The sequence below is a fragment of the Hemicordylus capensis genome, chromosome 1 (assembly GCF_027244095.1).
Source record: "Hemicordylus capensis ecotype Gifberg chromosome 1, rHemCap1.1.pri, whole genome shotgun sequence".
Taxonomy (NCBI): Eukaryota; Metazoa; Chordata; class Lepidosauria; order Squamata; family Cordylidae; genus Hemicordylus; species Hemicordylus capensis.
This window is the reverse complement of record NC_069657.1, coordinates 415,424,092-416,577,524: the sequence shown is the minus strand read 5'-3', so window position 1 is coordinate 416,577,524 and position 1,153,433 is coordinate 415,424,092. Positions and strand designations below refer to the sequence as shown.

At 42.3% G+C, this 1,153,433-nt stretch overlaps 2 protein-coding genes, 2 long non-coding RNA genes and 1 pseudogene across 15 annotated transcripts in view; 2 read left to right on the top strand and 3 right to left on the bottom strand.

Moving 5' to 3' along the window:
- USH2A (usherin) overlaps positions 1-198,313 on the bottom strand; it is a 784,926-nt gene extending 586,613 nt beyond the window's left edge. Inside the window, exons 1-19 of the mRNA XM_053283338.1 lie at positions 197,898-198,313; positions 190,201-190,366; positions 141,406-141,541; positions 136,774-136,837; positions 134,331-134,625; positions 129,572-129,756; positions 122,585-122,806; positions 119,698-119,791; positions 95,661-95,856; positions 84,941-85,071; positions 78,265-78,460; positions 73,406-74,050; positions 69,653-69,836; positions 51,079-51,242; positions 47,884-48,042; positions 32,600-33,094; positions 29,893-30,165; positions 27,024-27,181; positions 23,549-23,693 (exon numbers count right to left, since the gene is read on the bottom strand). Coding sequence (XP_053139313.1) covers positions 23,549-23,693; positions 27,024-27,181; positions 29,893-30,165; positions 32,600-33,094; positions 47,884-48,042; positions 51,079-51,242; positions 69,653-69,836; positions 73,406-74,050; positions 78,265-78,460; positions 84,941-85,071; positions 95,661-95,856; positions 119,698-119,791; positions 122,585-122,806; positions 129,572-129,756; positions 134,331-134,625; positions 136,774-136,837; positions 141,406-141,541; positions 190,201-190,366; positions 197,898-198,313 — 4,324 coding nt within the window. The remainder of the gene's footprint in view (positions 1-23,548; positions 23,694-27,023; positions 27,182-29,892; positions 30,166-32,599; positions 33,095-47,883; positions 48,043-51,078; positions 51,243-69,652; positions 69,837-73,405; positions 74,051-78,264; positions 78,461-84,940; positions 85,072-95,660; positions 95,857-119,697; positions 119,792-122,584; positions 122,807-129,571; positions 129,757-134,330; positions 134,626-136,773; positions 136,838-141,405; positions 141,542-190,200; positions 190,367-197,897) is intronic.
- Positions 198,314-249,854: 51,541 nt separating this feature from the next.
- On the bottom strand, positions 249,855-1,016,993 carry ESRRG (estrogen related receptor gamma). Of its 11 annotated transcripts, none has more exons than XM_053309067.1 (9): positions 1,016,756-1,016,993; positions 925,249-925,399; positions 913,261-913,420; positions 481,687-482,102; positions 447,446-447,562; positions 346,276-346,386; positions 336,831-336,992; positions 269,399-269,668; positions 249,855-253,671 (listed from the first exon to the last, which is right to left on the bottom strand). In XM_053309067.1, coding segments are annotated over exons 3-9 (1,323 nt in total). In that variant the 5' UTR covers positions 913,263-913,420; positions 925,249-925,399; positions 1,016,756-1,016,993; the 3' UTR covers positions 249,855-253,426. The 11 variants fall into 11 exon arrangements, with proteins under 11 accessions (XP_053165042.1, XP_053165050.1, XP_053165079.1 ...); XM_053309075.1 differs by lacking the exon at positions 1,016,756-1,016,993 and adding an exon at positions 929,732-929,815; XM_053309104.1 differs by lacking the exons at positions 913,261-913,420; positions 925,249-925,399; positions 1,016,756-1,016,993 and adding exons at positions 580,200-580,291; positions 858,196-858,277; positions 858,835-858,967.
- LOC128350675 (uncharacterized) lies at positions 536,568-539,651 on the top strand. The gene is made up of 2 exons (XR_008319383.1): positions 536,568-536,973; positions 539,417-539,651. It is a non-coding gene; the product is annotated as an uncharacterized LOC128350675 (long non-coding RNA).
- LOC128350678 (uncharacterized) lies at positions 877,596-903,609 on the top strand. 2 transcript variants are annotated; one of them, XR_008319385.1, is made up of 3 exons: positions 877,596-877,757; positions 893,376-893,465; positions 903,061-903,609. It is a non-coding gene; the product is annotated as an uncharacterized LOC128350678 (long non-coding RNA). The 2 variants fall into 2 exon arrangements; XR_008319384.1 differs by lacking the exon at positions 877,596-877,757 and adding an exon at positions 877,910-878,211.
- Positions 997,502-999,263, bottom strand: LOC128339423 (SCAN domain-containing protein 3-like; annotated as a pseudogene).
- Positions 1,016,994-1,153,433: the final 136,440 nt, after the last annotated feature.

Sequence of the window (1,153,433 nt, the reverse complement as noted above, 5' to 3'; positions counted from 1 at the left end):
CCGCCGATCTTTGCCATTATAGCTGCCATGAGTGTGGTGGGGGGGGGGGCGCGCCAAGCAGACCTCCCCCATGGTGGTGGCAGGCACAGCGGCAGGTGGCCTTGCCCTTGAGAAGTGTGAGATGCTCCAGTGCTGCACTTCTCATGTCTTGCAAGAAGACACACTTCTCATGTCTCACACTGGAGCATCACACACTTCTCAAGGGCAGGCCCTCCAGCGACTGCAGCACCACCTGCTCGGCTGACCCCCAACCCCATCTGTGCACATGGCGGTTACAATGGCAAAGATTGGCACAGCAGGGCAGTGGTGGGGCAGGCGTGGGGCAGGCGTGGGGCAGCAACAGGAAGTCCCCCAGGACATATAGAAGCCCCCCACCCGAGACCGGAGGCCACAGACCGGTACCCAAAGGTCTGGGAGTAAGAGTGCCTCTGCCTGTGCCACCTGAAAATGTGTCCCTGATGGTTGCAGAGTCTCAGGGACACAATTTTGAGTGGTGCAAGGCACTTTGGGGGGAAGCAGAGATTGGCAAAAATCACACACATACCAGCTCTGCATACTCCATGCCGGAGCAAGGAAGAGAGCTGGTCTTGTGGTAGCAAGCATGACTTGTCCCCTTAGTTAAGCAGGGTCCACCCTGGTTGCATATGAATGCAAGACGATGTGCGAGAACTGTAAGATATTCCCCTTAGGGGATGGAGCCGCTCTGGGACGCGCATCTAGGTTTCAAGTTCCCTCCCTGGCTTCTCCAAGATAGGGCTGAGAGAGATTCCTGCCTGCAGCCTTGGAGAAGCAGCTGCCAGTCTGTGTAGACAATACTGAGTTAGATGGACCTATGGTCTGACTCAGTATATGGCAGCTTGCTATGTTCCTATGTTCCAGTACTCTGGATGTTTTCCACAGAATTGATATGTCTTCCTGACACACTGCTGCTGGCTTAGTCAGGAACAATTGTATCCCATGTGGTACGCAACAAGCTTGCAAGGGTATGTAATCATGGCATTTACTCTGAGAAGTCATAACATATGTGGAAATAATGTACCAGTAGAGTATACATTATTAGCCCTCTTGGTTGATGTGATAAAGGTTTGTTTTAATGCAGATGGAAATAAGAGGTATTTACTGTAGTATCATTTATTTTGGTGTGCCTTACTGAGCTGAACAAGTTGGTCACTGCCAGCCTGTGTTAGTAACTCTAATACAGAAATATCTTCAAGCTTTCTTGAAGCTTGATTCCCTGATATAACTTTCTCAACTGTGCATTCAAAGCAAACATTACTTTGCAAATGTACTGTGACTATGTTTCTTCAGATCAACGGAGAGGCTGCTTCTGTGGTTTGGAATCTTTACCATCAGTCAGCCCTGAATCTATCTACAACTACTTCTGCTCTCTCTCTTTGGAAGCAATAGCCTGCAACCTGGGCTATATCAGAAACTGATCATGAAGAAAGCTGTGTACAGTGAGGGGATTAGAGTGAGGTAATGCCTATGAAGTAGTTCTTCAGTATTAATGGAATGTAGATATTGCATAGTATTAATGAACATTTCTCTACATTATACATATGGATTCCATCAGGCCTGCCTCAGCAGTTAGCACAGATGACCAACCCACAAGGGCTGCAGACACTGCCAACTCAAAACATCAGAGAAAGGGATGAGCATGCTGTCACTCCCAACAAAAACACAGGTTTTTGCTGGAACCCTCCTAACCTATGAATCCCAGGTGGGTGCCCCTCACACTGAGAAATGAGACATCCCGAGAGGTCCCTGGAACGAGTGAGAAATCACTGGAGTGGACTTTAATTTTCTGGTGGGAGTAGCACCCAGAGAGAGCAAAGAACAATTTTCATGCATGCTTTATGATCCTGCCAGCAGCAGTCTTCTTGTTTCACAGCACTCAACAGCACTTTAAAGCATGGGTGTACCTTTAATAAGACAAAGGGAGAAGAATGTCTCCTGGCTCACAGCCTTGGAGGGCCTCCCAAGGCCAGTCCTTGCCCTCTCTCCAGTCCCGTAGCCAGGACTGTGAGCTGCAGTCCACCCAAGCAGGTTCTCTCTGACTTCCAATTTCCCTTTTGTCAGTTGGTGCACAGGAGAGCAGCAGCTGCAGCAGAAGCAGAGAGGTTTCTTGGCCCCTCCCCCGCTCAGCAACTGAATGCAGTTAGGACAGAGCTGGGACTGGGAGCCAGCAATCTGTTCAAGTGGAAAGGAAAGTCAAACAACTCTTTTCTGTGTGTTTCTTGTGTGTGCTTTGTGTTTTTTCCTGCTTCCCACATTTATGGAGTGTGTGTGTGTGGGGGGGGGGATTGTTTGTGCCAGAACTATTTTTTTTTACTTTTAAAAAATGATTTTAACTGATAGGGTTCTTCCAAGTCCGGATGACCCATGTGAAGTGATCTTCTTCCAATTTGCAATGAGTCATTTTCCTCTCTGTGGAAAGGAAAGAAGGGGTGGTGGCAGGGGTGTGTGTTATTGATTGGTTCTTTGATGGTGCCGTGGTTGTTGAAAATATATTCAATTGTTTTTCAACCAAACAAGTTCTAAAAAAAAATGTTCCTTGCTCCCAGAATGGCCCACAATACTTGAGGGTTGGGGGAAAGTGGAGCTAGCCTAGCATCCTTCCTGATCATTTGCTAATTTTAAACTGGTTTGCCTGGATATCCCGTCACCTGTCTTTCCCAAATGAAAAATATTGTTGTTGTTGTTGTTGTTGTTTTAAAAATCCCACCATGCTACAGCCCTGACAAAAACTGTTAAGCTTGGAACAGAAGCTTCCTTTGGAACCACAGAAGGGGAGGAGAGCTAGTCTTGTGGTAGCAAGCATGAATTGCCCTCTTGTATTTCACAAAACTGATGCTGTTGTATTATTTGGTTCTGCTGTTGTTTTCACCTTGTAACTGTAGTCTCTTGTCCTCTGTTAATCTGCTACACTATATTACACGTGTCCTTAATTTTCTTCTGCAGCAGAGACATGGGGTCAGGAAAAGAAGATGATGGCAGCGAAGGTGCACTAAAGAAGGGTTCTCCCTTGGTATGCCCCTGCTTTAAAGCAAGCTCAGCACTGGTAGCGCCAAGGAGGGGGCTATGCTCTGCATCCTCTATAGTTGCCTGGTGTTTCTCCCACTGGGAGATCACTCCAGTGAAAAACCAAGGAGAGGGACACCCTTAGGCTGAGTGAGAAGTAGGGCCTCTCACATTAAGGACATCCTGCCCAAGGGCCCCCAAAACCTGAAGCCAGAATTTGTTCCATTTAAAAAATGGAAGGCTACAATCCTATGCACTTTTCAGAGACACTCAAATCATGGAAATAAGTTCCAGATTTAAAAGTTGAATTTCACTGCATGAAGAGAGATCTGAATTATATCAAAGACAGGTTTTTCTGTTGCTATATGGCACAAAATTCATTTGGCGAATAATATGGGATAAAATATGCATCTTGCAAATTACTTCAGAGTGTTGTACTAAGAGTTCATTGCAAAGACCTTCATTTATAATAAATTAATAAGATATCTTTAAAGATTCTTGCATACAAGACCATTAGCATCGCTTTCACTTTCTCACATTAACCTATGGTATGTTGCTATTACTTTTCTTACAACACAATAAAATATTACTTTTGGCAGAGGGAATGATGGGAGACAAAAACCCACCAACCGTGCTATGCATTGTAAATTCTTGCTTGGACATCATTTATGACTTCACAATCTAATTAGTATCATACTGTTATGTTCGAAATTTACTGTGTCGAAATTGAAGTAGTGCAGTATGAGGTCACAAGCCTTCCCTGCATAAGTAGCACAGAGTGCTAATGAAATGCGGTATTAATGCACAGGTTTCAAAAGAAAACATGGCTTTACAATTGGATCTTCACCTTTGGAGCAAATCAGTCTACGTCAGCATTTTAAATGCAACTGCTGAAGAGGTTGAGTCCTCCAATTCAGCTTACAGATGCTAAAGCAGAAATACTAAAATGTACTATTTCTACTATGAACACACATAGCAAACACTTTTTGACAACAGCAATAACATACCCCCTTAAACATTCTCCCTTAATAAATGGGAGTTGCCTGCACTGTAATTATAGCATCTTTGCTACCCAAATTTGAAGCTTTTATGGGGCTTGTGCAATTAACTACTTAAATGCATTGTAACACTTGCTTCTCTGACAGAAAAGTATTGATTTTTTAATCATTTTCAAGTCTACTGTAGCACAAATAAATGTACTACAGTTACAGTTAATGCACTGTGTACACGCATTAAACACTAGTATGACATAATTTATTATTTTGTGATATATGGAATAGAAACTCAACCTTTGAGAAAAACCATCTTTGGTATAACATTAGTATTGTAACTACCATGTCCTTGATGATTCAGAATTCTTGTGCATTGGCAAACATAGTGAAGTGTCTCTACTGAACCTGGTACTTCAAGAATTGAGATTGAAAAACTTTAGATAATAAATCTACAGTGCTGGCCTCCACACCACTGTATTATACAATGAAGATACCGAAGGCTAGAAGTCACAGCATACATTTCCTAAAGGTGTCACTGTGGTACCTGTAGCAGCTTTGTCAAAGGAAGAGACTATAATTTTACCTATTTAAATTTTCTTCTAGTCTCTAAAACACATCTGTCAGAGCATACTGTGTTTTAGCAGACTGAGTTATGTTTTGCATATTTTAACTATGTAGGGTTTTTAAATTATGCTAAATAATATACAGTTGATGGGCCAACTGAAGTAGACAAAACAATATGTCAAACACCTAGGACTCCTGTATGCCATTCTGTCACAGAGGGCATGAAAAGAATCAGGGAAACAGATGGTCCATACACCTTTATGTTAAGTATATATCATGCATAGATATTACTACATAGGTCACTATAAACAGTGTGTGTGTGTGTGTGTGTGTGTGTGTGTGTGTGTGTGTGTGTGTGTGTGTGTGTGTGAGGGGGGGGGAACCACTGTAAGTAAAGAGCAGTTAACTTTGTTTTGTTTGAAACGATATTATTTTAGCTTTAGAAGTGAAGACAGATGCCAGCATTTCACTGCGAACAGATGGTAATTCCATCTAATAGTGCATCTCTGTATTAGTAAGGTCTGTTGTGTATACAAACAGTAATAAACACTAGGTGAGGATCAAAATAAATTTTAATTGTTGACATTAAATTCTGGCAGCCATGCTTCTAAGGATAGTGTATTCTTTTCGCAAATCTGTCAGGTTTACTAATGCAGCTGCTAAAGTGTTCGTTTTGCCTGTCAGGTTTTAAGGGTAATAAAAATGCATTTGCATTTACAAAACCTTTGTAAATGGTACAGCTACAAAACCTTTACTAGTCTAATTCTTTTTCATGCTCTTGTATTAAGAAATACAGTTTTATTCTTGATAAAATACAGGTGGCACTTCTATATTTGCTTCCTCTTGGCTTTACTTTGCAATTCACTCTTCATTGTGTTCATGTTAGCCAAAAAACAACTAACCCTAAATAGATGCTCTTTCTAGCAGTATTTGGGAAAGGTAGTACGCATATTTGTGCTTTGGCTTTTGCTCATTAGAACCTTAATTTTTTGAATAGCTTACAAGGCTGTACATTTAAAAAAGCATTCCCATCTGCATATTGGAAGCTTGCCCATTGATGAACTGGATGCTCACTCATTTATGTGCCTTGAGTTTTGTTACAATCTGTTAATGATCCTAGGAATGTTTTCTCTTATATTATTTATCTTTTAGCAGTACTAAATACTTTGCTCTCCTTTTGGTCATAATAGTCTGAGGCAGATCATTCGCTTCTGCCTTCCCCATTGTATAGAATGAAAACTGAGGTTAAGAGTCAAAGAAATGGCTGAGTGGTGACGAACACCTAGGATTATTTAGGCTTAAGTCTAGGATGCTACCTGAGGGATTACACTAATCAAGTGCCACGGTACAAGTTCTCTTAGTATAAGCCCAGTTACTAAAGTCATTAAGTCCTATAGAGAAACAGTAGCTGACATCCGGACTAATGTTGTGCTTGCTGAACAACATTTTGCACATGCAACAGAGGAAGGACATTTTTCACTGATCCCCCTCCGTTTTACAACTCTATTTACACCTAAAATGATGTCCTGGGAGCTTGTAGGACCCTCTAGGACATTTTGTTTTTGAGAAGCAGAGAAGGCTACAGAAGGAGTGGGGACTGGTGATCAGTGCCCCCCACCGTGGACCCAAAACAGTATTTTGTGCCTGCAATGTTGTTCTGGATTTCAGCAGTGCCTATACCTTTAAATTTCAGGTGCTAATTAATTATGTCCCCATTCCTGCATTGGTGCCCTCTCTCCTTGGCCACATTTCTATTTATTACATTTTTATCCCACCCTTCCTCCAAGGAACCAGAGCAGTATGCATCAATGATTCTAATTTTGCTCCCTGCTAACTGAACAAAGAGGTACCTTTTAAAAGTGATGATTCTCTTTATTTAGCAGGGGGAGAGCAACTGGCTTTATCCATCTCCAGTAGGGATGTGTACAAATTGAATTTTGCAAAAAGAATTCGAATCGAATCTGCCCGATTCAAATTGAATTGGCATGAAACGGTCAATTCTGTTAGAATTCAACCTTGTTTTGGCACCTTTTTAACCAATCAGGGTGCCTGAATGGTTTATAAAAGGCGCCAAAAGAGTTGTCAAATCTATTTGAATTGATTCAAATTTGAATCACCCTTTTTAGAGCTGATTCGATTTGAATTCAAATCACTCTAATCACCTAGATTCAAATCAAATAAATATGAATCAATTCGCACAACCTGAATCCACCAAGACATCATCCCTCCAGTGGCTGTTGCTGGTGTCTATTTTATGTTTCTTTTTAAGACTGTGAGCCCTTTGGGGACAGGGAAGCATTTTATTTATTTATATCTATGTAAACTGATTTGGGAACTTTTGATGAAAAGCGGTATATAAATATTCATCATATCCATCGTCATAATATTCATGATTCTAATTTGGTCTTGCAAATGGCGAGTGGGGTGAGTTTGAGAGAAGGGCTGAGGAGGAACTGGGTACATGGGTGAATGGTGCGATGGCAGCAGACAGGCTCACTACCCTGAGGTTTTTATAGCTATCTCTGGTCATGGATCTGGCAACTATACCAGTTCTCCTGCCTGCATACCTACACATGGTAGAATTATGGCTCCTTGAAATGTAAAACAGTAGTTGACTGCTTTCAGGAAACTCTGTGTTCAGAAACTGCATGTAAAATACACCTCAATAAACACAAGTTTCAAGAGTTCATTTTTATTATGAGCATATAGAATCATATTTCTTTAAAAATCAATGTAATGATAACTTTAAAAAAAAATCCTGAAAAATATATTGCTTCCACCATATGGGACAACCAACGACTCACCAACCGATTTAAGATGCAGCATATTGAGCTGACCATATGTTACTGTGCTGTTGAATGGCTGAGTGATTCATGCCCGTCACATTCTAGTATATCAATTAAAGCTCCTTGAAGTCTGCATGATTTGTGTCTCTGTTATTAAACCCTGCTAATTCATCCCACTTACACATCTGTTATAAATCTCTAGGAGTGCTGCATGATTCATGGCAATCTGTGAGCATGGTACAGCAAATTCTTCTCCTTGTAATTAACAGTAAATTGTTTTACTGCCATGCAATGAATTTTTCAGTTATATTGCAAATGAACTCCTAAATGCATGGCTCTTTCCTAAGAACTGACTTATATCATTAGGCAATTAAAAAGTATTGCTTTGAACCAAAAGCTTTTAATCAAGAGAAATACAACTTAAATTTCAGTCTAAAGACCATGCAAATTTGACATACTGGCAAAAGAATAATTTGTGCAATTTCCCAAGGAGTGAAATATGTCCTTTGGGGAGAACAAACAAATAAGTTTTGGCTCTTGCGGTGGTGCACAAAGTGTACCCAATCTGTAGGTGGAGAATACTTGGCAAGAGAAGATACCAAGCAGATACAGTTGGAGTCATCTGTCAGCTCCACATTTTTCAGATTATGTTTCATGTCTCTAATTGCAACACACTGACTATATTATTGAAATAAATAATTGGATAATTAACTAAGCAAAATCATCACAGGATTCCAGTGGTATTCAAGAGTTTCCGTCAAAGGTGAAGGCAACTCATTTTAGCTTCCTGAAGAGGCTTTGCTTTCTCTCCCCTCCCCCAAGGCTAATTCTTGGCAGCAGCCTCAAATTCATGAGTTCATATACTGAGTTAGTAGTTTAACAACAAATAAAATTAAATTCAAGGAAGGAAGACTAATTAAAGGACAGTAACCTTCAGTATTTGGTACCGTGCTATATATATTATGCACATGCACACACAAAATATACCATATTTACATGATAATTTCCCCCTTTTAGCATGGAGCAGAAAGTGATGGGCTTAATGAGGGATTATTCAAGACAGGAATGAACAAAATGCATTCATAACTAAGAACAAAGATTGTATTATGAAACAAAAAAACAGGCAACTGCTGAGAAAGGAGGGGATGATTGGTTTATGCATTATGAATAAAAAAGGTAGAAAAATATTTATATTAGTATTCACTAATGACTATATATACAAGATTGCTGTAATTAAAATTATAAATTAACATATTAAGAGTGCTTGTTTAATCACTTTGGGTCCCATTCACAATGACAGACTTTTATGTACTTGCATGCAAAGCAATGTGTATTTTCAGACCAGAGGCAAACAGCCTGCGTATTTTACTTTTAATAGAGAAAGGAAAGTCTAATGCACCACTAATTACCAGTTAATTGGGTAAGGGTGGTTTTTAAGACTGTGATAGAGTATTGTACTTAAAAACCATTATATGACAGGCAAACATATGGCTGTTATCAGTAATATGTACCTTTCCAAATCACTGGAAATTTAGACTTCATAGGATTTCTTTAAAAAATACTTTAAAGCAACAACAACATTAGAGACTAAATGATTTTAACAGACTCCAGAAACTATACTCAATATATTTTACTATTTACTAATGGGAGGTGTGAAGTTTGAGGTTTGTCTTTGTTTTTTTCCATTCATAGATGGATTTTAAAAAATCACCATAAATAGACAAGATTACCAAAAGGAAGAGCAATATCAAAGACAGTAATCTGAATGCCATGCTCTAAAGGGGTGCAGAATGGCTGCCTCCACGAATTGGAGACACACACAAAAGTCCCATGGATAGTAAGAGCTAGTCATCTGGCTGTGCATCCACTAAAGACTGGTCAGAGGAGGAAGTGGAAAATGCCGCTTGGGACCTGGTGCCTGAGACTGCCTATTCCCTTATGAACCTGCTTAAGATCATCTTCAGAGACCCTTTTCTGGGTGCAATGAATGATGAGCTGTCCTCAGGGGAAACTTGAGCTCATAAGCCACCTCTGCCATGAACTCATGTAGCCTTGAGCTGGTAACTCTATCACAGTCTCAGTTCCACACAACACTGTTGTGAGGACAAATACAAGGAGGATTTTGTAAAAAAAGTTACCAATTAATTAAGTTATATAAATTAGGAACAAAAGCAATTAAGTTAAGATCAAATTTCCCCAAGCTGATTTTGTTTGGTTTTTTGGTTTGTGGAAATATTATCAAAAACTAGTTGAGAAGGGTTTGCATATCTCATATGGACTTTCAGTTCCTGACTCCTTTAAGCTTTACAAATATTGGCCCCAATCCAGCTAACATTAATCATGACAGAGGGCACTTCTAGTCTGGATGCTTCGCCTTGGATTTTCACACTTTGTGCACTCATTCTCCACAGGGCGGTTCACACAACAACATTGCTATGCATCCACCATCCACCTGCATTTTCCTGCACTTAACTAGTGACATTTATTACATCTGATTTTTTCTTCTTTTCAGAATAGCGATTCAGCGGCTCAATGACCACATGTGTGAGTTCTTATTAGCGCAATTGTTCTGCTGGAAGATTTGGATGATCAATGCCATCTTTATAGTTCAGATTCCTATAGCTCACACGTCTGTTACATACAGGCAATCATTTAAGCTGTTATAGATCTGTTTTTGAAACCCAACATTTTAAAATAACTGGTATTACCACATGGAAAGCATACTGCATGTAGAATGAGCTCGGTTGGGCTAGTGCAAGAGGTCTTAGCTGTGCTAAAAACTGGGTTTGTGCAAGAGCACTATTGTGCTATAGTGTGCTTCCACAAAAGTTAACATTGTTGGAAGTTAAAGGACTTTGTGCTGTCTCTTGTCTCAGACAGTGGAGGACAGACTAATGAGTCAGAGGGCTAGAGGGTCAAGACATTGGTCACCCCTTCTCCACTGCTCTGACACTATCCCTTTGAAATGTAGATTAGTACTCTTAAGGATTAACTTCCTTCCCCTCTCTCTTCCCTACCTGCCCTTCTACCTTGCAACATGGCAAGCCCCCCTCCCTGCACCATGTGTGCAGTGAAGATGCAGAATCCATCTGCATCCAGCTAGATAGATAGATTAGAGAGCCTAACTCCTCACTTTCCTGTCTAGAATGGAGTTCCTTAATAAATGCCTTATATATTGATTTGAAGTTATGAATTGGCTCCAAGTTACTTTACTCACAGCATACACGCATGCAGAGGCGTATCTAGGGAAAATAGCGCCTAGGGCAAACACTGAAATTGCGCCCCCTGTCCAAGCATCTGACACCCATCTTTCAGATAACTTTACCATAATATCAGCTGAAAAATACAACTCAGGCTCGTTAATCTTTTAATATTTCAAAAACAATTTAGCAGTGGATTTAGCCAGACCAAAAAATGCTGGAAAACTACAAATTCCAGTATGTGGGGGCTCATGAAATACCCAAATACTATGTGGAGATGTACTTGGAAAACTAAACAGAAGTGCCTGTCTAATTCTCTACTATGCATTGTAGCATCACCATTACATAAGTTTTAAAAATCAATGGAGAATTTGACTTTTCCCACATACTCTGTAAATAATTAAAGGATATGCAGAATAAACTGTGTCACTGCTTGGAATATAGTCTAGTCTTTCAGAAAGACAGTTAAAATGAGAGAAAGAGAGCAAGAAACTCCCACTGGGCCTTAATATTAAAGGTTTCACACTGATTCAAAGACAAACTCACCATTAATAGCCATATTAGCAAGACATCACATTTAACTCACTTATCACAAGAAGCAAAGTAAGAGCAAATGAATACAATCCTAGCTCATAAGCATCAGCTCAGTATTCACAATCCCTGATTCTCTGTACATAGTGGCAATCTGAATATGTGTACAGTGACTTATATTATATTTTTATTATTATTATTTTTACCCGTAGCCCCTTTGGGGGGCTTCCTAAAGGCTGGGGGGGTTGCAAAGATTCTCCCTCACCCCACTGGCCTCTAGGGCCTCGCAGGGACCATTTGAGCATGTGCAGTGGCCGTTTTTAAAAATAATCTTTTTTTTTAAAGGCCACTGAAAACAAAATGGCCACCGCGCATGCTCAAATGGCCTCTGCAAAGCCTGGCATGACCTGGAGCCTCACAGAGGCCATTTGAGCATGCACAGTGGCCATTTTGTTTTTGGCAGCCATTTTTTTAAAAAAAAAATTTACAGAATGGCACCCCCTTCAAGTGTTGCCCGGGGCACGTGCCCTGCCTGCCCGACGCCTAGATATGCCCCTGCACGCATGCCTAACTAAATTCCACTGTGTTGTGCCTCTGTGCACTCTGCTATAATGAGAAAGGGATTCTCTCACCACAGAGAACTTCCAACAAACATTAACACAAATAAGGTGTGCTGCAGTTGCACAACTATTGTGCAACCACAAGCAGGCTGGAAGTCTGAAAAGCAAGCTCCAAATGTATCACACAATAGCTTTGTACTATGTCCTCCCACATGTGATACACTGTTCAGGATATTGTTCAATATATTTAAAATGTTTTAAAATCATAACTATATGACTGCTAACAGCATACTTTAACCATTATCCATGAAGCCAGTGCAAACCATTTTTTACAAACTGAAGTTTCAGATATGACAAAAAGTGGTAAATAGCCATGCTATTCAACATCAGTGGGAATTGGGGCATTTGCTTGTAAATCTGGAACCTGGATTTGTATTTGCCTATTCTGGATCCCAAATTGCCTAGACCATGTATAAATATCTAGCCTTCTTGTCATTTATACTTTAAATGGGACTCACAGAAAAAATGGCAGACTCTGATTCTACGAAATTAATTCGTTTGTCGAAGCAAAGCAGGGAAGGACGAGGAATGCTCACACATTGCACAAGCACCTTTCTTGTGCCAGCACAGTCCTGACAATCCTTCTGTTTGTGCAGGTTTTGCACAGCAACACCTACACAGATGGGCCTGTTATGCTCCCTGAATGTCTAAATATTCACTTTTGATTTGACACATGAGCAAGAGACAATAACCAAATGGTTATCTTCTTTCAGCCACCAGCTGTTCACCATTGGCAGCAAAGACGATACGAGCATTTGGGTGTGCATCAGTCCCAGATATTAACAATGATATCTGATGATTCCCCCTAGAAAATAATTATCCAGCCTTTCATGGCTCTTATCCATTCCCTTTTATGTAGTTACTTTAAACTCCATAGATCTCCACATCAAGAAATATTCTCCTCTAATATTTCTGAAGTAACAGTTAAGGAACACACAGGGATAGTCCTTCAGTGAGGCAGTGGTCTCAGGCAAGGGAGTTGGGAGGAGCACAGCAGGGGACTGGCAGGCCCCCACCACCACAGGGGCCACCCCACCCTCCACTGTTGTTGCCCTTCCTCACCCAGCTGAAGCATGCTGTTGATTTCCCCCCTCATTTCCCCAATGAGGTGCACTTCTTCGTTCACCCACCCCGCAACGTGAGCAAGGAATGTCCCTGTTACCACTGCCTGACTTAGTGGCAGACTCAGAGAGCTCACACATTACTACTGCTGCCATGGCAGCCTGCTCCAAGAATGCTGAGCACACTGTCCTGCAGATGGGGCGGGCATCATACTGTTCTTCACCTCGGTCAGCAAAATGTCTTGACTGCCCCTGGGAATACACATAGAGGTCATGCAAATGAGGGCGGGTGGGCTGCAGGGAAGGCAGGAGCTCACCTGTCTTCCCTGGCAGAGGAGCAGCTGTCATCCTCCCTTCTGCAGCACCAGGCACCCAAACAAGCAGTGGTGTAGCAAAGGGGGATTCTGGGAGTGAGAGGACTCCTAGCCACTACATCCCAGGGTGCACTGGGGCAAGAATGTGGCGGCTGCTAGTTAGAGCAGCAGCCACGCTCAGCACAGCAGTTCCCCCCCCTTGCTGGCTCACTGCCAGGGGAAGCTGTTTAACATGGCGGCGATCACCCAGATGGTTGCCGGCCAGGGTTAAGCAAACTACTTAACCTCAGCTAAAAGCTGGGTTTGAAAGTGCGGCTTGGTGTGGGTGTGGTGTCAGGAGTGACCTTGCTCCTGGCGCTTCACACGCGCGGCCTAACCCAGACTGGGCTGCCCGTGTCAATACCCTTATAGACTATTTTATGTTCAGGTAGATTTTCAAGGAAGATACAGTCACATGGTCTGAGATTGCTACACCTGCATTTAGAATCTGAAGGGAGTGTGCTGTAGACAGGTGGAGATTCTTTAACTCTTTGCAAGGGATGCTGTCTACTCAGATCAAATTATTCTGCTGAAACTCTTGAGTAAAGCAAAAACTCAAGTCCTGTCTTTCTGCAGTATTTCGAGGGTATAAAATTCCTTATGAGACTGTCATTTTTTCCTGCTTCTAGAAGAAGAGGGTAGTGTTTTATGATTCCCCATTCCGGAAGAAAAGGCAGCAAATTTCCCAATGGCATTTCTGAAAATGCCTTAATAAATATTAGGGACCTCATTGCTAATGCCTTTGCTTATGTTTGCATTAGGCTTCCAGATTACCAGAGACAATAGCTTGTGAAGTAGGAGCATGATGTGTTTCCCTGCCCACTCTTTTGTGTCTAGAAAAGCTGGGTCTGTAACATCCAATCCCTTTTCCATTCTCCTATGTCCATTGAAATATATTGCCAGGGACTAGTAAGCAAAATAATTTTTTATGACTAAGAGATAATTATTTAATTGTTTTTTGTTTTCCGTCAAAGCAAAAATGGACATGCAAACACCACATTTGCTTGGTTTTCATGAAAATTAAATTGCATGTACAGGTGAAACTCAAAAAATTAGAATAGCGTGCAAAAGTCCATTAATTTCAGTAATGCAAATTAAAAGGTGAAACTGATATATGAGATAGACGCATTACATGCAAAGTGAGATGTCAAGCCTTAATTTGTTATAATTGTGATGATCATGGCGTACAGCTCATTAGAACCCCAAATCCACAATCCCAGAAAATTAGAATATTACATGAAACCAATAAAACAAGGATTGTAAATAGAACAATATCAGACCTCTGAAAAGTATAAGCATGCATATGTATTCAGTACTTGGTTTGGGCCCCTTTTGCAGCAATTACTGCCTCAATGCGGCGTGGCATGGATGCTATCAGCCTGTGGCACTGATGAGGTGTTATGGAAGACCAGGATGCTTCAATAGCGGCCTTCAGCTCTTCTGCATTGTTTGGTCTCATGTCTCTCATCCTTCTCTTGGCAATGCCCCATAGATTCTCTATGGGGTTCGGGTCAGGCGAGTTTGCTGGCCAATCAAGCACAGTAATCCCCTGGTCATTGAACCAGGTTTTGGTACTTCTGGCAGTGTGGGCAGGTGCCAAGTCCTGCTGGAAAATGAAGTCAGCATCCCCATACAGCTCTTCTGCGGAAGGAAGCATGAAGTGCTCCAAAATCTCCTGATACACGGCCGCGTTGACCCTGGACTTAACGAAGCACAGTGGACCAACACCAGCAGATGACATGGCTCCCCAAATCAACACAGACTGTGGAAACTTCACACTGGACTTCAAGCATCTTGCATTGTGTGCCTCTCCATTCTTCCTCCAGACTCTGGGTCCTTGGTTTCCAAATGAGATGCAAAAGTTGCTCTCATCAGAAAAGAGGACTTTGGACCACTGAGCAACAGACCAGTTCTTTTTTTCTTGAGCCCAGGTAAGACACTTCTGACGTTGTTTGTTGTTCTGGAACGGCTTGACAAGAGGAATACGACATTTGAAGCCCGTGTCCAGGATCCGTCTGTGTGTGGTGGCTCTTGATGCACTAACTCCAGCCTCAGTCCACTCCTTGTGAAAGTCCCCAACACTTTTGAATGGCCTTTTCCTGACAATCCTCTCCAGGCTGTGGTCATCCCTGCTGCTTGTGCACCTTTTTCTTCCACTCTTTTCCCTTCCACATAACTTTCTATTGATGTGCTTTGATACAGCACTTTGGGAACATCCAACTTCTTTTGCAATTACCTTTTGAGGCTTTCCCTCCTTATGGAGGGTGTCAATGATGATTTTCTGCACAACTGTCAAGTCAGCAGTCTTTCCCATGATTGTGATTCCTAATGAACCAGACTGAGAGACCATTTAAAGGCTCAGGAACCCTTTGCAGGTGTTATGGATTGATTAGCTGATTGGAGTGGGACACCTGGAGCCTAGTCTGTTGAACCTTTTCACAATATTCTAATTTTCTGGGATTGTGGATTTGGGGTTCTCATGAGCTGTACGCCATGATCATCACAATTATAACAAATTAAGGCTTGACTTATCTCGATTTGCATGTAATGCGTCTATCTCATATATCAGTTTCACCTTTTAATTTGCATTACTGAAATTAATGAACTTTTGCACGATATTCTAATTTTTCGAGTTTCACCTGTAAGTGTACTGTTTTCGAGTTTCACCTGTAAGTGAACTCCAACTTAAAATAGCCAGTTTCCAAATATGAAAGTGATAAATAGGAAAATTCTGAACATTTAATACATATCAAAATCTGTTGGTCACTCAATTTCATAGTCTCTTTGTCTTGTTTAATGCGATTAATATCAAAGTATTAAAGCTACTGGGGAACAAGACAATCATAAACAAGCTGTTAAGCTTCAATGAGCTATTTATTTTCAATAAATTGACAAACAAACAGGTAAGGCTGCTCCATCATTAATAATAACAAAGGATCCTATTTAAATTCCATTAGTTACTATTGAAACTGTTCATTAGAATAGCTTGCAGGATGCTGAGCTACAGAGATATAAAGGATTGGCACTGAAAGATTCTCCAGCTCATATGTGACAACTGGGTGCTTGAGAATAATAATTAAGAATAAATTGATGAATAGTGTGGTTCAGTGAGGAGAGCATCCCTGTCCATGATGAGAAGAGGGCAGTCTCCCCCGATTGCAAACCATACATCTATTGGGCTCTGCACAGAGCCTACACATATATCATTTTTGCAGGGTACATATCGTGAGTACAGCCTGGACATATGTAGGCTCTGTTGGCATAGCTCACCATGCGCCAGTGGGCAAAATCCTGTTCCCTTCTTCACACATATGCTGTCTGAACAGGGCTAATGTTTGATTTGGACACTCACACTAAAGACCCAGATTGAAATTCCTGCTGACCGATAAATTTCACAGATAGACCTTGAGTATTATTCATTTTCAGTCAAGTCTATCTTCCATGCTGTAAGAAAACTTAACAATCTGTAAATGTAACAATGCAAAAACACCTGAAGCTATTTACATGGAAGTAGGTACTGTGGATAACGGAATTTACTTTCAAGGAAATGTGCTTAGGATTGTAACCTGAATAGGGTGCAGTCCTAAAGAACGTATCTGGAAGTAAGTCAGAGTCAGCCTAACCATTAGGCTTGTGCAGCACTGTATCTTCAAAGCCAAATAATAATCACATCACCCTGTGACTCACATGGAGGCAGTCACACCCACTGCTCATCTCCATACAGAGTGGTGCTGCATCCTTCTCAGTGCTTTACCTATGGGGAAAGACTACACTTCTCAGTGCTCCATGTGTACCTTCCCAGCTGCCACTGGGACTTCTCATGACTCTATGTCATGACTCTATGTCATGTTCAGAGAGCCCCTGGTGGCGCAGTGGTAAAACTGCTGCCCTGTAACCAAAAGGTTACAAGTTCGATCCTGACCAGGGGCTCAAGGTTGACTCAGCCTTCCATCCTTCCGAGGTCGGTAAAATGAGTACCCAGAATGTTGGGGGCAATATGCTAAATCATTGTAAACCGCTTAGAGAGCTTCAGCTATAGAGCGGTATATAAATGTAAGTGCTATTGCTATTGCTATGTTCCCTGTAAGGGACCTCCCCAGCATTGCTCTGTGTGGAAATGGCCAGTGGAAATGGCCACCTCCACACAGAGCCAGGGGCAATGTGCATATTATTTGGCTTCAAATATTCAGAGCTGAATAATTACGCAGACTTACTGGACAAGGCAAACCAGGCAACCATCTGTGGTTCCTCAGCTACGCAAATGTTTTGAAACTGGAAAGACAACCTGCAGTTTTGGAGGAGGTGCTCTAAAATTGCTTAGGAGTTTGTTACTGGGGTGATATCCCCTACATTCTAGGAGACATCATGGGCCTAGTTCTCACTGAGTTGGTAAACCTGTGTCTGGACTTCAGACCAACACATAAATCAAATGCTTCTCCCACCTTCAAAAATTCCACACATCTAGAAAACTTAAATGTCAAGAATTCTAACCTAACCTTCTCTCTGACATTCTACCTCCAAGCTTCAAACATTCCACACCTAGAAAACTAAAATGTCAAGATTTCTAACCTAACCGTCTCTCTGACATTCTACCTTTGCCCCACACCCACACATGGCGCCAATAGAAATGTGTCAAAACACGATTCAGGCATCCGAATCAAGGACACATCCCTTTAAAAATGAGGGCTTACAGAGCCCCTTTAAAGCAGAGGAGAGCAGGTCCATACCTGCTTCTCCTCCAATTGCCGCTATTGCCGTAATCCTGGCACTCCATGCAGCTATGCTCGCACTCTTGTGGGGCAATTCTCAGCTGCCCCTAAGCAACATTAGCACGTACATGGCCTCCACCCATGTGTGGAGGCCATGTGCATGCCAGCACCACGTGATGTAGGGGCCACTGGAAGATGCCCCGTCGACATGTGTGCATAGCTGGGGGGGGGGGGAATGCCAGGATTACAGCAATAGGGGTGATCAGAGGAGGAACAGGTATAGACCTGCTCTCTTCTGCTTTAAAGGGGCTGTGTAAGCTCTCATTTTTAAAGGGATGTGCCCACAATTCAACATCCAAATCACATTTCAGAACATCCCTACAACAAACGCACAGAAATATAATCTTGGGAGAAAGGGCCACAACTTTATTAGCAATTTAAAGAACTGGATTCTTGATGCTAAAAATCCACCCCCAGCAGTGCGGGCCTAGCCTAAGCTGGGGTTGGACAACTAGTCCTTCCTGTCCTTCCCTGATCTTCTAGGGCAATACACCCTTGCTCAGAGTTTGTCATCAGAGTGATGCTGATACCTTCTCCTCATTGCCAACCCAACGGGTCAGGGCCCTTTCACGAATGTCACGCCCCCAAGCCGCACAGCCTTTGAAGTTGTGAAGTCCTCGAAGCAGGAATGCAATGTAGACCCTGAGCCATGAAGCTTCTAAGGACAGATAAGGACAGACTCCCCAATTTAACTGGCCTAAGGATTTTTACCACCTGAACATCCTACTGCTGAACGCCGCCTGTTTTGACCTAACTAAGCTAACTGAAAAGGAGTTACAGAACAGAGTAGGCAAAAAGACACCCTGCACAAGGACAATCAGGTGATGTGCAAAACATTCCTATCCTGCCTCCACAAGGACAGCCAGCAAAAGCCTTTTCTCTACCCCAGGGTGGGAGGGAGGGAGAGCTCACCTGACAAGACTGAGTCCGGGAGGAAGCAGACTAGCCTCAACAGACCAGGGAGAGCCAACATAAATGTCCTCCCAGGCAGAGCTAATAAATGTGAGGCCAATCTGGGGTGCCTGCCAATCTGGGGTGTGGGGCAAAGAGCCACACCCAGCATGAGGCCATTGAATGGACTCATTCTACCTACCTGGAACTTTTGTTTTTAGAAGAATTTTGTCATGTGAACCCTAGTTCCCACCAATCAGAAATGGTACAATCCAGACACCATTTTGTCACTTAGTTTGAAAACTATACTATAATTGAGAGTCTTCCATTGACCCCCTAAACTGCACAGGATATATTTATTTGTTGGATCTATATCCTGCTTCATCCCACAGACTCAGAGCAACTTATAGCATTTTACGTTGATGTAGTCACACTTGAAAAGGACAGGAAATAAAGTGGCATATATTGAAAATGCAAATGAGAAACTTTAAACTGTATTCAGTTCACTACAAATCATTTAGTGTGCTATTGTTATGCTGCCTCAGCATGCGATAAGATGGGACGAGGAGATTAAACGTACTTATATGGGTTATCAAAGGTCACCTATTGAGTTCTAGACAAGATTTGAATTGGTGAGTTCTTGGTTCATAGCCCAGGAATGCTCTTAAAGAAGCATGACATGTTGCAATGGCATTGGGGTTACACTGTTATTTTCCACAGCAAATGCATCAAGTAATATATGTTACTCATAGTTAAATGCCCATGTACACATGTCTAGGAAATGTCGCCCAATACCACATTTATATTTGCTGTAGAAAACACCACTGAAACACTGATGTTTCCTGATCTTAGCCACTACCAGCAATAGTTGTTGCATTTGAGTGGCCCAACCCAAGCCTAGAAAACCTGCAAATAAGCTTGTATACTAAAATTCTATTGATGCAATAGGTAAGCACACATTTTTATTATTAACTTCATTAAATAGTTGTGCTTTATTTATAGAACAAAATATTTTAGAAGCAAACAAAAATAGGTTAAATGACTTCTGACTCAGAAAGGTACCCATTTGGGTTTTCTAATATACTATATTAGAAGTCAATTTACATTCAAGTCAATATGTGCTTTATTTATTTATTTAGCACATTTTTATACCGCCCTAACCCAAGGTCTCAGGGCGGTTCACAACAAACAAATGCTAAAAACAATTTAAAACAAATAATAAACAATCAAAAGTTTAAAAAGTTAAAAAGCTAAAAGTTAAAAAGCTAAAAAGCTTGGGTTAAAAGGTAAGTCTTTAGACCCCTTTTAAAAGCCACTAGAGATGGGGAGACTCTTATACCCACGGGAAGTGCATTCCAAAGTCTTATCGGCAGCCAGTGCAACTCCTGTAATATAGGAGTAATATGGTCTCTTCGAGATGACCTGGAGACCAACCTGGCTGCCATATTTTGTACTAATTGTAGCTTCCGGACTACGTACAAAGGCAGCCCCACATAGAGCGCATTGCAGTAATCAAGTCTGGAGGTTACCAGCAAGTGTATTACTGTTTTGAGATCATGAACTTCAAGAAACGGACGCAGCTGGTGTATCAATCGAAGCTGATAGAAAGCGCTTCTGGCCACTGCCTCAACCTGGGAAACCAGGGAGAGGTGTGGATCCAGAAGCACTCCCAGACTGCGTACCTGTTCCTTCTGAGGAAGTGTGACTCCATCTAGAATAGGTAGATCAATATCGCTTCCCGAGTGACAACCGCGCACAATAAATACCTCCGTCTTGTCTGGATTCATTCTCAGTTTGTTATCCCTCATCCATCCCATTACTGCTTCCAAGTAGGCATTCAGGGAGGATATGCCTTCTCCTGATGGTGTTGACATGAAGAAATAGATTTGGGTGTCATCAGCATACCAATAACACCCAGCACCAAATCTCCGGATGATCTCGAGGTTAGAGTGCTGAACTAGGACCGGGGAGACCCGAGTTTAAATCCCCATTCAGCCATAATACTAGCTGGGTGACTCTGGGCCTGGTGACTTCTCTCTCAGCCTAGCCTACTTCACAGGGTTGTTGTGAGGAGAAACCAAAGTATGTAGCACACCGCTCTGGGCTCCTTGGAGGAAGAGCGGGATATAAATGTAATAATAATAATATTAATATTAAAAAGCATTGGAGACAGTATGGAGCCCTGAGGGACCCCATATAAAAGCTCAGATTTTGAAGAGCAGCAGTCTCCAAGAGACACCATCTGGAATCTGCCAGAAAGGTAGGAGTGGAACCACTGCAAAGCAGTGCCTCCCACCCCCAACACTCTCAGACATTCCAGAAGGATACTATGGTTGATAGTATCGAAAGACACCGAGAGATCCAAAAGGACCAACAGAGTCATACTTCCTCTGTCCATTCCCAGTTGGAGATCATCCATCAGGCCGACCAAGGCAGTCTCCACCCCATAGCCTACCCGAAAACTAGTTTGAAATGGGTCTAGGTAATCAGTTTCCTCCAAGACCGCCTGGAGCTGGGAGACCACCACCCTCTCAATCACCTTGCCCAACCATGGGAAGTTGGAGATAGGCCTGTAGCCATTAAACTCTGAGGGGTCCAAGGCAGGATTCTTAAGAATAGGTCTAATAATTGCCTCCTTTAAACAAGGAGGCATCCTGCCCTCCCTCAGAGAGGTATTTATAATTGCCACCAGGCTCTCCACAACAACCCCCTTGCCAGATAGTATAAGCCACATCGGGCAAGGATCAAGCAGACAGGTGGTAGGATGCACTGTTCAGAGCAGCTTGTCCACATCCTCAGGAGTCACAAACTGAAACTGATCCAGTCTAACCACACAAGAGGAGTTGCTGGATACCTCTGCATCTGACACTGCGATAACTGTGGAGTCTAAATCAACCCGAATACGAGAGACTTTGTCCACAAAAAACTCATTAAAAGCATCATAGCGGGCAACTGATGGTTCCAAATTTGGATTCAGGGGTGTAGGGGGCCCTATTAGCCCCCTCACAACCCTGAATAGCTCCACTGGACGAGAGCCTGCGGAAGCAATACGGGCAGAAAAGAAACACTTCTTTGCTGAACGTATAGCAGAGCATAGATCTTTAAATGTGCTCTATGTTGTAATCTGTTGGATTCGAGTCGAGTCTTCCTCTACTTGCGCTCCAGTCATCTACCTTGCCGCTTCAGCTCCCGTAGATCTTCCGTATACCAAGGAGCCATTTTTGAAGCGGGTCGGAGAGGACGCTTAGGAGCAATCATGTCTACTGCCCTGGTGAGCTGATTATTCCAATTCTCCACCAGGGCATCAACCGGATCGCCGGCAGGGTCAACATTAAATTCTTCCAAGGCTTCTTGGAATCCTATTGGATCCAATAACCTTTTTGGATGGACCATTCTAATAGGTCCCTCACCCCTGCAGAGGTGGGACGCAACTGTGAGTCCAACCTTAACCAGATGGTGGTCCGTCCATGACATCTTTATTGACTACAGAAAAGCCTTCTATTGTATTGACCATGTCATGTTGTGAATATCCTTAGGAAAATGAGTGTCCCAGAACATTTCATTGTTCTCATGAAAAACCTATACACAGGACAGGAAGCCACAGTACAGACAGAACATGGTGAAACAGACTGGTTCCAGATCGGTAACGGAGTAAGACATGGCTGTATACTTTCTCCTTCTTTATTCAATTTATATGCTGAACATATACTGAAAGAAGCTGGATTGGAAGAAGATCAGTGTGCTTTTAAAGTTGTAGGAAGAAACATCAATAACCTGCACTATGCTGATGATACCACTCTGATAGCTAAGAATGCGGATGATTTGCAAGCTCTAGTAATGAAAGTCAAGGAGCACAATGGAAAAAATGGGACTATAACTAAATGTAAACAATACTGAACTAATGACAATGGGTACAGCAACCAGCCTCAGAATTGACAATGAAGACATTGAAGTGGTGGATAGCTTTTACTTTTTAGGATCGACTGTCAACAGCAAAGGATCCAGCAGTCAAGAAATACGTCACAGACTAGCACTTGGTAGGGTAGCAGTGAAGGCCTTGGAAAGGATATTTAGATGCCGTAATGTGTCTATACATACAAAGATTAGAACTGTTCAGACAATGGTTTTTCCCGTGACACTCTATGGATGCAAAAGCTCGACTCTGAAGAAGCAAGATAGAAAAAGCTTTGACGCTTTTGAACTTTGGTGCTGGAGAAGACTCTTGAGGATACCATGGACAGCCAGGAAAACAAACAAATGGATCATAGAGCAAATCAATCCAGAATTTTCACTTGAAGCACAAATGACCAGGCTCAAACTATCATACTTCGAACACATTATGCGAAGATCCAGCTTCTTTGATAAGTCCATTATGCTGGGAAAAGTTGAAGGAAAGAGAAGAAGAGGACAACCAGCAGCAAGGTGTATGTACTCGATTACAACAGCAATGAATGCACCACTGAGAAACCTTAAAGGCCAAGTTGAAGACAGATCATCCTGGAGAGAATCTATCTATGTGGTCACTAAGAGTCAATACCAACTTGATAACACTTAATTAATCAATCAAATATACTACAAAGCTATATGGAAACACAGTGTTTTGTTTTTAATCTGTCATGGTAAATAAATACCAATAAAGCTAGTCACTGTGCATCAACCTAACCCCTATCTCAGTCACTGTGCATCAATCAATGATTATCTGTACTTTAGAACAATACATGTTAACTTTGCACTGAGATGCAATATTTCTTTCTTCTTACCAGCTGCTAAAGTTTGTCCCATTCCTGGCTCACTGCTGACACAACCAACACGATTGCAGAGAGTAATGGTAAAATAGTAAATTCTGTAGGGTTCCAGTCCTATCACTGTGTGGGATTGCTCATGAGCTTCAGCGATATACAGAACCTGCAAAGTAAACAGAGACAAGATGGATGTACTCCTAGAGTTTCTGTTATTTTCCACTAATATGACGCTATGTTTGACAATAAGGAATTAGCAAATAAGGATTTGCCGATTTATTCTTTTTTTTGCCAAGAGCCATTAGTGGAAACAGGATTATTTGAGGAACCTCAACAAGCTAGAATTTAAATTATAATACTTCCATCACACTATTTTATGAGGTAATAATCCAGTTCCTGAGTGGATAAATGAGGAAACAAAGTTATTGCCTCGTAAAGCTGTGTGATGGAGGAGTTATTTCTACAAACAGGGTAGATTATGCATGACAGTGGAGTCACCATTCTGTGATGAAATCCAGCCATCTGATTACTTTAGAAAAAGAGAGAGATGACTAACATATATTGCAAAGAAATGCAGTCTTTTAAACAGATGATGATGATCATCATCAGGCATAGCCCTAGGAAAATATCTTTTTTAAAAAAAATAATGTAACAGTAATGATAGATAAAGCTAACTAAATTGTGGCATTCACGTAAAATATTATACTAGAGAGGGATATTGTTCAAACCTAGAAACTGAGCTACACATATTAAAGCTTGACTAAATACTTAGGATGTGCACGGAACCAGCAGGGGCCTGTTCGATGGGGTGGGGTCAGCTTTAAGGGCAGTGGAGGATGCAGTTACACCCCGCCCCGAGCACATTTCCCCTGCCAGCGCTCAGTTTCTTAAACATCCATTGGGGTGGCAGCATACCTCCCGACCCCCCCCTTCGCTACACTTTTCAGAAGTACCTGGAAGTAGCGGACACGCCTGTGCACAGGCGCATCCACTACTTCCGGGTACTTCTGGAAAATGTAGCGAAGCGGGCAGCAGGGAGGTACACTTGGGGGGGGGGAGTGAATCCTCCCCCACCCTTAAAGTTGCACACACACACACCCGCCACAGAACTGGCAGAACCACCCGCTGTTCGAACCGGTACGGAGGCCCATAAAGGGCCTCTGAACCGGTTCCATGCACATCTCTGCTAAATACTTCATGAACTGAACTGCCAGTGGCATTGCAAGTTGTAAGAGCCTGGTCTTCATTTCAGAAAAAGTTAGGGGGGCTCTTCTTCACATTTTTATCCCATCTTACTTCCAAGGAGCTCTAAGCAGCTCTTCAGTCTCATAGCTACCTAGTAAGTTAAGTTAAGCTAAGAGACAGAGATTTGTTCCTCTAGTGACCTTCCAAACCAAGTAGGAATTGGAACCTGAGCTTCCCATCCAAACCCAACACTCTATCCACTATACCATTTGAAACTCAGAGCCTCCATAACAGGGCACTGAAGTTCTAAAGGTGATCCTAGACCTCTAGGTGGTACAGCAGTCATTGGCATTATTTCTCCAGCAAGAACCTCAGATCACAGGTGTCAGCTATAGCTTCTTTCAATAGCATTCTATTTATTTATTTACATACATTTATAAATGTAAATTTCTTTATAGTAAATAAATACATAAATGGCCCTATGCCACATGATCGCAGAGCAGATTACAACACATTAAAACACATTAATAAGCCTTCTCTGTTGCTGCCCCCAGACTCTGGAATGCTCTCCCGGTGGCTATTCGCTCCTCGGTCTCCATCACAGCTTTTAGAAAGCATGTTAAATCATGACTTTTTACCCAGGCTTTTATTTGATTGTCTCTGCTGCTGCTCTTTGTATTCTGTATTGCTTTTATGCTTTTGTTTTAAATTTTTAATCAGATTTGTTTTATATTTTTAGCTTAATATTTTAATTGTGTCTTTTTTACAACCTTGTTTTTAAATTTTGCTGTAAACCGCCTTGGGATTGTTTTAATGAAAGGCGGTATATAAATTTAACAATAAACAAATAAAGAAATTAACCACATTTAAAAATTCTACCACATTAACCTATGAAAACCAACCCTACTTTGAGCCAAAGGCCAGTGTAAAGAAGTGCATCTTCACCAATTGTTGAAAAGCGTATAATGAAGGAGCCTAGCGCACCTCAGCAGGCAGGTCATTCCATAACCTGAGGGAGACAGCGCTCCCAGGAGGGCCTCTCCAGCTGATCTTAATATCCAGGCAGGTCTATTTGGGAGAGATATAAAGGATATCGAAATATCCTTTTGATATTTTTGGTCCAAGTCGTTCTAGTAAGCTTAGAGTCAGCAGCATAGCCCTGTACATTACTTGACAACTCAATTCAAATATTTATTAATTATCCTCCCAATAGGTTCTTTCTGTGCAACTCCAGTAATTCTGTGATAGGGTGAATGAATACTGTGGCTCCTTATCACATGACCTTCATCATCCTAATAACCATGTGAAATTCTCTCCCATGAAAAGTCCCCCTCTCTTTCCTTATCAGCATAAACCATGATGTAGCACCATATTTGCACTAGAGATTAACACTAACTACAGTTACCTTTAACCAGGGTTTGCAAAACAGCTTTGGAAATCACTCCTCAGGGATGTCCATCAAGCCCCACCCTATCGGTTTTTAAGCAAGCTTTAAACACTCATCTGCTTTGCAGGGTATTTGATTGGTATTTTATTCTGGCTGCTGAAATGCTGCCAGTATAGTCTTGTTTATGTTTGCTTTTAGCTTATTGTAATTCTATATTTTTCTCTTTTATTGTTAGCCACCTTTTGGGGACATGGTCCTGAAAAAATAAGCAAGCCCTGGTTTAAAACCAGCTATGGTTAATATTAGCACCGGTATAAAGATACACTATATCACAGCAAACAGACCAAAAAAAGGAGGCAACTCACCAACCAGTAGCCCTCTCCTAACCATGGATAAGAGTAGTGTTGCCTCTAAGGCATGCATATATGCATGCGCACACACAAGCTTTTTGATGTCCACTCAGTTAATTTTAGATCCCACTCAGGTTGAATCAGGAAGGTCTCATTCTGTATGCATGTGTGCGCACGCTGCCTTGATACTGCCGTCCAGAATAAAACTCATTCCGCACACAGATGAAAAAAATTAGAGGGAACACTGGATAAGAGATCGTGGGAAATTCTATCGGCACTGGTGCTCTTGGATATCTTTGCATAAGTCTTCATGTACACAAGCAAGGAGATCTTTAGCTCCAGAACAGATAACCAGAAAAAGCCCATGTCCTTTCTTACAGTTGCTAACGGACAGACAACTCCACCCTGGGCACACTGCCATGATAAAGCTTTGATACCCCCCACTGTACTTTGATAACTGCAGGCACTTCTCCATTGGCAAATTAGAATTTGGCATCACCAGCAAGGCTGGGACCACTTTATAACATTCATATATCAATAAGCAGAGAAAACAGATTGCTAATAACAATAATACCTGAGAAAACACTGGCAAGACTTTTTGTTCAGTAATTACATTGATGCTGTACCCCATCACTTCTCCTCTTGCTTCATTATCTCGTGGTTTTTCCCAAGATACATTGAGAGAATATGGTGAAAGAGGGAATACTGATGGAGGTGGCATGAATACAGGAGCTAAAACACAAATAAATGTGCTAATTTATCATAAAACAAATGAACAACATGTGTCAGGCAAGTTTTCCCACTATATTTGTAAAATACCATCTGTTAAACTTGATAAAATGGCTGTTTGCATCCAATTCCTAAATAAGCAGCTTGTAGAAATTAATTTTCTGGTCTAAAAGGAATTTTCATATGGTTTTCAATAGTACAATTTTAAAGTAAATGCATCCCACCTATAGGCAAAGTATGGGATCTATTATTTTTATGGGGCACTAACCACCACTTAAAATCTGAAACACAATATAGGTTTCACATAATAGCAAAGTATATGGATTTTTAAAAGCACAGCTTTCCTGTGACCTGGGAAAAACCTGATTAGAGGAAAGCTTGTTGAACACTTAAACATCGTCAAAGTAAATTTAATTGCTGAGCAGGTTTGAAATTAACATCTCTCTCTTGTATTAGCATAACGGATATAACACAGAGATGTTTAATTATGTGGCATGTGACTTCCACTGGATGGGTTAGTCTACATTGTTAAAATGGCTGCATTTTGGAATGATAAAATGGCTGCATTGTGGGATACACCATTTCCAAATCTGTCCCCAGCAAATCCTGCTGGATGCTTGAAGTTAACAGTCCAATCCACAAACCAATTAAGGCAAGGTCCCTGCCTTGTCTTTAAGGTACTTAGTTGGATGTAAGTTCCATCTGGGGAAAATCAGTGGAGCTCACATCCACATGAAATGTATTTTGGCTTGAGGTACCCACCTGGCTGACCTTAATGAGACTGCTGCTGTGATCCTAACTAAATTTTCTAGAAAGTAAATTTAACTGAAACTAGTGGGACTTGTTTCTAAGAAAGAATATTTGGGACTGAAGTGCTCATTGACCTAAACCTAGTTAGGTTTTAGAATCAGCTATAAGACTCTTATACTGTTTACCATACAAAAAAAATAGTGACAGAGACATCATTGGCAAGGAACTGCCAAAGGCATATGGAAGTTTCAGTAATGACAAAACAAGAAATGCTGGGGGGAAAACTATGCTTATATATTTAATATTTTATTTAATATTGTATGTTTTTTGTCTTTTGGTTATAAACCAGGCTGAGGGCATTGGCCAGGTGGGCAGTATACAATTTTAACTATTAAATAAATAACATATATTTAACATGTGGCTTTTTCCCAAATAAACTGGGATTTGCATGTGTTCATATTGATCACTCACAATGCATGGAACCATTTTCAGCAAATCTCCACAGCTTGTACTCTTTCTCCCACTTACAAAACGCATGACACTATACTCTTGCTTTGAGATTTCCCCCCACCCACCCACTCCACTCAACTTGTGGGAAAAGGTAGGAGGAGAGAGCCCCGGCTTTTAGCATCAGCAACAAGTGTTCCACCATGAGGTCGTTCACACAAGCTTTGAGAGCACTGGGGAAGGCTGGAGGGAAGAAGGCAAGGTAGCACCCACCTCTCCACCACCGATAACCTGCCGTGGTTCTGGGGCCATGCAGCTCGATCACCCACATGAGTAGCGCTTTCGTGAGCCATGCAGCATTCTGGAGGCCAGGGGAATGCTGCCCAGCTTCCAGAAATCCCGCAAAGCACTGCATGATTGGGGGATTCCCCCATGAGCTGGGTGCTCTAGGTGCCTGACTCTGTGACTGCTCAGGCTGCCTGCAGGCACACGACCGGAGACTGGGATAAGACACACATGCAGACATACGACTGAGGAATGGAATAAGAGGGTGTAGGTGTTCACGCATCCTCTTAACATCAGTAAACACCCAGTAAAAACTCCGGGCTACCTGGAAAGGCAGCACCAGGATTGGCCTTGATCCTGGCGCTTCACACAAGCAGCCCTACACAGGTAGGATTGCACAAGACTGGGTAGGGCTGCTCGTGTGAACGGTCATAATGACTACCTCTGGGGTGCATTTTGTTGACTTTTCAGGCCCATCACAAGGCTAAGCTATTCTCCTTGACACGAAGCTAATATAAAAGATGGTATATACGATTTGGTAGAAAATAAGAATACAAAATAGATATACCATTAATGTATTGTCTTAAGGTTCTCTGAAAGTAAGACTACTACTTTCCCCCCTAACTACAGTCCAGATAAAGTGAAGTTGTAAATTCCCTACAAGGAAATAATGAAGAATTAAAATGATCCCCACAATAGAAGGAAAATAACCCTTCCTAGGACCAAAATAGAAGATGCATCTGTTGCATGATTGGTGCCTTTTTTTTTTAAATGTAAATAGCAGCCATGTGGGCCTAGATCTGGACTGCAGTTGGCATAGGAGGCCTGGGGCACTTTAACCATTTGCCCCCAGATCAGGACTCCCCATGGCTGATTTCATCCTTGGAGGGAAACTTCTAGGGCTTCCCTCTCAGGGCAAATAGCACCTGTGGAGTACCCTGATCCAGATCAAGACTGTGGTGGGGATAAAAATTTAAAGTGCACCTCTCCTGTTTTGGTCTTTATTTTGATCAGGCCCCGATATGGTTATTCGTATTTAAAACAAACACACATGGAAGCCCCTATCATGAAATAGGTGTATTGCCTTGTTTGGACCATAGTCACACATGAAATTTAAAGCAGAATTAAATAAACAGGAAGAAGCAACAACAAGGAGCCAATTTTGAAATATTTTTTTCCCTAATGAAAAAATTAAGTTTTGAAACAAAAAGTTTACAATGGCTAACAATTACCTGCTTCTGCAGTTCTCTTGGATGTCCAATTTGAAAATGTGCTCCCAGCCATATTGATTGCTAAAACACGAAATTCATACACAGTGAATGGCTCCAAATCAGTAACTTTGCTGCTAGTTAGAGGTGGTGTCAAAGCATTCTCATTGGCAGAGTCTATCACTGGGTGTGGACTGAACCATCCACTGGATTGGAAAACACGATTCTCAGGGAGAATATGGCTTCCATTTGATTGGAGTGTTCCTTTCATATATAGTTCATACCTAATGATTATACCTAGAAATAACAATTATTGATTAATCAAAGGCTCATCAGGTAGGCAGTATCTAAATTTCGACCACTCCTCTTCCAAAAACCGATGCCTATTAATGGCATGACATGTATTTTTTAAATGGCACCATCTGTCTCCCCAACAGGCACTGCAAATGCATAACCACAGATCAGTATAAGGCTCAGCAAAGTCCCCTTTCCTTCTCCCTCAGCTGGCCCTCAACAACGTACACACCAGGACCTCAATGTACCTCAGTGCATCAGTCATTAGTTTAAATTAGTGTCTGCACAACTCCCTGTCAGAGCACAGCAAGACAAGGCAAAAGAGTGGTCAGAAAGGCCTGAGACACTCATAAACTGCCCTGAGCCATTTTTTGAAGGATGGTATATAAATGAAATGAATGAATGAATGAATGAATGAATGAATGAATGAATGAATATTCCATGTTAGGACAAAACTGAAGTGGAAGAACAGTGAGAAAAGATCTGGGGCCAGAGAAAGACAGAATCTGGTCAGGCAGAGGTCAAGGTCTGTAGCAACAAGCAGAGATCCGAGAGGCCAGAGGCAGACAGATAGATAGATTTATATATTTATATATTCGATTTCTATACCGCCCTTCCAAAAATGGCTCAGGGTGGTTTACACAGAGAAATAACAAATAAATAAGATGGATCCCTGTCCCCAAAGGGTTCACAATTAAAAAAAGAAACATTAGACACCAGCAACAGTCAATGGAGGTACTGTGCTGGGGGTGGACAGAGCCAGTTACTCTGCCTCTGCTAAATAAAGAGAATAATCGCCACGATAAAAGGTGCCTCTTTGCCAAGTTAGCAGGGCTTATAGTCACAGTCAGGCAGATAATCAAGTTCTAAAGGCAGATCAGAATCCAAGGGACACAGGCAGGTACATGGTCAGTGCCGGGCTGATGGTCAAATCCACATAAGATGGCAGTTGGGCCAGAGCAAGGCAAGGTACTGGAAGTCTGCACAGCTACTTGCATTGATGAATTGAAACTGAGGAGCCAAGTCTGAAACATCATTATAAAAGGCTAGTCAGCTCAGATCACTTGGCTTTGTTGTAAAGAGCTCTTTGTTGTAAAGAGCCTGCTGGGGTCTACATGGATGATGATGCAGAATAGAAAAGGTCACCAGTTACACCCTCTTTCCAGAAGTTGCCCTGGTAGTTTAGAGGTTAAGACACACTTCAGTCCTTGCTCCAGCCTGCAAATTACTTGTATTCCAGAGCAGAAGTAACCTGTACTGTTCATAGGGCCCTAGGGAGGAGAGGGATAACTAGATGCATATATGGCACAGCCCCCTGCTGAAAATAATGGTCAGCGTGTTGTGGTCACATGAGGCCAAAGCCCAGCCAGCAAAGAAGAGGGAAGAAGGAAAGACTATTTAATTGAGCTCATTGCTGATCCATTCCACCCATGCAGCTGTGCTCATGAGGAATGGATTTTATTTTATTTTATTTAGCAAATTTATTTACCACCTGACTTCCTTAGACTCAAGGCAGTTTACATAAATTAAAACAACAACAAAGACAAGAGGAGAAGGGGAGAAGGGGGGAGAAAAGGGGGGAAAGAAACCCCCCCCACCCACACACACAATAAAAACTAAAAGCCTGGCAAAATAGATAGGTTTTCAGGAGCTTCTTAAAGGACAGAAGAGAGGGGCCATTATGAACCTCAGGAGGCAGAGTGTTCCATAAGGAGGGGGCTGCTACAGAGAAAGCCCTCCCACGAACCCAGGCCCCATGTACCTCCCTTGGGCCTGGAACTCTGAGGAGGCCCACCTGAGATGATCTCACAGGGCGGGTCAAAGTTGGGTGGGAGAGGCAGTCCTGAAGGTATACAAGTGCCAAACCCTGAAGGGTTTTACAGGTGATAACCAGCACCTTGAATTGGACCTGGAAGCGAACTGGCAGCCAATGCAGTGATCTCAGCAAAGGTGAAACATGATCATATTTTCCGCTGCCTATAAGTAGCTGGGCCACAGCATTTGGGGCCAGCTGAAGCTTCCGAATTATCTTCAAAGGCAACCCCAGGTAGAGCATATTGCAGTAGTCCAACCGAGAGGTTTGTTGCCCAGTACTAAAGGGAAGAATCAAAGATCCCAATTATAAACACCAAAAAAAATTCAAATTTCTGGGGAAACTACCACCTAGTGCAGCAGGGAAATGACTTGGCAAGCCAATTCAAATCCCCGCTGGTATGTTTCCCAGACCTATATGGGGCAGCAGTAATATAGGAAGATGCTGAAAGGCATATAATCTCATATTGTGCAGGAGATGGCAATGGTAAACCCCTCCTGTATTCTACCAAAGACACTCACAGGGCTCTGTGGTCACCAGAAGTCAACACCGACTCAACAGCACACTTTACCTTTTACTTTACACTTGTTTAACTTCTATTAAACCCAAGATATCAGATCCTACCATTTGGTTTCTTGGGTGGATCCCATTCTACGGCAAATTCTGTAGAGCTGATGCTTTGTATGACTGGAGGCTGCTGCTCCTCAGGAGGGGCCTGTGCAGTAATTACTGCCACCTGCTGACTCACCAAACAACCCCCACTTGTGCATGCTTGAACATAAAAACTGTAGTTGGTAAATGGAACCAAATTCCAAAGAACTGCTGAAGTTTCTAAACCTTCATACTGGCCACAAGGCTGAAAATCAACTGCAGAAGTGCATGTCAAGATATATTTTTCAATAGGACCAGAGTTGTTTGACAGGGCTGTCCAGTTGAATGAAACAGAGCGTGATCCAACAGGAAGGACTGGGTTTAAATGCAAGTCTCCTACGGGTATTCCAGGCTGTGTCCTGTATGTCAAGGCCGAGCTTCTTGTAGAACCATGGATATTGCTGGTCTCAAGGTGATATGAGTAGAAAGCATAGGGATACAAAGAGCTATCGGTGAAGACCTGGGGGCCTGCAATAGATATGGAAAAAAGATTCCCATTTGTCAGACTCAGGAACTTAGAACTGAACTTATTTCTTCTAAACTCATTTTAAATATATATCTATATTAAGAAAATGAATTACATATTTCTCACTAGCCTGGAAACTTGGTTATTTTAGGTGCTTTTAAAAAGTCCTTATTTTTAAAATGGTAAAATATTTTTCAGCAATGTCCTTTCATCTATTAGCATATAAACATAGTAGAAGTATTTAATATAAAAGGTTGAACTCCAGGCCTTTCAGTTCCATGAGCATCATGTAAGTTTCCTGTTACATAAGAAAAAAATTACTTTACGGGGCATTATTTATTATTATTATTATTATTATTATTATTATTATTATTATTATTATTAATAAATTTTTTATACCGCCCTTCCAAAAGGCTCAGGGTGGTTTACATTAAAACACCATTAAAATCAATTAATCATTAAAACAAAAATTATAAAACATAAAACAATAATTAACAATTAAATACATCATAAAACAACAATTAAATATTCAGAACTATTTAAAAACAAGTTTTAAAAAGCTGAAAAAGCCTGGTTGAAGAGGTGTGTTTTCAGGTGTTTTCTGAAAATTGCGAGAGATGGGAAGGATCGTATCTCAGCAGGGAGCGCATTCCACAATCTCGGGGCAGCAGCCGAGAAGGCCTGTCTCTGTGTAGCCACCAAACGAGTTGGTGGCAACTGGAGACGGACCTCCTCAAGTGACCTCAACGGCCGGTGGGCCTCATAGCGAAGAAGACGCTCTCTTAAATACCCAGGGCCTAAGCCGTTTAGGGCTTTATAAGTTATAACTAGCACTTTGTATTTTGCCCAGAAACCTATTGGCAGCCAGTGTAACTCCATCAACAAAGGAGTAATGTGGTCTCTCCGAGATGACCCAGAGACCAACCTGGCTGCCGCATTCTGAACCAACTGAAGTTTCTGGACTACGTACAAAGGCAGCCCCATGTAGAGCGCATTACAGAAGTCCAGTCTGGAGGTTACCAACAAATGTACCACTGTTTTGAGGTCATTGATCTATGACCTCAAAACTATGGCACGAATCTACAAGAATGGTTTCTAAAGCCCCCTGTTAGGAACATAGACCATTTGTCTATCTAGCTCAGTATTGTCTATACAGACCAGTAGTGGCTTCTCCAAGGTTACAGGAGCCCTATCTGGAGATGCCAGGGAAGAAACACAGAACCTTCTGCATGCAAGACTGCAGATGTTCTTTCCAGAGCTGTCACATACCCTAAGGAGAATATCTTACAGTGCTCGCACATGTAGTCTCCCATCCAAATGCAAACCAGGGCAGGCCCTGCTTAGCAAAGGGGACAAGTCATGTTTGCTACCACAAGACCAGCTGTCGTCCTCTGTTAGGAGACTTAAAAAACATGTTAAAAGCAGAAGAGAGAAAGAATATGGTAATTGATGTTTCAAATACAACTGTGAACTGTGCTAGTATCCAGTGTTCACTGGACAAGTACCACACTGGACAAGTACCACTTGGTACACAAGTACCAAGACGTTCTATTACACAAACTCTGCTGAATTGAATGGAATTATACAAAAGCTTATCAAGCTCCTGCAAGCCCCATACAAAAGGGCTTGCACAAGAAACCAAGATATTTGTTGGAGGTTCCTGACCTTCATTATTACAGAGAAATTCCTGAAAATGTTACTGCCTCAGTACAGGTATGGTAGCAGCACATAGCCACAAATGAGGCTACCATGGTCTGAGATGTGTGTGTTTTAAGGCAGTGGGGTGATACATGAGAGAACAAACACTTCTGAGTTTGTTATTTTAAGCTGTTATTTTATGGAGAGGAGAGCTGGTCTTGTGGTAGCAAGCATGACTTGTCCCCTTAGCTCAGCAGGGTCTGCCCTGGTTGCATATGAATGGGAGATTTGATGTGTGAGCACTGCAAGATATTCCCCACAGGGGATGGAGCTGCTCTGGGAAGAGAAGAAGGTTTCAAGTTCCCTCTCTGGCATTTCTTTCTCCCTTCCTTCTGAACCATCCAGTAGTTTATTGCTGAACTCCTCACTCTTCCTCAGTCATCATGGGACGGCCCATTCCCCAACATTGACAATGTAAACATGCTGGAGACCTGGGAAATGGACACAGTGGAGAGGGCTGAGAACCTTTTTGCAATGTAGAGAAGCTATAGTTCCTTAATGAGGCCCCACGGTGCTTCTGAAAACACAGGATATTGCTCAACTAAAGTACAAGAACAATAAGTCCAAACAAAACCAGAAAGCAGTCATGAGAATCATTTCACATACAGACAAAAGAAGTCCTATTTATTGTTAGCAATTTAGAGGCTTCTGAAATGATATGGGCAGAACTGCAGATGTTACCATTCTCCTGATGTCTTCCTTGCCTTGACCCCTTCCCATTCTCACATACAACACTCAGTGTTTGTTCTCATTCTCACCACCGCACTTGCCATTTGAACCTCTTCATCCTTTTAAGGCAGCAGCATGCCTTAAAAGGATGGAGAGTATCAACCCCTTCCTTTTATTGCAGTAATGTTCTCATAATGGATAGGAGGACAAGAATAATGAGGGTCCCTCTCTTGTCATGCTGTTCTCTTATCTGTTACTGTGACCATTAGCATGAGCAGAGTAAAGGTGAAGCTAGGCCTGCTTTGGTAGATACCATTTATACCATTTTGGCCTAAATTCAGTAAAGTGATGGTGAGAAATCCCAGCTCTCCCCAACAGGCCAGAGACAGAAGGGAGGAGGTTACTGGCACCCTCATTCTCCCCCTCCGTGGTGATGGTCACTCCCCTTTCTCTCCTCCTCAGATCCTGACTCCTAGTACAAGGAAGAGTTTGCATCCCTGTGAAGGGCAAGCCTACTTTAATGGTGCCTCCCTCTGGGTCTTAAAGGTCCTCCCCCCATTTCTTTCTCCCTTCCTTCTGAACCATCCAGTAGTTTATTGCTGAACTCCTCACTCTTCCTCAGTCATCATGGGACAGGCCATTCCCCAACACTGACAATGAAAACATGCTGGAGACCTGGGAAATGGACACACTGGAGCTACGATAGATCCAGGTAAAGGAAACAACACACAGGAGCTGCTGTTTTTCATAGTCTGTTAATAGGAAGGGGAAAGGTGAAGCAAGACAAGCAGCTGGTAATGCTACAGGTGCACTGGGTTTGTAATTCAAGTCCACCCATGGCCTGTGAGTCTGACCATGACAAAGGAACATAGGAAGCTGCCATATACTGAGTCAGACCATAGGTTCATCTAGCTTAGTATTGCCTACACAGGCTGGCAGCGGCTTCTCTAAGGTTATAGGCAGGAGTCTCTCTCAGCCCTATCATGGAGAAGCCAGGGAGGGAACTTGGAACCTTCTGCTCTTCCCAGAGCGGCTCCATCCCCCAAGGGGAATATCTCACACATCAAGTCTCCCATTCATATGCAACCAGGGCAGACCCTGCTTAGCTAAGGGGACAAGTCATGCTTGCCACCACAAGATCAGCTCTCCTCCCTTTGACACCTGTTCACTTTTTTCTGTCTTAAAGTTACCACCATAGCATTTGCTGTTTCTCCATATTACTGAGTGTTAAACTCAACATAATTGCTACTGGAAGATCCAGCAAAGGTAAAAACAAAGTATTCTTCATAACCAGAAATAGTAAGAAAATAAGGCAAATAGATGCAATTAAACCAGGATCAAGAACACAATAGTTACTCCAAGGGGCGGGGTGAGGGGAACAACTTAGAATACATCTTGGATAATAATAATAATAATAATAATAATAATAATAATAATAATAATAATAATAATAATTAATAATAATAAATCCCCCAGTGAGGCACTACCTTGGCGTGGTTGTGGGGCTTGCGTGCTCTGAGGAAGGTGAGAGCTATGCCAGAGGTCCAACCATACTGGACAGGTCTCACCAGAGGAGCCAGACAAAGAGTGCCTCTCCCATCAACAATATGGTGAGACGTAACTTTAATAAATCTATACCGGATCGGTTGTCGCCCGGGTCAACAAGGACCACGCCAGGTGCTAGAGTCCCTGGACATCTGATCTGCTATTACAAGTCTAGTCCAACTAGAAGAGGTTATTTAAAAAGAATGTACCAAATTTGGAAAGAGAAGCATCCTGATACAGAAATAACAGAACAAAGGCTAGCAGACCAGAGAAGATTCATAATAAGAAATAAAGTATTCACAGGAGTTGAGCTGGAAGAACTGCAAAGAGCAACACAGGCTCAAGATATGGAAGAAGAATTACCCCCAACTGAAGAAGTTGCTCAGGTGCAGATGGAGGTGGTGTGTTGGAAATAGAGGATGCCACTGTTGCTGAACTGTTTCAAAATCAAAACCAGGCAACCTCCCCTTTGCCTTCACCTCAAAAACCCAAATGCCGTTTAACAGAAAAGCAACAAGAACTAAAGCAAAAAATAACTGAGCACATGAACCAAACAACCACCAGGGTTCGACTCCCAGCTCTAAAAACAGTTGCCAAAAAACAATTTGCTCGGGCATTAAAAGATGTCAGTGCTGCACTTGCAGAAATAACAACCAATAACTTGTAAGAAACAAACCAACTAATGTACAGTGCAGCAACAATTACAACACAATAGCTCGGATATAAGATCAGTGGACCTGTCAAAAAAGAAAGCAGTACATCACCTAAATGGAAGATTAAATTAGAAAATAAAATCTCCAAGCTTAGATCAGATGCTAGTAAATTGAAAGATATGAAAGACAAGAAGCTTAAGAATGAAAACACCAAACAGTATCTGATCCAAAAATACCACCTAGTTAACAATCAATGGCGAGACACTTGGACAGGTTAGCATTAGAAGAGGCATTTTCCAAGGAGACTCACTATCCCCTCTGTTGTTTGTAATCGCCATGACCCCACTTTCACAAATACTAAACAAAACAGGCCTCGGATACCAAACATCTAAAACATAAAGTAAAATCAGCCATCTGCTGTACATGGACGATCTGAAGTTGTATGGAAAGTCCCAGTCAGAAATTGAATCACTGCTAAACACTGTCCATATATTCAGTAGCAATATAGCAATGGAGTTTGGACTAGACAAGTGTGCTGCATTAATAATGAACAGAGGAAAAATAAAAAAAACAGAAGGAATAGAACTGCCCAATGGAAGCAAGATCAAGAACCTGGAAGAGAAAGAACATTACAAATACTTGGGCATTCTCCAGACTGATAACATTGCACACACTGAAGTGAAAAGAAAAATTGGAAGTGAATACATCAGGAGAGTTAGAAAAATCCTCAAGTCCAAACTCAATGGTGGGAACACCATACAAGCCATAAACACCTAGGCTATATCTGTTATCAGATACAGTGCAGCAATAATAGACTGGACCCAGGCAGAGCTAGAGATGCTAGATCGTAAGACCAGGAAAATCATGACCATCAATCATGCTCTGCACCCCCACAGTGATGTAGATAGGCTATACCTCCCTCGCAGCTCAGGTGGAAGAGGAATGCTGCAAGTCCATCAAACAGTAGAGGAGGAGAAAAGAGGCCTTGAAGAATATATCAAGGACAGTGAAGAAGATGCACTTCAGATGGTCAATAACGACAAACTATTCAACACCAATGAAACAAAGCAGGCCTACAAGAAAGAACAAGTCAAGAACCGAGCAGAAAAATGGAGAAATAAGCCACTGCATGGTCAATATTTGCACAATGTAAGTGGAAAATCAGACAACACCAAGACCTGGCAATGGCTTAAGAATGGCAACTTGAAGAAAGAAACAGAGGGTTTAATACTGGCTGCACAAGAACAGGCACTAAGAACAAATGCAATAAGAGCAAAAGTCTAAAAATCCACAACAAACAGCAAGTGCCGCCTTTGTAAAGAAGCAGATGAAACAGTGGGCCACCTAATCAGCTGTTGTCAAAAGATCGCACAGACTGACTACAAACAAAGGCATGACAAATTAGCAGGGATGATACTCTGGAACACCTGCAAAAAATACAAGCTACCTGTAGCCAAAAATTGGTGGGACCATAAAACTGAAAAAGTTGAAAAAATGAAGATGCAAAAATATTATGGGACTTCCGACTACAAACAGACAAGCATCTGCCACACAATACACCAGATATAACTGTAGTCGAGAAGAAAGAAAAACAAGTCAAAATAATCGACATATGAACACCAGGGGGTAGCTGAATAGAAGAAAAAGAAACAGAAAAAATAGCAAAATACAAAGATCTACAAATTGAAATTGAAAGGCTGTGGCAGAAAAAGACCAAAATAATCCCAGTGGTAATTGGCGCCCTGGGTCTGCACCAAAAGACCTTGAAGAGCACCTCAACACCATAGGGGCCACAGAAATCACCATCAGCCAATTACAAAAAGCAGCTTTACTGGGAACAGCCTATATTCTGCGACGATATCTATAACAGCAACAACATTGACAATAAAATTCTGGCATCCCAGGTCCTTGGGAAGGACTCGATGTCTGGATAAAACAAACCAGTCAATAACACCTGTTTGTGTAAACAAGAAATAATATATAATATATAATATAATATATACTGCACTTCAACCAAAGATCTCATAGCATTTTACATTAAAAAATTAATAATACATAAATAAGATGGTACCCTGTGCCAAAGGGCTCACGATCTAAAAAGAAACATGTCAGATAACAGCAACAACCACTGGAAGGATGTTTTGCTGGGGTTGTAAAGGGTCAGTTGCTCTCCCCCTGCTAAATATAAGAGAATCACCACTTTTAAAGGTGTCTGCTGATTTACCAGGGGTAAACCAGTAAAGAAATGTCATTCAGCGTTTCGTATGTTGACAAACTGAGTATGTACTAGTAAAAAAAGATCCATTTCCTTAGTAATGTCTCAGTACATCATTAGTCAGTATAGGTAAACTGTTGATGCTAAGATTGTATAATTAGGTATATAAAATAGCCGAGTCTTAACAAAGCATTCTCTCCCTCCTTTAACTCAGAGTTTATTTATTGCATGTTCCTTTTTTCTAACTGAAGTACTCTAAAAATCATTTCACTATAATGTTGCAATGCCATCCATCAAATTATCAGGCCAGGTTTTGGAGACTATTGGTAATTTTCTTTGAAAAGTTCAATGCTTCTACATTTGTAATTTCAGACTCTCATTTAGTACCAAGACCTGTATGCATGCAGTTGTACTTAGGTGGTGTCCCCTGTGTGCATTACAGCTGCTACGCACATGCTAAGAATAAAGTCATAAACATAAGAATCTGACAGCATTAACAAATTTCTTTTTGTATTCAAATGCCAGATAGTAGATTATTTTCACATCATTAATTATTGTGATTATCAGGAAATGTCAGAGTGGTAATATTTTTTCTAAGAACAGTTTTGGCTTTAGAAAATAATGATTTGTTGAACAGGCCTACATTAGTCTCTGATTAGGCAACTACTAGACAGTTAATGTTTTAAGAGCAGCTGCTCATCTATGTTAATGCCATCTTGAAATGGCACCAGCACAAAGACTGATCCATACAATTCAATGTACACCATTTTCTTACCTTCTCAACATAAATTTGAATCGCTAAGTGTACTTAGTAAGATATGAAAGCTAAAAGAAAAAACAGAAATCATCCTTAGTACGATATGAAAACTAAAAGAAAAAAACCAGAAATCATCCTGGAATAGCCCTATAGGTCTAATTCAGTAAGGTGGTGTACACCCACATATGCATGCAAAAGTATCAGTATTTGACCTAAAGCAGGTAGCAAACTTGAGACTTTATCTTGTGCTTGCATGCACGCTCTTCTGGTCAATGAAAGGAATACATTTATTTATATTTATATAGTCATTATATTTAGATCCTACTTTTCCTCCAGGGAGCTCAGGATGTTGTACATGGTTCATTTTATTCTCACAATAACCCTGTGAGGAAGGCTAAGCTAAGGGATAAGTGTGTGGTATAGAGCTACAGTGCTATATGCAGAATCAAGAAAATCAGCGCTCATCTCTACTCAGCCATGAAGGTTACTGAGTGACCACACACCAGTCACTCTCTCTCAGCCTAAACTACCTTACAAGGTAGTTGTGAGAATAAAGGAGAAAACAGAGAATAAAGGCGATACACTGCTCTGACCTATTGAAGGAAAGATATAACAGAAATGAAATAGATGCAATGAGAGATCTGAGGGCCAGAGCTATCCCACAGATTATTTTCATCTTTCAAGGACAGATTGGATCTGTCAGGGATTCCCACAAGCAGGATTCAGCAGCCAGGACAGGCCCCAATCGAGAGCCAGAACTCCCTCCCTTATTCATGTTAGAGGTTGTTGATTTTTACCCACAATAGGTAAAACAGCAGAGCATTAAGGAATGAGCACACACTCCAGTTACAGAGTAGGTAGCAGAGGATGGTTTGGATATTGCAGCTATTTAGAGAAAACACATGGAGATCCTTGTATGACTAAACATTAAATATTTATTGGTTAAATACACTTAGATAGGAAAGACCTATCTCTAATCTAAAGGACTACATAATGGATAGGTAAGGAGAGAGAGAGAGAGAGAGATGTTTCCATCTGCTTTCTAGGAAGAAAGGAAGGATTGTGACTCAGCACAGGAAGTGCTGCAGAGTCAGTTCAGGGGTCATAGAGTAGGGACAGATAGGGAGACCCTGACTCACTGTCTCTACTCCCAATGCCCCTAGTGGTCATTAGGACAGTTGGTGCAAAAGGTTGATGCACTGGAAGTTCATCTCCAACAATTCAACCCAAACCCTCACAGGGAACACCTGGACAAGGCTATATTGGGGGAAGATCACATCCTGGAGCTCCCAGCTCCCACCCCCCATTGGGAAGCCCCAGCCTTCTCCACCGGGCCCCCAGGAACACTGCTGCTGTTACATCTGGGCTAGGCAGAGGCAGCGGCAGTGGAGTCCCCAGTTGGCAGCCCACAGATTGAGCCAGCGGCTTCCTCCTGAGACAGAGGAATCTCCTTAGGAGAACGAGACAGGGCAATACCCAGCTGTGAGGGATGAGCCTAAGTAGCATCAAGAGATCAGAGGCCTTATTTGAGCACCTCAGGTCCAGTCAGCAGCAACTCATACTGTATACAACAGACTTTCCTAACTGTGCACTCTCCCAGTCCTATTATCCAGTTTAATGTTCTAAGTGTTGTATTAGCTAATCAGGGAGTGAAAGGCAAAGAGGCAGTGAGCACAAAGGCCAGCCCTGTCCTGTACTCCTGAGTAGGGCCAGGACAACCTCTCAGCATGGCCCAATGTCAAGGAAACTCTCCTGCAACTCACACCCCTGCTATTATACACCTCTGCCACTTTCTATCAAATGGAGGCACAGCAAAGTGTTTTTTAAACTCTCCCTTTCACCATATGAACAGTGCAAGAGGCTTTGACAAAGGCTTCCTTTATTATGCATCTCAGCTGCTATACAACGTGTATAAGCCAAGACACAGAGAAATGGGAATGATGTTGAGGTGCATCGTGGAGGGAAACATGGGGTGGAGAAAGAGGATGGAGGAGCTTTCTGCCTGGGCCTCCACTAGTTTGAGAGCAAATAGAACCAGTGTTGGGCCCTCAGGTCTCACTCAGTTAAAAATATGGACTTTTAGTAAAAGTTAATTACTGAGCCAAGAATTGGAAAATGACCTGACACACCTGCAACAAACCTCTGAACATCAAAAGAGCCTGGCACATATTCAGGCACAATGAATAACTGTACACTGCTCCCTCATGTTCAACCCAGCTCAAGACATTTTTTAACATATAAAGTGGGGAGAATTCTCCCTGCCAGCCCTCTTGAGTTTCCTACTTCATGAATTCAAAATTCCCTCCCAGTGCAGTATGTTCCTGGGCCACTGATGAGGGGGACCCACTGGCTGGGTGACAGCTTGCTCCTTTATCTCCTCTTTTGTGAGAAAGAATCTGCTTAACATGCAGGTGGTCTTAGGTTCAACCCTGGCATCTCCAGGTAGGACTGGGAAGGACTCCTACCTGAAACTCTGAAGAGCCACAGCCAGCCAGTGTTGACAATAATGGGCTAATTCAGTAAAAGGCAGCTTTCTATGTTCCTAAGAAGATGGCAGGAGTAGGGGCCCATCTTCACTTTTCGTCCCACTCCAACCTTGCTATGTCACTGCCCATTTCATTCTGCTTGGCCTCTCCAGATGTGGTGTTTATACTCCCATATTCTGAGCTGTGCTGTGTCTTGCGGGGGGCGGGTGGAGAGATAAAGCTGATTTCCTGTTGTGTTGGAACAGAGCACTTCTACAGGAAACTCTAGGACTTATTGTTTGTCAGACAGAAAGTAGTGTGCCTTCCTATGAAATATGATCTCTCAAGAACTACATATCCACCAAAGATATTCATATTCCATGGTATGAATTTATACAAATAACTCATATGATGACTTCTGTACTCAAGGGTCTTACTTGATCTAATGCACTCTTTGGAAAAATAATTATAGATAACACCATTTGCTGTAAAAGACTATGATCCAGATTTACAATATATTATTGGCTGGAAAATGGAAGAGTCCACTGTTTTACAAACACAGATGGGCATGAGATTTGGAACAAGAAATTGGTGATAACCAGTGGAAAAATAACTGGAAGTCATATTCAGTGCTGTCTTCATCCCTGAACATTAAAGAAGACACTTATAAAATATTAACTAGATGGCACCTCGCTCCAACAAATCCAGAGGTGACGAACCTAGAAACATCTCCTTTATACTGGAAAGGCTGCAGGGGGGGAAAGGCACTTTCTTTCATCAGTGCTGGACATGCCTGTTTGTATATAAATGTTGGTTGTGTGTGCATAAATACTGCAGCAATATTAAATATTAATATTTAACACTGCAGCAATATTAAATACTAACTTTGACTTAAACCAATTGAATTATCTATTAGACTCAGCATTAGAAACACAGCTAATTACTCTGGCAGAAAACCTTTTAGCCTCTTAACAGTGTCAGCAAAGTTTGTCTTTGGCTCACTATGGAAAAAGGAAGGACATATTTCAGTTAGAACATGGTTTGATAAAGTATGGCCTATAATGGTAATGGACAAAATCTGCATATTACTAAAAAACAACATTCATCAAGATCAGAGTACATTATTTTACACCAGATGGAAACCTTTCTGGAAATACATAAAGGAGGGCAAAAACCGGGTACATAGCCCTAGCTTACTGGATTATATGTAATCATGGTGAGAGTGAAAGTATTGATGTAAAATTAGCTGAACTTTCATTTTTAATTCTTCTTTGTTACCATATAGGCAGACTATGTAATAAGTTTATATGTTGTCATGTATGCCACAGGTGCTTGTTAACTTTTGTATTTTTGATTTTAAAAACCTAATAAAACAGTTTTTTAAAAAACAAACTACATGTTCCATAATTCCTTAATTCAGAAGTCCTCAGGGTGTGGCATCTATTGTGCTTATTCCTCTCTTCCACAGCCAGTCAGAGCCAATAATCCCAATTAAAGTGGGAGCCAGTGCTGCTGCTAAATATGCAGGCCACAGAAGAACACATGTGAGTAAATGAGTTAGCCTTGGTATACAAGATTGCCCAGGCTCTTCTTTTAAAAAAAACTGAATCTCAAGCCACATTTCCTATACTAAGAGGATTCTCAAATACACTGAGCTTAACATGGGGACAGGGGAGTACAAAACTCCCACAGCTTTGGGGATCATTTTGATTGCATAAGAGCTGGATGCTGTCTTATCCTATCAGAAGAATGAGCTGATTCTGTGTTTGCATTTCTGAAAGGGACTGTTTTTTGTGAGAACATTTTCTTGTGATTTCAGGAAAGGGAAAGGGAAGAAATAGAACTGCTGTTGTAAGTCATGAGTCTGCAAGAAGTTGCATACGTGCTATATCCTTAAATCATAACAACTTCATATTAAAATGCATGTATTGTGTTATTTCTTCACTGAAATAAAAGCATGTATTAAAATGTATGTTAAAAGCATATATTTGCCTGAAACAGAAGACATCACCCCCTGCCCAGTCAAAATTCGTTTAACAATGCCCAGGGGCGTAGCAAGGTTGGCGTGGGCCCAGAGACAAGATTTTAAAATGGGCCCTCCTCACTGAAGCTCAGCTCATGAAGCAAAGAAATCTTAAATGAGGCTGAATAGAACATCATCCTAAATTATTTTTTAAAAGCTTTTGTAAATTGTAGACAGTGCAAGTCATTTAATAGTACTAGAGAGAGCCCTGCTGTTCTGGTAGCTCCAGGTCTTAACACTCACATCAATTTCGGAAGAGGAATACAACTGAAGGAAGCCCAGGCGGGTGCGTGGCTGGGGGAGCCAGTCATGTGACTTGCCTCTGGGTGGCCCTCCAAGGCAGTGGGCCCCCAGACAACTGACTCCCCTTGCCCTATTATAGTTACGCCCCTGACAATGCCCTGACTCAGCCTTCCTTCTTCCTCTCATCCCTTCAACTAGGAGCAACTCTGCTGCAGGGACCTACCAACAAGCTGTACAATACTGTTATGTTACCAATACCTCTGTGGAGATTTAATGAGTAGTTAAGGTTCAACAAACATACGTGATGAGGTCTATGAGATTACGTGATGAGGTCTAAGGACCCCCATAAAAGAACTTCTCATGCCTGCTCTTTGTAAGCCTCTTAGCCAGGGGTGTAGCTATAATTGAGTGGATGGGTTCAAAGAACCTGGCCCCCCAGCTCCAGGCCTCCCTATTTTTTTCCCCATAAGAACAGCCCTGCTGGATCAGGCCCATGGCCCATCTAGTCCAGCATCCTGTTTCGCACAGTGGCCCACCAGATGCCGCTGGAAGCCACAGACAAGATTTGAGGGCATGCCCTCTCTCCTGCCATTACTCCCCTGCAACTGGTACTCAGAGGCATCCTGCCTTTGAGGCTGGAGGTGGCCTACAGCCCTCTGACTAGTAGCCATTGATAGACCTCTCCTCCATGAAGTCATCCAAACCCCTCTTAAAGCCATCCAGGTTGTTGGCTGTCACCACATCCTGTGGCAGAGAGTTCCACAAGTGGATCACGCATTGTGTGAAAAAGTACTTCCGTTTGTTGGTCCTAGACCTCCTGGCAATCAATTTCATGGAGTGACCCCTGGTTCTAGTGTTGTGTGAGAGGGAAAAGAATCTCTCTCTCTCCACTTTCTCCATGCCATGCATGACTTTATAGACCTCTATCATGTCTCCCCGCAGACGTCTTTTTTCTAAACTAAAAAGCCCCAGGTATTGTAGTCTTGCCTCATAAGAAAGGTGCTCTAGGCCCCTGATCATCTTGGTTGCCCTCTTCTGTACCTTCTCCAGTTCAACAATGTCCTTTTTAAGATGTGGTGACCAGAATTGTACGCAGTACTCCAAGTGTGGTCGCACCATAGTTTTGTATAGGGGCATTATAATGTTAGCCGTTTTATTTTCAATCCCCTTTCTAATGATCCCTAGCATGGAATTGGCCTTTTTCACAACTGCCGCACATTGAGTAGACACTTTCAACGAGCTGTCAACCACAACCCCAAGATCCCTCTCCTGGTCAGTCACCGACAGCTCGGATCCCATCAGCGTATACTTGAAGTTGGGGTTTTTTGTCCCAATGTGCATCACTTTACACTTGCTAACATTGAACCGCATTTGCCATTTTGTCGCCCACTCCCCCAGTTTGGAGAGATCCTTTTGGAGCTGCTCACAATCCGTTTCGGATTTCACTACCCGGAAGAGTTTGGTATAATCTGCAAATTTGGCCACATCACTGCTTACCCCTGCTGCTAGATCATTTATGAATAAATTAAAAAGCACCGGTCCCAGTACAGATCCCTGGGGGACCCCACTTCTTACTTCCCTCCATTGTGAAAACTCTCCATTTATACCTACCCTCTGTTTCCTGTCTTTCAACCAGTTAGCAATCCACATATGTACTTGTCCCTTTATTCCATGACAGCTAAGTTTCCTCAGGAGTCTTTGATGAGGAACTTTGTCAAAAGCTTTTTGGAAGTCCAGGTAGACTATGTCAACTGGATCACCTTGATCCACACACTCGTTGACACTCTCAAAGAAGTCCAAAAGGTTGGTGAGGCAAGATTTACCTTTGCGGAAGCCATGCTGGCTCACTCCCAGCAGGGCCTGTTCTTCTAGGTGCTTTTTCATTATCTTTCTTTCTCTAAGGGGCCACTGGACAGAGAAGTAAACACTGGCCCCCTCTCCTCTAGCGACACCCCTGCTCTTAGCAACATAGGGATGTGATTTTCTGCTACTCCTTGCCAAAGATTCACTTCTGCCTTGATTCTTGAACCAAACCTCACCTTGTCAAGAATGTGTTTCCACACTGTTTATGGAGCTTTTCCTCCGAAAACTATTTTTGGAAGAAGATCAACCTTGGACCAAGTAGGGGAAAACCCCTCTCTAGTTAACTAGTCTGTCTGTCATCTTCTCTCCCTGAGAATCAAGTAATGCTGTTAGAGCACATACTGAAATAAACACTAAAATGTCTTCATACCTGCCACAATATGTTATGATGTTGCTTGCTTTAAAAAACAACAACCCTGCAAATAGCTTAGGGTGGAAAGAGGAAACCTGAAGCAGAAATCTACTGAGAAAATCCTAAAACACAATTGTGTGGGGTGTGTGAAAATTGGGAACCAAGATATTATGTTTAGTGTGTACATGGGAAAACATCTAAACAACATACACACAATATCCCAGTGAGAACAGCATCTGATAAATGGATGAAAAACAGAAAATGTTCTCAGTGTAAAATATACATACATAGTATTCATGAGCACTCACTGTAAGGGTGGTAGTCCTCCATTGTATAGATTCTACTCTCATTTCTGTAGAGCTTGTAAATAAGCCTGTTGGAATTTGGAGAATCGGGTGGATTCCAAGCAAGGTTGATAGCAGAAGAATTTAGAACTTGTCCTCCTGGTGGAGGTTGCTGAGAAGGCACTGGAATACAATAATAAAGATATTGTTATGTGAACAACAGCAGCCACTAAAGTATATAGGTGAACTGAAGTACATTTTCTGAGAAGAGTCTTCTGATAGATAATTTGATCAAGCAGCAGATATGTGGCTTACCAGAACATCAAAGAAATGCTATTGCTTCAGAATTCTCCAAGGAAGTTTGAGTTACAAAACCAAAATTGAATACCAGAGCAGCTAAGATGTGAAACCATAAGAGCAAAATATCTAAAACAGCAGCATTTTTCTAAAGGTCACTTTATGTTTATTTTGGGTGCAATCGTATACAAGCAGGTGAGGCCTGCCTTGAAATGAATGGACTCAGGGGTGTAGCTATAATTGAGCAGATGTGTTAAAAAAACAAAACACCTGGGCCCCCCAGCTCCATCCTTCCTTATTTTCTTCATTATCTGCCTCACTCCAAGGGGCCACCAGGGAGAGGGGAGAACATGGGCCCCCCTCTGCCCTAAGCTACACCCCTGGATGGCCTGATCCAATGCAGTGTTGCATATCTGACAGCACAGAGAATGAAGGCATGGTCCTCATCCACTGTGCTAACTCCTACTGACTGTACACATGCAGGTGTACAAAACTGCACCCATACTATTTAAAAAGCCGTCTACAATGGATTCCATTTATCAGTGTGGCGAAGTCTAAGACTACATTGCTTTTTCAGAAGGGGTACTTCTGTCTGACTCATTTTGATGTCAGCATAATTCATCTAGCAGAGGAGCACAAGGATCTGGAATGTGATTTATACAGATTGAGAAATAAAAATTAGTATAGTGTATCTTTGCCAAAGAGATGGCCTACATTTTTTTCAAACGTCTAGTGCAGATAACAATTAATGATCTTGCTGCCATTACACCAGATTCTAATCTCACACAAATTTTACATCAGTACTATCACTTTCAGCTTTGAAAAAGCAGATACAAATTACATATTACTACAAAGAGGAAAAGCAGCAACAAAGAGCAAAATATATAAGGCCAGCTAAGATAAGATAGCAGCTGCAATGTAAATTTACACACACACACACACACACACACACACACACACACACATACACACACACACACACACACACGATCTTCATATAAACATCAGGATGATCTGTTGGAATGTTACAAAATTCAGTAATATGTGCTGCATACTAGGCTGCTTGTGTCAAGCGCAAGGATCTGAGCAGATCCTGGCACTCCTGCCCAGTGCCCAGCCCGACCCAACTCCAAACCTTGGCCTTTAGCTGAGGTTAAGAGCATGAGTGCACCCTTAAGTGCACGCTTAAGCTTGCAGCCTTAAGTGCACCCTTGCACCTTGCAGCCTTAAGCTTGCACCCTTAAGTGCACCCTTAAGCTTGCAGCCTGTGTGCACACAGAGACAGGTGCCTGGAGCACCCAACTCACGAAGGCATCCCCCAAAGCACCACTGTGTAGTGCATTGTGGGATACGTGGAGGCCCAGATGCAGCGTCACAGCCTCTGGAGAGCTGCGCTGTATGGAGCAGCTTGGATCGTGTGTGAGTGTGGTCCCCACCTCCCTTCAGCTCCAGACACCATCTGGGGGGAAGCTAGGGTTTGCACAGCTTCCCCCCATGTCTGCCCGCCCAACCTCTGGACATGAGTATAGCCTCATAGAGTAGCACATGTCTAAATGTTGTCCACTAGAAAAGACGTTCATCACGTTAACAAAAATGGCCCTAAGGAATAGACATTACAAAGTCAGGTCATAAGTGATAATTATTTCAGCAAATTCATCCAAGTTTCTAGAGAGAGTACCTTGAGGACAGAGAAGGTACTCCAGGAAGGAAGGAGTTGTGTTGTAAAGGAGTATCATTCTCTATGTAGACCGCTTTGGAAACTTGTTTGGAAAACGGTATAGAAATATTTGTTGTTTTGGTTTGTCACAGGTGGTCCGTAGCAGTTCCTATAGCTGGTCTTTCATCCAACCTCTAACCCTAACCCACCAGACCCCAACCTGCTTAGTTTCAGCAAGGTTGTGCATTTATCATTATTTTTTATTTATGTATTTATCATTATTTATCATATTTCTATACCAGCTGATATATTGAAGACTAAGACTTGTTGCAACCAAAGATCTTCAACAAAACATAGAATGCAAAGCACTAGGGAGTTTTAATTCGTAAGCCCTGTTGGGAGAGAAATGGGAGACATGCCCATTTCAACAGAGTTACTGCAGAAGAACTTCCTGGCATATTATGCACTTTGTAAATTGAAACAGCCCTTGGAAACAGAATGAAGAAAATGTGTCCAGCAAAACTTGTCTCCCTGCATACACCCAGGCAGTTGAATTCAGTGGGCAAATAAAATTGTTAATAGGGCACTTTTACTCAGACTTGGGGAAAGGAGATGGGGCACAAGGAAGGAGCAGCTCTGTAAGTTAAGCCATGTCCCCACACCATGAATTATGTCTGGAAAAATCTGGTATAATTTGCTTCCATACATTGGCTGACATGCCACGCTGGCTTAAGAGGGTGGTACAAGAGCTCCGGCCTCACATGCTGCTGAGAAACTAACTGCATATACAAGGCTGCACAGTCCTTAGGGACATATTCCTGGATGCAAAAAGGGCTTTTGCAGGGAAGGGAGAGAAGCAAAAAATCACTTTTTCCTTCACCTGTCCAACTCTAAGTGGAAAGCCTCACACACAGTTAGTTTCCTGCTTGCTTGGGAGGACAAAGCGCTTGCTCTGCCCTTGTAAGCCTGTATGACATGTTGGCCATTGACAGAAAAATTCACATCATCATTTTGAGTACATGATATATCTCCCAGAAATATATAGGAAGAATCAAGTTCAGAAGCTGGGTTATGAGCAATATTGATTTTGAGAATTAGAATGATTGTTATTTAACAATTCAAACCAGTAATATCAATCATAACTTTATTGCATTTAGCCATAGGCCATCACAAAATCAAAATGACAATAAAAACAAGTAAGACACACTAAACCAATAAAAGGCATTAGTTTGAAAGACATGCTCTTAAGATCAACAACCACTTACTTTTACTGCAGCCAAATAGGTTGTCGACATCCAAATTACTAGCATTGGGAACACAGTTGTCGCATTTTGAGCCAGTAACAAATTGTTTACATACACATTGTCCAGTAATGGGATGACAAGTCCCATTAATGGCTCCTGCAGGATGACAATTACAATGCTGACATCTATAAACAAAAACAAATCAAGAAAGTAATGAAAGCACATTAACATTTCAGTTAGATACAGTAGGGCTTAATTCCATGGCTTTTTTTTTGACTCACGTAATTAAGCATTGCAAATGAAGACCCTAAAAAAATGGATTGTAGTAGAAAATGTAAATACTGTTGTCTTTTAAAATAAATTCACAATTTACATGATAGTGTTTCTTCCACTCATGATTGAGGGTAATGGCAATGAGGCCATTGGCCCAAGCCAGGTCATTCAATAACCACATGCTAAGTTCACAGTACAAACCTCATCACTTATCAATAACACTTACCAATAAGGAAGTGGGGTCCTTTCCTCCAGGGATGTGCGAATCAGCTCGAGGACGAGCTGTTTAACCCTCGAGCTGGACTGGGACCAGTTTGGCTCAACCTCAAAGCGAACCCCCCCCCCCGAGCCATTTAAAGACTCCCCCCCACAGCCTTTTCCTGCTCTAAAAAGGGCCAGTTTGGCCAATTTGGGGGCCCTTCCGGCCCTTCCTCTGGTGCCAGTGGCCATTTTGGAGGCTGCACTCATGCCCAATGGGCCTCTACGTGGCCTGGGTTATGACCTGGTGAGAGACCTTGGGGTCGTGGTTGACAACTCGTTGAAAGTGTCGACTCAATGCATGGCAGCTGTGAAAAAGGCAAATACCATGCTAGGGATCATTAGGAATGGGACTGAAAATATGAATACTAGTATTATAATGCCCTTATACAAATCTATGGTGTGGCCACATTTGGAGTATTGTGTACATTTCTGGTCACCATATGTTAAGAAGGATATCACAGAACTGGGAAAGGTGCTGAAAAGGGCAACCAAGATGATCAGGGGTGTGGAGCACCTTCCTTATGAAGCAAGGCTACAGCATCTGGAGTTCTTTAGTTTGGAAAAGAGGCTATTATGGGAAGACATGATCGAGGTATATAAAATTATGCATGGAGTAGATACCATGATGTGTCTATACTTACAAAGATTAGAATCATTCAGACAATGGTTTTTCCTGTGACACTCTAAGTATGCAAAAGCTGGACTATGAAGAAGCAAGATAGAAAAAGTATTGACGCTTTTTAACTCTGGTGTCGGAGAAGACTTTTGAGAATACCATGGATAGCCAGGAAAGCAAAAAAATGGATCATAGAACAAATCAATCCAGAATTTTCACTTGAGGCACAAATGACCAGGCTCAAACTATCATACTTTGGACACATTATGTGAAAACCCAGCTCCCTTGAGAAGTCCATAATGCTGGGGAAAGTTGAAGGAAAGAGAAGAAGAGGACCACCTCAATTACAACCACAATGAATGTACCACTGAGACACTAAAGGCCAAGCTGAAGACAGATAATCCTAGAGAGAATCTATCTATGTGATCCCTAAGTGTCTACACCAACTTGACAGAACCTAATCAATCAATCAATCAATCAGAGAGAGTGGACAAAGAAAAAAAATTTCTCATACACACACACACAACACTAGAACCAGGGGCCATCCCATGAAATTTCCTACCCAGAGACGTAAGTTTGGGCGGAGCATAAATTTAATAAATAATAAATAATGAAATAATAAAAAATTGAAGGTCGAGAAATTTAGGACCGACAAAAGGAAGTACTTTTTCACATAGCACATAATTAATCTATGGAATTATCTGCCATGGGATGTGGTGATGGCCACTAGCTTGGATGGCTTTAAAAAGGGCTTAGAAAAATACATAGAGAACAGGTCTATCAATGGCTACTAGCCTGGTTGCTATAGGCCACCTCTAGTCTCAGAGGCAAGATGCCTCTGGATACCAGTTGCAGGGGTGCAAGAGCGGGAGAGAGGGCATGCCCTCACTAGGGATGTGCACGGAACCAGGGAGGCTCAAAGGTGGCAGGGTTGTCACTTTAAGAGTAGGAGAAGGTGCACTTACCCCTCCCGCCACTTTCCTTCCACCGGTGTCCATCTTTTAGAAAGCCCATCAGGGTGGCAGCGTACCTCCCTGCTGCCCCTGTTTTCCGGATATGACTCGAAGTCTCTGATGCTCCTGCCTGTGCGCTGCCACCCCAATGCGCTTTCCAAAAGATGGACGCCAGTGGGGGGAAAGTGGCGGGAGGGGTAAGTGCACCTTCTCCCGCTCTTAAAGCAGCACTCTCGCTGCCGTCGATCTGGCAGAACCACCAGTTCCATGAACATCCCAAGCCCTCACCTCTTGATTGTGGGCTTCCCAGAGTCATTTGGTGGGCCTCTGTATGGGACAGGATGCTGAACTAGATAGGCCTTGGGCCTGATCCAGCAGGGCTGTTCTTATGTTCTTAATTTCATACAAGTTTTATTGTATTGCTTTGTCTTGCAGATTCTTGAATGGTGGAAGATCACTGCTAATCTTTCTTTCAAAAGAAGCATAGTCTCTATAATTCATGCACTCCATTCATGTGAAGCTCTTACTGCTAAATGGTGCCATCTTTATAATACATTCTCATCTCTGGTTGAAGATGAGATTTAAGGTACTTCATTTGTGCTTCAAAAGACATGAGTAAGCTTTCAAGTTAAGGAGCCCACCTTAATTTCTTCCCCATATAAGCAGAAAATACTTTGTATAGTCTTGGACATTATAGTGGCTGACAAATCAGGCTCCATGGACACACAGTTTGCCTTGGTCTTTCAGCTTGACAGTGGGCTTGGGGAGGGGAAGGTGTCCATGTAGAAAAGTGCAGCTTTCCTAAAGACATGTTACATACAGACCTAAGGAATTTCTGTAAAATCAAGCATACAGTGCACCCCACTACAGCAACAAGAGTGATGAATATCCAGACAGAAATTCTACAAGTGCAGTTTCCTTAATCACTTGCTAAAGATGTATCTGATGAGTTTCTGTCTGATACATGTGTACAAGCCGCAGTTCTTCCCCAATATGCCACTTAATTCAGTAAATATCCTTTTGGAGATTCAACAGGTATAGTTGTTGCACACAGGTGCAGCTGATTAGGGAATTAGGGAGGAGAGCTGGTCTTGTGGTAGCAAGCACGAATTGTCCCCTTTGTTAAGCAGGGTCCACCCTGGTTGCATCTGAATGGGAGACCACATGTGAGCACTGTAAGATATTCCCCTCAGGGGATGGGACCGCTCTGGGAAGAGCACCTGCATGCTTGCATGCAGAAGGTTTCAATTCCTTCCCTGGCATCTACAGCTAAGGCTGAGAGGGACTCCTGCCTGCAGCCTTGGAGAAGCCACTGCCAGTCTGTGTAGACAACACTGAGCTAGATGAACCAATAGTCTGACTCAGTATTTGTCAGTTGCTCATGTTTCTATGATGAATTTCCGCCTGATATATCCATAAAAAAACATTATGCTCCCCCACCACAGCAACAAGAGAAGTGTATGCCTGAGGTACCCTTTCTGTTTGTTTTGGTACAAGAAGCCACTCAGTCAGATACGAGCCTGTCCGCTTTCTCTTTTCCCCCTGTCTGTCCTTCCAAGCATTCTGCAGCTTGAATTAGGAGTTTCATGGAACAGAGTGCTCACCTCACCCTACTCTGACCATCTTGTATCTTAAGCGCTTCTTTATCAATAAAGCTAGAGACAGACAACTTTTTCAGAATGTATCATTGCCCAGGGTGTTCACTTCTCTTACTGTCATATCTGGTAAAACAGATTTTGCAGCTTTTTATAGTACTTCAGAACCAGAGACAACAGCAATACAAAAGGAATTCATATTTACACTACAAATAATGATACCTCTCTCATACCGTCAACACTCTCAAAATTATTGTTTGTCTAAAGCCTAAGAGTTTTTTTTTAAAGGTAACTATTTTTAAAAAAATAAATTCTACAGGGAACTCATAAGTGAAACAGACATTAAATATGACAGATTTTTTAAATGAGTTTTATAAAAGCAGTTCACATATATTTTACAATCACAACTCTTTTTTAAAAAAAGGAGTTCCTTTAGTAACTCTTACTGTGTGATCTCCCAAGTTCAACACCCTTTAAAAGACTGATAAAAGCTAAGGCAGCAAAATAAGCTGCAAATTTGTTTTATGGAATAATATCCCTTTGGGAATAAATAAAAACATTCTCTCTTGGAAACCACAATACTGTCATTTTTCTCCCCTTTATAATCAAGAGCAAAGAGTATTTTCCCCCAAACTGCATTAAGTTCTTTCATCTATAGAGAGTGCATCCAAATCCCTCTTCAAATGGAAGTTCCGTTTAGACTATTTAAATGTCTAAAGAAGAGAATGTTTTCATTTCTGCAAAGTATATACAAATTAAGAGAGAGCTGACTGCCCAGCAGCACAATATTTAGTATTTCATAATTCCATTACCTGTTACTACCTAACTTTTGGAAGGGGTTTAATGTGTTTTTATACATTTCAGTAAAGCTTCTTTGAAAGTTATTTTATTTGGAGGCCAAACTACATATAACATTTGTTGGAAGTTAAGGACTTTGCACTGTCTCGTCTCAGACAGTGGAGGACAGACTAGTAAATCAGAGGGCTAGAGGGTCAAGACATTGGTCATCCCTTCTCTATTGCTCTGACACTATCCCTTTGGATATGTAGATTGCTAATCTCAGGGACTAACTTCCTTCCTCTCTCTCTTCCCTACCTGTCCTTCTACCTTGCAACATGGCAAGTCTCTCTCCCTGCACCATATGTGCAGAGAAGATGCAGAATCCATCTGCATCCAGCTAGATAGATAGATTAGAGATCCTAACTCCTCACTTTCCTATCTAGAATGGAGTTCCTTAATAAATGCTTCTATTGATTTGAAACTATGAATTGGCTCCAAGTTACTTTACTCTCAGCATACACGCATGCCTAACTAAATGCCACTGTCAGGCGCGTAACAATGATCGGGCAAGGGGAGACAGTTGTCTGGGGGCCCCACTGCCTGGAGGGACCCCCCAGAGGCACCTCACGTGACTCCCCATTGCCCCCTGCCCAGCCCCAAGGCCCCTCAGCCACTTGCCCTGTTCGCCGTCTCTCCAGCTTGTTCTCCTGGCCGGCAATCCAGGCAGCAGACGAGCTGCAAAGAGCTCCTTTTCTCCCGCCTCTCAGCTGATTGGTGGGTGGGTGGGGCTTCCACAGAGGCCTACGGAGGGCCCAAACCAGGCAGGAAGGAGGAGGCAGCCAGAGTGGCCACCACTGTTCTCTGCAGCAGAAGACCCCTTGCCGCCCTGCCGAACCCAGCATTTGCCAGGTAGAGTGTGAACTCCTTTTTGTGGTTACCTTCCCCCCCCCCGGATATATAGGCATCTGCTTGCCATAGGGCTTTGATATGGGGGGGGGGGACTGAGAAGTCTCTGAATATTTATTTTTAAACAGCTTGGAAAATTTGCTGGCTTAAAAAAAACTATCTAAAAAGTCCTATAAGTGGCTTGTTTCATGGCAAAAAATTACAAAAACTTCTGGAAGAAACAGTATTATATTTTTTTTATTCATTCATTTATAAATGCACTTATGTTCAAGTTGTTTTACAACCCAGAAGGTCTGAGTGAGAACTGTGAAGCATGTCTTGTGCTTTTATTTTATTTTTCTTGTGTGTGAACTGCTCCCCAATAACTTGCAGGGACTTCAGGGTAAATCTGGCCAACATGTGAATGCAGCACCTCTATTCCAGAGGAGATGTGTCTTAAAGGGCTTTAAAAGCCTCCTGTGAAAAATATCCTGGAATCGAACTTGACTGAATTTGTTCAGAATTCTGAGAAAACAAACATAGGCTCACCCTGCATGGTTGAAAGTCTCCTTTGCTAATTTGCAGCGAGGGGGCCATTTTAATAATTCATCTTTCTAGTGTGTTCTAGGCATTAAAAGTAATACAAATGTATAGCACTCAATGTATATCACTATATATTGTGACGTGTGCGTGTATGTATTCAGTGAAATGTATTTCCAGGCAGCATACTTATTTTGGAATATCAGACTGAAATCCTTGGGGGCCTGGGGTGTGCGGAGGCCCTGGACTTTGAGGGGGGGGGGCCCATTTTAAAATCTCGTCTCTGGGCCCATTCCAACCTTGCTACGCCCTTGGCCGCTGTGTTGTGCCTCTGTGCACTCTGCTATAATGAGAAAGGGATTCTCTCACCACAGAGAATTTCCAACAACATTAGTCACATGAGTAGGCCTAGCATGCTTGCTTCTTCTGGTGTAAACAGTGCAACAGGTAGTGAGATACAAATGGGGAACATGTTGGGTAGGGGGCTTTGATTCTTTTCTCCCATTAAAATCATGATTCACCCACATATGCTATTTACATGAGAAACAAATAGACAAATTCAATGAAAGCCAATTGAAGCTTTATTTCTGGTGTAAATGGCATAAGCGGGGGAACATGATCCACAACAGGATCACAGCAGGAGATAAAGTTAAAGCCTCCCACTACGGTCCAAATCCAGATTACACCCCTGCATGCTATTTAGATCAGAAAAAGTGAGTATGTGACAGCTAATGAGATACGAACAACATCATATATAGTTTGGCCCTTGTATTTGGCCTCTCATTAATGCAATTCCCCTGAGAATGTTCATTTCCATTATCATTCATTCATGATACGATTCATAAAATGAACACCACCACATACAGTAATCTATGTAATGTGTTATGAAGATACTATTTTCCCAAGAAAACATACACCCACACAAAAGAGACCAAAAATATCATCCTCTTATTTTAGATGGGGGGCTGAAAGGGAGAGATCAGGCTTGCTTAAGGCTACCCAGGAAGTATGTAAGGAAGGTATGTAAGCACCTTCCTAAAAGTGGCTTTACAGTGTAGAGGAAGCCATATTTTCTTGGAGTAATTCTCATAATGTAGTTAGTTCAGGTTCATACAGTAACCTCTAAATGAGGCCCCAGATATATCAAATCCTATGCATATCTATAAGAGCTGATGATTCCAACTTCTGGTATAGGCAGTTATGGCTGAAGCTCCCTACACCAGAACTCTCCTTGTCCCATAATCATGCTCCCCACAAGGAGAGAGCTGCTGCCATTGCCCTTTGTTCACTCTCCAAAGAGGGTTCAGTGCACCTGGGGGCCTTGTGTAGAGCCTAACATTAGGGATGTGCACAGAAATGGTTCCGTGCACTCCCAGGAGGGTGGGGTGTACTTTTAAGGGGCAGAGTGGGTGCCTCCTGCCTGCCCATCCCCATCCCACTGCTCTTCCCACAATGGTGCTCTCCCAAAAAGTGTTGTTGGCCATTTGCATGGTGACACTGAACGGGGCTGCAAGGAGGAATGCTGCAGCCCCACACCCACATTTTTTGGGAGAGCCCCTGAGGAGGGAAAGTGGCAGGGCAGGGGCTGACAGGTAGGCAGCACCTTCCCTGTCATTTAAAGCAACCCCCTGCCCTCTGAACCGGTTTGAACACTGGTCTATGGAACCGGTTCGGCTCTTCAGAAAAGGAGCGCCGAACCGGTTCCATGTACATTCCTAACTAACATAGGGGGATATTTGAGATACAGAGACTTGCATATGTTCTGATCAAAATACAACATGGAAATCTAATTGCTAGTCAAAATACAACATGGAGACCTAATCACTAATCAGAATAGAACTCTAATCAAAATACAACTGTGTTGTACGGGGTTGGCACACATATGGCTATTCATTACTTGAATGTATGATTAAGTGATAACATTCATGTGTAAATCAGCAATTAAAGGTTAACTTTACATTGGTTAGTGACACCGGCATGACTTATACTTCAGCGCTCAGTAATACAGGTCTCAGCAGCTCATAATGTTCATTTCAAATACAAAGTGAGAATTACAAACCCTTGAATTCTTCTCCATCTTAAATTTTAATTTCCCTCCCTGGCAGTATGCCTTGAAATCCCTTTCTTCTTGTGGCTTGCCAAGACTTACTGCTGTTGCTGGAGAATGCACCACCACTTGAGAGTGGAGTGGGAGAGAAAAGGGGGTTTAGAGGAATTGGAAATGGATCTGAACAGGAGGAAGGAGGTTTGAAAACTCAAAGGCTTTGAGTCTCTCAAAGAATCTGAGTTGGCTGAGAAATAAGTTAAACTTCTTATCCCACTTTTTTGGGAAGTAGCTTATATTGTTTATGACCTAACCAAATACAAGAGATGGTGGTGGTCTGGATGAGATTTAACAAACGGAAATTAAATTTGGATACGACAGTGGCTCTCCTGCTTATGGGTTATCGGCCTGTTCTAGATGGGGTACCACTCCCCTTGAAAAAGAAAGCAGGTTTTCAGCTTGAGAGTGATCCTGGACCTGTGTTTGCTCCTTGATGCCCAGGTACCAATTGTGATCAGGGGATCTTTTGTCCAACTTCAGGTGATGCACCAGCTCTGCCCACACACGAATCATACAGACCCTTCAGAAAAAAACAGTTTCTACAGAACATGCCAGTGAGTGTCCTAATGGAGCCCCTGGTGGCACAGTGGTAAAACTGCCGCCCTGTAACCAGAAGGTTGCAAGTTCGATCCTGACCAAGGGGCTCAAGGTTGACTCAGCCTTCCATCCTTCCGAGGTTGGTAAAATGAGTACCCAGAATGTTGGGGGGCAATATGCTAAATCATTGTAAACCGCTTAGAGAGCTTCCAGCTATAGAGCGGTATATAAATGTAAGTGCTATTGTAAGTGCTAATGAGCACTAGATTCTCAGACCACATCACCCAACTACTGTATCAATGGCCAGCATGATTCAAGGTGCTGATTACTCTTTAAATCCTAAATCACTTAGGACCGAACTGAAGGACCACCTACTCCTATATGAATTAGCCCAGCTTGTAAGATCTTTTAGAGAGGCTCTCCTGTGAGTCCCACTGCCACTAGCCAAGGTTCACCAGGCAGTGATGCATGGGTGAGCCTCTGCTCTCTGGAACTCTCTTCCCCTTGAAATGAAAATACGTTCTCCTAATTTACCTTTAAGCAGCAGTCAAACATGTTCTTTTCCAGTCGGCCTTTGTAGAGTTTTTATACATGGGAACACAGGAAGCTGCCTTATACTGAGTCAGACCTTTAGTGCATATAGCTCAGTCCGTCTACAATGACCAGCAGCAGCCCTCCAAGGTTTGTTTCACAGCACTATCTGGAGATGCCAGGGAGTGAATCTGGGACCTTCTGCACGGGAAGCAGATGCTCTTCTACTGAGCTATGGCCCCATATTACATCACTCACATGTGGTCTCCCATCTAAAACAAACCAAGGTGGACCCTGCTTAGCAAAGGAAACAAGCCATGCTTGCTGCCACAAGAGCTTCTTGATGTCTGGTACTTTTAGGAAACTGTGTAATTGCTGCTTTCATTGATTTACTGAATTGAATTAAATTGTTTATTTCGATCATAGATTTACTGTTTCATGGTATCTTATTGTATTGTTTTTACTTTTGTAAGCCACCGTGTTTACTGAAGGTAGGCAGGATATAGGTTTTTAAATAAATAAATAAATAAAATAAGTAAATATATATGGCTATGAATCAAAGTAATCAAGTAATCAGAGAAACAAATTGTGTTACTTGATTTGAGTAATCAAATAATGATAGATCAAGCAATGTATATGCAGGTCTGAACTAGCCATTACCAAACACTTGAAAGTGTATCAGTCAATCATCCTCAGTCCAATTTATGTCCATGATCCAATTTATGTCCAAGTTATGTCTGGGGCCAGAGCCAGCAACCTTTGTCCATGGCTAAGAATAACTCTTTCCTGTGGAAGATGGTCAGACTTTTCTTTGAGCCTAGCGCCCTTTCAGTCATCGAGATGATGTGTTTCATGGCTGTCTCTAGCATCACATCTTACTCATCCCTCCCTACTCTCCTATAGTGACTTCACACTTCAAACCTCTAAAGCTAAACTTGTCAGCGGTGTACCTGGACATGAGCCCAATTCAGACATCATGCTCTATGAGCATACAGATATCTGTACACTCACACATGCTTGTGTGAATGACTACCTGTGTTCATTTAAAAAGTGAACCTACCTGGATACAGGCCCTTCAAATACATGGTACAGATAGGACGTGTACTGCTGTACTGCGTTCAACATAACATGTGAATGACTGTACCAGTGTACAGATCTGTACAATGTACACTTCTTGTACGAGTGTTGAATGTAATGTGTGAATGGACTATAGTCTGTAGAAATTTTAAAAATACATTTCAAGGTCTCTCTTTTAAATCATATACATTCCATGTTCATAATACAAAAACCTGGAGTTTTTAAATCATGGAAAGAGAAATAACCAAGTCAAAATGAATTGTAATATTGATTATGAGAGGAGTAATATTCACATAGAAAAACCTTTATTTCACTGAGTCCCTAGGTATAGATAGAACCTTTCCAACAATGTGTTCAAAACCTTATTATTCATTCTTATGAGAAAACTTCACGTGCTAAGCCTGTCATAAACAGTACACTACAAGATGAACATAATGTAATGTTCAGTGACCAATACTTAGGCAGACTCCCTTATATGCTCTCTGTAAGCCCTCCCTACAGCCCATCATGTGATGTAATTAGAGCTGCAGATAGGAATAGTGCAAGGATGTTAGCAGTAAGGTTGTGAAACTTCCCTAGGACTAGCTAGACAAGCTTAGGAAGTACAGAGTCCTTGCTGCCAAGGCTTGGGAGTTTTCCTGAACTTTGCCCTAAGATGGCACTGTTATCTGCTGTCATGGAGAAGGAAAGAAACCAAAAAGCGAGAAAACCTAGGAGGACTGGAGCTCTCCAAAGAATCATGGGTGACAATATGAGGACTGAAAGGAAATGTGTTACTAGAGATGTGCTATGCCCTCTGGATCAAAACCCTGAGAGTGACCTGGAGTTGGAGAAGCAAATCTGTTTCCTCAGGCTTTTAACTGAAATTGATTTGAAACTGTTTCTTTTTATACCATGAAGTTCTTTACTTTTTATTCTGTGAAATTGTTTTAATTGTTTTTACCCTGTTTTATATTTGCTGTGTTTTAAATTGTGTATACTGCCTAGAGATACATATATCAGGTGGTAGATAGACAGATAGATAGATAGATGGGTGACTTCAATTACCCTCACACAGACTGGGCAAATTCACATGCGGGTATGGACAGAGAGGCCACATTTCTAGACATGCTAAATGACTGTGCCTTAGAACAGTCGGTTGTGGAGCCAACGAGAGAGAAGGTGACCTTGGACAATCCTGAGTGGTGCCCAGGATCTGGTGCAAGACGTCAGAGTTGTAGAACCACTGGGGAACAGTGACCATAATGTGAGCTAGTTCAGCTTATATGCAAGTAGAGCAATTCCAAAGAAGTCCAACACAGATGGACGGGACTTCAGAAGAGGAAACTTCTCAAAAATGAGTGGACTGGTAAAAAGGAAGCTGAAAGGGAATGCCGGGAGGGTCAAATCACTCCAGAAAGTATTGGACTTATTCAAAACCACAATAATAAATAGAAGCTCAGTTGGAATGTATACCAAGCAGGAGGAAAGGTACCACCAAGTTCAGTAGGACACCAGCGTGTCTAACAAATAGGGAAACTATAAAGGAAAGAAGACTTCCTTCAGGAAAAAGGAAGTCCTGTCCAAATTAATAGAACAGAAAGGAACATAAACTCTGGCATAAGAAATGCAAGGAGACAATAAGGAATGCAAAAGAGAGAGAGAGAGAGTTTGAGGAGCATCTAGCTAGAGGTGTCAAGGGCAATAACAAAAACTTCTTTAAATATATCCAAAGCAGAAAACCTGCCAGAGAGATGGTTGGACCCTTAGATGATGAGGGTGTGAAAGGGATTATTAAGGAGGATAAAGAGACAGCAGAGAAACAGAATTCTTTGCATCTGTTTTCATGATGAAGAATACTGACCATATGCTCATCTGGAACTGAAATTCTCGAGCTTAAAGGCTGAAGAACTGGGCCAATTTGAGGTGACAAGAAAGGATGTCCTAAACTGTCTTAAAAAACATTAACAAATTGCCAGGGACAGATGGCATCCAACCAAGAATTCTGAAGATCTCAAATGTGAAATTGTGCATCTCCTTGGGGAAAAAAATGCAACCTGTCCCTTTATTTATTTGTTATTTTGTGTAAACCACCCTGAGCCATTTTTGGAAGGGCGGTATAGGAATCGAATTATTGTTAATAATAATAAGCAGCAGCAGCCTCTGTACCCAAGAACTGGAAAGTAGCTAATGTAACTCCCATTTTCAAAAATGAATCCAGGGGATATCTAGGAAACTACAGGCCAGTTAGCTTAACTTCTGTGTGAGGTAAATTGATGGAAAGCATACTTAAGGACAAAATTGTTAAACATATAGAAGAACAGGCCTTGCTGAAGGAGAAACAGCATGGCTTCAGCAAGGGCAGGTCTTGCCTCACTAACCTTTTGGAGTTCTTTGAGAGTGTCAACAGGCATGTGCATGAAGGTGATCTGGTTGACATAGTATACATGGAGGCTATTCTCACGGTCATGCAAAACTGGGCTAAGGGAGCGTAGCCCGATTTTGCATGCATGTGAGAACCACCAGGCTCACAGCCGAGCCCGGTCTCACGAAAGCAGGTCACCCACTTAAACAACCCTCCCCTAAGCCCAGGTTAGCAGAGCGAGCACTCCGCTAACCCAGGCTTTCCGATTGTGAGTTGCTGTAGTGCGGCTCCGTGCCATGGCAACTCATGAGTAGACCCCCAACCGGGAGACTGAAAAGCAGCCTCCCAGCTCGGGGGTCTCTCCAGCATGCCCTGCGTGCTCGCGCAGGGCATACTGGAGCTTTTGGGGAGCACACGGCCCCCTAATCCCCCCAGCCCCCACTGGCTCAGTAACGGAGGTGGCAGTCATGTGGGCAGCCGCTTTGGCCCCCCCGAGCAGACTGCCTGCTTGTGTGCGGGGAGAGCGGGCTAAGCCCACTCTCCACGCAAACCCCATCGAGGCTCTTCTCACCAATTGTGAGAAGAGCTTTTGACAAAGTTTCTCATCAAAGGCTCTTGAGTAAACTTAGCAGTCATGGGATAAGTGGACAGGTTCATGTGTGGATTGGTAATTGGTTGAAGTCAGGAAACAGAGGGTAGGAATAAATGGACAAGTTTTCACAATGGAGAGAAGTAAGAAGTAGGGTCCCCCAAGGATCTATCTATTCTCTAAGATGTACCTGTTGTTAATCCCATGTGTGGCAGCTCTTGCAAAAGTTCGCGAGCAAGCTGCCGGGAGGGGGAGAAGAAAGCAGCGGCAGACAGAGGAAACGGCAGCGGGAGCAGGGGAGAAAATGGCAGTGGCTGTGGGAGGGAGTGGTGGCAGAGGGGATAAAATGGTGGCAGCGGGTGGGGGGGAGAAAACAGCAGCAGCTGGGGGCTGAGAAGGGGGGAGAGCTGAGGACTAGAGGTACATATGCTCTGTGCCCTGGCCAGCTAGTTATTTATTATTTACCATATTTTTATACTGCCTGATATGTACATAACATATAACAGAAAATAACAGATTAAAATACATAAAACACAATAAAAAAATATAAAACAAAGTATTAAAATTATTAAAGTTAATTCTAATTAAAAGATTGCGGGAACAGGAGAGTCTTTCTGAAAACTAACAGAAAAGGAGACACTCTAATTTCAGCAGGGAGCATATTCCAAAGCCCCAGGGCAGCCACAGAGAAAGCCTGGTCCTGAGTTGCCACCAGACGAGCTGGTGGCAACTGTAACCAAACCTCGCCAGAAGATCATAAAAGGCAGCAGGATTCATGACAAAGGAGGCACTCTCTAAAATAGCCTGGACCCAAGCCATTAAGGGCTTTATAGGTAATAACCAGCACTTTGTATTTCACCCGGAAACATATCAGCAGCCAGTGCAATTCTTTCAAAACCAGTGTTATATGGTTCCTTCGAGTTGTCCCAGAGAACAATCTGGCTGCCGCATTATGTACCAATTGTAGTTTCCGGACTATGTACAAAGGCAGTCCCTACGTTCAAAGGCAACCCCACTGTACTGGGACCAGTGCTCTTTAATTTGTTCATAAATGATCTAGAAGTTGGGGTGAGTCTTCACAGACTGGCTGCGGCTTCTCAAGGGTTGCAGGCAGGAAGCTCTATCAACCCTATCTTGGAGAAGCCAGGGAGGTAACTTGAAACCTTCTGCTCTTCCCAGAGTGGCTCCATCCTCTGAGGGGAATATCTTACAGTGCTCACACATCAAGTCTCCCTTTCATATGCAACCAGGGCTGACCCTGCTTAGCTAAGGGGACAAGTCATGGTTGCTACCATAAGACCAGCTCTCCTCTTCTTGGGGCAGCAACTCATTCCCTACGTGGCACCAGCCAAGCTGGTGGCAAGTGGAGACGGACCTCTCCAGATGACCTCAATGGACGGTGGGGGTCATAATGAAGAAGACATTCTCTTAGATATCCAGGGCTTAAGCCATTTAGGGCTTTATAGGTTATAACCAGCAACATGTATTTTGCCCTCAAACCTATTGGCAGCCAGTATAGTTCTATCAACAAAGGAGTAACGTGGTCTCTCGAGATGACCCAGAGACCAACCTGGCTGATGTATTCTGTACCAACTGGAGTTTCCAGACTACATACAAACCCCACATAGCCCCACATAGAACACATTGCAGAAGTCAAGTCTGGAGGTTATCAACAAATGTACCACTGTTTTGTGGTTGTTCATCTCAAGAAACGCGTGCAGCTGGCATATCAGCCGAAGCTGATACAAAGCATTTCTGGGATATCAGAGAGAGGTATGGACTCCTAGACTGCGTACTTGTTCCTTTTGGGGAAGTGTGACCCCATCTAGAACAGGCAGATCAAATCATCTCTGGAATTCTGACCCTGCACAATAAGTACTTCCATCTTATCTGGATTCAGTCTCAGTTTATTCTCCCTCATCCAGCCCATTACTGCTTCCAGGCAGGCATTTAAGGAGGTTATGCCATCTCCTGATGATGTTGACATAGATAAGTAGATCTGGGTGTCATCAGCATACCGATAACACCCCGAACCAAATCCCCGGATGATCTCTCCCAGCGGTTTCATGTAGATGTTAGAGAGCATTGGAGACAGTATGGAGCCCTGAAGGACACCACACATGAGCTCAGATTTTGAAGAGCAACAGTCTTCAATCAACACCATCTGGAATCTGTCTGAGAGGTAGGGCCAGAGCCACTGTAAGACAGTGCCTCCCACCCCCAATTCTTTCAGACTTTCCAGAAGGATACTATGGTCAAAAGTATCTAAAGCCGCCGAGAGATCCAAAAGGACCAACAGAGTCACAATTCCTCTGTCAATTCCCAATTGGAGATCATCCATCAGGCCAACCAAGGTAGTCTCCACCCCATAGCCCACCCAAAAGCCAGTTTGAAATGGGTTTAGATAATCAGTTTCCTCCTAAACCGTCCGGAGCTGAGAGGCCACCACCCTCTTAATTACCTTGCCCAGTCATGGGAGGTTGGAGACAGGCCTATAGTTGCTCAACTCTGAGGGATCTAATGCAGGCTTCTTTAGAAGAGGTCTAATAATTGCCTCCTTAAGACAAGGAGGCATCCTGCCCTTGCTCAAAGAAGCATTTATGATTTCTACCAAGCCTCCTACAATAGCCTCCCTGCTAGATAGAACAAGCCATGTCGGACAAGGGTCAGTATAACAAGTGGTAGGCCTCATTGCTCCAATCAGCTTGTCCACATCCTCAGAAGTCACGAACTAAAACTGATCCAGCCAAACCATATAAGAGGAGTTGCCGGACACCTCCAATTCAGACACCACAATAATTGTGGAGTCTCATCTAAGTTGGCTCAAATACGAGAGATTTTATCTGCGAAGAACTCATTAATAACATCACAGCGGGTAAATGATGGCTCCAAATTCTGATTCAAGGAAGCGGGGGCTGGACAACTCCACTGGACGTGAACTTGCAGCTGCAATATGGGCAGAAAAGAACTGCTTCTTTGCTGCCAGTATTGCCTGAGCATAGATCTTTAAATATGATCTATGTCGTAACTGGTCGGATTTGAGTCTTCTCCACTTGTGCTCGTCACCTACCTTGCCACTTCTGCCCCCGTAGATCTTCCGTATGCCAAGGGGCCAATTTCAAAGCGGGTCGGAGGGGACACTTAGGGGCAATCGTGTCTACTGCCCTGGTGAGCTTGTTGTTCTAGTTCTCCAACAGGGCCAAATTGCCAAGGGGCCAATTTCAAAGCGGGTCGGAGGGGACACTTAGGGGCAATCGTGTCTACTGCCCTGGTGAGCTTGTTGTTCCAGTTCTCCAACAGGATCACCGGCAGAGCCAAAACCCTCCAAGGCTTTTTGGAATCCTATTGGATCCAATAACATCTTTGGGCAGACCATTCTAACAGGCCCCTCACCCCTGCGGATGTGGGAAGTGGCTGTAAGCCTAACTTTAACCAGATGGTGGTCCGTCCATGACAATGGGGAAATTAGGAGTCCCCACCCACGGAACACCATCCTGATCAGAGTAAAAGACCAAATCAAGGGTGTGACCTGCAACATGCATCGGTCCAAAGACCACTTGGGATAGGCCCATAGTTGTCATGGCAGCTATGAACTCCTGAGCTGCCCCGGACAAGTTGATCCCGAAGTGAACACTGAAGTCCCCCAGCACCAAAGGTCTGGGAGACTCCAACACAAGTTCTACAACCAAATCTGTGAACTCAGTAAGGGATTATGTTGGGCAGAGGCATGCTCAGTACACCAACAGAAGTCCCAATCTATCCTTGGTCCCCAAACTTTATACACATTTAATATGGTCAGATGCCCCAACAGGGATCCTGGTGAGGGAGATGTTATCCTTATAGACTACAGCCACTCCACCTCCCCACCCACATCCCCTCACCTGCTCCTCTACAGAATACCCTGGAGGGAGAAGCTGGGACCAGACTGGGCCACTAGCCTCCCACAACCAAGTCTCCATGATGCACCTTCATCCAGAATCAGCCCCTTCATCCAGAATCAAATCATGGATGAGTTCGGGTTTATTCTGGACCGACCTGGCATTGCAAAGGAGCAAGGCAAGGCTATGTAGGTTGTTGGCAGCGCTTCTCGAGGTCAAAGAGCTGGCAAGACAACTGGAGGGGAAGAGTTATTACATTTCTGACTTCCCTTCCCCTGGAATGGCCTATTGACCAGCCTACGTTACTTCTTCTGTTCCCAACCACGAATGGAATAGCTGTCAGGAGTTCAACAGCCTGACTGGTGTAGCTCCCACCTACTACCAGTCAAGCCAGCCCTCCCAGGTGCAAGAAGTCACAGCACAATTAAAGTGAGCTAACACACCAGAGAGCTGATAGCAGCCTGCAAAAGGGAAAAGCACACAGGAGCTGTTGCCAAAAATCCCTCCTGCCCGTCCAAAACAGGGGGGAGGTGAGGGTGGGGGAGGAGGCCAGATGAAACAGACTGCTTACCCCACAACGTGCCTTCAGTCACCTTTTGGGCTGTGCCTTGGTACTGCTCACCCTTATAATGACCAGTATATGGCAGCTTCTCAAGATATGTTCCTATGTTCCAGATTTGGAGTCCTGTTTACAGTTGTGGTTCACCATATCTTAAGAAGGACATTTTAGAACTGGAAAAGGTACAGAAGAGGGCAACCAAGATGACAGGGGCCTGGGGCACCTTCCTTATGAGGCAAGGCTACATCATCTGGGGCATTTTAGTTTGGAAAGGGGAGACTATGAGAAGGCATGGTAGAAGTGTACAAAATTATGAATGGAGTAGAGAGAGTGGACAGAGAGCAATTTTTCTTCCTTTCTCAAAACACTAGAGCTAGTGTCATCTATGAAATTGAAGGTTGGGAAATTTAGAACCTACAAAAACAAGTACTTTTTCACACAATGCTTAAATAATCGATGGCATTATCTGCCATGGGATGGGGTGATGGCCACTAGCTTGGATGGCTTTAAAGGGGGCTTAGGCAGATTGATGGTGGATAGGCCTTGAGCCTGATCCAGCAGGGCTGTTCTAATGATCTGCAGATATATCAGTGTTCAAAAAACCTGAGGAAATAAACCCCTAATGGGTCTAAAAACCCCGCAAACGTCCCTCATATTATTTATTTATTTATTTATTTAGTACATTTCTATACCACCCAAAATGCAAGTTCTCTTGTTATATTAGTCAATGGGATGGAATGTTTCTGGGCTCAGTATAGTTCCATCCACAAGCAGGTGGATGGAGCTAATGGAACTCTGAGGTGAGGGGTCAAGAAGGCAGTCTTGGGGGGAAATAGTGGAAGATTTATCAGCTTGAAGAATACTACTTCAAGCCAATCACAATCTCTTCTGTTTCTATGGGCGAGGGGGAGGATTTGTCGGAAGTGTTCACCATGCTCAGGCATGGGCTCAGGTAACACATACACACCAGGGATATACTGCAACATTTTTTTGCAGGTCCATACTTGCACATATTTTGAAAAGAATATTGAAAATCACAAATGTTCATCTCAGCTCTACAAAAACACACTCACCTCCCAGTTTCAGGATGAAATCCATAATACAGAGCCCTGCAGTGGTCGCATCTTGTTCCAACTACAGAAAAATCTTGGCAAATACACTGGCCAGTAAGACCATTGCAGACCTCATCCACTGAACCAGTTGTGTGGCATGAACAGGGAAGGCAGCCATTAACACTCTGTGGAGAAACATAAAAACCTAACAAAGAAAAAGACAGTGTAAAAACAAACACACATTCAGTCATTAATACACCACAAGCCTGCAAGAGAAATATATCACAACGATAGAAAAAATGCCTAGTGGGATGGAATGAAAAGCAGGGGCAAACTTTATAGCTCCCAAGAAGCTAAGAAAAATGTTTTCCTGTACATTGCACTTAATAAAATAAATGTCCATCTGTTCTATCATATCTGTTTCACTTTATCTCATTTGGTGTTGGACAAGTTGGGAGCAGCAACTCACAGACAGAAACAAGGCTGGACGTGAGTGTAAGGAAATAACCTAATGCAGGGCTAGCTATTGTGTGAAACACTGAATTTTTGTGAGGTTCCATTTTTTGCTACCAAAATTTATTTATTAAAGTCATTTCCACCCTGCCTTTTGTTGTATTCTATCCAATATTGTTTTGTTGTTTAGAAGTTTGTCCCAGTGTGGGGATCCTCTGTAGAGAGTGTGGGGGATGGAGAGAGAAAGGAAAAGGGAGTGAAAGGAGGAGAAAATGGAGTTGTTTATGAACAAACTCTTAGTCAAATCTATATAAGATTACTTTGCATTTGTGAGGAAAGCAGCTATAAAACACCTTTCTTTTGAAGAGACCTGTCCCTCCAAGTTTGCACCAAGTTACCATTTCAGAAAGCATACAAAGTTCACAAATTCTCCTACTTTCCATCATTCCTTCATTTCCCCATATCTGTTGAGAGGCATTGTGTCCCTACTCTGTTTCTACTTGGGGAAAGGGAAATTTTCTCATTGCCAAGGTAATGGGATGGGTTTCCAGATGTACAACCCCAGTGCAAGTAATGCAATACAGAAAAACAACAGCTATAGACACATGCACATACATAGGGAGAAGGCACATCTAAAACTGGATACCATTCCTCTTCTGAAGTGCATTGCTTTCAATGTCCATGCCAATGGAAAGGAGCATCAGCCCTGTTACCTCTGCAACAGCAATACATTCAGAATTGAATAAAGTAGCAGCCAGGACACCCTGATCACCCTAAATCAACAAACCGTGCAAATATGTAAGTTGGATTAGGTTCTTTGGAATATCACAGATTTCTTGTATTGAAGTGCAGAAATGTGTATGTACATGTTTTTAATACAAAAAAGGGGTGGGAAGGAGGCTACACTGTCTTAAAGCGATTTTCTTTTCTTTTAAGAAAAAGTATCTGGAAGTTAGAATAAGCAATTCCCCCCCCCTTCCATTTAGACTGTAAAGTAAACATTTTTAAAGCACAATGGAACGTCATAAATCCTTGACATTCCTTTTCAAGGACAGAGGTGGCTCAGTGGCCCAGGAACTCCTGACATCATTTCTCTGTCTATCCCAGCCTGCTCCCTGATTAAATGCCTGCTACCGCGGGTCAGTAAGTCATGTAACACTAGGGAAGGAACTTGGGACAGGGGAAGACATGCCTTATTTATTAGCACGTGTACCAAAATAATTTGATTTAAAAAAAAAAAACTTAATGAAGGTTAAGCAGCATTTTTAACCTCACTTCAGATCCTTGCTGCACAGTGGAACTCCAACATACCTTTTAATGTCCAGAGCTGTTCTATTTCAAACTGAATGCATTATTTTAGAATGTTTTACATTAGGCTCAAAGGAGATGTGGTTTCACTGTATTAATGGTTTCAAACTCTTCAAGTGGAATTACTTTAGTCTATCCAATGAAATACATAGTTCAACTGATGGTATACTAAAAGTATTAATTTTTCTGACACACAGTCACACCACTACCACAGGAGACAATGCTTAAATTTGTCAGAACACATTAAACACAACCGGCTTGATTTTGCTTGAAAATGAAAAGATGGGAAGACACCAAATTCAAGAACATGGGGATCTTCCAGTCAGTAATATATTCCAACTTCAGTGCAAATAGTGACAAATAAAATGAGAAATCCATACTACATACAAGGAAATCATATAATATTCTTAGCACCATCTGCTGGTAGTCTGCAGCAATCTGATGACATTTATTTTCTTTGACATGATGTGAAAAATATTTTTGGTCATCTTTTGAAAGTGATAAGTCAATTGTTTGCTATGAAGAGTTACACCATGACACAACTGTTTCACACAGAGGAGGAGATCTGGTCCTGTAGTAGCAAGCATGAGCTGTCCCCTGTGCTAAGCAGGGTCTGCCCTAGATTGTATTTGAATAGAAGACTACATGTGAGCACTGTAAGATATTCCCCTTAGGGGCTGGGGTCGCCCTGCCCAGACCCTGCCCTGTAGCCATACATGGCAGGACTAAATGAGAAGACCTGCTACCGTCCAATGAGCTCTCGTTCCTCCTTCCTCTGGCCTTGGAAAGCAGCAGCAACAGCTCCTCCTCTTTCACTGCCACTGCAAACAAGAGCACAGGCTCCGAAAGTGTTACCACCACTGCCCAGTAAGCTTACCAGAATCCAATGGGGAAGTTTCTCAGACAGCAACAGCAGCTCCTTCAGTGCCACCACTCACTCTGGTATCACTTAAGCATTTCCAGATGTCCCTCATCTCACTTACATGAAGGGGCAGGGCATCTGGGAATTCTAAAATGGTGCTGACACCCATGGCAGTGCTGAAGAAGGAGCTATCACTACTCCTGCTACACCTGACCAGTAAGCATGCTGGGGCAGGAGGTGGTGTGGTGGGAGGTGTGGGCCGCAGAAGACTTGGCTTGATGACCTACCAGCACCTGACACCAGCTCTGCTTGAATTGTTTGGGACAAATCCATTCTTTGACTCAGGCCAGTATTTTAGACTGCCCTGGGTTAATCAAAGGCTAGTCCATCCCAGGACTGACTCTACTGTTTCCTCTGCTTTTCCTTTAACTTACAAATATGTACTTCTGTGTACTTAGTGAGTCCTCTGCATAAGTACAAACCACTACTTTGTCTGTGGGAGACTCCATTTTGCTTCTCATCTGATAGGCACTCAGGCACCTACATTCGCTGTTAGTACATATATAATGATAATCAATATGGTATTTTTGTTTTGACAGATATTATAATGATAATTATCCAACCCCCGCACAGCATCCCTCCAGGGCCTGTTGCTGGTATCTGCCTTGTGTTTCTTTTTAGATTGTAAGCCCTTTGGGGACAGGGGGCCATCTTATTTATGTATTATTTCTATGTAAACCACTCTGAGAATTTGTTTGAAGAATGGTATATAAATATTCGTAGTGTGCTGGTAGTAGCAGTAGTAATAGAAGATACCATTATGGTGGGCCTTAATCTTTCTGGAATTAATGTATACTTTCCACATATATTTTGCCATTATTTTAGTTCAGTGAATGAAAATGCTATTGTGTGTGAAATTTTATGCTCCTGTTGTAGTGGACACAACCATTCATGTTCCCGCCACATTTCACATCATCTATTGGGCAGACTATTAATGAATCAAACAATACAAGTGCTATATGGTTTCCTTCAAGAATTGTATGCAGAGAAGCAGCACATTTGAGAGCTACAAAATCTCCTGCAGGATTTGCCCAGACCCAAAGAGGGGTAAAGTGTCTTGCAATAAACAATTAAACAAGCTGGTCTCTTACCTGGTTTACACTTATCACACTTTCTTCCATGGCGATGAGGCAGGCAAACACATTGTCCATTGATTTGGTCACAAACTGATCCTGGTAGTGTCCCCAAGGGATCGCAGTCACAAATCTCACAGCCAAGAAGATTTCTAGCAGTGAGATTGTACATACGAGGCATGCACTGATTGCACTGAAGGCCTGTGACACCACTTTTGCAAGCACATTGTCCTGTTGATTTCTCACATAGCCGAGAGCCACTTACCGTGCCAGCCACATCACAGTTACATGGCAGACAAGCTAAGGAATCATTTTGCTGCACTGTGTAGTGCCCATCCAAGCAGTCGCCACACTGTCTTTGCCCAAAGTTCAGTTTGCAAACACATTGTCCTGTTTTAGAATTACACACAGTTCCAGACACAGATCCTGTTGTATTGCAGTCACAGGGCTTACAGCGGGAAGAAGCATCCAACCCATAAAAGCCATCAATGCAGGTGTCACAATGAAGCCCTCTGACATCTTCCCTACAGTTACACTGGCCAGTGGAAGGGTTACAGAACTCATTCATGGAGCCATGGATATGACACTGGCAAGGCTCACATCTGCTTTGGTTAATATTTTGGAGGAGCTTATATCCAAAGTTGCATTGATCACACCTGAGACCTGAAGAGAGAAATGGCATTACTACAAGTAAACAATGGGAAGAGGGGAAGCAAGGTCTCACTTTGCATGGCACTGTAATGCTGCATGCTGGAGCGGCTGCAGATTGCTAAGGCACAACTGATGCTGTTAAGAATGGATGGTAATGCAAGCACCACTGCTGCAGTTCTCCCCATTGTCACAGACGGAGAGAGAGGAGAGCAGGTCTATGAGAGGAGAGCTGGTCTTGTGGTAGTAAGCATAACTTGTCCCCTTAGCTAAACAGGGTCCGCCCTGGTTGCATATGAAAGGGAGACTAGAAGTGTGACCACTGGAAGATATTCCCATCAGGGGATGGAGCCGCTCTGGGAAGAGCAGAAGGTTCCAAGTTCCCTCCCTGGCTTCTCCAAGATAGGGCTGAGAGAGATAGGGCTTGGAGAAGCTGGTGCCAGTCTGTGAAGACAATACTAAGCAAGATAGACCAATGGTCTGACTCAGTATATGGCAGCTTCCTATGTTCCTAACGCTGCTTGGGCTACTGCCCGTTCTTAACCGCAACAGGGCTGCCTAAGAAGTCCACAGGAGCCCAGGGGTGCAGTGTGACGGTTCCAATGATTCCATTAGCCTTATTTTCAAAGTCACAACTTTATGCTGCCCCAGAACTGCATATACCGTATTTACCTGAATAGAAGGCTACTATGCATTTACTTTGACCCCCTTAAAATGGAGCCATAGTACATCTTGTATTTACTCAAAAGGAAGAGGATTCTGAATTTAAGATGACACCCCCCACATTTCTAACATCAAAAACTTGGGGAAAAACCTAGTCTTTGATTCGGGTAAATAAGGTAAACCCCCCATCCCAGCCGCCGCAACTTTTATTTTTTGTAAGGTATTGCATCTGCATTTTAATCCATTAAACCAAATGAACCAAGAAAGAAAACTGGATTGCTACTTAAGAAATTCCAACTTACATGTGTCCTCTTCCCCTTTTTCTTTATAATGAAAACAAGTTTCCTACCATCCTGTCATCTCTTAACTCTAGCATAAAATAAAATAAAAAGATGTCCCATGTTATAACAAAACAGATCATGCTATTTTTTAAAAAATTATATAAGCAAACAAAAATATATTTAGAATCTTTTATGAAGGAAAAATACACACATTTCCCAAAACGGTGGGAAATGCAGTATATATGGATAAAAACTGGAGAACTCCACAGAAGGCAAGTTCCTTTAGCAGTGATGAATGGCTCACCTAAGGCATATCATTTAATTTCAATAAGGAAAATAAAAAAGGACCACTATTGCCGCAAATTTTAAAAATAACTGTATTGTTAACAAGAATTATGACTCATTTTGAACTATTAAAATTGGTCTACATGGATTCATATCATATCAGTTTTAAAAATATGCGCAGTGCTTATTTGAATATGCCATACATATTCCTGACAGGTAATCTATTCCTAACGATACTGAGAAAGGCCTACAGGGCATCACATTCAATGTTAACAAGTACAGGGGAGTTAGCACGCTTGGCATTTAATTCACATTCTTCTCCCTTTTTTTTATTCTAGATGAATGACCTACTTTAATAAAATTATTGGTGCTAATGTATTTTACCGGTGATAGGATCATTAGTAAGATTTAACAGTTGTGCTAACTCTAACAGCTCGTGCTCCATAACATTGCAGTACTTAGTTACATTTTCTGTTATCAAGCTTGTTTAAACAGACACAATGACAATGGACTCTAAGGTTACTTGTAGTTCCAGTTACTATTTTTAAGACAGCACATATTTGAAAGAAGTTAAAGGCACATACTGAACAGCTGACATTTCGATACAGCAGTTTTGTTCAGTAGTAAAAACTGGCACCCCACAAAATGGGTTGTTGAGAAGGGGTTTCTGGATACACAATGAATGAATGAACAGAGCTTCCCCCACTATGGGAAAAGCCTCTTCCTAAAAAGGAAAGCATCCTTGTTCAAGAGTAAAAAGTGATTTGGAAATTGGGGAGAGATTGTAGCTCAGCAGCAGAGAATGTTTTTCGCATATATGAGGCCCCAGCTTCAGTTCCTGCATCTTCACTTCAAAAGAACCTCAGGTAGTGGGGCTGGAAAGACCACTGGCTGAATCCTTGGAGAGCTGTTGCCAATCAGTATAGGCAATAGTAAGATGGATGAACCAAATGTCCAACACTGGTTTTGACCTTTAAAGCCCTACATGGCTTGAAATCGGGTTACCTTTTGGACCACATTTACTGATATACATTTGCCAGGGCCCTCAGATAGTCCAATCAAGACCTTCTCTTGGCCCCACCAAATCAAGTTGGCAGGGACCAGGGATAGGCCTTCTCAACAGTGGTCCTCTGTTTTTGGAATGCCCTCCCAGAAGGGATTTGTCAGTCTCCCTCTTTGTTTAGTTTTTTAAAGAACTTAAAAACCTTCCTTTTCAATGAAGCGATTTAAGACTGCTGTTACATATTATCTGTTCTGTGTTTTATTGTATTTTAGGATAGGAACATAGGAACATTGGAAGCTGCAATATACTGAGTCAGACCATTGGTCTATCTAGCTCAGTATTGCCTATACAGACTGGCAGCGGCTTCTCCAAGGTTGCAGGCAGGAATCTCTCTCAGCCCTATCTTGGAGAAGCCAGGGAGGGAACTTGGAACCTTCTGCTCTTCCCAGAGCGGCTCCATCCCCTGAGGGGAATATCTTACAATGCTCACACTTCTAGTCTCCTTTTCATATGTAACCAGGGCAGACCCTGCTTAGCTAAGGGGACAAGTCATGCTTGCTACCACAAGACCAGTTCTCCTCCTTGTATTTTATTGTCTTTTATTCTTTTATCATGGATTTTATGTTTTTTGTGCTTTTATTGTAAGCTGCCCCAAGCAGCAGTGTGCTGGAGGGGCAGATTATAAATATTTAAATAAATAAAAATAATAAATAAATAAGGATTTGCTAATTTCTACAGTAACTATGACACTTGCCTTTTCATAAATGGATGACTCACGCTGAATTGACTCTATTCAAAAACATTGATTTTGGAATGGTAGGAGGCTGTATCAAAGTTCTACCATCCTTGTACACAAAGAGCATGTCAGGAAGAATACCAGATTGAACTCTTCTCCCTGACAAGCTAGTATGCAACATGAAGACAGTTTTCTTGTGGTAGCGGGGAAATACTTAACCATGTAGACCATATATGCAGCTTGAAGTGATACAGTCCAGGAAAGGTTTTAACAGTCCCACTAACTGTATAAACTTGGACCCAAATCCTTTTGGAATAAATTAAACTTAAGAGTGGTTACCTGTGTTTGCCCATAGAATTTCTGTCATATGAAATTCTTTCTAGACCATAACATAGGCTTTAATTTAAAAAAGTCTATTGAATGTTAAAAAACATTTAGCATCAATATGCCATAGTTACTTCTACAGAAAAATGGTGTATGATAGAAAAACACTAAAATGTAAAATGTGCTTTTAAAACCACATGTCTGAGGCATGTACAGTCATTCTCCTTGCATAATATTCCCATACATCAACATATCAAAGTGCATTATATGCACTGTATATTTTGGGTGCTTGATAAATTTTGTCCTTACATAGATGTGGCTCCCCTCAAATATGTTGGAAGTAATAAATTGCTATAATCAAATCTAATTTCTGGGAAATACCTGTGGGAATAGCAAACAAAAAAGCATGTCTTGTTAAAAAAAATGATAAATAACACCGAAGGTAGCAGTTTATTATAATCAACTTGGCATTGAATTACAAAATTAAAATTATGTAGCCCTTGATAACTAACCCTAGCAATGTATAAGATCTGTAGAATTATGTTGACATTTTGCATTTCATAGGAACAGTTCAAAGAATTATAATAGAGAGAAAAAAATGAAAAGATTTATCACAAAGGGCCCTGTAGCGCACAATATTTTAGAGGAGGAAAAATCCATTTATTTTGGCCTGTTAAGAAAACTGCCATAGAAACTGTTTGCTTAAAACTCATTAAATTTATAACATAGTGAAAAAGTAGTATTTCCCTGAAATAAACACTTCTGGCAGAAAGCAGCTTACACTATTTTATATGTTTTGTTAGGAGTGGCAGATGCTGATATATCTAAACATCTAAAAAACCCACATTTTAAAAAATTAGATCAGCATAAAATATTTCATTGCCTCTTTCTAGAGGAAAGAAAGAAATCTGGCTGTAGATTTTTGTATTGCACTTACCAATAACATTTTCTTTGCACTTGCACTGGCCTGAATTTCGGTGACAGGTAATATCTCCATCGACTGTCCCAGAGGTATTACAGTTACAGGGGCTACAGCCATCAGGGTCTGACTGTTGTAGATTGTAGAATCCTTCCTGGCACTGATTGCACTGTCTGCCAGACACATGTCTCTTACAATTACACTGGCCTCCAATCTAAAAAGATACAAAAAGAAAATAGTTGTAGAATGATGAACATATCTTTTTTCAGATGGATACTCATTAGCAACATGGGTGGGTTGACAGGCTAGAAAACCTTCAAGTGGAAACAGGAGCAAAACAGGTCTCGGTGGTTAATAGTTCAGTAGTTAACTCACAGTAAAAAGAAACTATAGAAACAACGGAAATACAAAATAACTAGAATCTCTTATGGTAGAAAATACAGCTGGGAGTAGGGGTGAGCCCATGAATTAACCTGAACAGAGCTAGTATCAAACACAGTTTGGATATTTTACCCAAACAAAACTATCAAAAAGGATAAAAAAGCACAAGATTTTATTGCATTTTTTTCAAACAATGCTTCTAGCTCATTTTTTGTACACTTATGGCCTCTTTGAAGGATTATTGGTCTTCTGAAAGCTCAAATACCTAAAAATGAAATGTTTTTCACAATATGTCCAAAATGAACCCTATTACACTATTTTTACTAGGGATGTGCAATTTGATTCAACCTTGAATCAATTTGGATCAAATTGGGAGGAATATGGTGATCCGACCTCTTCAAGCCCAAGTTGGCTCCTTTATTTTGATTCAATTCGAGGCTCTCGCCAAATCACCCCCGATTCAACCTGAATCAATTTGAGATCAATTTGAATTGCACATCTCTAGTATTTAGTCATTCTATGTGTAACAGTACAAGTTGATGCAAGATATGAAATATCTGTTACACTGTTTGTTGTATTTATTCTGCTCTACACATCAGTGCTCAAGAAACAAAATCAAGCTTTCATAATTAACCTTGAAAAGGACAAAAGAGGAATGGTAACATGACACAAACATTGATGCTTCAAACCTTTGTTCCATGAATGGTGTTCAATTTTGCATGAGTATCATGAGAAATAATATTACTAGAGAATTATGTACAGAATCTTTTTTCTTAGTATTCATCACTAATTATATTTGCTGAGATGTTCTGTACATTGTGTGGAAAATGAAAGGGGATGCAATTCGATTTAAGTTCTGCCTTATATCTGTCACCTGTCCATCAACTACATTTTATAGAACCTTAAAAAAAAAAAAAAAGATAGTTCAGAGGAGCTGCTCCAAATCTTTGCAGAATAATCTCTAAGGAGCAAACGAAACAGCAATGTTCTGAAGCCTGTTCAAATACTGCTCTACAAGGCCTAGAATAAATCCATCCTTTATCTTTTGAGAGCTCAAGTTAGCAAAAAAGTAAAGTCACAACCTACACAAATACTGTATATTGTTTCAAGTTTCACAAATATGAATAGTTTTTTAAGAAAAAACAATCCAAGCACTTCTCAAATAATTTAAAGGATTATTTGTTAGCATGATACATGATTTGTTAGCATGCCACAATTTTTTATTTATTATTATTATTATTATTATTATTTATTTTACTGGGGAAGATTTAAGTTTGTACTTCATTCTTCTATTGAAATCAATGGGAGTTGAATATTGGCTAGATTGCAGCCAAAGTAGTTTAGTCAAATTTTTCTCTGAGATTATGAGGCATGCTTGAAACATCATTCAGTATATTAGAGCAGTTTATGATGAAATAACAGATGGTAAAAAGAGGGAAATGGACATTGCTGGAGTCTTATGTGCACAGGACCTAGATTTTACCTCATCTACTTTTGCAGCATCAAATTATTAGCAGTTCATTTTCTCTTCTGAACCAACTGGAGATGCCAGTGCAGTAATCAATGAATGGAGCTTTTTATTTTAAGTTGTTACTCCTACTTGACGCTGCTCAATCATCTCAGGCTCAAACTAGCATTAACTTATGTGCAAAAATAGCAGACATGGGTCTAGTTGTTCTTTCTTCTCAATAATGGCTAGCCAGAGAAATGTATGGCATGAAATCTTCACATTGTGAATTCCACCCCCCCCCCACACACACACAGGCAACCAATAACATAAAGCAAATGCGGAGAAATGCATAACATGGTGAAATCAGGTCACATGTTTCAGAGATTGCAGTAATGATACAACTGACCATGGTATCCTGCTGGGTTGCTTATATGGAACGGCATATGCAGGCGTCATCAGTAAATGCTGATTTACATAATGTTGAGTTTGAGCCTCAGATGAGAAGTCTTGCTTTGAATCAAGGTTCAAATAAGATCCAGTCACAACCAATGCACAGTTTCTCTTTGCCTCTTTAGCTCGGCAATAACATGATTCCTAAAGTGGGCATGATATGATCAGAACTGACCATTTTTAAATCCCAGACTGAAGCGCCTTACACAAGTATAGCTGCTTCCATATCGTGCAATCCCAAACAGCAAGGGGACTGAAGTGTAACCGATGAGATCAATTGTATGGGTTTTTCCCAAAGGAAGAGTTCAAACTGAGTCGGAAAACCCATGTGATCAGCTCTACTAATTGCTAATGTAATTCACAGACCATCTGCAACATAAGATTCCACCATACAAAAGTGGCACCCCATCCTTTTGTCTACAGTTGTGAAGGAGCTATGGTTTGTGGTTAACATTCCCATTGAACCAAGGGACTGGAAAGTACTAATTTGATGATATCCAGACTGAAATGGATGTATGCTGTACTCATCCAACCAGTTGTTGTTGGGTTTAAAAAAAAAAAATACTGTACACATTAGGGACAATCCAATCCAGAATTAAGCATTGTAGGACCTATTGATTAATTGATTGCACCCAGAGTCCCAATAAAGACAGGACAAGCATGTCTGGATGTAAACTAGGGCACTTTTATTAACTATAACTGAGCAAGAATCTGCAACAAGCATAATAGTTCACACTATACCTAGAGTGTGGGCAACTCCATCCCTTTATGGTGAAGGTCAGCCTCCTAAAGAGGACAGGCCTCCCTTTATTGTTGGGCAAAACAGCCAGGCTTGGCAGATGCCAGCTGAAGCCTCAGCACAGCCCTGCCAAGCCACACAGTTAGCTGTGTCAAGGAGGTAGCCATCCAGGTACCACCCTGCAAGCCACAAGATACTGAACAGGTGAATTGAACTGCGCCTCAAAAGTGATCCATTCCCAGACACCACCCAGGCCACAAGACCCTGAGGGTCTGTTCCATGAAATCACTATTCACCTGAAAGTTGCCTACAACAGAACACCAATTGGAATCTTCTTGATCTTAACCTAAAAACCCACACTCATGTGCCACAGTGACCACATAACCTAAATACCCAACTCCGATGCCTAACAATGGGTTTCCCCAAACAACAGCATCAGTGAGGAGTAGGCAAAAAATAAATAAATCCCCATACAAGGCCAATCAGGTGAAGACAAAAAATCCTACTCAGCCCTAAAAGCGGCCAGCTGATCTCTCACTGAACTGGGGAGGGTGGGTGGAAGCCGCTTGCAAGCTAGAACTGAGCTGGATGTTGGTGTGCTGCTCCAAAGTGATGGCACGCCTACCAACTGGGCACCTGGGACCCACATGCTTCACAGAGGACAGCTACATGCCCATCCAGTCCCCGTGGCCCAGGTGCAGAGCAGTGTTCCCAGGTGTTGTTGACTACAACTCCCACAATCCCCAGCTGCAACGGCTTTTGTTTAAAGATTATGGGACTTGTGGTCAACAACATCTGGGACTCTCTGTTAGAGGAAACACTGGTGAGGTGTTGAGGTCACAGGTGAGGTCCCCATTGAAATCAATGGTACCTAAAAGTGCTTAAATTCATCCAGATTGTGCCCATTGTTTCCCACTTTTCATAAAGTGTACTTAAAAGGAAATAAAAAGAAATTGTTTGAAGAACCACTGTTCCTGACCTATATAATTTATAATTTTTGAATGTGAAAGTAAAAAACATACACAACTGTTTTCTGCTGGAATTCTGCACCTTCTTTTGGACGAAATGACAGATAACTGGTTTTGTACAGAAAAGCATTGATGAACTGCTGGGAATGGTAAATTATGCAGAGAAAGTTTATTCTGGCCAATTTTTAACACATTTCCTTGAGAATTATCCTTGTGACATGACAATTAATTTTCATGAGTCAGGACCCTTATTCCTTATGATTCCATCTTCCTTGGGTCAGACCTGGAAACATTTCCTTCAATAATGCCTTTCTATTTCATGTAATTCATTTCAGGCCATACTCTCCAGCCTTATTAATTTATTTTTTAATGCCTCTTAATCATTTTGCTCTACTTTGCTCCTATTGCAGCAGTCTATTGATGCTTTATTGAGCTGTACAGTCCAACCCATTTTTCCTTATTTTCTTTTTTATATAATCTTGGTTCTGAACTCATTTCTCAGTCTTATTCATTACTACATTTCTGACCATTCTAAAAAAGAAAGGAAGGAAAGAAGATAAACTACTTGATCACCTTGAACGAAACTACTTAGCATTAAGTTACTGTCAGTGTAGAATAAAGTACCACCAGAAATAAGCAATCTCAAACATGTCATTTAAAGTCTCCCTCCCTCTTTCTCTCTACCCTTCTCTCTTCTCTCGCTTATTCTCACAGTATCTTGTGATACTTGCTTCTGGAATTTTAAAGTATTTACATTTTTCTGCTCTTGGTCAATAAAGTATTGTTATTAAAGTCAGAAAATCAGAGTCTGTACTTCAGACTATTGTTGCTGTTATAACAAGCATAGCGCTGCGGGATTTTACATTGCTTTTACAAGTCTAAACCTCAAGCCAGCAATGAGCTCTTCACAGGTAGAAGCCATCAAATCTTGCTGTGCTCACATCGCCTCTTGAAGGATCAAAGCTACCCATAAATTACTGTCCCCAGTGAGCATAGAAACAAATATGAGATGACAGAAAAAGCCACAAAATTTTACTAAATAAAGGGATTTTTTTAAAAAATTACTTAACCTATGAAGAAAATTCAGTGGAAGGCAAGAATACAATGATAGAACCAGGTTTAGACTGACCCAGCTCCCAATCAAAGGCAGAACTTCCTACATGTTTACCTATTGTAGCCATTTAAAATTTATTGGTGCTTTGTTTGATTTTTTGTTTGTTTGTTTGTTTGCAAATGAAAGAGAGGGCCTTTAAAAACAACACCTGGTGTCTTATTGTCTCCTTAACAACTTTTCCTTTTTTTCAACTTGGGTAAATGAAATAAGGGAGAAACTATCTGAAGAAGGAAGCCACACTGGAGAAATTTTGGCTCCAACATGTAAGTTCGCCAACTCGGCTTCTGTTCTTTCTGAAGCCAGCTTCCACATTTTTCAAAAGTGACCCGTGACTTTTATCTCAACCTTTGACTCTTAAACTTGGATCACATTGCACAGATTACGTTCCAGTACATACAGCCATGAACTCTCATCTAATAACTTCTTAAGATGATTTCATCTGCAGCATAGGTTTGTGTAGGTGGCTTCAAATGATATTTTCTCCTATTTTAAGCCAACCTGCTGAGGAATGGAGTATTTGAAGAATTCCAAGGTGAGGTGAACTTCAGCACCATCCTACTTGCAGGAAGCCACATTTCTGTAATTCGTCAAATAATGTTGGCTTGCAAATTCATCACATCGAAGCTCTACCAAAAAAATAAAATCACTTCCACATGGCTTCTATGGTGCATTTGATTGCAAAAGCCAACGAACAATTAGAAGACACATTATAGCATCAACAGTAGATTACATTACTTGTCCAGCATTTGCACTGATTTTCTAAAAGCTTCCAGGCATTTCAACCTATAAAGCCCTACAGATTACTCCTTTCTGATTGCCCATTGCAGTATCTATTGTCAGTCAACAGTTGCAGTGTTTGCAAAGAAAGATCAGCAGCCATTTTAGAGGAACACAAACTGAAGAAGAAGCCTCCCAGGGAGGCAGTCCTTCCTTTATTTAACTCCACCTCTGGTTAGGTTAAACATTTTAAACCTTTAACCCTTTAAGTGCTAGAGCCTGACAGCTGGTTCATGCAATTTCTTTCTTTCCCCAAATCCCTGCTCAAGCATCCTTGAGTTACAAGATCACATGGTTCAGTATATGGAAATAGCCCACAACAGTTGGTAGGATTTTCTGCCTTTGCTAGAGCACTTTCTGGTTACTGTATTCACAGAATTGCTAATGGTTCTTTATACTACATAATCTCATGCCCATGGAAGGCAAGAAGAATCACTTGGCAAAAAATGAAAAAAGTTCGCATGTATGTGTGAACTGAACTGCATCTTCTGAAAGGTTTCAAGACAGTTTTATTCAGACAAGCATTTAGTAACTGAAGATAAGTTGCATGCAATTTGATTTTTTCTTTTAGTCTTTTTTCCTTTTTAAAGCATTTTACAAACTGTGTATACTTTATTATCCCTCTGGTGCCTTCATGGTGTATCACAGGTACATGGAATCATAACAGAAATTCCTCTCAATCTATCAACTTCCCACAGTTTTTAAACAGGAATAATTTTTCAGCCTCGATATTACCCACCTCATGAAATCTTGCAAGTTACATTAGTGCAGCTGATGATGGCAAATATGCTGACATTCTAGGTCAAACCACTTACCTTATTACAGAGGCGGCTACTGTTTTTGGTGCCTGCTATGTAGCATTCACAAGGTTTGCAAACATCCACAGCTGAGAGATCTGCATCTGCATGCCGATAAAAAAAATCCTTACACAGCTCACAGTTCTTTCCTGCATGAAGGAAAGGTTATGCATTATAGCTTCCAATTCATTAAAATTAGCTGTATAATTCAAAATTAAAGACTATTCCTTTGAGGGAATTCTATAATTTTCAGGACGTCCATTTTAATGCACCTTTCATCTCTACCTGCCAATTTAGTGATCCAGAGCATATGAAACAATGAACCTGTTACAAACTGTGTTTTACTCCATTAAACTTCCATCTGTTACATAACACAACATTCCTATAAAGCTATTCTGCATGAATATCTATTCTATACTTTTAAAAAAGAAATTACTGTTGAGCCTCAAACTTTCCCTACTGTTCCTAAGAAGTAAAACCACAACTGCTAAAGTACATAATGAATACAGAGTTATAAACATTCAGTAAGTAAGCCTTATGTTTCATAACTTTTAGAGAGAGGCTAACACAAATTTAACGACTCCATATGCATATAGAATGGAATGGAAGAGTTTAATGTAGAGTAAAGGCACCTTAAACTTATTTTTAAATTTTCTGCCCTGCCTCTCCCACAGCCTGAGGCACCACAATACATCTGGCGAATTAGCCATGTCTAGTGCCCAGTACATTCTCTTTGCTTGATATACCTGGTACTACCTTGCAGTATAGCTACAGGGGAGGAGCTGCCATTGGGCGACAGGGTTCAAAGAACCTGGGCCACTGTAGCTCAGGGGCCACGCCACGCAGCCCCAACACACACCCCGTGTCTGATGTCAGATGGGGTGTGTGGTTTAGCTCCCAGAAGGGGCATCGTTCATGAGCCAAACCACGCCCCTCACATCTGACGTCAGACACGGGGTGTGTGGCTAAATGCTCCTTGCATCTGACATCAGATGCAGGGGGTGGGGTGAGAGGGGCCACAGCAGTGGCCAAACACAGGCTGCCGCTGGCCTCCCTCCACCACTATATAGCTAGTTGCCTGGCTGTAACCTCAGTAACAATTATGAGGGAATCAAAGTTCTGACGAGGACCAATGGGCGGAACTGGGGGGGGCAGCCAGGGCACGTGCCTTAGGCGCCACTGGGGGGGGCACGCCAGTGCCTGCCACCCCCACCCCATTGCCCACCTGCCCAGCCCCAGGGCCCCTCAGCCACTTGCCATCCTGCTTGCCTTGCCCTCCGGATCCGGCCTAGGATCCAATGGGCCTGCAAACTGCAGAGCTCTTCTCTCCCCGCCTCTCAGCTGATCGGAGGGTGGGCGGGGCTTCCAGAGAGGCCTCCTCTGGGTGTAAGCCTCCCTGAAGCCTGAACTTAGCAGGCCCCAAGCAAGCCAGGAAGGAGGCAGGCAGAGTTCTCTGCAGCAGACCTCTGCCCAGACCATCCAGCACAGCTTTTGCAAGGTAGACTGTGAATTCCTTTCTGTGGTTGCCCCCCGCCTGCCTCGGTATATAGGGATCTGCTTGCCATAGGGCTTTGATGGGGGTGGGGAGACTGAGAAGTCTCTGAATATTTAATTTAAAACAGATTGAAAAATCTGCTGGCTTTAAAAACAAAAACTATCTAAAAAGGCCTATAAGTGGCTTGTTTCATGGCAGAAAATTACAAAAACTTCTGGAACAAACAATATTATATTTATTCATTCATTCATTTATAAATGCACTTATGTTCAAGTTGTTTTGCAACCCAGAAGGTCTGAGTGAGAACTGTGAAGCATGTGTTGTGTTTTTATTTTATTTATATTATTTTATTTTTCTTGTGTGTGAACTGCTCCCCAATAACTTGCAGGGACTTCAGGGTAAATCTGGCCAACATGTGAATGGAGCACCTCCATTTAATGGTGTGCACCGGACCGCGGAGCTGTGGTTCGGAGCTGGGGTGGGGGGTTCCATTAAGGGCGGGGGGGCTTTACTTACCCCTCCCGCCCTTTGCTGCTTTGGCGCCGTAAATATTGCAAGAAATCCGGGCGGCAGGATCCCTCGCCGCCCACTTCTATTACTAATTATGGCTCTGCTCCTCCTCATTTTAAAAATCGGGGGGCGGCAGGGTGCTTCCCTGCCGCCCCCTCGAAGCCCCCTGCTGCCGCTGAAGCCCACTTAAATCTCGCCCGGACCAGAGGAGAAACCGTGCTCGGGCGGGCGGCAGCGAGACGTCCACCCGCCCGCTCCCTGCCTTGCCGAGTGCGAAGTGCAGGGAGCCTTCTGCGCACGCACGAAGAAGGCTTCCTAGTTCCTTCTTCGTGTGTGCGCAGAAGGCTCCCTGCACTTCGCACTCGGCAAGGCAGGGAGCGGGCGGGCGGACGGACGTCTCGCTGCCGCCCGCCCGAGCGCGGTTTCTCCTCCGGTCCGGGCGAGATTTAAGTGGGCTTCAGCGGCAGCAGGGGGCTTCGAGGGGGCGGCAGGGAAACACCCTGCCGCCCCCCGATTTTTAAAATGAGGAGGAGCAGAGCCATAATTAGTAATAGAAGTGGGCGGCGAGGGATCCTGCCGCCCGGATTTCTTGCAATATTTACGGCGCCAAAGCAGCAAAGGGCGGGAGGGGTAAGTAAAGCCCCCCCCACCCTTAATGGAACCCCCCACCCTAACCCTCCCGAACCAAAACCACCCCTTCTCCAGACCGGTTCGGAGGCCAGTAGAATGGCCTCTGAACCGATCCGTGCACACCCCTACCTCCATTCCAGAGGAGATGTGTGTTAAGGGCTTTAAAAGCCTCGTGTGAAAAACCTCCTGGAATCAAACTTTACTGAATTTGTTCAGAATTCTGAGAAAACAAATATAGGCTCACACTGCATGGTTGAAAGTCTCCTTTGCTAATCTGAAGCAAGGGGGCCATTTTAATAATTAGTGTTTCTAGTGTGTTCTAGGCATTAAAAGTAGGACAAATATATAGTACTCAGTGTATATCACTATATATTGTGAAGTGTGTGTGTGTGTATTCAGTGAAATGTATTTCCAGGCAGCATACTTATTTTGAAATATCAGACTTAAATCCTTGGGGGCCTGGGGTGTATGGAGGCCCTGGACTTTGAGGGGCTGGGGGCCCATTTTAAAATCTCATCTTGGCCCATTCCAACCTTGCTATGCCCCTGGCAGAATAGATACATATGTATTGATCACTACACATGGGTTTCTGCACAACACCTGCACAGAAGAAACTTCCATGTATAAAATGTGTCTCTTGTAAACTGACCCTGAATTTTTCATCCATGACTGAGATATCTGAGAGTTAGAGTCAACAATAAAAGAACAGCACACTGCTTGTGACAGGAAGGGGCCAGTTACAATGATTTCTTAGTCGGGCAGGGGCTGGTTTTGGTCCTGGCAGAACTTGGCTGTCTGCTCCTGTTGCAGATTCCACTGTCTAGTGTGGCAAACTAATGTATCCTCCTCCCTCCTGGTGTCAAAGTAAGCATTAGTGTGGTGAATGCACATATACCCCATCATTAGCCAACCATCATCACAAGACAAAGGCTGGCAGGAATCATTCACTGGTTTATAGACCCACCCCCTCCGCCATCACCTCCTTCTTCCCCTATTTTGCTAGTGGCTATTTGAGCAGGTGATCCTCTAGGACAAAGTCATGTTTTTTAAAAAGCATGAGATGAGAAAGAGAAAATGACACTTGGAATCCTCACATAACTCCTGACTGCTGTTCTAAGTCTTTTACAGAGATGGCTCATGTTTTCAGGTTTTGATCAACAACCATGTCTAGATGGTACAGTGTTCCTTTTAACAGGGATTTCCAGATATTGTTGACTACAAGTGCCATCATTCCTGTTTGGACAGGAGCACAATTTCAGTGCTTGCCCTAGGTGCTATTTTCCCTAGATACGCCTCTGCGAGGACCCCACACACTCTCTCACATAAGCATGAGATTTTTAAAGTTGTGGTCCAACTTGTGGTCCAACAACAGCTTGAGAGCCTCAGATTGGCCACCCCTGTTATAAGTTAAAAATAATGGGGCTACTCACATGACCGTGTGGGCAGGAAGGGGGGAAGACAGGGTTCAACCTACTTTCCGCCACATGATTGCTGTTAGCCCCTGAAGCATGCAAGCTGCGTGTCTACACGACCAAAGCTTCTGGGAGCAGCATGGAGCAAGAGGCTGGGAATCGTTATCCCAGCCTCCCACAGTGTACTGCAGGCCGAGTACTATGAACTGGGGAATTCCCCCAGGGGACAGGTACTCTAGGTGCCCGTCTCTGTGTCCACACAAGCTGCAAGCAGGTTATACTGGCACACAATCCCGGCAGCTGGGTTAAGGGTGCATTTGCACCCTTAATCTCATCTAAGAGCCGGGATTCGGCGCTGGGATTGGTGCCACGGGGCCACCAGGATTTGCATGGGTCCCTGTGGTTCTCACGGGCAGCCAAGCCCAGGTTTGGCTGCCTAAGCCTGGGCTTGGCTGCTCGTGAGAACAACATCAATAAGAGAGGTATTTGGTCCATTCAGCAGTTTCAATATGCAAGTAATGGGGAAGAGGCATGTACCCATCTTTGCCTCCCCTGTGGCATCACTTACCCCTGCCTTATTTTGTCAAACTAGTTTCTTTGGGGAGTGGGGGGGAATTCAAGTTGAAATTATTCTTTATAGCTGATGCTGGATTTCGTACCCTCTATAATGGCCAAACTACCTCAAACAACAACTAGACTAACACATGTAGAACGGATGTCCTGACTTCTGATTACTGAGACTATTCCACTGCTAAGGTCAGATCATTGCCTTTGGGAGGGAACACTAATTGTCTCTACTGTTGCCAGTACTGCTGTTCTGAGGGCTCCCAGAAGCCTGTCTGCTTATGTCTGGGACTGCAGGCTTGTGGTTCCCACTCTTAACATACTCAGGAGTCTCATGGAATCGTGGGTTCCCCATTTGTTGGCATACTGGGGACAGGTCAGTCAGTCTTTATTAATACAGCCAATGGCCAGAATTACAAAAATAAAATCATTTAGAATTAACAACTTCATTCCGAATAACACCACAAATATAACAGAATTTAGCAACATTGAGTAATCATTGAGTAAGGTCACTTAGCAGGCCATGAGACAATCTCCCACAGATTCTGCCAAGCGAATTGAAAGAGGATTAGACTCGCACATTTCCCTGTACTAGGGAATATCTAAGTAGACTCAAGGTAACTTTTGAATTAGCTTCACGCTCAAGGTCTTTCTATCCAAAGATTGACCAAGCATTAGCTTGTTTGAGGCAATTGCAGAGGAGGGGAGGTCTTTACCTCCCCTCCTCTGCAATTGCCTCAAACAAGCTAACGCTAATCACCTCAGCAGGAGGGTCAGATAAGGCACTGTGAAAGCAACTCCCTTCCCATCACAAAAGAGCTAATAGGAACTTAGAGGTGTGCTCATTAAAAATTACTGATTGGTTTACCAGGTCTTTCTGACCTAACAGATACTGTGCTTGCTCCATTTACATACAGGTTTTTCTTGACCATTCCTGCAATTGTGTTTTACTCAAATACAGCAAAGACAATGGATCCTTTTGAGATCCACCAGAATTTCCCTCCTCAGGAAGAAGAAGCTGGTATTTTGCCTCAGGGCCCATTTTGGGCTATAACTGGCCCTGGTTTCTTGAACCAGTGTGCTTCATTTGGTCATTACATCATGGAACCACTGACTGGATAGGCGATTGATTTGGCACCCGCCTGCATACCTAGCCGTTTCTATCTCATCGTGCCGTTCACACTTCTAGCCTCCAGACTGGCCTTCCTTGCTGCCCCAATCTATCCAGCTAGCTGCTAGGAGAAGCTGGCTGCACAAAAACAGACACCTTTTGGATTTACCCCTGCTGCCTAATACTTGAGCTACTTTTGGTTCTCCACTGCTTGGTTCCATCCTTGAGGAAAGAGGTCCTTTGGCTGTACCTGAGCTATGAGGGCCTAATCGCCACTAAAGGAAGGATGAGGTTGTATGATAATCACTGTTCCCCTCTGGGCTCTCCCTATCCCTGCTCTTTTCTTAAATCCAAAAACCTGTTTCTCTAAAGCCTTCTTTTCTCTAGCCAGCCTGGAAGTCATTTAATTCAGACGCTAAGCTAAATTGCCTCTTTGCAGTTATCTGGTAATCTTTTTAACTTATTTTTAGTAGTAATATTGCTTTAATCAACTTACATATTCCGCTGTACCCCTGAACCCCAAATAAAGCCTTTCTTTGTTTTGAACTTCAGTTCAATTCCCCGGGACCAGAACTTTGCACAAACATTATTCCGACATTGGACTGCTCCACCCAAGCTCATGAATTCCCCACACAAAGCCCGAACACATTTAGAGGTGTTCTCCAATCATCCCGGAGCAGCTCCATTAACACTGCACATGCAATTGGTGAACCAGCTATAAGAGTTCTGCCACCAGAACTTCATGGAACCAAATAGCATATAGAATTTTCTGAATGATAAACCTGATTCTTGCTTAGAGACAGGGGTTCCCCAATGTTGGGGCCCCAAATGCCAGCATGGTGTAGTGGTTAGTTTGCTTGACTAGGACCGGGGAGACCTGAGTTCAAATCTCCATTCAGCCATGATACTTGCTGGGTGACTCTGGGCCAGTCACTTCTCTCTCAGCCTAGCCTGCTTCACAGGGTTGTTATGGGGAGAAGCTTAATTATGTGCACCGCTCTGGGCTCCTTGGAGGAAGAGCAGAATATAAATGTAAAAATAAATAAATAACGTTTCTAGATTATAACTGGCAGGGGAGTAGTCCTGGGGACCTAATGTTGGGAATCACTGACTTAGAAAATGATCGCCTTATTAAACAGTGGAAAAGCTGACTTGACTATCATCATGGTTATCTACAGGCATCCAACTACGAATGACAAAGAATGCATTATGGGTTCATGGCTGTTTGTGGCATAGGTCATTATAAAGAGTCAAACCATGCTGGCAGTGCCATCAGAAGAAAGATCCTTCTTTGCTGCAACAGCTTTTACAAAGTACTATACAGAAAAAGCATTCCTACTAGGAAAAAGGTCTGATCAACCCGAGCTGTCTCCAAATGTAAGCTGATAATTCATCTTTGCTAAGTTCAAATCTTCTGCTAGACTCAAACTACATGCTGGGATGGGATATAGTTTTCAAGGAAGATCCTGTTCACATATTTGGAAATGTAGAAATACAATCGATGTGGCAGCAAAGAGTGGACCAACAGACACACCCATCACTGCATGCATCATGTAACAGCAGAGAGACTATGAGGCTATTCACACATACGTGCAAACCCGGGCTAAGGGAGCCCAGCCCAGTTTTGCACGCACATGTGAACCACTGGGATTGGGCCCAATCCCGGTGGCAACACAGCAGCAAACCCACCTAAACAGCCACCCATTAAAATGAGGTTAAGGGAGTGAACACTCCCTTAACCTAATTTTTTTGATTGTGTGGCCGTCGCAGTGGCCTCACAGCAGAAGCCCAGAGAGGGGGGATCCCCATGATGCACCATGCACTTGCATGGTGCATCCTGGTAGTTTCGGGGGGCCGGGATGACACATCAGGGCCCTCCCCGCTGCCTGGTCATGCGTGTAATCGTCTGGTTGCAATCATCTGGTTGCCCAGCAACATAAGATGTGAAGCACCTAAATGTGGTCTGTGGGGAGAGGGGGCTTATCCCCCTCTCCCCACAGAAGAGCAACCACGCATAGTTGGGCAGCTGGATCAGCCGCCCACATGGCTGCCAGCTTGATCACAGAGCCAGCAGGGATCAGGGGCCACGCGGCCACTGGAAATTCCAGGGTGCCCCGTGCAAGTGCATGGGGTATCCTGGAGAGACCCCTGAGCCCGGGAGGCTGCTTGGTCTACTCGTGTGTCGCTGCATGCCACGGTGACACACGAGACAAAAAAATGATGTTAAAGGAGCACTCACTCCATTAACCTCATTTAAGGGGAGGGGAAATTAGGTAGGCTAGCCGCCTTGGGAGCACCGGGCTTGCCTGAGAGCCCAGTGGTTCCCACAATCCCTGGAAAGCAGGCTAAGCTCCCTTAGCCCGCTTTCCAGTGATTGTGGGAATAGCCTCATTATGTTCCTATAGCTAGAACTAATTATTTAAAAGGTCTCTATTGTTTAAAAAAGCCTCATTCACTCACTCCTCTGCTCCAGAACAAGCAGCAGAAGTCCATGCAACCAGGTAGGTAGGAGGTTCCTTCAGCTTCCCAGGAGCCAGGCCAAGCCCTTATCTTCCTTCCTGGCCAGGAACTGGGCTAGGGGAGAACATGTGCACAGAATCATCTGCCCTTCAGATATCAGCTGGCCTGGTATTGACCTCTCTCTCCACCCCAGACATTCCTGCCACATCATGGTCTTGGGCAGGAAGAGAAAACTGTCCTGGAAAGCATATTGGAAGGTTTAGCTTAATCTAGAAAGACAGTGAGGCTGTTCTCACAAACAGCCAAGCCCAGGTTTAAGCAGCCAAGCCTGGGCTTAGTTGCCCATGAGAATAGCTGGGATCCACACAGATCCCAGAAGTGCTGTGACACTAAACCCTGCGCCGCAGCCTGGTTCCTAGCCAAGGTTAAGGGCGCAAATGCACTTAACCTCGGTGACAAGATCGTTTGTCCGTGCGAGCTACTGCAGCTTGCACTGACACAGAGACTGATGCCTAGCATGCCTGTCCATGGGGGAGTCCCCCAGTGCACTGCGCTCAGCGCACAGTGCACTGTGGGATTCTCGCAGGCCAGGATGAATCCCGGCCTCAAAGTGATCCGCCCTGCTCCATGCTGCACGGAGCAGGGCTGATCGTGTGGGAGCACAAAGCAAACGCTCACCAGGAAAGCAAGTTGGCTCCACTATTTTCTAGGAAGAATCCAGCCCATTTTCTGAATAAGTTTGAAAAGGTAAAGCAAGCTTCATTGATAAGGTAAATCAATTAACAACATTAATTACCTTACCTCTACAAGTATTTAAAGTATAGCAAAATCCTCATTTCCCCAGTAATGTTCTTTGTCACACCTTTGTCCCCAAAATTAATTATTCTACAGCAACTAAACTGGCCCACAGGGACTTTTTTTGCAGGCCCCCAGGAAGGAATATCCTGCAGCAGGAGCCATGGAGAGCTCTAGGATTGCATGCCTAGGACTGCAGCCTGAAAGCAACTGTAATTGAGGGAGAGCAGAGGACATGAAGTCCAGGTGCTCCACTGATGGGGAGCAGAGACGGGGCCTATTTTATGGCCACAATCCTTAGTTAAAATTGTGGGTCCCTTGGCAGGGGGAAAGATCCATAAGTAACTAATAATTGCTTCAATATTTTTAATAATTAATTTTAATGTAATGCTGAAAATTGAACTCAGTCCCTGTGTGCCAAGTCGTGGTTGGTTCCAGCTCACCAAGGCATTTGTGTTGTTCACCGCCGTTCTAGAGTCTCCCCTTCAGGTGGGGAGGAGGTAATTTTTGAGTTTGGCTGTTTCTTTTTGCTGCTCCTCAATCCTGCTTTATACACCCCTGCTAACTGGGCAAAGAGGCACCTTTTTAACGTGGTGGTTCTCTTTATTTAGCAGGGGGAGATTAACTGGCCCTATCCACCCCCAGCACAGTACGTCCAGTGACTGTTGCTGTTGTCTATCTTATGTTTCTTTCTAGATTGTGCGTCCTTTGGGGACAGGGAGCCATCTTATTTATTTATTTATTTATTTATTTATTATTTCTCTCTGTAAAACCACTTTGGAAACTTTTGTTGAAAAGCAGTATATAAATATTTTGTTGTTGATGATGATGATATATACTGCTTAGGCTTTTCCGTATATGAATTGTTTAATCAACTGTCATTGTTTAATATTTAGCTATATATCTTGTTGAAATGTTTCATAGATGAAATGTGGTAGCATTTGATTTACATTTGTGTGGTGGCATTTGATTTACATTTGTGCTGATATTCTTTTGTCTGAACTCTTCTCATATTCTGATATTTTGGTTAATCATATATCATTGTGGATATATTTTGGTTAGTGATAACGATTGTTAATTACTCCTGCTACCTGGCACCTTTCGAAGTGATGACTCTTATTTAGCCGGAGTAGAGCAATTACCCCTTTCCAACACAGCATCCCTTCAGTGGCTGTTGCTGATGTCTATCTTCTGTTTCTTTTTAGACTGTGAGCTTTTGGGGGATGGGGAACCATATGATTATTATCCTTTTTCTATGTACACCATTTTGAGAACTCTTTGGTTACAATGCTGTATATAAATAATATGTGTCTTACTTTCACTTGGCATTCTCAGCTTTAAACAGCGTTGAGTGTATTATACAGAGAGGTAGAATGCAAAATGGCAGTGACAATGTAAATTGGCTAAGGGGCTTTAAGAATCACAGGGATAGAGTGAATCATGCACAAACATAAGCAAGATGCACACACTACACTGTACATGGGGTGGGTGGGAGGATGTAAGCCCACATTGTACCCTGAATACCATATCTTCATGTTTCCATATATGTGGACTAGCCTTAGATCTTCGTACAAAAGGAAATGTACTTGTTTCTGTAATGCAGGCATTTTACACAGTACAAATCAATTCTGTTTCCTGGGTTGTTATACAGCACGGAAATGCAAATTTTTGTACATTTCAACCTCAAATGTAATGACGCTTCAGGATGATTGCAAGAGCCAACCACAATGAATATATATTCTGTTCTGTCATGTTAATTACCTGTGGTGTTGTGTTGACAGTTATCACAGACTCCGCCACCACCCCTATAGTGTTCATTAGGAAAAGAATCCATTGTCCTGTTGTAGTGACAGCTTACTGCATGGCCATAACACTGACAAGGCTTGCAATTATAAGCATGAACTTGATCTCCTGGATGAAAAGGCTTATCATTGTACAGCGGCCAACAATGATCACACTGAAATAAAGGGAAAATAATAAAGAGATTTTTGTTTATAACATCTACATATATGCAAGTACATACCATATTGTGTATACCATGTATGTGGCCCTCATTATCCATGGTTTCAGCACTTTCGTGTATCTGTGGTGGGGTAATACATACTCGACCTCATTATCTATGGTACACGGCTTCACATATCTGCGGTTTTCGGCAGCACAGTTCTGCCCTTACATCGTGCTCTTGCTGCGCATGCTCATGGGTTGTGAGAAGAGTTTGGAGGAGGATAGTAGAGTGCTTTGCTCTGCATGTTTGGAGTTTTTTGTGCGTCTAAAAGCCATTTGGGGTAGCATTTAGCAGCCTTAGGGAGCCATTGGGAGCCTTCACGAGCCATCGCTCTGGAACTTTTGGAGGCTTTTTGGAGCCATTCCTGTGGAGCTTCTTGGAGCCATTTTCTGGAGCCTCTTGCAACATTGTACTGCCCTCGTAAGATGCTAATTGTCACTTTTAGAAGTTTAACTTTGATGAGATTTTATTTTTAATTAAAATTTTCAAGTTAAAAAGTTAATTTTGATAATTACAGTAGTGTACTGGAGGGGCTGGGTGTAAATATTTTAACTAAAATAAAGTAAATACAAAAATAAAAATGACAATACTTAGGGCATGATCCAACCAATGCTAAGTACCTGAAAGTCTTATTAGTTTAATGGGAGAGCTAAGCACATACTTTTCTTTCTTGCATTGAAATCAATGGGAATTACTCCTTAACTATGTTTAAACCATACCCTTTTCATCTATGTCTAGTATTCTTGAGTACCTGCATATATATTCTATCACTAATCCTCACAACAACTTTGTAAGGTAGATCTATTCATCCCACATTGCATATGAGGAGGATACCACATAGTGGCTTTGCTAAGCTTGCTTTGTGAGTTCATGGTAGTTGAAAAAGAGACAGAAGTTAACAGTCTGATTTTGGGTGTGTACACAATTCTGGCAATGAAAATGGACCTTCAAGTGAACAAAAACAACATTTACACTCCCTCTGTCACATCCAGCTACTAATGTGTTATATGTTAAGTCACCTGGGAGCCTTAATGGTTTAGAAGAAAGTGTGTCATGAGACAAGGCACTAAAGAGAAATGTTTTCTGAACTGTATATGTGAGTGCAGACTACAGTCTCAGCAACTCAGGATGGTTCCAGACGTCTAATTTTGAGCTTTCAGAAGTGCTGATTGTTTGACACTTCTAATCACTGTGTAGGTGGGCATGGGCAGGATCAGCATGGTGGAATAGCAAAATAATAAATATTGTTCTATTTATAGTTTGCAGTGCCTTCCCCACTACTTCTTGTTGAGTAAGCTGATATGAAACCAGCCACGGGGAGAGTCAGCTTTTGAGGTATGGCCCTAGCATAATCAGTAGATAAGATAATGGAACGTCCATGCCCAAATGTACACTAACTAATGTAAGAAAATTAGAGTATAATTTGTTCATTTGTTTCTTACCCCATACATAGCTCTCCTGCATACTTCTGAGAGAGCTGTACCAAATCACAAGAAGTGCTTTAGGATTGGGAAATTTTGACATATTTAAAAAGGTACATAGTTTACCCACCATACTCATTTCAGTTCAATCGAAGCTGTTCCAGCAACACTTGGCTCCAAAAACATGCTCCCAACACTTGAGTTACCATCTTGCTGATTAATGTCAAGATCCCAGGCACCTTATTGCAAAGAGTCTACAACTTTGGTTCTGGCACTCAGCACCAGTTCATTGCCTTTCACCCCTTGAGGCTAACACAATGAGCTGGGCCCAGTGATGGGGTTATAAAGTCAGGTGGGGGCAGCAGAGAGGTGGCAGATGTGGCAGCAACAGGCAGGTGGGGTGATACCTGTGGCAGGGTGGGATCTGTGTACTTGCCATCCTATGGCAAGGAGGAGAGCTGGTCTTGTGGTAGCAAGCATGACCTCTCCCCTTTGCTAAGCAGGGCCCACCCTGGTTGCATATGTATGGGAGACTACATGTTGGAGCACTGTAAGACATTCCCTTTAGGGGATGGGGCCTCTCTTAGAAGAGCACCAGCATGTTTGCAAGCAGAAGGTTCCAAGTTCCCTCCATGGCATCCCCAAGATAGGGTTGAGGTAGGTTTCTGCCTGCAACCTTGGAGAAGCTGCTGCCAGTCTGTGAAGACAATACTGATCTAGATAGACCAATGGTCTGACTCAATATATGACAGCTTCCTTTGTTCCTATGTTTCACACTCGCCACCTGAGGCCATCGCTTTACACAGCTTCATGGGAAAGCCACTCCTGCTGGCATCTAAGAATTTTGGAAACCTACCCCCTTGATGTAAGTTTAGTGGCTAAACAACAAATTGGGCTTTGATACTTAGGCATTTGAAATAATTGTTCAGCTAAAAGCATTGCTCTATTTTATCATCATAATGGTCAGCTTAACACTTATAAACATGAATACCTCAGCTCAGTCTTCTAGGGTCACTTGTGCAGAAAAACATAAAAGAATCCTTAATGGATCTACATCAAAACTCATTCTGTAGGCATTGAGCAACTGAAAATGCTCTACCAACTTTACTGTTTGGCCCTAATCCAGAGAGCTTCATATACAGCAGCAAACTATGTATATATTGCTGTCCAAAATGTGTTTCCCACAGCAAACAGATGGTGAGTGTTAACATTCCTGATTAGGAAATGGGTTTCTGCACTCTTATCTCCTTTCCCACCTGAACACAATTATCTACACCATCTAATCTGAACCACAGATCAACATTATTCAGTGGTGCAATGTGGGGTATGTGCAGCTCTAGGAGCTGGATTTTCTTCCCCTTGCACATTAGCTTTTTGTGCAGTCAGTCCACATCTAGAAAAGTGATCCATCCCCCAAAGCCTATTTGCTACATGTAGACCACCCTTGCTGGACTGAGCCCCCGTCAAAAAAAGTTTAGTCATTTGGCTTTCTCCCAGGGCCAGGCCAACCATATAGAACTAGGTAGTCACCTAGGACACTAAGCTTTAAGGGGTGCCAAATTAGACAGAAGTGTTTCCCCCCTCTTTTTGGTATTCTAGGTTAAAAGAAATGGCAGATGGAACATTTTGTAGATCTATGTACCTACTAGTGGGCCCGGGCACAGAGCATCTGTGCCTCTAGTGTGGCCGGGCCCACCTCCGCCTGCGCTGCGGCCGGGCCCGCCGCCTTACCTCCGCGGCCGCCGGGCCCGAGGGTGCCGCCGCCGCGGCCGCCGGGCCCGAGGGTGCCGCCGCCGCGGCCGCCGGGCCCATCGCCGTGGCCGGGCCCAAGAGTGCCGCCGCCGCCGCCGGGCCCAGCCAGGCCCGCCGCCTCGACTCCGCGGCCGGGCCTGCCTGGCTCCCCGGCCATGGCCGCCGCCATTCTCCTGGGTGCGCCAGGACCAATCAGGCGCCCCCGCAGCCCAGCCAATCAGCTGGGGTGCCGGGACGCATTTCTCCTGGGCACACCCAGGAGAAATATATATATAGATTATTTCTCTAATTTGAAACACTGCAAAAAGGCAGGGCCAGCTCAAATGTTCCTGGGTGAAGTATGACTTAGGCGTCCCCCCTGCCTTACATTCAGTACCCCTACCATTAATGATTTTCTGGGCCACCTCAGATGGTCATGTGGGTCCCATAGAAATCACTGGAACAAATTGGTAATGGCTATCTTAAATTTTAATTACTCTCAGTAGTATTTAGTCACAACTAGCACTTGCTAAATTTGTCTTTACATGTATGTTCTTCCGCTAAATATTTCCAACTGGTGATTTGCATTTCTCTGCCTGTTTCTAAAAGAGAAACGTGGTATTATTTTATTTATCATATTTATATACTGCCTGATATGTGTATCTCTAGGCAGTGTACACAATTCAAAACAACAAATATAAAACAGAGCAAACACAATTAAAACAATTTCACAGAATAAAAAAGTTAAAACAATTTCATGGGATAAAAACAAACAGTTTAAAAGTAATGTCAGTTAAAAGCCTTAGAGAACAGGTGTGTCTTGAGGGCCTTCCTAAAAGCAAACCTATTGAGATGCTCTTATTGTGATAGGGAACACCACCAAACGAACCAGTGGCAACTGTAACCAGACCTCTCCAGATGATCTTAATAGGTGACAGCGTTCATTACAAAGAAGGCACTCTCTTAGGTACCCCAGACCCAAGCTGTTAAGTACTCTATAGGTAATAACCTGAGAAACCAGAGAGAGTTTGGGATCCAGGAACACTCCCAAGCTCCATATTCCAAGGTGGTATACAAAATAACAAGCATTCCTTATATAAGCATTCCTTTATTTGTTCTTATATGGACAAATAAAGTTCAATTACTTTAAAATTTCTAATTATTAAGTATTAAACATTCTAACTAGCATTCCAACCACACAATAGTGTCCCAGAGTAGTTAAGGTTAACACTGGAGATAATTTTGTTTATTAGAAATCTCTGAGGTTAGAGCAAAGGTCACATTCACTAACTTTTGGTGCTTTGCTAGAAGAACCAGGAAAGAAAGAAGAATAAAATGCCTTCTAATGATCACTTCCATCATTCCGAAAGGTAGGCTAAATTATTCAAATAAATTGTACCCTACAAATTATTCATTGAGCTTTGCTATTCTTAAACCATTCCTTGCCTGCACTTTCCAGCTGCAACGTCAAGATATAACGCTGGATTGAACAAACCTTTGATTCTTGGAATGGGGAAAAGTGTAAGATTTTTTGTTAATAAAACTAATTCATTTTAGCTAAAGGAGAAAAGTAATTTGCTTCATCAAAAAGTTCAGTCTTATTGAATGTTAGAGTTGGAAGGGATCTTAGAGGTCTTCTAGTCTAACTACCTGCTCAGAGCAGTCTTCAGTGGCTTTTGGAAGGTCAGGGAAGAATCACCAAAGTTATCAACTCAGCCATCAAGTAGTCTGTAAATTGTAAAATGGCCAAGAAAAGGCCTAAGTCTTCTCATTTAGGTTTTAATTAGTGGTGGTTGGTTCCATTATGAACACTCTTTCACTATGAACACATTTCTATGAAAACATCTTCTTGAAGAAAGTCTTGCTTCAGATCCCTTACTTTCAGAAAGATAGACATTGTGGTACTCTCAGAGCAGTGCCTTCTCAAGGTAAAATTTATATTTATATCCTGTGGGATAACAACCAAGTTTTTTGATAATGTAATGACTCCTTCACAATTCTGTGTATTACCAGGTTGTCTAGGCAGCTGGTCTTTGGATATTCGAGACAGCACCTTGCTATTGTGAGACACCCTCAGCAGAGAAGTCACCAAACTGCCTCACACTGATTAGCTTCTCTCTTTGCACACCCACAACTGATTGCTGGATTCCTTGCTGTTGCCATTGTTATCTTTATGCTTTTCATTTCATTGTTATCTTTATGCTTTTCGGTTTTTATCTAAAACATAAAGTATAAGAAGAGCCTTGCTGGATAAGGCCCAAGGCCTATCTACTTCTATGACGACAATGACAAATATTTATATACCACTCTTCAATCAAAGTTCTCAAAGCAGTTTACATAGAAAAATAAACAATACATAAATAAGATGGTCTCCTATCCCCAAAGGGCTCACACAATCTAAAAAAACACATAAGGTTGATACCAGAAATTGCCACTGGACGAATGCTATGCTGGGGTTGGATAGGGCCAGTTGCTCTCCCCCTCCTAAATATAAGAGAATCACCAATTTCAAAGGTGCCTCTTTGCTCAGAGAGAAGAGCTGGTCTTGTGGTAGCAAGCATGACTTTTCCCCCTAGCTAAGCAGGGTCTGCCCTGGTTGCATTTGAATGGAAGACCACATGTGAGCACTGTAAGATATTCCCCTCAGGGGATGGAGCTGCTCTGGGAGGAGCATAAGGTTTCAAGTTCTCTCTCTGGCTTCTCCAAGATAGGGCTGAGAGAGATTCCTGCCTGCACCCTTGGAGAAGCAGCTGCCAGTCTGGGTAGACAATACTGAGCTAGATAGACCAATGGTCTGACTCAGTATACAGCAGCTTCCTATGTTCCTCAGTTAGCATCCTGTTTCCCACAGAGACCCATCAGATACCTCTAGGAAGCCCATAAGCAGGAGATGGTGTCCCCATTCTGCCTTTGCTCCCCTACAACTGGCATCCTGTCTCTGAACCTGAAGGTAGAAGATAGCCATCATGACTAGTAGACTTACTAACTCCTTTTTAAAGCCATCCAAGGCAGTGGCCCTCTCCACATTTGGGGGGCGGGGGAATCCATTAGACTAATTATGTGTTGTATGAAGTACTTCCTTTTGTCTATTATAAATTTTCTGCCGGTCAGTTTCATGTGATTGACTCCTTTACATGGGCTCAGTCAGTACCCACATACCGATAAGTCTCGTAGGACACAAGAAAGGCCTGTGATTTCCATCCCTTCTTCTTTGGCACATGTAAAGAATAAGAGCATAGACCTTTATGGGGAATGGAAAATCTGTGTGCTTCTTGACAAAGGGGGAAAGCTGGATGGGATGTGGAAAGAACTTGTAGAGCTGACTGCATGTACTCAAAGGCCGAAGATGGAACTCTCCTAGTGTTCAGACATGGCATTAGAAAAGAGTAGTCGAAAGGTGTTATATTGTGTATCTATATCGATATAGCTCTGATCCTAGAGAGCTGTGGATGCAGATACTGTTTCTTAAAAGCCAAATTCCACCATTCAATTGATTTGTACAGAAGGGGCAGAGTGAAGGGATTGAACTCAGCCCCCATTACTCTTCCTAGAAAGGAGAGTGGCAGGATTTGGATTTTTTTAAAAAGGGTTCCTCACATGTAGCTCCAGCTGTAACATGGGACAGGAGACTCACAAGAGCAGTACCTATTTGTGCATGCTGTTCTTCCCGTTGAACTAACGATATTTCATGTATGTCATTGTCCCTACCATTTCATGGTAATATATCTACCATGGTCTAAACAGAGAGGGAAATTAATATGCTATGTTAAAACTCTATTTTAAAAGTCAATCTCCATCCAGACTGTTTTGGTTAAAGCATACAGTGCACAAGGAGTTGAATGCAACCTTGAATGCCATGTATCCCGGTCCTATAAATCTAGGCACCTATTTTAAATAATGCTGGAGGTATTCATGTACTGAGTGCAGGAATGAAGCAAACTATCCTATCTACTTGGTCACTGTGCTTCTTACTAACCTAAATAGGAGCCTGTTTAATTTGCTGTCACTATTCCAGCTCGCACTTTTTGAGATAACTCTGACAACTTCAATTTTAATTGGCTATTTGAAACTAAAATCTCATATGGATTTTCATCAGCTCAGTAAAGTAAATTGTATTCCTGTGGGATAACAACCAAGTTTTTTGATAATGCAATGACTCCTTCACAATTCTGTGTATTACCAGGTTGTCTGGGCAGCTGGTCTTTGGATATTCGAGACAGCACCTTGCTATTTCAATAAATAGATTCCACAAATTATTTTAGAAATCTAAGATCTATGGGCTGTGAAATTAAATCTGTTTTCCAAGGATGAGTTCATGGACAAACTCATCACTACCACACACATCTCGAAAAAGTTATTCAGAATTTTCCAGCTTGTAAAATTTCCAGCTTGATCCTGATAGCTTTCTATCCTCCTTGCTGTTTGTCAAAACTAGTCCAAGTAATCAATTGGGGATATTTAATTTTCATTCATTTTGAATTTATGTGCTGCTTCCGATAAACAAAGGTGACATTTTAAGTGGGCATTTTTTCAAAAATACTCATTTTGTGCACCAAGCCCACAGGATTAGGCAGGCTATAAATTTACAGAAAGCAAAACAAAACAAAAAACAACTCAAGATTATTCTAATAGATTTCTGCACAAAAGTGAAGCTTTGATTAAGTTGGACTTTGAATAAGCTAGGATTTTGTTGCTTAAAGAATACAGCAATGTTTTAGCAGTTCTAAATAAAAGGTGTAAGTGAATTTGAATAAAACAAGCTTATAGAAGAGTTTAAACTAACCTCCTTTCTGCCAAGGGTTTATCTCCTCCCTCTAAAAGCCTACATAACCCATAATAAGACTAAAGAAGAAAGGGGAAGCAGACTGCGTCTGAAAGGTGCCATTGTGTTTGTCCACAAAATGAGACTCATGAAACAGAAAAGGAACAATTCCTGTTGGTGTGAGGAGAATGCAAGCTCCCTAGCTTCAGAAAGCCTTTCAACTGGCAGACAAGGTACATCAAGTACAGTGTGAAGCCAACTGACTATTTGGTATGATATCTTTTTGAGAAGATGATTTTAATAAGCTTATCAATTTAACTTATGAATCTGCAGATAGAATCAAAGATGGAGGGGTCTTGTAGGCCATCTAGTCAAACCCTCGGCTTGGTGCAGGAAATCCAATGCTAGAGGATCCTCAACTGATGGTTGTTGGGGATGGCTAGAGCATGGGAGAGCCCACTACCCTTAGGAAACTGGTTCCATTTTTGAACTGCTTTTTTGTTGGACTAGGACCGGGAAGACCCGAATCCCCATTCAACCATGAATCCCCATTCAATCATGAAACTCACTGGGTGACTCTGGGCCAGTCATGTATCTCTCAGCCTAACCTACCCACAGGGTTGTTGTGAGGATAAACAGCTTTCCTCAGAGCTGCTCAGAGGAAAAGTGGGATATAAATGTAATACTGATTCAGGGTCCTCACAGGTGCTGGTAACTCATCAGACAGGGCAGCCCTGTTTAGAGATCCCTGGCAAGGGCCTCCAACAGCATTCCCTCTAACAGGGAATTCCAGATGTTGACTACAGCTCCCAGCTGTGATGGCCTTTGGCTGGGAATTATGGGACTTGTAGGCAACAACATTTGGGATTCCCTGTTGGAGGGAACACTGGTCCCCAACCTGTGGTACTCCGGATGTTGCTGAACTACAATTCCCATCATCCCTAGCCACTATAAATGGTAGCTATGGATGAGGGATCTATAGTTCAGCAGCTTCCGGAGTAGCACAGGCAAGGATCCTCTGCTCTAGAGACACAGGCTGCAGCAGCATTTCTCCTGGTCTAAAGGAAGAGAAGGCTGGGTTGCATTTAAGGAGACAGTGAGCAGGTAATTTACATGCCTGAATAGAACATAGTAATGTTTCTTCAGAGCACCCTCTCTTATTTGCACCTCAGTTATATTCCTTTTCCCTCAAGCTCCCCCCTTCACTTCCCCTCCCTCAGATTCCTCTTTCTCAGTCCACTTCCCACTTGACTTTGAGGCTATTCCCTTGGCGAGCCTGGTGCTCCCAAGGCAGCTAGCCCACCTAAAACACCTTCCCCTTAAATGAAGTTAAGAGAGAGCGCTCCGTTAATCTCATTTTGTTGCTCGTGTGTTGCCGTGATGTGCGGCGACACATGAGTAGACCCCTGACTGGGAGGCTGCAAGCAGCCTCCCAGCCTTGAGGGTCTCTCTAGGATGCCCTGTGCACTCATGCAGGGCATCCTGGAACTTCTGGGGCCAGCTGGCCCCCAATCCCTGCCACCCCTGCCATGATGGAGCCAGCAATCATGTGGGTGGTCAGTCTGGCTGCCCAGGGCTCTAGGCAGGATTGTCTGTGGGGAAAGCAGGCTAAACTTGCTCTCCCCACAGACCCGACAGAAGCTCTTCTCGAGTTTCTTTGTCTCCATGGGCTTCTTTGCAATCCTCAATTTTTAGGGTGCCTCATGAAGCTGATCCTGCCACTGAAGCCTGTGTAAAGATTAAATCCCAGCCTGACAACTATCCTGAACTTCCATGCCATCATGCCAGTTTGTGTCAGAGGCTTCACTGCCGGAAACATAACGCAGTATTAGCAAGAGACTTGTAACTAGTGTTGGGCAACAGTATCCCATCAGGACTGGAAATTGAGTGTAATCGAAAAAACTCAGTTGAAATCCCTCCTGTACTATGTATGGGCTTTCCATTCATTCTAAACATTTAGTGCATGTGTGTTCCTGAAGTGCATTGTGGGAATGTGCATGTCGTAGCTGTTGCCAAGACAACTAAAAGTTACTTTTCCTCTGCCATGTGCCATGACATCATACGATACGACACATCAGCCTCTGATTGGCCGCGGTCACATGTTTTTGTTTACAATTCTGACTTCAATATGAGCTGCATGTGAAGGTGCTACAAGATAACAAGTGGCAAAAGCATCTCCCTGGGCGCAGGAATAGCCTGATCCTTGTGAGAGTGAAAGTTGTAAGGAGACAGAGTGTTGTATCAGTGCCACTTTACTTAATCAAATAAGCCTCTCTTGCCCAAATGTAGTCACCAGCACCATTCCACCATCCTCCCTAGTTACCCACAGTTAAGCAGCAACATTAACTGTGTTACTCTACTCATTCTAGCACAATCCTACATATGTTTTCTCAGGAGTAAGTGGCACTGAGCAACATCATGACAAAGGCTGAATGCAAAAGACACACGTGCATTGGCTGAGGTCCCCCTTCTGAAGCACAGGTACTTGAACAGAGAGGGGCCACAATTTTCTTCAATCTCCCCTTCCCTGGAAGTGCTCTCTGCCATCTGAAATTATGTCCCTGAGGGTAGTGTAGCCCTCATGAACATAATTTTGGGTGACACAGAACGCTTTTAGGAAAATCAGCAAAAACCGTCTGCCCTGCACACCAGCACCTGTGCTTCTTTTATTTGCATGTACACAGTCTTAGTCAGCATGTCAGCCACCATGTTCAGTGGAGCACACTAAGAGGGAAATAAAACAGGATTGCAGCTTTAGCCTATTGGTTATCCCTCAACCCCCAATGCAAGTATGCTGATTTATGCAATGCGAAATGGCTATGTTCTATTGGATATATACAATTAATTCTTCAACGTCCATATAAAATGAAACATCTTAACAGAAAATGAAATTTAAAACATCCAGCTTAACACTGAAGCGGTAGGGCTTGAGTGAAATATAGAAGGTTGCTCTAACAACTTTACGTCTCCATGTTTGCAAGTCCCCAAACTAGCACAAATATACCTAAGCAGACCCAAATGATTGCTGTGACTACTTTAAAAGACTGAACTAGTCAGGATGATACTTTGCCTACCTTACAATTATCATGTCACTACATTATAATCACAATGTAACGAACAGAACACAATTGCACCAAAGCAGACTTAAAACAGGCAGCTATATTTTAATTACCTTTGTCCCAGTCACAGATTTCTGATTCCACCCATTAGAGATCATTATGCTTTTCTCTTTGGCTTTAGAAGCCAATAACTAGCATGAATTTACACTACAACATCTGACTTATATCAGAAAAAATATACCAAACATCAAGCCATAATGAAGCTCCTCCCCTGTTCAGGTAGAACCCCCATCAAATCTTCCAAAGCTTACATCCATGATCTCCACCTCTATTGATCCAACTTTTATCAATCTATTAGGGTAATTAACAAAGTTAATTAATTACCACTTAACATTCTTTAACTTTCCTGAAGCATCCAAGCTATTTTAGGATGATACATAGGCCCCATTTGGGCATAGCATAAACTACAGGTAGATGAAGCTGTAGTTAATCTGTGAATGATCAGCTGCAGTTTGGCAACCTTACATAGGAACATAGGAAACTGCCACTTACTGAGTCAGACCATTGGTCTATCTAGCTGAGTATTGTCTTCACAGCAGCAGCGGCTTCTCCAAGGTTACAGGCAGGCATCTCTCTCAGCCCTAACTTGGGGATGCCAGGGAGGGAACTTGGAACCTTCTGCTCTTCCCAGAGCGGCTCCATCCCCTGAGAGGAACATCTTGCAGTGCTCACACATAATCTCCCTTTCATATGCAACCAGGACGGACCCTGCTTAGCTAAGGGGACAAGTCATGCTTGCTACCCCTTCCCTCTTCCTAGTCAACCCAGGCTGCATCCCAGCAAGCTCCATTCCACTCGTGTCGCCAGACAGTGGGCAAGGCGTCAGTACATCAGTAAAGCAGTAACTATTGGCTACGATGTTAGCGGGAGTATACTCAGGGCAATTGTGCCTTTTCAGCATTGATTGTGTGCCTTAGGCATGGCAAAGACATTTTAACTCTTTCCTCACACCACTTGCACCACTACCTTTGCAATAACTCCCAAGCAACACGGTCATGCACAAGCACAATTATTGATACCCCAGGATGGCAAGGGGCACTTCCAGATGGCCATGGGATCTTGCAGGAGAGACACAGAACAGCAACTGAGAAAATTGGGGACAAGGGGACAGTAGGTTGGTGGCTGGGTGGGTGGGAGAAGGGACAGTCCCTCCAGAAAAACTGATGCCATGTCATATCTGCACAGCTGCTCCCAGAACCTAGGGCAGATCTCATGCAAAGTAATTGTAGCTGGTGTAGCTGACCCCCAGCTTTGGTCAGGAGTCCTCCCTCAGCTGGGGAGGAAGAATTTGGGGCCTGCTCCTTCCCTCCCTCTCCCAAGAAAAGAGGATTGGGCCCCTTTCTTCCCACTTTTACTGGTTAAAGATAGACTGCACTAGTGATCCCTCTACTTTTCTCATATTTGCACAGAATGAGTTATGCTCTGAGTGTCAGTATCAAGGCAGTGTATGCGTACGTGCATTCAGAATTGGGCCTTCCTAAGTGAGATCTAAAATTAACTAAGTGGACATTTAAAAATCTATTGCATGCACACATGAGCACACCCTAACAGGAACACTGCACTGCACCTAGCGATACCACACCTGCCTGTTGGGGACAAGCACCCATTCTATTTTAGATAGACCATGGGCCAAAAGGAAGAGAATGAAGAGAATATTGCACAGACCACTCCAAATTAGGGTTTTCCAATTCATGGTTAATTTTCTTTTGCAGGGACGCATTCTACTGCACCAGTCTTGGCTACCTCCTAAAAAGGGGGCCAGGCTATACATTTAGAAGTACTAGCACTGGCTCCTAGTCCATTCCCGGGTCCAATTCAAAGTGCTGGTTTTAACCTTTAAAAACCTAGATGTCTTGGGACCAAGTTATTTGAGAGAGCACGTTGCTCCATATGTCCCTACCCGGACCTTAAGATCTTCAGAGGCCCTCCTCCAAGTGCCCCTCCCAAACGAGGTGAGATGGGTGTCTAATAGGGAGAGGGCCTTTTTGGTGGTTGCACCCCAGTGAGGTTCACCTGGCTTCATCACTTTGTTCTTTAAGAACAACTCACTCCAGCCTATTAAACTTCGATTTTCAAATTTGATTACAAATTATTTTTAAAGATTTCTGATTCCACCCATTAGATATCATTATGCTTTGTACTGTATTTTGTATCCCCCCCCACCCGTTTTAGTCTGTTACGATTTAATGGGCCTGTTCTTATGATCAGTGAAAAGGGCTACTGGGCATGCAGGGAGGAAGGCTGCTGAAACATATTTCCCCTGCAGACGATCGTTGGGTCTGTGCTGGGAGCGTGTATCATGCTCCCAGATGGACACTGACAGTCCCTGGCAGCACAGAAGGCCAGGGGCTGGAATTCCCACAATGCACCGTGCGAGTGCGCAGTGCATTTTGGGGATCCTTCCTGGCACTGGCCAGGAGGTTGCTCCTGTGTTGGTGCCGCATGGCACCAACACACGGGCATTCTGTTGGGAATTCTCTCTGGTAAGAGAATCCCTTTTTCATTATAGCAGAGTGCACAGAGGCACAACACAGCAGAATTTAGTTAAGGCATGCATGTATGCTGAGAGTAAAGTAACTTTGGAGCCAGTTCATAGTTTCAAGTCAATATATATGACATTTATTAGAGAACTCCATTCTAGACAGGGAAGTGAGGAGTTAGGATCTCTAATCTATCTAGCTAGTTGGATGCAGATGGATTCTGCATCTCTGCACACATGGTGCAGGGAGAGGAGGAGAGCTTGTCTGTTGCAAGGTAAAAGGAACAGGAAGAGAAAAGGGAGAGGAAGGAAGTGGTTGGAAGGTAGGAAGTGTCCCTAAGAGTAGCAATCTACATTCCAAAGGGATAGTGTCAGAGCAGTAGAGAAGGGATGACCAATGTCTTGACCCTCTAGCCCTCTGACTCACTAATCTGTCCTCCACTGTCATTGAGACAAGAGACAGCGTATAGTCCTTCACTTCCAACACATTCCACCCAGGTTAAAGGTGCACTCACATCCTTAACTTCGGCTAACCGGTGTGCCTCTTTGGCGGGATTGCCACTGAGGCACCACTGGCAGCCACAATCCAAGCCTCAATTCCTTTTTGCCCTAAGCACACCATAAACCAAACCACCCTCTTTTTCAGAGCAAGTCAAGCTTTGCCCATCAAGCCCCTTAGAAACCTTGCCTGTCAAATGTCAGCACAGGAGATGTACGACAGAACACCTGACTTCCTAGCCTCCCACCACATACCAGCACACAAGGCCCACTGTTAATGAATAGGTACAACTGACATAGACAGACATCACATTTGTACAGCAAAATGTTATCTCTGTAATTGACTGAACAAGAAGGTTACCACAGGCAGAGTTACTGTAGGTGTATTCCTGATGCAGCTTTGATGGAAGTCGCACTGTGCCTGGGTGCGGCATCCGAGTCTCTTGTGCTTTAAAAGTGGTGTGTTCTTTCATCACCACACACCTGTCTGCCTTGCTGTTGGGGCAGTGGAAGATGCTCCCAAGTAGAAAAATGCTGGGAGAAGGTGCTCCAGGGCAGTTTTCCCTTGAGAAAACTGCTCTTACTGCACAGGCTTCTCTGGTGCTGCTCTGACTCCTCTCTGCCGGAACAGGGATGGATGCCGCTCCCCTGTCTTTAGGGATGTGCAAACTGGCTCAAGGTCGAGCTGGTTCACCATTGAACTGGGCCAGCTCAAGGGCTTGCCCTCCAGCCAGATTGAGCCCAGTTTGGCTCAAGGTTGAGCCAAACCTGCCGAGCTGTCTTGGGGCCAGTTTGGGGTTCTAAAGTGTAAAATAAAATGAAAATTTAAACTTACTGCCAGGTTCAGTGCCAACTGGGGAGTACCGCCGCAGCCACAGGGGGTCTCCAGCGGTTCCTCTCCCCCACCTGCCTCCCCAGTCTTCCAGTTCGGCCCATTTGGGGGCTGTTTTGGCCCTCTCCATGATTGTGGCAGCCATTTTGGAGGCCGCCATGCATGTACTCTGGCAATCTGCATGGCCTATGTGGAGGACACATAGTTGCCATTGCTGCCATGGAACTACCTCGATGGTAGGATCAGAGGAAGCAGTGGTTGACATAGCTACCTGAACAAGGATCCTGTTGCTCCCTGGCATGCTGGTTGGCAGTGCCATCTGGCTTGCCCTTTGCCTCTTCTGTGGGATGGGGTGTCCACTCCCAGCTGTGCTCTCAGCTGTTATGTCCCTCCAATCCAGGAGGACTGATGCCAGCTGGTCATGGGATGACATGGTTCCACTCCTGACATTTTGTTGTGGATGGTCACCTCTTTGAATTCCTTCTTCAGAAACTGCAGACTCTTTGCACTGTGCCCCAGTGCGTTGGAAGCTCCCTGTGCCATCTACCTAGAGATCCATTTGAAGGTGTTCATATTCCTGAACTGCTGCTGCAATTGTGACTGGACATGGTCAGAAGTCTATGAACCTCTCCGCCTCTGTCCACAATTCTGCACAAACCTTCCTGCTTCCATCCCCAGTCTGGCTGCTTTACATGGAGGTGCAAGTGCCAATCACGGATGGCAAATCCATCATGGAATGCTGAGACTGCATGGTTGGTGGCAATTTCCCAAGTAGACGCTTAAACGAACAGGGCATGGGGCGCTACCTAGGTCTCTTCACATGAGGAGAAAGGATGAGGGATAGGGACATGCAAAGCCAGCAGTGTGCAGGAGGAGTGTGGTCAACAATCACCTGCATACAAAGAAAGAGAAGTGGAATATAGGTGGAATACAGGTGTGGACAGAAACCGCCGGCATGAAAATGAAGCTGCACACAAGCCCTCATTCTTATGATGGAAGGGTGGAGGGACTGAGGGTGAGATGTATGTAATCAGAAATGTGTCAATTTATTTGTGTTACTATGGCTTAATGTGTTTGTGCACAAAGCACTGCAGTGGTGACCTCTTCTGCTGCTTGTCCTTCTATCCTTTTTTTTTTTTTTTTTGGTGCTCAGGAACATGTGAGGTACAAAACATGTACGGGAAAGCAGGCTTGTTCCAATGTGGCTCTGTCCCTTTAAATGCATGAACTCTAGGGATGCAGAATCCCTGTTGCCAAGCAGTGGCAGGAGGAGCACCTTCCTTATGAGGCAATGCTACAACACCTGGGGGGTTTTAGTTTAGAAAAAATACGACTGCATGAGGTCTATATGACATAATAGAAGTCTATAAAATCATGTATGTGTGGAGAAAGTGGATAGAAAGGACTTTTTTTCTCCCTCTCCCATAACACTAGAACTTAGGACCAACAAACGGAAGTACTTTTTCATACAACGCATAATAAATTTGTGGAATTCTCTGCCCCAAGATGTGGCGACAGCCCACAACCTAGATGGCTTTAAGAGGGGTTTGGATAACTTCTTGGAGGAGAGGTCTATCAACAGCTACTAGTCTGAGGGCTATAGGCTACCTCCAACCTCAGAAGCAGGATGCCTCCAAATACCAGTTGCAAGGGAGTATCAGCAGGAGAGAGGTCATGCCCTCAACTCCTGCCTGTGGCTTCCAGTGGCATCTGGTGGGTCACCATGTGAAACGGGATGCTGGACTAGATGGGCCTTTGGCCTGATCCAGCAGGGCTGTTCTTATGTTGAGTAAGGAGATGGCAGAGGGCAGAGCATAAACTCCAAGAGGCATCCAGTGAAAAACGCAGCCACTCCAAACAGACCCATTTCAAGAGGCGTCCAGTGAAAAACGCAGCCACTCTAGAACTTATGCATTTCTCTGTGGTTGTGGGACAAGCTTGCACACAAAACCCAGGTTATAACGGCAACGTAATTCAGACAACACAATGGTGCCTTTGAACCCCAGGTTTCAGCAGCAAAACGTACTACAAACCAAGGGTGCAAATTCAGATTTGGAAGCAAAAATTGAACCATGGTTGGGTGATAAAACTGCAGCTTCAACATTTGGATCACAAACTCCCACCTTTGGCACATTTACCTTGGATTTGTTATGATGTCCAAATGGGGCCTTTGAGATCCATGAGGTCATAGTCCAACAAATGCACCCTTTTGTTGGATGAACAACACAGATCTCTATGTAAATTCATACAGTTTCACTCTGGATTCATTCTGGAAAGGTAGCCAGATTCTACAGAGTAGCATACTAAGATGTCAGCGACACCTTTTGGAATTGTTTTAACAATAAAAATACTATTGACATAAATATGCTTCACACAAGACAACTTTCCTATGTGAAAGTTACTACTGCACAAAAACTGGTGTTTATTTCACATAGTTTACATAGAAAGATACTTCTGGTATGAAGCAGCCCTGAGTGAAGGTTTTTTTTTTAAAGGAATCTAATCACACTGTGTATGTAATCAAGATGACTTGACTCAGATCTGTGTGTACACCTCTAAGATCCATGCCTAGTTCCATTCTTGAAAGGGAAAAACGTGAGAGAACCATAGGAACATAGGAAGTTGCCATATACTGAGTCTGACCATTAGGTATATCTAGCTCAGTTTTTTCTTCACAGACTGGCAGTGGCTTCTCCAAGGTTGCAGGCACTTGGTAGGGTTGCAATGAAGGCCTTGGAAAGGATATTTACATGCTGTGACATGTCTACACCTACAAAGATTAGAATCGTTCAGAAAATGGTTTTCCCCATGACACTCTATGGATGCGAAAGCTGGACTTTGAAGAAGCAAGATAGAAAAGCACTGATGCTTTTGAACTTTGGTGCTGGAGAAGACTTTTGAGGATACCATGGACAACCAGGAAAACAAACACATGGGTCATAGAACAAATCAATCCAGAATTTTTACTCAAGGCACAAATGACCAGGCTCAAACTATCATACATTGGACACATTATGCGAAGATCCAGTTTCCTTGATAAGTCCATAATGCTGGGGAAAGTTGAAGGAAAGAGAAGAGGATGACCAGCTGCAAGGTGGATGGACTCGATTACGACAGCAATGAATGCTCGACTGAGAGACCTTAAAGGCTAAGTTGAAGACAGATCATCCTGGAGAGAATCTATCTATGTAGTCACTAAGAGTGGACACCGACTTGACGGCACTTAATCAATCAACCAAGTATATTCACTATGTCAGTACAAAGGTTCAGCGGGCGGGGGGGGGGAGTTTATATTGAATAATATTTAGTGTGATTTTGGTTTGGATGCAACTTAGGTTTTCACTACTTTCTTTTCTTTCTGAGTTTTAAATAATTAATAATGTTCTCATATGCTTTTGATGGTATTGATAAACATTTAGCATACCATCACAACCAAAAGAATCAGACAGTTCTGCTGGCATACTAAAAACCAGTATGTATGGAACCTCAGCATACATTATCACTTAAAATGCACACTCTTTTCAATACAACCTGCCTGCTGGAGGCTCAGCATGGGTTGAAAAATTTCAAGTAACATCTATATATGGATGCGATTCAGTTGAGTAGTCCCTGAAATTGATGCAGTTCAATGTCCTTTGTATGCTATGCTATAAAAACTGAGAATGATCTATTATGATATATCCCCGCAGTACTGGGAAATATCCAAGAAAAACAAAGTTGCAGGTACTCTAAAAGGGATTATTCAAACAGTGTGCCCTAAGTATTTTCAGTGTTCCTTTGTCATCAGGGCAAACCAGTTTAATTCTTCAGGGCCAAACTTTATTATATAACACCCCCAGAATATCAGCTGCAGGGGTGGGGAGAATCCAGATAAAGACTAGTGGGAGAGGTTAACCCTTTGCCCTGTGCCATGACCCTGATTCATTTCAGACGCACACACACACACAAGCTGCTACCTGCCATGTCAGGGGAAACTTGTGGTCACCCAAGATTCCTGACTTGAAAAATATCCTCTACCAGACCTTTGAGTGTTCTTCACACAATAAAGGAGTGAGAGGGAAGTGGGGAAAAAATACAAAATCTTCAGCTAACACTAAAGATCACTAAATTTACTGTAAGTAAATTGAGTAAAATTAATATATGTAATTGAGTAAAATGATGTTAGATTTTGTTTTAATTCTTTGTTAGTAGGAACTGACAGTACTCCACAGAAAAGATCAAAAGATATAATTAAACATGCTTGTTTTACTCTGAAAGAAAGATCATTTAGATGTTCTTAGTACAGGCACAAAGCATGCAAACTGATTAAAAACTGTGACACCCAGTGAAACAAGGCATGAACGTTGACCAAAAGAAAAAAAAGTCTGATAAGGCAATGACACCATTAATTTAGTTTGTTTTCACAAGGTATCAAAGGTCTTGCTAGAGTGCTTGGTGAACTTAAGAGCATATTAAATATTTATAATTAATCTCCGCAAAGTACCATTTCACAATACTTGTTCTAATTAAAAGGACAGTGTCAAGTTGAATATTATAAAGACTTGTTCTAAAAACTTCATTTTTGTGATAGACCATCATTTCAACAGTAGATGTTCAACTTTTCTAAAAAGAAGTTGGCTATCTCTGACCTTTTGTTTATGTTTTTATCAGTCAGTATAAAACCTGCTCAAGTCAAAATCTCATACAATCTCCCTTCAACCCTTTCTGTCTATACACCTGCCAGCTTTTCACTCCTTTCCCTATCTTTGGTGTAATTATGCTGTTAAATGCTCTCTTACAAATCCACTGGAGTAGTGTGACCATCGTATTTTCCAGGTTGCTAAAAGCAAGCCACAATGTGTGACAAACTCTAAAAAATGGGAAATGGAAATTTAAAAGGAGACTATTTCGTTACCACAGAAATATCACCATAAAATAAGGACAAAAGTGAAGTGGGTGGCTTGATAAAAGATCGCACAGAAGGGAATGAGAGAGCGCAAAGGACAGAACAATTGAGCCTCAGATAGTCCAGCAAAGACTTTGTGAAAATTTTGGAGAGGTTTTCTCTTAAGACTGAACGAAGCATTACAAGAAATGTTACATGTGCTGTTACCCAAAACAGCAGTCCTATACAAAACTCAAACTCGCCTTCTGCAATGTTTAGTATGACTTATCCAGTGTTCTAACTTCATATGTGAGTAACAAGGTAGGAGCCGGAGAGTATGATTGTCTGCTAAGCCACAGCTGGTTTTTCCTCCTACCTTGTTCAGAAGCTGGGGATAGAATCTGGGTAGGGCATGCTCATTCTGCACAGCTGGGGGCTTAGCTCCCTGCCTCCTACCTTGCTTTTCATTCACACATGAATGAAAATTGTGAATATGTATGAGGTTACATAATTGTATCAAGACATGCAATAAGTTGTACTAGATGCTATGGAGGTGCAGGTGCTAGTAAGTCGAGGCAAGCAAATGGTTAAGTTGAGTCAAGCAGGATGAGACAGTCTATGAGTTTCATCTTCTGGATCAGTTGCTGCGCCTGCTCCAGCATCTGGGGAACCCAGTTGGGTTGTGGTGCATTTGCTCAGGTTGAATGGCAGGAAAGAAGAGGCATGCTCTGGTGCCAGCTGCTGCCCTTGCTGTTCCAGCACTTCATCTCCCACCTGTACCCGCGTGTGTTATTACTTCACCTTGGTGGCAATGACCTGGGATTGTTGAAGGGCAAAGCCCTCATTTTGCAAGCTGCCGCAGACCTTTGAGTCCTGCTGGCCCATTGGCCCCAGTTGATCCTCATTTGGTCCTGTTTGAGTCTTAGGCACTGTTGATGCGGTGCCAGCAACCCTCACACCATAGACCGGGCATGTAGGGGCGTTAACCGGGAGCTGGGTAGGTAAGTGCAGTCCCTCAGTGAGATAGTTATCTCACATGAGGCCATTAGGCATAGCGATGAGAACTTATACAGGGAGGACGGTGGGCACGTTTCACAAGAGGACACCAACATCTTTTTGAAGGATCTGCAGCAAGGAATTCATGAGGTTGTTGGTAGGAGGTGGGGGAAAGGAGGCTAAACTGAGGTTTTCCCCCTTTTTGTGGCAGGTGAGTGTGGGCTTGGGAGGTTGAGATATGGACTGGTGTTCAGCCGTAAGCACCTTTAAGGTGACTAGTGGTTTCATGGAACAGCCCCCCAGGGTCTTGCTGCCTGGGTGGTGTCTGGGAATGGACCACTATTGGGACACCATTCAACTCACCCACTCAGAGTCTTGTGGCTTGGGGTGGTTGTGACCTCGACAGCTACCTCCTGGACAGAGGTAACTGTGTGGTTTTGGCAGGGCCATGCTGAGGCTTCAGCTGGCATCTGCCAAACCTGGCTGCTTCGCCTAACAGTCAGGGGGAAGCCTGTCCTATATAGGAGGCTGAGCCTACCCATGAGGGGTGGAGTGCCCACACTCTAGGTTATGTGTGTTATGTTGATGCTCATTGGAGATCCTTGCCCAGTTATGTTATCAATAAAAAGGTGGCCCTAGTTTCATCCATTCATGCTCAAATGACCTCAGTGAGCAATGGGAGTTATACAGAAGAAGGTGCTTTCTTGAGCAACCTGAGCCTAACCTGTTTAGGGCTGTATACATAATAACCAGCACCTTGCTGGTAAAAACAGTACCTGGAAACATACTGGCATGACATGACTGAATCAATCATGACCTGCCCCATCACTTCCTCCTCTTTTCTCTCTTCCCACTGTCGGACTTTTCATCATAATATTATTGGGGCAGGGACTTGTCATTTTATGCTTTTGTTGCAAAGAACCATGTAGTATGATGTGCTGTGTTAATAATAATATGAATATTCAACATATATTATTTTCTAAAAGTTGGCCAAAACACATAATTTAGTCTCTCTTTGATTATTTACAATTATAAAATCCTATGAAGCAAAACACCACAAAAAAGAAGGAAAGAAAGCAAGAAGAAACAAAAAAACCCCAAGAAAACACAGAACAGAAGAAATCAAACTATGTTTCTGTGTTTGCCGTGGGCTTAGTTCAAGTGCTCTGACTGAAGGCAACTTCAAAGGTTCCTGTGGCAAAGGGAGTATGAACAAGGTTCTGCTGGGACACTACATCTGTGCCCTCAACCCTCTGCTTCTCTAATGTTTGGCAAAGTCAGTAGAAAAATTCTTTTTCATACCTTCCAATGTCAAGAACTGGAATATTATCAAGGTTTAACTTTGTCATCACTTGCCAAATTGACTGGAATGTAATTCAAAAACCCTGTTTATTGAGTATTATTTAATGGTTTGTATGGTACAGTGAAATCGAGGGCATTTTTTTCTTTCTGGAATAAACTCAGATCTTCATTTTTTTAAAAATCAGTGCTTTTCTTCTTGTTCTAGTATAAGATTTTGGGTTTGTATTAAATCTCCCTTATTTTATTTTATTTTTTAGAACAGAACAATTGGAACGTGCTGATAAGAAACATGCTTTCTTAATATGAAAATAATCTATTAGAGTTGTATGTAGAACATTTATTTAAAAGTAGACAATTCAACCAAGAGGAAAATAAAATACAAGTCTAGAATGAACTTATCTTCTGCCAGGTTTAAAAAAGATTTACTAAGGCTCCTTTTCAATCAATCAATCTTTATTACAATCACAGACCACAAAGATCACAGTACAGACGGCCAATAAGCTTTTCAGTATAATTGCTTATACTCAATACATCTGGGCAAGTCCATACCTTCCCACAAGGTATCCTCTCTTTCTTGCTCAGTCACCATCGCTTCTGATCCCATCAGTGTATATGTAAAGTTAGGACTTTGCGCCCCAGTGTGTAGTACTTAATAAACTTATACTGAACCTCATGTATACCGCTTTTGTAGGGCTGTGTATCAGAATGTCAGTTTCCGATACTTGTGTACCATCCTCCCTGGTGCTCCCAGCATGGCCAACTCCATGCAGTATCTGCCATTTCCGGTGCCCAGGGAGCATCTTCTATGGAACTGAAACCCATGGGAATGGCTGGTATTTATGTATTTATTTTTTGGTTGGTTTGTTCAGTTTTTACACCGCCCTTACAGAATAGATCAGGGCGGTAAGGTGTGCAAGGATGCTGGGAAGGCTTATGGGAACATCTGGAGACTGTAGTGCTTCCCAGCACTTTCCCCATAGGGAAAACAATGCCCCCACATGCCTTCTCAGCCATCCCTGTGAGATCTGGTTCCATAGAAGAGGCTCTTCCAGTGCTGGAAATGAGAGATACTGCACCAAGCTGGCCATGCTGGGAGCAGCCACTTCCGTGTAGTACTGGGGGGTAGTTATGTACTGATATCCAGACTGTAACGCGCTATGTACTGATATCCAGACGTACTGATATACAGGCCTGCCACTTTCTTGCCAATTCTCCCAATTTAGAGAGAGCCTTCTGGTGTTCTTTGCAGTTTCCTAGGATTTTCACCATCCTGAATAAATCAGCAAACTTGGCCTCTCCACTGCACATCCTTAATTCCAGATCATTTATTAATGTTAAAGAGTACTGTTCTCAATACAGATACTTGGGATACCCTGCTACTTACTTCCCACAAGCGCAATGCAGTAATTGTCAGTTTACCCCACCCTCTGCTTCCTGATGTTTAAGCATTTAAACAATGCCCCCAAAAGGCCCCATCTTCATGACTGCCAAGTTTACTGAAGAGCCTCCAGCAATGGATTGCACTGTGCTTTCTGTATTGTGCATTGCTTCCTTTAAAATGGCACCTGCCACTTTAGAAGAAGCAGAGTATTTTTTTCTGTATTCATGCACCTTGAATATACTGCTGAAAGTGGAGTCCATTTTCGCAGAAGCAAAAAGTTTCTTGAAATGGGTTTTTTTAAACATTTCAGTACTGCACTAATTCCAAATTTATGTATATATTTAATAGAACTTGGGATAACATAAGATAACATATGAGAATTGGAACATCCAACTTTAAAAGACTTACATTGTTGCCTTCTGTGTAGCTTTCCTCAGAGCAAAGGCATCGATATGGGTTAGTACTTGTCTCACAGTGATCAGCATGGCCATGACAATTACACCTGCATATAAACAAAGCTATTTAGAAAAGAGCATATGCATCATCAACAGGGGGTCTCTCCCTGTTATTTTTGTACTGTCATGAACATAATTGTCTGCTTCTGTTAAGGGCAGGCATCTCATAGAAGGGAAGATGTTTGAAGTATAGTAGTGTGTAGATGCCTTTCTACACACAGAAAGGAACTTTGTGCACCATCCCCTCCATGCATATAACCTGTTATACTTACCAAGGGAAGGCTGCACAAGATCCCTTTCTGTGCCCTGCAGCATGGATAGACTTTAAACCCAAGTCAGTCATATGTGAACTAGCTCCTAGACACAAGTAATATTTGTTGGCTTGTACTTTCTATATATATATAAAACATGGGTCCATGCCAGAGAACTTTAACAATGCTTAAATTAATGGCCGCATTCACACATAATGTGGAAACACAGCTCCAATTGACCTGCAGTTCCTCTCCCGCGCCCCCGCCCAACCTGCACAGCTACCTGTCCACATTCGGACTTAACTGGCAGGACCCCTATTGCAGTCAGGGAGACTGCAGAGAGGAGGGGGTTCTGGCTGTGTGGGCTTCCTTCTGGGATGAAGGAAAGCCCCAGCAGCCAATCACAGCCAGAGCAAGGGGGGAGCTTCCTCTCTCAACTCTGGTTAGAGCTCAGTGCACTGTTCAGACATAATGCTGGCAGCTTACAACCTCATGTAGGAGCAGCAAAACCCACAACAAACCAAAAGTTCAAGATGGAGTTTTGAGAGGGAAACCTCGGGTCACTTTTGGGTCCAAACCACAGTTGCACGCATTCGGATGTACTAAAATTTCAACATCAGGCCCCTTCAACTCTGGTTTTCCATTACTTGTGAACGGGGCCAGCATGTTTATTTATTTGTATTTCAAAATACATAAACTGCTTCGAAAACTCTTTTCATTAAAAAAAAAAAAACCTTTTAAAAAATGTGGAGCAAATTTCTCCAGTTTCCTCTTCTCCCAGAAATGCCTTGTGCCACCCAAAATAGGTCCCTAAGTGATATGTTTTCAGGTGGCACAGGGTACTTCCAGGGGTAGGGGAGATCAATGAAATTCACGCCCATTCCCCATGGAATGTAGTGCTCTGCTGCTCTGCTGCTGCACTAGTGCTCTGCTGCTCTGGAACTCTTCAGATGTGCCAGTGATTCTTCATACAGCATGAGTGCTGCAGTAGTCAAGATGTCATAGGAACATAGGAAGCTGCCATATACTGAGTCAGACCATTGGTCTATCTAGCTCAGTATTGTCTTCACAGACTGGCAGCAGCTTCTGCAAGGCTGCAGGCAGGAATCTCTCTCAGCCCTATCTTGAAGAAGCCAGAGAGGGAACTTGAAACCTTATGCTCTTCCCAGAGCGGCTCCATCCCCTGAGGGGAATATCTTACAGTGCTCACACATCAAGTCTCCCATTCGTATGCAACCAGGGCGGACTCTGCTTAGCTAAGGGGACAAGTCATGCCTGCGACCACAAGCCCAGCTCTCCTAATAATAAATATCCTATTTAATAGGATATTTCTCAAAATCTATGGAAATTAAAATACCTCAAACTAGTCTCAATAGCAATAGCAATAGCACTTACATTTATATACCGCTCTATAGCTGGAAGCACAATTATCCCTTTGATTTCAATGGGACTTACAAACAACTAATTTCTCCAGATTTGGGCCATGCAAGTATTTATCTCTCACTTATTATCACAGTATTGCCCTTATTGGTACATATTCCATGGATTTTATTTTTTAAAGGTTATTAGTTAATATGCACTGACTTAGATTTTATGTTATGCAAGTGCATTTCCACGTATGCAACAGGGCTTTTGTACACCCTCACCTCAGCCCCCTGCCCGCTAAAAGACACACTTCAGGGACCCATCAGAATGGTGACGGATGGGGCACAGGGGCTTGAGGGGGAGGCGGGAATTTACAAAAAATCGAGAGCCGCCTTCAATAAGCAGAAGTGCCTTCCACAGGCACAAGAGCACCTTTGGAGCCAAGCTAATATAATTAACCATTTCAGTCAGATGGGCCTGTTGGGAACAACTATATATAGTTTCTCTAATTTAAATGAGTTGTATCATGCCTTCTCTAAAATTCAAAAGCACTGACAAAATGATTATGATGCAAATATTTTATAAAAGCCATTGCCCCTCCATATTTCAGCCAATAAAATATATTTTCCTCACTGAGAAAAGCTGGGTTAATATATATTCCTTTAAAACATAAATTCCAAAGTAAAATAATAATAATAATAATAATAATAGCCCATCTTTCACCGGAGACTCAGTCATTACTTAATTTGCATTTTATTTACAGGGTGTAATTATGCCTTCAGCAAGACTTCTGACTTAACATATACAATAAAGTTGTCAGTCACAGATAATGCAACACTTTCACTGACAGAAGCCTCATTTTTAAAGGGAAAAACTAGCTAAGACAAAGAGTTTAGTTCATTATTAAGACCATTACAACTGCCATGTATGGAAGTCCATAATAAAACCTGGAAGCGCTACTTGAGCAAGGCTTCAATCAGGCTTTCAATCATACATACCTTTTGGTAAGAGTTAGCATGTCTACAGTACAAATGCACTATTGGAAGCTAAAATTGTGTTAAAGTTTTTTTTTAAGGTTATATATATTTGATATGGGATAAGAGCATTTGGGATCTGAAATCAATACTATGGAGAACTTCTTCTCATTTTTATGAGTGCAAAGTCACAGTAGATCATTTACTCCCACATATCTATTAATTTTAATAAGAACAATTACTAGCCTACCTCCCACTGACAGTAATTTCATCAACTCCATAGTATCTGTGCTTCAAGTTAATCCAAGGCATGGTAGTATGATACTGGCCAAGTAGATGAATCTTCACTTGTGAGGCTTTTACAAATTCTTGAAGTGCTGGAGTATTATAGAAGTCATTGTACCCAGGCCGACGATTTGGTTCTGGCGTGAGAATGCTGAAAGTAATGTTTCCACGGGAATATGGAGTGATGCTGTTTAAAACCACAAAATAAGCAAAATATCTGTTTCAGAATGTGTTTACAAGCAGCAAGTAGTTCTCACATTTTCAAAGCAAGTTGTCCAAGTACAACTTTTATCAGGAAGAAATTCTGATGTTGATTAAATTCAGGGGTAGTAGTATTTATTTATTTTTTACATAGAATTGTAGTCCTGTGTTCCTGGATCTCAGCTACCAATCACATATATATATAAAGGGTACAATCTGCAGTGAGTTACAAATCTGGAAGTGGAAATGTGACATATATTGGTTTGTAAATACGTTTTCATCAGAGATTTCTCTGCAGTTTGAGTGACTGGAGAGGAGAGCTGTTCTTGTGGTAGGAAGCATGACTTGTCCCCATAGCTAAGCAGGGTCTGCCCTGGTTGCATGTGAATGGGAGACTTGCTGTGTGAGCACTGCAAGATATTCCCCTCAGGGGATGAAGCCGCTCTGGGAAGAGCAGAAGGTTTCAAGTTCCCTCCCTGGCTTCTCCAAGATAGGGCTGAGAGAGACTCCTGCCTGCAACCTTGGAGAAGCCACTGCCAGTCTGTGAAGACAATACTGATCTAGATAGACCAATGGTCTGACTCAGTATATGGCAGTTTCCTATGTTCCTATGACTGCAAAAAACCAAACAAAAAACAGCATGGAGGTGGAAAATTATAGCAGAAGTCTACCTAGGTTGCTTGAAGTCAATATCTGCCTATGTTTTCAGATGATATGAAATAAAATCTGTGAAAAGTCTTGCTGGCCATCTAGCCCAACCCCATACAGAAACAGCACTCCAAACAGATGGCTGTCCAGCCTCTGCTTAGAGACCTCCAGCGAGGGAGAGTCTGAGCCCATCCCTCCACCCCAGGATTTGATTGCTTTGTCAAACTGCTGTTCCCATTAAAAAGTTATTTTCTGTTGTTCAACTAAAATCTACTTTCCTGTAACCTGTATCTTAAACCCATTAGTTCTAATCCTGCATTCTGGGACAACAGAGGCCAAACATGGTGTAGTGGTTATAGTGTTGGACTAGAACTGGGGAGACCTGGGTTCAAATCTCCATTCAGCCATGAAACTCACTGGGTGACAAGTCATTTCTCTCTCAGCCTAACCTACCTCACAGGGTTGTTGTAAGGATAAACATAACCATGCATACTACTCTGTGCTCTCTGGAGGAAAAGTGGGATGTAAATGTAAAAATAAATAAATAGAGAAGGCTTCGCATTTTATTTCAAAACCATTTAAAATTTCACTTGCCCAATTTCAGCCCTACACATTTCCCAGCCCCTCCCCCCACACTTATAAAATAACCCCTCCCAACCTTTCTTTTAACTCACAAAATGAAATCTTATTATGCCTGCTAAGTGCACCTTGACTATCCTCCAGGATTTCTCATGCAGAAGTTCTGAGAGTACATCAGCAACGTCTATTAGTACCCTAGGATGCAATGTGTGGGCTCTGAAGACTTGAACTAAAAGAGCTCAGTAGCTCTTTATCAGTCTTGAACTGCAATCCTGAACTGACCCCTCAGCATTTGCACTGTTTTTGTGAGGTCACACACAGTTCCCCTTTTGCAAGAAGACTGAGGTAAAACAGGATTTCCCCAACTGCTGAAAGGCAACAAGGTCATCTTGAATTCCCTATCCCCTACCAATTTTGGGCAGGAAAGTAGAAATGGCTTGACTGATCCTGCATACAAAAACACCACAAATCCTTTTCCTTTGGCTGCACAGAAGTGACCCACAGAAGTGACCCACAAGCCCCAAACGGTTTAGGCCCTGGGTATTTAAGAGAATGTCTTCTTCATTATGAGCCCCACCGCCCATTGAGATCATCAGGAGAGATCCGTCTCCAGTTGCTGCCAGCTTGGCTGGTGGCCACACGGGGACAGGCCTTCTCGGTTGCTGCCCCAAGACTGTGGAATGCGCTCCCTACTGAAATACGATCTTCCCCATCTCTGACAATTTTTAAAAAGCACTTGAAAACCCACCTCTTCACCCAAGCTTTCTCAGCTTTTAAAAATTTTGAAGTTTTAATCTCTAGTTTATTTTTAAAACATTAAATTGTTTTGAGTTTTTGTATGTGTTTTAAATTTGTTTTATGCTATTGTTAACCACCCAGAGATGAAAATTTGGGGCGGTGTACAAATTTGATAAATAATAAATAATTATAGCTGCTGCCTCCTGGCAATAGAGATTAGGGATAGGGCATAAAGGGACAAGGCTACAGAAAGGTGAAGGAAGACAGGAGCCTCCATACACACCATTAATAAGTCATTCAGAGAGCACAGTGCAATAGTAAGACCCACTCGAATAGCTAGTTAAGAAGCAAATTCCTTACATTAGACTTCCTCACAGGCCTGTTAAAAAGATCTAGAAACATGTTCTGATCTGAAGCTTTCCCAAATGGCAACTTTACTTTGCTTCACACCCGGGTGGGGTGGGGTGCTCACATATCAGCCAAATTTACTCCAAAGTCCGTGCAATATATCAGAGAGCACTCGATACTCGATTTTGGGGGTTTCCCTGCATATTGGAGCTTAGCCTGATTTATGTCCAGGGTAAAAAAAACAACCACTTTTTGCATCGGTTTTTTGTATATGTGCTGCAGGGGCATAGAAGGTTGGAGTGGGCCCAGAGACAAGATTTTAAAATGGGCCCCACCCCCTCACTGAAGCTCAGCTCATGAAGTAAAGAAATCTTAAATGAGGCTGAATCATGGTAACAAAAAGCATAGTAAAATATCACCTATGTGCCACAATAGAACATCATCCTAAATTACTTTTTACAAGTTTTTGTAAATTGTGAACGATGCAAGTCATTTAATGGTACTAGAGAAAAACATGCTGTTCTGGTAGCTCCAGGTCTTAACACTCACATCAGTTTCAGAGAATGAATACAACTGGAGAAAGCCCAGGTGGGTGTGTGGCTGGGGGAGTCAGTCATGTGACTTGCCTCCAGGGGCCCCACCAAGACAGTGGGCCCCCAGACAACTGTCTCCCCTTGCCCTATTATAGTTACACCCCTGATGTGTTGAGCAGGGATCTCATGCAATTCTTGCAGCTCCACCTGCTGGCCAGCTCTTGCATTCTCAGAAGGATTCACTCATTTCCCCCGTGACCACAAAAGTAGTAATGAAAAAGGGTTGGTTCTTCTTGGAATGCCAGAGCTGGCCAGCATTTAATATTGCAAAAGTCACACAAGATCCCTGCTTGGTGTGTGTACAGATCATACTCGGAAGTAATGTGAAAGCTTGCAGCAGTATGTGTATGGAGAGTGAGATTGCACTCAGACCTTGTGTGAAAGCTTTGGATATCCTGTAGTTTATTGCCGTCTGGAAAGACCCTAAAAGAGGAAAATTCCAAGAAAAGTAGTCCTGGCTTTAAAGGAAGCTAATAATGGATGGAAACCCTGACCCATCCTTATGGCATAATTATCTAGTTTTAGCTTGTTGTTCTGTTCTTGTTTGGACTTCTATGATAAACCACCATGTGGATGCATTTACAAATCACTATTGGTTGTAAACCCATGCAATGTAATTCAAGAGGCCTTAGAAATGTCACACTGTTGGTGCTCAAAAGCAATACATTTGATAATAATATTATTAGAAATTAACAGAATATATTACTTGCTCCACTAAAAACCTAAATCAACCTTGCTGATATACAAGTTTGATTTAGGGTTTTATTATTATTATTATTATTATTATTATTATTATTAATAATTCGATTTCTATACCGCCCTTCCAAAAATGGCTCAGGGAGGTTTACAAAGAGAAATAAAACAAATAAGATGGCTCCCTGTCCCCAAAGGGCTCACATTCTAAAAAGAAACATAGGACACACACCAGCAACAGTCACTGGAAGTACTGTGCTGGGGGTGGATAGGGCCAGTTACTCTCCCCCTGCTAAATAAAGAGAGTCACCATGGTAAAAGGTGCCTCTTTGCCCAGTTAGCAGGAGTGGGGCCAATAATATTCTGTTCATTTCTTCTTTGAAATTACAATAGAATAGCACCTTGTTCACCACTGCCTAATGCTTCCTATGGCATAATGAATATACATAAGTCTTTGGAGGGTATTTTTAAATTAGGTTTACCATACATCTTACCTACAAAACATCGTTCACTTGAATCACTTCCTATTATCATTTATGTCATGTAATTGAAGAGAAAACAATGTTCCATTATAAAACATTTATGGCCGCATTTCACACATTAGCTCTTTGATTCCTTTTAAAAGATGCACTAATTTTTACACTGAGGGCATTGTTGTTTTAAAAACATATTTTGATTATTCACCAAAACATTGCCCTTTGCTCAGCCAATGAATTTGGCAATACTTTCTTTCCCTCCTTCCCCCTTTGAATAGTAACCAGATAAAACATGTTTTGCTGAAAACTGATGTACCCTCAGTGACCTCATGTTCCTCCCTTAGAATGTTGAATTGTGCACGCCCAGAGAAAAATGCTGACACTTTAAAAGCCGAGCTGCCAAGACTGAAAGAGCAAACAACAACAACAAAACAAACACCCTCGGCACCTGGTGGAATGTTCCCTGATGGATCTTCAGACAAGTGCTACATAGCTCTGATGCTGACTAGGTTCTGAATTCTGCCAAGAATTGGTGCAACTTGACAGATACGGCTGAAGGCAGACTTTTGTTGTTGTTGTTTTAAAAAGAGAGAGGAAAACTTGCAATATGCAAATAGGGTTCCTGTAAAGATACCTCTATGAGGGTAAATACATACATGCATACATTTATTTATTCATTTCACTTGTATACTGCCCCATCCAAAGGCTCTGGGTGGTGCACAACAGGTTAAGTACTACAAGCAGCAATTAAAACAAACAAGTTAAAACAATATAAAAACAAATCTAAAACAATTCAGAACCATTTAAAACCAATTTAAAATACTTTAAAACAACTTAATAACCTTGGAAGGCCAGGGCAAACAAGTAAGTCTTTAGGGCTCTCTTGAAGGCCAACAATGAGCCCAGACTACAGATATCTGCCGGGAGTGCATTCCATAGGCCAGGAGAAGGCCCAGTTCCAAGTTGCCACCAGACCACTGGTGGTAACTGGAGATGGACCTCTCCGAATGACCTCAACATGTGATGGGGATCAAACAGAAGAAGGTGCTCTCTTAAGGTAACCCAGACCTAAGCCATTTAGGACTTTAAAGGTAATAACCAGCGCTTTGTATTTTGCCTGGAAACATATTGGCAGCCAATGCAACCGTTTGAGAACAGGCATAATGGTCTCTCCGGGTTACTCCAGAGAGAGTAAGGGGGTATACTTGTAAAGTGGGTGTTTGAGGACCCCCCACTGCCACAGATGTCTCCGCTGATGCCGTGTAAAATTTAAAGGTAAAAAGTACTTTTTCTCTCGCACCCCTTGCTTTACTCTAGAGAATGCCCTGTACTTGTAAAGGGGAATCCTCACCAGATTCCCCTTTACAAGTATACCTACTGAGCTGGCCTGTGAACATCAGGAGTTCATCCTGGTTTGATGGCCAAACTGGACCAGACCCATCAAGCCTGAAGCCAGACCAGGCCAGTTTGGTTCGAATCCTGTCCCGATTCAAACCAAACTGGCCAAGCCAGTTCCATGTACAACCCTAGTATGTAGTACTATTAGCAGACATGGTGCTTTACCAAATACAATGCAGCCTCACTCATCCTTCCAGCAATTCTGTGAGGTCAGTGCTATTAATATTCTGATATTGCAAATGGGAGCATGGGGGCTAATGGAGGTGACTATCTCAAAAGTCCATGCACAGTTAAGTGGGATTTGAATTCATTGTCCCAGTTTGAGGGCTGTGAGCTATGCCTTGATCAGAAGATGTGAATACTTCCCTCCACCACCACACACACACACAAAAAAACATGTTTTAAGCATACCCATTTGGTGGAAATTAGAGGTGTTCGAACTGGCTGAAATTGAGCCGGTTTGCACTTGAACTGGCTCGGTTCAAAGTCTCAACCTCAAACTGAACTGGGTCCAGTTCAGTTCTAGATCAAGCCGAAACAACCAGACTGGCTCGAGCCCAGTTCAAAGCCCCTGCTGATCAGTAAAAGTGGTTTAAAAGAGATACTCACAGCGGAGGAGGATGGTGTCAGTTCCCCCAACCCCCGCCTGACCTCAAGACTCATGAGGGCCCATCCGTGGCAAGTCCAGGGCTGGTCCAGGCCTTCTTCAGCCCATTTCAGCCTTCTTCGGCCCAGGCCACTGTGTGTATGTGGAGGCCATTTGTTTGATCTCCACGCATGTGCTTAGGCCATGGCCTCTGCGTGCGCGAGGAGTAACAGAACAGGCCAAAGAAGGCCTGGCCCTCGACTCATGAGGAGACCAGCAGGGATCGGGGGAGCTGCCACCCCCTGTGGCCACTGTTATGAGTAACTCTTTATAACCCTTTTCACCACACAGTAGGAGCTTTGAAAAGAGCTGGGGGTCTGGTTCTGGAGGTGTAGTGCCAAGCCTGTCCAGTCCAGTTCAAATCTGGTTCAGATTTGAACCGAGCCAAGAAAACCAGTTTTGTGCACACCGCTAATGGGAATAACTCATGCTGTTTTGCATGTAATTCCCATACAAATCTGACTCTGCGAAGACCCAGTCCAAATAGCCTGTCATACTATCCATGGGCGGTCCAAAATTATGTACATTCTAGATGTCACCTGTTTTGACCTGTTTTTATTCCATAATTATGAGCCAGCTTCACCCATGGCCAGGATTCTCAAAGTATTACACAATTGACAATTTGTTCATACCTAGGAAGCTGGAGGCAGTTGACAGAGTCTGGGTTCTCTAGCAATCCATTGTTCTCCATTCCGAACACACCACAGTCCCTTGCAAAGTATTGCCAATCTTCCCAGTCAAAGTCTTTTTGCTTTTTTCTTTGTATTCGTATTGCTTCAGGTTGTGGACTAAGGAACTGAAGTATAATGTAAAACACCTACAAATCAACAGAAACACATGAAACAATTGGAAGACCTTAATTGGTATGCCTGCTGGCCCTGATCCAGCTAACATTGGCCTCATGTAGTCATGACTGATTAGTTTCATTGGCTCGATGGGACTTTAGTGGGTCTGGGGACACTTTTAAAAAAAAATGTTAGTACTAGTCAACATTCTGACTAATGATGCACATGTTCTCCTACAAAAGCAGATACACACAACTAGCCACCATGCTTCTGAAGCATGTGTGTTCTTGTACAAGAGTGCAACCATTTTTGCCATACTCTCCTTGTGCCAGAAATGATCATTGATCTGCGGAAACAGGCCCTTGAGGGCTGCACGATCCTTAGGGACATACTTCCATTATCAAAAGCACTTGCAGAGCAAGGCAAGAGTAGTGAAATTTTGCATAAGAATGCCTGTACTTTGGAAGTGTAGAGGCTAGTGGTCCCTCATGCATTTGCTAAGTGCACCAGTAGTCAGAATGTTGGCCATTGTCTGTAGGTATGTTTTATAATGCTGAAATGATTTTATTGTACAGATTTTATAATACACTTTTACAATGAGGAATTTCAAATATTAACTCAAAAGCCAGAATTTTTTTTAATTAAAAAAAAAATCAGGAACATTAGAAATGTATTGCTTACTTATTGTTATAGTATTCTTTGCCCTATTTCCAATTAGAAACAAGCCTTTAATTTCTTTAATTCTACATTGTGATTTGAGGGTTAAGATAAAATTCCTTATTAATCTTGGAACAATTATATAATGATCATATAACTTTGTTTAGGCGCTGGGATAATTCTAGGGGGAAATTCATTACCTCCTGAAGGCATTTTGAAATGTTTATTCTCTTTCATAATAAATCTACAGTTTCAGATGAGATAACTATTTTATTAATAATTTAAAATGAATGTATTGCACCACCACCCACATTTGACTATCCTCCCAAAATTTCCACATCTTTCCATTCATGTAGCTTGCATTTGGTCATGCAGTTTGTGAAACCAGAGGGGAAGGGACTGGATCACTAATAATCTATAATTCTAAGAAACATGATTGCAAATGTGGAACTGCAGGATATGGGGATGAAAATAACATCACAAATTGAGTGCCACATGGTTGCCAATGCGTGTGTGAAAATTTATACCCTATGGTATAAATTCTTCATGTATGGGCACTGCACTTGAGGGAACGACCATGCCCATTATGTTTACAATGCACTGTTTGTAGGCCACCTTTGGTGTTGTAAGGCAGAAAAGCAACTTTTTATTTATTATTATTATTTCTTGTTTGCATAGTCAAACAGGTGTTATTGACTGGTTTGTTTATCCAGACATCAAGTCCTTCCCAAGGACCTGGGATGCCAGAATTTTGTTATCAATATTGTTGTTATAGGTATCACTGCAAAATGTAGGCTGTTCCCAGTAAAGTTGTTTTTTATAGTTGGCTGATGGTGATTTCTGTGGCCCCTGTGGTGTTGAAGTGCTCTTCAAGTTGTTTGGGTATTGCACCCAGGGCGCCAATTACTATTAGGATTATTTTGGTCTTCTTCTGCCACAGCCTTTCAATTTCAATTTGTAGATCTTTGTATTTTGATATTTTTTCTGTTTCTTTTTCTTCTGTTCTGCTCTAACCTGGTATTGCTATGTCGATTATTATTTCTTGTTTACACAGTCAGACAGGTGTTGTTGACTGGTTTGTTTTATCCAGACATCGAGTCCTTCTTAAGGACCCGGGATGGCTGAATTTTATTATCAATATTGTTCTTCTTGTTATTATAGATATCGTCACAGAATATAGGCTGTTCCCAGTAAAGTTGCTTTTTGTAATTGGCTGATGGTGATTTCTGTGGCCCCTATGGTGTTGAGGTGCTCTTCGAGGTCTTTTGGAATTGCACCTAGGGCGCCAATTACTACTGGGATTGTTTTGGCCTTTTTCTGCCACAGCCTTTCAATTTCAATTTGTAGATCTTTATATTTTGTGATTTTTTCTATTTATTTTTCTTCTATTCTAAAATCACCTGGTATTGCTATGTCGATTATTTTGACTTGTTTTTCTTTCTTCTCAACTACAGTTATATCTGGTGTATTGTGTGGCAGATGTTTGTCTGTTTGTAGTCGGAAGTCCCATAATATTTTTGCATCTTCATTTTCTACCACTTTTTCAATTTTATGGTCCCACCAATCAAGGCAAAGGGAAGGAATCAGTCTCTTTCACTTCGTGGCTGCTAATTCCCCAGTGAAAGGGGTTGCAAGGGCTGAACCTCACTTCCTCTCTAACCCGGCCTCCAGGGATAGGGAGGTCTAGGAGGGAGGTTAGCGGGTCCGACTTTTGAAGAGTGTGGGAGGCTGATGCTGGGAGTTGGGCATTTGAGGTGTGTGGGCAAGAAGGAAACTTCTCATCTGGCTGGACAATGACAGACACATGCTCACACACAGACACCACTCATGCTGGTCTGGCTTGTACATTTTTGGCAGCAGGTGATGGGGCTTGTAGTCCAGCAACATCTGGGGACCCACGTTGGAGAAGACCTGCTATAAGTGAATGACTCAAGAACTGCTTTGTACCCTAGAAGCTGCTTTCAATCAGCTTAAGTTCCATTTTTGGGAGAGTGGATAATTCCCAACACCCCACTTTTGCTGTATTGCTCCTAAACATGTAAATCTCTATTCTGTTGTCCTTTAGTTGTCTTTTAGTTTGAAAAATAGAAACTGATTTTTAGCCTTGAAATTTTTTTTTGAGGAGGCGCATTTTATAGGTTGCAGGGGGCACCAAGACCCTTAGCACCGGAACCATGTCTTCCTCCCACATCCAGTCAGCAAATGAAGTGCTTACTGGCTGGGAGTGTGAGGTGCAGCCCTTCCTCTGCTCCTTCCCAGGCAGTGAACAAAGTGCTGGTTGGGAAGGGTGGGATAATACCCCTCTTCCAGGTACTGGCCATGCCCCTTGTGTCAGCATGTGTATGACATGAATGCCCGTGCACAAGGTCACTGTGCATGGCCAGAGCGCATGTGAATATGGACAGGGGTGGGGAGAGGGGCTGCCGGTGGCAGCCTGTCCTTGGGCCTTCAGCAAGCTCCCTACACCCCTGAACTTGGCTTATGATTACCGGCTCTAAATCTGCTTTTAGATTTAAGGTTGATACCACATTTGTGATAAAGTCTCAGTCTGGCCTCTTGCATCAGAATGGGGTTATCTCTATTTGATGTGGGGGGGAAACACATCAATGAACCAATCTAAGACGTAACCAGTGACTTATTTATTATTTTGCATGAGATGCTTCTCCTATCTAATGCATTGGTCTTGACAATAGTTAGGATCAAAACAGAAACATTATATCTTATTCATGACTGCAGTAGGTTTTAGATTGTGTCTGGGGAATTATGTTTCTGGTCAATGACCGAAATAAAGTATGTTCTGTTCTGTTGTCTGGGGAATCCAAGGGTTCCTCAGGATCTTGTCAGAGGCTCCTGAATAAGAAAATCAGTAATGGTAGATAGCTTCTCTGAAAGACAGCTTGCTTACTGATCTTCCATGTAGCATGTAGACATGGAGCTGTGTTCTACGGTACGCTGCAAGTTCCATGTGAATTGTATACCCAAAACACTCCCTGTCCCCACCTCTGTAGTGAGCAAGTGATGTTGAAAAGTTCCCTAAAGTAGGAATTCTCAAACCTAGGCCCCCAGATGTTGTTGGACTACAACTCCCACCATCCTGAGTCACAATGGTCAAAGAGCATTGTCCTGGGGATGATAGGAGTTGTAGTCCAGCAGTATCTGGGTACCCAAGCCTAAGAACCCTGCCCTAAAGGTATACAGTATGGAAATCATTGAACTATTACTATGTTATATGGAAGGTGGGGGAGGAAGGAAGGAAGAATAAAAAGAAAGAGATATGAGTTTACCTAGTTCTCCTCTCAAGGTAACTAGCTGAAACCACAAATAATGAAGTTGCAATAGAACTGAAAATTAATTTCCATTCATTTGATGATGATACTAATAACTACTCCTGCTGCTGCTTCTGCTGCTACTACTACTGGGCAGCTCACAAAAGACGATTAAAACATACAATAAAAACACATAACACATTACATCACAACAGACAAAAATAGTGAAAAGAAAATTCAAAACACAATACAAAGCCGCTTAAAAACTCATTTTAAAATTAGTTAAAAATCAGATTAGATCTGAAAATCAGAATTTAAAAGGCCTGGGTGAACAAAATGTTCTTTACCTGGCGTCTGAAAGAATAAAGCGATGAAGCCAGGCAAACCTCACTGTGGAGGCTATTCTATAAACAGGGTGAAGCCACCGAAAAAGCCCTCTTCCTGGTAGCCACCTGCCTCACCTTATTTGACAGGGGAACCCAGAGGAGAACCTCTGAAAATCTTAAAGTTTGGGTTGGGACATATAGGGCAAGGTACTCTCTCAGGTAACCCAGTCACAAGCCATTTAGGGCTTCATTAGAAATTTCCTTGTACTTTTCATGAAACAAAAAACCAAGGCACACAACCAAATTCAGTTTTCATCATTCTAAAGCATATTAGGGGAAAATAACCTGCAAAATTACCTGGTACTGTCCATTTTCTAAGTCTATGGTGATGGTTACTCCATGGTTGAATTGTTCAGTGGTGCTGAATACAGATGAAATCCATGAAGTTCCAATATCATTATCATTGATATAGCTCAGAGGATGAGATTCAGGGTTTAATCTGAGCACCCTGTCATTAGTTGTGTCATCAGCACCATTAGGAATGCAGTATCGCTGCACCAAGGGGTGTACCCTGGGGTGACTGCCAGGACAGCGACATTCAGACTGAGTGTGCAGTTCAGGAAACTTCCCAGACTGTACTTCAAAAATGTCTCTAGTAAAATACAAAGGCTCACAATAAATCTATTAAATCAGGCACACAGCAATGGAAACAGCAATCATTTGAAAAACTCAGACATAACTACCCTTACCTAGAGGTGCACCCAGGTAATTTTGTAGCCTGGACTTAAAGGCTTTTGGAGCACCACACAGTATTTTTAACACACTTTTAACATGACCGCGCCACTTGGGACAGACTAAAAATGATTTGGGGGGCCCCCAGGGGGTGTGGAGGCCCTGGACCTCGGCCCAGAAGTCCAGGGGTAAGACCACATGGACATGACCCGAAAGCTGGTTGGTAAAGTCAGTTTTCACACTGTCGTATCTAGAAAACAGTTGTAAAATGGGAAATGTGATGTCTTTTATCGACAGCTTTTGTTGGCATCCCAATATGTGCCTTTTGAGTTCTGCAAAATTAATGAACTTGGTGATGCAAAATTGACTGTAACTTTGACAGTGTAACTTGAAAGTCTACATCAGCAATACGTTAGCCAAATTATCAAGTATACTAATTATCAATCTAATTTTCCAGCCCGGTATCTCACAGAAAGGATAAGACCAATGATGGTATAAAGTAAGGATGTGCATGAACCGAGATCTGTGTACTAGTTTGGCGCCGAACCGGTTCAGACGAGGACTGAACCAGTTTGGTACTGTGGTGAGCAGAGAGCAGGATCTTTAGATAAGAAGAAAGCAGGTCCTTTCCTGCTCTCCACCACCACATGCTGCTTCCTGCTGTGGCAGCACTTGTCCAAAGTACCCGTGCATGGCACGAGCATGCACATGTCACCCACGCATACACCAGCGCACAAACCTTGGTTCATGCACTCCCCTAGTATAAACAGGACATAATAGTGTGAAGTGCCAAGTCCATGATGTAGAAACTCAAGTACTTCAATATAAAAAGGAACCAGCCCTTTTGAGATTGTGATAAGTGAAATTAAGAAACAGGAACTTGTTACTGTGTATTTCTCACTCTTGTTGGGTCAAAGTGAGAATAAAGAGTCAATGTCTTAAACAGTAAATAGGAAAGGAAGTACATATAGTTGCCTAGAGTATAAATTATTCTTTATTTTAATAACAACAATACTAAGGTAACAATAGGTATTCAGTGCAGTGGTTTTCCTGCACTATGTATGGGCTTATACTGTATTTAGGCATTCTGTTGAAAGAATGGTTAAAAAAATAAATAAAAACATTTAAAAAATAAAAACGTTCAGTTGGAGGCTCAGTCCAGTTCACCACAGGTACTGTGGATACACATGGAAAAATTATCAAAGGGCATGACAGAGGCCTTCTTCTGCCCCATGGAGTACACATTCAAGCATATAGAGAATGGGAGGCTTGTATCTCCCATACAACAAGCCATCTGCCTTCTCCACTTGATTAAGAAAGGTGTTTTTGACCTTGCAGATGTGGATGGGCTAGACCAGGGTTCTTGCAGATGTGGCACCTTGCAGATGTGGATGGGCTAGACCTTGGGCCCCCAGGTGTTGTTGGACTACAGCTCCCATCATCGCCAGACATGGCCTTTGTGGCTGAGGATGATGGGAGTTGTAGTCCAACAACATCTGGGAGCCCAAGGTTAAGAAACCCTGGGCTAGACAGGGATATGTGAGGATAAGTGCAGGCCTCCCATTCCTCTTAATAGCCTGGTGAGGTGCCTGCAGCTGCACTGTAGGGAGAAACAGGGCTCTGTTATATCCTATGACAAGGCTGCACAATTGTTGCCCTCCAGCTATTGTCGGAAGGAATACAACTCTCATTGTCCCTTACTATTGGCCACTGTGTCTGGGGATGATGGGAGCTGTAGTCCAACAATGGCAGGAGGGCCAAAGTTGTGCAGCCCTGCCCTATAGATATCCTTTGGTGCTGGAACCGTGTGCTGTCAACAGACTAGATTGAGCCTTTTATTTTTTAGTGCAGTATCCTGGAATGATATTAGCCTGAATCAATGTGCCTAATGAAAAGCCCTATTTGAATTCAAATACACAGGTGCACAGAGTTATGGCTCCAAAATTAACTTGCTTCTAAAGAAATTCCCAGAAAGTTCTGAACATTCTGAAGCAAACTTATCATGGCTAGCGATCCTTCCTCTCGGTTGTTGTACTTCTTGATTTTCTAAAAACGAAAACTGACCTACCTGTTTGTAAGTGCCACTTGGTACAATCTGAAATCTTGCATCCTCCCAACAAATTGCTCTGAACCTGTGAAAATACATTATAAATAAATAATCCAATTCCATCAACCAGAAAACAGCTCTGCATTGCATGAGGGGATCTTAAATTTGGCACACAGAGATCTCTCTTGCACAATTACCTCTTCTGAATGAAACCATCTTGGTTCCGGACAAAACTATGGAGGGGCAGTGACTTAATTTTTTTGATTAAAATGATTTATAATAACTTTATAGGAACATTTTGTACCTATCCCTTATCTGATTACAGAGGTGGCACACAGACTGGCTCATTAGACAGAAGTAATGAGCCAGTCCATGTGCCACCTCTAATTAGAGAAGAGATACAGTAGGGACAACTGTAGCTGTCAGTTTATGAGATAAAGATGATAGGTATGTTTTAAAGATTTCTTTTCCTTTTACACAGTTATTGTGCATCTGGTACTCAGAATGACAATGTCAACAAGAAGCACTTTGAAATGAGAGTTTTCAAGTGTTGAGGTATAGGAGCTTGATAGTTTCATTGGAATAAATCAAACTTTCTTCAAGCCTGATGCAGATATATTTAGGACTTAGCTCTAAATTACAGTATGTTCTGGATCAGTGATACTCAGCCTTTATAAATCTGCAGAACCAATTCATCACCAAACAGAATTTCAGGGAGCTGCAAAACTACTGGAACCTTATATTGACGGGAATGTTCAGAACATGGTGAAAAATTATTTCATCTCCGCATCACCAAATATTCAGCCAAGACCATTACAACACATTGGTATTTCTAGGTTAACAACTCCTTTTTAAATTTCCTTTCCTAGTTCGCTAAATGCAACATTTTTCAAAGCTGTCTTTGTATTATTATTATTTTGATTCAAAAGGGAATTTGTAGATCACATTGCAGAAGTAAAACTAAGAACATTTCACTTCCAAGGTATTTCAGAAGAAATTAAGGTCTGGATCATGGGCGTTCAAACCAGATTCTGCCTGCAGGCTTCTGGTTTGAGGCAAGCAACCTATTACTGGTACTCCACCAAGTATGAAGTACAGCCCTGATGAAATATGAAAGAAGGATGACACTAAAATTGAAGTATTTGGCTTTCACTTGCAACCAGCTTCTGGGTGTTTGGAATTCTCTCTGGTAAGAGAAACCCTTTTTCATTATAGCAGAGTACACAGAGACACAACACAGTAGAATTTGGTTAGGCATGCGTGTATGCTGAGAGTAAAATAACTTGGAGCCAGTTCATAGTTTCAAATCAATAGAAGGAGTCTTTATTAGTGAACTCCATTCTAGATAGTAAAGTGGAGAGATAGGATCTCTAATCTAGCTAGCTAGCTGGATGCAGAAGGATGGATTCTGCATCTCTGCACACATGGTGCAGGGAGAGAGGAGCATGTGTGTTGCAAGGGGAAAGAAAGGGAAGAAGGAAGAGGAAGTAGCAAGGCAGGCTGGCAGGAAGGAAGTCCCTGTGAGTAGCAATCTACATATCAAAGGGATAGTGTCAGAGTGGTAGAGAAGGGATGACCAATGTCTTGACCCTCTAGCCCTCTGACTCACTAGTCTGTCCTCCTATGTCACTGAGACAAGAGACAGCGCATAGTCCTTCACTTCCAACACCGGGAAGGTAAACATTTTGGGCAGAAGTTTTTCAGCTTCCTCTTCTGCCCTCATGTCATTCTTTATAATGAATATAATGGTTTTTCTGAGTACTTAGGAGTAGAAACAAGGACAACAAAGAGGACAACAAAAACCCTTGATAAAGCTGATAGGAAGAGGAAGGCAACACTCCACACTCACATAATCTTCCCTGTGTTCCAAACCTGATGATGATGTCACAGCTGGAGATGGTCTGCTACATGTCCAGCCATGCCCAGGTAGGCATTGATGCTTGCAGGCATAGCAAGTTTGCTGCTGCCAGTCTGGAGCAAGCCTTACAGACAGAGGAACACTATGCTGTGAACTTGCACAAAGTTGCTTGTGCATAAACTCCTTGAAATAAATGGGGTCTATATATGCTTAACTATGCACAGAATCAGAGCCAAGGTACTTATATTCCTTTTATTGAACCACCATTTCCCGGTGAAGAGATGAGTCACTGAACTACATGTTCTCACTTCTGACAGGCAGAAATGAAAAGCAATAGATGCAGTCAATCATAGCGATATTAAAGTGATGGTTATGAAGAGACTAGTTATGCCATGAGTGGTGTGTGAGCACAGCAGACTATGGGATCATGCCAGAAAGCTGCAGTTCTAAGCATACTGACTTCAAAGCAAGCTTCTCTGGAATTAAAGGATTTAAAAGCACTGGAGGTTTCAAACTGGGGGCTTTAGCAGTGACACCCAAGTGCCTTATGCCTATATCACTGTGGGAGCTTGCCAGAAGTGTTGGCTCAGTCTCTGCTACATTTCAGTGCCACGACATAAAATGGCTAGACGGTGAGGCTATTCACACAAGTAGCCAAGCTCAGGTTTGGGCAGCACCAGGACTGAGCCCCATCCCAGCGCTGCCTCAGCCCCAAGCCTGGGAATTTACCCCAGACTTTAACCTGGATTTAAGGGCACAAGCATGCCCTTTACCCCAGGTTTGGGGTTGTGGCAGTCCATGAGCACACAGAGCCAGGTGGCAAGAGTGCACAGCTGAAGGAGGATCCTTCAATGGCACAGTGCATTGAGGAATGCTGGAGGACTTCCTCCTCTGGCTCCATGCTATGACACTCACTGCAGCACCAAACATGTGCCTCTGCAAGTGGCAGAGCCATCGGAGCACCTCTGCTCATGTGCGGGGAGGCAAGCAGGTGCCCCCACCTGCCCTTCCCACCGCCACTGGTTTTGGCCACTGGTTTTTGGTCAACCTGGTTATCTTGCAGATGGCAGCTCAGCAGAGATGAGATGATACAAGAAACCAATAGGGTTCTGCCTGGTTTTATAAATATGCTAACTGGTCTGGCCCTTTAGTCAGAGCAATTTGTTGTTCAGGCACAAATCAAGCAACCCTCAGACTGCCCCTGCCTGCCTGCCTGCCTGCCTACTTTGCAGCTGCACTGCCCGCTTGCCTCAAACCACCAGATCCGACAAGGGGCTTCCTTACAAGTAAATATGTTTATGGTTATTGGGCCAATATTAAAAAACCTGAAGTGGATCCAACAAAAGTGCCTGGAAAGTATGTACATATACACACGACAGCATGTAATAAAAAGTTTTTAATGGGAAATTGGCAAGTGCTTTCTATCAGCTTCGGGAGTGCTTTCTATCAGCTTCGGCTGATTCGACAGCTGCGCCCATTCCTTGAAGAGGATGACCTCAAAACAGTGGTGTATCAGCTGGTAACCTCCCGGCTTGACTATTGCAATGCGCTCTACGTGGGGCTGCCTTTGTACGAAGTCCAGAAACTTCATTTAGTTCAGAATGCGGCAGCCAGATTGGTCTCTGGGGCAACCCGGAGAGACCATATGATGCCTGTTTTGAAACAGTTACACTGGCTGCCGATATGTTTCTGGGCAAAATACAAAGCGCTGGTTATTACCTTTAAAGCCCTGAACGGCTTGGGCCTGAGATATCTTAGAGAGCGCCTTCTTCTACACGATCCCCACTGCACGTTAAGGTCATCTGAGGTCCGTCTCCAGTTACCACCGGTTCATTTGGGGGCGACTCAGAGGCGGGCCTTCTCTGTAGCTGCTCCCGGGCTGTGGAATGCACTCCCAGCAGAAATTCATAATCTTAATTCCTTACTGACCTTCAAGAGAGCCCTTAAAACCCATCTGTTTGGCCTGGCCTTTCAGGGTTTTAAATTTGTTTTAATTGTTTTAATGTTTGCCCTGCTTCTCCAGGGTTTTTAGCTGTTTGAATGTTTAATTGGTTTTATTCTGTTTTTATAGTTTTGATTTTAATTGTTAACTGGTTTTACTTGTTTTTATTCTGTTGTAAACTGCCCTGAGCCATTTTGGAAGGGCGGTATATAAATAAAATAAAATAAAATAAAATAAAATAAAATAAATAAATAAATAAATATTTGGTCAGTGGCACTTTGATGTCGTAGGAACATCAGAATATAGGAAGCTGCCATATACTGAGATGGATGATAGACCATTGGTCTATCTAGCTCAGTATTGTCTTCACAGACTGGTAGCTGCTTCTCCAAGATCACAGTGCTCACACTTCTAGGCTCCCATTCGTATGCAACTATGGCAGACCCTGCTTAGGTAAGGGGATAAGTCATGCTTGCTACCACAAGACCAGCTCTCCTCTCCAATCAAAACTTTCTTTATCTTTTTTTCCATCACACTCTGGGCATGTAGCAGCAGCAACTATTGATAGGAGAGCTGCCAGTTGCTACTGGGCATGTGCTCCCGCTGCCACCACTGTGTCCATGATATATGAAGATGGAAATGTCAGGCAGAGAATGCCAGTTACCTACCACAGCCCAACATCATCAAGCTGACTTCAAATGTTGGTTAAAATGTCAGGCTGAGGTGGGTAACTGATATTCTCCACTCAACATTTACCAGACATTTCTAGCTACACACCTCACACATGATGGCAAACAGCATCTCTCCTATATTTACTTGCCACCGTTACATGTGAGGTCACCCTCTGACTTACCATGCAAATTTTGTCCAACTTGCCATTCACCATCAACAGAAAGATCTGCAATTAATCCAACAAGACTTCTGGAATCAAAAGCTGTGTTGTCATCTTCCAAACCATTTATGAAGAAACTGATTCTGGTGTGGTGAACCTACAAAAATGCACATGGAAAATAAAGGGAAAGTCCTTTTATAAATAATTAATTTAATATTAATTTTAATGCCCATGTTATCTGCAATTAAGGTTTCGAATACCATACAGTGGGTCCATTATTTCTGTTAAATCTGCAGGAAAACTACCTTACAAATTTACTAACCAGTGTTCTCAGTGAAAGGACATCAGGTTCTGACAGGTTCTGAGAAAAGATTCCGGTTGCAAGAAAAGGAGGATCTTCAATAACTGAATTAAACAAGAATCAAGAGTCTGTAAAGGAATATTATTAAAGAATTTGTTTGGTCCCTCATAATTACCCAATAAGACTGATACAACTGAACACCATCAATGCTTAATCATGATGATGCTTAATCAGGACACATGCAGACCTCTCATTTACTATCCAGTTTGTGTGGGGGTGGGAAGTTTGATTTCCTATCTCTTTGCCCGGAGAGAGCCAATGGAACTCTTTAGCACAATACGTGTTAGATACTGAGCATGGAGCAGGGCAAGGAGTGGCGGAGTTTTCTTTTTACAGTTTATGCTGAGCCCTTGAAGGCAATGGAAGGAGAGCAGTGCTAGGGGCACGAAGTCTCTTCCAGCAACTGGCTATAGCTAGCTGCCTTTTCTTCCCTTGAAATGTCTCACAAATTATACCACATCATTATGCTGCATCATTCCAAATGGACTTCTGGGGGTAGGGGGGAATGGCAGACAGACAGAACTGGCTGCTAGGAAAGAGTCTAGGGCTCCCAGTGCTGCAAAGATACAGAATAAATCAGAATTGTGCATGAAAATGTCAAACACCCTCCATTTTCGCCACTTCAGGCCTTTTTGGATCAACGCTAGTCTTTATGGAAGGCTGGTTCAGACATGTAAGCTGCAGTTTAAACCATGCAACTAGGGTTCAGACATCTCAGTCCCATATGATTATGCAGGAAGGTACATAGGAACACAGGAAGCTGCCATACAGACCATAAGTTCATCTAGCTCAGTATTGTCTGTACAGACTGGCAGGGGCTTCTCCAAGCTTGCAGGCAGGAATCTCTCTCAGCCCTATCTTGGAGATGCAAGGGAGGGAACTTTGAACCTTCTGCTCTTCCCAGAGCGTCCCTATCCCCTAAGAGGAATATCTTACAGTGCTCACACTTTTATTCTCCCATTCATATGCAACCAAGGCAGACCCTGCTTAGCTAAGGGGACAAGTCATGCTTGCTACCACAAGACCAGCTCTCTTCTCTGTGGTTGAAAGGTGCTTTGGCCAATGTTCTTTTGCTTTTCCATATCTGATGGGCTGCCACGCAGACAGTACATCCAAACCAACCCACTGTGTCATTTTGAGGGGGCTTCCACGAAAAATAGTGGTTGCTAGTGGACTGTCTCAGGCTCCCTTCCATAAAATCGCAACAACAAAATCTGCCTTGCCCCATATCCTCTGCCTGAGAATTTGGTGAAGAAAATTGGGAGGGGCATTTCAGATCAACTCTAATTTGCATCTACATATGCCAGAGAAAATGTGGTGTCTGTGAGCTGCTTTACAATCCTTGCATGTCTCTGAATATTTAGGGATCTGTCTGTCACTCTGTTTAGAGTTTATAATGGGAAGCATCAGTGGGATACCACCATCACTAGGGTTGCCAACTAGGGGCTTTGATAGAGGACATGCAACTATAGAGATGAACGTTTGGGCGGTATAGAAGTTAAACAAACAAACAAACAAACAAATAATTTTGGGGACCAACAACTTTTCTTTTCTTTTTTTGCATGTATTGTGGTATCCAAACTTCTGGGAAGCAGCTGAAAATTTTTGTTCACTCAGAACACTGTTCTCATGAGCAACTTCTCTTCCTCTATATCCTCCCCTCACATTTCCTACTGACTATCCATCCAATGGGGAAGCCAGAGCGGAGGTTCTGTTTCAGTGGCAGGCTGCAGAGCCATGTGATGCTGGAGCACAGACAGGTGGACCTGGCAGATGCTCCTTGCATCCTTTATATGGTGGCAGCAGTGAGAAGTTAGCAGTTAGCTAACTCACTTTGCTCAGTTAGCAGCTACTCATGCTAACTGGAAAAAAAGGCACATTTAAAAGTGTTGAATCTCTTCTGTTTATCATGGGGAGAGCAACTGGCCCTATTCAACCCTAGCACAGCATTCCTTCAGTGACTGATGAACACACCCCTGCTAAATTGGCAGAGGGGCGCCTTTTAACGTGGTGATTCTCTTTATTTAGCAGGCGGAGAGTAACTGGCCCTATCCATCCCCAGCACAGTACTTCCAGTAACTGTTGCTGTTGTCTATCTTATGTTTCTTTTTAGATTGTGAGCCCTTTGGGGACAGGGATCCATTTTATTTATTTGTTATTTCTCTGTGTAAACTGCCCTGAGCTATTTTTGGAATGCTGGTATAGAAATCGGATAAATAAATAAATAAACAAACAAACATATGCAAATTTTATGCAGACTTCTTGTGTGTGTGTGTGTGTGTGTGTGTGTGTGTGTGTGTGAGAGAGAGAGAGAGAGAGAGAGAGAGAGAGAGAGAGAGAGAGAGAGAGAGAGAGAGAGAAAAGTGCCCTCTATTTCCACTTCTTTGGTAATGGATATCAACTTTTTTCACCATCTGGCCTAGCTACCACAGAGTATATGAAGGGGCCCTATGCTCTGACTCTTTTCACAATTTGACTTTTTATTGTCAGACATTGGTTCTGATCATGTTCATAACTCAAAATCATCTCTGCATTGCACTAAGGGTAATACAAAAACATTAAAACATTCCTAGCTGTAGTCAAGAATCTGAAAGTACTGTCAATCTATTTTCTACCTTTTAAACTGGGGCATGGTGAATTGAAATGAATTGCCAACAATCCCTCAACGGTGCATTCAGATGAAACATTTAAGTTGAAGTAATTGGCTTTTTAGCCATGTTTTACCCAAGAGGGTACATATGACGCTCTGGTACTTCTGGGGGAAGTCACAAGGTAAAAGGCATATTAGCCCCAAATAAACTGTTTAATCCAGCATAGCATAGCAATCTCTTCTAAAGCCACTTTGAGGTTATAAACAGGATATCTTCTGGCTGAATTTCTGAGCAATTAAAAAAAAATCACTATAAATATATGAAAAAGAAAATTACATTCCCAGCTCTCTCACCTTGTATCTGGATCCTTCTACTTTTATTCATTACACTGGGTAATTCTAAATTATTTCCAACAATTAAATGGACCAAACTGTAACTATGAACAAACTTTATTTATTCTTCTCCCAAACTTCTTCCAATGAAAACACGGGGTGGCTCTTTTCCATGAGTACATAGCATTAGGAAACATAGGAAACTGCCATATACTGAGTCAGATGATTGGTCTATCTAGCTCAATATTGTCTTCACAGACTGGCAGCAGCTTCTCCAAGGTTGCAGGCAGGAATCTCTCTCAGCCCTATCTTGGAGAAGCCAGGGAGGGAACTTGAAACCTTCTGCTCTTCCCAGAGCAGTTCCTAAGGGGAATATCTTGCAGTGCTCACACATCAAGTCTCCCATTCACATGCAACCAGGGCAGACCCTGCTTAGCTATGGGGACAAGTCATGCTTGCTACCACAAGACCAGCTCTCCTCTCCCATAGCAGTAATCATGTTTCTGCTTCCACACCATATTGCTTCTCTGTCAAGAGCTGCGGGATCAGAATGGGAGCCCTCCAACACTTTGAGAGGAACTTCAGGACAAACTATATGTTGGGCCAGTTCTTACAAGCGAAACGTGGATCAGAGAAGTGTCCTAACCAGCTTCGGGAGCTATGCATGCTCCCAATCTTCAGGTGTGTGTGTGTGTGCAAAAACCTAGGTAGAGGAGGGGGAACTGGTCAAGCGGGAGCCACGTGCTGGATCAAACAGTGCCATCCTACTCAGCACTTGTACCCATCATATGATCAAGGGTGCAGGAAAAGCTGTTCAACTCAGCACAGGAACATAGGAAGCTGCCTTATACCAAGTCAGACCATTGGTCCATCTCACTCAGTATTGTCTACACAGATTGTCAGCAGCTTGTCTAGCGGCTTCTTGTCATGTGTATATCATCCCTGAGGGGGAAGGAGTGTGCCAGCTGGGTATGCCTTATCCAAGTGGGCCTCTCACCCACAAAGTGAATGCCTCTGATCCTGTGCTAAGCCAGGCCAAGGATTGTCCAGAGAGGTAAATAAAAGAAGAAGGGGAAGGAATTTTTTCTCCCCTAATATATCTTTTATTGCAAGAACCAAAAAGAAGTAATAACCAAACATTGACCTAAGGTCAAGGCACACACTTACATAGAGGTATTCGGTTTCAAAGACAGTAGCAAGTACAAAATACAGAACCAAAAGAAAATACAAAAAGCAAGCTTTAGAATGAAAAACAGTTCGTCTCTCTTAAAGCACAGGAACAGCTTGCACAAAAATCACCTTCCAAGATAGAATCCCTCTGACAATCACTCCAGGTCTTTCCCCCCTGTCTTGAGAACACTATTCAAGCCTCTGACAAACAATTTCATGAACATTTCCCCCTCTCCCAGTTCAAAAAAAGCATTGTCATGCTCCAAGTTCTGCCTTGCTTTTTGACTGGGAGGACAAAGGAGAGCTGGTCTTGTGGTAACAAGCATGACTTGGCCCCTTAGCTAAGCAGGGTCTGCACTGGTTGCACTTGAATGGGAGACTTGATGTGTGAGCACTATAAGAGATTCCCCTTAGGGGATGGAGCCCCTCTGGGAAAAGCAGAAGGTTCAACATTCCCTCCCTGGCATCTCCAAGATAGGGCTGAGAGAGATTCCTGCCTGCAACCTTGGAGAAGCCATTGCCTGTCTGTGTAGGCAATACTGAGCTAGATGGACTTGTGGTCTGACTCAGTATGTGGCAGCTTCCTACGTTCCTATGAGAGAGGCCAAGGCCAGGCACGGAGTGCGCAACAGGTGCTGTTCTCAGCAAAAACAGGGCATAAACAGCAAGGAATGGTTCTTCTTGCGTGAAAAGGGCTCTGCCCAGGCCCTTTTGCCAGACACCCACCAAAGATTGAGTACTATCCATAACAATTTCAGGCAGGAGTCTCTCTCAGCCCTATCTTGGAGATGCCTGGGAGGGAACTTGGAACCTGCATGCAAAAATGCAGGTGCTCTTCCCAGATATATATTCCCAGTATACCCCTTAAGAAGAATATCTTACAGTGCTCACACATGTAGTCACCCATTCAAATGCAAACCAGGAAGGACCCTGCTTAACAAAGGGGACAATCCAGGCTTGCTACCACAAGACCATCTCTCCTTCCTTAATCAGCTCCCACATGATCACACACCCCCTTCCTCCTACCTACGTTTTTGCAAATATACACATGAAAATTGGGAGTGAGCACAGATCCTGAAGATGTGCAGGATGCTTCTTTGACCCACTTTTCACTTGTGAGAATTGGCCTATTATGTTACCATTGACCTATGTGTGCCTGGTTTTTGTTTTCTAGATAGCAGCCACAGAGTGGGGAGTATCAGGATTGGGACCACGGGGGTGATGGAATTTAACTCTTTGCCCCTGTTGCAATTTTAGGTAGGGCTTCCTGTAGCTCCTATCTGCCCTGGCAGTTGCTGTCCTGGAACAAATAGTAATGGGAAGCCAATTTAGATCCAGACCATGGTGGGAACAAAGGGTTAAATATCCTTGCCCACACATAAGACCATGGTCTTCAGAAATAAAGAGCAAGCATGCAAAGGTAGATCCCACCGCCCTGAATGCAGAGGACTTGCCCAGGTGGTCATTGGTCTCTACGGCTGAGACTCTCTTTCCCAAACCAGAGCAGTGAAGGCCCCTGGGGAAGAGCTTGTCCCTCCGGAGCTTATAAAAATAATATAGAGTGGTGGGCTCCAGTCTTGGCCTCACTCTTTACTTACATTGACTCTCATGGCCATATTCTCAAGGACCGGAGATTGGCGATGATCATCCTCATATTCAAAAAGGGAAGAAAGGACTATAGGCCTATCAGCTTGCTTAACACCATCAGCAAGCTCTATGCTAGACATCTGCATGGGAAACTTAAGGAATGGCTAGACCAAGAAAATCTGCTTGCAGAGGAGCAAGCTGGCTTTAGGGAGGGTAGATCCACAACCAATAAATGCTTGGTGCTTCAGCACCTCATTGAAAAATATTCTTCCAGCAACTCAGCCTCCCTTTACACTGCCTTCCTTGATCTTCTGGCCACTTTTGATTCCATCTCCTGAGTCAAGCTATGGGAGAAGCTGGAAGCCTTCTTGATCAACCAATGTCTGCTCTAACTGATCTGCAGTCTTCATGCAGACACAACCCTCCAGGTAAGGTGCAACTCACAAAGGCACCTCACAAACCCTGTCCCAACACAGAAGGGTGTCAAACAAGGTTGCAACCTGGCCCCACTTAAGTACCCATTCTGCTCAAAACCCGGCACCCTCCCCACATTCCACCGCCATCTCAGCGCCCCCAGTCCGGCCTAGTTACTTTCTCTCCTGTGCTGTTTTTTACTCCTCTTTGCCTCTTAATGCAATCTTTTCCATTTTGTTTACCTGCATTCTTCCCACTCGCCCCCCTCAAGCAAGTGAGCAAAACCAATGCTATTGCAATCTTTTTCTCAGTCTGATTCAGCAGACAGAAATTACCTTCAGATCAGGTTCTGGGAAAGCATAATCTATGGATGCAGACTAACCTCCTTTATAAGGACTTAGGTGACTTAGGTCTGGTTCACACATAATGATTATTACACGGAAGCTCCTTGAATTGCCTCTGTGTAATGACTTACTGCTATCACTGCCATAGTGTAGTGTTATCCCTATTTAAATAATTTATGTTTGCATTTATATTCTACTCTTTCTCCAAGGAGCCCAGAGCAGTTACATGGTTATGTTTATCCCCACAACAACCCTGTGAGGACTGGGAAATAAGTGACTGGCACAGAGTCACCCAGTGAGTTTCTCGGCTGAATGGGGATTTGGGTCTCCCTGGTCCTAGTGCAACACTCTAACCATATCTACTACTTTAACATAGTGCAGGCCTACTCAACTTCAGCCCTCCTACAGACGTTGGCCTACAACTCCCATTATCCCTGGCTATTGGCCATGGTGGCTGAGGATTATGGGAGTTGTAGTCCAGAAACAACTGGGGGAGGGGCAAAGTTGACCAGGCCTAACATAGTGGCTGTCATCCTGACTAAATTACTCAATAGTACTACTTGGGAATTACTACTAAATTTCAACAGGACTTCCTTTAGTAAATTGTCGGCATGTCAACCAGTGTGACAATGTTCCTTGCTGATACCTTCCAAAACCAATAGCATCTGGTAGGAGTAATGGCATGGTGCCTCTCCAGGGAATGTGAAATGTGAATGTGAATGTGAAATTAGAACATCTTGATTTGGCCCTCTGTATTGTTTCCTTCCTTCCTTCCTTCCTTCCTTCCTTCACAACAGTGCATAAACATGATTGAGGATAGTAATAATATATCTGAGTATAACTGAAAAAGAAAAGAAAAGGAGCAGAAAAATCCCTTAAACATAACCAACCAACACAGGAGGAAAAGCGGGGGGGGGCTCCTTCCATTGATATATATCTTATGCTTCAAGCATAAACAATTAGTTAAAACTAGCTGGGCCAGGCACAAAACATCTGTGCCTCTGGCCAGCCAGCCCACCGCCACTGTGTCGTCCCCCCCCCCCAGACACACACCGGCATGCCTGGCTTTCTGGCCGACTGGCTGCTCCCCCTTCTGTTTTTGTTCCTGCCAGCCGACTAGGCTGGCCTGCTGCCACCTCCTGTTCCTGTCTGTTGGGCCGTGTCAGCCTGCTTCCTCCTCCCGGCAGTGGGCCACCCGCCGCCGCCTCCTGTTCCTGCCAGCCAGGGCAGCCCGCCGCCATTGCCTCCAGCCAACCAGCTGCCACTGCCATTGTCTCCCGGGCCCCGTCGCTATCCCCCAGGCAGCTGCTCTCGCAAGAGCTGCCACACATAGGATTCATGATGGGTACGTTTAGGAGAATTATAAATATAGATTTGACCAAAAAGCTGAAATTTTCTCTTTTTTAACATTGCCGAAACACACACACACAGTTCAAATGCTTAAAGGGTACACATTTCAGTTATCCAAAGGTGCAGTCAGGAGTAAATTTGTCTTTCCAGTGTTGTATTATAATCCTTTTGGTGACCCCAGCCCCACCCACCAAGCGCGAAGAATCCACAATTCTTCATATAATGCTAGATTCCATATGCTGGAGATACACCCCAACAAAACATAAACATCCTTGACAGGTAATGATAGCTGCAGTGTCATGTTAATGACCTTATGAATTTCAAGTCAAAATGGTGCAATAATCAGACAGGACCAAACCATATGCATAAGTGTTCACCTCATACAGATTTCACTTCCAACATCTAGAGGTCCACAGCCATCCCTTGTAAAACATTCTCTGAGATGTCCAATAAACATGAAATAAATGTTTCTTCTGTATTAGCCACATTTTGAGATCTAAAGAGGCATGTTTCACTGCCTTCAAAGCAACCAGCCATTGATTTAATAAAATAAGGGATTAAAGATCATTTTCCCAAAGATCTTGGATATAATCAATATCGATCTTATCAATAAATTGAAGCTTCTGATAGAGCAAAGTTACAGGCTTAGGTGCATCCAATAGATGCTCCAGGTCTAATAAAAGAAATGCTCTGCTAACTGAACAAAGGAGGCACATTTTTAAAATGGTGATTCTCTTATTTAGCAGGAGGAGAGCAACTGGCCCTATGCATTCCCAGCACAACACAGTGGCTGTTGCTGGTGTCTATGTTATGTTTCTTTTTCAGATTGTGAGCCCTTTGGGGACAGGGAGCCAATTTATTAATTTCTTTATATCTATGTAAACCACTTTGGTATCTTTTGTTGAAAAGTGGTATATAAATATTCTCTGTATTCATATAGAGTTTCAGAAGCTGCAACTGCATCAGGACCAAAGAGCCATGATAGTAAATGCTTTAGCTGAATAAACTGCCAGTTAGCATTTAAAGGTAGATCAAATTCAGCTCTCAAAATGTCAAAAGATTTTAAAAACAGCTTCAGAAGAGATCAATTGATCTAGTGTAATGATGTTGTGGGAGGCCCAGTTAGCCCAATAAAAAAGATTTATGAGCAATCTTCAAACAAGGATTTTCCCACAAAATAAGCTTTTCATGTGGGAAAGGATCAAAATCATTGGAGACCCAAAGTTCTCCATATATGCCTTGCAGCGGGCTCTCTGTACTGTAGTAATTATTTCTTGTTTACATAATCAGACTGGTGTTATTGTCTGGTTTGTCAATCCAGACATCGAGTCCTTCCCAAAGACCTGGGATGGCTGAATTTGATCATCGATACTGTTGGTTATTATAGATATCATCGCAAAATATAGGCTGTTCCCAGTAAAGTTGCTTTTTGTAATTGGCTGATGGTGATTTCTGTGGCCCCTATGGTGTTGAGGTGCTCTTCAAGTTGTTTTGGAATTGCACCTAGGGTGCCAATTACCACTGGGATTATTTTGGTCTTTTTCTGCCACAGCCTTTCAATTTCAATTTGTAGATCTTTGTATTTGGTGATTTTTTCTATTTCTTTTTCTTCTATTCTGCTATCCCCTGGTATTGCTATGTTGATTATTTTAACTTGTTTTTCTTTCTTCTTGACTACAGTTATATCTGGTGTATTGTGTGGCAGATGTTTGTCTGTTTGTAGTTGGAAGTCCCATAATATTTTTGCATCTTCATTTTCTTCAACTTTCTCAATTTTATGGTCCCACCACTCTTTGGCTGCAGGTAGCTTGTATTTTTTGCAGATGTCCCAGTGTATCATCCCTGCTACCTTGTCATGCCTTTGTTTGTAGTCAGTCTGTGCAATTTTTTTACAACAGCTGATTAGGTAGTCCACTGTTTCATCTGCTTCTTTACAAAGGCGGGACTTGCTGTTTGTTGTTGACTTTTCTACTTTTGCTCTTATTGCATTTATTCTTAGTGCCTGTTCTTGTGCAGCCAGTATTAAACCCTCTGTTTCTTTCTTCAAGTTGCCATTCTTAAGCCATTGCCAGGTCTTGGTGATGTTTGATTTTCCACTTATATTGTGCAAATATTGACCATGCAGTGGTTGTTGTTGTTGTTGTTGTTATTATTATTATTATTATTATTATTAAAACTTTTATACCGCCCTTCCAAAAGACTCAGGGCGGTTTACATTAAAACACCATTAAAATCAGTTAATAATTAAACAAAAATTATAAAGCATAAAACAATGATTAACAATTAAAAACATCATAAAACAACAATTAAATAGTCAGAACATTTTAAAAACAAGTTTTAAAAAGCTGAGAAAGCCTGGTTGAAGAGATGTGTTTTCAGGTGTTTTCTGAAAATTGCCAGAGATGGGGAGGTTCATATCTCAGCAGGGAGCGCATTCCACAATCTTGGGGCAGCAGCCGAGAAGGCCCGTCTCTGTGTAGCCACCAAACGAGTTGGCGGCAATTGGAGACGGACCTCCTCAAGTGACCTCAGCGGCCGATGGGGCTCATAGCAAAGAAGACGCTCTCTTAAATACCCAGGGCCTAAGCCGTTTAGGGCTTTATAAGTTATGACTAGCACTTTGTATTTTGCCCAGAAACCTATTGGCAGCCAGTGTAACTCCATCAACAAAGGAGTAATGTGGTCTCTCCGAGATGACCCAGAGACCAACCTGGCTGCCGCATTCTGGACCAACTGAAGTTTCTGGACTACATACAAAGGCAGCCCCACGTAGAGCACATTACAGAAGTCCAGTGTGGAGGTTACCAACAAATGTCCCACTGTTTTGAGGTCATTGATCTCGAGAAACGGGCGCAGCTGGCGTATCAGCCGGAGCTGATAGAAATCACCCCTGGCCACCGCCTCAACCTGAGAAACCAAGGAGAGACGTTGATCCAGAAGTACTCCCAGACTGCGAACCTGTTCCTTTTGGGGAAGTGTGACCCCATCTAGAACAGGCAGATCAAAATCATCTCTAGAGTTCCAACCCCGCACAATAAGTACCTCCGTCTTATCTGGATTCAGCTTCAGTTTAGTCTCCCTCATCCAGCCCATTACTGCTTCCAGGCAGGCATTTAGGGAGTATATGCCAACTATTGAAGAAGTTGACATGGAGAAGTAGATCTGGGTGTCATCAGCATACTGGTAACACCCAGCTCCAAATCCCCTGATGATCTCTCCCAGCGGTTTCATGTAGATGTTAAAAAGCATTGGAGAGAGTATGGAGCCTTGAGGAACACCATACTTAAGCTCAGATTTTGAAGAGCAACAATCTCCAATCGACACCATCTGGAATCTGTCCGAGAGGTAGGAGCAGAACCACTGTAAAACAGTGCCTCCCACCCCCAACCCCCTCAGATGTTCGAGAAGGATACTATGGTTGATAGTAGCGAAAGCCGCTGAGAGATCCAAGAGGACCAACAGAGTCACACTTCCTCTGTCAATTGGCAATTGGAGATCATCCATCAGGCTGAGCAAGGCTGTCTCCACCCCATAGCCCACCTGAAAACCAGTTTGAAATGGGTCTAGATAATCAGTTTCCTCCAAGACCGCCTGGAGCTGAGAGGCCACCACCCTCTCAATTACCTTGCCCAGCCATGGGAGATTGGAAACTGGCCTATAATTGCTCAACTCTGAGGGATCTAACGCAGGCTTCTTTAGAAGAGGTCTAATAATTGCCTCCTTAAGACAAGGAGGCATACTGCCCTCCCTCAGAGAAGCATTTATGATTTCTACCAGGCCGCCTACAACAGCCTCCCTGCTAGATAGAACAAGCCATGTTGGACAAGGATCAAGAAGACAAGTGGTAGGCCTCACCGCTCCAAGCAACTTGAACACATCAGTTCTCAACCAGGGCATCAACAGGATCACCAGCAGAGCCAACATTAAATCCCTCCAAGGCTTCTTGGAATCCTACCGGATCCTTTAGCCTCTTCGGGTGGACCATTGTAATAGGCCCCTTGCCCCTGTGAAAGTGGAAAGTTGTTGTAAGTCCAACCTTAACCAGATGGTGGTCCGTCCATGACAATGGGGAGATCGTAGGAGTCCCCACCCATGGAACACCACCCTGTTCAGAATAAAGGAACAAATCAAGCGTGTGACCTGCAATATGCGTCGATCCAGAGACCGCTTGGGATAGGTCCATAGTCTTCATGGCCGCTATTAACTCCTGAGCTGCCCCGGACAAATTGGTCCCAAAATGAACATTGAAGTCCCCCAGCACCAAAAGTCTGGGAGACTCCAACACAGGTTCTGCGACCAAGTCCGTGAGCTCAGTAAGGGAATCCGTTGGGCAGCGAGGCGATCGGTACACCAACAGAAGTCCCAATCTATCCCTGGTCCCCAAACTCAAGTACACACATTCAATATGGTCCGATACCCTAACAGGGACCCTGGTAAGGGAGATGTTATCCTTATAGGCCACAGCCACTCCACCTCCCCGCCCACGTCCCTTCACCTGCTCCTCTACAGAATATCCTGGCGGGAGAAGCTGGGACCAGACTGGACCACTAGCCTCCCCCAACCAAGTCTCAGTAATACACATCAGGTCGGCCCCTTCATCCATTATCGAATCGTGGATGAGTTCTGATTTATTCTGGACCGACCTGGCATTGCAGAGGAGCAAGGTAAGGTTATGTAGGATGTTGGCAGTGCTCCCCGAGGTCAAAGAGCTGGCAGGACAGCCAGAAAGGGGGACAGCTATTAGATTTCTGACCACCTTTCCCCTGGAACAGCCTGATGACCTGCCAGCGTAATGGCAATGAGTTGCCACACAACGCATGTTTCAAGCATCCTCAGTAATGTATGAGGTGATAGTAAATATCCTTAGTCACATAAGCCCTATTCAGACATTACATTGTACATGCATACAGATATCTGTATACATGTACATGCTTTTGTGTAAATGTACATTTGTTCATTTTAAAAGTGAACCTAGATATACAGGCCCCTCAAAGAGAGGTAACAGATATGTCCTATTGAATGTGTGTTGAACAGAATGCATTAATAACTGTATGTCTGTACTGATCTGTACATGCCTTGAAGATAATGTGAATAGAGCTATATTTGTCTTCCGAAAGCAGTGGCTAAAGAGATAATTCACAATCTTTTGACCAGGTGAAATAGAGAAGAATGGGGAAAGGACACTTCAGAAGTGCTCTTTGCAAAGGGGAGAGAAGACACTTATGAGATCTCTTCAGCTGTGCCCCCAGATTGTGGCACTCCCTTCCCTGGGAGGCTAGCTTGGTCCTCTCACTGCTTGCCTTCTGACACCAGGATAAGACAGTTTTGTTTTGCCAGGTTTTCAGCTTAGAGTGAGTGGCTGTCATACCAATTAAGGAAGTGGATGCGCACCAAGAAGATGCATGAGCCCCTGGTGGCGCAGTGGTAAAACTGCCACCCTGTAACCAGAAGGTTGCAAGTTCGATCCTGACCAGGGACTCAAGGTTGACTCAGCCTTCCATCCTTCCGAGGTCGGTAAAATGAGTACCCAGAACGTTGGGGGCAATATGCTAAATCATTGTAAACCGCTTAGAGAGCTCCGGCTATAGAGCGGTATATAAATGTAAGTGTTAAGTGCTATGTGCTCTGAGGAAGGTTTCCAGAGTTCACAGAATGGAGCACAGGAGGGGGTATTTTTGGTGATCCCCCAAATGTCCCGTGCAACATAAAAAGATGTCCTTGAGGGCTGTGCAACATAAAAAGATGTCCTTGAGGGACATATTTTGGGGTAGTGCAGGACATTTCCAGGGAAAACAGAGAACAATGAAAATTGCCCCCCACCCTCTGAACTCCACTCTATGCAAGTAAGAAAGCTCTTCACATCACGGGCATTTCTTCCTGGTATGCATCTGCTTCCTTATTTAAGATGTCAACCATTATTTCCCCCTCTTGTCCATCTTTCTATCCTGCATTTCCCCTGATTTGCTGCTTTTAGTTGTTTTGGTTATTTATTTTTATTGTGTTTGTTTTATTTTTAATATATTGTTAATGTGATGATAAGCCACCTTGGAGGTCCTTGTAAAGGCTGAAAGGTGGGATATAAATCCTTAAAATAAATAAACACATACATAAAGCAATCCATGCAGCTGCCTACACTGCAAGATAAGTCAGGGTAATGAATAAGTAATACTAGGCTATCTGAGATTAGCCTCTCCAAACCTTATCAAAGAAGTAATTACTATTGGAGATGTGTAGATTGGTGCAGTGGTACAGATAATTCTGGTGCCAGCACCAACCACTCTTATACAGTTAATCTTATATGCCCCAAGCCAGCAAGGGCTATTCATATGCAGGAGCAGCTTTTCTTTGCATAGCCAATGCAGAAGTGCATCTAAATGTCCATCCCCATCCATATCACAAAGCTCATCCAGGCCGCTCTAAACTATCCAGATGCATCTTTTTTTTATGGGCATGAGGATCCCCATCGCTATCTAATAGGGTCCAATAATTGTCATATGGAACTAATTGCCTATGACTAGAACAGAGTTGGGGGGGCCACAGTGTGGATGCAGTCGTTCTTCATCCTCACTTTCAGGAATTATTTTTTCTCATTTTAGTAAACCTGAGAAATACTCATATAATAAAGCTATTGGCCTTTACAGGTGCACTGCATGTTTCAAAGAACAATTTCAGGAGCCAGAGGTTTTGAAGCATTTGTTGTTGTTGTTGTTGTTGCTGCTGCTGCTGTTGCTGTTCTTGCTGCCAGTTTGTGGAAGCCTATTTCCATTTTGCATAAACAGGTACTCACGAGTTTAAAGGGATGACTGCTGAATCGCCTCTCCAAATAGATGCTGAGAGAAGCTAGAGTGCTTTAGTCTGCCTCGATATCCACTCTAATCAAATCAAATGGAACTGGAATAATTGCATCCTAGAAACAATGGGTATGTGAGGACAAACAAACGGCTTGTGAAATGCTAGAATAATTTGGTGGAAGAGCAGAAGCTGGATCCTGAAAAAATTCATTTGGAAAATCAAAACATGAGCATTCAAAATGCCATTCCACTGTCAATAAAAGCCACACAAATTCTGACCAAGATAAACAGCCACAGTTACCTATAAATCTAAGCCTGACTGGTTATCATTAGCGCTTCAGGCACCATGGACTGTATTAGTATTTTAAGTAAGAAAATATGAAATGAATAGAAAATTGATTTTAATGGAGAAAATTCATTTTCCTTAAATAAATAAAAATAGAGATACTGGAGTTTATTGTTGTTATTTTGAGAAGCAATCAATATTGTCCAAATTTAAGATACAAGGAAGGAATCACTGCCCTTCCGCTGAAGAGAAATCTGAAGGATGTTATCATAATGGCTAGGCAGTACGATTTGGTTCAAAAAAGTTCTCACATTTAGAAATTTTCCTACTCAGAGAGCATTACCCTCATTCAGTGGTTGCTTTGTCTGTTGATGCAACAATATGCACCGAACACATGAATTTATTTCATTTTAATATAAAGCTTCCTTAACCACCTAAAGACAGACAGACAGACAGACACACACACAGAGTGTTTGTGGGGGTAGTGCTTGCAATGTTTTTCTTTTTCCATCACACATGTTTTTACAGCCTGTTACTGTCTTTTGGTGTTTGACTGTTATCATTATAAAAGATATAGGCTTTTCTACTTTGTTATTTGTAGCATTATCTCATGTTTTACAACATCTTTGCACACAACGAGCAGGCAACATGAAATATAACTAGTGAAAAGTTCTCAGTGGTATTAATGCATAAAAAAGAATGTGGTTCCATCTCCACTGTCTTTACCCAGCCAAAAGCTGATGAACAGCCAATTTTCCTTTATCACATTAGCACAGCCATGAGGGAAACGCATTTGTTCTAGTCAGCTACACTAAAGATACTATTACCAATCTAACATATACATGTTTTATATCAGCAGTATTCTCGGAGTATGAGAGAGCCAACAATATATTAACACTAGCATGACAGTTTATTTAAGAAAAGAAAATTGTCTCTGTAGAGGGACAGAAGTTAGAAATGTATGGCTAAAGCTCAGTGTCACTGGCCTAATAAAGGTAATAATTCTTCAGCTTTCTTTATAGCAGGTAACACTCCTGTGACAGTTCTGTCATATCATTCAAATAAAAATGTTGTCTTTTACAAGTTTAAGTGCACCTTTGTTTTTAAGTCAGGAATGAAACGCATCTTATGTTCTCTTTTCATATAGGAACACTTGGTGCTTGTGGTTCAGGATTAGCCTGCCTGCCTCTATTAAAAATGTGCTTATTACAATAATTCAGGGTAATATTTAGCTCTAGCTGCAACAGGGTCTTATTGTGTTCTTAGTGCAGAGCCAACACCTTTCCCTATTCAGACTAATGAAAGAAGAGGGGGTTATGTATTGGTGTGAGGAAAGAGCAAAGTAAAGTGTGCCATCGAATTGGTGTTGACTCCTGGCAACCACTGAGCCCTGTGGTTGTCTTTGGTAGAATACAGGAGGGGTTTACCATCGCCATCTCCCACGCAGTATGAGATGATGCCTTTCAGTATCTTCCTATATCGCCACTGCCCAATATAGGTGTTTCCCATAGTCTGGGAAACATACCAGCAGGGATTTGAACTGGCAACCTCTGGCTTGCTAGTGAAGTCATTTCCCTGCTGCACCATTAGGTGGCTTTGTGAGGGAAGGAAGAGTGGTAGAATTTGCCCTAAAATATAAAATATAAGTATAAAATATTTTTATACTCAAACATTGGTGATTAATGTTGTGTTTTCTTCTCTTATGTTAGGAGTAACCCCTCTTTTCAACCCAAAATATATGCTTATGGATCTTCTAGGCAGTAGCAGGAAGGACTACATAAGAACATAAGAAGAGCCCTGCTGGATCAGGCACAGGGCCTATCTAGTCCAGCATCATCTCACGCAGTGGTCCACCAGTTGCCTCTAGGAAGCTCACAAGCAAGAGGTTAGGGCATGCCCTCTCTCCTGCTGTTATTCCCCTGCAACTGGTATTCAGAAGCATCTTGCTTCTGAGGCTGGAGGTGGCCTATAGCCACCAGACTATTAGCCATTAATAGACCTGTCCTCCATGAATTTGTCAAAGCCCATTTTAAAGCCATTCAAGCTAGTGGCCATCACCACATCCCCGGCAGAGAATTCCATAGATTAATTATTTCAATTCTATTCAATTCTATTTATTTATTCGATTTCTATACCCTTCCAAAAATGGCTCAGGGCAGTTTACACAGAGAAGAAATAATAAATAAATAAGATGGATTCCTGTCCCCAAAGGGCTCACAATATAAAAAATTATGTGCTGTGTGAAAAAGTACTTCCTTTTGTTGGTCCAAAATTTCCCAACCTTCCATTTCATGGGATGACCCCTGGTTCTAGTGTTGTGAGAGAGGGAGAAATTTCTCTCTATGTCCACTCTCTCTACTCCATGCACAATTTTATATACCTTGAACATGTCTCCCCATAGTAAACTCTTTCCAGGTTCAGATTGGCATTACCAGAGAACAAAGAGAAAAAGACACTTTGGCAATGGAATGTGAGAGAAGGTTTGGCATCAGTGCCCTCTCCCATGCTTGATACCAATAACAAAAGGGCTGATCAGTTATTTGAGTAAATCAAATGACTTGGGAAGAACCTAGAAGGAAATTAACTACAACCGCAAATATGTTTGGTATGCGTATACTAAAATAGCTTCCCCCAGGAAATTGTAGATATGATAAATGCTTCTCTGAGGGAGGGCAGGATGCCTTCCTGTCTTACAGAGGCAATCATAAGACCTCTTCTGAAGAAGCCTGCATTGGATCCCTCAGAATTAAGCAACTATAGGCCTTCCTCCAACCTTCCATGATTGAGCAAGGTAACTGAGAGGGTGGTGACCTCCGAGCTCCAGACAATCTTCTAGGAAACTGATTATTTAGACCAGGCCTGCTCAACTTAGGCTCCCAAGCTGTTTTTAGACTACAATTCCCATAATCCCCAGCCACAGTGTCCAATAACCAGGGATGATGGGAGTTGTAGGCTAACATCGTCAGCCCTGATCTAGACCCATTTCAAACTGGTTTTGGGGGTGGAGACTGCCTTCGTTGGCCTGGTGGATAATCTCCAACAGGGAATTCAAAGAGAATGTGTGACTCTGTTGGTCCTTTTGGATATCTCGGCGGTACTAGCAACCATAGTATCCTTCTGGAGCATCTGAGGAGGTTGTGAGTCAGAGGCACTGCTATGTAGTGGTTCCACTCCTGCCTCTCAGGCAGATTCCAGATGGTGTCACTTGGAGACTGTTCTTCAAAACGTGAACTTTTATATGGCATTCCTTGAGGTCTCCATACTGTCTCCAATGCTTTTTAACATCTACATGAAACTGCTGGGAGAGATCATCAGGAGATTTGGTGCACAGTGATCAATATGCTGATGACACCCAAATCTATTTCTCCATGTCAGCATCATCAGGAAAAGGTGTAACCTCCCTAAATTAAAGGAGGCATAAACTCCCTAAATTAAAAATTAATGGTCTGGATGATGGATAGCAAACAGATTGAATCCAGAAAAGACAGACCTCAGAACAGTAGTACCTATGCTGGTAACCTCCAGACTTGACTACTGCAATGTGCTCTATCTGGGGCTGCCTTTGTACATCGTCTGGAAACTGCAGTTGGTTACAGAATGTGGCAGCCAGGTTGGTCTCTAGATCATTTTGAAGAGATCATATAACTCCTATAATAAAAGAACAACCCTGGCTACCAATACGTTTCTGGGCAAAACACAAGGTGCTGGTTATAGCCTATAAAGTCCTAAACAACTCAGGCCCTGGGAATTTAAGAGAACGTCATTTTCACTATGAGCCCCATTGCCCATTGAACATCCAGAGAGGTATGTCTGCAGTTGCCATCAGATTGTCTGGTGGCTACAGAGTTACAGGCCTTCTCTGTTACTGCCCTGATACTCTGAAATATATTCCCTGCTGAAACAAGCTTCCTCATCTCTGACACCTTTTAAAAATTCTTTAAAGACACATTTTTTTATCCAAGATTTTTAACTAGACTGTGGTTTTAATTGTTTTAAGGTTTTTATTTCTGTTTTAAATTTTGTTTTATGTTACATAAGAACATAAGAACAGCCCTGCTGGATCAGGCCCAAGGCCCATCTAGTCCAGCATTCTGTTTCACACAGTGGCCCACGAGACGCCGCTGGAAGCCTACAGGCAGGTATTGAGGGCATGCCCTCTCTCCTGCTGTTACTCCCCTGGAGGCTGGAGGTGGCCCTTAGCCCTCCAACTAGTAGCCGATGATAGACCTCTCCTCCATGAAGTTATCCGAACCCCTCTTAAAGCCACCCAGGTTGTTGGCTGCCACCACATCTTGTGGCAGAGAATTCCACAAGTGGATTATGTGTTGTGTGAAAAAGTACTTCCATTTGTTGGTCCTAAATTTCCCGGCAATCAATTTCATGGGATGACCCCTGGTTCTAGTGTTATGTGAAAGGGAGAATAATTTCTCTTTATCCACTTCCTCCACACCATACATGATTTTATAGACCTCTATCATGTCTCCCCACAGTCATCGTTTTTCTAAACTAAAAAGCCCCAGGTGTTGTAGCCTTGCCTCATAAGAAAGGTGCTCTAGGCCCCTGATCATCTTGGTTGCCCTCTTCTGCACCTTTCCAATTCTACAATGACCTTTTTTAGATGTGGTGACCAGAATTGTACACAGTATTCCAAGGGCCACACCATAGTTTTGTATAAGGGCATTATAATATTAGCCATTTTATTTTCAATCCCCTTCCTAATGATCCCTAGCATGGAATTGGCCTTTTTCACAGCTGCCGCACACTGAGTCAACACTTTCAACGAGCTGTCCACCATGACCCCAAGATCCCTCTCCTGGGCAGTCACCAACAGCTCAGACTGGAGAGGAGAACTGTTCTTGTGGTAGCGAATATGATTGCCCCTTAGCTAATTAGGGTCCTCCCTAGTTGCCTATGAAAAGGAAACTAGAAGTGTGAGTACTATAAGATGGAGCCGGTCTCGGAAGAGCAGAAGGTTCCAAGTTCCCTCCCTGGCTTCTCCAAAATAGGGCTGAGAGAGATTCCCGCCTGCAACCTTGGAGAAGCTGCTGCCAGTCTGTGAAGACAAATGCTGAGCTAGATAGACCAATGGTCTGACTCAGTATATGGCAGCTTCCTATGTCCCTATCTCATCAACGTATACTTGAAGTTGGGGTTTTTCATTCCAATGTGCATCACTTTACACTTGCCAACATTGAACCGCATTTGCCATTTTGTCACCTGCTCACCCAGTTTGGAGAGATCCTTTTGGATCCAATCTGTTTTGGATTTCCCTACCCAAAAGAGTTTGGTATCATCTGCAAATTTGGCCACCTCACTGCTTACCCCAACTTCTAGATCATTTATGAATAAAATAAAAAGCACCGGTCCCAGTACAGATCCCTGGGGGACTCCCACTTCTTACTTCCCTCCATTGTGAAAACTCTATGTTGTTGTAAACTGCTCAGACATGGAAATTTGCGGCAGTGTGCAAACATGATAGATAGATAGATAGATAGATAGATAGATAGATAGATAGATAGATAGATAGATAGATAGATAATCATTCCTCAGCAGAGCAATCACCCCCTCTCAGGCGAAGAAAACTATTTCCTACTACTGACTGAATGAGGACTAGAGCCTCAGGATTAGTTCAAACCTCGAAGGGTGAGCCTCACACCTATAGTTACCCCTAGTCAATCCCCTGAAACAACCAACTTCATCACTGTCCCTCAGGGATACTCAGATAGGAATTCTCACTTTAGAAAAATAATCTTACTCCCCCTTTCTGAATAAGAGTAAGGTTGAAGGTGTTCAACCCTTTTGTTAAACAGACAATGAGGTAATGCACACAACCACACGCCGCTGCTCATGGAGGTCTGCAGGAAAGGCAGGAGCTCACCAGCAGGCGAGCATCATCGTCTTTGCCTTCACCACTCTGCGCGCCCACACTAGCAGTGTTGTAAAAAAGGCAAAAGCCGGGAGCAAGGGGACTTCTTCCTCCCGCATCCCAAAGTATCCTGCACCACGAGTGCAGCAGCTGCTCTCATTCGAGCAGCTGCCATGCCCAGTGCAGCTGCTCCTTCCCCTAGACTCGCTGCCAGCAATTGCAGTGGGCCAGGGGAAGCCTTTTAACCTGGCGACAATTGTGCTCACAATCACCTGACGAGGTTAAATGAACCACAGGTTTGGTTAACCTCGGCTAAACACCAGACTAAAGAGTTGGGCTAATGGGGGCGGAAGCACCAGGATCGAGAGCGACTCCGGCACTCCCCAAGAGCAGCCCAACTCAGGCCTAGCCTGTGTTGGGCTGCTTGTGTGAATAGCCTTCCAGTCTTAAGAGTATAAAAACCCACCCCTCAGAACTAGTACTTTGAGCAATATCACAATCAGACAGCTTTACCCACAACTACGGATTCGCCCATTGTCCATGCAGCTGTTCCCAGGGATTGAAGCTGCCCTGATGGTACCTTGGCCGTCCACCCCATTGCAAAGCTCAGATAGAGTGTGAGTTCTGTGGATGAGTCCCAGATATTCACAGTCCTGATAATCTCTGGTGAGCTGAAATTACTATTTTGGGGTCTCTTGATCACCCCATCACAACTCCAACCTAGCTGCCCAGAGTCCTCTCATCACCAAGCGGATCTCCAGCCTCATCGTCCCAGCACAGGCAAACGGTAAATGAGGTACATATAATCCCTTCCTGCAATCACCCATTTCAAAACAGTGATTCCTTTTTCCTATTTCTATCTCTTTTCTATCACTAATACAAATGGAGTGCCTGGGGGCCCCTTTTATTAATGCTGTGCAGAGCTGAAGCACTTCTGTGATCAGGAGACTAGCCCTGATCAGAAGCATAGTAGAGATCCATATTTATGGTTTGTCCAATTATGCTAAAAGGATTACTGGAAACACCCCCAAAGTCATCTTCCTGCCCTCCTTGCATACCTCCTAAATTATAATGACCAACCCAGGAGAATTGCCCTCTTGTGTTGTTGTTCTTCTCCCTAACCCAACCTCCCCTTCAAACTAGCATGCAGCCATGCAGTTTTAAGTCACCTAGTCCACCTCAATCACAGTTGCACTGCATTAGCTTGTTTTGCCTATCCCCTCCTTTTTTATCCAGCCTATTCTGCTTTTTTGCTGTTCCCCTTGTAAATTAACTCCCCACCTGTCTCAGAAACCATTCCCACACAGTGTTGCTGAGCTAGCAGCTAGTTGTACAACAGGGAGACTCGCTAGGAGTTGCACCACCCAAAACTCCAGGGTTACCCCATTCATCTCAATGGTTGTTGTTGAATGTATTGTGGTTTTTTGTATTAATGTTCATGCAAACGAGTTTAGTCTCTCAAATTCCCCATGTTAATGATTTTGTTTACTAATATTACAATCATAGAGTTATTTTGTTGGTTCTCCAAATAAGATTGTGTATTTTGATTAAATGTTAACTATTTTCCATTAGAAGCTTGTTGTTTTCAATTGTACCATTCCCACATCTGTGCACAGATTAGCCCTTGCTGCAAAGGTCTGCTGCTTTGTGATTATGTGCCTGGAGTATCCCGGTCTCCTGAGCATGGGAAGGTGTGCAATCACATTTACAGTTGTCACCTCTTCAGATGGAGGCTGTAAGTGCGACTGATCCACCCAGCAGGGGAGAGTGACTGATGTACCAGGCAGGACTTCTGCCTCATTTTTGGAGGCTATACATGAGTATAGCCTCCATGATAACATCTAAATGAGGCTCAAATCTGATTTGGCATCAATGACATCATCATCTTCACTATATGTTCCTCCCTACATGGCTGAGATTGTCCATGTGACTAATCAGCGGAAGAGGATGGAGTAATATGAGGGGGAATGGCCTTGACACAGCAGCAGCAGACAGCAAAAACAATGGCAATTAACAGGATTATTTTTTTTTAAGGTGAGCATTTTCATTTGAGGGGAAATATGTCTGCCCCACACAACCCAAAAGCACTACTTTTGACCCACAAATTAAAACAGCAGAATCTTTGGCACAACTGCAATCAATGTCTCCTTCTTTCAATAGCCATTAAGAGATAATTAACATTGTGACATCTCTCCTCTGCTGACCTCCCACAATCAGGGGCAAACAAGCCCCAGAAAAGTGGGGAGGGGTTTCTAAGCACCCGGGTCCTCTTCCACCCACCAGGAAGGAATGCCCTGCTCCTCACTGGGAGCCTACTTAGGTGGCCACCCTCCATCTCCAGTGGCTTCCTCATCACAGGCCATGGGCCCATTAAATAGGTCTCTGCAGCATGGATAATCAGCTGCCTCCCTTCCTGGTCCCTCTCCTGATCTCTGTTCAACCTTCCTGTCCCTCCCACAGACAGCCTCTAAGTTGGCTGTTCCCTTGGGCCCTCCCCTTCTCCCAGCATCATCATGCAGGGACGCTGCAGGGGGCAGGGCCTGCCTTCCCCTCGCAGCCAGGTGATGGCCTGTCAGGCCATTCTGGCCCAGCCATGGATGGCCTGCCCGCAGGCTTCATCAGCCTCACCAGCCTCCAAAGACGGGCACCAGCACCTCCACGTGAGGTTAGGGATGTGCACAAACTGGTTCGGAGGCCATTTTAGAAGCCTCCGAACCTGTTTGAAAGTGGCGCCAGCTCGAAGTTCACTGCTGGTGGGGGTGGTTCTTTAAGGGCGGGGGAGGGTGCACTTATCCCTCCTGCTGTTTTTCCTCTGCCGGTACTCCATTTTTTCCAAAGTCCATGGGGCAGCAGCGTGCCACCCTGCCGCCCCTTCGCCCGTTCTTGGCCGGAAGTCACCAGAAGTATCAGCTGCATGTGCACACAGTGCATGCACACACACACACACACACACACACACACACACACACACACACACACACGTCTGATATGCGCGCACACACACATGACGCATGTGTGTCGTGCGCACATGCAGCCAATACTTCCAGTGACTGGGGAAGAACTGGGGAAGGGGTGGCAGGGAGGTATGCTGCTGAGGGGACTTTGGGAAAAACAGAGCGCCGGCATTGGGGAAGGTGGCAGAAGGGGTAAGTGCACCTTCCCCCGCCCTTAAAGAGCCACCCCTGCCGGCTCCAAACCACACCTCCACAGTTCCGTGCACATCCCTACGCAAGGTCGAGCTCATTCTGGTCATTGTCTCCTCCATTGCTTGGCCGGGTAAGTGCACCACCCTTTCGGGAGCCAGTGAGAGGGCCCAACACACATATAGCTGTCACATAGAAGCCATTAAGTCACTCTCATGGCAGCTATATGTTTGTGTGCAATAGGTCAGATGTTTGTATGCAATAGGTCACAACATGAGCTATTCTCGCCATGCTAGTACAAATATTCTAAAAGGAAAGGTTATCGTTGGCATTAAGAAATTTCTCCAAATACACGGTAAGGCACTCCCCACAAATTGTTTATGACAGCCAAACCATTTCAGTGGGTACTCTGAAGGAATCTAATGGCTATCTGACTTCCATAGCAGTGCCATGAGTTTACTTGGGGCTTTTAACTACATGTTGGACCCTAATATCCAGCCATTTGATTATGTGAGCCTCTTGAGGAAGAACATGTCTTCTCATTTTCTGTAGAGTACAGAGATATGTATATATACGGTAAGTACATAAGTTATTTTTGTTGTGCTAGAAGACTGCACATATAGATTGGCCTCCAGTTCACCAACCTCAAATTGAAAAAACCAAACCAAACCATGTCTTCAGTGCTCCACTATTCAATCCAATGAGGTTCTTCTCATTGAGTTCTCATAATAGTATTTTCTACATGTGGCTTGTTATGCAGCTCACATAACTCACATTGTAAATAGGTTTTAAAAAATTGCTTCTTCCATCCTCTCCACTACTCCCACCTTTCCTCCACCCCAGTACTGGTGCATATCAGGTTCCTTCTGAATAAACTCACTCTACAGGAATAGATACTATATTAATTCCAAGGTGAGAAAACAGATTAATGTTGTGACCAAAATGACAAGTCTATGGCTTCCTTGAATGGCTTAATAGAGACAACAAATCAACAGTAGTTACTGATGACAACAGATACAAGAAAGTACAATAGATGGTTGAGGGATGGTAGATGAAATTAGTGATGCCTCTCCATTATGTAATCAAGAAACCCAAGGATAAAATTCATTCTCACCTTCAACATCTCTAAATATGCTTGTTCTGACTGCAGTTTTATTACTTATAACCCACTCTACCCCTTAGGTTCAGGGAGGATGTGGCCATTGTAAAATATGAGCAATTTAAAAGCACACACTAACAATTCACATTACAAGGCACATACTAAAATGTTCTCATGTCTATGCCAAGCTACTAGAATCCCACTTAAGCAAAGGTTTTGCCAGAAACCATATAGGTGAGGACTTTTATAGACTTCAGAGACCAGAGTTCTGCAAATGGTGAGAGAATTATGAGACCTACCACTGAGAGCATCTCTCTTTGCCATTTTGCTGTTGTTCAGTGCATGGAAAACACTTGGTAACATCCAAACTAAGAGGTCATTCACACAACTGGGCAAGCAGAGCGGCGGGCAGAGCGGTGGGCAGTCAGGCGGTGTGTGTGTGGGGGGGACTTCTACTCAGCTTGCCCTCCAGAATGTTCCTGGCTCTTGACTCCAGGCTTGACTCCCTGGCCCTAGAATGGCTATTCAGAAGCTCATCTGGTGCTTCACCGATTCTCTCAGTCCTAGCACTGGCCTTGAATCCACTAGCAACGACCACCCCGGCTCAGATGCTCCTGACACCTACTAAGCATGAAGTACTAGGTACTCCATCCCTTAGGGGATGGAGCTGCTCTGGGAAGAGCATCTAGGCACCACGTTCCTCCCCTGATATCTCCAAGATAGGGCTGAGAGAGATTCCTGCCTGCAACCTTGGAGAAGCCGCTGCCAGTCTGTGTAGACAATACTGAGCGACATGGACCTATGGTCTGACTCAGTATATGGCAGCTTCCTGTGTTCCTACTATTTTTAAAAAAATGCTATTTCCCACCCATAGGATGAGAATTATTATTTTTTTTAAGTAGTTGGAGGGAAGGGAAACTTTGCATAAGCTGGGAGGGAATGAAAGAAAGACTAAACAAAATACAAAATTAACCTAGACATCAACTACTAAAACAAGAGAGGAAAGCAAAGAGGGAAATGTGAGTGTTTAATAATTTCTTAAAATGAGACAAAGAGGAGACCAGCTGAACAATTAAAAAGAAAGAGTCCCACACATAAAGTGCCACAAGAAAGAAATCATGGATACAGCACAAGGAACTGATGGTTTGAAAAGATGAATGGAGAGAGACTGAAGACAGAGAGAAAGCAATGAAAACGGATAACTAAGGCAAAGTACATAAAGAGACTTAAGAGTCTGAACTAAATATGAAACAATAAAGGAAGCCAGTGAAGAATAAAATATTTACATGTCTAGCATGTTTAGCATAAAGAAAGATGCCAGTGAACTTATCCGAGCCTAAGCTTAGTGTCTGTCTCCCATAAAGGAGCACCTACCACCCCGCCCAACACTGGAAGCATGCAGTACTACATGGAGATAACTGTGCTACAAACTGTCCTAACAACTCAGGATATTGCCCAGTATTTCTAACTAGGGTGCTATATGTTAAGGAAATATTGTTCTTGCTCTTTAATTAGTATAGCAGGGGTTTTTTTCCACATCTGCTGAGATTTTTATTTTTTTAACCAGCGTGGTGTAGTGGTTAGAGTGCTGGACTAGGACTGGGGAGACCCGAGTTCAAATCCCCATTCAGCCACGATACTAGCTGGGTGACTCTGGGCCACTCACTTCTCTCTCAGCCTAACCGACTTCACAGGGTTATTGTGAGGAGAAACTTAAGTATGTAGTACACCGCTCTGGGCTCCTTGGAGGAAGAGCGGAATATAAAATGTAAATAATAATAATAATAAACAAGCCAGTCAATAACACCTGTCTGACTGTATAAACAACAACAAACAACAACAACAATAATAATAATATGTTTTTACAAAAATGGTTTTGAATTAGGGAAAAGAAAAGGGTACCCCAATTAGGTATATATCTGGATGAGTGAGATAGGGTGGTCAGAGAAGGTAGCTTCTTGACTGATATAATGTCCTAGCTCATATTGCTTACGGAACACATCCAAGTTTTAGACTGATACCAAGATCTGTCTGTATTAAACTTCTATTGCAAATGTGCAATTTACTGAATATCATTATCCTCTTGTGAGGCATGCCCCACTTGTGGATGGATATTTTTTAATCATTTGCTGTTTGCATTTTAATATTTGATTTGGAATGAAAATTGAGACAACACAGAGGAGGCTTGGCAGATCTAAAGCTTGGCAAGAGATAATGAATTTATATAGCAAACACACAAGAACAAGAAACACGTCACTTTAACATGAAAGCGCCTTTCTGCACATGTCACGAGAAATTTGTCTGGGGCCTTGTTCTCAAGAAGACACAAAAAAGATGCAAATGCCATGTTAACAGAGCAGAAATCAAAGGATGACGTCCAGGAGGACAAGCTAGCTCGAATAATTTATCAGCATCATATTTGACAGACCAATAGCAACATCTAAGCTCTTAACAAAAACTTGTATACAAGGACCAAACTACATGCTTTATTAAAAGCGTAGCTTTGCTTCTGCATGTGTATGTGTGTGTTTTTTTAAGTTAAATAATATCCAGCCACAGAGCGACTGATTAGAGCTGGGACAATTGCAAGTGAGAAGGGGGAATTTAACCCCTTCCTCTCATGCTGCGGTCCTGATGGAAATGCTGCCTGAAACTGCAATTAGTCCTCGAAGGGATAAGAACTTAGGGGAATTACTGAGGAGACATATAGACACAACCTATCTGCCACCTAAACTAATGGAAATCATAAATAAAATGCTGCAGGCAAGATATGAGAAACAAATAATAGACTGGGATATTAGGGTTGGGAGTGGTATTTTTTTCAAATAAATAGCTCCAAAGCAAGCATTAGCAATACAGTTCACAAGCTCAATATGTTGGAAAATATGGGGAAATGTGGTGCAGGTGGGATGGTGGATCAAGGAAAAGCAGATTCCATAGTCAAGGAATCTGAAGCAGTCAAACTGAACTGCTTCAGATTATTATTTTTTCATTTTATATCCCGCTCTTCCTCCAAGGAGCCCAGAGCGGTGTACTACACACTCAAGTTCCTCCTCACAACAACCCTGTAAAGTAGGTTAGGCTGAGAGAGAAGTGACTGGCCCAGAGTCACCCAGCAAGTATCATGGCTGAATGGGGATTTGAACCCAGGTCTCCCCAGTCCTAGTCCAGCACTCTGACCACTACACCACACTGGCTCTCAAGATAAAGCTCTCAGATAAAGCTCTCAGATAAAGTCAAGGCAAGCCCATGCCCATTAAAAAGCCCCCAATGTGCTGGGGGGAAACAGGAGAATTTGGACTGGAGGTAGATACTTAAATGGAAACTCAGTTTTTCTCATAAACTTCTGCAGCTAAAATCAAGGCAAGCCACCTAAAATTCCCCTCCCCAAAACCAAAACCTCACGAACTCATAATTATATGTCCATTCAAGGAAGATCAGATGTGGTGGAATTAGATCATGAAAAAATAAAATGTTCTAACCCAAAACGGACTTAGTGAAACAATACTGGAGGGAGTAATGTCATTCTGAACAGACATGAAAATACTTGGTGTTGCACAAGGCAAAAATCTGAAAGTGCTAAAAAAAAAAAAGATTCAGAGAAAGAGTGCTGGAATTAAAAGGCAAAACAGAACTTATGTATGAGTGTTTTATTTACTTATTGCAAGACACACAAATCTCCAGCCCTATTCCCTCTCCTCCCTCATCACAGATGGTAGCACCTGTGTTTCTTATGTTTCTGAACATCTCATCTCAGCTACCCTACAACTGTGTGATTGGAGTGTCTGTGTTTGAAGAAGCCCTATCAGATTATACAGCACTTTTGTTAGAATGTGTCTAAATTCAAGACTGCAGAGTGTATACCATATGGTCAATTTCCCCCTACTCTCTTTTCCTTCCACTCCTTCCTACTCTCTTTTCCTTCCACTCCTTCCATCCTGGCTGCAGCTGGCTGCAGGAATCAAAATGGGTGAATTCATTCATTCATTCATTCATTGGATCTGAATGAAGCAGATCCAAATGCCAAAATGGATCTCTGTTTCCTTGGGACTAGTCCTATTGCACTGGACTCAGGAGAAATGCCAAACAGAACAAAGTGTGTCCTGCTCATCACTTTTTAGTATTCATCCCAAAATGAATGCGCACTACTGCCAGAATGTCTCAAACTATAAGAAGAACAATTTTCTTGAAGAACCATTATTTAAATATCATGATTTCTTTTTGGTACAGTTTGTACTTGTCATCAGAGAAGATCTCTTCAAACTGGGTGAATAGGCAACAAAATGGCATATGATGTTCATTGTAAGTCAATGCAAAGTGATGCACATTAGAGCAAAAAACATTCAGGTATATTATATATAACATATAATAAACTACTAATACACAAACCTTTGGTGTGATTACATTGTATTGTGCACAGTTCTGGCTTCTGCATCTTAAAATGGAAATTGTGAAACTGGAAATGGTGCAAAAGAGGACAACCAATATTATCAGGAAGCTGAAGCACCTTGCTTGTCAAAGAAGTTACAACACATGGGAATTCTGAGTTTAGAAAAAAGGCAAATAAGTGAGTGTTGTGATTCAGGCTAGTAAAATTATGGATGGTGGGGGGAAAGTGGATACAGAGAAGTTTACCCCTCTCTCCCTTATTATATTAAAATGTGAGGACATCCAATGAAACTGATTAGCTCTAGGTTCAGGACAGACAAAAGAAAACTACTTCTTCACACAATGAGCTGGGTCTTATGATCTGTGAGACCTGGTTTTTCAGGGTTAGCGAGGAGAGCGGGCTAAGCCCGCTCTCCCCACTAACAAGCGGAGAGGGAGCCCTGGGCAGCTGAATCAGCTGCCCACATGATTGCCAGCTCCGTGATGGAGCTGGCAGGGGCTGGGAGGAGTGGGGGCCAATTGGTCCCCGCAAGCTCCAGCATGCCCTGTGCAAGTGCACAGGGCATGCTGGCATGACCCCCAGAGCCGGGAGGCGGCTTTTTGCCTCCCCTCCGGGGGGGTCTCCTCATGAGTAGGTGCAGCGTGAAGCCACACTGCGGCTACTCACAATCTAGAAAACCAGGTTTGCGGAGCGCTTGCTCCACAAACCTGGTTTAGGGCAGGGGTTCTTGAGCGGGTTACCCGCTTGAGAACCACCAAGCTCGCAGCCGAGCCCGGTGGTTCTCACGATTGAGAAAAATCAGGCTAGGCTTTCCTAGCCCGATTTTCCCCGATCATGAGAATAGCCCCAATGTATAATTCATTTATGGAACTAAATGCCCAAAGATGTGATGATGGCCACTACCTTAGATAACCTTAAAAGGGAATTAGACAAATTCAGTGGAGAAGAGTTGTCTCAAGAACTATTAGCCACGATGGCTATGTAGAACTTCTGTATTGAGAGACCTTATGCCATTGAATACCAATTGTTGGGGAGTAACAGCAGAGGAAGGCTAATGCTTTCAAACCCTGCTTGTGGGCTTCCTAGAATCATTTGTTTAGACATTCTTAAAAACAGGACGCTGGATCAAATGAGCTTTTGGTCTAATCCAAAAGCAATTTTTTAAATTTTGGAACAGTGTGTGGGTTCAGATGTCATGCAGAACTTGTTTATGCCAAGCTCCATGCAATGTCCCATGGCCTCATGAGCTTCTTCTAACCTACTTTCTTCAGAGAACCCAAAATCTTAACCTGAGGGTTGAAGTAAGTTTCAGAGCATGTGTTTTCTGAAGCAAGTAGGTTAGAAGAAGCCAAGATTGGTGAGTTCAGGCTTCATGATCAATCTTGGCTTATCTTAACCTAGAAAGAAAGTAGTCGCTCACATGGGGATGGGGGGGGGAGAAGCACACACTCCAAAGGCTGAGGGGTGTCACATGGAGCTCAGCGTTAACAGAGGTTCCACATGACATCAGAACCTGTCCTATAAACAACACATACAAAACTGACATTCTAGACACACTTCATATGAGGTTGTTCTACACCAATATTCTTCAACAAGAAGCATTGCTGATTAGAAAATATATATTCTCAGCATGAATAAGCACACTGGTGGATACTGTTCACTGCATGGCTGAAGCTTTCTTCTGATATTATGTTTGTCTTCAGTCACAGCTAAACATGTGCACCAATGAAATCATCAGGACTCCCTATAGATAACTGGGGAGGATTGCACTTGCAGAAAATTAATCAAGAGATTTCATATTAAACACACAAAACTGCTTAATTAGTAGCCAGATCATAGGTCTGTCTTGCCCTTTTCGGTCAGGTCTTTCCTAGTCCTTAATACTTAATACCTTTTTAACTGCAGGTGTCCAAGGACTGCAGTGGGGAGAAGCTTTTGCATACGAAGCATGTGCTGTCCTACTTTGCAATGGTCCCTCTCCATATTTCTTTTAAATTTTGTTCCCTTTATGTATTTTCTTCTTCAAGTTCATTTGTTGTTCCCTGATTTATTATTGTTCATTGAAAAAAGGCTTAATGTTGTCGGTCAGATTACCTACTGAAATTAAAACTGCCTAATTGGTGGGGGGGAGGGAACAAGCTACTCTTTTAATATTGATATTGAATCAATATAGCCCCATACCTAAAGATAACAGCTGGACTGATGAAAACTTCTGTACAGAATGTATTTAAATGTGGGCATCCCCATGCAGTATTAGGTAGGTAAAAAAATAAGATATGAAATAAACATTAGGCATCAACTCTTAAGCTCTCTGTCAAGAGTACACCAAGGCTTCTAACCACAGAGTTCAACTGAAGGTAACTATCTGTCAAATGTAATCTGTGAAAGTGAATATGCTTAAGCTGGTGCTATGAATCAACCAAAATTGCTTTGGTCTTATTGACATTCAATTGCAAGAAGTTGCAGCTCATCCAGCCCAACAGACAGCCTGACAACAACAAGAGTGCTTCGGTGACAGAAAGCTTTAAATATAGATGCAACTATCATCACAATGCACATGGAACTAAACTTTATGATCCTTCATAGCATCATCAGAAATTGGTCGGTCAGTCATCAAGTGCCACAGAGGCCATAAGACCTTGCCGTCATGCTTGGCCTTCTGCAAATTCCTGCAGTTAACAAATCATCACAACTCGTTATGAAGGAATACAAATATGATTGACAGCCAAAGGCCACTTCAAGTGGCCACACTCTCACCTGTCTTCTCCCCCACCCCCTTCACTGTGGACCCAGCTGGCTTTTACTCACTCCCACGGTATAACAGATGCAGCATGTCTCTGCTCACTATGCTACTTTTCCTAAGAAGGAAACGTTATACACATTTGCATGTAATACATAGTTTGATTCTTTGCTTGATTTGAAAAATTTGACTTAGCACTTCTGGATGAAACAAAACACATACCAGGCAGGTTGCAGGAAGAGCTGGTTTCTCCAATGAATACTGCTTACACCCCTCTAGAAAGAACTACCTCACACACTGAGGAGCACTGCTGTTTTAATCTAAGTTTTGTCTTTTGAGGATCTTGTCCTTGGTGTATGAAACAGAGCTACACTTTAAAATTCCAACTTAATTGTCAGAGACAGCATTGAAAGAGAAAGGATCCTTCATAAGAGACCCATTGGGGAAATCTCTACCAACCCCTAAACTAATTCATCTTTTTTCCCCTTCTCAAAACAAATATATTCCAGGGCTAGCTGCTATTCTTCAGATCCTCTGTACTGAAGCAAATCCTGCTCTCATACCGCCAGCTGCTCCAGTGCTCCAAAGCCATATTCATCCCATTTTTACACTCTCTGGTTATCTAAAGGAGCCCAACGTTTGATCAGTCTATCCACTTCAGCTTTTGCATCTTCATTTATCACCTTAGCATGCAAAGAATTCTATGACATCTGTAAGACAGAGGCACAACCACTAGGTTATCTGGGAATACCAGAGTCCTGAAGCCATTAAGAGGGGCAAACAAAAAGAGAGAAAAGACCTGGAAAAGTAAGGCGCAAAAGGAGAAAATAGAGACATGCCTCCTAACCCTTCCCTCTAAGGATTTGCCCACTGCTCTGCAAAGCAATGGCAGAGTCAGAGAAAGAAACCTCATCAGGGGATCAGAGTGACAGAACTGTCATAAAACAGAGGATCCAGGGAGAATAAAGGGGGATTGGTAAAGAAGAGTGAGGGGGAAAGGCAGAAGAATAGGGTCGGGAGGAGCAAGTTATCTCTTTGCCTTTCTTTCTTTTGCCTCAGGCCCATATCGGTTTTTCCCTTTTTTGACTTAACTGGGATGAATTTTAATTGCAGCCTCTCTATGTGTTTCATAGGCTGTATATTTTCCACTTGTGTGGAGTGGATTTCCCATTCATCACAGGATTGCAGGCAAAAATCCCTAGAGCATTTTGCTTTTTCTTTCAAAGTTAGCTTTGCTTAACCAAAAAAAAAAGGGGGGAAATCAATAACTTTGGGACCGTTTTGACTGTCTGTTACATACTCCCACATGTGTTTCAAATCTAGTGATTATATGATTGCTTGATCCAACCAGTTCACCATCTCCATATTCAGACTGATATTAGAACCTTCACACAACAATATTCAGATCATACTTTTGTGAGTTTGTTTGAGAAATGATATAAAGACAGCAATTGCATACTAGTTTCTGGAAACTTGCACTTTTAAAAACTCTCAGTATGTCAACTATTCACAAGAAAATCCCTTCCCTCCTCAAATCCTCTCTTTATCCCATCACTGATCAAAGTCCTCGGCTATTTCTTTGGCTAAACAGCAACATTCAAATATCCCAACTACTTTGTATTGCCCTCAGCATCTACACAAACTGTCTCTGTTGAACCAGTCAAAATGTTTATAGGAGTGTTTCTCCCCCCACCCTTTTTTTTTTTTTTACCTCTGCTGCAAATTCAGTATCATCCTTCACCAATATTACTACCTTTCTTCCAGCTTTATATTAGTTCTTCCCTCACTAAAACTCTTTCTCTATCTTGGCATTTTAAATCCCCTTTCATTTTCTTGGTTGTCTCTCTTATTCCAATAATATCTTTCTTATCCTTGAAAACATGTCACTCCAATTCAGCAGTCTTATTACATATGCTCCTAGCATTTGTCTAAAAGATATTTTAGCTTTTCTCTTTGCCCTCCTTTACTTTTCTTTCTCACTATCTCCTACAATGTTAATCCCTTCTCAACGGGAAATGGTTTTCCTTCAATCCAAGACTTTCCTTTTGTATGTAGTGCCACTAGTTCAGCCTGAATCCCTCAAAGAACCATGTAAATTAAAAGGAAGGAAGGAACCAATGATGGGACTCTGGTGAGCACCTGAAGCAATTAACTTGATGTTGAAGAACTAGCTCTGTATTAATACAAATTTAACCTCACACAGTGAGATCAGAAAGAAACCAGAATGTGGTCTGACTCTGAAGGTGCCTCAGCTATTCTGGAAAATGTAAGAGGCTTCTTTTGATGAACCTGCAAAAGCTTTTAATGCTCACCTGTACTGTGCCGAAGGGTATTTCAAATATAACAATCAAATATATCATTAGTTGCCTGAACAAGGGAAATCTTAGTGCTCAGAAAGTTCTGAAAATCTAATCCAAATAATTCACTACTGTTCTGCTAGTGCCACTACTAAATATACTACCATAACAAGTAGCACCACCTAGGAGTAACTTGCTGTCCAAGGACTTCTACAAAACCTACCACAATATTATGAACACATGAATCTGCCTTATAAAGACCATTGGTCCCTCTAGGTTAGTGTTGTCTGCTTTGAGGAGCAGATGTTCTTCAAGGTCTCGGGCAAGGATCTTTCCCTGTCCCATTAACATGAGTTCCTTTTAACTGGAAATGGGGCAGACTGAAATAGGGACCTTCTGAATGGAAAGTATGAGGTGATTCTCACAATCAGTGAAAAGTGGGCTAAGGGAGCTTAGCCTGCTGTCCACGGATCATGGGAACCACCGGGCTCGCAGGCGAGCCCAGTTTCCCCAAAGTGGGTCACCCGCTTACCTATCCCGCCCCTTAGCCCAGGTTAGCGGAGTGAGTGCTCTGCTAACCCAGGTTTTGTAGTTGTGTATTGCCGTGCTGCAGCAACACATGAGGTGACCCCCGGCCAGGAGGCTGCAAGAAGCCTCCCAGGTTAGGGTCTTTCCAACATGCCCTGTGCGCTTGCGCGGGGCATCCATACGGCCCCCAATCCCTGCAGCTCCTGCTGGCTCCGTGACGGAGCCAGCAGTCATGTGGGTGGCTGATCCGGCCTCCCAGGGCTGCAGCAGTGCTCGTCTGTGGGGAAAGCGGGCTGAGCCTGCTCTCCCCACAAACCTCATTTTGGCGAGTCTCACCAATCATGAGACTCCCCTCTATGTGTGTTATCTCTAACCTTTGGATGTTTCCCCTCTAATACTCAACAGCAAAGACTGTAACAGAGGGGAAATGATACATTCCAAATGAGCAAGAATAACTGTTTGTTCAACAACAGAAATGCAAAATACAAATCTTGCTTGACCTGAAACTGTTGCTAGGAAGGAATAGAATACAGAATTGGGTACCTAGCCTCTTCCTACAGTTGTTGTGGATTGTACAGATTGGTTCAGACATGCATATACTGTACATTACTTGATTTTTCATCACTTGTCAAATATATGAACCAACTTCATAAAAGTGCTTTATTTAAGGTCGCATGAGAATCCCATCTGTGATGGCTTATTCACACATGCAAGTCACAATTTGTAGCACAGCTGTAGCACAGCCATGACATTTGTGGACTGCTCTTACTTCCATGTCACATCAGGAGTCAGGGCAGAGGGAGAGAGATAAATGCTGGGACAAATAAAATCAGGCTGTCCTGAACACATCTGAAGTATTTTCCTATGCCAGCATTCACACTGAGGCTATTGCCATGACCAAGGGAAACTGGGCTAAGGGAGCCTAGCCCGGTTTTTCCTGGTTGTGTGCTGCAACAGGAGTCACGCGGATCCCAACAGCAAACCTCCCTAAGTGCCCCTTCCCTAAAATGGGATTAGCGGAGTGCACACTCCGCTAACCCCCTTTTTCCAATCGTGAGTCACCACGGCCCGACTCCGTACTGTGGTGACTCAGAAGGAGACCCCCAACTGGGAGGCTGCAACCAGCCTCCCAGCACAAGGGTCTTCCCAAAATGCCCTGAGCACTTGCATGGGGCATCCTGGGACATCCGGGGGCCGGGTGGCTCCCAATCCCCGCCACCCCTACCGGCTCTGTGATGAAGCCGGTACTCGTGTGGGCAGCTGATCCAGCTGCCCAGGGTGGGCTAGCCGCTCATGTGCAGGGATAGCGGTCTTGACCCGCTCTTCTGGCCAAACCCCATCCAGCTCTCCACAATGCTCATGCGGAGTGCCTCATAGTCTCACATATCATGCTGGGTTCTGGCAAACCATGTTTTGCAAACGGGGAACTACCATAATGAACACACACTCACTCCAACCTTCTCCATCCCTCAGAGTGATTTTTCCATTCTTGTAAAAGTTCTATTATTAACCAGAGAGAAGGGGGACCCTGCACAAGCTGGGCCCCCTTGATTTTGATGGTCTAATTCATGAGAGTGCAGTCTTATGAAGGACTGAAGGTCTTGGAGCTTCTGGTCATTCCCAGTGGACTGGCCCTCTCATGAGATTGCTAATCCCCGGGAGGCAAGGTGACACGGGGGCAGGAGTGTGCTTTGTATCCCTGGACTGCTTTGCTGGGGTCAGCCATTGCAAGAGCATCTTTGGTCACAGTGGGCCAGACTCCAGGATCCTTTGCCCTCCTTCATATACATATTTCCTCCTAGAAAGTCCTCATGGTCCCTCCCTAGAGTAATAGAAAAACAATGTCCCCCTGCATTCTCCTGTTGCCAGCAACTGTGCTTGTGCGAGACTGTTTTGGTGTGGTGCTCTTAAGAAGGCAGCAGTGCAGTTGCTATCAAGAGAAGGGCTTAAATGCCATTTAAAGGGATTTAAATGCCCTCTCCCTGCTGAGGACAGGTAGTCCATTAATTCTGAAAAGGCACAATCACGCTGGGCATGTCCCCTTGAAGATCATGGCCAATGGCTGCTGCCCTGCAGACGTTCTGATGATGTGAGTGATGTGGAGCTTGCAGGGATGCAGACTCGGCAGACCAGGAAGAGGGAGAGGTTCCCCAACCGTCAAATAAGAGGTTGCTGGGCTGCAGAGGACGGATGTCTTCAATGTGATTCACGGTTACAAAAATTAACTGCGGGTTTGGCAACCTCTGGTTTCACATGATGTGCGAGTACGGCCGTGGTTTGCAAATGTAGAACATAATCATATATAACAATGGGAAGAAAATAAAAGAGGGAGATCATGCCAGAGGTGGAGGGAGTGTGCACTCACATGGCTGGCCCATCTTGATTTGCAAAACATGGATTCTTTGGAGCCTGGCCTATGTAAGCGCTGAACCATAGAGGCTGAGAAACACAAGGTTTATAGTCCACTCTGAAATTTGTCATAGTTCAGATATGAAAAATTGTTACATATGGCACAGATTATATTATCTACACCTTCCCCATTTCTGCGGACATGGAAAACACTCAGGCTCAGTCATATGGAGGCAGTTCATATGATCCAAGCTAACGGGGATTTATAAAGAGCAATCACATTGTGCTAGCCCAATTTTCACATCGTGCTAGCCCTCTGCTAGCCCAATTTTCTACAATCGTGAGAACCACCCGGCTTGGCTGTGAGCCCGGTGGTTCTTGACCAGGTAACCCATTCAAGTAGCCTGCCCCTTAAACTGGGTTTGCGGAGTGAGCGCTCCACAAACCCGATTTTTTTTTATCGTGAGTAGCCGTGGTGCAGCTCCGTGCCGTGGTTACTCATGAGTAGACCCTCAGCAGGAGGCTAAAAAGCAGCCTCCTGGCTCAGGGGTTTCCCCAGTATGCCCTGCGCGCCCATTGAGGGAATACTGGAGCTTCTGGGGGCCACACAGCCCCCGAACTCCCCAGCCCCCACCAGCTCTGTCACAGAGCCAGCAGTTGTGTGGGCGGCCTATCTGGCCACCCAGGGCTCCCGCCCTGCTCGTGTGTGGGGACAGTGGGATTAGCCCGCTCTCCCCGCTCACTCTTACAAACTGGGTCTCACTGATTGTGAGACCCAGCTCACTGTGTTTCAAAATACTGTCTAATAATTACATCACTACTCTAGCTACAGCTTAATAACCATTATAATCCATCCAACCCTGCATGGGTTCAAAGTACTAAGAACATCCGATCATTTTTACTTTATTCAGTAAAAATATTTATTTCATCCAGCTATTTGTAAGCTTTATTATTCTTACAATGTATACAAGTTTCCCCCGACAAAATATGGATTCTCTATGGTGTTTTTTTTTTGCGGGGGGGGGGGGAGCATACATTGTAAGAATGATAAAGTAACCCTAATAAGGCCACAACTCTGAAGTCTTTTGCTTACAAATAGCAAAAATAATGCAATGAAATAAATATGATTTTACCTAATAAAGTAAAAATGTTCTTATGTTCTTAGTACTTTGAACCTATGCAAGGTTGGATGACAAGCCTTTTGCATACAAATAGCTGTATGAAATAAATATGATTTTTACTGAATAAAGTAGAACTGTTACTTTGGAAGAGAGCCCTTGAAGGCTGCACAATCCCCAAGCTCCCATTTCCTGGACACAGAAAATACTGTGAGATTAGCAAAAATCATACTCCCTTTGCAAATTATCTTACTCCCCAAGGCAGCAGCCAGTGCCAGTGGTTCATCAGAAACACGGGTGCTTTGTTAGCCAGGATACCACTGTTCCCAATCCTATTCATTCACCTACTTACAGCAGTAGTTTTCAAACTGTATTCCAGGGAGCTCTGGGATTCCTTAGAAATGTATTGGGGATTCTTCACTGAAATCGTAGTGGTGAACAAGCCAAAGAGAAAGCCAGCTTGCTGATCACTTGCCATCCATCTTCTCATGCACGTGCTGGGTATTCCCCCAAGAGTCGGTACTGGGACCAGCTTTTTAATTTATTCATAAATGATCTAGAAGTAGGGGTAAGCAGTGAGGTGGCTAGATTTGCAGATGATACCAAACTCTTTTGGGTAGTGAAATCCAAAATGGATTGTGAGGAGGAGCTCCAAAAGGATCTCTTCAAATTGGGTGAGTGGGCAAAAAAAATGGCAAATGCAGTTCAGTGTTGGAGAGTGTAATGTGATGCACATGGGGATGGAAAACCCTATCTAAAAGTATACATTTATCGGATCTGAGCTGTCAGTGACTGACCAAGAGAGGGATCTTGGGGTCGTGGACAGCTCATTGAAAGTGTCGACTCAGTGAGGCTCTTCTCACTATCGGTGAGAAGAGCCTCTAAGGAGTTTGCGAGGAAAATGGGCTAAGCCCACTCTCCTCGCAGACAGTCTGCTGTGGGGGGCGGCGGCAGCCGCCCACGCAACTGCTGGCTCGGTGATGGAGCCGGCAAGGGCTGCAAGGATAAGGGGCCGTGCGATCCCCAGAAGCTCCAGCACAAGCGCACAGGGCATACTGGAGAGACCCCTGAGCCGGGAGGCTGCTTTTAAGCATCCCGGCTGGGGGTCTACTCGTGAGTAGCCGCTGCACGGAGCCGCACCGCAGCTATTCGCGATTTTGAAAACCAAGTTTGTGGAGTGCTCACAAACCCGTGGAGAGGTTAAGGGGAGGGGTAGTTAGGCAGGTTAACCGCCTGGAAGCCACCAGTAGGAAGGAGATTGAAAATAAAACTGCTAATGTGCCCTTATACAAAACCATGGTGCGACCACACTTGGTGTACTGCATACAGTTCTGGTCACCACATCTAAAAAAGGACATTGTAGAACTGGAAAAGGTGCAGAATAGGGCAACCAAGATGATCAGGGGCCTAGAGCACCTTTCTTATGAGGCAAGACTACAATACTTTAGAAAAAAGACGACTGTGGGTAAAAATAAAAGAGGTGTATATAATCATGCAAGGTGTGGAGACAGCTGATAGAGAGAAGCTCTTCTCCCTCTCACATAAAACTAGAACCAGGGGTCATCCCATGAAATTGATTGCCAGGAAATTTAGCTACTAGCTGGAGGGCTATAGGCTACCTCCAGCCTCAAAGGCAGGGTGCCTCTGAGTACCAGTTGCAGGGGAGTAACAGCAGGAGAGAGGGCATGCCCTCAACTCCTGCCTGTGGCTTCCAGCGGCATCTGGTGGGCCACTGTGTGAAACAGGATGCTGGACTAGATGGGCCTTGGGCCTGATCCAGCAGGGCTAGGCCACACTCATGCCTAGTAGCAGGGAGGCCTGCATGCCTGCCCACCCAGTGCCCTGCATGAACTGAACATGAACCCTGGAGTACAGAGCAGAATCCTCTAAAATGTACAGGGTTTCCATGGCACTTGCATGCAGAGATTCCTTGGCAAATGAACCAATGTGAAAAGTTTGAAAACCTCTCGCTTACAGGACTGGATTACAGTCAATTTGCCATCTTTTCATCGTCTTTTATTTTTCAGTTCATGGGTATTTGTTACTGGCTAAGATGGTTAAACCAGCAATCTCTAAACAGCTGCAAATTGAAAAATAACAGATGATGACATGTAAGAGACGAAAGTAATGAAAACTTAGTTGATGTCTTGGTTGTAGTTCTTGATCTAGGTGGAGTACACTGCTTGTTTTACTTGCACTTTGCACACTTATAATGAGAAAGCAAATGTGTCACTTTCTTGGCATTAATCTATAAAATATAGAGTACAGAAAAACATTTGAGGAAAATTTTAAAAAAAGATTTCACAAATTGGAAAGGACAAGTTTTCTCTTGATAGTCAAACAGTTATGATGTAAAGCGGTCTCATTAAATCATAAGTACTTTAACCTTTTCTTGAAAGAACTGGAAGATTTAAAGATTTATAAAGAAATTTTGCCTAAACTAGGAAATGACTCACATTTGACATGTATTGAAATGATAATGCTGATTTCAACAGGCACTCTAAGAGCATTTTGCTCCCAGGAGAGTAATTCAGTTATGGTTACCTCTTTGCATTTCGAATTGAAACTTTCGTTCTAAGGCTTTTAATGTGCTACTTTCTGCCAAAACATGACAGAGTTACACAGATATGATCAGGCAAAATAAAGCCTAGCAAAAGGATTAGTTAATAATTGCACACACCAAATTTGCAACAAACATTCTGAGTTGGCAGATTCTATAGAATGCACCCCACTCCCAGTTCTGGCAAGTATGGATATCATTTCTTGAAATGTGATATTTCCTTTCTTCATTTTGATTAAAAGAAAAATAGAAAAACTTAAGTGTGTTAAGTAAATTAAATTACAGTCTGGTCCTATGAAATAACCATAGCTGAGACTGCACAAGATTCACAAAATCGTTACGCTGGCAGCTGGTGTACACTCTCTCAGTGGCTGCCTTCTCACATAATGGCAAACTGCAGATCCAACAGACCCTCAGTTTGCCCCCCATTGACCCCACCACCCTCCCAGACAATCCAGATCTGCAGTCTGGGAGACTGCAAATGGGGGAGGAACTGGCTGCACAGGCTTCCTCCGCATAAATCAGCAAATCAAGAAGGACGAGAAGAATGGCAGTCAATCAAGAAGGAGAGAGGAAGGAGCTACCCCCAACTTTGGTTTTACACAGCAACAGAATCTGGATGACACAATGCCGCTTCTGGAATTGAGGTTTTGGTGGCAAAACTCAAGTGGATCCGAAGTTTTAAAAACCGACCAACAGTTTGGTGATGAAAGTGTGGGTTCACGAATTCGGACCACAAACCTGAACCTCTGGCATAGATGCCTCCAGTTTGGTGTCCTAAGGCGACCAATCTGTTCTACCTGCTTCCTTCTCACCTAAATTATTACTTTGAGGATAGTTAAACAAGCTATCTAGAGCCTTTAGGGCCAAAGATAACACACAGTGGATCTAGTCATCATATAGCATGCTCTACATTAGGAGTCTACACAGAACCGGTTGGGCTGGTTCAGTTTGAATCCGAACCTGGTTTGGTTCGGTTTGCATAAGCAGTAGTAAGTAGTAAGCTGCTTACTCCGGTCAGCCAGCACAGCTGCCAGCACTGCCGCTCGCCCTCCTGTCAGAGCAGGCATGCTCCCCGCTCCTTTACCAAGCCATTGGCTCAGTGGCAGCTTGGCAGCCTCTACACATGCACCATTTCGGGTTTGGCCATTTGCATCACCACATAATTTACCCATGCATCACTGGGCCGAACTGTTTCGGGGGATATTCTTGTAAAGGGTGCAACACAGGTGATGCAAATGGCCTCCACATATTTGTTTATTTATTTATTTACTTATTTATTTACTTATTTACTTATTTATTTTTACATTAATATCCCACTCTTCCTCCAAGGAGCCCAGAGCAGTGTACTACATACTTGAGTTTCTCTTTCACAACAACCCTGTGAAGTAGGTTAGGCTGAGAGAGAAGTGATCGGCCCGGAGTCACCCAGCTAGCATCATAGCTGAATGGGGATCTGAACTCGGGTCTCCCTGGTCCTAGTCCAGCACTCTAACCACTACACCACGCTGGCTCTCATATGCGTGGAAGTCACAAAAATGGCCTCCGCATGTGCATGGAGGTCAGAACTGAACCACCAGCAAGTTGGCAGCTCAGTAAAGGAAGGGGGAGCATGCTTGCCTTGCTGGGGGTGGGGGAGCGGCAGTGCCAGCCACTGAACGAGCCAGCCGGGATAAGCAGCTTCTTTCCCCTCTCACCGCCCACGCCTGGCAGCCCACTTATCCTGAAGCAGTTTGCCCAAACCAGGTCCACAATCAAACCTCCAAAGCAGCCCCAAATCTAGGCAAACCAGTTCAGAACAAACCACTTGGGCACACTCCTATTGCAGATGGCCTTTGCATGGCGTTTGAACAACACAGCAAGCTCCAGGGGACGACTGCAGCTTAGTGTGCCAGCACAGAGGAGGAAGCTTGATATTGTGAGTAATTGTACTAGTCTGGTGGCTTCTAGCAAAGCCATAAGGGAGATATCCACTCAGAATGTGAAATCCCACTGTGAGAAAGAAGCTTGCATGTGTCACTCAGACCGTTTACATGGTTAGTTACAGTCTCTAGCTTCAGTGGCACTTGTAATTAGCTTAACACCAGTTGCTAGCATTTTTACTTTGAAGATCCTGCTACCTGGTGAATTACTATCAGGCACTATGGTCTTTAGGAGCCTGATTAACCGCAAAAGTGAAAACTAAGGTCTATGTTGAGGTTTATGCAAAGGCTAAAGGGGCATCCTGCCCTTGACATTGATAGCAAGCCAATTCCGCAGTCGTATGCCAATAAAATGGCCTTAAGGTTTTAAGGTTGTGCCGTCGAGTCAGCGTCGAATCCTGGCAACCACAGAGCCATCTGGTTTTTCATGGTAGAATACAGGAGGGGTTTACCATTGTTTTATCCCACACAGTATGAGATGATACCTTTCAGCACCTTCCTATATAGCTGCTGCCCGATATAGGAGTTTCCCCTATTCTGGGAAACACACCAGCGGGGATTTGAACCAACAGCCTCCTGCTCTCTAGGCAGGTTGCTTCCCCGCTGCACCATTAGGTGCCCTTAAATATGGGTACAGGTGTGTGCCTGTTCAGTGTACTCAAGAGTGTTTCCTCAAAATGGTAGATAAGGAGTAGTTGCTATGGTTCAACTCCTCTCCTTGTCTCAATCTCAAAAAGATTTGTTTCATTTTCTGATTCAGCAATAAGGAAGTTCAAGATAGGAACAATAGGTGCTTCCGGTTACAAAAGAGAAGGTGGGCCTTCTCTGTAGCTGCTCCTGGGCTGTGGAATGCACTCCCAGCAGAAATCGGCAATCTTAACTCTTTGTTGACCTCCAGGAGAGCCCTTAAAACCCATCTGTTTGGCCTGGCCTTCCAGGGTTATTAATTAATTTTAATTGTTTTAATATTGTAACCTGATTTTCAGGGTTTTAATTGTTTTGATGTTTTAATTGTTTTTTTATGATGTTTTAATTGTTAATTGATGTTTATATTTATATTTCTGTTGTAATTGTTATTGGTTCTAACGGTTTCTGTTTTAATTGTAAACTGCCCTGAGCAATTTTGGAAGGGTGGTATAAAAATCAAATAAATAAATAAATAAATGGTAGAGAAGTACAGAAGATCATCCTAGGGTTCCTATTTGTGGGTGACAGTCTGAAAATCTTGTTTGTACCATTTAATTTGGGGACAATAATCACTCATAGCAAGCACAGGGATACTATTACAGTGCATTATGCCAGCACAGAGGAGAGCATGGCCTTTTTTTTCTTCACAAAATAAACTCCCATGTTCACAAATATATTTTGCCATGAGTGAACACTGCCATTCATTTCAAGTTTATTCAATGTGCATAGATATAGGCTATTGCAGGGTTTCTTAACCTTGGGCCCCCAAATGTTGATAGACTACAACTCCCATCATCCCCAGCCACAATGGACATGGCTGGGGGTGATGGGAGTTGTAGTCCATCAACATCTGGGGGCCCAAGGTTAAGAAACCCTGGGCTATTGTATTAAATATAAATAGCAGTATAGACTGCCATATATTAAGGTCATTCACATGACCTAATGTTGCAGGGTCGGGGAGGGTGCATGGAAGGCCAGATTGCACCTACCTTCTCCCCAGACTATCCTCATCATCTTCTTGGCAGTGTCGCTCATGCACCCACACAATAGCGCTGCTGGGATCAGTGCACAGGGTGGACTTCAGAAATTCCACAATACACCGTGCAAGGAGCGCAGTGCATTGGGGAACTTTCCTGCTGCCAGGAGCTTGAGCCTGGCTCTGTGGCTGCTCAGGCTACCTGGCAGGGCACAGCTAGGATTGGGCCCAATCCCAGGACTCCGCACGAGCAACCCTACCTAGGTAGACCTCTCATGAATGCCCTCAGTGAGTCAAGCTATTGTTCTATCAAACTGACAATGGCTCTCCAGGGTCAGTCAGAAACAAACAACAACAATGATAATGATAATGATAAACTATATTTGTTAGTTGACCCATAGCAAATTGTTATCTGCCTTAGTAATAGAAATCTACCCTAGTCCTACCTAAGATCCTTTCTAAAACTGGAGATGTTTGGGATTGAACCTGGAATCTCATACATGCAAAGTAGGGATGATCTGAACCTTGTTTCCTCCGCCCTCGTTCACCACCCCATCTATTGGTGGGCAGAAGTGGTTGCTTTTTCCTTAAAAAATAATTCAGTTCCACTCACAACTGCAGAAACAATGGTTTGCAGCTCTTTTAGGCATTCAGCTCCAACTGCCATTAATTTTAATTTCAGGAAGCCATGGTTTGCAGTTCTTCTCGATGTCCAGCTCCCACCAGCCTCCATGCCTCAGGATGCTCTATGAATGATGCTATATCCACCTCTTTAGCCAAGCTTTTCCAGCTTTTAAAATTTTTTAAGTTTTAACATGTTTTTAATTTTTAGATTGCCTTAATTGTTTTAAGATTTTTGTGTATGTTTTCACTTGTTTTATATTGTTGTTGACCACCCAGAGACAAAAGCTTGGGGCAGTGTACAAATTTGACAAATAAATAAATAAATAAATATCATAACATCTCATTCAAGAGTGCTTCTGGGGTGTGGGGTGGGGAGAGAATGGCAACCTCCAATAGGGAATACAATTATTTCCCCAGAAGCCTCTTCAGAAGAATACTAAAATGGGAAGAGGACCTTTGAGTGGTAGCACACAAATTGAGGAACACACTCCTGAGATACATAACCCTGACACCTTCAATATTATCTTTTTGGTACCACCAGGCAATATCTGTCCTGTTCTCATGGGTGTTTTATAATATTAGTTTGCTTTGCCATTTTTATTTGCTGTATTTGATATTTTTAATTGGCTGGGTTTGGGTTTTGGTTTTTTAGCACTTTTCAATGCTATTCTATTTATTTTTTATTTTTGTTTCTTTTGCATTTTAAATTACTGTTGTGTTTATACATACATCATTATGTAGCACCATTCCCAGGGCTTTCGGGGAGTGAAATTCACGGCACCTGTCAGGAGCCAGAAGCTGATCCACTGTTGAAGAGCTGTGATCCATAGTTGTTGCTACCACCAAAAAGGTGATAGAAAACTGTTAAAGAAAAATGTTAAAGAAAAGAATACTCTCGCCACCACTAGTGAGAGCAGGCCTACAGTCAAACATTTCTCATAAATTCTCAGGATGCCCTGTAGTGATCTGTCACTAACCAGCTCCTCATCTCCCCTAAAGAGTTAACCAGAAATCAACTCTGTCCTGACTGACAGGCTGGTGAATTCCAGGGATCAGTACACCAGGTGGGTGGGATCTAGACAGCCATTGGGAGGAAGAGAAGACTTTCTTTGTTAGAAATGAGGAGGCTGGTGGTGAGAGTAGGATATGTAGAACTGCAGATCCTTGAGAGACAGGATTACAGGAAGCTAGATTCTCATCTGGTGTTGGGTGAGTTTTCAAGGAAAAGGGGGTTTCAGCACAGGGGTTTGTTAGACAGATTTTGCATTAGAAACTTATATATATATATTTTGTACTTTGCATGTCACTGATATTGTTCTATAATGGTTTTTCTGTAAGTTTTTAAGGTTCTTTTGTATTTTCTTACATCCATGTTCTTTACAACTGGGTAACCATGATTTTTAAAGTGTGCTGCCCCATTATCATATGGGCTGTTTTTTGAAGTATTCGGGTAACCACTGAGTATTTTTACCAGTAACTAAATGCTGAGAGAGTCTCAGACAGAAGCAGTCTGTAGCATTTAAATAAAGCGCCCCCCCCACACACACACACTTTTTGTTCTTTACATTTTCCAAGCTTCTCAGAGTGGATTTTTAATTCAGCGAAATGTGGGTCCGAAAGGGGGCTTTTTCTCTGGTGCAAAACAGGCCTCAGGAGCTCAGCAGCTATTAGTTTTCTCACTACATGTAGGCTTGCACATGGAGGGTTTTTTTAAATATGTTTCCAGTAGAAAATAGAGTTTCTCTGGGATTCCACCCAAACCCAGGGAGGGTTTAAACTCTGTCGATAAGCAGGTGGTGGTGGCAGCAGCCTTGGGAAGTTTTGGGAGAAGCCTTTGCTTGGAAAGCATAGAGGAGATGATTCAGCATTTTTCTTCCCCTCATGTGGGCTTGCTCTGAGACAAAGTCTTGTAATCCGCTACATACCCTCACACCAGTTTCAACACCCAAAGTTTGTCAACAAGCCCAAATTCTAAGCTGAAAATTTGCAGATGAGAACTTTTGGATCAGCACTAATGAAAAGCATCTGCTCTATTGTTGCACCATGACCCCTACCCCCAAATTTTCAGATCCCTAATCCTTCTCGGCCAGGATAACCATGGGATTTGAACTCCTAGCCTCACAAAAAACTAGCGTCATGAAAAGGCCAGGTGCAAACTCTGGGCTCAGGATTGATCTGCACAATCTAGAAAATTCAGACATTTCTTAGTAGGCATCACTGCAGCCTCTTCTTTAAGACCAGAGTTGGCACAGAAGACATTGCTACATGTGATCAATTTTGTGTTGATGAAATAAGGAACAATATTGAATAAGAATGGGTTATCATTTAAGAAAATATGACCCCACCCCTCCCTTTTCATCGCACCATCCCAACCTTTAGCCATTTCTAGGTTCAGTACAAAGTTTGGTTTACAGCATAGGAATAAATCTAGCATCCTCTGAGTATAAAGTTCATTGGTTTGGCTTTGAGAGATCACTGTTTCAATCCAATAGCCCAACATTTTATTCACATCAATTTGCTATATATGGGGTGGTGGTGCCAGGGGGAGATAGTAAAGTAACAGAATTCTATGTACAAGTTGCTCTTCTGAACCCGGCACCACACATATAGTGAGGATGGGAAAACTCAGCAAACTTAACCCCTAAATGTGGATACCCAATGCTGAGAACAATGTTGAAGTAAGTAGAATAGGGTGTGATGCCAGCCCATTTCTTTTCAGTAGTATTCTGCTTCTTTTCAACAGATTGTAAAACTATCTTTCATTATTTGATCTAATCTGAAGCAAAACTATTCCAATTCCCAAAAGCCACCTATTTGACAGTGGATTATTCCTATTTCTTTTTATTTATTACCAGCCCAGAGATTTTGGGATTGAGAAAATAGAGAAACTCTAAATAAGCATAGATAACTAATCAAAAATACTGGAGAGGATACCTGCTTTTCAATACCTGCTTTTTATTAGTCTGATTTTGAATATACTGTAGTAGTGACTATTAAAAACCTGGGGGAATGAATTAATAATTTTACTTTCTTCTGTATTTGCTATATTTTGATTTCTTTCAAATGCCAAGCTTCTAACTTGCCTCAAACTTCATTATTTCAGTGTTACTTCATTAAAGCCCGAAATCTGAAATATTATGAGGTGCATTAGTGCCTCCCAAAGAATGCTCTGCTTTACCATAATATTTTAACTTGAACTCTGCCATTTTGGTATTTGTTCAGGTGCGCCCCCTCATACATTTCATGACTTTAACCATGCTAAAAAAAATTTTTTATTATTATTTCACTCACCTGCACGCTAAGATGATTCCATTTCTTCACAAGAATTCTCCCCAGTGTCATTACTTTTATTGGTGGCTGCAGCCCATTTAGAGTGCGATAATAAAACATGGTCTCTTTCTCAGAGATTGTAAGCTTGAACACAGTCTGCCCATCAACAGCTTTCTCCACTATGCACCTTTGGAAAATGTTTTAAAAAGAAAACAGCCAAAGGTCAGCTTCCAGAAGAGTAGCTGCAAACAGCCATAGAAAGAAAGGGGAGAAGTGATACTGCATTACATATTAAGAGAGGTATATAGTTTTAGTGGGGAATAAAGGAACAATTGTATACACAGTATAATCCTGATTCATTTCATGGTCACCAAGAAGGTGGTGTGCCTGATTCATTCCACATATGTTTCAATATCTTTGCATACACACATATCTACTATATTCCTTGTAAGAGTAAACTTTTACTAATCTGTTGCCCCAAAAAACCTTTGCTCACAAACAAAATTTTGTCATGCTTTCCAGGAAGCACAGTTATCCCCATACATGTGATGTACGTTGTGGAATGCACAATGATTACCACTGTAACAAACCTTAAGAAGTATAACCGAACCAATCACATATCCTTCCATTACTCCCTTACTCCATTTCAGTATCTTCCTCTAACATCCTTGTTGTTATCTATACTATAAACTCCACAAGTTAGGAAATTGTTGTCTCATGCTTTGTAAAGTACCATGTCATGGATGGTGCTAAATGAATAATGTAAAGCAAGTTCTCCATTCTCTTTGGTCATTGTACAGTGAACTCTTGACTTGACAAGATGCCAGTCTATACTCCTACACTGTTATGAGAGGGGCCATACCAGCGGTAGAGCACATGCTTGCTTTGCATGTAGAAGGCCCTAGGGCTAATCCCTGGCATCTCCAATTAGGGCTGGGGTTCAGTAGGACCCCTTTCTGAAACCCCAGAGAGCCACTGACTGTTGGTCAAGGCTGCTCAACTTCAGCCCTCCAGCAGATGTTGGCCTAAAATCCCCATAACCCCTGGCTATTGGCCGCTGCGGATTATGGGAGTTGTAGTTCAAAAACAGCTGGGGGGCCTAAGCTGAGCAGGCCTGGATAATACTGAGGCCAAGCAGAAGCTGAAATTCAAAGAGGAATTTCAGGGTTCCTCCCAAGAAGAAGCTAAAATTCAAAGCTGTTTCCAGAGGAAACATCAAGATTTTCTCAGACTGAGAAAATTTTCTCAGCCTCAAAATGAGGCTGTTCTCACTGGCAGCCAAGAGTGGGTTAAGGCAGCCAAGCCCACACTTGGCAGCTCGTGAGAAGCAGCAGGAGGGAAGCAGCAGCCACCACCAACTTGGCAGAAAACCTGCTGCAGAGCCCTCCATCAAAATGAGTTTAAGAGAACCTCTCCCCCCCACCCTTTGTGGTAGTCTGCCAGCCCCAGCTGCTTGCAGGGGTTCTTGGCCGGCATTGAAGGAATCCTCACAACGCACTGCATACTCACAGAGTGCATTATAGGGGTTTCAGGGGACAGAGTGATGCTTCCCATCCCCTGACCCTCTTCACTACCTGCAGCTACCAGCAATCGTGTAGGTGGGCAATCTGCCCGCCCAGGAAGAGAAGAGGGATCATCTGCATGGAGGTAAGTGCTAGCAGCCTTCCTCCCCACTCAATATATTCTAAGCTGCAGCTGTTGCATATTTCAACAGAATCAACCACAGTTTATCCTCTTGAAGAGGACTAAACAGTGTACAGTGTAGCTTCATAATTATAGTTGTACAATTGAAATGAGAATAGACCAGCATGACATGAAATCAAGAGATCAGCTACAACCAGACGCATTCAAATGAATCAACACATTTTTTTTTTAATGGATTTGTTGGCTCTTCAGTCTTTCTCTCTCCATGTGTATATTGAATTCATGGAGGGGAGGTGGTCCCAGCAAAAGTGTGAAAGAGACTTCTATGCTAAATCCCTCCACATGCTCAATAATTCTGACTGCAAAGAGGCAACAAGTGAACAGGTTTTACGTTTGCAACAAATGAACAAGGTATATGTTTGGTAGCATTTTAGAGGTTGTGTGTGTTGATATGGCACGCTATGGAATACCATGTGAATGTATTTTAATATCCTTTAATAATACTATAATGTTATATAATTTTGAAATCAATGGGATTTAGAAATGCTGAATTTTGGCTGGATTTTGCCCATTATGCATGTCAGCTTTATCACCATACAATACACAAAGCACTTTTAAAAATATGATACTTGGATTATTTCCCCTCTTCTTCTCTGCACAATATATTAATATTTGGCATGGCACTGGACCACAGAGAAATGGCTTCCAAAATTCCTCAGCCATCAACTTCCTTTATGGTTTTGCAAGTCTCAAGTTTTCATTTTCTGCACTAGAGATATTAATGACCTGCAACAAAGGATTGTTGTAATTGTGAAGAGGTGAAATAAAAGCAATTTTTCACACACACAAAAGAAATAACCCAGTCCTAATATGTTTTAAAGGTAAAATATGCCATCAAGTCGATTTTGACTCCTGGTGCCCACAGAGCTCTGTGGTTTTCTTTGGTAGAATACATGAGGGGTTTACCATTGCCTCCTCCCACACAGTATGAGATGATGCCTTTCAGCATCTTCCTCTATCGCTGCTGTCCGATAGAGTACCAGTGGGGATTCGAACTGGCAACCTTGTGCTTGTTAGTCAAGCATTTCCCCACTGCACCACTTACCCAGAGCCAAACAAGATGTGATACAGCAGATCCCTGATTGAACTCAGGTGGTTTTTATATTTACTTTATAGCATCCACATGGAAGAGCTAATTTGACTGGGGAAGTGGTGCTTTTCTGATCTAGATCATCCCCCCCCCCCCCGCAAAGTGACTAATAAATCAACAAGGGCAAATGGGGGGCAGTTAAGAGCATCTTCAGGAAGAGAATTAGATTGGGGAAAGGTTAAATGCCACGTTTAAATGCCCCGCCCCCAGCATCATATCTCCAGACAGCAGTGTTGAAAAAGGAGGGGAAGGAGAAGAAGGGAGATCTGTTCACAGATCTTTTGCATCACAGTGGCCCACAGAGGTCCCACTGAATTAAACAGATCTTGCATCTAAGTTAGCACATATAGGATTGCATATTTAGAGTGCTATAATAAAATGATGAATAATAATATTCCCCATTTTATGCATGATAATACACACAGTAATGGCAGTTTGACAATATTTTATTAACATTATTTGAAACCATGACTACAAAATGTTCATGTATATGTGGGCTGTATAATGTGGCCCTTGCCTTCTGAAAAATATTGTTGCATTAGTTCTAAGATGTAGGCCACAACATAGCACTTCTCATTCCATCACTTTGTTGGACTCAGTCATGACTGCCTTTGACTGGATTGTAGCTATTGACGGCTTTGTTAACTCATTTCAATCAAGTTAGATGAATTATTTTGACCATTACTCTCCTTCAGACCCCATCAGTATTTGTCAACAGAATGTTAAAGCCAATATACAGTCTGTAAGTTTACTAAAAATGCATTTCTTTACATATTGCTGATTTTATTAGCAAGTAAACATGTTAGTTTTTCGTTAACAAATATTTGAGAGAAGACACAGCCAAGTAGGAAAATATTTAGGAACTGGATTTGCCCAGTTCCTGGATAAACAATAATTGGATAATCCAGGGTTTATTAATTTTGCTTATCTAAAAACAAACACCCCCATATGTGGACCCCTCACAAACATGTGTCATGACTTTAACAAGAGAAGTGACCTTGATGAATCCAGAAAGTTTTTACAGACATGGTTTACAACTTATTACCAGGTAAAGTGAGTTTTCTTACACATACGTGGAATTTCCCATCAAAATAGAAAACAATTGCATAATTGTATCAGGTCTTGTTATTAACGGACTTTTTCTTTTTGGTCTAAAGTATAGTAGTTCTTTTGGAATTGTTTCTCTTTGAACATAGGAACATAGAAAGTTGCCTTATACTGAATCAGTCCATCTAGCTCACTATTGTCTACACTGATTGGCAGCAGCTTCTCCAAGGTTTCAGGCAGCAGTCTTTCCCAGCTTTCCTGAAGATGCCAGAGACTGAATCTACTGACATTTAATGGGATGGAAAGTGAAAAAAGCATATACTATTTATTTTATGTCAATAGAAGTGTGCACAATACAAGAACATACCTACTGGTACTACCAAATTGCCACAGCCAATCTAGAGACTGATATGGTAATACTGATGGTTGTATCAGGCAAACTGTTCCGTGGCTTCTGACCTTGTGAACTAAATCAATGGAAGAACACAAATGGCATCTGTGAAACAACTTTGAAATAGTTTTAGTCCTCCCTTTCCAGCCTTCAGAGGATGACACTGGAGGTTCTTTTTCAACCCTTTGGGAGCTTTCCTACTGAATTATGTATTAATGTGTTTATGTAAATAACTAAAAACAAAGATACTGGGAGAAACTGGTCATAGGGCTGTGATGGGGTGTTTTCAGTGGCTAACATGATGCACAGCTAACATGATGCTGTGCACTTCTACAGCAGCCCTGATGCTGTTCATAAGAACATCCCTATTGGATCAGGCCCAAGGCCTATTTAGCCCAACAATCTGTTCCCCAGATTGCCTCTGAGAAGCCCACAGGTAAGAGGTTAGGGCATGCCCTCTCTCTGGCTGCCCTGAATCTGTTATTTAAAAGCATCTTGCCTCCAAGGCTGGAGGAGGCCTATAGACATCAGACTAGTAGCCATTTAAAGCCATTCAAGTTAGTGGCCACCACCACATCCTGTGGCAAAGAATTCCATAGATTAATTATGCACCGTGTGTGGGGGGGGGGATACTTTTTGTTGGTCCTAAATTTCCTGACTTTCAATTTCATAGGATGACCTCTCTGGAGAGGAAAGTTGTTCTTGTGGTAGCAAGCATGACTTGCCCCCTTAGCTAAGGAGGGTCTGCCCTGGTTACATTTGAATGGGAGACTACATGTGAGCACTGTAAGCTATTTCCCTTAGGGGATGGAACTACTCTGGGAAGAGCATCTAGGTTCCAAGTTCCCTCTCTGACATCTCCAAAATAGGACTGAGAAAGATTCCTGCCTGCAGCCTTGGAGAAGCCGCTGCCAGTCTGGGTAGACAATACTGAGTTAGATAGACCAATGGTCTGACTTAGTATATGGCAGCTTCTTGTGTTCTAGTGTTGTGAAAGAGAAAAATTTATCTCTATCCACTCTCTCTACTCCATGCAGAATTTTATAAAACTCTATCATGCCTCCCCTTAGTCACCTCTTTTCCAAACTAAGAAGCCCCAGATGCTGTAGCCTTGCCTCATAAGGAAGGTGCTCCAGGCCCCAGATCATCTTGGTTGCCGTCTTCCAGTTCTACAATCTCCTACTTAAGGACATAGTTCAGAAGCACTGTTCAGAAGAATGGTTGTGGAAGTTGTGTTTCCACAGGATTCCCCACTGTTGCAAAGATGTTCCAACATCTCACTACCCCAAGACTGGCTCTCCATCCCAGTTATGTGAAATAACTGGAAACCATATCAGTCAATCTTTTAAAAAGAGATATGCTTGTAAGCACAACAAGGTGTTAACAGAATAGTATGTTTGGGGGCTCCCAGCAGCACCCCTACATGTGATTTGGAACTACAGGCTTGTAGTTTCCATTTTGATTAGCTGAACCCTCGGGATTGTGGGCACATAATTAACCTACATGGGCTAACTCCCAAGAATAAGTCACTTAGCAGGTAGCATGGGAAGGTAACTCCAGGTCAACCCTAAGCTGCAACTGAAAGAGGACTATTCCTCGTTCATGCACAGACAAGGTCGCTGAGTGGACTTGAGTTAAGGAGAAGTTATTTCTCTGAAAGGAGTTTCCGAAACTAGTCTCAGTGTTGGCACAAAGGATTAGCTTTCTAAGCTAATCTCCTTCACAGGAAGAGCAGATAAGATTGCAACAGGCTCATTCTTCTAACATATGTCTTAATGGTTGGCATGAAGCATGGGGAAAGTGCTCATTATGTTAAAGAAATAATTTATCTTCTACCCAGAAGGTCTTCCTGACACGGGATAAGATCTGAGTCCACCTATTCAATGTTTTTACATGTCTAAACCTTTTCACTTCCTTAGGCTCTAGGATCACAACCACCTAGGGCTGAACATGACAAAATTTATTCTTTTGTCCACCATGGATGCCACCCTTCTCAGGAAAGAGGTGTGGTCAGCATTTGGCCCCAAAGCAGACTTCTGAATCACAAACACCATTAAACAGTGTGTCTTTTCTCTGGATTCACCTGTTGCGTGTACATGCATCTGGGCACCAGCTATTCCATTTGGCTGTGCCTTACCCTCATGCCCGTCCCACTTTCAACCTCCAATTTGGCCCTGTCTCCAGGCCCAATCCATATACCATGCTTGGCTGCATCAGGAACCTGGTCTCCTGGGATCAGATCACCTTTAGACTATTGCTGGCTTCCTGACTCATGAGTCTCCACTTGTGCATCCCATTTTCCTGCTTGTTCCTAGAGAGAGGTCCCTCAGCACCAGCTGAGCAACAAGTGTCTGACACACTACCGGAAGGATACAACTATTACTAACAAACCTCTGCTACAAACTCTTTTACTCCCCTCTCTCCTTGCTCTCTTTTAAATCTAAAGCAACGGCCATTTTAAAAAGCCCATTTTTCTGGCCAGCCTTGAGTTGATTCTAATTTTGATCTCAAGCTAAAACACCTCTTTGTGAGCCTCAAGTTAGTACTGTGTTGCTTATTAATCAGTTTTCCTTCTATACCCCTATTATGCTAAATAAACCTGATTGTATTCTCACTCCAGCTCTCTGTTAGTAATTTCCAAGACCTCTGAAAAATTTAATCCTGTAATGAACTGCTCACTCTAGATTCACTGCTTCCCCACACAAGCCCAAAGGTTAGTAAGGAGAGCACAGCCAGAGCAGTTTCATTAACAAGGGAGAACAGTTGCAATGCCAACATTTTGCGGGAAGAGGTTTTTTGCTTTGAAGAAGCAATCAAGCATGTGCCTCTCAAATGCAATCTGAAATGGTAGTGCCCAGGGTAGAACCACATGATATTCCTAATTTCCAATGAAACCAGTGGCCAGTGTCCTGACTAATGAAGTACTGGTCCAGCTGTGTTGCATTCTAGACTAATTATTATCATTATTACATTTATATCCCGCTCTTCCTCCAAGGAGCCCAGAGCGGTGTACTACATACTTAAGTTTCTCTTTCACAACAACCCTGTGAAGTAGGCTAGGCTGAGAGAGAAGTGACTGGCCCAGAGTCACCCAGCTAGTATTATGGCTGAATGGGGATTTCAACTTGGGTCTCCCCAGTCCTAGTCCAGCACTCTAACCACTACACCACGCTGGCTCTCTAAGCTAAGCTGTAGCAGCGAATGCTGGGAGGAGGGGGAACTATCTCCCCTTCCTTCTGAAGGAGCCTGCTTCACTCTGAGCCTCAGGAACATATTTTCAGGTGGCAGTGCAGAAGGGGAGATGGTTCTGCCATGTGTGCCATCACAGACTTCATCTGGAGTGCAACACTGCCGCACAGGCACTTGGTTAGCCAGGATGTTGGCCTGTGCGTTTAGGAAGAGGATTTCACTCATGTCAATTACACCCAAACAATAACTTTATCCACTACTATGACTGATTTAAGTAAACACCTGTCGGCTACTTACATTACACCTTCTTTCTCAGGTTTCAGCCACACAGTTAAAGTAAATGACACTCCAAGCTTCCGAGCACGGGGAGTTGAAAAGCAACCCGTTAGGTTATGAAAAATAAAGCTTGATGAGCTGATAGAAGATCCAGGATGCAACTCGTTTTTGTCTTGAGTGATGCAGATGCCCAGGCCTTCTGAGAGAATGGCAATATAGGATGCAGCTGATGACCTATATGGGCATTTCTGAATACAAAACTGCTGGATACATGAGTGAATACTTTCAACAGCAACAGAACTTTGACAAAAAGCACTCCGGTCTGGCAGTCCACAGGTAGCTTGGGTTGGCACAATAGTAATGTTTTTGAAAGCACCCACGTTTTCAAGTCTTGGGAAATATCCCTGTGAACTGGCCAGGCGTGTGTAATAAGCCATGATGAATGTTTCAATGGCATGAAACAGGAAACCACAGTGCAAGGGGAGAGCCAGGCAAAGCATGCTTACAGGAAGGTCTCCTCTTGATAAGGCATTCCTAAATAAGTAATGATCACTGCATCAGAGGCAATGCCCTCGGGTAGCCTGCTTTAGAGATGAGGCAATGTTTCATCTTAATTTGACATCCTGGGGGTGTTGAGCTTCTCATGACCATTGGTGCACAGTCACACTTGAGGAGCTGGCAACATCTGTACACAAAAATACAAGAACAAGATATAATGGGGAATTGTGCTTTCTTCATAATCATGCATATATCTAAGGCCAGACAGACCCAAATCTGTTGTGGGGTGGGAATACCTGTTAAAATAGGAGCCCTATTTACAAACTTTGTATTGTCATTGTAGTGCCATTCCTACTTGTCAGAACTTCTTATCTGCCTGATTTAAATATGCTCAAGCAAATAAGGTTATAGACTATCTAAAAAACATATACAACTAGAGATAAGGAAGAATTAAATTAACAAAGTACGTCTGATGGGGGAAATGTGACTATGAAATCCGAAGCAAATGGTCTTTTTTAAAGGCTGTTTAAAAACATGATTTTGGCACAAATAGCTGAAACTTCAGATTCTGTCACACATGTAAACCCCTCTCTGTCTGCTATACAGCTCTATAGTTAAGCTATACAGAAATACAGCTTAACAGTTCTATACCTGAAGTAGACAGTCTGTTAAGTCACCCTGTGCCAATAAATGTTTTCAGGGGCACTTATATTATGACCACACACACACACACACAAACCCCAACACACATGAGGAATTTAAACATGACATTTAGAAATATATACAAGATACATTTGTAAAAGAAACTCATAGGTGAGGCATACATACAACTTGTAAGTTTGCAAAGCACTCGGCGTCTTACCCCGATTGTCCATTTCGCGCAGCTCCTTTTAGCTCTCAGCAAAGCTGATTAAAAACCTATCACCATCTGTCCTGCGTGACCCTTTTCCTAGCAAATGTCTGCGCGCCTTCCAACACCACAGATAAACAATATGGCTTATATAGGTAAGGCTAATACTGGGTAATTGCAATTGATAACTAAGTTGTATTGCCGTTATTTATTGCAATTCAAAGAGGCGATGCAAACCTTTAGTTTGACAACTGGATCAAGTGGCAGGAACACCAGTCTCGTTGCCTGGCAACAATGGAGTTACCCCCAGTAAGTCTTTGTAAACAGGCCTTGTGAGGCACAGTGAAAGGAACACTCAGGCTCCCAGGTAAAGTATCCCAGCCATTAAGCACTTTAAGTGGGATGCCAGTAAAGGTCTTCTCAGTCCACAGCAGAACTCCTCGACCATTCATATAGGACTTTTCACACAAGAGATTTTGAAGCACTCAGGGCACAACTTTGCATATCTAATTTTAAAGCAGCAGCACAGAATATGCCCTCCATATCACCAGTGTGTGTATGTGTGAGGTTTGTGGGGGGAGGGGGGAGCAAAGCATCAGCAAATGCTACCATTGTCATTCAAATTCAAAGCATAAAATATTGAATACAGCCAGTGGCAACAAATTGGTTCTTGCGCCATTCTTTCTTGGTTCAAGGATTTTTGTTCCCTGTGCTTCAAATGGTTTTTGTGCATGGTTCAGCCTGGAAACTTTAGATTACTAATAATGATAGAGAACAGGGGTGTAGCCACCATTAGATGACCGGGTTCAAAGAAGCCAGGCCACTGCCTTTCAGGGGCCGCGCCTTGCGGCCCTGACACACACCCTGCGTCTGATGTCAGATGCGCAGGGTCGGGGGGGGGGGAGCTGGTTTAGCTACTGAGCAGGGCCACACAGCCCCGTTTGGAAGTTAAATGGCCATCACTGCGTTCACAGCGCAGCCAGGAGCAGATCTTCCCTGCCTTAAATGCAGAGAGAGCTGCTTCTGGCCATGCTGTGAACACAGTGCTGGCCCCAATCTAGCTCCTGAATGGAGCTAGAATTTCTATCCTGCCTTTCTATATATAAAAGCACTGAAGGTGGATAACAACAAGGATATGAAGATACTCAAAAGTGAAAACAATATATCCAAAATTACCCAGTTAAAAATATTCTACAAAACACAAATAGGGCTTCAAAACACAGCTCTGCAGCAGGGTTTCTCATAGAACAAGAGGAAGTCTGGTGTATGGGCTGTATGTAACCAGACAGTGCATGGTTAATTCACTGTAACCAGTTCAGATGAACAGCAGCTGCTAGACGTGAGGGTGGGGGTCACACCAAGAGCATGCCTGCCCTTGTTGGAGTTCCAGTGCATCGACCTTTTGCACCAACTATCCTAATAATGAATAGGGGCATTGGGAGTAGAGATAGTGAGTAAGGGTCTCCCTATGTGTTCTACCTGTCTGTACTCTGTGACCCCTGATATGACTCTTCAGGTATTTCCTGTGCTGAGTCAGATTCCCTTCCTTTCCTCTTAGAGAGCAGATGGAAACATCTATCTCTCTCTCCCTCTCCCCCCCATCTATTCATTATGTAGCTCTATAGATTAAGATTAGGTCTTTCCTACCCAAAGTGTACTTCACCAATAAATACTTAGCATTTAGTTCTACAAGAATCTCCATGTGTCTTCTGTACACTAAACTCTGCATTCTACTCTGTGGAGTGGGCAGCTTCTTTAGTGCTCTAATTAACTGGGGGATAAAATTACAAGCTCCAACAGCCCTGACATCACTGAAGGACTCCGCAACACTGTCAGGAATCATGTGAGAAGGGTGTTTTTCTGAATCACGCCCCGCTCCATACGTTCCACACTCCAAACCCCTGTTTTAGCACAGTTACGTCAGGGCAGGTGCACTCTCAGCACAATCACATCCACCTCATGTGTAGCAGCCACCGTTCATCTGAACTGGCCCCGAACCAGGACACTTAAGATTCTGTGGTAAGTTTGGCAGAGAACATTTGGCAGAGAACTCACCTCGTCTTCAAACTTGTAGCACTTATAGTAGGTAATGTCATTGTAAATAGCAGGGGTTTGCAGCTTTGGGTCCCCAGATGGTCACTGTGTCTGGGGATGATGAGAGCTGTAGTATAACACCACCTGGGGACCCAAGGTTGTGAGCCCCTGCTATGCACAATAACATTACTGGGAGCAAGCAGGAATGGAGCTGTGCTGGCAGCCTATAAGGTGCTGGAGGTCTCCAACATACATACAGGAAACAGGCTGTGCCGTCAAGTCGGTGCCAACTCCTGGCGACCGCAGAGCCATGGGGTTTTCTTGGTAGAATACAGGAATGGTCTACCATTGCCTCCCACCTCGCAGTAAGAGATGATGCCTTTCAGCACCTTCCTATATCACTGCTGCCCAATACAGGAGTTTCCCATAGTCTGGGAAACACAACAGTGAGGATTCAAACCAACAGCATCCTGCTCTCTCTAGGTAGGTTGCTTCCCCGCTATGCCATTAGGTGGCACATACATACATACATACATACATACTTACAGTACTTCACCAATCCCTGTCTATGACCACATGTTCTGCATCTGGCTCTTCTATGCCTTGTCAACGTGATCTGTCAATTGATCTCATCTTGCCTGCCTTGACCATAGGCTCCTTCAGATGTTGGTCTGAAGGCTCACTATACCCATAAGCAGTGGGACAAAGTGGGAGGACACCCTGCCCCTGCCATGTCACTCATACCCGCACCCCATAGGGTGGGGTGATGATGGGGCTGATGGGGCTTGTCTGAAGAGGGAAAAGCCCTCTCCATGATGGCAAGCAGATTCATGATTGTGAGGGTCAATAGATCCTTGCAATCACGGGTCCAACCGCCACCATGGAGAGGGCTTTTTCTTCTTCAGACATGCTCCATCAGGCCCGTGAGCTAAGGGGCGCAGGGATGAATGATGCAGTGGGGGCATGACTTCCTCTTCCTTTGCCTCACCGCTCACTGGAGGCTTTACAGACAGAGCTGTTACCCCAAATCTCCTTCAGAAGAGAGTGTGTGCGTTCACACAGCAGCCAAACTTTCCCCAAAGTCCCTTTGGAGTCCTTGGACCCACTCCACACACAAATCGGACTTTGTCTTACAAATTCTAGCTTATCTCAAGGTATTTCTGGCTTTTAAAAATGCTGGTTTTGAGCTACTTTTTCTGAAAACACCGGAGCAAATAGGGAGAGGCACTGATGCAGAATCATTAGCATGATGAGGATACTCTTTTTAGAAATGCAGATATAGCTCTTTAGTATTCTCTCCCCACCGCATTGGTCAGAAGGAAAACATGGACACCTGCCATATGAACTTGCATCAAAAGCAAACCCAAGAGCAGAGTGTGATTCGAAGTGGCTTCACTCAACATTTACCTCAAAGCATGTGCAAATAGTTCCCAGGTATGGCAAGCCTTCAGACCAGGCCTGCTCAACTTAGGCCCCCCAGCTGCTTTTGGACTACCACTCCCATAATCCCCAGCCACAGTGGCCAATAGCCAGGGATTATGGGAGTTGTAGGCCAACATCTGCAGGAGGGCCGAAGTTGAGCAGCCCTGCTTTAGACTATCGTCTGCAGGAGTCTCTTGTCTGCTTCCTCTAGCTGCTCTGACCCTCATCTACCTGCTCCACTAGCTGCAGCATGGGTCAGAGCCAGGCCAAGGCCTAACATACCTCCACACATAGACAGATGTTGACATAGCTGGAATTCTTCAGAAAAGCTATTTTTGAGGAATATGTCTAAGTGTCTCCTAAATGCTTCTCACCAGCTGGATGAAGGAATTCATTAAGCCATGTCCTATGCTTCACACTACTTGCCAAAACTTGGCAGTAGCCTTTGCCACTCTTCACGCACATACACACCAACCAGTCTCTCTATGTCATAATAACTGGCCTGAGAATTCCTGGGAAAGTAAATAGGATACCTTCCTTGGTTTCTACAGAAATACTTGGAACATTGCTGCTAGCAGCCTGAATGTAATGGTCACCATTGTTTGATAGTAAGATGTATGATGACATGAGTTCAAGTCTTCAACAGCATTGGAAATTATGTGTTCATTAAAGTACTTGACAGAAGTCTCTTTGAAAGTAATAGGACAAGTTAGTCATGACTTTCTTGTGCTATTAATTCCAATGGGACAGCCATCGTGTAACTTAATCAGGATGTCAGCCATTGTCTCCGAAGTGGAGTTTGCCATACAAGAAGTCATACAACCATCTCAGGCAAGAAAATTGAGAAACTGAATGCAGCTCATCCTGGAATGACCTGATGTAGCTGATGAGATGATCTTGGCAGAGCAGGTGGTTCACAAAGGGAGGAAGGTGGAGAATGGGAAGAGAATGGAAGGATAATAGTTGCCTTTCCCTCTCTGCCTTCCTACCCTCACCATAAGATGATGGAGATCTATTGCAGCTCTCCATTGGTAATCCTAGAAAAATGGGGGGAAAGTTAATTTTCTCACCAAATGTGTAGTGTGCACTTGACCTCTGGTAGCAATCCCTTTTAAATATTAGAATAATTAAAGCTGAGCACCTTAATTCATAATTGATCCCTCCATCCATCAACTTTGCTTTGTATTCTGTTCACCAAATTTTACCTCTTTGCAAAATTCTAACAATGTATTTAGTATTCAGAGTTTATTGCAATATGTTTTACATATATGAATAGATTGCTGTAAATGCTGAAGTGCTGACCTTCAGCATTTCTGCTGTCCTTGCTACTTACATATCTCCTATGATATTGTTTCTTGGCATGAAAAGAATGGCGTGCAGCAAAAATACCCAGCAATGCATGTATTGGAGAAATTTCACTAGTGGTCCACTGCAAAATTCTGGAGAATATCTGGGGTGGGGGAGGGATCTTGATTTTGTCCTACTATACACCTCCAATCTATGCAGAAAATGAACATTTAAAAAGTTTAATATATGGTCATCCAATTTTCGTGTCCCATCTGATTGATTTGTGGGGGTTCTTTTTGAACAAGTTTCTGCATGCTAAATAATAAAACTACCAAGCATGTACATTTTTAATATCTGGAGGGGGAGCTAGATTCTGACATCTCAGAAATAATTAATAACTTGTGTTTTAAAGGGGAGGAAATTCGGTATAAACCAAGGAGATAAATACTAAAGTAAAAATTTCTGAAGGAGTAGGAGGAGGCGGCAAATATTTTATAGACCTGTTAAGAGCCTTTTAACAGCTTTTAAAAATGCCATACATCACACGGCATCTTTTAGCACCAGGGTTTCCTTTGTTACTAGAGAAGCAGGACTGAAACTTTCTTTGAAACAACAAGCTCTTGGAAAAAAAATGCTTTAACTAATAACAGACAGACATACTTTCCATTACAACAGAAAGGCCAAATTGTGAGAAGCGGGCAACTTAGTCCATGCTGAAGCAGAGCCAGTGGGTTTCACTCTCTTATCTTGCATATTGTATATCATAAATCCAAAGAGGGTTCTGAGATAGGATATCTGGCCCTTAATTCATTATTTCAGAGCAAAGGCAAAATGGTTCCTATTACAGATTTCTTTCCCCTTGGGGTGGGTTCAGATATCACACACAACCATGGTTTATTTTGACTAAATGTGGTTAGTATGTATGTCTGAACCTGCACCAGCCAACAAACCATGTTTTTTCCCCAGTCAGACCATGATCTGAATCCAAAGTTTGACGTTTGTTTGTTTGTCCTAACCATAGTCTTGAGTGATGTCTGAACTGTAATCATGGTTTAATCTTAGTTTGTTTCATTAGCTCAAGTCTTTCAGGGCTATTGCATAGAGGGACGCAAGCTTGATCATGGGAAATAATGAGGGGAGCTGGAACCCAAACCGTGGTCTTACAAAGTTAAATGAACAAGCAAGACAGCATTGCTCACTCTGGTAGATGACCTTCTTCGGGACCTTGATGAGGGTAGTGTCCCTCTCTTGGTCCTTTTAGATCTCTCGGCGGCTTTTGACACTATCGATCATGCTATCCTTCTTGACTGCCTGCGTGGGTTGGGTATCGGGGGCACTGTTTTACAGTGGTTCTGTTCTTACCTTAGCGGGCCTGTCCAGTTGGTATGCATTGAGGACAGATGCTGTGACCCATGGCCACTCTTTATGGAGTTGCCCAGGGTTCAGTTCTCGCCCCTGTCCTCTTTAACATCTATATGGAGCCACTGGGTCAGGTCATTTCCCAGTTTGGGGTGAGATTTCATCAATACGCTGATGAATCTCAGCTGTATATTGCCATCCCACACCATTCTGGAGATGCTGTTTCTGTGCTTACTCGATGCCTGGAAGCTGTTAAGGTCTGGATGAATCAAAATAAGCTCAGACTGAATCCCATTAAGACCGAGCTACTTTTACTCAGCCCTCATACCAGCCAACAGTTGGATGTGAACCTTGTTTTAGATGGGTTGGCATTGCCCCCGAAGGAGCTTGTACATGATTTGGGGTCCTTTTGGACTCGCACCTCCTGCTTGAACAGCAGGTGGAGGCTGCGCCCAGAAGTGCCTTTGCCCAGCTCCATCTGATTCGTCAATTACGCCCTTACCTTGATTGGCAAGCATTAATGACAGTGACCCATGCCCTTGTTATCTCCCACCTAGATTACTGTAATGCTGTCTATCTAGGGTTACCTTTGAAGATGATCGGAAAGCTACAACGGGTCCAGAATGCAGCGGCCCATTTACTTATGGGTGCCAGAAAATATGACAGGGTAACACCTCTCCTGCAGTCATTGCACTGGTTGCCTACTTGCTACCGAGTTCAATTTAAGGCCCTGGTTTTGACCTTCAAAGCCTTGCGGGGTTTGGCACCTGTCTACCTACAGACCCGCCTCTCCCATCCAGTTTTCAAGAGGTTCGGGGCGCAAGGACCCATGAAAGGGCCTTCTCGGTTGCTGCCCCACTTCTCTGGAACTCCCTTCCCCTGCAGATTCATTTAGCTCCTTCCTTGTTGATTTTTAAATCTCTATTGAAGACTTTTCTTTTTCACCAGGCTTTTACCCTGTAGTTTACCTATTTGCTTTTTTCTTTTCTGTTAGTTACTTTAGTTTTATTTAGAATGTAATTTTAATGCTGTCTTGTTTTGCATGTTTTTGTACACCACCCAGAGTCTTCAGAGTGGGCGGTATAGCAAATGTTTCTAATAAATAAATAAATAAATAAATAAATCTCCCATAGAATAGCCTGAGACCTTGATATTTTGTATATCCTCATGTGATTGCCTCTGTTGATTCGACAGTGTTCGATGATATTAATCCGATAGACACAAGGCCAGTTCAGATGAACCTCAGTCCACAGCCGCTTCACCTTGCAATAACTCTGGGTCTGCGGTGTAAACATGCTCACTCCAACATCATTCAAGGATGTGCCGATGCCATTGTGGCATGTCCTTTAATTATGTGGGGGGTGATAATAAAAAATCACCCCTCTACACATACTAGAAAACTCTGGGTTTTCTAGTGCATGTAGAGGAGTGATTCGGATGATTACCCCTCACACACAATTAAAAGACATGCCACGATTAAATTGCCATGTCCTTGAGTGACATTGAGGCAGACACATTCACACCATGGCTCCAGCGTTATATGTTGAGGCAGCTGTGGGCTGGGGTTCATCTGAACAGTCTCACAGAATGCCTCCAAGCAACCAATAAATACAGAACCACAGGTTTTTGCACACACTTAACTCCACACCCTCCAAATACCGAACCCAACCACTCACATCACTGGCTGACATGAGAATTACTCAAAGTAGTCCGACTGAAATTAGGAGGGCAAGTTAGGCAAAGCCAGCCACTGTCAATAGGATTGTCTGTAATTTTTATCTTTACAGCCAAACTAAAGAATCAAGTACCCAGTATGGAACATGACCCAGCAATTCTCTTGAGCAGAGGGTGCTAAACAGTGACAAGCTTTTTAAAGCAGTCAAGTGCTCAGGAGGGACAAAGCTTAAGTCTACTAACTTTTTACAAATGAGTGCTAAGTTAAACTCAGTTTTCCAGAAAAGAAAGGTATAACATGTAACTTGTGTGTTCTTGAGCCACATTTCTGGTTGTTTTTAAATGACTTTTGAAAACACCTGTTTTATCAGACTTTTAGTTTGTGGTGTTTAAAAGTTTTATTTATGGTAATTTTAATCTGTTTATACAATTTTTAGGTTTTGGTGGTTGTTTGATTAGATTGTAAACCGCCCTGAGATTTTATATAGGGCGATATATAAATGCAACAAACAAATAAATAAGGGATAGACAATTCATTGGTCCAGGGGCTCAATTTGACCTGTAGACAGACTGAGATGAAGATAACAGTCAGATAGCTCCATAACTCTTCTGCCCAATGCAAACAACACAGACGTTCTGGCAGATTCTCTCTTCTTATTTTGCTCACAGCAAGATAGAGGCAAGTAACTCCTACACCCACTTTCTCTTTAGGTAGCTCCTTAATAGGGATGTGCAGAATGTTCCGAGTTGGAACATTCTGATCTCAGAATGGGCCATTCCAAGTGTTCCGAGCTCAGAACAGAACGACCCTTGAAAAAACAGGCTGTTCTAAGTTCAGAACAGAACTCTGTTCCGATCAGAAGGTTCTGAGTATTCCAAGTACCATTTTGTCTCTGTTTTTCCTTTGCTTATTGGTTTTCTGGCACTGGCTTCTGATTGGCTTGTGATCTCCTTGCTTCTTGCTTGTTATCATAAACATCAAGTGCTGTCATGGGCAACTGTGCCCCCAGTGGCTGGGGGGAGGGGGGAGCCAAAGGAGGGATTTTCAAAGTCTATTTAAGAGACTGTTTGGAGGCAGCAAGGCAGAGAGCCATTTTGTTCCTCAGAAGAGGAGGATCAGAAAGTGATTGCAGAATCTCAGCACTGGTGGGTGCTATGGCATCTGTTTTTTCTTTCCTTGCCAGCCAACTCCTTTAAAAAAAATTGTACCAAAGTGGTAAAAAATTGTACCAAAGTGTGCCCAGTTAAAGTGGCTTTAACTGGGTGCTGCATTTGAATTTTATTTTCTTCTTTGGGTTTTTTCTTCTTCCTGCTTGTGCCAGCCCCCAGTGGCTTTAATAACTTGGGTTCTGTGCTGATTTATTTTTTCTTCTGCAGTCCCAAGTTGCATCATTGCTGCTGCTGTATGCCTGCCTGGTGCATTTCTTTTTGTAGGCTGGTGTGTTGACTTCTGTCTGGTGCCCAGCCTGCCAAACTCTCTCTCTTTTTCTTTTTTCAGGTGGGGGGGGCTTTAAAATTTATTTTTTGGTTGGGTGGGTGCCCACCTGCTGGCACCCACCTGCCCAACCCCCAGCTGTTGAGTCCCAATCTCTGCTCGGCCCAAGAGTGCCTCTGAGAGCAGTACCTGACTTCTGTACAGAAGATGCCAGAAACCCCCAGAAGAAGATGCCCCAAACCCCCAGAAGAAGATGGCAGAAGGTGAGATGCCCCTACCTCAGTCAGCTTATAGAACTTAGTTCTTTAAATAGGGTTTAGTTTGGGGAAGGGAGGGATTAGGTACTAGGACTGTAGGACAGGAGGGCTGGGTTTGGGTTAGAGAATATGCCACATTCATCCCCTGCCCTTTCCCTTTCCCTTCCCTTCCCTTGAACTTACCCCATTGTTGCTCTCATTCCCCTCCAAAAAGCCCCCCCCCCGCATAAAGCCTGCTTCTTTATGGGGGTTAGTTTCTGTGTGTGGACTACATTGCAGTACACAGCACTGTGCATGGCACACACCACATAAATAGACCACCCCCAACCAATATCCCCTTTAAAAATACCTGCCTAAAAGGTGCTCCCCCCATCAGAGTTAGGGCTTCGGCTTTAAAAAACCCAAGATGTCGAGGAGGGTGCAAGGCAGGGCCAGGAGCAGAGTGGTAGCCAAAGGGAGAGGCTGATGCTGCTGGTCATTGTGGGTGACAGCAAGAAGGGCTCACTCCCTGAATTGTCCCCACTGCTGTGGTGCCATGCAGCCTGACCTATCCAGAGGAGCCTGGTCCACAGCAAAAGTAGAATTGGAGCAGTGGGGGGGGGTCCTCCCCTGTCAAGGAAGATCTTCCTGTGGCAGCAGGGAGGAGGTGACTGTGTTGGCTGCTACTAGCCCAGCCAGATCAGTCTCACCATCATCCCCAATCCCCCTTGGCAGTGCGAGCCCACAGTCTGAGACTGAGGAGGAGCAGGAGGGTCATTCCAATTCCTGGACCTTCTCAGACTGACAAAGGCAGAACTTGGGTGCCTGCCTTCCTTGAGTTGTGGTTTGTTTTGTTTGTGAGATAATGTTGTGGTGAGAAACAGTGGCAGCTCTCTCTCTCTCTCTCTCTCTCTGTAATATTTCTTGGTGATTGCTGTGATGTTCTCCATGTCTGGACTTGAGACTAACTTGTGCTTCACTCACTCTCTGGTCTGCTCTGCAATCTGCATTGCAAGGTGTAAGTGTGTTGTCAAGTTGATTTCGCAAGAGCCCTGTGGTTGTCTTTGGTAGAATGCAGGAGGGTTTACCATTGCCTCCTCCCACACAGTATGAGATAATACCTTTCAGCATCTTCCTATATCACTGCTGCCCAATATAGTACCAGTGGGGATTCAAACCGGCAAGCTTTTGCTTGTTAGTCAAGCATTTCCCCACTGCGCCACGTAAGGTGTACTCTGTCAAAATGTGGCTGAAGTTGCTCTAGTTGAGCTTATGGCTGTGTTTGCTGTTAAAGGTGCTGCTGTGACACCTGTTGCAATGCTAGGAAGTAAGGAGTCATAATTGTGTGAGAGCAACTTGTGCCAATTATGTTACTATAGTGCAGACACAGTGGCTGGCATTGGATTATACACAAACCAAGGTTTGTGTCATGGTTCAGCTCCGAACTGCAGCAAGCTGCAGCAAGGGGAGCAGAGAGTGGGATATTTTAAAAAGAGGAGAGCAGGTTCTCTTCTTAACTCCATGCTGACCACACAAATGGCACCTGTGCATGGGTGGACACTGTGTGTGCTGGCACCGTGCGCAAGTTCTTGGGATGAGCGCTGCAGCAGCAGGAAGCTGCATGCAGTGGCAGAGAGCATGTAAGGACCTGCTCTCCTCTTTTTTAAAGATGCTGCTCTCCGCTCCCCTCTCCACGGTGGTGAACCATGGTTCATGCACATCCCTAGTGGATTCTGGGTCAGTTATTTCTTTTGGGCCATTTTTGGACTGTGTTGGGAGGGACAGATACCCTTTACTATGTACTTCTGCTATGTTATTCAAGGCAGGGTTGCAAAATTTGCATTGCAATTTGCAATGCAAAACCTGTTTGTGCACTCTATGAGTGCAGCTTGTTCCAGCCATAGGGAACAATGGGGAAACTCAAAACAATCCACTGTTCCCCATGGGTAGCTCCTAGGGACCCCAAAGTGAGTTGGGTGGTAGGGCATGATGGGTGACCCACCCCACAAAATTAATGGACGTGGGTGATTGTTAATACATGTTTAACTTTTCCCCCAAACCCTCATAAGATCCTATGGGGTTTGGGGGGAAAGATTAAAATAGACAACATTTATTTTTTAGTTTGCAAGTTCTCTGTTAGCCATTGGTTAAGCTTCTATGAAAACTGAAAGATGTGTGGGTTAAAAGTAGGAAAGGAAGTATGAATGCAGGCCCTAAGATGACCACACTGAAACATGTTTTCAGTATCCAGTCCTGTAAAATGTGAAGCATTAAGTAAAAATGTGCTTCCGAGCATCTCTGGAGCATCTTTCCCCATTAATAAATGAATATAGCTAGCTAGCTCCTACCCATCTGGGATCGGGGTGAATGGCTTCTAGTCTAAACAATGTGACTTCCAGGCAGATAAGGCTTTGCATCTCTCTTTCTAGGAATTATGTGTTTCCTGAATGTCATAAATGCGAGGACAAAAAGGAAAGGAATACAGGAAGAAGCAGCCCGCAGGACAGGCTGGGGAGTAGGGAAGGAGCAAGAGAAGGATGGTTGTGGGTGGGTTGAGGGGGAAGAACTCTGAGGAAAGTGTGGACTAGAGAAAACAGGCTGAAAGGGTCCCACAAGGAATAGCTCTACAATATATTGTCTGATGATCAGTGATGTCCCTTATGCTGAGATGTCACAGAAAGAGAGAAAGATCATGTGGTACCTAGGGACAAAAATATTCATGGTGGTGGTGATGGTAGTGGTGGTAGTATTTGTAGTGGGAGGATGCAGAGACCTAATGTGAGCTGAATTTCAGATGTGTTCAGGGGTGTAGCTATAATTGAGCAGATGGGTTCAAAGAATCCAAGCCCCCCAGCTCCTGAGGGCCCCCCAGCTACACCCCTCCTTATTTTCTTCATTATCTCCCTCACACCAAGGGGCTGCTGGGGAGAGGAGTGAATGCAGGCCCCCTCTCCCTTAATTATGCCCTTGGTTGTGTTATTTGATTTGTGAAGGCATATATCTCCAGATCATTTGTATAATTAAAAGAAAACCAACCAGAGTTCTGTTTGGGAGAAGGCCCACATGTATGGACATGCTTCTGGCAGAATGGGGTGTGGAGACATGAGGAAAAATGAACTCAGAATATACCAATTAGCAATAATTGTTTTGCAATTTCTGCACTTCCTCAATTAAATAAACCACCTCTTTTTTCTTTTTAGCTTTTCTTCTTTTACTGGACAGATTTTCACAGATGCCACCAAGGAGGTAACACTGACATAACAAAATAGGTTTGCTGGATTCCCCCCCCCCCGCCCCACTGGGATTTCACTGTACTTTTCCTCCAGATTCTAGCCAGTCTTCACTGAACAAAGATATCGCTTTTGATTTATATATAAGGGAAGAAACCCTAAGTTGGATGTCCGTGAGGCAAGGGAAGGGTAAAGTCTTTGTTCAGAAAGGAATTTAGCTCTTGAGTTTAAAAATGCAGTTTCTTTCTGTTATTTGAAATGTGAATCTCTGTTTACTTTAGAAAACAAGAAGATTGTTAACACGACCAGCCCTACGGGGACAGGACAGGGCTACCCAAGGTTGGGCTTCCCCCGCCTCCCACTCACCACACCTGTCATCTGGACGCATAGGCAGCGGAGCTCTGTTTGGGCTCAGATCATGTGAGGGAAGGCAGGTAGGTTCCTGCCTTCCCCCCAGCCCTCTCCAGACTCCAACCCCAGACACCTTGGCCGTGTGGACAACCTCATAGTCTGCCAGACTCTTTAACTGCTTCCCAGATAGTCTAATCTGAGTTCAGTGAGACTACCATATTAATTTGTCCAACATGCCAGCTCAGTCCTATGCATAGTGGGTTACATGCAGTGCAGTGAGCCATGCACCCAAGAAGGGTGCAATCTTGCTGGTTCAGCAGCACTCACCACTCACCTGCTAACCCTAGTGCAGGTGGAGAAGACTCTGTGCCTATGACACTGCATCAGAGCAGCTGCACCTGACACATAGCATTCCCAATGAGAATCAGGCACAGCTGCTCTGACGCACAGTGTCATTGGCATGGAGCCTCCCTGCCGGTGCTATGAAGAGTGTGATGAGTGCCGGAGAGCCAGCGAATCCACATACTTCTTGGGTGCATGGCTCGCTGTGCAGCATGTAAGCCAGTTTATTCAGGTCCCACTAATGTCAATGGGGCTTACTCCCAGGAAAGTGTACACAGCATTGCAAGCACAGCCCAAGTTTACTCAAAACTACATCCAACTGTGATCAATGGGCTTACTCAGGGGCGTATCTATGGTGGGGCAGGCAGGTCATGTGCCCCGGGTGCCACTTGAAAGGGGCCGCCATTTTAAAAAATTTTTTTTTTAAAAATGGCTGCCAAAAACAAAATGGCCACTTCACATGCTAAAATGGCCTCTGTGAGGCCCTAGGCCATGCCAGGCCTCGCAGAGTCCATTTGAGCATGTGTGGTGGCCATTTTGTTTTCAGCAGCCATTTTTATTTTTAAAAATTATTTTTAAAAATGGCCACCACACATGCTCAAATGGTCCTTGTGAGGCCCTAGAGGCCATCAGGGGGTGGGGGAACCTTTGCAGACCCCCCCATGGCCTTTAGGAAGCCCCCAAAGGGGCTACAGGTAATTTTTTTAAAAAAAAATACATATGTCACTGTACACATATTCATATATGTGTCTTGTATGTGACCTTCAGACTTATTTTCCAGCTGATATTATGGTAAAGTTATCTGAAAGATGGGTGTCAGATGTTTGGACAGGGGGCGCAATTTCAGTGCTTGCCCTAGGCACTATTTTCCCTAGATACGCCTCTGGGCTTACTTCCAGCCCAGGTAAGTAATCACTGGACTGCAATCTTAGTTGAGGTTCTACCATCACGTTTGGTCCATCAAATCAGCGGAGCACAAAGAGAGCGAATGCACTCACTTTTCAAGAATTAGTCCTTATCTCAGCCAAGCTGTAATATACACTATTATTCATCAGGGAACTAATAAAGGAGCAGATTATACAGTGTAATTACTGAATGACAAAAAGAATGAAATTGCTAGCTCTGCAGCAGACATCCTGTGCAATCTAGGGCAAGTCCTTTAAACTCAAGTGTGTCTCCTTCCAATCTGCAAGTTGATATGTCTTTGGGAATTCTGAAAGGCAGGATGGCATTGATTGCAGAATCTAGCATTTTGAGCAGAATTCTGAGAAAACTGAAACAGAGTGCTAACCATTTGCAACGTTTTGTAAGTCCAATTGATTTCACTTCCAAATAACTATACAGTCCTAACTATGTTTAAGATTAAGTTAAGTATCTTAGTCGGATTACATAGATCAGTGTTCTTCATTGCAAGGCCCAGGAGCCAATGGCAACTCCCTAATTATTTATTAAGCCTATGAGAAGCTTTAGCCTGAAGTCAAACACTCTGCACTGCCTCCATGGCACTGTGCATCATTCCCACCATGCAGTGCTGCACTTTGCCCAGCACCCGTGAGCTCCTTTAAGGGAAATCAAGCCTTCTCAAGCCCCAGCACCATCTTGGAAGGTACATGAGGAGCTTTTCCCCCAATGGGAAACAGCGATGGGAAGGATGCTACTTCCCAGCGCCGCATGCACACCTTCCATGATGGGCTTGAAAGGGTTCTCTTTCTCTTAAAGGACCCCTCCCAGCTCTGAGAAAAGAGCAGCACGGCTCAGAGGTCAGTACAGTAGTAAATGACTCATACATTGAAGTGTTTGTTTGTTTGTTTGTTGCCAAAGTGCCCCCACTTGAAAAACAGTGAAGATAATTGGTTTAGATAATCTGTCCCTTTTTGCCCAAAACAGAAAAAAGAGATGGTCTGGCAGGACAATTTCAGAGAACAGGCTGGTAGGGTTTATTTACTTGGGCAGAGATAAGTACTCACTTGGCCCCAAAGTTGGATCTCATTGTCCTTAAAAGTGGGTCAATAATTTCTTTTTATTATCCTCGTGATCACTTCCCTCCAGTACTCATGAAAATAAGTAAACATCACATTTCCAAATTGTGCAATCTATACAAATAATGCAGAGCAGGCATCATAATATTTCTACATGTTTTCTATTACAATTTGGATTATATAGTCACATAATTTATGAATTTTTAGCATAAAAACATTTTGTTATAGGAACATAGGAAGCTGCCATATACTGAATCAGACCACTGGTCTATCTAGCTCAGTATTGTCTATACAGACTGGCAGCGGCTTCTCCAAGGTGGCAGGCAGGAATCTCTCTCAGCCCTATCTTAGAGAAGCCAGGGAGGAACATGAAACCTTCTGCTCTTCCCAGAGCAGCTCCATCCCCTGAGGGGGATAGCTTACAGTGCTCACACTTCTAGTCTCCCATTTATATGTAGAGTTAAGGGGACAAGTCATACTTGCTACCACAAGATCAGCTCTCCTCAAGAAATTGCTCTACAAGGGCTGTTACTTTTCTGCTAAGCATCTTCTGGTTTTTGTGGGGGATGGGGTGGGTGGCCTTGCCTCATAATAAGGATACTGATTGGTATTATCTTTTGACCTCTCCAATTCCATTATTCTATCCTCTATAATAAAAGCCTTCAGCGTGATCCCGTGGCATTTCTCGGCCCGTGTCTTTCTCGGCCATTCTGGGCATGCGCAGAGCGCATGCCCAGAATGACCATGAAAGATACAGCCGCCCAGACACCGGCAGCCATGTTCAGAAACATCAGGGGGACTGGGAGGACACAGGCAGCAGCGGGGGAACCGGGAGGGCTGAGGCAGCAGCGGGGGAACCGGGAGGGCTAAGGCGGCAGCGGGGGAACCGGGAGAGCAGCGGGAAACAAAACAAAAAAACGGCAGGGAGAAAAATAAGGAGTTGAAAGACGGGCCCACGGGGGGACCTGGAAAGCAGAGACGGCAATGGTGGGAAGCGGTAAAACAGGAACCGGGGAGAACTCAGGGCAGCGGCGGCAGTGGAACTCACTGCCCGGTCACCCACTGCAACGGCGGCAATGCCGGCAGAACTCTCCGCCCGCCGCCCACAGCGATGAGCAAGTGGCAAAGTGGGAACCGGGGAGAACTCTGGGTGGCGGCGGCAGCGAAACTCTCCGCCCGGCTGCCCGACAAACCAAAAAAAAAAAAGGAAAGGAGGGCGAGAGAGAGGAAGAAGGAATAAAGAAAAAAAGAGGGGGGAAGGTACTAGCGCCCATTATTTTAACGGGCTGAAAAATACTAGTAGTTCTATAAATATGTGCAGTAGCTGATAGCCTGACTAATGAAGTGATCATGCTTCGCGCGACTGGGAGTGTGAGAAGAACCCCGCTTTCTCCCTGTGAGCACACTGTTGTGCAGGAGCCATTAGACTTCTGACCACTGCTTATTCTTCAGAAGGGCTCTGCACGATAGGAAATGTTTTGCCGACCTGCGCAAGTGTGTAGTGGGAAAGGGGAAGTTGAGCAAGGGCTCCCTTGTGCCCACACAATCCCTTGAAAAACAAGCACTTTGTTCATCAGTATTCCAACCAGTACCTTTTATCAAACCTCTGCAGGCCAGCAAATAAATAAAACTTACTTACATTTATCAAACCCATATACTATAGTTTGTGACTCATGGGGTACATTATGCGTAAAGCAAAAGAAGGTGGATTTCTGAATTTGGACTCAAGCAATTTCTCAGGATATAATAGTTTTCTGCTTTCATAGATCTCTGGCATCTGCTTGAAACTGGATCATACAAGGCGTCCAATTTTAGCTTATTTCCTTTTGGCTATATTCTGACTTAGTCCTGGCTGCAGGTTGGGCTAATTTATTGCTCCACTCCATACAATTCTCACCATGAAACAGAAATATTAGTTTTTTTAAAACCCCAAACCTAAACAGAATATTTATAAAATCAAAAATTCATACTGCAGTACTCTCCTCTAAGGCCTGTTGTATGTTAATGATTTGAAGTGGTAAAGTCCCCACAAGGCAACTTTCTTCCATTGTTTTCACAGAGTGAACCTTCCATCTCAATAAGGCCTCTCCTGGTGTGATTTGATATTTACTGCATCCGAGAAAATGTAATGGGTCTCCATGATGTGGTCTCTCGCCATAGAGAGACCTGCTCTCACTGTGTCAAAGTGCATGTGAGAATCAGTCTTTAGTTTCTGAGAGTCAGTAGTATTTGGAAGTCTCTGAGAACATCAGAGAGAACCTTGGAATGGAGCTAGGCACAATGTGAGGTCCTGTTTTTTGATCTGTATAGCCTCAAATGGCTAAACATAAGATTCATTACATGGGAATAACAGGGAAAAGCCACCTCAAAGTGCCCTCACTGTGTCAAAGTGCATGTGAGAATCAGTCTTTAGTTTCAGAGAGTCAGTTATATTTGGAAGATGGGTGTATATTTGGAAGTTAGACTCTGGACATTCTTCTGTAAATGATCAAAGGAACAGACTGTGCAGGACTTCCTTCTTGACAGTTGGAAGACAGAGGGGAGTGCGGGAGGGAATCTGTTGGTGAATGGAACATGAATAGCTGAGTTTATGTGGCTGTGGAACAGTGTTCCCTCTAATTTTTTTCATCTCTCTGCAGAATGAGTTTTGTTCTGGGCAGCAGTATCAAGGCAGTGTGTGTGCACGTGCATTCAGAATGGGGCCTTCCTGATTCAACCTGAGCGGGATCTAAATTGAACTGAGCAGACATCAAAAAACTTGTGAGTGCACACGGCTTAGAGGGAGCAGTGCTGTGGAGAACAGGAATACCTGATACAAGCTACTTCTTAGTGTGTCTTAAGGAATGTTGAATGGGGGAAGAGACTGGAAACATGCTTAAAACTAGATAGAGGATAAATAACAGATGCCAGATGGGAGGCTAGAGAAATGTTTGAGGTCAGCAGCTAAGAACATGAAAAAATCTGAAGGCCAATATGCACAGACATTATGGTAGATGAGGTAAAGGGCATAATCCTCACAATGAGATAATATAGCCTTTTCATATAATTGAAAAAAATCATAATAACTTCATTTGAAATATCAAAGATACAGTCAGCATAAGCTCTAATATTAATAGGGTGAGCAAATATTATTATCCTATTTAATCATGAGTGATTTAATGACCCTTATCTGATTATACAGGCATCCCAAGCAACACTATTAAAATAAATAAATAGAACATTAAAAGGTTTTTATCCGGTAAGCTGCTTGAAAATATCCACATTAAGTGGTAACCGGAGGTGGGGGTGGGAAGAAACCCATCAATTTTAATGGTATCTAAATATTTAAAATTAATATGGGTGTGTACACGACACTGTCCAGTGTTAATAATAAGTAGGTCTCAAGCTGCTTCCATTAAAAAACAAAGGCAACACTCCCACTGACTTGTATAGAATGAGAGGCATGAAACACAAGTGGCTAACCTGTGACATAAGTACCACAAGCAAGGAGCAGACACAGTTTAAAGTACTCCTAGTCAGGTCTACCCCATGCACAGTTGGTTTTTCCCATGCTGCACTGCTGCTTGCTTTCCAGCACACTAGACCAAATGTGATAGGTCTGTAGCCAAGTAGTAGATCATCTACTCTGCATGCAGAAGGTATCAGGTCCAATCTCCAGTACCTCCAGGTATAGCTGGGAAAGACTCCTACCTGAAACCTTGGAGAAGCTGCTGCCAGTCAGTGTAGACAATAATGAGCTAGATGGGCCCATGGTCTGACTCAGTATAAGGCAGCTTCAGGGGTGGAGGAAGGCCAGAGGCGGCTCTGCTGCTGTTGCCGCCCCCTAGCCCTGCCCCCTGCACCTGATGTCAGATGCAGGGAGTGTTTAGCCATGCCCCTGTATCTGACGTCAGACGCGGGGGCATGGTTTAGCTCCCAAACAGGGCTGCGCGGCCCCGTTTGGGAGTTAGATCAGCCAGCGCTCCGTTCGCAGTGTGGCCAGAGCAGCTCTCCCTGCCTTTAAGGCAAGAGAGCCAAGAACGTGGCCAGGAGCTAAGTCACATTCCCCGTGTCTGATGTCAGATGTGGGGTGGGTGTCTGGGGCGCCAGGTGCAGCCCCTGAGGGGCGGCGGCCTGAGTTCTTTGAACTCATCCGCTCAATGATGGTTCCACCCCTGGGCAGCTTCCTATGCTCCTATGAGAAAGTACATCAGAACAGGATGGAAGCTGCAATATGTATGTATCTATGTATGTCTGTATTTATGGGGGCATCCAGAATGATAGCAGCAAAGTTAAGGTGGCCTCCAGTACAATAGCATAAAGTGCCTGCCTAAGCAGATGAGGTTTTAAGCACTGGCAGAACACAGGTAGAGAGGGAGCTAATCTCACCTACTGCAGTAGGGAGTTGCACATAATGGGTGCCATCACAGAAAAGCCCCTTTCTAGTCCAGCTTCTTAAGGCAATGGAACATGAGATATAACTTTGGGATATTGTAATATGTACAATATGTGCATGCTAGAGTGATAGTCACTCGCTCGTATTTTGGACTTGACTTGTTGCACGTGTCTGGCCTGTATCATTTATAATGATGGGTTCTGCACAGCCTATTCACATTTTGAGAAGTGTCCTCACTCTGCCATGCATTCCAGATAGTTGAACAGAGCTTGTGCAGATTCTGGGCATGTCAAGACACCAGCTTCACTTGCTCCTGGATGGGTGAGATAACACATCTGGGGATGTCAGACGTGTCCTGAGAAAAGGCAAGTATCGCTTCCCTCAGGTATTCCCACACTCTCCATAGCTTGCCCCATCTCAAAAAAAGATACAGAAAAGAGCAACCAAATGATGGAGTTGAAACACGCTCAGTTAAACCACCAAGGGGGAGACATGACATTGCTTTATAGAATGGTGCCAGATGTGGAGAAAGTGGACAGAGAGAACATTGCCTGCCTCTGTCATGACACAAGAATTTGAAGTCACCCAATGAAACTGGTTGGCAATAAATTCAAAACAGACAAGTATCTTGTCACACCACACTTTATTAATGTATAGAATTCACCAGCTGGCATGCTGTGCAACGTTACATGGACAACTGTGCAACATACGGCTTGCACAGCTGTGCAAGTTTGCTCTTGCACATGTGCAAAAATGGCAAGCACAGTTGTGTGAGATTATGGCCATTATTTCCAATGGCCATATGTCACATAACTCATGCAAATTGTACTTGTCCAAGAGCACCCTTGCACAACTGTGCAAATCTTACATTGCAATGTGGCATAACATTGTACAGTATGTCAGCCAGTGACTTTAACAGACATATTCAGGTCTATTAGTGCCTGTTAGCCATGATAGCTAATTTGAACTGCCTGCCTAGCAGGTACAGAATGAGTTGATGATGGACCAGGTGGAGAGGACTATGGCCATCATGCTTGCACTTGGACTTCCCAGAAACGTTTGTCCAGACACTGTGGGAAACAGAATGCTAGATTAGATGGGCCTTCATTCTGATACAGCAGAACATTGCTTATATTCTTAGACGGGAAAGAACCATACATCTGGTTCTAGTCCTCGGGAAGAATTATAACTCAGTGGAAGAGCATTTGCTTTGCCTGCAGAAGTTCCGTGCTCCCAAGTGCTATCTCTGATATCTCCACGTAGAGCTGGGAAATAAATGTCTGAAACTCTGGAGAGCTGCTGATTATCAGACAGTACTGGGCTAGATGTATATGGTAGCCTCCCATGTAATCCTGCCCACACAATTCCCTTGTGAAGAAGAAACTGGTATGTGGCTTCCATGCCACTGCCAGGCAAGTGAACTAGGCTATGACCACCCTGGAATCAGCAGTCAATATATGATCAGTGTAGCAAAGCCTCTGGCAACAATAGCACACACTGAGGAAAGATGAAAGAATTGGCATACGCTGCTAATCTTAGATAATATTCTCTAGCTTTTATAGCACATCTAAAGTTCCTTGCGCATGAGGAAGCATCTGTCCAATGATGTCAGTGGAGATCTCTAAGCATGCAAGTGCACTTTAGTGAATGATATTATTTTATATGTAAGCCTTGCCAATGCATTGATGTTTTGGTTTTCCCCGTCATCACTGCTGTATTGAAGATGTATTTACAGATACTCCTTCCTGCAAATAATTAAATTGGATTCTACTCCCATTAAGATGGTTTTGGTTTTGTTTGGTTTCAGTTTCATTGTAATTATTCTTCACTCCTTTTGCACTCCCAGGACCCTGCCTGCACGTTTGTGTACTTGTGGTTTTATTTTACATCTTCTTGTTTGAGATTAATCCTGCGGTATTCTCAAGTAATGGGCCAGTTCAGGCATCATGGAGAACCACAGTTAAATCTTGATGTCTCTGAACCTCAGGAGTGCACACAAATCAGAAGAATTCTGACTGTGGTTAGAAACAAACCAAGATTGGTCATGATGTCTGAACTGACTGATTTTTGTTTATTCTAACCAAAAGGCTTGAAATAAAGCAAGTTAGAACCCAAGAAGGGTTCGTATCTCATGAAATAAGTGCTTATTTCAGGCACTTTGGCTAGAATGGTGATGGCTAGATGGTGATGGTTGCTTTCACCAACACAATTGATCCTGGATGGTTTCTAAGCATAGCTGGGGTAAATAAATCTTCTGACTCACATGCAGGCATGGCTCAGAGAAGTCGTGTGGAACCAAAATTTAACCATGATGCTGTGTAACTGAATGTACTGTATTAGACAAGTGGACAAACGTCTAATATGTCAACTGTGCACATTCTGCCAGGGTAAAGCTGTACTGTGTGGTACATAGATTATTATTTTGCAGGCAAATGGAGTATTATGTGCTAAGTTTACATTTAATAATAGAATTTTTCCATAAAATTACATTTGATTATAGCTTGAAGCCATGATATATACACAGCAATTTAAAATATTTGATATCATATCATATGTCATCTCATTTGTTCAGATAACCTAAATGCACATAAATGAGCACAAAAGAAACAGAAGGTGTAATGCTGAGTCCTGAGTTTGGAGGAAATCAAAAATTAAAGAACACAATTCACCCTCATTGATCCAACTGTGTGTATGATATAGAACAGAAGTAGAACAGAAGGACCTAGGAAGGAGCAGGCTATCTGGATCTACCGGTAGATACAGGATTATGGATTGTGCCCAGTAAGATTCCTGTTGTTGTTGCATCTTCATTATTGTTCCTTATACTGTAGACAATGTGACAACTAAATGACATCTTTTCTAGCTCTGATTTTACCTATCAAATGTTTGTATGCATGTGTGTGTGTGTTTTGGGAAAATATAAATGCCAAATAGAGCTCCAGAGTAATAGCTACCATATTGGTAACGTACAAATCACTTTTAACAGCCACTATTACTTTGGTAAAGAGAAGCTTGCTAACTGCTCTTTAATTAAGTACACTAAATGACCTTAAGGGGATTAGTAGTCTTGTCTGATAATCAATAAGCAGGGCAAGATTGCTGTCCCATAAACTGGGGCTGGAGAACAAAATTAATCTGTGCAGATTAGTTCTCCCAAGTCTGCTTTGTTTGCTGAAGACTGGTTCAGAATGGCTGCAATGCAATTCATTCATCAGAGCTGCAAAGGGAGTATTTTGCAAATGCAGATTCTCATTTTGTTCTCACCTGTGCTAATCAAAGAACAGGGCTCAGGGACAAAGATAAACAAGATGTTTGCAATGCCAGAATTCTGGTGCCTGGAAGAAAAGAAGTATGTGGCTTAGTCAAGGCATTGAAAGGGTAGCAAAAAGAAACTTTAGCTGAATGCTATATACCAGAGGTTCTTAAACATGGGTCCCGCCCCAGATGGTGTTGAACTACCATCATTCCCAGCTACAGTGGCCAAAGGGGAAGATGGGAGTCGTAGTCTCTTGGGGATCCAAGTTTGAAAATCCATGCAACATCGTTTCCACAGACTGTAGTCAAGTGAAATCACACCAGGTTAAAAGCTTTTGTTTCTATCATTCTTTCCTCCTTCCCATTAATTTCTCATCCCCTTCTCCAAATGTATTGCACTTGGCAACCCGCTCTTCCATATGTTTGTAATATTTGTTTGACCTTATTCAAATTACATTAAATTTAAAAATACCTCTTTTAAAATACTGCCACTGTGCTAAAATCCTTTCAGAGCCAGCACCTAGCAGATACCTGGGCCTAGTAGCAGAGACCTCAATGTTTGCTTCTTCTTACCAGGCAGGAATTTTTGTTGTTGTTTTTAAGTAACAATAATAATAAAGAATGGCTGCTGCTCAAGCCTAGCACATGTCAGTGAAATTGTGTCATTTCCAAGCAACCAATCATGGAAATCCTCTTTAGTGAGACAGAAAAAAATTCACTGCACAGAAACAACCCACCCAAACTAAGGGCAAAGAGACTGATTGAGAACAATGGAGTGGAGCCACTGAAGAAGGGAGTTGCTGTGCCACCAGTGAACTGTTTGCTACTGTGAATTGCCTAATAATGTTGATGTACGCCTGGTGAAATAAAATTGGGGAGGGCAAGAAGAAATTAATGGAAAGGAGGAAGAAATGCTGGAAATAAACTGGAACAGAAAATTGAGAGAGAGAAATGAAATTAATTTGGCTAGGGTTAACAGAAATGAAAGAGAAGGAGGAAATCAGAAGGGAGTGTGGAGAGGGAGATACAAATCTAAAATGAAGGAGATGTTAGTGCTGAGATGATTTGAGAGAGTGTAAAGTCTAGTATACATACCCCTGAGTGTGTCTGTGTGTGTATTCATTGATTCTAAATATCCCCTGTGATTATATCATCATTGTTTGAATAGTTTTGTATGTATGTAGTATAAAAATGTTCTTGCTGATTTATTTATTTTTACCTTGACTTTTATATCTACATGTTCACACTGTTTGCTGGTTAGGGAAAAATGTTCCTTTTCTGTTTGTGTTTAAAAACTTATTATAGCTATGGTTTTTGTGGTCCCTTTGTTCTGCTGTTCTTGTGAAAAGGTTTTGTGGTGTGAAGTACGGAAGATTGACCTTAATCTTTTCACACTGGGAGTTTGGAGTTTCGTTTCTTTTCCCCTGTATCTCCTGGTTTTAAGATGGAACCTATTTGTATGTTAGATACAAGAATAGCCTGTCTCAGCAATTCATTTAGAGCCACATTTGGTCAATATAAAGAAGTAGGGGGTTTCTTTGTTCTGTGAATTGTGCATTTTTGTCCTGGTCAACCTTGTGTGGGATGGAAGACTGAGAGTTCTCCAAAATAGTCTTTATCCTAATACAATAACACAAAACATCATTTGGTCCCCATAATATTCTCATGCCCTCTATAAAAGTCACTAGTTGGCAACCCTATCTATGACACAGATATGAAATAAAGACTATGAGCTTGTAAAGAATTCAGAAGCTGTAATAGGAACAGCTCATGTCTATCCTCTGTGGCATTCATATTCATTTGCATCCTTTCCTTCTTGTTCTTGCAGATTTTATAGATACAAACAATTACAATAGCTAGACTGTGTAGTATTCAAGCACAGTAAATTAACTATTCCCTGTCCCCTTAAGTACATCCCAATCTCCAGATTCGCCCTCTCTCTGTAGTAGAGACTTGATGCAGATCTGTGTTTAGAGTACTGCCAAGGAGCAGTATATACAGATGAAACTCGAAAAATTAGAATATCGTGCAAAAGTTCATTAATTTCAGTAATGTAAATTAAAAGGTGAAACTGATATATGAGATAGACGCATTACATGCAAAGCGAGATAAGTCAAGCCTTAATTTGTTATAATTGTGATGATCATGGCGTACAGCTCATGAGAACCCCAAATCCACAATCCCAGAAAATTAGAATATTGTGAAAAGGTTCAACAGTCTAGGCTCCAGGTGTCCCACTCCAATCAGCTAATCAATCCATAACACCTGCAAAGGGTTCCTGAGTCTTTAAATGGTCTCTCAGTCTGGTTCATTAGGAATCACAATCATGGGAAAGACTGCTGACTTGACAGTTGTGCAGAAAACCATCACTGACACCCTCCATAAGGAGGGAAAGCCTCAAAAGGTAATTGCAAAAGAAGTTGGATGTTCCCAAAGTGCTGTATCAAAGCACATTAATAGAAAGTTATGTAGAAGGGAAAAGTGTGGAAGAAAAAGGTGCACAAGCAGCAGGGATGACCGCAGCCTGGAGAGGATTGTCAGGAAAAGGCCATTCAAAAGTGTTGGGGACTTTCACAAGGAGTGGACTGAGGCTGGAGTTAGTGCATCAAGAGCCACCACACACAGACGGATCCTGGACATGGGCTTCAAATGTCGTATTCCTCTTGTCAAGCCGCTCCTGAACAACAAACAACATCAGAAGCGTCTTACCTGGGCTCAAGAAAAAAAGAACTGGTCTGTTGCTCAGTGGTCCAAAGTCCTCTTTTCTGATGAGAGCAACTTTTGCATCTCATTTGGAAACCAAGGACCCAGAGTCTGGAGGAAGAATGGAGAGGCACACAATGCAAGATGCTTGAAGTCCAGTGTGAAGTTTCCACAGTCTGTGTTGATTTGGGGAGCCATGTCATCTGCTGGTGTTGGTCCACTGTGCTTCATTAAGTCCAGGGTCAACGCAGCCATCTATCAGGAGATTTTGGAGCACTTCATGCTTCCTTCCACAGAAGAGCTGTATGGGATGCTGACTTCATTTTCCAGCAGGACTTGGCACCTGCCCACACTGCCAAAAGTACCAAAACCTGGTTCAATGACCATGGGATTACTGTGCTTGATTGGCCAGCAAACTCGCCTGACCTGAACCCCATAGAGAATCTATGGGGCATTGCCAAGAGAAGGATGAAAGACACGAGACCAAACAATGCAGAAGAGCTTAAGGCCGCTATTGAAGCATCCTGGTCTTCCATAACACCTCATCAGTGCCACAGGCTGATAGCATCCATGCCACGCCGCATTGAGGCAGTAATTGCTGCAAAAGGGGCCCAAACCAAGTACTGAATACATATGCATGCTTATACTTTTCAGAGGTCCGATATTGTTCTATTTACAATCCTTGTTTTATTGGTTTCATGTAATATTCTAATTTTTTGGGATTGTGGATTTGGGGTTCTCATGAGCTGTACGCCATGATCATCACAATTATAACAAATTAAGGCTTGACTTATCTCGCTTTGCATGTAATGCATCTATCTCATATATCAGTTTCACCTTTTAATTTGCATTACTGAAATTAATGAACTTTTGCACAATATTCTAATGTTTTGAGTTTCACCTGTAACCCTGTTTAATACATTTGTTGCATTATGAACTCTATGTGGAACCTAAATTTCATAGTGAAGGTACAACAGACATTAGCTAATCTTAATAACCATACTAGAATATGACCTGTTTTGTATTAACTGGCATTAAACATCAGAAGAAGAAATGGGATTAATTCATTATCACACCTTGCCTCTCTCTGCTGCCTCATCAATGCTTTTATCTTAAAGCACTTGCTTTCTTCCTCTTCCCTACACTCCTCTTCGATTGTACTCTGGAGAGCAGTTAATCATGGAACATGAAAATCATGTTCTTTAAGAACATAAGAACAGCCCTGCTGGATCAGGCCCAAGGCCCATCTAGTCCAGCATCCTGTTTCACACAGTGGCCCACCAGATGCCGCTGGAAGCCACAGGCAGGTGTTGAGGGCATGCCCTCTCTCCTGCTGTTACTCCCCTGCAACTGGTACTCAGAGGCATCCTGCCTTTGAGGCTTGAGGTGGCCCACAGCCCTCCGACTAGTAGCCATTGATAGACCTCTCCTCCATGAAGTTATCCAAACCCTTCTTAAAGCCATCCAGGTTGTTGGCTGTCACCACATCTTGTGGCAGAGAATTCCACAAGTGGATTATGCGTTGTGTGAAAAAGTACTTCCGTTTGTTGGTCCTAGATTTCCCAGCAATCCATTTCATGGGATGACCCCTGGTTGTAGTGTTATGTGAGAGGGAGAATAATTTCTTTTTATCCACTTTCTCCACACCATGCATGATTTTATAGACCTTTACCTTATCTCCCCGCAGTCGTCTTTTTTCTAAACTAAAAAGCCCCAGGTGTTGTAGTCTTGCCTCATAAGGAAGGTGCTCTAGGCCCCTGATCATTTTGGTTGCCCTCTTCAGAACCTTTTCCAGTTCAACAATGTCCTTTTTTGATTTGGTGACCAGAATTGTACGCAGTACTCCAAATGTGATTGCACCATAGTTTTGTATAAGGGCATTATAATATTAGCCGTTTTACTTTCAATCCCCTTCCTAATGATCCCTAGCATGGAATTGGCCTTTTTCCCAGCTGCCACACATTGAGTAAACACTTTCAATGAGCTGTCCACCACAACCCCAAAATCCCTCTCCTGGTCAGTCACCGACAGCTCAGATCCCATCAGCGTATACTTGAAGTTGGGGTTTTTCGTCCCAATGTGCATCACTTTACACTTGCCAGCATTGAACTGCATTTGCCACTTTGTCGTCCACTCCCCCAGTTTGGAGAGATCCTTTTGGAGCTGCTCACAATCAGTTTTGGATTTCACTACCTGAAAGAGTTTGGTATCATCTGCAAATTTGGCCACCTCGCTGCTTACTCCTGCTTCTAGATCATATATGAATAAATTTAAAAGCACCGGTCCCAGTACAGATCCATTCCCTCCATTGTGAAAATTCTCCATTTATTCCTACCCTCTGTTTCCTGTCTTTCAACCAGTTAGCAATCCACACATGTACTTGTCCCCTTATCCCATGACTGCTATGTTTACTCAGGAGTCTTTGATGAGGAACTTTGTCTAAAGCTTTTTGGAAGTCCAGGTATAGTATGTCAACTGGATCACTTTGATCCACACACCTGTTGACGCTCTCAAAGAATTCCAAAAGGTTGGTGAGGCAAGATTTACCTTTGCGGAAGCCATGCTGGCTCACTCCCAGCAGGGCCTGTTCTTCTATGTGCTTTACAATTTTATCCTTGAGGATGTTTTCCATCAATTTTCCTGGAACGGACGTTAAGCTAACCGGCCTGTAATTTCTCGGATCGCCCCTGGATCCCATTTTGAAAATCGGTGTTACATTTGCTACTCTCCAGTCCTCTGGTACAGAGCTCAATTTCACGGATAAGCTATACATTTTAGCAAGGAGGTCGGCAATTTTGTATTTGAGTTCTTTTAAGACTCTTGGATGGATGCCATCCGGCCCTGTTGATTTGTTAGTTTGCAGTTTTTCCAGACAGTTTAGAACAGGGATTCTCAAACTTGGGTCCTCAGGTGTTATTGGACTTCAACTCCCATAATCCCCAGCCTCAGTGGCCTTTGGTTGGGGATTATGGGAGTTGAAGTCCAATAACACCTGAGGACCCAAGTTTGAGAATCACTTGTTTAGAACATCCTCTCTTGTCACTTCTATCTGATTCCATTCTTTAGCCTCCATCCCTAAAAAGCCTGGTTGAGGAACAGGTATATGCTCAGTATCCTCTGCCATGAAGATGGATGCAAATAACTCATTTAGCTTCTCTGCAACCTCCATATCCTCCTTAATAATCCCTTTCACTCCCTCATTGTCTAATGGTCCAACCACCTCCCTGGCAGGTTTCCTGCTTCTGATGTATTTAAATACGTTTTTGTTATCCCCCTTGATACTTTTGGCTAAATGTTCCTCAAATTCTCTTTTTGCCTCCCTTATTGTCACCTTGTATTTCCAGAGTTTGTGTTCCTTCCTGTTCTCTTCATTTGGGCAGGCCTTCCAATTTCAGAAGGAAGTCTTCTTCCCTTTTATGGCTTCCTTGATGGTACCCATTAGCCATGCTGGCATCCTCCTGAACTTAGTGGTACCTTTCTTCCTTTTGGGTATACAATCTAATGGGCTTCTAGTATTGTGGTTTTAAGTAAACTCCATGCACTCTGGAGCAAAGTGACTCTCCTAATTTTTGCTTTAAGCTTTCTTTTCACCATACTCCTCATTTTGGAGAAGTTTCCTCTTCTGAAATTCAAAATGTCTGTGTTAGACTTCCTTGGTGATTCTCTCCCTGCATGTATGCTGAATTTGATGTCACTATGGTTACTGTTCCCTAAAGGGTCGATGACACTGACATCACGCACCAGGTCCTGGGTGCCACTCAAAATTAAGTCCAAGGTTGTCTTCTCTCTGGTTGTTTCAAAGACCAACTGTTCTAGGGCACAGTCATTTAGCGTATCTAGAAATCTGACCTCTTTGTCATAACCTGACTGTGAATTTACCCAGTCTATGTGAGGATAATTGAAGTCACCCATTATTACAGCCCTGCCTGTCCTTGACGCCTCCCTGATTTCCTCCTGCAACTCCCAGTCATTGTCATCGTTTTGATCTGGAGGGCAATAGCACGTCCCCAGTAGCACGTTCCCTTTCAGGCCTTGTATTGTCACCCACAGGGTTTCTGTGGGGGACTCCAGTCCACTTAGGTTTTCTAGCTTGTTAGATTCTATCCCTTCTTTAACATACAGTGCTACTCCACCTCCAAGGCGCCCCTCCCTGTCCTTTCTATTGAGTTTATATCCAGGGATAACAGTGTCCCACTGGTTCTCACAGTTCCACCATGTTTCTGTTATGCCCACTATATCTATTTCTGCATTAGCAACCAAGCACTCCAGCTCACCCATCTTGGCTCGGAGGCCTCTGGCATTAGCATATAAGCACCTATACGCTGACTCTCTCACCTGATGTGTTATCATCTTTCTTTTGACTCTTTGACCTGCTGACACAGGCTCCCGTCTGCTCTTTATGTGGTTCTGCTCTGCCTCCTTCTGTTTTATCTGAATCCTTTGCACCCTCACACTTTAAAGGATGGCTTTTGCCAAACAGGATACTGCCCAGCTCCCATCGGCTGTTCCCCAGGCGTCATTTTAAAAGCTGCTCTGCAACCTTTTTGATTTTAAGCGCCAGCAGTCTGGTTCCATCTTGGTTCAAGTGCAGCCCATCCCTTTTGTACAGGCCTTGCTTGCCCCAAAATGTATCCAGTGCCTAACAAATCTAAACCCCTTTGTGTGAGGTGTGCTGGCTGAGAGGCTTGCAAATAAGCCTGAGGTAAGATGGCTACCACCTAATAGTGCAGTGGGGAAATGACTTGATAAGCAAGCCAGATGTTGCCGGTTCGAATCCGCGCTTGTATGTTTTCCAGACTATGGGAAATACCTATATTGGGCAGCAGCAATATAGGAAGATGCTGAAAGGCATCATCTCATACTGCATGAGAGATGGCAATGGTGAACTCCTCCTGTATTCTACCAAAGACAACCACAGGGCTCTGAGGTCGCCAGGAGTCGACACCAACTCAACGGCACATTTACCTTTCAGATGGCTACTGACATCACAAATAAACAGTGATGGGTCCCTAGAGCAGGAATAAGCAGTGTTTTTGTCTGATGTGGGTCCTGTGGGGAACCACATAACAATGGACCAGAGTTTGAAAAATTGGCATTTGCATAGTCCAATACATCTCGATTACTAGGAAAATCTGAAAATCGGGTACACCATTCCCTCAAAATAGGGGACCGAATGTGCATTCAGAAATAGGGACGGGACGGTAGCTCACTGTTAGAGCATCTGCTTGCATGAAGAATGTCCCAGATTCAATCCCTGGCATCTTCAGGTAGGACCAGGAGAGACTCCTGCCTGAAACTTTGGAGAAGCTGCTGCCAGTCAGTACTGGCTCAATACTGAGCTAGATAGACCAATAGTCTGATTCAGTATATGGCAGCTTCCTATGTACCATTTCCTCAAAACAGGACTGAATGTGTACTTAGAAATGGTTATGGTGGAAGTACCATAACCATTTCTGAGAACACATTCGGTCCAGTTTTGGTACTTCCAAGCTACTCAGAAAGCTGAAACTGATATAGCTGAAGATGCTTCTGGTTACTAGAAATGTCTGTCTTCTTAGAAAAGGGGTGGGGGTAAGAGGTATACCCCAAAATGAGTGAGGTACATCCAGCCCATCCAGAATGCTGAAATTTGGTGTGCATATACCCCAAGATACACTGATTGTGCGGTACATATTAAAGCATTCTGAAAATGATCTGATAACTGCAGTCCACCACACAGCCACCCGAGAAACACACAGGGATGGAGGGCTGGGCTGTAGGAGTTCCATTGCCTCTTCACATGCTTTAGTCAAACTGTTGACCCTTACAGATGTTCAACAAATATGCATACTGGGGAAGTGGGATTGTGGCAACAGACTCTGTTCCCATAGTATGCATATTTGCACTTGTGTAGGCTCTCTTCAGACATTTAAATGAATGGATATAGACTGGGGTGAAGCCTACAACTGAAATCCCACTCTCCGCCCAAACATTTTCATTGTGCCCCAATTTAAATCCCTGATGTAAAAGGTTTATGATTTATTGGAAAAGGGCCTTCTGGTATAAGTTAAAAGCATGCATCTGTGGTTACAGATCAAAGGGATACAGATCCCCTACTAAGCATTTGAGCAGTCCCTCCTCATTTTATGGAATTCCCCCCGTGAGCCTAATAACCCATAACATATTTCTCCCCCCATCACAAGTGTCTTTTCTCTTTTCCCCAAAATGTGAAGATCTGCTTCTCAAGCTTTCCCTCTGTTTCCAACTCAGCAGAATGCAAGGGTGGGGCCATAGCTCAGTGGTAGAGCATCTCCTTTGCATGCTGGAGGTCTCAGGTTCAATCTCTGACCTCTCTAGGTATGTCTGGGAGAGACTGGCCTGAAACTTTGGAGAGCCAATGCCAGTTAGTGTGGACAATACTGAGCTAGATGGACCAAAGGTCTGACTTGATATAAGGCAGCTTCCTATATGCATTCTATAGTACAGAAGAGCCAAGGTGAGAAGGAGATCATGGTCTTTATGTTTGATATTGCAGTCTTGGGGAAGAAGAACTTGAATCAAGGAAAGGAGGGATAAGCCTGTCATATTGCTTCAGATAAAGTCAGCAACAGTGGATGGATGGAGCAGATCATCCCGGAATGACTTTCCATTTCCCTTGATACAAAACATACAAGAATTACTGTTGTTCCTAAACAGTGTGTTAAACTTTGAAGCAGACATTCCGTACATTTGAAAAAATTTGGAGGGGTCATAGTAGAGCTTTCTCTCTTCCCCATTGACTTCACTTTACCAACAGCCCCTCACATTGCAGATAGTCCCAGAGAAGCTATGAAAAGATTAGGCAGAGCACACGGTACACTGAACTTAAGAGTTTTCTTACTCTTAAAATAGTTCCCCGTTAACTCCTTTCATGCTCCACCATTAACACAATTTGGAAAACCAAGAGATTATTCCCACAGTGTGCACAAAAGAAATATTTAAAGTGCCTAGAGTGACTTGCTGGTATTATATTAGATATATAAAGGACTGGTCCTGCTGCTAGGCAAGCTTCACTTCCTAGGAAGGCATTTATGGGGGACAAGAGTTCAGCAGCAGCGGCAGCAGATGGAAAGAATTTCCTCTTTGCAACACTACCTTGATGCTGCAGAAACTGCTAATGCTGGGGAGCTCTTCCCAGAGCGGCCCTGTTCCCTAAGGGGAATATCTTCCAGTTCTCACACATGTAGTCTCCCATACAAATGCAAACCAAGGTGGGCCCTGCTTCACAAAGGGGACAATTCATGCTTGCTACCACAAGACCAGCTCTCCTCTCCTGGATAGCAACCAGAGCAGGATTCAGAACTGGGACAGATCACCATGGCGCTGTTGCAGGACATCCACCTCAAGCACAAGCACAATCCATCACAAGTACAATAGCAGGAGTTGAGCCAGGCTGGCGGCAGCCTGTGTGCGGCCACCACTGCAGCCCCCTGACATCAGATGTGCCTGACTAGCCATGCCCCCGCATCTGATGTCATGGTCTCCTTTAAGGCAGGGAGGGTCACTCCGGCCGCACTGCCAACGCAGCGCGGGCCGATTTCAGCTCCAAGTGGCCCTGTTTGGGACCGAAATAATGCCCCCGCATCTGACATCAGATGTGGGGGCATGTCTGGGGCTGCGCTCGCGGCCCCTGGTTGGGCATGGCCCGGGTTCTTTGAACCCATTCACCCAGTGGTGGCTCTGCTCATGCACAATAGGTCTATGCATCTTAGTGAGGCAGCTTACCTGCTGGTTGCTGGCTTTGGCTCCTTTCTGGCTGGATCCAGCAGGCTTAAAGGGCCAGTGACCTGTTTCCACAAAAATGGGCTCTGATTGCATTGGAGGCCTTTGCTGATGTGGACTGGTCCTCCAAAGATCCCTCTGAATTTGCAATGGGATCTTTCCAAGCCCTGCTCTCTGAGGTCACTTTAACTGGAGATGCTAGGTGGTAGAAACTGATAGAGTATGGCCCCTTCATGTGGAAGCTATTTAGACTGGAATTTATTCATTTTAAATCATTTCTCACATCCTGGTAGAAATAACAACAATCAGGATCAAGAGGATCAAAATTTGCGCGCACACACACACACACAGAGCAGCTGAATGCTAGATGCACAGAACCCTGTTAGAAAATCAGTCAGCATAGCTATTCTTGGGAAAGTGCAGGCATCTGGATCCAGATCTCAACTCTCCTTCCTAAATACCAGAACTCTGGCTGATTTGGAATAGTTCCTTGTGTACAGCTCAAGTAGATCATCTGGGAGGGGAAGCTGCATGAGCAGCAACTGTTGCACACGGGGCCCCTCATTTAGGAATAAGCTCAAGTGAAGAAGCTCGTGTGTATAACTGGATCAGTGCATAAGATGCCAGCCAAACATTTTTCCCATTGTATAATTTCACCATACAAGGTCAAGAGGCAACCTGGGTCATTTGGACCGAAGGTTATATTCTTTTATTACAGCATAATTCCCTTAGGAGGCACAGAAAAGCACTGCACGCCTTCGGTGCATCAAAGGCTCCCCATTTGAATGATACAATTATTAATTTGGGTATCATCTGCAAAATCGAAGGGAACCCTCATGCTTCCCTGACCCTCTCTCTCTGTCTTGCACAATGGCATCCTCATATCCCTGCAGTGTTTCTTTCACCTTTCGTAATTTCCCTGCTAATAAAAATATTTAAAAACCGGCCAGGAATCCTAAATTTGGAAGCTTGAAGTCTATTTCAAATATACTCCTGAGAAATAAGAATGCAGTTCTTCTCCAGATTTAATTTAAACAGGAACAGGCAAAACAAATCTCTGTGGAGGGCATTTGACAATAATAAAATATTTCTCCCAGCGGGTGAGCTAGTAGCAATTGTATTGTTGCCATCAAAGCTCACGTTGCAGCAGGTCATTACCATCATAACAAGCCCTTGGACCAACTGGCATGGACATGCAACATTGAGCATCTGATGGGCACATTATTTCAGACCTTTAACTTCACAGAAAACAAGACAAATGCTCCTGGGAAAGGAGGATTATATTTTAAAATTCCTTTCCTCCCCCCCACCCCCCACCCAGTGTAATAATAAGATGCCACATGTAATCAATCGACTGCGACTTGCTTTCTTTATATTAACAGATTCTAAGAAAACTAAGCATGGGTATTTGAACATTATGGAAAGAATGGCTCCGAAGCCAATAAAGATCAGCAACAGTCATGTTTGAGAGATATCAGCTCCAGGACACACAGAAATGAAATTTAAATAAAGTTAAGTGTATGGGCAGGAGGGAGAGACAAACAGCAACACAATTGCTCTGTTGTTGGGTTTTGTTTTTGAGCTTGTTCATTCACTTAAAAGGGGGTGTCTATTGTATAAGCTGTAGAAATTTAATTTTTCTCAATTTTTTTTAAATGTGAGAGAGGGCTATAAGTCTCTTCCCAGTGCCACCAAGGGTGGCTGCAGCTACTGTCGCCCTCTCCTAGCTTTTCAACCCTACTTGCCATCTTTATTATATATGCTGGACATTTGTGCTCCCCCAGGAGTTGTCTCCTGATAAAGTGCTTCTTAACCCCAGGAGACCAGAATTGCCATTTGGGGGCACAAGCAAAGGTGCACATATCCACATGGGTGGATGGACTGGCAGGGGGCATGCTTTGACAGCTACTCAAAATAGTACTTTTCAAAGCTTCTATTAGTAGTAGTTTTACAAGTATCACATCCATCCCGTGGTAGCTTCATTGGTTACTGGTCCGCTTCCAGGCTAGATTCAAGCTGCTGATATTGACCTTTGAGTCAGCGTGGTGTAGTTGTTGTGGTGGTGGTGGTGGTTATAATTATTATTATTACATTTTATATCCCGCTCTTCCTCCAAGGAGCCAAGAGCGGTGTATTACATACTTAGGTTTCTCTTCACAACAACCCTGTGAAGTAGGTTAAGCTGAGAGAGAAGTGACTGGCCCAGAGTCACCCAGCTAGTATCATGGCTGAATGGGGATAATAATAATCATAATCATAACAACAACAACAACAACAACAACCCCCAGTGAGGCACTACCTTGGCGTGGTTGTGGGGCTTGCGTGCTCTGAGGAAGGTGAGAGCTATGCCAGAGGTCCAACTATACTGGACAGGTCTCACCAGAGGAGCCAGACGAAGAGTGCCTCTCCCATCAACAATATGGTGAGACATAACTTTAATAAATCTATACTGGATCGGTCATTGCCTGGGTCAACAAGGACTGCACCAGGTGCTAGAGTCCCTGGGCATCTGGTGGCAAGTGGGCTACAGGACTCAGGATCTTCAGTTGAGCAACCAGGGCTGGAGACTGCAGGGTTACTGGAAGAAACATCACTTAACCGTAAAAAATATACAAAAAATGCTAATAAGGAAATAATGATCTGCTATTACAAATCTAGTCCAACTAGAAGAGGTTATTTAAAAAGAATGTACCAAATTTGGAAAGAGAAGCATCCAGATACAGAAATAACAGAACAAAGGCTAGCAGACCAGAGAAGATACATAATAAGAAATAAAGTATTCACAGTAGTTGAACTGGAAGAATTGCAAAGAGCAACACAGGCTCAAGATATGGAAGAAGAATTACCACCAACTGAAGAGGTTTCTCAGGCGCAGGTGGAGGAGGTGTTGGAAATAGAGGGTGCCACTGTTGCTGAACTGTTTCAAAATCAAAACCAGGCAACCTCCCCTTTGCCTTCACTTCAAAAACCCAAATGCCGTTTAACAGAAAAGCAACACGAACTGAAGCAAAAAATAACTGAGCACATGAACCAAACAACCACAGGGTTCGACTTCCAGTTCTAAAAACAGTTGCCAAAAAACAACTTGCTCAGGCATTAAAAGATGTCAATGCTGCACTTGCAGAAATAACAACCAATAATTTGCAAGAAACAAACCAACTAATGTACAGTGCAGCAACAATAACAATACAAGAGCTTGGATATAAGATCAGTGGACCTGTAAAAAAAGAAAGTAGTACATCACCTAAATGGAAGATTAGATTAGAAAATAAAATCTCCAGGCTTAGATCTGATGCTAGTAAATTGAAAGATATGAAAGACAAGAAGCTGAAGAATGAAAACACCAAACAGTAACTGATCCAAAAATACCGTCTAGATTCAAGGAAAATCAGAGAAGTCCTAGAAATAATAAAGCAGCAAATAGCAGTGTCAAAGAAGATTATCAGATACAAAGCTAGAATTACACAACACAGGCAGAATCTCCAATTCCAGTTGAATCAGAGACGTTTCTACCAAAGCATAGAAGGAGAAACTACAAGAAACTTCGAAACACCAAATAAAAAAGAAACAGTGCAATTCTGGGGGAAACTATGGGACAATCCAATAGATTATAATAAAAAAGCAGGCTGGGTGAAAGAGGTCGAAAAATGTAACCAACAAATGCAAGATCTAATAATAACACCAGAATTAATAAGTGAAAGAGCAAAGAAAATTAAAAATTGGACAGCTCCAGGCGACGATGAACTGCATGGCTTTTGGCTTAAACACCTAACAAGCCTTCATAAATAACGATTAAAACACTTCAATCACATTTTGCAAGGAGGTGATATTGAACAATGGCTAACAACTGGGAAAACTCATTTCATAATGAAAGACCCAGCAAAAGGTCCAGTTCCAAATAATTATAGACTGATAACCTGCCTGCCAACCATGTTCAAATTATTAACTGGAATAATAGCAGATGAAGTAATGCAACACTTATTAACTAACAAACAGCTTCCAGCTGAACAGAAAGGAAATTGCCCAAACACCAGAGGCACAAAAGACCAGCTGCTGATTGACAAAATGATTTTAGAAAATTGCCAGAGAAGAAAAACAAATCTAAGTGTTGCATGGATTGACTACAAGAAAGCCTTCGACTCCTTGCCTCACACATGGATACTAAAATGTTTAGAAACAGCTGGTGTCAGCAAAAACATTCAGATATTTATTTTAAAAAGCAATGAGCATGTGGAGTACACAGTTAACAATCAGTGGCAAGACACCTGGACAGGTTAGCCTTAGAAGAGGTATTTTCCAAGGGGACTCACTATCCCCTCTGTTGTTTGTAATCACCATGACCCCACTTTCACAAATACTAAACAAAACCATTTTAAGTGCATCTTCTTCACTGTCCTTTATATATTCTTCAAGGCCTCTTTTCTCCTCCTCTACTGTTTGATGGACTTGCAGCATTCCTCTTCCACCTTCTGTGAGGGATGTATAGCCTATCTACATCACTGTGGGGGTGCAGAGCATGATTGATGGTCATTATTTTCCTGGTCTTACGATCTAGCGTCTCTAGCTCTGCCTGGGTCCAATCTATTATCCCTGCAGTGTATCTGATAATAGGTATAGCCCAGGTGTTTATGGCTTGTATGCTGTTCCCGCTATTGAGTTTGGACTTGAGGATTTTTCTAACTCTCCTGATGTATTCACTTCCAATTTGTCTTTTCACTTCAGTGTGTGCGATGTTACCAGCCTGGAGAATGCCCAAGTATTTATAATGTTCTTTCTCTTCCATGTTCTTGATGTTACTTCCATTGGGCAGTTCTATTCCTTCGGTTTTTGTTATTTTCCCTCTGTTCATTATTAATGCAGCACACTTGTCTAGTCCAAACTCCATTGCTATATCGCTACTGAATATATGGACAGTGTTTAGCAGTGATTCAATTTCTGACTGGGACTTTCCATACAACTTCAGATTGTCCATGTACAACAGATGGTTGATATTACTTGATGTTTTAGATGTTTGGTATCCGAAGCCTGTTTTGTTTAGTATTTGTGAAAGTGGGGTCATGGTGATTACAAACAACAGAGGGGATAGTGAGTCCCCTTGGAAAATACCTCTTCTAAGGCTAACCTGTCCAGGTGTCTCACCACTGATTGTTAACTGTGTACTCCACATGCTCATTGCTTTTTAAAATAAATATCTGAATGTCTTTGCTGACACCAGCTGTTTCTAAACATTTTAGTATCCATGTGTGAGGCAATGAGTCGAAGGCTTTCTTGTAGTCAATCCATGCAACACTTAGATTTGTTTTTCTTCTCTGGCAATTTTCTAAAATCATTTTGTCAATCAGCAGCTGGTCTTTTGTGCCTCTGGTGTTTGGGCAATTTCCTTTCTGTTCAGCTGGAAGCTGTTTGTTAGTTAATAAGTGTTGCATTACTTCATCTGCTATTATTCCAGTTAATAATTTGAACATGGTTGGCAGGCAGGTTATCAGTCTATAATTATTTGGAACTGGACCTTTTGCTGGGTCTTTCATTATGAGATGAGTTTTCCCAGTTCCCAAAGCAGGCCTACAAGCAAGAACAAGTCAAGAACTGAGCAGAAAAATGGAAAAAGAAGCCACTGCATGGTCAATATTTGCATAATATAAGTGGAAAATCAGACATCACCAAGACCTGGCAGTAGCTTAGGAATGGCAAATTGAAGAAAGAAACAGAGGGTCTAATATTGGCTGCACAAAAACAGGCACTAAGAACAAATGCAATAAGAGCAAAAGTAGAAAAATCAACCACAAACAGCAAGTGCCGCCTTTGTAAAGAAGCAGATGAAACCGTGGACCACCTAATCAGCTGTTGTAAGAAGATCGCACAGACTGACTACAAACAAAGGCATGACAAAGTAACAGGGATGATACATTGGAACATCTGCAAAAAATACAAGCTACCTGTAGCCAAAAATTGGTGGGACCATAAAATTGAAAAAGTTGAAGAAAACGAAGATGCAAAAATATTATGGGACTTCCGACTACAAACAGACAAGCATCTGCCACACAATACACCAGATATAACTGTAGTTGAGAAGAAAGAGAAACAAGTTAAAATAATCATCATAGCAGTACCAGGGGATAACAGAATAGATGAAAAAGAAATAGAAAAAAATCACCAAATACAAAGATCTACAAATTGAAATTGAAAGGCTGTGGCAGAAGAAGACCAAAATTAATCACAGTGGTAATTGGCGCTCTAGGTGCAATTCCAAAACAACTTGAAGAGCACCTCAACACCACAGCGGTCACAGAAATCACCATCAGCCAATTACAAAAAGCAGCTTCACTGGGAACAGCCTATATTCTGCGATGCTATCTATAACAGCAGCAACAACATTGACAATAAAATTCAGTCATCCCAGGTCCTTAGGAAGGACTAGATGTCTGGATCAAACAAACCAGTCAATAACACCTGTCTGACTGTGTAAACAACAACAGTAATAATAATTAATAATATATAGCTTGGAGCCAGGGTATCTGTCAGATCGAATTTGCCAATACGAACCTCCCAGGGCCCTCCACTCATGATCTCAGGCCCTGCTCATGGCCCCACCACTGTCAGAGATCGGGTTGGTGGGAACTAGAGACAGGGCCTTTTCAGTTGTGGCCCCTCGGCTCTGGAATGCCCTCCCTGTAGAGGGCGTTCTCCCTGTCGCCATGTTCCGTGTTTTTAAAAAACAACTAAAAACACATCTTTTAAAGCTGCTTTTTAATGGTTCACCCACTGCTTATATCTGGTAGGTTCTTTGGTTTTTACAATTCTTAGTTTTTAGTTCTTTTAATAACTTTTAATTTGAAATTTTAAAATCTGTAATTGTGATTGTGGTTTTAGCTTGGATTTTAGACTTGTTTAGCTTGATTTGTTTAATTTTATTAGTCTGATTTTACATTGAAACTATGTTATAAATGTTGTTAGCCGCTCCAAGCAGTAGTGTATTGGAGGGGCAGCTATTAATATTTTAAATACATAAATAAATACTTGGTGGCAGTCGCCAAGACAGGACGAGCAGTGGCCCGGGTACCCATACCTGTGGCTTTTCTCCATAAAGCAACCTGGTCCTAATGGCCTGGCACTCTCGTGAGAGAGCGGTCCATGGGTGAAGGGATGGTTTTCTCAGAGTGCATTATTAGTGACTACTAATCCATGCTCTTACTTTGTTCCCCACAGGTGGTTCTTCTCGTGAGTTGTGAGGGGGTGTCCCCATGGCCTGGCACTCTCTTGAGCGAGCGCAGTCTGCCGTAGGTCAGCTTACTCCGTCTTCACAGTAGTGGGCCCTCTCCTTTGATTGGAGCACTACTGACTTTGGTGACCAGCCCTGCTCATGAGTAAGCCTAGGGAGTACAAACCCCACCAAGGGGGAGAGGCTGGACTCCCCTCCCCCAACCTTTCTATGGAGAAAAAAAAAAGAACTTGGCTGTTCGATAATACCTAGTTGAGGCTGCCTTTTTAACCCATTCCCAGACACACACACACACACACACACACCAGCCATTTGTTTCACTCCCAGCGCTGTGATGGGGTGTCCTGCTTATGTTGCCACCTGGCGTGTTTGTGCTTGTGAACCTACATCATTGTCACTTCCTGCTCAGGGAGAAAAACACTTAGTGCCAGTCCTGTCATCCTCTTGCTTGCCAGGTGCAGGGAGTAAGCGACAGAATGGGAAAAGGGACTGCCCCTGTGTATCTCTGCCACTTGACAGGGCTGACAAGCCAGGTCGCAGCACCTGTATTCTGTTGCTGGGGAATTCCATAGCCATGGAGGTGGCAGGAGGGGCGGGGCTGCTGCTTGGAGAGGCGGCCAGTGAGAAGGGCTTACAGGCATGGAGCAGGCACAATCCCAGGCACTTCTGTGCCACCGCCTCTATGATTGCAGTTTGAAAATCAGCATGAAGTCACGGTTATGGTGATGGCTGGATTCGGATGCAACGCTTCCGCGGCCAAACCGAAGGTCTTGGCAGCGAACCTTTGTGCAAACCAAAGGTTCAAATTGGAGTTTCGCAAGGCAAACCGCAGGTTTCAGCACAGAACCGTGGTTGCACAAATGCGGACATACTTATGTTCCAACCTCTGCCCTGTTTAACTCCGGTTTCATGTTGCATCTGAACCTGGCCAATGTGTCTCCCTTCTTTTACATGTGTCATCAACTTTAAATGCAGATGTTCAGGAGCCCAGTATTAGGAGCAGCTACAGTAGGTGGAAAGAAGGTCTGTGATGGATGAAAAACAATAGTTTCCTGCTGAAATTAACCTTTCTCTGAACTTTTCAGGCTTAATTCTTATCATCATCAGGCTTCTGCATGGGATATTGTTTGATGTAGTCAACATATCAAGTTTGCCCCTGCAAGCTGAAGGATTTGTCCTGATGGCAGTTTAGTGTTATACCAAGAGGTATAGAAAGGGAATTTCAAATAACAAGAACTTTTGCACTTGCATGTTCATCCAATGCTTATTTTAGGGTAGCCAAAATCAGCATGGGTTTTGTCACAGTCTCCAAATGGCTTGTTCATGTCAGGTACCCTGAATCAGTTGTACCTGGCACCTAAAAAACCCCACCTTTTGCTAGTGGCTTTAGAAATTATTGCTTAAGGTATAGGAGTTCTGTGATTCATATATGAAAGTATTGGCACACATTCCTATAAATTGGCAGACTCCTATAATTGCTTCAAATGTATGCTATCCATGGGATTACATGGCTGAGCCCAGAATCTCAGTAATAATACTGTGGGAATCAGTCTAGAGAGCCAAGAACTAGAAAACAGTAGAGAGCTACCGTGTGTGCTAAATCAGCCAGGTGTGACAATCAGTGTTTTTTAAAGCAACAATAATCAGCCAGGTAAAATCAAACCGTGCTGAAATGGCTTAGTGAAGCAGTGAAAGCAAGAGAAAAGTACAATTGTATCCAAGTCCTCTGCATATTCACTCAAAAGTAAGTTTCACCAGTCCCAACTCAACAGAGCATGTGTGTGGCAGCCAGTGATGAACAGGCATGGCGTCCCACTGATCAGGCAGGAGGGACAGAATCCCCTCTAAACAGCTGATCTGGGGGAATCCGTGCAGAATCCATGCAGATATAGTCCATACTGGACTAAATTCAATAGGACTCTTAAGTGTACAGAGGATTACAACTTGTTTTTTAAAAGTGTAAAGATTCTCAAAACTTTATAAAAGGGTAACCATACTCAAGTTAAAACTCCATTGTTCTTGATTATCTTTCCAAGCAGCCATAATGTATAATGTGCAAAAGACATAAATGGTTTAATATTCAGCAGTACAACTTTGAAAGCAGCAGCTTCTCACTCTTTCTCTCTCATTGAAATATGTGTTGTTATAAAATGATGTGTCTAGGGAACAATTAAGGGCGATAGGCATTGATACTCTTTTTTTGTGTCCTCCTTTGGGCAATATTTCATTGTGATTATTGGCTTCAGTAGTCCATTGCCTTTTGCACGGGTATTTAATCTGTACTGATCTCTTCTTTTAGTAACATTGGTAGCACACTCTCTGAAATCATACACTGCTGCACCTGGCAGAAGTTTGATTAGCAAATTTCGTGATTGTTCTAGCTCTTCCTGTGCCATTGTTAGGAAAGAACTATTTGACAAGGAGGGCAATGACACTTATCCTGAGAAGTTTATGTACCTTTCTCTCAGCGTGACAAAATAAATACAATTATTTATTTGTTCAATAAAAACTTTTGTTATGCAGCAGTTCTGTTTGTCAAATCTGTTACATGTCAAGTTTTGAAGATACAGAATTTGAGTTATTGTAAGCAAATTTAGCATTTACCGGCATACGATGTGCCTATGATTCTGGAAGAACATATCTGCACACTTATTTTTTTATGATGCTGAGCTGTAGCAGCACCCTAAATACCCAAAACTGAACCATAAAAAAATAAACTGTCTTAAAATGGATGGATTCTGAGTAACTTTTTTGTAAGCCCCGATCACTGAATAGAACATCCATAGCTAAGTCAGAGAATTTGCTAGAATGGGGTGTGTGTGTGTGTATATACTCCTATATCCCTGAAATTACATTGTGTTCTTATAATTAAATTCTGACTTTTCTTTAAGCATCTTTTTGTTCTTAGGGCAATTAAATGTTCTTCCCTTCCATAAGGATTATAACGGCCTGAAACAAACACTCTCACTGCAATCACCGGACAGAGTGAAATGATATTTTGCAAATCCATCTAAGTTAATTTTACCTTTTCAATATCTTGGGTACTGCATATCCATTAGGAAATGGTTTGGATATGTTTGCTGGCCCTGTCAAATGCATAGGAGAGAAGTGTGGGTGGGTGCACCTCCTTCCATCTGACTCACCATCTTGCCACTGCTTAACTGCATGGGAAGGTGGTTCATCTATCATACAGACCACAACTCAGTGCATGGATATAATATCACAGTGGTGTTTTATCTGCACACTTAAATGCAGTTCAAATGAACTACCCCCTTGCACAATTAAGTGGTGGTGAGATGACATGCTGAATGGGGAGGGGGAGTATGTTTACTCATGTTCCTCCTCCATGCATTTGACACGGCTGGTGGACATATTGTCCAAAATGGCCCCATAATTTATGGATACCTACAAATCCATGCTTTTTTGGATATAAAGAAAAGAATAGGGAGGTAGTAGCTATCCAAGTGCAGTCACCTAATGGCGCAGCGGGGAAATGACTTGCCTAGCAAGCCAGAGATTGCCGGTTTGAATCCCCACTGGTATGTTTCCCAGACTATGGGAAACACCTATATCAGGCAGCAGCGATATAGGAAGATGCTGAAAGGCATCCTCTCATACTGCGTGGGACATGGCAATGGTAAACCCCTCCTGTATTCTACCAAAGACAACCACAGGGCTCAGTGGCCTCCAGGAGTCAACACCAACTCGACAGCACACTTTCCTTTACCTTTAGCTATCCAAGTTAGTGACCAATTTGAAATCAGATTAGTTTAGGTTAACTCGTGGGTTTTACAGTTATCTGAGAAGAGTATGTCACTCAAATGTTTCTGGCTGCTCCATCCAGCTCATATTAGGCATGAAGACTCTCTCCAGCCATGTTAGATTATTTGGGAGCATCTGGGCACCAATTGGTTTAAATTTTTAATGCTGGTTTTAAATGATTTTAATGTTAATGTTTTTAATGTTTAAATGATTTAATTGTTTAATTGATTTAGTTTTGATTTTAACTGTTAATTGATTTTAATTGTTTTATTTGTTGTAAACTGCGCTGAGCCATTTTTGGAGGGTCGATGTATACAGTAAATAAACAAATGAATGAATGAATGAATGAATGAATTCATTGCATTCAGACATTCTCCTGCACTCCCCCTTCCCCTTGGAAACATCTTGTGAAACCCCTGCTAACTGGGCAAAGAGGCACCTTATTAACATGCTGATTCTCTTTGTTTAGTAGGGGGATAGTAACTGGCCCTATCCACCCCCAGCACAGAACTTCCAGTGACTGTTGCTGGTGTCTATTTTACATTTCTTTTCAGATTGTGAGCCCTTTGGGGACAGGGAGCCATCTTATTTATTTATTATTTCTCGATGTAAACCGCTTTGGAACCTTTTGTTGAAAAGCGGTATATAAATATTTGTTGTTGTTGTTGAAACTTGCAAATTGATGTGCCAGTATTGATGTGGTGACAGCCAACAGCCTGGATGGCTTTAAAGGGGGTTTGGATGACTTCATGGAGGACTTCATGGAGGCGAGGTCTGTCAATGGCTACCAGTCGGAGGGCTGTGGGCCACCGCCAGCCTCAAAGGCGGGATACCTCTGAGTACCAGTTGCAGGGGAGTAATGGCAGGAGAGAGGGCACGCCCTCAAATTCTGCCTGTGGCTTCCAGCAGCATCTGGTGGGCCACTGTGTGAAACAAGATGCTGGACTAGATGGGCCTTGGGCCTGATCCAGCAGGGCTGTTCTTATGTTCAGTAATCACAACAGTTTTTCTTTTTCTTTTACATGCCGTTTCCCATCATGGACACTATTGGGATTCACACAACTAATTTGCAGAATAGCACAATCATACTCATAACAGGCCACAAAAATAATATAAGCCCTCTGCCTAGAGTGGCTAAGGAAGCAGAGAGAGCAAGACGAGGATAAGACACAGTAGTGTCTGTCCACAACACCACATACAACACTACACTCATGGGATTGTTAATCTTACTTTGAAAATGGAAACTTAAATTTCTTCCACTTTCCACATGGTTAAAGATATTCCAGTAGTGAAAGTGCAGCCAGGTAGTGCGGTTTTGCTGCCTGTGGCAAGATGCGGCAGCTAGGGTTTTATCTGGAGCTGCCTGGTGGGAGCACATCACACCCATTTTGAAAGATCTGCACTGGATACCAGTTTGTTTCTGGGTCCAATTCCAGGTGCTGGTTTTGACCTTTAAAGCCCTTAACGGTTTGGGCCCGGGATATCTGAGGGACCGTCTTGCTGCCCACTTGATGAGGTCGTCTGAGGGGGCTCTACTCCAAGTGCCAACAATGCGGGAGGCTCGGTTGTCGTGCACACAGGACAGGACCTTCTCTGTGGCTGCCCCCAGACTCTGGAATGTTCTCCCGGTGGCTATTTGCTCCTTAGTCTTCATCACAGCTTTGAGAAAGCATGTTAAATGCTGGCTTTTTACCCAGGTTTTTATATGATTGTCTCTGTGCTGCTCTTTGTATTTTGTACTGTTTTTATGCTTGTGTTTTAAATTTTTAATCAGATTTGTTTTTATATTTTAGCTTATATTTTAATTGTGTCATTTTTATAATCTTGATTTAAATTCTGCTGTAAACCGCCTTGGGATTATTTTAATGAATGGTGGTATATAAATTTAACAATAAATAAATAAATGTAAAAGTCATATTTCAAAGCTAAAACAAGCAGGGCTTATGCTTCTCAAAAGTATTATAGTCCACTTACTGGATGAGTTGGCATGGTGATTTCAGACTCTGGCTCTTGTACACTCATTAGAAGTTCCATATATGCAGTAGGGAAATGTTTATATTTCTATATGGGAAGTCCTATGAGTGTCAGCTTGCTTCACAACCTCCATGATATATGGCTGCTTGGTTTGAAGCCAAAGATGTGCAAGATAGTGCTTCAGCACAAGGAATTCAATGAGAAATAAGATGCCACCAGATTGCTTTAGAGCTCATTCAGTTGTTCTTGCTCTTACACCCCTATCGTGGCTTCATGTTCCTTGCCTACAACATTTTGTGGATTAAATGTAACACCAAATTTTTGATTGCCTTGATTCAAGTGACTTATCATTATTGTGACTGACTGGAGAGGGATCTTGGGGTTGTAGTGGACAGCTCATTGAAAGTGTCGACTCAATGTGTGGCAGGTGTGAAAATGGCCAATTCAATTCCACGCTAGGGATCATTAGGCAGGGGTTTTAAAATAAAACTGCTAATATTATAATGCCCTGGTAAAAAACCATAGTGTGGCCACATTTGGAGTACTGCATACAGTTCAGGTCACCATGGCTTAAGGACATGGTAGCACCGGGAAAGGTGCAGAAGAGGGCTAGAGCACCTTGCTTATGAGATAAGACTACAACACCTGGTGCTTTTTAGTTTAGAAAAAAGATGGCTGAGGGGAGACATGATAGAAGTCTATAAAATCATGCAAGGTGTGAAAATAGAAATTTTTTCTCCCTCACTCATGACACTAGAACCCGGGGTCATCCCATGAAATTGATAGCCAAGATATTTAGGACCAACAAAAGGTTTTTTCACACAATGCATAATCAACCTAGGGAATTCTCTGTCACAAGCAGTGCTGAAAGCCAACAACCTGGATGGCTTTAGGAGGGGCTTAAATAAAGTCATGAAGGACAGGTCTATCAATGGCTACTAGTCTGAGGGATACAGAACATCTCCAGCCTTGCAGGTACGATTCCTCTAAATACCAATGGCAGGGGACTAACAGTAAGAGTGAGGGCATGCCCTCAGCTCTTGCCTGTGGGCTTCCCAGGGGCATCTGGTAGGCCACTATGTGAATCAGGATGCTGGACTAGATGAGTCTTGGGCCTGATCCAGCAGGGCTTTTCTTATGTTCTTATGTAAGTGAAATTAGTCTGCTTATCCCAAAATATCTATTGGTCAGGCTGGCCTTCATCACTTTGTGAGCTGTGCATTTGTATTGTTTTGATTACTTTGTTCATGGTGCACTCAAGAGACAAGAGCTATTAATGTGGAAGGGAAAATAATGCCTATGGAGTAGAATCCAAATTAATCTCTGTGTAGGAGGAATTACAGGGCTTCATGAAATTATATTAAAGATTTTGAGCTACTTAAGTGAAAGATGCAATGTCGTATCATTACGATTAGTGTTTATTGTACTTGGAAATACTTGTGACCAAAACTTCAAGTTAATGAAAAGATATAAAGTCATTTCGCTTAAACAGAACATCTGGAAGCTAGATATTAGATATTGCTTACATATGGTTTGTTGTTTTACTATTCCCTTGGTGAGATAGCCTATTTTTACAATTTTACATACAAATGGGTATCTTTTAGGGTTTTTGTAGAGGATTCTAAAATGCCAAATCTTTATTTTAGTTTATGAGGATCTGTCATGTGTGCTGATCACACTCCTATTGCATAGTTACTTTATTTATTATTATCATTAATATTACTGTTATTATTTTACATTTTATATCGCACTCTTCCTCCAAGGAGCCCAGAGCGGTGTACTACATACTTAAGTTTCTCCTCACAACAACCCTGTGAAGTAGGTTAGGTTGAGAGAGAAGTGACTGGCCCAGAGTCACCCAGCTAGCATCATGGCTGAATGAGGATTTGAACTCGGGTCTCCCCAGTCCTAGTCCAGGACTCTAACCACTACAACCACACCACTTTACACACAATTGTGTCACATGTACCCATGATTTTCACTTATCCCCCCTTCCCTCTGCAGCCTCACATGGTCCAAATATATGTCCTTCAGGGCCCATCAGGAACAGAGTTGGGTAGGTACAGAGGGAAGAATGAGATAAGCAAACATCACTCTTTGCATGTTGTGAAGAACCTCCCCACTGGATGTGTCTTCTGGCTATGAAGAACCTCCCCGCTAACTGAGGAAAGAGGTACCTTTTTAAAGTGGTGATTCTCTTTATTTAGCAGGGGAAGAGCAACTGGCCCTATCCAGCCCCAGCACAGCATCCCTTAAGTGGTTGTAGCTGGTGTCTATATTATGTTTCTTTTTTTTAGATTGTGAGCCCTATGGGGTCAGGGAGCCATTCTCTCTCTCTCTCTCTCTCTCTCTCTCTCTCTCTCTCTCTCTCTCTCTCTCTATATATATATATATATATATACACACACACACACACACACCCCACTTTGAGGACTTTTGTTGGAAAACGGTACATTTGTTGTTGTCGTCCTCATCATAATAGTGAAAGTACTAGCCAGGATGCTCCCCGGTAAAAATACTAATTAAAAACATGAGTTGTCTTAACCAGGGCTGCACAACTATGGCTGTCCAGTTGTAGTTGGACTACAACTCCCATCATCTTTGACCACAGTAGCCAATAATCAGGGATCATGGGAGATGTCCAGCAACAACAGAGGGCCAAAGCTGTTCAGTTCAGGAGGGCCAAAGTTGTTCAGTTCCTGGTCTGAATCAGGGTAAAGTGTTACACCTGCACCAAGCAAACCATGGTTGAGGAGAGAAGGCATAGCTTGGCAAGCTAAACCATGATTTCACAAAGCTTGATCCAGAGACATTTCCCATCCCTTACTCCCCACTGCAGACTTCTGCACCCCTCCGAAAATCTACTTGAAGGTCAGAAGACCTTCTGGAGCAGTGAAGCATGGGTCACAGGACTGCAGTGGGAGACCTGGCAGAAATTGGGGTGGGGGGGTCATCAATAGAACCATCTTTCTACTTTCACAAATCACCTTTCAAGCCAACCCACGGTACATGTTAAGTCACCAAACTATGGTTAAAAATATCTGCACTGAGACTTAGAGAAGAGTTAAGGATTATCCGTTAAGGGTAATTTTATTTATTTATTTATCATATTTCTATACTGCCTGATATGTACATCTCTAGGCGGTGATTCTATAGTGTCATTTTAAAAATCAGAACAAAACTGCTTTTGAAGATTTCCTTACTGAGAATATCTCCATAGGTTCTTCTTATTCAGAGGTAATATTACCTGTTTTGTTATCATTCAGAATATCCTTGAAGGTATGTTTTATTTGAATACAACACACCAGTACCAAGAACAATCCTTATAGCTTGACTTTTCACCCCCTAAATAGCAGCTGCTTTTAGAAGCCTTTATGCCATGCTAAACCTCTAGAGAATGACTAGCACTGAACGTGAGAGAAACATTTTGTGTAAACATAATGACAAAATACCATCAGGATAGACTAAAAAGCAAACGAGTTAGTGGCTTTGTGATGGCTCCAGAAGAATCCTCAGGAAACAGAAGCTGAACCTCTGGTAGGCACAACCTTTCTGACTCAGAACCTAGGATTCTTGTTATATTTAAATCAAGTTTCTTCTATAGTCCTGTAAAATTAATGATAATTAATTCCACCCAGAGACGCAAGTTCTGGGTGGTATAGAAATATTTTAAATAAAAATAAATAAATAATAATAATAATAATTAACACCAATCTGCATTATCATTCTTCTGGCTATTGAGGTTGCAAATAGTAAATCCTGTTGCAAATAAGAGATATTTAATTTTTTTTAAAGAGCACAATACCAAAATTAGTAAAAAAAACCAAAAACCAGTCATGTCTTAGGAGTGGAATAATGAATTCAGTTGATGGAGAAAGCAAATAGCTACTTGTAGGTGGTAGTAATATGATCTTAAAATAGTGGGGAACTTTTCTTTTATGACACTGACAGAGAGGCAATGGTTTTACGTAACGTGGCTTGATGTGGAGATGTTTTAAGATTAAATAAGTGCTTGTCAGGATGAATTCTAATGTGCTAAGAGACAGTCTGCGTACTTAAAGAGTATGCAAAATGACTATACCACACTCAAATTCATTTTGACAAGTCTTTATATAGCATGTAGTTATGCGCCTATTCTATCTTAACAGCATAAATGCTTACCTCTCTAATAAAGGTGATATTCATTGATTTGATTCTGTGATACAGAAAAGAAAAAAAAGGCAAAAGCAAACAAAATCCACAACACAAAAAAATTAAAAGCAATTAAAAGTGGAAGCTTGTTTAATATTGCTCTACCATCATCCTGAAAGGCATAATAATTTGAGTTACACATTGGAACTGATTGGAGTTACAGAACCATATCTCCTTTTTGCATTTAACAATATATACAATATAAAATAAATACATTTACACAAATGGACATTGGTTGGAGCACACAGTATGATACACATCACAAAAATATACAGTTGATTGCTTTACAGATGTGAAGCCCATCTACAGCTATAGACAAGATTTTTTTTTAAATTTGTGTTTTTACTACTGGTTATTATGCAACTCCTGGATTATAATAAGCAGCTTAATTCAGTCCCCCCCTCCCCTTTTGCGATCTTTGCACAATAAGACTGCCATAAAGTGTTTTCCTAGGCAGGTAAACAGAGACGCTTAAATAATTAAAATACAATCACCAACACCCATTTTCTCTTCTATAAGAAAAATAGCAGTTTTAATTTTTTATATCTTTTAATGTTAGCATTTAAATGCAAAATAGTGGAATAAATACAACAATCTGATTTGATTGAAACAAATGTGTAACTTCCAGGAGTCACACAATCATATTGCTTTAAATAAGAAAAAACAAGAAAGGGGGGTGGGGAGTCCAGGGTACATACAATCCATCAGAAATCTCTTCTGCACATTGGGGGAGTCAAACAAGAACACTAAATGCCCATTCAGTGACGGCTGTGCAGGAGAAATTCCAGATGGATTTTATCACTCTAAATGAAATTCTTATAAGCTAAAACATACACCTTTTTGAAATCTTCCCCCAGTACTTCATATTAAATAAGTGATTGTGAAAATTTCTTTCAGCAAGGTTTAAGATGAATGTTATTTGAACGCCTGTGCAGTGTATCTATGTTTCAGTTAACATTTGTACAGCCATGAGATATTTGTTCATTGCAGCTCTGAAAAAGTACTGAAAACCAAAAGTAAAAATTGCACTGTGTGTTCCTTTAACACATATCCATCTTTCTTAAGTCTTTGTTATTTTTTAATTGTCTGTTCTGAGTGTGTTGATTGGCTATTGACCCTGAAAACCCAAGTTCTTCAATGTGATAAGCAAAAACAATATTTATATTAGATATTTATTTATATATACATATATAGTGTAGTTGAACAGTAGCAACTTAAACCCTGCACAAATTTTCTGGAAAATAATTTTTCTGCACTCTTAGATATATAAATAATTTTATAGAATCAGCACCATTTCCGCCCCCCAGGAGTTGTAAGGTTTTGTCATTTTTCAAAAGGGACGTGCCAATTTCCAAACTCCTATCACACTATTAATTTCAAGTTATTGGCCAACTGAATGAATTGCTAATGATGATTTATCTAGGATCACATGACAGTCACTTCTCTACTGAGAAAACACAATCTACAAGAGAATCCCATATAGATAATGAGAGATACACAGTATTTCTATCACAAGGTTGATGTACTATCAACCTGCTGTTTTTTGTTTAAAGCACACAAAGTAGCAATAATTTTGGAAACGTGTCTGCATTTAAAAAAAAGTTTTGCAACAACACAGAGCAAGTTAATAACAACATCTGATAGATGACTGGGTGAAAGCTATATTTACAGCATTTAAAAATTAGACTTATCTATAATCTTGAAATATTCAAAGTTTTATTTCTAAGCTATACATAGGTATTCTATAATAAACTGTTACAGAAATTATCCCTTGTTTTGAAAATATTATTATTTCAGTGTGTATCTGTCCATAATGAATACTTGGTTGGATTCCCCCCCCCCCCAATCTCTTAATTATTACTAGGAAGAACCTTATTACCAGAAGGAATAGAATATACTACTGTAGTCTCCTGAGGAATTTTACATCCAATATTGTCTCTAATTCTACCCTGTGTCTATAAGCACACACCACAAGAATCCAAGCACCACAAGAAGAACAAGACAACAGTCTTTGAATGCAACATAAAAAATTCCAAAAGCACAGCAAACATGAAACATTGAAAAGCTGAACTACATTTCTTTTGTTTGTTAGGATTACAATTTTAATTACATTTGTGTACATAGAATAAGGTTGTTCACATAGTACAGGGAGCAGCTACTAACACTGGTACATTGGTAAAGCATTTGATGGAGGTTATTGTTTATTGGTTAATTAGCGACTGTAATTTTCTGGGGGCATCTAATTGGTTTATACATTAGATTACACCTCTTAACAGTCTTGAAACTGACCGACTTTCACACCGTGACAACACTGGTTGAAAAAGCAGATATACTGGTTAGGCTGTTGGCTTAAAAATGGCGATCTATCCAAAATAAAAGTTTTATAAATTAATAAATAATGTGTACAAGTGCTAAGTTATTGAATTTGGTCAGAGGCTGACTATTCTGATATATGATTTTGCCTTATTGCTAGTTGAGGTGGACTAGACTTTCCGTATGAAGTCAGCAGTTTGGGAAATGACAGGCCATATTCTTAAATTAACACACAATATCATGTGGCAACTGTACCTTGGCCATATGGAAGTACTTTACTAACATCTTTTTAGATTTCTATTTGACATGGCATCTTTGTTTGTTAGACTACTCAGATATACTGTAGGTGTAATCTACTCCTTTGTTTCAGTGAACACTTAGGTACAAATTGGAGCTCATGCAAAGAAACGGGATGTCTTGGACCAGACTGGCACACAACATAAATTGCATCCGTGATAATATGCACCTTCCCTTCAACTATTGCTTGAGTAAGATAAATTCCCATGTTAACAAATGGCTGAAAAGTGGTAAAGCTGGTAGAAAAAAATCTCCCATTAGTAAGAAGAACCAAAACAGTTTGTTTAAAAAAATCTTCCTTCAGGATTCATTTGTCCTTCATTAATGTTCATCATTGTTCAAGCCAGCACAAAAAAATGCAGTATTTATTTATCTTTCCTCTTTAGTATTGCATGAATGAATAAAGCTCAAACTATTCCCTGAAAAAGTTACATCGTAGCTAACCTAAGAAATATCTGGAAGACTTGAAAAAACAATTAAGGAATCAAATGGCTGTAACTGATCTAGATGGAAAATGCAATGATAAGAAGCAGCCAACTCGTCGTCATCGAAGTCGTCTAATTAGAGGCTGCTCTTGTGAAACCTAATACTGCATTCAGTCAGTTCATCATGTTGTACTGTACTACTAGGTACCATGGTTCTCTTTTGATTCCTTTGTTATTGGGGTATTGTGGTTCATAGTAAGTTCACTGGCATCCATATTATGGATTTCCATCCTTTGGCAGGCCTGGCTTCCATCTCTCTTCTCTTAGAGACCTCTTTTTAGAAGATTCAGCAGCAAGGGGGGCGGATAAAGAAAAAAGAAAAAAGAACAGTAAAAGAGACATAAAGAAGGAAAGCTGCATCAGATAAGACACAGAATATAAAGAGGTGAAAGCTGCTTCTCAGTCTTGCTGCTAAATATCAGTGCAGTCATTTTAGTTTCCTTAAACACTAAAGTTTCTTTTGCCCATGGTGTTCTTGTTTTATTTTCCCTTTCATTAAAATCTCAGCGTGCATGACTGGAAGACCGAGGATGCTTTAGTCAGACCTTGGCCTCCAGCATTTCCAAAAAAAGTTTGTGCATGGGGACTTTGCCTTCCAGTTTGATGTTGTAGAAATGCTGCACAGCCTTAGTGGAGGTTTGCCTCAGCAGCGGCAGAGTCATCAGCATCTTGCCAGCCCGGCGTGGGTCTTCCATATGCTGCCCGGCCTCATAATCCTGCAGTGCCTCGTGTAAAACATCTTGAAGTTTCTGAACTGCTTCGACATCTTCTATGTGCATGGAATCTGCAACACAAAAGGAGCAAGAGCCGTTTTCAGTGTTCATGCCAGAAAGCAGGATTACAATGCCAGTGCTCTAGACTGTAACTTGCACCAAGGAACGGCACAATAATTGTTTATGGATTTGCATGGATTTCCCCAGCATGTTCTGGGCTCTCTTATGAGTAAGTTAGATAATTACCCACTTATTACCATATTGACCTTCTGGAAAATGTTTGGGTCTCTGGTGTAATTACAAACATGTAATTGCTTCCTGTAAATATGCTAGGTTTATATAGATTAAGAGAAACTAGCCCTGAAATTTGCATGAATATTTTCAAAACGTATTTCTTAAATATATCGAAAGCTCACAGAATTATGGTGCACGAAAGCACCAATTCTGAAAATACAGAAAGCAAGTTTTCCAAAAGCACAGAGAAGTACATTTTCTGAAGGGTTATTAATTAATTGGTGGTAATTTGTAATTGTTTGTTCTGGTTGTTGACCAAAATAAAGACTCATTCATTCAAGTACATTTTCTGAAGTGTATCTAACTTTATGCTATCTTTTCTGTACCTTTACTGTTTGGGTAAGATTTGCTCACTGACAGAAATTCAGATGGTTCTAATTTTATTCCGGATATCAGATGCTCCACGCCACCTAATGGCGCAGCGGGGAAATGACTTGACTCGCAAGGCAGAGGCTGCCGGTTTGAATCTCTGCGGGTATGGTTCCCAGACTATGGGAAACACCTATATTGGGCAGCAGCAATATAGGAAGATACTGAAAGGCATCATCTCATACTGCACAGGAGATGGCAATGGGAAACGCCTCCTGTATTCTACCAAAGACAACCACAAGGCTCTGTGGTCACCAGGAGTCAACACTGACTTGACAGCACACTTTACTTTTACAGCCCAGAAATGTGAGGTTCTTACAGGATTTCCGGCTAAAAGGTGCTCAGGTAACATGCAGCATTAGGAAAAGCACATGCCTAAGATTTGGAGAATCACTATCAGTCAGAATAGTCAGTGCTCGGTTAGATGAACCAAGAGTTTGGCTTAGTATAAGGCAGCTTGATGTGTTCAGATGAACACATGTCTTCAGATGAACAGACATTGGCCCTTTGCTGGACTGCATGGCTGCCAAGACAGCCATAGGCTGTACAGTGTGCACACTTTTCTTCCTGCAGTGAGCATGGAGGTGTTTCAGAGAGAAGAGGATCTACTACTTCCCTGAGATTATGCTCAAATTCCCAATTGTGTCCTATAGGATTCAACCACGAGCACAGGAGCTGGTATCCAACTACACCCTTAGCAATGTGGTCCTTTTGCCTAGAACCATAGAACACAATTTTTAGATTGTGAGCCCTTTGGGGACAGGGATCTATCTTTATTTATTTATTATTTCTCTGTGTAAACTGCCCTAAGCCATTTTTGGAAGGAAAGTATAGAAACTGAATGAATGAATGAACCACAGGCAGCCCCAGCAGCGTAGGGAGGCTGGCGGCTCCCTGGCTCCGCACCTGTGTCTAATATCATATACAGGGGCCGGGCTAGCCATGCCCTGTGTCTGATGTCAGACTCAGGGGTATGGTATCCCTCCCAAACGGGGCTGCACGGCCCCATTTGGAAGGGAGATCAGCCTGAACTGCATTGGGCAGCATGGGCCGGAGCAACTCTCCTGCCTTAAAGGCAGGGAGAGCAGTTCCAGCCGTGCTGCCAATGCAGTGCCGGCCAATCTCCCTCCTAAATGGGGCTGCGTGGCCCCGTTTAGGAAGGAGATCTATCAGCCCCCCATGCGCTGGCAGCCAGACGTGGAGTGGCTCTCCCTGCCTTTAGGGCAGGAACAGTCACTCCAGCCACACTGCTAACGCAGTGTGGGCCAATTTTGATTCCAAATGGGCTGTGTGGCTCAGTTTGGGGCCGAAATAACGAAAAAAAAAAAACCCATGTCTGACGTCAGATACAGGGGGGCATGTCTGGGGCCACGCTTGTAGCCTCTGATTGGTGGTGGCCCGGGTTCGTTGAACCCGTCTTGCCAATGGTGGCTCTGCTCCTGGGCAGCCCTCTCGTAACACAAGGTCAGGCAGTCACCTCAGGCAGTAGACTACTGGAGCAATAGCAGGGGGGAAGACGTAGGGGAGGATGAGTGGCAGATTTGGCACCCTTTCTCAGGCATACAGAGGCCTTGGGTTGCCACTGACTAGAACCCATCTGCGATCTACAGATAAGGCCTGTGGCACTGGGGAAAGTGATTAACCCTCTCCCTCACATTATTTTCCCAACTGAAATCCTTCCCCAACCTTCTATGCTCCATGTGGAAAGCAAACAGATACATGTCATATCCAGTTCTGCTTTTCTAGCCCTGGGGGAAATCTGTATTTCCCAATATCTTCTTCACCTTTAAAAAGAACATATATTAAATGACAGATTTGAGATTTCACTTTACATACTACTTGCTGTATCAATTTCTCACAAGGTAGGCAACCTTGGTGCTCCAGCTGTTGTTTAACTAGCTGAGGATGATGGGAGTTGTAGTTCAACAACAGCTGGAGAGACAAACTTGCTCACCTCTGCTATAGAACGTGACAAAGCAGACTAGTGATGCATATAGATGACAAACCCGAAAACTGGAAACAAATTAAGAGACAGAACCTGGGCTCTAGCACAGGAAGATACAGAATTATGTATCTTCTGGAAGATATAGAATTATGAAATTCTGCACGTAGTAACCAGGTTGTCAGGTGGAGGGTTCATGTCTCCTTCCCTACCCCACAGCTAGTTTATGCACAATCCTTGTTTCTGAATCTAACCTATTCTGGATTAATCTGACAGCCCACAGCAGTGTTCCCTCTAACAGGGATTCCCAGATGTTGTTGACTACTACAACTCCCATAATCTACAATGGCTTTTGCTTGGGGATTATGGGAGTTGTAGTCAACAACATCTGGGAATCTCTGTTAGAGGAAACACCGAGTATCCACAGTATGCAAGCACCAATTGCCGGTTTCACTGGGCCTACGTACCTAATGATGGATTCTAACTTTTTCTTTAATTTAGTTATTTAGGATATTTATATCTAGCTCTTCAGTCCAAAAGGATTCCAAGAATCCTTTTACCACATCAACTATAATACAATAGCAAATGCCAATCAAAGAGTAACATGTACATATGGGATAACATTAAAAGCCACAAACCAAAGAAATATGCATCTACCTCTCCATACCCAAGGCAGCTTGGTTTCCTGGATAGCAACTCCCCCACAGTTTTACAAGCAGTCTGTAATATGACGTGGGAGTCTGTTGTTCCAAGGAAAATAAAAGGCAGGACCTTAGTGTGCCTCAAGTAGCTAGACCCCACCTAAGTGCAACTATTTTAACAACCTTAATTTCTGCAAGGATTAATTTAAGAGTATATAAAATATTTGAGGAATGCCTCCTGAAATAAATTCTTGCAATTAAAAGATTAAAGAGGAATAGGGATAGTTGTTTATGAAGTAAATATGCAAACTGAAAGCCAGAGGGGAGGGGGGGAATTACAGTTCCTGCTCTGAAACGCTCAATTATGCACAAGTTTGTATCATTTAACACATACGGTATTATTGATTCTGATGACAGTTTATTTGTTATTACACATAATGGAGTCTTCTGGGGATTCCACATGTTTAATAATTCTGGGTTACAGTGAAAACATGCCCTAAGAAGCATATCACTGCAGTTTTATGCATGTAACAATTCACTGCCCTATATGGAAATGTACACATTTTAGTTAACACACACACACACACACACACACACACACACACACACACACACACACACACACCAAACTACAGAGGGGGAAAGATTCAGAATTACAGATCTCTTTCTAAAAAGACAAGTGAAGGGGAATTATAGTATAAAACTAATTTACAAGTATTCTTCCCTATTCTCATCCATCCTAATTTTCTGCCTGACAATAGCCACATCAGAGAATGAGGTAGCAAAGAAGAGAGGTAGGACATATTGAAAGGTTAGGTGGGGAGGCTTGAACTACGCACCAAAAGGTAGAGAAGACAGCTGAACCATTACAGGCAGGAACCATGTTGCCCAACACTTATGTTTCATGGAGTTTCATGGAGTACTTTGTTGAACTAAATTGTGCTACAGCCTCAAATGCAGGCAGTTTAATGAAAAAGTTTCAGATCCAAAATCATTCTCAGAGAGCACCTAGGTAATTTTGGAGCCTGGACCTAAAGGCCTTTGGAGGCACCCCTTCCCCGGCAAATTAAGCATCATCATGCTTTGCCAGGTTACCACATCACCCAGGACAGAATAAAAAGGATTCCCCCTCCCCGGGGGCTGTGTTACCCCAAAGTCCAGGGGTCAGAGCGCCTACATACTTCAAAAATTCTCCAGATTTCTCCCCAAGTTTTGGAGTTCTGGATTATTTGTTTCCCCTCCTAAATGGAAAATATATTAGTATCACCCACTGTTCTCTGTGTGAGTGTTTTAAAATCTGAATTATGTGCATGAACAGTTTGCTGCAGTTTTCAGTTCTCCAGCATATCCATGCCTTTTCCCACACACTGTGCAATATTATGCATGTGAAGGAACATAACTTTTGTGCGCATGCACAAGAACAAAAATTGTGCAAATGGAGTTGCATGACAATGTAGGCATTATATACTGGCACACAACTTTTTATTCTTGTGGCACTGCTCAAACATTACTATCCACCACATGCGTAACACTGCACAGTACACCAGCCTTTATTTCCAGCATGCACATACACATTGATAAAATACTACAAAAGAGAGATCTTGGTGTAACCACATGTATGATAGCTTGAAGATAATCTTGTTCTGTAGGGTTTTGCTGATGCAGTTGTGCTGCATTCATAAAACAATGCATAAATGCAGTCTTGATGTGACTGTGTGTACAGTTATTGCAAGATCCTTTTGGTATAGTGTTTCACCAGTGCACAAGAACACAAAGGTACATCAATGAACCAAAGTACAAAAAGACTCTTGAAGCAATCTTACTATGGTCATATCAAGATTGCTTTTCCATACTGTGTTATCGATGTGCGCATGTGTCTTGGTAACAAAGAAAGAAAAGTTGCAAATAAACTGAAGGAACTGAAAGCTAGACATGTGCACGGTCCGGACCGGCACCGAAGGGGGGCCTTCCTTTTAGGGCGGGGAGGGCTTGCTTACCCCTCCCGCCTCTTTGCCCCCTCCAGCGCCCGTATTTAACAGAATAACGGGGCTCTAGAAACCAGCCGCCCCCCCCGCCGCCCCCCCCCGCCACGAGCAGATTTAGCTGAAAAACTACCAATACCACTGCCCCCGCCGTCGCCCGCCAGCCCTCCCTCCCTCCCGGCCGCCCGCCCGCCCGAGTCCTCACCCGATCCTTTGTAAATAACGAGAGGAGCTCCTGAACAGAGCTCCTCTCGCTAGGAAATCCTTCAGCATACTGAAGCTTTGCGCGCGCAGGCATGCGCGCACCGCAAAGGACGCCGATCGCCGGAGGCCTGGTCTACCCGCCGGGAAAAGGCCAGGTAGACCGGGCCTCCGGCGATCGGAGGCCCAGTCTACCCGGCCTTTTCCCGGCGGCTAGACCAGGCCTCCGGCGATCGGCGTCCTTTGCGGTGCGCGCATGCCTGCGCGCGCAAAGCTTCAGTATGCTGAAGGATTTCCTAGCGAGAGGAGCTCTGTTCAGGAGCTCCTCTCATTATTTACAAAGCATCGGGTGAGGACTCGGGCGGGCGGGCGGCTGGGAGGGAGGGAGGGCTGGCGGGCGACGGCGGGGGCAGTGGTATTGGTAGTTTTTCGGCTAAATCTGCTCGCGGCGGGGGGGCAGCGGGGGGGGCTGGTTTCCAGCGCCCCGTTATTCTGTTAAATACGGGCGCTGGAGGGGGCAAAGAGGCGGGAGGGGTAAGCAAGCCCTCCCGCCCTTAAAGACATACCCCCCACCCGGACCCGAACCAGCCAGGGCCGAACTGGTCCGGCAGTTCGGCCATTCTTTAGAATGGCCGCCGGACCAGTTTGGGCACACCCCTACTGAAAGCTGTGGCAACCCTTGGTTCTAGAATTAATTTTGGAAATTTTCATAGAACTGGACAGCAGAGCAAGCAGGGGTGTAGCTATAATTGTGTGGATGGGTTCAAAGAACCCGGGCGCCCCAGTTTCTGAAGACTCCCCAGCTCTACCCCTCCCTATTTAATTCATTATGTCTCTCACTCTGAGGGGCCACTGGGGAGAGAGGTGAACACAGGCACCTCTAGCTATGAGGACAATATGGCCCCTGAGAACAAGCCCACAGAACAGTAAAGGAATGGAACAGAGAAGGTGGCACCTCCCTACACGAAACCTGTGCCATCACCCCATATTGCTGTTGTCCCATTACACAAAGTGCGAGTTTGCACAACCCACAAGAGGATGGCTGCCTGGGAATCGAGAGGTTTGCAAGCCATGCACTGTCCCAATTTGGGGGATTTTTATGGCGATCTTGGGTTGGCACTATGCCGACCAACATTCACCTGGAATTGGCACTCTAGCATTTTATCTAGGAATGCTGATCCTGGGTAAACGTCGGATTGGTGCAGTACAAACCCGACACCACTTATGACCAGAAATTGAGAGCCCACATGGCTCACAAATCACCATCCTCTCAAGGGTCATGAGAAGGTACCCAAAGGCTGTTTCTCAAATCCTGTATCCAAGCCTAGATACTAATGACATGGCAAGTGGTATATGACACACACATTTGCAACTTGGAATGTCTGCACTCTGGACAGTATTGTATAATGAGGTTTATTGGATACACTGAGCTACATGGGAGGAAGGAGACTGCCTTGAAAAATGCAAGGTGGAATTTGATCTCCACTCCATATCCACAGTATTATTTGAAAAAGGCACAATCACTATATTTACAATCTCAGTTATAATAAATCAAATAGGGATGTGGCCTTGCTTCCAGGGAAGATCATGAGGTCTCAGCTGACCAGATATATTCACCAATCGGTTGTTTCTAGAAAGCATGAGTTCCAGAGAGTCACACCTCACAAATCATTAGAGCATGGGTTTGAAACGTCCTTATGTAAAGATGGGCAAGCTTTCTCAACAAAATGCTAATCTAATGAGATTCTTGTAAACATCCCACGAAATTCCAAAAAAATGTTTCACACTTGATAAAGCATTATCCAAAGTTGACTCAGATTTTGTTTGGGGCAAAATGTGGCACTAAGATGTGTGAAATTGTCTAGGGATGTGCAAAAAATTTCGGGCACAGAACGATCTGTGCCTGAAACGAACAATTTCGGGTGATTCGGGGCCGAACCGAATCACCCCCGATGCCCCCCGAATTTTTTCGGGCACGAGCCGAATCACCCGAATTTCGGGCACAAAAAATTCGGGTGATTCGGTTCATGGTTGATTTTTGGCAATTTTTTAAAGTTTTAGTGACTTTGGGGCAGTTCGGGGGCATAGCATGGTATTTGGGCAAAAGGAGTGGGGTGCGGTGGTAGTGCCTAATGGGTGCAGGCTACCACCCCAATTTCAGGGGGATTGGGCAAAGGGCTGATTTTTGGTAAATTTCTGAAAATTTCATGTCTTTGGGGCAGATTGGGGCATATTGGGGCAGAAAGTGGGGGCTGGGGCAGAATAGTGGGGTGGGGTGGTAGTGCCTAATGGGTGCAGGCTACCACCCCAATTTCAGGGGGTTTGGACAAAGGGGTGATTTTTTGAGAATTTTTGAAGTTTTGGTGACTTTGGGGCAGTTTGGGGGCAGAAAGTGGATCTGCCCCAAAATAGTGGGGTGGGGTGGTAGTGCCTAATGGGTGGAGGCTACCACACCAATTTCAGGGGGATTGGGCAGAGGGCTGATTTTTTGAGAATTTTTGAAGTTTGGGTATCTTTGGGGCAGATTGGGGGCAGAAAGTGGATCTGCCCCAAAGGAGTGGGGTGGGCTGGTAGATAGTGCCTGATGGCTGGAGGCTACCACCCATCCCCAATTTAAGAGTGATTGGGCAGATGGGTGAATTATGGTGAATTTATTTGTATGAGGTTTGTCTTCATAAGGTGAAGTGTGCTAAATTGATTACTTCCTCATATTATTCATAGTAAAGGAAAGTGTGAAAAAGTGAAAGTGGGGTCATGAGAGTTGTTTAATTGAAAAAAATCTCATTTGCTATGATAGAATGAGAATTCACACCTCAGAAAAAACTTCTGAGGTGTGAATTCTCATTCTATCATAGCAAATGAGATTTTTTTCAATTAAACAACTCTCATGACCCCACTTTCACTTTTTCATACTTTCCTTTACTATGAATAATATGAGGAAGTAATCAATTTAGCACACTTCACCTTATGAAGACAAACCTCATACAAATAAATTCACCATAATTCACCCATCTGCCCAATCACTCTTAAATTGGGGATGGGTGGTAGCCTCCAGCCATCAGGCACTATCTACCAGCCCACCCCACTCCTTTGGGGCAGATCCACTTTCTGCCCCCAATCTGCCCCAAAGACACCCAAACTTCAAAAATTCTCAAAAAATCAGCCCTCTGCCCAATCCCCCTGAAATTGGTGTGGTAGCCTCCACCCATTAGGCACTACCACCCCACCCCACTATTTTGGGGCAGATCCACTTTCTGCCCCCAAACTGCCCCAAAGTCACCAAAACTTCAAAAATTCTCAAAAAATCACCCCTTTGTCCAAACCCCCTGAAATTGGGGTGGTAGCCTGCACCCATTAGGCACTACCACCCCACTATTCTGCCCCAGCCCCCACTTTCTGCCCCAATCTGCCCCAAAGACATGAAATTTTCAGAAATTTACCAAAAATCAGCCCTTTGCCCAATCCCCCTGAAATTGGGGTGGTAGCCTGCACCCATTAGGCACTACCACCCCACCCCACTCCTTTTGCCCAAATCCCGTGCTATGCCCCCGAACTGCCCCAAAGTCACTAAAACTTTAAAAATTCACAAAAAATCAGGACTTTGCCCAATCCCCCTGAAATTGGGGTGGTAGACTCTACCCATTGGGCACTACCACCCCACCCCAAAATTTTGCCCCTGGGCCCCTTTTTACCCCCCCGAATCGATTCGGATTCGGATTCGGATTAAATCCGAATCCGAACCGAATCAAGGGTGATTCGGGTGACCCAGATTCGGGCACAAAACAGAACGGGGGTGATTCGGCTCGGGTCCGAGCCGAATCACCCGAAAATCCGAATTGCACACCCCTAAAATTGTCCCCCTCCCTGCACAATTTTGCTGATCTTACTGATTTTTATAATTGTATCTCAATGGTCCTAAAGGAGTTGCTCTTGAGCAGATCCCTTCAAAGTTGCCTCCAATTTTTCCTGAGATGAAATTCAGTGGCAATTCCACAAATCTCAAATTAGGAGCTTCCCACATCAGATACTGCAGGAATGCAGGCATCAGAAAGGTTCAACGGGTGCATAAAAACAGAAAACCCAAACATAATATTTGAAACTGGAGCACTGTGATGCAATAGAATATTGCATACAAATGGATAAGTAAAGGGGAGCATTACAAAGAAGGCGTGGGATTATTAAATTGCACTGAATAAATAAAGGCTAGTTTATGCTGTGATATGATTGGCTTCTAAGAAGGCCTGCAAAAGCTGCACTTTCAAGACTTCTTATAAATGTAGAAAGAAACATGGTTCTTTAATGTACTTCCAAATAATTACTATATAAGCAGTTTGTAAACTAAAATATAAGCATGGTGAAAAGGTTTCTAACATCAAAGCTGGCCATAGCCATTTGCTGGTAGAATCTAGATATGGTGGTGGTGCCACCTCCAGCTCCAGTATATGCAAGAGTAAGACCCTGCTATGTGTGTTCTCCAATTAGGTGCCCCAGCAGCTGGAGAGAGTAAAACCACATGTCCACACCCAGCTTCAGCAGAGCAAGGGGGCCTTTATAGGCTGCAAGACTGGATTGGGAACTAGAGTGCAAGCCCTGCTAAGGCACAGGGCCAGAAAGCAGGTGATCCTATGAGCAGGAAAGAGAGCAAGAGCTGGGTTAGGTTGGGGCCCCATATGGAGCATTTGTACTAGTGAAGGTCAGGCCCAGAATGGTTTCAATGGAAGCCAGGAGCCCAACCCTATCCCAAGACAGACACCTGAGCTGGTCTTCGCCTCCTTCTGAGTAAGCCCACTGGGAGTGAGGCCTTGAGCAGTCAGGAAGGCACCACCCCCGATACTGGAGCTCTACCCTGTTTTGGCATTGCCTCTGCTTCTGGGACCCTGGGAGTGATTGAGACGGTCCTTGGGCTGGGAGAAAAGTCCCATTGAGTATCACTAGATCTTGCAGTAGTTCCTTTGAAGGTACATCTATAGAAAGGATGAGCTCTGGCTGTTCAGGATCTGTTGGATCTTTGGAAGGGGCTTTTGTTGATAGTACAGGGGGTGGGTGTCTCAGCCAGACCTTGCTCTTCCTCCTTCTCCAAGAGGGTTTCCTCAAGGTCTGAATCTGGGTGGGTTCTGACACCTCATGGACCAAGGGGACCCTCCAAGGTGCAAGGCCAAACTGAGCCCTGTTAGCTGACCCCAGTATGGCTAAGGTCAGCTGATCCATGGGTCTATAAAATGGTTGCCTCTAGGCCCAAACGTTTGTCTACTCTTAGCAGGTCTGAGTAACTTGTCAGAGTAACAAAGCAGCTTTGGCTTGCTTCTGTTCAACTTACTTCCTTGCTACTTGGCCCTAACTATGTCTGACTCTCTGCTCAAACTGTAACCTGGTTCTCAGCTTGATTGCTCCTCTTGCCTCTGGCCCTCTGCTTCTTGTCTGCCCATACCTGAATTGGGCCTCCCTGGCAAGGCAATGACAGCAAGGAAGCAGACTATTGTGGTGGATGGGCCTAAGTGGAGATTGTTCCCTTATTTATATTTTTATATTATATTTTTATTTATATAAGCATAAAATGGACATGTGTTCCCTGAACTTGGAACAGGACATGCTCATCAGAGGCTACTGCACAGTTGTAGTGGTACAACATAACCCTCCTTTGAATTGTTGCCAATACAAAGGAGTGCCACACTGCTGTCTGGAAGCGACTACGAGTCAGAAAGTCTCTACACCATCAGGGCTGCCTTCTAAGTCAGCAGCCACCTGCCATGTTGGCCAGCATGTTGAATGTCTCCTGTGTATCAGTAGGCATGGGTGGTCTCAGACCATGAACTCTGGCAGTCTCACACAAGCACCTTACTCTTTATGTCACTGAGATATCTCACCAGAAGGAGTAACAGCTACCATGTAATCTGTCCTATCTGGGTACCACTAATGCAACTGCCTAGGAGGAATACCACGGCTTGCCAACTGAACAGTTGTTGAATAGACATAAGGAGCCCCTGGGATTTCACCTGTCCCTATACAACAAACACATGGGTCACAGAACAAATCAATCCAGAATTTTCACTAGAGGCACAAATGACCAGGCTGAAACTATCATACTTGGGACACATTATGCAAAGAGCCAGCTCCCTTGAGAAGTCCATAATGCTGGGGGAAGTTGAAGGAAAGAGAAGAAGAGGACGACCAGCAGCAAGGTGGATGGACTCGATTACGACAGCAGTGAGTGCACCACTGAGAGAGACCTTAAAGGCCAAGTTGAAGACAGATCATCCTGGAGAGAATCTATCTATGTGGTCGCTAAGAGTCTACACCGACTTGATGGCACTTAATCAATCAATCAATCAATCAATCAATCAATCAATATAACATCTCAGACTCTGGTGTGGTTCCTTTCTAGAAACCATGTTGCTATTAGGCTACACATATCTGATATCATGTCCGCCTTTTCTGTGCTTCTCTTGCTTGACTTCCCTCAGTCTACCCACTTGGTGTTAACCAGTCTCAAACTCTCTGCCTCTCTTGTCACTGCCCCACCACTGAATCTTTTAAGTTGAACTTTCCTCCTTAAGAAGAAAAGTTAAGCTTCTCCTCTACTTTAAACTTTTCAGCTTTTCAAATACATTGCAAGGCATCGTGACTAAACCAGCAGCAGCGTGCCAGGACAACATGTCTGTGCTGCGGAGAGGTGTCGTAGCTCCATAGGCAGAGTGCGCGGGGCAGGCAGATTTCCATCGCGCTCTTATTCCCCCAAAGTGCTCTGTGCCAGCCAAACATATTTTCAGGTGGCACAAGGCACTTCCAGGGAATTCAGAGCTAGATGACCACCCCACTCCGTGTGCTCTAAGCTGTCATACTCAGGAAGTATCTCTGGTGCACTGCCACTGGCTTAGTCAGCATGTCAGCCACCGTCTCCACAGAAAATCTAGGAGTCTTCTTTTTCGTCTTACAAGCAGCTTTTCAAAGGGTCCAATCAATGAGAGAAGTTATTGTGGATCAGGTGTGCAAAAGGAATGTGAAATTCACTGGCACTTGAGCTGACTGGGGATGCTATGCTTTTAAGAAAAGGTTCTAGCCTAAAAGTACAAACTAATGTTTCTTGATGAAATAATTAAAAAAACAAAACCCTGTGAATCTACATCCTTCCATTTGGCATTTCCCAATCAATAAATGGGAGCACTTAGTAAGTGCACTAAAAGACAGACAGAACACCTTTTATTATGCTGCAAACAGTTCACCTGCCTGTATGCCTGAAGTAATTGGTACATACATGCTTTGGAAAATATTCAAAGGCATTTTTTCTGCACGAGTAAACAAAGCACTCATTGGTGCCAAATTGTTTCTTGCACACATTACGTAGCTGAGGACAGGGATCTTGTTTCTCTTCTCTATAGAATACCTATAGGGCCCCAGCTATATTTTAGGGCTGTGTAAACCTTGATTTGATTATACTAATGGTGTTCTAATGGTAGTTACTCCCATCAGATAAGAAGAGTTAACAATGATGGTGTTTTGCTATCACCACAACCATCTCTGTGCATTAACCAAACTAGGTGACATTTTGGCCACTTGCTATCTCCTCCTCCTCCAGATATTTATATACTGCTCTTCAGCCAAATTTCTCAAAGCTGTTTACATAGAAATAAATAATACATAAATAAGATGGTCCCCTGTCCCCAAAGGGCTCACAATCTGAAAAGAAACATGAGGCAGATACCAGCAACAGCTACTGGAGGGATGCTGTGCTGGGGCTGGATAGTGCCAGTTGTTCTTCCCCTGCTAAATGTAAGAGAATCACCACTTTAAATGGTGTGTCTTTGCTCAGTTAGTTCTTGCCTGACTTATCAGATGGGATTGTTGTGAGGATAAAGGCGGGGATATATAAGTGCTCCTGAGCTCTGCAGGGGAAGGAGGTGGAGAACTCCTGACTTTGGGCTTGGTAGCAGAATAATTTGGAGCACCCTGGGACTGGCTAGGAAAAGCAACCTTCCTCACCACCAGCCACTTGAGTCTAGCTCTGCTTAGCGGGATGGCATACTAGATGCCTTCTGAATTCCAGAAAACTGGTGGGAGGAAGGAAAGAACAGGGGCGTAGCTATAATTGAACGAAAGGGTTCAAAGAACACAGGCCCCCAGCTCCTGAGGGCCCTCCAGGTCCATCCTTCCCTATTTTCTTCATTGTCTCCCTCACTCCGGGGGGCCGCCCGAGAGAGGGATGAACACGGGCCCCCTCTCCCCTAGCTACGTCCCTGGGAAAGAGCTTACCTTGCCAGCCTCCTGATTATTATATTTCAGTGGGAAGTTTACAGAGGCACTGCAGGCTCTTCCACTAGCCTCATCTAAGTGTTAGAGAAGATTTTGGACCTGGATGGGAGACTTCATCTAAATGCATGATCTTCCTTCCTCTCCCAGTCTGAGCTGCATTTCTGCATTACAGACACCCATCAGTATTCTTTGACAAATTATGAACTGGACTTATAATACCAGTGATATTCTTCTCATATTAATGTACATGAGTCCTATATGTTCATTGGTGGAACAGGGAGGGAGGCAGGCTGGAAGGTTACCATTAAATCAGTCCACTGATTTAGAGCACAAAAGAGCATTAATTATTATTGAATCAAGCCAGATGTTTATGCTAAGCTGATAATTTCAGTGAATGTCATATTAAATCTCTGCAGGTCAGATTGAAGTAATGTCTCGATCACCTCCAAATATACAGAGGTTAGTTGCCTCGAAAAAATGTTCAAAAATGAATGTTTTTATGCAAGAATACCTGATTTCTAGTGTTACAAATATCTCACTTTTTCAGCAACTATAAGAGATAATGTCAGTAATATAGACACAATATGATGGTTGATAATCTCATCTTGGGGAAAGCTAAATTCTTTCTGGTGCAAATAAGGTCATATTTCAAACAAAATGAGAATTTGAGACGGCCATCAGAACTATAATGTGTCTTATAAACAAAACCTGCACACACTTACATCAATGGCAGGGAGGGTTGTATATTATTAAGAATAATGCTTTAGTTTTGCCTTTTTTAAAAAGGAAAAATTAAATCCACATTAAAAATGCAAAATGCTAGCTCCTATTATGAAGACAAATAGGAAAGTACAACTTCATTGTTGAAAACAATTTTCCTCCTATCAATCTGAGGATTCAAGCATCAATATTGTAGATGAACTGTTAATTACAAAATCAATTAAAAAATTATTTCTAAAAACAGTCACGCATCCTGGCTCTCGGGGGGGCAATTTGGGCAGAAGGTCTCCTCTCACTAGGACTGCGCCAAATCACAAGTCGTCATCCACAAGTAAGCAAAAGCAATCTGGTTTTTCATTTTTCAGCGCGGCTGAGCCCAGCCTGAGATTGATCGTCACATATGGCCCCAGAAAACAAACTGTCAATACCTTGAATGCTGCAGAATTTGAACAAATAGCCGTCCGCCCATTCAAGCCACTCATTGCATCCCATTTAACAGATTTTATTGACAGTTTCCTTCTTGTAATTAAAGGGAAAACTACTGGCCAGCAACCAAGATAAAGTTCAAAGATAGGGTCAAAACAAAAGCAGATGGAGGGGCACGGTGTGACTGTCAATGGTACATAGCATCAGAGCATGTTATTGACACACAGGTATCTAATGATCGGCACGTCATTAAAGAGGGATCTATCATGAACTTTATGCAAATGCTAAAAGGGACTTAAGACCACAATAAAGCATTAGGGAGGCACAAAAGAAAAAACAATAAAGAACAAACGATTTTTACTTATCAGACACTGGCTCACTGCTTCAGCACTTTTAAGTTCAAATGCGGAGAAGATTCCTTCCTTGATTCCTTAACACTTTCTGAACAAGTTTATATCTGTTTGCTTAACATCTACCATAAACATCAACTTTGTATGGTACAGAAGAGACCCTGTAAGATTAAACAGTGATTTGCTCCCTTCCCTGATAAAACCTGAATTCACCTTACTTATTGAGTTCACCGTGTTTAGTAGCTAGATTGAAGTAGATCATATATTACATTTTAGTCATGGCCCATCTATTCTATTGGGTTTTAGTGAACTGATTAGACTTATCTGGATTATGAAACGGATTTAAGCAGGAGAACATTTATATTTATTGAAAAGCATCTTTGCTTTTAACATTTTCTGAATTTTCTGGAGACTTTTAACCAATCTAGAAACCTATGTTACAAATGTTTATAATCATAAGGCTCTTCACTTAATTTGAACTATCTTGTTTCTAGATATTCCGCACTCTGTTGCAGTAGTATGAGTAAGAATTCCTTATTTCCTAATGTCATGTTTAGAAGTCATCATACAGACAGTATTAAGGGGAGGGGGTGTGTGACATGAGGCCATCATGCCAATCTGCCAACCTGAATTAGCAAGCGCGATAGCTTTGAGGGTGACAAACTCTTCCTTCTCCAGCTTCATGCTCTTGTATTTTTTTACCAGTTGCAGGATGGCATTGTTGAGGTCAAGAAGGCCTGCTAATTTGGACTGATCTTCATCCATAATATAATCTTCAGCATAGACAAGCTCATCCTCAAAAGAAAGTGATCGGTATACAACGCCCAGAATCAAAATCTCCATCCAAGCACTCTGCAGAAGGCTCATCTGGTCAGCAAGCGATAAAGTGGAAAATCCTAAACCAGGAGAGAAAGTACACAGAAACATAATTAAAATGGTCCAGGGCCATCGTAATTCTGCATTATAACTTTTCTTTTCTGCTTGTTGTTGTTATGTAAGTTATAAATCTGTATTGATGAATTCTATCCTTCCTGATCTCCAAGATCAATCAATACAAAATAATTACAGTAAGAATTTCATCAAGTAGACATGAATTTGAATGCCTTTTGTGTTTTTCTGTGTTGGGGTTATTTTAAATTGCTGGAGGGGGGTGGCTTTGGAGCAACACAGAATATCTTGCATTGCACTGAGGCTCTGATTGCATTGAAATTATTTCGATCATATCGCTGGTATTGGATGCTGGTAGGAGAAAGACCAATGATGCCAGGATGTACGTAAAGGGGGAAACAACTCCCCCCCACAAGGGGAAGAATTTAATACCTTAATAGAATTAAGGGGATGTTCACAACAACAAGCAAAGTGCTTTGTGAACTTCAACCTTAGCAGAAACTGAAGCAAGACCTACTATCCTCGGAAAAGACACTAATTGTTTCTGTAATGGTTTCTGCCTCTACTACAGTTGCTGAAATAACAGGATGGCATATTAAAGTGCCAGGTGAATACTAATCACACTATCATTTTTGAGAGAGAGTGAAAATGTAATAATGCTTTTTAATGATTTAAGTTTTCCTGTGGTTAAGAGTGTGCGTGCGCGCGCGCATACACACACACAATCTTATTCCTTCCTAATAGGATCACTAAGGACAAACATCTTTTCTGTCACACCTTTTCAGGCTCCTGTTCACAGTAGCTGTTAATTTATTATCTCCGACTGCTAATATCCCCCAATCACATAAGGTGCCAGTGAAGAAGCGATTTTCTGGCCTGTTGGTGAAATGTAGTGGTTTGCCAGTTGGCACCAGCAACCACAAGTACTTAATAAAATCATCAAAGGGGATTAGTCAAGCTTTTCTTAAGGGGGTCTTAAGACATGTCTGAAGCTTTCAGTTACTTGTTTACGGAGCTGCTTATGTGTGATCTGACAAGGATTCTGCCGAAAGAACAGTCTGTTTTTGTTGCTCATTTAGCCTTATGCACACTGCCTCCCTCTTTTGACGGCCCTAGCCTAACTGTAGAATAACATGAAATGGAGAACAAAAGGGGGGAAATAGGCATCAATTTAGATTGTACCACTTAGAAGTAACCCTATTAAGATAAAACAAAAAAGAAATGGCTCCAAATCAGGAGGAACACCTGAAAAGTGAACTGCTTAAGTACACACTGTATCTCATTTTGTTTATTTCATAATTATTTTCCATTCTGTGTTTTGTGCCCTGGAATCAAAGGATCCCATGCCTCTAAAATAGGGCCAACAAAATTTTCAAAAAGTCAAGAAAGACAACAGAGAACATCATTTTTCTGACTGGAAATAGAAAGAAATGGAACAGAAATAATAAACTGAAAGGGACTAAAAAGGAATGCATATTTTCAATTAGCTCCAGCATTTCTGTCCTTTCCCTCTCTATCAAGAACCCGTTTTTCTGCTGTAGCAGATGGACAGAGAACGTAGCCTGCAGCAGTGTCCTGTGACAGCCCCATTCTCCCTCCCAGACACTGCTGTTAGTAAATAGATTTACACATTCTCCAATCTCCACACATCTTTCTGCCGAATAATTAAAAGCAGGATGATTAGTTTATTGAGTGGAAGGAGGAACTTTTTTATTGAGGTCCGTCCATGATTTTTATCAGGGCCAGCACTTTTACGGTTGTCATGAGGGTGCAGGCATCCAATTTTTCTTATCTGCCTGATTAATACAAACGCTGTTTCAGGACGCATTAATTAACAGATACAAATCTACGTTCTCATGGAAGGATCAATACAGAGAAGAAAAGAGGCATCAATGTGAATTTAGTGCTGATGATGGAGAAGGCACTCTATTGACATTTACGTGCACAGAAACTTTAAAGTTACAGGAGAGCCCTTTTGTCCCTGCGATTTACAAAGTAACATTTTTTTTAGCTATAACAATGTTTCACACACTTCTGAGGCATTTAATTAAGCAAAAGGCAATAAAATCTCTTTTGATCACAAAAGAAGTTTAATTTGCAATCGTTTTCCTTTTTGTTTGTTTTTTCAGAGAGCTCCCAACTTCCTGCTTTTATTTACGTACCAACTTCTGAGGGTAGTTTTCTTTAAAAAATAAATAAATTATAGTGTGCTTTGCTAATACAATTACAGTCGGAGATAATGAAAAGAATCTCCTGAATCAGGGCATTATAAGGTTGCTCAGGTTTTCCAACTGGGCCATTATTTCTCATATCTTTGGACTGTTCCTCATATTAATTTGACTTGATAGGTTTTCACAGGACAGCTCTATTTTTCACAGGAAGAACTTCATACCTGTTTATGAAGTGCCTGATATATAAATTACAAATTTGTATTGCCTGGTGTGTGTCTGTGTGTGGGGGTGGGGAATTAACTACCTTTTAAAAAATATGGAACTTTCTTCTGAAAATTGTCTCAGTAAATCATTTCTTGATTACATTTTCTACACAAAACAAAGCAAGCAAGAATAATACTGAATTTTACAAGAAAATCTAGTCCTATTCCTTGCTACCCTTTAGTACAATTATGCTCCCCACTGTTACTGGATATTCAACAGAAGCCTTCAGAGAAAGTGATAAAGGTGAATGGATGCTTAATTATTGAAACTGATAAAAACAGTTTATAATTGAATGTAAGTAAATCAGAGTAAATAAACACTATTTGGAATGTCATTTTCAGAAGCATAACATGTGGTGGGCTAAAATGCTTCAAGAAATCCAGATATCAATATAAGATGTTCTTACTGTATATTTGACTATGAATGACAACACTTATATTTCACCATACCAAAGTAACATTATACTTCTTTGAACAAAATGAGCCATTATTATAAACCACGGCTTTAGTCAGTCATACGAAATGGTGGGGGTGGGTGGGATCCACAGCTTCCTATTTTGTTATGCCTTTCCCACACCATATGAAATGAAATCCTCACAATGTTTATAAGCACATGTCTAGCTATCTAGCCTAGTTAACATTTTCTAGCCTCTCACTACTGAGCTGTTCCCCGAGATATAAAAGAGGCTACTTTGCCAGTGAGCTTCTGAACTTTGTGTTCTGTATTACATAGCACCTTAATCCCTGGCATTTGACAGGTCATAGTTTTAAATGTTCAACTATATAACGGCTTTTAAAAATACACTTCAACATGCCGTGCTGCCTTTTCCCCCTCCCATCGCAGACCAATTCCATGCATACTGGTAACAACTTTGATCTCTCTCCATCTCCCTCCGCATGTCAGTGCCATTTAATGTATCCCAGGCATTTTGCTAGCAGAATGACTCTGTACCTTGACCTGCAGTTAAATAGCATGTTTATCTGCAAGACAGTGTGCTCCAAATAAACCAGATGACAGTTTGGAATAACGTCACTTGGAAGGATTGAAAAGCTTCTCAAGAGTCAGGTACCCCGGAGGTAATAGGCTTGAGGGCAGCATGTTCTGTGCCAACCCTGCTGCCATCTTCTACTTGAAGCTCATGTGCCTGACAATGACGCCATGGGCACTTGTCAAGAGTTTGCCCCCCCTTTACTCCCCCCCCGCTTTCTTTCTTTCTTTTGCCTGGCAAACTGATGCACTTTGCAGTCAACTTACAAAAAAGGCTAAGCATTTGAAAGTGTGAAGGGCAAAAAATATCTGACGGCTAGTCTTCAAAAATACACTTTCATTTCACAAAGCATAAATGTTTGTTTCCCAAGCCCAGTGTTGACAGAAATAGGCTGCAGTGCAGGCATAAGAACTTAACCCCTGCTAGGCATTCTCTTCTGTGCCATTTTTAAGTCGCTGAGTGTGAGGCATTGTAAATCTACCTAGTTTCTTGTAATAGCCATAAACAATGGCACTCATTTGCTGTTTACTTCTCTCCCCATCCACCCCACCCCTCCTGCCAACATTTCTTTTTCCTTCTATGCAGAGTGCCATGCCTCACTCACTATAAATAGAGACTTTTCAGCAAACTGCACCTTACACTCCAATTGTAATTATACCATAATGACTCGCTGATATCACTCTGAGAAGAAGCTAATTGAGTAACAACAGTTACTTGGATTTTTTCCTCTTTCACATGTACATAAAACTAGATTCATAGACAGTGAAGCAGTGAAATGAATTCTCAACTATAGTTTAAAGTAGAAGTCCTTATAGCACACAGTTTGACTGCTTGCTCTTGTTTTTGCATTTAGCAACCTAAATGGTGTACTTTCCCAAAGATGGTTTTCGATAGTTCACTTAGGCGGACCTCATAAACACTCAAGGTGCATCAGTGGTTTATCTGCAGTGCCATTGTGCTTTTTTGGCATACTGTGATAAGACAGCTTTCGAAGTTGAAGCCTGTTATGAACCTGGGAAAGGATGCCAGCCATTGTTTCTACCGCTATTCTGATTCCGTACTGGCAATGCTTGCTACTCTCTGGGGGCATCTGTGGCCTCATGAAGTGTTGCAGACAGACCCACTTGCTTCTCCATTTATTTGAACTTCTTTGTTGATATCGTGAACACATATTCACTGAGCATCTAATGCTCCTTGAATGTATAGGGAGTTCTCATAGTGCACCAAGCATTCCCACAGTCACAGAATGGAAAAGGAAAGTCCTGTATTTGGGAAACTCTGGGATTGCATTTCATCTGTTGGATCACAATACATGGATACAATCCAGAGAATGTGAAGTACACTTGACACCTAGGTTAGGAACAACAGGATGGTGGAATAGTTCACACCTGCATGCTTACCACTTGATGACTGCAGCATCAGATAGTGGCTTGCATGTGTGAAGGGGCCATCACAGATAGAACTGGCATCTCAAACACAATGGCCCACGTGATGCACAAGGTAATGCTAGCATTTCTGTTCGGCCAGGATTGCTGTGCACGTGGCAGCCAGTCCCAGCAGTGTTGTGCAACTACTTAAAACAATGCACCCACATCTGTGCAGTGGAATTCACATTGTGTCCAAATAGGGCTGTGTAGCCCCCAGGGACAGATTCCTGGAAGTAAATACTCCATCTTAGGGATATGCACAAAACCGGTTTGTGCAGTTTGGTTTGAATTCAAACTAGGTTCAAACTGTGGTGGGGAGGATTCTGTTTTGGTTTTGCTCAAAGCCCCCTTTGGTTTGATTTTAATTCAAACTGTTTTGAACCAGTTTGAACTTGTTTTAGCCTCCAAAACTGGGCTGGGTGGTAGGCACCCATGGGTGCCAACTGCCACCCAAACCTCAAAGCAATCAGACACTCTTATGATTTTTAATGATTTTTTGAATTTTTGAATTGTTATTTCCCATTATTCCTTATGTGGAGTACCTAGGGGCAAAAAACTGGGGTGGGTGGTAGGCACTTAGGGGTGCCTACCACCCACTGAACACCAAAGCAATCGGACACTCCTGTGCTATTTAATGATTTTCTGAAGATTTTTTCAGTTTTTGTATTCCTCTCATCGGGAATAATGGGGATTTGAGGATGCCCCATTCCCCACCTTTGGGGGTGCCAGAGCACCCCAAATTGGTCTGGGGGCACGGCAGGGCTGGTCTGCACCAGCCACCCCTAAGTGACAGGATTTATTGTTGATTAATCAGGATTTTTTAAAGAATTAATTTTTGGCTCCATAGACATGCATTGGCTCCACAGGAAACCATTGCCTGAGCCTTTCTATTCAGAAAGAACACTATGTTCCCTTTCACCTTAATAGCATAATTGCTGTGGCCTGAACTCAGAGTTCAGAGCAATAAGCAATTACGGTCAGTAGGTCAAAATGCACTCTGTTATTTCCTATGGAGCCAATGCACTTCTAAAAAATCAATTCTTTAAAAATTCATAAATAACTAACAATAATTCCTATCAACTTGGGGATGCCTGGGGGGAGTTGAGGCCAGCCCTGCCATGCCCCCAGACCCACTGTGGGGTGCCCCAGGATCCGCAAAGGGGGAGTTGGGACTGTCTCAAATCCCCATTATTCCCTATGGGAAATTGAAAAATTCTTTAAAAATCACCATCAGAGAAGTGTCCAATTGCCTTGGGGTTTGGTGAGTGGTAGGCACCCCTGGGTGCCTACCACCCACCCCAGTTTTTTGCCCCTAGGTATTCCACATAAGGAATAATGGGCAATAATAATAATAATAATAATAATAAATTTCAAATATTCATTAAAAATCGTAGGAGTGTCCGATTGCTTTTGGCTTTGGGTGGTAGTTGGCACCCACCCAACCAAGTTTGGGAGGTTCAAACTGGTTCAAGTTGAACCTGGCTCAGTTTAGTTAGAATTCGAACCGGCAGGTCGAACCCAATGCCTGGGTCTGTTCAAATCTAAACCATTGAACTGAACCAGTTTGAATTTGAACCACTTCAAATTTGAACTGGTTTGTACATTCCTAATCCATCTGGAGGGAGCAGAGAAAGCGAAAATTGCACCCACTGTGTGCTGGGCGGAAAGACTGTAGCGGGGAAAGACTGTAGCACCAGTCTGTTTGCATCACCTCAAGGCTACTTCTGTTTTCATAGACCTGCAGAGAATGTGCTTATTGGCGCCAGCCCTAGGATAAATAGCATCTTCAGCAAAGTACCTTGAGTGCCCTCTCTATGTTTATTTTCCATGTTGCTGAGTTGTGTGGCTTGCACAAGTTCAGCTCGGCACCCTGTCAGGTAGGTACCCTGGGTGACCACCCAGCTTTACAAAACACACATGTGTAGTGCTTTACATATAACTCCGGCATCTATCTCTTTCTCATGTAGCACTTCTTGTTTGTGTCTTTTGTTCTGAAGCCCAAGACAACCAAGAAATGAGAAGTCCTCCACTCAAACAGGGTCATGGCAGATCTGCTAACAGGTCTATCTCTTTAAGTTGCCTCTTCAGAAGCAAGCCAACCATGAAATGGCAGGTTTTACTAAAGTGGAGAAAGGTCTAGAGCAGGGCTGCACAGCGTTGGCCCTCCTTTGGACTTGGCACAACTCTCATAACTCATGACAATTGTTGTTGTTGTTGTTGTTGTTGTTAATAATAATAATAATAATTTGATTTGTATATCACCCTTCCAAAATGGCTCAGGGTGGTTTACAATTAAAACAAACCACTAAAACAGTAAAGAGCTAAAACAAATTTAAAAACAATATAACAATTTAAAAACATTTTAAAACAACAATTAAACAATTACAGTGATTAAAATCCTGAAATCAGGTTTTGAATTTTAAAATAAACCAGATATTAAAACCCCCAAAATTTAGGAAGCTGAGAAAGCTTGGGTGAAAAGATGGGTTTTCAGGTGTTTTTTAGAAATTGCCAGAGATGGGGAGGATCGTATCTCAGCAGGGAGCGCATTCCACAATCTCGGGGCAGCGACCAAGAAGGGCCGTCTCTGTGTAGCCACCAAATGAGTTGGTGGTAACTCTATGGGAGTTGTAGTCCAACATCAGCTGGAGAGCTAAGGTGTACAGCCCTGATCTAGAGCCTCTTACATACATACAGTCACACTGCAGATGATAGGTAACATGGTTACTAGGAACATGGTTACTAGGCAGAAAGGGATAGGGAGTCTATGTGGTCAAGGTTTCAAGAGGGTCCCAGGGAGGAGTGCTGCTGCCCAGAAGCACTTTGAAGGCATTCTGTAGCAGTGCTATCAATACACTGTCAGGGCTGCCTTTGAAGTTGCACAGCACCTCCAGCATAAACAGAGGGACTGCACTGAATATACCCCATTGTTTTTTAAATATCAATCAACACAATTGAATTGCTTCCGTAGTTTTGCCCTATATTGTTAAGATTAATGCTAAGTTTTCAAGTCCACATACACATATTCAAGGCTAACCTTCAGGAACTGATGCCATATACGTATATTCAGTCAGGCATTGCATATGTAATACTGTAGCAATTAAGTCTTAACAGGAGTGGTGTCTCTAAGGGCCAAACAAGATGCAAAAGTAGCTGTGCTTGTTCACTCAGGTGTCTGCCCCATACATATACAAAGCTGGGAGTGGGTCCAATTTATTATTAAAAGGGATGCATTGGTAAAGGTAGATGAAATTGTGTTATGAGACAGCCTCCTCGCCATTTTGGAATTCCTACTGAACCTGAGCGAGACTGTTGCAGAGACAAACACAAGAAGGCTGTTCTCAAGAGCAGTGACTCAACACCAGGCTAGGGCAGCTAAGCCCAGGCCTGGCTGCCTGTGAGAATGGCCGGGAGTTGGGTGGCTCCTGGGGGCACCTCGATGGCAAACCTGCCTAGGGAGCCCACTGGTTAGCCAAGGTTAAGCGCACAACTAACTGCTCATATGTCAGCGCCAGCTGCTCCCACCCGGAGCTGACACAGAAGTGAGCTCCTGGCCATCAATTACTGGAGGGATTCCTCACAATGCACTGCACACTCAGATTTCCAGGGGCCAGGACAATGCATCCCAGCCCCTGAACCTCTGGTCTGCCTGAGGCAGCAGCAACTAGTCTACATACGTGATTCACACACTCAGCAACTCTTCTAGATCATCTGTGGGGAAGGTAAGCTGCTGCAGCCTTCCTCACTGCCTGTCCTCAAACCCACTCACAGGATTGTGAGAAAGGGCTTTAGGTGTCTTAAAGGAGACAAGCTCCCATTTTGACCCAAACAGCAGAACATCCACTCTGAATTCTTGAAGCTAAATTTCCATTTAGAGTAAATGTTGTCTTGGGACAAAAGGGATCCTAAGAGGCTGAGTAACCACACCTTAACATGCAATTAAGGCAAACTCCAAGACAGATCATTCAGTTTGGCATGCCAGCCCAGTGCCCTTGGTGCTCCACCTGAAGAATAACCTCCTCACCCACTCAACTCTCCCTAACCCAATTTCTAATTTAATTAACCTCTTCTTGAAACCCTTCCAGCTTTACCACCCATACTAGAATGCCCAGAAGAAACATAGTCTCTGCTTCTAGACACATGTGCACAAAACATCTTACATGAGATTATGAAGACCTGTGCCTGTATTCATATTCCTGCTCCTTCCAACAGCTCACAAGAGGCCAGAATGCTTTCCTCTCCCCTGATCAAAATTGTTGACACCTACGTCCTGAAATCACTCAATAACTTAGCCGAACCACTGAGGCTGAACCTTTCCATATGTGGGCTTTTTATGGGCTAACCCATGTTCCTAACTAACTCAAACTCTAGTGCGCTCCTGATTGATTGATTGATTGATGGATTGCATGCAGAGTACTTTAGCCCCTTGGAATTTCGTGCCTATCCGACACCTGAATGCCTCTTTGCTTTCCATTTTGGCAGCAGACAGGACCCTTGGAATTCCCCTGATAAAATCAACTCCCTTTCCTTTGCTCACCATAGAGGCAAAGTCGAATGCTATTTTATTTCCCCACGACACCAACTACAAAGTAGTTTTATTGGTCTGCTTTGTGAGCCATCCAGAGAACAATTGTTACGAGGCAGCCAAAGTAAAATGTTGTTACTTATTAATAATTATTAATTATTAGTATTATTAATACATGGTCCCTGTCTGCCAGCCACAACACCATCCAAGCCTTTGCTAACCCACTTCACTCCCTCCACCCAGAGGTGTTCTTACCCCTGGACTTTGGGGCCAAAGTCCTGGGCCTCCATACCCCCTGCCCCCCCCAATCCTTTTTAGTCTGTCCCAGGTGGTGTGATCACATTCAAAATGTGTTAGAAATACTGTTTGTTGCCCCCCCCTCCAAAGCCTTTAGGTCCAGGCTTCAAAATTACCTAGGTGCACCTCTGCCTCCACCTCTCACTCCCTAGGACTTCCCCATCATTCTCATTTCAAATATTGCTAACTACCGCCCCCCCCCCCCCCGCGTTAGGCTTCTGCTCTGTGGGGGGGGGATCATTTATTTATTAATTATATTTGTACACTGCCCCAAACTTCCATCTCTGGGCAGTTTGCAGCAAAATTATTTCTTCTGTTTCAGAAATCCTCATCTCTGTCTCTGTTTGCACCTCTGGGGTACTCAAAAGTGACATAAAACTGACCGGACTGGGATTCATATGTTGTTCACACTTGCAAATTTGGTTGAGATTAATTCCTCCTTGTCATTTCAATGCATAGTTTGGTGCACACATGTATAGCTCATAGGTTTGAGGAAGCATGGCAATATTCCCCTTCTCCCTTCCACCCCACCCCCACCCGGCTCACTCCCAATATCAGAGCCATGCCTGAGGAAAACAGACGTTTGGGCTATATAGACTCCACAGAGATAAAGTTGGAGAGGTTCAGTTTCTCGTGTGCAATTTTTTGATACTAACAGGAGAGCCGCCTCTGGTTCTTTATAGGCAAACAGTGCAGACAGACCCACTGGAACCTCTGCATGCAGGGAGAATGGTGAATTCCGGTCTTAAGATCTGCTCCCAGCCCACTGCCTATGCATTAAACATAACGGCTCACATGTTGTGCAGGCTTTCGCCACTGTCGGCCTGTGCTGTTGCGGGTGTCTACGGAAGTGCCAGCAGTCTTGCACAAGGGCGTAAGTGCACAAATAATTTAAGAGGGATGCCAGCACTTTGGGAGTGCAGTTTACATTGTTTCCGCTCCTTCCACAGTACAGGCCTGCCACTTTAAATATTGTGCACTTGTGCAAGATGGCTGGCACTTCCTTAGATGCCCGCAGCAGCCCGCGCGGATCAGAAACACTGGCACAAGCCTGGACAACATATAGGCCAATCCACTGAGCTGAGCAATACTGTATTCATTTTCTCTGACCCGACTGAAAAGCATAACCATCACACTATTCTTCCTATTGTAGCATGAAGGAGATAAATAAGCAGAGAATCTTGGAGTTCAGGGACTACTCTGCATGTGTTGGGAGATGGGTAGAAGGGCCAGTGAGAAAATGTGTAGAGCTGGGATCTGTCCCTGGTTTAAACCATTCGCAGAAGTTCCAGGGAGTTCAGATACAGAAAGAACAGAGCCTAGGAACATAGGAAGTTGCCTTATACCGAGTCAGACCATTGGTACATCAAGCTCAGTACTGCCTACACTGACTGGCTGCGGCTCTCCAAAGTTTCAGGCAAGAGTCTCTCCCAGCCCTACCTGGAGATGCCAGGGAGTGAACGTAGGATATTCTGCATGCAGGAGCACCGATGTTCTTCCATGCGGTTATGGCTGTTTCCACTAAGCAGGGGCGGGGGGATACGTTACAGCACTCAGATGCAGTCCCCCATTCAAATGCACACCAAGCAGGCGCAGAGCCAGCTGAACGGCGGCCTGTGTCCGGTCCCGTCCAGTGGCCACTCTAGTGACATCCTGTGTGCTCTGGAGAGCCCGAGAGAGCGCTCCCCCATCCATTTCAGGCAGCATTTGCTGCCTGACAGCTTTTATTTCCCTTGCTCTCCCTCCAGAGAGGGAGAGAAAGAGCAATCAATGCGCTGCCTGAAATGGTCCCGTCCGCACAACGGTGGCTCCGGCCCTGAAGCCAAGGCAGATGCATCCCAAATGCTTTGCAAAGGGGGCAATGCATGCTCACTACCACAAGACCAGCTTCCCTCCAGGAGAGAAATAAGCAATGAGAGCGGGGGGAGGTGTAAATGGAGACCCAGGTGGATGGAAGGGTAGGTAGACAGAGACACACAGGCTGGTGTTTATTGTTTTTAAAAGTTATGTATCTTTCAAACAAGGATAAACATGCAAGAGTAAAACCCTTCATTCCAACTGTATGCCTGATGGCTTTCAGAATCCAGTTGTCTTGGTCCATCTTCCTCATTCCTTATTTAAATGTATCTTTATATTCCTCTCTTCTGTTTAGGTAAGCTCATATAAAATATACATGAATTGTTTATAAAAGAGGTGGGGGGAAATACTGACCATAAGCACTTTCCCAACAAGCCCTACTGATCGGACGGCAAAACAGACTGAGAAGCCCTGGGCTTTTACCGCCACGCTACTCCCATCTCCCTGAAACAAGAGCAGATAGATGGCATGGCAATAAAAATGCATTCACACTGCATGTCCATCTCAATCCATTAAGAACAATGGATTCTCACTAAGCAAATATTCGCTTGTCAGAAGTATTTGCTACACTGGATTCATTCAGCAGGACTAAGTAAGTGAGGTTCACAGCAATTTAAAAGCAGCAAATTAGACATTTACAAACAGGGAAGATGCTGCTTGTCTGGCGTGACCTTTCACTCAGGCTGTACAACTAGGTGTTAATGTAATTTAAATGCCAGTTAGAAATATTTCAGTGGTCTCTTTTACCTTCTATCAAGCTTTACATAACAATCCTAAAGAGGAACAATTTAAGCTTGTCATTTTCCCCCCCACAAGGAGGCCTCCATCTCTGAGGTAATCGACTTGCAGTTCAAACTGATGTAGTGTTTCGATCAGAAGCTTTGTGTCCTATAAAGAAACCTTGTCTGTTTGTTAGCTTTTATTTCCACCTACAGCTATTGTAATTTTTAACACGTTTTTAAGGCCCAAATAATGTAATAAAAGCAATTTATAAATACAACACAATAAAAGTGCCAGTTAGGGAAAGGAGGGAAGCAGTTTCCCCTCCCCTCCCCTCCCCTCTATCACATAATGCCCAATTATTTCGCAGGATCACCTATATTTTGAGTTATTATGAAATACAAAAGAATACAAATCGTGCTCTTAAAGTATGCTGCCTTTTTGTTGTTTAAATGCGAATATATCCAAGAGCAGACCTTTGATTCTCAAAGTAAATGTTGCTCCCTCATAAGCTCTGTTCAGACAGTAAAAATATGTAAAGCGAGTTTGTCTGGAGAGGCAAACAACAGAAGCGTGATAAGAGTTTCAAAGTGGCAACCTCACACAACCTGTAGTTACAATACCTCACTGTAATGAAGCCCAAGAACCACTACATGTTACATTTTTATTTTATTTTATTTTTATTTTTTATTTATTTTTGCATTTTTATACCGCCTTTCGTTAAAATATAGCCCCAAGGCGGCACATTGCACTCATTAGTGCTGATGGGCTTGAATTTACCAAAAGAAAAGAAAAATCTGCCAGGAAGAGGAGACTCCTAATCCTTTGTCCCCAACACAATCCCAAACCAGATCAGATCCTACTACCATGGCTGCTATTTGACCAGGAAAAAAATACTTCCCATGGTGCCAGTGCAATGATATGACAATGAGCTAGATGACCTTTGCTGGTGGATGGATCATACCCCTGTGTGGCTGCTAGCTCAGTGTCTGTTGGTGAGGATGAGGTAGAACCCTGTTATGTCTGACCTTATTAATATGTTGACCATATTGGTTCTAAGAGGTCTGGCCAACCTCTACCAGGGAGTGTGAAGTTATTCAGGTTGTGCACACAACCTCAGCCGCACGCTCCCTAGGGCCAGCGGTGGGAGGCAGGAGCTTCCCTGCCTTCCCTGCAGACAATTGGCTTCGACCGTGTTACATGCCCACACAAGTGGTGGCGTGGCAGAGGCCAGTACTGGGATCAGGAGGAGGAAGTCCTCCCACATCCCAGTGTGTGCCGTGCTGGGAGTGTGGTGGCTGCTCTCAGTAGAGCACCCACTGCGCTCGGTGCGGCCATTCCTTCCCCCGCCGGACCAGCAGAAGCTATCTACCCGGTGGCAATCATACAGATAATTGCCCACCAAGGTAGAACAAACCCATGGTTTGTTCTATCTTGGTAAAATGCCAGGGACAAAAGGTGGGTTCCACCGGTCTGGAGCAGCCAAGAGTGGAAGGCTCCTGGTGCTCCAGGTGACACATGTTGCCTGGGGTAACCCGGACAGCTTGTGCCATATTAATGCCCTCATTGTTTGCCATTAGTCAAGAATTCCCTGCCATGCTGGTGGGGACCCAATCCTGCCTTTGCTATGGTGATGCCAGCTACTATTTCTGACCCCAGAACTTAGACAGTTGACTAAGCCTGGCCTGTTAAGGAGCTATCTGGTTGATAACTACAGCTTAAGATTGTGTCTTAAAAATGGCAAAAGATAAAAGTGTATAAGCAAAATTAAACACTTGCTTTCTAATGCCATGGCTACATGGTTAAACAAAACAAAAAGCAGCAATTGGCTGTGAGCAAAAACAAAGCAAGTTTTTGGTTTAAAAAAAAAATCTGAGAGAATTAATCCACATGTTTAACAAGTGAATCAATGCCTAGGGTAAGGAGTGCCTTCAGCACCTCCCCTGTATGGTTTGTGCAGGACTGCACAACCTAATAGTGTACTGTCCCCAGGCCCTCCACATAAGAAACATAAGAACAGCCCTGATGGATCAGGCCCAAGGCCCATCTAGTCCAGCATCCTGTTTCACACAGTGGCCCACCATGGACATCACTCCAATGTCCATGGAAAGAGCTCAGAGCTACCTCAACAATTTGCTGCTTTGCTACCAGTGATACGATTCCATTCATGCCTCAAAGGCTATCTGCAGCTCCTTCTTCAGTCTCCCCACACTTTTCCCTGTAGTTCACTGCAGATACTACACTCAACAAGTGAACTACCAAGCTTAGCCTGGCACCCTGGACAATCGCCCAGCTTGCCCACCCCAAGGCCGGTCCTGCCACAAAGCATACATCATCTAACCCTTTTAAAAAACAACCACTCAATTCAACCTCTCAAACAAGTGGTTTACTGATTAATGATCTCCAAATATCCCATTGGCAATCCTCAGAGGAAGGGGCACAAAAGTCTTCCAAGTCACTTAGGACTTACCCAGTGATTTCAGTAGGACTTTCAGTAGGACTTAAGTACAAATGAACCAGTTTAAGTGGTTTGAGCGTCAGGTTGCCAGGCATCTAAATTTCTTATCTCAGGTTTTGGTATCTCCTGGCTGAATGTGTTTACAATATATCATTAAGACTACCTCAGGAGGCAGAGTGTCTTAAGTCTGCAACAGTTTTTGTTTTTTTTTGTTTTTTAAATAAAAAGCAGCCTGATTCTAATACACCTAATTAGCCATCGACAGACTCTTAATTGCATACATTAGGATGATTCCATAGTGGAGATTAATTCTAAATATACCCAAGCAGCTGGTTAAGATGCCATGGATTACAGTGTGGACTGTACTTTTCCACTTAATTAGATATCAAAATTAAGCAGCAACAAGCATTTTGACATAACGGGGATCAAGCCGCCACTTGGCATCCCAGAGCTGCACTAAAGTGACCGCTAAACAGAGCCGCACAGATGGAGAGATATTAAATGCCGCACTGGAAAGTAATTTCAAATAATAAAATATCAATATTTACATTTTAATTACCCCTACTGAGAGCCGCTCTGTCATTTTCACTATTGCCGACGCAGCAAGGGGTAGTGGAATGACATTGCAGCTCTGACAGCAATGACTATTTTGTTTCCATTAAAGAATGACAAGTGTTTTAGAGGCACTGACACCCAGTGTGTGAACAAGAATGACAGCCGATCAGAAAATTCCTATTAAGGGAATAAATGACTCAACAAAAGAACTGACTTCAAGCAGCCCGCTCCTCCTTGAAGCACATAATCGCCTCCAAATTTTCTGGCAAAAGTTATCAGTAAAAGGCACCCAAGAGAACCCTTAGCATACAGCAAAGTATCACACATTATGTGACTGGTCCATATAAATCAGCAACATTAAGAGGGAAGAGTGCTCGGAGCCTGCCGTAGAAACTGATACTAGTTTAGTTAAGGTGGGTACATTTTAGTGGCCAGACCATTTCAATCTCAACAACAATGCATTTCAAAGACTTGTTTTGTTTATTTCAGCTTGTTGTTCTGACAAATTCCATACCATATCAGGTCACATGTTGAGCTTTACAGAAAACCCACAATCACAATATATAATGCTGATGGTTATAAATGCACACAGAATCAAACATGTAGACAATAGATTGAATGCTGGGAGGAAATAATATTTATTATTTCATATATTTCAATTTGGATTTCTGTGTTTCCCTACGGCTCAGCATGGTTTAACGCATTGAGAGAGGAGAAAAAAGCCCAAACCTATAATCCATTCCTGTCATAGGAGCATAGAAAGCTGCCTTATACTGAGTCAGACCATTGGTTCATCTAGCTCAGGATTGCCCACACTGACCGGCATTGGTTCTCCAAGGTGTCTCTTCCAGCCAATTCACTACAGCAAGCATACTCCAAAAGGTGGCCAAAAAGAAGGAAGAGGGCTCCAATGAGTCCTAAGCCCATCCCTCCCCATGCATCCCTCCCCATGCATTACAATCCATCCTTAACCCAAGCATACTTGCAAGATGAAATCCTTCCGCCAAACCAGCTAAATTTGATCAACTATTACAAGGAGGTCATTCACCATTTGCACAATCAAAAACTGTTCTTCCTGGGTATGGGAGCTATGTGTGCTCCCAGTTTTTGGTTGTGTGGAAGCAAGGTAAGAGGAAAATCTGGGTAGCTTTCCTTCCTCTCTTGCTTCCACACAATCAGGTTTTCCTCTTACCTTGCTTTCAGACAACTGAAAATTGGGAGCACAAACAGCTCCCAAACCCAGGTCGAACACAGTTTTTGATTGTGTGAATGATCTCAAGGATTCCCAAAAGTGCTCAGGTTTGGCCTGTGACAGGTGTTTCAAATAGTGGTGGAGAGTGAAATTCCATAACTGTTTGTTGAAAAGCAGTATATAAATATTCATGATGATGACAATGACAACTCTGAGGCAGTGACTAAGAACACCTTGCATCATGTCCTCATTTGAATATATAATAAAACAGCCTTATTCCGGGTCAGAACACTTATTTATTTAAAATATTTATATCTGATCTTGCTTATATTCAAGTGGTATACAACTTCAGTTAAAACACAATAGAGCTCTTCTCACAATCTGTGAAAAGATCTCGCGGGCAGTCTTCAGGGAAGGAGCGTTAAATGTGCCTTCCCCACCAACAATCGGCTTGAGGTCCCTGGCCGGGCAGATCACTCGCCAGACAAGCAGCGGCTTCCGCTGCAGTTCCTAGGATCGGAGTGCCAGGACTTGGCGCCACGTATCACCCTGCCCCCGGAGTCCCAATAATGTACTGTGCGAGTACCCGGTGCATTATTGGGATTCCCCCCCCCTCCCACTGACTCCCTTAACCTTGTTTAACTGGGAAGCTACTTCAGCAGGTTTGACGCCGTTTAGCCACCGGGATCAATCTCACATAAGCATGCAAAACCAGGCTGGGCTCCCTTAGTTTTGCATGCTCGTGTGAAATGAATAGCCTCAATACATCATTCAAATGGGGGGGGAGGGCAGCATATAGGAAAGGGCAAACATAAATAGCACAAGCTTTTTAAATGTTTTAAATGCTTTTGTCTCTTTCGTTGTATTTGCTTTTATGTATTTTATATGTATGTTTTATTTTGCTATTGTTTTATTTTGTGAGTTGTCCAGAGAACAATTTGTGATAGGGATGCCATATAAATAAAGTTGTTGTTTTATTGTTAGAAAAACTATAAAAATATCACAACAGCTTTGCTGGATCAGGTCCAAGGCCTATCTAGTCCAGCATCCTGGTTCACACAGTGGCCCACCGGATGCCTCTGAGAAGCCCACAGGCAGGAGATAAAGGCATGTCCCCTTTCCTGCTGCTACTCCCCTGCAACTGGTATTTAGAGGCATCCTGTCTCTGAGCCTAGAGGCAGGTTGTAGCCATCAAGAATAATAGCCATTGATAGACCTGTCCTCCATGAATTTGTCTAAGCCCCTTTTAAAACCATCTAAGCCAGTAGCCTTCACTTCATCCTGTGGCAGACAATTCCATAGATTAATTATGTGCTGAGTGAAAAAGTACTTCCTTTTATCAGTCCTAAATTTCCTAGCAATTCATGGGATGACTCCTGGTTCTAGTGTTGTAAGAGAGGGAGGGAAAAAAATCTCTCTATCCACTTCCTCTGCACCATCCACAATTTTATAGTCCTCTATCATGTCACCCCTGAGTTATCTTTTTTTCTAAAGCCCTAGATGTTCTAGGCCCCTGATTATCTTGATTTTTATTATTATTATTATTATTATTATTATTATTATTATTATTATTATTATTATTTTATATCTATGTAAACTGATTTGGGAACTTTTGTTGAAAAGTTGTATATAAATATACGTTGTAGCTGTAGTCACTGAATCTTGATTAATCATCATAATCATCTTTATTCGTAAGCTGCCCCATAACAAATTGTTCTCTGCGTGGCTCACAACACATTACAACATCCAATAAAAACACATAAAACACAACAAATTATAACACACCAAAAAAACCAAACAAACTTAAAAACTTTGTTTTCAAAATATCAAATTTAAAAATTTAAGGAGCCTAAGTAAACAGAAACGTCTTTATCTGACGTCTAAAAGAACAAAGTGATGGTGCCAGCCGAACCTCACTTTGGGAGGCATAAACAGGGTACGACCACCAAAACGACTCTCTTCCTAGTAACCACCCACCTCAGCTCTTTTGGCAGAACATGGCCTCTAAAGATCTTAAGATCTGAGTCAGGACACAGGGGGCAAGGTGCTATCTCCGGTAACCTGGTCCGAAGCTATTTAGAACTTCAAAGGTTAAAAACAACACTTTGAATTGTGTCCGGAAATGGACTTCTACAATGTCCTTTTCAGGTGACCAGAACTACTACACAGTACTCCAAATGTGGCTGCATTAGACTTGTATAAGGGCATTATGATATTAAAAGTTTTATTTTCAATCCCCTTCCTAATGATCCCGATCTTGTAATTTGCCTTTTTTCACAGCTGCTACACACTGAGTCGACACTTTCAATGAGTTGTCCACCACAAACCCAAGACCACTGGTCATTAATTTATTCATTCATTTATTTGATTTCTATACTGCCCTTCCAAAAATGGCTCAGGGCGGTTTACACAGAGAAATAACAAATAAATAAGATGGCTCCCTGTCCCACAAGGGCTCACAATCTAAAAAAGAAACATAAGATAGACACCAGCAACAGTCACTGGAGGTACTGTGCTGGGAGTGGATAGGGCTAGTTACTCTCCCCCTGCTCAATAAAGAGAATCGCCACATTAAAAAGGTGCCTCCTTGCCCAGTTAGCAGACCTTCTTTAGACCTTCCACTTTTGGTATTTTGGTAATCCAGTACTAACCCATAAGTGAAAATGTTATCATTGATCTCTGCATTCAAAAAGGCTTATAGAGGGTAGCTTTTGCACCCAATTCACTCTCCCTCTCCCTCTCCCTCCTGCCAAGTAGACACCAACACATATACTTAGCTAATAGGCCTAATCTACCATGATGAGCCAGGTTTTGAATGTGCCTCTGAAGTTGGCCTGCTATTGAGGTTTTCCTCAATAGCTCACAATTGGTTCAGATTCTATGTCTGTAATTTAGAATGCCACTCTAAAACATCCAACAGCTTTCACTGCTAACTGCAGGAACTGAACCATTGTTTTCTCTTTCTCTGTCTCTCTAGACTGCCTAGCTTTTTCCACACCCAATGCAAACCTATGTCATGTATCCACTACAAAATCAAACGGATAAAAGATCTTTGGCAATCACCATGATGCATTATTGACCAACTTTAGGGCAAGTGCCCCATATTGGTAAGACTGATGTAGCCATTGTCTCCAGTGATGAAACTCAGACTCATCTATTGAACTAGCTCTGACTTAATCTGGGGTGCTTTATTAGCTGGGAGGCAGTCCTTCAAGCACATTGGACCTAAGCCATTGAAAGGTCATAATCAGCACCTTGAATTGAGCTCAGAAGTGAATCGGCCGTCAGTGCAGTTGATGCCAAACCAGTATTATATGGTTTTATATGGTTCAATGGATCAGCTTCATTCAGTAGCCTAGCTGTACATTCTGCATTAGCTGAAGTTTCTGAACATGCTCCATAATAACAAAATATATTATATATTTATTTATTCATTGTGTTATATATCTAATCTAGAGTGACCAAAACATGTGCCACGATGGCCAGATATGTCCTGTCAAGAATAGGTGCAGCTAACACACTAGTCTAAACTGGGTGAAAGTGCCTGGGGCTTCCAGGGCTACACTGGCTGAGAACACTCACAGACTGTGAACCTGAGTTTTCAGAGGGAGGGAACTTAAATCCCTCTCTCAACTGGCACCCCTTCTTGACCAGAAGCAACTCTAGTTCTGTTCGGACATTATGTTATACATGCATACAAATATCTCTACTTTATTATATTGTTATTGTTATTGTTATTACTACTACTAGGTAAAGGTAAAGTGTGCCCTCGAGTCAGTGTCGACTTCTGGAGACCACAGATCCCCATTATTGTCTTTGGTGGAATACAGGAGGGGTTTACCATTACCATGTCCCACACAGCGTGAGATGATGCCTTTCAGCACCTTCTTATATCGCTGCTGCCCGATATAGGGAAACCTGGGAAACATACCAGAAGGTATTTGAACCGGCAACCTCTGGCTTGCTAGTCACGTCATTTCCCCGCTGTGCCATTAGGTGGCTATTACTACTACTACTACTACTACTACTACAACAAATATTTTTATCCTGGGTTTCAACAACAACAACAACAACACAGAGTTCGCACACTGGGTAAAAAGAGTAAGTGCTGGAGTTAGATAGGAGCAGTTGCTTCTAAAGTCACCACTTTTAAAGGTGCCTCTGTTCAGCAGGGTTTTAGCAACTGGGGTGGCAAGGGGTGGCAATGACCATAAATGCATTCATTCTAAAAGTGAGCAGACTACAGATGGGGCGTGTACAACCTTACGTGCTTTGAATATAACATGTGTATAACTACATCAATGCAGATGGATGCATGCATACACTGTACACAGACTGAACATGTGATGAACATAATGTCTGAATAGGGCTTTTGTCTTGCCAGGATTAAGTTTCAGTTTATTGTTCCCATCCAGACTTTCACACCTCCAAGCATCAGCTGGATGCAGCGTGGGTCCTTCTAGCACAATATTATTTTATCTTATGTATCTTATTTATTTAATTTAAAATATTTCTATACCGCCCCAAAGTTGTGTCTCTTTGACTAACAAAGGCTCTATTTGGAGATCCTAGAGACTAAACCTGAGACTGACTTTCTTCAGAATTGTACATACTTATTCTTAGACCATAAATCAGAAATGTCTTTGTGTGGTGTGTATTTATATATGTATACAAGCACACACACGTGCGCGCACACCGCACGCAGAATAAATTAACTGAATTATTAAATCATATACATTAGTAAATAATGTACATGTTTACAAAGCTAAATGGGGAAAACATGCTTTCTAACATCAATGTGGTATGAAATTATATATGTAATATAAATATAATATAATAATATATGTAAATAAAAGATCAGTAGAGGAGATCAACAAATACCTTATCAATATCTAGTAAGAAAATAAAACAGCAATAATTCCATGGATACATTCTGGTTAGTCCAATATATTACAAATGGATCCCACATTATGTACAAATTCTTTCTGTTTTTCACTTTCCTCATGGAATCTTACTAATTGTGTCAATAGCACTAACGAAGACACCCATAACCTTTTTAGCCAATCTGTAAAATTAGGTTCATTTGTATTCTTCCCCTTTTTTAGCAACTCTTCCAGCTGTAGTCAAAATCAGTGAAGGAAATCAAGATTAATTTCAGGTATTACATCCTCTATATACCCTAATATAAAATGTAGAAGACCTGGGACCTTCTGCATGAAAACCAGATGCTATATCACTGAGCTACGGTCCTCTTAAAAATGTGGCATTTAGAACTTATACGGCATTCTCATGGGCCAGTATGTATTTATTTTCTGTATTTATATCCCCTTTTTAATTTTTAAAATCACAAAATCGCTAACAAAAATAACAAGGTTAAAATGCAGGTTAAAACCACTTTAAAAACTGTACATGAAACAAGTTAAAAGCAAATCAACAGCAACTGAGTAATTAAAAGCAATATAAAATCAAGTCTACAGAGTACTAAAAATCTGCTGAATCAGGAAAGTTTTTGACCTCTATTTAAAAACTGGGAAAGAGGGAGCCAGTCTAAGCCCCCTAGGGAGAGAATTCCACAAGGATGGTGCCACTACTGAAAAGGCCTTGTCAACCACAGGCTGAATTTCTCTTAGCAGCAGACAAAAGAGTTGAGCCTCCACAACCCATATTAAGGACCAGCACGTTCAAATGGGAAAAGAAGGTCCTTAAGATGATTTTGCCCCAGACTGTTAAAGGGCTGAAAGGCTATAGCCACTACCTTAAATTGAGCCCAGAAGTATATTAGAAACCAATAGAGCTGGAAGAAAATAAGTGTAATATGTTCCAGCTGACTCGAAGCAACATGGCCCTCCTATGCTGTGGAATGCATTATATAACGTAAGTGGTGCTGAGCTATAAGTGTGACAAATGGCTAGGTCAAGGAAGTGGATTAAAGTTTGTTTTCCCCCCATCTCTCTTTTTCAAAGAAAAATAAAAGCTTGCTGGCATCTGTTTTGAAGAGTTGATTGGAAGCTAACAAGGAGAGCAAAACACAGATGTTACTAACCCCAGTTGCTTAACCAGAAGCTCTTCATATGTTTGCCACTTTAAGGGAAGTACTCTGAAAGAATTTCTTAAGCATTCCTAAATTCCTTAAGCTTTTAGGACTAGACGTGTTCCCCCATTTTTCAGCCACTAGCACCTTTTAATTTCTGAAAGAGCCATGGTTGAAAATCTTAATTAATTGTTCCATACTGCTTCAGGATCATTATGCAATGTAATAAAGGCCGTGTAATTATGAAATTTTACAGCCATTACCAAGGCTGATGGCTCGTATTTCATCCTCAGCTGGACCCAATGGCTTTTAGCCACTCAGCTTCCCTTTGATGAACTACAGACAGATCTATCAGGCCCAAACAATATCCAGGCAAGGCGGCTATAATAGCTACCTACCGATGAAGCCATAGATAAAGATAAACTATAAATCTACACACAAATGCGGGCACATTGCCTCAGGATGACAGAGGAGAGAGGATGAGACACTTGGGAAAGCCTCCCACCAGCATGAATTCAACCTTTTCCTCTCTCTTTCTTATCCAAAGTGGAGTTAGTGTGATTTCCTAAGTTGAGACATTTCTACTGAAAACAGGGGCTCTGTGTGTGTGTCGGGGGGGGGGGATGACTTTTCTGATGGGGTATTGCTAATCCCCATATCAAGTTCTTTTCCTCTCCACTGTAATGTTTAGGATCACTTACCTGTGCTATGGTGACCTACACTGGTGACCTACACGGTCACCATACTGTGAATTTTCCCATCCCCAGATGGCAGGGGTTGGTTAAATGAAAAACATCACGACAGCACTGCCCAGCATAACTGTTCTTACATATTATGAGGAAGATATTTTCAGTATCACCCTTGCCCGTAACATATAGTTGCATCTTTTGAAATCCCAAAATCTTAAGGGAATCTATAATTCAGGTGCTGATTAAAGCATAATTCTGATATATGCGAATGTCTAAAACATCTCCTGTTTTGGTACTCAATGGCAGGTTAAAGTAAGAAAATACATCTTTCTGCTTCTCTTATTAGTTTTCAATGAGCTGCCCCTGACACTGATGAGGGAGGAGGGCAACTCCCCCAAGTTGCCTCCGGAGAGGATTCTAGCTGCTATTAAGCCAGCTGTGTCTGGAAAGCGGGTGTTGTATACACCTTACAAAATTTTTTAGTCATTTGGTCCCCCAAATGGTTGCATGATCTCTATAAAAGTCCCTAGTTACCAACACAAATTAGAGCTATTCACAGGAGCGGGAGGGGAGGCAAGAGAGCACATTGAGTGGAGGGGAACAAACCTACCTTCCACCAGATAATCGAATTTCCACCAGTTCTGTTCTTTGGCACACCACCACACGCCCACATGATCCACACTGCTCCTGGCAGCACCGATCTCTAGAGGCTGGGACAATGTGTCTCGGCCTCTGGCAATCCCACAATGCACCACACAATGAACATGGTGTATTGGGGGATACTCCCATGATTCGGGCGCTCTAGGCATCCAACTCTTTGTGTGCTTGGGCTGCAAGCAGCCAGAGCACACAAACAAGCCCGAAACTGAGGTTAAGGTCACACTTGTGCTCTTAAACCTCAGCTAAAGCCTGGGGTCAAAAATGGTTAGGCAGGCAGGCAATGCTGGGATCCATGCAGATCCCAGTGCTGCACATGAGCTACCTAACCTAGGCTGGGCTGCCCTGAGTCATGCCAAAAAGCTGCTCTCTAGAGGGTCTGGACATATTTGCCCTGAAATCAGCGTATCACCAGGACTCTCGTTTACACACATTTCTTTTATTTACAAGGGATAGCTTCCTCGGTTTTAAAATGTCTTCTCCAGCTGGGACCGAAGACAGTCCTCCATTTGTCCAAAACAAATGTCCAAATGCTAGGCCATTCTGCTCAGTCACATCCATGACCCTAGAGACAACCATTCCTAGGAAATACAGAAGTTCTTCCAGAATGGCAGAAGAGACAAAACTGTGATCTGAGCATGACCTGCATTTATATGCTCAGTAGTAATAGCTGCAAACAGAGAGCAAATGATGTATTTCATCTAGAGCAGTGGTTCTCAGCCAGGGTTCCTCCAGATGTTGCTGAACTACAACTCCCATCACCTCCAGGTACAATTTATTGTGGCTGGGGATGCTGGAAGTTGTTCAGCAACATCTGGAGGAACCCTGGTTGGGAACCATAGCTCTAGAGTGTGTATTTATTTATTTGCAACCACAGACACCTGATGGTTGGCACACAATTGTACATTTCCCTTTCTTCATGACTGTCAAGCAAATTACAAACTGGATTCCTTTACATTCCAATACTTCACTAAAGCAATTCTCACATACACATAAATAGTCCAGAAAGTACTTGGAGGCACTTTCAATGCTGAAAATGCTTCAACAACTTGAACAACTTTGCACTGAAGAGCCTTTAGAACAACATTGTGTCAGATATTAAGGAATGGGCTTACAGTCCACTGGCAAGTTCTCCTGCACAAGACCCACTGAAATAAATGGAAGCTGCTCTTGTGCAATCCCCATTCATTTCTATGTGACTTTTGCCCAAGAGACCTTCACCATGCATTGTGTCCAGGTTAAAGAAAGTGCCTGGATACACGGCTGTCTCATTCTGCTCTCCTTCCCTTTCAGATGTGTGCCACTGTGGTAACAGCTCCAGTCAGTCAATATTTGCACACTTGTATTCAACACGGTGAGACTCTAGCTGTGTAGTTTAACAAGGAAGGACAAAAGTCTCCGCCTGGCAAATATTTGGGCAGTTAACTTGTTGCTTGCTCTGCGGAGCACTGAAGTAGCTTATCCAAGTACACTGAACGAAGGTTTCTCTCTTTTTGGTTATTGCATGTGTATATATTTTACTTTATTTACATGTGGTTCACCAATTTTCAATACTAACACAATCTTATACACAATTCCATAATGCATTAACCATTCTCAAGCAGAATTTTATCAATCTTATGGATTTCTCTTCAAATCGTATAAATCTGTTCTGAATGATAGAGCTCTAAACAAAAGCAGAACATATATGGGGGAAATGTCGCTCATTGCTTTGTAATGAGCCGATTGACTCAACTTTAGGAGCCATTGTATCAAAGCAGCAACTTATAGCATCCAGGGCTGAATTTGATAGCAGCAAAACAACAGAAAATGTGGTGTACAGGGCTGTCCTTAGAGAGCCCTGGGGGGTGTGGGGCCCAGGGCAAATCAGCCAGTGCGGGGACCCCTTCAAGTTAATTCTAATAGGGGTTAAAAGAGTGGGGACTAAGGCGGTTGCCCTGCTTGCCATTCCCTAAGGACAGCCCTGATGGTCTATAAAGCATGCTGTATATACACACCCAGGGAATGCATGCTCCCATTAGGCATGTCATCCAAACCCACCAACCTCTGGTTCTTGAGTCTTCCATCTGACTTCCATCTGACATTCACAGAACTTCCATAACCAAGATATTTACTTGCTTCTCTTACCCAGCATCCTAAGGGCCTCTTTGGCCTGCAGGAGCTGTGGAGACCAGCGCACCTATCCATATACAGTAACTGTGGAGATAGATTATTCAAGCAAGGGAGAGCTGTCTAGCTGGGAACAGGAGGCAAATTTAGCTGCAATGTTGAAAGTAAAATCAATTCAGATGATCCTGCTGGTCAAATGGGGGGAAAGTAGGTTATAAATGTATGCCTATTTTGTGAATGGTCATGTAAGTTCCAAATGCCTGGCTCCCATAATGAATGCCGTGTTTTACTCTGATTTTATGCACAATATTCCCTAGTTGGACTGTTTCAAAAGTGTGCGGTTAAACCTCCCCCCACCACCCACAGCAAATCAGCAGTTTTTCAAGAGGTCTCTATGCAACCCAGGAGCATGACATTTACTAATGTGTTGAGATTCAGGGATTCTCTTTTGTAGAAGCCAACACTAATAAGAAAGATATGGTTCAGTATCTCGGGTATTCTTCCAAGTTTTATTAATTAAGTGGAAAACTTCCCCCCCTGGAATACTGCAAGGTATTTATTAACACTTCAGCCCACAAACTAGAGCAAATTTACAGCAGCGGAGGTAATTGTAACACACAGCAACCAGTGTTATCAACTTGCCAGGGACAAGCACAGAAAGAAGGTTTTAGATTATGATCTTTTTCATGATATTTTAATTGTGCTTCTTAATCTGCTAAATTAAAAACTCCAGTGCAATCTTACTGAGATCACAGACAAAAAGGAGATTATATCAGTTTGAAACAAAATGTATGAATACTTCTATCTGCTTTAATTATACAGAAATTTTAACAGACAAATTCAATATGATCACAGGATGACTAAGATATACATATTTTCTTCTCACTCCTTGTGTGCTGTGTCCTTCGTCTGAAATTCATTGAAGTTGTTCCTGAGGAACAACACCTCCCTCCACCCTCAAAATTGGCTTATGCCATCTGCAACTGCTCTGCTAAGGTGGCATCCCATATTATTTCATATATTAATTAAATGCCAAAAAAGGAGACTTGATAACTGTGCTCATATGGTCAACTTTGTAAAGACCTGACTGGTGCACAAAGAGTGGTGCATGTAGATCATCAACCCATGCACCCACTTTTTTTGGCAAGTTTCTTTCTCAACATTTCCCCACATATTTTGTTCCTGCAACTATAAGAGGTGGTTGTGAGGAGAGAGAGGGAAGGAAAGTTGTGAAGTGGCATGAAGAACCATTGAAATACAGTATCTCCAAAACAGGTAAATGGGCAACCACGTGACAAATATGGTTCAATGTAAATAAATCTAAAGCAATCCAAATTGGGCAAAAAATATCCCAGCTTCACAAGTACATTGATTGGGGGGCAGGGGCGGTCTAAGCTAGCAGTGGCTAACCAGGATGTGGTGGATGCTTAATGAAAAATGTTGACCAAGCACGTAGCAGCTGTGAAAAAATTAAGTTCCATGCTAAATTCTACAGTGATCAACATTCAGACTAATGAAACACGTGTGTGACAATTTTTGTTGATATTCCCTTCCCTGTGTTGCTGACTGTGACTCATTAAAATATGTCCTTGAGGGTTGCATAGCCCTCCAGGAATATATTTCCAGGAGTCACCGTTGGCTACAGAGGGGAGACAGAAAAACATTGTCCTCTCCCATAATGTGTAGTTGCTGCACATGAGCTTCATTAGTTTGAATGTCAGCCACTGTGTACAATTCTGATGGCTGCATCTCAAAAAGGGTATTATAGAGCAGGGAAAAGTGCAAAAGAGAGTAACCAAAATGACCAGAGGGCGAAAGCACCTTCCTTATGAGAAAAGGCAACCGTGTTATGGCTTTTCAGATGAGAAAACAAGTTGTTCTTGTAAGAACTAATCTGCCTAGTTTACTTTAACTATACCTGCATCTGGTCTAAAATTGCTGCATATCTGTTAGGCAGTTCACAAGTTAGTCTACTTGCGCCTCAAACGTTCACGAGTCTGCCATCTTGAATTTGAGTTGATGACATCATCACAAATGATGCCTTTGAGCTGTCACTATGTGTCCCTACAACTGTACTAAATTTGGTCCAAATCAGTTCCAACTTTTAACTTGTGTCCACCATATTGAATCAGGGTGGATTATATCATTGCAAACTACACCCTGGAGGTGTCCCTGCGTGTCCCTACACCTGTAGAAAATTTGGTTCAAACTGGTTAGGCAGTTCACAAGTTAACCCAATTGTGCCTCAAACATTCACGCATCACCATCTTGAATGGGGGTGGATGACATAATCACAAACTACACCATTGAGGTGTCCCTGTGTGTCAGTCACTACAACATCGCCCTCCAAATTTGGTTCAAATCAGTTAGGCGGTCCACAAGTTAGACCTCTTGCACCTCAAATGTTCACACATCCACCATCTTGGATTGGGGTGGATGCCATCATCACAAACTATGCTGTTGAGGTATCCCTTTCTGTTACTCACTACAACTGTACCAAATTTGGTTCAAATCAGTTAGACAGTTCACAAGTTAGCCCACTTGCACCTCAAACATTTACGAATCCACCATCTTGAATCAGGGTAGATGAAACGCCCTATATATCGCTATAGCTGTAGCAAATTTGGTTCAAATCGGTTAGGCGTTTCACAAGTTAGCCTACTTGAGCCTCAAAAGTTAACATGTCTGCCATCTTGAACTGGGGTGGATGACATCATCACAAACTACACTGATGAGGTATCCCTATGTGTCCCTACAACTGTACCCAATTTGGTTCATATTGGTCGAGACATTGAGAAGTTGATGGGAACAGACACACTCCCATCAACACATGGAGGGAGACAAATGGAATGCTGGGTGATCTAATAAGCCTACTGGAAGGCAGGCTAAAAAGAGACTTGGTGGAAATGGGGGACAAGATTGAGGCCTATAAAAATATGGATGCTGTGGAGAAAGTCATGTTTTCCTCCCCCTCTTGTAACACTAGAGCCAGGGGTGAAAATGACTGGCAAGCAATTTAGGACAGAGAAAAGGAAGTACTTCTTCCACAGTGCATAACCAATCTATGGAATTTCTTGCCAAAAGATGTGGTGATGGCTACCAGCTTAGATGGTTCTAAAAGGCAAATTCATGGAGGGCAAGTCTTTGGAATCTTGATGGCTAGGAATCTTGATGGCTATAAGCTATCTCACAGGTCAGAGGCAGTACGCCTCGGAATCCCAGTCACACAGGAGCAACAGTGGGAAGCAGCATATGCCTGCATCTCCCTTGCTAAAGAATTTTCCTGGCCACACACAGATCAGTTTTATTTAGATTTTCTGTTGTCCAATTTTAAAGACACTGTTTCTGTCAGTGCAGCCAAGTTCTTTACCAAGTCCAGTAAAGTTTTTATCACTCAATCTGATGTTGTTGTGAACTGCTGGTTTTATGCTGGTCAATTTATATGGTATATGTGATAAAAACATATGTTCCGTTCATAAAGTATGTTCTGTTCTGTCCTGCATCTCCTGCTTGTAGGTTTCCCAAAGGCATCTGGTAGGCCACTGTGGAAAACAGGATAGACCTTGGCCTGATCCAGCAGGGCAAAGTTTCTTATGAAAGAGAGTCAGGGAAGGATAGGATGAGAACAGAGATGACAGTTCCCTTTGAAAAAGATTCTGCACCAAATCCCCAAACTGCTTTTTGAGTGCAGGGGAATTTCAAATGCTGGGTAAGAATTATATGCGGGCAACTGCTGCAAAGGAAAGGAAAGAAAGGAAAATTAGGTATGCACAGAGATAGTGCACATATGACTATCTTTGAATCATGACCAATGACTACTAACTCCTCGTCACTTCTCTAATTCCACCCCTCCATTTTTAACCATTGTAGAAATAATGAGATAAGTTTTTAAAAGTCAGACATATCTAACATCCCCCAGGAAACGTGGATCAGGAGGGGTGTGCGTAGGTTAACATTCTCTTCGCTGTCCATTATGACTACACAAGACTGGGCCCTGCCTGTCCTCCTTGTTATTTGGTCTAGTGCACTTATATATTGTACACTTAGTTATCTGGTCTAGTACACAAAGAAGTGTGTTATGTGGGCAGGGCAGTGCACATGGGTCCCTCTTAGCATCACGTTACAGGGACTAGTGAGGGCTTACATTTGTGGCACTGCTTGATAGTGAGATTTGGAAGGGCTGAGATGGCATTCCTAATCCTTGCAATGAGTGAATGGCATCCGGAAGTGTTCTCATTTCACACCTAAATTTTTAAATTAATTGTTACATGTTGACAGCCTTGGAGATAAGTCCAGGGAAACATTGCTTAATTGGCTGGGCATTTATGATAACAGAGATAAAGTTGGGGTGGGGTGGGGAGAATGTGTGTGCCTCACTGTGCTGTCACGGGCACTGGTCAATAGGTACAATCCCAACAAAACCATAATGATCATTCCACTGCAAAACATCTGTAACAGTTGTGCTCATAAGGGCGAAAATATAGTTTACTGGCAATGTGGGTACTTTTTTCTTGTTCTTTTTCGTACTGATGATACAGAAGTTTTTTGAGTTGTTCAGTGATGACTTTCCAGTCTCCATGGGTAAGTGATTGATCTGAAAAGACCTCCCCCCCAATTCCCTGATGGTTCCAGCCAGTTACAAAACCTCCTGGCCAGGAATGAGCAATGCACTTAGTACTCTGTCCAGAAGACTGGCTAGGGCTCATCTGCCCATGCTGTGCAGCTGAGCTGAAAGACAGGTGAATGGGACAGGTCAAATGGGACATCTCAAAGCATTTGCTTTGGAATGCACTCATTTTTGTGGAATGTTGTGCAGATGTAACCATTGTCAGACAAAAGGCACCACAGTCATTTAAGAAGAACAGTTAGAGAGGAATCATGATAAAGTGTTTACTTGGAAGTAAATCCTTCTGATTTCAATATAAGCAAATATTTAAAGTCTTTGAACGAGATTTACAAAAGTGTTATAAAAAGTAACATCATAAGAGAGGTTTCAATTGCACTAGCTTGATCAAAGAAATATATGGACATATGGTATATACAAAATATTTAGCTGAGAATAGGTTTGCAACAAAACAGTCAAAAGCAGTGCAATACAGAAAACTGAAAGGTAGACTTGATGTCTTTGGTGTCATTCTGATCTTTCCAGAAGACAAGTATTTAGGCCAGATTCTTTCTTTTTTTATATACCCTATGTATTTTTAAATGTTGGAGAAAAATGCATATTATTTGTCAAATTGCTAGGAATATTGCCTGAAGAAATACATATTTATTTTTAAAAGCAATCCATATATTATTTACTCAGTGAATGAGAATGTCTTCAAAAAAAAGAAAAGCCGTTCTGGTCTGTCAAATAAATACATATTTATAAATGGTTTCTAAAATGCATATTATTTACTCAATGGACTGTAATGGCTCTGTCGGCACCATTATATTTAAATATGTAATTACCCACATAATAAAATCCTTATAAAGCACTTCTTTTTTTAAAAAAAACCCTGAAAACCATTAGTTCTTTGTCTGCCAAAAGGTAATTTCTAACCTATTGTTTTAATTGTGGTTTGAAAGTATCTGAAACATTTGCATATTGATGAACCATCACTTATTACTTTTCATTTTTAAAAAATCAGACTTATTTTTCAGTTATACAATGGCTGAATGGTTTTCCAATCTGACCTCTCCAAGAACAAAATCTCCACACAACAACCTACCATCCACATGTACTGTCAGCAGAAAAGGCTGACTTGGTAATTCTGAAAAGCAGGAACAAGAATTCGTGCTGGAAGGATATGCATTTGTCCTACTTTTCTATATATCCTAACGATATTTCTAGTCATGGCAATGTGCCAAACATCCGGTTGTTTGTTTTTAAAAACCACATTGGACTAAGAAGAAATTGCCAAATTATCTGGATATGAAGGTCTTTACGTCTGATTGTTCTGTTACCAGACCAGACTAAGAATTAAAGAAAAGTAGAAGAATGGCTCAGTTTATGAGTTGGGTGAAAAGAAAGAAGCACATCTATGCTGATTCATATACAATTAGAACAGATGATGATCTCCCATGAAAACATTGCTTCTGGAATGTCCTTCACTATACCTACTAGTGATCATGTGGGCTATTAGATGCACCATTGATTGAAATGTAAATGTAGTTCTTTATTCTGAATACGAGGTGATTAATTCCCGTCGTGCAATGATCAATGTCCTACAGATACTATACCTGACGAAAAGTTTGGTTTTGTACATATTGTGTACAGAAGAGCACAACCAGCACAGGTGTCTCTTGCATAGCTGTGCAATATTTCTGATTTCCTGGAAACATAAGATTGGTACTCAAATGTATGTAGTTCTGCCAATTCTTTCAATTAGGTTCATTATTGATTTGATGAAAAAACAAATTAAACATAGCGTGGTGGTATGTAAATTGGTTAGAGGGAGAGCATAAGCAGCCCATTCGGTTAGTGGGTATCCAAGCCACGTGGTTTTGATACATGGTTTTATCCTGTAACTCACAAAGGGTTCTGGCAAAGGCAAAAGGAAATGGAAGTCCAAGAGGTGTTTATAAACTTGGTTCAACAGCACTTGAATGAAGATGCTAAGGAGCTTAGAGTTTTCCAAAGTTCTGGAGAAAGAATGCTAGAAATATTTTTAGAGACAGATCCATTGGAAGAAGCCACTGATACAGTTTCTATGATACAGTCTCTCTGTTCAAAGTAAACTGTACTAGTGCAAATTGGAATATTCCCTGTGTTAAAATGTAGAATCATACTTAAATCAAGGTTGTATTTTAAGCTGTCTAAATGTTTGGCATACAGACATGGTACTGTATGTGGTTGATAAGTCACTCTTTGTAGTATCCCACACTCTATTTCATTTATACACCTCTTTTGCCAGAAAAGAGCACAAGATGATTCCATGCCAAGAATGAATTAGTTGCAGCGATCATGCAGCAGTTTACATTTTCATGTTTGCAGCCTACATTCTTCCTCCCCACCAGCAAAAGCCTCAATGGGGATTTGGCTTCCCAAACTAGTGGAGCCTCCCACCATAGAAATCTCTTACCTAATTTACACTTAGTTTATTTGCAAAATCAAATCAAAAGGATGCTGTGATATAAATTACTCTTACTGTGTCTGCTGTGGGGACAACTTTTGCAGGAGTTTGACAGCATGTTATACACCTACCAACTGCATATGAGTTGAGTTTTCTCTATGGGAGAGGGATGTGAGAATGCTATGAGAACAGAGAAATCTTGCCAATGACTTGGAAGAGCTCAAGAATGCAAGATTCAAGCTTGGCAATGATTTATTTGCATTAAAAGTGTACTTTCTGAAGGTCAAATGCATTAAAGGCATTATAGTGCACTGGAAATCTACATAAAATTTAAGGGTGTGTGAAATCCTGTGTTGGAATCAAATTATCATGATTCCACACAATGGATTTCCACAAAAAAAGTATTTACTTTATTTATTCAAGTCCTATGCTGCCCTTCAGTATAAATATTTTCTTATAGTAGAAATTTATACATTGCCAGAAACTGGATTTCCAGTAATTCCATGTGGAGTTCCATTTTTCTCTGCTTATTTGGACGTTCTGGATTCCTGCACTCAAGAGTTCAAACTTCTGAGTTGCAATGAATTTTGTATTCTTAAAAGATGTGCAGCACCTCAAAGAAATAACCTGCTCAATGTTAAAAGGATCTTGGTACCAAAAGGTTATATATGGAGTTGGACAAAATTATAATTTACATTTATATGCTTCCCCCACCTGGGCTCCCAGTATACATATTTTCACATTACAGAAATATAATCAAAACTCTAAGGCTAAGCAGCACGTCAATGACTTAAAGGACCATTTGGCAGAGTTTCAGAAATGGCGCTGAAGAGCTGGAAAATAGTATTGCATCTAGAAGGACAGATGGGTAATAGAAACAAGGAACAGTGGCTGGCATCCTAATGAAGTGCTTGCAGAAGCAGGTTGAGCTACTGCAAAGCTGTGACACTGGCACAAGGTCTGGAGCTTGTGTTCCAGACTAGTATTGTGCAACCACAAGCATGCACACACAACAGCTGTGCAACTTGTGGCAGACCTCATTTGTTTTAAAGGGAACTTGTGCACAAAAGCACTGTTGCATAATTCCACATCCCCCCCCCCACCGTTTTAGCACAACTGTCTTTTCACACCAACACAACTTCCCAAGCGTTTTGTTAGTCAGGATGTCAGCCAGTATTAAGGAGACAGTTCCGCAGTTTTAGACTTCATTACAACATATATTAAGTAAAATATAAGGAGCAAGGGCATACACCAGATGCAACCTGGTAATCTGTTGAATTAGGACATTTTTCACTGAACTGTTCATAGTTAAAAGAGCATGAAAAGTCCAATGACAATTGCAGATATTTTGGTGTTTTGTTTTTGGCTAATTTTTGCTGAGATAGGGAATGGAATTGCTGAAAAACTGTTTAAACTTTCAATCAGAAAGTTGTGTGAAGCATCTCCTTAAGTGAAGGCAAGATGATGCTTTTGTGACTGTGGTATCTAAGTTGTGGAATGCCTTCCCTAGAGAGGACTGACTGTCCCCTGTGCTGTTTGCATTTCAATAAGCAGCAAAAATGTGGCTTTTGATGAAATCTTTTGGGATAGATAAACTGATTGATTGCCACTTCTGATTTGTGGGCTGGTCAGTTTCTTTCTCAATGTTGTTATTGATTTGTTTTTTAATTTGATGCTAGCTGCCTTGAGAGCCATTTGATAAAAAGGTGGCATATACTGGAGGGGTTTAGCAAGGTTGGTGGTCCTGGAACAAGAAGCAAAGATGGGCCTCCGGGCCCCCTGCCCTCTCCTCCCCCCCCCCAAGTCTTTGCTGCAGAAGAACTGTAAGGATATGGTAAGAAAAAAACAAAAAAAAACCCAAAACATTCTCAGCATGCCCTTTCTTTCGCTCCTATGCAAATATAATATCACACACTCCTCATGCACACAGACACTTTCACATATACATCCTCCTGCTCAAAAACATCTTAAAACTTATATACCTACTACAAGTACCTCATATACAACATCAGCACTGAAGAACAAGCTGCCAACCAGCTGGCAGACCCTGAGACATTTGTACCCCCTTCCCCGATTCAACTATAGCTAAGCCCCTGTATACCAGTAAATGTTTCAATATAAATATATACTGTAATTTTGGGTAGAAATGCTGCGGCGGGTACATTTAAAAAAATTGTTTTTCGCCACCTGCAGTGTTTATGCCGATGCAGCATTTACACAGGAATTTTGAACAAGCCAGAAAAGTGCTCCCGCAAACAAAAAAACGGCATGATAACCCCCTCTAACTTTGGCGTTGACAGCGATGCGGTGTTCATGTGGGCTTTCTGAAATTTTCCAAACTTTTTCCCTTATTACGGAGTTTATGCCTATTTGGTGTTTCTGCCAAAAATTACGGTACATGTTTTAAAGCAGAAAATTGAAGTTTGAGGTAGTTTTGAAATACATGGAAGAGAGAGAGCTGAGAAGATATCGAGGGCATCATGAGCTTTGATTGCTGTAGCTACACAGCAAATGCAATCCACACATTTCTAAGATTTATTATTGTTGTTGTTATTAACTCACGTACAGATTTCCTGCAGAAGCATGAGATAACCTGAGGTGTGAGAATAACGTAGTTTCAGTGGTCCTCATTGTTTCCTCAACTACTTCATTAAACACTTGTACAAACTACATTTTTTTCCAAAGAAGGGCAACTTTTTGCAAAACCCAATTTTCCAATAATATAAAGTAACATTTAAACTATTTTTAAAGCTGTTGAAGCAAGCAGTACAATAATCAGTACTCTTAAGAGTACTTAAGAGAGCACCTTTTTTGCCATGAACTCTGCTGAGATAATCTGAAGAAGTCCAGTTACGGTTGCCGTCAGCTCATTTGGTGGTGACTTGGGACTGGGCCTTCTCTGTGGCTGCCCCAGGGCTTTGGGATATGCTCCCTGTCAAAATAAGGTCATCTCCATCTCTGGTTGCTTTTAATAAGACCCTCAAGACATACCTGTTTTCTGAGGCTTTTAACTGAACTTAATTTTGAACGGTTTAATTGTTTTTATCCCATGAAATTGAAAAATGAAACTTTTTTTATTCTGTAGATTGTTTTAATTGTTTTACTCTGTTTTATATTTGTTGCATTTTAAATTGTGTACATATCAGGCAGCATATAAATATGATAAATAAATAAATATGATAAACAAACAATCACTTAAAAATGCTTCCAATTTCCCTGGCTGCTTCCTAATCATAAAAATTTTGCTTTGGGACCATCATCAAATGGATTCTTCCAAAAACATGACTGTGATTTTAAAACTGTATGTTATTTAGCTCCACATAAATTGCATATGAATACTGACTGCCCAGTTATTGAATACTCTGCTTTTGTTATGTAACAGTATCTGGAAAATAGATTTTAATACATGGCAGCCAATAAAACATATAGACAGAAATTCCTTCCCAATCTTAAAATACGTTTGTACCTTGGGCCCAAATAGACCCATTAATGGAAAGCAACATTCTCTAAGTTAGACAAAAGAGCTATTAATTAATCCTTAGGATGCACATGAGGCAATCAATTCTCTCAAATCCCTAATCAATTAGAAAAGGGAAACAATTTGAATTTCTATTTCTTTACAAAGAAAAAAATGGGTTACTCAATTACTGCTAAGTCCTCTGCAGTTTTATCCTGTCGTCTTTATAAATAGCCAGACACTAAATAACTCATGAGCAAAAGAGGTACAGAAAATATATGGAATTACAACCTTTAATTATCTGCACACCTTAGGCAACATGAAATCTGTCCTCATTGGACACATAGACCAAACAAAACATACAGCGATACAGAAGCAATGGGCAGGAGATTCTCAAAGCAATGGGCAGGAGAGTCTAGGTATGGCAAGTCTCGGTAACCAGGGTTCTCTGGGCATGCTTCATCCAAAAGGGACAAAAAGCAGTGCACTGGTATCATCTCCGGGGTGGGGGGACCTGCTTTCATGACATCTTATGTACCAATAGAGGAGATGGGTACTTTAGCCATTTCATGAAGTTTGACCAGAGTAAGGGGGATATTATTGGGTGTGGGGGGAGAGTAGAATGCAGTGTCCATTTGAAGCTTGTCTGTGAACTTTGCATGAACCGCCAGAAATAATGTAGTGTGATGACAAGCCAGTTATACCTTCCACTAAATTTGCTGTCTGGAATGAACTGAAATAGTGTTTGGTTTGTGTAATTACGTCCATCTATCTTTATATTCCAGCGGCATATCGCAAATTGAAAATACTAAAAATTGACTGTTGGTTCTGATATTTAATGATTGCCAAAGACAAGACGATGATTTATTGGTTACTTACCGATGTGACACATTTGCATCTTATTAGACAGAGATTACTATTCCTTAAAATGCGGACGAGGCCTGATCATGTCTGATGGATTGATTTGATTTGCAAATGTAATCAAACTAATAAGAGGGGAAAAATGAGCAATAATGCCTTGTTTTTCAACTGGCAATCACTCCCCTGCCAACAACGCTGATATCCCTGACTAAGCAGCCTTCACACAGTCTTCCTGTCTCCTCAAATAAACAAAGGGAGGCAAAGAGCCTGATAAGAGGATAACAAGCCAAGTGCGGATGTACTGTGGAGCAGACACTTCATAATGGTTTAGATACATAAAAAGCCAGTATTTGAAACAGCATGAGAATTACTGCAAATCCCACAATATTTTTTTTTTCTTTTTAAACAAACCAACTTGAACAAGAAGTAAACTGTAATACTAATTTAGGGAAGCCAAGAAGATACCACAGGCTCCAAATGTCCCTATCTAACTGTCCCTATTTTGCCCCTATATTTGCTTTTGATTATGCCCTGCTAAAATTTTGTCAATAGCTCTATTCAGACATTATGTTGTACGTGTGTGCAGGTGTCTGTAGACATGTACTTGTTTGGGTGTGAATGACTGTACATCTGTTCATTTAAAAAATAAACCTTCAAAAGCAGGGTGCAGATGTACTACTGTATGTGCATCAGATATAATGTGTGAATAACTGTGTGTACAGATCTGTGTGTGCATATACTATATTCAGACTGTGCATGTGTTAAATATAACCTGTGAGCAGGGCTAATGTGAATTGGTAAAGATATTCTTCAGAGTTCAACTCCCTCCTGAGGGTCTCTAGAAGTTAAATACCTGAGTGGAAAAGGGGATGTATCTTATCTTTATTATATATTTTGAAGAATTGGTTGGTTAGTACGAAATAAACCATATTTCCCAATTAACCTACAGATACAAAATTTTGCATACACAATCCTGCCACTGAAATTAGCTGAATGCACTACTTTTTACACTGGAATAAGCGCAGTGAAAATTATACTGCTTTTTCATTTTGTTTTATTTTTTTTAGAAGAAATTCTGAATATCATATTTTCATACCTATAAACTATGCACCTTAGTAGAGATGTATTAGATGCACAGTTATGTATCATAGTACGTAACTACAGATATGTATCATAACTACAGATACCAATTTTTGCATGAACAATCCTGCCACTTAAATTAGCTGAATATGCTGGGGGTAAGGTTTAAATGTATATTTTAAAGAAGAAATCCATAATATAATAATATTCTAACTGTTACTGTTCTCAACAGATTTTTAACACTTAATAATAAAACCAACAGTTCCAAAGCAACATCACATCCAAGAGAAGCAGATCTTTTTCAGATTCAAATTTACTACAATTCAAATCTACCATATATGGGAATTATTCAATAAAATGTTTCAATGTTTAAAGCTGAAATCCTACAAATTTCAAATTGTCCTTTTACTTCCCTTTTGGAAGCACATTAATAACAACTTCTATGACATATACAGGTGGCCCTAGAACAGTAATTGCAGGGGATAGTTTCAGTTATTCAGTTTTCTACCCCACCAACTAAACTGGTATACAGTTTAAATAGCCAGTCTCCCTGCTTCTCAGCTGGTGTGCAGGGTGGTTTAAAGAAGCGGTGAGAGAGGTGCAGCCTGCTCCATCTACTCTTGCCTCTTGCGCTGCTTGTTTAAACCATCCCACACATCAGGTGCGAAATGCAGGGAGAGTGGCTATTTGGTGAGTTAGGTCAAGCAATCCAATATTTCAGCTTCCACGAATGTTGCTCCCACAATATTAAAAGGCCTCCTGGATTTCATTTCTTGAACTTTCCTAGCAGTGTAATCTACACAAAATGGCTTTGCCCAGTCAATGATGGGCCTCACCTACTAGTTCCTAATTCACATTCACGTAAACTGACACGTAGTCCTCAGGCTGCCATTTAAAAATTTATCATTCATTTATTAAATGTGTATTAAATCTGTATACCACCAAATCCAGATGGCTCTAGGCAGTTCACATAAATAAAAACAGAACAAATAACCCATTAAAATAATTAATATTAAAACAATTAAAAACCATTTAAAAATTATTGATAGCCAGGCTAAAAAAAATATGTCTTTAGGGATCTTTTAAAGAAAGAGAAGAGGACAACCAGCAGCAAGGTGGATGGACTCAATGATGACAGCAATGAATGCACCACTGAGAGACCTTAAAGGCCAAGCTGAAGACAGATCATCCTGGAGAGAATCTATCTATATGATTGCTAAAAGTCAACACCAACTTGACGGCACTTAATCAATCAATCAATTAATCAAAGATCTTAAGCCTCGGGTATTTATAGGAAGTGCATTCCACAGTGCAGGAGTAACTATAGATCCCAAGGCTAGGCAAACTGGTGGATCTCTCTCAGTGGGCCTTAATGTGTGTGGGGGATCACACACTCTCCCTAAACTGGTCCTAAATTGGTGAGGCTCATTTTGAATTGTTGTGTATTTCAGATAGTAGGACAATTGTGTGTTTTTATTGTATCTTTAACCTGATGAATGAACGTCTTCATCACTCTGTTTAGGATTGGCTATGGCAGAGTAAATGAATACAGAATACACCAGGTGGTTTGGGCAGTAATCTTTGAAATAAAGGGTTTTATAAGTGTGCTTCTAACTTCATCTAGGAAATACTGAATACTCTTTTTACTAGGGGAAAACCCCAAAACTCAGATGGGACACTGGAAATATATTGAAATTAAAATGATTTGGGAGTGTAACTCATTGGAATCACAGCCTAGATTTCACCAAATTTCACTGTGCACACGGGCAAAGTCACAGAGTAACATTTTGTGTGGATTAAACACTGTAGTGTTTGAAGAATAAAGTTTTTGGATGTATTTGCATTATTTTTATCACCCTAGAAGATAATTTTTCATCTCCTTAGAATTGGGTCTTGTGAAACAGTTCAACCCTATTTTAAATGTCAAGCCACTACATGAATTATACTAGAGTGAAAGTAATCATTTTTATTTGTACAAATTGTACAAATTTGCACATATTGCATGAAAAGTATTTTCTTGTCTTATGAATGTAGGGATTGTAGTAAAAGAATGATAGTAGTCATAAATATTTAATTAGATCCAACTGTATACTAAGTACTGTCCAAAAGATAGAAGTGACACATTTCCCACCTATAGCTTTCACAATGAGATGGGTAAATTAGGGAATCAATGCATCAAAAGAATGGAGTGGGGAAGAAGTACCTGGTACATAAGATATGGGTCCCAGAGCATAGTCTGGCACATGATTCAGCCACCTTGAATGGGAGACTAATGTTTGCCACCTTTGGGGCTGTAGCCAATTTTGCATGCAGAAGGTTTCAGGTTCAATCTCCTGCAGGTAGGGCTGGGAAAGACTCCTGCCTGGAATTTTGGAAAAGCTGCTGCCAGTCAGTATAGACTATAATGAGCTAGAAGGACCAATGGTCTGACTTGCTACAAGGCAGCTTCCTGGGTTCCTAATGTTCTGGAACAGTTTTGCTAAAGAAATAGGTTTTGAGGGGCGAGATACATTTATGGAAACAATGCCATGCCAAAGTCTCCTAATCACATTTTATTTAAAACAGTTCCAATATTCAGGAAGCTTAGAATGGAAGCATTCTTGACATGATTTGGGGTGATAGATGACATTGACTGTAGCTGGATTAAAGTGTGTCGTTGAGTCGGTATTGACTCCTGGTGCCCGCAGAGCCCTGTTGTTGTCTTTGGTAGAATACAGGAGGGGTTTAACATTGCCTCCTCCAGCGCAGTATAAGATGATGCCTTTCAGCATCTTCCTATATCGCTGCTGCCCGATATAGGTGTTTCCCATAGTCTGGGAAACATACCAGCAGGGATTCGAACCAGCAACCTCTGGTTTGATAATCAAGTCATTTCCCCACTGAGCCATTAGGTGGCTGTACTTGGATATCATTGGATAACTGGATATAAGCTTTTAAAAGAATTCACACTAAATTACAGTTCTTAGTTTGCAAATATTTCCATATAGGATGAACTTTATTAAGTGAGACTGATGGTAGGTATGTAATAGTTTGTAAGAAATATAAGAACAGCCCTGCTGGATCAGGCCCAAGGCCCATCTAGTCCAGAATCCTGTTTCACACATTGGCCCACCAGATGCTGCTGGAAGCCTACAGGCAGGAGTGGAGGGCATGCCCTCCCTCCTGCTGTTAGTCCCCTGCAACCTGCCTTTGAGGCTGGAGATGGCCTATAGCCCTATGACTAGTAGCTGATGATAGACCTCTCCTCCATGAAGTTATCCAGATCCCTCTCAAAGCCATCCAGGTTGTCGGCTTTCACCACATCTTGTGGCAGAGAATTCCACAAGTTGAATTCTTGTGGAATCAACGCAATTATGCGTTGTGTGAAAAAGTACTTCCGTTTGTTGGTCCTAGATTTCCTGGCAATCAATTTCATGGGATGACCCCTGGTTCTAGTGTTATGTGACAGGGAGAAGAGTTTCTCTCTATCCACTTTCTCCACATCATGCATGATTTTATACACCTCTATCATGTCTCCCTTCAGTCGTCTTTTTTCTAAACTAAATATCCCCAGGTGTTGTAGCCTTGCCTCATAAGAAAGGTGCTCTAGGTCCCTGATCATCTTGGTTGCCCTCTTCTGCACCGTTTCCAGTTCTACAGTGCCCTTTTTTGGATGTGGTGACCAGAATTGTACGCAGTACTCCAGGTGTGGCCGCACCATAGTTGTCTATAATGGCATTATAATATTAGCAGTTTTATTTTCAGTCCCCTTCCTGATGCTCCCTAGCATGGAATTGGCCTTTCTCACAGCTGAGTTTCACTATATATAGTTCCACTATATGTTACTAAGTTACTATAGCACCCAAGGTCATGAAGATACTTCAGATACTTTACTTCTTTTAAAAAAAAAGGAAAATCTATTTCAGATTGAGCATTCCAGTATCTATATCTCACTACTTTGTTGTGTTCTGAGTTAGAAAAACTCAGTAGTTATATTACTATTTCAATATTTAATTCACTGGATTGGGGTTGTCAACTTTATTTCCTAGCAGGGTTCCCACAGTTGCAATATAGGCAGAAATTTATGTGGAGAAGACTTCTCAGGCTGAGCGTAGTTATGGGGAAGGTTATTTCTGCCTCTCAGGCAGCTGTTAAAAACACAGGAGCCCTGCCAGAAAAAAGTTGGCAGGCCTTCATTGGATTATGGTTAATTAAGACATCCAACCTTAGTGGCTTTTAGATGCTAGACAACAAGGCAGCCCTTGTTTAAAAAGTCTTCTGGAAGACTTTTGGGTTTCTGCTACTCTGATCAACATTACTACTAATTAGATTTTATAGGGTATTTTAACATTTTGTTGTTTTCTAAAATGATGTAGTAGCATTTTACTGGCTGGCTTCCAGACTAATGCTGAACTGGTGCTTGTTGGATGGGGCAATATTCATCCATCTCCCCTTCACTCTGAAGCACACTGTGCCTCTTGGAAATATGTCTCTGGGGGTCACAAAGTTCCCAATAACATATTTTCAGGAGGCACAGTGTGCTTCAGAGGGATGGGGAGATCCTTCCCCCAACACAAACCAACATTCACAGGCAGCATTAGCAGCACCAGTGCAGCATTAGTCTGGATGTCAGCCACTGGTTTATTAAGTTTGGGAGACTTTATCAAGAGCTGGGTTATGAATATTTTAATAAAGTAAAATGTCTATTTTTCCAGTGCAAGTAGCACTGCTTGCACAAATGCCCTCTTGTGCAATGTCATCAGGGATGCCTTTAACAATAAACAGCAGTGTGCGCGCATATACCAGTGGGTCCCTAACAATGATGTACTGCTGCTTGGAATGTTGGTTACATTTCTTTAAATAAGGAAAAGCAAGTAATTAGATTAAAATAGAAATGAATTGTTTTATTTATTGGCTGACATCCAAATGAACGCAGCATGCAACAAAAACCATTTCACATCCACAATGGGGGAGTAATGATTTTCACTGTTCTTCCCTTCCCTCTGCAGTCCACTGTGCCTCCCCAAAAAATGTCCTGGAGGGTCCCGCTATTCTCAGGGACATTTTTATGGGAAACACAGTGGGCAGAGGCAAGGGAAGTTCAGCAAAACATCACCCCTCCCCTGTTGCGAATGGCAAGTGGTTTCTTTGTGCGGGGGGGGGGGGGCATGTTAGTCTGGGTGTCAGCCAGTACACTGGAATAATTGTATTTACATTTTCCACCCCAATTTACTCCTCAGTGTATTGCCTATCTTAAAGTCCTGTTTTGCTTCTCAATGCCTAAATAGCTTATTGTATTTCAAAGAGAGCTGTGTTCCATTCTTTATGAATTTATCTGTCTATAGCAAGAGAGATAAATCCCAATCTACTCTGGAAGGAATTCATTCATTCAAATGGAATTCTAAACTTGTACTGAAATATATCGTAAAGAGGCTCCTTCTTTGTACATACCTCAAAAGTCTTAATTTAACAGAAGTGTGCTTAATATTTACATTATGTTGCATAATTTAAAAAAACGGAGTATCCATGGATTGTTTGTCAATTCCTAAAATAGAGGGCTAATACTACTTAATAAATAACACTAAATAACTAAGTTACTAAATAACAGTAATGATATTCTTGTATATAGTGATGTTTACATTACTCAAACTACAGATTGAGATTTACTACTTTTAAGGAATACAAGCAGAAAAGTATTCTTGACGCAAGCTACCCTTGCTCGGTGCCCCAAAAGAAGCTTGCTCTCAACATCAGAAACAGGATTCAACATTCTCTCTTATAAATCAATTGAAATGGAAAAGCACTGGCTCCCTTCGCCAGGCTGGAGCACGGCTACAGTATTACCCAGATACTCCGTTTGCTTTTGCTTCCCTGCATCAGCATCTTAGTCAGGGCATGTGCTCTGCCGGAAACGTGCCGATGATTCACAGGGGCCTTGCAATTCAGGTAATTAATCCTGTTCCAATCTAGGTTAAGCAGGTGGGTAGCCCGCAGCATCCAGAGAGAAAGTAGAAGCTCTTTAAAGTATTTAACTGAGCACAGCTTAACTCAGGAAACTAGACTGGTTCATTCTGCTGACCTAGTCATGCAGGTATAGACCTGTCTGCTCCAAATCCGGTCTAAGCAAATAGTTCTCTCTCCCTGCCACCTTCTGTTATTTACGGCATCAACAACATGTGGTATTAAGGCTAACTTCCTCTTCCCCCCACCCTTCCGTTAGACATAGAGCTGGATGATTAGCTGTGACCTGGTTAGTTTTACAATTAACTAGACAGCCATGGTTGACATAAGGTAAGGGGCATGATGGATTTGTTTTAGCATTTTACACTGAGCACTGAAAGGTGATTCTCTCTGCGGCACATAATGGTTAATATCCCGCCTGCAACGTATGTACAGATCATTGCAGAAACTCTTTCAACAGCCATGTATAGTTGACTAGTAGTGTTGTTATGCCAGCAACAACAAGGGGGCCAAATCTTAGACCGACAAATAGGGATTGTTATGAAGTCAAGAGTTCTGATCCAGCTACAGAGATCTGGACGCAGGCTTACCCCCACATATTATTTTTTCTCTACTCTGAATGTATGATTGAACTGAGATTTGAACAACAAACTTTTCAACTTATGGTTCTGTTTTCTTATCCATTATACCACGTACGAGCTCCCAACAGAGTGCATGTCATTCTAGGAAAAGGATAAACTTTCTTGATTTCTAAAATACAGAGGTCCACAAACATATCCATGGAAGGAAGAGAAAGAGAGCAGGAGAAAGGGGGTGGAAATCCTCTTCATGCCCTGTTCTTGACACACACAGTCTAATCCGGATGTGTGCCCTGAAACAGGCTTCTGCATATGTCAGCTGCTGGATCAGGAATCACAGGTGTAAGTCAGATGCACATCCAAATGTATATACCATATACTTCTTTCCCATACTGCATTGCTTTCAAAGGAATGTGCATCTGTGCGCACACCGAAACGAGGATGTGGATGTAAACCCCTGGAAAGCCTTTCCTATGTACCTCAAGCATCCCCTCCTCTGCTGCCATGCCTGCAAAATGCCCTTGGCTAGCTTGCAATGCTGATGCAACACATAAGATAATGAAAATGCATGGGCACAGCAGTCACAATGCCCCTTCCTAAACACTGATTTTCTGGCAGAAAAGAGCAGAAGACTGTCTGGGAAGAAGTTAACTGCCCTGAATTCACTTAGACAGAATCAAGTGTATTTCACCCTCCTTGAGCTTCCTTCACTTACGCAGAATTGACCTTCTTTGGTCTATTTAGTGTACAGTGCACATTGTTTGAGAAATGAAGCCCCCCTGAAAGATTATTTCAAGCGATTTAAATTGGTATTTTATAGCACTCTCCTAATTAGAAGTCATTTAAGATGGCTGAAAATTGCACTAAATTATGTGGGAAACAGCATGATTTTAAGGAAATAATATGTCTGTAAATGCCTAGGATGCCCCAGCATATCTTGTGTGGCACTCCAGATGCTCTCCCATTTACAAAATTCTACCAGTGCTTGAATCTCAGGTCAAGTTTGAGGTCAGCCATTGCAGCAGCTGCCCTATTAGATTTCTTACAAATGAAGACAAAAAAGTGGAGAGTGTAGTAACACTGAAAATAAGAAAATGGGATGCAATTTAGATTCCCTTCCCTTTACTAATAAGGTTACTTCTGTATGGGTTAATAATGACAATGTTGAGAATCAGCTCAACGTGCAGTCAGCTAACCTAGCAAAATTGCAGTGGTACAAGAAGTCATGTAAACATTTGGGTCCCATCACTGACAGCCCGATCTTAGCTTAAACAGACGTTTTCAGAAATAGGTAGCACTGAAATCAATGGGATGTAATTCTGAGTAAATTTCCTAGGATAGCAGTGTAAAGGCAAGAAAGCCTCTTAGATTCTGTAACCTTCTTCCTTAGGAAACTATTTCATACATCTGATTTTAGCAGATACGTTAATCATACAAGTGTATATAGATTATATCCTGACCTTATGCCAAAATATATCACGATGCCAAAATATATGTTTTTAAGGTTACTGACTATTGTGAACATTGCTGAAAACCATCAATACAATGCAGGGACTATCCATCATCATTTCATCCTGATTTCACCTACAGTGCAATCCTATGCATGCTTACTCAGAAATGTCCCATTATGTTCAATGAGGCTCACCTCCCTGCACTGGATTGAAGCCTTGAAGCCTTATTTTGAGAGCAGAACAAATTTCACTAGATGTCTTTAAAGCCCAGCCACCATCTATCCTCTCCAAAGTGTTAGTGGATGGGACAATTTGCAAGAAAAAAGTGGTGGGGAGAGGAAGATGCTTAAACCTTTACTCCACAACACTCCTGCAAATTATCCCTCCTCTCTCCATCTCCATTTGCAAAGTAGCAGGTGAGTTTCAAGTCATGAGGAGGAGGATGTTTTTAGATTTCCATCCTGAAACTTATATATACTGTGTGTGTGTGTGTGTGTGTGTGTGTGTGTGTGTGTGTGTGTGTGTATTTCAGTAAAACAATGTGGAATACGTTCATCTTGTATTTATTTATTTAAATTAGTTATATAAATACTTAGAACATTTTATAAATTTCGCATCTAATCATAAGAATAAAGTTGTCCTATATTTAAAAGATTACAAATAAATATTTTAAGTTCAACATTCTAAAATGACAGCAAGTTCTAGTAGTATCAGGAACATAGATCAGTAGGTCTTGTGGTCTCATAAAGCTCTAAAGTCCTACACAGACCGTCAGTGAATATGAGTGAGTATATTTGATTTGGGTAGGTGGGGAACTGGGACCACCCCACTGTACCCACTCCCAAGTTTCACATGCTTATCTGAACGTCTAAGCAGAGCCTCCATAGCATACAGTTGTACATACGTCGGCTCTCTTGCTCTCTCTGCACAATTCAGGATCATGGAATAGGCAGAAGCTTAACTTGCAAGTACAGTTGTATGCACATGGGCTCTGTTTATGCCTTGGGATGATTATGTGGAAAGCAAGGGGTGATCCTGATTTATCTCCCTGCAACCATGTGTTCGCTGAATGACTAGCTAGGGCTTCCATTGTACAGAAATAAAACTGGGAATGCAGCATCCATCCACATGCAAGGCTGCACAACTCCAGCTCTCCAGCTGTTTCTGGACTACAACTCCTATTATCCCCAGCCATAGTGGTCAATAGTCAGATTGGTGGGAATTACAGTCCAACATCTGCAGGAGGGTCAAAGTTGTGCAGTGCTGGAGTCCAGGTCCTTGGTCCAGGGCCTGAATGAAGGCCTGTTTCACACATGCATTTTCATCACTTGATGCACTTGAACATTAAAGTGATACCTTGCATATGTGACTGGATCATTACCTATTAATTGCCCTGTAGTATTCACCCCCCACCCCCAGACTGTTAGTTAAACCCTGCTATCTGAGCAAGCCAGAGGTTGCTGGTTCGAATCCCCGCTGGTATGTTTCCAAGACTAGGGGAAACACCTATATTGGGCAGCAGTGATATAGGAAGATGCTGAAAGGCATCATCTCATACTGCGTGGGAGAGGGCAATGGTAAAGCCCTTCTGTATTCTACCAAAGAAAACCACAGGGCTCTGTGTTTGCCAGGAGTTGACACCTACTCAACGGCACACTTCACTTTTCTTTATCTAAGCAAAGAAGCACCTTTTAAAGTGGCGATTCTCTTCTATTTAGGCAATTTGCCCTAACGAACCCCAGCACAGCATCCCTCCAGTGGCTGTTTCTGGTGTCAACCTTATGTTTCTTTTTAGATTGTGAGCCCTTTGGGGACAGGGGACCATCTTATTTATTTATTGTTTATTTTTCTATGTAAACTGCTTTGATAACTTTGGTTGAAGAGCAGTATATAAAAATTCGTAGTAGTAGTAGCAGCAGCAGCAGCAGATTGTGAGCCCTTTGGGGAAAGGGAGCCATTGTATGTATGTATGTATGTATGTATGTATAGTATGTATTCATTCATTCATTCATTCATTCATTCATTTTTATTTCTATGTAAACCGCTTTGGGAACTTTTGTTGAAAAGTGGTATATAAATATTCGTCATATTCATATTTTAGTATCTCTTCAAAAACAATGCCTTGCAAACGAGTCAGTTCAAGTATGCAGTAACAGGTTTAAGGACAACAAGAGAACTACAGGGATGAGTGAACAATCCTGAGAAAATTTAACTTTCATCCCACTAGAAACAGGCTCTTCTATAATACAAGCCACCCAAATAAATATTTAATACAATAAATTCTAGCATTCAAGATCCACTTAAAATCAGATTCTCTTTAAAGGAAATTAAAAACAGAGATGGGTAAAGTTGTATAAATTACCTGTTGTTAATGGATACTGTTTTGTTCACAGGTAATTCATGCCAGAAACACTGATGTCAGGAACCAAATGTTTAAGCAGAAAGTGTTTTTGCAAATGCCAACATAACACATTCTTTCATGTTTAAAATGACTGGGAAATTTCTACATCTTCAAAATATAATGGATCAAATGTTTATACCCAGATGTTTCAATTGTTGGCAAAGGAGGGTAAGATGAATGATGGCTTGGTATGTAAAATGTGCCAATCCAAAATCCCCAGTCTATATAATACATCTGGTTTTAGCAAGCAGTTTTTCATCCCCTCTTTAAATGCATATGTTTTCAAGTTAACCAATGATATTGTATTTTAAAAAGCTGTCTCTTCTAGGCTTCAAGACTCCAGCTGCCACACAATTTATATCTCTTTCCTCTCCCTCTTTGTTTTTCAGCCATTTTCCCTGAATGTCAAAGTCAATTTAGTGCATTTCACTTTGCTGAATAAATCAGAGGCGAAATCCTTGCTAAAAGTGAAAATTTGATTTGCTAAAAGGAGCTTAGGGCAACTATTAATCAATATATCCAGAGTGTCAAAGCTAAGGCCATGATAGGCATGCATTCATTTGGAGATTGGTTGAGGCAGATAAAGGGGGACACTAGAAAGAAAAAGTGTAATCACCAGTGTGCATATATGTGTAAAAAGCATACACTCACAGATATGTCTGTTTTGTGGGAAAGACAGCAGGAAAAGTTGGTTCGAAAAGACAGAAAAGTAGCAGAAAAGGGGAGAAATGCTGTATAAACAGAGGACACTACATAAACAATATACAGTTGTCATTTTGATTATAGAAACAATATTGGATTTCAATATTTTAATTTTGAATACATTCAAATCAATCAATAGCATTCTTTTCCATCATACATATTATAAAAATGTCATCATGCAAAACATGATGAACTTAGAAGCTTTCTCCGGTTCATTTACTATTTCCCCCCCAGTGCTTAACAATGGATTAGAAAAGCATAGCTCTAGACACATGAGTACTGTGCAGATTTTGGTACGTATAGCAGTCCCCTCACAAATCCGTTCATATCAGACCTGCACAAATCTGTTTGTAACATCCGGTTTCCATAAAATGCTTACTATAATGCTTACCCAAAGCTCTACCCTTTGACCGCGTTAATGGAAATGGATATTTGTATGTGCAGTAGGGTAAAAACACATTTGAATCCAGACCAACTCATCTCTTTATTTCAATGGATAGAAAGGAAGTGTCAACAGTAGTTACTGCAGAATCAATTTACGTGTAATATGTTTAATTTTAACTTATATTTAATATGTTTAAGCGTTCAGGTACACTTAAGAAGATTAAAGAAACAAATTACCCTTTTTTGTTCCAGGCAAAGTAGCGGAGTGCAGGTACTGTCACTGAATATTCTCATTCCACTTATTCATACTGGCAAAAGATGGCAACATTCTTACAAGCAGTAATATTGATAGCATCCTCACATGGCCAGCCCACCAATGAGGCATGGTGGAGTGGCTACCATAGGCGGCGGACTGGAGGAGACAGCAGGGGTACTGCCCTGCAGCTGACTCACCAGGCCTCGCCCTGCCAGACTCGCTGTGGCAGTGCTGCTGCCACTTGTCTCATCTTCCCCTATGCACCGCTAATCCTTCTCACTCTGCCTTTTAAAATAATAGCGGGCAGGGAACAGAGGCAGGAAGCATGGACTTTCTGCTGCTCCCTTACTTCCACCTGACTTTCAAAAGGCAGGGAGAGCAGGACAAGGCTAGCAGCAGGGAGGGATGGCAAAATTCTGAGAAATGTTTCTGAGCACCAGCTACTTCTGCAACTACTACCACCATCAGATAAGAAGACACTGGGGTCGGGAGATGGAGGCAACTGGAAGTAGATCAGAGCTTAGGTGGAGATATTGGGGCTTGGGGCAGAAATTGGGGTGTGGCAGGCATTGTACGCCATGGGATTTGAGGAGCAAATCAGGGGCTGTGGGGCAGAAACAGTTGTGTGCAGTACTTGGTGTGTCGAGGGGCTTGGATGCTTGGGAAGGGGATTCAGGACTGTGAGGGTGGAAACTGTGCATCTTTGTGGGTGGGGCGGGGGGGTGCAGCAGCAGCTCATCACAGCGACCTTCTGTACTGGAGGGCTTGGGATGGACCTGATCCTTTCATCTATTTGTTAATATCTGTGCATCAAGTCAAGACATATCAAAGTACTTTCAGAAGTGACCCCATAGGTATGGAACTCACACCTTTAAGAGACCCATCAAAACTGAAGTATCATTTGGAAATGCTGTTGAAACCCTAATATTTGACTTCCTTTTTGAAAGCTAAATGAGAAGAGGGTTGGAAAGTTTAAATCTGTTCTGTTAGGAACATAGAAAGCTGCTTTGTACCGAGTAAGACCTTTGCTTCATCTTGGTCAATACTGTATGTCTCAGGCCTAACTGGAGATGTGAGGAATTAAATCTGGGACTTTCTGCATGCAAAACATAAGCTCTACCAGTGAACTACACACCCTCAAAGTTATACTTTAATATCTTTTTAATATCAGAGGTTGCCGCTGGTTCGAATCCCCGCTGGTAAGTTTCCCAGACTATGGGAAACGCCTATATTGGGCAGCAGCGATGTAGGAAGATGCTGAAAGGCATCATCTCATACTACGTGGGAAATGGCAATGGTAAACCCCTTCTATATTCTACCAAAGACAACCACAGGGCTCTGTGGGTGCCAGGAGTCGACACCAACTCGACGGCACACTTTAAAATCTGTTACATGTTTATTTTGACCAGATATTTTATATTGGCAGTTGTCTCTACTATTACTTTACTCAAGAGTGTTTGGATCTGAATGGACAATAAATAAAATAAACAGTGTGGGATTCTATACAATCTTTATAAAATTATTCTCACACTTAACATGGGGGACATTATTAATATTTGCATTTTGCAGAACCATCTGCTTCTTTTTCTATGTAAACCGCTTTGAGAACTGTTAGTTGAAAAGCAGTATACAAATAATAATAGTAAGTACAGAGGTTAGCAGAAAGTAGCTTGCAGAAGTCTATTAGCCAAATTGGGGTTTAAGTGAGGGTTGAGTACAACACTCTGGCTGACTACCTGACTAAATTTATTTAAGGAAGCTCCATTGAAACTAAAAGGACAAGTAAGGCATGCCGGACTGCTGGTTATTTTCAACACCAGCAAGCAGGATAATGAAGCTATTCCCACAATCACTGGAAAGTGGGCTAAGGGAACTTAGCTCACTTTCCAGTGGTTGTGGGAACCACAGGGCTTGTAGGCGGGCCCGGTGCTCCCAAGGAAGCTGGCCCGTCTAAACCACCCTCCCCTTAAATAAGGTTAATGGAGTGAGCGCTCCATTAACCTCATTTCGTTGCTTGTGTGCCACTGTGGCGTGTGGCAACACATGAGTAGACTCCCGGGCTCAGGGGTCTCTCCAGGATGCCCCGCACAAGAGCTGGGTTAGTCATCCAGCCCAGTAAAAGTTCTGTGTGTGATGGGAAAGAGCTCCACACCTTGGGAATAAGCAACAAATAATGTGAGCCAAGTGTGTGTGTGTGTGTGTGTGTGTGTGTGTAACATACCACAGCTCAATAAGGAGCCACAGCCCAATACATGCTTTATATGCAGAATATCTTCAGTTCCATCCTTGACATCTTCAGTTATCAGGTAGCAGGGCTGAGACCTTGAAGAATCACTATGAGGCTCTTCTCACGATCAGTGAGAAGAGCCTGGATGGGGTTTGCGGGGAGAGCGGGCTAAGCCTGCTCTCCCCGTAGACGAGCAGTCAGTTTGCTCCAGGTGGCCGAACCGGCCGCCCACACGACTGCCAGCTCCGTTAAGGAGCCGGCATGGGCTGGGGGGATTGGGGGCCGCATGGCCCCCAGAAGCTCCAGCATGTCCTGCACAAGTGCGCAGGACATGCTGGAGAGACCCTCGAGCCGGGAGGCTGCTTTTAAGCCTCTCGGTCGGAGGTCTACTCGTGAGTTGCTGTGGTGCGGTGCCGCACTGCGGCAACTCACGATTGTAGAGTTCAGGTTAGTGGAGCGCTCGCTCCACTAATGTAGGCTTAGGGGAGGGTTGCTTAAGCGGGTTAATCACTTGGAGGCCACCGGGCTCACCTGCGAGCCCAGTGGTTTTCACAATCAGGTGAAATCAGGCTAGGCTCCCCCAGCCCAATTTCGCCTGATCGTGGGAATAGCCTCTATGACTCAGTACTAAACCAGATTAACTGATGGTTTGACTTGGGCAGCTGATGGTTTGACTTCGGCTGCCTATACCTTATTACTGTGATTCTTCCTCCTCCTAAAGATGTCCCTAAATATTGTGGGTTATTGAGGCTCAGGCCCATACCTCACAATGCATATGTTTTGAACTAGCCTTAATGCGTGTTCATAGCGGCCATGACAACTATGGGCCTATCCCAATTTATTTTTGAACCAACTCATGTTGCTGGCCACACACTGGATTTGGTCTTCTGTTCGGATCAGGGGGGTGTTCCGTGGGTGGGGGAACCGGTGGTTACCCCATTATCATGGATGGACCACTACCTGGTTAAGGTTGGTATCACGGTCACAATCCACCCCTGCAGGGGTGATGGACCTATTAGGATGGTCCACCCAAAAAGGCTGCTGGACCCAGCAGGTTTCCAAAAGGCCTTGGAGGGTTTCGATGCTGGTGCGGCTGGTGATTCTGTCGATGCCCTGGTGGGAACCTGGAATAGAGAACTCACTAGGGCAGTAGCTATTATTGCTCCTATGCGTCCCTCCAGGCCTGCTTCTAAGATGACTCCCTGGTACACGGAGGAGTTGCGGGGGATGAAGCCGCTTGGTAGGCGACTGGAACGCAAGTGGAGGAGAACTCGGCTCGAATCTGACAGGATGCAGCACAGAACCCATTTGAAGACCTATGTGATGGCAGTGTGCGCAGCAAAAAAGCATTTTTGGTCGGCGCGCATTCCGTCTGTGGGTTCACGTACGGCAAAGTTATCCTGGGTGGTGAGGAGTATAATTTCTGCTCCTTCTGCCTCAAATCAGCTCCCGGAGATACTCTGCTGTGACGCCTTTAGTGCGTTCATTGCGGATAAAATCTCCTGTATTTGGGCTGACTTGGACTCCACTATTTCTGCAGGGTCTGTGAGGGAGGTATCCTGCAATCCCTCTTGCAGTGTAAGGTTGGATCAGTTTCAATCGGTGACTCCTGATGACGTGGACAAGCTTGGAGCGGTATGGCCTACCACTTGTTCTCTGGATCCTTGCCCAGCCTGGCTGCTTAGATCTAGTGGAGAGGTTGTTGGAGATGGCCTAGTTAATATCATAAATGCATCGCTGAGGGAGGGTAGGGTGCCTCCTTGTTAGACCTCTTCTTAAGAAGCCTTCCCTGGATCCCTCAGCGATGGATAGTTATAGGCCAATCTCCAATCTCCCCTGGCTGGGCAAGATAATTGAGAGGGTGGTGGCTAACCAGCTCCAGGCGGTTTGGGAGGAAACTGATTATCTAGACCCATTTCAAACTGGCTTTAGAACGGGCTATGGGGTTGAGACAGCCTTGGTTGGCCTGATGGATGACCTTTACCAGGAAATCAACAGAGGGAGTGTGACTGTTGGTCCTATTGGATCTCTCGGAGGCGTTCGATACCATCAACCATGGTATCCTTCCGGGTCGCCTGGGGGAGCTGGGAACAGGGGGCAGTGCTCTGCAGTGGTTCCACTCCTATCTCTCGGGTAGATCCCAGATGGTGGAGCTTGGTGACACTTGCTCCTCAAAGCAGGAGCCGTTATGTGGAGCCCCTTAGGGCTCCATTCTTTCACCAATGCTTTTCAATATCTACATGAAACTGCTGGCTGAGGTCATCAGGAGATTTGGTGCTGGGTGTTATCAGTATGCTGATGACACCCAAATCTACTTCTCCCTTTCATCTTCAGGAAATGGCACTCATTCTCTAAATAGCTGCCTATAGGCAGTAATGGGCTGGATGAGGGATAACAAATAGAAGCTAAATCCAAGCAAGACGGAGTTGCTCATTGTGGGGGCTCAGAATCTGAGGAGTGAGTTAGATCTTCCTGTGCTGGATGGGGTTACACTCCCACAGAAGGAGCAGGTGCGCAGCCTGGGAGTACTCCTGGACCCAGGCCTCACCCTGGTTTCTCAGGTGGAGGCCATGGCCAGGAGTGCTTTCTATCAGCTTCGGCTGATTCGACAGCTGCACCCATTTCTTGAGGAGGATGACCTCAAAACAGTGATGCACCAGCTGGTAACCTCCCAGCTTGACTACTGCAATGTGCTCTATGTGGGGCTGCCTTTGTACGTACTCTGGAAACTTCAATTAGTTCAGAATGTGGCAGCCAGATTGGTCTCTGGGGTAACCCGGAGAGACCATATTACGCCTATTTTGAAACAACTGCACTGGCTGCCGCTATGTTTCCGGGCAAAATACAAAGTGCTGGTTATTACCTTTAAAGCCCTGAACAGCTTAGGCTTGAGTTACCTTAGAAAGCACCTTCTTCTGAGTGATCCCCACCGCACATTAAGGTCATCTGAGAAGGTTCGTCTCCAGTTACCACCAGCTCGTCTGGTGGCGACTCGAGGCAGGCCTTCTCTATAGCTGCTCCGGGGCTGTGGAATGCGCTCCCTGCGGAAATCCGCAATTTGAATTCTCTATTAGCCTTCAGGAGAGCCCTTAAAACCTATTTGTTTGGCCTGGCTTTCCAGGGTTTTTAAATCTGTTTTAATATTTTAACCTGATTTTGGGGCTTTTAATCACTGTAATTGTTTAATTGTTGTTTTAAAATGTTTTTAAATAGTTAATTGTTGTTATATTGTTTTTAATTTGTTTTAGCTCTTTATTGTTTTAGTGGTTCGTTTTAATTTGTAAACCGCCCTGAGCCATTTTGGAAGGGCAGTATATAACTCCAATAAAAAAACATAAATAAATAAATAAATAATGGATGATTAAGACATTTGTTTTTGAAATGGCAAAATCAAGGGATGTTTTTATCACATCTATTTCACATAGTTACTGTAGCTTGTGAATATGGTCTCCAGGTCAGGCAATGTGTAATAGTCGATTAGTTCTCAAAACCTTTTCCACTGTTACCAAGTAGGATGTATTCAATATATTCATCAAATTGATCAGGTAAAATAATTTCATGATAATTTTGCCATATTAAATGACCATGTAGAATGACCATGTAGAATGGAGAGACCATCACCACAGAATACATACTGCAGCCAAACTCAACACTGTGTTTCTCCAATGTGCCTCTCTTAGCTTTTCTCTTTTGATATATTTTAAACTGTGGCGTTATGATTACGCAAATGTGGCATCTGAAAACAGTGGCTGAAATCCAGACTAAGTTACTCAACAGTACTACTCCAGAGCTCCTCTAAAAGGCAACTTAATTTCAATAGGACTTCCAGTGAATAGTTTAGTCAGGATGTCAGCCAGCAAAACTGCTTGTTTAATTCTTAAGGCATCCAATAGTCATAGTTTGTTTTATTTGTATACTGTTGAAGATTTTAAAGTAGGCTGTGCAAATATTATGACTTTATATCTCAGTATATTGTCTGCAGATAGTCAGCCCATTGCAAGCCTTTCTTTTTCTAACTTTTGAGAAACAAATTGTAACCAACAGGTAATGCCAAACAAATAATAATTAAAGAATAAGGGCAAATCTGAAAAAGTCTGAAGTCAACTGAGTTTATTTTTACCACACATACCCCATACATTTTTGCAAAATAACTCAGATTTAATGTTTTACTACCAAAACAATTGACGTTAAGTGTAAAAAGTTGCAAAGGTCTTTGGTCTACTTGATGAGTTTTGTGTCTGCAAGGGGACTGAGAACATTTTGTCTCTTAAGCTTCCTGTTATGTACATTTAAAGAGCTTAATGTTTCCTGCTTCCATTTAGTAAAAGGAGAGCATTGCACATTTTTGCAGAATGCCAATGAGACAGTTGCATTACAGAAATAATGCCTAAGTGAATTTGAAAATGTGGTCAGACATCAGCAGGATCTCATCTCATGAAAAAATGGGCTTTATTATTTTAAGATTTCCAAAATCAAGCTGACACTCAATGCAATGCAAAATATAATTAGCCAATGCTTTCAGAAGCCAAGTTAGGCTTTGTAAATCTAACTCAACTTTATCTAGGTATTGTCTCATTTGAGATAAAGCTGCCTGACTGCCTTCCTAAATACCTGTAGTATTTTACTAACAAAGTTACAGTATATAGGAATATTTTAATCTGACACAAAGAACAACAATAGATCTGACTGCTGGGCTGATAATCTTCTTATCACACCCTGTGAAACCTAGCTCTAATATTTGACAGTGTGAGCTTCCATTTCTCAGCAACCCATTCTATAAAGGCCAACAATGGAGAGAGAATGAAGTGGAGTGTGGAAGTACCTCCATATCTACATAAAAGAGATTAGAGGCGACAGCGTTCCATTTTACAGCTCAATCATATTGTGTTAGCATGCGCTTATCCGAGCGCGGATGAAATTGAAAGAGAAATAAAAAAGAGTCAGGCAGATAGGAACCAGAAAAGCGAGGCATGAGCAATTTCCAAGGATATAAAAGGATGCTAATGGTGGGGCCCTGTCATTCTTAAAAAGGGCTATTAGGGCACCATCATCTGTTCTTGTGCCTTTATGCTCGTGAAACTAAAGTCAAGAATTTCCTAATGCCAGTGTGATCGTTTTCTTCTGCAGATAAGATGTGGTCACGTTTCACAACAACACTTTCCATTTGTTTGATTTATTAATGCAAGTAGGCTAATTCTATTTACTGATAAGATCTTTCCATACATATATAGAGTATGAATATATATATTTCTTTTTCAATAGGTCCTTCTCTGTAGCAGTATATACCTTTTTGTTCACCAAAAGCTTATTGTATAGAATGGTTATGTGGGCATATTACTAAAATTTAAGAGCCCACTGGAGTTTTAATATAATTGAAAAATAAACTGTAAGGAATTACTCTGAATTTGCAAGGTAGGAAAAGAGGGTTGTGGAATGCACTATACAATGTTTCTTTGAATACTTTATTTGTAATTCAGTATTTCCTGTTAATTGTAACCAATTTTATCTGCATAAGAAAAGAAATTTTTTACATACACTGTGTACTTAGATACGGTATATCAAATTCAAGAAGCATTATAGTTAGTTTTTTAACTGATTGCAAATTATGCATTGTAAGATCTTTTAATTAATGTATATAATAAAGAATAGCATTTCAGGGAAATGTATTCAGTCACTGTGCCTACATATTTTATCTGCATTTGTGTCTTCTATAGTGAGTTTGGTTTTTCAAATACCTATCAGAGGAAAGACAAATTTACCAAAATGTGTATATGTAGCTCCGTATTCTTCTATTACCTGTTTCTGTTTTCATCAGGCAGAAATCAGATTAAGTTAGTCATGACTTAATGTCAGTTGGTTGACATGGTGCACAATGTACTGCAGGCAGTTCTGCACTGTCCACACTGCTGCAGGTATCTAAAATAACACTGGTACTGTTGCATGAGAACATTGCTGCAGGCAGCAGGAATTGAAAATAGTACCGGCACTGTTTTAGACACCCTAAGCACTGTGGTATGCTGTGCATCATGTCAGCTGTTGAAATTAGGGGACTGAAGTTAGTCATGACTAACTTGTTTCATTTATTTCAATGCTTGTCATTACTAACTTATTCTGGATCCTGTCCACTATAAAACAACCACTTCTTGGGATTGGCAAGAACAGGTAAATTCTACTGCCATGGATTTATATGAATGCTAGTCATCAGCTTTGATTTTGCAGTCATGGCTCTTTTTAATTCAAAACAAAACTAAACATTTTTAAAAGCCTACCACAGGTTGTCTTTATTAATTATTATTAAATTGATTTCTATACTGCCCTTCCAAAAATAGCTCAGGGAGGTTTACACAGAGAAATAACAAATAAATAAGATGGCTCCCTATCCCCAAAGGGCTCACAATCTAAAAAGAAACACAAGATAGACACCAGCAACAGTCACTGGAGGTACTGTGCTGGGGGTGGATAGGGCCAGTTACTCTCCCCCTGCTCAATAAAGAGAATCGCCACATTAAAAAGGTGCCTCCTTGCCCAGTTAGCAGACCTTCTTTAGACCTTCCACTTTTGGTATTTTGGTAATCCAATACTAACCCATAAGTGAAAATGTTATCATTGAACTCTGCATTCAAAAAGGCTTATAGAGGGTAGTTTTTGCACCCAATTCACTCTCCCTCTCCCTCCTGCCAAGTAGACACCAACACATATACTTAGCTAATAGGCCTAATCTACCATGATGAGCCAGGTTTTGAATGTGCCTCTGAAGTTGGCCTGCTATTGAGGTTTTCCTCAATAGCTCACAATTGGTTCAGATTCTATGTCTGTAATTTAGAATGCCACTCTAAAACATCCAACAGCTTTCACTGCTAACTGCAGGAACTGAACCATTGTTTTCTCTTTCTCTGTCTCTCTAGACTGCCTAGCTTTTTCCACACCCAATGCAATCCTATGTTATGTATCCACAACACAAATCAAACGGATAAAAGATCTTTGGCAATCACCATGATGCGTTATTGACCGACTTTAGGGCAAGTGCCCCATATTGGTAAGACTGATGTAGCCATTGTCCAGAGATGAAACTCAGACTCACCTATTTAACTAGCTTTGACTTAATCTGGGGTGCTTTATTAGCAACCAGTGTAAGACAAAGTAGCTAGTATAATACAGAGTGATGTTTAAATTAGTTTACAATTTGCTTGGGCTCATCTAGACCTGTTCTGAACAAAGCCATTCAGAAATGTCAGCTGTGTTCCTAACCACTGTAACAAATTGTTGCCTGAACGCTGCACACCTAATGACTTCAAATTAGCTTCACTGCGATATTGCCTGACAGTTCGTTACGACTGTTAGTAACATAGCTGGCGTATCATGACCAATAAATTGGTTTCAGTGTGGGCTGGGAAAGGGACTTCCATCAATTTGATTAAAGAAATTACTGTAGCATTCAAAGCATAAAGACAAACTAGTTTAAGGAGACAGAAATAAGTTAACTGTACCAGAAAAACATTGCTCATGATTCAAAAGCTCGTTTATAAGCCATTTGTGATGCAAACTCTGAACAACTAAATTTCTTCTGTGAAGAAAATATGGAGCACTTCAGAACATGTGTTACTATCCTCCTTTCTACGCAAATTATGATTTAGATGCATATTGATTGTTGCTTATTATTTGGTTTGGGGAAGCAATTAGAATCGGTCAGATTTGTGCTTTATATTGTTCAAATTCAGTGGAAGAGACAGTGCCTGAACCAAAGTGTTAAGGCAGCACTAAGGAGAACATTCTTTTTAAACAAAACAGTCTCTGAAGCAAAACCTATATGCTGAACTGTGTATGATTGCAGTTGGTTTTTATGTTCTTTGTCAACTCATCTAAAAATCTTACCAATACATGCCAGGTACCTGGATACAACGAGGCCTATTCCCATGTGGACATAGATTTCTGTGCAGACATCCCTAGCTAACTGCGGAACCATGATGGGCAAAAAAGCACTGAGTGCATATTTTCCCAGCCTGAAAGCTCTATCCAGGAATTGGCTCCAATCAGATTGGTTGGCGCTGAATTAAAATACAACCAGATACAATATTTGATTTTGTCAGCTGTAAAGTGACCCTTACTCATATGGTACTTAGAGTGATCATTACTCATCAGTTGTTTGGTTTGGTCACACTATTGGCACCCACATGACTAGTGCTGAATAGTATGTATGTACAGTATGTATGTATGGCATTTCTAGATGCCTCATCGAAAGGCTCTGGGCAGTACAAAACAAAAACTAGCCTACGCCCAACCCCAACTAGGGCGTTGTAAAAGACTTTATAAACATTTAGGTGTGCCTAAGACAACCAATTTTTGTTATCTACTGTTATCTACTGAGTATTTTTTAGTGTAACTAAGAAAGCAAGAAGCCTCAGGACGGAAGCAGTCTGTGTAATTGAATAATTGAATAGACTTTTTTTAAAAAAGTTATTTTCACAAGCCTCTGTGGTTTTTAACTCAGGAAAAATGGGGGATTGGAAGGGGCTTTTTCACTGGTGCAAACATGTCCTCAGGCTTTCAGCAGCTATAAGTTTTCTCACCATGCGCAGGCTTGCACGTGGAAGATTTTTGTACTTGTCCAAGAGTCAAAATAAGAGAGTTTCTTTTCTTTCTGGGTCATCCCACCCCAAGCCCTGAAAGTTTATGTAAACCCAGGGGTTGGTGGTTGCAGCCTTTGAACCTACCCATAATACAGAAGAGTTTTAGGAAAAGCCTAGTCATGTAGCTCAGCAGGGAGGAGTCAGCATTTCTTTCCCTCACATGAGCTTGCTCTGAGACAAAGGCTTTAATCCACTACACCATCCCACATCTTCTGGTATGAAATTCTACAAATTACTTATCTGTTATGCGAGGAAATACTTTATTTTGTCTGCCTGGAACCTTGGGTGAACCTAAGTTCTAATATTATGACAATGATCAACTTATTAGTGGCAACAGCTAGAGCTGCTAGCAGATCCTGCCAGTTCTCTTGTGCTGAACCTTTGGTCAGAGCCCAGTTGCTGAAGCTTAGGAAATCTGCAAAAGGGGGACTTTACTAAATGAAACACAATGTTGGGCATCTAACAAAACTCCATGCACCATTTGTCATGGCCGGCTTTGCTTTTAAATTGCTATGTGTGCTAATGTATATGTGAAATGTGTATCTTGTATGTACTACAACTGCATGCACAAGTGTGGTAAACTAGTTTAGATGTGTTTGGAGCACTGCATGTGTAAGCCTTCCTTGCAAGCCTTATTTTTGCATTTCAGTCAGGCTTCCCAATCCACTGAGTCTCCTGCAACTCTGATGGAAATCCACTCCTGCACTTAGCTAAGCATGCTTAAGTTACAATAAAATCAATGGGATTAAAGCATGTGCTGGATGCGATCCCAAATGTGTACCTGAAACACATCTAATATAAGAGCAATATTTTTAATACATTAAGCAGAACTGTCAAAATTTCTGATTCATATTTAATTATTGAATAGAGATAACATATCGTATAGACGGAAGTCTGAGTTTACAATGTTGCCTGCCTGATGACTGGGTGAGCCTGGCCTTCTATGGGGCAATACTGTTTGAATGTTTAAATTGGTTTTATTCTGTTTTTATAGTTTTGATTTTAATTGTTAACTGGTTTTAATTGTTTTTATCTTGTTATAAACTGCCCTGAGCCATTTTGAAAGGGCGGTGTATAAATCGAATAAATAAATAAAATGAATAAATAATAAATATATACTGTTGCCAGGAGGTGCCTGGGATGAGAGCTAGGGAACTAAGTGAGGGAAAGCCCTCCATTCTGTGTTCAGAAGTCCCATGTGGGGAGTCATTGGATATGCATGGTGGAGAATCTTCCAGGGCAGTAAAATATTATCAGATTATGGATTGTCCCCACACACCCAAACTTGCCATCCTAGACAGGAAGGGCGATACGCAGCTTCATACTTGAGTTAGGACTTTGCCTGAGCAACAGTAGTCTTCCTGACTGTAGTGCGTCCTTCTGTTCTGACTCTTGGCTTGGTACCTCAGGTCTGACTCCCCAGCACAACTCCTGGCTCCAGGTTCTCAAATTCTAGTCCCCCTCTGACACCTGCTGATGATTCAGTCTCCTCAGGCCACAGACCATTAACTCATAAATGCCTCATCTGGTGATGCTGAGTTCCAGGTCTGGTGCAGACACACCTTGTAGCTCCAAGTGGCAGCCCTGTAGATTGCGGTAGAAACCTTGTGGTCTGGACCCATTATGACTCATATGAGCACACTTAGCCATGGATCATGGGATTTGTTCCATGGCCTCCTGTCTCCTGTGGGGCCTCCATTGTTCTTGGGGACCTCCCCAGAGCCCCACTGTTCTCCCCCACCCGCTGCACAAGTTAAATCTCTCTCTTTTAGAAAATTTTGTCAAACAGCCACTGCATGGTGGGGATGGGGGTGGCCAGCGCAGTGTGCGAGCACTTGGGGGAGGAAGGCGGCAGCAAGAGCTCCTTCCTTGAGCCTGCCTGCCTCGGGCTGTTTGTGCACACCTGCCGCTGTGCACACATGCCCCAAGTGCAGGGAGCTGTTCCCACTGGGGTTGGCACCACCGCCGGGAGGCTTCGCCGCCATCCCGGCCCCGCTCCCACCAGGAACAACCCAACTTGTCCCTAGCAGAACAGAGCTCCCAGAAGGCGCCAAGGCAGTAGTGCTACAAGCAGGCAAAGACAAGGTGTGCAGTGGGCACGGAGATGCAGGCAGCAGCAACTTAGGCGGAGGGGTGCTGGTGGCAGGCGAGGAAGCGGGCTTGAAGAGTTGGGCAAAAACAGTGCCCATGTCCACCACCACCCCCTTCATGGTGTTGCCGCCTGGGCCCGCGTCTCCTAGATACAAATGCCTGGAGCCACTTTTCTCAGAGCAGTGAGGGGCTTGTAGCCCTACCGCCTCTTCCTGCCAGCCTCTGGGCTCTTCTTCTGCCACCGTCTGAAGTGGGATAGGAGCAAAATGTGCCGTCGGAACACACAGCCCAGCTGCTTCTCTGCAACAGCTAGGCCTGCCTTTCTGCCTCTTCCAACTAACAAGACGAAGGGAGCAGCGGTTGCTAAGCTAAACAAAAATGGAGTCCGTCTCAAGCAACTGGGCACTCAGCTGCAGTGGCAGGGCTTTCTCTCTCCCGCTCTGGACGTCAGGAAAGAGTGAGAGTGGCAGGGGAGTGTTCGCGTAGTAGTGGTAACTTGTCAGAAAACGAAAACTCCTGGACTAGGGTGACAAGCCTTGTGGCTGGCCTCTTCACCCTGCTGAACTTTCCGTGTGCAAGACCTCAGAGAAAAACTGCTCTTGAAGAACAGAGCAAGGCAAGTAACTACAACACAACTCACAGCAGCATCTCCCCTCGCTCTCTTCTCCCCAACTTCCTTCATTTTGCATTTTTTTAGTCTGACTGAAGACTTTATTTGTTATTCTCATGGCTGAAAATGGCCCAAGCTCTCATTTGGGAGGTAGGAGTGCTCAAGGAAGGAGCTCTTACTGCTCCCAAGCCTACAGAATACAGCCAGGTGTGCCTTGTGCCAAGTCTGCTTATAAATGCTGCCCTAGCATCAGCCTATCCATTGTGGGAAAGGGATAATGAATGACTGGAAGATGCAGACAAGTTTGTGCATGGCCTGATGAGCATTTCTTGGGGTCCCAATCGGAACCATACAGCAGAGACGGTTTTGCAATATTTTGCATCAAGGGAGATGTCCCACATCCCAATCCTATGTTGAGTTCAGGTGCCTGGTGGTTCATACCAGTTGGAATAAGACCACACACAGTTTCCATTTTGGCTCTGGTTTAAACCCCTCCATTAAGAATGAGCTATTGCAAGCAGTAATTCCCAACACATTGAATGAATACATTGAACTACATGTCCAGAATGTCAATCACCTGACTGAGTGAGCCAAAGAGAGATGCAGTGGAAATTCCCTGCTCCTCTTCCACCTAGTGGGATCCAACTCAGAGGGCTCTTCCACTACAGAACCAGAACCCATTCTTCTTAGGCCTGGCTTACAGAGGCAGAGAAATGTCCCAAAAGGAGAAGTTTCACTCAAATGAGTCTACAAGCAACCAGGAATGTGGACTTCCTGTCAGAGGTCTACAGGGCCCTACCAGTTGCTGCCTATAGCTCAGCCCTGACAGAAAAAGAACCAAGGACCAGGTGGACCAGGAGGAAAGATGGTTAAGAAGAATGAATGCCATGGAAGATTGGCTGAAAAGTTGGGGTCTGAGGAGAAAAGAGAGGCAGAAGGCTGAATCCTATGTTGGTATAAGGATAAAGTAGGTATAAGGATTCCAGAAAGTCAAAGGAAAAGGAGGATTGAAAGAAAATGGCCTACAGGTCCCTAGGACAGAAAGGAATGTGAACTATTGAGGAGGTGGGTGCAAAGGAGCTGAGGGAGAAGGCTGCACATCACATATTGATTTGAAAAGTCAAACCTTTGGTTGTAGGACTCTAGTACAAATTATATTGGTCATGTAACCAAGAGGAAGAATTGTTATGTTGTCTGAAGACATTAAGGTACACCTGTCCCTATTGCTAATAGCTTCCTAAAATACCAGCTATTTTAGGAGCCCATAATGCCAACCTAAATCCAAATTGAGTGAAATGTACAAATACAACCTTTCATCTTGCTAAAACATGAACAGACCTTTCATTCTTCTTCTTGACTACAAAATTTAATATCTGTGAAAGGGAACAAACTGACAGCTCTGCAAAGTGCCTTGTCCGTTAATGCACAAAGCAGTAAAGAGTGGCATGTCTGCAGTGTCGATGCAGGTTTCTCAGCACTGCCATGAGAACCTTCCCAAATCTGACCTGGGTGTGAGGAGCAGGAGGAGGAGAAGGGATGTGTGTGTGTGCAGGCATGTGGTGGGGGAAACAACTGCAGTGAGCCCAATGAAAGTCTGTTCCTTTGACATACCCAGAAGACTCTTTCCTAAGCTTTATTTCCAGTTACTACTTAAGGGATAAAATAATTCCAGTATCATTTCTCTGTGGGATGTGGGCATCATATGGCAATATTAAACCAACACGACATCATAAGAAGGGAAACACCAGCAACAACCATGGGAGGAATGCTGTGCTGGGTTTGACACACATCTAAGCTAATGGCCATCATCACATCTTGTGGCAGACATACACATATAATGACAACTAATGTTCCTTGTGCTACACACTTCTGGGAAATTAAGGACTTCAAATCGTTACTTCCCCACTTTGCTATGGCAGAGCCAGGAGAAATCAGAATGACCAGCAAGCGCAGCCTCTAACCTTAAGAACATAAGAACAGCCCTGCTGGAGCAGACCAAGGCTTATCTCGTCCAGCATCCTGTTTCACAGAGTGGTCCACCAAATGCCTCTGGGAAGCCCACAGGCAAGAGCTGATGGCATGCCCTTCTCTCCTGCCGTTGCTCCCCTACTAAGTCTGCACCTTAAGCTAAATCTGCACCAGTGTTCCCTCTAAGACATGTGCATGTGTGCGCACTCACAAGTTTTTTGATGACCACTCAGTTAATTTTAGATCCCGCTCAGGTTGAATCAGAAAGGCCCCTGAATGCATGTGCACATATATTGTCTTGATACTACCGCCCAGAACAAAACTCATTCCGCACACAGATGAACAAAATTAGAGAGAACACTGATCTGCACTTGCAGCCCTTTAATGCATCAAGACATTCCAGTAGAAGTCACACAATTATCAGCAAGCACAGCATGCAGTCTTACATATAGTGGCCAAAATTATGCAGAACCCAACACCAGCATTGCCCATTCGTCAGTGCTGCTGCACTTATCCCAGACAGCCCTGATGCTGTTGCACGAGGGGGCAGTTGTGCAACTAACTAAAACTGTGCACCCGCAGTTGCACAGCACCACTTCCACTGTTTCCAGTGGAAGTAAGTACTGCACAACTGTGGGCACACATACAGTTTTAATTAGTCGCACAACTTCTCATTTGTGCAACACCGTTGCGGCTGCCTGGCACATGCACAACAGGGGCGGCTGATGGGCAATGCCAGTGCTAGCCACTATTTTTACTTTTGACAATCTGCGTCATCCGTGTAAACCAGCAAACATCTGTATTATCCTGGCACAGATGTCTAGAGCATCAACTAAATCTAATGTGGTAATTGTGAGCTGTAGTCACTAGTTTCTGGCACTCTCCTGACAGTTTATTCATTGTGAAACCAAGAGATAATTATCTGCTGATTTTTTTTAGCCAGTAGTATCCCCCTCCCTTTCGCAGTAATATCTTGTTCCTGCTAGCCATTCTTATTACATACCTCCATCTTCCTTCTTAAGCTTGATGTCAGAAGATATTTAGAGAAAGCATTAAGAATTATAATAATCTGCTAGGAAAGCTTGTAGAGGCTAGGAAATTTAGCTTTAACCAATAATTGTAATATAAAAGAAGGGACGAGAAATGGAGAAGAGGAAAATACCTACTTTAATGAAAGAAATGAACATATTACCATTTCCATAAATAAGGCAGAAAACAGTTCTCTACTGGCAGTAAGAATTATAAAAATAATAATGTGGGGTACAAGTACAGTTTCTTACATTAACTTTTTAAAAAAATCAATGGGATCCAATGCTGCACATAAGTGTGCACTGCAGTGAAGCCATGTTCACAACCCCACCTCCAGTCCCCAGACATATATCTGTATCATCATGATGATGATGATAAGTATTTTCAGGCTACACATGAGCAATAAAACTTAGGAAAAAAGAAAATTTAAAAAAATGTTTTGATGGAGCAATAAAAACAATTAATGGAAATATTTTCAACAGACAGAAGCAACAGAATATATATCTTACATACCTGGAATATGTTTAGCCCACCCAATGATGACCACCAGTTCTCTGTCTGCCAAGTCACAAAGAGTGGTGAGGGCCTTGATGTCACTGTCTGGCACAGTGGGGTCAGGCATGGCGTAGATCTTCTCTGGTTCAGCCACGAGCAAATGGGAGACAATCTTGTTATCTGTAGAGACAAATCAGTGCATAGGTTAACTCTGTTTTCAAAGAAGATAAGAACTGGACTTTGCACCACTGCACCTTCAACTCCACTCAGGACCTATTCATAATATCAGTTTTGCCCAGTATAACATTTTCAGTGCTTCCTTAATTTTGGGAAGTATCTTTGATCTACTGCAATCAATGGGAATGTTGCTATTTACTTCAACAGGGTCGAGGATAAATATAACCTCTGAGAACAAGGAATTGTTTATGTGGGGGAGAACGTACATAAAGGGCAGTGTCCCACCTGCAGTATGAAGTGCTGAAACCCAGTTTAGCAGCTCAGGATTCTACAGTCATACTCAGCTGTGTGTGTAAACCAGACCCCAGTCATGCTCTTCCAAGCTCAAGATTCTACTGCACAAAGAAACAGAACCCTGGGCTGCAATATGTAGGTGACAGGGTGGCCACCTCAGTTCAATGGGACAAAGCAAATAAGGCACAACTAAAATGCTTTGCAACCTCCGTGGAGGCACCACGGGAGATCATGATATACATGCCCCCCCTCCATCCACACCCACACACCTCGCCTATCACAAAGAGAAAGACATTCTTTGTATATTAATGACTATTGGATATATAGACAACAGCAATAAGAAATGTAATAATTAACTGTCAGGCCAAACTAGACAGAGAGCCATAAGAATTTTTATCTTGAAACAAAGTGACCACCTGTCAAGATCTTAGTCCTGATTATGTATTTGTTTATTATATTTGTGTACCACTGAACTCAGATGGTTTTAGGAAGTTTACATCACTTTAAACACACAAAAACAATTAAAATAGACAATTAAAATGATCAGAATAATTAACACAATTTAAAACCATTTCAGAACCATTGGAATGTTGCCATCATGTAAGGTTGGGCTTGAATCTGGAACCCTTCCAGTGAATCTGTGCTTCCATGAACATTTAAAATAACTTCCTACATGGGGAATGACCGAGAGCAACTTGGATAAAAATGAAATGGCTGGATTCTTTCATTCCTGCTAGCCCTCTCCAATCAGCATTTTCTATCTCTGAAACTAGATCTTTCCTAATGTGAATAATTCAGTCTATAATGTTTTACAACCTCTTCTCCTCTGTTCAGCTTCACTCTCTAATAAAAACATGTTTTAAACAAGGAAGAGAAAGAAGGCAGAGCAGAGTTGTGTGGGTACAGTCAATTTTGAGTTTCAGACCCTTACACATTCTTATGCCAGTAATTACCAGACTGCGTTCCAGGACGTTCTATTCTGACAAGACAGGAACTGAAATGTACCTTAAAAAATTAAGTCTCGTGTTGGATGCATCCCACACCCAGAAGCAACTACATTATCTAGAGAGCATGATTCCATCCCTGAGCTCTGAGTGACGGGCTAAAACAGAAGGTGGGATGTCAGGAGGCAATATTAACAGGACTATCTTGCAATTGCAGGACAGGTTCATTGTTCTGGGAGCTGATAAATAAATAACTATAACTATAACTATAACTATAACTATAACTATAACTATATATATATATATATCTTCCAGAGCTGAGTTCTTCCAGTTCTAACCCAGAAAAAAACACTGTTTTCCAGCTCTCAAAAGTCTGGGAATACTGTATTACATTAGCCTTTTAAAAAAATGTTATAGTAATGGTTTAGACTTTTATTTACTTTGCAAAAACATTATCAGTAGTCTGCAACTGAACTTATTTACTGTTCTGTTTTTTATAACATTTTGTAAACTATGCCAGCTCAGAACCAGAAGTGGAATTTGCTGCTTTAATTTTGAGCTTTAGGCCCAGCTTTCATTTATTGATTTGTACAGCTTAGTTTTGTGATTTATCTGCAGTTATATATAAAGTTAGAAAAAGCAGGAAAATGAAAAAAGCATGTCACATTACAAGGAGCCTGGAATCTTTTTCAGACGTTCAGTGAACACCTGCTGTCCCTACTTCCTGAGTATTCATCTGAACATCTGAATAATATGTATGCATAGGTTCTCGCTGCACAATCAGGAAACCTGAAAAAGGCAAGATGCCCAATCACACATGCAGAATGTACATATATAACTTTCTTCTAAAGATTTAGAAGCAATTAAAATGACTATGTTGTCCTGGAGTTTTAATAAAGACCCTTCATTGGACTGCTATTCTGTAGTGAAGACATTAATCACCTTAAGTGGCACAGTGGGGAAATGCTTGACTAACAAGCAGGAGATTGCCCGTTCGAATCCCTGCTGGTACTATATCGGGCAGCAGCGATACAAGAAGATGCTGAAAGGCATCATCTCATACTACGTGGGAGAAGGCAATGGTAAACCCCTCCTGTATACTACCAAAAGAAAACCACAGGGCTCTGTGGGAACCAGGAGTCGAAATCGATTTGATGGTGCACTTTACCTTTACCTAAAGAAGGCATTAGCGCTTGAATGAACCTGTGTATCATGACTCAATCAGTCAGACTCTTAATAGAAACTTAATTTCTATAAATTAATTTTAATTTTAAAATAAAATAATTTTAAACTCCTTTTCAAAATTGGAGCTTGAATTTGTAGTATCTTCTGTATTCAGGCTATCAGGAAAAACCACTGGCATTGCCTAAAATGCCTCTGATGATCATAAAACAAGTGTCATGGAATAGCTCTAGTTTTTTTATTATTAAAACATTATTATTGTTACTCTCTACAGAAAGACCAAGCCATCTCAAGTTTGCCTGGTGACACTGAGCACAGCTGGAAGGAAGACAGCTGTATGACCCCATATTAGGCCTCAAGGTCCCCAAGGGAAGCATTGCAAGGAAACAGAATCCTGTAAATGCCCAGGCTTGCTTCTCTGACAACTCTAACAGGATACACAATAAGTAAAGTATACTGGTTGGGAGAGTGCTCAGGAACTGTGCTCCCTTTTCCAATCAATGCTGAGAGATGGGGAGGAGGTCACGTCTTCCACTGTGAAAGCTGTTTTTTTTTTTTTTTTAAGAACTAGCACAGAAATCCTAAACATACTGGCTGACATCCCTACTAAGGAAGTGTGGTTCAGCATGCACAACATGCACTCAGAAGGAGGGACGTTTTTCACTTATCTCCCCTTTGCTTTGAAGCCAACTGTGCCCCCGTCCCCCATGTTCTAGGGCACTAGAATGAAGGGGTAAAGTGTGCCGTCAAGTCGGTGTCGGCTCCTGGCGCCCACAGAGCCCTGTGGTTGTCTTTGGTAGAATATGGGAGGGGTTTACCATTGCCTCCTCCCACACAGTATGAGATGAAGCCTTTCAGCATCTTCCTATACCGCTGCAGCCCGATATAGGTGTTTCTCATAGTATGGGAAACATACCAGCAGGGATTCAAACCGGCAACCCATTAGGGGAGATTTATAAAAAATCACCCCTCCCCCTGAGTGCATGCTACACATTTGCTGCACCACACTGGCTCCTTAGTCTGGATCTTGGCCACTTAAATGTACAGGTGCTTAGAATATCCATCTTAAACTTTCATAACTTGGCAAAAATAAAATTGGACCAATGTTTTGGGTGCTCAGAGCCCACTGATTATAGGGCTATTCACACATTAAAGTCTATGTATGTACACATTTTGTACATGTGTTTATTTTAAAAAATGGTACCCCTTAAAAACATGGAGTTCAGATTATATGTATGTGCACTGAGCACATGTGCATGCGTTTACAGATCAACAATCAAGTGTACACAGTATACAGCTCGTTCACACATTGAACATAACGTGTGAATAAGGCTTGAGAAAACTGTTGTGTCAATATTTACAGGGAAGATGAAGACAGCGCAGAGTGCCCAATAACTGCCTTAACGTGAGACTATCCAAACTGCTGCCATCTGGTGCATATTTTGGCTGCTTAAATATCTTTGAGATCAACCATGAAGTCTAACTGTGTGCAGGATTGCAGTCAATGGCTGACATCCTGACTAATGAAGCACCAGTGCGATGGAAGAAGCACTGGTGCTTCTGAAAAGTTCAACTAACTCAGTTTCACTTCAGTTTCACTATTTCACAACAGAGGCAAATTTCAATGACCTTCAGTTCCTCAGGAAGTGTTCTGTGCCACCCAGAAATATGTCCCAGAGAGCTGCACAGCCCTCAGGGATATTTGGGTGGGGGTGTGTCACAGAATGCTTCATTGAGAAGGAAAGGTCATCTAAATTCATACACACCCACTAGCACTGATGCAGCATTATTCTGGAACTCTTCAGAAACCAGTGCTTCTCCGATTGCACCAGTGCTTTTTAGTCAGGATGCCAGTCAATGCCTTTAAAAACTGACTTAATTCACTCTAAAAAGCTGTTTTAGTGTTTTGCTGTGTCATTTATTCTGGATTTCTGATCTATTATCTCAAGGATTTTACAAATGTGTATGTCAGGAAGGTGAAGTATATCGGTCCTTCATAAAACAAATGCAAGAGCCAACTGCAAGCCATCACATCAAGCATATTTTATTATTATTAATAAGGGCATTTTTGTAAGTGACAAGAATAACACTTTGAGGCTAGAATGTATCATTTGGGGATGGTGATGCTGTGGGGTAGAAAGCAAAAGAGGGCTGTTCTAAAATTAAATAGACATTTGAGCTAATGTATATTGTGTATTCAGAAGAGGGAAATTCAAAAACTGCTTTTAATGTTACTTAGGAGAAGACTCTGAAACGTATGTTCATTGTTTCATAAAAACTGCAGAAGCTATGCCAACGACATAAATCTTTTCCAATATGCTACTATATCAACCTGATTAATGAGGAATATTTATCTAATTTAAAGATGATGGATGGTGGTTTTAACATTTTCTGATAAACAGATTTCCATAATGTTAAACTTTTGAAGAGGCAGGCACACACATCCCACCGTTAATCTACTTGCTTATTATCTGAGGTTGTAATTTAAAAGCTTGTTATATTTCCTAAAACAAAATTACCAAAATAAAATGAAAGCTTCATTTTTTTTTCTTTAGACATTATTTATGTATTATAGGATTTTATTTATTTAGAACAAGAATGTATATCCTGCTTTATCACACGGAGATGTCCAGGTGACTAACAAGTTTATAAAACATATCATCAATAATAACACCACCACCGCCTCAGCAGCTAAGGAACAATAAAGCATTACAAACCACAGCCAATAAAATTACTTCACACAGAAGGAACAACAAATTAAACAGTGTCATAAAAAGGTTTAACTACCATTAATAAGATGTGGACGGCCATAAGGATTCTGTAACTTCTAGAGCAATCCTGTACTTCTTTCCTTGGAAGTAAATCCCAAGTGCTTGTTTACTTAGAAGTAAATCCCACTTGCTTACATATCCCATAGCAGAGGGATTCTCAATCAATGATACTCCACGGGTTGCTGAACTAAACCAGTAAATCCTCCCATCATCCCCAGCCCCAACAAATTATAGCTTGGGGTCATGGGAGCTGTAGTTCAGCAACATTTGGAGCACCACAGGTTGGGAACCCGTGCCATAGCATAACGTTACTGCAGGCCTCTAAATCACCCAGTGATGCTACTGTGCAAGATGGCAGTACTGGCACTACTAACTGTCAGACTCCCAGGGGACAGGGGTGGGCTCCTAGCCCTTCTTGAACGCCAGAATGATTGGGTAAGCGCGCGCGCACACACACACACACACACACACACACACACACACACACACACACACACGTCAGCCTCAGGAACAGCCAGGCGAGAAGGTTAGTTTGTCACCCGAGTCCTCCTCCGGGCTTGCTGCATTCAGCCAGTTACCACTCCTGGCTCCCTCCCATACTCAGAAGCAGGGGCGTAACTATAATAGGGCAAGGGGAGACAGTTGTCTGGGGGCCCACTGCCTTGCCCCCCCGAGGCAAGTCACATGACTGACTCCCCCAGCCATGCACCCACCCGGGCTTCCTTCAGTTGTATTCATCCTCCGAAACTGATGTGAGCGTTAAGACCTGGAGCTACCACAACAGCATGTCTTTCTCTAGTACCATTACATGACCTGCATCATCCACAATTTACAAAACCTTTTAAAAAATAATTTAGGATGATGTTCTGTTGTGGCACATAGGTTATATATATAAATTTTACTATGCTTTTTGTTACCACTATTAAGCCTCATTTAAGATTTCTCTACTTCATGAGCTGAGCTTCAGTGATGGGGATGCCCATTTTAAAATCTTGTCTCTGGGCCCACGCCAACCTTGCTACGCCCCTGCTCAGAAGCAGCTCAGCAGCAGCTGTTTTGTCTTTAGATACCCCAGTGCAGAGCTGACAGGGCTTAAAGCCTACTTCCAGTCCCACCCCCTTCCTGACCTTGCTTCCTGTTTCCTGCCACACCCAGCCTAACTGTCTCCCTGGAACTCTTTCCTGCAGCTCTCCCTGCCTCTCAACCCCACTGGGATCCAACCAGCCTGGGCCCTTCTCATCCCTATTGCCACCTGAAGAGAACGAAAGCCCTGCAGGAGGGATGCCACGTCCTTCTCCGGACTCCACAGGGCCACCCAAGCAACCAGGTAATATGGCATCCCAACACTAACGCTTGCACCTCACACACGTTACCTGCACTGGGAATAATGGAAGCAACGTGTGATGTGCAATCATGCTAGAGTCAGCAATATTGGTGCCATCCTCTTGGGCAGCAGCATTGCTGGGCGATTTAGCCTCCCACAGTGGCACTGGCAAATCTGCACCACACACATTACACACTACGGGACACGTAAGCCACTCTGTTCAGTGGGGCTTCTTACCAGGAACTTATGCACAGGATTGCAACTTCAGTAAATAATTAACAATATTCTAGCTTTGCTGTGGTGTACATTTGCACAAATGCTGTTTATAAAACAAGGCACAGATGGGAAAGAATATTGAGACAGTGGGGAAGGGCACACTGGGGATAAAACAGGAGAAAATATTCTGTGTGGTTTTCCTCTCCCCTCAAAGAGAAACAGTTCCTTCGTGCAGTGATTCAGGATGCTGTACAATTTCATTTATGCTTCACCAAATTGCAACACCCATTGTTCTGACAACACGACAAGTCCTGTAGGCAGACCACTGGGTTCTGGTGAAAATAAAAGGAATAAAAAATAGGGGGGTGCAAGGGGAAATATGCCTGTTGCGAACATTTCCTAATCCCTATTATTTTGCTATTGGGAAAAGCGTTGTAAGTATTGAAGTACAAACATAGGGACATTTTGAATGTGCTCAGGAAGCCCCATCAGTCAGGAAACTGAATAGCCACAAGCACCGTTCCTAGGTAAATCTTATTTAACGTTTCCCTAATTAGAATCAATAAAACCCAATTTTCATTCCACTGCCTTTGTTGTGCACAAACTATCTGTCAGAACCCAGAAAATCTCCCAGGCTACTTCCTCAGCCAAAGTGAGTTCACTGTTTCCTCCTGACACTTGCTGGAATGGATACAAAAGCTGAGTTTTATACATTCTGTTTCTTACAGGTTAAATAAGAAAAATTATCAGGCGCCATTAAATAAAACATGACACTCTAAGAAAATTGGAGGCTTGTTTATCACGGCATGACAGAATCTGCAAAAAGAGTTTTTGCTACCTTCTGACATGTTTCAAAAATACACCATTTCTCAGTGACCTCAGCTATACACAGAAGCACACTCCACTGGGAAATTATTCTGAGTGGGCCCCATTGGTATGTACGACCGTTGCAAAGGAGCATGGGAGTGTTCTCATACTGCTCCCATTCATTTCCACAGGGCTGACACCAAACGACTTGTCTGTGGATTGTGCCCTTTCAATTCCTGGCATACTCAGCCCAGCAGCATTAACCTATGTCTGTGGTAAAAGGTTTAATTGTGTGTGTATGTGCCGAGCTGTCAGCAATTCAACTCAATGACACAATCTAAAATAAATGAAAAGCTGGCAATCTGTGCCTCCAGAAAATCTAAACCTCTGATGAAATTAAGCATTAGAGTTTATTGAATTTTATTGTATTATCAGAAAGTTTTTATTATAATGCGCAAAATCTGCTTAATGCAGCCCTAGATTGTATTTACAGAGTGGCGGAACAGCTTATGCAGACTGTGTGGAAGATGCCAGATTGGACAATTGAAGGTATAATCAGCATAATGTTTTTTGGAAAGGCAAAAGGAAACGCTGCCATATGTTCACTTAAGCCTTAATTTTATGTAAAACTGGTTTCTTTTCCCTTTGACATAGCTGAAATGCCCTTTCGCTTTCAGTTCAAACTCCATTTATTTGCTTCCCAGATCTCCATATGCTCCTGTGAAGTGTACACAGCAGTGTCCCCTACTGGGGAATGGGAGGTGAAAGGAGAAAAAGCCTGCTTTTTGACACAACCAGGTAAGTGCCATCAATGTAATCCTCAGAGCCTTTTATTACTCCTGTCCAAAGTGGAGGCTTTTATACCCTAGAGACCTGTGCCACAGTTTAGACACCAAGGCAGTCATTTTGAAAGTGACAGTCTCAATACAAAAGCATCCACATGCACTCTTGGGCCGCCAATTCACATTTTTGTTTTTGTAGGCCAACAAACCTGTTTCTAATACTGGGATATAATGTCATTATATTCACTCTAGAGAATTAGCATTGCTTCTGCTTGATATGTACATTCTGAGCAAAACGTTTAACTTTGAAGTCTGTATCTATCCCTTTAATTTCGGCTAGAGAGAAGTGGGAGGGAGGAAACTAAAGACAAAAAGGAGAAGGAGAAGAAGGAGAATGAAGAGAAGAAAAACAAAAACAAAAACAAAAAACCACCTATCCCACGCTTGTTTTAAGTGTAGCATATTCATGTTTAATCTAATGCTAGCTAGTGTGTCAACCTTCTATAACTATAAATTAATGAGGCTCCTAATGTATTTTCATTGGGAGGTTGAGCAGTCAAACTCATTTAGTTAGTGAAAACTACAAAAATCACTTTCTTGTAAAATCTGAGACTAGAAGCTTCAATGAACTAATGATCACAGCATGAGCCGTTTTATGTACCACTGAAAATAAAGATCACCTGTAAATGTAAAATTTGTACTGCATAAATTGTGCATTAGCAAGCTCTCACCCTTAAAAGTATCTTTTCTTTGACTGTTCTGAGGAAGGATAAGGATGACATGAATCGTTTACAAAATTGTAATTGGCAAGCAACATAATGGGCTGGATCTGGAGAAGCGCAAGCAATGTTCCATTCACATCAAAGGGCTTTCTCTTTTATCTTCTCCTCCATGCTGCAGCCCCCAGCATCTCCTGCAAAGCAGAACCTGGGGGCCAGGGGAAACACCATCATCCCAAATACTTACATGGCTTTTTGGCAGGCTGAACTAGTTGAGGATTCAGGTATGGACTATTCTCTGCATCTATTCTGCGCTTGTACTTCTGGCGACCTCCACGTACTCTGTCTAGGCGCACTCCTGAAAGAAAGAAAAATAAATGGAGATGTGAACTCTTACATTTGTAGGGAAATAAATATATAATAATTTTAAGTTTCCTATAAATCAGTCAAAGTTCAGGGTTCTTGTCTGAAAAATGTAGAAACTGGAAATAATGACAGTAGCACAAAATTAGGAAACAATTCAATGTTACACATAGTCGAAAGTAATATGAAATAATTGCAATAATTGCAATAAATATTCAGAAGTGAAGATCTGGCCAAGAAATCATCCACTGTGAGCTAAAGTCATGTTTGGTAGATGTTCCATTTCACTTAACAGTTGTGCACAAAGCAATAATTAAGTTGTTAATCTGGCGTCATTAAAAAAAAAGGGGGGGGGGAGATAATGGAAAAGGCAACATGATTTCATCTTGCCATTTAAATCTTACCAAGATGATTGTTAGAATTTTCTATGCATCATTTGTCATTACAGACGGTAATATAAAAGTGGGCATATATATGCACAAGTATATTGTCACTAGCCTTGCCATGTTTTTTCAGCCCCTGCTTCTCTGCCTTTTACGGCAGCACTTGGTAGTTTACAGGAGAGGCAGAGGAGGCGTCTGTCTATGGTGGCAAAATTGGCGGCAGCTGCAGTGAGGGTGGGAGTGAGGAGGAAGTCCCTCCCTCATGGTGTGTGTTTTTATATCTCCAGGAAGGGGGGGGGCAAGGAGTGGGGAGTTCCCCTTAGCAAATCCTGTACCTTTTGGGAGGGTGGGATGGGGTGTGGCTCTGGTGGGGGAGGCTGCAGGGAGGGGGGAAGTGAGGAGTGGAGAGTTCTGCTTTTACTAGAACAGGAGGTGGCGAGCTCCTTCCAGCTGCCCTCCCAACTTGACTGCACGGGCCTTTTGTCTATCTACTGAGCAGCCCGTTTACGGCCTTCCTCCACGTGGAGGAAGCAGAAAGGCGGGACTCAGGAGGCCGTGCAGTCAGTTGGGAGGCCTACTACCGCTGGAGCACAGCAGCATTTTTTGCAACAAATTTTTTTGCCTATGGGCAGCAAAAAGGCTAATCTGCCCCTGAGCAGACAATCAGAAATTTAGCAGATGAGGATTTCCCCATATCATACTGGCTGAGGAAAATAGTTTGATATTTTAGCTGTATCTGCACCAACTGTGGTTCCAATTATATGTCCAAGGAAATACTGAGAAGAGTTGGAACAGTTCGCACCAGGTCCCTCTTGGGGTGCATGAGGAGTGCCTGGATTTGAACAACTGTGAGCAGCAGGGGCAAATGCCCTCACGAACTCTTTCACAAGGGTTTCACAAGAGTTTCATTAGTCATGGAAAAAAGGAATAAATGTGTCTTGCATATTAATGTAGGATATGAATAGATGGAATAAATGATTGTATGAGAATGGCACAGAAAACCCCAAGTTGTCAAGTTACAGCCCACTTGTACAGAAGCAAATGAAGACATCTGTACTAACAGAAACAGCGATAAAAATCAAATCCCTTTGGTGGCATCCACAGTAGCCTTGTGCTAGTGTAACGACATAGAGCAAATTGCATGAATGAAAGGAATATCTGCTCTGGATTAGTTTTCTCACTAGCAGAAGATGTGCTAGCAGTAGCACAACATGGTGCACTATTTAATTGTTGCACCATCACTGCACTCCGTTTTGCACAAGCTCATATATGTCCCTGAAGAAGTTCCCCTTCCGTTACTGGTAGCACAACATTGCAAATTGCCACAACACACAGTCCATTGACAAGTGTCATGGTGGATGCAACTCATTGACCCCAGGTACAAATCCGAATAACTCAAAACAGGCAACATTATGACAATGTAACCCCGGTGCTTGTAGTTCTTGAAAATGAAACTCTGGAAGCATCCTTAGAAGAAACTGTCAGATACGGAAGAAAGAAGGCCAGATGAAGTTGTAGCAGATACTCTCAACAAGAAGATATGATATGACAATAAATTAAAGAGTAAATGTCAAATCTCATTTTCAATAAATCAGTCTGAGGCAGAGCTGCTCAACTCTGTCCCTCCTGCAGATGTTGGGCTTCAACTCCCATGGTCCTTGACTATTGGCCACTGTGGTTGGGGATTATGGGAGTTGTAGACCAAAAACAGCGGGAGGGCCAAAGTTGAGCAGCCCTGATCTAAGATAAAACTATTCAAGTAAATAAATAGGTCCACCATAATTGGACTCATGAGTAGGCAAGAACTGCACTTCTGGCACCATGTTGCACAGGGCCCTTGGGCAAACTCTCTACCTGGCCCCCATGGTACATTGGGACCCACCTGCCTCCTGATGGCACATTTGTCCTCTCAACCCTCAAGTTTACGGCAGTCATGAGCAATGGGGAGCAAGCAACAGCTCTTCCAACCTCCCCGTTGGGGAATGGAGGGAATATTTGACAACGGCAGCACCTCTTTCCCCGCCCATGCTCAGAAGGTAGGAAGACAAAAAGCAACTGCCACTTCCCACCCCATTCATTGGTGGAAGATGAGAACTGCCACCGCTGCCAAGTCCCACAGCAGCAGCTCCTCTCTATTCCACCCTTCACACCAACCAATAAGCTTTCTTCTGTGAGGGTGCAATAACTTCTGGCCGACAGCCCACTGACTGGTGGGGAGGGTGGGAGGAGGAGGAGCTGCTGCACAGACTTTTTGGCCAAGGTATTTGCAAGGTAGCTCCTCCCCACTTGCCAATGGGAGCATCCCTAAGAGCAGAGCTGTGCAAAAAAGTTGATCTGAATCTACTGGTAGATCTTGGGCTGATTTGATCATCAAAGGTGTCTAACCTAACCGCTTAGCAATAGCAATAACTAAAAGGCTTCCATCACCCCTAAATTAGGCTACTGAATAAAAGAAAATGGGGGGCGGGGGTGTTTCCAGGTATGGATTTGAGTGTGAAAGGACAGCAATATCAATTCTGGGATAGAAAACAAATTCCTGGGTTTAGCACATGCTGAGAGGCAACCTGACCCTTAATGCTCAACCTGGGACATGTTGCCTCTGAGCATGTGCTAAGCCCAGGAATTTGTTTTCCATCCAGAATTGATATTGCTGTCCTTCCACACTCAGATCATACCTGGACCCCACCACCCCGCCCCCCCACAACCGGATCTGCCGCTCCACAGTTTTCATTGATTCAGTACCCTAATTCAGGATGGGGGGAAGCCCGTTAGTTGTTGCTATTACTAAACTATTTGGTAAGACACCTTTGATGCTCAAAGGCAGTTCCAGTTGGTGTACTTCAGGGATTTAGTAAAAAACCAGATAGATCCAGGAAACCTGAAGCTCCCTACTTTTTCCTAAGAGGCCCTGGAATGAGGTAGGGGGTTCTGGGAGACACATGTCAGAGGGACATTACATCAGATTGGCCTTTGAGGGTACTCCCATTTGTATTTGGCTCGACCTGGCCAATCCCTAGAGAACAGAATTTGGACACTGAATACAATTAGAAAATTTTTTATAAGTGTTTATTTTAAAATGCTATTTAAAGCTGTATGCCATGTTGCAACAGTATGAGGTGGAGTATACTGAAACAAAATGCCACTGACCATCTGAAGGAACAGAAGCACTAGGAGAAAAACAAACAACAACAAAACGCTCAAAAAGAGATTAGCAAAATCAGAAACAGCAGAAGGAATTTTAGTGGCAGACTCTGATCTGGTTCTCCTTAGGGACAACCTTCTGATAGAGTGCTCCAATTTAACTCCCACATGTTGTGCATATTTATAAGAATGCTGAACATCATGTACATTTATTTATCTAAACAAGGCAACTTTTCCATTTCAAATAAAGCTTATTTGGATAATAAAACATGCAAGATTCTTTAGTAATCTGCATGTTTCAGGGTTATTGTACAGGCTTCAGACTAGTTATTTCTTGCACTTTGCATTTTTAGAACTTGCGGGGGGGCGGGGGGCGTGGGCAACAGTCTCCTGCTACCAATCAGGTTACACTATGGCATGATTATTCTTTCTATAATAGTGAAAATATATTTAAAATAATGACATGAAGAAAAATTAAAACATGGACTCTGTCTCCACTTACAGGGGCCAAACTTTAGTTGCACATGCTAAACAGGTCTGAAATTGTTCAGCTGTATATTGGTAGGCACAACCCAGGTGAAACCAAAAAGTCGTCTAGAGAGATGCAAAATGCATGTCCATTAGCCAAGCAATTTTTTGAAAACAGAATCCTAAGTCATCAAAAAAGATAAAAGCTATGGCTCACATTAAAGCTTTCCTGCTCTACTGCTGAATTAACAATTAGCAAGGGGAAGTCAGCTATTGTCTCCTGATAGTATCTGCACTCTTAACCATATTCCTGAGCGCGGTATAGGAAACCTTAAAAGACATCCATCTCTCTGTCTTCAGCTAACGCTTATATATCAGGGACACAATTCACAGCTTAAAGCGGGGGGGGACACCTTGTAAATGTAGAGCAGCATAATTATAATGGTCAGGATCCAAAGAGTGGAACTAGCACCCTGAGCTCAAGGGGGCTTTTAGAGTTTATTTTCCCCATGCCCAATGGAGGCTGGTTTTGAAACTAAGAGATGCTTCAACAGCAGTTTGGGATATGGGAGAGGAGAGCTGGTCTTGTGGTAGCGAGCAAGACTTGTCCCCTTAGCTAAGCAGGGTCTACCCTGGTTGCATATGAATGGGAGACTATAAGTGTGAGCACTGTAAGATATTCCCCTTGGGGGATGAAGCTGCTCTGGGAAGAGCAGAAGGTTCCAAGTTCCCTCCCTGGCATCTCCAAGATAGGGCTGAGAGAGATTCCTGCCTGCAACCATGGAGAAGCCGCTTCCAGTCTGTGTAGACAATACTGAGCTAGGTAGACCTATGGTCTGACTCAGTATCTGGCAAATACTATGTTCCTATGTTCCTACATTCAAAGAAAAAAAATTCTACTGGCTAGCAAAAAATCCTTGCATGAGCCTTGACAGCAGTTAAGACCCTGATCAAGATGTTTGAAATATGGAGGGGGGGCGCGCGGAATAACAAGCACTTCTGGGGGGAGGGGGAGGCTACTGATTGTGGAATGGAAATTGAGCTGCCTGTGGAGTCCATACAGTATTTGTACTCCAGGGTCTGCACCAGGCATGTGTCTACAATTTAATGGGGTGTGGAAATGCCTGGAGTTGTGGATCACCAGGGGCTACCAGCTGGCTTTCCCACACCCTTCCTGCACTGGGTGCTCCGCCAGCTGCTTTTCCGTCCCACCAAGAAGTGCACCCAGGGTGGTTCTGAGACAGTTTTGCCCCAATCCCAGCAAGAACAGGCAGCCCCTTTAAGGCAGGCCTGTTCTCACTGGCATCAGTGGCTGCACCAGCTCAGTGACATCATCAGGCCATGCTGGCAAGAAAGAGGCAGGAGCAGTGGTGGCAAAGGCGGGCATTGACAAAGACAGATGGGTAGTCGTGGTGAAGGAGACTAGCTAGGAAACAGTGAGGATGGACAGATGAGGCCACCCATCCTTAAATCTTGTCCCAAGGCTGTCTCCAAGCTTGCTATGCCCCTCATCTGCACAGACTGCATGTATGTACTTCCATGTACGACTCAAGGACTTTATGATCTCATAGCAGCTTGAGATCAATACTGGATATTCACTCTTTTCCTACTCAGACGTCTATGCAAACTTGCCCATGTTTTCCAAAACCATTGTTCTGTGTGTTTCTAAAAGTTGGATCCATGTGACGGTTGATGCCCTAATCTGTGCCATTTACAAATACAAATTAGATCACATGTAACAGGTGACACGTTTTAATTGAATGTCTTCTGTCTGCAATTCTGACAAAAGGTGAATGGAAATAAATGAGTCTGGCAAGGCAGCCCTTGAGCCTTACAATACCCAATATCTCATTATTTTTTAAAACAGCTATCTATAAACTGATGCTGACAAGCCTTGAACCTTTTATTTCTGCTCAGGACTGGGTGAATGTTTTAATATGAGAGAGAAAAGAACATCTAACAACGTTGCATTAAACATAGAACACTGCCATTATCACCTCCTCAGTATAATCAAAGTAAACCTACTATTCATGGCCTTTTTAAAAAGTTGCTTTTATTATTCAGGAGATTCAGAATGTACTCAACAATGCCAAGGAGCAAAATTTACATCCTGCTGAGTTCAATGGGAATTACTCCCAAGTAAGTACAAAGAAGATTTCAATTTTACTGCCCAATCTAGGGATGTCATATGAAAGAAAGAAAGAAAGAAAGAAAGAAAGAAAGAAAGAAAGAAAGAAAGAAAGAAAGAAAGAAAGAAAAGGACAGGTTTCCTGTACCTTTAATAGGTGTACAGAAGAGAGTATATTTCAAAGGTGCAGCTTTTCTTGCACTTGCTGAAATTCCCTCTTCTGTGTATGTCTTAAAAGTATAAGAGACCTCTGTTCTTTCCCATATGGCAGCCCTAACAGAATCTTAACTATCCATTGAAACAGTACTGGCCAGTGTGGGGGTGTGTGTGGAGGTGGCAAGAGGCAGCTTTAAGTCTATATTAATAGGTGCTTACCTCCGGTACCGGCGGAGGAGTGTTCAGGTGCGTTGAAAAGGGGACCTGCCTGCTGGTTACGTACATCTTGGATTGCCTCCCAAGTCTCACAACGATTTTAGGTTTGTTTGTTTAATATATTTGGCTCCAAAAATAATTATATAGCTGATTTTGGTCACCAAAAACGCAATCAGAATTAGCACTTTCCAAAAAGACAAACATGATGTCTGTTGAGTGGTGTTTCCCTCTTCTTCCCATTCCCTGCAAATGCATTTCCGAGGAAAGCAAAACTGGGCAGCTAATCCTAATGAGCTGCTCTCTCAGTACAACTGCAGCTCAGGAGGCACACTAAGCCTGGCAGTTAGTCTAAAACCTGGCAGGCCCGCCACTTAAGAACCACTTCCCACCCACTGCCTTACCCAAATGTCCTGCATGTAACGCTGGACAGGTGCAGGGAATCCAGAGCTGGTGCACCAAACCCGGACATCTTTCATTATGTAAGAATATTAGAACATAGGCCTTGTGGGACTAAACTGTACAAAAGGAATTTATCATCTCATAGCCAAACCTCAGCTGCAAGTAATTAAATACATAATGAAAATCACATTTCAAATTAGCACTTTTAAAAATAAAAGAGGGTTAATGATACAGGGACAAGGCTTTCAGACTACTATGTTATCAGTGAATAAAAGACACAAAAATCAGCTTTGACTTGGAGGAATGAATGTGGATTGTTTACACTAGAATGAAAAATCCACATGGATTTTTCAAAATAACCAAGAGTTGGGTTCCTACCCTTACCCGCTGGATCATTCTGATGCAATGGTGTGCCAGATCTTATAAACGACAGGTGCATTCATGCAACAGTTTCCCCCTACAATTGTGCAGCACATAATTAAATATAGAGATGCAGAACAAGCAGCTACTTTTTCTCATAGTCATGAAATGAAACACTACATTCACTATAGGAAGCTGCTGTATAGCCTGCATTGGCCTCTTGCTAATCGTGGTCAGTCATGTGGTTTGGTTGGGGACCATCACAGACTGACATACTGTGTATGTCTCAACTGCAATGGGAAGCACTGAAAGGATGCCCTAGATCAGGCCTGCTCAACTTTGGCCTCCCAGCTGTTTCTGGACTACCACCAGCCAATAGCCAAGGATTATGGGAGTTGTAGGCCAACATCTTCAGAAGGGCCGAAGTTGAGCAGCCCTGCCCTAAATCCTTCAGCTAGCAGTATATTGTCAATATGGACTCTGTTTACTTGACTCCCTGCAGTTTCCTTCAATTCCCTGGTCCTGAATCCCTGAGCAGCCCATACTTAAACCAACGAATGATATCACTTCAGACTGCTAGTGGGAGATGACATGTTTGAATCTCAATAATGTTCTGCCCATGGAAAACTGGCTTATTAGTAAGGAGGCTGCTCTCTTAGCTTTCCCTAGCAGATTAGCTTCCTATGTGTGGGGAGAGTATTAAGACATGTAATCCCCCAACTGTATTCATGAAGGGAAGTAGGTTTTAAATGCTTAAGTTGACCATCACCATGCCTCATGTAATAGTGCACTTCAACAGGCCTTTTCTAAGGGAGCCAATCTCAGTTGGATGTCCTTCACTTACACTACTAGAAGCCAACCAGGTATCACAGGACTTTGTCCATTCAAATGATAAAAACTGAGTAACCACACCTAGTTCCTTCTTTTAAAAAAAAACAAAACTCAGTCCTGTTAGCTCTTGCAGGTGTGACAATGGACAGCACTTTGTTTAAACTGAAACTTGGCTGGGAGCAACATCAGCTCTCAAGACCAGCTGAAAGAAGCCCAAGACTGACCTCCTTAAGAACTGTGGAGAACTCCAGCATGCAAAACCCAGCAAGAGATTGCACATGAACCATGACGTGAGAGTCAGATTCTGAAACCAAATTGCACAAAGTTTTAATTAGAGCCATGGGTTTGAAAAAGAGGGCCAAGAATAATATTAAAAATGAGTTGGTGCCACGTGAAGGTCAAAAGGCCTAGATTCTAGATTACACAGGCAAAGCATTTCCACCAAAAAGAATTCAAGTGATAAGCTAGTGACACCTCAAAAGAAAGAAGTCTAACTGTTAAGTTCTGGATCATTTACTAGCAATTCACAAGAGATATGAGGAGATCGAAATAAAATTCATTACAGTTATCCGACTGTGAAGTACCAATAGCATGAAATCAGGATCTCAGTATCAACTTCAGAAATAATATGCAGCTAAGCAGTATATCTTTTAAGAACGTGGAAGTTTCAGAATTTTGCAGTGGGGGGAGGATCCAAAGTCAAGCCAAAGATCCAAGTTGAAGCAGAACAGCTCCAAACATCTGGCCGCACCACAAAAGGCTTAGGTGTAGTCTCCCTAGTGAAAATGGTGTTTGGTGAGACAGTTTGTATGCTAGTTCAAATGGTTTGCATCTGGGAGGTACAAACATAAAAGTCATAAATGTTGATATACAGTCAGAGGTGTTATTTTTCTCAGAGATGGCGTAATCAAAGTGTTAAAAGGTGAAATGGTATAATTGCCCAGTCAGAATATTTGTAAATTAATTTGCCAATCTGTGACCAGAAATTTTGTGATGGAAGAGACTTAAACTATGTGTGTATGGCCATTATAAATCAATGTGAAATTGCAAAAATCTGAATACATGTAGACAATCACATTTATAGTCATTTAGTGCATTATATATTTTTAATCATATAAAATCTAATTTTAATCAAATCAAAAATTCCAAATGCCCATCAACCCCCCAAAATATCACATGCCACAACTTTGTTCACAGGGCAGGGGGGAAGAAAATCAATATCCACTCCACCAGCCAGGAAAATAACACAGCCATGGCCAAATGGAACAAAGAAATGTTCATTGATCAAAGCTGGAAAATGAAGCAAGACCATCACTGTTTCTTACCCCAGTGCCTTTGCACTCATTGGCTGAAACACTGAAAAGTGAGAGCAGATTACTTCTTAGTTAATAATTCCATAGAATCTTGCCTGCATGTTAGATTATTATAGTTCTTTTGAGGTCTTGTATGGGTGTCAGTCTTATAGCCTACTGCTTATAGAGTACTGCTTTGGTGCAAAAATCTATACAACTCACAAGGACAAAGGACATTCACTAGGATGCAGCATATGCTTAACAAATGAGACTGGTCTGTGGCGGGCATTAACTGGGCATTATAAAGGAAAGGTCTGTCCATAATCAGAGGCAGGATAAAATAAATCAGTCAACAAAATCATTTACCATCAGTGTGTGAAAATAACTTTAGTTATTTTCCACTTCAAAGATGAAGTAAATGTAAAATTTCCTTCTGAACTGGAGCAGTCTTTCAGTCTCCTGCCACAAAAAGGTGAATCAAAATTGACCCGTCCTCAGAAAGTTAACTGTGCCAATAAATGTTCATTTCACTCATTTCGTATACACACTAAAATTGGCCTCCGAATCAGATGAAAGTCATGTTAAGAGATTAGGAAGCAAATATAAAGTTATGTGTTGAGCATCCAGTTTTATGTAATGAAATATATTTAACTGTACATAGTAGATCTTTTAGAAGCAGGCCTTCCAAGCCAAAGATGTGCACTCTCACCTTCCTTGAAAACAACACTCTAACCTAACTGTAGCATCTTTTTTCTAGCTAATATTCCTACAGTTACGCTGCTAGTATACGATTAAAGTTATTTTAGCATTCTGTCTGTCTACCATTGTAACAATAAACTCAGCTAGCTAGTAACAGTCCCCCCATGTCAGCATCAGATCCAATTGAGCAAGTGGATTGTGGTTGCCATTTTTGTGGTATAGCTTCTATGCAATTGTTCCTCACATTTGTAATAGGCAGAAATTCAAAGAGTCATTATTCCCCCTCAACATATTGAGTAGCTGGTCTTCCTGAAGGCCAACTTCCCACTGCTGGGCTATCCCAAGCTCAACATGGAGGGTGACACATGGTCATTCACATCCACTGCTCACCACTGTCAGTTTGCCACACCCTGGCCAACTCCCAAACCCGATGTGTCACGATCTGCCCATTAGTGCTGCTGACACACCCAGACACACCCAGACACACACACACACTCTCTCTACAAGGCCTGGGATTACGATGGACTGGTGCCCTGAGGCCCAGCACCAATCACCAATCAGAGGCCATGGTGGAGCAGGAAGGAGGTCTGATTTTGTGTGTGTTACTTTTAACTTTCCCCCCAAGCAGACCCCACATAACCATGGCCTATGAGTGTGGACTGGTGCCCTCACATGTGTCAGTCAGGTAGTCTGTCAGCACAGTCAGGGCTTAGTCACTCTGAGGCCAACTTATCCCAGACATGAAGAGAAGACCTAAGACTTCTTGTCATGTAACCATGTGGTTTTCTTTTTCTGAACACTGTTTAATATGCTTGCTGTGCTATTGCTGTTATGATTGATGACTGACTATCCGGTTTTGCTGGATCTCAGATGGACAAAGGCATAACTTGATTGCCTTCCTTTCTTGAGACTTGTTGAGGTGTGTTGTGTGAGATGGTGATGTGGTGAAAAATGGACAGTGGAGCTCAGCTCTCTCTAGTTTGTGTAATAGTTTCTTGGTGATTGCTGTGAGATGAGCTCCATGTCTGCCTTGAGACTAACTAACTTGTGCTCCACTCACTGCACTGTTGGTCTGCTGCATCTGCAATTTACCTGCTCCTCCCCACTCCGCTGCTTTTCTGGGCATGGCTCCCGGTCCCCAACTGGCTGTGTGGGACTGTGGGACTGTTCCCTGCAATCTCCATGTGGCGTTGGCGTGTTTGCATGCCATCCATTTGCATGGTCAGCATGGCTTTGCTGACTACGCTAATGTGTGCCGGCCATGTGCATGCCCCCGCCACACAGAGGGTGCAGGGAACAGCGCCATAGCCCTGCACAGCTGGTTAAGGACCGGGCGCCGCACCTGGAAAAGTGGCAGGGTGGGGAGGAACAGGTAAGGAGCTCCTTACCTGCTCCTTAAGGGAACTGCTCCCTACCCCGCCAGCCCATGCACAGGGTGCTGCTGCAGCTACAATAGAGTCATAATTGTGTTGTGTCAGTGTGTGGGAGAGCAACTTGTGCCAATGATGCAGCATGGCTGGTAGATTCTGGGTCAGATTTTTTAATTTTTACTGTGTTTTATTTCTTTATCATATTTTAATACTGCGTGATATGTACATCTCTAGGCGGTGTACAAAATTTAAATATAAAACAGCAAAAACAGTTAAAATTTCATAAATTAAAGTAAAAACAATCTCATAAGATAAAAAACAAAGTAAACAGTTTAAAATTAATTTCAGTTAAAAGGCTGAGAAAACAGGTGCATCTTAAGAATCTTCCTAAAAGTACACAGAGGAGATGCTCTTATTTCAACAGCGAGTGTATTCCAAAGCCCCGGGGCAGCCACAGAGAGGACCCAGTCCCAAGTTGCCACCAAACAAGCAGGCGGCAACCATAACCAGACCTCTCCAGAAGATCTTAATAGGTGACAGGGTTCATGACAAAGAAGGTACTCTCTTAAATACCCTGGACGAAAAGCTGTTGAGAGCTTTATAGGTAATAACCAGCGCTTGGTATTTCACTCGGAAACATTATCAGCAGCCAGAGCAGTTCTCTAAAAATAGGTATTATATGGTCCCTAATTTAAGGTTGACCTACTGACTCAGAAAAAAAATCAAAAATTCCTTTAAAATTGCCTGATTGTTTTGTGGGTTGGGTGGTAGGTAGCAACCATCATACCCTACCGCCCATTCCGCTTTGGTGTCCCTAGGTGCTACCCATGGGGAATAATGCACTGGTTCGAGTTCCCATTATCCCCTATGGGCAAACCAGTTCAAACCAAACGAACTGGACCAGACCAGCAAGTGCATTGGTCAAACCGGTTTGTAAATTGAACTGCAGAAACCAGTTCCACACACACTCCTACCAACAACAGTTGTGGAAGAGATACTGTGCTGGGCTCAAAAGAGACACTTGCTCTCTCCATTTCAGATATGAGGGCCACCATTTTTTAAAAGGTGCCTCTTAGTTAGCAGGGGTAGATTACTCTAAGATAAGCATTCCCAACCTGTGGTACTACAGATGTTGCTAAACTACAACTCCCATCATCCCCAGCTGGGGATGACGGGAGTTATAGTACTGTCTGGAGTACCACAGGCTGGGAACTCTTGCTCTAAGAAATAAAACTGTCCCATCTTTGATGCACACTTTTGGTTTCAATAATGTTATACCCACTTAAGAACATCAAGTAGCTTGGTGTTGCATTAATAAAATGCTACTAGTGTTACAATCCCACTAAAATTTGATTTGAAGACAATGGGACTTAAGTTAGTCTTAACTAACTTGTTCCACAGGCTTCAGTGGGGCTCAGCTATAAATAATTTCAGTTGTATTGAGGCTGATAAATTCTGTACCAGTTAGATTTCATACTTCTATTACAAAGATTCCTTGTAAATATTATAAAAATATAAACAAAACATGGTACTATTTTCTTGTATTTTGACCTGCAATGTTAGATATTTGGTAAAGGGTTAAAAAATTACAAATTCTTTTTTTAAGCTAGGCTGGCTGATTTACTGTAAATTTCTTCCCATTGCAGTTACAGTGGATTTATATCAAATTGCTTATGAGGATAATTTTATAGAAAATATCCAGAGATAAAGCTTTGTTCTTATTAAGACACATGAATATGTATGTAATTTTAGCCGGGCTACATTAACTGGAATTAAAGGGGGGGAGGTCAATGCTTGTTTATTGGACCACAAGAGACACTTCCTCCCCCCCCCACCCCAAGGCTCAGCAATGCTATTCTAGGCATCACTGGAAGGAAAACATTTTTTACTCAAGTGGGAGAGTAACTGTCAAAACAAGAATAGAAGCAATAAGAAGTTGTATAGCAGTACTCAATAAATTGTATGTAGGCTTTCATTGTGCCAAGAAAGCCTATGAAAAGAATGAATAGAAAATACATTATTCTTTTTATGATATATTTTCTTTTAAAAAATGGTAATCTCTCTGTCTTTGGTTTTGTTGTATGAAGTAAATCAATTAATTGTTTTATGACTACAATTTAACACACACAAATGTTTACTTATATGTTTCCTTCTGAGCATTTTGAAATGCTCTGCGGGAAACAATTAAATGTAAAGGCATTGCCTAGTCAAGTAGATAGGCAAGTCTTTAAATTACCAGATTTACAGCAATACCCCTACTGTGCACAAACCAATGAAAGAATACATGTGTCACCTGTCAAAGTACTGGGAAAATAGGTCAGTTTAAAAAAAGGTTCTGTGCTTGCAGGACTGAGGAGTGCTCAGGATTGAGACCAAGTTATCAAGTTGTGTTGATTTCCTCATATAGTGTTTGATACATAGTGACTGGAACCTGGGTCATCTTCAGGCACTGAGTTGTGATCTCAGCTTCTTGTAATGTGGCCTGACCATAAAAATGTAGCTGCTATGTCCTTAGATCCTATTTGCATAACCAAATTCTGGTGTGGGAGCTGCTGTCCATGTTAACAGTGAACTACCACTATCACAAGCAAGCAAGTTGCCCACAGAATCTGGGTACATTGGTGTTTTGAACACTCCTGAAAATGCCTGCTGCCCAGAGTGGAGGCGTGTTTTGCCATTCATGAGAGCAAATCCTAACATTATATCGTTGTAAAAATGGGTCGTCTCACTTGTTGCATGAACAAAGCCTTAAACTTTAGAAGAAGTATCAGAGATAGACTTAGAGGCCTTGTGCACATTACAATATTTATCTGAGCTTTCAGTTTTAAATACTTTCAAGATGGCTTACTAGTTAGTAATAATAATTAAAACAATACAATACAATCAAAAACACAAACCCACTGAAACAGCAGAGTAGATAAGATAACAGCAACAGCTAACAACAAAATAACAGCAGCCAACAAACCAGACAAAACCTGAGCCAATCCACCAGGGTTTTCTTTGGCACGAGGACCCTCCACCTTTCTGACAATCCTGCCTTCACTCTCCTTGTGCCCCCCCCAACTATGTTCCTGAGGGTCCCCCAACATTATTTTGGGAGGCACAGATGCACATGACACAAGGAAGGGCATGCAGTGTGATCCTTCATTACTTGTACAGGTTGCCCACTCTTGGTAACAACTTCTTTCTGGACTATGACTGCTGCCGATCAATAGGTGACAACTTGGAATCAGGCCCTCTCCATAGCTGCACCTGAGCTGTGGAATGTGCTGCCATTTCATCTGGCCTTCTATGCTTTTTAACTGTCTTAACTGGTTAATATATTTTAATAGTGGTTGCTTGCTTTTATATTGATGTAAGCCACCCAAGGATTTTGGGAGTTGGATAGCATAGAAATGAAATAAACAAATAAATGCAGGTGGGGGGAATCGCTAAAAATTGTGTGGCCCCTCTGGCATGATGAAAAACCCAGGAACAGTGTTAGTCTTGATACTGGCCACTGTCAGTGGAATTTAACATTTACACATTTGAATTTTCTTAGATGGTTTAGAAATTACATTTCTGGATAAATAAGGTCTTCACCCAGTTCTTGGAGAGCCTTATGTTTGGGTTTGGCTGACCCTCCTTGGGGAAAACATTGCACAAACTGAGAAAAACTTTCAACCATCACCATCTGCCGAATATCTGAAGTGAGAAGATCTGAACCCTATTCAGAAACGATGCTTCAACACACAGAGGGGGTCAAATGGGATTCTGTTCCCCCTATGCTGATTAGCCCCTATCTGCACATATAGGCAAACTCTGAATGTGTGGAGGCTTTCTTTACATGATTTAGAAACCTGGTCAGCGCTAAATAAATAGGTGCCCCAGGGCACGTCTAGGCGGCACATCAGTGCAAAGTGAGTAGGCAGTTCGACATTTGCTGAATGTGGTGGGGAGAATTGGAGAGCAGTCGGGGAAAAGGACCTCAGCCAATAAACTTAATTAAGTTTACTGCAAGTTCACTCAACACTTGTTTTCCCGAAAGTAGTAGAAGATGATGAATATTTGTATACCACTTTTTGACAAAAGTTCTCAAAGCGGTTTACATAAATATAGATAGATAGATAGATAGATAGATAGATAGATAGATAGATAGATAGATAGATAGATAGATAGAAATGGCTACCTGTCCCCAAAGGGCTCATAGTCTAAAAAAGAAACATAAGATAGACACCAGCAACAGCCACTGGAGGGATGCTGTGCTGGGGATGGGTAGGGCCCGTTGCTCTCCCCTGCTAAATAAAGAAAATCACCACTTTTAAAAAGGTGCCTCTTTGCTCAGCAGGAGAAGAGAAAGTATTCTCTTCTCTTGTGTGCACTGTCAGTTTTGGAGGAAATCTGGTATACACATCATCTGGAATTTATATATCAGGCACCAAAATATCAGTCAGGCCATCAGAAGACTGCAGTAACTAATAATAAATATAATACAATGAGCAGCACTAATTATCTGGTCCTGCCTCTGACTTCACTATGCTTTTTATCGAAAACCTCATATTTTAACTTCAATGCTCTGCTTTAAACTGGCCCCACATGTACAAAGGACCTCCCACAGCCTTAAGCTTTGCTTGTGTCAGAAAACTGCTTGTTCCCAAAGGAAATTTTTTGACTTATTTGCCTTCATTAGAATGCTCACCCTGCTGCTCTGTGTGAATGTAAAAGAGAATCAGAAAAAACACACACTACACATTACTGCCTTTCTTGCATTGGCTTAGAGGTACCAAAGCAACATGTTTTCCTATGATATTGTTGGAGGTATGCAACAAAGGTATGGATCCTGACAATATCAAGGAAAACAACCAGCACCACCACAAGGGTCTGCACTCATCATAGTGAAAGAATAGAAAGAAGGAGTTAGCAGCTACAGAACAAGCCTGAAACCATCTTACATCTAGCAAAATTATGTGTCACTTACAAGCAACATCAGTATGTTTTCTGGGGGGAAACAGTCAGGCGCATGTTTATTGGGGAAAATCAAAGCAGACGGCAATAAGGATAGATCTGGTGAGGAAGGCCCAGGGGTCTGAATGCTGACTCTTTATTCATCTATGATCTCTGGCATCTTCTTAACATTTTCAATATTTTCTGAAGCTGTTTCTCAAGGTTTTATATCTTTCTTACATGGAGATTTAAGAGTGTGTTACATTTATTTATATCAGGCAGCCAATTTCTCCTTACCTCCCAATTAAAGAGTGGATCAATATGCCAAATTTGCATCATATCTTTGTAAACTGCTTTTACAAAGTGTACTTAATTTTTCTTTCTTTCCATTCCCCACATCTGAACTTAAAGGTCTCATCTTTATGTTATATGAGCAGAGACCCCACTACTGATATGTTATATGAGCAGAGACCCCTGCCCCCCCCCCACTGCACGAATTGCACAGACTCCTAAACATGTGTGAAGTCACTTGCATGAAAGAGCTCCACAGAATGTTTGGGCTACCTAAAACAATGCAAAGAAAACCAGCGGAAATGAAGAGTTTAGCTGGTGGCAATGTTCTGTTTGGGGATGTATGCCTACAAAGAAATTGTTGCCCGTTAAAGGGCAATACAGTGTATGCTACTAAGAGCCACTAGTAGCATAAACTACTACTAGTTTATAAGCCAACACACACAATTTATATTAAGAGACTTCTTTTGTTTTTGAAGATACAAATATGAATATACAATGTACATTCACTGTTTAGGCATGGGAAACCTTTGCAAAAATATCCTTATTTTTCCAGATGTTTATTCCAGTATACAAAGTTTACTGGAATGTTTATTCCAGTATTAAAAGTGCTGGTCCTCACCTACAAAACCCTTATGGGTTTAGCACCTGTATATCTCCAGGATCGCCTCTCTCGGCCAGTTGTATCCCGTCCTGTGAGGTCTTCTCAGCTGGCCCTCCTTAGTGTCCCAGGCCCTGGTGTAGTGCACGGTGCCTGGGCCCATAGGAGGGCCTTCTCTGTGGCCGACCCTCTTCTTTGGAACACTCTTTCCCCATGATTCATTCAGCTCCCTCCCTGGCTGCTTTTAAGGCCCTTCTTAAGACCTACCTGTTTCGCCATGTATTGGATCTTTTATTTTAATTTTTTAAAATTGTTATTGGTATTGCTGCTGTTCACTGCCTAGAGTCTTTGGAGGAGGTTTTTGTTTGTTTGTTTGTTTTAAAGTGATAAACATAGTCAAAGAAGCAGAATTTTCAATCTGAATCCATAGTTGGATAGGAAATCAAGCATGCAAATGGATTCTCGTGCATTATTCCCTAGCCTGACCCAGCAGTCAAAAAGGGTATATAACTGAAAGGCAGACTAAATCCTCTGCACGTAGATGGTCCCGGGTTCAATCTCTGGTATCTCCAAGTTGGACTGCGAAAGACCCCTTTCAGAAATCCTGGAGAGCCTCTGCCAGTCATTGTGACCAATACTGAGGTAGACGGACCAGTGACTGATCTGTATACGCCAGTTTCTTATGTTCAGTGTCTCAGTCTGTGCCAGGACCTATTCACACCCCAACCCAGAAGACACTTGCTCAGAGGAAGAGAAGTAGGCCCCAGCTAAGACCCTCAGCCCTGAAGGAAGCTCCATAGATCCAACAGACCCTGAGAAGCCAGGGTTTGTTGCCTTCTTGAAGGAGACCTGGGCAGCCCTCTGTGAGGATCCTGCCCTGCCCCTATAGCCCCCACCATTGCCTCTGGGACTCCAAGAGCAGGGACAACTCTGGGAACTGGGACTGGGCCAAACCCAACACCAGAGGTGAAGTGCTTGCCTGCCTTCCTGGGGCCTCCCTCCCAGTGGGCCTACTTGGCAGAAGGGAGAGAACAGTTCAGGCACCTCCTTTGTATTGGGGCCTGTCTGCACTCTAGGAAGGGACAGGTTTCCTGACCTCTCTGTTTGCTGGTTCAACAGCTCTTGCCTCCAATTGCTACCTTACTACACCCAGGTATGGACAGCTTGACATTAGTGCAATTATCCCTATAAAATAAACTGCAATGACATCAATCAGCTATTTAGGAGGAGGAAATGGTGCTGGCTTTCATTCTCCTGCTCCCCATTTCTGGCAAAGCTGATTGGTACAACTGCAGCTTATTTTATAAGTGCACTGTTGCTTAAGGGCCTGAAGTTACAAATCAGAACTATTTCACAGTAAATATATATTATGAACAAGATCTATGTAGGCCATTCAAGATAATGAAATCCATAATCCAGTAAGAAAAGCTTGCATCCTAGACTTGTGGCTGAGGCACAAAAACCTCCTCAAAATGCCATGCAATTTGCCACCGTAGCAATGAACAAAACGGAATGGGATTTCAAGTACTGAAATCTATGCATACCTTCAGGTGAAGGATCTGAACTATGGTTAAGACAGCAACACATAATTTATCTAATCCAGTCCTAGCATGGCAGCATATGTTTTGGAAAAGAGTGCTCAATAAATCTTAGGTCTAAAGGGAAATTGAAATGATGTCCCTATTTGACTAGAGAATGTTTTGTAGCACTTAGTGCACAAGCAGAGCTTTGCAAGGAATATCCAGGCTCAAGAACAGTGTTTGAGGACTTCTGCATTTCAGAGATGACTACAGTGCAGATTTGTTTGCTAGAGCATAGATTTGTTTGGATTTCATGGTCCAAGTCTTAATTTCCAACAAAGCAAACTCAGCTCAAGGGAATGTTTTGCTGAATTCAACTGAGCTGACATAAAAAATCTTGTGAGCACGTGCACATCTTAGAGGGAACACTGGTGGTAAGCCTATTGTTGCAAAAATGTCAATGCTGCTTCTACTAGAAAGAAGGCTTACGTAAATGAACTCTTAAGTAAAAACTAGAACCAGAAGTGCACTTAAGTAATTTTGGAGCCTGGACCTAAAGGCCTTTGGAGCCCCCGCCCCCCAAGGCCTCCCTCCCACTGGAAGTTAAGCATCATCCCCCTCCCACACACACATACCCCATGACTAACAAGTATTTTTAATACATGGGGTATATTTATGCAAATACAGAGTAGCAGAAACATTTCAACATGCAACTTAACATATTCCCATCCCACATTTTTCTTTCCCCAGTCCCCTCTCTGTCTCTAAAGGACCCAGCACAGGTCACAATCACACTTGGCCACCCAGCACAGTGTGGGCCAGCAGCAACCACATAACCTAGGACAGACGAAGGAGGATTTGGGGAACAACAGGGTGTGTGGAGGCCCTGGACTTCAGCCCCAAAGTCTAGGGGTAAGAGCGCCACTGACTACTTCCACTAATTGTTAAACGCATAAGCTAGCTATAGAATAGGGTAACAGAAGAACAGAGAACTAGCAGGGACAGAGAGATACTTAGAACCCGCAGGCAGTGACAGGACAAGCATATAAAATATGGAGTAGGGGCACCTGCTCTGGGTATAGCACTGATGAGGGGCATCAGAAAGCAGCCAGTTATCCTCCCTCTTGTCTAGACTCTGCTTCCTCCACCCCAACGCCATCCGTCCACCTAGTCAGTAGCAGGTGGAGCAGTGGCTCCTGCTCTTTCTCACGCTGCTGCCGTAACACGACTGGGAGCAAGGACTCTTCCAGGACTAGCTATTGCTCATTCCACCATATTTATCAGGGAATCATAATACAGAACTTAAGCATTACACAGAGGATTTGCAGTTTTATCTACAGTTCATGTAAGTTGCAATATCTAAATGCCAGGCTATTGAAATAAGCAGTGCACAAACATGAAGCTGAAGCATTTCAGCTGAACTGAGTTATGGGTTGGGTTGCTTAACAAATGTTAATAGCAGTAGATGGTTGCTTTCCCTGCAATTTTTGGCTACTGGCTACCGGTTCGTTTCTGGATCCAATTCAAGGTGCTGGTTTTGACCTTTAAAGCCCTAAACGGTTTGGGCCCGGGGTATTTGAGGGACCGCCTGCTCCCAAGGGTTGCTGCCCGCTTGACGAGGACATCTGAGGGGGCCCTGCTCCGGGTGCCGACAATGAGAGAGGCCCGGCTGTCGTGCACTTGGGACAGGGCCTTCTCTGTTGCTGCCCCCAGACTCTGGAATGCTCTCCCAGTGGCCATTCGTTCCTCGGACTCCATCACGGCTTTTAGAAAGCTTGTAAAGACTTGGCTTTTTACCCAGGCTTTTACATAATCGTTTTTACTGCTGCTTCTGGGTGTTTTTATCTGTTATCTGTTGTATTGTTTTATGCCTGTTTTTATACCTTTAGCATGATGTTTTAATTGTGTTTTTATTGTATGTTTTTAACTTTTGTAAACCGCCTTGGGGCTATCTTTTAACGAAAGGCGGTATAAAAATGCAAAAATAAATAAATAAATAAATAAATTTTTCTCAATACAGATTTCATAAACACCAGCGACCATGAATCCAGCAACACAACTTTCTCCGCTGTCCACCTCCAACCCACTTTTCATACAGCCTCTTTCTTCAGCTTGGCCCATTGCATCACAGCATTGTTCTTTCTTTTCTCCTCTCTCAAAATGCATAATTCAGCATTCGTGTAAATGTTTTAGAGTGAAGTAGACAAAATCATCCAGATTGGACATCAAGATTCTTCCATCAGTGTCAATTTTAAATCGTATATATTTGTATGAGCTCTCTATTTTGCTTTTACTTAAAAACAATCCCGAATAGCATCAAACATTTTCTCCCTGAAACAAACAAAAAAATCCAAACCCAAATATGTGGCTGACATTCTGACTAGCAAAGCGCTGTTTTTTCTGAAGAGTTCCAGAGGCTGCAATTGGCAGAAGTCTGGCACGGCCCTGCCAGCCACACGGAAGGTGAGGCCGGGTTCTGACCTGCCCATGGACCTTTTGGACATTCCTCTCCCTGAACTCTTTTAACTGGACTAAACCCAAACCCATAGGAACTTGCGTACGGTGCTATATTCTCTCTACCATTGCAACCATACATTCTTTTGTATACTGCCGTGTTTTATCGGGAAACTATTCTATTCACTGCTGTATTGCTGTTGTAAATCATATGCTAAACATAGAGGAGAGGAGAGCTGGTCTTGGGGTAGCAAGCATGACTTGTCCCCTTAGCTAAGCAGGGTCTGCCCAGGTTGCATATAAATAAGAGACTAGAAGTGTAAGCACTGTAAGATATTCTTAGGGGATGGAGCCACTCTGGGAAGAGTGGAAGGTTCCAAGTTTCCTACTTAGCTTCCAAGAGAGGACTGAGTGAGATTCCTGCCTGCAACCTTGGAAAAGCCGCTGCCAGTCTGTGAAGAAAATACTGAGCTAGATAGACCAATGGTCTGACTTAGTATGTGGCAGCTTCCTATGTTCCTAACTCAGCTCCATGCTGGCTCAGGGGCAGGGGCAAATTTTGACAACCTCCCATTCCCCAGGAAATGCTCTGTGCTATCTGAAAATATGTCCCTGAGACTCATGCAGCCCACGGGAACATATTTTCAGGTGACACAGAGGGCTTCCGAGGGAAGGGGAGATCTAACATTGCACTATTACTAAAACTCTTCAGAGTGCACTGAAGCTGCACAGTTGCTTTTCCTGACATCCCAGTGCTTTGCTAGTCTGGATGTCAGCCGTTCTGATTCACAATCTAGTTATGATTTTATCTTTTTATTGATTGCAACTATTCATACACAGCATCAAAATCAAGGATTTCGGCTGAAGGGTTTGGGAGTTGTTGCAGGGATTGTTGTGTATTAATTATTTCAAATCATTTCCTCTGTAAGGAGAATTAGACTGCAGTCCTACATGCACTGAACTCAGTGAGGATTCACTTCTGAGTAAACATGCAGAGGACAGTGTTTGCAATTATCTAGTTTAAATCCCTGACACAACTCCCATTGTTCAGAATAGATCAAAATTTTACCTTTATGTAAAGTGAAAGACTTTTCATACTTTCAATTACTCTTCGGGGAGGAATTCTCTTGCTCCCATGTCAGAAATGGCAAATAGACTTTCATTGGTTATTACTGAAACCATCAGTGTAGAAGGTTGATAGACATTAACTTCTGGCTGCAAAGACACTGTGCAAAGTTGATTGAGATGTTGTTCAGCCAGAACTGACTGTTGTTATTTCTCCTCAGCATGATTGTACTAGAACATGGAGCTCTTTACACGTTACATTACATTGTTAAGAGTATGCTTCTAAAACCCAAGGTGTAAATGCAACAGATGTTTGAATATACATGTATCATATATGCATGCACACAATGGGGAAATTTTGGTTGAGTGTTCACCCTGTAGTGATCCTAGGAGCCTTTGTAATGTTTCTATCAGCCCTCTCGCATTGTTGTAGCGTGCAGTTATTAACAACAGCGGTATGGGCAGTCGAACCAACCAACACTTAGATTTGAGAGGACATCTCACATTCCATATTATTTAGGTGATCAGCTTGACTTTGAAAATGAAAGGCTGACAGTGTGGTGGGTGTCGCTTTGGAGTTCCATCCACTATAGCTGGCACATGGCTCTGATGCATGTGGCAATTAAAAAAGGCGTGAAGTTAAAACTGAATGAGTCGTGGTGGGGAATGAAGTGAATCGTGGTGGGGAATGAAATGCAAGACTCTGAGTAATCAGATGTAGACAATTCCTTTAGTCTGTTCACTTTGATTTATATACTAGGCAAAGGGTTTGATGAATAAAATTGGGGCGGCTCTTCCATGAGGCGAGAAGTTGCCTCAGGCAGCAGATTACTGGGGCACCAATAGCCCCACAAGATGTCCTCCTGCACCCTTGCTTTAAACAAAAAGGAGAAAGAGCAGGAGGAGAGTGTATGGGGGGGGGATAATATTTGGCACTCTGCCTCCAGCACACGCAAGTTATGAGCCACCACTGAATAAAACAAAACAGAATAACTGATAAATGACAGACTTGATTTGTACCACGGATATTATAAAAAGGGAAACCTAGATGCAGTTAGTCAGAGGGGTGTGATTCTGAATGTCTGGACACAGAAACAGCTGGTCCTGGAACTACCTGCAGGTTTTGTTCCAGAAGTAGTTTGCCAGAACTAAATTAAACAAAAATGAAAACACAAAACGCCACAACTTCCAGACTTCTATTCGGAACTCCCAGAATACAATCCAGAATCATCTGCCCTGATATGGAGCAATTATCATCATCCTTACACCAACACACACTTACAAAGAAGACTTATAAAATCCAGCAAATTTTCTTCACCCAATTTAAGGACCGAAACAATATAATTCTCTCAAGGGGTTTCAGTTAGTTCCAACAGTGCTAAAGCGAAGCCTTAGAAAGAAAGAAGGAAAGAGACTGCAGAGGGAAGATATAATAGTTGGCAACACTGTTATTCCTTCCAGTGTACAAATAAATGGCCTGCCATTGATATACGTTGATTTTGTGTCCTATGCTCAGCAGACCAAATCCTGCAGTTCTTAATCAGGAGGCAACCTCCCACTAAAGATGTGTTGATGGAATCCTGATTGCCTGTTATTTCCAATATAAATAATATTCAAGAAATGCAAGCCACCTTAATTAATGCAAGCAGCATTTGTGCCATTTATCTTTCCTTTTTAATTCATTGTTATTCTTCATCTCTGTAGCTGGAATGGTATGTGTCCTTCTATTAACTGTGATCTCTATTTTTAAAAAATCAATCACATTTCCAAGCAAATCAGTATATCTGAAATGAAACTGAAAATTTTAATTAAGCAAGAATGTGTGTGTGTGTGTAAATGTAAGAGAGAGGCAATTTGAAACTTGAAGAGAAGCCTGGTTGCTGTTTATTGGGAGGCCAAAGATGGTCTATAAAAGCATTTCAGGTCTCAATTTGAATTTCATAGCAGCTCTGGAAATGTATAAGTACCAGAGTGACAATTAGCTCTTTATTTTTGTTCCCTTACCAATAATTCAAAAGGTTTTGCTTTGTGAATACACTCTATTCTACACAAAAGTGTTTTGGGTTTTATATAGGCTTGGAGAGGGAAGATAAACCTTAATGAAGACTGAAATGCAGTAAAAGGCATGGAAAAAAAAATCCCCAAAACAAAATATAATCCACTATATCCAGTTATATCCAGAGAAAACAAATGCACCTCCCCATTTTATTTTTCTCCAACACTGCTGCTTTAGAACAAAGATGCTAAGCAATGGTTTCCAAGTGTCGTGTTAGGGTTGTTAGCATATAACGCCAAATGTAAGGATACATTTATCAAAATCTATTTAATGCAAGTTTGTTATGAGTTTAGGAAACACATAACTCCAGTCCAAATTTCAGCTACATTCTTTGAATCTATGAGATTCAAACAATATATTTGTAGCATTTCTATAGACCTATTCATTATGTGCACTGAAAGTGTGCAGGCAAGCATTTCCTGCTTCTGATCTTCACACAGTAAGCTGAACGTGTGAACAGAGCCTACACGTATATCAAACTGTATATGCATAAAAGGGTCTGCTTCAGATGTTGGCAAGCCTTGAGCAAAGCTCTGCCCTACCCACTGACAGTAGGCCTCCAGGGTTGGTGGCAGTGTCCCCTCATGTATTCCTCATCTCAGAACCTGGAAGAACGCTACATCAGGGGGCTGGATCATCTGGAAAACTTAAAATGATGCTACTGTACTGAGGACCTATGGGAGGTGGACTCAATGTGTGGTAGCTGTGAAAAAGGCCGATTCCATGCTTAGAATCATGAGGAAGAGAATTGAAAATAAAACTGCTAATCTTATAATGCCCTTATACAAAACCATGGTGTGGCCACATTTGGAGTACTGCGTACAGTTCTGGTCACCATAGCATCCAAGATGATCAGGGGCCCGGAGCACTTTCCTTATGAGGCAAGGCTACAACACTTGGGGCTTTTTAGTTTAGAAAAGAGACAAGTGAGAGAAGACACTCGGGGGGGGGGGGAGAATTATGCATGGAGTTGAGAGAGTGGACAGAAAGAAATTTTTCTCCCTCCTTCACAACACCAGAACCAGGGTCATCCCATGAAACTGAAGGCCAGCAAAAGGAAGTACTTTTTCACACAGCGCATAATTAATCTATGGAATTCTCTGCCATGGGATGTGGTGATAGCCACTAGCTTGGATGGCTTTAAAAGGGGCTTGGACAAATTCATGGAGAAAAGGTCTATCAATGGCTGCTAATTTGGTGGCTCTAAACAATTTGGTGGCTCACAGGCACGATGCCTCTGACTACCAGTTGCAGGGGAGCAACAGCAGGAGAGAGGGTGTACCCTCAGTGCTTGCCTGTGGGCTTCTCAGAGGCATCTGGTGGGCCACGGTGTGAAACAGGATGTGGGATTAGATAGGCCTTGGGCCTGATCCGGCAGAGCTGTACTTATATTTTTATGATTATTATCTGAATAGTGCTTGTACGTTCTGCTTAAAAGGAAATATGTAGCTTATGGACTGCAAAGTGACATAAATAGTTTCATTCTGCAGATTAGGGGTGTGCACAAAACAAAAATCACAGTTTGGCTTGAATTTGAATAAAATTTGAGCCGAACCGCATGCTGCTGAACCAGTTCAGTTGAACCGACCAGCCTGTCTGGTCCATTTAGCTAGTTCAGTGGCTAATACTTTTAAAGGGGAATCTTCACTGGATTCTCCTTTAAAAGTACAGGGGTGGGGAACCCGGAGTCATGTGAAGGGGTAACCAAAAAGGTAGTGAAAGGGACTGCTTACCTGCCCAAGCATGCTCCCTGCTCCGCCTGCCCCCTTAGTGCAGCCCATAGCTAAAGTGTGCACGCTCCTGCCTCTTTTACCAAGCCACCCATTTGGTGGTGGCTCAGTTCTGGCCTCCATGCATGTGCAATTGGTGGCACCACTGCACGGTGTCCGCAAATGTGCGGAGACCAGAACAGAGCTGCTGCCAAGGTAAAGGAGGCAGGAGCATGCACACTTTAGTTATGGGCTGCACCGGGGGCAAGCGGCAGCACAGGCAGCATACCTGTGCAGGTAAGCAGACTCTTCCACTACCTCTCTCACTGCTACCCTGGCCACCTGCTCAGGGCTGAACTGGTCCACACAAACTGGGCATGGTTCGGTTAGATTGTGGACTGAACTGCTCCCACTTTGTTCTGCAATCAAACCTTTGAACCTGCCCGGTACTAGGAGAACCGGTTCAGCGCTGAACTGTTCATTCACACCCCTAGTTCAGATTATGGGCAGACAACAAGACGGAACTGGCTGGGAAAATATACAGTAAATCTAACAAAAACAATTTTTCGACTTGATTAATGAATTTCATTCACCCTTTTATTGCAAAAAGGAATATTTTTTTCCTGTTTTGAAAATATAAGATTGATCTTAACACTGTATCTCTAAAGTTTGATAAAGTGATAGTTTTAACACACAAGAGTCTCCCCATTCTTACTAATGGACATGCTCTCATGAATACAGAATTGCAGTCCAAAATTCATGGAGTGCTGAATATTTGATGACATTATTTTGCATATTTGTTAATGAATTTAATGTCCAGAACATGTAATTCCCCTGTTGCCACAAAACATTTAATCGAAGATGAATTCCAATTCTAGCTGTGTGCAATGCTAGGGAGTGGGGATGGACTCTGCACATATTGGCCCACATGTTGTGCAGCCTAACATGATTCATGAGTGGTGTTGACCATGTGGTGCTACTGCAGGGCTCCAAACAAAGCACCAACAGTTTTGAACAAATACTTAAAGTAGCTTACCTGCACCCCAGAAGCACGATTTAGATTGGAATGAATAAACATTTTATTGTAATATAGTTGCTTGCCAATATACAAAATTGAACATATAATTAAAAAAACAGATTTTAGAAACACATTACTGATGGTTAAGAAATGTATTTTGTATCACGGTACTTTGTGCTCTGGCACAGAAGTGCAAGAGCACCAGTGCTTCACAGGGGGTCCATAGAAGCGCAGGTGGATTGGTATTGCCCGCATTAGGCTGCACATCATATGGGCCACCTTTTGGGGATGCCACCTCTAATGTTCAATAACACCTGCTTGCTGAGGTATGTTGGAAGTGTACCTGGACAGAGCTCAGCAGGTGCCAACAGCAGGCACCTCCTCCCAGCATAATGTGCTACCAGAGCTGTAAGAGACTGTGGGGTTCTATGTGTTTTCAATACAGGACTACGTGACCTGACTGGATCATCAACAGGATTTATATGCTGCTTTTTCATAATGCATCCACAGCAGCAAAGAGATGCCTAAAGGCTTTGAAAGAGCCATATAAGAAACAGGACTGTTCCATCTCCATCACATTCAAGCTGCAGTCATAAGAAGGAACACTTTCCAGTGGAGTGTGCCTTCAGTGGATTAATCCACTGACAAAATCAATTGAAGCTTGTGGCCCTTGGTTTTGCCCTCTCTGTTCCTAATACAACTGATTCTGTGCTGCACAGTGCAAGCAAACAGCAGGTTATTTAATGCCAATTTTACCTTTTCCTTAGCATGTATTTATATGCAGTCCACCCCTTTTATCCCAAACACCCACAGGGTCAATAGGATCACTGAAGAAGCCAGACTAGGAGCAACACAAAACATGATTACTCTTCCAGTTTTCCCTAAATGCTCTAGGTAGCCGTCACTTTATCCTGTGTACACCACATTCCATTACTGCCCAACCTAATAAAGACTTCTGTCACTGCGATAGCTTTTCATCTTCAGGGCTCCTTTCTCTTCTCCTGATAATGCTGCCAACTCCACTCTCTGTAAATGAGCTCATGCGAACACTTAATTTTCAGCTTGTGAAAACAAACAGGCCACTACTCAGTGTCGGAGCTTGAGGGGGCAGTGTTCTGTCTTCAAAGATGGAGCAAAGCATTTGAAATGGATTAAAACTAACACAGGAAGTTTTGCTTGAAAAAAACAAAATGAAACAGTGCTACCATACCCACCAGTCCTGCTTGCTTTGCTCTAGGATAACTTTCTCTTCCTTCCTTCTCTTTTTGTTAAGAACAGTGGTCATTGCTCCCACCCCCCACCTTTCAAACTTTCCCATCTCAATCAACACAGCTAGCCAACATTCACATCGGCATGTACAGTTGAACTTAGCAGTTCATAGGCAGGACAGATGGCTATCCCATTACAATACAGGCAATTTAAAAATAAGTGAATCGCCACTATACTACCTCCATCCAACAGTAACTAAATTTAATTTTCTTGCAAGCAGAGGCATATGTTTGCATCTGTTTACAATATGACTTGGGCCAAATTTGAGCTGGCAAGTTCCAGTCAGAGACATCACACAATTGTATCAGCATATATAATCCTTCTTACAAAATCTATTGAAGGTAAGAAGGCTTGGTTTTAAAAGGCAACTTGCTATACTATTTCCTCTCCCCCCAACAACAGAATCCGTTAATTTGTTCCTGCACTTAGCATCCTTTCAGCAATCATGGGAGGAGGGATGCCTGTGCCAGGATAGACCAATGATCTAACAGTGGTCAAGACAGATGCCTCACAATTAACAGAGAGATACATGTGTGAATATTAAACCCCAGCTTCTAACACTGAGAAGAATATTGCTTCTGAGCTTGTATCATGGCCAGTAGCCCCAGAAAGACCAGTTATCCTCATGGCCTGGATTATGAGCGCCCCATTATGTGTACACACAGCCTTGCGCATGTATAACATTCCCCCTACAATGCAGCATGAAGCAGGCTGCTGATCTCAGAAGGGACATCATCATCCTGCTTCCACCTTTGTCTATCTATCAAAAAAACAAGAAAGTGTGGTAATCCTGAGAAAGTTTCATCTTAAATGTTTGTGTCAGATTAAAAAATATCTATGGCAAACATTCACTTCCCTGAACACCAGCTTTCCTTTCAGTGGTAGCCCATACTATGTCACAAAAGGATCATTAAACCAAGGGGAGATTTTAAAAGCCTTGTGCAATGTGGTGCAGGCTGCTCTTTAGGAAAGTCAAGGGAAAAAGTCTAAGAACATGTAAGATTCATCATGCATATTTTTCAGCTGGAGCCATTAGCCACCATCCAACTGAACTCATGCATACAGCCTCCGACTGATACTTGGTGATTTCAGGGGCCAAGGGACAGATATAATAAAACTAATCCAGTCTTCTGTTCCCCATCCAAAACATACGTCAGTCAGACAATTGACAAGAGCCCAAATGCACATTGCCCAGGCTAATGGACTCATCTGTGCATCACCATTTTTACATGCATTTGCTCATCCAACTAGGAAGCCAGCTTCTCTATAGGTATGCCCTTAGCTGGATCAGGTTCCATGTTTGTGTCTAATATTCTTATGGCAATGACAACATGGTCTTGAACTCTGGTTATGGGGAGGAAGTGACTGGGAAGGAGGGGAGCTGCACTGGGAAGCCTCCTCCTGCCACTTTTCCTGGCAAATGGCTCCTTCTGAATGATTCTTTCAGAAGAGAAGCCGTGGTTGAGATGTCAGGAGTGGAGAGCCTCTCTTGCAGTAGGAAGCACAAATTTCCCGCTTTGTTATGCAGTGTTTACCTTGGTTTTTATTTGGATGGTTTGCATTTGGACTACATGCGAGTACTACTATAATATTTATATACTGCTCATCAACCAAAGTTCTAAGTGGTTTACACAGAAAAGTGAATAATACATCAAGAAGATGGTCCCCTGTCCCCAAAGAGCTCACAATCTAAAAAGAAACATATGGTAGATACCAGCAACAGCCACTGGAGGGATGCTGTGCTGGGGTTGGATAGGGCCAGTTGCTCTTCCCCAGCTAAATATAAGAAAATCGCCACTTTGAAAGATGCCTCTTTGCTTAGTTAGCTTAGTTAGAGTACTGCTATAAAATATTCCCCTTAGGCAGGCCTGCTCAACTTTGCCCCCCCCCAGCTGGTTTTGGACTACAGCTCCCATAATCCCCAGCCACAGCGGCCAATAGCCAGGGATTGTGGGAATTACAGGCCAACATCTGCAGGAGGACTGGAGTTGAGCAGCCCTGCCCTTACAGGATGGGATTATAACTCACCTGCTTGCATGCAGAAGGTCTACGATTCAGTCCCTGGCATCTCCAGGGAAAGACGCCTGCCTGTAACCTTGGACGACCACTGCCAGTCAGTATAGGCAATGCTGAGCTAGATGAACCAATGGCCTGATTCAGTATATGGCAGTTCCTACGTTCCTGATGAGCTAGAGCCCTGAAATTGGATACATGTCTGGTCCAAGACAGTACCTCTACTAGGAACATCTGAACATGCAACACTAGGAACATAGGAAGCTGAGTCAGACCATTGGTCTAGCTAGCTCAGTATTGTCTTCACAGACTGGCAGCAGTTGCAGGCAGGAATCTCTCTCAGCCTTATCTTGGAGATGCCAGGGAGGGAACTTGGAACCTAGATGCTGTTCCCAGAGCAGCTCTATCCCCTGAGGGGAATATCTTACAGTGCTCACACTTCTAGTCTCCAATTCATAAGCAACCAGGGTGGACCCTGCTTAGCTGAGGGGACAAGTAATGCTTGATACGACAAGGATTTTAATTGTTAATTGATGTAATGTTTTAAATGATTTTAATTGTAAACCGCCCAGAGACACAAGTTTTGGGCGTTATAGAAATATTTTTTTTTTTAAAAAAAACAAGACCAGCTCTCCTCTCCTCCACATTGTTCATGGATCGGGCTGTAGCTCAGCAGTAGAGCATCTGCTTTGTATGCAGAAGGTCTCAGAGTCAATCCCTGGCAAGTCCAGATAGGGCTGGGAGAGACTTCTGCCTGCAACCTTGGAGAGTCACTGCCAGTCAGTGCAGTACTGAGCTCCACGGACCAATAGTCTGACTCAGTGTAAGTCCTATATTCCTACGTCCAGGCAGCAGGTGACAGGGAGTACATAGTTTTACTTATACATGGACCAACTTAAAGAAGAATTGACCTTTTTTCGCCTCCTCATTGCTCCTCATTTTGTATGACCAATACAGCTTTTGATCTATTAAGAATGGGAAATATATTCAGATTAAAACATTTGTTAAAAGTGTTGGAAGTGCCAAAGACTTGCATTTTGATATGTGCCAAGTCCGGTGACACTGTGTCATGTGACGGCGGCTTAGAATAACCGAGTATGATCGCTGAATTCATATAGCTGAACATAAGAACAGCCCTGTTGGATCAGGCCCAAGGCCCATATAGTCCAGCATCCTGTTTCACACAGTGGCCCACCAAATTCATGATATGGGGGGAGGGGGGAATTTGGCTTCAGTATGTGTCCAGTCACAACAGACTCCCCCAGGATGCAGCTATCATGTGGTGGGATTTTAACTGCCATGGTGTCATCTGAATGCACATCTGATCAAATTTGAAAACTGCTGTATTTTCAATAGAGGTCTCTATGCCCTGTTTCTTTAATGTTTGTAACTGTGAAACAGGCCCTTTCCTCTCCTAACTTATTTTAAAAATAAATTGCTGCATTTAGTGTGGGAGGGGGAGAAAAACCTCCTTCTGTTTTTATCCCTCAGCTGCTACAGTTTTCAAAGTCTTCCATATTTTCAGCTATTATCCCTTTCTTTTGCAAAGAGCCCACTTAATAATGTTCACTCTAACAACCTCATTTATTTTCCAGAAAATTAACTCAGTTTCAACCCTGATTAATGATTTCATCTAAATGAATCAAATTAAAAATTGAAAATTATATTTCAAAAGCCAAAGGAAAAAAATTGACCATTTCCAGTTAACAAATGATCCTTTCAAATATTAAAAGATGACCATGAAGAGTGTGTGATAGTAATGAAATCTAGCTGAGGCCTGCTGCTTATCTAGGGTTCAGAAAGGAGGAGAAAGAGAAAAAAGCTGTATGCATTGTTAACACAGAATTCTCTTGGGATACCAAAATGACTTCCACTAAGTCTTTGCCTGTAATCAGCACACCAAAATAATATAAGAAATTCAGACTTAATTAAACGGGTAATTCTGGAGAGTTGCACTACTGCTAAAGAAGGATTAGCCACGTACACAGTACAAGTAATTGTGTCTCTCAACAAAACCTGTTAAAAACAATTTAACCAATCATAACTACCAGTGGTTTGCTGAAATATTTTTGGTAGGAAAATAAGTTACATTCTTTTAAAAAATAATTCTTCAAAATACCTGCTCTACTAATCTAAAAAGCATAAAATCGTGACTGATATCCTGCCTAAATTTACTAGAGGAAACCCTATTGAAATGTGGAAGTCCTTCCAACAGTTATTGAGTAATTTGGTGGCAACAAATATTGTTCATAGTAATGAATGAAATCTGCACCAAATAATCTTCCACTTCTGAACTGATTCATTGTCCCCAATTCCTTCACCTTTTCCAGAGGTATTCATACTTCAGCTTGGACTACAGCATTTCTGGCTTTGGCAATTTCATACAAAAACAAGGAATTTATCCCCTGCTAACTGAGCAAAAATGCATCTTTTTAAAATGGTGATTCTCTTTATTTAGCAGGGGGAGAGCAACTGGCCCTATCCATCCCCAGCACAGCATCCCTCCAGTGGCTGTTGCTGGAGTCTATCTTATGTTTCTTTTTTTCTTTTATTTTCAGATTGTGAGCCCTTAGAGGAGAGGGAACCATTTTATTTATCAGTTGATTTACACCTGTGTAAACTGCTTTGGAAACTTTAGTTGAAAAGCAGTATATCAATATTCATTGTACTGTATTGTATTTATCTGCTGAACACAGAAAGTTCTTATAATCCAAAATTTAACTTGCCATATTAGCATAATATAGTTTACCTCTGTTTTTTCTGTTGAACTAAGCTACTGCTACAACCATTGTATTTCTTAGTTCAGGGAAAAGGAATTGTTTTCATCAGAAGCTATTTATTCTATAATCCCCTTCCTTTCTCCAGAGTAAGTATTCTCCGCTTTTGATATTCTAGGGTTCAGACTGATATAGAATGATGACTACTCATGTATCTCTGTTGAAATGAAATAGAGTTGATCTCTTTGCTTCCTTCCAACTTGAGATAATAATAAACATTCCATGGGCATATTCTATTTTCACTGCAACATCTCCAATATTGGCAAAAACCTAAGTAATGTAACAGTTAAGGTTACTGTTTCACAAATACATGGACTCCAAAAATTCTGTTGTTGTGTGGTTCTACTCCATAAAAGATCTCTATGCCAATATCAAAAGTCAAGTTTAAGAGGATAAATCTCAGTGGATCCACTGAGTTAGAAGTCAGGTATACATGGACTATAAGAATGCTAGAGATCTTCTATTATTCTTAAAACTCACACAAGAGTTTCAACCACAAGAAAGCCATCTATCTTATTAATTCTCCAAGACGGGCCATCCGTGGGGACGTGGCAGAAAGGAGGCAATTGGCTGACAGAGAGGGAGGAGGCGAATGGCACCTGATTGGGCAGTGGGGATTCCATATGCAGATAGGGAGGAGGAGCCTCTGGCACCGTGGTGATTGGGCAGTGGAGATTCCATAAGGAGGAGGAGGTCAGTTGGAATGCAACTGTTACTGGTCGGAAGATGTTCTTGATTGTAGAGGAGAGGATATATATATATATATATATATATATATATATATATATATATATATATATATGAATAGCAGGCAGGGGTCTGCGAAAAGACGGGTCGTTAGGGAGGAAAGAGCCCCTTCAGGAGAAGGAGGCTGCCGTTGTGTGAATTAGATGAGGAAACAAGATAAAAAAGATCTGTTAGGGAGGGAAGAAGGGAAAGGGAGAGAGAAAACATGAAGGGAGGGGGAAGAAAGAGTGGGGAAGAGCGAATGGAGGAGAAAAAAGAGAGAGAAAAAGAAGAGAGAGCGAAGAGAGACAGAAGGAAAGGCAAGGGACGGGCCTGAGCCTGTCAGCAGCCTGAAGGGAATGAGTGGCCATGGCAGCACTAACAGCAAGGAAGGGTCCAGTTAACCACTGCTGCTGTTTGGGGCTACTAGGGCCATTGTCAGAGGGAGGCAGGCAGGCAAGGGACGGGCCTAGGCCTGTCAGCGGCCTGAGGGGAACAAGTGGCCATGGTGGCAGCAGCAAGGAACGGCGCGGTCAACACTGCTGCTGCTTCTGTGGGGAGGAGCAGGCATGGGGCTCCAGTGAGAGTGTGGAGGTCTCTGGGGATAGGAGGCTGCAGCTTGGACAACAACACTGCAGCCGCGACCAAGAGGGGTGAGGGAGATGGGGAAGGGATGGAAGTGTGACTCAGAGGGTTGAGGGGGGTGGAGACAAGTGGATGGAGATGGAGGAGCAGGAGGGTGGGGAGCTCTCTGAGGTGAGGGGGGCTGTGGCAAGGGGTGAGGGAAGCAATCAAATACTAGCGTGCAGATGCTCTAGAGCGCGCAAGAGTTCGAGCATTGAAGCTGAGAGCAATAGTGGCAGCAGCAAGGAGATGGAGGAGGAGGTCCGGCCAGTGAAGCCCCACTGGCCTGAAGAAGTGGGTGGATGGCAGGTGAATCCCCGCCAGCCGGGAGGCGGTGACAGGAGGCAGCAGAGAGAAATAATGGCGGCAGCAAGGAGGCGAGAGGCAGTGGGATGGCCTGCCCTTGGGCTGTCAGTTGGGGTAAGACGGTGGCGACGGGCCCTGGCCCAGCCACACGAAAGAAGCAGCAGAGGCCAGCCTAGCCTAGCCTGGCTGGCAGGAGGCAACAGCGGGACAGCCTGGCTCGGGGGAACAGCGGTGGGGAGGGGGGGTGGCGGTCGGCCAGCCAGAAAGCTGGGCATGCCGGCATGGGGGGAGATGGCTAGGCCCAACTAGCGGCACAGATGCTCTGTGCCCGGGCCCACTAGTTAACCTTTAAAAACCTAAAATATGGTCCATTTTGGTGTAGCATTTCTTCCTTAACATTTGAGAAAGATAATTCAGTTTGTATGTTATAGCTTTGCAAGTTGACTTCTGCTTCTCAAGATGAGAACAGTGCTACTATCTGGACTTGAACAATAATGGATAGTACTTCTGGTTAGTAACTTTGGACAGCTGATGAGAAAGGCCTATTCAGGCAGATACTGAGCAAACCACCCTAGTATGGTGCCAGCCCATCTCTGTCATGATTTGATATATGCTATATAAACTAACAGAGGTCAAAGTGCTAATCCTTCACTCTCTTTGGAGCAGATCATAATTAAATAGGCCAGTTCAGATAAAGGCATTGGGGTATGGCCAGATGCATCAATAGTTAAAAATGGAAGGAAAAGACTTCCACTTTTTAAACAACATTTACAGCTGAATAAGGGTCAAATTGTATGTGATTTTAAGCACCTTTTAAAGTTAAACAGCTGGATTGGGCCCTCCAGCCCAGAGATGAGAATAGTGACAGGAATAGGGGCCTCTGGTCTCCTGCCCTGGTCCCAGTCCAGATCAGGTTCTCTTTTATACGGCTGTTTGTCAAGGGAAAAGACTCCCGTTGGGACCAATGAGAGTGTATATTCCTTGGCAAATAGCTGTAGGGGGTGGGGGGGGATCCAGTTCAGGGCCACTGAGGAGTAGGTTAAAGCCCTCTACTTTCATTTTACAGAAAAAGGTCTATAGGTTTACACTTCCATTTTAGTTGCATATATAGTAAATTCAGTGTTCGCATATTACTCCAGTGTTAGCAGGCAAATTATAAGAAACCTGCCTATTTGTGAAAGAGATTAGTAATTTTGTTGTTGTTCTACAAAGTTGTTGGTAACAATTACAGTTAGGAGCAGGGGAGTTGAATGTAGCTTCCCTTAAAGATGCCCCTGAGAAGCGCAAGAGTTGGTTGGTTGGTTCCGCAGCCTTGGCTCCTTATCCTGCACACAAGGCCATTAGCATGTTTCTCAGAGTTAGTGCTGGCTATAGTTTCATTGCTGGCAGAAACCATGCAAAGGCACCTTATGACAAGAGAAGAGAGGTGACATCTCATTAGCACCAATGGGAGTTTCCCTTCTGCAGCAAATAGCTGTGAGGGGGGATCTAGATCTGGACCATAGTGGGGACAAAGGTTTTAAGTTCTACTTTCCTTGCAACATAAGCTAAATCTGGATTGCCCCAGTTGTCACTGATATTTAGGAATAAAAACCATTTTAAATAATTAATACAATAAATAAGCAGTAGCTGGAGAAAATGAACAATGAAATAGGGATTGTGAACTGGCTCGATCATGAGCTGGTTCAAGCTCAAGCCAGTTCAGTTCAAGGGCTCAATCTCAAACCCAATTGGGCCTGGTTTGGCTCAAGCCGAACCACCACCCCCAGGCTAGTTTGGGCCCAGTTTGGGGAGTGTTGGGTGACATTAAATTGTACAAAAATAAGTTTGACTTCCTGCCGAGGGCTTCGGCGGCCTCGGTGGTGATGCTGCAGCCATGGGGGTGGGGGTCCTCTCGCAGCTCCCCTCCCTCGAATCTCCCCAGGGTGTTTTGGGCCATTTTTGGCCCTGTTTGCATGCATGGTGGCCATTTTTGGGCCACTGTGCATGTGCGCAGACCACTAGCATTAGCCAGGTCATGACCCAGTCATGCAAACAGCCTGCGCGCATGCGTGGCAGCACCAAAATGGCAACCTGTGCATGCACAAACAGGGCCAAACTGGCACAGGGAGACTCGGGGGTGAGGCCAGTGGGGGAGGGGGAGCCACTGGAGATTCCCCCGGTGGCCACAGCAGCATTCCTGAAGCCGTCAAGGCCCTCAGTTGCAATAAGTCAAATACTTTTTAGACCTAGCACACCCGAATCGGTCCTAAAATTGTTCAAATTTAAACCAAACCAGGGGCCCATTCGGGGGGGCATTATTTTGAAAATTTTATGAGTGGGGGGAGTGCAGTGCTTATTGTTGTGGCATATTTCCCCTTTACATAAGAGCACTGAATTTGTGAGCAAGGTGTCAGTACTGCCGCCTGCAGAAAAGCAACACTTTCTGTTTTTTTTTTTAAAAGGAGCATACCACCCACTGCTGCCACTGATGAGCCATCCCAGCCCTGAAATTTTTCCAAAAAAAAATTTTCCTCTGTAAAACTGATGAAAGCCATCTATTTTCACTTGGTTGTGAAAGAGGCAGCAAAGGGGTGGGGAGGCAATCTGGATCAGCATTAGTTGGCATACTATATTTTAAGTACTTATTTGTGAGTGTAACAAATCAAGAGGGCACAATGAGCATCTGTAGTCTAAACTTTTAAATGAATAAAATCTAAGACTGCAATCCAGTGCCCACTTGAGAGTAAATCCTTTTGAGCTCAGGGCTTACTTCTGAGTAAAGATGTAAAGAATCTGGCTGCAAATGACACTTTTTAAAAGTCAAGACACTTTAAAATTATATGCAATAGACATTTATCATCATTATGGGTAAAAACTGCTAAATTCTACATGGTGTTTTATGGATAGATCACATCAATACATAGAATATTTAGCAATTTGGAGCTAGAGATCTATGCAAATAATAATTATGCATGTGATTACAATATTAATGGATGCATATAGCAATGGCTTGGGTCCAAATGTGGTGCTGTGCAAGCAGAAAGCACTTCAGGGGAAGGGGACTCCTGAATTTCCTCTTCCTGAGGCAGTCCTCCAAACCACATGTCATTCTTTTGTAAAGAGCATCCCTTAGGAGTAGATTTTCAGGGGTGGAGGGCACTGCAGAGAAGAGTGGTGGGGGGTCAACCCTGTTCCATTCACGGAATGGAATTCAGGAGGATCAAAGTTTATATGCATATGACATGAAACATTAAGACACAAATACCATATTCATAGAACCTTTTCCCACTACATGTATCTTAATAAGCAAAAATACAGCAGTACCAATTTAATGCAGTATATCTGTACATACAAACCATATTTTTGAGAACTATTGGCAGAATAATTATATTTCCGATTAAAACAGGAGAAATCCAAGTCCCTTCTTATTACAGCAAGTGACACATGGTCTAAAGATTGTGTGTTTTAAAGGGATCTGATAAAAGAGCCTCACGAAAACCACATGAATAAGTAATGGACAAAGGGTAAAAGAATAAACAAAAGACAGTCTCTCATCTGTACAAGTTCAGAATGTGTGAGCAGCATAAATCAGAAAAGAATTCTTACAGGGCAGGAGGGAGCATGGAAGTTGCCTGCTATCTGCGTAATAACATGAAAGTTGATTTTAGTTTATTTTTTCTTTCATTGTTTCCCAGATAGTAGTCTGAAGTTGCGGGGGGGGGGGGGGGCTAGATATAAAGCGCATGAAAGCAAATTCACATCAGTAGTATAAAACAAATCAGAGGGTAGTAATAAATGTCAGTGCTGTAGCAGCAAAGGCGACTCTCTGTTTTTCCTCATACTTAAAGTGAAATACCTAGCTGTTATCTTTGTGCCTGCAGAGCCTCCCTATTGTAGATTCAATAATACAAGAGGTTTCTTATCAGCAGTCAGGGTGACTGATTGGAGCTGTGATATGTTTAGACAATGCACTGTGTTTAACTGAATTTACAGATGCCCCAACTCAGAACATAGTAGTAAACGCCAGAGACTAATAGGAAATTAAACATGTACAATGGACTAACTCCATTTGCTCTCTCAAACTGTAATGTGTTTAGTTAACTTACTCATAGTCACACTTTATCTTTTTCTCCATGGATTCACCGGGATATGTTTCAAATTGGTCAAAGATTAAATCTTCCATTCTATTTTTCCCACCATTTTATTGCTGCATTCCCTTATTTGCCACTCTTTCTCTTGCACAGATAAGCTAAACAAGATGACCCCAGGTATATACTCTCCCAACCCAATTATCAGATAGCCAGGAAGTAAGGAAAGGTACGGAAGACAGCATAATATTAATATTAATACAACAAGAATGGAATGCAGATCAGTACTTATTTGAAAACAGTGGTATATTTAGCTCATTTGAAATTAAAATGTGACTATTAATTCACTGGTGAGTAGCACAAACACATACAGAGTAGTATAGGAAGATCACTACACGGTCAATTTTCATTTAATTATTTTAGTACTTTCACTAACAACAAGAGTAGTATTTTCAGTACCCAGGCTTTGGGTAAGCACATGCTTCATTGAATAACACCATTATTGTTTAGAGGAGCAAATAAAACAATACAAAATCTGGCATCAGAGTCTACGCCTGACTCATGAGGAAATAATTTACAGATCAATAAATTTTAAAATTGATTGGTAGATCTACTGGAGGTTGTTGCTGAGAGAGTTTATTAAATGGAAAGTGATATAATATAGCAACAATAGAGTGGTAATGCATTTAATGTCAGGAAAATAAGAAGCACTTCTCTTGTTATTAATATACATTGAGCTAGAAGTACTTTGTGTGCATATCCCAGCAGGAAAAGTAAGAGAGCAAACACACACACACACACACACACACACACACACACACACACACACCAAGCAGCAGAGCCACAAGTATCCTCTGCTAACTGGGCAAAGAGGCACCTTTCCAATGGTAGTTCTCTTATACTTAGCAGGGGGAAAGTAACTGCTCCTATTCATTCCGGCACACCGTCCTTTCCAATGATTATTGCTGGTATCCACGTATGTCTTTTATTATTATTTTATTATTGTTATGAGCCCATTTAGGACAGTGGACCATGTTTCCCTTTCTCTGCCATGTACATATTTATGTAGTTATTCACAGAGGTTATTAAGGGCTAAGTGAACTAGTGCTGACCTAACACACACACACATCCCACCATTTTCTTGGTGAAAATGGGAGATTTTTCAGTAGCAGGGGGGTGGGGGACAAAATGACTACATTTTTTGGAGGACAGGGCACTTACCTTTTTTAATTTTATTGAAAAGGGGCAACAGAAGGGGTGGCACCACTCTTTCCAGCTGCCAGTTCCAGACAACTGCAACACACACATCCCCAGAATGTATTTATTTACTATATTTATAAGCTTCCCCATCAAACAGCTCTGAGTGGTTTACAATAATTAATGCATTGGGAATCTCACTCTGACATGATGTCCCAGGTGCCGGATGGCAGCCTCCTATGTGGTAAGGTGGCATATGGAGAACTCATCCAAAGGTTATCCTTGGAAAGAACCCTCTTCTAAATTCACTTTCTTCTTGGAAGGAACCTGAGGACAACCCTAACGTTCTCTTGGAATTTCAATTGTTCCTTGGAGTGACCTGAAATGCTCTTTGAATTCCACTTTGGAGAAACTTCTTTTCCAATTGGGCAGCCATTTTCTTCTCCCAGAATGCACCAGAAATAATGCCTGTCACAACACAGCATCATGCTTGCAACATTCCAGAAGAAGAAAATGACCGTCAGGGAGGGAAGCAGTGCTTTAAGCACTGCTGCTGCCGCCTTCACTACTAATGCTTGCAGTGGTACAGTATTTTTAGGAAAAGAACAAAAAGGGAAGTCTCCACCCTGAAAAAATGGCTGTCATTTGGAGAGCCTCCCAGTTCCCCAAATCCTCAGTGGTGATCTGGAAAATACCAAAAATAATTTCACGGAACATTTGGGTCAGTACTGAAATGAACATGTATAGGGGGCACAGCATGATGATGGCCACCTCCTCCTGGATGTGTTCATTAGAACATGGGTAGTAAGTATCCCAGACACACAACAGTGCAGGTGGGGCTCTCTATACAGTACATATCCAAATTAGCCTTAAGAGGTTGGGGAAGGAGTTTGCAGTCTTGTAGCTGCTTCTCCTCCCATTTATTTGGCCTTAGCAGTGTCTGAAAAGAGCTACTATTAAAAAAATAAAAGAAAATTATTTCTAGCACACATAGTAGGATTGTAAGCTATCTAGAGATGAAGAATCAACTTCCCCTGTGTTGGAGGAGAGCTTTTCACCTCACCACAAATTATTCACTGCTAATTCTTATGAATTCTGTTTATGAATTCTCTCCCCAATCATGAATGAGGCCTTATTTACACTCCCAATATATTTGTACCTGTCTCAAGCGAATTTTAGCTGAATTTCCCACTCTTCAGTGAAGGTTACCATCCAATATGAAGCACAGTAAATTAAACACACATATTTGATTGGATAGACAACAACATTATTTTGTTGTGCAAGTCTACAGGTGGTACAAACTGCACTTCTAACAAATCTGTGAGTGTGTGTGTGTGTGTGTGTGTGTAAAAATGCATCAGACCATGCTAGAAAACTCATTTTATTTATCATATTTCTATACCGCCCAACACGTGCATCCCTAGGTGGTGTACGTAAGTTAGAATACAACAAATATAAAAACAGAATAAAACAATTAAAAGAATTTTATGATATAAAACCAATTAAAATTAATTAAAAGCCACAAAGCCCAGTACCAAGTAACTACAGGTTACTCACCTGTGACGTTGGTTCTTCTAGTAGTCATCTGTCCTTTTACACAAATGGGCTATGCACCTGCACAGAGACCTCGTTGGAACCTAACAAGCTCAATTCTCCTGCTTTGGGCAGGAACCCTGTCCCCAGCTGCTATATGTGGCTGCACCATTCTTCATCCCCTCAGTCACGGAGTCCAGCATCAGTGAACCCCGCTGGGAGGACGGTAGGTCGTGTAAAAGGACAGATGACCACTAGAAGAACCAATGTTACAGGTGAGTAACCTGTAGTTCTTCGACTTGGTCTCTGTCTTTTACACATAACAAGCTGGCACCCAAGGAGGAGGGAAGGACAGAAACAATGAAAAATCTGCCAGAAGTATTTGTTTCAAAACAGGTACATCAACTGAAAATTGACTGCAGGACACTCCTGCCAAATACAGCATTACTTCTCGCCCTGGCATGAATAGCATAATGATGGATAAATGAGTGGGGCGAAGTCCAGGTAGCTGCCTGGCAGATAGCGTCCAATGGGACTGCACAATCAAAGGCAACAGAGGCCGCTACGGACCTGAGTGCGCCTTAATGGTCACAGGCAACTGCTTAAGAGCCAATTGATAACAAAGTTTAATAGTGGAAACCACCCATCTAGACAAGGATCCTAGACAAGGATTGGGCTAAAACTTGGAGATCTTTACGTGGTTCATCATAAAAGAACCAACAAGGAAGGAGTTTTCCTCCATTCAGCAGACCTCTGGACATAGAAGGATAATGCCCTCCTAACATCCAAACGATGCAGCCTGCATTCCGCATCCGAGGATGGGTTCTGGAAAAACACATGTAAAGTGAGCAGAGATGACCGATGAAACATAGAAACTACTTTGAACAGGAACTGGACATCTGGCCTGAGTACAACCTTGTCCCTTTGGAACTGAAGATATGGTTGGTCAACCCTCAGGGCCCGCAACTCAATCACCCTCCTAGCGGAGGTAATGGCCACCAGAAACGTGACTTTCAAGACAGGAGACGACGTACAATTGAAGCCAAAGGCTCAAAGGGAGGTTGAAGCAGATCTGCCAAAACCACTGGCAGATCCCAAGCTGGTGACATGACTGGATCATATGGAAAAATATGGGACAACCCCTTCAGGAAACTCTTGACCACTGGGTCCTTAAGCCATGAAGGCTGGATCATCGGGGAATGTGCCACAATGGCAGCCAAATGTACCTTAAGGGGTGAAAGCTTTAAACCAGACTCCCTAAGAGCCAACAAATACGTACATATATTTTGTACAAAAGGAATCAATGCATCAAACTCATGTAAAGAAGCAAATGAACAGAAACGAATCCACTTATGATCATAGGACTTCTGCGTGGACTGCTTCCTGGCTGCGACTAAAACTTCCTTGAGTCTCAGTGGCATGTAGGCAGGACCTTCCAGGCCATCAGATGAAGGGACCGAACATCTAGGTGTAGCAAGCATCCCCATCCCATGACAGCAGGTCTGGTAGGGTGGACAGGCGTAACCAATCCACTGCCAACCACCTCAGGGCCAGAAACCAAGGCCTCCTGGGCCACCATGGGGCTATCAGGATGGCCCTGGCCTGGGCCACCATGGGGCTATCAGGATGGCCCTGGCCTGATCCACCCTGAGTTTGCGGAGAACCCTCAGAATGAGAGGAAACAGGGGAAACGTGTATAGTAGAGGGCCCATCCAAGACAGGATGAAGGCATCGCCTAGAGAGCCATCGCCTTCCCTTTCTCTGGAACAATAGTGACATTGTGCATTGTCCCAGGAAGCAAACTGGTCCAAAGTTGGGATTCCCCAATTTAAAAATATGTCCCTGAGAACACGACGGTCCAAGGCCCACTCATGGGAGACCACCGCCAACCTGCTCAAGGCGTCCGCCTGGACGTTCAGGGAACCTTGTATATAGACCGCCTGAGGAGAGACAGCATGTGTCACACACCAGTTCCAAAGATCCAGAGACAGGAACAGAAGGCTCCTCGATTATGTGCTGCCCTGTCGATTGATGTAGGCCTTTGCTGTCATATTGTCTGTTTGTATTGTCATTGAGCAACCCCCAATCACAGGCAAGAACCCCTTGAGAGCAATGAATATGGCCAATAGCTCCAAATAATTGATATGGTGGGTCCTCTCCCTGGAGGACCAATGTCCGCTCAGATGAAACCCTTCCAGGTGCGCTTCCCAACCGAGCTCCGATGTGTTGGTTGTAATCAGCATGGTGTAGTGATTAGAATGCTGGACTAGGACTTGGGAGACCTGAGTTCAAATCCCCATTCAGCGATGATACTTGCTGGGTTACTCTGGGCCAGTCACTTCTCTCTCAGCCTAACCTACTTGGCAGGGTTGTTGTGAGAAGGAACTTAAGTATGTAGTACACCGCTCTGGGCTCCTTGGAGGAAGAATGGGATATAAAATATAATATATAAATAAATCACCCACCAGGATCAGGGAGCCTGGAAAGGGGCACAGACTTCTAGATGCTGAAACTCGGTCCACCATGCCACAGTTGCTCAAACCCAGCAAGGGGTGTGCACTCCAAGTGGCCCGGGTCCCGAAGGGGATCGAATACGTCCAGGAACCACCTCTGAATAATGCACATTCGAAGGAGTGCTTGAGGCAGCACGTAGGTGGTGGCCGCCATATGCCCCAATAGATGCTGCACTGAGCGCATCATCTGTGGGCCTCCTGGCAAGAAGGCAATGGCCAGCATCCTGAGAGCACGGATGCAGGCATCCGGAAGAAAGACCTTTTCCAAAATTGTATTGAATATCAGCCCTATAAACTGTATACTGTGGGTCGGTTTCAACTGAGATTTCCTGAAGTTGATTTGGAAACCCTAGCCCTGCAGAGTATCCATGACCATCCCAAGGGCATCCAAGACCGCTCGCCTGGTGCTTGCCAGGATAAGCCAATCGTCCAAATATAGCAGCATCTGCAACCCTCCCTCCTGCAGGAAAGCCACTACCGGGTCAAATATTTTGTAAAAACCCTTGGTGCCGTCATGAGACCAAACGGCAAGGCTTTGAATTGATAGGGGATCCCCCCCCAATCTGAAATGGCAGGAAGCATTGATGCTGAGGGCATATTGAGACATGGTAATGAAAACTCATTTGTTTGGCCTGTCCAAGTAAAGCCTTCTCCCAAAGGAGTCAAATTTTCTGCCCTCCTTGTCACTTGGTGCTGACTGGCCATGACCCCTGGTCCTTTGCAGAGATGCCTCCAAAACGATAGAATTAGGAGTAGAATGATTCTTTTAAAAGGCCGTATCATCCTATAGTTGCACCCTATAAAAATTATCTAAGCGTCTATTAGGCTGAGAAAGAGTCGTCGGCTTCTTCCAATGACCCTGCATGACCCCCAGCAAGGCCGAATTAAGGGGCAAAGCAGCCAGTACCTTGGCCTCCGAATTGATAGGCTGAACAACAGGTCCAGTTCCCCTCTCTGCTGCATACTGAGGCTGACGCCTAGGGCAGAAGCCATGCGGCCCACATACGCTGAGTACTGTTTGAGGTCTTCCAATGGGGAAACCAGTTTTGAATCCGATTGTATGCCGAGTGGGGACAAACCGCGAGACACACCATCAGATTCCTGAAAGCTGGTATCACTCTCATATACCGACTCAGGAGGAGCCAGAGAGTCCTGAGCCAAGGGCGTTGAACCCATAGGGGAGCCCGGCTTATCAACCAGATCGTCCAGTACTGAAGTGGGAAGCTCTGCCAGCAGTACCTGGATAGGCACAGCAGCCTGTTGTAGTGAAGGAGCTGAAGTGGGGGGGTTCACAACGCTCAGTTCGATCCCGAGGGGAGCGTTGTGGTGAGCAGTAACATCTGCAACCTTCGTGCGAGGCAGGTAAGTTACCATTCAGTCTACACGAGGGGCATAAACCCACCTCTCTATGCCCCAAATGATAAAATCAACCACTACTAGGAGGCCTCCGGGAGGAATATCCTCTGTACAAGAGGATACGGGCCCATCACCCAAGGAAGCGTGCCTTCTAAGTGAGCATTCCCCTCTTCCTCAGACTTATGTGCTCCTTCCCTACAATCTTCATTCTCCATTACAGCAGAGGAGCTGTCAGCCTGGAAGATGGGATGCCTCTATCACATCCCTGAGGGTCTCATCCTCATACCTCTCTGCCTCGCTGAGCTTCTCCAGGTCAGCCACCTTGGCTTTGAGAGAGTAAACCTGTTCCCTGAGAGCCAGGAGCTCATTGCACCATGTGTACATCACAACTTATGCCCCTCATTTGTGTGTAGTTGTGTGCAGTTCAGGCAGAACTACAACTAGAAATACAACTAGTTTGTATTCTTCTGACAGCAAGACTATTGCAATAATTTGTGGTAGATTGTTTCACAGCAAAACAATATTCTCTTTCATGCCAAATATTTATTTATTTAAGAAATGTCTTTCCTGCTTTTCAGATAAAACCGCACAGAGTGCCTAACATGATCAAAACATTTTTTTAAAGCCCATAAATATTAAAAAGAAAACATTAAACAGCAGCAGCACAAGAAACAAAGGAGCTATACTGCAACTATATCTATCTATCTATCTATCTATCTATCTATCTATCTATCTATCTATCTATCTATATCTATATCTATATATTTATATATATTTATATTTATATTTATATTTATATGCTCAACAGCTAAAAGGCCTGAGCAAATTAAAAGGTTGGTATATAATATATGTGCTTTTGTCATCATAAGACCATCACCTCTTATATGAACGTGAACTGCAAGTATTTATTTACTTGTCACATTTGGTATGCTTTATGTCCTTCAGGAAGGTTTGGGTGTGGAAATGATGTTCTCACCTGTTATTGTCACAACAAGCCCACGAGTTAGGTTAGGCTGAAAAAGAGCAGTTTGCCTGATGTTTCTGAAAAGGAATTTGAATGTGGTTTTCTAAACAACCCAACTTTAAACTGTAGCCTTCAGACTGCTCTGGCTCTACCTTAGTAAACGGAAGTGGAAATCCTGACTTACTTTACATTAGAATGTAACCCTTGCTAGCTGAGCAAAAGAGGCACTTCTAAAATGACAAGTCTCTTATAAGTGTATATAGCAGGAGAGAGCAATGTCCTTTCCATCCCCAGCACAAGATCCATCCAGTGGCTGTTGCTGAAGTCTACCTTGTATTTCCATTTTTTGACTGTGATTACCCAAGAGAGCTGGTCTTGTGGTAGCAAGCATGACTTGTCCCCTTAGCTAAGCAAGGTCCACCCTGGTTGTACATGTAAGGGACACTAGAAGTGTGAGCACTGTGAGATATGCCTCTTAGGGGATGGAGCCACTCTGGGAAGAGCCTCTAGCTTGCAAGTTCCTTCCATGGCATCGCCAAGATAGGGCTGACAGAGATTTCTGCCTGCAGTCCTGGAGAAGCCGCTGCCACTGTATAGACAATACTGAGTGAAATCGACATATGGTCTGACTCACTATATGGCAGCTTCCCATGTTCCTATATACCCAACTGCCTGGATGGGAAGAGGCACAGATTCTCAGGGACAAAAACATCTGGTCTAGCTGGCCCTTGGCTAGGTAGCATACTTCTCAGGGGTCAGTGTTTATTTCTCTGCTATAATGGCACAGCAGGGAAGTAACTTGCCTAGGGAGCAACAGGTTGCTGGTTTGAATCCCATAAGAACAGCCCTGCTGGATCAGGCCCATCTAGTCCTGCATCCTGTTTCGCACAGTGGCCCACCAGATGCCGCTGGAAGCCACAGGCAGGAGGCATGCCCTCTCTCCTGCTGTTACTCCCCTGCAACTAGTACTCAGAGGTATCCTGTCTTTGAGGAAGGAGGTAGCCTATAGCCCTCCGGCTAGTAGCCCCCACTAGTAGTCCCCACATCCCCACTGGTATGTTTCCCAGACTATGGGAAACACCTGTATCGGGCAGCAGCGATATAGGAAAGGGCTGAAAGGCATCATCTAATACTGCGCAGGAGATGGCAATGGTAAACCCCTCCTGTAGTCTAACAAAGTCAACAGGAGTCGACACTGACTCGATGGCACAACTTTACTTTGGTCACCACTGACCAGCAGCACTTGGATGTCCCCCAGCTGCAGCAGATAACACACCTGAAGCCTGAAGTCCACCATTATCCCCCCATCTCAGAGCCTTTTATCATTCAGCATTGCTTTTTTGCTTTTAAGTTAAGTTTATTGTGTAATCTATTTATGTCTTACTGTCAGCCGCCTTGGGTGCCCCTTGTCAGGCAGAAAGGCAGGATCTAAGTATGATAAATAAAAATAAAATAAAATTTTGGCCCAAGGGCAAGTCTATTGTTAATATTTTAGGCAAAACAAAAATAATAGGTCCATTCCAACTCACTTGGAACCCAATGGCCTATTACACTGTTTTGTTTCAAGAAATATGCATTATGTGGAACCACGAAAGAAATCTGATATGCAATATGCTTACACTGGAAGCAGAAATCCTCATAAGTATTGCATGGTTTTTCAAATGGAGAATAGTTTTTAAAAAACACTAATATCATTAGAAAATTATAAGTTAAAAATAAAATATTTAGGCTTTTGTTCTTTAAAAAAAATATTTAACTGCAATTTCTCTTAATTTTCCCCATGGAAATCAGTAGGTAGATTTCACAGACAGAATTATAATAAAATTGGACTGTAATAATATAGTCATTTCTTAGCAAGATAGGTTTCATATTAATCATTCTTTTCAACCAGTGGACAGTGCTATAAATGTTACTTCTCCTAATCAGGTCTGATTGGTATTTGCAGTATGAGACACAGGCAAATCTTTGACCAATCTTTAATTAGTATCACTGATTAAATATTTATTCTTTTAATTTGAATCTGGAAACCCAATGAAGCTGTGTTTGCAGCTTCCATCAACTTAAATAATATCCTGCTTTATTGCTTTTGTCTTAACGGCAGACATTCTGAAACATTTTCCTCTGAAGAATATTTACACTTTTGACCACTCTTAATGAATTCATAGCTACTGAAGAGGTGCATGTGCAAGTACAGAGCACAGATCTGAGACTGATTGTCAGGGCATCAAAACATTTGGGGAGGTAATGTGTAGTGCACCACTGCCCTGCTCCATTAATCTGCTTGCTTGTGCAAACAGCTTTGCACACATGATGGAACAAATGTGTGCAAGCCAACCTGAATCACATGCCACTATGCATGGCAAATCTAAAGACTGACTTTCTGCCTCTGTAGAATACTGCTTAATACAGAAAAGCTGGTTGACACAACTGCATATTCCACTAAGGGCTATTTGGGACTATTACTTGGCTAGTATGGATGATCTCCCTGCAGTTTTTCCCTTTTGGCCAGAGCTGAGTAGTGATGCAAAGGCTGCGTTGACCCCTAACAGTGAGTTCACCCCTAACAACTTAGGTCACAAGAACGTAAGAACAGCCCTGCTGGACCAAGCCCGAGGTCTATCTGATTCAGCATCCCACCACTGTTTCCCACAGTGGCCCACCAGATGTCCCATCTCCTGCTGTGGCTCCCCTGTAACTGGTATTCAGAAGCATCCTGCCTCGGAACCTGGACACCGAACAGGGTATTTTATATATCATGTTTTTTACTAGCCACAAGTTCAGTATGGGTAAACCCTGCAGGGAACTCCCAACTAGCAACATTTTCCTTATATCAGGAGACTTTTGTTGGAAGACCTGGATCTTCTGGCTTTATCATGAGAAACTGAGCTGAACCACACATTCAGTCCTTTCAATGAGATCTTCAACAACCTCAAAAGGATGTATCATAGTGAATCATCCCATCCATTTCACAACCCAGTTCCATCCTCATACAATGACTGGAGCAACCAATATATTTTGCTGCAACCACACATTGGATTGGATCCTGACTAGTGTTTGCACAAATGGAACAGAACTTCCACCCATGGGGGCAGAGAGTGGATTCAACTTACTTCCCTCTTCATGGCAGCTCCCTGAACTATGTTCCACACTGTTCCTTCAAGTTCCCAGACCCACAGGATTGGCTTTTCAAGGGGCATTGCAGGATGGATGAGAAAGCAGTTTCCTTTGTGAAATCTAGAATCTAGAAACAATACTGTTTCTAGATTAGGAAAGCATAAACCCCATTAAGATGTTGCTGAAGGGAGACTTTATGCAGGTATAGCCCGTGTAAACTACTACTACGACAATGACAATGACAACGAATATTTATATACTGCTCTTCAACCAAAGTTCACAAAGTGGTTTACACAGAAAAATAAATACATAAATAAGATGGCCCCCTGTCCCCAAAGGAGGCTCACAATCACAAAGAAACATAAGATAGATGCCAGCAACAGCCTTTAGATGGATGCTGTGCTGAGGTTGGATAGGGCCAGTTGCTCTCCCCCTGCTAAATATAAGAGAATCGCCACTTTAAAAGGTGTTTCTTTGCTCAGTAGGATAAACAAGCTGGGTAAACAAGCAGGGTAAATCAGCAGGGTAAACAAGCTGGAAGTCCTGCCCGGCACCTCAAACATGAATTTCCCTCAATGCATCCCTCATGCTTACAGTGTTTTTCTGAAGAAAGGAATGCTGTAAGCATGAGAAATACCACAGGGGCAGGGGTTTGGTGCAATGGGCAGGAGTTCCAGTGCATTTATGGAGGCTTAGGCTGGGCTTGTCTGCGTGTAAGAAGCTCCGGGATCCACATGGATCCTGGCGATCCCTTGGCACCAAAGCCAGCACCAGGGTTAAGGATGCAAATGCGATGCACTGTGAGATACACAGAGGCCAGGATAACAAGTCCCAGCCTCTGTTGATCTATACTACTGGGAGCAGTGCTGATAGTCATCCGTGCTCCTGCTGGCAGTGTGGGTCGTGTGGGCGCACAAGCTTGCATGCCACAGGGGCAAAGAGCAATGGTCTGGAGAAAGGTGGGTTGAACCCTGCCTCCACCCCCCACCACGCCCGCCCACGTGGTTGTGTGAATAGCCCTTGGGCATTCTAGGAATATTTCATTTCATTGTCAGATGTGTTTACTGCCTTTCATATAAAAATCCCAAGGAAACATGCAGCTGCCCCGCCAGTTCTTTGGATAAGGCTCTTTGCTGGGGAATGCTTTGTGGGCACAGCTCACAGAATAGTACACAGCAGGCCCTGAGCATATGGAACCAATATAGGCACTGACAAAGGTGCCAGGGCCCATATGGGAGGTGTCTGGAGGAGGCAGCAACAGTAGCACCACGAGCTTCTCATGTAATGTTGCTGCCTTCTTTCACCTACCTTCCTTAATGGGAATGAGAAACTTTTGGTACTGCTGACTCCTTCCCTCTTCCCCTCAGTGAATGGGAGGAGTGTGGCAGCTTCTTTTTTCCAATCCTCCATGGGTGAGAGGGAAGATGAGCTGTGGCCAGTGTCTTGCATACCACCACCACCACCCATTTGTCAAGGGGGAAGGTGAAGGCAAATAGTCAACTGGCTGGCCAGCCCAGCCACCAGCCAGCCCATTGCCATGCCTGCTGGTCAATACATTGCCACTACCTACTCACTGCACTAGCTGTACACTGCACCTGCTGCCTCATTCCCTCCCTCACCATATAAATAAGTAGGGATGTGCATGGAACCAGGCCAGGGTGGTTCGATGGTGGGGGGTGCTGCTGCTTTAAGAGAGGAGGAGGGTGCACTTACCCTCCCTCTGCAGGCGCGTCAGATACTTCCTGTTGTATCCAGTAAATGGGGCAATGGGGCAGCAGGGAGGTTTAACTTTATTTAAAAAGAGTGCCGGCAGGGGAAGAGCAGAGGGAGGAATAAATGCACCCTCCCCTGCTCTTAAAGCAGCACCCTTCACCATCGAACTGGTTTCCAGAGGCCCAAAAAGGGCCTCTGAACTGGTTCCGTGCACATTCCTATAATTAGGTTGTGGGTTGGGGGGGTAGGGGGCATGAGGGTATAGGGTATGGTGGAGGAGTGCCATGGATGGACCACTGCAGGGCTTTGTCTTGGACCCACAGCAATCTGTAGTAGGTGGAACAAATGGTAGATGCACCTGTTGCTGGATTGCCGCAATAATGTGTAACAATGTGGTATATGATCACCTGAGAAATCATTGTTTTTTCTTCCATAGTAAAGATTACCATCTCCTATTTCCTAAGGGCAGATGTTATCCAAAATACAGAGTTGTGGGCAAATGGTTTGTCAGTCTATACCTTGTCCTGTCCCCAGTAGCAGCCAATTATGTAAAGCAGGAATGGAAAAATCATGATGGGATGATATCATATATTCCCATAACTACATCTTGCAATGGAGAGGAGGAGGAGTTCATTGCAGGATATTCCTTTTCACTGTGTTTTGGGTAACATGCAGTTCTGCCCTTTGCAGAGAAAATAGCATTGTTGTATGTGTCCTTTCACTACTCCCCACCCCCACATCTCTCTACCCTTCTTTAAAAACACAATATTGATAGATCTATAGTACCACTGTGGATAAGTACTGTACTCCTACTTTACCATACACTCATTCAATTCCCATTCCCTCCTTCGTTTAACCAGAGAAAGGTCTTGTGTTTGAATCTGTATTTCAGCCTTTATAGACAAAGGGGAAAGATGTTCAGCTTCTACAGCTGCTTTGGAATTTCACCAGGGCAACAGATCATAAACTAATCACAAATTTTTATATTGAGAAAAGTTATATGGACAGATATGGATGCAGAAATAGCTAGCAATATATAGGGCTAAAATATATATGCGGGTTCATTTTTGGAGATATGTATTACTACTTTGCCAAATTTCAAATGTATAATGATTTATTACAGGATGGTTTCAGCTAAGGCTGGTTACTCTGATGTTTAATCACCATTCGTGTGTTGTCATCCTCCGCACAAGTGAAGTCACCTGTCACAGAAGGCCAAAGCCATCACTTATGCCATGTATAATACATCAAGACATGTATCCATACAGGAGGTATTACATGATAAATTCATTAGCTTCTATCCTGCCCCAAATTGTCTCCACACCTCCTGACCTGCAGAAGTTGTTACCAACTGTGAAGGGCATATAGGCTTCCATTATCATTCAAAGAGGGTGGTGTGTTTTTTTGGGTTTTTTTTTTTTTTACCTTTGGAAAAATACACTCCGATCTTTTTCCAAACAAATTTCCAGACTAATGAAAAGCAAATTCAGAAGATTAAATAAGAAATTCTAAGCAATGAAAAATAGGTAATGTGATATCTTTTATTGGACACATTTCTAACCTTTCAAGTTACGCTAAGCCCACTCCAAATGTGACAACATTTCACTCTGTGTACACTGTGCACTGAGAATTCACGGCAGCTTCCTAGCATGCATCCACACGTGTATGATGGTCAAATATTACTGCATGTGAGTTGCTGAATGCTAATTCCTACTTGGAAGAGCTTTCTTTGTAGAGAGACTCTCAGTCCTAACCCTCCATCAGTAAAAATAGAAAAGTAGAATGAAGTCATGAAGAGAATGACTTAATGCAAACATGACAGCAACTAGGAGAGGTGGTGAATAAAAATAAATACTGTAGATGTGATCCATCAGCAGAAATAACCATGCACTTTAACTTTCTCAAGCTGAAATAAAGGAAACTTACAAGTGCTTAATTTTGGCTGGACTGTTTGCAATAAGTAATGTTACAGTCTTTATTTGGCTGACATTTATTCACTTTTCTGTTTCGCCCAGTCTCAATTTGTGTGTGTGTGTGTGTGTGTGTGTGTGTGTGTGCGCATAAATAAATTAATAAAGTGAGTTTTTAGTTTAATGCACATACATTCACATCAACAGAAATGTGTTCAATGTGAGCTATATATTGTGTATATCATATTTTCTAGAATGCCACATATTAAGCAGTCCTGAATTAAGAAGTAATTTTTAGGATGGCTATCAAACTTTAGCAGGGGAGATTTTAAGTAAGTCTCTGAAAAACAGGAAAGAGAAGATGAGCAAATCCCATTATCGGGTTGAAATATGATATTATACTTTGTGCTATGACCATAATTCATCTATGAACCAAAAGCATTTTCAGTATGTAACAAAACCGTACATTTGAGTTATGATTTGAAAAATGGTAAAACAAACAGGAAATTCAGTGTTAGATCATATGAAGTGCAATATTGCAAAGGAAGTTATTGAGGTTGCTGAGGAATATTTAAAAGTATTTTAATGCTAGAAACACAAACAACAGAATAGGGATGTGCTCGAAGCATTTCAGTATCTCTACTTACAGGTGCCGAAACCATTCGAGCTGCCCCAGCCGAATCATTTGAGCTAGGGACGAGCAGGCACTTTAAAGAGAGAAAGGCAGGTCATACCTGCTCCTCCATTACAGGAAGAAAAAGGAAGCTCCGAGTTCCCAGTAGAAAATGGTGTTTGAGCATGTGCAGATTCCATCTTGAGTGGTCAGTTCCTGCTGGGAACTTCCTGTTTCTAAGCAAATGCAGCCAGGCAAACAGAAAGCCTTGCTCCTTAATACAAACAGCACCACTCTGGATGGCGGTGGGGTGGGAAGAGTGAAGTGTAACAGAGGAGCAGGTAAGACCTGACTTCCTCCCTTTAGTGCACACTCTCCACTGCGTCGGATGTGCATGAAACACTTCATGCACATCCCTACAACAGATTGCATAAGAATACAAAGAGCTACCATATACGGAGTCAGACAGTTGGTCCATGCAGGTCAGTACTATCTTTCCCAATTGGCAGCACTCCAAAGGTGCTAGACAGAGAACCTTAGAAGGCCTGGTACCCAAAATTCTTTAACCGGACACCATAGCAATCAAACCTGGGACCTTATATAGGCAAACCATGTGCTCTACCACTGAGTTATGATCCCTCTTTTAAGGTACACATATACTAGAACAGGGATTCTCAAACTTGGGTCCTCAGGTGTTATTGGACTTCAACTCCCATAATCCCCAGCCTCAGTGGCCTTTGGTTGGGGATTATGGGAGTTGAAGTCCAATAACACCTGAGGACCCAAGTTTGAGAATCCCTGTACTAGAAAAAGCCATAAGAAAAAGAAAGAACAATGGTAATTTGGCTAACATAAGTTTGGAGAATGGCAATTTGGAATCTCAGGAGTCTTAATTTCACCTTAAACTGATGTTTCAGCTCTACTTATGTAAAAGTAAAGGTAAAGTGTGCCGTCAAGTCGGTGTTGACTCCTGGCAACCACAGAGCCCTGTGGTTGTCATTGGTAGAATACAGGAGGGGTTTACTATTGCCATCTCCCGCACAGTGTGCGATAGTTCCTTTCAGCATCTTCCTATATCACTGCTGTCCGATATAGGTGTTTCACATAGTCTGGGAAACATACCAGCGGGGATTCGAACCGGCAGCCTCTGGCTTGCTAGTCAAGTCATTTCCTCATTATGTGCAACACATTTTTTCAATGGTCAAAACTAACAAAAGGTGCCTGGAAAAAGATTCAAGAAAGCTTGTCTAAAGAAGCTATAGATGGAAAAGCAATGAGAGCTGGTGAAGAGCAATAAGAGTTGGTGATAACAAGAAGAGCAAGAACACACAAACAAAGAAAGCAGGTGTCATCCTAAGCAACAAACCTAGACCTCATCTGGCTTATTGTAGAAAGAAAGGACCTATATGCTGAACATATAACTAAAACACAAAGGGATCCAAAATATGATTCTGTATTGTAAGTTGGGGCATTGGTTCAAATCCTTATTTCAGCAATAGATCAGTCTCATAAATTATGGTATGCCTGGTCACCCGTGATGAGTGAGATCATCCAGGTGACCAGCAAAAAAAAAAATTCAGTTATTTTTCTCTCAAGTCACAAATGACAGCAGTATGTATGAATGCGCAGGTGAGGCTGATCGGTATTTTTGTAGGCCAATAGCTTTTGTGACCTTATTTGTAAAGCTAGCCAAATAGACTTAATGAGTTGCCTTGGGCAAGAAACAGGGATGGAATAACATACATACCCCTACTAACTCGGCAAAGAGGCACCTTTTAATGTGGTGATTCTCTTTATTTAGCAGGGGGAGAGTAACTGGCCCTATCCACCCCCAGCACAGTTCCTCCAGTGACCGTTGCTGGTGTCTATCTTACGCTTCTTTTTAGACTGTGAGCCGTTTGGGGACAGGGATCCATCTTATTTATTTGTTATTTCTCTGTGTAAACCACCCTGAGCCATTTTTGGAAGGGTGGTATAGAAATTGAATGAATGAATGAATAAATAAGAACTTGATCAGGCCCAAGGCCTATCTAGTCCAGCATCCTGTTTCCCACAGTGACCCTCTGGGAAGGCCACAGGTAAGAGGTGAGGGCACGGCCACTCTCCTGCTGATGCTCCTCTGCAACTGGTATTTAGAGGCATCTTGCCTCTGAGGCTGGAGATGGCGGAGGGATGGGTCTGTAGCTTAGCAGTAGAGCATTTGCTTTGTATGCAGAAGGTCCCGGGTTCAACCCTTGGTATCTCTAAGAAGGGCTTGAGAAGACTCCTGCCTGAAACCTTGGAGAGCCACTGCCAGTTGGTGTAGACAGTACTGAGCTAGAGGAAACACTGGTCTAAGGTGGCTTCCTACGATTCTGTAAATGACAATAGCAAGCCACTCCAATTAAAACAGTGTTTTTGTTTTGTTTTTCATTTCAGCAGGAGTGGTGGTGGTTTGCACGAGCAGAAATCCACAATCCACCTAATTCAGAACAATGACACAGATATTAATAGAAATGCCACTCTCACTCTTAAACCCCATCTCTATAAAGGGGATAACAACACTTAGTGGCCTGCCCTACAGGGCTATTGCAAGGATTACTGAGGAAACACTATATAAGTTGAGAGTACTATTCTTGATTGCAGCTCTTATTACGAAAGTTTGGCAGGTAGAAATTAATTGATTCACTCCTATACTCAAGCTGCAAATTTAAAGGCTCACGGTTTAAGAATAATAATGAAATAGGGGGATTTAGATTTTGTACAGAAGATCTCATTTATTTTGCTTCCTTGCTTCTTATGAAAAAACTACAAAAGCAAGCAAAAGATATGAAACATCTGTTTTGCATGCCTTTTTGTACCAATTCAACTGAGAACACAACCATGCATTTACTGCATGTAATTTTCACAAATATTTTCAATTATCTGTCTCTGAACATACGTGGTTCAGCCTCTGCTGTAAAGAAAGACTTTAATCTCCAGGTTGACTTTTTAAAATATCCTTGAAAGAAAGAAAAAATTACTCCTGTCCAAAAACTATGACAACACACATGGGGTCCATTACACCACTCATATCCAATTAAATAAATACTAGTATCTTAACCTTTCATTTTTAATTTCCACCTGGAAGCAAAGCAGTTAAAGTTTTTACAAAGTGCTAAGAGGTTCCAGACATTCAGTTTTTTCCTCTTTAAACTTAAATAATTGATAAGTTATTAATCAATATGTTCCTTTACTTATGGCCTGCTTTTCCCCCAACTAACCTACATCACGATATCAGTTTACACATAAAGCAACTTCCTGTTTAACTACTACACTAAAATATCACTTACAAGCCCTTTTCAGCTCCTGTTGTCTATGTTGCACTAAATGCGAAAACCGTCTTCCTGATTCTGCACCCTGCTTTACAAAAACACACCGTTTGCAGATCAAAGGAAGACGATTTATGCTTTCATCCCAGCTGACGGACGATTAAATTAAAACAGATCAGCAGTACAGTGTATGGGCAGGTGGCTTTAGCCGCCACTGTCGGCCTCAGAGCGATTAAATTGCGGTGGAGATGGAGGGCCTTCCGCTCTCATTCCCACACTTCCAGATCAAACGGTGACAAATGAGATGTTACTGCTCTTGTAAAGCAAGGCTACAATCTGTCAAAATCCAACATAATTTGTGACCCTATGTGACATCCTCCTTCTCTTTTTTACCCTGACATTTGAATACAGTGATTGTGCCAGAGTCAAGTCCATTTAAGTGAATATAGTCAATTCCATATAAATGAATACAGTCTGTTGGCGACATCATGGTAACTGACTATATAATATAGCTGGTTAGTACTTCCACGACCTTACACGTTAAGCGCTTACCATTAACAACAAATTCTAATTCAAATCCCCTACCCCAACCCCGAAGTTTTACAGTTTAATAGGATGATACCCTGGACACTTAAATCTAAGTGCTTGATTTAAATGAATTTATTTTATTGCTGAAATGTCAGTAACAGAATTAAGTAATGCAAGCAGATCTTTTCAGTGTGAGCATGCTGGAAAGTGTTGCTGTATTGAAAGAGTGTATTGAGGAAGTTTCTTCTAAAAATTGACTGACTCAATTAAAATGTCTTTGTGGCATGCTTAAATGCCTCGCAAACCCTACTTAATGTGGCTCTCTTTTATTTTCAGTTTAATGAGTAAGATTACTAGCATACCATGTGTGAACCATAAAGGGACCACAATGTATTAGTTCAAAGACCTGCTCACACTAGCAAAAAGGCTGGCACAAAGGAGAAAAGCAGCATTTTGGGTACTAATCAAATATTTCTTTAATAAAGAAGTATTAATTAATAATCAAGTACTATAAATAGACATGCGGCTACGTATTCTAAGAGCTTATAGATATGAACTCTGAACTTGGCAACAAACAAGAAATGGATATTAACCATATATCCCTGTACATATGTGATTACTGATTCTGTCAAACCTGCAGTACCTGGGATGAAAAAAACAATGCAATATGAGTAGATATCAGAACATATCTAACTACAGGATCATGAAGGTTAACAACCTTTCCTTTAAGCTTTCCAAGAATTTATAGCATTCTCTTAACCTTTTAAGGTATCTACCTCAAAGCAGTCAAAGATCTCATCCAGAAAGCTCTTTAGACTTTCCAGTGACCATTGATCTTAGGTTGGACAGCTATACCCTCTAGGGTATTAAAATGGAAACATCTTTATTTGCACAGAATAAAGCAGCATATAAAATTTCTCAAGTGTAAATCTTTGGAAGGGTGGGGGAGAATTTATTATGGAGACATGTTAAAAGTAAATACACAGTTAAGAGTTTTTAGATTTATGGTATAAAGGGAGAGCTCTGTTTCAAACTGGGGGGAATTGTGTTTTGTATTCCTTGCTTTTGTCCATTCATTCCTCTCACCTATTTTTAATTTCACCACAACCCCAGCTGCAATTTTTCCCCAGGTGTCTGGAATTTTAGAGTTGTCTTGATAAATGCAATGTACTCTTATTTTGGGCAGTTTCTAGAGAGATAATCCAGAGTGGGGGAAAGAAAAGAACCAGTTGGGGGGGGGGTGAATGTCCTGTATTTGGCAAATTACATATACTAATCCATCCTTATCGTGATGGACCTTTCAGTCTCTTCAGGCTTCAAGGCCTGTCAACACCCTTTTGTTGTCCATTTATAAAAAAGAAAAGCTCAGCCCGTGAACCACTCCACACTCTACCAACCTTGCCTAATAAAGGCAGGGTCTCTACAGCTGTCTGACATGTCATCAGGGGTCGTGTATACAATTTATGTGGGCAGCAAAAATGCATTTCACCCTAACAAGAGTGCTGCAAGGCATTGGGTCATCAGGCCTGTTATGTCAGGGGTGCTTCAGAGACATTACATTTGCTGGTGGCTACAGCTGTGTTTTGCTGTCCAGTGTGGACTTCTCTGCTTAGATACAGCACAGGATAGCATATCTCCAAACTGACATAAAAAGTTGGGTTGACATTGTAACTTAAGACATGGTGCCATGTCCTTTTCATGTAGTAGTGTGGTCTTTGCTGGAAATTCTTTTTGAGAAGCATTCTGCCCATTCTTTCCTGTTAATAATTACTTCCTGCAAAGCATCTGCATTGGGAATGTGCTCATACTAGCAACCCTGGTATATATAAATGATTCCTGTAAATGTTAATGCATTTTAGTACCTGTAAAGATTCCTTATCAGAACTAATAGGCACACAGAAATGTACTGGTTTTTAAAACTATTGCATTGTCCAGTTTTCCTCTCCAGCTCTTTTTTACGCTGCAAGATCAGTAGGGCAGAATGGTTGGGCCACATCAAGACACAGTAAGCACTAAAGGGATGATAAATATTAACAGTAGTATTTTTCTGCCACTGATTACCTATAAAAATGTACTGGGAATCTTTTGTTGGTTTTGCAGCAGGGCATCCTATTGTAATGACAAACAACCATCGCTCAGGGTTGCCAACTGGCCCATGTTGGGAACAGATTACTAGCTTTTATGAGTTCTGTCTGGCTCCTGTTTTTGTAAAGGCTTTTCTGGTTTTATAGGATGCCGCAAACCACAGAGCTGATCTCACTCCTTCGCTTTCTCATCCCTCCCCTCCTCTCTCTCCTTCTGATGTAGATTCTATACTAGTCACAGGGGACACGAGGCAGGCTTTCACCTTTGGCTGTGAGCATGATAGGAGGGGAGAGCAAGGTGGCAAAAACATTATTAACTTAAAAATCTCTCCTCTTCCTGCAAGATGAGAATAAATTGTCCCCCAAAGACACGCCAGGCTAAAGATAAACTGTTTCTACCCCTCAGGAACCCTTTCCCACATCAGGGGAGGATTTTTTTTAAAAAAGAGGAGAAAAGAAAGATATCAACCACACAGCTTACATAAAACTGCTACATTTCCCTTCTCCAATAATAATAATAAAAATCTTCCCCAAATAAAACAATAGTCTTCCCGTTTTAATTGATTTAGTCTTTCCATTTAATTATGACAATTCTGTACTTTTCAATTGTACATCCATGCTGTGTTCCATATGTTACTTGTTTGTTGCTTAACTTGCTGTATTTTAAGGGCTTTATTTTGTTGTATATTGACATTTACATAAGCAGCCTCAAGCTTTACAGGATATAAACTTTATAAATACATACATACACACATATATGTATCCGATTGGTGCCCTATAGGATAATTAGTGAGACCCTCTAATGGATATGTCCTTTTCACTTATCTTTCCCAGGCAATACAAGTGGAATCTCATGTGTAAATGCGAATAGAATCTAAGAATACAGTGAGAACACAGTAGGTCTCGTTTATAAATGGATATCACCATTTTAAAAGCACAGACAAAATGCCTCATGATTTGTAACACTAAGCCCATGCAGTCAGTGTGTGTGTGTGTGTGTGTGTGTGTGTGTGTGAGAGAGAGAGAGAGAGAGAGAGAGAGAGAGAGAGAGAGAGAGAGAGAGATCCGTAATGCCTAATGTTTATAGAAATAGCAACAACACTCACATCATGGGCAAGCTGGCTGCTATCAAACAGACCTGAGCTAGTTAATGTGAAGTGCCAGCTCATTTGCTCTTGCCTATATTTAAGAAGGAAAGTGGCCTGACGGGGAGGGGGGATCTGAGTAAAGCAAAGTGGTATTGCATAGCAGAACTAAACCAAATCCAGGCTAGGTTTAATGTTCAGAGATGGACACATACTGCATTACTCATGACCAGCAGCAAAACAATTTGATTACAGGAATCTGAAACGCCTTGACTTAGCCCCAGCCAACACTTGTTACTGAAAGATTATGAATGTTATCACTGCATATAAGCAACCTCTTTCATATATGGCCAAAATTAGAATGTAGTGTTCAGTGGTCAGGAGCAGTCTTGTTTTTAGCAACAGTTTTAAGAGCACTTGGCTTGTGCAGGTCATATGTCTTAAATGGAGGGTTAATATACAGTAAAGGGGTGGCAGTAGGCAAAATGTCTGAAGATGATAGAAAAAACCTGTCAGACAGAGAGCAGCCTTACCAATTCACCCCTCATGCCATAATGGGAATATTTCAGAAGAGGCCAGAATCTTAGCCTAGTATCTTAGCTTGTTCCTGGAAAGATGAACCTGTCACACTGCAGGACAAAATTAAGGCAAGCAGAGGTGCCGTATTAAATGAAAGGGCCTAGATCTTAAAGTAAATGTCTGGGAAATTCCAAAGTGCTTCTACATGAATATTCGGGCTTCTTCAGTTTGTTCTCATTTGGTTGTAGCAGCTTAGGCAGCAAAGGCCATTCCAGAGTGGGTTTTCAGAATGGTGAATGCAATAGAAAAGGAAGGCCTCAGAAGTAAGGATGGTTCAAGGCTTGAAACTGCTCAAAATGCAGTCCCCCACCACCACACACACACACACTTGAAAAATCTGGCCCCATTTCAAATAAGATTCAGCCCTATTTGAGGTGAGCCTAACTCAAATTGGGCTTCTACTTTCCCCCGACTTGGGCCAGATCACCCTGGAAGGAAATTGACTCCTTGTAGAGCCTCTCCTGTGTGGAAGTGGACTCCAATTATTAGCTCGTCTCCTCTTCTTCCTCAAAGATTTCTGCTTGGGAATGGTGAGGGAGAGGCCAGCAGGGAAGGTGTGGCTTCACTACAATCAATTTATTGGGCCTTTTCAGTGTTCCTACAGAATGCTCATCCTTACCCATGTAGTTCCCTGATTCCCCTTTCCTTTAAGCACTTACTGGGCCAAGGCAGTAGCAGCACTCCAGCTATGGAAATGGAGAGAAGGAGAGGGACTCCCATCTTTTCCCAGCATATAAGTGTGCTTGGACAAAAGCCCTGGTGGCCCTTGGGAAATTTATTTTTCCCAGCAGATACTGACATATCAGGAACCTTGGGGGAAACTAAATTTCCTAAAAATCATTGGGACTTTTTCTCCTGGAACACTGAGAGGAGAAGAAAGGAACTATCTTCTTGCAGCTGAAGGGCCACCACCCCAGCCCCTGTAAGCATTTAAAGGGAAGGGATTTGGAGTTTAGATAAGCCAGAAAATCTCAATTGGCTTGATTAATTCAAGCAGAAAATAAATAGGAGCTTGTGATATTTGCCCCATCTTAGAGAACAGCATTTCATGCCCCCCAAACTAGGCCTGAACTTGGCGAGCTTCCTAAATGAAGCATCCTACTAATGATGCAAATATCATGAATAGGTTTTTAACACATTTCAAGGATTTCTATTTTCCAGGACAGTACTAGCTTTTTTGGTACCAGTTCCTCACTGCCAGAGAATCCTCAGTATTTGCCATCTCTGTGTTAGCTATGGACAATTATATTTGTTACAATTGTATTTTTGTTCTTTTACATTTTGTTGCAAGCTGTCTTGAATCCATAAAGGATAAAGGCAGGGTACATATTTTTAAATGAATGAATAAATAAGAGTACACAGAGAGCTTCCCCTGCTAACTGAGCAAAGAGGTACTTCTAAAACTGCTGATTCTCTTATTTTGAGCCAGAGAAGAGCAAATGGCCTTACTTAGCCCCAGGACAGCATCCTTCCAGGGGCTGCTACTGGTATCTACATTATGTTCCTTTTAGATTGCGAGTCCTTTTGCATTTGGGAATTTTCTTATTTATTTTGCTGTGTAAACCACTTTTGCTGAAAAGCGGTATCAGTAAATATCAGTAGTAGTAGGTGTTCTTGGTAGCTGCTCTAGAGACTTACGAGGGCCAGGCAGAATATATTCTAGAAGAATTCTAATACTGTGGTATTTGGACTAGAGATTTGGAGTGGAGGTAAGGTTATAATACTTACTATGGTTAATCAATAATGATGAGTTTTCAGTGGTTCCATTTGTATTTTAACAACTACAAGATTTTAAATTCATAGATCAATCAATGAAAGCTTTAGTGGGGCCCAATCTTAATTAATGATGAAAACTTTTAAATTGTTGAAGCTGAGTGTTAAGGGCACGCTTGTTTAAGACTTGCTTTTGTAGTGGAATGAAAGAGAAAATATTAAAGTTGGCTTTGCCTCTAATTATGTGGCTGGCTGTTCATGAAATTCTTGCTTGTTTTCACTTCTTTCATGTTCTCAAAAAAGTACAAACATTAAGGCTGCCGTGAAATACAACTGTTCTTAAATGTAATTAATTATAGTACATTTACAACTGATTACAGGTGAGTAATCAATTAAAATAGTGTTAGAAGGACATATGAAGAGCTTTGCAGGATCAGGCCCAAGGCCTAACAATAACTGTGAGATACAATATCCTGTTTCACACAGTGGCTCATCAGATGCCTCTGGGAAGTCCACAAGCTCCTGCTGAAGGCACACCCCTTTCCTGCCATTGCTCCCCCTCAGGGGCGGAGCCACCACTGGGTGAATGGGTTCAAAGAACCCGGGTGGCCACCTCCAGGGGCTGTGCCTTGCGGCCCCAGACATAGCCGGGAGAGTAACTCTGGCCCGCACTGCCCAATGCAGTGCAGGCCAATCTCCCTCCCAAACGGGGCCCCGTTTGGGAGGGGAACCACGACCCCACATCTGACATCAGACAAGGGGGCATGACTAGCCGCCCTGTGTCTGACATCAGGTGGCCACCGCCGCAGCTGAACATGGGCCGCCGCCAGCCTCCCTCTGCCACTGGCTCCCCTGCAACCGGTATTCAGGAACATGCTGTATCTGAACACAGATGTACCATATAGCTATCAAAAACAGTAGCTGCTGATGGACTCCATGAATTTGTCTAACCCCCTTTGGAGCCATCCTAGCTAATGGCCATCACAACATCAAGTGGCAACAAATGCCATAGGCTAATTTATGTGCTGTGTATGAAGTACTTTCTTTTATCTGTCCTAAATTTCCTGCCAATCCGTTTCATTACATGATCCCTGGTTCTAGTGCTGTGAGTGTGAGAGAGAGAAATGCCTCTCCACACCATGAATGATTTTATAAACCTCTATAAATAAAACTACTAATATCAGACTAATACCATTGTATAAATCTATGATGTGGCCACATTTGGAATACTGTATACAGTTCTAGTCACTGCACGGCTAAACATCTAAACAGAAATTACTGCTATCGATCTATGCTATGCATCTCCCATTGAGGGAAGTCTGTTAGGGCTTTTTCTGTAACCCATGCACATCTGTGTACATTTCACATAGATATGTGCTTTCACATAGTTGCCATTCATTTCAATGGGGCTTTATGGGTATTCTTCCAGGTGGATTGTGCCCTCATTCATCATCATCTAGGCTTTTAAACCAGTGTCCAAATTTCTACAGTTATCCCAACCGATGATTAATGGCTTGAATATATTACCATCAAGATTTTTATATCGAAATCAACATAGTTAGAAACTTTATGTGAAAATTAATGTACAGCTTATACTGTTCTACAAAATAATTCATGCATACATTTTGTAAAAGATACAACAGTCATTAAAGTTTCAAAGCAAGTCAAAGGACAGTAATATTTTCTTTTCTGTTTAGTTATGATATAATGTAGCACAAGTGGCTTCTGCTATTAACCCAAACTCTAATAAGGACTGTACAGAAAAACCGAGCTTGCATTTAATATGAAGCTAAAGCTGGTACTATATCGGGCAGCAGTGATACAGAAAGATGCTGAAGGCATCATCTCATACTACATGGGAGGAGGCAATGGTAAACCCCTCCTGTATTCTGCCAAAGAAAACCACAGGGCTCTGAAATAAACCCCTGTCACTGCTTAAGGTTTATTTATTATTTCTTGTCAGGCAGGTGTTATTGACTAGTTTGTTTTATCCAGACATCGGGTCCTTTCCAAGGACCTGGGATGTCAGAATTTTGTTATCAATATTGTTCTTGTTGTTATTATAGATATCGTCGCAGAATATTACTGTTCCCAGTAATGTTGCTTTTTGTAATTGGCTGATGGTGAGTTCTGTGGCCCCTATGGTGTTGAGGTGCTCTTCAAGGTCTTTTGGAATTGCACCTAGGGCACCAATTACCACTGGGATTATTTTGGTCTTCTTCTGCCACAGCCTTTCAATTTCAATTTGTAGAACTTTGTATTTGGTGATTTTTTCTATTTCTTTTTCTTCTATTCTGCTATCCCCTGGTATTGCTATGTCGATTATTTTGACTTGTTTTTCTTTCTTCTCGACTACAGTTATATCTGGTGTATTGTGTGGCAGATGTTTGTCTGTTTGTAGTCGGAAGTCCCATAATATTTTTACATCTTCATTTTCTACAACTTCTTCAATTTTATAGTCCCACCAATGTTTGGCTACAGGTAGCTTGTATTTTTTGCAGATGTTCCAGTGTATCATCCCTGCTACCTTGTCATGCCTTTGTTTGTAGTCAGTCTGTGCGATCTTTTTACAACAGCTGATTAGGTGGTCCACGGTTTCATCTGCTTCTTTACAAAGGCAGCACTTGCTGTTTGTTGTTGATTTTTTGACTTTTGCTCTTATTGCACTTGTTCTTAGTGCCTGTTCTTGTGCAGCCAGTATTAAACCCTCTGTTTCTTTCTTCAAGTTGCCATTCTTAAGCCATTGCCAGGTCTTGGTGATGTCTGATTTTCCACTTATATTGTGCAAATATTGACCATGCAGGGGCTTATTTTTCCATTTTCCTGCTCAGTTCTTGACTTTTTCTTGCTTGTAGGCCTTCTTTGTTTCATTGGTGTTGAATAGTTTCTTGTTCTTGACCATTTGAAGTGCATCTTCTTCACTGTCCTTTATATATTCTGCAAGGCCTCTTTTTTCCTCCTCTGCTGTCTGATGGACTTACAGCATTGCTCTTCTACCTGAGCTGCGAGGGAGGTACAGCCTATCTACACCACTGCGAGGGTGCAGAGCATGATTGATGGCCATGATTTTCCTGGTCTTACGATCTAGCGTCTCTAGCTCTGTCTGGGTCCAGTCTATTATTCCTGCACTGTATCTGATAACATGTATAGCCCAGGCGTTTATGGCTTGTATGGTGTTCCCGCCATTGAGTTTGGACTTGAGGATTTTTCTAACTCTCCTGATGTATTCACTTCCAATTTGTCTTTTAACTTCAGTGTGTGTGATGTTATCAGCCTGAAGGATGCCCAAGTATTTGTAATGTTATTTCTCTTCCAGGTTCTTGATCTTGCTTCCACTGGGCAGTTCTATTCCTTCTGTTTTTCTTATTTTCCCTCTGTTCATTATTAATGCAGCACACTTGTCTAGTCCAGACTCCATTGCTATATCGCTACTGAATATATGGACAGTGTTTAGCAGTGATTCGATTTCTGATTGGGACTTTCCATACAACTTCAGATCATCCATGTACAGCGGAGGGTTGAATATACTTGATGTTTTAGATGTTTGGTATCCGAGGTCTGTTTTGTTTAGTATGTGTGAAAGTGGAGTCATGGCGATTACAAACAACAGAGGGGATAGTGAGTCCCCTTGGAAAATACCTCTTCTAAGGCTAACCTGTCCAAGTGTCTCGCCACTGATTGTTAACTGTGTACTCCACATGCTCATTGCTTATTACTGTATATAAATTAATATATGAATGTTTTTGCTGACACCAGTTGTTTCTAACATTTTCGTATCCATGTGTGAGGCAATGAATCGAAGGCTTTCTTGTAGTCAATCCATGCAACACTTAGATTCGTTTTTCTTCTCTTGCAATTTTCTAAAATCATTTTGTCAATCAGCAGCTAGTCTTCTGTGCCTCTGGTGTTTGGGCAATTTCCTCCCTGTTCAACTGGAAGCTGTTTGTTAGTTAATAAGTGTTGCATCACTTCATCTGCTATTATTCCAGTTAATAATTTGAACATGGTTGGCAGGCAGGTGATCGGTCTATAATTACTTGGAACTGCACCTTTTGCTGGGTCTTTCATGATGAGATGAGTTTTCCCAGTTGTTAGCCATTGTTCAATATCACCGCCTTGCAAAATGTGATTGTACTGTTTTGATAGTTGTTTATAGAGGCTTGTTAGGTGTTTAAGCCAAAAGCCATGCAGTTCATCGTTGCCTGGCGCAGTCCAATTTTTAATTTTGTTTTGCTCTTTCACTTATTAATTCTGGTGTTATTATTAGATCTTGCATTTGTTGGTTACATTTTTCGACCTCTTTCATCCAGCCTGCTTTTTTATTATAATCTATTGGATTGTCCCATAATTTCCCCCAGAAGTGCACTGTTTCTTTTTTATTTGGTATTTCTACGTTTCTTGCAGTTTCTCCTTCTATGCTTTGGTAGAAACCTCTCTGATTCAACTGGAATTGGAGATTCTGCCTGTGTTGCGTAATTCTGGCTTTGTATCTGCTAATCTTCTTTGACACTGCTGTTATTTGCTGCTTTATTATTTCCAGTACTTCTCTAATTTTCCTTGAATCTAGGTGGTATTTTTGGATCAGATACTGTTTGGTGTTTTCATTCTTCAGCTTCTTGTCTTTCATATCTTTCAATTTACTAGCATCTGATCTAAGCCTGGAGATTTTATTTTCTAAACTAATCTTCCATTTAGGTGATGTACTACTTTCTTTTTTTACTGGTCCACTGATCTTATATCCGAGCTCTTGTGTTGGTGTTGCTGCACTGTACATTAGTTGGTTTGTTTCTTGCAAATTATTGGTTGTTATTTCTGCAAGTGCAGCATTGACATCTTTTAATGCCTGAGCAAGTTGTTTTTTGGCTATTGTTTTTAGAACTGGAAGTTGAACGCTGGTGGTTGTTTGGTTCATGTTCTCAGTTATTTTTTGCTTCAGTTCTTGTTGCTTTTCTGTTAAATGGCATTCGGGTTTTTGAGGTGAAGGCAAAAGGGAGGTTGCCTGGTTTTGATTTTGAAACAGTTCAGCAACAGTGGCATCCTCTGTTCCCAACACCTTCTCCACCTGCGCCTGAGCAACTTCTTCAGTTGGTGGTAATTCTTCTTCCATATCTTGAGCCTGTGTTGCTCTTTGCAGTTCTTCCAGCTCAACTTCTGTGAATACTTTATTTCTTATTATGAATCTTCTCTGGTCTGCCAGCCTTTGTTCTGTTATTTCTGTATCTGGATGCTTCTCTTTCCAAATTTGGTACATTCTTTTTAAATAACCTCTTCTAGTTGGAATAGACTTGTAACAGCAGATCATTATTTCCTTGTTGGCGTTTTTAGTATATTTTTTCCGGTTAAGCGACGTTTCTTCCAGTAACCTTGCAGTCTCCAGCCCTAGTTGCTCAACTGAAGATCCTGAGACCTGTTGCCCACTTGCCACCAGATGTCCAGGGACTCCAGCACCTGGAACAGTCCTTGTTGACCCGTGCGACGACCGATCCGGGATAGATTTATTAAAGTTACATCTCACCATATTGTTGATGGGAGAGGCACTCTTCGTCTGGCTCCTCTGGTGAGACCTGTCCAGTATGGTTGGACCTCTGGCATAGCTCTCACCTTCCTCAGAGCACGCAAGCCCCACAACCATGCCAAGGTAGTGCCTTACTGGGGGCAATGATGATGATGATGATGATTAATTGTTATTGAGGTACACTGAACTAGAAGGTAAAATGCTTGGAAATGTATGAAAAAGAGCCAGCCCCTTTCCCTGCAAACTTCCATTAGTAAAATCAGTAGCACTGAAATCAGAAAGACCTACTTGTTTAAGAAAACTGGCTGACATCTGGACTACGTTACTCCATAGCACTACTCCGGTGTTTCTCTAAAGAATGACTTAATTTCAACAGTACTTCCATCGAGTAATTCAGTCAGCATGTTAGCCACTGGGGCCAATCACATGCGGAGGTAAAACCCAGCCCATAAGGAAGCCCAGCCCATTTTTGCCTGTGCATCAGAACCACCAGGAGCCACGTAGCTCCTGGCCGTGGTGCAGCAGCAAACCCTGTATGGAGCCCCAGCTGTTAGCCAGGTTTAAGGGCATGAGCACACTCTTACCCCTTGCTAACTGATATTGTGTCGATCCCATGCCACTCCACACGGTGCCTACACATGAGTAGCCTCCCGTCCTGTGTTGCAAGGCTCCCCATAATGCACTGTGCACTTGTGCAGTGCATTATGGGATTTCCTGGGGCATCCCGGCCCCCTAACTTCCTGGCTGTCAGTAGCAGCCGGTAAATGTCTGGGCGAGTGATCTGCTCATCCAGCCAAGAGACAAAGATTGTCTGCGGAGGAGGTAAGTGTTTTAAGGCTTCCTTCCCTGCAGCATGGAGCCCTTTCTCTCTGATCGTGAGAAAGGGCTCACTGTCTCAGGATCAATCTACATGTTACATTAATTATGCAACTGTGTGCATAAGAGGTGCAAACCTCTCGGCGGCTTTCGATACTATCGACCATAGTATCCTTCTGGAGAGTCTGAGGGGGTTGGAGTGAGAGGCACTGCTTTGCAGTGGTTCCACTCCTACCTCTCGGGCACGTTCCAGATGGTGTCCCTTGGAGACTGCTGTTCTTCAAAATCTGAACTTTTGTATGGTGTCCCTCAGGGCTCCGTATTGTCTCCAATGTTGTTTAACATCTACATGAAACCGTTGGGAGAGATCATCAGGAGATTTGGTGCAGGGTGCTATCAGTATGCTGATGACACCCAAATCTATTTCTCCATGTCAGCATCATCGGGAGAGGGCATAACCTCCCTAAATGCCTGCCTGGAGTCGGTAATGGACTGGATGAGGGATAACAAACTGAGACTGAATCCAGATAAGATGGAGGTACTCATTGTGAGAGGTCAGAACTCGAGAGACGAGTTTGATCTGCCTGTTCTGGATGGGGTCACACTTCCCCAGAAGGAACAGGTATGCAGTCTGGGGGTGCTTCTGGATCCAAGTCTCTCCTTGGTGTCCCAGGTTGAGACAGTGGCCAGAGGTGCCTTCTATCAGCTTCGGCTGATACGCCAGCTGCGTCAGTTTCTTGAGTTAGACAACCTCAAAACAGTGGTACATCTGCTGGTAACCTCCAGACTGGATTACTGCAATGCATTTTATGTGGGGCTGCCCTTGTACGTAGTCCGGAAACTACAATTGGTCCAGAATGCAGCAGCCAGGCTCATCTCTGGGTCATCTAGGAGAGACCATATTACTCCCGTATTGAAGGAGTTACACGTACTGCCAATATGTTTCTGGGCAAAATACAAGGTGTTGGTCATAACCTATAAAGCCCTAAACAGCTTGGGCCCTGGGTTTTTAAGAGAACGGCTTCTTCATAATGAACCCCGTTGCCCATTGAGATCATCAGGAGAGGTCTGTCTGCATTTGCCACCGGCTCGTCTGGTGGCTACTCAGGGAAGGGCTTTCTCCGTTGCTGCCCCGAGGCTTTGGCATGCTCTTCCTAGTACAATAAGAGTCTCCCCATCTCTGACATCCTTTTAAAAGTCCTTAAAGATGCATTTCTTCACCCAGGCTTTTAACTGCTATTGTTTTAATTGTTTTGAATGTTGTTTTTAGAATATTGTTTTAAAAATTTTAAATTGTGTTTTACATTTCTTGCTTTTAGATTTTTGCTTTGTTTTGCTTTTGTTTTTAATTAATGTTTTACTTTTTAATCTTGTTGTAAACCACCCAGAGACGTAAGTTTTGGGCGGTGTAAAAATATGATTGATAGATAGATAGATAGATAGATAGATAGATAGATAGATAGATAGAATATTCCATTACAAGGCAACATTGCACAGTAAGTCAATATTTATTTATTAAAAAGATTATTAAATTATTTAAATGATAACTAGAGATACAGCCTTTCCAGTTGTGGCAACCCAATGGGGAATGTATTCTCCAGGCCACCTCAACTTTTGGCACCAAGGTGAGGACCTTTAGATCCAGATATTTTAGAACTTGTAAATTTTATGTTTAAAGCGCTTTTTAAAAATCTTTATAACCTCTGCGGCTCTACATTGTTATCACTGGCCCTCATGTTTTGCCGTGTTAGAAGTGCAGAGCAAGAGCTCTGCCCTCACATAGATGTTGTAGAGCTCAGTCAAAGCTTGCCACACAGCTCAGCATGCACAGAGGGAAAGCTGGAAGCGATTTTCACTGTGCTCTCCTCACTCCCAAACTGCTATTTGGCATCCAGAAATCTGTCTCTGAGGGCTACATGACCTCAGGGGTATATTTCTAGACTCCTAGGACTACTATATACTAGGGATGTGCCTGAACCGGTTCGGCGATCCTTTTCCAGACCGCCAGGCCAGTTCAGAGGTCCAGTAGTGGTGGTGGGGTTACGTTTAAGGAGCAGGGAGAATGCTCTTCCTCCCCGCCATCATGTTTCCTCCACCAGCACTGTGCCCAAAATTGCTGGCAAAGGGCAGCAGCATACCTTCTTGCCATCCCGGTCAGCATCAGACCAGAAGTGGCCGATGCATGTTCGCATATCGTGCATGTGCACCGGCCACTTCCAGTCCGATGCTGACAGGGGTGGCAAGAGGGTACGATGCCACTGCTGTTGCCTCTCCACACCAGTGATTTTGGGCACAGCATTGGCAAGGGAAACATGGTGGTGGTGGGGGGAAGCATCCTTCCTTTCGTTCCTTAAAGGTAACCCCCCCTCCCCGCTGCTGCCAAACCAGTCGTCTGCTGGTTGGTGCACATCCTTACTATATTCTAGATTTCAAACAACAGCCATACTATTTTAGTAGGACTGTTTACAGTTTCAAATGTGCCTTGGGGCACAGGTTTCATTTTAAGGCCAATACAATCCTCCACTGTCTTCTGCATTGCCTGTTAGCAAGCTAGGCTTAATAGCAGTGTATTTATTCATGAAAGTTGAATCAAAAGATTTCCAGCCACCATTTTGTTTCTCAGAGCCACAATATTGATCGGTTTAGGGGGGAAACAAAAAAACTCTGCAATTTTCGGCCAATTTGGAAGCATTCTGGGGCACAGCACAACCTGGGGGGGGGAGCAGAAGAGCATGGCAAGGAGCTCTCTCCCATGTTTCCTCCCGAAATTTGGCCACTTTACAAGGTCCAGTCAGAGCTTTGGCAACCACATATCTATACCTACCTACCTACCTATACAAAATGTCCCTAGGTGGTTCACAATATAAAAACCATTAAAACATTATTAAAACAATCTAAAATACTATAAAAACTCTAAAAACTGAAACTTTAAAACTATAAACTAAAAGCCTGACTAAAGAGGTGTGTTTTTAGTTCCTTCTTAAAAACATTCAGAGAAGGGGAGACTCTAGTTTCATTAGGAAGTAAGTTCCAGATTCCCGGTGCAACCCTAAAAAGGCCTCCTCCAGCCTCCAGACCAACCTCAACTGCAGCCTCACAGAGAGTGCATTACACAATCCAACCTGGAGGTGGGGTAGGTCCAGAATTTCCAGGAAAGGGGAGACACAGCTTGAGCATTCCTGACCTCCCAATTGCCATGTGAGGATCCAGTAGGAGGGCTACATTAAGGAGTACCTTATTTATAAACCACTTTTCAACAACAACAAAAGTTCTTAGGGAGGTGTAGATAGAAAAAGAAATAATTTAAGATGGTTCCTTGTCCCCCAAGGGCTCTTTTTTTTTTTTTAACCCCAAAGGTAAACACTAATAGCCACAGGAGGCCGACTGGGCTAGGTTGCTCTCCTCTTGCTCCCATATAAACTTCATTAGTCAAGATGTCAGCCTATATGACACTATCAAGGCTCTTAGGAAGGACCCCAAAACCACAGCAAACTACAATTCCCAGGAAAACCTGAGCTGAGACCTTCCTGTAGAGAATACTTTTGGACCTAATGAAGGCCTGATTGCATCCTTCTCTCCCCGCTCCCATTCTGCACTACAAGTCTGTTTTGGGAGAAAGGGAAGGATTCAAGGACAGCTCAGAATGACTCAAGCTTAGTTTTGAAGGCTATCCCAAAATAAAATATTTTAGCTTACTGTATTAAAAGCTTCTTATTTTCTAACGGAGTTTTCATTCCTGACACCCCATTCAAAAACTCGGTCATCCTCTTCCCCTGACTAGTTCTTGGCATTCTTTTAAGCCATCACTACTATGCAATTAATATCCCTGACTTCTCACCCCTTTCTTTATCTTGTTGGCCTAACACAACATAGAAGGCTGCCTTATACCAAATCAGACCATTGGTCCATGTAGCTCAGTATTGACTTCTACACTGACTGGCAGTGGGTCTCCAATGTTTTAAGCAGGATGTTCTCCCAGCCCTACCTGGAGATGCCAGGGAATGAACCTGGGAACTTCTTCATGCAAGCACACAGTGCAGATGCTCTACCACTGAGCTATGGTCCCATCTCCAAAGGGGAAAATCTTACAGTACTCACATGTAGTCTCCCATCCAAATGCAGACCAAGATGGGCCCTGCTTAGCAAGGGGAAATTCAAGTTTGCTATTACAAGACCAGCAATTCTCCCCAGGAGAGGTACACTACACTAACACAGTGTATAATGCAGTCTTAGAGGACAACAGACACTGGCTCCCATGCCTGGTTCAGCACCGGCCATGCTGCTACATACGTCTAAAATACTGCCCTCACTTTCACAGAACACGGCTAACCTACCCCAACTTAAAATTGAGTAACTGCCGCTGCACAATGCTACCTCCATTATTTCCCATGGAGGTAGTGTCACGCCACTGCGATTGTGCAACTTCATTATGCAGCGTGTGAACCACTGGGAATAGTAAAGTACGGAAGCAAATTATGAAGGTGTTGCCTCACTGTAAATGTTGACTGACTCTTACATGAAAACTGTAAGAGATGCTGTACTTACCACACTCAGATCTTCCTTGGCATTACTAGCCCAGTATAAAGACCTACCTGAATAGGCCTTAAACCTAGTATTATAGGAAACACCTCTCCAACTAATACTAGATAACATTTTTAAATAAGAACATATCGACACCTAAAATTAGCAAAGGTTGACACTTGCAATACGTGCCACCCAATGCTCTCCATGTTTACTGCAAAGTCTCATTGCGCTCAATGGGGTTTACTCCCCAGAAGTGTGCTCAGGATTGCAGCCTTCATTTTGATTAAATATCTGCTGCCATGAGTAATCCCTTTACCATTATGACAACAAATGAAACTGCACATAGCATGCATCATAGATAGTTGTACTATTTTGTTCTTAGATTAGAAGATGCTTTTGCAGATTTGGATTATTTTATTTCTCTTTAGATTACAGAAACATATATTCTATATTATCTAAATGGGAGGAGGATTTTCTTTCAATTTAAATTTTTAAAAAAATCACAACATACACATTAGAATACTATTTGCTTTCTGCTTAGAGGAATTCCTGCATAGAATACTTTTGTCTGCCTAATATCAAGGGGCCAATTTTTGTTTGACTAATAAACCTTCAAAAATAGCCATTTTTAATGCAAAAAAAGTGATGGAGCCATAACTACAGTGTATGCATGTATAATAAAAATAATTAATGTAGTCAATTTGTACTACTGTTCTTGTAACAAAAAAAGCTCTATTTCAACAGCAATCCTTTCAACGGCTGATTGGCAAGCCTGTCCGTTTCTAGTCTGTGGTGTTGTCACTTGTCTCCAACATGATAATGAGCCTGTCACCATATTCAAATAGCCCAGTGACAGCATGTTTTGTGAGCATGACGTCCACTGCAAAGGGTCTGTCAAAAAGCACCTTTCAGAAAATGAAAGGAGAATGCTTTTTTTCCCTGATGAAAAATCTAATTTCTTCATAGACAGAAGACTCCGATTTCCCCCCTATCTGATTATGTCATTGTTGTGTTGCGACAATAGTGTTGTGTTATCAAATGTCCCTGCTTTAAAGAAAATACAAATAATTTTAAAATGTATTGATAAAACCAAATTGAAAAGTTGAAAAAAAAAATCTTAAGGACAATCCACTAAAGGTTTTATCTAAAACTGGGGTAAGGGGTGACACAAAAATGGTCCAGGTAGTTAGCTCGTTGCCAAAAGCAAATAAAGCACAAAGCAAAAATGCAGAGTCTACACATGTCATTTGTGAGGATCTTCATTGTTTTTCCTATTTAAAATCCTCCTCCCTCTGTGTGGTCCTTGCTACTGTAAGTACAAGGAGGCTGTACAGATTTCATCCTCTTGAAAAGGAGGGAGGCATTATAGATATGTAGGGTTTTTCTCTATACAGTCAAGATTCATGTCTGGTGTACAGCCCATGGTACAATATAGTCCACGGTCTAGCTACCGCCAATATCACTGACCATCTGTGAAAGGTTTTTCGATCGTTCTGGGACACTCAGTGCATTGGTGCAATGATCAGGACTGGCCAGGATTGTCATTATGAGGAGGAAATAAATCATAGGTGGCAATTTGGAAGACTCCCCCCCCCCCCGCACTTTTCTCTGTGCAACTTTTATTAATGTTAATACATATTGTGTGTGGGCACAGAAATAGTTCATGTTCTCTTTCCTGTGAGGAGAGTTGGTTTTAGAGCAAGGAACATCTCATTATCAAAATGACTGTTTGTAACAACTGGTACATTTTGGATAAGGAATATCCAAACATATTTTTCTCGGGGGGGGGGGCCAGCATGTGCAATCTTAAACTGAATTGCATTAATTTTTGAGCAGCATATGTCAACATTAGGCAAGAATAATCAGTGTCTATCAGGAGGAGAAAGCCAGGATAATACATATACATTTTAATTGTTATTTTTATGAAGTTGCATGCTACTGTCTTAAACAGAATATTTCCATTGTACACTGAATTGCATGATCAGTAAATTCTTAACTTTTTATTTAGTATTCGCTAGGGCCGTGCAATGTCAGATTGGGAATTTTGGAAATGGTCCAATATTTGTCATTTCAGAGGATGTCAGATATAATTTGGATCCGAAATAGGGAAGCCAGTTTTGGATCGGAGTTCTCCAAATCCGTTCAGGGAATTCCAAAGCATTCTGGGGCTCCAAATGGCAATGGGGGTCTCCAATCCGCCCACCTCCCCAATCATGGCAAGGGAAAAAAACATCTATCTGCCCACCCATGCATGCATTTATTTCTTAATTTTTATAGTTTAAAGCTGGTTATTTTATTTACTATATATAAAAAACTGACAGATTCTCAGATGTTACATCACTTTTCTTCCACAATTCTCTGAGAGGACAATTTCCAGATTATTATTTTTTTAAATCAATTTAAAAAATGGATGGTCAGATTATCTAGTAATTAAATACACTGAGTCCGGCCATCCTTACCTACTTGTGGGGCAGCCTTCAGAGCTCCTTGGATAACCTTTAAAAACAAAACAAAACAAATTCCCCATAGACTTCTATAGGAATTCTGTAGATCAATATCTGTGGTGCACATTCCCATATTAATGTGGATTCATATTTACTGAAAAGGCCCTGTAATGGGGAGTCCAAAATGGTCAACTGCATATAAAAATCTAATATGGCTAAATGCCACAGTGAGGGATGAATTTCCTCTACCTTTGAATCAGACTTTGGCTAGCTCTTTGCCTTTCCCTTTCATCTCTTCAGCCTACCCATCAATTCCTCAGGACCACCAAAGCCTCAAAGTTTCACATATTGTATGTCTATTGTTGATGCTATCCATTCTTATCCTCAATACCAGTTATTTTTCTCTTTTCTCCTTTCTCCCACTATAATTAATGGACATGTCTCATAAAAATAAATATATATTTAAGTGCCATTTTTTTCAGTTCATGTTTTAAAGTTTTAAAAGGTGAATTAAGATGAGTTTTGAGACATAAAGAGGAATGTATGTATCGTAATACAGTTTTTAAAATTAACTTTGGAAGTAAGGAAGCTGATTGTTTTTTGTTTCTTTGTTTGTTTGGCATCAAAAAAAACAATACCATTGAGCATACAGATGCTCCCTTCCCCATTTATTGCAGGCTGGAGAGATCTCTGTGGGTGTCTATCCACAGCAATACAGAGGAGACAGAGGGCAAGAGCTCCACTGCAACTAGAATGGGCAATTTCTTTCCCCTTTATTTCGGAATGGTCAGATTTCTTTCTCTCCAAACTAGAAACAAATCAGAGCATTTTCTGAGCCAATCTGAAGCTCAGAAAATGATGTATTGACTGCCAGCCCTTACCTAGGACCAAATGGTGTCAGCCAACACCCTCCCAGGACATCCTCACCCCACTCTTTACTTACTAGTAGCATGGGCAACAGTGGCAGCAGGGGGGAACTATTTCCCCCCACTCCTGCTATGGCTCTGCATGCCAGGAAGGAAGTGGCAGGACATGGGGAGTTAAGAGGGTTTTTCTTCTTCCTACTTCCTGTGCACCACTGCTTTCTTCAGTGAATGTTGTCCTCAAGTATACCAGCATCATGGGAGAAAGGGAAAGACAAAATCCTCCATACTCCTCACATGCATCTCACATGAGTAAGTGGATGGTTGAGGAGAGGAATGTCAGGCTCAGAGAAGAAATTTGAGTGCTTGAAAGGATCACCACTGGTATGGGAGGTGGTCTTCTGAGAGCCATCAAAGTTTGCTGGCATTTCTAATTGCAACTATTTGGTACCCAAGCTCTAGTATGGGAACCTGTAAGGGACTTTAGTGAGCAGTAACTCTTCCATTAAGGATGTGCACAAACTGCGGTTTGAACACTTTTCGGGAAATTGGGCCAGGGACCTCAAGAAAGAGGAGAGCAGGCAACTGTTATCTGCCACCCCATGCAGCTTCCTGCTGGGGTGGCGCCCATCCCAATAACCACTTGCACGGTGCCAGCACACATGGTGGTCCGTGCATGCATGAATGCCATTTGCATGGTCAGAAACACCATGCTGACCACACAAATGGTGCCTGCGCACATGCAGATGCTATGCACATGCTGGCACCGCATGAGGGATTTGGGGGATGTGCACCACCCCAGCAGTTAGCTGTATAGGACAGCAGAGAGCAGGTAAGGACCTGCTCTCCTTTTTCTTAAAGTCCCCAGCCCAATTTCCCTAAAGGTGCTCAAACCATAATTCGAACCGTGGTTTGTGCACATCTCCATCTACCATGTTATGATACAAAGTGGGTGTGAAAGTATTAACAAAATGTGCTTTTTCTATTACTGAGGCGAGCCACCTAATGGCACAGCGGGGAAGTAACTTGCCTAGGAAGCAAAAGGTTGCTGGTTCGAATCCCCACCAGTATGTTTCCCCGACTATGAGAAACACCTATATCGGGCAGCAGCGATATAGGAAGATATTGAAAGGCATCATCTCATACTTCGCAGGAGGCGGCCATGGTAAACCCCTCCTGTATTCTACCAAAGAAAAACCACATGGCTCTGTGGTTGCCAGGAGTCGACACCGACTCAACAGCACAACTTTACCTTTACTTTATTACTGAGGCACAGTGCAATCAGAAAGGTCAATTACTTGTAGTGTAGAAGGGACTTACGGTTCTGCTAATGAATTCAAGTACCGTTGGGACAAGAAACTGGTTGCTGCCCCATGTTTCAATGCAAATTGTGAACTGTTCAGCCCTGACAATTTAGTGCTGCTTCCACCTCATCGTTTTCAATTTCCAACAACATCATGTTGCTTTGGTACAGCAGAACATCCTCTCCAGTTCACTAGCCAAGTCCAGAAATAGATATTAAGGATGCTACTACTCCATGAGGGACAAAACAAAAAAAATACGCAACTGCTAGTTTAGCTGGCCTGAAAACGAACCAGTTAAAGGTAAAAATCCAGTTAAGGCAAGCATCTTAAAGTACTCAGACAAAGCTAAAGTAGTCTCTTCCTTAGAAAGCCTCGACTCTTCCTGCTACCACATGAGTCCCAGTACTCCCCAATGACCAAGAGGGACTATTCTATTTAAAGACAAAACCATGAAAGATACAATTGACCGTAGATTATCTTGAGCAAATATCTTCCTTTTCTGCATATCCACAAAACAGCAATTGTAAATTTCTGCACTTTTTATGGGCACTATTCACAAAACGTTAGGCGTGTATGTCGAAAAAATAACAACATAATTAAGTGCATTTTTCCCAAATGGTGTTTTAAAATGCAACTATCAAACAGGAGAATTACAGTGATTTTTGGACACAGAGATGAATCCATGGGAGGAAACAATCAGTAATACTTTTTAAAAAAATGAATTTTGGAAGGGAAAAAGCCCAAAACAGAGGCCCTTGCATATGACAGAGAACCACAGAGCATACCGACTTTCCTTCCCTATTGACTGCAATGCTAGAGACAAATCGGCAGATGCCGAGCCACAGTGCACACGGATTTGTCTCTAACAATCCAGCAAACGGGAAAACCCCTGCTTCCTGGAAGCTCCATGTGCAGATCAGTGCACCTGCAGAGGTTTAGACAAGGGTCATCCTCTATATTTGCCAGCAACGTGTCCACATCAAAAGAAACTGCAAATCTGAAATTTTAAACAAAGCTTAGCTGAAAGCAACAAACTTGCTATTACACAGCTCCAGAGGCAGCATGAATAGATAATCAACATTAAACTGTCTGATTTTTAAATTTTTTCATTGATTATCTAGGGGGAAGCAACATCACCAGCCAATGTACAGCATTGTGGGCAGCTGGCTTTGTAAAACACTTATTCTTTTGCTTGAATTTTCAGGCCATTCATGTCTTCACATAAAAGAAAAGGGGGTGGGGGGTGGAAGAGAAAGACTTCTAAAGTAGGCTATACAAACACACAAAGCAAGCCTGGCGGAGGCTTCCATTGTCTCAGAAAGTCATCACCATCTTGATCCCTCATTAAAGCTAGGGAAATGCTGGAATAGCATTACAATGAATGCAAACCATTTGCAGCAATCTTCTGCTCACACCATCTCCAAATGAAGGCAGGCATTGCATAATCCAAGCAGCAAGATCTCCTGACAGGTGGATGATTTATGCTCCTAGTTGGAAGAATCTGAGAGCCTGTGGAGGACACAGCGTGAGCAAGGTGGTGGCAAGACAGATGCTCTCAGTGGGCTTGCAGAGGCTGGCAGGCTCCAGCCCACTCAGGTGCAACCTGAACACTTTAGTATTGAACTCTTATTACTATGATTCCATCACAGCAAGAGTCCATTTGCATTATTATGTACATTAGATATACTTTCAGAGAGATCCATATGCTGTTGGTGAATCTTTTCTTTTCCCCATTCCACTTCAGCTAATTTGTATCGACATTTATGTGCGATGTTTTTGTTTTTGTTTAATGGACCTTTGGGGAGAGGAAACTCCACCTCAAACTATTTATAGACATTTGGTATTAAATAAAACCCACTTCTCACATCACAATTTTTATACACCGCTGAAGGAAAGTCTGTGTGCAAAACATGAACAACAAAAAGAAGTCCATTTTAATTCAGTGGCATGAGAGCAAAACCAACACGTGCATAATATTTAAATACAAAGGAGTAATCATCTATTGGGGCTGTGCTGGCGGCCAATCCATTTCTGGACACAATTTAAAGTGCTGGTTTCCCCAGCCCTACCTGGAGATGCCAGCAATGGGGCTGTAGCACAGTGGCAGAGCATCTGCTGTGCATGCAGAAGGTCCCAGGTTCAATCCCCGGCATGGCCAGGTAGGGCTGGGAAAGACTCCTTTCTGGCAACCTTTGTGAGCCATTTTAGTTAGTGTAGACAATACTCGGCTAGATGGACCAATGGTCTAGCTCACTTTAAGGCAGCTTCCTATGTTACCCTAAACAAATTGGAACGTAGCTATCTGAAGGACTGCCTGCTGCCACATGAACCTGTATCAACTTTCTGTTCTTCTTCATAGTCCCTCCTCTGGGTTTCTCTCTCATCTAAAGTCAGGCCAGTAGAGACCAGGGTGAAGGCCTTTTCAGATGTGTGCCTTGGACATGGAATACCCTCCCCAGAGAAAGCTCACCTGGCACACACATTATCATCTTCTCGGCACCATGTGAATACTTTTTAAAATTTGCCCTGGCATGCCAGCATATTCTGTAACTGTTTTAAGACACTGACACAGAGTAGGGAGGAGTAAACTTGATCAGGATAGTGGATGGTTCACAAAACCATAGCACAATTTACAGGGGAAATAAGCATATATTCTGAATCAACCTCAGAGCACTAATAAAACACATTCATTCAACTCAACCACAAAACTAGACCAAGGGAATTTTTAAAATAAAGAAAATATGACCTAATCATCATCATTCTGTCTACAAAAGGGTTAAACACTTCAGGTTATCTGGGTTGAATCTGAGACTTTGCTGACTCTCAGCTCCTCTCTACTTTAACTGATAGGGTCAAAGGTGGAACTGCAGATGAGAATTAAAGACACATACATCCCTTTAATCAGATAACGCATTCAAAGACTTTCAAATTCCCAAGAAGCCACTTTGCTGGGCACGTGTCACAGTCTGATCCATGCAAGAAAGTAGAGAGAAATGGAGTGGGGGCAGGAGAGAAACACTTATTCCAGCTGACCAGCATTTTAAAAAGAGAGGAAATTAAAGAAATAAATAAGAACAAAATAGGATAGATAGCTGGCAATTCAAATGTCTTCTGACTGCACAATTCTCCCTCGAGAGTAACTCCAGCAATTGAAGTTTCACAGTCTGCATCTAAATGCATTTTTAACTTCATTAAGCGGCTGTACTTAAGAACTCTTCATAACAAGTATTTTAATTAGAGATGAGATGTTGCTGAAACATCTCAACCATCCAGATAGGATTCCGCACCACCAAAAAGATGTCCTGGAGGGAACAGGGTCAACCAGTCTAAAATATAATATTACAAAGGGAGGGCTTTTTAATCCTTATCATGAGGACTAAAAAATTAATCTCTCCCTAATAAAAAAAATAACTGCCTAGAGAAACGGATGCATCCATGAAGCGATTTCTCATCAGCATTCTGATCCATTGCTACAGCATGAAGGCCGAAAAGCATGAGGAGAGAAGGGGAGGGGGGCAAAACACCACCAGCAATAAGTAAAAATCCTACTCATTCCAATGTGCTACAGTCTTTCTTGCTGTCTAATAGATGCAACTCCATCCCATTCACCATTTGTCCATTCAGGCACAAATTTAGAACACAGTCAAGTTTTTTAAACATGAGTGTGTGTGTAATTTGCAACAGAACGTGGGAATAATAATATTCATAGCTGGTCTGTCAACTTTCTACTACATCACTTAATTAGATATTTGGGAAGCTTCCAATACAATTATAAGTAGGACAAAGCTACATTGATATTTCTTGGTCGGTGGGTGAGTTTTATTTATTTACACACACACACAGTATACACATACTGTACACACACAGTATACTGTTCAATGTGATGGTTGCTTTTTAAATGTGCAATCAGACATAAAATGTGTATTCCATATTTTAAAAAAGTGCACTTCTAAAATAACATTTGTGCAGTTACAAAATTCAAGTCATGCAAGCATTATATTGTGTTATGTCATGTAAAAACTGACAACAATCAGAGATGCACCTAGGTAGTTTAGGAGCCTGGACCTAAAGGCCTTTGGAGGCCCCTCCTGCTGCAAGTTAAGCATCATTTTTAACATGTAGGTTCTTGAGGGCACAAACCACACCACCCAGCACAGACTAAAGAGCATTTTGGGGCCCCCAGGGGTGTTTGGAGGCCCTGGATTTCGGCCCCAAAGTCCAGAGGTAAGAGTGCCTCTGACAACAATTAGGACAGTAAAGTGAGTAGTCCAGATTCCTCTAGAACCCAGATCCTGATCAAGCATCTCCTTTTCTCCTTCCTCTGTCAAAGGCATTTCCACAGCTACTCCGCAGACAGTTTTCACCAGAAAACATAACACTCCTCTGCAACAGTCACATTCCCAGTTCTGAGGATTTTCTCCTACTATGCAGGCTTCCAAATGCCATGGAATGTACCATAGCAAAGTATGTGTGCACAGACAAAGAAAATGTACAGGTGTGTGTTGTAGTGGCACACACATGTGCAAATTGCACTCACATACCATTGTGCAGTTCTGAATTTTCCTTTAAAAACACCGTGGAATATCATGTTCATAGCTGGTTTGTGAACTTTCAACTATATCACTTTAGAAGGATATGTATAATTTGAGAAGCTTCCAGTTCAATTATAAGAAGGGCAAAGCTACACTGATATTTTTGGAATATGCTCCCCTTCACCCATGTATGCTTACTATGGAATAGCTTTATTTCTAATTTTACTACTGTTGCACATATTTTCAAATAGAGAAAATGTAATAGTGTTCATAAATATATAGGAAATCAGCATGTTTAGTGGGGGGGGGAGCAGGAAATTGTTCCAAATGCAAAATCAGCTGTTGACCTGAAATTATCCCATGTGCCAACAACTCAGTGCTAGATTTTATTTCATGCCCATTCAGGAACTTAATGATTCTGGCATAAATGGTCTTCCTTCTTTAGATTTCACATGAAATGTCTGGGCAGTTACTGCTCCGATATTTCCTCCACTTCATCAGTTATCTGTGTTTTCCAGCAAGGTTAGAATCAGATCCACAAGTCACATGCAGTATATGAGATAGGAAAATTACCTGGCCTTTCAGAGATTTACCAAACTTGGTGGCAATCCTCAAGATGAATTCTATGGATTACTAGCTAAGGAACTCCTTGATAAAGGGGATCATACTGAGGCTTCTGTTTGACCATTTTCAGATCAAAGTGTAAGAGCCTTCTTGCCTTTGTAGAAAAATAACATTTTGGTCTACAATGCACAGAGCTGGCAAAAAATAAGGAAACAATAATAGAAACGGGTGAGCTGCTGTGTTAACAGTCAGTCACTTTTTGACAGAAGACCATGCTCAGAATATTCCAAGGAAATATTTTTCCCCCACTAAATGCTTTAAATAATGCATACCTGCAAGGAACATTTCCTTTATCATCAGGCCTGCACAACATAAGGCCTGGGGGCCGGATTTGGCCCACAGGAACTGGTTTACTGGGCCCCAGGTATCCTGCAGCAACACAGGAGCTGAAAACTGCCTTATAGTGCTATCCTGTGCATGCTTTCTCAGAAATATGCTCCAATGGTGCGCCCAGTGAGGCTTACTCCCATGTAAGGGAGCCTGAAAGCAACAATTTAGGGAGATGAGAAGACTTGGCATTTGTTTGGGGCTGGCATGCACTCTAGGGCCTCACTCATTGAACAGGGACAGGACCTATTCTCTGGCCACTATCCTTGGTTGAAACTACGGGTCCATTGACAGGGGAAATAGATCCACAAGTAACTAATAATATTTTTAATTGTAATGCAATAATGTGCTAAAATTTTACCTCGGTCCCTGCACGCCAAGTTGCATGTCCCATACACTATCTATTATTATTTCATCAACTTCCTTGCACAGCAGAACTGAATGTGTCATGCATGGGGTTCCCAAGGAATCTGTCTCATCCTCTGCCACTGGAAACTAGGAACCACAAGAGACATCACTGGCATCTGGGGAAAGAAGTCCCACCCAGTAAGGGACTAAGATCCTGATTTGTTTTATTGTTATTTTAAATGGTAAGCCAGGTCAAGAAATTTGGTTAGTAGGCAGCATATAAATATTTCAAACGAATGAACACCTAAGAGCTATTGTAAAGGTAGACTGATTCCAAAATATTAGGGACTCTATCTAGTTGTCTACAAAAGTGTGTCAGCTATAAAGTCTGTTTGGACTCTGCTAGATCCACTCTATATTAACTTGGGACCTCATTTACATGTCAGTATCTGAAGATTACAGTGAGAAACTTCTGAGGCCATGAATTATATTGAGGCATATAAGGTTCAATATAAATTGGGCTGGGGCAGAAAACCACAGCAAATACTTGACTAGGTATTTGGAATAATGATATGAACTTGAGCTGTCACTTAACCATTCCACCAGAAGCAAGCACCAAAGTCCTCTTGTCTCTAGCCTGTCTATAACTTGGCCCTTTGACTGCCTCCTGCTTCCTTGACCTACTGACAATCAGCACCCCAGGTTTCATATCCCCTGCTTTCCAACCTCCTCTTCTCACATCCCTGCAGCACACAACTACTCTTGTCCCTAGGCTCTCTATGAGGCCAAACCAATCACTTGACTGCTTTTCATCATTCTATTGTTCTATAAATCACATATTCAAAGCTGATGAGGTTGGGACACAAACTGAACAAAAGAAAAATGCAGACATCGACATATTCAAACATTTCTTTGAAGCTAACCCATTTTCCTACCATCTGTTCCTGTACCAATACACAACCTTCAGCTTCTGCTGATGTCAGACATTGGGAATGTATCATCTATTTATCCAAGGCAAAGAGAAGCCATAGGAAACCCAGTTTGGATGGGATCTGTGGTGAGAGGTAAAGGGTTAAAGCCCTCTTCTCCTTTAGATGATATTTAGCCATCACCCAAAACAAACCACAGGCATGCAAGGACCAAATGTATGTTTAAAATACCATATAGACTGAACCTTATGCAGATGCATTTTGTTTTGCTTTGTGTAAAATATACACATAAGTAAAAATAAAAAAAAACCTATGACAGATTTCCCTCCTCCGCCCCCACTCAGAAGTTAAAATATATACAAACCTCCAATGACATTACAGATAATAGCCAGGAGAGGGCTTATAGACAGCTAACAGCCAATTTCTGCCAAGTTATTAATATGAGATTGTAAACTGTAAAAGGATAGTGGGTCCTACATAGTTAACAAATATGATTTTTTTTAATCCAGTAATTTTAATCTCTGTTTAGTCTTGAAAATTTGTTATACATAGTCACTGAGCAAAAAACACAGTAAAGTCTGCCCTCTACAACTAATAAGAGCATTAGAACATTTTCTAAGCTAGGGCAAACCAGATATCAAATTGGATTTCCACAGGTCTTACTTTTCATTGCTTATTAGGCACGCTCTATTTTTATGTATCTGGCCCAAAAGAAACTATCAGCACTAATTACTGGCTGCTCTGAGTGCACTCATGTGGGTTATGTATTGTTCACTTATCTTGGATTTAAGATGGTCACCTCCTGACCACGCTAGTCATGTTGCAAACTGCAAATAAAATCATCATCTGGCTCAGACAAAGAGTGTCCCAGACGGTGGAAAATGACAGATGCTTGCAGACTGGCAGAAACTCCAAGCAGCTGACCAAATGGATATCATTGGCTCAACTGGAGGGGTGTGGCTTGGTTTGCGGCTGCCCCAGTGAAACATTGCTTGGAACTGTTTCTATAGTAAGACAGAGCTTTACACAGGGAATATCTGAGGGACAGCTCCATGAGATCACACATGTGATATTTACAGCTTGTAATTTTAGTGTTTCTTGATACCCTGTCTGCTTTGATTGATTGAGGAGGTCATGCGGAGTTCTTCAACTTCCAGCAGGTCTGGTGCCAAGCTCACAAAGGTTTGCCTGTTCAAGCATTATGTGAATAGTACTTGGTGCCAGTGACTTAATCTTACTCTGGCAAGACCTCAAACTGGATAGAGGGGTGGGGGTGGGAGCACTTGCCCAAACTTTGTTGACTTTATTTTAACCTGGGAGAACAGTTGAGCAGAATTGTGTCAGAGTTCGGGGAGGAGGGAGCCTTCTGACCCCTTGGTTTCTTTTTTTAGTCTTAGACATTATACATATTTTAGTGCCAAGGCTATTCAATATCTTCTGTACATGGGATGTCAATCCTATTTGCCTTGTGCAAGCAGATATGTGGAAAAGATAAAAATAAAACTGGCGAAATAATTTACAGAAGTAGCCTTTTTTGCAGATGAGTTTTAAGTTAAATGGAGGCAGTCTTAAACAAATGTGCATGATGCCAGGGAAAAAGGGCAAAAGGCAGCTATTTGTCTCAGGGCTCACGGGAAAAGATGCCACATCAAACCCAATCCGACATCCTGTGGTCATGTCTCTGACTCCCCCTTAGTTATCATTTACATGGTTGTCACTGCATGTCTGGACATCTGCGTGAAGCAAATGCTCACCCATTTCACTCCTTGGGCTAAACTGTGTGTGTTTCTAAGGGATAGAAAAAATGCTAATGTTTATTTTAGCCTGAACACTGAAAATATGACAAACAGAGATATTTGTAGTCCAAGAGAGGTTAATAGACTTTGGTTAATTAAAAGTGATGGGCTTCCAGCAGTTATATTCTTCTGGGCTTCTAGCAGACTTCTGAACCCACAGAAACTACTATTCCTAATTCATGGGAGAAAAATGGATCTTTAGCGTATGGAACAAAACCAACAAATATAAAGTCCTGCATTTTTAGGTAAGAAAAATCAAATGCACAAATGTAGGGTGGTGGCACCCAGTTTGACAACAGTGCATGTAAAAAGAATCTAGTTCTCTTCGTAGGACAATAATTTGAACCTGAGCAAGCAACATAACGCAGCTGCTTAAAAAGCTGATGCAATCTGGGGCTGCAGTAACAGAGGCATGGGGGTCCAGATCATGAGACCCTATGCCTCTATTCCAATCTATTCTTTGCTCATCAGACCTCACTTGGCACACTGACCAACATCCAAACTAACCATGTGCTGATGGATCACAATTTTCTGACACATGAGTCGAGATGCAATTTTTGACAAATCCGCCCCCCCCCTTTTGCTGAAGATGAGGGGACCCTCATGAACATAGCTTCAGGAAGCACAGGCCTTAGCAGAGCGTTACTCTGGATGTCAGCCACTGTATTCAGTTCTGGGCATAGCATTTTAACAAATACATTGATAAAAGGAAATAGGTTCAGAGAAGGCCAAAGTGTGAGAGGTCTGGAAATCAAGTCCTGGTTAAAGGAGCTGGGTATATTTAGCCTGGAGAAGAGAAGGCTAGGGAAGATATGAAAGCTGTCTTCAAATATCTGAAGGGCTGTCACATCGAAGAAAAAGCAGATCTGTTCTTTGCTGCACCTGACAGCAAGACTTGAGCAATGAGTGGAAATTACAACGTAGCGAATTTAGGCTAGGCTTTAGGAGGAATTCCCTAACCGTAAGAGCTACTTGACAGTAGAGTATTTTGCCTTGTGTAGCAATGGGCTCTCTTTCACAAGATGTTTTCAAACAGAAGCTGGACAGCCTTCTACCAGTAGAAGTTTCCTACTAAACAGGAAGATTTCCAAGGTCCCTTCCAATGCTTAAGTTCTATTATTCAAAGATTGTAAATAACAAATACATTCGAGATATTCCTGCATCACATTAATACATTATTTTGGAATCCACTAGAGATTTCTTCCAAGCAAAAATCTATTTATGTGAAATAAATTGTTTCTTCTTTAAGTATCAGAATAGAATCTAATTCTTGTAATACACATTTGCTGCTTTCCCATTTTTAATTCCTTTCAGTAACAAGACAAGCACCAGGACATAGGCAATTTTAGGCCTCAAACGTAAGGCTTGATTATCTGAACTGGACTTTTCTACTTCACATTCTCATTTAGAGACATGGTGTGTTGTTTCAAAAGGAATTAAAATCAACCCCATGGGTAATTTAAATTCTGCGGCCCACATGTTGTGCAGCCTAAGATGGGTGGTACCAATTCGCCCATGCTGGTGCAGATTCCTAGTGAAGCACTGTCAGTCTTGTGCTTTTGCACAAGAGCACAAGTGATCAAAATAATGTGCCAGTACTCTGGAAGCACTATTGAGATTGGAAACATGCCACTGATAGTCAAGCCAAGCATCTTTGATCTAAGTAGCACTAAGTGCTGGACTAGGACCAGGGAGACCCGAGTTCAAATCCCCATTCAGCCATGATACTAGCTGGGTGACTCTGGGCCAGTCACTTCTCTCTCAGCCTAACCTACTTCACAGGGTTGTTGTGAGGAGAAACTTAAGTATGTAGTACACTGCTCTGGGTTCCTTGGAAGAAGAGCGAGTTATAAAATGTAAGATATAGACCGATAACCTGTCTGCCAACCATGTTCAAATTATTAACTGGAATAATAGCAGATGAAGTGATGCAACACTTATTAACTAACAAACAGCTTCCAGTTGAACAGAAAGGAAATTGCCCGAACACCAGAGGCACAAAAGACCAGCTGCTGATTGACAAAATGATTTTAGAAAATTGCAAGAGAAGAAAAACCAATCTATAAGAAAGCGTTCGATTCATTGCCTCACACATGGATACTAAAATATTTAGAAACAACTGGTGTCAGCAAAAACATTCAGATATTTATTTAAAAAGCAATGAGCATGTGGAGTACACAGTCAACAATCAATGGAGAGACACTTGGACAGGTTAGCATTAGAAGAGGCATTTTCCAATGGGACTCACTATCCCCTCTGTTGTTTGTAATCGCCATGACCCCACTTTCACAAATACTAAACAAAACAGGCCTCGGATACCAAACATCTAAAACATCAAGTCAAATCAACCATCTGCTGTACATGGACGATCTGAAGTTGTACGGAAAGTCCCAGTCAGAAATTGAATCATTGCTAAACACTGTCCGTATATTCAGTAGCGATATAGCAATGGAGTTTGGACTAGACAAGTGTGCTGCATTAATAATGAACAGAGGGAAAATAACAAAAACAGAAGGAATAGAACTGCCCAATGGAAGCAAGATCAAGAACCTGGAAGAGAAAGAACCTTACAAATACTTGGGCATTCTCCAGGCTGATAACATCACACACACTGAAGTTAAAAGACAAATTGGAAGTGAATACATCAGGAGAGTTAGAAAAATCCTCAAGTCCAAACGCAATGGCGGGAACACCATACACGCCATAAACACCTGGGCTATACCTGTTATCAGATACAGTGCAGGAATAATAGACTGGACCCAGGCAGAGCTAGAGACGCTAGATCGTAAGACCAGGAAAATCATGACCATCAATCATGCTCTGCACCCTCGCAGTGGTGTAGATAGGCTATACCTCCCTCGCAGCTCAGGTGGAAGAGGAATGCTGCAAGTCCATCAAACAGTAGAGGAGGAGAAAAGAGGCCTTGAAGTATATATCAAGGACAGTGAAGAAGATGCACTTCAAATGGTCAATAATGATAACTATTCAACACCAATGAAAGAAAGCAGGCCTACAAGCAAGAACAAGTCAAGAACCGAGCAGAAAAATGGAAAAATAAGCCACTGCATGGTCAATATTTGCACAATATGAGTGGAAAATCAGACATCACCAAGACCTGGCAATGGCTTAAGAATGGCAACTTGAAGAAAGAAACAGAGGATTTAATACTGGCTGCACAAGAACAGGCACTAAGAACAAATGCAATAAGAGCAAAAGTCGAAAAATCAACCACAAACAGCAAGTGCCACCTTTGTAAAGAAGCAGATGAAACCGTGGACCACCTAATCAGCTGTTGTAAAAAGATCGCACAGACTGACTACAAACAAAGGCATGACAAAGTAGCAGGGATGATACACTGGAACATCTGCAAAAAATACAAGCTACCTGTAGCCAAACATTGGTGGGACCATAAAATTGAAAAAGTTGAAGAAAATGAAGATGTAAAAATATTATGGGACTTCTGACTACAAACAGACAAACATCTGCCACACAATACACCAGATATAACTGTAGTTGAGAAGAAAGAAAAACAAGTCCAAAAAATCGACATAGCAATACCAGGGGATAGCAGAATAGAAGAAAAAGAAATAGAAAAAATCACCAAATTGAAATTGAAAGGCTGTGGCAGAAAAAGACCAAAATAATCCCAGTGGTAATTGGCGGCCTGGGTGCAGTTCCAAAAGACCTTGAAGAGCACCTCAACACCATAGGGGCCACATAAATCAACATCAGCTAATTACAAAAAGCAGCTTTACTGGGAACAGCCTATATTCTGTGACGATATCTATAACAATTGACAATAAAATTCTGGCATCCCAGGTCCTTGGGAAGGACTCGATGTCTGGATAAAACAAACCAGTCAATAACACCTGTCTGACTGTGTAAACAAGAAATAATAATAATAATAATAATAATAATAATAATAATAATAATAATAATAATAATAATAATAATAGATCATGGGTAACCACCTTTAAATATTTGCGCACTTGTGCAAAAGTGCAAGACTGTGGATACTTCGCTGCAATAGTGCGGAAAGATCAGAACCACCCATGCTGGGTTGCGCAACATGTGAGCCAGTATTCGTACTTCCATTACCTGAATCCAAATCTTTAACAGCCATTAGAAACTGAGGAACAATCGGTAGATAATAATATATTCAACTAGAAAGTGGATTTTTGCTTAGTATTTTTCAGGGAATACAAGTTAGGCTTAAGGATAATATTACAGGAGGAATCACAAGAAATATCACTGAGATACATTTCTTTTTTTTTTTAACTTATCAGTTTAGAAATATTTTTTTTAAATATCCTTAAACCCTTTTTAGTTTCCCCAGTTTTTGAAGGCAGCAGCGACCTACCTTTCCTCACACAATCTCTTCTGTTTTCTCCTTGGCAGAGTAATGTTATTAGACTGTGAAAGAAATTTACCTTGGCAATCTATTATGCACGGGTTCTTTGCAAAGGAGAATTTGCTATGAAGAATGCTATTAAATAAGCTTCCCCCACTCCCTGGCCTCAAAACACAGAAGGTGATAACACATTTTTATTTACAAAGTCTTAGGTTGCTTATGCTTATGGTTTTTGAGAGCATGCCTAAATTTTGTTTGTAGCACATTTTATGCACGCTTTTGCTCATGGCCTGAATACATGATACCCTGCCTCTTGAGTGAACAGGATGCAGGTGTATTTCATTGATGTCACAGGTCCGAAAGTCCTGACTCTCTTAATGAGTTCATATATGCATGCCACATCCAAGACAGGAGCAAGGGTAGTAGCCCTAACAAGCAGCTGATTCACACAAGTTCTGCATGTGAATTCACACATGTTCTAGTACATGTGTACATGTTCTACATGGAGAGGAAGCAAGAAATTATCTTGGGCATGTGCATGCCTTTCCATCATATTTAGATAATATTTATCATACTGTTTAGAACATAATATGTGATGCAAAGGCCTACACATAAACAATGTAATATGTCTGCACCTTTCTTTAGAGAGATGAATCACTTTGGCAGGACCTAGGGGTGCATAGGATGTAGGTCTCACTTCCCAGTTCATGTTCTATATACAAGAGGCCCTCGATTATTGCAAGTTCTGTGTTTCAGCTATTTCCAATTCTGCTATATACAACTGCAATTACTGTGGGGATTAATTTCGGCTATTCGGAGTTCCTGTGTGTATGTTCCACATTTCTGGTGCCATTTTCTGTGGCATTTCTGGTTTGGAGACACTTCTGGAGGCAGTATGAAGCCATGCTGGGATGTGTTTTTGTAGAATTTGGAGGATTTGGGGGGGGGGGTTGGGGGGGTATTACTGGAAGAGCTAGAAAGGCCAAAGAACAGTGCTATACTGCTCTCTTATTTCTGGGGTGGTTTTTTTGTGTATAATTTTTAGTATTTTGTTATGTACTGAGAAAACCTAACCCCATTATTCCCATTGGCACATGGTTTCAATTATCATGGTTTCGGCATTCACAGTGGTATCACGGCATGCAACCCGCATGATAATCAAGGGCCTCCTGTATAAGCAGGATTTAGAACTGCTTGTTCTACCATGGATAGCTCATTGTGGATGGTGGCATTGCTCAGTGTTGGAGCATCTGCCTGGATACAGAAGGTCCCATCCACGGCATCTCCAGGTGGCGCTGGGAAAGGCTCCTGCCTGAAATTTTGGACAGCTGCTAATAGTCAGTACAAACAATACTCCACTAGATAGACCAGTGGTCTGACTTGGTAATAAGACAGCTTCCTTTCTTCCTATGTACCATGGATAATTGTGTGGTAATTGCACATTTAATCTATAAATGTTGATCCAAAGAAGAATAGCCTTTATGCTTCATAAATGCAACCTTTGATGCAATTAATGGAAAAACCATGGAAGAAGCTTTCTAAAGCTAACCTGCATTTCAGGTTGCTAATATTACTACGTATCTTGCACTCCAAGACCACTCCAAGACTAACCAATAGTATCCTTGTTGTTCAGGAAATTGAAACAAAGCTGTATTTTAGCTATTTTTTCTTTAATTTTAAAATAAGCAATATTGTGAAACTTAGCATTAAAAGTTTCACCTGCCAATTACTGGAAAACAGCAATTCTCTATCCTATTGTCCTGGAGTTTTTAGCAGACTATAGTGTATGTACATCACTCAATTTCTTCAGGAAAAAGTTGTGAAGAAATAAAGATCTGAATAGTAACTTTTTACTTGGCAAATACTTTCTTTGATTTGTTTTGTTGTCCTTAGGAACAAAAATGGCAATGGAGCAGTGCTAGCTACAGAAATGATGGAGTTGTCCATATTTACACTACCCAAATATCTAGTATACTATTTGTAACTGAATGGCAAAGCCCACCTATTGTTACCCTGTGTGTTTTAATCAGTTACAAAGTGCTTGATGTTGACTTACAAGGAACTGTGAGGAATAAACAAAAACAAAGCTATTTCTCTCTTGTCTCAGCGCTGATTGATTATCAAATGAACTTATGGTATACCATCCAATTAGTGAACATGCATCAGTTCCTCAGATAACAAATGAGTCTGGGCCAGGCACTAAAAGAGATCTCAAGAATTTCAAATGACAGCAGAGCGTAATTAAAGATAGCAACTGTAGATGCATGGACACCAATACACAGGAAATATCTTGGTCATTACTTGCAGAATAAAAAGCGTAAATGAGCAGTCAATAGCAACAGCAGGATAGAGAAGGCTTTTAAGCCACACACATGTACACTGATTTTCTAAGCTGTTGCTGGTGGCTCCATCAAAAAGGGCAAGTGTTTTGAAATACAAGGCCATTTCAGCAGACAACTGTTGTATCTTATTAAGTTAAGGTTACTCCCATTTTATTTGGTTTGGACATTTATCCCTCAAGAGTTTCTGAATTCTGACTCTGACACAAACATTGTTTTTTAATAGCCCCACTTTCCTTTCCCATTCTATTTTTCTTTTCTTCTCCCCACCACATCATCATTCCCCTCTTGTTAGGTCTACCTTGTCAAATGTAGTTATTGGAGTCAAGCTACAGAAACTCACAAGGGACAAAATTCCAAACAGAGGCACTGCAGTACTCTCCTAGTGCAACTTTTCCTAGACTGCTTAGCCAGTTCTTTGGAGTATTTTACTGACTGGTGACTGGTGAAGACTATTTTATCCAGAAGAGCTTTTTCATTGGTTGGATTTGGTAATATCATTTGCCTATTTTTATCTTGGCTTATCTGGCAGTATAGGCTGTGGTCTGGTTGTTGCATTTTATATTTCAGTGGTTGCATTTAATGGCTTTCAAGATCCAGAGGATCCATATAGGTTGATCTGAAAAGAAACAAATCTTAATACATCTTCCCCGAGACTTGGATGAGGGATGAGTTTGTTTTTAAGTGTGATTTTTAAAAAAAAGCATATACACTGGCCTGTATAGCTACATCTATATGTGATATCTGTATAAACTATATATAATAGACATGGAGAATATGCATGTGTGCATACTGATAAACAAGGTTTTATTGTGCACTGGGGATTTCCTTATGGAAAAGCCAAAAGTATCTGCCATTTCAAAGTGACTTCTTGCTGGGCATCATAAACAGGATGCCACATGACATGGGCTTTTGGTCTCATCCAGCAGCGCTCTGTGTTCTTAGTATTTTCCAACTGCTTTAATGAAAATGTTGATGGAAGAAGCACATCAACAGTTGCGTTTAAATTCTAGTAACAGGTATTATGTTCCTATCAAAGCAGCTGAAACTTGACTTTATGTCACATCTTGCAACTAAATGTTTTAAATAAATAGATTTAGGCTGTCATTTTAAAGTCATACTGTTCCATCAGCCTCTAGCAACTGCTGTGGCCAGTGTTGAGGCTGCAACAGTAAACTTTGTTATGGACTGGTAATTGAATTGACCAGGGTTTACATTTGAATAGATTTCCTCCAGTATGATCTCTGACATGCTGCATGGGATTAGAATTTGTCTATACCTTACAAACATGTTGGAGGCACAGTGAGCCAAATTCAACCCTGCTGCCATTCCCATTGTAATCAAAATTCTTACAGCAAAAATAAACTTGGCCTGGCTTCTGTGTTTTCTAAGTGCTGGTAAAAATAGCAGGAATAAACTATGTATTTCTAACCCAACAGAATGGAATTATAATCAATCTTGCATTATATGTGAAGACTGACCATATTCCATACATCCAAACTATTAATTCCACCCACCAACCTTCTAGAAGTGGTAAAAGGAATACTGTCAAATAAAACTTGGACAGTGTGATGTGTCTTGATGTAGTTCAAGGGTTGAAAAGCACTACCACAGCCTGCAGCTAACAGAGTGAATACTGAGGCCAAAGACTGAATAAGGAATAAGGGTGACACCTCCTGTCAGCCTCTGAAATTGGCCCCTAAGAACCATGATTATGTCACCGTAGCAAAAGTTACAGTTATGGCTGCAAGATCTCCACCTGAGGGAACAGGCGGCCTTGGTTTCTAAGGCTGCTGTTCTCACATCTCTTGTGAGCATTACATTTAGTCATTTACACACAAGCACTAATAGTCAAACTCGCCATATTTTAGGGCACACTTAAGAGCTCTTCCACCGTCAGTTGGGCAAAACTGATGCTTCCAGCAATCTCACATTAAAGAAGGGGTAATCCTTGGCTCCCTGTGCCACCATACAGAGAGATCAGCTGTTTAACAACAAAAACAAGCCAAATTATGGGCAATCTTCCCTTACAAGTAAGCAGGATGAAAGGAAGCACAAGTGAGTCATGCTTCCTATTTTAACTCTTTTGTTGTAATGAATAATGGGAGAACTTGTGCATCTTCCTCACAGGGAGATAAGAAACCCATGCACATAACAATGGAGGAAGAGCACAAATTTGCCTCTAAAACACCATATCAGAAGCATGACAAAAAGAAGGGCAGAAGACAAGAAAATAAGCCAAACAGACAGCATAGTCCTATGCATATTTACTCAGAAGTAATTTCCATTGAACTCAATGGAAATCACTCCTAGTATGTTCATTTAGGATTGCAGCCAAAATAAAATAAGAATTATAAACACTTTGTACACTCAAGAGCATCACAGAAAATCATCATCCTTTTTCTAAAGGTGGAGGGAAAAACTTTCCTGAAGTGACCAAAAGGATCAGAAGTTTCCTACTAGTCATCCCCTCTAGTCTTCTCCAAGAATTAGTTATTGCAGACTGATAATGCCATCACTGCTTAATAGGGAAGGTCAGATTATCCTCAAGTTACTGAACAGAATGAATATCTGTTCATGAATATTAAATATTAAATAACAGATTATTTATTCTTTTACTTTCAGGAAGGCATTCTGGTGCGGCAAGTGCTGGACTACTAACAGTACACCTCTACAGTGTTCGAAACAATTATATTGGATAAGAGCTGAGAGATTAGATATATGCCAGGGTGTGCGTGGAGAAGCAAGGATGTTGATTTTAGCATACCTAGTATAGACGTATACTAATGTTGGCATGATCACATGGCATATGTTCTTATGGAGCACAATTATCTCAAAAGCTGCAAGGATGCCTCTACCTCAAGAGAAGGCTGTTAAAACAACTTTGGATCTCCAGATGAAAGCTACTAACAACTACCTTGTAACACTTCAGAGATCAGACAAAAATTATTCTAGAAATCAACTTCACCATAGAATATAATGTGAATGGCAGGGGCATAGCTGGGGAGGGGGGGCCCATGTCTACCCCTCTCTCCAGCAGCCCTTTAGAATGAGGGAGATAATGAAGAAAATAGGGAGGGTTAGAGCTGAGCGGCCCTCTAGAGCTTGGGGACCCAGGTTCTTTGAACCCATCCGCTCAAATATAGCTACGCCCCTGGTGAATGGGACAAAGTAATTCTCTACATTAATAAGAGGTTTTCTTAGGCAGAAGTCTGAAACTTTCTTCATATCTACCATGCCTTTACTGAAGTGTAACCCATTCGGACTGAAAGGCAATTCATTTTCTGAGATATGTTTAGATAAAGAATGGTTTTTTTCCCTCTCTCTAGTGTGTATAAGCAGAAATTCCCTTCCTTTAAAGAAGAATACTGCCTTTAAGAGACAGACCTAATGAGCTTTCAAGATCCTCATAAATAAAGCAGATAAAAGGATAGTGGCCTCCTCTTCAGGGGCTTTAAGAAAAACCTCACTAAATTTCAGTTTTGCTAAAGATTTCCTACTTAAGCATCCAAAGTCCAATGTGCTTTGGAATAGATTACAGAAACTCTGCTCATCCTAACAATTCACTCACCTCTGTAACTGAGGACTCTGGGGCAGGCCAGACTCAGGAGTTGACAAGCTGGGTGGTCAGCCAAGGCACGCTGGGTGCTTCTGGTATTATGCTGAATGGGGCGGCAAGAGGGTATACAGTCGCCTGCACTAGCGATTCTGACAGCTACGCCGGCAGGGGAAACACGGCAGGGGAAGTAAGGATACCCTCCCTGCGCCTTAAAGCAACTCCCCCACCCTCCTGAGAGTGTACGGAGCTGGTTCTGTACACATCCCTACCCAGGATACTATCTACCCTAGAGTCAGTCCTGCTCTGAGATCTTAGAGAAAGTTAGTGAGAAAATAGACATGACATGGGAGACTTGTGGGTGGATCTCCCAACTTTTTTCTTTCACAGTCATGTTAAATATTTAATGTATTTTAAATATGTTAAAGCAGCCAAAACTGAATCAGATTTTGATTTGAACAGTGATGCTAGGAAAGAGGATGTTTAACCTTTTTGCCCTGCATTGTTTTCTCAGTCCCGACCAAGGGTGTGCGAGCCGCCTCGTTCTGAGCCAGGCTCAGTGTCGAGCTGGCTCGGCTCAATGAGTTTAGGGTTGAAGCGGACTGGCCTCGGGCAGTCTGAGTTCAAGGCAAACCGGACCCGGTTCAAACTGAGCCAGCTTGGAGCTATACGGATTAAAGGGAATCCAGTGAGGATTTCCCTTTACCATACAGGCAGGGTGGTGCTTTCCTATGTATCGAGGGGGGAAGGAAGGGAGTAAAAATATACTTAATCTGGGGGGGGTGTTGGCAATGGCCTCCCCCTGAGTAGCCCAGGCCAGTTTGGGCCTCTGCGGTTTGGGTCTCTCCATGCATGCACAGAGACCATTTTAGCGACCTCAATGCCTGCAAACCAGCCCGGGCTGCTCAAAGGGAGACCGGTGGGGGAGAGCTGCAGCCACCATGGCTCATACTTGTAAGTATATTTTTACTCTCCCTGCCCCTCATTGGTTTTCCCTTCACCAACATAGCTTCAAGCCGGTTGCGCCTGCTCAGTTCAAACTCAAACTGTTTCCAGCTCAACCAGGCCAAAACCAAGCTGGGCTGGCTCAAATCCCGTCTGGATCCAAGCTGAACCAACAAATCTGGTTCCATGCACACCCCTACCCCCAACCATCTGCTATTTACCATGCCAGGAGAAAATGCAGGCACAATACAAGTTTATATAGATCTTCTGCTGTAAGTTAAAAAAAATTAAACTCAAGACAATCAGTCATGTGTTTTTCACATCAGAAATATTTTGGTCCTTAGTGGGCCTAGGTTTTCAGGGTGATAGCACATTTTGAAGCCTGTAGGCAAACTTTCTACCTCTCCATTTAAAAACAAAACAAGAGCAGTAGAATAATGGCCCGAGAGAAGGATCCGTACTGATCACTGTCACCAGCCTAAGCTCCACACGGATCATACCACTAGATGACTGCAGAAAACCTGCCACATGGAGGAAGAAAATGCCCATGCACATCAGACCTAACACAATGACTTTCTATTTCTACTGGCCAAATATGCTAAGCAGTACTGCCTGTTTGAAAAGGTGTCACATTCAAGCATGCTTTTTATGTTCAAGTTCATCTAAAGCTTCCATTAAGGTTTTTGTACTGTGGTTTTGTAGTATGAAACAAATTAGATTTTCCACGAGTAAGAAGCCCTATGCACATCTGAATAAAAAAGCCAAATCCTGTATCTCTTAGTGAAGCAAAATCCCAGCTGAATTAGACAGGAATTTTTCCAGAGTAAGACTAAAGGCAGCAGGCTTTGGCTCACAGGATCACAATGTCTGCCAAAGCAACCACACAGAATGAGGTTTATTCTTAGTAAGTATAATCCAATAAGAATATGTCTGTAGGTGTGTGATAGGCCTAATTTTTCCCTGCCATTTCTCTGTCAGCCCATGTTCTTTTGAGTACAGCAGTTGAGGGGAAACTGGTTGCCTCAGAGAAAGTGTGTTTCACTTTCTGAATTGAAGAACAAATTATATTTCACTGCAAACGGCACTTTAAAGCAATTGCTTAGGACACATCATTGTCTGTTGGGACAATTCAATATGGATTCCACTGGATAAAAAGAGAAATGTCACAGTACACAATAATGGCATCTAATTTGCCTGAACTGTAAAAAGTGATAACATTTCATTCCTTTCTCAACAATGCAAAATAAGTATGTTTGTTTGTTTGTTTAAAGGATTTATGTCACACCTGTCTTGGTAAAACAAGGACAGCTTCATAAAGTTAGACTCACAAATTTGATATTAGGTGGACAAGGATTTCTGAGTAGCCTTGGGGTTTAAACCCCAAAGAGGACACATATCATCTCTCTTACACTTCTAAATAATGTCCAAAATGAAAATGTGTGATCTTCCATGTGTAGAGTCAGATGAGCTAGTTCCATATAACCCTCCCCACCTCCTGGGTGATACATGGATTGCATTAGATATTAGTCAGAAGTGTAGAAAGAGCATTTATAAGTTACTATTTATTCAGACTTTTGATTTGGAGGACAAGGTATTATCAAAACTTGCTTTAAAGTCACAGGGATTTGTGACTGCCTGTGTTTGTTCTTCATATCGGAGGGCTGCATCGCCTCTCTGATATGCTAGTTTCATTGACTTCAGTTGACTTGGCATTTAGATCCTGAAATATCTGTTGTACTGTCTGGAATGAGTGTAAAGAAATCCACAAAAATAAAACACAGAAATAGTCAAAGGAGGGCAATCAGAAGGGTTTTATGTAAATGTGATACACCAGTGGTTTCTGGGTCCAGTTCAAAGTACTAGTTCTGATCCTTAGTCCCAAATGGTGTTAATCCTGTGTATTTAAAAGAAATGCCTGCTTCCATTCTTGAAGGTACATGCACTGTGAGAGTTGAACTTTTTCTCTACTAGCACCTTCTCTTTAGAAACTAGATGCACACTAATCATGTTGTTTGGCCCTGTGATTTTGTTTTTGTTTATTTAAGAGCCGCTGTGGTGGTGGGGGCAGCAATGGTGAGTATGGTGTATCGAGTATGGTGAGGAGGATGGGGGACTTTAAACCGTTGACTGTGCAATGGTCTTGATATGGATCAGGAGCCCTGTTGCTATTTGCCCTGGGAGAGAATCTCCCATTGGTGCCTGGTGGCTGCTATTTGTAAGTAAGTAAGTAAATGTTCATTCTGCTTTTTCAGGAGGTTGGCTAAATTCTGTTTATTCAGAAAGGCATGTAGGTCACTGGGAAGCAAATGATATTCATTTTATTTAGTTCTGCTTAGGACTAAATAAATTGCCAGCTGGTAAAAACTAGATTTCTATTATTTCAGTGTTGTATTCTTACTTATTTTAATTAATTAATTGTAAGCCACCACAGGGCCTTTCAGGGCAAGTAATGCAGCATAGACATTTTAGAAATAAACCCAGCCAAATAAGTGCTCAACTTGAATGTATCTTGAACAGATCGTCACATAGTGACAAGCGGCCACTCATCAATGTGATTTTTTTCTCAGAGATTCCCACCCCTGTCACCCCCAACCCCCAATTTCATTTTCACACTGATTGGTTGTTCCTTGCAGACTGCACTTTTCATTCACTCATTCAATATAAATATTGCCCTTCCTAAAGTGGCTCAGGGCAGTTTACATGTTGCATCTAGTGATAATATATTTTACTTGCAGTTTTTAACCATGTTTGTGGAAAGCTATGTAAAGACTGGATCAGCCTTACCTTCTTTCAGCATGCCGACTTTTAGACACTTCATAAAGCGACAGGCTTGGCAGGACTTGCGTCTGCGCTTTGTAATTTCACATTCATTTGTTGCTGGGCAGCTGTATTCTATGTTACCTGGAACAGTCAGGGGGGAAAGAAGCCATTGAAAAATGTTGGCTATCAGATACTCCTAGGTGTCACAGGAGAAGCATCTTTACTGGCAAAAGCAGATACTTGCAATCTTGTGTTTGCATTGCATCAGCCATTAGACTGATCAACCATTAGAAATAATTGCAGATATTTTGTAAATATTAATTATTATTAGAAGTAATATCACATTTAGAGGTTCACACTGTTCTTTGCACTCCAAATAAAAGAGGAAAATGACAAAAATGCTATATTTATAATGTTGTGTCCTGATGAGTCCATAACTTCAGCAGACTCTGATTGGTACTGTCTTCATGTCCAAGGACAGTGTTATTCATTGTAATGTCTAGGGGGCAGTGGCAGCTCCCATCAACCCTAAGTGCAGCTTCCTGACTGTTCATTGGACTTTTGTGAAGCTTAAGCCAAAGCTGAATACTCTGCACAGTCTACCCTGCACAATGTGGAGACAACCATTCTCACCATGCAGAGCTGCACTTTGCCCAGTGATTTGGGGGGGGGTGTCCTTTAAGGGAAATAGGGCCCTTTTGAGAAACTGCACCAGATTGGAATGCATGCACAGAGTGCTGGGTAATGTAATCCTTCCCAATTCTTGAGTTCTTAAGACAGGGCTCTGTCTATTTTAAAGGGCCTCCCAGCACTGAGAAAAAAGCAGTACTGCATGGAGGTCAGCACCAGTATTCCCAAATGTTGTTGACTACAACTCCCAGAATCCCCAGCTGCAATGGCTTTTGCTTGAGGTTTATGGGAGTTGTAGTCGTCAACATCTAGGAATCCCTGTTAGAGGGAACACTGGTCAGCACAGTGGGAAATGCTTCTCACACTGAAGGTTTTTTGTCAACGTGTACCCCACTTGAAAAATAGTTAAGATCATTGTCCTTGGGTATGGTCTGTGGGTACTTAAAGAGCAGCCTAATCAAAAACAACCAATAAAAATTCATATTTTATAGATGAAGAACACTGAGGGAGAGAGCACAAAACCAGCCATGGCAGAAATTTTTTTACTAGAAATTTTACTGATAGATAGATAGATAGATAGATAGATAGATTGATTGATTGATTGATTGATTGATTTAATGAAAGGTGGTACAGAAATCTAACAATCTCAAGGCAATTAACAAAACATTTAAAACAATATAAAACTATAAAACAGTTACACAATAAAATATTAAACTGGAATATAAGAATACAAACCTAATAAAAAAAATTAAAGTACACAATGAGACCATAAAATACAGAGCAGCCGCAGCAACACTCATATAAAAGCCTAGGTAAAAAGCCAAGATTTCACTTGCTTTCTAAAAACTGTGATGGAGACTACGGAGCAGATACCCAGCCTTCCAAAGCCTTCCTGACCTACTTCCTCTTGTTCAGCCATTGGGAATCAGAAGCCTTGCCAACATACTGCAAATCATCCAGACATCTACCAGTAGATTCTGTTTTGCCCACCCTACCCTATACCATTTCTCAACAGTCCCAGAAATTCTGGAACTGTTGTGGCACATGTCATACATTATCCAAATTGTTTTATTTTAGTAGAAAATTGAGATGCCAGTATACTATAAAGGACAGGTTGGTACAGAGAGGCAAGGGTTCAAATGATGAATCACCCACGAAGCTCTCTAGGTGCCCTTAGGCCACTCACTAGCTCTCAGCCAAACCTAATGAACTTCCTTGGGCTGCTGTGAACATAAAAGGAGATAACCCATTGTAAACCACCTTAGAATTTGGGAGAAAGAGTCCAGTGCAGATGTGTAATATTCATGATCACACTGGGCACTTTCTAGATTTCTAATAACATGGAGCCCTGACAAGGATTCCAAGGGACCAGAAATGATGCTATTGTTTCAGAAAACCTATCCACCAAAACTCTATCAGGCAATTGAGAGGGGTGGAGGGAAAATATCTTAAATATTTCCAACAGCACCATGGGGAGTACTATTATACTTCAATCTCTCCAGGAAGCACAGGATTGGTGCAAAAGAAGATGTGGGCTAATGTTAGCACTATGTGCATGTGTGCAGCTCTGTATGGGCATGACAAGAAAAATGAAAAAAATCATTAGAGGAAGTCGAGAAAGGATTCTTCCATGCCTCTTTACTTTCATCAGATTTATCTGTGTAAGCAAATTTTAGACTGAAACAGGTTACAAGGTTGTTTTCTTTGGATAAGAAATATATACCTATATAGTGTATAAAGCTATATTGAGTGTTTTTACGTATTCTAATGGACTAAAACGACGTGGGAAAGGTTACGTTCACTTGCCTTCTTGTCACTGCAGTGAAGAGTTAGATACACAGAAGATAGGTCTCTATTCATTAACTCAGAGATTCTCAAACTTGGATCCCCAGACATTATTGGACTACAACTCCCATCATTTCCAACCAAAATGACCAAATGTGAGAACCTCTGAGTTAACTCATTGATCAAGATACCTCTGCTTTAGAAAAAAGAAAAAAAATATTTTTGATCTTATTTATTTGGGGTAGGTGGAATTTAGAACATACATTCAGGTGTTTTAGTTTAAAAATAAGATCTGGTGGCAGGCATTATAGAGGTTTATAGAAATGTGCACGGTGTGGGAAAGGGTTTAGAGAGACATCTTCTCTATTGCAATACTTGAACTTTGGGTCATCCAAGGAAATTGACTGGCGATAGATTCCATTCCATTGCCACTACCGCCACCCATGGCTGCAATTTTAATGGCAAAAAAATCAAGCGCAAATGTCACATTTAGCATCACTTCTGGTTTGACCCTTATACTGTATGGCTTTAAACAGGGATTCAACAAATTAATGAACAACAGGTTTATCAGCGTTTTTTAGGGATGTGCCGAACCTGTTTGAAGGCCCTTTTACAGGTCTCCGAACAGGTTTGAGCACTGGTGGTTCGAGGGGTCGAAGGCGGATGGGACAACTTTAAGGATGGGGGAGGGTGCACTTATCCCCTCCCTCCCCTTTCCCTCCACTGGCACTCGCTTGAAAACCGGTCCGGCAGGGCAGCAGCATACCTCTCTGCCGTCCCGTCTGCTCTTCGGACCAGAAGTAGACGGAAGTAGCTCGCATGCGCACTCCCTCAAGCTACTTCCGCCTACTTCCGGTCCAAAGATCGGACGGGGCAGCAGGGAGGTACGCTGTCATCCCGCTGGACCGGTTTTCAAGTGAAAGCAGAGGGAGGGGTAAGTGCACCCTCCCTTACCCTTAAAGTTGTCCCACCCCCGCCTTCAAACCAGCCCCCGCCGGTTCTGTGCACACCCCTAGTGGCTATTAGCCATGATGACTAAGTGGGACATCTATAACCAGTGGCAACATGCTACTAAATTCCAGTTGTTGGAGACCAACAGCAACCGAGGGCTATTGCCTCGATGTCCTGGTTTGGGGGGCTTCCTGGAAGCAATTGGTTGATCACTGTGGAAAACAGGGTGCTGCACTAAATGGACTGGTGATCCACAGGGCTCTTCCTAAGCTCTTAATTTATGTAACATCACATGGGGGAAATATGTAATCCTTGTAACATAAGCACAGATCTATTTGTTGGATATGTGTGTTTGAATATCCTGATATTCACAGCTAGTTCAATACGATGGGAGCAAAGGCAGTAATTCATGGAAAGAGAAGGACTTTTACATAAAAATGTCTTTCCCCATCAGCGCTGCCCCATCTCACTTTAAAGGTGTTTTGTTACTTTCTAACCCTTTCCCCCTGTGATTAAGTGCATTAGTATCTTAATGAAAATGCATTCTGTTTATTGCTCTCTTGGGAAGTGGGAGGTCATCACACCAAATGCATAAATTGTCATCAGAGACAGTCCAGGCATAATTGCAATTTTGCTGCTCCATGTTTGCTGCACTCAGAGTCCATGGAAGTCCCCTGAAACATGCACAGATTCTAGTAATTAGCATAGAGTCTGCCTGGGACCACAGCATTGATGAAATATTTCAGAGTTAATCACACTTTGTAAACACTGATTTATATTGACTACCTTTCTCCAGACTGATGTCTCCTCATTAAATATCACATTAGCAGATTGCAGGATTGTACAAAGACTCAAATGCTCTGCAACTGCTAACTCAATGAGGAATAATATGTACGCCACTTATATCTATTGCAAAAATGGTTACATATTTATAATAGAGGGCTTGCATGTTGTAACGTATAAAAGATGAATCCGTCAGAAACAGTGTGCTAAATTAGCATTCTGACTCAGTGCACATAGGGCAGAAATTATGATCTTTGGCACATGCTTATTTATGCTGCACAAATAAAACAGCCGGAATCTACCATAGAGGCAGAAGAGGCAGCCACCTGGAGCCACACAATTCAAGGGAAGCTGTCATTCTGGAAACAGCAAACAAGCTTGGGCTCGTGTGGTAAGCCTTCTAGTAAGGCTGCCTTAAACTAGAGAATGCACTCAGAATCCTCTTTGATTTTGCAGTGGGTTCTGGGTATATTCTAAGAACACATGAAATGTCAATCACTATGGTCAGTGTCTGCTAGGATCTTACACTGCTTATAGCACAGGCAATTTTTTAGTCAACTAGGAGTGCACCATCGCTGGGTGCACCTTCCCACCTAAGACAGCAAGAACTCTCAAAACAGTTTACATAGGAAAAGAAATATGAAAATGGTTCCTTGTCTCAATCAGGCCCACAATCTAAAAAGAAGTACATGGGATGTACTAGCAAGAGCTGCTGGAGAGATACTATGGTCAAGTTCAGGCAACATGCAGAACTGCAGTTAGTGATAGGCTCTGCATAACATCCCTGAAAATGTGTACTCCCCACTCCCATCTTCAAGCTAGTTCCTATTTTGGTTAAAGACAGACAAGATTGGTCATGTCACCTGAACCCACCTGTCTCAGCTTATTCTAACTCACTTGCTTCAAACAGGCTGATATCCGTAGTCCTCTTCCTCACCCACCATCATGGATACAGTGTTCACCTCTTCAGACAAACACCAACATATATCCACAAGTCAATGGCCCATATTCTTTTAAAGTGCCCACTTTACCAGGATGTAAGACAGCAATTAATTAATCCCCTGCTAAATAATCTGAAGGGAAAAACCGGGGATTTCCTCGTAAAGTATTTATTAGCTGATGAAGATTCATAATTTCCAGAATAGTTGCTAAGTACTGTTATGTGGTTTTTAAAATAAGAGTCTCAAAGTTATGAGTGTATTTTAAAATTGCCATTTTTAGATATATGTATATGCTTATTGTAAGGATATTATGCTATTTTATGTCATTTACCATTGTATCTCTCTCTTTTGGTCATTGACCGTAAATAAAATAATCTGAATCTGAAAATCTATCCACGAGCGGTGCGGAGGATGTGATGAGCAATGGGTTGGAGAGGGACTTCCGACCTGTTTTTGCCATGTGTGGGCATGCATCATGCCATTTTGCCAAGTGTTGGAAGAGAGCTTGTAACTCATTTCAAACCTTGGGTACAGATCTCAGGTTATTTGAAGGAACAGCTCTCCCCCTGCCAAGTATTTGAGAGCCACCGCGTAAAAGGTACCTCTTTGCTTACTTAGCATGCAAAGGTTTCACATTAGCATTTGCTTAAAGAAGGCAGGGAGAAAGGACTATAACGCAAAACTTGAATATTTTACTTATTTCTGGAACAGAAAAAGATATAAGAGTGTTTTTAGGGAACTCTGGCAAAAACTATCACACCCAGGTTTTAGCTAGTATACCAGCTTTTCACATGCTGCACAAACAAGTATTTGTGGTATAGTGACCAATCTTGCCTATGGACATAAGCAGAGATCACACATACCAATCAATCCACATAATTCACATTCTAACCGTCTTTGAAGAACACTTTCAGTGTTCTGAACACAGAAATCAATGAATGGTGGATTCACACATAACCATCGAACACAAATGTATTTCTGGGCCAACATAACATATTTGTCAGAGGAAAGGGGATGGATGGAGCTCCCATAACAGGGAAGAAGAGCCTGTTTTGAACTTTGAGTTTTAAAAAGCCATTTCAATTCGAAATGTTATGAACGCCATTTTGGACGCCTGTTTTTCCTTTGCCGATTGGTTTTCTAGCACTAACTTCCGATTGTCTTGCAATCTCCTGGCTTCTTAGCTGGCTTGTTATCATACAAATCAAATGTTGTCATGAGCAACTGTGCACCCATAGGCTGGGAAGATAAGGGAGAGTGTTTTAAAATGTACTAAAAAGGGACTGGGAGGCACAGAGAGCCATTATAGTGTGCCTCTCTTGAAGAGGATACATCAGGAGAGAAGGAAGAATCAGACTGCAGTAGCAGACTAGTGGTGGTGGCCTGGGCCTGCCTGGTAGGGATGTGCAAATGTGTTCAACATCAAACCGGTTTGGATTGACTGTTCGGGGTTGAACCAAACCACCCCGTTCAGACCGAACCCCACTGGGGGTTCACGACCCCCCTCCATGTTTTTTAATCACTTACCCCCTCTGGGGGACTTCCTCTAGGTGGTGGTGGGGTCTGTGGGGGTTCCCCCTCCCCTCACTGGCCTCCTTGCTCTTCGGCCCATTTGGGCCACACAGAGACCCATTGCACAGGTACGGCAGCCTCCAAAATGGCCACTGCACCAGAGGGGGAAGGCCCAAAGAGGCTGAATAGTCGGCTGAAACCCCAACCCCCCACCTAGAGGAAGTCCCCCAGAGGGAGTAAGAGATAATTTTTTAAAAAAAATTCACAAACCCCTCCCCCCGCATCAAACCAAAGTGGGGGGGGATCGAGGGGGTGCTGGACTGAACTGCCCCTGTTTGGACTCGAACCGAACCAGTCCAGCTAGTTCTGTGCACACCCCTACTGCCTGGCCTAGTGGAGAGAGAAACAGAGTGTCTGCTGGCTTCTCTCTCCCTCTCTCTCTCTCTCTCTCTCTCTCTCTCTTTCACTTTTGCAGTTCTAACAAATGACTTTTCTCCCATCTATTTCCCGCCCCCTTATTGTACCAGTAGCTATAGCTGGATGCTGCTGCGGATTTGGTTTGTCTTTTGTGGATTTTTGCTTCTTGTATTCAGCCCCCAGTGGCTTTAATAACTGGGGTACTGTGCTGACTGGGTCCCCCCACTTTTGCAGCCCCAAGCTGCATCTTTGCTGCTGCTGTATGCCTAGAATGGTCTTCATTTGTTTATTTTTGCAGGCTGGTGTGTTCTGTTTGGTGCCCAGCCTGCCAGGCTCTCTCTGTTTCCCTGGTGTGTCCCCCCGCCTCTACTTTTTATCTTTTTATTTTTGGGGTGCCCTACCCCCAGCTATTGAGTCCCAGTGTCTGCTCAACCCGAGTGTCTCTGAGAGCAGCACTTGGCCAGACTCCAGCAGAAGATGGTGGAAAATAAACCCGCACCCCCAGTCAGGTTAGAGTTCTTTAAATAGGGCCTAGTTTGTGGAAGGGATTAGGTACTAGGTAGGGCTGTAGGACAGAAGGGGTGGGTTAAGAGAGGCCACAGTAATCCCCTTTCCCTTCCCTTAGACTGACCCCATTGTTGCTTGTTCCACTTCTAGCTTCTGTGTGTGCACTACAGTGCTATATGTGGCACACACAGCATAAATAGACCACCCTGACACCACATCCCTTTTAAAAAACCTGCCTTTAAAAGGTGCTGCTTCTCTCCCACCCCCACCCCCATTAGAGTTAGGGCTCGAATTTTAATCACAAGATGCCCAGGAGGGTGCAAGGAGAGGCAGGTGCAGAGGGTCAGAGGAAGAGGTGAGGCTGGCCATGGTGGGCAATGGCATGAGGTACCTACTCCCCAAGTTGTCCCCACGGCTGTGGCTGCGTGCAGGCTCACCTTTCCAGAGCAACGTGATCCTACAGCGCAGCCGCCAGTGGCAGCTGAGCTAGAACTGTGGGGAAGGCCTGTTTTAGGGAAACCCCAATTCGACACTGGCGATGCGGAAGCACCTGCAAACAGTGTTTGCCAGTGGCCCCTGCTCTTGCTGGCAGCAATAGGCCAGGTATGCTCTCAGTTAGCATTAAGGCACCTGCTCCCAGGCAGGGGAAGTTGCCTGCACAGTGAGTGCAGTCGGTGGGCAAACAGTCTGATCACCTCATCTCATTACCCAGGCCATTGCCAAGATGATCATTTTGGACAGACAGCCATTCCAGGTGGTGAACACTGGCTTCCGCCAGCTGCTCCTACTGCTTGCCCCCAGACTATAAGAAGCCCTCACACACCACCTTCAGCAGGCGAGTGGGTGCCCTCCCTGTACCAGGGATACGAAGAGGTCTTGTTTGGTCTGCTGCACGCAGCAGATATGTGATCTGTGGACCAGCGACAGTGGGCTGCATGTTCCTTTCCCATCCCTCACAGTGCACTGGTGGGGGCAGAAGTGCAAGGGGACATCTGGCTACTGGTGGCGTGGTCAGCCCCTCCCATACAGCAAAGCCCAGGTGGGCTCTATTGCACGTGGAGGTGCTGGACACTAACCACATGGCAGATGAACTGTTGATTGCCATGGATGGTTGTCCAGCAGCCAAACCTTCACCGAGGGTTCATGGGGATCAACAATGGTCTGAGCATAGTGAGGGCAGACAAGTGGCTTCAGTTTGTGTCCATCCGTTGTGTGGCAAACAATCTGAACCTGGCCATGCGCAATGCGCTTGGCCTTTCTGGGGCTGGCAAGACATCCTCACTGAAGACACTGAGCTCCAGTCTGCTGTTGCCATGGCTGCTAATGTGAACAGGTGCCCAGGATAGCAGCTGACTTCCACCAAAGTGAAAAGGTTAGGTGGATGCTCAAGAAGAGGCAGCTTGAGCTTGGCCTACCTGAATAGCTCAGGATGTTCTGACCTGGTAGAACACCCCCTTTATCTTGCTCCAGCGCCTACAGGAGCAAGAGCTGTTCATCCACACCCTGGCAAGGAGGTGTAGCTTGGAATTGTGTAACCTATCCACCCAGGACTGGGCACTCATTTCCAAAATTGTCTTGACACTCAAACTGTTCTTTGGTGCCATGAACTGTTTGTGTGCCGAGATAGCAACACTGAGCCAAGCTTTGCCTGCCACTGTTCTCCTCAATGAGACAGACAATGGGTGAATTCCAGTCCACATTGAACACTGAGGAAGCAATCGCCTTGGCAGGTTGGCTGAGGACTGGAGAGGTGGATCGGCACAGGACACCCTTGGGAGATTTGGCAGAGCACGTTTTGTCCTGCCTATGTGACCCAAGGATGAAGGGCAAAGCTGTCAACCTATGGGGGTTTCAGGGAAAGGTTAACAATTTGTTAAAGATTACCTGGTTGGCCATTTCTTTTGTGGGTTGGGTGGTAGGTAACACCCATGGCCTACCACCCAACCCACTTTCGTGTCCCTAGGAGCTACCCATGGGGAACAATGGGGTGTTTCAAGTTTTCCCATTGTTCACTATGGCTGAAACACTCAAAACGTTTCAAATTTTGTTACATCAAAACAACCAGGTCGACCGCTGTTTCAATGAAACGTTTAGGCTGTCTGTGTTTTGTTTCAAGCTCAAAACAAAAAACACAAAATCTGTTTCATGCACATCCCTAGTAAGTGGTCTTTAGATCTTGTCTTCAAGAAAGTTGTGACACGTAAACACTATTTCAAAGAAGCCAGGAATGACTATCCTGCTCTGCCACTCCCGACACATTGTACTATTTTAGTGTATTTTCAAATAAAATCAAACATTTTTCTGTTCTGAAGATCCTTCACTTATCTACATAAGAGTATGTTGCTAATAAAAAGTGAAAGAGAACCATTTTAAAGTTCTGCTCTAACCAATGTCTGTTTTACAATGTAGGTTTACAAAGATAAGAAAAGCAAAAGGTACTTTTAGTTGCTCTACTATGGAAATGATCTCAGTTTTACACATTTCTATCCTGCTCTTCCTCCAAGGAGCCCAGAGAAGTGTACGTGAGATGGGGTTTATCCTTACAAACATTCTGTGAGGTAGGTGAGGCTAAGAAATAAGTGACTGGCCCAAAGTTACCCAGTGAGTTTCATGGCTGAACAGGGATTTGAACTCGGGCCTCTCTGGTCCTAATCCAACCATTTAACCTCTACACCAAGCAAGCAAAGCTCAAACCTCATACTTGACAAAAACCACAAGGTTTTATTGTCCATGCTGATGTCTGGCAAGTTGCCACATGCAAGGTTTGATTTCCCCATTTTCTGAACAGATATAACTTTATTTTCCTTACAAAACTCCTATGCAGCTAGTTGGTTAAATTTTGCAGAGGTGAGCAACTGCCAGTTGGACAGCTGTTTGCCAACCATTAACCCAAGACTGTCCACATACTTCTGTTTTCTATAGTTTATATTTGATAGAATTATGAGAATAGTTTAGCACAATTCTGCTCTTTTAACATTTTAGTAAACTGAGATAACTCAGTTCTAAATAACTCAAAGCTTCCATCTAGCCAAAGTGAAATACAACTGGGTCCTACCAATTTCAGTGCAAATTTTATGCATGTGCTAAAAGCTCTCCTGTTGAAATCAATGGGATTTAAAAGGCATATCACTGAATTAAAAAACAGAGTTGAAGTGTAGATCTTAACTGAAATCCTATAAACCCAGTAATTTGTGTGCATAGGGAAGTCTTCTCTAACCACTGGGCTGTCTGTCTTAAATTCCTTATTTCACTTACCACAATTCTGATATACATCACATTTTCAATTTGGTAAGTCTACATGGATCTCTGTCTTGTTAATATTTTTTGAAAAATATTCAACTCACGGGCCACTGCAAGGTCAACACACCTGAAACTTGGAAGACTGCTTAACTCACAGTGGCCTAGGAGGTAATATGTGATCTCAACAGCAGCGATTAACAAAACACAGATCAGCGCAGATTGCTACACCAAAGTGACTACAGAATATTGGCCCCAACTTGGGGTAAAAGAAAACCAGGAATATTAATGCACCCTTAAAATTAGGATTTAATTTGTATTTCGGCAATAGTTAAGTGTGGACAGCTTTTGAAATTTGAAAGTGGGCGGGGAAGAAATTCCACAGCTGACTGAAGTAGACTATCAGATGAAGGAACACAAAGGTTCATATTCATGTAGGTTCAGCATCAGGGGCTGTCATCAGTGGGCAGCTGCCTAGGGCCCAGGGATCTCAGGAGGGACTACTGTTGATCCCAGATACTACCTCTGTGCTCAGAAGCGTGGTGGTGGTGGTGGTGGTGGAGGAGGAGTTACTCTCTTATAGCTTCTGATGGGAAGTTTGCCAAGGGTTTGTGAAAACCTGGAGCTGGCTCCGTAATTCTGTCTACTATTTCCTTGAAGGAAATCTTTATTTCCCCCTATGTCGCACAATCAATCAAAAGGTATGTTGAACTAAATACATGCTGCTGCAAGCACCCCTTATGCTATTACATCAAGTCCCATGATGCTGTAGAGATCAAGGTTTTCTGCTACTGCTGTTTTCCTTTATTAAATTAAAAACTATAAAGGTAAAGTGTGTTGTCAAGTTGATTTCGACTCCTGGCGCCCACAGAGCCCTGTGGTTTTCTTTTGGCAGAATATAGGAGGGGTTTACCATTGCCTCCTCCTACGCAGTATGAGATGATGCCTTTCAGCATTTTCCTATATCGCTGCTGCCCGATATAGGTGTTTGGGAAACATACCAATGGTGATTTGAACCGGCAACCTTCTGCCTGTTAGGCAAGAATTTCCCCTCTACGCCACTTTAGAGGCATCAAAAATACTTTAGCAGAAACTTAGTAAAATCTACCTGCAAGTTTTCAATCTGCATAGGTACGGAGGGAGTTGTGTACATATGATATGGCTTTATGGGACTGCTTTGTGCTTACAGAGGGAACATCTCAGGAAAAAAAAGAATCTTTGCTAAACTAGACACAATGCTAGAGGGCAAAGTGGGGGGCTATGGGGCAAACTTGAGAATGCCCAGTTCTGTCAATATATGGAGAAGAAACTGTGTTATGCAAGAAACAAGATCAGCCTGGCAGCTCAAGGCTTGCAACTGGGCTGACAAGAATGATAGAACAACTTATAATATCTCCTGGCTGGTTTTCAGAAAAGATTGGGCTCCAGTTACTTATTTCAAAGGCTTTTGTACAATTAGTTTGCAGGCACTATCATTTTCTCACTTACGACTTAATCCAACCCTGCATCTAGCTGGCTGAGAGAATAACAGGGTATATGTAAAGCCCTTGCCTGGAGTGCCAGGGCATAATTTGTATATTCCTTTCAGTAGCGTAATGGACTTTTACAGTTTGGCAGTTAAAGGGCTGAATAACGTAAAGTAGTGTGACGTTTCAAAACAAAAATATATGCCAAAGCCTCACTTCAAACAGACGCGGCTTTGCATTGTGATAATGCACTGAGATTCGCGGCAGGCTGGAGTTACTGTACTTGTGCCGCATACCCAGGAATGTTTATTTTTAGTGTTCGTGTGGGTTTTCTGGCAATGGTTTTCATTATACAAAGAAGGCCAAATAGCATGCAAATGAAATGGCTCAGGGTGCTACAAGTGAGATGTCAATCTTGAAAAAGGAAAAACCCAAACACTTTAAAACCATAGAGTCAAGTTTAAGGTAGGAAACTAGAGCATTTTAAAAGCATGTGATAGATAACCTGTCTTTCTATAAAATGCCCCAATTCATAAAACCTCTTCGTGTGATAATGGCAAGGCTGTCACCCATGGATGTCCGCAGGACTCTTTCGGTGGGTGGGGAGCAAAGGCTGCAATCCTATACCCACTCGCCTGGGAATAAGCTCCATTGTATTCACTGTGACTGACTCAATCGAGGGGGGGGGGACGCCCCCTCTCCCCCCCACATCCTTGACATCCATTCCTTCATGCACTCTCATACACAGAAAGGTGGCACAAACTCAAGAGAGTCCATTTGTGGGATAGTCCTAGAAATAAATAAATCCTTTGTGCATCCATGCAGATAGCAAATAAAGGCAGATCCAGTGTGCAAAAGTAATAGGGGAGGACGGATAACAATAAAACTCCAATATAGCCAAGGTAGTGCAGGGCAAAAAAAAGAAAACGCTCCTCACAAAATAGACCCCTCCCTCCCAGAAAGTAATCACAAGCCATGACAGGCAAGCTATGATGTCACAAAGAAGTGTTAATTATGAGATAACACAATCCAGTGGCGTAGCAAAGTCAATAAATGAACACAAGGCTGCCCTAAGCCATGCTGCCCTTGAATCCCACCCACCCCCAGCGACCAGTGGCTGATTAATGCATAGGCAATATAGGCACTTGCCTATGGTGGAACATTTTGAGGGGTGCCATGTTTTGAGAGTGGTGTGCAAGTAAAGAGCTTGCGTTGGGGGAAAGTTAAACCTTCCTTCTCTACCTTTTAAAAACTGCCACTGCGCATCAGGATGGTGGCAGGATGGTGGTGATGTGGCAAGGATGGCAGTGAGAGCTCCTCCCACAGGTCCACCTGCCTCCCAAATGACATGGGCCATTTCCAGCCCATTTCAGGGCTCTCTGCGCATGGGAAAAATATTTAACTCCCTGCACAAGCCCTTTACTTTTAAAGGAGAATCCTTGCTGGGTACAAGTATAGCCATTGAACCCCTCGAGCCGGGGCAACAAATCTTTGCCTACGGGCAGCAAAAAGCTTAATCCACCCCAGACCGTGACTTGGCAGCTGGTTCTCCCAGTGGTAAGGAGCTGAAATGGCTGGTTTTCCTCACTGGAGCTTCCATTTAGCTTCCTACCAGTGAAGGAGCCAGCAACAGAGGGTGCACATGCACTCCGATGCCTAACACACAGGGCACAGGCACCCGCTTCATTTCTCAGCAGGCTCACACAGTGGTAAGGGGTTTCATGGCTTCTCTCCTTTACCTGAGCGAGACAGCAAAGAGCAATAGGAAGGTGGCAAGTAGCGGGAGTGGGAAGAGGGCAAGTGGCCATTGGCAGCTCTGTTTTTTAGGGTGACAGTGGGAGACATGTGTTCTTAGAACACGTCCACCAAATTATAGTTATACCCCCAATGCTATGGAACTACAAAGCATAAGATGGTACAATCATACTTTAGAACTAACAAATGTCCCAGTTTTCTGTGCAATTGTCAGGGTCTGTCAGCACTTGGACTGGAGCCTCCTTGTTCACACACATTGGTGCCCTATGAGATAAAGGACGAGGCTGCAGAAAAAGAGGTGGTATGTCCTCCTAGGCTCCAGCATGGATTTATCCTCAGACAGCTTATTGGCCTGTCTTTACCTGGCGTGGCTATAAATATGTTTGCTGCTAAAAAGAAATTACCAGAAGAGATTAGGAAGACGTCTGGACTGAATGCGTATGTGGAAAAGTCTTCAGTAATTAGAGGATGAATGAGTGCATAATGTAAAGAAATTCAAACTTTTAAAAATGGGCCTGGGTAATGAAGGAGGGGACAATTGATTAGATAGATTGGAAATGCAGCTTAAAATTGGGATGTGGGAGAAAACTGGCTTAGAGGGAAAAGAAGGGCCTCAGGGCAACAAGGATTAACGTTGTTATGAGAAATGTGTCCAAATATAAGCAAGGAGCATTGTAAAAAGCTCAGTACCACATTCATGAGATATTAATGCATGTGAACTCCAAGAAATGAAGCACTAATAATGGCCAGTCATTGAGAAGACAGACACTGGATCCAGTGCAGATTGCATCAAGTCCTAATGTTATTTTCAGTGACGGATGGCATGAAAAATGAACTGGTGTGACATGCCCCAAGACAGAATGGGCATGGGAGTGGTGCCATTCTCTCTGTTATCCTTAGTGATGTTCCATTCCAGGACATTTAGCAAGGTGAAATTACTCCTGGCATACTAATACTCTGGGTATGGATACTTTTTGTTCCTTTCATGGCTGATCACTTTACCTTAAGAAAAAGCAAGGATGTTATTAAGAAAGTGTTTCACTGATTAAGACTTCAGATGCCTAGCAAGAAGCAAATGGCTAAGTTCAAAACAGATGCACAGGCCTAGAGATAATAATGGGGAAGAGCAGCGCTACTGTGAATTCTGTGCTATTAATAAACCATGCATCTTATTTCCAAAGTTTGTAATGAATTTCAAAGGGCCTGGCACAAGCTCTAACCTTGCCCAGTAATCAGAGAGGCCTTTCTGCATGGCCAAAGCATGCCCCTTGGCTGATACCCATGCAAGCTGATCTAGTACCAATAGTACAGTATTCCATATGTAATGGGGAAGGGTGCTATAATCAAGCATCAACAAATCCACTTGCCAGTGCCCCCAGCCCTCTGGCGAGCAAGACACCCAGCAGCACACAGTTTTCCTCACCAGAGGGCTCATTTCCACTGCCATTTTTAAGATGGGAAACAACACTAATCCCTTCTGAGCAGTAGGAAAGGGCTTCCCATTTCTTACCACCTCCATATCCCAGTACAAGTGACAGAAAACCTCTGTCTGTGTATCAGAAAAGTCTGAGGGAAGAGAGGGAATTGGTGACTACCTCAAATCATGGTTGGCTAGTGAGCGAAGCCTAAATTTGTGGATTCCTGGCAATCGTGCAGGACAGAAAGAACACACATATCCTCAAGAAGCTAAAAATAAAAATAAATGAATGATGAAGCAAATAGATTTGTCCTCAACACGGGGGGCGGGGGGAGGATCAGATGAACAATGCAGCACTATGGCTTTGTATAATTTAGCAACTAGTTATGTTGCTAAATCACCTGGTCTGGGTATGCATTTGCCTGGCTCGTAGTGCTCTGAAGCAATATACACCTAACACATTTTTTCTCTTATACAACTTGTAGTGGGAAAATGACATTTGCATTGCCCATGAACAGAAAGCAGTTTCAAACTTGAGTTGAGGGCTGCACAACTTTTGCCCTCCTACAGTTCCCCTAACTGGAGCTGTAATAGTGCTGACAGGTATAAAGAGCCCATCATGTCCTGTGTCTGGGAATCTACAAGCCTCCAGGAAGGACCTCTGAGCCTCCAGGAAGAGCCACTGAGCTCCCCCACCACCACGACTGCCAGCTACAGTACCTGCAGCTGTTGCCAGCCGCCTCCTTCAGCCACGCTCATCCAGCTACACTCATCCTCATTCCACTGGCCGGCAGCAAGCAGCTGAAGGAAGCAGCAGCTGCAGGTGGCTGGCTTGCATGCGGGGGCACCACCAAAGTAGGGGGGACACACACATGTGCTGAATAGGGGTCTTCTCTCCCATTACTATGCCCCTGCCCAGTATCTCTGACTATTGGGCACTATGGCTGGGAAAGATAAGAGTTATAGTCCACAAACAGTTAGAGGGCAGAAGTTGTGCAGTCCTACTTGAGTTAACTGTTAGTCTAAGTCCCAGGATCTGGTCATACAGAGCTAAGCACATGACCTCAATGGGAGGCTATTAAAGTTACAGGGAGTGATGGGTAAGCCCAGTGACACTCCCAAAATGGGAGAAAAATAAATTTCTGGAAGTTTCCCAAACGAGCCTATGTTTCCCTCTCTGTCATAGCTTATAGTGAAACTTTTGAAACAAATATAGATTTCCTCCCAAATACCTTCAGTGTCCAAAACAAATGCTGTAATTCAATGATTTCATTGAGCTGTCAATAACATCCTAAATCTTCTTTCCTAGTTAGACACAGTGGCTGATATTCCAACAGAGTGCTCATGGAAGGGCACTTCGCTAGCACAAAACTGTTGGGCTAGCTACCTGTACTAAGTCTGGAGCTTGTATTCCAGACTTGTACTGCGTTACTGCGGACATGCTTGTGCAACCTGCAGCACACTTCATTTCTTTGAAAGAGAACTTTTGCACAATAGCACAATTCTGCATAGGAGCATAGGAAACTGCCATATACTGAGTCAGACCATTGGTCTATCTAGCTCAGTATTGTCTTCACAGACTGGCAGCAGTCCAAGGTTGCAGGCAGAAATCTCTCTCAGCCCTATCTTGGAGAAGCCAGGGAGGGAACTTGGAACCTTCTGCTCTTCCCAGAGCAGCTCCATCTCCTGAGGGGAATATCTTGCAGTGCTCACACATCAAGTCTCCCATTCATATGCAACCAGGGCAGACCCTGCTTAGCTATGGGGACAAGTCATGCTTGCTACCACAAGACCAGCTCTCCTCTCCCGCAAATTCTGCAAATGCCCCCTTTTAGCGCAACTATGCAATCTTTTGCACTAGTGCAATTTTGCTTGTTATGCAAGTGCTTCATTAGTCAGGGTGTCAGCCAGTAAATTCACAATCTGTGTATATGAAAGTTAGGATTATTAGATTTCACCCTCCTTAATAATTTGGTGTCATCTGCACATTTAGTTAATCTCACTAATCTTTGAAAGTTTTTCTCTTTTGAAATAAAATATGACAGTGTTGGACTCTCTCTCTCTCTCTCTAATTATTTTTTATTGTTTTATCAGAGATAAAAACCAAGAGACAAAAGAAAATAAGTAAAAAAAAATAGTCAAAGCAATTACAATGATTGTCATTACAATCTGTTTACATCAAGCTGATTTCTTTCCGAATGTTGGACTTTCTCAGCAACTTTCCTCTTTTATATGTTGAATTTGACAGCATTGTGGCCATTGTTCCAAAACTGTTCAGAACTATTTACATCTTATACTATATCCTGGCACCATTCAGGATTAAGTGAAGAGTTTCCTACTGTCTAGATGTCTCCATGACTAATTGTTCTCAGCCACTTATTGCACCTATACATTTGTTCCTTTGCTGCAATTGAAATGCACAAATTTACCTAGTACATGCGATGGTAGCTGAAGTCAACCATTATTCAACTTTTTCTCCCTGTCTCTATTCCTTTTTCCTTTGTCCATCTCAAGGTCATCCTCAGAGTTTTGATCAGATTGATGATATGTCCCCAGTACTACGTTACTTCTGAGGGTTAATATTTATTTAACCAGTTTATATCACACCCTTGGTCACATCCATTGACCCCGATCTGAAACCCTGGAGAGCTACTGCCAGTTACACTGACCCAGATGAACTAATGGGCTGAGCCAGTATAATGCAGCTAGAAAGTCAATGAGGCTATTCTCACAACCAGCTAAAATTGAGCTAGGAAAGCCTAGCTCGATTTTCACTGGTTGTGTAAACCACCGGGCTCACAGGTGAGCCCGGTGGTTTACAAGCAGGTAAAGTGAAGTGACCCTGCCCTTAAGCCCATTTTTAAAAATTGTGTGTGTTACTGTGGCGCGTCTCCACGCTGTGGCAACTCATGAGTAGACCCCCGACCGGGAGACTATAAAGCAGCTGCCCAACTCGGGGGTCTCTCCAGCATGCCCTGAATGCTCGCGCAGAGCATGTGGGAACTACTGGGGTCACGTGGCCCTTGAACTCCCAAGCCCCCGCCGGCTCCATGACGGAGCCAGGAGTCATGTGGGTGGCCACTGCGGCCGCCCAGGGAGGGCTGCTGATTGTCTGTGGGGAGAGCGGGCTTAGTCTGCTCTCCCCGCAAATCCCATTCAGGCTCTTCTCACGATTCTCACTGATCGTGAGAAGAGCCTCGATGAAGAACGTATATGGTATGATCACTTCTGGCTCAAGAAGATAGAGATTTATTTAGCAGTGATCAAACAATAAGTCTGCTTATATATCTTTATTAACTGTTTGTTTAGAATATATAAAAAACTATATATTAATACGAAAGACTCTTCTTGTTGCGTGCCATACCTAGACAATAACTTGACAGAAAGCTTAGTGTCCAAGTAGGAAGGAAACTTGTTCAGTAGTTAAGTTGGTTAATCAATTTGGAGAAATCAGGCAAGGCAGGTGAAAAGATCCATCATTGCTTGTTTAAAAGGTTCTTGGAAGGAAATGCTGATACAAAGGCTTTTTACTTATATAAGGAAGGTGAAGGATTTAATAGGTAATGATAGATTCAGGTGACACTTTGTGTCAGGTGTACTGGAAGGTTGCCATCTTTGCAGTGAAGCTAAGAACTATACACTTCAGCATCTTAAGATCTCTGTTTTTACGTAAAAGTGTTCTCTTAGTTCTTGGTAAAGAGGTGTGTAAGAACAAAGCTCCCCATTTTCCTCAGAATATGCTCTACAACAAGAATGGCACCAGCTCAAAGTTGTGTAAATGTAACCTTTGGAAAGTGTGATAGTCGTGTGGAGCCGGGAAGCAAACTTTATAGTTCTAATTTCAAAGGTGAGCTTATCTGAATTTACATAACTAGTCCCACCTTTGTTGACTACACTCCTGATTGAAGACATAACATATTTATCATACAGGGTTCATGGATCTGCAGATCAAATTTGGTATAGCAATATATCAACACAGCACCATTCAAGGAAAGGCTAACTCCATTCTGCAGCTGCAGAGAACAAAGCAACCAGCAGCAACTGTTTCAACATAGACAGACTCACTTATTTCAAATAATAACTGAAAGGAACAGTGGAGCCTGGGGCTATCCATTAATTTGTGTGAAATTTGCCGGCATTATTTGCTCAATTATTAGCATGGCTCTGGACTGCTCGCTTGCAATCAGAGCTTGTCATGGACTGGACCTGGGAAAAACGTCAGTGTCCCAGCCTAACGGAAACCCATGTCTAATTCAACACTAGGAAAACTGAATTCTGTTGATACCAATGGATAAGTTTTTAAGGCCTTTACTAGGTTCAGGATGGCACCTATAGAGCTTTATCACAACTTAAGATATAAGAAAATAAAACAAACCTGCTTTCCTGGCTTGCTGGCGAATTAGGAGTTCGCAGAATAGAGCTCCTACTTTTCCTGGGCCATGAGTAGCATTCCAGCATTTTTAACAGAATCAAATGGGAATCAGTCACAGGCTTAACATCTTTAACACTGCACTATTTGTACTATTATTTGTACCAATAATACAATCTTCCTCTGCATGTGCTGCATTCCAGTATTTTCCCCAGTCAACCTAACAGTCATCCCTCAATTGACATTAGGGACCCACTGGGGCTGCTGTGCAACTTGAATGGCAGGCCCAATGGTGTAGTGCAGGGATTCCCAACAGGGAGTATTAGTACGCCTAGGAGTACTCAAAGGGTTCCCGGGGGTACTGAGAGCTCTTCTGCCTCCCCACGTTGCAGCTGCACTCTTTGTTCCCCATCTGGGGATGGCCAGTTTGAAGCCAACGTGTCCTCAGCCTCTGTCTGCTGCAAAAGAGGAGGGTGAAGACCCTCCTCCATTGCTCCTAATTGGCTGGCCATGTGCCGAAGCTCAGCATAACCCTCCCCTCAGCCTGACTGACAGCCTTTAGAACATTAGCACCGAGTACTCCCACTGAAATTAACAGAATGGAAACTTGTCCCATTGTACTCGAGGACGGAGTACCTGAGCTGAAGGCTTGCAACAGAAGGGGTGCACTTGTTTTAAAAGGTCTGGAACCCTGGTGTAGTGCAGCAGGGCTGCTGCAGAACAACTTAAAACTGCTTCCAGGAAGCTATACAGCACTCTTTTCAGTTGGAAACAATGCAAGGAGTGCTGTGCGGCTGCCCAGAAGCAGTTTTAAATCATTCCTCAGCAGCCTCACATGCTACAGCACTGGGGCTGCCTTTCAAGTTGCGTACCAGCCCCAAGAGGTCCCTAAAGTTGACAAAGGGCTGCCTGCCATGTTGGCTCCTATTATTTACCTGTTTCTTAAGGTGCTTATTTGTAGAGCTTGCATCAAAACAGCACTGTAAAGATTTCAAATATAAACTGCTGCAATGCTGTTTCATCTAGCATGGAGTGTCCCATGAAGTGGTTAGTGACAATGTGTAGTCCTGCATTCTGTGTTTACCCACCTGCCTGTCTGCCATTGCCTTCACTGTCTCCCTCTCTCCCCTGCTTTCCTCTACTAATGGAGCTCTTGGAGAAACCTCATGTTAATTTCTCCAAAGGGTTTTTTTCAGACTCCATGCAGAGAAGGAGAGCTGGTGCAGCATAGTGGTTGAAAACCTGCATTTTGAGATGGAAGCCTTAAATTCAAGTCTCAGCTCAGCTCTGATGCCACTAGATGGCCTGAGCAAACCCCAGTTTGTTGCCCCCCTACCATCCAATCTGAAATATGAGTTCAAATCATTGCCCTATCTTACAGGTTTGTTGTGGGTTTGAGGACGTGTTAAAACATTCTGTATAAAAATCCCAAGAAAGTATGTAGCCCAGCCAAAGTTTTTTGAGTCTCACAGATGTCAGTTTGATTGATTGACTGATTGATTAAGTGCCGTCAAGTCAGTGTCGACTCTTAGCGACCACATAGATAGATTCTCTCCAGGATGATCTGACTTCAACTTGGCCTTTAAGGTCTCTCAGTGGTTCATACTTCCATTTAAATAGATGATATTTTAAAAGTGCTTGACTCTGGTGGATCATATCTTGGATACCATTATCGTTCATCTTAAGTAAAACAATATTTTCATTGATATGAGGGGAAGATTGTAAATGGGGCAATTGTGCTCTGGGCCAGCTTTAGGGGTATGCAGCCTATGCAACTGAACAGGGTGCGATGCTTCAGGGGATGTCATCCAGAGTGCTTCTTAAGATGCTGTAACTTTCATATTAATTATGTCGACCTCCAAGACTCTCATATTAATTATGTCGACCTCCAAGACATTTCATGGGGACCAATAAGACATCGCCACTGATTTGAGGTAAAAATATATATAGGTAAGATATGGCTGGACCCACCCAAGGGAGAAGACAATGAGCTTGTTCACACAATCAAAAACTGTGTTCTACCCAGATTTGGGCGCTGTGTGTACTCCCAATCTTCAGTTGTGTGGAAGCAAGGTAGGAGGAAAACCTGGGTAGAAGTGATTGTGTAGAAGCAAGGGAGGAGACAAACCTGAGTGGTTTTTCCTCCTACCTTGCTTCCACACAACCACTTCTGGTTCCAAGTTTTCCTCCTTCCTTGCTTCCACAGAACTGGAAATTGGGAGCACACACAGGTCCCAAACACAGGTAGAACACAGTTTTTGATTGTGTGAATGACCTCAATGTGGCCTTCTATGTACCCCTTTTTCAGAAAGCAAGAAAGATACCTAAGGCAGGCAGGCAGGCTGATTGTCTTTGCATGGTGGCTTCTCTTTGCTGGAGCCAACAGGCCCTGAAAGTAACTCATATGCTATATTATTGCACAATTATGTACATTCTACATGTATATAATATGTTTATGTATGGTTTTTTATCTTCAGTTTTTAATTCTTTTAAAGATTGCTGTTTATTGTTTTTATTATTGATTCTTGTAAGGCCACCCTGACAAGATATAATTCCTTAAAATAAAACAGTAAAATATGTGTTGTGCGATAACCCAGATTTTTTTTAAGGAGTGAAGTATTATCTTTCTCTCAAAGATAATACTTGTATTTTTCACATGGGTGATCCTAGCTTCAGTTTTTGCACAGGGCACTGCTTAGCCTGGAGTCAACCCTGGCAGTGATTTAGTTTGTTTATGGGATTTTAGTTGAAGAATAATTGCATTTTGTGATTTAACCACTAACTGAAAGTGGGAAGAATAAGCTATGCAAATTTTGAAACTACAGGACTTGTCCAATTCTCAACACAAATATGAAAAGGATCATGCCCAAGGTCCTTTACTCTGATGCAATGCAGCCAGAAGCAGATGTAGATAGCACAGCCAACTACTTATGCAGTATCGTATCCTCTGTTACAGATAAAGACACTCTCTTGCAAAGGAACAGTATAGTAACTCAGAACAAACTAGTCACCCAATTGTCAAAGCAAGCCCTACTTCCAAACCAGCTTGGAGTAGGAGGACAATGTGTAGTCCAAACACAATACCAGGAACATACAGGCTGGAACAAGGGCAAACAAATTACATCTTGAAGCAAGCAGCAAAGGGCTACCTCACCCTGTCATGAGATAATCCTCTACATATGAGGTGAAGGCCCGAGAGCATAGCGAACAGGGATAGCAAACAGGACGTAGGAGTTTAGCAGGAGTTTAGCGGGAAGTGTGCGGGGGAGCCTGGAACTAGCCCCTGCAATCACAAGGATCACAAGGAGCCTGGTGGAGAAGAGAACGTAAGTACATATCCCTCCCTTGTTTCCCTCATGTTCTTGGGAAAGGCTGTTTGAACAGTTAAATAGTTGACCATTACAGCTGAGACCTATCCTAATAAACTATCTAATAAATGGACAATAAGCTCCCTAAATACTGTAAACAGCCAACAAAAACAGTATGAAGATAGAAGGTCAGCAGGGGAAGGGGCACTTCCCAGTGTATTGGACAGAGTGCCACATGTATGACTATTTGCCCCATGGGCAGAAGTCATGGGTGTGTGCTCGGTGCAAGGAGCTCCTGGCTCTCAGGGAACAAAACTGTTCCCTTGAGACCAAGGTGGCGGAACTGGAGAAGCACAGAAAGACAGAGAGGCATGTGGACGAGACCTTCAGGGATGTGATAGAGGCATCCCACTCCAGGGCTGGTAGCTCCTCTGCTGTCAGGGAGAATAAAGGTCTTGGGCAAGGAGGACATCGGTCAGAGGAAGAGGGAAATGCTCCTTTAGAAGGGACCCTTTCTGTGGATGATGAGCCCATATCCTCTCGCACAGGGGATACTCCTCTGGGGGGGTGGGGGCCTCCTTGTAGTTGGTGATTCGATCATTAGAGGGATAGAGAGATGGGTTTGTGACCCACGTGTTGACCGCACGGTGACTTGCCTGCCTGGTACGAAGGTTGCGGACATTACGCAGAGTCTAGACAGGCTCCTAGGCAGTGCTGGGGAGGAGACAGCTGTCGTGGTGCACGTCGGCACCAACGATGTGGGGAAATGCAGTCGGGAGGTCCTGGAAGCCAAATTTAGGTAGCATTTTGAAGTCCAGGACCCCCAAGGTAGCATTCTCAGAAATGCTACCTGTTCCACACACAAGTACAGTGAGACAGGCAGAGCTGAGGGGTTTCAATGCATGGATGAGACGTTGGTGCCGGGAGGAGGGGTTTAGATTTGTTAGGCACTGGATACATTTTGGGGCAAGCAAGGCCTGTACAAAAGGGACGGGCTGCACTTGAACCAAGATGGAACCAGACTGCTGGCGCTTAAAATCAAAAAGGTTGCAGAGCAACTTTTAAAATGACACCTGGGGAACAGCCGATGGGAGCTGGGCAGTATCCTGTTTGGCAAAAGCCATCCTTTAAAGTGTGAGGCTGCAAAGAATTCAGATAAAACAGAAGGGGACAGAGCAGAACCGCATAAAGAGCAGACGGGAGCCTGTGCCAGCAGGTCAAAGAGTCAAAAGAATAGCATACATCAGGGGAGAGATTCAGCATATAGGTGCTTATATGCCAATGCCAGAAGCCTCCGAGCCAAGATGGGTGAGCTGGAGTGCTTGGTTGCTAACGCAGAAATAGATATAGTTGGCATAACAGAAACATGGTGGAACTGTGAGAACCAGTGGGACACTGTTATCCCTGTGTATAAACTCTATAGAAAGGACAGGGAGGGAAGCCTTGGAGGAGGGGTAGCACTGTAAGTTAAAGAAGGGATAGAATCTAACAAGCTAGAAAACCTAGGTGGACTGGAGTCCTCCACAGAAACCCTGTGGGTGACTATACAAGGCCGGAAAGGGAACGTGCTACTGGGGACGTGCTATCGCCCTCCGGATCATAATGCCAACAGTGACTGGGAGTTGCAGGAGGAAATCAGGGAGGCGTAAACAAGAGACAAGGCTGTAATTATGGGTGATTTCAATTACCCACACATAGACTGGGTAAATTCACATTCAAGTCAGGACAAAGAGGTCAAATTTCTAGATACACTAAATGACTGTGCCCTAGAACAGTTGGTCATGGAACCAACCAGAGAGAAGGCGATCTTGGATCTAATTCTGAGTGACACCCAGGACCTGGTGCGTGACGTCAGTGTCATCGACCCTTTAGGGAACAGTGACCATAGTGACATCAAATTCAGCATACATGCGGGGAGAGAATCATCAAGGATGTCTAACACAGACATTTTGAATTTCAGAAGAGGAACCTTCTCCAAAATGAGGAGTATGGTGAAAAGAAAGCTGAGGGGGGAAATCAGGAGAGTCACTTCGCTCCAGAGTGCATGGAGTTTACTCAAAACCACAATACTAGAAGCCCAGTTAGATTGTATACCCAAAAGGAGGAAAGGTACCACTAAGTCCAGGAGGATGCCAGCATGGCTAACGGGTACCGTCAAGGAAGCCATAAAAGGGAAGAAGACTTCCTTCCAAAATTGGAAGGCCTGTCCAAATGAAGAGAACAGGAAGGAACACAAACTCTGGCAAAAGAAATGCAAGGTGACAATAAGGGAGACAAAAAGAGAATTTGAGGAACATTTAGCCAAAAGTATCAAGGGGAATAACAAAAACTTCTTTAAGTACATCAGAAGCAGGAAACCTGCCAGGGAGGCAGTTGGACCATTAGAAAATGAGGGAGTGAAAGGGATTATTAAGGAGGATATGGAGGTTGCAGAGAAGCTGAATGAGTTCTTTACATCTGTCTTCACGGCAGAGGATACTGAGCATATACCTGTTCCTGAACCAGGCTTTTTAGGGATGGAGGCTAGAGAGCTGAGTCAGATAGAAGTGACAAGGGATGATGTTCTAAACTGTCTGGAAAAACTGAAAGCTAACAAATCACCAGGGCCGGATGGCATCCATCCAAGATTCCTCAAAAAACTCAAATGTGAAATTGCCGACCTCCTTGTTAAAATATTTAACTTAGCCCTGAAATCGGGCTCTGTACCAGAGGACTAGAGAGTACCAAATGTAACACCGATTTTCAAAAAGGGATCCAGGGGCGATCCGGGAAATTACAGGCCGCTTAGCCTAATGTCCGTTCCAGGCAAATTGATGGAAAGCATCCTCAAGGATAAAATTGTAAAGCACATAGAAGAACAGGCCCTGCTGGGAGTGAGCCAGCATGGCTTCCGCAAAGGTAAATCTTGCCTCACCAACCTTTTGGACTTCTTTGAGAGTGTCAACGAGTTTGTGGATCAAGGTGATCCAGTTGACATAGTCTACCTGGACTTCCAAAAAGCTTTTGACAAAGTTCCTCATCAAAGACTCCTGAGGAAACTTAGCGGTCATGGGATAAGGGGACAAGTACATGTGTGGATTGCTAACTGGTTGAAAGACAGGAAACAGAGGGTAGGTATAAATGGAGAGTTTTCACAATGGAGGGAAGTAAGAAGTGGGGTCCCCCAGGGATCTGTACTGGGACCAGTGCTTTTTAATTTATTCATAAATGATCTAGAAGCAGGGGTAAGCAGCTATGTGGCTAAATTTGCAGATGATACCAAACTCTTCTGGGTAGTGAAATCCAAAACGGATTGTGAGCAGCTCCAAAACGATCTCTCCAAACTGGGGGAGTGGGCGACAAAATGGCAAATGTGGTTCAATGTTAGCAAGTGTAAAGTAATGCACATTGGGACAAAAAACCCCAACCAAGTATATACTGATGGGATCCAAGCTGTCGGTGATGGACCAGGAGAGGGATCTTTGGGTCGTGGTGGACAGCTCGTTGAAAGTGTTGACTCAATGTGCAGCAGCTGTGAAAAAGGCAAATTCAATGCTAGGGATCATTAGAAAGGGGATTGAAAATAAAACGGCTAACATTATAATGCCTTTATACAAAACTATGGTGCGACCACACTTGGAGTACTGCATACAATTCTGGTCACCACATCATAAAAAGGACATTTTTGAACTAGAAAAGGTACAGAAGAGGGCAACCGAGATGATTAGGGGCCTAGAGCACCTTTCTTATGAGTCAAGACTACAACACCTGGGGCTTTTTAGCTTAGAAAAAAGATGACTGCGGGGAGACCTGATAGAGGTCTATAAAATCATGCATGGTGTGGAGAAAGTGGAGAGAGAGAAATTCTTTTACTTCTCACACAACACTAGAACCAGGGGTCACTCCATGAAACTGATTGCCAGGAGGTCTAGGACCAACAAACGGAAGTACTTTTTCACACAACGCGTAATCCACTTGTGGAACTCTCTGCCACAGGATGTGGTGACAGCCAACAACCTGGATGGCTTTAAGAGGGGTTTGGATGACTTCATGGAGGAGAGGTCTATCAATGGCTACTAGTCGGAGGGCTGTGGGCCACCTCCAGCCTCAAAGGCAGGATGCTTCTGAGTACCAGTTGCAGGGGAGTAATGGCAGGTGAGAGGGCACACCCTCAACTCCTGTCTGTGGCTTCCTGCGGCATCTGGTGGGCCACTGTGCGAAACAGGATGCTGGACTATATGGGCCTTGGGCCTGATCCAGCAGGGCTGTTCTTATCTTCTTATGACAGGCACCAATAGAATAGTGGTGATAACAGCCTGTGTTGAAGGGTCCAAAGCACTGAGCACAAAGCATTACACTTGTATGGACAAACATCCAACATTCATTGACAAGAGGAAATAAGAGCAATTTCCTCTGTGCATAAGTGGAAAGCCATAAAAAGCTGGTGGTCACAGGGCTCATCTTAGTGATTTGGCCCTAAACAGTCCCAAGAAAAATGACTTTGTAACAACAAGAAGAGTGTAAGGACAACACAGTCCAAACAAGCAGGCTAGGGAAGGGACCACAACTAGGGTCGGAGCTGTAATAGGACAGGTGGGTTCAAAGAACCCGTCATGCCATCTGTCCGGGAGCTACAAGCATCCGGGAGGAGCCGCTGATCAGAGCTCCCTCAGGCTAGGGCTCCTGCCGCAGCCACTGCCAGCCACCTGCAGACGCTGGCCACCTGCAGACACAGCCGGTGCCAGACGTCTGGGAGCCGGGCTGATGGAAAAAGAATGGGCAGAGCCACGTGAGCAGCAGAAGGAGGCAGCTGATGCCAGTAGCAGGTGGTCACTAGTGGTAGCAGTGGGAGCCCCGGCCTGTGGGAGGGGAGAACTCAGCAGCCCCTTCCAACATTGGGAGGTGAGCGGAGGGAGGGCGCAGACCACAGGTGTGTGCAGCTGCGAGTGCAGAAGCCACCCATGGATCCACTCTCCCCTCACTACACTCCTGGTCACAACCCATTCCCTCTCAGCAGGCAGTAGCTTCCCCAGAGCCCTCATGATAATTACAGGCTGTGAGTAGGGGATTTCTGTTGCCATTATGGTGAGAAGTGTTGAGGAGCACATCCACTCATATCCTGAGAGATTTAAAAGCTCTGCCTATGAGCAATGCTGGCCAGATACTTAACTCCGCTCGATTCTTCTTTGCACAAGCCCAGAAACAAGCAGTTGGAGCCATGGCACATTGACGTAACAAATACTATCAGAAAGGTGGGCATAGCTTCTCTGACACTATCAACACTCCAACATATGAACCTTCACCGCCAAATCAGGGCAGCCCAGTTGACCACATGCAAGAGGAGCAGATAGGGCACCCAGGTGGAAACACTTCCACTAATTTGCTCACATCAGAACTCTACAATTCACTTATTAACAGAGATGGGCAGCCGAGAGAGTATCACAGCAACTCCTAATCAATTCTATCATATTAATGCTCCTGTTCACACAATTGCTCCCTATAAGTCCTGCATACCCAAGAGAGCACCTGCTCCTGTATGGACCTCCCTACCCAATACAATCAGTATAATGTTCCATATCCATTCATTTTTAGAGGCAAGAACAAAGTGATAACAGAGCTTTCTCAGTGCTGATGGAGTTCCCTGTCCAGACTGAATCAACAGACATATTTCCTTCCTTTCTGCCAGTAAGTTTAGGTTTTGTTTCCCAAAAGCTTTCCCACACAAAAGGAGAGGACCAATTTTAAATGCTCCCTCCTTCTGCTGTTTTTATATAGGTCTCATTTTTGTACATAACCCCCCACCCCCACCATTTTAAAGAGTCACCTTAAGTGGTGCAGTGGGGAAATGCTTGAGTAACAAGCAGAAGGTTGCCCGTTTGAATCCTCGCTGGTACCTATATCGGGCAGCAGCGATACAGGAAGCTGCTGAAAGGCATAATCTCATACTGCATGGGAGAAAGCAATGGTAAACCCCTCCTGTATTCTAGCAAAGAAAACCACAGGACTCTGTGGGTGCCAGGAGTTGAAATTGACTTGATGGCACACTTTACTTTACAATTTTATAACCTATTTTTATGTTTTTAAACATTGGTCTTCTAATGGTTTACACATCACTCAAGAGTATTTTCATAAATAGAAATGTGCTGTATTTATTAAATAAAATTGTGATGACTATTCCCAACCCTTTCAAAAAAGAAAAAAGAAAAAAACCAAGCTCTGCCGGTTGTGTAAACCATTGCTATTCCTCTGGCTGGCTGACATCCTGACTAATCTTGTGCTTGTGCAACAAGCAAAGTTAAGCAAGCACAAGAAAATCACATAGGAACACAAAAGCACAGGAATTTTCAAAAGTTCCCTTCAAAACAGGTGGTGTACCACAGGTTGTGCTCCTTCTGTGCAGCTGCAGACATGCTTGTACTGGCACATCATCAATATGGCATGCAAGCCCAGACCTAGTGCAAGTAACTGGTGCAGCAGTCTTGCGCAAGCTAAGCATTATTCAGCATACCAGCCACTAAGAATCAAGGGAAAGGCCAATTTTTTTTTAATCCACTGGTACTTTAAAGATGAATTTTTCTGATAAGATCCAGCCAGCATGAAGTACCTTCAGGTCCCATTGATTAGCAAATGCTTATGTTTCTGCTTCTGAAATCAGTGGGATTTAGTGCTTTACTTCAAATAGATCATGTCCTATATATATATTTCCCCCATGAAAGAATACTGAGGAATTCATGTGAAAAATTGAACATCTGTATTTAACAGATGAAAGTTTTATTTGGTTTATAACATTCATTTTACTTTTTAAAAGGAAACCCTCGTTATCCACAGTCTTGCGGATCACGGTTTCATGTATCCACGGATGGGTCTTAAGAGACCCATTTTCTTTATCTGTGTTTAACTGATAAAATTGCAGGGTGAAAATTGCATGAAATATAGACAATTTTAGCCTATCTGCGGTTCATGAGTGGCTGGGAATGATTTCTGAGGTCATTTCCAGCTGCCATTTTGAAGTGCAGAGTCATTTTGTGATTCTTTTTTATTATATAAAAAATTAAAACAAAAAATACAAGGATTTGGGGGGCATTCCTGGAGACCTGGAGAACACGATACAATGCTTTTCTGTGCTTATTTCTGCCCCCTCCCAGCTTTTTAGCAGTTTTTAAAACTCAAAGAACCTAAGCCCCCTGACATCCCCATAGGATTAAGATCTCTTTATTTTCAGTTTCATTATCCACATAAATTGGCAGGAACAGAAACCCCGCAATTAACAAGGGCCGCCTGTATTTATTTATATAGTGTTCAGCACAAGGAATTTAAAATGCAATGTACATCTTTCTAAAGTCAATGACTCAATTTTTGTCAGAAACTTCAGTGGAAGGTGAATTACATCGCTTATCTGCATGGCTTAGCTGTTCTGTGGCAGTTTTGTTCACTCGGGTGTCCAAGGAATGTAATCAATTATATTATTATTATTATTATTATTATTATTATTATTATTATTATTATTATTAATTGGAATTTATATCTCATTTTTCTATTTAAATTTTAATCAGGGTGGCTCACTACATAACAATCCATAAAACAATGCTCCAAATAAAATATACAAATGTTTGCATTTCTTATCAATAAAAGGCTAAAAAGAAGAAAAAGCAGCAAATAAAATCAAAACAGTAGCTCCAAAGAAATACCACAGAAGCCCTAATCATTTTAAGCTACTGACAGATTAAAGGCCTAGCAAAAGAAATATGCCTTCACCTGGCAGCAGGAGGCCATCAAATGCGGGAAGGGGCAAATGGTACATCCTTGGTCATTTAGATATGCCCAAAGCCTGGTCATGCCTAGTGGGTTGTTGACTTTCCTCCTTTAAAATAATCAGCCCTCCCTGGGCCAGGGGTGCACCTAAGCAATTTTGACACCTGAACTGCCCCCGGTGCGAGGCCCATACAAACCTACGGGGGGGGGGGCTCCTGCCACACCTCTGTTTTGTTTTTATTTTACTCTTGTTTTACTCTTGCCAAACCTCTGTTTTAGTTTTATTTCAGCCGCCATGCGGCTGAGGGATGGCTCCGGGGGTGAACACAGCAGTCCTTCTCCCCACCTCTGTGGTGGTTGGAGAGACCCCTGGGCCTGTCCGTTCAGCCCTGCATCTCTTTCTAACTGTGAGGCCCGCCAGTCTCTCACAGGCTTGCAACAATCTCTCTCAACTGTGCAGGCATGCCTCGAAGTTCGAAAGAGATACTGGGTCGAATGGAGAGGCACAGCATTGCTCTGGCTGCCACCGGGTTGCGGGGGGGGGGGGGCGCAGGAAGGACTGCTGGTCTCACCGCCTGGCCACCACCCCTCAGCCGTGCAGTGGCTGAAATAAGAAAAAAATAAAACGAAGTTCAGTGCGGCAGGGCAAGCACAGGGTGGCTGCCCTAGAGGACTCCCCCGCCTGACCACGTGGAGGCCGCAGACTGGGGCCCCAAGGTCCATCGGTTAGAGTGCCTCTGCCCTGGGCAATCTCTGCATTCAGACTGCTTCTGAAACTCCCCTCAGTTTCAAAAAGGGATGTGTACGAATCAGTTTGGTGCATCTAGTAGGGCTGTGCCAAATCAATTTAGCATACCTGGAAAAGTGGCAGGGTAGCAGAGGAGCAGGTAAGGACTTGCTTTACTCCCAGCTGCACTGAAACATCCATACATTTCCCTAGTTTCAGAAGAGAGCTGCCATTTGACATAGGAAACTAAGGTAAAAACTAACAAGCCCAAAGCCCTGTTTGACATGAGGAAGTAGTTATGTGGTACTTTGAATTTAGCGCCAGTTCTTGTGGTAGCAAGCATGATTGCAGGGGAATAAGAGCAGGAGGGAGGGCATGCCCTCAACTCCTGCTTGTAGGCTCCCAGTGGCATCTGGTGGACCACTGTGTGAAACAGGATGCTGGACTAGATGGGCCTTGGCCCTGATCCAGCAGGGCTGTTCTTATTTGTCCAGGTTGCATTTGATTGGGAGACCACATGTGAGCACTGTAAGATATTCCCCTCAGGGAATGGGGCTGCTCTGGGAAGAGCAGAAGGTTTCAAGTTCCCTCTCTGGCTTTTCCAAGATAGAGCTGAGATTCCTGCCTGCAACCTTAGAAAAGCTGCTGCCAGTCTGTGTAGGCAATACTGAGCTAGATAGACCACTGGTTTGACTCAGTACATGGCAGCTTCCTATGTTCTGTAGTAAAGAGACATATTTATCTCTTGCGTTTCTAAGGATAATAGCACAGTATTTATGTTGTGCTATTTTATGCTGGAGATAGAAAATTGGGACTTTATTTACTTATTTATTAAAAGCTTGTTGTTTTCAAGATACTACTGAGTACAGCAAATAAAGCTGACAGCTCCTAAAAATCAATGCACTATTTTAGTACTTGCTATTTTTCTCCCCTTGTGGATGTGAAGCCAGTTTTGGGTAGGATATAGCTGACTGGGGACATTTTGAGGCGCTGTGGGTATTTTCTACATGGAAATTGTCCATGGAAATTATTTAAAGGAACAGCAATTGTGAAAGTAAGTGCTTGGACAATCAGAATCCAAAGCCCTTTTCATTTTGTATACATTACAGTAGGAGTCTCATTTACTAATCTAGACTATACCCTAAGCAGATACACATATATAGGTGTGATCTTGTCACATCATGATTCATTGGGGTTGGATTAAGTTTGGCTTAACTGCCCCTGCATTCTTAAGAGATATGCCCCATTGCTCCCTTCAAGTCCAACTGATTGTTACTCACGTCCATATGCCTACTTTCATTTCCACATCTGCTATTCAGGGCAACAGTTATGCCTTGACCACCACCTCTCCAAATACAGATGTTTGTTTCCTTGTTTTCTTCACCCTGGCTGTTCAGCACATTGATTAGCAATCACTCCTCACTATTGCAATTCATTTTTGATGTGGTTTTTGTGCTCCCCTCCGATTGTCAGTGGTACCGGTTATGTGGTTCCCCGACAGCTGGAGAACTGGCCAGGTGCCCCAGCACAGCTGAGCGGCTTTGTCTAAGGTGAGGGCCAGTCGGTTGCTAGGCAACTTTTGATTTCACAGCATGGAGTACACTTCAGTTGTAATCATGCAGTTGTAAATAGGTATGAAAAGAGGGACGGAGACTTGGCATAATAGTTGCCGATCTCACAGGTGGACGGAAGCCTGAGAATGCAGGTAGCCTCGCTGTGGGCTTTATGCTTGTAGCTGCTATAAATAAGAGCCATTCTGGGAGGATTTTTCACAGGTGGCAAGTTACAGGCAGACCAAACCCAGACAATTAATCTGACAGAGAGACTTATAACCCTGGAAACAAACATCACTCATTTTGGGGATGAGGAGTGCTGCATTGGCTTAGGTTGGGTTTTCAGTTCAATATAGGAACAATGCCAACAAATGAGAGCATGCCTTAATTCAGCTCCACCTTTATCGCCTTGTGCTTTAAATCTGAAAAATACTGCTGGCTGTAGATAGCTACAATATTATAGACTATCTATCAGTGCAAGAACTTTACTTAGATTCTGTGTTTTAGTGGCATTTTTTCTATAATAAAGATTAAAAATCGAGTACTCTGTGAATTATTCACTCCTAGTTTCTTTACTTTGATGTTTCAAGTCTCACTCCCTGGAAGTCAGCAAGTATTTTATTTTTCCTACTTTGAGCTTGTTGAAGTCTTGTCTTCGACTAAGGCATCAAGGGCTTCCCTGGGGCAATTAGATGGAGGATGATAGGTGGCATGAGGCTATCCCTCATGGAAATTTCTTTGGGAAGACTTAACAGATGGACATGGCCATATTTCACAGTCACTAATTTTCATGTTTGGATTTGGGGGGGGGGACTCTCCCCTGATCAGCTTGACCAGAGACCCCGATTTGTGTCGTGTTCTGTCTTTGCATATCTGCTGCTGTTATCTGAAGCTTCTTGTTCTTGCACAGAAGGGTGCATAAGAAAGAAAAAACCTCTTCCAAGTGCAAGACACTTTTGCCTAATCTTTCATAATCAACATGGCGGGGGGCAGGGGGGTGGAGCTAGAGACTTACTTTTGCAATCCTACCTCATACAACTACCACCAGATTCAGTGGAGCCTATGAACATGATTGGACCCAATAAAATGTAACAAAATTTTAGGGATAGAAATTAACAGGGAAAATTGTGCTTTTTTGGCTTTCTTTGACTGAGAGAAACATAATCAAGTACTGACCTTGAATTGTCCTCTTGAAGAAAGCCTTGCAGGCCTCACATGAAGCCACCCCATAGTGGTACCCTGATGCAATGTCACCACACACCAAACACAGTCTTTTGGGCATTGAGTTCAGCATGTATTCACACTTGGTTTGTGAATCTTCAGCGATGGTACTGGAGCAGTCGTCATATCGTTTCCTGACAGGCCCGTTACCGCCAAGACCAGGGGCAGAAGGGTAGAGTGGTGGTGAATCTAGCCCATTCTGATGTCCATTCATGGTTGAACTGTAGCTCCCACTGGCGTCTGAGGAGCCACCAGGGCTGTGGTGATTGATGCTGTCCGTCAAGGAGGCGGGGCTTGATGGTTCCGTCTTGATATATGACGAACAGCTAGAATCAATGTGTCGATCCTTGCTTGACATTCTGCAGAGGAGCCTGCATTGTAAAGAGAGAGAGAGAGAGAGAGAGAGAGAGGGAGAGGGAGAGGGAGAGGGAGAGAGAGAGAGAAGTTTCTGTGCATTAAAGACAATTCTCTTTAAAGGCAGCACTGCAAGGGCTAAGGACCGCACATCATTCATTTATTAGTCAATATCTCTTGTTCTACATGAAGGTAATCAGCATAAGGGCATGACAGAGCTTTATCAAAGCTTCAGACAGGCAGTAAACAAAAACTTTAAAGAGCCTGAATCCATTTTACTCTTTGCTTCCTACCTTCCACACAAACACCCTGCCAATTTTCCTTAATTCAATTCCTTACATTCTAAACTTATCATCTAGAGACAATAAATTCATACTCCAGGGGTTCCTAGAGCTCTTCCTTACCTCATCTTTGCAGAAATGTTACTTGCAAAGGGAGTCAAACTTATGTGTTTACTTATCAGCAGATGAATATTTTGCACAGTAATTACTGTTTTCAGCATCTTTCGTTAAAGCATAACTGCATTCTCAGTTGATTGGATCTCAGAAACAAGTGGAAAGTCACCCACCCATTTCTTTAGCCAGATTTCTAATATTTAGTTATTTAGTAATGGATCAGCTCAGGTTTTCAACAGACTTAAGGCTTGACTCCAGTTTCACATAATCTTACTGGAATTATTGATCAGCTTTGGAATGACTGATCAGCAATTACTTTTTAGTCATTGTCCTTAGATTAACCACTAATAACCATGCAAGTATCCCATATATCTGGAAATCCATATAAGATTATAACCAATATTTGATTTTTTTTAAAATGAAGGACACATAGAAGTTTTGCTTGTTAGAAAACAAAATCACTGACTTCCCTACATCGATATCACTCCCTTCTAAAACTGAACATCTAAAATAGCACAAGCCATTTTGAATTTGCAAATTATGTCTGTCAATGGGCGGCGGGGACGGAACACACACTTTGAATTTTGGCAAATATGCTAAATAGATAAATTATGTCCCAATATTATGTTTCCAGATCCCTGACTGCAATTGTCATGGAAGAGAAAAACAGCTTGCCTTTGACACTCTTCCTGGAACACACCAAAGGCCATTTTGCATATTATGCAGACGCAAAGCCAATTCTGTCACCAAGTGCACATCCAATAGGGAACTGCATTCAATCATAGCTGCTCTTTGAAACATATTTTGCTTTTTTAGATGAAAACTTGCATATCTTAACCCATAGAATGTGAGCACTGCAAGAGATTTCCCTCAGGGGATGAAGCCGCTCTGGGAAGAGCAGAAGGTTTCAAGTTCCCTCTCTGGCTTCTCCAAGATAGGGCTGAGAGAGATTCCTGCCTGCAACCTTGGAGAAGCCACTGCCAGTCTGTGAAGACAATACTCAGCTAGATAGACCAATGGTCTGACTCAGTATATGGCAGTTTCCTATGTTCCTAAAATGGCTTCGCAAAGAGAGCTGTGTTCTCAACAGACCTTACACATATTAAATGAGCTGATACCAAAGTATGATGGGGTTCAAAAGATTAATCAATAAAGTAAGTGTATATATACTTCCATAAGGGGGAGTCGCCATCACTGCTTAGATGTAGAGCACAAGATTTGCATGCAGACGGTCCCAGGTTCAATTTATTTTTTATTTTTTACACTAATCTTACTGGATTAATTAACAGTGGTTTCCAAAGGTTTCAAGCAGGAATCTTTCCAAACCTGGAGGTGTCAATGATTGAATCTGGGACCTTCTGCATGCAAAGCAGATGCTCTACCACTGAGCTCCAGCCCCATGCCCTGGAGACCTACTGACAGCCATGGCAGACAATACTGTGTCTTCCTCAGCAGCTTCAAACATCCATGCTGTGACATCACAGTATTTTAAAGGATCATGAATAAGGCAGAGGAGTGCATGTAAGAAGCACTCCTTCATTTTCACAAAATGCTGAGTGTTTCATCAGATTTGGGAAGAGAACAGTGCTCTGGAGCTCTTAGGTATGTGTGTTGAACAAGTGGTCCGTAAGACAGCAAAGTTGATAGGGCTGCGGTTCTATTCTCTCAAGAGGCCAGCAGTGGTGTAGTGGTTCGAGTGCTGGACTAGGACTGGGGAGACCCAAGTTCAAATTCCCATTTAGCCATGGTATTTGCTGAGTGACTCTGGGCGAGTCATTTCTCTCTCAGCCGAACCTACTTCACAGGGTCGTTGTGAGGAGAAACTTTAAGTATGTAGTACAGTACACCGCTCTGGGCTCCTTGGAGGAAGAGCAGATATAAAATGCTCCTTGGAGGAAGAGAGGATATAAAATGTAAAATAAAAATAAATAAATAAAATTAATTTAAATATGCAAGGTTTGCTTCTCTTTCATCAGAGTCAAGAGATATGTTTAGAATTGTTTACTGCATAAGCAACCTGAAATCCTGAAGTCCAAGGCATCAATGTGACTGGGATGAACAAAGTTTATGCTGCTTGAATTCTATATACCATTTGCTCAGACAAGCAATATTCTGAAGCACAAAACAATAATCTGTTAAATCAGGACAGTCACTAGCCACATTGACCTGGCATGATTTCTAAAAAGCTCTCAGTGGAACCCACAAATCCACTCACTAAGGTTGAAAGCCCCTAGCTGTCTGGCGGGAAGAATGTCCATCAGGTCTGCATCCCTTCCCTCAGTTCTCACTTGGGCTGTGGTTCGTAGAAGAAAAACAACAGGACTCCCTTGTGCTACTTCTCCAGCGGCAGGACAAATCAAATAAGAAGCTGCTTCTCATCCAGGCCTGCCATATGTGCCAAAGGGCTACAGAGAGAGGGCGAGGCGATATGTGGGGAGAACAAATAGAGTCTAGCTAAGGAGCCAAGCCAAAATGCATAGATCCCTGGTTACTTATAGAGATCAATCAGTTACAGTATTATAGTCCCATGTATTTCCTCCACTGAAAATGGAATGTGTTATAGAAGTTTATCCTAAAATTGGGTCAACATATTAAAAAGTACATATAGCATCTGATCATCTAATAGGAGTGGATTCTATGTGTTCATGTACATTTGAAATACAGACAAGTGTACCTTTGAAATGCAGAACACCAGGCTTCTGCAGCCAAATTCCATGGGTGAACCTATTCCTCCCTCAGTAGATTTCTAGAAGGATAAACTGGGATCTAGTCAAAAGGAATAGACACTTGGAGTAAAACCTGTTCTGAGACCAAAGCTACCTTTTTATTGAAATTACGGATGGAAGAGAGAGAAAACTTCTGTCAGTACCTCAACTATAGTGGCATTTTTGGTAGCAATTCTCGAGGCACTTTCTTCAATAACACTCTCATGGAGTTCTCAAGAGGTTTAATTAAAATAAATTTATTTCAGTTTCTATCCCACCTGTCCCCAAGGCTGAAGGCAAGTAGCTTTAAGATAACAGAAATAAAAACAATATATCCAATTCAATGTAAATCTAAGATAATGAAATTAAGATTGTTCAGTAAAAGCCACACAAAGCAAGAAAGTCTGAAAACATTTCTGGAAGGTGTATTAGCTTGGATTTTGATGGACCTGAGGAGAAAGAAGCCAGTTTCACAACTGAGAGGCAGCCACTGAAAACGGTCCATTTATATGCCCTAGCTCTTTGAACTAGGGAGCAATGATGTACCTCCAAAACGTTTGATGACTAAAATAATAATTTACAAAATAAGATTTCCCTTCTAGAACTAGGAAACATCAGACACTTATTTGGGTTAACTTTCATGAGGACAAATGCAATCACTGTGGTAAGTCATGAGACAAAAATAAACCCTTTAAAAAGCATAAGGCTTCAGGCTACCTGATTACACAACCTTATTCTTAAATGTGAAATAATGAAAGGTAAAGAGGGACACTTCTCAGTCTCCCTTACCTTAGTGAATGTCTTTTCTTCTGCATCTGCTACTGCATACCTACCACCGTTAGTTAATGTGGTAATGAATAAACAGCTCTCTTGTCTCTTTATTTCCACTCTAGGCAAAGCACTTTCTCAAGTCAACATTTGGAAGAAAGTGGATCAGCATTAGCTTACAGCCGCTCTGTGAATTCCTTTTAATTTACAGTACTTACACCACCACTCGGCTTCTTACCTTATAATTACTGAACAGCTCTCACATACATTATGATCTGGGGCTAGAATGAGAAGTTATTAGGATACTAAAACATGGACTTCTTCCCACTCGTCACCAGCCCTCCTTCTGACACAGGATTTTATATAGCTATTATTAAAATATCCAATAATTCTCTCTCAGTCAACCAATTAGAGGCTCCAATGTGAGTGCTTGGTTCCCTTGTGCCAAACCTTTTTCTCTCTTTTACCAATATAAACAGTTACAGGATTATTAGACCTGTTGATACAAGCAAGGGGTGGGGAGAAGGGTGCAGTAGCTGAAAAAATAATGGTTCATACCGGTGAGGAGTCAAGAGGGTAACAGAAGACACCTTCCAGCTGGCACTGGCACACTGCTCAAAAGAGAAGGAAATTGGAGGGTGCCTAGAACACACTGGAGTCACCTTAAGTCAAGCAGCGGAAAAGTGATTGACTAACAAACAGAAGGTTGCGGGTTCAAATCCCCATGGCTACTATATCAGGCAGCAGCGATATAGGAAGATGCTGAAAGGCATCATCTCATCCTGTGTAGGAGGAGGCAATTGTAAACCTCTCCTGTATTCTACCAAAGAAAACCACAGGGCTCTGTGGGCACCAGAAGTCAAAATCGACTTGACGGCACACCTTACTTTAGAACACACTGGAAGGTATAAACTGGGGGGAGGTAGGAACTTCCCTCTTGTGATGGATGGACCTGGGAAGCTAAAGAGGCAGGCAATGGGGCAGACAAAGAGGCCATTGCAGCCCTGTTTCAGAAGCAGAGTTTGTAGGCCTCACTGTGCCTTCCCCAAGGAGGGCAGACTTTAAAGTCAGAAAGACTTTAGCAGATGTCTTGTCTCTCAAGAGCCAAAAAGGCATCAAGGCCCCAAGGAGCAGCAGCAGCAGCAACAACAACAAGTAGCAAGAGCAACAGCTTGAAACCATGGTTTCATGGCTGTTCCTTTACACTGAATACTTAGTAACTGGGCCAATGTTCTTGGTATTTACCAAGAGTACAGAGGACTTGGTAACTGGGCCAATTGGGTTCACAGAACACATGCTTTCTACCTGCCACCTCCTCCACCATTTCAGTGTAACGTTCAGGAAAGCTGTTGCTTGCCTTGCTTTAACCACCACTCATGTCCATGTCATGCAAGTCTTCTCCCGCAAAAGTGGGCATAATATATTGTCTCCTCTGTGGCGCTGGCAAGCATTTCTTAAATACTACCCGTCATAGCACTACTTTTAAATTCACAAGAACTATCATTCAGCTACTCCAAGTAAGTTGCAGAGTGATTCATTCATGTTGCAATCGTTATTCCTCCCCACTTCATGGCAGTTCCAAAATATTAGCTATTCTCTTCGGGGGGAAATGAGATATGACCATCAGAACTTAAAAAACATGTGATCCAGTAATTATTAGGACTACAGACAACCTTTTGATATCTTTGAAGTATCAGTATCTAGTCCTACCTAGGTTCATCTGCTCTTGGCTGCAGCCGAAGGTGCAAATAGGTTCAAATCCAACAAAAAGCATTAAGTGTAGAGAGAAAAGCAATATGTTTTGAATTTTCTTTTTTTGACATAAGTTTGGCTTAGCTCCCTGAAGGACTGAAAACAAGGTTGACGGTGCAACTATAGATACTGGCATTGTTAATTATATCTTCAGGGTTTAATGGATGAAAAGCTAGAGAACCACCTTCCACCACAGCAAACTGAGTTACTATCAAGATACCGTGTTAAGCATTTGGATTTGGAATAATGCCTAAAACAGACCTCTGTAATAGTGTAGTTGCTTCCTAATTACTGCTTAGCTCATTACACTGAAGACTTCTGAGAGAAACCATTACCATATACCAAAAACCCATAGTTCAAGCTTAATTCTGTCCTCCTCTCTGTACCTGATTTTCTACAGCTCTTTTATGCAAACCTGAAATATTCACAACTATCTATAAATTCAATTGGCAGCTGGTGATTTTTATTCTAGACCTCACTTCAATCTAAAATTAGAGGCACTAAAATTCACATTAACTCTAAGAGGAATGTAGTGAATAGGACTTTATTTCAAAAGAACACCTTTTTGTCAGAAAGAGCTATTCTCAAGATGATGGCTTTATCTGCATTCAAAGTCCAATTCCACATTGTGCTGTTAATACAGGGGTTTTTTTCCCCTTCAGGTCACAGCAGATTAATAAAAATCTAAAATGTAGTTAACATTTACAGTGAGAAATAATGTGTGTCATATATAAGGGCGCGATATTTATTTTAAAACCATGGCGAGGTTGTTTTCCTCTTTATTATTATTTTTATACAAGTCTAATTGAACTTCCAGATAACAACCAATCCTATGTTGTAGTCTGAAAGGTGCACATTTTCAGGTCGCGATGCATACACACAGAACTGGGGAAGCACCTCATGCATATCTGCAGAGCAAACTGGTTTGGAAGTTGCATCTTTTTCTCCCTCAAAAAATAGGTAAATGAGTTAAAGTTCATCCACTGACACAAATTTGAATGTGGGGGTGCCACCTTGAACTTCTGCAGGTTTCTATGCCTAAGGTACTTGAAACTGATTACACCTGACATTCTGTACTTAGTATGTAAGGTACCCTAAACCAGCCACCTACTGTAATATCACAACAGGGAAATGACTGGACTAGCAAGCCAGAGGTTGCCGGTTCAAATCCCCACTGGTAAGTCCAGCTAGGACTAGATACTGATACTTCAGAGATATCAAAAGGTTGTCTGTAGTCCTAATAATTCGTAGTAATGGCTGAGTTCACACAACACACTCCACAGGAGTATATGTGCCTCGGGAATCTCAAATTCCAATTAAACTAATATGAGATTGATTGTGTGAACTTGCCCAATGTTCATAACTCCCTAGTAAAGTTGGAAATAGCTTGACTAACATGGGTGGATGTCTAGGAGGTATCTCATCGGGCTTCAATAGAGTAGCTGACACATCTGTCACAGCTCTGCCAGGTCCAAGATCCATTTGGATCCATTTATCTGCAGGAGTTGGCCATACTAACTTGTCCACTAGACTATGGTCTTAAAGAATACTGTAAGTCAAATCTTAACTAGGTAGTGATCTGTCCATGACAAATGACTCTCAACAGGCTTCCATGCCTACATATCACCCCCTACCTTATTCTGTATCAAAAATAAAATCTGTTGTATGACCTGCCATATGTTTTGAGCCATATATACACACTTCTAAATTGCTTCATGCTTTATAAAGTTGCTGCTAAAAGGTGGATGTATTCAATAACGTCCAGCCAATATTAGTTCTACCACATCAATAAAATTCCTAAAAAGGTTTCAATAAATGAACATTTATTAATTAGACCAAACAGCATAAGTAAATGTTTTTTTAGATTTTACAATATTTGCAGCAGCAGTGTTTGTGGGTCTATTCAGTTAATGCATTTTTCTGTACTGTGTTGACATTTATGCTGCAAGATTTGCCCATGCAACAGGAGCAGCTTTTTCCTCTCTCAAATATTTAGGTGTATTTTGGTGTTTTAGGCTGTCCATTACAAATTTGGATTGGAATTCACAGGTGTAAAATATAGCACGTCCTTTGCTGGGAAAATGTGTTACCTCCACAACAGAAGTACAGCCTCAAGCAAAGATGTCTGAAAATGGGTAACACTCCATTTACTGTATGTAAAACTAATAATCAGAAAGGTGTTACGTTCCAAGAAGATAGGCATAAGCAGGTGCTAGGCAAGGATGAAGCTACCTATTGAAATTAGCTGACTGTGCTATTAGAGGTCATGGTCTCTTGGGTTTCTCATGAGAAACTCCCTTATTTCAAATATCTTTTCTAGTTCCAAATATCTTTTCATGTCAGGCTGTGGTTTAGGGTAGAGGTAAAGTGTGCTGTCGAGCCGGTGTCGACTCCTGGTGACCACAGAGCCCTGTGGTTGTCTGGTAGAATACAGGAGGGATTTACCATCGCCATCTCCCGCGCAGTATAAGTCCATTGGGCAAGTTCACAGAATCAATCTCATATTAGTTTAATCGGAATCTGAGATTCCCAAGGCACATATGCTCCTATGGAGTGTGTTGTGTGAACCCAGCCACTACTACAAATGACTGGCACCAAGCCAAAGATTAGCACTGTGCCAAACTGAACCAAAACTGATCTTAGAGCTTAAGTTCCCTTGACAATCCCAACTTCATGTTGGTTTGGCACAGTGCCAATTTGAGATTCCCAATAATCGCTGGGCTCACACAACTTAATACAAAGGAGAAACATGCTATAGAACACATTTGAAGGCCTATTTAGATCCAGTGAAGACAACAAAAGTCTATTGCATCTACTCAGTTTTGTTCAGGATAGGTTTTCTGAGTGATTTAAGGTCTGTTTCAGATGAGGGGTCCTCCTGATTTCTGGAGTTCTCAGAACCCAGTGTTACTTCAGGACTTTCTGGTGTCTGATGTGGTCAAGGACTGCCTTTTGTCAGCTTCAGCTATTAGAGCAGCTGCACCTTTTTCTGGAGGCAATGAACCTGGTCGCTGGTGTGCATATTTTGGTAAGCTTTCATCATGATTACTATAAAGTGCTCCTTATGAATCAAGCTGATAAGCATTCGGGACTTATCTTATCTTATCATTCTGTATGATGTGCTATGCACACTAATGGTGTAATAATAATAATAATAATTGTGGTGCCAAAGTTTTTGAGGTAAAATTAGCATCTGCCAAAAACTGAGCATTTTCAGTGGTGATACCCATACAATGGAATTCCCTCATGGGAAACTTTACCAGCATTCCTTCCACTGTGACTCTTAGAACATTTGTGAAGATCTCTTTATTCCATTCACCAAGGCATCTGAGATGCAGGATTTTATTTGTTTTAAATGAGATGGACAGCTGCTAACATTCTTGCATTTGTAGTATCTGTATTCTTTTAGTGAACTGTTTTTACGTGCTGGGACACTGTTGTTTTATTGTAAGTTCCTTTAAGGGTTTTAAGCAACCAATACATTAAAGTTTAAATACATATGTAAAATATTATGAGAGTAGCCACATACATCAACGATACTAGCTATGTATGCTTATGTTAAGGCAATACATTATTGCTGCGTTAAGTATGCTTATGTTAAGGCAATACACTGTCTGGTTTTTAGGAGCATATGCAAAACAAAGTATCCAAATTATTCAAAGAAATGGCTAGAAGTCAAGGCGCCTTGGCGAACACATGTGACATCTTTGCTCGTTCAACTGCACTGGTTGCCGGTTGAGTCCCGGGTTAGGTTTAAGATATTAACTTTAACATTTAAAGCCCTACATAATATGGGCCCTCCATACCTCCAGGACCGCCTTGTTCAATATGTCCCTCGCCAGATCCTGAGATTGGCCACAAGTAATACCTTGGTGATCCCCGGCCCTAGGGATGTTAAACGAGAGACAGGGCCTTCTCAGTGGTGGCCCTGGCTCTGTGGAATGGTCTCCCGGATAATATCAGAGCTCTCCATGATTTGTTGGCTTTCCGTAAGGCATGCAAGACGGAAATGTTCCATCGGGTGTTTGATCGCTGAGATAGCTGGTCATAGAGTGATCTGGTAATCCATGGTTATTATGTCTTGTAATGAGTACTGTATGGGTTGTGGTTATGATGTTATGTATGTTGTATTTTTATAGAACTGTGTTGCTTTATATGTTATTGCTTGTAAGCTGCCCTGAGTCCTATGGGAGTAGGGTGACATGAATCTAAATAAATAAATAAATAAATATTCAGTGTGTCACTCCATAAGGTGAGAAGGGCTGATGAGAAAATGATCGATGAGAAAGTCAGCAAGGGCCCTCTGCTTACACACAGAGACAGTGGTGTGTGTGTTTGTGTGTGCCTGCATGCACATGAACACACACATGAACACACACACACACATACACACACACCCCTGCATGAGCATCTTTGGATCCAAAGGGTTACTTTAGGCTAGCGCACCCAGTAAAGGAGCCCCCCTTTTTCTTTGAACACCAGCATCCCATACCCTATCACAAACTCCCCCAAGTTTCAGAATTCCTTTTATCATGCATCACAGGGCATGGTTTAGGGCTGCAGTTCTTTTATTTTCTTTCCTTTTTTTTCTTTGCATGGCATGACCATTTTTCAAATTTCTTAAGAAAAGCTGCTAAAAAAAAGTTAATGGGTCAGTTTGACAGCAATGTTTAGAGGTCACTGGGCATTATTTTTATGTACTTAATTAAATTTTCAAAAAATTCTATGCTCTCCTTCCTATTTGGTAACCCCAGAGTAGCTCACAATATTTTGATAAACAAAAATACGTAACACTACAACATGCAATCAACCAACCTAAGTTTTTATTTTTAAATTGTAAACCACCCAGAGACATAAGTTTTGGGTGGTATATAAATTTGTTAAACAAATTTGTTAAATAAATAAGTTACAAGCAAATACCACCTGCCCCAACTTAAATCTAAATTAACAACCTACTACACCAGTCTCCTCCAAAAGCACAACAGGAAAACCAGGGCTTAACAAAATATCTGAAAGATTTCAGAAGCTGATCAGACTTCTTTGAGGAACGCATTCCAAAGGACTGATGACACCACTGAAAAGGCCCTGTTTCTAGTGGATTGCAGGTGCACCTAGGGCAGGGCCTCAGATTACGATCTGAGCATGCAGATTGGCACATATGGATTAAGATGGTCCTTTAGAACTTTAAAGGTAACCAGTAGCTTAAATTGAAACAAATAGGTAACCAAATCATACAAAATTTGGTGATATTCTCCCAGTTAGCAGTCCTTCCTAAAAGCCTGGTACTGCTGTATTTGTATCAGCTGAAGTTTCTGAATGCCTTACAGGGCAGCTGCATGTAGAGTGACCTATAAGAATATAATGTGGAGGTGACCAGAGCATAGATAATTATTGCTGGACTTCTCCAGAAAAGGCTTCAGTTCGGGATTAGAAAATCAAAACCAAAAATACTCCAAGAGTATTTTACTACTTTTTTTTTTTTTACATTTTACACTCCTTTTTATATTTTTATTTTGAAGGTGCCCAATTGTTGTTTTTGAGCTGCCCAAGGCAACAACAGCGCTCAACAGATGCAGAATCCCATTTATTTAAACTTATCATGGAATATTAAGAATATTAAATAAGCTGGCTAACATCCTTACTCTTAACTCATTATATGGCAATAACTTCCACTGAAATTATGTAATTCTATGAACACACATAGGATTGGGTTGAAGGTATTATTTTGTGCCATCTATAATGGAAAGTTAGTGGCTAACATCCAGATCAATGCAACACATGCTACAGAAAAGGGGCCATTTTTACTGATCTTCCCTTCCCTTTGATGCCCTCTGTAACTCCTGAACATATATCCCTGAGGTCACATGACCCTTGAGGAGGCACAGTGGGCTTCAAGGGGAAGGGAAGGGAAGATCAGCAAAAATTACTTCTCCCCTTAGAACACACAGTATTACTCTGAATGTCCTCCACTGATTCTAAATCCCAGAACCTGCACATCAGAGTTTTTGCTGTTGTCACTGATTTACACATATGCACTTAAGCTGAAGTCTTTAAAATCCCTGGGCAGAATCTTTTCATTTTGGAAAAAGCACAGTCCATAGAACCCCACTTGAAAGTTAAGCTGCATTAAACTGAATTCAAATTATTTCCAGATGCATGTGTTTAGGATTGGAATTAAATTACAGATAAGGCTATTTTAAGCCTACTTTTCAGTAGGCTTATGAGATCACCCAGCAGTGTGTGTGTGTGTGTGTGTGTGTGTGTGTGTGTCCATTTGTCCCCCCACTATCAACTTTGCAATGCCTGGGTCAAAATGAACCAAATCCGGTACAGTTGTAGGGACACATATGGGCACCTCAAATGCACAGTTTGCTATAATGTCCATTCCAATTCAAGATGGTGGACACAGAAATGTTTGAGGAGCAAGTGGACTAACTTGTGAACCACTTAATTTGAACCAAATTTGCTACAGCTGTATGACCACATACAGATGACACAATGGTGTAGCTTGTTATTATGTCATCCACCCCGATCCAAGATGGCAGACACATGAACATTTGAGGCACAAGTGGGCTAACTTGTTAACCACCAAAATGATTTCGACTAAATTTGCTACAGGTCTAGTGATACATAGGGATGGCTCAAGGGCGGAGTGTGTAATGATGTCACCCATCCTGATTCCAGATGGTGGACACGTGAACATTTGAGGTAAAAGTGGGAACCAATTTGGACCAAATTTGGTACAGTTGTAGGGACACATAGGGACACCTCAAATTCTAGTTTGTGATGATGTCATCCACTCCAATACAAGATGGCTGATGCATGAACGTTTGATGTACAAGTGGCCTAACTTGTGAACTGCCTGGCCAATTTGGACCAAACTTAGTCTAGTTGTAGGAATAGTGAAAGGAAGGTAGGCAGATTAGGTGCCAATGTTTACAGAGTTTCATAAGCAAAAGAGTCAGATCTGTAGCCCCAAGTTTACAATCTTAATTTTTACTGTAGAGGGGGAAAGACCAAAGAGAAATTGTGAGGGAGGACTAGAACCCATCTTTTTATTCATGCTTGGTGTCCAAAAGCAAACATATTTTATTTCCCTCAAATACCTACATTTTCCTTTACAGAACATTTCGCTACCTATACCATGGCCAACACAATGGAAGACTATGAAGCAAGAGCCAGCAATTACTTATAGATGGTTTTATGGTTTCTTTGACTATGAAAGTATTTTGTGTGGAAGGAAACCAAAGTGGTGCTTTCCCTGCACTGAGACCCAAGTCACTTCAAGACACTTGCTCACCAGTTCTGGTTACAGAGCCAAGTTACAAGCTCAGCTGAGCTATTCTACAATGAGCACTTTTTTCTGCTTCAGCTAATTGCACTCTAGCAAAGTGGCAAAATGTGAATCACTTAGTGGGAAAATGGGCACCAGCTGCTATTGTCAGAGAATGGCAATGCCGAAGAAAAGGAAAGCGACTGAATGAAGTGTCATGTCAGAAATCAACGGTGCAACGTGTGATTTGAGAAAACATGACTACTTTACAGAGACAGGGTGTCATTATGGCATCACTGTAATACGGTGCTTTGACAACTGCTGCGTCTAACATATCATCATTGCATTAAGGTGCACTGGCTTAGTTGGGAAAGGAATAGAAAGGATCCCCCCCCTTTTAATAAGAAATATCTTAAAGGGGTGCCTGGTTAAGCCCATCAGTAACAAAATAATCATAACTAATCCTTATCCACATACAGTAAATGGAAGAAATATACACTCAAAAGTATATTTAATTGCATCAGGGCTGTGTTAAATAATTGTGCACAGATTAATGAGAGATTTATGGATAAAAATATGCCATGTTTTTTTCTGATTTAATTCACAAGTGCTTTCATTATTTTTTACATATTTTACTTTTGATCTTTCTAGAAGTCCTCTTTGCCAAAGCTGGAGTGCTGCATAACTAAGACATGCCACATGAAAAAGGTACATGGTAAAAACAAGGGTTTTTTTTAAAAGAAGGGTCTTTTAAAAAAACAAAAAACCACCACCACCAAATTAACTTCATTTTGGAGACATTCTGAAACAAACTACTTCCCAAATGAAAAGTTAAAGAGCAAACCTGACAATATGTTCCTATTTTCCCATTCAGGTGAATGGGGATATAGGGATATGTTGGCAGATATGAAATATTAGCTCCCACTTGCAGTCTATACCACCTCAGATAAAACACAGGAGAATCTACCTTTCACGTAACAGAAAAAGAATTCAACAGCTCTGTGACATCACAATATTTTGCAAATTCGGGGTTACAATGATTGCAGCATATAAGGATTAAATCGGATGCTATGTACACTGGCTTAATTTATCTTCAGTTAATTTCCTTGGGCCCATTCCAATTCAGGGCAAGCATTTCTTGTTTATAGCTCTAAATATTATATGTAGGCAACTAGCAAATCAATAAACTGTTAAATGCATAATAATACTATGTAACTGCATATGGGATATTTTGCATAATTAACTGGCTGAGGTGTTCGTTGATATAATGGCTATTTAGGTAGTACAGAGCAACCTATAAGCCTATAAAATACAAACATTTTATATGAATTAAGATTACACAGAACCCTCTTGTCCTAATTATCTAAATCGGGCTTTGGCATTATATGACAGAGATAGAAACATATGTGCTTTCCTTTCCTGCCAAGTCCAAATCAATTCTTATGGCATTACTCTATAACTAACATGATATTTCACTGATAATCACCATTACCCTGATGACTTTTAAGTAATGTAATAATTGAAAAAATACACTTGGATTAAACAAACTACTGCTATTTAATCAATATTATTGAGACAAACTAAGTGTTTTAACAAGTCTGTATATATGCACTAATGCAGCTTTAATTAAATGTGTCCTTAGACATGCACCGTCTCTGCAGCAGACAGAGCTGATGGATCTTTAGAGGCCATGACACCAGGCCTAGATTTTGCTTACAAGGTAAAAATAAGCAGCAGTGTAGGCAGCAGAAGCTAAATGCTGTTATACACACAAATCATGTTTCAACAGAAAAACAAAACCAAATAAAAAATTAGATAGAGATTACATGACCTCAAGTCTTTGAGAGGGGAAATGCCACAAATAGAACACGGTTCTGCCTGTCTTGCATGTCAGAACAATAGTGTTATTCAAATACAATCGTCAAAGATGAAGAAAATTTGTAAAAGAAAACCAAAGCTCTGCCCAACACTTGAGATACTGTTCTCACACACACCCTAACCCAGGCTAGGGAAGACCAGCCTTGGTTAGGTTGCATGTGAGAACCACCACAATCGGGCCCAATCACGGGGTGGCACTGCCTAGCCCAGCTCTTAAATCTGGCTCTTAAGCCAGGGTTAAGGGCTCAAGTGAGCCCTTAATCCAGGCTCTGGGATCATGAGTTCACTGTGGCTACATTCAGCCCCAGCAGACACAGAGATGGGCGCCTAGAGTGTCCATCTACTGGAAAGATCCCCCAATACATTACACATGCTGCGTGGTACATTGAGGGATATCCTGAGGCCTCAGTCCTGGCCTCTGGAGCTCCACGCTGCACCACACAGCGTGGATTGTCTGGAAGCGCAGTCCACACTCCCAGCAACAGTGAAGCACTCGTCTGAGCGGGGGAAGGCAAGCAACCGGCCTTTCCTCCTGCCCGTCCGCTCCCACCCACCCCTCCTGGTTGTGTGAACAACCTCTCTGTGTTATATATGTTATATATAAAAGTGAAAACCACACATGTATATCTAAACAGACAAACTTAACATTACACAATTCATACACTATTCATACACTATTGTATGAATAGTGTGGTGCAAAGAGGCCTCCTTAGCAGTAAACATATTCATTTATTTTTCATATTTTTATACCACCCAAAACTTACGTCTCTGGGCGGTTTACTTTTGCAGAAGGAAAAATTTAACTCATAACTATAATTCACTAGCCTTTCAAAATAAATATGGATCAATAAAGTCCAATCAGATAATTCAGTTATCAAACATTCAAAGAGCAGAACCAATAGAAGAAGCAGATGACAGTGAACTGAAAATCCTGTCACAGTGTCAGAAATTCACAGAAAACTATAGTGTGGTCACTATTCAGGGTGTGCATACATACACGCACACTGTAGGCTGCATCCAGGGAGGACGTGTGAAAGTAAGCTTCCTCCCTGCTCCTGCATCCGTGCTACTAAAAAAAATCTGCTCCCAATTGCTTGGGGGCTCTTTGGAAAAGAATGGTATGGAGTGAGAAGGCTGCAGGGTAAGGGGGGATTGGTGAAAATCATTTGCACAAACAGAAAGAGCCACTAAGTCTCCATTCCAAGGTATATATACATACCTTTTCATGAAAGACATTTTTAACTTTTTCACTCAAAAATTATAGATCAATATTAACTTAAATATGAGTTACAACATATATTTTTACTAATTCTGTTTCAGTACTGCATTGTTCAGTCATGGGGATTATTCCCTTGTTTGTTACATGTAAAAATGTCATGGGAAGATTGAATAAGTCAGTGCTAGGTGAAATATTTCCAGTACCTAGGAGCTAGTTGTGCATTATTCTGAACAGGCACCCAGGTGACCAGGCATCTGGGATTTTTGCAGGCCTTTCCTACTAATTTATTTATTTATAGCATTTCTATACCTCCTAGTATAGAAATCTCTAGGCAGTGTACAGATTAAAACATATAAAACAAAACATTTAAAATTCATAAAAACAGATTAAAATCACAATAGATAAAAACACAAATTCAAATTTAAGTTAAAAGCCTGGGAAAACAGGTACGTCTTCAAGGTCCTCCTAAAAGCAAACAAAGAAGGAGATGCTTTTATTTCAGCAGGGAGCATGTTCCAAAGCCCTGGGGCAGTCACAGAGAAGGCCCAGTCCCGAGTTGCCACCAAACGAGTTAGCGGCAACCATAACCGGACCTCTCTAGATGATCTAAATAGGTGACAGGGTTCACAACGGAGAAGGCGCTCTCTTAAGTACCCTGGACCTAAACTGTTAAGGGCCTTGAATTCAAATAACATTGAATTCAAGTTTCAAGGGCATCAAACAAACTATAGGGGCTATTCACATGACTGTGCAGGGCGGGCAGGGGTGAAGGTAGAGTTCGGCCTACCTTCCCCCAGACGACTACTCTGAGACTGGGCAGCATGCAAGCCATGCACGTGCCCAATTAACCAGTGCTGCTGGAGCTGCTCCCAGCAATGCGGGGACTATCTGCACTGCTCCCAGCAACACGGGTAAACAGAAACTGGGACTCGTTCTTATAAATTAAAGTGAGAAAACCTTAGTGGGTGGTTTGGCATGCAACAGGTTAACCATGGGCTTGTTGCTATCCATCACCCACTGAAGACTTTGCTCTCCTAGGCAGTCAGCTACAGGCTAGCTGGTAGAACCATCAGAACAAACTGGGGTAGAAACTATTCTACTTCAGAGGTCCAGTTTTCTGTTTATATTGCCTTCTCCCACCAACATTGCCCCTTTGCTTTGATTGCCTCCACTACATTACCCTTGACTTCCAATGAGTAGAATCACTGAAGGTGTGTGGGGGGGGGAGGCTTTCTGTACACAGGCTGGTCAGGTCAAGTGATTATGGGTTATGTCTTAGTTGTTGTGTGAGCAAAAGTCGCTTGTATTTATCTATTCATCTACCTATCTGTCAAATTTGTACACCGCCCCAAACTTTCATCTCTGGGAGGTTAACAACCTATGCAAGCAAAGGGTTATTTTTGCCAATGGTCCCTTCCCTCAGCCCTCTGAACATCTGCTCCTGGGAATTGAGGTACCCTTCTGAACAGGTGGCATGGCACACAGTGGGGGCTCTGCAGAAAGAGGAAGGGAGAGATCAGTGGAAAGCACCCTCCTCTTGTTCAAATAAAACTGCTTTCCGTTCCCAGAAGGCACATGTGGGATACAACCCAATGTTGGTTACTGTTCTTAAGGTCACAACTGGGCCTGGATACCAGACAAACACAGAAACATTGGAAACTGCTTTATCTGAGTCAGACCATCGGTCCAGCGAGCTCAGTATTGTCTACATTGACTGGCAGTGGGTCTCCAGAGTTTCAGGCAAGAGCCTTTCCTAGCCCTACCTGGAGATGCAAGGACCAAATCTGGGACTTCTGCATGCAAAGTCAATGCTTTACTATTGAGCGACAGCCTCATCCCCAAGGACCATCAAGTTTGGCAAGGGAGGGAGATAAGCAGAAGAAGGGATCCGCCCCTCAAGGGGCATTGAGATTTAAATACACAGATCAGTCCACAAGGGCGGATGCTGGGGCTATGGCACTCCTGATGTTGGGGCTATGGCAAAATGTACAGTTTATGTTACTTGATCTCTTAGGGCACTCCTGATTTACCTAGTAACTCAGTCAACATTTTGCATTGACGACAGTTGAGCTGTCAGCAACTCTGCCCCTTCACGTCAAATCCACGTAAGCTGCAAGCAATAAAGTTGTAGCCTGTTTTCAGCCCAGTTCAGTCTGTGCCTCCTGTCACCCATCTCTCCCTCCTGCATGCACAAAAATTCACTCTCTCACACACACGGAGCAAAAAGGATAAGAGATCTTCTAATCAAAGCTTCATTCTATTTTTTTTTAAACTGACTGAAATAGCAGAAAGGAAGTCAGCACTGTTTCAGTCAAGAAAACAAAATAAATATACTATAAAAATAACGAAAGATTTGTTCCAGGACGTAACAGGCTTTTCACATAAGGATTATATTGAAGTGATTACAACATCAAAAGCAGTTACTTGTGCCAGTCACAAATCTGGTGCTATAGATCATGACTGCCTATTTTTCTGTCATTTTCAAAAGGAATAAAAAGGAGCAATAAGAGGGGGGGGGGGATATAACCAGGACTCTCCAAACAGACTCAGAGTTTCAATTATTTGTCCTTTTATTATCTTTTTTGAAATGGTTACAATATGTTTACTGAACTATTCAATTGCAACTGACTATTTCAACGATTTGCTTTAACAATTTCCACTATTCTTCTTAGAAAGATAATCTGGGTGTGTCCAAAAGCAGGCAAATATAAATAATATAAATATAAACACTATACAATACCTTCAGTAACCTTTTATAGAGAATGCCATAGTAAAAGATAATTTGTCTAGCTCAATATAAAAAGCAGTCCAGAAAGAGCGAATGACTGTAGCATCTACAAAGAAAAAGTTTAGACAGAAGAGAAAGTAGCCAGATAAACAGAATTTCCCTCCCAGCTGATCCCAGTTTCACCCCCATTCCCTATGCCCCGTCTCCCCACTCTCAAAAAAAGCGCTTGGCAAGTTGTGAAATGATGGTTTCCTGCAATCAGTGTTTAAGTGAATGTTTGTCCCAGTGTGTTACACCATGCTGTCAGCAAGCAGCAGGGAGTCGGTGAGTTGTTACCACATTTGATTTGACTGCCAGTAGGCAGCTTTATTTCCACCAACTGTTAGTTGCCAGCTCTAAGGATCTTGTCTTCACTTCTTGAAAAGAGGATTCCACCCCACCCACCCTCTCATTTTCATCTCTCTCTCTTTCTCTCTCCCTCTCTCTCCTGGGGAAGACTGCCATTCACCAAAAATGAATGCAGTCCATTTTAGCCAAATGCAAAACTTGCCATATTAAATGCAATACATGAATTATATTAAACACACCAGAGTGCTGAATTTGAAATCCTCCTTCCTGGGTGTGTGGTGGTAGATACCTATTTACATAAACAAATAGATTGGCTGGAATTACATCCTGATCCCTGAAAAAAACAAAGTGTGGGATTGACATTACAAATCTGATAATTTGGGCAATTATTCAGCTTTTCTCAGATCTGGCAAAAATGAGTATTCCTTTTGAAGGCTTCTTTGTAAATGCTAGAGCTTTACACTGTAACTTTAACAATGTCTGAGAGTCTTTCTCCTTACACAATAAATGATTTTGATAATTAAGAACTAATTAGAATGGATCTGACAACAACTTCTAACAATGAAAAGCATCTTTAGAAAAATGATAGCGTGTGTGTGTGTGGTGGGGAGAGCCTCCTATGAGAGAGACTAAGAATTCAGGCTGAATGGAAAAAGTAATTAACACTAAAGAGCTATAACTGTAATTAAAGAAAATTTCATTAAAGGGAGACAGGTGATCCTGCTTTCCTAAATATGACAAGGTGCTGTATAAAAATAAAATAGAAGTCGGTTTCAGTGAGTGGAGCGGGAAAGCCATGTCTTTAACCAGATCAAATTCTCAAAATTGGCTGTCAAGACGGGATTGTTGTGATTTATACCCGTCTATCAAGTGCATGAAAGAGAAAGACAGAGAGAAAAAGAGGCAAGCTGCTGTCGCTTCCATTCGCAAAGCACCTTTAATTTCCACTGCACCATCTGTTACCAAATCTAATTCATATTCCCCCCCTAATCTGATTTAGTTCTGTAATACTAATTCTTCCACTACCCTTATGAACATGGCTCTCAATGAAAAGCTTTGGTTCTGGGCTAGTAAGAAATTGAATATTATTCAGTTAAAGTTCTGGTGACTTAAGTGAAGCATGCTCTCCATTAAAATGCACTCCTGGTAAAGGGATTTGTTTCCAGCCAATGCTGATATGGAATTTCTCCCATTTGGAAAGGGGGGAGGGAAGGAAGGAAGAAAGAAACCAAAAAGGAATAAAAATAATGATAGGAAAGTAGGCTGGGGACATGAAAGCAGAGGTTGTCATAAAATACAATTGTTGTCAAGTTTAGTAACTTTCAGTACTAGCTATAAAATCACTTTGTCATGGTCTCATACAGAAAGCCTGAAATTGTATTTTTGTTAAGGGAACCAAAATGAGTTGAGGGTATAATATTAGACAAGGTGGGGGGTGGGGGTGGTTTCCTTCAAAGTTAAAGAAGTAAACTCAACCAAGATAGCATGAGAGAGACAATGGTTTTGTTTTCTGGGTTATGTGTTGTTGCTGTTTAAATTTCCATTTGAGCAAAATTACAAGATATATATGTATATGATTCTACACCACCATCACCCACAGAGACTCCCAATCTTGGGTACCCAATGTTCTTGAACTTCAATTCCCAACATTCCCGTGGGATGGGGATGATGGGAATTGTAGTCCAATAATACCTGGTCATCCAAAGTTGGGAATCCCAGTGCTAAGTAATAGTATGTGGGCTAAAAAATTAAGTACCAGTTCTAACACCAAAGTTGCAAATTGCAATATTTTGCTCATCTCCCCAGCTGCTCCAGCAGTCATGAACTGGTCCTCTAGCCTTCCTCCATAGCTGACCATTGTGGAAGTATTTGTTGATTCTTCCCTTTATTTACTGCACTTTCATGAGTCTTTATTTACTGTACTTTCATGATAATGTTAAGGGACAGTGTTATGGGGCAGAATGATGTGTAGGTAATGGCCTGCACAGTGAGGGTCTCCTAAAAGAAAAGGGGAAGGAAATGGATCTCTGTAGGTCAGAGCCAGGCCTTTTTCAATATTAGCTTGGTCAAAGTGTTTGATAGAGAGATGTCAACATTGTAAATCAGAGAGACAAGTTGAGTTTAATTCCAGAAAGGCAGCTACAGGGAATGAAGTTGGTAGCAAAACTGGAGAGAGAATGAGGGACCAGGAAAAGGTCTGCAGGACCAGAGAGCAAAGCAGGAAGAAACAGGGCCTTGCCACAGAGTGGAATCTGAGCAAGGGACAATATTCACAGCAGGGAGCAGTACATCAAGGCAAAGAGCCTGTAAAGCTATTTATGCCCATAGTTTTCCACAGAGACACAATGGCTTATGAATCAGGGCTACAGCCCAGCATCTGGGAAGTCTGCAGTTTGAATCCACCCATTGTAGATGTCATAAGAACATAAGAACAGCCCTGCAGGATCAGGCCCAAGGCCCATCTAGTCCAGCATCCTGTTTCGAACAGTGGCCCACCAGATGCCGCTGGAAGCCATAGGCAGGAAGTGAGGGCATGCCCTCTCTCCCGCTGTTACTCCTCTGCAACTGGTACTCAGAGGCATCCTGCCTTTGAGGCTGGAGGTGGCCTATAGCCGTCCGACTAGTAGCTGTTGATAGACATCTCCTCCAGGAAGTTATCCAAATCCTTCTTAAAGCCCTGAAAGATGTCCAGTTACATGGTACCTGCCAATCTTGGACTAAGTAATAATACTGTCTGGATCTTATCCAGTTGTTTCTTGACAAACCCTGTACTTGTATAGCCCTTGGTCCCTATCCTGACAGTTCTCTACAGTCATTTGTCTGGTTCCTTCAGCCTTCTTTTCTGGACCACTGGGTTTTCTTGGGCTATATCTTCATATTATCCTTCAGCATACCCATCAAAAAACCCTTCCAAATCCTCAACCAGGAGCCTAATCCTGCATGACAACTTGCTGTACATGAACAATCAGACTGAAATCCTTTCCTGCCAATTTAGACGAAGCGGCCAACAAACCTGTCTTTAGAGCCTTGACTTGTGCCATGTTAACTATGTGAGGCAATGATCAGAAGCTGTTTTATTGGCTGCAGCTGATGCAAAATGTCCTGTTAAGGCAAGTCACTGAAAGCACATTATACCAGATCTGCACTATCACATCAAGCTTCATAGTCCACACTGGTTTTTATACATGAAGCTTGTGCCATATTACCTTAGAAGCAGCCTATTTCCTATGGGCCCACCCTCCCAGGATCATTTCGGGGATGGTGTGTGTGTGTGTGTGTGTGTGTGTGTGTGTGTGTGTGTGTGTGTTAAGGGAATATTGAGGGGAAATATATAATTGGCTGCTCCTTGGATATTAAAAACCCAAGCAAAAACACCTTTCAGAGCTGATGTCTGACCCGTAAAACACACACCCCACTGGTCAGTTGGAGTAAACACTGGTTCCATCATTCTTGTATTCTAATGATATATTTGCATTCCTAAATTGTTATCATTAAATGCTGACTATGTATGAGTCATGATATCAAAGAAACCACACATTAAACCAAGTTTTATGCATGAGGATTGATATTTTATAGCCGAGGAAGGTGTAACAATGTCCAGTGGTTCATTTCTGATGAGCTGTCATCTGCTGGTGGCTCAGATGCTTGCAAAGAATGATGGACTGGTCTGACTGAGAAAAAGTTGTTAGATAAGTGTGCATACTTCAGGAACACTGAACACAGAGAGTAGTTATACCTTAACTCTTAAGAAATTCTGATTGAGGCGCTTTTGCTCTGTAAGCTGCCGCGCCTGCGCAATCAGATGGGGGCGAGGTTGTGCCCCTGTCACTTGAAGCAGGCATGATGGCTACCATCATTGCTCCCCCTCCACGTGGCTGGAACTGGCCAATTGGGGAAAGGAGGCGGGCCGAATGGACCCGGCCGTCTCCATTCAAAGCAGTCGCTTCTCAGCTGGGCAGCAGGGAGGATCGCTGAATGATCTCTCACTAACTCAGAGCTTTGGCAGCTTGAGTTGGTGTTGGGCCAGGCCATCTCCCCTCGAGGGGTAAAGCCTCGTAGTGAGAGGAGGTCAGGACATGGCACCTGACCAAATCAGTATCTGGTCCTTCGCCCTGGTGTGGGATGCCCCTTACTAGTCTGGTTAGTTAGGTACCTCGTTGCAAGTCTTATTCCACTGTACATTAATAAAGTGGCCCTATTTTACTCCAATTAAGCACGTACTGTCTTCATTGGGATCTGGGGGTGCAACATACACTGGTGGACCAGGTGATTCTAAAAAAAAGAGCTGATCATGCAAGACAGTTCAGCCCACCCGTTTTGTACCTCAACTATCTAGTTTCAAGATCTAAGATGCTGATGCTCCAGCCCAATTAATTAATATGCTTAAAGGTGTCTGCCCATGCTTCTAGTCACTTCAGTAAGAATTTCCTGATTGACTTCAGCAGGATCCAAATTGTATACTTTGGGCCCTTGAGAATAGACTTTCTGATTATCTCAATATAGCTTTTCAGCCAGAAATTCCTACTAGAGCTCCTTTTACTAAAGCACTGCAGAACAATACGACTTCATTGTTTTAAATGGAAAAGCTATTTTATATTTTCTGCAGTAGTTGAAGAAATGTAATCTGTCCTTTTTGTCTGTAGCTCACCCCCCAAAAACAAAACAAAACAAAAACAGCCAGTGGCATAAACAGTTTTAGCCAACACACAGAGTAATGTGTGAGCAATGCATAGCTGTGAATAGCCCAAAGGTTTATTATTTCAAAAGAAAAAAAGCAACAAAGAAATGAGTGAGAGAAAACACCAAGAAAAAATGCAGCCTGGAAAATAAACAGCAATGTGTGTACACTAAACTGAGAAGGAAGAAATTCAAATCTATAAGAGATTATGTGCAAACACAAAAAGGTTGCAAGAAAGATGGTAAAAAGGCCTAATAAATAAGTACATTGGATCTAAGGAAGTTCTTCTCACTGGTCTTACTGTCGGACTTCATCCTCACTTGTATTGCTTAGTATACAGAATGAGAAAAACAGAGTTTGTTTCCATTGAGATATCATACAACCTAGTGCAAAACAAGTCTCATCCAGATTTCCACTGTTCAAATGCCCAAGACTGGATTGAAGAGACTGGATGCCAATACAAGAGGACAACTCTTCCAAGACAGATGCAGATTTTGACCTCCCCCCGCGCGCACACACACACACACACACACACACACACACACACACACACACACACCTGTTCAGAGGGGCTAGACGGATGATTTTATACATTACTGATGAATGCTAGCGGCCATGTGTACAATCATCTAACACAGTGGTTCTCAACGTGTGGGTCCCCAAATGTTGCTGAACTACAACTCCCACAATTCCCAACCAAAGGCCAATGGGGCTAGGGATGCTGGGAGTTGTAGTTCAGCAACATCTGGGGACCCACACGTTGAGAACCACTGAATTCTAACAGGATCGTATATGAGCAGTAAGATAACCCAATCATTAACTGCAGATCCCTATAAAAAACAGTCCAATCCTCAGACTTCCTGTAGCAGCAGCAGCAACAACAGCAGCAGCAGCAGCAAACAGCTGCTTGGTATGGTGGAACTAAACTTAGCACACCAAAATAAAGTACTTCTTCAAACAATATATAGTTTACCTTGGGTCGAATCTAAAGAGGAGAAGGGAAATTGTTCCTAGTAGTTCCGCAAATGTGTGTGCAAGAGGGTCCACAAAAGTTCATGCAGTTCTATAATAGGCAAGTCCCATGGCATTTCATTATTCTGTTTGTGAAAGAGATTATACACAAGCTCTTGTGCCAGTGTAAGAACCTCTCTGCATTTAGTTTTGCTTTTCTCATGCAACATTCTAGCAAAAGTTCTAAAGTGGGCATTCTGTGAATGGCAGACACCTTTTGCATGTGGAAGAGCATCTTTTGATTCAACATAGTTCCATAAGAATTGTGGCTACTAGATAGGGTTTATATATATATATATATATATATATATATATATATATATATATATATATATATACACACACACACACACACACACACATACACACACTATAATATAAAATATAACAAAATATATATATAACAAAAACTTCATTGAGGATAGACATAGCAACTGCTTTTACCCATGATAGCTAAATGAAAAATTCATGCTTACCTCTTCATATCAGATGCTGGGAGACAAACAACATTGTGGGGGTTGTTTCCTTCATGTCCAGCATCTGGTTGGCCAGTTTGGGGACTTAATGCACCTTGGTGTGATCATGAAACTAAGTTCTTATAATCTTATGTTGCTGGTTACTGTGCTAGTAACTATACAAGAAACCATAGCAATACATCAGCACTACAGGAACGTTGCAGTGGTCATACAAAAATACAGCAGGGCAAATATTCAAAACTGAGAGCCAGTGCCTATGCTCTTGAGATAACTGATATCTTCAATTACTGATAAAGAAAACAAATTTCCATATCTTGGTATACTCATCATGAACTTCTTCTACAAATATATGCATACATGCTAATACCAATATGATTCCCATTTGTTTGGCCATCTAAATATCCAAATGTTTCTGTTCAAAAAATGAATAGTCTATATATATTGTGATACATATTGGTGGATATATGATTAGGATATATACTGACTGATATGGAGTATAGAGTTTATAAAAGAGAAAATGTTTAAACCTTTTAATCCTTTCTTTGATTTTAACAAGTGTGCTGACAGAGCACAGAAAAACATAAAACCTTTAGCTTTTCACAGTTACACATTGTTCACATATTATTACGTATGTGTAATTCAAAGCTATTTGTGTTATTGGTCTTATATGCTAGAGCTTTGCCTTCGGATTCTCAGAGCAAAGGTCAGAAAGGAACTGCCATAAATGGCTTTCACTTCTTTAGTGTCTGCATGAATAAAGCAAGATAATTAATAGGATAAGTTAATATAGAATCTCAGGATAATTCTATTCTTCTTATGATATGAGACTTCTTCCTCATATTTGTCTTCTCCAAATAAATGAATTTATTAGTTCATTTACCACTTGCAGTATTTAACATGCTCACCTAGATGAGGTGGTCTTTATTATGAGCAGTGAGAGAGAGAACCCCTAAATTCTCACAAATTAAGGCCAGAATATGATGTTATATTTAGAAACTGGAAATATACTTTCAAGTGAAAGAAAACTGGTAGTGGAGCAAGTGTATGAAACCAGCTATTATCACAAATTTTGTTAGTGGAAATAATTTTTAAAAGAGCACATTCCATTCATTGCACAATCGGGTGCAATTCCCATTAAATTAATCTGTGCAAGCACCACTGAAATGACACAGTCATGCTCTAATGCAGATCCAAACTTGCCATTCATGTCAACAGTACTTGTGGCAGAGAATTTCCCAGTGGATTGTGCCCAACTGCAGATATAAGATGAATCCTTCTTGAATAGTTGGATACATCTTACTTTTCACATACACCCCAGAAAACCTAGATCATAAAATCAACTAACTCTGGTAACACCATTTGCCCTGAATCCCAATTTGGAAGCTCACTTAACAGAGAGATGCACATCAAGGTCAGAATCGGATGATAAATATGATTGACCTCTTATTCTACTGGCTGTATCAAATATGCCATCAAACCTAAACTGGGATGTCTTACAAACATCTGTCACAGGAAAACAACTAAATGATACCCAAAGGATGATGTGCGATTGGTTTATTATTATTATTTATTTATTTTACATTTATATTCCACTCTTCCTCCAGAGCGGTGTACTACTTACTTAAATTTCTCCTCACAACAATCCGGTGAAGTAGGTTAGGCTGAGAGAGAAGTGACTGGCCCAGAGTCACCCAGCTAGTATCATGGCTGAATGAGGGTTTGAACTCAGGTCTCCCCGGTCCTAATCCAGCATTCTAACCACTACACCACGCTGGCTCCTTGGTTGACTCTGCATTACGTAGGGATTACTAGTCTAAAGGTTTTTATTAAATATGAAAGTTTAAGATTTGTATTATAGGTGATAAGACCAAGAATGCTGTAAAAGTGAAAAAATATGACAACAGTATGCAGTACATCACTGGCAAGATAATTATTTATATAAAAAGTTGGCATTCTTTGGACTGCCAATACATAGCGGATGAAATTCATATATTCAAAGGAGACATAATAATAACCTGTCAGCTGGTGGTGATGGATATGTTTTTAATCCAAATGGCCACAATCTTCAGTCTACCTGTCACAAAGGGACAGGAAAAATTGGAATTTTTCTTTCATAATTCTTAAAGTTGAAAGAGAAAAACCTAGAAGCATGATAAGTGGATCATTCCAGTGGACAGATGGACAGGCAGTGCTATAAAATGAGTAGCACAGTGCCTTCACTAATGCTGTTTCCCCTCGTTACACTCTCAAACCCTATGACAGGCACAGATTCCCTTACACAGAGCATCTCTGTATTATTAAAGTAACAGCCCCACATTTTAAACAGACACTTAGAAAAATATAATTAGAACATCTGAAACTGAAAGGAAAATGAACCTAGAGACGCAAGTGGAAAAGTCTTCTTTAGGCATTATTACTAGCCCTTCATGGTCACCTGTGAGGCTTTCCTTCCTAACTTGTGTGATAGCAGAATGACCTGTAGTTTTTCAAACTCATCCACTCAGTCTGTGCTGAAATTTAATAAAATGCATCACTCATGTCCAATCTGGAGAAAGGACAAATCTCACAAGTGCTCACTTTCTGTCACATCCTTCCCCCACCCCTCCACAAACACAGTCCATGCCTACTCCCCACACTTTTTTCCTCTTACAGGGATGACATTGTCTATAGGGAGAAAGAGAAGAAGAGGGTTTTGTTTCTTTAACAATCATATTAACTTGGCAAGAATATAGGCAGACTGACCTATAACAACATGGCTTTCAAAACAACAAATCTTCATTTTCCCATTTGTATTGTGGCAATTTCATTATACATTCAACAAATTTACAGTAAGAAGATGTTCCCCTGACAAATTAATCACTTCCAAGGCGTCTGATCCTATAAATAAAATACTACCTCAAAGGGTGGGGGATCAGCTCAATCCGTTGATTTAACCCATCTTTTGAGGAACTCGTCTGAAACAGATTAAGTGATGTAGAGGGGCCATTGTGTGCATCTTCCAAAGCCCTTCAGAGGCTGCAATTTTTCAAGCATTCCCAAAGCATGCAGGATTCTTAGTGTACTGCACAGACTTTATGCCTGCTGAGGAAAGGCTTCCCTACTGTCAGGAAAAGACAGCTGAAGTGTGCCTCCTGGAGAGTCTCACACTTCACTAAACTAGTAGGACTGTATTTCCACAAAGTCTTAATTTCTCCAACTGACTTTGCTTGTACAACTCCACCAACAAACTACTTGATTTGTTTGTATTAGATTAGTATGAATTGCTTATGGGTACATATTTCTTCTGGCCTTCTCATCCTTTGCCAGATCTTTGTATTTTAACTGGTCTCACAATTGGACAAAATTGTTTCATTTTCTGAACTTTCGTGAAAAGTTTAGAAAATGAAACAATTTTGTCCACCTGTGAGACCACTCGTAATTTTTGTCCAGCTGTGAGACCACACCTAGTTTTTGAAAATGTATTTGGCGATTACGAAAAGCAAGGAACTTTGGAAGCATTAGAAATGCAATATTTCTTGTTATAAACCACCCAGAGACGTACGTTTTGGGCGGTATAAAAACATGTTAAATAAATAAATAAATAAATATGAGGAAGGGAGCAAAGCAGATAATATCCATGCTATCCCAAACCAGTTCTTCTATATGACTCATTTCTCTTGCTGGACCTCTGGAGAAAATGCATCATGCAAGGTAATACAATTTAAAACAATACAAACTTCACTCCACCACTCTTGTTCTTTCTTCCTCTGTCCCTTCATTTGAAGATGGCTAACTTCTAAGCACTAAAAGCTACATGATACCTTTATTAAACCTCACCTTAATTTGCCAAGATTGGCTAGTATTTGCATGTGTGTCCATGTAAACACACATACACACAAGGTTCTTGTTAGAATTTCCATAAATATAAGAGCCTAAGTTCTAAACCTAAGTATTGTACTTTAAAGAACTGGTTGTGCAAGGAAGTTCCTTGTGCCCCCCAAAAGGGCAGCTCCTGTATCCTCTTCTACAAAAAGCCAACCATATCAATCTTCTTACCAAAATATCCTGACGCACCTTAAAAAAAACACTGTAAAAAACATCTGGACAGCAGTCTTTACTTATTTTCCTTTCTCTAACAAATGCTACCCTGCCTCATCTTTCCAAATATTAACAAATGAGGGGAAGTGCATGTCATTTATGTGTGGAATGGAGATAATGGAGCACTTTGTCTAACATTCAGTAGTGGCATGGATCCTATTTATCCTGATAATTAATAAATAATGCCTTAAATAGACACATTAATGCTATCAGACATCAAAATTAAAAGCTAGCTGTAACACAATTCTAGCTGACTGCTTTAGCTTATAAATAGTGCTTCATCTAAGTTAAAGTGTCATTCACAGCTCAAACATACTTTTTGCTGGTAATGATCTTATTGCTTAGAATGGGAGTTTTTTAAAAAAATACATATTGCGATAACTTGCCATTTGTTTCTGTTCTAAGCTACATCTCTGTTTCAGAAGGCTCTTACACCTTAATTATTTGCTTTAACTTCTGTCAGAGATGTCATTTAGACCATCATGTTTTCGACTGTAAGTTCCTTGGGACAGGGAGATCTATTTAATGGTTATACTACAAAGCACCAGGTGCTGTATGGTACTATAGAAATAATATTATTTAGAAGCAGGTGATGCTCCTTACTATAAAACCACTGGTGGACATCTTGACTAAGGAAAAGAAGTGGTGCTTTTGAAAAGTCCAGCTAACTCAGCTCCACTGCTGGCTCAGAGCTGGGAGCAAATTCAACAACCTCTCCTCCTTCAGGAAGCACTTTTCATCATCCAAAAATATGTCCTTGAGGGCATAAAGCCACCAGGGACAAATTTTGACATCAGGCTTATTTTGACAGAAGGCTTATGGGAGATGGAAGGCTGCTGAATTTGTACACACACACGACACAGATCCTATGCAGCATTAATCTGAAATGCTTCAGAGGCACTGGTGATGCACCAGTGTTTCTCCCATTGTTTCATTCGGATATAACTCACTCTGTTTAGATGGCTTGAAGCTACTTGTGTTCTACATAGGAACACACTGCACAAATGAGTTAGAGAAATATCATTCTATTTTCCAAATGTCCACAGTGAAGGAAGAAAATAAATGTCTAGCTTCGGTGTTATAAACCCAATCTCAGATATTCCAACACAGAATGTAAGGAATATAGAATCCTTCAGTTTTAAAGAAACGAAGTGGATTATTGGTTTGTTCCACATGTCAATAAAATGATTTATTATCATATATATTCTACTGCAAGTACATGATGTTGACCTAATAGTAGCTGCAGCCTTCTTGGCTTAAAAGAAACACAAAGAGGGTTTTGCATGAGAATTGAGCTTAATAGATTTGACAACTAACCTTAAAGAATCCAATCCACTCAAATCCCTTTGAAGACTGAATTTCATGCAAATCTTAGAGAAGTAGCAAGGCGGCAGGTGAGATCTCAAGGTGCTGCTGGGTCCCTTTCTTCCACAGAGAAAGCCAGGCCAAACAGGGATACCAAGCCCTTCTCCCTTTTCAAAGATTCATTTTATGAAGTTCTGCTTTTTTGCTAGGCTCAGGAAAAGTCAAATAAAATTAGACTAGGATGGAGACTGCTGAGGAATTGAAAATAGTTCCCTCTCACGGAAATGTGACACCTGGGCTCTCTCATTTTGTGTGTCATAAAAATTGCATTAAAATAAAAGTTTCATATCTATTAAAAAATTGAAGAGTCGTGTTTTTAAAAGCATCACAGATAATGCTAATACGCCAAATATACACAACAGATGCTTTTCTTTTGTAAAATAATGCATGAGAAATAAAGATGACTAAGTCATCCAGTGCGTCTTGCTGAAATTTAAAAGCAGACTAAAGAGATTGCACTTACCTCTTTTACGTTTTGCAACTGACTAAATAAGTACATTGGTATTTTCTTTCATCAACTTAAAAAGTCCAATACCTGTGTGTGTGTATACACAGACACACTCTTAAGTATATACATAGATAGATAGTGCCATATATTTGAGGCTTATTAATCAGTTTTTTGGGGTGCAAAACATACACATTTTAATGCACTAGACAAGGAGATAAAATACACGCTCCCAACTGAATTCCCTCTTATAGTAAGCGTGGCCATGGCTGCCTCAAAACAGCACATGATGGTGCATAAAGTTCCCAATACATTAGAATACTTATAAACTCTTGGTTAACAAAGGGCACCAAATGCTCTTCAAAGGGAAATATTTTACTTCTTCTACATTAATGCCTCTCAGCATTAGATTTCATCAGCTTCACTTAGGCTCAAAGTCCCAAAAGATTCTCCTCCTGAAAACAGGCTATATTTTATGGGCAAACCAGGCTGAGAGCTATCTAAATCTAGATAAAACTCATTGGCTTGTAATCTTCACAATCATCTATATATCTAAATCTATATGCAAATCAAATGCTCTCATGCATTACGGCATTCCACAGCACCCGGGAGGGAGCGAGGCTCTTGCTGCCTCTCTTAACCCACCCTAACAGCCCCCCACCTTCTATTTCCCTTTATTTACACTAGAGGTACCTAAATAATTCACATTGCCTTCTTTTCAGGCTGAATGTTCTGTGGAAGCTTGCAATGAGCAATTGCAGTAACCAGATGGACACATGAATGCAGCAGGTGGGACAGATGGCAGACCGCCCTGTCTGACGCTGGCTGCCTCAGCTTGCACTGCTTTTTCCTTCCAGGTACATTATCATCAGTGTAGCAGAAAGTGGTATGCAAGAAGTGTGTGTGGGGGGGGTTGGGGTGGATCTATGTACAAAACTACAGGAGTTGGTTAAATAAATGGCCAGCTGCTCACTTGCCTTTTCTAACCAAATGCGATTCTTTTCTAATCCTACCAAAAGTGCAGGTCCTCTCAATGGAGCTTCCACTCCCAGTGCTTTTTTACTAGCACATTGCTTAAGAACATAGGTGTGAAATAAGAGGGAGTAAAACAAGACCCCCACAAAAGCAGGAGAATTTACCAAAACAGCTGATGCTTTTGAAACCGAGCAAAAACACATCCATGCTGTGGTTTCCAACTTTGAAATACATTTCTCTGTTTGCAAACCATTATGCATGCATTCTGTAGTGTCAACTGATCTCTCAGATAACTGTCCTGGGTTTTTGCCTGAAGCCATATTGCTTGTTACATGCAAACCCCAACTCCCCACAGTGACAGTTTTAGGTGCAGTAGATTTAGCCCTCACTTTCAGCTTCAAGTACATTACAAAGGAAATTTTATCAGCAAAATTTTGGCATCTTAAAATGCAGTGGAATCAAAGGGTAAGGCAATACATACAAATTATCTTTCTTGATATAATGGAAATGAACATGTACACATGCCCATGCTCTGGCAACTGACCATTTAGATTATTTTCTCTATCAAGTCTTGTCCCTTGGTCATTCCTTAAACTGCATCAGTGGTACCATCCATTTGTCCTTTCCTCAGAAATTCATGCCTTTGTCGTCTTCCAAAATGCACCCGTCTTCCACGTTCACCAGTGTAGCCGTTAGCTGCAGTACTTCCTCCAGTTTTTGAGATCTGCTTTACTGAAAGTGGACAACATGATACACAGTCCTCTGTCGCCAGAGGGAGGGCTGTGGACGGGTGCGTGTGCACAAGCAGCCTTCAGCGTCCCTGCACTGAAGTCTACTTTGTGCAGCCGTCTGGGAGCAGAATGGGAGGAGGGAGTAATTTTGGTGTATCTTCCTTCCCTCCTGAAGCCCTTTCCAGTTACAGAAATCTGTTCCTGACGGTCATGGAGTCTCTCCTCTCCCCGCTCTGCACCTGACCTTCAGTGCAGGCTACTTGTGCACCTGCAGCCACCCTTCCAGCGATGGAGGGATGTGCATGCCAGCCACCAACACCTAAAAAGCTCTTGGATGCTATCCAATAATTATGCAGTAGCAACTTCTCCCACATTCTTGCTTAATACTAAATCCAGTTTGCTTATTTGTCTCCATATGAAAGTGAAAAGGTGCATCATAATTATTGCAGAAAAACAGAGTTCATTGCAAGAAGCATTGAAATAATATGCAACTTAATATATGCAATAAACATGTTTTGGATTCCAATAGGGACAAGAACTGATCCAGAAGGAAATAGTGTCTGTATAAGACTAGTCTAAATCAGAAATAACACAAGGAAAATATGAACTCAAATCCATTTTTTGTTTCATTTGTTGAAATCTGTAAGCCATTGTGAAGATGGGAGGGGGGAAGAAACCAGTGATATCCTATCAAAAATTCTTGGTGTATTTCTGACCTGGCACAAACAAGGTTCTATTTAAGATCTCGCGAGACAGTCTGCTTTCATAGGATTTGCAGACTGATTTTGAGGCCAGAGGGGTTAAGCAGTTTGGATAAGCTTCAGATAAGCATGCAAACTTCTATACTCTTATGACCACTGGTCAAGACTCTGAATCTTTAAAGCTTTGCCCATCATTTATGCTAAGGTATAAAAAGATGGAAGAATTTAGGAATTATTTCCTCAGGCTGCAGGAGGTAGTTGGTGACGGAAGTTAATGCCAGTGGCTTTTGCAGTGCATACTATGCAGTATGCAAGCTGTCAAGTGCCACACAATTCTTCCTAAGCTGTATGCTTAATGCAAAAAACAAAACAAAACAAGATTGATTTCTTTTCTTTTCTTTTTTGGACAATGATGTAAATGAAACATCGGGTCAAACTCTGTCTGAAGTTTGTTTCAAGCTTTATATATTATATATTTTTATTTATTCATTCATTCAATTTCTACACCGCCCTTCCAAAAATGGCTTAGGGTGGTTCACACAGACAACAAACAAACAAGATGGATCTCTGTACTCAAAGGGCTCACAATCTAAAAAGAAACATTAGACACCAGCAACAGTCATTGGAGATACTGTGCTGGGGGTAGATAGGGCCAGTTACTCTCCCCCTGCTAAATAAAGAGAATCACCACATCAAAAGGTACCTCTTTGCCAAGTTAGCAGGGGTTGGCAAATTATTATCTCCTTTAGGATAATAAAGGAGGTTCTTGCAAACAAATTAGGCCAGAACTGTAAATCATTTGATACAAAAGATATTAAGGTGCAACCGGACACAATGTTGCAGCCAGACATGATGTTGAGAGACCAGCGAAAGGATCTCTCACAGTGGTTGTTGGGGTTTTTTCCATAGATAACAGGGAGGACCTCCCCAGTCAATTCAGATTTTAATCCTTCCCCCATGCCATTTCTCCCCATAACAACTGCTTCCTCCAAGTGTTTGGCCCAATGAGAGGAAAGGCCCAGGGAGGAATAGGACCATAGCTCAGAGGCTGAGCACAGCATTTCCAGGTAGGGCTGGGAGGAAAGATCGCTGCCTGAAATTCTAGAGAGCTGTTGCCAACTAAAGTAGCCAATCCGAGGCAGACCATCTGACTCCGTATCAAGCAGCTTCCTACATTCTAATTTAAAAATAAAGTTGTGCCCTCGAGTCGGTGTTGACTCCTGGCAACCACAGAGCACTGTGTGGTTTTCTTTGGTAGAATACAGGAGGGGTTTGCCATTGCCATCTCCCGCGCAATGTGAAATGATGCCTTTCAGCACCTTCCTATATCGCTGCTGCCCAATATAGGTGATGTTCTAAAATACAGACACTTATAAGTTCACCCTGAAGGACAAATCTCTTACTAGATAAATGAAAAAGGTTAAAAACCTCTACAGTTGCAAACAAGCATAAGGGCAAAACTACAAGTAACATTAAACACATGCATTTGTAACTAAATGTTTTCTTCCACTGTTTGTAAGCCACTCAGAGGTTATAGGGCAGCCAAATCAATAAAGTTATTAATACAACAACAACAACAACAAATTGTGTGTGTGTGTGTGTGTGTGTGTGTGTGTGTGTGTATAAAGGGCACAGGCAAAAAAAGCACTAAATCACCCTTCACTGCACACCATCCTGCAGAGCCTGTTTGGCTTATGTTTTAAAGATAAAAGGAGGATTTTTGGTCCACTTCTGGGTTAAGCATGTCTTCTAAAGATGTGCTTAAGGTCACCTGGAGTTGGGTCCTTAAGATTCCCTATAGTACTACTCATTTGTTAAAATACTGCAGGAATCCCAACACAGCATCCCTCCAGTGGCTGTTGCTGGTGTTTACCTTATGCTTCTTTTTAGATTGTGAGATCTTTGGGGACAGGAGACTATCTTATTGATTTATTCATGCATTATTTATTTTTCCATGTAAACTGCTTTGAGAACTTTGGTTGAAGAGTGGTATATAAATATCTGGAGGAGGAGGAGGAGATCTGATCTCAGAATGTCTGCTGTCATGTCTAGTTTACCCCTGAGGTTACACAGAAATACACTGGGACACAAAAGCAAATAGACTATTTTCTTCTAGCAATGCAAACAAACAACCCCAAACCCCGCAACAAATTATCAAAGTGTGCATCCCAGTGTGCAATACTACTCAGCATCTAATAACTTTGCACTTACTGCATAAATCTGAAGCCCGTGTCTGTTAATATAAGGACTGCCACATTTTGCTTAAGTCCTATCCCTCTACAAGGGACCTGTGAGTTCAGATTAGTTGTATTTCTTAGCTATTATGGATGGCTGCTGTTCGTTCATAAACAAAATTCCATCTCATGATTAGACTATAGATGGTCTGGAGGGTGTATCATTAGTAACTTCTTTCTCCATTTCCAGGGTTCCTTTCTTGAATAGCTATTTTTCCCCCAGAGGAAAATGTCCCGTGAATTGTGTTCTAATGAATCAATCTAGTAACCCGTGTTTGAGTAACTACTCGAAAAGTTGAATGACAATCTTATGAAAAGCATTTGATGCCCCAGTAAAAGATCTGCACAAAGAGGGAGAGTCGGTGACACAGAGTTCACTTCTGAGTCAGAAACAGGCCACACATAGGTCCTGGTTTCATTAGCCATTGTGTGTAAACTAGCTTTCATAACAGTTATGTACACAGCTCTGAGTTGTCAAGTCACAAAACCCTGTTTAGAGACAAATACACTGCTGCTGTCAGCTGATGACAATTTTTAAGTTGTTGAAAGAATGCATTGCGATGAGGTTGCTCATTTAAGACATGTTTACTATAGTAAATAAATATATAGGCTGGGGTCCAAGGGCTGCTAGATTACTTCTAAGCACTCACTGGAACTTTTCTGGCTCCCCCTCTCCAAAACAGTTCACTCCCCATGGTTCTCAAAGAGACATTCATGGAAATTAAGGAAACCTTCAGTGCAATATCCAGTACACAACACAATGGACTGCAGCCACAAGCAAAAATCAGTACTGGCCTGTGTGCATCTGGAAGTGCTTTAGGGGTTATTTGGAACTCAGCCACAGTAAATACATAAATACAGAGTATTTGCATTTCTACTCATAAAAATGTGCATACAGGCAAAATCCTGTATTTGTTAATTCAGATTAAAATTACAAGTATTTCACCTAGGATGAAAATGGTTGAACTATCCATTTCAAATCTAATCATATAAAGTCCGCTCCAGAAGGGCAAGCCCCCGCCCCAGACAAGCAGATTGCCCCCCTACCCCCACCCCATTCTTTTTTAAAAATCCAATATGTGGGACACAGCTAGCCCAGCCATAAATGCATTTTGTCCCTTCTATGCTCCCCCCCCCCGCAAATTTCAGGTGCTGCCACTATATGCACATATTCTACTATCTGAGTAAATTAGTTAAAAACCCAAATAAAATCAATACAAACATATATTGGTGGAAATAATCTCTTCTGAAATTGACTTTCAGAAATTTCCACCCCAATTCAGAAATTAGTGCGTGCTCACAGGACTTCCATTTATTATAATGGAGAGATGCAACCACTCACTTCCAACACCTTCAGGGCGTGGCTCCTTTGCCCCAGCCACAATTTGAAAAGGCACAAGGCCTTCCCAGCAGCCATTGGCTGAAGGGTTTCAGGAGCGGGGCATAGGCTGGCCAGATCAGCGTAGCCCAGCCTTCCATCTCAGTCCATTCTGAGCAGCAACCCCCGCCGTCCCGTCCCTGGGTACAGTGGGGGTTCTTTACTAGTCGGGGGCCAGGTAGGAAGTTTTTGCTCCCCTGTGATTGGCTTCTACCGGGGGTGGGGGGTATTCACCTACCTCTCACTGTTACCCATTGATAGTAATCCCTTCCCGGTCACAACAGTAGGCACAGTGCAGTAAATGTGGGCAGTGCAGTTTCTGGTGAGCACCTTAAAGCAACGCATTTGGCATCAGGAGTCATCCTTGGCAGTCCTCAGAAGCTCCACGGCTCAAGGAACGCTGGCCCTGGAGTTACTCCTGCCTGCCAAGGTTTCACCCTCTTTAAAGGACCTCATGGCTTGAGGGGGGTGAGCTCAAGGCAGGCTGCTTTGACATAGGTTGTCCAAGATGGCAGCATTAACCACAGGGTGATGCTGGCTGGAGCCAAGTTGTATCACCCGCTCTCTGTAGGTGAATTCAACTGGGATCAGTGAATAGTGAGCTTCCACGCTGTGGTGTGTGTGTGTGTGTGTGTGTGTGTGTGTGTGTGTGTGTGTGTGTATAGAGCCAATCCTCCTTTTCTTCTTTCTGATTTTATCAATTAAGTTGTGGCCTATGTTTAATTCCATTTAAGCTCCCGTGTCTTTATTGGTCTGGGTGCAATGAGTCAATAGCTCCTTCCACTGAAATGAGAAAAAATTGCAAGGGAGCCCTCTGTATGTATTGCCCAGACAGCGTTGCCAACTAGGGACTTCTATAGAGGACATGCAGCTATTTGGGGGACCAAACAACCTTTTTTTGCATGTGTTGTGGTGTCCAAAGTTCTGGGGAGCAGCTGGAACATTTTGTCCACTCAGAACACTTTGCTCTCCTGAGCAACTTCTCTTCTTCCATCTCCACCCCTCCCATTTCCTACTGACCATCCATCCAATAGGGAAGCCAGATTGGAGGTTCTGCTTCAGTGACAGGTTGCAGTGCCACGTGATGCAGGCAGGAGCACAGATAGGTGGGCCCCGCAGGTGCAGCTTGTGCCCTTCATTTGGCGGCAGTGAGGTTAGCAGTTAGCTAACTCACTTTACTCAACAGCTATGCCCGCTGAGTAAAAAGGCACCTTTTAAAGTGGTGAATCTCTTCTATTTCTCATGGAGGGAGCAACTGGCCCTATCTAACCCCAAGGGCTGACGCAGGTGTTACCTTGTGTTTCTTTTTAGATTGTGGGCCCTTTGGAGACCAGGGAGCATCTTATCTTATGATTTATTTTTCTTTGAAAACCACTGTGAAACCTCCTGTTGAAATGCCATGTATCAGTGTTTGTAGTCATAGAGCACAAGCAGCGAGTGGGAGACTGTGTATATACCAGCATGCAAAGAGGCTAGCTCGGCAGCTAGCTGGCTGCTCTGCCTAGAATCAAGAGGTGAAGTTGCTGGCTTGGCTAGCGAGAGCAGGCTGGGAGGAGGACCGAGGGCTGTGTGTGTAGTAAACCTAACCAGGAGATGAATTTATGGTTCAGAAACGGGGGCCTTGAGAATTCTGCACCTAGACAACAGACTGAGCAGACATACAGCTCACCTGGCCATCAGCATCACAGTGGTGAGCTGCATTATTATCCAATTTTTATCAAAATACACATATATAATACAAATAAACATATGCAAATTTTATACCAATAAACCTATGCAGATTTTATGCAAATAAAGGCTCCTTTTTGTGTGAAAAGCGTCCTCTGTTTCCACTTGTTTGGTGGTGGACATCGACTTTTTTCACCCTCTGGACCTGGCAACGCTATGCCCAGAGCAAAGTGCTGGATAGGGTGAGCATGTTAGAATCCCGTGGTAGTGCAATTACAAGAAAATAAAAACATGAACAAAGAGCTTTTAGGTTACAAAGAATATTATCGTGACTACCTGTACAATTTCACAAATCCTTCCCACACATTTTTTGCAATATATATTTTAAATGGTATTTGAGGAATAAAATAGATATAACATTAATAACATCATTTGACCTTGTGCAGAGGGCTTTCCCCCCATGTACACAGCAGTGGCAGGGGTAGGAGGTGTGCAGAATTCATATCCACAGTGAGCACAAAAGGTTAAAATCTCTTTTCCCTCTACACTGCAGTCCTGCACCAGATCAGGGCCCCTGGTGCTGCTATCTACATTTTTTAAAATATGTAGGGTCAAACAATATAAATACCATCATATCAAGTTTGGCTCCAAGATATGCATTACTTTACTTATTAACTAAATTGTTTCCAATTTTTGCATGAAAGAAATATAGAAGTAGACCTTAGGCTGTCTTTTTCCAGACGGACACATGTGAAAACTTCACTTTAATATTTTTTGTAGGGAACTTTATTCACAACCATACATAAATTTGAAACTTGGCACTGTGTTTTTGTAGCCCTGCTTTCTACGTTCTGGAGAACAATATCCCCGGGTAAGCAAGGAGTAAGGTCCTTTGCTCAACTGTGCTATTAAAATGCACTAGTTTTCTTCTTCCAAACTACAAATATATTTACATGTGACTGTCATATAATATAGTATATCCTGAAAGACAGCAGTTTGTGTACGATGCAATCCTAAGCATGTGTCATTGGATATTAATTCCGCCAGGTTCAATAGCTCTTACTCCAAAGTGAGGATGCATAGGATTGTAGCCTTAGTTGCACATTTCTATCATAAATGGTTATATCTTCAGAAGACCTATGATAAATAACTGATTATATTTAGAATTACATGCGCAAGCGTGAACACACCTTAATGCATGCATGTGTGCACACAAAAAATAGGGCAACTTTGTATTTGAAAAATAATTCTTAGTTCCTCAATGCCATTTTCAAAAAGCAGCTGAAGATGTTTCTGCTGTGTGAGAAAGGAGCTGTACTTTTAAATTAGCTATATTGAATCTAGATACCATAATTCACCAAAGTGCACAGCTGCCACAATTGGGGTCAGAATTTCAAAGGCGCAGAAGCCCAGCATCCCCTACTTTTCTCAATGGGAGCTGCAGGGTGCACAGCAATTTTGAAAAACCTAGCTGCTTTGTTACCAAACACCTACACAAGATAGTGGAGTGTTTTCCAAAATCTATCCCTATATTCAGGTGCTCACATGAATGGCGGGGTGGGGAGTCTGAAGTTATCAAGAAACCTGACCCAGCTTAGAAATTCATGTGCCGAGAGGAAATTACATTGAATATTTATTAAATAAAAATACCATCTCACCTTAAGTATGCATTTTCCTAAGAGACTGAAATTGCTTGGGTCAGATAAAATACCAATTTACTACTGGGGAGTAATAAGGCCAACTCAGAAATTCCCATGTAGATATTCTAGAGACACAAAGGCAAAAATTGTCCCCCTCTTGTTTGTCTCAAACACAGATAAATGGGAGTAAAGTAAGGGGGGTGGGAAACTATCTATCTATCTATCGTTAATACTAATTTTTATTGATTTCCAACATCAAGTCCTAGCCTTTTTTTCCCTAGGTAACACTTTTAAATTATCAATAAATGAAAAATATACACTAAAATAAATTCCTCAATATGATGGATTAGGAAACAGAAGGCACACCTCTTACAAAATGACCAATAAATAAATATTAAAATGGTCAAGTCCTTTATTTCTGCAGATCTGTCTTTCTAAAAATGCCCAGTTGATGATGAAGACCTTGGCTTTGCCCCCTTTCCTCCATGATTTACTGTTATACTAGTGCTGTAATTAGAGAACTTAAGTTCTGTTCCCTATTCCTGGCCCACCATTTCATTTCAGGGCCTTCCCCTCAACTTTCTCTTCCAACATCCTGTGTCTCAACCCAGCTTATTTATTTAATTGTATACTGCCCCAAACTTCCGCCTTTCAGCAGTTTACAAAAAAAGACAACAGAAATTAAAACATTATTAAACAATTAAAACATTAGAAACAGATGAAAAACAAATTCACTTGCCCCTAAAAGCAGTAATGCAAGACTATAATTATGTCACTATGCTTTCAAGAGCATACTATCTTTTTGTTTAGAAGGAAGGCCTTAAATGTAGAAGAATGAAATAGTTATTTCAGATAATAATAATAATAATAATAATAATAATAATAATGCATTAACATTACTTCTAAAGTGCCAGCAACATACCCTGAACTGCACAAGTATAGAATTAAAGCAGCCCCATGCCTGAAAGGAGCTCACAATCTAAGTTATTAAGGGAAAAGATAGACAAAGGGAGAGGAACAGGGTGTGAGAGGGGTTACTGGCATCTCCGCAGCAGCTGAGAAGAACCATTTACATTAGACCGTGTTTAGTAAACAGGGTGTGCATGGCGAACGAGTGTTTCTGTTTAACTGTCCTTGTAAAAGCAAGGCAGGGGTTCTGTTTTTAGTGCACACTTTGGTTCCAAGTTAATCCTGTTTCATGTTGTTCACACCTGCTGCGGACTAGCAGCCTACTGATGGTTTATGGTTTGGGCTGCTGTAAGTGAATCCCAACTAACCCCGCCTAGACTGTCAACAAAAGCTGCTCTGCTGAACCTAAAACAAAAGCTGGTCCCAGTTCAAAAATGTTCTAAAGCAGCATGTCTCACATTAACGTATTTTTCACATAACACAAGAGGCTGACATCTAGACTAGCACTGCACTGATGCTACAGTGAGACATCCAGACTAATGTTGGGCCATCGTGTGGGGGCAATTTCTCACCAATCTCCCCGCTTCCCTCCTAAGCCGGCTGCGCCTCCTGAAAATATGTTCCTGAGTGCTGTGCAACAAAAATTGCCAGAGTTTTTAGCAAAATGAAAAACCTCTTAACATCTAAAATCTAGTTGCTATTCCAATTCAGACAACTTTTAAAATACATTTGGTTATGTCTTTTATATCACTCTACATAAAGAACATTTGCCCCAGTGAAAGTATCTACTTGCATGATGTAAATGCATTTACTTCCAAGTATAGGTATATACTTAGCAATATATTCCCCCAAATTTCCGAGGAGTTTTGTGAGAATATTTGCATATACCTCAACTAGAAGAGTTCTGATTTTTGCTTGCGGTGCTTCGAATAAAGGATGAAAAATTGCATTGAAAGTGCAAGCTCCATATAAATATGCCTTGTTATAAATTTGCAAACCCCACATGAAGACTGGAATAATTTCCAATGCCAATTAGAACACTGCTTTAAAATGTTGTGTTAAAAACACAGTTTTCTGCGCTCAGTCCTCTTGTTTCCCATCTTTAACATATGCAACATTACCCATTAGAAACAAATGCAAACCAAATTTTTACACAGTTTTATAAGCACTTATATGAAATATCACAGCAAAACAGTCTGATTTCCAGTTATGCTACACTTCTCTCAAGTTCTGTTGAGGTCCACAGAACTAGAATAATCCCATCAACCCAGGTGAATTAACTCCTTCATCCCAGATGTAAAACATTGGAACTGTGACTAGCAGTCTTTGCGTCTTGGTTAGACCCATTTTCATCACCCCAGAATTATTTTTTTTTAATGCTAGTTATACTGGTAATGAGCATATAAATTCAATCCTATCTGTACCCTGTTTGCTGCTGTTGCTTGGTCTTGCTACAACATTTAGTGATCTACTGCTAAGGAACTCTTTAAAGCCATGCCCTAAATATTTGTTATGCTGGCAAATCAGTACTTAGGAAGGAGTCTATATTGATATCTACATCAACACTTGTCATCACAAGCCATGTTGTAACACCACTATTGCAGGCTCCCTGACACTATTGCAGGTCAGAGAGCCAAGCATAAAATTGTAGCTATATTCACTGTCTGACATCCAGACTAAAATACTTGCAAGGAATCCCAACGAAATGAATGCGACGAGATTGGCATTACTAACTCGATCCATTAATTTCAATGGGACTACTCACAAGTATCTTAGTCTGGATGTCAGACAATATGTTTTGCCCATGAAGCCCCATTTCTGCAACAATGGAGTTGATTTTGTTTCACTTACTTCCACATGGTTCCTTTCCCCCGAAGTGTTTGAGCACCAACTTCACAACCTAGTAATGGAATCCACACGGCACCACAGAATGAAGCGAACACTACAACTGGGAACCAGACAGCCATCTGGCATCATCTCGGATGCAATCCCACAACTGGTGACTGCACAGGAGGCAGGACAGTGTCACAGCCTCCTCCCAAGTTACACTGCAGCAGCAGAAGAGACAGAACAGAAGCCATACCCCAACTCCTAGCCCTTTCTTCCCATGGTCTTATCTGCAGCCAAATGAAGGCAGTGTCTTTTCAAATGACATTAGCGTATCAGCCCTTACACATATGAAAAATAAGTGGACCTGTCACACACCACAATATTTCTATTGTCAGTCTTGCTTAAAAGCCAGACCTGTGATCACCAACTTAATTTAAACCCTTAGCAACTTTCAATTCTGCAAAAGCAGAAAGACTAAAAAATAGGAGTGAAGCATTTAAACCCCCCCCCCAATTTTTATCCTTTCAAAACAATTGGATTATACTATGGCATAATGGGGAGGATTGAATAGTTGCACATTTAATCCACATTGTCAGCAATGCAATATGTTGTCAGCAACTTACCGATCATGTGGTATTTGTGGCTTGGTAGAATATTGTTGATTCCAAAGCTATATTATTAGTGGAAAGAAAATAGTGGTGTACCCTGCTGCCTTCAAGCGCTGCTTCCAAGAATGCCTGCTTCAGGAGGAGTTAAGACTACTTTATTTTGATTGCAGTGTTTTCCCCAGGCAGAGAATTTTATTTCAGTTTGAATCTTTAAACCATTACATTTTCAGTGATGCATTTTTATATTTACAGTTGACATCTTCATAGAAGAATGAAACCTCTGAGCAACAGCTCTAAAGCATGAAGTTTGCCTCAAGTAAGTACTTAAATTATTTTATACCCAAATGGAGCCAGTTGTTTTTAGCTAAAATTTGATAAACCTTAAACTGAAGACCTTAACTTTAAATGAAGGTCTTGAATTGTGAAAATAAACTTGCCAATGAAATATATATATTTGACAATACCAAAAGGCTGTCAACATTTTGCTCCCAAAGTCCCTGTCTCTGTTAAAGTTACAGAACAAAGATGTCTTGATTAATCTAATACTATTGACAAAAGTGGGTAACAGTGATCTCACGGAGGGTAAAAATCAATAAGAATCCCAAAATCAATCTATTGTGGCTTGCTCTACCATTTATCAATCTGAATACACCAGCATAATTTGCATGTGTGACGAGGTGAAGTACAACAAACTATGAGGTTAGCGCATCCACAAAATATTTGACTGTCTAAATGTTGGACTAGACAGAGGGCTATTTTAGGGCGAATGGTATCTTGTGTTAATTTTCCAAAAAGAAAGCTTAATTCCATACAATGGCTTATTTTGTAAATCAATACAATATAAATACATAGTTACAAGACTGTGACAAGCCATTGATATTGGGGAGTTGCAAAATGGTTAAGTATTTTAGCCTTAAATGATAGTAATAATAATTGAATTTTGGGTCTTGCATGGATATGCTGTGATGGATATGGTGGAATAAGTAGCAACAGCTGTAGTAACAATTTCCCGCTCAAATGTACACACACATTTCATACAATGGAAGAGGATAAAGATGCTGGAATTTTCTAAAGAATGCTTGAAATAGATGAATTCCACTTATCAAAAGAACTGTTATTGTTGCTTCTTTCTCAGTATATTCGACTACACTTTAGTAAAGGTAATAAGTGCTCTCCTTCATTACTGCATACCCACAAGCACCCCACTATTCAATTTAAATGGAAAAAAGGCATGACATGTCTAAAACATTTACTTTTGCTAATGTAAAAGTGTTGGCATTTTGCTCCATTCCTGATAAGCTGGTGCCAGTGGAAGTGATTATTCTTTTCTTATTCAAAGCATATCAGCAGTCGAAAGCACTCTCAATCTTATCAGGTGTATGAACAGCACAGTTACTGAAAACAGTTTGTCCTGCTTCTCTCTCTTTCTTCCAGGCTATCAGATAAACCCAACTAACTAACTGTATTTACACACAATCAAACATAAGCTGTATCTTCGAAGAACTGTTGACTGATTTCAACATGCCACAGGTTTGCTGCTTGACATTAGTGTCACAAACATGCCAGCAGTGTGTATCCTCAAACTACAACCAGGAAGAGACCTCAATAAAAACATACCACTAACATATAAGGCAGAAAGTGGGTGACAGGAAGGAGAAGATTACATGGTATATCATTTTTAATGATGTCAGAAATAAGTTTGTCTATACACAAGATGCTTCGATGAAGACTTTGACTTGCTAACTTTCTTTACATTTATATTTTTATTGTTGTTTAGTAAAATATGGAAAGCAACCACTTGTAGTATGGAGAACGTATGCAATGGAATTGTAAAATACATGTTATGTTTGATGATGAATTACACATCACACAATCCTTTCCCTATAGATGGTAAAATATTTAGTGTGTGAATGATTCCTCCCCACACCCCAAATCCACAGACTTCTTTTGCTGAACACCTCTGACAGAACAAAAAAGGCCAGCACCTGAGCCCATCTCGTGCCTCTGCCTCTACTCCAGGAACAGAATGAGCCATCCTCTAGATTTGTAGGAGAGCAATAAGATGAATTAAGCCAAGTGTGCAGTGCTGTGTAATTCAGCCTGTTGTTGCTTCTCCATCTGTGAAACCATGGTCCCCATGATTGATGGGACAGGTGTCAGTCATACTAATATAAACCAGTGCCAGTGGATGTTCCGCTCTTGCTAATATGACCCAGCTCCCACTGTAGACAACCAGTTTCTAATACAGAATGACACAATGCCCAGTAGCTCTCTTCAGATACGAGGAGTCCCACTTCTACTGCCTCTGGGAGCAGCTAGTTTAAAAGAAATGGTGCTTTGTGCCATTTCAGAACTTCTGATTATCCCCACTAGCTAGGTGACTGCTATAAGAGTACAGTATGTCACTAATGGAACAGGCATTATTTGTTAAAAGAAATAATTAATTAAATTGCCAGGATGAAAGATAGCTTTTTGCCATGTAAATTCCGCATTATGTTTATCATGCACTAGATTTTTGTCCATGTTGATACTGGTCAGCTTTCAGAATTAAATATGATTCTACACGTATCCATTTTTTTAACACCATAACCACTTATCTTTTCCTTTTATTTTTTGCTTGATTTTAAGTTAATAAAGCATATTATTTACTAGTTGATTCACGGCCCAGGCCTGCCAAAATGAATTACTCTGGTGTATATTTCAGCCACAATATCCTTTTCACCTGACATTACCTGGGAATATTTAAAAAATAAAATAGGACCTCCCATTTAAGACTCAAACTAAAATCTACACCAAAACCCAAGAAACTATAAAACATGGAAATTATGAGAAATAAACAAAAAAGGCAAATGTATATATAGATATAGTCCTTGCTTTCTGTAACATTATCTATATATGCAGTGTTATTTTAAGCAGCAGGTTGAATGGACCGAACAACCATGCAATGTCATGAATGATATTAATATTTACTAGGTATTGTATGTAGGATACAATAATGCAAAAGGATACACATTTAAAACATTACCGATGTCAGTTAAAAGTACAATAGGTGTTTTCTCTAGTATTAGTTCCGTCAATAGACTATGGGAGAAGAAAATAACAAAGTCCCAGGGGTAAGATCAGAGAGTGTAAAAGACAAGACAGCCATCTTGTTCTCTTCTTCCTATCCTATATCCTAATCTACTTGTGTCTTTATGGGAAGGAATGCAACTATTGCTCAGGGGCCAGTTAACTTCATTTTATGTTTCTTTTCTCCATTATATTTATTTGTATATGTACATCTGTATGCTTTTAAGTAGATAATGTTTGAATTTAGGTTGTCTAGTTTCTGGCTGGTTCTCTAAACATTTTTGTTATGGGGGCTGAAAGCAAGCACCAACAAATTGGCAACGTGTGCTCATTCTAACTAGCCACAGCCATCAATCTCCGATCACACCTATTAAAATCTCTTTGTAGCCCATGCAACATCTTGCGACAGCTTGACCAGTTGTTTAAGGAGAGGGTGTGTGATGGAGCAAAGCTAAATCGACACATCTGTGATATTTCTGATGCCCCTCAGCATGGCTAATATTAATTTGTTTTCTTTGGCTAGGTAAGTGCTGCCAAAACACATTACATATGGTATGTAGTTCCAATCAAAATGATGAAAAGGAGATGTGCACTTTTGTCTCACTCAAAACAACATGAAAAGACACAGAGGAATAAGTGAGACAGCAGTCAGCTTGCAAACTAATAATGCTGAGAAAGGTCTACATGGATTTTGTTTTACTGTGTACGTCCATCTTGACTCACAAGCAAGGTTCCATTGATTTTGATAACTTGGGTCCCCAAATACTGCTGCACTAGTGGAAGGCAGTTGTGCTTGTATGGGGGTGTTGGCAATCCCCTCCTCCCATGCCCCATCTGCAGCCCCTTCTGCGCCCTCAAAACCTGGTTTCAGAGGGCTGAAGGAATCTCCAGAAAGGCTTTTTAGCAGTGTGCAGAGCGCAGATGAGGAGGGAAATCAGTGGAGGGAAATCAGTACACAAACTGCAAGCAGAGTGCTTTCCATTTCTGCAGATGGATGTTTCAATCCAAGCTTATAAGATTTACTTCCAATGTTCATTTTTATTATTTAGAGCCCTAAATGTCTTATTTTCCAGGTTAGTTTAAGTACTTTATAAACTCTAGTACTCCTTGGATTAAAAACAAGGCTCTTCCTTACAGTTACTAAGGACAATATCCTTATTTTGAGATATAAATTTTTAAAAACAAAATCCTCAGACTATCCTGACATACAAAAAAATCAATTGCTAATTGTATTTTAATATGCATAAGTAAATGTACACAATATAGGGACTGAGGAGTCCTGGAACAACAACAACAAAACCCTGCTAAAAACAAAACACTACTGGCATTCCAACTCACTGCAGTAGAATGAAGGACCACTCACTCTCCACTGCACAGATATTAGGCTTCAGTTAGAGTGTGTCTTGTGAAACCAGGTGTACATTTCAGCATAATGGCTATTTCTGATTTTGTTTTACACACATAATTTTGAATAGAGTCTTTGGGGGGGGAATCCCAACAATATAGGCAATAAAGTGATCTTATAACTCTGTCATGCATATTAAGGAGATCTCTTTTTTAAAGTAATCATCCCTCTCACAACTCACATTGAACACTTTTATGATATACATATTAATTAATACAAACTAATAATTTGTAGTGGGATAAAGCTAGTGCATTCGGGGGAGATTTTAGGCAAACCTTTGCTTTCACAAAATAAAAAAAGCAATTTTAAATACCTATATTTCTATAGATGAACCTATTTGCTAGTACTAACCTGTTCTGACTGAGGAGTATAGAATTTCAGCACTAGAAAGGAAGAAATATACAAGAATTGTGCTGGATTCTAAATGCCACATGACCACATAAGGCAATGTTCCTACCTTAAGACCTATTATTAACATGTATGTCCTGCTTAAATAGATGGACTTTAAATAATTACAGTATATATATATTTCAAAGGACTTCAGCCTTTTAGGACGGTTTAGTGTTCATGTGTAGTCATTATGTAAAAGTTACTTTGGAGAACAAAAAAAAAACTTATAATGCTTAAGAGTCTGTTGTATCTGAATTATATTATAACATTTGGAGGAACTGATGCGAAATCCTGTAAAGAATTTCCTTTAATGTTCTTAGTGTGTCCAAACTCAATTCAAATATTTAGATATTTAGAAGAGGACAGCAAAGGAAATTAAAAGGAATATGCATCCTATATATTTAATGGCACGTGTTTACATTAAAATGGCTTTTCAATTTTCTCTTTAGAGACTAATATTCTTGATATAAAATTGACTATATGTCAGAAGAGTTATGCCTTCAGTCATGCCTTCAGAATGCAAACATAAAAATGCTAGCTATTATAATTGATTAACACAGAAGTTCAAACAATTATATTATAGTAACTTCTGTTGTACAAAACTATGAATGTGGAAGTGACGGCAGCTGGAATGTGTGTCCAAAGGAATGCACCAGCGAATGCAAAAGATTCAAATGAATCTAATAGCTATATTGCTATTTACATTTCTTTTCTCAAGGCTACCAGAATAAAAGCAACCAAAAAGGTTTAGAAAAATGTTTGCATATGAATACCATATATAATACATTAATAATATATGGTGTACACAAATAATGCCCATGCAGATACTATGCACATATGTCCATTCAGCCACTATCGGTTGTAATAAAAATATGGAATTATTTTATACAAGTATAAATAAATGTTGATATCTCAGCAAAGTGACTAAATAAAATTGGATGTTGGGGGGAGTGAAGAGAGAGAGAGACACACATAACCCTCCCCCCTCAAAAAAAAAAATCCATGAGGAGCAGGTAAAATGGGGATGTCAGGCTACAGAAGACTGCTGGTTGTCATTCCTACACTATCAAACATATACACATGAGTATGATTGGAGACAGAGAAGCTAAATATTTCACTGTCAGAGCATGTCGAGAAGTGCAATTCATTTCTCTCTCATGTGCTTTAGGACAATGACAATTTAATACAAGGCCAGTAGATGTAAAAGAGATAAAAACCGAACCAGCTCAGCATAATCACAGATTTCCTCCTGAGAGCTTGCTGGGGCTAGGTAGAGATCAACATTTTATTATTTCTGCCCCCCAATGAATGCGCTTTGAAACAGAATCCAAAGCACATTCTAATATAACCATGTTGCCCTTAGACTTCCAGAGGGATGCCATCTCCACTATGCTGTACCTCAAATTTCTTACGTTCAGCACCCAAACATTTTTACTGACTGGTAACAGGCTAAAAGGGGTGTTGGTTTGAAGAGTGTCAATAAAATATTTGTGTTGTTCATTTGTATTTGTTTTTGCAGTGCAGTCAAAGCCAAAGAGATGCATCAGAAATTCTTGATGCATCAGAAATGCTCAATACCAGGAAGTTTGGCAGTCTATTTAAGCATACTGTTAATAAAAATTAGAACTTAGCATCATATCAATACACTTTAACAGTGCATCAACTCTTAGCTCTGCCATGAAATTGAGAAGAGGCTGCTGAAAAAATAAATCACAGAGAAGTTATCTTCTGTGTTTGATGAATAGTGCCATGTATTTTAAAATTAATTGCAAAAGTGGGGCTTGGCTAATGAGGCGGTCCTTATCTTACTTCAACAGTCCATGCGGAAGTATTTTTTCTGTGGGTTTAATATGTTTTTCCTGTCTTTAAATGCTCAGAGTGATACCCAAAGTAAGTTCAAATCAGATGAATAGAACAGAATTTATCTCCTAAGCGGTCACCAAAAAAAAAACACAATAAAAAACACTCAAGAGAGATTAGGTTTATTTCTAATCTAAACTTTTTGGGAAATAAAGCTAAGAGGCCCCTCTCTCTTCACACTTACTTATTGGTGTTTTTAATGCTCATGAAGAATGCTGGCTACTGGTTACTACAATCTGAATTATGTCTGAAGTATCGGTTTATCGACTGTCTGGTGTTTTAATTAAATCTTTCTGTGACAAATTTTAAGCTAAAGAAAGCTTAAAATAGGACAGCAAATCTTGTTGGGGGTGGAGAAGGGGAGAGAACAGTGGCAAAAAATGATCATCCATTCAGAAGAATTAATGAAAATCCACAAGGGCTTCGCTAATAACACAGGTTAATTACAGCTGCAACATACCAGACTCAGTAAATAAAAAAGCAGAACCATAAACACATTAAACTGAGCAACCATCACTACAAAAAAGGGGGTCAGGCCCAGCAAATAACAAACTGTCAGACAGCCATTTCAGCACCAGCTTTTTGCATGCTCTATTGGCTTTAAAAACTTGCAGAAAAGGTATATGAACAACAGAAAATAAAATTTAGAAAATACAGTAAGGGAGCAAAGTATATAACAAGGCCCATTTGGGTGGATGTAAAAAAAGTGGAACATGAAAAGCAATCCATTAATTCTCATTTAGTCAGTAAGAAAGCTTATGTATTTGGATTTCTGAGACAGTGCTTTTTAGTTTTATCATGTTTGTTGCCTGCATATTCTCTCTCTCTCTCTCTCTCACACACACACACACACAAAGATATCTATTGGGCAACTATAACTCTTACTATATAGAGAGACTTCACCCCAAGGAGACTAATCTTACACTCAAATCAGGTGTCTTAACTCCCCCTAGCAGTCCATCAGCTACCCCTCCCCCACCTCGAATATTGCACATATTTCCAGATCAAATTTTATTGGAAATAAGAGCAGGGCGGGGAGGGGAGTTAAAAATCCTATTACAATCTATAGTTATTTAATGAATTATATTTTAAAAATGTAAAGACAAAATGCAGATTTCCGTAACAGTTCACAAACACTATACTGTATCTATATCTATATCTATATAGATATATATACCTTGCAAAATTTCAGAGTACTAGAAGATCTTTTGTCTCCAATTTCTGACACTGGTGTTCACCATAAAAATTTCAGCCATTCATCCTAAGTTTCATTTCTTGGCATCTGTACATTTTATCTTACATACTGCAAAACAAGTTGGGTGTTTTCTGTATGTAATAATATATACTGTAACATTCACATGAACTCTGTCTCATTTCAGTACTGTTGCATTTTAATGGAAGGGTAGAAGAGCGGAAGGGTTCAAATTCATGGAACAGACAGTCACAAAGCGAAATGTACACAGTACAGAGAAGATATCTGAAGTCACAAATCTATTTGCCTTTCTATGCCTGGCATTCAGAGATCATGTTTAAATTTACTAAGCTAGTTCCTCCCCCTCCCCTTTTTTTGGAGTGTTTCAATTGCCTTTCTTTCTTCCAACAGCTGTGACAACTGTTAAAACAGTCAGTAAAATTAAGTCCGCTCTATAATCCTTTAGTCAATGTTACATTTTAATCAGAGGTTAGGGGAGATTTCATATTATGAGTACACAGTTTGATTTAGAATGATTAAATTGACACACATATGTCTAAATCAGCAAATATATTTATTGCATCTGTTCTGTTATTAACCGCTTTTAAAAATTATTAGCATTACTGTTTTTGCTGAAAAGGCAAAAGCAAGGCTTGCAGCTGGCTTTAAGTTTTTGCATTCTTTAACATGCGCGAGCCAGATATCAAAGCATACCTAGTGACAGTCAGGCAGATGTCTATGTGGTCCCCAAATGTGCCAGCAGTTTTTAGCCGGCTCTTCCCCCTCCTCATAAAGTGAAAACTCTAGAAATAACTTGCTTCTTTTCTTTCATCCCTGTAGCTGCCTTAAAGTGTATCATATACCATAAAGCAAAAGCACAATTACTAGCAATATTAATAGCATGTAAGTCTCCATGGTTTATTAATTGAGACAGAGAGACAGATGTGTTGCTGGGTATTAGATAGTTCTGCCTGCCCACTGAACCACAGATCCATCCAGCCTTACATCCGGAAGACTTTTAACAGAGGCAACTGGGGAGGGGGGAGAGCTAATTGTGGCGGGGTGGGGGTGGGTAGTCTGCATCTTTCATCAGAGCCAAAAAGGCACGTGCCCTGGTTTCATTTAAATGCATCTACTTTAAGAGGCTTATCAAAACTAATCATTCAAATTAGCTCTAAGAAGGTAAATTCAAGAAAGCTCCTTAAAAAAAGAACATCTTCCTAACTTTAGAATCTGTTCCCTCCCTCTTCCCCCACTAAAGAAAACCACCCATTTCAACTTGGAGTAGTGACAACTGCACTTATGCAGAGATTAAGACATTTAAGACCACACTGTACATCAACTTACTGATTACTGATCTATAAACCACATCTCAGTGAGCATGCTACTACTGTTTATTTACCTTCTTCTGCAGGTGAACGAGGAATCTTGCCCCTCACCCCCCACACACTCAAGACCAGCTTCCCATTGGCAAGGTCTTTTATAACCTATATTATTTCCCAACATCCAAGGCATGTTTTTAAAAGTCTCTGGCTTAATTGCAACTAGCCAATATAATATGCAGACTCTAAGGACAGCTAGTGGGCATATACCCACAATACAGTACACTGTCACTTCCTAGTACAGTCACACGCTACGTATTCTGTCTAGGACTGAGTCAATTACTGTTTCCACAGCGTGTAGTTATTTAGCCCAAAATTAAGTTTACAAGCTGTCAAAGTTCTAGAGATCTTAATTTGCCTTTTGATTCTCCCATTCTCCACTTTGCTGTCAGAAGTGCAGAGAAAGTATGCATCTAACTATATTCTTTTGAAATTTCCATTAAATCTACTATATACACCCAACATATATGTTATATATATACACACATGTTGGACAGTAATCTGTTGGGTAGGATAAAATAGAAGTAGAAGCAATAACTGCATATAATATTTTTTGAAAATCTACTACATTCCAATAATAAAACAGGTTGGCTCAGGAAATGCACCCCCCCCCCCAACACACACACACACTTGCTATTTAATAGACTGATTTGTCAGTAAATGACTGGAACGTTACGTTAGACCTTAATTACAGAGCACTATCCTTAAAGTGGGATTAAACAGTTGGGCTGTTTCCTCTTGTAACTGTGCTTGTTAAGAAACCTAGGAAGCTCAAAAATATTTATGGAACTGCAAAGGTCCTAATCTAAATCCTGTTTCAGAATATATCCCTTCTTAAACTCGGTTTATCCGGGGGGGGGGGGAAGGCGGCAGGAAATGTGTCTTTCTGAAAGATCTATTTTAACAATTCACTCCGCATTTGTGCCAAGTGCCTATTCTTAGTACCTGAATAAGAAGTGACTGTCACTCACACAGCTGTTTTACTGACAGTCACACCGCTTGCGACTCAAAGGTAACATTGTAGGGAGAGAACAATTCTCCACTTATTGAATTAGCAGATAAAGCCCAGCACAAAAGAGACAAGACAGACACAAACAGCCCCACTCATGCACACAGAAGCCGGAAGGCATTACCTGAAACAGGGTTAACATTGGTGGATTTCCCCCTACGTTTTGAAAAAGGGGGGGAAATAAAGTGGGGGGGGGAGAGAGAAAGAGGAAAGGAGGGAGGGGGAAAAAGAAGAAAGGTACCTACTCTTCTTCGTAGTGCAAGGAAAAAGATTCAGGAAGGCAAAGTTCTACCGAATCCATGTGCGCTCGGCAATCATTATTTGTGCACCCCAGCTATAAATCAAAGTTTCCTTGACAGAGCACAGTGCAATTAACACAAATGTTCTCCTGGTGACAAGCCTACAGGCACAGCCAGTTGGGACCAAAAGCTCTCACACTCTCCTAATCAAGGACTTAAAGCCCCGATTGGAGCTTATAAATATGAAGTAGGGCTTTACATATGCAGTCCCACTGGCCCAGCTAGAGACCGGATTGGTCGGGCATCAGCCAATCAGCGCCGGAGAGAACAGAGGCTGCACAGATTGAGCGGAGCTCGGCAGGTAGAGAAGGGTGGAGGGAACGGAAAACTGAGTACGCCGATCTAAACGAGGCAACGTTTTAAACGGGGCTTCAAAAGCACGACTCTTAACTCTGATTAGCTTTAATGACAAATGCTTTCTGCTTCGTAAAAGTACACTTGGCAGGAAGAAGTGCAGCCTCAGTTATGTGTGTGAAGATTTCATCATAAGGTATCCATTTGTGCTGTTGTTCTCTGTTCGATGATGTTGTTGGCTCTTGTGTGTTCTGTGTTGTTTAGTGCTCTCATATGTTGCAAACGAATAACTCTCTCTCTCTCTCCTGCATGTTTACTCAGAAGTGAGCTAATCCAAGTTCCATGGGGGCTAACTCCCAATTCGCTGTGTGCACAACTGCAGCCTATGGCATATTTAACTAGGAAGTAAGCTCCCCACTGAATGGGACTCATTTTGAGCAAATCTGCAGTAGAATGGCTGGATGCATGCTTACTCAGGAGTTCCATTGCATTCAGACTTCAGAGTCTCCTATGCTGACTGGAATGTCAGAGGCAATCCTAAGCATGCATAGTTGGGAATAAATCCCACTGAAATTCACAGAACATGCATCTGAAGAAACATGCATTGGATTTGACTAGTGATCACATCCCACCCAACCTGAATGTAATTCATCTAAGGTGTATTTTGCGTTTATAAAGACTGATAGCAATTATCAGCAATAACTTTGCATATAACTTTGACTTCTGTAAACATGCAAGACTAGCAATTGTATTCTCATCACGCTGTATAAAAATGTAACATGCAACTAAAAAAGAAATGTGCTTATATATAATTTAAAGGTATATGTGCAGATGCAGGAGTGTGCATTTATTATGATTATTAATGATGTCCAGATTTCACAAATTTATAAAAAGACATTCATCAATATGTTACGTAAGTCACAACAGTCTTGATTTCAAGGAAACTTACTTTCAAGTAATATGGGGTAGTCTGAGTAAGTTGGGGAGATCATTCTCTTCAGTAATGTTAAGGCTGCAATACGCTGTACAATTCCTTGACCAGAATTTCCACTGACTGAAAAAACCTACATAGGATAGGGCTCTATGTTTGCTTAAATCTTGATGCTCTTAGATAAATACATGTGCCTTAACTACATCATCTTAACTTCACACATGTACAAAAACCTCAAGGCTCCTGTCAGTGTGGCTGCAAATGTATTCCATTATCTGCATGCATGCTTAAAAAATTATCTATCCCTCCAGTGCCCCACTCCTAGCTACTCTGTGTCAAAGCTGCTGACCTCCCTCACTGAACAACCCAATTTAATGCAAACAAACTGATTTAAAGCAAATAATGGATACAGCATTCTGGAAATGGGTTATAGCAACACTACACATTTTTCAAAGACCCATTAAAAATAAACTGGGACAGAAGTTAAAACATTATTTGTGAATGTAGTGTATGCACTTGCTATAGATAATGCCAGATTTATTATCTGTTTTCTTTCCACCAACTGAAAATAAATACCAACTATATATAGTGAGATAATAACGGTTACAGTCTTAACAGCAGAAAACATACTTTTAAAAAAACTAATTCAGTTGTGCTGCTTCTACAGTTTTTTCCCCCTGACTGAAACACTCCATGATGCAAATAGCATAATCTTTTAGATCAAAACAAATCAGTGCACACCCTCAGAATGCATTAACGCCATTCACAAATGGGAATACAACAGCTGTCTCCAAATCTATTTGATGGCTGTTGCTAAAGTAAGATGACAGAAGAGAAGGCAAATACATGCAAGTGCAATAGACATGTTTGCATCTCTTTGTTTTTGCTGAGCAACTTCCAGTGCATAGTATATATACATATCCCCTGTACAGTTGTGAATCTGCTTCTTATATCTGCAGCAAAAACATACACCAATGTGGGGATCAAGAATCCACACATCAAGACAAGGGCTCTCACCACTATAGAAAACTATGTAGTAAAGTCTTAATTACCACTAGCATTGTGTGCTGCTACCTGTATTGCTACATGTGGACTCATAAAATGACTTAGAAGAACTTAGAGATGCATCTAATTCAACCATCCCACAGATTTGATAAATAAGCAAGAAACAAAAAGTTGCATTTAATAATTCTAGAGCTTTGTTCACCTTAATGGGGGGGGGCTGTTTGGGGAGGGACTGCTTTACTTCATTTCCATATTATTGCCATATAACCACTGTTCAAAGTTACTGTTCACCAACTTAATGAAGAACATTCCCAAAGAGAATGGAATATACTGAATGTATATTGCTCTCCACATTTGGATTTACATTCAGTAGTTGTTCTGCCACGTGAGTTTGAAATCCTTGCTGAACATGCACCTGTGTTTGAGCTTCACAATCCCTAGCCTGGATAGCTAAGCTTCTAAGCAATTAGAATGCACTAGGATATAGCATCATGTTAATTACATTGTTATTAGAAATACAAAGTTTACCTCATATTTTCTTAAGATCATGATAGTTGGCTGCGGAAAATTATTTGGACTGCTGCTGTGTCTCTTGTCCTCTCTTTCCATCTGCTAAGCTTTTCTTGTCCACTCTCCCTTTGCTTGCCCATGTCATCCTCCCACCCCCACACCACCAAATTAACTATTGCTATCTTTCCACCAGACACCTTGCAAGCATCTGTCTTCGCTGATGGTGTTGCTGCTTAGAAGACCACAGCCGTGGCATGATAATTTATGCATTAATGAGAGGCAGTTGGCCTTTTCTCCTGGGACTGAAAAAAATGTCACCTCTGCTAGACCCGGGCCTGGAATTTCAACTGCATTCTTGAACTTCAGTTTGCCAGCCACTGTTCAATTATTTTAATAAAAGAAGAAATGAATGAGGCAAAGTTACCAGATATGATTAGTGATCTCTCTTTTCTGTTGTGTTTCATTAAAGATACTTCTAAAAAGCTTGTGAAAATACAGTCCAGGCAAACAATGTTTATTGCACAATCTCTAGCTTACTGAAGACTTAAATCAGATGTGCTGTTCCCTCCCCCCGCCTCTCTCTCACACACACACTTGCTAAATTTAAAGCCCCCATGCAAAATCTTACCTCAAGGAGTCTGCACAAAGCAATAGTAATGGAATCAGGGCTGGGAGGGTGAGAGAAGCTGTCATGAGTATCTGTACCAGTCAATGAGCACTGCTGTCTACATCTTCACATCCCCTCTGTGTCTATAATTATCCCCGTGTAGAGTACTGTACATCTTTAAGCGCCTTCACACTTAAGTACCACAGACATCTCATTGCATCCAAATTGCCAGACTCCTAAACCACAGCTACCTTAAGGCTACTGAAGTACAGATTCAGAGGCACTTTGCAGAAGCAATATGGTTTAATTGTGCCAAGTACATATTTACTTGAAAAGAGCACTAGAGATGACAAATATTGGAGTGGGAGAATCTGTATGTGAGGAAAACGTACATTATTGCTTTGAACCCAGCTTATCTGAGGCCATTATATACCTCCATATATGTTCCTATAATTCCTTCAACTAATTTTAAATTCAGTGTTTGTAAGTTACTCTGGTTATCTGAAATTCATCATGAAAGGATCAAAGTAACAAATTTCCTATATTTCGCATTCTGCAAGGTAACTAGACAGAAATGTATCAGAAAACAACTGATTTTAAATAATGCTTCTGAGTGCTAGGAATGTGTATGGAGAAGAGAGATCTTGAAGTCTTTGCACTACAGTTTCTTTGTTCCACATTCTTCATACCCACACTCACATATTTGAAAGCAACTTCCACTGATTTCAGGTGTTGAGAAGTGATTTATAGTGAGGTGTTAAAAACAGTTTTAGAATTCTGTAATTCACCTTCTCTACTTCTCTTTGAGAACAATAACATATCCCGTGTGTGTGTGTGTGTGTGTGTGTGTGTGTATACACACACCCTGCAAACCAATCTGAATTTCTTTGCATGCTTGTATACTCTTGGGCAAATGGTAGTAGATTGCTACTTTAGAACCATCTGCCGCTTTCATTTATATTTAGCAGAAGTAATGACCACCCTTCCAAGATTTTAGACAACAGCCCACAATGTTAGAATATGCTTTCAAATACATGCCACAGATAAGTGCACATACTCATGCACACACGCATGCACACACACACACACGTTTTCCTTATATTTCTAGATGGAAATATATTCTTTTGTAAGTACAGTAAGTAGATTAAAACAACTGGTATTCTAATCTGTATTAGAATATAGTGTTCTAATCTATATCAGTCATTCTTTAGAGGTAGTCACTGATATTTAAATAAGGAATTTGTTTGTAGAACAGAACCTTTTCACACAGCTGTAACTGAAGTTTGCTGTGTTCTAAAACACCTCCCAAGAGGAGGGAGACTCCTCTTGTATGCCCTGCTTGGGGAAAAACAAAACAAAACAAGTTGTGTTCCTGCTAAAATTGAAACACAACCACCACACAGGCACACCTTCTTCAGTACTACATCAACTCTTTTTCTAGCACGTTTCCTCAGAGAAGCACATGGTGCTACTGTCTCGGAAAGCAAAGAAGATGACTGAGGGAATTCAGTCACTCTGTTTAATTAATACAGGATTATTTCACTTTCATTTTGCAAAGCTAATAATATGACTGGTGGAATGTCAGTAAAAATTAAATTGTAAACTAGTGCAGTGCCAAGGGGAAAGCTTACTTTAGTTATGGAGTATTCCCAGTAGAAATCTTGAAAAATCTTATACATATTTACACTGGTAAAATACCACATGCTGTTATATGGGATAGTGAAAGATTTCGAGAATCCGTATGGCATGTACCACAGAGCAAGAGTTAACATTTTCAGATTATACATTAATAAGTGGGCTGAAGGTATGTTGTTTCCTGAATGTTAAAGCATCACATGTTAAATGGAGAAGTACACTCAAGGTCAGCGTTGCATTTTGGACAATCTCAGTTGCTGTGACATTATGATAATCATACTTAAAATATTCGTATAGAAAGAGCAAATTAGGCTTTTCACTAGAAAGATGATTATGATAAGCAACAATTCTGAAGGGGGCAAATTCATATTGCTTTCTTTCTCTCGTAATAAATTGCTGCTCTTTATTGGGACTTGAGTGCTTCTGTAAAGAGTCACCCACATTATTCTGCTTTTATTCTTCCAAGACGTGTTTGAATAGTAAGCAATCGTGCACTCCTTAGCCTTTAGCTGAACTAAAATACTAGGACTCCTTTTTTCTCGTTGTTTTTTTTTTATGTATCTCTTCAGCAAACAAGCAGGCATCAACAGCTATTCTGAAATGCAATGAGGACTGTAACTCTGACTAACTCTGGGGCAAGATCAGGTGGCTCTTTCCCCCACCCCCTGCTCTCCATCGCTTCCTACCTCACTGGAAGTTCAAGGCACTTAAAATAGAAAAGATGGAGTGCAAATTTTCCCCCAGTGAAAACACCAAAAATCTTTATTGTGAGCTAACACGAATTGCTTGTTACACTGCCCTAGGATATCATGGCCTGAAGCAACAGCACACACATGCACACACAAACACGCTCAAAGACACCATCTCCAAAGCCACACACAAACATACATTGTTTGCGTGTGCATTTTTCAGGGGTGCTATGAAATCTGACTTCTAGCTAACACACCTGCCATACAAAACCCATAATTTGTTGCCTGCAAGGGTGGTAGTTGTGCTTGTTTTCTGAATACCTTTGCCCATCTTTCTCTCCTCCTTTATTTACTTTTCTCTGGCATTTTTATTATTAATCTTATTGCTGTTATTAGCGTCCAAGCATAAGCTGATCCACGGGAGAGCTTGTGTAATTTAACCCCTGAAGTGCTAAATTTCTTCACATGTTCCAAAGACACAGGTTTGTTGTTGCCTCTAGCAATATCCCAGGAAGACGAGTGATGGCGGTGTCATATCATCACATAGTGACTTAATCTATTGCGACACCCAGGGAATGGGCAACTGAAAAGATTTACAGAACATAGTTTTTGACTGCATACAAACATATTATCCTCATTTCCCAGCAAGCCAGGATCACTTGAATCAAATTGGAATAAATTTCACCCACCTGCCACTCCCAGTTCCAAATATTAAGCTCTGTGTCATCCAATCATCCTGTTTCTTGAGCTGAGATCCCAATGTAGGATATAACTCTTTTAAAAAGTGTTGTTGTAACATCTTATTTCTTCTTTGTTCTTTTCTCATCTCCTGATTAACAAGCAGTCAGAGCGTGTTGAATTGCTGAATAGTACAGCCTTAGGTAGCTGATCGTCCATGCACTAAAAGAAGGATCCGTATCCTTTTAAAATTTAAATCACCTCTGCTGTGTAAAGGGAAAACTGATGCATATTCATTCCCCAGTTTGACATGCTAAATATGAGGATCTTAATTTTGTTCTTTGTTAAATTTCATTTTTTAGTAACTAACATATTCAGATATAATGCAAGACTAGGCATTATTATATCAGTTTTTAGATGAAAATGCAATGCAAGATTTTTGACTGGCTAATTTAATATGGAAGACAAATGACTCAATGCCATAGCTGCCATAGTAGCATAGACACTGACAGTTACACTGATGTGTATACCAACACACGGTGGGACACAAGTCTGGTTCTCTGGATTGTATGTACCCACTGCCATTTGTAATCTGGATGACACATGCATGATTCTGTGTGCAATTTGCCTGATTTCCCTCTGGGGGCATGAAAGGATAATGGAAACTCAGCATACTATTCACAGAATACGCATGATTTACCTGATCTAATATAACATGAGTGATCTATAAAATCTTTCCCCTCAAAAGAGAGTGTGCATGTGACAGTAGAAATCAGGAGTATTGAGTTAGAGCTGTATGCACATTACACAGACATATGGACAAATATAATCTCTAATCTGAGTTACAGATGTCTGTTTCCATGCCACAAGTAGGACAGAATATGCTGAGATTGGTGGGTTCATACATCACACCCAATCTCAGCATATTGTTCCTGGGACTGGAAGCAGGAGGGATTATGTGTGTGCCTGGGGCTGCAAGTAGCTCAGCCAAACTGCTGGCTCCGCACCACTGTGAACACAGCCACAGTCTTGACCAGGACTTTCTACACCTGTTGAGCAAAAGGGCATATATAATGCAGCAATCATAAAAAACATATACTTATTTGTGTCTAATGGAATGAAAATGTCTAGTTTCTTTTTTTAAAAAACCCCTATATTTGCAAAGATGATTACCAAGACAATAGGGCTGTTCTCAGGACAATCAGTAGGGTAGGAGATGCCTTCTACTCTAGTTTGGGAGTTGAGCACACTCCTAATTGGCCATTGTGAGAATTCTACAAGCAAGGTAGGAGGGAAAAATGCTCATCTACAAGCTGATATGGAGGTGGGCTGCAGTGGTAAGCCAGAACCTGCACCCAGCTCCAGAGTGAGGGTGGAGGAAAGCACTCCCTGTGCCTCTTGCCTCCATAGCAAGCTCTAGCATTTCCCCCTCCTCCTACCTTGCCTGTAGAGTTCTCACTATGGCCAATCAGGAGCATGCACAGCTCCCGACCTAGTGTAGGAGGCTTCTCCTGCCTTAGTAATCGCTGTGAGAACCACCCTAATATAATCTTAATGTGATCTTTTAGTGACTAGACCTTTCCATTCTTGCCTGAGCTGTTGTCACATCAACCAGTTCTTTCAATGTATTTAACAGCAATCCATAGATTTATTACTATGATATATAAATACTACGCTTATTGTTATCCAACTTAATTCATATGCCTAGTAATTTGAAAAAGTGTCTAGTTTCTATCATTATGAACAGAACTGGATTTCTTGAAAATATTGTTTGTTTCTGAACAGCTTTTCTTCTTTCCCTTCTGTCAACTTAACTGGTATTACATGACTTATTGGAATAGGCACTACAGTTACTAGATTTTTCAGCTACCAATAAAGAATTCAAGGTTATTTTAAAAATATAGCCCAAGTGGACAAACATTTCCAATCCATTACTGCTGGAAAACCCAACATTAGCAAAAACATATTAGCTCAGTTTGAGTGGGTGGCACCAGATTTTATAATATTAATGTATACCTGAACTCCCTGTCTGCATCAGAATCTCTTATTCTCCTGGATGTAACCCAGGGCCAGTCCAATATATTTTGGTGCTTAAGGCAGAAAATCCAAATGGCGTCCTTCCCATGTAACAACAACATAACTTTAATCACAACCAAATCTGCTGCCTAGTTCAGCTGCTTCAATCCATCATTAGAGGTGGCTCTGCTTTTGCTACAAATTAACAACTACTGATCATTTCTGACAGACATTACTTTCCTTGCATAGTGTGCACGTATGCAGGTTCACATACGGACTAGTGTCACATACACAGAACATACACAGAAGGATATTTAACTCATACACAGGGAGGGGGCAGTTTTCACCAAGCACTCCTTCCATGTCCCCTGACAATGGAAAAACATGTCCCTGAAGGTCCCTCAACACTCAGGCCCATATTTTCAGCAGGCATCAAGGACAGTAGTAGCGGGAATCAGCCAAAAATCCCCCCTCTGTGCATAATTGAAATGTTCTTCTGCACACATTACATTAATCAGTATGTGAACCAGTTTGAACATAAGTGTGTGTGTGTGCGTGTGTGTGTGTGTGCGTGTGTGCATAGAATAGAGAGAGTAGAGAGAGAGAAATGTTCCTCCCTCTCTCACAAAACTAGAACTAGAGGTTATCCCATTAAACTAAAGGTAAAATGTAGGACTGACAAAAGGAAATACTTTTTCACACAGCGTATAATTAATCTATGGAATTCTTTGTCATGGGGTGGCCACTAGTTTGGATGGCTTTAAAAGAGGCTTAGTCAAATTCATGGAGGACAGGTCTATCACTGGCTATTAGTCTGGTGGCTATAGACCACCTTCAGGTTCAGAGGCACAATGTCTCTCAATACTAGTTGCAGGGGAGCAACAGCAAGAGAGAGGGCATGCCCTCACCTCTTGCCTGAGGGCTCCCCAGAGGCATCTGGTGGGCCACTGTGTGAAACAGGATGCTGGACTAGACTGGCCTTGGGCCTGATCCAGCAGGGCGTATGAAAAAACCCCAGGAAAAAGTAGTCATTGCTGGTGTTTTAAATTCTTGAGCCATAATTATTTTCTCTTCCTAAACAAAGAACATCCAGTTGAAATCATCTCAACTAGCTGACCCCACACAGAGCATCTGTGCGCTCTTTGGGGCCAGCGGTTACCTCTCCCCCACCTCTGCCCCAGTCTCTGCTTCCAGGCCAAGCCACCTCTCTTCCCCACTGCCACTTCTCTCCCCCCCACACTTTCTTTCCCCCTTCCTGGGCCTTCCTCTGCAGCCAGGCCAAGCCCGCCACCTCTGGCCTCCATGGCGGGGCTGCTGCTGCGGCAACCAATCCTCCTGGGTGCGCCTCAGCCAATCAGGCACGTCCACTGCCCAGCCAATCAGCTGGGCTCTGGGACGCACATTCCAAGACACACCCAGGAGAATTAATATAATAGAAGATAAAAGAGCCAACATTTTCAAATTTAGAAAATGATTGTTTAGGCCTTCCCTAGTCTCACTGGCCAAGTATGGTTCTTGCAGAGAAGAGACTCAGAAGCATGCTTTGTTCATAAAACAGGATGAGGATTGAGGGTGTGTTCCAGATGGAAGGCACATGGAATATTATGCAAGTAATAAAGAAGAATTTCATGTCATCATTCAATTTTCCGGAAATGTCAGTCAAACACAGAAGGCCTTCACTTTCTGCAGTGAAATGCTGGAATCCTCCTCAGGCTACTCACTTCTCATTGACACTAGGGAGTTACTCAGCACCTCAAAAAGATCTGGTTCACTGGCAGCAGAAGGAAGAAGGTGCATTGGTAACAAAGTCTGAAGCTTGTCAGTTAAAAAGTCATAGTTTACCTCCACACAGAAATCTCTCTCAGAGATGGAGGAGCTAGCAAATAAAACCAACTAATCATAGAATACCTTTTACAACTTGCTCCCTAAAAATGTACAGCAGCTAAAAGTGTGCTGCTTACTTTCTAAAATAAGAAGTGCTAGGGCTCCTCAAATCTGCCTGGACTTCTCACAGCCTGCTCTGAAAACTTTTATTCTTTATCTCGGAAATGTAGGTGATGGGTTTTAGTTACTCCGTAATGAAAAAAAGGCATTCAGTACTGCTCTTAATTATGACTTTCTTATTTCAGGGCTGAGACGGGACACTGAAAACAAGTCCCAGGGCTCAAAAAACACCAAAACTCTGAGCAAAAGCATCCCCAGCTGCTAAGGTGACACACACGTTTCTGCAACACCAAACCCATTGCATGATTTCAGGCATTGTGCTGGAGTATCAGCTATTATATCTCATCTTACACAACTATTCACTAGTTCAGCAAACCTTATAATCAGACCGCTTGACAAATATGCAGATAAAGATATAGCTCTATATAGGGAATTAAACAGCATGCGAGTGAATATTTCCATTTTATTCCTTGCCTCTCCCCTCACCCTTCAGTTTTGCCAGCTTACAAGGCATTAAACCAACATTGTCTTTTTAAGGGATGTTTTGTCCACTTTATTTTGTGCCATTTATACTATATCTGTTTTTGAAATGCTCGGGTCTTTATTCAGTAATACATTTAGCAGAAAAGAAAATGATTTCTCTTTTAATATATTTTGAAATAAATGTTCAGATTCCTGTTGTGTTGCTCTCCTGCATATTATGCTTTGAAACGTGTAATTGCGTTAAGAGTTCCTAGAAGAAGTCAAATACCTAAAGCAAATCAGATTTTTAAAGTCTTCAGCCAGGGAAAAGGCCAAGATTTAAAATGAAATGTTTGCCTTGCCTTTCTCAAGCGTAAATGACACAGATCCTTTATTTTCCCTATAGTCACACTTGCAAATCAGGCTACAACCACACCTGGAGTTGCAAAGGTTTGGCTCCTGACCTCAGTTAGGTTAGGCCTTTCCTGATGAAGAACTCCCCCTTAGATCACTAGCTTGAGATTATTTAATGCTTAAAAGAACATACTGTACATGAATTTAATCTGGCTACAATCTTATCTCTGTTTTTGAATGCATACAAATTTTGTACACAAAGTACGCTATATAATGAAAAGCAAATAATGAAAAGAACAAATCAGTTTACCAAAAATCTATTTAGCAAAGACCATAGAGAAGAGCTGTTCCCAATATATAGTCTAGGCAGTTCATGTAGCACTTGATAAGAGATTTAAATTAGGCACCACATAAATATCCAGGCATCTTGTGAGAGAGATGTTTTGTTTCAGAGAACCTTTTCTTTAACCTGTAGCTAATTTTTAGAAGCAGAAGAAGAATCCTGGCATCCAAGGGAATTTTCTTACAACCAGGATGCCTGTAAGAGAAAGTAGATGCACATGTCTCCCCCCTTTCCAGCATAGACCCCTTATGTCACATTTGCATTTCTATTCAGCTGAACTGCCTGACAATGAAGCAAATGGGTTTGCCTTATCTGTACAATTCTGGACAACAGAGATTTCGAAGCCATACAAAAGAACAGCCTTACCATTCAGCGCTCAACACTTTCCATTGCAGCCCCCCAAGATCCTATGGGGAATGCTGTCACATAAACACCTGTCCTTACCAAATAAAAATAAAAATGGTCAAACGTCACTGGGGGGGGGGGGACGGGACTAATTTTAAACAAAACAAAATATCCAGCATTCTTTTCCTGCAGCAAGCCAATGACGGGGCTGGGGGGTAGATTAAGATTCCAATAGAAAATTTTCACCTCAGACTTAATTCAGAACTTCAGGAATATTAGAAACCATCATACAGTTTCTAGTAAATTGATTGTTTTTAGCCTCTGTTGCCCACCCCCCATCAGAGTGTTTCTGCTGTAGCAGATGCAATCTACATAGAGAAAATAGTTAAACCTGCCAATTTGCTCTCGTTTTTATCAAATAACGCTTAGAAGGCAGTCTTGATAACTTGTGCCTTTTCATTGCCATGTGAGAAAATTTCAAACTAATTCCTTTAAAATTAATATCTTCCTACTGATAAGCTAAAAATGATACCAGTCAGGCACTAGCTGAAATCTCTAGATCAGCTTTGTGTTATGATGAGACTTACACTAGTTATAACACAGGCTAGGACTTATAGAGGCAAGGAAAGTTCTAATCAGGCTACCCAAGCTTTGTGCTGGCTTTTATTTGCTATCTCATTATGTTCGGTCTCTGACTTACATGCAGTACAATGGATATTCTAAGCAACATGGACTTCAAAGAATGCCCTACGGCAGAACTGGGTGCACATGAGAATCTAGCAAACATGATCTGAGCATATAAATGACCTTTTCACATGGAGGCCACACTTACATATTACCATAACAGCATGGTTGCTTCTTCCCCATAGTTGGATCTCATGGCACTATGGTAACATTTGGCTGAAAAAAAGCATGAGGGATGAACAGGTCACTTGGAAAGTAACCACACCAACATCCCCCCAGCGATACTGTGACGAATAATATCCATGTGATTCTGACTATTAATTAATTAGATCAGTGGTAACCAATGATCATTCTATCCCAGAGGTTATCAATATTCAAAGGAGGATTCCCAAGGGACAGAGGTTAGGGGTAGTGTAAGCTATTCCCTAATACCCCTTCAGAATATACCTGCTGTAACTGACAATATTTTGATTGACAGTGGAATCAATGTGGGCAACTACCTACTTTCCCCCAAAGCTCTTTCATCTACCTTTCAAACAGTGTTATGGAGAACTATTCAGCTCCTCAGAAGTTTTTCTGAGGTTCCGCAATGGGAAAATCCATAAAGGTGAACAGGCTCCCCTGAAGGACAGTTTGTCTGCTACTACCGATCTTGTCTAGGTATGGGTGTGTCGAGTACGTAAGATGCTCTTTATGTGGGCATCTTACATAAGGTACACCTAGGTAATTTTGAAGCCCCCCCTCCCACCGCTACAAGTTAAGCATCACTTTTTAACATGTAGGTTCTTGAGGGCACAAACCACACCACTCAGGACAGACTAAAGAGGATTTGGAGGCCCCCAGGGGTGTGTAAGCCCTGGACTTTGGCCCCAAAGTCCAGGGGTAAGAATGCCTCTGGATACTACTGAGGTCTTAGAGCAGGGGTGGGCAACCTTGGCATGTCAGCTGTTGTTGAACTGCAACTTTCATCATCCCCAGCCACAATAAACTGTGGATGTTGTAGTTAAACAGCTGGAGTGTCAAAGTTGCTTACCCCCACCTTAGAAGATTGATTCCTTGGAGACAGAAAGCTTGAAAACAACTCTCAGAGCATTTTTAGCATGAGAGTCCATGTAACCCTTATTCCTCCTTGCCCATTTGTTGAAGACAATATTGCAAGCTGAACTCTACATCGGGGTGGCTTCAACAGTTGCCTTCCTTGTCTGCAAATGCAAGGGATAGATTTCACATATTGAAACACTGAGTTAAACTGATATGTTTTTCTTTTTATTCTAAAAAGGGAAACCAAATAAAACAAGCAATCTGAATTTAGGTAACACAAAGGGAGCCACATACAAATAGCACCTGTCTACTAGTTACCCTCGTCATTTTTATCACTAACAATATGTGCAACGTATCCGTTTTTGAGCGTTTGGTTATGAACGTGTTCTACCTTCCATCTGTTCTCCTTGCTGGCTAATTGCCACAACAGCCTCACTACTTCACAGTTTTCAAGATGTCATTCCAGTTAGTTTGCTGTGATATCAGGAATTCATCCTTTTGTGTTTCTCTCTGCAGTCTTCAGCTTCTGTGCAAGTGTCTATGTTTCCATTCCATTTATCATAGTTGGCAGTATATGCCACACAGGTGTCAAGGAAGGAAAGCAAAGGTTCATTCTTAACCTCTCCAGACTTCCACACATATGCAGTATTTCTGGCCTTAGGAGACAAATAATCATTGCAGAGGGCTGGGAAGGAGGAATCAGTAGGAGATGAGTGTGAGGAAGTCCTTCCTTATTTTCTCCTGTACCCTCAGTTGCTTACGGGTGATGGAGCAAAATCAATGGCAAACAACAGATGAATTATCTTTGACTTAATTTAAGAAGATTCACCATCATTGTGTACATTACAGAGAATGAATGGACAGTCACCTGTGCTAGTGCTTGCCCAGATGGTTCTACCTAGGTATTCTGAACCCATTAGCTGATGACCAAGCATTTAGGTGTGGGATATGGGAAATGATCTGTAAACAAAATCCGGCCTGAGTCAGCTGATATAGAATGAGCGTTCCTGGCTGTAGAGGCTGGAGACTGGGAATTGTGATGGTAGAAGAAAATAGGCTGGGGGCTGCAGAATGAAGCAGCAGAATGCTGAGTTGTACAATTGAAAGTACCATTTTAGAATACAGGTGGGGGAATAGCACTATAAATGTTCTCCCAGATGGGGAAAAATCCATTCTGCAATACAAAGAGGAAATGTGGACAGCAGCAAGAAAGATGCTAGGCAGCACTCTACCTACTGGGCTGGTTTTCAATTTGCAAGGTATACTTAACATAGGGTAGCATTTCAAAATCCGACCATTCCTCCCCTCCTACAGTCTATCCATTCTACCACTGCAGCATTCTACCACCTGATTCTGCTATGTCTGTAAACCAGGCCTTACTTCAAGCACAGAAAAGTAATGAGTAAGTACTTAAGTAGAGTACCAGAACTGTTCCCTATGCTTGACCACTCTGCCATTCTACTCTCTGACTGCCAGACTTATAATAAAAATACAAGTAAATTCAACAACTTTTATCCATTAATTCGTTCTCTCTCACTCACACACACAAACACAGACACAGCTCTTAAATCAATTAATACAGAATCAGTTCATTCATCCCCCTCCAGAAATCATTTATTTTAATAATAAACTAACAGAATAAATGTACTCATTCTCCAACCACACACCCTAATCATAATCATTTTTAAAATCTGAACACATTTTTTCCTGGTACAGTGTTATTCTGCATGCTGAGCTCATATAAACTCTGAAATATTGTCAGTTCTTCTGCCCTACATTCCCTCTATGGATGCCTGTGGGTTGCACTCTGTTTAATAGAACCAGCTGCTTACAAGGATATAATTTCTTACCTCTGAATTTTTGCAGATAGCCAACTACTGGCTGCAGAAATATGTCTTGATAGTTTTCAAGCCTTTTAATTAATATTCTTACATATTAAAATTACATTCTTTCTTAATTTTGAAATCTTTGTTCCGTTTATTCATTTATCATTAAATTTTTATACTGCCGGGCACTTCCAGTTTGACACTGACCAAGGCTGCAAGGAGGTGTGCAGCAACCCTATGCCAGCAGTTTTTGTGACACCGCTGGCAGAGAAAACCAGCAGGACACCTTCCCTGCTTCTTAAAAGTACCCCCCCATCACCAAGCCATCCGATCAACAGTTCGTGCATATCCCTACTGAGGAGAGGATGCCCATTGGGAGAGCATTCCAAAGTCTGGGGGCAATAACTAAGAAGGCCCTGTCCCGTGTGCATGACAGGCAACCCTCCCTCATTGTCGGTACATGGAGCAGAGCCCCCTCCGATGACCTCGTAATGTGGGCAGAAACCCTTGGGAGCAGTCCTTCAGATATCCAGGGACCAACTGCTAAGGGCTTTAATGGTTAAAACCAGCACCTTGAATTGGACCTGGAGGCAAATTGGCAGCCAATGCAGTTCTTTCAAAATGGCTGTAATACAGGGGAGCACAACACAAATACCCCAGTTTGCCAGACCCAATCACAACTTGGCATACAAAAGCTGTAGTCAATTTTCACTGCACACTATTACATTAAAATTAATTACTGAAATCATTAATGAAAGAAATTATTAGTTACTTATGGATCTTTTCCCATATCAAGAGACCCACAATTTTAACCAAGGATTGTGGCCATAAAATAGGCTCTGGCCCTGCTCAGTCAGTGGGGATCCTGGAGCGGGGATCCACATTCCGAATGCCAGCCCCAAACAAATGTCAAGTTCCATATGCCATTCCCAAATGAATACCTCCCCTTTCATCGCAGTTGCTTTCAGATTGCAATCCTAGGAATGTCCTGCTGCAGGACATTCCTACCTGGGGGCCAGCAAAAAAGTCCCTGTGGCCAGATCTGGTCCCCAGGCCATATATTGTGCAGACCTGGTGTAATATGATCCCAGGTGGCAGCTCTGGATAAAATCCTGGTTGCTGCATTTTGCACTAGCTGAACTTTCCAAATATCCTTCAAGAGCAGCCCAATGATAATGCCCAACAATAAGAGCAGCCAGATGATTATCATGGCCATGATAAAGCACATTACAATAATCCAGCCATGATGTGACTAAGGCATGGGTCACAGTGGCCAGATCTGTCTTCTCAAGAAAGGGACACAGATGGTACAATAGCCAAAGCTGTGCAAAGGCAGCCTGGCCACCATCTCCACCTGAGCTTTTCCACCTGAGCTCCATCACCATGGAGTGGTCCCTAAGATGGCCTCTAGCCTGTGTTTGGTCGGATTCACCCTGACTCTTCCTCCAGCATTGGAAGTGCAGACCATTGCATCTGCTCAGTGCAGATGAGCTGAGCTCTTTCATGTAGCAAAGGCATTGCTCCACACATCCCATGCCCCAGGCTGCATTGCACTGGACAGTCGGGATATAAATATTTCACATACATACATACATACATACATATAGATTATTTGGAATTAAGGCTGAAACATTGACCCAGATCAGCTACACATTACTGTGTGAGGGCCTGCTGCCATGTTTGTCCCAGAATAAAGTGTATGACCATTTTTATTAGGCAAATGCTTGCTGATGAGAGAGCATAAGCTTTTGACCTTTTTGCAGCCCAATCCACAGTGCCATAAAGATGAAAATCTTGGATTTAAGCCCACTTAATTCCATTCAACAAAACTAGTTCAGCTTAATTTAAAGTATTTTGCCTCCAGAGGATTCTGTATAGAAATCCTATGCCTGATGAAAGAATTCTACAGAGTTTCACATTTACAAATATAGAACAGATGGGTTTAATAGTGAAGAACTAGATCACACTGATGCTAAATACCTTGTCATGTCTAAAGAGCCATATTTATGCTGGGCCTACTTTCTGAAAGTCCAGATCGAATTATTTCTGTAAAAAGCAGTACATACACATTTACACAACACCTCCCACATCTACAATGAAGACATCAATTCTATCAATACAGTAAGTAGTGTATTATCCATCGCATAGTAATCTACTGTCTGCTAAATTCCTTCTTTAGAGAATGTGGAATTTTACCCAATTGATAATGCTAACCTGAAATGATTAAATGCTTGCCACATATCAAGATAGAATAGGAGCAAGTAAATAAAATGGGTATGCATTCTGAATTCCAATGCAGGAATAATTTCCTCCTAGATCTTAACTGAGGAATTGTTAAGAATTTTGAATCTGATTGACACTACCAAAGAGAAACCTTTCAACCAGAGCTCAGACTAAAACACTTTTCAGAGAATCAATCTGTTGAGTCACTTTTTAGGAATTTGGGTTTGAGTTAAGTCAGAAGAGAAATAGGAGAACTTAATAATATTATAGATTAAATTCAATATTCATTTGGGATAGTTTTTATGATTTTAAATTGATACCTATCCAATGATGTATATAACCTGATGGAGCAGACCAATTCAAGAAGATGACAGGATTCTGAAACATATTGGGCAAATTATGAAAAATGCAGATTACATTATGTGATATGATGAAGGCATGCATCTCAAATGAACACAAACCGAGGACCTATCCAATTGTTTCTACGGTATTTTATTCCTCATCATGCCAAGAATTCAAATGACATTCTCTCTCTCTCTCTCTCTCTCTCTCTCTCTCACACACACACACACACACACACACACTCACACACTCACCATCTGGCAACTTCTGTAGTTATCAGGCATGTGGGCTGGACTACCAAATCCATGCAGGAGGACTACTATGCCTTTTAAAAGCCACAAAAAATATTGTTCCTGGAAAAAGGGTAGTATCAGATGCCATTCTGCATTGGAGCCCTTCATTCCACAGGGATCTCGCAGCTTGCTGCCTGCAAAAGCTGGTAGGCAAAGGGCAATGAAATGAAATAAAATAAACCTCACCCACTGGAATTCACCCACAGTCCCTATACCTGGAATGGGAAGGAAACCCTCTTAAAACAATCTCACATTCAACTGATTTATTTCCTAGCAGATTTACTTCATATTATTTTATACAGAACAAATTAATTCCCGTATAAAAGTTTAGCAGCATTTATATCAGATGGCTGTTGCATCTTCCCCCCGCCCCTTCCACAAATATCCTATTTCTTTATTTTTGTGTAACTGACTGCTGTTTTGCAGTGAGTGCCATCATGTGCAATGGGGAAAATCCTACCCTATTGACCAATGCTACACAGTTGTTTGCGTTGTCTCTCTGGTTCAACAAGTCTGTACTGACGGCACCTGTTAAAGCTGCTTCAACTAAGCTGTTCTGCATTTGTCTAGCTGGATTTGGGTTTTCTGGATCTCTGACTGAATACAAAGTGAGCAGAAAAACCACTGTTTGGCAACAAGCACAGTGGGGAATACACTGTCTGTTGGTATACAAATGTGCAAATGTGTTCCTCATAACATCTCTAAGGGAGCATGCTGCTTGAGTCTCAGTGCTGTTGAGATCAAAATGATCTCCTTTGTTGTCACTTGTTTAACAGCAGCTGTTTAATGTAACTTCAAATGATCTGCTTGAATGAAGTTGTCATTCTTGCATTCTCCTTTAATGTAGTTAAAAAGCCCAGCCGCAACATTTTTCTGTTTTCTATTGTTCTTTTGAAAAGTTATACATTTATATATTTTAGATAACTCATCAAAGAAGGAGGCTCAAACAGAAATGTTTTAAAATGAATTTCTTTCTTCTGAAAGTATAGTCTATACACATTTTTTAAACATTTTACCCCTCCCCCCAATGAGTATTTCAGAAATTACCAATAAAGAATTACTCATCAGTAAAGCTTCCCATGATTGTAACTGCTGAATTTCATTAACAGGACACAGAGTAAAGAGATTTAATTCTTACCAATATATATTAAGTAAATTAAGTTACGTAAGTATTTTGTCTTTGGGGTAACAGGGCAGACAGTACAGGGCAGTACCTAATCCTTAAAAAAATATTTGCAGTCTTCCAATGAACAACAGAGGGCACTAATGCCTCTAATCTTGCAAAAAGATCACACATCAGAGGGAAGAAAGCAGCAAGGCTACATATAGCACACAAAACCCCATCATCTATGCTGAAAAGGCATACAATATACATGCTTTCATTTCTTCTCTGAATTAACTGTTACTTCTCACTGTTCTAAATACTGCATTTTGCTTATAGAAAGAAGGTGTTAATAATACAACCAGAATCCCAAAGCCTTAGATAGCATTTCTATTAATCATTCTTCACAGAAGGCATTCCCAGTGTATTTTGTCACACCATTCCTGGCCAGGAATGCCAGTCCTAAATTGCCATTGTTAACTCTCTTTAAGGTTAAGGTTAATATGTAATTTAAAAGATATCTAATATTTATTATTATTTAGAATATTTATATACCACTTTTTAACAAAATGTTCTCCAAGAAGTTTACTTGGAAAAGGGAAGAGAAGATGGTTCCAAAGGGGCAAAAACCAAACCAAAACACCACAAGAACAGACATTGGCTGACATCCTTACTCTAATGAAACACACATGTGGGGGGGCTGTGGGGATGAGATGGGGCCTGCAAGCAATTCCCCCAGTCCCTCTATGCATGCACAGTTGCTCAAGTGAGTGAAACCACCCAGTTCTGCCCCACTTAAGAAGGAATCTGGAAGAGAAGAAACATGTTGGTGATCCTCAGTAAGATGTTTCTGCTCTGGAAGATCACTTCTGGAATTGACAGAACTGGGAAGTTTCACCTGTTTGCGCAATGATGCACATGTAGAGGGACTCTGCTCTTGCTAAATATGAGAGAACCACCACTTTAAAAGCTGCCTCCTTACTCGACTAGACAGACCCAGCTGGACAAAGAACATTCAACACAGGTACCATAGGTAAATACAGTCAATAAAAACAGTCAAATGGCTAAAAAAAAGTCTGACTTAAAACAACACCCATAGGAAATGCTAGCAACCAAAGCTATTGCCTGAACAAAACGTAAGTATTTCCTGATCATCAAGTAGTAATATTCACTTTGATTTTAAAAGCACCTACAGGTTCATATTATAGATGTAAAGCAACATTAAGTTTTCACAGTTTCTAAAGACCTCTGCTTCTGAATAGCGACTCAGACACCTTGGGCACAATTCTTGACATCAACATGATCCATTAATTTTTTTGGCCCTGCTGCTTCCTGTGGAATCATTGTTTAAATCAATTTGCAACCTCAGCATTGTCGGTATGCAAAGTTTTCATCTGACCTTTTCCATGGTCCTGATCCAAATCCAAATCAGCACAAGTTGCTTCATTAATGTAAATGGTTTTACATTAATGTGTTTTGCTTTGTTTATGGAAGTATGCAATATGGTGGCTGCTAAACATGCCCGTGTCTATAAATTTCTCATGCAACACATGCTACTCAAAGGCTGGATTTACAAGTCACTAGAAGAGATATTATTGAGAAAGGAAAACGCTAACTTACTTACTTTTAGCTACGTGCAAGGTATTTATCTTTTTATGGAACCAATTCAATCACAATAATCACAGTATGTCAGAAGAGGCAAACTGACACCTAAAGCTGATAGTGGAGACCAGTGAAATTTCAACTATATATTCCATAATAAATGTACAAAAAGATATTGTTGCTTAAAAACCGCTCCCCACTGCCATATCCAGCTAGTGCGGGGAGGGGGGCAGAACTGTGTGCCCAGCCCAGGTATGGGGGCTGCCATTTTGCCTCCCTCAGCAAGTGATGTGTGCCAGCCAATGGGAGCAGGAAAGCGCTGCATAAACAGCCGGCTCCCTTCTCTTCGCTCTCAGTTGCTCTGGGGGCAAAGCACTCATACCGCCCCCCCCCCCAGTTCAGTAAGAGTTGTCCAGTTGCCTTTTGGGGCCAAGTAGGAATTTTTCGGATCACACCTTATTGGCTCTGCTGTGGCCTTTTTTCACCTACTTCTCTCTGGCTCTAATTGTTAGGTTGTCATTGTTGCATGTTTGGTCACTTTGCAGGTGAGTGCAGGTTGGGGTAGGTTTGGTTGGGGTAGGTTTGGTGTCTGGTTGGAGAACCATTTAAGGCAAGTAGATAAGCTGAGGAACAGCCCTTGCAGGTTTTGTGGCTTTTGGGCTGGGATCCACCCCTTCTCGGAGGCTGGCTGGCATCCACCACTCAGTGTTGTGCGGCCAGGGTGGGGTGGGGATGGTTGGCTTCCCCTCAGCAGGGTTAAAGCTTTGTGGTTGTGATGACATTCGGAATTGGCACCGGGCTGAATCAAAACCCAGTTCTCTGCCCTGTGGTGAACAGTCCTCTTTATAAGACTGACCCACAAAGGGGGTACCCACACTCTAATTTTAAATACCTTGTTGCAAGTTATGATAATTTATTAATAAAAGGGGCCCTAGCTCATCCAATCACAAGCGTCTTTCTGTTATTGGGCCTGGGTGTGCAACATCCCAACCTTTTTTGTTTTGTCCATGAGACAAAAATGTATCCTCCACTGAAGATGAGAAAAATGTGATCCACATAAATCCTTTTCAGAAATCTAAAAGTGCTTTCAGCTTGATAGGTTTTGCAGACCTGGTCTACTTTACTATAGTCCTATTCAGAAGTTTAAAAGTGCCACTGTACAGTGGTACAAACATTGCAGAAGTCTCAGCCTGCCCATCACTCACGGACAAATGCCATGCCGCTCATGCTTAGAATGGTGTTTGTCTGAAGAGGGACATGCTGTATCTGTGATCATGGGCGCTTCTGCGATTGCGAGGCTGGGACAATCCAGCCTCACGATCATGGAAACATCCATCATCACGGATAGGGCACTTCTCTGTTCAGACAAAAACAGTTAGCATGAGCAGCGCAGTGTTTAGTGAGTGATGGGTCAAGGGCAGGACTTCTGACCGGTTTGTGCCACTGAATACGATTACAGTGGTGCTTTTAAATGTCTGAATAGGACTATTGTAAAGCAGACCAGGCTGGCAAAACCCATCAGATTGAAGGTGCCCATCATCTGTGCGGTAGTTTACTTACTTTTAGGGGTTTAGTTGGGAAAATTCGATTGGTTGGTTGTTTCTTCTACAATCCCCCCGCCTCCTGCCCCAGTCTCTCTTCCTGCCCTCCTTCCCCCTGGCTCCTGCCTCAGTCTCTCTTCCTGCCCTCTCTCCCCATTCCCCTCCCGACCTGGCCTCCACTGCCAGCCGCCCACCCGCTTCCCCAAGTGGGCCACTGCCAGACGCACACTTCCCGAAGCAGCCATCCGCTTTGCAGCCATATTCCCCAAATGGCCCACCACTCTCGAGTCGCGAGTGATGCTGAGTGCCAACTGGTGCCCCGCTAATCCGGTGCCTCCGTGGCTCAGCCAATCAGCTGAGTGCCAGGACGCATCAGGACGGGCACGTCTACGAGGATTAAATATATAGATTTACATGTGTATTCCACTTTTCCTCCAAGGAGCCTAGAGCAGTGTACATGGCTTATGTTTATCCCCTCAACAACTCTGTGAGTTAGGTTAGGCTCAGAAAGAAGTGACTGGTCCAGAGTCACCCAGTGAGTTTCATGGCTGAACTCCCCAGTCCTATCCCAACATTCTAAACAGTGCACTATGCTGGCTCTCAAGTTTTTAGACGCTGCCTATTTTATTTTTAATTTTTGTACAGTATCTGGCCTTGGCAGGCACTTTATAAATATTATTATTATTATTATTATTATTATTATTATTATTATTATTATTATTACTACTACTACTACTACTACTACTACATTTATATCCGCTCTTTCTCCAAGAAGCCCAGAGCGGTGTACTACATACTTGAGTTTCTCTTTCACAACAACCCTGTGAAGTAGGTTAGGCTGAGAGAGAAGTGACTGGCCAGAGTCACCCAGCTAGTTTCATGGCTGAATGGGGATTTGAACTCAGGTCTCTCCGGTCCTAGTCCAGCACTCTAACCATGCTGGCTCTTGAATGATTATGTATTATGTTCTGGTAGCTTATTTGTTGTGGTCTGCCCTCCCTGCATTTTTGGAGTCCCAGGTAGGCAACACAAATATGAAGTTTACTGAACAATGGTGGGTCACCATGAATAGCTGGTGGAGTATATTCAGCTTGATGAGTCATAAAATGAGTATGTCTGAAGTAGTCAATTGGCATCTAAATAAGTAATTTTCACTAGGAAACCTGGCATACAAGTACAATACTTTAAAAAACCCCACTATGGCTGACCTCTTGACTAACTCAGCACAGGCACTACTACATGAGATGTGTGCATGCTGCAGATGGTTCAACTCACTCAGCAGTGGCGATTGCACAGGGGGATGAATTTCACTGATCTCTTCACAAGGAAGTGCCCCGTGCCACTGGCTAGTGGTCCAATTTGGTCCCAGCTTCTCACGGTGGATTATTCCGTGGTGGAGCAGGTGAGAGGATGTAGATGGGGAGGTGGGGTGGTTGTGGTCTATAAGAATACCATCTCCCTTACCACGATCCCTGGCAGGGAAATGGCCTATATTGAATGTGTGTACCTAAGTCTAGGGACAAGGGATACACTGGGACTTCTGCTGGTGTACCAATCATCCTGCTGCCCCATGGAGTCCCTAACTGAGCTGATTGAGGAGTTGGAATTGGAGTGGCCCAGGTTGTTGTTGGTGGGTGACTTCAATATTCATTTCAGGACCGGGTTGTCAGGAGTGGCTCAGGAGTTCATAGAAGCCATTATGACTATGGGCTTATCCAATCAGTCTCTGGACTCTTGCATGATGCTGGTCACACACTCGATTTGGTCTTTTGCTCTGTTTAGTGGGTAGTGTTTAGTGGGTGGGGACTATTGTCATCTCCCCATTGTCATGGACAGATCACCATTGGGTTAAGGTAGGACTTACAACCACAATCCACCTGGGGTGAAGGACCCATTAGGTTGGTCTGCCCAAGGAGTTTATTGGATCCAATAGGATTCCAAGAAGCCTTGGAAGGGTTTAGAGTTGACTCTGCTATCAATTCTGTCAATGCTCTGGTGCAAACATGAAATAATGAACTCTCTAGTGCAGTAGACACAATAGTGCCTAAGCATCCTGTCCGAACTGGTTTAAAGACAGCCCCGTGGTATTCAGATGAACTATGGCAGCTGAAGCGGTGAGGTAGATGACTAGAGCCCAAGTGAAGGAAGACTCAGCACAAATCTGATGGGTCACAACATAGAGCACATTTGAAGATTGATGCTATGGCAACGTGGGCGGCAACGAAGTGGTTATTTTCTGCCCGCATTGCTTCTGCAAATCCACATCCAGCTGAGTTGTCTAGGGTTTTGAGGGGGTAGTATGGACTCCCTCCCCCTTGAATTTGAACTTGGAACCATCGGTCACTTGCTGTGATGTTTTTAATGACTTTTTTGTGGATAACATCTCTCATATCCGAGCTGAGCTGGATTTGGCAGTTACTGCAGAGTCTATTGTGGAGGTGTCCAGCAACTCTTCTTATGGGATTAGATTGGATAATTTTCAATTTGTGACTCCTGAGGAAGTGGACAAACTGCTTTGGACTGTGTTCCCTACAACTTGTTCTCTTGACCCTTGTCCAACTTGCCTTATCTCATATGTTAATATTATTATCAGAGAGGGTCTGGTAAATATTATCACTGCTTCTCTGAGGGAGGGCAGGATGCCTCCTTGCCTTAAAGAGGCTATTATTAGACCTTATTTGAATAAACCTTCATTGGATCCTTCAGAGTTAGCTAATTACAGTCCTGTTTCTAATCTTCCATGGCTGGGCACGGTGATTGAGCGGGTGGTGGCCTCTTAGGTCCAGACAGTTTTAGATTATGATTATCTAGACCAGTGTTCCTTCTAACAGAGATTCCCAGATGTTGTTGACTACAACTCCCATAATCCCCAGCCAAAGGTCATTGCAGCTGGGGATACTGGGTGTAGGGATGTGCATGAACTGGTTCAGAGGTCTCTTTCCAGACCTCCAACCCAGTCAGCATCAGACCGGAAGTTGATCTTGACTAGGAGAGGAGAGCTGGTCTTGTGGTAGCAAGCATGACTTGTCCCCTTAGCTAAGCAGGGTCTGCCATGGTTGAATATGAATGGGAGACTAGAAGTGTGAGCACTGTAAGATCTTCCCCTTAGGGGAAGGAGCCGCTCTGGGAAGAGCATCTAGGTTCCAAGTTTCCTCCCTGGCTTCTCCAAGATAGGGCTGAGAGAGATTCCTGCTGCCTGCAACCTTGGAGAAGCCGCTGCCAGTCTGTGAAGACAATACTGAGCTAGATAGACCAATGGTCTGACTCAGTATTTGGCAGCTTCCTATGTTCCTATGTTGACCCACTCCAAACCATCTTTCATGTGGGCTATGAGGTTGGGACAGCCTTGGTCAGCCTGATGGATGATCTCCAATTGGCTGTCGACAAAGGTATTGTGACTCTGCTGATCCTTTTGGATCTCTTGGCAGCTTTTGAAACTGTCAACCATGGTATCCTTCTGGACTGCCTGAGGGAGGTGGGATTAGGTGACACTGTTTGACAACGGTTCCATCCCTACCTCTCTGGTAGATTCCAGATGGTGTCACTTGGAGACTGTTGTTCTGCAAAGCGAGAACTAAAGTGTGGAGCTCTATACTATCTCCAGTGCTCTGTAATATCTACATGAAACCACTGGAAGAGATCATCAGGAGGTTTAGTGCAGGATGTTATAAATATGCTGATGAAACCCAGATCTACTTCTCCATGTTGACCTCATTGGGAAATGGCATATCTTCCCTAAATGTCTGCCTGGAGGTGGTAATGGTCTGGATGAGAGATAGCAAAATGAAGCTGAATCAAAATAAGATGGAGATATTGGTTGTGGGCGGTCGGGACTCAAGGGATGGTTTAGATCTGCCTGTTTTGGATAGGGTTACACATAATGACCTTAAAGCAATGGTACATATGTGGGTAACCTCCAGGCCTGACTATTGTAATGCACTCTACCTTTGTATGTAGTCCAGAAACAACCACTGCTACAGAATGCAGCAGCCAGATTGGTTTCTGGGATAACCTGAATGGACTACATAACACCAATTTTAAAAGAACTGCACTGGCTGCCGATATGTTTCCGGGTGAAACATATCGGGTGAATTACAAAGTGCTGGTTATTACCTATAAAGCCCTTAACAGCTTCAGACCAGGTTATTTAAGGGAGAGCCTTCTTTGTCATGAACCCTGCTGCCTATTATGATCTTCTGGAGAGGTACAGTTACAGTTGCCGCCAGCTTGTTTGGTGGCAACTCGGGACTGGGCTTTCTTTGTGGCTGCCCCGGGGCTTTGGAATATGCTCCCTGTTGAAATAAGAGAATCTCCTTTTCTGTTTGTTTTCAGGAAGACCCTCAGGAAGCAGCTGTTCTTGCAGGTTTTAACTGAAATTAATATTAATAATTTGTTTTAATACCTTGTTTTATGAGATTGTTTTTATTGTGTTTTGTGGAATTTTAATCTGCTTTTACTTTTTTATATTGTTTTAAATTTTGTATACCACCTAGAGATGTACATATCAGGCAGTATAAAAATATGATAAATAAATAAATAAAATATGTCCCTGACGATTTTGCAGCCCTGGGAACATATTGCTCGGTAAAGGGTATTTCTAGGGGAAGAGGAGACTGATGAATTCAGACACACACCATGCAAACTCTAGTGATTATTATTCTGGAACTCTTCAGCAGCACTAGCATTTCTTTATGCAGCATGAATCACGTAGAGAATTGTCACCAAAGTCCTAGTTGATTAACCTATGGTATTTTATACAGCACATATGTAGATTTTGTAGGGAGCTGACAGAAAGTATTAATACATTAGAAAAACATGTTAACTGAATGTTTTCCTAGTTGAGTTAGTATGACCACATCAGGGTAAGATGATCCACAGGAAATGTTAGAATGGAAGAAAACTATTGATGGGGAAACATGAACAAGTTATGTATGCTTTCCAGGCAGAAAGAACTACATTAAAAATCATGATGTTCAGCTTACTGGAAAGCAAGCACCAGGAAACACTTTGCCTAGGAGCCAATGATGGGCAAACTTCTCTTTGCTAGATTTAGAATTGGATTGGGAATTATGAGTATCTTTGGAGGCAAACTAAAAACCCGACAGCTATTTCCAATCATTCTTTACTGGCCACTATGGAAGTGGACAACATAAACATTCCTGGTAACTCCTGGGGAACCTCTCTTGTAGTGCAGGAGTAAAAGATGGAGGATCCACCTACTGCTGCCCTGTAATAATGTTAGTGTTGATTAAAATAATATTTTCATTTCATTTCTTTAATAAAATGGTTAAATTTGTTTTAAAGTCACATTCACATGCTGCATGTCTTGGGCATACCTAGATTTTTCAAATTTGGAAATTCCCATTTCAGTTGATTGCTCAGAGCAAAGAAACTGTTCTGTAAATAGCATTCCCATTTCAAACAAGCTCAAATCAATTTCAGCAATCAAACACAGTTTCAGTGAGGGAAAGGGGTTAAAGTAATCATCCTGAACATATTTCAATAGTAAGGCTGTTCTCACAACTAGCCTAACCCAGGCTAGGGCAACCCAGGCTGGTTTAGGCTGGTCATGTGCAGTGCCAGAGCCACATGGATCCCAGCGCAAGCCCAGGCTTTAGCTGAAGATAAGGGTGCAGGTGAACCCTTAACCTGGGTGCCAGGATCGTGTGTCTCCTCAGGCTGCCTGAGAGATGGGTGCCTAGAGTGCCTATCTCATGGGGATATCCCCCAATGCACTGTGCTTGTTGAGCAGTGCATTGTGGGATACCCAGCGGCCAGAACGGGTCCCAGCCTTTAACGGTCTGTTCTGCAGCGGAGCAGCATGGATCGTTTGGGCGTGCGGCGGTGCACCATAGACTTCCAAAATGATGATGGGGGGGAGGTAAGTGAAGCACAGCCTCCCCCCCCCCCATCCTCCCCCTACCCATGTAAATGTCCTCAGTGGCTGCTGGCTTTGAGCACCTAGTCTGATGAGCAGACAGTTGAAATAGTCTTGTTTTACATTATGAATAAGAGGATGGATTTTAGGGCAAGGAAACTCACCTAAGAATGCACCCAGCCAGTATGATGTAAAAATTCATATTCCAAGCCTGTTAAGTTTGAATTTCTGTGGTTCACTACTAAAAAAACAGAACTGATATGATGTCATCAGAAGATATACCAGACAGCAGGAGATAGGAAACAAATGTAAGGAAAATGCATCCTTAATTTGAAAAAATAAAATGGATTAGCAGATGGACACTTTTTTTTTTACCACCATGTACATTTACCAAGGTCTGATCAGAAAGATGTAGACAACACACACACACACACACACACACACACACACACACACACAAATCAAAACTAAGAACCAACTACACGGTATTTAAAAAAAGACAATGGGAAAGGTTTGCTTAATAGGAATGTCTTTGATGATTAGCACTGGAGAAAAAAACCCCAAAACAGATCTGATGGAGGCCTAGATTTTGAGGCTTTTTAAAGGGGGGGGGGATGAAACGAAAAAGACCTCACTGTCTCAAGGCGGAAAGTTGAACAAAAAGCATTTAAAAGTACATACAGAATAAAAGACTCAGATACAAAAATTGAGCTTCCTTCCACTTGTCCATGCAACATAAATTCTCTCTTCTTGGCCTTCAGCAGCTCAGCTATGTATGACTGTTACCACTATTATTATTCTGTATGTCATTTGGCTGTCTTGCCATTGTTGCTTGGAGGCCCCATGCAGGTCAGAAATTATACCAGTTTCCAGTGTTACTCTTTTCCCTGAAGTCATAAGTACTCTAAAAAAGTAATTTCATTACAAACTGCAGGATACATAAAAATATAATTTCAAATATTTTGAAGGACACAGAGGATGACTCATCTGTACCACTTGACCCTGTTCCTGTTTTCCTCCCAAGGCGTTGTCCACCACTTCACCAGGCTGATCAGCTGTCTTCCTCCATCTCAATCACTGTCTGACACAACATTATTTTCTTTCATCCCACAGATTGGAAAGTACTGTACAAAAAAGTAACACAGGAGCCAGTACTATATACCTATTAGGATTCTGAGGCTCCTAGATCACTAGTATGATCAGATCCAATATATTTGACTATTACTATCCTCAAAATGTATTAATTTTATCACTAAAAACTGATGTCAAAAACAAACAAGCCCGAAAGATTTGGCAAGAATTATAAGATTTGTTAATTAATCAGGGTTGTGTGACAATCTCTCCAAGAATCTCAGAAACATGTTCATTTTTACTAAATGTTCATTTTGTTCCACTAAATGTTAGAATTTAGTGATTCCTACTTTTTATTTCATTGCTTTTAACTATCCAGTGACAGAAAGAATGAAAAGAAAAATATCAGTCTACATTCTGTCTAGAACCCTGCCTTTCATAACAATGAGACTTCAGTGCTTCTGCTTCATGCCTCCTTTTCCTCCTTTTCATTTTTAGCTTAAATAATGAACAAGGGAGCAGGAAAAGTCAGCAAACCCCATCCTTGAATTGATCATATATTTACTCCATTATCTCTTTCAACTCACTCTTTGCTTGTGCTTATACACCGCTTAATCAAACTCCTCCTGTACTGTCTACACCTCCATCCCACCCAGCCAGGACTGATCCTATTTGTTTCTTTGACCCTCCACCTTGCAGACATCTCTTGGCTTTTTCCCACTTTTGACTTCCAAAACTGCTGCCTTCATCCACTTCCATTTCTTTCATAGCAACTGATCTTACAATTTTCCTCAAGGAGACAAATTATAAGATCTTCATGAATTCATTATGGGGATCCCCCCTCCCCGAAGCCAGCCAGGAGCCCTGCAGTAAAACAGGGTTAGGAGAGTGCTCACTCTCCTAACCCCATTTAAGAGGATGGCTCCACTCCAGCAGTGGATTTGCCGAAGAGGCACCACCAGAATCTGGCACAATACCAGAGGTACACACGCACAGGGAAAACCAGGCTGGGCTTCCTTAGCCTGGTTTTGCCTGCGTGTGTGAATAGCTTCATTGTCTCATCTGTTTTTCTCTTCCTCCCATTTCCCCCTCTCCCATTAGTCTCATCTCTCATGTTGAACTGGCACACACCTCTCACCACTTGCATAACCTGTTCCTTTGCCCCCACAAACGCACAGTCTCTTCAACTCCCGCCCCAGTGAACCACCCCAAGATTTTGGTTTGGGGCGGTATATAAATGTATTCAATAAAATAAATAAAATAAAACTCCTCTGTATTTCACCTTTAATTTTTGTTTTCCTTCATTAGCTTCTCCACCTTGTAAAAGAAAGCCAAACTCACACCTACATTTATGCTCTATACCATTAATCTTTCTCTTGGTACCAGCCAGGTGAAAAAATAGTACTCTTATTTATTTATTTATTTATTTATTTAGTTAGTTAGTTAGTTAGTTAGTTAGTTAAATGTATATACCACCTTTCATTAAAACAATCCCAAGGCGGTTCACACAAAAATTAAAACAAGACTATTTAAAAAACCCACAATTAAAATATAAGCTAAAATATAAAAACATAGATCTGACTAAAAAGATTTAAAATACAAGCATAAAATAACCATACAAAATACAAAGAAACAGCAGCAGAGACAATCATATAAAAGCCTGGGTAAAAAGCCAAGATTTCAAACACTTTCTAAAAACTGTAATGGCGACCGAGGAGCAAATAGCCACCGGGAGAGTCTGGGGGCAGCAACAGAGAAGGGCCTGTCCTGCTTTTTAAAGGTCATCTTAAAAGTTCTCTGACACAACAATATATTTGCCCCCTTGCCTTTCAGAAGGCTCATAGAATGTGAGGCACTATCCTTGTGTGGTCCAGGGACACTGTCATGCTGCACTGAGAAGCCATCTTGCCCATAGGTGTTTGATATGGCACAGACTATTGTTTTCATTATGTCTCACTGCTTTGAGGGTGTTTGGACACATGTAAAGAGGTATTCTGCTAAGCCTCTTTGCAGATTTCTAGAGTTCACTGTGGAATCCATTCCAGTTTCACCAATATATTTTGAAGTTTGGAACTATTTGTCTGTCAATATTTTACAGGGCCAAAGTGGTCCCATCCATTCTCACTTGCCAGTTCAGGATGGCATGTGACAAAAATATGGCTGGGCTAAAGAAAAAGAAAAGAAATAACCCAAATGTAGGAAGAACATTGTGGCAGAACTCAAAACATCTGTCATAAGTGTGTGTGTGTGTGGGGGGGGGGATAACAATACGCACACGACTAAGAACCATAATCTTTAAGTCATCCTTGTAGTTACAGGGACTATCTCTCTTACCTTTAAGATGTGCTTCTTAATTTCATTTGCTTTTTCAAATTCTAAGTCCATTAGTATAAATATGCCCTTCCTGTAAACAGTCATTTTGTCTGTTTTGGATGAGAGAGAGAGAGAGAGAGAGAGAGAGAGAGAGAGAGTGTGTGTGTGTGTGTGTGTGTGTGTGTGTGTGTGTGTGTGTTAGAGCTACCGGTTATGTACAGGATATCTGCTCTGGATTAGTCCTGCCTGAGTGGCATCATAAATGGGTCCGTTCCTCAGCAGTTGTCTACTTGAGATGGAAACCTGACAACCTCTACTTAGTATGTCTTTCACAGTACACAATGAAGTGTAAAACTGCTGTGAAAAAGCCTGTGTTTCAAAACAAACCATCTCTGTAATAAGCACTTAAAACACTTTCATTAATATATTTCTGTATAAAAACAAAAACTTAATGCTGCTACAAGGCATTTGACAATGGAAGGGGAGAAAGACTGGGAATTACATTTGCGGTTTTAACAAATTCAAAATATATTATCATCTGAAATAAACTGTGAAAGTGAGGCTTTATGCATCACTGCTTAGTGATGTCAAATTTTCTACACACACACCACACACACAAATCTTAAAGCTCAATCAAAATCCTAAATTAGTAAATATTGAATTTAACCACTTTTATATCTCAGGTATTAGCAAATACCTTTGGTCTACAGAGATACAGCCCCTTCTAATCTTTATCTGAATTTGCAATTAAGACTTCAGAGCTACAGATATCTGTACACAGCTCCATATGCAGTTCTGCTCTCTTATTTTTAAATGACTGGCCCCAAATCAAATCAGTCTCCCAATGCATCAAAAAGTAAATGTCTGATGTCTAATTGAACTAATAGATAACACTCTTTTTAACCGAGCTGCTAATGCTTAGTGCGGGCTTCCTTTACGCAGGAGCAAGGGAGAGAGCAAGGATAAAATGTGCAGTGGAAAAGCTGTCATTATATTATTACCTTTCAGTTGCTTGGTATAAAGATAGAACTAAGCAAATATTTACCAGTCCTTTGCCAAATATTCAAAAAAGCCTAAATGTGTTTGGAGTGAAGCTCCTACTCTTTCTCACTAATTGTCACCTCCAACAGAACATTGTAAGAGCCCCAAAATGAGCACTTATGAGTTTTCTTTTCCAATCTCTTGTGGGCTTCTCTCAGTTTATCGCAAATGAACAATCGTGTTGGAAAGGCCTCCGTCTGTTTAATGTCATTAGTGATTGTTTCATAAAACAAACAGCCGCTCCAGCATTCTGCTGCCGTTAATCTTAAATCTAAACGTGGCGGCACTCGGGGAGAGTCTCAAACATGGTTTGTTCTAACCAATGCATGTCTCTTAATCTATTTCAAGTCAAGGCGCTTATCTCTTTGTGCTCAACTCAGACCACTGCTTTCTTTGTCCAAATACTAAACCAAACCCAGTGAAATACTGTAATCCAGTTTTTAAAAATTATTTCTGAAGATACATATTTTGTAAATTATGGTCAAACCCCTAAATTTATCACTTGTGGTCTTTTTATTAATTTTCTTTCAATACTGGCAAAGTCAAACTACCTGAATGGCAGAAACATGGGTATTTCATCAGACTTGCTCAGCAAGGTGAACCACTAATTGAATGCTAAAGGCTAGGAGACTTACCTGTACAGATCAGGAAATAATCCATCCAACACTGAGCCTACATGGAGAAGACTAGCTGGAAAATCATAGAGTATATTTGTAGGTGGGCCTCATGTTGTTGCAGTGCCACCTAATGGCGCAGAGGGGAAATGCTTGATTAACAAGCAGAAGGTTGCAGGTTCGAATCCCCACTGGTACTATACCAGGCAGCAGTGATATAGGAAGATGCTGAAAGGCATCATTTCATACTGAGTGAGAGAAGGCAATGGTAAACCCCTCCTGTATTCTACGAAAAGAAAACCACAGGCCTCTGTGGGCGTCAGGAGTCAGATTAGACCTGATGGCACACTTTAACCGCTACCTCATATTGTTGGGGTTCTGAAAACTTTCACTTGCTATCACCAGCTGCTCAGAAAGCTTAGCAGTTTGCATTACTAGGTCCTACAGCTCCAGCTTTGTGTTGATTCATAATGATAACCTACTTGTCTTTTATAATAACCATGATCTTCTCACTGCTAAAACACTAAGACACTTCACACAAGCAGTGTGAAGCACCAAAATGGGTTTTGCAGGGAGAGCGGGCTTGTCTCGCTCTCCCCACAGACGATTGCCTAGCCCTCCCTGAGTGGCCAGATTGGCTGCCCAGATGATTACCAGCTCCGTCATAGAGCTGGTTGGGATGGCAGAGTTTGGTGACCTCCTGGGGACCCGTTCTGGGGAGCCCCCCAGTTTCCTACTTGTGAGTTGGAGCAGAGCCACGCCACAGCGACACATAATCTGAATAACAGGGTTAGCACACTCCACTAATCCCGTTTTAAGGAGGAGATTTAAGCGGGATTGCTACCGGGAGCCTTCCCTAGCCTGACTTTTGCCAATTGTGGGAATAGCCTCACTATCAAGTAGTATAGTGTTTAGCCTGAAAGAAGGCTTGAAGCACAGGAACATTCCTTTGATCTCAGAAATACTTTGTGAAATTTAAATGGCATTATGTATGGATTATTGTATATTCTCCATATCACATATGTAGAGCAGATTACAAATTCATGAAAATGAGATGTGTGCAGGCTTGTTGGTGTCCAAGTCCACCACCACCACAGTTTTGTGGGCCTTATAAGTGGGTTGGTTTGAAGGAATAGGGATACAAAACAAAAGCCAAACCCCACAAGTGCTGTTCTCTTGCAATCTGGCGTGTACATTGCAGTGCATGATGAACTGCTTCCTATGTTCATCAGTGGCAAGTGATCAGCTGATTGATGAGCCACATCTGAAGCGGAAAGTTTTTTCAGGGCCACTTAATTTTTTTCTTCTGCTGCTGCCAAAAGATGGATATTTCAATACAAACTAAGACTACATCCCAGCCCACTACAATATTGCATGGAATTTAAGAGCATATTCTTCATTCACATGGGGGGCAGCAATGCCAGATATAGTGTAAGACCCTTTTATTTCACATTGCTTCAAAGATGGTGGAAGAACTGCAGCCTAATCTACTTTTATGGTTGAACCCTGGATTTGAGACACCGTGTTCATACCGGCTGACTACCAATTTACCTCTAGAATTACTATTAGAAGTGTCCTTATTACTTCAGTCTATATGAACTCCTTGGAGGTGTTCAACTAAAATCCTGGGGGCATAGCTAGGGGAGAGGGGACCCGTGTTTGCCCCTTTCCCCGGTGGCCCCTCACAGTGAAGGAGATAATGAAGAAAATAGGGAGGGGTGGACCTGGGTGCCCCAGGACCTCAGGGGCCCAGGTTCTTTGAGCCCACCCACTCAATTATAGCGACACCTCTCTCAAAACCCCTGTTCAGTGCAGGAACCTGCTATAGCATCCCTGACAAATGGGAATCCAGCTTCTGAAAACTCTAGCAAAGGAAAGTCCGCTACTACCTGATGCCATGCCCTTTCCTTCAGATAGTGAAGAGGAGGAGGAAGTTGGCAACCATCCAACAGAGCAACAGGAGGAGAGTTCATCTGTCAGGCCGCAGGAAGAAACTGAGGCAGGCCAAGTTGAGGCTGCAGCTCCCGGGGGGCTGTCAGAAGCTGCACAGGAGAAGGGGGGTGCAGAGCCAAGCCCAGAGCCAGAGACCATGCAAACAATAACACCCCAACAATGGAGATATGATCATTGCTGACAACAGCTGAAAATACTCAGACGGAGCAACCGGCTGCTTAACAAGCAAGATAAATGCTGAATCAATGACAGCTGATTGGAGGAGGAACCCAATTAGTCAAAGCACTATAAATCAAGGCCAGCAGGCAATCAACGCTGCTGGAAGCAACAAGTCTCTTTGAGCCTACTACAGCCGAGCCTCCGGCTCAGAGACCGGAGAGGACTTCAAGGATCTGCCTCCGACCTTGACAGTGACCTTGATTTGGACACTAGATGGACAGGCTCCTGACACCTGAGGCAGAGTATTCCACTGCCAAACCATTACATTACTAGTGGGATATTATGTAATAGTTCAATACATGATAAATAAATTTGTTGCCTTACACCAAATCAGATCACGGATCCATTTAACTCAATACCACCTACTCTAACTGCAAGTGATTATTTAAGATCCCAAGCAGAGATCTTTTCCATTCTGGATATTGGAGAGCTTTGAAATAGAGGCGAAGGACTGAATCTGAGACATACAAAGCATGTTTGATTTCTTTTCTATTGCTGTGATATGTTATTCTGCTGCTTTTAGTAATTTTAATGTGTCTTTTTATTATGAGATTGTTTTGTTAGTATTATTTTGTTAGCCACTTTAGCATAAAGTGGCTAACTATGTTTCCCACCTCCTCTTCAGAGGGGAAAAGTGGGTTATAATTTTTAAAAGAAAGCAAGAATGTGTTCTGATTGAGGTATGACCTCTCCTCCCAAGGGAAAGAGCTCTATAGTGAGAGCTGAAACAGTTTTGGATTTCAAAACTGGACTGACAGTTTCAAAACTCCTTGTGTAGAGGGAGTTTTGGGTGGTATGCTTTTATCTGAAGCTGCATCTTTTGATCTCCCTTATACAATGCAAGGGATGAAGCTGCATCCAATGCAAGGGATGAAGCTGCATCTTTCAATCTCCCTTATCCATGGGCTAGTTATTATATTCTCTTCATTGCTTGGGCAAAGCAGGGATGAACAAAAAAACTTAATACCAGTGAAGCAGCAGCACTTCACTTCAGAAGTGAAGTATGGTATTGATAAAGTTAATGTGGGAGTAGACTATTACTTTTTGAAAAGATACTTTCCACCGCCATGGGGAAAATATCAGGACGACTTCTTGGAAGGTATAGCAGGAAGTTCCTGCCATGCCTTACAAAAAGTCGTCCTAATATTTCATGCTCCTGCCAGGAACATGAACATGTAACTGCAGTGGCCTGCAGCATACTACAGTGAGACTTTAGTTATATATCATGTAGCAGAACACTTATTTATAGGATCAGAACCATCCTCAGTATGTTTATACACAGAACCCCACCCCCTTCTTTTTCTCTATTAAGTATTAACATTTTAAAAAGGCAGAACACAAATGTATAAATATTTGTTCCTGAATCAGTTTATAAAAATTGCTCTGTGGAACAAAAGGGTAGTTGCCTATTAATGAATGACCAATTGACTAGGAAAGTTAGAAGGCGTTAATTTAACTCTGGTTGGTCCATATAATTTCACATCTCAACTGGATGAAACAGAGTTTCATTGTACTGGTAGATGTCTAGATAAGATATATTCTGTAGGCATGTGTATGAACCTGTTTGAATGCTGGCGTTTGAACTGGATTGACAGGTGGTGTTGGTGGGCTTTTAAATAACAGGTAAGACACTCCCTATCTGTTCACCCCCTTCTAGCCGCTTCCCACCACCCCCTGCTGATGCTTGAGTTTGAAAGAGACTGCAGGGCTGCGTTCCTTCCTGCAAGCCCAAATGGTGTCAGCACACACACATGCTGGCCATTTGCATGGTCAGCATACCACCCAAATGGCTGGCATGTGTACACCCTGGCAATGTGCATGCCGATGCAATTGGGGCTGCTGGAAGGAATGCTGCTGCCCCACTCATTTCTTTCAGACTTGAGCATCAGTGGCAGGAAAGCAGCAGGGATGGGACGAACAGGTAAGAAGTGCCTTACCTGTTCTTTATAGGCACCCCCCTGCACCACCCTAGGGAGTGCATAAGCAGTTCATGCACATACCTAATATTATCTTGGTCATGCCCCATAATTGTACAGGGGTCTGCATTTCTCAGCCAATGATATAGCTAACTTTAAAAAAAGATACAGTTAGCTTTTGATTAAGGACCAAAGCCTATCGCTCTTGTCTAAGTGCCAAGCAACATGACAGTGAGAAAGATTGTGCTTAAGACCAAGGTATTTTATATTGTTATTTCATTGGGAAAAATATTGTGCTGAAAAGGCTAACTTGCACCTACAACTTTACCATCTCAGTTTAGAAGAATAGCCCACTTTTTGCCATGCTTCTAACAAGTCTATACCTCACAGATATTCAAAAGGATCCTTCATCTCCTAAACATCTCTGATTTGTACTGACATAACACAGCAGGCATGCTTAACCAACCTGCTCTTATTTAAGAAGACAGTTAATATCTAGGTGTTAAAGTATATTATTAGTTTTGTTTAATAAGCCACTGAAAAACCCACTGGCTGTCTCTAGGCCAGCGTTGAAATATTCCTTCATACCTTGGGGAACCCCAGATGTATCTGATGCTTAATCCTCTGCGGACGTGTGAATAACCCCAAGAACCTAAGAAAAGGCCTGCTGGATCATGCCTAGGCCTATCTAGTCCAGCATCCTGTTTCACACAGTGACCCAACAGATGCCTCAGAGAAGCCCACAGGCAAGAGGTGTGAGGGCATACTCCCTCTCTTGCTGTTGCTCCCCTGCAACTGGTATCTAGCAGCATCTTGCCTCTGAGGCTGGTAGTGGCCTATAGCTACCAAATAGTAGCCATTAATAGACCTGTCCTCTGTGAATTTGTCCAAACCCCTTTTAAAGTCATCTAAGCTATTCGTTATCACTATATCCCGTGGCAGAGAATTCCATAGATTAATTATGTGCTATGTGGAAAAGTACTTTCTTTTTTCAGTCCTAAATTATCTGGCCTTCAGTTTCATGAGATGACCCCTGGTTCTAGCATTGTGAGAGAGGGAGAAAAATTTCTCTCTGACCACTCTCATGCACAATTTTATACACCTCTATCATGTCTACCCATAGTCACCTCTTTTCCAAACGAAAAAGCCCCAGATGCTGTAGCCTTGCCTCCTAAGGAAGGTGCTCCAGACCCCTGATCATCTTGGTTGCCCTCTTCTGTACCTTTTCCAGTTCTACAATATCCTTCTTAAGATACATTGACCAGATACTGTACACAGTACTCCAAATGTGGCCACACCATAAATTTGTATAAGAGCATTATAATATTGGCATTTTTATTTTCAATACCCTTCCTAATGATCCCTAACACTGCCTTTTTCAAAGCTGCCGCTTTCAATGGGTTGTCCACCATGACCCCAAAATCTCTTCATGGTCAGTCAACAACAGTGTATATATGTGAAGTTGGAGGTTTTTGCCCCTATATTCATCACTTGACCCTCACTTACAATTGAACCACATTTGCCATGTTGTCACCCACTCACCATTTTGAAGGGTTCCTTTTGGAGCTCCTCACAATCTGCTTTGGATTAAACTACCCTAAATAGTTTAGTGTCATCTGCAAATTTGGCAGAAAAAGTTAAAGAGCACTGGTCCCAGTACAGATCCCTGAGGGAGTCTTCTTACTTCCCTCCATTGTGGAAACAGTACATTTATTCCTACCCTCTGTTTCCAAACATGAACTTGTCCCCTTATCCCACAACTGCTATGTTTACTCAAGAGCCTTTGGTGGGAAACTTTGTCAAAAGCTTTTTGGAAGTCCAAGTATACTATGTCAACCGAATCACCTTTATCCACTTGCCTGCTGACACTCTCAAAAAACTCCAAATAGTTAGTGAGGTAAGACTTGCCCTTGCAGAAGGCATGGTGGTTTTCTTTCATCAAAGACTGTTCTTCTATTTGTTTAACAATTTTGTCCTTATGTATGCTTTCCATCAATTTACCCAGCATAGAAATTAAGCAAACTGGCCTATAGTTTCCTGGATGCCCTGGATCCCTTTTTGAAAATCAGAGGTACATTAGCTATTTCTCCAGTACAGAGCTTGATTGTAGGGAAAAATTATATATTTTTGCTATGAGATCAACAATTTCACATTTGAGTTCCTTCAGAACTCGGGTGGATTTAGTAGTGACTTGCGTTGTCTCTGTATAAAACTACTGCTTCGAGTGCAATTTTTGTCAAAAAATTGGATATACATCAAATTAAATTAATAACAGCCGCAAAAATGAAATGTTCTACCACTAGGTCTTTCCAAGCATCATTTCAACATGTATGGGGGAAAGCAGATTATAAATGTTGTTCCAACCACAAAAGATGATGTATTCATTGTTGGGCCATGAATGCCTAAGGAAATACCTCCCTCCACATCAACTTGTCAATGCAATAGGATAATCTTTGGAGGATTGCCTCCATGTTTCTCTTCCATCTGAAGCAAGGCAGGTGATGACCAGAAGAGAACCTTCTCAGTAGTCAATTCAGGTTATGGAACTCCCTTACCAGGGAGACCAGCCTAATACCTATGCTGTTATCTTTTTGGCAAAAGGGGAAAAATTTTATTCTCCTAGGCTTCATGCTCTAAAAGCTTTTAAGTCTTTCAAACATGTATATTATTTTTAATAGCCATTTTAATTATTAGGCAGATTCAAACATCATGTTGAACCATGGTTTATTTTGTCTAACTCAGAGGCAGTCAGTGAGGGCAGAGCTGGGGAGGTGACGAGAGGTACCTTTAGAAGACATTACCATCAATACCAGCGGCACCTGGAAGCTGCTGGGAGTAGCAGCATCCCACCCAGCTTCCCACACCCTTCCCATTCTGGTTGTGTGTTTGCTCAGGCTTTCTGCAGCCCAAGCAGACACAGAGCCAGTTGCTCTTGTGGAGAAATCCCCCAATGCACTATGCTCCTTGTGTAGTGTACTGGTGGATTCCTGGAGGTGGGACTGTGTTTCCCCAGCTCTGGTCATATGGTCATGAGAACTGTGTGGCCAAAAGCAGCTCCAGGACTGTCTGGAAGAGGAATAAGAATGCTTCTGCCTTCCTCTAAGCCAGGGCTACTCAACCTTGGCCCTCCTGCAGTTGTTGGCCTAAAACTCGCATAATTCCTGGCTACTGGTCACTGTGGCTGGAAAATTGTCTGGAAAAACTGAAAACTAATAAATCGCCAGGGCTGGATGGCATCCATCCAAGAGTCCTCAAAAAACTCAAATGTGAAATTGCCGACCTCCTTGCTAAAACATATACCTTATCCCTGCAATTGGGCTCTGTACCGGAGGACTGGAAAGTAGCAAATATAACACTGATTTTCAAAAAGGATCCAGGGGCGATCTGGGAAATTACAGACCAGTTAGCTTAAAATCCGTTCCCAGCAAATTGATGGAAAACATCCTCAAGGATAAAATTGTAAAGCACATTGAACAACAGGCCCTGCTGGGAGTGAACCATCATGGCTTCCGCAAAGGTAAATCTTGTCTCACAAACCTTTTGGAGTTCTTTGAGAGTGTCAACAAGTGTGTGGATCAAGGTGATCCAGTTGACATAGTATACCTGGACTTCCAAAAAGCTTTTGACAAAGTTCCTCATCAAAGACTCCTCAGGAAACCTAGCTGTCATGGAATAAAGGGACAAGTACATGTGTGAATTGCTAACTGGTTGAAAGACAGGAAACAGAGGGTAGGTATAAATGGAGAGTTTTCACAATGGAGGGAAGTAAGAAGTGGGGTCCCCCAGGGATCTGTACTGGGACCAGTGCTTTTTAATTTATTCATAAATGATCTAGAAGCAGGAGTAAGCAGTGAGGTAGCCAAATCTGCAGATGATATCAAACTCTTTCGGGTAGTGAAATCCAAAATGGATTGTGAGGAGCTCCAAAAGGATCTCTCCAAACTGGGTGAGTGGGTGACAGTGGCAAATGAGGTTCAGTGTTGCCAAGTGTAAAGTGATGCACATTGGGACAAAGAAAAAACCCAGTTTCAAGTATATGCAGATGGGATCTGAGCTGTCGGTGAGTGACCAGGAGAGGGATCTTGAGGTCTTGGTGGACAGCTCATTGAAAGTGTCATCTCAGTGTGCAGCAGCTGTGAAAAAGGCCAATTCCATGCTAGGGATCATTAGGAAGGGGATTGAAAGTGAAACTGCTAATATTATAATGCCCTTATACAAAACTATGGTGTGACCACACTTGGAGTACTGCATACAATTCCGGTCACCGCATCTAAAAAAGGACATTGTAGAACTGGAAAAAGTGCAGAAGAGGGCAACCAAGATGATCAGGGGCCTAGATCACCTTTCTTATGAGGCAAGGCTACAACACCCGGGGCTTTTTAGTTTAGAAAAAAGACGACTGTGTGGAGACATGATAGAGGTTTATAAAATCATGCATGGTGTGGAGAAAGTGGAGAGAGATAAATTCTTCTCCCTCTCTCACAACACTAGAACCAGAGGTCATCCCATGAAATTGATTGCCAGGAAATCTAGGACCAACAAACGGAGTACTTTTTCACACAACACATAATCCACTTGTGGAATTCTCTGCCACAAGATGTGGTGACAGCCAACAACCTGGATGGCTTTAAGAAGGGTTTGGATAACTTCATGGAGGAGAGGTCTATCAACAATGGTAGTTCAAGCAAGAAGATCCATCTCTCCTACTTGTTCTGGGTCCTTGTTCACTTCTAAGAAGTCGCTTTCCTCACCTGTACCCTTATGGAAACAATTCACCCTTTTTTAAAAAAAAGTATTTTCTCAAGAAAGCTTCACATCACAACATTCCTATATTGAAGGAACAATGAAATGCCATATTTACAAGAATCCTCATACATGTATTCACCTCCTGAAAAGAAATATTGCAGCACATGAAATGGCCCTGTTGAGCTTACTGATGGTAAATTATCACATATCACTTTAGAGGTTCATGAATATTGGTTGGCTAGTAAACCAAGGAATTATTTTTGGTTCCTTTCCCCCCAACCAAGTCTTCCGGAACACAGAGAGGACTTGAGAGAGAGTTTAAGCCTTCTCTCATTTGTGCTATGAACTGGAGAAGCCAAGAAAAAGCAGGAGACACTGTTTTTCCCCTTGTCAAGCCACAGTACACATAATGGCTTGAGGTGTGGAAGGAGTCTGTGTGATCATGGCCATTTTGCTTGCCAGGAGATAAGAGACACATATTCCTGGCCAGTTGATGAATGGATATTCATCGTAGTAGTAGCAGATTTGTGGGTGTCTGCACCTCTTTTTGTTTGCCTTTCCCTGCTTCCAGTTTTCATAGTGATACCCCCATTCTAACTCCTCTTTGTACACTCTCTTGCCAAATGTATCCTGTTATAGTAATCTCTCCTTCATGTTCCTGTGTAATTTCTTCCCTTCTTCCTAGCCGATTCATTGGTTAATTCTCTATTGCAGTTGTGGGGGGGGGGAGCTGCCTTCGCCTTCTGCCCCATTTCAATCTCTCTTCACAATTCTATTGACCGTCATTTTTTGCTGAATGACTTCTATGTACAAGTCTCTTTTTAAAAACTGACTAACTCTTATGGTGAACCAAAAAAGTCTGAATGTCATTGTGTTTTGAAATCTGATCGGCTGCCTTCAAAAACACAAAAACTTAGATGGTGGCAGGAATTTCAAAGACATTCATGTTTATTAGTCAGAAGCATATAAAGCAAGTTAAGCATATAAAGCAAGATATGCTAACCACAATCTAATCACATACGGTGCCCAACTGTTGCTTATGAAAAGTTTGTTAAAACAACAAGATAACAAATCATCTCAAGGAGGCAGCCGTGGAGACTTCGCAACAATAGTGGCTGCAGATATCAGTACTGGCTTAATCTTCCCATAGCACTGAAAACGCACGTTGGCTTTACCTGTGCCTCCACAGGCATTTTATGAAAACAAAATGCACATGTCCCATGGATAAATGTACACTGGTGTACATAAAGCTCACTTCTGGGAAATACCAAAGAGTGTTTCCATAAACCAAATCAATTTTCAACTGCAGAGAAACCTCTGAAAATAGGAGCCAGTAACTGAACAGACTTAAGGGCTATTTGAACAATGGTTATCCTGGGATAACATGCTCAGAATCCACTTCAATTTCATGTTTACATGCCCAGCTTCAGAAACAGAGGCTAAAATGCAGTGAAAGAGAGTCAACAACCCTTGTCAAGACCAGGGACTCCTGACTCACCTCTCATCCCACGATAAGTGGTCATGGAAATAATAGCAGAGGCATCATCTCTGGTGGGCGGAGTTCACAGTTCGATAGAGAAACACAGTGACCTGTGAATGATCCAAGATAGTCAGCAAGGGGGTGTAACCAAAACAATTTATAATTCCTAGCTCATGAAGGGGTTGACATCTCAATTCAACAACCTTGAGGTAACAGCCACTTAATCTTGGTTATGTACACACTTCATGTCTCCACAAGCCTGTTGACCTTAAAGGCCTATTTTGCGTTTGAGACAATTTAAGTAGCCCATGACCAATTGAAATGACTGACAAGCATGGAAGGATATGTTCAATGTAAGATAGGATAGTTCCCTCAGATAAATTTCAACTGAGTATGCCAGGAAGACCTTAGGTGTCATATGCGTGATACCCCCCACACCTGTATATCTTTTGCAGTGTATTACTATATATAAAATATGTCACTGGTTTCACTGTGCATCAGTCTACAGCTCAGCAGAGCAAAATCAAAATAGACCAATAATTATGTTTTGAACAGTGCAACTATAATACAACAGAATCTTTCACAGGGACAAATTTAATTATGTTGAAATTCCAGCAGCCCGTGAATACATTGTCTGGAAGGATTATGTATCTCTAATACTCTTTGTTAGTAGAGCACAATGGTGGCCTCCTGGCAGAGTAGTTACTACAAAGGGAGAGTCAATTGGTTAAATTGTAGTTCCATGTCAGCTGAAATCTACTGTGGCACCTGAAATAATAGCAAAATAATAGATAGATAGATAGATAGATAGATAGATAGATAGATAGATAGATAGATAGATAGATGCGAGAGCATAGGAATGAGAGGGAATTCCGTGTCCCCATTGTGTTACATTAGGAGCAATTCTCAAGGGCACATTTGTTGTCAACGATGAACATAGTTCCAGATAAGATAATGGAGAAGGCTTTTCAAATTCATAAATATGAATATCTATATATATAAAAAGTCTAAACTTGACTTTTTTTGGGCTGATTTTACTTTCATGAGCTTTCACTTTCACAGAATTATGCACCAGTTTGTGCTGATGCGACAGGTTCATCTCTAATTTTATAGTATCATTCAGAAGAATATGGTGTTGTACAAAAACAAGCGACTGAAAATCAAAGTTGTTTGGGATTCAAAGCGCATTTCATATTATTTGAGGCCTCGAGTTCAGGTGCTCTTACTTTTTATGAAAAACAAAAATATCAGAAAATTTAAAGATGTTTAGAAAGCTCTTTTTCAGATTTTCAAAAGTGATAAAAGATCCTTTTTATATAAAGGAGTATTTTTGGTCTACATCTCATGTGTGAGCATTTGGAGTGAGCAGGGTAGTGATACAAAACAACTTATTCATTTCAAGGTATCTTTGTTAGGGACAAACAAAAGCAGGTATGTCACATTCGGCTATAATTGGTCTGAACACAAGTTTGTTTAGTCCATTAATTTTGAGATACTGTAGAAACACATATCTGTTCACAGGAAATTGAGTGTCAGGATTTCCATCTGAACCTTTTCTTAAACCCTGTAGTAGCTGTGTGAAGCTCAAAAACCTATCTGTTAATGCCACTTTGCCTGTCTCTAAACTGCCATATGTATTCATACACTAAAGTGATAGGAACAATAGCTATATATAACAGATGTTCATGGAGGGTTTTCATGACGAAAAATCAGAGAAGCAGTCCCACAGTCTCAGTAGTCATCTATAACTAGATACAACTATAGATCTGAGGAAGAGTGTGTGATTTCCAGATTGCAATAAAAACCCTGACACTTTAATGAAAGCTTTAAAATGAAAGCTCATGTTCATTTCAGTTTAGCTCAGCCTAGAGACCTCTTGAAGAACAGTGCATTTTCCTCCCAAATACTGTAGATGAAAATCATGTAAATGAGGGTGGGGGTAAGTAGCAGGAAAAAATTAGCAATCTATATTTTAGCTGCTAAAATTTAAAGACAGGTCAGTTAAATGAGGTATATTTAGTGACCAACATGACAGGCAGCTCTCAGTCAATGGTGGGGAATCACTGTTTCCAGAGGCAGGAGTGCTGCACCACTAAGGAGCTTAAAGCCATTCCATAGCAGCCTCATCACTGCACTGTTGGGGTTGCCTTTGAAGTTCCACAGTACCCTTGGTGGTGTTGATGGAGGGCTGCCCTTCATGTTGGCCACTGTTCCAAAAACAATATCCAGAAAGCCAAAGAATTATGTAACTAGTTCCATGTACTCAAGGAGGGTCTGGGCTTGTACTATTTGAATAGTGCCACACCCACCTCACTCTTGCATGTCATATGGCAAACTGCTTTTAAAATTGAAGGGACTTTGAAAAAAACATTTTCATGTTTCATGTAGAAGTCATAAGCAATGACTTCTACTTTTGAAAAAACGGGGGGGGGGGGAACTATCACAGCAGGCATGTCCAGAGTCTCAAGGCCCTGTTCGGGCATTATGCAAATAGTGACACTGTACTCACATGCAGAATGACTGCGCCCCTCTGCTGCTTTCTACACTAACTTTCTACACTAGAGCCAGCATGGTGTAGTGGCTAGAGTGCTGGACTAGGACCGGGGAGACCCGAGTTCAAATCCCCATTCAGCCATGAAACTAGCTGGGTGACTCTGGGCCAGTCACTTCTCTCTCAGCCTAGCCTACTTCACAGGGTTGTTGTGAAAGAGAAACTTAAGTATGTAGTACATTGCTCTGGGCTCCTTGGAGGAAGAGCAGGATATAAATGTAAAGAAATGTAAATGTAACAGTGTTTGTCTGCAGGGCCAAACATTATACATCTGGAGAGATCCTCCCTGTGGTACAGAACACTGCGGGGTTTGTCTCTGTGGACAAACACTGTACAGCCCAAAAATTTAGATTTCTCCCAAACAGATAATGTAATCTAGACTATATTTACACTTCTATGAACAGGACTGCTAACTTCACAGTGTCCTCCCAATGGTTTATCACTGAAAAACAACACAATTATATAAACCATGTTATCCGAGGCAAAGGACTGTAACTGTACACTCACATGAATTATTAGGTTACCATGGGTATCTTAAAATTATCCAGTAATAAATAAGGTAATTGGAAAAATCTACATCCCACCGTTCAGGTGAGTAGCACAGTTGGAATGGGCCTTGGGACAAAAAGTAAAGATGGGCCCCTGCCCCTCTCCGACCTCCCTGCCTTCTTCTTTGGAGAGGCAAGATGGGGAGAGGGAAGAGCAACCTATTGATCAGCTGGGAGCCCCTTCTTCCTCACCAGTCCTTGAACTTTGTCTCTCCCCACTTCCTTGTTCAGTTATAGCTATGCCTCTGCCACAGTTGTCCTAAGACATTTCATATGAGCTGCACGAGGATGGCACTTCTGAGAATTGTGTTGTTTTTCTTGAATACAACACATCCAGCAAGATGCCTCTACATACCAGTTGCAGGGGAGCAACAACAGGAGAGAGGGCATGCCCTCACCTCTTGCCTGTGGACTTCTCAGAGGCGTCCGGTGGGCCACTGTAGGAAACAGGATGTCTGCTAGATGGGCCTGATCCAGCAGGGCTGTTCTTATGAACAGGAAGTGCATCCTCTCAATTCCATGCAAAATCTACCTTGGAGGAAACATGAACCAGTCTTTACATCTAACCTCTGTGACACACAAAAGGAATCATAATGTGCTTCATTGTTATTATATGTATCAAATATGAAGCCATCACGAAATGCTTACATCAAATTATTTCCCCCCTTTATTTTGAAGCAGTACATTGATTTTGCAAGTGGAAGAGCTGGGAATTATGGCTGTTTCCAGTCCATTGCTGAACTCACACTGCTACCATATCCCAAGCAGAGAAGTTGCTTGACCCTGAACTCTGTCCCACTGGAGATGGGTGATCTTCCCAGGCATCACATCAATGATCTTTGGCCCAGGAAAAGCTGAGCTACCTCTCCTCAAAACTCTGCTATTTAGCTGCCAGGAATATGTCTTTGGGGATCGTGCAGCCCTCAGGGACAGTGCCATCCTTGGGGGCAAGGATAGGGGCCATTGCCCTGAGTCCCATGGATTCCGTGGCCTTATATCAGTGCATAAATTTCCCACCATCACTGGTCCTGCCCACTGCAGCAGCTCTCCAACTCAGCCAGGCTCTGCAGCACACTCTGCTCAGCAAGAATCTCCATGCCACGGGACCCCACGTCTCTGCACCACTGCCACTGCTTCTCATGGGCAACCCTCCCATTGCCCTGAGTCCTGCACCCCCTCATATTTCTTGTAGCCACGTAGCACTTTCAGAAGGACAGGATAGCAGCAAAAATCACTCCCACTTACTTTCCTCTGCATGCATTCAACAATGCTGTAATTGTGCACATGGGCAGCTGCCTCCGGGCCTGTGATGGGCACCCAGTGGTGGCCCCCCCATCCCATGCCTCTTCTTTCTCTGCTGCACACGAGGGGCACCCCTTTTCTCCCTGCCACACATACAGCAGCCCTGATAGAGCATCCTGGGGTATTAGAATGCCCTGCCCCAATGAGGGGCACCCGGCAGCCCCATGCCTCTTTTCTCTCTGCTGTGTGGGGGTCAGCTCCTCTGCATGCACAGAGGCCAGGTGAGTGCTAGAGCCACCCTGTAGCCTCTTGTGACAGCAGATGTCCTGTTCCACTCTTCTAACACTGCAGTCCCTGTGACTCATTGAGTTCAGTTGCTTACTCTCAAACTGCATAGGATTTCAGTCTTAACACTTTTGGCAAATACTTAAGTGGTCTATCTTGGGACTCAAAAGTTACAAAAATGGTTTGAACTGCACTTTCAAAAACAAAGAAATGCAACATACTTCTGCTTGTGGAAAGTTAAAAAATATACTTTGGAAATCACAAGTAGAAGGCTAGTGAGTAATATAGTTTACGTCAAACTTTCTGAATAAATACACCTTTATGCACTCAGTTTCTATACCTTTTGTGCTTTATCTATATTCTATATTTCCCACTACTTTCCCCCAGAAGATGTCTGGATAATAATACAGTTAGAAAATATGCACTATTTAACACAAGCATTCTTCTTGTGTTTTTTAATTTGCACACTGAAACTAAAACTCTTTAATTCCAGTAGAAGAAGCCCCTTACCTTCAGCTGTTTAAGAGAGTGCACTTAAATTCTTATTTTTCACAGGCAGGGACATTTGCACTTGCTACCAGATGACTGAGTAACTCATTCATGGCAGTGCCACTTATGAGTAATGGCACGCTTTCCTCATTCTTTGACTGTTAAGTATTTTCTCTCTGTCTCTGTCTCCCCCTGTATATATTAATATATAATTTCCATGTTGGTTATCAAGATGCATGCAAACAATATCTGCTGCTGTTCGGGAAAGAAAAAGGACATTTTCAGCAGCTATTGAGAAATTAACTTCCTAATCAAGGTGCTGACCTGTTGATTTGCAGGAATCAACATATATAATTTTTAAACTACCTTTCTTTTATTGTAAGTTTAGCGGGGGGAGTAGTAATGTAGCACAAAGGCTAAAGAATTAGGTCATTCTCATTAGATCTTCTCATTAACCTGTTTTTTATTCCTCCTTAAAAAAAAAGAAACTGGCTCTACTTTCAAGAATTCTCCAGCATTTTGTCAATAGAGTTCAGAGCAGGGCTAATGATTATCATGAAAGCAAGCCCAGAGTGAGTCCAAGAACTTAACATTCTGTGTTTTATGCCTTTTATCTAACTGAAGGATGAGAAATGAAGTCATTTCGGTCAACAATTCACCTAAAATATAGGTCAAATAATAAAAAAATCTATTGCATTCAGATAGTGAAGACTGTACTATTTCAGATTATAATGAACACAGTGCTCATAATCCAAGCAATGCATGCACATACTGTAGACATCACACTGCTGCTTGTGCAAAGGAACAAGGCAAGAATTCGGTAAGCTGGTTTCCTTTTCCCAGTTAATGCCAGGAAAGCCCTATAATATAAGTACTGTAGGCTATTCTCACGATGGAGAGAAACCGGGCTAAGGGAGCCCAGCATTCCTTCCATCGTGAGAGCTGGTGGGCTTGCAGGTGAGCCTGGTGGTTCAGCAGTGGGCAAGCCCGGTGGTTCAACGGTGGCTAGCCTGCCTAAGAACCCCTCCTCTAAAACGAGGTTAGTGGAGCACTTGCTCTGCTAACCCCATTTTACTGTCATTTGCCACTGTGGCATGGCTGCGCACCACGGCAACACACAGATAGACCCCCAAACAGGAGGCTTCAACAAGCCTCCCGGTCTCGGGGGTTCACCCAGAATGCCCTGCACACTCATGGGGGGCATCCTGAGACTTCTGGGGGCCAGGCAGCCCCCAATCCCCGCTGCCCCTACCACTCCGTAATGGAGCCGGTAGTTGTGTGGGCAGCCAATCTGGCCACCCTGGGACAGCTCTCTGTCCATGTGCAGCCCACCGAGCCTGGTTAGGCTCCACACATTGTGCGTACAGCCTCAAGAACAGCACTGCTGGATCAGGCAGCTGGCCTGTTTAGTCCAGCATCCTGTTTCACACAGTGGCTCACCAGATGCCTCTGGGGAGCCCACAGGCAAGAGGTGAGGGCATGCCCTCTCTTTTCCTGTTGCTCCCCTGCAACTGGTATTCAGAGGCATCATGCCTCTGAGGCTGAAGATGGCCCATAGCCACCAGACAAGTAGCCATTGATAGTCCTGTCTTCCATGCATTTGTCTAAGCCCCTTTTAAAGCCATCCAAGCTGGTGGACATCACCACATCACATGGCAAAGAATTCTATAGATTAATTATGTGCTGTGTGGAAAAAGTACTTCCTCTTGTCAGTCCTAAATTTCCTGGCCTTCAGTTTCATGGGATGGCCTCTGGTTCTAATGTTGGGAGAGGATAAAAATTTCTCTCTGTCCACTCTGTCCTTACCTTGTATGGGTAAGGTATGGCAAATCTCTATTTAAGTGTTTGTATATATCCTGTTTCTGAATCAGTGTTATTAGACATATATTAAGCAAGTGAAGAACTTCTTCAGCTGAAAGCAGCTGACCAGATGCATGAAATAAGCTTGAGAGGTTTGTAGAAAAGGTTTCTTCTAAGTTCCATCCTACTTCTGCTCTTCTAATGATGTATTGCCAGATTCAGCTCTGAGTAAACCTTTCCACAAGTTCTACTATGCATTTAGGCAGAACACACTCTAATTAAACATTGTCTATCTAGTACTAGAGTTTGGGGCTGAAACTGCACAGGGCAGAATGTTTAAAACCCAGGCTTGCCAGCAAGCCTATATCAGCATTTGATAAGTACTGAGCATGCTCAACTGCATCTCATCAGTCAATGTTCCAGGAACAAGAAACAGCCTGTGGAGGCACATCCTCATGATAGGCTGTTTTTGAGAAGAAGGAACTGTGGGGAGGGAATTAAATATACCAGAATGTCCTAGTTCCTCTCACTGGAACTGTTTTATATAAGGTCGAGCACTTTCCGCACAATCAGATTTATTTGCGAAAAAGCCACTGCATTTGCTGTGAAGAGAAGCAGCCTTGAGCAAGGCTCAAGGAGCATAAATGAACAAAGAGCTTGGGGTTGAGAGAAGAAAAGAAGAGCTGTTTAGGTTAGAGGTTAGAGAGAGTGTAGATTAAGAGGATAGATAAAACTTAGGTTGTTGAGAGGGGGGAGAAAGTGATATGAAAATAATATATGTGTATATGTACTTTTCTGCACAATTTTATAGGTCTCAACTCATATCCATGTATTTAAGAAGCACAATCAACAATGTTCTCGAATATTTTATCCTGCAATCATTTCTGCTGCTCCAGTTTCTGCTCCTGTCAATGTATGCAGCACATATAATTAACTGTTCTGTGTGTGTGTATGGGGGGGGGGAATCCCACATATTCCTTTAATGCCTGACCCTGTGCTCAGTCCCCTTGTTCTGGCATATGACATGGGCTCAAATTGACTTGCTGTTGCTGTCCTCACAATTCCCTACAGAAGTTTCTCTTAGACACCTAGTGTCTCTTTTTCCTGACCTTTCTTTATTATATCTTAATATATAACCTAGCCTCTTGAGCAGTCTTTCCCTTGCAACATTACCATATTCTTTACCAATTCTTCCATTATATTCATTCTTAATTCTCTCTGTGCATTCAAGGTTGGACTATTTTAACTAATATTGATCTAGGTCCCACCCTCTACCTGAACAGAATCCAATCTGCATTGGATAGGGTCTCCCCGGCTGCCTTCCTGACCACCCCAAAGGCTTGGGATTGAAGGGAAATGAGGAATAAAACAGAAACGCCTTCCTAATTTGACTCTGTTTTTAAAACAATTCAGGTGAAAACACATGAACTGTTTTAAAAAGAATAAAATTATGAAAGAGTTTCTGTTTTATTCCTCATTTTCCTTCAATCCCAAGCCTTTGGGGTGGTCAGGAACGCAGCCAGGGAGACCAGGCTGTACAAAGACCACAACGGATGAAGTATATTTGAGCAAATAAGCAGGTAAGCTGCATCTTTTCATTTTAATCTGGTACAAGCTTCGGGCATGCATTTCTGAAATAAATCAAAGATAAACTTTATGGAACTTCACAGACTTGCCAGATGACCCAAAACCAAATATGTTATAGCATTTGTTCCCTTGCTGAACTTTGCTTTTCTGTTAACTGATATAGTCAAATATAAATGAAATGATTTTATCAGTATCTTTGTGAATGTGCTGTTTTCTCAGTCAGATTTATAAGATACAGTTTATTACATTACACTGCAGATTAAAACGAAAACATGGCTGCTTGCTATTCCCCAAGTTATTAACCTGAGAGAAGCCATTTTTTAAAAAACAACATGCCGGGGGGGGGGGCCGATATTAAAGAACTCCCAAATTCTGATGTTACATCATGATGGCATCTCTTATTATTATTTATATAGTGCCATCCATGTACACAACACCACAACACTTCATTAAGAATGAGAGCATTGGTCCTGGCCCTAAGAAGTCTACAATCTAGATACTGACACAGTGAAACAGAAGCAATGGACAGAAATGCAGGCAGAGGTAAATGCGGGAAGAACATACAATGGTTTCAGTTACATATAACTAAGTTTAGTTATAGCAGGGAATGGTGACTAAGGTGTCTGCCAACAACTTCACTTAAAAAGGTGAATTTAAAGAAAGGATTTGAAGAAAGTAAAAGAAAAGGTGCCACACACATTCCAAGAATAAGGTGCCACACAGATTACAAGCATAAGTGGGAAAGGGTGGAGTTGTCTGAGGGAGCAGGAGACCATTGGACAGTTGAGTGCTGGAACTGGGAGAGTGAAGGTCATGAGCAGGAATGTAATAGGATATGAGAGCAGAGAGGGAGAGACGAGGCTATGGAGGGCTTTGAAGATACTTTGAAGGGCAAGGAGCTTGTGCTGGATTTGAATCAGGTAGGAAACTAGTACAGGAATTTCTGGAGGTGTGTGACATGGTCAGTGCAACAACAGTGGTGAATGATTATGGTAGTAGTGTGCTGGAGAGAGGTGGGGGGGCCCAAGGTGAGCTAATGGAAGGCTAGAGAAAAAGTAAGAGATGACTAGGATATGAATTAAAGGTTTTTGCTAAGGGGGCAAAAAGGAAGGTTCATATGGGGAATAAAGAGGGGAGTCAAATACTGTATAAAGCCAAGGCTCAGCCTGTTTAACAAAGGTGGATTGTGACATTGCCACCATTAACAGGATGGAAGGCGATATGGTCAACTGATAAGAAGAGAGTATGAGAAGATGAAGGCTTGGGAGGAAAGATGAGAAGTTAGATCTTAGATATATTGAGCTGGAAACAATAATGGAGCATCATTAAGCTGAAATGTCAGATGGGCAGCTGGAAATGAGGGAATGGATGGAGGGAGAATTTTCTGGCAGAGAAAGGTAGAGGCTGGTCTTGTCAGAATATGGGTGGTACTGAATGCAATAGAATTTGATGAGGTCACCCAGGGAGAGAGTGTAGAGAGAGAATAGCAAGGAGCCAAGAACAGAGCCCTCAGGGACCCAACAGAGTGGGAATGAAGAAGAACTTCCCTCTGTGGAATTAGATAGTACAAAGAGAACCATTTGGGAACAGAAGCATGGAAAGACCTAAGGCATAGGAGAAGTTGATTAAGAGAGTGATCAATTGTAACGAGTGCAAAGAGGAATGGGAGGCATGGTTAATATTGTTTCTGCCAATAAACAACAATAAAGATGCTTTGTATTTTTACAAATAAGCAGAGAATATTTTCAAAGCAGCCCACCTAGAAAGGCCCTGGGAGCCATCTGTACAAATATTCACACTCCAGTTGTGATAATGAAACACACTCTGAAAAAGCCCTCAGTCATGTATTGCTGGAAATAATAAACCTGATGGTAGTAGCAGGTTCCCTTAAACCTTATAATTTAGCTTTAATTCAGTGATCTAATAGGTTAGCAACAAAACAGTGCCATTTCAGTAATGTGCAAGATGTCTCATAATACTTTTAATTTAAAAGCATACCCTCTTTTATAATTTAAGATAAAATTAGGACTGTAAATATGATGTGATTTATTAAAAGTTACTAATGGGAATGCTAGCCACCTGGGTTCAGAATGTACAAGGAAGGATAATGGATGAAATGATGGATTCATAGTTCATTCAAGCAACCAATCCGCACAACAGCTGCAGTAGCTGTTTTCTGAGAGGCTGTGCAGCGAAGCACAATTAACGACAAACAATAATTTGTACTTCTATAGAGCTAGGCATCTTGAAGCATCATCTAGCACACATGGGGTAAAATAAAATATGAAATTATCATGTGATCTGGGCTGCAAAGCCATAAAGCAGTTATACTGGAAGTATTTACCTCGTGACCCCATGTTCCTCCTCAAAAATAAGAAATGCGTGGATTGTGACTTTGATCAAAGTCACATTCTAAATCAATTTGTAATCTAATCCTATGAATGCCAACTTTGTATTCAGTGGGTCTTATTTCCAGGCATAGATATACAGACACACTTATCTGGGCAAAAATCCCATTGAACTCAGTAGGATACACTTCGGTTTATAAATGTAATGAATCAACAAATAAACAAACAAATCCCAGATTGGCTGTTCCTTCCCACTTTAAATGGTCCTCCGGCCCAACACCATTACCAAAATAGCCAACCTCAAACCCACACTTTCCTGCCAAGTGACCAGAGATCCTAAATCCATGGGAACCCCTATCATTAAACTCAGTGAGAAGTAGGCAAAAAAAAGAAAGAAAGGGTCACACTTAGTGCCAATCAGGTGCGACCCAAAAAATTCCCACTTGGCCCCAGATGGTGACCAGATAACCGTCACTGACAATGGGATGGGCGCCTTGCCAGAGAGCAACTGACAGACATTACTAAAGCCTGCTGCTTATACAGGCACTACCTGCTCCTCATTGGCCTGCATCATATGTGGCGGGAGGCAAGAGAACAGCTTAATTGGCCGGGGAGGCCAATTAAAATAACATGCCAGGGAGGGAAGATAGCGGCATCCTGTGTCTGTCTATTGAACTGGGAGCACAACCCTGCCCCCTCCCCCACAGATATGGCAGCAGGGAGTGGAAATGTAGCACAGGGCTGCCATTTTGGGGAGCAGATTTTTTCTCCCCCCTCTATAAACTTCCCCCCTCCCGTATAAACAATTTCAATGTGACTATCTCTAAATCAGGGCTGTACAACTTCAGTGCTCCAGTTGTTGAACTACGACTTCCACAGTCCTTGACTACGAAGAGGACAAATATTTATATACCATTTTTCAACAAAAGTGTCCAAAGCGGTTCACATAGATATACATTAAAAAATAGATATAAAAAAATAAAATTGACTATTGACCACTGTGGCTGGGGATGATGGGAGCTGTAGTCCAACAACAGCTGGAGGGTCACAATTGTGCAGCCCTGCTCTTAATGAATGACAAAATAATCAGTTGTGAGTTGTTTGACCAGTCTCCACTTTATCTGTGGAGGGCTGATTTGAGGTTCGTGAGGATTTGTAACACAGCCAGTGACACACACACACACACACACACACACACCACACACACACACACACACACACACACACACACCCCACACACCACCCCATCAGTCTTTAATCTTGAATGAAAGCTTAAAGCTAGAGGGATGTGGACCAAATGCAACAGCAGGTGGAAACAAAGCAGCAGTGAGCATTCTAGGCAGACATGCCTTCTCATTCCCATTTCTCAACTGGGCTTGGAATCCTCCTAAATATGTAATTATTTCCTGTTCTTCTGAAAGAGAACTTTTTAGAAATATGATCCTTAAGAATACACGATTTACTTAATCATTAATAGTTAGTGACTTTGTATATAATCTAAATAATTACGGTAACATTTCTCCAATATTTTGCATAGTAAAAAGATAGGGGGGAAACAGATGGAGAATACTATAATGAATTGAAATGTTCTATTTAAAAACTGTTTGTCAGCTGTAGTTAAGTTGACACTGTCATCATGGCAACAAATCACAACACTTCACATATTGTGCCGCATGTTTAAGTCAGCTACAAAGACAAGAGTTGTTAGAACTTAAGATTTGAAAACTCAGCAAATGGAATGGCTTAGAGTGAAGAGTAGGGGGAAATGGCTTGGCTCCAAAGGAGGCCACATCTCTACTCCTGCAAGAGGAGTTCCCAGGTTCTGCCACTAATCCCCTCTAACTTTAAGCCCCTTGCCATATCCCATGCTGATCCAGAGAGCCCTCTAGCCTTTTAAAGGGTGAAGAGGACTGCAGCAGGAAGGAGAAGGTAGGTAATGGCTACAAACTGATAGGGTTAGTAAGCCAGTCATATATAGCCCTGCCCTAATAGTGACCTTGCATAACAATGTTGATGCAGAAGCAGCATCAGTCTGCATTGCGGCCAACTACAGACATTGGGTTTCCTGCTGATCTATATATTTTTGAACAGAATTATTTGCAACCATTTGGCGCAAGGAATCCTTTTGTTCTGCACGGAAAAAGACATAGATTGTCATGCATAAAAATCAGACATGGGTTGAACATTGATGACTTGATTTATTAATGCTTTAAACAAGCTTCATGCATTAAAGATCCTCATAAGGAACATGACATGTTCTTTCTTTAAAAACAGCTACACGTTTCAGGACAAGTGACATGATCCAAATGATCTAGGCTGACTTTGATGGCTATTCTAATGCAGCGCAGGGATAGCTGAGTGACTCACCGTCTACATTACTGCTTTAAACAAAGGAAGTATTACAAACATCTTTGTCTTTTCTTACAAGAAGAGAACACAGATGAAACTGTTTCTGGAGCTCATCAGTGCGGCTCTTTCTTTGATCATAGTGATCGTTTCAGAGCAACCGGAAAAATCTCAGAAGTAGTCTTTTCCCATTACATCTTGTTTCATTAAATCCTGAACTCAGTTACACTGGTGTAAATGTGAAATAAACCTCAACAAATGAAAGAACTTAACTCTACAATAAATATCACTGAAATACAGGTATCCCTGCAGAATCGAAGCAGTAACTTTAGGGATGGGTCCGAAATGCTCGCTGCTTTCTTGCCTGGCCTTTTGTGGGTTACTATCTTGGTCTCCATGCCTTCCATTTCAACACTGATCTTAAGCTTTCAGTTCTAGATTCAAGGTATCATCATCTATCTCAATGCCTTCTTGTAGATGAGCTCTCACAAGCAGTCTCTAAATATTCTCTTTCTACCATTTTTGTGCATGAGCTGACAAAAGGGAGAGCCACTTTCTGAAAGGAACTGGACAAACTCCCACTATGCACGGCCAAGAGTGATACATACTTTGTTAGTATATTAGCTTATGCCAGGGCTGTTCAACTTCAGACCTCCTGCAGATGTTGGCTTACAACTCCCCTAACCCTTGACTACTGGCCACTGTGGCAGGGGATTATGGGAGTTGTAGTTCTTAAGTGGTGCAGTGGGGAATTGCTTGACTAACAAGCAGAAGGTTGCCGGTTCGAACCCCCGCTGGTACTATATTGGGCAGCAGTGATATAGGGTGATGCTGAAAGGCATCCTTTCAGACTGCACAGGAGGAGGCAATAGTAAACCCCTCCTATATTCTACCAAAGAAAACCACAGTGCTCTGTGGGCGCCAGGAGTCAAAATCGACTTGACAGCACACTTTACCTTAGTCCAAAAACAGCTGGGGGGCCAAAGTTGAGCAGGCCTGGCTTATGCTAACCGTCAATATAAATAACACAGGTCCCCTGAGCAGCTAGATGATCAGCAAGCCAGTGTGGCCCACTGGGATGTTGGATTTGGACCCAGAAAGGCGTTTTCAGTATTCTTAAGCCTATTACCTACTTCACAAAGTTATAAGGATGCATTAGATAAGGCTGGGGAGGCATCAAATTGTGTGTGTGTGTGTGATAAAATATAGAGAGACATTATTGGCTCTGTGTGGCTACACTCCGGAAAGCAGCATGGCAATGACTCACAACTGCAATCCTGAAATAGCAATTTGGCACGAATATTCCTTTCACAATATTAAAAAATGCTAGGTCTTCAGCGGGGGGGGGAGGAGAAAGAAGCAGTTGAAGCCAGAAAAATGGGAGCTCCTGATAGTGTGACAATATGAAGATTGGGAGTAGAGGCATTGGAACAATTTAGAACAGTAGGTGGCAGAAATGAAGTGTATTGGGGAAAGTGCAAAGCAGTTAAAACTAGTGTAAAACTTTAGAAAACAAATAGTGGAGACAGGAATGGCACCATTACTATAAGATAATTCAAGATGCATTACTAAAGAGAGTTCTTATATGCATACTGGCCAGAAACTGGCCAAAAGAAGTTCATTATAATATGCAAGTTTATAATAACTGAAGTAACAAATTGGTACTTGGATTATTTGCTGTGAAGTCTGACTGAATTATTTGCTGTGAAGTCTGTCTCACAGGATCCCACTTGCTGCTACTTGCCTTATTACAATACTCTCGGTTTTTCTTTCATGGCAGAGAGTACAGAAATAACAGATTGCATCCCTATATTGCACAAGTCTGTAAGGGCACAAACTTGCCTTGGTGCATCTAGATTTTGCTGAAATAAGATGTTTTGGTTCAGGGAAAGTATCTTTGGGGTTTTATTTACGCTATTACTTTTGTTTGTCACATCTGAATAAATACTTTTGTCAGACCACATCCCAGGTATGTGAGGAGGGGGGCTACCCAAGCTCCTGAAATGGGGTCCCAAGTTTCCCTGAGTTGAGTTCTCAACCACTCTGAGTCTCCCTGAATTCTCAACCACTCTATTCCGGTTAAGTCAGAAACAGAGTGAAGAAAGGGAAGTAACCCCTAGGCAACATTGAAATTGGCTCTTGGTGCTGACTCCGTGAACATAGAAAGGTGGATTTCAAGGTGAAAAGAAGAAAGGTGGAGGGGCTTTGATCAAAACCAAACAAAAATATATTGGGATACACTAGGATCAATGAGCTCATGTGTTGTGTTCACTTTTGGAGGCAATATTTAGGTTACTTTGTCACTTATTAATCCTAGTTTTTCTCTTTTCTTAATTGGGCTCATATAAAACAGGAATTACATTGTCACTTTCACAACATATCCAGTGAATGTATGGAAGGAAAATGGATTCTGTCCACCACCTCCAGCCCCACCTCACCCCGACCTCTCCACTTTCAGTGGAAGGTTTGAAAGGCGATTCTACACTACTACAAATATGTATATACTGCTCTTCAACCAACATTCTCAAATTGGTTTACATAGAAAAATAAATAATACATAAATAAGATGGTCCCTGTCCCCAAAGGGCCCACAATCTTTAAAAAAAAACCCAAACACGCAGCAACAGCCACTGGAAGGATGCTATGCTGGGGTTGTGTAGGGCCAGTTGCTCTACCCCTGCTAAATATAAGAGTTCCACCACTTTAAAATGTGTCTCTTTGCTTAGTTACACTTACACATATAGCTGTATGCACATAGGCTCCTTTGGTGAGATTGTGAGCGCTGGCATCAGTGACAGTGAGATGGAGTGGAATAAGGAAAAGGTGGGAATTTTCTGTGCTGGCCATTATTTCTAGCCTTCACCCTCTATCTTCAGCTACTGTTTTGCTCCTAGATGCTTGCCTTCCTTGTGAAAGAGTGGAGGGAATCTGGATCATGCTAGTTTCATAAAATTCTATTTTTATTTTTATTTATATATCTGTATCTATCTATCCATATAATAAAGCTGGCTCAAATAACTCTGGTTAGTCATGGGAGTCATCACACTACATGTCAAAATTAAATTTGCATGGATGCTCGGCCTTTACTGGATCACCCTGAAGACAATTTCATTCATTTGTCCAAATATTGCCCATTATGGACTGCATGTTTCACATAGCTTTGCTAAGATGCACTGACTTTGCTAAGATGCACTGCACAATCCAGTCAAAGGTTGGTATAGAATCAGCTACACATTCTTCAAACAATAGCTTGCTTCACCTACCTTCATATGAATTTTCAGTTGTGACTAACATGGTGGAGTTTTTCTTTCTTTTTTAAGAGGAAGCACTGAATAAAAAACCACCTGGAAGACATTTGGTTCCACTTCCATCACTGCCAAGAGATTACTGGTGCTGTGAGTTCAAAGTTTCAGAGTCAAATTCTATATATCAGATGCCCAGGGCAAACAAAAGGTGGTGGGAGGCCCACAGTCTTTATGTCTTGTTTGTAAGTTTCCCAGAAACACCTGTAAACTTCTCAGAGGCATCTGTTTGGCCACAGTTGGAAAATAAATGCTGGCCTAGATGGCCCCTTCATCTGATCCAGGCCTAAGGATGGACATTATACTCAGTTTCTGTCCCATCCACAGAATTTCCTTTTATTTCTATTCCATTATCTGCTGCTAAAAATCCCTAATTTTTTCCCCATAACTGAAAAAAACAACTGTATTTGTAAAATGTGCATTTCCAAGTATTTTCACTGGTTTCCTACCCAAAACAATTGATGTAATATATTTCAAATATGCATTTGAATATGCATTTTCCAACAAACGTACAGAATGCACAAAATCTGTTAACATCAATATTGTAGAAAATTAAATACCCTGGGGAATGGGAGGGATATGGAACTACATATTGTGCTGTATACTTCAGCAAGAGAGGAATTCATTAATATCTCCATATCCAACAGGGTGGTTCTTAATTTCCAGCTGATTTTGGCAGTGCACTCCTCTGCACTCTTCCTATGCTGTCACTTGACTCACCCAGGGCTCATGTGCATTCGTTTCTTTTTCTCTTTCTAAACACAGATTTAGGCTTCAAAGACTAAGGGTACCATGAGCACAAGACTTGAATAACCCTTGGCACTCAAGACTTATAAGCAGAAAAGGAAGGTGGGGCGAGATAAATGGGGAGACACTGTCCCAAAAAACCAAATCTTATCTTCCCCAACTATTTCTCTTCCCCCTTCACCAAGTTCTTCAGCAAATCTGAGTATCATGAGCCCCACCGGAATGAGTTAAGTGGGAGAAGGTGGTGCAGGGGAGCCTGGGGAAAATACTTTCCTAACCAATGTTTCCCCTTCCTCAGTTAGTTATGGATTCTGGGCATCCAGATCTAGAGTTGCTTCAGCTACTACAGGTGAAACTCGGAAAATTAGAATATCGTGCAAAAGTCCATTAATTTCAGTAATGCAAATTTAAAGGTGAACAGTGTACTGTGCTTGATTGGCCAGCAAACTCGCCTGACCTGACCCCATAGAGAATCTATGGGGCATTGCCAAGAGAAGGATGAGAGACATGAGACCAAACAATGCAGAATTGCTGAAGGCCACTAATGAAGCATCCTGGTCTTCCATAATACCTCATCAGTGCCACAGGCTGATAGCATCCATGCCACGCCGCATTGAGGCAGTAATTGCTGCAAAAGGGGCCCATACCAAGTACTGAATACATATGCATGCTTATACTTTTCAGAGGTCCGATATTGTTCTATTCTTCAATCCTTGTCTTCTTGGTTCCATGTAATATTCTAATTTTCTGAGATTGTGGATTTGGGGTTTTCATGAGCTGTACGCCATGATCATCACAATTATAACAAATTAAGGCTTGACTTATCTCGCTTTGCATGTAATGTGTCTGTCTCATATATCAGTTTCACCTTTTAATTTGCATTACTGAAATTAATGGACTTTTCCACGATATTCTAATTTTCCGAGTTTCACCTGTATTCAATTCAGGTTCAAGACAGGTGAGTTTTCACCTCCTTACCTAAGAGTACATCAAACAACCCGGGACTAGTGAATGACAGCTTCCATAGTAACCTTAATAAAACCTGGCAAATTCCACCACAAAGAAAACATACAGGAGAAACTTGTTGTTCGAGGAACCACAATTCTCAGTTCTGCATATCCATGGGGTGTCTGACTGACACTCTATTTCAGTATCCATGGATACGAAATGGTTAAAACTCACCTATCTGCGGTTCCTACAGGGCTGGAAGTGACCACGGAGGGCACTTCCAGCCACCATTTCGTCCATTGGTTGCAATTTTGTGGCCCATTTATTGAAAAAAACCTCATCCCCCCACAATTGTTTGCAGTTTGGGGGGCATTTTGAAGCTTTGGGGGTGTTCCTGGACACATCCTGGGCACATGCTGACCCCATGAAGCATGGTATAGTACAGAATTTTGTGGGGGGGGGTGTTGCACTTTTTAAGCACTTTCCCTTCATCCTAGAACCTATCCCCCATTTCCCATAGGAATAATGCCTCAATACTTGTGGTTCTATTATCTCTCTCTATCTATCTATCAAATTTATACCCCGCCCAAACTTACATCTCTGGGCAGCCATTACTCGCAGTATTAGGCAAGGAATGGAACCCCTACGAACAACAAGGTTCTCCTGTATTTAACCTTACAGACATTCTGTGGATGCTTACCATCTGCCCACACATCTTTAAAAGCTATACTACTCAACAGAATGTCATTCCCCTCACTACCCAAAATAGCTTATCTGAAACTTAAGACATGAGTTTAGAGAAACAAAGGAAGAACAACATAATCATGTTACTCTTGTCACTTATTCCACAGCAGTATGATGCTTCAGGGGCAGAGATTCCAAAGGAGGAATCGCCTCTATTTGTTGTGTCATTTAATAGAATGAGTAGGAACCGGCGTCATCATGACTTCAGGTATAAATGTTCCTCATTTTGACTTCAGGTGCAAATAGTCATCATTTTGCCCTGTATGGGCTTTGTTATGAATTTTTGCAGTGTCTTGGGACTGGGAAGCTTGATGGCTAGGTAAATAAAATGTATAGGATATGTTTCCTATAAAAGATTCTTCTGTTGCCCCCATCAAGGTCACACCTTTTCATACCAAATTACTTAAATCCAAAATGAACATGACATCATCTCCCTTTACCCACAAATTTCCATCTTTTTATTGCTCTTAAACCATCTTAACTGTTGAATATAGTGGGAGATTGAAAGGCATTAAGTAGGAATGACACCACATTAAGTGAACAAGTATGTACACACACTTCAATACAGAAGGTCTTGGCAGGAACATCACCTGCAGTGGAATTTTGTTGTTGTTCAGAAGTCGTGTCAAATATGAACTATTAATAAAGCAGGAGTCTTACCATACTTAGAATTTAGAACCTCATAATAAACCTTAAGCATCAGGCCTTTGGGCCCTCAGGTGCTTCCCTTAAAAAATGCATTCTTTATTTTCTGCCTCACTTGCACAAAGATTGCTTACTTGTCAAAACTGTAAACATTGACTTGGAAGTGTGAACAAGGAGGAACTGTCAGTAATGATCTAACTTTTCTCCAAAATACTTCAAATAAAGTATTTTGGAGAAGATAACTTTGGGAGAAGATAGACATAGCATACAAATATAACATAGGAGATTCTCAGCCCCATTTCCTGCCAGATTTTACAGGCAGCTGTCCTATAATATACAATTCAGAGTACCAAATTAGTCTTAACACAATAGATCAATAGATACTTCATCTAGTATCTAACCATGTTTAAGCAATTTGGAGCAGGTTGCAAGATCATGTGCTGCATCTTATCACAGCCCTTCCCCAATGGCTCTATCAATGGCTAAGGATTACACCTCTACACGCTTTAACCATGGTCAACACTAACCAGGCTCCTTCTTAACCAAGGCTTTCAAAAAAGCTTCAGACACTAGTTACAGTGGAAACCATGCTTAATTATAGTGTTTATTTGGTTGCCTGTTTGTTAATTATATTTTTACTAGCTGAACCCACACAGAGCATCTGTGCAGTAGTTTACTTACTTTGTGGGAGTTTGCTGACCCCACACAGAGCATCTGTGCAGTAGTGCAGTGAGCCTGTGGCATCCCTCCCTCTCCCACACTTCGCTCGCTCTCTCCTCCCCACCACTCTCGCTCTCTCTCTCACTAGTGCTGTCCCCCCCCCCACACACACACTCTCTCACTCTCCCCACCACCACTTGCCCGATTCTGGCTGTCCTCCCTCCTTCCCCCCGAGTCTGCCTTTCCTCCTTTCTTCCTACTTCCCTCCTTGCTGTGGCCGGGACTGCTGGCGCCTCCACCGCCGCCTCCTAATCACCCACAACGGGTTTTCCCTCGGCCACTTTCCCTCTTTCCTCAGCCCAGCAACAGCCTCTCTTGCCAGCTCCCGCTCCCACAGGCCTTGACCTCCCAAAGAAACTACCCTTCCCTCTCTCCCCATCATTTTGCTGCCCTCTCTGCCTGGTTTCTCCTTTCCAATCTGCCTTTCCTCCTTTCTTCCTCCATCCTCCGCCCCCCAACTCTGCCAATTTCTGCCTTCCTCCCTCGCATCCGGATGTAGTTCTCTTTCAGGTCGGCTGTAAGAGAATTATATATATAGATACCTTCATCCAAAGACCCCAGTAATAAAACTTCAATTAAAACATACTGATTTTTAAAGCTACATTAAAAAGAGAACTGGGCCATTCATTGGCCAAAAGCCTGTATAAAAATGGCGGTCTTCAGGTTCTCCAAAAAGCTGGGAGAAAGGGTGCCATGTAGATCTCAACCACAAGTAAGTTCCACAGTCTGGGGGCAATCACTGAGAAGACCCTGCCCTGTATGCTCGACGAACAAGCCTCAGCAAGTGTTGGTATGTGGAACAGAGCCCTCTCAGCTGATCTAGTCAGGTGGGTAAATTTAGCTGGGAGTAGGCAGTCCCTAAAATATTCAGGATCCAAGATGTTTAGGGTTTTAAAGTTTATAACCAGCACCTTGAATTGTACTCGGCGGGAAATAGGCAGCCAGTGCAGTGCCTTCATAATCATGTAATGTGATTACTGTGTGCAGCAGTCCCAGAAATCAATCTGGCAGTCACATTCTGCACCATCTCTAGTTTCAAAATACTTTTCAAGGGCAGCCCCACGTAAAGCGCATTGCAATAATCCAAATGTGATGTGACTATGGCATGGGTGACAAAGGCCAGATCAGCCTTCTCAAGGAAGGGTCACACCTGGCACACCATCTAAAATTGAACAAAGGCACTCCTGGTCACAGCCACCACTTGATTTTCTAGGATCAGCACTGGATCCAGGAGAACCCTCAAGATGTGAACCTGCTCCTTCAGAGAGAGTGAAACCCCATAACTTGATCAGGTCTTCTACTAACCACCATCACCTCTGTTGTGTCAGGATTACGTTTCAGGTTGTTTGCCCCAATCTAGCCCATATGGCTTCCAAGCCATGGCTCAGAACCTCCCCTGCATCCCTGGGATCAGATGACATAGAGAGACAGAGCTGGGTGTTATCCGCATATTGCTGACATTGCAGCCCAAATCTCTGGATGATCTCCACCAGCAGCTCCATGCAGATTTTAAACAACATGGGGGACAAAACTGAGCCCTGAAGGAACCCACAGGCCAATGGCCAAGGGGCCAAGCAAAAGTCCTTCAATAACACTTTCTGGACCCAACTCCCAAGTAGTACTGGAACCAGTCCAAGACCTATCCACTCAACTCCAGTTCAGAGAGGCAGATCAGAAGGATATCGTGGTTGATGGTATCGAAAGCTGCTGATAAGTCCAGCAGAACCAACAGGGACACATTCCCCTATCTAGTTCCTGGCACAGATAATCCACAGGGTGATGAAGGCAGTTTCAGTCCCATAACAAGGTTGAAAACTAGACTGACATGGGTCCAGATACTGTTTGTAATCCAAGTCCCTCTGCAACTGGGCCACCACCATACACTATCACCTTGCCCTGAAAAGGGAGATCAGAAATGAGGCAGTTGAGATCAAGATAAGAGAAAATGAGAGAGGGCTTTTTCAACATAGGTCTAATGACTGCCTCTTTCAGAGATGGAAACTTGCCCTCATCAACAAAGCATTGATTAGCTTCCAACCACCAAACCGTCCCCCCTTAGGCAGCTTTTATCAGCCAAGAAGGGCAAGGATGATGCCTACATGCTACCAAGGATCTTGTCTACATCAACAGGCTCTACAAGCTGAAAGGTATCCAGAATAACCAGACAAGAAGAGACCTGAAGCAAGTCATAAGAACATAAGAACAGTCCTGCTGGATCAGGCACAAGGCCCATCTAGTCCAGCATCCTGTTTCACACAGTGGCCCACCAGATGCCTCTGGGGAACCCACAGGCAAGAGGTATGTGCATGCCCTTTCTCCTGCTGTTGCTCCCCTGCAACTGGTATTGAGAGGCATCTTACCTCTGAGGCTGGAGATGGCCCACAGCCATCAGACTAGTAGCCATTGATAGACCTGCCCTCCATGAATCTCTTTAAGCCCCTTTTAAAGCTATCCAAGCTGGTGGCCATCACCACATCCCATGGCAAGGAATTCCATAGATTAATTATGCGCTGTGTGAAAAAGTACTTCTGCTTGTTGGTCCTAAATTTCCCAACCTTCAGTTTCATGGAGTGGCCCCTGGTTCTAGTGTTGTGAGAGAGGGAGAAAAAATTCTCTCTGTCTATCCTCTCCACTCCATGCATAATTTTATACACTTCAATCATGTCTTCCCTTAGTTGCCTCTTTTCCAAGGTAAAGAGCCCCAGATGCTATAGCCTAGCTTCATAAGGAAGGTGCACCAGGCCCCTGATCATTTTGGTTGTCCTCTTCTGCACCTTTTCCAGTTCTACAATATCCTTCTTAAGATACAGTGACAAAGCTGTACGCAGTACTCCAGATGTGGCCGGACAATAGATTTGTATAACGGCATTACAATATTAGCATTTTTATTTTCAGTCCCTGTCCTAATGATTCCTAGCATGGAATTAGCTTTTTTCACAGCTGCCGCGCACTGAGATGACACTTTCAATGAGCCGTCCACCACGACCCCAAGATCTCTCTCCTGGTCAGTCATCGACAGCTCAGATCCCATCAGCGTATATGTGAAGTTGGTGTTTTTTTGCCACAAAGTCCATCACTTTACACTTGCTCACATTGAACTGCATTTGCCATTTGGTCACCCAGCCCCCCCAGTTTGGAGAGATCTTTTTGGAGTTCCTCACAATCTGTTGTGTATTTCACTACCCTAAATAGTTTAGTGTCATCTACAAATTTGGCTACTTCGCTGGTCACCTCAACTTCTAGATCATTTATGAACAAGTTAAAGAGCACTGGTCCCAGTACTGATCCCTGAGGGACCCCACTTCCTACCTCCCTCTATTGTGAAAACTGTCCATTTATTCCTACTCTTTGTTTCCTGTCCTTCAACCGATTACCAATCCACACATGAACCTATCCCCTTATTCCATGACTGCTAAGTTGTTTTTCTTTCTGTTGTTGTTGTTGTTATTATTAATTTGATTTGTTGATTTGATTTGATTTGCCCTTCCAAAATGGCTCAGGGCGGTTTAAAACCACAGTACTAGAAGCATAGTTGGCTATGCTTACTCAGTTTACCAATATACTCAAGAGCCTTTGATGGGGAACTTTATCAAAAGTTTTTTGGAAGTCCAAGTATACTATGTCAACCGGATCACCTTTATCCACATGCCTGTTGACATGCTCAAAGAACTCCAAAAGGTTAGTGAGGCAAGACTCTCCCTTGCAGAAGCCATGCTGGTTCTCCTTCAACAAGGCCTGTTCTTCTATATGTTTAACAATTTTGTCCTTAAGTATGCTTTTCATCAATTTACCTGGTACTGAAGTTAAGCTGACCAGCCTGTAATTTCCTGGATCCCTCCTGGATCCCTTCTTGAAAATTGGAGTCACATTGGCTACTTTCCAGTCCTCTGGTACAGAGCCTGATTGTAAGGACAAGTTATATATTTTTGCTAGGAGATTGGCGATTTCACATTTGAGTTCCTTCAGAACTGTGGATGGCATCTGGTCCTGGCGATTTGTTAATTTTTAGCTTTTCTGTTTTTTGAAGGAAGTCTTCTTCCCTTTTAGCTTCCCTGACTCTTATAGCTTCCCTGACTACTTGTTAGCCATGCTGGCATCCTCCTGAACTTGGTGGTACCTTTCCTCCTTCTTGGTATACATTCCAACTATGCTTCTAGTACTGTGGTTTTAAATAAGTTCCATGCTTCCTGGAGTGATTTGACCCTCCTGACCTTCCCTTTCAACTTCTTTCTTACCAGTCCTCTCATTTTTGACTCATTTTCCTCTTCTGAAGTCCAGGGCATCTGTGTTGGACTTCCTTGACAATTCTCCACTTGCATATATGCTGAACTGGATCACACTATGGTCACTGCTACCCAATGGTTTTGCAAGTCTGACATCTCACACCAGGTCCTGGGCACCACACAGGATTAAATCCAAATTCGCCATCTGTCTGGTTGGTTCCATGACTAACTGTTCTAAGGCACAGTCATTTAGCACATCTAGAAATTTGGACTCTCTCTCATTACCTGAATGTGAATTTACCCAGTCTATGTGTCACAGAACACTGCATAATTCCTGGAGTCCAAGACTGTACAAATATGACTGACTTTATCTGCAAAGTATCAGGCAAACTTGTCACAGGAAGGACTCTGTTGAGGACTCTTCTCCAGAAACCTGGGGAGCAGAGTGTAAGAACGTTCTAGTCACTCAAAATAGCTCCACTGGCCTACACTGAGTAGAAGCAATGGTGGTGGAATAGCAAACTTTCTTTTCTGCTGCTGCCACCACATAATAGTCTCTAAAGTGGGCTCTAGCCCATGCACAGTCATATTCATCACAAGTTTTTCTCCAACAATACTCTAGTCATTGTCCAAGCTGCTTCATCATCCTAAGCTAGAAGCAGGGGTAAGTAGCGAGGTGACCAAATTCGCAGATGATACCAAACTCTTCCGGGTAGTGAAATCCAAAACGGATTGTGAGCAGCTCCAAAAGGATCTCTCCAAACTGGGGGAGTGGGCAACAAAATGGCAAATGCAGTTCAATGTTAGCAAGTGTAAAGTGATGCACATTGGGACGAAAAACCCCAACTTCAAGTATATGCTGATGGGATCCGAGCTGTCGGTGACTGACCAGGAGAGGAATCTTTGGGTCATGGTGGACAGCTCGTTGAAAGTGTCGACTCAATGTGCGGCAGCTGTAAAAAAGGCCAATTCCATGCTAGGAATCATTAGAAAGGGGATTGAAAATAAAACGGCTAATATTATAATGCCCTTATACAAAACTATGGTGCGATCACACTTGGAGTACTGCGTAGAATTCTGGTCACCACATCTTAAAAAGGACATTGTTGAACTGGAAAAGGTGCAGAAGAGGGCAACCAAGATGATCAGGGGCCTAGAGCACCTTCCTTATGAGGCAAGACTACGACACCTGGGGCTTTTTAGCTTAGAAAAAAGACGACTGCGGGGAGACCTGATAGAGGTTTATAAAATCATGCATGGTTTGGAGAATTTGGAGAGAGAGAAATTCTTTTCCCTCTCACACAACACTAGAACCATGGGTCACTCCATGAAATTGATTGCCAGGAGGTCTAGGACCAACAAACGGAAGTACTTTTTCACACAATGCGTGATCCACTTGTGGAACTCTCTTCCACAGGACGTAGTGACAGCCAACAACCTGGATGGTTTTAAGAGGGGTTTGGATAACTTCGTGGAGGAGAGGTCCATCAATGGTTACTAGTCGGAGGGCTATGGGCCACCTCCAGTCTCAAAAGGCAGGATGGCTCTGAGAAACAGTTGCAGGGGAGTAACAGTAGGAGAGAGAGCACACCCTCAACTGCTGCCTGTGGCTTCCAGCAGCATCTGGTGGGCCACTGTGAGAAACAGGATGCTGGACTAGATGAGCCTTGGGCCTGATCCAGCGGGGCTGTTCTTATGTTCTTATGTTCTTAAGCTCCCCAGAATACCAAGGAGCTAATTGGACTCTGCTAAGCCAGAGAGGATGCTTAGGAGCAATTGTATCTACAGCCAGGTGTCTCTTCATACTAAAGACCAACCAGAGCTTTGACAGAGGCACCAGATCTGGCAATAGGAAACTCCTTCAGGGTTGTCTGGAAACCGACTGAATCCATAAGCCTCTGGGGCAAACCATCCTAATGGGTCCCCCAGGCCTGCGAAGGTCAGAGAATACAGAATATTTAAACCTTACCTTATAGTTATCTATCTATAACAATGGATTAATAACAAACTCCTCCACTCCCAGGTCACACGCATTATGACCAAAAAACACCATATCTAGACTGTGACCTGCTGAATTGGTAGGAGACTGGCCCATGGTTGTCACAGAGGCCACAAACTCCTGAGCTGCCCCCATGGAAGGGCCCTCAGCATGGACACTTAAGTCCCCCAAGACAATAAGTCTGGAGGCACCCAATGCCACCTCTGAGACCACCTCCAACAGACCCTCAAGATGGGTCTGTTGCTGAATCAGGAAACCTGGGGGCCATACCTGGTTTTTATCCTAGTGGTTAACTTTAACCATTTGTTTATATTTTTATAGTGCCCTTCGTCCTAAGAACCCAGGGCAATTGACAACAAGGTAAAAATAATTATATAATTTCAACATAAAAACGAAGTACAGATAAGTTAAAAAGAGAGCCAAAGGCCATTTATTAGCCAAAGGTCTGTATAAAAAGAGCTTCAAGGTAAGTACAAATGATGTATTTATCAGTACAGTACAGTGCAGATGTAACCCTTAACCATGATTAAGGCTGATTAAATTTCCAAACTCTTAGCCTTGGTTAATGATCACTAGGGAACATTATAACTGCACAGGGCCTCTATCCCAAAGGAAGAGAAAGAACATGCTATATAGCAGATAAAATTAAGAACCTATACAAGAAAATTATTTGGGTATTAATTATTTAGGGATAAGTAGAGGGCTAAATAGAAAACACAGGACAAAATCTATTTGAAATAAACTATAAAAGATTTGTGCAAAAACAAAAGCTGATTTTTTTCCATCTAGTGAAAATGACCCCATACATTTCCCCTTCTGAACTCCAGACCATTCTTTGTAAAGCACTAGTCAGAGATAGATCTGTTTTTCAAGTATAAGGACATTTTCCCCTTAGGGAAAATGATTTTAGAACAGTTAAAAGAGAATTATGAATTGTAATTATCAATGAGGAGGGATAAACACATATCATATCGTTCCAGAGTATCTGCCTAGATAAAGGGTTTATGAGGGAAAAATATAAACGTAGATACCATCACTTTTAGGGGCTTGATATAGACTTTATCTCTGTAGCACTATGAAAAATACTGCAAGTCCTCTGGTAAAGACACTTTCCATGATAGGGGAAATTGGCTTTGAATCCAGTCTGCTCTACATTTCAAAACACTTTGGAACCATGAAAGATAAATCTTTCATTCATATATTCTATTGTATTCAGCTCACTTATCTTTGGTGATGGGCAAGCTTCCTCAGCTCATCTCACAATTAGCTCAGTTTTACCAAGCTTTTCTCTTCCCCAGAGACTTCATAACGTCGGTGCATCCCAAAAACTTGTTTGCCAGCCCTTATCACCATCCTATGCCTTTTTCAAAACTTATTCTTTCACAGAGGCAATAATTAGCACTAGGGGAGGGCTTTGCACAGTGGAAGAAGCCTTTAAGTCAAGGACTTAACTGGAACTCCCTTTCCCAGGTTCTCTGACAGCAGTGGATGCTCCACCTAAGGAGGATACTTTTGCTACTGCTGTTTCTCCCTTTGCAAGGATACATTTTGGGTAAAGTGCAGACTCTGGGGGAAATTCACTAGTGTAAGTACATTGGGTAGCATCTAGATTGTACCACTGATGCAACATGTATCAGTGCAAGGCAAAATTCCCCACTCCTCTTCTCTACTGAAGCTTTCTGAGCCCCCTGAAAAGCCATTGCTGCAACAGTCTGGAATGAGGTGCAGGGGGACAGCAGAGGGAGAGGAAATACCAATAAAACATGAGATGAACCACTAGCAAAGGCACCACCCTGCTGACAGATTCTAGATATTCCCCCTGCATCCGCCACCCTGGTCACATCCACTGTTCCCTCTAACAGGGATTCCCAGATGTTGTTGACAACAACTCCCATAATCCCCAAGCAGAAGCCATTGCAGCAGGGGATTCTGGGAGTTTTAGTCAACAACATTTGGGAATCCTTCTTAAAGGGAACAGTGGCTACATCCCATGCCACTGCCAAAGTTCTCTTGACCGTCAACAGTAGCTTTTCGGGGAGTGCAGGGAGCTTCAAAAGGGGGGGGGATGTGAGAAAGGTGTCTTGTGCTAGCACTCATTGAGTCAACAGGGCTTTGGATGCCACACACTGAGATTTCCATATAGAGACAAAGCCTTTATTATTAATCATAACTTTGGGAGAAGATAGATATAATATACAAATGTAACATATGAAGTTTCTTGGCTATAGAGTGAGCCCCATTTCCTTCCAGATTTTACAACTATCAGTGAATGTCAGGCTGCTGGGCTCTCTTCTGATTTTTTAATGTGCCACATGTGCACTGATCCATTTATCTGTTAAGTTGCTGCCTTTGTCTTAAAAATGAAACCTGTTTTTTAAACTGCAAAACTAATGGGGGTTAAACAACGGGGTTAGGTGGTGCTGGCCCGCAGGGATTGGGCCGGTTCCCACGTGCAGCCCAAGCCAGGTTGGGCATCCCTAGACCTAACACATGAGAACAGCTTGGTGTTTGCAATAAACTACTGCAACATGTTAAAATAGTCAGGAACTAGGAAAAAGTCCATCAATTTGAACATTCAACAAAAAAAAATTATGTAAAACAAGTTTCTAATACAATTGGGCTGGGATTAAAACCTCACACTGCAGCAGCTTTATGGTAAGGAGACTGAGACTGGAAAGCTGAGTGGGAAGAGGATTTAGAAAACAGGTCAGCTAGGAGCAGGGAATCTGAAGCAGGGTAGCTTCAGGAAAACCTGAGGAAGTGGGAAAGAGAGAGGCCTGAAGAACAGGGTAGAAAAGAAAAGGGGTGAGGAAAGGGGGGACAAAGAAGGGGAGCAGTTGTGGTCAAATCTCACAAGGAGGATGGATGCTGAGTAGGTGAGGAGGCTGCATTCAAGTCAAGTCAAAGTGAGACAGCATTGGCAGAGGATTAAAAAACCAAAGGACCTGAGAAAATAGCAGGTGGCTGAGGGCTACTGGGAGGAAGAACAGATCAGCTGAGGGAAGCTCAGAGAGGCATCGATAATATGTTCGCCAGGACTAGAACTCGTGTTTCTCATGAAACAAAGCTCATGTTTTCACAGTTGCCTAGAAAGGAGAAGTTTGCCAGCTGTAGCTTCAGGCCTCACCGGAGTACTGTGACATGAATCAGAAGAAGCTAAAGAGGGGTGTGTATGTATGTGCGTGCACACACACGCGTGTGCATTCTCATTCTCTCTCTCTCTCTCTCTCTCTCTCTCTCTCTCTCTCTCACACACACACACACACACACACACACACACACACATATCTCAGGGGCTGAATTTAATATCTCTCTCTGAAGTAACCATGCACCATCCCGACTACTTATTTGGCTAAAACCTGCTAGTTTATTTTCAGTCTAACTAAGAGAGAAATGTGGACAGAATCAAAGCATTACAGCTATAAGAAAACTTAATAAATATTGGTACCTATATTTATTTTTTACATTGGTATACCGCTCTTCATCCTGGGACTCCAGTGAACAACAAACGAATTCAAAGCAATTTAAAAAGTACTTAAAAGATACCAACATATGCAGCTTCAAAACCAAACTTGAAGGGAGTCAGAGGTCTACCACTCACTAGTCAAAAGTCTTAGTGAAAACGGCAGTATGTAACAGTCTCTGAAAGAGCGGCAGTGAGGGAAACATGTGGGTCTCATCTGAGAGCAAGTTCCATAGCCTGGGGGCAATCATCAAGAAGGCTGTGTCCTGTGTGCTTAACAAGCAAACTTCAGCTGGCATCTGCACACAGAACAGAGGTGTTCGACCAACCTAATTAGGTGGGTATTTTCACTGGGGACTTGTGGTCCTTAAGACACCTGAGGCCCAAGTCACTTGGGGATTTAAAGGTGATAACCAGAACCATAAATTCTGCCCAGGAACAGATTGGCAGCTAGTGCGACATCTTCAAAATCAGTGTAATATGTGCACTGCAGATATCAATCTGGCTGGCTGCACTGTAGTTGCTATCCATCTGTAGTTTCCAAATACTTTTCAAGGGCAGAGCCACGTAGAGCATATTGTGATAATCCAAACACAATTACTGCAATTGTGTTTACAAAAGCTTGTAAATATAGTTACAAGCTTTGTAACTAGTTACATCTAAAGTGTTTTAGATTGCACAATGCTCTAAAAGAGTACAAGTAATTGCTCCGGTGAGCCACCTAATGGTGCAGCAGGAAATGACTCGACTAGCAAGCCAGAGGTTGCCGGTTTGAATCCCCGCTGGTATGTTTCCCAGACTATAGGAAATACCTATATTGGGCAGCAGCAATATAGGAAGATACTGAAAGACATAATCTCATACTGCGTGGGAGGAAGCAATGGAAAGCCCCTCCTGTATTCTACCAAAGACAACCACAGGGCTCTGTGGTCGCCAGGAGTCGACACTGACTCGACAGCACACTTTACCTTTAATCTCTCCTGTAAGGCAATAAGAAACCACACCCAGCAGCTCTCTTGGCAATGCTCATAAGGCAAAAATTGAAAAATTTCCTCTACTTATCATTGCACTGCAAACAATAAGAGCCAATTTCATGAGCCATTTTCCTCTTAAAAAAAAAAAAAGACACACACATTCTTTCTGTTGCCAAACAGCAAGCACCTAAAGTGAGGACAAACCAGGAACAAATGCAGCAGAATGAGTGCAGATTATGCAAGGGTAAGATCATCATCATTCCAAGATGCTTTGTTCATTTTGATGTATTAACTTCAGCAACACTTGCATATATTGTCATGCAAATGATTCCATTGAAATTGCACTGAAGCAGAAAGGGAGAAAAGAACGTGTATCCAGAATAGCTAATAAAACATTTTAAAAGGACACTAGCTTAGCCCTATACAAACATTCATTTCAGTTAAAAATGAATATGTGTTAGAAGGGGTTCTCTCTGCTGGCCTGGCTGGCCTCCACGTATCGTTTACACAGGAGCTTAGGTGCATACAGCTGAATGCACATAGGCTCCCTATGATGTATCTGTACCTTCCATTTTTGCAGGGTGCTGATAGCAGGTCACAAATGTCACTTTAAATCTATAGAGATTGGGGGCAGTGCCAATGGGTGCAACCCAGATCCTGCCCCCACAAACTCCATACCTTCATTTCTAGCTGGAACGAATGTTCACACAACATTCTTGCCATTCTTGTTCATGATTACTTTTGGAATGATACAAATAATCATGAAGTTCCAGTCCCATAGGGTATCCAATACTATACTCTTGGAACTCCTGAAAAGTCATGGGCAGTTTTTCTAATTACCTTTTAAAAACTGGATTAGACTTATGCAGTGTTCACAGATCTTAGTATTTGTTTGGTAGATCGACCCTTACTTCATGCTGCATCTCCTAAATACAGGGCAAAATCAGGAACAATCCACTCTTTCCTCAAATCTCAAGGGATCAGTTAGAAATTCTGCCTCTCTAGCTTGGAGGTGGAAAGGGGAGTGTGAACTTGTCTGCTTAAATGCCACATTTGTAGGTTGCTTCAAGCAGCCAAAACAAGCCCTTTGCCAAGTTGGTCTTGTTGAAGGGCTTGTTGGTCTGCCACTGCATTTTCCAGGTAGTGAAAGCGCCTTGAAAGTGCCTTGAAAACGCAGAATCAGACCTAGTTCCTCACCTTCCCTATTCCAGCTCAGGTCTGGAGGAGGTGTGTATGTGGTGTGGTGTGGTGTGGTGTGTGTGTGTGTGTGTGTGTGTGTGTGTGTGTGTGTGTGTGTGTGTGTGTGACTTCACCACTACATTTGCGAGGAGCTCCAACCACCTTAGAAACACAGTGCAGAAACAACCTTCCTTCTCACTTTATAAGCATAAGAACAGCCCTTCTGGATCAAGCCCAAGGCCTATCTAGTCCAGCATCCTGTTTTACACAGTGCCCACCAGAGCCTCTGAGAATCCACGCTGGAGCCAGGGAGAGGATAGGGAAATGTGGCACAACTGCAGGACAATTCCCAGTCTCTGCAGCTTCAAAGTTGGGTGGAAGTCTGGGGCTTGTCACAGTTCCCATGGCAAGAATGGTGGGGGGAAAAGGTGTGGCACCCTATTTTCAAGTTACTAGTTTCAAGTTGGTGAACAGCCAACTGTACCTAGCCACTGTGTATTCCAAGATGTTGGCAAAGTGTTTCTTTTTGTTTACACCTATAGCAAAGAAACTCAAATAATTAATACAGTAGCTCTGCCAAAAATGCTAACCTGGTCTTATTTTCTTCTATTTCCCCCTTCTGCCTCTGTTCTTTTATACTGTCCCTTTGAGGACTGGTTCACACAGTAATTCTTGGCTGCAGTCCTCTCCCTGTGTATATGATGGCATGAAAGAGATACACAGATACAGTTCAAAACAATTGTTGTGATTGCGGCTGCATTGAGAAAATGGCCTAAGCGCTCTGTGTATTGAAAGTGTAAGTTACATGTCCAAAATTATTCTGTCAATCCCCTGACAATTTAATTATATAATTTTCCCCCCTATCTAGCGTTTCTTGACTCTGTTTAGCTAGCACTGTCTCGTCAATATTTCATTCAGGTGTAGCGTGGAAAAGTTGAGCTACCCTGGGCTAACAGCCAACCTTGCCTGTGACTGACGCTCACTTAGCTGAGCAAAGAGTTGCTCTGCTCCAAGCAGGAACTTGACTACACAAGAACCAGTAGTGACAGCAAGGGTGTTGCCTTGAATTCTAACAACGCCATTTCCAGCTTGTGCTCAAGCAAGTGGAACCAGCACTTTAACTGAATGCTAAAAGGCTTCAATCTTGTGCTTTATCCCAATTTGCTTCCTGTATAGAACCAGGACATTTTAGTACAAGCAGCCGGGCAGGTGCATCACTCATTCTGTTGTAATTTTAGAGCAATTACAATCGTATTAATTTCTCCATTGCATAAATTCTTAGCAGTTCGTAATCCAACAACACCGGCCACTGTTTTCTAAACAGAAACCATAATGTTTTTGTAAATATTGGGATAGTTAATTACACTGTATTTTCAACTAAAAACTATTCTTTTAAACAAATCAATATGAGCCATGGGTTTAAGGGGCACATCTAGATTTTTACTGTATAGTCAGTGAATGGAACTTATATCTCTCTACACTGTCATGTAAACACGACAGGGACAAATTAAAAGAAAGTGTTCACAATCATGATGAGAAAGGAGAAGTAAGAAATAATCCAATGTATTGTATGTGAATAAGGAGAAGATTTCGTATTTGTATAATGGCTGCGCTTCCAATGACATTCATAGCAGCTATAGGCCAATCATGTCACTGTAACAAATGTCCTCGGATGTCCTCGGATGGAATATGACTACATACGATGTACTAGGGTTGCCTCTTCAGTTTACCTTGATTTGGTCATAGATAGAGATAAGCACAGAAAGGTTTGCTTCCTGCCATTATTTCATTCTGGATTTCTGGAAATCGTAATGACTATGGCACATGCAGTTTTCTTTTGCTGCAGCATTACCTGAAAAGAAGTCCGTGCATGAGCAATTCTGTACACAACACTATGTGAATTGGGACGGTCATGTATCTAGAATAATGAGCATGGCAGTACATTTTCTCCTCCCTTACACCTCCTTGAAATTGTACATGAAAATATTGCAACCTTGGGACAGCACAAGAATCTGCTCTGAAATTTGATCAAAATATCCAGTGAGCTTGATAAGCAAACAATCTTTCTGATAAAGAAGGGAAGTGGTCACTCACAAGGGCTGGTCACACCCAAGCTTCCACAGTCATGTAATGAACTACTGTTCTCTCCATCAAACCTACCACCAGGGGTGTAGCTATAATGAATGAGGTGGGGTGGGTGGTTGGGTGGGACCGACAAATGTACCTGGTCCTGTGGCGGGTGTGGGACCCACTGGCTGGGCAACAGATCGCTCTTCATTCTCCCCCTCCCTGACTCACAGGCATTCTACTGGTTCCTGGCTGGAAAACTCCTTTCAGCTTTAAACAACAGGAACCTTCTCCAGGGTGTTTATAAGAATGTAGTAAGTATAACTGTTAAAATGTTTCAGAGCCAGAGGAATGCAAATGTGCAAGTGTGTGCGAGTGGCGTGTGTGATATTATCTGCAATGGAGTGAGAGAAGGGCATGCTGAGAAGGTTTTGTTTTTCACTGGGTCCTTACACTTCTTCTGCAACAAAGCCATGAGAGCAGGCAGGCCCATCTTCACTTTTGCCCCAGGGCCCACTCCAACCTTGCCATGCACCTGCCTACCACCTACCAACTGCTACCCCCGCCATCCCTCTAAATACAAACCCAGTGACTTATCAGAGTGTTTTGTGATGTGTTGGTGGAAATGTTTAGGATCTGGGGGCATTAGACTTATATCGAAATCCTGCCAGAACAAACCACTTCAGAAACATGAACATTAAGGAGTCTAAGCAAATTATGGAGCTAAACTTAGGAACATAGGGAGCTGCTGTATACTGAGTCAGACCATATCTAGTTCAGTATGGTCTACACAGACTGGCAGTGGCTTCTCCAAGGTTGCAGGCAAGAATCTCTCTCAGCCTTATCTTGGAGAAACCAGAGAGGGAACTTGAAACCTTCTGCTCTTCCCAGTGCAGCTCAATCCCCTGAGGGGAATATCTTACAGTACTCACATGTAGTCTTCCATTCAAATGCAACCAGGGTGGACCCTGCTTAGCTAGGGGGACAAGTCATGCTTGCTACCACAAGACCAGCTCTCCTCAAACTTGATTAAAATATCAGTGTTCTATTAAATGCAAAAGCAATATTAGATATTGCAAAACAAAAAAAATTATCATCAGTTTAGATATTTACATTTTATTGTATTTGAAATACCAATATAATTAATCAGATACCATATTTACCCAAATCCAAGATGAGGTTTTTCCTCAGTTCTTTTATGTTAAATATTTGTAGGGGGTGGGGATTGTCTTAAATTCAGAGTCCTCTTTCTTTTGGGTAAATACAGGTACAGCCTATATTTAACCTCTGCCTTTTAAAGCATCATCTTAAATTCAGAGTCACTTTCTATTTGAGTAAATACAGTAATACAAAAAGGTGTATATATATTTAAACATATAAATTTAACTGAATCCCAAATAAACATATAAGTACAGAACTTTATCCTAAAAATATTCAAAGAACAGACTTCTTCACAACCAGTGGTTGTACCTAGCATTATGCCGGAAACCTCAACATACTATATAAAATAAATAAATAATAAATAATAAGAAGATAGAATCGTGTCTGATATGAGCAGTATAAGAACCATGGGAATTAATTATATTTAGAACTGTGTTCTTGTCCAACTCATACTCATTTTAATGGAAGTTTCACATAACTTCCCACTCTATATCATGCACATGCAAACTAATTCAAACTAATGTTAATTGGAATGACTGCTGAGGGTATTAGTAATGGGTTTATATGGAATTTTAGAAGTCAGGAAAAGTATAGAAAATGTATGTTAAGATCACTCAGAAATTGGCGCTGCCAATGCTGTGCCTTCCTCTCCCAATTTTCCTCTCTAGATATCTTGCACCTGGTTCTTATTACTGAATGCCACTGAATTAAAAATAACACATCAAGACACTGTTAACACCCAGCCTCCTGCAAGGCTGAATTCTAAGAACTCTGTTTTCTGACTCGACTTTGTGCAAGCAAGTAGAACTGTCACATGCATTGCATGCTAAAGGCCGCAGCCTTTGTCTTTTCCAAGTTCTGTCTATTTCAGAGGCTAACATGCTGCAATTAGTCTAATTAATGTGAAACAATGAGCTGTGTTACCACTTATCAAATTGATTGTTCCCCTATCAAAACAAAACAGGCTGGCTTTTTGATGTAATTTCAAGAGATGATTTGAAATGTCATGTTGCTGCAAGCCAATTACCTTATGACTGGAGTCACGGTCAACAGAATACATAATTAGCAGGAGTTTGGGAAGGCTGCTTACTGCTAGTATGCTAATTAACTGTCTTTTGTCATAAAACAAAAAGGTTGTAGCTAGGGTTGTGAAATAGGTCTTTTTTATTTACATTTCTTTGTGCTTATCAATGTGAGGCATGACAATGCAAAAGAATAGAAAATTTTAATTCCACTACTTCAAATTAATACTGAGCTGCAAGGTCAGGCTTAATGTGGGACTACAATAACATTCAAACTCTGTTTCATGCAACACTCAGGCTGCATAGAACAACACACACAGGGGGAAATTAAGCACAAAGTGAATCTCATTCCCAAGAGTCATTGAGACTCACCTAATGAATCACAACATTAAACCAATATCATACCCCTTTTCTTCCAAATTAGAAACTGTCTAAATGTACTGCTGGCTACCCTGCCAGCTCCAAATGGTTCAACTGCTGCTATTTTAACTGCCTTTACAGTATGAAAGGACAAAGGGCAGGATATGTCCTATTTTGTTAATCTTTTCAGGGCAGGGTTTTTCAAACTCGGGGGTCCAGATATTGTTGGACTACAATGCCCACCATCCCCGGCCATTTGGCTGGAGATGATTGGTATTGTAGTCCAACAATATCTGCACACACACACCCGAGTCTGAGAATCAGCATTCAATGGAAACTCTTCACTATCTTTTGGATGCTCCAAACTTCTGACCTGCAGTGTTATGACAATTAGAGTAATTAACAGACATGCATTTTAGCTCTTACTTGATTATGACTCAGTATGTGCTACCACTAGAAGCCACCTAATGGTGCAGCGGGGAAATGACTTGACTAGCAAGCCAGAGGTTGCTGGTTCGAATCCCCACTGGTATGTTTCCCAGACTATGGGAAACACCTATATCGGGCAGCAGCGATATAGGAAGATGCTGAAAGGCATCATCTCATACTGCATGGGAGATGGCAATAGTAAACCCCTCCTATATTCTACCAAAGACAACCACAGGGCTCTGTGGTTGCTAGGAGTCGACAAAGACTCAACAGCACACTTTACCTACATGCTACTACTAGATACCATTTTCCCTGAAACAGAAGCCCTACCTTGATGGAAAAACCTGTATTAACTATGACAAATTATATTTTTAATTGTATATACTGCTTTTCAACAAAAGAAAGGTTTTCAGAGCAGTTTACATACCAAAATAAATCAGAAGATGGTTCCCTGTCCCAAAAAGGCTCACAATCTAAAAAGAAACACAAAGGAGACATTAGCAACAAAAAACCTGAGGGCTCTCTGGTCGCCAGGAGTTGACACCGACTCGATGGCACACTTTACCTTTACTAAGAGGAATGCTGCCCTCAGACCATTTTCCCAATCTAAGTTAATGCCCAAAGTGCTATTTGCCTCATAAGGTAACACATGTTAATAAGGAAGGCCAATGGAGATGGAAATCTCACTAACTGATGTTGTTATAACCAGGCTTGACTCCTACCTATTGAGTGAGGCTGCCCTTCAACAGAACTTGGAGGCTTCTGCTGGTGAAAGATGTACCTGTGCACCTCATAATGGATACTGGAAAATAAGAGCTTATTCCATCTCTATAATATTAGCTACACTGGCTGCCACTATCACCCTTCATGGCCTAAGCACAAAAATCGAGCTACCTATGATTCACACTGGACTAGCTCAGAAAAAAACTGAGCTGTTTCTCCTTGCCTCCAAGTCAGAAAATAGCTTGGCTTAGCATAATTAGTCTATGGAATTTGTTGCCACAGGAGGTGATGATGGCCATCAGCTAGGATGGCTTTAGACCAGGGGTTCCCAACCTGTGGTACTCCAGACGTTGTTGAACGATTTACTGTAGCTGAGGATGATGGGAGTTATAGTTCAGCAACATCTGGAGTACCACAGGTGGGGATTCTCAGGGTTAGACAAATGCATGGAAAACCTCTCTACTAATGGTTACTAGTCTTGATGGCTATATGCTACATTCATGTTCAGCAGCAGTATGCCATAGAATACCAGTTGCAGGGGGGCAGTGGCAGGTAACGGGACATGCCTTCATCTCTTGCTAGTGGGCTCCTCAGAGGCATCTGGTAGGCTACTGTGTGAAGCAGAATACTCGATTAGATAGGCCTTTTATAATGATCCAGCAAGGCTCTTCTTGCGTTCTTATCAGCCAATAAATCTTTTTCTCCTCCACCCCAGCCCCAATGATCATGGAGGCTCCATGATCCCCCCACCAACTACAAATAACAGCTCTAAGACCAAAAAGAGAATCTGCTATTAGAAAACAACCTCTTCACTGAAGACCTTTGGGAGAAGAAAGTCTATAGTTGCTGTTTGCCATCTTCCAGGCATTTCCAGGGTTGAGGCCTCTTTCTGTCTCCCTATTGAAATCAATGGAGGCATTCAATGGAGAGATTCCATTGAATTCAATGGAGAGATTGGATCTGAACCAGAGAAGAATTTAGTGGTGATAGGGAACCAGAGGAACTGTGGAATAGAAGTTGAAAGAGACTGCCAAAGACCAAGAAACAGAAAAACGCAAAATGGATATCAGAACAGACGGTAGAAATTGCCAAGAAGAGGAGAGAAGCCATAGTCAAGAAAAATAAAGACCTTAGGAAGGAACCTAATAGGGAATTTCAGAAAGCTATTAGAAGAGACAAGGAGCAGTATTACAAGGACAAAAGACACTGAGGATGGAAATAGACATGGAAAAACAAGGAATGTTTTCCAAAAGATCTCTGAACTCAGAAGGAGGTTCCTTCCAACCTTGAATTGGTATGTTAAGAGATGCCAAAGGACAAATAGTAACTGATTCAGAGATCAAACAGAGATGTACTGAAAATCTGTACAGCAGGGATGTCAACATCCAAAATTCTCTAGAAAATATTTCCTACCAGCAAGAAACTTTAGTATGGGAAGAGGAAGTTATATCAGCACTCCGATCATTACCAGGTCGGAAGGCTACAGGAACCGATAGAATAGCTACAGAAATATGGCAGGCAACAGAAAAAGAAACAGCCAAGGCTCTAACCAAATTATGCCAGCGAGTCTGGAGAACACAGTGGCCAGCAGATTGGAAGAGGTCAGTCTACATACGACATACCCATACCAAAGACTTAATAGATTGTGCAAACCACTGCACAATATCCCTAATTTCACATGTTAGCAAAATAATACTCAGGATCATCCAACACAGATTAGAGCCCTAGGTGGAAAGGGATATGCCTCATGTTCAAGCCGGTTTCAGAAAAAGCCGAGAAACAAGAGACATAATTGCCAATGCATGCTGGATAACTGAGAAAGCCAAAGTATACTAAAATAAAATAAAATAAAATAAAATAAAATAAAATAAAATAAAATAAAATAAATATGTGCTTCATTGACTACAGAAAAGCCTTTGATTGCATAGATCATGTCAAGTTGTGGAATATCCTAAGGAAAATGGGCATCCCAGAACATCTCATGAGAACCTGTACACAGGACAGGAAGCCACAGTCCAGACAGAGCATAGTGAAACAGACTGGTTCCAGATTAACAAAGAAGTAAGACAAGGCTGTATGCTTTCTCCTTATTTATTCAACATATATGCTGAACATATACGGAGAGAAGCTGGATTGGAAGAAGATAAGCATGGTTTTAAAGTTGGAGGAAGAAACATCAATAACCTGTACTACGCTGACGACACCATTCTGATAGCTGAAAATGCAAATGATCTGCAAGCTCTTGTAATGAAAGTCAAGGAGCAGAATGAAAAAAATGGGATGACGACTAAAGGTAAAGAAGACTAAACTAATGACAACAGGTACAACAACCAGCCTCAGAATTGATAATGAAGACATTGGTGGATAGCTTCTGCCTTTTAGGATTGAACATCAACAGTAAAGGGATCCAGCAGTCAATAAATATTCCGGAGACTAGTACTTGGTAGGATTGATGAAGGCCTTGGAAAGGATATTTTGATGCCGTGATGTTTCTATACCTACAAAGATTAGAATTGTTTGAAGAATATTCTTCCTGTGACACTCTATAGATGAGAAAGCTGGACTTTAAATAAGCAAGACAGAAAAAATATTGATGATTTTGAACTTTGGTGCTGGAGAAGACTCTTGAGGATACCATGGACAGCCAGGAAAACAAACAAATGGATCATAGAACAAATCAATCCAGAATTTTCACTCGAGGCTCAAATGACCAGGCTCAAACTGTCATACTTTGGACACATTATGCGAAAACACAGCTCCCTTGAGAAGTCCATAATGCTGGGAAAAGTTGAAGGAGCAGAGCAGAGGTGCACTTAGCCACAGACCTTGGGGATTAGGTCCATGGCCTCCTGTATCCAGGGGGGGCTATAAATGTTCTGGGGGGCCTCCCCAGAGCCCCACCACTGCCCCATGCTCACCCCGCTGCTGCCCTACACCTGCCGTGGCAGTTAAATATATTTTTAAAAAACTTTTTGCAACTGCCGCAGCAGGGACAAGGGCAGCGGTGGCCACTCAATGGGAGGCCAAGGTGGGGGAGGCAGTAGCAAGAGCTCCTTCCCGGAGCCTGCCTGCCTTCCTCTCAAATGACAGATCGGGCCATTTTTGACCCATTTAGGGGCTCTCTGCACACGGGCACGTGAGCTACAGAAAATGGCAAGGTGAACAGCAATGTCTGGGAAAGGAAAACCAAACCATACAAAAGCCTCAGCACTATTCCATGCAAAGAAACCTTCGATATTTCATAACATATACATGTGCACTTAATTAGCTTCATTACATTCATTACTCCACTTTTTGTCCTCAGAAACAAGTTGGTAATTAAGGTAACGAACTCGTCGAGTATTTACAAGGGGCGGTTAGATCCATCCTCACGATTTGCTGAGCCTTAAGTGGTTTAGCTTCCAAGCCAGTCAACAAGCAAAGTGGAGCCTTGTGTGGGTGCTTCCTCTTGACTTTCTCTCACCTGTGTTTTTATGATGCATTCAAATTACTCACATTCGGAAATTAATTAAAACAGCAGAGGCAAATGAAATGGGAATGAAGGGGGCAGTGTGTGTCTGTGCATTGAGGAAGAGGGAGGTTTTGTACATGTCACCACGGGTCATGGGTGAGTAATAATAATTAAGGATTCCTGAACAGATCATCCTCCACACACCCACTGAAGTCAATGGCCAAACTCCCATTGGCTTTCAATGGCTCAGGATTGCATTCCAGCCAGGGGCTTGCGATAAGAGTTTGTTGGCGGTATCTCTTTAATTGCTGCTGAAGTCTGTACAATGTGCGCAGAGGCCTGAAATGGGCTGAAAATGGCCCGATCTGTCATTTGGGAGGCAGGTGGGCTCAGGAAAGGAGCTCTTGCCGCCGCCTCCCCCACCTTGGTCTCCCCTCGAGTGGCCATCCCTGTCTTGAAAAAAGGTGAAAAAAGAAAGAAAAAATTTAACTTGCCCCTGACCCCTTCAAGTGGGGGGGGGGGCTCTGAAGCCCTTCCAGGTCTGCTCTTCAAGATTACCTAGGTGTGCCCCTGAAGAAGAGGACGACCAGCAGCAAGGTAGATGGACTCGATTATGACAGCAATGAATGCACTACTGAGAGACCTTAAAGGCCAAGTTGAAGACAGATCATCTTGGAGAGGATCTATCTATCTGGTCGCTAAGAGTCAACACCAACGACTTGATGGCACTTAATCAATCAGTCAATCGATCGATCGAGCAGTCAATCAGTACTCACTGCTTTTTTGAGATCAGCAATGCTCATTTATTCACTCATTCATTAATTTAAGCACATAAGAAGAGCCATGCTGGATCAGGCCCAAGGGCGTTTCTAGCCAAGCAACCTGTTTCCCACACTGACCTACCAGATGCCCTAGGAAGCCACACAACCAGGAGGAAGGCATGCCCCCTCTCATGCCATTGCTCTCCTGCAACTGGTACTCAGAGGCATCCTGCCTCTGGACATGGAGATAGCCTACTTATTTAATTTTATTTATAAATAAGGTTTATGTCCATGCCCTCACAAAAAAATCCCAGCTTACAAACGTTAAGATTAACAATAAAACAATAACCCCCGCTTACATGAGCAGAATGTACTTTGGCAAGTGGAAGCATAGTCTGAATGCTGCCAAATGTTTATTTATTACATTTATAAACCCCTCTTCCTCCAAAGAGCTCAGAGGGGTGTGTACATGATTAGGTTTATCCTCACAATAACCTGATTTGTTTGTTTAAATGTCTATTTCCTTTAAGGTGCCTGAACCCTGCAAAGGCAGCGTACCAAAGGCTGGAATAAAATAAGAGAAAATAACCCCCCCCAGATGATTCAAAAATCAATGCAGAATTGGTAAGAGAACCCATTTTTCTTCCAACAAAGAAAAATCTCAGCACTTCAGTGGTAAGCTATGAGGGAAAGCTGCCCTTAAAGGACTGAGAGATTATCACTTTGATACTTGAGCAGAGCTGCGACAGAAGTTAAGTGATAACTGTTGCTTTGAAATTGGGAGGGGGGCCCCTCAGGGGCAAAGTGGGGTGTGTGTGAAACCCCTGTCAGTTTTCAGGGGTGAAATTGTGTGGGTAAATGCATTGTGGCCTCTAGCCCTACTTGCAAACAATAAGGTCGTTCATATGACCAAATGTACCAGGCCTGGGAAGGGCTGGTGGGGAGGTAGGCTCCTACATGGCTGTTCCCCTGAAAGCTCTGTTCCCCTGAAAGCCCCTTACACATCCACACCAGGCAGCCCAAGTGCCCACACAACTGGGGAGTGGGGTAGAAGGGCACACCTTCACCCTTCTACCTCACTTTTAGCCTGGGTACAAAACCCAGGCCACCAGGCACACAGTGCTGGTCTTGTGGTAGCAAGCATGACTTGTCCCCTTAGCTAAGCAGAGTCTGCCATGGATGCATATGAAGGAGAGACTAGAAGTGTGAAAACTGTAAGATGTTTCCCTCAGGGGATGGAGCCGCTCTGGGAAGAGCATCTAGGTTCCAAGTTCCCTCCTTGGCATCTCCAAGATAGGGCTGAGTGTGACTCCTGCCTGCAACCTTGGAGAAGCTGCTGCCAGTCTGTGTAGACAATACTGAACTAGATAGACCAATGGTCTGACTCAGTATATGGCAGCTTCCTTTGTCCCTATGTCCAAGCCTGGGTAGGGCTGGTCATGTGAATGACCGTAATTTCTGAAACAGGCTATCATTCTGCTAGACGTCAGTCTAAGGAATAAATGGGGGACAAACTAACTGGTATTGGATGTACCCTGGTTGGTGTCCACCACTTTCTAGAACAAGGATTCATTCCGTGATGCAGCAGAGGTGTTCCCAACTTTTACAGAAGCTATAACATAAATATAAACATGTTTAATGATCACAGCATAGAAGATGGCATGAGAAGGGTAGTTGTGGTGTTTTATTACCAGGTAGGCATTACGTGCCTGTGAAAATCACATGGTGCCATATTCAAGCTTCCCAAATCTGGGTGGCCTAATTTGCATGTTATGCAAATTATGTGGCACCTAATTTGCATTTGACATACTTTCCCCTCCTTCTCTGCCCTCCCATGTGATCAGATCCAGAGTAAAATCTGGACAATCCAGGCAGCGCATTCGAAATCCATGTAAATCTGGGTGGAATTTAGCAGCCAGGTGGAGGAGCCAAAATCCGGCAGCTACCCTAAATTCCAGGGGACATGGCAAGGCTAATTGCAACTGTCATGCAAAAGTGGCAGGGGTGGAGAAATGTATTGTTCCAGTGACAAATATGCCATGTTGACTGTAGAGGAAATCTATTCCCCAGTGCAGAAACACATACTTCCCTCTGTCCAAAGTGTTTAAAGGTCCTGGAGGACATCCCCCAAAGTTAGGCTGTAGATTAGATGGTGACAGTCATTAGGACTGAATCAGGGCTACTGCTGGTAGTGTTAGAAGACTGTTTCACTCATAAACTGAAAACATCCTGCATTTTTATTGTGAATTATTAAACTTATAACTAATATGAAAACACTCATTTCTTCTGCTGCTGTCATTTATTAGAATCAATATCATCCTTCCTGTCTTTATTCAGCAGAGAAAACAAAGCTAATCCCAATTTCTAAAGAGCCAGCTAATAAAGGAGTCAAGGGATCATTAGTCTAATTAACTCATTCCTGTTTTCAGTTTACATTTCATTATGCCATTACACTCTCTGAAATGTCAATTTTTCTATTCCATGAAAAACTGTTTAACATATAGACATTAAATTAAATAAATTGTAGTACATATATATTACAAAATAATCAATGCTACCTCAAATCTAAAACAAACTATCTTTAGATAAATTATAAATTCACACAAGTCTTACTTAATATAAAGATTATTGCATACATATTTGTATTGTGGTTTTTGTTATATATGTTCTCATAGCTTTGGCAGAGATCCTTGTATTCAATGGGATTACTCTTGTCAGCAAAATTAAGCATGCTCTTAAGTACCTTCTTTTAAAAGGCAGTAAAATATGAGGAAATATGGGGAGCTCACATCTGTTGGAACAACTGTGCCATTATCTTCTGCCACTTCAATTGGCATGACAGTCTTTATAGCCGGTCTTCAAATATGCCATATCCTTCCATTCATATCTGATTCTAAGAATTACTGAAATTGCATTGCTCCCATTGACTTTCAATTTTCCAGGAATGCTAATTGTACAAGATTGTTCTTTCTAATATTCCACAATGCATCTGGTTGTATCTTTCTCATACTGTCATATGTCAATGCCTTGTATTTATTTTTGTCTGATTATATAAGATGTGTATTGATTTCTGTTTTTAGACTACTTCAGCCTTAGATTCTTATAGAAAGGGCTGCTGCTGTTTTTTTGTTGTTTTTTTTTGATGCTCTGAGTATTAGTAATTGCTTACTTGGCAAGTCACAAATAGCTCAGTCTCTAGAGATATGCAAATAGACATCAATTGAGTATTTGAAATGTGAATATTCAGTGGGATGTGAGAAGTCAAAAGAAACATGGATAGCCATGTACTATGTAACCGGTACAGCTTTCTCTATTAATAGTACCAGGAAGAGCTAGCTGAAGTCTCTCCCCCCCCCCACCCACCCCCCGCTATCCTAAGCAAGGATATGAGGGAGGGAAGAGCAAAACTGGCTCCTGAGTGGACCATGAGTGTTTGCCCCAGAACCATGATGGACACACACAAACCAGATGGATATTCTGCTTCTGGCATGGCCAGTGGAGCCCCCTGAATAGTGGCTACCTAGTATGCCTGGATGGTTGAGCTATCCTGGTATACATCATGCACAAGAACTGTGAAAAAAGTGACTCTTTTCTGTTTGCCACAGGCATCTGTATTAATAATTGAGAAAGCAATTCATGGCGGCCTAGATATAATAAGGAAATCAGCAACCCAAATGTTAAGCATGCCCACCAACTTTCCTTCACTGATTTCAGCAGAGGAGGCAAATAGGGACTCACATGATTGAACAATCTTCGCAATCAAAAAGGTCCTGGCACATAGAAAATTAGAATGTCAAGAAGGCAGCTGGACTTTCTCCTTTCTCCTTGACATGCTAGTCTTCTCTGTGGAGGGAACTTTTTTGTATGGAGGAGCATTCATCTGGGCCCCCACCTGCAATCTGAAGTGGAACAGTCTAGAAATAGGCTCACCACCTCACTGAGAACTATAGTTTACAGGCACTTGCTAATGTGAGAGTCAGACCTTTATATCTCAGCAACCTGCAGTACAATCCCAAGTATGTTTATTTGGAAGTGAGTCCTACTAATTTCAATGGAGCTTACTCCCAAGTAAGCATGCAAAGGACTGCAGCTTTGGGCTCTTGGTGCTTTAGAGCTCCACACACTAACCTGATAAGTTATAACAGGGTATGACATACTGGAATATACCATAATGTGTCTGAAATCTTAAAAATGACATGCAAATTAAGCTTTCTTTGAAAACGTGTAGTTCTGTGTTATCAGGGAAAAGAGCTGGTCTTGTGGTAGTGAGCATGACTTGTCCCCTTAGCTAAGCAGGGTCTGCCCTGGTTACATATGGATGGGACTAGAAGTATGAGCACTGTAAGATATTCCCCTTAGGGGATGGAACCGCTCTGGCATCTAGGTTCCAAGTTCCTTCCCTGGCATCTCCAAGATGGGGCTGAGAGAGATTTCTGCCTGCAACCTTGGAGAAGCCGCTGCCAGTCTGTGTAGACAATACTGAGCTAGATGGACCAAAGGTCTGACTCAGTATATGGCAGCTTCCTATGTTCCTATGTTCCTATCAGTGTTCTTTTCAAAAGCAAAAAATGCAGAACATAATTGCTCAAAGAGCATTTAAAAACAAACAAGATGTCATCCTTCCCTCTCCCCGCTTTTAAAAAGTTATCTTTCTTCCTTTCTAGGTATTATCTGAAACTATTCCCAGCTGACTGTTACTAGAAAAAGAACAAAGTGATTAGGTGATACACAGCACTGTTCATAGGAAACGATATGAAAAATCCTTTATTTGGGCTTTTAAGCAAACCTGAAATGTGAAAGCAAAAACAAGTGTGAAACCCTGAGCTATGGCACCATAAGCCCTGTCTAACAAGGTGTTGAGCACTAAACCCCAAGGGAGTGTTGGTGTTCTCACTGTGAAGATTAGACAAGAGCACTCACGCAGGACACAGGGGGAATATGATGGGACAAGAAGAGAGCAATCCCAGCAGACACTCTGTTGAAATGTCAGTCAGGCACACTGCCTCCACCACCTTTCACAGAGCTAAACATCTCTTTATGTCAGAACAAATTGGGCGATCCTCAAATCTTTTTTCTTTCCCTTGACTTCAATGCGATGAGTGCAGGGAATGAGAAAGACAGAAGAGAGAGGGAGGGAGAGAGGGAGGGAAGGAGGAAGTGTGAAGAGACAGTTCAGTTCAGTTCACATGAAAGCACTGTGACATACTACAAGACTGAATACTGATACTGGCAACCCTAACAATCTTATTGGAGAGCTTGTAGTAACAGCAGCCGCTAGCAGCCTTAATACAATCGCATCAGATTATTTCTCTCTTTTCCAAGTGTTCAGCAGACTTCTTCAAAAATATACAGTATACATTCTTGATCAGAGGCTGTAAAAACATCAACAATGTTTTAATTATGAGTGTATCAGGGCTTGGCATTTTTATCTATTCTTGACTAAGACTTCGCTGTAATGGCTAAGAGTGTGAGCTGTGAATTATAAAGTCCTTGGTTTGAATCTCAACTCAGCAAACAACATGCTGTCAGCCTCAAACTACCCCCACTCCCACAATCTGCAGTAAGGAGGATAATAACATTCACCTACTTTAAAAGGTTATCACAAGGATAACCAAAGTAATGTGAACATCCTCTGAGCACTCTGAAGTATTGTCATCTATAAAAACAAAATATTTTAAATTGAAAGTCCTCATTCACACATTATAGTGCTGCATTCAATGCGGGCAATACATGAATTCATACCTGCCAACACATCATTTTTCACCTGAATGGGGAAATTGGGACATGTTGGCAGGTAAGTGAATATTCCACCAATATATTTAATACCATTGTGCAATGCAATTCAAATAAACATAGATAACCACTAAAATGTGTCCACATAAGAATATCATTATCCTAGCTATGGTGAGAATGTGAACTTCAAGCCATAGTCATTCTTTTCATGTCATTTGCACTCCCAGCAGAAATCCGCAATTTGAATTCTTTACTGGCCTTCAGGAGAGCCCTTAAAACCTATCTGTTTGGCCTGGCCTTCCAGGGTTTTAAATAGTTGTAATTGGTTTTAATGTTGTAACCTGGTTTTCAGGGTTTTTTAAATTGTTGTGATTGCTGTCTTATGATGTTTTAATTGTTGTTTTATACTGTTTTATATTTTTTGTTTTAATTGTTAACTGATTTTAATGGTTTTGTTTTCATTGTAAACCACCCTGAGCCATTTTGGAAGGGCGATATAAAAATGGAATGAATGAATGAATGAATGAATGAATAAATAAATAAATAAATTTGTTCGGTTGTTGAAACAGCGAAAAGCTGCAAGTTCCTGGAGCTTGCTATCCGAGGGCTTGGTTGATAATCTGATTTAGGCAAGGGGAGATGATCAGATCAAGACTGATGGTTCTCGAGGATAGCAGAAATGCCTTTATGGTGTTGGTGTCATGACTCTAGCCTCAGGAGGCAGCCAAGATACAGAGGAGGAAGAAGGCCAAGAAGGCATGTAACGCCAAGAAGGCATGTAACCTGCTGGACTTTGGCTATCACCAAGCAGTTATCTTGCTTTGATGATGTTTGGAGCTTAGCTGAGCCTTTATGTGTTCTCCTTCAGAGGCACTTTATGTATTCTCCTGCAGAGGCACTGGATCAGGGCCCAACACAGAGCCTGAGTCTATCTCCACCTCAAGCAGGAGACCCCTGAGCAGGGACCCTCAGCAGCAGTTCTTCACAAGCCCAGTTCACCTACCCGCTCCACACTGGGGCCTTTGTGCTCTCTGGTATCTGCTCGTCACCACAGACAATACACCAGGCAGCAATTAACAGAGAGGTGAAGGAGTTCTAGGCTGAAGGTCTATCCTGCAATTGTTGTGGCTGCAGATTTGTTTCCAAGCTCAGGTCAAGTAGCTAGTTATGAGATTTAAAGTCCAAAATGGTGTAAGTCCAACACATCTGAAGGAGTGTCTCCCCCTGCCCCATATCAGCCTGCCCACTTGTGGGCAATCACTTGTGAAGGGATAGTTGGCAAACATGTGTGGGATGGCCTTCTTGTTAGCAGCACCCAGGCTATGGAGCTCCCTGCTCCAGGAGATCTGTCTAGCATCCTCAGTTGCTTGTTTCCAGTGCTTTTTTAAAATGTACAAAAGTAGCCTTTAATTTCTGGTGATGGCCTGCACTCTCTGGATTTTATTTTTAACCAGCCTCTGTTTTTAGCTTGCTTTTAGCTTTCGGCTTTTACCATTGATTCTGTATTTTAATGATATGCTGTTTTAATTTGACATTGTATGCCATCTTGAATGTAAGAAAGGAAAGGCAGGACATAAATATGGAAAAGAAAAGAGAAATGTGCCATTCTTTGGGAAGGAGAACACATAAAGGCTCAGCTAAGCTCCAAACATCATCAAAGCAAGATAACTGCTTGGTGATAGCCAAAGTCCAGCAGGTTACCTGTCTGTCTTTGCCATGATCAAGCTCTGTTGGCAACTTCCTGAGGTCAGGATGACAGGACAGTTGCAAGAGTTATTCACAATCTATTGGGACATTGCTGCACAGCCTGCAACCATACTATGGAAATACCATAGTATGTATTTCCATTGTAGCAGTGCTCACTGATATGCTTATGCAGGGGCAACATCTTTGATAACGGCTTTGGATAACTACAAAGTTTTCCAAACACAATAACTACATACAGTACTACAAAGAATATTTTTGAATAAAATATAAAATGTTTTCATTTTCTGTGTTGTATTGTGTTGACTTTATCAGATATAAACTGCATCTCCTATAAATCTGATTATATCAAAGAAACAGAGAGAATGGAGAAGATTAGTAAGTTTCTGTTAAACCTTTGAATTTTAGTTCATTTTTAAATGCTTTTTTGTCAAGAATTAACACTTTATAAAGTCTCATTATCTATTACACTTTAAAATGAACCAGATATAATAAAACAATATTTTTAATGACAAATTAACTCATTTTAACATTCAACTAGGTAAGTGTACGGTACCCATATCTAGTCAGTGGCCATTAACACTAAACAACAAAAACAACCAAACATAATAAACTATGCATTATTTCTGGTATTTCTAAAAGGAAGAGAGCCTTTTAAAGCAAACGAAATGCCATTGATTTTTGCAGGTGTTTAACAAAGATAAGCTGAAAAGGGGACTTCTATTCTAAATTTGGTGGTTGCAAAAATGAATTTGAATATGTTCAAAGACAAATCTGAAGTCTTCTAAAATGGCTGTATATGGAAAATGGCAAAGATGTAAATAACAACATTTCTCACATTATTGTGAGATATGGAATCAAATGTTCAGAAATTCAAAGAGTCATGCTGAGGCAAAACAGCATTTCATTTAAATAGGACATTATTTTGGCTTAATCAAAAGAGATGTGTTGCTTATTTGTCTGCTATTAGAATTAGTTTAAGCCTCCCCAGGTATAGCTGCAACCTAGAAGCGGGGAGCAAAATATATAGCTGCTGGACAGAAAGAAGGCACCATGTTTATAGAGAGAACACAAGAAATATATATATTTTCAAAGTTGGCTATGGAGAGCTCTGTATTCACCTAACAATCACTTCCTTCTCTGAGAATCATGACTGAGTACCAAATATTGTAACAGAAGACAGCCATACTTCACCGTGAAAGAGATTTGTGGCTCTATGAGGAAATATTCCCTCCATTATAGTTGTGATGAAAGTTTATTTGACTGAAAGAAATGGAGAGACAGACCAATCTACATAAATGTTAAAATAGAGTTTGGAAGTTGTTAGTTCACAGTGAGGCTCTCCGCTCGAGCAGTGTGGAGAGCCGGAAGGGGTTTGGTGGGGAGAGTGGGCTTGGCCCGGTCTCCTCACACACGCATATTCTGCTCTCCCTGGGTGGCCAGATTGGCCGCCCACACGATTACTTGCTCCATCATGGAGCTGGTTGGGGTGGCGGGAATCGGAGGCCACCTGGTGCCTGGAAGTTCCAGAATGCCCCGTGGGGAGCCCCCCAACAGAGGGAAGCTTGTTGTAGGGTTGTTAAGGGAGGGATTAGGAGGGCTAGCAGCTGGGAGCTATGTGGCTCCTGGTGCTGCACACAACCACGCAAAACTGGGCTGGGCTCCCTTAGCCCTGAGAATAGCCTCATAGTCATTCATAGAACCAGTGTGGTGTAGTGGTTAGAGTGTTGGCCTAGGACCAGCAAGACCTCAATTCAAATCCCTATTCAGCCATGAGACTCACTGGGTGACTCTGGATCAATCACCTAACCTACCTCACAGGATTGTTGTGAGGAAAAACCTAACCATGTACACCACTCTGGGTTCCTTGGAGAAAGAGCGGGATGTAAATGTACATAATAATAATTAATAATAATAAATATCAACAACAAATCTATTATTATTATTATTAATAATAATAATAATAATATAACTGTAGTCAAGAAGAAAGAAAAACAAGTCAAAATAATCGACATAGCAATACCAGGGGATAGCAGAATAGAAGAAAAAGAAATAGAAAAAATCACCAAATACAAAGATCTACAAATTGAAATTGAAAGGCTGTGGCAGAAAAAGACCAAAATAATCCCAGTGGTAACTGGTGCCCTGGGTGCAATTCCAAAAGACCTTGAAGAGCACCTCAACACCATAGGGGCCACAGAAATCACCATCAGCCAATTACAAAAAGCAGCTTTACTGGGAACAGCCTATATTCTGCGACGATATCTGTAACAACAGCAACAACATTGACAATGAAATTCTGGCATCCCTGGTCCTTGGGAAGGACTCGATGTCTGGATAAAACAAACCAGTCAATAACACCTGTCTGACTGTGTTGTTAATAATAATAATAATAATAATAATAATGATGATGATGATGATGATAATTGAAGATTCCAGGGGATAGTCAAGTGGGCTAAAAACAACTGGAGAAAATAACTAAATACAAGGACCTTCATTTTGAAACTGAGCGGCTCAGGAAAAAGAAAACAATAGTGGTGCCAATAGTTGTTGGTGCCCTCGGTGCAGTACCAACAGAACCTGAACACCATCTCAACACCTTGGGCATGGACAAAATTACAACACATCAGCTACAGAAGGCCACATTACTTGGGACAGCACGAATACTACAACCCTATCTTCAATTTTTCTTTAGTTATCCTAGACCCTTGGAAAGGGCCCAATAATTAAAGTAAAGTACCAAATCCAGTCAATAACATCTGGTAGACTGTGTATAAATAGATAATAATATCTTGAAGAGCACCTCAACACCATAGGGATCACAGAAATCACCATAAGAAAAAAACCTTTACTGGGATCAGCCTACATTTTGCAGCGATACCCATAACAACAATATTAATAACAAAATTCTGGCATCCCAGGCTCCTCGGGAAGGACTCGATGTCTGAATAAAACAAACCAATCAATAACACCTGTTTGTGCAAACAAGAAATAATAATAATAATATCCTCTGTGGACAGGAGAGCTGGTCTTGTGGTAGCAAGCATGACTTATACCCTTAGCTAAGCAGTATCTGCCCCGGTTGCATATGAATGGGAGACTTGATGTGTGAGCCCTGTAAGATATTCCTCTTAGTGGATGGAGTCACTCTGGGAAGAGCTGAAGGTTCCAAGTTCCCTCTCGGGCTTCTCCAAGATAGGGCTGAGAGAGATTCCTGCCTGCAACCTTGGAGAAGCTACTGCCAGTCTGGGCAGACAATACTGAGCAGGGGCGTAGCAAGGTTGGAGTGGGCCCAGAGACAAGATTTTAAAATGGAACCCTCCCACGACTGGACTCAGCTCATGAAGTAAAGAAATCTTTACTTTAGTAGTAGTAACAGCAGCAGCTGCTGCCACCTGGGTCCCAGCCACGTCACATATGTTGACAATAAGTGCTATTCAGCTATTCAATAAGTGCTGTTCAGCTACAAACCCTGCTGTACACGCTCACAGCATTCCAACCAGACCTCCAGGTCCCACCCCCAGCCATGAATCTGGCACGTCAGTCACCCGCCTAGCCATGCTTTTCATGCTTACTTCACTCTACTGTAAGCAAGATATCTGAGGATTAACATTTTAAACCAGCACCTTGCTGGCAGGCAGCCAGAAAGCGATAGGAAATCAGTGCAGACACTGGAACATTCATGTATTTATTTCTTACATCTGTATTCCAATGGACTAGAGTTTCTTGCGGGAGGGCGGAGGATCATGTTGCATCCTCATAACACCTCTGTGAGGTAGATTAGAGTGAAAGATGATGACTAACATAGGAACAAAGGAAGCTGCCATACTGAGTCAGACCATTGGTCTATCTAGCTCAGTATTGTCTTCACAGACTGGCAGCGGCTTCTCCAAGGTTGCAGGCAGGAGTCTCTCTCAGCCCTGTCTTGGAGATGCCAGAGAGGGAACTTGAAACATTCTGCTCTTCCCAGAGCATCTCCACTCCTTAAGGGGAATATCTTACAGCGCTCACACTTCTAGTCTCCCATTCATATGCAACCAGGGCAGACCCTGCTTAGCTATAAGGGACAAGTCATGCTTGCTACCACAAGACCAGTGCCCAAGGCCACTCAATGAACTTCATAGCAGGGCAGAGATTCACAACATAGGTGCCACTGCATTACACTCATAACGCGCAGGCCACCTCCAGAGGCAGTCTGCTGCATTGTGCAGCAGTACTTTCTGCACTCACGTTAGATCTGGACCTTACATCTCCAAGTGTGCCAGAGTTTCAGAGCAGTTCAATTTCAATTAAGCCACTCGGTATTTACAGCAATGTAACTGAAAGTAGATTTTGGCTCGTTATCCCCATAATTTGGAAGTAATATACTCGTGTCTCAAGACATTACTTCATTTTCATAACTAGGAGAAGATTTCATTTCTGTGGATTTGTGTTAAAAGCAATTTGGAAACTTTGCAACAAAGACATTACTTACCATAAAACTGAAAGCAATGAAAGTATCATGAGGAGCACCTATTGCGTCATCTTAGTATCTAATTCTTCCATCTTAATTACTGTGGGAATTTAAGTGTGCTATGTTCTTAAGTACTCTAAAGAATTGGCTCATTTAAAAGCTTGGTTGGAAAATATCATTATTGTGAAATAATCTTTTATCTTCTCATTCTCCTTTTCCTTCTTAAATTGTAGTATCAAGGGAAGGGAAGTAGATGTCTGAATCTTCATTTGCAAATAGATGCAGATACTTGAGTAGTAACCAAACAGGTATGCATGGGGCAAATCTGGAAATTCATCATCGTGTACTCTATTATTGGAACCTTGGATAAAAAGCTAGTTCCCAAGGCACAGATTTCCGTACTTTACTGCAGAATGCAGCTCAAGAGAAGTGGCCAACACAGCATCTGAAGAACCACAGGCACCTACAGTCTACAATTCCAACAGAGGCAACTGCAAAGGGGAATTGTGTGTCTGTAAGGGGGGAAAGCTTGCTATTCATTTACTCACTCTCTTCCTGAGATAGCAGAAGTTATGACTGAAAACAAGCTATTGAAAATTAGATTAAAGATTTAAAATATTCTCACCACATCATGTTTTATTTTTTTCTGGCTAGTGCAGAGTAAGCTTTTAAACATGCCATTCATGGATGAACATCAAGAATTGTGGTCATTTAACACACCCTATAAACATAGACTCGATAACAAGTATTGATCTTATGTTCCTGGAAGAGCGGTTCCTGGCCTCAGCTGTGAGTGGTTACGCCTCTTGATGTTCATAAACTCAAGCATCAAGTCACTGAGTAATCATTGCAAAAGGACAAGAGTGGGATTTCTGTAAAATTTAAGAATGCCGACTCCTATTCTATTATTCTGTAATGGTGGGGGGATTAAGAGAAGATTAGAATAAAATATGTTGGCATGCAATTGTAAAACTAAACATGAGGAGGAGGCTACTGAGGTGAAGAAGGTTGTGTGCTTGGTTCAGACATGGGAACTGGGTTAAAATCCTCACTCAGCTGTGAAGCTCACTGGTCATCATCTCTAAGTTTAACCAATGCTACAGCTACAGATGAGAATCAAAATAATTAGCACACTAAAAACGGTTCAGAAACTAAAAAACATGGGCAAAATTGTGAAAAACACTGGGTATGTGGAGGGTGAATTAAGCCTGTGAATGTACTCAACTATAGAAGCAAACTAGATATTACAAGAGGACATGTATTAACTTTCTTCCAGCTTTCTTCTTCTTTTAATGAGACACAGAGTGGTCAAAATAGATCCTTTCCCTTCCCCGCAGGGCCATTTTGAGCTTGGGGGAAACAGCTGCATAATAGCAATACTGAGTTCAACAATAACTCACAGGGAAAGAGAGAAGCACCTCTCTTTCTAGGTGTTCCTTCCATGAGTCCAGGTGAGGCTCAAGTACGGGCGTGAGGCAGGGTGCAGTGTGCAGGGAATGCCACATGACAGCCCACCACCACCATGGGTCTTCTTGGTGGCTCCACCCTTCCTCACCCACTGGGGCATGCTGTTCATTTCCTCCTCCTCTCATCCTGGAACGTGTCTCTCATTTCCCCTCTCCCCCCAATGGCCACGAGAGCTAGGAACACTCCTGCCACCACTGCCTGGTTTGGTTACCTAGTCTGAGTGTGCTTGCATGCTGACATTAGAGCACCGACCTCCAAATGGGGGAAGGGTTGTCATATGGTCCCTTGCTACAGGCAGAAAAATGTTCTGGACCTATCTCATCAACATCCTTTCCCTGCCATTCTTCTGTTCCTGTTTGTAGCCTTTAGAAGCTGCTCTTCTTTCTTTCTTGTTTTAAATGGTCAGAGGTATGTTACACTTATCTGAGTACAACACCCAGTTTGGTCAATATGACTAATGGTATGGAAAGACTAAACGGCATGGAAATCCAACTTTCAGCATTATGGCAAGAACGACACCTAATATTGATCACTGACCAGGATACCTTAGGTATCTCCACGGGGTCATTGAGATTTTGCCTTTCCCCCCTTTAAAGAACAGGTTTCTGCTGCATATCACAAACAGCTTTTGAAAGTCCCCTCAGTCTTAAAAGTGATTTGCTACCATTTGTGAAACATAAGCCTAATGTCCCCTTGGGCACACGAAACTAGTTGCCCTGTTCTTTCGATTGAAGCTAGTACATCTCAAACTGCATTATCTGTGGCTTCATTAGGTTGCTCTGCTCTCTCCAAATGACAACAGAAAATAATTCTTTTCTTCCCCCATTCTCTTTTCTCTGTGAAATATAACCTCTTCCTTCAGTCTTCATCTTCTTCAATCTCTTAATCTAACCATAGATGATCCTTCTATAACCTTCAATCTCTTCATCTAACCATAATGAATTCTATGTGCTGAATATGATGCCTCAGCGTTAGATTTCTATTTGTAAAAATGACTACAATTGGTCTACCTCACCAAATTGTTGTGAGAAGGATGAACGGCACTAAGGAATGAACGGCACTTTCTACATCACATGGACAAAATTAATAATAATGGCTAACATCTAGAGCAACGTTCTGAGGATGCAGCAGGAGCTGCATCCTCACAAGCAGAGGTTGCTCTTAACTCATCCAGAGACTTCCTGAACAGCAGAGTGGGTGAGTGTAGAGGAGCATTTTTGCTCATCTCTCCTTACCTCTATAAGTGCTCTTTGGCTTTGCATAAGGGACATATCTGGAAGGCAAAGAGCACTCATGGAGGCAGGGAAGATTGGTTCTGCCTGCGGGCATGCAGCAGTGGTAGCCCAAGGACTGTGCACCTGAGGCACCGTGCCAAATGCCACCCCCTTTCTGTGCACTCTCCTCCCCATTAAAAGCAGAAGGCTGCTAGGCATCTGTTAGGCATCTTGGCATCCCCCTGGGCCTGAGGTGATTGCCACCCCTTGTTGTATCACCAGAATGCTGCTCTGCATGTCAGCCAGACTCTTCTTGAAAGAGGATAAAGATTTACAGGCAACTCTCCTGACTAGTTTGTGTCAACCTTGTGTTGTGCTCACTGGGTGATTTTCGACTAGTTACAATCTCTCAGCCTAACCTATCTCATAGGACTGCAGTGAGGATAAAGGGGGAAGAACTATGTACAATGTCCTGAGCTCCTTGAAGGAAGGATGTGATATATATGCCAGTGTTTATTTACTGAGTACCTAATGGCACAGCGGGAAAGCAACCCTCCTAGGGAGCAAGAGGCTGCCAGTTCGAATCCCCACTGGTATGTTTCCCAGACTATGGCAAACACCTATATTGGGCAGCCGCAATATAGGAAAGAGCTGAAAGGCATCATCTCCTACTGCACGGGAGAAGGCAATGGTAACCCCCTCCTGTATTCTACCAAAAAACCAACACGGCTCTGTAGTCGCCAGGTGTTTGCACCGACTCAACGGAACAAGCTATCCTTTCCTTTATCTCTCTCTGCAACAGCTGATCTATGACAATCATTTCACCCAACAGAGTTATTTTTTGATAGCGTCAATTATCACAAACTGAGCACATATGAAGAAAGAGTGGTTTGTATGTTTATAGTTATGGAACATCAGCCTAAAACTAGCCTTTGATTTATCACTAAACTGGCTTGAGAGGTACTGAGAGCTCTTCCTATTTATGGTTTTGGTTTTCCCTTCTATAAATACTCAATCAACTCACCATATCAAAATCCTGTTTCAAATGTTCTTGGTTTATATGAAAATAAATCAACACCAAAACTATAACACAGGCTTGAAATGGAAAAACCTAGATAATTTCCTATTGAATCTTAAAACTGAGGAGGGGGGATTCATGCTTCTTCTATACCATATTTCTGATTAAAACTGGATTTGAGGGAAAATACCCAGAAAGGGGCTGTGTGATCCACCAAGAAGGATTTAAGGAAAAACACAAATGGATGAACTGCTGGACTGAATTCTGTGTCTTCAAAAGAGACATTACAACTGGATAGCCAAATGATCCTGAAAGTACTCAAAAGATGTAACATCCTGAAAATTAATTAAAGACACATTGCTCTCAGCTCCAGGAAAATAATAAAAGTTGAGAGATTAAGAGGCAAGCATATCTTTCTGAATTGTAAAATAGGTTTATAGGTCTTCTAATAACAACTTTTACTCAAACCTTACATAAATAGGCTTATACGATACAAATATTATGTGGGCTATGTGGAAACTACAACGTCCATAATCATGTTTAGGGATTACTTGACAGAACAGAGACATTTCATTTCTATTGGACCTAGGGATTACAGAAAAGAAACATCTAATATTCCATTTTTTAATTTCATGCATTTTTTATTTACCTTTAATGATGCTGTATATATTCATCATCCTGAAATATTAAAACAGTATGAAAAAAGTAATAAATTGGTGGAAAATTTAGGGAATGGGAATGCAACAGCACGCAAATCATACACTATCAAGTGCTTGATACACATTTAAAATTACTGCCTAGTACGGCAAAGCCAAATTCCTGGCAGATTTCTGAAGCGCAAAGTCACAATAAGAAGATCAGCAGAACAGCCTGAAATAATAGAATATTCATCCCCCTAATCCATATGCAATTCTTTAGGGCTTTTTTTTAACAATGCATATGAGGTCTGACTGTATTCAGGATTTAAATAAGTTGTCTCTCTTCCTCTCTCCACCCCTCCCCTCCCCCATCTCTCTTACACACACACACACACACACACACACACACACACACACACACACACTTTTTGTTTTAAAAATGTATATACAGTTATCATTTCTGCTCTGCTGCACTTACGATGACAAGGTTAGCACATCTTCTCACACTTCAAATAAAACAATAGCTTTTTTAAAACAACAAAAGTGTTAAAGAAATACATTTATTCATAAAAGATAGTCCTATTTTAATTTTTGAAAAGGAGGTTTTATAATGCTTTCTTCCATAGAATTAGCAACTCATGTAATATTTTAAATGTTACAGTCATTTTGTGCTAATGAATTTTTAAAAGCCACTTACTTGTGGCATTAAATGTTTGAGATTACACATATCTTTCCAGACAGATGTGATTTTAGATTTGTTATTAGAGAAAGGGATGGTGACCTACAGAAGAATAAAGCGAAGAAAATTTAGGCACACATGCTAATAATTTTAACACATCAAATGCTAATGTAAATGCAAATGCAGCAGAAGCCATGATGGTATAGTGTGGTAATATACTATGGATAGGGGTTTGAAATGAAAAATGACAGAGACCCTCAAACTAGTCTTCCTCAGGTTTCAGGAGATATTTCACCAGGGATAATTCTCAAAGTTTAAATTAGTGTCATTCTTGAGTCGTCTCTGAGCTCAACTAGAAGTGCATTCAATACCAGAGAGCTAGTGGCCAAGTGAACTCATACAAAATTCCCAAGAATGTTGATATCCATGATCAAGTCATTCTCTGTCATGAGGTGGGCCTCACACCCATCGGGTTGCCAGGCTTCCAGGATTGGCCTGGGATCTCCAGGAATCAGCAACAATCTCCAGGTAATTATTGGAAGTCATCCTGTAGATTGTAAGGTAATTGTAAAATTGTAAAAAATTTTGGAAAAAAGTATTAGGGAAACAAATATCCAGGTATAGCTTCAGTCAGAGATGGTAACCCTAACTCATGCAGAAGGCAACATGTGATAGACTGCAGTATTTTTGCAGGAGCAGCAGATGCAAGGGACATTTGCTTCCCAGTTCCATCTTGGCACATATACTTTTGTTTTTGTTAGGAGTAGTAGTGGACAAAGAAAGGAAAAGCAGTTGGGATGTTATAAAGAGACAAGTAAGTGCCACACAACAATCAAGGAATCCCAGCGGCAATTCTTGTAAGTTTGCACAGTCCAATTAACAGAATGCAAGACAAGAAGACTAGCAAAAATAGCATCCTATCAGGGCCACAGGATCCTCTCTACTTGACTGATTTGTTCCTGATGCTGTTTTGGTTATGACAGGGCAGAGTGAAGATGACTCTTATGGGCCTCAACATTCCAAAAGGCTAGACATGCAATTGAGGAAACGCTACCGTACTAGGCTGAAGAGTTCAGGATCTAGTTAAGGATGGCTATTTAATATTCTGTCTAGGGCAACAACTGATAAAATAGACACTTGAATGAGCAGCCTATCTCACAAGTTACTTTGAGGATGAACCCAATGATCCTGTAAACCACTTTGCACAAACTAACCAATCACTTAGCAAGACAACATACAGAGTAATGGTTTTCAAAATATAAGCTCAAATCCATAAGTGGGCACAGACATGGGGATGAAGAGAGGGAGCTTTTTATCCTATGTTTCTGTCAGTGAGTTGACTGGGTCAGGAGATGGCATGACAAAGTATCTTCTTTCCCCAATCAATATAACAGTATATGCATAGTTATGTGGCCTAAATGTGCATAGTTATGTGGCCTTTTCCTTAAGGTGCTTCCAGGTGCCTCTTTCCCCCAGCATATGGCTATTCATCATCCAAGAGTTGTTCATTGTACGTATGTCCTGCAACATTGTAAATGGTGGTGGTTTGTGCAGCAGTCTGTTGTCAGACTACCAGCTTCTGCTGCCGAATACCAGTGAATGAGGGGAGGGGAATCTCAAAGCAGAGGCATGAGGCTGCTACCTCAACAGTGTGCAGGCACATGGCTGCTGAGTGGAGGGCAGCTTTGAACACTGGCCACTGATGATACCATCATGCCAAGTGTTGCTATCCAATTTAGCAGCCATGTGCCTAGGTAGTGCAGAAGTCACAATGCCCACTAGCAAAAGCTGGTACTCCATCAGTGAACGGACAGCAATGGCTCTTGGGCAAAATGTGCAGTGCTGTTTCCAGAGATTGCAAAATGTCTTCGACCAGGCCTGCTTCCCCTGCTATTGAACTGTAGGCTTGCTCCTCTTATGAAAGTAAGTTTTTTACTTTCCTGATTGATCTTCCAGCTAATGTTTAGAAAGGTAACTTTTTGGCACTGATCAGATTTGACAAAAGTAGTATTAAAGCTAAGCAGTGTCTAACTATTTATAAGATACGTCATACTTCTTTTTTTAGAAATGGCATTTAGATTAGCTATAGAGCTAATTTATTGTCTTGTAACTCCTTTCTGAGACTTGCTTGCAGTATTTGAATCACATAAAAGAAAACCATATGCATATCAGGTTTCCAATAACTGATCTCATCCAGGAACGGATGCCAAATTATCTCATTCTAGCTGTAAGGGCTGAGGTTAACTCCTTAGGCTCACAGTTCTTGCCATTCAAAGTGGTTGTGCGGCTGATTTGGTATGTATTGCTACTCCATGCCTAACACACTCACTCTTTCTATTTGGATCAGCATAATCTCTGATAGAGTACTTTACTATCAGACCTTCATGGAACTTCTTTGATTTTTCAAGCTGCTCCAAATACCACTACTGACACAGAAAAAGGAAACAGCAAAGATCCTTATAAGCTGTTCATCAGAGCTCAAATCTTCCGATAATAAAATCCTTGTAGGAGCCCAAGTGCCTTCACCTCAAGGTTCAGTTGTGTTGACTTTAATCAGAATTACTCATGATGTGCATGAGAAGAATCAGTTACAAAGATATCCACTGATCTGATTGGAAAGGATGAGAAATGTGCTTATTTTGTAGACTTGAACATAGAACTGGAAGATACCTCTTGAGTCAACTACATCAATGCCCTAATAATACCATAGTCCTCTAGATTTAAACCATACCTGAGAGCAATAGCTGAGATTAGGCCCTTAAGAATAAAGCATCTTGAGAGAGGTATATGAAAAATTAGCAGCACTTAGGGCCAGTTTACACATCACATTTTCTTCTCTGAATACATAGTCCTGGCCATCTCCAAGTTCATATTCATGTAGTCAATTTATCCTAATTCATGGGGTTATCATGCGTGTACAAGTGGAAAAGGAAAAACCATGTACATCACCCCAAGCTACTTGGAAGAAGGACAGGATATAAATATAAATGTACTTAATAGAAATAAACCCCCACAAAACTATCCAATCTTTCCCCCAAAATTTTCTCCATTTTTTAATTCACATAACCTGGACTATTGATTGGCTGCCAACCTAAATTATTAGTTAAATAAAGCTATTCAAATGGGGTTTTAAGATGTGCTCTTTTTTTAGGGGAGTAGAGTTAACGTGGTGCAGGCCACTCCTAAGCAATTCCTGAGTGTTAAGAAAGTCGCACTTACCAGGCAGCAGTGATTAACAGAGAGTTTCCCTTTGTTTACATAATAGGCCAATGCCTTTCTGAAGCACTTCAGAGCACTTAACTAAAGCAAACAAGCACTTGAACTTGGCATATCTAACAAGAGGAGTTATTGATAAGTATGACTTTACCTGATAAATCTTAGTCATTGGTGACTTTAATTCAACACTTTTGGGCTGGAAAATTTGGACTTCACTGGCTGATGTAATACAAGAACTCTCATGAGACTGTACCATGCACTTTGGTTTCCAGGGAATGTGCAAATGAAGAACTTCAGGAGAGAACCAATGGTCCCAGTTCAGGGAGAGTTTATATAGCTCTCCACAGGAAAGATGAATGAGTACTCCTTTTGCACATGACCACAAAAGCACAAAAACAGGAAGTGTGACATCTCTCCTTTCCACTGTAACTCATCCTCAAGAGCTGCTTCCTTTCCCAGTTGTATCCCAGACATTTAGATTTGGAGTGGAAGGAGTTACAGCTGAAAATGTTGTGAGGAAGCACTTGTTACCCCATTGTTGCTTCTTTGCTCCAGATTACCTTCTTCCTAAATAGCTATTCCTTAGAAAACAAGTTGTTCTGGTAATAACTAATCTGCCTACTTTCCTTTAACTATCCTTACAACTGGACTAAATTTGGTCCAGATCGGTTAAGCAGTTCACAAGTTAGCCCACTTGCGCCTCAAACATTTTACACATCCACCATCTTGAATTGGGGTGGATGACATCGTCACAAACTACGCTATTGAAGTTTCCCTGTGTCCCTACAACTGTACCCAATTTGGTTCAAATAAGTTAGGCAGTTAGCCCTCTTGTGACTCAAACATTCACATTCTTGCCGTCTTGAATTTAGGTGGATGACATCATCACAAACTATGCTGTTGAGGCGTCCCTTTGTGTCACTCACTACAACTGCACCAAATTTGGTCCAAATTGGTTAGGCCCACACATTAACCCACTTGAGCCTCAAACAATTACGTGTCTGACATCTTGATTTAGGGTTAATGACATCAGTACAAATGACACCATTTGGGTATCCCTATGTGACGCACACAAGTGTAGTTCAGATTATGCAGTTCATGTTAGCCCACTTGCACCTCAAACATTCAAGCATTCACCATCTTGAACTGGGGTGGACTATGTCATTGAGATGTCCCTACAACTGTATCCAATTTGGTTCAGATTGGTCCAGGCATTGCAAAGTTGATGGACACACACACACACACACACGATCTCATAAGCTTACTTTCCTTAAGGAAAGTAGGCTAAAAATGACTATTAAAGATTTTGTGGTACATATATGTGTATAATACAAATACGAATACGACGAATAGATACCGCTTTTCAACCAAAGTTCAAAAAGTGGTTTACATAGATATAAATAAATAAATAAAATGGTTTCCTGTCCCCAAAGAGCTCACAATCCTTAAAACAAACAAACAAACAAACAAACAAACACATAAGATAGACACTAACAGCCACTGGAGGATTGCTGTGCTGAGGATGAACCAGTTGCTCTCCCCCTGCTAAATAAAGAGAATTGCCACTTTTAAAAGGTGTCTCTTTTATTCAGTTAGTGGGAGATGTGTGATTCAGTCTGCCTCCCAATGTATGATCCAGCCTTTCTCTCAAGCAAGCTAGAATCCAAGTAACATTTCCCCAGAAACTTCTCACCACCTGAGAACTTGGGAGCATACATAATATATTAATTATGCATGTAGCATAACTAACTGAAAGAATCTAGACAAGAGGTCAGTAGGAGAACTAATTGGCATGAGGGAATCCAACTCACTCTGGATGGGGTTGCACTGTTCTTGAAAGAGCAGGCGTGCAGCTTGGGGGTACTGCTGACCCAGCTCTGCTTACAGAGGCACAGATGGAGGCAGTGACCAAGGGTGCCTTTGCATAGCTGGCTAGAGTGCCAGCTACATCCTTTTCTTGAGAAGGCAGATCTGGCCACAGTAATCTATGCCTTAGTTGCTTCTTGGCTGGATTACTGCAATGTGCTCTATGTGGGGCTGCCCTTGAAGAATAGTCAGAAACCGCAGCTAGTGCAAAATGCAGCAGCTAGGATTTTGCCTGGAGCTGTCTGACAGGAGCATACTCGTATTACACCCATATTGAAAGAGCTGCACTGCCTGACAGTTTGTTTCCAGATCTAATTCATGGTGCTGATTATTACCTTTAAAGCCCTTAACAGTTTGGACCCTGGTTACCTGAAGGACTGCTTGCTCCAGAAGATTTCTGCCTGCTCAACAAGATCAGAGAGGGCTCAGCTCCATGTGCCAACACTGAGAAAAGCTTGACTGCTGTGCACGTGGGACAAGCCCTTCTTCTTAATTACCCCCAGTAGGGGTGTGCATGAAACCAGCTGGCCCAGTTTTGTTCGAGTTTGAACTGGACCCAAACCGGGCCAGTTCGGTTTTGCCCCACAGAGGACCACTGGGCATGCACAGCAGCCTCCAAAATTGTCACCGCGACGGAGGGAAGGCCCGGAAAGAGCCGAAGAATGCCCAGACGGGGCGATTTCCTGCATAATGGATGCTTGTGGGGGGAGAGAGAACCCCCCCCCCCCGGCCTCAGAGGAGCTCCTGGAGGAGGTAAGTTTCAGTTTGTGACTCCTGAGGATGTGGACAAGTTGCTTGGAATGGTGCGGCCTACCACCTACCCTCTTGATCCTTGTCCGACATGACGACAGAGAAGCTGATGTAGACGGCCTGGTAGAGATTATAAATGCTTCTCTGAGGGAGGGCAGGATGCCTCCTGGTCTTAAGAAGTCAATCAATAGACCGCTTCTGAAGAAGCCTGCCTTGGAACCCTCAGAGTTAAATAACTACAGGCCTATCTCCAACCTCCCATAGTTGGGCAAGGTGACTGAGAAGGTAGTGGCCTCCCAGTTCCAGGCAGTCTTGGAGGAAACTAATAATCTAGACCCATTTCAAACTGGCTTCCGGACGGGCTATGGGGTGGAGACTGCTTTGGTCGGCCTGATGGATGATATCCAACTGGGAATTGACAGAGGGAGTGTGACTCTGTTGGTCCTTTTGGATCTCTTGGCAGCTTTCGATACTGTTGACCATAGTATCCTTCTGGAACGTCTGAAGGGATTGGGGGTGGGAGGCACTGCTTTGCAGTGGTTCCACTCCTACCTCACTGGCAGATTCTAGATGGTGTCTCTCGGAGACTGTTGTTCATCAAAATCTGAACTTTCGTATGGTGTCTCTCAGGGCTCCATATTGTTCCCGATGCTGATTAACATCTACATGAAACCACTGGGAGAGATCATCAGGAGATTTGGTGCAGGGTGATCAATAGGCTGATGACACCCAAATCTATTTCTTCATGTCAACATCATCAGGAGAAAGCATAACCTCCCCAAACGTCTGCCTGGCAGTGGTAATGGGATGGATGAGGGATAACAAACTGAGGCTGAATCCAGATAAGACAGAGGTGTCGAAACTCGGGAGACAATTTTGATCTGCCTGTTCTGGATGGGGTCATGCTCCCCCAGAAGTAACAGGTGCACAGTCTGGGGGTGCTTCTGGTTCCAAACCTCTCCCTGGTGTCCCAGGTTGAGGCGGTGGTCAGAGGTGCTTTTTATCAGCTTCGGCTGATACGCCAGCTGCGTCCGTTTCTTGAGATTAACGACCTCAAAACAGTGGTACATCCGCTTGTAACCTCTAGGCTGGATTACTGCGATGTGTTCTATGTGAAGCTGCCTTTGTACACAGTCTGGAAACTGCGGTTGGTTCAGAATGCAGCAGCCAGGTTGGCCTCTGGGTCATCTAGGAGAGACCATATTACTCCTGTGTTGAAGGATTGCACTGGCTGCCGATACATTTCTGGGCAAATTACAAGGTACTAGTTACTACCTATAAAGCCCTAAACAGCATAGGCCCTGGGTATTTAAGAGAATGTCTTCTTTGCCATGAGCCCCACCATCTGCTAAGATCATCTGGAGAGGTTTGCCTAAGGCTGCTGCCAACTCATCTGGTGGCTCCCTGTTGAAATAAGATTCTCCCCATATCCGGCAACTTTTTAAAAGGCACTGAAGACACATATATTCACCCAGACATTTAATTAGATCTATAGTTTTAAATAATATTAATACTAGGTTTTAAATGTTTTTAATCTTTTAAAGGATTTTAATTGTTAATTGATTTAAGGTTTTAAATGATTTTAATTGTAAACTGCCCAGAGATGCAAGTTTTGGGTGGTATAGAAATATTTTAAATAAAAGAAATAAAATAAAAATAAGTGGGGGAGGTTTGTAGACTCCCCCGAACAGCCGGTGTGGGGATTGGTCCGGGGTTGAACCTAACTGGGGATGGTTCAGTTCAACCCCAAACTGTCAAATCGAAAGGGCTCTTGAACTGGTTTGACATTAAGCTGGTTAGCACATCCCTAGGTCTCTGGAATGCCCTCTCAATCAACATCTGCTCCTTGTCCTCTCTTCCTGCCTTTAAAAAGCAACTGAAGACCTGGCTATATAATCAGGTCTTTGTCTTGGGGATAGGGGAGGAGCCACTCCCCCCCCCCCTTTTTGTTTTTTTTACTGTTGGTGCTGTTTTGTGAGCTGTCTTTTATGGTTTTAATATTTCTATTGGAAACTGCCTTGGGATATTTTATGAAAGGCAGTACACAAATGCAAGAAGAAGAAGAAGAAGAAGAAGAAGAAGAAGAAGAAGAAGAAGAAGAAGAAGAAGAAGAAGAAGAAGAAGAAGAAGAAACGGAATATATATAAGAATAAACTGAATATATATATAACTGAATATATATATTCAGTTGCAGATATGGAAATATCTGTTATCACCTATGCACCCGATCCTATCCATGTTTGTTTGTTTGTTTGTTTATTTGATTTCTATACCGCCCTTCCAAAAATGGCTCAGGGCAGTTTACACAGAAAATTGTAAATAAATAAGATGGCTCCCTGTCCCCAAAGGGCTCACAATCTAAAAAGAAACATAAGCTAGACACCAGCAACAGTCACTGGAGGTACTGTGCTGGGGGTGGATAGGGCCAATTACTCTCCCCCTACTAAATAAAAGAGAATCGCCATGTTAAAAGGTGCCTCTTTGCCAAGTTAGCAGGGGTTTGCATGTTTACATGGAAGAAAGTCACACTGATTACTTTAGGATTGACTCTTAATTAAAGCTTCATTGGATTTTAAACTAAAAGTCTTGTGTTTGAAATCAAGCCCCATTTAGATGCTACGGAACAGAGAGCGTCCTACTGCTATGTGACAAAATGTGTGTACTTCTTATGCAAGGAATAGCTTTTTTAAAAACCCTGAAATACTGTTAGTTATAATTGGGTTTTAATGCATAAAATGGCTGAGTAATTTAAATGTTTGAAAAAGAAAACAGTCTTTCCTAGAGTTTATGAAGTGGTAAGCTATTTCTCATAACGATTAACTGTGAATCATCATTTCAAACACGAGCATCTAGGAGCATATGCTCTGTACAACCGATGCTGTGAAGAAGTACATATTAACCAAATTAATGGGTTCAATTTCCATAAAGCTTGAATTTTTACACCAGCAAACGTTCGTTAACCTCTGGGAATAATTTCTGATTTTCACTGGTGAAATAAATGAAAAGAAAACCAGGTCCAAATTTTGGCCACCCTTTAATATCCTTATAGACTACAAAATAGTAGTTTTGTATGAAACACAAAATGAAATAATCTACTATAGGTATACTTGTCCAGTGTTTACCAGGATTTTCTCGATAAGCACCAAAGTTGGAAATGGGTAATATCAGAATAATGATACAAACTGATTAGGTACAGGACCTAAAGCCCCACTTCATGTAAAAACAGTATTCTAACTGGCATAGAATCATTCTAACCATTAGAACACTTCAGTACAGATTAAAAAAAAATTAATGAAGATATAGAGCTTGTTTCCACAACCTGTGCGATCCTAGTGAAGAGGTTAACTACCTTCGCCAAGCTAAATGTGCTCCCAGGAAGCGTGATGTGGAACCCCATGCTTCGCTGGCAATTGTTGTCCCACAGCCACTGCTTAACTAGGACTAAACTACAATGGTTATATGTGCTGAGAGTGCCCTATTACCTCCAATTTTTGGAATACTATCCATGAGGAAATAAGAAATATTATAGAATGCCCTATGCCAGCAAGCCCTCTCCTTTTCCTAATCAATATAACGGACAATACTTTTGTAGAAGGAGCTTTTATTCTGTGTCCTGATGGTGGCCAAATTTGTCATTGCACATAACCAGATAAGCAACTCTTTGGTAGTTAGACTATAGATATAGACATAGACACACACACACACACACACACACACACACACACACACACATATATATATATATATATATATATATATATATATATATATATATATATAAACCACACACACACACACACGTGTGTGTGTGTGTGTGTGGTGTGGCACATTCTCAATATGGAGAAAACACACCAACTGGAAGTAGAAACCAGGACAGTCCGGCAGATTTTCTAATCACATGGACCATGGTTATCAGTTTTACTGAACTGACTCACAAAACTGATCACATCTAAAAACATATGATTTATCTATACCAGGACTTTTTAAATTAAAAAAAATATTGTATACTACTATTAGATTTGGATTACTTTCTGTACAAGGTGAGTGGATGAGGGATTTATATGTTTAACTTTTCTTGAGCTGTGATTTTAAAAAATACATTAAATGAAAAGTTTGTTTCTTTTCAAAGGAAAGCATTCATGGATGACATATCCACAAAATGCCACTTAGAGAGCAATATATGGGACTCTGCACTGTCAAGCACTACATTGTTTTCCTTATCCTAAGAAGAACATGGTGGGGTTTTCAATATATTGTGATAAAGACAGATATGGGATTTTTCTACCATATTAGAGCTAGTTGGGCCACTGAAGTCACAATAACACCCCCCCCCTCTTGCTGGCTTAGTTTTACCTCTCATTCTTCTCCTAGGCACATGCATTCTTTTAATAGGCTACATCACAAAAGAACAATTATTCAAATTTATACATGCAAATCACATCAGATATATTCACAGAATGATGTAAATTGTACATGTGGAAAGCTATTCCTGGGAAGAAATAGTGGGGATGTAGGTAATTGCAAAGCTGCTCTGGAACACACCCACATCTTTCTAAAGAAGTATGAGACACAGACCTTAGATCTCAATATAACTGATATTCAGCTGCCCAAATACAAGCAATGTTCAGATGTGATGCCCTCTCCCTAACTACTGCTTCTGAAACTACTTGTGGTATTCTGACAGAAATTATTACTGTTTCTTGTACAGTTATAGGAAGAACTCAGGGTCTTCCCAATTTACAACAACTTTGAGATCATATCTTGATTTGAAGACATCAGACCATCTAACTCAGTACTGACTACCATATTTTTCAGTTTTTTGCGAATATAACATGAACCCAAAACAAGGAAAAAAGGACCTAGGTGGGTCCAACAGAAACTTGATATTGTACCATAAGAACCCACCCATACAAAAACAGATCTATAAAAGTACATTAAGGAGACATACTCCACTGCAACTCAATGTTATAAGAATCTCTTTCAAAACAAATCAAAGGATAAAAACTGCACATGCACTTAACTCTTAGCTGATCATCAGTTCTGTAAAACAAAACAAAACAAGCACTTTGTATTGCCCGCACCAGTGTATTACCTGTCCTTGCTGCCTGTGCGTACTTTGTCCTAATTGTATTGCCTGCACCTGTGTATTGCTTGCACACTACAGTACTTTAACTGCAAGTAACCATATGGGCACTGTGTAAAAATGGGGAAATGGACATCATACATGGCAGCCTATAGAGCATACTAAGGAGAAAGGAAACAGAGCTGCAGGCAGAAAATTTTCTGTTGATTATAAATATTTTCATGATTGGCGGAAAGAAAAGGAAAGTCCCCTAGCACTTCACGCTAAGAAAAGAGCACAAAGGAGTCATAGTACTAAATGGCCGCTTTTGGAAGATAACCTTAAGAGGTGGGCTCTTTCACACACACACACACACACACACACACAAAAGTCAGAGGGTGCTGTCAACTGTCTACATGAAACAGAAGGCTAAAGAGCTGACTACAGAAATAAAGGTACCTGACTTCACAGGTGGGGCTAACTGAATATATAAATTCATGTACAACAGATGGTCTGCTCGCTGAACTCAAAAGAATGGCTCCGAAGCCAGTTTGGCCAGTTCAGGCTTATGAAAATAGCAGGTTGCTTGGCCCACTCCACTTTCTGGTTTTAATACAGCCTACAGCTAATTCATACAGAGCCTGTTTTCACGACCATAGATTCTTGAGGGGATTAACCCAGGGACCTCTGGTCATCTGGGGCACCAGGAGTCCTCCCCGAACAGCAGTTCCAAACCCGAGTAGCCCAGATCCACTACCCAGGTTAAAAGTGAGGTAGGATGGAAACAGAGATGTCCGATCTTTTTATTTGGGTTGTTTGTGCTGTTGCCGTGTTTTAAACTGTCCCTGGGCATCCAGTGGCCATGTTTATCATAGAGTCATGTGGCAAGCAGGGTCAAGGAGAGAAGAGCTGTTGTTGTACTGAGAGCTGACTCTGCTGCTTGTGCAATGCATTGAGCTGAGGACCCAGCTCAGGTTTTCTTCCCTCCTGGAGCATGCAACCGCTCAATCATATGGGGTTTGGGTAAGTAAACTCGACCAGGGGTTTGAGTCATCTGGGAGGCATGGGGTATGAGCATGTTTCTCCTTCAGCCCACACCCATATGGCATATTTTCATATATATGAAAAAGCCCAGAATGTCTCCGTATGCTGTAGTGGCAAACCTCTTGTACAGATACTACAAGCAGCACAAGACCTAGGAATTTGTGGCATGCCATGCTATGAAAGAGTTGGGCCTATACTATTACCTGGCTTGTTAGCAGGCAGCCTGCTGCCGCCCCACCCCACCCCCCACCCAGTTTGCTTGGTCCCCAGTGGGGATGAGAAGCTTGTTACAGGAACATGAGTAGCAGGAAGATCTGGCATATAGCACCTGAGAACTCTAGACTCAGGGTCAGATAGTCATAACTGGGCAGTAGGAGTAGTCCAAAGGCCAAGTGGGAAAATCCATCTGAGAAAGGGAGGCTCCTGCACTGCTGGAATGTCCTTTTCTCATTCTAGAGGAACCTAAGGTTTCGACGGACAGGAAAATATTAATGCCCCAAGTGTATTCAAGGCTATAAGAGGCCACTGACTATTCAGTGAACCTTCAAAACATAACCAGCCTAAGAAAGTATGCAACTGGAGACAACAATGCCCTATTGTTTTGGTCATCAACTAACGGGCACCTCTTCCATCCCACCACCTGAGCAGGGAATTGAACCACCAAGCTTTTCTCCCTGTTGAGTTTACCCCAAGCCCCAAACCCTATAAAAGATCCAGCTGCCCTTTAGTCAGTGTTTGAAGTTTTGGTTAGCACCTGAAGGTTTGGTCAATGCTCAAATCTGCTTTTGGGATATGATCCCTCAGCTGGCTGACCCATGGGAGTTCAGTGGCACATGCTGCTAACTACTCCCCCAGAGTTTTGCCCCACCAAGTTGCTTTTAACCCTTTTACATTCTGACCTGAAATCGTTTGGCTCTTAAGCCCTTTCTGGAACCCTGGATTATGGGATCCCAAATCATGAGCAGCTCTAGCTTTGAACATGCCCTGAGTGGGATACCTGTGTACTGCCTTGGTCATTCTGAACAATCAGAGTCCCTGGGAACTCTCTTAATAGTGGGCTTCCACTAGATTTATCTTGTGTTTTGAATGGCTGAAGCGTCAGGACTCCTAGAGTGGAAAACCCAGAGAGAACCCTTTTGAGGCTGAAATTGAATCCTCCCAAACAGGGCTGGCCAGCTTAAACACTCATGCCTGACTGCCTGGGCATCTCAGCTAACTCAGCACTCCTCCACAGGAACATAGGAAGCTGCCAAATACTGAGTCAGCCCCTTGGTCCATCTCGCTCAGTATTGTCTACACAGACTGGCAGCAGCTTCTCCAAGGTTGCAGGCAGGAATCTCCCTCAGCCCTATCTTGGAGATGTCAGAGAGGGAACTTGGAACCTAGATGCTCTTCCCAGAGTAGCTCCATCCCCTGAGGGAGAATATCTTACAGTGCTCACACGTGTAGTCTCCCATTCAAATGCAACCAGGGCAGACCCTGCTTAGCTAAGGGGACAAGTCATGCTTGCCACAACAAGACCAACTCTCTTCCTCCAGATTGCTGTGAACTTCTGTAGAGCTGCTGCATTGGGTGTTGCATCTGCATGCCACCACCTTGCCCTCTGCAAGGAACAGGGGCACCTTTAAGCATTAATTAGAAGGTGCTTCTACCTCTACTCCAGCAGCACCTGCAAGCTGCTCTGAGCTACAGTGTACCATGCCTCCTAGCACTCCCAATAGTGGGGGACTGGCTCCACCACTCACTGGAACCGATCCCCCAACAGTGGCCAGGTGAGTGCGGAGCTGATCCCCCACCACAGGGAATGCTGGGTGGTGTGCTGCAGCTTGGAGCAGCTTTCAGGTGCTGCTGGGGTGGAGGTAAGCACCTTCTAAATTTATGCTTAAAGATGTCTCTCGCCACCCCTCTGATGGTGCCTGCTACTGGCTGGGAAGACCTAATGGGACACACACACACACACACACACACACACACACACACACACACACACACACACCATCCCTTGGCATTGCCCATGAGATCAGAAGATTCAGGAAAGTATTCAAACTACAGTATCTCTTTTCTCTTCAAACTTTGTGCTGTTCACTCCATCTCCCCTTCCCTTTGGCTAGGCCCTCCATAGCTGTTTTGATTGCACTTGAGTTCATTATATTTTGCCCACATCATCTGATTGCATTCTTGGCACTGGTTACCAAATATTCCAGTTTCTGCATGCTGCCTCTGTTTATTTCAATGAACTTCTTTCTGTTTCCACAAGCCTCATCTCTGAGTCCATTGATCCTCTAGGGGTACTCCAATTTTGATATTTGCCTGTGCCAGGACTGCAATCCTTTGTTATTGCACACACTTGGAGATTGTTTTAACAGCTAATTATTCCACTTTGAGCAAAAGCACAGTTACAGGCCATGACAGTTGACATGCATCTAACTAAGTGTGGTAATCGCCTCTCTGGTGATGTGATCTCCTCCCCGGGTTAGTCAGCTAAAAGTGAAAAACAACCCATGACAAAAACACCTGGATATGTACTTAGTGCACATAATTGTCGAATTACCTCAGACTTTGGGCACATGTGCTAAAAGGATGGTCACTGCCACTGTATTTGACATGTTGTGCTCTAAAGCAAATTAGTATCTCTTCTGAATGAACATTTTTGTTCCTACTCTTCGTTACTCATTTCACTGAAAAAGACTGTAAATATTTTGTCCAGCTTTGTAATGGCTTCTGGGATGCTCAGACAAAAGACATATCAAAGTTCATAGCATGAGAAGAAAAACATTTAAAAATTCAAAAGAAATGCAATAGAAGAAGAAGAAGAAGAAGAAGAAGAAGAAGAAGAAGAAGAAGAAGAAGAAGAAGAAGAAGAAGAAGAAGAAGAAGAAGAAGAAGGCATAACATCACAGAAAGCTTCACTTTTTTATTACAATTTTTTCATTGTCTAGAAACTTTTAAAGAGCATTACAATGTATTTATCACAAGGTGCTATTAGCACACCGCTCGCTTCAATTGTTACCAATTCATGGACAGATTAGAGGGCACATTAATAACATAGTTAATATGAAGTGTTTAGAGCCTTTACGTCAGTGACAAATACGACTCAGCCAAATTTCCTGACCATTGAGGCCACGGAGGAACAATTTGGTAGATTTCATCAACAGTTCTAATTATGTTCCTGTCAAGTTGAGAACAAAGCAATCCATAACTGGGGGGCTGCTCACAGACAGTGGCACATAAGAGTAATTTATGCCTGAGACAGAGGGCCCTTTCTGTAGTTAGTGTGAACAACACTCGACTAACAAGTGGGTTCAAAAGGGAATTTATTAGGGGAAAGCAGAGTCTTCTAGCTCCAACTGTCTTTTCAGGGGCAAGCTTATAAGACATGATGAGGCAAGGACTCCCAGTTAACAAGCACATAGGCAGGGTGCTCTCCATGGCTTCTGCAGCAGTATGTGTTGTAACAAACGGCATTTCAGCAGTAAAGCCTCCCTTAGACTCTTCTTTGGTAGAGACTTTAAATGCATTAACAGGCAAAGCCAATTTGCAAGCAGAATTTTACACACAACAGCAATGATTTGTAAATATGGTGTGCTGCTGACACGAGGATTCATCTCCACATCTCTCCCCCCTCCACCCAATTTTAGGGAAGAATTTCAATCCTTTGGAATTTCATCATCAGCATCACAGAATCATAATATTGTATAAGACCCTTTTATAGGAGACTATAAATAATGCACCAATGAAAGATGCAATGGGATTATTAGCAACAGTAAACTAAAATGCCATGATACACTTCATGCATTTCACAAGACAGCTGAACTAAGGAGAGTGTAAAAAGAAAGAGAACAGGAGAAAGCTTTCATGTAATTTTGAGTCATTTTCCACTGTGATCTATATTGGGATGCAGTTTGTGTTCTTTCAAACAGGGTAATTTTATAAATGACATTCTTATTAGATTTTCTAAAAAGGCAAAGATGCCTCCCTGGTGTGAGGAAAAGAGTTATGATTGGAAATGTATCATCAGACTTGTGTCTCCTTTTTTGTTATGAATATATTGTGGATTAGCATAAAATGATGCTTGGTAAATTAAATTCAGAATAAGACTGAAAATTAAGGAAATGGAAAAATTAAATGAATTAGGCAAAATACACTTATCAGAATTGTTTAATAATAGACATTGGTTGCTGATTAGTCAGATATGGTTTTTATTACCATCTGGAATTTTCTGGTTTTATTTCAGAAAGAGAAAGAAAAATACTCCTTGTTGAATTTTTTTTGCCACCTAACTGACTCCACTTTCATAATTAATACCCTGAAACACCTAAGGAGATTATGTGCATATTAGGATGGATCAAGAAGTGCAGGTATAACTGCATATGCATCCAACTCTGCATCAGATGCGATTTGTTTGCACTGCATTGCTTTCAAAGGAATGTGCACCCCATCCACACTCTGGTACGTGTGTGTGTTTCATATATATATATATATATATATATATATATATATATATATATATATATATATATACATAGGATACAGCTTGAATAGGTAAATGAGTCAGAGTGTTGTTGATGTAGTATGAATATACAAGGTGACTGTAGTAGGCACAGATGTAAAAAGAAAACCAAAACAAAACCTGAGCCAGAAACAATGCGCACACGCAAATGTGTGTGGAAGTGTGCATGTGCATGGTATTATCTGCAGAGGAAAAAGAAAAAGGATGTACTGATAATATTTTGTCTTTCACCATTACCGTTCTTCTGCAGCAAAGATGGGGGGAAGGTGATGAACTTGGGGCCTGGGGGCACCCAAGGGTCCATCTTCATTTTTTGTCCTAGTACCCACTCACTTTGCTATGCCCCTGAAGCACATGTAGGGCCCATTATCACGATTAGTGAGAAAGGCTACCAGGCATGTGAGGAGGAAGGCTTCTGAAACCTACCTTCCCCGCAGACAATTGTTGGGTCTGTGCTGGGCACGTGGATCGTGTGCTCAGACGGACACCAGCTGGTGACCAAGTGCAAAGGAGGACAAGCCTCCTATGTTGTCTAATTGTTATTAAAAAGGGGGGAATTTTGGCAGGTTGACATGCAATGAAGAACAAAGCTACAGTCACTGAAATTTCCCCAAGTGTATAACTGTTAACGGTACAGAAGCTTTCATTGCATATGGTCACCCCAAAAGGATAGTCCAGATCCCCCAACTAGTTCTGCAGTCAGTTTCTGACCATTTAGATTCAGATCTCCTCAACAGAGATTTAGTAATATTCCTTCTGGTAGCTGCGAGAAGGGAAATTATTTTGCATTGGAAGATGTGTGAAATGGGATCACTGAATGTATGCTATAGTATGGGCAATCACATTAGTGGAGTGGGGGGGGTGTCACACAACAACTGAAAATAGCTAAAGCAACAGAAAAGGATAATTTCTTAAAACATTGTTTATCTTTATTAGTCATGCTAATAATACATAGGATTGACCAACACTACCTACTAGTCAATGCTCTTTTTGGTGGGATGTGTTGGGAGAGGAAACATCACTTAGCTGCTTGACCCTATTGTCTTGCTTTGTAGTAATACTCCCTTTCCACGTATTGGATAATGGTAAATGTAATGTACCATTACCACGTAATGGTAAATAATAGGTTTGGCAGCTGTATAGCCAAGCTTTCTGATTGGAATTCTCTGTATCCTGTATTTGGTTCTGTTTGTAAATGTGTGTGTGTGTGTGTGTGTGTGTGTGTGTGTGTGTATGTGTGTGTGTGTGTGTATATATATATAGAGAGAGAGAGAGAGAGAGAGAGAGGCAGTCCAAAAGAATTACTGTTCTCTACCTTCTCTATTTCCTGTGTGTATTCAGCACTAAAATAATAATAATATTTTACCACTCAAAGTGGATAAGGCAGCGTTGTTGTTTTTTCAAACATACAAGCCTAGGCTGATTAGTCTTTGATAGGTTAAAATTAGAACCTTTAAATTGTACCCAGGAGGCAGTGCAGGTCCTGGAACACTAGTGTAACATATGCCTGGCAACCTGACCCAGTCCAGATGCAGGCCACTTAGTCCCACACTACTTGCAAGTTCCAAAATATCTTCAATATTATCTCTAGCTAAGAAGCAATGTTAGTTTTGCACTAAGTGTGCTAGATCATTAATCTAGCCTCAAAGTCATGAAAGCATAAATTACAGTAATATTTGAATCTTTTTTTTTAAAGGGAGTGGGGAGGTCACAGTCATCACACCTAATGATAGCTGGAAAAGTGTACTCAGTCTAGTTCCAAGCACAACAGTGGGCCCAGGAATATTCCAAGACTGTGAATGGGCTTGATCAGGCTAGGCACCAGAATCTCCACAAATCATGAAGCTTTCTGAAAACAATTTCTTAAACCTTGTGTGGATTAAACTCCCATCACTCACCACATCAAGAACCCCATTGTAGCCAGACACAATATAAATGACAAAGCAAGTCCTGAGCCTCAAAACATCCCTTTTGCCTACATGTCCAAAAATAAAGGTGGCAAGTTGGCCATACAAAAATTCCTATGCAGGTGACATACACATTCCCTTAGCGATAGTCAGAAAATTATAATTCCCATTTTGTCATGTCTCTCCTCATCCTTGTTTTGGGCAATTAAGTGCCAATTTTAACATGTACAGATATCATAGGAGGGACAAAGTCCTTCCTGGACTATACTACATCATATATCAGATGACAAACTGCATGTTTGAACCCATCAAAATGTATATGAACACAGAACATAGAAAACAGAAAGTCCTACTTTCTGACATACTAACTTTTGTGTTCAGTGAGTTGTTTTTAAACACAAGGGGTACTTAGTGAAATTTTTATCAGCTGTCAGTCTGAAGGAAAGACAGCACCATGTGCTTCTTTGAATTGTTTCTTCATGTAGTAAAGACATGATGAAACCAGCATGTATCTCATACCTTTGACTGAGCTTGGGAAAACTTATTTGGTGCTTCATTTGTATGTACAGCATAAACTGGATACATTTGCAGAATGTCTCACCTTATGTTTGGTGAATACACCAAAATTTGCTGGGTAACACAGCCACTAGGCTTAGGTTCCCCTCCTCAAAGCATCATTAATAGATCACTGCTACTATGCCAATTCTCCTACAGTTTCCTTTACTATTATAGATCACATGAATAGGGATCCCACGAGAAGCAGATTAAAAAATGAACCTTTGCCTGCCTTAGTTGGAATACCTATTCCAACTAGAGTGCTATATTTATGGGTGCTGTTTTACAGCCAAAATGTCCTCTGCAGGTTTATAAGGAAGCAAGCTTGAGTGAATTAAACTGAATCTGCTTCCAAGGAAGTGGAACAGTTCAGACATCATGTGAAACTTTGGTTTATTTCAAGTAATAGGTTATTTTTATCAAACACATGCCATGGCATTAACTGTGGTTTATCTAGGGCCACCTAACCAAGATATGAATCCAAGCTTTTAAGTTAGTTAGTGTAGCTAAGTTTAAGCCTAAATTTAATTCCATATTACATCTGAACCTACCCTCTGATTAAACCATAGTTTTCTTCTTTGACTCATACTTCCAAGGACTGCTACTCATAGAGAAGCTAGCTCAGAGCAGCTATGAAACACAGCTGCACTAGGCTCTCTCATTGGCGCCAGCTTGAAACCTAACCCAGTCTGCCTAGCAACTCCTTAGGACATCTCTCCATTCCTCACCTAGAAACAAAGTCACTGAAAGGATTCACATTTCTTTTTAAATTCAGAGGCTTTTAGCAGGCATAATTAAAGACCACTGTCCAATAAACACTTGCAAAGAAATGCAGATAGAACATCCCATTCTAATTTTTCTCTGCCCTCCTGCTACCCTCATCTCACTTCCCACCACAGCTGAAGTCCAACAGCAGCACATTGTCACAGCAGCCATAAAGACAATACTAATCCCTTTCCCAACCCAATCTATTGTATTGTATAGCATTGTACACTTTACTGTCAGAGTGGAGCTGAAAAGCTCCTTTTTCAGTTCCTTTGCCAGTTAGTCGAGTGGTGCCTCACCAATCCTCCATGCAAGGGAGATTTATGCAAGGCTCTTGTAGAATGGAAGGCTCCATAGACATTTCAGATAACCCCACAGCTTCAGAGCTGCATGAGAGCTGGGAAAAGTCCAAAGGAACATGAATAATGGATATTCATTAATGACTATTCCTCTGTTGTTACAGGCCACCATGTAGTTCCACTGTCCAAATGTTGCTTTTTGTTAGTCTTGGAGTGGGTAAGAAAATTGCTACTATACTTGGTCAGTGTCTGTGGAAGGGGGAGGGGATTGATAATAGTTTCTATGTTTCCAAAGAAGCTTGTGCTCAGATTCTACACCCACTTTCTAATCGAACCAATGGTGAGAGAGTAGTTGACAAGGCAGTGTCTTACCAGCAGCAGGGCAGGGCAATGCATGCTGGGACAGAATCCTGGCACTTCATGGGAGGGCAGAACCCAGACAAACTGAGATACTGCTAAATAAACCAGGTTTTGGTTACCATCGTGGCACCAATTTTGGTTTGTTAAATAAATATAATAAGCCTTTGCTCCATATGATGTCTGAACCAGTCCAGTGTGTACAGAATTTTATCCACAATATTCTAACATAGTCAAAAATTAAAATTAAAAATGACATTAAACTGAAGCAGATCAGTGGCCATAAGGAAAGACTCTCATGTATTTCTAGGAAAGTTTCAGTTGTGAGCCTTCCTAATTTAACTATGTAATTTTTGATATGTTAGTAGACATCCCACTGCTATTATAAGGATGACAGACCTTTGCAGCAAGGCACCAGCCAATGTTGGTAGCCAAATCAGTTTCACTAATAAAAGCCAAGGAACCAGGAGTTCATTTTTGTGGTTAGGTCTGAAACAAAATTCCAGAATACAGTAATCATTTTAGTTAACAGGTCATTTCGTTCAAATATTATCTACCATAATATCAGATTATTATTTTTCATTTGGTTAAATGTTACAAATGACAATAGGCTAAAAAAGGTGGCTTTTCAATAGTAAAGAATCACCACTGAGTAAGCTTCAATATGATAGGAATAAAACCAAAAGATACATTAATGTACACCCTTCACTAGTGGGTTAAAAACCAAACAGTGTAACTCATTGAGTTTAACTGCAGACTGCACACTCTTTGTGGATTTCCCCCTTTTCTGTTTTCCCTCCATTCTGAAATGAGAGGAAGGACCCAGCCTAGCAAGACCATAATCACTCAGTAGGAATCTGGTAGAAGGACAATGCAACCAACAGCTTAGCAGCTGGGAAATGAAGGAAATCTCTACCTCCTTCCCTCTTATGTTGTTTAAAGAGGCTCCGTGTGAATGAATCTTCCTGGTAGCCACCAACAATTTCTTACTCATTCCAAGCAATCATCAGTTTCAGCATCAAGTGGTTCAGTGGTTCTACAACTGCTACTGGCAGCAGAGTAAGCCCAGTGTGTGAACATTTTGGCTAATTTAAAGTCCTTGTGCTGCCGAATCAAACATGACAAGACAACAGCAAAAAGGAGATACTATGATCCCCAAAGTGAGCTAGCGGATGGTTGAAATTAGTCTGAGAGGTTGAGACAACAACAAAGAAAATGTGGAGCAGGGACAACTAAGAATGATGATCCCGTAAAAATGCAGGCATATCAACACATACAAAGATACACAGACCATTTGAATGTGTGCATATGGGAGCATAAAAAGGGCCAAGCAAACAACATGCTCTTAAAAAGGTATCCAGAATAACTGGTTAACTACAGATGTTAAAAGAATCATAATTAATTTAATTTCAATTTAATTTAATTTAATTTCTATACTGCCCTTCCAAAAATGGCTCAGGGCAGGTTATATAGAGAAATAATAAATAAATAATATGGATCCCTGTCCCCAAAGGGCTCACAATCTAAAAAGAAACATAAGATAGACACCAGCAACAGTCACTGGAGGTACTGTGCTGGGGGCGAATAGGGCCAGTTACTCTCCCCCTGCTAAATAAAGACAATCACCATGTTAAAAGGTGCCTCTTTGCCAAGTTAGCAGGGGTTTACTTGGCTCTGGTATTCTTGCTTTCTGTGGCATAGCCTTTGCCACAGAAAGTAAGAATACCAGAGCCATCATAGTGTGCATCTGCTGACATCCTACTGCCCAATGGCCATCACTGTAAGCCAAGGCATGGCACTAATTCAAGGCCAACTCCCTTTAAACTGTTCCTGAACTATTCCAGTGGGTCTATAGAGCGTATCAAGCTGCCAGACCTCAAAGAACTGGTGGGGGTGGCAGGAGGCGGAAGGCAAAGAAATTAATTTTGAAAGGCATCTAGGAGAACATATTCAGAGTAATGCTGTTCACACGAGACATGAACCCTGGTGATGGCTTCCAGCACACAGAATGACAACCTGTGGGAACACTGGAGAGCAAGTTAGTTGTAAGATTAACAATTTAAAAGGGCTGAAATTATTTTTTTTAAATAGCTGTGGGTGCACACTCCTTACAAAGAAGTTTGCAAGGTTAGCAAACCTCCTACAGCAATTTAAAATGCAGTTGTTTTTTAAATGAGGCAGTCGATATAGGATGCCTAAAAGATTAAAAGACCATTAAAACCCAGGAAAACTGTAAGGGGTCAAGTTCACACTACATCCCATATCTTGGAGTAACCACCTGTCCCCCCCTCCCGCACCCTGGCCTTTCCCCTCATGACAAGCAGGCTTTCTGCAAAACAATCCCCTTTTTTGCTGCTATGTGCTCCTGATAGTAGGGAAAGCTGAAACTAAGTGAAGGAGAAAAGTTATAAATGAAAGCAGTTAACGGAAATGAAACAGGGGCAAAACAGATTACTCAACACTTAACTCAGCTATACCTTTCACACAGAAACATGTGGAAGGAACAAGCGGAAGAGGAAAGTTGCTAACAAGATGCTGCTCAGATTCTTTTCATCATTTCAAAGCAGTGACATGTATCTGCCTACCTGAACTGCTGGAAGCACTGTTCTCAGCAAACTGCTAAGCAACTGCAAGACTATTTGCTCAGCTACAAACACAACTGACCCCAACTATGCAAGTGCAATTTTTAAAAGAATCTTTGGCCCAGAGCTGAAAATGAGATTCCACAAAATATTTCAAATATTTTCCACAAAAAATTTCAAAATATGTAATATAATATATAAAGTATTTTGTTGTGCCTGCAAGTTGCCTTGAGGATATAAGGCACGTTGTAAATATTTTTTTAAACCAAATTTTGGAAACGGATTTTCAAAAGTTGACCCTCAACTTAAAAAAATTAAACTCTAGACAGTGAGTATAGCGTAGTAGTGAAGAAACTGAGCTGCAAATCAAGACTTCCCAGGTTTGAATCTTGCCTCTTTCATGAACTTACTAGGTGGCCTTAAGCAAGTTACTCCCTTTCAGCCCCAGATGCAATATGGAGATAATACTACTTGCCTACCTTAAAGGGTTGTTGTAAAGATTATGAGATAATTCATGTGAAGCACTCCAAACACTTGAAAGTACTATACAATGGTATTATGATGCTGATGGTTTCTTATTGCTTAAATGACCAAAGCTACTACAAGATTGTTGGGTATCAAATGCTGATGCTGAACATCAAATATTTGTCAAATAATTGCACATCCAAACTAAAACAAAGCAGCATAAAATAAGCCCCAGATCACTAAATCCTTTACCAGTCATTTGGTAGCCAATCTACAGCAACAAATTTCCAGATGTAACCTAGTCCATCTTAATTGTTTTCCTGAATGAACAGATTATGGCCTATGTGTCTTTTGTCAGGGAATTCCATAAAACTGAGGTTATCAAAGAAAACAGAAAATGGCCCTTCAACAGGGAGAAGTGCTCCTTCAAGTAAAGGTAAAGTGTGCCGTCGAGTCAGTATCAACTCCTGGCGACCACAGAGCCCTGTGGTTGTCTTTAGTAGAATACAGGAGGGGTTTTCCATTGCCATCTCCAGCGCAGTATGAGATGATACCTTTCAGCATCTTTCCTATATCACTGCTGCCCGATATAGGTGCTTCCCAAAGCCTGGAAAACACACCAGTGGGGATTCGAACCGGCAACCTCTGGCTTGCTAATCAAGTCATTTCTGGGTGCTAAACAATGACTGCATAAGTCATCACCAGCACCTTGAAGTGTGCCCAGAAGCACACTGGCAACCAATGCACACTGCCAAGAATAGCTGTCACATGCTCATTGTTCTGAATCCCCAAAGAAGGCATGCTATTGTATTCTGTACCAGCTTCAGCTTCTGAACAGTCCTCCAGGGCAGGGCCATATAGAGTGGTTTGCAGTAATATATACAGTATTGATTACAATATCAAAATACATTGATAATACAGTAACATTACCAATGATTAGCTGTGATGTGCCATTATGAATTCTCAGATTCATGAGCTATTTCCAGACAATGAGACAACCTGCTGGTTATTTGAAGGATTAAATTAATTCAGTTGCAAGCTCATCTCTGACACTGACCAGAACTGACATATCAACATTTTTTCTCTACCTGTCCCATTTGGAGACAGAACAAAGGAAAATAAGACTCACAGAAAATGTAAGACATCATTACATGGAAACCCATTTCACACGGCCACTAAATTATTTGTTTTAAAATGATACATGCTATTGTATACTGTATTACTCACTTCCTTTTTTCCTTCTGCCTGAAAGTCAGTTTCATATTCTCATGCAGCAGTTCAAGGAAACCTCAGTTCACAGTTCAGCAAGGGCCTACTTAAAAGGTAAGCCGGATGCAGGTCCTTAGGGCATCTCATCCATCCTGTGCTTGGATGGCATTCACCACCAAGGGACCCCATTAAGAAGGAAGGGCAAACTGAAATCCTAACCCAAAACACTCTGAAACACAGCACCAGTATACTGGCAAATGAACGATGGATGAGATTCCATTTGTCTTCAAAGCACAAGAGCCAATATATCTGCCTCACTGTAAACTCAACTTTGCTCTAAGAACGCTACAAGGTTGGGAAGTAAAAACACATACTAGCTATCTACCTGGGGATGAGGTAGCAGGGCAGTGTCACCCAAGACTCCAATTAAACAGATTGTAAGTGAAGTACTTACAATCCAGCCACACACAGCAGGCCTGAAATATGTCGCGTCTGCTTAAAATAATCTGCTCCACACAACAGCACAACCAGCAACATTCTGTAGACTGGCACTCAGAAATATATCACACTAGTTAAGGCCTACCTACCAGTAAGTGCTTTTCTCAAAGAAGCGAAAAAATCGTGAATCGATTCCACATGTTCTCCTAAGTCCAATCAAAACGTTTATCTTCTTCTACAGGCAGATAACTATGTAGCTAGTGGCCAGAACAATAAAACTTACTCCTTCACTAACTTCTCAAAAGTTTAGTGTTTCATACACAAAACTGAACAGTTGCATCCTTTTGCATTTGGTCAAAATTAACTGAATGAGCTTTAAATCAATATTGAAGTTCAAGCAATTGACTGAAATCCCTCCTGAATAGGAATTGCCAGAAAAATCTGCAGAGTCTGGGCAGTCAAAAGAGAAGCCTTGGGCCCAACACCAGCCACAGCTCAATGCATGGCTGCCATCCTGCAGTTGCAACGGTACACACCAGTCGTGGATACAAATCCAGGTTGATGTGACATTTGTTCTAGGAGAAGGACAAGGAATGTAACAAAGTAGAATTCCTAGTTGCTCCCCAACGATTTCCAAGAACTAGGAGCAGAGAACAAGAGCTGACCAGAAAGCAATGAAACAAATTGTTATGGCCCTTGCACTGGGGATTGACTCTGAAGAGGCAGGACCAGCACTGGACCCAGTCTGCAGCCCCAACACCAGGCCTGAGTGAGCCCCAGATTTGGAGCCCCTGAAACAGCACCCTCAGAAGCCAAGCCCCTGAAGGAACCAGTTCCTTGCACACTGCAGCACTCCTTGCTATCTGCACATCAGCACCAGCAACAAGCTAGGCAGAATCAGATAGGGAATTCTGTCAGAATCCAGGCCAAAAGGCTGCCCCTTTAAGGCTTCCACTCCTTAGGCAGGGAGATGGAAGCTAGCACAGACAGCCTGAGCACAGCAGTTAAGAACCCAGTCTGCCTCTGACTGCTGGTGGAGCAATTTGTCCCATGGAAGTGTCCGTGGTGCTTACAACCCGCCTTGCCTTGCCGGCCTCTTGGGTTCTTGTCCATGGGATGGGACAAGGGGTAAAACAGTAGGTGCGAGCTACTGGTGTCTTTTCCAGTTTCCTTCCTTTTCGCAACCCAAGCACTTTACCGATTTCCAATATGCATAGATGTCTTTACTAAATCATACTTCCCACCATTTCTAGAGAAATATCTGGGTCTGGGAGAACAAAACCTACTTATAATTAATGCTGATGTGATATTCATATATTGAACAACATTAGGAAATGCTGCTGTTTAAATATTGTTATGAATTATTTACATTAAATATTGCAGAGACACAAAACGAGACAACAATTACTCTTCAGTACTAAGAGTCTATCCTAAAACATTATATTAAGCAAATAATTGCTGAAAGGATAAGGCACTACAGTTTCTTTTTTGGCACAACTCAGCTGAGAAATCAGTAGCAAGTAGCCATTACTTTCAATGAATTCAATGGGTTTTGCGTGAGTCACAACTCAGTCCCATCCCATTGGTTTCAGCTAAACATATAGCCCAACATCCTAAGCAGGTTTATTCAGAAATAAATCCCACTGTGTTCAATGGGACTTGCTCCCAGATAAGGGTGCACAGGATCCTAGACGAATTTTTGCTGGATTATGCCTGGAAACCAATAAAGTTCAGTTGCTTGGGGAATGCGTAGCAGTACAGCAACGAACAGTTCATTTCCTAGTTCTGATATAGAATTGTCAGGTCAGAAACCCATGTTAGCTTTGACCAAACACCTGTCAAGAAATATGGAACCCAAAGTGAAAGCAGAGGAAAGACCAAGGGCACAAGAAATTTAACTCTATCATTTCTTTCCTTCAGACCAACAAAGATATAAACTGTTCCACAATTATGTCTGCAAGAGTAAAGTAACTCCATTATAATTACTGCAATATTTCTGAGCCCTTGTCTCCCTTCAAACACCCTGAGGGTGCACAGACTTTTGGAGTTTGATTTTATTAGAGCAAGACAATGTATTTTCAGCAGTGTTTTACAAAATATTCCATCAGCAGAAGTGTAAGGCAGGTCGGAGACAGACTAACTTTTCCTAGGTATTAAATTAAAAGATGTTGAATTAAGTTAAATGCCCCACATTGAATTGACATTTCCCTTTTTTAATGCAAGCTAAGATTGATGAAAAATACCACTTATCTACATTAAGGGTCAAAATATCCAGCAAAAGAAGTCTCTGGTTCATCGCGTCAGAGCAAAGTCAGTCTTACATAATCCGAGGACCAAGACGCGGATCACATTCTGATGATCCAATTAATGGTGGGATACTTTGCAATCAGCCAGGAAGCAAGGCCCCTAACAGATTGTGGGGCTGTAACATCAATTTCTTAAGTGCATTTAAAGGATTACAAATGTTAGTCCTGGCTTGAGATTGAAACACCTATTGAGGTGCTCTGAACCACATTACAGTAATTGGGTACCTGAATTAATGCCATTTCTTCTGATGGTGAGCTGAATACATTGGGAAAAAGGGTTTCCTTTGCTGTATTTCTCTTCTGCCCCCAATCCACTCCAGCCCTTCCCTCAGAACATAAATCTGAAAAAGAATATCCTTTTTATCTGAGTAGCTTTAATTACAGAACCTGAATGCTATCCTAATTTTATTGTTCACATTGTTTGAGTGCATTCTACTTACACGCTTATTATCATACTATACAGCTATTAAGATTCCTTGAAGCAGCAAAAAAAGAAGAAAATAAGAGACCACAAGAGAGAGGTAGAGAAACCTTCTACCATTCCCTGCCTTCAGTATGTACACCTCTTTATGCATACACTAGATACTATTTGCAGTGTTCCATACCTCTAGAGAACAAGCCAGAGTTGCCTCAATTAGTCTCCTCACTTTTATGGAGGTCAGCTCAAGAGAAGGTCTTAATCATATCCAAACTGCAGGAATCCTAACACTCTATACATTAAGACTAAAAAACCTATGTACTATTGTAACCTTTTAAATATGTTGTAGCCAATTCAACACACAGTGAATTTTCAACACAATGCACTGGACCAAATGCATCTTTTGATTATATGTCTTTCAACAATTAAGAAGTCTGAGAGCTCAGGCCCACATTTATACCATATAATTGCACAAGCTCCTATATGGAGAACTAAATAACAGTAATGGGGAGCAGGAGTTAGATGAGATAATGACGAAGAGGGGAAACTATGTCAATAAAAGGAAGGACATTCACGAGCAGTACTGGTGGCAGAAAGATGATAGCCTGCCCATTTCTGTAAAGGTAAAGTGTGCCGTCAAGTCTGTGTCGACTCCTGGTGACCACAGTGCCCTGTGGTTGTCTTTGGTAGAATCCAGGAGGGGTTTACCATTGCCTCCTCCCACACAGTATGAGATGATGTGTTTCAGCATCTTCCTATATTGCTGCTGCCCGATATAGGTGTTTCCTATAGTGTGGGAAACACACCAGCGGGGATTCAAACCAGCAACCTCTGGCTTGCTAGTCAAGTCATTTTCCCACTGCGCCATTAGGTGGCTTGCCCACATCTGTACTTGGGTCCAAAACATGCAAGAGTTCAGGCTTGTAGCTGTTCCAAATTTATTTAGTGAATAAGCATAAACATGATACATTCAACAGTTCGCATCTGGAAGGGCTGGGGCACAAGAAATACAATAGTCTAAGGGAATTCCAGCCAAGTTCAGCATCAGAGGACCAAGCCTCAGGGGGCTACCTTGCCTTTAAAAGCTAATAAAACCCTTGACTTGAGCACTTTTTTTTTTTAAAGATCCTGTGCTATACTAACACACAGAATCTAGGACGATAATAATGGGCCCCAGAATGAACAAATAAGGGTCAGAGAAGATGTCATAACTATGCCACAAAGTAGCAATGATAAGGTGAGTGTGTGGAGGGGGGGCACCAGGGTCTGCCGTATATCTTATCTGCTCTTCATAGATAATTGTTTCAGTGTCGTACATTAATGGCTTCAAAATGAAGTACCTTGAAGGGAAACGGTGCATCACAATATAGGACAAAGCCTGCCAAACATTACAAATCTATGTCCCTATTTCCTAGCATTTTTTGACTCATTAGACTGCTCTGATTGAAATGATTTACATACAGATAATTAACGTGAAAACCCCAAGGACTACTTAGCTGCTTAGAAGTGTATGCATTATATACAACCATTTCCATATATCCAGTTTTAAATTCATTAACAAAAATTAATTTCTTCTCAGTGTGTTACACCGCACAGCATGTTGCAATTCTATGCTTGCTAAATTACACCTTTTCATCACTTTTCAAGTGATCTTACAAACAGTTAAACTTTGCTGTTCTGGTAATGTGAGCTACTAGTTTTTGGCAATGGATTTATTTGCCACATATGTGAGCAGTTCTACAAACCAGTCAAGTCAGAGTACTTGGACTTTACCTAATAAAATCAGGATGGATTCTATGGCAAGGTACAAATACAACCTTAAACTAGCTGTGTGTATGTTTAATTTCTTCCGGTAGAAGAAAGACAAACCAGTGGTTCATTGCTGAATGACTTGCCAGTCTTGGCCCTCCTGTTTTTGGTTTTTTAAAGTACTGCATGTATGAATATTCAATTAAAGTTTCATTTGCTGCCTTGATGGAAAAAAATCTTTTTAAAGTTGCAAAATGGCTCTGGGGATGGGAGGGGAAGGCAGTGTTGTGATGTCACACCACTCAATTAGCACTGTGCACAGGTGGCATCTGATACAAACTTGCAGGACAAAGTTTTCACTGATAATGACACATGGATTCTGTGATATATAAATGTGTATTGGATGAGGATTACACATTGCTAGAAACCAATTTCATTTTACTGGTGGTGCATTATTCATGCTCTCAGTCAGAGGCACTCTTACCCCTGGACTTCGGGGCCAAAGTCCAGGGCCTCCACAGCCCCTGGGGCCCCCCAAATCCTCTTTAGTCTGTCTTGGGTGGTGTGGTCAGCCAGTGGAGCATCCTGCTGCTTAATTTGCAGGGGAGGAGGCCCCTCCAAAGGCCTTTAGGTCCAGGCTCCAAAATTACCTAGGTGCACCCCTGCTCTCAGTAGGAAATATTGAAATATGGAAAAATGATTGAGAAATTGCATGAAGATCTTCAGAGATATGTTATTTGCATCTGCAACACAGTGACTTACACACACACACACACACACACACACACAATCGGTTAATGTAAATAGTTACAGTACAGGTTGAGTATCCCTTATCCAGACATCCAAAATCCGGAATGCTCCAAAATCCAGAAACTACCACAGCATGCACCGTAACAAAACAAAACACAGAACACCTCAGCTCACTCACTCGCAGATTCTCAGTTTTGCTGCTTTTAAACATGCAGTCAAAACTTACTTCTTTCAGAAGGCTGTTAGTGACAGGGGTTTTGTCTGTAATTCTGTCTGGTTGCAGCTTTTTTTTTATTGTGGAGCTTTTTGATGTTTTTGATGTTCTCACTTTGGCACTAGAGGGAAAAGTGAAAGCCCTCCCTCTTCCACTCCCTGCTCACTTTGGACCTAAAAAAATAAAATACAGTAACCTTTCATGTTTAGACTTAGATCCCATGCCCAAGATATCTCATTGTACAAATATTCCAAAATCCAGAAAATTCCAAAATCCGGAACACTTCTGGTCCCAAGCAGTCTGGATAAGGAATACTTAACCTGTACTTACAATTATAGCTGTAAGTTACAAAGTACTTACAAGTACTTTGGAATAAGCTTCCTGCTGAAATAAGAGCATCTCCTCCTCTGTTTCTTTTCAGGAAGAACCTCAAGACCCTCCTGTTCTCTTTGTATTAGAATTTTAATAATTTTTAAAACTTGTTTTAATAATTTTATTCTATTGTTTTTAATGTCATGTATTTTAATTTGTGACTTTTAAATACTTTAAATTTTTTACACAGCCTAGAGATATACATATCAGGCGGTATAAAAAATGATAAATAAATAAAAATAATAAATAAATTATGGGAAGGAGTAGCCTTTAAACACATAGAATTGATGCAAATATAGGTAAGAGATTAGAAGTGGACTATAGAATTACACACACCCTTTCCCAGTCTTTCCTCTTTCTGAAGCAAATTCCCTCATACTGACAGTACCTCCATCTGGTTTCTGTAGTTTCCTCCCTTTCCTTGTAGCCATTCACGTTTCACCCTGTGCGATTATTGAGGGCCCCTTGACCCTCAAAAATGGCTTTTGGAGGGGCTCGAGGGATTACCAACCAGGAGGAGAGGGTGGAAAGAGGTGAATGGCTTGCTTAGTGCTTCTCTGGATGTTACCCATAGTGTTCCATCAAAGAGAACTAAATATATCTATTTCTGAAATAGTTGGAAATGCTATTATCCTTATAGACACATAATCGGAGCACCTGTGAACAAGAAAGAGGTACCAACAGGCTCAGGGTAACCTGCAGATATGTCAGTTTCACAAAAATCTGGTGAGGGGGAAACCAAAGAGGGCCCCCAAACTCCCCAACACACCCCAATATAACCCAATACAATGAAAGTTTGCATACTCAGAGGGCACTTAACAGATAACAAGGTGGGTGGAGCTAATGGAACTCAGGATCAAGGAGGGGGAAGGGAGGACTTGAACAAAAAGAGTGGGAAGTTTCTCAGCTTGAAGAAGAGTCCCTCTAAGCAGTCCCAAAAGAGTGGAAAAAAGCTGGGACTAAGCAACAGTGCCTGCCCTCCTAAAACCCAGAAAACATAAAAAAGTAAAATTTGTATTTAAAGTAAGACCCAAGTTACAGTCAGGACTCCTGTCTTGGTTGCTAACTTTTGTTTTTTCACCATGCTCAGTCACAGGCTTAAGTAACACATGCACACCAGGAATATACTACAACATCTTGTTGTGGATCCATAGTTGTGTACATTTTTGCACAATAGATCTACATGCATATTTCACATTTCCATATGCAGTTTTTTGGTATGTGACTGTGTGGAGCGTCACTAAGTAAGACAGAACAGCTTATGTTGTTTGTGGGTGGGCACAATGCAATCTTCCAAGGGTCATAAGGAGGTAAAGATGACTGAAAAATAAAACACTGGAGTCTAATATAATACATAAGCAAAACTTATCAAAAATATTTGTTCGTATATTAGTTAAGGACTTTTTCATACAAAAGACAGAAAACATCATTGGTGCAAATACATTATACAATTGCTGAACATCTAGCAAGAAGTTCCAAATAGATGTTATTAAACTTCTATTTTATATTTTTAATGTTATCAAATGTTATTAAAATATACATCATGTTTAACTGGTTTTCTTTTCAAAGCTACACACATCCACTGAAAAAGAGATTCACAAATATAACAACAGATAAGTAAATAAATTATGATATGGGACACAGTTTCATACAAACAAGTCCTAGAAGTGTACCAGTAAGCTAAATCCAGGTCACACTGCAGCCAACCAGAAACATAGTTGATTAAATGCTTTGAAAAACTGTATTTTAAGAATTGTACTTTTCTTTTTACAATACGTGAATTTAAAAAAAAAAGAATACCTTCATGTACTCTTTCCATCATATTTCACAAATATTTGCAGCGTATACCTCAAATTTGAAATAAGCCAGGGAGAACTAATTCATTGTTTACACTTGGAATCCTAGGTGGCCCAGTTCCATAAGGTCAGTACAATGGTACCTCACCGCTCTTAGTGCTTATCTCAATCTTAATAACTAGCCAGACAACTGACTCCAGAGTCCTGGCTTATCAACTGGAATTCGTCACATGCACAGGAGAGAAGACAAGAAATGCATTATATAACAATGCCATAGCCGTCATTATCTATTAATACTTTAAGGTATGTAGTCAAATACTGATATGAAACCATTTTCGTGGTATTTGATTCTACTTGTTATTAAATTTGATAGCAAAATTATATATATATATGCTTGTTATATATTTATCTGCAACAGAGTAATATTTCCAAAAGATCAAAAGGCCTCTTTTAACAAAATATTAGTTACTGCCATCTAAAGCAATCCTTTTGTAAACAGTATTTGATATGGAATGATTATTTAGAACTCACTAATAAGCAATCAAAGGGACAAGTCTCTTAAGCACTGGAATAGAAAGTATATTGTGCTGTTCTCTGCATCTCATATACACAGGTTTCTTTCAAGTCATAATTTCTTCTGTATAAAAAGGATAAAGATGATCACAGTCACACAATGGGATGTGGAACTCTGTTTCAGCTGCATACATTAGTAGTAATTATGGTTCATTCATCCCTATGTTCACATTCTATTCAAAACAGCACTTTTGTAAATATAAATAGAAAGCACTAAACATGAATCCTGCTATAGGAATCTTAGGAGACTACTATAGGAAACTTACTATCCAGCCCCTCTCTGCATTCTTTCTTTACCTAACATACTACCGCCCTGAGCCATTTCTGGAAGGGTGGTATATAAATAAATAAATACGTAAGTAAGCTAGCTAGCTAGCTAGCTAGATACATACAAACTCTGCATTTGGAATTTCCCCTCCTGCCAACCCTTATCCCTACACATGCAGAGCTGTGCAGACATATTGATGCACACAGGATATAGACTGGGATGGCCCCTTTGATATTAAGTTCAGGTCAGTAACAGATACCAAACCTATTTCTTCTGAGTCCAACTGCATTTGTTTAGGCAAACCAGGAGGTACAATCTTGATTGGCAGAATATATTGGCCATGTTATGCAGTGAGAGACTGAGAGTTCTGAACTGCATGCACTTTTGCAAGCGCTTTAAAAAGGTTGATGGTCTTATACATGAGAATTCATACACAAATATTTGAACAGGTGTGAGTGCACTTTTGCAACACTACTTACATTACTTCCAATGTAAGCAATATCATGGAAGTGTGATCAAATCAGTTTATGTACTTGCACATACACGCTCTTGTGCACGAACACTGGCTTCTTCTTTTTTAAGTGCTTGCAGTGGTGTGGGTGATTCTGAACCACCTGCATTTAATTGCACAACATGTTGGCCATTGTCCTACATATTGAGAAGTATCAAACTAGCTCATTTTTCAGACAATAGATTTACATTTTAAAATTACCAGTCCTATCAATGTGAAAAAGATGTACATGATGATTTCTAGGTAGTATATTTAACTTATTTCAAGTATGATTGGTATCTCTGATCCTAAATATTTATAAACTGGATGTGCAGTGACAGCAGAGCAGTTGTAACTGGCATAGCTGAGCCAGTTTCTGCCCACTGGATAATTATGAAACAACTTGCTAAGAACAATTTGTGTAGCTCAGGAGAGAAGAGTAACTATTTCAGCAAGCAGGACAACAGATGATGGCTCTGCAGGTCAGAAAGAGTAAAAAATACAGCTGCTCTGGAGTACGTGATTTAGATTAAAGGGTAGAGTTAATCTCTCCTTCCCCTCAAGCTGTGGTCCCAGTCCAAACTGTGCCTGATCCTGTAGCTGCTTTTAGAAGAATAAAATTATGTGGGAAGATCCAATCAGCCACATAAGGTTTCATCTGGCCATATGCAACTGCAGCCAAACTTCTGTTGTATGCAACAGTTAAAGCAGCTATATAGGATCACAATTTTATTGACAAGTAGCCAAAAAGTATTGTTCCTTTCTCAAGAATACTTTCTTAAAAACAGAGCAGAAACAACCTACCATGAGTCTTAAGAATGGGAAGGAGAGAAATTGCCCCAAAAAAAGGGGGGGGGGTTATTTCCATATTTATTTATTTATTTATTTAACATATTTTATGCTGCCCCAAACTTATGTCTCTGCACGTAAGTTTTGCACATTCTTATAGTTGAAATATGGCATCCTAAGTACACATAAAAGAGGGAAGTGAGGACCAAACTAGATGTCATGGTGACAAATTTAGATCAGCTGCCAAATTCCTTTAGAGTAGCAGGGTAACAATTTAAAGTAAAGCATGCGAAAGGGATGCAATTGCTCTTTCCCCCATCTTTAATTGTTGAAATCAAATTTTTTATTTTTGTAAACTAATAATATTTGACAAAGAAATTTCAACTGAAATATCTCAAAAGAAATTTCAACTGAAATATCTCATAACATGTCAATACTAATTCCAAATCAAATTTCAGAACAATCACTAACACAGATAATAATGTCAGTTTTTGTTACTGCTCTTTTTGCAAACTGCCTTTGTAAAAAATTAGTACAATATGCAGTCAAGACTAATATAGGTGTTGTATTTAACCTATTTTTCAAAATGTGCATAGCTTATCTAGGCACAATATGATAAGCTTATGTACATACAAAAGAAAATTAACATTAGTAGTCATTCTATCTTCTTCCTTCTCTTGGAAACTGTTCAGGTTTTCCTAGTTTATCAGAGAAACCTGAATGAGAGACATATGTTTTTATCTATTACTTTGCTGAGTATCACTAGGGTGTCGTCCATCAAAGTAACACCTCCTGAAGGACAGCATAGTGTCAGGGTTGGCTGTCCACTGGAGAGAACATGCCATTTAATACTGAACACCAGCAAGTTCATTCTTCCTTCTGTGTCATTTCTCTGCTAAATACATTAGGGAAAGACCAACACAAGATGTACTGATAAAAAGAACGTTCAAGTGGAAAAACATGTACAAGCAGTCTGGGCCCGTTTACTTGTATCTCAGCCACCTTAGATTGAAGGACATGTGAAGGACCTGATAGCAAGTCTCAAGAAAGAACAAGAAAGCAAAGACTCCCAAGAATAATGCCACAGTGCTAATGTGGGTGAGATGGCACCATTAGCAGACAGAACAAAATAAATCAGATCTGGGTGTTGTTTTTTAAATGCTCAAGCATTATGTCTTCCAGGTGTATGTTGCTGAAAAGACTTCTACAGTGCTCCATATGAAGGCCTGGCCATACTATCTGCAAGCCAGCAACGCAGATGGCCTAATCATATGTTGAGTTCTCCATATCAGCACTGCATATTCCTGGTGGTGGCAAACATGGTGATCAAGTTTCTCTCCACATGATCAAGTTCTAAGGAGCAAACTGCAAATTAGGCACATAGAAACAAGGCTTCCCCGCTCTTTCTTTTTCAAATTTATTTCTTTAAAATCAATTTTGGGAAGGGGAGCGATAGAATAAGAGGGTTCTTAACCCTTTTCCTGGCCATTGTTTCTCTCCTCAAAATCACCCATTCCCAAAGCACCCCCCCGCCCCCACAAAAAAAGCACAAGAGCTTCATTCTTTGTGTCTGTGCATAACATACAGTTATTCCCTAAATAATCCTGGCCATTTCCCCATCTTTGCATGTGTGAAAATGAAATAACCACATAACCTGTGCTACACGTTATTAGATGCCATAAAGAAGACAGGACACAAAGCCTCACAGGAATAGAATACCAACCTTGCAGGGTTATTGTGAAGATAAAAAGTGGTAACTGATATATGCCACTCCATGCTCCTTGAGAAACAGAGTGGGATATATTTTTTATTTATTTCATTTAATAATGTATACCCCCATCTACTTTCCTAAGAACTTTCCTAAGATATATAAATAATCTGCTGTGTGCTCCTTAGGAGGAAGGGTGGGATAAAAAGGCTAATAATAATAATTTACAATGTAGAAATTAAGAAAATGCAAGGCAGTTGACACATGCATGAAGTCTGCAGCATGTGTGAATGAGCCAAAACAGATGAAACTTTAACATCTTCTCCTCACATAACCTCAAAACCCTGCCTTTCCATGAAGTCAGTTCACACATTCAGTTGCCTGCCATCAAGCATGCAGCAATCAATTGTGGAGAAATAAAGTGATGTGCATGCATATGTGAACAGATCCAAACAGGATCCAATCCAAGTACAGCAGAATTCAAGGACTGTGTAATGGATGGCCAGAGACTGACTTCTTTAACTTACAAATAATGATCTTGCTATCCCATGGAAATAGTAAAAAACAGCACAATTTATTCAAACTGATTAAAACCACTTCTGTGAGGAACATCTGCATGTATTCTCTCCCAACATATTGCCCACTGACTGGTTGGCAGCTACAAGCTGGAACACCTGGATATCACATATGCACAGATGTAGGTTTGTTGCTGCTGATCCATCTGCACAATAGGCGAACTCTCAGAGGCCTGACAGTGGTTGAGGAATCAAGGTGAGAAAGACACTAGCATATTGAGAGGTACATTTTTAGCCCACGTCCTCCTGTTTTTAGTCTATTATTAGTTCTAGCTCCCTATGCAGCAACCAAAATTGTCACTCCTGGTCTAGCTTTGGACAACTCCTCAACTGTTTGTTCACACATGAAAAGCAAAACTAGCATATGTTAGTTTTCGGATATTGTTTTTGTAGTTAATTGCCTTTTGGCCTGTAGTCTCCTAGCAGACAGTGCATTTGAAGTAGGGATTTTTCAGTGTCAAGGAGAAATGCATACTAAAACCTCCTACAAATCTTATGATATGAGAATATCGTATTTTGAAAGGCAGTTCCACAGTTAGCTTGGAAGGTCTATGACCATTTTACTGAATCACTGAGGATGGGGGCTATGGGGGAACTCCCCACCAAAAAAAAAAAAAAAAAGGTTAGTTATGTGCAGGCACATTCCTACCCACCAAAGACAGTGGTTTGTTTTGCAAAACAGTATTGGGCTCATACTGCCATGTGAACACTGCAAAGTAAACCACTTGCAACCTGTTTAAAATAAAACTTGATCCTTGTTGGAAGCACAATATTTGAAGCACACACAAGTAAAACTAATTTAACCTTTGAAAAGTCATCTCTGGAGAGAAGAATAGAAATCCCTTTATAAGATTTTTAAGCACTGCAATTATTGACAGGGACTATATTACTTCACTATCTCTGATAAAAAAAAGGAGGGCGGAAGAAGAAGCAAAACCGCAGGAGACATCAGCAGCTGTCAGGCTGTTTTCCAGTTGCAGCGAAGTAGTTTACAGTGGGCTTGTGCCATCTCTCAAGACCCAGTTAAGAAGCCTTTTAAAAATGCCTTAAAAAGCCAATTCATAAATTAATCAAGTTGAGGCCTTATCCATACTTACTGCGATACATCAATTACCATGTCTTTTTTATTTTAATAAATTCCGGTTGACAGCAGACACCTTATTAAGGGTTGCTAAAATGATACAACAAGTAAAAGGCTATTAATATTGCTCCCACCCCCCACCTGCCCCCCGCTGCTATTGTCTTGCCGCACTGGTCTGCAAACATATTCCGGCTGCATTACAATTAATGCCAGTGGAACTCTTTCTAACGACTTCCAGCTTGCTAATTTTTTACGCTAATAATAAAAAAAAGGCATTGCTATGCAAGAACAGCCCCCTTTTATCATGCTCACATGGCACACTAGAGAGCTCTTGCCATTGTTCACATGAAAGACAATTAAACCCAGGAACATCAAACCCAAAAATGACAATCTGCTAACTAGCACTGGGTATTGCTAGATTTTCTCCTCTATTTTCTGAAATGATACAAAACAATTCTCCAAAGACAGTTTTCTATCAAATGCACCCCTCTAGAAAAAATAAAGAAGAAGTTTGAAAAATACCCATTGCTGATTTATGCATTTCTGCTCAGAATTTATTAACTGTCTGGGGCCAATTTCACACCACCACTTCCATAGCCTCCAGGTTTGAATTCTGGACACATTTCAAGAAATGCACCAATAATATTGTCCACAGAGCTTCATATTTAAAAATAAACATTAAAAAAAATCTGTGGTTCATGTTTTTCTGAAATATAATATAAAATGCCCAAGGGAAAGGTGAAAGCCAGTGCTTCAACAAGTTTATTTCTCACTGACCTCTGGGGACAAAAAGAGAGAGAAGGAGAGGCAGGTTCTTAAGGCTGATTGAAAATTAAAAATTAAGCACATTCAAAATGTGGATATAGGCGGCATTCCTGCATGCAAATCTGCATGTACTGAAGACCCTCAGAAACAAGTGGAACCGGTAACTGTAGGTGCAACTGCAGCAATACACTTTGGTCACCTCATTTAAGCAAAAGAAGCCTCAAGTTAGCGGTGTTACAAATGCAGCCAGAAGGCTGTTTGTATTAAAATACAACTAATCATGATGCAGGAGAACTGGATTAGTACATCCTGCATTTTTTTAAAAAGAAAAAGTTTAATAACTTTAAAAGGGGGGGGGGTTGGACTTGCACCATGGAACTGGGCAAGTGACTTTTTTCCTGAGCCATTCTCCTCAGTTAAACCCAATACTTACAAAGCTGCTTTTTGCTAAGGGTGTGCATGTAAAAATAATTCAGTTTGGAGACCTATTAATTTTCAGGACTTCCATTTCAGGCCTTGTGCCATTTGTTTGGGGATACAAAACAAATGGAGCATCCTGATCCATTGTTTTTGTTGCCATCCAAATCGTGGCAGGGTTGCAATGCACAGACTCCTCATCAGGGGCAGATAAAGATTTTTGCCACCCATAGGCAAAAAGGAAGGAGAGAGCCCCTTCAGGAGAAGGAGGCTGCCACTGTGTGAATTAGATGATGAAACAAGATGAACAAGGTCTGTTAACTCAGGAAGGGAGAAAGAAGGGAGGGGAAGAAAGACAGAGGGGGAGAGCGAGTGGAGGAGAGAGAAAGAAAAAGAAGGGAAGGGGAAAGGAGGAAGGGTGAAGGGCGGGCCCGAGCCTGTCAGCGTCTGAGGGGAATGAGTGTCCATGGTGGTGGCGGCAGCAAGGAAGTGCCCAGTCAACCACTACTGCTGTTTGGGGGTACCGAAGCCATTGGCGGCAGGCTGGCAAGGGATAGGCCCAGGCTTGTCAGCAGCTTGAAAGAAACAAGCAGCCATGACGGTGGTGGCAGCAAGGAAGGGCCAGGTCAACTGCTGTGACTCCTGTGGGGAGTAGCAGGAGTGGGGCTCGGGTGAAGTGGTGTCTGGGGATAGGGGGCTGCAGCTTGGCCAATAGGCACCAGCAACATTGCAGCTATGACCAAGAGGGGTGAGGGGAATGGAGTAAAGGGATGGAGGAGTGACGAAGAAGGGTGAGGGGGTGGAAGAAATGGGATGGAGGAGCAGGAGCAGGAGTGTGGCTCAGGTGAGGGTGGAGAAAACTCTGAGGTGAGGGGGCTGGGGAGCAGTCAAGTACTAGCGTGCAGATGCTCTGTGTGAATTAAGCTAGTTATTATATACTCCATGTTAGTTGGGGTGGAAAAAACCCTCAAAGTAGTTTCAATGGTGGCAGCAGGAAAAAATGAAGGGTGCCTTTATGGGTTAGCAACTTGTGTCCCACATGTTACATTTCTGAAACAGAAATGGGGGGGCAGGTGGGGTGCAAGCTACTTGTCTGAGTGGGTTCTTGTCCCCTTCGTGTTCCCCAGAATCATCCTTAAGTAGCTGATATACAGAAAAGAATAAAATGGTTTCCTGTCTCCAAAGGGCTCACAATCTAAAAGGAAACACAAGATAGACACTGGGAGCAGTTACTGCAGGGATGCTATGCTGGGGTTGAATGGGCCAGTTGCTTTCCCCCATTAAACAGGGAATCACCACTTTGGAAGATACCTCTTTGTTCACAGGCGAGGGGCACAGCTAGGTAATTTCAGGGTCTGGACCTAACAGCATTATGTGGGAGGGCTTGTCATGGAGCCCAGGGAAGACTTGATCTTGTGAATGCTGCTTCCTCTGTTAAGAAGTCTTTGCACATGCTCATAGGCCCTCTCGTTCTTGGTATTTGTCCACACCTCTCCTGTTACAGTGTCTCCAAACTGGAGAAAATTTCACTTAACTTCACCTGATTGCCCCCTTCTCAACAGTAATGTGCATGACTTCAATTGTGAAGTGCACAATGAAAGTCAACTGGGGGACTCTGATCTGGGTGGCAACAATGAGAGAGGCTCAGCTGTCTTGCACGTGGGACAGGGCCTTCTCAGTTGTTGCCCCCAGACTCTGGACTGCTCTCCCAGTTTCCATCTGCTACTCAGTCTCCTTCACAGTTTTTAGAAAGCATGTGAAATCTTTGCTTTTTACCCAGGCTTTTATATGAATGTTTCTGTTGCTGCTGCTTTGTATCTTTTATGGTTCTATTTTGCTTGTTTTTTTAATCATGTAATCATATCTGTATTTTTATATTGTATCTTAATATTTTGTGTAATTTTTATAGTCTTGTTTTAACTTTTGTGTGAACTGCCTCAAGATTTTTAATAATAGGCAGTATAGAAATTTAACAACAAATAAATGGAGAGAGAGAGAGAGAGAGAGAGAGAGAGAGAGAGAGAGATCGGGGGAAAGACCTTCATGGTTCCTGAAGCCATGTGGGTCATGGCTCCTGAAGAGTCATATATGAGTTTCCTTCATACGTGCAATGTGGATATGGAGCTAATATGCCCACTGACTTGCATATATTCCTTTTCAAGCTAAGGCTTACCCCTTTTTTTAACCCAAGCTTTCTCAGGTTTTTAATTAAAAAATACTGTTTGTTTAATTTTATGGTTTTTAAATTATTGTATTGTTTTAATTTTTATATGTGTTTTAATTGTTGTTAGGTGCCCAGAGATGTAAGTTTGGGAGGGGTATATATTTAATATTAATTAAATTAAATTGTTGGGGCCATCTTTCATCTCTCTTTCATATTCAGTTTGATCTCATACAGCAGACTTCTACCCAACAATCTACTCTGAATGGCACCACTGATATTTTTACCCAAACAAAATGGTAACAAATGGGGTTCCCCATTTTTACTCATTTGTTCAACTTCATGTGGAAACCAAACCAAATGGGCCACATTCAATTTAATTTCCATTAGTTCCTAAAGTGAATGCACACCCCTGCTATCTGATCTGCAGACGAAACCATACAATGATCTTATGGGCTCCTTATGGGCTTCACTGCAGGGCAAACTGCAGGGGGTAAATCACCCAAGGGTAATTCTGATCAAGAAAAGACTGCAGGGGGAAAGTGCTGCAGTCCCAATCTGATCTATACTCCCTCACAGCTACTATGTGCTTCCAGCTGCACCCTTACTTATGCCTTTCCTCCCACTCAGAGTTTATTGTAGTTCAACAAAAATCTGTAACAAAATGAGTTTTGTATAAAATTTGATCCATGGAACCCATTTCCTGGACCCCTAAAATCAGCATACCTTTAAATCCTGAACACTTTGAGAAAAAGATGGCTTCCCAACTTATTTTCAAGACTGAGACAAATGGATTAACATGTCTTCTCTGAGAGGTCATTCTGTCATCTTAGGGCCACAGTAGTCAAAAGACCCAAAAGATGGGATACAGCAGAGAACCCTACCAAGCACTCTCAAAGCAGCAGGTGATATGGAAAGAGAGACTCTCTACCTTATCTCACCATGCAATCTACGAGATATATTCTTAATAAAAAACCAATTCTGTTTCAAACACAAATTGCAAAATGTCATCTGCCTTATAACACTAATACATTTCTTTGAAGTGTATTACCTTGAAGTATAAAGTAAACAGTAAGAACTAATAGGGTACAAGAAAATCTTAATTTATTCTTGGTCACACTTATGCCATTCAACCAAAGTGCAAGATCTATTTTATTGAAGTACAATGGCCACATGAAAAAGAGCCTATGTCTTATTTTGTTACTGCAGATGTCAATATAAAATTCCCTTTCAAAACCAGTGCTGGTTTCCCTTAATTCAGTAGTCCCCACTAAGATGCCAGTGAGGGGGGGAAATACACTTAGGCATTGATATGTGTTCTGATGTCCAAGCCTCTCTTTGAATCTGAATGAACTTGTTGGTGAATATTCTGAGAAGCACAGGGATGAAGAGGCATATTCTACTAGGAAAATTACAGTAGAAAGGACAAGGGTTTGCTGTGGAAAAAATTACAGTAGAAAGGACAAGAGTTGCTCACTACAAACAAATAAATGTACATGGACTTATGCTGTAATAACAGTTTTGACACCATGGTAGCATTCAACAAGGGTTGCAAACTATTTTTTTGAGTATCATTTACGACCCTTAAAGCTGGGAGAGAGGCAGAAGTTTACTTGTTGAAGCACGGACTGAAAAAGCTTATTTTAATACATTCAGGGAAGCACCAAACAGGATTCCTAGGCTAGATAGACTAACAGGAGAAAGAACCCAAGATGAGTTACTAAAGGGGCACTCACAAACAATTCCAGTGAGAAAACAACCCCGGAAGGCATATAAATAAGCCAATGTGGCTGCATAAAAACTTAGTGATGAGATGGGAAAAAGTAGACACATACAAGAAATGAAAAGAAGGACAGGTCACCAAGGACGAATACAGAAGATTAGCCTAGACATTTTGGAACAGTGGATGAAAGAGGCACCTTTTAACCTGGTGATCCTCTTTTTTTAGCAGGGGGAGAGTAACCGCCCCTATCCAACCCCAGCACAGTACTTCCAGTGACTGTTGCTGGTGTGTCTCTTATGTTTCTTTTTGATTGTGAGCCCTTTGGGGTAAGGGATCCATTTTGTTTATCTTATTTATTTGTTTATTATTTCTCTGTGTAAACTGCCCTGAGCCATTTTTGGAAGGGCAGTATAGAAATTGAATGAATGAATGAATGAATGAAATCCAAATGAACCCTGTGCCAATGCAGCAGGGTTTCGTGAGGGGACGGGGCAATTTTGAAATTATTTCATCTATACCTCTGCAACTCCCTTTGCCCCCTGAAGCTATGTCCCTGAAGGTTTGGGGCCCTCAGGGAGACAGTTTTGGGATGGATTGCACAGGCAGCTGCAGAGAAAAAAAGAACTCACCCCTTCCCCTCATGAACAGACAACTCTGATGAATTGGAAGAGGGTTAATCCAGATGTCTGCCAGTGTCAGAAAAGCTAATGCTCAGAACTAACTGGTGACATGTACTAAAAGCAACAAAAAGGACTATTCCAGCAGTGTTTGGAATGGTAGGCCTGCTGCTTTGCAAGGATATGACATGTTAACAGTAGGGATGTGCATGGAACCAGATCCCTTCGAGCCGATGGTGGGGTGGGCGTGGCTTTAATGATGGGGGAGGGTGCAGTTACCCCGCCCTCCGCACTTCCCCCTCCGGTGTCCTGCACAGAAATAGTCCCACCGGGGAAGATGCTAAAGTATCTACAGAGTGTACCCTGGAAGGAAGGCAAGAAAGGAGGTGCCCATGCAGGGGCGTAGCAAGGTTGGAGTGGGCCCAGAGACAATACTTTAAAATGGGCCTCCCCCCACTGAAGCTCAGCTCATGAAGTAAAGAAATCTTAAATGAGGCTGAATAGTGGTAACAAAAAGCATAGTAAAATCTATCTATCTATCTATCTATCTATCTATCTATCTATCTATCTACTATGTGCCACAATATATATATTAAAAACCTATGTGCCACAATAGAACATCATCCTAAATTATTTTTTTAAAAGGTGGATGATGCAAGTCGTTTAATGGTACTAGAGAAAGACATGCTGTTCTGGTACTAGAGAAAGACATGCTGTTCTGGTAGCTCTAGATCTTACCGTATTTTACGGACTATAAGACGCTACGGACTATAAGACGCACCTTAATTTTAATCCAGTTTTTCAGAGTTTTAACATATTAAACTGTTAAAACATATAAGACGCTCCTGAATTTTGGTGGATATTTTTCGAGGAAAAAAGTGAGTCTTATAGTCCATAAAATACAGTAACACTCACATCAATTTTGGAGGATGAATACAACTGAAGGAAGCCCGGGCGGGTGCACGGCTGGGGGAGTCAGTCATGTGACTTGCCTCTGGGGGGCCTCCCAAGGCAGTGGGCCCCCAGACAACTGTCTCCCCTTGCCCTATTATAGTTATAGTTATAGCCAGCAAGTTCCTGTCCTCAGCTCCTGAAAAGACCAAAAGCCTGAGGCAACAGTGCTTTTAATCTTACGTAATTTCTTTGTTCTTTAATATTGTAAACCGCTTTGGGTGCCTTTGTCAAGGCAGAAAGGCGGTATAAAAATGCAATCAATCAATCAATCACATTACAAAGAAGTCAAACTGCAAACAGATTCATAATAAAGCAATTATTAGTAGAAGCCAGCATGTGTTTGGCAATAAATTCTACTAAAATAAACTTATCTCTTTTGATAATAAGCTTAGTGAATGGTAGAAATGCTCTGAACATAATTTATCGTGATTTCATTACAGCGTTTCAGAGTCTCCCATGATATTTTGGTCAGCAAATTGATCAAATGCAGACTAGATGATAATATCGGGAGGCTGGATAATGCAGGGAGGCCAGGGAGGGTGATAGAGGGTGATAGTCTTACTGAATGATTTTTGCCAGTAGATCAGACAAGGGTCTGTGCAAGCTTGCACTTCAGCTTGTGCAAGATAGGAACTCTGACTCTTGTGAGATCTGTACCAGCTATTGGCAGTATACAGGGAGGAGACCAATTATGAGCTGGGGGAAGTCTCAGAGGTCAGGCAAATCTGAGGATGGGGGGCTCTCTTTGGATGTGCAATTCCACAGAGCCAAAGTCAAGGAGACTGAAAAGGAAATGCGGAAAAGAGCTGCCTATACCTCTCTACTCATTCTCGTAATCACTGAGACCATTTAAGGACCAGAGGCAACCCTGTTAGGAGCATAATAGACATGTGACTACTACTTGGGAAACTGTACTCAAAGAGGATGGGTCTGCTCTGGGAAGAGCATCTGCATGCTTGCACGCAGAAGGTTCCAAGTTCCCTCCCTGGCATCTCCTCGGCTGAGAGAGACTTCTGCCTGCAACCTTGGAGAAGCCGCTGCCAGTCTGTGTAGACAGGCAGGAGAGCTGGTCTTGTGGTAGCAAGCATGACTTGTCCCCTTAGATAAGCAGGGCCTGCCCTGGATGCATATGAATGGGAGACTAGAAGTGTGAGCACTGTTAAGATATTCCCCTCAGAGGATGGAGCCGCTCTGGGAAGAGCAGAAGGTTCCAAGTTCCCTCCCTGGCTTCTGCAAGATAGGGCTAAGAGAGATTCCTGCCTGCAACCCTGGAGAAGCCGTTGCCAGTCTGTGAAGACAGTACTGAGCTAGATAGACCAATGGTCTGACTCAGTATATGGCAGCTTCCTATGTTGCTACATACAATACTGAGCTAGATGGACCAGTGGTCTGACTTGATATAAGGCAGCTTCCTATGTTCCTATGAGTGCTCAACTGTGGAGCCTCATCAAACTGAAGGGAGATTTCAAGTGGGGTGCTGCAGGGCTCCATCCAGGGTCTAGGACTCTTCAACCTTTTTTTAAAATGATCTAAGCCCTATTCACATGTTATAGTGACACATATACAATCTGTATACACACATACGCAATCCTGTAAGCACATATAGTTATTCACACATTATGCTCAACACACGTACAGCAGTAGACTTCCTATCTGTACTCTGCATTTGAGGGGGCCTGTACCCAGGTGAGCACATGTGCAGTGATGTGAGTGAATGCATGTGCAGTCATTCACACAAAAACATGTACATGTGTATAGCTAAGGGGTGCATAACATGGTACAAAAGCCAGCATTTGTTAAATATTTGACCCTCTGATGTGGGTCAAAAACATTTTGTGTCTAACTACTACTGAAATATAATATAGTATTATTACTAGTGGATATTTAACAGAACTCTTTTAGTTGCTAATTTCCTACCATTGTTAATTAGGTCAAGAGTTTAGAGAAGCCAGTTGATTCAGTGTTGTTTTTCTTCTGCTGAAACTTTAATGAAAACATACTGAACTCAAGAAGTTTCTCTAGCTTTTCAACCCCCTCTTTTCTTAAAAAAAGAATGTTTATTGCACATACACTGCAATTCACTTTTCTCTGCAATTGTCATGGCAGTCATTTTACCACTGATATTATTATCCCCTGAAGATGGTTTGTGGACAGGCCTTTCCTGGTATCCCCTGCTAGGCTGTCCCAGTTTTATAAACTGCAAATCTTGTCAGTATATTCTACAGTGAAAAATGTAGTGGTGGGGGGTGAACCCACCATTTAAAAGAAAAAAGTAAAAAGTGGATGCTACAACTATGCATTCATACTGAAGCAGCAGACTGAGGGAAGGGTAGTTTGTTCACCCTAGGCAATGAATCACCATTTAATTAAATGAAAATTCCCGCTGTAACTTTATAACAACTAAATGAGCCTTAGATTACTTCTGCTTCAGGTTTAACCTATTCTAATAATGATAGCAAAAATAAAAATACTGAAAGCAAAATAATAGAATAGAAAATACCCCTGGCTATGTCTAAGCAATTGGTTGCACCTAAGGCAGCTTTCTGGATGGAACCTATAATTATAAGCACAAATTTTATTCTTGTTTAATGTTTGTTTTTCCATTTTTACTATTCCTACTCAAGGAAATGTGTGGATCATTGAAGCTGAACAGAGTGCACAAATGCCTTCCAATTACAGTATTAACAAAATCAATAGCTCTGAAAATGTGAAGTTTCCAAACTCTCCAACATTTCAGAGACAAAAATAGGGACATGCTTACAATACTCATTTCCATTTTGTGGACACCACCCCCTCCTCTATTACACATTGTTGTTGAAGGCTGTTCACTGCCCAGTGGGTGCTGCACTCATTTATTTGATAATAATTTATACTTCACAGATGTATTTATGTATTTATTTATCATTACATTTTTATACCACCTTTCATTAAAACAATCCCAAGGCAGTTTACAAAACATTTAAAATATAAGACTATAAAAGTTACACAACAAAAATATTAAATTGGAATATAAAAATACAAATCTAATCAAAAGTTTAAAAAACATACAGAATAGGAACATAGTTCAAAATGTCTGGCCACTTCTCATGCCCAGCCCTGGACAAGCAGTACAGTAACACAGAAGCAACAGCAAGAGAGGGAGCGAATGGCGGCCGGTACCAATGAAAGCAGGGGGGTGGATTGAGAACAAGCAGCTACTGTATCTCCTGATCTCCTTTCCCTCCCTGCCTCTTTTGCACATGCTGCTCACCCTGCCCCAAGCTGTGCAAGCTGGTCATTCACCCAGTTGAGTCCAAACCAAGCTGTTAACGTTCCTTTCTCGCAAGGAAACTTTAGCATTTTGGTTTGGCCACAACCGGGTGAATGACCAGCCTGTGCAGCTCAGGGCAAGGTGAGTAGCATGTGAGAGAGGCAGCCAAGGCAGGGAGGGAAGGAACGTCAGGAGATACAGCTGCTCCTCATTCTCCCCCCACCCTGTTCATCGGTACTGGCTGCTACTGGAAGGAGCAGTTGGTAAGCAAAGGAGCACTGTGGCTTCTGACAACACAAGCTACCGCAGCTGTAGTAGCCAGGCACCACGGGATATTCAGGTGACCTGGAAGTCAGCACAGTCACCCTAACATTGGAGGCACAGCTCTCAACCAAGTAAGAGCAAGACGTATTTCAGAACAGGAAACCTGATGAGCTCATCAAAAGATATTTATAGGCAGAGGGGCAAAGACTCACTCCCAGCTTTAAAAGTTAACCAGTCAGAGAGCACAATGAGGAGAAAACAGGTGCAGCAGAACACTTCCTGCCTAAAGGCCTGGGGCACATGAGCAGGGAGACGTGCAGGAGGCTGTGAGCATCCACTGAGGGTCCTCCGAAGCATCCACACACTGCAGTCTGTACAAGAGCAGGCTATGTCCTGCATGGTATTTTAGGGTTCATGCGCTTGCATTAACCTACATGTGCCCCAGGGGTATAGCTAGGGAAGAGGGGGCCCATGTTCACCCCTCTCTCTGGCAGCCCTTCAGAGTGAGGGAGATAATTAAGAAAATAGAGAGGGGTGGAGCTGAGGGTCCTCAGGAGCTCGGGACCCGGGTTCTTTGAACCCATTAGCTCAGTTATATAAACCGCCCTGAGCCTTTTGGAAGGGCGGTATAAAAGTTTAAATAATAAATAAATAAATTATAGCTACACCCCTGATGTGACCTAAAGACAAAATGCATTTGTCCATCTACCCAGGGATTTAACTACTAGAGGCCCTAGGGAGAGTCACGAATTGTTAAAACTGACAGTACTAGCAAATCATACTAACAAGACTTTAACAAGGCATCTCCAAATGACAAAATTAGGGACAGTGATTACCAGGGCCAGGTACCAGAAAACACAATCAGACTCTGATAAATAGGGATATTTGGGAACATATACCTTCCTGGAGAGGTATATAGGCATTGTTTAGATGATATCCTAGCAGCCCACATGATTAGGAAATGGACATGCCAAGAATGTGCCCCTTGTGAAATTCTCCATGGGTGTCCTGACATCCTCCTGGTGTGTCACTGTCTATAATCAAACGTGTATGGGGGAGTTTATCCGAATGGCCCCTCTACACACACTCCAAATACTTGTTTAAACTATTGTTTAGAGCGTGTGTGAAGTGGCCATTCAGATTATCACCACCACCCTGCAATAAAGGGACATGCCAGGAAGGCATCAGGACATTGGCAGAGGAAGTCATTCATTCATTCATTCGATTTCTATACTGCCCTTACAAAAATAGCTCAGGGCGGTTTACACAGAAAAATAATAAATAAATATGATGGCTAAATAAATAAGTCATGGTGGCTGTACTCTCTCAGCATGTCTCCTTCTCAGTCACATGGGGCAGTAAGGTATTGTCTGAACTGGTTCATAGACATCTATTAGGATAGGCACATAGACTTTCTGTACAGTTCACTGATCTAGGTTGGAAAGAAACTGGAAGGAGCCAAGGTGAAAGCAGTGAATTGTGCAGAGACCCGCATCCTCCGAGTGCTGGTAATTCTGCTTCGTCTCCCGAAAAGCAGTGCATGACACATTTCCCAATTCAGCATTTGCAGTATCTACAAACTGCTAGCCTTGAAAAGCCATGAGAATAGTTACTGATACTGCAGGTGCATCTTTTCTTTGCTAAAGTTATTCCATTAATTTTGCTCTAAAGCAAAGAACTTCCAACCCCTCCAGCCAAGAATTTATGTATTAACAAAATGGCACTTTCAGGTGCAGATGAATGCAAGCCCATCTCTCTACAAGGAGCAAGAAAGGTATACACAGATCAGTATTGAATTATAATGGATCTCTATTGTCTGGTTTGGTTTTGTGATGTTTTTCACTGCAGCACTTTATGAGGAATAAAATGTACCAATACCTTCTATAAAGAGGATGGTGAGCATTCTTAACCTTAAAAAAGCAAGGTCTACTTTCGCTTTGATACACATTTAAAATTGTTACAATCGAGCTTTGTGCCTCATTTCACTTTAATGGATATGCTACTAAAATGTTGCACACAGTTACCAAGTATAAGTAATGAAAAACCATGGTTGTTACTTGTCACATTAATTGAAAGGGGAAGCGAGAAAAGGAGAAAAAGAGAGAGAGAAAAGAAAAGTGTTTCAAGGGAAGTGTATTTATACTGAATCAATATAATCAGTATTATATGCTAGTGGATGAAACATCTGGTGAATGACAGTTATAAGACTATTAACCAGCATATGGTATAATACTTAACAAGAACTAAAGCTCCTGGAGTGACACTTTTAGTGAATGATCAGGGCTGCAACCAGCAGCTAATTTGGTACACTGAATAAGGTAATGCTTGCTATCCTATTAATGTCCTAGTAGTATTAATTTGTAAGATTCAAGAAGTTATTCTTCAGATGAATTGTGCATGAGTAAAATTTTTCATGCTAATGTGTGAAGTTGAAATAAATAGGCTGTATTAGTCAGGAAAATATCCTTGAATTATATTTCATGAGCCAAACTTCCTCCATCATGGCTTGATTGGACATTATTTCCCCCCAGGGATTCTCCCTAAAGAGATATCAGGAGGAGCAGATTAAAAATGGTTAGGACTAACTCATCACCCCCAGAAGGAACTAGCTTTATGTACAATGTTGTCCTATAAACAGAGATGGGAGTTTAGCAGGAGTTTAGCTTTATTTCTCTCTGGGGACCCATGTTATGACAGAAGGACCTGTCTGTCCTCTATGCTCCAAGAGGGGAGAGAAGGTCTCATAAAGATGGACTGCTGTTTCCTGAGACATTTGTGCAGCCCCTGCATAACTACAATGCTGTGCAGATTTCTTGGGGCAGCTTTGACTGATAACATTACAGCCATCTGGACTGAATCTGGAGCAGTGGCTGACATTCAGAGCAAGAAAGCATTGGTGCAGCAGGAGAGGAGCCTAACAGAACTTCCCAAATAACAGCACTGGTGCAACAGCGAAGCAGCAATTATTGAGCCTCCCCTTCCCCCAGAAGCCCTGCTCTGTATGTCAGTCAGAGGAAACAAAGGAAATGGAGGGAAACATGGGAACAGGGAAAGAATTTGCATTTCTTTCAGTTATTCCTATTTATCGATCATATTTGTATACCACCTGATATGTGTATCTCTAGGTGGTATACACAGTTTAAAACAACAAATATAAACAGAGTAAAAACAATTAAAACAGTTTCACAGAATAAAACTTAAAACAATTTCATAGGATAAAAACTAACAGTTTAAAATTAATTTCAGTTAAAAGCCCAAGAATACAGGTGTGTCCTGAGGGTCTTTCTAAAAGCAATTAGAGATGGAGAAGCTCTTGTTTTGACAGGGAGCATATCCAAAGCTCTCGGCCAGACACAGAGAAGGCCCAGTCCTGAGTTGCCACAAACAAGCCAGTGGAAACTGTAACCGGACCTCCCCAAATGATCTTAACAGGCATCTGAGTTCATGACAAAGTTGCTGCTCTCTTAAGTACCCTGGACCCAAGCTGATAAGGGCTAAATAGGTAATAACCAGCACCTTGTATTTTGCTCGGAAACATATTGGCAGCCAATGCAGTTCTTTCAGAGTCATATGGTCCCTTTGAGTTGCCCAAAGACCAGTCTGGCTGCCACATTCTGTACCAAGTGTAGTTTCTGGACTATGTACAAATGCAGCCCCATGAAGAGTGTGTTACAGTAGTTGACCCTGGAGGTTACCAGCATATGCACCACTGTTTTAAGCTCATTCACCTCCAGAAATAGACGTAGCTGACATATAAGCCAAAGCTGATACAAAGTGCTCCTGGCTACTGCCTCAACCTGAGAAACCAGAGAGAGTTTTTGATCCAGGAGCTCTCCCAAGCTTCATACCTGATCTTTCAGGGGGAGTGTAACCCCATCCAAAACAGGCAGATCTAAACCATCTATTGCTTTCTGATGCCCCACAGTCATTACCTCCCTCTTATTTGGATTCAACTTCCATGTATTATCCCTCATCCAGCCCATTACCACCTCCAGGCAGGCATTTAGGGAAGTTAAGTCATTTCCTGATGAAGTCGATATGGAAAAATAGATGTGGGTGTCATCAGCATATTGCTAACACCCTGCATCAAATCTCCTGATGATCTCCCCCAGTGGTTTCATATAGATGTTAAAGAGCACTGGAGAAAGTAAGGATCCTTGTGGAACTCCATAATTTAGTACTTGCTTTGCAGAACAGCAATCTCCACATGACACCATCTGGAATCTACCAGAGAGGTAGGAATGGAACCACCATAAAACAATGCCACACAACCCCTTCTCTTTCAGGTGGTCCAGAAGGATACCATGGTTGATGGTATTGAAAGCTGCTGTGGGATCCAAAAGGATCAGCAGAGTCACACTCCCTCTGTCAGTAGTCCGTTAGAGATCATCCATCAGGCTGACCAAGGCAACCTCAACCCCATAGCCTTCTCAAAAGCCAGTTTGAAATGAGTCTAAATAATTTTCTTTAATCATCCAAAAGTGCCTGGAGATAAGAGTCTATCACCCACTCAATCACCTTGCCCAACCATGGAATTTTGGAAATGGGTCTGTAATTAGCTAACTCTAAGGGATCCAATAAAGGTTTCTTCAAATAGTCTAATAGCAGCCTCCTTAAGACAAGGATGCATCCTGCCCTCCTTCAGAGAAGCATTTATAATATTTACTAGACCCTCCCTGATAATACGAATAAACCAAGTTGAGCAAGGGTCAAGAAAACAGATTGTAGTATGCACAGTCCAAAGCAGTTTGTCCACATCCTCAGGAGTCACAAGCTGAAAGTGATCCAATCTAATTCTATAAGAAGAGTTGCTGTACAGCTCCCTAGTAGACTTTGCAATAAATGTGGAATCCAGTTTGGCCTGAATACAATAGATTTTAGCTGAAAATATTCACTGAAAATGTCACAGTGAGTGACTGATGGTTCCAACTTCCAATTCAAGAGGGAGGGGCACATACTAGCCCCTCATAAGCCTAAACAACTCAGCTGGATGTGAATTTGCAGAAGTAATGCGGGCAGAAAGGTACTGCTTCTTTGCCATCCTCACTGCAAGTCAGTTTATAACATGAAAAGCATAATCAGCAATAAGAGGTATTCTGTTGACTGAGCTTAAACAGCAGCTTTTGATATTAACCATAAGTCAGAGTAGTGGACCAAACATGAGGTTGTCTGTCAGACCTGGGTTTCCTTTCATTAACCATGTCTTGCTGCTTACGAGTGAACTCGCTGCAAAAGACTTCATTTAACATGTAAGCAGAACAACTAATTAACAGTTTCTTTCCCCTCCCCAACTTCACTAACAGTAGAAGAAAAGATTCAGTGGAATGCTGCTGTCAACACAATGGAATTCCAGGTAGTTATGGTGATACATTTCATTGTAAATGAGGATCAATGTCCAACACTACTTTAGAATAGTAATTTCTTAATTCTTATTCAGCTCCAGCAAGAAAGATAATATAATGTGGTCTGAATTGCCATGTGATCCTGATGGCATCCTGTTAATGGGCTGCTCAGTTAATTTATGTAATTTCTAAAAATTAAAAATTTAAATTTAAATAATCATATTTTAAATCCCACAGCAATTCCTCAGTTTGAAAGCACATGTTCAAAAGTTATATCATCTTTATAAATCAGCACGATCAAACTCAAATTGTTGACTGCACTTTCAAAAAACAACAACAACAACTAATTTCACCCCTCTGTCTTCTCCTCTTAGCTTTGAAAATACTGTTATTTATGTTCAATATTACTATGCAAATAAATGGGATTCATAAACATATATTTAAACCAAATAAAACTAAGTTTTAGGTTTTATAGGTAGAGGGACAGTTACAATTAAGGTGAAAAGCCAAAACACATTCAAGTGCCTGACCTCCTAATGAAGTGCATGCATTAAGAGGGTCAGCAATGTGTTTCCTCTCTCCTGAACTGCATCCGGAGCATGGGCAGAGCTGGGAAATTTGACCCCCTTGCACAAGAGCACACACATAGAAGGACTGGGAGAGGTGTGCATGGGACCCATTCGGGGCCCACAGCCCCTCTTTACGCATGCACATCGTTAGTTAGGATCTGAGCCACTATCAAGAACAATATCCTATGAAAACATAAACTCTGTTTGGGCATTATGTGACTCTGTACACTATAATGCCAACAGAAGCCCTACCACAATGCCAATTCTCTGTTGTCACCATCCCCTACTCTCCACGCATACAGTATTTGTCTGCAGTACAGCAAATACAGCAAATGCTGTACTTGGGGAGAGTTTCTCCCCATGACTGAGAATGCAACAGGGAAGATCTGTCCAGGACTTTTAACTGCAGACAAACACTGTATGTGTGAAGAGTGGAGCGATGTTTAAGGAAAATATCAATATGGGGGCAGGCAGGGGGGGAGCAGGGGGGCTTCCTGGCAAATCTCTGTAGGCACTGTTAATGCGTACAGCATACACAGATACATAACACCTGAATAAGGTTCTAGTGACTCAGAAATCTGGAAACATTATCCTAATTGCTTCATTCTTTTAATCTCAATTTGGGTTGGCAGATTGCAACCCAGAACATTCCTTTTATCTTTAATTCTCCTGCTAGGTCCTATTGCTGAATCCCATCGCACCCCAGATAAAGCATTTGGAACTTCTCTGCCTACTTTGTGGGAAGTTTGTCCTAAACTGCCTTGAAAAACTAAAAGTGAAAAAATCGCCAGGGCCCAACAGTATCCACCCAAACGTTCTGAAGGAACTGAAATGTGAAACTGCTGATCTCCTAGCAAAAATATGTAACTTGTCCGGCTCTGTACCAGAGGACTGGAAAGGAGACAATGTAACTCCGATTTTCAAGGGATCCAGTGGGGATCTGGGAAACTACATGCTAGTCAGCTTAACTTTGGTGCCAGGTAAACTGATGGAAAGCATACTTAAAGACAAAGCAGTTAAACATACAGAAGAACAGACCCTGCTGAAGGAAAACCAACACGTCTTCCACAAGGGCAAGTCTTGCCTCACTAACCTTTTGGATTTATTTGAGAGTGTCAACAGGCATGTGGATAAAGGTGATCTGGGATGACATAGTATACTTGGACTTCCAAAGCTTTTGAAAAAGTTCCCCACCAAGGCCTCTTGAGTAAACCTAACAGTCACGGGATAAGGGAACAGGTTCGTGTGTGGATTGGTAACTGGTTGAAGGACAGGAAACAGAGGGTAGCAATAAATAGACAGTTTTCACAGTGGAGGGAAGTAAGAAGTAGGGTTCCCCAGGGACCAGTGCTCTTTAACTAGAATGATCTAGAAGCTGGCAAATGGCAAATGCAGTTCAGTGTAAGCAAGTGCAAAGCGTTGCACATTGGGGCAAAAAACCCCAACTTTACATATACAGTGAAAGGATCTGAGCTGTCAGTGACTGAACAGTATTTTTTCACACAGTGCATAGTTAATCTATGGAATTCTCTGCCATGGGATGTGGCACCATCCACTAGCCTGGATGGCTTTAGAAGGGGCTTAGACAAATTCATGGAGGACAAGTCTATCAATGACTACTAGTCTAGTGGCCACCTCTAGCCTCAGAGGCACGATGCCTCTGAATACCAATGGCAGGGGAGCAACAGCAAGAGAAAGGGCATGCCCTCACCTCTTGCCTGTGGGCTCCCCAGAGGCATCTGGTGGGCCACTGTGTGAAACCTGATGCTGGACTAGATAGGCTTTAGGCCTGATCCAGCAAGGCTGTTCTTATGAAGATAGGACAGAGTGAGTGGCAGGCCTAACACAAAATCAGGTGGAGGGTGCTGGAGTAGTAACAACTCCCACTTCTACAGGAGAATCAAAAGAGGCTGTTTTCACGTGCAGCCTAGCCTTGGTTAGGCTGTGCATGAAAACCACTGGGATTGGGCCCAATTCCAGCGGACCAGTGCCACCTAGCCCAGATTTTAAGACCAGCTGTTATCTAAGGCTAAGGGAGCAAGCAATTCCTTAACCTGGGCTACTGGATCATGTGTTTGCTGGGACTATGTTTAGCCCCAGGGGTCACAGAGATGAACAACTAGAGTGCTGGTCTCCTGGGGGAGTCTCCCAATGCATCGTCCTGGCCTCTGGAGCTGTGCACTGCGCCAGGCAGCACTGCTTGTCTGAAACCTGCAATCACTCATCTGAGGGGGAGGTGAATGTAACCAGCCTTCCCTGCCCCCCCGCCCCACCCACCTGGTCGTATGAATGACTTCAAAGTATTTTCTGGGCTGAAACTCATAAGAAGTCAGGTTCCCACAAGTATTACAAACCAGCTTTGAAGTGGGTTTGGGCTCCTGAAAGTATCTAGCATCTAACCATATTTTGCTGTAAGTGACTTCTTTAGCTAATTAATTATGCCAATTGCTTTGTGGAAGTCTTGGCCAGCGGAACCCAACCCACCCCCCACTTTTTAGAGCAATCTATTTGATCTACAAGGACTTCATACATCTCAGGGTATTTATGAAGTTTGTTCTAAACATTTACAGGCAAGCCCTAACTTGGCTGCGTGTCAAGGAACCAACACACTCAAGGGAAAACAAAAACAACAAAAAACACACAAACACACAACAATATACTCATTAAGAAAATGTATGAAGTGCTACTTTCTATTCTTGGCTTCAGTTATAAGCCCTGACAGGGTCACAGTTGCCTTGTTGTTTTTTTCAGAATTTCCTTTATAAAGGAGGTCAACAGCATTAACTTGGGCTCTTTGCAATACATACACACAGTCACAACTGAAAATAAGGAAATGTAGTATCAAATTTTTAAAAAGCAATTGAGTTTCTATATAATTTAATGCATTCAAACAGTACTTAGCAGAGAACAGAGTTTTGGAGAATTAATTCATACTATGGGGCATTTTGGGGAGGACCAATGAAGGCTACGGAGGAAAGTTTACAGTGATAAGAAAGGAAGTGCTGGTATAGATAGATAAATAGATAGCAATTTATTCCTCATAGTTTTTATAAAGGGGGTGCCCTTCCCTTGATTATTAGGATCAGCAACTTATTAGGATCAGTATTGCTCAGTAGCTGGCTTCTTGAATTATGAGGTAGGCTCCATTGGAGATGTGTGGAAATATTTTAGAGAGAGATTAGCAACAACAGCAGAACCGGGGCTAGAAAGCCTGTGGTGGAATTGCATGAGTGATACTTGCTGGAAAGATCCAAATCTCTCCGGAGGTATTGGGTTGGAGAAGCAACTGTACTGTCCTGCAAGCATGATTCAGGAATCTAAAGGTTAAAACACTATTCAATAACTATAAATTAAGTTCTTCTACTTTGATCACTCACACATCTCTTGAACTGCTAATTTATTGTTGCTAAACCAAAATCTTTCTGCATAACCCCTCCACAGGGATGTAGCTATAACTGAACAGCGGGGGAGGGAAACAAATATTCCTGGGCCCCTGAGGGAGGGGAGGGCACCCGCTGGGTGACAGCTTGCTCTTTTCTCTCCCCCTAGTGCCCCTCTAAAGGAGGAGGACAAAAATTTTCACTTTTTGTCCCAAGGCACACTACAACCTTGCTATATCCCTGCCCCTCCTCAACAATCAAACTCAATGAAGTGGTTTCATCTCAGGAGTCACAAGAAATCCACCTTCTCAACCTCATCCTGACACCAAATGTAGTTCAATTATTCTCATGGAAAAAGTAATGCTATATAATTTGCCAAGGTTGCAATCTAGCCCATAGGTGCACAGGCTTAGGTCCCATTGAAATTCTATATTTAGGTTCTTCAGAAGTGTTCTTCTAATTCCTAGTAAGCGAGTTCACTCTTCCCCAGAAAGAATATTCAGCATCCCAAACAGTGAGTGAGTGAATGGAAAGCCAGAAATAGAACCCGGTAGATCAATAGATTTGACTGAGAAAGCGTTTGCATTCTCAGGGGTAGAGATCATTGTGTTTCTAAGTGGATCAGAGATATGATCCCTAGCCACTGTGAATGGAATGGAAACTGGATGCCATCAGAGGGAGATACAAGTGCTTATGTAGTGAGGCAATATGGCAAAGAATAGAACAGTGGAAGGAATAAAAGACTGTCTAGAAAATCTTTAAATAAATTCAGTCTTAGATTCTACTTCCCAGGGAAGAAATTAAGCAATGGAAGAGGAAACATCTTTTCCATCAAAAAATGTTTTTGAAAGGTTGAATAATATTTGGCACTCTTTTATATATTTTATATCCTTGCTGGCTAGCAGAGATACTACATATAGCATTTTAGAATATTCTCAATGTGTTTTTACACATCATACTAACTGTGAGGCGTAGCATCCATTTTCCAGATGAAAATTCAAGAACCACTTTTTATATTAAGAAGTGTTCATTAGACATAGCTTATATTTACATGTTGATTACATGCTGATTGTACAGTTCAGATAAGAAAACTGAGGGGAATTTGATCATCGAACTTCAGAATTTTCACCTGCCAGGCACAAACCATCATTTCTAAACTGCACAAACCACCATTTCTGTAAGGTCATTAACTAGTCCTTTTATCAAAACTGATAATTTAACTTGCATGTGGCAGCCACAAGACTGAACCACAAGTTTTTGAAAACCTCAACTTCAATCACAGAAGACAGTTTTGGAAACAATTTATTGCTTCTACCTTCGCACATTCGAACAAAAATATCTCTGCTCAGTAGCAGAGCCAGGCCAGCAGGGGCCCGTGTCCAGCCACCGCTGCGACCCCGCTCACTCTGCCCCTTACGTCTGATGTCAGACATGGGGGGCATGGTCTGGCTCCCTAAAAAGGCCGTGCGGCCCCGTTCGAGAGCTAGATCAGTGCCAGCACTACATTCACAGCATGGCCAGAAGCGGCTCTCCCTGCCTTTAAGGCAGGGAAGTTCTGCTCCTGGCCGTGCTGCGAACACAGCAATGGCCATTTCCCGAATGGGGCCATGCGGCCCCACTTGGGAGCTAAACCAGCCCCCCACCCCCGCATCTGAAATTAGATGCGGTGGGCGTGTCGGGACTCCGGACCAGGTTCTTTGAACCCAGTCACCCAAAGGTGGCTATGCCCCTGTCTTTGATGGTGATGATGCTTCAGAAACCCCTCTCTGGAACTTTGAATGGTATGTAAAAGACCTTCAAAGTACTCAAACAAAAGGGACAACATGCCTCATGATTCAAAAACTAACCAGATCAGCCCTCCCAATAAGCACAAATTACATATCTGAGAATAAGATGCTCATGCCAGGCATGGGCCCAATACCCATCTGTGTCAGCCTACTAGTTTCATATACGACTGTTACATAATCTATGGAAGCTAATTGCCTTCTTATTATCTTATCTGCCACTGCACATACAGAAATTCACATTTCTTTCAGGAAGGCAGAAAACATAAATTCTTGTACAAGTAATGTGCATCTGGAGAACAAATAATTTTGTTTTGATTTTCAAGTAGCACAGAATAATAAGCTCAATAAATTAATGGTTTAACTAGCTAAATATAAATTCATTGTCAACTTCATTAGAAATTTCACATCAACAAATATTTACTCAGAAACTCAGGAAATGCAGGTGAGTCCCATAGGTTGCTGCTCATTATCTGAGGCAAAGGTTTGAAATCTTAGCCAGCATAATTGTTCCGAGAAACAAGCCCCTGCCCTAAGGGAAAATGCCCAACTGGGCAATGTTTGTCAAGATTACCAGATAGCATAAAATAAAGGCAAAACCTCAAGAGATAATTTGGGCCTTCCTCTGCTATAGTTTTTTAATAACATTTTTTCCCCACAATGAGATCTTACACCATCTTGTTATACTTCCAATTATCTTCCATCCATTAAGGATCAGTTCTTGTTGTCTTTGTTTAAGCAATACTCGTCCTCAGGCCTACTTGCCATGAAAATCATACAGAGAAAACAAATGCAGGGTTGCACAGCTGTTCCTCCCTTTTGGACTCACTAACAGCAGATGAAATGATAAGAGTTTCTCAGGCTGATGTACAGCTTACAGGGATAAACAGTGGCTGCCAGCTATTTGTTTGTTTGTTTGTTTGTTAAATTTTATAGCACCTTTCATTAAAACCATCTCAAGGTAGTTTACAAAATACAAATCTAATTAAAACACACACAAAAGGACCATAAAATACAGAGCAGCAGCAACAAAAACACCACTCATATAAAATCCTGCATAAAAAGCCAAGATTTCACTTGCTTTCTAAAAACTGTGATGGAGACTGAGGAGTGGATGCCCTCTGGAAGAGCATTCCAAAGTCTAGGGGCAGTAACTGAGAAGGCCCTGTCCCACGTGCATGACAGCCAAGCCTCTCTCATTGTCGGCACATGGAGTAGAACCCCCTCTGATGACCTCATCAAGAAGGCAGAAACCCTTGGGAGAAGGCAGTCCTTCAGGTATCCAGGGCCCAAACTGTTAAGGGCTTTAAGGATCATAACTTGAATTGGACCCAGAAACAAATTGGCAGCCAATGTAGGTCTTTCAAAATGGGTGTAATATGATCCCAGCAGGCAGCTCAAGATAAAATCCTAGCTCTGCATTTTGCACTAGCTGCAGTTTCCACACATTCTTCAAGGACAGCCCCACGTAGAGCATGTTACAGTAATCCAGCCTTGACGGATTACTGTCATGTCCCGCTATGTTGTACATAGGAAAGCAGAACACTGATGCAGCAGCTCGAAATACTTTTGCTTCTGAGAATATACCTGGGATTAATTGACACCTCAGAGTTCTCATGAAGAAAGGAGCTGTCCCCCTCATACCAACTGCCAGGCCCTCTTCACTGGTCCAAGGAACTACAGACTTTACGAAACAGCTTGTAGGATCAAGAGTATTGACATGAAATTCAATTTGTAATTGGATTCTGGCTAGAGAACAACTCTCAGGGAAAAAAATTGTCTTTGGGAAATAAATAAATAAAAAGCTAAACATATGGGTGCTGAGGCTACAAATATGGATTTCGTGACAAAACATATGGAAGCCCATAAGGAAAATAAGGCTTCTTTGCCAAAAGATTGTGCTGCATTTTTATCCCTTTAAGAACAGTATAAATTTACCCGTTCACAGTACAACACTGTTTGCCAGTGGATTAGTACGTTATAAATTCACATGCAAATTTGACAAAATATTCCACTGTTATCATCTTTATTAGATTTATGAAGACAGTCCTGCTTATTTTCTTTTATTTTCTTAATCCCTTTCATCACTTAATAGCTCAGAAAGTAATGGAATTTCAGTAAAAAGATGAGGCTTATTACATTCAATCCTGTTGCGCTGTTGTGTGCTCTCTCCTTCTTTCTATTGGATGCTTAACTAATGAAACTTATTTTTCTCCAGAACCTCAACAGGAAATCTTTTTCTAAGGAAAAAAAAAGTGCTTAATGCAGTGCTGACTTGTAATACCACGACTACACTATTCTCTTCCTTTGGGTGGCCATCTAGAGCTTTGCAAAACTCATTAATCATACTGCACTCTCCAAAGTGTGCACCATAGTGAAACAAGATGCTATTGAAGCTTGCTTTACAAGATATACCAATTTTTACCTCAGAATAACTGAGAGACCTGATTATGAACATTTATTCTCCGTGGGTTACTGGTGGGCTTTTCTTCTGTTCTCTGCTCGCTGTTCCGTTCCACTTTCCCTAATGGGGCGGTAGTGATTAAAGGATGTCCTGAAGAGGCAGATTTCACAATCTAGTAATTTGAAGTACCTACACCCATATTAGGAACATAGGAACATAGGAAACATAGGAAACTGCCATATACTGAGTCAGACCATTGGTCTATCTAGCTCAGTATTGTCTTCACAGACTGGCAGCGACTTCTCCAAGGTTGCAGGCAGGAATCTCTCTCAGCCCTATCTTGGAGGAGCCGGGGAGGGAACTTGGAACCTTCTGCTCTTCCCAGAGTGGCTTCATCCCCTGAGGGGAATATCTTGCAGTGCTCACACATCAAGTCTCCCATTCATATGCAACCAGGGCAGACCTTGCTTAGCTGTGGGGACAAGTCATGCTTGCTACCACAAGACCAGCTCTCCTTAAATGCCCAGAGATTTCTGGGGTGGTATGTAAATGCACAGAAAAATAATAATTACACAGTGGCTTAAATGATGGCCAGCCCTCCACCAACAGAAAGGCCCCATCAGGGCTGCTGAGCAACTTCAAAAGCAGCCCCAATGGTGTAGCAACAAGGGTGCTGTGAAATGCCTCATTGTCTCTGTCGGGATGCCACGTTACCTGGTTGCTTGTGTGGCCCTGCGCAGTCTGGAGAAGGGCATGACATCGCTCCTGTGGGGCTTTCATTCCCTTCAAGGGGGCAGTAGGAATGAGAAGGGCCCAGGCTGGTCAGATCCCAGTGGGGCTGAGAGGACAAGGCAGGGAGAGGTGCAGGAAACAGCTCTGGGGAGACAGCTAGGTTGGCTGGGGCAGGAAACATGAAGCAAGGTCAGGAACGGGACAGGGCTAGAAGTAGGCTTGAATCCTTGTCAGCTCTGCACTGGGGTATTTAAAGACAAGGCAGTTGTTGCTGATGAGGAGCTGCTTCCGAGTATGGGACCCAGGAGAGGAAACTGTCTGAATGCAGCAAGCCAGGAGGAGGACTCAGGTGATAAACTAACCTCTTCTCCTAGCTGTTCCTGAGACTGGGGTGTGTTTTTTTTGGTTTGGGGGGGTGGGTTGGTGCTTATTCTGGAGTTCAAAAAGGGCTAGCAGCCCACCCTGTCCCTTGGGAGTCTGACAGTCTCCAGTAAAGAGTGTGCCGGATTGCTCCCAGAAACATTCTTTAGGCATTCTGCAGCTGCCCCATTGCCAGGAGCATAGCTATTGTGGGGGCGGGATGTCCCTGGGACCCAAAAGAAGGGGAGCCTAGCTGGGTGACAGCTTGTTCTTTTCTCTCCCCCTCATGCCTCACTGAAGAAGAAGCAGGCAGGGGCCACATCTTCACTTTTTCTCCCAGGGCTCGCTGCAACCTTGCTATACCCCTGCCCATCACTACACCATCAAGGCTGCTTTTGAAGCTGCACAGTCCTTACCACAGATGGAGGGCTGCCCGTAAAGCAACAAAATTTATTGAAGACGAGCTTAACATTATTACCAGTAAGAACAAATACGCATTTAATTGCTAGCTAAGGGCAGGCTTCCCAAAACACCACTATATAGAAGCAAAATATGTAGGGTGTGCGTGCATGCGTGCATCTCAGTGTTATCAGCTGATGAGAAGATATTGCATTCTGATTTTTCCTATAAAGTCTTCTCACAAAACTGGTGCAGGCATGAAGCTGCAGAAAGCAGTTAACGGTACAATATGGGGAATGCCAGTGAGGTGGTTAACTGGATATATAAAGCAGCAGTACAACAAGGGATCGCAGAAACCTTAAACTTCAAAGCAGTACTCAGCATCTTTTGTACTATACTAGGCAATGAGTACTAGAATATGGTCCATTTTTGCCAATATTTATTCATGTGATCAGCTTGATTCATATAACCCACCCTATTGACTTTGGTCCCCATCCAAAGTCAGGGAAGTAAATAAGATGTTTTTCCCCATTGGCTTCATGAATGAAATTATGTGTGTGTTTGTGGAATTGGGCCCTAAGCCCACTGAATGAATCACAGTGATAGATTGTTTGTAGAGATCTAACCAATGAACAAGGCAGACAAGGATTCCACTCCAGGGTAGGCAAAAGAGGATTATCATTCAGGCATGCTTGCTCTCTACTGACTGTTCCTAACTGATAGATTTGTATAAGGCTCACTTTATGATTAGTCCGGAGATATCAATGCTTCCGAATGTAAGAACACGATGGGGGGGAAATAACTTTCACAAATTGAAATGCAATACTCAATTCAATTAAAACAAAATGCTGTGATTTGGAATTGACCCAAGGCTATACAATAATGTTATTTATTTTGAGCCAAGTTTAGTAGATGTTTTCCACAATGCCTGTTTGAGTTTTATGGAAAATCTGACCTTTTCACCCAGAACAGAAGCAACTAATTTCATTAAAGTTGCTCAAGACTTTCCCCCCTCAGTACATGGTCATGCCAATTCTAGTATTTCACTTCTGTTTTTATCTATAGCCTGCTTGTTTGGCAAAGCTATTATATGTGATGCAATGCTTCCTGTTCACCGTGTCTCACTCCTTCATTCCATTGTTCAGTTATGAAACTATGCAGATGGCACCTTGCCCCATAAGGGCTTTGGCACCTGTAACAGAGGGGGAAATGCCACAAGATAAAGGTAAAAACAGCTCCTCACTTAGAGAAAGGCAGGCAGGCAGGCAGGAAGGCAGGCATAGGAACATAGGAAGCTGCCATATACTGAGTCAGACCATTGGACTATCTAGCTCAGTATAGTCTTCACAGACTGGCAGCGGCTTCTCCAAGGTTGCAGGCAGCAATATCTCTCAGCCCTATCTTGGAGATGCTGCCAGGGAGGGAACTTGGAACCTTCTGCTCTTCCCAGAATGGCTCCATCCCCTGAGGGGAGTATCTTCCAGTGCTCACACATCTAGTCTCCCATCCATATGAAACCAGGATGGACCCTGCTTAGCTAAGGGGACAAGTCATGCTTGCTACCACAAGACCAGCTCTTCCCTTTAAAGCACCCCAAGCCATTAATATACAGTGTACATGAGAGTGGCATGATCTCATACTGTTTTGTACATGAGAGTGGCATGATATTATACTTTGGACGTGTGACCCTTTTCCCAAAAGAGTTGGCCACTGCTGGACTACACAGAAATAGGATGAGCCTAATATGCCAATTCATATAATACTTTTAAATAATCCTCTATTAGATGTAGGGTCGGCATAACATGCCAGGTTCACATAAGCACTATGCTTTTTTCTTTTGAAAGTTTCTTTTTAATTTTTCTCCCACTTTTTTTCATCCACCCCCTCCTCCCTTAAAGAAACACAACTCCTCTGATTTTTATAAAAGCAATTAGGGGAGAGGGTCTGCTATAGTGACTGCCTCCAGTAGCTCTATTAAATTCATGTGATAAAACTATGTATACTGCATAACAAGATAGAAACAACCTTAAAAGTTTACAGAGGAAGGAGCTATGAAAATTCATGCTTGATAGCTATTTTTACCCCTTGGTTCTGTAAGAAGCAACAATAGTTACTACTTGCCAAAGCAGCACATGTTCATAGAGAGAATGCGGTCAAGTGGTCAGAAGCAGAGCTGATGTTAATTAGCAATGAAATGAGGAATGAACCAGCATTAGCCCCAAGACTAATCAATGGGGAAAATCACTCCAAGCAGGCAGCTTAATGAAGTACTATACAGCTGTTTATTTTTAGTCTTTTTTCGCCTGGAAACAAAATCTGTATTAATTACAAAAAACTTTAAAATGTTTTTAAAGACATGGTATAGTTCTAAGATAGCTTCTCTTTTAACTGTTTTATTCTCTAGCACTGTCTCTCAATTAGCATATCTAAAGACACGTGCACAGACAATTAGTACTAATGTTTTCTGTTCAGTACTGACTATTTGATTTCTCCCTGGGAAGAAGAAGACATTTACATAGCATTTTTTTAAAATGTTAAAAGCACTTTACATACATTACCTTAGTGATCCTTACAACAGCTCTATAAGGTAGGCCATAAGTATTATTCCTAGAGTAGTATCCCCAAGCAGATTAGGGATTGATGCTGAGATAACTGCAATATGTCTAAGGCCATCTAGTGAATTTATGCCAGGGGAAAGGATTGAACTGAGGGCATCCTGATTCATAATTCAGTCTATTAGCTGCTATGCTATTCAAACTCTACAACTAGGGATGAGAAGATTTTTTTTCCACTGTGTTGCTTTATTTATGGGTTCTCTTTGCCTTGCATTTCACTCCTCAATTCTAGTTCATCTCTAGGATAATATTTAAAATTAATTATGCAGTTGGAACATATGCAGTTTGCTGCAGCTTTCAATTCCTTCACCTCCCCTCCCCTCCTCATGATGCTGATACACACATGTTCATTGACAAAACACTGGAGGAAAAAACAACCTGTTCCCATCAAGGTTCTTTTTGTGCAGTGTTTTACAGATGTGTAAATGTATTCCTGCGTATTAGTAAAATAGCACACACACAAAATCCTGATGCAACCATACATATGATCACATAAGCACTGTAAAAGAAAAAGCACTCTGCACAAATGCATCAACAAAGCTAACTAGGGAAAAACTGCACATGAACATGGAGCTTGCCAAAGTCCAATGATATTTCATTGGACTTGGACAATCCCTCCACATTTTTCAGGGTCAAATGGCCATTTCTAAATCAAGCAGGCATCTCATATTTATCAAGCGCAAATTATTTGTTCAGTCAGGTGGAAAAGTCCATCCTATGTTTGGGCCAATATATGAACCCATTGAGAATACACGTATATTATGTATACATATGTAAGAACATAAGAAAAGCCCTGCTAGATGCACAAAGCCCTCTAGTCCAGCATCCTGTTTCACACAGTGGCCCACCAGATGCCTCTGGGGAGCCCACAGACAAGAGGTATGTGCATGCCCTCTCTCCTGCAGTTGCTCCCCTGCAACTGGTATTGAGAGGCATCGTGCCTCTGAGGCTGGAGATGGCCACAGCTACCAGACTAGTAGCCATTGATAGACCTGTCCACCCTGAATCTCTCTAAGCCCCTTTTAAAGCTATCCAAGCAGGTGGCCATCACCACATCCCATGGCAAGGAATTCCAGAGATTAATTATGTGCTGTGTGAAAAAGTACTTCCTCTTGGTCCTAAATTTCCTGACCTTCAGTTGTATGTATATGTATACAAATGTAGATGTATACATCCTACATCCTGACAAGGGATATAGTACGCCAGGGTTCCTTATAGGCCTCTCAAGGGGTACTCAGATCCCTCCTGCCTCCTTCCACTGCAGCCATGCTTGTTGTTCTCCATCTGAGAGTCACTGGATTGAAGCCGATGTGTCCTCAGCGATGTGTCTGCTGTAGAAGGGAAGGTAGGAGGGTGAAGACCCTTCTTCTCTGCTGCCGATCGCCTAGCTACATGCTGAAGCTCAGCATACCTTTCCCCCTAGCCTGACTGACAGCCATCATTCAGAAAATTAGCACTAATACAGAAGTAAACTTGTTCCATTGATTTCAGTGGAGCACACATGAGTAACTTAATCAGGATGTAAACCAGTTGCTAGAGTAGCTTGTCTCATAATTGTAACATCTAAATTTTTGTGTGCATATATGTACACATGTACAGACACACTAAACATCTCTATGGGGTTTCTGAGCTGAAGGCTCTTAACAGTAGGGGTACACTTGTTTAAAAAGATTGGGAACCTCTGTATTAGTACATAAATGCAATCTTATCAGTATCAATCAGATTCATAATTTTATGCAGTTCCCTGCATGAATATTAAAGAACGTACGTATTTTTCAAAATCACAATATCACTTGTTCTTTTCCCAGTTGCTTTACATGCACCTTATAAAGTTACAAACACCACCATTTTGATTATACAAAAGCCTTTTCTTCAGCAATGATAAAACAAAATACAGTAACTTTTCTTAAACCAGCAGCTCAAGTAGTTTTTAAACTAATATCATCAGGGACAATTTCTAAGACAAGTTCACCTCTGGAAGATGAAAACGTTACTGTGAATGCATTCATTAGGTTTGGACTGGCAAATCTTAATTAAAATGTACTGTGTTGCAAAAGAGGGGGAGAGGCTGAAAGGAGGAAAAGAACACAGTACAGGCTGTATATCATATCCTATGTAGGGTGTTAAAATGTCATTATACATGTCATTTGTACCAAAAGAGCTAGAATACAGGTAACAGATAACAATGTATTTTCTTGTGTGATTTCAGAGCTTAAAAGCTACAATTTGAAAAGTGACAAAGCACACTTTTATTTTCGAGTAACTTTCACTCATTTCAATGGAACTTCCATTAAGTATGATTTGGATCACAGACTCAGGAGAGCATTTTCAAAAAGAATAAACTTGTTTTGAAAGGGGGATTTCGGTACCTATCAGCCTGAAGTCTATCATTAAAATGCTGTATTCAAAATGAGGATTCACAAGTTTGACTGTAAAGGAAAAAACCTAGACTAGGCAATTTTGAACATTTTCTCAAGCAAGATGGCTAGACTAGGAGCATTCTCCCTAAGAGGCTAGCTTTCCAAAGGTAGAGAAGCTTTTATTTTAGATAGGGCTGCATCCGAACATGTGATCCCCTATTTGCAGTATATATTTCCTTCTGGGAATATACTGCATGATTCTTCTGAACTTATAGACTGGCTTTAAGACTGCTTATATAGTACAGAGTTGGAGATGCCACAAATTTAGGTCATTCACATAACCAGCCCTACAGGGGTAGAACAGGGCTACCCCAGGTAGGGCTGGTTCTGTGCAGCGCCAGCATCACTCCTAATCCCCGTGCTTAACCCCGCATTGCCCTGCTTCTGTACCTGGGCTAAAAGTGAGACAGGAGGGCATGCACAGGTCATGTGGACACTTGGGCTGCCAGCAGCACCTCTCAGGTTCTTGGCAGCCATCTGTACCATAGAGCCAAAGGGAAGGAGAGGAATTTCCCCAATGCAATGCGCTGCTTGCATGGTGCATTGTGGGATTCCTGACGGCTGGGCTTCCTTGCCCCTGCCTCTGGATCGCCATCCCACTCGCCACCCTACCACTTGTGTGGGCATGTGGGCAGTGGAGCCCTGTTTGGGCCTTGGATTGTGTAGGGGAAGGCAGGTAGACTCTGTCTTTCTCCCAGCCCTCCTCAGCCCTGATGGTCATGTGAACAACCTTATTAAAGAATGATCAGTGACAGAATTTGTCCACATTTCAAGTAGCACTATTCTGGTAACTTAATGAAATACAGCCAGAATTCTAAATTAATGCACATTTTGTGTTCTACATAAGAATTGCCATAGGGCTTGCCCTGTAGCTTTTTTTTTAACCTGTGTTCTATTAGATAATATAAATCAAGCACTGCCAGCAGAACCATCTTCTTTCATGCAACGTTAAACCTCTCTTGTATTTAACTTAATTTGTAGTAAAAGTCTAAAATCAGTTAACACATGCAAAAGTAATGCTGAAGTTCTATGCATGCTTACTTGGAAATAAGAATCATTCATTAATTCTAAGTAAACATTCATAGGACTGGGCTGCACATCCCACTTACAGTGCAATCAAATGCATTTTTATGCAGAAGAAAAATCCCACCAGGGCTAGGTTCAGATGACCCACTACAAGTAGGTAGAAGGGAATTTGTGTGTTTGGGTGATTCTAATTGGGTCCAGTTCCTGGTCCAAAGCATGGATACATGGGCAAATGTCAGGCAGCAGAGATAACCAGACATTCTCCACCCAGTATTTCTGGGTTCAAAATGACAAAGAAAGGGGCAGAAGTACCAGGAGTACTTAGCACAACTCTTGGCAATCCCAACAGCTGGTTTTGAAAATTGCTTCAGATTGTTAGGAGAAGCTACAAACCAGAGATAGGCATGAAGAAGGTTAGAAATGATAGCCTTTTCTTTTAAAAAGAGAGAGAGAGAGAGAGAGAGAAAAGGACAAATTATCCCCCAAACCATATTTTTTAAATAGTTGAAGCAAAACGTGTTTATTTGATTTGTTTGTATGCCTATTACAAAAATGCTACTTTGGAATTCTAGGAACCCAGCCTGTCAATTTTTCAGCTTCTGCACTTTCATGGTTGCTTAGAGCTGTTTAATGCAAATACAGTTCCAATAAGAGATTTCATGCCCTTAAATTACACCCAGTTAAAGGCGAATGAAAATGTAAGGTAAATAACTATAATCAGCCATATTATCTTTCTCCTGGCACCTCTCACTTTACAGACATATTTGAAGATATCTCTGGGGTCCTATCCTTTTTAACAAGCAGCAAAGTAGTTCCTGGAATATTACTTATGATGCTTGTGCTGTGACAATGATGCAGGTTAAAATGTTACCTAGATATCTTCTTTTTAAATGTCTCTGTTGAGGAACGAGACTTGTTTTAAAAATAAAAGGGGTATTCACAACAAGATGAAGAGCTTAAGTTGGGCTTTCATGGGCAGTTCTACTGATCAACAATGATGCTAAGCAAAGGAATTGTAAAAGAATTCCAGGAAGATAGATAATTTCTTCAGTTGTTTGAGATTTCATTCACAACTACTAATTTTTATGTTGTATCTTTATTACATTTTTATTTACCAAATTTCTTCCTGAAAAAGTATCCAAAGCAATATATTGAATGCATAGTAAGCCATAAAACATATTAACTGCATACAATAAAACCGTACAAAATGTAATAGCTAAAATATCTGTATATCAGTCTAGAACAGGGATTCTCAACGTTGGGTCTCCAGATGTTATTGGACTTCAACTCCCATAATCCCCAACCAAAGGCCACTGGGGCTGGGGATTATGGGAGTTGAAGTCCACTACCATCTGGGGACCCAACGTTGAGAATCCCTGGTCTAGAATACCTGATATCTTTTGTTTTGTTTTAGTTCTGACTCTGCATCTAATCTCAGTCAGTGACATAGCTCTAGGTTGCTGGTTCTAAAGCTGCAATGACACACCATTTAGAATATCTTGCCTTGAACTAAACCAATGGAGGAAAAATACCTAAAACCAAACACAGCTTGCAAAATTCCTAGAAATTTGCACCCCATCTTTTAAAAAAGATGCATCCCATCTTTTAAAAAAAATTGCATTACACCCAACAGTCTTACAGAAGAAAGCAATACCTTAAAAGAAAATGATGCCCCTAGTTCAAAGCATATCTCAAAGAAGCCCGCTTTAATAGAACATTATTTTGATTTTTAACATTTTTGGTGGTAGCATCAACAGTGAAGTTCTCAGTTTTGCTTTTAGCAGTATGGGGTGCTCCACCATGCTGCATTATTACTATGGAAGAGCAGCTTGTGCAAGAGATAGTGCACTGTGCAGTGCAACAACTAATGCACCATGTTGTGCCACAGCTCACACAAGAACTACCTGTAGTCTGGAATAGAGCTGGTTTTCTTTGTGCAATGACCTTGTGCTATGCCCATATGCTAGTGCAAGACTAGTCTGGATGCCACCCAGTGGCTGACACCCAGTCAAAGGTACTCAATCCTCCTTCTCAGGAGTTAATGTAAAGAACTACTTACTTCTACTAGGACCTCCATTGAGTAATTTAGTCAGGATGCCACCAATTGTGCGAGCACTGTGTGAGCAATTGTGCTTGTAGCTGTGGTGGGCACACTCAGGGGGAAGGGAGGGAAGGGGATCCCAGGAATGCACTGCGCACTCCCGGAGCTGCTGGACGTGACACAGTGTGATCATCTGCAGGAAGACCGGGTCAAAGCTGCTCTCCACACAAACTCCCTCCCAGCGCTTCACACTGCTTGTGTAAAGCACCACACATTCTAAAAGAAGCACAAGGGAGACACCAGCAGAAACAATCAATGAAAGAAAGCTATGCTGGCATTGGATAAGGACACTTGGTCTCCCCTAGCTAATGTACAAGAACCACCATGTTGAACTGTGCCTCTTAGCCCAATTAGCAGAAGTGAGCAGGGTTTCTGGAGCACCTTCCAGAAAAGAAAAGAAAGTGTATTGGGCCATAACTTCTTGGAAACAGCCTGTTTCTACAAAAAGAGCCGTGCCAGCGCACAGTAAATGTGGATGACTGGGCTTAAATTGCATTGTTCATGCATAGGCCAATATACTTGCACTGCCTATTAGAAGCTTTGGTTTACACAATATGGCGTTACATAATCTAGGCACTCTAAGGACTAGGGTAACTATTATGTTGTCACAAGGGAATGTGCGTTGGACCTCAGAAGAAGCAACTTATCAAAAATGAGAGAACTGGTAAAAAGGAAGCTGAAAAAGAAGGTCAGGAGGGTCAAATCACTCCAGAAAGCATGGGACTTATTTTAAAACACAGTAATAGAAGCTCAATTGGAACGTACACAAAGGAGGAGGAAAGGTACCATAGAGTTCAGGAGGACACCAGCGTAGCTAAGAAGTAGAGTCGGGGAAGCTATAAAAGAAAAGATGACTTCCTTGAAAATGGAAGAAAACAAAAAGGAACATAAACTCTAGCAACAGAAATGCAAGGGGAGAATAAGGGATGCAAAAAGAGAATTTGAGGAGCATATAGCTAGAAGTGTCATGAGAATAACAAAAACTTATTTAAATATATCAGAGGCAGAAAACCTGTCAAGGAGGCAAATGGACCCTTAGATGATGAGAGTGTGAAAGGGATTGTTAAGGAGGATAAGGAGATTGCAGAGAAGCTGAATGAGTTCTTTGCATCTGTCGTCACGGAAGAGGACACTGACAATATAACTATCTCGGAACTGAGCTTCTCAGGCTTGGAGGCTAAAGAACCGAGCCAATTTGAGTTGACGAGAGAGGATGTTCTAAACTGTCTTGAAAACTTAAAATTAACAAATCGCCAAGGCCAGATGGCATCCACCCAAGAGTTCTGAAGGAACTCAAATGTGAAATTGCTGATCTCTTAGAAAAAATATGTGACTGACCAAGAGAGAGATCTTGGGGTCATGGTGGACAGCTTGTTGAAAGTGCCAACTTGGTGCATGGCAACTGTGAAAAAGGCCAATTCCATGCTAGGAATAATAAGGAAGGGGATCAAAAATAAAAATGCTAATATTATAATGGCCTTATACAAATATATGATGCGGCCACATTTGGAGTACTGTATGCAGTTTTGGTCACCACATCTTAAGGACATTGTAGAACTGGAAAAAGTGCAGAAGAGGGAATCCAATATGATCAGGGGGCTGGAGCACCTTAAAGGCTACAGCATCTGGGGCTTTTTAATTTAAAAAAGAGGCAACTATGGGGAGACATGATTGAAGTGTATAAAATTATGCATGGAGTAGAGAGAGTGGACAGAGAGAAATTTTTCTCCCTCTTTCACAACACTGAACCCAGGGGTCATCCCATGAAACTGCAGGCCAGAAGTACTTTTTCCACACAGCATATAATTAATCTATGGAATTCTTTGCCATGGGGTGTAGTCATGGCCACCAGCTTGGATGGCTTGAAAAGGAGCTTATACAAATTAATGGAGTACAGGACTATCAATGGTTACTAGTCTGGTGTCTATAGGCCACCTCCAGCCTCAGAGGCAAGATGCCTCTAAATACCAGTTGCAGGGGAGCAACAGCAGGAGAGGGTGTATGCCCTCACCTCTTACCTGTGGGCTTCTCAGAGGCATCTGGTGGGCCACTGTGTGAAATATGATGCTGGACTGGATGGGCCTTGGGTTTGATCCAGCAGGGCTCTTCTTATGTAATGAGGGCAAGGAGCTTGGTTGGTTCAGCCAAACCAGGTCTCAGGCCAGCTCGGGTATACTTGTAAAGGGGAATCCTTGAGGATCCCCCTTTACAAGTAAAGGGGGCATCTCTAATCCTTATGCTAAAGATGTGGGGGCAGCATCTGTAACTTTAGAGGCTGTGGCGGAAGTGGCAGTGGAGAAGCATTGGAGGTGGCAAGGGGGCAGTGGCAGTGGTTCCTCCAAGCCTCCCAAAATGACAGACGATTCACCGGGTGGGCTGCACCAGTGTAGAAGCCATTTGTGTCACCATCACTGTTTGGTGCACGTGTGTGTGTGTGTGTGTGTGTGCATGTGCACCAACCCCCAGGCCCCTGTGGAGCAGTTTCTGGTGGGCGCACAGTCTCTGCTGCACCCGTCACTGCCCAGCACTTCATTCGGAACTCAATTTATCCCGCATTTTGAATTTAAAAAAAAAAAACATTTAAAAAAAAAACTTCCTCCCAAATGATACAGATTGGGCGATTTTGGTTCATTTGGGGCCTCTGGCGGGCTTGAGTAAGGTCTTTCACTGTCTCTGTCACCTGCCTCCAGCGCAAAACCTCACCTCCTGTCATGGTTTGGGAGGTGGGCAGAGCTCTCGCTGCCATCTTCTCTGCGCCACCACCACCACCACAGCCTTTACAGGTAAGTGCACTCGGCAGCTGTGCCCTTGCCACCTGGGCATAAGTCCCTCCCCCAAGACTCCCCCCCACTTGTGTCCTGAATTCAGCAGGGGGGGGTGTGAGTGAGAGAGAAAGAGAGAGGTGTGTGTGCGCATACTGCCTTGTTACTGCTGTCCAGAAAAAAAACTCTTTCCACTCACCAATTATAAAGATTAGAGGGAACACTGGTCACCATGGCCTCTGGGCATGTGTGGAGGTCACAAAAATGGCCTCTGTGGGTGCACAGAAGACAGCCTGGGCTGATTCGGGAGGCTGGCAGGGGGATTGGAGGAACCCCCACCCCTGCTGATGCTTCTCTGATGCTTCCACTACAGCCTCCTCCAAAGGTATGGACGCCAACGGGGGCCACTTCCTCTCTCCACCCCCACCCCATGCCTTTAGCATAATTATTAGGGATGCCCCCTTTACCTGTAAAGGGGAGCCTTAAGAACTCACCTTTACCAGTATACCCAAGCCAGCCTGAGAACTGGTTCTTAGAACTGCATCTGGTCCGGTTTGAACTCAGACCAGCTCCACACTTTGGAGGGCCGGCCTAGTTTGAACTTAGACCGCCCAAACCAGGCCGGTTCAGTGTCGATCCCAGCTTGAATTGAGCCGGCTCACACATGCCTAGTGATCAAGTGGCATGGCAGGGAAGAGGACAGCAACCGCTCATCACCCAGGGAAGGCAGGTGAGTTCCTTCTTTCCCTGCAGCCCTCCCTCCCTCCATGGCAAGATCATGTGCACAACCTCAATAACTAGTGTCTAGGCACTACAGCTGAATTTCTTGGCCCCGTGGCTCCCTTGTGCTTGGGATTTGTCAAGCCCTGGCTAGAGTATCACCAGCTTGATACCGCAAGCAACTAAGTAACTTTGGTAATGAAATTAAAATTCTAGGCCTAAAATCTGTGCAGGCATATCTCGCAGCAAGGCCAGTGCAATGGCACAATGCAGGATGCAGCAGTCAGCATTCACCATCCGAAGCATCTGCTTGCGGGCAAAGCCCTTGGGACACCAGCTTTCCATATCAGCTGCGGATCAGCCCAATAGGCAGTTTCTGCTCCAGTGCTAATGATGTGCCATTGATAGGATGACGGGTTTAGGGCACAACTGCCAGACAACTGGCTCCAGGTTAGTCCTAACGTTGAGTGAAATGGGACAGCTTCTGTATTTGCTCTTCAGTACTATATTATGTACTTCTCAGATGTCTCTGACAGAGTGGTTTAGAGTCCTTTTAAGGCAGAGTGGGAACTCTGCCTAACAAAGCATGTCATGTGTGCAAGAGGGCCATATTTTATATTTGTGCAATTCACACCCCAGATGAAATTTGAATCATACTAAATGTAACAACAAAACTCCCCTTGGTTCACACAGTGGTTGTACTGCAGTGGCTACGAGACTGAACGCTTAATCAGTCAGTCATCATTCTGAATCAATTAAGTGGCCTGAGGGAAAACATTCTATCTCAGGCTCAGTCCACCAAATGTATTATGGAGTTTACCTTATAGGGTTGTTGTAAGAATTAGAACAATACATATGAATAACTTTGAACACCTGAAATAGCTATACAAATGTGAACGATTATTTTAGCCATCTGGATTGCGCCCATAATTTGTGTATCCCTCTAACTGAAACTGCTTATAGCAAGTGAAACCTATAGGAATGGTACACTTATTCTAATCATATTCCCATGAATATTCTGAAAAGGTTAGTCTCAAATGCAAACTCATCAGCTCTTGAGAACTGTCTATTGGACTTGAAAATCATGATTGCTGAAAAACAACAAAAGAGGGCAGTTATCTTATACACTTTAAAAAATATTTTAGTATCTTTACAACAAGGGATAGAAGCTCTGTTTGCAAATATAAAATATACAACTCTCAAGAATATTATGAATTCTTATAAGGTACGTGTTACTCAATGTTGTTAGGGCTTTTTGGCTCCCATACAGGAATATCATTAAATACGCTGAGAAGCAATTTTCAGCCCTTTCCAACTCTGGATTTACAACTACCTGCTACCTATTTTTCTCCAGTTCCAGTTTTTCTAATGCTGCTGCTGCTGTTGCTACTCCTCCTCCTATTAAATATCCTCCAAGGGTTGTTTCACATGCTATATAATTCCTATACAGAAATCCCTTTTGTATACCTGGTGCTCCGCAGTGCCAGAACTCTAGCCAACAGTGGATTCTGAACTTGAGGCAAGGATTTAACACCTACAAGCAAATTAGTCAGACCAGCAAGTAAACCTCAACAAAAATAGTCCAGAGCAGATTATGCAAAACTGCAAAAGAGAAGAGATTCTTGAGAAATGGTTATCCAAGGAATTCTGCTTCATATATACACTTCGCCATACAGCCCCTGTGGTACCTGAAGACTATAGGAGCAACTGCATTTTGCTTGTGTGAGAGTTTGCTTGCCTGAACTAACCAACCCACACTTTCAGCATTATTTGGGAGAAATACACAGGTTTGAGATTTTCAAGTTGCGCTCATGTAAACTTTGCTTTGCCCCTGACAGGATGAATCCACACATAAGACTTGGATTTTTCTGTTTGAATTGTGAGACTTTAAGTGCTCAAACCATCTCGTAAAAAGATCTGAAGCGTAAGCTGAATAACAGCCATGTAAGTAAAGTTTTACCACTTAATCCAGCCCTTAATGATCAAGAGATATCAGGAAAGTGTCAAAAGAGATAAACTTGGTTATCCCAAATAATGCATCTATATCTTCCTTGCCAAGAGCAGCGGATCTAAAAGTTTCAGTCCTGTGCTATGAATATACAAAAATATCACATCACAACCTTTTTAGGCATCAGATTATACCTTACATCATTCAAAGCCTCTTGGTCATTTTTCTTCTCAGCTAGTAGGGCATTGATAAATTATTGCAGACACCGCCCCACCCCCAAGAACTCAAGAATTTAGCACTATACAAATAAATTGAAACAAATAAGTTCTTGTTTCAGAAATGGAACATCATTGGTATTAATTTTCCTCACAGAATATAGGGCTTTCCCCAGGCTCCTTGTCCACCCACCCACAAATCCAATGAACTCTCCTCATACTCTTAAGCTTAAAAATATAATTACATGGTCTTTTCCAGTGCATTATGGGGTGAGTCAGCTCCAAACGCAGGGAGTTCAAACAACTCAAAGTGGGTCAGTGCAACACACCAGCCAGTGTCCCATGGCATAGCAAGTGGGAAATGCTGGGATAGCCTGTCAATTCACACACTGCAGCTGCTGAAGTATATCTTGATGACCTATAGTAGACATTTATGGTTCTTCTAATCTGTCTTCAGCCAAAATAACATTTTCTTGGCTTTAAAAACAGTGGAAGACTGGCTAATGTGGAGTAAGTGAATGAAGCATATAATGGCTGAACCTTCAGCAATGCATAAAGTGACTAGTAGGGATGTGCGAATTGATTCAGGTACAAATTGATTTGCACCTGAATTTAGCTGATTCGGGTGATTTGGAGACAAAACAAATCACCCCTGTAGTCCATTGACTAGATCCAGGTCCAAATCGAATTGTGCCTGATTTGAATCGATTTGAGATTTGGATCCCTCCTATTAATTCCCCCAGATTTGCAGCTTTTTTTTTTTTTTTTAAGCTAAGCTCTAGCCCTTGTAGAAGTGGAGTTATGGAGCAAAATGTGTGGTCACTATTTTTCAAGTGTTTGGATTCTTTGGTGTATAATAACTTTCCTTCAATGAATCCCTATGAGGATTCATTATACACCTTCATTTCGTCTATTCATTTTGACTGTATTTTCGACACTGCCAACTGTCAACTCCCATGTGCCAACTATACCCCACTCCCACCTGAAAGGCAGTGGGGTACTACTCAGTTTATGTTCTAGGTCCACCCCCCACAAGTATTTAGGCTATTTGGTGTCTAATAACCTTTCCTCATAATGAATCCCTATGAGGATTCATTACACACCAAAGAGTCTAAACACCTCAAAAATTCCTAAAATAAAAACTGAGTATCCAGTGGCTTGTGGGTTGAGGGGTAGTCGGAACATGGGATGCCACTAATTCCCCACCCCCATCTGCAAAGTGGAATCAAAATGAACAGAACAGAACAAAATGAACATTTAATGTTTTTTTAATCAGATTTGTTTTATATTTTTAGTTCAATATTTTAATGTGTCTTTTTTATAATCTTGCGTTTAAATTTTATTATGAGCCACCTTGGGATTTTCTTAATGAAAGGTGGGGTATAAATTTAACAATAAAAATAAATAAACAAACAAACAGAAGAAATGAAGGTGTGTAATGAAGGGACCAAAGAATCTAAACACTTCAAAAATACCTAAAAAATAAACTGAATACTTCAGTGTCTGTGTGGGGTGGGGGTCGTGGTGGTGTAGTTGACACATGGCAGTTGACAGTTGGCACTGTCCAATGATAATCAAAATGAACAGAAGAAATGAAGGTGTATAATGAATCCTCATAGGGATTCATTATGAGGAAAAGTTATTAGACACCAAAGAATCTAAACATTTCAATATTCCTAAAAATTAAAATGAGTACTGCACTGCCTTGCAGGTGGGGGGCTGGGGTGTAGTTGGTGCATGGCAGTTGAAAGTTGGCACTGTGCAGTGACAGTCAAAATGAACAGAAGAAATGAAGGTGAGGAAAAGTTATTATACACTAAAGAATCCAAATACTTGAAAAATAATGACTGTACATTTTACTCCATGACTCCACTTCTACAAGGGCTAGAGCGTAGCTTTTTTTTTAAATGAAAGCTGGGGATCCGTATTAGGGTTAGGAAATGGCAAATTCGAATCCCCATTGTTTCCTATGGCAGAAATGTTCAAAATCAGTAAAAACAGAAAGAAATCATTAAAAATCAACCAAGTGTCCTACTGCCTTGACATCTGTGTGGTAGGTGGCACCCATGAAGTCCTACCCAACAGCCAAATTTGGTGCCCCTAGGACCTTGTTAAGTGGTCCAAAGCGGTCCAAATCCGAATTGAATTGAAGCAAATACAAATTGAATCGGGGGTGATGGGGGGTAGATTTGGACACAAAACAAATCAGGGGTGATTTTTGGGGGGCACAAATCAAATCCAAAAAATCAATTTGTGCACATCCCTAATGACTAGGGACTCTTGAGGAGTGCTCTTTAGTATAGATGTTAGGGTTGTTAGAAGCAGATCCCTGTTTTCATCTGTAAAATGTTGAAGGTAGGAAGACAATGAAAGCATGTCCCTACTTTTGGTCTTCATATCCTTTTAGAAAGACCACATTTTAAAAACCTTTTCTTCTCATGTTTCCCTCCTTTGTACCACAGTATGACTCACTGGGTAGCTTTCTAACCTAGAGGTCAAAGAGTTCCTTTGATACTATATTAGGTGGGAACTGCTGTTAAACATTGTGTCAATTGGCTGAAATATATTCAACTAATTCTTCCTTTTGTCTGACCACTAAGGTCCTCTTTAAACATTTCTGAGTGCTGTTAGTGGACCACAAAGATGACCAAGGACCAGAATATGAAAAGAACAGGGGTGGGGTGGGGAGAATCACTACTTCAATAAATGTCAGTGCTGGAAACCTTTTCTAGTTAGCTATCTCTGGAGTTAGTGTGTTCCCAATCCAGACACTCAACAGTTCATTCTTCCATCCAAACGCAAGCCTAATGACACTCCTGTGTCCAATTCTCTATTTCTGCTCAAAAGGCCAGCAGATGTGTACTCACTTACCCCCCACCTTTTTTAAAAATGGATGTCTCATAAACCACGCCCTTACTGGCACACACACAACAGGCCTGCATAAAATGTAAATCTCATAAATGTATACCCAAAGCAACCAATACTTGGAATTGCGCAGAGAACTCACAAAGGCAGGAACAGCTGGGAACTCCAGTCCATCCCAGCCAGCATGGGCTGAAACATATTTTTAAACCACTAAAGGAGAATTCAATAGTCCTTTATTCAACATGGTCAGCTTTAAGTTGGACAAGCAAAAATGTTCATGAGCCCAATCCAACTGACCATGCATTTCGGCTTCCCTAATTTTTCCCTTCTCCCTGTACACTCCTCATTGTTCATGAGAAATATGCTCCCTTCCTTACAATGCCCAACTCTGGGATTAAAATCCTAATGAGAGTCATCAGTTTCAAGGAAATGGGGGAATTGCCTATTTACACATTTAGGAACATAGGAAGCTGCCATATACTGAGTCAGACCATTGGTCTATCTAGCTCAGTATTGTCTTCAGAGACTGGCAGCGGCTTCACCAAAGTTGCAGGCAGGAATCTCTCTTAGCCCTATCTTGGAGAAGCCAGGGAGGGAACTTGAAACCTTCTGCTCTTCCCAGAGCGGCTCCATCCCCTGAGGAGAATATCTTACAGTGCTTGCACTTCTAATCTCCCATTCATATGCAACAAGGGTGGACCCTGCTTAGCTAAGGGGACAAGTCATGCTTGCTACCACAAGACCCAACTCTCCTCTGCCTGCCTCATTTAACATGGGCAGATATAAGCTCATGTTCCTTTCATGGGTCACAATATTGTCCAGTACAACTTTATACCAAGAGGTAGCTAATGTACAGGAATAGCATGAGGAATATAAAGAAGTGCACATACAACTATCAAATAAAGTCACTCTTTGCCTCTGGGTGCAAAAAATAGAAAGCTGTCTTGTGTTCTGAAGATCCCATTTTTCCTCTCTTATCTCTTTCCTGCAGGGAACTGCTGAGCTTAAAGTAAACTTGGCTTTACTTATCAGAATGAGCCCAGGAAGCTCTACAAGGAGTAGAAATCCAAACAAATCAGATGCAAACTAAGCACGAAACCCTGGAGATTGCTAAACACATACAATAAAGCACCCTATGGTTCTGGTCTCCAATCGGTAAAAAGATCTCTGGTCCGTTAGGATGCTTGTACACAAATGGGTCATCTACACAGTATGTGAAGGAGCTCATTATCCTGCCAAACAAGAAAGCATTTATATCACTGTGGACATCTTGGGGATTCAAAAGGTTTTTCTGACTCTAGCCTAAAGCACAGAAAAGTAATAAAAAAGGTTAACCTTTGGATTATAATAAAATTCACACTCTTTTTCCTCTCAAAATATTTTCAAACACAAAGTTAAGTCCCATTTACTACCAATGGCAAGTGTTTTATGGTACTACATAAGTACATAGCATATCCTTCAACTGCATATCAAAAATGAACATCCTTTTACTTTTCTGAAGTGGCAAGACAAGACCACAGCAAAATGTCTGCTTACCAGGAAACAATGCACTAGGGATGTGCACGGAACCAATTCCATGCACTCCTGAGATGTGGTGGGTGGTTGTTTTAAGGCACGAGGAGGGTGTCCCTACCTCCCTGGCCACGTTTCCCCCACTGGAGCTGCTGCCACTTCTGGTATTATGCTGACTGGGGTGGCAAGAAGGTACTCAGCCACCCCGCGACAGTGGTTTTGGCAGCAGCAGTGCTGGCAGAGATAACGTGGCGGGGGAGATAAGGACACCTTCCCCATGCCTTAAAGCAACCACCCCCCGCCTCTGAACCAGCTTGAATGCCAGCATTCTGAACCAGTTCAGCACTCCAGAAAAGGAGCACCGAACCAGTTTTGTGCACATCCTTACAATGCACAACTACAATCCAAGAAAAACACAGCAAGAATATTTACCTCTTAGAACTAGACCACTTGTCCCTACAATTAACATAAAGAAGTTCGTAGATTTCCAAAAATAAAATATATAATACTGTCCAGTGAAAATCTAGGCAAGAGGCTTTTGGAAGGGAGAGGGGAGGAAAAGTGGATCAAGTCTTCCATTTGCAAATAATGGTTGACATCCTACCAAAGGATTTGCAGTAGGATGTTGCGCTTGCTACTTGTGCTTAGTCTAGTACAAGTGTTGCATGACCACAAGTATGCCTGCACAACAGTTGCACAACCCGCAACACACCTCATTTGTTTTAATGGGAACTATTGTGCAAGAGTGATATAGTGCAGGGATTCTCAATGTTGGGTCCGTAGATGTTATTGGACTTCAGCTCCCATAATCCCCAGCCCCAGTGGCCGTTGGTTGAGGATTATGGGAGTTGAAGTCCAATAACATCTGGGGACCCAACGTTGAGAATCCCTCCTATAGTGCAAGAGCACAGTTCCACAAATCCTTGTTTTTCAGTACAACTACTATTAATACTTATATTCCTCTCTTCAACCAAAGCTCTCATAGCGGTTTACACAGAAAAATAAATAATACGTAATTAATCAAGACGGTCCCCTGTTCCCAAAAGGCTCACCATCTAAACTAAACTATGCAATCTTCTTGCACTAATGCAACTTTGCTTGTTTCGCAAGCTCTTTGTTAGTCAGGATGTCAGCCAATGTACTGAATGAAATGTAAACAGAGGGGAAACAGAAAACTCTGACTCTCAATGGATTGGTCATTTCCACCCACCCTGCTCCCAGGACCCTTCATAAAGGAAGCTGCTGCACCTGCTGAAAGGAACAAGTGGAGGCTCTCATTTCTATTAAACAGTGAAGGCGCCATCTCATTTAGTCGGAGGGCTCAGGGCAAATCACAGCCCAAGGCAAATAGCAGTGGTATGGTTTATAATCCAGATTAGGATGGTGGCAGGGACAAAGGGTTAAAGACCCTCTCTGCCCATGCCATCGTACCTGTCTAGATCTCCCCCCCGCTTCACAGCTGCTCTTCAGAGTTGAATAATGAATAATGTCAATCTCATTATTTATGTAACATGTAGTTTGGCCCTCTGTCTATATCGTCGACAGCATTTACCAACAGAGTTTTAATTGAAAACATGGTAAAATGATTCAACAGTAGTTTAATTCTTATTTTTAGTAAGATTACTGGAGAATTACATGTGTGGAATATTCCCTCCTCTTGGATATCTTTAAAGGTGGAGAAATTACACATTCCAAGCAACATAATTATATGTCCTACTTCTAGCTTCCTGCAACCCTTCTGTGATATGCTTATGTATTTAGAAGGCTAGTTATTCTAGGAGAATCTCCTGCAGCTGGTACATTTTGAGCAGGTAGTGCTCCATGTTGCAAACTGCTCATGCAGCAGGACTGAGAAAAAGGCATATCCTGGCCACCGGCTGTTCCTGACTACAGGAAAATGAAAATACAGCATCTCCGCACCTGTTCACCTGATGGTGAAGGAAGGAAAAGCCATTACCGAGTGACAGGAGACAAAAAACCAAAATCCACTTCAGCAACTCATCCCAGCACTGGTGATTAATCTCATACTCCCACAGCCTGATACACATTAACCAGATAATTAATAATTTCTTTGGGGACTACAGCTCGGCAACTGTTTTATCAACTGCACAGCATTAACAGGGAGATGCTGCACTTGTGATCAAACTGCTAGAACTCAGGGAGATGGTGTCCGAAGGAACTGTAAAAGATGTAAAAATCTGCAAGTGCAGTTCTATTAGTACAGGCAGAAATCAAAACTTCTTCTTTCTTAATTCAGAGCACTCACCTGAATATTAGTATTTCATACAAATTCTGATATCCAACAAAGAGCCATGCCCAGTTTTCATCTTGAAAGATATTTTATTTGTTTTAAAATTGATCCTCTGGGCTGAGGTGAACTGTGCTCATTCCCCCTCCCATATCTAGGCCCTCCATTCCAACGGGGCTTCTAGGCAAACTTGGTGAATGCCAGTGTGCTGAGAAATTTATCAGAATTTTTCCAGGCCCCCTGAGAAATCAGCAAAATTGTACTTCCCTGTACTCCACAACTCAATTTTGCTTGCTGAAAATTTGGTGGAGCATTTGAGAGGGAGAATGGATAAATCCTAAAAGGTTAAAATGTGTAACTCCCCACCTGCATTCTGAAATATGACTGTATTCAAAGAACTGCACATATTTAGAGAGAAGTATTTAATATGAAAATGGAAAAAAACTATTCTGAAACTGAAACCAGGCGCCGGGGGGAGGGGGGGAGATGCTGTGTCTACATAGACCTAGAATGAGAGCCCTGATCCTGCTGTGAACCCTTTATGAGCAGATCAAAGTGTTTCAGAGGGAACCAATAGTGACAGTATCTTCATTTGTATGCGATGTGATGGACCACATCCAAACTGTTGGTTACTTTTTGAACTATTCGTCAGGGGAAGAAAACTGTTATTTGCTTTTATATGTTGCTTTTAAGGACTTTTATTCATTTGGGGGATTCTCCCACCCCCCTTCCATTAAATAACATCTCAACCCCTCTGTTCTTTTTCTTTCTTTTTTTAAAGCCTGGATTCAAACATTAACCTTTGATGTAACATTTTTGCTACACATCAGAATAGATATATTGAGCTTCAGAAAGGCAACTGAATTCAAAGAATGAAAAAGATGACATAACTTCAAAACACGAACTACTTGCAAAATTATTTGTAAAAAAAATTTCCATCACATTCTCTACATGGCATTGCTTTGCCCGTGCTTCTCCTGTTCAAGTTCTCTCGGTGGCCATATTCTACTGCATGCTGCTGAGGTTTGCTAGGGGAATGCTGTTATTGCTTCCACCAGCGGACCAGGCTAGTGAAGGGGAAAGGGGGCTGCAGGATAAGGTACAGGGGCTCACAGTGGCATCAGGTGTTAAATGGGGTTTCAAAGCCTGGCAACGTGTTTGTAAAAATAAAGTTATTCTCAACTTTCAAAAAGAGCTCAACTGCTAAAGCCCAAGCACACATCAAGCTGGGGGTTGTCTAGATAGAATTCATAAATTCACACTCTTAAGTACTACTATTATTGCTGTTGTTGCTCCTGCTGCTAGTCTAATTTGAATGTTCAGACAATAATCAGTTCACATTTATTACAACTTTTCAGGCCTTTTAATATCAGCCTTATTCTTATTATTTATTTATCTAGTACATTTATATACCTCCCCATACAAAAAGGTCCCTGGGTGGTTCGCAATATAAAACCAACTAAAACATTAACATAAGTCAAACAATTTAAAAAACAATAAAAATTCTAAAACCGAAGCTTTAGAACTATAAACTAAAAGTCTGAATAAACAGGTATGTTTTTAGGTCCTCCTTAAAAACATTCAGAGAAGGGGAAACTCTAATTTTGCTAGGAAGTGCATTCCAGAGTCCCAGGGCAACTCTAGAAAAGGCCTGCTTTCGAGTTGCCACCAACTGAGCCAGTGGCAACCACAACCGGGCCTCCCCAGACAATCTTAACAGGCAGTAGGGTTGATGAGGAAGGAAGGCACTCTCTTAAATACCTACAACCCAAGCCATTTAGGGCTTTATAGGTAATGACCAGCACTTTGTATTTCACCTGAAAACTTATTGGCAGCCAGTGTAATTCTTTTAAAATGGGCATAATATGATGTCTTCGGGCAACCCCGGAGACCAACCCGGCTGCTGCATTCTATAGTAACTACAGTTTCCGAACTACATACAAAGGCAGCCCAACACAGAACACATTGCAGTAGTCAAGTCTAGATGTTATCAGCATATGCACCACTGTTTTAAGGTTGTTTATATCCAGAAATGGCCATAACTGGAGAATTAGCCAAAGCTGATTTAAAAAGCTGGACAGTGTAGGCAATGCTTTTGTTAGGATCAAACAAAAAGTAACAAACAAGTAGCTTCCAAGTCGTATGGAACTCTTCACCAGCCTGGATGGTAAGCAAAAGTGCAGAACATGGGAATGAGGATTACACTGCAAGTGCCTCAACAGTCTGCAGTTTATCAAATCTAAAAGCAGTGGCTCACATGTTGCACCACCGGTGTTTCTGATTGGCCTGTGCTACTGTGGACGTTTAGGGAAACATCGCCAGTCTTGCGCAGAAGTGCAAATACTTAAATCAGAGTGCCAGCACTTCAGGAGTGCTGCTTATATTGAAAATAATGTAAGTAGTGCTTCTGAAGGCTGGCGCATGGCTTTAAGTATTTGCACATTTACATTCTTGTGCAAGACTGCTGAAACCTCCTTATGCCTGCAGCATCTTGGATCCACCTCTTTTGCAAATACAGTATAACAAGCATCCCCTCCCCACCAATCCTTTTGCTTACCATCACATTTGATGAAAAATGTTGGATTGTTGATTTTTCTTCTAATGGACAAACAAGCCCACCTGCAATGTTGAGTCTTCTTCTTGTTGTTTTCAACATGTCTAGCACTCATGTGTAGGGGGGAAAAGTGAACACTTGGGGGGAAATGGTATTCTAGAAGTTTGGGGCAAGAAGACAAATAGAAATGCATTGTGAGCTTACTTTTATTATTTATAAGGCAGTGCCATGCTTTTGATGAGTTGACATGATTTTGAACATTACCCATTCAGCTGGCTGACTGCTTAGATGTCAACAGGCCACTTGTCACTTCCCTACATCTCAAGAATGTTTTTGTGTGTGTAAATGTAATGCCATGAATCCAAATTCTAAGTTCTGTTTTGGTAATATATAGAAAGGCTATTTCAAAGCACTACAGAAACTGACAACAACAGAACAATTTAAAGGGTGCATCACCTGCTTACTGTCTTCCGAAACAACTTCCCTGCGGGCAAAAGAATGCCAGGAAGGCAAGTTTCTTCCTGGCATGTGAGGAAAAGGTGGAGAAACTCTTCTCCCTCTCATAGTCATCTGTGTCTGACTTCATAGATCCAGCAAGTCAGAGGTTGCCTGGGCTCCAGGATGCCTCCCTGTGCCAAAACAGCACCCAGAACTGATAGCCACAGCCAAGAGTTTCCCCTTGGCCCTGCAGGAAATAGATAATCTACTAGTAGTAAAGATAAAGTGTGCCATCGAGTCAATTTCGACTCCTGGTGTCCACAGAGCCCTGTGGTTTTATTTTGTAGAATACAGGAGAGGTTTACCATTGCCTCCTCCCGCGTAGTCTGAGATGATGCATTTCAGCATCTTCCTATATCACAGCTGCTTGATATATAGGTGTTTCCCATAGTCTGGGAAACATACAAGTGGGGATTCGAACCGACAACCTTTTAGTCAAAAGTACCACTTAAGGTGGTCAGCGGGGAAATGACTTGACTAGCAAGCCAGAGGTTGCTGGTTCGAATGCCCGCTGGTATGTTTCCCAGACTATGGGAAACACCTATATTGGGCAGCAATGATATAGGTAGACGCTGAAAGGCATCATCTCATACTGCATGGGAGATGGCAATGGTAAACCCTTCCTGTATTCTACCAAAGACAACCACAGTGCTCTGTGGTCACCAGGAGTCGACACTGACACAACGGTACACTTTACCTACTGGTAGTAGTTGTAGATAATCTACTGGTGCTGGAAAGAATTATTTTTAAAACATACCTTTTTATTTATTAAGCCTCCAGGGCTCCCTCCCTGCTCGTGTGCAGGGTGAGCGGGCTTAGCCACTCTCCAGAACCGGGTCTTACTGATCGTGAGACCTGGCTCAAGGCCTTTCTCTGCAAGATCCCCACCACTCATTAAGATCATCAGGAGAGGTACATCTTTGGTTGCCACCAGTTCATTAGGTGGCAACCTGGGATCAAGGCTTCTCAGTTGTCGCCCCTAGGATCTGGCATGTACTCTCCATGGGTATAAGAGGCATATCATCATTGCAAGATAAGGACCCATCAATATTTAATTGGTTTAAAATATTAGAATGTACCTAGGAAGCCCTAAAATCTTAGGCTCTGGGTTTTTAAAAGAACGTCTTCTTTGCCATGAGCCCCATCGCCCATTGAAATCTTCTGGAAAGCATATACCTCAGTATCCTCTGCTGTGAAGACAGATGCAAAGAACTCATTTAGCTTCTCTGCAACCTCCATATCCTCCTTAATAATCCCTTTCACTCCCGCATTGTCTAACTGTCCAACCACCTCCCTGGCAGGTTTCCTGCTTCTGATGTATTGAAATAAGTGTTTGGTATTCCCCTTAATGCTTTTAGCTAAATGTTCCTCAAACTCTCTTTTTGCCTCCCTTATTGTCACCGTGCATTTCTTTTGCCAGAGTTTGTGTTCCATTCTGTTCTCTTCATTTGGGCAGACCTTCCAATTTCTGAAGGAAGTCTTCTGCTTTATGGCTTCTTTGAATTTACCTGTTAGCCATGCTGGTATCCTCCTGGAATTAGTGATAGCTTTCCTCCTTTTTGGTATATATTTTAACTAGGCTTCTAGTATTGTGGCTTTGAGTAAACGCCATGCATTCTGGAGCGAAGTGACTCTCCTGATTTTCCCTTTCAGTTTCCACCATACTCATCATTTTGGAGAAGTTTCCTTTTCTGAAATTCAAGATGTCCATGTTAGACTTTCTTGGTGATTCTCTCCTTGCACATGTGCTGAATTTGATAGCACTATGGTCACTGTTCCCTAAAGGGTCCATGACACTGACATCATGCACCAGGTCCTGGGTACCACCCAGGATTAAGTCCAAGGTTGCCTTCTTTCTGGTTGGTTCCATGAACAACTATTCTAGGGCACGGTCATTCAGCGTATCTAGAAATTTGACCTCTTTCTCATGACCTGACTGTGAATTTACCCAGTCTATGTGTGGGGAACTGAAGTCACCCATTATTACTGCCCTGCCTCTCCTTGATGCCTCCCTGATTTCCTTCTGCAACTCCCAGTCACTGTCAGCTTTTTGATCCGGAGGGTGATAGCACATCCCTAGTAGCACATTTAATTAGATTTATAGTTTAAATATTTTTAATGTTGAGTTTTAAATTATTTTTAATGTTAATGAATTTAATTGTAAGCCACCCAGAGATGCAAGTTTTGGGAAGTATAGAAATATGTTAAAATGAATGAATGAATGAATGAATGATAAAATGGGTTTGAAATGAGTTCTGTGTTAATATTTGAATTGCTTTTATTTTATATTAATATTTTAAATGCTTATAGTATAAACTGTCCTGAGCTGTTCTAGGATGAGCAGTATATAAAAGAAATAAATAAAAATAAGAAAATACTGAGATCATTCTCATGACCAGCCCTATTCGGGAAGGACAGTGTTAACCGAGGTAGGACTTGTTGTAAGAAGCACCTGAAATGGCTCCCGATCCTGGTGCTCCTCCCACAAGTAGTCCAGCTTTTGTACTTGGGCTAAAAGTGAGGTAGGAGGATGCACACGCACTTCCCAACTCACGCTTGGGTCGTGTGGGCACTTGGAGTGGCCTGGAAGCTGGGAGATATTCCAATGCACTGCACTACTCCTGCAGTGCATTGTGGAATATCTGGCAGCCAGGCTTCCTCCAGTGTGCCGCTTACCAGCCCGCCACTGGTGTGGGCGCATGGGTGTTAGAGCCCTCTAGAGCAGGGTTTCTCAACGCGTGGGTCCCCAGATGTAATTGGACTTCAACTCCCATAATTCCTAACCAAAGGCCACTGGGGCTGGGGATTATGGGAGCTGAAGTCCAATAACATCTGGGGACCCACACGTTGAAAAACCCTGCTCTAGAGGACCCCAGATATGTGGAGGAAAATAAGTAGTCGTCATAGCAAGGTCATCCCTTATCATCCTGTTCAGGATTATGCCCTTAAAACAGCCAACCTTCTTCAAAAATATCTATTCCTTTCTTTCAGATATAGCATATATCTGCCATGTGACATTATTTGGAAGTTAAAGGCAGCTTCAGCTTTTGACCGGTGCTAGTGCTTGTTTCGGTTCAATGTATTACACTGCTTATTCAGGCTACAAATGCAAGCAATATGTTTGTGTTTTTTAAAAGAATTTTTGAACTTTCTAGTGAAGCATGCAATACAGATGTCCCAGAAGGAAGAGAAAAGCTATATACGTACTAAATTAATGGAGGAAAAGAGAGGGAGGAATCATTTGTCCAGCAATCTATGCGACACAGTTTGGGATTGATTATAAGAAAACATTTTGCTGGTGCCTTAGCTTTTCTTGAATAATTTTGCAATATCACGAGTGATGATGTGATTTTTGCTACTTTAATTATTAGTGGTTCCTTGCTATTTTTGTCAACTGAAAAGCCAAGTGTGTCATCAAGCATCTCAAATCTTCATCATTGCCTTGAGGCTAGCTTAAGGGTTGGATTCCCAGTAATCTTTTCTACAGCAGTGATAATTCCTTAAGTAGGTTTTTTTTTTCCTGAAGAAGCAAAGATCACAATAATCAAATCACTTACTCTGCAGTTGGTCCCATTTATGGGCTTACTGCAAGCTTGATGTCTGCAGCCTAATATCTATGGAGAAAGGCATTCACAACCTCTCTTTCAGAGCCAAAGTTTTACAACATTCAGATTCAGGCATAATGTAGAGCCAAGACTGAATTTTGGTTTCACGCAGTCTCCTATCCTCAGGTGTGCACATACTTCTTGCTTCCCTTCATGTATGAGGGGAGGAGGATTCTACCTCTAGTTCTAACAAGCCAGGATTGGTTGTGATATTCAAACCAGAAAATCCTGGATTCCAGTTTCAGGACATGGTTTATTTAGAAGGATCACCCTTTTGGGATGTTTTGACAGATCCTGGCTTGTTCTATGCCAGGATGAGAAACAGAGCCCTTCCTCCCCCTTGCACAGAAAATGGAGGGTGGAACACATCCATTTAGGGACATTGCACAAAACCAGGAATCAATCCAAGCTCTGCATTACAACTGAACCAGGCCTCTGTCAATATGGGCTTAAAATTTCCTCTAAAAGTCTTTCAGGCTAAGGAGGAGTGGTTAATGACCAGAAGGAAAATCTGGTTCTAGCCCTCGACACATAACCCATTCTAAATATGCTCCCAAGAGCAATCATTTATGTTCTGCAGTAGGAGAGACTTGGATTTCTCTTCTATGCCACAAAATGCTGATTTCACCTTTTAAAGTCTTAAGTGGCCTAGGGCTGGGTATCTAAAGGACTGCTTTCTCCTATGTAAACCTGCCCATCAATTTTCTGAAGTAGGGTATAAAGAAAGTATCTTCTATGGTGGGTCTCAAACTATTCAACTTTCCCAGACTCAATTGCCTGGTACCAATGTAGATATCCTTTGGGTTCCAGGCAGAGCATATACTATTCTCTTGTGCTTTTAATGGTATTTCATATCCTTTCAATTAACCTTTTAGCTATTGGCTTATCTATCTGTTTGCCCATCTATCATATCTATACACTGCCCTGAACTTCCATCTCTGGGTGGTTTACAACATCAAGCAACATAAAACACATTTAAAACAGAACTGAAAACCTTAAAACAAACCACAAGTCTAATTTAAAAGCTTGGGTGGAAAAAGGTGCCTCTAGAGATTTCTTAAAAATTGTCAGAGATGGGGAGGCTATTATTACAGCAGGGAGTGCATTCCAGATTCTTGGGGCAGCAACAGAGAAGGCTTGTCCCTGTCGCTGCCACCACGATGGGCATGAACACGGATGAACACGGATGCCAGTGGGAGGAAAGTGATGAGCAGGTTAAGTGTACCCTCCCCCGCTCTTAAAGGGAGACCTCCGCTGCCTTCGAGCATCCCACGGTTGCATGCACATCCCTAGTTATAACCAGCATCTTGTATTTTGCCCAGAAACGTACTGATAGCCAGTGTTGTTCTTTTAGTATATGAGTAATATGCTCTTTTACAGATGACCCGGAGACTAACCCAGCTGGCGTAATCTCTACCAACTGCAATTTCCAGATTATGTACCAAGGTAGCCCCACATAGAGCACATTGCAGTAGTCAAGACTGGAGATTACCAGCATATGTACCACTGTTCTGAGGTCATTTATCCCAGTTGATAGAAAGCACCTCTGGCCACTGCTTCAACCTGAGATGAAAGGGAGAGGTTTGGATCCAGAAGCACTCCCAGACTGTGTACTTGTTCCTTCTGGGGAAGTATGACCCCATCCAGAACCAGCAAATCAAAATTGTATCCTGAGTTCCGACCACACACAATAAGTATCACTGATTCAGTCTCAGTTTGTTATCTCTCATCCAACCCATCATGGCCTCCAGGCAGGCATTTATGGAGGTTATGCCTTCTCCTGATGATGCTGACATGAAGAAATAGATTTGGGTGTCATCTGCATACTGATAACACCCTGCACCAAATCGCCCGATGATCTCTCCCAGCAGTTTCATGTAAATTTCAAAAAGCATTGGAGAAAGTATGACGTCCTGGGGGCTGCCATATAAAAGTTCACATTTTGAAGAGCAACAGTCTCCAAGGGACACCATCTGGAATCTGCCCAGGAGAAGCAGAACCACTGCCTCCCACCCCCACTGCAGAACCAGTGCCTCCCACCCCCAACCCTCTGAGATGATCCAGAAGGATATTATGGTCAATAGTATCGAAAGCCACAGAGAAACCCAAAAGGACCAACAGTCACACTCCCTGCCAATTCCTCATTTGAGATCATCCCTCAGGCCAAACAAGACAGTCTCCATGCTATAGCCCGTCCAAAAACCAGTTTGAAATGGGTCTAGATAATCCAAGACTGTCTGGAGCTGGGAGGCCACAACCCTCTCAATTACCTTGCCCAGTCATGGAAGGTTGGAGACAGGACTATGGCTGCTTAACTCAGAGGGATCCAATGCAAACTTCTTCAGAAGCAGTCTAATGATGCCCTCCTTAAGACAGGAAGGCATCCTGCCCTCCCTCAGAGGAGCAATTATAATCTCGACGTGGCCTCTAATTTAGCTGCTGGTATCACTGTTTTTTATCTTGCTGGCTCTTTCTGGAAATGCAATTTATTGTATTTCACAGCGGGGGGGATGGGGTTGTTTTTGTTTTTCAAAAACCTGGGTGCTACACTGTTACTTCAAGAAGCTGGGCAAAAAACCAATCAATTATTACTTCAACTCAGTCCGTCCTTTGTCCTTCTTGTCCCCCTTCTTCAGAGGCAACTAGAGCTAAGGATGTATGGATCTCTCAATTTCCATTCCATTCAAATTTTGCTCATTTCCCCTTTGATTTCTGTTCTGCTCTCTTCCACTAAAAACCCACAGATTGATTTTTCTATCATCAAAAACAATTCACATTTTGATATTTAGATACATATTTTCAAGTACATTTATACATATTTAATTACTATCCAAACAGTTGTGTGATAATATGCTGAAAAGTACACATGTAAATAGATATTTTTCTACAAGTCTACAGAACATATAGAATCCACAGTAATGTTTATGTAGAAATATAAAAATATGCCATATTTTATAAAAAAAGATCTAGTGGGGAACAGAAGGGATCTAGATCCATGAATTCTGTCATGCATTTTGACAAGAGAGAAATGTAGATATATCCCTTATTAAAGGTCTCAGATGCTGTGTGTTTGAGAGGGTGGCCAAGAAGATCCAAGCTCAGTCTTGACTAAGTCTCTATGTGTTTCCTTCCCTCAGCCAGGACAATAGCCTTTAGGTACAGCTGCCCCCACTCCTGAGGGAAAGAGATTGGTGGTTGCTTTCCTGAGCTGACAACAGGACTGGAGAACCTGCTGCTCCTTCTCAACTGCCAGGCCACACACAACATTTGGTCATGTTGCTGTGGGACCAAGCCATATTTAGCATTTATATTCATGTCAAGGTAATATTGTGCCCTACAGTACATGTCTTGATTTACATTCAGTTTTGGTTTATTTATTGCCAATATCTTTCTTGGAAGATTGACTGTCATACACTGGAATGGTCCCTTGCCCACAGCTGGACCAGGGCCTTCGATATCTGCATCAGTTATACTGCCTGTAACACAGCTTTATCTACATCTTAACTACTGTAGCAAGTCCTAGCATGAATTCTTAATTCTTTTGGTCAACTTACCAAAATCAAGTTGAAAAGGAAGAAACTGCTCTGCTGTTCTCAGGTTTTTTGCTTCAACCCTTCAAGTTGTATGAATTCACAGCTTTGCTTCTGAAGTCCATAACATGTTGAGGATTGACCATTACCATGACAAATGTCTGCTCAAGGTATTGACAGTTGCAAGAATCCTCACCTTTACTAAATAACCCAATCTACCTTAAATAAACTTACTTCCAAGAAAATGAGTTTCGAATCATAGCCTAAAGCTTCCTGGCGACATTTTCTTTATTAGTGCTGTCTGGCTTGCCAGTTCTGTGTGTACTAGAAAGAGCACTTCTGCAGCGCACAGGATAGGTCTTTGAAGTCCCCTCAAACATTACATGCAGTGTCACTGTTTATTAAAGATAACTAATGCCCTAAGTCTTTATTTACTTGTGTTTATTGCTGTTTTAGCAAGAGCCACTGGAGAATGGCTATGCTTCGGGTCCACCAGGGTTCTTTAATCACTGTTAGTAGGTAAAATCATCTGTGACAACTAATCCAAAAAGCAGATTATATTTATTTTGGCTACAGTGGCTTGCGATTCGTTAAAATCAACAAAGCCTTTTCATTAGCCCCCTGCTGATGTCCTAAAAACAGACATTTCAAGGGTCTCAAAGCACAGAGCTTCACATATGCAGGAAAGCTGGGTCTGACAGATTTCCATTGGCATTCTTCTTGCAAAAATCTTATTAAAATGGGGTGTAGGGGATTCAAAATCTCCTCTTTCCCTTCATATAAAAGCTTTGATAATGAGTTATAAATTCCAAAATCATAATGATACAGGCAACACTTAGTAAAACACAAGAGTGTGCATATGAGACAACCAGTGTTGCTTGCCAGTGAAACATACACATAGGTCTTATGCATGTAAAATATAAAGGGATGAGATCAGTCATTCAGCAAGTGCCAGGTTTGCCTGATAAATTGTGAATATTCCTGCTTTCAGATAGATTGATGGCTAGTGATGTGCCAGTCTGCTACCATTTGATGCTGATCATTCCCAATGATCTCAATGAAAACAGGACATAATTAGATAGACCTCGATCACAGCCTAGCACTATAATGGATCATGCACTCGGAGATTTTCAGATGTCATTCACCTGCTAGTTCTGTCTTTGCCCAATTGGGAAAACCAGTTTTCTGCAACTGGGTATCAAATTTATTAATACAGATATTAATATACATTGTAATTCTATTTTACCTGATTACAGGTTCCAAAAGACACTCTGTATTACACAGTCTACTTCACTATTACTTAATGCTGCAGAACAAGCTTCTATTGGGACAACTGGAGGGAAGGAATTAAGTATTATCAAGGGATAGGGATCCTGAAGTAGATCCTAAAGACTTCTTCCCACTTCAAGCAACACCTGAGGAGATATATTACTGCAGCACTTCATAGATCCACACTGGATTTGTATGTTACTACACCCTCACACCTCCAGCATCCCAACCATGATATGGGAAGAAGGGAGCTCAAAAAAGATATATTGCTTTGTTATTATGATGCTTCCCTGTACATGATTTTACAAGGAAGCGAGAGACATCTTTTTCTGTTCTAGTGCCAGTGTTAGGATTAATATCCCCAGTCCACATATCTTAACAGGCTGTATGCATGCTGTGAGCAATGATCTCTGCATGGTAACCTGTGGAACAAATTACTATTAGTGCAGGACTGAGGGAGCAAAAAATAGAGTATGTTTGGATGGGGGGGCGGAGTTCAAAAGGTTTGAGAAAACTGCCTTATTAAAACAGCACTCTTATATGACTCTAGTAATTAGAGAGAAATGTCCAATAGTACCTTATGACATTCAGTTGTACATTTTAAAAACTGTTCAAATTGGGAAACTACTTGGGCTATTTGGTTTCCCTCCATCTACTGTAGCATGAATACAAATTCCAAAGATGCATTGTTTCAAATACAGTAGATACAGCGCGAGATTGTAGGTAGCATTTCTTTAATTAACAGAAAATTAATTCCTAACTGATCTACACACACACACACACACACACACACTTTATTTATAAGGCCAGATCTGGCAGCAACTCCAACTTGTTGATTTCCTTGTCCATTGCTGTAAATGCCTACTACATTGTCCCTGAAGGAGAATCTTCAGCAGTGCCAAGGAAGATTATTAGACATCATTTCACACAAGGCTTCCACCTATTCTTCAACCGTTGAAAGGCAAGACAAGAGCAATCCACCAGTGACACAGCACTTCTTAGGTTCACGGAGTGGAAGGTACTACAGTACTAAGCTCCCTATAAGACTCTATGTCAGTTCATCCACCACAGGGCCACTATCCATCAACCTTTCTGGCCTACTTTATCTTATCAAAGTTTATACCAACAACAAAACAGTCATCTGCTGAAGCTGGTAATAAAATTCAGCCTGAGAGGAAAAGCGAGATACAAAGCTGCTGCTTCTTTCTCCAGTTTTCATCAGACTTTGCCCACAGTGAACACTGAGCCACCAGATATACAAGTTATCATTATGGCTCTCCATAATTAAAACTATTGTTGCCATAGCAATACAAAGGGGTGCTGAAAATACATGCAAGGCAAATGCCATGCCTCTTTGTTGATGCAATTTGTCAGTCCTGTTTGCGTTAGTAGCAGGTTGGAACAAAACGTGACTCTGTCAAACAGTTGGCTTGAAAGGACTGTTATTTGAGATTCAGAATGATGTATGTGTTAGAGGCTTTCTTCTTCTTCTTCTTCTTTTGCATATTTTCACTAATCTTGCCTGTTAAATCTAAGAAAGGTTTTGCTATTCTTTGCAATAAAATAGGGCTCTACTTCAATTAATTTTCACAGAAAAAATTATATTGAGATCTTTGGAAGGGTAGGGGAGCAGATCATTCAGTAACATGTAAACAAAAGTCATTAAAAGGGGGCGGGCTAAAAAAGGTTCAAGTATATATTTTTAATGCCATAATATATGTTATGTATTACATAATTTTAATTGATAGCCCACCCAATCTCAAAATCTCAGGTCAGGGAGCAAGACATTAAAAAGATAAATAAAAGGGAAGAGTCCTGTGCAAGTGATTTTCAGATTTCGCCCCCCCCCCCCTCAAACTGCAGTCCTCCATGCCTCAAACCAAATCACTTTTTAAATGTATGAGAGTTTCCAAAGCAATCCGATATAGTTAGTGAAGTTAGTGAATCACTCTCCTCCAGCTTGATATTATTTTAAATCATTTATTTGTTTTCTATGTAAACCACTTTGAGCACTTTTTGAAAAGCAGTATATTGGTGAAAGTAGTAGTGGTATCAGCAGCGGTAAAGTACATGCTCCCCCCCCCAAAGGAATTTTTGAAGTGTTTAGATTCTTTGGTGTCTTCATTACACACCTTCATTTCTTCTGTTCATTTTGACCCCACTGCTTTGCAAGTGGGGGTGGGGAATTAGTGGCGGCCCATGTGCCAACTATCCTCCAACCCACAAACCACTGGGTACTCAGTTTATATTTTAGGAATTTTTGAGGTGTTTAGATTCTTTGGTGTGTAATGAATCCTTATGGAGATTCATTATGAGGAAACATTATTAGATACCAGAGAGTCTAAACAGTTGAAAACATTCCTATAACATAATCTGAGTAGTACCCCACTGCCTTGCGATTGGGAGGGGGGTATAGTTGGCACATGGCATTTGACAGTCAAAATGACGGTCAAAATGAACAGAAGAAATGAAGGTGTGCAATGAATCCTCACAGGGATTTCGTTGAGGAAACGTTATTATACACCAAACAATCCATGCTTGAAAAATAGTGACCACACTTTTTCTCCATAAACCCACATCTACAAGGGCTAGAGCTTAGTTTTTTTTAAAAATGAAATGAAATGAAAACTGGGAATCTGGGGGAAATAATAGGAGGAATCCGAATGGCAAGTCCATTTGAATAGAATCAGGCGTGATTCGATTTGGACCCGAATCTAGCCAATGGACCACAGGGGCGATTTGTTCCATCTCCAAATTGCCCGAATCAGCTAGATTCGTGTACAAATCGATTTGTACCCAAATCAGTTCACACATCCCTAGTTTCAACCAATATTGGACAGGATAGCACTCCCTCTGAAAGCTCAGATCTGAAGTCTGGGGATGGTCCTGGGTGCCCATTGCCTTTGTGTTGCTTCAGCTGGTGTACCAGTTGCGCCCATACCTTAAAAGAGCAGACTTGACCTTGGGAATACATGTTTTGGTCACCTCCAGCCTAGACTACTATAGTGCACTCTACGTGAGGCTAGCTTTGAAGAGTGTTCGGAAACAAGGCAGAGCAGAATGTGGCAGCCAGGCAACTGAGTGGGGCAGAACTTTGGACCACATTACACTGATCCTGATTAAATTGCTCCTGCTTCCTATTTGTTTCTGGGCTCAGTTCAAGGTGTTGGTTATTACCTTTAAAGACCTATATGAAAGCACATGAGGGAACTGTCTCTCCCTATATCAGCCTACTCATGCTCTGTGGTCATCTGGAGAGGCCCTCCTATGTGCCTTGCCTTTGTTAGAGGGATTCTGGCAGGCATACATGAGTGGGCTTAGCAGTGCCCAGATTACAGAACTCCCTGCTTTAGAAGGTTTGTCTTGCACTTAACGTCCCGCACTTCAGCCAACGGGTAAACCCCATCTCTTTAAAGTAGCTTTCAATTTGAATGAATTTCTATGCCATTTCAGTGGATATAGCTTTCTGTCTCATTTGTTTTCAGATTTAGTTTTTAATCTTTGACATTTGACAGTAGAGCCAGTGTGGTGTAGTAGTTAGAGTGCTGGACTAGGACCAGGGAGACCCGAGTTCAAATCCCCATTCAGCCATGAGACTAGCTGGGTGACTTTGGGCCAGTCACTTCTCTCTCAGCCTAACCTACTTCACAGGGTTGTTGTGAAAGAGAAACTTAAGTATGTAGTACACTGCTCTAGGCTCCTTGGAGGAAGAGCGGGATATAAATGTGAAATAATAATAATAATAATAATAATAATAATTATTATTATTATTATTATTATTATTATTATTATGTTTTGTTTTATATTGCTGAAAGCTGCCATGTGCATATTTGAAAATGTGGGATATAGATATTTTAAATAAATAAAGACAAAGGAACAAATAATGAGGTAAAACTATGAACATAAAAGCTATGTGCTGGGTTCATTACTGTGAACCGAGTACAATTATGGCAATCTTGTAAAAAATAATTTTAAAAGTCCTAAATAAAAACATTTCTGGTAGTAATCACAAATTTGTTCACTCTCTATGTAGTGTGTAAAAAGTATGAAGAAGGGTTTCACATCAACCCTTTTCAGAAGTATTTGCCAATGCACATAATATCCAATATATAATAAAAAAATGCACATAAATGATGTCAAAACAAAATACCAAAACTGTTGAGTTATTTTTAAGTACCAATCATGTGTGGCATTTTTCATGCAAAATATATTTGACAGGGCTTTGCCAGTGTAAACATACACAAAATAGCTTGCGGAACTAGGACTACAAGCAATAATGCCAATTTACACCCCATTCAGATGTTTTCATTTGAACTGGCCAATGTGAGGAAGCCAGTCTGTCTCCTTTAAAGTCTCCAATAATTACTTTTGACTGGCATAGAGCACAGCATCTCCACCCCATCCCAAGAGAAGGGCACCAGCACTGCTTCCGTCCACTTGAAAACTGTGTGCACGCTGCTTATTCCTAATAGGAGAGGCGTTGCTAAGCAATGACACTATTCTTAGGAGTCATGGAGGCTCTCCAGCAGTCTGCACAGAGTTTTCAGACAGATAGAAGTAGTGCGGGTGCCTCGCTCTCAGGACATCAGGGTCCTGTACTGTATGCAAATCAACATGTATAGGAGTATGGCTCAATCTACAATTGCAAAATTAGGAGAAAGGTAATGAACATTTCTACAATAATTATGCCACAAAAAATACAAGGAAATTGTGAAGAATACAATTATTAAGGTTTGCAATGCTTTTCTTCAAAGTAATAATGTAAACGTCCACAGATCCAAACAAAATAAGAATATGGATACAGTCCATAGATACCTGTTATAATGAGATGAAGGGATCTCCAAGGGAGCTATACTTCCTACACAACACCCAAGGGAGCTATACATCCTCTGCAACACCCAACACTTCAAGTGAACATTTTTTACTTAGAAAACAATTATGCATTTCACATTAACAAAAATAATTTCATATTATTTCTCTTACTTTCTTTAATGAGTGGGTAATCTGTTAATGAAAAAGGTATCTACCTTACCTCACACATTTCCACTAACCAGAAAGTGTAGAAATCTGGAGAGCTGGTAAAAATGTACTAGGTATTTGAATTCCTAAACTTTTGAAGTCATGGGGAAATGTGGGACAAAAGTGAGGGGGGGGAATGATCCATTGTCTACTGTGTGAAACTCAAGGTAGCAAGGCAAGTAACAACACAATGCCATGAGCTCTTTATCACTGAAGGAAGCTTTCACCTGGAAAACAGGTAACAGGATTACACAGAGGAAAGCTACATGAAGTCATACAGCTAAAGCTCAATAGAAAAAAAGAAACTGGACAAAGTCAGTGAAGGATTACACAGTTTTCAGGAGGCAGCAGCTGTATCAAACTGGCAAGCTGCTTTGGGATTAGCATTTGGTAAGAAATCCATCCCTCTCCCTCCACAATAAATAAATAAATAAATAAATAAATAAATAAATATTTATTCTAAAGCTTAGAAAGGATCAACTGATTATTAAGTGCTTTGTTCTATTACAACCAAAGCTACTATATCTCTTATGCTATAGATGAGAGTATCAACAATTCAGCTATTTGCAAAGAATGCTATAAGAAAATAAAGCCATCATAGCTGAGTAACTCCAGAGGTTAATATTTTAAAAGAAGCATCTGCCTGATGCTAATAAGATGAGATAATATTACCGCCTGCAGACTGCTTTGGAAGCCTCCTTTCTTTCTGCATTTCTGTGTAGGCTGCATATTTTGCTACATACTCCGATTCGAACTTTAACTTGGAAAATTAAGCATTCAGGGAGAAGAGCACAACCTGTGTGTGTGTGTGTGTGTGTGTGTGTGTGTGTGTGTGTGTGTGTGTGTGGCGGGTGGTGGTGCTGCTGTTATAGCCTCATTTACTTTGGGAAAGAACATATTTTCAAAGAATACCGACAGTTCTGTAAACTGAAAAAGCTCTCTAAATAAGAGTTCATGAGAATGTACTGAGCTTCATAACATCAGCTATTTGGATAACTAGAACTTTTATGATGGGAATTTAAGTTCAGAACAAAAACCATAAGAGAGCATGCCACACATTAACATCTATAAAACACCTGCATAAATTTTGTTTATTTGGACTGATCAAACTGATTGGTCAAAAACAACAGACAGATGGAAGGGGTAAATTAAATTAACTTGAAGGAATTAAGTGTTGTATTCATGGAAAAGAAAGGAACATTAAAAAAGCTGGTGTGCCCCGTTTCCGGGAATCAGCATACAGCATTTACAGCAGAATAGCTGACTGTTTCAGCAGCTATCAAGGAAGCTGCTTGCCCTTCTTTCCAGCTGAAGAGGTTAAAGCATGGATGTGGCAGCTGATTTACATACATCATCATAACCTCATTAGCAGTATCAGTTTTCTTTGTAAGGATCAGCAGTGCCAGTATTACAGTTCACTGTCAGAGAACTGTGAAGTCACAATTGGGTGAACAGGAAGGGTGCACATGGGATCCAATCAGCAAGGAATTGTCACAAAGTTTGCATTTTAGTTTCTCCATCTGAGGCCGTATTGTGCAGGACACGTCTGGGGAGGTATTTATCCTGTCCCATTACATAATTCCAGCACATACCAAGGTATAGAGGGGAGAAAATCCAGAAACCAAAATATTCCCAGGGATAAATTGCACAGACACTGGAATAAGCAAATGGCACACAGATGCCCCATGACTTGTCATGGGAATGTTCTTAATATATCACACAGCAAGCATATGAAGGGTAAGCTCCTAATCAAACGAAAGAAAGAAATGAATGTTACATCTCAAGTGTGCAGCATCACATGGCTAAAAACATTTACCAGTCTGGGTACTGCAGGGAGTTTGTATCAGGGCTATGTGATAGACCTTTTTAAAAAGTCAACATTCTGCACCAAGGAAATCCAATTTTTCCACAATAAAAGGACAGAATGTTGTAACTGTATAGATTAAGCAAATACAACAAATTATCATAGATCTGCTCACTGTGCAAAGTTTGTTCTGCTATTGCTAGCCATAAGAAAGGGGCAAAGAGTTTTTGCGGGGCAGTTGAAATCCATTCTTGAGCAGTGCCCAAGCATCATTTCACACAGTACAATTTTGTAAAAAAGATCCCCTTCTCTACATGAAAGGCCCTATCTGCTTTGAAAAATTGGAGAATTTATTGTTCTTTATTATTATTTATTTGTTGCACTTTTATACCACCTTTCTGCCTTGACGAAGGCACCCAAAGCAATTTATAATTTTGAAGAACAAATGACATAAGATTAAGAAAGCATTGTTGTCTCAGGCTGTTGGTCTTTTCAGGAGCTGGGGACAAGAGCTCGCTGGCCAGGGTGCCTCCTTTCTTTCCTTAATCTCTCAGGGGATAAGAACATAAGAACAGCCCTGCTGGATCAGGCCCAAGGCCCAACTAGTCCAGCATCCTGTTTCGCACAGTGGCCCACCAGATGCCGCCGGAAGCCACTGGCAGGAGTTGAGGGCATGCCCTCTCTCCTGCGGTTACTCCCCTTCAACTGGTACTCAGAGGCATCCTGCCTTTGAGGCTGGAAGTGGCCCACAGACTAGTAGCCATTGATAGACCTCTCCTCCATGAAGTTATCCAAACCCTTCTTAAAGCCACCCAGGTTGTTGGCTGTCACCACATCTTGTGGCAAAGAATTTCACAAGTGGATTATGGGTTGTGTGAAAAAGTACTTCTGTTTGTTGGTCCTAGATTTCCTGGCAATCAATTTCATGGGATGACCCCTGGTTCTAGTGTTATGGGAGAGGGAGAAGAATTTCTCTCTCTCCACTTTCTCCACACCATGCATGATTTTATAGACCTCTATCATGTCTCCCCACTGTCATCTTTTTTCTAAACCCCAAAGTCCCAAGTGTTGTAGTCTTGCCTCATAAGGAAGGTGCTCTAGGCCCCTGATCATCTTGGTTGCCCTCTTCTGCACCTTTTCCAGTTCAACAATGTCCTTTTTTAGATGTGGTGACCAGAATTGTGCACAGTACTCCAAGTGTGGTCACACCATAGTTTTGTATAAGGGCATTATAAGGTTCGCCTCCTCCTTGCTTCCCTCTCAGGGCACACGGGTCTTCCTGGTGTGATTGCAATTTTCTCTCCCACACCAGAGGGCAAGGAGAAGCTCCAGCATGCTCCTCCACCACTTAATGACACTAAAAAAACCTGGCAATAACACAACCAAACCACACCCAAGCCTCGTGTTCCTCACATAGGATGTGCCAGATGAGCACAACCTTTAATTTCTGTAGGTATCTTTGGTTAAGCTACTGGCATTTTTGGCTGCTCAATTTGTATTTATAGTCAAACAAGGCAGTATGGCCTACATGTGTATATTAATTATAATTGAGTGAGAGATGCCCTTTAGATAGTGTTCCCTACCACAGGATCAAGTGTCAGTTCCGACCTGGAGCCCAAAGGCCTAACTCATTTCCTTGCATGTGTTCTGGGACCTATCAATTCCATCAATGGCACTGCCTCTTCCTGTCTCTGGAATCTCAATATTCCTTATTATTGTGGTGCTAGCCCTTCCCTTCTTGTTGCCAGCCAAATGCCACACCTCGCTGGCTCCTGTCTTCTGTGCAGAGGCAATGCTAGCAGAAACTAAGAAACTCTGGGAATAGTAGCGCTTAAAACTCTTAAGCACTACAATTCCCAGAGTTTTTTAGAGCATATCACACCATGTAGTACAGTTCTCTGCCTCTATCAGACTGGATCATAAAGTTTTATTGACAAATTGTGTGTGTGTGTGTGTGTGTGTGTGTGTGTGTGTGTTCATTCCACAGGAAGGCCTAGGCCATCAACTATTGCCTTTTTCTAACATTGTTCTAACACTGCTTCTGATTGGCTCCAGCAAATCTCATCAGATCTTACAAGTTCTGGACACCCCAGTGTCCCCTACCTTGGTCTGCTTGGGGCCTGTTCCTGAGCCCTGAAAATGTCACTTAACCTCTTCTTCCCAGACCACTACAAAGACACAATGGTCACCCCTAGCATTTGAAATTTAATCAGGCATTATCTATACCTTTCATGCCTATTCTCACTGCACAGCTTTAAAGGCTAGAAACTAAGCAGGGGCAGGGACAGAATGGGTATCAAGCTCATGGTTAGTTTAAACCTCTGTGTGGAACTCTGATTAATGTTGAAAAGCAAATGTGTAAGCAGATTGGGGTGAATTCAGTCGTAACACTAAACCATGATTCAACTGTGGTTTCCTGTTACTAACATGAGCCTCAGGCCCACACACTTCCCCCTCCTCTTCGCACACAAGAGATCATGGTTTGGAACTTGTCACTGGTGTCCAATTTCATTATGTTCAGTCAACCATGGCTGCTAACTACAGTTTGTTAACAAGCCAGGATATCAACACATGACTATCATTGCTCCCAAGAATGCCAGTAGCTAGTTCTTGCTCCATATGGGGAGGAAGGGTGAGACGATGCATGATTGTTTATGTCACAATGCTCACAATAATTCTCCCAGTTCCTACTATGAGATTTGCCTTTATTGGTGGGGTCCCTGGATCTAGTGTAGAATAAACATCTCCAGGTAAATATGGCGTAAGTGGTTAGGGGAGCGGAAATACTGGTGGGACCCGCACTCCTAGAAAAAAACTGATATTCCCCAGAACAGAAGCAGTGCTGAGGTTAGTGAACTTTCTCTTGGATGAGACTGACAGAAGATCTTGGGATATAGTCCCTAACTTAAGCCCTGGCTAATCTACAATCTGCCACCATAACAAACAAAACATAAGATGAAACTGCTTCCATCCAGCCTCAGCTGAAGGGGAATTTGTAACCTCCTTAAAGGCACTGGCAGAATTGGATTACATGATGCTGATTGTCATGGTGGGAGAAGTAAGAGACTGGCCTGGCTGAAGAAAATGCCACATGAAGGGAATGGGATAACAGATTGGTGAGGGTGAGGAGAGAGTCTGTGACTGAAGCACCTTGAGTGGCTAGCTACTGAGGCACCTTTTCCAACTTGCATTTCCTGCCAGTACAGGCAAGGGTTGGAGGAGGGCCTGCGGTTTTCACAAATTTCACCTCTTCCATAATTTGGCTTAAGTGCTCCTTGAAAGGTTCCACCCCAATCAAACTGAACTATTTTCTCAGAAGAATAACATGGAATAAAGCAGAAAAGTATATATGTGTATTTTGTTCACACTTAGCATTTGTTACAGGAATTCTTTAAAGGGGGGGTATCAAAGTGCAAGCAATTATTGATTAGCTGATTACTTCCCCAGTGACTGATTGGTCAAAAAGGTTTGAAGTATCCAGTGAAGTCCTCACTCCCATGAATAATATGTGGGGAGGGCATTCTTTCACACCCTTAGCGACAGATGATATCTGTTTTCACCTAGGAGTTTGTATTTAAGAGCCACTGAAGCTCAGCAACAGTATATTCTGGCTCAAATGAGCTGCAAATTGCATTTGATTTGAATTTCAAAACTAGAGGGGAGAGGAGAAGGGAAAAATGGCCACCATGAAAATAGCTTTCTCTGTTACCACTTCCTGATGCATGGAGACTGCTTTAACCAACTACTTTAAGTTCCAGTACATGATGCTAAGAGAAGAGCATTGCTGGAAAGCAGCCAGTCAGTTTTAAAATAAATGTTTAATTGTCAGGATCAAAGCAAACTTTGCTTTTTTATATATTAGGAACAATATGTTTAGGGGAGGAATCCTGTTAAATAATTGAGAAGTAGAAGTTTTTTCATTTACCTTAAGAGGATCTAAAAATAATGAAAATATTCTACTTGGACCCAAATTATAAACTCAGTCCATCAAGATTTCCACAATCTGTATCACAATTGTACTACATATGGGGGTGGGACCCAAATGTGATTTATAAAGGCACATACATTATAAATGATTCACATTGTGCAGGGTGCATGAGCTTTTGTATCTGGGAAGGGCACAAGTGCACCTTCTGATTTTCAAATAACCAATGTACAAATAATGACAAGTTCATAATAACATTACGAATTTTGTTGATAAAGTTCCATAGTGAAACCAGAGTTTTCCAAAGGGTTGATACAAGGGGCACACGTACGTGTGTGTGTGTTGCGGCTAATCCCATGTGTGGCAGCTCACGCAAGAGTTCGTGAGCAGCTGCCAATTAGCCATGGGGACTGGGGAGAAAATGGCGGCGGCACTGGACAGGGAAAAAATGGTGATGGAGGCCAGCTGGCAGAGGGCAAGCAGTGGCCAGGCAGGCTGGCTGGCCGCAGAGGGCAAGTGGGAGCCAGCCAGAGGTGGCTGTGGAGAGCAAGCGGTGGCCAGGCTGGCCGGCCGTGGAGGGCAAGTAGCAGCCTGGCCAACTAGCCATAGAGGGCAAGTGGCACCAAGGCCAGCCAGCCGCAAAGGGCGAACGAGCTGGGGGTGGTGGTGGAAGAATGAACTGGGGCGGGGGGGAATCAAAATGTGGCTGATGGGGGGGAGTACAAAATGGGGCTGAAGGGTGGGAGACAGGGAGAACTAGGGGTGCAGATGCTCTGCGCCAGGTCAGCTAGTATATATGTATTTTCCTATTTAGTTTATTTTCCTAAGTACAAATGGGAAGGCAATCTTGCAACTGTAAGCACAGTTAATATTGCCTCTGCTTCCCCTTTCCCAGTCATTCAGAGATTGGACTAGGATTTCTGAGCAATAGTTGTGTTTCTAGTAGTCCCCCATACAGTCAGTTGTAGCACAGGGAACTCTGGTGAGTCCTTACTCCTTCTTCCAGGATATCACTGACTGTATATTGGCAATGCTAAACCCCTCCTGTATTCTACCAAAGACAACCACAGGGCTCTGTGGTTGCCAGGAGTCAACACCAACCTGATGGCACACTTTACCTTTACCTTTATATTAGCAGCGGGGGAGGGGGGAATCAATGCTGCTCAGGGCCTCTCCATTCTGATGGCATAGCTGTATTGAGACATGTTGTACAAGTGTACAGATATCTGTACTCTTGTACATGTTCTTGTGTGAATGGTTGTACCTGTGTTCATTTTAAAAGTGAACCCAAGTACAGGCCCACTGAAACGCAGAAGACAGATAGGAAGTGTACTGTTGTACCTGTGTTCAACATAACATGTGAATAACTGTACCTGTGCACACTGTACACTTGTTCGAGTGTTCAATAGCATGTCTGAATAGGGCTAGAGTGGTGAATGCATCCAAAATGAAAGGTTACAACTCAGAACAAAGACTGGGAATCAGCGAGTTAATTGTATAATGGCGAACAAGCCATGTATTTGTTGGTAAGCAGATCTGAAATGCTATATAAATGGCTTGCCTAATTCTGGACCCCAAATATTCAAATAGTGGTTAGTTTTGTCATTTTGTTCACACACTTGAGTTAAAAGTTCCTTTCCAAACATAATAGCTACCATATCACAATGACAGGTGATCCAAAGAGGACATGGCTGACTTTTGCTGTCATGTGATCTGATATTATGCAGGCTCCTTAGTGTATTGATGGACCTTATCTTGAGGGAACAGCTACTTTTACACTGTAACACTAATTTTCATAATTTTATCTTACAATAACTTGCAATGGCTATTCAGTTGCCTGATGTGAGCAAGGATCTAATTCCTCCCTGCTTCCTGCCTCTCTACTACCCCCAAAAAGTGAAGTACTTTTCCTGACTATTGCCTTTAATAAACTATACCAACCAATAGAATTAAGCACCTATTAACAGATATGCTGCTCCTTTGGCAAATCTGACTTCTTACCACAAAGAAAGACTATATAATCCTACAAATTTAAATGCTGTTCTCTGTTATACCTCAAGCATCTTCTTTTTTGTATTTGTATTTGTATTTCCCCCAATTTTTAAAATACGAATTTAGATTCATGCAAGATTGGAAAATTTAATTTCAATTTGTATTTGTATTTCCCCCAATTTTTAAAATAGCAATTTAGATTCATGCAAGTTTGGAAAATTTATCAACAGTGGAAACACTATTGAGCATGTACATTAATAGGTCAAACTTGAACTTTTAAGCAGACCTGCACACAATATAAGGCCCTTGAGCCAATTTGGTCTCCTCCTTTTTCCTCCTCCCGATCCCAACTTGGGACTCTGCCACCACACCAATTGCCACTCCACTGCTCTCACGGCACCCTTTGGGATGCCAGAAGACTTCCTCCTCCTGATTCCACTCAGGGACTCTGCCACCGCACCAATCATATGGGCTCACAAGGGAGCTGTCGCTCATGTTGGGAGAAGGCAGGTAAGCTCCTGCCTTCTCCCCAGACCACCCCAACTAAGGTCGTATGCATAACCTTTTAGTTTTTGCTCAGTTGGGACCTATGGAGTTTAATAGAGAAGTAAAAATTTTCCAAAAAAGAAATAGTGGGGGGGGGAGACACAGAAAATAAAGATAAACTAGCTGAAACAGGTGCAGAGCTTCTGCACCTCAGGCTGGCACCGCGGCTGCCCCACCACCACTGGCCACCTCCTCCCACCTGCCCGCCAACTCCCGGCAGTGGCCGCCTCCTCCCAGAGGCTGGCCTGTCCCGTCGCCACCTCCTCCTGGCAGCCGCCATCTTGTTTTCTCCCCCATCCCCATCGCTAGTTCGGCAGCTGCCCGCGAGCTCTCGAGAGCTGCCACACATGGGATTAGCGATGGGTACATTTAAGAGAATTAAATATATAGTTTCTGTTTCCTTTCAATTTCTATAACCTTAAACAAAATCTAAATTAGAGTCATGCCTTTATCGCTCACATTTTTTGCAGGCTACCTCTACTTTTCTTGCTTCCTCTGTCTTTCTCCATTTTCCCTCCATTCCTCATTATTTCGCCTTCTCTCATTTTATTTTATTTTTCTATTTACTCCCATTTCCCCTTCCATCTCTCTTCCTTCTTTCCTATTAAAAAATATCCAGAATAAGGGGATGCTCATGGATGGGAGTGGGCTGAACCTGCCTCTTGTGCACTAGGAAACAAAGCTTAGCATAAACCTTGATTACACCTGCACTATTCTCTCTCTTCCTTGTTTCAGAAGAATATGGTAAAGTCAATGCCAGTTTTTGCAGCCTGTTGCAGCCAAACAGAAGCACTAATATGGCCTGCCTGCATCAAAGACTCTCTCAGTGTCTAATTTGCTAGGACCCATATGGGCACAGAGAGAGAATGACAGGAACAGACAGATGGAAATGCAGAGGGAACTGTGAAAGGGGGACAGAGAAAAGGAGCAAGAGGAATAGGGTGGTAGTTCAGAGAGGGTTAAAAAGAACACAGTTAATTTTACAACAACATTTTCCTGTGGTTAACATAGTGATGAAGTCCTTTGGGGTTAGTAAAAATATAAAAGTGGCGCTCAGACACCTGTGCTTTAAATAGTGCCAACCCTCTTTTAGACGCTTAGAACATATGAAGGTACCTGAAACAGAGTCAAGCCATTAACATTTCTGGCCCAGTACTGACTACTACTGAGCTCTCTGGCAGGGGTTTCTCCCAGCTTCAGATTTTGTGCACACAAAGCATGTGCTGTGTTCCAGCCCAGAGCTAGAGTCCTCCCCTTATCTGTCAGCCACTTAGGTGTTTTGCACCACATGGAATCTTAACGACATAACAGTTGATGCAAATAATGGGTCTTCTACAACATAATTAGTTAAAACTTGGCAACAGTTTGAATCTCAGTTTGAATCTCTAATCTCTTATGAGCACTGTTTAATGAACTCAGTACCGTGGAGACAAGGTGCACGTAGGCCAGCTCAGATGTCAGGTAAAGTAAGCAATGTTGTAGGTGGGCCAGGGACCCAAGTATCTTAGCCATGGCAAAATATTGTGAATACATTCTGGAACATTAGAGGTTGCAGAATTTGGAACCACTGAGGTCCACGGGTTCTTGACTCATGTATTATACTGCTCATGAGAATGCCAATGCAAAGGTTGCTCCTGTTAGTGACCTCTAACATCTGAAAGAGCCCATAATGTCCCTCTGTTATCTGAGCACATAATTATCACCCTCTTCCTATGAAAATTAATAGTCCACTTTTTCTTCCAACACAGAGATTTCTGCAACACAGCCCACTAGCTGATATAGAGCAAAACAATGATTTGCACCATAACAGAAAACACCCAGATCTTATCATTCAAAAAGTCCATGATTGTTCCAGTTATTCACCTCTTAGGTTATTCCAACAGTCCTCCTCTGTCATCTACTTAGAGCAGGTGGGGACCCTTGTTTCAATCCTGCTTGTTGTGGGGGGAAAGGTGAACAGACCACTCAAGCAAAAGAAGCCGGTGATACCACTGCTGCATACCATTTACTCTGTCCCACAGCTCTTAAATCCATGGACACAATCAGAAGGTCACAATGCAGCCATCCTTCTCTTTGGAGCATAAACCTGGTGCCAATTCATATTTTGCTTTCTGTATTAGGTACAAAAAGTACTCATGCTTAAGTGGAAAAATCTGCACATAATGCTGTCAATTTTAAGTGGTGCGTGGATGTTTCAATAGCCAGCTGACTCTGTGTCCGTATTCATTTTGGGGAAATATTGTTTTCCATTGTTAAATCCCACACTGTATGGATAGCATTTGAATTATGGAATAATGTGGGAGTGGGACAGAAAGAACACATGGGAAATTTCCATATCAGTTCCCACACCTCTCTGGGAGTCGGAGCTACTGACAGAGGAACTGCCCATACAATTTGTTCATCATCCAATGATGATGTCAATTTGTTCATCATCCAATGATGATACAATTTGTTCATCATCCAATGGTGATGTCATTCAGATATTAGTGCCACAGTGTGGGATCAAGCGATGTCATAGCACCACTACAATACACTGGTAATATATGGATTGGGTGTTAGAAATAAAATTTGATGGGGGGGGGGCAGAGGAACTGTTCAACTTAGTTAAACAAAAAACAAAAAACAATTCTGTATACTCAAATCAAGTCTAGTGACAATATTACACCTCTATGTCCACTCTGGATTAGATTCTAGGTTGGTCTAAGAAGCCAACTTTAATGCAGACTATAACAGAAGCAGTCTAAGATGTCAATTTAAAAAGATAATCCCTGTAAACATCCAACAACAAAGGTGAAGCATTCACCATGCTGTCATCTTCAGTAGCAGTCATCGATCCAACACCAGCAAAATCTTAAAACCAGTTTCCCAGAAAACCCCCCAAGAACTGCTGCTTTGCAGTTCTCATGCCTTATGTTTACCATAATCAGACTGGGCAGATCAGTTTCAGTCCCTACTACCCTGCAGGTGGGGGTGGGAAATTCCAAAGTAATTTAAGGTAAATCCCAAGATGACTTCAGCTTAAGAACAGGAAAAAAACAATCCATTAATGTCTACTGCCCCCATCCATGACCAGGCTGTACCAAAGCCTATAGTGGATGGCAGCTTTGCAAAAGGAGGGCAGTATTGTTCAGAGCAGTGCCCCCAAAAACCCTTTTCTATTTCCAAAAACACTAAATGCATCACGCATCAGCCCATAGGGCAGGCTACAAAATTAGAGTTTCACTTTGAACAGGACATTTTCAAAAACAGCCTTTCAGAAGAGTAGGTGCATACTTTCAGCTTACTTCTTGAGGGGTACCAGTTCCAAGTCTGAAGTCAAAATGTGCATCTCTAGTTGGCACTATGGCATCCTATTGATGATGATTTATTAAGAGCTCTTAGCTGCATCAGACAGATTATAATTAACAGCTTCCCTTTTCTTATATATAAAAAACATGCATAAATGAAATCAGAGCTGCTAAGTGCTGGGTGTCTACAAACCATCGATGAGATCATCTGCAATTGACGGTAACGCACGGAACACAATAAATATACAGGAGGGTAGTTGGCAGTGGTGGAAAGACAGGGTATTTACTCAATAAGTACCTATTTTCAGAATTTCTTTCGAGCTGGCTTCGACACAGAGCAATCAATTATTTAAAAGAAGTAACATGATGCTTCCTTTGTTGAGGCAAATCTGCAAGCAGACCCCAAGAGAGAATAAAAAATGAATTAGGCAGGATTTATTAGTGTGCTTGAAGATAGCAGAGATTCACCACTAAGTCTGGCTATGGGTTTAAAAAGCAGTATATACCTGCCCATGAAAAATAGATTCATTCTCCATCCCTCTCCACACCCGTTTTCCCCATTTTTCTTTTAAATAGGGTATAACACTGAAACAGACATCAATCATCCCTTTAACTTTTTTTTTAAACTTGGGCTGATATATTGTCTTCATTTAAATTACAAATATACTAATCTACAACTCTGTTTACCAAGCAGCATATTAAATGAAAGATGCAAAAAATTGCATCACTCACATTTTAAAAATGACTTTAGACTCAGGGACATATACAAACAACCAGACGGGAGCACAGGCTTGACTGCTATATTTCAATCCTAGAGAACAAGATTCAATTACTGTGGTTTTCTACTTAGAACATTACTATTCTGGTGGTTAGTCCGGTTAAAATGAAGAAAGCCAGAACGAGTACAAAACTCTACTTTTGGCAATTCACCACTGCTCAGGTTTCTATAATGCAGTGTCTGGTACCCCAAACTGCCAAAACCAATGTTTTAGCTCCTGGATCTGTATCAAACTTAAAATGAGGGGAAATGTCCTACTCTAGGACAATAAGTCAGGTTTAAAAAGAGGAAACTGAATGAGCCAATGTTTGCTGGAAAGGAAGTGGATGTCTAAACCTCGTTGCAATCAACTGCAGAGCTAGTTTGAAAAATTAGTTTGAGAGAAAGAAATCACACATCACCATCACCCCTCGATATATTTATCAAATGTATATATATATACATTTTATATATATAGAAAAACAATGCTAGGGTATGTAGGTATATCACATATGTGCACACCATTAACATGCAATACATCAACACATACCTATTCCCATAAGACATATGAATTGTGGAACATGTATTACCATTTTTTTCCTTTGGGTAGAATCCCTAGGATATATTGCCAAATTTCAGAAATGGTCTTTCCAGAGTTATAGTATCTGGGTTTTTACCAAACTGCATAGCTGATTTAAATTTGTCCAGCTCTGGCTTAGCTGCACCTTTTGGGGAGGCCCTTCTTTTGATATAAACTTTAGTTTACATCTATGTGTTCAGATCAGGATTAGAAAATAGGCAAATCTCCTAAAACTAATTTAGCATTTTTAGTAGCATTACACTATTAAGCAGCTCACCATTAGGTGGTGGTGCACTTTTTTTCATTTCACATGAAGTTTTTTTTTAAAAACCTGATTAAATATTCACATTTCCCTAGCAGAGCAAGAACACTCTCCCTTTGGTTGAGGTGATGAAGACTATCAGTGGTGCTCAATCTCCCTGATGTCTCCTGCAATTTGTAGAGTTCCAGGCTTGTGTGTAACCGCCCCCCCTCCCACCGCCTATTCCTCAAAATGCTTGAAAAAGTATTTCTGAAAATTCGGGAAATCTACCATCTGGAGATTCCCACATGATAGCATGTTTCTTTACTGGCAATGAAGATTACATTGGGGCAGAAATGAGGGGAGAATTAATATTAGAGCTGATTTAACAACTCAGAAATCTCTCCCTACCCTCTGCCAATCAATACAGGGGAAGAATATATTTATTTGAATTCTCTCCCTCCCACCCCCACCTTTAGTTCTGACTGTCTGGAGAAGGGAAGAGGAGCAAACCATGGCTGGCCAGTGTTCCCACTCTTTTTGTCTTTAGCTTCTGAAATAGCTGAGAAGGCCTAACTGGTGAAAACTGTTCCACCCACCCCCAGGAAGGAGAAATGTCTTGAAAATAAAGCACAACCATTACACTTCAATGGCATAACTCTCATTTCTGAGGCCTGTTCCTCTATATCACATAGGCCTCAGCTCTTAACTGTGACGACTTCCAACTGTGGCTACGTCCTGTATTTTGCTTCATTTTACCTCAGCGTTCCTGTTTGGCATTTACCACCCTCCAACTTTTTACCTTATAAGGGAGAGGGGCTGCTGAGCCCCTTGTAAGGACCAGAGGGCCCAGACATTTTAACATTTGTATGACAGGCAGATATTTAAAAAGTACAGGTGGAAGCAGCTCCTGATGATATTCTCCCTGTACTTCAGCTGCATGACAGTCAGAACGTCTATGGGTAAAGTTCCAATTCCACCTACTGAGTTTCTGCCTGTCGTTCAATTGTTAGGCACAGAGCTCCAAGCATGGTGGAAGCATGGTGATCTTTATAGTTGAAACATTGCTTGGCATTTGGAAAGGAAAATAAGTGGGTAGCTAACAGTTCCCTGGGTTATAAGGATATGGAGTGATATGAGAGCAAAACACATCAAGCTGCATAACTAAAGGCCAGTTCGAACAATACCTCATTGGCCCAGCAATTAGGAAGGGGATGCACCAAGACAACTATGTGCTCCATGGATGTCCTGATGCCCTCCTGGCACATCCCTTTATCATGTGAGGGGCAGTGCATCCAAATGGCTGCTCGACACATGCTATAAACAAAACAAGCATCTTTTAATACTTAGGAGTATTAAGGAATGTTGTAATTCACACACAGCTCAAGAGCATAGACTGTATATGTTGTAGGAGACTTTCTCTCCCTCATTCCACATGGAAACTTCAGTATTATCTGGAGTACATGCACAAAAATTTCTAGATGTGTAGCCTGCTCATATAATTAATCTGCAAAGCAGTAAGCAAATTGTGAGCACTACCAACTCACACGGGGCTTTATATACACAGGTACAGGTTAACATTGAACTGAATGAAGGTGCTATATATAGTTAGCGAAGGGACATAGTTCAGTTGGAGAACACATGTTTTGCATGCAGAAAATACCAGGCTTAATTTCCTTGCTCTTTAGTTAAAAGGTGCTCAGGAAGGAAAGCTAGAAAAGGCCTCTGCCTGAATCCTTAAACGTGTTTCCAGCCAGAGCAGGCAATTCTATTCTGTGTTTTATGCTTACTCTGTGTTGCCCTGTTGCATGCAAGTCCTACATGCTGAATTCTTCTGCGAACTAAATATCTGATAACTATACTGGCTGATGTACCGCTCAACATTCTTTGTGTTTTAATAAAATGTGTGCAGTTGCGCAAGAGCTGAACAAATGCACAAAATTGCACAAATGCAGTTGCACAATGGAAAGCCATTATTTCCAGTGACTGTTCATCATGCTGCGTTTGCGCAATTCCATGCATTTGGGCAAGAATGCTGTTGCACAACTGCACATACGTTTCATTAAAATGCACACAGAATGTTGTGCAGTACATCTGCCAACACACATTTTGTTAAAACACACAGAGAACATTGTGCAGAATGTCAGCCACTGTAGGTGGCTGTTGTCATTCACAACTGAAAACAAACCTCTTCAGCAGTGAGAATCATGAAATATTGTTGATGTTCATGGATATATTGTTATTATTGGTTGGACTACTAAATCTACTAGCTTTATGTTCATTTAGCAGCAGACACCATTTCCCAGGGACACACATTATTCTGCAAGTACAAACACTGATGTTACTATGTATAGTTCCACAATCTATGTTTTCAGCAATATTGGTAAAGTTAAGCTTAGATAGCATTTCTAGCTCTGATACCTTAATATAGACATATTGCTATAAACACAGTTTACAGTGTGGAACATAAACACAAATTCACTGAACCTAATAAATCACCTTTTGCACTGTTAAGATAGATGCTGCCAAAGTGCCATTTATACAATATATACTAGAGCAGAATGGAGCTATATATATATATTTAAATTTTCTATTTCTGAACTGTCACTTGAAACCTTTTTAAAGCCTATTGATCCAGAATGGCTTGTGATAACGCTTCTGTCACTTGGCTGAACCATTTTTAGCTCTTGCTTATTTGAAAATCTAAATTAGGAGCCAGATGATGCAACAAATTTGAACTTTTTTTCTCATTTAGGAATCAAAAGGTACAAGCTAGCTCTGATGTTATGAGGCAGTTCAGTTTCAAAGTATGTTCTGAGATATCAACAAAATCCCTAAATTTACTAGAAGTCAATTGCAGGGATTGGTTTTGTACATGGGGCAAAGTTCCTGTAGCTCATTACTAGAACTACTGCACCACTTCCGTTCATTTCTTCTGCTTGTGCAGAAGACCACCTGGTGGATTTTGTCACTTTTCCCTCCTGGAAATGCAAAGATACCAGAAGCAAAGCTCTCACACAATAGCTTAATTTGACCCTTCAGTTTATTTATCCATTTTTCCATAGGCAGCAGTTAAAATGGGAGATTAAAAACCAGGAACATAATCCTAGACTAAGTTCGTCTACATAAGTAGCATTGAAATCAATGGGAGTTGTACAAGATCACATGTGATTCTGCAAAATTCCAGTTCATTTCAATGGGACTTGCACAAGTAACCTTCTGGCCTCCTGAATGCTATTTTATGCCAAAGAATATTAATCACTGCTCACTTTAAGACTCTCTAACATAGGTTTTAATCTTTCATACACAGTGACATTACACAGACATATAATATCATCTGGAGATTATTTAACAAAAGTGCTAGAATGTGAGTTTAGAAAGGAAGAGTTTTTCTTTCCGCCACTTTCAAAATGACATAAATACATGTCATTGCATTTACCCCCTTCATAAGAAGAATAGCTACAAATACAACAGCTGGTAAAAATAATCAGTAGACCTGAACCACTGAGGTGATTGGCTGATTATTTAATCAAAACTATGGTGGGGTGTTGTTGTTTTTTTAGTTTTTTTAAGGCATCTCATTAGAATTTTAGTGGCAAAAGGCATCAAACAATTAATCAGGAAACCTTCAGACTCTGAAAATCTTGCTCTGAAAAGCCTGTACTCTCTCTGCAAATAAACCTTCTGATCAAGCATTAGAACTCCCTGACAGGAAGTGCAATTTGTTGTGGTCTATTTGTGTTTGCTCTGAAGTTCAAGGTACCGTGTTTAGGAGCTAGCAGCCCTCATAACTAATTGCCTGTATTGCAAAGGATTGCATAGAGGGTAAGCAGCAGCCACACAAGGCCATGATTTACAATAAATATTCCTGTGATGAATGAGCAGTGTGGTCATGGTCACGGATCTTAGAGTGGTTCTGAACTTTATCATCTCTGATCCTTCAAGCACATTTTGCTTTGAGAGAAGGAGGATGGGGGACAGGGTGAACTCTTGAATACCACTGAGTATTACTCTTTTAATGTTTGCACCAAGATTTTTAGTTAGCCTTATTACCGGAACCTTCAATTATTCCCAAAGAAGAGGAGAAGGGGGCAGGAACCTCCTTTTAACTAGTAAGAGGCATGAAAAGAGGAGCTTGAATCCAATGGTGTCCAGACACTCAGTTTACTTGCAAGTATGCATATTTCTTTGCATGTACAGTTTTATCTATCTATCTTCTATTTATTTAACTCTCTTAAACATACCCGTCGTGAATCCCATGCTTGGCAGCTCTCGCGAGAGCAGCTGCCTGGGGGATAGCGACAGGGACAGGAGACAATGGCGGTGGTAGCGGTGGTGGCAGGCTGGCCCGGCCCATCCAGAGGAGGCAGCAGTGGGCCGGCCTGGTCCTGGCCCGGCCGCCGGTCGGCCAGAGGAGGCGGCAGTGGCGGTGGGCCAGCATGACCCGGCTGCCGGGAGGAGGAGGCGGGAGGAGGTGGCAGGCCAGATTTCCGGCCGGCCTGCAAGCCAGAAAGCGTGGGGTGGGGAGGAGATGGAGCGAGCTGGCCAGCCAGCCTTCCAGAAAGAGTGGCGGGGTGGGGAGAAGCGGGCAGCAGGGGAGGAGCGGCCGGTTGTCTGGCCAGCCAGCCAGAAAGCCGGGCATGCCGGCATGGGGGTGGTAGGGAAACAGCAGGGGAGGGGTAGGCCAGCCAGAGGCACAGATACTCTGCACCCAGCCCAGCTAGTATTACAAATTATTGTAGCACTTTTCTTGTTCATAATAATTGCAATCCTGTGCACAGTTAGGATGCTTAAATCCTACTAAACTCGATGAGGATTTTAGGAGGCTAGGTATGTATAGGATTGCAGGCATAAACATGTGAGGTTTAGGATACTGATGCTATTTAGAGAGGGGCAGAAATTTTTAGAAGAAAGGGTAACAAAAAAGTATCAGGGATTACCCTGCTCCTTAACTCCTATCTGAGACTGTTTTTCCCCTCTAAAAAAGAATTCCTCACAAGTTTGGATTAAACAACAATTTTTCTTTGCAATTATGTGTGCGTATGTAAGTGTATGCGGAACACATGCACACATTATTTATAGATTTTTATATTATATAGCAGAAATAAGGAAATGATGAATAGGCCGATTACAGTTTCCCTGACAGCAGGGTGAAATGGTAGCTAGGGTGACCAGGGGATGTCCTGGTTCCTCCTTGTAGAAAGGTATTCAGTGCACGTAATAATTATTCATCCATCTCGTTCACACTAAAGGCATTGGCAATGCAATTTTAGCCTGATAATCAAGACCATATGACAAAAACCAAGGCCATTAGGGACCAATTTCGAGTATTCTCTGCAAGACAATGATTTTCCAACTGCACTTACATATGCTGCATACTTACCTCTGCACGACTGCACCTGCTCTCATTTATGTAACTCCCCCATTTTCAGTTCACTCTCTCTCTCTCTTTTCTTTCAATGCAAAGAAGAAAAGTTGCAAAAGGTTTACTGGATCCTTCATGGAAATATGTTTCACTTATACATAAACATAGGCATGCCATAGTGGTTTGCCAATATATAAATCCCCCACCACCACCACAAACAAAAACATCCTTAAATACACACACCGTTGAATACCATATACTGACAGATACTGTAGAATAGTGTTGTTGAGCAATAGACTGGGTACCATACCAGATCTGACTTTAAACATGGCATCTTCAGGGATCCAAACTAGACAATGACATTTTCATTATCCCGAAGGAGCTTTTGGGGAGGGAGGATTTTCAGCAGAACTCGGGAAGTCCCTGGTCTAAATCTCACTAGTACCATGAATTTGTTATGGAACTTTAGGCAAGTCCACCATCTTTCCTCCTCAACCCTCCATCTGCAATACAGGAAAGCCTCAGTATTCGCGGGGCTTCTGTTCCCGGCTAGTGCCACAGATACTGAAATCATGAATACTGCAATGGCATCATGGGCGTTAGTTACCTAACGGGGGGAATTAGCTAAAAATGGAAACCCCGGCCGAAAATGGAAACCGGTTAGGTACCTAACTGGGGGAATTGGCCAAAAATGGTGTGGGTTTTTTTTAAAAAGGAACTGGCCAAAAAAACGGCCCCAACATGCTATTACAAGCAGGGCAAAGTGCCCTGCCATGCTCCAGGGATCCCCAGCAGTCCTTCAGTGCCCCTCCCATGTGCTCGTAATTGGCCGAAGATCGGCCAAAAATGATGGTGTTTTTTAAAAGTAATTGGCTGAAAAATGGCACCCAAGCTTAAATAAAAGCACAGCAAAGTACCCTACCATGCTCTGTGGGTCCCCAGCAGTCCTCCAGTGCCCCTCAAGGGCTGAAAATGGTGGGGGGTTTTGTTGTTGTTTTTTTAAAGAAATAAAAGCATGCTCTGTGCATGTGCACAGAAAGACCCAAAACGGGCTGCAGATGGCCCACACGGTCATTTGGGAGGCAGGCAGGCAGGCAGGGAGGAAGAAGTCCCTGCTGCTGCCTCTTGACAAGATGGGAAGCATTCCAAACCCGTCCGTCTGACAACGTATAGGTATACCGTCCCTTAGGAACACGGGAAACTGCCATATACTGAGTTAGACAGGCAGTGGCTTCTTCAAAGTTGCAGGCAAGAATCTCTCTCAGCACCTCTCTTGGAGATGCCAGGGAAAGAACGTGGAACCTAGATGCTTTTCCCAGAGGGGAATGAATATCTTACAGTGCTCACACTTCTAGTCTCCCTTGCATATGCAACCAAGGCAGACCCTGCTTAGCTAAGGGGACAAGTCATGCTTGCTACCACAAGACCAGCTCTCCCCTTCCTTTCAATAACTTTATGAGGAGCTGTAAATCTACTCTTAGCTTTCCCTCAAATTTGTAATTGTCTTACCAAGTTACTTGTACTATGTACAGTTACTCTACATGCCTTACATAACATAAGAACAGCCCTGCTGGATCAGGCACAAGGCCCATCTAGTCTAGCATCCTGTTTCACACAGTGGCCCTCCAGGTTACAACCTGCCTTAAAAATTATTGAGATAACCTATGTATATTATGCTGAATATTATTTCAGTTACATACTTTAAAAACTGGCCAATTCACAAAATCAAGTATCCCATAAAAACAGCCAACAATTGTGACCTAGAAGTAAATCTTGCTAAAGTCGGTGGGAAATAAGATACAAGCTAAGTAAATCTGCCCTGGAAATCAATCCACCCTGCCAGGATTTCCAGAGGGCAGGAGGAGGAAAGAAGCCACCCTGCAGAGTTGGGGTTGGGGGTGTTTCTTGGGAGGGGAGTGTTTCCAGGGCAGATTTACTTAGGGCACTTTAGTTAAAGATGCGTTTCCACTTTACAAACGTGGAAAACTATAGTTTGTTAACTAATTATAGTCAATACAAGCAAGGATATTAAACTACATTCTACTTTGCTCTGAGTACAGTATATTTATAAACACACATGCCTTATGTTATGTAAAGCATGTATAGTAACTGTACCTAAGTTCATACATAATGAGGAATTGCAATTTGTTCCTGAAATGCAAGCTCTTTATGCTTTACAGAGTAATCCTATGCATAGTTACTCAGAAGTAAGTCCCACTGTGTTAAAATAAGGCTTGTGCCTAGGATTACAGCCTTAATAACTTATTGGTGTTTCTGAGCTTCTCCACTTAAGAGTGTTGAATCACTCAATGACGGAGCACATATTACCGTCCATTGGAGGCACCAGTATACATGGTGCTTTATAACAGATGAGAGGACAAGGTCACCTCTCCCAAGAGGCTCACTATCTAAAGACAGATGCAAGGGAAACAACGATGGAAGGGAGGGAAGTGAAGGCAGGATAAACAGAGGAAGGATGTGCAATCATTTCCTGCATATGTACTTAGGCTTAGTTGCTATACAGTGTGCATGATGGGGAGATAGCCAAAGGCTTCATAGAAAAGGTGGGTCTTAAGGAGGGACTGAAGTAAGTTAAAGAAGACAAAATCACAAAAGAGTTCCAAGATGGAGGTCTGGGCACCTTACGTGTGCAATGTGGAACTAGACCATGTAGAACAAACTCCTATGCCACAAAAATATAACATTTAACACAATGGAAGCCTTCAGTAATCTACCTGTGAAAGACATGGCATTATTAGAAATCAAACTCCCATAAACCTAAATTAGTAATCCATGAGGAAAGAAAATCTGACAAAATTATTTTTACATCCCACTATCTATCACTGAATGCTTTTAGGAAAATGAATAAATCTCTGTGCTTCTCCAGATATAATCCAAATACATGCTTCTCCAGATATAATCCAAATATTAAGAACAGTAATAAGTTCCAGTAATATTAATGTAACAACCTTGGGTACAGTACTGCAGAAAAAGATGATACATGAGCGAGATAGATGTATAAAGCCAAAATGTTATCAAGAAATGGCTCCACACTTGATTATAGATCCCAAAGTCAGAGATCTTTATTTATCCAAGTAATTACAATTTTCACAGTTAAGGTGATTGATTACAGGATGGCCATTTTGTGTAAGTAAAAGATTGCTAATTGACTAAGAAATTCTTGCTTCTTCTGTTTAGCTTTGGTAGAGCTTGCTTTATTAGCATCTCTTTCAAAACAATTCTGCAACCTAAATGTCAGTATAATGGTACATTCTCAAAGGGTACATCAAAAGACAGAATATATGTTATGATAGCCCAAGACGTATTGATCAGATGGGATCCTGTATAAGGAATATAGGGTGAGGACTGCAGCTCTGACCTATAGCCTTTTGATTGGCAAGAAATAATAATGGATCATATTCAAATTCCTAATAGGAATTCTATAACAGTCTTTTTAACTGAACTTGATAATAATTCACAACAATGAACTGAAAAACAATCAATGAAATTCTAATTTGTCATTAAAGGTAAAGTGTGCCATCGAGTCGGTGTCGGCTTGTGGTGACCACAGAGCCCTGTGGTTGTCTTTGGAAGAATACAGGAGATGTTTACCATTGCCATCTCCCACGCAGTATGAGATGATGCCTTTCAGTATCTTCCTATATCACTGCTGCCTGATATAGGTGTTTCCCATAGTTTGCGAAACATACTAGCGGGGATTCAAACTGCCAATCTCTGGCTTGCTATTCAGGTCATTTAATATAACAATAATACTGCTACTGGCATTTCCAGAAGCCCCACAATATTTTTTAGAGCAAAATTGGTGTGCTTGAACTTTCCTCACTTTTTCATAAAATAACTAAGGCTCTTCTCCTGAATCCATTTTCTTATGTGGAATCCTACTGATAGTTAAACAACTGATGCATACATGATGCCATCAACTAGACTAACAAAGCTCCCACATGATTATAACACTATCTGCAATGCATTTAAGCCCCACTATAGGGCTCTGTGGGTGCCAGGAGTAAAAATCGACTTGACAGAACACTTTATTTTGATAAATCAGTTTGACCACACTGAAATCAACGGATCTGAAAAATGCATTATTCTATGGGGCTTGCAAAAGCAAGCAAGTTATCAAATCAGGGTGCACCAATTAGCATACTTGGTATACAGCTACAAACAGTAGCATCCTGACCCAACCCAAAATGTGCCAAGATGCCAGTGGGGAGTCTGTTGCTATGACAGAACTAGCGCAAAGTTGTAAACTGCCAGACATGGCTGATACTATCTGGCAGGAGGGTTGTTGTAGAAAGCATGGTAGAGATTATAAATGCTTCTCTGAGGGAAGGCAAGATGCCTCCTTGCAATTATTAGAGCACTTCAGAAGAAACCCGCCTTGGATCATGTGACCTAGTATATTGGGGGAAGAGCTTCAGCACAAACCTGGAGAGAAGAGAAGCTTGGAAGGTTCCAGTCTCTACTTCACGTCCGTGTGTGATGGACAAATACCACTCAAAAGAACCAAGGGTGAGGAGAATGGCACACAGAATGAATGCATGGGATCTCCCTACCTGAGATCAGGGGCTATAACATTCTGCAAAACTCTAGAAACCTCCAAATGCTGCTTTGCAAAGGTGCAACTCTCCTATATGTATGCCTGCACAGAAACCACAAAGAAGAGACTGCTATTATAAAGCTAAAAATTGGATCACAACTGGCTCCTACAACAGAGTGACCGCATTCAGAAATTGCATGAAACTGGAGTTGCACATGGCTGGAATTTGTGTAACTGTGTGTCTGAATGCATGAAATCACATTCTGGACCCTAACTCAAACTGAAGTTTCTGTTACCAAACTCCAATTTGAACCCTCAGTTTGAAGTGAGGTTTGCTGCTCGGGTCTCTGGTTTGCAGCTGCCTCTGTTATATCTGAATGCAGAACTGGAGTCAGCCCTCCCTGGAACCAGAGTTGAGGGAAGGAAGCTCCTCCCTCTCTTGGTCCTGATTGGCTTCCACAACTGTCCATCAATAAAAGGAGGAATCCTGGCAGCCAGAAACCCCCTCCTCTCTGCACCAGCAGTTATGTCTGAATTCAGACAGGTGTGTGGGTGAGGGGGAGCGGAACCTGTACCCTTGATTCTGTGTCATGTCTGAATTTGGCCTCTGACCGATTTCTCATGGTAGTTTGGTCAGAATACGTTATTGCAACGATTAACATTATGATATCTATCAGCTGAAATCTTAACTAGTAAACCAATTAATTGTTTCTGATACTTTCAGAAGGAAGAACACAAGTGGAGATCCAAGAAAGTATAGATCAGTCAGCTCAACTATGTTTAATTATACAGCCAACAGAAAGCATTAAGGGAGTGGGTTTCAGGTGGTCCAATGAATGAATGAATGAATAGTTGTGTGTGAATATCTATGATGTATCGATTTATCCAGGATAGTTAAACATAGCCTCTGTGTTCAGAATCAGATACCTGCGACAACTAGATGCTAGGACAGACCAGAGGCTGGCTACCGTCATCATTTATTTATTAACTTCACCTATATTCTAATGTTTGAGCCATTTGCACTCACATCAGAGCCTCCTCACATCATCTGGCTAGCCACTGTTACAGATAAGGCTAGCAGCGTAGATGTGGTGTTGTGTGTGATCCAGAAAGGAAACATGCATATTTAGAGTGAGTGAGTGAGTGAAGCTATTCTCACAACCAGGGGAAATAGGGCTAAGGGAGCCTAGCCCGATTTCTCCTGCTCGTCTGCTGCCACGGGAGCCAGACGACTCCCAGCAGCAAACCTTAAAAACTACCCTTCCCCTTAAACAAGGTTAGCAGAGCGAGCACTCCGCTCCCCCCGTTTTGTTGATTGTGTGCTGCCGCAACGCGGCAAGCCTCCCGGCCCCAGAGGTCTCTCCAGAATGCTCCACGTACTTGCACGGGGCATCCTGGAACTTCCGGGAGCCAGCTGGCCCCGATCCCCGCTTCCCCTGCCGGCTCTGTGACGGAGGTGGCAGTTGTGTTGGCGGCCGATCCAGCCACCCAGGGACGGCTCCCTGCTCGTGTGCGAGGAGAATGGACTAAGCCCTCTCTCCCTGCACTACCGCAAATGGCGCTTCACACCAATCATGTGAAGCGCCTCAGTGTATCGTTGCTACAGGTGGCATTGTTGAAATATCGTCCAGGCCCTCTTTTTCATCAACCAAGACCGCAAAAAACTAATACTGGGGGGAAACTTCATTAAGTTTTCATATTAATTGAACCAAGACATCACTGGCACATCAGTAATTGTGTGGTGTGTGTGAGGTTTTTTTTTTTTTTAATGATTTGGCCAAAACTAAACAAAAAACAAACAGAAACAAACATTTCCTCTGAAGATCGTTTTCCCCCTTTCAAACTGCCCTGTCTAATTTTTTCATTAGACAATAATTATAGCAACTGTAAGGACAACCCCCACAGATATTTTGTGCATCCCAAATTCTTTTGTGTATATCCAAACATTAAATGTCTTTGTCTATTGCTCAATTCAAAACTGGCAAAAAATAAGGCAACGTGTTCCATTTGACTTAGTAACTTTCATTTATTTACTGCTTCTGTCAAATGCATTTGGTTTACTGAAACAGCAGAAACAGAGATGTTGTCATTCAACATAGTTTACCAGCTTTTTTAGTAGAAGAAACAAGTGGATATGAAATACAAAAATGTATCTCTCACACACAAAAGCTTCAGGAAGATATAATATTAGTTTACATATTTGATATAGAGCCTAAATTAAGCTGCAGAAAAAGGAAACATGAATCTTACAAGTCTCATTATCAAGCTTCCCTAAACCTCAAATATAGGAAACTCATTTCATAAATAAAAACCCAATAGGGTTTTAATAGTACAATAAATTCAATCTACATTTCATACTAAGCACATTTCACAATGTCTTTCATTTTAAGAAACTTAATTCAGTTCAGAGACAGATTTAGAAAGGAAGCAATATGCATTTAGCCCATTCTGACTGCCCTTCTAAAGCAGTTGTCATGTTTCAAGATTCAGTAACAGAAACATACCAATAGCTACTATATTGGACTAGGGAGACCAGAGTTCAAATCCCCATTCAGCCATGATAGTTGCTGGGTGACTCTGGGCCAGTCACTTCTCTCTCAGCCTAAGTTACTTCACAGGGTTGTTGTGAGGAGAAACTTAAGTAAGTAGTACACCTCTCTGAGCTCATTGGAGGAAGAGTGGGATATAAAATGTAAAATAAAAAATAAATAAATACTATATGATTCTTCCTAGAACAAGACACAATATGTCTTCTCCCTTTTCTATGTCTATAGCCCATTGCCATAAAAACTGAGAAAGAAATCAGTCTTTCCATCATTCAAAAGTAATATCATTACCACATTTTAGCCATTAATTCTGCTTCCTATTAATATGTCTGCTTCTAGCTTTACCACAACGGCAAAATAGTAATCTGCAAGTTTGGAGACCAAAAGAGCTTTGGTCAAGGCCCACAGAATTATTATTGTAAGCTAGTTCAGACGTTACATGCAACCACAGTTAAAATCTGGTTCTGTGTAACATCTCTGAGCCTTGGAAGCATGTACTCCTCCCTCCTCTGCCTGTGTGAGCTTCTCAGGAATTCTACTTCCATGGGTTAGAAAGAAACCAAGATTGGTAATGATCACTAAACCCACCAACCTTGGTTTATTCTAACCTACTAGCTTGTAGGAATGTGCACGGAAACGGGCAGAGGAAGTTCAAAGCTGGGGGGGGGGGGTTGACTTTAAGGGCAGGGGAGGGTGCACTTACCCCTCCCTCCACCAGTGCTTAGTTAGCAAAGGCTCCATCAGGACAGCAGCATCTGGCCAAATTGGAGACGGGGAGACAGGGAGGTATGCTTCTGCCCCGATGGAGCCTTTGTAAACAGAGCGCCGGCAGGGGGAAAGCAGAGGGAGGGGTAAGTCAACCACCCCACCTTCGAACCGGCCAAATAGCCGGTTGTTCAAACCGGTTCAGATGCCCTTAAAAGGGGCTCTGAACAGGTTGATGCACATCCCTACTCACTTAAAATAAATCTGGATATAAACCCAAGGTTTCAAGTGGGCTAGGTATGTAGGTTTAAATCAAAACAAGTGGATTAACATAGATAGACCAAGATCTCACAACCAATCTTGGCTTCCTTGCACAGGTAGGAGAGGTGGAAGCTGTGCAACTGAGGTACAGGGATGTTGTGCAGAGGCTTTTAATTTGTGACAGGCTTTAACTGTGGTTCCACATGTAACTGAACTGCCCCATTACCTCTACCCTTAAAGCAAAGTTCAAAGCCAACATCAATAAAGAGGAAACCATACAGCAGAGCCTCATTATTTGCAGTTCCACATATTCATGAGTGTCTAATTTATATCCATTTTCAGTATCCATGGTTACCAAAGGATTAAAACCCACTTAACCATGGATCCTAGAGGGTGGAGGTAACTTCCGGCTGCCATTTTGTCTGCAGAAGCCCAGGAGGAGACAGCAGGAGGCATTTTGTGGCTCATTTCTTTAAAAAAAAAAAAACACTCACCTTTCCCCATAATTTTTCGCAGTTGGGGGGGGGCATTTTGAAGATTTGGGGGGCATTCCTGAGTACATGGGAGCATGGTACAGTAGATGGTTTACATTATTTTCTTGGGTTTTTGTGTTTTTTCAAGGGTTTTGCTGGTTTTTTTAAACCTTTTTTTCCATTCTGGAGCCAAACCTCACTTTCCCATAGGCACAATGCCTTGTTAATCAAGGTTTCATTATTTGCAGTAGGAGGAGAGGAATGGAACCCCACAAGTAATGAGGTTGGCCTGTACAAAGCTGAATAGCTCACTATGGTTTCAACACACAGTAGGTGGAGCATGTTAGGGCTCATTCTGTTGCAGGTCTTGCCTTGTCTAGGGTCTTGGGAGGGTCTGTGGCTCAGTGGGAGAGCAAATGCGTCCATGCAGAAGGTCCCAGGTTCAGTCCTCTGCATCTCCGGGTAGGGCAGAGAATTATTCCTTTCTCAAATACTGGAGAGCTGCTGTCAGCCCATGTTGACAATGGTGAGTCAGGTGGACGAATGGTCTGACTTGGAACACGGCAGCTTCCTGTGTTCCTAGTGACCCATCCAGCCAAACTTCAGCCTGTCACATGCCTGACATCCTTTTCACAGTTCCAAACAGCAAAATTGGGAGTTTATCTTCTAGTAGTGGGGACTTATGGCTGGTAGCCTGTTTTTCGGTTAGATGTGTACAAGTTATAGAGGCTAGTCTGTTGCTGTAATGGCATGAAGTTAAGGCCTGTAGCACTGGCACATAAGCACTTAGGAAAGGGTGCACCATATTTAAAAATGATACTATGCCAACATTTCTGGGATGCAATGTTGACAAAATAAGCTAGAACCAATAAATGTGGCCAGAATGCCAGTAGCATTATACTGGAAATTAAAAGTGACTGATCAAAAACCTCACTGCTAGCATACACCACTGGGACTTAACTGCAAGTAGGACTTCATCCCAAGACCCCTGAATAATTAATTGCATAACTAACTTCACCTTAACTCAGCAAAGGGTTAAACCAGTCATATTTCACAGTGATCCAACATGTAGTGACATCTTGGAAGTATCCTACTATCACTTTCCATCACGGTACTTGTCCTTTGTTTACCACCATACATTTTGCTTTATATTTAATATTTCATACTCATCTAACAAAGAGGTTTTAAAAAACCAGCAAAGATGCAACACCTTAAAACAATGTACTACAGAAGTGAGCCTATCTTGTCTTTCTCTCTCTTTTTTAAAAAAAGACTGCTACCTCAATCATAAAACTATATTTTACAAATATCCTCCTCTTTTAATTGAAATTGCATCTGAGGTGGAGATCACCACTTTCCTTCTGCTTCTCTAACCTCTTTTTGCCCGAAGGCCTATAACTTGTGAATTATTTAACAATCATATTTGCAGCTGAAAATTGATTCCAGACAGAATCCATATTGATTGAGATATGCAAGAACAATGTCTGAGGTTAAGATGTTGAGTTATCTTTATTGCTGAGAGTCCTGAATTAATACCATTTTATTTCATTTTTTTCATCAATATTAAGTATTTAGTCGACATTTCTGCTCAGATGTTTATCTAATAAGAAGTTAGAATGAATTAAAAATTCTATCAAAACTCCTGAACGTAGCCATAGCTGCACTTTTCTCTAGTTATCTGTAACCTCTTTGAGAATGCTAATAGCCATATTCTGTGGGAGGGTATGTTGTCAAAGCAGTGGCTGAAAGTCTCAGTGCTGGCATAATACTGGAAAGGATGGCATTGTGCCATCACAAGAAATAATAAGGGTCACCACAACTGAGCTAACAATTGCCCTGCCCTGACACATCAGAGTGACACTGCTTAAACAAGACTGCTTGGGACTGGAAAAGAATAGAAAATAATCAGGCTCAGTTATGGTCTCCCTGCATCACCTCCTATGGGCCTTCTGGCAATAAAACTTCCCATGTGGGCAAAGTAGCAAAGCTAACACAGACTATTTGCCCAGGAAGAAGAGCAGAGTCAGAAGTTGTAATATAATGCAACTGCTTGAAGCTTTGCAGCTACTATGATTCGATAAAATGGTTTTAAATCTCCGTGCATATTCACATAATAAATAGTTAGCATGCTCAGCAAACTGCTGCTTTAGAGGCAAATTACTACATGGAGGAATGGTTTCGGGGAGTGAAAATTGCACCAGGGGAAAATATTAACTCCCCTTTTATCATGCATCATACTCTCAAGATCAGAGTCCCTGTGGCTAATTTTTTGAAGATAAAAGCACTTCTTCTAATGGCCCATTTAATGTCACATGTAATTTGGCCCTCCCTCCTATCAAATACAGAACAGAAGCCGCATTTTTCTGCTCGGTTATCTTATATTCCTAGAAACATATATGTTACATAGGAAAGATGAACATCAGCCTCCCAGGCAGACCACAGAGTGAGAGTTCTGGGTGCCTGCCTGCCTGCCTGCTTGTGCCCCCTACTGTTTGCTGTTTGCCCCCTAGGATTGGCTGCTGAGCCATGGGAAGTCTTTATTTATTAATTATTAATTATTATTTATTTATTCAATTTTTATACCGCCCTTCCAAAATGGCTCAGGGCGGTTTACAATTTAAAACAGAAACCATTAAAACCAATAACAATTAAAACAGAAATATGTGTAGTGGTTAGAGTGCTGGACTAGGATCGGAGAGACCCAAGTTCAAATCCCCATTCAGCCATGAAACTAGCTGGGTGACTCTGGGCCAGTCACTTCTCTCTCAGCCTAACCTACTTCACAGGGTTGTTGTGAAAAAAAAACCTCAAGTATGTAGTATCCCACTCTGGGCTCCTTGGAGGAAGAGCGGGATATAAATGTAAATAATAATAATAATAATAATAATAATAATAATAATAATAATAATAAATATGAACACCAATTAAAACACAACTTTAAAAAAAATTAAACTATCAGAACAATTAAAACCCTGAAAACCAGGTTAACATTAAAACAATTAAAACTAATTAAAAACCCTGAAAGGCCAGGCCAAACAGATGGGTTTTAAGGGCTCTCTTGAAGGTCAGTAAGGAATTAAGATTACGAATGTCTGCTGGGAGTGCATTCCACAGCCCAGGAGCAGCTACAGAGAAGGCCCGCCTCTCAGTCAGGAAGGCTTTACAGGAAGACTGGGTCCTGTGGGGCGGGGTGATTTGGCAGTTTCCCTGGAATCTACCAGCCCCTAGCAGCCTTCTATGGGCTATTTAGGGTCACCGCCAGTGGCTTCAGCCCTCCAGAAGCCTGCAGGAGAGGAAGAGAAGCATCAGCCTCCCAGGCAGGTCCCAGTGTGAGAGTCTGGGTGTCTGCCTGCTTGCTTTTGCCCCACACTGTTTGCCCCCTAGGACTGGCTGCTGAACAGTGGGGAGTCTTTATTGGACTGGGGCCTGGGGGGTGATTCAGCAGTTTCCCTGGAATCTATCTGCCCAGAGCAGCCTTCTCTGGGCTATTTAGGGTCACTGCCAGTGGTGGCTGCTCACCACCAAAGGGGATAGCCCCTCTGAGGGGGCCATTTCAGGGACAGAGAAGGCCAGATTTCCTGGCTCAATAATTCACATGTGGGTGGGTACTTAATAGTCTGGCTTCTGTTTTAATTAGTACTGGGTGAGATTGCTTTATAATATGTCTGGGCTTATCTGGAGATGGGGAGACAGGGGGCATATCCACTGATTATAGGGCAGCAATTCCAGTGGTAGTGAGGAACAGAAGTAGTTAGACTGGCAGGTCAGCGGGTCATTTCAGGGGAAGGGCAATCAGAAATCTAATAGCTGTTTCCCCTTCCAGCTGTTCTGCCAGCTCTTTCACCTTGGGGAGCAGTGGCAACCACCCTTGGAACCTCACCTTGCTCCTTTGTAATGCCAGGTCAGTCCAGAACAAATCAGAAACCATCCATGATCTGATTCTGGATAAAGGAGCTGACCTGGTATGTATTATGGAGACCTGGTTGCAGGAGGCTGGTGGCCCGGTCTGGTCCCAGCTTCTCCTTCCAGGGTACTCTGTGGAGGAGAGGGTGAGGGACTGCAGGTGCAGAGGTGGAATGGCTGTGGTCTATAAGAATAACAACTCCCTTACCAGGATCCCTGTTGAAGGGCCAGACCATATTGAATGTGTGTACTTAAGTTTGGGGACCAGAGATAGACTGGGACTTCTATTGGTGTACTGATTGCCTCACTGCTCAACAGAATCCCTAATTGAGCTGACAGACTTGGTCTTGGGGTTGGTGAAGTCCCCCAGGCTTGTGGTGCTGGGGGGGACTTCATTTTGGGACCAATTTGTCCAGGGCAGCTTAAGAGTTCATAGCAGCCATGACAACTATGGGCCTATCCCAAGTGGTGTCAGGATCAACGCACCTTGATGATCACACACTTGATTTGGTCTTTCACACTGATCAGGGTGGTGTTACGTGGGTGGGGACTCCTGTGATTTCCTCATTGTCATGGACAGACCACCATCTGGTTAATGTTGAAATCACAATCACTTCTCATCTTTGCAGGGTTAAGGGTCCTATTAGAATTGTCCACCCAAGCAGGTTATTGGATCCAATAGGATTCCAAGAAGCCTTGGAGAGATTTAGTGTTGGCTTTGCCGGCAATCCTGTTGATGCTCTGGTGGAGAACTGGAACAGCAAACTCACCTTAGCAGTAGACATGATTGCTCCTAAGCGTCCTCTCCGACCTGCTTCAAAATTGGCCCCTTGGTATATGGAAGAACTACGGGGGCTGAAGCAGCGAGGCAGGCAACAGGAGCACAAGTGGAGAAAGACTCAACTCGAATCTGACACATTGCAACATAGAATACATTTGAAGATCTATGCTCAGGCAAAGATGCAAATACGTACGGCAAAGATGCAATTCTTTTCTGCCGGTACTGCGTCCACAAGTTCATGTCCGGTGGAGTTGTTCAGGGTTGTGAGAGGGCTAGTATGTGCCCCTCCTCCCTTGAAAAAGAACCTGGAACCATTAATTACCCACTGTGACGTGTTAAATGAATTCTTTGTGGGGAAAATTTCTCGTATTCGGGCCGACTTGGACTCTGTCTCCACAATTACTTCAGAGTTTGATGTGGAGGTGTCCAGAGGCTCCTATCGTGTGATTAGGTTGGATCGGTTCTAGTTTGTGACTCCTGAGGACATGGATGAGCTGCTTGGAGCGGTGCGGCCTACCACCTGTTCTCTTGACCCTTGCCCGATATGGATTATACTATCTGGCAAGGAGGCTGTTGTAGAAGGCCTAGTAGAGATCATAAATGCTTCTCTGAAGGAGGACAGGATGCCTCCTTGTCTTAAGGAGGCAATCATTAGATAGCTTCTGAAGAAGCCTGCCTTGGATCCCTCAGAGTTGAGTAACTACAGGCCTGTCTTCCGTGGCTGGGCAAGGTAAATGAGAGGACGCTTGTCTCCCAGCTCCAGACAGTCTTGGAGGAAACCCATCAAGACCCATTTCAGACGGGCTTTCAGCTGGGCTATGAGGGGTGGAGACTGCCTTGGTTGGCCTGATGGATTACTTCCAATTGGGAATTGATGGAGGAAGTATGATTCTGTGGGTCCTTTTGGACCTCTTGGTGGATTTCAATACTATCGACCATAGTATCTTTCTGAGGGAGTTGAGAGTCTGAGGGAGTTGGGAGTGGGAAGCATTACTTTGCAGTGGTTCCGCTCCTTCCTTTTGAGCAGATTCCAGACAGTGTCCCTTGGAGACTGTTGTTCTTCAAAATCTGAACTTTTGTATTGTGTCCCTCAGGGCTCTGTATTGTCCCCGACGCTGTTTAACATCTACATGAAACCACTGGGAGAGATCATCTGGAGATTTGGTGCAGGGTGCAATCAATATGCGGATGACACCCAAATCTATTTCTCCATGTCAACATCATCAGGAGAGGATATAACCTCCCTAAATGCCTGCCTGAAGGCAGTAATGGGCTGAATGAGGGATAACAAACTGAGGCTGAATCCAGATAAGATGGAGATACTTATTGTGTGGGGTCGAAACTCGGGAGACTATTTTGATCTGCCAGTTCTAGATGAGGTCACGCTGTCTTTTATCAGCTTCAGCTGATATGCCAACTGTGTCTATTTCTTGAGATATACGACCTCAGAACAGTGGAACATATGCTGGTAACCCCCAGACTGGATTACTGCAATGCACTCTATGTGGGGCTGCCTTTTTATGTAGTCCGGATAATACAGCTGGTCCAGAATGAAGCGGCCAGGTTGGTCTTTGGGTCATCTTGGAGAAACCATATTCAGGGGCATAACTATAATAGGGCAAGGGGAGACAGTTGTCTGTGGGCCCACTGCCTTGGGGGGGCAGAGGCAAGTCACATGACTGACCCCCCCAGCTGCGCAGCCGCCTGGGCTTCCTTCAGTTGTATTCATCCTCTGAAACTGATGTGAGTGTTAAGACCTGGAGCTATCAGAACAGCATGTCTTTGTCTAGTACCATTAAATGACTTGCATCATCCACAATTTACAAAACCTTTAAAAAAATAATTTAGGATGATGTTCTATGGTAGCACTGAGTATTTAAGATAATGTCTTCTTTGTCATTAACCCCACTGCCCATTGATATCATCAGGAGAGGTCTATCTGCAGTTGCCACCAACTCATCTGGTGGCTACTTGGGGATGGGCCTTCTCCACTGCTGCCCCGAAGTTTTGGAATGTGCTCCCTGCTGAAATAATAGCTTCCCCATCTCCGACAATTTAAAAAAAAAACAAACTTTAAAGATCCATGTGTTCACCTAGGCTTTTAATTAAATACTGTTTAAATGGTTTTAACATTTTAAAAAGAACATTGTTTTAAAATTTTAAATTGTTATGTTTTAACATTTTATGTTGTCATTTAACTAATGTTTTAATTTTTTCTCTCATTTATTTTGTTTTGTTGTAAACCACCCAGAGACTTAAGTTTTGGGTGGTATAAAAATATGTTAAATAAATAAATAAAATAAGTTGCCTTATACCAAGTCAAACCATTGGTACATCTAGCTCAGTATTGTCTACACAAACTGATAGTGACTTCTCCAAGGTTACAGGCAGGAGTTTCTCCCAACCCTACCTGGGGATGCCAGGGAAGGAACTTGGAACCTTCTGCATGCAAGCATGCAGGCGCTCTTCCCAGAGTGCCTCCATTCTCTAAGGGCAATATTTTACAGTGCTCACATGTAGACTCCCATTCAAATGAAAACCAGGCCAGAATCTGCATAGCAAAGGGCAATTCATACTTGCTACCACAAGATCAGCTCTCAGAAGACCAGCTCCTCACCACTGGACTCTTGACCAAGGTACACACACTATACCCTGGTCCTCAGTGTATATCATTGTGGTGTACTGCAGTGTATTAGCCCCAGCTGGGCTAATAATAATTTTGAAGAGAGAATTCAGACTGGTTAAACAATATGGGGTGGAAAGTTAAATACTCTTTCTTCCAGCCCCATTGCTCCAATCAAAACTGGACTCTTCCAGGAGTTAAAAAGCAAAAGTTGGAATCTATGTGATCAAAAATCTCCCACATCACATTTGTTTTGATTGTTACATGCAACTTGCTGAATTGTGTCTGTAGCATACCTGTCTCCAACTACCCAATCCGCCTTGTGAGATTTTAAAAATAAAAATTATTTAAAAATTACAAAACATAACACTGAATTACTTACTCTTCCCTAGCTGGGGTGGGGGGAGAGTATTTTTGGTCAATTATCTATTTTTATTTCTGCTTTGCTGGATTTCAAGATGCCAAATGACAAAGATACGCCCTTCAAAGTTTAGTCTATAGGCACTGAATTAGCATTTTCAATTACTTTCCTTCAGTGGTCGACCTTATTTATTTATTTAGCTTCAAAGGAAGAATAAAGCTTTCCAGGCTAGTTTTCCTTTCCTTTTCACATTTTGTTCTGCACATGGCAAAGCTAACTTTCTCCAGAATGATATATTAAAAGATAAAGCAAAAAAGAAATCCAAATGGAGTTTAAACATTTATGATATATGTTTAAACTGTTGACTGCATCTGTTTTAGTTAACAAATTTGCTTTGTGTCACTCTTAATCAGAAGACTTATATTTTTGTTTCTATTATTGATTTTGCAGCCTTGCCAGTTAATGCTATTATCCTGAACGGTACATTCAGAAGTTACCCTTACAGACATTTTAAATAAAAAGAGACATCAATTGGGATCTCAGAAATGAAATCAGATGGTTATATGAACTCAAAAAAGCAACCATCTTACTGTATCATGTGTTTCTTCTTCAAATGACCTATCCCTTTTCCTATCCTTTACTTTAAATACGGTGATTAGGACAAATCAAGGACAGCAAGAACATGTGGGATTTTTTCCCTGTGTATAAAATAAATGAGCCCAAGGACAAAACATTTCACATAAAACCCTCTCTTTCTCCAAACTGACACATATATAAGCATAAGCAATGCCTTCTTTATTCAGGTCATTGATACAACAATGATTATGGAAAATGTTGGAGTGAGTGTTCAGTAAGTACCAAAGGAGCCTGCTCCCCCAGCATGGTCTAGACATTTAGAGCAAGTTGCTGAGTGATTCTCCACACGAGTCAAGCAGAACCCTCCTTTCCTTGTAACTGCTGCATGGGCCTCCATTGCCGTTGGATGCTGTCCCTAAAGCAGGAGCCCTTTCATGCTTTGCATATGCTAACCGGGTAGCCTGCTCATCCTAAGGCTTATCCTAAGTACTCAGAAGCTGCTTGAGGCAGAAGTTGTTGGGGGAAGCAGAGGATGTTGGCTTCTGGATCATCCTATGAAAAATACAGAAAAGCACCTGTTTGAAGTAAAGTGCCTTGCTATCTCTTGCCTGGTGCAAACACAGCGGGGAGGGGAAGGGTTCTGCTTAGCTCTTATGGGGAAGCATCTTACAATCCACTTTCCATAGGAGTATACAGATGGTAGGGGATGGGTTGCATCCATTAAAAAAAACACCACTCTGGGCTGGGAACCAAAGAGTTATTTTGCACAGGAGTCTGCAGTGGGGAAGGGGCAGGAAAACCCTCTTATGACCATGCAACCAGTGGTGTAGCCACAATTGGCTGGGAGGGACAAATGTCCCTATGCTGCTTGGGTCTGGAGGGTGCTTGGCCTCCTCAAGTCACCCCTTGACCACCACCACCACCCCCCATACACAGCTAGCAAACAAACCACTTGCTAGCTGGGGGAGGGATAGAGAGCACTTGAGGGATGCCAGCCACCACAACCCTCATGTCAATATCAGCAACACACCAGCAGAGGGGTGTGACCATAACTGGGGTGCACGCACACACACACACCCTGCCATTGTCCTTGGATCTTCCAGTTGGCGAGCGATTCCTTTGCCAAGTAGGGCTTCTTTTCTCTCTCTCATGTTTATTTGTTTATTTATTTAGCATATACTGTAAATGTTAAACACCTATTATAAATCTTTATGTTTTGATGTTGCCTATTACAAAATACAAATGTTGTAATCCAGCCAAAAAGTCTCAATCATGTTAATAAAAGAGTTAAGCATATGCTTAACTGTATTGTTTCCCCTCTGGCTAACAGCACCTGGCTAACAGGTGGAATTTGCATCAGGGAATCAGTGCTAGAAAAAAAGGATGAAACATAACCTATCCTTGCTGTAGCCCCAATTCAGATTGTCCTCACCCCCCTGCAGCCGCTTCTCAGAGGAGAAAAATACATCTGGAGGTCCAATTACCCATGTTAACTTATAGTTTGGTCCCAAGTCAAAAGCTCAGTTTATTTATTGCATTTATATCCAAGTGGTTTACAAGCCAATTAAAACAGAAGTAAGTAAAACAGCTAAAGCCACAATTAAAATTAGAACTAAAGTTAATATGTACGGTTAAACAAATGTTTCTCAAAGAACTGATGCTGCAACAATGATACACTTGCATGGATTTTTAGAAGCAACAAGCCAGATATTTGTATGGCCCATCTTCTGAGCATTCATAGATGTCACCCTTATAATATATCATATCATTTCTGAAAACTTTGGTACCAAGCAATTAGCAGAATGTGAAAAAGACCATGTTCAAAGAAGTGGTACAAATCATGCTACATAATTTCCGCCCCCCAACAATATTTTCAATGCATGCATGTTTAAGCAACATTTCTATCTTGTGATTTAAAGACCATCACACCTTTTAGAATCTATCCAGTTTACATCAAGAAGAGAGTCCGCTCATATCATTACAGGACTTACATAGTCTATTTTATCTCACATGTAATATCTCGATGATTAAATTTAGTACTTTGACAATATTGGACTGAAATAGTTTGTGTCTTCAACAGTGCTCTTATATTTTTCATGATAGTCAGATTTTGCTGAAAGAGTGGCTCCATTCCCCCAAGATGTGTGTATTGGGGAGACAGGGAAGATGAGGGGCAGAGACTTGGATATGGTTGTTAAATAAACAATCTTTTCTTACAACAAATCCCGGCACTCTGTTCTCGCCATGTCATGGCCTGTGATGACTTGCCGTCTCCCAAGCATGACCAAATGATTAGTGGGGCTGTGTCTGTGTATCTCAACAGTAATGGGGGCTCTCTTTCCATTTGCCTTGTACTGAAGCCTGAGCGCTCCATTGGTTTGTGCATTTTCAGTTTGATGAATTCATTATTCTCTATCTTCTCTCCCACTTCAAATCAGAACTTTTACCAAATGGCTGCTGGGTTGCTTTTAATATTTTTCTCCCCATTGATAACTATTTCTTTCATCCTTGCAGAATGTTAAGACTTAAGGCCTTAATCATCTGTTTCAAGCATGACTTGAATATGAATTTAACTGGTTACACTGAGCATGGGCAACTTCCAGCTATGCAAGCTGTACATTAGCCACAAGGTTGTTGTTCAAAACTCAGAGAAATTTCTGCATGATTTATATTGTCCACATATGACAGTCGGATGGTAGTCCATGATCGACTAGTGCAGTCCTCATTGGAGGAATATTATAGCCAATGGCATTCTGGATACTAATTTTGCCTGTATGTCAGAAGGCTTGAAAACAGCATACTTTTTTACAAGGTACAAACTAAAGTGAGCCTGCAGGCTGTACTTACTGTAACATCAACACAAAAATCACCTCTAATCTCAGGATGGTCTTACAACAAAAATATCTAAACTTCAAAATCTACATGACTGGCCTCCCTTGAAAAAACAACAAAAAGGCTCTCATTGTTTGATACTTGTCATGCACTCCTAAATATTACTGATACTTGTCAAGCACTCATAAATATTACTGATTTAAAGCAAGAATAGGGCAGGAAATGAGGCTTGAAGGATTGGTGGGGCGGGGGAAGAATGATATGACCCAATAATTATTCCAGGTTTTAAACACAGTTTTAGCCATTTTAATAATGGTAGAACAGCCTGAGTCACAAGCACTGAATCAGCATTAATACCGTGGCTCCAGCCCATTGGCTTAAACTGCTCCTTGCACGGCCAGAAGCAGAACCCCAAAGAACTCCAGAATATCCCAATGGAGCTTTAGTGCCTTGATCCTCCCAGGAGGAACAAACAGTCTTAAGTATTTCTGTTTTAAAATGCATGTGAACAGACAGCACACACCCCTGAATGGCCTCTACAAAAGCATTTAATGTTGCTTGCTTATGTTCACATGAACACTATCACATGTTAAATCATGAATAAGTACTGTTAAAAAAAAATACAAAATCAGGGCCTATCTTGGGATATGTCCAGTGAACAAGACTAAACAAGGATTTTGAAAAGTTATGGCAGCCCATGCATGGAAAGAGCATGAGTAAATGCTCTACTTGACACTGACAAGTAGATCTGCTAGTAGGGGAGAAAGGGATCCAGTTTGCTACTTGCAATCAGCTCCCCCTTCCAAGGGCTGGTGGTGGGAAACTTTAGCCCTTTCTTGTAAACAGATTGTGAGGGAAGGACTGCAACAGGCCATGTGAAACAATGTGTGAACAATGGAAGAACAGGTAAGGAGGATGTAATGAAATCCACAAACTCCAGCCCTTGATCTCCCCCTCCCAATTTAGACATATCATGCCCACCCATCAGGAACTGAAGGGTACAACTAAGGGGACTGCTCCCCATTAAATTCAAACACAGATTGGCTTACCATTTTATTTATTTCAACAATATTGTTGTGTGATTGCATACATTAGCTGATGAAAACATAGCATAGAATATTTTTTAAAATAAATGAGTTTGGTTTTTTTTAATGACAATTTGACCAGGGTGCAATCCTAACTTGCAGAGCTGCTCAGGAGGAGGGCTTGCAGTATTCGCTGTATAGGGATACTGTTGCAGTATTCCCTGCAACAGGCTGCAGCTATCCCCTGTATAAAGAAGATGTGCCTGTGAGGGATGACTGCACCTCCCACTTCTCTCACACATGCACACCCCACTTCCACCAGTAGATCTCCTTGTGAGGAAGACCTGTAGATTGCTATGTGAAGCAGCAGGCTGTAGACTTCCTATATTTATCTCTGTCCAGACTTCATCAGGAATAACTTCCATTATGACAATCTCTACCCAAGAGCTCCCCAAAACAAAACCTCTCAACAAAGCACACCAACTATCAGGACGATATCTGGACTATTTCAGTGGCTCTTTGGACACGTGCCAGGATAATAATTTAAAAAACACCAGCTAGTGAGTCATACCCACAGCTTCTCCTTATCCCCATTGATTTTTACTTGGTTGCAGCATGTAAGAATTGAGATTCAGGACTCCAGATGAAAACATGGGAACTTATGAAGCTGACTTATAGCGAGTCAGACCCTTGGACCATCAGTATTGCTCAGTATTGTCTATGCAGACTGGCAGAGACTTCTCCAAGGTTGCAGGCTAGAAGCTCTCTCAGCCCTATCCTGGACATGCCAGGGAGGGAGTCTGGAACTTTCTGCATGCAAGCATGCAGGTGCTCTTCCCAGAGCACCCCCATAGAATATCTTACAGTACTCACACATGTCTCCCATTCAAATGCAAACCAGGACAGACCCTACTTAGCAAAGGGGATGATTCATGCCTGCTATCACAAGACCAGCTTATTACAGTTAAAATGTCATTGACTTGTCATACACATACACACACACACACACACTACAATACACTCATGCACACACATGCGAACATGCAAAAGTGCAAGAAGCTTATAGTGTCTATTTAATAATAGTTATCACAAGCCCTAAGCAAATAAAACTTAAATCTTTACTATGGATTTTGCTGCACTCTCAGCATTCTAGTTGTTTTCTTGTGCAGTATGTCACAGTGGACTCTTATTCTGTAGGGTTTCTATAGCTGGAAGAAATTACAGTAGATGGAAAACAACCACCCTTCTTTTAAAAAGTGGTAATTCCACGTGGCTGTTATTTCATTCAACCTCATGTATTTCACTTGTGCAAGTCTCCGCCTTTCAAGCTATCTCAATAGTAAGTAGGTTAGAAATGCAAGATGCCAAGAAATCCCATTTCACCTTTCTTTAAAATCTGTCCAAACAACATCCCAAAGTAGGATTCTACACTGTCTCCAACAAGTACCCATACAAATATGGCAGGCGTGCACAACTTTTGACCAAGCTGCACACACCTAATCAGTATAGTCTTCTGGCTTGTCAGGTGCTTGACATTCCCCTGTTTTTCCAGACCAAAACAGGTAGAAAAATGTATATGTATATGTACTTTGAGACACTGGTGGGTCATCATGCATGGCTAGTGGACTCTGGCTAAGTAGGCCACACAATGTTTAGCCCAATGTGAGGGGTACACTTATGCAAACACAGCACTGGTTTGCATTAGATTTATTTACTTAACCAAATGTAATAACCAACTTGCCTTTTTCTTACAAATGCAACCTTTTCTAGTACATTTTAGAGCTGTAGTTTGGTGCCCATTAGTTGACTTGCAAGTGCTTGTTCTTCATGCTTGGTTGTGCAAACCATGACAAGATTTTTGCTTGCCATTGGGGCTGACAACTGCAAGCATGAAATCTGATGAAGTCAGCTATCCCTGACACATAAAAGAACAGATGAAGGTTGGAATTTAGTGTCATATTGGCTCCACACAATAAGAAATGTTTACTAAATTGAGGTAACATGCTTTATTGAATGACGTTGTTGAAATTAAAATTGCTATCTCAGAACTGAGAGTTACCCTTCCTAAAGCTGAAACAACAGGGCAGCCTGCAGAACTTGTGACCCACTAAGGTCTTGATATGTCTGGCACCACAAAAACAGGTTTGTCAAGCAGCAGGCCACAATACATGATTGGCGAGATGTATTCAGCTTGACAATTCACAGAATGCACTGGCCTAGATAGAGATCAGACAGAAGTGTCCAAATCTCTCTGAAAGACAGAAAGAAATAAGGGACAAAGATACTGTACTGTGTAAGGCGCTGATTTCAAATGCCACAGCTAAATGCACAGGAGATACAGATGAAAGGAATGTTTGGATGTGATACTTAAAGGCATTGTGTAATCTTATACAATTATACAATACTCATTACTGCCTCACTCCCTCCATACTGCACAAACACAAACTAATACTACTGCATTCCCTTATCTTTCTTAAAATCTCACCTGCGGAGACTCCTTCTCCCAGTCACTAGTTCGCTTTCTCCAAGTTTGAGCCAAGACAGGATCACTTCCTATCTACTTGACTTTTTAAGAGATATTTTCTGTGCAATTCTGTGAAAAAGTAAAATGCTAAGCATTATTTATAAATTTAATTCAGAAGGTCCAAAGTCCTTGCAGGAGTTCAATGTGTTATTTTTAGCATCCTTTTTATAAACTACAGGATAAGTCATAAGAACATAAGAACAGCCCTACTGGATCAGACCCAAGGATCATCTAGTCCAGTATCTTGTTTCACACAGTGGCTCACCAGATGCCGCTGGAAGCCACTGAGGGTATGCCCTCGCTCCTGCTGTTACTCCCCTGCAATTGGTATTAATTGGCATCTCCTAGCCCCAAACCTGAATGCTTTGTGACTCCCTCTTTCCTGAAATCTCCTCACCTCATGCAGGGACAGACCATTTCACTTTCATGGTACACATCTCTCCATTCCCTATGCCTACTTCCAGGATACTATCAACTGTTAGAAGCTCAAGCTGGACAGTTCCTTCCTCCCCTTTCCTTCACTCCCTGACCCCACACAGGCCACCTTCTGTGTTTATGTGGGAACCAAAACTGATCACAAAACTGAACCAAAACTGATCACAAAACTGAACCAAAACTGATCACAAAACTGAACCAAAACTGACCAAATGTGGTCCCACCATACATTCATATAAGGGTATTAAATTGTGAACCGCCCAGGGACTTTTTCTATAGGGCGGTATATAAATGCACTAAATAAAATAAAATAAAATAAATAATATTAGCAGATTTATTTCAAATCTTTTAATTATATCCAGCATGAAATTTGCCTTTTTCATAGCTGCTGCACCCTGGTAGGTTAACCCTACCACCACTAAAGGGTAACTGCTTGAGCAGCCCACCCCTGAACACACACTTCCCACATAGCTAAAGGCCCTTCACTATGGCTACTAATGTATTCTGTTATAGCCCAACTTTTTGAAGTGGATGTGTAAACTGATCATAATATTTTATCCCCACTCACCCCCCCCTTATTTAATTAAATATTAAGTTATTCTTTAAAATTAGCATTTGATTTCACAAGTCCGGTAGTACAGAACAACTGCAACTCAAACATGCTTTAATCATGACTGTCTGAGTGGGTAGTTATGAGAAGTGGAGATGGAAGAGAAGGAGGGCACTGGCTTTCTGTGTCCTTCCCTTGTACATTTATATGCACCTACCTCCACTCAGAGAGATTTAATATATGGAGACCTGGGGTGAGGGTTAAAATGGCCATTCTAGAAACTCTCACTACAAAAGTTTAAAAAGGGATCACCAATGATATATCTAGAAGACAAAATCAGGATGTTTTACCAAGGATACATGCTAATGTCCTGGGTAAGATATCCTTGTCCTGGATACATGCTAGTATAATTGTCCTGGATAAAATAGGGACTGCTGGAGTGAATGCTATTAATACTAGCCAGGTATTAATCTAGGTTTGAAGCCACAGTTTGAAGGAGAGGGGGGTGGCCCCCTTTGCTTTGAGAGCAATAGAGACCTTTCCCTCCATGACACAGACTAGGCCCTGGAGTATGAGTCTAAGCATTGGGACGAGCTTTCCATGTGCAATGCCAGAATAGCCTCTTTTGTAAATGGCAAGTGCCACTATTTCTTGCTCCTATCCCTTCCTAAACATTTTCAGACTCAGTCTCCATATTAATCCTCTGAATTTAAACTTCTCTGACCTGCAGGTACAATTGTTATCTTCATGTTACACTTTCTTCAAGCATTCTGCATACCATTACATAGAAAGAGACTGTAAATCCCACATGTACTTAAATAGGATTTGCCATTTCTTAGGAACCATACTAAAGTCATTTGCCAGGAGACAAAACACCCACAGAGTTGGAGAGCTATGGGGTTTTTGTGTGCCCACAAATAGAGCATGGTTTTAACATGCAAAAACTACAGAGCAGAAATTCTTATTTAGGAAAAGTTGAAGGTAAGAGAAAAGGACGACCAGCAGCAAGGTGGATGGCCTCGATTATGGCAGCAATGAACGCATCACTGAGAGATTTAAAAGGCCAAGTTGAAGACAGATCATCTTGGAGAGAATCTATCTATGTGGTTGCTAAGAGTCGACACTGATTTGATGGCACTTAATCAATCAATCAAATACTTAATTACCCTGCAGAGATGGGGAGAGGCCATTGCTCCATAGCAAAGCACATACTTTACACACAGAAGGTTCCAGGTTCAATTTGAATCCCTGGCATCTCCAAATAAGGCTGGGGAGAAAATCCTACCTGAAATCTGTCAGACTAGACACAGTACCAATGGTCTGACTTCAAATAAAGCAGCTTCACAGGTTAATATGATCACCACACCTTGGTGGCTAGGTGATCATAAAAAAAGGCTGCCACCTTAAATGTGATTTTAACAAGCAGCCATGACCATTTTAACTATTAAGTAGACATTATTCTTAATGTGGGGGCTGCTGCCAAAAAATATGCGTGCACATGTATTCAGAGTGGGGGCCTTCCTGATTCAACCTGAGCGGGATCTAAAATTAACTGAGCGGACATCAGAAAATGTGTGTGGGTCTTAGAAGGTACAATAGACATGTGACTTCCATTTTCAAAAATATCATCACTGCACCTGCATTTTTAATTAGTACAGTCCACAATTCTACCATTTCATTTTGCACAATATGTAAAACAGCTTTTATAGATCAGACACTGGAGGAACAGAAACTGTGACTCGTGCTCGTCATTCCCAATGCACTATTATTCAACATATTTGTAGACTGCCCCAAACGCAAGTGTCTGGGCGGTTTATAACAAAACAATTAAAACAATTAAAAAGTTTAAAACGTTACAACAATTCAAATCTTAAAACAACGTTAAAACTATTAAACATAATCAAACTATTAAAAGAGTATCTAATTAAAAGCCTGGGTGAACAAATGTGTCTTGACTGCCTTTTTAAGAGTTGTAAGATGGGGAGGCACTTATTTCAACAGGGAGCACATTCCAAAGCCTCGGGGCAGCAATGGAGAAGGCCCGTCCCTGAGTTGCCACCAGACGAGCCGGTGACAACTGCAGACAAACCCTTCCTGATGATCTCAATGGTGGTGTGGTTCATAGCAAAAAAGACATTCTTTTAAAAACCTAGGGCACATGCTGTTTATGGCTTTATAGGTTATAACCAAGACCTTGTATTTTTCCGGGAAACGTATCGACAACCAGTGTAGATCTTTTAAGATAGGAGTGATAAGGTCTCTCCGAGATGACCCAGAGACCAACCTGACTGCCGCATTCTGGAACAACTGCAGTTTCCGGACTAAGTACAAAGGCAGCCCCACATAGAGCGCATTGCAGTAGTCAAGTCTGGAGGTGCCCAGCAGATGTACTACTGTTTTGAGGTCATTTATCTCAAGAAACGGGCACAGCTGCGCATCAGTTGAAGCTGATAAAAGGCACCTCTGACTACTGCCTCAGCCTGGGACATCAGGGAGAGGTTTGTGTCCAGAAGCATCCCCAGACTGTGTACTTGTTCCTTCTGGGTAAGTGTAACCCCATCCAGAATAGGAAGATCAAAATCATTTCCTGAGTTACGGCCCCACACAATAAGTACCTCCGTCTTACCTGTTATCAGTCTCAGTTTATCATCTCTCATCCAGCCCATCATTGCCTACAGGCAGGCATTTAGGGAGGTTATGTCTTCCTTGATGATGTTGACATGGAGAAAAAAATGTGGGTGTCATTAGCATACTGATAACACCCTACACCAAATCTCCTGATGATCTCTCCCAGCGGTTTCATGTAGATGTTAAACAGCATTGGAGACAATACCGAGCCCTGAGAGACACCATACAAAAGTTCAGATTTTGAAGAACAACAGTCCCCAAGGGACACCATCTGGAATCTGCCCGAGAGGTAAGGAGGGAAAAGTAGTGCCTCCCACTCCCAACCCCCTCAGATGCTCCAGAAGGCTGCTATGGTTGATATTATATTATTATTAATTGCCTCTGTTAGTTCACATCTAGCGGAGTTGTTTAGAGCTGTGAGGGGACTAATATCTGCCCCTTCTCCCTTGAACCAGAATTTGGAGTCATCAGTTTCCTGCTGCGATGTGTTTGAAGAGTATTTCGCAGATAAAATCTCTCAGATTCGGACCAACTTAGATGGAGACTCCTCACAGCCCTAAACAACTCCGCTAGATGGGCTTGGCCGCAAGCCTGGTGGTTCGCATGGTTGATCAAAACTGGCTGGCCTCTGGTAGCCCAGTTTTGATCAATCATGTGAATAGCTTCAATATGTGAATAACTATACCTGTGTACAGATCTGTACAGTACTAACTGTATACTTGTTGTACAAGTGTTCAACATGATTGATTGATTGTTAAATTTGTATACTGCCCTTCATTAAAACAATCCCAAGGTGGTTCACACCACAAAATCACACTTGTTGTGCAAAATTATAAAAATTACACAATTAAAATATTAAGCTAAAATATAAAAACATAGATCTCACTAAAAGGATTTAAAATACAAGCACAATATAACAAGTCAAAAATACAAAGCAGCAGCAGTAGTTAATCATAAAAAAGCATGGGTAAAAAGCCAGGATTTCACAAGCTGTCTAAAAACTGTGATAGAGACCGAAGAGCCAATAGCCACCGGGAGAGCATTCCAGAGTCAGCAACAGAGTAGACCTTGTCCCGCGTGCAAGACAGCCAAGCCTCCCTCACTGTTGGCACCCGGAGCAGAGCCCCCTCAGATGACCTGTTTGAATGTTTAATGTTTGAAAAGAACTATAGTATTGGAAAATGTGATATTATTTATATGACTACTTTTTCCACAGTGAAGTACATGTCGGACAAGAGTGTCTGACACTATAACAACTTATATAATTTATTTCAACAGCTCACTTAAGAGGTGATTCAATCCTGAGGCTCAAGTCATAATTACCATTGTGGGATGGTAATGTTAAATTTATTTCGGGGGGGGGGGGGGACACCAAACCAATTGCATCTTTCTGGAGGGAGGAAGTTTTCCGATGTTAAGTCTTGAAGATCAGTTGCTCACAATCATGAAAGATTATTAAAAGTTGCATACTTTGTCAGTGAAGCCATTGCAAAATGGTTGTTGTCTAATGGAAAAACGTGTTTTTTTAAAAAAGTTGTGGTCCCAACTTGCTTAACTTTTCTTTACTAAAAAGCAGTCATGGGGCTCCCTGAAGTATTAGCATTTTAATATCAGATCACTAGTATATTGTAAAATTTAATGTGTTAAAGTCTATTTACAGTCCTGTGTGCTACAGTCTAAGCCTCCCAGAAATGCATAATAAAGCTTCTTATCACAGGTCTTTAATACCTCTAATAACTACTATAATAATTCTGTGTGATTCAGTGCTCAGAATAGTGCAGGATTTTTCTCTAGATATTTAAAAGGATTGTAATGTGTACAGAGGTGTCACAGTGATTCAATTTACAGGACACTTACAAAACTGTGATAAGAGGAGGTGATTAATATACATACATGCTGTTTGGCTGAACTATCATGAAAATGGGGGGGGCACCAAATGAGACTTTCAATTGAAAATATTAAAAATAAATTATATAGAAGATTAGTTTCCCTGTACAATCTGTATGAGGACGTAAACAAACAGGTAATCTTGAGTGCACATGACAATCATAAAGCTAACTCAAAAGCAAAGTAATAATGTTAATTATAATCTAATTGTCATCTGAACATTAGAAATTGGTGGAAAAGTTGCCAACAACATAAGAACAAGTTGTGGTCCACCAGAAAAATTTAAAAAACCCAATCATCTCCTTAGCTTTTAAGGTAGCTCAAGAAGAACAAGTGTTCTCTCACCTTTCAGCCTTTTTATTTGAAATTGTATAAATATATATAAAAATAAAACATTTGTACACCGCCCCAAACCTTCGTCTCTGGGCGGTTAACAATAGTATAGAAAAAGTTAAAATATATACAAAAACTTAAAACAATTTAACAATGTAAAAACAACCACAAATTAAAACCTTAAAATTTTAATTCAAAACCAACTGGTAACAAATCCCAGGTTTTAAATAAAAGCTATGCCTGATCAGGTCTGAGATTAGACAAACAAATGTTAATATTGTTTTTAATGGTCAATAGATGTTTCTTTTGAGGAGTCAGAAGAATGTTCTTTGGGCACAAAGATTCCTATGGAATGTTTGCAATGAAAAAGTCTTCAGAGCTTGGAGGACATGACCCTCTCCCGACTAAGGGTTGGAGCCAACGTAAGGTGAAAGAAACAACAGTTTTGGATCAGACTGAATGAGAGACAGAGTGCACTAGGCACCTCAAAGGGCATGGTCTATTTCTGGGGATCTGTGTGAGATAGCAGATCTATCCTGCTGCCATCTGCACATGCTGCTTGCCTTTACCTGTGCTTGATATGTATCTTTGTAAATAAACTAAGTACTATACAAGTTGTTCTAGTAAGAACTAATTAGCCTACTTTCCTTTCACTGTCTCCACAACTGGACTAAATTTGGTTCAAATCGAGGTCCACAAGTTAGAGCTCTTATGCCTCAAATGTTCATGCATCCACCATCTTGGACTGGGGTGGAGGACATCACAAACTAAACCACTGAGGTGTCCCTATGTGTCCCTATAGCTGCAGCAAAGTTGGTTCAAATCAGTTAAGCGGTTCACAAGTTAGCCCACTTGCGCCTCAGATATTTACGCATACGCCATCTTGAATCGGCATGGATGACATCATCAAAAGCTACGCCATTGAGATGTCCATGTGTATCACTCACAGCAACTGTACCCAATTTGGTTAGACAGTCCACAAGTTAGCCCACTTGCGCCTCAGATGTTCATGTGGCCACCATCTTTAATTGGCGTGGATGACATCATCATACACCATGCCATTAGGGCATACCTATGTGTCCCTACAGCTGTAGCAAATTTGGTTCAAATCGGTTAAACAGTTCACAAATTAGCCCACTTGTGCCTCCAAAGTTTACACAACATCTTGAATCAGTATGGATGACATCATCAAATGTTATGCCTGAGGTGTCCCTGTGTGTCACTCATTGCAGCTGTACCTAATTTGGTTTAAATTGGTTAGACAGTCCACAAATTAGCCCGCTTGTGCCTCAGATGTTCACACGGCCACCATCTTGAATTGGAGTGGATGGCACCATCACACACCACACCCTTTGGGCATCCCTATGTGTCCCTAGAGCTGTAGCAAATTTGGGTCAAATCAGGTAAGCGGTCCACAAGTTACCCCACTTGCACCTCAAATGTTTACGTGTCCACCATCTTGGATCAGGGTGGATGACATCATCAAAAACGACGCTATTGAAATGTCCATATGTGTCCCCACAACTGTACCCAATTTGGTTCATATTGGTCCAGGTGTTGCGAAGTTGATGGGGGGGGGCACACACACATAGAAAGCTGGATGATCTCATGAGCCTAGAGGAAAGTAGGCTAAAAAATACCCTATGCTTACTGCTCTCTCATCCAGAGGAGACAAAAGCACAAGCAGTAGTACCCCAGAACTGCTCACCCCTCAGGAACAGGGAGCATTTAATAATATACATATAAATTCTATGTTAACAAACAGATGTAGTTTACTTTTCCAATCATTAATACAGATCTTTGAACTTCTGTGCTTATTTGGATGCTGAAAAGGCACCAGTTTATGAAAAACCAATATGCATATTCAGCATTTACACCATGAAGAGCCTGAGCAACCAAAGGATAATTAAAAACAAAGCACCATACAACAGGACAGAGCCTTTACTTCCCCAGGGAAATGTTCAGTGTAACTTCACCTGACATTTTTTCCAAAGCTATGTTGACAAAAAAGATGAAGAGTTCTGATCTTCACATATGATCAAAACATGAAAAAGGTAAGTCAAGAAACTCATACAACCCTTTTTCTCACTGGGGAAATGAGATTTTTCATATTATAATTGTTTTTACTTTGAAATGGAAATCTTAGTATCTAAAAATGCTATGTAGTTGTAATGTGAGTCATTCTAGCAGAGTTAAATACAGAGCATACACAGTTATATATTTACATTTATGTTTTTGGAAATCAGTGTTCATTATAATCCAGAGCTGATATAGTTTTCAAATGTTTTACAATACTATTTTTGACTCCACCAATGTCCTTATCAGTTCAGTACAGAATAAGCTACAGGATAATACTTTCTTCATAGGAAAGAAAGTATTCCCCCTTTAGACAACAACGTTTGTACATATTGCTGTTTTACTTATTTAAGGTGAATGTGCCCTCCCCACAAAAGGTCAGGGTTGCCGATTTTTCTTTTTAAAAACTACGTAAAGGATTTCTGCATGCTTCCTACTAGTTTCATGTATCCTCTCCAGACCTGAATCATGGCAAACGTAGTACCAGGAGTGTGGAGGAAAAGGGTAGAATAGCAATAGCTTACGTTAAGTCTTAGAATTTTGCTAACATACAACACAAAAAGAACTCTGGAAGCATACTCAGGTGAGTTTTTAAAAATCTCAATTCACTATGTATAGACAGAGTACAGGGTTTTGTATAAATTCCAGGTCATGATACTCTATAGGTCATGCCCACTGTTTTCAAACCGTGTTCCGTGGAATCCTGGGATACCAGGGATTGCTAAATAAGCAGATTAGTAATAGCAGGCAAGGTTAACTCGCAGTTTGCCCACCACTTCTAATCTTCCTACAAAAACCAGGAGAATTAGAAATATTCTAGGTTGCACTGGAGAGCCTGGGATAGCCTCCAGAACTTGAGCCTTAGGCCACAGTGCATTCTCAATTCATATTGGGCAATGGCGAGACACAATTGGCCTGGACAATGCCTTGGGTTAACTGATGACCAATTACATGAGATGATAGAGATCTGTGACTGGATCTCCTGGACGGCAATTTATTTTTTATTTTTTATTTTATTTATTTTATTTTGACATTTATATCCCGCTCTTCCTCCAAGGAGCCCATAGTACTACATACTTAAGTTTCTCCTCACAACAACCCTGTGAAGTCGGTTAGGCTGAGAGAGAAGTGACTGGCCCAGAGTCACCCAGCAAGTATCATGGCTGAATGGGGATTTGAACTCGGGTCTCCCCAGTCCTAGTCCAGCACTCTAACCACTAATCCTCTGCTTGGGCTCAGGGAGAAATTCTGGGAGTTTCTTAGCAGATGATTCTATGTAGAAAGCAATTAATGAAAGATAGCTTTTAGAAGACCAAAAACAATTGGGTAATGCTATTTAGCAAATTTAGTAAAATTTAAAGTGACTGGATCACTACGGCTGCAATTTAACAGAATTTAAGGAGACAGGAGACCCAGTCACAGATCTCACTTCTCTTGTCTAATCTGGCCTTGTGTGCACACTTTAGAATATTATTATTATTATTTACATTTTATATCCCGCTCTTCCTCCAAAGAGCCCAGAGCAGTGTACTACATACTTAAGTTTCTCCTCACAACAACCCTGTGAAGTAGGTTAGGCTGAGAGAGAAGTGACTGGCCCAGAGTCACCCAGCAATTATCATGGCTGAATGAGGATTTGAACTCGGGTCTGCCCGGTTCTAGTCCAGCACTCTAACCACTAATCCTCTGTTTGGGCTCAGGGAGAAATTCTGGGAGATTCTTAGCAGATGATTCTATGCAGAAAGCAATTAATGAAGGATAGCTTTTAGAAGACCAAAAACAATTGGGTCATGCTATTCTCCTGTGCCAGGTGGAAAATTGGCCTTCTCTTTCTGGTATAGCATGCTATCTGATGTTGAACAATAAGTTTTCAATTATGCATACTGAATGCCTGCTATATGTATTCCTATACAGTTCAATTTCAGTTCAACAAGGGATACAATATATGTAAAGTCCCTAGACATCAGCATGGAATTTACTACTGCTACATTCAGAATCAATAAACTGAGGTGTTTGTGTGAGCAAACCCCACTGCGGGGAGTACTTGGGGTGGGAATTCCAAGCAAAGAACCAGAAGGCAGGGAGTGGCTTAAGCACCCACACGCTCCCTATTGCTCTGGCACTCAAAAATCACTCACTCCTGAAGCAGCTTTCCCTGAGAAAGATAAAGAGAGCCATTAGGCTTCAGTTCCATATATGTCTATATCACAAAAATAACTTCAAGATACAAAACCAAAAAAGTGTAAAAACTAAACCATAAAACCATAAAACAGCAAAGGAAAAAGCAGCACCTAAAACAACTAAAATGCATGAGATAAAACATCAAACAGTGTCTTAAAAGGTTTTAAAGGCATGAAAGATAAAAACGTCTTTGCTTAGCACCACAACATCAGAGTTGCTATCAGGCAAACCTGTCCCCAAGGACAGCCCTCACAAGCTCTCTTCCCAGTCGCCACACCTGCCTCACCTCAGAATATGAGAGGGGCATCTGGGGAAGAGCCTCCAATGGTGTCCAACTAGGCTGTAGAGGGAGGCAAAAAGAAAAAGAGATGGAAGCAAAATCACGTTGCACGGCAGGCAGATCTCGATCATCTGCAGATTCGTTATCTGCGGATTTGCGTATCCATGGTTGGGTAAAAGACACATATGTGGCATATGTGGGGGCGGGGGGGGAGGAAAAAACACGACAGCCTCACATCTCCACGGTTTAGGGTGGCCAGAAATGACCGCGGAGATAATTTCCAGCTGCCATTTTGTGTTTTGGAGCCTCAAATGGCTCCATTTTAAAAATAAAAACAAAACCCAGCAATTTTTGACCAATATGGAGACATTCAAGGACACAGCATGACTCAGGAGGAACAGCTAAGATGGTAGGCAGCTCCCCCCTGTTCCCCCCCCATCTGCTGTTTTTTAACCATTTTCTTTAAACCGGGAACCTAACCCCCCAATTCCCCATTGGTCTAATGCCTCAATATTTGCGCTTTCCATACCCATAGTTGTACCGTGGAATTGAAACCCTGCAAATATCGAGGTCCTCCTGTACAATGATTCAGTGATGTCTTATGTTAATTTCTAACACATAATAATTTCACAACTATGTAAATAAGTAAACTGTGTCCCTGCCACATATAATTTCAACAGAAAAAGGGGTGGGGGGAACATGTTACCTGACTTGAATTAAAAAGGACTGCATGGTCCAGTCTTTGACTGGCATGAAGCATTGAGCAAAGTAGCAAGCAATATAACTTCCTCCCTCCCATCTGCCATTTCTTCTTGACACTGAACTACATATTGCCCAATACTAATTATTCAGTTTCTTCCAGAAACAAATTCCCATTTCATTTTTAATGCTGTTTAGGTTGCAGAATTAAAAACTGAATTAATTTACATATCCACAGAACACAGAGAGTGCACACAGCAGGCTTTGCAAGCTTCTGTTTTTCATACAATAGAGTTTCTGAAGAGATTACCATGATAAGAGAAATTTGCCCTGAATACTTTGGGTACTTCTTTATAGATCCTTTTTTTACATGCCATAAAATGCCCTTAGTTTCTAGCCGCCGCCGCCCTGCACCCCCCCCCCCCGCTCCACCCACAAATTCTTGACTTAAGTGACAAGAAAAGTGGTTCCACAAGTAGTTATGAAAAAGGAAATAGAAAATCTTTCCACTGTCTTGATTCCTAGAAGGCTCAGTTAGATACAAGGTAATATTATATTTTTTAAAAATCCATATTAGTCTGGTACATTTTTAACTGACTTTAAACAAAAAGAAAAGAAAAATCCTGAACTGCAAATGCCATCAAAGTGAGAGGTCAGTGGACTGCCAGGGATGAACTACTATTGTCAGCTGCTCAGTTCAAGAAAGCAGGATCAGAGCTCATTATGAACACAGGAAGCTGCTTTATATAGAGTCAAGCCATTGCTCCATCTAGCCCAGTAGTGTCTTCTCTGATGTGCGGTATCCCACAGCAATAAATTGTAGCTGGGGATGAGGGGAGCTGTAGTTCAACAACATCTGGAGTACCACAAGTTGGGAACCTCTGCCCTACATTGTCTCAGGGACAGGTTTTTCTCAGCCCTTCTACCCATGGGCTACTTACAAGATATTTTGTATTTGGAAGCCTGTAAAATCCATGGCCAACATCCTGATTAACAATGTTATACCAGTTCTCTGTGAGGAGTGCTGGCACTTCTGCACTGCAGACTAACAACAGACTCCCCCAGCCCCAGAAGGGGGTCCCTCCAGGTCGCAGGGAATACTTCAGAAGATGGAAGAGATCAGTCTCTCCCCCCAGCACCCCACATGACAGCAGAGTGTTGCCTTAGCAGCATGTGCAAAGCACCAATGCATCATTAGAATGTCAGTCTATATCTTTAAATAAATGGGAGAAGCAATTGTGGAAGATTTTCTTTTTTCTTTTTAGGCCTCCACTCACAGGTGTTTTTAAAAGGAACAGCCATAATTTATAAATGCATGCACCATTCATAACACACATGGTAGCTGTACATTGTGAACTCAGATATCTGAATCTGAGCACAAAATGCCTCTTAAAAAGCAGCCCTTAAGCAATAATAGGGCAGGACTAAGTTAAAGCGGCAGGGAAGTTCTGAATGTTCAGCTCTGCAATTTTAAAGAGGTATTATTTAATGTAATCATATTGTGTAGGACAATTAAGACACCATATATCAAGGTGGAGACCAAATGCTAAAGGGATCTAACACTGTTGATTTACTTACTGAGCATATTAATAACTGGCCAAACTTTGAGATTATGGTTATAATACATGTCAAATAAAAGTAAATTTATCATCTCTCCAAGGAAAAATAGGCTGAGCATGGCACTGCATGACCCTGAAGCCCTCTTCAGACATTACAGAGAGCAGCCGTTCTCATATGTATGAAGGGGGAAATGGAGAGGAAGTTCCGCCCCACAGCTGTCACTCATGCCCAAAGAACATGCTTAGGGCACTATTTGTCTGATGCGGTCAGTGCTGTAAGAATATTCAACAGCGACTCCATGAGTTGCAACCTGAATCAATCAGTGTTGCAGCTCATGGAATCACCACTGAACACATGGTGGCACCCCCTTCAAATCACGCCATAAGCATGCTCCTCGGGCAAGAGGGAGTGAGTGACAGCCACAGGGCAGGACTTCCTTCCCACTTCCCCCTTGTAAGTGTGAGTACAGCTTCCCTCCAATGTCTGAAGAGGACTGTGTAACAGGGAACTCCATTTCTTGCCAAATCTTCCAGAGATCTTTCTAGGGTCCCGTGTAATCCAGCACCCTCCCTTCATGCCTCTCCAAAAACTATGGTGCACATATGTCATGTTAGTACAATGAAAGTTCTCAGTAGAACCAAAACAGCTCTCACCATTATGCAGCAAGGAAGCTCTTGGTGAAACCCCACCCCCCCAGCCCTAGCTGGACATTCAATCATTCATGGACCCTGGTTAGAGAGTGGCAACATAAGAAAAGCTCTTCTGGATCAGCATCTGTTTCACATAGTAGCCAAGCAGATGCCTCCGGGGAGTCCACAAGCAGGAGACCGCCTTTCCCCGCCACTGCTGCCCTGCAATATCATATCATATCAAGTCCTCTCTTGTTGTTGCTTCCCAGCACTTGGCATCCAGAGGTTGACTGCCTCTGAACATGGAGATTCTATTTAGCTATCAAGGCACAGTTACAATTGAACAAGGGGGGACAACCTGGATCCCTGAAGGAGGGGGCCTGCTGGCAATGTGACAAGCTGCTCTTTGCTCTCCCCGTCATGCTTCTCTGAAAAAGAAGGTGGGAGAACATTCCACTCCAGTTTGAAAAGCTTGTGTCAACACGGCAGATATAGAAGTCTCATTGCGATACAGCTAACGATTCTATACCTTTAATTATAGGTGTGTGTTTATAAAAATGATGTAGTGCTACGTGCAATTTACTTTGGGAACGGAATGCATGTAAAAAGTATAGTAAAGGTAACAACATAAGAACAGTCCTGCTGGATCAGGCCCAAGGCCCATCTAGTCCAGAAGCCTGTTTCACACAGTGGCCAACCAGATGCCACTGGAAGCCACAGGCAAGAGTTGAGGACATGCCCTCTCTCCTGCTGTTACTCCCCTGCAACTGGTACTCAGAGGCATCCTGCCTTTGAGGCTGGAGGTGGCCTATTGCCCTCCAACTAGTAGCCATTGATAGACCTCTCCTTCATGAAGTTATCAAAATCCCTCTTAAAGCCATCCAGGTTGCTGGCCATCACCACATCTTGTGGCAGGGAATTCCACAAGATGATTATACGTTGTGTGGAAAAGTACTTCCATTCATTGGTCCTAGATTTCCTGGCAATCAATTTCATGGGATGACCCCTGGTTCTAGTGTTATGTGACAGGGAGAAGAATTTCTCTTTATCCACTTTCTCCACACCATGCATGATTTTACAGACCTCTATCATATCTCCCCACAGTCATCTTTTTCTAAACTAAATAGCCTCAGATGTTGTAGCCCTGCCTCATAAGAAAGGTGCTCTAGGCCCCAGAACATCTTGGTTGCCCTCTTCTGCACCTTTTCAAGATCTACAATGTCCCTTTTTAGATTTGGTGACCAGAATTGTAAGCAGTACTCCAAGTGTGGCCGCACCATGGTTTTGTATAAGGGCATTATAATATTAGCAGTTTTATTTTCAATCCCCTTCCTAATGATCACTAGCATGGAATTGGCCTGTTTCACAGCTGCTGCACATTGAGTCGACACTTTCAACAAGCTGTCCACCACCACTCCCAGATCCCTCTCTTGGTCAGTCACCGACAGCTCAGATCCCATCAATGTATACTTGAAATTGGGGGGTTTCGTCCCAATGTGCATCACTTTACACTTGCCAGCATTGATCTGCATTTACCATTTTGTCACCCACTCATCCAGTTTGGAGAGATCCTTTTGGAGTTCTCTGATTTGGATTTCACTACCCGAAAGAGTTAGTTATCATCTGCAAATCTGGCTAACTCGCTGCTTAACCCTGCTTCTAGATCATTTATGAATAAATTAAAAAGCACCAGTCACAGTATAGATCCCTGAGGGCCCCTACTTCTACTTCCCTCCATTGTAAAAACTCTCCATTTATACCTATCCTGTTTCCTGTCTTTCAACCACTTAACAATCCACACATGTACTGTACTTGTCCCCTTATCCCATGACTGCTAAGTTTTCCCAAGAGTCTTTGATGAAGAACTTTGTCAAAAACCTTTTGGAAGTCTAGGTATACTATGTCAACTGGATCCCCTTGATCCACACACTAGATGACACTCTCAAAGAAGTCCAAAAGGTTAATGAGGCAAGATTTACCTTTGCAGAAGCCATGCTGGTTCTCTCCCAGCAGGGCCTGTTCTTCTATGTGCTTTACAATTTTATCCCTGAGGATGTTTTCCATCAATTTGCCTGGAACAGACGTTAAGCTAACTGGCCTGTAATTTCCCAGATCACCCTTGGATCCCTTTTTGAAAATCGGTGTTACATTTGCTACTTTCCAGTCCTCCGTAATAGAGCCCGATTTCAGGGATAAGTTAGATATTTTAGCAAGGAGGTCGGCAATTTCACATTTGAGTTCTTTGAGGACTCTTGGATGGATGCCATCTGGCCCTGGTGATTTGCTAGTTTTTAATTTTTCCAGACAGTTTAGAACATCATCTCTTGTCACTTCTATCTGACTCAGTTCTCTAGCCTCCTTCCCTAAAAAGCCTGGTTCAGGAACAGGTATATGCTCAGTATCCTCTGCCGTGAAGACGGGTGCAAAGAACTCATTTAGCTTCTCTGGAACCTTCATATCCTTCTTAATAATCCCTTTCACTCCCTTATTGTCTAATGGTCCAACCACCTCCCTGGCAGGTTTCTTGATGTATTTAAAGAAGTCTTTCTTATTCCCCTTGATACTTTTAGCTAAATGTTCCTCAAACTCTCTTTTTCCTCCCTTGTCACCTTGCATTTCTTTTACCAGAGTTTGTGTTCCATTTTGGTCTCTTCATTTATACAGGCCTTCCAATTTCGGAAGGAAGTCTTCTTCCCTTTTATGGCTTCCTTGACTTTACCTGTTAGCCATGCTGGCATCCTCTTGGACTTAGTGGTACCTTTCCTCCTTGTATAATCTAACTGGGCTTCGTATTGTGGTTTTGAGTGAACTCCATGCATTTTGGAGCAAATTGACTCTCCTGATTTTCCCTTTCAGCTTTCTTTTCATCATACTCCTCATTTTGGAGAAGTTTCCTCTTCTGAAATTCAAAGTCTCTGTGTTAGTGTGCCGTTGAGTCAGTGTCAACTCCTGGCAACCACAGAGTCCTGTGGTTGTCTTTGGTAGAATACAGGAGGAGTTACTATTAGACTATTAGACTATTATTACTATTAGACTATTAGAAAGACACATTTTTAAGAAGAAGATAAACTACCACATCAGTTTAGAAAGATAGCCATCCAGTCCCTGAAATAAAAAAAGGTTGAGAAATACTGATTTAGAGTATAGCTAAGGGGACAAACAGAGTCAAGGGACAAGGACTTTAAAAAGAAAGAAAGCATCAGGATTTATTTAAAAAGCACAACACACAGTGATTGCAATAGTGAGATTGAAGGCTGTTTCAAGGAAGGAAGAGGAGTAAGAGTTGACATAGCCAAGTATCTTGCAGGAAAAATGAAACTGAAAGAGCAGCAAGGAGGAGAGAAAGAAGAGTCTGCTGCATTCAGAGCAAAGAAAGAGGATGGATCTCAGGTGAGGAGATCTGGGGTCCCATGCTGCAGTAAGGCCTTCAGGCAGGGACATATGAGGCACTTTATCCCAATTGTCCAAAGCATGTGCATGCCAGAATGGCACCAGGTTCCGAGTGGATGCTGATGCACACATTTCACCAGTTAAATCCAAAAAGAGAAGAGAAAGTGCAAGGACAACATTCCTCCAGGGGTCTCAAGACTGTCTTTGGTACATGAGAATGTCTACCAACAAACCCAAATCTGGGAGCACTCTAATTTGGTGGTTCAGGCTCTGGGCTGGAGCGTGCCTCAGGGCTTCAAAAATGTTTGTGCACTGAGGTGCCACAAATCAAGAGGTGTCACACATCTCCCAGTGCACTCAGCTGGGAGGCCTCCAAGGCACTACTGGGCAAGGTCATCCACCAGCAATCTACTCCCATGTCTGGAATCACACATTGGGTGATTCTAGGTGTAGCAGCTAATTATAATGGGGGGGTTTTGTTCATGGTAAAAGGAGACAGAAAACAAAGGAACACATCCCCCAAGTTCTAGAACTCAATGGGTTATTGGGAAAATGTATACATTGATATTTTACTGGGGGGCAAGGAAAAGAAGAGTGGGCAAATAGATGATGAGGAGGAGCATCAAGTATGTCAAATTAAACTAATGGCTACGAGTTGTTCTGATTGCAGTAGGGTGTTGTGGTTGGTTGATCCACTGGAATTTCTCCTCTGTCTCAGGATCCCTAAAATTGAGCATTTGTGTAGATGGAGTATAATCTGTTCTTGGGGTACATATTGCCTTACTGTATTTGTTCCTAATATTGGAGCATACCATGTCAACCAAATCTATTTATTTGTTGCATTTCTACCAGTCTCGCTTGGAATCTGGCTTCACAACTTTGCTAGTATGAACTTAATTTTGAAATTCTGAAAAACGAAATTGCTATTTTAGGTGTGAGATGCTGAGTTACAATCAAAATACAGAAAAGGTGAGTGACACTTGTATTAGCCCACCAAGTTTTTGATGGAGAGGAGAGCTGGTCTTGTGGTAGCAAGCATGACTTGTCCCCTTAGCTAAGCAGGATTTACCCTGGTTGCATATGAATGGGAGGACTAGAAGTGTGAACACTGCTTAAGAGATGGATCCACTCTGGGAAGAGCAGAAGGTTCCATGTTCCCTCCCTGGCAGCATCTCCAAGGTAGGGCTGAGAGAGATTCCTGCCTGCAACCTTGGAGAAGCTACTGCCAGTCTGTGAAGACAATGTTGAGCTAGATAGACCAATGGTCTGACTCAGTATATGGCAGCTTCCTATGTTCCTAACTCACATAATGCTAATCAGGCATAGGTATATAGAGCAAAAAGAGAACCATTCTTATATGTCCAAGCAGATGGCTGCCTGGCTGGGCATGCTGCTCTTATAAAGGTGGTCAGTGGAAAGTATATTAATTAGACCACAGATTGGTGGGTGAAGAAATAAAATCAATCAACAGTATTTTTATGGGCAGCTATCCCTGTAACAATAACCCTCTAAGCTTTTCCCAAGGGCAGAAAGATCTTTCTGTGATATCTATAAGTCATAAAGTGCTGTTGCATGTAAACATACAACACAGTTCAAATATCACTTTGGACATGGTGTCATTTCGTGGCCTTGGGTAAACCACTGACCTCCTGGCCTCATTCTCATTTACAAATAAAGAACTCTACATCTCAAGAGTGAAAATGTGTACACTACTCTGGGTTGCTTGGAGGAAGGGGTAGGAGTTAAAATGCAATTAATAACCAAACCAACAGACTTTTAGGGACACAAATCTGATGATTGGTGGTAAGTAGATTCATGTGTAAAACACTGTGCAAATGCATTCAGCCCATTAAGGTTACGTATCTAGAGGACAAATCATCAGTACAGTCTTTGTTAAAATGTGAAAAACTCTCAAATGGCTGTTGACTCAGCTGCGGTGCTGGATTTTAGGCTCAAGAGAAAAGTGATGTTCCTCACCCAATACAAAGTGGGTAGTAATAATAGCTATAAGGAAAGCCCAGAGGTAATGTAGAATAGGCTCAGCTGACTCAAGACAAGAGAGTCAAGTCTAGCTTCAGAAGTGCCAGAACTGAAAATGACATGAACTGAAGATGCTGGATCCACACAAATGTGTAATGGTGTGGGTACGCACACTACGAGAAAGCAGAAAAGGTGAGGCAACCCATGATTTTTCCTTTTACCTCCCATGGAGAAAAGAGAGACACTCAGTTCTACACCCCTGAAAAGTGCACCTTTCACCTGCACTGTAGCACCCTTTTCCTTTTCACAATGCTGCTTTGTTTTAAAATTCCCTGAGAAGCTAGCTTCATATTTGGAAGCAAAAATTGCTTTTGGTTAGGCAGTCTGTGAAGCGTGATGAAGACATGGGTGTTAGATGATCGCTGCAATGGTAATAAATGTTATTGCAAGGCATGCTTGTATCACTGGTTTAACTGCTAGGTTGTCTGTGCATTTACAGTAGAAATAAAATTGCCACGGGATTTAATTCTCTGCTCTAAACGGGCAATGCTTGGGGTTGTGTTTTCCCAACACAAAAGCTAACAAGATAAAGTGAAATATGCCTTTTATGCCTGAATTAAATTTTGTGAATGTTTGTGAGAATGAATGCATATTTAAACTTCCAAAATTCTTATATTTATTACCTACCAAGGAAAATCCAGGTAAATGCATATGATTGAAGAGGCTTGTAATAATTAATTTACCCAGACAAAGAATAAATGCAGTAGAGGCAAGATTTGGGATGCTATGGCTATTGGTGGTATATGACCATATATACACACAGGTTGTCAATTAATGTATTAATATGGATAAATATGATGCAATGAGTCATTATATTGAGAGTCACAACTAGCTACATTGTACATAAACTCGCAGCTCAATATGCCAAGTTACAAAAATACCGATGAGCCACAAACACCACCTCCCAGCATGAGTTAGTAACCATACTTTACAAATCTGTTACCTAGAAAAGAGCAAAAATGAATGCAGTCATTTTCCGAGGAGCACAATGAAATAAACTTTACTACAGAGATATATCCTCTACAGATAATGAAGGGCACCTCTTCTGAAACCTACGTTCCCATGAATCTAAATCCAATCATATGTTTCCTTTATAATAGCCATCACTTTCCTTCTCTGCATAACTATACATTGAAGTGCTACCACTGTAAAGGTCAGTAGTGATATTTCAATAAATAGCATGGTGTTTGTTACATATATGACACTCCTCACTCCCCACTTTATGCTACATTCAATTTTGAGTTTCCTCTCTGGAAGTCCGCTTTATTTTTCCTGCATCTGAATGTCAAATTTTGCATTTGCTTGTACTATGATCTGGATACCTGCTGTATAAAGAGTATTTGTTCACTCTAACTTGGAATTACATTGGATTTACACAATTAGAATAAATTAAATTATTAGGTTATTTTCCTTATACCACCTTTAATTCTCTAGATCAAAAGCAAATAAAACCATTCGTTTAAACAAACTCCAGCTTTTACTCAAATTAGTAATATTTTGTTTTACAAAACACATATTCTTGTTGATCGGTGCCACCCCGCCCCCACTAATCATGCCAGGAACCCCTCAGAAGAGGCAATGATTCCTTACCCCTTGTGTCACTGGTTGGAAGAGAGAAATGCAGGCACTTTGAGCTTGGACAATACCAGAATCCTTCTGGTCCTCTGAACTGTGTGATAGAAGGCTCTAACCACCCAGACCCTTTGGAGTCAGGCAGTATACAAATCTAATCAATCAATCAATCAAATAAATAAATAAATATAAAATAAAAATAAAATAAAACATAGAAAGCCAAACCTATGACATTCCCCTATAGTGACAGCTGGTGCCACTGGGGCTAGATGGAGGGAGGGCAGTACAGGCAGGTAGGGATGTGCACGAACGAGGTCTTTTTATGGACTGGTGGCAGGGGGGTTACCTTTAAGGAGCAGGGAGGGTGCACTTACCCCCTCCCCCACCATGTTTCCCCTACCACCGCTGTCTGTAAAATTGCTGGTGTGGGGCGGCAGCATACCCTCTTGCTGCCCTGGTCAGTGTCAGACTGGAAGTGGCTGGTGTGCGTCCATGACATGCACCAGCCACTTCCAGTCTGATGCTGAGCCAGGAGGCAAGAGGGTATGCTGCCGCCCCGCGCCAGCGATTGTGACACTTAATTTTTGCCTTGTATAATGGAGCCAAAATTAAAAACAAGCAAAACAAAACCACACCATACCCTGGCAAAATTGGATTTGCCTAGAAATAGCGAAGCAGACATCCAAAGCAGTCATATATAGGGTAAAGGAAGCCATTCACCCCTGTTTGGCCACATATGTCCAAGCAGAGGGATAAATGGAGGGAAATACATTATTAGGAAGATGGAGCTTCACAAGAGTTGTATGACACCTCAGTTCAGAGTTCCCAGACTGGGCACCACAGAAATATATGCAAGTTAGGTAGAAACCTAATATTGTGTTAAAATGCAGTTATTCCTCATATAGTACAAAAGCACAAAGGAAATGCTCACATTTCTATTTACTAACAAGAACGCTTTTTAAAAACAAGATTCTATAAAGACTTGTTCCTGCAGACTATTAAAACTCTTGTCTTAGGTCAACTCCTCTCATCTATCGTCAGAAGATCACAGTAGACAAAGAAAAATTAACAGATGTCCGATTGCTGCATGCAGTTAAATTTGAATTAAGATACTATTAGAAATATGACAGGTATCTTTTTATAGCTCTCAGTTGGACTATACCATTTCAAAATTTGCTTGCAAAAAAACAAAACAATGTATCCTGATACTGTGTATCTCAAGAAATGCAGTAAAATAGATTCTTGTGCAATACAGTAAAACTGAAAAACCAATAAATGGCCCTAGTTATTGAGAAATTGGACAAAAAATAGCCTATTGTCATTTTTTTCAAGACGGCAAATCAATAGATGATGAAAGGTTTTATTTTTTGTTACTACTGGAGTGTTGACTCTAGCAATAAGTGAGATGCAGACTGAAATTCAGAAGACAAAGGATCTGAGTGATATGCAAGATTGAACTTAATGTTTGCCAAACTTCAAGAGTTTGGTTTCACTAAAGACTGAAACGGATTTCCACAGATATTACCTCTTCCCAGATTATCCAGATAGCTTTGTGAGGGAGAGTTGCTAGGGATCTCCCAACAGGGAATTCTCAGCACCATCACAAAACTACAGTTCTGAGGATTCTTTGGGGGAAACAATAACAGTTAAAATAATGTAAGTTTACATTGAGGATATGACTATAGGGTTTGATCCAGGAGTGGTTTGGATAACTTCATGGAGGAGAGGTCTATCAACGGCTACTAGTTGTAGGGTTATAGGCCACCTCCTGCCTCTGAGTACCAGTTGCAGGGGAGTAACAGCAGGAGAGAGGGCATGCCCTCAACTCCTGTCTGTAGGCTTCCAGTAGCATCTGGTGGGCCACTGTACAAAACAGGATGCTGAACTAGATGGGCCTTGGCTGATCCAGCAGGGCTGTTCTTATGTTAGAATGAAGAAACCCTCAGAAGAATTCTTGACCGCAAAACCCTGCCCACTCCATGCTGCTCTTGTGGATTTGAGGACTCTTGGGGGCAAGATGACATGCAGTGTAGGGAGGAGAAGGAACCCACCAAAAGCAGAGGAATAAACAAGCAGAGATCCTTCTTGTCCAAGGTGTTTTTACCCTATATCAGCAGACAGTTTCCTTCTTTGAGTCCAAAGGAAGCAAAACACTTACAAATTTCCACTACCTGCCAGACAGCTCAAAATGAAGTGGTACACCTTCTCCTACAATTGCACACAGTGGTGTTTTATAGAAAACAGGCCTCTGAATATTAAGTAACTTTTGCCACAATACTAATTCAGTATTTCTGGTGCAGGATGCATCAGCCACTACTATTAGGAGGGACAACAAACAAACTGGGTTTCATTTTTTGTAATCTGCTTATTTTTCCTCAGTGATGTCACAGTATCCTCTATATCAGGGATTCTCAAAGTTGGGTCCCCAGTTTGTTATTGGACTTCAACTCCCATAATCCCCAGCCCCAGTGAACCTTGGTTGGGGGTTATGGGAGTTGAAATCCAGTAACATCTGGGGACCCAAAATTGAGAATCCCTGCTCAATATGATGATCTCTGACTGGCTAGGATCATGCTCATGACCAGCACAGGATGCATTATCCAAAATGGACTTCATTGGCCCTTAGTTAAATAAGTAGTCAGTCAAATACCCAGCATAGTGTAGTGGTTAGAGTGCTGGACTAGGACCGGAGAGACCTGAGTTCAAATCCCCATTCAGCCATGAAACTAGCTGGGTGACTCTGGGCCAGTCACTTCTCTCTCAGCCTAACCTGCTTCACAGGGTTGTTGTGAGGAGAAACCTAAGTATATAGTAAACCCCTCTGGGCTCCTTGGAGGAAGAGCGGGATATAAAATTAAATAAATAAATAAGATTGGCTATGTAATGTAACATGACCATGTGCCCGATTTAAATATCATCATTTTCACTTTAGGAAGTTGAAAGAACAGAAGCCGTTAATTGGGGGTGGGTGGGGGGCGCTCAGCTGAAACACAAGAGTTAGAAAACACAATGGCACCTAACAGCTTCAGAAGGAATACAAAGGAAAAAAGCCACTCCATAATTAAAAGAGTTTGGGGAAAATATTGAAGACCTCAGAAAGTAGGGATGTGCAAAGCGCCGAACCGGTCCGGTCTGGCACGGTGGGAGGTTGTAGCTTTAAGGGTGGGGGGTGGTACTTACCTCCCCCGTCGCTCTTCCCCCTCCGGCACTGTGTTTTTTGACAAAGTTTCTGGGGCGGCAGCGTTCCTCCCTGCCGCCCCGCCCCCGTCGTTAGCCTGCCAGAGCTGAAGTAAGGAACACGCATGTGCCCGTTCCGGCGTGCGTGCGCACCTGTCGCACGCACCTGTCGCATGACGTGTGACGTATGCGGAGCGCGTGCACAGCAGTGGTGGGTGCGCACACGTGCCAGAATGGGCGCATGCATGTTCCTTACTTCGGCTCTGGCAGGCTAACGACGGGGGCAGGGGCGGCAGGGAGGAACGCTGCCACCCCAGAAACTTTGTCAAAAAACACAGCACCGGAGGGGGAAGAGCGGCAAGGCTACAGCATCTGGGGCATCTTAGTATGGAAAAGATGTGACTATGGGAAGACATGATTGATTGATTAAGTGCCGTCAATTTTTTTACCCTCTCTCACAATGCTAGAACTAGAGGTCATCTCATGAAACTGAAGGCCGGGAAATTTACTACTGTCAAAAGGAAGTACTTTTTCACACAGTGCATAATTAATCCATGGAATTCTCTGCCATGGAATGTGGTGATGTCCATTAGCTTGGGTGACTTTAAAGGGGCTTAGACAAATTCATGGAAGACAGGTCTTTCAGTGGCTACTAGCCTGGTGGCTGTAGGCCACCTCCAGCCTCAGAGGCAAGATGCCTCCAAATACCAGTTGCAGGGGAGCAATGGCAAGAGAGAAGGCATGCCCTCACCTCTTGCCTGTGGGCTTCTCAGAGGCTTCTGGTTGGCCACTATGTGAAACAGGATGCTGGACTGGATGGTCCTTGGGCCTGATTCAGCAGGGCTGTTCTTATGTTATCCCCATGCTGAATACAGATATGGAAGTAAGTCAATGCTTAGGGAAATATAGAAAAAAGTATCAAGCAAATACAACCTATCTCAAAACAGATGTCCTTGAAAGATGCCTGCTAAGTTTTTACCAAGAAAGATACTAAAAATATGAATATTGGACTCAATTAAAAGAAAATATCACCAAACACGATGGATCTTGACACTTCAGGTTATTTTCTCTTTCAGTTAGGAAGCGCAGTCAACAATCCTTTTCTTCACCCCACAGTAAGAGTTAAACAACTCTTTTAAAATCCTGTTCAAACATGTATTTTTGAACAGTATTTTTGAACTGTAAAAGTATACTTTAAAATAACATTGAACAAATAATTTGCTCACAGAAATCTCTTGTCTTGGAGTTTCTGTGGTTTAGCTCTGTAAATAATCTATACATAATACTGGCCCTTAGCGTATGTATATACAATAGACTGATGTCTGCATAAGGCTGAGAAAAGGCTGCGCATCCAAAATCAATTGCTCTGAATATGAACTAAAATTATTTGAGCTTTTTCTGCACATTAGTAGTAATACTTAGTTAATTGCTGCTGTTACATTTGAGGATAAGGCTGTAGTTCAATGACAGAGCATGTGCGTTGCATTCCAGATTCAATCAAGAGCCAGCGTGGTGTAGTGGTTAGAGTGCTGGACTAGGACTGGGGAGACCCGAGTTCAAATCCCCATTCAGCCATGATACTTGCTGGGTGACTCTGGGACAGTCACTTCTCTCTCAGTCTAACCTACTAAACAGGGTTGTTGTGAGGAGAAACTTAAGTATGTAGTACACTGCTCTGGGCTCTTTGGAGGAAGAGCGGGATATAAAATGTAAAAAATATAAATGAATGAATGAATGAATGAATGAATCCCTGGTGCCAACTGATGGGACTGGAAATACCCCCTGTGAAACCCCAGAGAGCTGCTGCCAGTCCAAGTGGACAATACTGGGCCAGATGGACCAACAGTCTGATTCGTTATAAGGCAAATTAATGTTCAAATTTATTACAGGTGCATGCATTCCTTCAATCATAAAATCAATGATTATGTATTATTTATGGCATATTTCAGCCAACTCTATCTTACAAACCACTTTAGCTGTAGCCGCACAAGACTAATTTGTGCAGATGTAACTAAAACTGGTTCCTGCACTTAGAATGAGTCTGTCAGGAGTAGGTGGCTTAGTAGGATGCGACCGGACTAGTCTTCCAGTCACACTGCTCTGGGAGGTGGACTCAGAAATCCCCACTAGGATGGGAACCTTGCTCTGCGAACAGAACAGCAGAACAAGACAACAAGGAATCAGCTGTCCTGGAGCAGGGAAGCATGCTGTGTGTATTTTTAAAATACAGCTATAATTTGGAAAGATAAAATCACTGGAAACACTCAGCCAGCGTAGTGTAGTGGTTGGAGTGCTGGACTAGGACCAGGAAGACCCGAGTTCGAATCCCCATTTGATCATAAAACTCACTGGGTGATTCTGGGTCAGTCATGTATCTCTCAGCTTAACCTACCTCACAGGGTTGTTGTGAGGATAAAAATAACCATGTACACCGCTCTGAGCTCCTCGGAGGAAGAGCGGGATGTAAGTGTAAAAATAAATAAATAAATGAAATGAAAAACAAAAAGGGCCTGAAAACCAAGAGCTTAGAAGGGCATTGTTTATATTCCAAACCAGTGTTCCCTCTAACAACCACCAGATGTTGTTGACTATAACTCCCAGAATCCCCACTGCAATGGCTTTTGCTTGGGGATTATGGGAGTTGTAGTCAACATCCCTGTTAGAGGGAACACTACTCCTAACCTTATTTTTAAGCTTTGTTAGGAAATGCTTTTAAACTCTGTTCACTTATAGGTGAGAAGCTTACTTCGACTGGGTCTTTGGCCCATACTCTGGGTCATTTGCACACTGGAGCTAACAGCTGTGCCAGTTCAACCCTCAGAACCATTATTTGGGTGTACGCAGAAAACAAGTTCATAGTATCCACAAAAACATTACCCAAGTTTATTGGGTTGTGTCATTTCTATGGCCAGTAAGAACAAAACATTCTCATTTTTCTTTCAATTAAAAAACTAACTAGATAAGGATATAAGATGATGTGGGATGAAGTGAGTGAAGGGAGTCATGAGGAAGTATTATTTAAACAAAACAAAACAAAACACCAGATACGGTTGCAAGAACCTTCCGATGAGCATCTTAAATCATAGTAAATTACACACCGCATGTTGGTGACTCGGTCATGGGAAATTATGGAGCTACGTGATGTCTCATTTGTTTTGCTGCAAACAAATGTAAATAAATTACTGCAAGAATCTCATTTACATTTAGGAATTCATCCCAAAGCATGACATGACTGCTGATGGTCTGGGTTTTTTTTTTTAATGACACTTTGAGAAGAAGTGCTCTTCACTGAAAGCAAGGATAGTCACGATCATAGAAAAACTCAGTTTTGGCTCACGCAGGCCAGACATTTCAGGTATACCTTCAGGATTTAGAATATAGGGGAGATCTCTCCTATGCTATGCGACTGTGTGTTTGCACATGCATGCACATGCATGTAAGAGAAAGGGACTTCGCATAACACTGTGGGCTGGTTAACATGATCAAAAGCAATATCCAATAACCAGGAATCTGGGATTACTGACCTGTGCACACTACTGCAGAGTATGTCGCATGGGAAGCCAAAAACCTCCCATTCCTTGGTTGGCCGTGTATCAACTTGACACTGGTGTACCAACTCGACACAATCTAGGATATGAATCCGGGCTGTCGATGCTAGTTAAATGTCAGCTAGTGCACTGAAAACCTGGGACCAGGACCTTTTCTGCTTCCCACACAACATACTTGTGGGAGCATGCACCCACCAGTAATCCCAGGTTCCTGGTTAAAAGACACTGCTTTTGATTGTGTGAACCCACCCTGTTCATGGTTTTGTTCTCTCTCTCTCTCTCTCTCTCTCTCCCTCTCCCTCTCCCTAATATTTATATCCCACTCTTCCTCCAAAGAGCCCAGAGCAGTGTACTACATACTTAAGTTTCTCCTCACAACAACCCTGTTTAGTAGGTTAGACTGAGAGAGAAGTGACTGTCCCAGAGTCACCCAGCAAGTATCATGGCTGAATGGGGATTTGAACTTGGGTCTCCCCGGTCCTAGTCCAGAATAAGAGCATCATTATCTAACTGCATAACAGCTCAAAGAAAAATTTAAATAAATAAATCAGAATGAGTAATGGGTTCTGATCTATTGGTTGCTCTCTAAAACCATGTATGAAGCCTTATGCACTTTTAAGATGCCGCCTAAAAATAGTGAATAGGAAAACCTCTTTATTACACATTTATGTCTCTCTCTTTCAAGAGCTCATAACAGTTTACACAGAGATCCCAGGAAATCTCTCATCCAAGCACTGACCAGGCTGTTTAACAATGTCCAGCATCATGTGCCCACACACCAATCTGGATCCCCACAGCATGTCATGTCATGTTAATGACAAAGAAATCTAACATATAGTCAAGCATCATAACCAGGAGGGGAGATACAAAGGAGGAGTGGAAAAATCAGGGTACTCGTACCTTTACAAGTGTGGGGAAAGGTGTTTCCGGAGGGTAATCATTCACAGGAACATAGGAAACTGCTATATACTGAGTCAGACCATTGGTCTATCTAGCTCAGTATTGTCTTCACAGACTGGCAGTGGCTTCTCCAAGGTTGCAGGCAGGAATCTCTGTCAGCCCTATCTTGGCACACAGCGTCCTTCCCTTTGGCCCGTGCGGTAGCATTTAAGGAGGTTGAGCGGGGAGGCCTAGCCCTACCTGCCCTGCAACCCTATTTTATAACTGAATTCATGACCTACAATTTTGGAAACTGGATTTTTGTGAATGTCCATAATATGTCCAACCTCCTGCAAAAAACCTGGGTCTCGCTTTTCGCTCTGCGTTGGCACAAGTCAGCATGGGGCACAGCATAGTGGAGGAAAGGATCTTTCAATGGTAATATCACACAAGTATTAAAAAGAGAACACCCGGACTACTTGAGAGATTTGTTATTCACACTTAAAAAATGGAAGGTTGAACCGGATCTATTTAAAGGATCCTCCTCAGTTAAGCAGCTAAGGAAAACAATTTATGGAGAGATTCTAGAAGTGGGTTTCTTAAAACCTGATTTAGAACATAAACGCTACAAACACCACACTTCACAGTACTTGTTGCAACCCGATCACCCTATCGCTCTCTTTAAGGAGAAAAAAGTCCCTTTCCATTTATGGGAAACAAGGTGGCGCTTATACCATCAAGTACTACCACTTAATGCGGCTAAGCCATGACTCCCAGAGGACCAGCAAGAGTGCCCTAAAATCACCTGCAAACAGAAAGCTAGTGAGCCAGGCAAAACATTCAGGGAAACCCACTCACATTTCTTCAAAGAGTGTGTGGTAACCAAAAGAGTGTGGCAGGGAGTAAGCAAGCTGTTAGAGTGGCCTGATTTGGAAAAACAGACTTGGGAAGAACTAACCTCGGGTTTGAGCGATAGAACCTCCTTTCGAGGTCCCAGAAAGAAACCTTCAAGGAAAAGGGACGGAACAGGTGCCCTCATACTAGGGAATTGGAACATTCCCCTTCTCGTAATCAGGTTAGTAAACCTGTATGTCACTTATGCAATGCTCCTGCATAGGAATAGGGAGGGAAGACGCGACCAAGAGGTTCACGCAGATGAGACAGTAAATCTCTTCTGGAAAAGTTTGTATGGTTATGTGCAAAAAGACAAGAGTATCTCTTCTAAACAGCAATGGGACAAATTGTGGAAATGGACGTCGGATGTAAACCCCACCCCGATTTCCTGATGTGCCTTGAAATCCCCCACCCCCGAGTTATAGTACTACCTGCATATACTTCATAACCTTGTGGGTTTCCAAATCCTTGTGTGTAAATCTTTGTAGATATATCATGTACAAACAACCACTTTGTATATAATTGTGCTTTGGCAACGTACTGTATGCTTTGGTAGTTTGTTGGTTCAATAAAAAAAATCTTGTCCTATAAAAAAATAAAAATCTTGTCCTACCTTGGAGAAGCCAGGGAGGGAACTTGAAACCTTCTGCTCTTCCCAGAGCGGCTTCATCCCCTGAGGGGAATATTTTGCAGTGCTCAGACATCAAGTCTCCCATTCATATGCAACCAGGGCAGACCCTGCTTAGTTATGGGGACAAGTCATGCTTGCTACCACAAGACCAGCTCTCCTCTCCAGACCAGCTCTCCTCTCCCCTCTCCTCTCCTCTTCCTGAATAACAAATCAAATCTGCAAAATTGTTAAAGGCCTGCCCTCTTTTCAGTCTGGTTACCCTAACCATAAACTCAGGCAAATCAGAAAAACAAGGAAGTCAAACGTTTTCAGTAGCTGTCATCCCCTTAAACAGAGTAAATATAAAACCACAAAGAAATGGACTTAGTTGTATTATTGAAGCTCTTTGTACTGCCCTAGTAACAAGGTTGTTGTATACGAAACAAGCAGGCTCTGAAAAGGGAGACTGGCTTATAGATAGAAAAGCCAGTTCCAAGCAGCCCGGGGTTCAATTTCTGATATTGTCGGTCCATATTTGCATGTCCAAATCAAGCTTCTAAAAATACTCTCTGATAGAAATGCAAAAGTTTTCTAAATGGGGCCTTCTGCATCCCTATATATGGCACTAAATTTACATAAGCTTGACTAGGTCAGAAAGATTTTTTTTTTAAGGGACAAATAAGCAGGCCATGAAATAATTATTTTTCATTGTGCCCTGCCAAACCTACCCAGCCAAAGGCTAAATTGAGCTGCTATTGTGATTATTTGAACTGTGGAGCCAAAAGTCTTCACTGCAAAGCATCCCAGCTGTCCTAAATTTTATGATGATGGCAAGTTTTCATGTTGGCTTGAGCCTTGCCAAAAGCATTCCACAAAAACAAGCAGACTGAATGATCATTTTACTCTCTTCCATATTAATTAATGATATAGAATTGTTTGGAGAACTTGAAAGTTTAACAAATCACTTCCTGAATGGTTACAAAGATATTCACATGTGCAGATGGCAAGCTGCTTGGACACACATGGAGAGACAGATCTATATGCTTGTATGCAGACAGAAAGCAAATTAACTTCAAGAACCCTAGTCCTATTGGAACTTGTCTTTCATTATACACTAGCACATAAAGTGTGACAGCAAAGTGGGCAGGACCACCTCCAGCCTAATAAAGAGAGATATTACTAAATCAGAACATATTGTACCCACTATCAACTAGAAAGAAGGTTTTCTGCTGCCTGGAAATAACAACTCCGTAAGAAGAAATGTCTTTTAAATCTATTGGTCAAATAGGGGAATGGTATGGGTTTTTACAAGCGCCAGAGGATAAGCCTGTCAATTATATTAAAAAATGGAACTTGGCGCTTGAGGAAGGGTTGGCCAAAGAGCAATGGGAATGGCTTTGGGAAAATAACAGGTTGATATCATTGAGGGAGAGCTTTTTAAAAGGTTCCATTCTGTTGGTATTTGATTCCAGTTAGGCTAAGCCATATTGGAGCCAGTGTGGTGTGGTGGTTAGAGTGCTGGACTAGGACCGGGGAGACCCGAGTTCAAATCCCCATTCGGCCATGAAACTAGCTGGGTGACTCTGGGCCAGTCACTTCTCTCTCAGCCTAACCTACTTCACAGGGTTGTTGTGAGGAGAAACTTAAGTATGTAGTACACTGCTCTGGGCTCCTTGGAGGAAGAGCGGGATATAAAATGTAAAAATAAAATAAAATAAATAAATATAATTTGAATCAAAGTCAATGTTTGAAATGTAAGTTAGAAGGAGCAGATATACACCATATGATGTGGAAATGCCCATTAATAAAAGATTTTTGGAGTGAGGTCCAACAGAAAAAAGCAGAAAAGATCCAATATTATTATTTGGCTATATAAAGGAAGGACTTCTTGCAGTGGATTTAGAACTGATACTGACTTTACTAGCAATGGCCAGAGTGTGTATAGCTACAAAATGGAAATCACATGGGGCCCCATCCCTCCAGTAATAGTTTGAGAAGATTTGGCATACTGCCTTGATTATTAGGGATGTGCACAAACTGTCCAACTGAGAGTTTGGCGATGGGGGGTTACATTTAAGGGACCAGGAAGTATTCTTACCACCACCCCGTCGTGTTTCCCCCACTGGTGCTCTCGCCAAAGTTGCTGGCACAGGGCGGCAGCGTACCTTCTTGCCATCCTGGTCAGTCAGACTGGAAGTGGTCAGTAGCGTAATAATAATAATAATAATTCAATTTCTATACTGCCCTTCCAAAAATGGCTCAGGGCGGTTTACATAGAGAAATAATAAATAAATAAGATGGATCCCTGTCCCCAAAGGGCTCACAATCTAAAAGAAACATAAGATACACACCAGTGACAGTCACTGGAAGTACTGTGCTAGGAGTGGACAGGGCCAGTTACTCTCCCCCTGCTAAATAAAGAGAATCACCACGGTAAAAGGTGCCTCTTTGCCAAGTTAGCAGGGGGTAACTTCCGGTCTGATGCTGACCAGGGCAGCAAGAGGGTACACTGCCACCCTGCTCCAGAGATTTTGGTGAAAGCGCTGGCAGGGGAAATGTGTGGGGGGGGGGCGGGGGTAAGAGTACCCTCTTGGTCCCTTAAAGGTAACGCACCTACCGCCGAACCATTCAAACCACCAGACCTCCAAACCAGTCCTACGGTCCAGAGAAGGACTGCTGAACCAGTTTGGGCACTTCTCTATTGATGATAAAATTAAAGTATTGTTTTAACAAGCACTGGAAGGAAGGGGACAAGATTTCTGGAGAGATGGAGCCTACTTACAGGCTGATGGAACAGTATTATGCAGGTTGCTGATTCAATGCTTTTCCTTTCTTTAGAGAGTATTATTATTTTATTTTATTTTACATTTATATCCCACTCTTCCTCCAAGGAGCCCAGAGCGGTGTACTACATACTTGAGTTTCTCTTTCACAACAACCCTGTGAAATAGGTTAGGCTGAGAGAGAAGTGACTGGCCCAGAGTCACCCAGCTAGTTTCATGGCTGAATGCGGATTTGAGCTCGGGTCTCCCCAGTCCTAGTCCAGCACTCTAACCACTACACCACGCTGGCTAATAAGAGACTAATCATCATCATCATCATCATCATCAATAATTAATAATTTATAATTATTATTAATTAATTATTATTTAGTATTATTAATAATAAGAGTATTATAAAAAGATACAAAAGGAAATACAACTTTTAAATAATTTTCTGTTAATAATATCATAATAATTGTAATTGGTAACATTTGTGGGGAGGGGGGGTTCCCTCCTTTTTGTAACTTGTGATTTTGTGTTGAGTATCAATGTGAGATTTTCTAGTTTTTAAAAAAATGCAGTATAGGTTTCTGTCAATATCAGATTCATATTGTTTGTTTTTGCTGTTTTGGCTTTTTGTTGTAATGTTTTTATTAATGGAGTATGGTGGTTTCCATGGAATATGAAAGGGCTAGGTCAACCCTCAAAGCTCTACCAAGTGTTGGCCAAGTTGGGGGAAATGGCTATTGAGGTTGCTTTTTACAAGAAATCTATTTTCTTCTCATGTAAAAAGGTAACAAATGGCTCAAATGGTTTTTCTCAAGAAGCAAGTTAAATGTTTATTAACCTTATATGCATTACATCTTTCTTATGAGTCATACAAAACCTTACTTACGGCTAAATATGAACTCAATAAGTTATACTCCTTTGAATTGTACTAGGCAAAGATATCGAGAAGAGCAAACTCTTGGCTTCTAGACTGAAGCAGATTAAATGGCATAATATTCTATTTTATATCCAAGATACTCAAAGCATACACTGGAGTCACTGGAGGTACTGTGCTGGGGGGGTGGATAGGGCCAGTTACTCTCCCCCTGCTAAATAAAGAGAATCACCACATTAAAAGGTGCCTCTTTGCCAAGTTAGCAGGACAAAGAGGCACCCCCACCCACACGCTCTACCTTTAGGGGAGCCCCCCTGTGTTCAAAGCCCTCACTAAATTCCCCTTTACCAGTAGAGCTACAAGCCATTTCGAACCGTCTCAGTTCAAACTTAAACTGGGTTGGCTCAAATCTGGCTGGATTTGAGCCGAGCCAGCAAAACCGGCTTTGTGCACATCCCTACCTGTAACCTTGCTATATCAGAAGCTTAAAGATATTGATATTGATTATATTTAAGATCTTTGGAACAATGATCTTGAATACTCTATTTTATTAACGGCGAGTAGTTTTGAAGGCAGTGAACATGTCTCTTTGGATCTCAAAATGAGGCAAATACAGCAGAAACTTTCTCTGAGGTCCATGTTCATTGGACCTCAGAGAATGTTTAACAAGGGCCGGTTGCAAACTTCTAGATGTTGGAGGTGTGATTTGTATGAGGGTACACTTTGGTCCTGTCCAGTTATTGTGCCATTTTGGCTTGAAATCCATATGATTGTAAACATGACTCTGCAGCAATTATTGCCTGTCAAGGATGTTCATGTTTTGTTGGAGTATTATCCCTAGCATATGGAATCTAGCATTACATCAAGAACTGTGGATTCTTTGTGCTGGTGTGGAGGGGGTGGGGGTGGGGTCACCAAAAGGATTATAATAAAGCACTAGAAGGACAAATTTACTCCTGAATAGTTTTGAAAGAGAAAAAAAGAAGAGAGATATCCTTAGAAGAAGGTGGTGTTATGTTTCTCCCCCTCCCGTTTCCTCTCTTTCTCTCTCTCCTCTTTTTGCTTTTTCTTGGTAGTGATGTGTTTAGAAAACCAAAGAAACTCCATGTTTGCCCAGAATACCACATTCTAAGTCAAAGTAACTCCAGCCCAGCTCAGGGACATCACGGCCTCTCATGATCAACGTCATTATCTCTCTCCACTAAATTGTATCTAAGAAACTTGGTTCTCACAAGGTTCTCACTGTTCTTTGCTGACAGTTAAGAAAACAGGATTTAACCAAATAAGGAGTAATCACCAGATGAACAATGACTCATTCGCATGCGTACTAGATACTTAGTCCACCATTTTATTGCCACGTATACTATGTCTAGGGTGTCAGCATCATTCAGATTGTTTGTATAAATGTAAGATGCACCTGTAACCAAACTGTAATCTGTTTATGAGCGTAAGCCTAATGATTACCTATTGCAACTACAGTGCAATAAAAGCCTCTAAAGAGATTCCCACTCAGTCTGTTTGATTGGCTAAAGGCGGACTCAGGGACGAACCGAATTCACATCAGTAGGTTGTATTTTATTATGTAAAAGTTATGCTTAATGAATCCTTTATATTTTTCTTTTTTTTCTTTTCAGTTATACACATATAAAACTGTTATCCTTGATTATGTCATATGCACTGCTGTAATCTTATTGAAATAACAAGGAAGGGGGGGACGGGACATTTGTTCATAAATGGACATTGCTGCTGTTTTCTAGCAGGAGACCAACATCTCTGTAGTGATTAGAACAAAACAGGAATATAGAAACTCGTTTATAAAAAAAGATTGCTCTTGCTGAAAAAAAGAGAGAGTTTTATAATATACAGTTGTTGTTTTTAAGTCAAGGGGCACTTTGCTGCTAACATAAATATGAAGCCAAGTTGCATTTCACAGAAATGTCATCATATCCAACTACCTGTGTTACTCAGTCTCATTCTGCGAAGGTACAGAAAAATCCCTACTTCATGTGACCATGTGTGGAGGGCACTGAACTGTACTGAACTCCACCAACCACAAAATATTCCCCTCGGGGTCTAATGTTCCTAACTATTATTTCCTTATAGCTTTCATTTAGCTACAGAACCAACAAACTCCATTTAGAAAGTGCATTTACATATGAGCCCTGCTCAAATTTGTTACAAAATCCACTGAAATACGGTTAGGGAATAATGAAAGTGGCAGAGATTTAAGACACAGTTAACTCCTAATCAAGCAGCCCATAAACACTGCAATTTACAGAAAAAGATTTATCACTAGAAACAAAGAAGCTCAAGACTTTTTGGATCAGCCCATTTTAACCGATGTGTTGTCAACTGAACCAGCAGCTCTTTCTAACAGAGATGGGATACCTCAGCAATTTAAGTACTATTAAAAGCTTATTGCATTGAGCTTTGCTGAAATTGTACATTTGATGGTATAACACATACTGTTGTTCACTTGCTGCAGTCTGATTCAAAGTGCTATAAATATGTTTGCCCTTTCTGCTAAGCCTGCCTAAGGGATTAGCAACCCCCCCAAAAGTTCAGTTGAATATTAACTGCATTAACTTTGCAGACTGTAGTGTACTGTTATACTTAAACAGCCTACGGTGCAGTATGGATGACTTGCTTAATAAAAATATTTTCATGCAAAAATATTTTCCTATGGCTGGACACACACAAAAAATGCTCTGTCAAAATGGGATGACCTCCCATGTCTACCTTAGTAAGATGAAAGGGTGTGTGTGTGGGGGGGGGGTTAATGTAGCAACTTAAAAAGTTGATTTTAATATACTTTTTTTAAAAAAGCAAAAAAAAAAAGAGCTGTATATCTGCCTAACAGACTTTTGCCAAAAAGGCAGATGAATCAGCCTGAACTTTACTCAGATATAAGTCCCATTTAATTCAAAAGAATTCACTGCCAAGTACATAGGAATATAGTCTTCCATCTAAAAAAGATTTGCACCTGGAATTCCTGGTGGAATTCCAAAGTTCCAGGGATCTTTGTGCTGATAAGTCCTTGTTGATAGGAACTTACTAGCATAAGAACCCTGGAATTGGCAGTTGATAGGGATTTACCAGCACAAAGATCCCGGAAATTATAGTTCACCAGAAATTCGAGGCCTTTAATAAGGGCTTGGAATCACTGGAAAACTACAGGTACCTGGAATCTTCAAATTAGGAAGATCCTGTTGATAAGAATTTCTGTGTATAATGAAAATCTAGCATACACCCCACCCCTGTGTGCACAGATACCAATCATCACATGTGAAAGGCCAACAACAACAAACATTTATATATCACTTTTCAATAAAAGTTTCCAAAGTGGTTTACATGGAGAAATAATAAATAACTAAGATGGCTCCCTGTCCCCAAAGGGCTCGCAATCTAAAAAGAAACATAAAACAGGCACCAGCAACAGTCACTGGAAGTACTCTGCTGGGGATGGATACAGCCAGTTACTCTCCCTCTGCTAAATAAAGAGAATAACCACGTTAAAAAGGTGCCTCTTTGCCCAGTTAGCACCCACACATCCGATGGACCCACATTGTACCAGACACTTAACCTCTCTGCTATTAAGCTCAGCTTAAGCTCCACTGTATTCTTAAAACATTGGCTGACATAATGCACAATGCAGCACAGGCAGTTCTGCACTGCCTGCATTAGCTGTGGATGTCCTAAAGAATGCTGGCACTGTAGCACAAGAGCACTCATGCGTTAATGCATAAAATTGTGCAATCGTGCTTGTGCAGCCCTAGAACAATTATTTCCAATAGCCGCAGTACTGGGCAAGCACAATTGTGCAATTTTATGCATTGGCACAAGAGTGCTCCCACACAACAGCACCAGCATTGTTTTGGACACAGCAATAGTATCACATGTACACTGCATCATGCCAGCCATTGCTATTTTAATCTTTTATGTTATTAACATTTTATTATGATTGACACTATAAACATCATCAGTTCTAAATGATGAATCTAGATCAGCATGAAGACATCACTTTACAAAAAATATCTTTTCAGCACAACATCTCAACTCTGCTTGGTTCATAGGGATGTGCATGAACCAGTGCTCAGCCGGTGCTGTCTCCAAAACTGCTGGTGCGGGGTGGCCCTCAGATGGCCACCGGTTAACAGCTTGATTCACAAGCTCCTGCCCCAACCTGGGATCCCCACCCCCTCCTGAGCATGCCTTCCAGGGGCTTGCCTCCCCCCAGGGGGAAGAAAAGATCTCGCAACAGCCCTACCAACAAGAGTCCGGCAAACGACTGTGGAGGACGCATTGGAACAGGGAAACAAACTAAACTCGATTCCTTCCTCCCCCTACCAGAGGCAACAGCAGAGATGCATACGCTGTGAGTGCCAAGAATAGATTTATGGCTCTGGGCTCGGAGGCCTCCCCCCTCAGACAAAGAGGACTCCTCATGCAAACCGGCTATTAAACAAGGTGCACCCAAGCTGTCTCAGAGGGTTGCTCTCAGTAACTCCCCAGATCGGAGAGATAGGGGCCCGACACTTTCCTGGTAGGAAAAATGCAGCGGGGAGGGGGATGAGCACCCTCCCTGCTCCTTAAAGGTAACCCCCGCCAAACTAGCCAGAGCTCCGGACCGCCAAACCAGTTCGGCAGTCCAGAAAGGACCACCGAATTGGTTTGTGCACATCCCTAGTGGTTCAACTAGCAGTCTCTGCTGGCCAAACCACATATTTGTGGGGACGCATGATAAAGAGGTGTACTTCCAATCAGAAGCACTCCTTTTTCTTCAACAACAGCTGTGGGAAGGTAATCCCAATTGGCACTGTGGTTTGCAGGGAGAGAGAGGTTAACTTCCCACTTGCATCACTTTCTTGCCAAAAATCCTCCTGAAGTGACAATTTGTTCCTGAAGTGGCTATTACATTAAATCGCTTGAGGGAATTTGGAGTAGGAAATCTGTATGAGGGGGAAACCCTGTGCGCTGATCTACATTACAGGGCCGTTGTAAAGGTTAGTGAGATAACGTAGATGAAGCAAATATTCCCTTTAAGCATCCCAAAATCACTTTAAATGTCGCAAAAAGTAATACTATAACAAACAGTAGACATGATCAGGCATTTCCCTTAAGAGTCAACAAAACCCACAGGACTAATGGGACTTATGAATATACAGGCAGTATAAACAGTATCATAATCTTAGTTTGATTTTAGTTATTAAACAAATTAAGCATAACAACATATTAAGGCTGGACCTTTAATCCTAATGTACAAGTCAGCAGTTTGGGATACAAATGTCCTACAGGCTTCTTAATGGGCATGATGTTCAATTACATTGAAGTATTTCTCATACTTTTTCAATTCAAGTTAGATATACAATGACATTGATTACAGGAAACTCTGTGGTATACAAATAGCGCTGCATTGCCATTTACTTGAAAGCTACATTCATTCCGGGACTGCTCCGTGCTTTCAGAGGGTAGCATTAGATTCAAATGAGCTAAGCATCTATGAACCACACATTTTTAACTAATGGTTAAAAACTCAGCTAGTCATGCAACAGAAGACCAAGGGTCAGCAGAACGTATGCTTGCACAAACACATTTTAGAACATTCTCTTAAAGGAAAGAAATCCAGTAAAAGCTCACCAAAAATAGATGTCTCAAAAGGCAATATATTTCTCACTTTAAAAAAAATTGCATTTCAAAACTTAGAAGTTATATCAAACCACTTGAATGCATTGTTAAAGTTGCACTCTCTTGATAACTCAGTTAAAAGAATTAATTCCTTTCGTACCTTAAAGACTTTTGGCTATGACTTACCTGCATAAATAGAAAGAACTAATTTACTAAAGAAATGCCCATGGGCAAACATGTTCCGACTAATGAAGTGTCCAGCTTTTGCATGATTAACCAGCTGGTGGGGGTGGTGAAAAATCACAGGGCATAAAATAATAAGAAAAAATGATTATTAGTTCTCTTTTAAACTGCTCCATGAAAAATGTCCTTATTTTAATTCAGTACTTGGGAAATGAATGTATGGGAAGCAAGACAGACTCAAATAACTTACCAGAAGAGAAAAGCTGAGATCATGTCAGGCAATCATTCCTTGCAGAATCACATCATGGGAAATGGCTCAGGTGAAAGATAGACAGTAGTCAGTTCCAGAGCTGGCTTACTTACATAACAGGTATTGCAACTTGTCATAAGGTTAATTTTTGGATACTGAATATTGCTAAACACATTATATAAGTTGAAAACTATGACTGCTTTGTGTCAGTTTAATTTTCTCAGTGGTTGTCTATGCCCGAGTACTGTTTCTTTCTTTTTTTGTTTTTATAGCAGCACAACTATAAACCAAACTGGCAGCACACTGTATTTTGGAACTATCCATGATATAGTTTTAGTCCAATACAACCTATGCAACATTTTTGTGAAAGTGGCTTTCCAGTTCTTTCAACAGAGCATTTCCCCAATGAATAAGCTTTCAGTCTTTTCAGCCCTGTAAGATGAAATATCTCACATGTGGTCCTTGTACCCACCCCTGCAAAATCCCCTAGGTTGGAATTAAATAGGACTTAAAAATGAGGAACAAGCTTTCCGCTGGCTTCCTGCATAAGGTGAAAAACCATGTTTAACTATCTGGCTTATCAGGTCAATGAGGTGATACTGCTTAAAGGCAACCCAATTTTGTGCTCCATCCATCCACTGTGGTTACACAAGCATGTAATTTAGCAGAGAAAATGAGTGGTTACTCTTGCTCTTTCTGACATGTCATCTTTTGAAATTATAATGCCTTACACAGTATTAATTATGAAGGTGCAAAATTTTAAGAGGAAAAATAAATGTCTGTTTCAGCTGCCCATAACACCACCACCAACTAATAATGAGCATTCTTCCCATAGCTGTTGCTACCTTACAATACACAGCATTACTTACTTTTTCACCTTAACTCTAGAATAAGCACATCTCATCTGTACTTGTTTGGGAGAAAGCCAAATGCCCCAATAGAATGAAGAATGAGAGCTGTCTATATCTGACAAGGCAGCCTGCTACTATACACATTTTTAATTCTTGTCTTGGCATTGATAGTGAATGGGGTGCCCAAATGTAGGCAAAAGGTCAATTTAAGATAATACTTGATAATCATGTAGTGCAGGTCTGCTCAACTTAGGATGAACTATGCCAGGAGATAGACAGAGGGATTGTGACTCTGTTGACCTTCCTGGACCTCGCAGCTGCTTTCGATACCATCAACCGTGGTATCCTCCTGGGACATCGCCCTGGGTTGGGAATTGGGGGCATGGTTATATGGTGGCTCCGTTCCTACCTAGGGGGCCATACTCAGAAGGTGCTGAGGGATGCCTGCTCCACCCCTTGGCCTTTGGCCTATGGGGTGCCACAAGGATCTATTCTGTCCCCCATGCTATTTAACATTTACATGAAGCCCCTGGGAGAGGACATCCTTAAGTGTGGGCTGCAGTGCCATCAATATGCTGATGACACCCAGCTCTACCTATCTTTAAAGTCAGCAGACACCAGGGAGGCAGTGGATGCTCTGAACCAGAGCTTGGAGGCTGTTCTGGACTGGATGGGGGTAAACAAGCTGAAACTCAATCCAGATAAGATGGAAATGCTTTGGGTTGGTAGAACTGATCATCCAAGTAATGAGGTCAGATTTACCTTGGAAAGGGGTCACGCTCCCTCTGAAAGACAAAGTCCGCAGTTTGAAGGTGCTTCTGGACCCAACACTGTCCTTGGAGGCGCAGGTGGCGGCGGTGTGCAGAAGCGCCTTTTACCAACTATGGCTGGTATGCCAGCTGTGACCCTACTTGGAGAAGTCAGACCTGACCTCAGTCACTCATGCGTTGGTAACATCCAGATTGGACTACTGCAAAGCGCTCTATGTGGGGCTGCCTTTGAAGACTGTTTGGAAGCTTCAGCTCGTTCAGAATGCTGCCTCAAGGATGCTCATGGGTACAAGTTGCTCCACGAGTATTACACCCATCCTGTGTTAGCTTCATTGGCTACCAGCCCACTTCTGGGCTAGATTCAAGATGCTTGTATTGATCTTTAAAGCCCTATATGGCTTGGAGCCGGGGTACCTGTCGGACCACATTCGCCCATATGAATCTGCCAGGGCCCTCTGCTCATCATCTCAGGCCCTGCTCATGACCCCGCCACTAACAGAGATCAGTTGGTGGGGACTAGAGACAGGACCTTTTCGGTTGTGGCCCCTCAGCTTTGGAATGACCTCCCTGAAGAGCTTCGCCATGCTTCCTCCCTCAGTGTTTTTTAAAAAACATATTAAAACACACCTTTTTAAAGAGGCTTTTTAATGCTCCATTATTATTTTGTTATATCTTGTAGGTTATTTAACTTTTTATAATTTTCAGTTTTAATTTAAACCTAATAATGATTGTGGTTTTTAATCTGACTCTCTAAAAAAATTAGTTAATGTTATTACTTTTATTGTATCTGTGTCTATCTTACTGTTGTGAGCTGCCCCGAGCAGTAGTGCACTGAAGGGGCAGGGTATAAATATTTTAAATAAATAAACAAACTTCAGCCTTCCTGCAGATGTTGACCTACAACTCCCATAATCCCTGACTATTGGCCACTGTGACTGAGAATTATGGGATTTGTAGTCCAAAAACAGCTGGGAGGGGGCCTAAGTTGAGCAGGCCTGATGTAGTGTCTCCAGTCGCAACCTATACACATCTTAGCTTCTGGGCTCAAGCATCTGAATCCACATATTTATAGCATGTACTATGGCTCAAGCATTCCAATAGCCTTTAGGGTTTGCATGAAATACAGAAGCAGTGAAAGGCATTACAATTACCACACCAAGCACAAAGCAAGTCAGGTACTTTCTCTTTCATTTGGAGACATCCCATTAATTTGAATTAATATTTTCCTGGCCTAGCTGTGCCTTCTGATAATCATTGTAGGGTAATTTGCAAATCCTCCCATGTTATGTTGAGCATGCAAACCCATTAAAAAATTAGCTGCTCAAACAAACATGGGTAGGCTGATCTAGTAAAAATAATCTGCATAGAGATCAATTCTAGACTGAGGCCCACACATACAAAACTGCGAAACAAACAAAAATGCATTTCGCAACCGTGGCTGCAAGTGCAATTCCTTTTGTTTGGACAAATACCACTGGTTGGCTTGGGCCAAATTTATGGATGTGTTTTCCTCATTTTCAAACATGTGAGACTACATAATGTAGAAGGCTGCAGTGCTTTATACTGTCAATGGCCAATGGCCTCTCTAACAGGGCCATAAAGCAAATATTACAGGGTTCCACAAGTGTGCTTATCAACTCACAAGTAGTGAGTACATCTTTTAGCACGGAAAGATATGGGCAAGAGCTTCTCTCCGTCCCCATGCTCGATAGAACTTGGGAGATTTCTGGCTGGTTCCAAAGTATGCAAAAGTCTGGCAGGCAGCACCTCCACCCTTCTCCAGACTCGGGGAAAGAGTGCTGTGCTGGGTTTGGAGACATCTAGGTAGCTACAAGACCAGATTGTTAGGGTCATTGTCTACCAAGCTTAGCCAAAGTTTGCAAGCCTCCTTGCAGCTGCCTTAGATGGAGTCAGACTGCTGACCCATCTAATTCAGTATATTCAGTATAATGTTCTGATCTGCACTGGGTCCTGAACAGGGCTCTTCTCAATGCTAGTACTGAAGGTCCTTGTAAATGGAGATGCCAGGAATTGAGTCCAAGGCCATGCAAAGCAAGTGCTCTACCACTTAGTTATGCCTCCCCGCCCCACACCCACCCAATGATGCCACAGGCGTCCAATATAAACTTTCAAGGGTATCAAAAATAATATGTTATTATCTAGAAAGGTAAAATTAGTATTCAGTAAGTCACCTTAATTGGCGCAACAGGGAAATGCTCGACTAACAAGCAGAAGGTTGCCAGTTCGAATTCCTGTGGGTACTATATCGGGGAGCAGCAATATAGGAAGATGTTGAAAGGCATCATTTCATACTGCATAGGAGGAGACAAGGGTAAACCCCTCCTATATTCTACCAAAGACAACCACAGGGCTCTGTGGGCTCCAGGAGCCGAAATCGACTTGATGGCACACTTTACTTTACAAGGTATCTAAAGTTCACCACCCCCTAATTACATTACTGGGAGGCTCTATAGTTCATTTCTTTATAGAACGCTGGGCATGTATCCATTTCTACTGTAAATTAATACAATATTTTATTGTTTATGCACTGTTAGAAACATAGGAACATGTTAGGAACATAATAACATGCACTGTTAGGAACATAGCCTTATACCGGTCCATCTAGCTCAGGATTTTCTACACTGACTGGCAGCGGCTTCTCCAAGATTACAGGCAAGAGTCTCTCAGCAATATCTGGGGCCTTCTGCATGCAGATGTTCTGTCACTGAGCTATGGCCCCATCCCCTAAGGGGAATAATCTTACAGTGCTCATATGTAGTCTCCCATTCAAATGCACACCATGGTGGACCGTGTTTAGCAAAGGGGACAATGCATACTTGCCCCCACATGACCAGCTATCAGTTATTTCAATTTGGGTTTTGATCTGTCAGTTATTAACATATATAATTGTATAAGCAAATTAGTTTAGTAAATCCCCCCCACCCCCACTTTAGGTATCAGTTTAAATCTAGTCTTTTCCCAAATGGGCACTACCCAGATATCCTCCTGATTTCAAAGCAGTCTATGATTTAAAAAAAGAAAATCAGACATGTAAGGAAATGGTTCAGCACACACCATCTCTCTAAAATGCTCACAGTGCATACAGGTTTCCCTTAAAAGACTGTATGAGGCTCCCCCCCTCCCCTCTGTGTCTATCAACTGCACAGGCTAAAGAACTGAAATGCCCTCTCACCCCACTCTAGAGGTGATAACATAGTCCTTCTAAAATAGCAGACACATACTGTGAGTGGGGGTGTTTGTAAACAACTATGGAAATATTTCTAATTATAAGCCTTGGGTGCTAAAATTAGAAGGTCAGTCAGTTAACTATAAAAAAGGAACCTTCCAAAAAGGTTTAACTAAATGAGAGCAGCCAGCAATTATTAACTTATTGGTAAGAGCAGAAGCCTCATAACACAAGGAGGTGAACTGCCTGACATCCAAACTCTGGCATCTCACTTAAAACCTTCCTGCAGTTTTTTATTCCCTTGCTGTTATAAGCAGTTGATCCTTTGATATGATACATTAATAAATATAGATGTTATTAAATAACTACTTACTTTTCATATAACCTTTTTAAAGGTTGCTCTTATGAAGTGTTGGATACTGTGTACATATTTCTATAAAGCAAATAATCAAGTGCCTGTATTTAAATTCAGTATACGAAGAGTCCCACATGAGACTGAATTTACCATAACCCTATTCCAATTACAATAGGGTTGTAACTGGCCGTAAGAAATTTCCAAGGTTAGGGCTCTGGTATCAGGGTCAGCATGGCCAAGTACTGGCAAAACCAAACCCAGCAGGAGGCCCATCAAGAACAATGTTTAGGTTTGCCTGGAGATGGGGAAATAGGGGGCACATACAACAATTATGGGGCAGCTATTCCGATGGCGGTGGGGAATAAAAGTAGTAACATTGGAAAGTCATCAGGACGTTACAGGGGAAGAGAAACCAAAAATTTACTAGCTGTTTCTCATTCTGGTTGTCCTGCCTGCAGGATGCCTCCTTCCCATAATGAGGCAATCTTTAGACCTTTTCTAAAGAAGCCTGCATTGGATCCCTCATTGCTAAGCATTTATAGGCCTGTCTCCAACCTTCCATGATTGGGCAAGGTAACTGAGAGGATGGTGGTCTCCCAGCTCCAGGCAGTCTTGGAGGAAACTGATTATCTAGACTTTTTTCAAACAGGTGGGCTATGTGATAGACTGTTCTCAGGTGGGCTATGTGATAGACTGCCTTGGTCAGCCTGATGGATGATCTCCAATGGGGAATTGATGGAGGGAGTGTGTCTCTGTTGGTCATTTTAGATTTCTCAGCGGCTTTTGATACTATCGACCATAGTATGCTTCTGGGGCTTCTGAGAGGGTTGGGAGTGGGAGGCATTGCTTTGCAGTGGTTCCGTTCCTACCTCTTGGGCAGATTCCAGATGGTGTTGCTTGGAGACCGTTATTCAAAACACAAACTTTTATATGGTGTCCCCCTGGGCTCCATATTGTCTCCAATGCTTTTTAACATCTACATGAAACTGCTGGGAGAGATTATCAGGAGATTTGATACAGGGTGCTATCAGTATGCTGATGACAACCAAATCTATTTCTCCATGTCAACATCATCTGGAGAAGGCATAACCTCCCTAAACGGAGGTTATGTCAACATCATCTGGATGTGGTGATGGGCTGGATGGGGGATAACAAACAGACTGAATCCAGATAAGATGGAGGTACTTATTGTGCAGGGTCGGAACTCAGGAGACTATTCTGATCTGCCCGTTCTGGATGGGATCAAATTGCCCAAAAGGAACAGGTGAACAGTCTGGGGTGCTTCTGGGTCCAACCCCTCCCTGGTGTCCCCAGTTGAGGTAGTGATCAGCTGATATACAAGCTGCATCCATTTCTTGAGAAAAGTGACCTTAAACTGCAGTTGGTACAGAATTTATTTATTTATTTATCCGATTTCTATACCGCCCTTCCAAAAATGGCTCAGGGCAGTTTATACAGAGAGAGAGGAGAAAAAGATGGATCCCTGTCCCCAAAGGGCTCACAATCTAAAAAGAAACGTAAGACAGACACCAGCAACAGTCACTGGAGGTACTGTGCTGGGGGTGGATAGGGCCAGTTACTCTCCCCCTCCTAAATAAAGAGAATCACCACGTTAAAAGGTGCCTCTTTGCCGAGTTAGGAGGTGTTAGAATGCGGCAGCCAGGTTGCTCTCTGGGTCATCCTGGAGAAACCATATTACTCCTATACTAAAAGAGCTACACCGGCTACCAATGAGTGTCTGGGCAAAATACAAGGTGTTTGTTATAACCTATAAAGCCCTAAACAGCTTAGGCCCTGGGTATTTAAGAGAACATCTTCTTCGCCATGAGTCCCACCGCCCATTGAGATCATCTGGAGAGGTTTGACTGCAGTTGCCACTGGCTCGTCTGGTGGCTACTCAGGGACAGGCCTTCTCTGTTGCTGCTCTGAGGTTTTAAAATGCACTCTTTTGGAATGCACTGAGGCTTTGGAATGTACCTGCTGAGATAAGAGCCTCCCTGTCTCTGATAACATTTAAGAAGGCAGTTAAACCCATTTGTTCACCCAGTCTTTTAATTAGATAATTACACAATTACAGTTTTTAACACTGTGTTAAATCTTAAATTGTTTTAATGTTTTAATGTTTTGATTTTCTCTTAATTTGTACTGTTTTATTGTAAACTGCCCAAAAACATAGGTTTGGGGCGGTATATAAATATGTTAAACAAACAAACAAACTGGTGTCCACTGGCCCCTGCTGCTCTTCCTGGGAGTCACTACGTACTTGCTCACTTGGTAGCCATGCTTGCCTTCTGGCCTAGAAGGAGAGAATAAGTGAGAAAGCAAGCAGTGATGGTGGCAGAGAGGAAATGCAAGTGCAGCAGAACAGTTACCTCATCCTGTCCCCCTGTGTAGCAAGCGATGGCAGGAAGGAATAAGAGGAGCAGCAAAGGGCAAGTGAATGGGCAACATGATGAGGAAGCAAGGCCTTCTCTTGCCCAAGTCCTCTGCCCCCAAATATCTAGCGATGGCACTTAATGTCTTCCTGTGTCACACCTGGCATTGTGTAAGACAGAGCTAAAAACAGCCTATGCACCACCAGGAAGAGGACATCACTCATGGACAAACAGCATAGGCTGCATGCAGAAAACCCAAAGGTTCAATCTCTGGCATCGCCAGTTAAACAAATAACTGGAGATGCCAGATTATTGTGCTAAATAACTCTGCTAAATAAAAATGAATGAATTAATAAATAAATAAAGGATTTCATGCACTGGGCATAGAAAACCTCCAGACCTTGGAGACCAACTGCCAATCACATTAGATAATACTTACTTAGATGGGCTAATGGTTTGCCTTGATAGAAGGCAGTTTCATGTTCTGGCATCTAGCAACAATATTTTCTATGATTTTTATACTATCTGGTTTTGATTTTAAATATTTTACTTTTTTAATATTTTAAATTTTGTTAAAGATTTTTTCCAGGCTTGTTCCTTTTGGCAACTATAACATCAGTTCTCACCTCAGTGGAGTACAACAAAACCTAAATTGATCCGTGCCATGTCAGAACAGAGGTTTCCTGGGCTCCATATATCTTTGCTCCAAATGCAATGACTACACAAGGGTCTAATTCTATTAGAACAAGAGCTGAAAAATCCAGCTTTGAAGATAAAAAATGTCTAAACAGATTAACCTTTTTATTCAGTTAAAAAAGTAGCAAGCATAACTCCTAGTATAAAATATATTCTCTTTTTTGCAATCCCATTAATTCCAAACTAGCATAACAATTGCTAATCTCTACAAGCATACCTGTTTTTGCATATATTTAGAAAATTTGAGTATCAGCACCTAAGTTCAACATGCCTAGTTAAACAATTTGACGAAAATGTCTGTTAGCTTTCCAAAAAGTGCACTAAAATGCTTCAGATATAAAAAGATCCTAGATTGAAGTTTAATACAAAATTGTTGGACATTTAAATCATAACATTCCGGTTTGGGGAACATGGAACAACTGGCCCTCCATTCTATAACTCACTCTTCTAGAACCCCAGTAGTTCCCCCCCCCAACCACATTTTCCAAGCAGTTTCAAATTTCGGTTAAGAGAGAACTTGTGTGCACTTTAGATGTACTCTCAGCTGTATGGAAGCCACTTATCTGTGAGAAGCGCCATGCAGCTGGGAGAACGTTTACACAACCCAATCAGGTAGGAGAGGCCCAACTGAGTGAGGTTTTCTAATAGAATTTGCATAGTGGTAGGGTGCCAATTCTTTGGAGAAAACTGGCTAGGTCAAGAAAACATTCTCTCATATGTACAGGAACAACTGTATACTTATAAGTACACTAGAACCAGGGGCCACTCCATGAAACTGAAGGTCGGGAAATTTAGGACCGACAAGAGGAAGTACTTTTTCACACAGTGCATAATTAATCTATGGAATTCCTTGCCATAGGATGTGGTGATGGCCACCAGCTTGGATAGCTTTAAAAGGGGCTTAGAGAGATTCAGGGTGGACAGGTCTATCAATGGCTACTAGTCTGGTGGCTGTGGGCCATCTCCAGTCTCAGAGGCACGATGCCTCTCAATATCAGTTGCAGGGGAGCAACAGCAGGAGAGAAGGCATGCACATACCTCTTGCCTGTGGGCTCCCCAGAGGCATCTGGTGGACCACTGTGTGAAACAGGATGCTGGACTAGATGGGCCTTGTGCCTGATCCAGCAGTGCTGTTCTTATGTTCTTCCTATGCACCTCGGAGAATGCCTGAACTGCTGTTAGCATAGTGGCAGAAAATCTAGCAACAATCAGGAAATCCCCAACTCAAATCTTGCCTCTGCCATGAATTCACTAGATAGCCTTCTACAAGCCATACCCTCTCAGTCCTGCATGCACAATATTGGGACATTAATATCCCCTTACCTTATTTATTTATTTATTATCCAATTTCTATACTGCCCTTCCAAAAATGGCTCAGGACAGTTTACACAGATAAAAAATAAATAAATAAGATGGATCCCTGACCCCAAAGGGCTCACAATCTAAAAGAAACATAACAGACACCAGCAACCGTCACTGGAGGTACTGTGCTGGAGGTGGATAGGGCCAATTATTCTCCCCCTGCTAAATAAAGATAATCACTATGTTAAAAGGTGCCTCTTTGCCAAGTTAGCAGGGTAAAGAGAACAAAGTAATGGTAAGGATTATAAAGCAAGGATAATAAAAGAACACATATGAAGTACTGTGTACGAAAGCACTACTCAAATGCTAAGCATTATATTAAAATGGACCTCGGTCAGTCTTAACCATAATCACTGCTGGTGCCAGTGAAATGCTTAACTGAAGTTAAGGCTAGAAGGGAGACGGCAGGGAAAATCCATGCTCCAGAAGGGAGGGGCTCAACATGCAATTCTACAGCCCACTCCTGGTTGCTTCAAAACCACAGAAGAAGCGTGTCATGAAATTTATAACTACTAATTAGAAGCACCTAAAGTAAACTTTATTGCAACAAGAGCTCTCTCCTAAGTAGATGCTTCTGTAACCATTTAAAGGCATTGAGTTTCTTCAGTGCCTAGGAATGGCACTGGGATGATTTCAGCATAAAGGCCATGTGAAAAGAAACTGTGGCACTTGGCCAGGTTACCCAGCTGTTTTCTAAATATGATGACAGGTGCCCATTTTTTCCATTTGCTCATGGAACGCAATATGTCTTCAAACAACATTTTTGCCAAGTAGACTGATGCAGTTACATTTCAAAGATCCAGCAGGCTAAGATGTATACTGCAAAATGTTTTGTTTGACAGCTACTTTAGTAGCTTCTCTTTTTAAATGCAACTTCACCGCACCCTCACCCCCACGCCCATTTCAAACAACAAGCTGTAAAGATAATAGAAATGCATTGTAAATGACAGAAAAATTAGGCCTACTTTAAAAAACAAATATAGAAAGAACTTCTATTTAACATGTGGTCCTCAGCCCATGTGCAGATTATCATGTGCTTACAAAAACATGTAATTCCCCAAGCATGCTTGCTATAGACAATTACCACTTCTCTGTAGCAAAACATGGAAATGCACAACAATCTGATGTGACTACCTAACTGTATCCACAGAATGCGCTTTACATAATGTGCAAAAATGTTTTCCACATACAGTAGAAATTTTGTCTTAGAGTGGCCCCTAATTCAAGAAATCTTTTAAATATACAAATGTGTGGATATAACTCCCAGCTAACACAAGGAGATCTAGTGTCAAAATTGTGATATCTGCTCTTAGAGACTGCATGATCTCTAGATCTAAGGCAATTTGGCAGCTCCTTTTGGTACACATATTTTCCAAAAGGGCTGTGTAGGCCCTAGTGGGGGAGCCAGCAAAGCATAGTGGTTAGAGTGTTGGACTAGGACCGGGAAGACCCGAATTTGAATCCCCATTCAACCATAACAACCACTGGGTGACTCTGGGCCTGTCATGTATCTCTCAGCCTAACCTACCTCATAGGGTTGTTGCGAGGATAAAAATAAGCATGTACACCGCTTCTCAAAGGAAAAGCGGGATATAAATGTAATAAATAAATAAATAAAGTAAGTAAGTAAGTGTTGGTAATTTAATTACTCAGACACAATACAGTTTCCAGTCATTTTAGCAATCACACATGCCCTATTTTCTATCTGGAGTACAAAAAATGCAATGTATGAATGGTGTGTATGGTGAGTCAAGGACACTACTTTGAATTTGAAGTGTAAGGACACTATGTTTCAGGAAAGACACAATGTTTCATGGCAAGATTCAACATCCAGATATATTTATCTGTAATCAACAATCAAGCCGTACAACCCAGAATTACCTTGCACAAAGTAATCTCAATAACTCTAAATAGACACTCATATGAAAAGCCCGTGTGCTGCAGTGGTCAGAGTCAGTGTTCCCTCTAACCAGGATTTCCAGATGTTGCTCATCACAACTCCCATCATCCCCAGCTGCAGTGGCCTTTGACTGGGGCTTCTGGGAGTTGTAGTCAACAACATCTGGGAATCCCCGTTAGAGGGAACACTGGTTAGAGTGTCGAATTTAGACTGTGTAAGCCTGGATTCAATTTCCAACTTCAACTGTGAAGCTCCCTGAGTGACTTTAGCCCAATCATTCTCTTGCCACCTAACCTACCTCACCGGGTTGTTGTGAGGGTAAGATTGGGAGAAGAAACTATCATGCTCCTTATGTATAGCTCTATCGCATGGAATTTTCTACCCCTTACAGCAAGGGGAGCAGTGGCTTTGTTTTCATTTGTAAGTAGATAGGTAGGTAGAGCTTTTATGATACAGTAGCACCTAGACAATGTTGCCCCATGCCCTAGACCAGGGATTCTCAGCGTTGGGTCCCCAGATATTATTGGACTTCAACTCCCATAATCCCCAGCCAAAGGCCACTGGGGCTGGGGATTATGGGAGTTGAAGTCCAATAACATCTGTGGAACCAACATTGAGAATCCCTGTCCTAGACAACATTTCATTTTATATTTATTTATTTATTTATTTGTTCGATTTTTAGACTGCCCTTACAAAATAGCTCAGGGCGGCTCACAAACAGATATCTCCAACTTCCCATCCAGTTCATGTTTCTTCTGTCAACTGTTAGATTCCATTAATTCCTAAACCCTCCAATTTCTGAGAACATTTAAAATACTGAGCATTTGACTAGCCTGAAGACAGGGTTGCAGACAGAGGGAATGCTTGCGGAGCAACTCCTCCCTTAAGCTTTTGTGGGGGAGAAAGACTTTTTGGGGGGAAGGGGAGAAAAATAATCTTTGGAGATTGAAGGTATGGGTTATTAGGGGATCGAATCATCAGCATATAAGAGCACCGGAACCTGATGGTCTGTCAGCTTAGGGGAGTGAGCGTCCACCTTATTCAACTCAGAGGCCAGGTCATTAATAAATAAATTAAAAAGGGCTGGGGCCAAAAGACAACCTTGCCTGACTCCTCTAGACATAACAATGGAACCTGTCAGGGCCCCTTTCAGGTCAAACCTGATTCGAATAGAGGAGTCAGCATAAAGTTGTTAATTTTGTTTGGCTTACAGCCGCAAATAAAATGATTGATTGAGGGGGATGGGGGGTTCAATGAAATGATTGCTCAAATGCTTATGAAGGGATCAGCATGCCGGCATGAAGAAATGAGATATTGGGAGATAGGAGAAAGTGTATGCCTTTGTGCATCTTGTATAGTTATCTCCATGCACATGCAGAAGTGCAGGCCAAAAAAGACAGTACATAAGTATGTCACAAATGTGTGGGGCCTCAGGCAGCAAACCCGGTGTCTTCTTATCTTCTACTACAGAACTGAAAAGAACTTCATTCTGAAAGGAAAAATACTTCATAGTTTGTAAAAGCAGACCATTCTAAAGAGGAGGAGCAAAAACGCTGAATTGGACAATATATTACAGCACTAATTTAAAAAATCCTTTGTTCCCCTAACAGAATTTTATTCATGTAATAGGTAAGAGGGTATGATATAAGAGAAATGGGGAATATAACTTTGTTAAGAAGAGTATGATCCCTCTTGTATTGGGCTTGGCAGACACTACAGGCATAAATAATCAAGAAGTAGGCTTCTGCTTAATGTAGAATACTTTAGTGCATATAATATTCTGCTAGCATTTTAGGTATAGAACAGCTTTCTGGGAGAAAGACAAGCCACAAAAAGTGCTAGCTGTGGAAGGGGACAAAGAGAAACCCATGGAGGCAACAATACACTGGTTATGCAATCTTATACTTTCCCGGTTTTCTACAATTGTCTCTCACCAGTTAAGGAGCACTTTTATTTTAATACATTATTAACTGTATATTCCGAGGCCATACAAATATTGTCAGACTGGCAAGATCCAATACCAAAGCAGAAAGCACAGTCCTAAAGTAGACAACATACATTATGCTAATCCTTGAAGGCTTTGTTTTTGTTGAATGGTGAGATATACATTTGAAAAATTAATATAAATTATAGCTAGCTAGCTAGCTAGATATTGTATTTACCTGCAAAGGGTTTTATTTGCAATAGATTGTATTTACCCGTACTGGATATTTTCCACAATTCAACCCCCCTTCATCTGGTTAATAATGTCTACTGTCATACTGGATAGAATTTGTGGTTAACATGCATTATATACCTCCATGTTCAGAGACAGTATGCCTAGAATTCTCAAACTTGGGGTCGGGGTTCTAAAACTTGGGACAGTATCCCTAGAGTTCTCAAAACATCCCCAGATGCCCCTTCGGCCACAGTGGCTGGGAATGATGAGAGTTGTAATCCAGCAACACCTGGGGACCTAAATTTGAGAACCCCTGCAGTATACTATTAAAAACCAAGTGTGGGGAGCAACAGGTGGATAAGGCAATTGTCTGCTTCTCTGGAGGCATCTGGTTGGCCGCTGTGGGAAGCAGGATACTGAACCAGACAGACTTTTGGTCTGATCCAGCAGGGCTCTTCTTATGATGTTGTTATATTTATTATTTAAATGCATAGTGCTTTTACAAAGTATGAAGAGGACAGGTCCCTGCCCCAAGCGACATACTGATAATATATAATATCAATAAAGGCTTGTGTAACTGAATTTTCACTGGAGGCACAAATGACCAGGCTCAAACTATCATACTTCAGAGACATTTATGCGAAAACCCAGCTCCCTTGTGAAGTCCATAATGCTATGAAAAGTTGAAGAAAAAAAGAAGACGACAACCAGCAGCAAGGTGGATGGACTCAATTACGACAGCAATGAATACACCACTGAGAGACCTTAAAGGCCAGGCTGAAGACAGATCATCCTAGAGAGAATCTATCTATGCGGTCACTAAGTGTCAACACCGACTTGATGGCACTTAATCAATCAATCAATCAATCAATCAAACTGAAGTGCCACTTTGTGTATAAGAGAGAAGTGGTGAGAGAATGTCAATGTGATGTATGCACCGGAAATATGGATACAAATCAAAAAAGTGGAAGGGAAATTTTTGCCACCAGCATTTAAAAATCTCACAAACATTTTCCCCTCTGAATAATACCTGAAGGCACGGAAAGAACGTATGGATTGCTCACCCACCCTATGTGGCTGCCTCCTTGTAAAGTGTGGAGTAGCTCTAAGGAAAAAAGAAAAAGTGGGGGGGAGGGGGGAAAGAAAGAAAACCCCAAACACAGGGGATGCTTCCATCAATGAACAGAAAGCAAACAAGCTAGTTTCAAATAATGCAGCAGGTGCTTCATACAGCATTTCACTAGCTGTGTACTAACCATCCAAGTGAAAGTGCTACAGAAACTGCAAATTTAGGCATGACTGCTCCAGGCCATTAGCAGGTGCTTTGAGCAGTCATCCAAATCAAAGCAAGACAGTGGAAAAAGCCAAAAATTGGTTAACAGGCCCTGCAAAAAGCATAAACTCCAATGAGGGCACATAAAATGTTTGCTTGGCTGTAGAAATAGTCTGACAAGGGAGTGAAAGAGAGAGAGAGTGAACCTACTGTTGCGTAAAGATTTCAGTAAGGGTTTTGCTATTTTGTACACAGGCCCCAAGATACAAGTGTTGGCTAAGAAGCTGAGATCAGCACTTATATGTCCTCAGGTGGTTAGAGACTAGATAGAAAAGAACTTCTGGCATTTGGGGAAAATACTGGGGCCATTTGATAACGCTCTGCTTGAGCATATGAGGGTTTCCCCTATGGGTATTGTCCTGAAGAAAGCTCCAGGCAACTTCAAGCTGATTCATCACTTGTCACATCCAGAAGGTGAGTCAGTCAGTTAATGATTACATTGACTCTTCCGAGTTTGGTTTCATGTGCATCCTTCCCAATCAGCCAAATGCTACTTCCTGCAGTAGTTCAGATGCTCTGAGAGTGAGCAAAGTCTATGGATTGGAATCTGAGGTGCAGCTCCCAGCATTTCCTCTCATAATTAACTGACTGAGTTTTAATAAAACAAATCTATGCTGCTTCTAAGCAACATCTCCAACAAGCAGAGCCACACCATCTTCAAGTAGGAAACAAATCCATGTGGCCAAACGTTGCAGATAATCCAAGGTTTTCTACACAAGAATATCCTAATTCATTTCAGTGGAAGAAGCATAAACATTATTTTGAGCACACAGGTGATCTCCCTCCACAGAAATTAATGGAAAAGCCCACACATTGAAGATCTCCTCATGTGAACAGAAGAACATAAAGGACTGCATCTGGGAAATGTAAGAGAGGGATAGTCTACACAGGGAAGGAGGGAACATAATAGAAATTCAGGTAACATCTTAAGAACTTCCTTAAATAAATAAATCTATATCTCAGCAGATATGGGAGTGCTGTTTATGTTGTTTCCAGAAACTCAGGCCCAAGCCATCTGCCAAATCATGGCCCAGAGAATGATCTGAAGGCACAAAGTGAAGTTCCACTTCTGAAGCTAAGCAGGTCTGGCCTTGTAAAATGCCTGAAAGGAAGCTTCCTGAACCACATATAAGCTGATCTGCTCCTTGGAAGAAGAACAAAGTAAAAGTTACGTAAATGAACAAAGAGGCATCCTATCGTGGTCAACATTAGGCAAGACATTTAGGTCACCCGATTTGGAACCTTTCTTTCAGAATTACCGTCAGTTGTTGCAGCTCTACTTGGAAAAAGCAAACCTAGCCCCAGTTATTCATGCACTGATGGCATCCAGTCTAGAATACTATAATGTGCTCTACAAGGGGATGCCTTTAGGAACAGTTTAGAAGCTTCCATTGGTCCAGAATGCAGCTGCTGCGTTACTAGTGCAGGCAAACAGCCAAGAACACTGTACACTTGTTTTGCTGCAGCTCCATTGACTGTCAATCTGCTATGAGGTCCAATTCAAATTGGTGGTCTAAACCTTTTAAAATCTGGGACCAAGCTATCTTAAGGACTATATACTCCTGTATTAACCTGCCTGGCCACTGAGATCTAACACAGAGGCCCTACTCTCTGAGCCTCCACTAGCTATTATTTGTCTGTTGAGTATCAGGGATAAAGCTCTCTCAGCAGTGGCTTGACAGTTATAAAACTCCCTTCCTAGAGAGAACTAAATGCCCTCACACAATGGCTTACATTCTGCACAGCAAGCCACTGATCCAAGGGAGAGAGGCATGCTGCTTCTCCCATTCTACTATATACCCTGCCTGCGCTGCTTCTGAAAGCAGGAAGGCTCTGTGCCTACTCAGGAGTGCGTCATCACACTGGTGACAGTACTCCCACTGGCAATGGTGAGAGTACTATTGCCAGTGTGATTATGCACTCCTTAGCAGGCACAGAACCTCCCCACCTTCAGAAGTTGTGCAGGTGGGGTGTACAGTGGATCAGGAGCTCTGAGCACACCTCTCCCTGTGAGCACACCTCTCCCTTGGAATTTTGCTGTGCAGAATGTAAGCCACTGCTTTTTAAAAGAACCTAAGCATGTTTCTGTTTTGCAAGCCCTGCCCACTTTAAACTATGCTGATAGGTATTTTCATGCTTTTAGATGCTGATTTTACTACTTGCTGCTTTATTTGTATTTTATGATTGTGTGTTTATTATGTTTTAACTGTAAGCCACTTCTGAGTTTTAATAAAAGGCAGGATAAGAAAATTATTAATTAAAAAATGCAGGAGAATTTTCCAGTTATGAAACTGACAATGTCTTAGTAAACTTACCCAAATAAGACTAACTAAAAGGATAATACTCCAGAAGTCACCAAAACATCCAGTTGCTTTAAAAAAAAATTAACAAAGGAGTCATTTGTTCTACTCATACTCCCCTTCAACAGATTTTGGAACACATTGCTCTGTGTAGCAAGCCCCTCAAGAGAACAGTTGGCACTGCCAAAAGAGGTTTATAGGCAAAAATAAACAGGTGGCATTCTGGTGCTTTTTGCTGTCTTGGACCACAAGCGAGGTAATGCAGTTAGAACAAGGTCAAGTCATAATAATTATTTTTTCCCCACAGCAAATACAGTACCCAAAAGACAAAGAACCACAAATAGTCAGTTGTGGGTTTTGTACAGCATGCAAATAAAGATGGCAAAAAATGTAAGAGAAGCAAGCATGATATGGAGGGAGCTACTTGTTTCATTTATTTAGATTTTCTTCATACACCTGAATCTAAGTGCTCAGGGTGGACAACACTTTAAAATACCTAATAAAATGCTAGTCCATTTTATTCCATTATAGTCCATGAAAAGCTAGTCCAATCACTAAAATCTAGTCCAAACAAAACAAAAAGATACTTTACCTCTTTTTCCATGTTCCTTGCTAAATTTCATATTAATGTTAAATTATACAGTAAATCTAAATAAAGCCATCAGGTGATCTGCTATGATTCATATGAAGGCTAAGCCAAAGTACTTTGATTTAAACAACATGGTCCCACTTAAGTTAGGTCTTCAAAAGGATTCAATAACATAGTTTTACTTGATTTAAGTGATTTGTGGATCAGGCTTCCTTGCCTCTTAGGAAGCCACATTTTAATAGGTCTCTGATCAACATAATATAACAAAAACCATATAAGAACATATGAAGAAGATGTACGAGGTGCACAGAATTCACTGGAGGCAGAGTGGGGCAGCAAAAGGGAAAGCTGAAATGAGGTCCAAGCAAGCCTTTGATAAGGTTAGACTCCCTTCAGAAGAACAGGTTTGCAGTTTGGAAGTTCTTCTAGACCCAACATTATACTTTTGCCCAGCTTCAGCTGGGGTTCAGCTGTGCCCATGTCTGTCCTGGTCAGACTTGGCCATGATGATCCATGCCTGTGTGACAACTAAACTGGGTTACTGCAACACGTTCTATGTGAGGCTGCCTCTTGGAAGACTCCTCGGAAGCTTCAAATAATCCAGAATGCAGCTGCGAGTCCATATTACACCCGTCTTTAGTGAACTGCGCTGATTACCAGTTGGCTTCTGTGGACAGTTCAAAGTACTGGTGATCATATTTGAAGCCCTGGATAGTTTAAGGCCAGGTTACACAAAGGTCTGTCTTTGTCCAGTGGAATCTGCCAAGCCTGTAGGAACATGTAGGGAAAGCCTCCTAATATGTGCCACCACCATCTGAAGTTTGTTTGGTGCCCACGTAGGGTAAGCCTCTGTAATGACCCCTATGGAGGAGTAAGGGCCACTACTGGTTAAAATAGGTTTTAGTTCTTTAGCCATTTTAGCTTTTATGTCCAGTACTTTTGGTGTGTGTGTTTTAATTTTATCCTATATAAGAAAAGGCTAGGGTATCTGCGTCCGTGTCTCTAGAGGCCGGGTGTTCTGCGCATGCGTGGCTTCTGCACATGCGTGGTGGGGCAAGAGGGAAGCGGAGCGGGCGCCGGGCGCCATGTTGGGTGTTTGCGAGTGAGCTGCTGGGGAAAAAGCGAACGGGCAGAAATGGATGGACAGGGGAGAGAGCCGTGCCGGGGAAAGTGAAATGGCAGCAGTGGGGGTGGAGATGAAGAAAGTGGTGCCGGGGAAAGTGGTGGGTGGGTGTGAAGAAAGCAGCGGCAGCTGGGCGGCAAGGCAAGGGAGCGGGGGTAGGCGGCTGGCCAGCCAGCCAGAAAAAGCAGTTGGCCAGGCAGCCTGCCAGAGAAAAAAACCTTGGAGGGGGTAAGGCTGAGAACGAGGGGCTGAGCGGGGCGCTTGAAGCCAGGAAAGCCACGGGGGCCGAAGCGGGGCCAGTCAAGCGGAAGCGGCAGCGGCGGCGAAGCAGCAGCAGGAGGCGGCGACGGCGTTGTGGTTGCCGTCGTCCGCGACTCGGGGCGGGGGCAGGCGTCCGACCAGCCAGCCACAAAAAGCAGTTGGCCAGGCAGCCTGCCATAGAAAAAAACCTTGGAGGGTGTAAGGCTGAGAACGAGGGGCTGAGCGGGGCGGATGTAGCCGGGAAGGGCGCGGGGGCCAGAGCGGGGCCGGAGCGGGACCTCAGCAGGGCCAGCCAAGTGGAAGCGGCGGAGGCGGCGGCGAGGCAGCAGCAGGAGGTGGCGACGGCGTTGTGGTCGTCGTCGTCCACGACTCGGGCCAGCCAGGCTCGCCTCAGGCACGAGAAGACGTGAGGGGGTGGCGGCGGCCTGGGAGCGGGGCCCCCCTCGCTGCCTCTACCACCACCATGAGTGGGGGGACGCCGTACATCGGCAGCAAGATCAGCCTCATCTCCTGCCTCATGCGTGCGCGCGTAGCATTTCTACACCACTCTTCTAGCACCCGTTAATGAAACGGGCTTAATGACTAGTTGTATTATATTTTAATGTTGGTTTTGTAAGCCTCTTTGGGAAGGTAGGTGGGTGGATGGATAGATAGATAGATAGATAGATAGATAGATAGATAGATAGATAGATAGATAGATAGATAGATAGATGTAAACACTTTGAAAAGAGTATATATTATTAGTTTTGCTGGGATAACATTAATTTATTATGGTGCATGACAAAGCACTCATCCAAGAACATGAACAAATGTAACTTTTCACGGAAGAGCTCCTTGGAGACTATATGCTTTTAAGTTTTCAGGTGCCATGTGCTGGGAGCAGCAGCACAGTAAGAAACCATTCCAAGTCAAAGCAGGCAATAATTCAGTGTTGTACCTGAACTGCCTGTCACATGCATGAAGAAATATTCGGCACAATGTCAAGTAGCATTCATAAGGAGAAATTTGTTTTCAAAGCTAAAAAGGAGCCCTCCTGGTCACAAATACAACAAAGAAAAAGAGAGAACACATACACGTGGAAGAGTAGGTATTCGTCCCTCATTTAAAAAAAAAAAAAATTCTAAGCACCCGACTTTGTTTTAGTGCAATGTGTCTACATCCATTCAAACTGAAATAATCTGTTGGAATATGTTTTCTATTGATGTAATTGCACCAAAACCAATGCAAAAGATTTCGTTACAGCATGGGAAGCCAGCCTGCAGCAGTGGCACAGGTATTGAGAGATCGTGGCCCGACTGGACTGGGGATTGGCTACGGCGCAAAGCAAGGGCAAGCAGACAATTTGTATTAGTGGATCAGCTCACATGTTCTGTCATTGCAAGGGCTGTTTCATCTGTGTAGGAGCTCAACGTTTGCCTCTCTTGAGGCAGAAGTGTCACTTTGGGGCAGCTGTGCCACTCCACTGAAGACTCTCCACTGAGCCAGTGGGGGCAAGTCCGCTCCTTGGTGTGTGTGCCTGCAAGTGCCCACACATTTTTACATAGCCCAGCTCACTTTTATCTTCTGCCACTGGCAGCCTGAGGCAGTGTGATCTCTGCCTCCAGTTTCCTTTGCTTTCCAGCCCAATTGAAAGTCCTCAATTGAAAGTCCTCAATTGAAAGGCCTCAAGCCCAATTGAAAGGCCTCAAGTCAGTAGGGGAATTACTAGAGATTCCATCATGACTAGGCCTGCCAGATCTCAGACTTTGGCCTGAGATTCAGGATCTGAAGGGCAATCTCAGGCTCCCTTAAGTTTGGGAGGGTGAACTCCACTGCCTCCCCCAACCTCTCCATTCAAAACTGAATGTGCCTGCTGGCATACTACTCCATATCCTTCAGTTGACCTGGAAACAAAGGAGAAGGACGTAGAGCTGTGTGGCAGTAAAGCATGTTCCATGACAGAAATGCAAGGGGAAGGGAGAACAGAAAGAGGGGTGCACACCAGTTTGGACTGCCTATGTTTTGGATCAAGTAGGCAGCACACAGGAACAGTGGCAGCAGCTCAAACACATCCATGGTTGGGGGAGAGTCGCTAGGGCATAAATGGATGGACAGTGTTAAAGGGGAAGTCACATGGAACTAAACTACTCTTGCTTAAAAATATATATATTATAAAGACATGTACCACCTACTGATTCATGCACACTTATTTAAACAGAATGGTTTCAAAAATGTGACGACAGTACAGTTTTTAAATTATGGAATGTGTGTGTGTGTGTAAAATTTATATTCCGCTCTTCCTCCAAGGAGCCCAGAGCGGTGTACAAAGTTAAGTTGCTCCTTATAACAGCCCTGTGAAGTAGGTTAGGCTGAGAGAGAAATAACTCACCCAGAGTCACCCAGCAAGTCTCATGGCTAATTGGGGATTTGAACTCGGGTCTCCCCGGTCCTAGTCCAGCACTCTAACCACTACGCCACACTGGCTCTGTTATGTTATATTATGATGCACTTCCCACTTCCTGAGAGGTAGGAAGTTCCAGAGGCAGTGCTACTTGTGGTTTGCTTTCCTTTTAATTAGAGTACATAGAAGACTTGGGGTGCTTTTGTAGTATTTGGTTTATTACACATCCACAGGCAGAGCATCAGCAGAAGCAAGTAGCTCCTACAAGGCAGCAGAGCCACAAGCTCACATTATTTCCCCAGAAAGAGGCTCTGCATCCCACAAAGCACTTTTAGTCTCAGCTCTTACACAGTCCAGCCCAGAACTACAGGCTGCTTTTTGTTTGTTTCTTCACAAATACCTTACATTAATCCCTCCCTTAGCTGGAGGGGGGGGGGGGTGACGGAAGAAATCACCTCATCCAAGCCAAATCCTCCCCTTAACATAGAGGGCCACCTCCACCAAATTCTGATGGCTTTCTACATTCCAGAGACCATCTTCTGACATTTAATTCCATAAAAGAACATCTATGGAGTATCATCAACCAAACATCTCAGAATATTAGCCAGCAATCTCCTAATGGCACAGCAGGGAAGTGACTTGAATCCCAAGCCAGAGATTGCCGGTTTGAATCCCTGCTGGTATGTTTCCCAAACTATGGGAAACAACACCTATATCAGGCAGCAGTGATATAGGAAGATGCTGAAAGGCATCATCTCCTACTGCATGGGAGGAGGCAATGGTAAACCCCTCCTGTATTTCACCAAAAAAAAACCCATAGGGCTCTGTGGTCGCCAGGAGTCAACATGGACTTGACAGCACACTTTACCTTTACTTTAATCTCCTTTATTTAAAAAAATGGCCAGCCAGGAGTCCATAAGGGTATTAATCATTCATTCATTCATTCGATCTCTATACTGCCCTTACAAGAAATGTCTCAGGATTTTATGGATTTTGTCTACAGTTCAGGAAAAAAATGTGTGCAATGTCTAAAACTGAATACTATGAAATGTGAATACTACACTAATGTGTGAGAATCTGGAGGTTAATGTTTTATTAACTACTAGGAGATTAAGAACAGATTTTGTTTTTAAGCTCCTACGTTTTGCAGTGACAGTAGTTCCTAATTCCATAGGTTCTGATCCTGTATAACTGTGACATACATATACATACACTCAGAAAACAGAAAGTAGCTCCTCAGCTCTTTCACATTAGTTTTTCCCTCACGTGTACACATGTGTATTTGAAATATTCATTCATTCATCCAACTTGATGCATCATTGATTCATTGATGAACCTGATTCATCCAGAAGATTGAGGCATCTGGGGCAAACGAGAAAAATAACCGGGGCTGTGGTTGACACAGGTATTGCACTACCCTTCAGGAACAATATGCTTGGTAAACTCCTAGTTTGGGCTAAATATCTGAAGGTGCTCTAGATCAGGGATTCCCAACCAGGGGCACTCAGACCCCTAAGGCTACTTGAAGGGCTCCCAGGGCGTACTCAGAGCCCTTGTGCCTTTTCATGCTGCAGCTGTGCTATTTATTCCCCATCTCAGGATCACCAGCTTGAAGCCAGTCTGTCCTCAGTGACGTGTTTGTTGTAGAAGGGGAGGGAGGGAGGCGAAGACCCTCCTCCTCTGTTCCTGATTGGCCCAGACTACTCCCTCTCCTTTGCCTGACAGGCTTCAGTCAGCATTCTCTCACAAAGAGAGCTGTGACACCTTATTGAAGACTGAATGTATTGTGCCAGACACATTCATTCATAAACAAGAGAGTATGAAACTAATAATCTCCAGGAAGGGGAGAAATTATAGGCAGCGTCCCTCTCTCCCGCTCTCCTCAGCCATCCTGACAGACAGGCTTAGCAACAGCAGCAACAAATATTTATATACCACTTTTCAACAGAAGCTTCCAAAGCGGTTTACAGGTAGAAATAAATAAATAAGATGGATCCCTATCCCCAAAGGGCTCACAATCTAAAAAGAAACATAAGACAGACACCAGCAACAGTCACTGGAGGTATCAGTCAAGGAAATGCTTTTCAAAAAGTTCTAAAAGCAGTTTACATATAAAAAAATTAAAAATAAAGATACTCGTGAGTACTCCCACTGAAATAAATAGGACAAGTAAACTTGTGAAATCTCTCTCTCTCTAAATCTATATCTATAGATACACACACACAAACACACTATCTCTACGGGGACATGTGCTTATTAAGCATATGCTCCAACGGTTCCCATTTTCTGGTACCAATTCACTAATCAATAGTAGTTCTTATTTTTTGCCCTTGGGGATGTCTTATTAAAATTTCGCTAGCATGAGCTCTTAGATTTTTATTTATTTATTTATTTATTTTTATAACCTGCTCTTCCTTCAAGGAGCCCAGAGTGGTGTACATGGTTATGTCTATCCTCACAACAACCTTGTGAGATGGATTAGGTTGAGAGGAAAGTTACTGTCCCAGAGTCACCCACTACGTTCCATGCCTGAATGGCGATATGAACTCAGGTCTCTTGAATCCTCTAGAAATTAAATTCCCAATGGGGAAGTACCTTTATCACATGTGCATTCAAATGCCTTGAGACTAAGGTGCCATGCAGTATGCAATGCTGCATGCTAGCCAGGTTTATTTTGAACTGTTAATAACATAAGGCACTTGTAGTAGTGTATTAAGTATTTCTTTTGCCAACAAAACAAACACCCTTTTTTAAATAGTGAAGGACAAGCTACAGCAGAGTAAACAAACACCATAGATGGAAAAGAGCCTTCAGCAATCTGTAATGATGTACGTAGGTGTGGGGAGGGGAACTGGGATTTTATAAGTGTGTTCCTACCTTCACCGGTGAAATATTAGAGCATGGACAAATCCAGACAAATGCTATAGCATTAATATGATCATTACTATTACTACCTTTGAATCTTGGATCTTGGAGCTAGGCTGTAACAATTTTATTTTAAAACTGTACTTAAGAAGTATTTCATTTCAAAAAAGGAAATATTGCACTTTTCTCATAAGGAAACACCTAAACACAAAATTTTGTCTCCTTTTCCCTATGCCTTTGCTGAGAAGCTCCATCCCAAAAAAGAGTATGTGCACGTGTGTGTGTGTGCACGCACATTTATAATTCAATCATAGGCAACTATGTGACATGATCAGGCCCTGCCCCTTAAATCTCAGGTTTAAGGATGACCTCAGTATGGCAGCAATATGGTGCTTTCCAGCTCCTGTTACTGGTTGCTGTTGCTGCTGCCACCTCTCATTCTGCAATACACCTCAGGAAGCATTAAGCTAGATGGGGACTTAGAAGGTACTTCTGGATTTGTCCTTCCTCGATGCAAAATTGGTTCCAGGTTCCCACTTTGCATGCTTCCTTACTCCCCAGCAGGCAGAATAGAAATATATGCACTTTTGCTGGCTAGGCAGAACCTTTCTGCTTGCCTGTCGGCTCACCCAGTGCCAGCATACCTGCCCCTGGTTGCTGTGAAGGTCGTTGGCTGTGGGATGGGTATTTGGAAACTGGCGGCAGCAGCAACAAAAACAGAGCAGCCTCCTGTGTTCCCAGCAGGCCAAGGGCTCTGTGCATGTGCATGTGCATGTGTCTGTCTGGTTTGTCAGCTTGACTCCTCAACTAGTCCTAGTGTCTTTAGTTTGACTCATTTTCTTGAATGATCTGCTCTGAAAGAGTTTTGAATTCTCTGACATTGATTGACCAATTGATAACTGGGACTGCCTCAGTATTCCTCTTTGGCAAAATGGGCAAGTATCCTCTAAAATGACTTTTAAATGTTTCATTCCTTAATAATATGCTGTGTGTTATATGTTATTATATGTAGTCTGCAGCTGTGCTCATCTGCTTGCATTATCGGCTCTGCATACATTATGAGTTGTGATCTGTTATGGCCTATTATCAAACATGGATGGTATTGTTTTATGTCAGAGAAATTTTAAACTGAGACAATAGCTATACAGCTTAGACAAACAAAACATTTTCTGCGGGCTCCGTCCTCTTTGTGACTGGCTGCAGCTGGTGAACATGGGGGCTCCTGCAAGTCTGATATCTGCTCATCTCACCATTGCAGAACATACTATCTTCACTACAATGCCACTGTCACTGTGTATGTGGCAGATTTACCCCCAAAGACCAAATAACACTAGTAGGTATGGGTGTGTTCAAGTGAATCTGGCAAATGGCAATGTTCACACATGAATGTTGACAATCCCAAATACATTTTGTAAATGCCTGAAAACACAAGAGGTGCACAGATCAAAGTAGAGAGCTTCTTTAAATGTATGTGTATGTCACTTGTGAATACTTAAAAGAGGGCGGGATATACCTATTTTCAAGTATTTCCAAAAATCATCTGGGATTGTTAGCATGCATACATGCATGTTGATCATACACTGTAATGGTAACAAGTGGAAGATTGCTGCATTTCTCAATGTGATGGAGTGAGTCCGTGGCAGAGCCAAGAAAAGAATACATGCCTTTCAACTGCAAGGCTTCTCATCTATCCAGTGGTTCCCAGAGGAGCATGCACGTGGTTCTCATTAACCTAAAGTTAAGAGAAAGTGTGCACATGCAACTAAAGTACTGAATTTGCCCTTCAGTTCTTTTTGCCATTCAATTACTGATGTTATTAACCTCTTCTGCACACCTTATGATTTCATTAAGAGATCACAATGCATTTACATAGATTCATCTAGCATTACCTACACAAACTAATACAGTATATAGGATATTGTCCTTCCTGTAGGTATGCCCTGATAGGGAAATAATAGACACCATGATATCTGCCTTACATACTTAACTTGCCTTTTCCCAAACATTTTTCAAATCTAATGCCTAAGAAAGGAGCAGGTACGCCTCAACCATGGAGGGAAAATGAAGTGAAAGCAATATTACTAAGGCAAAGAGAAGACAGTGAAAGTTTTTATTACAAGTAGGGAAAGGTCAGCACCCTTTCCCCAAAAGATACTGTGAAAGCTTGTAGGAATTATTACACCATAGCCTTTCCTTTATTGAATTCCATCCAAAAAACAAAAACAATGGAAGAGGGGGAAAGTTTCACTTTCAATCTTCAGACCCTCTTAGAACACTCTTTCAAGATGCAGAAATCAATATAGAAAGAATTGGGGGTGGGGGGGATTATTTTTTCCAAACACTAATATAAAGAACTAAAGGTAAAGGTAAAGTGTGCTGTCAAGTCGATTTTGACTTCTGGTGCCCACAGAGCCCTGTGGTTTTCTTTGGTAGAATACAGGAGGGAGTTACCATTGCCTCCTCCCGCACAGTATGAGATGATGCTTTTCAGCATATTCCTATATCACTACTGCCCGATATAGGTGTTTCCCATAGTCTTTCAATCCCATAGTCTGGGAAATATACCAACAGGGATTCGAACCGGCAACCTCTGGCTTACTAGTCAAGTATTTTCCCGCTTCCCCATTAGATGGCTATTATAGTATTTGTATACTATATAATATAGTAATATATACTATATTATAATATAGTAAAAATAAATAATACATAAATATATATATATATGTATTATTATTTATTTTTCTTTGTAAACCACTTTGTGAATTTTGATTGAAGAGTAGAATATAAATAATTGTAGTGTTAGTAGTAGTATTTCGGCCCCAACCTCAAATCAAATACTGCAGAGTAGTGCTATTGAAGAAAATGGGATGAAACAAGTTTAGTGGAAGTCCAGAGAAACATTAACAATATAACAATGACTTAGACTACCACAGGCCTTCACAACGTAGGACCTTGGGCCCAGCTCTGGCCTGTATGGACTTTTTGGCTGCCCCCCAAGAAGAAATAGCCTGCAAAAAGAGCAGGAGCCATGACTCTTGGCTTGTCCCACTGAGGGCAGCAGTGGCCTCATGCAATTGGGTGTTGAGACCAGATGTATGTGGCAGCAATGAGCGGATAAGCGAGTCAGTTGCTGCTGCTTCAGCGGCAGAAGATGGAGCAGGCTGGAACTGCAGCAGCAAACAGGCACTGGCAGAGTGCACCCCATAAAGGCAGAGAATCACTCTTTCAATCAGCCTTTCTCCAAGGGGGTCACCCTCTGTCTTCTCCAGAACTGCTTTTCCATGCCATCCCATGCACATGTTATTTACTGATTTGTGCCTGTATATCCCACTCTTCTTCCAAGGAGCTCAGAGCAGTTTATCTTCACAACTACCCTGTGAAGTAGGTTAGGCTAAGAGAGTAGTGACTGACCCAGAGTCACCCAATGAGCTTCATGGCTGAACGGGGATTTGAACTCAGGTCTCCTGAGTCCTAGTCCAACACTTTATCGCAGGGCTGCAGAACTCTGGCCCTCCAGCTGTCTTTGGAGTACAACTCCCAGCCTCCCCAGCTACAATGGCCAATGGACAGAATGATGCAAGCTGTAGGCCAATATCTGCAGAAAGGCCAAGGTTGTGCAGCCCTGCTCTAACCCCTACACCACGCTGGTGAAAAGACACCCCATGGTGTATCCAGTAAGGCTTACTTCCAAGTAAACATGCCTAAATTTGCAGCCCAAAAGCAACAGCAATTTAGAGAAAGGAGAGTACTTGGCATTTGTCTGGGGCTGGCATGTACTCCAGGTGCCCCACTGACTGGGACAAGCCTATTGTCTGGCCATTATCCTTTGGGGGTCCCTTGACAGTGGGGAAAAGATGCACAAGTAACGAATAATTCCTTTCATTAATATTTGTAATTAATTTTAATGTACTAATGTGCTAAAAATTGACCTCAACCCCCATACACCATCTTATGATTGGTACTGGCCGACCAGGGCATTTGAGTTGTGCACCCCTGCACTACCGTAACAGAAATGACAAAGTTTATTGTGATCCCAACTATGTTTACTTGGAAACTTTTGGTTTCAATGGAACATGCTTCCAAATAAGCATGTTTGAGATTGCAGCCTTAAAATAAAAGCTGTATCATCATAAGATAACATTAAATATAACATATATACAAAACACAATTAAAAAATAAGTGCTGTTAATATAAACTCCTACTCATCTTTGACAGTACTTGCTCTCCTGAATTCTTAATAAATTCAAGGCTTTGTTCTTGGTAGCACTTCTACAAGATACTCAGAACTGATTCAGACATTAAATTTCTTACCCACGCTCACAGACATAACATATAAACTCAGTCAATATGGTAGTAGCAGGCAACAAAGCTTCCCTGACTGCAGGAAGGACACTTTTTTCAGCTCCAGACGCTGCTGCCAACTAGCACAAGTGATCACTTGGTTTACACACTACATGTCTACAAGCAGGCATTTCTTGTGTGGACCAGAAGCAACTCAAGTCTTTAACCCCTAATGGCACAGTGGGGAAATGACTTGACTAGCAAGCCAGAGATTGCCAGTTCAAATCCCCGCTGGTATGTTTCCCAGACTATGGAAAACACCTATATCAGGCAGCAGTGATATTGAAAGATGGTGAAAGGGATCATCTCACACTGTGTGGGAGACTGCAATGGTAAACCCCTCCTGTATTCTACCAAAGAAAACCACATGGCTCTGTGGTCACCAGGAGTCGACACTGACTCGATGGCACACTTTACCTTTAACTAGGCAAAGAGGCACCTTTCAAAGTGGTGATTCTCTTATATTTAGCACAAAGAGACCAACTGGCCCAATTCAACCCCAGCACAGCATTCCTTTGAGGGAAAGGGAAACATCTCATTATTTTTCTATGTAAACTCTGAGAACTCTTTGAGAGTTCTTTGAGAACTCTGACACGGAAAAGTGGTTCATAAATGACAGAAGTAAGTAACTCCTTACCATTTGGTATTTGCTATATAGAGAGCGCCATAAAGAGACAGACCTAAATATCCACAAGAGAGTTCTGGGAACAAAGTAGTATCAGGGTAGGATCCAAAACAATGAGTTATTGTTTGTGGCGTTGTGGTTGATTGGATCTGCTATATCTCCGAACACCTATCAATAAACTTTCAGTTAGTTCTTTGGATCAGGTTATTATGCATTTTTTTAAAAAAACTTAAAATATTTCTCAGACTCAGTCAGCCTGGAGGAACATATCTTGAAAAATATATATGTCTGCTTCTACCAAGAAAGGGAACAGGAATTAAAAGAACTAAAGAGAAGGAGGAGTCCTTGAAAAGCCTGAGAAGCAAAAGGCTGGATCCAGGAAACTGGCAACTGAACACAGAAGAGCTCTGGTATCTCCCACTGTGAAGTAACAGTATCTGGGCCATAGATATGTTTGTCAAACGTATCTATAGCACAGATAATTAGGTTAGTACAGTAAACTGGCCACATGCTTTGAAGTGCACATGCAGTTGGTATACTAACCTTTCTTTCACCTGGTAGGTTAAGCTCATCATAGCTTCACACATACTTGCAGGATCATGACCTATACTCTATCCTCATTAACACATCATTTATGGCAGACAACCCTGTTGGAATGGATACTCAGAGGTTTTGTTGCAAATAAAAAGTTGGCCGAACACAGATTTCCTAGTACATGAACTCAAATACTACGGTAGAAAAATGCCTTCTATTTTGTTCATTGCCTTTCAGTCACAAAAATCAAAGCAACTTACAAACTTTTTTTTTAAGGCTCTGACTCAGAGGTGCTCATGCACACTAAAAACTGTTGGGGGTTTTTTGTTGCAGTTTCATATACAGAAGCTGCATGAGACAGGCACACTCACCACAGGTGGATAACTATTCACAGCCTAGTTCTGAAGCAAATAGACACACACTGCTAAGTTCAGAAGAGAATTGTTAAATAATGCCCAAATCTGCATGTGCAATTTATTATGCATTCAGTGGCAGTGCAACACATCTCTTCTTCTTATCCACGTAAGATGCTTTTTTCCTGCATCCAGCAGCATCTTGCATTAGGCAGCACATCCAAAAGGCAGGGTTGTGCACTTTTGCACATCCACCCAATTTACAGCAGGATTATGCTTTGCGTTTATACACATGAAACAGTGGATCCAGTTGTGCTGGGTTGGGTCAGTTCAGAGCTGTAATGAAGGGTGTGTTTATAACAGTTCAACAGATAAGTTACAAGTGAATATAGGCTAGAAGCAAACAACAATTTTGTTTTCCCCCCTCCCACCTAGATATCTCAAGGCAGTTTAAAAGAAGGATCTGCTGCTCCTGCTGTATTCATTCGTCACACTTGCACTTGTGATAAACAGAGTTTGCCGGGTTTTGTATTTTTTCCAAAGACTTGCAAAGCCTGTTTGACCAGATGCGATGGTGGAAGACTGCACAACTTTGGCCCTCGCGCATATGTTTTGGACTACAGCTCCCATCATCTATTGGCCACTGTGGCTGGAGATGACGGGAGCTGTAGTCTAAAAACAGCTGGAGGGTCACGGTTATGCAGCCCTGGGACACTGGAACAAAGATGTGTGCACACACCATGAGAAGCAATTCTTCTCCCGCACTACTTTCAGCACTCTTTGAAAACCATGTCCTGTCTCCAGTCACACCTATTTGATGACACAGAACACAACAGCAGGGCCAATCAGACCAAACAAGCGATTTAAGGTATTGCTTGGGGACAGCAATATGTTAGGGGTGTCAATGCAACCGCATGTGTTCCGAGAGGCCTCCCCAGGATCCTCCACAATGTTGCCTAGGATTCTGGCGTGTCACTCTCGGATCACAGCCTCTGCAACACTGCACAACTCTAAGCTGGAAGAATCTCTCCAGCTGTCCAAGCAGCTGATCGTCCAATCAAGCAAAATAATGCGGCAAGATGACAAAATAGAAGGCTACGACAGCCCAATTCCTTACATCTAGAACAGTCATAAGGCATATGAGTCATCTTGGCACCAAAGAGCTCTCTGAAAATTAATTTGGTTTTCAGATATCTGAAATAGAGTTGTTTTTGCTGTTGAGAAAAAAATATATATATAGCTTGTCAAATCTCTTTCAAGATTTGGGAAATATACAGTAATAAATGTACACCGTCATTATATATACCATTTCAAGCTGCTCAGAATATTAATTCCTAATAAGATTCTTCCATTCATTATTTTCCAATTCAATATCTCACTTCGACTTAAATATCTATGTTTAGTAGAGGCAGTCCAAGGCCAAGCCTAAAGCAACTCTGCAGCTTGAAAAGTAGCACCTTATTACTATTATTTATATAGTGCTATTAGTGTACATCAGTGATTCTCAAACTTGGGTCCTCAGGTGTTATTGGACTTCAACTCCCATAATCCCCAACCAAAGGCCACTGAGGCTGGGGATTATGGGAGTTGAAGTCCAATAACACCTGAGGACCCAAGTTTGAGAATCCCTGGTGTACATGATACTTTACAAAAAGAGGGAAAGGGCAGACTGGGGTATGGGAAATGCAAGGGTAAAAAGGCAGAACAGAAAAATGGGGGAAGAGGCATGAGCAGTAAGGGGTGAATGTTCAAAAATGCAAATACACGTACTAAGCGGCCCTTTGAGCAAGCTGGAAGGACTAAGAGGCTGAGCCAAATGAATCACCTTTTCTACCACTTAAAAAGATAAGAAAGAGACAGTCCCCCAAATCATGCTTAAAATTCTTACAAGTCAAATGCCAAAAGGCTGGTTTTTCAAAGTTGCAGTCCTAAACACCTGTTAATAGTCTGCAGAGAACCTAATATTAGGGTCACTAATACAAAACTCTCTGAACAGAACTATGTCCAGAACAGTACAGTTTCCCCCGCCCCAATACTGTGCCTACTGAGAAATATAAATGCTGGGGGGGGGGCTAGTTATAGATAAAGAAAGGTTGTCCAGCATGAGTATGTCAGCAGTAAAATGAATCCCCTTGCACTTGTCCGAGTCGTTTTCCAACATAAATTGTTTTAAACATTTAATACATATCCCAAATCACTGAGGTAATTCCCATTAAAGGGGTCTTTGTACAGTCACCTGAATTTCATTCAAACCCATCAGTACTCTAATAAACCCAACTGCTTGCATTAGCACAGGTGTGTTACTTAAATGCACATTGTTCCCTTTCTTTGTTAGATATGTTGAATTGTTTAGTGAATCTGCAGTTAGGTTTCACTCTGTACTGAAGTACTTTAGAGGAGCTCTGTATCTGCCTAGAGTTATTTTGTGTAAATACAACACAAGATCTTACAGTCTTTTCATCAAGTCTCAAGCATGTTTATAGTAGAGAGTCCCCATCCCTGCCACATCTGCAGGATACTAACTGCTCTCTATAGTTAACATGGGATCTTATCTAAATGGGATACAGAAGTCTAATCTAAATTTGATTTGACCAGGGTTCACATATTATTAAGCCACCATTAAAATACATGGAAAGAGTCAAGCAGCAGACTGTTTCTCTTACCTTACAAACTTCAGCAGAATCCCAAACAGATTCTCAAAGAGTCAGAAATTTGAAGTTTTACAGTTCTCAGAAATAAGCCTTGGATGGCGAGGAGAAGGATCAGGGTTTATTTGTCAAATCCCTGGAGTGCACACACACACACATACACATACACACTTTATGAACAGCAGTTTACTTGCAGTGAAATGAAATAAGACAAAAGCCGGAGAGGTAACCAAGGAGCCAACAGTACAAAGACTTGTTTTTAACACTACAAAGGTATGGTGAGCCAAGCAGTCCAAACTTCCTCACACATGCAAACTCAAGATTTAATTTTCTGCAAGATTACCCACAATAATTGCAAAGTTTCTGTAATTCATCCTTAAAAAGCTCAGGACTATAGGATCCATAAGAATTGATCTTTTATCTTTTGCCATCATGTATACTGTGTATGTATCCATCTCGTGCATAATATGGTTCACCAGTTAAAAGCAGGAAATATCTTACACTAATCTAGAGCAACTAAAGTAGACCTTAATTTTAATTAAATCTACTACTACAAACTCATAGAATAAGCCACTGAACCACACTCAGAGAACACAGAGAAAAAAGCACACTGACAAACATCACAACAGAATATCTGTTGACAAGCATGCATTTCCTGAAATTTACATTAATTAACTATGCAGGCATTAACTATTAGGTTGCTATTCTTAAAGCAATCACCATTCAGGCCTCAGGTGTTTTTAGACAGTAATTAGTTTAAATCAGGGATTCCTAACCTTGGGTCTCCCCAGATACTGTTGGACTACAGTTCTCATCATCCCAGCCACAATGGCCAAATGCCATTGGGAATTCTGGCTTAAGCACTGCACTGCTTCATCAAAATATTTCTACTTACTAAAGATTCATATTTCCATCAGTGCCATTGAAGCCATCTTATAAAATAAACAGCTTAGGCCCTGGGTATTTAAGAGAATGTCTTCTTCACCATGAGCCCCACTGCCTGTTAAGATCATCTGGAGAGGTTCGTCTGCAGTTGCCACCAATCTGTTTGGTGGCTACTCGGGAACAGGCCTTCTCCACTGCTGCCCCTGGACTTTGGAATGAGTTCCAAGCTGAAATAAGAGCCTCCCCATCTCTGGCAACTTTTAAAAAGGCATTGAAGACACATTTATTCACCTAGGTTTATAATTAGATTTATAGTTTTAATATTTTTCATACTGGGTTTTAAATGTTTTAAATTATTTTAATTTTTAACTGATTTGATGTTTTAAATTATTTTAATTGTAAACCGCCCATAGACGCAAGTCTTTGGTGGTATAGAAATATTTTAAATAAAAATAAATAAATAAAATATCTCGACATGCACCACAACGCATTCCATGGGTTCCAGCTACCAATGGGGCACTTCCTTCCCCATAATGAGAAAACCATAATTAAAAGTTAATTATTGCCAATTTGGTGCTGTTTAATGGTACCCTAGAATTTTCACTCTGAGCAAAACAGCATTGATTTGATTTAAATCATGATTTAAATTGCTTCACAGAAGGACTCGATTTTAATGATTTAAATCACCAGTCAGGAAGATTCTATTTAATCATCATTTTCTAGTAAAAGTATGTTCTTGCTGTCTAATATCATCTAAATACATATTCAGAGATAGATGTAGGTATTTACACCTGGAGACATCGTGGACTCTGTGACAGTGAACAGTCATAGCCCTGCCCATTCACTTCACACAGCCACATTTGTATAGCTTGCTCTTGCCTTCTGTCCAGAAGGACCCACCTAGAGTGACGAAGTCCACGTACCAATGAACTCTGTTGTTTTGCACAGCAACTCCTTGCCCTCCGGGATGGGATAACCACCTGATTGAGTCAACAGTCACCTCAGGGCACATTTCTGATCATAAATACCATAGCCTTGCCACCACGGCCTCAGACTCTTTTTGGACCCTGCAATCTTATGGACTCACATGCTGCAAGCTGTGGCTGCTGCTCCCCACTCTTTATCCCCGCTTCTACCCTTTACTGGAGAGGAGGCACATCTGCCCAGCCATTGTGCACCCTAACATGCCTAGGAAGGATAGGTAATACTAACTTCTTAGCCATCTGTCTCTACGTCTCCTCATCTCTTTCTCCGCTTCTCTCCCTGCTCCCCAGGCACTATTGCACCACAAACCTCTAAGCAGGCTCCGATTTGGAACTCTAGCCAAATTAATACAAGCTACTACCACAACTCTAATCTAGAACTTTAGTTAAAATATTGAATTGCCTTGCCCAACTAACCTTTTGCCTTCTGTAATCCCCATTTTTACCTTTAATCAAGCTTTTTAAAGGTTGAAAAATGGGGAGTATTACCTTTAATAAAGGTAAACATTTCTAAAACCACGTTTACCTTGAATAAAGCTTTTAAACTGCACCTATATGTCCTCACCAAACCTGCTTAAATTGATACTGGAACAGAGCTGCACCCCAAACCAAGCTAATTTCCCCACTTTTAGCCAAAAGCACAGTCGGGTTGTCTAGCCCAAAATGAACACTATGGTGTAATTCAAAATACACATTAAAGGTCTTCTCACAGGAGAGCATGGGAGACCAGTTGAAACAGTAACAGAAAAGGAAAAGGGGATTCCTGAAGCAGGACAAACAGCTGGCCTTCCCATACAGATAACTTAAGTTCCTGCCTGCATTGCTATATATTAAATCAAGGTCCCAGGTCACTGACTTACTTGACAGGAATGTTCTTAGGCAACAGCCAGCTTGCAACTGATGAAGCAGGTTCTTTCTTGCTAATGGAAGCTTGTGCCAAAAAGCCAGGTAATCTCATAGCTGTTGAGGAAGTTCTGTGCACTTGTTGTTCCTTGGCTATTCTTCTGGAATCTGTCTAACAGTATGCAAGTAGTAACGTAGCTGCCTTATGCTAAGTCAGGCCATTTGTTCATCTAGTTCAGTATTGTCTACGCTGACCGGCAGTGGCTCTCCAAGGTTTCAGGCAGAAGTTTTTCCCAGCCCTACCTGGAGATGCCAGGGATTGAAACTGGGCATGCAGATATTCTTCCACTGAGCTATGATAGCCCCAATCCCTAAGGAGGACATTACCAGCTAAACAAAATTGTTTTTAATTTTTGTATAAACCGCTTTGAGATTGTTTTAATGAAAGGCGGTATATAAATTTAATAAATTAAAAAAACATAACAGGTTTATTGAAGCTTGAGGAATTAAAATGTATGCAACTGCAGATTGCAAAGGTTTTACTTATTGTTAGATTTAATAAGTTACTGTCATTGTATATGGTACAATGCATGTGTACCACATACTTTGTGCTGATCAAGAGGAGAACTCTATGGTTTGGACAGTATTTTGCTGTCCTCCCACAACTATTCCTAAATATTCTTTTGGCTCATGTGACTGTGCTCCTTCCTTTATTCATTTTACCTGCCTTGGTCACAGAGTGAGCAACGGCAAAGAAAGCCAATAACTGTTCAGAGATACAGCGATCCTTCACCTAATGGCACAGCAGGGAAGCAACTTGCTTAAGGAGCAAGAGGTTGCCGTTTCGAATCCCTGCTGGTATGTTTCCCAGACTATGGGAAACACCTATATTGGGAGGCAGCGATAAAGGAAGATGCTGAAAGGCATAGTCTCATATTGCACGGGAGATGGCAATGGTAAACCCCTCCTGTATTCTACCAAAGAAAACCACAGGGCTCTGTGGTCGCCAAGAGTTGACTCCGACTCGACAGCACAACTTTACCTTTTTATCTATAAATGAAAGGCTGCTTTAGCCTTCACAATAATAGGAACAATTTATGAAGTAGTAAGTTCTTCTGATTTCAATCAATTTATTGCCACATGTATATGGTAAGGATGGGAACCTCCCAAACAAACATGTATAAAATTGAGTACAGGCCTAAAAGAGTGAATAGCGAATGAGTGTTTGTCGTGCTAAAATATTTGCTCATGAACTACATAAAATATTTTCCAGACAGGTCACATGATCTCTGTCACACAATACAATGCAGTAATATATCCAATACATAATGCAGTAATTAATCAAAGTCCAAAAATGGGACAAATTTATAGAACATCAACTGCTGGTTGAGTGAATGTGCAAAGGTGCAAACAAAGGCCATATGTAGTCTGTGCTTTAAATACCAACATAGCTCTGCATCCTGTATACATCATATTTGTACTTTCCCTGAAACTTTACTGTTTGCATCATTCCTTATGCTTCTGCTAGTCATGAAGCAGGGCACTAAAACTCAATCTCACAGTGACTGCAAAACATTGGCTTCTAACATGTCAGCAAGCATTGCCCATAGACTTCAAAGCTTATATCTGTATCCATAAGGACTAGGAACTTGCTTTTTAAAGAAAAGCTACATACTGTATTGTTAAGGTTTACTGAAGCACCTGAATTTGGCTGGACTCATCCAGTATAGTTCAAGTGACACTTAGTATGCTATTAAACCTGACACATTTGCAGAGAATTACTTCTATCCCTTTTTATTGGACCCTTTTAAACTGTGAACCAAATGCACCATTTAAAATGAGGCTCAAGAGGGGGGACTTTTCCTTTAATAGTGAACACCAACTGCTACCATATCACATGGCCCTTACTATAATTTCTATTAAAATCATTTCATGTCTGGTTGCTTCTGCTATCCTGGCTCATTTGTATTGTTTACAACAAGTCATTGCACTCAGCAGTTAGTGGTGACTGAATCCATGGTTACCAGTTTTCACATTCACTAGTTAAATGGAATGCAGTTCTTCTGTGGGTTTCATGAAGAAAGCACTTAAGAAACCACAATTCAGCTATCAATCAGGCTAACCTGGGAGAAATTAATCTTATAAATATAAGTATTGTTGCATATTAAAAATTTATAGAAAGGCAACTCAAGGTTTTTTTTATTAGTTGTAGCTGCGAGAGGGGACCTGTCAAGATGTGACTTTGTGAAAGAGAGCCCAGTGCCCCAATCCTAAAACATTTACTGGGAAATCATTCCCACTGATTTCAGCTGAGCTTATTTCTGAGTAAGTGCATTTAGGGTATAATCATAGGCTTTTTTTCTACATCCATCCACACTGTAGTGTCCTTTGAAACTTACCAGAATAATAAAACTCTCCTTTATGTTCAAATGTTGTTCTTTTTTCCTGATCTTAAAACTATTCTTTTTAACCAGGATGTGCCTGGAATGTAAATACAGAAGTACAGGTTAATAAGACTGCAGTCCAAGCAAAGAAACTTGGGCAGGATAGTAAAATATAAAACCGGCAGAACTGAGTGGAATTCAATTAAGCAAAAGTATTCTCTACCAGTAAATTAAGACTGCAAACTCATATGTTTCAGTGTTAATTAAGGCAGATATCGATGGATCGTATTTGCCTCATTATTTACTGTTTGTGTGGAGTGGCTTGTGGAAAAAAAGTCTCTTGTTTACAAGGTGGATACAACATACATTTAAATTGTTTAGGAAGAAATTAACTATAGCTTAGTAGCTGGAGGGTCTGTCCCACCAGGCATGAGAAAGCAACGAAGAGTTAAGTCAAATATTTTACTAGCTCATCTACTGCAAAGTCACTGTATCAGAAGCCTGAATTGATTTGTTTCCTCAGAACCAACTGAAAATGAATGTAACAGAACATCTTGGGGTGGGGGGTCCACCTCTCCCTGCTAATCAGATATTGTATAATAGTTGATTGCAGGTTTGCACTATGCTATTGTTGCCTAAATCATACATACTTACAGGTTCTGGGTTCATCCAAGAGTTTGGTGCAGTTTCAAGGACAAACGTCTTAAGGATGCCTTTTCTACCATGCAGCAATGATCTTGGCACTGATCTGATTATACAAGCAAAGTGCTACATCTGACAATTTAAAAAAAAGGAAACTTCCTGTGTAGAGAATAAATCTTGCAGCAACAACAAAAAGTCCCAGGGTTGAAAAGGCTGCTTAAAATGTGATGGCTGATTTGCTGCCTAGTTGTAGCAGCTGATGCCTGCTTGCAGCCCTGTAGAAAGAAACCTTGACTGAAAAACCAACGGCATCACATTTCAGTGAAGCTTATGCCAGGCTCCGGAGTGCAAAGCAACCTTTGACAACTTCACACAAATCAAATAATGTAAGTTTCCTACTACACATGAAGGAAGAACACACACACACACACACACATATACACACACACACAGACACACACACAGAGTTTTTGTTTTATTACTAGTTGGCTGATATCTTTCAGTCCTTATGTATTCCTGAAAAAGCAAAACCTTTATTGCTAGTGTGATCAGATACAAGGAAGAGCAGGGATCCTATAGTTGTATGGATGAAGGAATTGTAGCTGGCCACCTTTTTTCACCCTTGCAAAACTTATACAAAATGATTAAAGAGATATAATAATTATGATAACCTGGCCCATCCTCCTGTGCTAGGACTTGTGACCATAAAATACTGAGGTAATGCTGTAATGTTTTGCTATTTTATTTTGGTCTTGCAGATATGCATTTAGTTGTCCTCCAACATGCCTATCCCAAATACATTGCTTGATAGTTACAATGATTTCAACAGAACTTCCCACAGTAAATATGAGCCCTGTGACGTGACGCTTCCCAAGGCTCCACTTCTCTGTTTGTGTAAAAGGAAGTGCCAGTGCTTTACTTCTGAACACACACACACACAGGACTGGGCTGTTAAGTAAGGGCAGCTAGATCATATGCATTTGCACTCATTAGTAAGTCCTACGGAACGCAATGGGAATAAGTCCCAAGTAAATATATTATTTATCATATTTCTATCCTGCATGATATAGAAATCTCTAGGCGTTGTACAAAGTTAAAACATATGTAAAAACAATACAAAAAAATCAAAATCGATAAAACAGATAAAAACAATCTTAGTGAATAAAAACATTAAAATTTAAATTTCAGTTAAGAGCCTGGGGAAACAAGAATGTCTTGAGGGTCTTCCTAAAGCAAGCAGAGAAGGAAATGCTCTTATTTCAACAGGGTGTGTATTTTTGTATTTTATTTGGAAACGGATCGGCAGCCAGTAAAATTCTTTCAAAATTGGTGTGTTATGGACCCTTCGGGTTGACCCAGAGACCAATCTGGCTGCCACATTCTGTACCAGTTGTAGTTTCTGGACTACGTACAAAGCCAGCCCCATGTAAAGTGCATTACAGTAGTCAGGACTAGAGGTTACCAGCATATGTACCACTGTTTTAAGGTCATTTGCCTCTAGAAATGGGCGTATCTGGCATATCACCCCAAGCTGACAAAAAGCACTCCTGGCCACTGCCTCAAACTGAGAAACCAGAGAGAGTTTGGGATCCAGGAGCACTCCCAGACTATGTACCCAATCTTTCAGGGGGAGTGTAACCCCATCCAGAACAGGCAGATCTAAACCATCTCTCAGGTCTCGACCCCCTACAGCAGGGCTGCTCAACTTTGGCCCTCCTGCAGATGTTGACCTACAGCTCCCATAATCCCTGGCTACTGGCTACTCTGGCTGGTGATTATGGGAGTTCTAGTCCAAAAACAGCTAGAAGGCCTAACGTTGAGCAGGCCTGCCCTAGAGTCAGTACTTCTGTCTTATTTGGATTCAACTTCAGGTTGTTGTTGTTGTTGTTGTTATTTATTCAATTTCTATACCGCCTTTCCAACAATGGCTCAGGGCAGTTTACACAGAGAAACAACAAACAAATAAGATGGACCCTGTCGCCAAAGGGCTCACAATCAAAAAAAGAAACATGATAGACACCAGCAACAGTCACTAGAGGTACTGTGCTGGGGGTGGATAGGGCCCATTGTTATCCCTCATCCAGCCCATTATTGCCTCCAGGCAGGCATTTAGGGGGTTATGCCATTTCCTGATAAAGTTGGGATGCAGAAATACTGTAGATTTGGTGTCATCGGCATGTTGATAGCACCCTATATCAAACCTCCTGATGATCTCTCCCAGCAGTTTCATGTAGATGTTAAAGCACTGGAGACAGTATGTAGCCTTGTGGAACCATGAGAGATATATTTATGAATTGATTGATTGACTGATTGATTGATTACGTGCTATCAAGTCGGAGTCAATACTTAGTGACCACAATCTATGAATTCAATCTATTTATCCAGGTCAGCATCATTAGGTTAAGACATAACCTCCCTAAATGCCTGCCTGGGGGTGGTGATGGACTGATGGGGGATAACAAACAGACTGAAACCAAATAAAATGGAGATACTTATTGTGTGGGAGACTCAGGAGACTATTTTGATCTGCCAATTCTGGATAGAGCCATACTTCCCCCCAAACAGCAGGTACACAGTCTGGGGGTGCTTATGGACCCAAGCCTCCTGGTGTCCCAGGTGGAGGCGGAGGCCAGAGCTAATTTTATCAGCTCTGCCACGAGATGTAGTGACAGCCTCTTCATCTTCAGCTACAATGGCCTTTTCTTGGGGATTATGGGAGTTGTAGTGAACAACATCTGGGAATCCCTGTTAGAGGGAACACAGCCAGTAGGCCCTCAGAGCTCATATAATGTACTGCACGAATGCGCAGTGCATTATGGGGAGCTTCCCAACACCAGTCGGGAGGCATACCTCCCTGCTACCAGCAGAAGCTGGCAATTGAAGCCTACAAAAGCCAGCAACGGATCTGGCCGCCCAGCAACATGGATGGGATCGTCTGCAGGGGAGGTAAGCTTTTTGCAGATTGCTCCCCTCTCCTTGCCCGAGCCCATTCTCCAATAGTGAGAATGGGCTCACTATTGGGCCAACGGGTTCAAAGAACCCGGGCCGTGCGCAATCACGGGCCGCACCTCGCGCCGCACGCCTCCGTTCAAGAGTTAAATGGTCACTGCATTCGCGGCACGGCCAGAAGCGGCTCTTCCCTGTCTTTAAGGCAGGGAAGAGCTGCTCCTGGCTGCGCTGTGAATGCAGCACCAACCTAAGTAGCTCCTGAAGGGGCTGCATGGCCCCTTCAGTAGTTAAATGGCTGGTGCTGCGAACGCAGCACCGGCCTAGACAGCTCCTCTCTCAGCCTAACCTACTTCACAGGGTTGTTGTGAAAGAGAAACTCAAGTATGTAGTGCACCGCTCTGGGCTCCTTGGAGGAAGAGTGGGATATAAATGTAAACATCATCATCATCATCATCATCATCACAACAACAAACGAAGGCGGGCAGGAGCAGCTCTTCCCAGGGAAGAGCCGCTCCTGGCAGTGCTGCGAACGCAGCGCCAGCCTTCGTTTAGCTCCCGAAGGGGTTGCACAGCCCCTTCAGGAGCTAGACTCCATCTGCTGCCAAACAGAGCCTTGTGGCTCCGTTTGGGAGCCAGACCACGTCCCCGCATCTGTCGTCAGACGCAGGGGACAGGGTGAGCGGGGTTGCTGCCGCACAAAGTTCGCCACTGATCAAAGGCTTGTGCCACTTAATTAGAGAGGCAATATAAGCAAGACAAGAACTCTATTACTTTTCCTTACTTATAGTAAAGATAAAGAGATATCTTTATCTTCTGAAAGATCTATAAAAATAAAGATATATACAACTCCCCTTTTTGTCCCAGCACTGTAGAGGTGGAGGTACTCTAACTCTAGCAGCCTTAGAGATGAAGCTTTAGGTGCCTCTTCACTGTCCACCTATACCAATATTTTTTTTTTAAAGAAGTGTGCAGTATAAAGGCTCCAGACAGCGGCATCCCAGGGTGCCACCACAAAAAAGCATTAATGGTTTCTGCTTCCCAAATAGGTCACAGTACCAGATCAACAGAGCAGGATGACCCTTGAGCCTGTGATGAGAATCTACCACCACATTCTGTGGTCTTGGGATACAGAGCAAAACACATAATCTGTACGAAGAAGAAAGAAACAATGTGTGCTGTGGCACCTTTGAGATTAAGCCATTTATCTTCTGGTGGCTATTCGGGAACGGGCCTTCTCCATTGCAGTCCCTGGACTTTGGAATGCGCTCCCTGTTGAAATAAGAGCCTCCCCATCTCTGGCAACTTTTAAAAAGGCACTGAAGACACATTTATTCACCCAGGCTTTTAAATAATTTTAATGTTGGGTTTTAAATTTTTTTAATCTTTTAAATGGTTTTAATTGTTCATTGATTTAGTGTTTTAAATGATTTTAATTGTAAACCGCCCAGAAACGCAGGTGGTATAGAAATAGTTTAAATAAATAAATAATCGTGCATTTTTCAGCAGTAGTGCTTTATGGCAAAAATGCTTCCATGCAAAGCTCAAGCAGTTTTGCAGCATATTTATTCAGTAATACACACATTGCTTTCAGGGACCAAGCAGCACTGCATTATTTCAAGGACTCAGGAATGAGCAAAGTTGAAAAGCAAGGCAAGGGTTATTTTAGATTGCATCAGTCTAAGTTTTTGCCTTGGATCTTCCTGATAGTTTTTGTAACAAATACATAGCTCCAAATAAGTTTTGTAGTATATTCTGTTCCCCATATCATATGCAAAACAATCATTAGCAACAGCCTACTTCAGATCCAGCCTACTTCAAAATAAATATGGTTTAAACAATTTGAGGGGGAACACACCAGAATATAAGACAGAAACAAGTATATGGACTGTTCCTCATGTTACCTGCTGGGATAGCAATTCTGTCTTCTCCCTTACCCATGAGGGCAGTGTGAGGCTCCAGCAAGCTCCACAGTTTCTAGTTGGAACTGAAGACATTCAGAAAGCCTAGATTAACTCAATCGCACCCAAGCCTAACAAGCCTTGATCTGAAAACAGAATGCTCCAGTATGGCTGAGCACCATATCATTTGCATTTGATATAGAGTAATTATATTAGATCTTTAACTATCAAGCATGGCTTAGAGCCAGGGTACTTAAGAGACCAGCTTCTTTGTCATGAATCCTCCCGCCTAGTAAGATAATCTGGAGAGGTCCCGTTACAGTTGCCACTGGCTCATCTGGTGGGGACTCAGGCCAGGCCTTTTCTGTGGCTGCCCCAGGGCTTTGGAATGCACTCCCTGTCAAAATAAAAGCTTCTCCATCTCTGATTGCTTTTGAAAAGGCCCTTAAGACACATCTGTTTCTCAGGCTTTTAATTAAAAATTTAAACTGCTTAATTGTTTTATTCTGTGCAAGTGTTTTGTTTGTTTTTGTTTATATATTGTAAATTACGTACATGCTTAGAGATCTATATATCAGGCAGTATATAAATATGATAATAAGAACAGATATTGATAAGATTAAGAAACCATCAAACACCATGATTAAGCACATAACTGTGGTTCATTTTAGCAGTGGTTGAATCTTATTTGTCTCTGAGCATTGAAAAAACGTTTATGATCACTTCTGTTATCTAACACCCTTCTTTTCCCCCTCAGTCACTTTGGACTATTCTAGCTAGAAGAATATTGCGTCTTATTTCTTCAGTATTGTGAACTTTGCTCCAAAGGGCAGAAACTAAAACTGACAACCCAGCAAAAGGGCATGCCCTACAATTCAGCCAGAAAAATAATTAAGACCGCAAGTATATATAGACACAGGAGCTTTGGTGTGAATAAAGTACTGCACTAAGTTACGAAAAGCATGTATTCCTAATTAAACCATATACTGAGTCAGACCATTGGTCTATCTAACTCAGTATTGTCTTCACAGACGGGCAGCAGCTTCTCCAAGGTTGCAGGCAGGTTCTCTCTCAGCTCTACCTTGGAGATGCCAGGGAGGGAACTTGGAACCTTCTCCTCTTCCCAGAGCAGGAGGTATTGGCATTATATTGCAAACCAACCACCATTTTTCTCTAGGCATAGAATACACCACTGTAACACACCTGAAAAAAGGATATGAACCAGGGGCGTAACTAGGTTGGAGTGGGCCCTGAGACAAGATTCTTAAATGGGCCCCCCCGCCGAGAAATTTTTTTAATGACTTCAAAAGGAAGATCGGGTAGGCGCTGGGTGGGGGAGAGCCTCTGAGGCCCCCACCCCAAAGGTGGACTCGCGGAGACAAACAAGAAGGAAATAGCAGGCAGTGCCAGAACAAGGAGGAGAATTTTTTTTTTTTTACATGACTTCAAAAGGAAGATCGGGTGCGGGAGAGCCTCTGAGGGCCCCCCCCAAGGTGGGGGTCCCCAAGACAATGGCCTCCCCCTGCCTAATTGTAGTTACGCCCCTGATATGAACCCATTACCCTTCACTTAATAACCTTGTCCTGCAGAGATCTATTGACAATGTAGATCTGAACACGATGACTTTTTAAACTATGAGTATATCTGGCACCACATACAGAACTTGCAATTTTAGAATAAATGAAGAAACAAATCATTTTGGACATAACTGCTATAACTTTTGTTCTTATTGGAATAATTTTCATTCATAAATACTGGAATTGATTTTAGCTAATAGTCACACTAATAACATCTTCCAAGCAGAATCTAAAGACACTGATTATGTAGGTCTCAACTGCCAACACTTGCACTAATTCTCTCACAGACTTAAACCTTTTCAATTTAATAAGGCTGTTGTGGAGCAGACTTTCTCTGAACTGTCCTCTAAAAGAAGTAATACCTAATACCTATTGGCATAAGGCTGTAACTCAGTGACAGAGCACATGAGTTGTATGCAGAAGGTCCCAAGCTCCATTTTTCCCGTCAAAAGGATTTCAGGTAGCATGGCTAGGAGGGCCCTCTGCCAGATCCTGAAGAGCTGCTGCCAGGCAATGCAGACAATACTGGATGGACCAGTGGTCTGACTCGGTAGAAGGCGGCTTCAAATTTATGCAAACGCATTGGGAGGTTGGTTGGTTGGCAAAAGCAGGCCTGGGAAAAGCAAGAGGGCAAGTATGAAGGGTGGGTGGGACAGTGAAAGCACCACAATGTAAGAAAACTCCTTTTCAAACACTATTCAGAACAGATTCTCTTGGATGCAGATCTCCCAAACTGAACACTGGGCCACCTCAAACACTGGCCTGACTGGAAGAGAGCAGGGGCACAGCAAGGTTGGAGAGGGCCCTGTGAATGATGATGAGGATGATGGATCCCTGTCCCTGCCTCCTCTTCTTCAGAGAGGCACAAAGGGGAGAGCAAAGGACAAGCTGTCACTCAGCTGGCAGGGGCCCCCCTCCCACACAGGCCCAGTGACATTGCCTCCCCCTTCAATTGCTACACCACTGAAAGGGGTTCCATTGAAGTGTGGTTTGCTGATGTTTCCTGGTCTACCTAGAGCAGGGCTGCTCTGCTTCGGTCCTCTTACAGATGTTGGCCTACAACTCCCATAATCTCTGGCTATTGGCTGTTGTAGCTGGGGATTATGAGAGTTGTAGTCCAAAAATTGCTGGGGGGAGGGGCTAAGTTGAGCAAGCCTGACCTAGAGTATCACAGCCACCCTCCCCCTTCCTCAATAACAGAACCTCACATTAAAAAGGCAGTGCTGTGGATGCAAAGCTTCATCTGTCTGATGCAACACATTAGTCGACTGGAATGAACATCAGCTGGGCAGTCCACAATCCCCATTCATTATCACAAAACTTAAGAAGAAGTGAGTTTTGGTGGCTTATTGATTTATTTATCTATCAGATTTGTACACCGCCCCAAATTTCTGTCTCTGGGAGGTTAACAATAACAGCTGTTATTATGCAATTATGCTGATAAATATTTGTTTGTTTGTTTGTTTGTTTGTTTATTCGATTTTTATACCACCCTTCCGAGCTGGCTCAGGGCAGTTTACAATTAAAAAACAGAAATCATTAAAAACAATTAAAACAGAAATACAAATATAAACACCAATTTAAAAACATCTTAAAAAACAATTAAACTATAAAAACAATTAAAACCCTGAAAAACAGGTTAACATTAAAACAATTAAAACTAATTAAAAACCCTGAAAGGCCAGGCCAAATAGATGGGTTTTAAGGGCTCTCTTGAAGGTCAGTAAAGAATTAAGATTACAAATTTCTGCTGGGAGTGCGTTCCACAGCCCAGGAGCAGCTACAGAGAAGGCCCGCCTCTGAGTCACCACCAAACGAACCGGTGGTAACTGGAGACGGACCTCCTCAGATAACCTTAATGTGCAGTGGGGATCATGTAAAAGAAGATGCTCTCTAAGATATCTCGGACTCAAGTCGTTCAGGGCTTTAAAGGTAATAACCAGCACTTTGTATTTTGCCCAGAAACGTATCGGCAGCCAGTGTAACTGTTTCAAAACAGGCATCATATGGTCTCTCCGGGTTGCCTGAGACCAATCTGGCTGCCGCATTCTGAACTAACTGAAGTTTCCGGACTACGTACAAAGGCAGCCCCACGTAGAGCGCATTGCAATAATCCTCTTCTTAAAATTGCTACATGTATTTCCCAGTAAACTTCCTCCAAGAAGTTTAGGGTAGCCTTTATAGGGGACTCCCAGTTTAGCCTCACAGCAGCCCTGTGAGTTAGGCTAACCTAAGAGGTGTGTGACTGAATGTAGACTTTAACCCAGGTTCCCCAGTTCAAGTCCCACATTCTGTTCAAAACAGCTCTCATCACCACCCTACCCTTGTGTCTTACCATCTAAAAAGAATGATCGTACATTATTCTATGATACAAAGCATATGTCTAAACTTCAGAAACGTATAATGTTGTATATTATAGTTCTTTTTAGTGTATGTGTGAATCAACACACAGGTTATTAGGCATTCGGAGTAAATAATTCCAACAACTGGAAGTCTGTTAGATCTCTCTCTCTCTCACTGATTGTTCTTCAGAGTCTCTCTACTGTTCATTACACATTTCCTGTCCGTACATGTTTTCTCCTTTCCAGATCATGGCCTGTTCTTTGGGTCAGGTAACTAAAATCAATGTTCAGAGAATCATTCAGAGAATAAACATTTCTGTAATATGCAGAAAAGGGTAGGACTACGCAATGTCAGGGACTCATCCCCCCTCCCACCGCCATCCCCATGAAAGCAGTAGCGAATCCAGAAATAAAATCTCCCTACCAGAAGAGGTTTGCTGTGCAACCTGGCTCCTTGCCTTTAAATAAACAAACACACAGCTAAAAATCCATCTGTTTAGAAAGGCCTTTTAATGTCTATCTGTAGGTCTTACCTGGTGGCTTTTGACTTTTAACTTTCTAATTTGTACCTTTTAAATCTGGTTTTAGTCCGGATTTTGTTTTAGTTAATTTCTATTAATTTATTAATTTTACATTGTTTTCATATATTATCTGTTTTAATTTTATGAACCACCCCAAGCAGTATATAAATATTTGTCAATAAACCTATTGTCATAATGCACTCAAGGGGTGGAGAATATATATATTTAAAATAAACACTATGTATAATGAAGAAAATGATACCAACATTCAGATGTCTTATTTTTATGAAACTATTATATCTAATTCATATTCTTCTCTCACTTTAACCAAGATTTCAAAACCATATGAACCCAAACTGAAGGTGTTTGGCTTTATGCTACACTGGTATTCCTCACTAACTAGGAAATAAATTTTGAGTGATTAAGTGGAATTGTTCGTACAAATTGCCAGCTTCAGCTTTTCACTCATACAAAATAGCTTAGAAAATATATACTGCATGTGTTTATTATAGCTACAGTTGCTATGAACATCTATAACTCTCCAACAATTTCTTTGATTTATGTTCAAAAACATACAGGGCATGAAATGATGCCTGCAACCTTACATTTTCCTCAAGAACATTGTGGGGAGCAGATATACTCTAAAACATCATGTTAGATTCCTTGTTATGTCTCCTTTTTAAAATAAATGTATGATAATCAATTACACATGCTTCAAAGCAACTGCCACTAGATTCCCCATAAGAAAATATGTTTGAGAAAATAGCACCATTCTCATTCATTCATATTCATTATATATATATATATATATATATATATATATATATATATATTAATTATTCCCCCACCCCTCCTATTATTTTTTTTTAAAAAGACTGCAATATGTTCCAGTCTCTACATCTCACCAAATGGACTAGTATAGAGAGTTTTCAAAAGGCGTCTGCATGGGACTATGTACTAATAAAAATGTACATGATATCAAAATTCTAGGTCAGAGTCCCTCTTGTTCTCCATGAAACAACTCAACTGAAATCATAAGAAGTACCACTGCTATCTGAGAAGAGAGTCAGCCTGGATTCAAATGTTCAAGCAACATGTTTGGGATGCATCAATCAAAATTCCAAGCCTGTCTTACAAAAGTTGGTAAAGAACCAGCACCTTCCTCCCATTCAAGAACAAACAACTAAACAATATTTAGTTACATAAATACAGTGGAAGCTCAGCTGGTTCTTGAAAGTTCTGAATTTTTTAAACAGGACAATATGAGTCTGATACAAATGCAACCTGAAGGTATATTTACGTGTAGCCACTTACTTATTGATCACACTCTTCCTTTATGGAGCTCAAGGAAGCTTATGAGAGTTATCACATTATCCTCATAACTCTACCAGGTGGGTTGGGTTAATAACCAGTCCAAGGTACCCAGTGAACTTCATGGATGAGCAGGGATTTAAACTCATGCCAGGTCATGTCTGACCCTAGAACCCACTGAGGCTGTTCTCAGGAGCAGCCAAGACCAGGCTATGGCAGCTAAGCCTGTGCTTGGCTGTCCGTGAGAACCTGTGGGAGCTGACTGGCTCCTGGTGCAGCCTCAGAGGCAAACCTGCCTAGGGAGCCCACCTCTTAAATAGGGGTTAAGAGATTGAGTGCTCCCTTAGCCACGTTTACTTGAGTGTGAGTCAGCACCTGCTGCTTTCTGCCAGTGCTGACACACTGATGGCCACCCACCCGTCGCTGAGGGGATCCCGACAATGCACCATGCAATCATGCAGTGCATTGTGGGATTTGGGGGGACCAGGACAATGTGTCCTGGCCCCCACACCTCCATGCTCCCTGGGGCAGTGGCGGAATGTCTGGATATGTGATGCACACCCAGACAGTCCTCAGCAGTCATCTGCAGGGAAGACGGACTTCTGCAGCCTTCCCTGCTACCAGTCTGCTGCCCCGCACGCCTGGTCATGAGAATGACCTCATTGGCTCTCACAAAGCTTTCTTCACATGCTTACATTTAAAAACTTTACAAGTTATGTTACAAGCAATATTGGTCATTGGGGGCAGAATTCTGCAAGTTATAAGTTCATCAACAGTTTGAATGGTCATCAATGGGGTATCAGAAGCCATTCCTGGTAATGTTTGAGTATAGCCTGAGTATAAAATCCTAAATTGGTACCCTGAATATTTTGGATTTTTAGAACTATGTATCTGAAATGTTCTTTCAGCCCTGGAATTTGAGATCTCCCCCCCCTCCCCACACTGCCCCCAGTCTCTGATCCATTGCTTCAGTTGTTGTTGTTGTAAGCAAACACAAGATGTAATTGAAAACATGCAACATTCGTAGTCTGCTCAACTTGACATTTTCAGCTGGTTTCTCTGTGTTGAAAGGTTGACATCATTTGAACTCTGAACATACTTAACACAAAACCACCTGGACTAAGGTAAATTAAATATTTGAATGATATGAGCCTTACCCTACCCTCATCCCCCTCACGTATATCATGATAGCAAAACACCTGTTTTCATACTGCTCTAATAATGAATTCAAGGAGTGATGGAGTTAAACTGCATGTACCATAGACCTATTGTCCATGCCGCTCTGCTAGATGGCATCAACAGTTGTTCACCTATTTTCACAGTGGGAAATTACCAGGTACTCACTGTATAGGAATAATCAGACCGAATCTAGGTCAAAATCAAAGGTAGTCTTCCCCAGCCATTTGATGCAGGGAAAAATTCACATGCAAACAACATGGCAGTGTAAAAACAAGGAACTTATTTTTATGAGTTATAATACATTCTTACTATAAATAAAGATAAACATTACTGAGTTTTTAAAAGGGGCAGTATTCCCTCAGTCTAGCTTTTCAAAAGACATTTAAAATCTATATAAAACTACAATATTAGAAAAAAAATTATAATCATTATTCAAACAGCTGACTTGAAATGGTCCCTTGTTCATGGGGAAATCTTCAGTTAGTTTTTCAAGTACTAGCAGTTCAGTCAGAAGGATTCACCAACTGCCCCCTGGAGAAAACTGAAGATCTGCATTTAAATGGAGATATATTGTTTCCAAATGTGCACTACCTGGAAGGCAGATACTGTCAAGGTTTCTTAGTGAATGGATTTAAGATTGCATTTGGTAAGTTTCATTGCTGTAACCCTTTTTGTTTCATAGGTCTGAGGTTATTTTGCCTGCATGCATATTTTTGTCCTAATAAGTTAACATTAGTTCCTAATCTATAACAAAGCTGCACATTAATAATAACCATTTTATAGACCAGATATGCTCAGGAAGGACCACACTCGCCTCCTTAAATATAACAGTAAAATAATTGAAAATATGATGTTAATAGACTAATATAGTGTATAGGGCTTGTTTTTCAATACAGCTAATTTAGAGTCATAAAAACACTATGTGAAATGTATGACAAACATATCCTGTTTATTATTCAGAAGCAATTTAATAACATGTTAAAAAGCATCTTATAGCATTTAACACTGAGCCCTTATACTCATGCATTTTAAAAGTATATTTTAGTTTAAACACACCACATCAATGTAACTGGTTACTAACATGCATGCTTTCTCATTTTTTAGACCTAACAGCCTATATTGGCTGTTGACAGTACACATTTAAAAGGCAGGAGACTTTTAGAATCAAATGGATCCTGGTTGGCATTTTGGAAAACTATTATTATATCAGATGATTGCCCTTTTTCTTATAGCATACAAGAATGCAAAGACAGACATGTATTTCTCTCTCTTTCTCACACACACACACACACACACACACACACACACAGACCCTTTCTAGAAAAGTTTTGCATAAGTATGATGTTAAGGCAAATGTAATGTTCATAAAGAAAAAGACACTCACAATCAATTTCAAACACTCAGACAGTAGTCTAGGCAGCCTCTTGCTGAATTTCTGGTTGCAATGAAACGTCCCTGTAAACAAGGTTACTGAGAACAGACCAAGATATCCTTCTCAGCAACACCTTACCAGGAGCCCTTCAGCTGTCTACTTAGTTTGTTATGCCTTATCTTACAGCACTGACATTCTAATGCTGATTCAAATTCTGGGTTCAAAATGAAAGATGAAATATCTTTAAGATCACTTAATATTGAAATACTGCTGCAATAATAAGCCGCGCCAGGATCATAATGCAGATAGAGTACTCTAGATGGTAACCTTTTAATTTTGGGAACACGCTGCAGGGTGGAATGGAATATGGTAATGCATACACCTAATGTAGTTAAATTATCTGCTTATTTTGATATTGAATACATTAAGCACCTGTCTACTGAACATTTTGTACATGAAGTCCTTTATGACTTAATGATCAGAATCTATACTATTCTTAACAAAATAATAACACCACTGCCACCACCACCGAATCTTCACTTGCACACAATCCTGCAGTTAACATTATACACACACACACACACACACACACACACACACAGGATTAAAGCGGTTTCATGTCACAAAATTCCTACATGGAACTAGAATGTAGGAATTAACATAAAATCTGCATATACATCACCAGATTTGACAATCTCACACTCAGATTTGTCACTTCATTAATAGGCTGCAGCAAGCCACAGTTGGCTGAGGCCTCTAAAACTTGCATGTGAAATCATCAAAGATGATAAACTACACATTATATCCATGCTGATTCCAATACAGAAGGTCCAGTAACCCATACAATTATGTTTTGAGCATGTGTGATGCAGAAAATAAAGGTTTATTCAAAAATTACATAGAAGAGGGGATTGCAAACATGTGAATCACTTCAACTTCTAAATTCCTGCTTTTAACAGAACACCTAAATTAAATATTTATCAGAGCAACATATCCAAAACAACTTCTTATGTCTCCACTTAGAAGCAGAAATTAAGATGGAGGATTCATTTCATTTATATAATGTTAGAATTGACTCTACTGTTTGTTTGTTGTTTGATTGATTGATTTCTATACCACCCTTCCAAAAAATGGCTCAGGGCGGTTTACACAGAGAAATAATAAATAAATAAGATGGATCCCTGTCCCCAAAGGGCTCACAATCTAAAAAGAAACATAGGATAGACACCAGCAACAGTTACTGGGGGTACTGTGCTGGGGGTGGATAGGGCCAGTCCACTGGCCCTATCAGTGGACTGCCCACACATTTACCTGGAATAAGACCCACTGGCGGACATGTTGTTGCACAAGGCAATGCAATAGATTCTGAACCATCTGCACCCCCTGCAACGCCCAGAGTGCTGCAAAACAGGGTCGTCTGCTACCACTTACAATTGCACAACTGTGCTTCCATAGAGCTACATTATTTCCAATGGGCATAGTGCCACTGAAGTATGATTGCAGAATTGCAAGCAGTAGTGAATGAAACCTGTTCTGCAACACCATGGGCATTGCTTTAGATGCCCACGATGGCATGGGTGGTTCAGGACCGATCGCATTGCCTTGCGCAACAGGTCAGCCACTGGATTCAATGCAGGTTGCTCCCAGGAAAGAGTGCATTGGATTGCTGCCTTAATCATATTAGAATGAGTGCTTCATACATCACAGCGGGGTCTGGTGCTGAAGACAACAGTCTATGAGGTCATCTTCACATCTTTTCATGTGAAGTAAGACTAGATGCCACAGTCTTGCCACACATTTGTCATCTGTATCCTCCACATCTCCCTATTAGAGTTCCATCATCTATACCTCTGCACTGACTATTATCTGAAGGACAAATTTCCCTTCTGCCCTCTGTATCCTCCTAATTGTACAGCTACTTTCTAAAAGTTCATGTTTAACTTAAGTGTATTTCATACACCCCACAGTTGAAGTTAGGGGTGTGTATAGACTATTTGGCGTGGTTTGGTCTGAATTAAAATTCGGACCAAACCATGGGTGTGCAAACTGGTTTGGTCAAACCAATCGGATGGACAGATTGGTTCAACAAACCAGTTTGAAGTGGTTCATGATTGAATCACTCGAACTGGCCTGGTTCGCAGCAGTCCAATTCACAATTGAACTGGTTCTGCACATCCCTAGTTAAGGTCAGAAAAAAATTCAAAGTATGAGCAGCCAGTCAGAGCTCGTGAGTCCCATCCACCTCTCCTCCTAACTTCCCTCTTCTTTCTAAAGCCATTTTTGCCAGCAATAACTTATCAAATGTATTTTCACATTTGGCCTTTGCTATCTGTGAGGAACGAACTTGACCATATTAATGGTAACCCACCACTTCAAACACAAATCTAAGAGCATCTCCAGATCACTCAGGATCCAGAAGCACAAATGCCCACATTCCTTGTGTACAACCAGAGGCCTAGCAGGGTTGGAGTGGGCCCTGGGATAAAAGTGAAGATGGGCCCCCTCTCAAGTATTTTCTACAGAAGAAGTGTAAGGACATGGTGAAAAAACAAAACTTTCTCAGAATGCCCTTTCTCTCACTCCTATGTAGATATCACACTCCTCATGCATGCAGACATTTTCTCACACACACTTGCGTGCATGCATTCCCCTGGCTCAGAATTTTTTTAACCATATGTATTTATTTTATGTATTTAAAATATTTCTATACCACCCAAAACCTGCACCTATAAACCTACTGCCTAGATATATATATATACCCCCTGGACAAAGCTCATCTTTTTTGAAGCCAAGATGAGTCCTCCAGTCATGAGCCAACAGCATGGAGTGAATTGAAGAGGAGGAGAATGAAGAGCAAATTGTCGCTCTGCCAGTACAACCACACACACCCGACCCCAGGGACATTTACACACACATCCCTTCGTTCAATTATAGTTACTCCCGTCTCCAACAAATATGCAAACAAAATATACTCTGCTTCATACAGGACTGGACTAACTCATGTGCTATACATTAAGCTAGGTAATTCTAAACATGGAGTTTCCCCCCACGCCCATTTCCTTCTACATAGAAAGAAACTTCATAGAAAATCCATGAAGATGGCCATCTATGATGATTACATAAGTATATCATTGTGTATGCATAATATACACACAGCAGAAGACATACATATGAGAACGTATCATTTAATTACAAACACAGGTTTCAAACTTTTGTACAAAGAAGCAATTTCTGTGGGCTATTAAGCAGATGCTCTTGTCCCTTGCTAACTGAACAAAAGAGGCACCCTTTTTAAAGTGGTGATTCTCTTTTTTTAGCAGGGGGAGAGCAACTGGCTCTATCCAGCCCCAGCACAGGTTCCCTCCAGTGGCTGTTCCTGGTGTCTAACATGTTTCCTTTTAAGACTGTGAACCCTTTGGGGCTAGGAAGACATGTTATTTATTTATATGTAAACTGCTTTGATGACTTTTGTTGAAAACGGTATGTAAATATTTGTCGTATTAGTCTTTCTTTCTCCAATTCCTCTCCTCACACAACAGTGCTCATCTCTGTCTTTTCCCCTGCCCACATACATAGCTTCTCAGGGCAGGGACTTTTCTTTTTTGATTATGTTACATTGCATATTGGTGGCACTGCATAAACATTAAATTGTAATAACCATCATCACAGAAACATAGGAAGCTGCCATATACTGAGTCAGGCCATAGGTCCATCTAGCTCAGTACTGTCAGCACAGACTGGCTGCGACTTCTCCAAGGTTGCAGGCAGGCGTCTCTCTCAGCCCTATATTGGAGAAGCCAGAGAAGGAACTTGAAACCTTCTGCTCTCCCCAGAGCAGCTCCATCCCCTGAGGGGAAATATCTTACAGTGCTCATACAGCAAGTCTCCCATTCATATGCAACCAGGGTGGACCCTGCTTAGCTAAGGGGACAAGTCATGCTTGCTACCACATGACCAGCTCTCCTCTCTGATGATGATGATGATCATCATCATCATCTCATTCTAGCACATTAGAGGCAAAGATGCATGACCTCCCATACCTCAGAAGCAAAAGTCCCCAACACTGCCCCGCCCGCCAACACAGGCAAAGGCACCCAGTTGCTTATGTCCTCCCCAGACCAAGTTAACTCCCTAGAGACATAGCTCTCGTGCTCTTCTACCATTCCCAGATATAGGCAGCCTAGCTCCCCAAACCAGCACAAGCAAACAATATGTACTGTATGTCATAAGAGGAGGGGGGGGACGGGACCTCTGGCCAATTCACCAACACACCTGCTGTCACAATTTTTGGACCATCACAGAATTCAATTGCTCTCCACTGTTCTGTATCTTGAAACTTTCCCCCCAAAAGGGTGCACCGTCAGGAGAACTGCAAGCACCACACCACATTCTCTTCAGCTTCCTGATTTTTTTTTGCTAGTGAACAGTGTTCTATTCCCCATGTCTTAACACAAACCTTGCAAGCATACTTTCTTGATGCCCAAAGCTATACACATTTACCTGGAAATAAAGCCCACTGAGTTAATGTGACTAATTCCTAAGACTGCATCCCAATCCTACAAACGGTTTCTCTGAAACAAGCCCCATTGAGTATATGGGATTCACATTTATTCTTAAGTGTATACAGGACTGCAGCCTCAATCAAGCAACACAAAAGTGGCAAAACCATATTAATTATAGATAGATAGATAGATAGATAGATAGATAGATAGATAGATAGATAGATAGATAGATAGATAGATAATTTCTCTTAGCTGTTTGGATCTTGCAAATAACTCAGAGACAATGTTTAAGGGGGGTGGGTGGGAAAGGTGAGAAGGCGCTTTCTGCTTCCCCGGGTCTCTCACGCTCTGTGTTGGGGCAGCGCCACACGGAGCTTTCTCGGCACTATCTACCGAGCTCTCCGGAGGAATCGCGCTGCCCTTGGCAATTCAGGAGCAGAGGCGGCGCCGCGGCAAAGGTAGCAGCCGCTTGGCAAAGCTACGGAAGGAGTGCGGAACTTCTGAGCTCCCTGAAAAGGGACCTAGGAGAGGCGGGACAGGCGCACACACGCACAGAGATACACACAAACACATACACACACACAGGGCGGCAGCGGCGGCAGCAGCAGCCAATGGCAAACACAGCTACGACTGCGGGCACACCATGCTGGCAGCCGCGTTAAAGTCAAGCCCTTCCACTCCAGCCCTGCCAACCTGCCCCCCGCACACAGCCTTTTTAACCCAACCCTTCCCTCTGCAAGCCCACGACCTGCCCCTTGATCCTGCCTCCGTAGCCCGCCCCGGGCCAGTCTCACCGGGTTTTTGGTTTTTTTTAAAAAAAAAAATCTTTAAAAAAGCAAAACCCTTAAGAGGAGAGGAATGAAAGGCTGAGGGTAGAAACAGGACAAAACCTGCGGGTACCGAATCTGTTAGTATTCACACACACACCCCCACACCACACACACAGAGAGAGAAACCACGCTATCCTTTTTTTTTTTAAATGGCAAAGAGCTGAGAAAAATAAGCCAATCATGCCTGGGTGGCTGGTTGTACTGTGTGGTTTCTATGAAAAGGAAGTGACTCCTAAGCAAGTCAGATTGGACAAGGTCTGAAGGTGGAAACGGGGGGGGGGGGAGGAGTGTAACAGAGCTTCTCTCAGCGGCTCGTCTCTTCAATTGAAAAGGAAAGAAATTTAAAAAAAAAAATGCCCCAGATGCAATGTTAGTTTCCAGATGTGCAAGATGATATTATAAGGTCTGGACTTGGTTTACCTGGTCAGGGCAGAACCGCAGGCGGGTTAATCAGGTGAGTCGCCGGGGACTGTAAAGAAGCCGAAGCCGGTTTCTTTGCTAGGAAAGTCTACAACACCATGCAGGGACATTGCAAAATCTTTACACACGCCTCCTTTAACTGGGCTTCCGCGACCTCAGCCGGAGAAGGGGGGGAGATGCCTGTCCGAGGCAGCCAGAGACCACCTCCTGGAGCTCTTGCCCGGGGATCGGAGAGCTCCCCCGCAGCACGGGGTCCATTTAAACGGCTGCTCCGCACCCGGCGAAGCGCGTTGTAAGGGGGAGAAAGGCAGCCGTGGGCACCCGAAGGATGCACCGGCCTCCCTGTTTCCTTGGTAGAGTCGATCCGCACTCAGTCTGACCCAGGACGTCACTCTGCCTGTCTGTTTTCTCAATGATAACTTGGCAGGAGAAGGGGGAAGCTGCTAGGTCCCCCCACCCCACCCCCCCACACTTGAGATCATTACTTGGTATGTGCACTTTCCTTGCATGCATGCATGCTTTTTTTTTTAAATGTGTGTGTGTGTGTGTAATTGCCCGAAGATCATTAGCCGACTGCTCGGTCGTATTTGCATTGCTTTGAGTCTGTGTGTGCCTATGTTGTTCCTTTGCTGCTGCTCTTAAAGGGGCTCGGTGGTGGTGGTGGGGAATCAAGTCCTATTTGACAAACATAGATACTACCAGACCTTGTCGATTTGTGCACATAAGCCACCAGCATTTATCTGGAGAGACCATCCACCTCCTAAAATTTGCACCTCCCCTCCCCAGTCATAATGTCATAATCAAAACATCCAGGTTCAGATAACGGATCCTGCCAGATCCCAATAGTTTTCCTATCTGCCCTTCCCCAATTAACTGTTTAGCCACCTTGAATGTCTGTTGTGTTTGCATTACAAAAACCATCCTAAAACCTTGACAAAGGGGACAAAACCTTTGTGACATACATTTTTCATCTCGGCTCTCAAAAAATCCTAGCGATCATAACCATCTGTTCATGTTACATCAGATCCGTACAGAGTCATGACAATAACAGAACCACAGTAATGAGAAGATTCCAAATCTGGAATCCAGTAGATTTATTCATCCCGTGCAGTTACTTACTCTTATTGTGCAACAGAAATATATGCCTCCATTATGGACACAAATATAATTGCTTTTGTCATCTAAAATAGGATCCAGGGGGGAAATGGTACAGGCAAAACTTGTTTGTGGTTTGATGTTGTAATTGTTGCAAAAATTGGTTGGCAGACTTCATATTTCAATACTGACCATATTTCTTAGGCATGAGCTCATCTATTGAACGCCTGTGGCCGCAATCTAATGAGTTCTACTAGACATTCACAAGGACTTGTGAATACACAGCAGATGTTTTTTTACACAGTGCGGGCTACTGTTTGAATTTGACAGGTGTAAGTCTGTGTAAGGTATAAGTCTGAAAAGAGAGCTGGTCTTGTGGTAGCAAGCATAACTTGTCCCCTTAGCTAAGCAGGGTCCACCCTGGTTGCATAAGAAAGGGAGACTAGAAGTGTGAGCACTGTGAGATATTCCCCTCAGGGGATGGAGCTGCCCTGGGAAGAGCATCTAGGTTCCAAGTTCCTTCTCTGGCATCTCCAAGATAAGGCTGGGAGAGATTCCTGCTTGCAACCTTGGAGAAGCTGCTGCCAGTCTGTGTAGACAATATTGAGTGAGATGGACCTATGGTCTGACTCTGGATATGGCAGCTTCCTATATTGTGTACACCAAAACCCACACTCCCATGTGTAGTCTCTTCTTTGCACTTCTCTGAGTAGTCCAGATTTTTGTCCTCCATTTTATTTTCATTTGTTGATTTGGTGTAGGGAGTGGCGATCTGAGAACATTTCAGAAACATGTCTGAGCATTCGCAAGAAAAGTTTTAACCTCAAAGGATGGGAACTTATAGTGGCTTTAATATATTGTCAAAATGGTGGTGATGGAGCAAGAATGTCAAAAACTGGCTTGACCCTAGCTATAGCATTTAAAGAGTGTTGTTGCTGAAGGCCTGGTAGATATTGAGGCACTCCAAGCAAGCAGTGTGAAGCGCTAAAACAGGTTTGACCCCTTCTCCCTGCAGACGATTCTCCAGCCCTGTCTGGGCGGCCAGATTGGTCGTCCAGATAATTACTAGCTCCGTCACAGAGCCAGTGTGGAATGGCAGGGTTAGGGGGCCTTCTGGCCTCCAGAAGTCCCATAATGCACCACATGAGTACATTATGGTCGGGAGGCTTCATGTGTGTCGGTGCCACACAAAGTCTCGGGGCACCAACACACGATTAATCAGCCCGGTTTTTCAGAACTTGGGAGACAGCTTTGATCTGCCAGTTCTGGATGGGGTCACACTTCCCCAGAAGGAACAGATGGGCAGTCTGGTAGTACTTCTGGATCCAAATCTCTTCCTGGTATCTCAGGCTGAGGGAATGGCCAGAGGTGCTTTCTATCAGCTTCGGCTGATACAACACCTGCCTCTGTTTCTTGAGATAAATGACCTCAGAACAGTGGCACATATGCTGGTAACCTCCAGACTTGACCATTGCAATGTGCTCTATGTGGGGCTTCCTTTGTACGTAGTCTGGAAACTGCAGTTTGTACAGAATGCGGCAGCCAAGTTGGTCTCTAGGTCATCTTGAGGAGACCATATTACTCCTATATTAACTCTCACTGGCTGTCATGGGGTATTTCTATATCCCTAGAAGCTCACAACATTGATTAATTGTTGGTTCTTAATTCTAAATTTTTGTCCATTTAGGACATTGTCAGTGACACCCCAGTAAACAAAACTTACAAAGAGCAAGTCATTACCATAAATGTTTTTGCCTGCTTGATTAAAAAATAAATAAATCTGCTGGAATACAAGTGTGCCACATTAGGGGTACAATTGTACCCCTAAGTTAGTTGACTTGCAAAACACCCACTATCTTAGTGAAATATATTCTTCTAGGAGTTGTTTGCCTCTGCAAGTTTTGTTTGGTTGAATTCGGTCAGGGTGCTTTCAAAATTTACCATTATGGCAAACTTGCAAAAACATTCAGCATTTTTATCTCTGGGCAGCTAGCAATGACTGCCCCTAGTGTAACCCCTCAATATGTTTTGTAGGTGACCTATTGGTCAGGGTGCAGTCAAAGGTCACCATAATGGCAGCTTTTGAACAATTTCACCTAGCAATGACTACCCCTTAACACCTAACAATGTTATCTGACTCCTCTGTTACCCCTGGACAGAAGAAAAAGTCATCACCTGTCCTCAAGAGGAAGGTACCTCTTTTTTACCTTGGCATTCTTGCCAAGTCCTTGCGCTTTTGACCTTTCAAAATAAGAAGTCCCATGTCAGCCAGTCATTATTGCCTATAAATATGAGCTCCATTGCCCCTTTCCTACCAGCATGGACAGAAAAGCAAGTAAGTGTGAAGATCAAACAAGAGGACAGGAGGAGGAAGAGGAGAGCAAAGCATAACTGATACTTCTTCAACAGTAAATACTTTTGTTTACCTCTCTGCCATGGGTGTCAAGGCTGGCCAGTGGGGGGGATACAGAGTTACCCCACAAAAATAGCGATGTTTGCATTTTCGTGACATCCATAGGAAGGTTAAAAGAATTGTACTGGATACCAACAAGTTTCCAGGTAAAATACAAGGTGCTGGTTATAACCTATAAAGCCCTAAAGAGCTTAGGCCCCAGATATTTAAGAGACCATCCTCTTCACCATGAGCCCCATTGCCTATAGTGATCATCCGGAGAGGTTCATCTACAGTTGCCACCAGCTTATTTTTTGAAGCCCCGAGACTCTGGAATGTACTCCCTGCTGAAATAAGAACCTCCCCATCTCTGACAACTTTTTAAAAGGTCTTTAAAGACACATGTATTCACCCAAACTTTTAGCTAGACTTGTGGTTTAAAATTTTTAAAAGGTTTTAATGTTTTATGTTTATGTAAACCACCCAGAGACTGAAGTTTGGGGCAGTGTACAAATAAAATAAGCAAACAAACATAGTTATTCCATATGGCTCTGCCATCACATGTGAATCTGCACATACCCCTCTAATGGCGACGTGGAACCAGGACATAATGGGGCTATTCTCACGATCAGCAAAAATTGGGCTAGGAGAGCCTAGCCTGATTTTTGCTGATCGTGTAAATCACCGGGCTTGCAGGCGAGCCTGGTGGTTTACAAGCAGGTCACCTGCTTCTGTAGCCCTCCCCTTAGCCCAAGTTTGCGGAGCGAGTGCTCCACAAACCCGGGCTATCTGATCGTGAGTAGCCGTGGCTACTCGTGAGTAGACCCCCAGAGGGGAGGCGAAAAGCCACTTCCCGGCTCCGGGGGTCTCCCCAGTATGCCCTGCATGCTTGCAGCTCCCCAGCCCCCACTGGCTCCGTGACAGAGCCGGCAATCGTGTGGGCAGCCGATCCAGCCGCCCAGGGCTTCCTCCCCGCTCAAAGTTCTAAACCGGGTCTCACTGATTGTGAGACCCGGCTCAATAACTTGTAATGTGGTGGTGGTGGTGGTAAATCCCTAGAAAGTAGATTGGTCACCTCAGAGAGGTCATTTCCAGGGTTATCCCCGTGACAGTTGTAATGTGTGCATGAGCACTGAGTACCAAATACTCCTTTCAGGTCCATAGAATTTGTAGAGTTGGAAGTTACTTTAGAGGTCTTCTAGTCTAACCCCCTTGCTTACCAAATCCCATCAGGAAGAAAAGATGAGAATAAATAAGGGATCCAGTCTGCACAGTGGGTAGCAAACTTATCCTGTTACAAAAGGGACAACTCTCACACAATCTAATTTATATGCTATAAAGTGCCAGTGGTATTAGTAATATGACTGTTACTGCCAATTATTCCAGGGCATCACAGCTCAACGTGTTGGGGGATAGATTCCCCTTATTTTAGATCATCATGGTTCTTAATTAGCACTATGTAGAAGCAGCAAAGTGGCTTTATTTATTGAATTCCTATACCACCTGATATAGAACTCTCCAGGTGGTGAACAAGTTAAGACATAATATAGAAACAATATAAAACAGTTAAAATTCATAAAACAGATAAACATCTCAATAAACAAACATTAAAATTTCAATTTCAGTTGAAAGTAGGGATGTGCACAGAACTGGTGACAGCCAGTTCGACGGGGGGTGGGTACCTTTAAGGATCAGGGACGATGCTCTTACCCCTCCTGCTGCATTTTCCCCACCGGCACTGCGTTGAAAAATGGTCCTGCGTGGCGGCAGCATACCGCTTTGCTGCACTGGTGCACGTTGGACCAGAAATGCCCACACACACACACTGGGCACTTCTGGTCCGACACGCACAGGGGTGGCAAGGAGGTATGCTGCCGCCCTGCAGGACCATTTTTAAACACAGTGCCTGGGGGAATATGGGGGTGGGTGGGCAAGAGGATCCTCCCTACTCCTTAAAGGTAACCTCCCACTGCCAAACCAGCTGAACCACCAGACCTTCGAACCAGTTCGGATGTCCGTAAAAGGGCCTCCGAACCGGTCTGTGCACATCCCTAGTTGAAAGCCTGGGAAAACAGGTCTGTCTTCAGGGTCCTCCTAAAAACAAACAGAGAAGGAGATGCTCTTATTTCAGCAGAGAGCGTATTCCAAAGCCCCGGGGCAGCTTCAAAGAAGGCCCGGTCCCGAGTTGCCACCAAATGAGTCGCTAGCAACTGTCTTAATCATACAGTTTAATGGATTATTTTGGTCAATTGATGGGGGGGGGGTGATAGCTGAAATTTTAAATGCCACAGAACTAACTACAGGAATCAGGACTATTCTTGTATTGCACTTTCTGAATTGCCTGTTATAAGCAATTCAGAATTGTATAGCTTTTTCACTACTGCCATTATCTCCATATTTGCAATGGGCTTTCTAAAACAATTGGCAGAGACAAACTAAAAACCTTGCCCTCATCTCTAATTATTCAAATTGTACACTAAGATTTTGAAAATGCAAGAGCTTACCTAATAAGAGAACAAAGCAGATGTAATAAAACTGAAAGTAGTACTTTGAAAGTGAACATAAACATCTTCCTTTTAAACCAGCTGTTCCTACAATAACTTATAAATACATATTTTGTGCTGATTTACAACATATTTCACTTTCCAAATATCCTTCAGGGTTCCAAAAAATTTATCTGTGAAAGTAACGATCAAATATTTATATGTCAATATAGATGGTGCAATTTAGAGTTCCGTTTGGCAACAATGTGGAAATAAGTTCCCACTGAAGGCTATTTGCCCAGACAGAATATATACACATCGTAATCATAATGGTGCTGCTGTTCTTGTTTATTATATTCTTATTTCACTGTTGTATTTTAATTCTGATTGCTAGCTGCCTAGAGTTCCATAGAAAAAGGCAGTATATTTATATAATGGAATTAAATAAATACATACTGTTTTTAATTTAATTTTACAGGCTGGTCTTCAAGAAGTCCATGATACAAACAGCTCATCTGCATAATCTACATATTGTATATAATACATTCTCTTTCTAAAAGAGAAAATATAACACACATTGAATGATTTAGCAAATGACTATAAAAAACATAGGTCATAGGAAAATTTTCTTTTAAGTGTGGCTCAATCAACTTGACCACTACAAAAACAAATGGCTTTTAAATATTTTTGTTTATATCTTGTGACATTATATGCCCAGTTCTTCCCATTATATGATCGTCCTCAGACTTGCATGTGCTTGTGACCAGATAGAAAAAAGTCTATGTGAACACTGTTATATGGAGTTGCAGTAATTCTCATTATTTTCACAGTACTTTTTGAAGCCTTTGAGATTGTGGGAATCACTGCAGTCCCATGTAATCATGGCTACCTATAGTGCCAGTTCATGTGGGGCTACCTTCATGCTATTGTGGACATGTAGCTACATTTTGGTATTGCCATCACATGTGTGAAGTTGGGTCCCCCACCCCCAACTTTCTGTTTTCTGTGATTGCAGTGTGCAGTCTCTGGCCAGAAAACTACTTTAGTTGCAGCCAAAAGTTTATATGTACACACCAGAAGGTTTTTCCTTTCTTTTTAAGAATTGTAGACCATAGGGTCAGAAACCACTTTAGAAATGTCCTCAGTTTTTAGAATCATGCAATGTGGAGGTTGCTGTTTGGGAACCACATACCCAAATCTTCTCTGGGCAAGCAGAATTAATAATACTATTCTGATGATGATGGACTTTGGGTGGCCATACTTGCTTGTGAGTGATTAACTCCTATTGTCTAAAGTACATATGTGTGGAGGTCTATAAACATTGACTGACATGTTAGGCAGGCCTATATGGCATTTCTGATTGGTCTGTGCTGATGCAGGTTTCCAAGAAAATGGTCTTGTGCAAGAATACTCTTGTGCCAATATTTAAACCATCGTGAATACACTTCAGGAGCACAGCTTGTGCATGCTGTTTTAAGTACTTGCACAAGCATGCTCCTGCGCAAGACTGCTGTTTTATTAAGTGTCCGCAACAAGGTGGGCCAATCAGAAATACTGGTGTATGTCTGAGTAATGCTCAGTTGTGATTTAATTATATCAATATGACTAAAAGATTGATTCAATTCATTACTTTCAAATTAACAACAACAAAACAGCCAAAGTTGTGCAATTTATTCCCTGAACATTGTAAAAGCCTGTTGCACAGGCTTTTATTTAGAACTTTAATAATGTTAAAACTTGTTTTAATAGCTATCTTATTCTATTGTCTTTTTGTGTATTTTAATTTGTAACTTTTCAATATTTTAAATTTTGTACACCACCTAGAGATGTACATATCAGGTGGTATAGAAAGAGGATTTTTTTAAAAAAAGTTGTGAAAATAACAAAACCTTTTCAATGTCTAATTTCCTGCTTGTGAGAACAGATTTTGCATGCTAAACTACCTCACGGTGGTAATTAGTTTATAGATAGTTTATATATGGTGATCGAAAACATGTGCCCTAATATATGGCGCTTGAGTCTAATCCATGGCTTGAACACAAATATTCCCAAATACAATTAGAAAGCACATCCATGTATGCATGTACACAGAGGGTTCCCAGATCTGCCCTCCAACTGCAGCGCCTGAGTCCTCCCTAAAAAAGCTGCCTTTGAGAGTTAGAAGACTCTGGAGCGATGGGCAATGAGCTGCAACCCAGGGGAAAATTGGTGCCTCTCATGCACACTCAGAAGTGCATTCTGCTTGTGCATGGGGGGCTTCAAGGCAGCCCATCTTTTCTAATATTTTTCTAACCCAAATAACTGACAGTCAGAAGAGAGCTCTGTGGCATTTACGCTGCATCAATGTAGAGTATAACAAAGGCATTTTAAGGAAATGGCCATGGGCGGGGCCACCATTGTGCGAACGGATTCAAAGAACCCAGGCCACCCTTGGAAAGGGCCGGCAAAGCCCACAGGGGTGTGTGGCTCAGGCTCCGGAAGAGGCCTGAGCAAACTCCCCACGCCCGGGCTCCGGAGAGCCCAAGCGGGCTCTCCCCTGTCCTTTTCAGGCAGTATTTGCTGCCTGACAGCCTTTATTTCCCTTTCTCTTCCAAAAGTGAGGGAAAGAAAGGGAAATAGATGTTGTTGAGCAGCAACTGTTGCCTGAAAAGGACAGAGGAGAGCTTGCTCAGGGCTCTCCGGAGCCCAGGTGTGGAGAGTTCTCTCAGGGCTCTTCCAGAGCCCGAGCCACGCCCCGTGCACATGACATGCACACAGGCTGTCACTAGAGGGGCTGCCAAGTGGGACGGGAACCAAGCCGCCATACGGCTGGTTCCGTGCCTAGAAATGGCCACAGCAGTTTATAGGTTTAAGGATAAGTATGAGAGGATTTCCCCGGCTCTATTCCTTTGTTTTTCTGTTTCTTTCTGCCCTGCATCCTACTCTTCCTGAATTCCAACTAGGAGAATATCTAAAATTAATTAATAGAACTGGAGCATGCAGTTCACCTCAGTTTCAGTTCATTTGCATTGTTCACCTCTCTGCATTGCCAATGTAGAGGTGTGCATTGCGAAAACACTGCAAAACAGCTATGTTGATGTGATAGTGCATGTGATTACAAGACTATTTTTGAACAGTGTTTTACCAATCTGAGTGTACACTCGTAAAACATCCTGAAACGAATATCTATACAACCATATGCCCAGTCACATTAAGACAACTTTTTGGGAGTGGTGTTTTATCAAGGTGCATTGGTAACATAAGGGAGGAGGACCCATAAATGAAGTGCATGATGCTCTGCACAACATCCAGAAATAAAAACTCAAACAATGCAAGACTAATAATGCATTTGTTGCACTTCAGAAATAAAACCAGGTAATTTGGAACTCCTATCCAAATTTCTCCTCAGGTTTTGAAGAATTTCAGAAGCATCACCCTGTAATGACCCCAGAACCAATATTGGGCCCCAACCTCTCTTTACTGTTAGTACAACTATCATAGTGCCATAATGGTTATTGCTCTATCCTCAGACTAGATTCTTTCAAAGAGCTGCATTCTGCTTCTGTTGCTATTGAAGTCCATGAGAGTATGTTCTGGGTGCAACCTTTAATAGAAACAATTTCTAGTTTTCCCCAGAAGCTACTTGGTGGGGGTGAGGGACAACATTGGGCTATTTCTAGAAAAGCTTAAAGGACCCACATTAGGGGTCACACCACTTACACTATCAGGGACTTGTGGTGATGTCACACAAAGTTTTTGATGGAGAAAGTGTATGGAACAGCACATGTTTTGATGCTGCATGCAAGGCTGGCTGAATAAATTCTCAGCTTTTTGCTGCATTTGTGTATTCAGAGGTCTACTTATTAGAGGTCAGTAACTACAGTCAAATATGACCACTTAAGGAATAATCATCAGGAAATGGCATTCACTCCCTAAATGCCTGCCTACGGGCAGTTATGGGCTGGATGAGGGATAACAAATTGAAGCTGAATCCAAGCAAGACAGAGGTGCTCATTGTGAGGGATCGGAATATGAGGAGTTATATCTTCCTGTGCTGGATGGGGTTATACTCCTCCAGAAGGAACAGGTATGCAGTTTGGGAGTGCTTTTGGTATCTCAGGTGGAGGCTATGGCCAGGAGTGCTTTCCATCAACTTTGGCTGATTCAACATTCCTTGATGAGAATGATCTCAAAACAGTGGTGCATCAGCTAGTAACCTCCAGGCTTGACTACTGCAATGCACTCTATGTGGGAAACTCTATAGTTCAGAAGCCTCAGTTAGTTCAAAATGCAGCAGTCAGACTGGTCTCTGGGGTAATCCAGAGAGACCATATTATGCCTGTTTTAAAACAGTTGTACTGGCTGCTGATATGTTTCTGGGCAAAATACAAAGTGCTGATTATTACCTTTAAAGCCCTGAACGACTTGGGTACGGGCTACCTAAGAGAGCACCTTCTTTTGTATGATCTCCATTGCAAGTTGAGATCATCTGGAGAGGTCCGTCTCCAGTTACCACCAGTACATCTGGTGGCGACACAAAACTAGGCCTTCTCTGTAGCTGCCCCTGGCCTATGGAATGCACTCCCAGCAGATATCAGCAATTTAGGCTCGCTGTTGGCCTTTAAGAGAGCCCTGAAAACTTATTTGTTTGGCCTGGCCTTCAAAGCTTTTTAATTTGGCGGGTGTGGAGGAGGTATTTTAATTGGTTTTGAATTGTTTTAGAATTGTTTTTATATTGTTTTAAGTAATGTGTTTTAGATGGTGTTTGTTCTATGTCTTTTTATACTGGTTGTGCACCTCCCAGAGCCTTTGGATGGGGCAGTCTATAAATGAAATAAATAAATAATAATATCTGTGGCATCAGAATTTGCTGGTGGGCCACTTTAAGGGATGGAGGATCAAGTGTTGACATCTCATCCATCACTTTCCCCTCCAAGTAGCTCTCCAGCAAAACAACTTACTGACCAAGATCTACAGGTAGCAAGTCTATTTGTTTTCTCCAGCTGTTGCTCCAGGACAAGCCCTGTTCATTCAGTCAGGACTTACGTTGGAACATCATCTGGTACATATCTTTGATAAAGGTTTTTAAATATATTAAATGCACTGGCCATTTATAATTCTATTTTAAGCTGTAGCGTATAACTAAAACACTTATTAGAAGTCAATATATCCTTAATGAGAAATTTCTAATAGTCCTTAACAGTGGTTTGCAGAATAAGGCCTACAGAATGTAGGGCTTTGAGCGTATGCGATGAGATTCTGATAGAGTTACACTGTTACAAGCCAGAAAGAACTCCACTGAAATTAGAGCAGTGCGGCCACTGTAAGAATTGGTTTGAGTGAAATCTGCGTCCAGCTCACGCAGCATAACTGTTTTATGGGAACATTACAAAAATGAAAGTCTGACTCAATCTAAAAGGGAAAACATGCCCCTGTGATTTAAAGCTCAGCAGAAACTTTACTGAAAGCATGCTGACTTTGTTTTATGACATAAACCTTTATACATTTGGCTCGGAATGAAGAAGTTATCAGATCCACTAGACACTAGAACAGAGCCAGTTTTTCTTAAGAAGAATGGGACCAGGGGAAGAAAATAAGATGGGGGAAAGACACTTATACATACCAATTTATGTTGAAGGGGTGAAGCTTAAAAATATGCACTCTAGAAAATAATTAAGATGATCTTTTGCACATCAGAACCAGTGTGAGAGGAATAGATTGCTTAATCCGTGATCCAGAACTCATATAACATATAGGAGTAATCAACACTGTGACTGGCGTCACTGAAAGGACTCCAGGCCTGCTGCTGTTCCAGTCCCTCAGCTCCCCTTTCCACTCAGCTGACCCACAAGCCAGTTGATCAGCGGACCACTCTGCCCGAGGATTGTTTCCAGACTGCTGATCACCAGACTTCTCATCAAGTCTTCTGTGCCTGATTCTGATGCAGCTGCCTTGCTCAGGATTTTGGAATGTTAACAGTTTCATAACCATTACTAGTTAGTGGAGACGTAGGAAATCAGTCTTTGCAAAACTGGCAAGAACAAGAAGAAATCACTCCAAGGGTTTTGCATACTCACTGGCACACAAAAGATGAGATCTTGGATTTGAAAATAAAGAGCAAGTCTCCCAAATTAACCCCTGCCCACTTTGTTTAGTAGAATTCCCTATGTTTTTGGCAGGAAGTTTATGCTTCCAGCAAAAGCAATGGACCAAGCCTTAGAAAAACTGAAGGGCCAGACAGTTATCAATGGAAACAATATTATGTATACTATGGCAAACATACTGTTTCTCAGAAGTCCAATTACTGCAGTCTACATCTGGGCCTGCAGTTCTAGGCTGCTTAGATAAACCTGTCTCACACACTTTCTTTCTTCTGAGTAAGATTAAAACTTTCCCCCAGATTGGAAATATGAGAGAATGAACAGAAACAGATGGAAATGAATGAATCTTTCTTAAAATGGATCTTTCTTAAACTAACAATGGAAACATACAGATGAGAGCACAGATTCAGAGTCCTGAATCTACTAAAACACATCACTGAAAACAGCTGGAGTTTTGCACTTCTGTGTGTTTAAGTCACAACACATAAGTTTCCGGGGGGGGGGGAACCAGAGTAGGTATGTGTATTTTTTTAAAGCATCTTTCACTGAAAGGTCCCTCAAAACTGGAACTAATCCTGAAGAATACCCACAAGTAATGGTGTAAGAACTATTAAAGAGAGAAGTGCTGCTGGAACTGAAGCTAACATCATAACAAAATAGTTTAACAACAATATAGAAAAGAGAGGATGCAAATATTCAGTGCATAAATAAGTGAATTCTCATTGAAAGGAATACACTGACATTGTCAATGTGTAGGATTCCTAAGAAACCATACATTGCAATTCTTTTTGTATTGTCAAAAGTATACTAAGTATACTGTGCGCTGAAAAAGGAAAATAATTGTATTCATATAAAAGAGTATAGTCCTCTTTTGATTCTCAGACATAACCAAATCCAGTGGGAGTTACACATGAGCACTGAAAGAAATCCCTGTGTCACAGGGATTTGCATTGTTTTATCACTGTGGAAAATGAGATCCACAGGATAGCAGTGTGCCTCTACAGCAAAAGAATTATCTCATGTAAAAATCTGAGGCACAGAAGGTCCTACTTGATCTTCCCTACATAAACATACCTTAGGTTTGGTGAGCATATGAAGCTTCCATATTATGTCCAGGTTCAGACGTAAATAGTAAATCATGACTAAACCATGGTTTACAATTATTAGCATGAGCCGCAGGCTTGTTCACACCCACCCCCAATTTCACATGAGTTAATTCCAGTTTAACATACTGGCTTCTTTGCAAAATGTGGTTTGTTTATTTATTTATTTTAAAACATATTTTTATTGGAACAAACCAGGATTTGCCAGATTCAGACCCACCCACCCCAAAAAAGCTGCATTGTTTTACACTGGGGAAAGAAGCAGCAGATTTCCTTCCCTTTCATGGAAAGAGGAGTGAGGAGCATGTGAGTCCAAGACTAATGCTAACAATTCTAAACCATGATTTAGTGCGACATCTAAACCTAACCACTGAGGCAGAGCATTGGTCCATCTAGCCCAGCAGGGGTGTAACTATAATAGGGCAAGGGAAGAAAATTGTCTGGGGGCCCACTGCCTTGGGGGCCCCCCAGACGCAAGTCACATGACTGACTCTCCCAGCCGCGCACCCACCCGGGCTTCCTTCAGTTGTATCCATCCTCCGAAACTGATGTGAGTGTTAAGACCTGGAGCTACCAGAACACCATGTCTTTCTCTAGTAGCATTAGATGACTTGCATCGTCCACAATTTACAAAACCTTTAAAAAAATAATTTAGGATGATGTACTATTGTGGCACATAGGTTTATACACACACACACACACACACACACACACACACACGTATGTTTATATATACACACAGACACACATATACACACACATACATATACATATATACATACACACACACACACACACTTAACTATGCTTTTTGTTACCACTATTCAGCCTCATTAAGATTTCGTTACTTCATGAGCTGAGCTTCAGTGGGGGGGAGCCCATTTTACAATCTTGTCTCTGGGCCCACTCCAACCTTGCCACGCCCCTGTAGCCCAGAATTGTCTATTTGACTGGAAGCAGCTTTCCAAAGTCTCAAGGTCTTTCTCAGACTTGCTACTGAGAAAATGTCAAGGATTGAGCCTCAGACCTCTTGCATGCAACGTATATTGCAGATCCCATATAGGGATGTGCATCGCTGATCCGTTCCCCATATAGGTAGACATTAGAGCTCTTCTCATGAGAAGAGCTCACAAGCAGTCTGCGGGGAAGGAGGGTTAAACGTACCTTCCTCACAGACGATTGGCTTGAGGTTCCTGGGAGGGTGGATTGCCCACCCAGACAAGCAGTAGCTCCCAGAGTCAGGGTGCCAGGATGCACCGCCAGGCAGCACGCCACCCCCCTGGAGCCCCAATAATGCACTGTGTGAGTGCACAGTGCATTACTGGGATCCCACTTCCCCCTTGAGTGTGCCAGCCGCAGCTGACACACAATGAAAAAAATGGAGGTTAAGAGAGAAAGTGCTCCCTTAACCTCGTTTAACTGGGTGGCTCAATAGGCAGGTTTGCTACCATGTAGCCACTGGGATCAATCCTGGTGGTTCACACAATACTGCAAATCTGATTGGCTGGCTGAATAGTGGCATGGACAAGCCATCTCTCTTTCTTTGGGCACTCAGAGCTGCTTTTACTTTCTCGCCCATTAGTATATCTCCCACAAAGCAGCCTCTCCTATCCTGAAGAAAAATTCCCCTGGAATCCAGTGGGTTTGATGTTGAAATCCCTTATTCTATTGATGCAAATTTTTCTACAAGCTGCCATTTTCTGACTGGTTCCACCTCTACCACTCACTATTTTGTGCTGCTAGCTCTCAAGGTTCTCTCTCTCTCTCTCTCTCTCTCTCTCTCTCTCTCTCTCTCTCTCTCTCTCTCTCTCTCTCTCTCTCTCTCACACACACACACACACACACACACGTTCCCAGAAGCCTTAAGTCTGCCCGCCCCGATGCATGGCAACCTACCAGAGTTGCAATAAACCCCTACTTTTGCTTAGGTGTGCAAAAACAGAGAGGCCATAAGCTCCATGTAGGTCACAATCCATGGCACACAGGACTGTATTTGGGATGCTGCATGATAAATAAAACAAACAAGCAGACATGCAAATTGTGTTTTATTTTCATAATATAACCAAGTCACAGAATTTGGCTTTTCTTGGCACAAGGTTTTGGTTTCGAGTTCCAGATTTGGAAGGCCCTCAACCAAGTGCCTTTGTGGGACCTATAATAATCCCCACCTCCCTGCTATTGTATCACTGGATGCACTAGTAGATCTAGGGGGATTACCTTTTAGGTAAAAGGCAACCATTAGTGCTATAAGCTGCCACCACTATTAAATTCAGTCCCTGTAAGGGTTTTGGATGGGGGAAGCGTAGCTTAGTTTAGCAGCAGCAGCTTGGAGCTCTACTCACAGCTGCTATATTTTTTCCACCAGGCTAGGCCCTTGGCCAGTGCTTGAGCTGACCAACCCCTAACACTGGCCTTGTGGGTTACCTTTGTAGATTCAAAATGTGGCCTTTTAAAGTTCTCAGTATACCCGGATACTGATCTCTTTTCTGATATTTGCAGTTCTGCCCATGTAGGGGGAAAACTCTTGTGGCATGTCGCTGATGGAGAAGAGATCTCTTCACACTACTCCTGCCTCTGGAAAGAAGACTGGTAAGGATAAGAAGTTTCCAGCTTCCATCTCAATCTTGGGTTAAACTTCTAAACTGGTCTTGAAGAAAAGTTGGTCACTGTAAACGCTCAAGGACAGAAGCAGCAAACCAGTACATCAAAAAGTCATAACCTAGAACCTGTTTTATTTCTGCCTCTTTTGTTTTTGCCACTGAGCAGCACAAACTAGACACAATGCATTAAATGCATTATCACATTTCCATTTTTGTGATATTTTGAAAAACAAAACAACCCGGGGGGCGGGGGCGAATTCCAGCTCCAGACTGCTGTTGGACCTCCTGCAGCGGCTGTTTTCTTCAAAAAGGAAGCTGCTATTTGGCAGGGATGTGCACGAACCGGTTCGGAGGCTCTTTTACAGGCCTCCGAACTAGTTTGAACATGGGGCCGTTTCAAAGTTTGATGCCAGGGGCGGGGGTTGTGCTGCTTTAAGGGTGGGGGAGGGTGCACTTACCCCTCCCGCCGCTTTCCCCCTCTGCTGCTCGTTGCCGGTAAAAACTTTTGGGGCAGCAGTGTACTTCCCTGCCACCCCTTCCCCCTCCTCATTCGGAAGTGGCCAGAAGTCCCATGTGCACACGTGCACATCCGAAGGGCACAAGCGCGTGACGTGCACACCCAGGACTTCTGGCCACTTCCGAACGAGGAGGGGGAAGGGGTGGCAGGGAAGTACACTGCTGCCCCAAAAGTTTTTACCGGTAATGAACGGCAGCGGGGGAGAAGTGGCGGGAGGGGTAAATGCACCCTCCCCCACCCTTAAAGGGGCACCCCTGCTGGAATCGAACTGCCCAGCTGCAGTTCTGTACACATCTCTACTATTGGGTAGTATTTTTACCTTCTGCGGCAGCTTCAATATAAATGCCATGGGGGGAGGTTTTCACACACACACACCTGCTATGGCCCCAATCCAGCCTGGGAAGTATTTATCTGTATAAATACGATGTATTTATACAGATTCTAACTTAGACCTGAGCATAGTCATGTGGAGAGGCAGTATATAAAACATAATATTAATTACTGAAAGCATATTAAGAAGGATGGTCGTCACCAGATGTTGAAAGGTCAATAAGGAAAGGGCTAGACAAGCATCCTAGAGAGGGAATTCCCCTGCAACCCAAAAGGTACTGTCCTGTATTCCCAAATGTACTTCTGAAGGCTGTGGGATGTAGATTAGGACCCCTTGGAAGACAATGGGCAAGTAGATCACACACACCTTTGGTGCTGGTCCAAAACCTTTTAGGGCTTTAGAGGGAATTACCAGAAGTTTGAGTTCAATCAGAAACAAACCAGGAATCAATTGATTGAATAATATTAGATTAGCATGCTCTCTAGAGAACAAGCCCCCATCTTCTACAGTTTCTGGACATTTTTCAAAGGCAGCCTCACACTGGTGAGGTGAAGTAGTGCAATAATTGAAACCTCCTGCCTGGTGTATGTTGCAGTAATCTAATCTAGTTGTAAGGCATGCGAAAAAGCAGCTACATCAAACTTCTCCAGGATGGGGTATTGCTGGCACACTAACTAAAGCTGTACAAAAGTACTACTAGCCACAACTGCAACCTGACCATCCCAGAGCAAAGCTGGATCTAGAAATATTCCCAAGCTGCAAACTGCACTCTTCAAGGGAGTTCTCTCCCACCTAGAACAAGTAGGACACCTAACCCAAGATCAGGTTTCCAGGTCTTTGTCTGGAAATGGTTACTATACCTAACATCTCTAAGCACAATGATTGAAGTGTATTATTGCTGCACTGTTCCTCCACCATTGTGCACATTCACATCCCTCCCCACACTGAAACTCTAATTTGGTTCCACAGCAAATATGGGAGTGGGGTGGGCCAAAAGGACCAAAGAAGACATGGGCCAGAAGTGCAGCAGCTGCAACATCATTCAGTTCAAAACATTTACAGTCTGATCTTATGTAGAAGTCCCACTTTGTTCACTGGAACTTAATTCCAAAGAAGTAAGTATAGGATTACAACCTTAAAAGATAGAAACCAATGACCTGTCAATTTTCACTGCTTACCTATGAAACGCCATTATACTCATTGCCATTGCTACATAGCTTTTAAGAGGCCTTTAGTGAAGGAACTCGATCATGCCTATCAAACTAGATTTCACCAAACTGTAGGGACGAAAGGTCATCTAAATTTTAGAACAGGGGAAAGGGGATGCTTTCTATGCTGAATAACAAACTGGAAACTGATAATAAACTAGAGAGCTGCAGCTAATTTGCAGGTTTTATTAACTTAATTGGGAAGAGTGACAAAACATGTTGGGAGTTGTGACAATTTTGCTTCGTGCCAGCCAATTTATCCAGCCAACTGGAATGACCAGGAGCAGCCTGTTACTGCCAGCTCAAAAATTGGGAACATCACCATGACATCAAATTTAGATCGTAAGATCTTAAAACATAATCAACCATAAGGCTTAGAACATCACTTTAAATGAGGATAGGAAACAGAAAGGTTCTTCCATATTTTGGAGATCTATGCTGGGATCATAGCTCCCATTTTGGAAGAAACAGAACATTCCCATCACTCCCAGACAGAAATAGCGTAGCCCCATTGACAGACAAGAGGATGTTTACAAGATGCTGTTGTAAAAACCTGACGAAAAGGTGCCCTGTAAGTAGCACTAAATGTAAGATTAATGGGGAGACTACATTATTCAGTTAAATAGTCAATGATTCATTAACAGTGGAATGCAGGCCAAAGGAAAAATATAGAGATTTTAACAAATACTAGAAAAATTACATTTGAGTTATACAACCTCCTGAAGTGCCATTTTAAAAGTTACAAGAGTTGGTTCATCACCATTAGCATGTTAAGTAGTCAAAAGAGGTGCTCCCAAGATCTTTTCACACTGTATAGATGGTTTCAACCACACTTTTGTTAAAATAGTCAAGATGCTTGACATGTAATAAAATACCTTTTTCTTCTGCACTTCGAAATGGTGCAGTTCAAGAGCAGAGAGGTGATTCAAGAGCAGAGAGATGACTGAGAGAACTCTTTTACACACACACACACACAGAGTACAGATACATATTAAATTATGAGTAGGCTCATGGAGATGCACTGAAAAATGGAGGGGAAGAATAATTATTTTGCCATTCATTATGCACAAGATTATGGAAACAAAATGTTAAATATAGAACACTAATGCTAACTAATTTGTATTATGTGATCTTGGTATCAGTCCCTAAAAGGTGAAATGCTGGATTCTGATCTGTTTTGAAAAGAAGACCAGAAGGTGTCATGTTTTCTAGACCAGGGATTTCCAACCTGTGGAACTCCAGATGTTGCTGAACTCCCATAATCCCCAGCTCTTATTTTGGCTGGGGATGATGGGAGTTGTAGTTGTATCTGTGTCTATCTTATTTTTGTAAGCTGCCCCGAGCAGTATTGCACTGGAGGGGCGGGGCATAAATATTTTAAATTAAACAAACATACATACATACATCTGGAGTTCCACAGGTTGGGAACTCCTGGTTGGGAACTAACAGTAGGTTAACTGATGAGCTACATGAGCTTTGTCCCCCTTTCAGGATCCATCTCCTGTGCTGTGGTGCTAGCATGTCATGGCAGGTCCTACGATGATGCTTGGAGCAACATCTCATGACACAAAATGTGATGTAAATGGATAACCCTAAAGAAGCACCCCTTCCTGGTGCTTCCAGCACTTTCAGTGTCTTGCTGTTCCTCTTGCTGTGTTTACTTCCAATATTCGGTTTTGTGGAAGCAAGGTAGGAGGAAAACCTGGGCAGCTTTCCCTCCTACCTTGCTTCCACACAACCACTTCTACCCAGGTTTCCTTCTGACTGCCAGCAACCTTGGGCGACCACCACAAAGGCAGGCAGTAGCAGCTGCCAATGACGACAGGTGAGACTCACCCTCAAATCATGCACAGGTGAGGCCCACTCTCAAACTATGCCAACCTTCCTATGCCCGGAATTTCGTATAGGTCCTGCTTTCTGTCCAGAAGCAGGTTATAAAAAGTTCCACTCTTACGAGCCTGCTTTCCAACTATTCCTGCTTCCAGTCACCAGAGGAAGTGGGCCTTTCCATCCGGTTGCAAACTGTCCTGCTAACTGAGAAAGAATACTTGTATTAAGTAACAGAAATGTGGAAACTAGTATCTCCGCAAATACAAAAAAGCCTTCAGATACTGTACTTCCATTACATTTCTAAAAGTACTTGCAATATTCAGTTTACACTTATCCTAATTATGTTTTGACATGATACATTATAAAATGTTCCAGTCTGCTGAGTCCATGATACATTTTTAAATTTTATATTTAAAATAATATTCAGAAGATTACTTTAGCTGTAGTTATTTTGAGACAAGCTACACTATTTAAAATGTCATAAAACTAGCATTTTAAAGAAAATATATGCATGTATTCAAATATCTAGAAAAACCAAATACTAGAAAAAATATTAATGTTAATGTTAATATTAATGCTCTCTCAACGTAATACTGCCTTCCTTTTTAAAAATAAATAAATTGTATCCAAGCAAAATACATAATCTTTTCCAACACAGGCTAAAGTTGAAAATTCTTTCAAAGGATCTGACCAGTGTTCCCTCTAACAGGAATTCCCAGATGTGGTGGACTACAACTTCCATAATCCCCAGCCAAAGGCCACTGCAGCTGAGAATGCTGGGAGTTGTAGTGAACAACACCTGAGAATCCCTGTTAGAGGGAACACTGGATCTGACTGGCATATATATTTTCATCAGTAAATTATATTGCCAGCGCTAGTTAGTGTTAACTACTTCAGAACCAATTACTGTAAACTTGCATTAATCAACTTCTTCTCTCCTTCCCTGGATTCAAAAAGAAAAGGTTTGATTTTTACTACAGTGTGAGATGTCTTTATGATGATTATCAGGAGAGACTGCATTGTGAACAAGATCCTAGCTCCATTCCTGACTTTGTTATGGCAAAGGAAATCCATTACCCTACAGAAGGTAAAAGATAGTGAGGTCATTCACACATTCAAAAATATGTTCTACTCAGGTTTGGGAGCTGTGCGTGCTCCCAATTTTCAGTTGTGTGGAAGCACAGTAAGAAGAAAACCTGGGTAGAAGTGGTTGTGTGAAAGCAAGGTAGGAGGAAAAGCTGCCCAGGTTTTCCTCCTACCTTGCTTCCACAAAACCAAATATTGGAAGTATATACAGCTCCCAAACCTGGGTAGAACATAGTTTTTGATTGTCTGAATGACCTCACTAGCTGACATCCTGACTAATGAAGTGCTTGTGGAAAGACATCATGCTAGCACGAAACTGTTGTGCTAGCTATTTGAGCTAAGTCTGGAGCTTGCATTCCAGACCAGTATTGTGCTATAACATTTGTTGAAAGGAATTTTTTGCAGTTGTGTAATTCCCTGTTTTTAGCACAACTACATGATCTTCTTGCACTAGTGCAACATTGCTCATTACACAAGCACTTTGTTAATCAGGATGTCAACCACTGGGGACAGGCCTTCTCTGCTGCTGCCCCGGAACTTTGGAACACGATCCCTGCTAAAATAAGAGCCTCCCCATCTCTGACAACTTTTTAAAAATCTTTAAAGACGCACCTATTCACCCAGGCTTTTAATTAAATATTGTTTTAACGGTTTTAGCATTGTTTTAAAATGTTGTTTTAACAATTTAAATCATAATGTTTTAACTTTTACTATATCATTTATTTTGTTTTAACTACTATTTCAAGTTTTTTTTATTGTCCTTTATTTTAATTCATGTTTTAGCTTTTTGGTTTGTTTGTTGTAAACTGCCCAGAGATGTGAGTTTTGGGTGGTATAGAAGTGTGTTAAATAAATAAATAAGAGTCATACGATAAGCACAACTATGTAGTAGCATTGGGCAGTCTCTGACACACCAGTATAGATGGCTATGCACAGATTATGACAATATACCAATGTTGAGATCTTAACCCCCATCCTGTGAGCTCTTGTGTAAACCCAGCAATTCATAGAATCAGGTTGTAAATCTCAAACTAATTTATCTGGAGTACTTCATGTATAATAGGATTACTGTGGATGCTAGCAGTTTATACACTGTAACCTAACTACCTTTATTACACAGTACAGATGTTTTATGCTTTGAGCTCTTAGTCACCAACAACTTGGGAACCAGGGTGTGCACAGTTTAATGTTTGGACCATGCAAGTTTTGTTTTTGAAATGCTTCAAGATGCAGAAGCAAGATGTGGAAGTCAGTCAACAGAGCTTACTCCTATATAAGTGAGCCAGAGATGGCTCAATCAGTAAGAGCAGGTGGGTTGTCCTCCCCCACTCACACCAAACAAAACAAAACAAGCTACCAGAGAAACTCAAACTTACAAGCAGCCAGCAAATCTTCCAAAGCACAGGGCTTCTTCCACCCCCTCCTCCTCACCTGTTGCTTCCTTCCTTGGTCTTATTGGGTGGAACAGCCTGCTAATCAAGCTGTTCCAGCCCGTCTGATTCCTAGAGGGTGCCAACCTGACATCAACCACTCCAGGAACTAAAAAATGAGTTAAAAAAATACACTTCCTGGTGGCTTCAGGGACTGTATTTTCCACCTGTTTCCAAGTTCCATGCTTGGAAGATTTGCTGGCTTCTTGTACATTTTAGTTTCACTGGCATTTTAGTTTCACTTGGCAGCATGTACTACTAATATGAATATTTATATAGCGCTTGCATTACCTATACTTACATTATTTACGCGTCCAAGTAGTATGCGTGTTATTCTGGAGAATCTAATTTATAAATAAAATGCAACATATAATGGGGGGGAGACCATTAACTTTAAAGCTATTCCCACATATTTCAGCTTAACCACTACTAGTAGTTAAATAAATGCCCTTTGCTACTGAGTTCATACAAGATTTCAAGAAGAGACCCTGCATCTTAATAAGTTGCAAAAAAAAAACAACCAACCCTGCCCTAACTTCCTTGAATGTTGGCACAATGCGAAGACTAAAACAAAAAAACAAACAATTTTATGTTGAGGCCACTATTAGGTTATCAGAAGAACCAATATTGCTATTTTACTTATTTTACAATATGCGAAATATGCTAGAGAAGTTAATGCTGCCTTTGAAACCTGCAGCAGCCCCGAGGTGGACCATTCTAGAGGTAGTAGGCTGTGCATCTTGTCAGCCATCAACTTTAAAAATGAAACACCCCTGTAAACATTCTTTTTTAAAAATAAGTCTGAAATAATAGACTTTAATCAGATCCTATTATAAAGTATCTCGGGAAAGTTGGTAATGAAATACGAGAGTTATGTAACATTCTATCAATCCCGCGATCATTTCCTTTATTAAAAGCCATAATAAATGTAGCTTGATCAATATATCACACATTCCTTTATCTGTATCTGAATCATTTTGAGCTACAAAGTAGACTCAATAATAGTTTTTGCAATAGGATAAAGCAAAAAAACTTTGTTCACTTTTCTATGAGAACACACAACTGTCCACATCCAGAGCCCTCAGGTATGCCCCACAAAAGCATATTGTTCTTTCTAGCTTATTATCCAACTCCTCCACTCTATATTGTGAGTAATTAAAGGCCAGTTCTTGCTTTTCCACTTTCTTATCCAGATTCACTTGTTTACTCTGCATTTTCTTGTGCTTTGTCCTAATTAGTTATTTATCTCTAATCTTTTAAATTCTTGATTTAATTCATTCTGTCTTCTGCTTTTTGATATTTGTTTATAAATATGCTGAAACTGTTTCAGTCGATTGGTTTCAAATAAAAAGTATCTTAAGTCTTCCAAAGTTAGGACAGAATTAGACTTCTCACTGTATTTTGAATCAGATTTTCTATGAGATAGAAGCCTCATTCAGACGTTATAAAACTGCCCTGCTGTACCCATGTACAGCACAGGAAAGGGGGAGGAAGTCTCACCCTATCAATCAGCAGCATGCCCCACCATTCACTCTTACAGTGGGGCTTGTCTGAAGAGAGAAAGGCCTAATGCATGGTGGCGGGCATTTCTGTCACTGTAAGACTGAATTGATCCAATCTTGCAATCATGAACATGCCCAACGCTGGGCTTTTCCCTCTTCAGTCAAGCCCCACTGTAAGCATGGGCGAGACTTCCTTCCCCTTTGCTCCACTGTACACAACTACAGCAGGGCAATTTTACACAGGGGTGTAACTATAGTAGGGCAAGGGGAGACAGTTGTCTAGGGGCCCACTGCCTTGGGAGGCCCCCCCCAGAGGCAAGTCACATGACTGACTCCCCCAGTCACGCACCCGCCCGGGGCAGGCTTCCTTCAGTTGCATTCATCCTCCGAAATTGATGTGAGTGTTAAGACCTGGAGCTACCAGAAGAGCATGTCTTTCTCTAGTACCATTAAATGTCTTGCATTGTCCACAATTTACAAAACCTTTTAAAAAATAATTTAGGATGATGTTCTATTGTGGCACATGGGAGAGAGAGAGAGAAATTTTACTATGATTTTTGTTACCACTATTCAGCCTCATTTAAGGTTTCTTTACTTCATGAGCTGAGCTTCAGTGAGGGGAGGCCCATTTTAAAATCTTGTCTCTGGGCCCACTCCAACCTTGCGACGCCCCTGATTTTACAGAATCTGAAGGAGGCTTTAGCTAGCATTTTACCTAGATTTAAAAGTGTAGTTTTTATATCTCTCTGCAAACTCCATATAAAGCAGGTATACTAATTCAAAACAAAATCAATCACTATGCTACAAACAATTCATAATTATATACCAACTAATCAATATGAAATCCAAAACAAACCTTCACATTTGTTTTTCATAACTAATCACAGAAAATAAAATCTAATTATAAATTGTAAAATATTTTAAAAATACAATTCAGTAAATATCACCACACTTCAGATTAGAGACCTAGACCAATATACAATTCCAAAGGCATAGCTAAGGCTAAATAGTATATCAGCAATCAGGACGGCCGGGGGGAATTACTATTCTTTAAATCTCTGAGACACACTTGTGATGCATGGCCCCTCTAATCTTTTTCATCTGTGTGCAGAATGAGTTTTGTTCTGGGCAGAAGTATCAAGACAGTTTGTGCACATGTGCATTCAGAGTGGGGCCTTCCTGATTCAACTTGAGCGAGATCTAAAATTAACTGAGCAGACATCAAAATTTAGAGGGAGCACAGACTCAGAGAGCCAGCATCTTATCAGAAAAACTCAGTAGTTCCATGAATAAAGAGATCTGTTATCTATGAACTGCTTCCATTACTTGATAGACCACACTGGCAAAGTTGAGAATTGTTATGCACAGAATTACACTGTATTTCATAAGATCTAACTGTAACTAAACCACCATCTTTGCTTTGATTCTTTAAAAAAAACAAAAAAAACCACCCTGCAAAATAATCGGAGTCTACAGTTTTCTACTAGGTGTCTAGACATTCTGTAAAGTTATTCAGAATTCCCACATATCGGGGGGAAACCCCAAAACTATCTTTGAATAAGGTAACTTCTCTTGACCTCCTGTTGGAGAACTGCTGAATTCTGCCAGCAGAAAGAAGCAAAAGTACCTCAGAGCTCAGTGGGGCTTAATTGTAAAATATGCCATTTATCTCCCTTTCAGATTGCTCCACCAAAGAAAGCTAAGACCAAAAAGTACAGTAAAACACCATCCGGACCAAGACTCCAATCCAACAGAGTAGGCCAGAAAAAGAAGCTGGAATCCTGCTGATCGGCTGTTCAGTGGGGAAGGGGAAGCAAGGGGACTGAATCCAGCTGTTTCCCCACCTCAACAGCTAATTGGTGTGTGTGTGGTGGTGGTGGTGGGTGGGAATTATCAGGTTATGGAAATACAGCTTGGGGTGATGAATGTGGGGGTGGTGGTTATTGAGCTACGCACATGCAACCTAAGGTGATGGATCGGGCTGGGAAACTGCATGTACAATTGTCCATTAAGAAGCCTAGTTGGATTGGACACAACTATTTTATTTATAAGCTGCTATGAACACAGAGCTGTAATGTATTAAGGGCATGTTGTGCCAAACAATGGTATATATATATATTTGGAGCATAACATTTATGAACTTCCAGAGTGGGTACACTGCCTCCTTGTGACTAATGATATGTTAGTTGTCATTTTAAAGAAATTAGTCATAAAAATATATTTGTTGCATTTCTCTATGTATGTATTTATTTGTAAGGCACTCTCTCACCAGGAGAAGTCAAGCTGTCAAATACTGAACTTGCTTACTCCCTTAAGGTAGTTTGGAAAGTGGCTATTACGCAAGCCCAGCTGTGTGAAGTGAGGGTTTGTGTGTGTGCATTACCCAGTATAACAAAGTTAATTTCTTGAGTGAGCAAAGGAACTTTGAAAGATACAGGTTCCAAAAGGGCTTGTGGTGAAATTATCAAAAGGTAACACAACAACAAAAACATGAACCATTTGAAAAATAAAATTCTGTCGTTAAGAGCAGATCTATACAATTTATGCCCCACCAAGTCCCATTAAATTAATCGCGGAATGGACATTTGAACCCAGTTCCTAGTCTTATTTTAACTACTCTACCACTGTGTGTGTGCATGCGTGTGTGGGGTGGAGGAGAAGGCAGGGCTTAGGGCAGGGGTCTCCCCCATTTATGCCCTGCCTCTCCACATCAAGCCTCACTTGGGGTTTGTGATTTGTGAACTCACCTGAACTTGGTTATATTCTGCCCCGCCCCACTTTAATTATAAACAGTCATATCTGGTTTGGTTGAATAATCTTTTCTTTCATTAAATCAGGAGTGATTGTGAAGCATTAGCTTCATGCTTTGAAATCTATCCAATGGTCAAATCAGTTCTCATATTAGTCCTATTTAGACACTGCTGACGGGGGGCGGGGGGCGGGACACTGTATCATGTGCAGCATCCCAGCATGTCTCCAGAAGTCCTGCCCCAGTGCAGATGCGCCAGGAAGCATCACCCTCCCTGCACTCTTCAAGTTTACAGCATTTGTCTGAAGAGGCAAACTCCATAAGTTTGAGGATGCTTCTTCCACAATCTGAAGGCTGGTGTGGATCCTTCCCCGCGTGGGCGCAGAGTCTTCCATAGGGCATAACAGAATCCTGTTTCTTCCCCTCCATGCAGGACATGTGCACAGACTCAGTTTGATAGGCCACTATGGGGAATGGGAGGCATGTAAATCCTTTCCACATCCCTGTCCAACCTTTAGGAACAAACGAAGCGACCTTCTGCCGAGTCAGACCATGGGTCCATCTAAAGCAGTATTGTTTACACTGACTGTCAGCAGCATCTCCAAGGTTTCAGGCAGCAGTCTTTCCCAACCCTACCTGGAGATGCCAGGGACTACATAGGAACATAGAAAGCTGCCATATACCGAGTCAGACCATCGGTCCATCTAGCTCAGTATTGTCTACACAGACTGGCAGGGGCTTCTCCAAGGTTGCAGGCAGAAGTCTCTCTCAGCCCTATCTTGGAGATGCCGCCAGGGAGGGAACTTGGAACCTTGATGCTCTTCCCAGAGCAGCTCCACCCCTTAGGGGGAATATCTTACAGTGCTCACACATCAATTGTGTGAACATTTATATACAACTGAGGCAGACCCTGCTTAGCTAAGGGGACAAGTCATGCTTGCTACCACAAGACCAGCTCTCCTCTGAACCTGAGACCTTCTGCATGCAAAGCAGACACTGCCACTGAGCTATGGCCCCATCCTCTTCTGCTTGGAGATGGAAGCAAGTGCTAGGCTCATGTCCTTGACTGTTCAGAGGGAGTGGGCCTGATGGGGATACTGGAAGCACAGAAAGACCTCTCATCCCTGATGACAGCATAGTGTAGTGCCTATACATACACCAAAGAGAGAGGGAGAGAACTCTGTCTCGATGCCAGATACTACAGCAATGCTCATGACAGTTAAGAAGAAATTAACAGACAAATGTATAGACATTATTATTAAGAATATTTATGTACCGCTTTTCAACAAAAGTTCACAAAGGAGTTTACATAACAAACAGAAGAATTTTTTTAGAAATGGTTTCCTATCTGAAAAGGGATTGCAGTCTAAAAAGAAGCATACCAGCAACAGCACTGGAGAGATGCTATATTGGGTTGAATAGGGGCAATTGCTATGCCCATATATAACAGAGATGCCACTTTAACCACATTTAGCAGGGGTTAAGAACATAAGAAAAGCCCTGCTGGATCAGGCCCTAGGCTCATCTAGTCCAGCATCCTGTTTCACACAGTGGCCCACCAGATGCCGCTGGAAGCCACAGGCAGGAGTTGTGGGCATGCCCTCCCTCCTGCTGTTACTCCACTGGGTTATAGTGATCTTTTCTATTGGTCAGACTTTGTACCTTTATGAAACAACTCACTTTCTGACCTTAACAGGTTCAGGTGAAACACAGTATAGCTCAGGTAGGTGGTGCTTCTGGTGGATTATATTTCAGTAAAAAATAACTGTCCCTGAACGCAGTTACTCCGACAAAGTCATTGTGGAACAGTCATGAATGTATCTGGTGCTTTTTGCTAAGATCTAGCTGTGAGGACTGTTCAGTGATCAGGTGACAAATCCTAATTAATGTAACTTCATACCACTTCTTAAAGTTTAAACTTTTTAAAAGGGATTATTTCTATATCTAGCTTTCCCCCAGTACTAAACGTACATTCCTATTTGCTCTTTTTAAAACACTCCAGTTTTTACATGCGACTTTAAAAAGTGCATTCAGGACTTCATGGAGTTATTTGTGCCATATCAAAGTGCTCCTAATGTGGGATAAAATGAGGAAGAAGAAAATTAGATTATATTCTAATTAATGCAAGTTTTACATTACATTACAAACTGACCCATGCACAAACTGATTAATAACCCAAGTGCGAGAACTTATTCCGAACATTTAGGCTGCAATTGATAGAATCATAGAATTGTAGAGTTGGAAGGGAACTTGAAGGTCTTCAACTCCAACCCCTGCTCAGTGCAGGAATCTGCTAGAGCATCTCTGGCAGATGGCTGTGTCCAGCCTGTGTCTGAAAACCTCTAGTGAAGGAGAGCTCATCACTGCATGAGGCAGACTGTTCCACTGTCGAACAGATGTTACAGTTAAAACATGCCTCCTTAAATCTGCTTCTTTGCAATAAAAGCCCATTGGTTCTGCTCTCAGGAGCAACGGAGAAAACGTCTGTCCATTCCTCCTATGTGAAAGCCCTTCAGGTATATGAGGGTAACTATCCTATCTCCCCTTAGTCTTCTTTTCTCCAAGTTAAACAAATCCAGCTCTTCATAGGACTTGGTTTCCATCATCTTTGTTGCCATCTTCTGAACTTGGGTATCAACATTGTTCTGTGCATTGTAATGCCCACCTAAGTCGCACTGATTTCACTTTAACTATTTTAAATTTATTTACTTAAAGTAATTAAGTCACTTAAAGTACTAACCAGAATTACTTTTAGTAACTGCACAAGACCAATGTAAAAAATCTGAATATGAAATTATACTCTAACCTAAATCAAAGTACACTCTTTAGTTCACTGCATTATTCACAGAATGCTAAAAATGCCCAGTCTCAGAGATGGCATCAATATCTGAAATTATATCATAAATATCTCTTAATCCCAGTTTAAATAGTTTAGATTCTGTTGAATTGTCTTCATCAATCTGTATTATCACTATTTTGTACAGATAAGCATATACTTGTATTTAATGGAACCATACCCAGGAACTTAAATAAGAAGTGGGGTCCCCGTGGGATCTATACTGGGAACAGTGCTTTTTAATTTATTTTAATTTAGTTGGGGTAAGCAGTGAGGTGGCCAGATTTGCAGATGACACCAAACTATTTAGGGTCGTGAAATCCAAAACATCTTGTGAGGAGCTCCAAAAGGATCTCTCTAAACCGCCAATTAAATGGCAAATAAGAACATAACAGCCCTTCTAGATCAGGTCCATGGCCCATCCAGTCCAGCATCCTGTTGCACACTATGGCACACAATGGTCCACCAGATGCCTCTGAGAAACCCAAAGGGAAGAGGTGAGGGCATGCCCTGTTGCTCCCCTGCAATGGGTATTTGGAGGCATCTTGCCTCTGAGGCTATAGCCACCAGACTAGTAGCCACTGATAGACCTGTTTTCCATGAATTTGTCTAAGCTCCTCTTAAAGCTACCCAGGCTAGTGGCCATCACCACTTCCCATAGCAGAGAATTCCATAGATTATTTATGTGCTGTATAAAAAAGAACTTCCTTTTGTTGTTTAATGAGATGACCCCTGGTTTTAGTGTTGTGAGAGAGGGAGAAACTGTTCTCTCTGTCCACTCTCTCTACTCCATGCATAACACCTCTGTCATGTCTATCATTTTAGACACCTCTATCTCCCCGAAGTTGCCTCTTTTCCAAACTAAAAAGCCCCAGATGCTGTAGCCTTGCGTCCAGGCCCCTGATTATCTGGGTTGCCCTCTTCTGTACCTTTTCCAGTTCTACAAGGTCCTTCTTAATAAGATACGGTGACCAGAACGGCACAAAGTACTATACGTGGACAGCTCATTGAAAGTGTTGATTCAATGTGTGGCACGGTTTTTTTTTAAAAAGGAGGGAAAGGAGGCCAATTCCATGCTTGGAATCACTAGGAAGGGGATTGAAAATAAAACTGCTAATATTATAATGCCTTTATTCAAATCTATGGTACGGTCATATTTGGAGTACTGTCTACAGTTCTAGTCACCATATCTCAAAAAGGATGTTCTAGAACTGAAGAAGGTGCAGAAGAGGGAATCAAGATGATCAGGAGCCTAAAGCACCTTCCTTACGAGGCAGAGCTACAACATCAGGGTTTTTTTAGTTTAGTAAAAAGGACTGAGGGGAGACTCATTTTAAAGAGTCTATAAAATTGTGTATGGTGTGGAGAGAGAGAAAAATTTCTCCCTTTCTCACAACACTAGAACCAGGGGTCGTCCCATGAAACTGACTGCCAAGAAATGTAGGACCAACAAAAGGAAGTACTTTTTCACACAATGCATAATTAACCTATGGAATTCTCTACCATAAGAAATGGTGACAGCCACCAGCCATGGCTTTAAGAGGGCGTAAGTAAATCCATGGAGGACAAGTCTAAGGGCTATAGGCACCTCCAGCCTCAGAGACAAGATGCCTCCAAGTATCAGCTGCACCGGAAAAGCAGCAAGAGAGAGGGCATGTCCTCGGGTCTTGCCTGTGGGCTTAGGGCTTCCCAGAGGCATCTGGTAGGCCACTATGTGAAACAGGATACTGGACTAGATAGGCCTGATCCAGCTGGGCTGTTCTTATGTTCTTAAACTTCTTCTACAGAGATGAACATGCAGCTGATCATTTGCAAGTGGAAAGAGTTTTAGTAATGGGATTTTAAAAACATTCCGTTTTGCTTCTTTTCATTTGTCTGTTTGAGACTTGTCTATTTCATTTGTCTCCAAGGATGTTTTGGGCTTATTTCCATAACCTCTCCTATAGAAAATACTGTTGGCCTGCAATCTGGATGCATGCAGAACCATACATAAACAGAGGCAGTAACACCTTTTACAGGAGTGGGGTGGGAAGCTTTTTGAGCACGCCCTAATACCAGGGAGAGAATAAAACAAATTACTGTTTAAAGGATCAAGGTTAAATTTATATCACACCTAATAGACCTAGCTAAAATTTAAATGATGCATTTCAATTATGCCTTTGCAGCCAGAAGTGTAGCTATAATTGAGCGGATGGGTTCAAAGAACCCAGGCACCCCCCAGCTCCACCCCTCCCTATTTTTGTCATTATCATCCTCACTTCAAGGGGCACCCAGGAAGAGGGGCGAACACAGGCCCCCTCTCCTCTAGCTATGCCCCTGTTTGCAGCTACATAGTGAGCAACCTACCATGCTCCCTGCACCAAAATTTCAAAACCTATGCCTAGAAAACCCAAATATCACAGCCCCAATAAACCCAAATGTTCTGGGCTGAAAAAATGTACAATCACTATAGTTATTCACAATAGCTTAGTTTATTCATGATGAATTTCTGTGCTTTAATTCTGAACTTTGCCATGCAACATTAACCCTGCTAACTGGACAAAGAGGCACCTTTTAAGTGTTTGTTGTAGTATATTTAGCAGGAGGAGAGCTATTGTCCCTGTTCATTCCAGCACATTGACCTTTTCAGGAGCTGTTTGCTGGTGTCTCCCTGGTGTCTTTTTAGTTTTTAGGGCAAGGAACCATTATTTCATTTATTTTGCTGTGTAAACCACATTCTTTTTTTTATTTAATGAAAAGTAGAATATAAATGTTAATAATAATAGGTCTCCTGAAGGGCATTAACTGGACTTGAAGTCTAGCTTAATGTTTTGTTTTTTGAGGCAAGCTGAAGGGTAAATAAGCACTCTGTGACCATGAGGAGCAATGGTGTTTAGGAGATGAAAGAAATAGCTTATGGAGAGAGTTGGAGGGATCATTGGTGGTGGAAAGGAAAATGTGCTGAAATTGTGAAGCAGGTGACAGATATTGGACAACTGGGGAAGGAAATTAGAAAGTGCATAATAGGACAGAAAGATAATTTGAGAGATACAGAGCAACTTGGAAACTTGGGAAGATAGTTTATTATTTATTACATTTGTATACCACCCCATCCAATGGCACAACAGTTGTTGACGGAACTCTGAAGGGATTATGCAGAATCAGTGCTGGCTCTCCTCCTATTTAACTGTAGAATACAATACTTTGAGTCAGGAGTCCCTTGCTTGCAAATTAAAGAGCATCAGCCCACCAGAAAACAAAACAAAAACTTGTAATAATAATTAATACTACAGGATAGTATGTATTCACTTGACTATTGCAGTAAACTGAAGGTCCTATCCTGTATGGATAGGAAACATATAGACCTATTACAAAAAAGAAAAATATGGACCTATCACAGGTCTGTCATTACAGACTGGGCTTCACCCAGTATCACCTCAAATGCAAAGCTTTTTAAAGTGCACAATACTGAGTCAAGTATTAAATAATCAAGAGAAGATACATTAAACTATGTAGACTATCACTACACACTGTTTGCTTTTTGCACATTTGAATCTGTTGTGGAATGTCACATCTGAATGTCACAATTCAAGTGTATTTGAACCTCACTGGGCAATACAATATTAGTCATGGTTTTGGAATGATAGTAGAAAAAGCAGGGCCATAAATGAAGAACATGAGAAACAATCATTGTCTAAGTAAAAAGAAAGAGTCACAGTTTGTATCAAAATAATTATCCCTTGCAACCCTATTTTCCAGTAAAACAGTTAACTGAACTATTTCCACACAAATTGAAATATGAAATTTACATAAAGAGATTGTAAAGTAGTTTACAAACAAAAATATTTGCTTTAATAAAGATAGCATGAAAGAATTAAACAGCGACTCCAAGTTGAAAACTTTCATAGCATTTGATTAGCCAGAAGACATTTTCTTGCATTTTTTTAAAGCAAGCATGCAGAACAGGAGCAATACAAGCCAAGCAAACTTTCCCACAAATCTTGGCTAACATTTAAATCTTGTTTGGGCAAAGCTCCTGAAACAGAATAGCACAAACAAGCATGAAGATTGAGAGGCAAATATTTCCCCTGGTCAGAGGTCCTGCAAACACAAAGTTCTGGGATCAAACACAATTTCAGCTTGACCAGCTGTTGAGCTTATTAATTTGCTACTGCTAATTTAGGAGTAACTGACAATCACAAATTTTAGGATTTCATTGGGAGGGGGGTGCTGTGCTGTCTGGGGTAAGTCTCAAGTTCTGCTTTTTCAAAAGCAGTCCAAAAGACAGTATGCTTCTCTCCCATCAATTTCTTGCTTTTGTGCAACAAAATATTATTGGAAGATACTCTATACATTTAGTTTGTATTGTTTAGCTTTTGCTGTTTGTTACCTTTCTCTTGAGTATGGGAGAGAGAAGAGGGCAAGAAAGGGGAAAGAGAGAAAAGAAAGCTGCACAATTCTCTTGCCAACAGTTTATTTAGCCTGCTATTCTGCTCTCTCCTTTAACAAAAGGACTGTTTGCAAGGGTGTCCTGTTTTGGCAATCCTAATTAAAAGCAAGTTGAAAAGGAGCAAAAGACAGGCCTGCCGTCTCTATTTCTAAGCAGTGTGTGATAAATCACAGCAAATGCTTCTAGCCTTTTAAATGTCTGTGCATTTCAGCAGCAGCAACAAAAATGACACTCATCCTTTTACAAAAACTATATGCCTTTTAAACTGGATTCCTTTATTCCTGCTTTGTGTGATTTGCTACCAGCCTTATGGTCCTGGCCCACTTTCAGCCCCACCACAGGTGCCCTGCATTGTGTGTGTAAATACATGCTACCTGAAAGGCAGGTGAAGAAAAAGCTTGCATGCCTCTGTGCCCTCGCCCACCATTGCCAATTCAACAGGTCAGCAGAAACAAGGTTTCAGTTTTGCCCCAGCCAAGAGTGCACTGACTGAGGCTTTGGAAGGGCAACGTGGAAGCTAAAAGGCAGCTCGCTTTACTGTTGCTGCTGCTGCTCTGCTCATTGAAAAGGAGGCTTTACTGTCACCTATAAATGGCTCTGGATCAAAGTCACTTTTTCCACATGAGGCAGCAAAGTTTGAGCAGAGCCCCTTGCAAGTTTCCTGCTGCTATTTTCTGGGACTGTGCTGGCTCCTCAGCTATGTGCCTAGGCATGGCAAACCTCTTCCTTGTCAAATGTCCACCGCTCCATCACAAGAGCTTGGTACCAAGAAATGCAAGTTCAAGCAAGCTTTTCTTCCTCTGCCTGAATTTTGGACAGAGAGACAGAGAGAACACACACAGCCACTCACTGGTGCTCTTTGGCTTTCCAAAGAGCCAAACTGCTTCCGCCCCTCTCCTTTTATGAATAGAGGTAACATCCAGGGCATGATGCCTCTGTCTTCGTTAATTTCATGCCAAGCTGGGATTGGAGCCCAGATCCTGAAAATGCATAAAACTATCTCCACTCTTACACACACAGCCTCGCAGAAGAGGATTATTTGGCAATTTATTGCACCATTTGTTAGCCAGACCCCTACTTTGGTAAAAGATACATTTTCCTGCTAATACAGATTTGCATTCCACTCCAGGTTCTCTCTCTCTCACACACACAACCCACAATTTAATGTGTAGGCTGGAAGCAAGTGGGGGTTGATTTCACTATGACAAGGGATGTTTGGGATTCAATGCATGACAAGCAGGGAACGCTTGCAGGAAGGATAAAAGACGCGGGATGTTGGCTGAAGTTTTCTTCCCACTCTGTCATGAGCTTTGTAGGGGCTCTTCTTCAAAGAGAGTGAACTCGGCCTCCTTAGCTGTACTTTTTGCCCGCCTCTCTAGTTCACATTCGGAGGCAACTGGCCGCCCGTAACTTGCTTCCGGAATCTCCTTACAGGGCTTTTTTTTTTTTTTTTTTTTTGGTAATTTACAGATTGTCAGTCTCTGTACTGCTCCTGCTTTCGGAGGGAGGAATGAGCTCTAAACTTCTTGTAACAAGAGAAAAATCTGAATGGCCGGAGTTGGCGCACTACAACTCTGCAGCTAATTCTCAGCTGACTTAGGCAGAAGCAGGCATTCACTTAAGAAACCCTCCTCTCTTCGGTGATTGTTTCACCCCACCCCGCCCGTCTCCTCTCCTTTTTCTCTGCTTGCCCTTCTCCCTTACATCGTTGCTGTCAACTAGCCCAGAGACACAAAATACACAGATTTTTTTTTTAAAACACCAAACAAAGAGAATGCAAGAATAGTAAGGAAAGAAAGAATACTACAGAAAGAGGGAATCCAGGAAAAGGAGTGTAATCGGTGAACTTGTGGAGGGGGTACTCACATGGCTATGCGGCTAGCAGGTCCCAGTCGGGCTCGGCTCGCAACGACAGCAGCAGCAGCAGCCGCGGGAAGTCCTCTCTCGGTCTCGGCCCGCTTTTGATTGTAGCTCGTCCTCTGCGTAGCTCCCGCAGCAAAGCGATCAAAAGCTGCAGCGCCGGTCACTTTACAAAAGGGAACAAACGCAGCAGGGTTTGTATTACTCCAGGTTCGTGTGTGTAGCCTATAAATAGCGAACTTTTTGATGGAATCAGCTAACAAATGAGAGGAGAAGGCGTAATTTTGCGCAGGGGCCCCCCCTTTCTCTTTGGAAGATTAAAACCCCCCAGGCAGTTGCCAGGGCTGAAAGTTGTGGGTGTATTCGAGCAAAGGAACTGGGCTTGGTGGCGATTATGCATGTGTTTATTTGAGAGAGTTAGCTTGTGTGGGCGCGCTTTTCCCCTCTTAACCGAACATGTATGTTGCAATGCATTTGCTTGCTCTGCTCGGAACGTGTGCCGAGTTCCTCACAAACGCGCCGCAGAAGCTCCCCATGGCTAGTACTATGGATCGCGCCCCATGCAAAAGTTGTTGATGGGGGACGTCAGTGGTAACGGAATGGAGGTGAGGAGGGTGGGGTGTGGAGCACGAAGGGACTGCACACGTCCAGGGAGTGCAGCCTCAGGTGAGATCCTGGGCTGAAAGTTGTTCGTGTACTACAGCAAAAGAACTGGGCTTGATGATTGCGCATGTGTTCATTTAAGGTACTTTGTGCGTGTGGTTTTCTAAGCCGAAGATATATACAGTACTAGTATTGTATTTGCTTGCCAGAACTCACAAACATATAGACGATCACCATGGCTACTACTATGGATCCCGCCCTGTGCAAAAATGGTGTATGGGGCACGTTAAGGAATGCAGGTGAGAAGGGTGGGGTGGAGGGACTGCGGATTGCACGTGTTTGCGGGAAACTCTCTCCAAAAAAATTAAGGGAAAGAAACCTGAAGGTGGTTGAACCACGTGGTAGAGCACACTGAAGCCCTATTCTCCCGTTATGATCGACGTTTGTAGAATCTTCTAGCCTCCTTCAGACCTTATAAAATCGGCCTCCCTGTAGCCGGCACGGAGTACAGCAGGGGCAAAGGGTGAAGAAGTCCCGCCCCTACGCTTCATTCAAAAGCGCGCCCTGCCGCTCACGCTTACAGCGGGGCTTATCTGGAGAGGAAAGGGCCCTAAGCGTGATTGCGAGACTGGTCTGGCAATCAGAGAAGTGCCTGCTGACATCCGCTTACGACTCTACTCTCTTCAGACATATCCTCTGTAAGCGTGAGCAGGGCGTCCTGCTGACTGATGCAGCAGGAGCAGACACCCCCCCCCCCGCTTGTCCCCTTGTACACGGCTGCAACAGGGTGAGTGATCTTATAATATCTGAATCAGGCTTCTGTGTGCAGTGTATGCAGGCACAGATCTGTACGCATTTGCAGTCGTTTTTGCTGTTCACACAAAAACATATGTACACGTGTACAACAGAATGTTTGAATAGGACTGGGGGGGGGATGTGCTTTATGCAACTAAGACTTTTGATTAATAACTTCAAAGTCAGTCTGGGTCCACCTTTAACCTAATCTGTGGGGAGAAAGAAGTGAGTTGTTCTCCTTATTTGGGGTGGGGTTGATTTGCTATGTTTTACCCACATTTTATTTCTGTTGCCAGGAATTCTCACCTAAGCCTGTAGTTCTTGTGGCTGCAAATTCTGCCTTTTACTTACTAGAGGCCCCAGGTGCTTACCTGATTGTCATGCCAGTGTGGGGTAGTGGTTAGTGCTGGACTAGGGCCAGGGAGACCTGAGTTCAAATTCCCCACTCGGCCAAGAAACTCACTGGGGGACTCTGGGCTAGTCACATATCTCTCAGCCTAACCTACCTCACAGGGTTGGTGTGAGGATAAGCATAACCATGTACACTGCTCTGGGCTCTTTGGAGGAAGAGCGGAATATAAATGTAATAAATCTATTATATTAATTCTCGTAGACATGCCTCTGTGGGGATGCGTCCCGGCAACACAGAAGATTGGCTGGGCAGCGGAGGCGCCGGATTGGCTGGGCAGCGGTTGGCCATGTAGGGAAGTGGCCGCTTAGGGAGGAAAGGAAAAGAAGGAAAGCAGAGAGGAGAACTGAACGGACTGGGGCAGAAGGGAGTGGGGAAGCTGAGGGGAGAGAAAGTGGTGGAGCCTGGCTGGGCAGAGACACAGAAACGGCTGGCTGCTTTGGAAGATGCTCGCTAGAGGGAGGGCCATGCAGGAAGGAGCCGGCTGAACGCTTGGCAGCCCGAGTCTGACACTGGGGACTGGAGGAAGGAGGAGGCAGCAACGGCCAGCGGGGGAAACGCAAGCAGGCTAAAAAGCGTGGGGGAGGGGAGCATGAATGAGAGAGCGAAGAAGAGAGAAAGAAAGAGGGGGAAACGGAGGAGGGAGCAAGCTGGGGTAGAAGGCTGGGGGGGAGCAGACTGGGGCAGAAGGCTGGGGGAGGGGACTGGGGCAGAAGATGGGGGGAGTGTACTGCGGAGGCAAGCAGCGGGCCGTGGAGCTGGTACTTGGCCCAGCAGCGGGCCCGCCCTGCCCGCGGAAGCCAGGTGCCTGTGGGAGGCCGGGGCAGGAGGGAACCGGCCAGTGAAACTTCCCTGTTCACCACCCGGGAGGAGGAGCAGTGGTGGCGGGGCCCTTTTTGGCCGCCCGCTGCCCAGTAAGGCCTGTGGCAGCAGAGGTAAAGAACTTAGTGCGGGGAGGAGGAGGGCAGGAGAGAGTGGGGCAGGAGGGGGAGGGAGGGCAGGAGAGAGTGGGGCAGGAGGGGGAGGGAGGGCAGGAGAGAGTGGGGCAGGAGGGGGAGGGAGAGCAGGAGAGAGGGGGGAAGGGGGGAAAGCCCGCCCCAAAGAGTGCACAGATGCTCTGTGCGGGTCGGCTAGTTATATTAATTCTCCTGGGTTTGCCTTGGAATGTGCGTCCCAGAGCTCAGCTGATTGGCTGAGCAGCTCCACGTGCCTGATTGGCTGAGGCGCACCCCAGAGGATTGGTTGCCGCAGCGGCGGCCCAGCTGTGGAGGCCAAAGGTGGCGGGCCTGGCCACGGAGGCAAGGCCCAGGAGGGGGGGCAGAAGTGGCAGTGGGGAGCGGAGGTGGCTGGGCCCGGAAGTAGAGACTGGGGCATAAGGGTGGGGGGAGAGGTAACCGCCCGCCCCAAAGAGTGCACAGATGCTCTGTGCGGGGTCGGCTAGTAATTAAATAAAACCCACTCTACTTCCATTTCAAATCTAGCTAGCTGCTGCCTCTCAAAACCTAATGCATCTCTTTGGTACAATCTTTGCTTATCCTCATCTGGTCTATAAGCAGATGAACCAGGAAGTCCTACAGGCTCTATTTATGAGCACCCTGCCTACTTCTTATGATTTATGTTTAGTGCTTATATTCTAATTTGTTTTTCAGTTTTCTGACACCAAGCATTAGGCAATCCATACAAGCAATCCATGCAGGTTTGACTTTTACTTCAGCTCTGCATATTGTGAATATGATTCTTAAAACGCTTATCCCACCCAAATCAGAAGACTCTTCTAAACCAGATGGTAGTAAAAGTCCTAAGTTCTGTTATTTGCCTAGAAAGGACTGGCATCTCTGAGTCACCTTGGAAGCAGCATTAGCGACTGTGCTATAGGAGGTTTCAGCTGCTCTGCTTGGAGGGTGTGTGGCGGGGGAGGGGGCGGACATATGCTTTTTGCTAAGCCACTGGCATTCTGGCTGCCCTTGATGGTTTCTGAAAGGGTTGTGATAAAGAATACCAGAGAATTATAGTGTACACATCCCTCAAACTGCCTCCAAACAGGGGAGAAAGGGAATTGTGCTCTGGTACTAGTACTTCAGTAGTCTGGACTTGGACTTGTGAAAAACGTGTTCCAGTCCTATTTATACCACAGATTCATCACAACTTTGGACATAGTTAAGTCATTCCCTGTCAGTCAGTTTCCCACCTGTTAAAATTGAGTTCCTAATAATCTGCCTCGTGGAGCTGTTGTGAGAGCAAACCCAAGGATGGAAGTAAACCAACATATTCAAGATGCTTGTTGCTGCCCAGCCTACACTAAACAGGAGGAGGAGAGAGGGACTGCTAGTGTAAATGTTGGCCAGTATTTGTCACTAGAGAAAGATTTGGACCACACAAGTCTATCGTTTGTGGCATTCAAACTTGTATGTTATTATGTGATGGCAGTAGGCAAACTAGTCCAACATCTTTAAAGGAGAACCATTTAGAACCCTATTCCCCTAACCGCCCCCCCATTCATTTACATTTGTTAATAGATTCTGAAGTATTGACATTTGGGGGGCTTCCCCCTCAACACAGGCAGTGGCTCGCCTCTGGGGGCCATTGATTTGTTGGAGCTTGAGAGACTGGCTCCCTGTCAGCAGCGGAGCTGCGGCTGCTAAGAATCCTGAGCCCTGCAGCTCTGAAAGGAGTTTCCTCCCCCTGACAGGTAGCTGTCAGTGCTGCCCGGGTAGGAAGTGCTGACCTGTCTAAAGAAATGCATCTGTGTCTCTGAGAATTTTCCGGACAGATGTTGCCAGTTCACTCAATGGAGGCTTTCATCAATTTGCGCACACTGAGTGGAGTTGATGACTGTTTGGGTTTTGCAGCAGCAGCGGCGGGGAGGGGGGTGTGTGTGTGTGATGCCATCAGACATCATGTGGCACCGGCTCTCTGGGAAATGTCCGCTCCTATTCAGCAGGGCTTCGAAGGCTGCATCACGACAATGAGGCTGCCTAGTGAGCCCCCAAAGTGCTGCCCCACAACAACAGAAACTGAAAAGTAATGTCAAAGGGAGACTCTCTCTCTGAAGTCGTAGTTCCCCTTTGGTCTGTTGACAGCTTCCGTCCTTTTAAAACCTGTATTCTTTACCCTTCCTTCCTTCCTTCCTTCCTACAGTTTATATTTTTCTATGCGTTTCATACCCAGCCTTTCATGCACTTCTTTCAGACATTTATTTCACTACTTTTCTTCTACCTCCCTTTTCGTTTTTTGTTCCCAAGATTTCCTTTACTTTAAATTATTGTCCCAGATTACTTCATCACTGTCAAGTAAAAGCAACTCCATACAAACCTACTGAGATTATGTAGTGTCTTGTCTAAGTGCAAGGAAATACTCATTCTCTGAAAATACAAAATAAAATAAAGAACAACCCTAACTTTTTATTTCTGCACCATTCCTCTTTTGCTCTTCCACCATCAATTTTCTAATAGGCTACAGCAAAATATAGCTCAAGTATACATTTTCATACCAAAAGTTTTTCCACCTTTTTTTTCTTTTTGCACAGAGAGGAATGAGTGGGGCTGGAAGAGAAGAAGGCATACTTTGACACTTAACAATTTTGGCTCCATGCAGCAACACGACTATTTCAAAGTTGTAGTCTGTGTTAGAAACTGAACAGAATCACAGTTTGAATGTGGAACATGACAGGATCATAACTTAAAAGTAGTTTGAATTTGAAATGTGACTCTTACCCATTACTTAGTCTTGGAGAAAGAGTGATGGGACACATAGGAAGGGGATGTATCTTTGTGCAACTATTTTTTACACTAAATCTTCACCTACTTCAATTACATTTTAAAATCAGAGATAATACATTCGTATATAATAAAACCATGGTCAGAAATTACTTCTTATGCAATTATGTAAATTGGTATGTTTTTCAAGCGTGAGAAAATTTGTTAGAAGGATTTAGTAAAACATGTTCCTATTTTGTTTTTGTTTCTTAACATTCATCTCTTCCCTTTGTCTCTGACAGGAAACATTTGGGACATGGAGCTTCTCTTTGAATAATACCAGTCCTGAACCTCTTGTATAAGGCAGGCTCAAATAAATAAGAAATTCATCAAACTACATTTTGAAATGAAAACTAAATCCAAGAGTTCATAATATCTGTCTCTACAGCGATTTCAGTCTGGTTATTCATTACCCAGTGGACTTAAGTTTTTAGAATTGGTTGACTGGATATTCACAGTATGCAACTGAATAAGGAGAAGAAAGTTGCACATTTCCAAGGGAGTACGCCTTTGCGCACTATTTAAAACACGGGCAGTGACACTATAATAAGGAAAGTACTAGCAGACCTCCTTTAGAGAAATGCTATTGATCTGAACCCATGCTGAACCTTCCTTGGGAACAAGGGGGGAAAGGTTTTGAACACTAATTTGAAAGAGGTAGGTATAAGAAGACTTCCACTTTTGTTTTTCTGACCTAAGAAAGAGTAAGACACAATTCAACCTCCAAAATTGAACAATTGACTTTTTTTCTAGTATCTCACTGTCACATTTCTTTCTCCCTAACTCAAGACAGAGCTCAACCTTTCTAAACTAAATAAGAAATAATATACAACATTGATTTTTAAAATGCTGTTTCTCCTTCCAAAGCTGATCATTTGAGGGATTCAGATCAAATCACAGCATAGTGCACCTAACAGGCCTGACCCTAGATCTAAGTTTGGGTGGTAAATCTACTGTGGACTGTCCTTTCTTACTACCAATCCATCTGTAAACAATGAGGTTATTCACACAAGCAAAAACTGTGTTCTACCCAGGTTTGAGAGCTGTGTGTGCTCCCAATTTTCAGTTGTGTGAAAGCAAGGTAAGAGGAAAACCTGATTGTGTGGAAGCAAGAGAGGAGGGAAAGCTACCCAGGTTTTCCTTTTACCTTGCTTCTACACAACCAAAAACTGGGAGCACAAATAGCTCCCATACCCAGGTAGAACAGTTTTTGATTGTGTGAATGACCTCTCAGTCTTTGCGTATGCAGGATGATTCTGCTCTTTGTACCCAAATTTCAAATCTTATGCCAAAGAAACACAGATACTGTAGCTCAATACATTGTGAGGTCATTCACAAAATCAAAAACTGTTTTCTACCCAGCTTGGGAAGCTGTGTATGCTCCCAATTTTCAGTTGTGTGGAAGAAAGGTAAGAGGAAAAACTACCCAGGTTTTCCTCCTCCTTTGCTTCCACACATTCTCTTCCACCGAGATTTTCCTTCACCTTGCTTCCACACAACTGAAAACTGGGAGCACACACAGCTCCCAAACCTGGGTAGAACATGGAATAAAACAAGTTTTTGATTGTGTAAATGACTTATGTATGTGATTCAGTGAGGTAAACCTGGGTAGTGAGGAAAACCTGGGTAGAAGTGATTGTGTGGAAGCAAAGTAGGAGGAAAAGCTACCCAGGTTTTCCTCCTACCTTGCTTCCACACAACCAAAAATTGGGAGCACACACAGCTCCCAAACCTGGGTAGAACACAGTTTTGGCTTCTGTAAATGACCTCAGGGTGCACATTATCAAAACTGGATAGAACTGCAGTTTATTCTTCATACAGAATCTGAATTCTGTTTATATTTTGTACTGTTTATATTTTTCCAGCTATATCACAAATTAAACTTCAGAAGTTGTGATGCAAGCTTGTGCTAATAAGGTTTTTGAGGCAAGCTTGGAAATTAACTTAGCATTGACGGAAACCAAAAGGGTCCCAATTTGAGTGTGACAGAAAAAAACAACTAATGTAGTGACTTTGGAGAGGTGGAATAGTGCGTGCTGCTGCCAGAAGGGAGAATAAAGGTGAAGTTGTGCCATCAAGTCGGTGTCGACTCCGGGCGACCACAGAGCCATGTAGTTTTCTTTAGTAGAATACAGGAGGGGTTTACCATTGCCTCCTCCCGCACAGTGTGAGATGATGCCTTTCAGCATCTTCCTATATTGCTGCTGCCCAATATTTATTTTTTGTTAGATATAGGTGTTTCCTTTAGTCTGGGAAACATAGCGGGGATTTGAACCAGCAACCTCTTGCTCCCTAGGCAAGTTACTTCCCCGCTATACCATTAGATGCCTTTTTTACAAGGGAGAATACATGGAAGGGAAATGCCTAGGGATGTCTATATCAGGTGGTATCGAAATATGATAAATAAATGGCAGTTTGGAATGGGGGTATAGTGGGAGCAAAAGAGTTATGTGGGAATGTTGGTAGAACTGAAGAAGGAGAACTGGAAGGACAGGGAAGCTCTGGGGAAGAAATGCTGACCCTTCTTATCTGCTCAACTAGGGATGTTTTTTATTTAAATTTAAAGGACAGCAGCCCACCAACCAAAATAGCTTTTTTAATAACTACTGGCTGATTTTCACCACCTGATTGCAGTTAGAAGTGCAGGTGTAAACAAGCCATCACAAACATCTAACATAATTTACAATACTTTCTTATCACTCAATGTCGCCTCAAACACAATGCTTTTCTATTGGAGTAATTGACACATCCATCTGAAAGCCATCAAGTAATGAATAATCAAGAGACAACAATTATGTGACCTAGTCCTGAGCTTGCTCCTTATTCATTAGTGTATCCTGAAATATTAGAGTTATTCTAATGGCTTTGAGCCTCACAGGATAGTTCAGTATTTGCAATGTTGCCCCCCACTTAGAAGGAGAGATAAGCTGGGTCCAACAGGCCGAAATTGAGAAACAACTGTTCAAATAAACTACTGATTAATAATAATGACAACCCTAGGTGGTTCAAGAGCATTATCCTTTACGGTCATCTATTTTCCCACTAAAAGATTAATTGCACTCTTTTTTCTCAGGGTTGACAGAAAGGAAGACTAAAATCTAACTAAGAAAACAAAGACATTTAGGACTATTAAGATATTTAGGAAATATGACCCAACCCCTGAGATGCCTGAATGGCAGGGAAATCCTATAAGGCATCATGGATTCCTTCCAAACCATTATCTGACTGGCTCTCAAACACTACTAACATGAGAGGGCCTACACAGGAAATTACCTTCTCCTGAGTCAGATAGTTGGTTCATCTAGTTCAATCTGCACTGACTGGCAGAGGCTCTCTAGGAATTAAGATGGGTTTTTCCCCTCCGTTCCTAGAAATGTCAAGGGCTGAACCTGTGACCTGCATGCAAAACATGTGCTTTGTCACTAAGCTGCAGCCCCACCCGTTTGTATGAGGATCTAAGTAATCTGTTCCTCATCAGAGCCCTGGGATTCTGACTAGTCTGAATCTGCATAGATGAGGTGTAGCCTGCCATATCATTGGAATTATTTATTCGATATTTTTAATACCGCCCTTCCAAAATGGCTCAGGGCGGTTTACAATTAAAAACAGAAATCATTAAAAACAAAACAGAAATACAAATATAAACACCAATTTAAAAACATCTTTAAAAACAAATTATCAGAACAATTAAAACCCTGAAAACCAGGTTAACATTAAAACAATTAAAATTAATTAAAAACCCTGAAAGGCCAGGCCAAACAGATGGGTTTTAAGGGCTCTCAGTAAGGAATTAAGATTATGAATTTCTGCTGGGAGCTCATTCCACAGCCCAGGAGCAGCTACAGAGAATGCCCGCCAAGGAATCGCCACCAAACGAACCGGTGGTAACTGGAGACAGACCTCCTCAGATGACCTTAATGTGTGGTGGGGATCATGTAAAAAGAAGGCGCTCTCTAAGATATCTAATCAATGGTCAGTCATGATATAAGTTATCCAGGACTACTTGTACCCAGTGATGGTACAAGAGGAAAGGCTCCATTATGTTCAATGGGGGATGGGGTGTCTCCTTCCATGCAAAAAATGGAGATTTTTCCTGGGAAAGTATAGTTTGTTTAATAACTAGCACAGGAACAAAATCAAAACATTCCAGGTCAAGAACCTTAGTGTGTTTACCAGAAAGGCAAACTTGTACCCGCACTTTTCAAAAGCAACTGTACAGCAGAAAGGTAAAACTCTTTACAAGGCAAAGAAATTAACAGGTTTGTGTCATATAATATGGAGAAACACCTAAGTCACTTGAATGCAAACTAGGACAAACTTCCGGAATGGACAGTCTGAGCTCTTACAAAGATTGAGCTCCAACAGATCCTGCAGCACTTGTCTTGGGCTTACATACAGGCTGTTTCAGTGGGGCCACCTGCTTGAGTTTATTAACTTTCTGAGGAATTGAAGAGTATGGGATTTGGGATTTCATAATAGTAAGTATGTGGGGGTAATACAAATTTTTGCTTTTTTTGTGTTCTCAAGGACTTGCATCTCACCCACCCACTACTTTGTCCAGCTCTGTACCACCATCAGTGTTTAGATGATAAATTACACATTTAGAAGACTAAGAAGATGAAAGGGAAAGGTGAGGTGAAGGAATGAGAAAAAAATGCACAATGGCTGAATCAAGTTTTTCGTTTAAGGCTGAAATCCAGTGCCCATTTACCTAGGAGTAAGTCCTATTTAATATGATGGGAATTGTTATTAAATATGCTTAGGACTGCACTGCAAGATATTCACCAGCATGTCCTGTTTAAGCAATCCTAATGAAAATTTGAAAAGAAGATGCAAATAATGGCCAGCCCAGCCCACTGTATTTCAGGGAAAATATAAGGCAGTATTCATATTTGTGAGTCTCAGCAGGGAAAAAAATTACATTAATTCTTTGATATAAACTAATGCATTTTTAATCGAATTGCCTTATTTCTGCTGTGTGTGGTCAGAACTGCCATGTGGTCCTGGCCCATTTTCAGCTTTGCAGGTGTCCTGCACTTTGTGCATAAATATATGCTACCTGAAAGACAGGTGAAGAACAGTCTTGCTTGTCTCTGTGCCCTCACTTGCCATCGTCAGTTCAATGGGTCAGCAGAAACATGGCTTCATGGCTTCCCCAACTGAGTGAGGGCAGACTAGAGTTTTGGAGGGGCAGCTTGGAAATAGGAAAGCAGCTCGCTTTACTGTTGTTGCTGCTGCTGCTGCGGTCATTGAAAAGAAGGCTTTACTGTCACCTATAAATGGCTCTGGATCGAAGTCACTTTTTCCACATGAGGCAGCAAAGTTTGAGCAGAGGCTAAGCCCCTTGCAAGTTTCCTGCTGCTATTTTCTGGGACTGTGCTGGCTCCTCAGTTATGTGCCTAGGCATGGCAAATATCTTCCTTGTCGAATGTCCACCACTCCAGTCTCTTGGTACCAGGCGTTTGGTACCAAGAAATGCGAGTACAAGCAAGCTTTTCCTCCTCTGCCTGAATTTTGCACGAGGAGACGTGCAGAATACACATAGCCACTCACTGGCGCTCTTTGACTTTCCAAGAGTGTCTGCTTCCGCCCCACTCCTTTTTATGAATAGAGGTTATATGCAGGGCATGATACTTCTGTCCTTGTTAATTTCATGCCAGCCTAAACTAGGACTAGAGTCCAGGTCTCGCAAATATAGAAAACCTTCTCCATCTCAACACACACGTTCTACCCAGAAGAGGTTGCTCTGCCAATTGATTTGCACCCCTTTCGGCAACGCACCTACCTTGGTAAAACTCAAATTTCCCTGCTAATACAGATTTGCGTTCCTTCCTAGTTTCTCCCTCCGCGCAGCCTGCAATTTAAAGCATAGGCTGGATGTAAGTGGGGAGTTTGTCTTCATTTTGACAGGGTAATGATTCTTGATGCCTGAAAAACAAGGGAAGCTTGTAGGTGTGGAAGGGTAAGAAGGGAGATACTGGCTGTTTCCCTTCTCAGTGTTCCATGGGTTCTCTAGGGCTCCTTTCCAAAGAGAGTGAACTTAGCTGAATTTTTGCCTGTCTCTAAATCACGTTTGGAAGCAGCTGTCAGCAAGTCATTTTTGCTTGCGGAATCTCAAATATCCCCATATACAGGGGCTTTGATTAGTACGCAGATTTATCTCATATTACTCAACTTTAGAGGTATTACCTAAAGACCACTATGAGGAGGGACGCACGCCGCACGGTCATTTTGCTGCAAATTTTCAGCCGACTGGGACTCAGGAGACGAGGCATTCGCTTCGTAAACCTTCCCTTGTCCTCCTGCTCTCTTCCGTCGCCCACTCCTCTTTTATGCTTCCCTCCTCCCCTTTCATCTTTGCTTCCTCCTCACCAAACAGAAACCAAACACTGTCTTTCTTTTCTTTTTTGAAAATCATAGTGAGTTACTCACATGGCTGGGCGGCGAGCAGGTTGGCTCGGGCTCGCAACAGCAGCAGCAGCAGCCGCGGGAAGTCCTCTCTCGGTCTCGGCCCGCTTTTGATTGTAGCTCGTCCTCTGCGTAGCTCCCGCAGCAAAGCGATCAAAAGCTGCAGCGCCGGTCACTTTACAAAAGGGAACAAACGCAGCAGGGTTTGTATTACTCCAGGTTCGTGTGTGTAGCCTATAAATAGCGAACTTTTTGATGGAATCAGCTAACAAATGAGAGGAGAAGGCGTAATTTTGCGCAGGGGCCCCCCCTTTCTCCTTGGAAGATTAAAACCCCCCAGGCAGTTGCCAGGGCTGAAAGTTGTGGGTGTATTCGAGCAAAGGAACTGGGCTTGGTGGCGATTATGCATGTGTTTATTTGAGAGAGTTAGCTTGTGTGGGCGCGCTTTTCCCCTCTTAACCGAACATGTATGTTGCAACGCATTTGCTTGCTCTGCTCGGAACGTGTGCCGAGGTCCTCACAAACGCGCCGCAGAAGCGCCCCATGGCTAGTACTATGGATCGAGCCCCATGCAAAAGTTGTTGATGGGGGACGTCAGTGGTAACGGAATGGAGGTGAGGAGGGTGGGGTGTGGAGCACGAAGGGACTGCACATGTCCAGGGAGTGCAGCCTCAGGTGAGATCCTGGGAAAGAGAGGTCAAGGGTTTTTTAATTGGCCACTGATAGAGAACTTTCATTCCACCAAGGAACCTAAAAGGCAGGATGATGGATTATTATAAACCACTTTGCAAAATTAAAGGATCATATGAATGATAAAAGTACAAGATGTGCAGCTACTAGTGTACATGCTGGCCAGTATTTTGGCACCAAGTATAAAAACGTATGGACCAGAAGAGTCTATTGTTTGTGGCATACAGCCTTCTATATGACTGCTGTGGAGAAAGAGAGAAAGTACCCCTAACGTCTTCTAAAGGCGAGAAGTCGTACTGCCCCCCCCATTCATTTACATTTGTTAATAGACTCTGAAGTATTGACATTTGGGGGGCTTCCCCCTCAACACAGGCAGTGGCTCGCCTCTGGGGGCCATTGATTTGTTGGAGCTTGAGGGACTGGCTCCCTGTCAGCAGCGGAGCTGCGGCTGCTAAGAATCCTGAGCCCTGCAGCTCTGAAAGGAGTTTCCTCCCCCTGACAGGTAGCTGTCAGTGCTGCCCGGGTAGGAAGTGCTGACCTGTCTAAAGAAATGCATCTGTGTCTCTGAGAATTTTCCGGACAGATGTTGCCAGTTCGCTCAATGGAGGCTTTCATCAATTTGCGCACACTGAGTGGAGTTGATGACTGTTTGGGTTTTGCAGCAGCAGCGGCGGGGAGGGGTGTGTGTGTGTGTGTGATGCCATCAGACATCATGTGGCACCGGCTCTCTGGGAAATGTCCGCTCCTGTTCAGCAGGGCTTCGAAGGCTGCATCACGACAATGAGGCTGCCTAGTGAGCCCCCAAAGTGCTGCCCCACAACAACAGAAACTGAAAAGTAATGTCAAAGGGAGACTCTCTCTCTCTGGAGTCGTAGTTCCCCTTTGGTCTGTTGACAGCTTCTGTCCTTTTAAAACCTGTAATCTTTGCACACACACCCCTCCAAGCTTCCTTACTTCCAGCCCTTCCTTACTTCCAGCCCTTTGCTCTTCATGTTTTGTTTTTGGATTGTTTTTCTTTCTTGGTCACTTCTCTCTCTGTCTCCCTTTCTTTTCTCTCTCTCTTCCTTCTCTTGGCATTTTCTCTCTGTTTTGACTTTCTCTTCATGTTTCTTTCCTTGAGTCCGAGGAGTTCACTCCTGCTATACCAGTACAGGCGGCTGCTGCTTACTTCCCTGTGTGTCTTGCTTCTTCAGAATAATTCTGATCTCAAAACCGTGATCACCTCTTTGTTGGATATAGTACTGATGCACCTGTACAGAACTGATGTCTATCCAGACCTTGGACATACCCACACTTGCCATTGCATAGTACCCTGAGCAATCACACGTATGCAATTGCTTTTCTCCTCGTATGAACAAGTACACATATGCAATTGTCTTCACAAGTTAATGTTTGTAAAGAAGCAAGTATATATCTTGTATTATATTTTATATTTAGAATGAAGTGATACTGATTTTTGAAACTTTATGCAACGCACATACACACTCACGCTAGCAAGCGATTTTTACCTCTTTTGGATTACGTTATATGCTACATATTTTATAAAGACATACAGTGCACTTTTTGCATGCCAAGATGTATGTGGAATATGTGGTGTTCTTCCGTAGCACCGCTGCTCTCCAGTAGAAAGGGGTAGAAAGCAAGCTGTGGAGAGTCCTCACTCAGCAGTCCCCTGCTTCCCTCTGTTCTGGGTTGGGGATATTAAATCGTTACTTCTGGCAGGCTCCGAGATGCTCTCAAGTGGTTTTTAGTCTGGCGCTCTGATCTATCCATATACATTTCCAATCTCATGGCTCATAAACTATTAGCAAAAGGATTTCATTATTCACCTTCTGTATCCTACAAAAGACAAGGGGGTAAAATATATTCCTGGTAGCAATGAGAACTGGGCTAGGTTTAAATCAAGCAAGGTGAGGAGCGAAGCCTCCGCAGTTTGCAATGACCATTCAGCCTTCCCCCTCCCCACCCCCACATAGGTCTGCCCATCTATCTAGAAATCTCGATTTACAGATGATTATTCTTTTTATTTCCTTCTGCTTGTTTGTTCTCAGCATCGACATTCATATGTGTATAGAATGATCATTGTGAAAAGGAAAGAAAGTGGGAAGAACTTTTTCTTGGAAGCAGAGGAAGATTAATGCTTTACTTATTGCTTGACATTAAAAGTTGGCCATGTTACCTTATCAAGAATAAGAGGCTTACGCGAGTGTAAGGCTATTACAAGAATGTGTGGAAGTTACTTTGGTTGGTTCTCACTAGAATCTGCTCAAGCGCTTTCCAAAGGCACCCCATTCGGTGCTTTGAAGCCCCCCCCCCGAAAGGGGACATTTCTTAAACGGGAAGGACAACTGGAGTGATCGTTTTTTCAGGGAACAGTAGAAAGTCGGGGTTGAGAGAGAGTACCAACTGCGATTTCAAGGGACCTCAAGCTGCCATTGATTTGCATTCTTTCGGATTAGACCAATATTAGGTAGTCACTGAATCACACACCCCGCCCAAAGGCCTTTAAAGTGAGGGTCTCCAGCTCGACATAATGGAGTTAGGGACGTGTGGGAGCTCAACAACACAGCAAGGACATTGGGATGGGTGCAGGATAGGCTTGCCAAATCTTTTTCCAAAGGATACTTCTCATCCCAGAATATCAGTGCTCCAGAGTAGAAGCCTTAAGTTTTAACTAGCACAGCCCCATTGTGTCTCTTTCCCCAGAGACTTTCATTTACCTAGCACAATATATCAATGGAAGGCTCAGCTCGGTCTCCTACACCAAATCTTTTGAGGAACTGAGTTGTATTTGTTGGAGTAAAAAAGAGGAATAGTTCCCTGACAATAAAATAAGTGGTCCCACAATCTTTAGTCTCCCCCCACTTTCCTTCTCCTGATTTCCAAAGGGCTGTAGGGACACCACGAAGTAAATTATACACAAATCATGAGGTCATTTCATAAAACCAATTGGGAAGGTTTAAAATAAAAAGAGAATGAGGAAGAGATACACTCTTAACACTCCACAATTTTGACTCCATGCAACAAAATTATCTGAGTGATGTCTCAGGTCATTTTCAAGAACCAGACCAATGTTCTCTGACTGTTTAATATACATGGTGTGGGAAATGGAGGGAAAACCCACAGCTAAGAGCTGGAGTCCTAAAGAAAAGAATCCAAATTACTACTTAATATATGTATGAGTGTATATATTTGGGAGACAAGGTGGGTGCTGTAATAAGATGCTCTTAAAAGATAGAATTGACACTTTATAGATAATTTATATAATGATCTTTTTGCTATTCACATCTAATATTATTTAAAAGCAATTGGGGGGTGTTAATGGACATTTTGCACGGTACAGTGATTTCCTTTAAAAAAAAATCTTATTTGCTGAATGTTGGCTGTAAAGCACATGAAAGATTGCAAGTGACTGGCCTGGACTCCCATTTAGTTTAATTAACACCTCGACCTGAGGAAAATCTGCATGCTATGTTCATATAAATCTGCCACATAACTTTACCAGGGTTTGGGGACGGTTATACAGATTGGCTTGTATGTATTACACTATTTTATTCAGTTCATTAAAAGGGGTTTGTTCTAAATGGTTAAACCAGTCTATCAGACTAGTAGATTAACTCCGGGGTGCAGTTCCTCCTCTAAGTATCTGAGAAGTCCCCCCCCCCACCCGCCTTCATTTTACTAAACTACCCATGCCATTTCACCTCATAACCCAGGTCTTCAATTTGTCTCCCCCTCTCAAGTGTCTTTCTCTGCCCCGACAAGAATTAAGTGAGGCGCTTCCCTTCTGTCTGCACCCCTGGGTTAAAAAACACACCAAATCATGAAAAATATCTGTTCTGGCCAGCGTGAGAGTCCGACATGATCAGAGAGATACACTGTGGTGGTCGCGGTGGGGTTTGTGGACAGAAAAGTTGCTCAGGCTCAGAGAGGTTAGCAGGGGCCAAGGTTTCCTTCCACTTTTGCGCGCCAAAGACACTCCCCTAAGAAGAGACGGGGCTGAGGAGAGAGGCTCCGGTTTCACAGGGCTGGGAAGTGCCCTCCCAGCCACAGCACAGCAGGCGGGACAAAGGCAGGGGTAGCTCCGTTCTTTGATGCTGATGCTGCTGCTGCTGCTGCTCCGGCTGCCTCTTGCTTTGGCCAGGCTTCCCGGAAGCCAGCTCCCGGGTTCAGCAACGTGAGGGGAAAATGTGGAAAGCTTTCGCAGGGCTGTCGCGTGTCTTGATTCATTCACGTGCCGCATGCACTCGAGTCGAGCACCCGCGTTTCCCCCCGAGGGCGAAGGCACACAAACCGTTTCTCTCACCTACACCTCCCTCCTATGGCTTCAGCGCCCCACCGCCAGCTCTGAAATATAAATCCACTTTTCCATGCTTATTGACTTCGCTCCGTCCAGGTTTTGTGTGTCGAGCGACCCAGCCAGAGTGAGAGCAGGCAAAATGAATGATCCCTGCGATTGAACCAACAACGCTTACTGTGGAGAAACGTACCACCGCTTTCCTCCGTGCTCTTCCTCAGAGAGGCTTGCTTATGGTCCCCTTTTTGTGCTTACCTTTACGCTTTAAGTAGCTGTAGCATATTCTGTGCCACAACTACTGACCCAAGGGTGTAACTCAGGAGTTAAATTGTAACTCCTGTTGGAGGTAATAAGTAATAAAGGGCTTCTAGTCCAGTGGTGTTCTTTTCTTCCAAATCCACATTTAGGGTTATCGTTAACTACCTCAGAATTACTAGAATTATTATCATGCACCTCTCCTGTTTTCTTCTGAAATTGCTAGAAATAGGGTGCTACATGCTGGACTAGATAAGCCCTAGGGTTATTCGAATGTTTACATATAAATGGGCTGTATTGTTGTCTCTCTTTCAGAGGTGCAGACAGAGGAACTGCTACTGCTATTAATATGTATATACTGCTTTTCCACAAAGGTCCTCAAAACAGTTTACAAGGAAAAACAAAGGAACACAAACAAACAGGGTGGTCCCCTGTCCCAACAGGGTTCACAGTCTAAAAAGAACTACAAGGTAGAGACCAGCAACAACCACTGGAGGGATGCTGTGCTGGGGTTGGAGAGGGACTGTAGTTGTCCTCCTGCTAAATATAAGAGACTCACCAAAAGAATTTCCCTTTCTCAAGAGAGAAAGCTTGAGAAACAACTCCTCACTCAGTTTTTCGGGAGGAGGAGAAAGACATTTCTTGGGGTGTGGGGTGTGGGGGGTAGAAACAGGGGCATAACTATAATGAGGCAAGGGGAGACAGTTGTCTGGGTTCCCAATGCCTTGCCCCCCCCCCCCGAGGCAGGTCACATGACTGACTCCCCCAGCTGCACACCCGCCCGGGCTTCCTTCAGTTATATTCATCCTCCGAAACTGATGTGAGTGTTAAGACCTGGAGCTACCAGGTACCACTAAATGACTTGCATGGTCCACAGTTTACAAAACCTTAAAAAAAATAATTTAGGATAATGTTCTGTTGTGGCACATAGGTTATATGTGCCACAATTTCACTATGCTTTTTGTTACCACTATTCAGCCTCATTTAAGATTTCTTTACTTCATGAGCTGAGCTTCAGTGAGGGTTTTTTTTAAAAAAAAATCTTGTCTCTGGGCCCACTCCAACCTTGCTATGCCCCTGGGTGGAAAAATATATTTTGAAGATATATGTTTTAAGTTAAGTGCAGGGATTTAATGGCGGGGAACTGCTCAAATGTTTAGGAGGAATCTGCACCCCTGCTCTTTTTCTAAACCCTGTCTTATTTGTATGATAAAAGTAGGTGGGTTTCGCTAGCCTAAATCTAATTGTAAGATACAAAACAATATACAAGTCCCACCCAAAGAGACATACCTTTCCGAATGTTTTATTTATTTCAGCACTGTTATTTGACACCATCACACCTTTCATCTAATTTTAGATGGAAATTGTTTGTTTTCTCAATTTTCCTAATGATAATAGGGAAAACAATTTAGAAATATTAGGAACAAAATTATAAATCTCTCTCTCTCATACACACACACACACACTGACACACAAACAGATTGCATCTTTGCAAAGCATAGTGCTTTGTGCAGGAAATTTCCAGGATTGCCCTAACATCCCAAGTTTTGGGGACGCAGCGTTACCAAACATATACATTAATATCTGCCACAGAAGCAGAGCATACACCTGATATCCAGGGAGACACAAGAGCTGGCCAGCTCCAGCTGATCCCATATTTGATTTACTCCAGGTTATTAAGAGGTATGCTGAAGTGTTTTGATAAGAATAAAGGAGTCAGCAGTTTGATTTGGGAAGGCTTCTGTTGCTGAAAACGGCTGCACTTTTAAAGCCAAAGCATTTGTTGTTATTGTGGATGGTTCCACAATCCACCCTCTGCTGCACTGTTCTAGCTCATCAATTATTGTCAGTAGTTAGCTCTTTTCTGAGACAATGGCATGAAGTTCTTTAGACAGCCTATCCACTGCAGGCCTTTAGCACCTGCAGTTGTGCCACTCCAGGAAATTCATCTTTGGCAAAGGATTTCAAAACAAACTAAAAAGTCAGCGGCTCCGATTAAACTAGGATTAAACTAGTCACCTAGGAGAAGCATCTGTCTTCAGCAGGGTCCTGGAGCTGTGTTGCATAGCACACCTCCTGTTAGATCAGGGCCCTGCCATTCTTACTATGCAAGGGCCCTCAGGCTGCAGTCATGGTAGTGGATATTTACTTCATTGTTAATGTGCTCAGACAATCATACAAGACTGTGATCCTAAATGTAGGAAGCTTGTTTTTGTTCTCAACTTTATTTTCAATTCCATCCCTCTCTTTTGCACATGCAACAGTCTGGGTGACCAGGAAGTACAATACATTTGTTCAAAACATAGATTCACCCTACACTATGTCAGAGATGAAAATAGGGACATATTTGTAACATCCCAGTACTCATATTAAGGTTTATTACTTTAGTACACACACACACACACACACACACACACACACACGCTGTCACACACACTATTACACATTCCTCTATTTAGCCAGCTGTAAATCTGTAGTCATTTACTCTGTAATAGTCTCCCACACTCTTAAAAGCCAAGATGGGTTTTTCCCCACTCATGGTTAAGGATATATTTTTTCTAATATATTAGAAATTATATAAGTGAAGATATATCTCAACAGCCACAGTCAGCAAAATAGCAGACTGTATACTCTGTGGTGCATCAGTGTTCATCTCATGCATTTATATGCATTTGTGGCAGAGATAAGATACACCCATTCCTATACCACCACTCAAAGATGTAACTTCACTCCCGAGACTATGGTGGGGAGAGCGCGGTCATGAAGAATGACAACTCTAGTACCTCACACTAGCAACATTTTTAAAAGGCATCCCCAAAAGACAGAAAGAGAGACAAGAGAGGGACAGTGATTTACCAGAAACAGGTCTCAGAAAATCAGGACAGGTTCCAGAGAGACAGTGTTGGAGTAGATAGACAGATGACATTCTGCTTCTTTGGTCTGAAATACACTTTCATTATAAATCTTAGTACAGATCTTTAAGCTTCCCCGCTCCTATTACATATTGAGACTATTCTCATGACCGCGGGGAACCAGACTAAGGGAGGCCATCCCCGTTCTGTGTGGTCATGTGCTTCAACAGGAACCACGAGGCTCCCGGCAGCAAACCTTCAAAAATACCCCTCCCCTTAAACCAAGTTAATGGAATGAGCACTCCATTAACCTGGTTTTTCCAGTCGCGAGATGCTGTGGTGCGGTTCTGCGCCATGGTGACTCATGAGAAGATGCCCGACTGGGAGGCTCCAACAAGCCTCCTGGCCTTGTGGGTCTCCCCAGAATGCCCCGCGCACTCATGCGGGTCATCCTGGGACTTCTGGGAGCCAGGCAGCCCCCGATCCCCACCACTACCTCTGTGACAGAGCCAGTAGTCGTGTGGGTGGATTTGGCCGCCCGGGGATGGCTCCCTGCTCATGTGTGGAGAGAGTGGGCTAAGCCTGCTCTCCCTGCAGAGCCTGGTTAGGCTCTACACACGGATTGTGAGTAGAGCCTCATTGGCTTGCAATTGGGGCATAATATCAATAGCTAAACTATCTTTAAATAATTCAAAATTACTGCAGCAGAGTTATCCTGGAAATCGAGGAGGCACTACATAGTAGTTCAAGAGAAAACAGTGGAATTGCTGAGCTGGCCCTGCCTCCTCCCTTCGGCCTTGACCAGCAGAGAACATGGCTGCTGGAATTCCTGCCCCCAGATTCAGCCATGGTCCTGATTGTCCTGATGAGCTGCTGCTGCATGGGAGCCGGTATTCATCAACCAGGCTCTGGAGTCCACGTGAGAAGTGGGGTCTGGGGAGTTTTGGTTTAACGGACTGGGGCCTTTGGTGTGGGAATGAGGTCTGAGGAGAAGTTATGTTCAGGGCCCTCCAGTTCTAGTGGTTTGTGCCAGGCAGTTCATGGGGATGTGTCTGGGCTCTCTTGTTAAGGGGGCATGTTTGATGAGGTTGGGGCGGCTTATTCAGTAGTGGTGGGGAATAGAGAATTGGATGCTGGCAGGCCAGCATGCCATTATAGGGGAAGGGAGTCCAGTAACACAAGGATATCAGAAAAGCCCTGTTGGTTCAGGCCCAAGGCCTATATATTCCAGCATTCTGTTTTACACAGTCACCCACCGGAGGCCTTGGGGAAACCCACAGGGAAGAGCTGAGAGCATGCCCTCTCTCCTTCTGTTACTCCCCTGCAACTGGTGGCCTATAGTCCTTGGACTAGTAGCTAGTCATTGATAGACCTGTCCTCCATGAATGTATCCAAATCCCACTTAAAACTATCCAGGTTGTTGGCTCTTACCACATCTCATGGCAGAGAATTCCATAAATTGATATGTTGTGTGAAAAAGTATTTATTTTTGTTGGTCCTAACATTCCTAGTCTTCAGTCTAATGGGATGACCCCTGGTTATAGTGTTATGCAAGAGGGAGAAGAATTTCTGTCAACTTTCTCCACACCATAGATGATTTTATAGACCTCTATCATGTCTCCCCTCAGTTGTCTTTTTTCTAAACTAAAAAGCCCCAGGTGTTGTAGCCTTGCCTTGTAAGGAAGGTACTCTAGGTCCCTGATCATCTTGGTTGCCCTTTTCTGTATTTTTTCCAGTTCTATAATGTCATTCTTAAGATATGGTGACCAGGACTGTATGCAGTACTCAAAATGTGGCTGCACCATAGTTTTATATAAGGGCATTATACTATTAGCAATTTTATTTTCAAACCCCTTCCTAATGATCCCTAGCATGGAATTGACCTTTTTCACAGCTGCCATGCACTGAGTCAACGTTTTCCATGAGCTGACCACCACGATCCCAAGATCTCTCTTTCCTGGAACCTGTCCCCTTATCTCATGACTGCTAAATTTTATCAAGAGTCTTTGATGAAGAACTTTGCCAAAAGATTTTTGGAAGTCCAGGTATATGATGTCAGCTTGATCACCTTTATCCACCCACCTGTTGACATTTTCAAAGAACTCCAAAAGGTTCGTGAGGCAAGAAGCTATGCTGGTTCTCTTTCAGCAAGGCCTTCTATATTTTTATCCTTGAGAATGCCTTCCATCAATTTTCCTGCAACAGACATTAAGCAATCTGGCCTGCAGTTTCCCGGATCCCCCCAGATCCCATTTTGAAAATTTGTATTACATTGGTTACTTTCCAATCCTCCGGTACTGAGCCTGGTTGTAGGGATAAGTCATATATTTTTGCAAGGAGATAAGCAATGTCACATTTGAATTCTTTCAGGACTCTTGAGTGTATGCTGTCTGGCCCTGGTGATTTGTTAATTTTTAATCTTTCCAGACAGTGTAGAACGTAGTCTCTTGTCAACTATGTCTGACTCAGTTCTTTAGTCTCTGTCCCTAAGAAGCTTGGTTCAGGCACAGGTATATGCTAGTATCCTCTGCTGTGAAGACATATGCAAAACACTCCTTTAGCTTCTCTACAATCTCCATAGCCTCCTTAATAATCCCTTTCACTCCCTCATCATCTAATGATTCAACTGCCTCTCTGGCAGGTTTCCTGCTTCTGATGTATTTAAATAAATTTTTGTTATTCCCCTTGATACTTTTAGTTAAATGTTCTTCTCTTTTTACCTCCTGTATTGTCTCCTTGCATTTCTTTTGCCAGACTTTGTGTTCCTTTCTGTTTTCTTCATTTGGGCAGGTCTTCCAATTTCTGAAGGAAGTCTTCTTCCTTTTTATATTCTTTGACTTTACCTGTTAGCCATGCTGGCATCCTCCTGAACTTGGTGGTACCTTTCCTCCTTTTTGGTATACATTCTAACTGGGCTTCTAGTATTGTGGTTTTAAATAAACTTGATGCATTCTGGAGTGAAGTGATTATCCTGATTTTCCCTTTCAGTTTTCTTTTCACCAAACTCCTCAATTTATTTATTTAGTTATTTTGCATACTGCCTGTTGACTGCAAAAGCTCTAGGTGGTTCACAGAAAGAAACACAACAAAAACAAAATAAAACAAGCTGTTAAAATAATTCAAAACATTCAAAGATTACTAAAAACCTGGCTAAAAAATATGTCTTAAGGGCTCTTTTGAAGGCTGGTAAAGATGTTAAACTACAAAAGTCTAGGGAACGCATTACACAGCCCAGGAGTGACTACAGAGAATGCCCGCTCCCAAGTCACCGCCAGTAGAGCTAGTGGCATATGGAGATGGACCTCTCTTGATGACCTTAATGTGCTGTGGGGATCATGCAGAAGAAGGTGCTTTCCCAGGTAACCAAGTCCTAAGCTATTTAGGGCTTGAAAGGTAATTACTAGAACTTTGTACTTCACCTAGAAACCTACTGGTAGCCTATGCAATTGTTTTAACACAGGCATAATATGGTCTCTCTGAGAAGTCCTGGAGACCAATCTAGCCACTGCATTTTGGATCAACATTTTGGATTTTCATGTAAACCAAACATTGTGCTTCCTGGTCCTGCATTCCCTAGATGTCCAAAGGGCTCTTCTATTCTACCTATCAAGATGATCAGGAAGACAAAAAAGTTGTTCATATCCTAAAGGAAGGTCTATGGGTCAGGCCTTGTCAAGACAGAGGCTATCCCACTGGCTAGTAGAGCTAATCCTATTGATATAAGTTACAAAAACTACAGCTGCCTAAGTCCATCAAGGCACATTCAACCAGAGCTTACATTGCCTTAGTGGCTTATTTATCTAGCATATCATTTCAGGCCATTTGTAGGGCTGCAATATGGTCCTCAGTACAGTACAGTAAAGCACTATGTCATTGACTTGCATTCTGCAGCGGAGGCAGAAGACTGGGGATGTTCTGGGGTCAGTGATTTCTCAGGTAGCGGACAGAGGCAAAAATGGCAGTGGGAGCTGGGCAGGTTGTGGGGGATATATTTGGGCAGGTTGTGGGGAGTTGGGCAGGTTGTATATATGAGCTGGGCAGGTTGTGGGGAATATATATATATAGAGAGAGAGAGAGAGAGAGAGAGAGAGAGCTGGTCTACGACCGAAATAAAGTTTTTACTTACTTTACTATCTATATCTATATCTATATCTATATCTATATCTATATCTATATCTATATCTATATCTATATCTATATCTATATCAATATAACTTATATTTGCAGATGACAACAAACTCTTCTGGGTAGTGAAATCTAAAACGGATTGTGAGGAGCTCCAAAAGGATCTCTCCAGACTGGGAGAGTGGGCAACAAAATGGCAAATGCAGTTCAATGTTAGCAAGTGTAAGGTGATGCACATTGGGACAAAACCCCCCAAATTCAAGTCTATGCTGATGGGATCTGAGCTGTCGGTGACTGACCAGGAGAGGGATCTTGAGGTCGTGGTGGACAGCTCGTTGAAAGTGTCGACTCAATGTGCGGCAGCTGTGAAAAAGGCCAATTCCATGCTAGGGATCATTAGGAAGGGGATTGAAAATAAAACTGCTAATATAATGCCCTTATACAAAACTATGGTGTGACCACACTTGGAGTACTGCGTACAATTCTGGCCACCACATCTTAAAAATGACATTGTAGAACAGGAAAAGGTGCAGAAGAGGGCAACCAAGATGATCAGGGGCCTAGAGCACCTTTCTTATGAGGCAAGACTACAACAACTGGGGTTTTTTAGTTTAGAAAAAATATGACTGTGGAGAGACATGATAGCGGTCTATAAAATCATCCATGGTGTGGAGAAAGAGAAATTCTTTTCCCTCTCACACAACACTAGAACCAGGGGTGACTCCATGAAATTGATTGCCAGGAGGTCTACGACCAACAAACAGAAGTATTGTTTCACACAACGCGTGATCCACTTGTGGAACTCTCTGCCACAGGATGTGGTGACAGCCAACAACCTGGATGGCTTTAAGAGGGGTTTGGATAACTGCATGGAGAAGAGGTCTATCAATGGCTACTAGGCCACCTGCAGCCTCAAAGGCAGGATGCCTCTGAGTACCAGTTGCAGGGGAGTAACAGCAGGAGAGAGGGCACGCCCTCAACTCCTGCCTGTGGCTTCCAGCGGCATCTGGTGGGCCACTGTGAGAAACAGGATGCTGGACTAGATGGGCCTTGAGCCTAATCTAGTAGGGCTGTTCTTATGTTTTTATGTTATGGAGGAAAATAGTCCAGGCAATTGAGGTCTATTCTTTTTGCTGGCTCTTCTCACCATCAGGCAGATCCAGGGAGCTCTGGGAACACTCCCTCAAGGATTAGGGTGGTACTGCTGAATGCCAGGTTAGTAAATGCTAAAACATCTCTCAACTACAATTTGATTGCAGATGAGCATCATGACCTGGTATGTGTGACAGAGAACACATTGGATGAGCTGGATGGGGTCAGCCTCTCTCAGCTCTGTCCTTCAGGTTTTCTCATACTGCAGCAGTCCTACCTTGAGGGCCAGGGAGGGGGCATTGCGGTCATCTATCCTGAGACATTTCCCCTTTTCAGGTGCCAGGTTAGGCAATCTCAGAATTTTGAGTGTTGGTCCTTGAGATGGACAAGCACCACACAATCAGCATACTAGGATCTGGAACATCCAGTGTGAGTCATAGCAAACAGATCCAGCATGCATGAGAAATGAAGTATAATATGAAATACTGTACTTAGGTCAATGAATCATATAAAAATAGTAATAATGAATAATCATATATAAGAATCTAGATTGAAATGTACGATACAATAAATAATGTCTAACCTACTAAAACACTATATAATTCATAATATGTACATCCATTGTAACATACACATAACATAGACAACAGAAACCCAGTGAAAAAGTTTTGAGGATTTTTTCATGGATTTCATGATTTAAAAAATACTAAAATTAAAAAATACAAATGATATGAAAGAGATTACAAAAATTAATCAGTATATCCATGGTAACATCAGTGACCTTTTGGTAGCAAGCAGGTTTCCTTTCAGACTTATTTTAGTTATTCTTCTGATGTAGACAATACAGATGAACAAACCAACTCAGTTGATGCCTCAGATATGGAAGACAGACATAGTGATTTTTTTTAACCACAACATCCCATTCTTCAAGATTAACATGACAGAAAGAACAAAGGAGGAATGATTTCAACAGGAAAAAAATCTGAGTTAGTTGTTAATCTACCATCCTATATATTGAATTCAATTGAGTTCTCTTGACTGAACAAAGGACTCTCTTTTGTTCCCACTGACATATAATGCATTTATGACTAGGATAGAACTCCCTTGTCATGGACAGATAGGAAGTTTGGTGGGGTTAACTTTGACTGCTTCATCTACCCTCTGTGGGGTGGTGGACCAATTAGAAAGGTCCACCTCTAGAGGCTTATGGATCCGCTCAATTTCCAGACAGCCCTTGGGGAGTTTCCATTGTCCAGAGCTGGCAACTTTGTTGAGGAGACAGCCCAGGCTATTGATATGCTTACTCCTAAATGTCTTCTCTGGCTTGCTGGAGCCTGATCTGCTCCTTGGTTTTCCTTGGAGCTCAGGGCAATGAAACAACTCAGATTATGTCTTGAACAATGCTGGAGGAAGAGTTGTAATGAATCTGACCGAACTTGGGCTAGAGCCCATTTTAGGGACTACTCTGTGGCAGTGAGGGCAGCCAAAAAACATTTTTATTCTGCCTCCATTACATTTGCTCAGTGCAGGCCAGTGGAGCTGTTCCATGTAGCAAAGTTATTGCTTCACACATCTCCGTGTGTCAGGTACCATCTACATCCCATTGTGACCAGTTTGCATGTCACTTTGCAGATAACGTTGCTCGCAACGGTGTCAATTTGCACTCCAGAGTTTGGCAGTTCCAGCAGACATGGGTTGGGTACCATCTGGTCCTGTTGTGTTGGTCCTATTGTGTTCAGTTAGTGCAGCCTGAGGATGTGGACAAGATCCTGCACATTTATCAGGCAATGTCATGCTCTCTAGATCCTTGCCCTTCATGGCTAATAAAAGACAAAGCAGAAAGTTTGGTGGTTGAGGGGAGATACAGTAGGAAAGAAAGTGAGTGAGCTGGTGCTGATACAGCAGTGAAAATGGCGGAGTGTGGGGCGAGGTGCTGATGGACAGAGCTGCTGCTGCTGCTGGATGCCTGATGCACATTGGCTTGCCAGCTTACAAAAGCAAGCAGTAGCATGCCCCAGAATGTGAAGTCAGTGAGGGGGAAGACGGGTGATGTGGGTGAGGTGGGAGTGGGGCTAGTGGGGCATTGGCATCACCAGTTGCCCAGGGAAAAGAGTTGGCAGGGGGACAGCTTGTTGCTGTTCAGCTCAGGAGACTAAAGGCAATGAGCTGGCTCTGGTAACAAGATTTCAGCCTATTCCACTTACATGGGGATCATTCGGTGAGGACTGATGGGTTTTTCATTGCCTTCAGAGGAGAGGCATGACTGCAACACAAGAAGACATTTTGCGTGTGGACAACATTATAAACCCGCACTAACCCTTGGGACCATAGGTATGGTAGGAATGTATGATAGCTAGTACTAATCTGAAACCTGGCATGTACCGCTATGGCTACTACTATTTATATACTGCTTTTTAATACAAAGGTTTTGAAGCAGTTTATATAGAAAAAGAGTAAGAAATGGTTCCCTGTCCCTAAAGGGCTCACAATCCACAAGGGAGAAACCAGCAGCAGCCACTAGAGGGATGGTGTGCTGGGAGTTGAATGGGGCCCTGCTCTCTCTCTTTCTCTCTCTCTCTCTCCAAACAGACACACACACATAAAATCACCACTTCGAAAGGTGCTCCTTTGGCCAGTTAGCAAAGGTTACATGTACAGTGGCTGCATGTAAGGCCCTGCTAACTGGGCATTACCCCTGCTAACTGGGCAAAGAGCACCTTTTACCGTGGTGATTCTCTTTACTTAGCAGGGGGAGAGTAACTGGCCCTATCCACCCCCAGCACAGTACTTCCAGTGACTGTAGTTGGTGTCTATCTTATGTTTCTTTTTAGATTGTGAGCCCTTTCGGAACAGGGATCTATCTTATTTGTTTGTTATTTTTCTGTGTAAAACGCCCTGAGCCATTTTTGGAAGGGCGGTATAGAAATCAAATTATTATTATTTCTTGTTTACACAGTCAGACAGGTTTTATTGACTGGTTTGTTTTATCCAGACATCGAGTCCTTCCCAAGGACGTGGGATGCCAGAATTTTATTGTCAATTGTTATAGATATCGTCGCAGAATATAGGCTGTTCCCAGTAAAGCTGCTTTTTATAATTGGCTGATGGTGATTTCTGTGGCCCCTATGGTGTTGAGGTGCTCTTCAAGGTCTTTTGGAACTGCATCCAGGGCGCCAATTAACACTGGGATTATTTTGGTCTTTTTCTGCCACAGCCTTTCAATTTCCATTTGTAGATCTTTGTATTTTGTGATTTTTTCTATTTCTTTTTCTTTTATTCTGCTATCCCCTGGTATTGCTATGTCGATTATTTTGACTTGTTTTTCTTTCTTCTCGACTACAGTTATATCTGGAGTATTGTATGGCAGATGTTTGTCTGTTTGTAGTCGGAAGTCCCATAATATTTTTACATCTTCATTTTCTTCAACTTTTTCAATTTTATGGTCCCACGAATTTTTGGCTACAGGTAGCTTGTATTTTTTGCAGATGTTCCAGTGTATCATCCCTGCTACCTTGTCATGCCTTTGTGTGTAGTCAGTCTGTGCGATCTTTTTACAACAGCTGATTAGGTGGTCCACTGTTTCATCTGCTTCTTTACAAAGGTGGCACTTGCTGTTTGTTGTGGATTTTTTGACTTTTGCTCTTATTGCATTTGTTCTTAGTGCCTGTTCTTGTGCAACCAGTATTAAACCCTCTGTTTCTTTCTTCAAGTAACCATTCTTAAGCCATTGCCAGGTCTTGGTGATGTCTGATTTTCCACTTATATTGTGCAAATATTGACCATGCAGTGGCTTATTTTTCCATTTTTCTACTCGGTTCTTGACTTGTTCTTGCTTGTAGGCCTGCTTTCTTTCATTGGTGTTGAATAGTTTCTTGTTATTGACCATTTGAAGTGCATCTTCTTCACTGTCCTTGATATATTCTTCAAGGCCTCTTTTCTCCTCCTCTACTGTTTGATGGACTTGCAGCATTCCTCTTCCACCTGAGCTGTGAGGGAGGTATAGCCTATCTACATCACTGCAGGGGTGCAGAGCATGATTGATGGTCATGATTTTCCTGGTCTTACGATCCAGCGTCTCTAGCTCTGCCTGGGTCCAGTCTATTATTCCTGCAGTGTATCTGATAACAGGTATAGCCCAGGTGTTTATGGCTTGTATGGTGTTCCCGCCATTCAGTTTGGACTTGAGGATTTTTCTAACTCTCCTGATGTATTCACTTCCAATTTGTCTTTTAACTTCAGTGTGTGCGATGTTATCAGCCTGGAGAATGCCCAAGTATTTGTAAGGTTCTTTCTCTTCCAGGTTCTTGATCTTGCTTCCATTGGGCAGTTCTATTCCTTCGGTTTTTGTTATTTTCCCTCTGTTCATTATTAATACAGCACACTTGTCTAGTCCAAACTCCATTGCTATATCGCTACTGAATATACGGACAGTGTTTAGCAGTGATTCAATTTCTGACTGGGACTTTCCATACAACTTCAGATCGTCCATGTACAGCAGATGGTTGATTTTACTTGATGTTTTAGATGTTTGGTATCCTAGGGCTGTTTTGTTTAGTATTTGTGAAAGTGGGGTCATGGCGATTACAAACAACAGAGGGGATAGTGAGTCCCCTTGGAAAATGCCTCTTCTAATGCTAACCTGTCCAAGTGTCTTGCCATTGATTGTTAACTGTGTACTCCACATGCTCATTGCTTTTTTTTTAATAAATATCTGAATGTTTTTGCTGACACCAGTTGTTTCTAAACATTTTAGTATCCATGTGTGAGGCAATGAGTTGAAGGCTTTCTTGTAGTCAATCCATGCAACACTTAGATTGGTTTTTCTTCTCTGGCAATTTTCTAAAATCATTTTGTCAATCAGTAGCTGGTCTTTTGTGCCTCTGGTGTTCGGGCAATTTCCTTTCTGTTCAACTGGAAGCTGTTTGTTAGTGAATTAGTGTTGCATCACTTCATCGGCTATTATTCTAGTTAATAATTTGAACATGGTTGGCAGGCAGGTTATTGGTCTATAATTACTTGGAAGTGCACCTTTTGCTGGGTCTTTCATGATGAGATGAGTTTCCCCAGTTGTTAGCCATTGTTCAATATCACCGCCTTGCAAAATGTGATTGAAGTGTTTTGATAGTTGTTTATGAAGGCTTGTTAGGTGTTTAAGCCAAAAGCCATGCAGTTCATCATCACCTGGCGCAGTCCAATTTTTAATTTTCTTTGCTCTTTCACTTATTAATTCTGGTGTTATTATTAGATCTTGCATTTGTTGGTTACATTTTTTGACCTCTTTCATCCAGCCTGCTTTTTTATTATAATCTATTGGATTGTCCCATAATTTCCCCCAGAATTGCACTGTTTTTTCTTTATTTGGTGTTTCAAAGTTTCTTGCAGTTTCTCCTTCTATGTTTTGGTAGAAACCTCTCTGATTCGACTGGAATTGGAGATTCTGCCTGTGTTGTGTGATTCTGGCTTCGTATCTGCTAATCTTCTTTGACACTGCTGTTATCTGCTGCTTTATTATTTCCAGGACTTCTCTAATTTTCCTTAAATCTAGGTGGTATTTTTGGATCAGATACTGTTTGGTGTTTTCATTCTTCAGCTTCTTGTCTTTTATATCTTTCAATTTGCTAGCATCTGATCTAAGCCTGGAGATTTTATTTTCTAATCTAATCTTCCATTTAGGTGATGTACTGCTTTCTTTTTTTACAGGTCCACTGATCTTATATCCGAGTTCTTGTGTTGTTATTATTGCTGCACTGTACATTAGTTGGTTTGTTTCTTGCAAATTATTGGTTGTTTTTTCTGCAAGTGCAGCATTGACATCTTTTAATGCCTGAGCAAGTTGTTTTTTGGCAACTGTTTTTAGAGTGGGAAGTCGAACCCTGGTGGTTGTTTGGTTCATGTGCTCAGTTATTTTTTGCTTTAGTTCTTGTTGCTTTTCTGTTAAACAGCATTTGGGTTTTTGAAGTGAAGGTAAAGGGCCGGTTGCCTGGTTTTGATTTAGAAACAGTTCAGCAACAGTGGCATCCTCTATTTCCAACACCTCCTCCACCTGCGCCTGAGCAACTTCTTCAGTTGGTGGTAATTCTTCTTCCATATCTTGAGCCTGTGTTGCTCTTTGCAGTTCTTCCAGCTCAACTCCTGTGAATATTTTATTTCTGATTATGTATCTTCTCTGGTCTGCCAGCCTTTGTTCTGTTATTTCTCTATCTGGATGCTTCTCTTTCCAAATTTGGTACATTCTTTTTAAATAACCTCTTTTAGTTGGACTAGACTTGTAATAGCAGATCATTATTTTCTTGTTGGCATTTTTTGTATATATTTTTGGTTAAGTGACGTTTCTTCCAATAACCTTGCAGTCTCCAGCCCTGGTTGCTCAACTGAAGATCCTGAGTCCTGTTGCCCACTTGCCACCAGATGTCCAGGGACTATAGCACCTGGCACGGTACTTGTTGACCCGGGTGACGACCGATCCGGTATAGATTTATTAAAGTTACGTCTCACCATATTGTTGATGGGAGAGGCATTCTTTGTCTGGCTCCTCTGGTGAAACCTGTCCAGTATGGTTGGACCTCTGGCATAGCTCTCACCTTCCTCAGAGCACACAAGCCCCACAACCACGCCAAGGTAGTGCTATGATGATGATGATGATGATGATGATGATGATGATGATGATGATGTTGCATTTTGGTTGTGTCTCAAGGGCAGAGGGCCAATTTCTCTCATTGGAAGGTTACTAAGGAACCCCTTCACTTAGTATACTGAGAGCTTTTAAAAAAACAAAAACAAACACATAATGTTTACTTTAAGTTTTTCTTAAAACTTAAGGAAGTGCCCACTCCCCATTTATCCAAGTGGTGAAAAGTTCCAGGTGTACAGTACTACTTGGATACTGGTTTCCTTTGGAACAGAAATAACTGGAGGCTTATGATGTCTTTGTAATTGGTTTATTTACAAATATATAAGTTGAGCATTAGATAGTGATTAAATAGCAGATCACTCTTTCAAGTCAGCAACAGGTTATATAAGTTCCCAAAGAGCAGTCTTGTACCCCAGAATGCTTCAGCTCACTACCCAGGTTCTTCATCCCAGCCTCTCCAAAACTCCTTCTATCTGCTGTCTCAGAAAGTTCCTGAAAACTGTCCACCTGTATCTTTTCACTGACCACTTACACACCTTTCTGGGGGGTGAGGGAGGAAAGTGAGTCACCTCACACTCTTGCATCAGTCCCCTTTCTCAGGTGCCGGAGGCTGTCTTACAAGAATCTTAATGGCTTCTCCCTCTACTTCAGGACAATTAACGTTCCATTCATTATCTTCCAAATTTTGGGAAATCCTACTTTGAGAAAAGGGCCATCGCTGGCTGCATCTGTATCTTCAGCTTTGCATACCTAAGCAACATCTTTCTATGGACAACCACCATGTCTCTCTGTAACTAGAGCTGTGATTCTCTGGATGAATCAGGGAGGGCCTTTGGAGTACAACATGTACTAGTAATAGCTTTCTTAGAACTGCTAGTGTTGGCCTGGCTCTTTCCATCTCTATTTAAAGTCCATTTCTTATATCATGGCTATAACATGTGAGAAACCACGTAGACAATTTCCGTGTTGATGCCAATTACCTCTCGGTCAGGGTTTTAACAAATGTAGCATGCTCTCTTTGTCTTTATTTTCCTATATGCCTGATTTTATGTTCATTCTTGTTTTTCTTGAATAAGAGTTGATCTTTGTTTAAGATTAACCATTTGCACTAGGTCAGGAATTCTGACCTAAAGCTCAAATGTCTTGGTTATTGGTGCATGAACTGGGCACCCACTCTAGTTCTTGAAATAAAAGTGTTATAAATCTACAGAAATTACAGGTGTCTGCAAACCGTGGTACAAATAACACCCGTAAAGAACAAGAACAAGAACAAAATCATTACTAAATAGCAGCATAATAGAGGTTGAAGTTATGAAAGTTTGAACACAAGCAGAGACTTCAAGAAATAATTGGGAATACTTATTATTAGAAGCTACTGCTGTACTGAAACCCTAGGTGTACTTTTCTAAAAAGAAAAACACCCAAAACCTGGATACATTGAAAGTGAATACTGTACATAGAAGTCCATGTAAATTCATGGAAAGGTTTATTTGGATTCCAGTCCTTTTCTGCATCCCTTGCCTCAAACATCACATGTTGAGGTGCTCTCTTTAACTGAGCTGTTTTCAATTTTTTAATTTGCTGACTATATAAGAATTAATTTTGAATTAATTTTGTTGCTCCACTCATTACACTTCATGCAGCTAGACAATATAACATTGGTACATTAAATGATAATTTCACCGGGATATCATTTTTATATTCTAAATTCTAATAAATCTGTAGTACCATATCAAGTATGGATATTTGAACACAGAAGAGGATGGTGGTTATTCTAGATCCAAGATGCTTGCCTTCCACATGATGTTTGGGGCTTCTAAAAATACTATATATTGTTCCAAACCAATGATTTAGAGGAGCATTGCAGAACACAGAATATTTGTATGATAGAAATTATTTGGTCAGGGCCCATTAAAAATGCCTGGACTGACTCCTGAAGCATGTGAAGTAGTAATAAAGAAGAGTGTTTCTGAGCACATGCTGACTGTCTTTCCCTCTCCACTGGACATGAAAGAGCAGGATTAAGGAGTAACTAGGGCAGGTTACACTGCTCCAAAGCAGACTTTATCTCCATTACCTCTCTTTTAAAATTTAGAAGCTGGTATTATGGCATTTTCATGGCCAGTTTGTGATTCCAGAAAACCACTCTCAGAAATTTCCCTTGTAAATTGGCTTTGTTTGTTCTCTAAAAATGAAAAGAGACATCACCTCCTTCACACTAACACCCTTCCCTGCAGTTCTATTTTATTTGAAACTTTAAAAAAATATAATTTTATTTCATTACATAGCATTACAAAATAAAATATACAAAGCAATTTATCGTATAGAAGAAACACTCCAAATACCCCACTATGGTATGCCTATGCCCAGTTCTATCAATGCATCTAAAGTAAGCACAATAGCAAAAATAGACAGACTTAGAAACTAGAAAGCTCCTTATTGCCCAGATTATAAGAGAAGCAGCCCATACCTAGTAAAGACAAAATAATCTTGTCTTGATTCTCTTTAGAAGAAGACAAAGAACCACTCACTAACAAGATCATTTGGGTCCACCTTTTCCGCTGTAAAGGATCGTTCTTCCCTTCTTTCCCATTCCAAAAATGACTTGCAATATTTAGCACTTATATCGTGCTTTTGAATGTTCAAAGCACTTCACAGGTATGTATGTGAAGGATCCTTACAGTCCTGTAAAATAATATTTTTTATTCCCATATTGGTGATGGGGAGCCGAGGCTGAGCGGGAGTGGCTAGTCTAAGGCCATCTAGAGTTCTTAGCAAAGTTGAGATCCGAATGAGGGAGAGTTCCTGATTCGTAGCTCTGGGCTCATTTGGATAACAAGTGAAACAGAGGGTTGGCTTACCTGAGGTTAACCTCGGAAGCCAAGAATCATACATGTGCATGAATGGGTTCAGGCAGAGAGGGTGCCCTTTCCTCCCTTGCTGCTTTGCTTTCCCCTTCCGGCACTGTGCCCAAAACCACTGGTGCAAGGCTGCAGCATACCTCCCTGCAGCCGCAATCAGCGTCAAACTGGAAGTGGCTGATGTCCCTGTGCACAGCACGTACACGTGTTGGCCACCCGATATTTTTGTTTGTTTGTTTGTTTGATTGATTGATTGATTTCTATACCGCCCTTCCAGAAATGGCTCAGGGCGGTTTACACAGAGAAATAATAAATAAATAAGATGTCCCCAAAGGGCTTGCAATCAAAAAAGAAACATAAGATAGTTATGTCTTATAGTCACTGGACAGTTATTCTCCCCCAATAAATAAAGAGAATCACCACGTTAAAAGGTGCCTCTTTGCCAAGTTAGCAGGGATATGATGCTGACTGGGGCTGCAGGGAAGTACACTGCAGCCCCCCACCAGTGGTTTTGGGCACAGCACCAGCGGGGGGAAAGCAGCGGGGAAGGTAAAGGCTCCTTCTTGCCCCTTAAAGCTGCCCCCCACCTCCAAAATGGCTTAAACGCCGGTTCATGCACATCCCTATCATACAGCAGACAATCTGGCAGCTGCAGTTCCATTGCCTCCACCTGGAATCCCCCTCCCTCTTCCTCTTCTGCTAAGCGCATCACTTGCTCAGCAACCATTGACCCTGCTATGAGAGGGAATGTGCATGCAGGAGGAGCTTGAGCACAAATCCCACCTTGCTGCATTCGTATGACACAATGGGGTCAGCGGAGCTCCGGTTCCAGCAAGCTATCTAACTTCAATCTGAGAGTTCAGTCCTTGGTTTGAAGGTGGCTACAGAACTGCAGGTGTGGGATTTTCCTGCATTTGAAGAATGCCGACCTCAGGTGAGTGTAACTGAGAGTTGCTATGTCATCTGAACTGGGCCTCAGTCTCTTAGTCACTATGCTACACCTGCTCTTATACTTACAGCTCAGATCTGCTATCTTGTTTTCCTTACAAACCAGCTTTTGATCTGATTAGTGAAGAAAGGAAAGAGCAAGGAAAAACAAGGGAGAAGGCAATAGTGGGAGGAGAATAAAAGGATTAAAACCCAATAACAGAATAAAGGAGAGGTCTGGAGAAAATGAAAGAAGTGAGGGGAAAACGTTGGATGGGCGGGGGGAACCCCTAAGAAACCAGAAAACTATAGACTTTGTAATCAAATTAATCGTTGAAGAAGCCAAATCTTTACATCTTTAAATAAGCCAAATCTTTACAAATCACAGACAAACAGAAACTACGAGGCAATTCTCATGATCACCATGTGTGGGTGGGGTGGGTGCAGGGGTAAGGCTGCTTTTACGTACCCTCCCCACAGACGACCAAGCAGTCAGTCTTCGGTGTGCACATTCCATGTTCCACTAAGTAGCATGGAGGGACCTCTGGCCAGAACTTCTTGTTCCATCCTCCCACAGTGCAATGCATAATACACACGTTACATTGGGGTATTCCCCTGTCAGATGGATGCACTAGGCACCAGTCTCTGTGTCTTCTAGGGCTGCATGCAGCTCAAGGAGAAACACGAAACCCGGTAGCCAGGTTAAGGGGTTCTTTATAGGGTTAGGCAGGCAGGGAGTGGAGGGAGCAGTACCTGGCTGCCCCAAGCTGGGTTAGAAACAGGATACCCGGTAGCTGGGTTAAGAGCTTCTTTATAGGGTTAGGTGGGCAGGGAGTGGAGGGAGCAGAGCCTGGCTGCCTCAAGCTGGGTTAGGCTGGTCATGAGAATAGCCTGTACATCACCTATTAGAGTGTAACAGCCTTTCTACCGGAGGCTCCTGTGCCTCTAGAGGAATGCAGATGGGAAGAGACAACAGCCAAGTGAGTTGCCTTGTCATTATCTCTTCCTGGTGCCCTCCCCATTTGTAAATGGGCTTTCTCCAGAGACCAATGACACAAAGGCCTCGGAGGCAGTACATATGGGTTGGAGCCTGGAAATACGCTTGTGGCCTGAAGCACTTCATGGCAACTGTGACTACCTTTTTTTTTTTTAAACCAATGCAATGTCCCTGCTCTATCACTGCTTGACTGTGTGATGAGTTTGGGGGATCCACTAAGGCACTTGGCAGAGGGCCTCCTCAAAGCTGGACCTGACACAAAGTTGCAGAAATGAAAAATAAAAGTGACAAAGAGTAAAAATTCTTTTAAAATAGTGGTAGGACTGATCTAGGGTAGAACTTGGGAGAGATCGAGGAAGAGAGAGATACTTATACTGGAATGCCCGAGAAGAGCTGCAAAACTATAATCCAGAACAGCATGTTGGGGTGAAATGATTTACTACTTTGAAGTAGCAAAAGAGAGAGGGAAGTGAAGCTCGAACCCTAACATCCTTAACAGCAGGTACAATCCACCACCTGAGATAGTCAGATTCATGATACGGCACATCTGCCTGGCATGTCTTAGGTTTTCTCAGTCTATGGAAACTTTGTTTTACCTAGTGGTTTAAACTATCTCAGCTCGAAAATAAGGGGCAGCCTACATATCACCTCATTTCCTCCCTCCCTGAAATTACACGAGCTGTGCTTTAATTTGGCCTTAAATTCACTGCGCGTGTTTCAAGTATGAGCTATAGGTAATGGTGAGAATAAATAATGGTGAAAATAAATATTATATATATTACCTGAGGAGGTAATAGTAGAAGAGGCAACTTGGATTGTGAAACCAATGAAATATGCGAAGTATGACCCCAAAAGCTAGTTTTAAAGCAAATATTTTATACAGTAGTAGGCAGCAAACATCTGGAAGTGAATGATGCAGTAAATAATATAGTTTATTATTTTTAGCAACTTGTGTGCACTCTTTCTCTTGTTTGGGTAAATATTAAACTGGGAAAGATAATGGCTGATATCCAGACTAGCACTACACTGGTGCAGCTTCTAGACTAAGCCTGTGCCATCATGTGGCTGGGGAAAGTGACATTTTTTTTACTATCTCTCCTTCCCTCTCAAGTTATGGATTTGTATAATAAACCTATATTCAGACAGACAAGTAGTTTGATAAGATAATAAGGAGAAATTGAAGCCAAATACTTGTTTACTTCCAAACTCCACAACAATTTTTGAGGAGATTGATTTCTACAGAAATAGGTTCGTTGTGCTTAAAGAGTATTTTTTAAAAGTGTATATTCTTTACTTGCTGATGTTTCTAAACAGTCTCCTTCCAGGGCTTTATTACTTGCAGGGCTTAATAGCTGTGAAACAGAATGTATCTGGATCAAATAGGTAAAAAAAAAATAGAGTCATGAAATGTCAAAAACCTCAGAGAAATGTAAAACATAAAATGAATTAAGACATTGTTTTACTTAGAAGAAAAATAAAGATCTAGTGTGCAAATCTCTAATTAGATTCATAAAATGTATGAAACATTTTTAAATGTTCTAATATTTTAAAACATGTCAGTGAATCAGGTCATAGACTGGAACAAAACGTTCTGTCAGCAACGCCCTTATTCTGAATGAGACTTAGTTTGAAGACAAGCAGACAAATGCTAGTTTGCAAATCACGTATCATATATACAGCATGATCATTTCCCCAGGAGTTTAGCTCATTTAGGCTTTGAATAAATTTTTATCTCCTTGTACTGTTTTTTCCTTTAAATTTTTGACTGATTGATAATTTCCCTTTAGGTGAGAGATTAATTCCTGTGAGTTTATTTTAGAGAATGATTTCTTATTATCAGAGGGTGGTATGAGTCAAGAAATTATGTGTAATGCTTCCACATTTCAGCCTCACTGGTTAGCTTGTGGCAAGTCTCTCTGTTTCAACCTTAGTTCTTCCTTTAACAAGGGTCATTGTTATTTAGGACTGGAGTGTTCTGGGTTAGGTAACCCGAAGATTCATGCCTAAAAGGCCCTTATTGGGATATAAAAATTATCAAGGATGCAACAGTCAGAACTGGTTGTTGGCATTATTTCTGAAGACACTTTTCTTGGCAATCCTGTAGGTATGTACAGTAAATCTCAATTCCATTTTCATATCTCACACACACCCCACCCCATATTATGAATTTATATACAGTTGGTTGTAATACAGAAATGTCCCAATTCATTCATTCATTCATTCGTTTGTTCGTTTATCCATCCATCCATCCATCCATCCATCCATCCATCCATCCATTCAACATATTTTAATCTCTGTTTGTGGAACAATGTGGAAAACATTCATTCTTAGCACTCAGAAAGGCTCTTCCAGATGGCAATAAACATCGTTTTGCAAAAAAAAAAAGAATGTTGAAAGTGAGAGCTTACTCAGCATCCACACACCCTTGCAGACTTCAGTCAGCTTTTCCAGAGCGATCTTGTGCTCAGGTCACATGGCTAGCAGCAATCTCATGCTGTGCCACCTGCCAGCCAGCTTTTGCTTTCTGTGATTAACCCCCACTTTTCAATACTGTACTACTTTTCTGATGAATAGAGAAAAGGCTGGGTTAATCACAGAAAGCAAGAGATGGCCAGCAGGTGGCACTGAAGAAATCGTGCATGATCCTTGCCGGCCACGTGACTACCCATGAGATTCCCACTGGAAAAGCTGATGTGAGTGTATCTGGAACTCTAAAGCTCTTTTCAAAGTGCTGTTCATCACTGTCTGGAAGAACCCAGAACAAGTTCAGTTACTCAGTTTTCTGTCATAGGACATTCAGCCCAACTGTGAAAAGGAACTGTCATTGTCATTGTCATTGCCATTACCTCAGAGAGCACCTTCTTCTGCGTGATCCCCACCTCACGTTAAGGTCATCCAAAGAGGTCCATCTCCAGTTACCACCAGTGCGTCTGGTGGTATCTCAGGGGTTGGCCTTCTCTGTAGCCGCTCCTGGACTGTGAAATGCACTCCCTGCAGAAATCCGCAATTTGAATTCTTTATTGGCCTTCAGGAGAGCCCTTAAAACCTATGTGTTTTGCCTGGCCTTCCAGGGTTTTTAAATAGTTGTAAATGGTTTTAATAGAGTAACTTGGTTTTCAGGGTTATTAAATTGTTCTGATTGTTTAATTGCTGATTATGATGTTTTAATTGTTAATTATTGTAGTTGTATGATGTTTTATAATTTCTATTTTAATTGTTAACTGATTTTAATGGTTTTGTTTTGATTGTAAACCGCCCTGAGCCATTCTGGAAGGGCAGTATAAAAACTGAATGAATGAATGAATGAATGAATGAATGAATAAATAAATAAATAAAAAGTGTCACCTGTCACTTTAGAGCATATGTTAACAATCAATGCTTTAATGAAGACAGATAAAACTGTAATGCAAAGTGGAGAAATGGCAGTCCTTTTAGGCTTTGGTGTGGCCTGATCATTGTGGAGGGCCAAGGGACATTACCAGACAAATTAGCTCTGAAGCTACACTGGAATGCAGCACTGGGCTGAAGCTAGTTTGCTCAGTCTAACAACTTTCGAGAGTGTGCAGCATTTTTTTAAAAAGGCACCTTAGGTTTTGGCTGTAGAGCTGTTTCAAGGGGTGCTAAGCTGATGCAGCACTGGAAATAGCAAATTTGCTTGTGCACCCCATAATGCCTGAGAAGTAGTTTTGTTAGTCTTACAGAAAACACAAAGAGGTTGTTTTCATGACCAGCCCTACTTGGGTGCTAGTCTGGGTAGGGCTGATCATGAAAAATGCCAGGATCACTCCTGATCCTGGCACTCCACTACTGGGTAGCCCAGGTTTCAAACTTTGGCTAGAAGTGAGGTAGGAGAAAGTGTGCGCCTCCTACCTCACTGCTCAGTTGTGTTAGTGAGGGGGCTGCCGGCAGCCATACCTACCATAGAAGCTTGGGGAAGGAGCATTCCAGCAGTTGGGGATATCTCAGTGCACCACACTGCTCACATGGTGCATTGCGAGATATCAGGTGGCCCAGCTGTCATTCCCACGCTTGCCATGCCAGTCACCACTGCCCCACGTGTGTGGGCACACACGCCCTCTGCAGGCTTGGATTGTGTGTGTGTGCGGGGGAGGCAGCTAGGCTCCTGCCTTCCCCCCAGCCCCCTCCCTGAGCCGACTGGATCGTGTGAATGACCTTAAAATGTGTCACATGACACATTAAAGACTAACAGATTAATAGCATGAGCTTCTGTAGAATACTGTTCATTTCATACATCCACACATGTGTATTCAGAATTTTTACAGTTATATTACAATTTTTATAATTTTCAACTCTAGTCCACAAATGTTTATGCCACAATAAATCTATTCAAGGTCCCCCATGGCCCTTCTTATATTTCCTTTAATACCTGCTTAACCTGTACATTTGTAAATAAACAGATGTTTACAAGATAAATCTTCAATCATCTCTTGTTCAAAGGAAACTCGCATATGGAGGCTAACTTACTACTTCCTGAAGTAGCAGGAAACTAGTAATTTTTCTATCTTGCTTAATTTGAGTCCTGTGGACACTGGAACCTAATGGCTCCCAGCTGTTCTGGAATACATCTTGATTTGTGTAATCTCCACCAGTGCCAGCTTCAAGGGTCAACGCTGTTGGGCAAAAATTAGGCAGCCAGAGGCCCAAGACCTTCATTAGGCCCATTGCTGGTCACATCTGTTGCTGTGTATAATGACTTTCTCAGCTTTCTCTCCTATCCCATGTGCCAAGGTGAGTCCTATTCCCGAACCTGAAGCCAAACCTGAACTCCGCCTTAGGAAAAAGGTTTGCCTCCTACTGAAACAGTAAAATTTAACAACCTTTAGATCGCTCTGATGTACGGCTCCATACCTTAAAAATCTCAGCCAATCCCTTGAGGAGATGACAGGACCTACTCTTTGGAGTTGTGCTTCCCACCTCTTATGAGGCAACTCCAGTTCGTCAACTCCAGTTCATCAACTGGAGTATACAGATACCCTTAATTTTCAAGTGAGTGTTACAGACAAAATGGTTTAAGCAAAATTTATACAGTTGAGATGCTATCAAATTTTGTGGTATACACAATTTTGATTTGAAGCTTGGTTTTGCTGGCCAAAAAAGCTGGAACCAGAAATAATGCAGCGTTGTAGGTTCCCCAGTGCAGCTGAGATGTGGATTTTCACAGAATACTGCTGGTCTGAAGTAAAATAATATATCTGGAATTATTGTTTAAAATATATCACATTTGTATAATTAGATAATACTGAGCTGAATTTTTACTTCTGCAGTCATTTTACTCCAGCATTATTCCATCAATTGATACAGATTTAAACAGAATGAGAATCAATCCTGAAGCAACAGAACCAAACCTGAAATAATATTGTTCAAACGGATTAAGGGAAGTTACAAGGGTTTGAAAATCTGATTAACAAATGTATAATGAGTACTATGAAGAAAAATGGAAACACCAATAGAGCACCTTTGCTTAATTGCAAACAGAGAACAAGAAGAAGAGCAAACAGCTTCTGTCTCATACCTTCAGCTTTGTCATACAACAAATATAAAGCAAGAATTTAATGAGAGGTTTATCTGCTGACTATTGTATCTTGGAAATTTATACAAGTTCAAAGAGTAAATGAAATAAGAACAAGAGACCTAACAAAATCCTAATACTGTACTTATTTAAAAAAACCCACATAGTTGTTCATAAATAGACTATTGACTTCCACTGGGTTAAAGAGCTCATGTAGTGATTAGGTTTGGGAGCCATAATTGTTCTTGTCACGCAAACTCTGCTTGCAGTCAATATCTTTTTATCATATACATTTTTAATCACATATTAATAAACAAGAAGGTGTGTTTTATTGACGGTTGGATTAGATTATTGACCAGCTCGACAACTCTGTACACTGATTCGGAAAATATAAACAAGGTCAACATGTAAAGATAGGATAAAGTAGATCAAAGATGAAGAATACACTTTTCTTTAAGACTTTGTATAATTTATTTATTTATTTTCTGTTCCTTAATTCAATATAGTAAACAGTTTCAAGGCTTTGATATTAAAGAAATAAATAAATAAGGTCTTCATGGCAGAAATAAAGCCTAAAAGTAAACTTGTGCAAGAACTTGGAATAAAACCACCTTCAAAAAGGAGCCTACTTTGCCATATTTCAAATCATTCTACTAGATTTGGAGGACATTTTTGCACAATATTTAAATACTACAACATCCCTTCCCCCCCCCCTCTCTCTCTCTCACACACACACACACTTTAGAAATCTCTATACATTATACCACCTATCAGGAAGCAGAAAAAAGGAACGGTGGTATGAAAAAGTAACAAGAGAGAATCCAAAGAGCTATGTGTGTTTCACATGTACACTGTGGTTTTTCTGCCCTACTTCCTGCTGAAGCTCCTTGTTCTCCTTCAAAAGTGGCTCCTAAGTGGCAGGGAGATTTATTTTGCTGGATGCAATGAAGTACAGGGGTGCAATTAGGGGTGGGAGGAACTGATCACCTCCATGTATCCAGAGTTTTGTTCTGCTTGTGCACAGGGCTCTTATATTCCAGACATCTTGGGAAGACACCGAGGAACTGAAAGACTAGAAATTCCTAACACTGAGAGTGGTTTCACATGACCACCAGCAAGCTCCAAAGCCAGGAACATGTTGGGGAAATGGTCGGAACCGAGAGTATGTGTTCAGTTCAGCGAGACATCTGAACCCTCCCGCCACCAAGTCCAGTTCCTGCACTGGATTCCTGAGATTCATCCAACATTTCCCCAAGTTTCTTTGCCAAACTTCAAATGTAGGTTACAAGTAGGCAGAGAAGCTTGGGAGAAGGTTGGGTGAAATCTGGAGTGGAAATCTGGTGGAATCTGGAATTCCAGGAATCTGGTGTGGAAACTGGATTTAGGTGGGTTCAGATGACGTGCCCACTGGGAGCATGCTCTCTCGGTTCCTTACATTTCCCTAACATGTTCCTGGTTTCAGGATTTGCTGTTGGCCGAACCTGCCCTGATAATGACATTATTTCTTAAAAAGTGAAACTGCCCTGATAATGACATTATTTCTTAAAAAGTGAAACTTAGCAGGTTTTGTTATTGAGAGTAAAAGTACTAGGGCATAGAGGAAAAAACAAAGACCATCTATATATTTCCTATGAATGCCTTTCTAGAACTCTAGATCACTAGAAGCCTTTTATTGCTGATCCTTATTTGAATATGCACACACAAAATGGATATCTACACCTTTTCTGGTCAAGTGAATTTTACAAATATTACTTAGCTTAACTTCAACGTGCCAGCAGCAATAACAGAAATAAAACACTAATCAGCTCATATTACTGAGCTGATTAACAAGGCCTGACAAAAGCCATCTCAGTTTTATTCTACTTAGCAGAACTTGGTCATGTACCATAGAGTTAATCCCCACCAAATACTCCAAATGGTTCACTTCCTGTTGTAGGCCTGCTGGTCTAAATGAACTCAATCCAGTTTGTGAATTCTTCCTGAATGCACATTATTAGAATTGGGGCACATATTAACAAATGTTTATATCCTTAATCTATGAATTAATTTTATGTGATGCATATCTCCTTTCCAAAATTACTAATCAAATTTTAGAAATAAATTTGGTATTTCGAATTCATACACTAAGTAGAATTTTATAAACATAGATCAGAATTATTCCCATATTTTTATTGTTTCAAAATGCCACATTAATTTGAATCTGAAATCAACATTTAGATTTTAAATTTAAATACAGTTATAGATATAAGTCAACATTTATACTGGGACAACATTTATACTATTATCATTGAGGATGGGGGTGGGAATTGCCTTGCCTTTTTGTGCAGATGTCCCCCAAACCTTACCCTTTGTACCTCTGTATAGATATCCCACCAAACCTTGGTAGTCTGGGTAAGCTGTATAATTCTATAAAAACTAAATTACATCCTATCAGAACATTATTTTTAAATTTTTTTGATTCTGCTCCTTACTATTCGACAGGACTGATAATTACTACCCATGTACATATTCCACTAAATATTGGAACTATTTGGTTTAACAAATGTAACAACTTCTCAGAATATGACAGAATATTTAGAAAATCATAAACGTTTAATTATGAACAAAAATGTGATGCAGGTACAGTTGAAAGTAGAGTAGCCAAACTTTCTTAACACTGTCTTCTCAGGTGACTCATAGCACGGCTTCCATTGTAATAGTTAAAAGATAAAGTTTTTTCTATATTATATTGCTGGTACTGCTATATAATGCGTGGGCCACTAGTCAAGGGGAACACTTAAGATCTTTATATACCAAGGTAAGAAAAGGCTTGGTGTAATGACAAAGAAAGAACTACCAGTGTAGAAAGTTATTAAACATCACCAGTAGCCCAAGGGCATTCTAGTCTTAAATGGGGAACTTTAAAAAGGCAGATGTGTAGAAAAGAAATGTGTACTCCATTAATACCATGAAATACAATAAGGAGGGAACTGAAACATAAATGAAGAGCTGGATTACATTGCACAGTGCCACAATAAATATCCTTCTGACAGAAAACAAAAGGTGAAGCAGAAAGATATCCATGCCAAATGCTAGAGAGAAACCCACACATTGGATAAACTGTTCATCCTTGTTAGACTGTGATCCTTGTAATGCTGCCAAGTGCACTGAGAGATACTGTGTTACAATTGCCACTCATATAAGCTAAAGTTACCTGGAGGCACCATTAACGGGTGCATTTCTCCTTGCCAGAAGTTGTCAAAGTTTTATTTGTTCTGGCCAAGACATGTCATTTTACTGCTTCATCACTTTCATTGGGCTATACATCTGCTACCCCAATATGCATGTTTGCACACACCCCTATCTCTTCCATCAAAAATCTAATGAATAAATAAAATGAAAGACAGAGGTCTGGGTGGTGGAAATGAATTAAAAAAGTGTAGTTCATGAAGGAGCTGCACAGATTTTTCATTTGGCAACTGCTGAAAATAATATGGGAAGTACAATTGCAAGTCACACCCATTCAGAAGAACAATGGGAGTATCTCAGAAAACTGTCATGGTAACTCAGAGACACTTTAATGTTCTAAAACATTTAAATGGAATGTTACAAGAAGTTGAAAGATCTCAGACCTCTAAATTATAATCTATAACTTAGATTATAAATTAGAGATTATTAGAGGTCTAACTCACACCTCTAAGTTATAGAGTTGAGAAAAATACCCAAGTGACACATTGTTGGAACTTCCAGTACTGAATTGTGAAAGCCCAAATTGGCCATGATTCTTAATGAATGAAGACAGGGCTTAACTTTATCCCATATTTCTATAGTGTGAATCCTATTTGGCCTTAGCAATAAGAATTGCCAATGAGGATGCATTCAACTTTTGGTACCAGGCAAAGATTTGCCCAGGCTTTCATATGAGCAATATTCGTTTGATCTCCACTTCATAATTTTTACTTATGCTCTGCTTCTGCCATTTTCTGTTTTATTGCATTTATATATTCATTCATTCATTCATTCATTCATTCATTCATTCATTCATTCATCCAAAACATTTACATACTGCCCAAAATGCAATTCTCTGGGTGGTTTACAACAAAATAATAAAAACAGATTTTTTAAAAAAATGTATTGTATATTGCATTGTATTTTTAACTTTTTATGATGCCTTGATAGATAATTCTAAAACAACAACTCCTGAACAAACATAGGAGGAGCCATAGTTCAATGGTAGAGGAACCTGCATAAGGTTCAACATTCAATCCCAAGCACTCCTAGTTGAAAGGTCTATGGGAAGGGGTCATAGCTCAGTGATAGAGCACATGCTTTGCATGCAGGAAGTTCCAGGTTCGATTCCTGGCATCTCCAGATAGGTACAGGACAAGTCCCTTCTCTGAAACGCTGACTAGACAGCCACAGCTAGTCAGTGTAGAAAATACAATATAGATGCACTCCAGTTTCCCCTTTGATCTAGCCCAATACTTTACTCCTAGACACTTTCTTCTGTTTCGTTCTCTGCATTCTGCCATTTGAAAAAAATGAGAACAGAATGAGTGGGAGAAAAGGAGCAGCAGTGACGGTGGCGACGGCAGCTCTGCAGTCAGATAGGGTAGAGGTGGGCAACCAGCAGGATGGTGGGGTGGTGAGGTGTCTGGTGGAGGTGGACACAGCAAACCTTCCCTGCCAGCTCTGTCAGTCTGCTGCCTGGCCACATCTCATTAGTGGGCTGGCCCTGCTAGAGAGCGACTGCTAGACTAGACATGTCTGGGGTCAATGGACTGAAGTTGTAAACCAACCTGAGCCATTTTTGGAAGGGCGGTATATAAATCAAATGAATAAAAATAAATAAATAAATACATAATGTTCTGTCTCTGAGTATAAGGCAGCTTCATATGTTGAAATAAGTCTCCCATCTCTGCCAGCTTTTAAAAAGGCACTGAAGACACATTTATTCACCAAGGCTTTTAATTAGATTTAAGGTTTTAAATTTTTAATGTTGTTTTTAAATAATTTTAATTTTTAAATGATTTTAATTGTTTTATTGATTTAATGTTTTAAATGTAAACCGCCCAGAGATGAAAATTTGGGGCAGTATAAATATGTTAAATAAATAAATAACATTAATAAATATGTGAACAATGCATAAATCAGGACTGCTTGGGCAGTGATCTTCACTTTTTTTTTCAAGTGGTGGCCAGCGTGGGGGGGAAAACCTTCAGTGTGAGAGCCATTTTCCACTGTGCTGTCCTCTGCACAATACTGCGCCTTCCTGAGTACTGGGAGGGCCCTTTAAGAGAGATAGAGTCCTTTCTTAAGAGCTGTGTAGGGAAAGTGCTGGGAAGGCGTATGCTTCCTACCGCTCTGTGCATGGAGGGAAAAACATCACTGCATTGTGGGAATGGCTGCCTCCATGTGGTACCAGAGGGACTGTGAAGAGTATTCAGCTTTGGCTGTGTAGGGGATGAATGGCAGTTCATTCCCCAAATAGCAGAGCAAAACCAGTTTGGTGAGAAAGCAGCAAAGCAAGAGGTCTTGAGACAGTTCTTTAGTACTGAAGAACTACAAGGATTGATTTAAAGAAAAGGTTACAAATAAATGTGAAAGAGCCTGCAGCTTATTTCAACTGTAGCTCATTGCTGAAGAGAGAGACCAAAATAAACAGCCATCTCTGGAAAGACAAAATGGAGACTAACACTGGAAGAACAAAGAGGGGAGGAGTCCCTGTGGGCCTTAGGAGAGCACTTAGGCTCTTGGCCACTTATTGCAAGGACAACCACTTGGTAATTAACTTCCAGAAATCCAAAGTGATGGTCTTTGCCAAAAGGCCTAAAAGATTTAACTGGCATATAGAAGGCCATTGTATAGAGCAGGTCAATAGTTTTAAATATCTATTTTTTTCATGCTCTTGCTTCATAGAAGGCCCATGTGGACTATGTTGCCCAACAGGCACAAAGGAGCACTTCAGCAATGTTAAGATTCTTTCATTCCCAAGGTGGAGAAGTTATCCCTGCAACGCTAAAGTTATTTGCTGCTAAATTATTGGCCCAACTTTTGCATGGCGTACAACTCGGGCCCTACCCTAACTATAGACCACTGGAGATAATCCAATCTAAATTTCTTAGAGCAGTATTCAGGGCCCCTCAATGTATCTCCAATGCAGTGTTGAGGTTGGAAACAGGCCTCCAGAGGGTAGAAACAAAAGCATGGATTTTAATCCTCAGTAATTGGCTTAGGATACATTTCTCCCCTCTGGGATTGATCCCTCTTATGTTGGTCAATAGTTTTCAATCCACCTGGACTTGAGCACTGATGGGTAAATTGTTATCACTCAGCCTCTCTGCTGAACATTTGTCATTATTAGAGTACCATCAGGCCAAGGAGATCCTCAAACAGAGGGTCTTGGACATTGAACATCAGAACGATTAAGATGCATCCTGGAGACCATAAGAGGGCTCCTTGGTGACTTTAACTGGGAACCTGCTAGTATTTATTGTTATTATAAATTAATATATGTATATTAATTTGTATAAATATTAATATATTCATAGATTACACATGTGCACATACACAAACACACACATACTATTTGATGATGCAGAGAATAGGGATGTGCCTGAATCATTTTGGCACCTCAATAGAGAGGTGCCAAAATGATTTGAGCTGCCACAGCTGGATCATTTTGGTAGGGGGAGCTTTAAAAGGTGGTCTTACCTGCTCCTCCGCCAGTCCCCACTGCCCCACCACAGTGCTATTGGTTCTAACAAGCTGTGCCATGAGGCTGAGGTGCTGCTTCCCACAGTCTGCGTGTGGTGCAGGTCTGGCTGCGGTGCTGGTCCCAGCAGCCCACTGCACACTCATGGCCATCGCACATGCATGGTGGCCATATGTGTGCCGATGCCACATGCGGGCCACTGGGAGCAGCACCTCAGCCGTGCTCAGCATGGCTTTTTAGAACCGACCGTGCTGCAATGGGGGTGCGGGGGTGTGTGGCGGCGGCGGTGGTAAGAACTGCGTGCCTCCTCTTAAAGCTACCACTCCCTCTCTCCCCCCGCCCCAGCTTTACAAAATGCTTTGTGCAGAACCCTAGCACAGAATGGCTACAGATGAACCAAGCCCATCTATATGGAAATATTAAGCACATTGGTGTTTGAGATGATGAGAAAATGTGAATGCCAGAATAAAGCCACAAAAGCAAATCATTTCAAAACTACTGCCAGAAAGGCTTAGGATAGCACAGTGCTGAGGTGGGGTCTGGATCCTGCAATGAGAGGCCAAACCAAAAGAAATTTAGTCCAGTAGACCAAGAGAAGCTTAGGAGAAGGCAGTGAGTGAAGCAACTCCCTCCCCTGCAATTTGAGCCTGAGAGAGAGGGGTGGCGGCCATCGTGAACCCTGAGGGAGGAATCCAAATACTGCCTGAACTCCTGGAAAGCCACTGCCAGTCAGACAATGTTGCTTTAGATGGACCAAAGGTCTGACTCAATAGGCAACAGCTTCCTATGGTCTGATGGAAGCACCTTGACCTAACAGAACTGAAAGCGTATCTTGGCCTGCTAAAGTCCTGATTGGTGTGTTTCATGCCAATCATGAAGCACTGCAAGGAATGTGGGCAGTACATTTGTGGTCTTCCTATCTCTGTGCCATGATGCAGCTGAGATGATTGGAGGACATTACAAGAAATTTAAGGTTCGATGACAAAGCCACATGACAGGAGAGAAGAGTGATTGCCCAACTGGCAACCATTACAGGTAACTGGGCCTTGTTTGTGCGAGAGCTGCAGCACAGCTCCATGCCTGGGCCTGGCCAGCAGTTGATGAGCAGCTGTTAGGATACCGAGATGCTGTCCCTCATGGCAACACATGAAAAGCAAGCCAAAGAAGGAAGGTTTGAAAATATGGTGGTGCTGTGATGCAAAAACATCCTACCCACCAATATGGAATGTTTACCTTTGGAAGCAAGCTGGCTGGAGAAGTCTTGCAACAAAGACAAGTAGGCCTGAAAATTGTATAGCAATGTGTACAGCCATGGATCAACACTTGGGGCCACTTGTTGAAACATGTCTAGAGGAGTGATTCAGATGAGCATCCTTTTCACACAATTAAAGGGTGTGCAAAGAGCGCTTTGGCGCATCCACCGGTGATATCAGGGCAGGTACCTTCTTGTCACAGACCTGATGTTCTCATGTGTGCAGGACAATGTTCTTCTGAACCTGCCCTAAGAGAATTGTGGTGAGGGATAACTTTCTCCCCAGTGTATAGCTGGCATGGGAGACACAAGAAGCCTGTCATACCCCCAGAGATGCAACCACAATCACAAAGGGAAGCACTGTCATCTGTGTTTGGCTTGGATGCCCAGGACACCGAAAAGAAACCAAGCAAAAGATGTGATAATTGTGGGTGACTGGCCTCTTTTGAGCATGTTGACCAGCTCCCAGATTGCCTTCAGGTCAGTCACAGTGTGGTTTCAGCTGAAATGCTGAGAACTGAGATGAGAAGTATGGATCCTAATTAGTGTGGGGTTTGAGAAGTTCATTTCTTTGCTAACAGCTCATGTTCTCAGTGAGCCGTGCAGTCACACAGGGCGCCATGGTTGGAATGTGGGGGTCACCACTGCACTCCCCTGGAGATAAATGTTAAATTATTGTGGGTTCTGTGGCCTGAAAAAGTGGGGGGGGGCATCCAATGGGACTATTTAGGAGTAGGAAGTTCTACTTCTGTGTATAAAATCATGACTCCGTCCAGATGAAGGTTAAAGCAGTAGCTTACATCACATAATAATGACCCATAATGTCATTTCAGCAAGCAGAGCAAATGCATTTCTGCCACTGTTACTAAATTCAGAGGCTCCACTGTGTTTCAAGACAGAAGAGAACTAGCATTGTGCCATTGCAATCCTATTTTTTCAAAGCAGGCAATAAGTCTTGCAGTAACTAATAAATAGCATTGTTTATGTACTTAATGGAGGTATCCCAATCCCACTGAGCAGGAACTAGACCAAGTTATTCGTGACTAAATTTTCTTAAAATCATTGGGACTTGTTAGCCATGACTGACTTGTCTCATTTATTTAAGTGGTATTTAGTCATGACTAAATTAGTTCGGATCCTGCCCATGGTTTAGTATTTATAGATGGCAGATTACTTTAAGAATTTAAAATTACCTGCAGTAACAAAAGACTGTGGTGACACTAGGTAATCACAGCAATCCTACTTTTAAAAGCAGTTTGGGAATTCTGTGTGTCAGATCATTCAAGGGAAGCTTGAGGGAAAATACTTGTATATACTGGCAGTTGGTTCCTTCTGGATCCTGGCCTAACTGGTTTATTGCAACATGAATGTTCATAGGCAGTAGCCTCTTCCCTCAGATTTAGGTTACCACATCCACAACAGTTTTTTTCATAAGAACACAGATACATTCAGAGTATGTCTGTAAAATTATTACAGGTACTCTTTAAAAACATCAATGAATGTCCATCATTTGAAAGATGCAAATTAACATTCACACGAAATTAACAAAAACGATACATTTTTACTACATTTGTTTAGCCCAAGACATTCAGCTTTTATGAAAAGTTTAATACATATCAAGGCTTTTTCACCCAGAAAAAGACTTTCATTCTCATCTCCAGAAAGTCCTTAATGTGACATCTGTCCCTTGTACTGTCACCTGTTTTAAAGCTAACAAATGCATGACATATAATACAAGATTTATAAAACTAAAAACCCACCCCTTTTAAGTAATATTCTTTAAATCTTACTTTCTGACAGTCCTACTATTTGCTCAGTAACTGTAATAGGCGTATTTTTCAGAAAATACTGAATAAAAACTGACAAGCTATCAGGGGAATCTGAATGCATAATTGATAGGGGCATAAATTAATATGATTAGGCCTTTATTGGGTGCCATTGCTGCCAAACCTACAAAAGGGGCATGGAATAAAACATGGCTATGTTCTCAGTGCTGATAGGCATCAATATGTAATGCATATTATCTCTAGCCTTCTCATGTAGCCTGCTTATGACAGCACTCAACCTAATTGAAATTTTTATCTTTCTGTTGCATACAGACAATTCTGACTAGCCGTTTGCACGGAAACAGAGAGAAAATCCAAATGACCCAAATGAAGGTTTCCCTATAGAGGTATGTATCCTTCTTACATATCACTTTGAACACTGCTTTTCAATTTTGCATCTTTAAGGAAAATAAAATCAGCCCAACAATGCTTTCCCTGTGAAAGAAAAACCCAAGAAGTCATATTTCTGCAGAAATGATAATGTGTTTCTGGTACTCTAGCCTGACACCTTAACTCCAATTGCATTTAAATCAGTTTCATTAAACAGCTGCAAATGGTCATGTAAACACTAGGAACCATTTCACACAATACTCAGAGGCAAACCTGGGTTTGCCACCATCTGTACACTCAGCAGAGAGCTGCAACCAATCATGGTTCCCTGACAAGCATTCCTCTGTGATGCAAATATTTACAAAACTTGCCTATGTTGCATTTCAGATGCACTGCAGATCATGACTAACTGCAGCCCCATTAATTTCAATTGGACTACATAAGAGTAATTTAGTCTGACTGTCAGCCAATACACTAGCTGCCTTGATATTTGATAAGTGCCTTGATACTTGATAAGTGGATAAGGTGGGATATAAATCCTGAAATAAACGAACAAATGTTTACTTTACAGGTTAGGTGTACATTAAAACACCATAGCACTACACCTAAAATTTGGAAATGTGTGAATTGGTCCCCTAAATAATTGAATATTACTGTTTTCTGAAAAATTTGAAAGGAAAAGAGAGAAATGCTAGAAATACATAGAAATACATTTGAACAGTCAAATGTGAGCCAGATGCACAATGTTGAAGATATCATGTCACTTTTTAAAGGTACAAACAAGAAAAAGTTATGTCTGAAGCAGCTGTAATTCAGTTTTGTGCAGTATTGTCAGATTAAACTGAATTAAAATAAAACAACCCCAACCTGGAGTAAGTGTTTACAATGGAATTTGTTTGTATCAGCCTAATATTTTACATGTTTCCGAGGCAATAGCATGAGGGAAGAATTAGCCTCCTCCATCTAAAATTAAATCCTAGCTATATCCCCCTATTAAATGGAAGATAAATTCTTTATTATCTTACATACAGTTTCTAAATGCTAACCTTTATTTTCAAAGTGGGGATACCTGTTTTCAGAAAGAGACACAAAATCATAAACAAAACTCAAAATGTTTATTCCATATAATAAGACACATCATGTTTTTGCTATTAAAAAGATGACAGTATTGCTTACGGATGACTTTCTTGCTGCTAATTTACCATTTTCCAACATTCTAAAGCTGTGATCTCATAATCACAAAATGTAGGCCATTCGTAAATATAAAAAGGCCACCTGAGTTTTCAAATTTGCTCAATGACATGTTGAATATCACATAGGAGTATCTGCACCTGTAGTTTCCAGCAATTTGTATATTTCCAGCAATTTGTATATTAGATAGAAAACCCACATTTGCATTTTACACCTGCTTTCAGCAGTTATAAATTTAACATACAGAATAAAAGTCAATGCATTTTCTTTTGCATTGCAACCAGAAAGGTCAGGCATTTTATAGTATCTTAAACAAAGTATATGTTGGTATTTTGGAGCTAGACAATGAAAACTAATGTTTCATAAGAACTTTCACTATAACCCCATGAAAAGCTTGCAAGTCTTTTAAAGCTCTGGTTATAAAAAAATATTTTTAAAATTCAATTAAACCCCCATATGAAGTGTATTTGAGCTCAGACTGCCTGAGGGACAAATCCCAGTTGGGACTCAATGCCTTTTTAGAGCCATGGCGACTTGTGATGGTTGACTGCCTTAGAAACATTAATTAATTTATCCCCACCAAAAATGCCTGTGTGGTTCTGATTTGGGCGCACTCTAGACAGGCCCTACTATGCATTTCCTAAAGTAAATTCCCTTTACCCATTTTGGTCTCTTCTCTCCACAGTGTCAATTCCAGTTACCATTTTGCTGCACTGAAAGAAGAGCTGGAATGAGAATGCTGGTAAGGTAGCTATAACCCTTAGCAACCTTCATATGGGCCAACTGGCTGCCGGGTGAGAAAAGGAGGAAGCACTGAGCTGCCGGCCCTTTAGGGGAATATGAGTGGTTCCTTCAGAGCTAGCTATGCAATACATTCAATACATTCAATCAAATTAGGTACTGCAAAATTTTATTCATTCATTCATTCATTCATTCGATTTCTATACCACCCTTCCAAAAATGGCTCAGGGCAGTTTACACAGAGAAATAACAATCAAATAAGAAGGAACCCTGTCCCCAAAGGGCTCACAATCTAAAAAGAAGCATAAGATAGATACCAGCAACAGTCACTGGAGGTACTTACTGTGCTGGGGGTGGATAGGGCGGGCCAGTTATTCTCCCCCTGCTAAATAAAGAGAATCAGCATGTTAAAAGATGCTTCTTTGCCAAGTTAGCAGGGGCCAATAGTTGATAATTATTGATAACTATAAAATCTGAAAGATAGGAGGCTGCCAGAAAATAGAAACAGAGGACTGATTGTTAAGCACATGATGGAAAAATCCCAATGTGATTGCCTCAGAAGTGTGCTGAGCCTCAATGAGCCTCCTATCATCCCCATTGGCCACTATGGCTAGGGATAATGGGAGTTGTAGTCCAACAACAGCTGGAGGGCTGAAGTTGTGCAGCTCTGCTACAGGACTACCATTTGTCTGAACTGGAGCCTCCTCTTAGTTGGTGTTCATGTGGCCATGATTTGTGTGCTGCCACAATCGCAGATGTCATTAGCCATGCATACCTCACCAATGCAGAGTTGCTAGTTTATCCAAATGCCTAAATGGGGCAAAGCTGGGAGCTCAACAGTGGCCCCAAATGCTTATGAATAGTTTGTGGAGATTGCCACCATGTGAACCGGCCCTCAATTGCTAGTCTTTTGTGTTAATCCAGTTTTTTAATCGATGCATGCTTGGCTGACAGGTAACAAGAGATCCCTTCTATGATTATGTCCCTTTTAAAAGTGGTAACATCCAGGAACAGAGGGGAACATCTGTGACATTAAGAAACAGAAACTCTCTGTGGACATTGCCTGGTAGCTACAGAAGATTACCCTTTCCACCATGGCACCATAGAATCTGATACAAAATCTCCTCCTTGCCATATGCTGAAATCTGCAAGTTAAGTGCATGGCCTTTCAAGAAACAGAATATGTTTGCTGAAAAAATATTTGCTGAAAAATCTCATTCTCAGTGTTAATATTTTCCCTCCATAGAGCCTGCTGGGAAATTTCAACATTGTGACAAATCCATAATATCAAAGTGAAAGATTTTACATATTAGTAAAATACTCTGCAAGAAACTGTGCTTTTGCAAAGACCATTTATCATTTATGGAAAGTTGCTGAGTAAATCCTTTTGACTTTGCACCATCACATTCATCCTTGTTCCACCTAATGTAATTCAAACATAGTATTGATATTTCTCCCCAGCTTTTTTTTTGGGGGGGGGGTTCCATCTAAAGCTGGTGTCACACTGTGTTTGATGCAAGTAAGTTTTAGATTTGTCTCCTTAGAGAAGTATGCAGAAGATGTACTTAGCTATATTGATCTTTGAGGAAATGTGGACAAGGTAGATAATGTGAAACTTTTATTGCCATTACTGACTGTTGCACAGGCTCTATAAATGTTTCCAGTTATTTAACTAGATTTGTTGTATTACTTTTGCTGTGATCCAAAAAGCTGTTAAGCTATAGCTGTCAAATCACTTTCTGTGGAGTAGCATCTGCAGTCTATAGAACTGTTTAAAACCTACCATATTAAGATTTTGCAGCTACATTGCTTTTAATATTAAGCTGAGATTAGTTAAAACAATATGGGAAGTGAAACTGTGTCTCCAGACTCCAGACTATAGAAGCTTTTGTGACAGAATTTCCTGGCTTCCCCCAGACTATATGTAAAGAAGAATTTCAACGACAAAGGAAATAGTACTTGGATGAAAAGTAAGTAAACATGCTAAACTTTGCTGTGCACCCAACAGAGTTCAACCTGCATGAAGCAAAGCGACGAGCTAATTCCTTTCATCTATATTTATCTGGCTGATAGCAACACAGGATGGAACACAGGAATCTACCTTATACACACACAGTCAGACCCTTGCTCCATCTAGCTCAGTATTGTCCACAATGATTGGTAGAGGCTGGCCAAGGTGTCACGTGGGAGTCTTTATCAGCCCTACCAAGAGATGTCAGGAATTGAACCTGGGACCTTAGGAAGTTGCCATATACTGAGTCAGACCATTGGCCCATCTGCTCAGTATCATCTACACAGATTGGCAGCGGCTTCTTTGAGGTTTCTTATTTATTTATTTATTTAACATATTTTAATACCACGCAAAACTTGCGTGTCTGAGTGGTTTACAACAAAGCAAAATAAATGACAACAGAAAAGGTTAAAACATTAGTTAAAAGAAAATAAATGGCAGCAGAAAAAGTTAAAACATGACAACAATTTTAAAATTTTAATACAAGATTTTAAAACAATTAAAGCGGTATTTAATTAAAAGCCTGGGTGGACAGATGTGTCTTTAAGGACTTTTTAAAAGTTGTCAGAGATGGGGAGGCTCTTATTTCAGCAGAGAGCACATTTCAAAGCTTCGGGACAGCAGTGGAGAAGGCCTGTCCCTGAGTAGACAACGGACGAGCCGGTGGCAACTGCAGATGGACCTCTTCTGATGATCTCATTGGGTGATGGGGTTCATGATGAAGAAGACATTCTCTTAAATACCCAGGGCACAAGCCATTTAGGGCTTTATAATTTATAACCAGCACCTTGTATTTTGCCCGGAAACATATTGGCAGCCAGTGTAGCTCTTTCAATACGGGAGTAAATGGTCTCTCCGAGATAACCCAGAGACCAACCTGGATGTCGCATTCTAGGCCAACTGTAGTTTTTGAACTACATACGAAGGCAGCCCCACATAGAGCACATTGCAGTAATCCAGTCTGGAGGTTACCAGTATATGTACCACTGTTCTGAGGTAGTATATCTCAAGAAATGGACGCAGCTGGCATGTAGATGCAGCTGATATATAGATAGATGCAGCTAATAGATGCAGGCAGGAGTCTCTCTCTGCCCTATCTGGAGATGCCAAGGGGGGACCTTGGAACCTTCTGCATGCAACATGCGGGTGTTCTTCCCAGAGTGGCCCCATCCCCTAAGGGGAAGATCTTACAGTGCTCACACATGGAGTCCCCCATTCAAATGCAACCAGGGCAGACCCTGCTTAATAAAGGGGATGCTTGCTACCACAAGACCAGCTAAGCAGTGTATCTGCCACTGAGGTACAGCCTCTCTCCACAATAAACTGTTGTGTTATTGAGAAAGCAAATGCTGTCTGTATGAGAGGAGAGCTGGTCTTGTGGTGGTAAGCATGACTTGTCCCCTTAGCATGACTTGTCCATAGTTCTGGTACTGCCCTCTTGCACAGCAGAGTCGCCAGGTGATTTAGAACGCCACAGTGGTGAGAGCAGGTCTCACCCCCTGCAATACATTATGGGACATGTCAACCAATTAAGACTAGTCAGGAGTAATTTAGTTTGGATGTCAACCATGGTGAACCAATCTTACTGTAAAGAACTACGAAGGACAGGACTAAAAGGGATCAGCATTGCTGGGCTGCTACTGAGAGCTCAGGGCTTGCAGAAGGGCTCACTGCAAGTTCTTGAGATCATCTCTGTGCCCATAACCTTAGTGTGATGATGGCACTGACTCTCTCAGGGTCAACCTAGATAGGAGGGAGTTTATCAAGGCACTTTGAAACCTGGAACTAACCCCGAGGAAGGAAACGTTAGGGCAGCACATGAATTTGCTGAATTCCTGTTTGCCAAAGTAACAGAAATGTGGGGGTATGTACAATCACAAAAGCAGACTGGCAGGTAGGAGGGATGGATAGGCACTGCGACTGTCCCCACCCACCGCAACAGCAGTCAGTTTTCCCCATTCAGGCTTACTCCCAGTTACACAGTCCAGCTGAGAAAAAAATTGATTAGAAAAACAGCATGAGCAGGCAGACATGTGGAGTGGATAATTGGTAGGCGGGGAAAGGGTTAAGCACCCCATCTTGTCCACTGATTTTTCCCTGGAAGTGCTCTCTGCAATCCCTGCATTAACACAAGGGAGCCCCATGTTGCCATGATGATGTCTGGTTCTGCTCTTAGAAGACACTGAATGTATAAATTAGAGCTGCACATCTTTGCCCTCTTCAAGCACACTGACTTGAGCGGCCAGCAATATTCATTCTCTTGTTGACCATCATAGGTCTCATTCTCCTTGGCAGGTATTACAGGCAAAACATTTTTAACATGGATGAACAGCTTCTGAACAACTCCTATAATGTATTAAGTGTGAACAGGCTTTTCTTCAGCATAAGTTCATGTTCAGCGTTCTTCACATTTATTTATTGTCAACAACCATATTTATAGTGACCATTAAAGGATGAAAAAAACTCCCCATCCTATAAATGTTTGGCTTCCCCTCTGTCCTTTTTATGATATCTCAGGGAAGTGATGGAGTGATCTTGTTCCATGCAGTTGTCTTGTTTTTATTTATTTTGTTCCACAAGATGACTCCCTGCAGGGTACTTTCAGATATCATATCACATTTTTCAAGTGCTCCTTGCGATGAAACCAGTTAATTCTGGTAATCTCTATGCTAGCTTTTGATTTGCTGCTTATTACTTGCATAGATGCCTTAGCAGTCTTTGAAAGTGACAACAATCTTTTCTTTTGCTTTGTAAGAAAGTAGCCAGTGGTCATGTTTATATTATAGCCCAACTGAGCTTCTCCATAAGTGGAGAGTCACAAGTTAAGGGATAAAGGGGAACTTGGTGGTAAGAAGAGTCTCCTTTTAGGGAGATATAAAGGAAAAGAAACAGGTGGGAGATGGCAGACGTTTTCCTCAACCACACCTAGGCTCTTCTTGCTGCCAATAATTATTAGTTTAGTTTCCCCTGACTGTTTACAGCACTGTGACATTTTTGGCTTTTTAGGTGTATTATGTATGTTATGTATGTATGCATGTGTTTATTAGTTTACAAAGGATTCTAGGCGGCTTTCCTACCATATAACACTGCTAGTGGCTTATAACTAAAAGGCAAAACTGCACACACATTCCATAAAGCTGTTTCTGGTAATCGATGTATGAGCCAAGTGACACACACCGAAACACTAAATCAGATCTGAAATACTGGAGGACATCCAAATGAATGTTGCACACATGTTAGAATGTTTCACATGTGCAACAATGGAGGGGAGATATTTGCTGACCCCCCCCTTCCCTCTGCAGCCCTCTGTGACTCCTGAAAGTATGTCTTTGATGGTTGTGGGACCCTCAGGGACATATTTTAGGAAGCACTGGTGGCTGCTAAGTGAATGGGAGATTGATTAAAATTGTTCCTGTCTGTTGTGCACGGAGAACATTGTTGCTCATGCATGATATTGATGATGGAACCCTGCTAACTGAGAAAAGAGGCATCTTTTAAAGTGGTGATTCTCTTAATTAAGAAGGGGGAGAGCAATTGGTCATATTCAACCACAACACAGCATCCCCTTAGTGGTTTTGGCTGATGTCTACTTTGTGTTATTTTAGATTGTGAGCTCTTTTGGGGACAGGGCTCTTTATTTTTTTAAATGCAAACTGCTTTAAGAACTTCTATTGAAAAGTGGCATATAAATATTTGTATTTTTTACAGTTAGCATGTGTTCCAAAGTTTTGAAATGTTTCACCATTTTAAGGCCAAGCTTGTTCTGGAATGAAAACATCATACAGTCAGGTGTCCTCTATCAAAAGGTTGCGACAAAAATAGATCAGTTTGTGATGTTATCTTCATTCTTCACGCCTCTGATTCCATAATCATACTGTTCTCCTGGTTATGGGTAGGCAAGAATCCCATCCATCACATGAGATGGGAGTCTTATGCTCCTTGGGAAAGTTCAGGGCCTGTCGGCAAACCAGCGCCCCCTTCTGGTGAGCTGTATATGATATAAAAGCTGGGCTAGAAGCCGCTCCTGTATCCTACCAAATTGAGGGAAGCATCAAAAGCAATGTGTGATACTACATGACAATCTATTGTTCAAAGAAAAAGAAAGTTGGTCCAACTGTGCATGCTCAGGTACTTGGGGGCACCTATATGAGAACTTGTTGAATGCAGATCATAGTTTAGGTAGAGGCTCCCATAACCTAAAGGAAATGAAGCTCCTTAGTAGAACACATTTTCCATCTAGAATGTCCCAGGTTCAGGAGTCTCCAGGAAGGACTGGGAAGGACTCTGGGGAGCCACTGGTAGTTCATGTAGACAATATGGAACTAAATGGACCAATGGTCTGACTCAGAATATGGTAGCTTCCTATGTCCCAGTACTTCTGTGACCATTCTGACAATAAATTATTGATAGAAGGTGTTTACCTTCCATCAAAATCAAGAGCATTTTCTTCCAAAGAAAGGCTTTTTAGGGTGGTAGTATAAAAGTCACATTTTGTTCCAGTGACCTAGATATGGGTAACCATGTCTTACACGTTCTTGTGCACCCTTGCTAAACTTTACTGCCTATCACCTCTTCTGTGTCTGGTGGATGTAATGATATAAATGCCTATATAGGCATTTTTGAGCTACATAACAGTACACTAAGAATTGCTACTGCTAGTCCATGAAAGACAATCTGTTGAGCGATAGTTTAAAAAAAAAAGTAGGCATCAATCAATAATCAGAATATGTGAACAGAGAGCAAAATTTCCCAGGGTATGACAATTTCCTGATCAGCAGGAGATATTGAAATCAAGCAAATGGTTGCAAAATCTGTCAGACAGTGGGTCCACATGATCACTGCCAAGTCAGGTAAGCTGGGAACCAGAAGTTTCCAGCAAGCATGTGCTCCAGGTGGGTGTGTCGTGTGAAGCTGCCAACTGCTGGTTCCTGCATCACGTTACTGGGATTCTCTGGACTTCTGCTGAACTTCTGTAATCAAGATTTGAAGTTGGGAGGACAAAGTCAGGATAATATAAGTGCTGTAGCATGGGAACTGGCCATTGGGGGCTTCACATGACACACCTGCCAGGGAACAGTTCCTGCTTACCAAATTCACAGTGATTGTGTGAACGCACACAGTGAATGAAGGCAAATAGCTATGAACAATGCTCAGGTCATCTTGCCCGAGTCTCAGGGATGATCAGTGTTCTTAGGCTGGCCCATTTTTTGCCTGGGCTATTTTCTGCCTAATCTGACATCCGACTCACTGCAACCACTGGAGAAAGATACCCAGACACAGAAAAGTGGGGGGCAGAATAGATGGATGGGACAGGACAAAATGATAAAAGGCTAAAATCAGCTCTGAATCACAGGCAATTGAATAGCTGTACCCACAAAAAACTTGGACTTAAAATGATTTGCTAGACATAAAAATTGCAAACCACCAATCATAATAAAACAATTAAAATCTAAGATACAATACATAAAAGTACCAAACAGAGCAACGTCTCAAATACTGACATAATAAGTTACAACAAGAAATAGAGTACCTCAATAGATCAGAACAAATCGTAACAAATTTAAGAAGATTGCTAAAGGCAAAAATGCTTAAGCCACCATAAAATTTACTCAAAGCAGCTGTGAGGTGATTGCTAATTTGTGCTTGTTTTGTAACATCTGAATTAAGCCTGAAAGGTGGTGAAAGAATTGTTGAGAAAGGGAGAAAGGGAGATCACACAAGAGGGTAGAACAGTGGGATTTAGCCCGAGGAGAATTAGGATCACCTCCCTTGATGAAAGCTTTATTGCCTATTGCACATTGCAAGATGCTGCTATTAGTTTTATAAGAATGACAATTATAGGCAACAACATGAAAGTCTAGTTCAAAATCTGACCAATTAAAATCTACACAAACAACTCAGCCTTTGAAACCCATTGTATTTGCTCTGTGTCTGTCACCATTTCTATGGAATAATATGTGAACAAAATTCATAAATGGTTCCTAGAGATAAAATGGTGCAGGGGAACAAAAAGAGATGTCAGTATCAAGCATTTCCATGTCACCTGAAAATTACAGCACTTAAAGAGTTAGAACACTTGCAAATATTTCAAACAAACTGGGGGAAAGGCAAGTCAGAATACCAGAGAATATTCTATACTCTCTTTCATGGAAACATACAAGAGATGTCAGCAAATGCCATTTGCATGTGTATTGCCCCATCCAGATGTGGTAAGTGTGCAGAAGCCTAATGCTGCACATATATAGAGGAGGAGAGCTGATCTTGTGGTAGCAAGCATTAATTGTTCCCAATGCTAAGCAGCCCCACCCCACCCCGCCCCAGCTTACATTTGAATGGAAGACTACATGTGAGCACTGCAAGCTATTCCCCTTAGGGAATGGGGCCGAGCTGTGAAGAGCATCTACATGTTTGCATGCAGAAGGTTCCAAGTTCTCTCCCTGGCATCTCCAAGATAGAGCTGAGAGAGACTCCTGCCTGCAGCCTTGGAGAAGCCACTGCCAGTCTGTGTAGACAATATTCAGCTAGATGAACCAATTGTCTGACTCAGTATAAGGCAGCATCTTACGTTCCTATAAGCCCTGCTGGAACGGAGCAATTGAAAGAGAGTAATTGTAGTTGGAGCAAGTTGATTGGACAGCAATGCAAATTGTTAACATTTCCAACTGGTAAACTCAACCCATTGTAATAACAGTCCAATTGCCTTAGATCATTATTGTGACATGACAATATTTAATAAATAAAACCATGCACCCCGCTTTCCTTCCGGCACAACAGGCCACTAATTCCACTTCCCAGTTACCTAATTTTAATCTTTGGCGTTTCACAAATATTGTCATTTGTATTGCTCGGAATTCAAGACTGCTATTTCTCTTGCCAAATGAAACAGCTTTATTGAACTGGAAATCTCACCCTCTAGCCATTTATTAATATAGTTTTAAAGGAATTCTCAGATTTTTGTTGGTAACTGCTCACTTAGGTTAAAATGCGATGCACTTGTTGGCTGTGCTGCCCCAGAGGGACTGCAGTAAGACAGACTTACTCAAGCTTCACTTGAACACAGAAATGAAAATCAATAAACAATTTGAACTTCTCAGAAGAGAATTTTTCTCCTCTAATGAATATACAAGCTTGGTTACAGCTTAATTTAAAGATTGAATTTAGTGTGTGTTTTTCCCTGCACTGTGAGCATGACAAACACAAGCTCCAAGTGACATGTCCCAGAGGGGGACTTTTTGTTTAAATAAATAAATAAATCAACAAACAAAAATCCACAACAGCAAGCTAACTTTAAAAGCACAAAACGTGTCTGTAATGGGGGGAAAATTGGTCTGTAAATGACAATTAACCACGTCCAAACTGACGTACAACTTAATTTTATTTCTCTTTCTCAGCCTCTTTGGGGCAACTAGTGGTCAAACACTGCAGAAGTTTTTTCTGTGTTGCGGCATTTGTTAGTGTCTCGTCCACACTTTTCTATCATCTCATATTTTCGTGGCCAAGATATCTTCCTGTTATAATTTATTATACACTTGATTGCAAATTTAGATCTGCAGTTCTGTTTGAATGTCAGCATGTGCCGATATAGGGAATTATAGAAACCTTTGGAAGAATAATGTTATAGTGTTGTTTTTATCTACAGAAATAGTTTTACTTATTTTTTTAATATACAATTGTGCAGGTGTGTGTGTGTGTGCGTGCGCGCGTGCAACAGATTCTCCCCATTCCATCTAACAGAATCTGTGTGTGGTTGAAACAGACTTCTGCAGTGGCTTAGGGAGGCCAGCGGCAGCCCTGGTTCAGCCCGCTGCCAGCGCTCCCTCCCCCAGCCACACCCCCTGAGTCTCACACAGAGGGAGATGGTTTCATTTGCAAAAGGGGCTGTGCGCCCCATTTGCGAGCAAATTCTGGTCAGCGCTCCATTTGTAGTGCAGCTGGTTCTCCCTGCTTTAAAAGGCAGGGAAACGTGTTCCTGGCCAGGCTGGGAAGCCAGCGCTGGCTAAGCTTCTCAAAAATGGAGTCACACAGCTTCATTTTTGAGAAGCTTAGACAGCGCCAGCTTCCCAGTCTGGCCGGGAAAGCATCTTCCTGACTTTCTGAATGTGGCACTGACTAATTTGCTCATGGATGGGGCGCATGGCCCATTTGCAAGTGAAACCGTGTCCCCTGTGTCTGATATCAGATGCAGAGGGTGTGGCTGGGGTGCAAGGTGTGGCCCCTGAGCACGGTGGCCTGGGTTCTTTGAACCCGTTTGTGCAATGGTGGCTCTGCCCCTGGATTTCTGTATGCGAGTCTGTGGTATCAATTAGCCATCTGTATCAGATTATGGAGCTATTCACATGACTATTCTGGAGGGCAGTGGGGGAAGGCTGTGAAAGCTTACCTTCCCCCCAGACAATCCTTCAAACCTTGCTGGGAGTGCAGACCACACAGACCATGAGAAAATTTGGTTTTGTGGTAGCAAGCATTAATTGTCCTCTTTGCTAAGCAGGGTATCCCATGGTTTACATTTGAATGGGAGACTACATGTGAACACTATAAGATCTCCCCATTGGGGTTGGGGAGAAAAGAAGGTTCCAAGTTCCCTCCCTGGCTTCTCCAGGATAGGCTTAGAGAGATTCCTGCCTGCAACCTTGGAGAAGCTACTGCCAGTCTGTGTAAACCATACTGAGCTAGATGGACCAATGGTCTGACTCAGTATATGGCAGCTTCCTATATTCCTTTGTTCTCAGATCCAAAGTTATCCTGGTGTGTGGGGTCCCAGTGACACAGAGTCTCTTGGGGTATGGGTCATATGGTCTTCCCACCCTGTCTCATCATCTGAACTGAGCATCATTCCCCCCCCCTCGCATTTGGGGAGTCATGGATCCAGGATCATAACACAGGCACAGTAGTGTTTGTGCAACTTCTACAGCTGTTGTGTTTTCCTAGATTGAGATTATCTAGCTCTTGATGTGAAAAAAATAATTCTACAAATGAGTAAATATTTGTGGCCTCACTGTACTCTTTTCTGTTTTGATAGACTGAATATCTACTATATGGGGCATATATAAAGTAGTTATATACTCTGCCAAATGTTTTACATTTTCAGCTATTACTGAAACTTTATGTTATTGCAGCACATGTCTTCAGCCTCCTGAATTTTACCAAACACTGGGCATGCCTTTATATACACAGGGACAGTCAACTGCAAGTCTGTGGGCCAGATGCAGCCCAAGAGAAAATTTTATCTAGCTTCCATTGGTCCTATCAATTTTAAGTTACGTGTGATTACGAAAAATGTATATAGTTTTTATCAGAAGGAAAAGAACTATTTGAAAGTTCTGAAAGATATAGATGTCCCAGTATAATGCTAAATTTCTCTTTAAATGCTGTATGTAAATATGGAGCATGTCTGAACTCCATTAAAGTGAAGTCCTCACTACTAAATGGCTTCAAACTGCTGTTTGGAGAAAAAAATCGGAGACCCATCCTTGTTATATACTATATATCGGGGCTTGACAAATCCAAGGCACCATGGAGTCTTGGTCCTAGAAATGAAACTATGATGCCTAAAGTTATTTAATAAAATCTGAATGTATCCCAGGCAGTCTGCTTCTGTTCTAAAAGTTACTTGTAAAGGGGATAAATAGAAATGCATTAACACCTGCCCCCCATCTCTAAATATGGCAATTTTATTAAGTGTCCATCATCTGGCTCCTGAATTTTTGGGCTGGCTCCTAAATCCAAATGAAATTTGTCAAGGCCTCCCATATATTATTTCTGTTCTTGTATTATTTCAGCAGCCTACTAGAATACAACATATATGCAATACTGTACATGCAATACACTTCTTGCTTCCGGGGCTCTAGACATCACCTGCCATGATCAAAATACATGACCAAAGGGTAGTTAGACAATGGAGGTCCTAAGGCTGATAAATAGCCAGTGTGCCCTTGGAAATCACCTCTGTTTGAAGCAGCTGCTTGAATGTGCCAAACATAGGGTGCTCGGATTCAAAAAAGCATACAGGTCGCAACATTTTCCAACTGTGAATGCAACAGAAAGCTGGGACCCCACTATTCTCCTCACATAGCTACCCCTCTAAACTCTGATTAGTGCTCTGAAAGCCTCAAACGTGACAGCACAGATCACTCTTGGGTCATGTTGTGTACTACTAGTGGAGCCCCAGGTGCTGGCAAACAGTTCTCCTGTATTAGCCTTTGTATTGGCACTGGCAGATTCATTTATGGAAGTCTGTCCCTGCATAAAAGTTGGCATCTCTAGATATGAGAGACAATATGCCTTGCAGAAAATTAGAAGGCACTATAAGAGGAATGATGGCATTAGTGCTCCACCGGAAACTCAAACAGCCAGGAACACATTTTCTGATTGTAATAAAGACTCCTCATGCCTGTCTCCCATGCACATTTTTTTCACAGTTATAATCTCAACCTTACTCAAAGTGATTTCAAAAGCTTTCATTTAAACTACTATTATTCTTTTGTCTACTGGGAACCCAGTGCAAAGATGATGTCCTGTGTGCAAGAGGCAAGCAGCCTGAATAATAATTAATCAACCCTACTTAATATTCTGAAGAAGAGGAGCAACAATCAGTTGTGAACCTCTATGTATTAACTGGCAGATCATTGTTATTCCAGGAGGCATCATAAGGCCAAATGCAGGTTACAACTGGTTTAGAAAATCTCTTTAATTAAGATACATGAAAGTTTAAGTCTCCCATTATAAATATCTTATTGTGAATATAAAAGACATAATTAAATGGCATGGTGGCAGAGCACTTTTATGTACTAAAAGGTGATGAAGCTGGGAGGTGATCCAACTACTTGGGAGGTGATCCAACAATGGAAATCTTTTTTAAAAAATCATCTTTTACTTTGATAAAAGAAAAAGATAGTTCTATAGATAATTTGGTGGGTTGCTTAGTAAATAGCATGCACTAAAAAGGTTTAAAACTTTTTTTTAATGGTAGAGCTTCTTGATTGAATAAAAACTAAATAGCAATAACACCCACATAAAACCCATGGATACATTTTACGTATATCAATGATGCCACCCCCTTATCTCCTTCAAATGTGTTCCCAAAACCCACCATTATCTGAAGCCTTAATCCCCATACTCTATGGAAAAACCAAGGTTAAATGTGGATAACAACAACAGCAAAAGGATATTCTCCCGCTTTTTACCCCGCCTCCATTTCTTTCCTCTTCCTTTGTTTCCATTGGCTGACACGCAGAGCAAGGAAGCACAGGTGCAGCAAGAAAGCAGCCTAACATAACTTCCCAACTAACTGCACCTCAAGATTAACAGCTAGTGCAACACTAATCTGGATTTATTTTAGCTTGGAAGAAAAGTGGCTATCAACATCAGAAATAAGAGTCTGCTAAGAGCTAGTGTTCCCAGCTCCAATTCCAATTACTCTTCTATCTCAATCTGCCCATTTTCTTCCCTTTTAAGAACGTATTTACTATAGGTCTATCCTGCTTCTTCGTAGCTAACACAATTTAAGCAATTAAATAATAAAACAAAACATAATATTTAAGCAAGAAAAACAGCAGATAAAATAGCATTAAATCAACATTAAAAGCTACCGGCAGGTTAAAACTGCACTAAAACAGTACACAGATAAAACAGTAGCAAAGGTAAAGTGTGCCGTCGAGTCAGTTTCAACTCCTGGCAACCACAGAGCCCTGTGGTTGTCTTTGGTAGAATCCAGGAGGGGTTTACCATTGCCATCTCCCGTGCAGTATGAGATGATGCCTTTCAGCATCTTCCTATATCGCTACTGCCTGAGATAGGCATTTCCCATATTCTGGGAAACATACCAGCAGATATTCGAACTTGCAACCTCTGGCTTAATAATCAAGTCATTTCCCCACTGCGCCATTAGGTGGCTAAAACAGTAGCACATAACCGGCGCAGCGGGAAACATCAGCCCAGGCTGACTCCACATTCTAGAGATTCACCAGGACCTCTGAAGAGTCACCAGCTCTGGACACTGGAAACTCCCCAAGGGCCATCTGGAAACTGAGTGGATCCATAAGCTTCCAGGGGTGGACCATTCTAATTGGTCCACCACCCCTACAGCAGGTAGATGGAGCAGTCAAACTAAACCCCACTAGATGATGATCTATCCATGATAAATAAACCCCACTAGATGATGATCTGTCCGCACCTCCAGATCATTTATACCTTGGTCAGCAAAAACCAGATCCAGAGTATGTCCTGCCACATGGGTAGGGCCTGATACCAACTGAGATAGGCCCATGGTTGCCATGGAGGTCATGAAATCCTGAGCCACCCCTGCACAGGGGGTCTTGTGGGAACCCAAAGCCACCTCTGAGAATAACCCCCCCCCCCGCCAGCTCAGGTAGGGAGACTGAAGTGCAACGGAGTAGTCGGTATACCAACATTATCCCCAGTCTATCCCGGAGGCCCACCCTCAAGGACAAACACTCAAAATTCTGAGATTGACCAATCAGGCACCTGGAAAGGAGAAAGGGGACCTCAATGCTCCCTTCCCAACCCTCAAGGCTGCAGGATCAGAGAACCTGGAGAACAGAGCTGAGAGAGACCAACTCCACCCAGCTCATCCAACCAGGTCTCGTCACACATACCAGGTCAGCATGCTCATCCACAATCAAATCATGGATGACAGATATTTTAGCTTTTACTGACCTAGCATCCTAGAGGCAGTGTTTCCAGAGCTCCCAGGGGCTGCAGAGTTGACAGAAGAACGAGAAAAAGGAACAGGCCTCAATTGCCTACACATCCAATTGAGCGACCAAGACAGTTTCAGTCCCATGTCTAGGATGGAAGCCACATTGAAAGGGATCTAGCTAATCTGTATCATCCAAGACCCTCCACAGCCAAGATGCCACCACATGCTCTATCACCTTGCCCAAAAAGCGAAGGTTAGAAATAGGTCTATAGTTGTCCAGGTTGGAGGGATCAAGGGAGGGCTTTTTAAATAATGGTCTTACCATCTCCTTCTCTGTTTGTTTTCAGGAAGAACCTCAAGACTCTCCTGTTTTTGCAGGCTTTTAATTAGAATTAATTTTAATTATTTTAAAAGCTTGTTTTAATATCTATTTTATTCTATTTTTATTGTCAAGTATTTTAATTTGTAACTTTTAAATATTTTAAATTTTGTGCACTGCCTCATGATGTACATATCAGGGGGAAATTGAAAGAGAAAGAGAGAAAGAGAGAGAAAGCAGTCAAGGCCTCACCCAACAGCACTCTTTTCTCTTTCCCCAGCCCTTGGCACAGCCTATTCCTATATAGCATGTATTTTGATCCATAGCCCTATCTAGACATTAGAGTATGGGTGGCTCTCTGCAGACACATGGATATTTCTTTGTAAATGACTGTAATGTATTCATTTTAAATGTGAACCTGGGTACAGGCCCCCTCAAATGCAGGGCACGGATGGGAAGTGTACTACTGTACATATGTTGAACATGCATGAATAACTGTACATGCAAACATGCACAGATTGTATGTGTGATGAAAACTGGTTGCATCCTCCCATTTTTGTGACCATGTACAAGAGAAAAATGTCAGCTACCCTCCCACTAGGTAGTAAGGCTCCATCCTACCCAGCAGTAGGGGGTGTGCACAAAAGATTCCCAGCGGACTGATCCGTCATGACCAGGCCGGTTTGAGCGGCTCAACTGCAAACTGGACTGGCCTTCAGGAAGGCCAGCTGGTCTGCAATCAAACCAAATCCAGTCCGTGGCAGACCGGTTTGGCGGGCCGAGGGTGTAAAGTGGCTTGTAAAGTCAGATCCGTTGAGGATTTCCCTTTACAAGCAAAGGGGAATCCTTCACAAAAGGCTTCTAAAGGGTGGCGGGGGGGGGGGGGAGCCAAGGCACCTTTCAAAGTAAGTGATAAGGTGCTTACCGGCACCACTCCTTGAAGCTGTCTGGGCCCACTGTAGTGCAGTGGCACTATCCCCTGCAGCCGACACGCAGTGGCGTGACTCTGACACCTTTATAAAGCCCCTCTAACCGTCGAACCAGTCTGAGCTTGTGTGGTCGAATGGATTGGACTGGCTGGCCGGTTCGACTGCACCTGTTTGTGGACCCACAGTTGGGTCTGAATTTGGACCAAACAGTGAAAAATGATCTCCACACACCTCTACCCAGCAGTGTACCTAGCTGCTGAATGAGGGAGGAGGAAAAGCCCTCCCACCAAGCAGAAGTCTAGCTGATGATCACTGTCAGTGCCTCCATCTTTATCCCTCACACACGATCACAAAATGGGAGTATGCACCGCTCCCGAAACTGGGTACAATGCTTGACCTACATAGTTTTCAGCTGTGTCAATGGGCCTAGTATTGTGACTAGGGCTATATTCTCAGCCTTATGCAAATAGTCCACTACTGTATGCACATATATCTAGACCAGGTCCTGGATGTTTTGTGCAACTCTCAATGCACCGCTGGGGCTGAATATAAATAATGGCCACAATCCATCAACCCCATAGACCCATATGTGCAGCTATGTGTGAGTTAAGGCATGGGCACCGGTCTCAATGGAGTTATCTTTTGTCCCTCTCCCTCTCCCTTCCTGCCCTTGGCTGTTCCCATACAGACACATAGTATACTGCAGTTTGCCAGTCATGACTTGCAATGGGAAACAATTGGATGTATATATTGGAGGTTTGTAAGTACAAGTCTGGCCCATGTGAAACCAAGAGCCAGGTGAGGAAGGGGAAGAAAGGGCTTCCCTGAGCCCTGTACACAAGGGCCCTTTTCCACATACAGCTGCATGGTGGGATGGGCAGCAGCATGTATGTAACTGTGCTCATTACTGAAGCCCGGCACCAAGTCTGTAGAGATGATTGTGTATCCCTGTTGTGAATTCTTAATTCTTATAAACATATCATTCATCAAGGCCCTATTACAAAGTCCTATGGGCCCCATTCAAGTCCTTTAAGACTGCAATCCTACATGTACTCACAGGGACGTAAATCCCACTGAAATCCATGGGTCTTACTTTTGACAAAATATGGTTCCGTGTGGGCTGTAGTAGATTGTTCAGAACCACAATCCGAACAACAGAAGCCCGATAGAAGTAAACAGAGATGAAAGACAGAGGAGGATAATGGGTTTAAAAATTATCAAGGTGACCAGGAAGGGGGGGGGAGCCAGATCTCACACTAATATCCATGAGGCATTCTTGCTTTTTTTATTACTTGGCAAATTAATTTTAAATAAAATATCTTCTATGCACAATCACAATTATGTACCAACACTTAATAACTCCTGGAATCTCACACACACACACACAAATATATATAAATTTGTTGCTGAAATTAGGCATTATGTGTGAAGAGAAATTTCAAGATGCATTTAGGGTTTTCTTTTTCAATAAAACACACCACAAGGGAATAAAGAAATTCTTTACCCAAATTAATGGTGAATTATTTTGTCATGAGAATAGGAGTTTATATTCATTTAAATGAAAGCACACAAATCGTTCTTGACAAGAAAAACAAAGCTAGCCTAGGGCAGTATTTTCATGATAGAAAAAGGCACATGTCCATGAATATCTAGTATAATATTAACAAAAACTGTTCAATTAGCTATTCATGCGCCATTGTAATGAATATTTATTTATGTTGCAACTAAGTAACACTGATACCTTTTGTTCAGGAGTTTTGGAGATTTGAAATGAAATGAACATTGCTCTGTGAGGTTATGTACAGCTCATACCTAGAGAACTGCCAAAAGAATGCCTGCTATTTTACTATCAGCTTCTTGGGACTGATCAAACAATTGTTTTTCCTTCATGAGATCTCCTAGTTTTGATCTCCGCATTTTTTGTTTTCTCTTCCTTAAACCTGTTTGAGCAAGGTTTTCCTTCAACAATAGCTTACATTTGTTCTGAATCTTTCATATTCAAGAAATTAGTCACAGAAGTATCAATTAGATAGCCTTTACTGTAACATCTCATGATGTGCCCCAGGCTAGGAAAGCATCTGCACACAGATCCACTAGACAGGATGTGCTAGAGGGTGTTTTGCAGCAGAAAACATTCAGAACTGGTATAGCACTTTGTTTAAGAGCATGAGCTATAAACCAGAGTAGGGTGGGCTCCCCTTTACTTGTGAACACAATCAGTTGCCTTAGGCCAGGGATGCACAACTTTGGCTCCCTTGCAGCTTTTGGACTACAACTCACATCATTCCTGACTATAGACTATTGTTGCTGAGGATGTTGGGAACTGTAGTCCAACAGCTGGAAGGCTGAAGTTGTGCAGTCTTGCCTTAGGCAGACTAGTATCTCTTAGCCACAGCTGGCCTCTGTAATAGGGAATTGATAATACTGATCTATCATCAGGATTGGTGACTGGTTGAAGGACAAGAAAGAGAGGGTAGGTATAAATGGACAGTTTGCACAATGGAGGGAAGTCACATGGGGTCCCCCAGGGATCTGTACTGGGACCAGTGCTTTTTAATGTATTCATAAATGATTTAGAAGTTGGGGTAAGTAGCGAGGTGGCCAAATTTGCAAATGACACTAAACATTTTAGGACAGTGAAATCCAAAATAGATTGTGAGGAGCTCCAAAAGGATCTCTCCAAACTGGAGTGGGCAACAAAATGGCAAATGTGGTTCAATGTAAGTGTAAAGTGGTGCATACTGGGGCAGAATAAACCCCCAACTCCACATAAACACTGATGGATTCTGAGCTATTGGTGATTACCTGGAAAGAGATCTTGGGGATGTGGTGGACAGCTCATTGAAAATGTCAACTCAGTGCATGGCAGCTGTGAAAAAGGCCAATTCCATGCTAGGGATCATTAGAACGGGGTTGAAAATAAAAATGCTAATATAATAATGCCCTTCTACAAATTTTGGTGTGGCTATATTTGGAGTACTGCATACAGTTCTGGTCACTGTATCTTAAGAAGGACATTGTAGAACTGAAGAAAGTGCAGAAGAGAGCAACCAAGATGATCAGGGGCCTGGAACACCTTCCTTATGAGGCAAGGCTACAGCATCTGGAGCTTTTTAGTTTGGAAAAGAGGTGACTACCAGGAGACATGACCGAGGTGTATAAAATTATGCATAGAGTAGATCGAATGGACAGAGATAAACTTTTCTCCTTCTCTGACAACACTACAACCAGAGGTCATCCCATGAAACTGATGGCCAGGAAACTGTGGACTGACAAAAGGAAGTATTTTTTCATACAGCACAATTAATCTATGGAATTCTCTGCCACAGCTTGGATGGCTTTAAAAGGGGCTTCGACAAATTCTTGGAGGACAGTTCTATCAATGGCTACTAGTCTGGTGGCTATAGGCCACCTCCAACCTCGGAAGAAAGATGCCTCTAAACTGTCTGGGTGAATTATCATTTATACAGGAGAACCCCATTAATCACAGAGTTAGTATCCGTGGCTTCGCTATCTGTGGTTGGGTAATTGACACTTGACTTTGGCATACACAAAAAAGGATAATAGTGTTAACTCGCATATCCGCAGGTCGGTGTGGCCGGAAATGACCTTGAAGGTCATTTCCGGCCACCATTTTTAGATTGGGAACCTCAAAATGGCTCCTTTTGAGGGGAAAAAAGATGAAAAAACCAGTAATTTTTGGCTATTTTTTAATATTGGGGGGCACTGCTAGGGACTGCATGGTAGGCCACTTCCCCTCACATTTCTAGGACCTTTAACCCCTGTTTTTCAGACTTTTTACACCCACTGGGAACAATTTGCATTGTCCCAATGACTCTGTATTCAGTTTCCATATCCACAGTAGTAGCGGGGAACGGAACCCTGTGAATACAGAGGTTCTCCTGTACATGGCAGGATTATCTGTGGGACTGTGTGCATATACATGTTCCTTTTCAACAAAATATAAACCCCCAGTGAGAAGAAAATAACATGTGGTCTCCATTCTCCACTTCACAGTTCTGCATTGTTCTTTTTTGTAACTCTTCTAGAAAACAAAACAAACATTTTTTTAAAAGACCTCAGATATGCTGCAAAGGCTACCCAAGTATTATGAACAGAGTGGCATAATTGTGCGTGTCTATGGAAAAGCTCAGGTTTTTGACATGGTACCCCCCCAAAAAATTACAGTCCTAATGCTGATCTGAATTATCGTTATGCATTTGGCTCAAATGTACATCATATTTAAAGGTAACTCTGGGGTTTTTTTTTAGTGAACATTTGGAAACCACATCCAAACCTGTTGCTTGTTTGGGACATTTCTCCATAACAGAGAACATAACATATAATTCATCCATGTGGTAGCAAACATAAAACTACATGCTTGCCCTATGAGCATGTTCACTAATGCAGCAACACCATCATCCTTCTACAACGTCCATAGTTATCTCAATCAAAACAATGACCTTTTTATCCATATTTTAAAAATTCATTCAACAAACAATAATATATATCCATTATGCAGTTATTCTTGCAAGCACAATTGCACCCACCCTGTAGACTGAGCACTTGTATGATTTGGACAGTCCTTGAACTCTGCACCATGAGGTAACTATATTGCTTCTGTTGCTTCTGGGGTTTTTTGCTGCAGGGTTTTAGGATGGTATATTGGCCTGCTTAATTTAACACATTTTATTATTTATATTTTATTGTGGTTGTTAGCCACCTTGAAGATAAGGATGGAAATGTGGGCAGAGGTGCATCTAGGTAATTTTGGAGCCTGGACCTAGAGGCCTTTGGAGGCTCCTCCTCCCCTGCAAATTAAGCATCATCATGCTACGCCGGGCGACCACACCATCTGGGAGAGACTAAAGAGGATTGGGGGGGCCTCAGGGGCAGTGGAGGCCCTGGACTTTGGCCCGGAAGTCCAGGGGTAGGAGTGCCTCTGAATGTGGGATGTAAATATTTTGATGAATATTTTAGATAATTTATCAGAGACACTTGCATCACCTTAATGACTAACACATTTACGACTGCATAAGCTTCCGTGGACTACAGTCCATTTTTACGGCAGCAGACTGACACACCTACCCATTTGGGATAAGATAATGTAGTTATAATTAGAGCCATTAGAACTATTGTGAGTTGGGCTGCTAACACCAGGCTTCTACATTATTTGAAAATACAAGCCTATCAGGGCAAGTAGCTCTGGGCAAAAAGTGCTTAATAAAATGCATGTGCCAAATGTATTTCCTAGAAAATAGACAGTGACAATTGAATTGCTATTTGAGCAGTCCCATCATGCTCCCAAGGCACCCATGTGGGGGCTTCCATAAGAGAGAAATGATCCCTAGAGCTAACAGTCAATAACACACCTGCATGATTTAAATACAAGTTTAAAAGATTTGGGAGTTTGCTAGCATATGTGGAGAGAGTTTTAAATTTCAGGGTGTTTGTTGTTGCTGCCGAGGTTTTGTGATGTATCGTGAGAATTTTCTCATCAATCCTACTGCAAGCATGGATAGTCACCAGCGCAGCATGCAGCTTCAAAAGAAGCAGCATGTGAAATCCCAGGGCCTGGCATAAGCGTGGGCACAGAGGAGAGCAGCACCCAGTTGTAAAGCAAAATACTACAGCCTGACAGAAAGACTAAGTATACTAATTCAGCGGCTTCAAAGGCTGAGCTCAACTGAAAGAAAACATAAATTCTAATATTTCTTTGAAGGCAGTAGGAAAAAAAAAGACTTGTTGAAAAGAGGAAAGTTTAGAAGGATAAGTAAGTTTGCCGTTTTTCATGTTAGAAGCAGACATGGAATGATAAAATTTAGTTGTTTTTCAAAAACTCTTCTATTGAATATTTTTTTAATATCTAAAAGTTAGAGCTCTTGCTCTGCTCATGCATATACAAGAACCACAAATGGGTTGTTTGCTCATTTCTGTATATTGTGAAGGCCTCGCCAGAAATGCACACTTACAAGCTGCTCAGCTTGGCATCCATCATGGAGAAAGAATTCTAAAGAGAGGGCATGCTCAGCCTCATCGGATAAACAACCAGCCTACCTTTCGGCCACCAGGTGGCAACAAACATGAGAAATTAATAACATTTTGATTTCTGTGCTATGGAGATACCCTCTCCACAGGGATTTCTGTATTAATTTGCTATTTTTAATTTTAGAATCGGATATAAAAACTCAGGAGATACCTCAGACATCACCAAGAATTCAAAATTCTGCTACATGTAGAAGTTGCAGGAGCCAGAAAGAAGGCTATTACAATGCTGAACTATTGCAAGAATTTCAGAGCTCTTACAAGAATTGCAGAGATTTCTTCTACTTCAGCCTGGAGATCAGCATAGGAAACTGCTACAACATCCATGACAGATAGCCATCCAGCCTCTGTTTGAAAACTCAGTGTAATGTCTCCTGTGGATGGCATTATGGCTGTAGGTCCCTTGGATGTACCATATCACTTTGTACCATATGGATGTACCGTGGATGTACCATATGTACTGCGTGTACCGTATGTGCATCTGGATGTACTAGATGTACTGTGGATGTACTGTATCCACAATCACTTTGTGAATTGCCTTAGTAGTTTCCCTTTGCAGGGTTCTTGGAGCACGAGCAACCAGACATCAGCTTGCAGCAATAGGCTTCTTTATTGAACGCAGCAGGAGAACTCTGCAGACATTCATGACCAAGAGTGAATACAATTCTGGGCAAACTCCATCCATACAGTTCTGGAGGTAGACCAGCAGGGCTTTATAAATTTTTAAAGATGCAGCACCCAAGTATTTGTAATGTTCTTTCTCTTCCAGGTTCTTGATCTTGCTTCCATTGGGCAGTTCTATTCCTTCTTTTTTGGTTATTTTCCCACTGTTCATTATTAATGCAGCACACTTGTCTAGTTCAAACTCCATAGCTATATTGTTACTGAATATACGGACAGTGTTTAGCAGTGATTCGATTTCTGACTGGGACTTTCCATACAACTTCAGATCGTTCATGTACAGCAGATGGCTGATTTTACTTTATGTTTTAGATGTTTGGTATCCGAGGGCTGTTTTGTTTAGTATTTGTGAAAGTGGGGTCATGGCGATTACAAACAACAGAGGGGATAGTGAGTCCCCTTGGAAAATGCCTCTTCTAATGCTAACCTGTCCAAGTGTCTCGCCATTGATTGTTAACTGTGTACTGCACATGCTCATTGCTTTTTTTTATAAATATCTGAATGTTTTTGCTGACACCAGTTGTTTCTAAACATTTTAGTATCCATGTGTGAGGCAATGAATTGAAGGCTTTCTTGTAGTCAATCCATGCAACACTTAGATTGGTTTTCCTTCTCTGGCAATTTTCTAAAATCATTTTGTCAATCAGCAGCTGGTCTTTTGTGCCTCTGGTGTTCAGGCAATTTCCTTTCTGTTCAAATGGAAGCTGCTTATTAGTTAATAAGTGTTGCATTACTTCATCTGCTATTATTCTAGTTAATAATTTGAACATGGTTGGCAGGCAGGTTATTGGTCTATAATTACTTGGAAGTGCACCTTTTGCTGGGTCTTTCATGATGAGATGAGTTTTCCCAGTTGTTAGCCATTGTTCAATATCACCGCCTTGCAAAATGTGATTGAAGTGTTTTGATAGTTGTTTATGAAGGCTTGTTAGGTGTTTAAGCCAAAAGCCATGCAGTTCATCTTCACCTGACGCAGTCCAATTTTTAATTTTCTTTGCTCTTTCACTTATTAATTCTGGTGTTATTATTAGATCTTGCATTTGTTGGTTACATTTTTTGACCTCTTTCACCCAGCCTGCTTTTTAATTATAATCTATTGGATTGTCCCATAGTTTCTCCCAGAATTGCACTGTTTCTTCTTTATTTGGTGTTTCAAAGTTTCTTGCAGTTTCTCCTTCTATGCTTTGGTAGAAACATCTCTGATTCAACTGGAATTGGAGATTCTGCCTGTGTTGTGTAATCCTGGCTTCGTATCTGCTAATCTTCTTTGACACTGCTGTTATCTGCTGCTTAATTATTTCCAGGACTTCTCTAATTTTCCTTGAATCTAGGTGGTATTTTTGAATCAGATACTGTTTGGTGTTTTCATTTGTCAGCTTCTTGTCTTTCATATCTTTCCGTTTACTAGCATCTGATCTAAGCCTGGAGATTTTATTTTCTAATCTAATCTTCCATTTAAGTGATGTACTACTTTTTTTTTACAGGTTTATTGATCTTATATCCGAGCTCTTGTGTTGTTATTGTTGCTGCACTGTACATTAGTTGGTTTGTTTCTTGCAAATTCTTGGTTGTTATTTCTTTTATATCTTACATCTTTACATCTACATCAAGCTGATAGAAGGCACCTCTGGCCACTGCCTCAACCTGGGACACCAGGGAGAGATTTGGACCAAGAAGCACCCCCCAGAATGCGTACCTGTTCCTTCTGGGGAAGTTACATCTTTTAATGCCTGAGCAAGTTGTTTTTTGGCAACTGTTTTTAGAGCTGGAAGTCGAACCCTGGTGGTTGTCTGGTTCATGTGCTCAGTTGTTTTTTGCTTTAGTTCTTGTTGCTTTTCTGTTAAATGGCATTTAGGTTTTTGAGGTGAAGGCAAAGGGGAGGTTTCCTGGTTTTGATTTTGAAACAGTTCAGCAACAGTGGCATCCTCGATTTCCAACACCTCCTCTACCTGCGCCTGAGCAACTTCTTCAGTTGGTGGTAATTCTCCTTCCATATCTTGAGCCTATGTTGCTCTTTGCAGTTCTTCCAGCTCTACTCCTGTGAATACTTTATTTCTTATTATGATTCTTCTCTGGTCTGCTAGCCTTTGTTCTGTTACTTCTGTATCCGGATGCTTCTCTTTCCAAATTTGGTACATTCTTTTTAAATAACCTCTTCTAGTTGGACTAGACTTGTAATAGCAGATCATTATTTCCTTTTTGGCATTTTTCGTATTTTTTTTTCGGTCAAGCGACCTCCTCCTCCTCCTCCTCCTCCTCCTCCTCCTCCTCCTCCTCCTCCTCCTCCTCCTCCTCCTCCTCCTCCTCCTCCTCCTCCTTCTTCTCTTGTTTACACAGTCAGACAGGTGTTATTGACTGGTTTGTTTTATCCAGACATCGAGTCCTTCCCAAGGACCTGGGATGGCTGAATTTTGTTATCAATATTGTTGTTATAGGTATCGCCGCAACATGTAAGCTGTTCCCAGTAAAGTTGTTTTCTGTAGTTGGCTGATGGTGATTTCTCTGGCCCCTATGGTGTTGACGTGCTCTTCAAGATGTTTTAGAATTGTACCTAGGGTGCCAATTACTACTGGGATTATTTTGGTCTTCTTCTGCCATAGCCTTTGAATTTCAATTTGTAGATCTTTGTATTTTCCCCCCTGTTTATTTTTCTTCTATTCTGCTGTGACCTGGTATAGCTATGCCAATTATTGTTTTTCTTTCTTCTCTACTACAGTTATATCTGATGTATTGTGTGGCAGATGTTTGTCTGTTTGTAGTCGGAAGTCCCATAATATTTTTATTCCTTCATTTTTGACAACTTTTTCAATTTTGTGGTCCCACCAATTTTTGACTGCAGGTAGCTTGTATTTTTGGCAGATCTTCCAGTGTAGCATTGCTGCTACCTTGTCATGCCTTTGTGTGTAGTCAGTCTGTGTGATCTTTTTACAACAGCTGATTAGGTGGTCCACTGTTTCATCTGCTTCTTTACAGAGGCGGCACTTGCTATTTGTTGTTGATTTTTCTACTTTTGCTCTTATTGCATTTGTTCTTAGTGCCTGTTCTTGTGCAGCCAGTATTAAACCTTCTGTTCCTTTCTTCAAATTGTCTGTCTTGAGCCACTGCCAGGTCTTGGTGATGTTTGATTTTCTGGTTATATCGTGCAAATATTGATCATTCAGTGGCTTGTTTTTTCTATTTTTCTGCTCGGTGGTTATTATTTATTTATTTATTTATTTACACAGTCAGACAGGTGTTATTGACTGGTTTGTTTTATCCAGACATCGAGTCCTTCCCAAGGACCTGGGATGGCTGAATTTTATTATCAATGTTGTTGCTGTTATTATAGATATCGTCGCAGAATACAGGCTGTTCCCAGTAAAGTTGCTTTTTGTAATTGGCTGATGGTGATTTCTGTGGCCCCTATGGTGTTGAGGTGCTCTTCAAGTTGTTTTGGGATTGCACGTAATAATAATAATAATAATAATAATAATAATAATAATAATAATAATAATATTCTATTTACTCACAGTCTACCAGGTGTTATTGACTGGATTTGGTACTATAATTATCGGGCCCTTTTCAAGGGTCTAGGATAACAAAATAAATATTAAATATAGCGTCATAGTATTCGTGCTGTCCCAAGTAGTGTGGCCTTCTGTAGTTAATGTGTTGTAATTTTATCGATCCGCAAGGTGTCAAGATGGTGTTCAAGTTCTTTTGGTACTGCACCAAGCGCACCAAGAACTATTGGCACCACTATTGTTTTCTTTTTTCATAGCTGTCATGCCTTCGCTCATGGACAGTGAAGAGGAGTGGGAGGCAGGCAACCCTCCAGCAGGTGGAGAGGCACCTGATGGAGAGTGTCAGGGTCTGGCCAACTGCCAGGGAAGATCACGGGACAAAACGGAGCTGCTGCAACAGGATACAGCTCGGAAAGTTCGTCTTGACCAGACTTGGCTGCACGCTGTCGACACGGAGGTTGACAAATGTTGCTTTTCAGCAGTGAGTAGAAAGGTGGTGACGTAATTTATAGTGCAAGCTGAGAGCTCCCAGCTGGCAGGAATTCAAGGCTTATCAGCCCTCTGCAAGAGGCGTTTGCTTCTCCTAATAGTCTCTAATTGAGTCCTGCATCTCATAAGACGCCGCTGTTGTGGAGTCAGTCGAGGTTGATTGCACTGCTCCTCTTCGGATTGGTCCTTCATGATTTCTGCTGTCACAGGTTGTTGTGCCTGCTCTGAATCATTAGCTGGATCTACCACAGCCGTTTCATGAACACTGACAGCCAGGCTCTGCCCCTCAGACGCTCCTGCATCAGCTGGAAAGTTGACAGCTTCCCCTTCCTCCACGCTGTCTGAGATCGAGGGCGTGACAGAGAGCTGTCTGATGTCAGGCTTCAGGAGAGGGTTGAGATGAGCCAGAGTGAAGGTTCAGTACAAGAAGGTCCATCAGGATCAGAGGACCATGGTGGTGAAAAGTCAGACCCAGAGTTGGGGGGCGAATAACCCTTAACTCCCCAAGAACGCAGGCATGAGAAATGGCAACAGCAAGTGCAGGCACTTCAGAGAAGCCAGCGCCTCCTCAGGAGGCAGCAAGAAAGACATTGAATCTCTAGCAGCTGGCTGGGAGAGGAGAGTAATTAAGGCCAAGGACTATAAATCAGGTGGTGTGGGCAGTGAACAACTGTTGGAAACAATGCGTCGGCTGGGCTTGCACTGTATCAGAGCATTTGCAACCTTGGATTCCTGACTTCTCATTTGGACTCCTGACACCTGTCCTTCCCCTGCTGTCAGCCTGAAACCAGAGCTTCTGGCTCCTGTGCCAAAGATCTGGGGCCAGACACCATCCAGCAGGCATGCTCTTGACAAGAGCCGCTCAATTTCATTCTGAAGGTCCTTGTATTTGGTTATTTTCTCCAATTGTTTTTTGTTGATTCATCTATTCCCTGGGATTGCAATATCCATTATCAGAACCCGATTCTTCTCGATGACTGTCAAATCAGGCATATTGTGCACTAAATTTTTTTACATGATCCCCACCACACGTTAAGGTCATCTGAGGAGGTCCGTCTCCCGTTGCCACCAGTTCATCTGGTGGTGACGCAGAGGTGGGCCTTCTCTGTAGCTGCTCCTGGGCTATGGAATACACTCCTGGCAGAAATTCGTAATTTGAGATCATTGCTGTCCTTCAAGAGAGCCCTTAAAATGTACTTATTTGGCCTGGCCTTCCAGAGTTTTAAATGATTAATTGTTTTAAACTGTTTTAAATTGTTGCCCTGATTTTCAGGGCTTTTAGCTGTTTTATTGGTTTTATTGCATTTTAATAGTTTGATTTTAATTGTTAATTTGTTTTTAATTGTTTTTATCATGTTGTGAACCACCCTGAGCTGTATCGGAAGGGCGGTATATAAATCTAATAAATAAATAAATAAATAAATAAAAATAAAATAATAAATAAATGTCTATCAGTTTGTATTCAAAAATTGCAAAGGATTTTTGCCTCCTCATTTTCTGTGACCTTCTCAATCAGATGATTACACCAATTCTTGCTTGCTGGCAATTTGTAATTCTTGCAAAGATTCCAGTGGATCATTGCAGCAACTTTGTTGTGTCTTTCCTTATAATCAGTCTGTGCAATTTTCTTACAACCACATACAAGATGCTCAACTATCTCATTTGCTTCCTTGCATAATCAACACTTGCTGTCTTTCTAGCTCTTATCAGTTTTTGCTTTTATAACATTTGTTCATAGTGATTGTTCCTGGGCTGCGAAAATGAGACCTTCTGTTTTTTTTCCTTCATTGTCCCTTTCTTTAACCACTGTCATGTTGTACTATTGTTGACTTTTGATTGTATGTCATTAAAGAACTGAATGTGCAATGGTTTGTTGTGCCATTTTTCTCATTGATTCATCATATCCTGTTTTTTGTTTTCATCTTTTGATTCCTTTATTTTCAACAGTACTGTCTTACTCACTTCCTGTAGCATTTCTTCCTGGCTTTCATTTATGTATTCCGCCAATGCTCGTTTTTCTTCTTCAACAGACTGTCTGACTTGCAACATTACACATCCACCTTCATTTCTTGGCAGGTACAGCCTATCAGCATCACTTCTTGGGTGATGCTTTCAGGGCATGATTGATGGTTGTTGTTGTTGTTATATTATTATCATTATGATCATTATCATTTTATTAATATAACACTTTTCAACAAAAAAAGTACTCATAGAAGTTTACATAGCAGAAGGAATAAGAAAATGGTTTTCTGTTCCAAAGGAGCTTAAAATCTAAAATGAAAGACTAGGGAGAACTCAGCAACAGCTACCAAAAGGGACAAATATGCTGGATTGAATAGGGTCAGCTGCTCTCACCCTGCTAAGGATAAGATAGCCACTTTTTAAAATGCCTCCGTGTCAGTTAGTAGTATCTTCTTTATATATAATTCTCTAAGATACACCCGTGGCTAATGCCATGTGTGGCAGCTCTCGTGAGAGTTTGGAGAGTTGCCAGATAGCCATGGGAAGGGTGTGGGAAATAAAATGGTGGTAGCAGCAGCCGCCCAGCCACCCAGAAAGAAGCCGGCGCCTGGCCGGCCAGAAAGCGAGGGAGGGGGTGGATGGGAAGCGGTGGATGAGAAGTGGCGGGCAGGTGAGAAGAAACCAGCCGGCCAGCCAGAAAGCAGTGGCGGCGGGGAAAGAAGCCAGTGGGAGGGACAGAGAAGAAGCCGGCACCTGACCAACCAGAAAGTGGGAGATGGGGGCAGACAGGAGAAAAAGCTGGCACCCGGCTGGCTAGAAAGTGCCAGGGCGGGGGAGGAGAGAAGGAGCTGGGTGGCTGGCTGGCCAGAAACCAGCAGGGGTGAGGTGGGTGGGAGAAGAAGCCAGAAAGCAGGGGGGGGGAGGCGGTGGATGGGCCAGCAGGGAAAGAAGGCTGCGGTGGGTGGGTCAGTCAGCCGGAGGCGCAGATGCAGATGTGTCCAGCTAGTATGCAATATTGTGCTAGACTGATCAATGACTGATCAATGACATATAAGGCAGGCTTATATGTTCATGCAAATGTTTGGCAGATCAGGGGTAGAAATTTGTGAGTCAGGTGGCAAAGCCTGGGCATTTTTAGTGGATCAAGGTTAGAGTCTGAACCAGTGTTTCTCAAACCTTGTTGGTTCGCCGCCCCCTTTTAGAAAAAATTGAATGCTTAATGCCCCCCTGCCAAGCCCCGCCCCCAGGGTGGGGGGTGAGCTGCCCAAGCCCCGCCCCTGGAATGCCCCGCCCCTTGCCTAAGGCACTGCTGGGGGTTTGGGCCAGCCCCGAGTAATGGTGAGGACATAGAGGACAGGAATACGAACTAAACTAGTAACAAAATAAGTTTTAATGAGAAGGATGAGATTCTAACAATTTGTCAATATTCGGCTCCATGTTTGTTAACAGCATTCTCAAATCTCCACGATTAGCTATCTGCAGCCTATTTCTTTTTTTTGTTATTAGCGTTGTTACTGCACTGAACCCACGTTCCACTAAATAAGACGAAGGGAATGCAATAAGAAGTTTTTGAACAATAGTCCATAAACCAGGATAAAGTTCAGGTATCTGCTTCTGCAGCCAAAACTGTTGGTATCCCGATTTAAATTTAAATTTCAGCTCTTCATTTGTTCTTAACTCAATCAACTCTTCTTCTAAGTTTGGAGATGCTTCTGAAATTTCACAGGAAAATGGGTCCAAAAGCCAATCAGGTACATCCATTTTTAAAATATCCTGATATCATTTTTTGAAGTCCAATTCCAGAGTTTCCAAATGTTGGCAATATTCAAGTAAATCTTCCTCATTTTTTCCTACTGTTGACAAATTTGGAAAGTGGATAAATTCTCCCCGTCCCAAGTTTCTTTTATGTATTTGAAGCTTTCCCACAAATGCAGAAATTACATTTTTAGTTTTTATTAGATTCAGGTCATCACCTTGGAGCTGAAGGTTCATTTCACTTAATTTGTTAAACAAATCTGTCAGATAAGCTATATCTGGTTTTGATTTTATCAAATCTGCTCTTAAAGTAGCATCTTTGTCTTCCAAAAACTCTAGCACTGAGTTGAAAAGGTTGGGAAAATGGCTCAAACTGGCTCCCTCTGATAGCCAACAAACTTCTGTATGAAGAAGCAGACGATTGTAATCTTCATCGTTCTCCATACAGAGTTGTCCAAATAACCTGTCCTGCAAAGAATTACCTCTGATTTTGTTCACTGCTCTGATGACGAGATGAAGTGAGCTATGTAAGCGTTCACTCAGGTTTTTCGCTACTAGATGTTGCCAGTGAATAACACAGTGTACGGCCAATATATTTGGTACCTCTTCCTTTAAATGTGCCAAAAAACCATTGTAGCGTCCAACCATCACTGGAGCACCATCAGTAGCAACAGACAATATGTTATTCAGGGGAATTTCTTTCTCTTCAAAAAAATCTTTCATTACATGAAATAATGATGCTCCTTTAGTATCAGTTTCTAAAGTTTGGGCAAACAATAACTCTTGGCAGATTTGTTGATCCCTTATGAAACGCACATAAGCGAGAAGTAAGGCTTCATTCCCTGGCAAACTTGACTCATCAAGTTGCATTGAAAACTGAGATGTTTTTAAATAATTACATAGAGAGTTTTCAGTGTTTTCAGCCATCTCATCAATTCTTCTTTGGACTGTGTCATTACTCAAAGGGATTTTTTTTAACAATGTCAGTTGGTGACTTGTGTAGCACAGTCTGTAATACCTCCTTTATGGCTGGTATAATAAGTTCTTCCCCAATAGTATGCGGTTTCCCTGATTTTGCAATAAGTAAAGCTATATTGTAAGAAGCACGCAACCCATCGTTACCTTGTTTGGAAGCTGTTGAAAAGATAGTTTCCAATTTGGGCTGTTTTACAAACTTTTCTTTGAGTCCTTGAAAATAATGCAAATCTTTATTCTTTTTATCTGGATGGATTTTTGTCAGATGTTCTTGGAGTCTAGAAGGCTTCATAGCTTCATTTGAGAAAACTTTTTGGCATATTATACACATTGGTAATGCATTATTTGAAGGAGACGGAATGAAACCATATTTCAAATAATCAACACTGTACTGCCTGCATTTTTTCTTTGCCTCAGACATGGTAATAACTGAAACAAGAAGCGTTGGAGCTCTGAGGGGCGGGAGCATTTAAAAAGTTGGTGGGCTCCCTCAACTGCATGTAAAACTAGTGACCGCCTTCCCCTGAAAAGTTTTGGCCGGCGGTAGGTGGGATAGCTGGAGGACTGAAGCCCAGGGCGGCAGCTGCCTGAAGACCTCCAGTGTCTTCAGGCAGCTGCCACCCTGGGCTTCAGTCCTCCAGCGTCTCAGTGGAGTCTCAGTGGGCGGCAGAGGATTTAGCCGGCTCCCCTGCTGCGCCTGCGCAATGAGCCCCTCCCTTGGCTCATTGCGCAGGTGCAGCAGGGGAGCCGGCTGAATCCTCTGCCACCCACTGATTGGTTCCTGGCAGCCCCTAATTTTACATGGAGCTTCCAATGCCCCCTTGGATTGCTCCAACGCCCACTAGGGGGCGATACCACCCACTTTGAGAACCATTGGTCTGAACGATACTGGTGAGTTAGGGGAAAGCCTCAATTAAATTAAAAAAACAAAAACAAAACACTACCGCCCTCCCGGGGAAAAAAACACCATCTTTTGTTGTTGTTGTTGGCTTCATCATCCCAGGGAGTGGGGAGCATAGGTTTCAAACCTACATCTCAAAGCATGTTCTATACTGGCTCCAGCAAGTTCTAGGGATGGTGCTTTCATCATCATTACATTTATATCCCGCTCTTCCTCCAAGGAGCCTAGAGTGGTGTACTACATACTTGAGTTTCTCTTCCACAATAACCCTGTGAAGTAGGTTAGGCTGAGAGAGAAGTGACTGGCCCAGAGTCACCCAGCTAGTTTCATGGCTGAATGGGGATTTGAACTCGGGTCTCCCCGGTCCTAGTCCAGCCCTCTAACCACTACACTACATAAACATTAGAAAACTCATACTTATTTAAACAATAAAAGGTGCAAGGTTATACGATGGCCTCAAGAATCGGCACGATCTAACAAGAAAGATCCAAAAAGTACATTCAAGGATTCAATAAAGTGCATGTGTGTATTTAAAAGACCAATGAAACAAGGCACCTACATACAGGGGAGGCTGCTGCCATCTGGAACTGGGGTTGGGGGGGCAAGAATGTGAGATGCAAAAACCACACAAGAAAGTCCATTATTTCCAATGAGCCTACTTATGGGTAATATCCACTTAATTATTTGATCCACTGCACTTTTCTAGCAGCAGCCAGCACCCTTCCCACCCACCCCAAAAGAAAAAGAAACAGCCCACTGCTAGTAAGATATAACTTACAGTGTCCAGCCAGCCCACCCAGAAGGTAGCTGACAGGGGAGAAAAGAGGGAACCAATCTGCTGTGAGACTGTGAACTTCTTGCTTCTGGCTGCTGCAGCTTCCTCCCTGCTCTGCTACTGGAGGGACTAGCCTGCTACTCAAGGCTATTCTCTTGTCATCCCTCAGGGCGGCCTGCATCACCACCTCCCCGGATTAGGCATTAAAGGGCAAAAGTCTCAGGCCTAAAGGGGGCACATACGTGATTGGGGGGCAGGGCGGTTCCTTGATCAGAGCCTGCTGCCAACAAGAAGTTATACTGTTATAATAGTGTTATAATACTGCTTCTGCCTGATTTCAGCAAATCTCACAGCTTATATGATCTGGGTCACCTTAAGTGGCGCAGTGGGGAAATGCTTGACTAACAAGCAGAAGGTTGCCGGTTCGAATCCCTGGTGGTATTATATCGGGCAGCAGCGATATAGGAAGATGCTGAAAGGAATAGTCTCATACTTTGTGGGAGGAGGCAATGGTAAACCCCTCCTGTTTACCAAAGAAAACCACAGGGCTCTGTGGGCACCGGGAGTCGAAATCAACTTGATGGCACTCTTTACCTTACCTTTATATGATCTGAACACCCAATAAAGTTACAGGGAAATCCTTGAATAAGCATCCTCAAGCATGATCTATGATTTATTTTTTATTTTATTTATTTTTTATTTAACATATTTTTATACCGCCCAAAACTTATGTCTCTGGGCAGTTTACAACACATTAAAACATTAATTAAAAACAAAAACAATAACTTAAAATACAACAATTTAAAAACGTTAAAACAATATTCTAGAACAACATTAAAAACAATCAAAACAGTATCAGTTAAAAGCCTGGGTGAACAGATGCGTCTTTAAAGACTTTTAAAAAATTGTCAGAGATGCGGAGGCTCTTATTTCACTAGGGAGCACATTCCAAAGCCTCAGGGCAGCAACCGAGAAGGCCCATCCCTGAGTAGCCACCAGACAAGCCGGTGACAAATGCAGACGGACCTCTCCTGATGATCTCAATGGGCGGTGGGGTTCATAATGAAGAAGACGTTCTCTTAAATACCCAGGGCCCAAGCTGTTTAGGGCTTTATAGGTTACTAGTGTTCTGAAGCCCGTCCTTTCGGCCCCAAGCGCCAGTTCGGGCAGAGCCTTTGAAGAGGGAGGAGCACTGCTTGAGAGCTCCTCTCTCCCTCCTAAATTTAGGACTTTCTTTGCTCAACTGTAACGGGACAGGGTAAGGTGGTTTCGGAAGCTGGGAGGGAGGGAGGGTGGGACTTCGGAGGCAGCGGCGGAGGCTGTATTTTTGCTTTCTGTTTTCTTCGGCCTTCGCTCGGCCCCCGGTCCCGGCCTCCGTCTCCCTGCGGCGGTCTGGGCCTCCGCCGCCATTCCCCCTCCCGCCACCCACCGCGGCCCGTGTCTCCGGCCGGGGCGGCCACCCAGGGCTCCGGCGGGTCCGCCGCCACCCACCGCCGCGGCGGCCCGCGGCTCCGGCGGGCCCGCCACCCACCGCCGCCGCCCGCAGCTCCGGCCGGGTCCTCCGCTCCCTGGGGCCTCTCCCTTGTCGCCGTGGGTGTCCTCTGGGCAAGGCGGCGGCGGCCAGTGTTCGCCGGCGCCGCTCACCCTGCTTTTTCGGGGCGGCCGCTTCTGGCCGCCCAAGATGGCCACCGGGTGCCGGCCATCGTGTCTCCCTTGCCCTGTTCTGCGCATGCGCTCCGCGCATGCGCAGAACAGGCCAGGGAGGCACGGACACACGCTTGGTGTCCGTCCACGGACAGACACCAAGCGTTTTATTAGAGAGGATAACTAACACCTTGTATTTTGCCCGGAAACATATCGGCTGCCAGTGTAACTCCTTCAATACAGGAGTAATATGGTCTTTCCTAGATGACCCAGAGACCAGCCTGGCTGCTGCATTCTGAACCAACTGTAGTTTTTGGACTACGTACAAGGGCAGCCCCACATAGAGCACATTACAGTAATCCAGTCTGGAGATTACCAGCAGATGTACCACTGTTTTGAGGTCAACTATCTCAAGAAATGGATTTGGGTGTCATCAGCATACTGATAACACCCTGCACCAAATCTCCTGATGATCTCTCCCAGCGGTTTCATGTACATGTTAAACAACAAACATCGGAGACAATACGGAGCCCTGAGGGACACCATACAAAAGTTTTGAAGAACATCAGTCTCCAAGGGACACCATCTGGAACCTGCCCGAGAGGTAGGAGCAGAACCACTGCAGAGCAGTGCCTCTTACTCCCAACCCGCTCAGACTTTCCAGAAGGATACTATGGTCGATAGTATTGAAAGCCGAGAGGTCCAAAAGGATCAACAGAGTCACACTTCCTCTGTCAATTCTCAGTTGCAGATCATCCACCAGGCTGACCAAGGCAGTCTCCACCTGACAGCCAGCCTGGAAGCCAGTTTGAAATGGGTCTAGATAATCAGTTTCCTCCAAGACTGTCTGGAGCTGGGAGGCCACCACCCTCTCAATTACCTTGCCCAACCACGGAAGGTTGGAGACAGGCCTGTCGTTACTCAGCTCTGAGGGGTCCAAGGTAGGCTTCTTCAGAAGCGGTCTAATAATTGCCTCCTTAAGATTAGGAGGCATCCTACCTTCCCTCAGAGATGCATTTTTAATCTCTATCAGGCCTTCTACAACAACCCCCCTGCCATGGTATAAGCCATGTCAGGCAAGTATAAGTATATAGTATATAGTATAGTATAAGCCATGTCAGGCAAGGGTCAAGAGGACAGGTGGTGGGCCACACCGTTCCAATCAGCTTGTCCACATCCTCAGGATTCCCAAACTGGAACTGATCCAACCCAACTGATCCTATTTAGCTTCAGTTCCCCCCTCATGATAACATGTTTTCAGGCTAGCTCCTCTTTCCTGCCCCCCAAAGGCCTCTGGGGCTGGAAAAAGTATCTTCCCCCTCCCTGTCCCACCACCATACTTGGCCTCTAGGGGTCAGCACCAACACAGGAACATGAAGTCAGGACTAGTTGAATCAAATCTCTGTGTACTGATAAAACATTGAGTCAATTTAAAAAAAATTACAGTACTTACAAATCCTACATCTGCCAGTAGCTGAATGCAAGTGGTAGCCAGTTGCTGCAATTCATACTCGCATTATACCTCAGCTTTATGTTTTAATGCCTTACTGCAGATTATATTGATGGCTTTATTTAAGGGTCTTCCTGTCTAGTTTTAAATGCTGTGTTTTTCTCATTATTTACATCCTGCAGTTTTAAATGTTAGGTTTTTGTCATTTTGTCAAAAGCAAGGAGACCTGCCAGAAGCAAGTGGGAAGGTATCAGGGGGAACAGGGCTATTCCATCTGCCTTGCTGGGACTCACCATCTAGCTCCTCTGCCTCCAGTGGACATTCCAGCACAGACGGAGTGCAGCCTGCTTGTTCGCTGCCAAGTTCCAGCTGGCTGGTTGGCAGCCTCCCAGATTGCTGAGCTCTACAACCTGCTGCCTGTCCTGGGAGCTGCTCGTGAGAGGGGTAGCTTCTGGGGCTTGCAAGCTTAAAATCAAGGAGGCTTGCCAAAGGCGTAGCCATCAGGCTGCCTGTAGGCGGCCGCTGAAGCCGGCCACCAAAGGGGGCCGGGCCTTCGGGGCCGGGACTGAGGGCTGGGGGGTTTGGGTTGGGCCAAGCCTTTTGCAGACATGTGTTTGGGCTCGCTTAAGTGGGATGGTGCTGGGGGTGTGCCTGGCAGTTTGGGGGCAGCTATTACTGTAGTGCTGGAGAATAGAAGAATTGGCACTGGCAGAGCAGCTGGCCATTACAGGAGAAGGGAAATAAGTAATTTAGTAACTGTTTCCACTTCCAACTGCTCTGTCAGCTCTCAGGCCTTGGGGAGCAGCTCCAATGACCCACAGAATCTGGCTTTGCTCCTCTGCAATGCCAGGTCAGTTCAGAATAAGTTGTCCATGATTTGATCGTGGATGAGGGAGCTGACCTGGCATGTATAACTGAGACCTGGTTGTGGGAGGTGAGTGGTCCAGTGTGGGCTCAGCTTCTCCCACCAGGTTACTCTGTTGTGGAGCAGGCCAGGGGAAGTGGGCGGGGGTGGTGGTGGAGTGGCTGTGGTCCATAAGAATACCATTTCGCTTACCAGGGCCCCTATGAGACAGCTGACTTATATTGAGTGCATATTTTTGAGGCTGGGATCTAGGGATAGAATGGGGATTCTGTTGGTGTACCATCCACCCCGCTGCCCAACTGGCTCCCTAACTGAGCTGACGGAGCTAGTAGCGGAGTTGGTGTTGGAGTCTCCTAGACTTTTGGTGCTGGGGGACTTCAATATCCACTTTGGAGCTGGCTTGTCTGGTGCAGCTCAGGAGTTCATAGCGGCCATGACAACTATGGGCCTATCCCAATTAGTTTCTGAACCAACTCATGTTGCCAGCCACACACTCGATTTGGTCTTTTGTTCGGATCAGGGGGGTGTTCTGTGGGTGGGGGATCCAGTGGTTTCCCCATTGTCATGGATGGACCACTACCTGGTTAAGGTTGGTCTCACAGCCGCAATCCACCCCTGCAAGGTTGGTGGTCCTATTAGGATGGTCCGTCCAAAAAGGCTGCTGGACCCAGCGGGATTTCAAAAGGCCTTGGAGGATTTTGACGTTGGTGCGGCCAGTGATTCTGTCGATGCCCTGGTGGGAACCTGGAATAGGGAACTTAACAGGGCAGTAGACATGATTGCTCCTGAGCGTCCCTTCCGAACTGCTGCAAAAATGGCCCCTTGGTATACTGAGGATCTGCAGAGGCTGAAGCGGTTGGGTAGGCGACTAGAGCGCAAGGAGAACTCGGTTCAAATCTGACAGGATTCAACATATGACCCATTTGAAGGCTTATGCGGTGGCAGTGCGCGTGGCAAAAAAGAGATTCTGGTCTGCGCGCATTGTGGCTGCAGGTTCACACTCGGTGGAGCTATCCTGGGTTGTGAGGAGTTTGGTTTCTGCTCCTTCTGCTTCCATTCAGTCCCCGGAGTTGCTCTGCTGTGATGCCTTTAATGCGTTCTTTGCGAATAAGATCTCCTGTATTCAGGCCAACTTGGACTCCACTGTTTTTGCAGGGTCTATGGAGGAGGTGTCCAGCAATCCCTCTTGCAGTATTAGATTGGATCAGTTTCAATCTGTGACTCCAGAGGATGTGGACAAGCTGCTTGGGGTGGTGCGGCCTACCACCTGTTCTCTGGATCCTTGCCTGACTTGGCTGCTTCTATCTAGCAGGGAGATTGTTGGAGGTGGCCTAGTTAATAACACAAATGCATCGCTGAGGGAGGGTAGGGTGCCCCCTTGTCTGAAGGTGGCAATGGTTAGAGCACTCTTAAAGAAGACTTCCCTGGACCCCTTAGTGATGGACAGTTACAGGCCAATCTCCAATCTCCCTTGGTTGGGCAAGGTGATTGAGAGGGTGGTGGCCGACCAGCTCTAGGCAGTCTTGGGGGAAACTGATTATCTAGACCGATTTCAAACTGGCTTTCAAGCTGGCTATGGGGTTGAGACAGCCTTGGCTGGCCTGATCCGGGGAATCAACAGAGGGAGTGTGACTCTGCTGGTTCTTCTGGATCTCACGGTGGCATTTGATACCATCGACCATGGTATCCTTCTGGATTGCTTGAGGGAGTTGGTGATAGGGGGCACTGCTTTGCAGTAGTTCCGTTCCTATCTCTCAGGTAGATTCCAGATGATGGAGCTTGGTGACAGTTGCTCCTCAAAACCAGAGCTGATATATGGAGTCCCTCAGGGCTCCATTCTGTCACCAATGCTTTTTAACATCTGTTTGGGGTGGGAGGCACTGTTTTACGGTGGTTCCGCTCCTACCTCTCGGACAGATTCCAGATGGTGTCGATTGGAGATTGTTGTTCTTCAAAATCTGAGCTTAAGTATGGTGTCCCTCAAGGCTCCATACTTTCTCCAATGCTTTTTAATATCTACATCAAACCGCTGGGAGAGATCATCAGGGGATTTGGAGCTGGGTGTTACCAGTATGCTGATGACAACCAGATCTACTTCTCCTTTTCATCTTCAGGAAATGGCACTCATTCTATCTAGCTAGATTAGAGATCCTAAGTCCTCACTTTTCTATCCAGAATGGAGTTCTCTGATAAATACCATTTATATTGATTTGAAACTGTGAACTGGCTCCAAGTTACTTTACCCTCAGCATACACGCAGGCCTAACCAAATTCCGCTGTGCCTCTGTGCACTCTGCTATAATGAAAAAGGGTTTCTCCTACCAGTGATAATTCCCAACAGGTTATGGGAGCCCAGTGTTTTGAGCTGCGTGTACTTCAACTAAAGAGTTAAGTCTGTTCCAGGAGATCCTGTGAGTTCTAGCCTGGACACTTTGAATTGCTAATCTACAGCAGCTGCCCTTTTACGGAGCTCAGTGAGGATGGCTACTTACCTAGAGGGAAAGCTCAGGCTGACTATCCTGAACCCAGACAATTACTTGGAATGGAAAACTCAACTGAGGCTTGCATTGTGAGCAGAAGGACTACAGAAAGTCACTGAAGAAGATCCCCCCCACAGATGGAACCACAGCTGCTGAGAAAACTGCTAAAGAGGCTTGGCAACTCAAGGATGCAAAAGCTCAAGCTTTGATCTCTGCTTCTGTGAGTAAAAATTATCTTTCTACCATATGTGATCTTGAGTCCTCAAAGGAAATGCTAAGCAAGCTAGATTCCTTGCATATGAAAAAGGGGTGGGCATACACCTTTAACTTGAGAAAGAAAATGCAGAATCTCCAGTATAAAGACGGGGACTGTCTGGCCACACATGTAGGATTGCTGCAAGGTGTTTTTCTTTGAATTTAAAGCTGCACAGGAGGAATTTACAGAGAATCAGAAGCTGGAAGCTCTGTTCCTAAGCATGCCCCCCAGCTATAGCAGTATAATCGGCCAATTGGAAACCAACACCGCTCTAACCTTTGAGAGGGCTGTGGAAACTATCTCTGCTGAAGCAAGCAGAAGACAAGTTTTGAATTCTCGATATGAAGGTGAATTGGCAAATAACTTTGCTCTTAAGGCAACAATTGGCCATTCCAGAGGAAACCCAAGGTGGGAAGGGAATGCTGCAAGAGGAAACCGCATGGGCCCCCCACATTTACATACAAAGAGGTCTGGCTCCGTTGCCAAAGGAACTCAGTCCAGATAGAGAGGTCACATGACTGTCAGCAGGGAGACTGCTCCTGGAATGAGGCCAACTGGGACTAATGCCTTTAGATGTTTTCTATGTAACCAATTTGGCCACAAGGTGGCGAACTATCCCAAGAATCAGACAAAGAAAGCTGACTTTACAGAAAGAGATTCAAATAAGAATTTCTGTGTTTGCCTGATGCAAGGCGATGAAAAATTTATTCTGGACACAGGTTCCATGGTCCATATTTGAAACCACTTAAATTTCTATACTGAGCTGTTTGATATTCCTGAAGAGATTGTTCATTTGGGCAATAATACTGCAATTAAAGCAAAGAAGAAAGGCAAAGGAATTTTGTATTGCAAGTTATTAGATGGATCAATTAATGATTTTTTGTGTGAAGGATGTTTTGTATATCCCTGACTTCTCAAGCTCCTTGATTTCAATATCCAAGCTAGAGAAACAAGGTTGTGAACTGTATATTAGAAATGGACAATGTGTTGTTACCCAGAATGGAGAAGTTTGCCTTGTAGGCTCTGAATGCAAAGGCCTGTACAACATGCAGGAGCAACTTGTGTCAAAGACAGACAGAGAAAGACCAGCCTGGTCCAAACCTGAAGCATACCAGCCCAATGAAGTGAACCTTCCTCAGTCATGATCGCAACTGTGGCATAGCCGCCTAGGACACAGGAGCTATGAGTCAATCCAGAACATGAAGGAAAGGGGATCAGCTGATGGCATTGATTTTGTACCATGTGACATTGTGACTAACTGTGTTTGTTGTCTTGAGTCCAAAGCAGTTAACAAGCCATTTCCTAAGCAGAGTGAAGGGAAGACCAGAAGACCCTGGAGCTAATCCACAGCAATATATCTGGACCACTACCAGCAACCATAGGTAATTTCAGATATTTTCACACATTCATTGATTATTTTCACGATACATGGTTGCCTTTCTACTAAAGGAGAAATCACAGGTGCTCAAGAAACCCCAGGACTATGTGGCCATGGCAAGCAACAAATTTGAGCAGAAGCCAAAGATCCTGCGCACAGACAATGGAGGAGAGTATATGTCCAGTACCACACAGCAGTTCCTGAGAGAACATGGAATCATGCATCAAACCACGGTAGCTTACAATCCATCACAAAATGGAGTCTCAGAAAGGAAAAATAGAAGCCTCCTGGATATGGTAAGATGCATGCTTGCTGACACACACCTCTCACAGAAACTCTGGGAAGAAGGCATCATGACTGCTACATTCATACAAAACAGAATGCACACAAAGCCTGTAGGAACAACACCATATGAACTTTGGCATGGTAATAAGCTGTCCATGACGCATTTGCGTGTCTTTGGAAGCACGGCTTACTCATACATCCCAAAGGAAGAAAGGACTAAGTTAGGGGCTAGGGCCACAAAAGGGATATTTTTAGGCTACTCAGTGCAATCCAAAGGCTACAGAATTCTGGATCCTGACACCAACAAGATAACCATAAGCAGAGCGGTGTATTTTGATGAGAATGAAAGAGCTATGTCTTCAGAGGGGCCTACGGCGAAGCAAGCAACCAGACCAAACACCCTGATGACTGGATTATGCTTCCTGATCTCAGCGGAATTGAGGAGGAGGAGACAGCAGATCCAGATCCAACCACGCTCAACACAGAGACCCCCAGCAATCCACCAGATGCACCTGAGATAATGGAAGGGACCACAAAGGGTGAGGTGAGGCAATCAACGAGCTCAGCCAGAGGTGTTCCAGCCCTGAGACTGTCCTACCTCACAAGAACGGCGGAACAACCAGAACCCTCATCGTGGGAGGAAATATCCCAGCTACCACAACCAGAAGCCCAGAAGTGGAAACAAGCTGCAATTGAAGAGCTTGAGGTTCTACAGAAAAACAAAACTTGGACTCTTACTAAGTTACTGTACCTCAAGGAAGGAAAGTTATAGGCTGCAAATGGGTTTTCAAACTCAAACATGATGCTGATGGTGAAATTCAGCGCTACAAAGCCATATTCGTAGTGAAAGGATATTCACAGAAAAAAGGAGAAGATTATGATGAAACCTTTGCACCAGTGGTCAAACACACCACAGTAAGGACTCTGTTAAGTATTGCTGCTAGCAAAGGAATGCATGTTGAAAACTGCATTCTTGCATGGCATACTACAAGAGGACATTTACATGCAACAACCACCAGGTTTCTTAGAGAAAGGCAAAGAGGACCTTGTATGCAAACTGCAAAAGAGCATTTATGAATTAAAGCAGGCTGCCAGAGCATGGAACACAAAACTAAATGATATGCTGCTTCAAGCAAACTTCAAAAGAAGTGAAGCTTATCCCTGCCTGTACACGAAATGCAGAGATGGCAAATGGACTTACATTTTGGCATATGTTGAGGGCTTCTCTACTGAGGGCTTCTCTACTGAGACCCTTCTCTACTGCTCTGACACTATCCCTTTGATATGTAGATTGCTAAACTCAGGGACTTCCTTCCTTCTAGCCACTTCCTCTTTTCTTTTCTTCCCTTCCTTCTACCTTGCAACATCCAAGCTCCTCTCTCCCTGCACCATGTGTGCAGAGATGTAGAATCCATCTGCATCCAGCTATCTAGCTAGATTAAAGATCCTAACTCCTCGCTTTCCTATCTAGAATGGAGTTCTCTAATAAATACTATTTATATTGATCTGAAACGATGAACTGGCTCCAAGTTACTTTACTTTCAGCATACACGCATGCCTAACCAAATTCTGCTGTGTTGTGCCTCTGTGCACTCTGCTATAATGAAAAGGGGTTTCTCCTACCAGAGAGAATTCCCAACACTGGATGCCCTGCGCAAGTGCACAGGGCATCCTAGAGAGACCCCCCCAGGGCCAGGAGGCTTGTTGCAGCCTCCCGGTGGGGGTCTCCTCATGTGTTACATGACCACAAAAACCGGGTTAGTAGAGCGCTCGCTCCGCTAACCTGGGCTAAGGGGAGGGGGAGTTAAGAGGGTGACCCACTTTGGGGGAACCAGGCTGACAAACATTTGCATGCCTTATACTGAGTCAGACCATTGATTAGTCTAGCATATATATAAGAACATAGGAACATAGGAAACTGCCATATACTGAGTCAGACCATTGGTCTATCTAGCTCAGTATTGTCTTCACAGACTGGCAGCGGCTTCTCCAAGGTTGCAGGCAGGAATCGCTCTCAGCCCTATCTTGGAGATGCCAGGGAGGGAACTTGAAACCTGCTCTTTCCAAAGTGGCTTCATCCCCTGAGGGGAATAACTTGCAGTGCTCACACATGTGGTGTCCCATTCAAATGCAACCAGGGCAGACCCTGCTTAGCTATGGGGACAAGTCGTGTGTGTGTGTATATCCATATCCTCTCTATCTCTCTCTATATATCCTCTATAATAAGAAGCTACAGGGTGATCCCGTGCCTGTCTTCGGCCCGTGTCATTCTCGGCCGTTCTGGGCATGCGCAGAGCGCATGCCCAGAACAACCATGAAAGATAAGGCCGTCCTGACATGGGCGGCCATGTTGGTGAAGCAGCAGCGGGGGAACTGGGCCGAAAACTGAAACTGGAAAACTGGAAACTGGGCCGAAAACTGAAGCAGCAGCGGGGGAAAGGGAGGGCTGAACCGGCAGCGGGGGAACCGGGAGGGTTGTGAGAGTAGCGGAGGAACTGGGAGAGCAGCAGGGAAGGAAAAAAAAAGGCCAGGAGAAAAGAAAAGAATGTGTGGGGGGGTTACCTTTAAGAGCGGCGGGAGGGTTTACTTACCCCTCCTGCCGCTCTCTCACTTGCTGCTAGCAGCCCCTCCGCCCCCCCACCTGATTAAGGGCCAAATCGGCCCAAACAATTGCCGCCGCTGCCCGCCCTCCCAGCTGCCCGAGTCCTCCTCACCCCCCGTCTTTGGCCCACGTCAGTCGGGCGATCATCAGGGACCATAATCGGAGAAGGAGAGAGGAGCTCGCAAACAGAGCTCCTCTCTCTGCAAAACCTCTGCCCGAACTGGCGCTTTGGGCGCAAAGGACGCAACAGAAGAGGGGCAGGGGGAAGGGGCAAGGGTAGGAGGGGGTGGGGCAGGGGGAGGGGCAAGGGCAGGAGGGAGTGGGGCAGGGGGAGGGGCAAGGGCAGGAGGGAGTGGGGCAGGGGGGAGGGGCAAGGGCAGGAGGAAGAGGGGCAGGGGGAGGGGCAAGGGCAGGAGGGAGTGGGGCAGGGGGGTGGGGCAAGGGCAGGAGGGAGTGCGGCAGGGGAGAGGGGGAAGGGCAAGAGGAAGTGGGGCATGGGGGAGGAACTCTCCCCTACTAGCGCCCGTTATTTAAACGGGCTTGAAAACACTAGTGTGTGTGTGTATATATATATATATATATATATATATATATATATATATATATGTATGTATGTATGTATAGGCATATACTACTAAGTGGACAAAGAGGCACTTTAAAAGTGGCTCTCTTATCCTTAGCAGAGTGAGAGCAAATGACCCTATTCAATCTAGCGTATTTGTCCTTTTTAGTAGCTGTTGCTGGGGTGTCCCGAGAAGAAGTGCACCTAGGTAATTTTGGAGTCTGGACCTAAAGACCTTTGGAGCCCCCCACCCCCCATTAAGCATCATCATGCTCGGCTGGGCGACCACACCACCGGGGACAGATGAAAGAGGATTTGGGGGCCCCCAGGAGCTTTGGAGGCCCTTACTTTGACCCCTAAGTCCCAGAGCACCTCTGGTCCCTAGTCTTTCATTTTAGATTGTAAGCTCCTTTGGAACACAGAAACATTTTCTTGTTCCTTCTGCTATGTAAACTTCTATGAGTACTTGTGTTGTTGTTGAAAAGTGGTATATTAATAAAATAATTATAATACAATATGGCAGTAGGTCTCCAGGGTTTCAGACATGGATCTTTCCTAGACCTAGCTGGGTATACTAAGGGTATACCTGGAAACCTTTGCATGTAAAGTATGGGTTCTACTACTGAGCTATACCACTGAGTCACTCTCTCTGCCACTGAGTCACTCCCCCACCTTGGTTGTGTTAACAGTCCCTGCCAGTACCCTCACAGTCCTCTTAAAATGGAAATTGTACTCCCTGGCTTCAGGGGGAATAGTTTGAGGTCAGTTTATATAGACTGTGACATTTTAATGATTCCTGGGGTTGCTGATAAATAGCAATTTTAGTATACAGTACGCAGAAATGTTTTTGCTGTCTCTTGAATCAACATCAGTTGGCCCTGGGACTTTTACACCCAGCAGGTTTTACTGCAAGTTTACTGGGAGGCTTCACTGCGGATTTAAATGTGTCCCCCAAACACTGATGCAAATAGTGGATTTTTTTTACCCTGGATGTAAACTGGGCTACACTATAACGCACAGTGGAAAACCTGAATTGTGTGTGAACTGCTCCTTGATAACTTGCAGGGACTTCAGGGTAAATCTGGCCGATATGTGAACGCACCCCCTCAATTCCAGAGGAAATGCGAGTTAAAGGTCTTTAAAAGCCCCATGTGAAAAACTTCCTGAAGAATAGTAATCTGACTCACAAGCCATTGAAGCACATTCTCTGCTGTTCTTCTCTTCACTCATGAGCATTCCTAGGAGAAGAATTCTGAGTTGGGCTACAATTCCTCCCATTACGTTTAGTGACAGAATTACAACCAGATTTTTAAAAAATGCATTTCTTTATTTGAATAACTCAAACATTCTAATACACCAAACATTTGCTGTAACACAGAAGGCTCTGGATATAAAATCCTCAAGCTGAAAAGACCATCTAAATCACCAGTTTAGCTAAGTCCATCTGAAACTGTTTTACACTGTAAAGTTATTTGGGGATGGGTTCTCTCGTTTAATTGCCTGTTTATTACAAGCAAGCAAACAAACAAACAGAAAAATCCCCATATTTTAGCAGCATAAAATTATGCAATATTCTGTTAAAGTATGCAGGGTGGTAGTTGATAGGAATATCTAAGTTCCATCCATCTTGTATACCCTTCACCTCAGACTTAAAATATAGGTTATCGGTTTCAGAGCACTGTGGTAAGAGCTCCACCTTATTTCTTTCTCAGGGCCAGGAGAACAAACAAACATTTGGACAATCACCATGACCAGTATTAATAAACATGAGGGTGCAACAGCTAGCGTTATTCTACAGAAGTGAATGAATAAATGAATGAATAAATACACCATAAGCACTATATTCTTCTCACATAATTTCTTCCCAGTGACATTATTGAACAGGCTGTTGAAAACAAACATCGTTAAATGAGAAAAGAAGAGCGGGAGCCTGCTTAATTCCCCACTGCAACGTTTTCCCAATGACGAATGCTCCCTAAATGGATTTAGCTTTTTGAAAAGAAGTCAGAGAGAAATTTGATGTGGCCCCCTGACCCCTGGTAAGCACATGTATCTTCACCTGTCACATAACACACTGGCACTTGCTTACTTTTCTGCAAAGACTATTGATTTTGCTTATTGGCTGCAGGCTAGTCCATAAAGAACAAATTACAAAGTCAGAGGTCTACAGTTAGCAATTGCTTGCATGATAACAGGGAACTCAGCACTATTCTTGCCATGTGGTACTTGCACGCTCACAAATGAAGGCAAACTGAAAGCATAGACTAGCAACATAATGTGGTATACTTTTGGTTTTGTTTTCCAAAGAGGGTAAAATAAACGAAATACACTTTCTGTCTCCTCAAGTAATTTAGATGATTTGGGTTTACTCTGGACATTTTTTTTAAACATTTAAAAAAATACATACCTGCATTTAAAAAGACAGAAGATTACAGAGGCTATTTGGATAATAGCTGAATTCAAAAAACTTTTTGTTCTTCTTCAGTAGAACTCTTTTACTCCAACTGTATTCAACCATACACCGTTTGTTGTACAATACCCAGTGAAAAGGGAACCATCGTGTTTTCTATGCCTTCTGTTCAGTGAACATGTGGACTAATGTGACAGGATAGTTAGTGCTTATGAAGCCCTCACTGTTTACTAGGAGAATGTGTGAATGCTGGCCTGGAACAGTGATAGAACTTATAAAGCTGGGAATGTATTCACAAATGTCTCATTTTTCTCATAATCATAGAAATTACAGATAGATCATGTGATTTATTGCTTTGAGACAGAAGACAACAATCCTGGCACCTGAAAAAGTAATTGATTTATTATGTCATGAGCTTTTGTAAGAAAAAGTCTAATATCATCAAAGGTATGAAATGGAAAGAAGTGGTGGAAAACATGCATGTGCTTTTGTGATATATGTATTGTGTAAACATGCCTATATATATATTTATACAAGGGTTGGGCTGTTTGTGGGGAGAAGATACATTTTAAAGTGAAAAATACATCCTGACTGGTATAATGTGAAACATTAAAACAGTACACTATGTACTGGCATTTGCTATTGTTTATATATTTTATTATTTTATCCCACACTTCCTCAGGGTGGCATATATGGCTCCAATGTATCTTCACAACAACCTAATAATTATATCTTCTTCTCAGTAGTCCTAAAAGGCTAGGCTGAGAGATAGTGACTAGCCCAAGGTCAGTCTGTGAGCATCATAGTGTTGATTGGGGATGTGAACCTGGTTCTCCCTGGTCCTGTTCTCCCTGGTCCAAAAGGGTCTCTCCAAACTGGGTAAATGGGCGGCAAAGTGGCAAATGCGGTTCAATGTTGGCGAGTGTAAAGTGATGCACACTGGGATGAAAAACCCCAACTTCAAGTATACACTGATGGGATCTTAGCTGTTGGTGACTGACCAGGAGAGGGATCTTGGACAGCTCGTTGAAAGTGTCGACTCAATGTGCGGCAGCTGTGAAAAAGGCCAATTCCATGCTAGGGATCATTAGGAAGGGGATTGAAAATAAAATTGCAAATATTATAATGCCCTTATACAAAATTATGGTGCGGCCACACCTGGAGTACTGTGTACAATTCTGGTCACCACATCTAAAAAAGGACATCGTAGAACTGGAAAAGGTGCAGAAGAGGGCAACCAAGATGATCAGGGGCCTAGATCACCTTTCTTATGAGGCAAGGCTACAACACCTGGGGCTTTTTAGTTTAGAAAAAAGATGACTGTGGGGAGACATGATAGAGTTCTATAAAATCATGTATGGTGTGGAGAAAGTGCATAGAGAGAAATTCTTCTGCCTCTCACATAAGACTAGAACCAGGGGTCATTCCATGAAATTGCTTGCCGGAAAATCTAGGACCAACAAACGGAAGTACTTTTTCACACAACGCATAATCAACTTGTGGAATTCTCTGCCACAAGATGTGGTGATGGCCAACAACCTGAATGGATTAAGAAGAGTTTGGATAACTCCATGGAGGAGAGGTCTATCAATGGCTAATAGTTGGAGGGCTACAGGCCACCTCCAGCCTCAAAGGCAGGATGCCTCTGAGTACCATTTGCAGGGGAGTAACAGCAGGAGAGAGCGCATGCCCTCAACTCCTGCTTGTGGTTTCCAGTGGCATCTGGTGGGCCACTGTACAAAACAGGATGCTGGACTAGATGGGCCTTGGGCCTGATCCAGCAGGGCTGTTCTTATGTTCTTAACTTATTGCATTCTTGCGTGTGATGCTTTTAATAATATGTAATGAAACTTACAAATTGCCATTATGGCCCACATATTAAAGCACATATGTTAAAATCATCATTCATCCTTCTATACTTTCTGTCACTGTGACCCTGTTTATTAGGAAAATGAATATTCCAAACTGTCCGTTGAATGCAAAATTATTAATTGTGTACTGGTTCCATGCATAAAAACTTAATAAAACAATTCAGTATTTCTAAGGTAGTTAGTTAACAACTAAGTTATCCATTGATCTGTGCTGGATGAGAATTACAGCAGCATTCTTAAGGATGTTTCCAGGAGTACATTAATAGGATTTTCTTCCATATTCCATTTTCATATAAGACTCCACTGACAGGCACTTTAGAAATTCCAAATAATATTTTTTTAAGGAGAAAATAAATCACCAGAGAGAGAGTGAGAGCATTTTTAGACATCCTCTAATTATAAAACCAGACTTTAAAGGCATTATCATGACCTACCTCTAGCTTTTTGTAAGTTCCTGAATGGGAATGCTGTTCATTAATCCTTGCAAATCCATTTCAGAGCATATCAGTCAGTTTTACTGTGTATTATTCAGCCTACGACATTTCCGAAATGCCACTTAATGTGCAGATCTCACATTTACATGGACTGTATTATTGGACTCCGCAGGCAGAGATCAAGAAATCATGTATTTGCCAGGAAGGCAGAATCCTTCTGAGTACAATGTAGAAGACAGAGCCTTAGTGGGGGATCTACTGGATTGGTTTTTCAAGAGTCTGCTGACTGTCTTGAATGCCAGCTAAGGAAAGGTCTGTCTTGGTTACTGAAGCCAGGTTGTGCTCATTCCGTGTGTGTGTGTGTGTTGTATGTGTGTGTTGTCACTTTAGAACCACCTGGCAGTCCAACATGTGGTCTTTTTGTGGTGTCAAATGGATGGAACAAGTTTGTCATCACCCAATACATGCAGCCACGAGCTGGAACATCTTCCACAATGATTACTGTTACTAATTCTGCTGTGAAATATGCAGAGCATCTGCATGGGGAATTCAATGAAGTGTGGCCAAAATAGAACTTGCTTTTATGCCCAAGCTCCTGGTGTCTGGGTAAGAGAGCACAAGACAGATCATATGACTTAAGCCGTTGCAAGACCTCATCAGTTTTCATGGGAGAACAGCAAAGTGCTGATCCCAGAACATTTGTGCTGAGGGAATACAGATAAAAATCTGCAAGGGTAACTTTAAGGTATACAATTAAATAGTTGGACCTACTATTTTTACAACAGATGTTAAGAAAGAAAGAAAGAAAGAAAGAAAGAAAGAAAGAAAGAAAGATTGTACAAACATGCATACAACTGTGAAAACACATAAATGATAATTACTAAGTCTAGGTTCTCTAATTTCACATTATTCTTAAAGGTGAATATAATATTAGTGCAAACAGTACAGATCTATAAGAAAAGCGGTAATATTTGTGGAAAAACAAGAGACAGATGGAAAGCTCCACAATTTCCTTCTCATGAGAAACTGGCAGCTTTGAGTTATATCCAGTCCAGCCTGTCTAATCTTTTGAAAGATTTAACTACTCTTTCATGAAAATAGATTGGTAGCTCCAATCAATTTATGTTCATGTGATATAACTACAGTCACTTTTATCTGAATGGCCTACAGAGAAAACACAAAACATCAGGATAATAAGTTGTTCAGATAAACATAATGATTATATTCAGATGTGAGCCTACTTTGGGAACGCTCAATAACTTCAGGTGATTGGCATTTAAATTTATAAATTATAGAATTTATCTTTAACATACTCATATATATGCACTTCTGGGTAGATCTCTAGTTAGTGTGAACCATCTGGGGGCAAAACTAAATGTATCATTAAATGCATCACTGTTTAGCTTGGGATAGATTTAAAAATAAAAACAATAGCTGCATCCAAACCTGATCTGGACCAGGACTGTCGTGTGGAGGAAAGGATGTATAACCCTTTATCTCCACATTGTTTTCTCAAAGTTGACATTGTAACAAATGGTGACTTCAGCAGATACAGATTTTTGGCAGAAACCCCCCATTTAATATCTAGTTTGGCCATTGGTTCCACTTAGGCCTAGGTGGGGTTGGGGCTGTAGCTCAGTGATTCTATCCTTGGCATCTCTGTGTAGGGCTGAGAAAAATCCCTGCCTGAAGCCCTGGAGAGCTGCTGCCAGTCAGAGTAAACAATGATCTAGAAGGACTAATGGTCTGATTCAATAGGAGGCAGCTTCCTATGTTTCTGTTTTCACACATGTTATTCTTCTGTAGGCTGAAAAATAGCAGTGTGCATTGCTTGTTAAATGCCTACATTATATAAATAAAGTTTGTAATGCCTGAATTAAATATTCCCTGCTGGCTCATATGTTTTTTTTCCTGTCAAGGGCTGATGTATAGTGCAATGTTCCATGTGCGTTTTAATGAAACTTGCGCTCATTGTGCAGGATCCCGTTTGCACAAATGCAGTTGCACAATAGACAACCATTGGGAATAATGACCATCCATCGCATAACTGTGGGCAATTTTGTGTTCTTGTGCAAGGACACTCTTGCACAACTGCATGCACGTTTTGTTAAAAGGCAGACGGAATATTGCACAGTATGTCAGCCATTGTTCACAAGTCATACATTACCCAGCAAAACCTTAGAGAGGGTAAAATGAATACAGAACTTTGCTTAATAACAAACACAAATTGAAGCATACAGAGTCTAATAGATCCTAAATATTTCTTGGATAGCACTTGGTTAGTTATAGTTATGATATATGTGCATGTATGCATGTGTACAACCATGTTTGTGTGCCCATACTTGCACTCAACACTCAGCAGTAACAATAGCTAAAAATGCATGCAACATTCTGCACTTGACTGCCCCCCAAATTGCTAGGTCAGCACATGCAGGAACTGTCACATCAGAGGTAGTCATGAGAATTAGATCTATAGAGAGGAAAATTAGTTACAAATGGCATCACAACCAGTAGGGAGCTATAGGGTATGTTAATGCAAGCCCTATTTTTTTTTAGGGTTCCACAATAATTCTTTAACTACAATCTGCCCTTCCTTGAAAAGGTCTCCATGTTTTCAATGCCATTAATTCTACCAGGAATATTATTTGAACATCAGTTACCAGTGGAAGGTTTAACTTGTGGCTATTGAAGGGGCAAATTACACATTTCATTGCAGCCATATGTAAAGAACCCCAACCATTCCTTCTCTGTTACAGAGCACGCTTGGGTGTAACATGTAGTTTGTCCAAAGAGTTTTCTGTCACTAAACCAATTAGTCCTCTGTGTGTTGTTCTCAGATGCTGAGAGTTAATGTTGCGACAGATCTGAACTGTAGAACCCTGCTGGTTAGCTGCAGATAACTCTGCATAATAAACCTGTTACATTGCTAATATCTGCATGGAACCAGTATCAACAGTCAAGGTTCAAAAGGCACACTAAGTATCTTACAGACCCCAACTATATCTATTCTCAGCATCAACCTTTGTAGGCCAAACTACAAAGAGACTCCCTTCCCACTCAGGTTCATAGCGGAATTGCAAAGTTCCACTTAAGTCCTTTGTAACTAAGTTTTAGAAAACTAATCTCTTACATGGCCATGTATGTGAAAAGGGGCTCAGGTTAGTGGTCATTAATAACTAGAGTGGAATTTCATTTTATTGATCATCACTATAATGATAAAAAATTACTTTCTAAAACCAATTATGCTGTTGCTTCAGTGGGTGTTTATTTTCATTGGGGTATGAAATAATTCCTTTGATGCTTTCATTTATATGAAAGATTTTCATATTATTTTTGTTGCGGATTGGTAGCTGGTAGCAGCCTCCATATCTTAGAAGTCAGTTAATCAGCCATGGCTCTGAAATGTCTGGATTGAAGTCCGTTTGCCCTAGCAACATTTGTCTTCTTTATGTTTTCGATTTGAGAAGTGTGTTTGCTTTAGGAGGCTGTATATGGTTGTATATGGTCAGAATTAAACATGAATAAAATAAAGACACTGATTCTGATACAATTCAATGTACGGGGTGGAGAAAATGCAAAATAGGAATTCTGTTTTAAGAGGGAAGTAATTCATAAATGTTGAGACATTCTTATTCCTCTCAGAAAAAGAAAGCTTGTCTTTTCATGCATAACCAGGTATAACTTATGCTCTGACTGAAATGCAGACTGTATAGGACATGTCATTTCTCATGCTGTATTTGTGACCATGGTTTAAAATCCATGGATATATTTTAAGATCCACATTTTCTGCGTTATCCTTTTCACTCACTGACATTCACACACACACCTCTAGACTATTTGAAACCATCCCTAATCTGGAACAATCTGGTTGTTTGCTGATAACAGAGGAAGGTCTTCAGTAAACGCCTTTGGAAGGTAGGGTTTTTAAACTGACATTAAAAATATAATCTCTTACTCATATGTTGGTCAAAAAGCTCTCTACAGACATTCAGTCCTCAAAGTTTCTATGAAACACTATTGCAATTGAGTACATTATGTTTTCAGCATATCTTCTGCAAAATTTATGACCTTCAGTTACTTCCATGAGTTTATTTCTGATATTCACCTACAACACAGCAAAATGTGGGCAATTCATCATCACTCATGCCACTGCATGTGTCTAAAACACTGCCCACAGTGTTTCAAAATGCGGCTGTTCTACTCTGACTTAAAGTTACACAACTGTAGTTGTGCGACGCTGCCTCCATTAGTTCCAATGGAGGCAGTGTTGTGCAACCGTGGTTCTACCATTTGAAGCTGGACTGGAAACATCCCCATTCTACAACACCATGGTCGGTGTTTTAGTCACATGCAGTGGCATGGGCAGTGCTGAACCACCCACGTTTCGCTGTGTGGTAGGCGGGTGATGGTCAGTATTCCCTGTAACAGGGATTTCCAGATGTTGTTGATTAAAACTCCCAGAATCCCCAGCTATAATGGCTTTTGCTTGGGGATTCTGGGAGTTGTAGTCAACAACATCTGGGAATCCTTGTTAGAGGGAACAGGGAACACTGGTGATGGTTCCTATGAAGAAAAAAAGGAGGTTTTGCTAATCTTCTAATCTTCACAATACCCAGCACAGGGTAGTTTATGTACATCACTTGAGGATGACCGCAGTGTTCACTGACAACTTGTATGTGTGAATGTACCATCACAAATCTAACAGCATTTTGTAGACTGTACATAAGGTTTATCACATTTTTAAACCCTTTTGAAATCCCTTCTGCTCTCTCATTTATTGCAAATAGAATCCCTACTTTGCATTTCCTCCACTCCCTACACCAAATTGCATATGAATCATATTTTACATATAACCAATGTCTGTTCCTTCTTTAGCCTCAATTTTACTTTCTCTCCCTCTCTTGTTTACTGGGTGACATACCTGGTGAATGACCAGGTTGTGGTCAGTCAAAGGGCAGCATTTTGGTGGCCATCCATCATTGTCTGGACTGTTGATTCCCCACTCAGTGGGACACTTCTGATAGTCTGTGCATGTAAAAGTGATTACAAGCTCAAGACACAGTAAGATTTCTGAGAACAACCATATTCTATTTAATAAGACATTTGTACTTCCACTATGGAAATATTAACCAAATAGAAATTAAAATATTACAGCTGCATTTGAGCTGCTTTTTCTTGTTGAAGGAGAGCAAAATCAATGGGACTGAAACTACAGCAAATTACACTTCATTATTTTTGTTCATTACATTACTTTTCATAGAGGTGATATTTAAAGAAAAAATACTGATGATCATTTAACACAGCCAGAATTCACTTAAATGAGCTGCCAGAAGAATAGAACTCTTAAATTGATTTTTCCCTTTCCATATCATTTGAAAAATGTATAATACTATACAATGAAGTCCTTTTAAACAAAAGTCATTTTGTGTCCATTAAAGGAAACATAAAATACATTGTGGTGCTTAATTAACATACTCTTGAAAGAACTGATTTCCAGTTCATAAATTTGCAAAATATTCAAAAAATATGGCAAGAAGGGCTTTTTATAAAAGCTAACCTTTGTCCTGAACTTGTTACTCATTGGAACAGCGTGACAATCAAGCTCGATGGCTGTGTCTTTTAATGATAGATTTGCAACACTTGCTCCCTCCATATTTCTGCAGCCAAGCTGATGCATTAAATTTTCTGAATGTATGGAGTGATTTGAAAATGACAACTATCTCATGACAGGCAATAGCAGCAGACAGCTTTTGGAAAAAAAAAATCTATACTGACCTCACCTCCACCCAACTCCTATTGACAGTTGTCATTCAAACTGTGATATCACATAAACACTTTCCGATCTGCAGCTTAAGTTTTCATGGTAGGGCAAAATCCTGTTAACTTCTGACCCACCTCTCAGACGCCCAGTCTGATGCATTCATGTTTGCAAACTATTGACATATTTCCAAGCAGAAATCTATGGCTCCTGATATGTCCTCCCTTGTTCTAATACTTCTGATTTTTAGACAAACATGTATTGGTTACAGTGAATAAAATGAAAACAAAGGATATTTAAATATTTATGGAGACTACATAAAACTTCATTTAGGAAAAATCCTACAAAAGTGCAGTTATTTTAGATGTCTGTTTCACCTTGTACCAAATGATTAAAGTGGATCACAATGCATTCTCATTTTAGCCACATAATAAAATTGGCTGTTATAGCAGATGGACAGAAAGGACAGAACTATGCATTAAAAATAAAACACAGGGTTTCCACTGAAAACAGCAGACCTATGTTGAATTCTCCTTTCCCAGTCTGTAATGTGCAGTACGGCTTACTGTTGTATACTATCTAGTAATCTGTTGTGTTTGGATGTTTGTCCCAGTGGAGATCCTGTAGAGAGTGGTGGGGGGCGGAGTCAGAAACAAAAAGAAGGGGAAGGGGAAGGAAAGAAACTGGAGTTGATTCTGAAGTCAAATCAGCATAATATTTCTTTGTGTTTACAAGGGAAGCAGTTTTGAATCAGCTATGCATGCAAGCTTGCAAAGCTTTTGAAAGTACCGACATCTTCCTTTCATTGCATTTATTGGGCCTACATTCCTGAACTGTTGTATTCTACTATTGCCGCTAATCAGGGGTGGATCTGGGCTGGTTTTTAAAAAAGAATTTTTGAAGTTGGCATGTCTTTGTGGCAGATTCGGGGCAGAAAGGGGGTTTCGGGGGCAGAAAAGTGGGTCAGGCGGTAGTGCCCCAATGGGTGCCTCCTACCATCCAGATTTCAAAGGAATTGAGCAAAGGGGTTATTTTAAAAAGAATTTGTGAAGTTTGTGTGTCTTTGAGCTTTCCCCCCATAGGGAATAATGGGGATTTCAGCAGCGCCATAACTCCACTTGGGGGGCACCAGGGTGGCCCAGAGCGAGTGGTAGTGTAGTGCACATAGGGTGCCAACCACCCCCATACCCACAAGCCCATGGGTTACTGGGTTTTGTTGTTTCTGAGGTGGTCTGAGTGTAGATTCTCTGGTAGCAAATGAGAATGGATTAATTGTTTGTCATTGAAAATGATTTTTCTATTATTTATGTATTTATTTATTTATTTATTTGACATTTTTTGAAATAGGCAGGCAGAGCTGCCATTGTAACTTTAGAATGCATTTGTTCTTTACTTTTGTAGCTGGTGTTTGTTTTATCTGTGGCTTATTCAGATTTATTTAAGAACATAAGAACAGCCTGGCTGGATCAAGCCCAAGGCCCATCTAGTCCAGAAGCCTGTTTTGCACAGTGGCCCACCAGATGCCACTGGAAGCCCCAGCCAGGAGTTGAGGGCATGCCCTCTCTCCTGCGATTCCTCCTCTGCAACTAGTACTCAGAGGCATCCTGCCTTTGAGGCTGGAGGTGGCCTATAGCCCTCCGACTAGTAGCCGTTGATAGACCTCTCCTCCATGAAGTTATCCAAACCCCTCTTAAAGCCATCCAGGTTGTTGGCTGTCACCACAACTTGTGGCAAAGAATTCCACAAGTGGATTATGTGAAAAAGTACTTCCGTTTGTTGGTCTTAGATTTTCCAGCAATCAATTTCATTGAATGACCCCTAGTTCTAGTGTTATGCGAGAGGGAGAAGAATTTCTGTCTATCCACTTTCTCCACATCATGGATGATTTTATAGACCTCTATCATGTCTCCCTGCGGTTGTCTTTTTTCTAAACTAAAAAGCCCCAGGTGTTGTAGCCTTGCCTCATAAGAAATAAAATTTACTTTTACGTACATAGCATGTGCTTCCTCCAAGACACCCAAAGTGGTGCACATGGTTACATTCATCCTCCCAACAGCCCTACAAGGAAGGTTATGCTGAGAGAAAAGTGTCTGTCCCTGAGTCACCCAGTGGGTTTCATGGCTGAATGGGGATTTGAACATGGATTTCCCCAGCCTAGTCCAGCACACTAACCACTGTACCACTCTGGCTCAGATTTCTTTCTTCTTGTTTCTTTCTTCTAGTAGTAGTATTCATTTTTAAAATAATCAGGCAGACAGAGCTGCCCTGGTGACTTCAGAATACATTTACTCTCCACAGAAGCAGCCTTTTGTAGCTGGTCTCTGCTTTATTTGTGGCTTGTACAGTTCTCTCTCTCTCTCTCTCTCTCTCTCTCTCTCTCTCTCTCTCTCTGTGTGTGTGTGTGTTTCTGCACACTTGTGTTTTGATCTTGCCGTGTTAGATACAAATCTACACATTACTGTAGTCCTGTTAAGCACTATAAAGCAGCTCAAGTTTTCCATATTTGTCTGTATTTCTGCTGATGAGCAATTGAGATATGTGTGCTTGTATTTTGATCCCACTGGTTAACTACAAATCTACACTTTAGGGTTATTGCTAAGGCACCCGCCTTGTCTTGGCTCCACCTCTGCAGCCGCCCACAACTGGCCCACCTCTAGAGCAATGCCCACCTCTCACTACTTGTAACTCCTCTCATCTTTTTCCTTATCAGTTCTGAATTCTTTTGTTCACTGGATGCCCACTCCAGCATGGCTCAAATCCCACCACTATCTTCCCCCCGCCTTTGTGCACCCCAGGAGAACCTGCTCTTCCCCGGAAACAATGGAGGTCCTATTTCTGCAATTACCTCCTCACTATACAGACTCCTGGTTTTATTCCAGCAAAGCAGAAGGCTGTATTTCTTCACTGCCTGGGCCCTGGGGACCAAAGAAGCTGCTCTTCAAGCCTCAGATGATCATTTCAACCCTACTTTGAATGTGATTGCTGAATGTTGCAAGTTCTATCCTAGATCTCAACTGCCTGGTGAATCTTTTGATCAATATGTCACAGCAATGTGTGCCTCAAGTGCAACCTGTAAGTTTGCCAACTTTACTGATCAGGGATCAGATTGTTATGAAAACAAACTGTTACAAACTGCATGAAAAACTGCTGCTTGAGGGTAAACTTTAGATTTTATTTATTTATTTATTGTTAAATTTGTATACCGCTTTTCATTAAAACAATCCCAATCTGTCTACAGTTTTTATGTTTGTATTTTATATATTTTAATTAGATTTGTTGTCATATTTTTAGCTTAATACTTTTAACTGTCATTTTTATTTTATGTTTTTTAACTATTGTAAACCGCCTTGGGATTGTTTTTAATGAAAGGCGGTATACAAATTTAACAATAAATAAACAAATAAGTGAATAAGGTGGTTTACATACAAATTAAAAATAAGACTATAAAAATGACACAATTAAAATATTAAGCTAAAATACAAAAACAAAGCTGACTAAAAATACAAGCATAAGAACTGTACAAAATACAAAGAAGCAACGGTAGAGACAATAAAAGCCTGGGTAAAAAGCCAAGATTATACATGCTTTCTGAAAACTGTGATGGAGACCGAGGAGAGAATAGCCACTGGTAGAGCATTCCAGAGTCTGTGGGCAGCAACAGAGAAGGCCCTGTCTCACATGCACGATAGCTGAGCCTCCCTTATTGTCACTACCCGGAGCAGCAGAGCCCCCTCAGATGACCTCGTCAGGGCGTAACTATAATAGGGCAAGGGGAGACAGTTGTCTGGGGGCCCACTGCCTTGGGGCAAGTGACATGACTGATTCCCCCAGCCGCACACCTTCCTTCAGTTGTATTCATCCTCCAAAACTGATGTGAGTGTTAAGACCTGGAGCTACCAGAACAGCATGTCTTTCTCTAGTACCATTAAATGACTTGCATCGTCCACAATTGACAAAACCTTTCTAAAAATAATTTAGGATGATGTTCTATTGTGGCACATAGGTCACACACACACACACACACATTTTACTATGCTTTTTGTTACCACTATTCAGCCTCATTTAAGATTTCTTTACTTCATGAGCTGAGCTTCAGTGAGGGGGAGGGGGGCATTTTAAAATCTTGTCTCTGGGCCCACTCCAACCTTGCTACGCCCCTGAGCGGGCAGTAACCCTTGGGAGCAGGCGGTCCCTCAGGTATCCCAGGCCCAAACTGTTAAGGGCTTTAAAGGTCAAAACCAGCACCTTGAATTGGACCCAGAAACAAACTGGTAGCCAGTGCAGCTCTTTCAAAACTTACCTTGAATAAAGTTATAGAGATGGCCAGGAGGGTGGAAAATGCTCTTCATGGTGCCAAATCACTCCCTTTGATACCCCAACACCAACTTCCTGAAATCCAGGGTGTTCAGTCTAAATCCTTCCAAGCCCAGTCTTCTCATATGGCACTGCCCCAGACAGTGGCAGCACAGGAAATGGAGTGCTACCACTGCTATCGATGTGGAGACTATGTCCTGCATAGAGGGTCACTTGAAACAGGTGCAAGAAAAGGAGACTCTTTGCTAAGGTTTGCAGTTCTGCTGTCCACTCCATTACTGATTCGTCATATGATAAGGATGAGGCAGGTGAACCACTTCCTGATAGCGTTTTAAGTGTGACAGACTCAGAGCCTGCTTCTCCGCATTGTAAAGTAAAACATAATGGCCATGAAGTATAGATGATGGCAGAGTCTGCTTCTCTGTACACTATCATTTCCCATCTGCTTTACAAGAAACTCCTCATTGTGTCAGATCTGCACCTTCAGCCTTCAGGGATATGGGGATATGGAGGTTCCCCTATTGCCATAAATGGATACATCGCTGCCGTCCTGGAATACAAAGGACATACTGCAGAAGAGAAAGTGTATATGTCACAAAAAGGAGTCTCAATATTGGGCTGCAGGAAACGTCAGAAAGATCTACGGATAGTGTTAGACCCAAATAGCATGGAACCTGTATTACAGATGATGGGGCATCCATATGCTGATTTGATCGCTGATTTCTCAGACGTTTTTGCTGATACTCCTTGCACTGCCAAACTTTTCAAACATAAAATTCAGTTGAAGGCAAATGCAACTTCTAAACTACACAAAGTGAGGAACGTATCTATAGCATTGCGCCAGCCACTTGGAGAGGAGCTTTCAAGATTACAGCATGCTGACATCATAACCTGTTGATTCATCAGAATGGGTCTCTCCCATTGTTCTTGTATGGAAGTCCAACGGTACACTTTGAATGTGTGTAGATTTAAGAGATGTGAACTCCATGCTAGTCACCCAATACCCAATATCAATTAAATGCTGCTTACTTTGAAAGAGGCCTCAGTGTTCACAACTTTGTTGTCGGCCTGTCATCAAATTCCTCTGCTCAAATGTTCTCACAAATACACAGCCTTCAATGCCCCAGAGGGTCTTTTTCAATTCAAAAGACTGTCCTTTGGATTAACCTCTGCAGCTTCAGTATTCCAAAGAATGATGCATGCAATATTTGGGACTATGGATGACATTTTAGTATATGGTAAAACCATTGAGCAGCATGATGCAAAACTGACAGAAGTCTTAAGAAAACTCCGACAACACGGATTTACTATCTCTGCAGAGAAATGTCCATTTTGAACACACGCGGTGACACTCAGACAAACACTCAGTGTTAGGACACAGGTAAAATTTTCCACATGTGTGTTGGAGGGGGTAGAATTTCAACAGCAGTCCCATGTTTATTGTAACATGTAGTACCACCCTCAGTTCCTTGTCGGAGACCTGATATTCTACTCCTTCCTGTTTAGCATTCACCTCCCTAGCCCTCAGGCCTGGAATGAATGAAGAAGCTTGAACATGTTTTCTTTATATGAGAGGCTTTAGGCTAATTTACATAATCTAGTTTATAATTACCTCCTGAGCATTGTTCAGACTTTGTGTTGTACAAGTGTACAGAGGGTTATGTTTTTGTGTGAATGACTGTACCTGCATTCATTTAAAAAGTGGTCCTGAGTACAGGGCTCTCAAATGTATGTTACAGATAGGAAGTGCACTGCTGTACCTGTGTACAACATAATGTGCAGATGACTGTATCTGTATACAGATCTGTACCTGTGTACACTACACTCATATGAGTGCTGAACATAACAACCCTATTCAGACATTAGCCCTGTTCAGGCATCTTGTAGAACTAGCTGATCCGGTGCAGAGCATCTGCGCCCCTAGTTCTCCCCGTCTCTCCCCCCATCTTCATTTTGTCTTCAGCCCCAGTCCATTCTCCCCCCTCCCTTCAGCCCCAGTCTGCTTTCCCCCTCCCAGTCCGCTTTCTCTCCAGCAGCGCCTTCCCTCACTGCCTGCCCACTGGCACTTTCTTTCACTGTCCATCGGCTGGTCAGGCCGCCACTTTCCCTCACTGCTGGCTGGCCTGGCCATCTCTTTCCCTCCATGCCTGCCGGCCAGCCTGCCTACGATCCGCCTGTCCCCACTGCTATCCAGCAGCTGCTCGCAAACTCTTGTGAGAGCTGCCACATATCGGATTAGCAATGGGAATGCCTAAGGGATATGGAGATATATATATATATATATATACACACATACACACATATACACACACACACACACACACACACACACACACACACACACACACACACTAGCTGGGCTGGGCTCAGAGCATCTGTGCCTCCGGCTGGCCCACCCACCTCTGCTGTTCTCCCCCCGCCCCATACTGGCATGCCTGGCTTTCTGGCTGGTTGCCGCTCCCCACCACTGCCCGCTTCTCAGCCCCCCCATGCTTTCTGGTGGGTCAATTGGCTGGCCAGCTTCCTCTCCCCCTCCACCCCATGCTTTTTGCTCTCCTCTCAATTCCTCCTGGCGGCCGGGCCCGGCCAACCCATCACCTCCTCCTGGCAGCCAACCAGGCCAGGCCAGCCTGCTGCTACCTCCTCTGGCCAACTGGCGGCCAGGCCAGGTCAGAGCCAGGCCAGCCTGCCACCATCACCTCCTGCCACCCCCACCTCCTCATGGCAGGTGGCTGAGCCAGGTTGGCCCGCCTCCTCCTCCTGCCTCCTTCTCCCAGCTGGTGGGCAGGGCCTGCCCACTGCCTCATCTGTCCTACCGGCAGCCGGGCCAGAATCCAGGCTGGCCCTCCACCTCCTGCCGCCACCTCCTACTCTTGGTGGGCGGCCAAGCCAGGCCAGCCCACCGCCGCCTTCTCCAGCCAACTGGCGGCCAGGCCAGGGACAGGCCAGCCCCCCGCCTTCTCCTCCCAGCAGGTGGGCCAGGCTGGCCCACCACCACCTCTTCTGGTGGCTGGGCCAGGCCAGCCCGCCACCGCTGCCATTGTCTCCCATCACCGTCGCTATCCTCAGGCAGCTGCTCTCGCGAGAGCTGCCACACATGGGATTAGCGATGAGTACACCTAGGAGAAATAAATATATAATTAGGTGCTACAGTACAAGCATACAGGATTAAAAGTGGGTCGGAAGGCCTGCCCTCCCGGCCTGTCACTCACCCTCCAGCTTACTGGGAGCCTTCTTCATGTTTACTGCAGTGTTTGTCTGAAGAGCATGTGTTGCACCTGTTTCTGTGATTGGAAGACTGTGATTGGGAGCCACCAGATTTGGAATGATTTTTATTCATTTTCATAAGAATGCCCAACATTTTGTTTTAAAGAAAGCTGAATTGGTTACTCATATAGTTCTTCATGCCATCCACAAACCCTAATCGCTCACTAATATATTTTATCTTTAGCTATAACAGGGAAGGGTTAAGGCCATGATCTCCTAATTTTCCATTTTCTAACAATTTCATCATTTTAATAAAACTTATTAAGTTGTGCAAAGTGACAGCACTTCATCCATTGCCACCCAATAATATAGATTGCCCGGTACAGTGCAAGAGTCTTGTTTGTTTGTCCTCTGCCCCCATAATCTATCTCCATGGAAAGAGTTCAATAATATTTTATGGCTAAAAGCCAAAACCACAGAACTCAAGAGGGAGGGGAGCCTAATGTAACCCTGAGGACAAAACATGAATAAAAACCTAGGCTAAAAATTCAATAGGACAATTCTGGAAAAAGAGATTTGAGGATTGCAACCATTGTTTCATAATGAAACTCATGTTAGCATTCTGAATACACTGGAGGTGAAATATAAGATCTGGTCTTTGAGAAAGTGTGGCAAATATGGATGTAGAGTGAAAGGTTGTCCATTATAATTAGAGATAGTTTGGAGATATGGATTTATTCTTAAGGATATTTTCTTTCCTGGATGTCAGGTGCCATTTGTCACATGCAGGTTTCACTGTCCATCAGGAGAGGGGTTAAAAAAAATTAACAAGAAGAGAGAGAGTGAAGTGCTTTTTACCTCAAGGAGTTTATTTAACAGACGTTTTACACAGAAGGGGGCGCAGCCACCAACCTTTTAATAAAACAGTTCATAGAAGGAAACTTCAGTTCAGTATTGTTTAAATACAATAATGGGATATAGAGTCATGCATTACAATGCAAATGTTGACAATATAATGATAGGAATTGTTGCTATGTCTGGTGATCCATCAGTTCCCACATTATGTCCTCCTACACAGCCATATAGCTGCTGGGGGAAATCAGGACTGCCATAATAGTGGAAGAAAACTATATCCAACAGCCTGACTAACTCCGAGCTTGCACAAGGATGTTAGCTAGTTCCAGCCTTGTGTTGTGCTAGCTAGCACAACCATATTTGTGCTTGTGCAACAAGGTGTACAACTTGTGGCATGCCGCATATGTTTTACAGGGAACTTTTACACAAGAGCAGTTATGAGTATCGCTGTGATTTTGCACAGCTACGTGATCTTCTTGCACTAGAGCAACTTCTTTGCTGCAGAAGTGTAGCATTAAGATGTCAGCTTATATTCCATTCACTGTCCCAAATGGGCATTATTTTTGACCAAACCACATGAAGACAGTGCAGCAATATTACAGTTACTATAGTATTATACAGTCAAAAATATTTTAATCAACATTACAACCGTCATTGGAGCCACAGATTTACTCAGATTCACCCATCGGCAGGGTGTGGAGGAATAGCTTTCTATCCCACTGCTTGCCACTACATGTGGAGGAACCACGCTCTATACCTCCTAACCTTTTGCCACTGCCGCCAAGTAGACTTTTGTATGGCTGAGTCCACTGCAACAGCCATTCAAAAATTACCAAACCCCCAAACTCTAGGAGTGTGGAAAGGCTTAATAGGCGTCGGGTGGAGAAACTTCAACAAGCCTCTATTTTTTATATAATCTCTTTTTTAATTGTTAATTGGTTTTAACTGTTTTGTTTTAATTGTAAACCACCCTGAGCCAGTTTGGAAGGGCGGTATAGAAATTGAATAAAAATATAATATAATATAATATAATATAATATAATATAATATAATATAATATAATATAATATAATATAATATAATATAATATAAAAGCAATTTTACTTTTAGGGGGAAAATAGGTTCAATTAAAACATTTCTATTGCAGAAAAGAATACAAACACACAACAGTTACTTACAGAGCATGTCAGGGAAAATAAAAAGCTGGAAAAATGTATCTGCTACCCAGAGGTGTTCTTACCCTTGGACTTTGGGGCCAAGGTCTAGGGCCTCCACAGCCCCTGGGGGCCCCAAGTCCTCTTTAGTCTGTCCTAGGTGGTGTGATCACCTAGCAGAGCATGATGATGCTTAATTTGTGGTGTGTGTGTGTGTGTGTGTGTCTCCAAAGGCCTTTAGGTCCATGCTCAGAAATTACCTAAGTGCACCTATACTACTACCTGGTTCTATACAAAGTCCTCTTTCTTTCTGCTCAGCTTACTGGGCAGTCCTTGTCCTGGTTACAGCACAGGTCTGGGGCTCAATCCAGTCTGGCTCTTCCTCTTCTTCCAGTGATTTCAGCTAGGCTTCTCTCACAACTTCTCTTCTGCAGACGGACCAACTCCACTGCAATCTTGCTGATTGCTCACTCTTGACGCCTCTGAACTGCTTTCTTGGACTTTCTGGACTCACACTCTTGGATTCCTCTGGGCCCACTCTGACTTTCTTCTCCAACCTCCAGCTCTGCCTCTCTCCAGCAGACTGACTCTACTCTCTCAAACTCTCTCTATATACATTTTTCTGGCCCAACAGTTCCTCAGCCCAGCCAAACATCGTTTCCCAGTTAGGGAAACTCCAGAGGCAAGGTTAGAGAACGGTCCTTGAGTCTGGTCCAGCGGGCTGTTCTTGTGTTATTATGAAGTGAATGCTTCACTTCCTCCCTTTTGCTGCACTTTTGTTTACAACAAAAAAGCCCCTGAAGGACAAGGCCAGGCCAGAGTCAGAACATACCTCAATCCAGTTCTGTAGCGGGTTTTACAACCCAGGGTCTCTAAGGTCAGAAGTGCAGCAGTCAGAAGGTATAGTAAAGTAAAGTGTGCTGTCGAGTTGGTGTTGACTCCTGGCGTCCCCAGAGCCCTGTGGTTGTCTTTGGTAGACTACAGGAGAGGTTTACCATTGCAATATGAGATGATGCCTTTTAGCATCTTTCTCTATAACCCCTGCCTGATATAGGTGTTTCCCATAGTACCAGCAGGGATTCGAACCAGCAACCTCTGGTATGCTAATCAAGTCACCATTAGGTGACTTAGTCAGAAGGTAGTACTGCTTTATTGACAAAAGACCAGGGGTGCCTAGTATTCACAACAGGCTTGTCTTTTTCTGAGGCTTCATACTTCTTGGTAATTGCAAGGGAAGATGCTGCATCCAACCTTGCCTTGGTAATTGCAAGGGAAGATGCTGTATCCTCTTGTTCAGGCCCTTCTAGGCCTGAAGAGGACTCTGACACATGAACACAGACTGAATCTCATTCAGCTTACTAGGCAAAGATCTAGCCTCCTCAGGCCTAGTCCAAGTCCTAGAGCTCTTTTAACTTCCTGGCTTCCTATGACCACTGAACAGTACCAAGCAAGAGGGAAGAGCTTGTGATACAGGCAGTGTACCTGGCACCAAAAGGAGATGACTATTCCTACCACACAATGCTGCACCTTTCCCAGCACTGGTGGGGCTCCTTTAAGGGCAATGCTGCCCTATCAATCCCCAAAACCATCCTGGAAGGCACATACAGGTTGCTGGGGAGTGTAGAATTTCCAGAGCATTCCTCATAGACAGGGGCGGAGGGAGGCCAGCAGCAGCCTGGGTCCAGCCCGCTGCCATGCTCCCCTAGCCCCAACCCCTTCATCTGGTGTCAGACACTAAGCCCCTACCACCTGTGCCTGGCGTCAGATGCAGGGGTGGGGCTTGCTTGCAAAAGGGGCCCTGTGGCCCCACTGGCAAGCAAAATCCCCATCCAGCACCACGTTCCCAGCATGGCCAGAGCAGCTTTCCCTGACGTCAGATATGGGGTGTAGCTTTGCTTGCAAATGAGGCCACGTGGCCCCATTTGTGAGCAAAACTCCCAGCCAATGCCACATTCGCAGCACGGCCGGGAGCGACTCTCCAGGGACAGCCGCTCCTGCCATGCTGTGAATGTAGCGCTGTTTGGGGATTTTGCTTCCAAACGGGGCCGCATGCAAGCAAAGCTATGCCCCCTGCATCTGATGTCAGATGCAGGGCGCATGCCTGGGGTGTGAGGGGCGGTGGCCCAGGCCCTGAGGGGCGGTGGCCCAGGTTCTTGGAACACGTTCACTCAGTGGTGGCTCCGCCCCTGCTCATAGAGCTCTTTGGGGAAAGCACTAGGCAGGGACAAAGTGACAGAAAGTGTTTATTACCCAGTGGTCTGTATGTGCCTTTGAACATGATACTGGAGCTCGACAGGGCTTCACTTCTCTTAAGAGGCCTCCCTTGGCAATGTTGCACAGAGGTTAGTGCGCTGGGAAATGGCCCTCACATTTAAGATTCCCTCCTGCCTAAAATGGCCCCTGCTTGAAAAATAGTGAAGGTCAGTGATGTAATTTGATGTTGGTGAGTTGAGTGTTCAGTCTCTACACAGGACTGAAAACCAGGCAACCCAAAAAGATGGAGAGGCACTTGTTGAAGCTGAGGCATAGGAGGAAATCAAAGCACAGCACTTTGCAATGTAGCTGTGCTGCAAGTGCCGGTTAAATGAGCTTGCAAGTTGCAAGAAAGTTGAGCTGTGTTGCAAAGTGGAATTAACCAGCTGGCAATGGATTGAGCTAAGTACAGCTAATTAGATCGCCAAGAGCTGAGCTGTTTTGCAAAGTGCTGTGCATTGATCCTGAATGTGGGTCTCTTAGAAAGGCTGGTTACCAATAATGTTGTGGAATCTCAATGAAAGCAGAACTGATTAAATCAATGGCAAAAATCAGGGGATCAGATTTTAAATCAAGTAGGGAGATCATTTGCATTATTTTTCTCTCCAAATGAAAATTTCAATTCATTAGTATTTTCCTATTGTCTGGCTGTCTGTGTGTGCTCATTTCACTGTGTGAATTGGTTTCAGACCAGTGGAAAATACAGAGGAAGATTCTTTTCAAAATAAGAGCCTCAGATCTGTGGGATGCAATGAGAGTGACAGACACCCACAGCAGCTCAATTCTGTGCCTGCCATTCTTTCCAGGGCTTGACATTAAGGCAGTTTTGAAAACTGGATTTGGTTTCCATGAGATGCTTACAGCTCCCCTCTGATAATACCTATACATAACGCACAAATAACGGAGGGCTGCTTCCTAATGTGCAGTTACATGTGCCAGTTCTGGAACTCTTTGAAGGATTGGAGAAGGCTAAAGAAAAACTGGTATTAGGAAAGAGGCTGTAGCGGAAACCAAGAAGCTGCAGACCAGCAAACACACATTCGGCTTTGTCAGATCTGATCTTTGCCGTGGCACTGAAGAGATAAGTACGAAGTGACAGAAAGTGTTTATTACCCAGGCAGCAAGAAGACAACAGTGAAAGGATCAAGGCCCCTTCAAGAAGGATACAGCTGTCCGCAAAGCACTTAATCCCGGCCAATGGGCTTTGGCAGAAAAGCAGGTCACACAGAACAGCTTTGTTTCACTGTGCATAATTGCCTAAATCCAGGCTTAAAGGAGTTAAGCACTCCCTTTTGGCTACTGATGGCACTTCAGTTTGATAGAGCCTTGGCAGAAGGTTGAAAAAACAAAGAGAAAATATGTTCCCCACTTATCTAGTTTTGAGAATCCTTTCTTCATAAGCTCTTCCAAGTTTTAAACACTTTCAACACATGGCATTTTCTTATAAGAAAGAACAAATACCCTTTTTTCCTGATACATTGTCATTAAATCAGGATCAGAAATAAAGTAGAAGGAAGTTATATAATACACCCTTTAGTTTGCCAAAAAATAAAATAAAAAAAAAAAATTGGCGGCCGGGGGGGGGGGGGGATCCCACCCCAAACACCAGTTCTGATACTTTTTATGGTGATATAAAGTGCTTCATGGAATCATTCTTGTTTGTTAAATCATAGGTACACGAATACATTGGACTTCCAACAAACAGCTAACAACCTTGGAGCTGTTGCATTCTAAGGCTGTGAGAAAGAGGTACTTGCCTCTGTCTAACAGGGAGTAAATACTGATATCTGAATGAGGGGAAATAAAGCAGCTAAATAGATTGCGCAAGTAGGTAGCAGTAGGGGCAGCCAACATAACTCATCAACCTATTCCATGACATGGCTGATGAAGATACAGCTCCGATTAGAGGAAGGAGCAAATAGTTACATAGGAAGCTGCCATATACTGAGTCAGACCATTGGTCTATCTAGCTCAGTATTGTCTTCACAGACTGGCAGTGGCTTCTCCAAGGTTGCAGCCAGGAATCTCTCTCAGCCCTATCTTGGAGAAGCCAGGGAGGGAACTTGGAACCTTCTGCTCTTCCCAGAGCAGCTCCATCTCCTGAGGGGAATATCTTACGGTGCTCACACTTCTAGTCTCCCATTCATATGCAACCTGGCAGACCCTGCTTAGCTAGGGGGACAACACAAGTCATGCTTGCTACCACAAGACCAGCTCTCCCCTCTATAGGGGAGAGGACACTACCATCTCACCTAGCCTATCTTTTCTGTGGACTGAAATCTACTCTGTTTCTGTGGACTGAGATCCACTTACATTATGCTGGTAGCCCCTTCCTGTGCTGTTGAAGTAATATGAGATGTTCATCCCCAAGTCAGCATTGCATACACTGCAACTGTTGCTATTTACTAGGGCAGTCCCTATTTACTCACACCTGTCCCTGGTAAAATGCTGGCTGACTTCCATATTAGTGGTGTGTGCTATGCATTGAGAGAAGCTGTATGCACTTAAGGAGTTTGTAGAGCATGTGAGGTTGTGGTGCTCCATGATGTGCAATGGCGGGGCACATACAGGGTTCCGCAAGGTGTCGTGCAATGCACTGTGCAAGATGTCAACATCTTCCACTTGTGGAAGAACTAGTCTGGAAGATACTTCCTTTCTTTGCACAATGTCTTTGTGCTGTGTCCTTGCACTAGCACAACACTGGACTGGATGTAGACAGTGGCACGTTTTGGGGAGATATCGGGTATGCCTTTTACAATTTGCTTCTTAGTATGCATGAGTGCACGGGAGTTCTCCAGGTTTCAAATACCTCCTTAAAATTTCTAGAAATGACATGGGGTGGGGGAGAGAGAGAGAGATCCTGGCTCTGGAGCACTGACACAAAATGCCAGAGCATTGCTTTCTGTCAATCTCCTCATAACCACCAATCATAACCACCTCATTTGCAGAATTCTACAATTTGCAGAATTTGGTTTGAGCAGCCATTCTAGAAGTGTAACCCAATCCATTATGAAATACTTTAAAAGAAAGCTGCTCTTGTACTACACCCAGCTTCTGAAGCTAGTACAAGGCAGCCTACCACAGAGTAAATGAAAGCAGTGCGTATTAGCAGGTAGAGAAGAACCATCAGCTACATCGTGGTTGGGGGGCGGCAGCAGCACAAGAGCAGGGAAACGAGGTTAACAGAGCGCCCGCTTGGTTAACCTCGTTTTAGGGGAGGGTGTTTTAGGCAGGCTAGTCGCCTTGGGAGCACTGTGCTCGCCCACAAGCCTGGTGGTTCCCACGATCACTGGAAAGCAGGCTAAGGGAACTTAGGCTGCTTTCCAGTGCTTGTGGGAATAGCCTCAATGTAGACTATTGTGACTAGATCACAGGCCTGGCTCAGGACCACAGGCCTGGCTCAGTGGAAGGCCACTTCTTATGTTCATCTCTGTGCAATGTTGGCTAGTATGATGTTGACCCTGCTTACGCAAAATGAACGACAGACTGAGCGGGCAGGTCCTGTACAGCACCATTTCAGACTAGAGGTGGGCAGGACATATTTTTTTAAAGCTCCACCACAGCAAAAGCTTAATGAAGGTGATACACCAGCACACCACGGAGTACGATTTAGCCTAGCCCTCCCCTTGATGTACTTAATGTGCTAATTGTACTACATGCAAGGAGGTTTGTATACAGTGGGACATTTAAATATATGACACCTGCAGTCTGAAGTGGTACAACCCGAATTCTGTCGCCTCAGCCTACCACATCATTCTGCATGAAGTGGAGATCAGTTCCCAGTGGAAAAGTAGTGAGAAAAGCTTCTCACCCTCTTTCCTCCATATTGCCTGGCTCTGCCCCAATTTTTACCAGCTATAAAGGGCAGAACAGTAATCTACAGTGGAGCATTAAGCTCTTGCTATTCCAGTCTGTGTAGCTGATTGATGATGATGATGATGATGATGATGATGATGCTATTTACACACAGTCTACCAGATGCTATTGACTGAATTTGGTAGTTTAATTATTGGGCCCTTTCCAAGGGTCTAGAAGGGGAAAAAAGAAATAATTAAAGATAGCATTGTAGTATTCGTGCTGTCCCAAGTAGTGTGGCCTTCTGTAGCTGATGTGTTGTAATTTTATCGATGCCCATGGTGTTCAAGTTCTTTTGATACTGCACCAAGGGCACCAACAACTATTGGCGCCACTACTGTTTTCTTTTTCCAGAGTTGCTCAGTTTCAATCTGAAGGTCCTTGTATTTAGTTATTTTCTCCAGTTGCTTTTCACTGACTTGTCTATCCCCTGGGATTACAATATCACTTATCAGAACCCGATTCTTCTCGATGACTGTCAGATCTGGCGTATTGTGCGCTAAATGCCTATCAGTTGTTGTCGTCATCATCATCATCATCATCATCCAGATAGCTATCTTGTGCTCTGCTTTCACTCTTGTGTAAGCAATGTTTCTAAAAGGCATGGAAGTTTGATACTGGATAGTAGATACTAGACAATTTTCAGGAGCATTTGATAAACTACAGCTTTGGGAACTGCATTTTTCTTTCTTGCAAAGCTGCACAACAGAAGGAGACAGAAGATAGTGTGCCCTGGTGAACGCAATGGGTAGCTGGCAAGATAGTGTCAGAATGCTAACCTGCTTACAGATTGTGGGCTGTCCCAACAAACTGACTGGTATAAGAGACATTGACCCTTTAGCATAGTGTTCTGCTGGACAGTGATAGTGACATCAGATGGATTCATTTAGTGAGTTTAAGAAAAGAGCTGCTGTGATAAAAACAAACTGTTTCTGTCAACAGAAACAAAAAACCAAAGATATAACATCAAAAACAATTTAAAAAAATACCACTCCCGTGGACCAGATTAGAACAAACTAAACAAACTAATTAGGAGAGATCCGAACTGCTAAGCTGATCCATCACCATCGGACCTGTGCAAACCAGATTACAAATAATTCCATTTATGTAATTTGGTCATATTTTATTATTGAGTTACACCAAATGCAAAAATTATGGCTGTTTTTCCTACCACAGTCAATATTAGAGTGTAGATGGATTGATGAAATGTGGTTTGTTGTATTATGCATTGCTGTTTGTGTTTGGATCAATATTGTTTAGCATTATAACTTTGTTTTAATGAAAATTATTATTTTTTTTAAAGATTGTAATGTGGGTTGCTAAATCATTCACTCTCTCATTCTCCTTTCCAAGCTTTGTAAACCTAACCTAGAGTAACTTTATTTAAATACTCATTTTTGAATAATTCATCCCTTACACTAGCCCTATTCAGACATCAAGGTTGTTCTCACATACAGGCAAACCCGGGCTAGCCAAGCCCGGTCTTGCCCGCATGTGAGTATCAGCAGGATCACGTCCAATCCCAGCGTTGCCTCAGCGGCAAACCCACCAAGCCAGCCACCCTCTTAAAGGGGGTTAAACGGTCTCACTTGACCCTGTTTTTCTGATTGTCTGCCAGCCCTGGCTGCTTGTAGCCAGGGCAGGGAGATTGTGGGGCTCCCGGCTGGCATTAGGGGGGAACCCCATAATGTGCCACACACTCATATGGTGCATTATGGGAGTTTGGGGTGGGGTGGGGCGATGCCTCCCGGCACCCCAACCCTCTGCTCTGCCGGGGAAGACAGCTGCACATCTGGGCACATGATCTGAGCTCCAAGACCAACAGAGAGGATCATCTACGGGAGAGGTAAGCTTTTTGAGGCTTCATCCCCTGCCCCTTCAAGCCCTTTCTCGTGGATTGTGAGAAAGGGCCCATTATCTTGTACGAGTGTACAGACAGCTGTACACTCTAACACATTTTTGTGTGAATGACTGTACCTGCATTCGTTTTAAAAGTAAGCCTGGGTAGAGGACCCTAAAATGCAGGGTGCAGATAGGAAGTGCACAGCGGTGCCTGTGTTCAAAATAACATGGGAATAACTGTACCTTTGTACAGATCTTTCCTGTGTACACTCATTGCACAAACGTTCAGCATAATGAAAACTGAAGTGTTCATTACAGAATGAGCACATGTGTTCAGTTAAAGAAGCACTTTTGTGCAGAAGGAAGGTAAAAACAGTGTCTAGACTTACAGAAATCTATGGGCTGGTACAGATGATATTTAACAGCCCACACAGGAGGGGGTGGGTGGGTTGAGAGGCCACCCACTGTGTTATGCTCTGCTGACATCCCAACAGCCTCCTTGCACATAGCTTTATTGTGAGGCAAGGGAGCCCTGTTCCTCTGAATCAGTGTTTCTCAACATTTTTGGAGTCATGGACCGGTACATTCTTTGTGTGCAGTTTCCCGGACAAGCAGTTAGTAAAGGGGTCACCCCCCTCACTCCCACCCCCAGGCACCCCCCAAAACAATTTCAAGCCCAGGGGGGCACTGCCGCTGGGAGCTCTCCAGAGCTCGTTTCTAGGCAGGCAGCTCTCACTGCTGGGATAACACTCATTAAGCTTCCTCGAAATGAACATTATCCCAGCAGCAAGGGCTGCCTGCCTAGAAATGAGCTCCAGAGAGCACCCAGCAGCGGTGGCCCCCACCAGCTAAAAATTGTTTTGTGGGGGGATTAATTCCTCATGGACCAGCATGGACCCACACTAAACTCCTCACGGACCGGCACCGGTCCACGGACCGGTGGTTGAGAAACATTGCTCTGAATGGCCCCTCTACATGTACTCCTATAGCAAGACCAAAAGTTCTTCTGCTAAAGATTTGCAAGTAAAACAGAAAACAGGCAATAAAGAAAGCTAACATGTCAGGAAAGTGATGGCTCAGAACAAGCTGAGGCTGGCATGTTATGCAAAGAGTAACAAAAGGGGCTTTTTAATGTATCTTTGAAATAAAAGGAAGCAAATGGTAGACCTACCACTCAGCACAGATGGTGAGATGTGTTAATGGGTGACAAAGAGAAGACAGACCATAATACAGGAAAATCTCAGTATTCACGGGGGTTCCATTCCACGACATTACCATGGATAAGGAAACCGTTAATACTGAGTAATTAGGGCAATGGCATTGCAGGGGTTAGGTTCATGGAGGCCCAAAAATCATGGATAAATGGGCCAAAGATGGGGGGATGTGGAATAAAGTGCCCTACCATAGCCTGTGGGCCTCCAGCACTCCAGCAATAAGTGCCAAAATCTGTCCCCCCCCAGTGAAAAATCATGATTTGTGGAGTTTGTTTTCTCATTTATGTATTTAATTAATTTAATTTATGTACGGTCTGACCCCAAAGGCTCTAGGTGGTTCACAAGAACAATCACAGAAATAACAAAATAAAACAAACTATTAAAAAACAACAATTTAAAACAGCAATTTATAGCATTCAGAGGTTACTAAAAAGCCTAGCTGAAAAGATGCATCTTAAGGGCTCTTTTGAAGGCTGGCAAAGATGTTAAACCACGAATGTCTATAGGGAGCACATTGCATAGTGTAAGAGTGACTACAGAGAAGGCCCGCTCCTGAATCACTGCCACACGAGCTGGTGGCATATGGAGATGGATCTCTCTCAATGACCTCAATATGCAGTGGGGATCATGCAGAAGAAGGCACTCTCCTAAGTAACCCAGTCCTAAGCCCTTCTTTTTGGATAATGAGCCACAAATGGCTCCTAGTCACAAAATGGTGAGCAGAAACGACCTTGGAGGTCATTTTCACCGACCCACGGATACATGAAAATTAACCCCTTTTTGCTATTTTTTCCTGCATATGCCCAAGGTCGGGTGCCAATTAACTGACCACAGATAGGCAAAACCATGGGTGACAGGTCTGCGAATGCCGAGGTTTGCCTGCAATACACATTATTATTATTATTATTATTATTATTATTATTATTATTATTATTATGTTCAACATAATAATACAATTAGGTAGATTCACAGCTGGCTGGGTAATTACAGTCAAAGAGTATTAATTAATGGGTCCTTATCAAACTGGGGTGCTGCAGGGCTCTGTCCTGGACTCTGTACTTTTCAACATGTTTATCAATTACTTCTATGAGGGTCTGCATCAATTCTCATCAAAGCTGCGGATGACACAAAACTGGGACTGATAACTAACTGCTCAGAAGATGGCAATAAAAATCAAAATTATCTTTATACAATGAAAAGTTGAGTTGGAACTAGCATTATGAAATTAAGTGGAAGCAAATGCAAGATTCTGCACAGGCCAAAAAATAGAGATCAAATGCACAGGTACAGGATGGGGAATGCTTAGCTTGGCAGTAATACATGTGAAAAGGACTTCAGGATTGTATCTGATCACAAGCTGATCATGAATCAGCAGTGGGGTGCAGCCCACCCCCCCAAAGGTAATGTGATTTTAAGCTGCATTAATAAGATGGTAGTTTCCAAGTCATGAGAAATAATGTACAACTTTATTCTGCATTAATTAGACCTCAGCTGGAGTATTGTGTCTAGTTCTGGGTGACACACTTTTTAAAAGATGTAGACAAATGGGAACACGTTCAGAAGCGGGCAATGTAGATGGTGAGGAACCTGTAAGGTTATTTGAGTCCACCCCACCCCTCTCCCCCTCACCCTGAGTGTGTCAGCCACAGCTGACACTTGACTGCAGTGTGTCAACCAGCAGCCACAGCTGACACATGATTACAAAAACAAGGTTAATGGAGCACTCGTTCCGTTAACCTCGTTTAAGGGGAGGGGTTGTTAGGCGGGCTAGCTGCCATGGGACCACTGGGCTCCAACTTAGAACCACCGGGCTCCAACGATCACTGGAAAAGAGGTTGGGCTCCCTTAGCCCGGCTTCCAGTGATCGTGGGAATAGCTCCAACATGTATAGCGTGATGGCAGGACATTTTCAGCTTCTCCTCATTATAGTACTTGGGCCATGTCAGAAATGTTTTGGGGTTTCTTTATCTTCTGTATTGTACAAGGCTATTGATTTATTGGAATCAGTTTTGAATCAATATTCTTCCAAATCATAAAGTTTGCACCTGTGTTACATTCACTGTGAAATGCACTGACCCTCTTAAATACAGCCCACCATACATGCTCTCCCTCCCTCCTTTTATTTGAACTAGAAGAAACCCTGCTGGAGATCTGTATTTATATTAAACATGATTAATACATCTGTTACTTCACCAACACCTGTATAGTGCTTTGATGAGTAATCCAGGTGCAATAGACAACCTACCTATATGATATACATGTTTCAAAACACCCCTGTTTGCCTTGCTGTTGGTTGTTTCCACCCCACCCCGCTCCCAAACTATTCTCTAATTCTGGATGAATAAAACAATTATTTCAGTCTAGTCTACATCATTTTTCATACTATGATCCTTGCATTCATATATTTCTTCCAGATGATTCAATATAAATTCCTTGTTGGAACAGAAAACAAGTAGGCTCTGCTGCTGCTTCCATTCCATTTCTCAGCTCAGTGTCATGTTAAACTTAAAGAGCTGTTTAGTTAGACATCATGGCCTTCATACCCTAAGAATGCTTGAGATGACCCTTCTGAGCAGACATCAAAGCTTGGCTATTGATATGTATCAGACCTTTATAGATGATAAGGTTTCCGTTCCAGTTATAGAGCTTATGTCCGTTATCTTCTGCCTGTATCCAGAAAATCCCGAAGCTCTTGTACTGCAGCCATTTGTGAATGCTGTCTATAAACAGACTGTCAACTTTGCCTAGCAAGGGCTTGTTAATGCCCCATCACATGCTTGTATCTGCTTGCAATATCCCACGCTCAAATGGATCATAATACTTGCTTCCCCCACAAGCAACTGCTTATAGTTTTACTACATTGTGAAGGAAATAGTGTTAAAATGTAATAGTGTTGTAATTATAAACAGTACAAATATAAATGTGCTCCAGTTACCTGGCCTCATGGTGTGGTCATGTTGAATCTCTGGTGCTCTGTCATCTCTTGTTCTTGAAAGAGAAGATCCACACTGCTGCTGTACTTTTTGTCATAGAAGTGAATGGTAACCATATCAGAATATGCTCTGGATATTAATAACATAAGAATAAACCTGCCGGATGAGGCCCAAGGCCTACCTAGTCCAGCATCCTGTTTCACACAGTGGCCCAGCAGATGCAGGTAAGAGGTGAGGGCATTCCCTCTTTCCTGCTGTTGCTTCCCTGCAACTGGTATTTAGAGGCATCTTGCCTCTGAGGCTGGAGGTGGCCTATACCCACCAGACTAGTAGTCATTGATAGACTTGTTCTCCATGAATTTGTCTAAGCCCCTTTTAAAGCCATTCAAGCTAGTGGCCATTACCACATTCTGTGGCAGAGAATTCCATAGAATAATTATACGCTGTGTGAAGAAGTACTTTCTTTTGTTGGTCCTAAATTTCCTGGCCTTCTATTTCATGGGATGACCCTTGGTTCGAGTGCTGAGAGAGAGGGAGAAAAATTATCTTTGTCCACCCTCTCTACTCCATGCATAAGTTTATACACCTCTATCATGTCTCCCTGTAGTTGCCTCTTTTCCAAAGTAAAGAGCCCCAGATGCTATAGCCTTGCCTCATAAGGAAGGTCCTCCAGGCCCCTGATCATCTTGGTTGCCCTCTTCTTTGTATCTTTTCCAGTTCTGCAGTGGAACTGTACACAGTTGAGTATGCAGTATTCCAAATATGGCTGCACCATAGATTTGTATAAGGACATTATAATATTAGCATTTTTATTTTCAATACCCTTCCTAATGATGGGCATGGAATTGGCCATTTTCACAACTGCCGCACACTATGTTGACACTTTCAAAGACCTGTCCACCATGAACTCTATCCTGGTCTGTCATGACAGCTCAGACCCTATCAGTGTATATGTGAAGTTGGGGTTTTTTGCCCCAATATGCACCATTTTACACTTACATTGAACCACATTTGCCATTTTGTTGTCCACTTATCCAGTTTGGAGAGATCCTTTTGGAGCTCCTCACAATCTGTTTTGGATTTCACTATCCTATATAGTTTAGTGTCATCTGCAGATTTGGCCACTTCGCTTCTTACCCCAACTTCTAGATCATTTATTAACTAGTTAAAGAGCATTGGTCCCAGTACAGATCTCTAAGGGACCCCACTTCTTACTTCCCACTATTGTGAAAAATGTCCATTTAGTCCTACACTCCTTTCTTCAACTAGTTACCAATGCACACATGAACCTGTCTGCTTATCCCATGACTGCTACATTTACTCAAGAGGGTTTGGTGGTGAATTTTGTCAAAAGCTTTTTGGAAGTCCAAGTATACTATGTCAACTGGATCACCTTTATCCACATGCCTGTTGACACTCTTAGAGAACTCCAAAAGGTTAGTGAGGCAAGACTTTCCCTTGCAGAAGCCATGCTGGTTCTCCTTCAGCAAGGTCCGTTCTTCTATGTGTTTAACGGTTTTGTCCTTAAGTATGCTTTCCCTCAATGTACCCTTGGATCGCTTTTTGAAAATTGGCATGACATTGGCTACTTTCCAGTCCTCTCTTATAGAGCCTAATTGTAGGGATAAGTTACATATTTTTGCTAGGAGATCAGCCTTCAGAACTCTTGGGTGGATGCCATCTGGTCCTGGCGATTTGTTCACTTTTAGGTTTTCAAGACAGTTTAGTACATCTTCTCTTAGCACCTCAAATTGGCCCAGTTCTTCAGGCTCCAAGCCTGAGAAGCTCAGTTCTGGAGCAAGTATATGGTCAGTAACCTTCACTGTGATGTCAGATGCAAAGAACTCATTCAGCTTCTCTGCAATCTCCTTATCCTCCTTAGAATCCCTTTCACACCCCCATCATCTAAGGGTCCAACTGCCTCCCTGGCAGGTTTTTCACTTCTGCTATATTTAAAGAAGTTTTTGTTATTTCCCTTAACAATTCTAGCTATATGCTCCTCAAATTCGCTTTTTGCAACCCTTATTGTCTCCTTGAATTTCTTTTGCCAGAGTTTATGTTTCTTTCTGTTCTCTTCATTTGGGCAGGATTTTCATTTTCTGAAGGAAGTCTTGTTCCCTTTTATAGCTTCCCTGACTCTACTTGTTAGCCACATTGGTGTCCTCCTGAACTTAGTAGTACTTTTTTCTTGGTATACATTCCAACTGAGCTTCTTCTATTATTGTGGTTTTAAATAAGTTCCATGCTTTCTGGAGTGATTTGAACTTCCTGATTTCCCCTTTCAGCTTCCTTTTTACCAGTCCCTTCATTTTTGAGAAGCTTCCTCTTCTGAAGTCCAATGCATCAGTGTTGGACTTCCTTCCAGTGTTGGACTTCCTTGGCAATGCTCCACCCACATATAAGCTAAATTGGTTCACACTATGGTCACTGTTCCCCAATGGTTCTTCAACTCTGACATCTCACACCAGGTCCTGGGCACCACTCAGGATAAATCCAAGGTCACCTTCTCTCTGGTTGGTTCTGTGACCAACTGTTCTAAAGCACAGTCATTTAGCATGTCTAGAAATTTGGCACCTCTGTCAATACCCACACGTGAATTTGCCTAGTCTATGTGAGGGTAATTGAAGTCACCCATTTTTACAACTCTATCTCTCTTTGACGCCTCTCTGATTTGCTTCTCCAACTCCAGGTCACTCTCAATGTTTTGATCCAGAGGATGAGAGCACATCCTTAGTAACACATTTCCTTTCAGCCCTTGTATTGTCACCCATAATGATTCTGTTGAGGGCTCCAGTTTTCCTTGGTTTTCTAGCTTGTTGGATTGTATCCCTTATTTAATATACAGTGCTACCTCACTCATAATCTGCTCCTCCCTGTCCTTTTTGTAGAGTTTGTATCCAGGAATAACAGTGTTCCACTGGTTCTCACTGTTCCACCAGGTTTCCGTTACGCCTACTATAACTATGTTTTCAATAGCAACCAACTCCAGTTTGCCCATCTTGGCTCGGAGACTTCTGGCATTGCTATGACAGTTTTGCACTATTGCACCTTAGAGGATTTTGCGTGCCAAACCAGATACCACCCAGTTCCTGTCAGCAACCCTCCAGCATCATTTTTTAAAGCTGCTCTGTGATCTTTTTGATTTTAAGCACCAGCAGTTGGGTTCATCTTGGTTCAAGTGGAGCCCATCCCTTTTGTACAGGCTTTGCTTGCCCCCATGTATCCCAATGTGTAACAAATCTAAACCCTTCATCCCGGCACCTCCGTCTCATTCCTGCATTGAGACCCCTCAGCTCTACTGGTCTCACTTGCCCAGCATGTGGAACAGGTAGAACTTCAGAGAATGTTACCCTGGGGGTCCTGGACTTTAATATGCTACCTAGCAACCTAAATTTGGCTTCCAGGTCCTCCTGATTACATTTCCCAATATGGTTGGTGCTGACTTGCACCATCATCATCGTTGTTGTTGTTGTTGTTGTTGTTATTATTATTATTATTATTATTATTAATTCGATTTCTATACCGCCCTTCCAAAAATGGCTCAGGGCTGTTTACACAGATAAATAACAAATAAATAAGATGGATCCCTGTCCCCAAAGGGCTCACAATCTAAATGATAAGTGACTACTCCTCAGCACTGCCTAACAGCCTATCTAGATGCTGCATAACATCTGCAACCTTTGCACCAGACAGGCAAATCATGTGTGGTCTACACACAGGTCACAAACCAATCTCTCTATGCCCCTATCGAATCACCCACTACTAGGAGGGCCCCAACCCCTGGAGGAGTATAGTGCGAGAGGATATGGGTGCATCACCCAAGTAAGGGGTCCCTTCTAAGGGAGCATTCCCCTCTTCCTCAGACTGATGTCCTCCTTCCCCTTAGACCTTCATTCTCCATGAGAGGAGCTGTCAGCCAGGAAGTAGGATGCCTCTAACACATCCCTGAGGTATGTGGAATGTCTCATCCACATACCTCTCTCTCACCCCCTGATCTTCTCCAGGTCAGCCATTTGGTTCGAGGGGAAAAACATGTTCCCTTACAGCCAAGAGCTCTTTGCACTGAGTGCACACCCATGACTTCTGCCCCTGAGGCAGACAGTCATACATGCAGCAATCCGTGCAATACACTGGGAAGCACCATCTCTGCTGCTGGATTTCTGCCTTCATAACTGATTTTATTGGCTATGTAGAATATATAGGGCTTGTTTACTTGAAAGCTTGGTCCTAGTTGCAGTTGTCAGCTAAGCAATGTCTTCCAAGAAACTCACAAAAGTGGCATAGTATTAACCTTCTCCACATGCGGTGTGTCTCCTTTGTGACAAGGGGGAACCGCTTGTGTGCTTCCACATACACTTCCCCGCTAATACTGTAAAACTTGATAATACTGTATTCACGAATGTATACATTAAATCAGGGATTTTCAACGTTGGGTCCCCAGGTGTTATTGGACTTGAACTCCCATAATCCCCAACCAAAGGCCACAGGGGCTGGGGATTATGGGAGTTGACGTCCAATAACGTCTGGGGACACAACATTGAGAATCCCTGCATTAAATAACTAATGTGGGTAATCACTTGTTTAAATGTGTTCCGATAGCAATAACTCCCTGCATGTGGAAAGCTTGCATGTCAAGATGAAGGTTTTCTATGGGTTGGAGCTTTTAATGTGAGGATATATTCAGGAGACCCCTCGTGCAGATGCTGAATTGGCAATTTCACTTTATGCTCTTCCTAAAATATGAATTGCCTCTCCTGCTTGAGATGTTCAGATGGCAAGTCTGTCTTGTCTGCATCCTGAAGAAACTGTCGCCAGCCTACTGGTCTCAGTTCTTCAGCCACCAGCACCTTCAGCTTCCTGGCATTGTGTCATGATAGTACAGAATCATCTTTTGACTTCTTTTGCTATTCATCCTGTTTCTTGAAGTACCCAATGTTGCTAGGCTGGTGTATGACATAGCATTATCACTAGTGCATCTGCCTGTGTTATATGTGTTTGTGCGTGTGTGCACGCACACACTGTTAAATCTATAGGCCTTGGTACACTACTGAAGTTGCCTTTGAATTGGGGCTACTTTATGATTCCTAGTATTACAGGATTTCTGCTGTTAAGATGGGAGATGGGATATCTCAGGTCTAACAGATTGGAGATATTACAACTCCAAGTTTCTGCCCTTTAAAGGCATGCTGTGAACTGCCCTGAGCCATTTTGGATGGATGGTATATACATCTAATAAATAAATAAATAAATAAATAAATAAATAAATAAATAAATAATCATATGTGAGGCTGGGGAAAAAAAGCTTTTCCCTTCAGTTAGTTATGATACACATTTTAAGTCTATATTATTAAAAATAATATGTTCAATTCTTCTGTGTTAGCTACATTGGTGCATAGCACAAGTATCAACCACCCTGAGCCATTTTTGGAAGGGCGGTATAGAAATGGAATTAATAATAATAATAATAATAATAAAATCTGCCACACAATACACCAGATATAACTGTAGTTGAGAAGAAAGAAAAACAAGTTAAAATAATCGACATAGCAATATGATTTATTGATTTATTTTATTTATATACCACCCTTCCAGAATGGCTCAGGGCGGTTTACAATTAAAACGAACCACTAAAACAGTAAAGAGTTAAAACAAATTAAAAACAATATAACAATAATTAACAATTTAAAAACATTTTAAAATAACAATTAAACAATTACAGTGATTAAAACCCCCAAAATCGGGTTAAAATATTAAAACCAATTTAAAAACCCTGGAAAGCCAGGCCAAACAAATAGGTTTTAAGGGCTCTCCTGAAGGCTAATCGAAAATTCAAATGCGGATTTCCACAGGGAGTGCATTCCACAGCCCCAGAGCAGCTATAGAGAAGGCCCGCCTCTGAGTCGCCACCAGATGAACTGGTGGTAACTGGAGATGAACCTCCTCAAATGACCTTAATGTACTGTGGGGATCATGCAGAAGAAGGCGCTCTCTGAGGTAACTCAGGCCTAAGCCATTCAGGGCTTTAAAGGTAATAACCAGCACTTTGTATTTTGCCTGGAAACATATCGGCAGCCAGTGTGATTGTTTCAAAACAGGTGTAATATGGTCACTCCGGCTTACCCCAGAGACCAATCTGGTTGCTGCATTCTGAACTAACTGAAGTTTCCGAACTATGCACAAAGGAGCCCCACGTAGAGTGCACTACAATAGTTAAGCCGGGAGGTTACCATCTGGTACACCACTGTTTTGAGGTCATCCTCTTCAAGGAATGGATGCAGCTGTCGAATCAGCCGAAGCTGATAGAAAGCACTCCTGGCCATGGCCTCCACCTGAGAAACCAGGGTAAGGCCTGGGTCCAGGAGTACTCCCAAGCTGTGCACCTGCTCCTTCTGGGGGAGTGTAACCCCATCCAGCACAGGAAGATCTAACTCACCCCTCAGTTTCTGAACCCCCACAATGAGCACCCCGTCTTGCTTGGATTCAGCTTCAATTTGTTATCCCTCATCCAGCCCATTACTGCCTGTAGGCAGGAATTTAGAGAATGAGTGCCATTTCCTGAAGAAGGAAGGGAGAAGTAGATTTGGGTGTCATCAGCATACTGATAACACCCAGCACCAAATCTCCTTATGACCTCACCCAGCGGTTTCATGTAGATATTGAAAAGCATTGGTGGCAGAATGGAGCCCTGAGGGACACCATAAAACAGCTCCTGCTTTGAGGAGCGACTGTCACCAAGCTCCACCATCTGAGATCTACCTGAGTGATAGGAACAGAACCACTGCAAAGCAGTGCCCCCTATTCCCAACTCCCCCAGGCGACCCAGAAGGATACCATGGTCGATGGGATCGAACGCTGCCAAGAGATCCAAGAGGACCAGCAGAGTCACACACCCTCTGTCGATTCCCCAGTAAAGGTCATTCATCAGGCCAACCAAGGCTGTCTCAACTCCATTGCCCGTTCTAAAGCCAGTTTGAAATGGGTCTAGATAATCAGTTTTCTCCGAAACCGCCTGGAGCTGGTTAGCCACCACCCTCTCGATTACCTTGCCCAGCCAGGGGAGATTGGAGATTGGCCTATAACTATCCATCGCTGAGGGATCCAGGGAAGGCTTCTTAAGAAGCGGTGTAACTATTGCCTCCTTCAAACAAGGAGGCACCCTACCTTCCCTCAGCGATGCATTTATGATATTACCTAGGCCATCTCCAACAATCTCTCCGCTAGATTTAATCAGCCAGGTCGGGCAAGGATCCAGAGAACAAGTGGTAGGCTGCACTGCTCCAAGCAGCTTGTCCACGTCATCAGGAGTCACAGATTGAAACTGATCCAACCTAACACTGCAAAAGAGATCATTGGATACCTCCCTCACAGACCCTGCAGAAATAGTGGAGTCAAAGTCAGACTGAATAAAGGAGATTTTATCCGCAAAGAACCCACTAAAAGCATCACAGCAGAGTATCTCTGGGAGCAGATTTGAAGCAGAAGGAGCAGAGATTATACTCCTCACCACCCGGGATAACTCTGCCGTATGTGAACCTGCAGATGCAATGCGCACTGACCAAAACCGCTTTTTTGCTGTGTGCACTGCCATCACGTAGGTCTTCAAATGTGTTCTATGCTGCATCCTGTCAGATTTGAGCCGAGTTCTCCTCCACTTGCGTTCCAGTCGCCTACCAAGTGGCTTCATCCCCTGCAACTCCTCCGTGTACCAGGGAGCCATCTTAGAAGCAGGCCTGGAGGGACGCTTAAGAGCAATCATATCTACTGCCCTGGTGAGTTCTCTATTCCAGGTTCCCATTGGGGCATCGACAGAATCACTGGCTGCACCAACATTGAAACCCTCCAAGGCCTTTTGGAAACCTGCTGGGTCCAGCAGCCTTTTTGGGCGGACCATCCTAATAGGTCCATCACCCCTGCAGGGGTGGGTTGTGACCGTGATACCAGCCTTAACCAGGTAGTGGCCCGTTCATGACAACGGGGTAACCACTGGATCCCCCACCCACGGAACACCCCCCCCCGATCCGAACAGAAAACCAAATCCAGTGTGTGTCCGGCAACATGAGTTGGTTCAAAAATTAATTGGGATAGGCCCATAGTTGTCATGGCTGCTATGAAATCCTGAGCCGCACCAGACAGGCCAGTCCCAAAGTGTATATTGAAATCCTCCAGCACCAAGAGCCTGGGAGACACCAACTCCGCGACCAGCTCCGTCAGCTCAGTCAGGAGTCAGTTGGGCAGCAGGGTGAACGGTAACCAACAGAATCCCCAATCTATCCCTAATACCAGGTGATAGCAGAATAGAATAAAAAGAAATAGAAAAAATAACAAAATACAAAGTTCTACAAATTGAAATTGAAAGGCTATGGCAGAAGAAGATCAAAATAATCCCAATAGCAACTGAAGCCCTAGGTGCAATTCCAAAACACCTTGAAGAGCACTTCAACACCATAGGGGCCACAGAAATCACCATTAGCCAATTACAAAAAGCAATTTTACTAGGAATAGCCTATATTCTGCGACGATATCTATAACATTAGCAATAACATTGACAATAAAATTCTGGCATCCCAGGTCCTTGGGAAGGACTCGGTGTCTGGATAAAACAAACCAGTCAATAACACCTGTCTGACTGTGTAAACAATAAGAATAATATTACAGGAGAGGCTGAAAGAGGCACTTCTTCATGACTTTAGTGAAAATTATCTAAGGTTTGCAAAGGCATGTACATGATACACATGGCATTCAAGGCTGATTGGGAGTGCTTCATTATATTAGACGAAAATATGAGCTCTCAGACACTGCCTCATGAATGGCATTCACATTGAATCCATTTTTAAAACCTATATGTTTTACACTGAGACTATGTTAGTGCTAGGACAATCCACACACATAACTCAGCTACCCTCAAATCAGAAAAGAGCAAGCGAGAAGGAATATGTCACATACTGACTACAGGGAAACAGTGCAAAACATCTAATCACAGCAGTGCCAGCAAACTTGAACCTGTCCAAAAAGATCCTGAGCTCTCAATGTTTAATTGCTGTTGATGGCTCTTGGTCAGTCATGCATGGCAATGCGTGTGTCACGCTGCTTCCTGCCTGTGTTCATTCCTGTCAGCCTTCACTCCAGGTGACGAGCGCTGCTCCTCTGACCATGTGTGTGTATGCGGGGGTGGGCGGGTGGGGTGTCTGCAGGCAGGCAGAGCTCTTACAGACACAGAGCAACATGTACCAACACAACCAAAACCAAGGGGGGAAAGAGCACCAAAAATGGACAGCAGAGGCTGGGTATCATGGCAACTTTCCTCTTCATTACTTTTTTTTAAAAACAAAAAACAAAAATTGTGGAGCATCTGTGGCCTCCAGCTCTCCAGTTGGCAAGCTTCAATTCTTCTGTTGAATGCAAGCTGGAGGCCGCATGGAACAATTTGAATGACAATTGAGGAGCAATGAACATTAGCATTTTTGGTGAACTGAAGCTTTAAAACTGCTGATTTAAACAGCTAACAAGAAATGGGGGTGGGTGGGTTTGGAGATGCGACTTAAATCATCTAGAAGCTGCATAATAGCATCCTGCCTCCTTCTGAAAGTGATTGTTTAATGGCTGATAATATGCTTGGGCCTAGCTTTTGCCAAGCACTTAGATCTGTGGTGTACATTAGGCATATGTGTGATCTCATCCAAAATGAGCAATGCTTCATCACATACTTACATTTAAGCATCTTAGGCCTCAATCCTAAACTTATGTGCTGGTGTAAAGGCCTGAAATGCTATTTTAGCATCACCATGGGACAGGCGTAAGAATACATTTTGCGACTGGCAGAGGTCTTGCGGGACATTTCAGAGCTTTAGGCAGAAAATGCAAATGGAATCCTCTCTGGTGATCACACACATGCACACATGCACACACACACACACCCTCTATCTCTATACTGGCACAGCACTTGATGTACCCCATCCCTAGGCAAATATTTGCTACCATTGTAAGTCTTACAAGTCCGTCAATTACCATTCACTCTACTCAGAGTTCATTGGCTGACATACTGTGTAATGTTATGTGCGTGTTGCAATGTAATGCTTGTATGGTTGAGCAAGCGCAAAAATTGCACAAACTGAGTTTTGCAACCGTAGTGGCTACTCTAAACGGCAGTGGCTCTCAAACAGTGGGATTTCAGACAGGGGTCTTTCCTAGCCCTTCCTGGAGATGCCACGGATTGGACCTGTGACCTCCTACATGCAAAACAGATGTTCGGCCCCATCTATATGGTAGTGCTAGGGCTAGGAGTTTAGAGCGTTCTTTTCACCAGTATTATTGCCACCAACAGTACTCTAGCCCAGGGATTCTCAGCATTGGGTCCCCAGGTGTTATCAGACTTCAACTCCCATAATCCCCAACTAAAGGCCACTGGGGCTGGGGATTATGGGAGTTGAAGTCCAATAACATCTGGGGACCCAACACTGAGAATCCCTGCTGTAGCCAACACCTCTTGCTAGGCTTAAAAGAAGGAGTCATTTCTAGTGATAAAACTAGGCAAGTGAGGTGTTGGTCTCTCTCTATCATAATGCTCTTAATGTGCATTCTGATAATTAATGCAGAACTATCTAGAATTTAAATTCCCTACGTTTGTAAGGTTATTTATCGTTTAATTCTTATTTACCTTTATGTTCTCATCTCAATTGAATACTAGATTATGTGAGCCATCTTTTGCCTTGCAATGGAATCCTATCCTATGTCTACTTGGAAGTAAACCCACTGAGCTGCTTTCTTGTCTAAATACATCCTAAGTAGCAAATAAAATGAACATATTGACTGACATTCAGACCAACAAAGTGCTTGCGCATCAAACAAAACCATGCACGTTTGCTCTTGCACAAAAGTTCAATGCAATATAAATTTAAATTGATAAAGTATTAATAGTATTTATTATTTATTATTCATTTATTCAATTTATATATACCCCCCTTCCTAAAGTGGCTCCAGGTAGTTTACATTAAAATAAAAAACACATAATAAAACAATTTTAAAAAATTAAACCAGATTAAAACTCATTAAAATTAAAATTAGATATCATTAAAAGCCAGGCCAAGATGGGTTCTTAAAGGCTCTCCTGAAGGCCACCAAGGAAGATAACTTCTCATATGAGAAGGTCTGATCCCAGGTCACCACCAGGTGAATGGATGGTACCCAAAGACCTGATGATCTTAATGAGTGGTGGGGTCTTGTAGAGAAAGGCACTCTTTCAGGTAACTCAGACCTGAGCCATTCAGGGCTTTAAAGGTAATAACCAGCACTTTGTACTTTGCCTGGAAACATATTGGGCAACATCCTACTACATAGTAGAACATGAAGGAAGAAATTGCCCTGCAGGAGGTGCACAACAGCTTTCAAACCTTGTTGCTCAAATGCAAAGATGCAACAATAGTCTGGAATACCCAAGTCAGCAGAGCTAGCTAGTACAACATCTTTGCACTAATAGGGCTCGCTTGTCTAGATGTCAGCCAATGAGCCCATTCTCATGACCAGGAAAAAGAGGGCAGGAGGTAGAATTAGGGGTTTGCATGGAAGCGATTCCAGTGGTTCAGTTCGAGGCGAACTTGAGCCGGACCACTGGACTGTGAGCCAGTTCGAGTCAAACCACCCCATGGTTCAGTCCAAGTGTTGAACTGGGCCAAACTGGTTTGGAACCAGTTCAAGGGGAATGCTTGTAAAGGGGAATCCAGTGAGGATTCCCCTTTACAAGCAAAGTGGGGAAGACTGCCTACCTTAAAAAAATCCTTATGGTGTGGCGAGAGGGCACCTATAGTCGGAAGTGGCAATGCAGTGGTGGTAGCAGCAGCATGGCTCCTCTGAACTCTCCAAACTGGGTCCAGCACTCCAGTGTGGTCCAGTTCCAGCCTTCGTGCATGTACTACAGAGGCCAGAACCAGGGTGCGCTGGAGCACCGGGCCCAGTCTGGAGATGTCAGAGGAGCCATGCCAATGCCATGCTGCCACCTCTGTCTACAGGTGCCCTCTTGCCACCCCATTAGAATTTAAAATGTAGCTGGGGTCCCACCCTTTGCTTGTAAAGGGGAATCCTCACCAGATTCCCCTTTACAAACATGCCCCCTTGGACTGCCAAACCGTTTTTGAACCAGTTCAGTTAGAACTGGAGCCAGTTTGCTTAACTCAGACCAGATCCATTTCGGGGGTCAATTCAATTCAAGTCTGAACCTGTCAAACTGGGCCAGTTCTATTCTAACCAGCATTATAGCCAGGGATTTGTGTTTGTGACTCAGATCACTCAAATCTGGGTACCTCTACCCTCTTCTTAACCAGGCAGGACAAAAGGTGAGTGTTCCTACTATGATATTTTGGTTGTTTGGGTGTGTTTGCCTTTGGTAACAGGTCTCAGGAAGCAGCAGCCATGATTGTAATAGAGCTCTGTGGCTACAGGTTCTGCCATCTATGAATGTGCCTGTTGTGATCAGTCAGGAACAGCTTTTCCTTTCTCCCTAAAGAGTGAACCGGAAGGGAACCCTGTCCTGTCTGTCAGACAGTGACCTCTAGGGATCAGCCACTCAGCACACGGTGACTGGGACTTAGAGGGCCTGGCGGCAGGAAGTGAAGGGTTTCTTTGTTCTCAGTTGGAGCCAGGCAGGGGAAGCAACAGGTTGGCTGGCCAAGCCATGGCAGCAGCCAGGAACTCTGCAGGGGCCTGAAGTCTCTACCATGGTTTTGGTGAGTTCAGGGAAGAAGCCAGGACTTGGCTTCGGAGAAGGGTTTAGCCAGGGAACTGTGTGTTAGGTAGTTGGCGTCAGATTGCTTTGTTTTAGTGTTTTGCAGATCCTTACAACTGGTCTATTGTGTTTTATCTGTAATGTAAGAATGTTGTACCTGTGCCCTTTTTATCCATCCAGGGCACTGCAAAAGTCTCTATAACATTTAAAGGTGCTTTTAAAGGTTCCTTACAACTGGGGTGCTTTTTGAATTATCTTTGCAACTGGGTAACCAAGATTGTAAAGTGCACCACTTCAACTATCACCTGGAGTGCTTTTTAGAAGTATTCTTGCAAGTACTGGGTGTTTCTTTTCCCTGTAACAGAAGCTGCTAGAGACTCAGCCCAAAGCAGTCTGTAGTCTTTTGAATAAAGTTTTTTCTTTTTATTCTTTGTAATTTCACCTGTCTCTGAGTGGATTTTTTTTTTACTCTGGTGCAAACATGCCTCAAGGTTAATTGTTCAGCAACCTACCAAGTTTTCTCACCATGTGTAGGCTGCACATGGAAGGTTTTTATATTTTTTCCAGCTGGTAAAAGAAAGGGAGTCTCCCTGGACACTTGCCCAAATCCAGGGAGGAGGGCTTGGTGGCAGCGATTACCAAGAAAAGGTTAAGTTTTAAAGCCTTTGTTGAGCAGACATGGAGGGAATGAATCAGCATTTTTCTTTCCCCCATGTGGGCTTGCTCTGAGACAAAGGCTGAGCTTAAATCCACCATTTGCCAAGTCTCCATGCGTTACAGTGCCACTCTGCAAAACATACTCTATGATCCTTTGTTTTCAATGCCTTCAGTATGCCTGGTCCCAACTCCTCCCTTTTCATGGCTAATCAGGGAAAACTGATGCTATAATGAGGTTTTCCCATCTCCTGGTAGCTCAATGCATACCTGGATAGCTCCTTAGATCCTTGGAGGATGCAGCTCCTGATTTCAAAAATGAAGACCACAACTGCTATGCTTGTTTGGGTGCTGGGCTTGCAGATCCAAATGGGGTTCTGCTCATCTGTGGGAACCAGGGTAGGAGCTCTTTACTCCCCCAAATCATCAACATATGATTGTGTGAATCAATATGTCACTAGGTAACTTTTCCATTTACCTAGTAATTTTTTAAACGGTGCTATCAATTTTAACATTTGGCAAAATGTCAGTAGAGATTAAAAATTAGTTTCTAAAATTGTTGACTCCAAATACCTGCATATCTTTCTTTCTAGATGTTTACTTAAAAAAAAAAAAAAGACTGCATTCTCACGATAAGGAGGAGCATGGTTAAAGAGTTAACCATGAGGTCCAGGAATTTCTGGGCAATCCCATTCAAACACTGTGGTTAAGTAGATTGATGGTTAACCAGGATGGATAACTAGGATCTGATCCTGATTATCAGTCCCAGTTAAATGCAGTTTAATGCAGTGGCTTGACCAGGATTACCCAGGGGTTCTCGGTTCTTATATCACACTCTGTGGGAGCAGGCCGAGCTTGGCAATTACTGTGAACTCTTTAGCTGCACTCCTCACCATTGTGAGAACATGGTCAAAACATGGGTACAAGTAGTATTCTGCTTGCTGTTGCAAAATACCAACAGGGAAGGGATTTTAAATCAATTTCTGTGGCAACTCAGAGAATGCATTGTTAACATAAGAACAGTCCTGCTGGATCAGGCCCAAGGCCCATCCAGTCCAACATCCTGTTTCACACAGTGGCCCTGAGAAGTATGTGTGTGACAAAATACTTCCTTTTGTTGGTCTTAAATGTTCACGGTATTTGACTAAAAGCATAAGTTTGCTTACACCACAGGTCTAGTATAAATATTGATATTAATTATTTCAGTCCAATTTAGTATGGTCCTGAAATTGAAATGAAAGGCTTACAGAAAATAAAATTAAAATGATCAGGGCTAAAAATGCATCAAAGCAAAGCACGAGAGACATGCAAAATGCTCTCTCTTCCGCACACTGCCCGCACAGGGAAACTGCGCCCTGGCATGGAAGCCTTTGGGGTGTGGTTAAAAAGGACTGCCCTCCAGTGTATGAAAGGAAACTTCAGCATCCTTGCTCATTCGGCTCTTGTATAAAAACTGACAGATGTGTCAAAGGTGTGATGGGGTAGTGAATAAATAATAGGCCTTGACAAGCTGGACCTTATCATTCCATTTAGCCTAAGGTGAGGGCAGCTGCCTGGGGTAAGAGTTTGGGCTATTTAAAAAAATCCTGATGAGATGATAGGCTAATATTTTTCATCTATGCTCTTGTACACTGAGGGTATTTTTGATGCAAATATCTAGGACCATTTCTGTGATAAGCGTGTGCTATCGTTTAAATTTCTTCCCTTATGTTTATTTTAAATAAGAAGTGCTGGACCTTTGCAATATGAACTGTGCATTCTACTTTCCCATTTTTAATATGGGCTTGAGTAGTATATATTTTATAATAAGGACAATGATGATCTGAATGAACGTCAGGCATTTTAGTCAATGGCTGTGTTACAGCATGGATCTTAGAGGTGAAGAGGCAATTATTCGTCTGCTGAACCACCCTAATCCCTAGACATCCTTAGGTCATCCTCCAGTGAAAGATCCAATTCAAATATCTTTCTTTGCAAAACAAGTCCACCCTTCTAAGTTGGTTGTGAAAGTTGTTTATGAAAGGCAAGGCATTGCTTAACTTAAAAAACAAAAAACAAAAAAACACAACCTATAGGAATTGTTTAAAATCAAAATTTAGAGGACTACAGGACTTTTCTATACGTTTTAATTAAAAAATGATACATCTTCAGTGTATAGGATGGCTCAACAGATTGTCTAAAAAAACCAAAAAAGCCTGGGTGAACAAATGTGTGTTGACTACCTTTGCAAATGTTGTCAGAAATGGGGAGGCTCTTATTTCGGCAGAGAGCCCATTCCAGAATTTAAACAGCAAAAGAAATAAAATAACTGTGAGGTGTAAGGTCTGGATTTGGATCTTGGACCTAGGCCTGGTTCCTCTCCAGAGTTTTCCTTCTCTTCAAGATTCTAGATTCCATTAAGAATGAAAGTGGCATATGCTAGCATAGATTGCAGTTATCTCTTTTCTTGGATTTATGTTTGTACATTATAGAGTCTAATGAAAGCATGAGGGACTACTGAAACAAATATTTGAATTAGGGCAGTGGTAGTTCAGCCATCTTCTGAAGAGCACAGACTTAGGTCAGTTTTAATGACTTGGCGATAAGGCTGGATCAGGTAGTAGAGGTAATCAAAATGACCACTACATACCATAAGGACTGCAGGTGTCATTGCATTTTGGCTAAAGCTATATTTGCAGGAAATCTGAAGCATCTGAAGGAAGTTAAATAGTCAGGAAGGGGAAAAAAGGAAAAGTCAGGAAGGTTTGGCATATTGTTATGAATCATGGAGTCAGGTAAAACTGGTTAACATGTTCAGATTTTTTCAATCATGCATGCATGCATCCATCCTTTTCAGGATGTATGTATGTATGACTGTACTATTCACAGTCAAGCACAATCCATCCTTCAGAATCCCCACCCTCTTTCTTCTCTTGGCCTAAGAGAAACTCTGTTGTAGGCTTGTCTTAATTTCTTCTGGAGGGATGTGCAGAAGCCTATTATTAAACCAGTCAGATTACCATAACATATGTGTAATCTGAATTTAGTTATTAAACTTCAACAGACATCTTTGAGCAGCTTCAAGAGGTGTCTAGCACTTGTCTGATGTTGCTTCTCTAGTGTAAGAGAAGACACGGAAGTTGCATAGGAAAGATACAGCACCAGTATACGACTTGCGCTAGTGGAAGATGTAGTGCACCAGCTAATCATTGCGCAACACATTGCACACTCTTGCACACAACATGCTGTACTATCTCTCACATTGCATTGCATAACCAGAGAAGCCACACAACCTCTGGCACAGTCTTGCATATGTCCAGGAGAAAGTCTTTTGCTAGGGGTTGCACAACACTGCAGAGCACGGAAAACTGGTTACAAGTTGTGTATACCCTTGCATTAGGCTAGCACCACACTAGTTTGGATGCTGCCCTTATTGTCTACCTGTAATGAACCATTGCTTTCTTCTGGAAGTTCTGCTCCCTGCTCGATACTGCGCCTAGCAAGTTCTATGTGTTAAAGAGTGCCAGGAATGTACAGTACGCACGTGAACAACTTCCGCTCTGACACTGTCATTCTTGTCAAACATTTGGAAGCCTTGTTGCCGGCCAGACTGCTGCTGACAGAAACTCTGGCACATCCAGGAAGAACTGTGTTTTTCCTACAGGGCAAGGAGAAGGCACTGAGATGTGGATTTCCACCCTTCAACATCTCTGCAAGGAAACCTCACAAATGCTATTTTTCCATACTTGCACTCTGTAGAGATATACACAGGGGAAATGCCCACATAATGGCTGGAAGATGGTGCCCCTTTGTGGGAATACTCAGAGGAATCTGAAATGTATGCCTGGCAATACTCCTGACCAGAGCTGCACAACTTCGGCCCTCCAGCTGTTGTGGGACAACAACTCCCATCAGCCCCAGCCATAGTGGCCCAAAGGGATGGTGGGTGTTGTAGTCCAACAGCTGGAGGGACTAAGTGGTGCAGCCCTGCTCCAGATCCCTTCACCATCCACATGTTTCAATTTGTTTCTGACTATTCTGATGTTACAAAGGCTTGTGACTGCAACCACCATCTAGTCTCTTCCTTATACGTGAGATTTAGAATGTAAGTAGGAAAAAAAAGTAGCATTAGAAGCAGCCCCCAGAGATTTTGATTTATCCTGATTATCAGAAAAATTGACATGTGTACACCTCTCCCTCACAACTGGGGACACAGATCAGAGGCAGGTTGGGAGACTAATGTGATAACTAGACCTGTTCTGTCTTCTGCATTTCCAAGAATCTACCCTCCTTAAGTCTTAATTTATTTCCTACTTCCTCAACTTCAAGCCCACTGCAGCAATTAACCCTGCCCTCTGGCTAAATAGAAAGGGATGCGATTCTATCTGACTCTTGAAGCCAGTCAACATCATTCCCCTAAATGGCGAGGCTGCTACACAAAGTGACAGGAAGCACTCCTTCCAGCCCAGAGGAGAAGTAAGACACACTATGTAGTGTTCACAGCCCAGAGCAAAAGCCCTGTATGTGCCACTGACAGCCTGAACACACATATGTCTGTACCTGACATGCTTTCTGTTAGGTGATAACAGTAAATGGAGCAGTTGCTCTGGATACATAAGGGTTCTGTTAATAGTCCACCATGAATATGCTGAAGTGCAAATTCTATTCATGATTGATTGATTAAGTGCCGTCAAGTCAGTGTTGACTCTTAGCAACCAGATAGATAGATCCTCTCCAGGATGATCTGTCTTCAACTTGGCCTCAGGGGTTCATTCATTGCTGGCATAATCGAGTCCATCCACCTTGCTACTGGTCGTCCTCTTCTTCTCTTTCCTTCCACTTTCCCCAGCATTATAGACTTCTCAAGGGAGCTGGGTCTTCGCATAATGTGTCCAAAGTATGATAGTTAAATTCTATTCATAGTCCACTATAAATGTCAGAGTCCATTTCCGGTCCCAATTTAAGATGCTGGTTTTAACCTTAAAGCCCTAAATGGCTTGGGATCAGGTTAATCAAGAGAGCACCTTGCCCCAACCCAGATATTAAGATCTTCTTCAGACACCCTCCTTCAGGTGCCCCTACCAAACAAGGTGAGGTGGGTGGCTACTAAGGTGGGTGGCCTTTTCGGTGGTTGCACTGCATTTATGGAATAGCCTCCCCACTGAGGTTTGCCTGGCTTCATCACTTTGTTCTTTTAGATGCCAGGTAAAGACACTTTTGTTCACTCACGCCTTTTAAATTTTAAATTTTTGATTTGATTTTAACTGATTTTGAAGGAATGTCTTTTAAATATTGTTTTGTATTGTATTCTGTACTCTCCCTTCACTTTTTTTTTTTTTGGTCTGTTGTGATTTGGTGTGCTGAGTGTTTTTATCTCATGTTTTAATGTGTGTTGTAAGCTGCCCAGAGAACAATTTTTTATGGGGCAGCTAAAAAAGAAAAGGTAAATAAATAAATAAATAAATAAATAAATAAATAAATAATAGTCCACCACCTAGAGATGAAAGTTTGGGGTGGTCTACAAATTTGAAAAATAAATAAATAAATACGTACATAAATACATACATACATACGTAGGCTGAAGTGCAATTTGTGCACAATCCACTTCATTACAGCTAGGACTCGGTCCCCGGTTAGGCAATCCATGATAGTCCCATTCAGATAATACTGTTTGAGCAGTGACCTATTGTGTAAGTAGAATCAAGGAGGCACTACTCCAGCCCTGCTCACCTCGCATGCTGTCCCTGCCTCTATAGGATCCCATGGGGCTGGATCATCTGAATCAGCCCATAATTGCATGGTTCAAATATTATATCTGAAGCATGTGATTAGGGTCTGGTTCAAACAGTTTGGTCCACATGATCATGCAGAGGAAGGGACGGCACGTTGAGTGGTCAGGGATGGACTGTCACCATGGCAATGTGGTTATTATGTGACTTAGTCTTGAGAGGGCAAAAGAGAGGATAGTTTACATTAATGAATTGCTGTGTCTTAGAATAGTCATGGAGCCAAATGGGGGTTGGGAACCGATAATTCTAGGTGGTACCCTGGATTTGGGGCAAGATGAGCGGGGGTGGTCTTTCCATGAGACAAGATAGCCCGTGGCCTCAAGTGGTGGATTACTGGGTTTCCAGAGGAGTGTTAAGATGCCACCAAATGCTTCTGTCACTACTCCTGCCGCCCCTTTATTTCTTTGGTCCTCCAAACAGCTCTTTTTTGAGGGGTGGTACACCCACCCCTCAGCACAGAGCTGCTCCTCTTCTCCTGATATCTTCCTCCTCTTTGCTGCCACTGCTGCCCCCCGCACCCCGCATTTGTCTCTGGGCTGAAAATGGGAAGGGGAGGAAGTGGAAGAGGAAATGAGGAAATGGCACTAAAGTACTGTCATTTGTTTGTTTGTTTGTCTGTTTTTAACATATTCCTATACCACCCAAAACCTTTGTCTCTGAGTGGTTTACAATTAAAAACATTTCAAAATTAAATCAATTAAGCAAGTTAGAAATTCTGTTGCCTTTCCCAAAGAATAGTCTAACACCCTTTCTTGGTTTCCTCTGTTGGAAATGAAGGACTATGCGCTGTCTCTTGTCTCAGTGACATAGGAGGACAGACTAGTGAGTCAGATGGCTAGAGGGTTAAGACATTGGTCATCCCGTCACGACTGCTCTGACACTATCCCTTTGATATGTAGATTGCCAATCTCAGGGACTTCCTTCCTTCCTTCCTGCCACTTCCTCTTCCCTTCTCCTTCCCTACCTTCTACCTTGCAACATGCAAGTTCCTCTCCCCTGCACCATGTGTGCAGAGATGCAGAATCCATCTGCATCCAGATACATAGATAGATTAGAGATTCTATCTCCTCACTTTCCTATCTAGAATGGAGTTCTCTAATAAATACTACTTATATTGATTTGAAACTATGAACTGGCTCCAAGTTACTTTACTCTCAGCATACACGCATGCCTAACTAAATTCCACTGTGTTGTGCCTCTGTGCACTTTGCTATAATGAAAAAGGGTTTCTCTTACCAGAGAGAATTCCCGACATCCTCTTCCATTTCGTTCCCCTTCTCATGATCAGCTCAGTGCAAAACAAGGGGAGAGGCAGAGGAGAGAATGCGCATTACATGGTGATGGCTATTGCTACTGGCAAGAAGAAGGAGTAGGCAGAGGTGAGTGTGTTTGTGCGGGTGTGACAATGAAACAGAGCAGCAGCAGCGGCTGCTGGTTCTAACCTTTAAAGCATTAAATGGCTTGGGACCAGATTACCTGAGGAAGTGCCTTGCTCCATATGGCCCAACTTGGAGCTTAATATCTTCTCTGGAGGCAGGTGGCTAAGAGGGAGAAGACCTTTTAGGTGGCTGCACCCCATTTATGGAATAGCCTCCCCAGGGAGGCTCGCCTTGTGCTGTCACTTTGTTCTTAGATGCTAGGTGAAGACGTTTTTGTTCACTCAGCCTTTTTAAAACTGATTTTAAAAAACTGATTTTAAAAAAAGTTTTTAAAATGCTTTGTATTGTATTTGTGTGTGTGTTGTTATTTGCTTGTTGTGTTTTATGTATTTTCCTAGGATGTTTTTGAATGTTGTATTGTGAGCTGCCCAGAAAACAATTTGTTATGGGGCGGCTAACAAATAAAGTTGTTTGTTATTATTGTTACTGGTGCCACTGCATGAAAGAAGGGAACAGGGCGGAGCACTTGCACCCTGCCTTAGTCACAAAGAGTTCTTAGCCACCACTGAATATGTAAATGTCATGAGATGTTCAGGAACAATGATCATAGTGCTAGCAATCCAAAATACGTTATTGTTTTGTGAAAGCCCCATTCCCCTGAGCAGTGAGAAGGTAGTGCATTTTGGATCCTGCCATCCTTGGGAGGAAAGATCATGGGGGTGGGTGGGTTATGGTGTCTTTATAATCTATGGTTTATTAAAATATCTAAATGCAAATTGAGCATTAGTTGGAACTGGACAATATAAAGCAACAAAGAGAGCTCTCCCCACCCCACCAATACTAGAACTTGGTACCACCAAATTAAATTGATGGGCAGCAGATTCAAGCCAGAAAAGGTACTTTTCTGTGCAGTTGTGCATAGAACGCACAATTAATGTATGGAGTTTGGTGCCACCAGATGTGGTGATGGCCACTGGGTTCTATAGCTTTAGACAGGGGCGTAGCAAGGTTGGAGTGGGCCCAGAGACAAGATCCCACCCCCCACTGAAGCTCAGCTCATGAAGTAAAGAAATCTTAAATGAGGCTGAATAGTGGTAACAAAAAGCATAGTAAAATTTATATATCATCTATACCTATACCTATATCTCCTATGTGCCACAGTAGAACATCATCCTAAATTATTTTTTAAAAGATTTTGTAAATTGTGGACGATGCAAGTCATTTAATGGTACTAGAGAAAGACATGCTGTTCTGGTAGCTCCAGGTCTTAACACTCACATCAATTTCGGGGGATGAATACAACTGAAGGAAGCCCGAGCGGGTGTGCAGCTGGGGGAGTCAGTCATGTGACTTGCCTCTGCCCCCCCCCAAGGCAGTGGGCCCCCAGACAACTGTCTCCCCTTGCCCTATTATAGTTACTCCCCTGGCTTTAGAAGATGTCTTAAATCATTGGAGGCGAGGACTATCAGTGTCAATTAACTATGACAGTTTAATAGAACCTCTGTGCTCAAAGGCAATAGGAACATAGGGTCATAGGAAGCTGCCATATACTGAGTCAGACCATTGGTCCATCTAGCTGAGTATTGTCTACACAGACTGGCAGCAGCTTCTCTAAGGGTTCAGGCAGGAGTCTGTCCCAGCCCTACCTGGAGATGCCAGGGACTGAACCTGGGATCTCTTGCCAGCAAAGCAGATGCTCTACCACTGACCCATGGCAAGGTACCTCCTGGAATACCCAGTTGCTGAATTGGTTGAATACATCATTTGCTGGGTGGCTAACAATGGGAGATGGCTATTGCCTTCATGCCCTACTTGTGGGCTTCCTGGAAGCAGATGTGGAGGTGGGGGAAGAAATATTTTGGAACTAGGATGCTTGACTAGATGTACTTTGGGTCTGATGCTGCAGGGTTAGCTGTGTGTATGTGTGTGCGCGCACATGTGCGTGTGTATGTTTTAAACCAATGCAGTACCTAGGCTGTATGTGAGATGTTCCTTGTCAGACTGTGACCATGCAAGTACCTACTGAACAGACGGTCAGTAGTGTCAGCACTGACAATACCAGTTACATGTTTCAGGGAATCCAATTCCCCTGTCTTCGTCACTCCTTGATAGGTGATTGGCAACAGTCAGAGTTGACAATGCAACCATCTGTTTCATTGCTGCACACAAGGATCTGTGGAGGGCCTATAGTCATCACCTGCCTACACTGTGCAGCTAGCTGGAAATGATAGTAAATGGGTTATTGAGAATAATGGGTCAGAGCCAATGGAAAAGCAATGTCCAAACATTTCAGTTTTGAGGTCTTCCAACAACATATTGTAATGTAGCTTTGGCAAGAGTCAGGACACCGATGAAAGACCATTTAGAAACCCTGACCATTCATTTGGCAGGTATCTCTCAGACACAGACAATCTGGAACCTTTGTATTTGTGTGGACCTAAAAATACTTGTTCATGTTCCTGAAAGAGAATATTTTAGTATCAGCATGAAAATAACATCTTCAGATGGGAAATACTGGTGGGGAGAAAAGGACATTTTCATGACCGCTAGATTAGTTTTCTAAATTGGCAGAATATGAACTTTTGACTTTCTTTGAAGGCATTACAGAAACCTGTTTGGTGAAACATCTCATTTCTCTTGTGCAGAAAAGGCAGGATTTTATTTGATGGGAAATAACGGTAATGTGGTAAAAATGACTAATGTTAGCTTGAATAGGGTAAACCAACTCATGTTTCTCATCTGAGACCTTTAATGAATTGTTTTGTTTAACAGAATTGGTGCTGAAGCAAATATTCATAGCAGATTAAAGATTTCATAGATTCTGTAGATTTACAGGATGTGCATTTGATTTGATTTACAGCTGGACAAGTAACATAGTCCAGCTGTAGTTATCAAAGTAGCCTGGGAAACATGCAACATGTTAATAGGCAAAATGCCTATTTTGTACATTTTGCAAAATGACATTTGAGTAAAAGGAATGTCCATACAGAGGCAAACTGTATATGGATCTGCAGCTTAATGGATGTCATACTTTGAATGTAATGGGGGTGTAGGTAATAAGAATATGACAGTTCTAAACTCTCCTGTAAACCTTCAGAATATCTTCTCTTTTAAACATGTGGATCAACATCCAGACTAAGGAAGGGCCAGTGCTACATGAGAAGCAGTGTTGCTCCCAAGGAGTTAACAACTTATGCAGCACTGGCACCTGCAGAGTCGAGGGGAATTTCCCCTGAAAGCTCTCTGTGCCACATGAAAATATGTCCCTGAGGACCACACAATCATCAGGGAATCTTTTCGTGTGGCACAGAAGGCTTCCAGGAGAGGGAAATTTGCCCTTCTATGATCTTCATTACTTTGTTACTCAAATGGGAAGTACCTGAACCATGGTTCAAAGCGTGGTTCGAGCACTTTGAGGGAAATTTAAAAGGAAACTAAGAAAATGGAGAGCCGGTGCTTATCGGCTCTCCACCGCCCTTTCCAGCTTCCTGCAGCGGCGGCGGCACATGTCTCATATGTGATCCTGCTAACTGGGCAAAGAGGCACCTTTTAACGTGGTGATTCTCTTTATTTAGCAGGGGGAGAGTAACTGGCCCTATCCACCCCCAGCGCAGTACTTCCAGTGACTGTTGCTGGTGTGTGTCTTATGTTTCTTTTTAGAATGTGAGCCCTTGGGGGACAGGGAGCCATCTTATTTGTTTGTTATTTCTCTGTGTAAACTGCCCTGAGCCATTTTAGGAAGGGCAGTACAGAAATCAATCAATCAATTTACTTATTTATTTATTTACACAGTCAGACAGGTGTTATTGACTGGTTTGTTTTATCCAGACATCGAGTCCTTCCCAAGGACCTGGGATGGCTGAATTTTATTGTCAGTTGTTATAGATATCGTCGCAGAATATAGGCTGTTCCCAGTAAAGCTGCTTTTTGTAATTGGCTGGTGGTGATTTCTGTGGCCCGTATGGTGTTGAGGTGCTCATCAAGGTCTTTTGGAACTGCACCCAGGGCGCCAATTACCACTGGGATTCTTTGGGTCTTCTTCTGCCACAGCCTTTCAATTTCAATTTGTAGATCTTTGTATTTGGTGATTTTTTCTTTTTCTTTTTCTTCTGTTCTGCTATCCCCTGGTATTGCTATGTTGATTATTTTAACTTGTTTTTCTTTCTTCTTTACTACAGTTATATCTGGTGTATTGTGTTGCAGATATTTGTCTGTTTGTAGTCGGACGTCCCATAATTTTTTTGCATCTTCATTTTCGACAACTTTTTCAATTGTATGCTCCCACCAATTTTTGGCTACAGGTAGCTTGTATTTTTTGCAGATGTTCCAGTGTATCATCCCTGCTACCTTGTCATGCCTTTGTTTGTAGTCAGTCTGTGCGATCTTTTTTACAACAGCTGATTAGGTGGTCCACAGTTTCATCTGCTTCTTTACAAAGGCGGCACTTGCTGTTTGTTGTTGACTTTTCTACTTTTGCTCTTATTGCATTTGTTCTTAGTGCCTGTTCTTGTGCAGCCAGTATTAAACCCTCTGTTTCTTTCTTCAAGTTGCCATTCTTAAGCCATTGCCAGGTCTTGGTGATGTCTGATTTTCCACTTATATTGTGCAAATATTGAGCATGCAGTGGCTTCTTTTTCCATTTTTCTACTCGGTTCTTGACTTGTTCTTGCTTGTAGGCCTGCTTTGTTTCATTGGTGTTGAATAGTTTCTTGTTCTTGACCACTTGAAGTGAATCTTCTTCACTGTCCTTGATATATTCTTCAAGGCCTCTTTTCTCCTCCCCTACTGTTTGATGGACTTGCAGCATTTCTCTTCCACCTGAGCTGCGAGGGAGGTATAGCCTATCGACATCACTGCGGGGGGTACAGAGCATGATTGATGGTCATGATTTTCCTGGTCATACGATCGAGTGTCTCTAGCTCTGCCTGGGTCCAGTCTATTATTCCTGCAGTGTATCTGATAACAGGTATAGACCAGGTGTTGATGGCTTGTATGGTGTTCCGGCCATTGAGTTTGGACTTAAGGATTTTTCTAACTCTCCTGATGTATTCACTTCCAATTTGTCTTTTAACTTCAGTGTGTGCAATGTTATCAGCCTGTAGAATGCCCAAGTCTTTGTAATGTTCTTTCTCTTCCATGTTCTTGATCTTGCTTCCATTGGGCAGTTCTATTCCTTCTGTTTTTCTTATTTTTCCTCTGTTCATTATTAATGCAGCACACTTGTCTAGTCCAGACTCCATTGTTATATCGCTACTGAATATACGGACAGTGTTTAGCAGTGATTTGATTTCTGACTGGGACTTTCCATACAACTTCAGATCGTTCATGTACAGCAGCTGGTTGATTTGACTTGATGTTTTAGATGTTTGGTATCCGAGGCCTGTTTTGTTTAGTATTTGTGAAAGTGGGGTCATGGCGATTACGAACAACAGAGGGGATAGTGAGTCCCCTTGGAAAATGCCTCTTCTAATGCTAACCTGTCCAAGTGTCTCACCATTGATTGTTAGCTGTGTACTGCACATGCTCATTGCTTTTTAAATAAATATCTGAATGTTTTTGCTGACACCAGTTGTTTCTAAGCATTTTAGTATCCATGTGTGAGGCAATGAGTCGAAGGCTTTCTTGTAGTCAATCCATGCAACACTTAGATTTTTTTTTCTTGTCGTGCAATTTTCTAAAATCATTTTGTCAATCAGCAGCTGGTCTTTTGTGCCTCTGGTGTTCGGGCAATTTCCTTTCTGTTCAACTGGAAGCTATTTGTTAGTTTATAAGTGTTGAATCACTTCATCTGCTATTATTCCAGTTAATAATTTGAACATGGTTGGCAGGCAGGTTATCGGTCTATAATTACTTGGAAGTGCACCTTTTGCTGGGTCTTTCATGATGAGATGAGTTTTCCCAGTTGTTAGCCATTGTTCAATATCACCTCCTTGCAAAATGTGATTGAAGTGTTTTAATCGTAATTTATGAAGGCTTGTTAGGTGTTTAAGCCAAAAGCCATGCAGTTGATCGTCGCCTGGCGCAGTCCAATTTTTAATTTTCTTTGCTCTTTCACTTATTAATTCTGGTGTTATTATTAGATCTTGCATTTGTTGGTTACATTTTTTGACCTCTTTCATCCAGCCTGCTTTTTTATTATAATCTATTGGATTGTCCCATAATTTCCCCCAAAATTGCACTGTTTCTTCTTTATTTGGTGTTTCTAGGTTTCTTGCCATTTCTCCCTCTATGCTTTGGTAGAAATGTCTCTGATTCGACTGGAATTGGAGATTCTGCCTGTGTTGTGTAATTCTGGCTTCGTATCTGCTAATCTTCTTTGACACTGCTGTTATTTGCTGCTTTATTATTTCCAGGACTTCTCTAATTTTCCTTGAATCTAGGTGGTATTTTTGGATCAGATACTGTTTGGTGTTTTCATTCTTCAGCTTCTTGTCTTTCATATCTTTCAATTTACTAGCATCTGATCTAAGCCTAGAGATTTTATTTTCTAATCTAATCTTCCATTTAGGTGATGTACTACTCTCTCTTTTTTGACAGGTCCACTGATCTTATATCTGAGCTCTTGTGGTGTTGTTATTGTTGCTGCACTGTACATTAGTTGGTTTGTTTCTTGCAAATTATTGGTTGTTTTTTCTGCAAGTGCAGCATTGTCATCTTTTAATGCCTGAGCAAGTTGTTTTTTGGCAACTGTTTTTAGAGCTGGAAGTCGAACCCTGGTGGTTGTTTGGTTCATGTGCTCAGTTATTTTTTTGCTATAGTTCTTGTTGCTTTTCTGTTAAATGGCATTTGGGTTTTTGAGGTGAAGGCAAAGGGGAGGTTGCCTGGTTTTGAATTTGAAACAGTTCAGTAACAGTGGCATCCTCTATTTCCAATTAGAAATATTTTAATTCCTATTTTTACTTATTAATTCTGGTGTTATTAGATCTTGCATTTGTTGGTTACATTTTTTGACATTATCATCATCATCATCATCATCATCATGTGTGGTCAGCAACACTATGCTGACCACGCAAATGGCACTCACACATGTGCGGATGCCATGTGTGTGCTGATGGTGCACTTGGCTTCTTGGGACATGTGCAGCCCCAGCATGAACCTGGATGGGGCGGTGCAGAGCAGGTAAGTACCTTCTATCCTTTTTTTTAAGGTTCCATTTTAAATTTTCCTCAAAGTGCTTGACCTGCACTTCCAACCGTGGTTCGGGCACATCCCAGCAGCAAACCTCCTTATCTGCCCCCACCAGAGGCGTAACTAGGGAAAATGGCGCCTAGGGCAAGCAATGAAATTGCGCCCCCCCCAAACATCTGACACACATCTTTCAGAAAACATGTCTTTTACCATAATATTAGTTCAAAAATAAAAAATTACAAAAATACAAGTCACAACAACCCTGTGAAGTAGGTCAGGCTGAGAGAGAAGTGACTGGCCCAGAGCCACCCAGCAAGAAACCAAATGTCAACCTGACGTATGCAGCTGAAGGCTATGTGCCTATGCAGGCAGCGGGGCCAGCCGGTTAGGATACCCATATTTCAGATAACTTTACCATAATATCAGTTTAAAAATACAAGTCAAGCTCGTTAATCTTTTAAACAACAAATTATTGCCTACTTGAAAATTATAACTATCAGCAGTCAAACACTCAGGCAGTCAGTGATGATTTTTCCAGCAGCATAAGCCCCCCTTCTATTCTAAATCCAGCAGAATCTGTTGGATATGATATGTGTTTGTCTTATGTTTTTTTGTAGATTGTGAGCCCTTTGGGGATAGGGAGCCATCTTATTTGTTCATTATTTCTCTGTGTAAACCACCCTGAGCCATTGGGAACTCACATCCTGCATTCTGTTTTAAAGAAGCTGCCAATACAATCAATCCACAAACATTTCTGAAAGATTTGTATTGTGGCAGGGGAGAGTTTGCTACCCTCTTTGCCCTCAAGTGTGATGACTTCAGGAAAGGTGGCATGCCATCTCCTGTCTATGATATTGACCCAGGACCACTTGCAGATGCAAATAATTCTTATCCATCAGTGAACTGCTACAACATATGACAACACAAACACACAACTGGCAATTAAATTGTTTAATATGTTAACTACTGAAGATGAGAACACAAAAGAAAAAGAAACTACCAGATAAATCCAAACATTTCTTCACCTGTTACAAAAATGCATAGGCTAGTACTCTCAGGCATGTACCCCTTCTACACATTTTAATAAACTGAAATTATAAGCTCTCATTCTTCAACACAGCTTGAAAATTGTTCAGCTAGAAATAGCAAGAAAGAAAACAAACATATACTCACACTATTGGGGGAGGGGGGAAATCCCTTAAAAACTTTTTTAAAAAATTCAACAATTCAGCCAAGGAAGGCTGTAGCTGCTTCACTGTCTTTATAAGGAAGCAACCCACAAAAGATAAAGGGGGAGAGAGAAACGAGAGGGAGAGAAAAGTGAGCAGCAAAGCTCCGAGAAACACAGGCAAGGTCCCTCTCGCTTTATCTCTCTCCCCCAAGCGGAGTTTGGAGTTCCTAAGTTTTTGGAGTTTGGACTCGAGTTCCTCTCTCTCTCCCAAGCGGAGTTTGGAGTTTTCTCCCCCCCACCACAAGCGGAGTTTCCCCCTCCCCCTCTCAACTCTGGCAAGGTTGCATTTGAAAAAGGGAAGCAGAGAAGAGAAGGGGGTGGGAGGAGTGGAAGGGAAACACTGATGAGAGTCCTGGCACCCCTGTGCTGCTCACCGCCTCCAAAGCTATCTTCAACTGCATGCACAACACACCTTTTCAAGCTCTCAGTTGAGACTTTCAACACACACTGACACAGACACATACCAAAAAAACCCCAACTTTGCACAGTGTTTATATTTTAAATCCTATTTGCTCCGATATTGATCTCCACGTTATTTTAGGACTTAGGCATTCTCACACAAGAAACCTCCTCCCAGATTCACACATATCAACAGACTAAGACACCCAGACCAAATAAAAGATTGCTGTACTTGCCCCCACCCGCCTATGCTTCTTTTAAGAGATCAATGACCTAGAGCAGAGCAGAAGCAGTGGGGCAAACGAAGCCCCCCTCCACTTTCAGGAAGTTGGAACTCACTTGTGCAAGATTCCCGCCCCCCAGACAAAGACCAAACTCTGGTCCCTGCAACATGCCCGTGCCTCACAGCAGGCTCTGAGCACACAGAGTTTCCCTTCCTGACTCCAGTCCGCACCAACCTTCCTCCAAGGAGGACTCTTTACATTGGCTTGAGGGAGGGAGCATGAGAGAAGAGGAAGATGATCATCTAAGGATTGGGAAGCAGGCAGGGCTAAATCGAAGCTTCCAAATCCTCCAGAGAGCAGGCAACTGAGAGAAGGCTGAGTGCCCCACCCAAGTACTGTGGGGTGGGGAGGTCACCCATGACCCTGCCGCCCCTACACACTCCCAGCTTAGAGAGAGACTCACCCCCGAGAGCCCCAAACAAGTCTAGAAAGAAGAACAAAGCAGCGCCGCCTCAACACGTGGGACTGGAGGGAGGTCAGCCGCCGCCCACCACCACCCCCCCTCCCCCCCAGTAAATTTGATTAAAATAATTTCTTTTTAAAAAAACAACCCACGCACACACCTGGATGCTGCTGCACACACTTTATTTGTTGTTCTCTCAATGTGTGAATGATGATCCGATTCCTCCTCCGACCTACTCCGCGTAGCACTACTGCAGCCGAAGAAGCCCAGAACTGAAGAGAGATCCGGCCCTGCGAGCACACTCAGCAGACCCCTGCTTCTTGCCGCCTCGCCCTCCACGGCTTAGCAAAGGGGACTAAGTAGTAGTAGTAAACAGAAGCACAGGCACAGCTTTGCCTGTTGTTGTTGCTCCCGTCATCCCTCCTTGCTCAGCAGCCAGCCAAAGCCGGCTGCGCTGCAGCGGCAGAGGCAGCAGCACACATGATAGGAGGACAGCGCGCTGTGCTCCTCGTCATCGTCCAGCCACGCGGCGCACACTCTCTCTGCTCGCCGGGAGATAGCGCCGCCCCACCCGGACAGATCTTGTGACTGGTGAGTCGCAGGGGCGCCTGCGCTGACTCAGTGGGAGGGGGAGGGGCGCCGCCGCCGCCGCCGCTTGGACTCGAATTTTTTTAAAAAAAAAAATTATAAAAATTTGTGCAAGTGGGGGCGGGGCATGGCAGGCACTTTGCGCCCCCACCTCAAGTGGCGCCCAGGGCACGTGCCCTGCCTGCCTCCCCCATCGTTACGCCTCTGGCCCCCACGCTTAAATGAGGTTAGTGGAGTGCTCCACTAACCCCGTTTCACCAACCGTGAGTCGCCATGGTGCAGCTCCGCACCGTGGCGACTCATGAGGAGACCCCCGACTGAGAGGCTCCCACAAGCCTCCCAGTCTTGGGGGTCTCCCAAGAATGCCCTGTGCACTCGCACACGGCATCCTGGGAGTTCCGGGTGCCTCCAATCCCCGCCACCCCACCGGCTCCGTGATGGATCCGGTAATCATGTGGGTGGCTGATCCGGCTGCCTAGGGTGAGTTTCCTGCTCGTCTGAGCCTAGGTAGGCTCTACACATGATTCATGTGTAGAGCCTCCCTGCGTCATTAATGAATCCAGATAATCGTGTCTGATGTACATCAGGACTACTGCATATGGAAATGGAGATACATAACCCCTTCCCCCTTGAGCTGCAGTACCCCCTTGAAGCTGCTATTATGCCCAGGTGGAAAGCTCCACTGGTGTCAATGGAAGTTTCCCTTCCAGGACTAGCTGTGGAGTAGTGGGAGCATTTTCATCAGAACTGCAATGTGTCTGGGGATGCCTGGCCCTGCACATGCACTGTGGTCTGACCAGGCTTCCCCGTAGCTATTATTTTAACAACAACAACAAAACAATGGAGAGGCATGGGTTTAACTCGATGTCTAGTTTAGTCATGGACTAGTTTAGTCATGGATAAGACAAGGCTTATCTAGTCCAGCACCCTGTTTTTCACAGTGGCCCACCAGATGTTTCTGGGAAGCCTTGTTAAGAGAACAGCCTGTCTGGGGGCTACAAAAAGCACCCCACTATGTATTTTGGATCTGCAGGCTTGCAGACTCCATCTTGATTGGAACTCATGGGAGTATGACTTCACTTCAACCACATGTATATGGCAAACTCTCGAGTCAGTCGCTTGGCACAAACAGCTTGGGCTAGCAATCGCCAGGTCAAAAGTACAAACACGGGACTAGACGGTGCTCCTCATAGCTCCTCTTTGTGTAAATACACAAAAAGATTTACCTGGCTGTGCAGACATGAGTTAAGGAAACTATTTCCTAAGGAACAGTTAAAACTTCCATTGTAGGCATTAGCAGTGTTAATTGCTAATGCCAGAAACACAGATTCAGCTGTCTCACTCCTACTCAGCAATCACTAGCGCTAATGGGCTGACAAAGATTGGCAGGAACAGGTCGTTAGAATCTAAACATATTCTTTTCTAACACCTGGAAGATCTTCCTGGTGAACCAGTTGAATTTTAAGCCCATTCACTCCGGCCCATACACTTTGTTCAAGCCATTACGTTTCATTGTGCATCTAGAGCACACCCACTGAATAAGACCACATGTATTCTTTTGTTCACCATGGATATCACCCTCATCAGCAAAGAGGTGTGGTCCATGTATGACCATTCATGGACCACACCTCTTTGCTGATGAGGGTGATTCTACCTATTTGTCGGGCAGGATTCTACCTATTTGTATCCCAAACCTCATCAAGCAGTGTGCTTCTTCCCTAGAACCATCACCTGAGTGTACTGTGCCTTGGCATCAGCCATCCCATCAGCCTGTGCCTTGGCAATGGTGCCCGTTCTGCTTCCAGCCTCCAGTTTGGACTCGTCTCCAGGTCCAACCTGTGCACCATGCTTGGTTGCTTCAGAGAACTGGTCCCTGGAGATCAGACCACCTTTAGACTTTTTCTGGCCTCCGGGCTCGCAAGTGGCACGCTTGCCTCTTTTTCTTCACCCTGTGTTCTTGCTTGTTCCTTCAGCTGGTTGTAGCACTAAATCGCAAAGATTAAATCCTAGGTAAGGCATCGGAAATTTGAACGGCTCTTTGCTGTCAGTGCAGGGACTGTGGTGTCACAACACAGGAAGTACGGAAGCATACTTTCCAGATCGGTAGTGACACTGTAAAGGTAAAGTGTGCCATTGAGTCAGTGTCGACTCCTGGCAAATACAGAGCCCTGTGATTGTCCTGGGTAGAATACAGGAGGGGTTTACCATTGCCATCTCCTGTGCAGTATGAGGTGATGCCTTTCAGCATCTTTCTATATCGCTGCTGTGGTAAGAGTTAATCTGGAAAGTGCCCTGCTTACTTACTACACTTGAGAGGCTATAATCAAACTAAGAGGGAATGCTCTCTGACTAATGTGGTTTTTTCTGTCTTTCGTCACTCAGATGATCATCTGAAGCATTTTCTTCTGCATGATAAAGACTGCTTTTGTAACAGAAGAGCGAACAACTTTTTGCAGCCATTCAGTACTTTATAACATACACCACGTATTTTAATAATTCAATATAGATTGAAGCTTCCAATAAACTCAATGCTAAAGCAAGATTTATTATAGTTCAGGATTTGAAATATCAAACACTGCTATGAGATGAAAAACTATAGAAAGGACTTTGGTTTGAGGCACAAAAGGTATATTGGTTTTCTAAAGGTTTCACATATTTTGGATAATGAAATTGCATGAAAGGTAGGAAGTTGCATGAATATAAAGTGTGCTGTCCAGTCGATGTTGACTCCTGGTGACCACAGAGCCCTGTGGTTGGCTTTGGTAGAACACAGGAAGGGTTTATCATTGACATCTCCTGTGCAGTACGAGATGATGCCTTTCAGCATCTTTCTATATTGCTGCTGCCCGATACAGGTGTTTCTCATAGTCTGGGGAACATACAAGTGGGGATTTGAACCAGCAACCTGTAGCTTGCTAGTTAAGTCATTTCCCCGCGGCACCATTAGGTGGCTTACATGAATATATATATGTATTAATGAAACTGGACCAGTGCTTAATGGCATGAAGATAAGAGAAAGGGCACTGCATTTAAAGCTTGGTTTTTCTATTCCATTAGATACAATTTTCTTAATACTTGGGCCCCCCACCAAATGTTCCCCAAATTGCAATGAATTAATTTCAGTTCAATGGTGGCTAAGTTTGTAAAAACCAAAGGATGAAAAAAACTGTGGACGAACCACAGATTAATGATTGTTTTGACACAATTTGAGACATGCTAATTGTGGACAAAATCCCTTCACAGATTTAAAAACAAACATATCAACCCCCAATCTAAAGATAACTTTTTACCACATTGAATACCTTTCTTGAACTGTATAGACATGTCTAAAACAATACACAATAAACCAAAGCATTTGAAATTCATTCTCATTTATTCAAAAGCCAAACAAAATGAATCATAGATATACAAAGATAACATACATCTCTTGACATAACTGATCATAATGATGACTCTTCTTATTTGATAACTCTGTTCTTTTGTGTTGTGACTGAGACTTGTACAAGCAAAATGCTTCCACTCAAGCACAGGGCAATTTTTCGCTGACCCCACTTCCCTGTGTTTTGTCCTGTGCCTGCTGAAACCATGTCCCTGTGGATCCTCCAAACCTCAGGAACATCAGGCGTGCATGAATGTACAAGTGTAGCACCATCACATATGTCAATTTACAGAGAGTGGTGGATGATAAAGTCCTGTGGCAGTAGGTGAGAAGGAGGCCCCATACCCTTACTGCTAGGCATAGCAGTGTAGTGATGGAGGCAAAAGTGGTAGGATCAGGACATTACAGAGGGCCACAGCTGATGACTGGTAAGCAGCATCTGGTTTATTATCACCCAGAGGCAGACCTACCAGTGTCCAAATCTGTTCCAAGAACACGGGCCTGTCGGGGCCCCTCACCAGTCTCCCTATCCTCTCCCACCCTCTCCCCACTTGCTGCTACTCTTCACTGATCTTGCTGCTGCCTGCCGCTGCCCACCACCAATATCCACCACGGGAATCACGAGGGCCTCTTTTGTTTCCTTTCTGGAAAGAGGAATGGGACAGGCCCTCCCTGCTTCCCAGCAGTGGACATCGATGGCAGGCTGCAGGCGGCAGGTTACAGTGTATGTAAGTATTTTATTTATAAGGATTTTAAAGTTTTCTTCTGCACATGATGTGTTTTTGTAAAATGATAATGTAGTTGTTCCTTCTGTTTTTTTTAAAAAATGTTTTATGTTTGTATGTTTTTAGGACGGCCCCTGTATAGGGCTGTACAAAATGTTTTGACAGTGAAATGGGCCGTTTCGGTGTCTCAAGCTCTCAAAAAACCACCTTTTAAATAAAGGACCTGTTTTAAGCTCAGGATGGTGACAAAGACGAATATTTATAGTCCACTTTTCAATAAAAGTTCCTAAAGTGGTTTACATAGATATAAATAAATAAAGATGGCTCCCTGTTCCCAAATGGCTCACAATCTAAAAAATAAATATAAGATAGACACCAGCAAAAGCCACTGGAGGGGTGCTGTGCTGGGGATGGATAGGGCCAGCTGCTCTCCCCCTGCTCAATAAAGAGAAACACCACTTTTAAAAAGTGCCTCTTTGCTCAGGTAGCAGGGGAATAAAACAACCCTGTTCCAAGTCAAAATGTTTTGACATTTTGAGCGCCATTTTGGAGGCCTGTTTTTTCCTTGCTGATTGGTTTTCTGGCACTGGCTTCCGATTGGCTTGTGATCTCCTTGCTTCTTGGCTGGCTTGTGATCATACGACTCAAGTGTTGTTATGGGCAATTGTGCCCCCATTGGCTGGGGGAAGGGAGTGGGGAGCCCAAAGGAGGAAGTTGCTCTAGTTTAGCTTATGGCTATGCTAGTAAGGCTGCTAAGGCTGCTCCTGTGGCAGCTGTTGAAATGCTAGGAAGTAAGGAGTCATAATTGTGTGTGAGAGAGCAACTTGTGCCAGTGATATTACTGCAGCACAGGGACTTGGCTGGTGGTGGATTCTGGGTCAGTGATACTTTTTTGACCAATTTTGTACGGTGGCCAGTTTTGACCAATGTGGGTTCTGTGTTGGGAGGAACAGATTCCCATTTCGGTGTGCTTCTGCAGTGTTTCTCAAGGCAGGGTTACAGATTGCATTTTAAATTGCAATGCAAAACTTGTGTATGCACTCTGTGAGTGCAGCTTGTTCCAGCCATAGGGAACAATGGGGAAACTTGGAACACCCTACTGTTCCCTCATTGATATCTCCTAGGTACATCAAAGTTGGTTGTATGGTAGGGCATTATGGGTGCTACCACCCAACCCACAAAAGAAATGGTAAAATGGGGGATTTTAAACAAATGTTTAACCTTTTCCCCAACCCCCCATTGTTTCCTATGGCCAAAACACTTGAAACCTTTTGAAGTTTGTTCTGTGGAAACAACTGGTTTGACCACTATTTTGAGGAAACGTTTCGGCCACCTGCATTTTGTTTCAAGCTCGAAACAAAATGCACAATCCATTTCATGCACATCCCTGCCTCTGAAGAAAGCCCTGTGTCTGAAACACTTTGGGCATATGGTATCTACAAATAATAGAAGGACCTCATGCATTCCAAAGCATCTTGAGACATGGTCTCCCTTTTCCTGGCATTTTAGTGGATGCTTCCTGGTATTTTTTGTTTTTGTTTTGGTGGTTTTGTTTTGTTTTTGTTTTGGTGGTTTCGCTCCTTGCCTCAGCTCCTCACTACCCTCACTGCTGCCCACCGCCCACTGCCAATACCCACTACTGGGAAGAAGGGAGGGCCCATACTGCTCCTCTCTGAGGATGTGTGGATATTGATGGCAGCTTGCAGCAGCAACAGCAGCAGGTGGCATGAGCACCACTGGGGGGCTGCTGCATGCCGCTGAGGCAGGGAGTCGGACCGAGGCCTCCACTGCCCTAGCTACACTGGAGTATCACCATACTACCTTGCTGGCCCCGGTGCTTATACATGGGGTGGGAGCAGACTCCTAGCCAATAAAGGGTGGGGGTATTGCAAATCAATGCAAAACAGTGAGTCCCACAATACAATAGTCAAATATGTTTAAGTTTAGTCTATTTTAAGAGTAATAATGCTTATAAAAATTATTTGTTTGTTTACATATTTTTATACCACCCAAAACTTACGTTGCTGGGCAGTTAACAACAAAATAAAAACAGAAAGCAAAACATAAGTTAAAACAAAAATGAAAAGTTTAAAAACATTATAACAATCCAAGATTTTTTAAAGAATATTTTAAAACAGCATTAAAACCATTAAAACAATATTAATTAATTGCCAAGGGCTTCCATATCTTTCCTGTGCCTTTACACCAGAACTCTGGAGGGTAGAAGCAAGTCAAAGTTCTCCTTACTGAAGAACTGGGAAGAATAATGCCTGCATAGACTTTCATCATTTCTGGAAGGATATGGGATATGGATTTGTTTATATTTAAGTAACTGCAAATTAGTGGCTACGATGAACTTGGAAGGGACTTTGTGAACTGACCCTCTGTGCTGGATGAGTTGAAAATGTTCATTTCAGTGAGTGCTCCTGTGTTCGAGCCTATTTAAGATGCTAACCGACCAGTGGTATCTATCCAGCCTGTAAACTGAACAGTGATCGAGACAGAGTGTGGCCTGCAATTTGCTGCAACTATTTCCCAAATGTGTTATACATCTGATTTTCCAATGAAAATTCATGGTTTGATTTCCAGGACATGGGCTTATTGGTTCAATGCTTTAGTTCTTGCCTTTCTGTTTTAGGCGATTCCATTGTATCTGCTTTTTCCCTTGAACCTCTGCCTGTTTGTCCAATATATCAAGCAAGCAGATTCTGCTCAATCCGCCCCTTTTGTCAGCCGCAATACCATCAAAGGCAGTGATTTGCGAGCTTGAGAGAGCAGAGACAATGCACGCCTGGGTCACTGGTAATTAAGGAATGTCAGTGGTCAAGAAGGAGGAAAATCAGTTCAAGCCAAACTGAAGCATTTAGGTATTTTACTGCTGCATCCTTTTAGGCCTCTCTCAACTTATAAATATTAATTTAAAGACTACCAACAAGGACAGTAAACGGATTTAGGCATAAAACTTCCTGTCAGGAGTGATTTATGCCCAATAAAAGGAGAGCTGGATAGAGAAAGCCTGCTTCGCCAAGTTTATGATAGACAGTGAAATAGTGCCATCAAAATAAAAAGGATTTTGCTATGTAGCCTGCTGTATGGGGTGTCTGTTCTTAATCAGCACCACAAGGCTACTGTTTTCTTATTTACTCCATTGTTTTCTTTTATAAAGACATTTGATTCAATAAGGTAAAAGGTTTGGAGCACTGTAAAAACTGTCAATGAGCTCTCTATCTTGTGTCATTATCACTGTGCTCAAGACAATGTTAATTTTTTTTACTATTTTGTTTGAACTAACCATATTTACACTGATCATGAGCATATCGGCATGACATGAACGACGGTGCTTCAACAAGAAATCGACACCGTACAAAAGAGTTCATTCAAGAGGGTACAGTGAAAATTGGTTTGGGGGGCTCAAAAACTGCCAGGTACTCACAGAAGGCAAAAGGCATTTAAATGTAAGTTCTAAAGTGGGTGGAGACTCAGGGCTGATGATTTTGCATGATTGCTTGGTTCAGGGGGGCTGTTGTTTCCTCAGCCCATGACAGCTGAGATTGTGTATGCCGGATGCACATGCCTGCTTGAGCCCAGCGGTTGGAGGAATTGGGGGCAAAGAGACTCAAGAAACTAAGGTGGCTAGCCGGCTATACATGGAGAGCTAGTGGCTGGATAGGGCTTAAACTCAATGGGACTTACTTTCCAGTAAATGATTTTAGAATTGCAACCTCTGGACGGTAAAGAATTTGTAAATGAATTAGTATTCTAAGGCCAAGTTAATGTGCAAGCAGTGATCATATTGAGGCAGCTATTTATGGTATGCTATCTGTGTGATTCCAGTGATAAATCTAGCCATGTCAATGGATTTTTTTGTGTTGGTATTAGTTGTATTTTGCACTGTATAACCACTTTGTGAACTATTGTTAAAAAGAGGTATGTAAATATTGTGAATCAAATTTCTCACGATCAGTTAGAAGGGCTTGAGGGGGCACGGGAGGAGAGCTGTTGAAACTGACTCCCCCGGCAGTTGATCATTGGGTCTGTGCTGGGTGCACAGATTGCCCACCCAGCTGGACACGGGCTGACTCCGGCAGCACGGAGGATCGGGGCCCCAGGACGCATCATCCCAGCTCCCGGATATCCCATAATGCACTGTGCAAGTCTGTGATGCATTGTGGGGTTTCCCCCAGTGACTGGCAGTGCCCCTCACTGCTTCAGCGCTGGCGGACAGTTAGGAAAACAGGGCTCATTCCCTTAACCTCATTTAAGAGGCTGGCCTGGCTCCGCAGGTGGATTTGCTGCCGAGGTGCTGATGGCAGCTGCATGGCGGTGACGTGCCAGTGACGGTTCTCACATGCAGCTAAGCCCAGACTTGCTGCCTTAGTCCGGTCTTGGCTACACATGAGAACAGCCTCAACCTCTCTCTTTTTGTGGCTTGCTTCGGTGGGGTTGAACTTGTCAGGGCCACATGGCGAAGCTACTTCACACTAAAGGCTTGCCACAAGGAGTTACCTTGAGGCAATCATGTTTCGAGCAGTCACATGTGCAGCAGGTAGCATATGTGAACAAAGCCTAATCCTTCTCTCTCTCTCTCTCTCTCTCTCTCTCTCTCTCTCTCTCTCTCTCTCTCTCTCTCTCTTTCTCTCTTCCTTTGCCAAATGAATAAGGACACAATTTATAAGCATTACTATTGTGAAACGTCTGTTCATTCCAATAAGGCTTTTACAGGTGCCACAAATAAGCTTTGCTGAAAGGAATGAATACTGTGTAGCAGGCAGAATGTTCACCCTAAATCAGGGCTACGACATCATTCTTAGCCTCTGACTGCAGAATAATTCCTAGGCTTATTGTACGCCAGAATTTATGAACCTTGATAATCAAATTCACTCCCCCGGGGTGTTGTTGTGTTGAATAAAGTCGCCTGTTCTCACATTATGGGATAAGAGTGGAGTCAATGAAGTCTGATCACAACCGTCTTGTTATGAAATTCCCTGACAAACTGATTTAATGGCCTAGTTGGGGACAAAACTTTAGAGCTGAATTCCTTGGAAAAAGTCAGTTTGTTTATAGAACCCGTGCTCTTTACTTTTAGAAGTCAGAGGTATGCGCACCAATGTCACAGGGCTAGTTCACACAGGAGATTGCAAATCAGTTCCTGTGCGTAGAGGACGCTTCAGCTATCTATAAGAAGTGTCGTAGTGATATCTGCTACAGTTAGCTGAAGGCTTCTGGAGGCAGCAGAGAAGTGCACCAAGGAACAAAGGTGTTCCTGTAGCAGTAACTTCATTCCTTCTCGCTGCCATGTGCTTCTGAGGAAAGCAGGTAAGTAAGCAGCGCTAGTAGCAGTGAAGGTGCTTCTGAGGGGGCTGCCATGGGGTGCTAAGGCTAGCTGTAGCAACCATCAGTAGATGTTAAAGGCAGCTGGAGGCTTCAGTCCATGCAGAGACTGGTTCACGTGTGTGTGTGTGTGTGTGTGTGTGTGTGTAAGCCCCAAATTAATGCCCCCAAATGACACAAAAAATATTGCAAACATATATACACAATATACTGAAATCTGATGTCCATTTTGAGAGCCAGCATGGTGTAGTGGTTAGAGTGCTGGACTAGGAGGACCGGAGAGACCCAAGTTCAAATCCCCATTCAGCCATGATACTTGCTGGGTGACTCTGGGCCAGTCACCTCTCTCTCAGCCTAACCTATTTCACAGGGATGTTGTGAGGAGAAACTTAACTATGTACACCTATTAACTATGTACACTTGCTCTGGGTGCCTTCGAGCAAGAGCAGGATATAAATGTAACAACAACAACAACAACAACAACAACAGATCATTATGATCTGCTATTACAAGTCTAGTCCAACTAGAAGAGGTTATTTAAAAAGAATGTACCAAATTTGGAAAGAGAAGCATCCAGATACAGAAATAACAGAACAAAGGCTAGCAGACCAGAGAAGATTCATAATAAGAAATAAAGTATTCACGGGAGTTGAGCTGGAAGAACTGGAAAGAGCAACACAGGCTCAAGATATGGAAGAAGAATTACCTCCAATTGAAAAAGTTGCTCAGGCGCAGGTGGAGGAGGATGTTTTTCTAAATCGAGGATGCCATTGTTACTGAACTGTTTCAAAACCAAAACCAGGCAACCACCCCTTTGCCTTCACCTCAAAAACCCAAATGCCATTTAACAGAAAAGCAACAAGAACTAAAGCAAAAAAATAACTGAGCACATGAACCAAACAACCACCAGGGTTCGACTTCCAGCTCTAAAAACAGTTGCCAAAAAACAACTTGCTCAGGCATTAAAAAATGATGGCACTCATCATCAGGCACTCAGGCACTCACACATGGCATCCGCACATGTGTGAGTGCCATTTGCGTGGTCAGCATAGTGTTGCTGACCACACATGATGATGATGATGATGATGATGATAATGTCAAAAAATGTAACCAACAAATGCAAGATCTAATAATAACACCAGAATTAATAAGTAAAAATAGGAATTAAAATATTTCTAATTGGAAATAGAGGATGCCACTGTTACTGAACTGTTTCAAATTCAAAACCAGGCAACCTCCCCTTTGCCTTCACCTCAAAAACCCAAATGCCATTTAACAGAAAAGCAACAAGAACTAAAGCAAAAAAATAACTGAGCACATGAACCAAACAACCACCAGGGTTCAACTTCCAGCTCTAAAAACAGTTGCCAAAAAACAACTTGCTCAGGCATTAAAAGATGACAATGCTGCACTTGCAGAAAAAACAACCAATAATTTGCAGGAAAAAAACCAACTAATGTACAGTGCAGCAACAATAACAACACAGGAACACGGATATAAGATCAATGGACCTGTCAAAAAAGAGAGAGTAGTACCTCACCTAAATGGAAGATTAGATTAGAAAATAAAATCTCTAGGCTTAGATCAGATGCTAGTAAATTGAAAGATATGAAAGACAAGAAGCTGAAGAATGAAAACACCAAACAGTATCTGATCCAAAAATACCACCTAGATTCAAGGAAAATTAGAGAAGTCCTGGAAATAATAAAGCAGCAAATAACAGCAGTGTCAAAGAAGATTAGCAGGTATGAAGCCAGAATTACACAACACAGGCAGAATCTCCAGTTCCAGTCGAATCAGAGACGTTTCTACCAAAGCATAGAAGGAGAAACGGCAAGAAACCTAGAAACACCAAATAAAGAAGAAACAGTGCAATTCTGGGGGAAATTATGGGACAATCCAAAAGATTATAATAAAAAAGCAGGCTGGATGAAAGAGGTCAAAAAATGTAACCAACAAATGCAAGATCTAACAATAACACCAGAATTAATAAGTGAAAGAGCAAAGAAAATTAACTGTTCAAATTATTAACTGGAATAATAGCAGATGAAGTCATGCAACACTTATTAACTAACAAACAGCTTCCAGCTGAACAGAAAGGAAATTGCCCGAACACCAGAGGCACAAAAGACCAGCTGCTGATTGACAAAATGATTTTAGAAAATTGCAAGAGAAGAAAAACAAATCTAAGTGTTGCATGGATTGACTACAAGAAAGCCTTCGATTCATTGCCTCACACATGGATACTAAAATGTTTAGAAACAACTGGTGTCAGCAAAAACATTCAGATTTTTATTTTAAAAAGCAATGAGCATGTGGAGTACACAGCTAACAATCAGTGGCGAGACACTTGGACTGGTTAGCATTAGAAGAGGCATTTTCCAAGGGGACTCACTATCCCCTCTGTTGTTTGTAATTGCCATGACTCCACTTTCACAAATACTAAACAAAACAGGCCTCGGATACCAAACATCTAAAACATCAAGTCAAATCAACCATCTGCTGTATTTGGATGATCTGAAGTTGTATGGAAAGTCCCAGTCAGAAATTGAATCACTGCTAAACACTGTCTGTATATTCAGTAACGATATAGCAATGGAGTTTGGACTAGACAAGTGTGCTGCATTAATAATGAACAGAGGAAAAATAAGAAAAACAGAAGGAATAGAACTGCCCAATGGAAGCAAGATCAAGAACCTGGAAGAGAAATTACCTTACAAATACTTGGGCATTCTCCAGGCTGATAACATTGCACACACTGAAGTTAACAGAAAAATTGGAAGTGAATACATCAGGAGAGTTAGAAAAATCCTAAAGTCCAAACTCAATTGTGGGAACACTATACATGCCATAAGCACCTGGGCTATACCTGTTATCAGATACACTGCAGGAATAATTTTGTTTATTTGTTTATTTATTGTTGCATTTATATACCGCCTTTCGTTAAAAGACAACCCCAAGGCAGTTTACAAAAGTTAAAACATACAATAAAAAGACAATAAAAATATGAAACTAAAAAAATATACAAACCAAATTTAAAATCTATAAAATACAAGCATAAAAACAATACAACAGGTAAAAACACACAGAAGCAGCACTAAAAACGATTATGTAAAAGCCTGGATAAAAAGTCAAGTTTTAACAAGCTTTCTAAAAGCCATGATGGAGTCCAACGAGTGAATGGCCACTGGGAGAGCATTCCAAAGTCTGGGGGCAGCAACAGAGAAGGCCCTGTCCTGAGTGCACGACAGCTGGGCCTCTCTCATTATTGGCACCCAGAGCAGGGCCCCCTCAGATGTCCTCGTCAAGCTGGCAGCAACCCTTGGGAGCAGGCGGTCCCTCAAATACCCTGGGCCCAAACCATTAAGGGCTTTAAAGGTCAAAGCCAGCACCTTGAATTGGACCCGGAAACGAACCGGCAGCCAGTGCAACTCTTTCAGAATGGGGGTGATGTGCTCCCAACGGGCAGCTCTGGATAAAACCCTGGCCACCGTGTTTTGCACTAGCTGCAGTTTCTGGATATTCTTCAAGGGCAGCCCCACGTAGAGCGTGTTACAGTAATCCAGCCGCGACGTGACTAAGGCATGGGTAACCATGGCCAGATCTGCCTTCTCGAGAAAGGGATGCAGCTGGCGCACTAGCCGAAGCCGTGCAAAGGCACCCCTGGCCACCGCCTGCACCTAAGCTTCTAAAAGCAGAGCCGGGTCCCGTAGTACCCCCCAAGCTGCGTACTTGCTCCTTCAAGGGGAGTGCAACCCCATCCAGAACCGGTAAAATCTCCTCATCCCGATTGGCTCTCCTACTGACCAACAGTACCTCCATCTTATCCAGATTCAATTTCAGTTTATTAGCCCACATCCAACCGATCATGGCCTCCAGCCCCCGATTCAGGACATCCACCACCTCCCTAGGATCAGATGACAGGGAGAGCTAGAGCTGAGTGCCATCTGCATATTGCTGACAACTCATTCCAAGTCCCTGGATGACCTCTCCCAGCGGCTTCATGTAGATGTTAAACAGCATGGGGGACAAGACCGATCCCAGAGGGACCCCACAGGCCAATGGCCACGGGGCTGAGCAGTAGTCCCCCAGCACCACCTTCTGGACCCTACCCCCCAAGAAAGTGGACCCAGGCAGAGCTAGAGATGCTAGATCATAAGACCAGGAAAATCATGACCATCATTCATGCTCTGCACCCCCTCAGTGATGTAGATAGGCTATACCTCCCTCGCAGCTCAGGTGGAAAAGGAATGCTGCAAGTCCATCAAACAGCAGAGGAGGAGAAAAGAGGCCTTGAAGAATATATCAAGGACAGTGAAGAAGATGCACTTGAAATGGTCAAGAACGCGAAACTATTCAACACCAATGAAAGAAAGCAGGCCTACAAGAAAGAACAAGTCAAGAACCGAGCAGAAAAATGGAAAAATAAGCCCCTGCATGGTCAATATTTGCACAATGTAAGTGGAAAATCAGACGTCACCAAGACCTGGCAATGGCTTAAGAATGGCAACTTGAAGAAAGAAACAGAGGGGTTAATACTGGCTGCACAAGAACAGGCAAAAAGTCAACAACAAACAGCAAGTGCCACCTTTGTAAAGAAGCAGATGAAACAGTGGACCACCTAATCAGCTGTTGTAAAAAGATCACATAGACTGACTACAAACAAAGGCATGACAAGGTAGCAGGGATGATACATTGGGACATCTGCAAAAAATACAAGCTACCTGTAGCCAAAAATTGGTGGGACCATACAATTGAAAATGTTGTCGAAAATGAAGATGTAAAAATATTATGGGACTTCCGACTACAAACAGACAAATATCTGCCACACAATGCACCAGATATAACTGTAGTTGAGAAGAAGAAAAACAAGTTAAAATAATCGACATAGCAATATCAGGGGATAGCAGAATAGAAGAAAAAGAAATAGAAAAAAATAACAAAATACAAAGATCTACAAATTGAAATTGAAAGGCTGTGGCAGAAGAAGCCCAAAATAATCCCAGTGGTATTTGGTGCCTAGGTACAATTCCAAAACAACTTGAAGAGCACCTCAACACCATAGAGGCCACAGAAATCACCACCAGCCAATTACAAAAAGCGGCTTTACTGGGAACTGCCTATATTCTGCAACGATATCTATAATAGCAACAACATTGATAATAAAATTCAGCGATCCCAAGTCCTTGGGAAGGACTCGATGTCTGGATAAAACAAACCAGTCAATAACACCTGTCTGACTGTGTAAACAAGATGATGATGATGATGATGATGATGATAATAATAATAATAATAATAACAATAACATCTGCCACACAATACACCAGATATAACTGTGGTCTAGAAGAAAGAAAGAAAGTTTAAATAATCGACATAGCAATACCAGGTGATAGCAGAACAGAAGAAAAAGAAATAGAAAAAAATAACAAAATACAAAGATCTACAAATTGAAATTGAAAGGCTGTGGCAGAAGAAGACCAAAATAATCCCAGTAGCAATTGGCGCCCTAGGTGCAGTTCCAAAACACCTTGAAGAACACCTCAGTACCATAGGGGCCACAGAAATCACCATCAGCCAATTACAAAAAGCAACTTTACTGGGAACAGCCTATATTCTGCGACAATATCTATAATAACAGCAACAATATTGATAATAAAATTCAGCCATCCCAGGTCCTTAGGAAGGACTTGATGTCTGGATAAAACAAACCAGTCAATAACACCTGTCTGACTGTGTAAACAAGAAATAATAATAATAATAATTTTCTGTGTGGCTTTTTGAGACAACAGCGTACAGATTAAGTTGTAGGAAAATTAATGTGGAAAGGAAGTAAATTGGCTGACATGTTGTGCAGTGGTTTGATGCCAGTGTGCACCACATTGGGACTGCTTCAGACTCATAAGGCAGCCCTAACGCTGCAGCGAAGACACGTTGCACAATCAGTGCGACTGCAGTTACTCCTGTTAGTAGCAGTGGGAACGAGCAGTTGCACAATCAACACCACTGCAGTCATTGCACAGTTGCACAGAGACTGTGCAACTGCTCGTTCTCTGCAGCACTGGGGATACAGCTTGGGGGTGTTTCTGGATCCGACGCTGTCCTATGAGGCACAGGAGATGGTGGTGTGCAGAAATGCCTTTTACCAACTACGGCTGGTACGCCAGCTGCAACCTTACTTGAAGAAGTCACACCTGACCTCAGTCATTCTGAGTCAAAAACTCACTGTTTTTAGCTTCATAACTAACTTTAATTTGAAACTCTTTATAAAAAAATAATTTTAATTGTCGTTTTAACCTGGGCTTTTAAGTGGTTTAACTTAACTTGTTTAATTTTATTAGTCTCATGATTTACATTGTATCTGTTTTATCAATGTTGTAAGCCGCCTCGAGCAGTCGTGTACTGGAGGGGTGGTGTCAGTGTCCCCTCTAACAGAGATTCCCAGATGTTGTTGACTACAACTCCCATAATCCCCAGTCAAAGGCCATTGCAGCTGGGGATGCTGGGAGTTGTAGTGAACAACATTTGGGAATCCGTGTTAGAGGGGACACTGGGTGGGGTGTGTGTGTATGTATGTATGTATTTATTTGTAATGAATGAATGAATGATATGCTACTGGTCGTCTGCCCTGAACGGATTTCTGTTAAGAAACCAATGCACATTATCATCCCTCACAAGGAGATGCAAAAATTGGGATTTGTCTCTGTGATGTCACAATCATTTTCATTTTGCACTCCTGATTTCCCTCACCACAGTCTTTGTATTCTGGAAAAGCACATCAGAAGGAGCCCTGATGTTCCTTGATCAGTAATGCTGTTAATGCACCTACACTGTGCTGGTTTCACACAAAGAAATATGGGTCAGAGCATTCAAATTACATAACCAGGGAAGCAAAGACTGTTGTTTCTGTTTTAATATTTGTTAATTCAGAACAGCCATTCATTCATTCCCTTCCCATGTTCTCATCTGAAATTTGTGAAGGTGCCCTGAAAAGTGCCTATGTTTCTTGTGAAAGCATATGTATGGGTTGGTGTAATAGCATTTTTGCTTCCACTGGGGGGAAAAGAAAAGGAAAGTCAAATGCAGGGATTTTACTATACAGAATCTGCCATTATGACTTTCTCCCATGACAGAAATCACTGTCCTAAAAGGTGTCTGTCTAGAAGCCACACAAAGAGAGGAGGGAGCAGAGGACAGAATGTAGAAAGAAAGGAGAGGAGAGTCATATATTTGGGGAAATACCTTTTGTGGGAAAAACCCGCACAATATATTAGAGCGATGCTTTGCGGCTGGAATAAATGTGAAGTAAAGGTCCTTGGAGAGGATCACTCTGAGAAGAAATGAAAAATGCATAAAACTTTGTTTAATTTATGGAATTTATATGCTGCTGACCAGTAAGTATAAAGTTCTGCTCCCTTGGCCCTCACTATCACTCATGTATTACTTGTCAGTAAATGTGGTGCACTCAGAACATAACAGCTACGGTAATATTTCTGTTCCCATTGCAGCTTTACTACACCCATGAAACCCTGTAATCTTTAAATTCCCTCACTGTTAACATCTGCTGAAACATTATTGGTCCCAGCATAGCCAAGCTGCTCTGAAATTACATTTAGCAAAGTAGTTAATGCTAACAGTATAATTTTAGAAGCAACCATGTTTTAAAAAGGCTTTATAACTAGTGTGGCAACTATGCTTCCTTCAGGCAGCTTCCCTTTTTCTGCTTCTGTTTGTGCTGTTAACTCATTTGTATGCCACTAATGATGCTTAAAGAGGAATTTCTAGTATTTGCTTTTTTTTTAGATCACAGTATTATCATTCTTTTCCTTTTCTTTGTATGTATGCTTGTCTGCCCTAAATCCTCTAGACTAACTTTTAAAAACACCCTTTTCCGTGTACTAAAAAGATTCCCCCCCAGGATCGGATTATGTAAGTGTTTAGAGGGTTGAGGTTGGAAACTAATCAGGTTTTAATAAGATGAATATATTTTGTCATCCAGCCAGGGTGCCTCACATGTTTGAAATTCAAATGGTCTCACACAGGAGCAAAATAAGCAGGATACACACACACACTCTCAGGAAGGAAGATATGGGCATATTTGTGCTCTGGTCATAAAGAGTTTGTGCAGAAAGGCTTTTGCAATGGCCCAAACAAAGAAACATTTTTGGCCTCAACCTTGTTCATGCGGGACCAGTGGGGACAATTTCTGGCACCAATAGTTTTGCTTGTAACCACATTTAATGTTAACTTGGTGATAGTTTAGTGACCTTGTTTACCAAAATGTTATGAAGTGCACTGTTGGATCATGTGCAATAAAACTGGATGTCTTTAAGTTAACTGAGCAAAGAGACACCTTTTAAAGTGGCGATTCTCTTATATTTAGCAGGGGGAGAGCAAATGGCCCTATCCAGCCCCAGCACAGCATCCCTCCAGTGGCTCTTGCTGGTATCTGCCTTATGTTTCTTTTTAGATTGTGAGCCCTTTGAGGACAGGGGACCATCATATTTATGTATGATTAATTTTTCTATGTAAACCGCTTTAAGAACTATGGTTGAAGAGTGGTATATAAATATTCATAGTAGTAGTAGTAGTAGTAGTAGTAGTAATGCCTTGACACTTTTTCTACCCAGGGCTGTGATTATAGCTTTTAAAGTGTGGAAGGAGGCTGACGTTAAAAGGTGGAAAGAAGTCACAGTAGAAGGCCACATGATACTAAAAACAGATCTTCAGAATGCTTACAAAGGGGTGATTTTACCATGGTATCAATCCAGGGTGGGAATAAGGGGTAGGCATCCCTGGACAGCTGCCATGAGCTCAGGATCTTGGGGGGTGGTGGGGATCCACTACGGATCCCTGAGATCCACTCTGTGCCCATAGCCTTCAGGGATGGGGTGGGGTTCTAAAGCCACTCTCTCAGGGCCAGCCCAGGTAGGAGAAGACCATGGAGAGCAGTTTGTTGAGGGCCCCTGGAACCCAGGATATGCTCTGAATCAGTGTCTCCAAATCCAGCACCTAGCTTCCTTATGCCCAACTGAAACCCAGCATTCCTAGTCCCACGTTGAGTTTAAAGGGCTAATAATAGCCAACAGACATTTGGCTGTAAAGGTACAATTTGGCACTTATATAAGCTGGTAGAAGCTCAGACTTGACATAAGGAGCTGGGGGTGAGTGAAGAAATTGGCTAAAGATGTGGGTATTTCTATGACTCCATTGAGTGGCGAATGCACCATGGGTCAAATGCATTGTTTACTTCTTCCTCATTGGATAAAAGAAATGAATTTATATCATTATTTTTCTATGTGTACCACTTTGAGGACTTGTGTTGAAAAGTGGTATATCAATATTTTTAGTAACTGTAATAACATCCTTTAAAAAAAATTGTTGTGCTGGTATTTGTGCCCCTCTGAGTTAAGTCACATGTCCAAGAACTATCCTAGGGCTCACTTGGATGGCACAACTGAGCCAACAGAGTCCATAAGTTGTTATTAGGGATGTGAATGAGTATATCCACCTCCCGCTCCTGGCATGCCCTTCCTCTTCTCCTAATCATGCAGGGATGGTTTGTCTAAACTGCCTTCCCATTTGAGTGGGAAGCAGGGACATATTAGTTAATGTCCCTAACTGCATGAGAGTGGATGTATTGCCTAAACTGATTTCTAGCTGCAGTTGGGAGAATTGTGAGGGAATTTGTTCCTATTTTCACTGTTGATGGGCAAAGATAAAAAGATATGCTAAAAATAATAACAGGGTACCTTAATTTAGCTGATCCAGTGCTGATTTTACTGGGCTAGGAATAGGTGGAAATCATCAGGTCCTATTAGAAAGGAGTTGATGATGGCTCTGATCTTTGCATCAGTGAAGTTTTAAGTTGTTGTGAAAATGGAGGTGAAGAAAACCTCCAACAGCCAAAGGATGGTTCAAAAAGGTATGGGACTTAATTATGGGCAGGACTAGAAGGAAGATCAAGGCCTTTATGAACCCCAGATGTTCAGAAACCTTTTTGCAATGATGGTTTCCCTTCTTTACATTTGCTGATAAATCAAAAGCAGTTTGTGCACATCTGCCTGGAAGTGGGTCTAATAAAAGATTTTAGTAATCAATAAACCTTTGCCCAGTCCTAGGTGAACAAAATTGTCTTGCCCTGTCCTGCTGTTCTGATATATCTTGCTTAAGAAAGTTTATTATACGGTACCTGCATTGTCTCTGTAACTCTGATAACTGGCTGCTGTTTGGTGTATTCGTAAACTCACCAAAAAAAGTAAACACATGCAAGGAAGAACTGGTCAAGTTTGTGCTCTGGTCATCAAGCGTTTGTGCAATAGGCTTTTGATTTTATAAGGAAATGGCTACTCATAAGGCATTCGGCTTAACTGCACAACTCCTAACTGTTCTAAAACTCAATAAGAAAAGCATTTTTTATATTTGCTTGCAGTGCTCTAAAAATACAACCCAAATGAACCATGACTTGATGTGCCTTATTATACATCATGTGGCAATATTATTGCTGTTCAAAGATAATGTAGTGAACAAGTTAAATTCTTCCAGGAAATACTATGGAGGGAAATGACTGAACTAAGTAATTATTTCCTCTACCCTGCATCTCCATATATCAGGTCAAAATACTAGAGCTATCTACATTTCTTGCTTATTTATTATTTCTCTATGTAAACAGCCCTGAGCCATTTTTTGGAAGGGCGGTATAGAAATAGAATCGAATGAATGAATATAGATATTATTATTATTATTATTATTATTATTATTACTACATTTATATCCCGCTCTTCCTCCAAGGAGCCCAGAGCGGTGTACTACATACTTGAGTTTCTCTTTCACAACAACCCTGTGAAGTAGGTTAGGCTGAGAGAGAAGTGACTGGCCAGAGTCACCCAGCTAGTTTCATGGCTGAATGGGGATTTGAACTCGGGTCTCCCCGGTCCTAGTAGATAGCTCCCTCCCTCTCTCCATCCCTTATTATAGTGAATGAGAGCCAGTGTGGTGTAGTGGTTAGTGTTGGATGTGGGAGACCCAAGTTTAATTCTCCATTCAGCCATGAAACTCCTTGGGTGATTCTGGGCCAGTCACTTATTTCTCAGCCTGAGCAATGAATCAGGAAGTCCATGGTTCAAATCTTGTGTCTGCCATGAACCCATTCAATAACCACAGACTAGGGATGTGCTAAACTTTCCGAGCTCAGAATGTTCTCACTCAAAACGGGCTGTTGAGAATGTTCCATTCTGAAATGAAAGACCCTTCAAATGAAGGGCTCACTCAGTCAGAACAACCGGTCAAGGCAAGATTTTGCAACATCATCTGCCTCCTATCTGCAATATGGGTATAATATACATCTTCTTTACAGGGTTGTTGTTAAGGGTTACAATATTATATAAGTAAAGAGCATTGAACTTGCAAGTACTACTTAATTATTATAAAACAGATATACATTTCTCCAACATTTAAACATACACAACTGAATGTCGAGTTCAGGTGACAGTCAATATTCACAGGTATACCAAGTTTATTTCAGACAGTGCATCTGGGATTGTCAAAACAATGTGGATAAATTGGAGTGGTATTTAGATAGCATTACATTGACACAAAATAAACAACATTTATTGTTTATAAATGGGGTGCTAGAACCCGTGAGGTTCTCGTTTGCCGCCCCACTTCTCTGGAATTCCCTTCCCCTGCAGATTCGTTTAGCTCCTTCTTTGTCGATTTTTAAATCCTTATTAAAGATTTTTCTTTTTCGCCAGGCTTTTACCCTGTAGTTTATCTATCCCCCCCCCCGTTAGTTACTTTAGTTTTATTTAGAATGTAATTTTAATGCTGTCTTGTTTTATGTTTTTGTACACCACCCAGAGTCTTCGGAGTGGGCGGTATATCAAATGTCGCAAATAAATAAACAAACAAACAAACAAACAAACATAACACTTAAATAATTGACTGTAGGCTCAGTCCAGAGATACCCATGTGGACAAGTACAATCCACCTTAAGATACGGATACATATCCCTCGTTTTAGATGTCTAGTGGTTAGAGTGCTGGACTAGGACCGGGGAGACCCAAGTTCAAATCCCCATTCAGCCATGATACTAGCTGGGTGACTCTGGGCCAGTCACTTCTCTCTCAGCCTAACCTACTTCACAGGGTTGTTGTGAGGAGAAACCAAGTATGTAGTACACCACTCTGGGCTCCTTGGAGGAAGAGCGGGATATAAAATGTAAAAATAAAAAGAAAGAAAGAAAGAAAGAAAGAAAGAACTGGCTGTTCACATTGAAATGCCTTGTCATTGAGCCTGTTTCGACCTGTGTTCTACATGCCTGGAAATACACACCCTGCCACTCCACTTGGGATACCCTCAAAATCACACACAATGGGCTCTAATATGGATGTTTGCATATAAAAGGCAGAAAGGTAGATCTATGCTTGTTTCCGTGTGCTGTGGAAAGCGCAAGAGTTTGCACCTGCTGAAAAGCTGGATTATAGTGCATTCAGAAGAGTACTGCTGCTTGTCACTCTAGTATTGTATCCAAAAAGTAAATAAGAGCAGGATGAACATGAAGTCATAAGTCAATATTTCAGCTCTACAATAAGCTAAAAGCAAGAAACAACTGGCAGGCAAAATAATTTCTTACCAGTTCTTTGCCCAACAATAGGAGCTTCCACGGCTGTGGCCATGGTGAAGGTAGGAGACCATGGACATGATCAGCACTTAGATGAGTCACTCTGAGTTTTCCATACATAGAAGAGCTGTATAGATGAACAAGAAATAAAAACGGGAAACATAAACAATCCAATACAGTCAAGGTCGTGTAGTGTAATGAATACTTAACAAATGTACTATCTGCATAATTATTCAATAAAATCACAATTCAGATTTGGGTCTATGTGCTGTGTGTGAAAGAATGACCAATCTTGTCATTCAAGCAGTGTAACACTTTAGAATGTTTATCTTTATTATTTATCCTTGCTCAAGAATATATGTGGTGTTAACTATCCAAAATAAATCTAACTGGTGCCTGATTCATGAACAGCAGTAAATGACATCTGTGCCAGATGGCAGTCAGCATTCATGTTTGTTTTCACTCTGGTTTGCCTCTCCTTCCATATCTCATCTTAGTCTTTGTTAATTTTTATAGCAAAAATTGCACTGTCTGTGTAGGATGTATCCGTCTGAAGGGAATATAATGTTAGTTAGCACTCTTACAGAATATACCATATTGGATCATAATCCATTATTACTAAACATTCTCTATGCTGCCTGTCTCTGTTCTCTTGTAGAGTACTCCCAGAGAAACGTGACTTTAATGGGAATGCAGGAATGTCATTCTTTTCTTATTGTTGATAATCCTGTATTATGGGCCTTGCTCTAACTGGTACAATAAAATGTTATAGATGAGGATTACTAAAGCTGATGTATTACCACATATAAATTATTAGTTTCAGTAGTACAAAGCCATGCCCTCCAAAGACTCAAGAAATGTAATATGAATGCACACAGAAAGACGGAGATAGAGATAGATAGAGAGAGAGAGAGAGAGAATTTCTAGCTTTTTAACAAATCTTGGGCAAGCATCCATGTTAGATGGTGGTAGTTCAGAAATATGGTTTGGTTTGTTGCTATATTTTGGGTTGTATGAATGGAAATGGAAAATGTGGAATGGGGTGTGGACACCTATGTGAAAGTGAGAGTTACCACATTCTAGATGGAAATATTATAGAATGGGAAAAATATATAATAGACTTCAGAAATATGTATAACTAAGGGCAGAACATATTAAAAATTTACAATATTATGGACAATGACTTACATGTCCCACAGTGTAACACGGGTGTTGCAGAACCACCCACGTTGCAGTAGGACTCTAACACATATGGTGATGATGCTACACAAGAGGGTGGAACCACTTCTTGTCAGTATTACCCAGTCTTATGCATGAAGTTGCCTTAAATTGGTTTACCTAGGTACATCTATATTGGATCAAATAGATGGATCTAGGTTACCCAATATAAAGACCATCTAAGGCAGGGCTTCACAACTTTGGCTCAGAGCTATTTTTGAGTTACAGCTACCATCATCTCCAGCCACAGTGACCAAAGGACAAGGATGATGGATTTGTAGTACATCGGCAGGAGGACTGGTTGTTCAGCCCTGAGGTGACCCCATATTGGTCCTTCTAGGTAAGTATGGCCTACATTGGCCAACATCCTAACAAAGATAGTTTTGCCCCTGAGAGTTGTGCAGCCCTCAGGGGCATAGTTTTGGGAGTCCCAGTGAGCTTCAGAAAAAAGAGATTGAGAGCAGCAACAGCTCCTCCATAGTCTGGAGAGCTGGAGCACCAGCTCCTTGTTAGTAAGTTAGACTGACTGGCAGCAGCTCTCCTTGGCTTCAGACAGGGGTCCTTCCCAGCCCTACCTGGAGATGCCAAGGATTGTAACAGTGAAGGGAGGCTTCGTGGAAACTTCCAGATGGACCCTTGGTGTGATCCCAGTGAGGTTCTTTTGTGAGGAACATGATCAAAGAGTGACTGGAAGAGACAATGTATGTAGGGAAAGAAGGGAAAGCAGGAGACTATGAAAAGAATGAGGAGGTGGGGAGATATCAGGATGTGGGTGGAAGAGATGTTATCCTTAGTGGGAACAGTACACTCACATTAATCAATTTGCAGATCAATTTGTGTCAGTCTCCAGTCTTCTCTAGATAGGACCTTGTATTTTTCCAAAGCTGATTAGCAGAGGAATTATTTTTTCTTCCTGAGCACTGTTCAGTACACTTTTTTTTCCTGAAGTGCTTTAAAAAGCGACACAATCATTTTCTGAAATAGCTTTAGAGATAATTAGAGCTTGCTGACAGATGTCATACCCGTATTTATCATTAATACTAAAAATAATACTTAGCTCTTTAAAGTACTTTAGCACATCATTTCTCTCTTCTCATCGCAACATGTTGCATAAACATTTGCTAATGATTCCATTAGTTCCTGATTATAATAATTACTGATGGACGGTAATGGCCAAGGTCTGTCCAATCCTTACTTTCCCAACATCCCCACTTCATCTTTTTGCACACAGATCTTTTACTTCTTTAAGTGTAATTTCTCCAGAAGCTGTCTTTGACTCCCACAGTGGTCTCTACAAGCAGATAGCAGCCCTCCTTCTGTCTTCGAAGACACTTGGCCTTTAGCCACCTGCCTTATCACACCACTTCAGATGAACTGCCTATCTCTTTCCTTAATTATAACATTGCTCAGGACCATGCAGGACAGGTCCTTGGCCCTGCAGTGCTCTGTGGTAAGAAGACTTAAGGATTTGCTTCTGAGGAATGTTGTTGGCTTTATAGAGTTTTTCTTCTCCCTTCATACAAAGGTAAGGTCAAGGTCAAGTGTACCATCAAGTCGATTTCGACTCCTGGCGCCCACAGAGCCCTGTGGTTTTCTTTGGTAGAATACAGGAGGGGTTTACCATTTGCCTCCTCGCACGCAGTATGAGATGATGCCTTTCAGCGTCTTTCTGTATTGCTGCTGCCTGATATAGTACCAGTGGGATTCGAACCAGCAACCTTCTGCTTGTTAGTCAAGCATTTCCCCACTGCACCATTTGATTATTTAATGAGAAAAGATTGAAATTAAAATGATCACCTTCAATATTGTTATAATGTGTTTATCCCACAGTTGAATAAAAAAAGGAAAGAAATGTAAGAATTGGGAGCTGATCTAAGTGAAAATTACAGAAGAGCTATGGAATTGAGTTTTGCAGCACTCTTCTTATTTATTCTTAATTAATTATCTAGTTATTATTCACACTAATAATAATAAGATATGTTATTATGATACTCAGCTGTACATTGCCATTCCAGAATATGCTGGGGATGCTGTTCAATGTCTGGAAGCTGTTAAGATCTGGATAACTCAAAATAAGCTCAGATTAAACTCCACGAAGACTGAGCTGCTCTTATTCAGCCCTTGTACTGGCCAACAGTTGGATCCAACCCTTTTTTTGGATGGGTTGGTGCTGCCCCCAAAGGAGCTTGTCTGTGACTTATTATTATTATTATTTTGATTTCTATACCGCCCTTCCAAAAATAGCTCAGGGCAGTTTACAAAGAGAAATAACAAATAAGATGGCTCCCTGTCCCCAAAGGGCTCACATTCTAAAACGAAACATAAGATAGACACTGGCAACAGTCACTGGAAGTACTGTGCTGGGGCTGGATAGGGCCAGTTACACTCCCCCTGCTAAATAAAGAGAATCACCACGGTAAAAGGTGCCTCTTTGCCCAGTTAGCAGGGGTTTAGCAGGACTTGGGAGTTCTTTTGGACTTGCGCCTCCTGCTTGAACAACAGGTGGAGGCTGCGGCTAGAAGTGCATTTGCCCAGCTTCATCTGGTTCGCCAATTACGCCATTATCTTGATCGGCAGGCACTAATGCGCGTTACCTAGGGCTACCTTTGAAGACAATCACTCACCTACTTATGAGTGCCAAAAGATATGATAGGGTAACACCTCTCCTGCAGTTGCTGCCCTGATTACCCATTCGCTTCCGAATTCAATTCAAAGTTCTGGTTCTTACCTTCAAAGCCTTGCGGGGCTTGGCGCTTGTTTACCTACAGAATTGCCTCTCCCATCCAGTTACATCCTGTCACATTCCAGATGGCCCTTTTGTCAGTCCCTGATTTTCGAGAGGTTCGGAGTTCTAGGACCCGCGGAAGGGCTTTTTTGGTTGCTGCCCCACTTCTTTGGAATTATCTTCCCCTTCAGATTCATCTAGTCCCCTCTTTACCAGTCTTTAAATCCTTACTGGAGATATTTCTTTTCCGCCAGGCATTTGCCCTGTAGTTTACTTAATTTCCTTTCCATTATCTATTTTAGTTTGCAATTTTTAATGTAATTTTTAATTATAATTTTTAATGTTACCTTATTTACATGTCATTGTACATTGTACATTATTTACATGTCATTGGCCTGGAGTCTTTAGGGTGGGCGATGTATTAAATGCTATAAATAAATAAATAAATAAATAAATAAATAAATAAATAAATAAATAAATTTCTATACTGCACTGTGTCCTGAGATCCCAGGGTGGTGAGCAAACAAACTAAAAACAATCACAAAATTTCATTTAAAAACCTTTTAATGATAAAGCTAATCATATTATTGGTTTAAGAGAAGGAAGGGAAGGATGCAGAAAGCTAGAACCTTTCATTTATGGTTAAATCGGGGAGACCTGAGTTCAAATCCCTATTCAGCCATGAAACTCACTAGGTGGCTCTGGCCCAGTCACTTCTCTCTCAGCCTAGCCTACCTCACAGGGCTGTTGTGAGGATAAACATAACCATGTACACATCTCTGGGCTCCTTGCGGGAAGAGTGGGATATAAATGTTTTTAAAAACCCTCATAAGAAAATACAAACAGAAATTTTAAATTTTTAGTTAACCATACAAGGCTGATTGTGTTTGTAGCATTGCACTATTAATAACATAGATATCACCAAAGTTGTATTGCACCTAATAATAATAAAATTATCTGAAACCTAAACATTACTATGGCATACTTATCTAAGCAGGTTACACCTCGCCTCTTTTTAAACCAAACAGCATTGTCTACAATAGCAATCTTTTTGCCTGATCATCAGTGGGGTGAGACTGAGCCCCCCTGGCCAATCTTAGGAGGGGCTGTAGCCCCATTCTGCCACCCTGCCCTTCTGGGTACGTGTTTATCCAAATTACAATAAAGTTTAGATATAAACTGGACCATCTATATATTTAATTCTCTGAAACGTATCCGTCACTAATCCCATGCGTGGCAGCTCTCGCAAAAGAGCTGCGGATTAGTGGCGGGAGGAGGAGCAGGCGTGGAGGAGAAGCGACCACCCCCCCATGCTGGCAGATGGCTGGCCTAGGAGAAATGGCGGCTGGCCGCTGAGGAAAAGCAGCCTGACCGCTGAGGGAAAATGGGCTGTTGGGGGGGGGGAGAAAAAGAAATGGGGCTGGAGGAGGAAAGAGAAAGAAATGGGGCTGGAGGAGGAAAAAGAAAGAAATGGGGCTGGAGGAGGAAAAAGAAAGACATGGGGCTGGAGGAGGAAAAAGAAAGAAATGGGGCTGGAGGGGGGAAGAGAAAGAAATGGGGCTGGAGGAGGAAAGAGAAAGAAATGGGGCTGGAGGAGGAAAAAGAAAGAAATGGGGCTGGAGGGGGGAAGAGAAAGACATGGGGCTGGAGGGGGGAAGAGAAAGACATGGGGCTGGAGGGGGGAAGAGAAAGACATGGGGCTGGAGGGGGGGAAGAGAAAGACATGGGGCTGGAGGGGGGGAAGAGAAAGACATGGGGCTGGGGGGAAGAGAAAGAAATGGGGCTGGGGGAAGAGAAAGAAATGGGGCTGGAGGGGGGAGAGAAAGAAATCGATCTGGATGGGGGGAAGAGAAAGAAATGGGGCTGGAGGGGGGGAAGAGAAAGAAATGGGGCTGGAGGGGGGGAAAGAAAGAAATGGGGCTGGAGGGGGGAAGAGAAAGAAATGGGGCTGGAGGGGGGGAGAGAAAGAAATGGGGCTGGAGGGGGGAAGAGAAAGAAATGGGGCTGGAGGGGGGGAAGAGAAAGAAATGGGGCTGGAGGGGAGAGAGAAAGAAATGGGGCTGGAGGAGGGAAGAGAAAGAAATGGGGCTGGAGGAGGGAAGAGAAAGAAATGGGGCTGGAGGGGAGAGAGAAAGAAATGGGGCTGGAGGAGGGAAGAGAGAAAGAAATGGGGCTGGAGGAGGGAAGAGAAAGAAATGGGGCTGGAGGAGGGAAGAGAAAGAAATGGGGCTGGAGGGGGGAAGAGAAAGAAATGGGGCTGGAGGGGGGAAGAGAAAGAAATGGGGCTGGAGGGGGGAAGAGAAAGAAATGGGGCTGGAGGGGGGAAGAGAAAGAAATGGGGCTGGAGGGGGGGAGAGAAAGAAATGGGGCTGGAGGGGAGAGAGAAAGAAATGGGGCTGGAGGAGGGAAGAAAAAGAAATGGGGCTGGAGGGGGGAGAGAAAGAAATGGGGCTGGAGGGGGAGAGAAAGAAATGGGGCTGGAGGGGGGTGGTTAACAGACAAAAAAATTAAATATATATATTTATTTTAAACAAACATAAAATAAAAAGATTTAATTTTAACATAAAATGTATTTAAAAAAACAATTAATTAATAAAAACTAGGCTGGGTCTTTAGTTCTCTTTTGAAGTCCTCCAAAGATGTCACCAAGCACCACCATCTGAAATCTATCAGAGAGAGGAGCAGAACTGCAATGCAGTGCCTCCTAGCCAAAGATCCTCCAGGCGATCCAGTAGCACACCATGGTCGATGGTATCAAAGGCCCTTGAGAGATCCAACAAAGTCACACCGCCTCTGTCCATTCCCTGGCAAAGGTCATCTAACAGGCTGACCAAGGCGATCTCAACCCCATAGGCGATTACTTAGGCTATCACTTAGCATGGCCTCAAATGGAATTGTTTTAAATGGTGGCACAATTAATTTATTAAGTTTTAGGTCACTGAATGATGAGACATTGGATGAAGAGATATTGAGTGATAGACGCATGTGTAAAACATCTTTGTGACTGTACCTGCATGGAATGTTGAGGGGGGGTCTGATAAATTCATTCAGTGCATCATGTGCTTTTCTGTCATGGGTGCTAGGCACATCATGATTTCCCAAGCCACGGATGAGGCTGCACACGTGATGTAGCCCTGTGAAACAAACTTCAGTTGTACCAATCGTTCATTCAGGAAAGAAAGCAGGGCTGGGTGGAATCTCCTCCTTTGATGTCTGCTCCTTGTCAAACAGCTGTTTGGTGTGATTGCAGTTTATCTTACAGACTGGGCTACGCAGGTGCACTGCTGGATCCAGGCCATTATTGTACCCCTAAACATGTAACATATGCAGGCAGCTAGCCAGGGGCGTAGCTATAATTGAGCAAAAGGGTTCAAAGAACACGGGCCCCCAGCTCCTGAGGGCCCTCCAGCTCCACCCCTCCCTATTTTCTCCATTGTCTCCCTCAATCTGAGGGGCCGCCAGAGAGAGGGATGAACACGGGCCCCCTCTTCCCTAGCTATGCCCCTGCAGCTAGCTGTATGTATCTTGCATACAAGTGTGCCAGAGAGTGGCTGTGTATTTATTTGCATGAGTCTCACATAATCATACAGTTCCAGCAGTTTAGGTTTCAAGTCTACAGATTCATGGATCTTGAGAGAAACTCCCGAGAATCGGCCACACAGCTTGGAAGAGGCACATCAGAATTTGTTTAGGAGTTTGAAACCATTCATTCATTGCATTTAAGAAAAAATTCATAAAACGGAAAGAAAGAAAGAAAAAACCATAGGTTTTACAAGTTTTTTTCGGGGGGGGGGGGAGAAGCAAAAATTGAATTTAAAATTGCAGAGACATATTGTAACAGCTTTAGGACACTCCTGGGCATGTTTTAATGGTCCATTAATATACACCTCAGGCGGCTGAATGTGTGCGGCTGCACATCCACGACGGGTATTAATGAACCACTAAAACATGACCCGTCGTTTACTTGAGCTGTATAGCAACGCTGTATAACCAGTAAGGAATAGAAAGTGTAAAAGACCCTTCGAACGCTACTGATTTTCAAAGGAATCCTGATGAATTGCCTTTGTGTCGCTGTGCATATGCATGCGAGTGAAGTCAATTGTTCAGATATTGAAATAAGTCCTCTCTCTAATAAAGAAATCAGCCAATGTCAGGGAATGATTATGAGGTCTTCTGTGCCTAGGCATGCTGCAGACTATTCCACCTACAAAGAGTCCCAGCGCTGAAGAGGATTCCTACCAGTGCACTGCCAAGTGTTGGAAATATCACTGTGTATTGCACAGAGTGTCACATGTATGGTGGAGCCAGTGTGGTGTAGTGGTTAGAGTGCTGGACTAGGACCGGGGAGACCTGAATTCAAATCCCTATTCAGCCATGAAACTAGCTGGGTGACTCTGGGCCAGTCACTTCTCTCTCAGCCTAACCTACTTCACAGGGTTGTTGTGAAAGAGAAACTCAAGTATGTAGTATACCGCTCTGGGCTCCTTGGAGGAAGAGCAGGATACAAATGTAAAAATAAATAAATAAAATAAAAACGTATGACTATTTGCTCTATGGGCAGAAGTCATGGGTGTGTGCTCAGTGCAAGGAGCTCCTGGCTCTCAGGGAACAAGTCCGTTCCCTCAAGACCTTGGTTCATTCCCTCGAGACCAAGGTGGCGGATCTGGAGAAGCTCAGAGAGAGACATAGAGACATGTGGACAAGACCTTCAGGCATGTGGTGGAGGCATTCCACTCCAAGGCTGACAGCTCCTATGCTGTCAGGGAGAATGAAGGTCTTAGGGAAAGAGGACATCAGTTTGAGGAAGAAGGAAATGCTCCTTTAGAAGGGACCCCTTCCATGGATGATGAGCTCATATTCTGTTGCACAGGGGATACTCCTCCGGGGGTGAGGGCCTCCTTGTAGAGGGCGATTCAATCAGTAGAGGTATAGAGAGATGGGTTTATGACCCGCGTGTTGACCACACAGTGACTTGCCTGCCTGGTGCGAAGGTTGTGGACATCACGCAGCTAGACAGGCTGTTAGGCAGTGCTGGGGAGGAGACAGTTTTGTGCCAATTGTCAATTGTCAACTTCCATGTGCCAACTACACCCCACTCCCACCCGCAAGGCAGTGAGGTACTACTCAGTTTAAGTTAAGTGCCTAATGGGTAGAGGCTACCACCCAAATTGCAGAGGGATTGGGCAAACGGCTGTTTTTTTGGTGAATTGTTGAAGTTTTCCATAGGAAATCGTGTAGGTTTCAGCAGCCCCATAACTGCACTTGGGGGGTGCTGGGGTGGCCCAGAGTGTGTGGTGGTGTAGTGAGCAGAGGGTGCCAGCCACCCCCATGGGTTTCTAGCCCATGGGGTTCAGGATTCTGTTGTTTCTGAGGTGTTCTGAGAGTAGAGTCTCTGGTAGCAAATGAGATTTTCAATACAAACCATGAATCCACTCTCATTTGCTACCATAGAATCTACACTCAGACCACCTCAGAAACAACAGAACCCTGTACCCCATGGGTTAGCAACCCCATGGGAGTGGCTGGCACCCTATGTGCACTACACCACCACTCACTCTGGGCCACCCCAGTGACCTCCAAGTGCACTTATGGGGCTGCTGAAACCTCCATTATACCTTATAGGGAAAAACCTTAAAGATGAGTAAACTTCAACTATTCACCAAAAACCAACACTTTGCCCAATCCCTCTGCAATTTGGGTGGTAGCCTCCACCAATTAGGCACTACCACCTCACAACACTCTTCCACCCCAGATCCCACTTTATGCCCCAAATCTTCCTCAAAGACACTAAACCTTCAACTATTCACCAAAAACTAGCCCTTTGCCCAATCCCTCTGCAATTAGAGAACCAGCATGGTGTAGTGGTTAGAGTGCTGGACTAGGACCTGGGAGACACGAGTTCAAATCCCCATTCAGCCATGAAACTATCTGGGTGACTCTGGGCCAGTCACTTCTCTCTCAGTCTAACCTACTTCACAGGGTTGTTGTGAAAGAGAAACTCAAGTATGTAGTACACCGCTCTGGGCTCCTTGGAGGAAGAGTGGGATATAAATGTAAAAATAAATAAATAAATAAATAATAATAAATAATAATAATTTGGGTGGTAGCCTCCACCAATTAGGCACTACCACCTCACAACACTCTTCCACCCCAAATCCCACTTTATGCCCCAAATCTGCCTCAAAGACACTAAACCTTCAACAATTCACCAAAAATCAGCCCTTTGTCCAATTCCTTTGCAATTTGGGTGGTAGCCTCTACCCATTAGGCACTTAACTTAAACTGAGTAGTACCTCACTGCCTTGTGGGTGGGAGTGGGGTGTAGTTGGCACATGGCAGTTGACAAATGGCACTGTCTAAAAGACAGTCAAAATGAATAGAAGAAATGAAGGTGTGTAATGAATCCTCATAAGGATTCATTGAGTGAAAGTTATGATACACCAAAGGATCCGAACACTTAAAAAATAGTGACCACACATTTTGCTCCATAACTCCACTTCTATAAGGGCTAGAGCTTAGCTTTTTTAAAAAAAATGAAAGCTGGGAAACTGGGGAAATTAACAGGACAGATCCAAAACCCGAATCAATTCGATTCGGATCAGCCGCGATTCGGATCCGAATCGAATTTGGGGTGATTCGGATGGGTCAGATTTGGATCCAAATCGAATCAGGGTTGTTTCGATTCAGTTACAAATCGAAACACAGAAAATCCGAATTGCACACCCCTACGAGATAGGCAGAGCTGAGGGGTCTCAATATGTGGATGACATGTTGGTGCCGGGAGGAGGGATTTAGATTTGTTAGGCACTGAGATACAAACCTGTACAAGAGGGACGGGTTGCATTTTAACCAAGATGGAACCAGACTGCTGGTGCTTAAAATAAAAAAGGTTGTAGAACAGCTTTAAAAATGATGCCTGTGGAATAGCCGACAGAAGCTGGGCAGTATCCGGTTCAGCAAATGCCATCCCTTAAGGTGTGAGGGTGCAAAGGATTCAGATAAAACAGAAGGGGACAGAGTAGAACCACATAAAGAATAGACAGAAGGATGTGCTAGCTGGTCAAAGAAATCAAAGAGCCAAAGGAAAGATAGCACATACCAGGTAAAAGATTCAGCATATAGGTGCTTAAATGCCAATGCCAGAAGCCTCTGTGCCAAGATGGGCGAGCTGGAGTGCTTGGTTGCTAACACAGAGATAGATATAGTGGGCACAACAGAAACTTGGTGGAACAGTGAGAACCAGTGGTGTACTGTTATCCCTGGATATAAACTCAAAGGACAGGGAGGGGTGCCTTGGAGGTGGAGTAGCACTATATGTTAAAGAAGGGATAGAATCTAACAATGTAGAAAACCTAGGAGGACTGGAGTCCTCCATTGAAACCCTGTGGATGACAATACAAGACCTGAAAGTAAATGTGCTACTGGGGATGTGCTATCGCCCTCTGGATCAAAATGCTGACACTGATTGGGAGTTGCAGAAGGAAATCAGGGAGGCATCAAGGAGAGGCAGGGCAGTAAAAATGGGTGACTTCAATTACCCACACATAGATTGGGTAAATTCACAGTCAGGTCATGACAAAGAGGTCAAATTTCTAGATACGTTGAATGACTGTACCCTAGAACTGTTGGTTATGAAACCAATAGGAGAGAAGGTGACCTTGGACTTAGTGGAACCCAGGACCTGGTGCAGGATGTCAGTTTCATCGACCCTTTAGAGGACAGAGACCATAGTGCGATCAAATTCAGCATACATATGGGGAGAGAATCACCAAGGAGGTCTAACATAGACACTTTAAATTTCAGAAGAAGAAACTTCTCCAAAATGAGGAGTATGGTGAAGAGAAAACTAAAAGGCAAAATCAGGAGAGTCACTTTGCTCCCGAATGCATGGAGTTTACTCAAAACCACAATACTAGAAGCCCAGTTAGAATGTATACCCAAAAGGAGGAAAGGTACCACCAAGACTGGGAGGATGCCAGCATGGCTAACAGCTAAAGTCAAGGAAGCTATAAAGGGGAAGAAGACTTCCTTCAGAAATTGGAAGGCCTGCCCAAATGAAGAGAACAGAAAGGAACACAAACTCTGGCAAAAGAAATAAAAGGTGTCAATAAGGGAGGTGAAAAGAGGGTTTGAGGAACATTTAGCTAAAAGTATCAAGGGGAATAACAAAAACTTATTTCAATACATTAGAAGCAGGAAACCTGCCAGGGAGGCAGTTGGATCATTAGACAATGAGGGAGTGAAAGGGATTATTAAGGAGGATATGGAGGATGCAGAGAAGCTAAATGAGTTCTTTGCATCTGTCTTCACGGCAGAGGATACTGAGCATATACCTGTTCCTGAACCAGGCTTTTCAGGGACGGGTGCTAAAGAACTGAATCAGATAGTGACAAGAGATGATGTTCTAAACTGGAAAAATTAAAAACTAGCAAATCGCCAGGGCCAGATTGCATCCATCCAAGAGTCCTTAAATCAAATCCCTGCAATCATTCTCTGTACCGGAGGACTGAAAAGTAGCAAATGTAATACCAGTTTTCAAAAAGGGATCCAGGAGCAATCTCGGAAATTACAGGACAGTTAGCTTAACATCTGTTCCAGGAAAATTGATAGAAAGCATTCTAAAGGATAAAATGATTAAGCACATAGAAGAACAGGCCCTGCTGGGGGAGAACCAGCATGGCTTTTGCAAAGATACTGTAAATCTTGCCTCACGAAACATTTGGAGTTCTTTGAGAGTGTTAACAGGTTTGTGGATAAAGGTGATCCGGTTGACATAGTATGCCTGGACTTCCAAAAAGCTTTCGACAAAGTTCCTCATCAAAGACTCATGAAAAAACTTAGCAGGTTTAACGTTGTTAATCTAGATGAATCTTGGATGTGTTTGGAAAGATACTGCCTTTCCTCCTTTGCGTCCCATCTAGAAAATGACAAGAATAAGACTAAGAAGAATAAGACTCATTGTGCTGAAATATTTATTTATTATTATTTCTTGTTCACACAGTCAGACAGATGTTATTGACTGGTTTATTTTATCCAGACATCGAGTCCTTCCCAAGGACCTAGGATGGCTGAATTTTATTATCAATATCATTGTTGTAGTTATTATAGATATCGTCGCAGAATATAGGCTGTTCCCAGTAAAGTTGCTTTTTGTTATTGGTAATAATAATAATAATATCACCCCCAGTGAGGCACTACTTTGGCGTGGTTGTGGGGCTTGCGTGCTCTGAGGAAGGTGAGAGCTATGTCAGAGGTCCAACCATACTGGACAGGTCTCACCAGAGGAGCCAGACAAAGAGTGCCTCTCTCATCAACAATATGGTGAGATGTAACTTTAATAAATCTATACTGGATCGGTCGTCACCCGGGTTAACAAGGACCGCGCCAGGTGCTATAGTCCCTGGACATCTGGTGGCAAGTGGGCAACAGGATCTTCAGTTGAGCAACCAAGGCTTAACCGATGCTTAACCGAAAAAAAAAATACGAAAAAATGCCAACAAGGAAATAATGATCTGCTATTACAAGTCTAGTCCAACTAGAAGAGGTTATTTAAAAAGAATGTACCAAATTTGGAAAGAGAAGCATCCAGATACAGAAATAACAGAACAAAGGCTAGCAGACCAGAGAAGATTCATAATAAGAAATAAAGTATTCACAGGAGCTGAGCTGGAAGAACTGGAAAGAGCAACACAGGCTCAAGACATGGAAGAAGAATTACCAGCAACTGAAGCAGTTGCTCAGGCGCAGGTGGAGGAGGTGTTGGAAATAGAGGATACCACGGTTGCTGAACTGCTTCAAAATCAAAACCAGGCAACCTCCCCTTTGCCTTCACCTCAAAAACCCAAATGCCATTTAACAGAAAAGCAACAAGAACTAAAGCAAAAAATAACTGAGCACATGAACCAAGCAACCACCAGGGTTCGACTTCCAGCTCTAAATACAGTTGCCAAAAAACAACTCGCTCAGGCATTAAAAGATGTCAATGCAGAAATAACAACCAATAATTTGCAAGAAACAAACCAACTAATGTACAGTGCAGCAACAATAACAACACAAGAGCTCGGATATAAGATCAATGGACCTGTACAAAAAGAAAGCAGTACATCACCTAAATGGAAGATTAGATTAGAAAATAAAATCTCCAGGCTCAGATCAGATGCTAGTAAATTGAAAGATATGAAAGACAAGAAGCTGAAGAATGAAAATACCAAACAGTATCTGATCCAAAAATACCACCTAGATTCAAGGAAGATTAGAGAAGTCCTGGAAATAATAAAGCATCAAATAACAGCAGTGTCAAAGAAGATTAGCAGATACGAAGCCAGAATTACACAACACAGGCAGAATCTCCAATTCCAGTCGAATCAGAGACGTTTCTACCAAACCATAGAAGGAGAAATGGCAAGAAACCTAGAAACACCAAATAAAGAAGAAGCAGTGCAATTCTGGGGGAAATTATGGGACAATCCAATAGATTATAATAAAAAAGCAGGCTGGATGAAAGAGGTCAAAAAATGTAACCAACAAATGCAAGATCTAATAATAACACCAGAATTAATAAGTGAAAGAGCAAAGAAAATTAAAAATTGGACTGCTCCAGGCGACGATGAACTGCATGGCTTTTGGCTTAAACACCTAACAAGCCTTCATAAACAACTATCAAAACAGTTCAATCACATTTTGCAAGGAGGTGATATTGAACAATGGCTAACAACTGGGAAAACTCATCTCATCATGAAAGACCCAGCAAAAGGTGCGGTTCCAAGTAATTATAGACCGATAACCTGCCTGCCAACCATGTTCAAATTATTAACTGGAATAATAGCGGATGAAGTGATGCAACACTTATTAACTAACAAACAGCTTCCAGTTGAACAGAAAGGAAATTGCCCGAACACCAGAGGCACAAAAGACCAGCTGCTGATTGACAAACTGATTTTAGAAAATTGCAAGAGAAGAAAAACAAATCTAAGTGTTGCATGGATTGACTACAAGAAAGCCTTCGATTCATTGCCTCACACATGGATACTAAAATGTTTAGAAACAACTGGTGTCAGCAAAAACATTCAGATATTTATTTAAAAAGCAATGAGCATGTGGAGTACACAGCTAACAATCAATGGCGAGACACTTGGACAGGTTAGCATTAGAAAAGGTATTTTCCAAGGGGACTCACTATCCCCTCTGTTGTTTGTAATCGCCATGACCCCACTTTCACAAATACTAAACAAAACAGGCCTCGGATACCAAACATCTAAAACATCAAGTCAAATCAACCATCTGCTGTATTTGGATGATCTGAAGTTGTATGGAAAGTCCCAGTCAGAAATCGAATCACTGCTAAACACTGTCTGTATATTCAGTAGCGATGTAGCAATGGAGTCTGGACTAGACAAGTGTGCTGCATTAATAATGAACAGAGGGAAAATAAGAAAAACAGAAGGAATAGAACTGCCCAATGGAAGCAACATCAAGAACCTGGAAGAGAAAGAACCTTACAAATACTTGAGCATTCTCCAGGCTGATAACATTGCACACACTGAAGTTAAAAGAAAAATTGGAAGTGAATACATCAGGAGAGTTAGAAAAATCCTCAAGTCCAAACTCAATGGTGGGAACACCATACAAGCCATAAACACCTGGGCTATACCTGTTATCAGATACACTGCAGGAATAGTAGACTGGACCCAGGCAGAGCTAGAGACGCTAGATCGTAAGACCAGGAAAATCATGACCATCAATCATGCTCTGCACCCCTGCAGTGATGTCGATAGGCTATACCTCCCTCGCAGCTCAGGTGGAAGAGAAATGCTGCAAGTCCATCAAACAGTAGATGAGGAGAAAAGAGGCCTTGAAGAATATATCAAGGACAGTGAAGCAAATGCAATTCAAATGGTCAATAATGTGAAACTATTCAACACCAATGAAACAAAGCAGGCCTACAAGAACGAACAAGTCAAGAACCGAGCAGAAAAATGGAAAAATAAGCCCCTGCATGGTCAATATTTGCACAATATAAGTGGAAAATCAGACATCACCAAGACCTGGCAATGGCTTAAGAATGGCAACTTGAAGAAAGAAACAGAGGGTTTAATACTGGCTGCACAAGAACAGGCACTAAGAACAAATACAATAAGAGCAAAAGTCAAGAAATCAACCACAAACAGCAATTGCCACCTTTGTAAAGAAGCAGATGAAACCGTGGACCACCTAATCAGCTGTTGTAAAAAGATCACACAGACTGACTACAGACAAAGGCATGACAAAGTGGCAGGGATGATACAGTGGAACATCTGCAAAAAATACAAGCTACCTGCAGCCAAACATTGGTGGGACCATCAAATTGAAAAGGTTGAAGAAAATGAAGATGTAAAAATATTATGGGACTTCCGACTACAAACAGACAAACATCTGCCACACAATACACCAGATATAACTGTAGTCGAGAAGATAGAAAAACAAGTCAAAATAATCGACATAGCAATACCAGGGGATAGCAAAATAGAAGAAAAAGAAATAGAAAAAATCACCAAATACAAAGATCTACAAATTGAAATTGAAAGGCTGTGGCAGAAAAAGACCAAAATAATCCCAGTGGTAATTGGCGCCCTGGGTGCAGTTCCAAAAGACCTTGAAGAGCACCTCAACACCATAGGGGCCACAGAAATCACCATCAGCCAATTACAAAAAGCAGCTTTACTGGGAACAGCTTATATTATGCGACGATATCTATAACAATTGATAATAAAATTCAGCCATCCCAGGTCCTTGGGAAGGACCTGATGTCTGGATAAATTAAACCAGTCAATAACACCTGTCTGACTGTGTAAACAAGAAATAATATCAATTTGCTATAAGGGCAAACTAGAAGCTGTGTGAAATGATGCCTTCTCTAAATAAGTTAAACAAGTAAGTATGGTATAGTGGCTAAGAGTTTGGGCTATACATAAAGCTTTCTCCAGTTTGAATCTTGCCTCTGCTGTGAACTCAAAAGCTCGGAAAGCATTCGTTCCCAGTCTCCCCATCTCCATAATGGGGCTAATAATACTTATCCTACAGGGTTGTTGTAAAGATAACAAGATAATAAATATAAAGCACTTTGAATATCCAAAGGCACTATAGGAACTATAGGAAGCTGCCTTCTACAGAGTCAGACCATTAATCCATCAATCTCAGAATTGTCTACATTGATTGACAGTGGCTGTCCAAAGTTTCAGGTAGGTGTCTCTTCCAGCCCTACTTGGAGATGCTTGGGAGTTTACCTGGAACCTACTGCATGCAAGCATGCAGATGCTCTTCCACTGAGCTATGGCCTCATTCCCCAAGGAAATACCTTACAGTAGGGTCGTTCATATGACTGTAATAGGGGTGGGGAGGGTGGGCATTGGGGGTGGCAGGGATGGACCTACCTTCTCCCCAGAATATCAGTAATATCATATTTGGTGTGCCAATGCGCTATTAATGAAACTGCCATGGGGTGATTGGTAACCCCCCCCAATTGAATTTGGGCTTTGTGTGGGGAAATTAGCTCTGGGTAGGACAGTTCCACATCAGATTAAATTTACACAAAGTTGGGGGCCAAGGAAATAACTGGACTGAGGCAAGGTTGAAGTTTCAAAAATCAAAAGAAGACCTCGCAGAGGCCATTTGTCCATGCGCGGCGGTGGGCAAAATGACCGCTGTGCAAAAATATGGAGGCTGAATAAAGCAGCCAAATGGGCCACGGCGGTGATGACCGAGGCCAGTGGGGGGAGGGGGAACCTTCACGGATCCCCCCTCCCATGGCCTAGAGGAAGCCCCCTGAAGGGGCTAAAAGTAAAAAAAAACACTTTAAAAAAAATGAACGCCACCCCCACCCCACCCCCCGGACTCAAACCAAACCAGGCCAGCCGGTTTCATGCACATCCCTAGCCACCAGAGCTGGTGGCAACTACAGGCAGACATCCCTGGATGAGGCGGCAGGGCTCAAAATGGAGGTGTTCTCTTAAATACCCAGGGCCTACAATTTTCAAAAATGGATTTTGTAGATCAATTTAACCTGGCTTGGGACAGAAACTGCATTGTTTGTCTGTGTGGATGACCGTCACTAGGAAAAAAGTGTGACCCTGTTGGATTCGCCATGGTCTTCCAGTGGTGTTCAAGTCTCTGCTCAGCCATTGCATTTGCTTGCTGGCTTTGAGAAAGCCAATATATCACAACCTAATCTGCCTCTAGAGTTCCCAAGTACCCTGGACTGCTCTTGTGCCTTTAAACACCACTTGCATATAACAAAGGGGAAGATTTTCACAGCTTAGAAGTAAATTATTGCCTGTCTGCAGATCAAGTTGCACTTAAAAGAACAAAAAAGGGGCTTAAACAAAACAAAACAAAACTGGCAACTCTCCAAGAAAGAGGTAAAGAAGGTGGTGTGAATGATCACAGAACACGCAACTATGGAAGATACCTTTAGTTCAGGTCTTGGAGCTATATTGTCTATTAATACTGTGTACATTCTTTCTCATTATCCTTGGTCTCATTTCAATCAAGGTTGGCTATGTAATTCTGGGTGTCTGTATGAGGTTGAAATTGGGGCTTTAATTGAAACCATCCTTGGTAATATTGATAAGAAAAGATACAAATCTGAGGTCAACTCCCGAAAGAATAACCCCAATCCAGCAAAATGTTTGTGGACAGTTGGACTCAATCATCAACTACAGTAGACAAAGATTCACCACCAGGCAAAACTTATTCTGTAGTAAACAGCAGGGAAACCTGGATTACTTCAACCCCTGGTCTCTGGGCATTGTCTGTATTTATTAGAGAGGGAAAATAGCATCCTGGTATACAATGCCCAATAGACAGATCTCTAATTGTTCTAAGCAGCCCGGGTTTTCCTGCCTGGCTGCTGAGGAAAGGCAATGATGAATGAAAACATATCAGAAGGATAATGCTGTTCTATCAGGAACTAGTGGACAGGATTCCCCCCCCCCCGCCCGCCCACCCTCCCTCATCTTGGGAATTAGAAAAAGGGAAAGGAAAGGGAGGAGCAATATCAGAGATTGTAATAATATTAAAAAGGGACAGAGAGAGTATAAACTCCCTTTGGCAAAACCTCCCTCACTTAATGCTTCTCTGGTGGAGTAATAAGATACCTCCAGTGTTATAAATAGTAGCACAGATGTTGACAGAAAAATGCTCCCTTAATTACCATACAAACAGCTTTACTTGAGTGAACCATTTAAAGGAGCCTCCAAAGGAAGTTCGCTCAAGCAATTCCGCAGATTACAGCTAATGAACAATATTTTCTCGCTCCTATTTAGTGCTCATTAAAATGTAAAAGCCTTTCATTTTCAACAGGCACACAATAAATAATTTCTCTCCCTTTTCTCTAGTTGGAGCAGCAAGAATAAAAGGGGGGTATTGTGAGGTGGGGGGTCAGAAGCTGAGGGGGCAAATGAATGCTTTGGAGAGCAGAAACCATTGGCCAATGTATTCATAGCTTCTGAATCGCTGCTACTGAGTGTCTGTGAAATAGGATGTCTATGATTTGAGCAGGGCAGGCAGATGGTTCTCAAGAGCGATTTGGTAGTCCATGTGGACAATCCAAGTCAATAGAGAAATTTTTTGTACCTCTCTCACAGAACCAGGGGTTATCTGATGAAACTGATTGCCAGGAAATTTAAGATATTCAAAATGAATACTTTTTACACTGGGCATAATTAATCTATGGAATTTATTTAGAATTTTGATGGCCACACAGCTTGGATGGCTTTAAGAAGGGCTTAGACAAATTAATGGAGGATGGGTCTATCAACGGCTATTAGTCATGATGTCTATAGGCTATCGCCAAGTTCAGAGGCAAGATCCCTCTGAATAGCCATTGCAGGGAAGCAACAATTGGGTGTTTTCCAGATTACACACTGTAACATACTCACACCACATCCGCTAACTGCCCCCAGATTGCCTGTGTTTCCACTCCGGTGTCGCTACGTAGTAAGCAGGGTGCGTTCACATTTCCAATGCCTTAATTTGAATTTTAATGATACATTTTTGCCCTACAACATTGTAAATGTGCTGCAGGAAAATAGCTTTATTTTTCCATTGTAGGAAGCCTTTCCCCGCATTTTATTCATTGTAGCGTTTTGCTGTGTGGACAGTTCTTTGGCCCCACCCCAAACCATGCTTCCTTCCTCCGTCCCCTCACCTCAGGGAGAGAAACAGATAGGGAGAAATCTTGGCTTTTCCCTCCTTTCCTCCCACAGATCCCAGATCCCACACCTCCTTCCTCCTCCGCTTGCTTCCAATATAACTGGAGCTTCTCAACACAGAAGGGGAGGGAGGAGATCAGAGGGGTTTTTATTATTATTTTTCTTTCTACCCGGGTTCTTTTATGCATTCCCCTTTTAATTTACTACTTTGACCAGAGACTATTGTTGTTGTTGTTGTTGTTGTTATTATTACATATTAGTGCAGCTGAGCAGATCTCTGAATCCAACCCTTTCTTGGGCACTTTTTACCGAAGAGGAAACCCATTGAACTAAATCATTTACTTTTGTGCTATCTCACTTGAGCCTCCCCATCTCCCCAATTTTTAAAAAGGCAGTCAAGACACATTTGTTCACCCAGGCCTTTAATTAGACACTGTTTAAATTGTCTGATGATTTTTAATAGTTTTAACATAGTTTTAAATTGTTACAATGTTTTAATCTTTTTATTTGTTGTAAACTGCCCAGAGAATTGCAGTTTGGGCAGTATACAAATATGTTAAAAAAATAATAATAAATACTACAAGTCAAAGGGCAGGGAGAGAGAACGGTTCCATTGAACAGAATCATGATTCATTTACTTCTGTGCCACAGCCCTCAATGGAGAAGTACTTGTCTCCCCTCCCCTCTGCCTCTTCCCTCCTATTTATTTATTTCTCTAAAATAACCCTTTACTCTCATTTTGAAACCATTACACTATTCTGTCACAGTTTGCAATACATTAACCATTGTAAATCTCGTCGTCTGAGCGTTCTCGTTCTGGGCGTTCCCAGGAGAGGGAGCATGCCTTCATCTCCTGCTTGGGGACTTCCTAGAAGCATCTGGTAAGCTATTGTGGGCAACAAGCTAATATCAGTGGGCAGCATCATGAATACGTTACTCCTTAGTAATTCAGATTGATAGAATGTTCCTTACTGCACAGTCCTGAGTAGTCCTAATGAAGTAGTAGTCCTGAGAACTCTAGCAGGCCTATAAAGTAAGGAGTAGTACTACTGAGTAAGTTAGTATGGATGCTGCTCACTGTTGCCAACAACTGTCCATTGTAACTATACTTTCCATAGCAGCTTGATTTGTAGAAATTAGTAGGTGACTATGCTGGTGAAGACTTTTGAGGATACCATGGACAGCCAGGAAAACAAACAAATGAATCATAGAACAAAACAATCCAGAATTTTCACTCGAAGCACAAATGACCAGGCTCAAACTATCCTACTTTGGATGCATTATGCGAAGACCCAGCTCCCTTGATAAGTCCATAATGCTGGGGAAAGTTGGAGGAAAGAGAAGAAGAGGACAACCAGCAGCAAGGTGGATGGACTTGGTTACTACAACAATGAATGCACCACTGAGAGACCTTAAAGGCCAAGTGGAAGACAAATCATCCTAGAGAGAATCTATCTTTGTGGTCGCTAAGAATCGACACCGACCTGATGGCACTTAATCAATCAATCAATCAATCAATGAGGAAGCTGCTGGGATTTTTGGAGCTCAAGCTGCTGTTAAAGGCATAAGAGCAGATCAAGCTTTTGTTTGCAGGTCAGGTGGTAACCTTCACTTACGCAGTTGGGATTTATTAGTCATTGGACCAATTTCAAACTTTTAAAAAATGTTAGAAAAATAAAAGTTAGGCTTAGTATCACTATTATCATAAAGCAACCGTGATTTCCTTTCTTTCACGAATATGGTTTTAGGCCAATTTTTATCCAGCAAAAGGAGGATTTGTTACAATTTGTTAAAATGCCACACATTGTAAAAATAAATGCCAAATGTACAACATTGCCATGTGGGGATTCTCAGGAGTGTTATGACCAATTTGGGTGTACAGATATCAGACTAGAGGAACAAGGAGATAACTTTCTTGTGAAACATGTAAGCTTTCTAGTTTAATGGAATTTTTAAAAAGAAAGAAAATACTACTCCCTTACCTGGGAGTAAGCTCCATTGAAGATGGTGAAGGTCTTGGTGGAAAGAACTGATTGGAAATTAATATGTGTATAGCATCGCCAACTTATCAACATTCATTCATTCATTCATTCATTTATTACATTTGTATACTGCCACTCATTGAACCATGAAGTGGTTTACAACAAAACCAAATATAAGCAATTGAAACAGTTAAACACAATTTAAAACTTCAACTAAAATCCTGTCCCAAAATGTGTGTTTTCAAAGCTTTGTTAAAGACCACCATAATGTTAAACCTTGTACCTCAGCAGGGAGTATGCCCCAAAGCTCAGCACTGGCTACAGAGAAAGAAAGAAAAAAAGGAAAGGTTTTGCTGTCGAGTCGGTGTCATGGTGACCACAGAGCCATGTGGTTTTCTTGGTAGAATACAGGAAGGGTTTACCATTGTCATCTCCTGTGCAATATGAGATGATGCCTTTCAGCATCTTCCTATATCGCTGCTGCCCGATATAGGAGTACAGAGAAAGCCTCACACCAAGTTGTCGGACCTCCCCAGAAGACCTCATTGAGTGGTGGGGATTGTGCAGAAGAAGGCATTCTCTTAGGTAACCTGAGTCCAAGACATTTAGGGATTTAAAGGTGAGCACTAGCACTTTGTATTTCTCCTAGAAACCTAGTAGAGGTGCACCTAGGTAATTTTGGAGTCTGTACCTAAAGGCCTTTGGAGCCACCCCCGCCCCCCGGTGCTGCAAGTCAAGCATCATTTTTTAACACATAGATTCTTGAGGGCACAAACCACACCACCCAATGTGCCAGCTCTTAATCTTCCTATATCTCTCTTCACTAAAGTGAGCTGGGTTGTGCAGAACATCATGGAGGAAGGTTTTTTTTTTTAGCTTCTTCCTAGTTTAAATAAGCAAATTGATAAAGAAGATTGCTCACTAGCAGTGCAGCATTGTTGGTGTTTTCACCAGGCTGTATTTCGTTGTTAACTAAGTTCATTTGAAAATGATCTTCAACAACACCCAGCTCTTTTGCATTTAATGCTGGCCAATTTAGTGTTGGATTCAAAGTGATTAATTAGTCTGTGGTGAAGGTTTATTAGATAATCTTTCTGTCAATCAAAGTTCACTGTGATCTCAGCTCTGAACAGAAAACACAAAATGATTTTATAAAGATGGGGAAGTGGTGTTAGTGTTGCATATGGTTGTGTATGCACTGCCAGGCCAAGCCTCTAGGGGGCTTCTGTAGTATTCACTTTAAGAAGCTGCTGGCTGCCCCAGAAGCTCACTGTTAATAAAGAACTTGTTACTGAGGATTTTGTGTATGATCCACGAACATAACAGTGGCAACAAGGATGGGATCCTCCTGGGATGGCAGTACTCCTGTTTTCTGCAAAATCCACAAGTGAGTAGCTGTTGTTGGTTATTTAGGCCCAGAGGCCTTGCAGAGGACTAGGCTCAAGGCTTTTTTTGCAGTCAAGTTAAAGGAAGGACCTTTCTAGGCAGTGGAGGCAGGTGTGGGCATGTTAACAGCCTCATGAAATAAATAGATATGGGTTCCCAAAGAGAAAATATGGACATTTTGATGATTCTGTGGAGGACTGGGCCACATATGTTGAGCAACTGGAGCAATAGTTCATACTCTGTGATACTCTAGAGGAGAAGAAGGTGCCAGAATTATTAAACGATGTGGGAGGTCAAACATACTGTTTGCTTTGCAGTTTGACATATCTACATAAGTCATGCTCTAAGTCAGGGTTTCTTAACCTTGGGCTCCCAGATGTTGTTGGACTACAACTCCCAGAATCCCCAGACATGGCCTTTGTGGCTGGGGATTCTGGGAGTTGTAGTCAGACAACATCTGGGGACCCAAGGTTAAGAAACACTAATCTAAGTCGTTTGCTGAACTGGTGAGGTTGCTTCAGGTCCATTTTTCACCTAAGTCCTTGGAAACTGCTGAACGTTTTTGCTTTCACAAAAGGAATCAACAGGTAGGGGAAGCCATTGTGGCTTATGCTATTGCATTACAGAGACTAGCAGAATCCTGTAACTTTGGAGACACCTTGCAATTGATTCTGCAAAATCAGCTGGTTTGTGGTGTCTGAGATAGAACCATTCAGAACTGCCTCCGTCCTTAGATCCTTTGCGGATGATGTGATGTTTTTTCTTGAAAATCCATTAGAGAAGATCGGAAGGCTCTTGGAAAAAATAGAACAATTTGGCCAATTGGCTGGGTTTTATATAAATAAGACTAAAATGAAGGTGTTGACAAAGAATATGGACCAGAAATCTAAGGATAGACTCTATGAAATAAGCGAATTGAAAGTGGAGAAGAAAATTAAATATTTGGGTGTCTGGCTGACAAATACAAATTCTTTGTTGTTTTCAAATAATTAAGTCAAAATATGGAATACAGTAAAAATTGATTTGCAAAGATGGACTAGAATGAATTTATCTTTAATGGGAAGAATTTCAGTTGTCAAGATGAATGTTTTATCTAAAATGTTGTTTCTTTTTCAGACTATTCCTATAATTAATATGTTAACTTGTTTTAAGCAATGGCCAAAGGACATAACTAAATTTGTTTGGCAAGGGAAAAGACCAAGGATTAAATTTACAAATTTAACAGATGCTAAAGAAAGAGGTGGTCTTACCCTGCTGGATTTAAGGTTGTATTTTGATGCTGTTTGTTTGACGTGGTTGAAGGACTAGATAACAGTAAGAAATCCCAGAATTCTTGATTTGGAAGGATTTGATAGAAGGTTTGGATGGCATTCTTATTTGTGGTACGATAAAACTAAAGTGCATAAAGATTTTCTTTATCACTATGTAAGAAGGAGTCTAATGCGAGTGTGGATAAAATATTAGTGATGTGCATGGTCCGGAGCAGTCCGGACCAGCACCAAAGGGGAGCCTATCTTTTAGGGCGGGGAGGGCTTGTTTACCCCTCCCGCGCCTCTTTGCCCCCGCCAGTGGCCGTAATCTACTGTAAAATTGGGGCGCTGGAAACCAGCCGCCCCAGCCGCCGCCGCTTCCGCCGCGCCCCCCCGCGAGCAAATTAGAGATAAAAAAGGCTACTGCCTACAAGGAAAGGCTACTGCCGCCCTGCCGCCCCGCCACCCGCCACCCCCCCACGAGTGCTCACCAAGTTAGAAGAACTTAGAGAGGAGCTCGCGAACAGAGCTCCTCTCTTATCGAAGCCTCCGGCCCAACTGGGGCCTTGGGCGCGTGCGCACGCGCACTAGAGCTCTTTAGCCTATAGAGCTTTTGCCGGAGGCCCGGTCTACCCGCCGGGAGGAAGCCGGGTAGACCGGGCCTCCGATCGCCGGAGGCACGGTCTACCCGGCTTCCTCCCGGCGGGTAGACCGGGCCTCCGATCGCCGGAGGCCCGGTCTACCCGGCTTCTTCCCGGCGGGTAGACCGGGCCTCCTGCAAAAGCTCTATAGGCTAAAGAGCTCTAGTGCGCGTGCGCACGCGCCCAAGGCCCCAGTTGGGCCAGAGGCTTCGATAAGAGAGGAGCTCTGTTCGCGAGCTCCTCTCTAAGTTCTTCTAACTTGGTGAGCACTCGTGGGGGGGTGGCGGGTGGCGGGTGGGGGGGCGGCAGGGCGGCAGTAGCCTTTCCTTGTAGGCAGTAGCCTTTTTTATCTCTAATTTGCTCGTGGGGGGGGGCGCGGCGGAAGCGGCGGCGGCTGGGGCGGCTGGTTTCCAGTGCCCCAATTTTACAGTAGATTACGGCCACTGGCGGGGGCAAAGAGGCGCGGGAGGGGTAAACAAGCCCTCCCGCCCTTAAAGCAATACCCCCCCCACCCGGACCCGGACCAACCAGGGCAGAACCGGTCCGGCAGTTCGGCCATTCTATAGAATGGCCGCCGGACCGGTTCGGACACACGCCTATAAAATATAAAACATGGCTGGAACATAAAACTCCATTATGGGTATCCCTGATTGAAGTTTTGGCACATAAAGAGATAAATATACAGTCTGAATGGGGTACCTATATAGATTTGTTATGTTTTCAAGATAAGGGCTGTAAATTAAAAAATCTAGTTGAAGTCCAAAATTTGATTAGCAACTGGTTTCAGTACCATCAGCTGAACGAAATTTACAAGAAGGATCTTAAAGCTGGATTTGAGGTTCAGATGTCGAGATCTGAGAAGGAGCTGTGTGAAAGTGATGAAAAATTAGTCTCTAAGATGTATTATTTGTTGCTTTTGGAGGAGGCAAGAGATGAAGTGGTTAAAACGACTATGATAAAATGGGCTCAAGATGTGGGTCATAATATAGAGATGGCAGCTTGGGAAAAATTATGGAAAACTGATTTAAAGTTCACTGCCTGTTATACTTTAAAAGAAAATTGTTGTAAGATAATGTACAGGTGGTATTTGACACTGAACAAATTAGCATTAATGTATAAAAATGTTTCAAATAAATGTTGGAAATGTGGACAATGTGAAGGAACTTTCTTTCATATATGGTGGTCATGCGGGAAGGCAAAGGCCATTTGGGATATGATATATAATGAGTTGAAGAAAATTTTTTAAATGACATTTCCTAAGAGGCCAGAATCCTTCTTGCTGGGAATAACTCGAGGAGAGTTCTCTAGAAGAAACTTGGAGATGCTAGGAACGGAACTTGGAACCTTCTGCATGCAAGCATGCAGGTGCTCTTCCTGGAGCAGCCCCATGTCTTAAGGGGAATATTTTAGAGTGCTCAAACATGTAGTTTCCATTCAAATGCAAACTAGGGTGGACCCTGCTTAGCAAAGGGGGCAATTCATGCTTGCTACCTGCTGTCCTCCTTAACTGCTTTAAGAATTGCGTGTGTACAGGCTCCGTCTTTTCAAGATGAGGATACAGAGTATGGATCACCCACCCACCCCAATAGAAGGCAAAGCACTTCGTATGGAACTAGACACCAGCTCGGCTGTGTCTGTTATTTCTCAGAAAGGGTATGGAAAGAAATTCAACGATGTGCACATGCATTCAGCTGCCATCAAACTGAAGACATACACAGGACACATACTATCTCCTCTTGAAGTGTGTCCTGTGGCAGTTCAGTATAATGGCCAGTCTAAAAAGTTTAATCTATATGTCGTGCCCATGGCAGGGGTGGCAGCACTATTTGGCTTCAGTTGCTTAAGGGCAATCCAGTTAGACTGGAAATCTATCAAGATTCTCTAAGTGTCTGGGAGAACTGATGCACAGGCTGTACACCCTTTTGTCTACTGCTTCTCAGGTTTTTCGAGCAGAGTATTGGTCAGCTGAAGAATATTAAGACTAGCATCATTTTGGTGGAGGCAGCCCAGCCAAAATGCTTAAAAGCTCGACAGGTTCCACTTGCTATGAAGAATGCTGTAGCAAAATAACTTGAAAGACTTGAAACCATGAGCATATTAACAAAGGTTGATTGGAGTAAGTCAGCTACACCAGTTGTTCCCATCACAAAGAAGAATGGCTCAATACGGATTTGTGGTGACTCCAAAATGTTGAGACTTGAACATTATTCCTATCCTTACTTCGTATTGAAGTTACCTTGTTGTTATTAGCTGGTGGATGGAAATTTAGCAAACTGGATGTAGCACAGGCTTATCTACAAATGGATGTGGGGGAACTACATAGAAATCTTTGACCATCAACACACACAAAAAGGACTGTTCCAGTACAATCACCTGGTGTTTGGAGTGGCATCAGCACCTGTGATGTGCCAGAAGGCCATTGCTTAAGTACTTCAAGGCATACTTGACTGTAGGTGTTATCTTGATGACATCATTGTGACAGGGTCCAGTGATGAGGAGCATCTAAACAATCTGGCACAAGTCCTAAAAAGACTGGAAGAATATGGACTGCATACAAGTCATGATAAATGCAAGTTTTTCACAGACTCAGACATGTACTATGGACATATTATTGATGCAGAAGCATTACACAAACCATCTGACAAAATAAAAGCTGTATTAGGAGTATCACATCCAGAGAACGTCTCACAGGTTCGTTCGTTTATTGAGTTTGTCAACCATTACCACAAATTTCTGGCAACTGTACTTTATTGCTTGAAAATCAATTGCTTCAGAAGGGAAAGCATTAGGACTGGTCTGAACAATGTGAACAGGCATTTCAAGAGGCCAAGCTGTTGGAAATTCTCTGTGGTGAGAGAATCCCTTTCTCATTATAGTAGAATGCACAGAGGCACAACACAGTGGTAGTTTAGTTGGGCATGCGTGTATGCTGAGAGTAAAGTAACTTGGAGCCGATTCATAGTTTCAAATCAATATATAAGGCATTTATTAAGGAACTCCATTCTAGATAGGAAAGTGAGGAGTTAGGATCTCTAATCTATCTATCTAGCTGGATGCAGATGGATTCTGCATCCTCTCTGCACATATGGTTCAGGGAGAGAGGCTTGCCATGTTGCAAGGTAGGCGGGCAGGTAGGAAGAGAGAGAGGAAGGAGGAAGTTGAATCCCCTAAGAGTAGCAATCTACATTTCAAAGGGATAGCATCAGAGCAGTGGAGAAGGGATGACCAATGTCTTGACCCTCTAGCCCTCTGACTCACTAGACTGTCCTCCACTGTCTGAGACAAGAGACAGCGCAAAGTCCTTTAACTTCCAACACAAGCGACCCATAGCTTTCGCCTCCATCATTTAGTCTGGCAGAGCATCCACAACACATACCAAAACACAGACATGTTGAAAATTACATGAAAAGCTCAGAAAATGTATTTTGCTATTCTTTTAGAATCACAGGAGAAGAGATCCTTTATTTTCTCTTTTTGTATTGATTTAACAAGATTTGATTCTGGATATGAGTTGTGCTGTGCAATTTGCTGGTTCAAGTTTAGAATCAGATGGAATCTTCCAGGTGTTTAATCAGTGAAATACTGATCTGATTCAGCTTAGCCCTGGTTCATATATTTAAAGGCCCCAAATGGGCACATTGGGAGAGCGCAGGGTTGTGGGTGAACTTGTGGATTGGCAGTGCATGGAGGCACTGATAGTATGAATTGGCACTTCCATTCCATAGGGGGTTGTTGACATGACCACCATTCACATGATTGTGAGTGTGTGAAAAAGGGAAGTTGCAACTGTGCAAATAGGAGAGGCCTCATGAAAAGACCCACATGAACATAGGAAGCTGCCTTATATGAAGTTGGACCTTTGGTCCATTTAGCTCAATATTGTATACATTGAGGCTATTCACATGGTCTGCAAAAATGGGGCTAAGGGAGCCTAGCCCAATTTTTACAGATTGGGTGAACCACCGGGCTCGGCTGTGTAACCCGCTTGCGCAGGGCATGCTGGAGCTTCCAGGGGCCGCACAGCCCCTGAACTCCTCAGCCCCCACTGGCTCCGAGATGGAGCCGGCAGTCATGTGGGCGGTCACTGTGGCTGCCCAGAGCAGACTGCTGCTTGTCTGCGGGGAGAGCGAGCTTAGCCCGCTCTCCTCGCAAACCCTCCCCAAGCTCTTCTCACGGATCGTGAGAAGAGCCTCATTGACTGGCAGTGGCTTTCCAAGGTTTCAGGCAGAAGTCAATGCCAATCCTACCTGAAGATGCTGGGGATTGAACCCACGACCTTTGCATGCAAAGCAGATGCTTCACCATTGAACTATGGCCAACATGCAGCTTCCAGTTGATATATTTTGGCCAGACATGTTAGACACTGACATGTTTGCCTTTCTGGGAGTACCCATTCACTCTCCTCTTTGATGGGTACATGGGGAGGGAGAAAGAGCGAGCAAAGGGGGAGCAAAGCCAGCCTTGACTTGCTTTGCTTTCTCTCCCATCCTGAATTCTCTCCCATCCCCCTCCCCTATGAGGAGCCTGTACTGCTAAAGTTAAAGCCGGGGCTGTACACCTCTTGGCTGGGAGCAGGGTGCCAAAGTCAAACTTCACCTAAAGTAAAGTTGTTCTGTCAAGTCAGTGTTGACTCCTGGCGACCACAGAGCCCTGTGGTTGTCTTTGGTACAATACAGGAGGGGTTTACCATTGCCATCTCCCACACAGTATATGATGCCATAGTCTGGGAAACATACCAGCGGGGATTCGGACCAACAGCCTCTTGCTCCCTAGGCAAACCACAGGGCCAGCCCTGCAAACAGGTGGTCACATGATTTTTTTGAAAAGCATATGAACTGGGGCATTGTTATAAAGAGTGCTGCAGAAAAATGGGACAGCTCACAAGGTATTTATTTATTTATTTATTTATTTATTTATTTAATATACCACCTGACTCCAAAAGCTCGAGGCGATTCACAAAAGAAATATAGTAAAAGCAGAATAAAATAACAATTTAAAACATTCACAGATTACTAAAAGCAAGGCTAAAAAGATCCATCTTAAGGCTCTTTTAAAGGTGGATAAAGATGTTGAATCATGAACGGCTATAAGGAGCGCATTCCAGGAGCGACTACAGAGAAGGCCTGTGATCTTTTGCGGAGGTGGTATTTTTAATTTGACAATCACTTAGGGCCAGTTCAGATGATACTTTTAAACACATGATTAGTATATCTATGTTTTTTTAAAATACCCACCTGGAAAACAAATTCAGAAGAACAGACCAATGTGGGTAGAGTGAACGATCCTATCCTGGTTTGGTTGTGTTTACAGTTCAAACTGGATGGTTGTGGGGGGTTGGTGGGAGATACCACTTAGCAATTCGGATGATCATCTAATCACATTATAGTGACTAATGCACATTTTAAAGCCTACCTTATATCTAGTATTTAAAACCTGGATAGAGAATGTATCTTTTTCAATTTGGCTGATCATTTGTACAAATGTAGAGTAATCTAATCACAATTTCCTCCCAAATCAGATTGACTAGTCACTCCAAGAATGTTTTGCCACCTTTTGCAGAGTGTGTCTTGAATGGCTTGCAATTTGAGTTATCTGGAGTGATTGTTCCATAAACACTTCAGCAGTGCAGCCAGGGGCGTAGCTAGAGGAGAGGGGGCCCGTGTTCATCCCTCTCTCTGGCGGCCCCACCCCCAGAGTGAGGGAGATAATGAAGAAAATAGGGAGGAGTGGAGCTGGAGGGCCTGGGGGCCCGTGTTCTTTGAACCCTTTCACTCAATTATAGCTACGCCCCTGAGTGCATCTGTTTCCTGCGAGTCTAAAAGAGAAAATGGGAAAGATGGTCCTGCCTTTGGACATATTTGAGTGCTCTTCCAGGTAAGAAAAAACTCCCTACATAAAACAAAGTAGTGTGTCACCGAACTACACTCTTCCTTCTTCCTGATATGCTACTTTTCTATATGCATAAGTGTTGGATCCTTACGTTCTGTCTTCACTTCCAAACAGCCCACAGCATGTGTGTGTGTGTGTGTGTGTGTGTGTGTGTGTGTGTGTGTGAGAGAGAGAGAGAGAGAGAGAGAGAATCATGAACACTCTTGTATTCAGGGTTATTTACAAGATTGCAGCCCCTGTTAAAAGGCACAGAAACTCTCCTAGGGAAAGAAGTCAGCAACTTTATAGGGAGGTGACTACTAAAAGATCCCTTTCTAGAAGAATCTTTGCAACAACTTTGCAGTGAGACAGCACACAAGTTCTGCTCTGAGACTGAATGGGCATATTATCATGAGTTATTAAATGAAGACTGAGAGAGCAAGGGGGAAATGGAAATAAAAACTAGGGCAGGCTTAGTGTGCCTATGGTAGAGGACAATCTTAATAAAAGCAAATTAGTTGGTTTTTGAGATTCCTTCCAAAGGATGCACCAAGAGCAGTGTTTTGTCCCTGGATATGCAGTAGCTGCTGCTACTCCTTGCATGCCCGTAGTAGATGGATGGTACGCATGGCAATCTAACTGCAACATCCTGCCTGAATATGAACAACAGATTTGTCAGTGTGTGACAGGCTGACAGCCCAGCTCCCAGCTGCTTGTCCACTGTTGTTAAATCAGTACCTTGTCTAAGTGTTCAGCAAAGAGGCAATCTGCTTCCTCCATTCGTACAGGCAGGTTGCCAGTTAAAAACAAGTAATGGCTTTAGGCTGTGATGCCATAATGCATTGAAAAGATGCAATCTAAACCTTTGTGTGTTCCTTAGGCAATGCATAGCAGCCATGGAAGTTCAAACCTATTTTTCAAAACAACAAAGACAAGTCTAAATGGGATCAATGAAAGCAAACCACAAGAATTTGAAATCAGTGATTTAAATAGTAGAAGAAAGAAAGTACAGTTTGGTAGGGAATCTGGGAAAAGGAACCTGATATATTAGTAGCTAAGGATGTGTTGCATTTTCATGAAATGATTGTTGTGTCTCAAAACAAAAAGCTCTGCTGAAATGTTCCATGTTAGGCCTTAATCTGGGAGGAAATATAAAATATAGTGGTGACTTTCAATTTGCCGTTACGTTTTTCAAGATCATGTCCAGCAATTATGTAAAAATGCCTCCTCTTCTTGAGGGTTTTTGTTTGTATTTCTTGCAGATATAGGAACACAGAAAGCTGCCTTATGCTGAGTTAGACCATTGGTCCATCTAGCTCAGTATTGTCTACCCTGACTGGGAGTGGCTCTCTAAGGTCTCAGGCAGGAGGCTTTCCCAGCCCTATCTTGGAGAAGCCAGGGATTGAACCTGGGACTTTCTGCATGCAAGCAGATGGTCTGCTACTGAGCTATGGCCGCATCCCCTAAGGGGAATATCTTATAGCAGACTGTGCTCACATGTAGTCACCCATCAAAATGCAAACCTTAAATCTTTTTTTAAAAAAATTCTTATAAATCAGTGGGTGGAATGATCTCCTTGAACAGCCACACACTTAATGCTACCATCATGTCCTGCCTGCATATGAATATTGAGAACTTTCTGACCAGTTATTTTGGAATTGTAACATGGGGTGCAAAAAGTGGGGGTACTACTTTTATATGAAGGCAAACAGCAGTTTCCTCCAAATGAAGTCTGAATAATGGACAGAGTGGGGGATTCAGTTCCAAAACTTTTTGTAACTTTCTGCCATGAAACAAAGCAGTTACGACACTTTTAACAGTTTTAGAAACATTTTTAAAATTAAAAATCAATGAGTGAACCAGTATCCTTGAAAATCCACACACTTAATGCTATCATCATGGAAAAGCATTAAGTGTATAATTTAACTTAATACCATGTGGAATTTCAGAGCTTTCTGCCTAGTCATCTGGGAGTTATTAAACTTTTTGTGTTTCCTATTGATCCCTATGGGGAAATTATCTAATGATGCCCATGTTCAGTTCTTGCACACAGGCCCTTTCAGAACTTGCTACGCCACTGCCAAGGGGAACCCTGTTTAGCAAAGGGGACAAGTCATGCTCACTATCGCACGACTGGTTCTCCACCCCCAAATAAGCCATGTGTTTGCTTATTTCTTTAAATTATCCTCATTTGCTCTCAGTGATGTCATCCTGAAGCCAAATATGATTGGTTGTGAATTTATTGACAAAGGTATGATGGCGTTTTCACATCAGATGTAGAATTGTGACATGATCTTGTTCAATATGGTATCCCTGAATGGGTGAGATCATGTGTCAAGTCCAGGAAGACTAACAAAAGTTGACTGCGGGGAAAGTGAGACTGAAACAATTACTGCCAAAGAAAACAGTGGCTGACATACTACACAATGTAATGCATGTGGTGGAACATAATGTTTGTACAGGCAAATATTCAGTGTAGCTCTATATTTTTTTTAATGGACAGGCTACTTTATTGTTCTAGCCAAAGGCAATGACAAGATAGACATCTAAAGTTTAAAATTTAAAAACAAACAGACCAATGAAAATCATATCAACCGTAACAACATAGGTGGTGGTTAAAGTGTCAATCAGTATCTAGTACATACCAAGCACACAGCAAATGCAGCAACCTTATTTCCATCTTGCCCTCTAAATCTTTGAATCACCCTGGCAATTTACTGCAATCTCTTCTAGGGCTTTCCCCCTGATCTTTCTTCCTGCCATAGCATATAAGGCTACTTTATAGGTGACATATGGATTGTGAGCCCTCAAGAGAAATCACATAATATCAGTTGGAGTATACAGACTGACATTAATTAATAGGGGATACAAAAATCTCTCCCTGGGCTCAGCATATGAGGGACATCATAAAACACAGTGAACTAAGACTTCCACCAAATGCAAACTGCACATACATGTTCTCTGTTCCATTGGCTCTTTTCTGTAGCATCCATCTAGGCTGCAGTAGGCATCAGCTGGGAGCACATCTGAGAAAAGGCGCTTAGTACAACAGAAAATGGCATAGATAAATACATGGCTATCAAATGTTCCTGTTTAATCAGATGGAACCAGTGAGAAAATTTTGAGATCTGTATCCTACCTAAATCACACCAAGAATCAATCCAACAGATCCAGTCCCTCACTTGCTTTTTATCTTCATCGATCACTAATACCAGTCCAGGGAGGTAATATAGATGCAATAACCTCTGACATTTCAGCTCCCAATCTCTATCATTCTCTAACAGCAACTAACGCATTTTAGGCAAACAGTCTTTGGAAGCAATGCAGTTCATTTAATATATTTTAACTCAGTGCAGTGTGCCCTTGCCCTAATTGAAGGCCATCCAATCTCTGCCCATAGAAAAGTATCAGGGGGAAGTGGAAATATCTTTCTTAAAAATTTGTTGTGAACGGTTTCTAGCATATCTGTAACAAGTTATCTGTTCCCCAGACTTCAATACCCTACAGCATTTGTAGCTCTTTCTCTCTCCCCTGCCCCAAAGACTCCTCCTCCTGTTTATATGCTGCTTTTCAACAAAAGTTTTCAAAATCCAGAACCGCTGAACCTATGTGCTTGATTAATGGGAAAACTTTAAACATGCAAACAAAAATAAAATTGGTTCAGCAAGCTCAGTAGTGGCAAAAAGCCATACTGTAGCATGCAAGTTGAAGTTGCAGCCTTTGACATAATGATCAGTTAGTGGAGAACTAAGGATTTACACCATAGATCATAATATCTCTTCCTTAGCAGTTATGGTCTATTGAGTCATTAATATGATATAGTTAAAAGTCCCTAAGTACACATTTGTACAACAGACCTTATTGGCTCAGGAGGAGCCACGATAGGCCATTGAATCAATAAGCATCCCAGCTTCATTCAAATCTACTGTAGAATATAGGTCTCACCATGGTGTTAGCAGACATGAATACATGACTGGTGTATTCAGTCATAGATCAGGCAAAGCGTTTGGTTTATCACCCCCATCTTGGCTGAAAGCCCGGGCTGCAAATGTAACTTTGCTAGTGTCACCAGAAAGATTGTCAATATATTCTTCATATCCTCCAGTTCATTTACCTCACCATCATCCAAAGGGTTATATTGCTGTATGATAAAAGACCCCCTCAATTTTTGTTGTTCTATGGCAATACATTTCAATTAAAAAATGTTAGAGTTTAAATAGTGCCTATATACTTTTAACCAAATCAATATTCTAGAATTTACTCTGGGTTTTACATTTTCTTAAAGATTCTGATCCTAAATGCAGTGTTCCAGAAGTAAGCTAAACCAATGAAATCAATAGGGCTTACTTCCAAGTACGTTTCCTGAAGATAGGAATGCAGGTATCTCTTCAGTTATGTTTTGATTTAGGGAATAATTTGACTACTTGCGGAAATTAGGTGTTAAAATTGATTTCATGATTTACTTAATTGGTACAACTTAGATCTCAAAATGGTGTTCCATTTTAGTTTCTGTCTTTGTTCACCTTCTATCACTCTGGAAATTCCTGGTTTGTGTTCTGCAATATTTTGCAACATGAAGCCAATGTTTTCAGCAGCTTCTGTTGCTTGGAAGTTCAGTCAGCCTACTTGTGTTCAATTATTAATGTAACTAATCCAGAATTGTGTTTACTGAATACAGCAAGTGTGTGTGTGTGTGCAACAGAATGGTATGGTGGACTGGAGCTAGGAAGCATATGGCTGCAGAGCATTTTAATGTTATGAAGAAGGAAGAGAGGGGAGACATGGCCATATTCGCATGTAACACAGAACCACATTTGAATGGGCCTGCGGTTCCATGGACATTATGTCCAAATGTGGGCAACCTGGGCAATGTACAGTGATGAAACCAAGGGTTCAGATTTGGAACTCCAGTCTGAATCCTTGGGTTTTGTTGTGAGATATCTTAGAGATCTAGTGAGTTTTGTTGCCTCAAGGTTCCAGGCAGCCTGTGGTACGTCCATGTTCAGAACTACAGGCTGCTTCCCCTGGAACCAGAGTTGAGGGAGGAAGCTCCTCCCTCAACTTCGGCATGATTGGCTGTGCAGGCTGTCCTTCAGTAGAGAAGGAAGCCCACACAGCCAGCTCCCTGTCCTCTCTGCAGTCTTGCTGACTGCAGACTGACTGCTCTCAAGTATGTCCAAAATTTGATGGGAGGGGGAGCGTGGAACTGTTGGACCCACACTTGTGTGTTACATGTGAATGCGGCCATTGTGTCTGTTCTCATTACCATCTTAGTCTGTGATAATCACAATTCCCAGTCAGCTTGTACTGAATTCCTATCAGAGCCATAGGTCCCATGGGCTGAGACACTAGTGTGAGCGTCTGTCAACAGCACTTGCTGAAATTAGCATGGATCAGTTTTTGGTATAACTTTTTAGGGTTCAGGGTGACATCTAGAGTTCTAGCCCTCAAGATCAGACAGGGTTTGGGAGTAGGAGTCTGGCAAATCCAGAGCTGAAATGAGTAGCAAAAAATCATTGTAGGGTCAGCTCTGAAGTTAGTGGATTTTCATATATAGGCAGGCTTGACAGAATACTGTTTTACTTCTCAAACCAGTCAAATAATGACCAGCTGGCAAATCTAGTGGCGTATCAAGATGATCGAGGCAGATTTCAGCATGTGTAATTTACATGTACAGGGTTATTCATTAGTGCACACATGGAACTTCTGAGTGGCAGACTTTACTAGTGAGAAGAACTCCACACATGGAAGCAATCAATATATGGGACTCTTTCCTCCACTGAAATAATTATGAAGACTCTTGCTAGTAGGTGGCTGTCTGTGTGTGATGGAGCCTCAAAAAAACAGTTGGACTAGTGTGGCTAATCCTATGATGACTATGTTAATTCAGAAGTCTGACTGATGTCAGCGGATTGCAATCTTAAGTCAGGGGTGAGCAGACTTAAGGCTTCCAGGAGCTACTCTTCTCTCCCCAACTCTAGAACTGAGAGAGTTAGCATGACAAAATAACAGCTTGGAGAGGTGGAACCAGTCACAAAATGGCACTTGTAAGATGTGATATCTTGGCAAAGAGCACTGCAAGCAAGATTCTAAAGAACACATTTCCTTCTTCAAGCAGACAACACAAAAGCACAAGGGCTGAGTCAGGGCAGGGTAGTACTCTTCTCAAAAAACTAAGGTAGCCCCAACAGGACAAAACTAACAGACTCTATAGAACAATTTCCCTAGAGGTTATTCACATTACTTGCTGACCCCCACACAGAGCATCTGTGTGCTTTTTGGGGACGGCTACCTCTCCCCCCACACCTGCCCCAGTCTCCGGCCGGGCCCAGGCTGCCGGGCTGAGTGCCGCCATGGCGGCCGAGGTGCTGCTGCTATGGCTGGGCCTGCCGCCGCCACCTTGCCTCGCCTCCGCAGCTCGCCACCGCCTCACATCTGCAGCCGGGCCCGCCGCCGCCTCTCCTCCGCGGCTGCCTGGCCAGCCAATTCTCCTGGGTGCGCTTCAGCCAATCAGCTGGGTGCCGGGACGCACAATCCAAGGCCCACCCAGGAAAATTAATATAATAGATTACATTCTTCCCCCATTAAGAGTTTACATATATCAGTAATCAACAGTAAAACAAGGAAACATCACCAAGGATAATCTTTCAAATAAGATGGAGCCTGTTGCTGAGACTCAGATCATCTCATGGTCAGGGCTATAGTGGACATCTGACTTCCCGGCTCATTCATTTCTGGCAATGGATCACTTCCGTCTTCCAGGTTAGTTGAAAGTTCAGTCCTTGTGAAGGTGTCCTGTATATCCCCTCCAGGCACAGCCAAGTTTCCAACTACACTACCTCTACCCCACACGGATTCTTGTTGACTACCACTTTGGACAGCTCTCCAAAGCTGGATTGTTGAATGTCAGAAGGCAAGGTAATATGCTCTACATGCCTGTGTACCACTCAGCCATCTGTCAAGGTGATCAAGTATGACACTGGGCCTGTATTCCTGGAATTTTGGTTTAGGCCCACTATGGAGGCCTAAACCTCTGTGGGCCTACTGTGTATCACCTTCCTTAAAATCCCAAAATTTTGCATGACTGTCATACTGTTTCTGGCTTTGCTGTTTTTGCCATAAATGCCCATTTACATTAATTAATTAATAAATATACCACCTTTCATTAAAACAATCCCAAGGTGGTTTACAGCCAAATTTAAAAACAAGATTATAAAAACGACACAGTTAAAATATTAAGCTAAAAATATAAGACAAATCTTATTTAAAAATTTAAAACACAAGCATAAAAACAATACAAAGTACAAAGAGCAGCAGCAGAGACAATCATATAAAAGCCTGGGTAAAAAGCCACGATTTGACATGCTTTCTAAAAGCTGTGATGGAGGCTGAGGAGTGAATAACCACCGGGAGAGCATTCCAGAGTCTGGGAGCAGCAACAGAGAAGGCCCTGTCCCGCGTGCATGACAACCGAGCCTCCCTCATTGTCGCCACCCGGAGCAGAGACCCCTCAGATGACCTCGTCAAGCAGGCAGCAACACATGGGAGCAGGTGGTCCCTCAGATATCCAGGGCCCAAACCGTTAAGGGCTTTAAAGGTCAAAACCAAAACCTTGAATTGGACCCGGAAACAAACTGGTAGCCAGTGCAGCTCTTTCAAAATGGGTGTGATGTGCTCCTATCGGGCAGCTCCAGATAAAACCCTAGCTGCTGCATTTTGCACTAGCTGCAGTTACCGGATATTCTTCAAGGGCAGCCCCACATAGAGCACGTTACAGTAATCCAGCCATGACATGACTAAGGCATGGGTAACTGTGGCATCTGCCTTCTTGAGAAAGGTATGCAGCTGGCGCACTAGCCAGCCGGGGACAATCCTATGGATTACTGGGGTGTAATTCTGTAGTTAAATAATGAGCAAGATGCACCCCAATATCCCCCCTGCTATTCTAACAGTACAGAGCCAGCGTGGTGTAGTGGTTAGAGTGCCGGACTAGGACCGGGGAGACCCGAGTTCAAATCCCCATTCAGCCATGAAACTAGCTGGGTGACTCTGGGCCAGTCACTTCTCTCTCAGCCTAACCTACTTCACAGGGTTGTTGTGAAAGAGAAACAGAAGTCTGTAGTACACCGCCCTGGGCTCCTTGGAGGAAGAGTGGGATATAAATGTAATAATAATAATAATAATAATACATTCCTTAAAAGACTCCACTGCTTTCTCTGCAAGACCATTGGATGCTGAATGGTAAGGTTCAGATGTTACATCTATAATTTCGTTATTTTACATGAACTCTTTAAACAGCTGACTTGTAAATGGGGTCCCATTATCTGTCACAAATAATTCAGGCAGCCCATGAATACTAAAACACATCCTCAGTTTTTCAATGGTCACCTTACTGGTAGAGGTAGTCATGGGATAAATGTCCAGCCATTTTCAGTGTACATCCACACTTATCAGAAACATTTTACCCAGGAAAGGGCCTGCAAAATCAGCATGTAACCTCCATGGTTTATCAGGCCACTTTCATGGATGAGGAGGGGCCACAGCTAGAGCCTCCCTGCTTTCTTGACACACAGTGCAGGTTTGCACCACCATTTCAGTACAAATGCAACAAATATGTATATACCACTTCTCAAAAGAAATTCCCAAAGCGGTTTACATAGATACTAGCTGGGCCCCGCAGAGAGCATCTGTGCGCTCTTTGAGGCCGGCAGTTACCTCTCTCCCCGCCACTTCTGCCCCAGTCTCTGCTTCCGGGCCCAGCCACCTCTCCTCCCTGCTGCCACTTCTGCCCCCCCTTTCTTTCCTCCCTCTTGGGCCTTGCCTCTGTGGCCAGGCCGGGCCCGCCACCTCTGGCCTTCACGGCCGGGCCACTGCCATGGCAACCAATCCTCCTGGGTGTGCCTCAGCCAATCAGGTGCGTCCGTCACCCAGCCAATCAGCTAGGCTCTGGGACGCACATTCCAAGGCACACTCAGGAGAATTAATATAATAGATAAATAAAAATGGCCCCCTTTCTAAAAGGGCTCACAATCTTTAAAAGTAGCATAAGAGAGATACCAGCAACAGCCGCTGGAGGGATGCTGTGCTGGGGATGGATATAGCCAGTTGCTCTCCCCCTGCTAAATAAAGAGCATCACCACTTTTAAAAGGCGCCGCTTTGCTCAGTTAGCAGGGAATTTGCATGGCCCATGTCAAGGTCCATACCAGGCCACCAGAAATAACTCCTGGCCAAACCTTTTTATCTTAGTAATTCCAGGATGGTCACGATTCAATTCCTTTATCAGGAACTGTCTGCCCTGAAATGGAATTTTCACACCAGCTCCCCAGAGTGTATTCATAGACCCTCAATGTTACTGCCCATCGTTGGATTCGTAATGAGGCCATCTCAGCTAGGGGTGTGCATGAACCGCGGTTCAAGCACCAGTTTGGCGCTGGGGGGAGTGGGAGCTTTAAGAAAGAGGAAAGCAGATCCTTACCTGTTCTCTGCTGCCCAATGCAGCTTCCTACTGAGGCGGCACTTGGCCCAAGTATTCCTGCATGGCGGCAGCATGCACATGGTGTCTGTGCATGTGTGGGCTCAATTTGCATGGTCAGCTTGGAGTTGCTAGCCATACAAATGGCACCTGCGCAGACACCATGTGTGGGTTGCACCGCATGTGGGTACTTGGGTCACATGCCTCCCCATCAGGAAGCTGCATGGGGCGGCAGAGATCAGGTAAGGACCTGCTCTCCTCTTTCTTAAAGTTCCTGCTCCCTGCAATGCTGAACAACTGTGGTTCATGCACACCCCTACTTTCAGCTCATTAAACAATGAAATCAGATGTTTATGATTAGTGCATATTGTGAATTTTCTACCATACATTTATTTGTAAAGTTTTACACTCTAAATATAACAGCTAGTCCTTCCCTATCCAACTGTGAATAATTACATTCAGTGGGGAACAAAGTGTATGATACAAACCCTATGGATTTCTCTGAGCCTCCTCCATCCGGTGAGCCAGAACAGCCCCAGCACCATAGGGTGAAGCATCACAAGTCAAAATCTGATCTTTATTTAGCTGGTAATGCACCAAAATGTCAGAAGTCTGCAATAGCTGCTTATATGTCTCAAACAATTTCCTTTGTGATTGCTCCCCAAAGCCATTTCACATTTTTCCGCAACAAAGTGTATAAGGACCAGAAGAAAGAACTTGTTATAACTGAGCAGTCCTTTCAATTCAGTAACATTGTGAGGCATCGGAGCCTCTTGAATAGCCTTCACTTTGTCGCACCCAGGATAAAGGCTTTAGCATGTACCTTATGGCAAGTAGATGGTATTTTTAGTCCTACTTTCTCCAATCTGTCCAAGACCTCAGCCACCTTATTTAGATGTTCCTGTGTGGCAATTCCTGTAATGAATATATTGTCCAAAAATATCATCACTTGAGGGATCCCTTGTATGAGTCCCTCCATTGTCTTTTGGGAAATAGCAGGTGCAGATGAGACCCCAAATAGTAATTAATGATACTTAAACAGTCCCTTGTGCGTGTTGATAGTAACATATTGTTTAAAATCTTCATCGAATACTAATTGCTGGGAAGCATGATTCATATCCAGTTTTGTAAAACATTGTCCTCTAGCCAATGCTGCAAACAAGTCTTCAATCTCAGGAACAGGGTATTGCTCCAGCTGTGCTACTCTATTTACAGTCAGTTTATAACCCCCACAAATACACACAGAGTCATCAGGTTTCAAAACAGGAAGAATCAGAGTTGCCCATTCTGAAAATTTCACAGGCTCAATAATAACTGCTTCCTGTAATCTTGTGAATTCTGCCTCCAATTCCTGTTTCATGGCAAATGGAACAGACCTGAGCTTAAAATAGCAAAGTGCACTGTTAAGTTTTACACAAATATTTGCCAGAATTCCTTTAAGAGCACCTAGCTCCTCCTCGAAAACTTCCTGGAGTGATGCTACTATCCCTTCCAAAGATAATGCACCTTCTTGCTGGACATGGTAGAGTCCCATTTAATGCCAGGTCCACAAACCCATCTCTTCCCAACAGGTTGGGCAAACAATCACCAGCATTTTTAGAAGCCTGTCTCTATCACCCTAGGAGACCACCACTTCAGCAGTGCCCGGGACTGGAAGTGTTGTTCTGATATATGTGTACAGGTTAACCCTGCTGGGATGGAGAGTAGGTGCCTCTTCCTTTTCCCAGGTGGCCACATAGGAAGCTTGACTCATGAGTGTTTCACTGCATCCCCTGTCTATTTGCAAGGTTACTCTTTTCTTGTTAACATCCAGTATATTGTGGAAAGTATCCAACTTGGGTGACTCTGGTTCATGTAAGCTGTAGATAGTATAATCATCATCCTCATCTTCTGGATCTCCAGAACTAGCCTTTTCCACAGCATACGTTCTATGTATGCTAGGCTGAGTTTTTGCTTTACTTGGTTCGGCTGCTGTTCTGGGCATCATTCTGCATATTCTCTGTTACAGTTGCGGCACTTAACATTCCGAAATCTACAGAGGTTTAGTGGGTGTGGCCCACCACAATGGTGGCAACACTCTTGAGGTATATCCCTTCCACCTCTGGAGGCCTTAGTTAATTAGAAAACATGGCCAGGATTTCCAGGCAGATTTTCTGTTGGCCCAGATCTCATCTCTACAAATCTTGTAAACTTTTATTTGCAGATTCCATGGCCAGGGCTAGTTTCAAGGCCATATCAAATATTAACAGGGGTTCAGAGAGGAGCCTCCTCTGCATCTTCTCATCATTGATCCCACAAACAAGTCTGTCTCTTAACATCTGAGATAAAAGGGGCTCCATAATTACAGTACTGAGAAAGCCACTTCAGTTCCACCACAAACTCCTCTACTGATTCCCCAGCCCTCTGAGAGCATGAGTTAAATTTAAAGTGCTACATAATTTCACTAGGAGTTGGATTAAAATGAGTCTTAAGCTAGTCCATTAACTCAGCAAAGCTTTTAGTTCCTGGCTTTTCAGGGGTCAGCAGATCCCTCATAAGACTGTATAGACTGTATCCTCATAAGTTGGAGCCCCAACACAGCTGAGCAAGATTGCCACCTTATCTTCCTCTGCTATCTCATCAACATAAAAAAGTACTGATATTTCACAGTATTCCTCCCAAGTTTGCAACTGCTGATTAAACTGTAAAACTGTTCCCAAAGAGGCTACTACCGGTACTACTATGGATATTTATATACCGCTCTTATCAAAATTCTCAAAGTGGTTTACATAGAAAAATAAATACATAAATAAGATGGCCCCCTGCCCCCAAAGGGCTTACAATCTAAAAAGAAACATAAGGCAAACACCAGCAACAGCCACTGGAGAGATGCTGTGCTGGGGTTGGATAGGGCCAGTTGCTCTCCCCCTGCTAAATCTAAGAGAATCATGAGGTGCCTATTTGCTCAATTAGCAGGGGTTAGCTGCTATTTAGCTGCCATTTCTTTCTGCCTTCCCCCCACCCCCTTATTTTCCTTAAAAAAAAAAATCAACAACAACAACTCACAGAGAGCAGTGATCTCACTTACTCAGGAACCGCAGAGGAACCTAGGGGTTCAATAGTCATCATCGCCATATGCGATACCTTGGCAAAGAGCACTGCAAGCAAGATTGTACAGAGAACATGCTTTATTCTTCAAGCATACAACACACAAGCATAAGAAGGGCTGAGTTGGGGCAGGGTAGTACTCTTCTGAACAAACTAATCCCCAACAGGACAAAACTAAGCCAACTCTACAGAACAATGCCCCTAGTGGTCTTTCAGATTTTTACTTAAGAAAACCTACAACAACTGAATCATAGATTTAAACATCAAAACCATTGAATTCTAGGGTAATTTTTCTGCAGGATAAGAGGGGAGCAAGAGAGGCTGCTTTGTAGGGGAGGAAACTGATGAGAAATTAATGGGAGAGAACGTAAAAGTGACCTTGAGTACAGAGAGAGAGGGAAGGAGGGAGGAATGGTGATGCCCTACTCAGCCAGCCAATCAGATTTTGGGGGGAAAGGGTCTGATGTACTAATCTAATGTTAAATAGAATAGCTCTGGCCCTAGTTTTTAAAAGCTACTTCCCAAAGGAAGTTCCATTAATATAAGGCGAGATTCTGACTCACTAAATGCATTAACCTGTTCAGATTATAAAGGAGTGTGTTTCTTCTCTTATTTTCTCTTCAGGAATCCTTTTTCTTTTTAAGCAGATTATTTTACTTAGTTTTACAGCAACCTAGATTTAGAGATAATTTCCTGTGAACTTCATATTATGAATCCTATTTAAGTATGCTTAAGATCTCTCACTGAGAGTTAAGTGGCAGAAGAAAAGGCAAAATTGTCTTTGCAGATGTTGAGAAGAAATTCATTGCAGGCAATCATCATTTAATATCCAGTGCTGACTTTTTGAACAAGTGCTTTCGCTAAATGATAAATCAAATGAGTTGGCACTAACAATAATCTCTTAGAATATGAATGAGAAAAGCAAGAATATTAAAACAATAGAAACATTAACACACAAAACCCAGCCATTAGGAAAAGAACGGCACTGAGAAAATTAGTGGTTTCTTTCAGTGCTCTTTTTGCAACAATGCCTGGAGCACACATATTCTTAGCTAGATGAAGAGGACTCATGTTCATAAATGGATGCTACGTGTGTGTTTCCCTGACCCAATCCAGCAGCTGGGCCTGCATGCATACACTGTCATTTTTTAAAAATGGAAACCCCACCATTCAGGACTTGTATTCTACCTAGTAATCTTTTATATTTTGTTGTTGACAAGTATGTCCCAGTGTGGATCCTGTAGAGAGTGTGGGGTGGGGGTGGAGCCAGAAAGGAAAAGGGAGGGAAAGGAGAAGGAGAAAATAGAGTTCTTTCTGAATAAACTCTCAGTTAAATCTACATAAGATTACCGTGTGTTTATGAAGGAAGCAGCTATCAAACAAGGACAGCATTCAGTAGGGGTGTGCACACAACTGGTTTGCCCAGTTCGGTTTGAGCCCAAACCAGACCAGGGATGTTTGGTTTTGTGCACCCCTGAACATCCCTGAATAACCCTTGGTTCGGTTTGGATTTGGGGCTCCGTTTAATTTTATTTTTTTTAAAGTAATAAAACTCACCACTATGGCTTTGGGTGCGTGTCAGTGGCGAGGTCTCCAGAGGTTTCCTCTCCCCTCTGCCGGCCTCCATTTAGTCACAAATAGCCCGGTTTGGATGGTTTTTGTCCTGTTCTGGGCCTCTCCTCCATGGTGGTGGCCATTTTGGAGGCCACCACACATGTCCAATGACCTGGCCTATTGGAGGTCTCCATTTTGGAGGCCACCACAAATGCCCAATGACCTGGCCTATTGGGCATGCGCGGCAGCCTCCAAAATGGCCACTGCTGCTGAGCAGAGGCCCGTAACATGCAGAAAACTCCCCGAACTGGGCTATTTGTGAGTAAATAAAGGCCGGCAGGGGGGAGGGGGAACCTCTAGAGTACCCCCCCCCCAGCCATGGACAAGCCCTCGGGGCAGTGGTGGTGTGTTTTATTACATTAATAAGAGTAATATTATTACTTCCGATCTCATCCTTCCCTAGCCAAAATCTGATTGATGGGTGTGATGACTGGCACCCTACTCAGCAGCCTGGGACACTGCTAGTGAGGGGGTCTGCACCCAAAACTAGAGAGAACAGAACAGCCCTGATGGATCAGGCCCAAGGCCCATCTAGTCCAGCATCCTGTTTCGCACAGTGGCCCACCAGATGTTGCTGAAAGCCACAGGCAGGAGTTGAGGGCATGCCCTCTCTCCTGCTGTTACCCCCCTGCAACTGGTACTCAGAGGCATCCTGTCTTTGAGGCTGGAGATGGCCTATAGCCCTCCGACAGGTAGCCCTCTGAGAGGTTAACAACCTTATACTTATGTGGACCACTGTTACCAAGAAATATGTATTCATTTCAACTTCTCTTTATCTAGTCTTTGCTGCCACCACCAAGCTCTTTCTAGATTCTGTTATTCAGAGGTATATTGTATGTGCATGTTCTCATCCCATAGACACCCATTTTTAGCCTACTTTTCAGTAGGCTTCTGAGATCACCTGGCATTACATGTGTGTGTCCGTATCCATGTGTGTGTGTCTCCATCAATTTTGCAATGCCTGGACCAATTTGAACCAAATTGGGTGCAGTTGTAGGGACACATAGGGACACCTCAACAGCATAGTTTGTGATGATGTCATCCACCCTCATTCAAGATGGCAGACATATGAATGTTTGAAGTGCAAGTGGGAACTTATTTGGACCAGATTTGGTACAGTTGTAGGGACAGTGAATGGAAAGTAGGCAGATTAGTTCTTACTAGAACAACCTGTTATTGCTGTATTCTGTAGCTGTTGGAAGCTACGTAGAACATGCTTGAATCAGCAGGATACAACTCTCTTAGATAAATGAACAAACCTTTTAAAAGGTTCTGAACCTGGAATCTAAAGCTCAGGATCCAGCTTCTGGTCCACAACGGAGTTCTAGCCAAAGGAAGATATTATAGGAGAGCACGGCAGGCCGGTTCAGGTTTGGATCTTTCATCCCAGCAAATAAGGGATTTGGTTTACTTTTGCTGTGTGCCCCAGATTGCTGTCCATGTCCAACTCCACTTCAAGGTAAAAGACTGAGAATGCATTCAGATGTGATAAACAAGCCCAGCGAACAATCTGTGAAGTCAGAGCAGCCTTTGTAGCTCTCTTAGCAAGATCCTCTTTGGATGAGACAAATCTGATATGGAAACAATTGTGCATCAGACAGTGTTTGTTTATCACCCTCCATAAGAATGTGCTAAACAATTGTGCTGGAGAAGCGAACAGAAGTATGGCTTCACATTTCAACTAGTTCCCCTTCCCATTCTAGTCAGAAATTGTCACAACATCACTACCGTTTCCCCCTCCGCTGCTTTTTGAATGATCCCTGTATGGATCCGAGTAGCTATGGACACATTTACTTGTTTTCTTAATGGATTAACAGTCCCCTCCACACCTGACAACTCACTTCAGCCTTCTATTTGCTTATAAATAGGAGGAGCCAGCGTGGTGTAGTGGTTAGAGTGCTGGACTTGGACCGGGGAGACCTGAGTTCAAATCCTCATTCAGCCATGATACTAGCTGGGTGACTCTTGGCCAGTCACTTCTCTCTCAGTCTAACCTACTTCACAGGGTTGTTGTGAGGAGAAACTTAAGTATTTAGTACACCGCTCTGGGCTCCTTGGATGAAGAGTGGGATATAAAATAATAATAATAATAATAATAATAATAAAAGTTATATACTTGAGATTGATTCACTTGATTACGGACACATTGTTCAACATTAATATATTTCCAATTTATCACCATTTGTTTCATTCTACTGTAGTGAGAATGAATGAGAGCTGAGAGTCTTCACAGAGTGCTGTGTGAAGGACTACTGTCAGCAGCCTTTTCACTTTATCCATATCATTGTATAAGAGTGATAATTATCTACTTTTCATGGAGCAGTCTGCCCCAGAAATAGACAAGAGAGCTGGTCTTGTGGTAGCAAGCATGAACTGTCCCTTTGCTAAGCAGGGTCTGCCCTGGTTTATGTTTGAATGGGAGACAACATGTGAACAGTGTAAGTTATTCTCTTTAGGGGATGGGGCTGATTTGGGCACCTGTATGCTTGCATGCAGAAGATTCCAAGTTCTCTCTCTAGCATCTCCAAGCTGAGAGAGACTCCTGCGTGTAACTTTGGAGAAGCTGCTGTCAGTCTGTGTAGACAATGCTGAGCTAGATGGACCAATTGTCTGACTTGGTAGAAGGCAGCTTCCTATGTTCCTCAGATTTCTGGACCAGTACCTCCATCTTGGTTAACTCAGTATTCATTTTCCAGTATTGCCTCATGAAGGAATACTCTAGATTCAGCCTCAATAAAGGGAACATATTGATTTGGTGTCCAAATCTGGAGGAGGCACAAGGTTACCTTATTAGCCACACACGGCTTAGGATAAAAGATTAAAACTGATACCAGTCATTTATAATATTCACCTGCATCAACCTCGGGCTTATTATAACTGTAATCTAACCTGTAATACCTGACCTAAAACTGTAAATCTTTAAGTGATTACATGGTCAGGGAAGTTCAGGCAGATATAATTTAATCTGTTCAGAGGAGATTTAGCTATAGGCAGGTTGCTCGAGATGCTGGCACCTACTCATATTTATGACACATTTAAATAAGAATAGCCAAAAAATGAATCAGATTTGACTTTGATGCAGGTAAGCATTTAGCAACTGCCTAATTGTATTTATCTGTGACAGAATCACAACAGAACATCTTTATTAGATCTCAGTTCAGGAACACAGTTTGCTTCGGCACCTTCTGCTGGACCCGGTAGGGACCTGCAGGAATGTGATGAATTCTGTTGCCACTAGAGTTTTAAAACATATTTCTTTTAATCTGATCATCCATGTTAATTATTATGCTAAGTATACTGTAGAGTAGAGCCAAATAGGCAGCCCGAGTGTAGCTGACAGATTTTGCAAGGGTACGTCAGGATTGCATCATCTGTCAGCCACTCTCTGTGGAGGCACACTATTGCACAAGAGTAGGCCAGTTATTTCTAATAGGCTTACTCCTGCATTATTATTTTTAATTCTTATTTATTTAACACATTTGTATACCGCCAGAAACACAAGTCTCCTTAATGGCTTTTGTGCAGTGTATGTGCATGCAACATTACTGGACTGACCAGTACTGATGTAGCCTTGCACAGTACATCAGCCGGTGTTTGCACATATCCTGTCAGGGCAGGTTCCAGGTCTCAGAGGGTCCTGAGCCAACCCTTGCAGGCTTTGAAAGTGGGGGAGATGGAACAGTGGAGGAGTGGAGAAGGAGCTGCCAGAAATCTCCTCTTCTTTCCCCCCACCCAATCTGCTTTTAAAGATTGCAATGGTCGGATCAGGAGCGTGTGGGCTGCACAGGTCCCCAATGACACCCTGAAGTCCTGAGGCTATTGGCCACTGACCCGCCTGGGTGACCTCGGGGGCCTCTTGTGTAAATTGCCCCTAGTGCTCTAGTCCCAAAATGGTGGTTTCTTTGAGCACATGACAGGAGATCACAGTGGCAGTTTTCCCAGTGGTGAGGAATAATGCCTCATCACATTTAGAGAGCCAGCGTGGTGTAGTGGTTAGAGTGCTGGACTAGGACTGGGGAGACCTGAGTTCAAATCCCCATTCGGCCATGAAACTAGCTAGGTGACTCTGGGCCAGTCACTTCTCTCTCAGCCTAACCTACTTCACAGGGTTGATGTGAAAGAGAAACTCAAGTATGTAGTACACCACTCTGGTCTCCTTGGAGGAAGAGTGGGATATAAATGTAATAATAATAATAAAAAAATATTATTATTATTATTTATTTAGGTAATGTGCCTCTGAGATACAGATCCCAGAATATGTTTTTATAACATAGGGCTATTATGCACACTGCTACTTTTAAAAACTGCAGTTTTTGTCCAGTTAGCAGGGGTCAGCAGAAGGATAATAACCTTCATGTGGGTATTCAGCTCATCTGATATGCTCCTTACCATGGTTTGCATGATTTAACGTAACGTGATGTGAGATTGAGCAAGCATTAATTTATTACAAGCTCTGTGTGCTAGTGCTAGTGCACTCGGCCTTCCCACCCCCTCACTTGGCCTTCCCTACTAGGTTCAAATCTTTATTTAGTCATGAAGCTCATTAGGAGACTCCCGGTCAGTCACTTATCTCTCAGCTTAACCTGCCTCAGAGGGTTGTTGTGAAGATAAAAGGAAGCATAGACACTGCCTTGGAGGAGTTTCTTGGAGAAAGAGTTTGATATAAAGGTAATAATAAATTGCATACATTCCACTGTCTGCAGGTGACCACACAGGGAAACCACACCAGAGCTGGTTTCAATTTTTGTTTATTTTGAGAACTAGTGACTTATTTGCAAAGTAACATCATCATTTTTGAGACTGTCACACCGAAGGAAGGAAATCTCACTTGATTAATGATATGGGTTTTACAAATTACTCAACTTGTATAGCAGTAAAAGCAATAATTTTGAATCAAAACTCATACTTCCTTTGAGGATGCCTCCATATCTTATAGAGTGGTTGACACACGTTTCTAGGGACAGCACGACCCTTAGGGACATATTTCCAGATGGTGCAGGTCACTTCCTGGAGAAGAGGAAATGGATGGAAATCACCTTCCCCTTGTGTGATTGGCACTGTGGAGCTTAGGAAGATCTCCACAACAGGGGCATGTCTTCCCTAAATGTGGGAACACACTGAGTCAGGATGCTGGCGACTAACTTGCAAAACCTTTTACTAGCCTGCCTGCTCACATGCCACCATATCAGTCACTTCTGGTGTGTCGATGGCCTGTAGCAAATACTTCTCCAGTTTACAAATATGCCAGAGCCTGGTTCTCTGGGGACAATTCCAATTTGCATAGATGACCAAACAAGTGCCTGTTTCCAAACCTGACTCTTGCTTTCGCCTTAGCTTGCAGGAATGTCCCCAATGGAATCTCCTTTTGTCCCTCCCCCCGCCACATCTCTCCGTTCTAGCCATAAAAAGTTACTGGTGTCTTGTCTAGAAAAGATAATGATAGATGTTAGATCCATTTTTTCTCCTCCCCAACCATTATTGTTGGGAAGAGAGCTGGTCTTGTGGAAACAAGCATGACTTGTCCCCTTAGCTAAGCAGGGTCTGCCCTGGTTGTATATGAAAGGGAAACTAGAAGTGTAAGCACTGTAAGATATTCCCCTTAGGGGAAGGAGCCACTCTGGGGAGATCATCTAGGTTCCCAGTTCCCTCCCTGGCAGCATCTCCAAGATAGGGCTGAGTGAGATTCCTGCCTGCAACCTTGGAGAAGCCGCTGCCAGTCTGTGTAGACAATACTGAGCTAGATAGACCTATGGTCTGACTCAGTATATGGCAGCTTCCTATGTTCCTATGTACCCCAGAGACTTAGTGGGGACGGAAGGCCCCCTCACTCAGCCTTGCCCCCCATTCGGCCTCCCTCACTGCTTGGCCTTTCCTCACATCCCCACCTGCCGCCACCCGGCTTTTCCTCCCCCCCGCCATTTCCTCTCCCCTCTGCTCCCCTTTGCTTCCACACACACCCTCCCGCTTGGCCCCCTGTTCCACCTAACCCCCTGCCTTAAGCTACCCCATGGCGGTGGAGAGAATGGTCAACAACGTGGTCCTGGCGGTGGAGATGGCGGCAAATCTCCTTCCATGGGCCTGCCAGGTTGTACATGAAAGCCCCGCCCCCACAGTTTCATTGGTAGTGGCTGCAGTGGGGGCGGGGCTTGCCACACATGACCTTAGTGAAACAAACAAAGAACAACTAAAAAATAAAATTATACACACACACACACACATTGCTAACACAATTGTTTACTTATTTCACATATACACATGTATAATGAAACGAGTGGTATTCCTCTGCTATCTGCTTTTAAAATTATTACTGGTGTTTAAATAGTTATAAAAACACAATGATACTTCATTCTGATCCCTTTATTTAAGATGGGCTGATTTTCACCAATCTCTGCTTTCCTTAGAAGGTCTCTTTAACCCCCATAGGGATGGGGCCATAGCTCAGTGGTAGAACATCTGCTTTGCATGTAGAAGGTCCCAGGTTCAGTCCTGGAAATCTCTAGGTAGGGCTGGAAAAGACTCTTGCCTGAAATCTTGGAGAGCTGCTGCTAGTCAGGGTAGACAACACTGAGCTAGGACCAATGGTTTGACTTAGTATATGGCAGCTTCATATGTATCTGTCCATAAATATGTCCCTGAAGAATACACAGTGAAGATGTTGGAAATATGTCCCTGAAGGTTGTGCAGTGAGGATGTCTGCCACTGATGTAGGTTGTACAACATGATTTGTGAATAGGCCTTCTGTGTCAAAAGGTTAATGCACAAGAAGAGAAAGTATATAGAGGAGAGCTGGTCTTGTGGTCGCAAGCATGACTTGTCCCCATAGCTAAGCAGGGTCTGCCCTGCTTGCATTTGAATGGGAGACTTGATGTGTGAGCACTGCAAGATATTCCCCTCGGGATGAAGCCGCTCTGGGAAGAGCAGAAGGTTTCAAGTTCCCTCCCTGGCTCCTCCAAGATAGGGCTGAGTGAGATTCCTGCCTGCAACCTTGGAGAAGCCGCTGCCAGTCTATGAAGACAATACTAAGCTAGATAGACCAGTGGTCTGACTCAGTATATGGCAGTTTCCTATGTTCCTATCTGTTTAATTTACTTAATTTATGCAGGTCATAGAACTGAAGTATTTCTTGGCTTGGAATTTGGGTTACCTTATTGCAGAATTGAGTTACCTTATTGCAGAATACTGCCAGGGTTCTCTCTGGAACTGCTTGCTCAGAGCATATTACACCTATTTTGAAAGAGCTGCACTGACTGCCAATTTGTTTCTGGATCTAATTCAAGGTGCTGGTTGTTACCTTTAAAGCCCTTAATGGTTTGGGCCCTGGACACCTGAAGGACTTCCTGCGCCCAGGGGTGGAACTCCCACCCAACAAGGTGGTTAGGGAGGCCTTTGCTCCATGTGCCAACGTTGAGACAGGCTAATCTGTCATGTGCATGGGACAGGGCCTTCTCTGTTGTGGCTCCCAGGCTCTGGAATGCTCTCCCAGTGAATGTCCGCTCTTTTGCATCTGTGGCTGCTTTTAAAAAACAACTAAAGACCTTTTTATTTGTTCAGGCTTTTACCGCTTAGGGGTTGCCAGGCCTCTTAGCTCTCCTGCCTCTGTTGTCTTTTTTATGGTGGTTGTTTTTTTGGTGTTTTATGGTTTTTACTGTTTAACTGATTTTAAGATTTTAAATGATGTTTATGGAATTTTAATGTATTTTAATGTTTATAAACAGCCTTCGGATGCTTTATGAAAGGTGGTATAAAAATTGAACAATAAATAAATAAATAAATAAATAAATAAATAAATTTTAATTGTCTTTTAGCATATAGGCACATAGTCCTAAAGAGACCCTTATTTTACATGATTCTTACCGCTTAATAGTAGAGCAGAAATTTGAACACAGATCTATGTTACCAGTAATGATGGTCTTTGCAACAAAGGATCTCTTAATGGCAGTTTCTACACATAACAGTGATTTTGTTCTGTATTTAGGAAAATGCTTATTTTCAAAGGGCCATAATATTAACTTTGATGGGTCATATTTACCAGTGTGTAGTAAACAGCACTCACTGCAAACAACTTGTTTTCTTCTAAATGGAGTTTATGATGACACATTCTTGGTGGATTGTGACTCCCGCTCCCTTTCTTATCAACAATAGAAGAGAGAGCCTGATATTTCATCTGATGAGCTGTGATGGTTTTAGTGAACCATTTCTTAACCGGAAGCCTTTAACACTGTCTGGAGTTTTCTTTAGCATTTGTCACACATTTTCTCAGACTGTTAGCATCTGACTTAACTCTTCTGCTCAAAAGCCTGAGCATAAAACAGGTATAATGGAGCCAGTATTTTTTTTATTGTCACCGCCTTTGTTATTGGAGCTCTAATGACAACAGCTCTGTCTGCATTCTAAGTGCCTGCCTCCTGCCGGGGATATGGGTTCTTTCCATGAGTACAGGAATCTTTGACTTCAGATATTGATCTGTTTCCACTCAGATGCCTTTTTGGTGAAATTAAGCTGAATATTTTTAAAGGGAGCCACTGGAAAAAAAGACAGCTTTTTAAAATTTCCATTTAGGGGACTGAAAACAAACTTTTGTTTTAAATACTTTCCTTGCTACAAATTTGCTGGTTATGAAAAAGAGGAAAAATATTATTTGCTTTTGATAATCGGATTCAGTGGGATCTAATCCTATATCGTATTTATGGCTGTGCTAGCTGTTCAAAATTAAAATGAACCTTTCATCCGTGTGTATCATAAATGGGCATTTATCAGGATTATATGATTTTGCAATCCATCTGAATATGTAACCGGAATTTGTTTTCTTTCCGTTTCACTATGTAATTACCATGCGACAATAACAAAAGTGACATGTTTGAAGAACAGATAAAATGCTGTAAATTGGCCAGTAATGGTGATATTTCCTCATCTTCTGAAAAACCCATTTATTCTCTCTCTCGGCAAATCAAGGCATTGTCAGCCCGCACTCATTTTGTGGCCAGAGGGGCCCTACCAATTTCTAGATGTAAGTGAATACTGGAATGCAGATGAGGCCTACTAACTAAGGCTTTCAACTCAGGCAGCTGGTCTTAGCTTGCCTCAATTTCTAAATCATCCATAATGGGGCCAGGACCTCCGAAGCACTAAAAAGAGCGAGCTGACATGCTGGACAAACTGTTAATTTTTTTTCCTGAAGAAGCTGCTATATGGCACATCTGTCACTGCTGTGCAGACAATTACTCACAGAGTGGGGAAAAAAATCTACTGCTTGTTTCTAGTGTAGTAGTTAACCGACATAATGGCGAAATACAATGGTGTGAGAGAGGCATAAAGAGGGTCTCCCTCCTCCCTTTTTTAACATTCTCATCAGTTGTTTTCCATTTTGAATGCTTCAGTATTCTAGAACATTCCACATATGTAAAAGCCCAACTTGGATGCTATTAAAGGATAAACACAAAGTGTAACAGTCTTTGAAGCTGTGGACTTCAGTTTTCCACATGTCTCCTCTCTAAAAATTAATATTAGTGATTAGTCATGTTTTAAAATCATTCTGTAATTTTTGAAAGACACACCCACTATGCAAGGCATTGAAATACTGTTTGTCAGAGGGTAAAGTGTGCCGTCGAGTTGGTGTCGACTCCTGGTGACCACAGAGTCCTGTGGTTGTTTTTAGTAGAATACAGGAGGGGTTTACCATTGCCTCCTCCCGCACAGTATGAGATGAAGCCATTCAGCATCTTCCTATTCACAGCTGCCTGATATAGGTATTTCCCATAGTCTGGGGAACATACCAATGGGGATTCAAACCGACAACCTCTGGCTTGCTAGTTTTTACTTCCTGTGAAATACGTATTTCTTCAACAATCTCCATCTTGATTTGAAATAACTCCTAGATATATGTTACACAAACTAATAAGCATTTTGAAATATTACAACTAGATGGATATTTTAACAGGTGAGCCACCTAATGGCGCAGTGGGGAAGCAACCTGCCTAGAGAGCAGGAGGCTGTTGGTTCGAATCCCCGCTAGTGTGTTTCCCAGAATATGGGAAACTCCTGTATCAGGCAGCAGCGATATAAGAAGGTGCTGAAAGGCATCATCTCATACTGCGTGGGAGAAGGTAATGGTAAACCACTCCTGTATTCTACCAAGAAAACCACACGGCTCTGTGGTCACCAAGAGTCGACACCAACTCAATGGCCCAACCAACCAACCAACCAACCAACCAACCAACCAACCAATGAGAATATAGAATAATCTAGTCACTATAAGCCGTATCCAGACATTATTCCTCCAGCATAATCCCCAGGGAGATATTTTGAATGGGAATGGGATCAGTGGCAGGAGGTCCCCCCCAGTCTTTGGAGCCCCCCCGACCTTGGAGGCCATGGACTGGGGCTCCAAGGTCCGGGGGTAAGAATGCCTCTGCATGGGATTACCTTACTCATTCCCCTCACCACAGGGAGAAATGACAGGAGATCCTGTAGTCCTTTGAATGCAGGATGTTCCATGACCCTGGGAGATTAGGTTTTAAGGGTTTAATTGTCCAGGGCCTGAGGAAACCCCATCATCAAATTACCATGGATCTCCCACTGAGTTATCCCCCACCCACCCCCACCCCCGTGATGGAGGTCTGGGTAGAGAATCCCTCCCTAAAAATAATTCTGGAAGAAAATGTTTGAACAGGCCCCGAGTCTCCTGTAGGAAACAGCTTACAAACACTTAACATGATGCACAGCATTAGAGATACATAACACCCTGTCCCAGGGATACTGCAGACTCCTATGCAGCCCCACCACTGCTCTGAACAAGCAGCTGTGCAAGTAGCGTTACATTTTCTGCCACCGCAGCAGAAGCTGAGGTAGTGCTACTTGCACAACTGCTCATTCAGAGAAGTGGTTGGGCGGCATCGGAGTCTGCAACAGCCCTGGAGCAGATTATTGTGAACCTGTAATTTTATGCGTCATGTGGGCCACTAATACGTGAATGATTAAAAATGTGGTACATTTATTCGTCAGCATTATGGTTAGCATTCAGACTGCAATCAGTGTTGGGGGAGCAGTTTAAGCAATGGCTAAGCCACTCACAGTTAATCAAAGTAAAGTGATCAGCAGCATCCCATCTGCAGCAACCCAACACTGGCCCCCGCCCTTGTAGTAAAACCACTCTGTGCACCATTGAAGTTCGGCATATCTCTAGGATTAGAGTGCAAATTTGATAGCTACGTGATGAATGAAAGTTAACTAAATCCAACACTATAGCTGCTGGGCCTGTCT

Coding starts and splice junctions, on each gene's coding strand:
- ESRRG (XM_053309045.1), bottom strand. CDS start 536,485: ATGGATTCGGTAGAACTTTGCCTTCCTGAATCTTTTTCCTTGCACTAC. Junction 336,993..346,275: donor TCAGCCTGCCAAAAAGCCAT/GTAAGTATTTGG, acceptor TTGTCTCTACAG/ATAACAAGATTGTCTCCCAT. Junction 253,672..269,398: donor TATCGCGCTTGCTAATTCAG/GTTGGCAGATTG, acceptor TTTGTGTTGCAG/ATTCCATGCACATAGAAGAT.